General features: G+C 45.9%; 28 protein-coding genes and 3 long non-coding RNA genes across 72 annotated transcripts; 17 read left to right on the forward strand and 14 right to left on the reverse strand.

The window, feature by feature from the left end:
- Positions 1 to 629: 629 nt before the first annotated feature.
- On the forward strand, positions 630 to 16,253 carry CA6 (carbonic anhydrase 6). Of its 3 annotated transcripts, none has more exons than XM_069874694.1 (10): positions 630 to 762; positions 8,218 to 8,310; positions 10,042 to 10,224; positions 11,654 to 11,802; positions 12,201 to 12,296; positions 12,821 to 12,887; positions 13,439 to 13,596; positions 14,394 to 14,517; positions 14,994 to 15,092; positions 15,290 to 16,253. In XM_069874694.1, the coding sequence occupies exons 2-10, from the start codon at positions 8,232 to 8,234 to the stop codon at positions 15,901 to 15,903; spliced, it is 1,569 nt and encodes a 522-aa protein (XP_069730795.1). In that variant the 5' UTR covers positions 630 to 762; positions 8,218 to 8,231; the 3' UTR covers positions 15,904 to 16,253. The 3 variants fall into 3 exon arrangements, with proteins under 3 accessions (XP_069730795.1, XP_069730793.1, XP_069730794.1); XM_069874692.1 differs by having other exon boundaries at positions 632 to 875; XM_069874693.1 differs by lacking the exon at positions 630 to 762 and adding an exon at positions 6,397 to 6,498.
- A 1,428-nt stretch (positions 16,254 to 17,681) lies between these two features.
- Positions 17,682 to 27,468, reverse strand: LOC138730005 (solute carrier family 2, facilitated glucose transporter member 5-like). The gene is made up of 12 exons (XM_069874695.1): positions 27,185 to 27,468; positions 25,568 to 25,666; positions 25,001 to 25,161; positions 24,241 to 24,365; positions 21,520 to 21,672; positions 21,311 to 21,436; positions 20,832 to 21,019; positions 20,346 to 20,456; positions 19,789 to 19,890; positions 19,502 to 19,577; positions 18,820 to 18,947; positions 17,682 to 18,160 (listed from the first exon to the last, which is right to left on the reverse strand). Exons 1-12 carry the CDS (start codon positions 27,239 to 27,241, stop codon positions 17,930 to 17,932), a joined length of 1,557 nt encoding a protein of 518 aa, XP_069730796.1. The 5' UTR covers positions 27,242 to 27,468; the 3' UTR covers positions 17,682 to 17,929.
- Positions 27,469 to 29,376: 1,908 nt separating this feature from the next.
- GPR157 (G protein-coupled receptor 157) lies at positions 29,377 to 41,987 on the reverse strand. 2 transcript variants are annotated; one of them, XM_069874559.1, is made up of 5 exons: positions 41,192 to 41,987; positions 35,547 to 35,760; positions 32,947 to 33,141; positions 32,155 to 32,421; positions 29,377 to 30,197 (listed from the first exon to the last, which is right to left on the reverse strand). In XM_069874559.1, exons 1-4 carry the CDS (start codon positions 41,560 to 41,562, stop codon positions 32,200 to 32,202), a joined length of 1,002 nt encoding a protein of 333 aa, XP_069730660.1. In that variant the 5' UTR covers positions 41,563 to 41,987; the 3' UTR covers positions 29,377 to 30,197; positions 32,155 to 32,199. The 2 variants fall into 2 exon arrangements, with proteins under 2 accessions (XP_069730660.1, XP_069730661.1); XM_069874560.1 differs by lacking the exon at positions 32,947 to 33,141 and having other exon boundaries at positions 41,192 to 41,658.
- Positions 41,988 to 45,171: 3,184 nt separating this feature from the next.
- On the reverse strand, positions 45,172 to 47,826 carry LOC138729955 (uncharacterized). Its single transcript, XR_011338979.1, has 3 exons — positions 47,678 to 47,826; positions 47,113 to 47,512; positions 45,172 to 45,605 (listed from the first exon to the last, which is right to left on the reverse strand). It is a non-coding gene; the product is annotated as an uncharacterized lncRNA (long non-coding RNA).
- Positions 47,827 to 83,880: 36,054 nt separating this feature from the next.
- Positions 83,881 to 91,656, forward strand: H6PD (hexose-6-phosphate dehydrogenase/glucose 1-dehydrogenase). Its single transcript, XM_069874685.1, has 4 exons — positions 83,881 to 84,533; positions 85,734 to 85,851; positions 88,047 to 88,316; positions 88,946 to 91,656. The coding sequence occupies exons 1-4, from the start codon at positions 83,907 to 83,909 to the stop codon at positions 90,301 to 90,303; spliced, it is 2,373 nt and encodes a 790-aa protein (XP_069730786.1). The 5' UTR covers positions 83,881 to 83,906; the 3' UTR covers positions 90,304 to 91,656.
- A 10,167-nt stretch (positions 91,657 to 101,823) lies between these two features.
- Positions 101,824 to 135,732, forward strand: SPSB1 (splA/ryanodine receptor domain and SOCS box containing 1). 3 transcript variants are annotated; one of them, XM_069874709.1, is made up of 3 exons: positions 101,824 to 101,904; positions 129,137 to 129,969; positions 133,602 to 135,732. In XM_069874709.1, the coding sequence occupies exons 2-3, from the start codon at positions 129,276 to 129,278 to the stop codon at positions 133,727 to 133,729; spliced, it is 822 nt and encodes a 273-aa protein (XP_069730810.1). In that variant the 5' UTR covers positions 101,824 to 101,904; positions 129,137 to 129,275; the 3' UTR covers positions 133,730 to 135,732. The 3 variants fall into 3 exon arrangements, with proteins under 3 accessions (XP_069730810.1, XP_069730811.1, XP_069730809.1); XM_069874710.1 differs by lacking the exon at positions 101,824 to 101,904 and adding an exon at positions 127,184 to 127,549; XM_069874708.1 differs by lacking the exon at positions 101,824 to 101,904 and adding an exon at positions 127,779 to 127,976.
- Positions 135,733 to 161,296: 25,564 nt separating this feature from the next.
- LOC138729987 (uncharacterized) lies at positions 161,297 to 163,038 on the reverse strand. Its single transcript, XR_011338983.1, has 3 exons — positions 162,948 to 163,038; positions 162,065 to 162,229; positions 161,297 to 161,562 (listed from the first exon to the last, which is right to left on the reverse strand). It is a non-coding gene; the product is annotated as an uncharacterized lncRNA (long non-coding RNA).
- Positions 163,039 to 178,332: 15,294 nt separating this feature from the next.
- On the forward strand, positions 178,333 to 197,323 carry SLC25A33 (solute carrier family 25 member 33). Of its 2 annotated transcripts, XR_011338977.1 has the most exons (8): positions 178,333 to 178,418; positions 185,610 to 185,789; positions 189,437 to 189,514; positions 190,249 to 190,349; positions 192,478 to 192,544; positions 193,852 to 194,135; positions 194,775 to 195,132; positions 196,496 to 197,323. XR_011338977.1 is itself a non-coding variant. In XM_069874497.1 (7 exons), exons 1-7 carry the CDS (start codon positions 178,369 to 178,371, stop codon positions 194,975 to 194,977), a joined length of 963 nt encoding a protein of 320 aa, XP_069730598.1. In that variant the 5' UTR covers positions 178,333 to 178,368; the 3' UTR covers positions 194,978 to 195,804. The 2 variants fall into 2 exon arrangements, 1 of the variants encoding a protein (XP_069730598.1); XM_069874497.1 differs by lacking the exon at positions 196,496 to 197,323 and having other exon boundaries at positions 194,775 to 195,804.
- Positions 197,324 to 201,105: 3,782 nt separating this feature from the next.
- TMEM201 (transmembrane protein 201) lies at positions 201,106 to 228,430 on the forward strand. Its single transcript, XM_069874690.1, has 11 exons — positions 201,106 to 201,262; positions 207,375 to 207,495; positions 208,103 to 208,297; positions 210,081 to 210,257; positions 210,831 to 211,225; positions 211,713 to 211,916; positions 221,337 to 221,551; positions 221,704 to 221,775; positions 222,543 to 222,833; positions 223,321 to 223,452; positions 223,910 to 228,430. The coding sequence occupies exons 1-11, from the start codon at positions 201,189 to 201,191 to the stop codon at positions 224,005 to 224,007; spliced, it is 1,974 nt and encodes a 657-aa protein (XP_069730791.1). The 5' UTR covers positions 201,106 to 201,188; the 3' UTR covers positions 224,008 to 228,430.
- Positions 228,431 to 236,559: 8,129 nt separating this feature from the next.
- On the forward strand, positions 236,560 to 285,812 carry PIK3CD (phosphatidylinositol-4,5-bisphosphate 3-kinase catalytic subunit delta). Of its 5 annotated transcripts, none has more exons than XM_069874677.1 (24): positions 236,560 to 236,581; positions 262,659 to 262,732; positions 263,097 to 263,260; positions 263,803 to 264,031; positions 264,786 to 265,015; positions 265,824 to 266,003; positions 266,806 to 266,955; positions 267,622 to 267,711; positions 268,837 to 269,058; positions 272,359 to 272,455; positions 272,757 to 272,887; positions 273,822 to 273,881; positions 274,093 to 274,260; positions 275,059 to 275,180; positions 275,336 to 275,479; positions 276,279 to 276,378; positions 276,798 to 276,976; positions 277,155 to 277,264; positions 277,596 to 277,674; positions 277,885 to 278,052; positions 278,528 to 278,651; positions 279,814 to 279,959; positions 280,179 to 280,311; positions 280,869 to 285,812. In XM_069874677.1, exons 3-24 carry the CDS (start codon positions 263,120 to 263,122, stop codon positions 281,004 to 281,006), a joined length of 3,141 nt encoding a protein of 1,046 aa, XP_069730778.1. In that variant the 5' UTR covers positions 236,560 to 236,581; positions 262,659 to 262,732; positions 263,097 to 263,119; the 3' UTR covers positions 281,007 to 285,812. The 5 variants fall into 5 exon arrangements, with proteins under 5 accessions (XP_069730778.1, XP_069730780.1, XP_069730776.1 ...); XM_069874675.1 differs by lacking the exon at positions 236,560 to 236,581 and adding an exon at positions 255,529 to 255,712; XM_069874678.1 differs by lacking the exon at positions 236,560 to 236,581 and adding an exon at positions 255,529 to 255,712 and having other exon boundaries at positions 265,824 to 265,949.
- Positions 285,813 to 285,883: 71 nt separating this feature from the next.
- Positions 285,884 to 324,323, reverse strand: CLSTN1 (calsyntenin 1). Of its 4 annotated transcripts, XM_069874821.1 has the most exons (19): positions 324,061 to 324,323; positions 313,013 to 313,135; positions 306,344 to 306,373; positions 304,768 to 304,963; positions 302,463 to 302,671; positions 301,336 to 301,485; positions 301,052 to 301,237; positions 299,680 to 299,928; positions 297,889 to 298,010; positions 297,520 to 297,682; positions 295,317 to 295,367; positions 293,445 to 293,602; positions 292,683 to 292,831; positions 291,967 to 292,193; positions 291,400 to 291,570; positions 290,668 to 290,813; positions 289,616 to 289,751; positions 288,729 to 288,913; positions 285,884 to 288,507 (listed from the first exon to the last, which is right to left on the reverse strand). In XM_069874821.1, the coding sequence occupies exons 1-19, from the start codon at positions 324,134 to 324,136 to the stop codon at positions 288,313 to 288,315; spliced, it is 2,922 nt and encodes a 973-aa protein (XP_069730922.1). In that variant the 5' UTR covers positions 324,137 to 324,323; the 3' UTR covers positions 285,884 to 288,312. The 4 variants fall into 4 exon arrangements, with proteins under 4 accessions (XP_069730922.1, XP_069730923.1, XP_069730924.1 ...); XM_069874822.1 differs by lacking the exon at positions 306,344 to 306,373; XM_069874823.1 differs by lacking the exon at positions 295,317 to 295,367.
- Positions 324,324 to 341,895: 17,572 nt separating this feature from the next.
- Positions 341,896 to 373,818, reverse strand: CTNNBIP1 (catenin beta interacting protein 1). Of its 2 annotated transcripts, XM_069874722.1 has the most exons (6): positions 373,612 to 373,818; positions 369,572 to 369,651; positions 357,457 to 357,545; positions 355,542 to 355,663; positions 354,892 to 354,982; positions 341,896 to 343,706 (listed from the first exon to the last, which is right to left on the reverse strand). In XM_069874722.1, exons 4-6 carry the CDS (start codon positions 355,635 to 355,637, stop codon positions 343,648 to 343,650), a joined length of 246 nt encoding a protein of 81 aa, XP_069730823.1. In that variant the 5' UTR covers positions 355,638 to 355,663; positions 357,457 to 357,545; positions 369,572 to 369,651; positions 373,612 to 373,818; the 3' UTR covers positions 341,896 to 343,647. The 2 variants fall into 2 exon arrangements, with proteins under 2 accessions (XP_069730823.1, XP_069730824.1); XM_069874723.1 differs by lacking the exon at positions 369,572 to 369,651.
- A 4,648-nt stretch (positions 373,819 to 378,466) lies between these two features.
- Positions 378,467 to 397,846, reverse strand: LZIC (leucine zipper and CTNNBIP1 domain containing). 5 transcript variants are annotated; one of them, XM_069874717.1, is made up of 9 exons: positions 397,785 to 397,804; positions 391,885 to 391,992; positions 387,658 to 387,801; positions 386,788 to 386,923; positions 385,874 to 385,972; positions 385,105 to 385,200; positions 383,250 to 383,331; positions 381,982 to 382,044; positions 378,470 to 378,736 (listed from the first exon to the last, which is right to left on the reverse strand). In XM_069874717.1, the coding sequence occupies exons 3-8, from the start codon at positions 387,756 to 387,758 to the stop codon at positions 381,986 to 381,988; spliced, it is 573 nt and encodes a 190-aa protein (XP_069730818.1). In that variant the 5' UTR covers positions 387,759 to 387,801; positions 391,885 to 391,992; positions 397,785 to 397,804; the 3' UTR covers positions 378,470 to 378,736; positions 381,982 to 381,985. The 5 variants fall into 5 exon arrangements, with proteins under 5 accessions (XP_069730820.1, XP_069730818.1, XP_069730816.1 ...); XM_069874719.1 differs by lacking the exon at positions 383,250 to 383,331 and having other exon boundaries at positions 378,467 to 378,736; positions 397,785 to 397,846; XM_069874715.1 differs by lacking the exon at positions 378,470 to 378,736 and having other exon boundaries at positions 381,642 to 382,044; positions 397,785 to 397,800.
- Positions 390,361 to 394,082, forward strand: NMNAT1 (nicotinamide nucleotide adenylyltransferase 1). Its single transcript, XM_069874707.1, has 4 exons — positions 390,361 to 390,552; positions 390,992 to 391,175; positions 392,090 to 392,235; positions 393,328 to 394,082. The coding sequence occupies exons 1-4, from the start codon at positions 390,432 to 390,434 to the stop codon at positions 393,726 to 393,728; spliced, it is 852 nt and encodes a 283-aa protein (XP_069730808.1). The 5' UTR covers positions 390,361 to 390,431; the 3' UTR covers positions 393,729 to 394,082.
- Positions 397,613 to 399,966, forward strand: RBP7 (retinol binding protein 7). The gene is made up of 4 exons (XM_069874721.1): positions 397,613 to 397,770; positions 398,908 to 399,086; positions 399,314 to 399,415; positions 399,715 to 399,966. Exons 1-4 carry the CDS (start codon positions 397,698 to 397,700, stop codon positions 399,763 to 399,765), a joined length of 405 nt encoding a protein of 134 aa, XP_069730822.1. The 5' UTR covers positions 397,613 to 397,697; the 3' UTR covers positions 399,766 to 399,966.
- A 2,334-nt stretch (positions 399,967 to 402,300) lies between these two features.
- On the forward strand, positions 402,301 to 439,439 carry UBE4B (ubiquitination factor E4B). Of its 2 annotated transcripts, XM_069874673.1 has the most exons (29): positions 402,301 to 402,550; positions 407,843 to 408,029; positions 411,246 to 411,381; positions 411,928 to 412,015; positions 413,399 to 413,543; positions 413,882 to 414,110; positions 414,577 to 414,984; positions 415,832 to 415,945; positions 418,525 to 418,666; positions 419,175 to 419,275; positions 420,429 to 420,543; positions 422,429 to 422,512; positions 424,037 to 424,093; positions 424,460 to 424,576; positions 424,671 to 424,769; positions 425,721 to 425,834; positions 426,813 to 427,011; positions 427,242 to 427,380; positions 428,559 to 428,658; positions 429,397 to 429,524; positions 429,839 to 429,937; positions 430,361 to 430,596; positions 431,262 to 431,388; positions 431,684 to 431,828; positions 432,868 to 433,002; positions 433,384 to 433,575; positions 436,170 to 436,344; positions 436,808 to 436,954; positions 437,801 to 439,439. In XM_069874673.1, exons 1-29 carry the CDS (start codon positions 402,527 to 402,529, stop codon positions 437,860 to 437,862), a joined length of 4,044 nt encoding a protein of 1,347 aa, XP_069730774.1. In that variant the 5' UTR covers positions 402,301 to 402,526; the 3' UTR covers positions 437,863 to 439,439. The 2 variants fall into 2 exon arrangements, with proteins under 2 accessions (XP_069730774.1, XP_069730775.1); XM_069874674.1 differs by lacking the exons at positions 414,577 to 414,984; positions 415,832 to 415,945 and having other exon boundaries at positions 402,303 to 402,550; positions 437,801 to 439,436.
- Positions 439,440 to 444,964: 5,525 nt separating this feature from the next.
- Positions 444,965 to 529,970, forward strand: KIF1B (kinesin family member 1B). Of its 14 annotated transcripts, none has more exons than XM_069874650.1 (51): positions 444,965 to 445,151; positions 451,659 to 451,843; positions 463,499 to 463,575; positions 465,468 to 465,647; positions 467,622 to 467,687; positions 469,075 to 469,253; positions 469,522 to 469,633; positions 469,768 to 469,845; positions 470,090 to 470,155; positions 470,914 to 470,931; positions 471,879 to 471,954; positions 472,245 to 472,323; positions 472,642 to 472,784; positions 473,923 to 473,964; positions 476,382 to 476,593; positions 478,238 to 478,317; positions 479,673 to 479,748; positions 482,146 to 482,225; positions 482,579 to 482,685; positions 483,152 to 483,235; positions 484,686 to 484,866; positions 485,275 to 485,347; positions 497,770 to 497,866; positions 498,165 to 498,313; positions 498,879 to 499,057; positions 499,243 to 499,380; positions 500,112 to 500,360; positions 505,580 to 505,698; positions 506,822 to 506,907; positions 507,059 to 507,188; positions 507,471 to 507,630; positions 508,238 to 508,328; positions 508,954 to 509,072; positions 510,030 to 510,085; positions 510,590 to 510,790; positions 512,493 to 512,601; positions 513,055 to 513,121; positions 514,506 to 514,590; positions 515,325 to 515,430; positions 516,972 to 516,998; positions 518,508 to 518,622; positions 519,140 to 519,273; positions 519,805 to 519,866; positions 520,580 to 520,725; positions 521,096 to 521,335; positions 521,746 to 521,817; positions 522,336 to 522,457; positions 523,133 to 523,282; positions 523,654 to 523,846; positions 524,425 to 524,543; positions 525,320 to 529,970. In XM_069874650.1, the coding sequence occupies exons 2-51, from the start codon at positions 451,738 to 451,740 to the stop codon at positions 525,360 to 525,362; spliced, it is 5,679 nt and encodes a 1,892-aa protein (XP_069730751.1). In that variant the 5' UTR covers positions 444,965 to 445,151; positions 451,659 to 451,737; the 3' UTR covers positions 525,363 to 529,970. The 14 variants fall into 14 exon arrangements, with proteins under 14 accessions (XP_069730751.1, XP_069730754.1, XP_069730753.1 ...); XM_069874653.1 differs by having other exon boundaries at positions 476,460 to 476,593; XM_069874652.1 differs by lacking the exon at positions 516,972 to 516,998.
- A 1,223-nt stretch (positions 529,971 to 531,193) lies between these two features.
- On the forward strand, positions 531,194 to 542,750 carry PGD (phosphogluconate dehydrogenase). The gene is made up of 13 exons (XM_069874696.1): positions 531,194 to 531,339; positions 532,949 to 533,024; positions 533,663 to 533,842; positions 533,978 to 534,043; positions 535,134 to 535,252; positions 535,828 to 535,897; positions 536,230 to 536,364; positions 537,070 to 537,259; positions 539,782 to 539,912; positions 540,107 to 540,240; positions 540,592 to 540,691; positions 541,525 to 541,647; positions 542,438 to 542,750. Exons 1-13 carry the CDS (start codon positions 531,332 to 531,334, stop codon positions 542,555 to 542,557), a joined length of 1,452 nt encoding a protein of 483 aa, XP_069730797.1. The 5' UTR covers positions 531,194 to 531,331; the 3' UTR covers positions 542,558 to 542,750.
- Positions 542,751 to 544,198: 1,448 nt separating this feature from the next.
- On the forward strand, positions 544,199 to 548,528 carry CENPS (centromere protein S). The gene is made up of 5 exons (XM_069874720.1): positions 544,199 to 544,312; positions 545,164 to 545,287; positions 546,261 to 546,294; positions 547,043 to 547,109; positions 547,906 to 548,528. The coding sequence occupies exons 1-5, from the start codon at positions 544,271 to 544,273 to the stop codon at positions 548,059 to 548,061; spliced, it is 423 nt and encodes a 140-aa protein (XP_069730821.1). The 5' UTR covers positions 544,199 to 544,270; the 3' UTR covers positions 548,062 to 548,528.
- Positions 548,529 to 549,129: 601 nt separating this feature from the next.
- Positions 549,130 to 553,502, reverse strand: DFFA (DNA fragmentation factor subunit alpha). Its single transcript, XM_069874703.1, has 7 exons — positions 553,392 to 553,502; positions 552,617 to 552,772; positions 552,399 to 552,529; positions 551,413 to 551,602; positions 551,040 to 551,194; positions 550,168 to 550,347; positions 549,130 to 549,645 (listed from the first exon to the last, which is right to left on the reverse strand). Exons 1-7 carry the CDS (start codon positions 553,480 to 553,482, stop codon positions 549,610 to 549,612), a joined length of 939 nt encoding a protein of 312 aa, XP_069730804.1. The 5' UTR covers positions 553,483 to 553,502; the 3' UTR covers positions 549,130 to 549,609.
- Positions 553,503 to 553,559: 57 nt separating this feature from the next.
- PEX14 (peroxisomal biogenesis factor 14) lies at positions 553,560 to 625,387 on the forward strand. The gene is made up of 9 exons (XM_069874697.1): positions 553,560 to 553,654; positions 558,901 to 558,948; positions 588,534 to 588,618; positions 609,815 to 609,937; positions 614,874 to 614,959; positions 617,162 to 617,264; positions 618,557 to 618,654; positions 621,243 to 621,334; positions 623,558 to 625,387. Exons 1-9 carry the CDS (start codon positions 553,619 to 553,621, stop codon positions 624,021 to 624,023), a joined length of 1,137 nt encoding a protein of 378 aa, XP_069730798.1. The 5' UTR covers positions 553,560 to 553,618; the 3' UTR covers positions 624,024 to 625,387.
- Positions 625,388 to 628,926: 3,539 nt separating this feature from the next.
- On the forward strand, positions 628,927 to 632,630 carry LOC138730023 (uncharacterized). Its single transcript, XR_011338984.1, has 5 exons — positions 628,927 to 629,562; positions 630,330 to 630,424; positions 630,867 to 631,001; positions 631,387 to 631,443; positions 632,382 to 632,630. It is a non-coding gene; the product is annotated as an uncharacterized lncRNA (long non-coding RNA).
- A 1,924-nt stretch (positions 632,631 to 634,554) lies between these two features.
- CASZ1 (castor zinc finger 1) lies at positions 634,555 to 834,086 on the reverse strand. 8 transcript variants are annotated; one of them, XM_069874643.1, is made up of 22 exons: positions 833,927 to 834,086; positions 798,143 to 798,286; positions 741,286 to 741,345; positions 702,205 to 702,364; positions 682,942 to 683,511; positions 675,334 to 676,174; positions 672,599 to 672,667; positions 667,459 to 667,549; positions 665,247 to 665,411; positions 662,564 to 662,736; positions 660,962 to 661,833; positions 659,043 to 659,184; positions 657,931 to 657,994; positions 655,282 to 655,442; positions 652,143 to 652,265; positions 650,947 to 651,282; positions 650,241 to 650,439; positions 649,590 to 649,761; positions 646,806 to 646,954; positions 644,690 to 644,924; positions 643,080 to 643,373; positions 634,555 to 639,773 (listed from the first exon to the last, which is right to left on the reverse strand). In XM_069874643.1, the coding sequence occupies exons 4-22, from the start codon at positions 702,221 to 702,223 to the stop codon at positions 638,524 to 638,526; spliced, it is 5,925 nt and encodes a 1,974-aa protein (XP_069730744.1). In that variant the 5' UTR covers positions 702,224 to 702,364; positions 741,286 to 741,345; positions 798,143 to 798,286; positions 833,927 to 834,086; the 3' UTR covers positions 634,555 to 638,523. The 8 variants fall into 8 exon arrangements, with proteins under 8 accessions (XP_069730744.1, XP_069730743.1, XP_069730748.1 ...); XM_069874642.1 differs by having other exon boundaries at positions 741,260 to 741,345; XM_069874647.1 differs by lacking the exon at positions 702,205 to 702,364.
- Positions 834,087 to 931,450: 97,364 nt separating this feature from the next.
- Positions 931,451 to 936,666, forward strand: TARDBP (TAR DNA binding protein). The gene is made up of 6 exons (XM_069874501.1): positions 931,451 to 931,610; positions 931,756 to 932,004; positions 933,009 to 933,172; positions 933,688 to 933,828; positions 934,227 to 934,397; positions 934,772 to 936,666. The coding sequence occupies exons 2-6, from the start codon at positions 931,767 to 931,769 to the stop codon at positions 935,300 to 935,302; spliced, it is 1,245 nt and encodes a 414-aa protein (XP_069730602.1). The 5' UTR covers positions 931,451 to 931,610; positions 931,756 to 931,766; the 3' UTR covers positions 935,303 to 936,666.
- Positions 936,667 to 938,743: 2,077 nt separating this feature from the next.
- Positions 938,744 to 951,399, reverse strand: MASP2 (MBL associated serine protease 2). The gene is given in 9 exon segments (XM_069874470.1): positions 938,744 to 938,777; positions 939,017 to 939,159; positions 941,215 to 941,371; positions 941,576 to 941,729; positions 942,262 to 942,438; positions 948,905 to 949,036; positions 949,259 to 949,436; positions 950,820 to 951,039; positions 951,312 to 951,399. Coding segments are annotated over 9 exon segments (1,272 nt in total). The 5' UTR covers positions 951,389 to 951,399.
- A 15,292-nt stretch (positions 951,400 to 966,691) lies between these two features.
- CORT (cortistatin) lies at positions 966,692 to 972,143 on the reverse strand. The gene is made up of 2 exons (XM_069874546.1): positions 971,143 to 972,143; positions 966,692 to 967,031 (listed from the first exon to the last, which is right to left on the reverse strand). The coding sequence occupies exons 1-2, from the start codon at positions 971,242 to 971,244 to the stop codon at positions 966,816 to 966,818; spliced, it is 318 nt and encodes a 105-aa protein (XP_069730647.1). The 5' UTR covers positions 971,245 to 972,143; the 3' UTR covers positions 966,692 to 966,815.
- A 6,425-nt stretch (positions 972,144 to 978,568) lies between these two features.
- On the reverse strand, positions 978,569 to 985,218 carry SRM (spermidine synthase). The gene is made up of 8 exons (XM_069874706.1): positions 985,056 to 985,218; positions 984,801 to 984,921; positions 983,782 to 983,874; positions 982,367 to 982,520; positions 981,427 to 981,510; positions 980,947 to 981,092; positions 979,967 to 980,089; positions 978,569 to 979,409 (listed from the first exon to the last, which is right to left on the reverse strand). Exons 1-8 carry the CDS (start codon positions 985,205 to 985,207, stop codon positions 979,392 to 979,394), a joined length of 891 nt encoding a protein of 296 aa, XP_069730807.1. The 5' UTR covers positions 985,208 to 985,218; the 3' UTR covers positions 978,569 to 979,391.
- Positions 985,219 to 988,257: 3,039 nt separating this feature from the next.
- Positions 988,258 to 1,002,984, reverse strand: EXOSC10 (exosome component 10). Its single transcript, XM_069874521.1, has 25 exons — positions 1,002,816 to 1,002,984; positions 1,001,389 to 1,001,525; positions 1,000,819 to 1,000,942; positions 1,000,213 to 1,000,317; positions 999,692 to 999,857; positions 998,924 to 999,035; positions 998,573 to 998,648; positions 998,319 to 998,429; positions 997,732 to 997,875; positions 997,219 to 997,409; positions 996,344 to 996,500; positions 995,566 to 995,714; positions 995,209 to 995,259; positions 994,324 to 994,435; positions 993,622 to 993,672; positions 993,006 to 993,087; positions 992,709 to 992,830; positions 992,337 to 992,432; positions 991,632 to 991,706; positions 991,058 to 991,145; positions 990,760 to 990,833; positions 990,060 to 990,228; positions 989,518 to 989,579; positions 988,964 to 989,043; positions 988,258 to 988,438 (listed from the first exon to the last, which is right to left on the reverse strand). Exons 1-25 carry the CDS (start codon positions 1,002,969 to 1,002,971, stop codon positions 988,408 to 988,410), a joined length of 2,721 nt encoding a protein of 906 aa, XP_069730622.1. The 5' UTR covers positions 1,002,972 to 1,002,984; the 3' UTR covers positions 988,258 to 988,407.
- Positions 1,002,985 to 1,004,194: 1,210 nt separating this feature from the next.
- Positions 1,004,195 to 1,070,237, reverse strand: MTOR (mechanistic target of rapamycin kinase). 2 transcript variants are annotated; one of them, XM_069874639.1, is made up of 59 exons: positions 1,070,121 to 1,070,237; positions 1,068,959 to 1,069,122; positions 1,068,499 to 1,068,607; positions 1,066,971 to 1,067,203; positions 1,066,397 to 1,066,597; positions 1,065,530 to 1,065,664; positions 1,064,788 to 1,065,063; positions 1,064,354 to 1,064,462; positions 1,063,366 to 1,063,552; positions 1,063,068 to 1,063,196; positions 1,062,040 to 1,062,284; positions 1,061,646 to 1,061,861; positions 1,060,868 to 1,061,073; positions 1,060,213 to 1,060,335; positions 1,059,813 to 1,059,902; positions 1,059,626 to 1,059,718; positions 1,059,040 to 1,059,174; positions 1,058,570 to 1,058,699; positions 1,058,090 to 1,058,340; positions 1,057,187 to 1,057,228; positions 1,056,054 to 1,056,140; positions 1,055,303 to 1,055,470; positions 1,054,940 to 1,055,052; positions 1,054,372 to 1,054,534; positions 1,054,039 to 1,054,131; positions 1,053,189 to 1,053,335; positions 1,052,269 to 1,052,411; positions 1,051,086 to 1,051,248; positions 1,050,800 to 1,050,945; positions 1,034,243 to 1,034,318; positions 1,032,295 to 1,032,434; positions 1,029,665 to 1,029,765; positions 1,028,708 to 1,028,823; positions 1,027,160 to 1,027,237; positions 1,026,669 to 1,026,776; positions 1,024,597 to 1,024,722; positions 1,023,497 to 1,023,628; positions 1,021,287 to 1,021,402; positions 1,019,954 to 1,020,071; positions 1,018,962 to 1,019,168; positions 1,018,258 to 1,018,358; positions 1,017,907 to 1,018,003; positions 1,017,184 to 1,017,282; positions 1,016,477 to 1,016,599; positions 1,015,934 to 1,016,116; positions 1,013,965 to 1,014,099; positions 1,013,507 to 1,013,681; positions 1,013,059 to 1,013,194; positions 1,012,213 to 1,012,360; positions 1,011,594 to 1,011,716; positions 1,011,043 to 1,011,125; positions 1,009,784 to 1,009,856; positions 1,009,195 to 1,009,269; positions 1,008,165 to 1,008,300; positions 1,007,725 to 1,007,790; positions 1,007,252 to 1,007,332; positions 1,006,869 to 1,006,949; positions 1,005,765 to 1,005,870; positions 1,004,195 to 1,005,177 (listed from the first exon to the last, which is right to left on the reverse strand). In XM_069874639.1, the coding sequence occupies exons 2-59, from the start codon at positions 1,069,076 to 1,069,078 to the stop codon at positions 1,005,162 to 1,005,164; spliced, it is 7,608 nt and encodes a 2,535-aa protein (XP_069730740.1). In that variant the 5' UTR covers positions 1,069,079 to 1,069,122; positions 1,070,121 to 1,070,237; the 3' UTR covers positions 1,004,195 to 1,005,161. The 2 variants fall into 2 exon arrangements, with proteins under 2 accessions (XP_069730740.1, XP_069730741.1); XM_069874640.1 differs by lacking the exon at positions 1,057,187 to 1,057,228.
- ANGPTL7 (angiopoietin like 7) lies at positions 1,043,245 to 1,048,968 on the forward strand. 2 transcript variants are annotated; one of them, XM_069874698.1, is made up of 5 exons: positions 1,043,245 to 1,043,817; positions 1,045,913 to 1,046,016; positions 1,046,328 to 1,046,522; positions 1,047,400 to 1,047,598; positions 1,048,768 to 1,048,968. In XM_069874698.1, exons 1-5 carry the CDS (start codon positions 1,043,439 to 1,043,441, stop codon positions 1,048,935 to 1,048,937), a joined length of 1,047 nt encoding a protein of 348 aa, XP_069730799.1. In that variant the 5' UTR covers positions 1,043,245 to 1,043,438; the 3' UTR covers positions 1,048,938 to 1,048,968. The 2 variants fall into 2 exon arrangements, with proteins under 2 accessions (XP_069730799.1, XP_069730800.1); XM_069874699.1 differs by having other exon boundaries at positions 1,045,916 to 1,046,016.
- Positions 1,070,238 to 1,070,804: 567 nt separating the features above from the next.
- UBIAD1 (UbiA prenyltransferase domain containing 1) lies at positions 1,070,805 to 1,076,783 on the forward strand. Its single transcript, XM_069874700.1, has 3 exons — positions 1,070,805 to 1,070,820; positions 1,071,225 to 1,071,763; positions 1,072,832 to 1,076,783. Exons 2-3 carry the CDS (start codon positions 1,071,244 to 1,071,246, stop codon positions 1,073,317 to 1,073,319), a joined length of 1,008 nt encoding a protein of 335 aa, XP_069730801.1. The 5' UTR covers positions 1,070,805 to 1,070,820; positions 1,071,225 to 1,071,243; the 3' UTR covers positions 1,073,320 to 1,076,783.
- Positions 1,076,784 to 1,097,233: the final 20,450 nt, after the last annotated feature.

A 1,097,233-nucleotide genomic window follows, 5' to 3' on the forward strand; every position in this document is an offset into this window, starting at 1 on the left:
TTCTGTCATAGTCTGGGAGGGGATGCATAGTGGGGGTTTGAAGGTGAGATGCTGGGAACAGAAAGTTTCAGGAAACATAAAGCCATTGTAGCTAGAAACCCAGTTTGACACCCACACAAGTACACCAACACGCTTAAGGAGCAGATGGAGAAGAAACACCAACACAGATCTGCCTTACGGGCATCCACCACTCAGAAATGGAAAACAATTCCCTTCCATTGCAAGGCCTAGTTGTTCCTTGCATAGTAAAATTGTAAGTGTAGTATATGTGAGTTTTTTGATAGCTTGCAACATGCTCATGAGCACTGAAGCTGATAAGACGAGCCTTTTCCTTCCCTGTTTAAAGCGGTTGGATAGGAGAGTTCAGAGCTTTGCAGAGTGTGAAATCGCTGGTTCAGGTGGCTGAGGGTGCCAAGGCAGGGAGCAGAACCACCACAGATTAGGACTTGTTTGCCAGTGCATTAATATACTTAAGAACCATTATGCAGTGTAGGGTGCATTCCAGGGCGTGAGCTTTCGTAGCACCTTGAACGCGCTTCCTGAATACTTCAGGGACTTCTCTTTCTCCCCAGTGCCTCACAAAACACCTGAAGAACATGTCTGGGTCGCCGTGCATGCACCACCCTCATCAACTCCATCTGACAGTTCTGCAAGTGCCAGCCTGTTATGTTTTGCTAGTTTTCTTTTTGAAAAGCAGTCTTGCACCCAAGTGGCCTTTTGAATAAGGCTTTCTGACTGTCTTCCTACGTCACCACAGTCCAGGTGAGATCTCTGGAGGAAGGCGATCAGATGCAAAAGCCAGCACACCGTCGCTCGGATTTCTTCTCTTCATTCACAGCAGATCGTGGTATTTTCAAGGAACTTCCATTGAAAAGGTAATGTCTAACTAACACTGTTTCTGAATATCTGTTAAAATTATTGAAATACTATTTTAGATGTTTTCTTCCAGGTATTCAAAACCTCCTCTGACTTTACATCCTCCTCTCTTGATTCTTATTCCCCTTTTCTGTCATGCCTTTGTCTTAGAGCTTAACTCTGTGATTAAACACCACAGGTTTAAAGCACACGAATAATGAAAGGACATGAGATGACAGACCTGATGTAAGTCTTAATGCTTATAACTTCCACTACTTCTCTTAATTCTCCTGTCTTCTCCCAGGGTTTTAGAGATGAACTGGTTAGTGTCCTGAAAAGAATTTAAAAGCCATCCGTTCCTCATTTAATAGCCAGTAACTATTACTAAAAGTTACTAAAAGTAACTTCAGTTCAGTGACTGGGGTTTGTAAGGGTAGAACCTATTCTGAATTAGACCTTTTCAGGTCCTTATGTAGAAAACTTGCAATTACAGCACAAAAATTAAACAAAGATTTGTTAGTGAGGATCTACTATCAGAGGGACAGACCCTGCGTGGCTGCCGGGATCTCAGCCTGCGGTCTCACCCGACAGTCTGATTTCTGATTTTCTCCAACTCCAGCTGGAATCAGTGGGCTTGGGATTGAATTTTCTATGGAAATTACTGCCCCCAGTTTGTAAGCCAGGAGGGAGAGGGCAGGGAGCTTACAGACCTTGGCCAGAGATTTTTATGTCTGATTTCCTGTTAAATGGGAGCTCAGAGTTTATTCAGTACTGAATAGGGTTTGGTGAATGCTGAAGATGCAGGTTAACATCAGTCTAACTGGCCATTTTTTGAGGACTGATACTATGGACATGGGTTTTGTGTGTAACAATTAATATGTAGCATGGGTCTATCCTCAGCCCACCTGAATATATGAGGGCTGTGTTAGACACCAGTGTACTAGGCAAATTTTAACATCTAAATGAACATCTAAAACTACTACATCCACTTGCAGGTGATGGTGGAGGGTTATTTGGAAGCTTACCAATGCACAAATCAAGGGGCAAATACCAAAGAGTACATTTCCCAGCAGCTAATGATCTGATATGGTGATCTGAGGTGAGACTGAAAGCTTTTAAATCAGCTGGATATTAGTTGCCAGGAATTATGCTTCCAAAAGCTGTAGCTACTCATTCAAATCATGACAAAATCATTAAGTAATCCCCTCTACAGAGGCCAGTGTGCGAGTCTTGCACTGCCTCTTACAAGGTGTTCAAGACTCCTTGCTGAGCAGGTCTTTCTCTCTCACTTTGAAATATATTCTGCTATAAAAGCAAAAATAAGCTAGAAATCGATTAGCCGTTAAGAACTTATATATTATTTGGCATGTAGGTTTTTTTTAGAGTGGAAACTTGAAAAAAAAGAGTGTGAGCAAACCAATCACAACTCATTTGTTTTCTTAATGAGTGCAGAAAACTTATGTAAAGCACAAGGGTTATCAAGCAGGATTCTCTTGCCACAGAACAGGTACAGCACAGACAGTAGGATTTAAATTTCCTTCATGTTGCCTTCCTGCCTTAAATATCAATCTTGTTCTCATGGGAATAATTTTTAGCTCCTTCTGCCTTCCTCCCTCTTGCACAGGCAGTAGTGATGAACTATGGGGAAAGGAGGAGCTGTGGTCGCTTCTGATCTTACTGAGCGTCCCTGCATGGACGTTGCCCACAGCAAAAGAACCACTGCAGGTCTGAGCAAGCGCTGGGGCACAGATGACTTGGGGAAAGTGGGGACTGATTTCCTGATCTCTGAAACTGGATGCATCTGTCCCTACTTTGGATTTCTGAGTTATGCAAGTCTGCTTTTATAATCAAAAGGAAACAGGCACATCTGGATTGAGCTCAAAGATACCCTTATAAAACACAGCATCCGTATCAAGGATGTCTCTCTGCATGGGCTAGAAAGGAATCTTAAAGTGGCAAATTCGTAACTAGGCATAGAACTTTGACATGACTTCCTGGATCTTGCACTCTTTAGGTTATGGAGAAACTGAACCTATAACACTCACTGAAAACTGACTTACAGGCTCTCAGCAGCTCAGCTCCCTCAGCACACAGCTCAAGTACAGCCAAAGAATTGTGCAAAGCCTGGAATGCAGCAGATGCTCTAAATTAAACCTCTGTCAAAGACTTGATACCCACTATTCCTCCCCATGGACATGGGCCTGTGGAAACCCATCTCTTGGTCCATTTTTTTTTTCCTTTGTGGAAAAGATGTTTCCTAGCATCAGTTTGGGATGCTCCACAGGCGAGACCCAGCTCCTCATTTTCACTGATTTGTTTTTTTGTTTTCTGAATCTTCCAATTTACCTATCATAATAAGAATCCCAATTAACTGCTGGGATCTCATTACAGTCACATTTCTTTGATTCTACCACTGTATTCTTAATCCAAAAAAAAAAAAAAAGAGCACCACCCTTTCCTCAGGTGTGGCCTCTTTATCAGATGCTGAATGAGCTGCACTTTTCTGGTCCTTGGTCTCTCTACAGCTTCTTTCTGCAGAGGTGGGTGAAGGTCCTGCACTCTAGCCCCAGGGCAAGCTCTTCACCTCCCTGGAGAGCAGATTGCCATGCTTGTGGAGCTTGGAGGGTGGTTTCCCCTTCTCATGTGTGCTGTTAGGGTCATCACATTCATCTGCCCCACTGAGCTGTGTGGGGGTTAACGAATTCCTGTTTATTCAGCTCTTTGAAGATGAGAAGTGCAGTGGAAGGGCTCTGTTATTGTTACCATGTATGAAGGGTTCTGTACCAAACCCAACTGTATTGTGTTTGGCCACTGGATGTCACAGCTGCTCAACACACAATGCAGCTGAAATAAGAAAGGAAAAGTGCTTACCCAGCAATGGGCAAAAGCCACATTTCCAGAGCAGTTCTTTTTTCTGTGAAGAGTGTTTTTTTGTTAAGGGGTGTGGGGCCTTCTGCTGTGTTTATGTGCTGTTAATACTGATTTTCAGAGAGACTGAGCAGCAACTGTGCTTCCTCTCCATGTTATTACACCGGGAGATCAGGAACAAAATGAATATTTTTATGGAAGGAGGTGCAGATATGCATAAAATATTAATAACACAGTGTCTGAGAAGGTGGAGAGGCATTTGTACATGCTGCCAAGCTGTCTTGTCACTGATTTGTTCCTTCTTTACCCCACCGACCACAGCACAGAGCCCTGGTATGATGGAAAAATTTCTCCCAGGCTGGCTCTTGACAATACTCCTTCAATCCTCATGTTTGAGACACTTTCCTGCACACCTCGCACTAAACGCAGAGGGAAGATTGACCTCCTAGTCCTCCCTTCACATATTGGTTTTTTTTTCCAAAGGGTCACCTAGAGATCCAGAACATGAAGTCACTTCCAGCAGCCTGTAGAGCAGGCCTATATAGACATTACAAGAACTGTAATTACATTTCCTGGAAATGAAAATGAAAAAGGATTATTTGACCATGTTCTCCTCTTTTTATAGCATCCCATTGTCCTTTTTGCCACCCGGGGGAAATGGCAAGTGAAAGGCTGCTCGTATTTGTGATGTGGTGAGGTGAGAACCACCCCAGAAGTGATGTGAACATAAAAGAGAGGAAAAGTATTTTGAGACAATCCACGGGCTATAGCTATAGCTAAGAGTAATTGGCTGAAACTGAGCGAAAGAAAATTTAGGTTGACAACGAACTGCAGGCAGCTAATGCTGAGATCTGCTGGACCGTAAAATGGAATTCGCAGAGGAAACCTTTCTGCTTTAGAATGGGCAAATCCTGCTTTTAGTAACACTGGTGTAAACCTCCGGTGTCTGTCTCTGACTGCCTCAAAGCCTGTTTCTATCACAAAGCTTCAGTAAAATCAACAAATGTCCCTGAATTTATGTCAGCAGAAGGTGAATTTAGCCAAGCGCATCAAGATATTATATAAGGGGAAGGAGGCCTAAAGGGATTGTGTGAACTGGAGAAATGAATTCTAGCACATTTCTACCTCTGACCTTTGTGATCTCTGCAGGCTGTTGAAAGCCAGAGTGCAAAAGCAGAAGAAGAAAACACAACATGGGCAAGATTTCAAAGCAGCGAGGGCCAGTTTGGGAAGGAAGATCTTAAACCATTAAAGGAATTGTTGAATAAAAGGATCTCATGTTTCAATCCACACAGCTATTACCAGATTTACCCAAGGGTTTGGGGCTGACTGGCACTGGCTGCTTTTTGTCTTTCGTAAAACATGTGTAGGCTCTGAATACTTTTATTCATCCAGCGTGAGTTCAGCAGAGAGAACTCTTTTTGAAGAGGTTTTAGGTTTGTTTGAAGAGGTTTTAGCCTCACTCACAAAATCCTAGATAGCCTGATTGAAGGTAACGTCCATCTCGCATCAAACAGCCTGTTCCTGGTCAAACCTTTGCTGGGCTTGGGAGCCAGACAGCTATTACTGCAACCTCTGATGAAATTCCTGCTGATTCAGAGGGGAAGGAGTTAACCCTTTCAAGTTCTGGGTCAAAGGAGCACTGAGGTACTGAGCCAGCTACTTCAATGCAATGTCAAGGTTTTAATGTGGCTACCAATACTCAGAATGGAGCCGAAAGTCAGACGTGAGCTGAGCTTAAGGCCAGTGAGGACAGAGGGAATAGCCTGGGAGAAGCAGGATTTAAAAGATGGCAAAGAGTCAGGGAAAACTGTAGAGATAAAAGTGAAGTGCATGGAAGCCAATGATGTGGGATTAAAGGCTTATTTCCTACTGTAGTCGGGGCAGGAGGGAGGAGGCTGAGGTCTGTACAACTGCATCTGTGTGAAAGTAGCCTTTGTGAAGAAATCACGCCAAGAATATTAATAGTTGAGATATCTGACATTAGATTTTCCCACTGGTTATATCTGGGTGCAGAGCTTATTCCTGCTAGCCCTACCGTCTTCTCCACCTGTAAAACACCAGTTTACTTCAAGCACAGAACTGGAGTTCCTAAGCACTATATCCAGACTTCTCCCTAGCAATTATATTGAGGTAGCAGAACAGATCACTAAGAAACACAAGCTTCAAGCCAGCCACGTTTAATACTATATACACTATAAAAGGCTCCAAGAACCAATTAGTGGCTATTGACATGTGCAATATTTCATACAGGAGAAGGACTCCTTCCATATTATTCAACTTGTAGTTAGAAGCTTAATATTCAAATACAGTTAAGGAGTTTAATTAAAATTGTTCTATCATAACTCCAAAACAAATTAATACTTAATGCTCTTAGTAAATCCTCTCCCCAGACTGCTGTCTCTTCCAGAGCCACTAATTTGGGGGAAGCTAGCTTGAGCACCCACAGCTCCTGCTGGTGCCAAGTGAAATGTCACAATTTTAGCATGTTGCGAAGGCTCCATTTAAAATTAATTCACTGTCATGTGCAGTTTCTTGACACCAGTACATTCCTGAAGGGATTTTATTTCAAATTCTTTGTGCAGACTGGGTTAGCTGATCGATAAAGCCCAGCCAGGACAAATGGCTTGTCTGCAAGTAACACCCATTTAAACACTCCCGACACGCACACGCAGGCAGGGTGACAGGAGAGATGCTTTGGTGCAGCAGTGTCCTGTTCTTGACTCTGGCTCACGCCTTCCTGTGCTGCTGCGTGCAATCTTGGAGTGTAAACAGGTATAAACCTCCAAAATTTCTCCCTCAGCTAATTTCAAAGCCTGTTTACCCAACTGGATATACAAGGATTATGAAGTGCATTGTGGGGCATGTTTGATTAGTTTAGTCCTTACACAGTTCAGTGCAACTGTCAGAATAAATGACTTCTTTAAGGGAGAGAGGGAAAAATACACATTTGGTTAATCAACTTAATATTACAACAGCTTCCAAAGATTAATTATGCACTGCAGAAAACAGCAAACCAGGAAAGGCCTTTTAATGTTAACTATTCACTGGTGAAGAATAAAGGTTCGCATAAAAAAAACCTGCTTCTGTTTTTCAGCACAGTCTGCTCCTAGAAACCTGAGGTTGGATGAAATCTATAAGTCATCTATGGCTGTTATTGCTGAATTGCTGTTATTATGTACCTTACTGCTGATAATAATAATTGCAAATGATATTGCACGTGGCAGGAACATTGCAAACAGAAGTGCTGAGATTTCACGGATCTGAGCTTTCTTGCCAAATGTTTAACATTGCTGCCCATCACCTAAAACCAACAGCAAAGTTGTACTGCATGTGTTGGAAGCTGTAGCTCTTCTTCGTACCAGGGGAAAATTCCATTCATCGGGAGATTTCTGCTCCCTTTCTGTTATTAAACTGTGGGTTTATGGGCTGGGAGGCACTGCTGGGCAGAAAGAGCTGTCACGACTGTGTCATTTTGAGAGGAAAGGAAAAGGCTTTTCAAAGGGACTGACATTTGCCTAGTGATGGGATACAAAAAGTCAGGCAGAAGATCCATGGTCTGTTCATGGGCTGCCAAATGACTTTTTTAATGGGCCTTGGGCAATCATTTGGGACACATTTTTAAGGAAATAAATGTCTGAATATGTACAGAGCAGCTGCTGAAGTCCGCAAAAGCATCTAGACATCTGACACTAGCTCATTTTTATTTTAATTCTGTTACGCCTTTTAAAAATCCACCAAGGTTTCAGCATCTTTTATCACGCCTGTACCTTTGAACAGTCTAAGCAGTTTTTCAGGGCTCTGAATTTTCCAAAGACTGCAAATCTCTCACATTCAAAACTAGATTTTCATTGAATAAGGGAAGGTGCTGAAAGCAAAATGCTTTGAAATACTAGGCTTGCGGGTGTGGAGCGCTTTTAAATCTGGCCTCAGAAGGCTGATTTTCAAAGGAGCTAAGTGTCTACAATTTTAACTTCCAATAAGATTGTGAACACTCAGCTCTTTTGAAAACTGGTCCCTTAAATGCCTTCTGCCTTGGCTCCTTCCTCTGCGTAGCCAGGAAACAATTGGCCAGCTCAGGGCAACTGGGAGATTTGAGATCTGGGTTAGGTATCTTTGCTTACAAGGCACAGTTTCACACATATTTGCACTTTCTGTGTGCTCATCAGGAATGAATGGACAGGAAAAGCGAGCAGAGCGTGTGTAGCAGAGCTGGGGTCAGACCATGACTCCGAGGTCATCAGCTTTGGCCATCAGGGGAAGCCTGTTCCATCTGCATGGACAGTTTGGTTCAGAGCATCAGTAAAGCCTTTAGTGTTTAAAGCTGACTGTCCAAATAAAAAAAAATCCCTGGGGTATTGTTTGCTGGTCTTGCTTTGTATGGGTGAGAAGGGCAGGATGGGTGCTGGGAAGGCCAGACCTGGAGTAAATTGGTATTTAGTCTTCCTGAGGATTCTTATAGAAATGCGCTCCCTACCTTGGTTCCCGCTGCAGATTCAGCAAGAGACATGGGGATCGTGGCTGTCTTGTTCCACCTGCTCCTGGTGCATCTGGGCTGCTCTCACCTCGTGCACTGGACATACAAAGGTAATGAAAAATGAGGCTGTTTTCCGATTGCTGCTGACTTTTAGCTTAGTAAAGGTGCTCCCATCCTTTTTGTGCTGCAGAAGCAACACTCAGCTTGACTCTCTTTCCGTTACTGAAATATGTCCACCCAGCAGTTAATTTATTCCACTCCATTGATGCCTGTGTGCCTTGAAAGTGATTCTCTTTAATGTCACCCCTCTTTACTCTTTTGTGTGGTCAGAACACATTGTCAGAGTTGGCAAAGCATTGAGGTCTGAACAATGGGGAAAATCTTTACAATGTGCTAGTATAAAAGCTGCCCTTTGGATGATCCTGGAGAGAAAAGCTTTAAATACTGCCTGCTTTTTATTTTATTGTCATACCCTGTGCAGTACAAATCACTAAGTGGTGTTTATTTATGTATTTATATATTTTGTGAAATTTTACCTTATTTTCATTTGCTGGGTTATGGACAGAGCTCATTGAAGTAAATGGTAGTCTTTTTATGACCTTCATTGGGCTGAGAATCAAGCTGAAACAAAAGATATTGTTGAATAGATGCAATATTGCAATCAGGATGCTAAGCTGTTTGCAGAAGTTCTCTCTGGATTTTCTTTTGGCCAGGATGTCTACGTCTCCTAAGCTTCCCACCTTTAATCAATGTCAGGAAACCAGTACCTGCAAACTGGCATTGCTTAAGTGAAATACAAAGGAAGAATTGGCAAACAGTAACAAATCCCCAGGTGTGGCTGTAATAATGGTAATTTGAAAATTAGTAAGATGATGAAGTAGCATTGAGTGATAGGACTGGGGGCAGTTGCTATAAATTGGAGAGGGGCAGATTTAGACCAGACATAAGGAGGAATTTCTGCCCCAGGTTGCCCAGGGAAGCTGTGGCTGCCCCCTCCCTGGAGATGTTCAAGATCAGGCTGGATGGGACTTGGAGCCCATGATCCAGTGGGAGTTGTCCCAGCCCATCACAGGGGTTGGAACTGGATGATCTTTAAGGTCCCTTCCAACCCAAACTATTCTATGATTCTACTTTCTTTTAAAAACTTCTCCTTCCAAACCATCTCTGCAGGATTTGAAGTCAGCAACTTCTACAATCACGTGATGATAATTCCTTCATTCTAGCTCTGTTCATCTCAGACAGACACATGGATCAATACATTGCAGTTCTGGGGTGAAGAAGAGGTTCAGTACTGATTGCAAATCACAGCCATGACAGAGACATAACCAACATTTCTACTTCTCCTTAAAGTCCTGAATATAGCACTGTGGAGAGGGCAAAGAGCTGTGAAGCATTCAAACATTTGCTGATAGTTAAACCATTTAGTTAAACCATTTCAGCCCTATTCTTCCTTTGTTAGCTCTCTCTCTCTAGGTTAACTTCCAGCCTATTGCCCTGGCCCTATTCACTCTCACTTTGGTTGAGAGCCTGATTCCACACCTTTGGCTGTTGAGACCCATTAAAATCCTCATTTCTATATAAACACTCTTTCGGTTTCCCATGATCAATAAGCTCTTGCTGCAATGCAGATCTTTTATTTTGCAGTGCAGTTGTCCTGCAGACAGAACAATGTGTATTTTCACTCTAGGGAAGGCAGAAAAACCTTTTATTGCTGCAGCTCCTGGTGTTATAACAACTGGATTGGCATGCCCTGCTGGCAAATGAGCAGAGTTTTCTGATTCCTGAGCTAAAAGCAGTTCTCATCATGTCCTAATAACCTGGTTTGCTTCTCCTCCATGCAGAAGGAGAGCTGGATGAAGAGCACTGGGGAAAGCACTTTGCAGACTGTGCTGGCAAGCACCAATCTCCAATTGACATCCAGAGGAAAAAAGTGACCTACAACCCACAGTTACTGCAGCTGGAGCTGAGTGGTTATGATGGACCCTTGCAGGGAGATTTCACCATGACCAACAACGGTCACTCTGGTAAGGCTGGGGGGGATCCTTCTCATTACCTACCTAAAAAGAGGAGCTGGTCGAGAAGTCCTCGCTGAGAAAGGAGCAGCCTGAGCCAGAAATCAGGGCATGTGGCTTGAGGAGTTTGGTCCTGCAGTAGCTCCTGCTGTCAGGCAGAAAGAGAAGCTCTCAGGCAGAAGGAAGCAAGTGCTGCCTGTCTCCTTCAGCCCCATTTTGCCCCCGAGCCACGGCTTGGTACCTGCATGGATCACTGCACACGCAGCATCCAGGGGCCTCCCATGCACTGTTTCTAGGACAGCAGTGCAAGGAACGGGTCAGCAAAGGCCTTACACTTTTGAAATGCAGATATCTTGAATGGTAAGCCTGTCCTGAAATCCCAACCCTTTTATCCATACCATTTTGTTACCATCCTGCACTGAGGAGTTTAGGTTTCTGTGCATCCTAACGGCTTTAGTCCTGCGCTGCATCCAATGGGAGAAAGAACATACCTTCCTGCTGGGGCAGCGGGTGGAAGAATTATCAGAACCTGATGGATTTCTGCTTTTAAGCTATAAATATGCTATGGTGTATTCTCTGGAGGTTTCACCTCAGCAGTGCAGCATGAACTTATTACATTGCATTTGGGGTTAAAAGGAGATTTTATGGGTTTGGGTATGTATTTTCCCAGCACACACAGGATATAGGAGCGCCTCCTGTATGTTCATCTCCACCCTGCCATAGCTAGAACATTAGCAAGGATAGTTGCTATTTTTATAACACGCTCTGGCTTTTCAGTAGGATGAGGCAATTCCCCTTTTTCACTCGTAGGTTTGGCATAACAGTTAACATAATATACAGTTTGCATTTGTGGCAGTACATTAGCAGGAAGACAAATGTTTTGTGTTCTCTTTGTGACTACTCCTTGGCAAGGAGAAGCAGAGATTTGTCTCTACAAATCCTTCAAGCATTAAACACAGCCTTTTCAAACTCTGTATGCCTGTTCCTAGAAGATGCAGAGTCCAGAATGCTGAAAATTATGATGACTGGATTCATCTAACCTGTCACTTTGTTGATTTCTATCCCCCCTTTTCTTCCTTGGAAATAGAGTAGTTAAAGCCTTGTAGAGCTCTACAAGATGAGCTGTACTGTGTGAGTATTTTCATTACTGCCTAAGGAAAGAAAGAGCTGCTGAGACATAAAAATCTGCCACAGCTACTGCCCAGTCATCTTTGTGCCCAGTGCGGTCTTTGTTGTGCATGAGCCTGAGGTCAGGAAAGATTTTTAAGCTCACCAAGCTTTAAGCTTCAGTGGTTTCCTTACCTACTGGAGTCAGTGCTCTGCGCGTGATTCTGCTATCTTATTTCAGAGACTGTGTTGGTGGCAGAAAGCACTTGGCAGTGTAACTACAAAAATGGGCTTGCCTCCACCCCTTGCTGTCTCCAATCCTGTTTTTTTTCAGTTCAGATTGATTTGCCACCCACCATGCACATCTCCAGAGGGCTCCCAGGTCTCTACACAGCTGTACAGATGCATCTTCACTGGGGTGGCCTGGACCTGGAGACCAGCGGCTCTGAACACACCATCGACGGGATGAGATACTTCGCAGAGGTACTTGGGAACAGAGCAGGCTGGAGGGAGGGCGCGTTGCAAATCTGGCAACTGGGAATGGGAAGCTGCAGCCAGCAAAGCCCCCAGGAAGCAATTCAGAGACAAGTGGGAGAATTGGGGCTCCTGCAAGTGCAGGTGGTTTGTGCAATGCAGTGGCTGAGCGCACAGAAGACAGTAAGAAAAGCCACTGAAACAGCACTAATATCCTTCAGGGATGGGGTTGTTCTTCCACACGCATCCCAAACCTATTAAAATAAAGGTCTGTGTGGCTGTGCTGTGAGGCACAAGCAGCAGGGACTGGGATGGTGACTCTCCCCTCAGTCAGTTTGGGTTCCTTTAGAGCAGTGAGGAAGCCATTTATCACTTCTTGCCAAATGACCCTGTCTCTCCTCTGACAGCTGCACATTGTCCATTACAACTCAGCTGAATACTCAAGCTTTGAAGAAGCCAAAGACAAACCAAATGGACTGGCTGTGCTTGCCTTCCTGTATGTGGTAGGTTTGATGCCCAGCCTGCTGAGCCAGGCCAGTCTGTGACCTCTGTTTATACATTCACAGCCCAGACACGTGCAGCCTGTACTAGGTTTGCACATCTATCCTTAGAGATGATGTTTGCCACCAGTTGAAGAAACTGTTCGGCAGCAGAACTATTCTCTTATGTCATCTGGGGTTCACGCAATATCAGCCAATACAATTTGGGAGCCCCAGAAAAGTTTGCGCTATAAGAAGTACAGATCGATTATCAGGTGTGGCAGCTGGGTTTTCCCTACTGCACCTCAAGCCTTTGCAAGTAGGAACAGTTGATTTTGTGTGGATTTACAAGATCCTGATAGTTCACTATTCTATCCAAGATCTACATGGACCTTATCGGGCCCAGAATTGTCCAGCCTATCAAGAGATCCACCATAGTATTTGTTCTCTTTGTTTCCTAATTCATCAATTCGTCCCTGATGCTGGTGAGTAGTATAGAAGATACACAGGTCACTAACCTTTTGTTCATGTTTCTATGCTGCGTTTAGGATGGGCACTTCGAGAACACCTACTACAGTGAATTCATTTCCAAACTGGCCAAAATCAGGTTTGCAGGTAAGACCTGGGAATGCCTTTCTCCATTCTTAATATTCTCAAAACCTGTGTGCATGCACTTAGACATTTTGCTGCTGCTTTACTTGCAGCTGCATGGCCAAGCATCCTCACCCATGCACAACTTCACACTATCACTGCCCAGGCAACACAAACAGCAGCCCACGCAGCAGGGTGGTGTGGAAGATGCTCAAGGCAGCAACACATACGCCTAAGAGGGCTACAAAACACACTGCAGCATCATCAAATAACAACTTCCCATGATCCTGCAGTCCTGATGCTCAGATAGCAGACACTCTGCTTCCTGGGAGAACTAACAACTACTGGCAGAGCACTGAGGTGCAGTTGCCCACCACCTCCAGGACCCCAGGTATCCCCAGGTGACAAACTAGAACCACAAAAAAGACCATTCATTTCCCTCCATCTTCATCCAATTCTATCAAAGGTCCAAACCACCAGTGCTCTGGGTGAAGTGATTTGCCAGTGCCAGCTCTAACAGCACTCCTGCTTTTCTCCTTGTCCCCCATTGTTGATATTGCCTGTTTCTTTTTGAGGTCAATCAACAAAGCTCCTTTCTCTGGATGTCCAAGCCATGCTGCCAGAAAACCTGTCACATTTCTACAGGTACCAGGGCTCACTGACAACCCCCCCTTGCTCTGAGAGTGTGATCTGGACCATTTTTCATTCTCCAATTGTCCTGTCGCACACACAGGTAAGTGAGAGCTGTTTACCAGACAAAGCAACTTCTCTCTCCTTCACATTTCACCTTTCCACACATTTCCTTTTCTGCCCTCCTGTGATTTTGGGAGTAGCCTGACAGTGGATTTAAGAGGGCATCTCTCACATATGACTTTTGGGATGGCCTCCTAAGCAACTGGAATTACATGTGGTTGTAATGACAGTGATGCTACATCACAGCAAGGGTTAGGCACTGGGTGATAGCACCACTTGTGCCAGCAGTTGAATCCCATCACATGGCAGGATCCCCTTCTCTTTGCTCTCTCTGCCTTGTCAGGACAAAGGCCTTAGCAAGGGAAAAATTAACACAAGTAAATAAGTTTACTGCAGAGTCTCGCAGAGGGGTTCATCTTCCTGAATTAAAAAGCAGCATTGGAAACTTTTTCTTCTAGGGGAAGAACAAGATAAATGGAGACTACAGTAGAGGAAGATCACAGTGTGTCCTCATTTGAAAGAAAAATACTCTTTTTGGCAGGGGGGAGGCTGTTAAGCACTTCTGAGAAAGGAGTACACTACAGAACAGCAGCAAAATCTCCATCCATGCATACCATCAGGGAGCTGTTAAAAACTCCCTTCAGGCTAAATATCTTTATCTTGAATTAGCTGGTAAGAGTCCTCATGTTCTGTCCCTTTCCCTTGCTCAGCAAGAGACCCTGTGGGTTCCTCTATAACAAATTGCTAGGTTTAATCCTGAGCTGCAGGATCACGTTGCACTTCTAGGCTAAAATGTCATTCCCCTTGCCCTCCATAATAAACCTGCATTGCTCACAGATTAACCTCCTGGAGAACACCTTGCTGGACTGGCAAAACAGGACGCTGCGCAACGACTACCGGCACGCTCAGCCCCTCAACGGGCGGGTGGTGGAATCCTCCTTCAGAGCCAAACTCACCCAAGGTAAAGGCAGTCAGCAGGCAGGACTCAAGGAGGAGCAAAAAAACCTATGTGGAAAGAGTTAAGCTGCTAATCACTAAGGGGAGGTGGAGATCACCTTTTCTAGGAGTAGCAGTGTCCCTTCACAGCAGGTGGAGATGCCCCATAGGGCTCTTTGACCCCTGTCGACACATCTTGCTTCTAACAGTGCAGTGGTGGCTGTAGGTTGTGTGCCAGCCCCTTGCTTTGACTGCAGCAGGGTCCCACTGTGCCCCATGGCACCACACAAGAACAGCAGGTTCAGGTGTGCCTGCATCCCTATGGGGGAGGCATTGACCTCTGCAGAAACAGCTCTGGCACAGCTGAGGAGCCAGACACCATGTGGAAGTACTGCATTTTAATACAAAGGTTTTCCCAAAACCTTCTACAAACTAGAAAACAGAAAATCTACCACGTGCAGGTCCTGGCCTTCTGTAAATTCAGCTGTCTGATTGCTCTAGAACAATGCCATCCAGAGGACTTCAGCCTCAGGCTGGAACAAATCCACATACAGCTCCAAGACATGAAGACAGAGTTGCTGAACGGAGCAAGCCACAGAGGTAAGAAACACACATCCGTTCTTGAGTCTAGCTTACCTTCCAAGGATGAGGAGCTCATGCCCTGTTTTCCTTGATGACCTAAATCAATAACAGGTTTGGCACTGATACGTGTGGGTAGAATATTTTCCCCTATATGGAAATCCTGCATCTACAGCATCAACAAACCTAGCCCTAATCTGGCTTCCTGGTTATTTCAGGTATTAAATCCAGCACTTTTCCAGCTTTCTACTTCCCTGTGGAAAACATTGAGAGTTTTGTGAAAGTCCACCCCCTCCATGACATGTCTCTCCAAGCCTTCACCTTATGCTTCTGGACAAAAGCCCAGCCTGGAGGCAGTCAGACTGTTCTTTCCTACTCCACACAGGAGAGGGAGAAGGAGCTAGTGATGACCGTGGGCACAGACGTGGGATTGTGGATAGGAGGCCATTTCGTCAGCTTCCCCCTGAACCACAAGGCACAAGATTGGCTGCACTACTGCATGGCATGGGCCTCCCAGTCTGGAACAGCAAATCTATGGCTCAATGGAGCAGCTGGTAAAGAAAAGAGTATCCAGAAGGGGTATGTGAGCCAGGCTGGAGGGACACTTGTCCTTGGGAAAGACAGAGACACTCTTCTTGGCACCTTCTCCAATGGTTTTGCAGGCTGGATGACCCATGTGAACCTGTGGAGCCAAGTTCTCACTCCTGCAGATGTTCGGGCACTTGCAATGTGCAAACCAGGGCAACTGAGGGGAGATGTCATAGCATGGGGAGAAACCTCCATGACTGTCTTCGGGGGAGTGGTTCTGGAGTCAGACACCAGCTGTCAGTGACCCCAATTTTTTGTTTTGTTTTGTTAAGGCAGCCAAAGAATCCAAACTGCTTCCTGGGGAAACTGAGGAAAGCAGGTGATTTGCTTGTTTCTCCCTCTGCTTTGTATAGGCTCACAATGCTTCTGCTACCACTTTGAGTCATTTTTCAAAGCATGTACATAGGGCCAAAGCCTTCATCGATGGGACAGAGGCAAAGAACAGAGCTGAACTTGGCACAGTCCAACACCTTGTATTGTCACACCCCTCCCAGCAGTTAGATTTAGGTCATTGTACATACATCTTGCTACATGCCAAAAAGCCCCTCTCTTTGGTCAGAGGAGCCTCTTTCTCAAGTAAAATCTTTCACATTCTTCACAGTCTGTTTCTCACCATCTTCCCTGTATGCATCCTTCCTTCCCATTTCTCACCATCAGATCATCACCCCTTCCCCTGCAGATGTATCACATAGGAAAGGGGACGTAAAGCCCTCGCAGGACGGAGCGTGGTCCTGTGCCAGCGTTGTGCTTTGATCAGTGGCAAGGCTTCTCTTCTGGAAACGGACAGACCGAGCATGGAAACAGCTTCTTTTTCAACATATAAACATCACAAGTGTGAGGGCAGGTGTAAAACTTATCTTCTAAGGTTAAATTAAATCATGCAAAGGGCTATCTCCATCAATAACAAAATCCACACCAGGCTGTTCAACAATTCTGCTTTTTTTGAAACAGAGGGCAGCAGCCCTGCATAACAACAAACAATATTGAATTTTCCCACGTTAAATTATGCCATAATTAATCCCAAACTCCCTTAAATTAATAAATACTTTAAGAAATAATCTAATTTTATCACTGTGCACTTTACTTTCTTCTGAATATCATCCCTAAGTCCTTTAGACTCGGAGCTTTCAAACCTATTTAGCCTCTAGGTGGAATGGTGACCTCCAGGGACACAACCAGAAACCAGTAGGACCAAGCTCTAAACCATTAGAAGAGTTTTGCAAGGAGTTTCACGTACCTGGGAGAAGAGTAATTTCAAAAACTAAACCTAAGTAACACAATGTGAGAAGCTAAAGGCAAATTTGGACCTGTTTGTAAATACAGGCTCCAACCTGTAGCCCACTGCACAGGAATCAACCTGAATTTATCTCCTCCTGCAGCAGGGAGGTTCTTTCTGAGTTCAATACCACATACCCAAGGGGGACAAATGAGGTCCAACTGGCTTATACATACAGAAAAAAAATATATAGAGGTTATGAAATGATTAAGAGAGGGGCCATGGCTCTTTGGCACTTGAAAAATAAACACTAGGGAGTGAAATGAGCTAAACAGCTCAAAGACTAGAAGTACCTCTGGATGTAAATAAATAAGCATCAGCCAGATGGATGACTCCTCACCTCAAGAATAAGGCTTTGGAAGGACTCATCAGCAACGGTTGAGCACTAGGTTTCATTTGAATAAGGGAGTTGGGCGAGCAGCGTGGGGGTGATATTATAGAGATAAACATTTCCAGCTTAGCGGTCCTTTGAGACACATGAAGGAATGATAAGATTTGACAGGAAAAATGCCCTTTTCAGCCTGTCTAAGGAACTACCTCAGATCAGCTGACCCTCTCCGAACATCGAAGGCTGCATCACTCATGCTGCACCCTCAAATGTATGAATGACAGTTCCTCAGAGATATATAGCGCGCTCCTTGCGCACAACTAACCAAAACCCAGCACCCAAGGGCTGGCTTGCATCAGTCAGGACATGGGAGACATGGGTTACTTGATGATAGGAACTGATTTGGCTGAGGATGTTGCCCTTTCCCTGTGACAAATACCATGAGTGGGTAATTTGCCTTGGCAGTGGCTATGCCATTAAGTAGAACAGTCTTGCTAATTACTCGCAATGAGAACCCTCTCAAGACACCATGGCTTATTTGGAAACTGCCACAATGGGAAATTTGCAAAAGGTCTGAATGAAGATCAGTATAAAATGATGAATTGGTCTATTTGTTTTCCTGCTGAACAGATCCTGAAAAATGTCTGTGCCAGACGCTGGGCTAGGTCACAGCTTGCTGCTGGAGATTTCTTTCTTTACTGCCTGACTGCCTGGGACAGTGTGGAAATCCTTAAGGTCTTTGTCTTCGTGAATCTCCACCTTGTTTCTCTTGGCCATGATCCTGTTGATTTCCACAAAGGTTTTGTTCTTTGTCTCAGGAACAATGAAGAAGATGTAAACTATGGTGGCGAGGCAGATGGCACAGAAGACGAGGAAGCAGTAGGGCCCCAGTCCATTCTAGGGCAATGAAAGGAGACAGAGAAGGATCAGAGTAATATTCCAGTTGTGTAGTTTGCATGGTTTGAGCAAGCTGATACCTGCAATTGCTAAAGAGCAGGCACAGTGACGTGCACATATTCAAAGTTGAACAATTAGAAGGTAGAGGTGGTTCTAGATTCTGTCCTCTCATACTACCAGCATGGATTTGTTGGGAACCACCATGGATTTACTGGAAAATGAGGGTCTGTTACAGAAAACACACTCAACTCACCAGCTCCCTTTGCACATGCTAAAATCAGCAGCTCTAGCAATTTATGGATCCCTATTAATGAGGATCAGTTCTAATTGCTCACCCAGAGGTCAAAAGCATAGAACAAGTTAAAATGGAGGATGAGGAATTTGCAGTCTTTTCCATGCTCCTAAAATCAGGATCAGACATACAGCTAAAAAAATAAAAAAATAAAGTAACTGCTTTTTTTTAAAGTATGTGCAACAGCGATATGACACCAATTAAACACCAATTTTCTTGCCTTTAATATATAATCCTGCATACAGGTAATGGGAATCAACTGGGGCATTTACAGGTCTCAGGATTAAAAAGATTCCCTGTAAGAACACAGGGATGAAGATACTAATTTTAAGCTGAGGTCTTGTCCTGTTGTGCAGTTGCATCTTACCTTCATGTAGACAAACACAAACCCCACGGTGAAGTTGCTTAGCCAGTGCACAGACCCACCCACCATGAACGCTGCAGGACGGGATGACTGCAGGAACATCTCCGTGATCATCACGAAAGGAATTGGACCTGGAAGACAGCACAAATTGCAAAATAAGGTTGATAAACACAAACTGTCTCTGCAGAAAGCACTCTCTGAGCTGCAACTAAGCAAGAGATTGCCTCTTGAGAAAAGAAAAATAGAGATACATCCCAACAGATGCAGGTGATGAAAAAGCCTTTCCAATACCCACATCTAGGTGCACATCTCCTTACTGCAAAGTGATGTGCAGCTTGAGTTGCTTCCAATTTAATCAGGGAGTGCAAGGACAGGACGAGGGGGAATGGTTTTAAGCTGAAAGAGGGGAGATTGAGATGAGATCTCAGGAAGAAATGTTTTCCCTTGGGGATGGTGAGGCCCTGGCTGCCCAGAGAACTGGTGGCTAAGTCCATCCCTGGCATGGCTGGATGGGGCTTGGAGCAACCAGATCCAGTGGGAGGTGTCCCTGCCCATCGCATTGGGGTTGGAACTGGATGGGCTTTGAGGTCGCTTCCAACCCAAACTGTTCCATCATTCTACAGTTCTGTAACACTTGGCTTAACTCAGCTCGTGGAGGAGAACGTACTAAACTGTGCATACTTACTGGCTCCAATAGCGTGACCAATGATGTAAACAATGATGCACACGATGCTGAGGTAAGACATCCATGAGATAGTGGTCTGTGAAGAATGTAATCACAGGTTAGATGTGTTTCTTATTCAAACATCAGCCACACAATTCAAGGCACTGCTTGTAGTAAGATTTTAAGGCATTCTAGAGCCAGTGTCACCCTCTGTTGCCAGATGTATCCATAGTTAGCCACAAAAATCATAGCCTGGGTATGATCTAGAAATGCATAGGTAGCAGCATCCGAGCCATTCAATGACACACCTGGAGGGTGAGGGCCAAAGTTAACACCGCACAGGAGACACAGCACAATCCAAAGCCAGCAAGGAGAAGGATTCTCCTCCCTAGGGATTCCACGATGAAAACCTGAAAGAGACAGAAGAGGGTGGGAGACCAGACAGCTGGGAACAGTAGTGTTTATTCCAGGAAAAAATTAAGGTAATGTTTGGTTTTTAAGGAATTCAGCGAGATTCCCACCATCTACTGATGGATTGTGGGCATGAAGCCACCTGGGAAATGCAAAAAGCTGGATGTGTCAATGACGCAGAGAATACGCAGGCCATCCTTCAGTCCCCAGGTCCAGTGAGAACTGTGTGGAATCCCTTCAAGGTAACACTGGACAGCAAAAAAAGCACCTATCAGCCTGCAGACCAGAGATAAAAAATTTTGAACAGAGCTCCCTTCAACCAAGTGACACCACAGGGCATCTGTTGTGCGAAGCAGCTCACAGTCTGTGTTAATAACAACCTAATAATTTAAACGATGACAGAAAGGGAAGACTGGACATGGTAGAAGTCAAAAGAGCCCCAACAGAAACTTACAGCAAGCAATGTCATGACGACATTGATGGCACCGATCGACACGGTCACATATTGGACAATGTTCTCCTCCACACCTGCTGACAGGAAGATACTGTTTGCGTAGTAGAAGACCTGCAGCGAAACCACAGCCTTGTTAATATGTGGCCAAAGCCAGAATGCAGGAATCCCATTTTGGCTGCTTCTACATCCTGGAACTCACGCACAGAAGCCTAAGAACTGAATTCTTTCATTTCTGGAGACATCGGTGTTTGGATCTAGGCACAAGCACCTTACTCTAAAAGCATCCAAACTATCATGACAGGACTGTTTGACTCTGTAATGGGTTTGGTAATGGCCTGGGTCAACCTACCACAACAAGATGGAGAACCAGTGTCCCTGATGAAGGGGTAACTCCCGTGTCCTAGATTGTAGCTCCTGTCTCAGCACTGCCCTACATAACCCACTCTAAAGTCTCATCCCTTTAGCCCCTTGGCTTTTCCCACTCACCGCATTAACCCCAGATAGCTGCTGGCCCATCATCATGACCACAATAGAGATGAGCTGCCATCGCAAGGGTCTGAAGGTACATAGGCTGAGCACAGAGAAATGTCCTCCTTCCTTTTCTGACTGGTCTTCTTGGCGCATTTCTTCTATCTCAGAATCCACATCATCACAGCCTCTCAGCTTCTGTAAAGCTAGTTGGGAGAGGAAAGCGGGTTACGGACTCCAGAAACCTACAGAGAGCTCTCCTGCTTCAACTCAAGACTGAACGATATGTAAGCTGTGGACAGCAGTGCTTCCATGGTGGGAAGTCAGGGATTCACATACATGGAGAAAAAAGCAACGTTGCAGGAAATCCATCCACCAGCAACATGTCAAAGAAGGATTTCACACTTGCTTTCTTCACTCTTGGTCACTATCAGCCATGTCCCACAGTCAGATCTATCCCGTTCCACCTCCCCTTTCATTTGATGATGATACTGTACCTCGTCGAGCTTGCTCTTCGTTACCCTTTTGTATCAGCAGATACCTGGGACTCTCAGGGAAGAAGGGCAATGTGAGGAGCTGAATTAGGGATGGGATCCCAGTGAGCCCCAGCAGCACGGGCCAGCCTGCAACAAGTGAAACCAGTTGACAGCTATGAGAAATCTTTCCTCAACAGGGACCACAATGAAGTCCCGAGCCAGGGCTTTACCTTCGGCATTCCCAAGGATTCTGTTGAGACCAAAGATCTGAGCTACAAGGATCCCAAGAGTGATGAAGAGCTGGGGTACTACCCCAATAGCACCTCTCAGATTTTTGGGGGACAATTCTCCAAGGAACATGGGAACCACATTGGAAGCCAGACCTGGTGGTTAGAAAACAATGTTAGACGTGAAGCTGCCTGACATCAGCACACTCGCCATCCTCTGTGACTCCTTTTTCCCTGTGTGAAACCCAAATGACCTCTGCTGGCCCACAGGGTATATGGAAACCTTACTCTCAAACCCTCTTTCTCCAGCTAAAGTTTTAATATCATCTTCTGGCCAGTGAATATGCCACCTGTTCTCCTCAATCTTCAGAGGAACACGAGACAAAAAACATGTGGCACCAGTTCATTCAATACGTGGAGAAGTACAAAATCCATCACTGCATCTAGGGTGCTCAGAAAGGCCCAGGAACTCAGTTTTCTCCAGGAGCAGTTGTTAGAGAAAGGAGTCTGTCCTGCTGCCTCTCCGTTTGTAAGTAATGCTGTTCCTTCACCGAGGCTGCTTGTGTTACACTTAAGATGTCCTTAAGATGGACATCACCTCTGTGGCTAAGCTGCAGATACACTCCCGTGCTGGAGAGAATTTAAAGGGCTTGGGTCGTTTCACCATTTCAATTAAAATACAGTAAGGACTTGCTTTCTGGTGCTGCAAGGGTCTAGCTTATTAACTGCTCAGCAGCAAAGCATTCTAGGAGCCCAGGAAGGCTGGCAGGAGCCTGTCTTGCATACAGAGCTGGCTCTGATTTAGGGGCTCTCGGTCATTCACCTTCCCAAAAGTAACCTTTTCCCAGTAGGGTCTGCCAGATACTTCAACACGCGACGTGCAAAGAATAATTGTGTGCTGCTTCAGGTCTGGAAACAAACCCAAAGCATAAGGAAAGAATTTCTGCTTCCCCTAAAACAAGACAAGAGTATTTAAACAAGCTGGTTTAAGGGCAGAGGGATGTGGCCTCTTGCTTTACTTGCTCAGTAAAGGTGTTGCAGAGAGGTTTGGTGGTTTAAGATCTCCTACAGGCAGCATGCTGGAGCGGGTGTAAGTCGGACAGTAAGGACAGTAAGGACACAGGTTATTTTGAGGAACATCACATGGTTACCCACAGTAACCCTGGAGAGCTGCCAGCTCCCATGCTGACGCCGTAAAGATTGGCATGTAACCCACAACCTCCTGGAGTCAAATGACCACATAATACTCCTATCTTACATTTCTAAAGTTCATAGCCTTCAGGAACTTGGAGTTGCAAAGGTGATCGAGCTGTGATATGAGAGCCAAAAGGCAGGGAATAAGTATCAAAGCCACTAGAAAACATTATAAAACTAAAATTATCAGGTCCAGTGTTTGAAGCCAGCCTTTTAATTGTCCAGACCCAGATTAAAACATGTTGGCAGTGACTCCTGGACTGCTGCATTCAAGCGACAGTGGCTTTCTAAGTGTTCAGCCCTAGGTGGATCAAGCCCTGTCGCAGAGGGACCCTGCGTACCAGAGGGCTGCAACACTGCTGCTGCACCAGAGCTGCCCTTTTGCGAGGCAGGATGACTCCTGGATCCCACCAGAGACCGGAGCAGCCTGCCTTGCTCCAGCAGCTTCCCTCCCCAGGCACGACGTCCACAGCTAGAGCGAGGTCAAGCTGCAAAGGGCAAGTCAGGGCAGCCAGTCCAGATTCCTTTGTCAGTTATAAATAACTGGAAAGAGGGATCGCACTTAGCTGGTCCCTTAGTATTTATACAGACAACTAACACTAAGAGCAGCTGCCAGGCTTAGAAAAGTCAAAAGCCAAGATGAAGCCATTGGACTGGATGAACTCCCTGCCTTACCCTCACCAATTGCAATCGCTGCATGTTACAGAGCAAGTTGTTTTCCTGTGGTGGTTTCTCGTCCCCATATTCTATCTTCACAGGATATCCCATTAATAAATCATGAAGCGTGTCAGCCTCGCTAGCCTAACACCAATTAATTGAGCCAAAATGCTGTTAGGACCTCTATCAACCTGGTTTGGCACACACAGCACTGTGTGGGGTACCCAGACATTGTGGGATTCTGTTTATTCCATATTACTATAGTTCTAATAGAGCCACTCTCAACGGCAACTCAGACACCCTTCTCCTTGGCTTCCAACTGTCTTGCCAGTAAATCCAGTGGCTCTAGCTTCTTTGCTCTCTCTTTTAACCTTTCTTTTCTCTTGCAGGAAGAGCAGTCAGTTCCAGGACAGGATTATTGGATCTGGGATCATCTCCAATGACTTTGATTTAGAAGGACTATTCTGTTCCTGATTAGGGAAGTTGTGGCTGCCCCATCCCTGGAGACGTTCAAGGCCAGGTTGGATGGGGCTTGGAGCCCCTGATCCAGTGGGAGGTGTCCCTGCCCATGGCAGGGGGTTGGAACTGGATGGGCTTTAAGGTCCCTTCCAACACAAACTGTTCTATGATTCTACAGATAAAAATCTCCCTACATCTTAAATTTCAGTCTCAAGGCCATCATTTACTAGAGATCTTTAGCAGTCCTTCAACAGGCAGATGACAACTGTTTTTCAAGCAAGGACAGCGTTGATATGCAGATGTATAGCTAAATCAGCTACCTGTGAAACCGACTGTGTAAGAATATAAAAAACCCCTTTATATAGCCAAGAACATATTGGTTGCTCTCCCTTAACCATCCATCCTCTCACTTACCAGCATATATTCCCATGATAAACCGTGAAAAGATGATGACTTCAGGAGTTTTTGCTAGCTCTGAAGTTCCCATAAGGATGGCAGCAGCAATGGAGAAGATATTATTTATCAGCAAAGTGCCCTTTCTGCAGAGTAATAGAGAAGGAGACAGATTCAGATTGATTTTCTTTGGTAAGGTCCCAACAGCAGAACGCTCCCCTCTGCATTATCCTGTCCCAAACTGAAATGAATCAGCACCCCAAGGACTGATCAAAGAGAAAATGGCAATTGTCCCTTTATTTCCTGCAGGGACCGAAGGCTTCAAGGAAGAACTGACCTTTCTCAGGAAACTCCAGTCAGCAGAAGCTCAGATCCCAGCCCAGAACCTTCATGATTGCTCTCTACCTGGTGCAGTGCTAAGCACAAAGCCTGGACTTGACCACACTGAAACCACATAAAGCCTTCTACACGTGTGAAACAAACACTGTCAAGCCAAGCAACTAGACACCAGCCCACCTGCCTTAGCATCAAGGTGTGTGGAAACACAGTCATGCTCCTCCTGATGGGCTTGGCAAGCTGGAATGACCCGTGGGGCAGGTCTTATCTGAGCCCAGCAGGCTGGAGGGGTTCAAGGCCAGGTTGGATGGGGCTTGGAGCCCCTGATCCAGTGGGAGGTGTCCCTGCCCATCGCAAGGGGTGGAACTGGGTGGGCTTCGAAGCCCCTTCCAACCCAAACTGTTCTATGACTGCTGAAAGGTGTCAAACTACCACTGTCACGTACCGACCACAACAGTTGACAAGAGGCCACACCACAAGGGACCCAAAGAAGCCACCCAGAGGATACAGGGACACGGTAAGAGACCAGAGCAGCATCTCTAAGCCATTGTCCATAGGCACTCCAGTCCTGTTGAAGTGAGTTTGGTTGTAAAAGTCTTTCATGTACTGGAACGAAATACAGAGCATATTTAGCTGTAAAAGAGAGTTAACAGCAAATGCTGTAAAGCTGTAGATCACGCACAGAACAGGTGAGTTAGAAACAAATGCAAGAGAGGGATGAGAAACCTGGAACAGAAAACTGTTACTACAAGTTATCCTGCTTTATAAGATTTGCCTGGTTTCTGGAAGGGAAACCATTCCTCACGCCCTCTCTCTTCGGGGCATAAAGTTCTACGTTTTAACATATATAAAGGAAAAAATGGTTTCCTTTCCTGTGGAGCCTTTCACCAGATGCCTGCTAATTCAAAGCACAGGGAAGCGCAAGCATCTCCCCAGAAACACCCATTATCACGCTACTGCCTTGTTTGTGAGCCTACGCCTAGGTCATGGTCCACTCCACAGTCCAACTTACCGGGGCTGGAGGATCAATCACAGACACGTTGTAGCCGTACTGGAAAGAAGATCCAAATGCAGATATCAGCGTCACCAAGGCAAGCAAAAGTGTCATTTTCTGCAGAGTGGAAAGAAAACACACAAAAACCACCTTGGAAGCAGGTTTGATTGATAGGCATAAATGGCATTCAGTAAAAAATAGAAATACTCTAAGACTCGCCTTGTGTGTTTTTCACTCCGTGTTACTGTATAAAGAAAGCCCAATGGGTTCTTTCATTATAATTCATTTTGTTCTACTTGATTTGCACATAGTCATTACAGTAATTCATTCTACTCTTTGCTGGTGTTGATGGATCATTTGAATGATGAATAACTTCTAAGTTATCGTTCTTAGAATACCACCCCGCGGGGAACAAAGTTGTACGCAATTATTCTTTTTCCAACATGCAAATTGGTTAGCGAAATAACAGAGGATATCGGCACAGGAAAGCTCGAAAAGGAAGAGATTTTGCATTAAGTGGCAAAATCCCCTTCCTGTTCATTTGTTCTGCCTCCCACATTTGAGGATCAAGCTGTTTATGGATCTAATCCAATTGCTATTGAAGCCAATTAGAACTTATCCAAGCAGCTCAGCGAGGGCTTGGTTGTGGGCTACAAGAGCAGCACTTTGCAGTTAAACAGAAGGGTGAAATTGCCATCCGAGTAGGATCACCAACCACGTTAGCGGCAACACAGTCCTCGGGGTTACAAGCAACTTGTTTTCTGCAACAATTTAGTTGCTATTCAGTCCTCAGGCTGGTCCTGCTGCGTTGACTGAGCTGTTCTGGTTTTCTTGCTTTATAGCTCACTGATCTCTCTCACTGCTGCCACACCGATAAAGTAATTTTTTATTCATACACGTATCTTTGTCACCATTATTAGCCTTAATGCCTGCGAGGTTTCATGTCCCAACACTCAACTCAGGTTCCACGTAAGGGATCTCTCATTTCCTAATTGAACCCTTGTCCAAGTAGCTGCTGGTACTCCTTATATTCCTCAGCAGCTCACCTATAGACATCAGCAGAGTTTAAGGCACTGCAGGAGATCAAAATTCAAGCCAAACTCCCATTAAGGAACAGGAGGAAGCTGAGGCTTTCAGCTATGTTTTCCAGGAGCAGGCTGTTGACATTTTCTCGTTGGTGATGACAAGCAGGCTGCGTTGCTGTCGTTAAAAACAAATCCCAGGAGTTAGAAAGTGCCGCTGGTGTTAATTATTCACATTCCGCACTTTCAGGAAAACCTCTGCATTGTGCAAGATTCCACAAAAAAGCTGCTGGGAAACGCAGCACCCACCCAGAAGCATCTGCAGCCCCAAAACGATTAGGAAGTTGGAAAGCAAACTTGCACAGAGAAGGGGAAACTCACACAGAAGTTGCAGAGTAGGTCAGCTGCAAAGAGAGAGACTTAAACCTCCAGACAGACAGAAACCTGGGTCAAAGGCATCAGCATCTCTGCTCCCCCTGCCAGACCAGCTGGGAGCACGTTAGCCCAAAAACTCTTGGTGTTCTCCTTCCTCTACAAACACCTACAGATCCTAAGCAGCTCGGCTCTGTCTCTGGGAGGCTGAAGGTGGGTGTATAGAGCTCTGCATACTTACCCCCTTTGAACCTTCATCGTGGTCAGAGCTCTCCTGCTTCTCTCCTTTCAACTTCATTTTGGTGTTTGAATCTCAGACGCTGAGGACAGGCTTTTATACCAGAAAGGGACAACGCAGAGGGTGGAAACACCCAACAGAGACAGTCCCTCTGCGACTTTTCACAAAACATCCAATCAACGACAAGCTCTACCAGCCAAAGTTGTTGTTGTCCGATCGTTGCCTTACTCTGCACGACTCCCTCACGTCTTCTCTTTCTTTTCCATTTTTAAGGCTGTCACTGCTAGGTCAGACAGGCTCCGTAGTCTGATTAGAAGGAGCAGACATCAAAAAAAAACTGTTAAATGAGCTGGTCTCCTCCCATCAGATACACCAGGACAATACGAGTCTATGGCAATAGAGCTGCTGCTGTGTATTTGCCCTTGGGCCAAAACACAGCTCTCCGTCCTACCTTGCATGGACAAAGTTGCTCAGGGCACTTCAGAAGTTTGTGGACAACAGGTTCATCCCCTTAGATTTGTTTCTGATAGCGCATAGAACACACTTTTTCCCCCGAAGCATTAATTCCTTTCCCTCTACCTGCAAGATGCACCACGTTCTGCTGGCTTAGTATTAAACTCCCACGCTGTGAGTCTACTTTGACCAGTACAGGACTTGGTTAATGGTCGACTACCATTTCAGAAGTTTATCAGAGAAATGCAAAGTTCACAGATAGAGAGAAAATGCAAAGAAAATTCTGCCCCAGGAGTGGGGAAGATGCAAGGAGAACAAACTTTTCAGGAAATCTCTATCTAAACTTGAGGAAATCATCTTGCTACATACAGAAATCAAACGGGACATGTATGTTTGCCATCAGAAATCCTTCATCACTGCAAATATTTGCTTCTGGCAGCAGAACACTGAATATTTGCCAAATCATAGCAAAAATTCAGTAGCAACATCTGTAATTGGCACAGGGATGACCTAGGAAGAGATGGATGAAGGGAGACAGGATGGTGAAGGAACTTCTCCTCGGACTTCCAAAGCAATTGGAGGGGTAAAATTTCTCCAGCAGCTGAGATACTGTTGGAATCGAGCAAAGAACAGAGCCAATAACAACTTAAGAAAGCCAATTTTACAGGCATTTTACAAGCACATTTTCATTTCAGCTACAGCACGTACTAAGCTTCTTATATCTGCTCTGCACCCTAGAATGCATTTGCCTGAAGACATTAACTCAGCTCTCTGTCTTTTCTCCTCTCACTTGTCCACCACATAGTAAGAGGAACTATGCAGGGAACTATTTACACTCAGCCCAATTGTCCGTGCTCAGAGCTGGAGTCTATGAAGCCCTTATATCTCTGGCAAAAATAATGAAGAGAGGAGGCTTAGTTTCCAGGAGAATAAGTCTGCTGGAGAGCATTAGCAATGGGCTAGAGAAAAGCGATGGTTAGATCAGGGGCTGGCAGTCAGCCACGCTGCAGTATGCTGATAGCAATCCTTGCAGTAAGGATTCTTATTAGGAGGCATCCTGCAGTCTATGTCGAAGAGTGACATTAGCAGCCTTTCCACCTGCGTTTTGGGAAGGAATTGGATGCTCAGTCAAGGTTAATTCAATAACGTGTGCAGTCCGGAGCAACAGCTGGGGCCTCAAGGTGAAACAAGAATTGAAGTAACAAATGATTTGCCTGCAAATAAATCATATACAGATATTGCTTTATCAGCTACATAAACAACTTCCAGTCAGTTAAGAGGTAGACACAGCAGCCTGATCCTCTAGCAATAGGAAAAGGAGTTGCAGAAGAAATAATCACATCCTGAAGGTGAACAAGGGCAGACATGAGGTTCTGGAACGAAGAGGTAAATGAGACTATTTGGGCTTATCCATTGCTGCCCTCAAAGGGCATCTCAGAACAGCCTCAGCCACCCAGAGGCATCCCCAAAATAAAAATATAGGAACAGATCTGTAAACTTTCCATAACACAATTCGATAAGCTGCTCTGGGAACCGTCTGGTTCTCTCTCTGTTGGCAGGGTTACATTTCTATACAGATAGAAAGAGGAATTATCTACAAATAGGTAGAAAATACATCTTCCTGCACACATCTTAGTCTTTAAGGTGGACACAGAAGAAATCTGGAAAAGGATCTTGCAACAGTTTCTCATCCAAATTCTCCAAGGTGCTCAGACCTATCACAACATGCTTGAACATCTTGGTAAAGAATAAAACTTTATTTTGTAAAAGCTGGAGAAAACATTTAAAAATACAAGCAAACGAGGAGCTGTAAATAAGATAAAACACTATCTCCAAAGAGTAAACAAACCCACCCCCTCCACAGCTCTGAAAAAACTCTCCCAAAGCAAGAACAGACCGTAGCCTGTGCTTTGGCAGAGGACATCTGGAGTTGAGAGCACATGGCAGGCATCACCCCGCTGCCGGTGAGGGCTTCCTTGCCAGAGACACGGGTGGGACATCCAGATGCCCCCAAGCACCAAGGGAGTCTGCAGAGTTCAGATTTCCCCAGGAGGCGATCAGCACGCTGCCACCACAAACCCTGACGACAACAGCCCCGAACCACCAAGGAAGATAAACCATCACAAGGAATCATCCATCCCCACCACAAAACAAGTATGTTTGTACAATATAGTCCATGTTCAAGTGGAGAACAGGAGCCAGTCTGGAGCTCCCTGGAAGACATCGCACACTAGGACTGAAATCCATGCCCAGGACAGTCCTAGTCACCATATTCGTTCACCCCAGAACTCACAACACATTCGCCTTGTCAGACAGAACAGCAAAACCCCCCAAAATTTTCAAGATTTATAGGAGAGGGAGAAGACAAGGAGGGACAAAACCCAGGAAGCTGGAGCAAAGACAAACAGTATCTTCCTGAAGATCCTGAGCAAAGTTCAAGACTGAAGCAGGTGGGATCTGAAAGCTGAGGAGGAACAGGACGTCTTCTGTTTCCTCAGCCACTCCAGTGGTGCTTTTCCCCAGGCTTTAGCTCCCTCTGTGGGATTCTGGGACAAGCCTGCACCTGCACAAAATGAAGCACATTTAAAAATCCAGGACTGCCTCATCCTCCTGCAGCCAGTCCGCACAGATTTTCCCTAAAGCAAGACAACAGCCTTGCTGTGGTTCCAGCCACAGGGACATCACCTTGCAGCAGCTGAAAGCGTGCACGATGGACCCATTCCTGAAGTACAGCCACATACCCCAACCTCAGCCACCTTCATAAACATCCAAGTTAAAATTATCCAGTCCACGTCTGAGAGGAAAGAGTTCAGTCATCTTCACAGACAGGCTGCTGGGAGAACTGGATTCAAGCATTACATTCACACTTGACGCCGGAGACTGAAGCTAACCTGCCAGGAGCAGCCAAGCATTCCCGCACACCCCCTCCCCTATTATCCCATCACTGCTTCTGTTTAGGCTGCAGTCAGCTTCAGTGGTAAGAACTACAGACGCTTCTAAGAAGTTGTCTGCTGGCTGTTTTTCTTTCTCTGCTTGCTTACAAGACGACCAGAGACTTTCCACTGGTGTCAGCAGAGGCGCCACTGCCAATAGCTGGCCTTGACACACCAGCGTGCGTCCCTGAACCCCCAGGAGCTGGAAACATAGCTCTGTTGATCTGCACATGCCTCCAAAAGCATTTCTCAGGGCTCTGATATGGAAAAAGGCAAACTGAGAACAAGGAGTCTGTTTTGATTCGTTTGTTTTTTGGTTTGGTGTTGTTGAAGCTGGGCTTTTTCTTTTCAGGGGGTGGTGGTGTTTTGTTTTGTTCTCCCCTAAGCCAAGCTGGCGACAGTTTTAACTTCCTCCCTTCAGTGCTGGCTCCAGAAAACTGAACACAGCACAATTCTAAGCCTCCACATTTTCGATTTACTAGCCCACCTTCCATTAATAAGTTTTTAACATAGCTTGTCTTCCCAAGCCACGTGGGATTAACGTGAGGTTGATCTACCAAGGTTGCTACTTAGCTTTCAGAAGTTTAAAAAAGCTTTTTGAAAGCAGATAAAACCTCTAGAAGCCATTTATGCCAGAGATAAGATGCCTGCATCTACACTTCAAAGACTCTAAGGACAATAAAGAGCTGAGCCCCTCTACAGCCCCATAAAATGAGCTCATGAGCTCTTGAGGACTCCACCTTCCCATGTTTACACAGCCTGTGAACAAGGGGGCTTAAATATGTTAATATAATAAAGTTAATGCCAAATCTTCAATTCGAAAACAGGACTAACCTCTGCCTACAGCCCCACGAGATCACTCTAACATTTTACTATTCTACATGCTGTTAAAATGATTAGAATTACACACGTAAGAGCAGCTTCTGAACAGTTGGGTGCCTGGAGCGGTGGGAGCCCGACAGCTGCCTTCACTCCCCAGGCTATTCACGAGGCTCCACTCTTTGCAAAAACTTGTTACACAAATTAAAAAGAATTATCAATTGGTTTTGCTGTCTAGGACAAGAAACAGTCCAACCTTGTACCTGGAATGATGAAACTTCTATCAAGATTTTGCTCCTGCAAATTTTCTACGTAAACTTAGCCAAACCACTTACCCTCCGTTTTCTTTTTATGCTGATTGCATTACCTTAGGAGGAATATTTGGGGCACTAAATACATCTGACCTATGCAGTACTGGAGAAATGCAGACGTGCATGGTATTTTACATCAGAAGGAGCCACTAATTCCTCTTCTTCAGTTTTCATGGGTGTCCTGTCCTTGCGGGACAAACAGGACTGCAGTCCACTTCCTCATTTTACAGGCTTGAGCAAGAGACACTGCCCCAGCTCACAGGGAAGGGGAATGATCAGTTCTATACATGTTGTCACTCCAAAGGAGCAAAAATGGGAGCTGCTGCAGAGCCAGACAGGGAACCTCCACGACACCAGCAGAAACCTACCTCCGCCAGCTGCTGACTGAGAGCTGTTCCCCATCATGAGGCTGTGCGCACACAGGACAAGGCAAAAAAGACTCACACTAGATAATTACCAAGAAAGGAAAAAAGATCAGCCCCAAGATGTAGGCAGCCCAGGCTCAGGTGCTGGAAAGCAGGGGTTTCGTCCGCTCAGGGGCTGGCACGTCCTTGTCCTTGTGGGGTTCTGGGTGCTGCCAGTAGCTGTCTGATCTTTGTGAAGGCAAATCCAACTCATTGTAGTGGCAACACCAAATGGAGGAAAATAGCCGAGTCCGGACCGCCCGCGTACAGAGGACAAACATGATGCAGTTGGCACCTCCTTGGAACGTGTTACCGATTCCCTGCAAAGCCAAGAAAGCAATTGATTAGAGATGCTCTTACAAGCATCCTGCTAGAGAAGAACAAACATCACGTCAGACCAGCTATAGCGCTGCCAAACTGACAGCCAGCACCTAAATGGGAAAAACGGATTCAGAAAGATCAACCTCACACCTGGAAGTGGACCAGACAGCTAACGTGGGTTGCTGTTTCTACAGCCTGGTCTAGGGGAAGAGCAGGCTGAGCCCTGCTGAAAGACAGGCACCCAACATTTTGAGTTGGAACCTGCTTTTCCTGCAAGCAGCAGGCATTGCCCAGCACTCCTACTGCAGTTATTCTCTGTAGCCACTAGATGCTGCTGAAATAGCTGCTGCTGAACATCCCAAGCAGCCCTTGCCAAAAGGGAGCAGATGTTCTTGCAACACACACTTTGTTTTACCAGTATGCGGTGCACCCTGCCACAAAGGAAAAAAAGTGATATTAGGAGCAACAAAGCTTCATCTCCCTCCCAGATCCTCCTTCTAATGAATTTCCTGACAAATACTTACATGCAGGACAACCAGGACTGAATTTTGCACTGCAGGGGAGTTACAGAGGGTCAGAATGAATCGCACAGTGCTCCAGATGCGGAGGATGATAAAGATGACAGGGATGAGAATCAACTTCTTATCTGCTATGGAAGTCCGGGGCTGAAATGCAGGTGCTCTTGAGAGAATGGGGCGATACTCTGAGAGAGCTGCGTGCTTCCGTGGAGGATGGGAGGGAGACAAAAACGTGAACAAAAAGCTACGCACATTGGACATTTAGCTCCAAGGTTTCTTTCCAAAGCAAACTACATTTTTGCATCTCGTGGGAAGCGACACAGTTACGAGCACCAGTCTTCAGCCACATTTTGCCCTGGCTAACACTAATGTTCCTGCTGAAGCCAAGGACTGTCAAAAATACAGGTTATCTGGCCCTTTCAGAATCCCACTTAAGCTTGGTTTTAACAAATGTAACTACACAGTGGCCAAGAAACCAGGTCCCCACAACGTAAAAACAAGCGTGGTGCTCCACAAAACAGTTTTGCTGGTCCAGTGTCCTGCCCCCATTGCCGCTGGCGTTACTGCTCTGTAAATGCACAGCAAGGGTCTGGCCTTGGGAAAACCTCTTAATAGATAGAGACACACATGGGGAGAAGTCTGGGCCATCCTTCTTGAGCTATTCAAGCTTTTAGCCTTCATCACAGCCACAGCCAGCACGTTTCAAAAGAAATTTATCCCCGTGCAAAGCAGCCCTTCAGCATGTTTGTGTAGAACCTGCTGACTGATCTCTATGTACTACCCACAGTGGGCTTCAGTGGATTTGGACAAGCCAGCATGCCCTGCTATACCAGTACATGAAAAAAATTGGGAATTTGTGCCCTGAATCGGGGGGGTGGGAGGGGCTGGAGACCATCCTACAGCAGAAGCTCCTGGATGCACTTAAGATTCCTGGCTGGGGAGAGCAGGTGAACGCAGCACACAGAGCAGCTGCTGGGACACATAACGCTGAATATCAGAACGTTCATGTGGCTGAAGAGATGACATATCAGGATAGCCACAACCTGCAGGAAACTATTCCTCCTACAATCAGGGTTACAGAACATACACAACTCGGATGCACAGTTTTCTCCTTTGCTCCAGTATTCCCAGTCCTGATGCCTTAGTTCTCCATAAGAGAGCAAAACCCTGGCGAGGGCATTCACTGCAGCTCCCCACTCCCATGGAGTCTCTTGGATTCAGGAAGCTCTGAGTACACACCCTGCACGTGTCCCCTCACCCAGCTCCTGCCATCCTTTCTCCTGCCTCTCCGACTATGCAGGAACCACTAGTGCCAAACTCACTTCAGCCACTAACACAGCCCAAACCCAGCCCTGGCTCCCTATCGCTCTTCCTTGCAAGTGGGGAAACCTGTCAACAAAGAGGTTTAGCAAGCAGGCTAACAGGCTCCACAACATCCCTATGGAGGAGAAGGGAGGCTCTCCAGTCCAGGTGTCCTGGGTGCTGCTGCCCCAGCACTCAGACCCCCGTTATGTTAACAGAGAGCGACAACTGCCTGCCCGCAGCACTGCTGCTGTGAGAGGGTCAGGGCTGGCAGTGGGGAAGGGAGAGCAGGGTGCCCAGGAATCCCTGGCAGAGCAGGAGGGTACAAGCCTGGCCAGGTCGGCTTTGCAGGCAGTCCCACTGCTATCTTTGACAGCGGCCGGTACACAGAGTCCTGGCTGATTTATGTCAGGTGATGCGACAGGCACTAGCAAACCCTTCCCGGCTCCCCTTTCCCAGGAATCTGAGGACTGCTTAAGACTGCATTGTTCTTCCAGCTCATCTGGAAGATCCTGCCCCAATCAGATGCGTGTTTATCCCCATAGCAATGCCATAGCTTCACCACAGCAAGCAGGTTTGCAGAGGGCAGCATTTCCCAAAAGGACAGCTATCCATTTTTCCTCCCCGCCCCAGCAACACAACTTCAAGAAAAAAGGGAATCTCTGGATGTGGTTTCCTTCTGCTACTCTCAATTTACATTTTTCTTTTCTGTAAATGACATCCAAGGTGCCTAGATTCTTTGTATTCACAAGGAACAGCAGCAAATAGCCTCTGAATTCTGAAACTCTGCCAGGACAGGGTGTCTTGCTGTATGGTGTAGGTACACGATGCCTCATGCTACAGTGCCTAGAATGCCAAATGGAGCTTTATGCTACTCGTACAAAACAATCATTCATAAACAAAAAATATCATTAGGGATCCTAAAAGACTTCGCTTAGATACATCCAAATGCCCAACTCAGGCTTGGGGAAAGCGGACCTATGGAAGACTGACTAAAGCTGAATTTTGTCTTTCACATCCTGTTTCAACTCTGACTGTAGGATTCACATTTCACTCGTGTACATCCCGTAACCCCTTAAGTTTTCAAAAAGCTTTTACATTCTCCCTGTGCTAAGTCATCGTGGAACGATGCTGCAGGCTGCTCAATCAGGTGTGCTGCTTCTCCCAGCACTGGGTGCGTTGCAGCGGGAGATGAAGCAATTCCTGCCTGGGCAGCTGCTAAATATGCAGCAAAACCTTCAAAGCATGGGAGGATAATCACATAGCACGGCTGTTGCCCAAGCTGAAAGCAGCAGAAGACTCACCGCTCTGTTAATGTGCTTCTTGATGAGAATGTAGAGCACCGGCAAAGTCACATAGGCCAGTATCTCCCAGACTTTCCCTGTTAACAACATCCACAAGACTCGATCCTCTGCATCCAAGTTGACCCAACACCAGCCCACAGAAACATTGGAGGCATCATAGCCAATCTTCTTCAGAGCAACAGCGGCCACCGTAATGCCAAGGGGGACTCCCCAGCTGAGGAAAGAGCATAAAGAGCAAGGGTCAGGCAAGAACATAGTTTACACATAGAACACAAGCCAGGGAAAAATAGGTGAGAGACCAAAGGATTCTTCATCAGACAGAAGGTCAATACCTACTCCTGAATATGGACATTCCTGAATCAGGCTGAAGAAAGTGCCTGATAACAGGTATTTGACAGCATATGAATACAAACTGCAAATCCACTTCCTAGGGACCCGCTCGAGGAACCCGGATCCCCAGTCCCAAAGGGCAGATGCATAATGATGTGCCACACACTGAGCTGGACTCGGCTCAGACAGCAAGCAGCCAGGGTCCAGCAAGGTGAACAGGAGGCGTCCCAGCTAATAACCTTCTCTCCTAGACAGAGGGGAGATTGAGGATTTGACAAGACCAGAGCATTGGGACAAGGTGACTATCCTGCAGCACCCAGACATCCAAGAGCAAGCTGGCTGACTTGCAGCTTCCAGAACACAAGCAACCAAATCCCACATTCTGGTCTCTAAGCAGCACTTGGCACAAAGGCCCAGCACACAAAGAAATCCACAATTTTATTACATCAGTGGTTTGCTATAGATGGATATTTTGAGAGCAAAAGGATAATTTCTGAAGGACAAAGGGCGAGTTTCTTGCCCCAAGGAAAAGCACTGGCATTAACAGCCAAAAGCTAAGAAAGGAAAGAGGAACCACAGTCACATGTTTGTAGCCATATTCTGACTTACTCGTTCTCGACAGCAGAGGCAACTACAAGGAAGCATTTAAAAGAAAAATAACCATAGTGACACACATGAGTTAAGTCACTCAGCATCTTGGGTTGCCCACAAAAAAACATGAGCAGGAACTGAAAAATTCCATGACCCCAAATGTCAAAATACTCGGCCCCTTCCCAGGTGCTGTTAATACCCAGGATTTCATTGGCCTGCCCCAGCCTGTGGTGGACGAGTGAAATTGCTCCACAACTGAAATATTGCCCTGAATGCACCACCTCCCTTCCTATATTCATCCTCAGTGAAGGGTTCTGCGGAGCATTTAGAGGGACAAGGGAAACTTCCTCAATAAGTGGCACAAATGCTCAGATTGAGGTTTGAGGATTAACCTCCTGGTCTCTCCAGGTGCAAAGACAACAAAGCCATTACTGTATTGCTCTCATTGCCTTCCAGGTTCATGCTCATCTTTCACTGACAGCCTGGAGCAGCTGCTGAGAGCATGAAAAGGATCTTCCTCCTAAAATCAAGTTCACATGCATTGCACCACACAGGCCATCAGCAGTTGCTTAAATGAGATTATCTGAAATTCTACAACTCGACTGAAAAAAAAAAAAAAAAATCACAGAAACCCCTATGGTATTAGATCTCACAAAACCCTATTTCCTACTCCTAAATAATATCTGGGTTCTCCTACTCAGAAACCCCAACAAATTTAAATATACTGCTGTAAAAAAAACCTCAGAGTTAACCTTTTAGCACGTCTAGAACATTTTGTTTCAGTGTTCAGTTCAGAACAGCCAGTGCTAATCCAAGCTAGTGCTGTTACTTAAGAGCAGTTCTGCTGCAGAAAGCCCTCCCCGTGCTATTTATTGTTGAGCAGGCTTTCTAAAAACATCCCAAACATCGCCACCATGGAATTTTAGACATAAATTGAGACCTGTTTCAGTAGAAACTGATTTTCCTGAAAACAAGAATTACAGATGCAAAGAAATTCAAATGCTTGCACTTTTGGAGGAACAGACTATTAAGTTCAAGACTTCAAAAGAACTGGTGCTTCCTTAAAGAAACCATGCTAGGGCACAAGCACAAACAAGTCCAGTGCCAAGAAGAAGGAAGTGTATTAAAAAACTTATTTGCCTAAATAGCCATCTCCATAGCAATCTGAAACTGAAAGGACTATATAAGAAGATAAAAACAGTCAAATTACTAAGCCTGGATATAAAAGAGAAAGAGAGGCCATGCAAGACTTCCATGCAAGGGACTAAAAAAATCTTCAAGTATCTAGCCAGCAAAAGGAAGAATGAGGAAGAAAACTGCCACGCATCAAGCAATTTGCACTAGTCTTTTAGAAAAATGATGGTTCTTAACACCAAAGACAAGGGACTTCGCTCAAAGTGAATTTAGGAAGAATCTAGAAAGGATTCGGGCATTTCAGCGAGCTTCATCAGCTCCCTTTTAGAAAACCGTGAGGAGAACTGAAACAATGATTTGGTTATTCTTGAGAACCTCTAAATGACAGATTCCCAAGGACTAGAAAACATCAGTGCTTTACACCCATTTAGAACAGAGGAACAGCCAAATCAGAATATTATACGCATAAGTAAAGACTTGGATAAAAAGGATCCAAGATAACACAAAAAGGCAGCAGAGAAAGGAAAGATGGGAAAGAATGTCACTCTTGCAGAGTGTACCAAGGCTAGCAAACCCATCTCTAAGGCAGATATGAAAGCACTTATTTCCCTAACACAGCCCCTGGCAATCTATTAATAAGAACACATGCAAGCCAGCATATCTTTCCACATTAACACCAATGCTGCATTTATACAAGGTAAGACAAGGACACTTCTACTACAGCAGCGTACAGCCCAAGCTGTATTGGTTTTCTTGTCCTCAGGATGCCTGGATCACATTGCTTAATGCCCCATTTTGATTTACATTTCACAGCTGCTTTTTGGTTGGTTTTTTTCTTTCTTTTCCAGAAGCTTTTGCAAGCAGGGAAGCTTCGCAGTCACCTGCCTGCATAGGTTAGACAACAAACCATCCCACCAGCAAGCCTGCAGGCAGTTCCTTCTGGGAACAGGAATTTTTACTCTGTAAAGAGAGAAAAATCAATATTACGGCTATACCAGCCAGTGGCAGGAAAGAGCTTTGAGCATACATTGCTAGCACAACTCCAGAGCAAATCTGCTCTAATGCATTTTTTACTTGCACGTCAACCTTAAACATTGAGTACCAAGCAGAGACTCCTCCAGAGAGACAAGCAAGAGTTTAGGGGCTAAGGTGCTGGAGTCAGGTCGCTCATGCTTTGGGCAGCCCAAGCTGCAAAAGCTTTTACAAACTGCAAATTTCAAGAGATCCAGCACCTTACAGGCAACTCGTAGGGACTTAAATCCGGCTCTGAAATTTAGCACTGTCACAATCATGCATGAGGCAGTCCAGGGGACTAACTGGAAGCTTGTTTTCAAAGCTCATCTGTGTCTGAGCTCAACCAGTTTAAAATCAAAGCAGAGCCCATAGTTCTCTGGTCCAGCAGTAAAATAAGTGGACGTGTTACCACATGAATTTATAAGGAATAAACCTGTTTGACAGGTTTGAACCAGTGTGACATCCTAATTTCCCTAAAAAGAAAACATCAGGTACTGACTTCCAACACCCCTTTAGTCAGCGCCACTCGCTAAAAACCAGTCTCTGCTTATAGTTAACATCAACCAAGTATTTGCCTTTACCAACACTTCTCCCTTATGAGTAACTGCTTGTGAAGAATAAGAAATGCGTGACAAAACTCCACCCTGCTTTGAATCCCTTCCAGAAGTCTCTCAGAATGACTTTTCACACACTGGTGACTGCGTGATCAAATTGGCAACCTGTGAAACAAGGAGAGTCCCAGATTCTTCTCCAAACAACAACACTGGAAACTTGCCTTTAAATCTTCAAGCACCATCTGCCCTTTGCCACCTTTCCTTCTGCCTTGGATAGGTCTCCCTCACCTACTTCAAACAATTAATCAGTCACTAGTATTGTTTCCTATCAGTTGCAGCAGTTCCTCTCTGGGGCAGGGTTAAAGCAATCTTGCAGGACTTGTACAGCTTTCAGCATGCACAGATTATGGCCAAGATTAGATCAGTGAATCTGCTCATTTTTTTTTTCCCAAGCTTCACAGCTGATGAGGCTGGGAAGCATTAAATCAGGTGGAGAAGTTAAAGTACAGAGATCGCTCCAGTGGGAGATATCCCTGCCCTGCCTGTGACAGGGGTGTTGGAGTAAGATGATCTTTAAGGTCTCCTCTAACCCAAACCGCTCTATGATTCTACACTCTATCACACAAAAAGTGATTAACAGACAGGAAAATTACCAATAGGCCAGATTTGCATCAACTCTTTGATGTACCTTAACACAGACAGCATGACCGTAAAGAAGTCAGACTCCTTTTTTCTGTTCCATATTTGATGTGTGGCACTTCCCTGGCATTCCATCCTCCCTGTAATTCTTACAAGGCAACACGATTCACTTGAAAGAAAATAACCTAACGTACTCCAGTGTCTCACTGCATCTCATCTCAGCCTCACCAACAGCCTGGTGGATCCAGATGGGTGTGCAGACACCTCAGGCTTCCTCACATGCAGAATTTGCTGCCAAGCAATAATTATTATAGAAGAGGTAGGGCAGGAATTGAAGTTCCTCCCAGTGCCTCACCACTCTCATCATGAATAAATTCTTCCTTCTGTCTAGTGTAAATCTCCCCCTCTCCAGGTTATACCCATTACCCCCAGTCCTATCACTATAAGCCTTAATAGACAGTCCCCCCCAAGCTTTCTCGTAGCCCCTTCAGATACTGGAAGGTCACCAAGAACCCAAGGGAAACTCAGCACTTGTTCTGATGGCTTTAAGCTAGTTCATTCCTCCCATTTATTGCAAAAGCTTGGCAGCACAGAGGACTGAAGGATCACTGTTTTTTGCTCAGTGTGGAGGTAGCACATGATTCCACAAGCTCAAATTGCATAATGAAAGCTTTTACTAAACATGATGTGGAAACCCAGCTCCCTAAACAGCACAAACTGAGCCGTAAAGCTACACTGTGGGCTGTTTTGTCTTGCCTTCAATCAAACATGCCAAAACAACCTTCAGAGTGCTTTTCTAGCAGCCTCTTCACTTGCAGCCTGGGTTTTCCTATGAGTATTGAATTGCAGCAACCTGCCTGGGGAAAGGGGAATGATCTACAGCCCAGGCTGACCCTGGGAAGTCAGGGACCCGTGGAAACAGATCCCAAACACAGACTTTTGGCAGCAGCACGCAGGTATTGCAAACACAAGTTTCATGATATTATTTCTAGGATGTCAGGGCAGATTGTGGAGGGAAAGCAGAAGCCAGGATTTTCAGTCATTACCTTTTGCCTGAATTTTTGCCATGTAACCTTAAACCAGTTCATTCTTCTTATAATTGGTCATACTTAACTTTTCCAAGTCCCCATTTCTTCACTTGAGAAGGGAGCAGGTTAAATAAGCAAGGCTTAGTTAAGAAAAGAGCAAAATCCCTGTTTAAAGGGAACTGGAGAAGGGGACACTACCCTTAAGAAGAGAGCAGGCGACTGGTGCAACCATCCAAGTGCTCCATCACCAAGTGGAGCATTCCACACACAGCAGTGGTGGTGGCTCCTGGCCACAGGGTGGGTTCCTAGGGGATCCACTCTTGGTGTTCCCTCAAGAAGAGCAGACAGCACCCACCTCACAACGTGGAAGCAGCAGAGCAAGCCCGTGCCCGTGGGTGAGCCCCTCACGATGATGATATAGAGGTAGAGGGCAATGGCCATAGTCCAGAAGAAGGAGCTGGTGTTGGAGAAGGTGGACAGGGCACCTTGCAGCACGCAGTCCCACGAGGTGGTGTTGAAGTCCTTCATCACCCCATAGAAGTAGGAGAGGGCTGAGAACAGGTCTGCCAGAGACAGGTAGAGCAGGAGCTGCCGGGGACGGGTTCGCAGCTCCGGCCACAGGGCATGGGTGCACACCAAGAGACTGGAACCCAGGAAGGAGAGCACGCAGGACACCAGCACGATCACCCGCTCCGAGGTGTGAAGCTCCGTGGGTGGCAATGGCATCGCCTGAGAGGGAACAGGTCCCGGGAATGGCTGGGAAGCAGAGCTGGGAATAGAGGGAGAGAGCTGGGGAGGGATGGAGTGGGATGGGAGAAGAGGGAGAGAGTGCCAGGGACCGATGGAGCGGGATGGGAGAAGGATAGAGCGAGCCAAGGACGGAGAGAGACAGGGATGGAGACACACAGGGATGGGGCAGGATGGGAGAAGAGGGAGAGACCCAGGGACAGAGAGGGATGGGAGAACGAAAGACTCAGGGATGGAGCAAGACAGGGAGGGAGAGACCCAGGGATGGAGAGGGACAGGAGAAGGACAGAGCCAGGGATGGAGCTGGAAAGGAGGGAGAGACCCAGGGACAGAGTGACCCAGGAGAAAAGGGAAAAACACAGAGGAGGACGGGAGAAGAAGGAAAGATTCAGGGATGGAGCAAGACTGGGATGGAGAGACCCAGGAGAAAAGGGAAAAACAGAGTCAGAGAGGGACGGGAGAAGCAGCAAAGATTCTTTGGATAGAGCAGAACGGGAGAAGAGGGAAAGACCCAGGACCAGAGAGGGAAAGGAAAGCAGGGAAAGAGGCAGGGATGGAGCAGAAAAGGAGGGGAGGGAAAGAGCCAGGGACAGAGCGGGAGGGGAGAAGAGGGAAAGACCAGGGGCCGGAGCAGGACGGGAGAGCAGCGAGGAAGGAAAAGGAGGGGATGAGGCACTAAAGGGCAGGAGCGCGGGGCGGGGCGAGCGCGGGGCGGGGCGGGGGGAGCCCCCCGGGCCTTCTCCCTGGGAGAAACCCGCATCCCGCGGGGCTCGGGGGCTGCCGGGGCCGGGGAGGGGCCCTGCCGCACCCCCGGCCCAGAAACCACCCCTTGCCTTCAAATCGAACACTGCCCGGCGCCGTTTATTTCAGAAAGAACTGGTTTGTTGTTGTTGTCTCCTAAAAGACGCCCTCAATACCTTTTTTCAGAGTGAATTGGGTTGGAAGGGACCTCAAAGCCCATCCAGTTCCCCCCTTCCACGGGCAGGGACACCTCCCACTGGATCAGGGTCTCCAAGCCCCATCCAGCCTGGCCCTGAACCCCTCCAGGGATGGGGCAGCCACCCCTGCTCTGGGCAGCCCGGGCCAGGGCCTCCCCCCCATCATGATGAAGAATTTCTTCCTCATGTCCTAAACCTTCCCCCTTCCAATTTAAAGCCCTTCCCCGCTCATCCTACCTCCCCCGTCCCTTCCCCAAGGGGAGCAAACAACTCCCCAAACCCTTTCCAAGACAGAACTACACGTGTCAGCGTTTGGCCTAACGCTCTGAGGGCGCCGCTCAAACCGCACGCGTTCTGATGTCCAGGAGCAGAGATCATCAGCCTATTAATCCTCCCTGGGTTCCTTCACCCTCCTGAAGCGGCACCACCCTTACCTTGACCTTCCACATCCTTTGCAACACACCGACGCTCGCAGTGTCCTGCACAACCTGTGAGGCAGAACATGATAAGCAGTCACAGGAGAGCCCTCAAGACCCCGTTAAACCAACCTAAGATGTCTGTTGTTAAGAAAGCGCTTTTTTCCACCCCTTCAAAGAAGGTACAAGTTGAAAGCGTGTCCTCATTTGCTTCCACCTTGCCTGATGCTTTGTTGCCTTCCACTCAGATGCTCATACCTTGTACCTTTGACGTGGGTCGCGATGTGCTTGGTTTCATAGAATCATAGAACAACCACGTTGGAAGAGACCCACCAGATCATCGAGTCCAACCATTCCTATCAAACACTAACCCATGTCCCTCAGCACCTCGTCCACCCGTCCCTTAAACCCCTCCAGGGAAGGCAACTCAACCCTCTCCCTGGGCAGCCTCTGCCAGTGCCCAATGAAGTGTCCCTACGATGACTGTCGTTGTTCCAGGTGTCACGTTCTCTCGAACAGCTTAATAATTTCCCAGCTATGTAGCAGTGAAGGATCCCTGCTGAACTCAGTTTTTAACAAGGTTTATTCTGACCTGTAAAAACATGTGCCTTATCCCCCACCTACGCTTCTCTCAGCACCATGAAACCATCTATCCCACACTAGAAAAAATGTGACAAATATCTTGAAAAAACCAGCGTTTCCTTATTCCTTCTGATCACTGCATCCCTTTAGTTTTAGATTCCAGATTGAGAAAGGGTTCACCTCAGCTTTTTCAATTGCTTGACCAGTATTGTATTCAGACCACACCACTTAACAACCACGTTTTTCAGGATGACTAGTATTTAATTGAACCCTGGCTTTGCCCTATTGCCATTTCTTAATTTCTTTCTGAAGATTTCCACTGCCTTTCATTTTCTGCATGTGCAAACCCTCCACCACCCAGCACAGCTGTGGAATTCCTCCAATTGTGATACTGTCACCTTCTATCCGCAGGGTAGCGGTGCAGCTGTCTCTGCCCAGATACACATTCCTACCTTCAATCCTACGGAATCTGCAGTTGTCCAGGGAATAGAAATATTTGGAAGCAGCCCAAAGACATGACAATTCAAAGGCAGCGTCGTGTATAGCTCAGAGGAGACAGAAGTAAATATCGAAACAGATAGCTTGTCACAAAGCAACAGATAAAATGAAAATCCTCCTTTGAGAATTTCACCTTCAGATGCTCTGAAAGCACAGGGAGATGAAGCAACCTTGTATTTGGTAGAAAGATACAAGAAGTCTTTTTTCCTGTATTGAATTCATCCCTCTGACTACTAAATGAGCTTTCTGACACACAGGCTACGCCCCACATCTTAGAAAGCATCAGCTGAGCTGCACTTATATAAATTTACCTTCGCTAACCATGAGACAGAATGCATCGATATAATCTTTATAAGAAAAAAAGGTTTCAATAAGAGGTTTTTACTTTGCCTTTACAGCTGGGCTGAGGCACAGTGCTCAGTTAACTGGGAACATGGTTATATGTGTTAGGTCTTCTAAGAGAGTACTGGGGGCTAAGAAACCCACAGTACCTCTGCGTACCACAGACAATACTTGCTTGCATAGTACTACGCTACCTTCCAGGGTTTTTTTTTGTCAGATGTGCTTCTATCAGGAGATGAAGACGCTTCATGGAAAATACACGTGAGCAGAAGTTCTGGTCCCACTCTGTCTCCTCCCCTGCCGTGCTCAAAGGCCAGCCCTGGGCTCACCAGGGACAGAGGACTCCAGGCAGCTTCTAAACATATAGGACACTGTTTCACATCACAGCTTCAGCGCACACACACAGACAAGGAAGGAAAGACTTAGCACCATTTATAGCTTAGTTGCTGATACCTGAGCTCCCCTTACCACATCCACTTTAATGCCACAGACATAATTACAATGCAATAATACCCTCTGACTCCAAGTGCCAACCATCAATATACCCAGCCATACTCACTACCCACAAGAGGTCACTGCTGTTCCAGGCAGTAACATTCTCCCTATCACCCTTGTCCTGCCCTAACAAGCTTTTCTCCACCATAGCTCTGTTTCTGACTAAAGCAGATGGCTCTAAAGAGACCAGCTTCATCGCACCCATCAAAAAATTCAGCGTGTACTGAAATAACCAGAAAGCAAGCCTTTTTTTCATAAAAATCAGTCATCAGAGGCTTTGTTTGGGCTAAAACTCTTTAATGCTTTAGAACCACACAGTTCCTTCTCAAGGAAATCAGTACAATTCTTTCTTGCACTCATCAGCCCCTCAGGGGTAATGACACCCAGCTCCCATCCACCTTCTCAAAGAAATACCAAATTAAACACATCACGCATCATCTTTCACCAACACAGATCTCCGCACGGCTTGGCTATGCAGACACTATGGATATATGAGAATTTCTACCCAAGAGTTAACAAACCCGATTCACTGGAAACAAAACTAACCCTGGAATCATAAAACAATACAAAAAGCTAGCCCACAGTATTAACAGCACCTGAGTTCTTCGATTCCAGGAGAATGAGACCATTTTTAAGTCATCACCTGATTTTTAGGTTCACTGCATCAGCTGAAAGGAAGCCAGGGAAGCGTGGCTAAGAGAGGGCTTCTGAAGAAGGTGAAAATCCTCATGTTTGTCCTTTGTTGCTTTTTCTAGCATGTGACAAAAAAAAAAAAAATAAAAATCTACATTTCTAGCAGCCCTTGTGCAGATTAAGGACCTAATCCTTGACTTTATTAACTCCATCTATTCCATTTTGGATAAAATCTAATACAGACAGCTTTCAATAAAGCACATCAATAAATACATATAGGGTTGCTCAAGAACATCCAAAGTTATAAGTGACAGCCTTCACAGAATAGTTTAGGTTGGAAGGGATCTTAAAGATCATCCAATTCCAACCTCCCACTAGATTCATAAGTTCTTCATAGCTGCTCCCTCCAGACAACATCTTCAAACAGATTGAGAAGAACCAAACAAAAAGCCCATGTATCTACGAAGAACGCTAAGCAACAAGGCACTCCATGAAATAGGTGCAGATACCATAGCCAACTTGTTGCTTTTCTTCTCAAAAATGTAGTTTCCAGAGATTTAAAATGTTTCATTTGGCACAGATGTCAAGACAGCTCTGTAACAAGTACAACTAGGTACTATCAAGCTGACTAGGAGGAATATGACATTCTCATGTGAAGCGTCATACTGGAAGTTTGGTACAACAGGAGGTGATTTTGCATATCAAGAACAGACTTTCTGGAGGCAGAATTGCAATACTCCTAGAAGTACATAGGGCCAATAAAATAATCTGGAGCTATAAAGGATTCGTACTGTTATTCCTGACTCCTTGTGTGCAAAACTACAAAGAAAAGCTTCACAGTTTAGTAAATATGGCGTTTGAATTCATTCTAGGTCCTCTAGAATTAACAAATACTACATGAATTCTTGCTTGATTTTGATTATGCCAGATCAAATACCGTGCCTTTCTCTGCTGCTGCTACTACTTCTAGATTCATGACACCTTTCTCCTGCTTCCCATCTCCGTGTGGAACGGCAGCAGCACAGAAACATGCCCTCCACGTGATTATTAAGAGAGTGAAATATGCAGGGCCCTTATCTTCTTTAACCAGACTAACATGACAGGCAACTATTAAAAATTTTAAATTGCTGGCAGGTTCAGCATAGGGATAGAAGAACAGCCCCGAGGCAAGCATGACAGGGTAAAAACCTGCTGGATCAAGAAGAGTCTATGAACAGGCTAAAAACCTGCTGGAGCAAGACAAGCCTGGGATTTATACAGTCTTTCTTTAATATGGGATATTACTTCATGCTGTGGCTGCATGGAGTAAAATAAAAGGTATTAACATTGTACGTTAATAATGAAATATAATATGAATTAAAATCTAATTAGTTCTTCCCAGAGAGATCAGCTAAGTGTTTGGGCACCTGGGGTGTGTATTGATAACGCGTAGCTGCTGACCAGCACCCAGAAGAGACAGTGACTACAGGTGAGTTGCTCCTACCATAGGCTCAAAGCCAAGTTCGCTTGCCATTACCAACCTGAGCCAAATTTGCCCCAAAAGCTGGTCCTTCTCTCTATATCCAGTGCTGCATTTTTGTCATGTTACTAAAAAGAGCTAATATTTAACCCTTGGGAAGACACACCTGTAAAGGACAAAGAAAGAGCAAGGTGACTTGCAACACGTTGATCTTCTCTTCATCTTGTCTCTGATGCAGTGCCCACATCTTCAAGCATCCTGTGGCATTTCTGACATCAACTTTCTCCTCCATCAGACACCCCAAGCTCCAGGGCAACACAGTATGGCTGGGCAGCGCCCCAGCCTGGATCCCCATCCGCCCTCTCAAACTGTGGAGATGCGAGGCAGGCCCAACAATGTGTAGCACTTCTAGGGCAGTATACTTGCTGATTGCTTCCTTGACTATTGTTCACAACAACCAGCTAAGACACTGCCAAAGAAACACTCACAGCTGGCATCACGCAAGGAGGGACGTTAGGACATGTTGTTGGAGATTGTCCTATCTTCTCATTCACAAAAACAAGAGCCTGGAGACAAACAAAGAGCCAGTGAAGCAACAGCAGCAGTACTAAAGAAAACAGCTTTCAGGGGAGAAGAGACTCAAAACCATAAACTGACAGTTATCCTGCCCCTTAACCTCAGTTTTAAGTCCTTTAAGAATTACAAGTATAAACAAGATAAACCCAGCTTACTTGTCTGCAATCCGTATTTATCTCAAGGAGCTCCCAACTTTCACACAACACTGTATGGGTAAGACAGCAGAACAATAAAGTGTCTCCAGATGCTTCACAGCTTAAGACACAACTCTTTCAACTCTTGGTGGGTTCATTTGACTGCACAGCTGCGCTCTTTGGTCACACACGATATTTCAGACAGAAAGAACTTGCTGGTAACACAATGACCTGCAAAACAAATGAAAAAGGGACCAATACTTAATCTACACAAAAGCCATTTGACTTTCCCATTATACATGTCAAACAGCCTGAGATACACAAGATAATGGTGTTATCTAGCATTCCTGCAATCCTCAGTTACTAGAAACACACGAAACGTGTGACAAGACAGCCTTCAGGGCAGACTCTTGCATCACAGCCTCCAAATCAGGCCATTACTCAGGGGGCCTCTTGTGCAACACTTGAGTGTAAAGGTAAAACATGCTGCACGACTAGACGCTCAGCGGCTTTCATCAGCCTCTAATTTATTTCAGTGATCCACTGGCAACACTGTATCAGTATATTTGGAGACATCTAAGCCTTCTATTCCCCCTCCTAATGCACCAGGTTACGAGTCCAACAACTCAGGAACCTATTTGATTTATTGCAAGAGTCACAAGACAAAGTTCAGTGGCTTCTACTGTACAGGATGACAGCACAGGTGATGGGAAAAGCCCACACCCTCCATATAATCTCAAAAGGAGACAGATAAAGTTGCACACCAATCAAACCAGCACAGTAAAGAATAATAATACTCACCAGGCAATGTGATAACAGAACAAGGGCTCCATTCCCTGTGTCCCAGGAGACAGCACCAATTAATTAACAAATCACTTCTTGACTGTAACCTTTTCACCCTGAAGAAAAAAAGCAAACAATTCCAAAACATCAAGATCAAGACTTGACAACAGCAGCCGCCTTCTTGCCCTGAAAACATGTCCCACTCTGGAACTGGCTGTCTTGTTTGAACAATGACCTAATCATCCCTCCAACATTTCCCATCAGGATCAGAACGAACCAGACTATCTCAAAGGCAATTAACGGGTCAGGGACAAGCAGAGCTATAGGAGAGCAAAACAACCTGGTACAGAAAAGGAAGATACTACTTCATCTTTCATCCTCCTCCAGGGACACACGAGGCTGCAGAATTGCTGCAAAACTCCCCTTTGAGCCACTGAAAACTAAGCATGACAGGGACTGGGGAAAGATGCTTTGGGGAGCAGCAGAATAATCATCCTGCTTTTAACTTTTCAAATTATCTTAGCTTCCCCTCTGCTGCTTGCTACCTATAGAATTCCTAGTGCTTTAGGGAAGGAGGAAACTAGTCACCTATCTGAAACTGTTCAAAATGCTGGAAGAACATGGAGCAGCAAAACCACCTTTGTTATTCAAGCCTCACAGGAAAGGCAGCTGAAAATAATCCATGCTCAAAACCCGGGGTAGAAAAGAGGGAGCATAACATTCCACATCAGTGCCACTCAGCTGGTCCAAGCCAATCTACTCAAGCCTTCAGCTGCAAGGAGCCAGCATCCTAGATGCAAATGTACATCTCAGTTGGATCTAATCCATTAACTTCTGCTCCTGGCAGCCAAAGATCTCATTTTTGTCTCACTGTCAAAGCAGTATCACGTTCTAGACACTACATAAAGGACATTAGTGCATGGGTAACACCCTCATGCGCTTCTTGCAACTCAAGCGTGTCTGAAGCTGAAAGTGTTTCACCTTAAAGGCACTGGATCCACAAGGGCAGCTCAGTAGCAATTTGCCTAGGACATTATCAACCCACCACATCCATGCAGGAATGAAGTGTGAAACAGGAAAGAGATTGATTGACACAAAAAATGGCTTTCAGACAGATGTGCTATAAATCTAGACAATACCTATCAAATTATAGTGCAGCTCATTATGGTTTTATAGAGTGCAATCTAAGAAGTCAGCTGAACAGAGACTGATGTTCTAGAGACAGTACTGTGATACAGACAAGAATGTGTCACTACCCCTAAAGAGTTTATTCTGCACTAACATTAACAACTGTTTTGCATGAGACAAGATATTAATTCTTTATTAATTCTGTCTCAAATCACTGCCAAGTCAGCTTAGAAAAACATCTTTCCTTAATGAGGCAGAAATCTTCATGGTATTAAGTATAAATGAAATCTCAGTACAAGCAGGTGTGTTGGAGCATCCTTCTTCACCCCTTCTTATTGACATACCTAGAGAAAACCTATAAGTTGCAACTCAAAGTCTGCATTTACATGAGTCTGGTACAATAGACAAATATTTTTTTCTACCAATAAGAAATCCAGAAGCCTCCTCCATAGATGTGAACAGGATTTACCACAAAAGGGAGTCCAAGCAAGCTGGCAATCACGCAAAGGTCCTTCAAGTTTTACAAGTTTAAGGCTTACAATGTAGAGAGATTTGTGTCTGTAGAATCATAGAATAGTTAAGGTTGGAAGGGACCTTTAAAGCCCATCCAGAACCAACCCCCTGCCATGGGCAGGGACACCTCCCACTGGATCAGGCTGCCCAAGCCCCATCCAGCCTGGCCTTGAACACCTCCAGGGATAGGGCAGCCACAACAACCCTGGGGAACCTGTTCCAGGGTCTCACCACCCTCATGGTGAAGAAATTCTTCCTTATGTCCAGCCTAAATCTGCCCCTCTCCAGTTTATCCCCATTGTCCCCACTCCTATCACCACAAGCCTTTGTGAACAGTCCCCTCCCCAGCTTTCTTGTAGCCCCTTCAGGTACTGGAAGGTCTCTACAAGGTCTCCTCAGAGCCTTCTCTTCTCCAGGCTGCACAACCCAACTCTCTCAGCCTGTCCTCGTACAGGAGGTGCTCCAGCCCTCGGATCATCTTTGTAGCCTCCTCCGGATCCATTCCAACAGCTCCATCTCCTTTTTATGTTAAGGATTCCAGAACTAGGCACAACATTCCAGATAAGGTCTGATAAGAGACGAGTAGAGCGGCAGAATCCCCTCCCTCGACCTGCTGGCCACACGCTTCATATCAGTTTTTGGGGCTCTTCTCCTGGAGGGAGGTGACCCAGTCTGCACAAACCACACCAACTCACATGAATCCTGAGCTAGACTAAGTGGCTAGATGGAAAAATTGTGCTTAATCTCACTTTGTCTGTGACAACACAGCAGGAAAATTTGTTTGGTGGATCATGTAACCATTCAAGCAATAAGCCTATAAAGAAATTGCTACTCTAAAACATCAAGCTGATGGGTGTGGAGGATGGAGACAGTCTCCTGTTACGGAAATACTGCATTCCAAAAAGAGGTAAAAAGTCCTGTCAGGTAAGATCTGCAGCAATTGTTTTGTCATCACTGAAATATGTGATACCGTATGCTTCATTTAATTAAACACATTTATTGCAAGTTCATTCCCAGCATTGTGTCACCCTCCTATTGTCAACAAGCGGAGATTTAAGCTATGACTGACCTAGTCACACGCCTTGAGCTAGCACCTGAACAGTTTCTCTGAAGATTTCAACAACTGCTGGAAGCCCGATTCCAATAGATCCTGTCACTGGTAGCTTCAAACAACTCCTGTTTTGAGGCAAAATAAAGCTGAGTTTTTATCTGTGAATTTGTGAGTTAAACTCAGCAACAGGAGGAAGCTTGAATGAGAGATGAAATTACAATTTTCAGGCTTTGGAAGAGACTCTTGATGATCAGCGAGATCAACTGCCTGTTTTAAACAAGGCTAACTTCAAAACCAGGCCAGGATGTTCAACGTCTTTTATACAGACTGCATTAATCACACTGTTTCTAAACCATTACAATTAGAAGTGGTGTCCAGCTGACTATTATTCTTGTTAGTATGGATTGGCATCCCACAGAAAAATAATCTTAAAGATATACCAACCAAACCACTAGTACTGGTTGTAGGGCAAGAACAAATTCCCTCCTTTCTCTCAGAGAAGGTGTCAGACTTTCATATTACAAACCTCCAGGTAGCAGAGAGGCGTCTTGCTTCTCCAAACAGTATTTTCCTGGCTTACAACCTCACAAACAGCTTACTCTTTTTAAGGTAAGAATACATTTGATAAAACTTGACTTTGATACACACCCTACGACACGTGGATCCTGGGGTTTGGGAAAGTCTCTCCAAAAATCTTCAGACTAATGCTCTATTATCCCATCGTCTACTGCAACACCTGCGATACGACACCAAGGTAACCAGAAAATGGTTCTAGGCTATGACTCTTGGCAATGCTTATTAAGCATTGTTATTAGCATACTTTCCCAGTCACTTTCTTCTCCTCCCAACTCCCTATAGCGTTCTAATTCCCAAAATATAGGGCACAAGCTGCTTAACTTCTGTTAATTTATTTTTTTTTTTTACTAATAATACAGCAGAAAATTTCCTTATGAGCTGGGAAAGATATTTACCAGTTTCTTCCAGTTCTGTGGTGGGAGACGATCCAGCTGACAGTGATAGCCAAAGTCCATCACAGCTCCCAGGTGACCCCAGCTTCCCACTGCTAGCCCTGATGTACTGCAGGAAAGCTGAGAACAGGCTCCAGTGCGGTATAAACACCTGCTTCAGAATTCAGACTCACTGCAAACTCAGAGTTCCGGCTTTCTTGCTATAGCTGCGACTCCACCCTACAGCCTGCCAGCCTCACAGCTAATAAGGAAATGGGACAATACCTTTGCAGCGAGTCACAGGTGGAATGAAGAGTAAAGAACAGACAGTACCAGCAATTCCTTTCTGTAAAATACCTTCACATTTCACACATTGAACTGAACACATAATTTTCCCCTCCCCTTTCCACAATTCCTTCTCCAGATCTTACCTAACTTAAATAAAACAGTCAGAGGACTTCATCACCCAAATGGTTTAAGCAGAAGCAAAAAAAGTTCTGTTAAACCTGCTCTGTGGTCATTTATCAAATGCCATAAACATAGCTTCTCCCCACACAGCATCTTGGAGGTGGTCTTAAAGGAGTTGTCATTTTGGAGCTTACACAAGCAGCTGAGCTAGCTAGTACACGTATACAAGTGCCATTAATTTTTGGGTAGACACACACAGTTACGCCAAACAGTAAAGCTTGGTGGACAGCCCCATCCAAACCTGCAATGCTGCCGTACCTCCCTGAAGCAAGGCCACCCCTTTTCCTAGCCAGCTGCACTCTGCAGCAGTCAGTAGAACCTAAGGACACCGAGCTATTTAGGGGTTCTGCTGATTCAGTGCTTTGGGAGAGGCCTGGGTAGAGTCCGGTGCATTGCAGGTTTCAGAGGACTAAGCCACACGTCAGCACCCATGACTCATTAACCAAGCAATGCGCAATCATCAGCCATAGATCATCAGCCCAGAGTCAGAGCTGTCCATAGCCCCTGGACTACTCTAGCTCATCAGTCCTAAACCCCAAAACCTGTGGTTTATAGCCTAGATGGACCTGGGGAAGACAATCTATCCAACCCAACAAGTTCCTGACCTGTCTCCTCAATTCACTCTGCTGGAACAGAGAGGACTCTTGGAGGCTGATTCATAGCAGATATTACTGTCGCAGCAGTTCGATCCTCTCTTCCTTGTTAAGCACAGGCTCCTCCTTTTCCAGGACTTCAAGAGATCTTTATAGAAAATCCCAGTGTACGTGCCTCTTTCTTCCAAGGGCAGACGCACTCATTTTTACTCGTCTGCCTCAAAGCACAAGGCTTGAGCGTCAAAGCCCACACAGTTTCTCCCCTTGTCCAACCTGCATTAGGGAAATTACATTTTGACGCCCGCTACTGCTCACTCACCACAATAGCCAGAGAACTTCAGAAGAATCCTAAGCACCAATAGCTGAAGTGGTCACCATCCTCTACACCGAGAGATGCTCACCATGTGCTACCTAAGCACACCGGGAGATAAGGTCAGGGCTATTATCAGCATGACATCTGGCCTTCCCATCTGTCCAAGGAGACAAGATGGACACCGACACCAAAGCTGGTGAAAGGGCAATTGGATGCGTGCAACACAGCTAGGGAAGTTACCCTCAGATGTTCCCCAGGAGCACATCTTCCTCCCCACATGTCCCCTACCCAAGGTTACTTGTACCAAAACAGTGCCAGACACTGCTCCTGCATCAAGCTCCATCCTCAAGTGGCTCCTGAGATGAATAAAACCTGCATTTAGCAAAACTTGACACGGGTTATAGCTAGCTGCACAAAATAAAGGACTATCATCCTTTTTAAGTTGCCTTTCAATTAGTCCTGAGTGCACTGCAATATTCTCCACAAGGTAAAAGCCTTGCATCTTAGCTGCTGCCTTTTTACAAAGTAGTACAGGGGTAGACCCACATCACCAGGGGAGAACATCTACAGGGAGGCTCAACTGAGAGAGATTAAAACACTATTTTCAGCAGTATAAAAGTTGTATACTCTAATTCCTCTTACCAAAGCCTTCTCTTGCCCACTGGGTGAAGGATTCTTATTTCATGTCGTTTCAGACAGGCTGGGAGCAGTTTTGATGCCTGGTCACTGCTTCTGCAATACATTCAAATGCAAACAGAAAGAAATACATAAAAATTAAGGCTGGAATTAGAGTCCCAGAGTTTTATAAGCCCCTTCAGCTTAGTCTCTCTCTTTGGAAACAAAACAATGGCTCATGTGTTATTAACTTGTCTCCATTTGCATTAAGAGATGGTCTGTACCAGTTACTGGAAGATTACTGGTGTTCTACCTTCAAAATACACGAAAACACAGGCTTGCCTACAAAATGGACTAGTGTGTTTCATCGTGTACTCAAAACAAGATCCCAGTCATACAAAGAAACCTGCTAAGGAGAAATATTCTCCATCCAGCTGTAAAGAACAAGCAGAAGTAACTGCGTTTTTTATAGAAAGGAGGCCTGACATCTTTTCAGCACAAAAGCACTAAAGGCTTATTTCTCATTTAACCAGCTTTCTTCCAAGGCCAAAGTATGTGAGTGCAAGGAAAAGATTTTTCAAGATCTGTTCTAAAAACCTTCCAGCTGCCCCATGCTTTCAGGTGAGGTACATGCATAGAGACGTCAAGAGATCAGGACAGAAACACCTTCTCTTCTCATCATCGGTATGAAAACTGTTACTGCGTCACATTATAAGTCTGTCCATCCTCTGTGCTACAGAACAGATCAAAACAAAGTATTAGAGAACACGAATAGTCAGCTAGCAGCAACAGACAACTTAGAGGCTACTGTTTTCAGAGGAGCTTTTCCTTGCCTGCTCTGATCAAACACCCTCCCTAAAGCTTATCCAGTTCTGTCTGCCAAAAAGCTTGTCAGAAACACCTTTCTGAAGTGAAAAGACAGGTAAAAAGCCCCACAAAACTAGTTTTAGAGAATCTTAACCTGGAGTCCAAGGAGCAAAGCTACAAGATCCTCTAGCATGACCTCAAAGTGGAGCTGCCCAAGCAGCAGCTTTAGCATCACGTTGCTGCTCCAACAACACTCACCCCTCAAATATTTCTTTTGTGCCTCAGCTTTCTGGAGCTACTTAAAATAGGTCAATCAATTTTCTCTTGTAGGGAGAAAACACAGTGTGAGACAGCCAGACAGAAGTGTGGTTACCAGATGTGCCCACACTCAGCCTCCTTGGGTCAGGTGCAGAATGCATGGAGTACAAGAATATTAAAAAGGAGCTTCATTATTTAAGAACCCTTTGCCTCTCTTACTCTGTTTGGAATTTAGACTGAGTAGGTCATTTCACAGAGCCCAGAGCCAGCAGTTTTCATAGCACACGTGGCTTTGTTGCCTTCGTTAAACCTGAAGTCCTATGTGCGACAGCACTCAAAAAACACCTTATCCTGTCCAGCTACAAGTTCTTCGAAGGATGGAAGAGCCGCAGTCTGATTTTGTCAGTGTTCAAGGGTTAAGGCCCAATCTGAAACACCCTTCAGCTGCCTGCAAATGTTAACACGTGCAAACCTAACTCTGGCTGGAGTGGTGCAACTTCAACCTAACTGGTTCTGAATTCCAGTAGTCACCAGAAGAGAATGGCATTCATCATAACCAAATATTACGTGTTGACTTTCTTCTCTCTGGTCTACGCAACAAAATAAAAAAGCACCTCACAGCACTTCAATTATGAAGCCAATAATAATCAACAAAACACTTTCGGTAGGTGGAAACTCCAAAACACACTGACAAACATACAGCTAATAATAAACCAAAACACACTGTATAGATGAGAAGTAGGTTGATTACATGTGAACAGGTTTTATATCAGAGATATAAACCCCACCGAGACGCCCCTGAAAGGCAAAAAGGGGAAATAACACCAAAGCTTGAGCCCAGCTTGATCTGTGCTGGTGTAAACAATAAGCTTAAATGGACTGGTACTCACTTACCTGTGATCTGAAATGATTCCTAGTGCCTTCTTCAATTCTCACCTGAGCTAGCCCTTCTCAAGTTATAGAAAGGCCTTCTCCTTTGCAATGTGACAGCTCGCTAGATAATAGATAATCCCACTGGCATTTCGCACAGACACACAAAACCTCATGATAAGCAGGTGAGTGATGCACAGGGCACCAGACAGAGGTAAAGCAAGCTTCACAAGATTGAACTGGGGCAGTGAGAAACCAAGCCAAACACAGCAGAATCAAGCTTTCTTCCCCTACGTGAGCATCAGGTTATCACTTGAGTTATGTTATTTATCCACTCCCTTACAAAATGAACGTGCAGGCAGCGTTGTTGAGCCAGGTAACAACACTGGAAATAGCACAAACCATCCTCTCCATCCTAAGTGCAGCAGGAGAGGGGGGATGGCTGCCAGCTCCTCACAGATCAAAGAATTAATCACTCAGCTTGCATATGTAAATGCTAGACACTACCATGAACTGCAGGGTAGCTAATATCACACAACATTCAGTTACCTTGTCACCTGGATGTAGAAGCCAGACAACTGACTCTGAGTTACTTGCTGCTCATTAGACTCAAGCAGCATCCTCAGCCTTCCCTGTACAGCTGCAGCGTATACAGTTTGAACACACACGTGGGTTTTTTGGGGTGCTTTTCCTTTCTGGGATCCCTCTAAAACTAGACGCACCCCAGCATCTCCAACCCCAGCGTGCATTTGTGTGTGAAGGGCTTAAAGTAAAGGGGTTACAGAAGAGGAAAGTGAAAGAAAAGGGAAAGGGAAGAGCAGTTACTGTAGCACAGTAGTAAAACTACAGTTTTAAGACCTGTGACAGCTTACCTACCTGTATATTTTGGCACAGACCTCCACCACGTTCCCCAGCCCCACTTAGACACAAAAAAGGCTCCAGGAAAAGCTGGCAGGGAGCGTAAGACGGGCAGATACACCCAGTACATCAGCAGACAGGGTACGAACAGACACAGCAAACTTACCTGGAGAGGCAGAGGTGGCCAGAAAGCTCCAGGGGTCTCAAGGAGAAGTCAGCAAAGCAGAGGCAGATCCCCCCTGATGCACTCGGGTCCCTGGGATTGCAAACACAAAGGGAGGCTCAGGCCTGAACAAGCCCAGACAAGCCCAAATAAAGCCTCTTCCTGAGCCTGCCCGGTTACAGCAAATCCAGCCCTCTCGGATGTCAGAGCTGGGTACCACCAGCCAGCTCCCCTGGCCCCCCAGACCACAGAGGGGTCACGCACATCCATCTGGGACAAAACAGGACCCGTTTTCTTCTGATGCAGCATCACCGACCTCAGTAAAGCTGAAATACCCCCAAACGGGAGCAGTTCAACTTCAGCACACTCGTGCCAGGGCTGAATTTCATCCGTTTCACTCAAAGAAGCCCACAGCAGGGGAAACGCACCATTTATCCAGGCTTCCTCCTGGCAAAGGAAGGCAACCCACAACTTTGGAATCGCCTAAGAGGCTCCAGCAACTGAGGGGAAAAAAAAAATAAAAAAAAAAAAGCAAACTGGCAACTGAGATGTACTGCAGCAATGACATCAGAAACGCATCGGTGCAGGATCCTGGTTCGAAATGCACACACCAGAACCCATCCAGCAGGGTCTAGAGGCTTCCTTCCTGCCAGCCCATCCACCACCCATCCCAAATACGCTCCCATCTCTCTCCCCAACCCTAATTTTGTTACAAACTGTAGGATTGCAAAAGGAGGCTAAGGCACCTCATTCATTCTCCAGAGAAGCACTTATTGTGCACACAGCTAATTAATAACGAGCCCTTCAGAGACAGAACTGCAGCAGCCTCCTCCCCACTTACACAATGCAGATATTTTTCCTTTCCTCTGTACCAGTGAGTGTTCACAATTACTTTTCTTCATAAAGCTGCAGGGCCAGATTCAGATTCCAGCACAGCACAAGCTCAGAGTAAACCTGATGCCTTACTGGATGACTCCACTATTACCTACTTGAGAAAATAAAGAATTTGCCTCATTATATCTACAATAAGAAAACAGAACTGTGCAAAAAGAAGCCAAGCTTTGCTTTGGGGTCGTGCTGGTTTTTTTTGGTTTTTTTCTTTCTTTTTAAACATCCAATTCTACAGCATTTTTCAACCAACCATTAGAGCCACTCTGAAGTTTGCAGTGCCCACAGATGAGGTTGCACTGAGGCTGTGCCCCTGCTGCAGCAGCAAATAGCACTTCCCTCCTCTGCCTTCTGCCAGGTGCCCTTGCCTCCCTGCAGCGATGCACGGATGCAGCTGGGGGAAGAAAAAGGGGTCAGGATGCACAGCGTGATGGGATCAAGCAGGATATCTGACAGCTCCAAAGTAGTCTTCCTCTTTTCTAAAAACACATCTCCATAAATAGGTTTGAAAAATAAACTAGCTTTATGAACCAAGTTCTCTAAACTTGTACTCCAAGGGGGTGAGCCTTTCACTCCTTCCCCCGTTTTCCACATAGGAAGGATGCAGAGCTGAGTGCCCCAGGAAAGGAGTACAAGGTGCTAAACAGTTTTAACAGCAACAGGGCCAACTCTGCATTCGCTCACACAATTCATCAGGGCTCTCCTACTTCACAAGGCTGAGATTTCCACCTTGCCTTCGAATAGTTATTTTTAAAAGCCAAACTCCAACAACTTCTGAACAGCTGAGAGTTCTCGGCAACCCAGGAAACCCCATCATTTCCCCACCCAGCATCCTCCACAACTCCCACCTCCTAATAGCAATTCAGAGTTTGATGCAGAGATTGGCTGATGTGGTACAAATAACAGATTTCAACTCTTCGAGTCTCTGCACTTCAGTTTACACACAACGCAAATATAAAAGTTACGATAATAAAGCACAAAAGGAAACGTGCAAACCATATTCAATCCAGATGGCAAGTTTTCTATCATCTCTGCCTTTAAGCTAATAGTTTACATGATTCATATAACAAATAACAAGAGATGACTCGCTGAGGGAGCTAGAAATAGCAACTGATTGTATTCCTAACTCTGGAAGTGCTACAAACACCTAAGTTCTCAAAGCATCAAGGACCCCCCAACCTAGGAAGAGTCACTGTTTGGCAAGGGATGGGTTTGATAAGCCATTCAAACAGAGAAAGCAATAGCCAAGAGATCTGATAACTTCTGAAGACTGGCTGCATGAATTCATTTACACATTGGTCACTAGTACACTGCAGCACAGGTCTGGCATCACTCAAGAGATCAAGCCAGTCTGCAGCCTCTTTCCAGAGCTATTTTCTGGTGGAACCTCTACTTACATGCATATACATTGACCCTCGTGCAAGCCAACAATAGCATCCAAGTGCAAGTGGCTACAGCCCCTTTGACAAGCAGCATTTGGACAAGCACAATGAAGAGACGTGCCAAAACAGCTCTCTGGCACTGAAATGAGAAAGCGTGTTACAGAGGAGAAATGCAGCCAGTGACTCAGCTATACTCCACCCGCAGAGACCTGGATGAGAATGCCCTTTACACTGCACGTTTCTACTGATGCTGCATTTATTTCCATGTTCATAGCTTCTCCTAGCTGCCACCTTTTTCTCCCTATATATTGCAGGGCTCCTCTTAGATCACGCTCTGGCCCTGAAGAGCAGAAAACGCCAGAGTGAAATAGCTGCATCACCCAACACAGCCTAAAAGGGAACAATAATTACAATATCAAAGGTGGCCTGAAGGAACCAGGTTGCATAGGGAGAGCTCGGATGAGTTTCCACTCTAGCGTGCATGAAATCACTTCTTTTCCTCCTCCTTTCTGGGGCTGGTAATCCCTCCCACCCTCTTTAGCCCAGAGCAGCTGCACATCCTTCCAACATGCAGCGTTGCTGCTCTCCTGATTTGGGATGCTGCCCGGTGCATTGCCTGCAGCACAACAGAAGGTTCCTCAAGCACGTGGGGCCCCTTGGCTTGGCCTTATGGTATCACCACGGGTTAGGGCATGCCTGGAAGCTCCCTTGAAAAGCAGGGTTTGAAGCCAAAGCGCTTGTGGCTTTCCAGGCATGGGTGGGTATTAGTCTGACAGACCCCAAGCTGATTTAAAGCCTGGAAACACACTCCTGTTCACCGTTGGAAGCTACCACCACAGCAATAACTGTATTGCTGTGATTTCCCAGACAACTGAGACACTATAGTTGAACAGAAGGATTAAGGTGAATGGCCTTGTTAAGCGCACAGATCTTTATATAAATAGTTTGTGCCTACCCAACAAGCCCTTTACCTTCTATCATGACTATTTCCCAGAGGCCAAGTAAAACACACCTGAAACATCACCCCGGGTCTTCACACAAACCTGACAAACCTCAATAACCTGTTCTTCCTCTTCCAATGAGGAAACACCTTGGTTAGCATCTAAGCTGGGAAACTTGAGCAACAAGCAAATGCAGAAGGCATCCAACTGCAGTGTCATAGGTTTGAACAAGTTCCCTTAGCTTAGCAAAGAGAATGCCGTGCTCCGATAGAGCTGGATTAACTACCCATCTGTCCAACCTTATCGCCTGTGTTAACAGGAGTTACCACAATGACTATCAGCTCACACTGAGGAAGCACTAACCTGAATCACCTACCTGCCATGTGCTACAGACTAAGAGTATGAAAGTACATTTCACCCACCAACCCAATCTGAGATGACACGATTCGGGTCTAACATACCATTATTGTGCTTTTGCAGCTAGCGCTCTGGTCATGTTTTTACTTGCAGCAACGAGGTGGAAAAGGGCTGGAGACTAAGACACATTAACCACCTGGAATTTGAACATAAGCATAGAAGTTCTACAGCTGCTACGGGAGCACAAACTATAATCATGGAATAGTTCAGGTCAGAAGGAACCTTGAAGATCATCCAATTCCAACCTCCTGCTATGGGCAGGGACACCTCCCACTGGATCAAGTTGCTCCAAGCCCCATCCAACCTGGCCTTGAACGCCTCCAGGGATGGGTCAATGAACTTGTCGACTTAAACTCAGATACAAGTCCACCTTTCCTCAGCTCCTCCGCAGATACTTTCTCCCTAGGCTGCAGACAAACATGCGTGCTTTGTAGAGACCAAGTCTTCAACAGCATAGTTGAAAGCAGGGGTAAGTGATTAGTATCAGTTAGCATACAGCAAACACTTAAAATGCAAAATTATTGGCACTCCCATTCATCTTGCAAACCTGAGTTACCACTTTCACAGCCACGTGAAGTATCTAAGTCCTTCAAATCCTCGATCTAGTTGCAGCAGTGTTTGGATTTTACCTGTTACAACCTGCAAATACACCTTTTGGTGCTGGGCTTTCCTTTTGCTTCATGTTTAAGCAGAGTGTAACTGGAAAGACTGCTGAAGATCTGGCAGTAAGCGTTCAGTGAGTCTTCTCAAATCACTGTGTGGCTGGGTTGTCAGGGATCCTTTGTGGCCCAGGCTGCTCGCCACATTCTGGCTACGTTTATATCACATCATGATCGTCAGAGGTTATTTTCAAGAGAAAAATCCGTGAAGGTGGTGGAGGCACTAAAATAAGTGCATCAATAAGCACTTCTGAAGATTTATGAAGGCATATTTTGCACAAGGGAGAAATGTCTTCAGATATAAGGAAAGACCACCTCACAGGTAATGGTCTAATGTACAAGCTACCCCTACACACCAAATGCTAATTAGCCTCCCTCATCAGTGCACAGCAACTCAGGTCTGGTTCTGTGTCCTTAGATGCTTCTGTCTAAATAAACAAAAACCCATCCAGACATCACCAAAAGCATCACCTCCCAGAAGCTCCTGGTCACCAAGAATGCTGGCAAAGTCTCTCCTGAACCATTTTGTGGGTACAACAGCCTGTGAACATTTCCCCTTTTTGCAGGAACAGGAAAGGGAAGCAGAGAGATTAGCCTAAGGAACTGTACTAATTCAAGCACAGAACAAGGGATGACGTTCCAGGCAGTTGAATGTTTCTGTGATGACTGAAACATCTGACTACTCAAGCTCAAGTGCCTTATTCACTCTGATAGTGTGTTTAGCCTTGCTCAGACATACACCAGTTGCGAGATTGGGATTTTTTCTTAGTAAGAGTCTCTCTCTCTCCTGCTCAGATAGAAACCAAAGCAAGGACTCGCACATGCCCCCAATCTCCGTGCTGCACAGGAGATGGCATCCAGCAGTAACTGCCACGTGCAGGTACACCTCAACACCGATGTGGTTGCAACCAACCTGTTAGAAATGACTCGTACCACTGACAGACTGAGACACTCAGAAGATCACGAGGCTGCAAAAGCCCAGAGCTAAGACACTGATATATTCTATTTTTCTGCAACACAAAAACTTGGCCCTGTAGTCTAAGGGAGAAGAATGCTACAGGAGACCCAGCAGTCCCATTATACCTCTAAGGAGCAGACATCTCTTCAAACAGCTGTTAATCTCTGGACTGCGTCACTCCTCCAAGTCACACCCACTTGCTAGAGTAGGGCCTGGATGGCACAAGGATGCTGTGTTTTAGTCGATGGAACGAATCAAGTGCAGCAAGTTGGAGACCTAACTTCAGAGGAAAACAATAAGGCAATAAAAGAGAGACTTTTATACTGAGGTCATAAGAGCAAAGAGTCACAAGAAACTTAAGTCATCAAGCCCACTCCCTTGGGTGCAGCGTGGGCCAGCTCAGTCTACCGAGTGGATTCATCAGCATTCCCACCACTTCCTTAGCTTTTCCATCAGTATTTGACTTACCTCCCTCCGAAAAACAGCATCTCCATCAATCTCTTGCACAGCTTTTCCTCTTAAAGAGAGAGGATGCTTCTCAATTCACTCATTCAACTAATCTCTCCAAAGGCACAGACCAAGCCTTAGCGTTTGCTCTGTCAAGAATCCAGTAGGGACTGAACTAAGAATAGCACCTAAGGTGAAGGACAGAGCTTGCTAGCAGGATTAGCTGGTGCAATTACAGGTAGCAAATCCCTGCTTCTCAAAGGCTTTATCGTTAAGCAGCAAGAGAAATACCTCTTTTCTTGGTGAGGTGCTGTGGGTTTTTTTTTTTGTTTGCTTCTCAAGACACCAAGGCTGAGAGAGCACAGAGCAGCTGAAGGCTGCATGACTGCAGCTTGGTGTGCTTCTGCTTCCCTCTGCTGGGAGGCAGGCAGGCAGCAGACCCAGAGAGGGGACACCTTGTCCTGGCATCCTCTCCTCCTCGAACCTGAAGCCTTGGTGGAGAGACTTCTCCACCGAGGGCCTCTGCAGGCACACAAGGTCACAAGGCTGCAGCAGTACCGATGGAAGAATGTCCTCTAGATGCAGCTAGGAGAAGCTCATCACATTTCTCCCACTAATTCACAGATGGAGACAAAAGGTCCTTTTGGTCAACCGCTTAATGAAACCTGGGCTTTTTGCCATCTGCTCCCCCCCTCCCTCCAAAGCCCAGACTGCAGGTATCTTTATTTTATTGCATGCTTCACATCTGCGGAACCAGTAGGGTTTTCAGCAGGAAAAGAGGTCAGGTTCAGTTGTGCCACATGCCGATGCGCTCAGGGAGGGAAGCCGGTGCAGCAGCAGGCAAACACACCTTTGCACCTAAGGATCAGTGCCAGAACCCTGACAGCAGTCAGTTAGCCTGGCCATGCTTCCTCTACCACTGCTGCAAGCTCTCAATTCCTCTTGGAATGACTACCATGGAAAGAAATACTTCCTAATCCATCCTTCTCCAAACTTACTGACCATTCTCACCTAGGTAAAAGCAGCTTTGAACCCATTGAGGTGGCAACTGCATAGAGCAGTCATCAAGAACAGAACTGCAGCAATTCAAAGCGGTGGAAAACACGGATGCACAGGGCTCTCGTCTCTCCTGCCTGTTAATGCTGCACTTTAGGACACATAAGAAAACAGCAAAAATAAAAAAGGCCACCTATAAATCAATCTCTCCAGGCATACAAATGCCAGTTCCACATCCAATGGTCAAGAGACTGGTTTTAGATTTTCTGCCAAACAGCTAAACACACCAATAACACCATCAAAAGGACTTGGAGATAAGAGCTTTGTTACTAGAAACATCACCACGTGTAAATCTGAGTCAGTTTCTTAAACTAGAGTCTGAAACTAAATATCAGGTAAATATTAATATGATGAATGCTACCTACCAACAGAAGTACACTCATCGTATGCTGTATTCAATTTGTGCGTTTTACAGGAATGGTCAGAAACGGTTTAACACTGCAAGATGTTTGGCTTTTTTCTTTACACACCTGAGGTCCCCTGCAAACCCTGCTTCTCCAATTCTAGGTTCTCAGTTCGGTAGCACCACAAGAAACTGCATATAAGGTGATCTAAGCAAGCGTCCAGTCTCCTCTACTTCAATATTATGACTGTAGTTAGGCTAACAGGTTAACTTTGAGAGAAAATTTAAAAGCCTTACCACACCTGTTTGCAACACCTTCCAGAGCAAAGCAGCCAAACTCTGCTTGGCTCGCAGGCTGTGCTGCCACGAGATCCAGCTCAGCAGCAGCATCGCAGGACACCCCCTTCACGAGCTCTCCTCCAAGTCCCCTGCAGTCTGAGGCCAGCAGCCCTGCAGGTGGCCCATAGACCAGTCGAGTCCTCTTCCACTCTTGGGCCTCCTCTTTGGGTGCAATTCTCCTAAGGGAGGCAGAACCGATCATCCCACAGCCTGCAGTCTTCCGCTGCAGCAACAGTGTTTTCGTTGGGGTCCAAAAAAGGCTGTTTCCAGATGAAGAGCTTTAATCCCTAGGAGGTAGAACACACAAACTGCATTCTATCATTCTATGAGCCGCACTTTATCTTACTGTTTCCCTCAGCATACAGTCCAGATACCTTGCGCATGCTGCAACGACAGTAACCCAAGGATCACCTGCACTGCAGCAGCAATTCTCTATTTCTTTGGTGTACACTTCCTTTCCACCAACACCGTTGCCACATAACATGCTGCATCTGTCATTTTACTCCCCAGAACACGGTAGCATCCTGGCTGAGGCAACTGCAGAGCAGATGCTGCAGTGGTGGCTTCTCACCCAAGTTCAATTTGCCTACCGGAGCCGCTTCCTCATCATGACCGTTACCTGCATCGTTCCAACAAGCCCCTAGGGACATGCCTACACGCAGTAGCATCTCTCGTTGCAATTGAAGGACGTCCAGGGAAAGGACACTGCATTCTACTCGCAGACATAATGCAATGGGCTTGGCCAACTCAACTGCTTAATGACTGGGAGGGGGATGAAGCAGAGCACAGGACTTGGCTGTCACAGTGCTTGCAGCAGCATCTTTCGGTTGCATGCCATCCGTTGTTCATTCCTTCCCCCCCGCCTTTTCTCTGCAATGTCCTTCTTTGCTGAAGAGTTTTCAGACAGGGCTTTTGCTGCAGTGCATCAAAGAGCGGGTGACTTGCCAGCAAACCACAAAGTGCTCCCTCCTCTTCACTTCTCCCCCTTCTACTCCAGCTGATACTCAGTAATCAGACACTCAATATCTATAGGACTGAGCCTTCAAGCAGGAGCAGGTCTTATTTGCACCACCCTTCCTTTGAGCTCCTCCAGATGTATACAAGGAGGATCCTGCTCCGTTTTACCCTCTGTGTGCCATGACCACTTTTATACAGCTCTGCAGAGCACTTTTCCACCCTGGGGCACATTGATTTTGCCAGCTCTATGGCCAAGGCAGCCTCGGATCTAGGAATATTTCCAAGGTCTGTGTCCTCAGGGCTGCAACCCACTGCTTTAACATGCATGGTTTCCCACAGTCCAGGTCCATTCCAAGATTGGCTTCGAGGACCAGTTTCCTCCTGCCCTCCAGTTCAAGGATACTTGCTCCAGGCCCCCCTTTGCCTAGAGGGGTTCAAATGTTGTTCTCAGAAGCACCCCAAGCACGCTCAAACCCTTGACAAACTGTCAAGGTTGCATGTTCTGCTACTGACAGTGCTCCTGCATCGACACAACGATGCCTTCTGTCAAAGAATTATGTTCTTTAAAGTACACCCTGGTATCCCCTGGGAGAAGGTTTGCATGGAGCAGCATTTCAGAGCCTAGGAGCTCCACATTACCCAGAACATAGCACCTTAGGGATAACCTCAACCAGCATTTCTCTCCCCAGTTTGACAGTGACCTTCGAAGTTGAAAATGGCTCTCCCCATAATTCTACTTTATTTAATAAAATCATACATTATCAGCCAACTCTCCACCTCCTCTGAACGACAGAGCTGACAAAGGACTTATGACTGCTGCTAAATTACAATCCACTGGTATTTTAAACCTGAAAATTTCACCAACAATTCGAGGTCAACAGCTACTTCAAGGCCATTTCCATGCTTTTAGTGAATATAACAGGCTTTTGTCTGCGAGCTTTCTGGGACAAGGACTTTATTTTGTTTTCATAGGAGTCAATACAACTTCAACTGCCAAACCAAGTGAAGGGCATCTTCGATAAAGAACAGAATTAAGTGAAGATGAGCTTAAGACAAGAGCAGAGTGCTTTCTATTTGTCACAAGGAAGCTTTTAAAGCGAGGTAGGCTTTGCCCTCTGTTTATAGAAGTACAGTTATTTGCAGCAGAACACTGATGCAAATTAAAATCCATTTAGGTTTGCCAAATTTTAGTTCTTCCTCACTCAGCAGTAGGCCCTCTGCCTTCTCAAAAGATCAGTTGTCTGTAAAGGAGGGGAAAGGCACAAGAAGGGTCACCGAATGGCAACCCTGCTGCAGCTTAGCTCTCCCCACATAATTAGAAATTGCAAAGGCCAAGCTGTAAAAAATTACATCTTAAGGACATTTACGTCCAGGCAGAGGTAGGAGAGAACACATTTAAGATTCCTGGCACATGGGAATTCTTGTGTTGGTGTGTCAGACAGGGTGGGCAGAAAGCAATTTGCAGCAGCTGGTAAGGCTTTTAATACCTTGGTACATCACAGAACTGAGACAGCCAACAATTCCCCCCACCCCTCGCACTCCTGATCGCTCCGGATTCTGCAGTGAGAGAGCTAATGGGAAGAATCTGCAGAGGTTTTGCAAGAAGCAGCCTCACTCCCTTGCCCTAGTCCAAATGTTTCAGGTCTGTGGGATAACAGGCACCTTCCCTGGAGGGGTTTAAGGCACGGATGGACAAGGTGCTGAGGGTCATGGTTTAGTGTTTGATAGGAATGGTTGGACTCGATGATCCGGTGGGTCTTTTCCAACCTGGTGATCCTATGATTCTATTAAATGCTTGACAGTGGGAAAGGAACACATCTTCCAGGCAATACCAATGAGCCCCCAACTGGGGTCAAGTGGCATATATTAAAATTCCTTTTTCTATAAGAGACCCTTCCTCACATTGCTTTTATATTTCTGCACTCAAAGCCAAACATCCTGGAAGAAAGAAATACACAACATACGAGTTTGCTGCAGTGCTAGGTAATACCCCCAGTGTATGTTGGTCGTGAAACAAAGAGAGGGGAAAGAAACACATATTAGCTACATCCCCACAGCCTAGCACACAACCTGCTCCTGTACTATGCTGCATTTGCCTTAGCAGCACCCAAGGCAAGAGTTAAAACAAACTATAGACACATCCAAATATCTAAAGGATACGTGCCTTTTGCAGTGGGCACCAGGCACAGAATCCATGACCTTCTCCAAAAATACACACTGTCATTTGACCCCCATCTTGCTTAACCGTTTCTATACCAGCCACTGGAAACTGATAAGGAAAAGGCAATAGCAACAAGCAAACCACCCTTTAAATCCCACCCACGAAGCAGAGTCACCTGGGGCTCTGCTAGTAGTGCTGGCTGTAGCCATCAAGAATTTGGTACCTCATGTCTCTGCAAGCTCTTGAGCCCCAAAGCAGGTGCTTAGGAATAAGCCTCCTCACATTTTATAAAGCTAGTATTTCAAGCCACCTTACTCTTATAAAAAAAAAAAAAAAAGACTCTAGCAGGAGCAAATACTCCAGGCAGCTCAGAATGCTAAATTCACTCTAGAATCAATACAGCAGCCAGAAAGAGAGCAGCGTTCTCCAGATCAGGCTGGCATTAAAGGAAGAAATCAGCTGAAATATGGTCTTTCACCACACGCAAAGCCTAGATTTCCAAGGCGCTGAATCCATGCACACTGGTTTCTGTCATATCACACTATCCAAACGTCTAAATATCTGAATACAACACTATCCGAATATCAGCATAGCACAGAAGTTAAAGGTGGCACTGAAGGCCCTGTGAACTCCAGCTACAGTTTAATATGCACTGAGGATGCCTTGCCACGTGCACAAAGCAAGAGGTGCTAGGGCAGCATAGGATGCAAGAGAACAGACAGCATGAAGTATATTTTCCCTCTCCCAACCCTCATACTCCAGTGTTACTTGGTCTTTTGCAACTTCTCCTCCCACTGCTCAGCACTGAAGGGTTCTTCACCTTCAAGTTCCATGTTAGCATGAAATCAGTTATACTTCACCTGAACAGATTATCACTCTGACACTTCAGGACAGGGACTGCTATTTGGAATGCACAAGCCTTGGATGTGGCTCATTTTCATCCTCTATAATCATTCTTATTTTCTCTATCTGCCAGGTTTTCAAGAAGACAGAGAGAACCCCTTCAAGAGGTTCTCATGTCCACTTATAGAAAGCGGAACTCCAGAGAAGGTGGCTGCAGTTCCCATACTTCTATCACCTTTGGTGAAGTTCATTCTATTTTAAAGCAGTCATTTTTCCTTAGGGCAGAGGCCAAAATGCTTCTATGCCGATTACCCTTCCACCCTGTCACACTCATGATCCCTTTGGTGATTTACATCAAGCCTACTTGCTCGGTTTCTTTTGTTTCATTCCTACTCTGCCAATTAAAATGGTCCTTCATAAACATCACAAACTTATGCATAAGTACTTTGCAAATGAAATTAAGTCTCTTTGCTCATTAATATGATGATGTAAGGAAAAGAGAAGTAGTATTAGTGGGTAGCATAAAGTCTGCATCACAACCACAGGAGTTTCAGTTACTTGAACTTGTGATTTACATCATGCAAAACTCTTTAAGTTCCATCCTTACATCTGTGACTCCCCTTATATCTTCAAGACTCGAGGTCAGCAATCTCCCTGATGAAAGATCTGAAAGTTTTATTGAATTTAAAATCATCTGAGGGTGCCTCAGGGCTTGCCTCTACCATCAGCTTACATTGTGTGACCTTGAGAGATGAGGCTTTGGTCCCAGCTTCCCTGCTCTGTGATGAGGATAACACCTTTCCTACAGATCTGACTGACTTTTCTTAGTCCTTGTGCAAGCACAGAATAAAAAAAAAGCCACCACGATTACAGATCTAATCAATGCAAACATACACTACTACTCTCCAATAAAGTTGCAGACACAAGTAATTGCCTCAGCCTCAGTGGGGACAAGAACACCCTTCCTGGTGTCAAGAGACATCACTAAAAAAGGCAAGTCAAATATTTAGTCATTTCAGATGCTGCTAATGTCATCCAGCAGCAGCTCCACAGCAGCAGCACAGACCTAACTTGGTATGTACAGTGACAACTGACTGCTGAGCAGCTTCCCCCCTTCCCTCGCCCCCTAGACACAAAATATGAAATCTGCATCGACAAAGATTTCAGCACTTCACTGCTATTTCAACAGAATTAATAATTGCTCAAGCCACATTTTTCCCCTTGCCCCATTCATGCGTATGGTTATCAAGAGACTGGAATTGCTAAGAAGCTGTGTTTCAATTAATACAGACATTTTTACACTAGGAAAATACAGGCTGCTACCAGACATTTGTGTGATTTTTTTTTTTTAATATATACTTTAGACTTAAAAATTCAGTCCTCGTGCTGTTAAATTGTGTTTAGACTGCGCATTTCTCCAGAAAACACAAGTCAAACTTCCACAGAAAAAGGCTGTGCTAACGCATTTCCAATGCAAATTCAACTTTTGAAGGCTGTATCAAGGTATTAGGGCTTGGAGGTCATATGAACCTAAGGAAATCCTCCCTAACAACACTTTTGAGGCTCAGTTCAGCAGATACAAGCACACAAGGACATGGTCTTTTGGGAAAAGGGTGCTGATGCTGAGGCTGTGTCCAGCCATTGCTGGAAACAACTGTTTTTAAACCAATTGCTTAAAAAAATCAGAAGTAAAAGCAAGTCATTTGGGGCTGCAGAAACCCCTGATTCTAGCTGGCAGCTCCGGAGAGCTCGGGACAAGCAGGGAAAGGGGAATCCCTGGCTAAGGCTGCTGCTTTGCAGATCACTTGAAGGAGAAAAGCTCTGGCACTACTGCACTCTTAAAGCTGCAGTGTCCAATTTCTCCTCCATCCTCGTGCCTCCAGCCCCCAGTTTCTTGGGTGGGGGTGACAGGGGGCTGGAGAGGGGACACAAGCTGTCAAGGAAAGGGGAAAGGGAGGGAGATGGAGGAAGTTTCCTTGCCTTCCCTGGAGTTCTGCATCAGCAGCAAGGCAGCGCGTCCTGCTGCACTCCTGCAAAGGCTCTGCAGCTGAGCACAGGGCTCGGACTGCAGCACAACTGCACCAGCCTCAAGGCACTGAAACCCCCCCACCCCCTTGGAAAAATCAGCAGCAGAGACCATGCAAACCCAGAGCTCCTGAGAAGGTGATTTTAGTAGGTTTGATTCTGTTATTATTTTGTTTGTTTTAAAAAAGCAGATTATAAAATGCTTGACTGATTCAGCATCCCTCATATTGGTCCCAAGGAGAATTAAAAAGGCAGGGAGAAAATAAACTGAATGAAGTTGAATTAGCAAGCACACACCAGAAGTTAGACTTTTCAATCCTTTAGCAATTATAAAAGCCAACCCTGCAGGAGGAAGGACCACAGCCCCTTTGAAATGCCCCCCTTCCCAAAAGGGGCATGCAACCCAGGTTAAGAAACCCTCTCTCCCACTCAAGTTGTCTCTCCTTACCCCAAAGCCGAGCTCTCCAGAGTGGATTTCTCTGAGATGAAGCGTTGTCTAGAGCAGCAAAAGTTGCAGACTGCTGCTCCTGGGAGGGAGGCAGGACCTGGCATAAGTAGTGTCAGACGGGTCCTTGCACTGAAGTGATGCTGGGAGAGCCCAGAGCTGTTCAGACAGGCAAGAGGGGGGGAGAAAAAAAAAAGCAGGGGGAGGGGGAGTTAAAAAGTCTTAAATCCCTGACACTGCAAGAACCCTGATCCTATAGGATTGTATCTAAAAAGCAAGTGCTCACTCTTTGTGCAGCCGTATTTCCTGACAAGGTGGAGACTGAGCTGGGTTCTCTCACCTGGTGATGTTGCTCTTGCAAGAGGAAAAAAAGGAACAGCAAATCAGACATCTGCAGAAGGCTCTCAAACACACTCTGCTCCCACCTGAGCTCAGCGAGGTGTGGGATGCAGGTTGGAACTTGCTTCCAAGTCAGCAGTGGCTTCTCAAGCAAACAGAAGCAGGGAAGACGCAGGGAGAATGTTCTTTAATCAACAAGGACAGGGGATGACAAAAAGAACAGGGAGAAATCTCATTCTCCATAGTATTGTCTTAACTATACTAAGAATTCAGACAGAAGGTGCAAGTGTATATATTAAATTTGAAAAACAAACAAGAAAAACCCAACCAACAACCCCAAAAGCTCACACCTTCCACAAACTTTTAACAGCTCCAGTTTTTATTCTGGTCCAAAGACCTGCCTTTAGCAAAGCTATTTTGCTTTAAACCGGCTCAGGCCTCGAAAAGTTTTTTTGCCCTGTGCACATATAATTCCTGCTTCATACTGCTTTGACTATTCCATTGATTAAGCTGTTGGAAGGCTGTAGCTAATGAAGTTATGTAGACCCCTGTATTTCATGGTGGTTTTAACCCCTTTTTAATGGCAGAGAGATTCAGTGAGCACACACACAACATCCACCAGTCCATTTTCCTTCCAGTTCACGGACGTGAGAGTCAGCATCAAGCAACAAAAGAACTGGTGTCCAGAGAAGGGACTTCACTTCATGTCCTAGAGTTACCAATAATTTCTGGTTTTGCTATTCTGGACTCCAGCGCTAAGTGAGACTGAGGAAGGAGAAACCAGCTTAAACTCAAGGGTGTTCAAGGACACTACCAGGGGAACAACTGAACCAGGCAAGAGCTCTACAGCAAGCTGGCCCTGGAACCAGCAGTTGCAGAGTGAAAGTTTCGAAACATGTTAATTTTTCATCCACATACTTCAATGCACCATAGCAAAATGCCAAGCGTGCATCAGGGTCAATCTAAATTTATTATTGCCTTTTGATACCACCCTTGAAAGCTTTTAGACCAAGTTTTCAGAGATGCTGATAACCTACAGCCAAAAGAGACCTGGCACTGACTGGAGAGCCTTTTCCTTCCTTTTCCCTTTCATTGCTTCTCCATTTGGAGATTAGTTCTTTGACTGGACCACTTACACCTGCCCATCAGTTGTGTAACCCTAACACAGAGGCTACCTGCTCTTTGCCAGGTGAGATGCACCCTATGCAGATGAAGATCTGCATCCAGCACACCAGTCGTTACCAGCCACCAGCTTAGGGTTCAAGGGTCCGAGTCAGTTTTTACTTCTTGGTGCCTCTCACAAGACAGCAAACTCGGTTGTTTTGGTTCTACAAGACCACAGAAGAGCACCAAGAGACAAAGCTAGGTATTCAGCTTTGTATTTATAGTTACTCATGCCTCCCCACCAGCATAGTGCTGCGGCAGCGCCTGCGTGGCAGAATTAACGCTAACAGGCACGATATTCTCAGTGTAAACCCCCTGCCTCTGCAGACCCTCAGTGACACCTGGAAGGAGGCTAAAACCAGCAGCAAGAGACTCCCCTGAACCTCCAAATGTTTTATTGACATTCTGAACAGCTTTACCAAGGCTTTAAAAACATCAATTTACTGAACCATTTCACAGTTCTTCAAGGCCACTCACTCTACAAACCCGAAACGCTTAGTTAATCTGTAGTAGGGAAGAAAAAGCAACATTTAAATAAAACAAAGCTCCAATGCACAGCCTGTACACAACATGCACTGAACAATGCACAGCATCCCAAACCCTGCACCACTTTGCTGCTGCACCACAGTCCATTAATAGCAACACATTTATGCATTTTGGTGCATTTCAATTATGTTATGATGAAGGATTTTGGTTTTAAGCTTTATCAATCTGTCTAACCTTAACGTGGCTTTAAGATGAGGGCAGAGGGGTATCTTTTCAACTCTTACTTTCCCATTCTGCTGCAAGATGCTCAGAGAAATCCTCTGACTTTCTTCAGCTGTCTTGGTATTCATGCAGTTGAGCTGTTCTGGAGCGCAGCAGTCCTGGGCTAATCAGCTTTCTGACATGAAGTGCAACACAGCTCTGCTGCAGTGTTATGGCATCAGATACTGTTTAGGCCATGATTTATATGGTAACGTGAAGGTGGTTTGTAGATAGTGCTTTTGCTTTTATGACCATTTCCAAAACTTCTTGAATAGAAGAAACAACCTGTCTGCAATGGTTAGACCTGTACCACCCAATAAAGGTGGAAACACTGGCGTTCAGTGTTGCACTGCCCATTCAGAATGATTAAAACCTAGGACTGAAGATGTGAATGCCAAGGTACAAGCTAAAATACTCCTAGACTAGGAAGTCTCCATATATTTAAAAGCTTCTTCTCACATGTGCTATTTTTATACTATTCATTTTGTTCAGTTTTTTAAATCTAGGACAAAACGTCCAATCCTAATGGGTCAGGAAACTGATTACCAGCACAACAACATCCATCACTAACTTCAGAAGTTCAGTGTGTCAGCCTTCATCAGTCAATATTTACCTAAAATATAGTAACTATTAAACTCCAATCCAGTACATTCTGGGAAGCTTCGGGTAGCTGGATGATTACAGTACTCCCTGCACACCTGTCTTCTGTCCATCTTTCACATCACAAGCCAATAAAATTCATTTCTTACTTAGACAGCCCCACAGCTTGGGGAAAGCCAGCAACGTCCAGTGCCCAGAGCACTGCCACGGTATCACCAAGCCTTCAAAAGTTTGTGGTTTTAATTCCCGAGCACTCCAGAAGCTGTCAGAGCCAGACAGCAACACAAGACACCTACCTTGAGCTTCTTTCTCAAGTTAACTGATCACGTTGTAGACTCATAACAGCTGAAGCCTTGAATTGGTTCAGATCGCATGGAGAATTGTTCACATTAGAGAACAAACAAGGAAAGGTTATTACTTGGAAAACCAAAGGCAGAGAGGAGGCAATCACTTCATCTGTGAACTACTTTTGCTTATCTTTAGTAGACAGAGTATCTCCATGTATTATGTCTACAACAATAGGCACCAGTAGTTGTTTTATGATTATTTTTTCCCCTTAGATAGGATAGATACAACTTACTCTTTTAGTTAATGCACTAAGAGGCCCTCAGGAGCCACATGGAAAGTCATCAGCTACCAAAAACTAAGCAAAGCTTTGTCCTCATGCACAAGAGGAGGATAGCATTTCCCTAGATTAAAATAAACAGCACATTTAGCCTGTAACTTCAATTTCCTTCCTCATTTAGCCCAAGACCAAACAGGGGACTGAAGGCAGCTCATCCTAGTGCTGTAATTCCTGGGGAAGATGCCAGCACTTTATCTTTAATCTGCTGATCGAGCTGATGAGAACATCACTTTGTTCAAACAAAAGGCAGAAAGCAGGGACAGCTTACTTGATTGATCCGTTCTGGTTTGATTCGGGTAGAATACTTGAAGATTAGCTCTCTTTATCCCCACCCCCCCAATCCCTTTCCGCTTGTCACTGCTTTTACCGGGTCCTCGCGTTGTGGCTGCATCCTGGTTGGTGAGGGATGGATGGCAGACTGCACCATGACTGCAGCAGTGCTGCTGAAACACTCATCCAGACAGGGTGACACAACTTTACAACGTAGCATTAAGTCATGTTTTAGTCCCATGACAGGTTGGGGCCAGCAGCAGAGATAATTGAATTAGCTCGTAATGCCGTTCTCTCAGGCTCCCCAGCTGGGTTAAGATGCTTTCCTGCCCCTCTCAAGTTGCACACCTGTGAAGCATTTGCTGGACATAATTTCTACAGCTTAAAAGCTACAGTTGAAAAAGGAAAGTCATCAAACAATAGAAACAGAAGCTCATAAGAGGCAGTAATACTCTCTCACCTTGGAATGTCTCGGCTTGACTTTTATGCTAAGCTCTTTAAGAGCCAAGCTGTCCAGAGAGAGCACCCGAGCAGTCAGGTCTTGGGTACATCACCTGCAGCTGCTACAGCAAGGCTCCTGCACAGATCAGCTTCCCAACCTCTAAACACAGTATATCTGGATGCACAGAGATGGCATTGTTTAGTACCAAAAAGGTTTAAGTATTTAAACCTCAACTTTTTTAAACTGGATTGGAGATTCCCCTCTATCAGGCCTCTTCAAGACTTTAAGTGAGCATATCTAATCACAAACCAGCTTCAAGCACAACTGCAGCTCCAGAATTCATTAAGTAGCTAAGTCATTGACTTGCCCCAACAGCCATAACAAAGCCCCTCTTTCTTACTCTCTCCCACACCAGTTTAAAAACTGCCACTACGATTTTTTACAGTCTGGTTTTCCAGAAGGCACAAGACAGTAATTTTATTTGCTAAGATCCCCAGCTGCTATACAGCTGTTGTTTATTGCTTCACAGCAGAAGTTAACAGTCTTACTCAAAGTCATGTGAATTTGATAATCTAGAACTTCAGAGCCTTCCTAGAAGCTTGTTTCCACACCACAGTGACCGACCAAGCTCCACCAAGCTCTGCAGCCCCATGACCAAGCAAGGCTCCCAGCTCATGAAACACCACATAATAACTGAGGAATGATAAAGCATCCACAGAAATTACTCACTTACAACCAGATCTATAAATCAGTGGCAGTAGATGCCTTTGCAGAGACTAATAAATTCAGAAGATATCATTCAAGTTTCCTCCCAATTATTTCATCAAAATTTGCTTTGCTGAAACACACCTTACCTCTTCTAAGCAGTACAAACCCCATCTTGGATTAGTTCCACCTCAAGACCAGTCTGTGAGTGCAACACCAAAGGAAAAAACCTGCCAACTAGATCAAGCTCACTTTTTATATTGGTTTCCCCCCCCCAACTAAAGGACCACTTGCTATGGAACAGCCTTTCATGGCTACACCAAAATACAGTCTTCACCCAGAATTTACAAGCTCCTTTCCTCAGCTTAATACTTCTTTCCCTGAAACACAATCTTCAAACACCACCCAAAACGTTGCTTCTTCTTACAGAGCTTTTATTTGCTTGTAGAACATCTGGCTACTTAATGCCCCTTCCTTTGCTAACTACCTTTTATTCCTTTATTGGCATCACATGTCTCATTTATTGCTCTGGACTGATTTCCCTTAAAGGAGCATGCAACTGAGTAAGCCTGAAAAGGCACTAGCAAAAGCACATTCTGATCCAAACCATCACCCTGATAAAATCTTACTTGCCCCAAATTATGAGATGTTAGAGCTCCTTAGTGAAACAGCAGAGATATTTTTAACGTGGTCAGAAAACCTATTTTATCTTCTGACCTTCAGCTCAGAAATAGCTGCACCATTTTTTTCAGAGACTTCCAAAAAATGACTGCACAGAGCGACCCCCACTACAATTTCAGCCTCGATATTTGAAGTTTGGCATCATGGAACTGGCTGAAAACACAGTCTTTCAACAGAAGATGTTAAACAACTGCCACTACTCCCAACTTCCAGCTCTATTTATAATAATAACAGGCTCAAGTGACCATGGCCTCAGCTGTTCTTCTCATTCAATGTGCCAGAAATATGCATCAAGGAGATTGGCACTTTAGTAATTTCTGCTAAAGTAGATGGCAAACCCCCTTTTTCTTCCAGAATAGAAAACAGACTGTAAAAAGGGGATTGCCATTTACCACTCCCAGTCTGCTGCACCCCAACAGGCTCTGATTAGCTTCTGCGAGCTAAGCAAGCTTTGTCACCAGGTCATTAACGGGTTAAATCCATGGCTGTGGGACACAGCAGTGATTCTCCTAAGCTTCTTGCTAAATGTGCTGTGGAGTAATATCACACAGAGTGGTAAGGGGAGACCTCTGGAGCTGGATTATTTGTCCAGCGGGCTCTTTCAGATGCATTATTTACCCCCTCACCAAGTTCAATTCGTTAAATTTCATCACTTGAGCTCTGTTCGCGATCTGCCCTCTGCTTGGTTGCAGAAACAGGGCCACCATTCGAGCCATTCAGACTTCATCCCCTCCAAAGCTGCATTCGTAACATGGTTGGAATCATAAAGCAACGTGGAATGTGAAGCAGGATAGACTGCAGTCTCCTCATCCCTAGTTTGGAATCGGATCTTGCAGAGAAACCTGCTAACGTGACACCTTTACGACACCATAAAAGGTCTTTTTGAGATCAGGGGCAAACGCTGATTGGAAAAACCTCCAGAACATAATCGTGAAAAGGGTTACAGCATCAAGGAATTAGACTGTAAATAGAATTCAAAGTTATATCATAAATTTGGTGCAAGGCTTGTCTTCTCGGAGAGAAGCCTCCGAGGAGAACTTACAGCGACCTTCCAGTATCTGAAGGGGCTACAAGAAAGCTGGGGAGGGGCTGTTCACAAAGGTTTGTGGTGATAGGACTGGGGGCAATGGGGATAAACTGGAGAGGGACAGATTTAGACTAGACATAAGGAGCAATTTCTTCACTATAAGAGTGGGGAGGCCCTGGAACAGGTTTCCCAGGGAAGTTGTGGCTGCCCCATCCCTGGAGGTGTCCAAGGCCAGGTTGGATGTGGCTTGGAGCCCCTGATCCAGTGGGAGGTGTCCCTGCCCATGGCTGGGGTGGGACTGGATGGGCTTTGAGGTCCCTTCCCACCCAAACCATTCTATGATTCTATGACTCTATATATGTCTCTATATAAATTAGACCAGCCAATCATAGAATCACTAGGTTGGAAGAGACCCACCGGATCATCGAGTCCAACCATTCCTATCAAACACTAAACTACGTCCCTCAGCACCTCATCCACCTGTCCCTTAAACCCCTCCAGGGAAGGGGACTCAACCCCCTCCCTGGGCAGCCTCGGAGAGGGACCAATGACCCTTTCTGTGAAGATTTTTTTCCTAATGTCCAGCCTGAACCTCCCCTCGTGGAACTTGAGGCCATTCCCTCTCGTCCTGTCCCCTGTCCCTTGGGAGAAGAGCCCAGCTCCCTCCTCTCCACAACCTCCTTTCAGGGAGTTGGAGAGAGCAATGAGGTCTCCCCTCAGCCTCCTCTTCTCCAGGCTAAACACCCCCAGCTCTCTCAGTCGCTCCTCATAAGGCCTGTTCTCCAGCCCCCTCACCAGCTTTGTTGCTCTTCTCTGGACTCGCTCCAGAGCCTCAACATCCTTCTTGTGGTGAGGGGCCCAGAACTGACCCCAGGATTCGAGGAGCGGTCTCACCAGGGCCGAGTCCAGAGGGAGAAGAACCTCCCTGGCCCTGCTGGCCACGCCGTTTCTGATCCAGGCCAAGATGCCATTGGCCTTCTTGGCCACCTGGGCCACTGCTGGCTCATGGTCAGTTCCTGTCAACCAACACCCCCAGGTCTTTCTCCTCCAGGCAGCTTTCTAGACAGACTTCTCCCAGTCTGTAGCACTGCACAGGGTTGTTGTGCCTGAACAATGCAACTGAAGGGAACGGAATTGTTCTTGCTGCCCTCAGCACAGCCCCTGGGCTGCTGCTGCATTGCTAACCTCTCCAACCCAACTGCACCGCACCACAACGCACCCATCCACGCAACCACGCCTGATGCAACCCCCAGACGCCCAAAGACTGCGACCCCCGTGCCCAGGGCGCAGTCCCAGCAGCACCGCTGGGCTGGAGCCGGCCGAGGGGCTGCAATCCCAGAGCCCCCCCCAGCCCTGCCTTTTTTAATTTTCCTTTTCCTCCCCTTCTCTCCCTCCCGAGCGTCCGCTCGCCAGTGCGACCCGACGCCAACCGCAGAGTCTTTCTGCGGTGGGAGGAGCGCGCCGGCGGGCGGGGCGCTGTGTCGGGCCCGCCCGCCCCGCCGCCGCCGCCGCCGCCCCGCGGGCCCCGGGGTGGGAGGGAGGTGAGTGGGGGGGAGGCGAGGGGGGAGCTCGTTGTCGCTGCCTCCCGGGCCGGGGAGCACCGAGCCGGGGCCCCGCTCCCCTCCGGGCACGGCTGGGCTGCTCGGGGCGCCCGCAGCGCTGGGCAGCGCGGAGGAGCTCGTGCAGGGGGGCGGGATGGGGGCGGGATGGGTGCAGGGTGGGTGTAGGGGTGCAGGGTGGGTGCAGGATGATTGAAGGGGTGCAGGGTAGGTGCAGGATGGGTGCAGAGGTGCAGGGGGGGTGAAGGATGGGTGCAGAGGTGTAGGATGGATGCAGAGGTGCAGGGTAGCTGCAGGGTGGGTGCAGGATAATTGAAGGGGTGCAGGATGGGTGCAGGGGTGTAGGGGTGCAGGATAGATGCAGAGGTGCAGGGTAGGTTCAGGAGGGGTGCAGGGGTGCAGGGTGGGTGCAGGATGGGTGCAGAGGTGTAGGGTAGCTGCAGGGTGGGTGCAGGATAATTGAAGGGGTGCAGGATGGGTGCAGGGGTGCAGGATAGATGCAGAGGCGCAGGGTAGGTGCAGGATGGGTGCAGAGGTGTAGGGTGGGTGCAGGATGGGTGTAGGGGTGCAGGATGAGTGCAGAGGTGCAGGGTAGGTGCAGGATGGGTGCAGAGGTGTAGGGGTGCAGGATAGATGCAGAGGTGCAGGGTAGGTTCAGGAGGGGTGCAGGGGTGCAGGGTGGGTGCAGGATGGGTGCAGAGGTGTAGGGGTGCAGGATAGATGCAGAGGTGCAGGGTAGCTGCAGGGTGGGTGCAGGATAATTGAAGGGGTGCAGGATGGGTGCAGGGGTGCAGGATAGATGCAGAGGCGCAGGGTAGGTGCAGGATGGGTGCAGAGGTGTAGGGTGGGTGCAGGATGGGTGTAGGGGTGCAGGATGGGTGCAGAGGTGTAGGGGTGCAGGATAGATGCAGAGGTGCAGGGTAGGTTCGGGAGGGGTGCAGGGGTGCAGAGTGGGTGCAGGATTGGTGCAGAGGTGTGGGATAGGTGCATAGGTACAGGATGGGTGCAGCAGGGGTGCAGGATGATTGAAGGGGTGCAGGGTAGGTGCAGGATGGGTACATAGGTGCAGGGGTGCAGGATAGATGCAGAGGTACAGAGTAGGTGCAGGATGGGTGCAGGATGGGTGCAGAGGTGTGGGATAGGTGCATAGGTAGAGGATGGGTGTGGCAGGGGTGCAGGATGATTGAAGGGGTGCAGAGGTGCTGGAAGGGTTCAGATGTGCCGGATGGGTGCAGGATGGGTGCAGGGGTGCAGAGCGGGTGCAGAGGTGCAGGATGGATGCAGGGGTGCAGGGTTGCGAGGCAGGTGCAGCGGTGCACGGTGGTTGCAGACGTGCAGGAGAGGTGTAGGATGGTTGCAGAGGTGTAGGATGGTTGCAGGGGTGCAGGGTGGGTGTGGAGATGCAGGATGGGTGTACAGTGGGTGCAGGAGGGGTGCAGAGGTGCACAGTGGCTGCAGAGCCAGCCCCTCTTCCCCTAGTCACTCTGTCCCATCCTGCGGGAAGCAGCATTCCAGACCCCTCCTCACCCTTCTCCTGCCTGCTCACCTCTGTCACCGTGGGTACCAATCACCGAGCTCTTCCCACACCTCCAGGACTCGGGAAACGGGGAGCAGCTCACCCCCAGGCAGCATAGGGTGGTGGGGTTCTCCTGGCTGTGACAGCGAGGGACACGCACTTGGGAGGTGAAACCACCTGGGTTTGATGCCTGTATGGCTGAGGTGGTGCTTAACACACTGTGGTCATTTTTCTTACTGCAACCCTGTCCTCCTCCTTTTCCAGGGCTTTGGAACTGCCACTGTGCTGGGGCCAGAGCTTGCTTGATTTTTTGGAGCGAGGCTGTATCAGGGCTGCATTGGATGGTTAATAAGAAGGGCCGAGCACTAATTAATGCATCTCCCAGCTTGCTTCTCATGTGAGTCTCCACCTGACCTTTCCAGGAACTCATGGTGAGGGTGTTCCTGCTCCTATGTTTGCATATGCCGAAGACCCATGTGTTTTTCCCCATTTTCAATCTCAGTAGCCCTTTTCTCCATGTGTTATAGGTGCAGAACCTTGTAGGAGCCCCAGGCTGTGCTGCGTTTGGCTATGCCTCTGTTAATTAACAGAAACCAAAAAGATCTTTTGTATTTGTTGCATACAGCTGAGGAGCCTACAAGACTGAAATGAGCTCCTGCAAACTTGAGCTCTGGTGGCTGTGCGGAAGAACACACAGTCTTACCCTTTCTGCTGGGTTAAGCTCTTATGGTGTTCTATGTAAATTGGGCTTGGGAGGCTTTTTCCTGAAGTTTCACTGAGTAACTTTGTTCTGGTAGGCTAGGGGATATTTTTAGTGTATTATTTTATAATGTGAACGGAGGTGATCATCTGATATGAAAGCGGTAAACAAACATCACTGGGTTTACTAAGCTTATTCTGCACAGCGTGGCGCAATATTTTGCAATTGAGAGTGTTGTGAAACTGGTTTTCAGTTTGCTGGGAAATACATGTGACTGTGTAGCTGAATCTGCCAGGAAACTCTTTGGCTGATTCTCTCATTTCTTTGGGTATGTGGAAGAGAATGATCCACCCAAACCCTTGCCGTTCCGTAGAAGGTACCTGCTCTTCAGGTGTGGTCTCTGTCCAGTACCTGCATCCGGGCAGTACGTCAAACTTCTCCAGGTTCCTGGAACAAAGTTTGTTCAAGCAAATGTAAATATTACATTACTGTACAGAGAAACTGTCATCTGCAACGTAACCTCATAGTGGAGAAAGGAAAACCAAGCCTCTACCCAAAGTTATAATTATTTATACTGCAGGCAAAACCTCAGGAGCGACATTTCTGTCCCTCTGCAATGGGTCCCTGTTTGCTGGGTTCTTTAAGTGGGTGGATGGAGGAATGCTCCCAGGGAGGCTCACCAGGGTCTTGGTTGGAGACCTTCAGCATGGATCTGAGCTCACATGTGGAGCACAGTTAGGCAGGCAGCCTGGAAGCAAGGAGGTGCCACAAATTGCCTGCATTTTGTCTTCTTGCAGCCAAAAGGTTTAGCAAAGTGTGGGCTGAGAGCTGGGATGTGCTGGGATGTTCCTGGCACAGGCACGATAATTTTTTCTCTACTGTAATTTACTAGAAAGGGATCAACCTGCCTTATCTTGCTTGCTCACCTGACCATTGATCAGAGTCTGCCGTACACTCAGCCACAGGAGAAGTGAGGTTTGCGCTGAGGAGGAGCTGTGAAGATAAGTTTTCAGCTACTTTTGCCTCTGCAGTCTCCATAAAGCTCCTGTATTACCCAGGTGAGTCTGCTGGGGAGAGAAACGTGAGATTTATAAAGCTGCAGACTGACAGAGGTCTTCATTCGCATATCCAAGATCATTTCTTGTTGTATGGTCATGCAACTGCTCTTTTAATATGGGATAATAATGCTAATGCAAAACCCAGTAAGACTGCAACTGCACCAGGAGAAAAAAGCCACGTACTTTTTCCTCTTAATGTCAAAAAATGGCTGTTCTTTCTACCCAGGTGAAATGAAAAGGTACAAATTTATTAACCGGAACCAAAAAGTTTTTAAAGAAGTTAATTCTCTTGTGGGCTGTGAAGGCCATGCTCCAATCAGACACAACTTCAGAAAATGAAATTAAGAGAATGAGATAGCCGGTGTAGGAGCTAATACTTGATGTAATGAGAACAGCACAGTGGTTTATTCGCATGTTCTGGATGACGTCTCTTGAGATGTTAAGTCATTGCTGTGTTTCTAGGTGTAAGAATTAGATTGTCTTTTTTCATTTCATTTTTCATTTCATTAAGTTTTTTCTCCTAAAACCAACTTTATTTGGGGTTCAAGAAACAAGAATAAATAAGACATGATCCTAGAGGCTTTTTGGTCAGCTGTTGCAGTGGTTTGAATGGTTACGGAGCGGGCCAGAATGGATGCTGACACACGCTCTTCAGTTGCAGGAGGCAGAACACAAACCTCACATTGTCTCCTGGCTGCATACACAACCATCACGAGGCAGCATCTAGATTGGCTCATGTCTAGACTGAATTCGAAGGGCTAAACTTCCCTTGTGTTGTTTCATCAGACTGTTTCACTCCCAGTAGCTCATTAGAACCTAATTCAGCTCCGTTGCTGAGAGCGGTGGGTGCACATGAGTCATTCAAGTGCAGGTTAAAGAAGAGTCTGTGTGCTGGAACTGCTAGTGGTCATGCTTGTCTCCGAGCTGCTGTGACAATATTGACATGAAGCGATGCCAAGGCAGCGTGATACCACTAGAGCAAAGTTCTAAACAGGAGGTTGTTGAAAGCAGTACTTAATTTGCAGGCGTTTGTGTTTGTTTGTAGCCAGCTCTGAAATTTGTGTTAAAATGGATTTCAGTTACACAATTTGAAGGCACTGGCACCCCCTCTTTAACTCACGGAATCATAGAATCTCTAGGTTGGAAAGGACCCGCTGGATCATTCTATGACTCTATATATGTCTCTATATAAATTAGACCAGCCAATCATAGAATCATAGAATAACCAGGTTGGAAGAGACCCACCGGATCATCGAGTCCAACCATTCCTATCAATCGCTAGACCATGTCCCTCAACACCTCATCCACCTGTTGATCCCACTCATGTATGGGAACATTGTTTATGCCACTGAAAGACCTCAGGTACACACTGTCTTCCACTTCTTGGTTTGTATAAAGAGGCTGCAGTCTTTTCAAGAGCCCCAGGATTCAAATCATGGAGGGGAGGAGAGGCTGTTGGGTGGAGGATCCAGTGACAGAAAAGCAGGTATCTTGCGTTGTATTTTGCGGTGTTGCAGTATGAATTGACAAATTTTCTTCTTTTTAATTCTGTCCTTTAGCATTCCTGGGTCTGCCTCGTTTCTCCCAAGATGCTGGGAAGAGTTCTGTGTGCAGTGTTGTTCATGGGAGCGTTGCCATCGCTGGCTGATGCGTCCCAGGGCCACATCTCCGTGGTCTTGCTGGGAGCCACAGGTGATCTGGCCAAGAAGTATTTGTGGCAGGGTCTGTTCCAACTCTACATGGACCAAGTGAGCAGTGGCCACAGCTTCACTTTCCATGGGGCTGCACTGACAGCTCTGGAGCCAGGGCAGAGGCTGATGTTTGACGTGCTGAAGAAGCTGGCGTGTCCCCCGGATGAATCTCCCAACAGATGTGCTGTGCTCAAGGACCAATTCCTGAAGCTGAGCCAGTACCACCAGCTGAAGACTGCTGAAAACTACACTGCGCTGAACAGAGAGATTGAGATGCTGCTTCGCCAGGAAGGGCTGAAGGAGGCTGGGAGGATCTTCTACTTCTCAGTACCACCATTTGCCTACACAGAGATCGCCCGACACATCAACAGCAGCTGCAGACCCCCTCCAGGAGCCTGGCTGCGCGTGGTGCTGGAGAAACCTTTTGGCCATGACCTGGAGTCAGCCCAGCAACTGGCTGCAGAGCTGACAAGCTTCTTCAGGGAAGAAGAGATGTACCGGGTGGACCATTACCTTGGCAAACAGGTGAGCAGCTTGCAATGTGCAGCCCCCTGCCAGATCAAGGGGTTTAGTGGCTGGGGGAGTGTTGGGTGTCAGCTCGGCGCGTAGAGAGAGTGTTGTTCTCTCAAATGCAGGTAAAGCCACTGCGTGTGCTCCCGAGCCTCCATTTGGAGTCTTGTACTGTGCTGCTGTCTATCCTCTTGCAGAGCAGAGGAAACATGCAGGCCAGAACAGGGCTTTCTCCTGTTTAGAGTGACTAGGGGTCCCCTCTCCAGAGGGCAGCCAGGGTGTCAGGTTGAACTGCGTGTGTGCATGAAGGAGAGATTCAGAATTCATCTGGTCTTCCCACCAAGGTCAGAGCTTTGATTTCGCTGAACAAGCAGCACCCTTTCCCTCTCACAGTACTCCTGTCTCATTACACACAGACCTCTCTGCTTAGCCCTGGCTTCTAGAAGCAGGTTTTAATTTGATACGATGTGGAGCTGCTGGGTTCTTAGTTTTGCGGGGTGCTTAGGAGAAGGTTTCTTCCTGCCCTGTGCTCCACTCAGGGTGTGGAGAAACTGGCTGCTGCAGGGACAGCTCAGGATGTGGAGCTGCATTGTCCCAGAGGGAATGTGTTCAAGGACATGACATCCTTGTTTTAGAGGAATGTGATAGCACATTTTGAAAGCAGTCTTTTCCAACCATGGCCCAGTGGCCAGGTTTTACTCAGAAGGTTGCATGTCCAGCTGCAAGTGTCTACTGAAAGGGTGGATTTTGTTTGTGTGTATATATATATATGTATTTTTTTAATTTTACTTTATTTTCCCCCAAAAAAGCAGATAACTTTAGTGGTGCAAGCATCTGATTGACTGTATTTCAGCACCCTGCAACTGTACGTTAGTCCCAGGATGGTCTGACTCAGCCCTTTGTCCTTTGGCAGGTGTAAACTGAGTGCCTTGCAGTTTGTAGTCCAGCTTTTCTCACACAAAACCTCAAAATGCCAGAACACCGTTAATGTCTACAGTCATCGGACACACCATTGTGCATCACTGCAGTTTTTCTTGCTGATTTTCTCTTCTCCGACCCACTCTGCTCTCTGCTGTGTGGCATCTCTGCTGTGTGGCACGTCTGCTGGCACTCCAGAGCTGGCCATATCCCAGAGCTGGATGGGGCAGTGATGCAGGGAGAAGGGATGTTGTGGCAGTCTGGTGAGTTTTTGTTGAGTCTTTGATTTTTTTACAGGCTGTAGCCCATATCCTGCCTTTTCGAGATGAGAACCAGCAGTTTCTGGATCCGATTTGGAACCGACATCATGTGGAAAGAGTGGAGATTGTCTTGAAAGAGACTGTGGATGCTAAAGGTTGGTGGGGCAAGTGTGCAGAGCTGTGGTGAATGAGTGAGAAGGAGGACTGGCAGGTTCATTAATAATGTGAACGTGGCCCTTGAGGCAGTGCTGGTGCAGAAACAAAATAGAGCAGATGAATGATGCGTTGCTCCCTAGAAATAGAGATGGACTGTCTTACACTTCCTGTGCTAGGGATTGACTCACTTCCAGGTGGTATTGCTCCTTCCAAGGAAGGATTCCTTTTGCAGTTCAGCTGGGAGCAGGGGCAGAATCCCCACCTTTTTTTGCTGCAGAGCTTTGGGGGCATCATGCTTAGCTTCCTATCCCAAATCTTGGTAAAAGACGCTGGATTTGGTGTCGATGCCGTCTAAAGCCATTTCAGTGTGGCAGTAACGTGGTTGTTTTATCAACGATCCTTCTGCCTTTCTGTCCTGTTGGCTACCAAGCTCACACTGAGCGTACATTTGCGCTGTTCTTTGGAGGATGCTCTTGCATCTTTTCCCTGTGTGTTATATCAGCTAGTCAGGGTCAGTCCAGGTACCCAGGTCAGTCTGTGTTTGCCTGTTTCTTTTCCTTCCTTTCTGGAGTAAGAAAGCATTGCAGGGAGAAAATCCAAGCCTAGAGTTGCTAGCATGGGTCTCCTGCTGAAGGACACGGCTGCAATCCCTCCCTGCAATGCTGCAGCATCCACTCTGCAGTGCTCAGCATAAAGCACTCTGGGCTGGACTGCCACCCGCAGCACTTCTTGGGATGTCAGGCGCCCTCAGATCTGCAACATCAGTATTGCTTCTGCACTCCCTTTACCTCCTCTTCTATCTCCCTCCCTCCTTCCTTTCCTCTGTCCCTCAGCCACCACAAATTCAATTAACACAACTTGGTCAAACTTGGAGTAATCTTTGGATTGGCAGCCCAGACCTCAGCTGAGCCTGTTTGTGGAGAGGGATGCTCTGCAGAGAGGTTTAGGGAGTGCAGTGTTGTCCGTGCGTAGCCCCAGTTACACCCTGTACCCTCCCTACTCGGAACAGCTTTGTTATTTTTCATTTGATGTCTTTTTTTTCCCCCTGTGCGGCTTCAGCTGGCAGCCTGGCTCCCAGCAAGTCTGCAGCATTGATTACGTTAATGAATGTGCCTTTGGACTAGAGCAAGGGAGATAAATGTATCAATCAATAGGGGAAACCTGTGGCTGCGATGTAGTCTGCCGTGTGTACCCTGCTGCTGATGGACTAGAGAAAGGCATCTGTGCGAGTCATTTTTTAAGTGCATTGTCCTTCTTCCCCTGTTCCCACCAGCACGAGAAGTCAGGCAGGGAAAGAGAAGCAGGGATTTGTGCATGAAATTTTGTCTGTCAAGGGCATAGCTCAGCCAGAGCCTTCTAGGGACACGAAAACAAGGGGAAAAGAGGCAGTGAAGAGCAGTGCTTGCTGCCAGCACCCAGCTTCAGCTGTCCTGGGGGCTCGGGGTGTAGCTATAGAGCTGCTGGGATCCCTGCTTTCACCCCATTTCCCAGCTACTCTTGTCTAAGCTTTTGAGTAGAACTGTACATTGTGTGGAGTCCTAGGTGCTGTGGATCAGGAGTGTCAGGGCAAGGGTTATACAGCGGCCATGCAGGAGGTTTGAGCTGCATATTGCTGCTTGTCACTAACTGCAGCTTCTGAAAGCACAAGCAGTCTAAAAAGCAAATCTGCATTCTACTCTGTGCGCTTGCGAAGTTATCAGGCAAGAGCATTACTCCTGCTGGGTTTAGGCCCCATAAACACCTAAAAGGAGGATTATGCCTGGCTCTGTGGAAGACAAGCAGTTCTGTGGAAACATTTTATCTTTGTGTTAGTAGCAGAGGCAGTTTGGAAGCCCGTCCAAGGGGAAAAGAAAGGCTTAGAATGGTAGAATCTTAGAATGATTCAGGCTGAAAGGGACCCTTGAGGATCATCTACTCCAACACCCCTGTGGTGGGCAGGGACATCTTTCACTACGTCAGGTTGCTCAAGACCCTGTCCAACTAGTCCTTGAACACTTCCAGTGATTGGGCATCCACAGCTTCTCTGGGCTTGATAGCTTCAAGTTAATTGTTGGAGCAGGAGAAGAAGAGCTTGCTGCAAACCAGTTTGGGCTTGTGCTCTTTGTTCTCCTTGGCACGCATATTATGCATGCAGAGGGAAAGCTGCAAGAAAACCACATCAGTTAGCAGCATCTTGCTTCCCCTTTGTCATCAGGTCGCACCAGCTTCTACGAGCAGTATGGAGTCATCCGGGACGTGCTGCAGAACCACCTCACCGAGGCCTTGATGTTCCTGACCATGGAGCTTCCAGCCAACGTGAGCAGGGCTGAAGAGGTTTTGCAGTGCAAGCTGCAGGCCTTCCAGTCCTTGCGGGGCTTGGAGAAAAACAGTGCCGTGTTGGGTCAGTATCAGGCATATGCCAGCCAGGTACAGGAGGAGCTGCAGAAGCCACAAGACTACATCAGCACAACACCAACCTTTGCAGGTGAGAATTTGGTTGGGGGTTTGCAGAAGGGAGGAGTGTAGAGCTGAGGAGAGCAGGAGATGCGAGTCCTTGCATGCTGCTAACAGCTCCGTGCATCTGGACCTCACTGCTGATACAGGGATGTTTCAGGCACCCACCAGCATGGGAACTGTAACAAGATAATACTGTTATGTTAGTTAACTAATGATCCACTCGATGGGAGAGCTAAGTCCCATTATTGTTGCTAAGATGTCTGTATTGTTTTTAGAAGTGGCCTGCAAACCCCTTTGCCTTTCATAAAGTTGCTCACTGCATCTGAGAGGTCATGCAACGCAAGGCCGTCCCTGGCCATTCTGTCTCTTCTGATTGTTAAAGATTTTCTCTAAATGATATTTGTGCTCAGAAGCTGTTTTCCTGCAAGATGAAAGGAGGCTAATCAAATGAGACACGTGGGAGGAAGCAAAGCAGGGTAGCTGGAGAGCAGTTAGTCCAGTGATATTGCAAAAGGGCTGAATGAGGAGCAAGAGGCACAGTGGAGACCAAGATTTCTAGGAGCTAAGGAAGAAGGATGGTGGGTAGGTGATAGAGAACCCCTCAAATCTGCTTGTCGCTCAGGTTTAAGTTGGTAGCTGAGATCACTGTCGTTTCAGGTGTGCTGATTCACAGCGACAACCTGCGTTGGGAAGGGGTCCCTTTCCTCCTCACTTCTGGGAAAGCTCTGGATGAACGGGTAGGTTACGTGCGTGTTCTCTTCAAGAACCGGGCCTACTGCACTCAGAGCGAGACTCTGAGGGATGCAGGGCACAGCCAATGTAAAGCCAAGCAGATCATCTTCTACATTGGGCACGGTGCACTCAACACCCCTGCGGTGCTTGTGAGCAGGAACCTTTTCAAGCCCATCATGCCGAAAGGCAGTTGGAGAGAAGCAGTTGGTCAGCCAGACCTACACATTTTTGGACAACCATTGTCTGATTACTACGTTTACACCCCTGTGAAAGAGAGAGATGCATATTCTGTCCTCATCTCCAACATCTACCATGGCAGGAAGGACTTCTTCATTACCACCGAGAGTCTGCTGGCCTCCTGGGGATTCTGGACACCGCTACTGGACAGCATTTCCTACCAGTCCCTGCGCCTCTACCCTGGGGGTGTGGAGAATCAGCACCTTTTAGACTTCGAAATGATGAGTGGGGAAGTGGCATTCACCCTGGCAGAGCCAGTGGAACTGCTGAACCCCAACAGGCTGATGCCAAGTGATTATAGGACGGTCCAGTCCAAATTTCGGCAAAATCCCCTGGTCTCAGCGTGGTCTGACGACCTCATTTCCCAGCTGGCTTCTGACATCGAGAAGACAGCAAGCAGGACTGTGGCACGCTCTGGGCAGTTCCACCTGGCCCTCTCAGGTGGCTCAAGCCCCGTGGTCCTGTTCCAGCGGCTGGCAAGACACCATTATGCCTTCCCATGGAAGCACACCCACCTCTGGCTGGTAGATGAACGCTGTGTCCCTCTCACTGACGCAGAGTCCAACTTCTTCAGCCTGCACAGCCACCTCCTGCAAAGCGTTCGAGTGCCCTACTTCAACGTCCACCCCATGCCTGTGCACCTGAACCAGCGGCTCTGTGTGGAGGAGGACAGAGGCACAGAGCTGTACGCCAAGGAGATCATGGCCCTGGTGGCCAATGCCAGCTTTGACCTGGTGCTCTTGGGGGTGGGCACTGATGGGCACACCGCTTCGCTCTTTCCCCGGTCTGAAAGTGGCTTGGAAGGGTCTCAGGCTGTGGTGCTGACCGAAAGCCCCGTCAAACCTCACCAGCGGATGAGCCTTAGCCTGCCCCTCATCAACAAGGCCAGGCAGGTGTTTGTCCTGGTTTTGGGGAAGGGCAAGCACGACATCACCACGCTGCTCAGCAGGGTGGGCCACGAGCCGAGGAAATGGCCCGTTTCAGGTGTCAGCCCCAGCTCTGGGCAGCTGGTGTGGTATGTGGATTATGAAGCTCTGCTTGGGTGATGTCACCGTGTCCTCCTCCTCTGTCTGCATGGCCCCTACAGCCTGGATTTGCCTACACAATGTCCGTGTTTTTCTCTTGCCAGCAGCAGCTTTACCTCGTTTCCTTCTGGGAAATTGATGGTCTGCAGCACCTCTGATATTTGGGCTCGGAAAGGAACTCAGCTCAGCGTTCAGAGCTAAGTAGAAGCCAAGAGCCGAGTGCGGCATTTCTGGCTCCATAGGGATTCTGACTGTGACAAATTACCTCACCTTGAAGTGCCTCAGTTTCCCCTATCAGGCCTTTGTGGTTATTAGCATTTAACTACCTCACAGGCACTACGGGAGACTTGTTAAATTAAGAACCTGCCAAATTTTATATATCTATATTTTTTAATTCTCAGGCTAGAAGACACATTCATCCTGTGCCCTGCTCAGTCTGGCTGGGACAGTTGTCGTCTTGGTAAAACGATGGTTCTGTGCACCCAGGTCTGTATGTGCCGCCCATCCTGGTGTCAGCCAGCTGGTGACTGTGGCTGAGCTCTCCGGGAAGCTCTGACACCCATTTGCTCTCGTGGCATGTGGCCCCTAAATGCTGACACTGATTTGTGAGCTCACTGCAGTCCTGGCTCTTTGCAAATTGCCTAGCAGCAGAGGCTGAGTTTATAAGCCATTATTTGCCGCTTTCATTAAGTGGATACCTGGTACCATGGGGATGGAGAAGGAAGACACATTGCTTTTTAGGCTGTTAGAATAATGGGGACAGTGTGAGGAATGTGGCAGTTCAGAGAACTGTTATTTGCCTGCAGTGCAATAATTATTGAGGGGAAACCATGGTATTCAAGGGAGTTATTTGGGTTCAGCTAGCAATTTTTTTAACTGTCTTTCTCTGTCTTTGTCTCATTCTTTGAAATGAACTTTTTCCTCTCCTCAGAGCTGAAGCTTGCAATGTTCAGTGGCTTATAAGATTTCTATGGGAGGCAGCTTTATAAACTATCAACGTATCCATCATTACAACACGCTTGAAGGTAGCTGCAGTGTTTGCAGATGGTGGTGGTGGGGTTTGAACTGAAGGACACTGACTTAGAAGGGGAGGGAATTTTCGCTGTACCTCTCTCTTGGGTACGCAGAGCTAGCAAATTGCATCTCTGTGTTGACAGGAGAATGTTAAATAGTTCTAGAAACGTATAGTGCCATTGCTCCCGGGACGGGTTGGAGACATCTAGTCCTACCTAGAGACCCCACTCTCCCCTTCCTAATTTTCACCTTTCCAGAATGCTGCCACACACAATAGTTGTCTGTCTGCTTTCGTGATGTCGCCAAATGCTCTGTGATCTTTACAGTACATTTCACAGCCCCAGAGCCTCACAGTAGGGTCCTCAGGAGTTGGACCTGGGAGTCTGGTGACCACTTAGGGACCTGAAAGTCTGCTGTATAGGGAAGGAGGGACACTTGGCTTTAGAGAGCTGGGTGATAAGCATTGGCTTCAAATCTTTCCCTGCTGGATTCTAGTGATGAAGATGCAAATCCATGTGAAAATAGGTGCTGCGGTCTGATAGCACATGAAGCAAGGTGGGCAGCTCTTTACAGCCTGTGCTCCCACGTTTCCAAGTTGTTGCCTTTCAGCACAATGCCTCCCATAATGCAGGAACCAGGATTTTTGTCCTCTGCTGATTGCACAGATAAAAGTGCATTGAGCAAGCTCTAGGGAGCCTATGGCTTGTCAGTGGTCCCTAGGCGGACAGAGCTAGGGAGAACATAACCTGGCAGAAGGGATGTACAGCAGGAAAAGGCCAGATTCTCAGGGACTGGCTGTGATTTCTGGCAGATGCCTCCCCTACCTTGCAGATGGTCCAGTGAAGCTGCGTTTTACATCCTGTATTTGACTACTGAGCCTTGTTGCACTGATGTGCATCCCTTTGCTTTTGCATGGGGAAGGAGAAGAGTTGTGGCAGTGCAGCTCTCTCAAAAGCTCAAACACAGAAGAGGCACAAGTACCTTAACTGGTCTGGTTTGGCAACTGGGATGGCTGGTTATCCATCTTTTACAAGTTTGTTTTTGTGGTTACAGGCAGGCTTAACTACCAGCACAAACACCAAAGTGTGAAAATAAATCACTGGGAAAGAGGGTAGCATAGATCAGCAGGAGGAAGGGAAGCACTGCAGGTTGCCTGCTGCAGGATTTGCTTGTCAAGTGGTTTGGCTGGCTGTGGAGTCTGGAATAAGAGTGTACACCTAGGATTTAACTGGAATGACTCTCCTGGAATAACTGTCTTGGTAGCAGAGTGCTCCAAAATGCACCACAGTGGCTGAAACAGCTGTGCAGGGGAAGGTGGTTTAGGTCTGGTATGTCCATAATTCAAATGCTGTTTTTAAACAAAAATAGCCGTGTTACCTTCATTCCAGTTCTTTTGTATTTGGTGTGAGGGAACCAGTTTTAATGAAAAATTGGCCTATGTGAGAATAAACATATTGTTATGAATGACAGAATTGATTAGTGCTTTGCAGATGACTGTGGTACTGGTGTTTTCTTATTTCTACACGCTTTCTTGTTAATATTTGCCTGGCACCTTTTGAAATAAGCACTGATTTTAGAGAGGTTTATTTGCACTTATAAATAAGCATGTGGGTGTTTTTTTCCCAGAGAGCCGCTGTGCTTTCCAGCTGAAATTAAGGTTCATTTGCAGAGTCTCTAATGAATCACCCCAATTCATTCTAGATTTTATTAAAAGCCAGTAAAAGCTGACACCGTTTTTCCTCAGTCAACATAGCTGTCTGGTTGTTTGGGGTTGGTTTGTTTGTTTGTTTGTTTTTTAGAACTGTCTTTTTATACAGACAGTTCCTGTTTAAGTCTTTAATACTTAGCATTTGCCAAATTAAAACCAAATACTTCTAAACATTTAAAATTTATGACTGGCGAGGCAGAGACTGCGGATGGGAAGAAGGGTTAAATGAGCAATAAATCTGATGAGGAAGAATGGTAGAAATCCACTGGGCCGTAGGCCAAGGAAGCAGTGCTATTTTTATTTTGTGAAAGCTATTAATAGAAGCTGCGCCCCTTCTTGAGAGCTTGTATTAACCTTTCTTTGCAAAAGCAACTCCATGGAGTCACTCCTTATAGTCTGTTTCTTCCCTAAGTGATTACTGATACCATTTTCTTGTAAATGGCAAATGCATTCCTAGAATTCAATGGTATGATTGTTTATGTTTTACAGAAAACTAACACTGGAAGTAATGAATTTTTCACTTCAAGTTTTTTAAATCAAGTAGTAAAATCTTTTTATTTCCCCGAGTGTAAAGTTTTGTGATTCCTTTTGTGTTGTGTAATGAATAGAGAATTATATTTTTAAAAAAATAAATAGTTTGTAACAAAAGTGTTTTCTAATTTCTTTCACAGTTTAGTGGTTCTGGTGGATTCTGGTTTTTTTTCCTGTCTTATTGGTGAGTGAAGTTGTAAAGTTCTAGTTGTACAAAGAGGACAATGTTTAATTTTCAGTAGTGTGAAGCCAAGAGTCCTAGATGTTAACTCTGAATCCCTTTTTTGCGTATCATCCAAACAAGGGCAGGACTTTTCAAAACAGAGGAACAGCCAAAGCCCTTTTAAGGTGAGAAGATGGAATCGCCCAATACTATGCAGGGTCCTAAAATCACTGGGCTTTAGCAAAGTCTCCACTGATCCACGTTTACCCCGAGTTGCATTTCCATAGATACCGTCACCATAGTACAGAGTTGCTTAATAACACAGACTTTGTAGAGCTGCATTTTTAACTCTAATCTCTTTGAGATCAGTGAGCAGAGGTTTTGCAGCACTGTCATTCACAGACCCTTGTGAGTGTTCAGTGGGTTCCCTGGGCTGCTGATGCTGTAGAGTGTCTCTGTAGTACCAAGTGATGTGGATCTTTTCAGTGTCCAAATCCTCTCCAGTGCTCCCTTGGGTGGCCAGGTACGTAGCTACAACTTATGTATGATACTTCCTGATGCCTTTGGTGATGCTGAATTATCCTAATTAACCCATACATTTGAAGATGGTTGTGCAAGTGAAGAGATTCAGCAGTCACATCATAGGGCTGGGGCAGTATATTCCCATCCAGGTCAGAAGTGTTCAAATTGAGTTTAGAGAGAGTTTTGTTCTAGTTTAGAGACCACTGCACATCAGTGAAGAGAGATAATCCAAGCAGTTACAGGATTAGTGAATCCTCCCCAAACACAGGGAGCAGAGGCAAAGGCAGAGGTGGTAAAAGCAGTAAAACTTAATGCCTTTCAACACAATTTTTTGTGCTGTGCTTGATTTCTCCTTTGGCCACAGTTAAGGGCTACCCTTAGTAGGATTTGTGCCTCCGGATTCGTTGCCTGCCTTAGTAGGGATTTGGTTTATTGCCTTCCTTTCCCCAACAGATGACTGAAAATGTGGCTTTTGCCTAAAAAGGGGCAAGAAAGAAGACAAGAGGGGAGAGAGTGAAAAGCAGCGCGTTTTGGGAGCCAGAGCAACCCTGAAGCAAGCTGCCTTGTGAAATGTCTGTGGGTAATGTGGATCGGTCTGGTTCATTGCAGCTGCTCCCCCCGCAGAGAGCTGGCACGGCATCCTGTAGCAATGCAGCACCAGGTTCTCCTGCAAGCACCACTGCAGACTGTGCCAGCCTTGTGCCCTCGAGCTGCTCCCTGCGGCGGGACGTGTTGGCTCTCCTTTGACAGATTGTTCTACGGAGAGGAATTTCCCGCAGAAACTATGTCCTCGTGGCGCTCTGACCAGACATCGCCTCATTTTTTCCTTAAACAGGGCTCCCTTTTTGTAGGCATCTCCTTATCCACAAAACAATCTAGGTCTTGTGTGAATGATGATTGGCTCTGAACAGTGTTGCTGTTGCTGAAGTGAGACCTGCGTACAGACAAAAACTCTAAGCAGGTTCTTTTCTGTAGAGCCCAGCCTATTTTTAACATGATTCAGGCTTTTTTTTTTGTCATGCTTCGCTTTCCTTACATGGGCATATTTCATGGGATGAGGATTTGGGGAGGTTCCCCCCTGCTGCTCAGAGAGAGGGAGACTGAGAGATGGGAGGTGGAATAGGAGCTCAAATATGTCTCTGGCTGAGCTGGGGGGGACTGGAGCTGCAGCTAGTACCAAGTTGAGCTTATTTCTCCACATGAAGAAGGGAAACCTGGGGTGTCAGATGCAGAGGAAAAAGGCAGTTTGCATTCAGAGAGAGGAAATGGGAAGGAGAGACCAAGTACTCTGTGTCTGAGATGTGCATATCCCATTTGGGAATGTACTTGTGGAATAGACCTGATCGATGTTAAAAAGCTTTATTCGAGTAAAGCAAAAAGTCCTCAGCAGCTCAGAGGGAAAACACATGGATGACTAGGAGTCATCTGACTGCGTGGATCGTATATCATCCCACAAATTTCTAGGGAGCCAGGTTGGTAGTACTGCAGCATCACGCTGCGTGCCGCATGGTAGGATTGCTTTGGAGTGGGAGGAGTTGGAATTCCTTCCTTGTCTTCCCAGCCCCATGGGAACTGCTGGTTCACAATTAGGAGAGGGCTGAAAGGGTAGGACTCTGCCACTGACTCACTGAGTGAGTCACGTTGCTTGTCTGAGCTCCCCTTTCCTCTTGCTATGCAGCAGTAGTAAATTAGCTGCCTCGTGGGGATATGAAATGTTTGGGAGGCTGCTGGGGGAACAGAGAGCTTTATCTACAGCGTCCCTATTATGTGTATCGAGTCGTGTTCATCACACACTATCAGCCAAAGTACTTGCTGGGAACAGCAGTGGTTCAAATCTTTACAGCACAAAGCCAGACCTTGTCCTTGTTGCTATTATCTGCTGCAAGCAGGTGCTCCTGGCGTCTCCTTTCCCAACAGCAGAATGTTGACACGACCAAACTGTCTGACAAGCAAACCACCCACAGGCTGCAGTCTTCTGGCTTCAGAGGGACATAGCTGTAGGTGTTCTTCCTGAGTTTCTCTCTGGAAGTGCTTAGGTGTCGGTAAGAAGGTGCTTTGGAGGCAAGCATTTCAGCAGCAGAGGGTGCTGCTCCCTCATGCTGCAGCAATTGTCGGGAACCGCTTTTCCCAGCCTTGTCCTGCAAAGGGAGCATCTCCTAGAGACCTGGACAACACATCTGTGCTTCTGACACCAATCCTGGCTGCTGTTCCTTGAGCTACACACAGCACAGAGATGAGTACTGATCTCCTGTGATACAGGGAGCTCTCTGGTCAGCCTGCATTCCTGGGAGCTGCTCCACAGCTGCTATTCCTGTATTATCCTTACGGTTGGACTCGATGATCCGGTGGGTCTCTTCCAACCTGGTTATTCTGTGATTCTGTGATTATCCTGGTAGCTACCATTTTCCATTCATGGTCTTGGGTTAGAAAGTCAAGGAACTCCTTTTTCTGCTTCCCCACTCCCATCGGCTTCTCATGCACAGACTGCAACCATGTGCTTAGCCTGCTACATACAGGCTTGCACCACACAGTGCAGTACGTGAAGAGAGTTGTTATGTGTCCTTTTTACTGCTGGCAGTTGTATCAGCCAGTAAACTCACTGAGATTTTAAGGTTTTGAGATTTTAAGTTCCTGGCATGTACTCTCATTAAGAGGTCGTGTCCACAAGCACATGTACCTCAGAGGTAGCTGGGCAACCAGCTGGTGTTTTAAGGGCTGCTCCAAATAGAAATGGAAGGTTTTGAGTTTGTTTGTTCTGCATCCCAATGCTCTAGGGTCACATATATCCCATTCTCTAAGGTGGGTCACTTTGCATCCAGCACCTTGTGCTAAAGTGGAAACGTAAAGAAGCGATGAGAGGAGACATCACAGCAAGCCCCCGCTTCCCAGGTACCTGTAAAAAATATCTGGTTTCCACTTTGTTGCTGAGAAAGAGTTTAATTTCATTTAACAGGCTCATTTACTTGCATTGCAGTGCATGAAGTGTTGAATGTGCCGAGACATGAATTCGGAAGAAGACACTATCTAAAAGGAAGATGATTATTTTTTTCCTGCAAAGGGCCCCCTGGGGATGCCTCTTCTTTCTTCCTCCATCTCATTTTTTTTTCTACTCCCTTTTCCATCACATCGAGCTATATTCCAGCTGAGGAGGGCTTGTTGATTGTCCTGTAAGCAGACTTGGCAGGATTTCTACCTCATGAGGCTGCTGTTCTAACAGTCTCTTTCTCTGTTCTGCGGCACACTGGGTTACTTTGGCTTTGTTGCTGTACATTACAGACGCTCATTGTTCACTATCTGTTGCATTGTCTCCCTTAATTCCCACAGGCAGAGCCTGCATGCAGCACGTACATGTTTCCGGGCAGAGTGTTTACTTTCTCTCTCTCCCCCTTTCCCCAGGGCATACAAAGCTGCAAGTTTTCTGCCTGACTGTCTTTATACACCCACCCACCCCCAAATGCAAAGCAATAGGATCCCCTTTTTAAATATAGTCTACCAGCCTGCTGCTGCTGCAAGGTAAGCATCAGTCAGGCATAAACAACATCTACAAAGTCTGTATCCGCCCGAGAGTCCATGGTCTCAAGAAGGATTTCAATGCTTAACTTCAGACATTCAAAAGGGACCCATTTTTCAGAAGACCTTTGTTCACCCACCTCCAGACCCTGGCACACCGAGCCATTCCCTCTCCCATCCCCCTTTGAATAATCTGAGCATAAATTCACAAGGATAGGAGCTGGAAATTCTCTTCTAATCCAGGCTCCATCCTCAGTTACTTTTCCAAACGGCTTAGAGGGATTCCACTGCAGGCCATAGACACTGGCAGTTGTCAGCCACCCGCCTCTGCCACTGTTTGCACTGTTGTTTGAGATGCAGACTGTATTCAAAGCAAGTGATTGAAGATGAGCAATTCCTGCTTCTTAAGGAAGCAAGAAAGTCAAATACTAAGGAAATAAAAGAAGACAAGATTCTGTAGAAGCTGTGGTCTCATCTGGCGAAAAGCCACCACAAAGCTGAAAAGTTCTGCTTCAGCATTTGTCACGTCTGATGTCCTCCACCTTCCCTGCTGCTTTTATGCCTCCTCCACCCCATTTCCACATTTCTGCCTCTCGCTGTAAAGAAGAGGGATCTCAGAGGAGGAAAGTCTTGCACACCTGGAACTTCTGCACAAGAAAAGGAAAGACTGTGAGTAGTCTTCCGATGCTCCCATTTGGCAATGGTAACGTGCTACAGGGTGCTCGGGGACAGAGATTGGGTCATACTGGTGGCCAGTGCCGGGAAGGCTGTGGTGGAGCTGAATTTACAGGCAGACTAAAGCTTGCTGAGTTTCCTGTACAGTTCTCAGACATCATTCACAACTTTCTTAGCTCCTGTGATGACATGTCTGCTGCTGCAGAAGGTGCTCATGCTGTGCTGACTCAGGGGAGCAGTGGCCAAGCAGGTCTAGAAGAGAACCTGCTTTTGAGTCTCCACAAACGAGATCTGGGTCTTCTCTGAGGACCCTGGCCCTGGTCATTGCTCTATTACTCCCCTGAGTCACAGCAGATGGGCGGTAAAAGATCACAGGTAAGTGGAAAATTCCCCATCCACATCTCTAGGCATCAAGAGCTACTATCAGCTGCCTCCCCTTTGCCCTTCCAGATTACAAATCCACGCTAGCCTTTGCTCCACTCCCACCGGTCAAGTTCTTGTGTTACAGTAGTCTGCCACCCTGGCAGTAAGAAAACAAAGCATTTAAAGTAGGTGTACTTCAGTGGGTGTAGTAGATTGATTTACTGTAAAGGAGAATGTGGTCCACAGAGTAGTTTTGGAGTTTCCCTAGGCAACGCTTCAGTTTGTCTTGCTCTCCAGCTAAGGTATGCCTGGCACATTCCTCTAACACCTTTGGCAGCGGCAGAAGAGACAGGAGAGGATCATTTGAACAATGGAGATCAGCTGGGAGAACTCTCCACAAACAAAGGTGGAATCGCACAACAATCTACAAGCATGCCAACAGAAAAAGCTCCTGGTCTGCAGTGTCAGAATCCTTCTCAGCTCTCTCAGAGTAATATTTACAGGATCTCTGGGTGAGTACAGACCCCTAAAGTTTTGCCAACTGTCCAAGAACTGAACAGTAATCTGTAGGAAAAGCTAACAAGAGGGAAATTTTCACAAGACTCTTGCTGAAGAACTTCTGCTGAAATTAGTGGAGAAATTTGACTTAAATGGGAGTAGGACCAGGTCAAAGCAACATAGTCTTGAAAAAGCTACCCAAATATGTATCTATTTAACATAAAATTTCTCCTATTTTTATCTTTCAGGGTGTGAAAGAACGTATTTGTGCTGTATCTACAAACTCCATGGGTTTCTGGTCAGCTAGAGTAATAAATTTAATCTAATGTGAATGTGTTTTTTTTTAATAAACCACAATGGCTGGCATAGAGCAACTATTCTCTAAGGACTTCAAAATATGTTTAACAAATTAGTGCCTCAACCCTGCAAGGATATGAAAAACTTCACATGAACGCATTGTCCAATGGAGTTCCACAGAATTCCTTTCTCTGCATCAGCAGAAGTCCTCTTTTGGGATTTTTTGGACTGCATGGCCTGAAAGGGGTGAGGAGGAGGGGAACATTCAGCAGGCTAGCTACCACACCTTGGCCTTCACATTATGTTCATTTCTTCTGACTCCTTCTGACAGTTCAGTGGGTTCTGCACTGGACCCTGCTTCGTTGTATGTCACTGCATGTCCTGCTGCGACCACCTCACTGAAAAAATAACCTAGCAGTGGGGATTTTAGGACCCCTGGGGACCGAAATTCCATTTCATCCCGTGCTGCTGGATATTTTTCCTTGTAAGCGTTGGTATAACTAACTTATACATTGATGCATGGTCCATGAAACATGACAAAAAGCCTATTCAACCCTTGGCAGAGTATAGCTCCTTCTGACAGCTCCCCCAGAGATCCAGCACACCTATACACCCAGGAATTGCCTTCCCCACTATTTACGTCCCTGCTACCCAAGAGGAGTACAGCCAGGAGAAAATTGGCTGGGTATCCTGTGTAATTAAAAGGCAAGTGAGGAGAGCACTCTTGCATATTTATCATAGAATGCTTTGGGTTGGAAAGGACCTTTACAGGTCATCTAGTCCAACCCCTAATTTATGGTTGAACCTTGTTTGAATTAAGGGCCTGTTCTAGAAATGAAGTTCAGCTGAGATGAAAGCGAAGTCCCGTGCAAGTAGGGATGTAAAAATGAGGACACACGAATTAACCCTGCTCTTTTTGTTCACATGTGTTCCAAGACCATTAGTGATGCCCAACCCCACAGACCAGTAACTTCAGCGTGTGCAGGGGCATTGTTTCTGTACTGACTCAGATGGCTGGTTGCCACTTCCATAATAATTTACACTGCTTCCTGCAGCCCTGGGGTGGTCCTTGGAGGTATCCCATGCCATATTGGGTCCCTTACTTTATGACAATCACTGGGTTATATATCCAAGCTGCGTTGCTTACAAACAGGGGATTCTGCTCCTTTATTCCTGTGTGAACCTCATGAGGTTCAACAAGGCTAAGTGCAAGGTTCTTCACCTGGGCTGGGGCAATCCCTGATTTCAGTACAGGATAGGGGTGATGTGGTTGAGAGCAGCCCTGAGGAGAAGGACTTGGGGTGCTGGGGGAGGAGAAGCTTGACATGAGCCAGTAACGTGCGCTCGCAGCGCAGAAACCAACCGTGTCCTGGGCTGCATCCAGAGCAGCGTGGGCAGCAGGGCCAGGGAGGGGATTGTGCCCCTCTGTTCCTCTCTGGAGAGACCTCACCTGGAGTGTTGTGTCTGGTTCATAAAATCACGGAATCACTAGGTTGGAAAAGCCCTCTTAGATCATTGAGTCCAACTGTTCCTATCTGCCACTAAACCATGTCCTTGAGTACCTCATCTACCCATCTTTTAAGTACCTCCAGGGATGGGGACTCAGCCACCTCCCCGGGCAGCGGTGTCAGTGCCTGATGACCCTTTCAGTGAAAATTTTTTCCTCATGTCCCGTCTAAACCTCCCCTGGAGCACCTTGAGGCCATTGCCCCTTGTCCTTATGTTGACTCCTCAACTTAAGAAGGAGATGGAGCTGTTGGAGTGGATCCAGAGGAGGCTACAAGGGTGATCTGAGAGCTGGAGCACCTCCTGCATGAGGACAGGCTGAGAGAGCTGGGGTTGTTCAGCCTGGAGAAGAGAAGGCTCTGAGGAGACCTTAGAGAGACCTTCCAGTACCTGAAGGGGCTACAGGAAAGCTGGGGAGGGGCTGTTTACAAAGGCTTGTGGTGATAGGACTGGGGGCAACGGGGATAAACTGGAGAGGGGCAGATTTAGACTGGACATAAGGAGAAATTTCTTCACTCTGAGGGTGGGGAGGCCCTGGCCCAGGTTGCCCAGGGAAGCTGTGGCTGCCCCATCCCTGGAGGGGTTCGAGGCCGGCTTGGATGGGCCTGATGCAGCTCTCCAAGGAGCGATTCCCACCACCAGCTCCCCCAGCCCCGCTGCTCGCCCTCCCACCATCCCGCCCCCCTCCGGCCGCCCCTCCCCGGGGCGGAGCGGGGCCCAGGCCGCTATTTGGTCCCTGGGAAGGGGCGGAGCCGGGAGGAGCCGGGAGGAGCCGGGGCGTTGCGGCTGCAGCCTCCCCGCCGCCCCGGAGCGGCCATGGTGCGGGCACGGAACGGTACGGCTGCCCCGGCCCCCTGTCCTCTGCCCCTTCCTTTATCCCTCCCTCTGTTCCTCTCTGTCTTCCCCTATTCCTCCTTCTCCCTGTGTCTCCCTTCCCCTTTCTCCCTCCTTCTCTCCCTTCCCTCCATTACTCCCTCTGCCCCTTCCTCTATCCCTCCCTCCTGCTCCCTTTCCCTGTCCCTTCCTCTATTCCTCCTGTCTCCTTTGCCCTCTCTTTCCCCTTTCTTTCCCTCTGCCCCTCCCTCTATCCCCCTCTCCTTCCCCCGTCCCTCTCTCTATCCCTTTCTCCTTCCCCCATCCCTGCCTTCCATCCCTCCCTCCCTCCCTCCCTCCCTCCCTCCTTCCCCTCCATCCCTCCCTCCCTCCCTCTCCCCTTCCCCTCCATCCCTCCCTCTCCCCTTCCCCTCCATCCCTCCCTCCCTCCCTTCCCCTCCATCCCTCCCTCCCTCCCTTCCCCTCCATCCCTCCCTCCCTCCCTTCCCCTCCATCCCTCCCTCCCTCCCTTCCCCTCCATCCCTCCCTCCCTCCCTCCCTTCCCCTCCATCCCTCCCTCCCTCCCTCCCTTCCCCTCCATCCCTCCCTCCCTCCCTTCCCCTCCATCCCTCCCTCCCTCCCTTCCCCTCCATCCCTCCCTTCCCCTTCCCCTCCATCCCTCCCTCTCCCCATCCTTGGGGAGCCCCGGGCACTGCTGGGGTGTCGGGTGGTTAATGGGTCCCCGGTTGCCCCAGCAGGCAGTGGGGCTTGAGGTGCGTTCCCCGCGTTTGCCAGGCCCGAGCTGCGGTTGGGATGCCACGGGATGGGTGGCTGCCAGAGCCCAGCTGGCGTGGCTGCGTGTGGGTTAGAAAAGCAAACACCAATAATGTCAGTGCAGAGATCTTCAGCTCATTAAGGGAGTCAGGCTGTTTGTTCAGTGCCTGTGGTTACAGGGGTGGTCTCCGGAGCACACCTTGCAGGGACTAATTAATGTCTTTTTTTCCTGTATAAACCTATCCTAATGCAATGGGAGCTTATAGAATCTTATATCTGAAATACCTGGCTTGTATCAGCAATGGTGGGGCCAGCAGGAGCACCGCAGGGGTTGTGCCCCCATATTCAGTGCTGGAAAAGCCGCACCACGAATCCTGTGTTCAGGTTTGGGCCCTCTGGTACAAGAAAGATATTGAGCTGCTGGAGCATGTCTGGAGGAGATGGAGTTTCTGTAGCACAAGTCTTGCAAGGAGAGGTTGAATGAACCAGGGTTACTTAGTCTGGAGGAAAGGAGGTTGAGGGGAGCCTCTGTAACTACCCGAAAGGAGGTTGTAGTGAGGTGGGTGCTGGTCTTTTCTCCTGAGTAACAAGTGGTAGGATGAGAGGAGATGGCCTCAAGTTGCACCAGGGGTGGTTTAGATCGGATATTAGGAAAAATTACTGCAAGAGTGGTGAAGCACTGGCAGAGGTTGCCCAGGGAGGTGGTGGAACCTCCATTCCTGTAGGGGTTCAGAAAGCATCTAGAAGTGGCACTTCAGGACTTCATTTAATATGTACAATAGTGTTGTGTTGATGGTTGGACTTGATGATCTTGGACGTCTTCTCCAGCTTTAACAGTTCTATGATTCTACCTAGGGAAGAGCTTAGTCTTGCTGTAGCCTCGTGCTGAAATGTGCCGTTTGTTCCCCTGACAAGTGGGCGGTCAGCTTGGTTAATGACTGGTGGTTGCCATGCCTGGTTAGATACCTGTGAACTGTCTGAGCTGTTGCTCAAGATAAAGAAGTTTATAAAATGATTATAAAAATGGGAGTTCCTACCTTGGAGAAAGATCAGCTTGCTCTTTTTTTTTTTTTCCCCTAGTAGCCACGCAGGATGTATTTATGAACCTTTTGTCCCAGAAGCAGTCTTCACTTCTACTGCCTCTCTGATGTCTGATTTGTGCATTGCAAAGAACAGGGTCTTCATCTTGCTGGGTGCAAGTTGTCTGCTAAATTACCAGGACCAAACTATGGGGAGTTTCCAGCAGCTTGCAGTAAAAGAGGTCTGGTATCGGATGGATGGGATTAAAGTGGCTGTCTCAGCCTAGCAGACTATTTTGGTGGTGAGTTGATAAGGGAACTGCTGGGGATGTGACGGAGCTGTGCTACTGTTTACAGAGCAAACGGTGATGCTGGGAAGGACTTAACTGACTTGTGGAGGAGCATCTTCCCTCATCAACCAGTGGCTACTGGTTTCCTCCCTGCTCTGCCAGTGTGCCTGCCCACCAGCCTTGGTGTGGCTCTCAGATGTGATGATGGATGCATAAAGCAGCAGTTTGTTCTCCTCCCTCTTAGTTGTTTTGAAGACAAGGCTTGAACTTAAGCAGTGTATTCTTCTTGGGGCGCATTGTATTGTTGGAGTGTATCAGCAGTGGGCTTTTGCAGCCTTTGTGGTTTGCTTTAGAGGTTACTGACGTGCATTATAAAGCAGTTGGAGTTTGTTAGTAAACTTATGGTAGATACTTGAGATGTGGGTTTGTGTTCCGGGAACTGGCTTGTTGATACATGCTGCATTTGTGTGGAGTTCACTGCTGCTGGATCCTGGATGTGGGAACTGTCCTCTGCTTGTTGCTCTCCTCTGTTTTTTGTTTTTGGTTTTTTTTTTTTTTCACCTGGGCCCCAACCTTTCCTCTCCTCAGAAAATCTGAAAGCAGTCTGCTTGTCTTGTCAAGTCTGTCTTAGGAAGGCTAATTAAGAATTTATGCAGGTACTGGAATTAAAGATCTGTAGCTAGTGAGTCAGTCAGGATGCTGTGTGTGCCAGGCTTTGTGAGTGAGTGCTGACAGTTAATCTTCCAAGTCACAATGTAGTTTTTTTAAAGAATGAAAGATATGGAAGGGAGCATGCTTTGTGCAAGTCTGAGGTTTGTGTCTCGGACAAATTTTGTGGCTGGTGCCACTGAATACACTGGAATTGGCACCTGATAACCAGTTCAGTTGAGCAAGCCTGATAGGCCAATGCAAGTTGTGCTTCTGTTGACAAGGGGAGTGAGGATTAACTGGTGTTGGCAGGGAGTATCAATGAGATGACCTCAGCTGGGGTGTGCTTATCTTCCTGCTTTGTGGAAGAAACCTTGTACTTGTAGCAACTCATAGAGTGATGTAGCATTAAAGCAGTAGAAAAACAGCTTACTAGACCCGCATGGATTATACTCACAGGCTCTGTTTTGGGATGAGTTACCCTAACCTTGACTCTACCAAGGTTGGGATATGTGGCTGGCTGCTGCAAAACTTGCTGTGCTGCTCCCTGTGTTTGCAAGTGTGTGGTATGACTTGGCAAGTGAAGTTGCTGGTGCAAGTTAGACACTAGTGGCTTCCAGACGAAGCTGTGTAATGCCAGTAGAGTTCAAGTGAGTAAGTGTCTGAGAACCAGGGTTACCAAACTGCACTCACTGGACTGCATTGTTGGTGGTCATTGCAGAAGGAGTTGATGTCAAGGTGTTGACTCACTCTAGTTACTACACTGCTCTGAACAACAGAAAAAAACCCTCTTCCCTCGAGTTACTTTGTGTGTGTAACCGTGTGCCACTGCTTCAATAAATAATTGTTTGGGGATGGGGAGATGAGTGCAGATGCCCTTAGAAAAGATGGCATGTGTGCCAAAACATGCTTTACTGAGTGGAAGGAAAGCTAGATTAAAAGTACTCATTTTCAAACATGTGGTGGGGAAAAAGTGCCATTGGTAGTTGTGTTTCCTAAGGGACTACTAAAGCAGTGTTACCCTTTTAAAAGAAGTAGGAAAGGGGTTGCTCAGAGTCCTGTTCAACTCTTGGCTGCTCAGAGTTAGTGATATAGAAGCTCCTGGGCTAAAGTTAGTCTGTTGCCTTGATCAGGAAATGCTCTTTGAGTTGATCATACTTTGAGTGTAGTATCAAGTCAAGAAAGAATATATAATGGACCTGTCTTGGAAAGATCCAGCGGTCTTGTTGGATGCTTGAGCATGATGGGAGACTGAAGGAAACTCACTCTTGTGCATGGTGGGATGCCTTTCTGGAGGGATTACAGTGAGTTGTAGAAATTAAATATGGTGTATAAATGTAGTGAAGAGTGTGACTGAGGTGCAGCCTTGTTTGCACTTCTCTCATGTGTTAGACCAAGTTGTCTGAAGGATATGAGCATGTTACTGGGAACCAGGATGTCTGGTTTGGTGCATACCATTGGAAGAACTCATATGATGTTTTTAGGTCTTTCTGCTTGCCTCACAGCCGGGATGTTGAGAACAATGTTATCTACCCTGATTTTTCCACCAAAGGTCGGATTTTGCTTCTTTGTGTCTCTGCACAGCTTTACATAAATGACACAAGAAAAAAGTTTGAGAACAAGAGAATGGGTGTCTGTCAGTTTAGTTTTTTCACCAACTCTTTTCCCCAGTTGTCATCCCTGGCTAACTTGCTGCTCTGTAGTAAACCCCCAAACACATGTATTGCCAGTGGTGTTTGTTTGCCAGTTCTCCCCTCACTTAGTGGCAGGCATTTATGTTCTTGGTGGCAGTGAAATCTTCCTCTTGTTCAGTGACTGAATAACTGACCAAGTACAAAAGTGCGAACCATCCCTGTATGACTTCCTAGGCAAAGCTTGACTCCCCTCCCTTCCAGTCAGTTGGGCTGGATGCTTCTGTTTGGAGGTTTCTTCGTGTCAACTGAAATATCTGTTGCAAATGCATCTTGTTTGGGGGGATTTAGAAGCCAAGGGCTTTCTAATAGTTACTTCTTAGCTAGACCATGTGTCACCATCTGCCTGGAACAGGGATGGTCTTGAACCAAACCTGTCCATGAGCTCCAGAAGCAGGCTGAGCTGGTGTGGGTTTTATCCTGATGAGGCTCAGGGGTTACTGGTGCTCCCAAGTTGGTCATCTGGAAACAGTGTGTGACTATGGATTGGTTTTATACAGTGAATGTGATTTAAATCTTCATTCTGGATGTTAATTGGGTATGGGAACCGCTTTCTTCTGTAGCAGAGTGGCACAAGCTGCCTCAACTTCGTAGTGTTTAAGGGAAGGAAATGCAGCAGACTTAGGCTAGGAAAATAGACTTAGTGTGAGCTGGATGCTGTGTTGAGGTCCTCCGCCAGCACGTAAAGGCAGTGAGTAAGGGTTCTGACAGAACAGTCAGATGAACAATGAATAATGACCTACTCTTGAGCTAAAATTGAGTAAAATTTAAGCTGTCCCAGCCCAAGGGACTGCCTAGGTACTGCAAGCTGCTTTTGCAGAGGCCCCTTCTTTGGGGAGAGTACTGAAGGTAGAACAATTTCTTAGCATGCTGTGTTTGAGCTCTGGGCCTGGACCTGGGATGAGCAGATGCAAGTGCTGGCTGGTGCGATGGGTGCTTGGTGCTGTCATAACTTCTGAGGACAGCTCTTTGTCACATGTTGCCATGCTTGGGATTGTGCTTAAGGTCCAGAGCTTTCCAGGCTGCTGGCGCTTGCAGCAATTGGACAGTATTGTGTGTGCCCCAGGGAGTGTGGTTTAGAGGGATGATTGTAGGGCTGCAAGCCAGGGACAGCTGTGGGCTAATCCTTTCTCTACATCTGACTTATTGTGTGGCCTTGCTTCAGTCACTCAATATCTTGCTTTAGGAGTCTTAAAAGGGGAGGAGAATCAAGTTAACGCTTTACTTGTCTGATCACCTTTGGCAGGGCTGGATACTAATACGAGGTTTTATTTATTAGGCTCTACTTGTAGCTCATCAAAGCAGCTGGAATAGAAAAGACTTACGATGCGGGAATTTCTGGTAGTTGGGTGGGAAATGTCTTTTCGGTCTGTGGAAGTGTCACAGCTAGGGATGAGGAGCTTAGCGTGCCATCAACTTTCTAGTGTTTAATTCACGTGATAGAGGCCTTGCCATCCTCCCTTCTGGTTTTCTGTTGTGCTTAAGCAGCTTTGAACTTCAGCTTGAAAATGTTTTGGATAAACATCTCTTTCTGACCTTAGCAGAGAGCCACCTGCCCTTGCCTTATCTTTGGTCCTTAACCCTGGAGAGTCTTGTCTCCTAACATTTTTTTTTAGGTCTCTGCTGGCTTTTCCTCTGCTAGAACAACGGAAGGCAGACCTCAAACTGAAGCAGTGCTGCTGCTGTGAAGTAGTAAGGCATTTAACTTGGAAAACCTAGGAGGTGGAAGCTTTTTAATTAAAGACCAAACACAACCATCTGCCTGATTTCAAAGCGAGAACAACAACTTTTGAGTTGAGATCTTTGGGGCTAAAGGTGGTGATGCCTGAATGGAAATACCAAACATGGACTTTCTTACAGCCGAGGAGGGGAATTTGCTGAAGCTTCTAAGTTGGAGCAGCTGTGTAGATGTTAGTTTGAAACTGCTTTCTTTGGATGGCTGGTGTGTTATCAAATCAGAAATCTGTTCTGAGGAGATCCCAGATGGAGCCTTGACACCATAAATGTACAAAGGCACTTGGTTGCACAAAGAACTGCAGAAACAACTTCGTTCTAAAGATTGTGAGCCACAGATGGTAAACAGCCAAGAAAAGCAAGGAAGGGGTAAGGCCAAGCTGTTCTCTACATGAGAAGGCTACATTGGTCTCAGATGTTTAGAAATCCTTAGTTTAAACTTTTGAGAAGTTCACTGTGGATAACCTCTGTTTTGAATGGCCTTTTGGCAGTTAAAATCTACATTAAAGATGGGAAAAATGTCTGGATTCCAACTGCAGTGTTTGGAGGCTTGAAGCAAGTCCTGGAGTTTGCTAAAATGCGCTTCTTGCCTGGATACCCTCATTCCCTGTCACGTGGCGCTTCAGGGTCCCTGGGTCTGCAGTGGTGTAGCCTCGTGAGCTGTGCTGCTGGGAAGGAAGGATTGCTTCTCAGTGTGAGGGCAATAATGACCCTTGAAATGCTTCTGAAGAGTGCTCTTTCCTCCATGCTGTGGAGGAATTGGGACACCGGGTATGTGGAACAAATGGGCTTGGTGTTGTCAGCAGTTCTGGAGGGGTCTGTCTCTTTGAGAGACGGTTTTCCCATGCTATTTAAAGGCTAAACAGGTCACGTTATTGAACTTGAGCAATTAGAGATTGGCTTGTTCTGTACTAATCCCAAGGCACTAGTACATCAGGGACTTGAAGTTTGAAGTGGTGCCCATGTAAAGAAATACCTAAAACCTATGGACAAGCTGGTAAGGTGTAAGTTGAACGGGGAGAAGTAGCATTTATGTCCTAGTTCCTATGAAATGTTGAACAGCTGCAGAAGAAACCTATTGACATTTTTGCTGAAAGGAGGTTTGGGGCTTGTGTTATTCCAGAAAGTACCTGGCTTGACTCCTATGGGCAGGGAATGTATTTGCTTGGACTTTGTGTTCTGGGGTTGTGGGATAGACATGAGCTGCTGCAGGCTGTGCTGTGTTGTTACCTTACAGCTTGCTGTCATGGTTCTGCACTGCTGGCTCAAACGCTTGGTTCCTTGCCTGATGTCCCACTCAGTTTCGCTACTAATGGTCAGGGGTTTTCCATATGGCATGTTGTGCACTTCCAGCTGGAACAAAACGGAGCTGGGGGTGGATGTGAATCAGTCTAGGAACATGTTTCATTTTTTTTATGAGCCAGGGCACTGCTTTTCCTCCCTACCATCTCTCAGCTTTTTTTCAAGCGCTGTGTGTCCACCCTGCAATGAGGATCAGACAGGCAGTTATAAGTGGTTTTGGCCTCAGTTTTGACTCTGGTATTAATTCAAGCACATGTGTGTCTTAGATCTCGCTAGCACAGCTTAGTTTTCTGCCTAAGAGGAAAAGGGCAGAAGAGCTGCATACATGGCACTGATTCCAGCAGGATATTGCTGTTAGGTTAGGTATGTGGCACGCTGTCTTGCCAATGTACAGCTGCTGTGTAGAAGTTAAAAAGAGGCAGCTCATCTGCTGTGAAGTGGCTGCGAGCTTGGGTAACGGTGAAAATCCAGGGAGTGAGTGGGATCACCATGGTAATACGCTACTAGTTTTCAAAGTTGTGGATTTGACTTGCTTTATGTTCGGCTGAGGAGAAGAAGAAAGGGCAAAGAGTGTATCTTACATTTAATATGGTGACTGAGGCTCATTCTGGAATTTGGAGACTCTAGTTAATTTTTGATATTTGCCTTAGTTCATGGACTTTAGGATGAGCTACTCAAGAACTGACAAGCTGCTAAATGGCTTAACCTTCTGAACACGGTGTCTGCAGGCAGCAGCTTTTGAAGGAACTGAGCTTTCCTGGAAGGTTCACTCTACACGTTCCCCGGCTGAATCTTTCCTGTGTTATTAGGGTACTGGTGTTCCTCATGTGCTTCTGATCCTCTAGGTATGATGCATGCCCAGTGGCTCTTAGATGTTGCCTTCCAGTTGAGACTGTTGAACGGGCAGGTCGTATGTGCCGATACAAGCCCAAAGCTGCATGTTTTGGCATGGATAACATAAAAACCTGAGGCTTTATCTGAGTAATCAGAGTAATCAGATAGAGCCTGTTGTGTGGACAATGAACTGGATTTGCAAGAGGCACAGCTTTGTGTCAACACTTTAGGTGGGAGGGGACACCTGACTAGAGAGAGCCTGGAAAGAGCGATAGCCCACATCTGCAGGCAGGCTGTGATTGTGCAACTGCCCTCCTTCTTGCTCCGCAGCTCAAGCAGTGCACTGTTTTGCTAGGGAAACTTGCCAATTATGCTGTGTCACTCCAGGATGGCAGATCTACCCAGATGTTTGCCTACAAGGAACTTGGGTAAATCTGCTGCTTTGCTGAGCTTATTGGTTTGAGAAGAGGAGAATCTTTGCTGCTAGGCATACTTGCATGCCAACTTGATGGTATTTTTTTTTCTATAAGGACTTTCCACTGCGCACCTTTTCTCCAGAAAGGATTTTGGCTGTGACTCAAGGTGCCTTCGGTCTTTGCCCTTTGATGTAGGGATGTGGTTTTAAGTGCATGCTGGTGTTCCTTTCCTGGCCAGATCCTTCTAGGTAGAACAGCTCAACATGCTGCTGTGCATGACCGTGTGGCAGTACATTAACAGTGGGGGTAAGTGAAGTTTCCATTGACTGCACGTTGCTGATGGAACAAGTGCAGTGTTCCCCGACTAAATATAATAGGCAGAATCAGGTTTGGGCTTTAGGCCAGAGGGGTGGCACAGCTTTTTGGAACGTGTTTAGGAACATAGACAAGATGTATGGCTTATCCCCAGTTGGACTGTGTCTTGTGGGATAAGTGCAGCAACACTTTTCTGTGAAAATGGAGAAGGATGGCCGTTACTGGTTTTGCAGTTTCTGGTAAGAAACAAGAATTGAACAGTTCCTAGAGCTCTAAGTGGGAAGAGATTTCTTGCTGGAAGTAAGGCCTTAATGGGCAGTGGGGAGCAGTGTGCTGTAGACCATATATTAAGACCGACAAATCCCTCTGTGTATTCGAGATGGGAGAATGGTTTTCAAGCCCATGGTCATTAATGTAAACAGGAAGGATAGAGTATTATAACTATTATTTGTTCGGAGGCATGTGCTCATATGTTATTTGGATTGGGATGTCTTCGAGCCTTCTAAAAAAAGCCAGCCAGTCTCTAGACTAGAGTGGAACTGACACTTGGCCTTGTGGCAATCTCCGTTTCAAGGTGAAAAACACTACAGCGAAAGGCTCATCAGTGGTGATGTTGAGAGAGTTTTTGTGTTAATGTGGTGTTTGCTATACTTTTGAAACTGTTTTGTGTGTCTTAACACCCACAAAACAAGCGTGTCATGGAAATTGTCTGACCGAGGGGATGGGTGTGTAGGGAGACCTCATCTTATACTTTCAGTGAGTATGAGGAGTAGTAGTGTAATGAATTGACCAGAGAACCCCCCCCTTAAAAAATTCACACCAGAAAATACTTTTGGATGTGGTAGCTTTGTTTGATATTCCAGGCATTAGATATTCTAGGCGCTTTATGTCTATTCCATGTTTTGGAGGTTGTGGCCCACTGAATGGTGGGTGGCAGTGGCCTTCTCATGACTTTCAAATTGATGCTTGTACACAGCAAATCTTGGCAAAGCCACCCAACCACCTCAAAAGGAGTAAGGGCTTTAGTGGTGGCTGAAAAACAGTGGAACATACTTTGGCTGAGGCTGACCAGCCCCGGAGAAGACAGAAGCGTAGATACTGAAGTGAGCGGCTAACATAACTGTGCTTACGTATCTACAAGTCTTACTCACTTAACTCTGAAAAAGCAAGGCAGCTTATCTTTTCTGCTTTTTCCAAAGTATATTGAATGCACGTTTAAGAACAGATATTTTGGTTGTTTCTACAAGGTTTCTTCCTCTCTCTGTATTTTTAAAGTTCTATTAATGTGTTTCAAACTTGGTTTCCTAATTGGAAACTTTCCATTGATGTCATGGGAGCTTTCTGTGGCCCACATCAAATAGCTTCATTCACCAGGAATTAAGTGACTGTCCAAATGTTTATATTAAACACTTATTTAGAAGACATGTTGATTTATGAGGACCTGTGATGATTGTGGTATGTTGGGAGGATAGGTTGACTGTACAGCTTTTGTCTTGCCTTTGAACTATAAAAGTACTCGCAGCTGTTTAATGCCTAGATAAAACAACTGAGGCTTGCTTACATCTAATGAGCTTGTCCCATCACTGGCTATTGTGCTGCTTCTTGTCTCTTATATTGGAGATGTTTTTGAATGGGTAACTTTAATGGAAAGGACTCAGATGGTAATGTTTGGAACAGGCACAGCAGAAGGCTGTGGGCTTAATTACAGGTGGTGGAATTGTGCTGTTTTAGAGAGGAAACCCACAGTTTAGTCTGCGGAGAAGCCCTAGGGAGCAAGGAAGGAGATGGTGAAGATTTGTGTTCCTCAAACTGTGCTTACTCAGGCTTCTGTTGTAGTGTCTGGGCAGATGGAAGGTGAAAACAGAAGGAATAAAAACCATCTTAGCATCCCCTCTTGCCCCCAGACAGACCTCAGACACTGAGCTCTGGTTATCTTTCCTTCACTGCAGGAGATTATTCTTCCTAATTTAAAGGAAGGGTCTTCTCAGACTCGCTTGTGGTGTTATGGAACCTTTGCATCAGTCAGCTCTGCAATACTTGCTAGACTTATGCATCAAATTTCATTGTCAGGCATGACTGTGTGCTTGCTGTGTATGCAAGACCAAACTACTTCATAGTTGTGGAGAGCAGAGAGAAGTCTTGCAGGGCTGCAAACTGTTCAGTTACTTCACTTTTTTTTTGAGAGGGTGAAAGAGCTCTGAGAGCTTACTATTTAAACCTGAATGACAAGAGCAGCAAAGTTTTAGGTGTAGCTTTGATCTCTGAAATTAAGCTTATTGATGAGCAGAATCTTTTCAGGCAAAGAATGTTTAAAGACTTTTTTCAGTACTCTTTCCAGAAGTTCAATATTGAACTGCAGTCAGATTAAACTACCCAGAAAGCCATAAGTGTCCCTAGACACTTAACAGATCTTTGGGATGGTGTTCGGCCTTGAAAACAGGGCAGATGCTTGATGCCTAAAGGAGAAGATTATGCTTTCTTTACAGAAACTTCCCTTCCAGTATCCTCCTTCAAATTGATACTGAAGTTGTCATGGATGCTTCTAGTTGCAATCTGTCCATGTGCCAGCATCATGCCTGTTGATGAAACTGAGCTGCGAGGCTTTTAGCAAGTGGATGTTTGGGGAGGAACGCTCTTGTGGCTGAGCTTAAAGATGGACGGCTCTGTACAAGACTTCACCTTGTGGCCCTGCTCAAGTGGCCCGGAGTAGAAACTTCTGTGCTGTCAGATGGTGCTGGAAAGGTGACACTGGAAGCTGTTTGCCATTGTGAAGCCTGTACAAATCTGTCTCTCAACCAATATATCACCTTTGTGTGATTCCAAGCGTGACTATCTCCTAACTAGTTGTCCTAGTTGCACATGCAGAAGCCACTAATGTGATCAGTTACTGCAGACTCAATTTTTTTTTCCAAGGGAGAGGTACTACTACTATATGGTTTAGCAGTGTTGGACCTGATCATGCAGTTTTGCTTCATTGCTCAATCAAAATGATTGACATGTAGTTTAATGTGATGATGAGGCAGCCACTTAAAATATCACTTCATTTGCAGAGCGTAAGCTAGTGAAACTCATGCTTAGGAATGTATTTCTAGTGTACCCCAGTAAGACTAAGGCAGGAACTCCACTCCTAGCCACTTGAACTGGCCACTCTGGCCGCTAACCAGTAGTGGAACAGCTGCGAGCAGTGCTGTAGGTGCATGGCTTGGTTGTACTTTTCGGCAAAAACATTTGTTCTGTATTACCACAACTGTTATTTCCAGGAAAAAGTTACTCTTGGATATCTGGCTCCCCTACAGTGCAGATGTCCTCTGAAGGCAGCATGTGTATTCCTGCAGCCACAGTTTGTATCATGTGCTTTAATCCATTTCGTTTTGGCGTGCTTTGAAATCTGATTTGTCTGGTTGTGCTTGCATAGGGATAAAGCTTCCAGCAGTTGGGCTCAAATGACTTTCTAAAACTGTACTGTGTTACGTAAAGCCTTTTGCTGGATGGCATAAGAACCCAGCCAAAGCTTTTGGTCACCCTGCCTGTCTCAACCAACCGTAGTGATTTCCAAGCACCTTTTCAGGTAATGGTGAAAGCAAAACATTGCGTCGTGCTGAGACCGTGCCCAGCTGTAAGCTTCATTGAGATGTACAGTGTCTCTTCTTGATTATGGTATGTCCCGGGTCAATTATATTTAAACACAGAGTCTAACCATGTCATTAAACTTTTTTGGCTAATAACAAGGCAGCAATCTAGTGAGGCATCATCCCAGAATGCTCTGCTTTGGGGAGTTGCTGCGTGTGTTCCAGTAAAGCTGGCAGTGTCAGTTGTCTCTTGTGTAATCTGTCTGCCAGGAATATCCTCTTAGCTCAGCACTTTATTAAGAGCCGCTGTGAGATGGCTTGTGCTTGTATGTGTTCCTGGATGTGGAGGGCTTACCTTACTAAGCATGCTGATGGAGTGGTTTGCTGAATGTTGATGAATGTCTCTGTTGCTTGTTTATCTGGCTGCTTCTCAGGGTTTTTGCTCATGTAACCAGTGTTTAAGTTGCATAGCTTCTGGCAGCTGCCTTGGAAATGAGAGGTGAATGCGTCTTTCTCGAGACTGGCAATGGCTTGGGTCAGGCAGAGTGCACTATGTTGGCTTCTTAGCTTGGTAGTTTCAAACAGTTTAAAGGTTAGATCAAGTAGCTTTCCATACTAACTGATAATCAGTGGAAAGATAGGGATCTCTGCTTCCATTGCAGAAATCCTGGGCTGAAGTGTCCATGGTAATCAATATAGCACTTAGGTTCTGCAAAACCTGTATTGGATCCATATTTCATAGGTAGTTTTCATGTAAGCTCTTTAACCTTCTACTCATGTGCTAGCGATCTGGTCTTTTCTGGATACTTGCTCCAAGCTCCAGCAGATGAAGCTTGATGCTACTAAAAAGCAAAGGGAAGGGGAAGAAAATAGTCCTTCCTCACCTAAAACCTCAGGATGGGATATCCAGGTGACCCTCAGTAAAGCTAATGAGTCTGCAAAGTGAAGATACTTTGAGGGACTTGTCTCGCAGGTACTGGGGGTGTGGTGGACAAGAACAAGGTGTAGAGATGTTCTCCCTAGTTAGATGGTGTCAGTGGTATTGTGGAGCATAAATCTTCAATTTGAGTTGTTTCCAGTGGAAACCCACTGCACACAACAGCATGGCTGTTCTTCCTGATGTTTTCAGTGCTGTACAAGTTACCATCCATTGCCCTAAAGTGATAAAAACACCCACATTTTGGAGATTTTTCTGCCATGCGTGTCCCTCTGCTTCCCTTTTTGCTAATGGAGATCCCTAGGAAACTGCCTTCCTTCTGAAGACTTGGAGGGGAAGAGGGAATTGGAAACTGAAGAGGGAATACCAGGGACTCAAGCAAGCAAAGGTGCTTGATTACCTTGAGGCAACAAGTTTGGATTTGTCTGGACTCTTCACCTCAACTGGCTGTTGCAGCAGTTGAAGAGAAATAGCATCTTCCGGCTATGTTGTTGGATTTGGAAAGGGTTTTTCCACATCTTTTGTTATGTTTTAAGGGTTGTTGTTGTTCCCAGATCAAGCTTGAACAGAAAATGTAGGGCTGCTGCCAGCTTTGTCACAGGCACCTTTTATCTTGCATTCATCTTTTCCAAGCAGATGCTGCTTTTATTTCTACTGCTACAAGACTAAAATTATCAGCCCTTTGATGCAGGGAAAGAAACAGTATTTCAAAGCAAAGTACCTAGTTAACTTTGACAATAAGACTGTTCTTGTCTTGAACGTAAATGTGTTCCTTCTTTGAAACAAATCTGGGGGTTAGAAGCTCCTGAACCCTGTTTGCTCAGAGTTAACACGCAGATCCCCCTCTTGCCTGGGAACATCAGTGATTGTTGGTTTTGGATGGGAGGTACAGATGAAGCTGAGCCTCTCAAGGTGAGGTTGTACCTGGGGAAGAAGAGGGTGGCAGATGGTGATGGTGATGCACCATTTCTGTGGATTGTTTTCTTTCTTCAGTGCATGGCTAATTCTGTCATAAAGGTCCCAACCACTTAATTAAACGTGGAGCACAGTAGGAGGAACAAGCTGAGGAGAACATCAAGTCTTCAGACCTCCAGACACTTCATTTTGGTAGCAAAGCATTCTGTATCCTCTAGCCAGACAGTGTTGTTTTTCCCAGCCCACCCTGCCCTCCCTAGCCTTCCTGCCTTCAAAGACTTGTACTGAGCAGGAGGTTTGTATGAACATCCAGCTTCTGACTTTCATCTTTTCCACTTAAAAAGATAAGCTCTGTTCCCGTAAGGTGCAGTGCTTCCTATAAAGGGTGATGTGGCAAAGCTGCATGCGTTGGGAGGATTGTTTCCAAGGGGGATGCATCCTCACAGCAAGGGCAGCTGGTGGATAAGGCTGAGCCACAGCGTTGCTCGTGTAGCAGGTGACTTTGGGGAAAGATGAATTCCTAAACCTAGGCTATAGCTGGCTTGGCTAGTAGTCAAGACATGGAAGGAAAGATGTTGCTGCTATCATTTAGCTTGTCACAAGAACTGTGTGATGCAGCAGAGGTACATCTGATGTGCAGGTTATGGGTCCAAGATCTCCTTTGAGAGTAAAGGATAGGGGAAGTCCTCCTAGAAAAGGCTAGAAGCCAGATGGTTTTGGAGATGGATTGCAAAATGTGTTTTTTCTGAAAGTGGAAATGGTTTTTTTTCATGTCTGCCTGGTCCCACTGAAGCTACCAGACTTACTGAGGGAGGCTACAGGAGGTACTCTTGCATGTAGGCAGGTGCTGAGGCATTGGAGAATACAACCGGCTTTCAGGCCAGAAAGCCTGAACCTTAAAGAACCCATCATGATTGTGTGATGAGCTCCTGCTTTGGATGCCTGTGCAGGGGTGTTGACTTAAGAAAACATCCTCTTGCTAAGTGAACAGAATGGTTTCCTAAACAGCATGAAAAAAAAAAAAAATCACTTCCTCAGTGACTCATCTGTCTCCTCTTGTGAGGTTTCTGTCTTCAGTGGTGACATCCTCAGACTCCACAGACCTCAGGACTGGAATGACTTGCATCTGTAGTTTAAGCTGTGTAAGGTCTACCATGTCTGTATACACCAGGCTGTAATTTCAGTCCTTTTCAATACATGACAAGCCTGGGATGGAGAGATCTGGTTAAACATGGTAGAAGAATACTGAGTTTTATCTTGTAGCAAGGTAAGGCAGAAAGACCTGTGAACTAAATCTGTGGCTTAGAATAATTCACTGTCCGGTAAGAAGGCACTAATAACGAGTACAGGAGGCTGAACTACGTTCACTTGTGTAGGATTTTTTGACCTGAGGATCAACACTGAATTCAACCTGAAACTTAGTGGTCAAGAAACTGGAATGACCTGGACAGGGAAGAAGATGCAAAACCCTAAGTATAAGGAGAAATTTTGTTCCCACAAGGTTTGTCAAGCATTGGAACAGGTCACCCAGAGGTTGTACGGTCTATTTTTGAAGGCTTTCAAGAGTAAACTGGATAAAACTTTCTGTAGGAAAATGTTGCTTTCTACATCCACCCTCCTGACTGTGGTGGGATCGCTGTGACAGTAGAGGTCAGCACAGGGACTAAATGCAGGCTTGCAAAAGAGAGGATTAAAGGGATGAACTTGGAACTTAAGTCCTGTTGTTCAACTTCACTTTTTGCTCCAGTTCTCTCTGTGTGATGCAGTAACAAGTGTGCAACCTACTTGTACTACAGGCATTTTTCTCCTACCCTATGTGGTATGTTGGTAGTGGTGTTGCTGCTTGTGTGAATGGGGGAAATACAGATCCAAGGACCTGATGTGCTGAAGCAGGGATGGAATGTAACTTCAGTTCTGCACCACAAGGCTCTGATTTTGCTGTGACTGGATGTGCTGCTCTGCCCTCTTATGCAAAGAACCATATTCTGTTTGTGGTGTTGTAAGAATCTAATGCTCTCCTTGGAGGGAGCAGAGAGACCTTTTTGCAGTGAGCCAATAATTATTTGTTTCTAGCACGTGGCCCAGATTTCAGCTATGCTTTTTCTGTAGTGCTTATGAGTGGTACCAGACACTTGCACAACTTCCCTCTGGCATAGCTGTATTTGATGTAGATACATGAACTGAAGCTTCAGACACAATAAACCTTTTTGAGGGCAGAAGGCTGAGTAATCTGGTGCTTGGCAGCTGCTCTGTTGTGGGGATTTTTGCTTTACTGCTAGCAATGCTTGTGACATCTTTAAATGAAAAGAGGAAGGAGGAGGCAGTAGCTGGGCAACCTTAATATTAAAATAGCTCAAACTACAAATGGTTTTCCTGAGAGAAGGAATCCTGTTGGACAATACTGTATTGCTTTTAGGAGCAGGGGCTGAAATCCTCACAATCTGCTCTGTACCTTATCTTTGCAAGCTGTCTGTTTGAGAAAATGCTGCTTTTCAGGTCTGTAACACCCAAATCTGACTCTAATAGAGTAAGGTCTTGGGCACTGTTCCCATGGGGGCATTATACCTGGTGTGTACTTGGTGAGTTCAGCCAACTTTTGATGTGCTGTCTTTTCATCCAGGTGTTGTGCGCTGCCTTATTCTGCCTATTGAAAGTAGCACAGCAACTTTCCTGGAAAAAAAACTTCTAAACCAGCACTTTGGCAATTGGGATACCATAGTCTTACTGTTCAGTCTCTGACTGACAAGCCCATAGTGTTGCTTCCCTCATTTCTTCAAGCACCTAGCGTATGAGAGAGGCTTTCTAAAAGCTTGCTTTGTCCTTGTCTTGGAAAGGACAGCACAAGATGTGGCTGGACAAGTGTTTTTGCACTGTACTGCTGTCTCCTAGGAAGGAGGCAGAAGGAGAGTTTAGGCAGGTGACTGCTGAGAAAATTGACATGGATTTCTATAACTGCAGCTGCTGCTAACATTAAACCGCAGTGATTCACTGTTAACTGTTTTAAGGGGAAAACAGTGCTTTGTTAACAAAACATCCTGATAGCATGTTTTGTTGGCCAATCTTGCAGTCATAGCAAAAAAAAAAAAAAAGTGTCTGATATAGGAATGGAAACTCTGGAAACAGAGGTAGAAAGATCAAGCTTCATTCTTTCCATCCACCGCTCCCCTTGCTGTCATTTACTGGTTATCAGACAGAATTAATGAATCGAGATACTTACATGGACATGAGGGATTGACAGTGCAAATTGGTAAGTAGGGAGATAACTAAAAGCAAGGAGCTCTTGTGCAAGAGGGTGGCTTATTATGGATTATGTGGGCTTCTTTAATGCAAATATTTTTAAAACGTAAACATCTACTATTTAAAATTTATGGTGGCTTAATTGTGGAGGAAATGCCTTTCTAAATGCAGCCTGTCTTGGGATGTTACAGCTCCAATGCTGGAGGGAAGAAGGCAGAGACATCAGGCAGACAAAGCAAGTTAGCCAGGTGCTGACTTTTTTTTTTTGAACACCAATGCAGAACAGTTTACTGCTCCAGCTGTTGAGTGATTTCTCAAGGGCAGTGGCTATCTAAACAATTCCTGCTCGCTTCTGTTCCTCTTGTGAGCTGGGGCCAATGTCTATAGCGCAGGGCAGTGAAACTGCTTGGGGAACAATATCGTCCTGGATTGCTTCCCCAATTCAGTCTGCAGTGCAGTTGTGCTTAGCCTTGCGTTCGTACAGCAGTGTGAGGGTGGGATGGGAAGTGCTGGAGGAAGAGAAAACATTGACTAATAGACTGTTGGACCATGGTTTTCATTCCACTGGAATGAGGCCTGACTTGATGATCATCCTCTGGTCCAGCCAATAGCTACAGTGAAAAGGTAGACTGTCCTGCTTCCCTTGCTGCTTCCCACTTCCAGACTGGTTTTCAACAAAGGCTTCCAAGTAGCTGGCCAGTCTAGTCACTGTTTGAAATGCTTTTGAATGGGAGGTTTGCTCTTCTCTGCACTCTTTGTGAGACAGACTGAGTAGACCCTGAAGGAGCCTCAAACTCCCTTCCAAGTAGCCACCTAACGTACAGGTCCTGAAGATAAGCTCATTTGAGATACTTCCCTGCTGCTTGCATTAGCACTTGGCTGCCTGGTAGTTGCTAAGCTCCTTGAACAGATAAAATGACAGTTAAATTTCCTAGAAGAGTGTTTATCGAAGGGCAATACTATATATCCAGAAGCAAATCACAGAGACAGCTGTTAAGCACATGTAAAGAAATTGGAACTGTGAAAAGCTTGTGCCTTTTGCTGGTGACTTCTGCCCTTGCTATCTCTGTACTAAGCTATTTTTTTTTACTTGGAATAAGGTCTCCTGAGACACTAGGGCCTTTTTAACTCCAAAGACTGCACTGAGGTAACCCGGGAGCAGCCTTCCATGGTTTTATGTAAGTTTTAATTCCAATACAAGCAAACTCCATCCCCAGAAAGTGGGTTATTGACACAAGCCACGAGGAAAAGAATCAATTATCTGATGGACCTAGCCTGGAAATGGTACCAAGAATTAAAAAAAACATGACTTTGCCAAACGTGACCAGTGAGGTGAGAACCTGGTGCACAGGAAATCTATCTTGCCTGGTCTGGAAGACGCTTGATCTGGTGCTGCTGTGTTTTCCATATGGGGTTATGCATGCTGAAGCCTGCAGAGAACTTGCTAAGCTGGTGCAGAGTAATTGTTTAACTTCCATAGCTGTCCTCAGAATACAGAGGACAAAGCATCCTCTAAATAATTCTGGAAAAGGTGCAAAACAATTGCTTTAGAGTACCAGTCTAAGGAGCTTGACCAAAGGAAGATGGACTAGCAGTTCCTGATGCCAAGAACATAATAGCTTGCAGTGATGGGGTCTTCTCAAAAGCTGATCTCAGCTTCTTTATGGATACAGATTACTAGTACTCAAGCTGGCTTCCACTTCTTGAGGAAGGCAAGGAAGCAGAGGTCTTGATGAGGTGCTTTGCTGTGATTTGTCCTTGGAGGAAGGGCAGTCTCCAGCCCAACATCTGTTATGAAACAGTCCTTTCTGCAATACGCTAGCACTTCAGCTTTCTGCAATACAGAATGTGCTCAGGCATGTGAGATGGATGAGAGGTCATGGATTGCGCCGGTGTGCAGAGCTCTTGCGTCAGTACGGCATGCTGATCGTAGTGCTGTGCCTGTGAGTACATGTTAGTCATGAGTGGGAGAGGCTGTGGAAGAATATGTATTTTCCTGTGGTTTTGAAGGTTTATTATGGAACAGAGTCCGTCACTTGAAATACAGGGTTTGAGTGGAAAGGAGAACTTAACCCAAAGTATTTGACCATTTTAAGACTTGGTGCCCACCTAAGATGGCATTGCCAGAGCAGGCAAATGGCTAGAATCTGCCTCTGAGAAGCTATTTTAAAGAGCCGTGAGGAAACATTGTGCCTGGTCATAAGGTATTTGGGAGCTGCCTTATACAGAGCTGGAAAGAGTCTAGAGACCTCTCCGAGGCATCCACTGAACTTCCTCTGTGAGGAAACCCAGGCTGAAATCATTTTTTTCACTTAAAGAAGTATCTTGGTTTGCAATTCATAACTAGCCTTTAGTAGGAGGGAAGAATTCTGGCAGGAATTGGTGGATCTCCTTTTGTCTGAGCTGCTTTCATCATTACAAATACTTTGCAAAGTAACCTCTCTTCTGTCGCTTAGCCTCTAGCAGAACATCCGACTGCTGCCCTGCAGTTATCAGGATCTGGCTGGGTTGGTGGACAGTGGAAACACGCAGAAATTGGCTTCTACAAAGGTGGCTTAGTTAAGAGTGAGTGGTGGTTGTTACTTGACGTTTTAGTTTACACGAATGTGCTGCTGGGAGTAACTTCAGTTCTGTGCTTTGGAGAACCAGCCCCTCCATACGTGGTGTAAGAGGGCTCGCTGCCTTTCAGCGTTGCAAAAGTAGCTAGAAAAGTTCTGCAGAAACTGCCTGAATCCTCTCAAGGAGAGGAAGTTTGGAGTGCTGTGTTCATACAGACAAGCAGATTCTTAGTGGTTACAAGTCCTAGCAGCGTTGCCTGATCTACTCTTGGATTCCTTGGACAGAAGCCTTTCCAGGTATATCTTAGGGTGGGCGTGCTTATGCCTTGTGCCCAGAAGAGCTGAGCTCTTGGTGTCTGCTTGGTAGATAAACAAGGCAGTTTGCTTAGCAAGGTGGCTTGTTAACTTTGCAGTCTAGGTAAATCAAGTATTTCCAAATACTGAATGCCTTGTTTTCTCCATGCCTAGCATATCTTGAGTATGGTTACTTGTCAGGGGCCTCTGCTGGAGGATCTTGCTTTTTGGTCTTTGCTGAGATGTGCCATCTTTCATAATTTTTTTCTTGCCCAACCTCTTGTGAGCTCACAGTGAGTGCAGTTTCACTTTCTGTGGAGGCCGGGCAGCCCTGACAGCAGCTAAACCTGCTGAGCCAAGCTGCACTAGGTGGAGCTGAGGAAGCTGCCCCTGTGGCAACCTTCTCTGGGGAGAGCAAGGCAGCAGGGAAGCTGGCAGTGCTGCCCAAACCCGTGCTTTGCAAGGAGGGTTACCTGCCCAGCCATGATCTAAGCAGAGTTGCAACACTCCGAAACTAGTTCTAACCATGTTGTTAGTGCAGTTGTTCCTGTCATCTGTTCTGTAGCTGCTTGGGCTTTGCTAACACAGCTCTAGAGAACTTCAGCAGCATCGGTAAGCTTGCTCTTTTCCCAAGATTTGGTCAACTTTTAGTGGGGTAGCAAGGGTGTTAAAGCAAGAATGGTGCTAAAGTGACTGTATCAGTGCTGGATGCAGTGTCAGTCTTATTGTGGCTGGTTTTGGCAGTAGACAGAAATACACAGTGCGAGGAAGGTGATCTATTTTTGATGCTAAGAATTAATTCCAGGGAAAACTGGGTGTCCTGATTCTTTGAGGCTAAAGTTTGAATGCAGTTTGTGGCATGCAAGTTCCTTCCTCCTCGCCTTGGTTAGGATGTTTTGTGCCGTTCCTGGTCCCTCTTGGCTTTTAGCTTGGTTTTGCAGCATGTCTATGTGACCAGGGGGTCTGTTAGCCTCAGCATCATCAGAGGGAGGAAGGGGAAAGCCTCTGATGTTGAAGCAACTTTAGAGATAGTGTTAAAGAAGGGCTAGCACCGTGTGGGGTCACTGGGGAGTTTCTGGCATACTAGTTGTGCACATATCTGAAGAATATCATCTGAAAGGTGACCCCAGGCAGGCTATTGCCAGCAGGCTAGTTAGCAAACTAGCAGTAGTGTTGCTCCCTCTCTATTGGCTTGTGGGGTGAACGTTCAGCCCAAGAAAATGGACCGAGTTTACTTTGTTTTTTCTAGTAAAATCATGAAAACCTGAGCAAAACTACAGTGTGTGTTTTAGTTCCCTTTATTAGTGCTGTCTGGGGTCTTCGAGTTCAGTTTTGTAAAGCTGTAAGCAAGTAAATGACCATGTGTGCAATATGTTCTTTCCTTCTCCTAAGGTGTTTTCCAGGTTGGAAGTCTTTAGGGCAGGGCTCTGATTCATTGTCTGCAGAGCACTCGGAGTATGCTGGTGCGTAAAGGTTTATCCTCTTATCTGTAGAAGTACACACAGTACACCTTATGGAGGGACTAGGAGCCACAGTAAACTGCCTTGAAGAAATACACTTTAAGTAAAACTAGATTAGGGATTAAGGAGCTTCAGAGCCTTAATGTATTCTTGTAATTGATGTCCCATAGAGATGTGCTGTGTAGGTGTTGAGCTGCAGAGCAAGGGAGGACCTGCGAGGAGCCGTTGGTTTTCTGAAGTAAAGTTATTAAACCTTTTGTAGCTGTCTGAAGTGCTGCTGGTCCTTCTTTCTGGTAAAGTTTGTAACTGAAGGACAGCTTGCCGGTACTGAGCCTCATGAAAACAGATGTTTTCAGTGGCAGTGCGCCTCATGGTTCTCAACCAACCATGGGCATCTTCCAGTAAGTTTGGGTTTTCGCTTCCCTTTGCTTTGGAGGAGGTGCTTCTAGAAATCTTCATGCTCTGCTAAGCCTCTGGAAGCACTTCAGCAGCACAGGAGTTGAGTTGGGGTGGTGAATGGTACCAGCAGTGACAGTGAATGGCTAGTACTAGTACTTCACCTTGTGTCCAGAAGTTGAACTTGGCCGTGGAGAGCTCTTGCTGCTGTACAATTTGCTTCCAAATGGAGCTGAAAATCTGCACAGAAGCCTGTTAAAATTCTTGAGTCACTCTGAGATGTAGCTACCTCAAATAACCTCCCACTGTGTGATAAAACTTGCATGGGAACAGCCTTTTGGCTTCAGATAACATGAGGGCATCTTGGTTGAGTATTCTTTGGCATAAGTTCACTGTACTGATAGCTTGAATTGCACTTTTAGTGTGTGTTCAGATGAGGTAGTTGGGTTTGATTGCCAGCGTAGGTAGGAGGGAGGTGAATTATCTGGGAGCAATGAAAAGCCTTATTTTGAATGTGGATGACATATTTAATCTAGCCGTGAATTGTTTAAGGGGCACTCTTTAGCCTTGTGTTTGCCAGGTGTTCTCCTAGGCTTTGGGGACACTAGGGAAGTGTTTGAAATGAGGTTTTAGTTATTTGATTCGTACTGGGGGACAAAATATTCTTCTGTCAGCAGTTGAGATTGATATCTGGTTCATGTCAATGCTTAAAGAAAGCTGGGCACCAGCTCTGCTTCTTTGCAGAACTGTGTTCTCCCCATTCTGCAGCAGGAACTTTGATGCCTTCCATCGTATTTTTTGCTGTCTCCTGCCTTGATCTATTTGCAGAAAGCAAATAGAACCTAGTTCTGAATCTAGTGTATCTTTCTAGTAGGATGCAGATCACCTGTTTGCTCTGAGTAGCTAAACTGAGGAGAGGTCAGATTCTCACTGAAAATAGCAGTGAGTTTTTTTTCTAAGAGGCGCTCTTAAAATGTTGCAAAGCTTTTAAGCCTAGAAGGTCAAAAATAAAACTGACAGTAGCATGGGAGTGGAACAGAGCATCACAGGGAAGAGCTTATGATTATAAAGCAAAGCAGAATTGCAGCGACCCTGTTGATATGAGAGATAAAAGCACTTTCAGTGCTTACACTTGTGCTTAAACCTGTAACAGTTAACAGGTTTTGAAGTAGGCAGTTCTGTGGCATCTGTTCATTGCTGGCTGGCTGTCTCCCATCAAGGTGCCCAGAGCATTAATCTATTAATTGAAGAGGGTAAGCTTTACTCTATCTGTCCTGCTGAGGGGAAGTGCCTCTGTTGTCTTGTGCAAGAAGAAGCTTTTCCTCTCAAAAAAAGAGGGCATAATTGCGGTTCCTGACTCTAGGGCAAGGTGCCACTCTGCAGCTGTAGCCCAGGCTGGTGCCAGGAACACTGGAGCCAGCTCTGAGCAGGAATCGCTGCCTTGCCCTAATAAGGAGCCGTGTTGCCCTTAAATCTTGGCATATGGTGCTCAGTATCTGACCTGCTCTCAGTCTAATGACCCTTCCGTTCCAATCCTTTTTTTCCCTTGTCTTTCCCCTTCTCTTTATTCTGGCCATTGTCCTTCGTCTAGTGTTAATAGTCTTCCTGGGAAAAGAGTCAAAACTAGTGCAAGTGATGAGTGGTGCTTGTGTTCAGGAAAGGCTGCTTTCTTTTTGGAGCAGATGGGGAGATGGAATCTGATCATACGTGATTCAAAAATCCCTGTCGCTTTTCAGTGTGGTGATTCCCTTTCTGGTGCAGCAGCCTTGGGAGAAATATGATGAAGTTTACATTGGCAAAAGGCAAAAAGTGGTAATGAATGAGGCATTGTTTTGCTAACGAAGAGCACAGAATTGTGTTGTCTTACTTCTCCCAAGCATTTTTGTGCTTCATAGCAGTCTGCAATGATACTCCTGCAGTCTGGCAGGCTGCTTTGTTTTGGTTCTTGCTTCCGATGCAGTGTTCCCACATGTACTGTACAGCTCTCAGGGAAATCTCTGCCTCTCCTCCTTCTGCCAGTGTTTTATTCCTTTATCCTAATCAAAGTTCCAGCAGCTGAATTTGCCTGTAGACTTCAGAGTGGGCTTTAGCCTTGTTGTCAGCTGTTGTCCATATGCCATAGGCTTTGAGAACGCCAGGTAGTTAGTACTTTCCATAGACCATCTCATGAATCAGTTCGGTTTCTGCAGCCCAATGATCTTTATTGTTTTGATGGTCATTTTCCCTTAGCAAACAACTTGGACTGAAGCTTTAATGCTGACCAGAAGCGATAGTTTTTAATGCTGCTTTCCTAGGGAAAGGAAGAAGCCTATTAGGTTGACTTCACAAATATTTTCATAAGTGTTGGTGTCAGCTTTGAGGTGTAGGACTGCCAAGTTGAGTACACACAGGCATGATGGCTTAAAGATGGGACAGTGGGATGATGGGGAGGAACTGCTGTTAAACCTTTGGATAACTGCATGCAATACATGTCTAGAGTTGCAAAGGCAGATCAAGCAGTGTACCAGGTTGATTTATAGGATTCACCGTGATGTTGTGCCACTGTCTCTGGAAGGCAGCTACAACACTCTGGACTGGTAGTAAAAACCTGTGAGGAAGTTGGTGGTGAATTGATTGCTAACCCAGAGCATACCTGCACCTTCTCTGTCACCTAGCTGAAGCCGTGCTGCTTATGTCCAGTAACCTTATTTTTTTTTTAAACCAGATCTGATTCATGCTCTGTTTCCTATGCCAGATGAGGTCCTTGGTTGTGAGTAAGTGTTGTGACTGCAGCTGGCAGGAGCCCCAAGTGATTGCCTCACTTCAGGAAATGTTAAAATAACACTTTTTTCTTAGAAAGCTAGTCAGCTCCCCTCCCACTTCTAATGCTCCTAATAGCTGCCCCCAGTTTGGCAACTGTCTTAGAGGGTTGTTTGTGTTACTGAGTGAGAGCAGAGATGCTTTGGTGGATGCAGTGCTGGAAGAGAGGTGTGCGAAGTGAGCTAGTATCTCTAGCCAAGCTGGCTTAAACATTTTAGAGGTTTCTCTGAAATTTGGAAGGAAAACTACTAAACTGTGAGAAGAATCTTGCTGCTCCTCCCCCCGGACTCTTTCTGAAGCTGGATATTTTTTTCTTGTTGGAGAAGAGAACCTGCCTCGACTGAAGCTGCTCACTTGAGACCAACCGTACAGCAGGTTTAGCTGCTCTCTTGACTGCAGGAATTCAGTGGGGCCAAAAGTATCAGTAGCTGCTGGAATAGTTTTGTTCGCTGTTTTGGACTTGCAATCAGGCTTCTAAGGTACTTAACAAAGCTTTTGTGGAGTTGGAAGAGAATTATCTCCTCAAACCTTATCAATGGCTACTAGCTGTTTTGCCAGCTGATATGGAAGGTTTGTAACTCTCCAGATGGAGCAGCTTTCATTTTTATTGCCTGGCTCCTACCTGTTTGATCACTGCTGCGGGGAGATGGTTTGTGTTCAATGCTTTTTGTCTTTTAGTATTGTTTGTGCTGAGGGAATAGACTTATGGCTTGATAGCAACAACAGGTAGTACTTGTATGTCATAGCAGTATATATCTTTACCCCAGGGGATTGCTTACATCCTGGAGGCTCCCCAAGAACTTTAATTTTCAACTGTCAGCTGAAAAAGGAAGGCTGGAATATACGTGTCTTTATCTCATGTCTGTCAGATCTGGGAATACTGCAAAGGAAGCACTGGAGTGCCGGGTAGGATAACACAAAGCACTAAGCTAGTTTACAGGAATAAGCTGGCTTAGAACCTTAAAACATTGTAGGTACTAGGCCTGTTTGTAGTGCCTGTTCTACTTGCCAGTCTAACCGTGATCCTTGTGCTTAGCTAGCGCACAGATGTATCACTCCCACTATGCAGCCTGCTTTCCCTCCCCTATAATGGAATCTATACTTAATGTTTTGCATTCCAAAGGCTAGTTTCAACCTCTCTAGAGCAGCAAAGGGAGAAGTTTATTCAGTAATGCTACTCTTCCCTGCTAGGGATAGCTCAGACTAAAGCTTTGCAGAGCATTTTTCTGTAGAAAGCAATCCCTCACTACCAGGCAGCTGTAGCTTCGGGGTCCAAAGACAATGCAATTGTAAACTGGGGTCTGTCTTTGAGAAATTGACTGAAGCAGTTTGGGCTCTTTTTCTGAGTATTAAATGCTTTGTGTGTTTTGGCTCCATTGTGGGTAGCTACAGAGGTGGCTTTGGCAGGAGAAGAAGTTCTCCATGGTGGTTGGAAGGAGCTGGAGCAGTGAACACCAGTGGGCAGCCTGGCCCTTCGCTGGGATGCCTTGCTCAGCCTGACCCTGTGCTATGAACCAGGGCTAGGAAACCAGACAAAAGTATGCTTATACAAGACATTGTTTTCAGTCCTCCTATCAACTGAAGACAATAGTGGGAAAATGTAAGTCTCTGGCATTTCTGTGCACTGGGTTATGAGCCTCCTGCATTGAATAAACTCTTTTTCTTGAATTTTTCAGCCTGGTCTACGTGTAGGTGATGACGATGTAAAACTAAGGTTAACTGGAGACAGCCTAAATACAGATGTGCTTTCTTAGAGTTTAGTAATGCAGTAATAAGGAGCAGTGCTTGCTCTGTGCAGAGATGAGCTCTGGTGGCTGAAACCATACCTTCTTTAGACAAAGAAGCAGAAATTCCAATGCCTTTCTGAAGGGGGCTTTAGAAACTTAGGATATAGATCAAACAATGTCTGTACCAGGCAGCATGCACAGCATAAGTACCGTTCCTTGGTGGTGGAAAGGAAGGACAAGTTGTCAAAATAAACATTAAAACCGTGCTTTGTAAATGTTCCATACAAGGCTGTATGTGCCAATGTTTAACTCATCCTTGTTTTTCTTTCCATCTGTTAGGTAATACTGACTGGTGCACATCTTGACAAGGTCTCCTAGCAACCTTTTCTGAATGAATGGCTGAATGACAGCAGGAGCGACCGGGTAGATAGATGAGCTTGCCTTGGGAGCCTATAAATAGGCAAGATCGAAACACACAATGGGTCAGAAAGTCACAGGTGGGATAAAGACTGTGGATATGAGGGACCCTGTATACAGGCCATTGAAACAGGAGCTCCAGGGACTTGACTACAGCAAACCCACGCGTCTGGACTTGCTACTGGACATGCCTCCGGTGTCATATGAAGTGCAGTTATTGCATTCATGGAACAATGATGATCGCTCGCTGAATGTATTTGTGAAAGAGGATGACAAACTCATATTTCACCGGCATCCGGTGGCTCAGAGTACAGATGCCATCAGAGGCAAAGTGGGATACACGCGAGGACTGCACGTGTGGCAGATCACGTGGGCGATGAAGCAGCGAGGCACGCACGCTGTGGTCGGGGTGGCAACAGCAGATGCCCCTCTGCACTCAGTAGGGTACACGACTCTTGTAGGAAACAACCATGAATCTTGGGGCTGGGACCTTGGGCGCAACAGATTGTACCATGACGGCAAGAACCAACCAAGTAAAACCTATCCTGCCTTCTTAGAACCAGATGAAACCTTCATCGTGCCGGACTCCTTCCTGGTGGTTCTGGACATGGATGATGGGACGCTGAGCTTCATTGTAGATGGGCAGTACATGGGTGTTGCGTTTCGGGGACTCAAAGGGAAAAAGCTATATCCAGTGGTAAGCGCAGTGTGGGGACACTGTGAAATACGGATGCGCTACTTGAATGGACTTGACCGTGAGTATAAATCCCTGTATTTGTTTTAACAGCAGAGATCTGTGTGCAGCTTAAGTGTAGACTTACTAGACCATCCTAGGGAGGGTTTTTTTCTGGCAATGAGGACTTCATGTTAGCAGTAGGATTGCTGGACACAGCTCTGAATCCTTATTCAAGGATAATTAACAAGTTCCGATGTACACATGTACTGTTACCGAGGCACTGCAGGGAGCAAGCAGGGTATGGGAGGGGGATGTGGTGGGAAAAGATGATGCCAGTTGTCTGTCTAGAGATAACAAAATTTTCTATATTGCTACCAAAGTATCAGCAGGAATATCCTTCTGCCAGTTGTGTTAATGGCAGTGTAATCCTGGTGCCTCTTTAGAGGGAACAGTCTCTGAGGGACAATCACCTTCTTTAAATGGCTAATGAAGGGACTTCTAAAATCCCTTGTGGGTAAGAGTGGGAAGATCTGTCCCTATCCAAGGAAATGGGAATGTCTCATTTCCAAGTAGCTCACTTCACTTTCGGTGCAGGGTGTGATTGTTTCTAGTGAGGGGCTGGATATTGTAGTCAGCCCAACTTGCATGCCAGGCCTTTTACTAATAGGGACATCAATCTCTCGCTAAGCTTCGTAATAAATTTGGCTGTCCAAATGTGCTAAAGTCTGTTATCTCTCATAGTCAGAAGTTCCCACTGGGCCAGACTGTGACTCAGCCCTCTGGGTAGGGTGGAGGAGAGGGGTGAAGGAAGTGGATTAAAATCTGGATTTATGTTGTTAGTGAAAAATTTGGCAGTATCGGTATGAAAAGAGTAGTGTTTCCCCTGCATTACAGAGCAGTGTCTGCCCAAAGGCCATAGCATGCTGGGCTTTCTTTTTTTGTGCTTAAAACATGTCCTAATGCTGGGCCAGCAAAGGCAAAGCCCTGGTATTGGAGACATGAGGTACAACAAAACTGATACTGGGCACCAGCAAAAGCAGAAAAGCCTTGCGAAGAGAAAGGAGCAAAATCTACAAGTGCTTTGAGAAATATACTTTAACTCAGCAGACCAAATGAGGCTCTTGGCAGAGAACTTCCTCACCAAAAGCAAGAAACCCAGCTCATTCTGCCACAATAGCTTACAGAATGGCAGTGGATCCAGTAACCATTTTTTTGCTGAAGGGTTAAAGCCAAAATCTGCAGCTCCCCTCAAAGCCAGTGAGTCTGTGGAGCTGTTGGCACAGTCTGCAAGGAAACGGCCACCTCCAGTATTGGATTTGGTTGTAATGTGCTCTCAGCATAGGAGTGAATTGTGGGCAGGAGGCCAGGAATGACGGGACGCTATTTTGGCACAGACAGAAAGACGGTGTCTGGCTCTAAGCGCTTCTGAGCATTCAATAGCAACAGTGTCCAGTGACCGTGGGGCTTGTGAATGGAAGAGGTCAGGTATGTGTGTGCTTTCTCTTTTGGTCTCAAGGTCTCCTGTCAGACTATGTTATCAGCGTAAACTAGATGAAGAAAGAGTTCTGAAGAGTGGGAAGAAGATTCCCTCCTTTTAAGGCCATTAAACTGGAATGTATTTGTTACGTCAGTGTCTATAGGCTTTGAAGGTCAGGGCCCCTTATCCTCTGGGATGCTGGCTAGACCATGCCTCTGTCCCAGCCATCTCCATATGGAGAAGGAGCAATTGGGACAGAGTTTGAATACAGCGTATTTGTACCCCAGTGGTTTAAGAATAGGCTACATCAGGAAGTCCCAAAGGAACACTGCTGGTAACGGGCTTCTCTGGCAGCATCACAGCCGGAGCCGAGACGTGCAGTCCGGCTGGAGAGACCTGTCCCTGCGTAAGAGGCAGCACGGATCCTGAAGCAGGTCATAAGCAGGCAAGATCAGCAATACCTTGTGCTGAGTGCAGCCGTGTTTTCGCTTGTGGCACAGAACATGCGTAACGAATGGTGGGGATTGGGAAGCAACAGCACTGCCCCAATGGATCTGTTTGCTCTCCATCCAGCTGTCAGTGTAAAAGAGCTGTGCATGCAGGGGTAGGATTCCTCAGGAATAATTAATGTTTGAAGCACTGGGAGAACTCTGGAGAACTGCTAGGAAAAACATTCCACTGCAGCTTCCCCTGGAGCAGGTAATAGCTTGTGATCTATAGCAAGGAAGGAGAGGGGGGAAACAGGGCATTAGTTCAGCCCTGGCTGCTAACTTGAGGAGACAGACTGATTCAAGCACGTGTTTCCTGACTTTGTTACCAAGTCTCTCCTCAGCTAACAAACTCTCCTTCTCACAGACATTTTTCCAAAAACTGGATAAAAATTAGCTTTCTCCACTTTTCTTTGGAAGTGTTTTCTACATGGAGCAGTGGGACTGTTTACTTTTTCTAAACTAGAATCAGGAGTGGCCTGATCAGAGGCTACCGACAACACTTCTGTTTGAGCTTTTCAGTGTTAGCTGTTATCTCTGAACCTGGAAAGAAGAGACTTGTATTCACCACACTGATGGAATGATTTCTGGTAAAAATTGTAGTATCATGGCAGTGCACAGCAAAACTGAGCTTTCCTTGTCCCTAATCTGTTTAAAACAGCTGTATGGCTGGTCAGATTAATTTGACTTGCAGTACTGGAAGTCAGAGCTGTTGGCATCCATCAGGGTTCCTGAAAACTGCAGCTTCTTGACCCAACTTCTCCATTCATGGGGATGTTTTTGTGTGCCTGTGTTCAGCTCAAGATGTTTGTAAAGGCAGGTTTATAATGGTGCATGCTGAGTCCTCGGGCTATTAAAAGGATGTCCAGTTAACTCCTCAATTTGGGATATCTTTTTGTGTTGGTCTTCTCTTGTGGGAGGAGAAGCCCCTTAGGCTCGAGCAGCATGATCTGTAAAGGTGAGCTTTGACAGGCTTGGCAACAGGAGCTTTGAGAAACTCATCTGTGTTTTCCTTCTCTGGAGCTGTTGTGTTAGCTCTGGCTTTGACCTTAGTCCCCTCTATGTTGTGAATGACTCTGGCATCAAAGGGTCCCATGCACAGTTCCTGAAAAACTAGTATTCTCTTGTTGAGCTTTTAGAAGTACAGGATGCAAAAAAAGATAGCCAAAGGCTTGTATCTTTCCTGGATTTATGACACGGGGGAATCCTTTAGTGGAAAATGTCACAATACAAGTAGTGACATGAAGCTTTGATATATGGCTTTGTCTTTCATGGGAAATGTGTAGTACAAATGAAGGGGTTGACAGCTCTTATGTGAATATGAGACAAATCGTGATAATTTCTGGGTACCCATGCCCCACAATGTTATCACACTGCTGCAGTCTTACTTCACTGAGTCTCTTGCAAAGATTTTTTTGGTTACTGCAGTAAGAGGCACGAGGTAGAAGATGTGTTCCGACTTGAATGAATGGTATTACAGCAGGGGGATTTCCATTAGAGGATTCTAGTGTTTTTTTCAGTTACACACATGTATGGTTTAAATAACCCCTACAGAAACATCATGCTCTGCTTGTCTGTTTGAGCTGAAGTTGCTGATATGTGAATGCTGAACGGCTCAGGACCTGCAAACATGCCAGGCATTCACTTTTCTTGCTCAGTCTTTTATCAGGGGGATTTTTAGAACTAGCAGAATGAAATGTGGACCTTGTGGGTTGGGATGTTAATGTCTTGGGTCTCTTTTCCCAGCTGAACCACTGCCTTTGATGGACTTGTGTCGGCGAGCTGTGAGGCTTGCTCTGGGCAAGGAAAGACTGAATGAGATCCCTACGCTGCCACTGCCAGCCTCCCTCAAGAGTTACCTGCTCTACCAATGACCTTCATGTTCAAGGACAGAGCTGGAAGCAAGGCAAAATACCGGAGCTGAGTTGACCCACTAAGCAATGGGTTCTCCACCCTCGTGTCATCGCTACTGTTGGAACTCCTTGGCCAAAGTATTCCTGCCGCTGCTTAAGTCTCCACGTGCCCTTATTCACAGCTGTAGTTCTGTTCTTTGGAAGTCACTTCCCCAGCACACTTACAAAAGAAACATTTACAGAAGCTCTGTGCTTCCCTCTGTTTCCTGAGAAAAGGCTGCACTGCATCGTCTGGGTTGTAGAGCCTAGGAGTGAATGGTTTTTCTGTGCCAGCTAAATGGAAGAGTATAATTTTGGGGAAGGGAAAACATTAGGAGTAGAAATGTTAAGACTGGGTACTAAGAATGGAAAGGCATGGGATGGCCAGCGTTATTGGGGAGAGTCTGGAATACTAAGAAGAATTAATTACTGAGTTTTTAAAAACCAAAATTAAAAAAACCTGCCCCCAAACCCCGAAACACCAAAAATAACCCTTCCACCAGGACACTTAATTTGGAGAAGGTGGTTATGTCACTGATGTCTGTGTCTCTACCAGGACTTTTCACTGTGCTCTAGTGTTAATCTATAGACAGCCAATCCTGCCTTCTTGTTGATCATCGTTGCTTTCTCAGTTCTTGTGCTCCATTCTCTGCTCTGCCTCTTCTTAGTGGGTTTGACTCAGCTGGTTGAGCAGTCACATCATGCCTTCACCTGCCTTCTTCTTGACTTAATCCTGCAGGTTTTAGTCTGGGATCAGGGATTCCTTGCTGATGTGAGGACAGTCAAGGGATAAACTTCTCCTGCAATAGGGTGAGAGCGGCTGTACGAGCTGAGATCGGTTACACAGCTATAGGTCCTGCCTTCTTGGGTCTGCGTTAGGTATAGCCTGTTGCACATTAAAGCCTTAGAGAAAGATACTCATGAGTTTCTCTAATGGCTCTGCCAGGGAATTCTCTTCTTAGATAAGCTGCTTAAAGTCATCCAAACCAGGTTTTGTTCTGTCGTAGACTGTTGACATAATCTCCACTTAACTATGCAGCAGGAATAGTTCTCTCTTTCTTGCCTGGGGGTGGGAAGTTGTCCCAGAGAAGGTGGTAGCAGTGTGGCTGCAGAAGTAGCATCAGCAGATGAGAAATCCAGAAGGCGTTTGCTGCGGAATGTGACTCATGAGACTTTCAGAGGCCAGTGGGGTGATCTTCAGGTACAGCAAGAAGAAACTGAACCTCTACAGAGCTGGGGGTAGGGAGCAGGAGAGAACTGCAATAAATAGGACGACCAATTCAGGCAAAATCAGCACATCCCAAATAGGTTATCACCTCAGTAGCCAAGTAAAGAGGATGACACTCCTTAGCTAGCAGGAGCTGCTCTCTTGACCTATCCACAGGTTACTATGCTGCCTTTCTGGGGTTATTTTGCACATTACTTTGTCTTGAAAAATGTTTGTGTGGTTGGTTGGTTTTTTTTTTGTTTCTTGGCTCTTGAATTATCCTTTCAGTTCTGTTTAGGTACAAATGAGTTTAGTTGTTGAAAATGTTAATATATATTTGTGGTGTATGTATAAGAACATGTTTAAAACAGCTGCTGTAGGGTACCTTTTGGAAATAAACTACTTGCATAGTATATTTTTTAAAGCACAGAATTGGTGCCAAGACTGGGTGGGGTGTGTTTTGCCCCTTTTTTAATCTAATGTTATATGATTTTTTTTTTTTTAACATAGGGGTTTGTATTAGTTTCTGTTAAAGGGTGGGATACAAGAAAATTCAGCGTGTATGGAGCCCTACTTAGTTGCCTTCAACTTGAACCAGTGTCTTCCAGAACTCCAGGGAAGCAGCTGTGTTCTCCCTACTTCTGATGCCCTTTGTGCTCCCTTGTTTCCATCTCTTCTCACTTCACCAGTACGTTGCTTTGTACAGTTTTAAATTCTGACTTTCTATTTTATGACTGTAGATAATACTCAGTAACCTAATAAACTTTGTTAAATATTACCTGATGTTGGTTTTTATTTGCATGAAATGATAAGACTTCTTTATATCTAGTCTCTGAATGAATGGTGAGCTTATTCCAAAGAAGCCAGCCCGAACAGGTAAAGCAAGGGCTGTCATAGCCTTGTTTCTACCTGGAATAATATAAAGCTGTCTGTGTGCAGGCAGAAGGCAACCTGCAGCTATTGGTAAAGGTTGGGAGGGTGAACCCTGAAATATTGTACAGCAGCAACTGGTGCCTAAAAGTGACTACTCCAGACAGATGAGTAGAATCTGTGAGACAGCAGCCTTGTTTTTTTCACTTTAATTTGGTTTACCATTGACTTATTACACCATACTTATTTTTCTCTAAATAGATTCAAGTATAATAGATCAAGGCTCTGGTTGTCTTGCCAGACTCGATGCCTTCTGCAGGCTTGCAAAGTTCACTCCTAGATTACAGCAAATGCCTTTTCTTATTCTTCCAGGAAAGAAGCTCATGTGAAAACAAGTTGCTAACCTACTATTTTGTTGATAACTGGCTGTCATTTTTCTTAGGCAGGAGATGGGGGATGGATAAAAGCAAAATTAAAAGATAAGGGCTAAAGGGATCCTTAGCCGGTAGAACCGCACAATTCATCTCAGGAGGTGCTGCAGCAGGATAAGCTGAGTGTTGGGAGAGTCATTCCTGTATCATGTGCTTGATTGCCCTCAGTGTGTTCCAGGTAACTTCTTCAGGTTGTGAACTTGATTTAACTCAAGTCCCCTGGTGTTAGTTTTTAGTTCCTTGCTACCCACTACTCTGGTGCTGTGTTTTCATGTATTTCTATTAGCAGTTAGGTTTTGCCTCTTCAAACTGACTGGAAGTGAGATGACTTGGGGTTTTTTCATCAGTTGTGACAAAAGCTCTAATTCTCCCTCCTGTCTGCACACTTTTCTATTTTCTCTGCTGCTACAAACTTGTGTGTGGAAACCAATTGATTTAATCGTATTGCATAAACACTGCAACACGTGAGGCTCAACTAAACTCAGAGTTATGCTTACAAACTGCCTTACAAGGATACTGGGGGAGGAGGGCTTTAAAAATTGGGAGGGTGTGTGTGTGTCTCCAGTCAGAGCAAGAATTGTTTTGAGTTTTTGATGTCTTAATCTTGCTAGTTTTTCCTATGTGTAGAAGACAACTGTTTACATATCTTAAGACTAAATCTCCAGTATATTCAGTAATCGTCACTTTTGTTGTGCTGCAGGTAGTGGAGGACTTAAGTGAAACTTTCTCCTTGTATGAGGATGTGGCCAGTTGCCCCTTAGCTTTCTGGGGAAGGCTGGAGGAGTTCTGGGAGAGCAGCAGGCTGGGGAGGGGGCATAAGGTGGGGTGGGTGCAGAAGACTGAGAAATTAGTTCATGCTCAGCTCCAGACACCCAAACAGGCTTGCGTTCCAGCTGCATGGAATATTTGAAACAAATGACCTGCTCAGGGCTGGGAGTTAGTAGTGTTTATGTACACTGCCATGGTAACAGCAGAGGAAGTCATGAGGTGGGGATTGGACCTGCTGGAATCAACAAATGATATCACAGATTAGCAAGTCCTAATGAATCAGTGGTGCTTTGCTTCCCCTGCTATTGCCTGTGTTCAAGCACTGACATGCAGCAAGCAGACTTGCTCCTTTTTGAGTAGAATGAAAAATTGCAAGTCCTACTTGTATCTGAGCCTCCCTGAAAACCAACACTGTTACCCTGGCCAGCATCTCTCATCTTTCTGCTGTTGCTGACTAATGGTGTTGATGCATGTGAACTGTTCCTACATTTTATAGGAGGTTTCTGGCCGAGATCGTTTGCTTGCTGTTGCCTTGCTAGTGATCCAGAAGTGCTATGGGGATTTTGCAGAGAATGCAGAATCCTGATGCTCTAGGCAAGCAGCGGAGTAGCTTTTGCTTTTTCGTGGAAGTTGAGGCTTTGGTGAAAGTTATTTGAGTCTTGAATAGTGTGCAAGAGGGGAAACGGTCAGTAGATGATTTTGACAATGTCAACACTGATAAACTTAGGGGCAGAGAGGACAGTTGTCAATTCTATCCTTCATCTGCAGAACTCAGAATTGATTTCTCTGAGCTCGGACCTTCCCTGTTGGAGTGTAGACATCAGACTGTACCTGTTGGGTCCTTAGCCAGTACCAGCACAAGGGAGTTTTCCCTTTCCCCTTTGCCTAAGATGTGCAAACTTAGAAGGATATTTGATAGGAATGGTTGGACTCGATGATCCGGTGGGTCTCTTCCAACCTGGTTATTCTATGATTCTGTGATATGCATCATACTTAAGATCATCTTTTGGCAGTCACACCTTCTCTCCTGCAGAAGGTAAGACAGCTATGAGAAACATTTCCTAGCATGCTCCCCAACTTCTGTCCCATGTGCTTCCTTTGCAGAGCTAATCGTGTTGATTTTATGCCAAAGCCTAAGTTGCGTTTGACTGGAGAAGGAAATACACTGATTTATTTAGTAAAGTTTATTAATATTAAAAACCTAACCCGAAGCACAACCTTTCTTGGCACACAAAACCATGCTGAAGGGAACAAAACTTATTCAGTGCTTGCACAAAACACACTGGAGCACTGATCCTGTCCTTGCACATGTTTTGATTTGAAACTATTGCAAGATTGTCTGCCCTTCAGACAGAAAACTATTTGAAGCAGCTGCCAGATGTTTTGTCTGACTCGTGTTTTACAGTTTGCTTACTGCTTAGCGATCCCATCGGGGGTTGGAGCTGCCCTCGTCGCGCTCCGTTCCTGCCCCTTTCGCCCGCTTACGTGGAACACGGATCCGAGTCTGGGGTTTTGTACTCCCAAACTCGGTACCGCACGTCTGGGACTAGCACAGACCAGCCACATTCCTCTGCTCGCGTGTTGCCACAGCGTATAAAAGCTAAGGTGATTTATAGTCGCTTACAAAAGCACTTTACAGCCTGAATTTAGGCCTTGCTAAACAACCTTACACCGAACACCCACAGTTCAGGGCCTAGGCAGCCTCTTTGACTCTAACTTAGCCAAGTTATAAATCTTTTTTTCTCCCTACAAATAAGGTGGGCAATAAATCCTTAAATCCAATGAATCAGGACAAAGGCCTTTGTGTTTTTGCTGAAATATGACTTAATTGAAAGATGTACCTGCTGAACAGGGATACCTCGAGGGTGTTCTTTGTGTTTGTCCACGTCTAGCTGCTCCCCAACCAGTTGCACCATTTGTGTAAAAATTCTCACCTAGGAGTGGTAGACTATGTCTGAAAATTTAGAAGCACACATCCTTGTGTCTCTGTACTTCTGCACCATTCATGATTCTATACAACCTCGTAGAATCATAGAGTGGGTTGGGTTGGAAGGGACCTCAAAGCCCATCCAGTCCCACCCCCGGCCATGGGCAGGGACACCTCCCACTGGATCAGGGGCTCCAAGCCCCATCCAACCTGGCCTTGAACCCCTCCAGGGATGGGGCAGCCACAACTTCCCTGGGCAACCTGTTCCAGGGCCTCACTACTCTCATAGTGAAGAAATTCCTCCTTATGTCCAGTCTAAATCTGCCCCTCTCCAGTTTATACCCCTTGCCCCCAGTCCTATCACTCCAAGCCTTTGTGAACAGTCCCTCCCCAGGGATGTCTGTACAAACCCAGCATTTTAGGGCAGAGTCAATGAGTTTAACCTGTGTTTTTTCACTTGCATCTTGTAGGAACCAGGGGGCTTGGACACCTAGGATGACTGTTTCCTCTGACACCCTGTATAACTGTTCTAGAGTTAACAGCTTATGGCCCAGAGAAGCTTTGCGGTGCAGTGGTTTTGTGGGGAACAGGCCTAAAAAGAGATTCTACTAGATTCTACTTCTGGATAACCTTCTAGATAGCACCTTGTTCGTCCTAAGGCGTTCCAGCAGTGCCTGTTCCTGCCAGAGTCTGTCATTGTCTCTCATAATCTCTTGTTAAGCCACTAACTGTTAGGTACAAGTCCCTAGCAACATTTTACTGTCTAAACCTTTATAAGCAAACGTGCTTTCCAAGTTATTATCATAAAGGATATATGGGCAGGCAACAAACACCTGCCTGAACTGGCATCTGGCCTGGACACAGGTATTTTTTTTTTCTTGTTCTATTAGGAAAAAACACTGACGGTTTCCCCCAGCTGAAGTTCTGACCTTTTTCTTCTCTAATTTTTCCCAAAGCAGGTACCTTGGGGAGTGCTGACTGTTCTCGTGGGCTGTGCAAGCGGTACGTTGATCCGAAAGGTAAAGTGCCACCTACTGAATCAGTAACTTCATTTCCTGCAACACGCTGGGTGTTTTCTTTGGAAGAAGACCACCTAACGTTGATAGGGTCTGTTCCTACTTAATTTGAGGTTCAAGAGAGACTTGAGAGGAGTAACAGCTGTTACTCCTGAATATGATCTATTTTTCAAACTGTCTAGACACCTGGGTGGGTTGCACACATTACCAGCAAAGCTAGTTAATCGTGTCAAACTTTTTTTTCTTTCTATAAAGGCCCAATTTTGGTTTGTTTGGTTTAATGAGCTATATGGAAACACAGGGGAAGGCAGCGAATCAAGCAGACAAGTTGGGAAATTTGATCAGTAAGGCTGATATTTTGACAGTTTTCTTTCTAGGCTGGTATAGACAGCACACAAATTTCAAGGCCTCAGAAGTTATTGGCTGTGGTGAACCCTTAAAACAAGAGGTATGATGTGTCACTTGTGATCTCTGAAATGCTGTTAAATGAAAGCTGGCTGAAACTGCTGCACAACAGGAAATTACAGCAATGAAAATTAAGTTTACAGAATGCTACAAATGCAGTTTTTAATTGATTTTTGTAAAGGAAAACCTGGAAGAATGAGCACTCACAGTCCTTATGATACATCCTGCTTGGATAAATACAGATGTTTTCTATTAATGTTCTCACAGATGCCAGCTATCTGCTCCAAAGCAAAGTGCTGTGCGATAAGATTGTCATTATTAGAAAGGAAAGAAGGTGATTCTTTATATGCAAGCTGACATTTTTATTTGCATTTAAAAAATAGTCAGAAAAATGCAAATAAACCTGGCATTTAAAAGGGAGACAGACATTTCTGGACAGGAACCCGCTCTGAGGAGCTACTTTCTGGAATTCAGGTGGGTTTGCAGATCCCCAGGCAAGCAATGCCTTGGAGGGTGCCTAACATTTAACGTTAAGAGGCTTGTGCTGCACGTGCTTTAGGTCTGCACTTTCTTGTGTTTGTGTTTCTGTTTGCTAACTGTGTTTCAAACTTCATAATCAAGACTAACCATGGCGTTCACTAGAATAAACTTGTTTTTCTCTCTAATGTTGCCTGGCACTTGCACTGATCCGAAGTGCATTTCAGTAGGCACAAGGCATGCATGTTTCTCTACAAACTGCAAGTGTAAATAAAACAATATTATGGTTATACAGGTAGGATACCTGCAACCTAAACAAGCATGAGAATCCCAAAACAAGCTGTGATGCATTTCCCAGAAAGATTAACTTAGAGTCTAGGAGAATTGGGCACCAGAATTAAACAGTCTATCTGCAGATGGATGTTTTCAGTGTTTTCAGGAAGGGATGAGCACTAAGAGAGCAGATCCAACTTTGGAAGAAGCCGAGGTGCAAAAAGATTGTTGGTCAGGAAAAGCCTTTGACATGATAATCTCTTACTACAAGCATTTGGCAGAGGTTCAGAATAGTTCCTCAGAAAACAAAGAGGAGGAAAAGACTGAGCCTAGAGGCTGGTTCCGTGTCCCAGTCATGGAACTGGCTATTCAGCTGTTTGATAAAGGCTGGTTGGTACAAGCTGGCATCTGAGGCTGAACCTGCAGCCTTGCTGCCTCTCCAAAATGTGAGGCTGGGTACCTGATCAACGGGGTGATTTTCTTTGGTTGTTTTCCCAGTAGTCAGCTGCTCCAAACAGGGTTTAAAAATAGTGGGAGAGGAGCAGCGTGTTGCAGACTGCTCTCTGTTTCTAAAGTCTCTCAGTTACCTTTCTTGCCAAATTCTCTTGGAGGGAGATTGTGTAATCAAACCGAGTTGCATGTGAAAACACACTTGTGTACGTCCAGGCGTGCAGGGTATTGCCAAAGTGGACAGACTGTCCTGCTTATGCCTGCCAGAAAAGTTGTGTTTTGTCCAGCGGAAAAGAAAACATCCTTTTCTCTTTGCTCTTTGGAATTTGTCTTTTCAGACTCTGATCTCATTAGCAGCGTCTCCATACTATGACAAGTTTGGCCACCTTGGGTCAGGACCGCGGTCCAGCAAATTGAGTCTTGCAAAGTACCCAAAACTCAGCTCTTCTCCACAGAATATCTCCCTCTTGGTAATGCAGCAGATGCAGGGAGCATGCAAGGAGAAAGAGAGTAGATCATTATTGTGCAATGCACACAGTCTGCTGTGCTAGTTGTTCTTTGCTCTATAAAAGACACTATCTGCCTCTAAGCAGAGCTGAAGAGCTTAATAGCTGGATTTTAGAACACAGGCAACAGAGGTGATTTGCACAAGGCTGTATATTTTAAAATAAGAATGCCAACTGTAACTGGTAATTTCATTACCTATGGCATGTGCTCTGCGAATTTGGGGGGCTGCTGGAATGGCTGCATGAGGAAAACCCACATCGGACACTAGCAAAGTAAAACAGAACGTCTTGGTGCTTAGCTTTCTTAACTTGAGGCTCGCAGGGTTGCTTCCTCAGAGTCAAAATGCTTCCAGACTGCTCAGAACTTCTGCCCATCAGCCTTAGCCAAACTCCTGCCCCTGCCAACGCTGCCCAAAGACATCGCACAGCCAGCCTGCTATTGCTGGGTTCTCCTGCAGCTGCTGCCTTACTGAATCTACTGTCCCTGGGTGGTTTGAGCACTGTAGCACTTCACTAGCCAAGTGATTATGCAGTAGGTTTAATGCTTCACTTTATATAAACTTTCTGCTTCAACACGGAGCCAGTAGAAGGGGAAGGTCTTATATCTCAGCATAGCTTGTCTTTAAAGCTCGGCAGCTGCTGTGTAAAATTACAGGGTGACTCCATCAAACTCCTTTTATCCACCGCCCTGGGTGACAGTGCGCTGCTTATTCAAGGGAAGGGAGCAGATGGAGCCCAGAAGTTTGTTTTTGTTTTGCTCTTTTCCTGCTTAGCTCCATGTCTGGAAGTCTCCAAAAGCCTGTCAAGTGGCAGTGAAAAACGAGAGCGGTGTGAAGGCCAAACAGGTGGTCTGCAACACAGCCACTGCCAGCGAGACGGGCACTGACAGAGCCTCTGGGGGAGCAGAATGGCAGCAAAAAGGCTCCTGCTCCCCAATTTTAGTTTTCTGCTGCAGGCAGAAGCAAAAAAATATTGTCCGATGTCATCGTCAACATGACATTTTGCTGCATCGTTGACGTTTGGAACATGAAAATCTAGCAGCTCCCAGTTCCATGGATTTTCTTGGAAGGGTCACAGCTGCTCCTCTGCTGTCTCACTTGTCAACTGGGTGACCAGTTTGTTTGTTAACTTCCTTCTCAAAGGGATGGATGGGGATATGTGTAAAGCAGCCAAACAAAGGTGGGAGGAGAGGAAGCCAAAGGGAACACTATCCTGAAGCCAAATTGTTCTGGGGATGTGGCTGGGAGGGGAAAGTTGTTTTGTTTTGGTTTCTGTGAAAACATCTCTACAGCCAAGACAAACAAAGATGCCCGCTCTAGATCTTGTTACCTTTGGTCTCTTTGGGCCCCTTGTCAGTTCCCAGATAATTTTTATTAACTGTTTAATCCAGGGCTTTTATTTCCCTAGTAAATAAATGGTATTTCAGATTCCAGAACAGCTTCAGATACTAATACCAGCTGTCTAGACAAGGAGCAGCCTGTGGCCATGATCGTAAATAAAAATAGTCTTGGGGCTTTGGGTGGTTTTTTTTTTCTTTCTTCTCTTGTCAAACTAGCTTGGAGACAAAGAGTGGCAGGAGAGGCTGGCCGAGTGAGGGCAGGCACAGCACAGCTCTCACCTCCTTTGCCATCTTGTGGAGAGGGTTTGAGCTGGCTGGGGCCATGCCAGGGGATTCCTGGGGTCTCAGATATGTAGAACCATAGAATAATTTGGGTTGGAAGGGACCTTCAAGATCATTCAGTTCCAACCCCTGCGATGGGCAGGGACACCTCCCACTAGATCAGGCTGCCCAACTACGTAAATAGTTTCTAGACAAGGAACCAGGGGATGCAGCTCATGATTACATAGCACATCTCCTAGGTTTCACTGAGGAGCACTGGTAATGTTTTTGTGGCTCCATACAGCTCTTCTGCTGGTTCCTCCTGCAGAAAGGGGAAGTTTCTCGCAGCTTCTGTTCTTCATTCTGTTCTGCATTCCTGCAGTTGCCTTCACAACCAAGCCATAACCAGCCCATGAGATCAATAGCCTGACTGCAAATACCCTTGGGAAGCAGGACAATGTCTTTAATTACCCGGAGAAGCATCCTTTCAGATTTTCACAGCAGAAAGCATTATAGAGCCTGTCAGGGGCCTAGGCAGAACTTCTTTCCTTCCAGGGACCTGGTTAGATCTTCCCAAAAGACTTCTGAAAGCAGGAATGGTCAAGCAGAAACAATTTTAAAGGAACATTAAAGGCCTGCTAGTCTATTTTAATGACAATTGCGATTAGGAATAGGCTTATGCTGAATCCTGTTGATGTCAGTGGCAAAGCTTTACTCAGGGATCTCAGTGTTTGCCTTGCTTTGGCCTCAGCTCAGGAACATGCTAAGTTTGGAGGTTGGTACCTGCTTCAAATTGAACACTCATATAGACAACCTCTGTTGAAAGCACTTGAATTAACTTTATCTCCTTCCCACCAGCTCAGAGCTGGTGATAGCTGGTGGTGATATCCAGGTGATACCTGGATCATTTCCCTGGAAGGGAAGTGATTGCAGAGAAAAAGAAGGAAAATCACAAAGCTTAAAAAGCTTTTGGTGGGTTGCTCTTCTCTTGACAAATAAAGGGCTAGTTATGTACTAAAAAGTTAAAAAAATGGTTAAAATATTCGTGTTCCCTTTTAAATATTGGGAAGAATCATAACAACTGTATTGAACACGGATATTATTTCAAAAGAAGAAAAATGATACAGTTTGATGGTTCCTGACCAAAAAGAAATGAGGAACTCTCATATTGTGGGAAATGTCAACATTTCAATATTTTTCCAATACTGTCATTTTGAAGAAATCCCTAAATCCTCCTCCCAACCAGCCTTTCTGGCCAGCAGCATTAGACACAATGCCAAAACCCAGCAGAAAGAGTGTCTTTTAATAGCGTACGCACACCACGTTTATAAAAACCTGCCCTTTGTTTTTAGTTAACTCTTCAAGAGGATCTACAGCTTCCTCGGCATTTCATTTCCACAGGTTCTCCCAGGGCTTGGTGGATTCCAAGCTGGCCGTGAGCCAAAGCAACCACAAATCAACCATGGCAAGAAGTTCCCTTCTCCTCTGTGGTGTTTTGCCATGACAACATTTTGGGGAGCGTAATGTTTTCTTTTCATATGCACCAGTGGCCTCTGCAGGGTCCTTCCTTTGGTGCTAGGATCTCAAGGAATTTTTAAATCTGGAGTTGCTGGAATTCGGGCAGGGAAAAGATTTGGACTGCCCTGAGTAGTGCCAGAGCAGGCTCCATGGGTACCTATGGAGTGCAGAGACACTCAAGGCAGTGGTGCTGTGCGACAAGGGCAGTGATAGACATGTCAGAGAAGTGTGATTTAGCATCATTTTTCTAGGCTACAGCCTTTATTAGGATGCAAACTCCAGTACTAGAGCCTTGTTCGGAATGGAAATATCTTATGGATAAGCCGTGAAATATATTCCAGAAGACTCAGAATGGACTTTTTTTTCGCTGGACTTGCTGCAATTCAGGCAGGGAAAAGATTAGGACTTATTTTCTCACATACAGAGAGAGATCTGGAAGACCTAGGTGGGTTTTTTTCTTTCTTCTCTGTCCCTTTTAGCCTTTCCAGAAGTTGATGGCAAGTAGTGGGAAAAGTATGGAGGTCGGAGAGACAGTAGCCTTTCTATGGGCTGGTATGGTTTCTAAACCTGGTATGTGTTACTACAGGGCAGTGTCTGGCTGGTGAGCCCACACAGCACACATATACAGGCCAGGAAAAAAACACAGAAGTAAAGAAATATAAACGTCCTCCCATGGAATGTGTCACTTCTGCCAAGAAGAGAGTCTGTCTCAGGGCTGCCTGGTGCACAGTTGCCCCACAGAGTTCTCCAGTTCAGCCCAGGGCATGCTACCTCCTCCAGGCATCACATCAGATCCGCTGGTTTTCCTGATTTTCCTCTAGGAAGGTGAGGCGAGACCAACCAGGAAGCTGGTGCCATTACAGCTCATGTTTTCCCCGTTTTGCTAGCAGCCAGGGCAGAGGAACGGCAAAGGGAAGGGGAACGGGCAGATGGATTTTCCAGGTAACACCTGGTGAAAGAGGGATGACAGGGTCTCACTCAGAACAATGGGTTTGTTTTGAGCTGCTTGTCAGGAACTGACCTCTTTCCCCTCTCATCCTCTGAGCATGTGAGCCTCAGGGTCCTTGTTTTCTTTCTGCTCTCCCTCCCCGAGACGACTGTTTCCTCTCCCTTGGCGCAGTGACGCATGCAGTGTCCATCAGGTCTCCTTGACATCAACACCCCTAAGCTAGGTCCTTACTGAGGTCCCTGTGGATGGATGTTAAAAGACTGTGAGGGTGGATTCTAGTTGCCCAGACCAGGTTATAGTAACTGCCCTCCTAAACCAGCTGCCTCCTCTTGCAGGCAATCAAGGCTTTTGGCAGGCATGGTAGCTGTGTAAGGGTGGACACCTTTTTTTCCTTTTTTAGGAAAAAATTCTTCACAGAAAGGGTTGTTGGGCACTGGAACAGGCTGCCCAGGGAGGGGGTTGAGTCCCCTTCCCTGGAGGGGTTTAAGGGACGGGTGGATGAGGTGCTGAGGGACATGGTTTAGTGTTTGATAGGAATGGTTGGACTTGATGATCCGGTGGGTCTCTTCCAACCTGGTGATTCTATGATTCTATGACACGTTTAATTCCCTTTTGCCCAGAGGGTAAGGCACACTTAGGAGTTTGGTTATCATCAGGGCTGCAAGGAGAGGAGGTGCAGCACTTGCTTGAGTTCCGATGAAGGAAAATGCAAGAGCAAGGCTGGGGCGGAGGATACAGCTGCATCCTCTTGAGCGTACAGGCTGTAGCGGATATGGCCCTCCCTGTCAGGGATCTCTTGGTGTTCTACTGGCTGCTTTCTCCGGAAGACATAGCCATGATACACCCACTAGGAATGAACGTTGCTCCCAGCCTCTGTAATCAAAAGTATAATCAGAACCCACAGTTACAGCATGTCCCCTCCTCGGAGCTCCTCTGCTGAAATCCTAGCCAAAGCAATGCAGTGTGGGTCGATGGAGGGAAACAAGCCAAGGGCAAGCCTTAGGTTCTGCTCATCTCACTGGCCTGGCAAGTTCTGAGGTGGCTTCTAATTATTGCATTCATTTCCCTGCCTGGCCAGGCAGCAGCCTCTCCCCACCACAGCTTTCCAGCACCACCGGCTTGTGCTGCCATTGCCTCCCAGGGCTGGGGAGAGCTGGGGCACCTGCCTGCCGGGCAGGGCAAGGGGGTCAGGGTGCCGAAAAGGCCAGCAAATAAACCCTTTAAGACTTGTTTTAGAGTTTTAGAAAGCAAACATCCTTTATCAGGCCTGGGCAACACAAGGGAATGATCTCCATCAGTCATGTGCAGCGAGACAAAAGCCGGTTACAGGATATATTTCCTACTTACATGCATATGTATAAATTTTCCCAGGAATCTTATGCATATTCTGTTACTTTCCAAGGTCTCATTTTAATGTTATGAAATATTGCAACAGTCAAACCTCTTGCTAATTCAGGTCTGGCTCCAGCTCTCTGCCTGACCTTGCCTTTAAGATAGGAAGAAAACTTCAAACAGAGGTGATTATCACAGAATCACAGAATCACAGAATAACCAGGTTGGAAGAGACCCACCGGATCATCGAGTCCAACCGTTCCCATCAAAGAACATTCCCATTAAGAACAGAAAATTAAGATAATATGTTTCTAACAAAATATAAGGGGCCATAAATTAAGGCCACATTTAAGGCCATAAATTAAGATTAGAATAAACTTATAGAATTATGGAAGAGGAGAGCTCCGTTCAGAACAGATCACGCTTCACACTGGACATCATCATCTGCAAAGAACGGACGGTGTCTGCAAAAACACTGTCTAAAAGAAAACGGGCTGTCAGGGAAAGAAAACATGCCTTCAGAGGGATATTCTGTCTAACTTTCAAACCCCAAATTGCTTAGATGAAACTTTACTTTAGCTTAAATCAAAATATTCCAATTTTTGTAATAGTAACTACTTCTTGTATCATAGGGGGATGAGAAGGTGCAGGGGGGTAAGTTCATGCAAGGAAGCAAGCAAATCCCCACGGTCCTCTTCCCATCCGCAGCAAGGGAGAAATAAGAGCAAAAATAAAGCGTGTGCTTTGAGCCACGAGGCTAAATAGCTGTTGGAGCAGCTTCCCCATGGCCCCCTCAGAGAAGAACAGTAAATGCAGCCTGGTGGATCTCAGGGAGCTGCTTTGGCTCCGCCACAGGGGATGGTGGAAGAGCCCTGCAGCCTCATGACGTGAGGGCAGGCGAGACATGCCCGTGGCCTCTGCTGCCTGTAATGCCTGGACGGGGGCCACGTGAATCATCAGCCTCCTCCCAAGCCTCCTCCCTGCTCTCACACTCTGCAGCTGATGGGCTGCTGCTGCCTGGAGGAGCTGCCCATGGCTTCCCTGCTCCAGGGGCTCGGCCAGGCCTTGGGAGCCGCACGGGGGAGCGGAGGGCAGGCGTGACGTGGGCCGCACTGCTCGGTGCCGAACTGTGGCAGGGACACCTCCCACTGGATCAGGGGCTCCAAGCCCCATCCAACCTGGCCTGGAACACCTCCAGGGATGGGGCAGCCACCCGGGCAACCTGGGCCAGGGCCTCACTGCTCTCATGGTGAAGAAATTCCTCCTTATGTCTAGTCTAAATCTGCCCCTCTCCAGTTTATCCCCATTGTCCCCAGTCCTATCACCACAAACCTTTGTGAACAGTCCCTCTCCAGCTTTCCTGGAGCCCCTTCAGCTACTGGAAGGTCACTCTAAGGTCTCCTTGGAGCCTTCTCCAGGCTGAACAACCCCAACTCGTATGAGAGGTGCTCCAGCCCTTGGATCATCTTACAGGCCTTATGAAGAGCAACTGAGAGAGCTGGGGGTGTTTAGCTTGGAGAAGAGGAGGCTCAGGGGAGACCTCATTGCTCTCCACAACTACCTGAGAGGAGGTTGTGGAGAGGAGGGAGCTGGGCTCTTCTCCCAAGGGACAGGGGACAGGACGAGAGGGAATGGCCTCAAGCTCCACCAGGGGAGGTTTAGGCTGAACATTAGGAAAAAACTTTTCACGGAAAGGGTCATTGGGCACTGGCAGAGGCTGCCCAGGGAGGGGGTTGAGTCACCTTCCCTGGAGGGGTTTAAGGGACGGGTGGACGAGGTGCTGAGGGACATGGTTTAGTGTTTGATAGGGATGGTTGGACTCGATGATCCGGTGGGTCTCTTCCAACCTGGTTATTCTGTGATTCTATGATTCTATGATATGAAAAAGATGAAAATAAAAAAGAAAAACCCATCACACTGTCTGCAACTGGTTTCTCATTCTCTATGCAGAAAAACAACTCTGCGAATGCCAGCAACAGCGGAGATCTTGTGCTTCCCAGGAGTTGCCTGTTAGCAATTCTCACCATGGAGGCAGGAGAAGGGATACACCTGCCTCTGGGCACCACAAAAAGGAAGTGACCTTAGCTTTCAAATTTGCTCAGGAGCTCAGACCTGCCAGCAAAGTCTCTGCATGGAAATTCTCCCGGGAAGAGGTCAGGAAGGTACTTTTAAAATTTTATGGTAAATGAAATTGCAAAAAAGGGGAGCAAGAAGGGAAAGGGGCTTTAATATTTTATATTTTACTCTTTTTTTTTTTTTTTTAACTTTGCTTCGTTCTAATTAGGTGATGCAAATTCTTCAGATGAACTCTGGGTCTGAGGGGGAATATAAGGTTTTATAGAGCCCGGCATGAGGTTGTATGTTTTGTACCTTGTCTCCTAGCAGCAAAAACCACATGGATATGAGAGGCTGTTTTATGATCCGCCAGGGCTGTTGTTGGACAGGCTGCAGTGAGCAGAGTTATTCCAACCATGCTGGATTGCTCTTCCCTCCCTCTTTCTTTCTCTCTCTTTTTTTTCCCCCTTTCTCTTCTTTTCCCCTTGTCTCTTTTCTTTTTCTCTTTCTTTTTTCCCCTTCACCACACAAGAGTGAGAGGGGATGGATGCTTTCATGCTCCTTGTGCCAGAACTCTCTCAGTGGACTTGGCGTCAGCGTGCTTCTCTCCCTTGCAAACCCATTTCTCTTGTTGGCTAGGATTTCACCAGGCATTTCTAAAGAGGCAGTAAACTATGCTGGTTACCCTTTCAGTTGCTTAACCCAACAACTTTGTGCTTACGGTGCGAAGCAGCTTCCGTCAGAGGAGTTCTAAGCGGTTGAGCAAAACTTAACAGGCTCAGCCTGCCAATGCCCCTGTGTAGGAGAGAAGGACTGTCATCTCTGTCTCACAGCTGAGGTTTCTGAGGTGTGGGGAATCCAAAGGATTTCTCTGGGCACACACAGTTTCTCAGTTCCTCACTGATCTGGGCTGACTTCCCTTCTTGGTGCTTTAACCTGCTCAGGCTGATTCTGTTCTTGCTTCCCCATCTCCTTATGCTCTGACTGCAGTTATTCCGGTCTCCTGAGTCTGGTGGCTTTGCAAGCTGTGGTTACAGAAAAAACATCCGTTTTCTCTGTGCTATCTCACTCCTAGTCAGTCCTGGGAAGACCTATTCTTTGAACTTTCCTTTTGCTGGGAAGGAGCTTGAAACCGCTGCTTTTGCAGAGAGAAAACTTCAGTTCTGTACTGGAGCATCACAACAATCCTCTGTTACACTCATGTTTCACATTATTGCCTTTTCTCTCTTATTTTCTGCTTATTAGGTCCATGCAGCAGAACTAAATATTGACAGGCAGTGTTACGTTTAGCACCAGCTCTGGTAGAGCCATTTGGTGTCAAGGCAATGTTGAATTGTTTCCCCTGGCTTTGGAAATACCACCTGCACGATCTTTTTCAGCTCACCTGAAGTTCAGTCCAAAGAAAACTGGAAGAGTTGTGAGTGTTTGCATGGGCTTTAGAGGCCTTTGGGTCATAATCCAAACCACATACCAAAAGATTTTGAAGACTTCTGAGCAACTTTTCAAGACTTTTGAACTTCTGATTTGATTTCTCAGAGGTGCTGAGCACATTGCATCCTACAAAGCTACAATATCTTAGGGTTGCTCAGCATCACTGAAGCCCAAACTAGGAATGCATGTTCCCAACCCTTTATGCATCTGCTACATTCCATCCAAAGATCCATTGCACATCATAAAGGATAGAGAAAGAATTACCAGCTCCATTTTTATAGCTGGGGAAACCGAGACACGAAAGGTCCCACAGTGAGCCAGTGATAAAGCTAGAAAACAAATCCTTGGAAATCTGACTCCCTTTCTTCCATGTGGCATGCTGGACCTCACAAGCCAAGATGAGTGGAGAATCAGAATAGTGAAAAGGTGGTAGGTATTCCATCACAAGCCTGAAACCTGGCAATATCTAACCTATCGATGGGAGTAAATCAGAATGATCACAGCATGCTTGTAGTCTACCTTGTACTAGTTCCTTAAACATCTGTTACAGACCCCTGTCAAAGAATGATGGAAAAATGATCTGACTCAGCGTGGCATTCTTTATGAATCCTGGAGCAGGAAGAGAACAGAAATTAGCTTTGTGCCTTCCTGCCCTTCAGAGTAGGAAACCGTACATTGTTCCTGTCTTGCTATAAGTGGAAACAGGCTGCTCACGGAAAGAAAGTCTGTTCTGAGATGAAAACATCTGTCTCAGCTCAGTCTTATCCAGCCCAGGCTGGGATTTGGACCAGTTGTTATCTGAATCTTTGAATGCTTGTTTCTATTCTGCCAAGGCTAGCACCAAGCTTTTATTCATAGTGGGGATGTTATTCACAACGTGTGCATCCAAGCAGGGGTGGGGAGGACTTGATTGATTCTGGTGATGGCTGATTATAATGACAGATGATGTCTCACCATCAGTAAATTCAAGACCAAACTGCAAGGTATCAATCTCTATCTCAGTACATGTGATCCAGAGATGCCCGTTTCAGTCCTGGATACAAGGAATATGAAGGTGAGGAGGTCTGTCTGTAAAACGAACTTCTGCTTTAGCTCCTTAGGTTGTTTTAGGGCAGGCAAAACATTCTAATGTTAAGGTGTCAACTCTGCCCTAGCAGACTGCGGCGAAAAGTGACGATGGTGTGTGTATCCAGTGGCTCCTTGGATCACCCTTTGCTTCCTAATGGCATGGAATTGGACAGGATTTATTTGCCACTGCCAGAGGAAATGCCTGTGATGAATATTCTTCCCTGCACAGCCAGTTTGTTCTGTGTGAGACAAGTCAGGTCACGAGTCAGCCAGAGCAGGAAGTTTGCAATAGGCACAGACCCCAAAGAATTTGCCTGCTTTGATTGTGACTCTGAGGATACATGATTCAACATGTTTGAGGTCTGTGACCTAAGGCGCTATCTAGGGAGATTTTGAATGCAATGCTGCTCTCATTCATGCTGGTGTGAAGCTCTCGTTTTCTTCCTGGTGATTACACAAGAGTACCAGGCTCCTTTTTGGCATGAATAAATCGCCACGGAAATTTGCTAAATGATGGGGAGAATCAGCAGAGTTCAAACTCCTGTGTTTGCCCCTTTCTGCCAGGTTAAGATCACTGAGGGGACATACGATTCCTGCACATAGCTGGTGGCTAAATGCCACCCAAGCTAAGCATCAGAGGCAGAAAAATCAGTTTTGCTTAAAAAGAGAAGGACAAGCATGGAAAATCCTCCTAATTATCGTGAATTGCAGCCAAAACCACTTGAAAGCAGAATAGTTCATGCTAGTTAAGCAGACTTCATAGGTTGAAAATGTTGTGTTTAATTAGCAAATCGGTTCCTGAAGGTCACACAGACAAATTGGTGTAAGGTACAACACAAGAGCCACAGCAAAAGGTATATGTCACGTTTGCTGGAAACAAGATGAATGTGCAGGAACCTCAGCAGACACGTTGCCTTGGGATCCCTGTGGCAGCTGATCTTTTACATTGATGCAGAAGGGACCTTTCCAAGAGCAGAGGTGACCCTGGAACTGCTAGAGGAGCACAAGTGTTTCTTCTATAGGAGATCACCTAGCTCTGGGTTCTTGGAGAAGTCTGTCAGACTAAATTCAGTGGACAGGTATCCACCACCCTTTTCTTGCCTCCTCCTCCTCTCTTGGTACAGTGTTCCACTGGAGATAATCCAGGGTTTCTGCTACAAGTTATTCTAGAAATATGAATCTGTACTTCTAGACCTGGCTTTCTAAGGCTTCCCGTACTTGAGTTCAGGTGAGTACAGGGATCTCTTGCTCCTTTAGGTGTGGTTCTGTCTGTGCCTTTAGGTTCACATTGCTCTGCAGCAAAATATGGTCCAGAAAAGAGAAGGACAGGCTGGATCAGGCTGCCCAAGGCCCATCCAAGCTGGCTTTGAACCCCTCCAGGGATGGGGCAGCCACAACAACCCTGGGGAACCTGGGCCAGTGCCTCCCCACTCTCATCGTGAAGAAATTCCTCCTTATGTCCAGCCTAAATCTGCCCCTCTCCAGTTTATCCCCATTGTCCCCAGTCCTATCACCACAAGCCTTTGTGAACAGTCCCTCCCCAGCTTTCTCATAGCCCCTTCAGGTACTGGAAGGTCGCTCTAAGATCTCCTCGGAGCCTCCTCTTCTCCAGGCTGATGTTGGCAACGTGATCCCAGCAGAAACAAACCCTCCCATTTTGTGATAAACCTCGGTTTCTGCAAAGCCATCTGCTGTCAGGTGTTGCTGCAGGCGATCAGCCGCAGAGCTGGGGGGGAGTTTCCAGTGAACAGTCACAGTCTCACACATATGAGCTCTAGACAGACTAACCACAACCACAGGCTGTGGCAACAGTGGCAGCAGCGGACAGGAAGCAAGGAACATCTGGCTTTTGACTTCCTTTAAAGAGATTTTGGGTTAGGTAGTTCACTTCTTTTTTTTTTTTTTTTTCTTTTTTTTCCTCTCTTTCTCTCTGTTGGCTTTCACTGCTGCTCTGTAGGAGCAGAAGGCAGACAGGATTTGAAACCACACACCCTGAGGTGCCAGAGGAGACAGACACTAGGCTCAGCACAACCTCTGCTGTTGATGAGGCTGTCGTTGAAAAAGGGAAGGCTGACTCCCAATGTGACCTTGTTAGGGTCATCTTTACACAGCCTTTCTCCTTCTCCGCAGCTAAAGGAGTTAATTTCTGTGCAGTTTCCATCTTCCCCTTCTTCGCAGATTGAACACGTCCTTACCTGAGGACACAAAACTAGCTCTGTTTGGAAGATGCTTCTTGGACAACTGGGGGTTTACCAGCGCAGTGTGTCACGTAGACATCTGATTCTCTTTGCATATCCTTGCTTTTTTTTTAATTCCTGGCTGATGAAGCTGAGGTTTATTTACTTATTAATGTGTGTGTGTATATATATATCTATATCTTTTTGCCTTTTATTCTGAGAACAAGAGTTTGAAGTACAGGGTCCTTTAGAAAGAATGAAGTCCAGTCAACGCGTTGGGAGCAGAGATGACACTGAGGCTGAAATAGGCTAGGCCACTAGCGGCGATATTTAACACTCAGCAGCGTTCAGGAGCAAACCCCAAACCCTTGAGGATGTCTGTATCATTGCCCATTAGAGAAGTAGGGAAACTGAGGCATGGGTCAATGAATTAACCCATTGGGTGGCAGTCAAAAGGACAGTGCAGAGTTAGGAATTGAGCCACCGTCTCTTGAGTTCTAGCCCAGGGCTCTCTTCACAGGGACACTGCTTCTGGGTTTGGGTGTTGCCTAGTTTTTATGTCACTCTGTCTGCGCAGGAAGCAGTTTACTCAAGATGTGAATAAACGTGAATAGTGCTGGGAGCTGGATTTTTTTTTTCTGCTTTCTTTTTAAAGGACAGTTCCCAAAATAAATGTTCCCTTGAGTCAGCTCAAGTTCTGGTAGGAAGAGTTTCCACAGAATTAAGACCTTTACCATTGGAAGTGTACAAATGGGTGAGTCAAAATACAAGAAAAATAGCCCATGATCGTATAACATGCTATATTAGGAGCTCATGTAACTGAGTCTTCTGCTCTGTAACTTCTGAGAATAGCTAGTATGGATACATCAGGGAAAACAGAAGCCTGTCCTCATCCTGCTTTTGGCTTCCAGATGAGGTTCCCATAGGCTGTGACAAAGGACTACTTGATACACACACGGCACTGCCCTTTCCTCAGTGGATTCACTGATGTCTCTGGTGTATCTCTTCCCCACACCTGGGGAGTTTGTCCTGACCAGCTCAGTGTCGTGACTTTTCACCTCTAATTCACTTCTCTCTACTCTGACTCACTAGTATGACCTGCCTGTAGCTTATTTACTGAGCAGAGTGTTTTAATTGCACTAATTTTTGTCACATTGATTAGGCACTTCCCTGTTGAGTGTCAGAATGTACTTTCCAAACCATGGAATTGGGACACGAGAGGACCCTGATGAATGATGTCATCTAAGGCTTTTATGAAGGCTTGTAGTGATAGGACTGGGGGCAATGGGTATAAACTGGAGTGGGGCAGATTTAGACTGGACGTAAGAAGGAATTTCTTCACCATGAGAGTGGTGAGGTGCTGGAACAGGTTGCCCAGGGAAGTTGTGGCTGTCCCATCCCTGGAGGTGCTCAAGGACAGGTCGGATGGGGCTTTTGGGCAGCCTGATCCAGTGGGAGGCGTCCCTGCCCATGGCAGGGGGTTGGAACTGGATGGGCTTTGAATTGGATGGGCTTTAAGGTCCTTTCCAGCTCAGACTGTTCTATGATTCTATGATTCATTGAAGTGAGTGTCTGCATGTCTTTGTCCCTGCCACACTGAAGAAAAGAAAGGGAACGAGATCTGGAAAGGAAAAGGATTTGGAGAGATAAGAGTTAATACCCTGTGGTGCAGCCACCTCTAGGAGGGGAGGAGAGAGGAGACAGACCAAGGGTGGGAAATGTGGTTTCCTGATGGAAGAACTTTGGCTGACACACTTGCTGTGAGTAACAGACTTAGTGACCCCTGTCTACTATCTATTTATAGCTTCTCTACAATGATTCTCTTATCACGAGGCCATAGTCAGTGTCTACGCACCAAGCAGGGGGAGAAATCAAGTCAGAAGTGGTGTTTTTGCAACAGAAAAGTGAATTGCCAAGAACTTTCCTCTCCTCTGTGAGTGAGGCCATGGTCCAGCAGAATACACGTACTTGGCATCAGAGACAGGACTCTAGTGCTGCCCACATACTGTGTAGAGCAAAGGAATTGAATACAGGCAGTCATGGCTCATCACCAAAGCACACAGATCCACAGCACTCCCTAACGAGGCTGTGAGCAGCACGTGAAGTGTAAAGGTAGCCAGCAAGGGTCTCATTGGGACATTGCTGTTCTTTTGTGTGTTATGACCACGTGTAGCTTGAATTCACAAGAGCTGGTTGAATGCATAAATTGTCTGTAGTGTAGAAAGGTGTTCTTGTTCTACAGTGCAATTTACTGTCTGTTTATCTGTGGCATCAGAGAACTTTTGGCACTGAAAATGAGGAAAGTACAAAGCTCGGATGTAAAATTCCTAGAAACATTTTAGAGAACAAAAGGTGATTTTGTAAAGCAGAATTACCTCGGTCGTACGCATGAATTTCTTGGGAACCTTTAACAATAGCAAGTATGTTGGATCTAGTTTATTTGTATCATTTCCTTCCTTCTCAGCCCTAAGAATTCCCTAGCAGACTTTTCACGCTGCGAAAGTTGTGCTGCGTTACATTTCAGCCTTTCATACTGTGAACATGATGTTCTTCCTTGTTCCTGAGCTGTGTCTTACCTGAGTTTCTCCTCCAACTCTGCAGATGATGTGATGTACAATGGGCTGGAAGGTCCTGGCTGTGAAAGGAGCGGAAGGTACAGACCTGAGAACTACTATATACCCATATAGGTGCTATTTTCTTGTTAGCTATTTACACCAATATGGATTGGGATCCTTTTGTAGTGGAGAAGCTGTGAAAGGCCATAGAAAAAGACAGTGGAGTTGCTAGTATCCAATGGAGATTACAGTCTGGATTCAGAGGTTGTGACTAATAACTGTTCTAAAGAAAGTCCAGGGTGAGGCATGTAATTTAACATGTTCCTAAGGATTAGCCGCTTCCTCACTTATGTCTTCTGGAGCCATTGTTCTCTGTGTGTATGTGATAAATCTACTGGTGGTAATGGTTAATGAATGTCTTCCCTGGCCCTGCTGTCAGCACTGTAGCACGCAGAGGTGAGAAAACCGTTATCTGGTGTGAAATGCAGTGAGACTCACGACACCCTGTATAGCTCTGACTGCGTTAACTTTTGAGTCAGGAAAATGTTGAAGCTTGATTTGAGATTTTATTTTTCTTTTGTCGTCTTCATTTCTGTGCTCAGCTATTTCATGGTTAAGAAACCAAGGCCTTTACGTTAAATAATTTCTATGCTTAATACATGGTTTGGGCTGTGTTTGAATTTGACTAGAGCTGGTAACAACTAAGGAGAAGGCAGCATCGGAGTAAAAACAAGGATGTGGGCTGTGATGTGTTGGTGAGAAGAAATAGCATCAGGTAGGACTCCAGTTCTGCTAAGCTTTGGTAGTGAAGGTGTACAAGGAACTGTTTTTTTCCTTCAAAATTAGCACAGACTTCCATTCAAATAGGAATAGCACTTGGCCTAATCATAAGGATGAAGATGGGGAACGATGAGTTAAAGCTACAGCAAGATTTTGAAGGATAGAACCCAGTCAAGCTTTGCCAGCCCAGAGCGGGTAAGAGATGGTTGCAAATCTCCCAGGTTTTTCACTCCCAGGATCAGGTGAGCTCACATGAGCCTGCTCGCTCGCAGTCCTGCTGCTCCGGGAGGGGAAGGCGTTGTTGTTATTCAGCCAAACCACTCTGCTTGTGTGGCAAGAGAATGACTCAAAAATGCCTTGGAAGCTGTGGTGAGGGTGATGACATCACTGGGCAAGTGCGTCACTGCAGCATTCTCAGCAAGCTCATTAAAAGATAAATCATAATAACATGACAGGCAGTCCAATGATACGGATCTGCAGCGGTAAGCCTGGGGAAGTGTGAAGGCTTTGGGAAGAGTTGAAGGGAAAGTGTGCATTGGCACAACTAGATTCTCGTCTCGGTGCTCTTAAGCAAGCCTTGGCCACTCCTTTATGCTTCAGGCACGTGAGGATGGGCTTGGAGGGGGGCTGCTTATTGCTCTCCAGGTAGGGATGAACCATGATAGTATATTGTGAAAGGACTTAATTCAGCCCAAAGAGAGCTGGTTGATATTCCTGGATGAGAATAAGGGAAACTTAAGCACAGCTGCAGAGACTGCTGAACAGAGACTGTAGAGCTTAGCACAGAGCTCTGTAAAATCATAGAATCATAGAACCACCAGGTTGGAAGAGACCCACCGGATCATCGAGTCCAACCATTCCTATCAAACACTAAACCATTCCCCTTAGCACCTCATCCACCCGTCCCTTAAACCCCTCCAGGGAAGGTGACTCAACCCCCTCCCTGGGCAGCCTCTGCCAGTGCCCAATGACCCTTTCTGTGAAGAATTTTTTCCTAATGTCCAGCCTGAACCTCCCCTGGCGGAGCTTGAGGCCATTCCCTCTTGTCCTGTCCCCTGTCCCTTGGGAGAAGAGCCCAGCTCCCTCCTCTCCACAACCTCCTTTCAGGTAGTTGGAGAGAGCAATGAGGTCTCCCCTCAGCCTCCTCTTCTCCAGGATAAACACCCCCAGCTCTCTCAGCCGCTCCTCGTAAGACTTGCTGGGGAGGAAGCCAGATATTAGTGGTTTAGAACACCCCATCCAGCCCCCTCCTCAGAAATAAAGGAAACCCACAGAGAGAGAAACAAAGCTCAGATGCACTGCAGCCATCAGCATGGGAACCCTGATACTGCACCAGGTCTGTACGCGAGTCTTTGTTTCACCTGTTCTTTCTCTACTCAACTGCTGCTGGATTACTGGCTCTTTTAAAATGCCATTCCTACTTCCCTTCCTGGTCAGAAAGGGAATAAATCTTTGAAATCTGCTTTGGTATACAAGAGCCTCTTGCTTTCCTTAATTTCTTTTATTTTGCCTCCCACTTTATCCAAGGCCATGGAGATGGGAATTGTTTGTATACCTGTGGCTTGCATTCATCAAAGAGCACGGGTGCTCTCAGCTCTACTTTTTTATGAACTTGCCCTGTTGGCCACTCAGAGGAAATCCCAGGCCCCCTCTCCATCTGCTATTGATGGCAAAGTAGAAGCAACATAGAAGCAGGTGTCCGTTACTCGTGGTTTCCAAGGAAAGCTTGGGATGACAGATGCCCAAGTCATGGAGAAAGGGGAAGAACAGAGCCAAGTCTGGCTGGAAAATTAGTGTAAGAGAAACCCGGAGGGAGGCTGCTGCAGCTTTGCCATCGTGTTCTTTGTGCCACGGTTCTTTAACAGTCTGCCTCCTGGCTTTCAGAGTGCCCTCAATCATTGCACTGGGAGAGAAGTGGGTGAGCAGCACAAAGCCTCCTCTCCAAAGAAGCTTGAAAATTTTCCCTTTTGTCCAGTCATTGGCAAATCACAGATAAGCAAATCTTTTGGGAATATAGGAACAACTTTCAAGTTGCTATTGAACATGCCTGGTGCAGGCAAAAACTCACTGTGAGCTCAGCTGAACAAAGAACAGCAGAAGTCCAGAGCCAGCAGAGAATGGAGAAAGCAGCAATTGCTCTTTGGAGGTTGCGGAGGTACAGGGACACTGGAGAGAGCAAATGGAATTCCAGAGATTTTTCACATGCAAATGGATATTTCCTTTGAGAGTCTCTAGACTAAATAATACTCCTTGTCTCTAAATGGACAATATATCCTGCTGACCTGGCAGCATCCTCTCAGTCCAGCACAAACCAAATAATGCCCTACAGCTGCTTGAGAAGGATAGAAAAGGAGGAGGCATGAGTTAAGTTGATCTTCTTTATAATTTCTCTCTCTCACACATATAGTTTTTTGTTTTTTCATACCTGCAAAGCCTCAACGCTTTGGTTAATGCTATGCTGGAAGTCAAAAAAGAAATGGTCTGTGCTACCAGATGGTGGGCTCAGATAACGGAGGCTGCTTTCTCACCCTCGCGTGTAAAATGCAGATGGGTTGTAGCTTGTGATGCAGTGTGGGGCATTCAGATGTTTGGACCACGTACTCAGTGGTTGATTGAGAAGGGTGCAAGTATGTTCTCAACAGAAGGGAGAGACTTGAGCTCCTTGCAGCTGTGGGGGATGCAGTGAGAAAGCTGCTAGGAAGGATGCTGATGTAGTTGTTCCCCGTTTTGTGCAGGAGAATGAACTGGTGACCTTTCGAAGGCTTGTTCTGGGATGAGATGATTCAGCACCCCCACACTAATGCTCCCCCCTCACAGCTGTGTTTGTGGCTGTCAGATAAGGGGTTTGGCCCACTCAGATGGGCAGCGGTTCACTGCACTGCCCACTTCTTTCTCTAAATGCAGTTCAGGTGGTTGGCCTGATATCTATCATAGGTCAGATGGGCTTGAGAGAGGGGAGAGGCTGTTCTGACAAATAGTAGTGCTGATTGCTGGTAATGACGCCTTCCCAGATCTGCAAGTGTCTCTGGACTGTGTTGTCTGTCCCTCTCCCTCCAAAGACTAGATGCTGCAGAAACCTTTTCTGCTGACATCCTCACTTTACAGAGAGGGCAGCAGGTACTTGAATGCAGAGTGAGCACTGAGACCCATTGCCAGCCCAAAATGGGACTCAGCCTGGGGAAACAGCATGTTCTTATTCTTAGAGTGTGAGAGAATCTTGTTTTCCTGAAACTTTTCCTATTGCACGTAGTGAAAGATCATCTCTTGCTTTGAACCCTTGCAGAGTCGACATACAAACCTACAGATCCAAGCGGGAGGTGTTTGCTCCATGATTTAGCTGAGTGTTGTACAGCACAGAAACAGTTTTTCTTATAGCTAGAGAAAAACTGAGCAAGGCTAATCTCGTGGATGAGGAGAACTGCCTTCTTACAATCCTGGTAGGGAGAAGTGACATTTTCCTAGTGAAAGCACTGAAGGATTTGAGTATTTGACCTTTCTCTGACTTCTAGGATGAGCTAACATTTGAGCAGTGTGTTTTCTTGGGTAAAGATGGATTATGCAGTAGTGACAGTGACATCTCTGTGTTCAGGGCAGAGGTTTGTAGGCCACATGTTCACCCAGTGCGTGGGATTCTCAGGAGAAAGTACTCTGTGTGTGCAAGCTATTATTAAAGGCAATTATGTCTGTAAAATTTCTTTCCGGGTGGAAGGTTGAGGTGTTTCATGACATGTAAGTCACACAAAGGACACAGATGGGTATTTATTGCTACACAGTCAATCTTCCCTTTCTGCTCCCCCACTATCACCTGCAGAACCGGTTCTCCAGACCCACAGGCAGTAACCTAAACCCCTTTGTCGCAAGCTGAAGAAAGGAGAGGGAAGAACAGTCATGTCCAGCTCTTGATGTGACGTTCCTTTCCCTGAAGGGCTGAGGGAAGATTTGACGTGGAGACTTCCTTCACCCTGTTGTCATTGACTGATCCAGATGCTTTGTTGGCCTGTCTCACAGGGTGTCCGTGTTCTAAAAGGCTCAAGACATTAAAAGCCATCAGACATGACTTAGCTGCACTACAATAACATACCACAGTCAAGGATGGTGAGATGTATAAGCAGTTAAAAACCCTATCCAATTCCTGCATCAAGGCAAGATGGAATCAAAATTTTCTTGTGAGCCTCCTCTAATGGTGCGGTTCCCACAAGGAAGCCAGAGAGTTGGCTGAAAGCTCAGACACCCAGGCAAATTGTGCTTCCATCCCATTTCAGCTCAAAGAAGCCCATAGATATTAACCCTCCACTAGATCAGTTTTACCCATAAACAATCATACTGTAACTCTTCTGTTTCCTCAACTAGGTCTTTAGGTGACACTGTCAGCTCAGGACAATGTCACGCAAACCTTATTTGATAGTGGACTGCATCTATGTCGAGTAAACTTGAAATAATTGCAAGGAGCTGCTGAGATTGTATATCCAGTAATGCCCTGCTCCCTCCCAGCCCGAGCAGCCTGCAGGCTCACTATACTCACATTCTTCTGTATGGAAGATGTAGTACAGATGCTGACTTCTGTTATTGCTAGGAATTAGTTCTTAGGCTTGTGAGAGTTGGTGCTGCTCCATCCACTGATTGGTGTCAAACTGTCACCAGAACTTCGTTGTGAATATTACTTGCTGAATATGGTCATTTTTTTTTGCTGTTGTGATTGAGATGTAGACAAATCTCCATTCAGGCAATGACCGAGCCATTCAGCTGCCCCTCACTCTCCTCTCTTGTGGCAACAGATAAAATCAGATTTATTCTTGAAGAAAAATCTACTGCAGTTCAAAATTGCCAGCAAAATACAGCCAGTTTGGTGCCTTGCTGGCGCTCAGGTAGGGGATTAGGCAGTGATCTTAACTCTTGTTGTGTCCCATTCTCAAAATCCCCGCTCCTACTGACAGGACAGCTTCTTCTTATCTCCAGTAAGTTGTGACTTCGACCCTTGGGGCTGTAGTGCCCTACGTTCAGCACCCCGATATATAAATAACTTTGCGCCTCATCGTTTTTGAATGTTGTTTATACCCCTCCGCCTGCCACGTCACGTGCCAGGGTTATAAATACGCTACTGTGTTTAGACTGTATCTAAACATGGCATTGGGTACCCAAATTCACGAGAGGAGCAGTTTCATCTCTTAGCACAAAGAAGGTGCCCCAATGTGTTTGATCAGAGGGGGCTTGGCAAGAGCCTTCTCTCCTCCTGCCATGCCCGAGTAGCACTGGCCCCGCTTCCTGAAGGGGCGTTGGAAACTCTCTTCCTCCCCTGCTCCAAAACTACTGGGCACCCAGCCCAAAGGAAATACCTGACCTTATCCTTTCCCGATGTGCTTCAATGCACCATTGAGTGCAAGAGGCCCCAAACATCACAGACTCACCTTCGGGAGCCGAGACGGATCCAAGCTGGGACTGGGCTTGGGCAGCAAGGCAGGCTGAGAAGGGGGCAGGGGAGCAAATTGCTGCAAGACTGAGCTGGAAAGGAAGGACAAACGAGCATTAGCTGCACGCTAAAGCCTTGCTGACAGAGCTGCAGCAGGAACCTCTGCTAGTAAATCAGCCGCAAGCAAGGCTGATGGATTCCCCTATGCAACCTGTGGGTGATAATCTATATTTTGACTTAAGAGCAATGAACCACTCGCACCTGATTGTCTGTACTGAGTAAGGAGGGCTACGTGAATGCCTTCCCGCTCCTGGGTTTCGTTTGAAGGCTAAAAGCACTCTTGGCACGTTGCAGGGCTGTTACATGATGGATGAACAACAGAACAGAGGATCACACCTCGCATCAGAGCACTGTCTGGAAACACATTTTGTGCCAGCGTTGGTCAGACCCACGCGAAATCTCACTGGACTGTTACCTTAGGCAGCAGCAGCTAAAGCCTGGTTGGCTCAGGGCTATATTGCATCGCTCCTCTCTAACTCACAAAGGCCACAGCACTCCCTGAAGGAGCAGGGAACGGGGACAGGCTTTTTGTTGCTTGACAGTGAATGTGGAACATCTTAATGAGGCTGTGGCACCGAGGCTCCCAACAGCAGGATGCGAAGCACTGCCAGTCAGTCCCTGAGAAGTCACTGATGATTTATGGGATGCAGTTAAGCTTCTACAGGCCTTAGAAAGGTAAAGCGAGTGAGCACAGGCACTCGTTTTCTTTCATGCCGTATCGCATCTAATTGCACTCTCACATGGATGCAACTTAAACCAGCGCAAAGCAGATTCAGTGCCCAAGAAAGCAAAGCTGAATGAGAAATGGACCAAAACGGGGTGGGGAATTAAAAAAAAAAAAAAAAAAAAAGGAAGTAAAATGGATCAGTGATGACTTAGCTGAAATCTGACTGTCCAGTTGCAAGAGGCACAGGGACAGCAGGCTTGATACTATCCACTTGATGCAGATGATACTCCTTGTGGCTTCAGTGAGTTGCCTGCATTAGCAGTACCGCATTGCTGAGCGCCCACCACAGCCTTCATTCCAGCTCCTTAACCCCTTGCATGGACTGAAAGGCTGTGTGTGTCGAGTTCCTGTATCTCAGGACAGAGTATGTACTGCAGGATCGTGTATTTGGCTGCAAGTGCTCCCAGTGTGCGTCAGAGGCTGTGTCTGGGGGTTGTCTTTGCAGGTACCCATGGGAGCTGGACTGTGTTTGCCTCATGGGTTTGCACGTGTTTGGAGAAACAGAGGGTGTGAGGGGATGCTGTGGGTTTTGTCAGGCGCTGTGCGCTGAGTGAGGTGCCTGCGCAGGAATCTGGCTGGGGATGTTTCTCCTCCAAGCTCTCCGATGTTCTGGGATGTCCTGGGGAGGCTGTAGAGCTCATTTCCTCAGCGCCTGGCACTAAATCTGCTTCCCAGCTCTGCAGCCTCTGGGCTGCTGCAGGGAGGCCAGGAGGTGAGGCGTGTTTGAGCTGTTACCTGGGCAACAGCTAAACACTGACTTCAGATAATAATTGTAAAATAACTTAGCGTCAGGGCGATGAGGTGGGGGAGAGAGGGGCTGCCACTGCCCGTGGTCCCAGGGAGCCCCATAAAATCCGCGGTGAAAAGCTACTCGTGCAAGCCAACTTGGCTGGAGCTCAGCCTGTGCTCGGAGCTCTTGACAAACTGGACCCAGGCAGAGGCACTGGGCTGTTCTGCTCCTTTCAGGTGGCCTCCTGCATCGTTGTATCCAGCCACCTGCTACTGACTGCCACCTCTCTGTGCTGTCTGTGGCTTTACGAGACTCTAGATGGCCCTGAAACACATCCGAGGGGAAAGATTTACACACGGACTGTTTTCCAAGGATCCCCAAGGCAGTACAGCCTCTTGGCACGCTCCTTACAGCCTCTGAGCAGCAATCTGGGTCCCTCGCACCCAAGAGCTTTGCTAGACTTCAGTCAATAACAGGTCAAAGCTTGGGTTCATCCCTGAAACTAATGGCAGAAGAAATAGAAAGCACTAGGGCAGGCTGGAGCTCTGTCAGTGTTGGTCTGGTATACAGGTACGTTCTAGTAGCTGCAGACCGAGTACGACCTTGTTCTGCATGGAATTAGCCTGGGTACTACGAGCACGGCTCAGCCGTGACTGGCATCTTGCTTTGCTGAGACCAAACGTTGGCTTGAATGGGAAACAGAAAGCTGTGCCTGGATTTTTAGGTGCCTCAGAAATGGGAGGGAGGAAGGAAAGGGCAGCAGTCTGTGAAGTGACAGGCTTTCTTCCTTACCTGCTGTGCCTGTGCCTTGGATAAGAGGGATGGAGACTTTTTGCAGCCCTGCCCAAGCAATAATCTGTGGTCTGTTCTTGTCCTGTGCATCTGATGAGCTTTGTGTGTCAGCTGCTGCTGGGATGGCTGCTGCAGTTTGCCCTGCCTGCCTGGAATTGAGCTACTTAAGGGCATTATGCAAAAGCTGAACAAAACTGAGAGATCCTGCTGTTTCCCTGGATGCACAGCACCTAGCGTGCAGAGGACCTGGATCCAAGACTAGGTCTTTAGGCACAATAGCAGCGTCAAGATGAATTAAGGGGTTTTGCACAGCGTGTATAGCATGACATAAACTTGTACCTAAGCACATAACCATTCTGCATCACGTATACGTTACAGGAGTTAGTGTTTGTTTGCGCTCCTAGATTTACTGGAAAATGCCTTCGCTGGGGTAGGCTGTATACTACACAGTCATTAAAATTAGCAGCAGTGCTCTGTCTCTATGGTAAAGCTGGCCCTGGTGCAGTGGGGACTCGCTTCCAGACAGATGGGGCTGCAGCATTAGGTAGTCATGGGAGGGATAGGATTATATTTGACAAGCAGCATGAGGTCACTTTTTCAGTCCCCTTCGGGTGGGATATATCAACAGGCTGCCATTTGCCTTGAATGCAGTGACTAACTTATTTTTTTCAAATCTGCTTATGCTGCGTCCCCTTCCCTCTTAACTCATTCTCATCCTTTGCCTTTCCTTATTGTTTCAATTGGAGAGGACAAAGAAATGTGAACTACATCAAATGATGATGTTTGCCATGGAGTCACAGGTTAGCAATGGGCACATTTCTTAAAGTAGCCGATAAACCATAAGATCCCACCCTGGCAGACCCTGCGGTCGGCCACTTGCCAGCTCCTGCAAGCATCTCTACGCATCCATGAAATAGGAACAGTTCTTCTTTTCCCTGTCTTATCCCCTTAGATTGTGAACCACATAGGTCTTGACAATGGGATTAAAACTGCAGGGTCACTACCAGGTTAGCTACGTCCCAAACCGCCCCTGTAACCAACCCCAGCTCTCCTCCCAGAGAGGCTGGAACTGAAGCCTCACAGAACCCAGGACTGACAGTGGATTTCACCAGCTGGATGGAGAAAACGGGTACCAGCTGGTGTTGGTCCCCACCCAGCGAGGGAGAGGACACAGAGAATAAACCTGCTCCAAATCTTTGCCTCTGAACAAGATGTTCTTGGCGTCTGCCTGGAGCTTGTCCTACCAGATCTTGTTAAAAAAAAAAAGAAGGTGACTACGTTTCTGTGCAAGTCAAGCAGGCGTTTTCCTTGCCTCTCTGTTCGGTCGGCTCCTGGAATTACAGCAGGTCACTCTTTCTGGTGAGGACTGCTTGGGGGTGGAGGTGGGAGGAGAGGAATGAAACGAAGCTGATCCTGGAAGTTAATTGCTGTCTCTGTGCTAGCAATGGCAGACAGCATTGCAATTCTTGGGAGCTTCGGAGGACCTTGGGCTCCTAACTCTGTGGATAGTGTGGATCTAACAGTTTCTTGAGCTGCAGTTTCTCTCCAATGGCAAAACTCCCATTGCTAAAAATGCTGGAATTGAAACATTAGGATTTCTGTTTATCTAGCCTTACTGAAAGTAATTAATTCCATTTATACAACACTTGGGATGTTTAGGTTATTTAGAAAAGCTACTTAAATGATTCAGTGAATTCCAGGACAGGCATAAATTCTCTGTTGCTGTCTTCAGAAAACCTTAGTGGGTGCTGCATCATCCAGGGGGTGAAAGTCTCTGAAGAGCTGTGAGTTCTCTGAGTACAGGGGTGATATGTGGAAGACACTACCCAACCCTTCTGGATTCTCCTATGTCTTTCGTGACCCGTGCCATCACTGGAGTGACCGATCCATCTGCGTGGGGACCTTGCTGCTGGCTGATGTTCCAGCACCTGTGGGCTCTTACGCTGCTGACTTTGAAGTCCCAGCAGCTCTGCCCAAGTGTCTTTCCCCTGTGGATTGGGAGGAATTGGAACAACGCAAATGGTAGACAGATGCTGAATTCCTCCACGTTTCGATTACTCACCAGAAGAGAATGCCATGCTGTAGGTATAGGGACAAGGTGTGAGTAGGGAAGGGGGGGTAGCCTCTCCCATCAAGAATATGTGCTTTGTCCCCTACGCTTCTCTGGTTTTCAGCTAGGCAGCAAAATGAAAAACATGTGAGGGGTGGAGCAGGAGGGCAGGGATTTATGGGTTGTTTTACAGGAGATGATATAAAACACTTATTTCAAGTTCTCTTTTGTGTTAATTTCCTCTCTCCTTCTCTTGCTCTTTGCTTAACCACACGCAGGAGAGAGGCAGAGCAGGCTATACCCAGGCCCTCTGCAGTTGCAGCATAAATCTACCTACAGAATGCCTGTGGTGGAAGGCTAGCCCACCCCTTCTATTGCCGTGCTGTTTATTCTGGCTTCTGTGAAATGAAACATGGACCTAGGTGATGTTTTTGTGCTGTGGGCACTTCAGCGTGTGCTGGTTAACCAGCTCTTCCAACAGCTGTGCTGAAATGTGGAGTTATAAACAATGTGCAGCGTTTTCTTTATAGTTAACCAACCTCCTGCAAAAGCACACAGGTTGGGAAGAGAGGGGGAGGCTGCAGAGCATTCATGAAACCATTTCTCGTTAACTAAAACCAGCCTTGCCCACAATAAAATTACAAGGGGACAAAAAGACAAAGACACGCTAGAAGAGCAATAAACCACCCATGGTTGTGATTAAAACACACAACACACACACACAATTGAGAAAAAGTAAAAGAGCTCCTTTAAAGTAGCAAGAGTGCCCGTGAGAGACGTTTCAGGAGGACGCGTGTTCCAGGCCGCCGGCTCCAGCAGAGCAAAACCTCCAAAGCCTTGAATACACCACACAGAACACTGCAACCTCTGATAGAGGGCAAGGGTAGCGTCCCGTCTCAGAGTCTTGGTGCCAGTGAAACGATCACAGCTCATGCAGGATCCACAGCTTAAAGAGTTGTCTGTGTAAACATCATTAAACAGGCTTGATGTGGCCGAGGAAGCGCGTTGCAGTATGACCCTTAGGTAGACTTTCATGATCAAGAAAAAAAAGAAAGTACTGAGCTTTGCAGGATGCTTGGGTCCAAATTTGGCCCCAAATGAAATCCTGAGATATTTCAGGGCATTGCAGCTTGTTCTGGAGTTTGAGATGAGGGTGGTGGAGGCTTTCTGGAAGGATCTAGTGATCAACAGTGTCAAACTTCTAGAAAAAGAGGCAGAGCTGATAAAGCCGTAACAATAAGATGCTCAGCTTTTTTGGTGTTTACTGTTATGTATTGCAAGATCCACATTGGCTCACTGCTCTTGTATCCATCGTAACATTACAGAGCACATTTAAATGAAAATACTCATCCACCGAATTAAAAACAAACCCAGGGGAAAACAAGTTCAAATTGTAGCCATTATTGCTCTTGTTTCTATAAAAACCTAATCCTAATCTTGGACTCTTAGGCCAAGTCTTTTCACAGACACGTTGGACAGAAAGGTTTGCTGAGATAAATCCGGAGGTCATGAAGAGCTTTATCATTGTAGGTAAAGTCTCATTAATTTCAGGAGGTCTGTGCACAGTCCTCACAGCAGAGTGAGGATGTCACGGATAAGGTAAAGGAAGCAGTCCTGGAATAACCCAATGAACCTTGTACACTCAGGCATGGAAAATGTTTGGTTATCAACCTTGTTACTTAATTCTGAAGTGAGGACAGCAAATACCAAGAGAAAGGAAAGACTGGAAAGGATTGTGTAAAGCTAAGCTAATGATAATAAAAAAGCACATATGGAAGGTAATAAAACTGATGGGATGGGGAGCCATTTTGCTAAGCACTTTATGCTGATGTTAGCTAATAAAACAGCAGAGCATTTGGTAACTGAGCTCATCTCCTCTGTGCAGTCCACCCTTACTTAAATTAATTTTTTCCTCTTCAAAAAGAACCAACCAACAAACCTCTTCGATTTCAAATGAATGATTGAATTGAGTGATGGTGTGCAAATTGAGACATTGCACATCAGGTATTTCTGAGATGAAGCATCTTTCATTTCATTCTTGCAGGTATTCTGTTAGTTAAACTGCAGAGAAGTACAAACATGGGAAACAAAGATATTCAGATCACTGTCACGTTGAAAAATCTTTCCCACCTTGCTTCTGCTGTAATTCCAGTTGGAGGGTGAGGAGAGATGATTTGATTTAAATTGGAAGCATAACAATTATATTGTTCACAAGGCTCAGAGCACATTGTGTAATGCTGGTGCTTTTCTAACCAAAAAGACAGTGAGCTTGAGGTATTCGTGTGAATTTACAGCTGAAAAGGCTGCATTGTCTGTATTTGCATTGCAGCATTTTCACACCACCCTAAGTCTGGAGCACTGAGAAGAGGACACACTGGACATCTCCTGCCCTTGATACTTAAGGCCAGTTCTTTCGCAGCCAGGACGTACCCCTTCACTCTATTCCATTGCTCTTCTATAGCTGTCCCTTGCCTGTCAAGTCAGATATTTAGCTGCATTTAAGTGTAGAGTATATTTATTTAAGTATAGGTTGCTTTGTTCTTGGGTCGGACAAAAGGAAGACTATCCAAAGTGAAGGAAAAAGGGTGAAAAAAAGATAGAACAGAAAGGAGGATGAGAGTTTATTTGCACAAACAGCGGGGAGCTCTGGCTGTGTTCTCACTGAGGTAAGGAATCTGCCTCCACCAATTTCCATAACGGGATTGAGCTACAGCCTCTAAATTCAGTCTTTAGCTCCACTAAAGCTGAAGAATATTTGATTTTGCTACCAATCCATTGCTTGCAGTTGTAACTTCATGGAAGCACCTTTAGGTTTCAGAGCTTGAGACAGAACGGATGAATACACTGAAACCCTAAAGGCTTAATATGAGTCCAGTTCTAACAATTTAATTTGCGTTGAGAGGAAAAGAGGTGTTGCGTGGAAGATGCAGGGGATGGTTAGTGACTCTCTGGCTTTGTTGTGCTGGAACTGGAATGTTCCTCCCAGACTGGCGCGTTGCCCTGGGAGGGTGGGAAGGACCAAACTGGAGCCTGTACCTTTTAAGTTCCCCACCCAGCCCTCTCCCCATTCATGAGATGTTTGATCCCTGAGCTCACTCCTGAATGGGGTCCAGGTAGCTCCTCAGTGCTTCAGCTGCTCGTCCTGGAGCCCTGGATCACAGTCTCTCCTCCCATATGTTTCCTATTAATCCTAGTCTTGCCTGCAGAGAAGCTTGCTACAGGGATGGAGGGACATGGGTTCTCAGAGAAGGATGCTGTACCATTTTCTGTTGCTCCCCCTTTTCATTCTCCAGAAATCAGGATTTTTTTCTGCTTATATTTGACTTCGTAGGCTATTTTTGCACTGAACTGCGAAGGGTGGAGAAACTCTGGTCTTCCACTGTACTTCAGCACTGGTGGCTCTCAGGAAAAGGTTCATAGGCTCTTGGTATTCCTCAAAGATCCCCAGAAGTTTCCTGCATCCTTTAGAGGTGTCTCAGCACTGTGCTACAGGTCATCCTTGCCCACAGGGTAAAGTCACCACGGTTTTCCTATGTTCGCAGCAGAAGTGGAGCTGCTCTTTCCCACATGGCTGGTGTAACTCTGCACTTAAACAGGCCGTACATCGGCATTCTTTTAAGTCTCCCATAATCAAGATTGATTGCACCTCTTGCTCGTCTAGAGAGAAAAATCAAAAGACTAAATTCTTGGTCTAAGTGGCATCCTCTTGCCACAAGCTCCTGAATCCAGTGTGAAAAAGAAAATAGTTTTCTGTTGCCAGTTTTAATTCTACCCAGTTTCTCCTTCCCTTGAATGCCCTTCTTGTTCCTGTGCCGACAGCCTGCCGCTCCTGGAGTTGGGACAGCCCTGCAGTGGTTGCATGACACAGTATTTAAAATGGTAACTGCCTCTTGGTGTCTTGGAAGTGAAACTAAACCTAATTTAGCAATGACAAGATGTTTAGTGACAGTGGCCAAGTCTTGGAATAAACCAGGCCCTCCATCTGTAGCATCTGAGCTCTGCTGACCGGGAGGCAGTGCATGTTATGATAGACAAATACTGACCTTTGTGCGAGGCGGTCTGTGCCCTGGCCTCATCTCCGCTTGCTCGTTTGGTGCCTGCTGTCTTTGTGCTTCAGCTTTCCACACGTAAACCAGGAGGAGTCAATAATCGCTCACTGCAGAATGAGACAGATAGAAGGAATTCAAATCAAAAGCGTATGCTTTACAGCCTTCAGGATGTTCATTAAATCACTCAAAGCACTCTCAACAAAATTTTGCTGACAGAATAGCCAGGTGATGTGTCTCCTTGCTATGTTTGAAATGTCCTGCATGCTCCTACCCCCGTAGACCGTGAGGGCTCGATGGTTGTACTTGATGATCTGGTGGGTCTCTTCCAACCTGGTGATTCTATGACTCCTTTAGACAGACACTTCTCCCAAGGCTCCCCCCGGAATACGAGCAATGACCTCAGCTGTTAGAGAAGCTGTATCAGTGTCTACATCACCACCAGAGAGATTTCTTTGATGGTGCTCCTGGCAGGGATGCACTTTGGAGAAGAGAACAGAGCTTCACATACATATCAGACACCCACACAATGCAGGCTTCTGGATTCCTTTTTGCCAGGGGCTTTGGCTGCTCTAAGATGACACCTTTAGTGTTTTCAGGAAAAGAAACATAATTCCTCCTGCTGTTCCTTGACTGTGTTGCTGTTTTTAATTCGAATGCCAGAAAACAGCTGAGTTGCAGGCATCTATCTATTGGTTTGGACTATTTTACCGATATTTCAGCTAGCTGAGGACTTGAGACAGAACTGTTCCAGAAATGTCAGACCCCACTCCAGCTGCACTCAGTGGAAAAAGAGTAACTGATTTCAGTGGAAGCTGGACTGGGACCTAAAACAGTGAGTGCAGTGGTACTGCAACGTCTTTCATCTCAAAGTTGCTGGGTGAAATCCAGACTACGCTGGTAATGGTTGGGAAACTGCCAGCTGCTAATGATGTGGAACAAGTTGGTGAGTCCTTGCTCCGGTTTGTAGGAAGCCACCAGACAAAACAAGTCCCAAGAATAGACAGTTCAACCCTTTCCTGGTTAGGTTCATGCTGTATTGGCAAGGGAGCAATCTAGGAACTGATGTGGCTCCTGCGGTGTCTGATCTGTGGAGGCCACAATGCTTCTGTGCACATTTATCCTCATGAAATTCCCTAGAAATACTCAACATGCTACGAAAACAGCGTCTGGAACATAGTGCTTCCCCAGCTCTGGCCCACTCTCCTGGTGCTTTGATACGCTCATAGTATAACCACAAAATCTGTTTTCCTCTTTGATTTCCCTGCCTGTAGCCGCATCTCCTGGACTGACTACCTACGCTCTGCCATGCTCTTGCTTTCAGCTCCTATAGGTGAAGTGCACTGCGTGATGGAAAGAGCAGGCACATCATAGTGGGGGGATGATGTGATTGAGAGCAGCCCTGAGGAGAAGGACTTGGGGTGCTGGGGGAGGAGAAGTTTGACACGAGCTGGCAATGTGCGCTCACAGCCCAGAAACCAACCGTGTCCTGGGCTGCATCCAAAGCAGCGTGGGCAGCAGGGCCAGGGAGGGGATTCTGCCCCTCTGTTCCTCTCTTGTGAGACCTCATCTGGAGTGTTGTGCCCAGTTCTGGAATCCTCTGCATAAGAAGGAGATGGAGCTGTTGGAATGGGTTCAGAGGAGGCTACAAGGCTGATCTGAGGGCTGGAGAACCTCCCGTACAAGGACAGGCTGAGAGAGTTGGGGTTGTTCAGCCTGGAGAAGAAAAGGCTCTGAGGAGACCTTCTAGTGACCTTCCAGTACCTGAAGGGGCTATGAGAAAGCCGGGGAGGAACTGTTCACAAAGGCTTGTGGTGATAGGACTGGGGGCAATGGGGATAAACTGGAGAGGGACAGATTTAGACTAGATATACAGAGGAATTTCTTCATGGTGAGAGTGGTGAGGCCCTGGTACATGTTGCCCCTGGAAATTGTGTCTGCCTGATCCCTGGAGGGGTTCAAGGCCAGGTTGGATGGGGCTTGGGCAGCCTGATCCAGTGGGAGGTGTCCCTGCCCGTGTCAGGGGGGATGGATCTGGGTGAGCTTTAAGGTCCCTTCCAACCCAAACTACTCTATGATTCTACCCAAGAGCTCAAATTCAATGGATGGCTGAAGATTAACTTTTTAACAATACCCTACTGGCCACGTGAAGCAGTGTGGGAGATTGGACAGCCCATACTTTTCCCAGATTGATTCTGGGAAATGATGATAGGGAAGGAGAGGCAGCCCACCGCACAGACCATCTGTCCAGCTGTCGAGACAAGCAGATACAAGCAAACACACCTCCTCCTTCCACCTGGCTGAGCAAAATGACAGTAAAGGTGATGACAGCCAGGAAACAAGTAATGCTTTCGTTGTCTGGCTCAAACAAGCAAGGGGCTGAAGCGGTGCACACGGCCTTGTTTTCCAGGGCTTCAGAAAAAGTCATTGATGCTTGAGCTTTTTAGAATTCATCTCACCTTTGAGACATGTTCTGTGAGGAGGAACAGGAGCCACAAGATAACAGTATGTTCAAAGTGTCTATGGTGGATGATAGGCGTATGCAGGCAAACCTGGAGGTGCAGGTAGAGAAGATGTGCAGGATCTGTTGAAGATCAAACCTTAAACGCTCAACTGCTCACTGCTCTAAGGTGGCTCTGCTTCCAACACTGCTCTTGCAGTGCTCTCTGCTGGGGAATGAGAGGTAGAGAAAAGCATGATTCTAAGTGTGCTTTAGCCTAGAGGGCAGACAAGCCTAAGGCTAAGGAATGATGTGGAAATTTAGCTTAGGCGTTGCTTCAGTGGGTGTATAAAACATCCTCTGTCCCACGTGTACAGAGCAGGCTGAACTGTGCTTCGGGAATGCCACTGCAAAAGGAGGTGGGATAAATGTCTGAAGCCAGTAACTGCTGTTCTGTTGGTGTGACAATGGTTCCAGGCGAACGAGGCTTCTCATCCAGCTTAGAACATGTTCAGGCTGCCCAGTAAAGACACCCAGCTGGAGTCACGTGTAGCAGAGTCCTTAATGAGCTTGGTGAGACAATTAAATTGGTGGGGTTTGCTGCTTACACTGTGTTGCTGGCCATGGTAAATCAGGTAAGCAGTAAATTTCCCCAGGACAATGCATCACTTAATAAAACCACACACACACAATCACACTCAGAATCACTAGGTTGGAAAAGACCCACAGGATCATCAAGTCAATGGAAAACTATAAGCTGTTGAGCTGTCTAGCTAGCAAAGGCCCTGGTAACCTCGAATTTGGTGATGGAAGAGCACTTTTGTCACCTTAATATGTGTCATCTTTGGGGGTTGGAGCTAGATGATCTTTAAGGTCCCTTCCAATTCAAACTAAACTATTCTATGATCTTTCAGAAGCTGACTACGGTGGCCTGGTGAAACCCCCCACCTTTCTGCGCTTCTAGATGTACTGGCGCCAGAGCGCTCCGTGGACAGAGCTTCACCTTCAGAAGTGGCTTTGGTGTAGACAAGCCATCAGGTGAAAAGGTACAGTTTTAATCGAAATATCAATTCCAACCAGTATGGTGTTATGCTATGGTGACATCCTCCCCTTTAATTAGTGTTCTTTAGAGGCAGTGCTATTCATTAATAGCCTGTAGCTACTTTACTGGTATTATATAAACTCTCAATAGTTTGCAACATGTTCTTAAACATTCTTAGCAGGGATAATTTGGGATATGTGGTCTCAAACCCTACAGCAGATAGAGAACTAAGCAGGAAAGTATTCACAGGCAGGCAGTCTTGGTAATTGCCTAAGAAACCAACATTAGCTGCTGTGATGTGTTAAATTAAACAGTTAAATTGCTACGCTGGGCTGTAGATACCATCACTGAGGAGTCAGCTCTGTCAGTTCTGCTGCCCACAGTCAGACATCTCCTAAATTGCTTCCACATGAATTACAAGAGCTCAAGCACCAAACTTCAGTGGGTGCTGCATGTCTCTCTGGCAGTACCAAGGGGCATAAAGTAAGTGTAGGTGCTTCTGTAAGAGCTGAGTATTTAAAGAAGTCATGTCAGCACTGGTAAATCTCACACAGAGAGGTGCTGGGTTGTATTCTTATGGCTATATTCTACCACTGCCCATCTTTGCTTTTGTATGGGGCCATAGGATGCAGAGCGTACATTAGACCAAAGTTGTAAACAGTATAATGTTTGCTGAGCTTCATCCGTCCTACCTCAGCCCAGCAAACATAGAAGTAGAGAAAGTGGAAATCAGGCCTTACAGCTTTAACATAGAGAATTGTAGCATGACCTCCCTCCTGCACACCTAACCCTGCCATGCCAGGCAGTGAACCGACTCCAAATGGCTGTGTTTAAAAACAACACAGCTCTGGACACATCCTCTCTCCGGTCTCTTGGGCAGCCCTCCTAGAAACCCTTGTCCAGAGGGTTTTCCGGGAAGCTGTTTAATGAGTGGCCACCTTGAGCCTACGCCTCCTACACACCCCAACCTCAGTATGGGCTGCCACCCAAGACAAGGGTCCTGTACTTCCCTCCTCCCTGGCAGCTGCTCTTGCTCCAGCCTGGCTTTTTGCCTTGCAGAAAAGCCCCGTGCCCAGTCACCAGCTGCCAGCTACAAGAGACACTTCAATGTGCACAGGGAAAGAGCAAAGAAACAGCAAGATTAAAAAACAAGCTGAGGAAAAGGGCACCCACCCCATGTGCACAGTCTGAAAGACCCTGTAAGCTCCAACTACTTCAACTGATTTTTCTTCCTTCTTTGTGCCCAGGAGGCACAGCCGCTTCTCTCCTTTCTTTCCATAGCAACTTCCTATTGTTTTTCATACAGCTTGCACAACTCCAGGCTGTCAGATCCTGTCAGGATCAGCTTCCCCGACATATTTGTGCCCCTAAAATAGCTGACCTTTCCTACTTTAACACCTCAGCTTCTTCCTCTCATGTCACAGTCACTCCATCCACTGCTGTCCAGGAAGGCAGATTTCTCCTTCCTTTCCTCTCTCCCCTGCTTGAAGCGGATTTTCTTCTGTCACTCAGGACAAGCTTCTTGCTTCCACACTGTAAAAGACTGCCTGGCACCTCCCCAGGCTGTATAAACCATTTGACCTAGGATCTCTTTTCCTAAGTTTGCTGGCAGGCTAGAAATAACCTTCTGCTACTGCAGATCTCTCCTCGAACACACTGTGAGAAGGGCTGCTCTGGAACTCAAAACTGGTTTTGATGTATGGGGGAGGCTTTTTTGTTGGAGCATGTGGGAAAACGCCTGGCCAAGCCCTGTCAAACTATGTGTGTGTGTGTGAGATAGCGCCCTGTGTGCGCGAATGCTAAAGGCGAGTAGCAATGCCTTTATGCATTTGTAGTTTATATATCTGTGTAAACAAGAATATTTGGTCCAGCTTTCATGGTGTTGTATTTGTGTGCTTTTATGTGAATCTTGACCTGTTTGCAGCGTGCCTGCGTACCACTGCTGGGTTGAGCTCAAACTCCTAGCAAAGGGGTCTCTACAGCCAGTTCTGGTTGTGTTGATGTTACCAGGTGTGTTTTAGACATTGATGCGTTTTCTCAGTGCTTACACCTACCTGGAAGTTTTTTTCATTGCAATAAGGTCAGTGGGTTTTATGGCTGGTGAGAGGCTCTATAAACTGGCCTCCAAACATCACATGGCGGGTGAATCAATACCTTGAGCAAACAAAAGAGATACGGTAATAGTCATCCACATTCTGATAAACCTGCAATGTTACCAGCTCTCTTTTGAGTCATCTCCTCTCCAGATTTTGTTATTCTTGGATTCATTTGCGTGATCCATTGGGATTACACTTTAAAGAAAACTCTTCTTTAACCCACTGTTTGACAGGCGCAGCATCCTTGATAGATTTACAATTATTACAGCAAGTAATGCTGCTGCCTGGATCTCTGGTATATATTCTATCTCATCACACAGAGTAACTTTCTAGAATCTAGATGATGACCGGAGGTCCTCAGGATCTCAGGATGTATGGGGGCCAGGCAGTCAGAGCTGTAACATTGCCTCAGATCCCATTTGCAGTTCCAGCTGTATTCATTTCTCAGTTTCAGCAAGCTCTGTAGACAAGCGATCCTATCACCCTTGTCCACTAGACTGATTCTGGTTCAGTATTTCGTTTTTCTTCAGCCACCGCACAACATCACTTTGAGGCAACCATTGTTCATGGCACCTTAGAATAGAATCATAGAATCACCAGGTTGGAAAAGACCCACCGGACCATTGATCCAACCTGGTGATTCTATGACTCTGTGATTCTATGATTGGGGTTCATTGCCAACACCTCAAAAAGAAAGAGGAAGATCTAGGAGGGCTGTTCTTTGGAGAATGAGGATACTTGAATCTTGTGTTCAGTTCTGGGCCCCTCACCACAACAAGGATGTTGAGGCTCTGGAGCGAGTCCAGAGAAGAGCAACGAAGCTGGTGAAGGGGCTGGAGAACAAGAGGAGCGGCTGAGAGAGCTGGGGGTGTTTAGCCTGGAGAAGAGGAGGCTGAGGGGAGACCTCATTGCTCTCTCCAACTCCCTGAGAGGAGGTTGTGGAGAGGAGGGAGCTGGGCTCTTCTCCCAAGGGACAGGGGACAGGACGAGAGGGAATGGCCTCAAGCTCCACCAGGGGAGGTTCAGGCTGGACATTAGGAAAAAAATTTTCACGGAAAGGGTCATTGGTCCCTGTCCGAGGCTGCCCAGGGAGGGGGTTGAGTCACCTTCCCTGGAGGGGTTTAAGGGACGAGGCGCTGAGGGACATGGTTTAGTGATTGATGGGAATGGTTGGACTCAATGATCAGGTGGGTCTCTTCCAACCTGGTGATTCTCTGATTCGGGTTCATCGCCATCACCCCAAAAAGAAAGAGGAAGTCCTAGAAGGGCTGTTCTTTGGAGGCTGAGGAGCCCAGACAGACACACCCAGACAGCAACAACCCTAGTGCGAACCCTCCCTCTCCTTCCCCTCTTTCTCCCCCTCCCTCCCGGGGGGCGGGGCCGTGCGTGGTGACGTCACGCGCGGTCACGTGGGCGCGGCGCCGGCGGCGGGCGGCATGGCGGGCGCGGCGCAGGAGAACACGCTGCTGCATCTCTTCGCCGGGGGGTGAGTGAGGGAGTGAGGGAGGAACTGGGGGCCCGCGCACACACCCCCCTTCCCCTTCCCCCAGCGGGGCCTGTGAGCGGGCGGGCAGCAGGAGAAAACGCCTCCCCGGCCCGGCAGGAAGGGGCGAGGAGGGGTGGCGGGGTGACTCGAGGGCAGCGTGGGGTGCTGGGATGTTTCGCTCTCTCTAAAATGGGGCTGAGGCGGCCCTGGCAGCCCGGTCTGTGAAATGAAACCTTGGGAGGGTCAGCAGGGCCAAGGGCAACGTCCTGCACCTGGGTGGGTGCAGTCCCCGGGTTCAGTACAGGATGGGGGTGATGTGACTGAGAGCAGCCCTGAGGAGAAGGGCTTGGGGTGCTGGGGGAGGAGAAGTTCTACATGAGCCGGTAACGTGCGCTCACAGCCCAGAAACCAACCGTGTCCTGGGCTGCATCTAAAGCAGTGTGGGCAGCATGGCGAGGGAGGGGATTGTGCCCCTCTGTTCCTCTCTGGAGAGACCTCACCTGGAGTGTTGTGTCCGGTTCTGGAATCCTCTGCATAAGGAGGAGAGGGAGCTGTGGGAACGGGCCCAGAGAAAGCTACAGAGATGATCTGAGGGCTGGAGAACCTCCCGTACGAGGACAGGCTGAGAGAGTTGGGGTTGTTCAGCCTGGAGAAGAAAAGGCTCTGAGGAGACCTTCTAGTGACCTTCCAGTCCCTGAAGGGGCTGCAAGAAAGCTGGGGAGCAACTGTTCACAAAGGCTTGTGGTGATAGGACGAGGGTCAATGGGGATAAACTGGAGGGAGGCAGATTTAGGCTGGATATAAGGAGGAATGTTGTCACTATGAGAATGTTGAGGCCCTGGAACGGACTGCCCCGTCCCTGGAGGTGTTCAAGGCCAGGTTATGCAGACTCATCTAGCAGGAGGTGTCCCTGCTCATGGCAGGGGGGTTGGAACTGGGTGATGTTTCAGGTCCCTTCCAACCCAAACTATTCTGTATTTCTATGGTTCTTATGAAACCTATCTCAAAATCCTGCTGGGTCAAGCCGGAGCTGAGAAACTTCACCCAAAAAGCAGCGTTTTCTGCTCTCTGATGGACCCTGGCTTTTTAAAGGAAAGCGTTTGCTCAATGATCTCTGCGTGGGTAATAGGTAAGAGTGGAGGCTGTGTAGGTGCCTGATCCATTATACTGGAGAATAGGTACTCCAAAAAGGGAAAAAGGCTGGGGGAGGAAGGAGAGAACAAGTCCTGGTGCTGCTGAGTAAGTGACCTGTCACGACCAGAGACTTCTTTTAACTTCTTGCAAGGATTTGTAAATATCTTGTTGTTTTTTTGTTAAAAAAACCAACCCCAACCCACCAACTAAAACCCTTCCTCAAAAGCCTCATTAATTGACTTATTGCAGTAATTTTAACAGTAATCCAGTCCTGATCTAGTTGAAGATGTCCCTGCTCACTGCAGGGGATTGGACTGGATGACCTTCATGGTCCCTTCCAACCCAAACCGTTCTGTGATTCTCTAAGATCATTTGATGGTATAAATTAAAAATAAGTTTCAGTAAGTCATTTGTTATGCAGTTTTTGAGTGCCATTGTATGCAATTCTGTCCATATTGCACGTCTTCTTTTGTTTTAATCTTTTGTTGATGGCTTAAGGTGTCTAAGTAGTAGAATATTCTGTAGTGCTTCTCAGCTGACAGTTGTTAGGAAGCCAACATGAAATCTATTGTTTAAATCTGTTTAGACCATTGTTTCTTCTGTTGCTAAACAGGAGACTTCGGTCTCCTCTGACACGTCCCTGGAGCAGTGAGTTCCTTTAATGTAATATTAAACCAAACAGAGCAAAGTTGTTCAGCCACTGCCTTTCTTTTCTTGGCTTGGATACCTTTTGTTGGTTTAAGGGCTCTTTTTCCCCTGCCTCCTCTGCTTGCATTAGAGTAGTTCCTGGAGCCTGCAACAGAAACCAGACCTGAATGTACACATGCAACTTGTTTGGATGCCTACCAGAACCCTGATGTCCTCGCATGACCCTTCAGGCTATAAATAAATAGATTAAAACACTGATGAGTTTAAAATTCGTAGAACTGGGTGATCAGTATCTTCCTTACTCGTTTAATGTACCCTCTACCTTCTCCAAGGATCCTGGAAAGCAAAGTGTTTTCTGCAGCAGACGTAGGAAGTCACCAGATCCGAGATGATTTTGAGAGAGTGTGGAGGGAGAGTATGGGAGCATGGCAGGGAGTATCCCCTTCACCACTCTGGTCAGAGATGATTGATGTATTTGTAAAGCAACAATGAAAATATAGCACAGAAGACAGAGTTGGGCTTTTAGGGTATGCAGGTTTTGAAGGTTCCTTGCTGGACTTGATTCTTGTTCTGTGTATTTTGTTATTTAAAAAGACACAGAAATGTGCACCGTCAGTTGTCTTGCTGTGATGATACAGAAAGGAAAACAAACCAGAAAATTTAGTCTTCTCGTGCACCAGCCAGTGTTAAGGTTTGGTCCACCCCATACCCAGTCATCATCCAGACAGTTGATTTCAGAGTTGTTCCCAATTTAAGGCGCTGACCTTATGTATCCCCAGCTCAGCTGTGATAATATTTTGCTACATCTGTTATATCGCCAAAGGAGTTTTTAAAAGAACTGTTAGTGCATTTGTGCTTGAGTATTAGTCTCTGAGGTCCTTCAAATACCTTCATCTTTCTTTCACAAGCGCTGTTATAATAAATAGGTTGTTTTGGGACTCACAGCTGTTTGCAGCTCACTCCAGCAGAAGAAAATGTTGGAAGTTCAGAATGCTTTACAAGTTGTGTAAGATGCTAAGCTTTGTTCAGTTGTGAAGTATTTTTTGCAGATAAAGCAAGAGGAGCTCCCTCACTTGAAATAATTTTGATAGAGATATTATTGGTTTTAAAATAGCTTCCTGTGAAGGTGAGGATAGGGTGCGGTGTTAGCTTAAGATGTAATACAGTATCCTTAGGTGTGAACGGCAAAGGTGGGTCAGCCTCAGATTATTTTAAAAGTCAGAATAGAAGTGTTTAATACTTCAGAGGCCAGGAGTGATGAAGTGCGCTTGAATATTAGAAAACATTTTCTGGCTGCTGAAAGAGAGAGGAAGCTTTCCTATCAGCTGATTTACTGTAGGCAGCCAGGCGGGTCAGTTCCTTTTAAGGCTTGTGCTAGTCACAGCAAACCAAAGGGCCTGGGGGTTTTGGTGGGAAGATGACTCTGAGGGCAGGGAAGATCTTCAGAAGGAAGGATGCTTAAGTTGTACAACAGCTGTTTACAAGCCCGCGTTCCTGCTTCCCAGCTGAAGTCAGTGCAGTTGCTGCTGGTTTTTGTTTGGGAAAAACTCTGAGGGAGGCTGCAGCAGAGGTTACTCTGTGTTGTCTTCCCAGCTGGAGTAATAGTGTTTACTACATAGATTTCCGAAGGAGTGGCATTTACAGGCTGTGGTGTCCTTCCTGGAACTGGTGAAGAGCAAAAACTGGGAACAAACTTATCTTCATTTTATGTGATCTTAAAGGTCTTTCCCAACCCAAACAATTCTGTGATTCTGTATAGGTCCTGTGTGATACACGTTCATTAATAGTTCAGTTCAGACTATGGAGACTGTTTGAATAAAACCGTGCTTGCGACATTCTTTCTGTCTTGGTATTGAGGCACAGATCCATAACTCCTTTGCTCCTGTGGCTACGGAATTCAGTCTTGCAGCTGTGTTCAGGGAAATCTGCAGGCTTTGAGTCAGAAGGGTCCAGTCAGTAGTACCAAACAATGTCTCAAGGTGTGTTTTGGTGTTTAAAGCCGTATACAGTGCTATCCATGAAGCTTGAATTGGCATGTACTTCTCAACCTGGTGCTTAAAGCAGCCTGTTAAGGATAGTTCCCAGATTCTTTGCAGTAACACTTCTCTTGCAAGTGTTTCACTTGACTCCTATCTGCCAAAAAATCACTGTTAAATGTTGAACGTAGTTGCTGTCCTTTGGAGAGGAAGAGGTAATTTCAAATGCTCACAGAGCACAATGTGTCAAGCTGGGTTTTAAGTTATGATTCCTCTAACCAAGCAGCTCATCATCTTTGCTCATGATCTTGGTAAAGTCAGTGGTGCCCTACTGAAAGATCGTTAAAGATTTCAATGTTTTTTACATTGGTTTTGTTTAGCAGAACTTCCTTTAACATTCAACTTTGTGTTGTGCATATTAAGAAGATTCCTTGGTGATTAAATCTAGGACAGATGAAGTAAGCCCTACTCTTAATTAAGATTCCTGGCATCTATATTAATTGCACTGGCGAGTTTATTTCAAGTGCAAGCCATTGGTGTGTCAGGGGTGGACTGTGTAAAGATAAAGCTGGCAGCAAGAGCAAAATTGGAATTGGATTTTGAGATTTACATCCTTGGCATATTTTTTAAGCAGTGTTTTCTTTTTAGGGAAGCGAATAATTTTTCTGCAGCTCTTAATGTATAGTGTGTTCTGTACCTCAATAAACACCAAGTATATTTCTTACTCTCCTTAGTCCCTTTGTTTGGACATCACAGAGCAGAAAACTTGTGTTTTACCACTCTAATGGAGATTTATGCCTGGCTCATCTTGTAAGGAGAGGAGGGATTCAAAGCCTGAAGTACAGGTGCTATTTTTCTGGCATTGGCAGGCCAAAGCTGATGAATTCCAGGGTGTCTTCCATCAAAGAGGTTTCATATCCGTAATACATGCAGAGCATAGCTGGGAACCTCTTGTTAGGTGCTTGCTGTGAGACCTGTTGAAGATACTCTGCCGTAGTGGTTTGTTTCTGGAGCGGTTTCTGTCTTTTGACTAAAGACAGATTTAGACATTGTTTGGGGATTTTTCAAGAGGCCAGTGAAGTAAAGGCTGATGAACATCCCTGGAGCTTTAGTTCTGCACTGGTTTATCACCCCCTCATCCCCAGCTCAAACCAGTATGAAGTCTTGGAGGTTTTGCCTTGATTGCGGCATGAGATTTTCCCAAATGAAATCTATCTGGCTGTGTGTCCGTAGTCTGACGCTTTCAGGGTTTGTGGCTGTTTATTTAGCTGAGGAAAGCTGGTTGTTTTTCCTTTCTTCCCAGCTGTAGGCATTTGGAACACCCTAGGAATACAAAGTGCTTCTTTTATGCACAGCGTGTTATTTTTCAGCCGTTTTTCCAGGGAATAGAGCAACACCAGGATATGATGCATAGAATTCCCATGCGGAGGAAAATCAGCTTGTCTGAAAAAGCTGCCCAATACATCAAAGTCCTTACTTGAACTATATGCTGTATATTTATATTTGGGACACCATGTATGCAGCCTGTTGACATTTCTGAGAATTGCTCTATTAGATAATGCTTTTTTCTTAAATGTCACACAGACAACATAAACTCTGAGCTGTCCAAAGTGATGATAGGGATATTAACTCATTGTGTTGACTATCAGAGGATTGCATATGCATTGCCAGAAGTACTTAAATATTAAAAGCTGCATAAATTAACCGGATTACTGAAAGGATGAAAGGCAAAGAGCGGGCTAGGAAGACAAGAAGACAGCTGATGCAGGAGGGAATATGCCAGAGAGACGAAAACATTTTAAGGCAAGATGTCACTGTAGACTGAGCAGCTGGTGGTTCACAAATAGCAAGTGGAGTTTGCGTTCTGAATTGTTACTGTGAAAGAATTGTTTTAATGTTCCTAAATGTGAAATGAATGAGGACTGAAGATGGAGTGTGGAGTAGTGGAGCATTGCTAGATAAATGAATTGGAGATCAAGGCGATCAAGTTCTCTTCATTCAGTTCCCACAGACCTATAGTTTCTCTTGTGTGATGATTAGTCAGGTGTTAATTTTACATACTTGTGTTTGTATTGGATGTATGCAGTAGGAGAGATGGCACTGGGGATCTGCAAGAGGGATCCTCAAAACAATTCCTGTTCCGAGTTGTAAGTGTGAACTGTGGGAACAAGAAAGGTTTTGCCAGAGAAGCCACTCCTGACCTCTCTTTTTACCCCTGAGATCTAATTTCAGAGAAATGTGAGCAATGTGGGATGCATCTGACAAAACAGAGCGGGATGAACTGATGTCCTCCAGAATGGTACTGAGGCAACAAGGCCTGTGTCCAAGCCCTGGTTCAGTACACAAAATAATCAGAGGCCTGATAAGGTGTCTGTGAACACTGTCAAGTTTAAGTTAAGTGACACAACTTCAGCTACAATGTGTAGTAGCTTTGTGACTCCATTCAGCAGTCAGCAGTTTAAAAGGGGTGAAAGCAAAGCTTACTCTTATACTGTCTGTGTTTGGATGTCCCATGGAGTGTCTACTCTTTGAAATAAGACATGTTGTTTCAGCCAGCAAGATGAGGTATACTGGATAAAGCATTTATAAACTAGTATGCATCTACAACTTGCATATTTTTTTTCCATTCTTTAATTCTCCTAATGTTACGTTAAGTCTTCCTGAATCCCAATGTGTTTGAGTAATAAAATTTAGATGTAGTGACTTTTAGCAAACCTTAACATTATGTTTAATTGTGAAGTTTGATGGAAGAGACATTCAATTACCTAAGAGGAACAGCAGCAGGGAGAGAAATGGTTTGTCCAGTCACTTTCTAGATCACTGATTAAAATGAAAATTAGGATGCATACACCTTATTGTTTTTAAAATAGCCTTACTTAGTGTAGTTTTGATATTTGCTGCTTCTGTACGTGACTCTTTTAATCATAAGTACTGAAATGGTGGAGAATTATATTGCTGTGCTTTTAGTTTAGAGTGTCCTAATCCCCAGTGGCTTGTTCTCATCTGCCAGCTTCCTGCTTCCCATCAGAAAAGTCCATCCAAGTGTATGTCTGTTTTAGGCCAACAACCTCTGAAACATGAATGCCTCTAAAGTTTTTACAGGCAGAATTCCAAGTCCTGGCAGAACACGGGACCAACGGGTGGTCAGTCAAGGTTTTTCTGTTACTGTTGGGCATCATCTTTATGTTTACCAATGTTATCACTACACCTGATCATTGTAACAGTTTCTTAACTTTCTCTTCCCTTACCCAGAGCTTGGGAACACTCTGCCTTGCCTAATGCCCAAACTGTCCTGCTTCCTAATAATTTGTCCACAACATGGAGCAACTAGAGACAAGTCTTCAGATTTTGTTGATATGCCATGCTGTGATTTGACATATCTGTGCAGCTGGGTTTTACTGACTCTGTTTTCTGTTTGAATTATATTTTACAGATGCGGAGGAACAGTTGGTGCCATCTTTACATGTCCCTTAGAGGTCATAAAGACCAGGCTCCAGTCTTCAAAACTAGCCTTCCGGGCTGTCTACTACCCACAAGTCCAGCTGGGGACCATCAGTGGTGAAGGAGTGGTCAGGCCAACATCTGTATCACCCGGGCTCTTCAGTGTTCTCAAGTGAGTACCCCTCCTCCTGTCCTTCGATATTGCTTGACACCAGTGATCTGAGTTTCAGCTCCTCTGTGCAAACACAGACTGAACATTTTTCCCCAGACTTGTGCTGCAAGGATTCATGTCAGTTGGGCTTCTGCCTTCAGCAGCAGAAAGATAAATTATTCTTTAAAGAACGTGTATTTAAGACTCCTGAGTGTTCCTTTGAATTTCCACAAAAATTAGTTTCCACCACTTAGAAACTTTTCATGGTGAATTGATTTGAAGAAGTGTTGGCAGGTGTTATTTTTAAATCATCTCATGCTTCGGCTTTTTCGTAGTTACGACTTTCTGGGGATCAATACACAGGGCATCCAGTAAACTCTTGATATGCCTTAACTTATGGGAACTACCACAGAAAATACTCTCGAAGAAAGGGCTTTTTCTCTTTTTCCACACTAAGAAGTTTGTCTTTTACTGGGAACAGTCGTGTTTACTGTCTCCTTTGAGCATTGGAACAGGTAATGCTTACTAGCTGGGACCAGTTCTTTGCAAATGATTGAGGGACTGAATAAGCCGTATACACTTCCTTTTCCTTTTTCCTAGAGCCATTCTCAGTGTGCTTTGAGTAGCTAGTGGAGATACTCGTTGCTGTTGCTGCCTGTGCTACCTACCGGTTTGATGGAGAGAAGTTTTAATTCCTTCCTTGAAATGCTCTCTTTAGAGGGTCAGATGAAAATGAAAGCCCATAGCCTTTCCTTCACCTTAATGGACCAGCTCTGTAGCAGGGTTTCTGACTCTGCACGTAGTGATGCCTGTCAGCCCCTGATCTCTCTTTGAAGCTGGCCCTGCTTTGAGAGTCAGTTTGAACCAGATGACCTCCAGAATTCTGTGTTCCCATGTTATTTTAAATTTTGCTTGTTTTGTGTGGGAGACCTATAACTGAAACTTATGGGAGCGGGGGAAGGACACCTTTTGGAAAAGCAGTCTTGCTGAAGTGTAACATCTAATTGCAGTCTTGTAGGCTTTTATCTTTTCCTCAGCTGTATCTGACTTAATGACCTATATCTGACTTAATGACCTCTCCTCTGTTTGCTATTAGATATTGTCTTTGCCAATTATTATTATGCATCAGTCCTTATCTGCACATATGTTACCTCTGATCTCTGTTAAAAGCCACCTGTGTGGCTCAGACTGCAGCAGTTGATGTTCCAGCTGTTCCTTTTCCAGATCTGTGTTCATAAAGAAGAGAAAATGCAGAATGATCTAGCTTACAACTGCTGGATAGTTTTACCAGCAACTCTGAAGTCCAAATCTCTACTGCATTTCTTATCAAAGCACCATAAACTTATGGTTTGAACCTCACGCGAATGGATTGAGTTTGTTTGGATCAGCGGGCACCCGAGGGTGATGCAGAGAGGTCCTGTTTAGATCAGGTAGCAGAAATGCCAAAGAAAATAATGAATAGGGAAGCACGTTGAATGATTTTATGTAAGGCCAGCATGCTTGGCAGATTGCCTGGGGAGAAGCTGCGCACTTACATAACAGTACAGTGCTAATTCAAATTCTCTGCAGAGCTCTCTGGCTAGAGTCGTTCCAGGACTTGAGTTTCTGTGTTGTAAACAGTGCTGCTTTCCCCTGCCAAACTTTTCTTTGTCTACTCAGAGGTGAGTTTAGAGCAATTCGTGACTGAGAACGTAAGGCACTGCCAATTGCCTTTGATTCTCACCTCCTTTCCCTTGCTATCTTTTCAGCTTGCAGGATTGGACTTCAGGCAGCTCTAACTAAAGGAAGTGAAAACTTTAAGGCCCATCTTTTTCTGAGGTTGTCTTTTTTAGGGGGAGAGAGGAAATGGTTTAAAATTGGGTCCACTTTTTAATACATTTATTAAGCTCATTAAATTTTGTGACTATGATCTCAGTTTCATTTCACGTCAGGAATTGCTTAACTGCCTGTATCACCAAGTTTTCAACCTGTTTCCTTCAGATGGTTGAGAATTGAGAGCGAAAATATTTATGCTGGCATTCCCTTACAGGGAGCATCTCTGAAGAATGGATAATGCTATTAAGAAGTGAAGTGCAGTCTCTTGCATTTACTCTTCCATCTTTTTCTGAATCCTAGTCATGAGTGCATTGCCAAACTGGATATGACCTGAGCCGTCTGGCTTGGGAAAATGGTATGGCTAAAAAACCCTACATAGAAAATTGTTCAGTAAGAGTTAAAGGTGATGAGTATGAAAGCACCTTAACTGCTGTAAATAGCAAGAAAGTAGGTACTCTGGAGGGCAGGTTAAGCCTGCTGCTGAATAAAAAACTCTCCATAAGGACAGGCTGTTTTTGTCTAATCCATTTAAGATTCTGATGAGTCACCTCAGCTGGAATCTGCAGTCGTGACTGTTAAGTGACAAAGAACAAGTAGTCAGTGGATCTGTCTCCTTGGAGACACTCAGCCCTGAAGTTTACAGAGAAAGTTCAACTCTGATGCAGAAGTAGAGTTTCAGAAGCTCCTATATCTTTTGTCTAATGAGCTTGGGTTTGAAATCTGTGGGGAATGTTCCCAACAGTGCTAATGACCTAGAAAGCAACTTCTGAAAAATTGGCACTTCCAACAGGTACATGTGAACTGGCCATGTAGTCCTGGTGTTATCTGGATTGTCCTGCATGGTTTTCACATGGTGAGTTCAGCTAGGAAGGCTGCTGCCTAGCACATGGTACACTGAAACCCAGTGATTATTGGACTACCTGGCTTTCACTGGCAAGTACATGACTTTTCACTAGTGTTTGGGTATTGTTTCAGGCCTTTACAAATATATCTGCTGTTCCTAGTGCTAGGAATTTGTAAGGAAGGTCTTTTTTAATGAGGTGCATCAGTATGGTATTGTACAGAACTTGGCAGCTCGTGGGCAAGCTGCCCAAACAGTTTTATCTTCTTGAGGGAAGCCCTAGCCCAGTGCACCCTCTAAGTGGTGAGGGAAGACAGATAGAAATGCCTTTGGAAGCCTGGGCTGTAGCGATTGCAGAACTCCAGGAAAGCAACATTTGGTGGTCATCGTGCTTTGACCTGATCATGAAGTCCAGTCCTGACAGTGGTTCACAGCAGTACCTCTGTAGCTGAAGTAGACTTTGAAAGATGATGTGAACTCTTTTGAATGCCCTGTAAACCAGATATCCCTGAACTACCTGGGAAGACATAGCTTGTCATGCAGTTGACACATTCAACTTTCTCTCTGGGGGAAAAACCACAAGTAGGTAATTGTGAAAGGGAAAAGGATTTCTTTTTTTTCATGTCTCTATGAAGGAAGCAAACTCCTGAATTGCTTAGGTACAGAGAACGCCAAAAGTATTTGTTCATCAGAGTCAATTATCATTGGATTCTGCATGAAACTTCAATTCCAGACAGCTTTCAAAGAATGGAAGTTAAAACATAACCTTGTGCCATATGACACACATTTGCCTGTAGCGCCCTGAAGTTTTCTGGTGTAGTGGCTTTTATTCAGTAGCATGGAACTCTGCTCTTTTTCAAGTATATTATATAGCTTAAAATCTAACAGCTTCAAAATTAATACTTATAGGTTTCATACAGTTATTTTTACTGACTGTCTGATGCAACAGGAAGCATGACTTTTAACCTAAAGGCTATCTTTTTTTTTTTCCCTCGTTTGTTTTTATTTTAAGGTCAATTCTAGAAAAAGAAGGACCAAGGTCACTATTCCGAGGGCTGGGTCCAAACTTGGTTGGAGTTGCACCATCAAGGTAAATAGTTAAACTATTGCTGAAAGACACATTCATAGTACCAAGCGAAATATTGTAGTGCATTTGTGATTCAAATGAACAGATCACAAAATTTTCCCATGTACAAACTGAGATTTGTGCCCGTGTACTGCGCAGTATCCATACCATACTTCTATCAGTCTGCTTTACACTTGTGTAACGCTGGAAGATGTAGGTACTTAGTTCAGACAGCTTCTTACTCATTGTATTGACTGTTGCAGATGCTCTAGGCTTCCTGTGTTCCTATGCATTATGTAGGGATGTGAGGTCTGTAAAACCCTTTCATTTCAGTCCAGAGTTAAATGTTTAAAGCATGAAGTGCTGCTTATGTGCTCAACAAACTTATGGAAAACTTAAGGTTCCAGGTGAAAAAGTGACATTCCTATGCTTACAAAGTGCGTTTAATGCCAGAGCTGATGTAGGTATCCAATATAACTTGCTTTGTCTGCGAGATCGTGTTGCCTCCCCTCTCAAACTTGATGTGAAGGTAAAATGTTTCCATCCTGGGATTGTCAATTCAGGTAGTGGAACTGTAGTGTAAGGAGGGCAGAAAGAAACCTGCTGTGTTATTGTAGATGGAAATAGTCATGTGGAAGTTGTTTGGGAGAGAAACTCTTGGGTTTTGGGGAGAGGGAATAGTAACATGTCTAATTTGATGTTGTATGTACTATGTTGTTTTTCTTCTCTCTCTGCCTCTCCCCCCAACTCCTCCACAGAGCTGTCTACTTTGCATGTTACTCCAAAGCCAAAGAGCGGTTTAATGGCATTTTTGTGCCCAACAGCAACACTGTGCACATCTGTTCTGCAGGTTCTGCAGGTGCGTACCTGTAATTTATCTTCCATGTGATGTGCAGCAATACCCCAGCATTTAGCCCATCTCCAATAGCAAGCAGTACGTGGATTGGTACCTGCAGCTCAGAGATACACCTTAATTCTTTAAAGTATTTATTCCGAGCTGTTGTTGCTCCAAAGCTACTTCTGTCTCTCTCAATAGTTAGGAAACCAATAGAATGAATCTTAAGTTGGGGACTGGACTTCAGTGTGTCCGTACAGGACCTAAGCTAATAGACCAGTCTTGACTGACAGCTCTGGATAGTTGTGGTATATGAATATATACAAAGGGGCCAGGCTGTGGGGCGTTCTGAAAATGTTGGAGGTTGTATATGCCAAAAATACATTAGAACCTATAGCAAAGTATAGGAAGATACTGTTTTAAAGAGATATATCCAGCTACATTCTCCATAAAAGGGTGAGATCAGGGGAGGTGAGTGAGTTCTTGAAACAACACTGTGTAACAGGCACTCCTAATGAGCCAGAGTTCAGAGACTATTTAAAAATAAAATCTATGAGGCTGGAAACATCCTGTTCTCTCAGAAACAAACAGACAAGAGTACTTAGCAAGCTTGCTTTGGCAACTGTGAAGGAACAGACTCTCTGAAAAGCTTAAGGTGGTGTTTCAAAGCATTACTTAAAAAGTGAATTCTGCTCTTCTGTACCATCCAGCTTAAACAGTTAAGGTTGGTGTCATCCAAAGAGTTACTAATAAAGGTATTGCATGTTTTTGTTCTGTAATTTAGTTATAGTTAACCGTTAGTATCTTTTCAAAACATCAAGTATTTCAGGAGGTAAAAAAGAGGAATGTAGGACTTAATCTGATAGAGAAATGCATCTAGGTATGGTTTGCATCAGCTGGCAGTGGCCTGCTGTGTAACTTGTGCAAGCCTGCAGCTCTTAATTTCTGAGCCTGGCATGCTGGTGGGGCTGGAAACCCGCTTGCTTTGGCTTTACCTGAAATCTGTGCCAACGTATCCAATAGACAGTGCAGCAACGCTCTTCTGCCTCAGCACTTCCCGTAGGTCTAATAGCGCCCTCGTGAATGAGCTAGAGTAGTGTTAATTCTGTCATGCCTGTCAACAGACTTGACACTTCTATGATTTGCCCTCATTCATTATTGAGGGAGATCTTCAGTTGCTGAAGCAGGTGAAACTGGTATAGACATATGTTTGGTTGTCTTTTTAATTAAGATTTTTAATACGAAGACTTGAAACTCTGTACCAAATATTACGGCTACAGAACACTGAATAGTGGCGTGACCTGATGTCCTTGCCTCTAAAGGACGGTGACCCTTTGAGTGTTACAGGTAGCGTTTTAGAATCAACTTTTGGAGGAAGCCAGAGAAAGACTTCACAGGAGTGAAGTTTGTGATCCCAGGAGTTTCCTTCCTCCTGACTTACCTTCTCTACAGAGGAACTGTTTCCCTGTTCAACGCTTTCAACTATTTCTAGATAGTCATTTACTAACTTGGGATTAACTTTTTTTCCAACTGTAATGCTGTGGTAGTGCCTCTGAATGTAAGGAAAAAAAATATTAGTTGACACCAGCAAACTTTTGATATTATTTTAGCCAAAATGTTTTAGGATATTGTATCTTTCCTACCAGGACGGGGCAATATTTTATTCTTGTAGGTAAAATACTGCAGAAGAGATTCACTAGTTCAAGCATCAGTCACCAGAGTGATCATTAAAATAATCTGTCCCAAACTAACCCTGTAATTTTGGGTAGATTCTGTTACTGAGATGGCTCGATGGCACCACCTAGGGCCTTGGGGAAAACAGGAGATTAATATGTGTGTATGTTCCCCACAGGTTTCCTTTTATCTATTATTCTAAAACCCCATCAGTAAGTAATGTATCTGGTAGGATAGCAGTCTTGAGGAACAAGAAGTATGTATTAAGATAGGTGCAGAAGGAAGAATGCCAAAAGAAATTCCAAGGCTTGGTTCTCTGGCAAGAAAGGGATTGTAAGCTGCGCACCTGCATGTCCTTTGGAAGCTCTGAATAGAGACTAGAACTGTCTCGCTGCACAGTTTATTAAGTTCATGTTTGCCATGGCAATACTCCAGCCTGGATTCAGCTATACTTTTGGTTTTATTTTCTCTCTTTCAGCCTTTATCACAAATTCCTTGATGAATCCTATATGGATGGTGAAAACCAGAATGCAACTGGAACGGAAGTAAGTTACTGATTGAGGGAGATTGGATGCCACTGAAAGGCTAAGGGAGCCTCTGGGACACTGAACTTACACGTTTTCACTCGTAGCTTTTTGTATTTCAATAGATGTTGCCCACTTTTTTCCCTGACTGTCAATTCCACCTTTCAAGCCACCATGCATCTGCCTGGTCATACTAGAGGTTAGGGTGTCCTGCTTCAGTGTGATGCACAGTTATTATTGAGGAGGATATGGAAGTTGCTGAGTTAGGTTCACTGTCTGGTTTCACTGTAAATCTTAAGTAAATTTGGACATAGCATTAATTTTCCCTCTGAATCCTGCTTACTGAGTCTTCTGTACTTCAGGGGTTGATGTTGAGAATAAATATATCAAGGACTAAAGTGCTTTGATCCAGCAATAATAGAGGCTATGGAAAGGTCAGAATTGCTTGTGGGAGGCTGAGCATGAGCTTGCAGTCTGTGTCCCATTTGGCACCGTCACTTGTACTGATCCTCGATCACAGACGCGTGTGTTACTGCAACAAACCAGGGGTACTGATGCACAGCCAGGTAGCTGTAAACAGAAAAGGGTGATGGTGTTAAATTGTCATGAAACCACATTGATTTACTCCCACAAAACATTCTAGAGGCAATAGGAATGTGTGGCAGTGGTTTAATGTCATTGTGCTTCCTTCAGCATTTTATTACTGTTAACCATACCTCCTGAAGACAGACAGGGATTTGACAGTAATATCTTTTACTTGAGTGATGCATAGTCACTGGTGGCTATCGAAGCAATGAGGGGCTCTGCTAACAGTGTGTCTGTTTAGAATGGAAATTCTTTCCTGCAAGGACTCATTAGGTCAGATAAGAAAGATCCTTTAAGGCACCACAACTTATAAATAAATGGTAAGACCTAATTCTAGCACTTCACAAGGTGGCACCTTTGAACTGATTGCTGCCTCTTAAAATGAAGGATCATTTCTCATGCGGTAGATCTGTCTCTTAGCCTGCTGAGGGTGGCTTTAAATGGAATTACTAGTTTAACACAAAGCAGTGTCTCTTCAATGCATCACTGTGAGCTGTGACAGACTAGAGAGAACTTGAGCTGAAAAAATTACTATGGGTATGTCTTGGTGAATTAGAACAGCCAAGTGTGCACTTCTAGCATGATTGTCCTGCTCTACGCAGCTTTCCTACAAGATTTTTGGAGTAAGACTTAGCATAGAACCACTTCTGTTGTTATAAAAACTATTGAAAGCCATGGGGGTTTTTATTAATATTAATTCCTTTTCTGAGCTTATTATATATTCTGTTCTGCTTCTTTTTCAGAGTCAGGGGTTCAAAACCAATGAATGCTTTGCAGTGCGCTAGATACGTTTACCAGACAGAAGGTATCCGCGGCTTCTACAGGGGCCTGACTGCCTCCTATGCTGGGATTTCTGAGACCATTATCTGCTTTGCTATTTATGAAAGTTTAAAAAAACACTTAAAAGAAGTGCAGCTGCCCCCTTCTCCTCCTAACGGGACCGAAAGAAACTCGACAAACTTCTTTGGACTGATGTTTGCTGCTGCTGTTTCCAAGGGCTGTGCCTCTTGTATTGCTTATCCACATGGTATGTTAACTTTTCCATTTAAGACTGCAGTAGAACAGCTGTTGTCTGTAATCCAAGATGAATGACTGAGTTAGGGCTGTAAAATTCTCTTTGGATGGCCAAATACATGTTACCATGGCGTAGGCATTGGCATTGTCACTACTGGTCCCATCATTCCTACTTAGCCATATTGTTGGTGATTGGCATTTCCTAGTTTAAAAACAACTCAACACCTAAAATAAACTGAATGCCTAATGCTTCTGTTCTTACTAGTAGCTTTGTCTAGCTGAGCACCCGCAGCCTTTGGGATTCTGTGATCAAGTAATGGGAAACATTTGTCTGAGCAGTGGGTTTTTTTGCATAGAAGTGAATGTTATGTTATACAGAAAGAGCAATATTGGTTATGTGAGCATTAGTGAAGCGTTTAGTTCTGTAGTAGCTTGAATGAGGAAATAATCCATCTATTCCACACGAAAAAGAGCTTGTCTTTAACTTTTCTTCTTGCCTGAAGGGCATCCCATGGCTGTAAGTACTGACAGGCAATTGGTACAGGAAGGTTTTCATGTCCCAGGGTTTTGCACACTTTCCTGGTAATAATATGTTTCTCAATAGAAAGGTTTGAGTTTTGTTAACTTGGGGCTCTGTTTTACTTTTCTGCAGAGGTCATACGGACGCGGCTGCGAGAAGAAGGCACTAAATACAAGGCTTTCATTCAGACAGCGCGTCTGGTAGCACGTGAAGAAGGCTACCTTGCCTTCTATAGAGGACTCTTTGCCCAGCTCATCCGGCAGATACCCAACACAGCCATTGTGTTGTCCACCTATGAGCTAATCGTGTATCTGTTAGAAGATCATGCAAAGTAGCAGAGACAAGACTGCTGTTACAGACTGTAGACCAATTTCTTTGTTGAACAAGTAGTCCTTTAAGAGACTGGTGCAGGTGGCAGTGCTGGTGGAAAAAACTACAAGTCTGTGACCACCTGCTGGATATTTCCTTCTGGATTCACCTTTTCTGAAAGGTCTCAAGTCATTAACGTTAATAGTTAATTATAACTTTTTTTTTTTAACTTAATGGTAATTAAACTGATACTAAATTAAATTACACTTATTTAATTTAAGTATATTTTTGTCCCATTTCCTTAAGCACAGCCATATGTGGTCAAGGAATGTACCTCATACTATCAAGTGATCTCTTGGACTGATGTTCATTAAAACCGTATTAAAACAGAAGAACTGGTTTGCAAAGTTCAAACTTTGTCTTCTTACTGCTGGAGTCGCATCACTTTTTAGCACTGTAGCAGCCTAATGCCCAAGTATCTTTGAGAGTTCTTCTGGTTTATTCAGGGTGCATCATTCATTGTTGTGTGCACATCCTGGAGTGTTCGAGTAGGACAATCTTGCAGTACATTTAACTCTTTTGAAGATATAAAATATACACACCAGAATGTCTTGGAAAAGCCACTTACATTGGCAGTTTTGCTGGAATATGATTGTGGGAGGCTTCTTAGTATGTATTTAATTACAGTACTGTGTGCACCTATGCATTTGTAAAACGTGCTCATGCTCTTGTGTCTAAGCAGATCTGCCATGACTTGGCTTTTAGACCTTGCTTTTGTGAAGAACCGAGAGCGTGAGGACAGTCAGAGATTGTGGCCTGGCTGCCCTGCAGAAATTCCTTGAGATGCAGTAATTTGGTCACATACCCTGACCTCAGTCCATTTCCACTTTTTGTGGGCTTTTTTTGTGTTATGGCTTCCTTCAGTGCCAGGGGTCTGGAGAGCGGAAGAGAGGATAAGATAGGTCCCAAATGCTATAGATGATAAATCAAGTTCTGGATTCTGCTTTACAGCGTGATACTCAGGAATACGTTCCTCTTGATCTGATGTCCTTGTGGAGCAGTGCTTCTGATGGAAATGAGATACTATCTTATCTCACAGACGCAGCACTGTTAATACCAAAAAAAATCCACAAGCTATGTAAATAGTTTCTTTATGTCATTACTTGATATCTTACTGAAGGAAATAAGGATTTGCCAGCTTAGTGCAGCCAATTGAACCATTCTTATGTTTCATATAGATATAATATCTGCATTCCTTTTCAAAGGTACAATAGCAAAGGGGTATTCTTCAAGAGTAGTCATGATGCAGTTCTTGACTTTGAGTTGTAAGTCACATTCTGCATACTTCAGATCGAATAAATGTTAGAATACCCTTTTAATTTTAGTAGTCTCTTTACCGCTTGTATACCTTGCAATTAAAGTATTGTATATGAATAATTACTGATAGTGAAAGATAAAATATTTTAGAACTCAGAGGGGTAGATTTGTGTTTTGCTTTGGCTATTTTGTGCTCTCTGATTCATTAGTGTCATTTGCTTTGACAGCTGAGACAAGCACTGCAGCATTTGAGCCCAGCCTCAGTCTTCCCTGCTGTTCAACTGAACAATGAGCTTCTCATGATTTGAGCAGGTGTAGCGTTCTTGAGCGTAAACAAGTGTTTATGGACGTCTTTGACTTCAAGGACCACATACAGCAGAGGTTTGGACTTGGAAGGATCCCGAAAAGCTTTAAGCAACAGCCTAGTAGTGAGTAGGGCTGGTGTTAGTAAGATAAAGTTTTCAGGCTAGTGTTGTGTTGCAGCAATAATAATGGGTTGGTAACCAGATTCAAACCTTCCCGTTTGTCCTCGTTAGAACCTGGCTGATGGCTGGTACTTGAGGTCATATTTGACATCATTGTGATGGAAGAGCATAGTGCAAAAAGGGTAGAATGTGTGTATACCTCATTATGAGGCAAAAATAACTGATTTCTTTTATGTCTTACTGAAAAGAACGTATCGCATTACCCCTAAACTAAAATAGGAAGCAGTTGAGTAACTAAAAACTGGCAGGCTCTTTTTATGGAGACCACAAGCAGCAAAAGCTTTTATCTCTTTATAGGAGTCTAAACTGTCATATCATGCAGTGCTGTTTCTATTTTTGAGAACTAGGACACTTGTGCTGCTACTTTGAAACAGTTTCTGAGATTTGCTTTCTTAAATTAGTACTCATCTGTACGTACAGTAGACTAGCGCGCTGTTAGTCAAATGTGTAGACTGCTGATAGCTTTTGAGAATGAGGGGAGGGAGCTCAAACCCTCTTGAGGAGTTTTGGACTTGGTAAGAGAAGAAAGCAAGAGGAAGCGAACAAATTTTTGTTTTGCCTAAATCTAATGGAAAATCAGGGCTGCTAGATATTTTGCTTTTGTTCTTTAAGCTTTGCTACCAACCCTGACAGAATTAGTTTTAATTTGATAGAGAGTTAATAAGCTCTATTAGGAGCTAATGGAATTTCTGAATTAGTATAACTTACTCCTTTTTCCTTCCTCTCTCTACTAGAATTTTAAAAGTTCACATCCCTTGATTTCTTAGCCCTGCAAAGAATGAGCAATTACAGGCGATGCTCTGTGAGCAAACCTGTTGATGTCACCGAGTATGGAATAAGCCTTTCCAGAGGGGAGAATTTGCTGCCTCCCTTTAGGTGTCCATAGTTGCCTTGATATCCCTCAAAATTATCTGCATTTACTGATGGTTGTGATACATGTTTGTACTGTAACTGTGTCCCCTCACTGTGATTTAGAGTTGTTTTGCATAAGATCCTCATCAGCTCCTTTAAGGAGGAAACTCTTGGTAAACAATGCATCTATGGTTGAACTGATACTACAGATGTAGTTGATAGGAAGGGAGGGACTTCTGTAGAAAAAATAGACAAGCTCCCGAGTACAGAATTCCCAGAGGATTTGCAGAAGTGCTTAATGTGCCAAACAACTGGGTGGTTCTTCCTCCTTTCCCTATCATTTGGCCTCACAAATCCCTAAATAATTGAGCTAAACAATGGAAGAGAGATGAAAAAATTATGTCCCCCTTGCATTTATCAAGAGGAAATTATTCCATAGACTTGATTTCCATGGTTTAATCTGTGGAGATAGAAATGGAACAGTTAAGACCCCAACCATTCAAATTACAGCTTACTTCTAGTACAAATATCTGTCTCTGAAGAGCTTTTTCCCTTTATGGCTTTTTAAAAGCATGACATTGACACAACTTGGTTCTGATTTTTAAGCTGTTCTGTCTATTGTGCTAAGTGGTTGGTTTGGGTTTGTTTTTTTTTTTTGTTTTAACCAGGAAAACAGCTACACAATTTGAGGCAGGGTCAGTCTCGTATTTTGGACAGGTCTTTCCTCTTACCTTCATGTAACAGCAGGGCATGGCTGTCAGTTCACCAACTGTTTCCAGTTCTGTAAGAAGAGTAAATGCCAGCCGCGCGTGCTGAGAGGGGCAGAGCATAAATGGGTGTTGCTTTGCTTCCTAGGGGAGAGCATCTGAGCAAGTCTGACCTGAGAACTGCTCCCCTCAGAGACCTGAGGGCTTTCTGCGAAACTATGGTGTTTATCAGTCTGTCCAGAGAAAAGGCAAGTCTAGAGCAGCAGCCTTCATCCCCAGGCCCACAGGTAACTAGCTGCCCACACCACCCTGTACTTCAATTCCTGCCCTACGTGCCGTGCCGTGCCTTGGCTGAAGCAAGGTGTGATGTGCAGCACATGATTTGCCAGGTGAAGCTGGTCAGGTATCACAAAACGGCACAGAAGTTTTGAGCTTCTTATCAATCAGCACCCCAAATCCTTCTCTGCAGGGTGGCTCAATCGTGTTGTTCCCCATCCTGTACTGAAACTGTGGATTGCCCCAACTCAGGTGTAGGACCTGGGCCTTGTTGAGCCTTATGAGGTTCACACAGCCCACTTTTGCAGCTCGTCCAGGTCCCTTTGGATGACATTGATACTGAAAATTCTGGCAAATAAACTCTCTTAAGACTTGGTTTGGAGTTTTAGAAAGCAAGCATCATTTATCAGGCCTGGATAACATGAGGGAGCGATCTCCATCAATCCTGTGCAGCGAGACAAAAGCTGGTTTCAGAATGTATTTCCCACGTACATGCATATGTATAAATCTTCCCAGAAATCATGCATATTCTGTTACTTTCCAGGGTCTAATTTTAATGTCGTTATGAACCTCCCAACAGTCAAAAATCTTGCTAACTTGGAGCTTTGGAGCCAGTTCTGTCTGACCTTGCATTTGAGATAAAGACTACAAACAGAGGTGGTTATAGAAGAAGACACATCTGTTCAGCACAGGCCATACTTAACACAAGATGTTATGATCTCCAAAGAATGGACTGTGTCTGGAGAAGCACCCTTTGAAAGAAAACATCACAGGGTCATTCTGTCTAACCTTCAAAGAATACAATTACGTAGATGAAACTTTACTTTAGCTTAAATCAAAATTGTAGAATCAAAGAATGGTTTGGGTTGGAAAGGACTTCAAAGATCATCTGGTTCTAACCCCCGTGCCATGGGCAGGGACACCTCTCACTGGATCAGGCTGCTCGAGGCCCCATCCAACCTTGTCTTGAACATCTCCAGGTATGGGGCAGCCACCACTTCTCTGGGCAACCTGGGCCAGGGCCTCCCCACCCTCATTGTAAAGAATTTCTTCCTAATGTCTAATCTAAGTCTTACTCCCTCCAATTTAAAGTCATTCCCCCTCATCCCATCACTACAAGCACTTGTAAAAAGTCCCTCCCCAGCTTTCCTGGAGTCCCCTTCAAGTACTGGAAGCTGCTCTAAGGTCTCCTTGGAGCCTTCTCTTCTCTGGTCTGAACAACCCCTCCTCTCTCAGCCTGTCCTTGTATGGGAGGTGCTCCAGCCCTCAGATCATCTTTGTAGCCCACTTTGTATTCCACTTTTTGTAATTGCAACTACTTCTTGTATCAACATCCCATCCTTCTAGGGCAACAACTATACTGCTCAGCTTGATCTCATCTGCAAACTTGCTGGCATCTAAATTTAGGGGAAAGGAAAGAAGTGTGTTGGTCCTGGCCTGGAAAATTTAGGGGGGGGAGAGGTGAAGAAGCATGTTGGCCCCAGCGTGGAGCCCAGTGCCATATGGAAACATGTCAAGTCTTCTCTTGCATCAAAATTTAGGGGAAGAAAGGTCAAGAAGCAGGTTGGTCCCAGCATGGAAAATTTAGGGGGGGAAAGGTAAATAAGCAGCTTAGCCTTGGCATAGAAAATTTAAGGGGTGAAAGATTAAGAAGCATGTTAAGTCCTGGCATGGATAATGTAGGGGGGAAAGGATAAAGAAGTGTATTGATCCCAGCAGGGAACTTGGTGCCATCTGCAAACTTGTCAAGGCTGCACTTGCTCTGGCATCTAAATTAGGGGGAAAAGGGTTAAGAAGCGTGTTGGTCTTGGCATAGAAAATGTAGGGGGGGAAAGGGTAGAGATGTGTGTTGGTCCCAGCATGGAAAATTTAGGGGGGAAAACGGTCAAGAATTGTGTTGGTCCCAGGCTGTAAAATTTAGGGCAAAAAGGGTCAATAAGCGTGTTGGGCCTGGCACCAAAATTCAGGGGGAAAACGGTAAAGAGCTGTGTTGTCCTGGCATATAAAATTTAGGGCAAAAAGGGTCAAGAAGCATGCTGCTCCTGGCATCAAAATTTAGGGGAAAGGGTCAAGAAGTGTGTTGGTCCTGGCATGTAAAATTTAAGGCAAAAAAGGTCGATAAGCGGTTCACTCCTAGCATGGAAAATTTAAGGGGGAAATAGTCGAGAATTGTGTTGCTCTGGGCATGGAAAATTTAGGGGGGAAAGGGTGAAGAGAAGTGTTGTTCCCAGCATGTAAAGTTTAAGGCAAAACGGCTCAAGAAGCGTGTTGGTCCTGGTATGGAAAATGTTTGGGGGGTTGGGGTGGGGGGGAAGGCAAAGAATCGCGTTGTTCCCGGCGTGGCAGCCGGTGCCGCCTGCAGCCTCGTCGTGGCTGGTGCCGCTCCGGGGTCTAAATTAAGGGGAAAAAGGGCAAATCGGCGTGTTGTCGGAGGCCGGGGGCCCGGCGGCGGCCGCCCCCGCGCTGAGTCAGCCCGCACGACTCCGGCCTTTCACGCGGCGCCGTGACTCAGGCCGCCTCCCCCGCGGCGGGGCGGGGACCGGGGGGAGCCCCGCACGCCTACAAAGCCGAGCCGGGCCCCGCCGGCCCCGGGGAAAGGCATGGAGGGAGCGGCGGGGCTGGGAGCCACCGTCTGCGCCGCCGCGGGGCTGCTGCTCTACCGCCTGGCGAGGAGGTACCGGGGCGGGGGTTGAGGGGGGGGGGACGCGGCGTCCGTCGGGTCTTTGTCTGCAGCCCGGGCCGGGGGAGGCGGCTGCCCCGCTCCCGAGGGTGCTGGGGGGTCCTGTATTTTGCTTTGCCTTGTGCTTTTTCTCTTTTGTTTCCCTCCCCGCCCCCCCCCCCCCCTTCCTTGTTTCTCCCCGCCATTTTCCCGTGGTTCCCTCCCCGTCCTCCTCCTTTTCCTTCTTCCCCTTGCCCCCTTCTCCTTTTCCGTTTATTCCCTTGAGTTCCCCCCTTTTTCCTCTTTCTCTGATTTGTTCCCCCTTTCTTCTTGGCTCGCTCCTTTTTTCCCCTCTTTCTCCTTGACTTCCTCCTCTCTTTCCCCTCGGTTCGCCCCCCCCCCCCCCCGCCTTTTCCCTCTTTCTTCTCGGTTCGCCCCCCTTTTTCCCTCTTTCTCCTCGTTTCATCCCCCTTTTCCCTCTCCCCTCAGTTTCCCCCTCCACTTTTCCTCTTTCTCCTCGATTCACCCCCGCCTTTTCTCTCTTTCCCCTCAGTCGTTTCCCCCCTCGCCCCCCTTTTCCCTCTTTCTCGATTCCCCCATCTTCTCCCTTTTTCCTCTTGGTTCCTCCCCACCTTTTTCTTCTTTCCCTTTGGTTTCCCTTCCTTTTCCTTCTTTCCCTTCCGTTCCCCCTTTCCCCCTTTTCTCTCTTCCCCTGATTTGCTCCCTCTTTCCCTTTGGTGTCCCCCCCTCCATTTCCCTCTTTCCTCTTGGTCATTCCCCCCTTTTTTCCCTCTTTCCCTTTGGGTTCCCTCCCTCCCTTTTTCCCTCTTTCCCTTTGGGTACCCTCCCCACCTTTTTCTCTCTTTCCTCATGGTCATCCCCCCCTTTTCCCTCTTTCCCTTTAGCTCTCCCCATTTTCTCTCTTTCCCCTTGGTTCCCCCTCTGCTTTCCCTCCTTTGTCTCTGGTGCGTTAGAGACAGAGAAAAGGAACATTTGCCTTCTTGTCTTGGTTGGTTGGGAAGAGAAAGCATGGTTGCAGGGGAGCAGTGGGAGAGTGATACCAGAACTGTCAGTGCAGTGCCAAAACTTGGGAAGATTTCATGGAAGTCAGAGTTACTAATTAGGGACCAGAATTCTTTGGTCATTTGCTTCACCATTGCACCGTTTCTGACCTTAGAACAGATTTAAACAGACCGACAGAAAACAAGGTTTGAAAACTGTCAGGTGGGAAGTTGGGATATTCCTTTTATGAAATCTGTAAAGCTTATTTGACAGGCTTTAATGTAGCATGGATTGAAATGAATGTGGGGATGTATGGAGTCAGAGGCACTTTCGACATTAGCAGGTTGCTCATCTCTTGAGTGCTTCTGTTGGAGAAAAAGGCACTCGCAAGGGCTCATTGTGTTCAGGTTCATGTCAAGTTTTACGCTTTGGGATAGAGGCGTGCTTCTACATCCACAATAAAGTACTTAAGGTCTGCTCTTAACAATTTTCTGTTTATATAACCATATAAGTAGTGGTGTATCAGCCCATACACAAGACTTGGCATTTCTAGGGCATATTTAGGGCAGCTAAGAAATACTAGCAGCCTAAAGCAATCCTCAGTGAAGCAGGCAGCATTTCTTTGACCCAGTTGAGGCTAACATGTATTTTGAGGGAAGAGGTTTGGATTTGTTTTGCTGAAGTTCATCAAAAGGTCTCTGGAGCGGAAAACATTTCTTCTCAAGTCCTTGAAAACGGCTGGTGAGCTGTAAATATTTTCAGGAGATGAGCTGGATAATTTTTCAGGGCTACAGATTTGTATTTTTCAACAGTATTCTGATATCCAGTTTCCTAATTTGCCTGAGTTAAATGAATCAAGGAGGACAGCTTTACAAGGGAGCAATCCTAACACAGGCATGATACTGCCTTTGCTTTTGGTGTTAATGTGACGATACAGCCTCACTACGCTCCACGTTCAGTTAAATACCTGGTAAGACACCTTTGCCACATGTTATAGAAAGGGGAATAAAATATTTCAGAAAAACCTTGTGGAAAGTAGCTCTGAAATAGCTGTCGATATGAGAAGTTACGTTACTGTAATTGTGCTAGCATCTAAGACTGTGCTTTCTGTGTTGGAGAGAGAAAAGATTCGATGTCTAGATATGCATAGGAACTCCTTAAACCTTATAATGTTGGGCCAGGTAGGAAAACTCTGGTTTGTGATCTTTCTTAGAGATCCCAGCTTGTCCGCTTGCTTGTTACATACTGTTGGAGTTCTGGCTGCTGAGTTCAGACCAGCAGCTGTGGCCACGTTTCATTCATCTTCTGTGCCCTCCTGATTGTAGCTACTGAAGTGTTGTCACTGCTGACATAGAGTATCCTGTGAGGATCTCTCTCTTGGGACTTTTTGGGTTCAGGGATGGCAGAGGCTGGTCCTTCTACAGGTGAAGTCGAGACAAGCCATCGCTCACTGTAAAAGTGGTTGGTAGGAGCTCAGGAAGTGCTGTGCAGTGAGATTGTTGAGGAGCCTGCCACAGGTATTGAGTGGCAAAAAGAGGCACCTTTTCTGGAGGATCTTGTCCTCATGGCCAGTGTTTTCCAGACTGTCTCCCTGTGCAGGTCCACTGGGTGTCTTTTTCCTTGTGAAGAGGACACGAAGTCTGGCTCTTGGGAAAGGATAGGCTGCTTTATAACCTATGACACCGTGCGAGAAATTAGCTCCTGTGGCTGAATCTTCAACCCTGTCTACAGCTGCTCGTTCAGAGCAAATGTGTTTATTATGTAGCTGGCCCACTGGAATCTAAACAGCTGTGATGTGTTTTTCTCACACTGGAGAAGGAGATGTAGCTTTGGGTCTGGGTGGGCAGACCCATTTATTGCCCAAATAAATGGGCAGACCCATTTATTTGGCAGCTTGGTTATGTCAAATCAGATGTTCTTGTCAAAACTGATCTGTGGAAAAGAGTCCCTAGAGTGTTTCTTCCTTCATATTTGTTCACATAGCTATTGGTATAATTGCTTTGTAATGCAGTTGTGCCAGAATGAAGAATGTTGCTTGAAATGCTTGTAATGGACAGTTGTTTTTTGTTTTAAATGAGGGTAACCCAGTGAAGAACTGCACATCCACCTGTAGCCTCTTTTAAGAATGCAGAAACCAAACACCTTCATCTTCTGACCTAGTAATAAAGGAGAAGGGGAATAGATGTAAATAAAAATATTTAGAAATCCAGTTTATTATCAGTTGTCTGACTTGACCAGCACTTACCAGGGAGACTTGTACTGGCAATCCATTAAAAGTGTGGACTTCACTGTGAAGTTAAAATTATGTATAAATGGGGAATAGTGGAGAGTGTTGGGAGTTGAAAGGACCCCAATTGAAAGTCCTGCCCAGTTACTAGAAAGTTAGTGCCTTACCTATATGTTCTTGAATCCAGTGACTTTTTTATCTTTTCTTCGTTTTGCATCCAGCAGGCTGGAAACTTCTGAGTTTTTACACACATTTCTATGGCAACAGATTATAGGATCACAACAGGAAGGATTACTGTTTCTTATCCTAAATAGGCTAGGATTTAGCAATTTCTTTTGCATACCTTGTGGGAACGAAGGGCTCATGTTTAACACTTGGTAGCACTTCCTCAGCCCGAGGAGTGAGAGATGGAATCCTGTTTGGAGAAAGATGGAAGGTTCTCAAGTGTATGAAGGATTTTGTCTCTGATATTAGCAAGTTCTCAGATAGGGTTGGGCTTTGGTTCTTTTTTTACTTTATAGCATGCTTGCTTTACTTTTTTTTTGGCATGTGCTTTCCACTTCTGTGCTATCCTTGAAATTAATGCTTCTACCTACTTTGTCGTGGTACATAGACTGAAGTGTAGCGTGTCTTTATATCCATGAGTGCCAGAGGATGGAGCAGTAACCTACATCAGAGGATGGAGCTCAGGTTGTGCCTGCTATCCAAGTTAAGCTGCTTCTTACAGTGCAGTGGGATTTGTATTCTGATTGTCAACACGCTGAAGCCAGTGCGTTGTGGTTTTTATAGCTTTTACACCTGTGATAGAAACACTACCAGGTGTTGCTGTCCATCCTTCACAGGGCTGTTCTGGCGTGTGGTTTGCTTGGCTCTTGAGCAACTCATGGATAGCTTGGACTAGCGACCTAGATTTCTGTCTGCTTTAAACTCTTACTTTTTGCCTGTCAGTTTTGGCAGTGATATTTTTAACTTGGATCGCTTACTGTTTTGAGCCCCCTTGGCAGTGAAGAGAGTCCAGCAATGAACACTCATTTTAAGAGGGCTGTGGGCGTATGCACCTATTTTGAGATGAGAATCTGTCACCCTAGTAGCTCCAGCCATTTTCTTTCAGCATCTGGCAGGGAATCCTCTGTGCACTCTGGCTTTTTAGGCTTCTTTCTGGTGCCTCATTTCAAGCTTATCGTTGTCATTAGTACTTAAACAGAGCATCACTTGAGGGTTTGATATTTTATCATCCAAGTTTTAGATCATGGTCTGTGGAAATGGGAGTGGGGAAGAATCTTAATGGTAGGTGTCCAGCTACAAAGGTGATGGCTGGGAGAGAAGCCAGCTTATCTAAGGGGTAAACCACCTACCCTTTTGGTTGCAGGATGCCAGACAACATTTCTGCTGCCTTGGGAAGGTGTTTTGTTATAGAATATTGTAGCAGCAGAGAAGGTTTCCTTGCACAGGCCACTGTTACTTGCATTCCAGGCCCCGGGTGAGCCTCCCTGCTTGCTGACTTTCACTGCTGCTTTAGAAGCTGTCTTCTTGCTGGAATGGGGCTTGTTTAGCCCAGAGAAGAGGAGGCTCCAGGGAGACCTTAGAGCAGCTTTCACTACTGAAAGGGGGTATGGGAATCTGGGGAGGGTCTCTTGATCAGTGGGTGCAGGGATAGGATGAGGGGGAAAGGTTTTGAGCTGAAACAGGGAGGATTGAGATGAGATCTTAGGAAAACATTTCTTCGATGAAGGTGGTGAGGCAGCAGCACAGAGGAGCAGCAGATGCCCCATCCCTGGAGGTGTTTGAGGTTGGATGGGGCTTTGAGCAACTTGATCCAGTGGGAGGTGGCCCTGCCCATGGCAGGGCTTGGAACTGGATGGGCTTTGAGGTCCCTTCCAACCCGGACATGATCCTGTTGATTCCATGGTCGTATGATTTAGGCAGCACACAGGGCTCGTGGCACCCGGGTCTGTGTGTCTGCATGGCTGCTGTGGCGACTCGCTGTCTGGGCCTTGCCTGCAGAATTGCTCTCCCTTGGAGCTATGACTGGGGCTGCTCTGATAATCTGAACAGCTCGGCTGTGGTGCCTTGACCTGCCAGGAAACTTCCTCTTGGGTATTGCACCCTTTCAAGACATCTGCAGACCTTCTTTAGCTGGCAGGTGGGCCGGATCACTGCCGTTCTTTGCTCAAACATCCGTCACAGCCTGTTGCACTGAGGCCACATGACAGCTTTCTCTTGCAGTGACTGTCAATGGGATGGTTTTTAAAAACGTGGGGCTTGTGCATCCAGGTCATTAGTCTGTCTCTTCATTTCCAGTGCTTGGAAACTGTGGAAGACATGTAAATTCCTCAGTTCCTTGTGTATCTACAGCTGTGAAGAAACAGCCATTTACTGTGCCTGAACCTTGGGATAATTTATGTGCCCTTATCACTGAAAAAAATTCTAACAAGCAGAGCAGATGAAACTGTAACCATGCACCCATTTCTTAGGTTTCTGAGTACCATGGTAAGCAGTTCTTGTGGATTGTAACTTCCATTTCCCAGAATCTTGCATATTAAGCAGTGGCTCTACTGCACCCTTCACGTGTATTAATACTGCTGATTATGGAGAGGACTTGCACCCCAAAATATGCCTCTGAAAAACAGTGTTGTGGGTCATTCACAAGGTTGTTGTTAAAGTTCTGGCATGTCCCAGGGTAAAGAGATAGAAGCATCAGGCAGAAATGCATTTCTACTTTAATAGTCCATCTTTTCATTGCTGAAATGCCTACTCTGAATCATACTGTTGAACATACTGAATGGCAAGATGGGTTGTTATTCCAGCCTCTCTTGCATTTCCCTGTCTGAAAGCCATTGCTACCCTTTATATCAGCTGAATTTGATGTTGATGCCTGGCATGTTTCCTTTCTAACAGGGCGAAGCCAACGCACGTGACAGTGAACTGCTGGTTCTGCAACCAGGACACAGTAGTGCCGTATGGGAATCGCAACTGCTGGGATTGCCCCAACTGCGAGCAGTACAATGGATTCCAAGAGGTACTGTGGCAGATTCTTCCAAGGGTGGCTGGGAAGGTGCATGCCCTGTGGAACAGTGCTTGGTGGAAACCCCTGTTTCTTATTTAAGATGATGTAGGGCCAGTGCAGATGACTATCCAGTGGTTTGTGCTGAGCACCTGTGAATTCCGCAGTTGATTGATCGATCAAATTTAAGAACGAGTCCGCATGTAATGTGATCTGCTGACATAGAATGGTAAAAACAAAATTTCCCCTTGCTTTAAAGGGCAAAAAGGGCCTTGACAATTTCATCAGTATCTGTTAAGAATCTTTTTTTTAATATATGGAGCAATTCTCTGGTTTTAAAAATTTGAAAGAGCTGAATACTTCATTTTGGGTACTAAATAACAAAGGCTGTCTTAAGTCAGAATCCACCATCGCCAACTGCTTGCACTAGGTGCACAGAACAGTGGGTGGGGGAGAGCATTTGAAGCATTTTGTCTTCTTTTTGTTTTGTTTATTTCTTGTATTCTGTATGTGAATGCAGAGCTCCTGACAGAGTTTAGGGTATCTTGTTATAGAGGATAGCTTTGATTTTATGATCTCATGTTTGCTTCCCCTCCCACCTGCCTTCTTTGTTTCTTGTCAGAATGGAGACTACAACAAGCCCATCCCTGCTCAGTACATGGAACACCTCAACCATGTTGTGTCGGGTGCCACAACTTTCTGTGATCCTACCAAACCTCAACAGTGGGTAAGCAGCCAAATTCTGCTTTGCAAGAAATGCAACAACCATCAAACCACGAAGATCAAACAGCTGGCTTCATTCTCACCAAGGGAGGAGGTAGGTGTTCAGTTAGGGACTGAGAACGTTTGTTCGAGGCACTTCTGCACATATATCTGCAATTCCTGCTCTGATTAATTTACTCTGTAGTAATTTATTTTGTCTGACTTCACAGATGCTGCCATGCTGCAGCCTAGTAAGCAGGAGAGAGAGGAATTTCTCAGCGTGCTATGAAATGATGCTCCAGTAGTCCTTGCAAGCACTATGGGGCACTGCAGTGCAGAGAAGGCTGCTGATTAATGTTGCAAATTTTCCTAATCCTACTTAAAAGCCAGAATGTAATTACCTGCTCTAGTTTGACACCGGAAGTTGAAGCTTACAACTCGAGTAGTTACAGGATCTGGCAGGCACAACAGCTCAGCAGTCACTTTAAAGCCTTAATAGATTTTGGTTTTCCTGAGGTCTTCGTTGTGGGGCTTTGCTCTTCCTAGGGGAGTGGGAGAGGAATCCTGTGCAGGCACATCATCTCCCTGGTTAGGCATTTGTGCCTAGGAGGGCAAAGAGATTTTACAATTACAGCAGCAGGATTTCCTGCTGAGCAACTTCTTGGCCTTGCCGTTACTTAATATGCGTGGAGGCTAGGATGTGGGGTTTCTCCACAGTTTTATGGCTCCCCAAAGTTTTACTCAGAATTTAGTGCTGCACTCCTTAGCTTTCAGCCATGGTCAGGCCTTGGGGTTTTAAGTGTGAGCTACAGTGGGAGGAGTTCATCTTCTAGGTTGCCTAATCCATCTGCTTTATGTAATTGTAATGAGTTTAATCAGGGTGACTCCTAGGGAATGGATAATTTGGCTGATTCCCTTTTCTCAGTGTTATTTCAAGTCCCTGTCTCTTGCCAGACCTATCCACTTGCTCAAGTAACACCAGCCTTTGGCCCCTTTTTAGGCATTCAGTGAACTGCAGGGTCTGTGCCAGCTAAGAAACATGGGACCGTGTTATCCAGCACGGTTAGGTATGTGTGTCAATGACTGCAGTGGCCACTCGCAGCATTGCTGGCCTGTCCGTTAAGGGGTGAGCCGGCTGCTACTAGCCTTGCCTGTGTCATTCCTTCTCGATTCCAGCAGATGGAGCCTAGGAAGCTGCTCCAGCAACCCCTCGGGCAGCTGCAATGCAGCTCTCTACCTCTATTTCCTCAAGAAGCTGCATGCTTTCAACTGTATGCTTTTAGTACAGGGATCTTAATAAAGAGCAGGAGTGGAGGTGAAAGAGCCCTAGAAGCCTCTATGATAAGTGACGTGTCCACTGTAGTGATGCTGAAAAATGCAGACTTACTGTCTGGTTTTCCAAGTGTTAATAATGATTTATGGACTCATCTCACCAGAGCCTTCCAACAGTGGAAGCCTCAGAGTCTGGGGCTGAATTTTGGAAGGAACTTGTCTCTTTCTCCAGCACAGTGGTGCAAAGGGATAACAGGCCTCTTCTGTTCCCTCATGTGAGGAGGGGAAGAGCAGTTCTAGGTTTTTGTCTCATCTTCTGTGTTGAGTTCATAAGGTCTCAATAAAGACAGCAAAATAGGGCCACAGAAATTCACCCTCCTGATCTTGGGCCACAGCAGCCTTCTCCAAGGGCTGTTTTGTTTCTTCTGGTGTTTAGAGGGTGGGTCAGCTGTATGTGAAGTTAGTTGTATGGCTGGCTTCCAGCTCAGTCACCATTCCAACCTAGTTCCAGGGAGCTGTTGTTTGCAGACTGGAAGCACGCCTTGCTCGTGTGTCGGTAGCAAGCTTGATAACTGTTGAGGGACCTGCATTTCTCACCTAGTTTTTCTCTCCTCCTCTCTGACCAGGGCAAATACGACGAGGAGATTGAGGTGTATAAGCACCATCTGGAGCAGACCTACAAGCTGTGCCGTCCATGCCAGGCTGCTGTGGAGTATTACATAAAACATCAGAATCGGCAACTCCGGGCACAACTGCTCAGCCACCATTTCAAGCGCCGTGAGACAGACAAGAATTATGCTCAGGTACGTGAGGGGACAGATGAGGGAACTCGAGAGCAGGTGCGGACAGCTACCTCTGCCCCTGGGTTTGCTACTGGGAAAGGAAGGCAGTGGCCTTGGGGCTCTCGAACTCTGTGAGCTTGGGTGCATGGCAGTAGACAAGCACAGGATAGTTGCCACAGATTCTCCTGATGCTAGTCTGAGGTTTCCTCTTGCTGGCGTCACTCAGTTCAATTGCCAGAAGGTAAGTCTAAGGGAATAACAAGAACAGTGGACTGGCAGAAGAGATAGGGAAGCCAATTTATAAGTACAGTGCAGGAAGTGGAGGGAGGGAAGTAGTAAGAACCTTGCAAAGTGATTTATGATCACTTTCTTGCCTCAGTGCGCTGCCTTACTTTGGCTTCTGCTCATAGCTCTGCTGTAACTCTTTGCTAGTTTACAGCATCCCATGTGGTGTCAGCCCAGAGACTCAAAAGACTTAAAGGACAAAACGGTCAAGTAAACCATACAGTCTGGAAATGTTTCATAGAGCACCATTTCAAAACCTTACTACAGTTGATTCAGCTACTGACAAGGTGTTTCTCCCTTTCTCTGCAGAGTTTATACTCATCCTCCTCTTCAGCTTCAATAGCTACACCAGCTCAGGTCATCTTTCTGCGGTTCTTGGCCTTCCTCAGCTGTGCATTCCTGGTTCTGTTGGCCTTGTATGGATCAGGAAACCCCTTCTCACTTAGCACAGCAGTCCCTGCTCCGGTCTCCTCCTCTGGTCCAGTGTGCATTCAGAACAGGACTGGCACAACCTTGTGTGCAGGCTTGGAAAATGACACTTCCATGACAGTCGCAGGCTGGCGGGAGCTGCTCCGCCTGCTCCCAGAACAGATGGTGGAGAACCTGAGCGCCGCATGGGCGTATGGGAAGAATCACCAGATGGCAGTCGCTGTCCTTGGGCTGTTCACCTGCCTGCTGGCCATGTTCTTAGCTGGGCGGATCAGGTGGGTGTGCTCTTCTCTTCTGTTTCACGTAAAGGAAAACTGCATAATGTTGGAGGTGGTTTGTCCTCTCTTGAGTTTGTGAGCCAGGGGATAAACATTTGCCACAGTGGCAAATGTAGTACTAGATGGCACAGTTCTCCTTGTTATTTTTTGGGTTGCCAGCTGGCTGGCTGGAGACAGCAGAGCTTGCTTTGGATCTGTGCCTTGGTTCATTCAGTTTAAGCTTGAATTCCTGTGAATGAAAAGCTTCCTGTGCAGGTCTGTAGTCTGACTGAGAATGGAACTAATTGATTCAGGCACTTACACAGCAGTGGGAAGGGCTGCAAATGTTATAACTGTAGTAAGAGAGAGGAAAAAAACCCAGCTTGGTCTGTGTACCCTCCCCACCTTTTCCCCATTTTCCTCTCTCCTTCCTCAGAACCAAGGGGCTTCATTGGGATTTAAACTCTTACCTTGTGTCTTGTTTGGTTTCTTTCTGGCATTGCAGGCTCCGGAGGATTGATGCGTTTGCTTCAGTCTTGTGGTTCGTAGTGATGAGTCTGCATTTAGCTGAGAGGTACCTGAAGACGGAAACACCAAACTGGCTAGACACAGCCAAATTTGGCACCACATCCTTGTGCTGTTTGGTCGGCTTCACTGCAGCAGTGGCTACACGGAAATCAACAGGCCATCGGAGACACCGGCCCCGAAGGTCAGAGCCAGAGCAGTGACGCTGGGGGAAGGAGGAAAAAAAGCCTTGTGAACTCTTTGTGACTGGTGCTTCTCTCTCCTCTTTTTATTTTTCCATTCTCTTTTTCTTTTTAATTTAGATAAACAGCGAAGATCTTTTCTTCTTTTTATTTTTTTTCCCGTTTTTTCCCATCCTTGCTTCCCTCTGTGCTAGCTGCTTGGAGCATTTCCACTGCTGGTGCTAGCCAAGGAAGCTACTCCTGCTGCGTCCATTCTCCCTTTCTCCTGAATCCTACGTCAGCAGCACAAATATCCAACTTCCCCAAAGCCAAATCTTGCAGCAGCTGCTTCACAAACTGCTTCATAAATGCAGCCTCCTCCCCATTCTACCTCTCCAGCCAAAGAGATTCTGGCTTCTCCTGTCCTTCTGATTCTTCTCACTGCCTGTCCATCCTTAGCTGGTCACAGAGGAATCTGCCTTGAATCCTCCATGGGGCCCAGGTCACCTTCAGTTTTCTAATGGTGCTGGTCATTCTAATTTTTGAACTGATGGGAACTTGCCTCTGGATTCCGAGTCCTCATATCGTGTGCTGTAGTAACACCGTATGGTGTACAGGCATGCAAGGAGAGGACCACTCGTAGTCCATAACCTAGTTCTTCTGGCCTTCCACTGTGTAGCATCCCTTAACTGCATGCTCTCTCTCCCTCTGCCATTCTCCTATGACTCCAGTTTAATTGGAGAGGCATCCTTAAGTGCTTTTGACTGGAACTTCAATAATTTATTTAAAAGGTGCTTTAAAAGATTATGTAGCTCAGGGTGCTTTTATTGAATATCTGAAAATATTGAGCTGTCTCAGGCTAAATTTTCAAATCTACCAGTGGTGTTGCTTTCAGCGCTGGTTTTCTTTAGGTTTTTTACCCACTCACTACCACTGCCCCCTGAGGAGCATCTGTGAAAAAAGCTCAACTGAATAAAAGCACAACTCTTCCTCCACTCGTGTAGCCTTAGAAAGAGAAGAAATACAGGACTGACAACAACACACTATGGTATATGATCAGCTTTCATTGTACATCACCACTTAATTCAGTCAGCATTCTCCTTGATGTTAATAATAAAGATTAGGAGGATGTGCTGTAGGAAGAGATGAGAGCCTCTGCTTTGGGACCGCATGGCAACAGAGATGGTTTGTTCCTGTTACTTGGAGGGTTTTTGGGTTTTTTTTGAAGTCTGGCATTGGTGCTAATGCTGAAGAAGGGGATCTGGATATCATGACCTTGAGCACCTGGCAGTCCCCTGGTGGGAGCTGGGAGGCTGGATGTTAACTGTGTGGGAGGAAGGAGCTTTCAGCTGCTTGGGTTTTTGTAGGATTGATTTGTTGGGGCCTCTTAGATAAGTAGTCTGGTTATCCTGCACTGTTTTTGCAAGGCACTCTGTGGAGTTTTTCATTCAGATTTGGATCTTTCAGGAGCAAGTAGCGTTGTTACAGAAGATCTGCTGTGTTCGTCAGTTTAGCGCAGTGGAACTTGCCATGCTAATAGTCTGATAGAAGTTAATTGGCTGTCTAGATCTCATGTATGAGCTCTAAAGTAATCAGAATGGAGCTCTCACTATGAAGGATCTGCATCTCCTGCTGAAAGAGTCATATGTTACTTGACGCTGTTCAAATCATAGAAGCTTTTTAAAAGGAAACAAAAGGTATTTCATGGTTTTTCATAGTTTCTGTTCTTCAAACCAATATTCACTTTGAAAGCGGGAAGGTAGAGAATCGCTTCCAGTAAGCTGAGTGTGTTGTGGGACGGTACAGCTCCTGTTGGAAAGACCATGTGCCTGTGACTTAACAGCTGGCATGGGAAGGGGACAAACAAACCTGCTTCCCATGTGTGCTCTCCTTTGGAATTCTCTTCCACTGCCTTCAGATAACTGCAGTATCCACCTCCCAGCAAATGGAACACTCTTCTCCATTCTGGTGCTTTTGAGTGATGCCGCTCTGAGGGCTCCTTACTTACTTGCCTGTAAAAGGAATCCAGCATCTCCAAAGTCGCATTCCACTCTTCTGTATTCCCATCATTGATCAATCTAGACCCAAAGAGTTTGTCTTCCAGCTGACAGTCCCAAGTAGTTTCTTGTTCCAGTCTCAGACTTTCAAAATGCTAAATAATAATCAATATATCCCATTTTCCATTAGGATGCTATTGAATATAGAGAATTATTTTGAAGTAAATACTACAAGAAACCACATGGCTTCATCAAAAGAGTGAAAAAAACCAGCAGAATTATGCAGGGCCCTCAGCATATCAGAGTGATTGGGGGGTAATCTCATGTTTAGAAGGATCTATTGAGATTGCTTTAAGAGGAGGGATGTGAGCAGCTGACAAACGTGAAGTGTGGGGATGGTCATGGTAAAGTCACGCCTGATGTCTAATGGCCAAATTTTCTTGCCCAACAGCAAGGAAAATCTTCAGTGGCAGCCTCTAAAGATGTCAAAAGTCAAGGCTCTATTAAGTTTAATGTTGTCCTATTTCACATGGCCTCCTGTCTCTTCTGAGCAGCTCTTTTCCTACCTTCCTTTTATCAGCACTTTTTTACCTTTCGATTTTAACATGCCCCATCTTTGAGCCCAGTGAGGTCTGGCGCCTTTTATGACATTTCTGCTCTTAAGTGTAATGATGTTTTCCTGTGCCTGATCTTTTTTTATTCTCTTTTTTCCCTGTGCAGTGCTGTGATAGGATGGGGAGGATGCGCACTAGATACCAGAACAGGCAGTTAATGGAACTGTGGGAAGGAGTGGGGTTTATACTGTGAAGCCTGAATAATACTGTTAAGTAACAGTTTAGCTCTGTTTGCACAGCAAGTGCAAATCTATACTGAAGGAGTTTAAGATCTTTTCATCCGGGAGATGTGTTAACTGAGTTAACATGCAAGAAATCGGTTTATCTTCACCTTATACAGATTAATACAAATGAAGTATGTTTGCAAGTTGCATTCATTTCATATCTCAGAACCTCAGCCAGTGGCCTCAGTTTTGTGGCCAGGCTGTACAGCTGAAGGCCTGGCCTCTATGGTGCTTTGTCCACAACTTGTAACTGAAGAACTTTTGGACTCGTAATTGGTAAAAATTCAAAGGTGAAAACAAAATAGCAAAAGACATACTGATGTGGGGGTTGATTTTATTGCCCAAGAAGCCTTTGTCTTTGCTCAGGTGTCAGCTTATTTTCCTACTTCTTGGTGCCTCAGCTTATCTGTGTTGCTGTTTCTAAAAACAAAAGAACATCAGCCTCAAAAACAAACTTGCAGCAACTGTATTTTTGATCTTCTAGAGACTCTGATGCTGAAGGTCTCCTCTCTTTCTGCTTTTCTCATGTGCTTTGTCTTGTATGTTTTTGCTGACGGTAGAGAATGATTGATCTTTTGGAGGAGAGGGAAGAAAGGAGGAGAAAGGTGGGTTGTTTTTTTTTTTCCAGAGATGCTCTGATTTATAAACCACTGGCATCTGATCTGTACCAACTGTGTTGTCTTAGACGATGAGGCCTGAAGATCAGTTCTAAGTTAGCAGTATTTTACTGTTGATTGTTTCTGGAAAAAGAAAGTGGTTAAACCAACCCTGCCTTTACTGATGCTGTTCCTGTAATAATCAAATTTGATGCCAAATGGACTATTGTGAACACTATGCCATGCTGTACCTTCTGTAAGAAAGGTGCTTTGCCAACTTTGCATTTTATACGAGAGGTTCATTTAGGAAACAGCTCAACATTTAGATACGTATCTGACTGCCTGGCTGCTTCCCCCGCAGCGAGTCCAGCAGAAAGAAATGTGTGCTTCCAGCTCGGGTATTTTGCTGCAAGTCTCGCATCCGAGCACAGAGCCACCACCCTGAGGAAGCTGAGGTGCTATTTTGTATGACACTTGGGTGTATATCCCCTTCTGCTGAAGCGAATAACAGCTAACAAAGGGCTCGTAGCTCACTACCACAACTGACGCAAATCATCCAGAACCACTTGATCAGCGCTTTGAGATTCTTGTTTTCACTTAGCTGGACTCTAACTTTAGGCCACAGAGGAAAATGTGGTAACCTGTGGTCAGCCTGAGGATTATCCCAGCCATTCAAGCCAGAACATGCAAGCATCTTATCTCAACAGTATTAGAGGATTTTAGCCCCGAAGCCTCCAGATTCAGGTGCTGCTTTATTCGCCCTGGCCACGTGCCGGTGTCTGGACCAGAGGATAGTACCACAGAGTAGCGCTGAGGTGATGAGGGACCATTAGTGGGCTGGTGTGTCACTTGAAATCAGATCTGTTCCAGCCCTAAACGGCAGGCTGTGGTCTGCTCTCACTGTGGCCGTGGCTGATCTGCCAACTCAAAAGCGTCTTGTACCCTGGTGTGGGTTCATTAAGTGCCTTTCCCTGGACAAGACTTAACAACGCTGTGTTGCTCTGCTTCAGTGGAGCTGACACAGCTGCAGCTTGGGACAGCAGTGCCTGTACGTCTGCCAGGCCAGTGCTTTAGTCCTTTGATTGCCACCAGTGAGTGTGGCTGGGAATAAGAGGATACTTGGGCTGCCCTCTGAAATTTTTGAACAACTCTGCAGACTACAAGGGGGTTGAGGGTGAACCCAGAGTTAGCAACAAAGTAAGCATCTCTGCTACTGCTACTTCTGGTCTTCCTGAAGCCCTCACTGACATAGGTGCATGCAAACTGACATTTTTGTGGCCCTTTACAGTTCTGAATGTGCTATATTTATATTCCACACTTTCTATTAACTCCTCCTTTCCTACATCCGTGCTTTGCATGCCCTGGTGATCTGAGTTTGGGTGTGTTAAAGGGTGAGGACAAGACGGGAATATAAAAATGGTGTAGTGGTGTTCTATTTTGATTTTATTAATATTTTTCAAGTACGCTGAAATCATGTGAAGCTAATAATCATGCTTGGATACTAGAGAAAGTATGTATTGATGTACTGTGGACAAATTATTTATACTCTTATAGAAATTAATATTATTAATAGCCTGATGATTGCTCCAGACCACCTGCACTCATGAAAGCAGGGAGCTATGTATATGGCTTTGCTTAGGTTTTTAAAGAGATGCTTTTGACATTGTGTGCTGTCACATATATCCTACCAGTGCTCCAGGTGTGCTGTCACCTGCAAATACGCTTGGGGCCTCTGTGAGCCATAGCAGATGCTTTCATGTGAAAGGGGCTGTACTCCGTCCTGAAGAGTACTTCGAGTCATCCCCAGTAAAGCCTCATTTGGGACCAAAGTTTTGAGTGCCTGGACAGGGAAGAGTTCTGCTAAACATTTTGTTACGCCAACAAGTCTGGATTTTAGTAGACATGGGATGCGCCTATACACCCACCCACATCTTTATGGGTCACCAGCTAGGAGGGAAGGCAAAACTGATGCTCAACATTTGTGCTGTAGAAGGTATCTGTGCAGGATCTTTTCAGCTACAATTCACCCCTCTTTTTTTCATCCCAATCATGGCAACGTGTAGGAGAAAAGAGTTCTTAGTCTTGGCAGCTACAGTTGATAAGCTAAGTCACGTATCAAAATCTTAATGTGTCTGAGACCTTTTTTAGCATTATTCTCTCCTCTCCCTGTGCCTCCTTTTTATTCACTGTATTGGTCCTTTACTCCTGATTCTGTCACCTTGACTGGAGGCAGAGGTTGTGGCACTGACTGATGTGATGCAGCACACCAGAGAAGTGACTGCATCTCAGCTCACTGAAACTTGCTTATCTGGCAGCCAGCGGTAAGGCAATAGTGAGCTGCTGCCTGGAGAAAATGATGCAGTTGCATGTGGATAACTCTCAGCTCAATTATGGTGAGACCTTAAGTCCAGAGGACATATTTTGCAAGCTGCCAGGCTGTGACTGCTTTTTACTTTCTTACTTCACGTACTGAATTCTCTGATAGTAGGAGTGAGTTCCCTCTACAGCCCTGACCCAGGCTTACCCATGTCTCTCTCCATCCCAGCAGTGGTGCAGCATGTCTGGTTAAAATGTGAATCATAAAGGGAAACAGGTATGATGTTGTCTTTGGATAAGAGGGAGGTATTGGAACAGAGGAGAGGAGGCTCTGCTGGCAGGAGGTGTTTCTTCAGGACAGTGTACGGTCCCAATCCGTGTAATACTCTTATTTATTTTTAAAGTATCTGTGTAGCAGAATTGTGCCCAACTGTCTCATAATGCTGTGATCATTGTAAACACTAATTAAGATACCCAGGTTTTGATGTTCACAATACCAAGTTCTGAAATAAACGGCTTCCGGGCCCTGACTGTTTCCACAAACTGTCTGACTCCAGAGCCTTTTTTTTTTTTCCCTTTTTCGGTTACTCTTCCACTGTTACCAGACTCACTTGTGCACATGTGGCTTGGCACAGTGCAGTAGTCTGAGCGCAAAGACATGGCTGCGCTGCTCCATTCCAGGGCTGTGCTGTGGCTGTTCCTTGCCTTACTGTCCTCTTGCTCTCCTCACTTTTTTTCATCTGCTTCTGAAAGTTGTTTTTATTCTGCTGACCGTTCTAAGGCACAAAGCACATTCCCATGACAGCACCCCTGCTTTTTAGCAGCATCTAGCTATCTTGACTTCTCAGTGGTGAATGCTAAAAAGAAGAGTGCATAGAAAAGGAACAGGTTGTAGCCTATTGCAGGAATTTACTTTCTTCAGAGCGGATCGATGTTTAAGCCATTCTTTGGTCAGCACTCAATCCCAAAGCTGTGCTTAAAATTCTTCAGCTCTTCTTTGCTAAGCAGAAAAAAAGCTATTTCTGGATGGTGCAAGACGAATGATTCATCAGATGCCCAGAGGATCTGATTGCACCAACTTGGTGAGGATGAGAAGTGGGGCTGTTGAGCAGCAGAGCCCGTGGAAGAGTAATCCAAAGAAGTTACAGTCCCAAGAATGAGATTGTGGTTGTGAGTGATAAGTTATTGTAGCATCTTCCAGCCCATTAGGTCAAAAACTACCAAAAGCCACTCAGCCAGATAAGCTGTTTTCCACACAGCAAGAAGCTGTGTGAAGTTAGTTCCTTGAGCCCAAAGCTACAGACAGTGCAAAGTTAGGAAAAAGAGTGATGTTGTTCAAAGGTCATGCTGAGCTTTGGCCCTTCACAGACATGGCACAGTGAGTGGTAGGTATCGCTCTCTCTGATATGATTCCTATCATAGTCCTGAGCTGCACTTTTAATTTCCTTTCCCATTCGTTTTCTCTTACAAAGCTGAGATGGACATGCACATCTGCTATTTGCATCTGTATGTGTGGCGGGGCCCATGTGTCTTATGTATGTGCACTAAAGGACTCTGCACATTCACGAAGCGTGACACCATTCCCAGGTCCTCTGGAACCTGAAGAGTTTGAGCAGTTTCTGCTGTGAGACTGAGGAGTTCCTTGCCACTGTTAACAGCATGTCCTGCTTGCAAGCACCAGGAAGCTGGTTGGCCTAGATGTTGTTCAGCCTGGTTAAGCTGGTCGGGATTGTTGATGTCTGCCTCGTACTAGCAGATAAGTAGTTTTATAAGATATTTTGAATTGTAATCTTAATCTTAGACTGCTTCCTCTGGACATGCTAGCACTGCTTAATATTGCTGCATCACCCCTTTAATCGCCAAGAGGGAATGGCACATGCATAAATCACCTCACAGCAAAAGATTGAGATTTGTATATTCCTGCACGCTCTGATTCACTGCTGGCTTTCCTCTGACAGAAGAAAAAACATGCTGCTGCTCTCATCTGTCTCTGTTTTCATCAGGAGTGAGGTTAAACTTGTGATTGTTGCAGCTTGGTTGTGTGCTGCAAAATCTGGTGTCTCCATTTTAAAATATATATTCTTCACTGTCGCCTATTTGGCAAATGAATTAACTGTTTCTAACAAAACAAGAATCTTACAGGAGATCCTTGAGACTTTCTTTGTATGCTATAGTTTCTTTCATGTATTTTATTCCATGGTTAAAAGTAAGACAAAATTCCTATACTTCCAATATTGCAGCCTTCTTAGACTGCTCAATTTTTATGCTATGAGGACACAAGTGAGACTCCAAAGCTGTCTAATTTCTGACACAATGTAGCTGGCTAAACTGTACACATAGACCAGTATGTGATTGCAAGGAGGAATAGGAAGAAGGTAAAAACAGGAGTAAGTTTTTAACAGATTATTCAACTGAGATTAATTTTTAAACCACTGCGAAGGTAGGTGATGAAATGGGGTTTTGGGTAATTAATTATATAGTATATTTGTATATAGTAATTGAGTGCAAAATAGTGTGGCAGTACTGGCTGCAAAAACTTTAAAATACAATTTCCTGTCACACAGTTGTTCTATCAGTGGAATAGTGGAAGTCAGTTTATGTTTTTAGTGCTTAAAAATAAAGCTAGCTGGTACACGTACCCTTAGTATCTTTGTCTGTTATCTCTCGTTCTGTGTTCTCCAACTGGGTGCTGTTCTACAGCTCCGCTCTTTCACTGGGAAAGAAGCCACTGAAAACAACTTAGGTATACAATTGCCATTACTATTGCCAATTCAGGTTTTTTTTCCAGGCACTGTAATAGAAATTGGTTTTTACGCACTGGAAGCAAGACACTTCCTGGATTGTATGCTACAGTAGCACAGTTCCCTCTGAATGGCTATGCTAGTACACATTTGTCCCTCATTATGATATGCAGAGAAAGGAAAATCTAATGGTTTAGGCTTCAACTTAGGACTGGAAAGTCTAGGGTTGTGTCCCTATTCTATCATATGATTTTTATGTGACCCTCAACAAGTCACTTTGCTTCTTTTTGCTTCTTTCCCGTCTGTAAACTGAGGGTAGTGAGTCTTTGTTACCTCACAGAAGTATAAAAAAGGCATATGTATTGGAGAGCTGGATATTGGTTTTAAAACAGAGCTTTGGTGACTAGATCTTCATCTAGGTACCCATAAAAATACTTAGCTCTGTACTGGCATCAGAGGTATGGTACTGATTCTAGTTTCTAAAGACAAGAAGACTAGTAGAAAATACTTGCTTCCCACAGTCATGACATTTCTAAGCATGTTGCTTGCATGTGCACATAACAAACATAAAGTGTGCTCTTTTGTTGGTGCTATGTGTGTCTGGGCTTCGTAAAGCATTCTGACGGTCTTCAGGTAATTTTCTCATCCAGGGAGAGAACCAAGATACTATGCCTGTTTGCACCAGAGTTCCTCAACTGCTCCACCGTTTTTTCCACTCTGCACTGGGGGACAGGTTGGTGCAGGGTAATTTAAGTAAGGTTGAGCAGTACCTCAGTTTCAGAGGTGTAGGAACATTCCCATAAACTCTTAAGCATTCTGCATCTCTCACTCCTACACTGAAAAGTTAGTAAAAACCTGATAACAAAGCAAGTGTTCATACAAGAAGTACAACTGAGAGAAAGGAGTTCCTAGAACACATTTGTTGCTAAACACCTGTTATGTGTCTCGTTTGCAGGTTCCTTTCTGGGGATTCGACTATTCTCTTTCCCAATGGCACTGGGACTGGCTTCTCTTCCTCTTCTGCGTCTCACTTTGTCCCAACACCACCCAGTATTCTCCTGGCAAACCAGCAGCTCTTCAGATCCCCACGCAGAACTTCTTCTTCCTCTCTTCCTGGTCGTCTCAACAGGGCCCTCTCACTGGGCACAATCCCCTCCTTGGCCAGAGCAGGTAAGTGTGCATGGAATTTGTGGCCCTATGCTTGCATTTACCACCTGTCCCTTTCCAAGACTGATGACAAGATGATGCAGTTCCATTTCTGAAGGACAGACCTCCAGTAGCTGAGCCAGCTGGGTTCAAATTTGTTCGGTTTTGCTTTTTAGATTCTGGCTACTTGTTCAGTGGCAGTCGACCAGCCTCGCTGTCATCCCAGTCCAGGGAGTCACCTACATCAGGTAACACACTACGACTGCAACTGTCTTTGCAGGATTTGCAGGGACTGGGTTGAAAGACGTGATTGAAGTTTAATTCTCTCCTCTCTGCTCACATCCCATGTAAAATGCCAGTTTTGGTGTTAGAAATGCTGCAGAGAGAGTGGGATTGCAATAAAATAAAGCAGTGTATATGTTGGATGTCCTCCTCCATGGAGCAGATCTCAGTGAAATCACTGAGACAAAACAAGGATCCCTTCCCTGCTCTACAGCTGAGTTAAGGTTGCTTTTTAGGAGACTTTAAACTGTTCCTAGGGCAGCCAGCCCTTCTTCACTTTCCCAGCCCAAGATTATTTGTCTACCCTGTCTGCTCTGCCCCTTTGCTCCTCTGTCCTCCAGTGACCTGTCTGTTGCCCTTCTGACCCCAAATGGATCCTTTGGTTGTTCGTGGTGCTTCAGGGTTTGCTGCTGGACATGCAATTGCAGCCTTGTGCAAACCTCCTTGGATCCTGATATACTTTCCCAACAGCCTTTATAGGATATGCCAGAACAATTAATTTACCTGCAAAACAGCATTTGTAATGCGGGCTTTCCTGAATGGAGACAACCTGGCTGCTGATAAACCCATCTCTAGTCTAAGACCTCCTTGAGTGTACCAAAATGTGTACACAAAATACGTTGAACATTTGCAACTCTTGTTCCGTTTTCTTGTAGAATAGTTAAAGAGAATTGTACCTGTCGTAATTTGGATTATAATCTCATTACTTTGGAGATGTTTCTTTCCATTTCAGAGCACTTCTCCTTGCTGTCAGGCAGCTGTGCTCCATCCCGCATTCCCTCTCCAGCACCATCGGTGGCTGGCTCTGTGACTTCCAGCTCAAGTTCCCTGCGGTACCGCCGGCCGCTCATCAGCCCTGCCCGCCTGAACCTGAAAGGACAGAAGCTGCTGCTTTTCCCATCTCAGAATGATGCTCTGCTCACCCCAACCAGCTCAGAGGAGCACACCCACTCAGACAGCAACATCATTGCCTCTGAGTTGTCCTCCTTTCCAAAGAACCACCTCAGCGAGCGGGGAATGCACGGTATGCTAGCAGCCTCCTGCACTCCTGGAAATACATTGGTAGGAAGGAGTTGGCTTGCAGGCAAAGCCATGCGTGATCTCAGCCACACAGTAGATGGGAAATCTTCAGGAGAAACCCAGATTGTTAGGTTGCCGAAGGTCCTTTAAGAATCCGGTAGCCTGGAGACCCTCTCATCTGCCAAAATTAATGTTATTTTCTCCCTTAGTAGTGCTCCAGGGATACTATTTTCACTGCCTTCACCCTTGTGTGGATGACTCCTTTAATCACGGATGTGTGATGCTGATACGGACAGTGTATGATACAAACATGCAGGCAACTTCCACTGCCCAGCAGTGAAATTTGCTTTTTGTTTTCAGCTCCTGTCCTCAATCTTTTCATGATTTGACCAGGCAATCATTCATTACTTATGTCTAGCTTTAGTCTGGTAACTTCTACTTTTGGCTTCCAGTCGTGCCTTCTGAATTTTCATAACTTCTTCTCCTTGCAGATATGAGATCTGCTGTGGAAGGAGGGAGTATTTACAGTGATAATTCCATCAAAAAGGAGGATCACTCATCACACTCATCTACCTGTGTGGTTGACACAACTACCAAAGGGGAAGATTTGGTAGGCTGGAGAGGTAAGTGCAAGTCACGCAAGTGCTTCATGTACGTGTGAGCATTTCTGAGGGTAACTGAGATTTTTCCTTTGCTGTAGTGGTGGTCTGATCTTGAGATCAAATAAATAAGTAGTAGCAAATTGGATCTTCTTGCCTGCTATTCTAAGACCTTAATAAGGCTATTCCTGTTCTTTGGTCTGTCTGAAGAATACTGACAGAGTGTGAAACTGAAACAGAAGGAAAGAAGTGGGGATGCGGGTGTTGAGAAAAGTGATAGATGAAAATAAAACCAAAGAGAGCAGAGGAATCTTTCCTGACAGAAGTACTTCAGCAGTTTATGCTTATGGTGAAAACACTGGGCAAAGAGAGAAAAAGAGCACAACATATGTTCACTGTTATTTATCTAATCAATTCTTTAATATCTCTTTCCACCATTCCCCCTTTTTTTTTTTCCTTTGTGTTGTCCTCTTCTACTAAGGTCATTTTGGTACCTACGCTCTTCGAGGTCTACTAGCAGTGAGTCTGACTCTCAATGCGATCTTCACGTCAGCCTATGTCTACCGGAGCCTGCGTTAATTTATGCCAACCCTCCCTTTCTTTCTGGCTCCACCTGCTTCTGAGGGGACAAGAGGACTTCAACTATGGCTTTATGTCTAATGGCTGTGCCACTGGTGCATGCTGTTTTTTTATAAAACTACTGTATGCTCAACTGTCATGACAAGGAACCCAGGTAGCTGCTGCCATCACTTCCAGGTAGAACATATCGCAGGATTGTCCCTGGAGGTGACAGACAGAATTCCCAGAAAGCTCCAGTTCAAAGCAAGAGGCCAGTCAAACGGCCCATGTGTTTTCTTTCAAAGGAACTGACCTGAGACATGAGCCTGAAGATGTGTAAGCTGTGTTTTTAGGAACCTATCCCCAGTTCTTCTTTCGGACATATTAACCTGATGTTGGCGGTGCTGGTAAAACGAGGAGAATTAGAACAAATAAGCTAGAGGAGAGGGATGGCTTAGTTGCTGGTGCTTGGCTTTGGCTACTGCAACAGCATTCCCAGTGGTTCCTCTTCTCTCTTCCCTTTGGCTCTCTCCTCTAAATTATCAGTGAATTTTATTCAGTTGCCTTAAGCTTGCCTAAGCGTTTGGGTGACCTTGGCTGCTCTGTCATATTCTTGCATCTTACATGTCCATGTGCTTCCACCTGGGCTGTGCCCTGAGGCTGCTTTCACCAGTTGCCATTCTGGTCAGGCTGGTTGTCAGAAACTGCTGTCTGTGCAGCAGTTGTAGGCACGCACAGATCCCAGACAGACATCCTCTTGTGGCTTGCATTAGAAAGAGGAAGCCTGCGCTGTGCTTTACCTAGGAGGCATTAATCCTATTACCGTTATATCTGTAATAAGAAAGGATCCCTATGTGATTTGCACTGTAGTTAAAGGGCTTCAGCTCACAACTCTGACTGCTGGTGTTCTCACTGAAGCAGCATCATAGCTTGTTCTTGCTGTAAATCGCACAAATCTATTAGAAGATACACAAGGAACTGTCTTGATTGTATGTATTTATCCAGAAACCTGATGCCTCAATCTGATACTGGGATTTGCTAAGTAACCATTTAAGGTATTTCTTACTTAGTTAAATGCCAAGGTGCTTTCGGTGAGAAATGTCAAACCTGCTTCAGGCTTCTGGATAGATTCTTATTTTCTAACCCAAAGGAAGAGATCATAGAATGGTCTGGATTGAAAGGCACCTTAAAGCCCATCCAGTTCCAAGCCCTCTGCGTAGACAGGGGCACCTTCTACCAGATCAGGTTGCTCAAAGCCACATCCAACCTGGCCCTGAACACTTCCAGAGATGGGGGGTATCCATGACTTCTCTGGGCAACTTGTTCTCATGCTTGGACACTTCTGATTTTGGGTGAGTCTTCAGCATTGCTTAGCATTCAGGGGCCATTTACAGTCTTATGCTGAATATTCAAAATCATTTAGTGCGTTTTAGGGGGTGGGGTGGGGGCAATCTTGATCTTTATGTTTTGATTCTTAAATCCCAAGTCCAAAGAGAAGATTTACCAGTGTGTCAAGGATACTCAGTGAAAAGGAGAGCTGGCTGACATCAGCTATGTATTTCCTGAAGCAGGACTGACTCTATTAAGAGTTCTTCTGTTGTTTCTTCCTTTGGGCTCCTTTGCCTCAGACTTTTGTCTTTCTGATCACTCACTGCCCTGTCCTGTGTTCGCGTCTTGAATTACCATGTTATGCTTACTGTGTCTTTTCCTCCCTTCTAGTTCTGCTTTTGTTCCCTATATTGTACTCTTACATATGCATAGAAACAAAGCATTGAGCTGCTGATAGTTTCCTGCTCTCAACCTGAAACTCACACCTCAGAGTGGTGATCGCCATTCCCTTTCACTTCATTTTCCTTTCTTGCATGTTTTAATTGAGTTCTTACCTCAGCCTCACTTAATGCATCATGTGAGTGATAGCCAATCAGCATGCTATACAATGGATTAAATGGGGCTTTACTGGTAGTGATTCAAGCACTGAAATATGAAGTCTCTCTTTGTCTTTTCTGTTTTTTCCTGCATTGTTTTAGCAGCCGAGTTCCAGCCGCTACTCCCCATCCTCCCTTGTCAGCGAGGCCTGCTCTGCATCTTACAGGCAGGGGATAGACCTCTGCCCACATGTGCTGATCTGAGACTTGTGGAATTGTCATTCCTGACTTGGCATCCCTCCCTCAGCTCCCTTTAGGGTGTTGGTAAAGGGCTGCAGAGCCCACACTTCAAATACAAAGGCCCAGATCAGGACAGACCCGCGGTGGGAAGATGTGCTGCAGACTGGCAATTAATTCTTTTGTAACTTGCATGCATTGTGACTTGTAGCCAAACCTGACCCATAAACTTGCTGTTAAGAGATTTGTGTCCCATTTTTAGCCTTCTGCAGGCTCACTTGAGCATGTGTATAGGCAGGATGCTAGCAGACCAACTTACAAGCTTCCGTCTAGACCTCTGCTGTTTGAGTTGGATTATGTCCTGGTGCAGGGTGTGACATCCCATTCATGGATCTTTGTCCTGACTTCCAGCATACCCAGGGGCCTCCTATGCAGAGACAAGCCTGCCAGAGAATACTGTGGGTTTGCTTGTCTTTATTATGCCTACAGATGTGCACTGTGACTTCACGTATACAAACTTCCTGCTTCCACCTCCCCATCTGCACCGAGTTTCACCGTCGCACTCCCCTGGAGCCCAAGTTGGTCTCTGTCTCTACCAGATTGCAATACAAATTTTCTCCTCCTCCCCAGCAACCGAGAAGCTGCAGCCTCTCAACACACCTCTTCTTGCCCATATTCCAGAACAGGAACACTTTAACCTGTCGCTGCACTTCCGAATCTGCTCGCTGAAACTGTTCTTGGAAGGGTGTTTGGTGACCTTGTCCAAAGCAATATAAAGACTTTGGATTTTATTGCTGAAGAGGGAAGACAACCAACATTTCATTCTGGTGCTAGAACACTCTCCAGTGGTGCTTTCACGGTTGTGAAGCCTTCACTTGAAAAGTACACGAGTATACGTGTGTATGTGTGTGTATGTGCGTGTGCATGCATATGTATAAAAACATTGGGAGGGTTTCTTCATTTCAACAGATCTGAGCCTGTGTTTGTCTCTATATTGTTGGCCTTAACCTAGCTCTGAGATACTGTGTCTATCTTGCAGCTGTTTTCTATATGCAGCTGGTTTGGAGGAAACAAAAGATTATCTGGTCCCTCTGTAAAAATCTTTGTGAGTGATGATGATGTTGATCTTTACCCAGTGTTGTTCAGGGGTGAGATTTTATTTTTCTAATATCTTTCCTACTGTAAAAACTGTTGGAGTATATGGAATGGAAAAGATCTTTACAAAATGGTCTGATACAAATTTGAGCATCGCTTATACCAACAATTAATGATCAGCTGAGCTCCATTTCCAGACCTTTTCCATTACATACCTTCCCTTGAAAACACTCACTTTTTCTTTTTGATATGGGCTTGTTAGGCATGTTCTGAGACCTTGCAGAGACTTTCAGTGATTTTGCTTTTTTGAATTCTAAGAATTTGGATTCTGGAGTCTGGTTGCAGTTCTGCAGTCTGGGTAGTTTGGTAGACGTGACAAATACTGTGTGTATATCTATGTGATGGGATAAAGAGAACTGATAAAACTAGTTGCTGGTTTCTGAAGGTCGTCATATCTTTTTACATAAAATCATAGAATGCTTGGGGTTGGAAAGGACCTTAAAGATCTTTCAGTTCCAACTCTCCTTCCTTTCACTAGACCAGGTTGCTCAAAGCCTCATCCAGTCAGGCCGTGAACATCTCCAGGGATGGGGCACCCATGTTCACATCTAAGATGTAAATCTGACATGTGAAATTGTGATAATGTGGAAAAAAAACCTCATTGCTGGCCTAGGTAGGCCAGATTCACTGAATTTTAGGCTGTCTACTTAGGCAACAAATTTGGCCTGTACATATTTTATTCCCACTCCCTCTTCTTGGGCAGTGGGAACAGCTGTAAAACGCTGCTGAACTGACTGGGTTCCTTAAAACAGGGCAGCTGGCATCAAGGGCTTGGGTTGCCTGTGGATGCTGCTATATTTTTTTCTTCCAAGCACCATTCCTGGAAATAACTACGGTCTTAACCTCTCTCACAGACGTTTGTTAGAAGGCTAGAAAGGGCCAATTTGTCCAATATTTTTTATTTTTAAATATTCAGAAATTATCATCACTGTGTCCTGTGGTAGGAGTAAGGGACAGAGTACCTTTGGATGGAGAGGGTGAGGAGGACAATTTGGAGTCCTAAACCTGATTTCCTGTGAAGAAAATACCGTATGTCCTGTGTGTATACTTGTTTGGGCAGCTCTAACACTGTACAGTTTAGTTAAATGCGCTCCAAGGGAGGAGAAGCTGTTCCTCAGATGTTTTTAGTTCATGCTTTGTGTTTAAAGAGGAATATTTTTCTTTAAAAAATAAAAACTGGTAAGTTTTCACCTTGGTCTGATCCTATTTCTTGGGGAGCTGAATAATTTTTTGGGAAAGGGTGGCAGTATTTGTGCTTCTGTGTGTGTGTCTGGTCAAATTAACTTTCAAGTCCTCAAATTTTAAAGTTAGCAAGAAGCAAGAGAAGGCACAAAGCTATTTGAGTGTCCCTGAAGCAAGGAGAGCTCGTGATTTGGAGACAGAAGCAGAAATCCATTGTTATGCTTTAAAGGCCCCTCCTGCTACTCTCTGATGTTGGGAGCTTCTCCCTGAATGTATCCCAAGATACACTGAGTCACTGAGCATCTGACTGGTCCGGTTACATGCACACCTTATGGTTTTTGTTCATTTGGCACTCAGGGATTTTTTTTTTTCCTCTGTAGCATGGGAGCTGAGACTCTTTCCAAGATTTTGCTTTTATGAGTTATTTTATAGTCTCCAGTTTACATTTTTATTTTGTGACATAAAGTAAGAGGCAGGTGGCACAAGCTTTTAGACGTAGGATTTCTAAACACAGTTTTCCTCCATTTATATATTTTTATGACTCATGTTTTACTTTGTTAAGATGTCCTGCGAATTTGTTTTAAGACCCGGCAGTACATTCTGCATTGTCTTTAAGTACCTGGAGAAGTTTTGTGTACTGCTGTGCAGGAGAGGATGCACTTTGTATGATTCTACTGTATTTGACTGGTGTTACTGCAGCTATTGAACGGTTCACTGCAGAACTCGGCTGGGTCATAGTATCAAAGAATCATTTGAGTTCTGGAAGGGACCTTAGAGTCCATCTAGTTCCAACCCCTTCCATGGGCAGGGACACCTCCCACTGGATCAGGGGCTCCAAGCCCCATCCAGCCTGGCCTTGAACATCTCCAGGGATGGGGCAGCCACAACCTCCCTTGGCGGACCTGTTCCAGTGTCTCACCACTCTCATAGTGAAGAAATTCTTCCTAATGTCTAGTCTAAATCTGCCCCTCTCCAGCTTATGCCCATTCCTCCTTGTCCTATCACCACAGGCTTTTATGAATAGTCTCTCTCCAGCCTTCTTGCAGGCTCCTTTCACGTACTGGAAAGTTGCTATAAGATCTCCTTGGAGCCTTCTCTTCTCCAGGCTGAAGAAGCCCAACTCATAGGGAAGGTGCTCCAGCCCTCAGATCATCTCTGTAGCCTCCTCTGGACCCCGTTCCAACAGCTCCATCTCCTCCTTGCGCTGAGGATTCCAGTTTATCCCCATTGCCCCCAGCCCCATCACCACAAGCCTTTCCAAACAGCCCCTCCCCAGCTTTCCTGGAGCCCCTTCAGCTCCTGGAAGCTGCTCTGAGGTCTCCTCGGAGCCTTCTCTTCTCCAGGCTGAACACCCCCCCCTCTCCCTCAGCTCTCTGCCCTCTCCTCCCGCATCCCCCACCTGCTCCCCGGTGTTTGGGTTTCGCCACCCGGCAGCGCCGCCCTGACCCCCCTGCGACCCCGGGCAGCCCCGGGCTGGGATGTGCGGGGCTTTAGGAGGCGAGGCTTTATCAGGCGAGGCTTTATCATCAAGGAGAGGCTTTGGAGGGGCAGCAGCGCAGCCATGGGGGACGCGGAGCGCGGCGAGGCTGGGGCCGCGGGGCAGGAGGAGCGGCTGGAGAAGCCTCCTTATTCCTACGTGGCTCTGATCGCCATGGCCATTCAATCCAGCCCCGAGCAACGCCTTCCCCTGCGGGACATCTACGCCTACATCGCGGGGCGCTTCCCCTACTACCGCGGCTGCCCCAAGGGCTGGCAGAACAGCGTCCGCCACAACCTCAGCCTCAACGCTTGTTTCCGCCGCCTGCCCCGCCGCTCCGACCCCTCCGACCCGGTCCCCCGCCGCGGAGGGGACTGGGCGATGGATCCTGCCTTCCTAGACATGTTCCCGGGCGGGGATTATAGCCGGCGACGTCGTTCTCGCCGCCTTTCTCCATCCTCTCCATCCCCCCCTCCTCCTCCTCCCGCAGCGCCCCGGTCCCTCCCCGCCGCCCCGCACGCTCCGCTCGCCCTCCCGCTGCCCCGAGGATGCTGCTGCTGCTCCGAGATGACCCCGGGCTGGGCACCCGCAGCCTTCCTGGGGACACCAGCCTGGGCTTTCCCCCCTCCCGAGCTGGAGCTGGCGGCTATGGGGGGCTTCGGGGCGAAGATGCCCCCCATCGCCTTCAAATAAGGGGTGCGGGGTTGCTGGGCAGGGCTGGAGGGGGGTCTGCTGAAAAATAATGGGATTGTAGGAGGAAAAAGTGGGTTTTATAGCCTGACAAAAACATATATGCTTTTAAGTTAAGATTGCTCCTACCCCTAATGTTCCCCCTGAAAATGAGAAGCATATAAAGCGAATTTCATAGGCTGACCAAAGCAGCACAGGTGGTTTTCTGAGAGGCTGCGTGCCTGCAGCTCATAAAACAGCAGCGCTGGCTTTTCAGGGCTTCAGGTGGAGGAATTTGTTGCTTATAAGAAATTCAGCAGTGTTGGCTTTCAGGGGTTCAGAGGGAGGAATTTGTGGTTTATAAGATCCTCATCAGCGCTGGCTTTCAGGGATTCAGAGGGATGAGTTTATCACTTCTAAGACATTCAGCAATGTTGGCTTTCAGGGCTTGGGAGGGAGAATTTGTTGCTTATAAGATACTCATCAATGTTGGCTTTCAGTAGTTCAAAAGGATGAATTTGTTGCTTATAAGACATTCGACAGCATTGTCTTTCAGAGATTCAGAGAGGAATTTGTCGCTAAATTCTGCTTTGTGTGTTTGGTAGCAGCTACAGCCCTCAGTCCTCAGCTGAGACCCAGCAGAACTAAAACATGGTTTGTATTTACAGCCCTTTACAGCAACTGGCAATTAAGCAAGCGCTTGGGTAGTGTTGGCTTTGAGGGGTTCAGAGGGAGGAATTTGTTGCTTATAAGGCATTCGATAGTGTTGGCTTCGAGGGGTTCAGAGGGAGGAATTTGTTGCTAATTTCTGCTTAGTGTGTGCTTGGTAGCAGTTACAGATCCTGCTGAATGACTTAAAACTGCTCAGCTGCTGGAAATGCCCGAGAGAAGATGGGAAGTTTCTGCTTGTGCAGCTGGTTCAAGTCTTTCTTCCATGGAAATAGCTGCAAGGGACTAAGATGTGCCACCTTGTTTCCAAGACTGTGAACTGTCCTTCTGCACTGCTTTATTTCTTTGGATTTGGGGGTGGGGAGGGATGATTTTGTTTTTTGAACCTTCAAGCAAGGCTCAAAGGGGGCTGCAGAACTCCAGCAAGCTCGTCGGGACCATCCTGTGTCTTCTCGGACCTGAAAGCACATGAAGAGCTGCGTGGATGCTTATGGGAACCTTGGTTTGTGCAGGGAAATTGTTTATTTCAAGTGTCCTTAAACTAGTTTTGGAGCTTTTCTTTCATGGTTTATGAAAAGCAGTAAGTTTTTTTTTTCGTTTTGATGGAAAAAACCAAAGCAACAAAACACAGACCCCAAAGCTCTTCGGCATAATGCTGGGAATCTTGTGGATTTGTGTTAAAAGTGAATTTATTTGGGACTTTTCATGCAGGAAAGTGTTATTTTACATAATTGCTTTTTATATGTGTTTACGTATGTTCATTGTTAAAATGTTTCTTATAAATGATGCTGTAATTACTATGTAAGGGTTTTTTCCCCTTTTCATTTCAGAGGGAGTGGTTTCTATGCTTTTCCCTCAGATCAAGGGTTCAGAGTCAAAATATGGTTCTAGTAAGAACTGTGTTGTAATTCTGAGGGAGAGAAGAGTTCAAATACAGTTAAGTGAAGAGCAGCACTTGTTGTATGTTATATTTTATGACTTGTTTAATAAATAGTAGTTCCTAAGAGTTGTGGCTTCATAAAGTACTTAAACTACTTTGATGCTTTCTTGGTGATCCTTGAAAGAAGGTGGATCTTAAATCTGGTTTTATAGTTGTTATTTTATACTTACAAAGTGGAATGCAAGCACGTAAGAATTGCTGAGGTTTGAACCCAGTGGTAAGTCAGTATGTAATTGAAACAAATTCTTCTAGGGTTTTTGCTTTAAATAATATATGGTCCCACTTTTAGCTCCTGTGTGGACTCATTGTGCCTTCAGGCATAAACTAATTGCTTGTCTATAAACTAATTGTGCGTTCAGAGTATGGTGTAGCCCACCTTGGTGAGATGGATTTGGATCCTGGTAATGTGTTCTTTCTGCTTTGTTGCGTAGATAACTAGTGAAGAAGTGTAAAAAGTGAATTTTATAGGCTGACACAAACAGCCCAGGGGGTTTTCTGAGAGGCTGTGTGCCCGTAGCTCACAAGATATTTGGTAACAATGGCTTTTAGGGGTTCAGAGGGAGGAATTTGTTGCTAATTTCTGTTTAGTGTGTGTTTGGTAGCAGCTACAGCCCTCGACATAACAAAAACATGGTTTGTATTAGCTACCAAGCACCTTGCCCCGCTCATGTCATCCCGCAAGTAGCAAGGAATATAAAATCATAGAATAGTTTGGGTTGGAAGGGACCTTAAAGATCATCTAGTTTCAACCCCTCTGCGATGGGCTCTTCGTGTCGTGCTGCAAAGTGGACTTTCTTGGGGCTTTGTGGCTTTTTGGGGGGTTGTTGTTATTTCCTGTTTTAACTTTCGGGTGCCTCTGGCTGCAGTGTCTGAAGCATCCGTCCTCGCACAAGAGATGATGAGCACAGTCTAAGTTATTATCTATTTCTGGTCCTGCTTTTTAAAACTAAGTAGTGAATTTGGGTTCTTGATACATGATACTTTCAAGATTTTTTAATATCAAGCATTTAAAAGTGTTTCAGGCTGGACTTGGATAGTTGCACTTAAGTTTGGGAACTGGTAATTTATTATTAAAGCTCTGTCTTTGATGATTTAGTAGCTGGAAGTTCTTTGGTGAATCTGAAATCCTTCAAAGGCTGTGTTATCCTTTATCTTTGTGGGGAATTCTCCGAGTAAATAAGTGATCTTCCCAGTTAACTGGTTTTTAAAGCAGTCAGGGGAGGGAGAGGTTCTTGGTATTTGCATTGGAGTATTTTTGTTTTGTTGGAGTTTTTTTGTTTGTTAAGTCTTCAGGATTTTCTGAAGCAATTCTAGGTTTTTAACCTTTCTGGATGTATTTAATTGTAAACGTAGCTTCTGTGTAATAGTTGTCACAGCTACAGCAGACAGGCCCCTGGCATTTCTATCCAGAAGATGTTTACTCTCTAGCAAAGGAAACTGTGGTCAGTACATAAGCCTCAGTTTTATTCAGCATCTGTAGTAGTAACACTAGAAATGATGTTTCAAGCTTTGTATAATTACAAATACATAGTAAAAGCTCTGTTTATGCATTAGGTACCGGAAAAACAGGAAATCCATATGGATGTGGCCAAATCCCGAAAGATGATACCATGTATTAAAAACTGGACTTCCGAATCCTAAGAAGAATTTTCTTTCCTGATCTTTGAAGGCCAAATCTTGTTGAAAAGGCAGATTTCTTGGGATTAAATGGCAAAGTGTCAGTGCTACAGTGAAGAAAAAGTCCAATGCCTGGTGTCCATTTCCCCACTACTTGTGTGGATGTATGTGGCTACATATAAGTCCTGCAACTTTACAGAGAAACAAGTGATGTTAATTAAACGACCCTTTCATCAGAGTAGAGCTACTGTGAGCTTCGTTGTATCTGTGAAGCTCTGGTTGCACAGTAGCTCTGCTGTGGAATCCTAAGGCAAGCAAAACTAATTTTAGACATGCTAATGTTTTTGTGCAATGGATAAAATGTGCTATGTGATGCATTAAATTCTGAATATCTTGTAGGAGGCTGTGAAACCATATGATATATCAGGCAAAGCATAAGAAAGTAGTCTCAAGTTTCCACTTAAATTCTGTTTTAAGATTAATGTTATAAATAAATGGGCACAGGAATTCTGTTCACTACGAAATACTAATAATGTTGTCAAATTATAGAAGGTAATTATAGATGCAGGAATTTTACATTGATTCCGCTCTTGATTTTCCTCTCTCTCAATACAGATCTATCGAGCCTTTGAGGACACATGGGAGCATAAAGCACTTTGTCATCTTTCTCTGGTGGTTTCATGTGTTAGGCTGGTCCTCGATTGCCTTTAGCAGCCTGTTTAAATTGGTGAGAGTGATTTATTTGCCAGCACTGCATTGGTTCCACAGCTTTTCCCTGGGTGGTTGCCACTAGGCGGTGTGTTCGTGCCACTGAACCAGCCCTAGGGATCTGTGTCAGTGATGCTGAAATGGGATTGCAACCAAAGATCTCTGCATCTCCTTCCCTTCTGGGAAATGAAACAATAAATACACATTGGAGCGTTGTCAAAGGGAGATTCTAAAAACCTGCAAATGGAGATGGGAATGTGAGTTCAACTGCCCTTTTCACCTGCAGTGGCTTCTCCTGCCCGTCCTCTCCCAGCAGCATCCCCCGTTATGCTGGGCTTGATTAATTTTTCTTAAGGTGATGGAACCTCTGGGCAGAACCAGTAAGATGTAGGTGGCATTAATTGTATTCCTTGTAAGAATAGTGGGAATGCACATGGCTGAACTATTTATAGTCCGTATATTTGGATTGCAGAGCACACGGTCACTGCCTTGTTCTTTCCTCTCTCCTTTTCCTTATTGCATTTGCTTTGTCCTTTTTCTTTTCTTTTTTTTTTTTTTTCCTTTTTGAACAGGTTTGGATAATGAGCTGCAGTTCCCATAGCAAGAAGGTCTCTTACAGAGATTCTTTGATGTGAATGCCACAGAAGAGTTAATGGTCTCTTCTTGCTGGCTGCTTTCTCCAGAGGCTCCTTCAGTTGTCAGCAGAGATGCTCTGTTCCAAAGAATGATTCTGAATTGCTGCTTGTAGGAACATCTCTCATCGGAGGATTGAGGCCTTGCCTGTGGTTTGCATCCCTCTAGCAGCAGAGGATCTTACTGGTAAACCTTTTTCTCTCAGGTTTGTGACTGCATTTAGAAAACTTGACCTCTGCCTGTTTTTCTTCAAGTTAAATCATAGAATCATAGAATAGTTTGGGTTGGAAGGGACCTTAAAGATCATCTAGTTCCAACCCCTGTGATGGGCAGGGACACCTCCCACTGGATCAGGCTGCCCTGATCCTTGGATCAACATTCGTATAGGTTCTATAAATAAACCACAGCGCATCCTATCTCTTTGCAAGCAATATAGAGGCTGTGAACATGAGTGAGGAAATCCTGCATTCCCCTTTCCCACCAGTAGATATCAGACTGGTTAATCCTTTTCCCTTGTGCTGCCTCACGTCTGTCTTCACTCCTTCCCTTTCTGGTTTTATGAACTAAACCAAAAATGGGTTTATGTGTTATTAGCAGTAGAAAAGAAGGACAATTCTTCTGTCAACAGTGCTGTATTAGTAGCGCAGGTGTAAAAGATTTTTGACTGACAAAATCCAAGATAAGTGCAGTGTAGGAAAAGCTGCGCTGATATATTAACATGTTAAGGCCTATAACAGACTCTGAGCTGTCACTATGGGATGTGCTTGGATATCTTGTGGCACCTTATTGCGAACTGTTACCCTCTGGCTCAGGTTGTGTGTGCTTACCCCACCCTCATTCACTTTAAATCTAATTTTAATTAAATAACCTAAAAGAAAAGCTAGGGAGGGGCTTTTTATCAGGGAGTGCAGGGATAGGACGAGGAGGAATGGTTTGAAGCTGGAACAGGGGAGACCGAGATGAAATCTTGGGAAGAAATGTTCTCTTGTGAGGGTGGGGAGGCCCTGGAACAGGTTTCCCAGAGCAGTGGTGGATGCCCCGTCCCTGGAGGCGTTCAAGGATGGAGCTAGGAGCAACCTGACCAAGTAGGAGGTGTCCCTGCCCATGGCAGGAGGTGGAACTGGCTGGGCTTCAAGATCCCTTCTAACACAAACCATTCCATGATTCTCTGTCACACAGGAGCGGACTAGGACTCGCATTGATCGGAAAGCATAAGAGCTGCTCCAGACACCTCAGGTACCTGTGGGTTTAATCTGACTTTCTGAGCACCAACTGCAGTCCCACCCCTCGCCTTGCCCTCAGGACCAGCACAGTCTAGCGCGACGTGTTTCCCTTTGCGCTGCTGGATTTCCCCGCTCTCAGTGGCTCTCTGGCCGTGCAACTCCGTAACCCGTTTCCCGTCAAGAGCGACTACAGCGTTTCTCACCGAGAACTTGGCCTGTGGTAAAGGGGTGGGAAGGGAAGAGGGGGTGGGGAGCGTGTTGGGGGAGCTGATGCTGCTGCAGTTTCATGCCTCAATCTGTATTCTCTCTCTCCTCTGTGTGGCTTCCTGTTTTTTCACACCACTGTGCTTTGAGACAACAAGCTACAAGCACCGAGGAGGACAGGGGGTGGTGGTTGGTAGGCTGGAAGAAGCCTCCAGTGACACTTGCAGAAGGTCTGGAAAAGGCATTACGTGCTCGAGCATTTTTCTGGGTGGTATCCTATCATTCTGTACCACAGAAGTGAATATGATGTTGTGACACGCCTGTGCTCCTCGGAAATGCATCACTCAGTGCTGTGTGATTGCAGCAGAACTGTCCATTAATCTTCCTCTTTGGCAGTTCTTTTCCTCAGCTGGTCTTGAATGGACAAAAGTAGAATTTGTCCTGTACTTAGGCATCTTGTGATAATTAGTCAGATGTAGTCGGTGTCAGAATAATGCTGAAAGATGCTGATTCCTGCAGAATTTGGGATTTTAGGCTTTAAAAATCCTCATGTAATCCAGGTTTGTTTCGAGTATGTTGTGGAGCAACAGCTGTGAGTCGCCCTCGCTTTCTGTGACCATGGGCAGCTGGGAGCTTGTACGAAGGCTGGACGATAATGAACTGCTCAGAGGAGATTCCCAAACCATGAGCCAGAGAGTGATTGCTAAAGGTTTGCTAAAAGGCAAAAAAAGTGAAATTTCTTGAGAGCCATTTCTGGTTTTTCAGATGCTTGCCAGCATTCACAGAAAACAAAGAAGTTGCGTTGGGAACTCTGCTGTCAGCATAATTCTTGTGTTAACTGCTATGTTTTCTCCCTTCTGTTTTGAGAAACGGTCTGTTTGGTCACCAGTAAAAAGGCAAAATGTGAAGAAAGCTATTTCCAGGGTATGGGGATGAGAGAGCGGCACCACGAGGTGTCCTGCTCCAGTCAAAGCTGTAGCAAAGTCCTCTTCCAAACAGGCTTTGTTAACAATAGTGTTTGAAAACGTTTTTTCCAGTCTCCTACAGGCTGAGCATGATTGTGGCTCTACTCACTCTGGTTAAATCTGCATTTTTTCCCTTTGGTAACTGAATAACCTATAGGGCTGAGGGGGCTGCTTTACCAGATAGGACCAGTGTTGTGTTCACTTTAGTATCTGATCTGTGCTCTTGTTCACTACCACGTCCTTTAGAGAGGCACGAGGAGTCCTGTGCTTTCGTCAGCATGATTGTTGCAGAATGGGAGGTTTATTTTTAATCTGAAATCACTGTGGTGCTGCCTTGTCTGCCAGTGAGTCAAAGATAAATCCTCTAGAAGCAAAAATTGTTGAGGGGTAGAGCTACGTGGCTGTAGGTAACTTCGGCTCAAGGCATGAGATGCCACTTTATAGCCACTGGGGTTTCGATTTGCTGAGTGACTTCAAAAGCTGCCCCTCTGGATAATAGTTGCAGAGTCCAGAGGAAGGTAAATAGAGGATTAAGTTGCAAAGTCTCGTTCTGGCAGTGGTTCCTCTCCGCAGGAAGCGATGGGCAGCCAACTGAGCGCAGCTGCCTGCGGGGTTCCTTGCCTGCCAGACAGTGCTGTGGGAAGGAGATGAAAAATGGGGAAGACTGCATCAATTATTGAGCCTTGTAAGAATAATTAGCAAGACGGCAGCAGGCAAATGGGCAGGGAGGAGGAGAAAAACAGCTGCTGGAGCATGGAAAGACAGGGCTTCACTGGAGATGGAAAAGGAAGGGCCATCGGGTAAGGAGCCCCTGTAATCAGTGGCTGGGGAGAGAGATGAAAAATTAATGGATGAGCTTTGCATGCACATTAGAGCAGAACGAGGAGGGAGGGGACAACTCTTCATTTAAGTTGCCCCCTCTTGGCACCCACCAAAGGCTCCTGCAGATGAAGTGCCATTTTTGTGGCTTTCCAACAGATATCACCAGTGGGACCAGATATAACCAGTGATATAAGGAGAAGCAAGAACAGCTCGTGCAAACGTTTGTCAAGAAGTATTGTCTGGCTTTTCAGTGTATGAATTTGTACCAGGGATGTAAAGGGACTGACCAGAATGCCGGTTAGTCCAGGTTCCCAAATTGCAGGAACAGGCTTCCACTAGGACCCAATTTTATCCTTTTAACACGTCTCTCCAGAGCTACCAGCAAGCATGCAAGTGATTTTTGCACTGTAATGCTGTGGTCTCCGATTTGTGGGCAGAGCTGTCTGCTGTGATACAAGGATGTAGTTAATAAGCTTTAACAGAGAGTCTCTATTGGGCTGAATGTAGCTTTGTCGCTGGCGATTCCATGATGATGCCTGTTCGTGTCTTCCAGGTTAATTCTCAGGGTCATTATCCTCCTGGATTTGTTTTCCATGTCAAGTCTTCCAGGCATCTCTGTCTATAACATAGCAGATGCTCTGTCCTCTTGGAGAGCTGCATCTGGCTGGTCCCTCACCTGGCTTTACGCAATCTCTCGCAGAGATATTTTCCTCTATTATCTAAGCAGATTTTTTTTTTGTTGCTGTTGTAAATCTGTGATGTGTGCAGACAGCATAAAAGCTACAACTGTCTTGCATGTTAAAAGCAATGACCTGTCATTTGGCATTTCCCAGTCCTCCCATAGAGCATCGTTATTCACTGAAGGCAAGGAGCTAAAAATGAGGGGAAGGCACTAGAGGGAGAAGCCCCATCACAGCCAGATGACTCTGGGCCCTTGCAAACCCTAGAACTGCTGATGCCTCCTTTCCTTCAGGGAGAGTCAACTACACAGATGTAGTAGAGGGTGATTCAGTCATCCGCGATAAGATCTAACAGATAGACTTCAACTGAAGTAAATAAACAAGTATCAGCATAGATGTAATGGCTGTCTTTACTAGAGCTCAGTTCCCTCTCTATAATGGAAAGTTTCAGGGAAACTTTGGGGGAATTTGCACGTGTGCAATCAGAGCTGCTGACTCCTCATTCAGAACAGAGAAAAAACATTGTTTTCAGAATCAGTTATGCTGTTGGTTTTTTTTTTAATGGCCTCTTCCTCTATTTTTTGTGACATAAGAGAAGCAGTGCGACTGGTTGAATTTTTTTCCTGTAAGACTGATCCCAAGGGAGTAAGCAGGGAGCACTGCTGGACAACTCAGTCTTCTCCTGCTGCTGCCAGCATGGAGGAAAACCGCCTTCCCCAGACCCAGACGACGGGATCGCTCTTTACTGTGCTCATTCAGTCTTTTCTAATTAACTTGTGGGCCACCAAACATGCTGGTGGTGTCCGTTACCAGAGATAAGGGAAGACAAACGCGCAGTAATGACAGGAGCCGTGGGGGACAAGAGCTCAGCTGCTCTTGTAAATGAGATCAGATGTGTCTACTTGTGCATCTCTCTTGGCAAAATGCATCTCAAATCTCCGTGGGCTTTCGCTGGTTCTGATGGAGCAGTGAAAAAAGGGTCAGGGCTGGGAGGTGTTGGTCATTTTGGGGTTTTCGTAATTTGCTAATCTGAGGGAGCTACTCCAGTCTTAGTTTGCTACGTGGATATTTATGTGATCACAGGGAAAAGGTGACCTGGCGTCTCAGGAACAGCAAGTAGTGCTGTCCCCACCCCTGCTGCATGTGTCCTCCTAACACAGGGGATGCCCAAACTGGGAATAAACAGCAGCAATCAATAAAGCACTGAAGGAAAAGAAGAACAGTGAATAAATAATGTGCATAGAGGAATAGTCAGGGCATGACCTGTTAGCACAGAATGTTCTGTACGTGGGTGCTGGGCTCTGGTTGGGGTGGGATAACTTTAAAAGCCCATAAGGTATAATCAGGAGCTGTGTTTTGAGAGGGCATTTGTCTGCCTCGGGGTGTGAGCCTGTAACAAGTGTGACAGGCTGAGAGATGGCACAGAAAGAGAAATGCTTCTGTGAAAGGAGAAGTCTGGGGAGGAGGAAGGATGTATTTTTAGTGTCAAAGGGCTTGTGAATTTCTTTTGCGTTTGCCCTGGAAGGAATCATGTGCAGCAGCTAGGTGTATTTTTGTTGGGGCCTCTTGGGGTGGGGAGGAAATGTCTTTAGAGGTCCCTTTTCTTTGCAAACTTTTCTTTAGAGACTTGAATGAGCATTTTTGCTCCCCAGTGTGTTCCAGAGGAACCTGATGGACACTTGCAAAGCATGGGGTGGACAGTGCAGTGCCCATAAGATCTTTGGACGGTGGCGAAGCCAGCACTTCCTAGCAAAACATCTACCTCAAGGCCTGGCAGCTCTGACTTCTCAGAGCAAAGCAAACGAAGTTTCCTTCCGTTCCATCATCAGAGAACGGCTCTTTGGCTGAGAAAATAGCAGTTTGAAATGGGATAGTGCGGAGAGCCTCTTTGCTGACACTAGTGTAAACAGAATAGTTCCCTTTTCTGGTGCCTCATTTCTTGTTCCTAATTCTTTCAAAACTTTTCTTTCTAGAAGTATGGGTTTATGGTCAGGTCATTGGAAATAAGCTATATCCCCTGTTGCGGTACTCTAGCAAATGGTCTACATTTTCAAGTGGTTTCCTTGTTTCTTGGTACCTCCAATGAGAACTCCAGATAATTTCTTTCTCAGAGTCGCACAAGTGCAGCTTGACAATGCGCTTCGGCCGTACTACCGTGTGTAACAGCACATACCTATGAAGCTGGTGCTTATGGAAACAGGTTTGCATGGATTTTACTGTTCTTTTCCATTAAATTTCCAAGCCTAATTCTGAAAGCATCACCTTGTGGAAGTTGTGCGTGAACTCTGTGGCAGAGTCTATCTCCTTTTTGACAGCAATACGCCCTTGGTTTCTTCCTGTAGGCATTCAAGCATCATCCCTCTTGCTGCTTGGGAGCTTTGATATAACTATGTGTGTCTGTTACTGTCCTCTCTTTACCCCGTTATTATATCCATGAGACTTAGCTCTGTGTCTTTCTACCCGTGGCCTTTAGAAGAGGAGCAAATTGGAAATCTGGCTCCTGACTGTAGCTAATTTACACCCGTAACTCCAAACACTAAATAGAAAGTGAGTAGGAGGAAGGAAATGAGAGGCTGAGGTTTTTCGTGTTGCAGGTAACAAGGAAATAAAATAGGAAATTCAACTCAAAGTTGTCATCTTGCTGAGCCCCCACCAGTGTAGCAGGCTGGGGTGTTTTATTTGGTGATTTATTCCTCTTTGTGCCAGGGTAAAGCTGGACCTCAGCTCTTTGTGATGGTGCAGAACAGGCTTATGGCAGAGACAATTTAGTAAAGGAATTTCCAGGCAGTCTGGAATCCTAGAATGGTTTGGCTTGTAGGAGACCTTAAAGCCCAGCCAGTTCCACCCCTGCCATGGGCAGGGACACCTCCCACTGGATCAGGGGCTCCAAGCCCCATCCAACCTGGCCTTGAATACCTCCAGGGATGGGGCAGCCACAACTTCCCTGGGCAACCTGTTCCAGGGGCTCCCCACCCTCACAGGGAAATATTTCTTCGTAAGATCTCGTCTAAGTCTCCCCTCTTTCAACTTAAAGCCATTACTCCTCACCTATATTTGATTTTGTTTACCAGTACAGACAAAGTTACTATCTCTTTAGGAGCAGATGACTTATTTACTGTACCATGTTCAGCTAAAGCACCAGTTAAATGAGTGGGACTTCCCACTCCCCCAGTTTTCAAATATTCAAGTATTTTCCCTGAAATAAACACTGATGAATGGGCAGCGTGGTCTTCCTGGAAACTTGAAGGAAGATGATTTAAACTGATTAAATAAATAAATCTCTTTCCTTTTTACGGCTGTTGAGTGGGGGAGAGCTCCCAGGAGTGCAGCACTTTGGCTTTGAAAGGCAGACATTGGCACGAGGACCTAGACAACATATGCTCAGAACGAAGTAGCATGTCTTGTACGTGCAAAACGCAGTCTCTAAATCATAATGATATACAATTTTCACAGAAGAATGTGCCTTTTTCTTCTCAAGTCCCAGAGAAAAGAAGCAAACGCTGCAGATGATAAGAATTCCAGATGACCCCAAAGGATGTGGTACAAGATACGTGTGTGGGAGTGAGTTGGGTTTTTTGTCAATAGCTTAGATACTATGCTTATCTTAAACACCTCTCCTGTGTGTTTTGCTTTGCTGTTTTGCATGTAGTTCGCTTCTTATTTTGTATGTGCGTGTGATGTTCCCTCTCTGTGCTCGTAGGCAGCACCTCTCATTTATTTGAGAAAGAGAGGGGGTGTGGGGATACTGCCAGTCCTGGGCATCCTAATAAGAAGAAGGCTTGTTCCTAGGGTTATCACAGGAGGGAGTGTAGCCACACTCAGCTGATTTGCAAAATACGTAGGCTTGGGGAGATGTCCATTCCTACCCTAGGATACCAGCCTAGCACTGAGCAGCTCATTCCAACCAAACCGTGTGCCAAGAAATCCATCCCAAGGGCTGAAATTATCCTTTGGGCTGTGACTTAGTCCTGATTTCTGCACCGGGGCAGTTGGTTTTGGTTTGGGGCTAGTGGACAGCTTTCCTGAAGGCTTTTCCCCACCGGAGTCCCTTATCTCTCTGTTTTAGGTGACTGATTTAAAAGACTTTGTTAGCTTGTGGTACACAAACCCCCTTTTAGTGGGGATAGCAGAAAAGCCAGCAATAAAGACAAAGGAAAAAACCAATCCCTTCAGTGATCCAATACTAAACGTTGCTTTTTCAGTTGTCCTGGAAGGGAAACTGAGGCAGTGAGTTGGTGGTGTGGCCAATGTCATGGAAAGGGGCACGGTGAGACCTGAAAAAAATCCTTTGAGGCTGCAAATTTTGCAGCTTGAGTATGTCCTGCTGAGGTGAGGGAGACCCACTCAAATCCTGGCTGGTGCTTCATTTTAAATGATGATTCAGTAATAACAAACGATGAAGAATTCTTTTATTTCGAGAGGCTCGCTCGTAGTGTACAGTGTAAGTGTTTAATGTAGTTAAAGCTTGTCGTTACAGTTTCCCAGTCCTGGTGTTGTTCAGGCTGGCTGGAATGTTCGCTTCTGTGAAATATATCTTCTCTTCTTTGTAAGTATTTTTAAAGACTTAATGAAAACAAACATTATCTATTTCTGGACCAAAATTTGAGGGCAAAAATTTTGCACTTTCCTGCTACCGAAAAGAATTTGTTTTTCCTTCAACACGGTTCCCAGGGTAAAAATTGTAGTTCTACCTCTCGCTATGTAAATGATTCTTCATCAATATGTCTCAGGTGGAAATTCCCCTGTTCACAGATGGAAATTTTACTCTGCCGACAGTAAAAACAATAATTTTCTTTCAGCCAAAACCATTTATCATCTTAGGAAACAAAAAAAAAAAATCCCTTTGCATTCCTTTTCTCCTTTTTGTTATTGATGACTCATGCAATGACCTTTGCTACTTATTTCTGACTCTTAAGTGATTTTTCAGGTGGCTTCTAAAAAATTCTTAAAGCATTTGTCATTGGCATCTGCTTTGTTTTGTAACATGATGCATATATTCTGCTTTTTATGCAGAAAGCCTATTTGTCTGGGTTCTGAACGCTGCTTAGTTTGGAATAGACACTTTAAACATCAAATAAAACTAAACAAACAAAACTCACCCAAATATAACAGACTCACGAGTCTGTGCAAAGTATTTAGTTGAGGCAAACACCTGCATCTCTGTGCTCAGTGTGCAGATAGCCGCCCACACATCAGTTTGCAAGATCCGGTCTTACTGGAAACAATTAATAAAGACCCCCCAAAATTCCCAAAACTGGATGGAGGACATTTTTTTTTTTGCTCTCTAGCTTTATCTCTGTGGTCTAGTTTTATATTTTTTGAGAGCCCGGCACTCATGTGAATTTAATCTGTACTTACGAGTGTGGGAAGACTGGGTGCTGCTGTTCTGGTGGTAAAGAAAAGGATCCAGAATCCCCTAACAGTAATTTCTAGCTTGGTTTAGTTAAACAGGCAGTTACAACTCAGAATGCAAATCTGTGGTTTTATAAATCGCCCACTTTCTGCAAAAAAAAAAAAAAAAAAAGTACTCCCAAGAAATGTTATTGCAAAAAAAATTAAAGGAAAGTTGTTTGTTCCTCCTGAAGAAGTGATAGTGAGAAAAGGGATGTAACTTCTGTTTGTTCTTGTTTGACATTCTTTGTATCGACAAACCCAGAAGTCAATTTTTTAGAGGCATTCTTGAGGTGGAGAACGCTGTGTGTATGTATGCAATTATATTCTGAAGTGATGAAGAAGTGAATGGTATCTTGGGTTGAGACATTGATGCTTTGAACTTGTGTGGCACCACCAAAGACCTCGAATGACTTGTATAAACAGCAAAGCTTCACAAAACAGCAAAGCTTCACTATAACAGTGGGGAGGCCCTGGAACAGGTTGCCCAGGGAAGTTGTGGCTGCCCCATACCTGTTCAAGACCAGGTTGGATGGGGCTTGGACAGCCTGATCCAGTGGGAGCTGTCCCTGCCCATCCCAGGGGGTTGGAACTGGATGATCTTTAAGGTCCCTTCCAGCCCAAACATGATTTTGTGATTCTATCAAAATGCCTCATGAGACACGGAACTAATTATCTGTATTCTGCATTCAGAGAAACAGGTGAAACAACTCATTAAAAGCTATGGCAAGTGTGAGGAGGAGAACACGAGCACCTTACTCCAGGTCCTGTCCTTGAAAGCACTACAACTTGGGTTTTCAGAGCAGCGTGTGTGATTTTGGTGGGGATTTTTGTTGCTGTTGGTTTGGTTTTGCGTTTTTCCCCAAACCCTTGTCTTACATTTTGGCAGTCAGGAACTCAAACTGTACCCCTGACATAGCTGTAGCCTCGTGTATCTTGCAGACCTGGGTCGGTAGCATCTCCTCCTATCTAGCATTTGACTAATACCTTCCACTTGGCTCTCTGGGATGTTCTGCTGCTTGCAACACCAACAATTTAGAGAACTTGCTTTTCCCTTAACACAACACTTCGGCATGGGCAGAGATTATAACATTGAAATTCTGATGAAGAAACAACCAAGGACGTACCAGACAAAGCTTCATGGTTCATTTCAATAACCTCCTAAGAAGAACTGCCTCCAGGGATTTTTCTCCTCTAGAAGTCCTGCTGGTGATCAAGATAGGCATCTCAGCTTCTTGCTGCAGCTAATTCAGGTCAGTTCTTGTTCCTTATTTTTCCTCTGCAAACGTTTATGGGGAAATCATGGAGGAATGCACTGTCCTTAAGTCTGGCGTGTCCTTCATTTACATTCATAGTCACACAAATAAAACAGTATTTTTGGCTGAGCAAGGGCACCAAAGTACATCATTATGGCCTTCAGCAAGAGAGCTGAATGCCTTTGCCATCATTCTCCTTTCTCTCTGTCGTTCGGGGTCCCAGGCTTGGCACTATTTCAGATGCTCTTTGAACAAACAGGTCCTTGAATCCCACCCCTAATATTTCACCATCAGTTCGTATACAGTTCATGGAAAGATTTTCCTTAGTGAGTTATTCATTTGAACGCGTATCTAGCAAATGAAGAGAAAAACATGCTGAGGCTTTGTCGTGTCTTTCTTCTCTGAAATATCTCTTGTGACGTTATCAACAAGCAAACTGTGGCCTTGTTCCTGAAAGGAAAACAATTCATGTTATAACCATGGTGCGTTCAGCTGTCCCAAAATCCAAGCTATGAAGTAACTGCTGCGTTTTTCTTCAGAGAAATCTCCTCCTAGGAAGGTTGCTTGAACATAGATGAAGAATAGGAGGAAAACAGGATCTGTTTCAGGGCTGGTTAAGGATGAGACAGGTTAGCAGCAAGGTGGGCAGTGAAGAGCTGGATGCTGCCCCTTGTCCCTCTATCAGTGGTCCCCCCAGCTTGATGAAACCCATACTGGGTAAAACTGGTGAACGTGCTTGTGATCCTTTGGGTTTCGTTCCCCTAAATGTCTGGGACTAGAGCTGGGGGAAAGTGGAACCTGAGACATGTGATAGTGACCTCTTGAGAGTTGGTAGTTTTTGTCTACATTTTAAGAGGGTGTTGTGGTGAATTTCTCCTCTCAGTTTTATTCAACGCAGCCTTTTGCTAGTTTCTGTTTTCTCTAGAGACCCATGTCAAGGGCTACTGCCCTGCAATCCTCGCACCACTGCAGCAAATCCTTGTTTCCTGACCATGCTGCTCTGCCCAGGAAAGTTGTCTTTGTGCCCTCACAGCCTCCCTCCTCCTTTCAACCCTTCCTCAGTCTTGGCAGGAGCCAGTGTTATCCTAGGAACTGTGTGATCACCTTCCTTGCAGCTCTTTCCTGGGTGGTCATTGTCCATCATCTTTTTACATTTCCACAAGTCATGGATCCAGATGTGCTTTCCATCCTTTGTCCGGTCACCTCCCAACCTACTGGAATTATTGTGGAACTAAGTGATTTCTCTAGTCACCATTTCCTTGTTTTCCTTATTATTATTATTTTCTCTTCTCCTAAATGAATGTATAGATGTTCTACAAGTAAACTTACATCATCCTAATGAAACAAGTGCTTTAGTGAGGACACAGAGATCTAGTTGGGGTTGTTCAGCCTGGAGATGAGAAGGCTCCAAGGAGACCTTAGAGCGACCTTCCAGTAGCTGAAAGGAGCTACAAGAAAACTGGGGAGGGACTGTTTACAAAGGTGATAGGACTGGGGGCAATGGGTATAAACTGGAGAGGGGCAGATTTAGACTGGACATAAGGAGGAATTTCTTCATGATGAGAGTGGTGAGGGACTGGAACGGGGCTGCACAGGGAAGCTGTGGCTGCCCCGTCCCTGGAGGGGTTCAAGGCCAGGTTGGATGGGCTTTGGAGCCCTGGGGTTGGAACTGGAGGATCTTTAAGGTCCCTTCCAACCCAAACTATTCTGTGATTCTATCATCCTAACATCCTAACTTCCCTTCAGTGTGCACATTGCTTGCTTGCAGGAGAGCCTTATAAAGAAATCCTAACGAAGAATGAAAAGCCCATGGCAGAGTAGCGTTATGCTATAGCATAGAGACCTTTAGTGTAAGATGCCAAAAGAAAGAATGATCTTCAAATCTTGAAGTACTATTTGGTTTGCTGGTAGGCATTTCTCAGTCAAGGCTGTATCCTGTGGCTGCACTCGTACAGATGAGCTCTGCCGCTTACCTCTGCTGGTGTAGATCAGTGCCTCATGCAGCAATGTTCCTATTTCAGATCTTCTTGCCAAAAAAACACCTCTTTTGACTTTTAAATAAGAGCAAGTTACCAGCCGTATTTGCAGACCGACTGCATAGCTGAAGCAAAAACGTGGTTTCCCGCCTGTTTGGTGGTGTTAACCACATGGAGCAAATAGTTTCAACTCTCCTAAAACTGCTCTTGCTTCCTGTTTGCTTTGTGGTGCAATTAAATGTGGCAAGTCTGGTGGGTTTTTTTTATTTGTATGTTTGTTTAACCCGTCCCCTGTTAAGTGAAGGATAAGAGAGGCTACTTCTAACCTTGCCTGTAGGGGTGATGAAAATAAACCTTAGAAGTCGTGGCTGTCCCATCCCTGGAGGTCTTCAAGGCCAGGTTGGATGGGGCTTTGAGCAACCTGATCCAGTGGAATGTGTCGCTGTCCTTAACTAGTTAAGGTCTCTTCAAACCCAAACCATTCTATGATTCGGTTTACTGAAATAGTCCACATCTGTGTGGCTCAGGACCTGGGAGGGTGGGCATAGTGTTTTTCACAGTGTTTTTCCCTCCAGGTGCTGCATTTGCAGTTGAAAGTGGTTTTGCCAGACAGTCATGTAAATACCAAGGCACTGCGGTTACATGATTTGCTTGTTGTCATTCTCCTTCTCCTCTTTTCCTCCAAAAGCTGGCCAGCTGTCTCATCTAGGCTATGAACATTGGTTGAATTTCTCCTGCAGCAAACTGGTGCAGAGAAGGAATTGGGAAGGGAGATGGGTTGGAGCTGTACAGCCAGTGTTTCCAACCGTGTCCATTTTGTAAGGGATGCAAAGAGGGTTTAGTGACGAGCAAGAATGGTCTACCTGTAGCAGTGAAGAAAGAAAACCACCTGAAAAAAAAGACTTGAGGATAAATGCCTCCAGGTAGAGCTATGAAAGGCTGATAATTAAGACTAAGGGCTCAAAAAAGTCTTTGTTGAAGAAAAGGGGTGTAAAAAGAAAGTATTTGTGTGAGTAGTCATCATAACTGAGGTTCAGCCAAAAGATGAAAACTGCCCTTTAGATTTTACTTCGATAAATACTGACAGCAGCCCTTAACCTGAGCCAAGAACTGTGGTCTACTCTCTTTCCTTGGAGCTCCAGGCACTCTTTATCCTGTAAAGAACTGTCCCCTGAGCCAGCAGCTGCGTGATGCAGAATGTCTGCAAACTCAGCATCCCTTTCCTCCTCTCGATTTGCCTTTTGGCTGCCTAGTTCTGTGGAAACCCAGGGAAGTCTGCAGTGCCTGCCCTTTATAATGCAGTCTGAGAGAATATCCCCTCTTGTTTTCAAGTGCACGTATGGCAAATATTAATTTTTTTAAATGAAAGTCAGGTTGTGTCACCCAACAACTATGTTGACATCGAGCTTAGATACCTTTTTTTTCTGTTTTGCCTGATGCTTAGCTTGGAGTTAAGCTGTAATTGCCATGTGCTACCTTGTTTGTTAGTACCATGGGGATCCTAACTGGGGACAGAGCTGCCATGTCCCCATGGCACAGATCAGACCTGGTAATTATACAACAAGTGATCGTTCCTCTCTCCTCTGCACTTTCCTAATGACTCCCGCATAAAACTTGGACTGCAGTGTGATAGTCATGAATACCAGGCTGGGATCTGCATCCTTCACCAAGCAAGATGAGGCTGACCCCTGGTCAGCAAAATCATGAAACTGTGTTTCTGCAAACTCACCAGAATAAATGACATGGAGCTCAGGCCCAGTGTGTGACACAAGAAATTAAGAGCTGGGAATACCAAGTAAACCTTTCAGCATTTTATGGTTAAATTGGCACGGCATGGAGATGGTCTTTTGAACTGGTGTGTCCAACACCTGCCTGGTGATGGATGCATGTGAAATAATGACATGTGGATGCCAACAGCCCTTCTCAGCTAGGGCTGAGAATCACTAGGTTGAATCACTAGGTTGGAAAAGACCTTTGAGATCAAGTCCAACCATACCTGTCCACTACTAAACCATATCCCTGAGCACTTCATTCACCTGACCTTCAAATATCTCCAGGGACGGTGACTCAACCACCTTCCTGGGCAACCTGATAATCCTTTTGGTGAAGTAATTTTTCCTGATGTCTAATCGGAACCTCCTCTGGTGCAACTTGAGGTCATAAAACAACTATCTGACCCTTCCCTTCTGATATTCCTGGAGGCCTTGGATCTTTAGCCTAGCAGGTTGCAATTCTTTTTCTGACTTTCAGTTCTTTTTTCCTTTCCCTACAGTTTCTGTTGTCTGATTTCTCACAGGTCATGTGGACAAATTGTCCTATAAGTGTTCAGGGCAGTCCTATATGTGGAACTTGGAGATGATGAATAGAAAAGCTGTTGAGAAAGAAAAAAAATAGCAGAAGAGAAACCCAAATTCCTGTAAACAGTCTGTTAAAAATATCCTCAACATATGTCAGGGTCTATGATATAAAATAGACGGTTTCTGAGTTTGAAAAGGTCACATTAAGACATGATAGTAGATTCAAATGGAGTTGAAGAATGAATGTTTCAACAGTCACACTTTGTACTGATGGTAAGATATCTGCGTTGCCAACTAGTAATGTTTAGGGGAAAAAAAATGAGTCAGATTGCAAGAATAATGAGCATTTCTTGGATTATAACATGGAAAAAAGAGAATTTATACCTTAATCACATGCCTCCAGTAGCAGAAGCTTCAGGAAAAGTGATGATTCTAGGAGTTGTAAAATTGCAGGACTAGTCAGGACACTAACACTAACCGTGTCCTGTACCAAGGCAGTTTGTTTCCATGTGTGGGAGTGAAATAATTAAAAAGTACAAATCCAGGACCACAGCCTCTTATTATTCCTGTCCCAAAGTGCCGTGGGCACTTCTCAAATGCAAAAGGAGATGTGTGAGAAGAAAGATATTTTCTTCAAATAAGCAAATGGTCTTCGGGTTTCTAATTGCTGCTGAAAATTTAATGAGACAGAGGAGAGTGATTGTCTTTGAACATTGGAAACATTTCTTATCCCCATCTGCTGCTGCTTTGGAACCACTAATTTTCCATGACAAATCAGGGAGATGCTCTGTGCAAAAGGCTGGTAGCAGCCACATGGGGGGTCTGAGAAGTGGCCAGTCCTTGTGGCATCTCGGGGTTCTGGTGGGATAGGTCCTTGCATGAGGATTTGCTGCTTGAGTGAGTTTCCCCTTCAGCCAACAGACCTGTACAACAGGATGGGGGAGAAAAAAAGTGGGTGGATAGCCTCGTGTCTTTGGTATCCAGCATACGAGGGTGTGCTTGGTTCCCCTCACTCTCATAATTATGGGCACTAATGAAACACCAGGTGTGCTACAACCTCTTGCTCCCCTGCTCCTCCTGTACCTGCCGTGCAGGCATTTCTTCTCATCCCTTAAATCACTCGACTCTCTTTTGGGAATCGGGGTCCTCCCCATCCTTAGTGCACAAAGCTTCCACATGATGGAAGAACAGTTGCGTGGCTGAGGTTGGGAAAGGAGCCCTTTCCAGGGAAGGAAATGGTTTCCCAAACCATTTTCAGTCTCCTCTGTGAGTGTTTTGGACCAAATTTGTGGATTTGGGGCCTAATTAAGATTGTGTCTTACACTAAGTCCTTCAACTCTGGCAGTAATAGAGCTATCATCTGTGTTACCAGCAGTGTCCCTGCTGCGTGCACATTGTCAGCTGCGTCAGGCGTGAAACGCTTTGGATGTTTTCTGTCCTTGGCTGCCAGGACCGATGTCTCGTGGCGGTGTCACGTTGCCTCTTGTGCATGCACTGGGCTGCACAGATCCAGCTGGAGTGACCTGTGCAAACAAAGGTGACGTGCTGCGCAGTGCTGGGTTACTGGAGCACAACGGGATGTCCCTGCTGCAGGGTTACTGGTGTGTGTTGTGCAGCTGCAGCCGTGCAGTCCCTGGTCTCTGTGCAGAACGGATGGTGCAGGGTTGGTGATGCGCCATGCAGGGAGGTGGGTGCGCGGTTCCTCTCGTGCCGCGCCTGCTGTGGGGATTTGGGTGCTGGTTCCTTGCACACCGTGCCTGCTGCAGGGATGTCATCCAGAGGGACCTGGACAGGCTGGAGAAGTGGGGCTGTGAGAACCTCAGAAGGTTCAACAAGGCAAACTGCAAGGTCCTACACCTGGGTTGGGGCAATCCCCATCTTCAATAGAGGAAGGGGGATGATGTGACTGAGAGCAGCCCTGAGGAGAAGGACTTGGGGTGCTGGGGGATGAGAAGCTTGACGTGAGGTGGCAACGTGCGCTCGCAGCCCAGAAACCAACCACGTCCTGGGCTGCATCCAAAGCAGCGTGGGCAGCAGGGCCAGGGAGGGGATTCTGCCCCTCTGTTCCTCTCTGGAGAGACCTCACCTGGAGTGTTGTGTCCGGTTCTGGAATCCTCAGCATAAGGAGGAGATGGAGCTGTTAGGACAGGTCCAGAGGAGGCTACAAGGATGATGTGAGGGCTGGAGAACCTCCCATACGAGGACAGGCTGAGAGAGTTGGGGTTGTTCAGCCTGGAGAAGAGAAGGCTCTGAGGAGACCTTAGAGCGACCTTCCAGTACCTGAAAGGGGCTATTGAGAATGCTGGGGAGGGACTGTTCACAAAGGCTTGTGGTGATAGGACTGGGGGCAATGGGGATAAACTGGAGAGGGGCAGACTTAGGCTAGACCTAAGGAGGAATTTCTTCACTGTGAGGGTGGTGAGGCCCTGGAACATGTGGCCCAGGGAAGCTGTGGCTGCCCCATCCCTGGAGGGGTTCAAGGCCAGGTTGGATGGGGCTTGGAGCCCCTGATGCAGTGGGAGGTGTCCCTGCCCATGGCAGGGATAGAACTGCATGGGCTTTAAGGTCCCTTCCAACCCGAACTCTTCTATGATTCTATGACTCAGATGCCTGGTCCCTTGCACACCGTGCCAGCTGCAGAGACTTGTGGTCCTGGCTTCCCTCCCGCCGTGTCAGTGCGGACGCTCTGGGTCTCTGTCCTGTGCCAGCGCGGGGACTCTGGGTGCCAGTTCCCTGCCCACCACGTCGCTGTGGGGACTCTGGGTCCCAGTTTCTTGTCCGGAGCAGAGACTCTGTGTCCCACTCCCCTGCCTCTGCGGGGTCTCCGTGTGTCCTGTTGCGGGGTCCGTCTGTCCTGGTGTGGGTCTCTCTGTGTCCCTGTTGCGTGGTCCGTCTGTACCGCGGCAGCGTCCGTCTGTCCCACTGCAGTCCTCAGGTGCCGTGCTGCTGAGGGTCCATCTGTCCCTTTGCGGGGTCCGTCTGTCCTGCTGTGGTCCCGGTGCCGTCCCGCTGTGGGGTCCGTCTGTCCCTTTGTGGGGTTTGTATGTCCTGCTGTGGTCCCGGTGCTGTCCCGGTGCGGGTCAATCTGTCTGTCCGGGTGCCGTGCCTCTGCGGGGTCCGTCTGTCTGTCCGTCTGTCTGTCCCTTTGTGGGTCCGTCTGTCTGTCCCTTTGCGGGGTCCGTCTGTCTGTCTGGGTACTGTCCCTCTGCGGGGTCCATCTGTCTGTCCATCCGTCTGTCCCTTTGTGGGGCCCGTCCATCTGTCCCTTTGCGGCGGTGTGTCTGTCTGTCCCTTTGCGGGGTCCATCCATCTGTCCCTTTGCTAGTCCGTCTGTCTATCCCTTTGCGGGGTCCGTCCATCTCTCTGTCCGTCCATCTGTCCCTTTGCGGGGTCCGTCTGTCTGTCCCTTTGCGGGGTCTGTCTGTCTGTCCGTCCATCTGTCCCTTTGTGGGGTCCATCCATCTGTCCCTTTGCGGGGTCTGTCTGTCTGTCCGTCTGTCTGTCCCTTTGCGGGGTCCATCCATCTGTCTGTCTGTCCCTTTGCGGGGTCCGTCCGTCTGTCCCTTTGCGGGTCCGTCCGTCTGTCCCTTTGCGGGTCCGTCCGTCTGTCCCTTTGCGGGTCCGTCTGTCCCTTTGTGGGTCCGTCCGTCTGTCCCTTTGCGGGGTCCGTCCGTCTGTCCCTTTGCAGGTCCGTCTGTCCCTTTGCGGGTCCGTCCGTCTGTCCCTTTGCGGGGTCCATCCATCTGCCTGTCTGTCCCTTTGCGGGGTGCATCTGTCTGTCCGTCTGTCTGTCCCTTTGCGGGTCTGTCCGTCTGTCTGCGTACTGTCCCTTTGTGGGGTCCGTCTGTCCCTTTGCGGGGTCCGTCTGTCTGTCCGTCCGTCTGTCCCTTTGCAGAGTCCGTCCGTCTGTCCTTTTGCGGGTCTGTCCGTCTGTCCCTTTGCGGGGTTCGTCCGTCTGTCCGGGTACTGTCCCTTTGCGGGGTGCATCTGTCTGTCCGTCCATCTGTCCCTTTGCAGGGGTGTGTCTGTCTGTCCCTTTGCGGGGTCCGTCCGTCTGTCCGGGTGCAGTACCGCTTGGGGCCGGGTGCAGTACCGCTTGGGGCCGGGGGCGGCGCTGCGGCGCCGGGCGGTGCCGGAGCTCAGCGGCGGCGGCAGCGGGAGCGGCGGCGGCAGGTGAGCGGGGAGCGGGGCGGGGGAGCCGGGAGGGAGGCCCGGGACGGGCCCGGGGACCCTCGGTGTCGCGGGGGAGGAGCGGGGAGCAGCCGCCGGCCCCTCGCACCGGCTCCGGGGGAGCTCAGCCCGTCCTCGGCTTCTCTGTCTTTGCCGTTCGCGGCGAAGCGCCGTCGCTCCTCCCTTGCCTTTCCTTGTCATCCATAAGGAAAAGCGCCTCCGCTTCAGGAATTTCAGGGATTTTCAGGCTGGGCAGCCGGCGACTTGGATGTGGATTGTCACAGCTCGGGGGGTCACCCCTGGGAGCTGTATCCCACCCCCAGGAATAGCTGTGCTGGCCCCGGTGCTCCCAGTTTGCAGGCAGGAGGGTGCCGGCGCTCTTCTTTTTGCCTCAGAACTGGATGGCATCGCAGGTCAGCTCCAACCAGGGCGCTCGCATCACCCACTGACCCTCACGGGGGCCTCGTCGTGCTGGGATTTCTTCCCAGTCATAGAATCACCAGGCTGGAAGAGACCCACTGGATCATCGAGTCCAACCATTCCCATCAATCACTAACCCATGTCCCTCAGCACCTCGTCCACCCGGCCCTTAAACCCCTCCAGGGAAGGTGACTCAACCCCCTCCCTGGGCAGCCTCTGCCAGCGCCCAGTGACCCTTTCTGTGCAACATTTTTTCCTAATGTCCAGCCTGAACCTCCCCATGTAGAGCTTGAGGCCATTCCCTCTCGTCCTGTGCCCTGTCCCTTGGGACACCCTTTACCTGGAAGGTCTGGCGCTCGGCACCTTGCCTCCGCAGTTCGGAGTCCCCCAGAGATGTGTGTGTGCTTGGCATCATCTGTCCGTCCACAGCTGCTCCGGCACTGGGGCCGTGCTGCCAAGGCTGGTGGCAGACAGCGGTGTGTGTTTCTGCTGCGGGTTAGCGTTGGATTGTGTGTTTTGGCAGGGCAGGAGGAAGCCTTTCGGAGCTCTCTTGATGCCAAAGCTCAGCGGGCTGCGTGTGCTCCAGGTGCAAAGAAAGCTGAATGTAGTGGTGGGGGCTCATTAGGAGCGTATGGCTTATTTTTCATTTTCATCAGCAAGACACACTTGGGTTTCTGGTATCGTCCACTTGCGGGAGCAGCTGAAAAGGGCTAATTTCAGCAATGTCTTCAGCCAGAAGCTTTCATTTATCACAACTTCCTCCAGCTCCCAGGCTGTGCCTGTGTTAGCAGTAATAGAGTATTATGATCCCAAACCACTTTGCCAGCATTTAGGAATTGCAACACCCTTAGAGAGATGTACATGTGCCTACGAGAGAGCTGAAACACGGAGGAGTTAGCTGTTTGAAGTCACGCATCAAACAATTGGGAATGGAACTTTGCAAGCTGTCAGTTTTCAAGCTTTTGCTTTAACCACTAAATATACTTTTTCCTACTAGATGCTTCCTCAGACAACACTGAACGTGTAGTTGATTGGTTGTGAACTTGCCTAAAAGGCTGCTTGAAAGTTTCCACCAGAGCAAGGCTCTCAAGTCCTCCCACCAGACGCTTTTCTTACTCGCTGATGTTCCTCTGCCTCTCTCTAGCAATACTATTTAACGTCCAGAATGAGGTATGGCTTTACATTTCGAATTCTTTTAAGTCACTTTTCCTGTGCTGTTTCCCTCCCTCTGGCTATTACTTGTGGTTGGATCTAAGGTCCTGCTGAGGTTGAATGATGGATTATCACTCTGATGCTCTCCCTTTTGCTGCTCTGGAGCTGGGAGCCCCATGGAACTGCAGCCTGCTTTTATCACCACGTGTACATTCTGCTTTCCTATCTCTATCCTTGCTGACACCCCCTTTCATCATCCACCCTGCACACAAACAAGGTTATCTCCAGTTCAGATTACATTAGTGTAGTTCTGCTTCCCATTACTTTTCTCTGTGAGCCTTGTTTATGGGGATGTGCATGTATAAGGCAGGCGTTGAGCAACACAAATGCTCAAAGTAAAGGAACCTTTATTTCAAGAAGGGAAGGACACAAGTCAAGGGATGCTTTAGGTCCGGTGGCTTTTCAAACCTGATCCTTGCAGTCTCCAAACAGCAAGAACAATTCCTTGGAAGGTGGAAAAATACATTCTTCTCTGCTGATGGCAGAGAAGATGCTGATTTTGTTATGTAAGTGCTTGTTTATATCAGCCCCTCTGGTAGGGAAGGGGATGCTCTCTAGTGTTTTAGAGGCCTGAAGAGTTAGGTGTGTGTATTTTCATCCCTTGCTTAGTTATCCTGGGCAAATTCTGTTGTACATCTACTCAGTCTTTTTGTCTGTGTAAGCAAAACAGGGAGTAAAAATGATTAATCAGAGGCTTATAAATCTCTCACAAAAGGCATTATCGAACCAATGTAATTATGTGTCTGCTATATAGAGCTGGATGAACATTAAACTGCTTTTGAAAGAATGAATCTGAGGCTGGGAATTGTGTGGCAGGATAGAAGAGATCAATGTACAAACCAGAGGCTGATAAAATGCAAAACCCTTTCTATTTGGTGGTAGGTAGAAGTCTCATTATGGTAAATGTAGGAGATTAGAATATTCTCAACTAGGCTATGAGGAAATGAACCCTGAGGATACAAAAGCAGAGGATACAAAAGCATTGACGTATGGGGTTGTTCCGTACTTGAATGCTTCTCTGTGCCTTTGCAAGGGGTCCTAATTCTTTTATACCTAGTTCGCGGGCCAAGTCTTGCACTTGAAAGAGGAACCAGAGACAATTAGAGCTCTGGTGCAACTCGGGTCTGTACTGAAGGTGCAACACAGTCAGGGAAACTGAAAGAGAGCAGTGATGGCCTAACAGCACAATTGGGACACGGATCCATGTTTTACAGGAACCTGTAAAGCAAACACTTTTGTTGATATGAGAGCAAGATCCATCCTATCAATGCAATCTCTAAAATGAATGACGTTAGCAGGTATTCGAGAAGCAAAGCCATTCTGGTATAAAAAGCTGCTGCTGACTGAATGTTGAGGCTCAGAGTTGCTCTTGAGGGCAGGGTCTTACTCTGAGCTTCTGTTGGTTGCATCTATGTAAAGAGATTGGGGCCTGAATCAGGATTTTTTTACCTTATGCCACAAAGGAAGCAGATATAGCATGTTTTTTTCTGTGTGATGAAGTTAAGGGGCTGGCATATGAGTATCCAGCTAGTCCTGCAAGGGGGGAGTACCCTACAAAACTCCCCCCAGTCACAATTTGACATACTTGCCTGCTACGGGACTTTTCCCCATCTCTTCGTAGAATCACAGGAGCATAAAATGGTTTGGATTGGAAGAAGCCTTAAAGATCATCCAGTTCCGACCCTCCTGCCATGGGCAGGGACATCTTTCACAGGATTATTGTGCTCAAAGCCCCATCCAACCTGGCCCTGAACACCTCCAGGGACGAGACATCCATGACTTCTCTGGGCAACCAGTGGCAGTTGTGGGTTAATTTCACAGTCTGTCAATGCTCAAATGACTTGCTTGCAGTGTGCAGTTGGACCTATTTTACCCCATGGGCCCCACCAAGAAAGCAAGTCCAAGCTTAAAACACCCTCAGAACACTCACTTAAATGGGTCTGTGCCTGTGAAAGCTTCAGGTTGCTTGAAACCTGCTGAGGGTATTGACTGTGTGGTAAAGATGCCAAGCACATGTGTACATAAAAATTCACGTGGTCTCCTCGCCCAGCCAGGCTGATGCCTGCAATAAAAGCAACTTCCTGCTGTCTCCCACGCGACACACATCACCTGTGAGCTCTGTGCCACTCGTTTCTTATAAACTTGAAAGATATTTTTGTAGTCCTGGGGTTTAGTAATTTTGTAATGTGCTCGTGGGCGGTAGAGCTTCCGTGTCTGTCTAAGGCTGCAGCCTCATGGAGGGTTGTGGAAAGCTGCTCCATGTGTGATCTTGCTAGCTTGCTGCTTTTTTTTCTTGTCTTTCTTTTTTCTTCTCATTAGCAGTTGTATGTTGTAAACAGCAGAGGTGTGGTTGATGATAAACTGCATAAGAGGAAATTTCTGTTAGCGTGTTTTCTGTTTACTGCTGCTGGCTTGTTAAATACCAACTGGGTAATTTCAAATGTGTCTGTTACACTCTGCATAAATTTGCTTTACGTGCAACTGTGTATTCCTCAGGGTGTGTGAACTCAAAACATATGTTGCCTCCTATTACTGATGTTGTGCCTAGATTTGTGATATGGCATCCAGTAACAACTTCTGTCTTAGAATCATAGAATAGTTTGGGTTGGAAGGGACCTTAAAGCCCATCCAGTCCCACCCCTGCCGTGGGCAGGGACACCTCCCACTGGATCAGGGACTCCAAGCCCCATCCAACCTGGTCTTGAACACCTCCAGGGATGGAAACTCCACCACTTCCCTTAGCAGCCAGTTCCGATACTTCACCACTCTTTCAGTAAAGAAATTTTTCCTAATATCAAATATAAACCTCCTGTGGTGTAACTTGAGGCCATTTCTTCTCATCCTGTCACTTGTTACTTGGGACTAGCCTTACCTTAAGGAGGGCAAAGCAGTCTGTGCTTTTCCTGCAGGGTGACTTGAGGCAACGTGGGGAGAGGAAGTTGAGGTCTTGCTTTCATCTGAAGCCTGGAATTTTGTCTCATGGTTATTTTCTTCCACCTCTTTTTCTGCCAAGTGATGAGGAGGTCTGAGCGTTGTAAGATGGGTTCATTGCCCATATGACTTGCAGCAAGAGAATTATTAGTACCAGTAGATGCATCTCTCCGATGGTTCACTCGGAAATGACTCTACATCTCAAAATTACCGAAGGATTATGGAGCAGTTGTCCATTACTGGGAGTTCTTGCTGCTTGTTGGGCTGGTCTGAACCAGAGACGGAGGTCAATGTGGAATAGGTCCACGTGCATTTCATTCCTGACAAAGTCTGTCTTGCACCAATTTTTACTTTCCCCTTACAAAAGTATTCTACAGAGCAGAACTGTGTGTGAAAAGGAGAGTACACTTAGATTTGCTGGGAATTGTGGGGAACAGCTTTGTGTTGAACCCATGGAAACCTATTACTGGGTGCATTCTTGATGCTTTGTCACCCGTGTTGTGTGACAGCAGGCATTTCTCTTCCTTTTACATGCTCTGAGAAGTCCAAAACAATACTGTGCCCTGCAGTTTGAGAGCTTGTTTATCTGCCGACCGAAAGAAGCAGCTGTGATGGCCTCACACAGATGGTGGTCACAGCCCAAGCTGCACATCAGCCAGTTCACACACTTCAGTTTGTCCCACTATTGGGTTGTGGCCGCTCACTCCGCACTTCTTAGCAAGATCTGAGATTCCCACCAAGCGTGTTTGATTGTTTTGGGAGAAGAGCTTCTATTACTGTCTCCATTTGATAGGAAGAGCAGCTCTTTCTTTAGGGCAGCTGGGGCCCTGCCCATCTCAGGAAACGATAGAATAATGTTTTGAGCAAACAGCATCTTGTTTTTGTGTGCTCAGCTGTGCCAGCGGTGCTGCCAACAAGGCACTGCTCCTGCACCTCCTGCCTGTGCTGTACCCTTCCCTGGAGTCACTACAATCACATAGCTTGTAGAAGGCCTTTACAGCCCGTGATCTCAGGTGTCCTGCCCAAAAGGAACCTACCACGGGGCAGTTTTTAGGTCAGACTTGTGTACAAACAGGCCCAGAGGAAAATTGCTGCCTGGTATGAATGAGGAGGTGTTTAGAATCATAGAATAGTTTGGGTTGGAAGGGACCTTACAGATCATCCAGTTCCAACCCTCTGCTGTGGGCAGGGACACCTCCCACTAGATCAGGCTGCTCAAGGCTCATCCAACCTGGCCTTGAACACCTCCAGGGATGTTTTGAGGCTCTGTGGTTTCCTTAATGATCTGTGCATACCTCCAGTTCAGGGGTACATGGAGTTTGCAGAGCAATACTCTTGGCCCACTCTTTAGCTTGAGTGTACATGTTGTTGTGAGTGATTTGGCCACCCAAAGAGATCAGCTGGCTGGCCAGGCTGGAGATATCTCTCTCTTGGATGGAATGTGTGTATGCACCAGATGCAGACCAAGAGCTTTGTGGCTTTTTCTGGCTCTCTGTTCTGCTTCTGAGCCCCTGGGGTGCCAAGCACCATGTGCATCCTGTCCTGCTAAGCTGTCTGGCGTTCTTGGAATCAGAAGTGAGCAGTGTACTTGCCTTTCTCTTGAAAGGAGTATCTGAGGATTGTGTGAGATGTGGCTGGTGGGGGAGGAAGAAGTATTACAGTAAGATGTTGGTGAAGGAATGTGGAAGTATTCTAACAAGAAGATATTTTGGGGTATATTGCAGTTGGAAGAGTGAGAATTGGTGGTGTCTTATGGTAGAAAGCGGGTGGCTACAGCCCGGTGTTGGCAAGCGGGGCTCTTTGATAGCCTGTGTACCTGCTTGAGGTTGGTTCTGTGGGTTTGCATCCCACTAAAACACAAACTTCTATCTCGCCCATGCTTGCTCTGACTTTGAAAGATGCAAGTTGTGCAGTAAACTAATTGCTGTCAAGTGTGAGTTGATTAATTTGAACCCTCAGCTGCCAGACCTGCAGGTCAGAATCCACCACAACACAGACTTTTTAACTGTAATCCATCTGTTCACTGGATTGAAAGTCTCAAACAGCTCTGGGGCTTTTAAAAAATTACCAGCTTCAATGGAGAATCTTTTTTTTTAAAGCCTGCTACAGTGAAAGATAAAGAGTATAACCCAAACAACCCCAGTAGCATAAACCCTGACAAAAAGAAGTGATGCTGTATTTGGCTACCCACACATGGCAAAGTGACCCAGAGGAAAAGGAATCAAAATTACTTTTACTCATGAGGTCAAGACACTGTAAACAAGGTTACAGCCTGGAGAACTCTGTTCAAGTTTCCCAAGGCAAAAGGGAAGATGAAAGGGGGAGGAGTGCAGGAATATTCAACTATGCAGAGCTTGCTTCATGTACAAAACATCACACTGAATCAGAGCTAAGGTCTAGCTAGTAAAGCATTCTGAATGTAGCAATGAGAAGGGGGAGGCTTCTTAAACAAATTGTTGAAGGCAGTGCAGGTCTAGAGTAATTCTTCCTTTGGAATATCCTCTCGGTTTTTTTGAAAAAATCCCTCTATGTAGTGAGATAATCGGGGACTTTGGAAAGACAAGTATTGGGCAACTTGAACTTGACATTGTAGTCCTAGTAGCTTAGATAAGGTAATTCATATCTGATGGGATGTGGCATCAGGTAGAAATCCTCAGCAGAAGGAAGCAGCTCATCCACTCCTGTGTTTTCTGTCTCTGCTGGTCAGTGGTTGGTAGTTCACTGCTTTTGTTGCCGTTGGGAAAGGCTGAGGTAGCAGATATTCCAGAAGCTTGCTGGTTTTGTTGTTAATGAGCAGAAGACAAGGCAAGCTTGTTTTGCTTTATTCAAACTTGTAAACCTTGCCTCCTCCCCCTTTTACTTCCCTCCCTCTGAAGGCACATGGGTGGCTTTGTGGTCTCTGTATCCGGTCTCTGTGTGATACGGCGTGTGCGCTGAGGAAGCAGGACAGATAAAACATAGCTCATATTTCTGGGAATCCTTACCTCACGGCGGATGGGCAAGCGTCGTGCCCCCAGGCACTGGCAGATAAGATGCTGGGCTTCTTGTCATACTGAAGCACAGGGCTGGCTCCCGAGGAGCTGCCAGCAGGACTTCATGATTTGGGAGACTCAAATCTTCAGCAGTGCATCGCTCCGTTTCTTTCTAAGTTTGTGCACTGTCTGACAGCTGTCAAACCATATTTTAAGTTGTGGATGAGGCAGTTCCGGACTGGTTTTATGAAGTGAGGATTAGCGACGCTGTTAGAATTGCTCAGGGCACCTGCTGGGCTGAACTTAAAACCAGTGAGGAGGCAGAAGCTTTGGTTTCCATAGCAGCTACGAACCATGGCTATGTGAGAACCCTCCGGGCTGTACTACTGGCGCATTTCTCTGCTGACCTGGTGGAAAAACTCTCTGGTGAGTGAGAGGGATTTTGTGTGAGCTGCTTTCTCTGCTGAGGTGGTTGAAGGGAGTTACAGTCACTTACCTGTCTCTTACTAGGAGCTAATGCTGACAGCTCTGAGCTCTTCCTGCATGTGGGGACATCACACTCTGTGGAGGAAACTGGAGTTTTATAGTGCTGCAATGCTCTGTTTGTGGGCACACAGATGGAGCATGAGGGCTTCTCTGACTTTGGCATTACATGTCTTTAAGAAAGAAACTGTACGACAGGCTTTTGCTGAATGCTTTTTGTTTCAGCTGTTCTCATGTGCATTTACGCTCTGTTTGAAAACAACAGTTTGTACCTGATAGCAGTCAAATTCTTTTTCTCTTATTTGCATTCTTTGGATGTACTGAGAATATATTGTAGAGCCCTGCCAAGTGAAAGGAGGCAGATTGCATCAACAAACATATTTTGATTGCCTCAGCCCTAGATTTCTTTTTTTCTATGCTTGTAGAGGAGGAATATACATTATTGTTTGTATTATTTGTTATGTTTTTAAAGTACATGCATACTCAGAACCAACAACACCTCTTTCTCCCTCTTGCAGGCTGGAACTGAGCTCTGGAAAAACCAAGTGGAGCCTGGAGCATGTGGTCTGAGGATTGCCTTACAAAGCCAGGGGTAGGGACTCGCTGTTTCTCTTGGCCGCTGAGTTGTAGATGAGCTATCCAAAGACATGCCTTCATTCTCAAGTGAAGAAAATTCTTCAATTTCTTTGTCAAATACAGATGTAGACATTAATCCCAGTCTAGAAGAAGGTGCATTGAAATAGAAGCAAACTCTATAGCAAGAACACCTCAGTGGCTTAAAAGGCACTGGGCTGGAAATTTGACTGAGGTGCCCGTTCTCCTAAGCTATGAGAATGTACTGACCTTCCTTTCTTTAGGTCCTCTTTGCAGGTTAACTTTCTGCTTAGCCCAACACAGCCCTGAGGAGATGTTACGTAGTCAACAGCCACAGACTTTTTTTTCCTCTTTTCTTGCAGGTGGTAGCTAAGAAGTGAGCAGGATGCCCCCAGGCATTTACTGCCCTGTGGAATTCTGGTCCAAGGGGGAAAACCAAAACATCCAGGTGGACTTTCTGCTGCCCACAGGCATATACTTAAACCTCTCTGTGTCCTGCAATGCTAGCCTGGGCACCATCAAGCAGGTAACTTGGGATGAGAGTGATGGAATGGGATACAGTTAATCATGTGGAATTGCCATCCACTGGGAGCAGAGGATCTCTGGGAACTGGACAGTGTTGAGAAGACTTCAGAGGGGTTCTTGGCTTTTGTCACGGATCTTATGCTACTGGGGACGAGTTACTTATCCCAAATTTGCTTCCAGTGGGAGTAATACTTCTGTTTTACAAGGCTAGCAGTCAGTAGGTGCTTACTGTGAGGTGTTTGGGTGGAGATTATTTAAATACTCAGGCTGAGAGATTTACTTTGCCTGAAACAAATGGCAAGAACTAAGAACTGAAAGTCAGTTAAAGTTTCTTGCCAAGAAGTCTATCCAGGGTGAGTTGGAGCCACCAGACTTGGCTGAAAAGCAGCCTGCAATTGCAGGTGTAGGAGTGCTGTGAGAAGGTTTGGCTGTGCGTTCCCTTTGCTGACCAGAGTACCTCAGGAGAGTGAGGTTGTGGGGTGACAGCGAGAGGATGACAAGGCTCTAGCAGTAGAGTTTCACCTTGCTGTTGATCTGTCCCAGGTGGTGTGGAAGCATGCCCAGAATGAGCCACTGTTCCATATGCTCAGTGATCCTGAGGCTTACGTCTTCACGTGCATCAACCAGACAGCGGAACAGCAGGAGCTGGAGGATGAGCAACGGCGGCTTTGTGACATCCAGCCCTTTCTACCAGTACTGCGGCTCGTGGCTCGAGAAGGAGACAGAGTCAAGAAACTTATTAACTCCCAGATCAGCCTGCTCATTGGGAAAGGTCAGTTCCCCCATCACTGCTCTCGCCAGGACTGTGGCAGGGGTGTTGGCTGTAAGTGAAACGTGGTTTTGTCCCAGACTGCCTGCCTACGTGTGGAATAATGATGGAGCCCTGCTTATGCAGGCAACTAAATTAGCATGTTTTGTCTCTGGTGGATCTGGTAAGGGAACAGTGCATGTGCAGACCCAGGGAGGATGATCTTTCCTGCTGACAGTGAGCTATGGTTGTTGAGTCAGTGCAATTGCATGTAGTAAATCATAGAATATTTTGGGTTGGAAGAGACTTCAAAGATCGTCTGGTTCCAACCCCCCTGCCATGGGCAGGGACACCTCCCACTGGATCGGGTCACTCAAAGCCCCATCCAGCCTGGCCTTGAACACCTCCAGGGGTGGGGCAGCCACGACTTCTCTGGGCAGCCTGGGCCAGTGCTTTCCTACCCTCACTGTGAAACATTTCCTTCTGATATCTAATCTAAATCTCCCTTCTTTCAGCTTAAAAAGTTCCCCACCACCACCACCCCGTCCTATCCCTGCACTTGCTGATAAAGAGCCCCTCCCCAGCTTTCCTGTAGGCCCCCTTTCAGAACTGGGAGGTAATAAGTGATTGCTGGTAGCCTGACTGACCCTTCTCCTTTTGGCCAAATGTTAAGCATCTTTTTAGGGAGACTGTTTCACAGACACTTGCTTATCAAAGGCTCATTTTCCCCACTGGGTGCAGATGCTTATTTTGCTTTTCTCTCTTACTCTCCATGTAGGTTTGCATGAGTTCGACTCTGTGCAGGATCCAGAGGTGAACGATTTCCGCACCAAAATGTGCCAGTTCTGTGAGGAGAGGGCAGCAAAGCGGCAGCAGCTCAGCTGGGCAGCTTGGATGGAATACAGCTTTCCCTTGCAGCTGGAGCCCATGACCAAAGGCTTTGGGGCTGGCCCTCTACATAACCCCACCAAGAACATTTTCGTCAACGTTAAGTTTCAGTCTGGCGGGGTAAAGCACAAACTTTTTTGTGATGCTGTTTGATTGGTTTGTGGTTTCCCTTTGGGCATTTGGAGACAGAATAACGTGTGCCTGGAAAGTGTTTCCATGTATTCAGCGTTCATCTTCATTCTTCCTTTGTGAAGATGGTTGGGAGGGAGATTCTGCACCTTCAACCAAAAGGGAGCTGTTCCCCATCCTGAGCATGTGCTGAATGTGCCAGCTAGCTCATAGCTAAGGTTGCTGCATGCACATGTGGTGATGGAAAGGTTTTTGGTTTTGGGTAGGAGAGGGGCACAGAATCCAATACGTGGCATTTCTTTTGAAGCTCAAGAGTCTGCTCAGCTCATGCTCAGCATGCGCTGTGTGCAGGTGTTGGTCTGTGTTGCTCATAGGTCCCTGTTCTCACCTGCGACCCCTGGTTAACGTGATTTGTATATGTTGTGCCTGGGCATGAAGCAGGAGCCACCCAAATGGGAGAAGGGACTTCCAGAGCAATATGTTTGAGCATGATGACCCTAGGCCCCACTCTGCCTTGCTGGTAGAATGACAGTGGGAAGATTTTTAATGATTTGCAAACACACAAAATGGTGATTCTGCTTAAAATAGACTTGAAGTTGCAAATTTCCAGCCTTGCACTTGTGCTGCTGAAGCGTGCTCCTGTCCAGTTTGGCAAACACCCCTACTGTCCTCCTGTCCCTCTCTTTGTTGTCAGCAACAGGAATGTTGTTACCTATCCACTGAGCTACTGCTGCTCCTTATGCTCATTGAAGCCCTTTGCTGGTATTTGACAGTGTCTGCTGTGTTGTTGGGATTGCAGGAGAGCTTCACTTTCCAGATCTCCCCAAAGGAGTTCCCCATCACGTTAATGAGCTACGCCATCAAGAAGCAGGCGACTGTCTTCCGCCATGAGACAGTGGAGAACCCGGAGGACTACACCCTGCAAGTGAATGGGAAATGTGAATATCTTTATGGGAACTACCCCCTCTACCAGTTCCAGGTGAGCCTTGTATCTGCTTTATGAACGTGTCTGCTCCCATATAGCCTCCTCTTGCTGGGCTGGGATGTGTTATTCTCCACCAAGGAGGCAGTGCTGTTTACAGGAATGCAACACGTCAGTGTCAGGACCCAGGTGCTACTTAGGGCATGGGATGCTTCTAGCAACCTAACAGATCTATATATTTTTGGGGGCTGGTGATCTAAGCCCACCCCTGGGTACCAAGTGTTATGTAAATGCAGTTATAGACTATGGTTCTGGACACGTCTAATTGCTTGCACGGTGGCCTCAGAGTTCCCTTCCTGAAAGGTGGGCAAATAATCCTGTATCCTGCATTCCCCTGGCAGGACAGGCTGCTGTTTGGATTGCTGAATCCTTCTCAGTGCTTTCCCTTAACGCAGCTACTTGAGTCCGTTGATGAAATGCCAGCTATAAAAGGCATTTTGTATTCTCAGTTCTGGCAACGTGAGTCCAGTGAGTTGCAGGTTTATAAAGCAAGAGGAGATAAATTTAAACTGAATTTGGATTGCTGCTGTGTCCTTTCCTTACTCCTTCCACCTATTTCTGCTTCAGCCGGTTCTGAAGGCTGCCCAGGGAGGGGGTTGAGTCGCCTTCCCTGGAGGGGTTTAAGGCACGGGTGGACGAGGTGCTGAGGGACATGGGTTAGTGTTTGATAGGAATGGTTGGACTCGATGATCCGGTGGGTCTCTTCCAACCTGTTTATTCTATGATTCTATGATTTGCTTGACTGTTCTTGCCTGCCTGGCTCCGTTTTACCCATGCTGGCTCGACCCTCTCTTTGCAGTACATTCGCAGCTGCCTGCACCAGGGCCTGACACCCCACCTGACCATGGTCCACTGCTCCACTATCATTGCTATGAGAGATGAGCAAACCAACTGTATCGCCAGCCCTCCAAAGATGAGTGCCAAGCCTCCCCCGCTCCCGAAGAAAAGGGTAAGAGGGGACAGTGACCCAGCAGGGTCACCCTCAGATCATCCATTGATCTTGTCTGGGAATAGCAGCTGGTTCTCCCTGCCTCTCTCAGGGCAGGTTCCTAGCTAGGGTCAAGAACTGGGAACTTCCAGCTCCCTTCAAAACTTCTCTGGTTGTCACGGACTTTTAGCCTGGAGAAGAGGAGGCTGAGGGGAGACCTCATTGCTCTCTACAACTACCTGAAAGGAGGTTGTGGAGAGGAGGATGCTGGCCTCTTCTAACAAGTGACAGGGGACAGGATGAGAGGGAATGACCTCAAGCTCCACCAGGGGAGGTTTAGGCTGAACGTTAGGAAAAAATTTTCACAGAAAGGGTCATTGGGCACTGTCAGAGGCTGCCCAGGGAGGGGGTTGAGTCACCTTCCCTGGAGGGGTTTAAGGCACGGGTGGGCGAGGTGCTGAGGGACATGGTTTAGTGTTTGATAGGAATGGTTGGACTCGATGATCCAGTGGGTCTCTTCCAACCTGGTGATTCTATGGTTCTGTGATTCTATGATTCTGTCCACCTGCAGTGCAACGCTCTTTTCTTATTGGAGAAAAAAATCCAGTGATGAGAGATGAGGTCTAGCACTGGCTTGAGAAGACTCTGTTGTGTCTATTTCTGATCGGAACCCTTTTCTCTTTCTAGCCGAACTACGGTTCCCTCTGGTCCTTAGAGCAGCCTTTCTACGTTGAGCTGGTGCAAGGCAGCAAGGTCAATGCAGATGAGCGGATGAAGGTAGGTACTGACTCAGTCTGGGGTTTTGGTTTTGTGTTTTGGCTTTCACAGTTGCATCTGCCTTATTTGTGCGGTGAGGAAAGCAGGGGCTGACAGCTTGATCTCACGTGATCCCCTGTTATGCTTCATTCAGGCTTTGGGCAGTTTCTAAACTACAGCACAACAGGAAGGGGAGGGGAACTCACTAGTCAACAGCCCAGCAATGCTTTCTTAGATACACTTCCCTGCAAAAGTTTCTGAGTAGCAAATAGAGCTGCTGCCCTGTGGTGATAGCGCTTGGCAGTGGTGGGGAGGGGCTGGGAAGTCTGCAAAAAGCAGAGGAGGGGAAATTCAGCTCTGAGAAGAGAGAATAATGGGAGACGTGGTGACTGGTAAAGTTAAGACAGAAAACATGATGCAGCAAAGCCTTGGGATTTGCAAGGTGTTTGCCATGAAGGGCAGAGCAGGTGAATCAGGAGAAGGAGAATGCCTGCACTGTGGGAAATGAAGGAAACAGGACAAGAATGTACGGGTGTTCTGCAGCACAGGACTTTATAAAGAAACAGGCAATGAAATAGTTATTTCTGCTGCCCAGTGCCCCATCATTTCCAGGGAGCTTGTCCTGGGGAGGGTTCCTGTGATTCAGCCCAGGCAGCAGCACTGTAATAAGAGATAAAGGTGGGGATGAGCTTGCGATCTGGCAGACTGCAGTGCGGCTCAGCAGGTCCTTTTTTTGGCATAAGCACTTGTGCAGCTCTTGGTTCCTGCCCTGCTTTTTCAGCGTGACAGGTTCCTGAGCTTTTGCAGCCTCTTGGTAGCAACGTTTGGTGTGTATTTATACTGCCTGGCCTTACAGGATGAAAACTGTAGTGCTCTTACCAGTGGATTGCTCAAGCATTTTGCAATGATTAAGCAGCTCTTGCAAGTCTGCACAAAGTAAAAGATAACAATGCCCTTACTGAAGTTGAGTAAATAGGAAGATTAAGGAACTCGACATCCAGATGAATCGGGAAAGAGATAGAAGTAGGGCCTCCTGTTCAGAGGAGTGGATGCCCTGTCCTATTCCTCTTCTTAATTATTTATCTCCAGCAAACAGGTCAAGTCCTATGTAGATTCACGGTGTTCTTTCATTTCTCCTTCCCTCAGCTGGTGGTGCAAGCAGGACTCTTTCATGGCAATGAGATGCTGTGCAAGACAGTTTCGAGCTCTGAAGTGAATGTGTGCTCAGAGCCAGTGTGGAAGCAGAGGCTGGATTTTGATATTAACATCTGTGATCTGCCCCGTATGGCACGGCTCTGCTTTGCCCTCTATGCCGTTGTCGAGAAAGCAAAGAAGGCGCGTTCTACCAAAAAGAAGTCCAAGAAAGCTGTAAGTAAAGCCAGTGTGGAACTGAGTCAGCCTTGCCAGTGCTGGAGGGCACAGGACACCACTCCAAACCATATGCCCTTTGCTTTCAGAAGGAGGCTTTATTAATAAAAGAGCTTACAGAATGATGGCCAGTAATTTCTTCAGCAAGAACAGGAAACTGAGGAGTGGCTGCCTGTAGGAAAGGTTGTTTAAATGTAATTTCTTCTCCAGAAAGACCATTAAGAAACATACCCTGTGTCTGAATGCACATAAAGAGGAATCGTTTGTGTTAGTGTCTGTTTTGCTGATCCACAGCTTCCTTGTTTCATAGTTGAGGTTAAACCACCTTCTCTGTTGCATTTTCTTTCGAGTAAGGTCTTTCATACAAATCCCCTGTGGAGCAATTAACAGTTAAGAAGGAGGAAAAAGATGAGAAATATAAACGCTGGTTACAGCAAAGCTTTAAGTGAAGTAAAAGTGAAGAATCTTGAAGGTTACTGCAAAAACTGAGGATGAGTAGTGTTAAATCGCTCCGGAAGCTTCTGAATCGAGGATATTGTGCTATTTCTCACTTTCCTTACCTCTGTTCCAGAACTTCTAGTCCATTAATAATTCAGTAATTAAACATGGATCCAAGTGCAGCCTGTAATTGAATTGCTGGTTTCCTGATGCTGTAACTTAAACATGGTGCCTCTAGCTCTTTGCATGTGAAGTTTTCTTAATGAGCAACAAATACATTTGTTCCTCTGCAAATTATGGTTCCTGCAGCCGAAACAACATTGTTATTGTGCTTTAAAGAGACGATTAGTCATACCGTTTTTACTAGAGTGCAGAGAAATGAGAGGCTGATAAATGTGATTAGACTTTAGTCTCAGTCCTGCCAGCTCCTTTTCATTGCTGAGAGGTTCACCGAGCTTTGTTGTGTTGATATCAATAGAGTTCTTGGGGTTACAGCGCATTAATATCTGGGGAGCAACAGGCAACTCATGAGTCCTGCTTGTGTGGACCAGCTTCTGGTTTGAGGACTGCAAACTGGAAACAGTTTGAGGCCAGGACTAGGATCAACCTTTTTATTGTTGTTTTTTTTACTTAAGAACAGCAGAACTCAAACTCTGCTGGAGGCTTGTGTCGAACAGAATATCTGATTCATGCACAGGCTGCATTTTTGTGGTCACGCTGGGACGGTTTTCAGTTTTGAGCAGTCGGAAGGGAACCTTGCTATTCTGATGGACAAAACAAGACCAGGCTGGTTAGCTGAGTTAAGAGGCTCTCCTTCATAGCTACTGGGGGAAGGTGGATGCGTTCTGAGGAGCTATTAATATAAAATCACAAAATTTGCTGGAGCTGAGCTCTGCAGAAATGGATTTTTCCACATGGCCAGCTGCAGCTCTGATGAAGGTGTCCAGATGTGATTGAAAATGATCGGTTAGAGGAGGTTACAGTCAGAGCGCACTCTGATTTTCAGTTTTGATTAATAATCTTTTTCATTGCTTTGCTTACCGTACTCGGAGGTTAATTACATGCATGTTGTTTGTCTGTTCATACTGTCCAGAGCAGATAGGTGGGACTAAATCATTTACTACCACAAAAACAGGCATGCTTGCAGACTGACTGGGGTGAGTCAGAAGGTTTAATGTCACCCTGAGGGCTGGCTTTCAGTGTTTCTGTAAGTCATGCAGGAGATATTTCTGTCCTTACTATGCTGAATCGTTGCTTTGCTGGACCTTATCCACCAAACATCTTGCCTTGTGTTTTGGCAGGCTCTGCGCTGCGGTTTAATGTCATTTACTCTGTTAGAAAAGGTTACTGCTGGTGATGTTTTCTTTAGCTTTTCCCTACGGTCTAGAGGCTGATGTCTCAAATGGGATTTTACTGGAGACACTTAGCCCAATCACATCAGCTCAGACATTTGTGAGAGGCCACTTGGAAGTGATTAATTTTGTTGCATTAGAGGAAAATGCTGGCTTTGCTACCTCCAGCAAGTCCTTTGTTGTGCCGTCGGGGTAAGACTGGTGCCTTCTCTAGAAGGTCTCAGTGGAACAAGGAGTTGTCTCGCTGTGGTTCCCTTCAAATATTGCACTGTTTGTGAGTGCATCTCACTAGAATCTTGCCTCACAACCTCTTTGCAGTTTGGTTTCTCTGCTGGTGTCTGCTTAAGCCTTGATGTTTTCTGAGCAGCCGAGCGAAATGATGGCATCGCTGAAACTGTTCTATGAAGTAAACTGTTCCATTTGGGGAACCCGACTGCAGGAAATCTTAGGTCACTTGTGGAATGTGTCTGTCTGCTCTGGTGACGGGGAACTCGGAGCAGGGAGATGGCTTCTCGGCCATGTCCTAGTCACTTTACTTGCTGGAGTCTCCCACCTCCAAAATGAGACTGACTCGTGTGACTGGGTTGGACTTACAGATGTGTTTCATTTTGGGGGGTGTGGTTGGGGTTGCTGGTATAAAGTTTTATTTCTATAGCTTGTGTTTGTTGTTCTACAAAGGAGCCAAGACTTTTCTTCCCCTTATCAGTTCTATCTAGCATTCTTTGCCTCATTTTCTGAAGTAATGCTAACTCAGTGTTCCCTGTTTATAAATTTCTAAATTAAAATTATTCTCCTTCCGCTCGAACTGAAATATATGAAGTGTGTACATCATAGCTCTCCCAAATATCATTGAGTGTAGACTTACAAGGCTTCACCAGAAACTTATGAGATTCTTCAACTCTTTAAAGCTACGAAACAAGCGAAATCTTGGGTGATGAAGTTTTAGGCGTATTTGTGATGAGTGTTTGATGCCATTCAGTGCTACACAAAAGACCCCAGGTTTTAGCAAATACCTGAATTTGATGCCATCTGGTACTCTGATTTTACGAGAATTTAAAAGGCAAGCAGACAGGCAATGTCTCTTTGGTAAGGGGGTGCCTGTTTACTCTTAAATAGGAAAATACCTGCCTGTAGCAATTCTGTGTAGCAATTTGCAGACTTGGGGAAGATCAAGACTATGTGGGAAGTCCTGTGTTCAGTTCTGGAGTCCTCAGCCCAGGGAGGACGTGGATATGTTGGAGGTGTTCAAGGCCAGGCTGGATGAGGCCTCAAGCAACCTGATCCAGTGGGAGGTGTCCCTGTCCATGGCAGGGAGGTTGGAACTGGATAATTTTTGAGGTTCCTTCCAACCCAAACCATTTTTTCATTCTATGTTTCTATATAACTTCTTATTCCTGGCCATGTGAAGGCTTTGCTTTGCAAGGGGTTATCTCACTTTCTTGTTAGCTCTTCTTTTCATCCAGCTTTTGCAGTTACAGCACCCAGGTGATCTTCCTTCTTTGCTTTGCAGGACTGCCCCATCGCCTGGGTGAACGTCATGCTCTTTGACTATAAGGACCAGCTGAAAACGGGGGAGTGCTGCTTGCACATGTGGTCGTCCTTTCCAGGTATGTCTGGAGACAGAGCTACTCCATCGTTTCACATCTTCAGGCTGTACCACAAAGACAGGAGACACCCTGCACTCTGTATTGCTGTCCAATCGTAGAATAGTTTGAGTTGGAAGGGACCTTAAAGATCATGATTCTATGATTCTATGTATGCTTTGCTTGTGAGAGGTCAGGAAAATGAAGTGAGTCGCTCAGGGCCAGGCAATGTCCCGTGACGGAGCTGGAAGCAGCCTATGCTCTGCTCTCTGGACCGAAGTTTCAGCAGATTCGGATTCATGGATTTATGTACTTTGCTTTTCAGATGAGAAAGGGGAACTTCTGAACCCCATGGGCACAGTACAGTGCAACCCCAACACAGACAGCGCAGCAGCCTTGGTCATCTGCTTCCCTAGTGTTGCGTCACACCCTGTGTACTACCCATCGTTTGAGCAGGTAGGGGACATGGAAACTTTTTGGGGAGGCACAGAAATCCCCTAGTTTTGCTGGTGCAGGAACATCCAGTGTCCGTGTCTCTCGGTCAGCTGTTGACAGGGCCTGGATAGAGACAAACTTAATGAATGGATACTGTTAATTGAAAATTTGACTTTTTCTTGTGACTAATGGACCGTTGAGTGGATACTTCTCCGAGCTGTGAATTCCTGATATGAAGCTGCTCTCATAGATGAGTTTGTTTAAAGAAATGGGTTTAACTGAGCCACCTTTAAACTGCAGGTGGCTGTAGGCTCTATAGTAAGGAAGAGGAATAAATGCGGAAATGAGTGAAAGTAGGCAGCTCCCTCCCTTTCAGCCCGAAGTGATAACGTGCCGTGTGGTGTTGGGATTTTCCATCTGTCACTGTAACTGGCCAGACGCTTAAAGTAGAAGAAGAAATGTGCCCGTTACAGGAAAGAACAGAAATCTGCTCTGCCAGGGCCATACACGTGAGCTTCCCCATGATGCATGTTCTGGCTCAGAAGCTTTAACGGATCGTGCCAGTGCTTAGGAGGCTTGGGCAGCGCTGTCTGCTTGGCAAACGCACACCCACTCTGGGAATCTGGAGTGGCTCCTGTTAGCCTGGAGCTCGGTGACCCAGAGCCCTCGTTCACAAAGTGTATGGGGTGCATAGAGGTGCCCTTTGCGGGGAAAGGACTCATCCCTTCATTCCTGTTACCACCAGGGAAGGGGCTCGATGGGTAGTTTGGTTACAGCTCTGAGCAGACGAGTCCTGCTGAGTACGTTACCTACGCTTGGGCTGTGGGAGGTGCGATTCCCTTCCCCAGAGGGGCGAGTGACTGACCTCGAATGCAGTGTAAAAGCCTGAAGCGATGGTGAACTGAAGTACAGGGGAAATGAGAAACTTCTCTCAGATTCTTTATTTGTGTCCCAGCTGCTGGAGGTGGGGAGGAATGGAGAACAACCCCGTGCTGCACTGGAAGACCCTGAGGAGGTGAGTCTTCTGGCATCAGTTTTTCAGCTATTTGCAGGCTATGTGCAAACTGGTTTCACAGATCGAGTTGTATGTTTCCACCCTACCTCAACCAGCTTTTTTCACCAAACTGGGTCGTGCCTCAGTCCTACAAGGTCAATCTGGGCTGAGCAGTTCTTCTGGGTTGACCCTGAGCCCTGTATATGCTCTTTCCTGTGATTCCCATGAGCAGAAGCTGCAACTGAAGGAGATTCTGGAGCGGAGGAGCTACACTGAACTATATGAGCATGAGAAAGACCTGGTGTGGAAGATGAGATATGATATCCGGGACCAGTACCCTCAAGCTTTGGCAAAGCTCCTTATCATCACCAAGTGGAACAAGCATGAAGACGTTGCCCAGGTGAGGACGCTGGGGCTCCCTTTTTGATCTGTTTTTCAGTGTCTGCATTCCTGTGATGCATATGGGAGGCCAACTTAGCAGGGGATGTTTCATAATGCCCTTGCGCAGGTAGGTTTGGCATCACTTAGGCTGAGGAAGACTTAATGGAGAGGAATGTATGATGAGGAACACCCAGCTGAGTCGAGGTTTGGCTCTCCTGGGCCCTCTTTGGCTCTGTGCCGTTCCAGCCTTGTTACAGACCAACAAGGTCTTGCTTATTCCCTCTTGAAACTGGAGGCAAGAAAAATACCTGTTTAATTCACAGCAGAAATAGGATCTGGATTGAATATTCTTAGCCGGTAGTGAGAGATCAGCACAAGCTGTCTCAGGGGGACAGTGAATCTCTTCCACTGAGAATGTTGGACGTCAGTTAGGGACGGTCTCTGTGCTGCTCATCCCTCCTTACTTCAAGAACTCTGACAGGATCTTTTAAAAGTCCCTCTCTAGTCTACATTATTGTGCTGCAGAAAAGCGCCTTTCCTGCTTTTCCCGCAGAGCTTATTCCTCTAACAGTGGTACAGCACATCTGTCACCTGCCATGGACTTGGATGGCTCCTCCTGTCAGCCTCGCTAGACAGTGTAGGCTGATGCTTTTTGACCTAATGTCTTCAAACTTGCTCTGAGATAAACCATGACTAAGTTAGTGGGTTTAAACCCCACAAAGGAGCTGCTTTTCCAATAGTAGAATTTTAGATTTATATCCATCGTCATAAACATTTTGTTCCTTTTATTTTGCCTCTTGTTTTTTACCCCTTACAGATGATTTCACTTCTTCAGACCTGGCCAGAATTGCCTGTCCTGAATGCCTTGGAGCTGCTGGATTTTAGCTTTCCTGACCGTTATGTTGGTTCCTTTGCTATCAACTCATTAAAGAAGCTGACGTAAGTATTATCCGCAAGGGATATGCAGAGCCCCTTTCTATTTATGTTTAGGGCTGCCGAGGCGGGCTGTGAACAAGGCTGACAGCCTCATCTTTACAAGTACTTTTGTTGCAGTAAAGATAAGGTTATCTTTTCTTTTTCCTTTCTGTCCACAGAGATCATGAATTGCTCCAATACCTGCTACAGCTCGTCCAGGTTCTTAAGTATGAATCCTACTTAGACTGTGAATTAACCAAGTTCCTGCTGGACAGGGCGTTATCCAACCGCAAGATCGGCCACTTCCTCTTCTGGCATCTGAGGTAAAGAGCAACTATTTTAGCCTTTTTCTCAGTAATCAAGTGAAACCAGCATTTACTGGTTTCCTCATTGCTCTGTGAAGTGAGACAGAAAGTATGTCTGTATGTATCAATGCCAGGATTGTTATTTAAAGCCTATTGCCTCTCCTTTAACTTTCATCAAAGGATGGGTGGAATTCCCTTGCTGTGATTACCAAAACTGCAGCTTTTTACTTGGGACACTGAATACAGATTATTCCAGGAGGGCACCAAATAGCTTTTTGTTTGTTTGGGGTTTTTTTTGGTTTGTTGTGGTGAGGTTTGGATTAGGTTCTGGTTTCCGAATTTAAAGATGTAGGTTCTACTGTTTACAAAGGCTTGTAGTGATAGGACTGGGGACAATGAGCATAAACTGGAGAGGGGCAGGTTTAGCCTAGACATAAGGAAGAATTTCTTAACGATGAGAGTGCTGAGGCCCTGGCCCAGGTTGCCCAGGGAGATTGTGGCTGCCCCATCCCTGGAGGTGTTCCAGGCCAGGTTGGATGGGGCTTGGAGCCCCTGATCCAGTGGGAGGTGTCCCTGCCCACGGCAGGGATGGGACTGGATTTGCTTTAAGATCCCTCCCAACCCAAACTATTCTATGATCTGGTTCAAATGATTTTATTGTATCACCACCTGGGGTGGGTTCATTTTTGCCCCTCCCCAGTACACAGAAAGAATCTGAATAGCAGCTAATGTTCTGCACCCTCCTCTTCCCTGTCCTTGAGAATTAGTCACTCGCTGCAGTGACTCAGACTTGCTTTAACCTCTCTTCTTCCTTTAGGTCAGAGATGCATGTTCCTGCAGTTGCCTTGAGGTTTGGCCTGATCCTGGAAGCATACTGCAGGGGCAGCACCCACCACATGAAAGTCTTGATGAAACAGGTAAAAATTGCTTTGAGCCACAAGATTCCCTTTCCTCTCACTTAGAGCTGCTCCTCAGCTGTTCGCTTTCCTGACTTAACACTACCAGTAATACAAAAAGAAGCCTTCTAACTGCTGTGTTGGTTTTGGCATATCCGAGTCAGAGCCTGGAGTTCCCCATCACATGTGCTTTAGCTCATCCCTTACTCACCCGCACGTTTCCCAAACTACACAATGTGTCTAGAATGGTTTGAAATGTTCAGAGTTCTGCTGTTATTGGGTGAGGTTCATATATGAGTTCCATTTAGTAAGAGCTGAGCACTCTTTCCTTCAGTTGCTGCGTGGATGTAATCCTGCTACTGCCCCGCTCTCTAAAACTTCTTTATAATCTGTAGGAATTTCCTATTTGTTAACCCTCTTCGATCTCTCCCCCTTTTCAGGGAGAAGCACTCAACAAGATGAAATCTCTGAATGACTTTGTTAAATCAAGTTCTCAGAAGACCACCAAGCCTCAAACCAAGGAGATGATGCATGTATGCATGAAGCAGGAAACTTACCGGGAAGCGCTTTCACGCCTCCAGTCCCCCCTGAACCCCAACGTTATCCTCGCTGAAGTTTGGTAAGGAAGATCTCTTTATCTGTTCTCTGTAGAGCCAGACTTCTGGTTACCCCAGAGTCCTCTCTTCTCATGGAAGTCACCAGTCCATCAGCATTCGTGGATGCTGTTGAATTTTCAGCTTAGATGGCTGCATTTTAGTAGGTGGAAACTCTGATAGTAGTATTTTTGTTTCCTCTAGTGTGGATCAATGCACCTTTATGGACTCCAAAATGAAACCTTTGTGGATTGTGTTTAATAACGAAGAGACAGGCAGAGGTGGAGTGGGCATTATCTTTAAAAATGGAGATGGTGAGTCTTCAAAAGACACATTTCATACACGTTAGTCTCAAATATTAATTGTGGTGAGTGGGCCTAAATATGGACCACTAAGACGTGTAAATGAGAACCACCAAGGTGGTTTGAGTTTTTTGACAGTAATCTGGAGATGGGTATAATAAACTCTCCTCTCTCTTTCACTTGATAATATTTCTCTTTGATAATATTTTAGCACAGTAAAAAGAAACGTGATGTAAGGTCTGAAAGAGCTAGAGCAGCCCGAGCTGGGGAGGGTGGGAGTGGGTGCTGCTCACTGTTGGGATGGGATGTTTTCTGAATGTTTTCCCTTTGTAATGCTGCACAGATCTTCGTCAGGACATGCTCACTCTGCAGATGATCCAGCTGATGGACATCCTGTGGAAGCAGGAGGGCCTGGACTTGAGGTGAGTGACATGCCACAAGTCCACAAGCTTATTTAGTCCCTGATAGGTCTGCCTGCTATTCTGTGAGCGGTTAGTCAGGTGTGTGGTGCTGAGGAGTAGAAATTCATAGTAGAGAGGGAGTAGGGAGGACAGGTGAGGGGAAAGCTTAAAAGTCAACAGAACCCAATTCTGAGCAAGATTTCAGTGGAAGGGTTTCTTTCATCTCTGCAGGATGACCCCTTATGGCTGCCTCTCCACAGGAGACAAGACGGGGCTGATAGAAGTTGTCATGCACTCCGACACCATCGCCAACATCCAGCTGAACAAGAGCAACATGGCAGCCACTGCAGCCTTCAACAAGGACGCGCTGCTGAACTGGCTGAAATCCAAGAACCCGGGGTAAGGGGGACCTCTTACTCAGGGCTGCTTCTGCTTCCTTCTGTCTAGACATTTCTTCTGCTTTGCTCAGGTTTTTCCCTTCAGTTACACATATTTCCAAGTTTTCCCACACGACCTCTGGCACACCAGAAGGCATCACGTTGAGTTGTACGAGTCGAGCAGAAATGGAGGCATCTGAGTTATTGTTTGCAAGGATTTTTGATCTTTGATAGCTTAAGGTAGTGCCCACGGGCTGGATCTAAACCTTGATCTTCCCATTGGTCATAGAATCATAGAATACATACAGACAGTTGTTATTGCAGCCAGTTTTTGTGAAGCCTGGGTGGCCTCAGAGAGCACTACACAAATTTAGATGCGGTTCCCTTACCTCTCCTGCAGGTTTGTGGCGGGGAAGCTATAAAAAGGACTTTCCCAGTGCTGAAGTACTGGTGTTCAAAGTAAAATTCTCTTTTGATCTTTTTCTTACCCTCTTCAGCGATGCATTAGAACAAGCTATAGAGGAGTTCACTCTCTCCTGTGCTGGGTACTGCGTGGCAACATACGTGCTGGGGATCGGCGACCGGCACAGCGATAACATCATGATCCGGGAAACTGGACAGGTACGGGGGACCAATGGACCAATCCTTAACTCTCAGACCTAAAACTAACTGCAGACGCAAACTCGAGCACTGACTGATCCGTCTGCACCCTTATCGGCTTCAGCAGAGTCACAACTAGCTTGTAGTTGTTGGGTAAGATCCTCAGTGACTTACCCAAGGTGATATATTTATAGCCTTCCTCCTAGAAAAAATGTTGTGTTGTTTTTTTAAAATGAAAGCAAGTGATTAGGATGGTTTTAATTTCACATCAGTAGGGGTACTGATTGCTTTAACTCTGTGTTCTACAAGAATAGCTACCAGAGTTTATATCTTCTTATACACTGGAAGACGAAGGGGAAAAACCAGGAAAAAGAATCCCTTTGTTGACAGGACATATTCTAAGCTGATCAGTAATATTTTTGTAAAGGGGAGAGTCTAAACTATCTTTCTTTTTTATTTGTGAATTCTATAAAGCCTAAATCAACCCTGTACTACGGTAAGTCTCCTGCAGGTCCAGCAAAGTCAGCTAGTTAGTTGCTATTTCCAAGTGAGAAACTGGCTGCTGATGGTTTGAGACTCACCTCCCTGCCTGCAACCCTCCTGTGCAGCAGGGGCCACTCGGTTATTTGCCCACTTGAGGGAGCTGATGCCCTGTGAGATAGAGCCTTGGGCTTTATCTGTCTGGGCTTTGCACCAGCTTTACAGAATAGTCATAGCGTGCAAGGGTCTGCACAGGATCCTCCTCTCCCTCCTTCCCACCACGGCAGCAGGGATGGGACAACTTCACCGCACTTGGTATTTAAAGGAAAAAAGAAAGGGGGAGGAAAAAAATCCTCACCAGGGCAGGTCAGATTGTGTAGCCACTTCAAAACAGGACACCACCTTCCCTCTGCCTGGGACTGCACCTGCCCTAGCAGGGAGCCCCTTCGAGTTCTCCTTCTGCTTTTAGTAGCGACACACTAAAAACGAGACATTTTTTCAGATATAACAAGTGCTGCAGAGGTAAGAACCTTTTCTGTCCTATCCGACATCCAATTTGCTGGAGATTATCTTGGCGAGTAAATATTGCCTCTTTTCCCAAAGGGGAGAGGTCGTCTTTCTCCCTCTCAGTATCTTTGGAATACAGTCACTGGGAAGAGAACACAACTGTTGTGAAAACCATTTTTCTCTTCCTTATTTTCAGCTGTTCCACATTGATTTTGGTCACTTTTTGGGGAACTTCAAGACTAAATTTGGTATTAACAGGGAACGAGTTCCTTTCATCTTAACCTATGACTTTGTGCATGTCATCCAGCAAGGAAAAACTAACAACAACGAGAAGTTTGAAAGGTAAGTGTTGGCACTTATACTTGGCTTCAAGCTCTTGATTTTCAGTTTATTTCCACCAATGATTTGTAGCCTATTGCTGTCCATGTGCACGGAAGCAAGACAGAGCTTCATTATCAGTGCAGAGAGCAGCGTTCAGACTGATACGTAGCCTGGCTTTATAAAATGGTAGAGCAGAGCTCACAATCTTCATTCCTTTGTCTCATCTTCCTTTCTGAGCAGGTTCAGGGGTTACTGTGAAAAGGCCTATATGATCCTGAGGCGCCACGGTCTTCTCTTCCTGCACTTGTTTGCACTGATGAAAGCTGCCGGCCTGCCAGAACTCAGCTGCTCTAAAGACATTCAGTATCTAAAGGTAAGCGAAGCAGAGCTCAGATACTATGAAAATGCAATAGCTGATCCTGTGGCTCGGTGAAAAGGAATTCAGAGCTCTGGGAATCACGAGCAGACACGCAGCATTTACGTGCAGGACATCAGAAATGCCAGATACCGGTGCTTAGGAAATAACTAACTTCAGATTTTCAGGGCAAAGGCAGTTGGACCTTGTAGAACCAGCTTGCAAGGAAAGGAGAGCGAGCTCTTCGTTTATTTATCATTCTCAGTTCCGAGCTCGCCTCTTAGAACAACCCAGCCCTGGCCAAATGAAGACAGTACTTTGTACAAAAGCACTGAAATACCTGCTGTTTCCGTACTCCCAATGTAAGCATAGGATGGATGTATTTATCAGAACGAAAAGACGTTCTGCAACTACACTAGCTATTAAAAACAATTAATAGCTACTCATTTCCTACTCGGTGCTCCTTTTAATGGAGTAATTTCTTAGCGAGCAAACATCTTTCTTAGTAGTTGAGCACTTAATTGTTCAGTTGTGTTTTCAGTGAGGTTATGCCGATTTCTGCCTCCTTCCTTCAGGATTCCCTGGCGCTTGGGAAAACAGACGAGGAGGCACTGAAGCACTTCAGACTAAAGTTTAATGAAGCCCTGCGAGAGAGCTGGAAAACCAAAGTGAACTGGCTGGCACACAACGTATCCAAAGACAACAGACAGTAGAGCAACAGCAGCCTGCGCGGTTGCTCCAAGAGAATGTAATACCGGCACTGAGGCCGGCAATTGCCAACGGGGTCTTAAAGACTGAGGAATGGAAGATCCCCCACCTGCGTTCCCAGAGATCACACGTTGCTGCATGACCAAAAAAAAAGGTTGGACTGCCATTGGCCGCATACTGGTGTCTGCTGTAGGACTCTGGGGGACAAGGGAGACGCGAGGCAATAAAATACAGTGGCAGACAGTGAAAGGTAGGTAGATGGACTGTACCCTCGAGAGCTCGTTGAGCTTCAAATCCATCTAGTGGCAGAGTTCAGGCGGTTGTACCTCCCTTTCAGTGTGTTAATGTGTATATTTCTATTTTCTTGTAAATCTAGCTGAACACAGAGAACCTGCTATCCCTGTAGCTCTTGTAATACAGCCCAGCCAGGCCTCCACCCTTGCAGCTCAGAGGCATTAACTTCACCGTGTGATCCTACCCCCCGTTTCGGTGTACGCTAAGGTAGGTCAGCGTAAATCACCACTGAAGCTGACCTGGACTAATTGCTTTACTCTGCATTGTGACAGGGTAGAAATACTCACACTGTCATCTTACTGTCTGTCTGCTAGAGAGGCCAAAGTGTTCTGAAACTGAACTGGAACCCGTCCACGAGGCGGCTTGGATGGGCCAGTGGGTTTAGGTATTTTTGTTTTCTTAAGTCAGACTTTAGCTGAACCTCAAGCAATTCCTGGGTTTCTATGTTTATTCCATTTTTAAGCCTGAATGCATCTTCAGCCTGGCATGCAGTGTCGGTTGCTGCATTTCCCTCCTCCTGGGGAACCTCAGAGGGAGTTTGGCACCTGCAATTTGCGTGTGCAAGGTACCTGCCTACAGCTACGTAACCACAGGGATACAGCCCTGCAACTCCCGTGGCAGCCAGACCCTTCTGTGCCCGGGCCCTCGGGCAGATCTCCCTTCCCGCGCAAGGACAGACGAGTTTAACACTGAAACACAGTTACAGAAATTGCATCTCATCATCTTAACTCCCTGTTCCTTTCTGCACTCTCCTTTCAACCGCGGTGCGTGACTCCTGGGCTGTTGGTAGAGCTGGTGTGCAAAGCCGTGTGTGTGCAGGGTCAGCGACAGAGCAAGTCACAGTCGCCTGTGCTGGTACCTAAATCTGAACAAACCGTCTACTCCAGCCTCTTCCTCTTCCTCCTGCTGCCTCGGCCTCCTTCCCAAGCAGGATCTGCCCCGTCTCCCACAAGGTGCTGTAATCGATTACGTTATTTCCCCTCGTGGTTCATAGTTTTGTCCCCAGTTAGCGTCCCCCTGGGGAGCCGTTCTGGGGACAAGGAACAGGAGCCCCTCGGCCCCTCTGTGCACCCAGCAAGGTGCACCCAGCAGGCTCTGGGGGTGAAGGGAGAGAAGTGGAGCAGCAGGGTCAGTACCTGCGTCCTTTAGCAGTTCCCGGGGTGCTTGCCTTCCATTTCCCCACATCATGTTCCTAGGGAGGTGCTACCATTCCTGCCTTTTACAGAATAGGTCTTGGATTTAGGCTGCCCCTAAAGCTGAATCCTATATTTGATTTGTAACCAGGCTGAGTGATTTCCTTTTACTCACAGAACTGTTTTTTAACATTTTACTTACTCTTATGAAGGTAAAAAAAAAATGCATTTCAGATCCTGTTTCTCAGGCGACAAAGAGACGCAGGTGTTGTGAAAGGATGGACTCCTTTCTCATGTAAATTCAGCAGTCATGCCTGGTTTAGAATTCCCACAAAACCAGCAAGTTTAGGACAGTGACTGACTGGGCCTGTTTATTCTTAAATAACTCTTCCCTGTCCTGGGATGAATTTGCTTTGATGGGACTTTTGCATCCAGCACACGTCATCCCTGACCTTCAGCTCTTTCAGGACATTAAAACCAGGTACCCCTGTACTTTACCAGCCTCTATAGGGCAGCATTTCTTTTAAAGTCTCCTCCACGTTTATTTATTTATTTTTTTAAAAAGAGGACAAGTTCAACATTTGTTCTTCATCAGCTGAGTTAACACTGCCTTAAAAGGTAACTTATGGTTGGACTCGATGGTCCGGTGGGTCTCTTCCAACCTAGTTATTCTATGATTATATCCTAAGTAGAAATTAATAGCGGTAGGTAATACAGATATGGTCAGTGAATGGAATATGAGACACCTTTAATAAATCCCTCCCCGGTTACCTTTCTACACAGATACCAGCAGATTATGATTTACTCGTAGGTGGTTGCTAATTTAAATTCTGATTTAAAGTACTTCAATTTAAAGTATTTAAATTTAGATTTGAAGATGTTTCTTATCCTAAAGGATGTTATGCTATGAAGCCTACACTAGGCCGTGATAGAGGAGACAACTCATTTTAACTTTATAAAACCATTGGAGATGCCAGTTTCTTTCAAAGGACTCTCAGCTCGTGACTGAGAAATGGCCAGAACATTTGATGACAGATCGAATGGCATGTACCCTTCCAAACGATCCAAGTTTCTTAGCACATTGTTCTATGCTTTAGAATGGTTACAAGTCGTGTCTGCAGCAAGCAGTGGTTCTTGCTGTTGCTTTCTCTGTTACACCCCCCTTAAGCTAGAACAGAAAGCGAGCTTCATGCCTGCCGCCTCCGACTATGCATTTGACCATAACACTAGGAAAACACCCGTGGATAAATGCGCACAAACTAACCTGCAGGAAACAAAACACTCTAGAACCGCTGCTGCTTCTAGAGATGAGACTAAAAGAAACCTCCTGTAGTCTGAGCGCATTGTCCTCGGTGAAGGATGAGCTCTCTGCGGTATCCTGGAAGGTGCTCCCGTGGCTGGAGTATTACTCACGGTTTTCTTGAACTGAACCACGGCCAGGGGCCTCAGGTTTCAAACTAAATCTTAAAACAGTGACTCCATATTTGCAGTTGGAAGTACAGTAGTAGGAAACTGAACTGTCCAACAAATTAATTACTATCTGATGGTTTATTCTCATGTATATACTTAGCTCTGCTAAGTATTATAATTTTCCTTTCCTGTGCCAGATTCTAAAGCCTCGTGCTTCACAGGCTAGGAGGCTGCTGGGTGTCACGATCTAAATGAGGAATGGGAAGATGTTTCTGCCTCTTACATCTAAGTAAAAATGCCTCCATTATGGGAAGGACTTGGACAAGTGCAGAAGTTACCCTGTGGCGGCCACTCTGTGCTCTACACCATCTCACAGCTCTGGTCATTCCTATTTTTTTCCCCCTCTACAAAAACCAGGTCACCTGATGCTTCTTCCCAATTTAGCGTGCGGGATTAATGCACACATTGAATGTCTGGTAAGCACCTTGCTTGTACATCAAACCTGTGGCACCCACCCTCTTGGATGATGCTTTTACAAGGTTCCACTGTTGTCCTCTTACAATTCAATGCCATCTAGTGTAATTCTTCCAATTTAAGAGCCAGATTTGTGGAGACCAAGCATTTTTCTCCCAGGCTTACTGGAATACACAAAGTTTGCCGCTATCATGGAATAAATAAGGTTGGCAGGGATCCTCCTGAAATACTGAGTGGGAAATGCAAAAAGGAAACCGTAAGGCCAGCACTCAAGCTCTAACAGTTGTTTTGATACTGCAGGATGTAGAGCTCTTTGCATGCTCCTCAGACAGTGAGAACGCAGTAGTGCCTGCATCTAAATCACAGACATTGATCACTCATCTGCGTTCCCTCCCCTGGGGTGGCATTCCCATTCACTGTTTGCTTGCAGAGGTCCCCGTGGACACACAACTTTATCTCGTCTCTAAACCGGAGCAAATATTGCTATTTCCTTCCTTATTAAACTAAATTACAGAGCAAAAAATACGCAAAAATATCTGGCCACGCGCAAGCCGAGACGCACTGAAGTCACAACGTCAGTAGTCTGTGTATTTTTATGCAAGGGAAAAGACATACTCAATTCCGCAAATGTAAAAGCAATTTGTACACTGCCACAAAAGGGTAACCCAAGCTTTTGCCTGCACACTGCAGGAAGGCATCTCACCCAGGGGTTCCCTGAGCTGCCGAGGTGCTTGGTGCACAGGCTCACGCTTCACACCAGCGGCCACCGTGTCCAGAAAACTCAAGCCCTAATCTAGTTTTACAGAAGCAGCAGTGTCATCTGTCCCTCAGTTTTAGAAGTGCAATAAAACAAAGCTGTAGCAGTGTAAAATAGCAAGAACTGAACAATTTCAGTGTTTCTCATGCCAGCCCAGCTTTACAGAGAGGTTACTTAGCCTAGAATGACTTACCGACAAGGAGTGAGAATAGCAATGACTCATCGAGGGGACCTTCCTTGTACACCACTAGAACATCTTGAATGAACCTCTGATGGCTACATCAGGTCAGCAAAGTTGACTCCAAATCTACAAAGCAGCAGCTCACCTGATAGTTTTCAGCAAGCTGAATTGTATTGAATATGGAAACTTAAATACTTTCAAAACCAGTACATTTCACTATAAATAAATACCTTCCGATTTTATAAATATGCTCAGAATGACACCCCTTTCTATTTCTATTTATTTAGAGACGTTTCTGTGATTATTTTTTTTAACTCTGTACAAACTGATTGTGCTTATTCTGTTGCCTTTGAAAAAAAAGAAGTATTTTTTTAAGCCAAAACCGTGGTTCTGTAAGAAGAGAATGTTTACATGTTTAACTCTTCAGTTGCTTTAGGTACATGTTTTGTAAATTAAAAAATAAAAGAAATTATGGATAAATTGTAAACACAAGCTGCCAAAATCTTTCTGTGCTTGAGACAGCAGCGAAAATAAAACTCTTCGACTGCCACCAGCAAAGGCAAATAACAACACACAGTTAATACAACTTGAGTCAACGTTGGTCCATTCGGTAAGAAATAAATGCAAACAACCTTTAGAACCAGAAATTTATTGTAGCTTATAGACTTTCCAAACTGACCTGTTACCAATATACACATCTGAAAAGTTATACCCACAGCAGCTACCAGCTGCATCGGCACGTTTACAACCTTTCAGTATTACCATTAAGTCATGATCAGTTTTGGTCTAAAATACAGCAGCTACAGCAACAGTATATGGAAGGATAAGTCTTCTACACATTAACACAGGACAACTGTCAGACATAAGTTAAAAGTTTCCCAGTTTACTTAAAACTAGCAGTTATATTACCACATAAGTAGTCAAAACCATTTCCCCATTTTAGAAATCTAAAATTTTACATAAAAAAACAACCCCAAAAGACGGTAAGCTAGAGTCGTGTGGGTTCTCTTCCCTGCTTCCAGGCCCATCTACTATTGGAAAAGGCACTCCGCAGTCAAGCGTTACCCCAGATAAAACCCACCATTAGATCCCATTACACATGTCACTAGGTGAGAATAGGTCTGCTCTAAAAATCAAAACTATAGAAACATTTGGATCAATCCTTATCTTTTCTCTCTTTCAATCAGGACCCTTTGTGCCCCACCCTTTGGCTTGCTTGTCGTTCCTGTCACGCTTACCCAGTGCAAGGTTTCCCTGCTGCGTAGGGTCAGCCACTAACTCACCTGCTAGGAGATGTGTGGGCTGTGCACCTAGAACAAAGGCAGACTACATCAAAGATCAAAAACCGGAGCTTTGCTTACCATGCCGAGGAATGAATGGAGTCCTAGTCTCCTGTTACAAGCAAAACAAGTTACTCTTTTTAATCCACCTCCAAATGTAAAAAAAATCAAGTAAGCAGATATTCATTACTTGATGCTCTGCATAAGACCAAATAAAGTTAAATAAACAAGACCTGCCTTACAAAAAACCTAGCACTCTCCACCACGGGGTCAGAACTTAACTTTTCGTACCTTTCAGCTATTTCTTTAGAAAAGTCCTTTGCGATTCCAAGTTGGAACTTTGGTCAGAAACAACCAATATCACCTGGACTTGGAATAATATTAACAATGTTCCCAAGGTGTTCTGGTTGGATAATTTATGCTATAGTTTTTTTCACCAGCAGGAAAACACAATTACTAAGTGTAAACAAAGGCTTAATACACCAACAGTCCGAGTTACTGTACAAGGGCTACAGGGAATGAGCAGGAGTGTGTTTAATAGAAATGACATCAGCTATGCCCCAAACCCTCCCGCTACCAAATCAGAAAAACCCAGCAGCCAAAAAAACCCAAAATACTCTGTAGATGGGTAGCCAAGGTGCACAGGTACACGGGTCTCAGGCTTTCCAGCTTCAGTTACCAATGTAACAGTCAATCAAATGAACAATCCACCCTGTCAGCAGCATGAACAGACCATCATTGTGCTACAGGCAGCCTCTCTCTCATTCAGAGGAGCTGTGGCAAAACCCCACAGCAGCAGCACACTAATTTGCCCACCATCCAAGTAGTGTTTTGCTCCCAATAACTTAAAAGCCCTTATGCCAAGATTTAATTGGAGAGAAAAAAAAAAAAAGAAAAAACCCACAAACTGTATTGCACAGGGCAGCTCAACCTCTGCAGAGGTTCCTAAAGCCTTTACAACTTTGCACAAGCTTCTCTGTTCCCTCTGCAAAAATAAAGGAGATTAAAGAAAAGGAAAGGAAAAATAAAGAATAAAAAACAGAGCGAGGCATGAGCGAACATGGCAGTCAAGGCCAACGACACCGTATTAGTCAAACATCTACACTAGAGAGCTGTGCCCGTGCTCCTGCTGCAGTAGTATGAGACTTGTAGTGTTTCATGCTTCATGATTTTTTGACTTTAGCATGTTTTAAACCCCAATCCCTGTTTTCACTACCACAAATGACATAATTACATAATTCCAATATATTTACAAAATATTAAAAAGTCTGTTAATCTCCTACATATTAACCTCATTCTGCCACTTTACACATGCACTACTTTGGGGAAAAAATTAAAGTAAATCAACAGGCTGAAATGAGCAGCTTTACCCTTTGTCAGCAAGCACTCTTTGCATCTTTTAAGAAGAGAAAAAGGAACAAAGCCAAGTTTGTTTCACTGAGCAAAAAAAAGACAGTTCAGAAATTCATGTGCAATGGCTACAGATCTGTAGAGTCACTTAGCTGAGATGACATGAAGAAAAAAGTGCAAGGTGGTTCCTCACATAGCGTAAAAAATAAAAATCCAGTCACTGAGGCATGGCTGAAGGAAAACGAGGCGCTAACTACAACTCTAGAAACAGCATCAGGAACTAGCTGACATGATACAAACACTGGGATGCGTGTGGGTTGGATCTACTGGCCAGAATGTATGTTTTTACCCCCCATGAATCCTCGGTAACAATGGAGTGTATGACAGTGGAGTCTTCTAGAGCAGAAACAAAGACAAAGGGAACAGCTAGAATCAATAACTGAGGGTAGAGTCATCCCATTCCAGCTGTTGCTGTCTATTCACATTCTGTTGGTCCTCCTCCTGCTCACCCTCTTCCTCCTCGCTGCTTTCAGACTCTGCGCTAGTGATGTCATCTTCTTCCCCATCTTCACTTTCTTCTTCCTCTTCCTCCTCTTCTTCCTCACTGCTGTGTTGATCCTCGTAAGTCTGTTAGAACAGAAATTAACTGCTAGCATCACACGGGGCAAAATTCGTGTTACTCTTTTGAATTCAGGCACAAGGCACTACGCAGAGAAACAGCTATTACAGATCACAAAATCATAGAATGGTTTGGGTTGGAAGGGACCTTACAGCCCAACCATGTACAATCACAGCCATTACAGCTGGAAAGGGCATTTTTTTCTTAAGTGCTGAGACACCAACTTTACCTCCATGGGGTTCACAGTGATGGTCAAAGCAGAGTCATCCCAGTCCATCTCATTTTCCTTTCCAGTGTCCTGGTCACGCATTGTTCTCTGATGTGCAGCTCTGATTCGGAACACGCCCAGAATAATCATAAAAACAAGGAAACTAACACAAACGACAATCACAACAGTGGCTGTGCTTGGAACAACTGCAAGGAGAAAAGAAAAGGAGTTTCTTAGGATGATACTGATGGCTCTTACAAAAGGCTAACAGCCAGTCGTCTGTTCTCATCACCTGCAAGAGGGAAACGGCATTACACAAATATTCCATGTAGCTACACAGAGGCAGTTTGTCTACGGCCACTTAAAAAGTCGCTTGGAGAGTAAAAACTACAACTTTGATCCTTAATTACATCAATCTGAAGGACTGACAACACATGGGAAGCAGATTCCACCACACAGAGACTCCTCTCTAAAGTCTTCTTCCTCTCACATCCTACACCCACGCTAAATTAATATAATTAAAACAGAAATGACAGCCACCACAACTCATCAAGGGAATAACGCTGCAGTTCTTTCCTCATGCCATTCAGAAGAAATACTGTCCCAGTTCCTCCTCACAGTCTTTTATCTAGGTCTCACTTCAATCCCCTCAGGACTAGTAGGTCTCCCATTTTCCAGTGTACACCAACAGAACGATCTCCTGCTTGCAGGAGTGTATTTCATAGATCTCTAAGAATCCACTCCTCCCTGTTTGGGCAACACCAGAACAGATCAAGTAGCTGCTCAGATTATTAGTCCAACACAGTGGTTTAAACTCTGGGAAAGAAACTCTCTGCAGCAAGAAGTCTCTGGGACAATTTAACACCAGAAAAAAAAACAGCTGAACTTCACTGGTGGAGAAATCTTACCTGAAAATGGATGAGGGTTAGCCAAGTTGTGACCAGAGAGATCAACAAATGTATGGTGCACGGGGTGAACAAATTGTGGTTGTGCTGCTATGTGATTAGCATGTTCGACTGGGTTAGCCGTGTGGATAACGTTCACCTAGGAACAAAAAAGAAAATATTAAACTCCAGAAATGCAACCATTTACTTCTGAAGAGATAAAGGCAAAAAAGAGAATTCTATTTCCCAGAGCAGGCATTCAATTCTCCTTCAAAGCAGCACTGGCTTGTCTCAGGGGACAATCATACCAACCAGTAGCTCCTCATATGTTATATTTCCTTGTCAAAAACCCCTGCAGTTTCAGGGCTCTCCAATCTGTTTCAGTTGTCTGGCAAGCTGTGTACAGACACCAGTATTTCAGAATAAAACAGATACAGCCAGCTGAATATCAAATTTGCTAGCCAGCCATTTTAATCCTGAAATAACAGTATATACAAAGACATGTAACACATTAATTACGTTTTCTTCATTCCCATCTTTTCTTGTTCTGCTGTATATTTTCAGCTAAGAGCAAAGAAAAAGACCCACAGTCAGAGGGTTAAGAAAAAGGTTTTCTTTGAAGTTTAACCCACATTTGGCATTGCTGGCTTTTCGGTACAACTGCAAGCTCATCATTTGCACAGCGTATTTCACATTTCCTTGCCAAACAAGCAGAGCTAAATATAGCTCCCCTGCAGTGGAACACTGTGATACAGGGTACCTGACCAGCTGCACAACAGGAAGAGAGCACATTTACCACAGAACAAGGAAAGCATTTGCAGTTCAACAGTTTGGTAAGATCCCGACTCAAGCTCACAGAATTTCCTCAGGAAACAAACCCACATTACTCACTAAAAAAAATTCTATCCTCACCCCCAACACGAGTGGCTCCCCAGCCCGCAATAACCACCCAAACAGTGGCAAACACAATTAACTTCACTGCCATCCCTTTGGTCAGCTTTAAAAAACAGAATTCAAGATCACAGCTGAAAGATACAGACAAACATAACAGTTCTTCTCAATATAAGTAACTTTACCTCCACTTTAAACTCATTGCTGACATAGCGTCCGTTAAGCTCAGAACAGACTAATTTGAACTTTCTGTCAAAGAGAGAAACAGTGTGCCAGTTCCTGTAACGTATCAAGTGCAAAACTTCTTCATAACTAGCCATAGTATCAACCCCTGTGGAGAGAAACAAACAAGTCAAACTATCACTTGGTAGAAGACCAGTGCAACACCATATACTCAACAAATACAACCCCTTTTTAGGTTGACAGATTTTCTGTTGGCAGAAAACAGGTAATGCCATAAAGACAGACACACAAGACACACGTGGCTCCTCTGAAATACTGTGGATTGATTTTGTGACAAAATCCTAGAGCCAGTTAGACTTTAAAGGGATTTTGGGAGCCTTACTTTTGAGTAAGTAACATATTCTGAATATAAAGTGGAAAGGAATGATGCATGTTCCTAGGCACTGGATTATCTGTGCAAGGAACAAGCCTTTCCTGGGGCAAAGTGAACTTCATTTCCACGGTCCATAGGAAACTTGTAATTTGGGACTTGAAAGAGGAATAGAAAGAAGGTTCTAGAATAACTTATTTTCTAGAACCAGAGCTTTCCACAGAATAATTGTAACACCTCTGAACTCAGAATTCCAGTCAGAAACTAAGTATTTGGAGTAAGGTGCCGCACAGCATCTCTCCAGCACACAATGTTCCCATTACCCGTGTCTTCCTACAAGGCAGCCAGAAGTGGTGACCCTTACCTGTGATTATCATGCCCAGGTTGGAACTACTCATCTCAATGCCTTTCTGCTGTAATCGTGTCATGTCAATCTCCAGGCTTTCTTGTTCCTGATTTAGTTCTTCTCCTAGCACTGTCACCTCACACGTATCCAGGTTATGCATGATCTCTTCAGATACCAAAGACTCTTGTACTGAGAAGCAGAGAAAAAGCAATGAGTTAAGCAGAAACAGAGGTGAAGTAGATAAGAGTCCAGGAGCTATATAACATCACACAAAAACTCAACTCTTCTTCCAGAACAAGTATTAAGATCTGGGCCTGACACAGACAGAGCAAGTATTCATGAAACAATGATTAAAAATAAAATGCAGAATACTAACAAGGATATTTACAGAAAGATAATGGCCTCAAACTTTTGTTAGCCAGGACAGAGCATCTGAATCTTCTCGCAAGAGAGACACACACCTTCTTTTCCCCCTAGATTTTGTATAAAGGGAAATCCACGCCTCTTTGCAAAAGGAAGATCCTCCAACATGATCACTGAAAGGGGTGAGGGTAGGCAACAGTCTTAAGCAGAACAAGATGTTACCTGTAGGATCTTCACCTCCATCTCCCTCCTGCTCCACCTCCCGTGTAATGGTGCTTATTATGCGAAGCTCAGGGAAGAGGGCAACACCCTCAGAACTCTCAAACTCTGAAGCAGAGCGGGCAAAATGGTTGATGCCACTAAGGCTGATTTTCGGTTCCTCTGGCTGCAAGACCATTACATATCCCTCCACAGAAGGAACGGAGACGCAAGCCTCTTCATTGAAACATCTAGGAGATACAGAAGGAGTTTGGCACAGTCAAGGAGGCTACTGGAGAGGGAGGAACAATTATGCAGAGTAATTGCTTTATAAATTTTTAAAAAGCTCTCTCTCGGACCCAAGAGTCTTGGATAAATTCATCAACTGTGTCAGAAAGTAAGAATTCCCCATCGGGGGAGCAATCTTACAATTAATTTTACTTACAGTTAACATTTGGCCCCATTTTCTATGCTCTAACTGTCAGCCACAGATAACACCTTTAATGAAGGCTGTGACACTGGAGACATACTCACAGCATACCCCTGCAGCAAGCTCCTCCCTATCTTACACACCCCTTACCACATTCTAAGGAAGAAAATAGAGCACTAATGTAGAAAATATTTGCTGTATTCAAACGTGTGGCAAGACTCCTTTGTTTATTGCAACTGAGGTACATGAACATCACTCCAGGCTTCAATATCACTGTACAGAGAAGCATTATTTCAGCACTAGGACATACTTGACAACAGTGGTGATTTTAAGCCTCCGAATCCCAGGTGTTGGGAACTGGCGGGAATTCAGATAGGAAACGTGCTGCATGGCCTTATCAACTCTGTCAATATCATCCCCTTCTAAGGTCAGTGTTGACTGACTTGGGTTCATGTGGATCTGAAACAGCAGAAAAAAATAAGAAGAGATTACTCAAAACAGCAATGTGATCAGGTTACTTCCAAAGCACAAGTTCAGCACCGCTTAGCCTGGTAAATACTAGGATAATTACCGGCCTTGTACTACATGGTTTAACTTTCCTATCCACTTCCTTCTTACAGGAAAATTCCTTATTAAGAAAAAAAATCTACACACCATAGTTCTCATATGAAGATTCAAATAACATGGAAGACAGACAGGTAACAAAGAAGAAATTTAGCTCAGTTCACACAACCTTGCTATTAAAAAAGGCCTGCAAGCTAGTCTCTATTTCACTAATCTGCTTCTTAAGAATCCCTATCTTTCATTAGACAACCCGGTGTAGCTGGTAAAACAGGAGAGGCTTATAAACATGGAATTTCTCTTCAAAACTTAAAAGGAATACACTAATTTTCATTCTTAAAACTCCACAAAAACCAAATCTATACAAAAGCAAGAAAGATTCCCTAGATTTCATGTAATTTTAACGCAAAACATCACAACAGATTAGTCTGTTTTATTTGGGACACTCTGACTAACTCTGCCAGCGAAATCTGTGAAGACGTGCTCCCCTTCGTTCACATGTGACTTTTACCTTCACGCCTTTGCCAACGCCATCAGCCATCTGCAAATCCAGCCCCTCCTTGCACGTATACAGGCAATCTATCACTTTCTTGTTTTCCAGTTTACCAGAACGAATCATCAAACCTGCCAGATTGCCTCGGAAAAACTGAGCCATGCGGAGTTCACCACCTTCATAAAGGGAGGAAGCAAAAATCTTTTTATGTTGTGATTCTTTGAATATTTTGATTTCTTTTGTAAAGTAACAAATATGCCACCTGGTACCACAAAGCATTACATACATGCAGGTTAGTTTTTATCCATTCTGGGTGTTAACCTTGTGATTATGTTCAAGCATAAAGAAAGAATTAAACAGTTCATCATGCATATGGCCTTCAAAACAGCTGTGGCCATCTTGAACTGAGAAACCAAGGCTAATATTTCAGTTACAGACATTTCAAAACAAATTGCCCATACAGCAAAGTCGTGTTCTTCAGAAATGAAAGACAGAACTAATGAGATGGACTATGAAACCCGAATCTTCATGTTGGGGTAACACCTTCTATTAGTTGGTTCCCTATAAAATGAGCGAAGCCCATCAGGATGGAAGACAACAGCATAATTCCTCTAGATGTTAGTCACCTACAGCTAAACCGACCACTACAGGTTACATTCAAAGGATAGAAAGAACCTTCACAAAGTGATTCGGCTCATTCTGAAAAAGCTGGCTAAGAGTTAATGTCTCCCCTCTAAAGGTGCCACCTTCTCTGCATGGACTCAAGTGAGCAGTGCAGACTCAGGCAGCTCATCTTAAGATATCTGAGTTAAGTCAGAGGAATTGCAACCCAGTAAGTCCCTTTACCGGTTAGTTTTTTTGAAGACATCACAATGATCACCCTGTTCATATCTTGCTAAATAAAGGAAACCACAGAACACCACCTGGAAATACGTATTTCAAGGTCATCACTTACTAAGCTACCAGATTTTCAGAAACACATCTAAGCTTTTTTTAAAGATATGGAGTGATAAGAGATCCCTGGCATAACTGGATAAAATTTTGACGAGTGAATCGTCCTGTTACAAATTATATAAATTCCACTTCGGTTTTGCACAGCTCCAGCTTCTCCTCTCTCGATTCTGCTGCCTCCTTGCCAAATTAAAATGCAACATGCAGCTAGAAACCTCTTATACTGAGACCATTCCAGGAATTCACGAAGTTTACAGAAAGAGTACAAATCTAAAAGTCTATTCAAGTATTTCAACTCAAGACACAAAATCAACCAAACTATCACTAAAAATTTCTAAGAAAATCAAACCCCGTAGTCAACCTGGAATACCTGGCAGCCAAAGCTTTTATGCCCATTCACTGTAATTAGAACTTTACATCAATTTCTTATCCAGTGAGTATCCACTACAAATTATAGGTTTGTCTTGAGTTATGATGGCAACCTGGTCTAAATATGAAATCGGTCTTGCTTTGAGGGGGAAGCAGAACTTCCCGACTCCCAGAGATCCTTCCCAACCTACTGAATAATTCTGACTTACAGCCCCTGCCATGCATACACCTATTTATGCAGGATGAGGTGCATTGATATTTTAACAAAACAGCATAAGAGAAATCATAGCTGACACTTTACATCAGCAACTTAATTTACACTACTTCACTGCAATCACAACAGCTGCAGATTTGCACATGGATGTGCAACCAAAAAAAAAAGGAAAAAAAAAAAAGAAATCAGCTGATGAAGCTCTGGAAATAGAAGCACAATGAAGAAACAAGCCTAGGAAAGGATTATGTGAAGGTCAATGGCCTGAACGCAATGCCTGCATTTCATGCTGCGTGTGAGATGAAGCAATGTCTTGGCATAAAAATGAAATAAAACAGTAGGGAAAAAACTCCAGCAACCTGCAGAGGTCTCGGGCACAGTTTCATTGTCATTTTCATTTCCTGTATATTCTGTAGAAAAGCAAGACAAAGAATAGGACAACAGGGAAAGGACCAAGCAGTTACAATTTGGCAAACTCTCTTATCACAGAAAATACATAGCAGCAATCCCCCAAAATGCCTGCTTATGCTTGACTCAGCTTCTCAACGATTATGAGCTCCCTGAAACACCAATATCTGCAATGCAGGGAAGAAGCACTACTATGTTGACACAAGAACATACCATTCACGATAAGACAACCTGAAGAGCCCCATACACAAGTCAGTAAAACAGTCACACTGGAAAGCTTTAACCACAGATACCCAATCTCACACAAACCACTATTAGTGATGAGATGCAGGTCTATCAACTGTCTTAATTTATTTCCTCCTCTCCCAACTACTAAAAGGGAAAATTAAGGTGAGATCCAGTGTATCAGCAATTCACTAAAAGGTGTTACATGTGGATCCAAAGGAATCATTACTGACACAGCTTTTATATCATAACAATATCATCATATGTATTAAGCAGATAATTTATCAGATGGAAGCACTGGGTGGGGGGGAGAAGAAGCACCAAAAAAAAAACCCAAAAGCAGCACTTTTAATTTTTTAAAAAAATGTTAAAACAACTTTTTCCAAACCATAACATCTCTCTCCTCAGAGGAGAGTTCTATATATAACTTGGAGCAGTCTAATTTCTTTTAAAATCTTGGTAACACCAAGAGGATGGCCTTAAGCACTAAATTCACTCCACTGACTTACTTTCCCGACCCATAGTTCTAATCCCCTAAAAATCAGGCTTTTAGTGGAATTTTTTCTCATGTTCTTGTATTCCAGACTTTTAATGCTCCTTTTTCAGTCTGCTGTCAACAAAAAGGAAATTCATGCCAGAAGAAACTGAGGAATCATAAGGATGCCAATAGGAAAGCACAGGATTTTTTAATCTAAATGAACATGCGTTTGTTAGGATGTAGAACATTCATGGAAGCCATCATACAATCCATACACTTAGCTGGAATAAGAGTTGCCAAGCTCTAGTGTCTTGAAAACGAGCCACTATAGCTTCCCTTTGAGCTAGAAGAGAAAGTTGGGAAGTGACAAACAGAATGAGATGAATTATGGAGAGAATTGACTCAAAGGAAGGGACAGCAGAAGGAATTCGGCACTGAAATCACATTAATACTGAAACATAGTGAACTTGTCACAAAACAGTAAATTTGATGGAGAAGATGTTTTGATAATTTAATCTCCATTCACAATTTGAAGCATTAAAACTCAAAAAGAGACAGCGTAAGACAGAAAACTTAATTTGATTAAAGTATCTCAAAGCTTTCCAGTTGTCACTCATTCACAAGCTAGTTCTGTGCATTACTGCAGATTGCAACTACAGTCTGTACCCTGAACTACAATAAGACATGAATCATTTAACACTGTTTTCTCTCTGACCAAAAAGATCAGCTTTCTACCAGCTACGGTGTAATTTAACGAGCAAGCCAGCGTTTCAGTTCTGGACTGTAAAGCAAGGCTATTGTTACAGAGATCTCTGGCAATCAGCCTCCACGTTCAGGTACACTCTACTCCTTTTTCTCAAGCTTTGTAGAGGAGGTTTCACAAGTATTACAGCACATGAACCAGCATTTTACAGCTTGCAGAATACTGTGGTTTAAACCGTAGCCTGCACACAATGAAGTAGACACTTTCTTTGTTCATTTTTATAAGCAGAAATGGTAAGATATCCAAGAGACAGCATCGTTGTGTTGCTTAGCTGAATTGTCTGCTGGTCATGCTTCCATTTATGAGAACACTTTTTCCTACAATACGCTTTTCAACCTACTTGAAATTAAGTGTTCTGCTTAGTAATCTGAATTGTATGATGCACTCTTACAACTGTTATTAATAACGAGCTGTTTACATTCCCATGGTAGCTACAAAAATCACTTTGATGGAATGCTGCTCGGTGAGTATTTCACACGCACCTGTGGCCAAAGAGCAAAAACACATTAATGGAAAAAATTACTAAAAGGAAATATGGGACACTAGCTAGGAGCAAAAACAACCTGTGAAAGACAAAACAAGTTCTCTTTCATGTGCTAAAAAGACGTGCTATGTACTTCTAGCCTAACCACAAAGATTTCATTGAAAGAAAGGATAATTAAAAGTATTAACAATGGTAAATAGTTACCTTGCCAACATGCTCCAACTACCAGCTGTGTTTCTATCTTCGAAGGATGAAGTGGGTAATCCTCAGTCACTGGGAAAGGATCATATGAAACACCATCTACATAAAGAGTTACTGCAGGAAATTCAACATTGAGGACATAATGATGCCAGTCTTTGTCGCACACCTGAGAAAATAAAGTTTAAAAATTCTACTTTATTATTTTTTCATCACAATTCAATTTATAAATAAATGTATCTATAAAGAACCTTTATAAATTTACAAATATACAGGATTATTTTATCACTCAGATTCAGAGTGCTGGCAGGGAGTTTAGTCTCTAATGGTTTTCACTGCATTCTAGCATCCTACCAACTGTCCTTCCAAACTTACTTGATTTAATTTCCAGTGAAACTCAGCAGGTTTGTATGTTTTTCCCTCTGAAGGATCTTGGCGGAAGAGGAAAACAAGCCTGCAGTTGTGTACATAGAGCGTGTAGTGGTGCCGGTTCATATCTGCACGAGAGTTTTAGCATTGTTATTTTCTGTAAACCTTAAAAACACCACAAAATTCACCTGTTCTGTCGTTTTGTATATAAACCTCCAAGTAACTGATACAAAGAAACAAACGTAGAAGTAAATTGGGCATGTTAAGAGGAACGAGAAACATTCGTAATAGTAGGTAGGGCAAACATTCTTAACAACCCCTGAGTAATACATTGTACAATAAACAAACGCGTCTGTCTCCAACTCCAATCTAAAGCAAGGCACAGGACTGAAGACTAAGAGATAAACCTGTCAGCACAAGAAAAAAAGCTCTATTTGCAAATAGAAGAGCTCTTTTGTTACAAATGAGTAGCTTCTTATTACCGCTCCAGAACATGGCACGTGTCCATGTTTTCCTAAGAGAACTATATAGTTGTAGCTCTAGGGGATTTAACATGTAAAATAAATACAAAGGTGAGATGCTACAGAAACAGTAAGAATAAGGAAAAGAAACATTTTAGCTACATCATCCATTCCACAGCATGGATGAGTCAAGAAAGGAAGGAATGAAAAAACCACTAAAATCATGTCAATCTTTCAGGCTGACAGTATTAAATCTGACTGTATTGTGTATATTGCTCCAGTGCAGAGTATTCTAAATTGCCTCTCTCCAACAAATCTAGTTCTAGTCTTTCAATATCAAAATGAATGCAAACACTATTTATACTACCAGAAACTATGTCACAAAAATGGTAGAGTTAGGTCAAACCAAGGAATAAAAATGGAAAACTCGTTTGAAGGTCTGCTTCCCATGGACTTTAAAACTGTATTTAAATTTGGCTTTTTCCTCCAGTTCAGTTATTTCCATGAATATAAAGTTGGGGTTTTGAATAACAGGAATGAGTGAACATAGGGAAAAGAGATATTTGTACCTGGTTCTGAATGACTGTCATTTCTCTCCTTTTCAAAGAAATGCTTTTAGGAAACTACAAATACTGTTAAACCTTTCTTATTTTCACATAATATTTCATTAAGGGTGGGGGCTGCTGCATTTGCTCTATATTCAGCATAGTTTCCTTCAAAAAACCTAGCAGCATTTTAAATAAAGTATCTAATACACTGAACAAACCCACTGCTCCAGCTAACAAAGATAAGAATTCTTTTACCCCCATTAGACAGCAGTTATGGAAACAGGGTTATCAGGTTTCCTTTTTATTAATAGCATCTTCAAAATGTTGGTGTCTGCAGCATTAACAAAGACTGAAATTATGCACAGGGTGAAAAAAACCCAACAGCTTCAGCACTAGAGAAAGAGAAAATACCTCCTTTTCAAAAAAAAAAAAGATATAGTAGTAAATGCTGTCATGAAACTTGATTTATGTATTGATGATTTTAGGCAGCATGAAGAATAAGGCTTTGGAGATGCAGAATTGAGACTGCATTGCCAGGATAAGACTTCTACCACGCCATAAAGAAATGCATACTATAAATTGAAATAGAATTAGAAGACCAAGTCTGCTTCATTCGACGCTAGATAATCTAAGGCCACGCATCTACAGGCAAGCACAAAGAAGAGGGACGTTTATAGCCTACTTCATTTCACTTCCAAGAAAAACCTAACCTAGAGAAAAAAGTGAAGGTGTATAAAAACAAACAAACCAACCCCAACAATCTATTTATATTTGAGGTACTGACAAACCTGTCTTGTCTGAATTGCACAGAATTGTCTCTTTCTCTTTGGTTCCAGGCCCATGCCTCATCCATACTGAAATCATGAAAGGCTCTTTTAGATTGATTGTGACAACACCATCTGGAATCTTCACAGCTTGTGTGCCATTAAATTCAAAGACTTGGTCACTGTCATGACCATTATCAGTAGGAAGTCCTATTGTCCAGTTAGCAGCACTACTTGGAGGCGGAAGTAGCTCAGCTGTGCCAGAAGATGCACCTACAATAAAAACATTCCAATAAAAACCATAGATACTAAGATCACCACGAGTTTCAAACCAAACTGTTGTTCTGAGCACTAATTTTTCAGCACCATCAGGATTATAAACTACCATCACACATCAAGCGACATTTTGGTATCGTGGTACCAGCAATAGATGTCCCATATCGCAATGACCTACGTAAGTTAAACTTCAGGGTAGACAGCTGTGGAACCTTATTTTGCTTCTATCTCAGGAACCATCATGTTGATACCACCTGCCCCTCAGGCCCATGAACATGACATTTTTCCCCTGACACTACACTAGCTGCAAGACTAATATCCATCTAATTGAAGACGGCTGCAGAAACATCCCCTCCCAGATCGCTGTCTGATAATACAGTCAAGGAGCAATGACACCCAGCAGGTACCTGGTTCACTGTTTTTTCCCCACTTCAAGGCTAAATCATTAATGTCACAGTGACCTAATAAGGGAATAGCTTAGGAATTGCCTGGGTCTCTAGGGTTACTCTGCATTCACACTTTCAACTAACTCCAACTCAGGCTGAAGATATAAATAGTCAGTGATAATGTGTCCTGTAATCTCAATTCTTCCATATTGGCACAAAGGATTCATAAACTTTTCATAAGACCTTTAACTGCAGCATATGCAGATGCTAATGTGCCCTTTATTCCTAGGGCAAGCACAGTATAAAATCAACTGATGGAAGCAAACTGTTTTCCAAACCACACTTTCTTGGTTTTCAAATCCGCTTTTTCACCATGTACGTCTTACCTTGCATCCCTCATCCATCACGCCTCAGAAAAAAAGAGAGGTTTTAATGGCTATACCCTTCCACATTATCTAACATCCTTTCAGCTCTTAACTTGAATCTCATGTGAGGGAAATTACTTATCCATGCCAGCTAGTGGAGAGGAAGAAGGGGACTCTTTACTGCATCTGAGAATTATTTTAGAAGTCACCTTCAGCCAATGCCATGCTTTTCATTGCCCTCTAAGCAAGACGTTGGAGGAAACTAGATGCAAATGAAGCCCATATCCACTCACTGACTTACAGTCTAACATAATATTCAAAGAAACACTAATAAGAAAGACCACTTTATATTAACAAAAGCATTCTTACCACAGAGCCTGTGAAGGGACTTCTCGGAGTAGGTGTCTCTATCGCAGCCTTTACCAATATGGTCTGTTTCTAGTTCAACTGTTGCTTGAATCGAGGTTATTGGCTCATCGCATGTCTCCAAACGCATACCGGGGAAGAGAGCTAAAGAACCAGTACCAGGCTCATATTCTATTCTTTTGCTCCAACCTGTAATTTTAACCAAAGAAACAATATTAAAAATGTCTCACGTTTAACTGAAAGTACTGGCAAATGCAAAAAGCAGAATGGAAGGAGATCAAACTAACCTTGCCAGCCAGACTTGCATGTGGGCTTAATGCTAATTTTAACCAAGACATCCTCAGCAGCTCTCTTCTTCCCACAGTCATACGCTGTTACTGTCAGTTTATACTGGTGTTCTTTACCGTAGTTTAATTTTTCTGTGTTTTTTATATAACCTGACACAAAAAAGCAATAACCAGACGTCAATATCTACTCATTTCTCAGGGTCAATGCCAGATGAAATGCATCCAGGCACCATCTATGTACTTCATACAGGTACCAGAACTTCAATAAATACACCTGCAAGCAAATGAGCCTTCACTACCTGAGTTTTCAATGCCAGACAGCAGGCCTAGATCAATAAAAATGACATAAATCCAGAGATGAGCACACATACACAGAACAGCAGGTACATACTTATTGGGCTCTTGATAGAGTATTACATCACTCAAATGAAACTGTTCCTAGGTGGTAACTGCTACATAAACTGGCAGGTGCCAAGATTCTCTAACGTTTTCAATTTTAAATTTGCACACTCATGAATATTATCCTCTGGCAATGTGGCTCCCTTAAACTCAAACTAAAGCCCATTAAAACTGTCTTACTTGGCTTCATCAGCTTGCTTGAACCCCTGGTAGTAGTCTATAGATTTTGAAGGGTCTGCAGATCACCAGCGAAAAGGAAATTATTTAAATCACTACAATTCAAAACCAGTAACCACAATACTGTAATCTCCAGAGACACAAATGAGTATCTCAAATATTGAAAGTATGCACATGGAATCCCATTTTTTAAAGCTAATTAGCAAAAGCTACTCTAATACAGAACAAAAAATTACAGGAAAAAAAAGAAAAAAAAAAGCTTAGTATGAGCTGGTTTAAAATAAAATAAAGGTACCCGTATTATGAAAAGCATTTTATAAGAAACAACACTCAACAGACCATCTGCTCCTTACATCAGTAGACAGCACATGACAGTGGCATTGAAAGGCATCTCACTTGTCATTAGCAATTCAAACTGCTAAGGTGAACACATCCACTATGTTCTAGGAAAGGGTTAAAGCAGGGTTGCTGTAGTTGTGTGCTGACCAGTCTGAAGTGCTATTCTTAGCAAATGATAGTGATTCCCACTCCATTTTGCATGGTCTCCTTACCATCTTTGTCAATAGCAAAAGGTACATCCGGAGTTACAATTTCGTAACTGCAAATCTGGCTGAACTGGGGTGAACAGTCTGCATCCACTGCTTCCACTTTCAGGATGCTGTCGTACCTCTTCCCTTCAATAACTGTTGCCTTGTACGACTTCTCTTTGAACACAGGCGCGTACTCATTAACATCATTCACCTGAATATGTACTGTTGCTCTGGAAATAAAACAGAACGGTCAGTTCCTATGTACTGCAGAACTCCCATTCATGCAAGGAATCTGATGAAACAGCTCCCACTGTTACAGACAAAACAATCCTTTAGAATTTACACTCCCTGGAAGAAGTGACCAATGATTAATAAGACTAGCAATCTCAACTACCCTGACTAGGAAAGCAGTGGATACTTTTCCACTGTATTGCTATGTAAATACTGTACGTTTACATTATCATTGTTTATTTGCACATAAAATTCAAATCCTTGTATTGCAGCTATCAAATCACTGCCATTTTGCAGAACTACTACAAAATACAGCTGTGACAAAGTAGGCTTTTCTTCTGTTAAAACAGTACAATCCTTATAGTTCCTTCCTGCTGTCAGAGTATTTGATATAAACACCCAATTTTTATTTTATGTGAACAAGAATGACAGTTAAGACTGATCTTAGACTAAGAACTCAGTCAAGTGCATGTGATTAGCTTTCTCCGGGTAATAAAATACTGAGCTGTGTAAGTCAGCGAAAAGTGGCTTATTTCTTGGATCTATCAGGCAATTTAAATGGAAGAATTACAGAAGTGGAAGATACACTTTAACACATCATATAGCTAAGCCAGATAATCCTAAACAGATTGGATCTTGAACTCCGTCCTTTCATGCTTGTCACTGATTGCTGGTACACACAAAATAGGAAAATAATGAATGCATTTTCTGTCAATGACCAAGGAGAAAAGGTGAATAAGGAAAGGTATGTGGAATGTAAACTAATAAAGAAATCAATCACTCCAGTCGTCCCATAACAGCAGCAGATTTCTAATGCTTAAGGTAAAACAAAAAGGGTTTATTTTATCCTATGTACTAAATAAATGCCACAAAAACTGGCTTCCTGTATCAAATATGCATTATATTCCTGTCCATAAAAGCTAAACCCTAACAAGAGGGTTAAAAGCCAGAAAAAAAAACCCCAAACATAACACAGGCAGCCATGGGGCAGGGGAATTTCAACAGCAGTTTGAAGGAGCAGGGCTTGGAAACCCATCATTGTGCTGTGGGAAAGAGTTGCAGAGCACGCCACTATCCACACTGGATAGGTATATGGATAACTGCAACTTTTACTGGATCTATCAGAAGAAAGTTTACATCTCAATTAGCTGAAACAGGTAGAAAAAAATCATAGAAAAAGGTTCAGTGTGCAGAAGGAAGTGTACGCTATCGAAGTGAACAAAGAATATAAACCCAGCTGGCCCAACAAAACACGTTGCCATCCTTCTCTTTGAAATCTTTCCTCAAAAATCAGGTTGAATATCTGATGGAGTTTAGGGGCACAGCTATTTTCCATATGTGTAATTCTTAAGGAGATCTTTTCTGTGTCCTATTTGAAGCACACAGCTATAGAGTAACAAGGCTGTACTTGTCATCAAGATGACTGCTGCTAGTCTATTCTTCATCTTATTTATACCCTTCTTTGCCTCACACAAATCTTCCACATGCTCTGCACATGTTTACACTGGGGTGTTAAAGAGTTATTCTTAAATGGATTTGCTAGAGAGCGTTTTAACTTTGTGGTTTTTACTTTAGATAAAGATTAGCTAAAGATTGCTTTGTTTCTACTCTTTAATACAGGCAGAGATGAACCTTATGCTAACCATCTTGCTTTTTTTGGTGAGGCTGTCTGGAAACAACAGAAATGTGTATTCTTTTCCATTTTGTCAAGTTTAATACGGACTGATATCTTGAACCAGGTTTTCTGTTTTAGAAACTGAATTCTGAAACAATGTCGAGGCTTGGTGCCTCATGCAGACTCTTTCTATCAAACCAAGCCAGATTTTAACCGTATCAACAGTTCTCCTGCTTCTAAACCCATACTATTTTATAATATCAAATCAGACACATCAAGGGATAAAGCAGTATCATCTTTAATACAGCCAGAGAGATATCAAAACAGTTCATTTCCATTTTGTTGCATTTATAGTATAGGAAAGTCTTCCAGTATTAACACTTGGTTTACATTTACTCTAAAGACACAGATCATAAATCACAACAAGCAGGAGACCACTTGAAACCAAACTTGCCCTCAGCCCATCAGACATTTACTCACTTGTGGGATTTTTTGGCATTCGCTCCATCCGGTCCCTTTCCGCAGTCATAGGCCTGTATGGTGAACGTGTAGTCCTTCTGCAGCTCACAGTCAAGCTTTTCTTTAGAGCGTATTATTCCCTCACCAGTGGATTTATCCACTACCACTGCTTCAAAGGGAACATTTTGCCCATGAATTTTAAATCCACAAATCTCACCTACAGATGCAAAGTACGAGAGGTTAGAACTGGTCAAAATTATTAGGCAATTTTAAAATAAATGACCAAAGAGTTTGCAGCCAAGGGTTTGTGAGGGTCTGTGGACAAAGCAAGAGCACTGTGCTTTAAAATGGGTGATTTCTGGGAACTTTAGTAAAAAGAAGCATACGTCTGCCTTCCAAGCAACTTGTTTACTTTGCATCCATTCATGCAGGAATACAAAAGAGAAAGAGAAATGTAGACAGGCATTTCACAGGAGTACTTGAGATAGCTCTAGGGTTAAAGTAGATCTCATGAGAGCATACAGCCAAGGTCACTGGTAATATCTTCTATGCCAAGCTACTGGGAATAGCTGGGCAGCTGGTTTGTTTTGACCAGAGCAAAAGGTTAAAATGCACAGTTACGAGTCAAGGGATGAAAAAGCTTCAGGTACAGGTTCAGCACCATAAATACAGAAATTCTGTCAACAGATCAAAAAACAAAGTCTTCCTGTGCAATGTACCTGGCTAAAATTAGGGAATCAAAATAAACTACCGAATGAGAAAGGTAGAAATACCAACTTCTCAGGCATCCATTTCAACAGCTACCTACTAACACGGACCAAATAGGTTAGCCAAGGAAGCTCTCGCATGGAACGATTTAGCAGGCTTTCCTTTCTATTCAAACTCTTAATCCTAACAGACTTGCAAGAGAAGTCCCTCATACACCTAGGATCACACTACCAGACCTCACGCCGGCACAGCATCATGCAGCGTGAACCCAGCCCACCCTGCTGTGCTTGCAAAAGCCACTCAGTAACAGTTTGATCCTCTACACTGTGTTTTAACCTGTATAACTCATTATCTATAGAAAGCGATTTTCTTACACCAACATAAACCACTATTTTGCTGTTATAGTTGCAGTGGTATCATGGTATCGAGAACGCACTCCTGTAAACATGTCTGGAGGTATTAAAAAGAAAGTATTTCACTCAGATTTTAAACTACTGAAGTACATACTGAAGGGCAGGTGCTATAATGCTTTGGCACTTAAACATTACTTTACAAAGCATATGAAAAAAACTTATGATGTCCCACATTAGTAAGCTATCAGTGAAATATCAGAAAATGCTAATTTCCCCAAAAGCAGCTTCTTCAGTGTCCATACAAGGTACATTAATCCCAAATGGTTCAAATGGATGTCTGATTTACAGATATTTCTAACCAAGGGGTTGGTTACAGAACAGTTTTTATCAATATATTTTAAAAGAGAAAAAAACTGGGAGAATAAATGGGAAAAAAGAGCATGACAGGATCTTCTGTTTAAGTGCTGATTCCCCATTTCATAACCAAAGTTAGTAGGTTAATATTCATATAAGGGATAGAAAGAACCCTTTATCACCTTCTTTGGTGACTGTCACCTCAAAACTCTCTAAAGGGAGAAAAGATAAACCCAAGTCAGTAACAGGAAAGGTTGAAGGGAGCAAATAAGGAAAAGGCAAAGATGCACACATTACACAGAAAAGCTTTGGAGGAACTGTATTTTAAAATTCCAGTGGTGATTTGATGCAACTGTTACAATTTTAGAGTTTCAGTTATGTTAAATATGATTTAATATTTTAACTCCAGGTTGACATTTGTAGAAATTTTAATTATTTAATATATTTATCAAAAGGTGCTTTCCCCCCCTTTTTTTCTCTGTAATACCAACTGCTAAACAAAAGATATTTTCAGAATTCCATCTTGATGAAGAACTAACCATAAAGAAGAATTTATGAGAATTTGTTTATACTACTCTATTTGAAGAAGACATGCTAAATAATTTAAACACGTTTTGTCTATTATACTGAAACCACCATGTTCCTACAATTAAAAAACTTCATACTTCCCTTTTGAGTTCCAAGAAAAAAGACAAACAAATTTTGTGTTTCCATGTATATTTTTATCTGCCTAGGTTTTTTAACACCTACCATTTGCAAAATTTAAATTCTACATCAAACACAACTTGACAGCGTTGCCATAACTCATGACTGATACATAAACATGTTAAATTGTGATCCTAATGAACGTAAAAGCTTTAATGTAAGAAATGGAGGGGAGCTATATATATTTTCCTAGCGGCATATTGCTTCTCCAGGTTAAACAGCCAGCCAACAGCTTCTATCACACTGTTCTGCTGCTGAGGTCCTGTAATGTTGGATAGAAAAGACTCGGGCACTCAATCATACTCCTCCACCAGTGCTGTGGATGTTGCAGAGCAGCCTGCCTTGCCCCTCCAGCCACTCCAGAGAAGTACAGGCTTCCACAGGGTTCTAGATCTTCCACGCTTACCAGGAGATCTTGGCTATAACTGCATTTTACAATGGGATTAGATGACTCTGGTAGGCACCAGAATGGTGTCATAGTTTTAATGAAAACACAATTAACCCTCTCCCCTCACTCCCCTGGAAATCAGAATCTGTTAAGCCCCTGAACCATAACTTTTTACGTATCACTCAGCCTAACAATTACTTATCCCTGATTACCATCACCTTGACCTGAATTCCAGTACCACAAAGCAGACCTGTACCCTTAAAATCACTTCTGGCAGATCTCCTGTCAATTCTCACACATTTCAAACAACTCTTAGTCACACAGTTATTCCAGTCTCCATTCTAGAGTGGCCTTAAAAAGAGATGAGGCATTATAGTTAGAGAAATATTCTTCTTAAATGCAAATTTACAGTCTAATACTGAAGCAGAAATATAATTAAGGGAAATTACCATGATTTCTAGTCCTTCATTTTAAAAGGAGTCAGTTTCTGAAATAGCTCTCACTAGGCTCTCCCTGCCATTCACTTCAGGTAAGCCCTGGATTTATTACGAGCTCTTTATTTTAATGCACCCAGTATGCTGTCTCTTCTGGCACCCACCTAATTGATTTCAGTATATTCTTACACAGGATATAAATTTAATCCTAGATTTTAATGTGTTTTGGCAACAGGATCATTCAAGAAAAATTTACACTTCTTAAACTGGTGGCTGACACCAAGGTTTAGCCAGAAGTGACATTCCAACCACAACCTTTTAAATATTCCCCATCGCTTACTCCTGTACTGCCTCCTCCCTGCCTTCTTCCAGTTACTCTAACCTGGAGAATTAAGCACTGTGTGAGAAGACAATTAGAGGAAAAAAAATATACGGAAGGGATGATTAAAGCAGAAAACCTGATAATGGAGAGAAGAGGGAGAAGGGTATCAACACAGCCATCACTTATTTGGGAGAGGTTGCTTAAAAACTGGTCAGTTCTTTATCAGCTGAAGTGACCTGTGACTCTGGCACCAACCCCAATTTGGCTGCTAGGAATTTCAAGCATTATACTTTTAGCTCCTGAGCATAAGAGAGGCAAATATTCATGTGTCTCCAGATGCTTTTTAAGGAGCAAAGCTTCAGTTTGAGGTGTACAATAGCTCGATTCCTGCCAGATGTTTCTCAGAACAATAACTGACCTGATACAATCCTATATTCCACTTCACGCGCTAGTAAGATTAACAAAAAGCCCTTTTGTTACTACAGCAACAAGGCTCTAGTGACTGAAAAAGTTAAAATGCATAAGAACTATAGTGTTAGTGATGACGCAAGTACTCTAAATAAGCAAATGCAGAGCTCCCAAACTAGCAGGCTTTTTAAGCTCTCTTCTTCAAAGTGTCTCTGCAACGAAAAGAAGCAAAAAGGAGTAACTCTCTGAAGTACAAAATATTTCAAAAATTAAAGCCTCCCCCTCATTTCTCAAAAATTAAGACTGTAACAGACCTATTTCAAGACAACTAAGACAATTTCCAGATTAATATTCCCATGCAGAGATGGTTTTCATTTTCATCTCAGTTACCAAATGCGTGTATTTACATAGCACAGGAAAGGCTCTTCTGCTCTTACAGAATTCTTGGCATGAAATTTTTTTTAGTGCCATTAAGTCAGCCTACTCGCACATCACGCTCCCCAAGGCTTTGTGCTACGTCACACGTGCTTAATGCATTTTCTCATTTCATTCTGAAGTTGAGATAGATTACTGAAATGAATTTCTACCTCTCTCATCTTAGAACTGAGTAACATTCAATTTGTAAATTAGTTTATATTTGATATACTGGAAACTGTTCAGCTAAATAAACTATAACTAGGATAACACTTTACAGTGTTTCACTCAGCTGTAATTACAGTTGAAGAAACATTTCATAATACGTTTGTGGAAGAAAACACAAAGCAAACCTGTATCTTAAAGATATTCTGTACTTCTCATTTCTGGTGCAGCACAATGAAATGACAGTGAGGATCTGGCAGAATTTTAAGGTTTTGTTGATTTTTACTGTTTTATCTCTTTCTGTATGCTGCAATAATGCCAGATACTTAAATAGCCATAAAAAAGGTTCACAAGATATTTAAACTGAGCATATGGTATTTGACTAGACACTCTTCCAACTTCAGAGTCAGCTAAACCCCTACGTTTTCATTCCACAAAAGGAGAGGACATTTATTCTCCCAGCTCTAACCAGGCAGCAGTCCACGCCAGCATCATGGAAAGGGTCCCATTTCAATACGTTTAGAACATCTCCTAAACAAGTATTTCTCAGCATCATACAAACCTATCAAAAAGCAAACCAATTCTAAATTTCACAACTAGCAATAACTCCATTTCAGTTTGTATTTGTATTCATGACAGGCACAGAAGTCACTTCACGTATGCCTTAAATCTGATGCAAAAAATGGCTGAAATACAATTACAACAACATTTCCTCTTAGGTTTGCAAACCATCGGGGCAATCAAATCACTCACTGGATGTGACACAATCAAAATCTTTAGTTGTCTGATTCCACAGCGTCATTCATCTTCCCCACACGTCAATCCCTTTCTGAGTATCGCGCAGCTGAGCGCTGCAGATACAGCCCTGCTGCAGACAGGGCGTCAGCACCGCTCCCTGCCCGGAGCAACCGCTAGAAACACGGCATCAGCACTCACCCACCAAACATTGGAACCCCGCACACCCCTGGGGAGAGCCTGACAGAAGGATTGGTAGCTTTTTGGGCTGGGTTTCTTGTTTGTTTCTTTTGGGTTTTTGGTTGTTTCGGGGGTTTTTTTTTAAGTACAAATGCAGATAGTGCAAGATGGTTTTCAAAGCTCTGTGCATATTCGTGCTCTAAGCCAAAAAATTCCTAACCCCCACAAAAATAATTCTTGCATTCTAGATTAGCAAGGGGAAAATAAAGTATTGTGGCTAAGAGTGGTTTTCTCTACGAGTGGGGCGGGGGAAGAGGGTTTAAAACCCCATTACAGGCACACCAAAAAAATGAGGAAATATTTTCTTCCACAAGGGATGCATTTCAAACATTTTGCTAGCACGACCCTGCCTTACACTCTCATAGCAACACCCATTCAGTGATGGGAAGGCATTCAGATACAATATTGTTAGTCTCAAATGCAATAAAAATTCAATTCCTTTTTGCATAGTAAAGGAGAAATCTATACTGAGAGCTTCAGACATTAAGCAGACTTTAGACACGAATTACTGAGTGTACAACAGAAAACACAGCTGTCCTTCATTTTTTCAGCAAAACCATTTAAGATCAAATTCCAACATGACTCCATTTGCAATGTAGAAAAATTTCACTGAGGAACAAGAATGGTTATTGTCTTCTCAAGCAGACCTGTAACAAAAGACTGATTCCATCGGGTCAGGCAGTATGACAAGGTAACCTGGTATGACTATATCCAAAGTTTTTAAGAGTGTGTTATTTCAGGTGTAAAACCATACAAATTACCCTAGAAGTAAATGTCCATAAAACCCTATTTAGTTTTGCACACCTGAATTTTAGGATTTTAGCCACAGCACAGAGTGAGCAAAGCAACAAAATATGTTATACAAAGCATTTAAATGAACTAGTTTCAATATGTTTCGACATGCTCAAAACTGAAATAAAGCAAATGGCTCTATTTAAAATACTTTACACCTGCAGACAGTTCAGAAGTTTCATAGCTCAGCCAGGGGGCACAGTTAATTAAAAAATCCAACCTTTTGAAGTATGAATAAATTTGATTTTAAGTAGGAATTACCAGTTAGGGCTGAATCAGTCATTTAATCCTGAAAACCTTTGCTTTGCTGTGAAAACACGTCACTGATCTAATGTGTTTCTCACACTTAAACACCCACATAGATGCTGCTGGACAACAACAACGCTATTCTCTGTCCTAGGACACAACTGCAGCACCACCAACAAGACCCGATAACGCTGATTCAACACGTCTCCCACATTTGGTCTCTCAAAGACAGATTCAAGTAGTGTTCCATTCAATGGCAAACAAATAATTTATAGATTCCCAGAGCACAGTCATTCAAAACTGATGCAATCCAAATCCAACAGAGTCCTAGTGAGAAAATTTCTTCACATCATCAGCATGCTACACTCAGAATTCAGGATAACTAGGTTAAAATCCACTGATTGTGCTGCTTAACAATTGTTCGCTTTTGAATGCCAAAATACAGAATGTTTATACAAACATTTAATAAAAGCAACTTCAAGCTGGTGAAAATGTTCATTAAACAAAAGCAGGTTCATAGAATTGAGGTCAACAACTGACAATTTGAAATGATGCTTTGACATTGTGTTTTCTTCTGCAAATTTGACGATACATTTGAAGATAACTCCGCCAGTACTTTCTTAAAGCTTCATGATATCCATCAAGAAAACTTTACTATCCGCTAAGAGGCACAAAACTGCCATTTTCAATATCTGTTCCATGCCATCAAACTACCAGCACCTACATTTAAAGCACTAAAGAACTGCAAGAGATGATTCCTATTCTCCTAATCACCAAGTATGCAGGTCAGCCTTCCTATACCTCTTTTCACCTAACAGATTTTGTGTATCTGAACACAAGCATCTTCAATTGGAAATGGGTTTTTACGTTGATTGACAGAAGCTTTATTTCCAGTCAAGATCCCTCACAAGCCTCTCCTACGTGTATCCAGTACAGGAGAAAAGGATAAGCCTCTGAAATTCAAACTACCTCTGAACTTCCTGAGTATGTAAGGGCAGCCTTGGAGGTAACTACAGCCTTCTCACAAGGCAACAAAACTGTTTAAGTATCAGGCTAAATAATGTTCGCAAAAATGGCTCATGTCACATCCACTAGGTATTTTACTATGATTCTTCACCCTAAAATTGTATTTAACAACATAAGCTTCTGCAAGTATCCAATTCAAGCCTGTGTTATCCACTACAACTAATATAAATACCTGCAGATGCCCGATGGCATTCTTCAAACACAGTTTTCTAATATTTGGTCAAACCCAAGAAGTACTTTCCATAAAACTGCACCCAATTAATGAACACAGGATTCGTAAACAGCAGTTTCCTGAAAAAAACTGTGGAAGTTTGTAAGGGAACACTCATCTATCAGTCCTATGTTGAAAGTGAAGAATTAGCCTATGCTTTCCAAATGGCTTGGGTTTCATTCTCTATATTCTTTGTTAGAGGAGAAAAAGCCTTTTCTTCAGGAAGAAGAGGCTGCCCATTTTTTACAATACCCCAAACTGCTAAGCAAGCTTATCGCTAAGTCCAGAGTTCTAGAGGAATTCTCAGTCCAAATACTGCATAGAAGAAATGCAATCTTAAGGCTCCTTATTACTGTTTTCAGTCTACAAGGACACAAACCAAAAACACACCATGAAAATAAAAAACTCTCCTCAGAATGATAGGGAAATAATTGTTTCAGAACTCCCAGACTGAATACTGTGAAATGGGGAATACTGAGGATTGAGGAACTGGTAAGACACTATGGAGAAAGGAAAAAAAATTAAGCCATCTGGAAAAATAACATATACCCACGAAATGGAAAGAAGCACAGCATATCTGCAATACAGAGTACACTCTGCTCTGGATACAGGTGTATATTTACGGCTGTAAATATGACATAAAACTGGTCCACGCACAAACATTTCCTACGTTTAAAAGCTTCAAAATATCATGCTACTGTTAGGCAAAAAACACGCTAAGTAACACACAGCGGTTGTCATCAAGAAATGAGATAAATTCTTTACCTGCAAAACGCAGAGGTGCATCTTTGTCCAGGGCTATTAAAGGGGGGTCCAAAAGCACCGTGTTGTCATTTTCCGTGACAATTCCATGATAGGTGGTTTCAATCCATGGCTTATGCTTGTTAACTGAAAGGAAAACAAAGTACAACATCAAAACATTTGAAACTGACAACTTCTTTTAAATAAAGCTTTAAGCATTTCAATATTTTCCTCTCGTCTTCCTAAATCTGAGCCAGCATTTTACTAAATTAAAAAAATTGAGACAAAATCCAGGCTAAGTACGTTTGGAAGAGTTCTGTGTCCCTGCAGGCTCTGCAGAAGTAACTCAAAGAATCTAAATTAGTCTCTTAACTACACTGGGATTTAAGATGCCCCTGAAGTACAATTCAAAAGCCTTCTAAGAGAGGTAGGGAGCCATGGCCATCAGTACCAAGCATGGCACTTGAAGTATCTATAATCAGCACAAGAGACTAGCAGGTCTGTTTCTTCTACTTCTCTCTAATGTGGAAAACCTGGGATCCAGCTGGTGAATACTCTTCAGAATGTGAAGGCTTTTTCTAGTTTCAGCATTTTGTCTTGTCCAAGGTGGGTATTATCATTAAAAGAATGAGTGGAAAAATATCAAACTTAACTAATTTCTGCACTTGCCAAGAAGCCAATCAGGGAGTGACACATATTTCTGTCCTGGTCAAAGAGCTCTACCTGGAACATTTCGTATCAGTTATACCAGTCTTTTAAACGGCATCACAGGCAAAGGAGGACTCCGCGTGTTCTGCTGAAGGTGCGGAACAATGCAAAATGCAAGAAAGGGAGAAAGAGAGGAGAGGCAATCAAAAAGGGTAGGTCACCAGCTATGCTCTCCCACACCCTGGCTGCAGAGAAGCAACACAAGCATTCCAGGCCCTTCTGGGTTCACTTTGGGCCATTTAATTCAACATATGCCTAGCGCAGCTTTCAAACTCTACTGGAAGAAGGGCCCAAAATCTCAGGCCTTTTCTCTCATCTAACAGAACGCCTAGAAATCTGGCAAAGATACTGAATACTTTGTATATATTGCTTGTTCATTCAGTAGTTGTTTTAAGAGCATTTTTCAACTCTGCATAGAAGAATCTGTACATATCAATCACCTGACCACGTTTAAGATGACTGATGGTCTTCCTCTGCTGCAAAAAAATTGCAGTATCTTTCCCTGTCAGCTTTCAAAAACAGTTTTTTGTAGTGCCTCACAAAAGATGCAAGACAAAATCATATGTTATCTACTAGCTTATCATCTACTACATGACAATCCCATGTGAAAGCGCCTTGATTATTAAATATTTATCATTATGTTATGCTTTCCAAAGATAAACACAGCTTGTAGTCTACAGAACCAGTATATGTGGCGTAAAGACTAATTCTGCTTGACAGCTGAATATATCGTTTCTCTTGGTCTAGCTCTCTTCATGCTGAGGCTCTACAGGCATCAGTTTTGCTTAAAACTGTTTTGGTCAACGTATATCTGCTACTTCAAAAAAAACCCTTTTAAACTACCACATACTCCTGCTTCTTAAATTAGTATCGTTATTGTAGATGTAATCTTCACCTAGAGGGCCTGAATACTGGTCTTTACTATATGAAGCCAAGTCATCTTCAGCAAAAGATGTACAGTCAAAACATATGAAATGCTCTACTGGAGGTTATAACAAACATACCGAACAGTATTCAGTGATGTCTTCATGAGATCAGGTGCGTACAACTTCTGAAATAAATCCCTGTGCTAGTACAATCACAGCAAATTATATACTGCAGCTAGAGCTCTATCACACAGTTGAGGCCTGCTAGTTCACCTTTGTCTAGAATTATATAAGCAGACTGTCAAAGGAGGCAGAAATGCAAGGCTAACCTAGACTTCTGAACCCTGCCTCTCCAACGACCCAAAATGGATTAATGATGTCTGTCATATGCTTACCCAAGGGAATTTAAAAAACAGTGGTAAAAGGACATTTAGACAAATGGTTAAACCTAGAGGTAGAAAACTCACACAGGAAACCATAACACTCTCCCAGTATGCTTTCATCTGCCATCTTCTACTGGTTAGTAGCCACAAACTGCTAGACAGGATATAGCGTCTTCATACATAATAATGCAGAAAGGGAGAACTCACAACAAACTACTTTGATGCAAACTGTGTGTAATTAGCGCCGTGTTGTTTTACTCAATATGGCGACACGATCTTTATTGCCTCAATACACTCACACGGGCACGTTTTCAATATTCAGCATACCAGATAGCCAGCTAAATGTCAACCACATTGCTGTGTTTGCCCACAGAAGTACACTCCTGCAGCACCCTCCAAGGAACTTGGCGTTTTAAACCAAACCTCCTCACGCTCAAAGGGACCGACACATCATTCCTCCTGCAGAGGGAAGGTGCCAATAACTGCTAAGTGTGAGACTCCAACTGAAACACGTCTCTCAATTCAAGCCTGGTCTGAAGTGTTTCGCTAGCACGGCCATGGTTCTTGGGAATGCAAAAAGGATGTGGTTGTATATTCTTCTGTCAGTGCATCTGGGGCAGTTACACCTGAACTGAACACATCAGAGCCCTCTCATCCGTTCATTCAGTCTTTGCAAGGACTACAAAACACAAGAACATATCTCTGCCAGAAAAAAGACCTCAATCTCCATTCTAAAGCTTCTGAACATACATCACGATTTTTTTTTAAAGCATCGAGAAACCTTCTCCTAATTTAGCAACCAACAATAAATCCCACTGTGGCAGGGCAGGGAGCTTTATGAAAGCCTGAAGTACTGTAAGCACATATGAACAGAATTATGAGTATGCTAAGCATCTGCAGAGCCTAGCGAACCTTCAAACAACAGGCCCAGTTAAAAGCAAAGTCATGTCCTTTTATTGTGCTGTAGACAATAAAATCATAAAGCTTAAACCCCTTTGTGTTGAGGAAGGCTAAAACATCACCAGATTTTAAAACATCAAGCTTAAATCCCTTTGTGTTTATGAAGGCTAACCATCACTGGGTTTTAAAACACTCACCAAACTTACTGCTGAATATCCAGGAAAGGCCTGTTATCCGTATTTGTGATCTACTGACTCTAGCATAACCACACACTGTAAGAAATTCTCAAGCCAGCATTTGAAATATGAGGCACAGCTCATAAGCAATACATCACCACTTCCCCTGAACCAGCTGCTAAATTGAACCAGGCATTATTCTGATCTCACTTGGCTTAAATATTATTAAATGTTGGACTGAAAACTATCCTTTCACATTTTTTTCCCTTTAATTGTCACAAAACACATGAAATCTGAGAAGGATTTCTTTTTTTCTGCAGAGAAAGTTGTACAAAGCCAGACTGCTAATTTCAAACCAAAACACTCGGCCTATTCCAAGCCTGACACTAACAAAGTGCCCTGAGCTGTTAATCTCTTGCCATTTAACTGGGATAAACTACACTGGTTTCCTTGAAATACAATATTCACACTATTTGTAAGCGCCTCAACTGGAATCTGTTGTAAATCCCAACCAGCACTTAACCCAGCCAAGTCGGGGAAGCCACCCTGGCACAACACAGCAAGCTGGCCTCCGGTTTAGTTTTTAGCAGCCAAGGAATTTTAAAAGACAGCTAAGCGTACCTCTTTTTCCAGGTAGCAAACTGGACTGTGAGGCTTGCGCTAGAGTCTGTACTGATGCCAAGCAATGACTGAACATGCACCTACAAGTCGAGCACAAGGCACCTGTCTAACCCGGTTTATCTGAAGATAATCGCTACTAAGCTATAGGAGGGAAAGGTAATTGGTACCTGATGTGATGTGTGCCTTGAACACCGGTTTTTAAAATATCATTTGTTCTAGGTAAATGCACTCAGTTTCCCACGAAAGTCAACAGACCAGCTTTTACTATTATGCACTGGAACTGCTATGGACTGTTCTGCAGAGAAAGAACTGTACATCAAAGGAAGGATGCTTCACCCAGAGCAACGGCTGATGATGCAAACGTGGCATCTAATCAACCAGCAGCAACTTTTTTTTGCTGTCTGGGAGAATTAATGACCATAAATTAATAGGTAAGCAAGGCAGTGGGGTCGAGGGTTGACAGGGGAACTTTAAACAAAAGTTATAACCTAAGATTAGCACTATTATCTGGATACGAACACATTAAAATTAAATGTACTTATAAAAGTCCTTTCTAAAGACTTCCATTATCCATACAAGTGACTTAAATGGGATCGGTTTCCCACATAACTGAAGACTTAGACATACCTCACCCAGAAAGGACTGCAGCTGAAAGTATTTTTTTCTTCTGGATAAGTGCTTCTGATACACAGTGTTGTTTAGCCATGCTACACATCTTTAGAACTAGGTCAAGTTGATTTATTTCAAAACAAAGTCTTAAGAATTAAATGGTAAAACCCATTGGACGAACCCAAAGTTCTAGAGTTTGAAAGTTTAGATGTCCAAACTAGTGACAGTAAACAAAATATTCTTTAAAATCAACCTTTGAGATGTCATGAAAAATCCAGAGATTGCATGAAAAGATAATTATATTCTCTGTCAATTTAAATGAACTGCATTCAATGAACGGAGAAAACAGTCCTTTACTCCTGTCCCAAAGGTCTGACAAAAATTTTCATTACTGTATACATTGTTCGTCTTCCTCTTGATGTAAGAAAATACAAAAGCATGACTTTCAATGAGACAATAAAAACTCCATAAAACATGCCTTACCTTGGATATTCATAATTTACTACTGTTCCGATGAAATTTCAAACAATATCATTAAAAGAACAAGTTTGTGTAGCACACAGCCACAGAAAAATATAGTTCTGCAAAGGAGTAAGGATCTTCCCCACCCTGAAAGTAAAGTTTAATAAAAAAGGGTGTAGCATGGCCTGATGATAACGTGTGGTCCACTCCTGCTCTAGACTAACCAGCCTGCAGTTCAGAGCGATGCCTCTATTCTCAGTTAGGAAAGGGTGAGGGTTACCCTTGTACACTAACAGCTTGCAATACATCAGTGGTAATGAAAATAGTTATTTTATTTGCTTAATTAGGTCTTCTCATACCTACAATTCTATGAAAAATCATTGTCTTACAACCAGGTACAAACAATGGATAAAATTAACCCAAATCTTGCTCAAATGCTAAGTTTTTTGATGGCTTGGAACTTTCCTTATCTACAGTATGGGTTTTCAGGACAAACTACAGTCTCCATTACTGGGACATGAAAACTGTAGGCAGTAATAAAATACAGGGGGTGAGTCTGCACTAGGAGAGGGATGGCTAAGGGCATGAGTATCCACCAACGTTAACCTCTACAGCTCCCAGATGAAGAAAAAACAGTTGGTTGAAATTCATCCTGCAATTTCACATGTCTATTTTGGATTCTTTGCCACAGTTAACGAGCCCTTGTAATCCGTACTCTGGAAGCTCAGCAGTCGCTTCAATCATACTGAGCACAAGGTTAGGTTTATAAAGCTTCAGGTACCTACAGTTTGAGCCATTAGATGCTTCGCCACAGTTAACGAGCCCTTGTAATTTGTGCTCTGGAAGTTCAGCTGGAGCACAACTTAGTGTTTAGAGAGTTTCAGGTGCCTACAGTTTGAACCTGTACAATTAACAAATTCTCCAAACACCGTATTCAAACTAATGGCTGCAGGAATTCAGCAGGTTTTATCAATTATATTTTACCTAGGGAAACAACTCCATTTTATCACCACTTATACAAACTCTCCTGTCCTACACTGAACTGGTTGCCTAGATCTGATTTTATTTGTACAAAGATACGTGGAAGTTTTGCTACAAGCCCAAAACTGAAGTACATGCAAATAACTAATTACAACTAGCTGCAATTTTCATTACCCACAACTGCATGAGAAATGGTCAGAGCACCAGAGACCTTTGGCAGAGGATATACTGACCAAATTTCAATTTGGGTAAAAGCCCAGCAGGGAAAACAGCAAACAAAAACATCTCATCACAAAACAGTCTAAATAGGATTAAGGCAACAAAGCCTTAATTTTTGAAGTGAAATTTCCAATGTTTTAAGATAAACAGAAAACATAAGCTTCTAACTGTAAACATTCAAACACAACATTTATTAATGTTCTCTTAAATGTTGCTAATTACAGTACAAGAGGGGAAATCACTTACTTTCTAGCTGTTATTTCATTCATAGGCCCCACTCCTTACAATGGGATCTTATTAAAAAACACAGAAAACATAACCTTAGTACAGCCAGCACTTCTGGCTCTACTTACTGACTCAGTTTAAAAACAGGGAAACAAACAGGGAGCAGCAGCAGCAACTTGTTTTCAATCTGAATACAAAGCAAGCTAGATGCGACCTAATACCACAGACAAAGGACAGACAGTTCTTCAAAGGCACTGAGGTTTCCATAATCCTTTCTAAAGTCTCCTAAGGAGGTTTAGTTCCTACTGAATCCAATGCGAGTCTATCAGTACAAATCAAATAAATTAGAGCGCAAAACAAGATTTATTTAAGACCAAGGCTTCAAACTCACTGAACTCCCCCATGTTTTGAGGTATCGCTTCTGTCTTTGACAATAAAGATAATGATAGAAGACGTATGCCCCTTAATATCATAAAGAAAATCTCAGAGACACTTCTCTGAATACAACCACACAGAACAAGAGAGAAGGCTCACAAAAATGGTAAAGCGGTTTTGTTCAGAAAGCGTCGATGAGTACAGAAGTTTATTCTCTAATGCAGAACAGTTTCACAGCCATGAGCTACTAAGGTATCAGATACTTTGTTTTTCATGGCAGAAAATGCCCTGTTAGCCAGAACACCACAATTCTAATTTGATCTGTTTGAGAGATGTTCACACAGTGCTGTCCTGTGGCCTGAGCTAGGTTTAACTTCAAGTCTTCTTACCTCCATAAGAAACTGGAGTCTGTGAGCCCAGCTTCTGTCCTCCTAAAAAAAACCCTTTTGGAACTGGTGATCAAGACTATAAAAACATGACGACCTCAAACCAAAGGCATTTAGAGTCTAGAGGAGTTTCTATTGATAAATTTTCCTCATAATTTGGCACAGACAGCACAACCTTCTAAGGATACAGGGGAAGGCAACCGGCACAACAGTATTTCAAACACACCAAGTAAACTATACTTGCCCAGATCACCCCTCCTCCATTTCAATTTTAATAGCAGTGAATTATTTTATGGAACATATATATGAAAATTGTTTGCATCTGAACAGATGGCTGTATATTATGCTTCCCCAAGCATTATGCACCACAGAAAGGGCTAGCACTGGTTAATTCTCTCTCTTGTCAGTAATCTCCAACTTTCATAAATCCTTAGAGGAAAAAAAACCAACAGCCCCCATAAACAGCCAAATTGCCTCTTCATAATCCTGTAGGGTTGTCTTAAATTTCCTGCCCTCTAAGAAGGAGACAGCCTAACCACCAGCCCTGTACTATAAAGGCTGTCACTATGTGAAAGAAACATCTGCAGTGAGACTGTGGCAGTGAGAAGCGGTTTGTGGTTTGGATGCAAGACATTGATAGCACCATATAACTTCCTGAAATAATCACAGAGCAGCAAAGCTTCCTCAAGACAGTATTATTTTGATCAATACCCTTCCTAAATGACAATAAGCTGGAAGGGCCCAAGGCAACAAAGATATTCTGCTCTACCTGGTTAGTAACTACGGAAGCAGCAGCCATCAGATGCTCAGCCTTCTCCTCTGAAAAGTCACTCCATTCCACTCTGTTGATAAAGATCCAACCACTTCACTTTCGCAAACACTACTTGAATGCTCTGCTAACTACTGCTCTTCCACTGACATTATTTCAACAAGCTTAGAAATATGTGGGTCAACCTGGACCAATCATGAGATAAATTCAGTTTAATAAGAATTTTGCATCAGCTGGACAGGAATACTCCTCTTTAGAACCTGAAACCACACTTTGCACCCCTTGAAAGAAGTACAGGGACGAAGGTAGGTCAGCTAGCTCACACCAAAAAATAAATAAATCCTAGATATCTCGGTAACAAAGACTTTTAAAGTAACAAATGAAAAAAATTAAACTGTACTTAAAAAAAAAACACAAACAGAACTGACAATACAGCAAAAACCTGAAAGTTTACCGCAAATGCTTCCCAACAAATGTCTGTCCTAACAGGGAAATGAAAGTGAGTTGCCCCAGCAGTTTTCCAGGTGTTCTCCAGAGCCCCCCTGGTATTAGATGCATCCTCCTATTAAGACGCCTACCTGAGGCAGCCAAAATGTGGTGAGGACTAAGGCACACGCTAAGCCAAACCAGACCTCACACTAGCTCAGTTACGTGGGATGAAGTTTATGAGATCAGGACCTGGAGTCCAGCAGCTCTGTGGATCACACTGAAAACATGCACAGCCTCTCATGAACAGCAGCAGCACCGACTAAACAGAGCTGCCCAGGACAATGCTATGCAAATCTATCACTTATTTCCAAGTAAATATTTGCGTTCTTTGAAAAAGGGGCTTTAATCTTTGTTTTTATTCCTAATTTCACATGATGGAAAAGCCTAGCAATTCAATGAAATTGTGCTTCTGGACTGGTGTAGTAAGCATTAAGTTTAATGGTTCCAATGAATATGTCGTACCTAAGAAATCTTGTACAGGTAAACTACAGCCACTACTCCAAACAGCTGGCAGACTTCCTCACTCCAGCAGCAGCTTCCTGACCCTATGTAGGGAAACTGCAGGAAGACGTGTCCCTTAATGAGTTGTTTTTGTTTAAAATCAACATCTTCCCTCCCACGTATCTGCAAACCGTTTTAAAGACACGCTTCTAATCCACATTCAAATTAAATGCAAGATCTCAAACCTCACCACCCCATCAGCTGAATCGTGCAGAAGCAGCATTCTCAATTCCCGGGGTAACCTTCAGGTAAGGAGGCGTTTGCAAGCCTCTTACTGAGATCTGCTCAGGAGCAGCCCTGCAATGCGTATGCTTTTACTCGACAAGATCAATCAATAGCCACAAGACCAACGTTTCAGAACGCCGGATCCCTGGCAGTTTTAGCTAAATTACCTGTTCTCGGGGGCTACCAGGGGGCTGTTCTATGGGGAGCAATGACAAACAAGCTCCCCAGGGCACTCTCAGGTGAGAGAATAAATTCCCCTTCCCATTAGGGTTATCAGTCATAGCAGTGACCACTGGAATAGCTGCCAAGGGAACTGGTTCAGTCCCTATCCCTGGAGATGTTTAAATGATGGGCAGACGAGGTGCTCAGACATCTAGTTTAGTAGCAGACAGGTACAGTTGAACTTGATGATCTCAAAGCTCTTTTCCAACCAAGTGAATCTATGATTCTATGATTTTATTCCACCAGCCACAGGGGATCTCTCAGGAGCCCAAACCCCACAACACGCAGCGGGCAGACGGGCTCTTGCTGCATTTCTCCACCGTTACCCTGCCCTGCAAGCCCCGGGCACAGCGGCAGGGCCTCGGTTATGTAACGGGCAGGCAGCTGCGCGTCCCCCCCGCCGCACACGGGGAGGGGGGCAACCTGCAGGGAGAAGGGAGAGGGTTTGGGGGGAAGAAAAGAGTCTGGGGGTGCAGGTGAGCACCAAGGCTGAGCCTCCCCAGAGGTACCCCCCTCTCCTGCTGCACACGGGAGGGTGCGAGCAACCTGCAGGGAGAAGGAAGAAGGTCTGGAGGGGGGGAAAAGAGTCGAGGGATGCAGGTGAGCGCCGAGGCTGAGCCCCACCACGGGCTCCCCCTTCTCCTGCAGCACACGGGGGAGGGAGAAGACCAGAAGGGAGAAGGAAGAGGGTCTGGGGGTACAGGTGAGAGTCAAGCCCCTGCTAATGTCTCCCCCCTCCTGCTGCACATGGGGAGGTGGGGACAACCTGCAAGGAGAAGGAAAAGGGTCTGGAGGTGCAGGTGAGCGTGGAAACCGAGCCTCCCCCCCGGCACATGGGGCCTTCATAGGGTGGCAGAAGGTCTGGGGGCACAGGCAAGCGCAGAGCCAACCTCCCAATCCACCGCATAACTCGGCCCTGCGAGTGGGGGTGCAGGAAAGCACAGAGGCTGAGCCCCCCCATGGGGTAGGACCTGAATAGAGGATGGAGAGGATCTGGGGGTGCAGGTGAGCCCCGAGGCTGAGATCCCCCTGCACAATCCAGGCCCAGCAGGGTTGGGGCTCGGGGGGGGTGCAAGTGAGCCACTCCAACCCCGCACAGCCCAGGCCCAGCGCGACAGAATAGGAGGGTCTGGGGGGGGCAGGTGACCCCAAGACTCAGCACCCACACACAACCCAGGACATGCGGGATAGGATGGGACTGGATGGGAGGACCTGGAGGTCCAGATGAGCCCCAAGTCTGAGCCCCCTCACACAGCTCAGGACCTACTGGATGAGATGGAATGAGATGGGGATTCTGGGGATGCAGGAGAGCCCCAAAACTGAGCCCTCACCCACAACCCAGGCCCTGCAGGATGGGACGCGGAGCTGTGGGGGTGCAGGTGAGCCGCAAGACTGAGCCTCTCCACCCCACTCCCAGCCCAGGCCCTACAGGATGGGATGGAACGAGGTGAGTCTGGGGGTACAGGTGAGCCCCAAGACTGAGCTCTCACACACAGCCCAGGCCCTGCAGGATGAGACGGGGTGGGGGCTGGGGGGAGGTCAGGTCTAGGGGTGCAGGCGAGCGCCGAGACTGACCTCCCCCGCACAGCTCAGGCCGTAAAGACGGGATGGAGAGGCCTGGGGGTGCAGGTAAGCCCCCACCCCCACAGCTCAGGCCCTGCAGGATAGGATGGGATAAGATGGAATGCGGGGGGGAGCCCTGAGGGTGCAGGTGAGCCCCGAGACTGAGCCCTCCCCCCCCCCCCCAAACTGTGGCCCTTCAAGATAGGGGGTGACCTAGGGGTGCAGGTAAGACCTAAGGCTAAGCCCCCCGCAGAGCTCGGGCCCTGAGGGATGGGATGTGGGGCTGTGGGGGTGCAGGTGAGCTCCCACCCCACCTCCCCCTCCAGGGATCCAAGGGCGCCGTCCTCGATCCCACCGCGTCTGTCAGCTCTCCCCCCCACGGTCCCCCGTACCTCTGGCGGCCGCGGCTCCTCCGCAGAGCAGCAGCAGCAGCCGCAGCGCGCAGGAGGCCGGCAGCGACCGCGCCATGCCCGGGCGGCTGCACCGAGAGAGCGGGGCCCCGCCTTGTGGCGCCCCCGCTGGCCCGGGCTTTGCTCTGCGCCGGGAGGAGGGCTCTGCCCCGCGGAGGAGGAGGAGGAGAAGGAGGAGGAGGAGGAGGGAGGAGAAGCGCCGCGCTGCCCCGCTCGCCTTTTCTCTCCTCCTCCCCTCCCTCCCCCGGCACCTAAAATGGCGGCGGCGCGCGCGGCCTCCCCCCACCCCGAGCCCGTTACCATGGAGCGAACCAACAGCGCGGGAAACGGGGGGAGTGAGGGGGGGAAACGGGAGAGACCATCTGTGCGGCGAAGGGGGGAGCGGCTCGCCCCAGCGGGTGTGTGCGCTCAAAGCCCACCCAGATCCAGCCCCTGCGCTCCCGCTGGATCAGGGGCTCCAAGGCCCTTCCAGCCTGGCCTTGAACACCTCCAGCCATGGGGCAGCCACAGCTTCCCTGGGCAACCTGCGCCAGGGCCTCCCCTCCCTCATGGTGAAGAAATTCTTCACGATGTCCAGTCTAAATCTGCCCCTCTCCAGTTTATCCCCATTGCCCCCAGTCCTGTCACTCCCAGCCTTCGTGAACAGTCGCTCCCCAGCTTTCTTGTAGCCCCTTTCAGGTATTGGAAGGTCATTAGAAGGTCTCCTCGGAGCCTTCTCTACTCCAGGCTGAACAATCCTCGGATCATCCTTGTAGCCTCCTCTGGGCCCGTCCCAACAGCTCCATCTCCTCCTTATGCCGAGGATTCCAGAACTGGACACAACACTCCAGATGAGGTCTCTCCAGAGAGGAACAGAGGGGCAGAACCCCCTCCCTGGCCCTGCTGGCCGCGCTGCTTTGGATGCAGCCCAGGACACGGTTGGTTTCTGGGCTGTGAGCGCACGTTGCCAGCTCATGTTGAGCTTCTCCTCCCCCAGCACCCCAAGTCCTTCTCCTCAGGGCTGCTCTCAATCACATCATCCCCATTCTCTATTGAAACCAGGGATTGCCCCGACCCAGGTGTAGGACCTTGCCTTGTTGAGCCTCCTGAGGGTCTCACAGCCCCACATCTCCAGCCTGTCCGGGTCCCTCTGGATGACATCCCATCCTTCTGGTGTGCCATCTGCAAACTCAGTGAGGGCACACTCGACCTCACTGTCTATATCATTGATGAAGATACTAAACAGCACAGGTCCCAAGCACTACATCTACCCAGCTTTTAAACCCTTCCACAGATGAGGACTCAGACACTGCCTGTGGCAGCTGCGCCAGTGCCCAACAACCCTTTCAGTAAAGAAACTTTTCCTGACGTCCAATCTAAAGCTACCCTGGTGCAACTTGAGCCCATTCCCCCTCATACTATTGCCTGTCACTTGAGAGAAGAGACCAGCACTCACCTCACCACAACCTCCTTTCAGTTGTAGGCAGTAATAAGGTCTACCCTCAACCTCCTTTTCTCCAGGCTAAACAGCCCAGTTCCCTCAGCTGCCTCTTGTAAGACTTGTTTCCAACCCCTTCATCTCCTTCTCCACCCCCCTTCACCAGTTGCCGCAGCTGTGGTTGTTACCTGAAGTCAATTAAACAACAAAAAAACCCGCCTCCTGAAACAGAAGTATTTTGTTTAGAGGGGAGACATGGCTTTTATTCTGCACAGGATGTGAGCTGGAAGATCTTCCACAGAACCAGCCCTGTTGATACAAAACTGATGCTCAGAATCCCACCTGGCTGATACAGTTCATAGAATCACTGAATGATTTGGGTTGGAAGGGACCTTAAAGCCCACGCAGTTCCAGCCCCTGCCATGAGCAGGGACACAGTCCTGTGTTTGATCAGGTTGCTCCAAGCCCCATCCAACCTGGCCTTGAACATCTCCAGGGATGGGGCAGCCACGACTTCTCTGAGCAACTTGTGCCAGGTCCTCACTATCCTCACTGGAAAACATTTCTTCCCAATATCTCATCTCAATCTCCCCTCTTTCCACGTAAAGCCATTCCCCCTCATCCTCTCCCTGCACTCCCTGATCAAGAGCCCCTCCCCAGCTTCCCTGGAGCCCCTTTCAGTACTGTTGTCACACCTAATGCATCTATTCATTAGGTTACACAATTCTACTTTAACACAAAATTGCTTATTTCTTTTTTCCACATCCTTAGTTAGGATAAGGGTATTCTTCAGGTAATCCTTGAACAATCACAAATTCTCCTTATCTGATATCCCTTTCCTTGTTTCAACACGTGTTTTCAACCTTTAGTCAATGTACTACTGAGTTCATTTTCTTTAGACTAAGTGTCTAAATCCCTGAGCAGAGGCCAGGATGTTTATAGAAGATATTAAGTGTCTGCACCTCTGGGCTGATATTAGGATATTTGTAGAAAGTAAAAGAGGTAGAAAATACGTTCCTCTTATTCCCTTGGATGACATGCACAGGGGGAAATCAGGGCTCAGCTGATGCGCCACTAAAGCATGACATAACCCAGTATAATGCCATTTCAATACCTTCGCCTCAACATTCACATATCTTCGCAGGAAAAAGCCACAAAACTGTTTTTTAACCAACCCAACAAGCAAGGAGGCAGCGGGAGCAAGATGCACAAACTGGGCTGGGAACCACCCCAGGAAGGAAGAAACTGCCAACACCTGCCTGCAACAAGCACCATCAAACTCTTATGTGCCTTCTGGCGATGTTTTCATAACTCTGAAGCTGCAGTCCTGCGGAAACGTGTCTGCTTGAAACACAAACACACCTTAGGCACCGTCATGCTTCTCCAAGTCAATGCTTGTAGATCCAGGAGTTTCCTCGGTGCGCGTCTCCAGGCTGGGGGGATGAATGCCCTGTGAAAAGCATTAATCCTGCCTAAAGGGAGGCAGGGCAGCACTCACAGGGCAGACAAATACTCTGCACAGTGACCTCCCCTTCTTTTTTTTAGTATAGTTTTACTGGCTTTTATCAAGGCAAGAGTCTGCTACTTCTGTCTGGAAAAATTCACAAGTACTACCTAAATTGTTCCCATGAAACTTCTAGATTACACCGCAGGGAACCTGTCCTGTAATAGAAAAGTTATTTGCTCTTTGGTCAAAAATTTCAGTTGGAAAATGCTTCAACAGAAGACAAAAAATACCTTACCACAATCAGAGTTTTGACAACTAAAATGCAACCAACTTGATTTATAATTAGATAGGAGTACTCATGCTTCGTACCTATTAGCCATTTCACTCCCACAGTGAAATAAAAATAAAGTCCAGAACGTTCAAGATCCTAGAGATGTTGCATTTCTTTATTTTAAAATGCTATGCAATTTAAATATCAAGATTGATCTGTTCTGGAAAAACCTCCCTCCTAAGGCAACCCCGATACTGTTACCTTCCCTGTTGACTCTGTTTTTTCCACGCTGGGGATGGGGGGACCAGCCGACCGAAGGGGAGAACCCAACCGACTCGCTGCCCTTGATCGCTCGCAGAGGTCTCAGCGAGCTGACAGAATCAGGTCTGCAGGAAGCCGTTCTGCCCACCCAATGGCTCCTTCCATCCTCAAAACCAACCATCTTGACTTGCTGCATCTTAAACGCATTTGCTAACATCAGTGTGTGCAGGGCGGAAAAAGGATTTGAAGAGAAATGGTCTGGGGTCTGATACAATGAGCAATACCCTAATTACTACCCCGTGCTATGGAGCTATCCCTTAACCAAGCAACCTAGTTAGTCCACATTTATTTCATTGACTGTGCTGTAGGCCACCTGCTCTATCAAGAGCGAAGACATTGTTCTTTCTTTAAATAAAGCTCAAGTCGCAGTCTAAAACCCCTTGATTTCTCATCCTGTCTAACATATGCTGGATGGCAGATCATGTCAGAAGAAGCCTGTAGCCCATCTGTTGCCAGATAGCTGAGTCTTCACATTCTGCCAACGCAGCTTCAGCTGACAGTGTGCTACATTACGTATTTTTCTTTTGCACAGAGAGTCGAAGGGCTGCCCAGCTCAGTAGAACTCCCAAACTGGTCTTAGTAACTTAATGCATAAGTAAAAACCACCCTGTTAGTAAAGATTTACAAGGAAAGATGTCATCAGTTAAACGGTGATTGCTCATCGATGAATGCCTGATGTAACACAAATCTATTTGGTCAAATATTGGATTTTGATTAGGAATATAACTATGTACAGAGCTTGAATGTCAATATAAAAATATCTGAAGAAGGCTTGTAAGTCAGAGGCCAGCTGGCATACAAATATATACTCGTAACCTAGACCATTCTCTGCAAAACCTAGTTCATCGCAACCTAGATTCATTAGGTGTGGCAGGAAAGACACTTGAAAGAGCCAAATCTGCTCTGCAGAGTCTGCTTGGACTACAGCACACGTTCTAGTGGGGGAAAGCGCTCTGCCATCAAGCAAAGTAAGAAGAGGACTTGAGTGTTACCATCAGGACTCATTTAAATGAGTCTGATTCTGCAGAATTTGAAGGGAGAGTAATTTTCAAGGGAAGAAATGCTATATCCAGCTAAACCTTATTTATTGCACAACAACACTACCAGCTCAGATTAATTAATCAGCTGGATCAGTCATGATGAAACTGGGAAATTTTCAAGGAAGGAGAAGGCATCAATTGCATTTCACTCTCTAAGCAAAACTCCTCCGAGTCAGTTGTGACTAAGGCACTGATTCAGTAAAGCCAATAATTCTTCAGTCTGTATTTTAAGATCAGCTAGATGATTTTGTTTAGTTAGATGACTAAGAGGGTTGAGCTGGCAGTTTAGTGGCTGAACATTCAGACACTACGTGCACTCCACCTGTGGTGGAGACAGTAAAATGAAGCTCTGATCCATATCACTACCCATGTTCTGTTGGCACTTGGGCTAAAAGTATGGCAAATCTAACATCCTCTCAAATACCTTTTGTTCCACAAAACTAAATTTGATTTAAACTGCTCAGTGTGAGACCTGCTGTGCACCTGCAGACCTATTTGCTGTTAAATGATCGTCCCACTGTTTGCCAGCAGTAACTGCATTTCACAAGCCGACAGAGATTCTCACTTTCTCCAAAATGCCACATGCCATTATTTCAGAGAAACCCAGAGAACTCACTTCAGCACCTTCTTTTTTACCACCTATCCCCCTCCTACTCTCTGACCTGCTTCCCAGGCTCAAAAAAAACCCCAAACCCCATTGATTTTTATTTTATTAGTAAGCAACAAAACTGGAACAAATGGCTCCTGGCAGAACATGTTTTCCGTTAAGCTGAAAAACTATCGGACCGATGTCCTTGAAATGCACAGTGTGACTAATGCCCAGCTTGCAAGGACCCAGGAGGACACATTTATTGCACTTGTCAGAATGGAGCTGAGCAGCCAGAAATGAAAAGATAAGGTGATAGGTAAAAATGAATGCCTTGGCTTGCTGCTTAAAGGAAGCCAGCACCTACTATAAATACAGAGAGAGGCCAGACATGCTCAGTTCAACAGCAGATCTAGGTCTGATTGTTGCAGCTTGGGCTCATAAATGATTTTGAATACACACGGAATATGTACCGTCACTTCTAGATCTTAGACTTGGACCCTTGTCCAAAAGTAGGGGGAGTGTCCAAACTTCAAATAGTCTATAACTGGGTTGAGAAAATGATCCAGTCTTTAATAATGAGACTAGAACTGAGTGTGGGCTTATTTTCATCTCAGTACTTCAATTCCTGTCTGCATACTTGTTTATTTCCAGATTATGATTGCTTTTAACGGTAAGTTAGAACTTGGAACCTAGCTTTATCTCCTCTATGAGCGCTTGGTTTATCACAGCTGCCCTGAAACCACTTCTGAAAGGGGACCAGTTGCCATAGGGACTACACAGTAATTAAGCTCATGAGAGACTTGCATGCACAGCCAAGCAAAATATTAGATGAAAGCAACAACAGACCAGTTTCTGAGAAGCCCTATTACAGCTCCACTCCAGCTCCTCCTGTCCCCCCTAGAGACGGCAAGAGGAGAAGCCCGAAGTATTTTGGGAATTTGAATTCTAACAGTTTTCTGCTCTGATACGGCTTCTGATAAGCCAAGCAGGAAGAATGAACAATAATGACATTAAAGAAAACATAATTCAAGGTGAATATAAAACATTACTTATTCACGCTAAGGTCTGTGAAACCACAGAGACTCTTGTGAGGCAACAGGCAGGAGTGGCATCTTTGGGGTCATTCCTGTTAGATCTTTTCTAGCCTTACTGTCCCTGACACACACAGTTGCAATCCTCTGAACGGAGACAGGCAGAAAATTCCTGTATTTATTGATTCTGTAGATGAAGATTTATAATTTTTTTAATGCTTTGGAACCTGACTGTATTATGGGAGAAAGAATTAGAGGACTGGTTTTCCCCACACTTGAACATTTCCAGAACTGCTTTGATCATGTGCGAGAATTGATTTAGGGGATGCAAATGAAGGCCTTGGCAATCTGAAGAAGAAAATCTTCTCCCCTGACATTTCCAAACGTTCAGAGGATTCTCTACAACCCATTGAAGTAGGGGTTACCAGAGAGACAAAAAGAAAATCCAATAAGCAAAGAAGTACATAAAGACAACTAGCTTCCTCACAAGAAAACTAGCAGCATTAGCAATCTTCCTACCTTGTTTAATCCTTTTTCTCCTGTTTAGAATTCCCTTCTATTGCAAAATACTTATCTAGAAACATGAAAGCAATGAAGGAAAGATGCAAGTCTTTCTTTGCAAAGAGAGACTGAATATTCTGCAACATGATTATAATATTTTACAACTCATTAGAGCCTTCCATCCTAGGATCTCCAAGCATTTTACAAGCGTTAATTAACGCCCTCTCACAATACTTCTCTGAAGTAGAAAGGCAGGTGTCTGCATGTTGTGATGACAGGAGCATTACAATTGAATAAGACAGAATTTCTAGGCTTTGCATTTGCATATTTAGGAAAGCAGGGCACAAAGAAAGTAGGCAAAATGTATAAATGCTGCAATACCTTGAAATACCTTGAGCAGACCGGCTTTCAAGCGCTTCACTAAAAAGCAATACTTCCCAACCTCAGGAAAATTTAGGCTTTATTAAAGGAAGACTTTGCATCTAATACCATGAGGGCTATTTTAAGCTGTGACACATAAATAAAAGCAGAATCTGAAAGAAATTGGACCCATTTCTTAAAAATTTATTTCCTTACTTGAAGGTCTCCGAAGTCCCCAAAACCACTGTGGTCAGAAGAGCATTATTTGTCAAGCTCAGTAAGACACGACTAAAGGCAAAGAGGGAGAGAGCAGAGAAAGTGAAACAGCATTAGGAATAAGTTATTTTACTGATCATACTCTAACTCAATAAAATGAGAATTACAGTAAAGTGCTCCGGATGAGCCTTTCTACAATGTGTGCCCGTAAAAAAACCCTGGAGGCCTCTGGTGATTCTCCATTGCTCCTTCATGTGCTGCACTAACCTGTTCTGAAGAGCAGCAAAAGGGCCGTGCCCACAGTAACAACCACTTTAACTCTCTGATTTATTTAGAAAACTGAAGGAGTGATTTATGTAGGGGAAGTTGGGTTAGGAAGCAAAATAAAAAGAGCAGATTTCTTTCCAGTTCGATCATAGATCATAAAATAGTTTGGGTTGGAAGGGACCTTAAAGCCCATTGAGTTCCAACCCCCCTGCCATGGGCAGGGACAACTCCCACTGCATCAGGAGCTCCAAGCCCCATCCAACCTGGCCTTGAACACCCCCAGGGATGGGGCAGCCACCACTTCCCTGGGCAACCTGGGCCAGGGCCTCCCCACCCTCATAGTGAAGAAACTCCTCCTCATCTCCAGCCTAAATCTGCCCCTCTCCAGCTTATCCCCATTGCCCCAGTCCTATCACCACAAGCCTTTGTGAACAGCCCCTCCCCAGCTTTCCTGGAGCCCCTTCAGGTACTGGAAGGTCACTAGAAGGTCTCGTCAGAGCCTTCTCTTCTCCAGTCTGAACAATTTTCAGCAGGTACTGGTGACAATGTTTAGATTACTCAGCTTACAGATTATTTTGTATTCTTTAGGATCACGGTATTCAGCGAACATCTGGTCATACAATGAGGTTTTCCTCTTCTCTCTGCCTGCCTTCCTGCAAGGAAGAAGAGAAGAGCCATGTGCATGAGTATTCCCCTCCCTAAGAGCCATATGGGAATGTAAAGGCATTCTCTGAATTCATTACCCTGCCCCACAATATGATTCTGTCTTTGTACAGGCAACAAAATGGATGTTAATTTATTCCTTATTGCTAATTTGAAAAGGAGCACAAACACAACAGTTCCATTGCAGAGACGTCTACCAAGGGTGTAGTTTAAGTCCAATTATGTGCTATTACTACATTTGCTCTTTGTTCCTGTGGCATATTAATAACATGTCTGGTATTCTGATAATTAACACAATTATACTCTTTTTTTCCCCCTCCTTCGTTAGGCAATATTCTTGCCTTTAATCCAGATAAGTAATTTTTCGTAGGTAAAAGGAGCCAAATTATTACATATTAATAAATTCAAGCAACGGGTTTTAAAACGAGCTTATACAGAGAAGTTCCAGCAGCGTTCTTCAGCGAAAAGGGAAGCGTTCTCTATTGGAGAACTCAGCTTTTTAAAACCAGGGCATTTTCAAACATTTGCCCACCTATTTCTTTTAATAATGGTCTGATAAAAAAAAAAAGTCACTATGTTCATCAACTCTATACAGTAAGCATTTAGCGTAAAGCCTTTTTATTGTCCATGCACTTCATGCAACATGCCTGTAAAGGAATCACATTATATCCAGGTGAGGCTGGTTTGTTGGGTCAGATTCTCATGGAAAAGGGACTCATTTAACAGCATGAGAACATAGGTTCAAATTCCCAGCCCACTGGAAACAGTTTTGGATTTTCACAAGCTTAACTCTCTTGTTTATCCTCCTCTAACATACAAATATCAGAGCACCGAGCTTAATTCATAGGTCACCCAGCTTTATGCTTTAACTCCTGAAGCCCTGGTAGTTATGACTGTCCATGTTCTTCTTAATTAGCGTGGATGATGCTCCCTGGTCAAACTGTTCACTCCTTCCCCTTTCCTGTACAGTGCTTGCACAGACCCCACTTTAACCAGTTGGTATCAGTGATTTGATTTCCAGGCTCTAAACCGTGGATTATACATTTCCCAGATCTCCCCAGATCCCACATGTAATTGGAATTTTCATCATGCAATATTAGATTTCACAGCATCACATGCAAGTGCCTCCTACTCTTGAGAAAAGTTAACTGCATCATGCTCTGAATGGGACCAATCTTGCTGTCTTGGAAGCTGATGGGAACGCTTATTTAGACATGGAAAAAAGGCATCAAGTTTTCTGAAGAGTTTTTCTGAGACAAGAGTCCCACTTGCCATATATTCCACATCTCATAGGTTTTGCAGAGGCAACAAAAATGAGCTAAAGCCACACCACCGTTTGTCTTGCAAGAGGCTTTGAGCAAACCGGTTTTCATCCTCTCCTTGTGGTATCTGACATGAACTCCTCTGCTGGCTGCTTCGAATTCATCACAGTTGGCAATAGGCGGCTGCAGCTTCACTAGACATTCCCCAAATGGTCTCAAAGCATTTCACACATTGGTATGTTCAAAGCTTCTCAGACCTCTGCAAAGCTCAGGCCATGCCTGGACTGTTGAGCTGCTGAAGAAAGTGATGACATCCCTGTATTGGTCACAAAAATGCTTCAGGATAGAACTTAGAATTGATGCAGACGTCCCAGCTTCTGGGGCTGTGTTTTAGCTACTTAGAATCGCAGAATCATAGAATAGTTTGGGTTGGAAGGGATCTGGAAGACGATCTAGTTCCAACCCCCCTGCGATAAACATCAACAACCTCTACTGCTTTTAAAAGGCCCTTTCAAAATGATCTGATCCAGGAGGAAAGACTCCTTTTTTCCCCCCTTCCTCTAAAATTCCAGAGCTCCCAGCTTCTTCCTAGCAGTGCCTCGCCTATTTAAGTCACCGTCTCATCAGACGAGGGCAGATAAATCCTTTGCTATTTCACATACTTGTTCCTATTCCGACTGCTACCAGTTGTGACCTCTCCTTGCGGTAAGCCACTGCCCTCCTGGCCTTCACTCTAATTGCAGATTTGCTAATCATGTTTTGATCGCCCGCCCATCTAATCGCCGCCTGCTGCAAGCCGCGGCGCCGGCCCTATTTTCAGTGAAGAGGAGCATAACACGCAAATGCAACGCTTGTGTTCTCGTCCGTATGGAAAGGATCAGAGGATTAAGAGGAACAGTCAGCCCTGATTAATGCTCCCGGGTGAGCGCAAGCTCCTTGCCAGCAGCAGGGGCCGATTGCCTCCCCGTGGGGAGCTCCAAGGCAGGTGTCTTCTGGGAACACACACAGGGTTTGTTTCTATCACTGACTCAGCCACTGACCTACCACTAGAATTCTATTCAGTAGTTTTTTTGTACAGGCTGAATAAGTGTTATGAATATATTAACTTTAAAAGAGAGCCTGCAAAGAGCTGCACATACTGTTTTAACCAAGCAGGAAACAAATAAACCACCAGAGCCAAACTCATGTACCCAGCAGAGCCAACGTTGCCATGGTTTGTGCTCAGCATGCAGGTAAGGATGTCCCCACACCCAACTGACTTAATATATGTGAGTAAAACTGAGTGATTTACAATCATTACCCTATCCCAACATGCCCTGCTTCCATGTATCCTTCAGATTGTTAACTCCATGTCTTCCTCTAACCAGCGAGGGAAGATAAAACATTCCTAGTGAGTTCTTTCATAAAGGTCATGTGCCCACTTCTTCCACAGGATCAACTTCTGCTGGACCCAAAACGAGCTCAAGGACCATCCTACTGCCTAGACCAACATTCAGTGGCCGTGAACTTCCATTCCACCTCTAACTTTTAACACTGCAGGTTTTCTCTTATTTTCAGTATGGACAAGGAGCCTCTGACATAAGACTTCTTACCTTTCCTCCTCCTGGTCTATGCACTGTTCCTCTGTCAGTCACAAGCGGACCGGCTGGATATGTGGAATGAGACACCGTCTTCTGCAAAGAAAGCTGGAAGGGCTGTAAATCCTGTGTTGTGTTAAATGACTGAAGCGCAGCGCTTTGCACTGCATCCTAACAGCACGTTTCTCTGTGTTTACTGCTGCTTCAATGCTGCATTGCCCATTGAGTGTAAATAAAAAGCTTATGAGATGAGACAGGCATATCATCCTGTCTGAAGCGCAGCTTACACGAGCAGCTTCGTGCAGCCCTAGGAAGAGCCTCTGGGAACGACTGGTGTCTGTGTAACGTTACATTAAAACACAACACAGGATAGGTCAAGTGTTTATTGACCCAACCTAAAAATGAGTCTGAGTGCCCAGCTTTCACCAGTTTGAACAGGAGGTATACGATGACAGCTGCAATTCCAGAAGCTCTGCAATAACGGAGGTGCCTTCAAACTGAGCAAGATGCAGTAGAGCTCGTCTTTTCTAGTTGGTACAGCCATGCTCAAGACTATCACACGCCATTCTACAGCCTTAATCCTACACCTTGAGGTACCAATGTAAATTAGAGTTTTCAATCATTTTCTAAGTAACATCACTAGCTACCAGCGAGATCTCAGACAGAAAAGATACTTGAGCAATGAAGGGAAAAAACCCAAAACTGTGGAACTGTCTTTTCTTTTTCCCAGTGAAAGGCACACAAAGCCACACACCATACACTAGATGTGCACAAGAGTGCAGCATTATAACATCTTCATATCCTTTTCCCTCAAGTATCTCTGCTCCCTTTCCTGCCCAGCTCTCATTCTGCCCCACAGCTCCTTAATCACAGTATCTTTGTCACATGCATAAAATATTATTTTAACCTCCAGCACAGAAGAAAAAGCATTTATAACCTATCAGCTTTCCCCCTTTAATCTCTCTCCCCCCTCCCTTACTGCTCTCTTTTTAGTAGCTCTAAGCAAGAAGAGTGCTAACAACCTTCACAACGATTTATTCAGGTCCAGACAGGAACCAACTCTCTGCACTCTGTCAAGACAGGAGACCAAAAGAACAACACATATGACCTCTCCTTTCTACTCAGGTGGCAGAACATCAGATCACAAAAGCAGGGTGGCCTCTCCTGCAAAGATATCACCGTGTGTCCTTTCAGAATTACAAAACCAACTGAATTACAGCTAAAGCTCAACTTAGGCACCACCCAATCCTGCAGACTGAATGTTGCTCATGCTCCTCAAGTGTTCTCTATCTGATAGCACTTGTGTTTCAGAGATAGTTTTGTGGCTTTAGCTCAACAGCAACCTGACACAGTTGAATTTAATATCCTTTCTGCCTGAGCTGATGTCAGGCTGTTGTCTTGAAGCTCTAAGCACCACCAGGTCTACAATTGCACTATATCAAAGACGTCATTCTCTGTGATCCACCTCGCAGTACTTAAGCCATGGTGCTCGTTCTGACAGATTCTCTATTTAAACCTCTAAGGACAGAGGAAAGGATGTTCTCTATAGGATATGAGCTGTGAAACCTTCCATACGTATCAGTGATGTCATGCTAGTCTTCTTTTTACTAGAGCAGGTACATATGTGAGCTCTGCTGGCTTTGGTGTCTGCAAGACCCTTAGAAAGCCTTTCCTCTTTGTTACTGATATATAGTTAATCTAAACACTTCTTAGTTATCCAAGTCTTGCCTCCTCCTTTTGACAATGGCACTGAAAGTGGAAAGATTTCATTTCATTCCCTGCCCTGCTCCAATCCTCTGACATCTAGACTGTGCTACGTTTAGAGAGAGGAGGAAAAAAAAATCAAGTACAAAGGATCAGGTAGCTACAGTAGCCAGGGTAAGTCCAAATGTCCCATTTTATTTCAGAAGATTGTGACCTCAAGGGTCAAGGCCAGACTAAAACAAAAGTCTCTCCTGCACACCCGTAAGGTACGAGCAGCCAGTCGTGCTACAGAACCAGCATGCGGCCCAGTTCCTTTTAGAGGAAGACTGTGAAGTCTGGTGCTGCTGGCGAGGCAAGTCAAAAGCTTAAGATTCTGTCTAGTTTAATTACCATCTTTGTCCAGGCTCAAAGAAGCTTATGAGACTACAACAGTGAGGCAGAATCCTCCTCTTATGCTTCCACCTCCAGAAATGCACCCACTCCTGACCTGCTCCTGTCTTCGTCCTCACCCCCTCCAGAGATTTAGCAGAATCTCATCATTAAAAAACAAAGCAGAGTGCAGACAGCGCTGTGAACTGTTCTACTTGCAGGAGAACACTCCAGGCCTCGCTGCGACCGGGCATCAGGCGCAACACTCGAGGCACTAAGAGCAGACACCGATCAGGAGACACATCGTGAAGGTCTGTCTGCTCCAGGCACTCGAGACAGATGACAAAAGGCTGAAGGAACATGTCTGGCTACTGCTGTCCATTCCAATCACGTTCAATGCAATTTACCCTGTGCCCTCTGATTAGGGGATCACAAGCAAAGCTGAGAAAGGATCACAGTGCTTCGTCAGCAGCAACACGAGTGTCTCTATCATTCTATGATCGAGTAACTCGATGCATTCTCCTGCTTCACGGGAGAAATGCAGGTATGCAATAAAAGCCACTCTCTTCCAAAGCAGCATCCTTCCTCTGAAATGAAGGAAGCATTCCATCCCTTCACGTAGTTTAAAAAAAACCCAAATACCAGTACAAAGCAGTAAGGATCATCCTAGTCTTACCCTACACCTTAAAGACAACAACTGCTTCCAGTGCTGGGCTCCCCTCCTACTGTAGTCAAACCCAGGGGTGCCGTTTGCACCCTAAACGTCATTAAACTGTTTCAGTGCCAGCCACAAGTTGTTCCACGGCCCTGGATGACAATCGTGCATTTAGCTCCCCTGAAGGAACAGACTAAGGGCAGGAAACAAAAGTAACATTTGAGGTCTTGTGGCAGCTTAAAACAAAACTGGCCCACAGGTAGAAGTGCCAGAGAGCAAGGTTTGGAGACACATTCTTATTCTGGTCCATCTCTACATTAAGCCTTGATCTGAACTGAAATTCTCCATGTTCATCTCACAAAATTCCCCTCATCTGGGGAAGATATTTCAGAACAAACAATCTCGTTTCTTATTTCACTTGGAATATCGCAAGCATCAGGAGATTGCTGAGTTACAACCACAGGCTTTATCTGAAAGGAGCAGTAAAATTACTTTCACCTCAGTGCAAAATAGGAATATGTTTTATGGGTCAACCTGTGGACTATGGTGTAAACAGCAAACTCTGCGTGCTTGAATAACTTAATTATGATTTGTCTTCTGAATTTTATAATTAGCTATACAACAGTGATTTGCAGAGCAAGTAAAACACAGGCAACCGACTCTTCGCTTGGGGCCAAGACCCTACCAGTTAAGCCAAGAAGACCATTAAACACAAATTCAAACATAAATCTAAATGGGTGCCTAACACTGGATGAATTTCAACTCAGAATAACCCTAGGATTCAGCTCTATTGACTTGATTCATGGTTGGACTCAATGATCCGGTGGGTCTCTTCCAACCTGGTTATTCTATGATTATTCTATGATTGATTCAAGAAGGTTAATCAGAAGTATTTAACAACCTTGGGGGAAAAAGAAATGCTTACAAACCACCTGTGTTCCTCACAGCGTGGGTAAAGAGCCTTCTTCTCTGAGGGATCCAACAAGCTCAGGTGCTGGGAGACACACAACACGTGGGGAGAGCATTCCTGCTGTGCATAGAGTGTCTCCAGCTGCTGCCAGCACAGGTAGAGGCAGGATCAGACCTGGCTGTATTGGAAACTGCGTCAGAAAAGGGCATCAACAACCACCTAAGGTGAGAAACTCAAGCAAAGTATAGATACATCAGTCCACCTCTTAGTACTGTCATTGTTAAACAAAGGCTGGAAGTTCATTTTCTGAGGTTAACAGGCTACTGGGCACAGAACAGCAAGGAGAGTTAACCTGGGAAATGTTGAGACAGCCCAAAGCTCTGTGCATGTAACTATTCCATGCTGATACACGAGGCAGCTTGGAAGCAAGCCAGGTTATAAAGCTTAAAAAAATTTTTCTTTCTCTTTTCCAAAATAAACAATCCCCAAAATTTAAGTGCTTCAAGCTACAAAGGCAGCTCGCCAGGTTGTTTATAATGTAGTGCAGGAATTCTGCTCAGGGCAAATCAGCTGCAAAGAAAAGAAGCTTAGAAGATGGTAGGTGATTTCTTTTCTGTCTTTGTATGGGAATCTACTACAGCCTGACAGGGAATAATCTGAGCTCCTCTCTTACCCTGATAAGGAACAGCAACGCTGCACCCTGTATTCAGCACCTTTATATTTGTAAAACTGTAAACGTGCCAGTAACAAGAGGAGGCTTAAAGGAAATTGTAGAACAAAGTGTCTGTATAGACTTTCTATTTGTATTTGCACAGCTGAAAAGAACCACAGCAATCCAGGATCTGAGGTACCGCATCTCTAAAGAAGTCACAGATATCTGGGATCTAAAATTTGCTCTATTTCTCTCTTTCACGTTGCCTAAGTTTATTAAAATAATTCATCCAAACTTATCTGACGGGATCCTTAACATCACTCTGTGGCAGAAGGTGAGGTCAAAACAAATGAAATGTTTCACCTAAAAGAAATCTAGAAATAAAATATATTTCCTATTGATGCTGTGAACAGGGAAGGATTTGCCCTGCGTGCAACACAGACTTTGACTGCAGTGCTGAGTAATGAACACGTCCAGTGTTATTTGAGTGTTGGAGCAGATCGATGCTGAGGGTAGATGCAAACCATATTGCTGTCCACTGGTTTAAAAAATCAACTGCATTCAGCAAATACCCCACCAAGGCAGCATCTGTGCAGCACTTTCATGCTCCTGTTACTCTTACACCTAAAAAACCTCTTCTCATTATTAATAACTAAGCTTTGGAACACTGCCTTATTGATTAATAACAGTGAGGGAGAGATGCTTACTCACTAAGGACTCTTTCTTGTGTAGAGACTGCAAAGGACTGAAGATTTCTTAAACCTCCACAAATGGTTCTTCCTGCACTGTTGGTCTCTGCTGGTCCCAGTGTTTCTGTCAGCTCTGCCACTCAGCCCTTTAGGAGGCAAGAGACCAAAAAGAAAGCTGAGCTTAAAGTAATCCCAACTACACGTGCTCCTCATCACCCAGTGTGCCCTTCATCAAATAATTTCTAGCAGACATTATATATTTTATTCACAGCTTTCCACCTTTGGTCTTTCTTTTCTTTTCCTCTCACATTATAAAACACTTGGATCTTCAGATTCTCGGTATCTCTAGAAAATCATCCCACATACAGCCCTGAAGTCTTATTTAGGACGATCTTTCCTAGGGGTGACAGGGGTCTTCGAATTTCCTGGGCCATTTCATCTTTGGCCTTCACGAGAACTATTTAGGCCACTGGTGAGTTAGAAATACAGACTTTATGAAACTGAAACAGATTGAATGATAAAGCATTACCAACTTTCACACAGGCCACTGAACAGCCAAGACAAGGAGACAACTTAGAGGAACTGTTAATACTTACCTTAGATCAAAACAGGAATGTCATTGTGTCTGTGTCCTCTCTAATTCTTTCTCTGACCTCTAAACCACTGGATTTCTTATTTTTAATCAGTAAAGATTTGCCTGAGAAGGTAAAGCCAAGAATTTTGTACCTACAATAAAGTCAGCCATGCTGATATGCTCTGATAGGTTTCTCTATCTCCTAATTAATCCAGGCTCCAGAGTGGTAACAAGAATTTAGTTTTCATAGCAAGAAAATAATTAGTTAGAACTATAATTCAACAGGAATATTGCAAAGCCCTCTTTTCCACTACTTCCTTCCCAGTTTATGTACGAATTCTTTATTATAAATCTTCCAGCCCTGTTTTAAAGTTAAGAAATCACCAGTGGGGAGGAGGAGAACACAAAGGTAACAAAGCAAACACAAATATTCTCGAAGAGATGACATCTCCACCAATTTCTGAATCCCAAACCGCATTGTTATGCAACACATTGCCTTTCCTCAGTATAAACTTCTCGATATGCTACTTGAGACTCCACATTTGGAGTCTACAGAGGAGTCTTCCAAAGGCAAAGCAACTATTTGACCGTTTAACAAGATAATAAATCAATAAGAAACAAGAGCAGCTATTAAAAACTGTATTTCCCCCCCCCAACAGTTACATTTTTAGTGAAAAGATTAAACCACGTAAACACTTCATTTTTTCTCCTTGAAAAGATTTAACAGCTCAGAAATGCCATAGATACACACGGAGGATTCATGTTCGCTTGACAATGACAGGCCACCACAATCCAGCCCACTCAGTCCAGCCCAGCAGCCAGAAACACGTGTCTCCCCTTAAATTAATCCTTTAAGAACTGCCCTTCCCCCCAGCTCTGCACCACAATTAAAATTAAAGTGCCTGTCAGGCAATCAGGTCAAAATTGAAAGAATATTTTGGGCTTATTATTGGTTTATTTTAATAAATTTCTTACTCGGCCCCAAGAAACAGGGGTAAAATACTTACACATTCAACTTTACAGAGCTGCAACTGAATCAAAAGGAACTTTTTCATAAAGAGATATACAGTTGTTCTCATTACACAATATTTATTTGCTCGAGATAACTTCCCTCCTTGTGCCCACAAGTTCATTCTTCCTTTTTGCACGCGTTCCACGGCTTCTCCCAAGCTCTTTTCCCATTTTGAGTCCATAACAGCATCCCGTCATCATAATTTCTTGCCGTGAAAACAGTCATGTTGTCACAGTCAGATTCTGGAATCGTTAGTTCAAATAATTAACAACCACATGAAAGGAACCAAGAACAGGTGAACAGAGTTCTGCTTTAATAGATCGTGAAACATCTGAAAGTCAGTGCAACCCACAGGAAAATCCAGAAGTATTGTAAAAATGACCTGCACACATGAGAGAGAACCAAGTGCCGGGTTTCATGCAGCAGTGAGAGATTTTATGTGCAGAATCCTGAACGTCAGTGCACTTCAGGAATTTCACTGCAGGGTTTTCAGTAAATGCGCGTGTGTTTTCAGGCCCTGTAACCTAAGGGAGCGAACCTGAGAGCGTCACCCGTACACTCGCTGGTGGAGAGCTTAAAGCAGCGCTACTGCCTCTTGGAACAGTGCCTAAAGAAAATGGTATTAGAATCGGAGAAGGCTTTGGGTTGGAAGGACCCTTTACAGGCCATCCAGTCCAACCCCCCTGGAGAAACAGAGACATCTCCAAGCAGATCAGGTTGCTCAGAGCGCCGTCCAACCTGACCCTGAATGTTTCCTGGGATGGGGCCTCCACTGCCTCCTTTGTGCCACCCTCACTGCAAACTTCTCTCATATACTCAGTCTTAATCTAAATTAGGATCCAGATAATTTCCCTATCTTGGAACAGTTGCAAGGAGCCAAACTACATATAATTTTTCAAGTGACTAGAAACTAATCTTTATTAAAGCCCAGTGCAAGCTGGATTTAAGTTAACGATCATTATTTTTTCCTCATGTGAGAGCTAGTCTTGTGCAGCAATTGAAGGATGAAGTGGAACTATATGTAGTCTTTTTAAAGAAGTTCACATATTCTCTATAGAAATTTGGCAAGTTCATGTCGAAGCCATAGATCTCATTCTTGCAATTCCTGCAAAATATCTACAGCTCCTCTGTCAGAAGCAAAGAGAGAAGCACCCGAACGGCCAGGTCCACCAGGAGTTCACCTCCCAGCCCACAACGGCTGGTGATCTCCGTGTTCCAGCTCCAACAGGTAGGCTTATCGAACTCAATATGCTTTCGACACACGCTCCCAAAAGAGCCCGAGGCCACGGAGCAGATGAGTATGGAAAAACTGATTGCATTGGAAACGTTGCAGCCAATAGGAAACCAAAAGCATCATTTTGAAGCCAATCAAAAAAACAAAACGACCCCCCTCCCCCCCAAAAGCAAGCGTTTAAATGCGCATAGATGTAATAAATATTGCAAAGCACATTTGTCTTTTCCCTCCAAATATAAAGAAATAACCAATGCACCAAAACATCAGCTTTCTGCCTTGACAATGTCGAAGTCAGCGAACACCTGCAAGCCAACTGAAGAGAAAGCATTCGCACTGCCAACCAAGCACACGTCGCTTCCAGTTCTACGCAGCCAAATCAAACCCTCTTCGAATTCACAAGTTTGACCTAAATAAGCACCACAGCATGAAAAGCTTCCTTAGAAGTAGGATGTCAAGAGACTTCCTTAAAATATAAAATAAAACACAAGATAAACGGTTTTCATTGGTCAAGTTTGAAAAATCGTCTTCCTTTAGCCAATCACGGTCTGTCCCTTTGAGCCAATCAAAAATACACCGTTAGGTTTGTCCTTAATTAACACAGCCCGGTGGAGAAGCAAAAACTTACAGGAATAGGTGGTTGTGAGATGCATTCTGAGGGTTGGGCAAAGGGAAACAAAATTACAAAGGAGACGGAATACCAAGGAACAATTAGGGTGGGCAAAGGAACTTATTAATGCTCAGCCATCCTCCTCTATCTTCGGGATTCTCACTGTCCTCTCCAGTTCTCTGTTGTTCAGGTCTCCTGGAGTTACTGCCTTCTGTCTTCTGTCTCTGATCTGGAAAATGCCATCACAACATCCTCAGCACCTGGAATAACAACAGACACAGGAAAATGTGTGCCACAATTACTTCCTTTAAAGAACAGTGGAGAGATGCAGTACCCAAAGCATCATTACACACATCCATAAAATCAAGAAGAAAGGAAAAAGACAACAAGGAGAAAGCTCTGTTTTCTTATTTTTCTGGGGCTGGAACCTGAAGAGGTGTAAACATTTCAACAGTGGATTTAAAATGTTCCTTTGCAAGCCAAAGGAAATCAGTTTGTTTTTAAAGAAAATCAAGAATTCCGTGCTTTAATGCATTTCTAAGAAGCAAGACTTAAAAAAAAAAGATTCATAGGATTGTCCTTACAGGCTCATAGAGAGAAACTTTTCCTCTGGTTTCACTGCCTTGTAAATTCTGGCACTGCATAAGAGACTTATTGAGCTTCTCTGAAATACGAGGAGAACCTGTTCAATAAAACTGCACTGTCCCATGTATCACGCTGTCCTTTCAAAATGACATTTAGATACTCTTCACTTTATCTTTACATCTAGATATTCATTACGCTTTGCTTTGAAGAATAAAAATTGCTTTAATAGGCCCGTTGAAAGGTTTCTGCCCTGAACCAGTCACTTAAACACCCTTTATAAACTAACAACACTTGAAAATGTTCCATTCTCTAGCGGAAGCGCAGTATTCTCTTTCAAAATGAAGGCCCCCATTTGCCTAGAGAAAGGATGCAGCTTTGCTAAGTGATGCTTTTATCCCTAGCCTGAAGAAATCTCTTCCAGAAGAATTCAGCGTGTGGACTTTGTCAGTTATTGGGCTTTTTGTTTTCAATTGAGGCTATCAACTGTGTATAATTACCATCAAAACCATGCCCCCGAAGCACAGCAAGATATTATTACTTTCCTATAACCATCCCCAAGTCCTTACAAACTTGTGTCATCTTTCAAGTGGGCATTTATAGTAGAATAAATTTAGAATCACCTCTGATGAAGGCTTGTAAAGAACACTAAGTTCATATCACCTCCATCACCTATTGAAACCCGGGACTGCCCAGGGACAGGACCCTTGGCCCTGCTGAACCTCAGCAGGATAATAGTAAATACTTCCTTTCATCTGTAAATCAGCATTTCTCTAACTGTTCAGGAATACAATGAATCCTCCAGTCATTATCTACATGACTTCTAAAAATTATCTCCTCCGTTCAACTCATCCCAAGTGTTTAACTGCAACAGATGACCCAGTGACAGTTTTGGCCTTCATTAATTGATTTGGTCTGCTTGGGTTAATTTTGCTTAATGAGTTTTTCTCCAAAGCTTCTATTAAAGGATTAGACAACAAAGTAGGAAATGCCCAGAGCGACATCGACTGTCTGACCCATTCAAGGAAACGATCAGCTCCACAGAACTCTCTTACTGGGTTTTAAGGTCAAATCCAAGTTGGAGGGAGCATTTGCATATAAAAATTCTCGTCTTATTTGGAGTATATCAAGAAATAGAATAGCACACGAGGTAAAATGAAGAGAAAAATTCCTTATCTGTTACCATTACATGAAATCCATTTTTCAGTTATCTAACTGGGTCTTTAGTTGCAGTATAGAAGGAAATGTGGTCAAGAAAAGGGGGAAAAGAAAAGGTTGTAACTTCCCCTTGGTAATATCCTTAAAACTAAATCAATGCTTACAAAATGTAGCCATATTTATTTTTATACACTTAAGAATTTATTTGCTATACGCACTCAAAGAAGGAAACATTAAGGACCAAGAAGCAGTTAGTTTTTCATATGTAGTTCCCATTTCTTATAGAACTACATCAAAAACTGCTCTGATGCTCCCTCTTGCCAACACTCCGAAGCCCTGCAGTCATCTCCCTTTTCATCTCCTCCACAAACTGTTTTTTTCCTTGATCAAAACATAAATGATATATAGCACTAGGATCCAGCTCTGAATTAACAAGTTGCTGTGTTGATTTTTCTTTTAACGCATAAAAAATATCAGCCTCTATAGAAAGAAAGACTTTATTTGCACGGCTTCTGAAAAGATATAGAATCATGGAATAGTTTGGGTTGGAAAGGACCTTATAGATCATCCAGTTCCAACCCCTGCGATGGGCAGGGACACCTCCCACTGGATCAGGGGCTCCAAGCCCCATCCAACCTGGCCTTGAACCCCTCCAGGGATGGGGCAGCCACAACCTCCCTGGGCAACCTGGGCCAGGGCCTCATCACTCTCATCGTGAAGAAATTCCTCCTCATGTCTAGTCTAAATCTGCCCCTCTCCAGTTCACACCCATAAGTCTATGCTATAAAGAGAGGGGAGTAATGACACTTAGAAGCATTAACAAAGCAAGGGCACATAAGGCACAACCCATGCCACTGCATTTCACTCGCCTCCCCCTTTAAAGTCGAGGAGGCTTTGCTCTGCAATTCCAGAGCAGCTGGAGTAGCTTAGCAACCACAGAATCACAGATGACATCACGCTAGCACCAGAGATGGGCTGGATTAGCAGCTTGTTTCCCTGGGGTCTCCCCTTTCTCCAGTCTAAATATGATAAAAAAAATCCTTACAAGCATCCTTACAAGTTTCACGCTGAAAAAGAAACTTCATTCCAGATAATCATGCAACCCCATAAAGGCACAGGTGGGTAGTTCTGCCTGTCTCGGTTATTCCGGCTCTCGGCAGCCTTCTATGCGCAGTCGCATAGTACGCAGCCGGCTAAAGCACATGATGAGCAGAAATAGCTTTAGGCACAAAAGGATGCTGGGAATTCTGCAGCTCATTTTGGCTGTGAGAATCCAAGCAGCTATCACCGAAGAGCCCGTTCCCACTCAGCAAGCTCCTGTCAGGATTTTCTCGGCCCGCCTGGCACAGCTCCAACACTAGCATCACCGTCAATATGAACGTCTGATAACTTGACATTTGCCTGGACTTGGAATAAGAGGAGGGAGGACAAGAAACAGTTTGTTGATGCAACAGGAAAACAGAAAAAAACCTAATTTTAAAGCTATACTCTATTTGGAAGAAAAAGCAAGAGTACAATAGAGAATGTAGGGTGAAAATCACAGAATCATAGAATAGTTTGGGTTGGAAGGAGCCTTAAAGATCATCCAGTTCCAACCCCCTGCCACGGGCAGGGACACCTCCCACTGCATCAGGGGCTCCAAACCCCATCCAACCTGGCCTTGAACTCCTCCAGGGATGGGGCAGCCACAGCTTCCCTGGGCAGCCTTTGCCAGGGCCTCCCCACTCTCATGGTGAAGAAATTCCTTTGTAAACAGTCCTCCCGAGCTTTCCTGTAGCCCCTTCAGATACTGGAAGGTCACTAGAAAGTCTCCTCGAAGCCTTCTCTTCTCCAGGCTGAACAACCCCAACTCTCTCAGCCTGTCCTCGTACAGGAGGTGCTCCAGTCCTCAGATCATCCTTCTAGCCCTCCTCTCGACCTGTTCCAAGAGCTCCATCTCCTTCTTATGTTGAGGGTTCCAGAACCGGACACAACACTCCAGATGAGGTCTCTCCAGAGAGGAACAGAGGGGCAGGACCCCCTCCCTGGCCCTGCTGCCCACGCTGCTTTGGATGCAGCCCAGGACGCGGTTGGTTTCTGGGCTGCAAGCGCACACTGCCAGCTCACGTCGAGCTTCTCATCGACCAGCATCCCTGTTGAAAACCCTTGAATATCTATAGTATTACTGAATTATTATGTGCATCCTAAAGGAAGAAATAGAACAGTGGATGGAGAATGAATTTTACACACAATCCTGAACAGTTTTATTTCCTGCTCCCTCCTCGGTTCCTTTTGTTATTCAGTAGAACCACCAATGTTTTCATTTGCAGGAATCACAGGCAAGTCAGCATTTGCCACAGCCTCAGGCAATTACCTTTAAAAAGCCAATTTGATCTATCAAATAAAAGATAATAGTACCTTCAAGGCAGACAGGTAAGTGGGTGGGTAACCCGAGGGCACAACACCCAACAGAACATCTTGCAGTAAAGACTCAAGTCTATGCCAATTTCTTTTATTCCCACATTAAAGATCCAATTTTATACCTCGTGAGATGATATATTATTATATCCTTTGTCCAAACAGCAGCAGCCACACAGAACATTCTCGCAGGCTACAGAATCTGACGCTCACTTGAAGTTATGAGTACAGAACCATCTTACTTCACACCACAATCCAGTGGTTCCAAGACAACATCAACCCGGGCACTTCCAACACATCTATCGCTGCCCTCTGCGTATCAGACCTTGTGGACTCATTTTATATTCACTAATAAACAAGACCGTTCGTTATTCAGGACTTGTCCATTCTTCACAAGCACAGCAACTCTTGACTGGGAAAGAAAAAGCAATAGTATTTCCCAGATCCGCAACCGGTTTGTTGAGAGAACTTGTACAAAGGGAAGAGAATTTCGTGTCTGTAAGCCGAGTAGTTATAGTTACAACAATGCCACAACCTCTCCAAGGGCAGGAAGTCCTGCTGGTTTCAGCTGAGCATTTCAATGATCTGAAAACAGAATGGAAAACTTCTCTTTTGAACACGACTGAGGGTAAGAGCACCTGCAAACGAAAGGTTCACTCTCATCAGTGCCCTCAACCTTCCAGAAGCCGCTTACGGAGCACGACTATTTCTGAAGATATCCTGTAACATAAAGCCTGGGTGACACCTGTCCAGAAGAAAGTCATCCACATTTCTCAGCACAAAAGCAAGTTTTGTTCAAGTCCAGTCCTACAACCCAAACCATCCGGAGCTAAACGAAACCGTTCTAACAAGACTGCTCATTAAGCAATTCCACAGCTCATGCACAGCTGTAAACACGTCTAGAGAATAGAGCAGGGGTTTCTATGTGGTGAAAGGAAAGGAAGGATTAAAGAACCGGTGAATAGGATTTCTGCCGTGGTCCCACTTGGCTCCCATGATGGATGTTTTCTTTCCAATCAAGTAAGAAAATTTAAAAAGCAGAGCACAGGTTATAAAGTGAAGCTGCACATTGCCAACAGCCGTGACTAAGACAATAGGATGGTGAACCAGGTTTACTTTTAGCACATCCTTCAGAGACTTTTGCACTTCCAGTAATTAATGCACAGAACAATGAAAAAGGCACATTTTTACCCGACCTTCTACATTCTCTACACACCACGTCTCTCTGCACAGCCTTCCCACTTCTGGGCACACATTTCTACACTGAAACAGAGACTCGGATATACGCAACCAAATATTCCCCATTTTCTTTCACGAGCAAAGCTTTAATCACTACAAACTTTCATACACACAAATACTTCTCCCATTTCTGCCTTATTTCTCCCCTTCATCCTTTGTAGGAGTAACAACAATTAACTGATGGGCCTACATCCTACCTTAAAAAGCAACAGTGATAGTTTTACCCCACTAACTTTCCTAAAATTCCTGCTGCAACAGCTTTGAATTGCAGTTGTTTGGATTGCTGAATTTCGCAGTTCTTTAACAGCACTCAGACTTCAGTCTTAGTGAGCCAAGATGATCTGAAGGTCAAACAACTGTACTGCACAGCAGTAAAGATCGTACACATGACACATGTAACCCCTGCTATTTGAGTGTTCTCTGAATGATGAATAGACACATACACCTGACTTGTTTGTAGTCACCTGCAAAATTAATTAAATCCAAAAACCCTTTAGAAATCAGGTTAAGCCTGCCATAAATCTTTGAAGGCTGCCAAATTAAAAAATACTCTTTACTCCCCTCAAGAGCTCGGTATAGACACATTTCTTCCATCACCTTCCAGCAACTGTCTTCTAAACGTTACCTTTCGTCTGAAATTCCCAGTACTGGTATCCTAGCCTGGCATTCTAAAAATACAACACGAACTGCTGAGAGGAGGAGCACATTAAAACAAGCATCCTGCTCAAAAGAAAACCACACTGAGAAGAGCTCCATCTCCATTTCTCTAGCACTATCTGATATTTCATGAGCCTGGTCCCCCCTCCTAACTCCATAAGCAGCCTGGGTTCATTTTAAATGCCCTTCCATCCACATCCAACCTAGCTGAGGCATGTGTTTGCATCTCAGCTCTGCCCTCCCCAAGGGACCAGCTTCCTTCAAGAACCAGCACGACACTCCTGTTGCTATAGGAACATCAGAGCTGTAATCACCAAGGTCTTAGTATAATTCACATATCATGCTTACTAGCTGCACAGCTTCCATTTACAGATCTGTCAGAGCAGCGACTTAAGAAAGCCCAGTGCTAGCTCACCATTTCAAAATGCAAGTAGCTGGGAAACAAGAAATAGGGGTTTTTTATGCAGGAGATGGTTCTGTGCACATAACTTCCTTAAAGGCATTTGGCTAGTATTAAACACACGTGAGAAAGCCTTAATTTCATCATTTCAAGCTAAAGCAACCTAATGAGTCTGAGCTGCCTTAGTTCTTGCTGCAGTGCAGGGAAGGCAACCAATATGTTTAAAGCTCAAACCAGCTCACGATGACATCGGCTCCCTGGCTGAGCAGAGATAACTTTGGGTTCTTCAGTTATTCTTGGAGCCATAAAACCAAAACAACAAACAACCCACAGATGTCAGTGAAAAAGATCCTTGAGTAAAGAAAAATGCCCTATATTCTGCACTTCAATATAGAATCTCACAGAATAGTTTAAGTTGGAAGGGGTCTTAAAACCCACCCAGCTCCAACCCCTGCCATGGGCAGGGACACCTCCCAGTGGATCAAGGGCTCCGAGCCCCATCCAGCCTGGCCTGCAGCCCTCGGATCATCTCTGTAGGCTCCTCTGGACTCATTCCAACAGCTCCATCTCCTTTTTATGCTGAGGATTCCAGAACTGGACACAACACTCCAGGTGAGGTCTCACCAGAGAGGAACAGAGGGGCAGAATCCCCTCCCTTGCCCTGCTGCCCACGCTGCTTTGGATGCAGCCCAGGACAGGTGTTAAATACATTGTGGCAATGACCTCAAAATAAAAAGGGTTATTAAAAATGGTGAGCATGATATTAATGCTTAGTATCTCAATTCATACTAAATTTAAGTATTAAATACTTCAGTTTAGAGTTTTGTAACTGTTGTTCAGGCTTTCCTGGGTTACTGGAAAGTTCACCTTTCAATGAATAATAAAGTATTTCTAATACATCAGATGAGCCTTGTAACTGTCCTGGATGCAACACAACTGTCTGGATCAGCGAAAGAGAAGGGGTGAACAAGCCATAGTATTAATAAGAACAGCTAAAATATTAAACTATGAACAGAATCTGGACATCTGAATCGCCTCAACATCCCTTGGTGGATTGTAGCTTGTGTTAGGGAAACAGCACCTCTAGAGAAGCATATCAAAGTCAACACACTGAGGGACAACGCATCCCCTGAGATTCTGGAATACGCTGAAAAGAAAAGGAAAATTGAGATGGAACTAAAGAAAAAAAATGAGACTGGAGAACACGTCCTGGTCATTCAAGTTCCCTGCATAGATCTGTTGCTTTAATATAAGTTGTGGCTATGAATGTAAAGAGTTGAGAACACACACTAGGAAGATCCACTCTAATTCTCATTTGCTCTCTGCTACAGCACATCAGGCAGCCCTGGATGTGTGTTGTTATTATTACCTGATTCACACAAAGAATTACCTGCCAGCTGTTCCAAGGCAGTATTTTATGGACGTACAACAAAGGAAAACATAAAAATTGTAATAGAGACTGTGACACACATACAAATTTCTAGAGCATCCATCCTCTAGACTCATCTCAAAAACAACAGAAAAACTGACCTTCCTGGAACGCTGGAGCAGGACTACAGCGTTTTTTAGTGACACACAAAATACTGCTGGTCTATAACAAAGCTTTTAGAGTGCTAAGGCCAAGGAGGTCATTCCCTTTTTTGGAATGAAACGGGGGTATGAAATCAGCTTTCTGTCTTTTGTGTGCCTGGTGGAGGAAAACGAGTCTAAAGATAGGTCTGGGACAAGTTCAGCTGAGAGCGATCTGTCCTACTACGGGAAGAAAAGAATGCGAACTCCACAGACATAGGAACTCTTTGTAAGCTACTCCATAAGTAACAGCTCTTTTAGCTGTTGCATAAGGGAAGTTGCATAAAGGCAAAAAGAAAAACCCCCAGAGGAGATTCAATGAAAACAGCAGAAAAGTAGGGAAGAAAATTCCTTTAAGCAACCTCGAAGGACACAAAATATTGAAGTACCTCAGTGTATGGACTTGGGATGGGGTTTTTCAGCGCAAGAGAATGCCATCTAGTGGAGACGGAATCTCCCTTAGGATGCCAAACAGGACACCAAGGCAATTTGTATTCTCTGTTTCCAACGCTTTCATAATCCTGTTTCATCAACAGCAGGATACAGAAAAAGGTACAGACAGATGGCAACAATCCCTGCGTCGTGAGCCACAGGGCAAAGAGCATCACTACCATCCCTGACTGCTGGAAATGCGGAGAGATTTCTAAGGAAATAAAAGTACTGAGCAATGAATTAAAATCACTTCTATGTGTACAGCACAGTCCAGCTTCATCTTTCTCCAAGGGGAAAACTAGTTGGCTAGGTTTGCTCGTGTTCATTTGCTCTTCATGCCATTCACCACTTAATTTGGAGAGATGGCCTATCTGAATATGAAAAGAACCAACATCCTTTTCCACATCTTTAACCATTTCCCTTCTTTGTTGTCTTACCCCCAACCAAGAAAAAGCTTAATTATCAGACCACCAGCTTCATTATCATTCTGGACTGAAGTTAGATCGTGGGGCCAGAACTCCCAAGGAAGACAGCAGTGTTTCGGATCGGATCAAAGCAAGCATCAACAGCGAGACTTCGCTTCCCTATCCACAAAGTTTTATGATTCTTGGAGGACTTAAGAAAATAACGACAGATAAATCAGCATCCGTACAAAGATGGTGCAAAGAGAACTTTTTGAACAGCGTACGAACAGGCTGCCCAGGGAGGTGGTGGAGTCCCCATCCCTGGAACTATTTAAAAGACAGGTAGACGAGGTGCTCAGAGATACGGTTTAGTGGCAGGTAGGAAAGGTTGGACTCGATGATCTAAGAGGTCTTTTCCAACCTGGTGATTCTATGAAGCCATTCCATTTCCTGGATTGCACGATTAGTGAGCCTAGAAGCAGAGACCAAGTAACTGCCGGTCTCTCTTTTGATTACATTTAGAAGTTAGGTCAAAATCCAATTTTTTGAGTTACAAAAAAGCCCTCTGTAAAGTGAGAAAACATAATTTTACAGATAATAAAACCAGACAGTTCAGACAAAGTTAGAACAGCCCAGGTAAGAGCACAGCTGTACAAAGCATCTGCGTTCCCTGGCTGGGCTCCTGGTTTTATTCTCTCTTCTTCGCCAAAGCGCAGGTAACTCAGCATACATCCTCATTGTGAGAAATGTAACTACTTAGGGGTAACACTGAAGTCTCTCTCAACTGAATGTGTTTTCCTCAGCTTTTGATGAGAAACTGGCAAATTTTCACTTTCAACTGGCAGAACAGTTTATGAATTCTGAGCCAAAATCCACAAGTATATCTATCTCCATCAATCCTCAGCTATGTAGGGAATGAACACAGGCTTAAAACTGAAGAGCAAGTTGGTGCAGGTTGTGTTTCTAATGGTTTCCTAAATGTCTTATATCTATATTAAATTTCTGCTCCAGTCAGATCTTTCTGGCATACAAGGCTCAGAATTTTCCTTCAATACCAATTCTTATATTATGAAAATGATCTGGCACGAGGCCTGTGAAGGGGAGAAAAAAAGAATTCAGAAAGAAACATTTAGGTTCAGAAGAAATCAGTAGATTGAGAGTAGCACCACACAATTGTTTACCAAGACTTCTGCTAAGAACTCACAAAAGCAGTACGTACTTCATCCCCTTCATGGGAATCTAAACAAGCCAAAGCAGATTTGTGAACTTATTTCATGTCTATTACCCCTGTCTGGAAATTAATTACACTGTGCAAATTGAAGAAACAAAACAGAAAACAAATCTTCCTATTGCTAAGCTTTCTCTCTTACTCTTCTGAAATAATTATGTTGCACTTAACTTCCACATTGATGGAAATGCAAAAATCCGAAGAGATTGTCAGCTGATTCCATTTTGGTTTGGGAGTAAAGGGTTATCAAGGGTTATCAAGCAACAGGAGTCATAGGCTAAGTTACCATAAGTACAAAAAATTGCTTTTGTACCTTAGACATCTATACCTACTTTATATTTTATTTCGTTATGAAGCTCCCGGTTTGACATATACAAAAACTCCTTGCTACCCCCAGTCTTGTTCCTTTACAGGCACAGATGCCTTGTTTAAGAATAGACATAAAAATTTATATGAAAGCCATCTTACGCAGAGGATCCGTGCTGAATACAGTAAGGCTTACACAGAACTAGATGGACCTATGCATATCTGAATCTAACTTCACCTACAGCAAAAAACAATCAAGTTCTATTTATTTAACGCATTACATAGACTAGGAAGCTATAAATGTGTACACAGTTCATAGGACATTGGTCATCAACGTCTGAGTTACAGAATCATAGAATAGTTTGGGTTGCAAAGGACCTTAAAGCCCATCCAGTTCCACTCCCCCTGCCATGGGCAGGGACACCTCCCACTGGATCAGGGGCTCCAAGCCCCATCCAACCTGGCCATGAACACCTCCAGGGATGGGGCAGCCACAGCTTCCCTGGGCAACCTGGGCCAGCGTCTCACCAATCTCATGGTGAAGAAATTCCTCCTTAGGTCCAGTCTAAACCTGCCCCTCTCCAGTTTATCCCCATTGCCCCCAGTCCTATCACCACAAGTCTTTGTGAACACTCCCTCCCCAGCTTTCTTGTAGCCCCTTCAGGTACTGGAAGGTCGCTATAAGGTCTCCTTGGACCCTTCTCTTCTCCAGGCTGAACAACCCCAAGTCTCTCAGCCTGTCCTCGTATGGGAGGTGCTCCAGCCCTTGGATCATCCTTGTAGCCTCCTCTGGACCCGTTCCAACATGGAGAATAAGCTATTAAATAACTCTAACCATTAAATAACCTAACCAAGCTTAGGTACATCCAAGACTGACTTCACCTGTTAAAATCAAACAACCTGTTGAACAATGCAGTCTAGTTCTCTTCTAAAGATCACTGCATGTCCCAGACTGGAGGCTGCGTTTAGGTAGGTGGCCCATCGTTACAGAAATACAGGAACCCAGATTTGATATTCTCCAAGATTCTTCTTGTAGATGAAATAAACACAAGGCAAGCAAGCGCAGTACTCACCCTGATCGATTGAGTGTTGAGGAAGTTGGCTAAGTTGGCTATTCACTACACCTGCATACGTGCGCAAGAACTCCTCTTCGCTGGCAGTCAGCTGGGAACATACAGAAAGACCATCAGCAAAAAGGTAAATGAAGAGAGACTGAAGAGATTATCTCTGACTTCTCAATAAGTAACATCACACTTGCCTCTACTCCACTCTTTAACAGTTTAATCTCTGTTATTTGTGCGAATGATGCCAGCAACAAACTAGTACATGATACACTCCTGGAGAGATTCAAAAATCACCCTAAACCAGCTGCTTAATTTCGCTGGTTTTCCAATCATGAAAAACCTGACTGTATATTGAGAAGCTATCAGATGTTCGGATTTAGTTTCAGGCATCACAAGCCTCATAATAGTTAAGCAAAAATAAATCACATTTAGCTGCAGATAACTGTTATATCAATGCAAATTAAAACAACCCAGTATTAAAACCAAACCATTTCCTGCCCATCTCAGTAAGCACTATCCCAGTTACTACAACATTACATCTGGAAAGCCACAAAATTTTGATAGGAATGGTTGGACTCGATGATCCGGTGGGTCTCTTCCAACCTGGTCATTCTATGATTCTATGATTCTAAAATACAGACTATAACAGCACATCTTACATTTGATCCCATCTTCCTCAGCATGAGTAGGACTCTCACTTTCTGCTGAATATACATCTCCTCCGGACTCTTTCCGGGGACGCCCTCACGGTTCATTCCCCTCCTGCCAGCTCCTGGATTTCCTGAAGATAGAAGATCAGAAAAAAAGACAGACTAAAATAGGTAATGGTGCATAATAGGAATAATAAGAAAGCTTAATTTCCAAACGACTTGTTTTTCACCAGTGGGCAGACCACTTAATAGCCTGAGAGAATAATTAATCACATGCTTCATCAGAGAAATCCTTACAAATCTGAACAGCTAAATTGGGCTTTACATGTGCAGCTCCAATATTCAAAGAGGCTGATGTTCACATCCCTCCCAGCTCATTAGCTGTTGTTACATTACCGCATGAGTAGAAAAAGAGAATTCTAACAGCTAGATGAAAGAATCACTCTGACAGAAGAGCTCGCAGTTTGGGGTTTCTCCCATAAATAAGCACGACCAGTATGAAAATAAGATGCAGAAGGCACAGCCGTCAAGCTCAGCAAAAGCTGGATGGAATCTACACTCTTAAGTCTCTCTCCTCTCCCTTTTTTGTTCTGCTTGGAAACTTGCAGCCTGTAAACGTGCAAGGTGATTGCGTTTTTTGTGATATTCAGCAAACTGCTTTCTGAAGGGGGACTCAAACAAGCCCACAGTTTTGTTGTGTCAACTCGAACAAGCACATGGTCCACTGGGCAATTTGAGCGCTAACAAGTGATGGCAAAAGCAAGACAGTGAACAAAACAAGACAGTGAGGAAGACACATCGAGATACACATATCCAGAGACTGATAGGACAACAAGCATTTATCAAGATACCAAGTAAGTCTGAAAGTTTGTGACCGGTTCTTAACAGTCTACTAATATATACGTCTTCTTTTTTTTCAGAATATTGCTACTTGAACAGGGAAAATGCTGTACTGGTAGCCAAAGAAATCAAATGAGAGAAAAGAAAAGCACAACAGCAAAAGCCCAAAACATGGTAACACACCTAGAGTTTAAAACCAGCACAAATTATATGGGTCCTCTCCCCATAGGTGGCACCAGGCACAAGCACCGAGAAAATGCCAGGGCTGCCCCCATGGCAGCTGGAAAGACCACATTCCTCTACAGATGAGATATTGCAAGAGATTTGTGGTTTACGCATGTCATTATTCATTGTTTTCTATCATAAAAGTCTTCCAGTTGTATATTAATTTCTCCAACTTTAAAAAGAGGTGATGGAAATCTGTCTAAACCTGGTTCTTCTAAAATAAACTCCAGCCAAGATGGATTTTTTTGTGAAGCCACTTATTTAACAGGAAGGGTAAAAATACTAAAGTCTGCTCATTAAGCAAATGCTTCACAAAGCTGGTAAGCAACAGGGGCGAAAAAGCACTCAGTATGGCTTGAAAGCTATCAAAATTTTTGGACAAAGAGGTCCAATTAGGATTACAAAGCAACACTGCTTTGCTCTTCATACACTGCACAGTTATTTTGTGTGACAGCCTCAGCCACCACAGGTTTTTGACAAAGCAGAAAGACAAAAATCTTAAGAGTGAGACCCCAGCATGAAGAACTGGAACGGATCTCTGGTCCTATTGCACAAAGCTGTTCTAAGACACTGTTTAGGATGACGACACACCCAGCACACACGAAATCAGTACATTTCCACAACAGCTTCCAAAACGAATCTATGCCAAGACAAGAGCAGCTTTATAAATGAAGGACTGAAAACTCTTATCAAAGCACTCATCAACTTTGCTTTCTCAAGAAAGCTACATTAATATGCTACTCATAACAAAATGTTACTTCAGTAGAATTTCCCTAACCCTACAATTCTTTCTGGAACAAAGATGAAGTTGTCATCCCCCTACTCAAACACTACATCACAGACTTCCCTGCCAACATACCTGCTTCTAAAAACCACAGCAGAGCAGACAATCCACGTGTTCAGTCCCAGTTAATGAATGTAGCAGGAAAAACAAACGAGGAAACTGCCCTGTGGAAACAAATAAGCAAAACATTACAGAAATATTCAAAGCTGAAAACCAGAAAGACCCTTCACTTAATACGCTTTGAATCACAAACTTGGTCTAGCCAAAATCCACAGAACTGTTGGCTTGTCTGGAGTTTGTAGACCCTTTTTTATTCTTAAAGAACAAAATTTTTTCAAAGGTCAAGACATTCTTCATCTGCAAGATTTACACCCTGCCCATACCAATGCCATTCCCAATCACTTGGGAATGAAATGCATTCAAGCTTTGCATTCTCTAAGAAGCTTTCAGCATAAAACCCAACTCCCTGGAAAAAAAGCAATAAATGGTGTGACATACAATTTTTCTTGTAAGAAACCAACAAAAACAGGCGTAGCTTACCACAGATTTAAAGAAAACTAGGGAGAAATGTAAAGCATGCTAATTTTGACCTAAATTATCGTTTTCAACTATGTGTATGTTATCTGAATATAGCAATTTTGAGACCAGCACTTGAAAGCTGGGCTGGAAAACCCTTTGTGCAGAGTTTTTCAGACCAACCTCACTGCTCGATTACCAACAGCTAACAGTTAGAGACTTCTTTTTTTTCAGACTCCAGACATATTACTGAATATTTTACAACTGACACTGGGTACTGGGACATGGTAACAATTCGTAACTCTTCCCATCCATCACAAGCAGCTCCGTCTCACAAACGAGGTGATAATTCAAGCTCTCTGTAATGTGCAATGAAATAGTAAGTGCCTGCTACACAGGACACCAGCACAGCTAGAATCTTTATTAATTAAGAGTTTCTGATTAGGGAAGATATGTATACCTGCACTATTTGTTGATAAAGTCCAGCTTAAACTGACCAAATACACTCTCTCCCCTTTTCTTCATGGACAACAAGTGAAGGCAGATCCAAACTAATGAATTCAGTCATGGCTCTTCACCACCCTGTGCAGATGTCATTACTAGCAGGGAACCAAGAGAGGAGTAACCAGAGCGACTCATCTGCTCTGTACACGGAGTTTAAACAGAAAAACAGAGTCCAAAATACCTGTTAGCTTCACCCATAGGTTGTCTACAGCATCTGTTACTAACAAGTGTTGGAAGCAGCTGAGCTTTATCAATGGCTTAAAAGAGTCATTTCATCTCTCCAGAGGACAGAAATTGCCTGTTCTGAAAGGATTATTTAAGCCCTACCTCGCTAATTAGTTCCCACTGTTCTTGCCCCCTAAATAGGCAGGGCAGTCCCAAGAAAGATTATCCACAGCGCTGACAACAGGACCGTTTGCAGTAACTAATTGCTGTTCTCATTTCCATGGATTTCAAAGACAGGCTCTCACCACTGCACAAACACTCACCGCACAACTGCATGAACTCCTTCCTAAAGGAAAGGATTAGAGCATGAGGAGCGACCACTTCTGAGACACGTTTCTGTCCTAGTGGCAGTAACAGCATATTCATACTTGGCGTTGGAACTAGATGATCTTCAAGGTCCCTTCCAACCCAAATTATTCTACGATTCTAGGATATTACTATTAAAATTCCACACCCCATCCCAAACTGCAAGTAATAATCTATGCATTTGTTATATTTAACACCAAATACAAATGAAAGCAGAAAGATTAAATGATTTCCTAACCCAATAAACTCAGAGGATTCAGTCAAGACCTGAAACAACCTCCTCGGGCCACTGCCATGACCAGCCAAAGGCTGATTTCACAGACAGTCTCACTGTCATAATAAAGTTGAGTCTCTCTGCCATCAGCAGCACTCAAAACACGCTGCCTTGGTCCAATCCCCAGGGCTTCCTCCCACTGAACTCACCTCACCACTGGCACAGCAAATACACAGGTGGAACATGAAGCTTGCTCACCAGAACGTGAGGACTTCTCTGCTAAACCACAGGGCGCATCCTCTAACAATGGCACCGTTACTGCTAACAGCTCCAAAATTACTGGCACAAATGAAGTAAATCGGGTTTCATTACTTATTGTTAAAAATAAGAGAACAAAATAATAATACAAGGCCTGGTAAGAAGCCCAAAGCCACAAGCAGGTTCTCCTACAAATAGGTCTCACCTATTCCCAACAGCAGCTCACACTCCCAACGTCATCGACTGCACATCAACGTTTCCACATTCATCTCTAATGAACCCTAAGAAATAAGATCTAAAAATATTTTGCCACTGTGTATTTTTGGGGTGGGAGGGAAGAAGTGCAAAATATAAGAGAGAGTTTAGCAAGACAGCTGAGGAACAGCTGAATCATTACTCGCACAAGTTCTGCTCATAATCTTAAGAGTCGCAATAGGCCCATGTGCTACACGACGATCCATCCCTGAAGCTTTTCTCATGTCAGGTAATTCTTTGCCTCAGTTGTACCCACCAGCTCCGAGTTCTGTTTCCTTCCACACCTGTATCCATGTCGAGTTTCTCATCCCCCAGCACCCCAAGTCCTTCTCCTCAGGGCTGCTCTTAATCACATCATCCCCATCCTCTACTGAAACCAGGGATTGCCCAGACCCAGGTGTAGGACCTTGCACCTGGCCCTGTTGAACCCATGAGGTTCTCACAGCCCCACTTCTCCAGCCTGTCCAGGTCCCTCTGGATGTCCAGATGAGAGACAGAACAAGGCCAGAGTTCTAGCTTTAGGTTCTGTCGCTTAGAGATCACACTGCTTCCCCAAACATCACAGGTTAATGAGTTTCTAAGCTAAAATGTAAGGCATGGTAATTGAAAAATAACATGGTTTTAAAGCATATGACACTGAATTACAACAGCACAAGGAAACTGAACCAGCATCAGGATGCAACATGCCAAAGGCAGGACGCTGGCAGTTCCATTTCAGCTGATCAGCAAAGATAAAAACAGATTTTGCTCAACCTGTACATCATAAACAAGCTAGTATCGACAGCACTGATGAATCCTAGTGTTTATAGTTAAAACCACAGAATTATTTACCTATTCCTGTCAGATATCTTGTATTCTATTAAGAATCACTGCCTGAAAGGTAACATTTCCATCTGTATTTTCTGCACAGACAGGGAGACGGAAGAACATGAACTGCCACGTACTGGACTGAAGGAATCTCCACAGCCTGGAGAAGAGAAGGCTCTGAGGAGACCTTACAGCGACCTTCCAGTACCTGAAGAGGCTACAAGAAAGCTGGGGAGGGACTGTTCACAAAGGCTGGATAGCCAGAGATATCCAGGAGCCCAGTAACCAATACTCCTGGTCTAAGGGAAGAAATCCTGGGGTTCAGTGCCAGTCGTTCAGGGTGTGGAGAGATGCCAAAGGCTGATGAAGCCATCCAGAATGCACTGCTCCATCCAGTCTGGAACTGGTCTCTCCAGGTAAGGGTGAGGCAGATGTGCAAAGCCAACGGGGAAGTTTGAGCTGCCAATACCTTATCTATTTTGCAGCCAAGCACAGTTCTGCTCTCCAGTGTCATGACTCAATTCCTTTCTCATGAAAAAGACTAACCTGTGCATTTCAACAGCTGTAGTTTTAGTCCAAAACGATTAAATTCTTCACTAAACTGTATTAAAAGACAAAATCCTAGAGCTCGTCCTGCTGCACCCAACACGCTGCAAATGGACATAATTGGGTCACCTAATTTTCCGTTGTTTGGCAGGCACAGGGAATGAAATTTAGTTCATTTATTTTTAATATGATTCACATGACAGAATAATAAATGCGAAAGATCTGTATATTACAGCCAAACCTGCCAGCCCAGCTTTGCCAAAGCAATAAATTTGACTTTAAAAACATTCCCTCCCTTTCCCAAGCAGCAAACAAGGCCGATCAGCACACCAACAGCAAAGCTGTCCTGCTCTTGAGCCCCTCATTCCGCGTGTGCCTGGAGAAGGGCTGGGTGAGGACCACAGGAATGCCTGCTGCTCCGCACGGCCCAACATGTGTGCTGGGCAGAGTCAAGCACGCCCGACATCCCCGTTCCGATCCCTGCCTGCCGACCCAACCGACCTCTCCGGGTGCAAAAAGAGCACGCGCAGCCCTGTCCGCTCAGCAAAAGGGAGGGTAAATATCCCCTTCACACCAAACCTGAGAGGCTGAGGTTATACTTTCCAGCAAGGCAGGTAAGTTAGAGATGAGAGCAAAATGGACATGGTTTTGGAACCAGAAGATCATAGAATCATAGAATCACCAGGTTGGAAGAGACCCACCGGATCATCGAGTCCAACCATTCCCATCAATCACTAAACCATGTCCCTCAGCACCTCGTCCACCCGTCCCTTAAACCCCTCCAGGGAAGGTGACTCAACCCCCTCCCTGGGCAGCCTCTGACAGTGCCCAATGACCCTTTCTGTGAAGAATTTTTTCCTAATGTTCAGCCTAAACCTCCCCTGGTGGAGCTTGAGGCCATTCCCTCTCATCCTGTCCCCTGTCCCTTGGGAGAAGAGCCCAGCTCCCTCCTCTCCACAACCTCCTCTGAGGGAGTTGGAGAGAGCAATGAGGTCTCCCCTCAGCCTCCTCTTCTCCAGGCTAAACACCCCCAGCTCTCTCAGCCGCTCCTCGTAAGGCCTGTAGCTATGTCTACAACACAAAGCAGTTGGGCTACTGTTACCAGGGATTAAGTATTTTTAACTTCTCCACTAGCATTAAGTGATGCTTCCCTATCTTCCCCACATTGTCACTTGGCCTGAAAAGCTTATAATGAAAATAAAATATAATCTTTCTCAAAACCAAACTAAAAGACCATCGGGGCTTTCTCTTCAACAAGGCCAGGGTGGATGGGGCCTCAGGCACCCTGAGCTGGTGGCATGTCCCTGCCCATGGCAGGGCTGGAACTAGATGATCTTTAAGGTCCCTTCCAACCCAAACTATTCTATGATTCAACAACTGAACCTGGACACAACGGTACAATAGGGTACAATACAGAATGACACCTTTGCAGTTAGCCCACTCTGCCTCCAACTACATTTAGAACATCAGATTCATATTTTCATTTTAAATAAACGCAGACAGGAGAAATACGTACTCCGATTCAGTTTAACCAGCCCGTTTAACGAACAGATGGAAACAGCTCCTCAGGAAACTCAAGCTCACCAGCAAGAACTGCTTTGACAGGATGCTTCCAGTAGAGGAAACGATTCCAACACACAGCAACTGAGAATTATAGATTTTTAACTCTATTTCCCTCATTTCTGCCTCTACTCTTCTGAATTCAAAACCTGGAAGGGCTCCTCTGCTGGACAACACCACAGAGGGGTTCATAATAAAGAACTTTTAAACTACTCGGACTCCCGTCCCATCACTCCCTTTTTAGAAAAGGGAAAAGCCAAAAGAACTTCGCATCCCTGGAGAGAAAGAAAAAAAATGCTATGTTTGTGAATTTTGCTTAAGGCAAACTACTTAAGTATCTCATTTCATTTTAGACATGCTTCTTTAATGCAATGGGAAAGCAATGTAAGTTGTTGTTCCTTCAAATTAAGCATTTCCCCAACCCCACAGTCCTCCAATGCTGAAATTCCTAATATACACATTTTACAACTAAGGGAAAAAATAAAATGAAACAGAGGGATTTGCAAAGCCTAAATTAATTAAAAAAAAAAAAGGCATCAAGATGTCACTAAATATAATATTTTACATATTTAGTCTTAATAATTTAGGGTACTCACAGCAAAGCTCTTTCAAATGGAAGTCACAGCTAACTACCTCTTTAATATCTTGTATCATTTTGAGTTAGAGCCTAAAGAAATCCAACAGGAGTTACTTCAGCTACAATTTTAGTCTTTTTCTTTCTTGAACCTGGCCGGTTCTGTTCAAGGCAGCTGAAAACATCAATTAACAGGATTATAAAAGCTCAGATGAGGAGTTATGGTGAATAAAACCAACCGCTGCAGGTTTCCTTTGCGCTACACAAATTGAGTTAACAGCAAGCAAGACGAGGTCCCCTTAACTCTACGCTATCATTAGCTGAGGTTAAGCTATTAGCCCCCACAGCCACCCTTCTGCAGTTAAAACACGGTCACACTGGGAAGCTTCTAAGTGCAAAAGGATTCAGCCTTGTTAATTTTCAAATGACATTTTACAGCGAGCAGCTCGAGTCCCACAAACCTTCCAAGCTGCAACCTGAAACCTGAAGTCGGGAATCAGAGTCTGCAAAACCCCTGCTGCAGATTTCCCTCTAATTCAGTCTGACTCACGACCTTCAGTCACAGGCAGCTGGAGACTGGATTAATTCCCATCTCAGGAGGCATACAGCAATGAAGAATTCATAACAGCTACCTATTTATAGGTGAGAGAATGAGCTGAAATATTCAATACGGCTTTTTTCCCTTCGTTTCTGTGTTCAGTATTACCTTTTAGCGACTTCAGAATTTGAACCCCAGTGTCAGATTTGGGTCAATTTATAGCTGGAGTCTCTGTGTGGGTTCACATCTCCTAAATGTTAGATTTAAATTTTTAACAAAACAGCACAGCCCTCCCTCCTGAAGAACAGCAAACATCCCAAAGTGTGGCTGGTTAGACATGAAAAAATCCATCAAAACACATAGAGCTGGTTTTTTTCCAGTGCTGGATCACCTTTCAGAGCTTCAAAAAGGACTTCAAAAGTAGTAATAAAGTGCATTTAATAAAAGCTTCCTAATGTACTAAATCAGTTCTTACATCAACACTCAAGGTTCCTGTAAAAAAGAACGATATCCTACCATTATAATCACTGTTTTTATGAAATTAATGCTTGCCTCCTGACCTTCAGGCACACAAAAATCAGATTATTTTTGCTGTTCCACAGCAGCAGTCTCCCAAAGAGAAGACATCTATCGTGTCTCGTACAGTTAAAAGAGGCAGCACCGGTTTCTAGGTAGTTCACATCAGTCAACTTGAAGCCTCTGAAATTAAATGTAGTAACAGCAACAAAACCTTAGAAAAAGGCTTTCGTTTCACAAAGACGTTCACATTTCAAAGATGAATTTGTCAAAAATCCTTTGAAAAGTGACAACACTCAGCTACAGCAATTACACACAAATTCTATCCCCATCAAATAAACAATTCTAATCAATGTTATACTTGACTCAAGAGGTCTCCAACGGAGGGGCTGATGAGCGCTGCTCTCGTCTCAACCATCAGCATCTTGTACAGTGGCTCCTGCACCTCCTCCCCTATTTATAATAAAGCTGTAAATCTTCTAGATGGGAAATTAGGCACTAATGACAGCCAGCCAATGATTCTAACTACCAGGTAGCCCACGCTAAAGAATTACTGCTATAAAAAACGTGTTACACGTCCATCATCAAAACAAAACTGTACAGCAATGCTTTCTATGGATCTCTTTGTAAATATTCTCTATTCAGAAACAGAGAACGACCTTCCCAGCACGTACACAGAAACCTGAGATGTCTTTTGTTGTTCCGAATAAGTTAGCTTTATTTTCATAGATTTCCATGGAATCATTAAGGTTGGAAAAGACCTCTAAGATGGTCCAATCCAACCATCAGCCCAGCATCAGAATGCCTACTAAACCATGCCCCAAAGCATCACTACACATTGTATAAACTCCTCCAGGGACGGAGACTCCACCACTGCCCTGGACAGCCTCTTCCAAAGCTTCAACGCTCAGTAAAGAAATTTTTCCTAATATCCAACCTAAACCTCCCCTGGCACAACTTGAGGCCATTCCCTCTGGTCTTATCACTTGTCACTTGGGAGAAGAGACCAGCACCCACCTTGCTACAACCTCCTTTCAAGGAGATGCAGAGAGTGACAAGGTTTCCCTTCAGCCTCCTCTTCTCCAGATTAAACACTGTCAGTAAAGAAATTTTTCCTAACATCCAATCTAAACCTCGCCTGGTGCAACTTGAGGCCATTTTAACTTGAATCGTAAACCAGTGAAAAAAACTGAGCACCAATAACAGGAAAACCTTTTATCAAAAGCTCAAGAACAAGTTCTTCTCAGTGTACCTACTCCATTTTACACGGCAGGCGTTACACACATTGTACAAATATGTACCCAAATAACACCTCCACCTAGGAAGGATCATATATTTGAACTATTAATTATCAACAGCAATGACAGAGCCTCCTGCAGCACGTCTACGCTATGATCATTGCAGAAACTGAACCAAGGCCAATCCACCAACATGCACAACAAAGATTGAGACCATTAATTGTGGTCGCTTCCGCTTCTTCTGCCATCCATCAGCATTATGACCCAAGTCACGTTTCGAAAGAAGCCCTGCAAGAAGTGCTAACAGTGGACTCTAAACCCTTTGAAAACTTAATAGATCATTAGCATTAAAATCGGGTTTTACTGAAGACTGCCATTTATATCACAGAATCTAACCTTAACAGGCTAAAACCAGCACCATATGGGACATCAACACCCTACACTCATGAAGCATGAACACCAATAAAGAATTAGTTGACTTCAGAAGCAAGAAATTGGTTCAGTCTTCACAACAAACCTAAAACAAGCTGACACAACGGCATAGAAAGTCAAAACTGATGCGTGCATGTGTATTTGTCCAAGGTGCAGGATGTTTTTTCTCACTTCTGCAGTAATTCCTAACTGGCTTGAAACAGAACAGGAAACAAATAGGCACCAACGAGCCCACGATAAGGATTATCAGCAGTGCTAATGGAGCAGCACTTCAGTATTTGGTATGTTTCCAACCGAATAGCGTCATTAATACGGTATCTGTAATAAGATTTTTGACATGAAACTGTTTCTTAACTTGAACCAGTGCAAAAATGTGATGTTTCAGTCAACTTTAACAATGAGGCAAGTGACACGGTTGGCAAATCCTAACCAACCATGGAACAGAATGAAATCAGAACAGGCAAAACTCCCTTAAGTATCTGTAAGCAGTTAAAATAACATTTAATTTCAATTTACAAGCATGCAAGAAAAGCCCCCAAAAACCAGAAGTACCATATTTGGAGTCAAATTGCCTGTGGTCTCCTGACCAACTTCTCAGCGGCTTGGCCACACCACATGGTTATATTTAACCAGGAACGGCAGCCAGTGCGAGTTATGCTTACTGAAAGGATTTCTCTCCACTATCCAGCTCTCCGAAGCACCATTCTATTCATCAGCACTCATCAACATGGTATCTTTCAGCAGATGCCTGGCATATAAGAGATGGCTTTCAATTTAAAACGTGACCTGTGCTGCCCTGTAATTCATGCTGCCATCTGACCATCATTAACACCAGATCACAGCCACCTTACACCGAATATGCCTACAGATCTTTTACAGTAGAGATTATGGCTAACTAGAGTTTTTAAAGCAATTAAAACATGAGCTGTTATTAGGTTGGTGACTACTTAGCATTTTAATATTTCACAATGCTGTATCAAAGTACAGTGTTAGTGAAGAGTCTTAGATTAATAGTTCTGCCTACCAAAATTGCCCAATCATTGGACCACAACGTGAAATATTGGTCTGGACTCACACATCAATAAAACTTGCTGTAAAATGTGATAAATGCACCTCTTATGACACCTTCTTCTTGCCTCTTTAGAGTAAAAAAATTTTTTAAAAAGCCACAAAAAAGAATTTTCTGTGCTGCTTTCCCCAAAGAAGCGGCTTCAGCTTTATTCAATGTACAGTTTATAATTTTAAACTGTCATTAGTATTATTTGATAATATGGCCAAGAGACCTCTACGCTTGGGATCTTGATAAAATAATACTCCTTGAGACCTTTCCTCAGTGGTGTTTCATCAACTGGTCTAAACAGCTGGTTTAATCCCACAAGCAGAGGTATGTTGGCTCCTCTCTCCTCTGAAGGACTTAGTAAAAACAAAAAACACAAGGAAAGGGGTTTTGTTACCTTCTTTAGGTGATCAAACAAGACCACGCTGCAAAGATATCTGATGGAGAGAAGAGGAAGGAAAAAAAAATCCTGTCAGCTTTAATAGAGGACTCCTAAACTTCATGACTTGAAAACAAATTCCTAATTACACACCAATTTTACCACAGACATTTTGCTTTCTACAGTCTTTGGTAAAGCGGGATCGCAAGGAAGGAAATCTTGCCTTGAAGAGAGTTCCCTTTTCTCAGGAAAAGGGATGCAATTTCCTTCCTCCCCAAGCACCATTTTGAATGTCACCAGAATTCTATTAGCCCTGAACTGTGAAATCAATCTGTATGAGGCTATTAGTGCTCAGTAGAAATCTCTCTTTAGCATCACTAACACCCACAGATGGGCTGGAAGGAAGGAAACTACAGGGGTTTCGAAAGGTTGTTACTAAGTCCAAACCAGTGCTGGGACTGACTGATTTCAGAGTGCAATGAAAAAAAAAGGACTGTAAGCAAAAGAGAGAATGCACACATGTTAAAGGCAACCACGCTCAGCTGCATGGAAAACTGTAGATCATAGATTAGCTTGGGTTGGAAGGGACCTTAAGGATCATATAGTTCTCCCCCTCTGCCATGGGCAGGGACACCTCCCACTGGACCAGGGGCTCCAAGCCCCATCCAACCTGGCCTTGGACACCTCCAGGGATGGGGCAGCCACAACTTCCCTGGGCAACCTGGGCCAGGGCCTCCCCACCTTCATTTTGAAGAAATTCCTCCTTACATCCAGCCTAAATCTGCCACTGGGAGGTGTCCCTGTCCACGGCACAGGGGTTGGAACTGGATGGGCTTTGAGGCCCCTTCCAACCCAAACTATTCTACGATTCTACGTGAACTATAAATGGTTTATTTTGCAGAGGCCTCTGTAGCTGCTGATCAAGTTTTCAGCGATAAAAGTCCTGTTTAAAAAAAAGTATGTTTCTGACTTCTGAAGTTAAGCAAAACCTTTCACGAATTCCACATAAACCAGTGAGTATTATTTGGCATCTACAGACATTCCTGGAAAAAAAAAGGCAGCTACACAGATGTGAATGCTCCTATTTTTCTCCATTTGGCATCGACTCTTAAAGCTAATTATATTAAGTGCGTTATTGCTGATGGGTTTTGCATAAACATTCAGCTTCCGTGTTTATCTTGAAGTCTGATATTGCCTCCCCCAACCAACTCAGAGAGCTGACAGAACACAATGAAATATTCAGTTTTCCTTACAAGATTCAGCACACTAACACGAGTTAGGAACCTCTATTAATATTCCATGAGTATGGCAACAGGCAGCAGAGATCACTGCAGCTGCGCTATCCCCCTCTCACATCTACAAACACCTTCCAGTTATATTTTACCTTAAACTGTCTCAGTATTTCACGTTGCCTCTTCACGGAACCCCTGCTGTAAAAATGTAGGTCACATTTCCTTTCAGAGCACAGGGGCGTGTATCCACGAACACTTACTTAAAGCTCAATGAAATTAATTAAAAGCTCCTCACTGACTTCAATGCGCACTGAATCAGGACCTGGATGAGTTCAGAGGCGAAACAATTACACTTTTTAATTAAACATCTTCACATTGTTGTGAAGCAGTCAACTCATTTTAAAGAAGGATGAACTGAGTCAGAAAGTTTCAGAGCTTGGTCACGGCCATAAATTGTGTTGATTACTTAAGTTGCTTCCAGATTTGATAGCTTCCCTCATAACAGAGAAAATGGACTTTCCTGAAACATCAACTAAATTCTGGGTGTACGTATCTGCAGGAAAGAGAACTGAACATACCGAGGCAAATGCAGTGTTTGTAGAAATCTACTGGCTCCACCTCTGTTCCCCAATCTCTAGCTAAATCAGTCCATCTCAGGACTCCCAATAACACCAGAAATTGAAAATTTAGGATTTTTTTTGTTGCAGTTTATCTCCAGGTGAGATTTTTAGGCTGTGGGGTTTGTTTAAAAAACACCATTATTAATTATGATGTATATCTATAGTACTTTTTCAAAAGAAATGGCCTTGGCAGATTGGATATTCTGTAAAAGCTCAAAAATACTTATTGAAAAGCAAAAAGGATGATCACACTTCCCAATTTCAAAGACATTGACACTACATGAAGCCCTGTAACATTCTGCCAAATCAGCCCAACATAAAGTCTGAAAATAAATCCCAGAGTCAGACAAGTGTTCTCCTTATTTAATTATCAACATTTTTCAGTTGTTTTTCTGATCTTTGGTTTCTCTCACCTATTAACACTCCGTAGTTTGGCTCATTCTGGGCTAGCTGTTTCCTCGCACCAACTGAAGCTCACGGACAGGCCACGGCTCTTGAAACAGAAAAAGAACTGTCAGTCTCAGAGATACAAGGACATCAGCAAATAACATCGTAGGGTGGGGTTTTTTCCCCTAAATGAAATAAAGTTTGTTGGTAAAAAGCTTTCAGTTCGTTTAAAATCTGTTTACGTATCATTTCTCACAGGTACCTCAAAGCAAAACCAACGTTTCTTAGGACGGGGGAGTAAGGATAAAATGTTGTCATTCCAATAATTTACAGATTTTTTTGTACATCAGCATCAAAACAAACACCTTCTGGGATTATTCACATACCTGTATATGTGCAAAAGCTTAGTGGAATTAAATTAATAGATGCTATTACTTTTCCAGCAAATCAGAACTTTCAAACCGAACAAAACCCAACTCCCTCTCTAGTTTCTTTGATGCAGAGTTATTTTAAAAGACATTTTTAAAGGCATTATGAATATGAAGAATGTACAGTTCTTGCTTATATGATTTAACGTAGGAGGCAAAGCAATTAAAAATACTTATAAATTTATACTTTCAAAGAGAATTTTATAAGTTATCATGGATTTCAGCTGGTCTATCGGAAAAATGTACAGGACTAAGTGCTTTTTTAGAACTGCTAAACACTATGATACTTGGACATCTTCCTTATTACAAGTCAAGGCTGACTTTTGGCTGAATATCTCACTTCCAGAAAGTCAGCCAGCTCTACCATCCCAACTATTAACATACTTGGAAAGAGCAGAAAAAGGCATTTACTCTGTCTGAAAACTGAATTATAACCACCTTCCTACCTGTAACATTTACACCAACTCTCAGAACAGGAACATTTGGTATATCGGTTAGGATTACAAGTTTTCTGATTAAAAACACGACCATCAGGTTCAATCGCTTCTGCATCACGCACACAGCGGCGCGGCACTGCTGTAACTGCTGCTACTCTCCTGGTTCTATTGCACCAGGAAATCTAATCCGATGACAGCTCGCAACACAAAGAAACACAGTTTTGCATCCATACATACAGAAATATTTATGGAGACACCCAAATCCTTCCTTGGAAGCATCTCTGCTGGAAGTTCCTCCAAGCCCATTCAACAGCAGCCTCCAAAAGCCTCTTGTTCCTCTGTACGCACAGCACTTGGGTGCGTTCTTGATTTTTAAAACTAGGTCAGATGCTCAGGAGGGCTGCTTGGTAGTCAACAGCAAACTTAGGAATTGAAATACTTACTAAAAATCATAAATGTTTCTGCTGGTTACAGATGACAAGCATTCTGGAGAGGAAAAAACTCACATTAAACTAATAGAAAGGGATTGATTTCATACAAGTTGTTTTCCAGGCAAAGAATTGACCTTTACCATTAGTTGCACCATATCGAATGCATTCAGGCATTGGCTTTCTCTGCCTGTCTGCAACTGCAGGATGACTTTTAATTTTCAGCAGCAGATGTATGTCTCAGACAGTCTTTATGCCACTAAATTTAGGTTTTGTTTCAGTTCACTTTGGGGTTTTCCTTTAGAAAATAACACAAATTGTTTTGGAAACTTCTCTCTCCTTTTGTAAAGCTAAGTTTGCTGAAACCCAGGCTGCGGAAGGAGGGAAAAGGACGAGGATGGGACAGAGCAGAAATAGATACAGCTATGGACTTGATCAGATCAGGAGTCAGGACCTGCTTTCCACGCAGCCCCAATACCGAATGCTTTTATGTTTCAGAAGAAGTGGCAGTATACAGCCTTCTGCGTGCTCCCTCATCACGAATACCCATACTTTCAAAATCAACCCCTGACAGTACATAGTTTAACCTCATTTTTCACTATTTATACATGTTTTGCCTTTAGCAAGCTATTCCACATCATACTGGAGCTCCAAAAATACCAAAAGCAAAGGAGCTGACAGCTTGCAAGCTCAGTGGCCAACGAAAACTAAATATAAAATTTTGATTCTGCAAATGTATTTTAAAGTTACATTCTTAAAATACTCCAAATATGTGCCTCTTGCTATATGGAAGCCAATTTTGACTGGCACACGGAACAGGCAGACCTAACCTGCCTCCAATATTTGTTGTTCTATGGAGAGTTTGGTGTGGTTTTTTGAAGCTACCGCATCTGCAGAACGTCTTGCTCTCATCTCACAGAGCATCAAAGCTGATTTTGTCCCATGTGCCAAGAGGAGGAACGGTCAAAGAGATGATACACAACAGAGCAAAACATCCTTATCTCAGGGAGAAAGGAAACAAAGGTCTGACAGTCAAACGTGTCCTGACGAGGTACAGCCAGATGACGGATCATCCCACCTCAGCTTTCTGGAGTCCCAGTGTATTCCAATTCGGAACATGATGCTGTTCCTCTCTAGTGTCCAAGAGACACAGAACTCATGTGTCAATACACACAACCTTGATGCTACATTGAAATGCAGGTCAAGAAGTCAAATATGGCCTGGATGCACAGCTGGATGGATGATGGATCACCTCTCCTCAGCCTTCTGGAGTGTTAGCATACTCCCACTGGAAACATGATGCTGTTCTTCTCACACATACAAGAGAGACAGAGCTGCTGTGCACCAATACACACAATCTTTATGCAATATTGAAAGGTAGGTCTAACAATAAAATGTGCCCTGATGAGACACAGCTGGACATTGAATCAACTTTCCTCTGCTTTATGGAGCAACAGGGTGTTCTGATCCAGAACACAAAATCATAGAATGGATTGGTTTGGAAGGGACTTTAAAGCCCATCCAGTTGCAACCCCTCTGCCATGGGCAGGGACACCTCCCACTGGATCAGGGGCTCCAAGCCCCATCCAACCTGGCCTTGAACACCTCTAGGGATGGGGCAGCCACAACTTCTCTGAGCAAGCTGTGCCAGATCCTCACCATCCTCAACGTGAGGAACATGATACTGTTTCTCTCTCCCATTCAGGAAACACAGAACTGTTGTGTGCCAATACATGCAATCTTTCCGCAAAACTTACAGAGCGCTGCCTTGGATGCTCTGGAAGCGCCTTTTTGAGGCAGAGCAGGACTCACCTCCAGGTGGACCCTGGGTGCCCTGGAAGCCCAGTTTTGAGGCAGGGCAGGACTTGCCTCCAGGTGCATCCTGGATGCTCTGGAAGCCCTGTTCTGAGGCAGGATAGGACTCACTCCAGGTGCATCCTGGATGCTCTAGAAGCCCAGTTTTAAGGCAGGACAGGACTCACTCCAGGTGGATCCCAGTACCCCACTCTGAGGAAAGACAGGACACACCTCCAGGTGCATCCTGGATGCTCAGGAAGCCCAGTGTTGAGGCAGGGCAGGACTCGCCTTCAAGCAAATCATGGATGCTCTGGAAGCTCTGTTCTGACACAGGGCAGGTCCTGCCTCCAGATGCATCTTGGACACCCTGGAAGCCCAGTTTTAAGTCAGGGCAGAACTCACCTCCAGGTGGATCCTAGATGCTCTGGAAGCCCAGCTTTGAGGCAGAGCAGAACTTGCCTCCAGGTGCATCCCGGATGCTCTGGAAGTTCTGTTCTAAGGCAGGGCAGGACCTGCCTCCAGGTGCATCTTGGACACCCTGGATGCCCAGTTCTGAGGCAGAGCAGGTCTCACCTCCAGGTGGATCCTGGATGCCCAGTTCTGAGGCAGAGCATGACTCACTTCCAGGTGGATCCTGAATGCTCTGGAAGCCCAGCTTTGAGGCAGGGCAGAACTAGCCTCCAGGTGCATCCGGAAGCCCAGTTTCCAGGCAGGGCTCCCTCCAGAGGGACCCTGGAAGCCCCGCTGTGAGGCAGGGCAGGACCCCGGTGCCCGGCCCTGCCGAGGGCGCTGCCCCAGGGAGGGCCCCCGTTCCCGAGGGAGCCGCAGGAGCTCAGGGCCGATGCCAGAGCACCGAGAAGGCACCCCCCGGCCCGGAGCGGCGGGGCCGGGGCCCGGCGGGGCCTGAGGGGCGGCGGCAGCGGCGCGGGGGGCGCCTCGCCGGGGGCCGGGGAGCACAAAAGGGACCCGCGCTCACCTGCGGAGCTGCGGCGCGGGCGAGCGGAGCCGAGCGGCCGCCTCCTCCTCCTCCTCCTCTTTCTCGGTCGCGAGTCACGGCGGCGGCCCCGGGGCGGGCGGGAAGGAGGGAGGCGCCTGGGCGGCTCCGGGGGAGGGACCCGCGGCTCCCGGCGCCCAGGGCGGCAGCGGCCCCCGGGCAGCGCCGAGCGCCGGCCGGCAGGAAGGGGCGGGGCTACGCGAGGGGGCGGGGCCAACGATGGGGAGGCGGGGGAGGAGGGGAGTGGGCGGGGTCTGTCTGCTGGGAGGGAGCAATGGGGCGTGGTCAGAGCGCAAGGGGGGCGTGGTTAACTCGTGAAGGGGTGTGGCCAAGTGGGAGAACGGGTCTAGTGAACGGTGTGGGAAAGTGGGCGTGGCCATAGCGGAGAAGGGGCGGTGTCCATGTGCTGAGCGGGCGGGTGACGTAGGGAAGGGGCGTGGTTCCGCCTGAGGCCACGCCCACCGCGAGCCCCCGGGTCCCTGCGCCCGCCCGTGGGACCTCAAAGCCCATCCAGTTCCACCCCTGACAAGGGCAGGGACACCTCCCACTGCATCAGGGGCTCCAAGCCCCATCCAGCCTGGCTTTGAACCCCTCCAGGGATGGGGCAGCCACCACTGCTCGGGGCAACCTGGGCCAGGGCCTCATGGTGAAGAAATTCCTCCTTATGTCAGTCTAAATCCTCCCCTCTCCAGTTGATCCCCATTGCCCCCACTCCTATCACCACAAACCTTTGTGAACAGTCTCTCCTCAGCTTTCTTGTAGCCCCTTCAGCTACTGGAAGGTCACTCTAAGATCTCCTCGGAGCCTTCTCCTCTCCAGGCTGAACAACCCCAACTCTCTCAGCCTGTCCTCGTACAGTAGGTTCTCCAGCCCTCGTATCAGCCTTGCAACCTCCTCTGGACCCATTCCAACGGCTCCATCTCCTTCTTATGCTGAGGATTCCAGACCTGGACACAACACTCCAGATGAGGTCTCCCAAGAGAGGAACAGAGGGGCAGAATCCCCTCCCTGGCCCTGCTGCCCACGCTGCTTTGGATGCAGCCCAGGACATGGTTGGTTTCCGGGCTGCGAACGCACGTTGCCGGCTCATGTTGAGCTTTTCATCCCCCAGCACCCCAAGTCCTTCTCCTCAGGGCTGCTCTCACTCATAGAATCATAGAATCACCAGGTTGGAAAAGGCCCATCAGATCATCGAATCCAACCATTCCTATCAGATACTAAACCACCATCCCCCGGCCTGTATTGAAAACACAAGTAGGCAAGTACAGAACTCCTGAAGAGACAAATGCTTTGTGTACTCAGTGCTAGTCAAATGCATCTGTTTCTACTTGGTATTTAACTTAATTGCATAAAAATAGTCACAGTAATGAAATAGGTGGCACTTCCCTTAACAGCTTGCTACTTAATGACATCAAAGCCCACTGGCACTGAAATCCATACCCTGCTGCCAGTTAATGAAGGTCTTAACATGAAAGCCTATGCAAAGAGCAAAGCCAAGCCGCTGACAGGAACAGGAATGGTGCAAATATGCTGGGATCCGAGATCACTAGCAAATACCCACAGCACAGCAGGCAGTAATGATTATTAATTATTTAAGAAAAGAACATAAGAGCTCCATCAGAAGCTGAAAAAAATAGGCAGCAGCATTGCTCTGGGATCCTCCAGTTGGATTACTGTTAATTAGCACAGTACACGAGTCTGAGGGAAAGATCTAAAAGCATCTTATGCTGGTTGCAGCATATAATTAAGCCATCATTTGCATCTCTGCACTAAGATGAATTTTCTTACTGATAACATCATAGGCAAAATACCATTTTATGATGGAGTATTGTCTAGCTTTCCTATTCTAATTTAGCTGGGTGACTGTACAGCAGTGCAATGCGATCTTCTATAGCATCACTAGTACATCCTGGATTTATTTATAAACGGTTTTAGCAGAGAAAGAGATACTACAAGGCTTCCTTTACCCATGAAGAACTTTAGATGTACTTTCTTAACACATAGACCCTAAATTGGCTTCTGCTCCAGCACAGTTTATTACCACCACGCTGAGATGTTTAGCTGTCAAGCAAGATGATGTCTTGCCGTTGTAGCAGTCACTTTTATCATTTTAGGACATGATAGATGCTCAAGACACCTCTTAAATCCTAGCTCCGCAACAGATTTAGTAGAATATTGTTCATGTCTTATGGGAACGCACAGCCCTCCAGAAAGTAAACAGAAGATACAAGCTCACTGCACCTGATCAAATCTATCACCTCACCAATTGTTATTCTGCTTGCCCCAAGCACAAAATGGGGATAATACAGGTTTTCATCAGCCAGGGAAAGTTAGGAAGTTTAATTATCTACAAGTTAAGTCTTTTTAATATTTTTACAAGTATTGCATAAAGATTGGATATTATTTTATAAAAATCTAACATTAAATGGATTTTTTTCTTTTCAATAGCTTCTAATCTCCTCTGTTTAACGAGGCTGCTGCTTGTTCTACAAACAAAAACTCCATAAAACCTTCTCACAAACGGATAAAATTTCTCTCATCTCACTCTGTCCCCCTCTTATATCCAATTTTTCCCTAATCAGCTCCAAAATTAATTTAGGATTCCTTCACAGTACAGCTGCTTCCACACTCCAAGTCCCTCCGTATTTGTTGGCATTTCCCTCTCATTAAGGGCTTCCAGCAGCATCTGTAAACACAAGCCCTGCTTTCATTATCCATCCCATTTAACCACATGCAACAACAATAACAACTGTTTCTTCTGAAGATGCGTACGGTACCCAAAGAGGGAACTGTCTTTAGTTAGGAAACTTTAGTCTTTTGGTCATCTTTTATATTGTAGACTTAGCCTGACACTTCCAATCCATCAAAATCATTCTTTGACGAAGAAACTGTGCAGCGTTTCCCGAAAATTAAATGCAGTTCAACCAATCAGCTCTTTGAATACTTGGGACACTACAACAAACAATGCAGGGTCACAACAGTCAGTTGACATTTCCATCAGCAGTGGCAAGCACAGCTTGCATAGATGAGAGAAAATTAAAGAAAGAGTTCAGCTGCCACATTTAATGGTTGTAGAGGCTGTGCAGCGAGGACGCCTGCAGAGATGGACTTGGGGTGCTGCTTGATGAGAAGCTCGACATGAGCTGGCAATGTGAGCTCACAGCCCAGAAACCAACCGCGTCCTGGGCTGCATCCAAAGCAGCGTGGCCAGCAGGGTGAGGGAGGGGATTCTGCCCCTCTGCTTCTCTCTTGTGGGACCTCATCTGGAGTGTTGTGTCCAGTTCTGGACACAAGAAGGAGATGGAGCTGTTGGAACGAGTCCAGAGGAGGCTACAAGGATGATCTGAGGGCTGGAGCACCTCCCATACGAGGACAGGCTGAGAGAGCTGGGGTTACTCAGACTGGAGAAGAGAAGGCTTCAAAGAGAACTTATGGTGACCTTCCAGTAGCTGAAGGGGCTACAAGAAAGCTGGGGAGGGACTGTTCACAAAGGCTTGTGGTGATAGGACTGGGGCAATGGGTATAAACTGGAGAGGGGCAGATTTAGACTGGACATAAGGATGAATTTCTTCACGATGAGAGCGTTGAGGCCCTGGCCCAGGTTGCCCAGGGAAGCTGTGGCTACCCCATCCCTGGAGGTGTTCAAGGCCAGGTTGGCTTGGAGCCCCTGATCCAGTGGGAGGTGTCCCTGCCCATGGCCGGGGGTTGGAACCAGATGATCTTTAAGGTCCATTCCAACTCAAACTATTCTATGATTCTATGATGTGTTAAAGGGATGGACAAAAAAAGCCCTTTAGTGTAAAACAGGCTATGACAATCTTTTTTTTTTACATGGTAAGAAACCCTCTCAGCTGTGTATTTTATTCAAAACCTGAAGTGGTCCCAGATTCAATTGGTATTTACAAAGATGCGAAGCACACACTTGTATGATAGCACAGAACTTAAATTCAATCTCTACCTAACGCGGATATTAACTGGACAATGAAAAGAAAAGCTATTTACCCGGACATTAAAACTTCTGTCCACAGGATTTGCAGAGGGTTCTGCCTGGTCATTTTCAGTATATTTGCAATTATTACCAGCCCATTTCTGGAGCCATGCTGACAACATGACGATCCTCAATAAAAAGAGATACCTAGGATTAGAACTTGTTTTAAAAATGTTTTTTAAAATGAATTTGCTATTAAATATATCATTAACACATTAGTGTGTTAAATTACAGTAGATATTTCAGTCCGTGATAAGGCAAAGCCTTACATGCAGTTATATTGACTAACCTTATGCCTGTATTTCCTCATTAACACCTAATTTTAGAGACTACTTATGCTGAAACGTTTTATTTATCCTGTCAGATCCTTTAGGCCTCTGAGCATCAACAGCTCCTGCTCAACTGAGGTGGGAAGCTCAGATGTTAAAAAGTTATGGGAGAGAAATCTTGGGCAAAATGAACTCCAGTAATTCTCCCCTCTCCCTCACAGGCATAAAACCTTATTAAGGTGAAGTTAAAAAACCCTACAACCTTGCAGCAAGATGAAGTGTCACATTTTCCATGACTCTTGAAGAAAAAATCCAATATCAGGTTCCTCTCTCCTGGGTAGCGAAGCAGACAGAATTGAAATAAGAGCTGACTTCCCTACTAGAAAAGATGTCTCCAGAACTCAGTGAGGATAATTTAAAAATCATGGAAACGAGAAACTAAAAGATGCCTGCAGGCATTGCTTGACAATGTAAAAATTCTATTTGTCCTTCCACAGGAAGGGAATGGCCATACTGGGAATGAAACCAAATGGTTATATTTTCATTTGCCTGCCATTTCAGCCACTAATGACCAGCCTTCCATGCCCGGTCAGGGTATCATTAGTACAGAGTTCTCTATCAAAATGAATTTGATTGTAACAGGCAAGGTAACACGATGAACTAAAAGATCTCTTAAGAAATCTTGTATTTTTCCTGTTCAGACAAAGACATCTTGCTATTTTCCCATTGAAGATCAAAGAAGGGAAATAATCCAAGGAGACAAAGACAGAAGAAAGAGACAGAGCATTTGAAGCTTCAATTTTCTCTCTAACAGCTTTTCTTTCAGGTCAGTACAATCACTAGATTCACCCTATAGAGAAAGAACATTAAAAAAAGGGAGGTTATATCTGGCCAAAAAAGAACTTTGGGCAACTTTGCCGATGCATTTAGAGCTACTGTACTTGACAATTCTTATTCAGAAGTAAAATGATAAACAAAAAGCAAAGCACTTTTAATCTTCAAAGCCATCTCTGATCAATAACAACTTCACAGGACTCGATATTCAAGTATTATAATCTGTATTTTACTCCAGGAGTGTGGAGAGAACAAGTGATCTGCCTGGGTCTCACACTGAACCAAGGATGGAACTCAAACATCACAAGCTTGGATGTTAAATGACAAAACCATGCTTTCATTTAGGAGTTGGGTTTTTTTATCAGTCTTTATTTGAGAAAAGGGGTTATAATAATAAATAGATTATAGACTTTTTCCCAGCTCCCTGTAGAAACAATTGAGATACTGCTGGAGGTACGTCCCATTTTAGACAAAATCTCTAGCGCAGCTGACGAATTAATTTACTCTGCCTCTAAAATTAATCTATCCACTCCAAGTAGGTTACTTAAATAACTGTCTTCTAGGGTTAACGTATGAATAGCTTCATATCAGCAACAGCTTCCTTGATAAACTACACGTACAGCCGGGGCATTCTGCAGAACACATCGAGCCTCTGGGTTTGGGCTTTGCTTTCCAACCTTTCACAGCTTTGGGGAAGGGAGGTCCTTGACCTCAATTGCATCCTTGCCCATCTAAATGACAAGAGATCTTTCCAAGAGCAGAAGGAACATTACGATAAAAAGATATTTAGTTCAGGATGAATTTAAGAGGTTGTTTAACTGCCTACAGTACAAAAAAAATTTTAAAAACCCTGAAATATTTACAAATCAATAAAAAATGTTTCTTCTGGAAACGTACACCTCTCAAACTACAAGGAAAAAGAGTTGCTGAGAGATTTAATTTACGTACAAATGCTGCAGGCAGGTTGGGGCTGCAAGGGGGAGAAGAGTTACTTAGCACCAGTAACAAGCAGATAGGAAAAGAAGGCAATGACAGCCCCCAGGGACTGTTTTGTTTCCAATAATTTTAGACTGTTTAACAGTGCCTTTTAATAAGCTGCTCTCAGCCATAAAGCTGCAATCAGCCTTTGTCAGAGAACATAATAGTGCCCCAGACAGTAAATATTTCTAATATAATGGACAAAAAAACCCATCTAAATAAAAGCTTCTTAAAAAGAGAGAAAGGAGAAAAACGTTCCATCAGTGAAAGACAAATTGTTGTTTGTATCCTTTTGTTTCTAAAATACTAGATTTCAAAAAGATGCCTATTAAAGCAAAACATTTTAAACCATACATTTTCTTGTTTACTCTACTCCAGCCCTACTTTACAATTAGATGAACTTGCTTATTTATAGGGTATTTATGCCCTATAAGTGCAATCTAAATCATGACTGATCATATTGATTTTCTATTTATATTCCATGCTAACCACATAGTCTCTAAGTGACACCAAGATTAACATCGCAATAGGCTACCTAAATGTAAGACTATTTCCACTCCACTCAGTGAAATTAAAGGCAGTTCTCACAGAAGATCACGTCTAGCTATAAAAGCCTAAGATACATCTACAACAGGTAAACACAGGTGTTCTACTCCATTAAACACAGGATTCCGCAAAGCAGTGGGTCACCTGCACTGCTGCCCAACACAGTTCCAGCCCCACTATTGCCAAAACCAGCCACGCTACCACGAACTGCAATTGAATCTACCCAACATTTGGGGTTAAAATTGGGTTTAAAACCATTAGTAATTCTAAAATAATTCAGTATCATCATTTTAGTACATAGAACCATAGAATAGTTTGGGTTGGAAGGGACCTCAAAGCTCATCCAGTTCCAATCCCTGCTATGGGCAGGGACACCTCCCACTGCATCAGGGGCTCCAAGCCCCATCCAACCTGGCCTTGAACACCTCCAGGGATGGGGTAGCCACAACTTCCCTGGGCAACCTGGGCCAGGGCCTCCTCACTCTCCCAGGGAAGCAAAACAGGAAGAGAGCTCCGTTTAACCTCTTTTTAATGCCTTTTGCTGGTAAGCTTGCATAAACCACTCTGGTATTCCGTTCCTACACTCATGGAAAGAAAATCACTTAAATAAACAGCTTGCAACCAGCTCAGACAAAATGCTAACGAGGACTGAATTAAAATGTGGAGCAGCCATTACTTTAGGAACAAGATCCCTAATATTTTCCTGACACAAAACCGTTTATCAGGAAGTTAAACTTGTATCTAGAGTCCTAGTTCTTCCATGCTCAGAGCTAAAAATTCAACACCATGAGATCTGAAATCCTCCTATACCCTGAGAATATTCAGGATTGTAACTTCTCCATGGAGGCACAGACCAGCACCACCATCTGATAAACAGATTAAGCCACACAGGCACCGATAAAGAATGGGAGCTATTCCCACTCCTTTTAAAACTTGTTCCTACTTGCAAGCTATTCCATGCTGTCTCAGAAATAATGGGAAGAAATGGTAGCACGTAGTTATATATCCAGGGCTAAAGTAAGAGGTCACGGAAAGGGCTTCTTATTGCCATTTCCTAGCAATCCCCTGTCATTTCAATACAGGAGGTTAAATTACTCGAGAAGGCTCCCTACAGGGCTTCCATTGTTTGTCAGTCAAGGTTAGGACACAATGGCAACTCATTCATGTGCGCAGTGAACAAGCAGCCATCAGCACACAGTCTCATTTTGGTTCTTCTGCAAACAGTTTGTAGAAAGTTGGCATTTTAAATAAACTGTGTCAGTTTTTCAAAGCTTCAATGCATGCCTAGTATAAACTTAGGCAGGAATCCACACAAATATTAAGACAATTTGAGAGCAAGGTGAAGAATTACCCCAAACCCACTCACTCCTGAAAAAGATCTGCTTGCTACGACCACATGCAAAAAGCTTACGTTTTAATAGTTAGAGAAATACACAATCAGAAAAGTTTAAAGTCAACAATTCTTTCCAAAGACAGTCTACCATGCTTTTGTTTTTAGAGTACCACTTAGCATTCAGCCTCAGAGTTTGTATTCCTGAGGGGTACAGATATCAAGGTTCCAAAGTGCACTTAAGGCTGTTTTGCTTCATATCTTCTGGTTAAGAACCCAAGAGGTTTAAGGTTTGGGTTTTCTGTTTTGCTTTGTTTTTTTCCAACACGTTAAAAAGAGAAAAACCAAATGCAATATGACAGAAGTCCAATGCTGCTGATAACTGGAGAGCCACAAGCCTCACGCACCTCTTCATTGTTTTGCCTTTTCTACTTCGAAACTTGCTAAAGCAAAGACTTTGTCTCCTGACCCTACAAGAGAAAAAAAATATTTCCAGTAAGCAGTAGCAGAAATTGTAAGTTTTCTTATATACTATGTAAATCAAGAAAAATATTTGAGATCAAAAGAAATCAAACTGACATCTTGAAAACTAGAACACTTGAGCTAATTTAAAAAAAAAAAAGGAGACATACGGGCTTGGCAGCCCCGAAACCAGCCAAGCTGTAGTGGGTCTGGCCGGGATCATAGAATAGTTTGGGTTGGAAGGACCTTAAAGACCATCCAGTTCCAATCCCTGCGATGGGCAGGGACGCCTCCCACTGGATCAGGCTGCCCAAGCCCCATCCAACCCGGCCTCGAACACCTCCAGGGATGGGGCAGCCACCACCTCCCTGGGCAACCTGTTCCAGGGTCTCCCCACCCTCACAGTGAAGAAATTCCTCCTTATGTCCAGTCTAAATTTGTCCCTCTCCAGTTTATACCCATTGCCCTCACTCCTATCCCTACAAGCCTTTGTGAGCAGTCCCTCCCCAGCTTTCTTGTAGCCTCTTCAAGTACTAGAAGGTCGCTCTAAGGTCTCCTCGAAGCCTTCTCCAGGCTGAACAACGTCAATTCCCTCAGCCTGTCCTCATATGGGAGGTGCTCCAGCACTACTTCTATCAAAGTACCCTTACACTTTCAGGAAGCAGAATACTGAAAGGTAGATCTCAGTTTATTTGGAGCCCAACATATGCTGGCTTATTCCTTCCATTTGTAGTTCTTTCATCGCAGTCATAACTAACGCTAGGATGAACCACTGTGCTTATTTAACACCTATTATAACTGAACTTTTGGTCTTGTCAATATGATCAGTTATGACAGTCATGGCAAGAAGAGCACTTTAAAGCTGTATTTTGACAATGTGCTAATATTTGCTGAATTGTCTGCACTAAGCAGAGGAAAAGGCTCTCCTGAAGAGAGTAATTAGTGCAAAAATATCTGTGTTTAACTGTAGAGTGGTACCTCTGATGGAGACAGACCATTCAAGCATTATGGGCAACACCCGGCATTTTATGGACATTTAGCACTAGATTTGTTTCAGAGTTTTATTGTTAATAAAACAGAAAAACGTGCATCAAAATGTAATGGCATGAACCTTCTGTCCGTATTTTGTTTTTCATAGGGGAATCACAAGTATTTCTATTTATCAGTGCTCAATGAGGCAAAGATATCGGAAGTTATGAGAATGAAAACTTACCCAGGTCGGTGGATACTTTCTCAAACTGGCTCAGGGCTGTGCCAGCATTTGCTGACAAGAACAGCTCGTCATCTGGAGTGAGCTACATCAGAAAGAGGCCGTAACTGTGAACTCGGTACATTAACTATGCATATTCCCACCACCGCATCATCTACACGGGCATACATGAACTACAACAGCTTACAGTGACTGTCAAATTTGCAGCTTTGAAGAGGCAGAGTTATCTAACATATTAAAAGCCAAAGTTAAAATGCAAGCTACTCCTCCTATCACTGTTTTTCTTCTCAGTGGCATCAGCCCAGGAAGGACATAGTATGCAACCTCAGACATCTCGGCCGGCACCACTAGTTTCCAAGCTGACCTCCAATGATCATTTGTGATGAAAAGGTCATGCCGTACCTCTGTACCAAAATGATGCAAAGGATGTGAACTACTTCACTGTGTGGTCATTACATTAACGAGCTCAGATCTAAGCTCACTTCATGTCGTCTACTGAGCAAACAATAGGCAATCACTACCAGCTTTGACCATATTAAGAGTCAATGACCTAGAAGTAGTTCTCTTCCTTTAAAGCGACATTTGCCTGCATACATTTTGCTTTATTTATGTGCTCTGATGCCTCGTGACAGATGCCCATAAAATATTTACAATAATGAAGTAGTAACCTACAATTGCAAGGTCCAGATATTCTGGGTTAAGACTTGCTCATGTAAGTAGCCTCAGATACTTATCCTTATTAAAGGACGAGTGCGTCAAACTGTCCGGTGTGTATGTCAGTTTGCTTATTAAAAATATAAAAATCAAGGATAGGCATTCAGAATTATGTTGGAATGAGGGAAAAAGTATTAGTTACCTGCCTTTGCTGTGCTTTGTAAGCAAGATCCTAACTACTTCATGTTTTGCTGTATTGTGCAGAAAATATGTAATAGTAATAGCATCATTTTTCACATTCAGAACAGATGTGAAACTACTATCCCACAAGCTCCTCTGTTAAGTAGGTTACCGATCACGTTAAAGGAAAAAGAGGCTATGTCAAAGCATGGCTTGTCTGAAGCGATTCAAGGAAGTCACATCAGGAGGATTAGACTTTTTTATGCATTTGGTTCACAATCTCAAGCAGCCTTTTAACTTATTTCCATAACTTCTTTTCCTGATAGTCAAGCAATCAAAATCTTTCGAGGGAAAGCATCTGCTAATACCATCTACTTAGAATTCAGCTCCGTTAAGCACTGCACTTAATCTTTTCCTTCACGTTCCCTCATGTTTAAGTACAGAGTTACACAGCAACATGTTTTCTTCATACACCATCAACAAAACAAAAGCACAGCTTCTCTTCCTCCCTCTGCTGGCACAAAACAGGGACTGCTCGGCTGCTGACGCACTCAGTGGGGAAATAATCTGTTTATTATCCAGTTCTCCAATTTATCTTACACCAAGGCAGGTTATGATCACCAATAACAAAGTAAATAAAGCTCAATGCATGGCAAAACGCTTGGATGGTTCCTGCCAGGTGGATAGGTGCTAGTTAGCCAGTAAATTACTTGTTTTGTAGCTTTTATGAACATCATCAACTTGTACCAGCTTATATGTGATTTATTCATACAACCCACCAAAGAAAGCATTTTGAAGTAGAAACAGCCTTATATAAACGCACAGTACTGCTGTTATACGTTCAGTAGCGACTGCTTCAGAAAGCTAAGCATTAAAACAGGAGGGTATTTTTGTACTACAAAAGCTACATGTTACCATTTGCTCATAAACTGAAGTTGGAATTTCTTAGTTTAATGATTTCAAATTTCTCTTCAATACAGAAACAGAAATTTGTGTTCACCTATCTATTGTACCAACTCCTTACCTTCTCACCAAGTTTTCTGAGGGCAGTCAGGATTTCCAGCTTCTGCTGCGTGTAGAGGTCTCGTCCCAACTTCCCGACCATTAAGTCTCGGTCCATCTGTATACCAAGGGGAAATAAATCAAAATAGATAAACTTCCCATTAGCTGCTCTCAACACAACAGCATGTGCCAGCCTAAAACTCTCATCAGTGAGCACGGTACTCGTGGAAGTATGGGATCGAGCTAAACACAATTTACAATAACAGCTGTGAGGTTCTTCTGACTATTCTGCAAATACTCTGTGCACCTAACCTTGGCGTTCTTGGTAGCTCCAAATTTGAATCTCTTTCAATCAAAGACTGCTATTAATTCAAAATTAGGGATTCACATATACCACTGATACACGGACAAAACACATTTAATTTCACTTTATCTGAATCTCAAGTTCAGTCTAGATCTCTGAAACATCGAGTGCACCCTCCAGGCCCTCAAAACCGTTACAGATGCATATTCTTCCAATTTTCTGTTTGCAATTATACTCGGTTCACTATCTGTTAATCACATTTTTTTGAAGCAGCAAGATAGAAGATAACTCAAGAAATACACATTATTGTCCTAATTACCTCGATGAACATTTACAACTGAAGAAACTTTGAAAGAGAACTTCTTGATCTCTTTATGATGCTGCTGCCAAAGTTTCTAATACATTTGGTGCTCTCCTTGCAGTCGTCACAGCTTTAAATCAGGCTAGCTGAAAAAAACAGTTTTTACAGTAAAAGAGAACCCTTTACCTCTGCCAGCCTCGTCCTCAATTGCCTCGGTTGTTTCTTTGCAAACATTCTAATTACTTCTGGAGTTTTAAATGCTTGGCTGATGGCTGCTTGTATTGCCTGCAAGGAAAAGAGCAGAAATGACCAGAAGCATTATCAGTCACAAGCTATAGCTGCATGACAAGATTAATGAAGGCTGGAAAGAATCACCAGTATCCTCAGCATCATTTGATAAAAAAATATTTATTTTCTTTTCCATAACCATCAAAGTGAGATGAAAAAAAACATATGACCTTTATGCAGGGCTTGACAAACCTACTGCATCACGCAGCTACACTGAGAAATAGCTCTGAAAGTTTTCATTACAGTCCAGGTCTTAGTTTCTAGTAATTTCCAACATCTTCCTGATATTAGCACAGCACAAGTGGATGTGCTAATATCCTATGCCCACACTGATGGTTATAGCTCTTCTAAGAGTAAGCAGAACGTAAATAATGAGATAAATCTCCTACTGTTATTCAAAATCCTCTACAGAGTACCAAAACTAGTATGATTACATCTCATCACAGTTATTTTTGGACAAATCACGATCCCTCTGGAAACAAAACCCTACAATGTAGGGCTCAGAAGAAACAAAAACACGCTCTAATTAAACATTTGAAAAGAGGGAAAATAGATCCAAAGTTTGAAGTCAGCATAAAATATGATCAATTCAATAAAAGAAGTTATGCAGTCACTCCTACAGCCCTTTCCTTTGGACTGGTATTAATCTGAAATACAAACCAATAAAAGCACAGGAAATCTGTAGCATTAGCTACATAGATGTAGCTTTCACACGTGCCTGTTTAAAAATTGTATTTAACCACTTGTATCTATTTTGCACTTCATTGAGTCCAAGCAGAACATGAGCTAATTTAGTAACACATCACCCTTACCAGTTGCATCCCACTGAGCTCATCCACCAAAGTCATATCTCCAGACATAATCTTCTTCAGGGAGTCATTGATCTCACTCAGCTGTTCTAGAGTTTCTTTTTTGGTTTCTTCATACTCATCTGCATCCAGCTCCTCTCTAAAGAGGATCCAACAGGATACATTAATTCATGGGATTAAACTTGAGAAACCCATCTCCTCACCCAAACCCCATCAAGTTATTCAGGAATGAATGAACCTGCTGCCTAAACCTTGCACAATTAAAAGAACAGATCTACAAACCCTACAATCGTTCATGAAAAAAATATGCCCTGCTTGGACAGAACTATACTCAGAGAAAGCATCTAAAACCACACTGGGTGTTCAGGTGCAAGTACTGAAACAGGAAAAAAAATCCACCTTTTCTTTGGTAATTGTGTCTATCCCAAAATTTATTAGACCACTAAAAAACTCACACAAAATCATATCAAACAAATCACACCAGAAGGATGGGATGTCATCCAGAGGGACCTGGAAAGGCTGGAGAAGTGGGGCTGTGAGAACCTCGTGAGGTTCAACAAGGCAAAGTGCAAGGTCCTACACCTGGGTTGGGTCAATCCCCAGTTTCAGTACAGCGTGGGGGTGATGTGATTGAGCTGGCAATGTGTGCTCACAGCTCAGAAACCAACCGTGTCCTGGGCTGCATCCAGAGCAGCAGTTTTTTAAAAAATAATTTTTACTACCTAACACAAACATCCTACCTAATTTAAAAAATACAAAACACACCGAAACACAAAATAAAAGCCCCTAAGATTTTTTAAAGGTAGCACTTCCTTCTGCCAGCCACCTAAGAAAAATACTCCTGTTCAAGAAGAAAGCATCTGATTTTATTACCTGCATTCCTCCAGATCCTGAAGCTGCTGCATTAACCTGTCTAGCTGCTCCTCAAGGTTTTGCTTTAGTTTACCAGTCTCTGTTGTTCCTCTTGAAGCCATTTTCTGTCTTCACACAAAACGTTTAAGTTGTTACATGACACTCCTAGAAGAAAGAACACTGCATTGTTATGCATCAACAACTTATTTTAAAAGCCTCCAAGTGTCAGTAAGATCATGCAGCGATCATGGGATGCCTAATGGGAACCTGTGGAGGTGCCTGCAGGGGACATGCAGGGATCCAGTATGAGTGAAGGGAGGCCCTGACGCAGGCTGCCCAGAGCAGTGGTGGCTGCCCCATCCCTGGAGGTGTCCAAGGCCAGGGTGGATGGGGCTTTGAGCAACCTGATGCAGTGGGAGGTGTCCCTGCCCATGGCAGGGGTGGGACTGGATGGGCTTTGAGGTCCCTTCCAACCCAAACCATTCTGTGATTCTAAGATTCCATAACTCTGAGAAGGGGGGAATGGAGGGCAAGTAGAGAGGGGCAAGGGGGAGCAAGAATAGGGGGACAAGGAGGGGCAAGAAGAGGGAGACAAGGAGGGGCAAGAAGAGGGAGACAAGGAGGGGCAAGAAGAGGGGGACAAGGAGGGGCAAGAAGAGGGGGACAAGGGGGGATGAGAAGGGGTGAAAATGGGGAGCTAGGGGGGGCAAGAAGGGGGGAGGAGGCCAGAAGGGGATGATAGGGAGGGACAAGGGGTGAAAAGGGGGGAATAGGGGGGCCAGAAGAGGGGCCGGGGGGAGAGAAGGAGGGACAAGGGGCACGAGATGAGGGGAACGAGGGGGAGTGAGAAGAGGGGACAAGGGGGCGAGAAGAGGGGGACAAGGGGGAGCGAGAAGAGGGGGACAAGGGGGAGCGAGAAGAGGGGGACAAGGGGGTGAGAAGGGAGGACAAGGGGGACTAGGAGAAGCGGGGAAAGGGGGCCTGGGGGCGGGCCAAGGGGGCGCTCCGGGGGTCCGGCGCGGCGCCCAGGCCTGTCCCCGCCCCCGCAGGCTCACCCGGTGCCGGCGCGGCGGGCGGAGCGGGGCCGGGGCCGCAGCCGGATCCGCCCCCCGCGCCGCTTCCGGCCCCGCCCGCAACCGGACAGCGGTGAGAGAGGGGAGAGAGCGGGGGGAGAGCGGGGCGGGGGGTGACCGCGGAGCCCTGGAGCTATGGGATGGGTTGGGTTGGGTTGGGTTGGGTTGGAAGGGAACTCAAAGCCCATCCAGTTCCCCCCCTGCCATGGGCAGGGACACCTCCCACTGCATCAGGTCACTGCAAGCCCCATCCAGCCTGGCCTTGGACACCTCCAGGGATGGGGCAGCCACCCCTGCTCTGGGCAACCTGGGCCAGGGCCTCCCCACCCTCATTGTGAAGAAATTCCTCCTTATGTCCAGTCTAAATCTGCCCCTCTCCAGTTCATACCCCTTACCCCCACTCCTGTCACCACAAGCCTTTGTGAACAGTCCCTCCCCAGGTTACCTAGAGCCCCTTCAGCTACTGGAAGGTCACTCTAAGGTCTCCTCGGAGCCTTTTCTTCTCCAGGCTGAACAGCCCCAACTCTCTCAGCCTGTCCTCATATGGGACATGCCCCAGCTTTGCACAAAGTTAGGGTTGTAGGAAAATCACTCCATACAATCGTTCCATCCCAGCTCTGAATGGGTTGTAAGGACCACATAACAGCAAAGACAATCATGTGATGATCTCTTTTTGTCATTTCTTCCACTCTCCCTGTCAGCCATGCAGGGTTTTTTTATGAAAACAGCACTAGACAGAGGATCTTGATGTAAATTAGGAGACCAAGAGTATGTGCAAGCTGTTAAATTATATATATACTCTCAATTTCTCCGCAGATGTGCTACAAGGTGAGCTTATGATGCAACAGTTGCCTGTTTTCTGAAGACTAAAATTAGCTAGCAGCCTGAAAAAGGACATTTGTATAACTCCAGAAAAGGCACAATATATTTTCACCTTAAAATTTTATGTTATTTTTGCCCTTGCTTTTTTTAAAAAAACAGGTGAAAATCAACCCTTTTCAAATTTGCAGCATGAATCATTTTCTTTAGAAAGCAGGGCTTTATGCGTTACAAAAGCAAATCCAACTCCTTTCCTTGCCTGTTCCCATAGTAACTCTTCAGGTTGGTGTCCCTGCATTCCAAGTAACACCAGACCCTTCAACTGCTGAACTACTCTGCAGTCACAAAGAATATTTTAGAAGTTTGTGAAACTCTTGAAAGCACAACAAAGAATGAATACTTGCAAAATGTATTGCAAGACTTCCTTTTGTTCAAGGGCTGTTTGATGATGGTACATAGTAGATGTTACAGGGTTTAACTGTGATGATATCTCACCACTGTGGCAGCTTCAAACATCACTCAGCTTCTTTTGTAAAGGAGTCAGAATGTGAGGTTGACCTTGTGGGATTTTTTGGAGACAATAATGTTGCTGTAGAAACAATGGTAGACTGTTCAGTGATTAACATAGGTGTCTCAGACATCTCACAAACAGCAACAGCAGGAGAATGGCCCATCCTCCTGCCCATTCTGGAATCCTCAACATAAGAAGGAGATGGAGCTGTTGGAATGGGTTCAGAGGAGGCTACAAAGATGATCTGAGGGCTGGAGCATCTCCCATACAAGGACAGGCTGAGAGAGTTGGAGCACAAATAAGCAGGAATAACTATTTCTTAGTCTTATCTTTTCCTGTAGTGGCTGCTAACCAGCACCAGCATTCTCTGCTTGGCTCTGTAGCTGCAAGGAATGGCTGTGGAGGGTCCTGACAAGACTGAAGTAGTCCTGCTGGCCTGTGGGTCCTTCAATCCCATCACCAACATGCATCTAAGGCTGTTTGAGCTGGCTAAAGATTACCTTCACGAAACAGGTAGGGTGGTAATTTATGTCATTCAGAACAGCTCTGATAACTAAGACACTTCAGTGCTAAGGTGAATATTTAGTGCGTACGAATGCCTGTTTGACAGTGGCAAGTATTTATGGAAATACCGATTAGATATTGAAGCTAGTATGTGTGTATGTATCATGCAAAATCATGTAGGCCACATACAAGAGATATAATACAATACATGCAATTTTAATGAGCTAAAGCATGAGTTTTATAGTTTTTCTTTATAGAAATAGATCTTTCAAATATATCTTTCATGGTGCAGCCCAGCACAATAGCATAAGTATACCGTACTTTTCCATCAGAGTTGGCATTGGTGTTCTTAGGGATTGCAGCAAATAATGGTTCTAAATACAGTACAGTGGAAGTAACATCTGCTTAACCGCTTTCCATGTTCTTGTGTCATGTGTTTTTTCTACAGGAAAATACAAAGTAATCAAAGGAATAATTTCACCAGTAGGTGATGCGTATAAGAAGAAAGGTCTGATCAGTGCAAATCACCGAGTAACTATGGCCAAACTAGCTACAAAAGACTCAGATTGGGTGGAAGTTGATGATTGGGAAAGCAGCCAGAGTGAGTGGTTGGAAACACTAAAAGTTTTAAGGTATTCTTCAGCCAAACCCTAAAAAGTCTCAAGAACCTATAAAGGGATAAGGAATCATAGAATCATAGAATATTTTGGGTTGGAAGGGACTTTAAAGATGATCTGGTTCCAACCCATGTGATGGGCAGGGACACCTCCCACTGGATCAGGCTGCCCAAGGCCCATCCAACCTGGCCTTAAACACCTTCAGGGATGGGGCAGCCACCACTGCTCTGGGCAATCTGAGTCAGGTCCTCACCACTCTCATCGTGAAGAAATTTCTCCTTATGTCTAGTCTAAATCTGCCCCTCTCCAGTTTATACCCATTGGTGTTAGTTCTAACCAGTTAGAATAATAGGGTGACCCCAAATCATATGGACAGACTTAATGAAGTCAGAAGTAGTATTTATATGAGCATTGTAAATTAATAATTGCACCATTAGTCTGAAACATACCAATAATGGGTCTGTAAGCAGTTTTTAAGATATACTGCTCCTCAGGCTTTACTCAATTCTTGAGGAAGGAGAAGAGACTAGAATAGCACAGACCTGTGCTACAGAAGCTTCTCCCATTCAATTCTGATTGTGCTCTGCTGCCCATTTGTGTATTAAGGGCTGGCATGAGTATTGTCTGAAGGGGTATCTTTTTCTTAAGTTTGACTGTTTTTTCAGAGCTACTTCCCTGAGGTTCTTTTTAAAATGAATTCTTATTAAAAAGGAAACAAACCAACCTTGTAGTTGTTGCTTTGAAATCTTTGCACTTTGACTGTCTTAGGAGCCAGCTCTCACAAGTCCCTGTCCCAGCAGATCTGTTCTTGGACGGATTGTCTCTGAAAGTACTGCAGGAAGAAGGGGCGAAAAGATAATTTAGTAGGTCACACTCTTCTCTGTATTCTCCTGCATCTTTAAAATAGCTAAAATACATCTGTTTTGCAGGTACCATCATCAAAAGCTTTTATCTCCTGCTCCCACTAATAGTCTGCAGAATGCTTTACCTTTAACAAAGCCAGGACGGAAGAGGAAACAGGAACCAAACAGGCACGACCCCGTTAAAAAGAAAAATCAGAGTCCAGATATAAAAAGTTAAGTCTGTTTGCAAATTAAATGCTTAACAATACTTGCTATTCTGAGGGAATTCCACTGCTGAGTAACTTTTCTGGATACTAGTTCTTTGTTGTGATTTCACTAAGTTAATTCCCTTAGGTCGTAGAGCATGAAGCACTAGGCTTTGTTACAAGATGACTGGAAGGGTGAAAACATAGAACGTGAAAAATACTCAAGGTAATAGAAATCTGAACTGAAACAGGTTTGAGCTACACACGTTACCTGCAGAACTCTGCCAAACTGTAGTTAAGCTGAGAATTTTGGATCATATTATAAGTTGCTGGAGAAGGGACAGTCTCGAGTCCTGAAATTCAGAATGTATCCACGTACAAGACCATTTTAAGCTGTAATTTAAAACTTCATACAACAGATGCAGCTTGGCTTTGTAGTTTTAGGTAGCATTTATTTTGCTTATTGGTTTTAGATCTTAATTTTAGTTCTTTAGCTTGACATGCACAAGATGTGTATTCACAAAGAATTTGAGTGGCCTTGCACAATAACCATCTTAATTGTTTATATTAGCAAATCTTGATTTCTGCCTGACTTCTTCCCTTGAACCTTTCCAAATTCTACTGTGTTACTGATAGTGTTTTCAAGTACATGTATTCAAAGAAAAGACCAACAGCATCAGGAAGACTTTTTTTCGTGTTGTATTGACAGATGTTTTACATTCCTACCAGCCTATGATGTTACTGGAAGCTGCAAATCTGTAGGCCACTCAGTTTTGCTTCCATTACTTTAAGGTGTTTTCTGTCTGCCTGCTTCTCTAGCTTCCCTGTAAAATATCGTGTGGAAGAAAGTCCCCTGAAGACAGGTCAGACAGTCTGTGGTTATTTTAGGTCATATTTTCTCTTCCTTTCACATAATCTTCTCTGCACCCTGTTACCCCAAGGCTAAATAAGCTTAGAATTTATTTTCCAGTCGTTTTGAATGAAAGGACTCCCATAAACTTTTTTTTTCTCTGAAAAATCCTGTATTGAAAAATACAGAAATTAAATGTCACCATCAAGTTAGCTAAAATCTGGTGGCCTAAACCAAGCCAAATTTCTCACTTAATTTTTCTTTTTAAGGTGTCCCACAGGTTAAACTGCTTTGTGGAAGTGACATCCTAGAATCTTTTGGGATCCCCAATCTGTGGAAGTCAGAGGACATTGCTGAAATTGTGGAAAACCATGGCCTTGTATGCATCAGCAGGGTTGGAAACAGCGTTCAGAAATTCATCTATGAATCTGATGTTTTGTGGAGACATAAGAATAACATTCACCTTGTGGAAGAATGGATCACAAATGACATTTCCTCCACTAAGATCAGGAGAGCACTGCGGAGGGGCCAGAGCATTCGTTACCTCGTGCCTGATGTCGTTCGAGCATACATAGAAAAACATAATCTGTATAGTCCAGAGAGTGAAGATAGGAATGCTGGGGTTGTCCTGGCTCCCTTACAGAAAAATGCAAGCGATTCCAAGAACTAACAGGCACTACACAACTAACATACTCTCTGCTGTGAAAAAAGGAACAGATCGGTACAGGAAAACACGGTTTTGAGGGGTTGGAGTTTTTGTTTGGGTTTGTTTTAATTAAATACTGTGGCTTCAGTATAGATGTAGTTGAGGTTGTTGTGCACTCAGTAATTGGACCTGCACAATCTTTTTTAAATCCAATAATAAGATTTTCACCTTGAAACATTTTAAAAACGCAGCACGGTGAACTAGAATTCACACTTGAATAGGAGAATTACAAATTAACAGAAAACAAATGAACATGTTTGATTAGGTTTCTCTCACACTGCTCTGACTGTTATTTATAAAATACTAACACACATATTTTTAAGAACTTTCTGGGTCTTAACAGACCAAACCATTCATTTCAAAATGTATCACTTAGTCATAATAAATTTATATAACTCATTTTTAAAAAACATGCTATCATGAGGTGCACCTCGAAGAAATTATTTAGCTTTATCCTGGGAGGGAAAAATTTACTCCTGGCTGAAGTGGTGCTAGATATACCATGCTTTGAGCTGCCTGCCTTTCAAATACGCAGTGTGTTTATCTGGTGTTGTGCAATTTGCTCCCAGAAATGCTTTGTGCTTTCCTTTTCCATTCGTATTTCCAGAGCTGTACGTTAAGCTCAGTGCTGTTTCTCATGGAAGGACAGACCTGCTTCAGAAACTGGTTTACAGTCATTCATTTAATAAATAGAAACTAATAATATTATCATAGCATTGATTCTCAAGACAATTTTCCCTTTATTTCAAATAATAAATGAGCCTCTACTTTTGAGCCAAATGCATGTAGCCAGAATTGCTTTCTGGAACTGGAGTTGAGAAGAAATGGTAGGATATTACAACTGTACATAAGTGAAATGTTTTTCTTTGCTAGAAATCCAGTTTTGAATCTAACAGTATATTGTCAGTATTACAGGAATATAAACAATAGAGGCACTGTGAATGTCGTGGTCATAGAATTCTACCTCCCTTTATTTGCTGTTATCCCGTTTTTGTTTGGATTATGTGCCTTATTAAAAATGTCAACATTTCCAAGACAATGCCTAATAAGTCAGCAGCTTTTTCATACGATCTCTCTAAGATGACTCTGATCACATTTTCTAGTTCAACAAATCCAGCAGAACCTGAGACTTTCAGGGCAGGAAGCCTGGATGCTGTTGGGCAAGTCTAGAACTATGGATCATAATGGTGACAACCTGTCATCCTCCTTCCCTGGGCAGGGGATCCCCAAAGAGCTGAGATGGAGATTTCCCACGAGCCTAGGGGGAATCTGGAAGCCAGAAGCCAAACACAGAACATCATGGGTGGCCCATGGGCCTGCAAGGCTCACATAAAACATAGCAGGGAGTTGAGATACTAGCAGGAAAACCTGTAACCTGCAGGGGAACTGGCATCAGGCATGCAAACTTGGAGGCCCACGTGAAATTCTACAATCGCCATACGCTGGAACATCTGTGTTCTGCTAGCTCCAGCCTGTAACGGCAGCTGTCTACAGAGAATCTGCAAGGAGATGAGTGTAATCAAATCAAGTCACAACTTAAATGTGCATCTGTAACTGCTCTGCGACAAAAAGAAGCATCAAGGATTCAGAGAGTTTTTCCTTGGCAATTCCTGCATGAAATATGCTCAGTCTGCCATATTTTTGCCCTAGAACGCAAGCGAGCTTACACTGCCCTTTGATAATGAGGTTGGGTTCATTTATCATTAACACTGATGCAGGTACAAAGATAATTTATGCCTCTGTGCCACCTTAGCAATCAAACTGCTGTTACTGCTTGGGCATAGCTGCTATTGATGGTCGTAGGAATGGGCAAGTTCTACTTTTTGCTTCTCTTGCTGTCTGTCTTTAAGATTGACAAGAATAGAAAGCAAGAAAGATTGATTTTCAGCACTCAAGTCAACCAGTGTGCTTCTGAATAAACAGAGCAGATCCTTCTAGTGAGAAAGCACCCTATTTCTGTGGTCACGTTTCAGAGTAAAACTCTAGTTTAAGCCTAGGTTTGTTATAAATAATGATGCTGGTGTGTATTGGTGCACTTTGTGTAATTCTAGAGAAACTGCAAATTCAGCGGGGTGGTTTTATAAAGCTTTGGTCTTCAAACATTTACATTTCACTGGGTTTTAATGTAGGCATGTGTGATGGGCCTTTCAATAAAACAAATTGCATGTAATATGCTGATTTTAGTCATCCTGTTATTAACCAAATCTGATGTCTGATGACTGCATGATTTTTAAGTAGGTAGAATGATGTCAGTACATTTTTGTCTATTCAAAAATAGAATATTGTGCACAAATTACACTGACTGCTGAATATGGATTTTTTTGTTTTACCAGTGGGATCCAGAAACCTGCCAGTTACAACACTAGGAGTAACCACACACTGACAATCTACTGTTTCAATCAAGTATAAATGTCAGCATCACAACCAGTGATGTGGTATAGTCAAAAATATTACACAGGTGTAACTTTCAAGAGCGGACTAGATGTGAAAGAGAATCTATATAGTTGAAAATGTAAGGTTTGTGACTAATGCAGCTCATGGAACTTCATTATAAAAGAGTTAAAATGCATTCACAGATGCTCTACAAAGGAAAGTGAGGCTTTTTCTTGACATCCCTGCATTTGGTTTTGCTCTATCAAGAGAACAGAGGGTGCTTATGCCACACATGTAATTCAGATTCAACATATTTTATAAATACTGCAACAGCAGCAGGGACCACTTCTCTGTTTCTGTAATAAGGCCGCACTCTTAATGAAATGTGTTAGATGCTCAGTGCCATACAGCAATTGAGATGAAAATGGAAAAAAAAATCATTCCACAAAAAGAAAATCCGGAGTCTGTAAGGGAGAAAGAAATGAACCATCATAGGACGTGACCAGGGCGCTCAGCAGCTCTTACAAGAAGTTCCACAGGCAATTCTTTGGCTGAAATAGTAACCCGAGTACCCTTTATAGATCTTGGTTTGAGATTAAGTACTGATTTACAGACAGAAGCACCACACCCCAGACAATCTGTGTAATCTTATATTTCAATTTAAAAGTTATATCCAGGCTTTCACACAGGACTTATCCAAGTACTGACTTCTCTTGGAAGGGTCAGCAGTATTGCAACAGTGCTTTACTACCATAACTTTGTAAGAACAAATTATGGGTGAAATGTTACTATTTGAGTCCAAGGGAAACATTAATTTGCATTTCTCTGGGCCATTCCTAGATCAGTATAGGTTAGAGAACAATACCCATCTGCAAACAGGAAATAAGCTTTGACGTCCTAATTTCCTACTTGCATGAGTCTGTGAGTCATATAGGTCAAACTGTCAGCTCGAAAAATGTAGCCAAAGTTCAGGGAAACTCAATTTTCTCTGCAAAATATTATCTTTTTATTCCACCTAACCCAAGTCAGTAGCAGATCAATTGAGTAGCTATAGGTGAGATTCCTATTTAGCATGCAGAATGCCAAATTCCTTTTTTATTATGGGGGCTACACAGTTCAGATTTCCCTTGCCCATCACTTTTGTGTTACTCTTTTAATGTAGCCTCTACTGTGCTGCTCCTTATAACCACTTACAATGTTGGATTAAGCTAATGCTCAAAACATACACGTGACTTTGACCTATAAAGATGCCTTTCAACCCAAAGCATTCTATGATTCTATTACTTTGCAAATGATTGGTTTCCCCTCTTGGGCTATTAACATTTGCTCCACACAAAGATTTCAGAAACTGTGAACTTTTCCCTCCAATGCAGCTGAAGCTGATCCACAAATAACCTCTCGCCTATTGGCTCTACAATTGTACCCTTCCCCTCCATCAGAGAGGCTCTAGGATGGAATCCCACCCCCAGGCTTCCTTATATAAGGCCTGTCTGGGGAACTGCTTCTTTATTTCTCATTTTTGGTCAGGGGTTGGCTTTATCCTCTTTCCACAGTTTGGCAATGCCTGTGGATTTCAGTGGAACCTGGAACCTTATCAGCAGTGACAACTTTGAAGGTTATATGGTGGCCTTAGGTAGGTGAAAATACCTGATTCTATTCTTCTCTTCCTCCGTAAGGGTCCTCCTGAATTTTATCGGTCTGCGTTCTTCTAAACCCTAGATATCGCTGAAGATTTTTTCCCTGAAAAAGAATGGAATGATCTTTGTTTACTGATAATCAGACAGCACTAACTACACTTTAGCCTGTCACCCAAGTGTCTTTGCAGCGTTCAGGAATTTCTAGATTTTTTTGTGTCACTTGCATCAGAGACAAGGAAGAGTTTGCCCTGACCACTCAATCTCTCTTGCTTTTGAGCACAAACTTACAGAACCCATTGTCTAGGGTGAACTAAATTTTAAGTAAAAAAAAGAGCTTAGGTACATGCCACTCCCAGGTACCTGTTGGGTTTAGTGTGATTTACCTTTCAGCAGATGACAAACTATTTCTCTTATTACTGTGACTTGTTGATAAATCTCTCTGCCCCTTTTCTGGAGTGCTTGAAGTGAATATCTTACCTTGCTAAGATCTTTTATAGAGATTCAGGATGCTTTAATGGGGAACTAAGGAAGTTCTCAGTACTTCATTAGCTTTCTTGCACAAAGCTATTATGTACTGACAGCATGTAGCCTTGTGTGCTGTTCTCTCTTCCCCCTGCCTCTCCCACCCCTTTCTCCCTTTTTGATTTGTGTAAACAAGCCTGAGAAATACATTTTAGGTGTGCCCTTCATCTTATCCTACTTAGAGTATAGGGTACAAAGCTTTCTTAAGTCATGTAATGCTTTTCCTCCGACAAAGAATGAGACAGGCATTAACTATTCTCTCTAGGTAATCAGCTGATAAGTCTGAGACCAAGCTTATATGTAGGGGGGGAACGGACACTTTCCCTACTCCCCAAACTACTCTTCAGGCTCAAAGTCTTAAAAATCTTGCACAGGGAATTGTGCAACAATTGAGTAAACTGGTGTGGAAAGAGGAAAGTGTGCAAGAACGTGACCTGATCTGTGTAACAAACATTTATCCACCCCACCCCCCCCAATCCAACAATGATCTTGCATAGCAGTAAGGTCAAACTACCTAAGAAATGCTTCTGGTAGTAATAAAGATAAGTCCTGGCCGTCACAATGGTTGGTGATAAATACAATTCTGACTCTTTTTTTACCTCCTGTCCAAGGTATTGACTTTGCAACACGCAAGATAGCGAAAATGCTGAAGCCTCAGAAAGTGATCAAACAAGATGGTGACTCATTTTCTATCCACACCACCAGCACATTCAGAGATTATTCACTTCAGTTCAAAATTGGAGAAGAGTTTGAAGAAGATAATAAAGGCCTGGATAACAGAAAATGCAAGGTAAGACTGAATATATAAAATGAAGAGGCCATGACAAAGTTAAGATGCCAAATAGTATTTGTAGTGCAACACAGAGAGAGGAGCCTGAGTTACAGATGAGTTTCACTTCGCCTCGGGATTAGTATTTAGGTCCACTTTTATCCAGGAAAAAAGGACATTGCCGATGAGTATATTGTAAACTGAGACAAAGAGCTACAGAAATGCTTTCTTTGTTTCTTCTGCCACAGAGCCTAGTCACCTGGGACAATGACAAACTTGTCTGTGTCCAGACTGGAGAGAAGAAGAACAGGGGCTGGACTCACTGGCTTGAAGGAGATGACCTCCACCTGGTATTTACTTCAGATTTCTAGTAATTCTATCTGTGTCAAAAATAAGATCTATATTGTGGTGGACATAAGTAATCTAGCTCTGCAGTGTTTGTAATGGATGGCATAAAGGGGGCACATTCTGCTTTGATTTCAGTTTAGCTGGAACAACTTAATTGTTTTACTATATTTTATAGTTAAACTCAGAATATTAAGTATAACTTATCAGCATGGTAGCTCAGTGGTGGTCAGTAGTCATAGCAAAGGATGTATGTTCATTTTTAGAAGCAGCATTTAATATATAGTCTTTTTTTTTTTGGTAGGAGCTTCGCTGTGAGAATCAAATATGTAAGCAGGTCTTCAAGAGAGCTTGAACGTGCACTGGTTCCTCCATGGAGAGACAGCTGTATACATGGAGAGACTCTGCATCCCCATGGCTGTAGAGACAAGAACTGATTCCTTCTACCTGTTCACCTAAATGGTCTGGTGTTTCTGGCTCAGGAAATAAATCTGCTGTTGCCAGTGTTAAAGATCTGATTTTTGCTAATAAATGCCCAAACCCAAACAGGTCTTAAGCTCTTGACTTCTGAATGTGTTTTTGGAAGGGGAGAAGGGGAACAAATGCAAAGTGTAAGTGATATGGCTTCGGTCTGTACAGTCTAACTCAAATCAACAAAACCTGCCAATTTTAAAGGAGCACGCCAACATCAAACCAAACAGGGAGAAGAGTGGTAGAGAAGTGAAGGTAACAACGGAAGCAAATAGCATAGGATACAGATTTATTAGTCAAAACACTCCTCTTTAAGATGTAGACTAGTAATTAAATCCACTTGCTTGTATCTTTGTGTAATGTAAAGTCCTACATTGTGCCATAGTTGTGTTGTTCTCGGAATAATTACCTTCAGCTTAGCAGAGGAAACCAGCCAGTGATCAAATCCCAGAAGGATGAAGATAGCTCTGAGTTATCCACGTAGGTTCCAGTCTGCAAAATAATTGAATCCTTTAAGCACATAGAGTGAACACAATGGTTTAGTGTTTGATAGGAATGGTTGGACTCGGTGATCCAGTGGGTCTCTTCCAACCTGGTTATTCTACGATTCTATGAAATTTGGAGGACCAGAAGTAAAATGCCTGGGTTTTGTTGTATGGTTGCTGACAGTGTCTTCCTTCTGGAGCTGAGAGTTTTCATTTATTTGAAAAAACAAACCCCACCCTGTTACTGTGTTATTCCAACATAAAAACTCATGCGGCAAACCTGCTCTGTCACATCAGCAACAGCCACCCAGACCTCGCTGCTCCACTAGATGGCACCTCTGGAACGTTTGCATCCTAGTTTAAACTGTAGCCGTTCCTAACAGCGGGATTTTAGGTGTTAAATATTTCAGGTACTCTCAAGCCCCACCGCTTTTAAACCATGCACGCCAATATGATATGCATAAGAAGCAATAAAAGTGGGTCTGTGTGATAGATTTGTGCAGCGGGCACAGACCAGACTGCAGCAGCCTAACCCCAGCCCAGACACCAATGTCCGGACCTGGGGGCTGCTCGCACCTGCGGGCGAGGGTCTCTCTCCCTCTTCTTCCTCTGTCTCCCTCCTCTCTTTCCCCTCTCTCTCCCTCCCTCTTCGTTTCCCCTCTTCGTCTCCTTGTCCCTCTACCTCTCCTTCTCCCTCTACCTCCTCTCTCCCACTCTCTCCTCTCCCTTCCTCTCCCTCTCCCTTTTCCATCTCCTTCGTCTCTTCTCCCTCCTCTCCCTCTCCCTTCTCTCCAACTCCCTTTGCCTTTCCCCTCTTCTCCTTCCTCTCCCTCCCCTCCCTCTCTCTCCTCCTCTACTCTCCTTTTTCCTCTCCTCTCCCTCTTCCTCTCCTCTCCATCTTCCCCTCCTCTCCATCTTCCCCTCCTCTCCATCTTCCTCTCCCCCTCTCCTCTCCTTCTTCCCTCTCCCACCTCTCCCTCCTTTCTCCCTCTTCTTCCCCTCCCTCTCCCTCTTCCCCTTCGCCCTCCTCTCCCTCTCCCCTTCTCTCCAACTCCCTTTGCCTTTCCCCTCTTCTCCTTCCTCTCCCTCCCATCCCTCTCTCTCCTCTCCATCTTCCTCTCCTCTCCCTCTTCCTCTCCTCTCCCTCTTCCTCTCCCTCCTCCTCTCCTCTTCCCTCCCTCCTCTCCCCTCCATCTTCCTCTCCCCTCCATCTTCCTCTCCTCTCCATCTTCCTCTCCCTCTTCCTCTCCTCTCCCTCTTCTCCCCCTCCCTCTCCCTCTTCCTCTCCTCTCTTTTCCCTCTTCCTCTCCTCTCCATCTTCCTCTCCCCTCTTCTCCCTCTTCCTCTCCCTCTTCCTCTCCTCTCCCCTCTCATCTTCCTCTCCTCTCCATCTTCCTCTCCCCTCTTCTCCCTCTTCCTCTCCTCTTCTTCTCCCCCTCTCTCCTCTCCTTCCTCCCCTCTCCCACCTCTCCCTCTTCTCCCCCTCCCTCTCCCTCTTCCCCTTCTCCCTACTCTCCCTCTCAATTTCCCCTCTTCTACCCCCCTCCCTCCTCTTCCTCCTCTTCCTTCTCTCCTTCTCTCTCTTCTCCCTTCTCTCTTTCTCCCCTTTCCCCTCCTTCTCCCTCCTTTCCCCTCCTTCTCCTCTCCTCTCCTCTCCTCTCCTCTCCTCTCCTCTCCTCTCCTCTCCTCTCCTCTCCTCTCCTCTCCTCTCCTCTCCTCTCCTCTCCTCTCCTCTCCTCTCCTCTCCTCTCCTCTCCTCTCCTCTCCTCTCCTCTCCTCTCCTCTCCTCTCCTCTCCCTCTCCCTCTCCCTCTCCCCGGCCCCGCCCCCTCTAGCCCCGCCCCCGTTGCCATGGCTCCCTCCCTCTCGCGCGCGCAGCCCGCCCCTCCCCTCCGCGCTCCCATTGGCCGGCGCGGCGCGTGCCGTGCTCGCGGCGCGGCGGCGCGCGGGCTCACGTGACCCCGCCCCAAGATGGCGGCCGCCGCCCTCTTGTTTTGATGAATAATCTCAGCGCGGGGCAGGGCCGGGGCGCAGCGGCGGCCGCGGGTCACACCGGCGCGGGGATGCCCCTCTGAGGCGCCCCGGGGCGCGGAGGCGACCGCACGGCGTCTGCGGGGCGGAGGGGAGCGCCCGCCCGCCCTTCACCATTAAGAGGAAGGCGATGGAGGAGCTGAGCGCGGATGAGGCGAGTGGGGGGGCTGGGGGCAGCGGGGCTGGACCCTCACCGGTCCTTTCCCTCCTCGCCCCCGTCCCCTTTTCCCTCCTCGCCCCCGTCCCCCTTTTCCCTCCTCGCCCCCGTCCCCCTTTTCCCTCCTCGCCCCCGTCCCCCTTTTCCTTCCTCGCCCCCGTCCCCCTTTTCCCTCCTCGCCCCCGTCCCCCTTTTCCCTCCTCGCCCCCGTCCCCCTTTTCCCTCCTCGCCCCCGTCCCCCTTTTCCCTCCTCGCCCCCGTCCCCCTTTTCCTTCCTCGCCCCCGTCCCCCTTTTCCTTCCTCGCCCCCGTCCCCCTTTTCCCTCCTCGCCCCCGTCCCCCTTTTCCCTCCTCGCCCCCAGCCCTTTCCCAACTCCAAGGTGAAGCTGGCAGGTGGGAGGGGGGTTCCTGAGGTGCCCTGCTTGCTCCCCATGTGCCTTCCTTCTCCACACTGCCCAGCCCTGCACCCACATTCGCTCTGTGGGGCAGGTTTGCCTCTCTCTGTTTGCTCTTTGCTCGTGTCTGCCAGGAGCAGGTCCAGAGGAGGCCACAAAAATGGTCAAAAGGCTGGAACACTTCATCTGTGAAGAGAGGGTTGGGCTTGCTCAGCTCGGAGAAGACTCTGAGGATACCTAAGGGGGCTTGTAAGAAAGATGAAGAAAACGTTTTTAGTAGGGTCTTTAGTGATACAACAAGGAGTTATGGTTGTAAATTAAAAGAGGAGAGGTTTAGACTAGGTATTACGAAGAAACTTTTTCTGCTGAGGGTGGTGAGGCACTGGCAGAAGTTGCCCAGAGAGGTGGTGGCTGCCCCATCCTTGGAAACATTGCAGGTCAGGTTGGACAGGGCTCTGAGCAACCTGATCTAGTTGAAGATGTCTCTGCTTCCCTGCGGGGGGATTGGACTGGATGACCTTCATGGTCCCTTCCAACCCAAACCATTCTGTGATTCTGCAATTCTGAATCTTCCCTCTCTGTGTTCAACACGAGGTGTTCTGTACGTTTTCTGTGCAAGATTTAAAACAAACCCTACTTTTTAACATAGGAAGACACTTAAAATCTTTCTTCCTTGATGAGAAGAGGGAGGTGTGTGGTCTTATGCTTAATGTAGCTTCTTCTTGCAGTGATTTCAAACAGGCTTGCCAGTTTTCCTTTGACTCCTCTGATCTACTTTAAATTCAACCTCTTGTTCTTTGACATGAGTCATAGGTGTCATCCTGTGATTGACAAGCATCTGACATGGAATAATGCAAACTGGTTGCTCTTTCTTCGGAGGACTCAAATGGATTCTGTCATGTATAAGATACATGGAGTTTCCCAGATTAACGCCCAAATCATGTACAACTTCAGCTATTCCTTTATTTTCTTAAAATAACGTTTTTGTGTTCAAATGCACAGCAAGTCATGTGTTGTAGTGGACCAGCTGCAGTGTAGGCTCATTGCTGCACGCCAGGGTGGATGGAAAGAAAATGTTTTTGTTCTGTGCCAAACCTTGTGGCAGCGTTGGAGAGCAAGGTGGCTGCGGATGTCACTTGGATTTGTATCCCAAAAAGTCAAGGTGTTTGTGATTGCACGGTACGGCATGATTTAGCAGTCTGACTGTGCCACAGCAGGACTAGGAGGAAATACTTCATGCTGTTTACTTAACTCCTTGTACTACATGGAAGTGTTGAGAAAAGGAGTACAATTCCCATCTTGGGCTAGGATGCTGGTGTTGTAATTTCTGCTTTGAAAAGAGATCACAAATTTTATAGGTGTATTTCATGAGTACTTTGTTTACATGCAGTTCTCCTGATGGTTAAGTTGCATCTGATGATGAGGTGTTTTATGATTAATTTCAGAATTATTTGACCTGTGTGAGCGTGTTTGTGTCCCTGCTTCAGCAAATTACTGACATCATCAAAACACTGCATTGTGGAACGGAGACTGCAGAAAATAAGTTCTCCAGTAGGGACTCATCTACCTTTTCTGCCAAAATGTTTGTCTCAAATGACTCGTGTCTTTCCATGTCTTTCTAGTACAGTTCAGCTAGAACCAAAGTTGACTGGACTTTGGATGATTGCTTGAGGCAAATTTCTTCATTTTAAGAGAGTCATGCTGTCACTTTTTATTGTTAATGGACCTCTCATTGAAAAGTCACAGCCAAGTCTATTTTCATATTCCTCCCATCCCCACTTCACAATGACTTGGTGCAGTGGACCCTGCATCAGAGGTGGATTGTATGGAAAAATAGCCTTCCAGAATATGTTGTGTGACTTCTGTCTGAATCAGACTTCTTATCTGGCTGTGACTGCAGGTGAAAAAACACTTAAATAAAGTTGAAATTAATTACAAGCCTCCTATTGATTAGATTATGTTCTTATATAGAACTATAATTAAGTATAACATATAGATTGTAACAGGAAAAGAAGAGAGATATATAATTGATAATGGCTTTGGGAATATAGGATATATTTTTGCTTCAAGGATATGTTTTCCACTGCTATCAGCAGTTTTGCTCTCTGAAATTTTCTCAGTGTTTACTTTGGTAAAGCACTAGAAGTTGACACTGCAGACAGTTCTGGAATCTTTAGGAGAGGAGTAAAGAAAATTCTTTCACTGTGTGAATTTTAGCATGGGTGATAGATAGCACAGCATGAGGATAGAGACTGCATGGGATAAAAAGCAGAATCAAGCCAAATGTGGCGCAAAGTGGTAAGGAATCATGTGAATTAGGCTCTCCGAACATTTATATGTTTTTTTGAGTTGTGCTTTCTGAGTGTAGAACATGACCAGTGTTGCCAGAAAATGAAGTGTTCCTTAAACCAATTTAATATGTTCTGATGAGTAAAAGAATCCATTCAAATTACCCTTTATTGTACAGGTTTGGAACTCTTCTACAATTATGCTATATTGAAGAATTTCCTTAGAGTCTCACTAAGCATGTGCCACTAAACCCGGTGTTGGTAGAGAGCTTTTCTTTAACTGGAAGTGTATGAGCTTGAGGGACCAGTCCTTCTAGTTGGATCCTTATTGATCTGCTGCAAAATCAAATTATCAGTTAACTGTCTTTGACAGGATGCTATTTGTGCATTGTTTGTTGTAGTGTGTCCGGCAAAAAGCTTTTAAGAGGTCAGTAAGATCTAAAGTATCTGTCTGAAAACTGCTATTCAAAGATGCAGTCCAGATGTGTCCAGCGGGAACTGTATTAGTTAAAAATCAATGAGCCTTTTCCGTTCAGCCAATTAGATTTTTTTTTTTTTAATTACCCTTTTAACCTGTATGTTATGGAGCTGTGGTCTGTGAGGGGCATGGGTGTTTGTTCCATGGCCTGTGTAGTAATTTGTATGAACTTGTCACTGTTGGGTAATACAATGATACGTAACAGCTTTACATTTGTCACTATGGCAAGTACTTATTGCTGAAATCAAACATTGGGAATTATTGAGGAACCTTAAATTTTCCTAAGAAAACAGGGAAGAACTCCAGCTATGTGTTTCCTCATGGTAACTCAGAGAGTCATTCAGTCCAAAATGAGAACAAGTCACTGAATCCCACAATTCTAACCTAAATATTGTTGTGGTTGAGGCCTCTTTTGTGCCTCATGCTGGAAGGTGAAGGAGCGCTGAGCGGCACGCGTGGCCTCTGCTTGGACCTGGAAGATTACAGAGAGAGGTTTTGTGCAAATCATACCTTGTGAAGGATGTGACCTTGTTTGAGTAATCAAGGCTTGACTGGCTTTGAGAATAAATTGATAAATATATTGATTAATGCCTGTTGCCTCTTACTCCTCACATGTTTTCTCCTAACACCAGATTTGGAACTCGCTAGCAAGAATGGTGTTTCACATCGCATTTATTTTTCTTACTTTTTTACGTAATTAATCTTTGTGTTTTTCCCTCTGTGTAGATTGGCGGTTTGTGTGTGTATTTGTTATTTTTCTTTCCTCCATTCCAAGAACAAAAAAAGAGGAATTTCTTTTCTAGCTGCCTCCCATGTTCATGTGGTGACACCTGTCATGGAGGGAGATGTAGTTCCAGACAATGTTTTCCCACAGTTTTTGAAGTCTGATTCAATTTGATTTGTTCTTCCTCCTGCTGGGGAAGGTTTCACAGGCCATTAAATGATGGTGATGATGTAGAGTAGACATTGACTTGACGCAGATCTTTTGTTTGCTCTTTCTCTTGCCTTACAGGTCTTTAGGATTAAGAGCAGGAGTGAAAACTGATACATTGCTTGCAATGCTCGAGTATCACAATACAAAGAGAACAACATGAATTGCTCATTTTTACAGGAAATGGACACTCTCAAAAATGATAGTTTAATTTATACTGGGCCTATTTTGTGCTGAAGATAAGATTTTGTAACAGATTCCGTCAGGCAGCCAGTGATGATAAAGAATTTCTTTTCTCTTTTTCATTTCTGCTTCAAGTGTCACTTGAAGGACTTACAAATTATGAGTTCTATGAATTTTATTTTGTCTGTTTCTCCTGTATGCTATTAGTGTTATGCAGGTATGTGCTAATTTTAATAAATAGGTTTGTAACAGTTTCCGAAGCTGGATTTTGAAGGCAGATTCTTCTGTCTTGCTAGTAATGTGCAAAAGCTGGTTTAAATTGCATGGTGGAATGTCTCTAGGTGGTGAGAGGATGTTACTCATTGTCTGTCTTTACTTCTCCTGATGCTTCTGTCCCACAGATGAGTTGTGCGTTTCAGTATTGTGGGTCTGTTTGAGGTTAATTTGGACAGCAGTGATCATTAAGAACTTTAAACTTGATCTTCTTTAGCATGAGTGTTTTCATTAGCATCATGTGGTGTGAAATTAAGGCAGAGGTCGTGTTCCTATTGTCCCGTTTATTAGATCAATGCAGCTCATTTCATCAAATGCCAAAATAGATGTGGAGGAGCATTAAAGATTTTGAAATTGCAGAGCAATGACTGTTAAACTTGTCTTACACAACCATTTGAGGGACAGTGTTCTCCAGTGCAAATGGGTTTCAAGGCAGCAAATGTGTACTTGAAGTCTAAATATCAAGTGTGCCTTAGTGCTGTCACACAGAACAGAGTTACGTAGAATCATAGAATCACTAGGTTGGAAAAGCCCTCTTAGATCATCGAGTCCAACTGTTCCTATCGGTTCTGGCAGTCAGACTCCATTTAGCAGGTTAGCAAGGAAAGCTTTGCTATTTGCAGTTCCACGGGAGTGAATACCCTGGCCAATAGCCTGGCCAAGGGGCAGCAGTGGAGCGCGTGTGCACGTGTACCTGCAAACAAACTGGTTTATTTGCTGTTATGATGTTTGCTTTGTGCAGATTCGTCGGAGGCGCCTTGCTCGGTTGGCAGGTGGGCCATCTTCCCAGCCGGCGACGCCGCTAACCTCCCCGCAGCGTGAGACTCCGCCAGGACCACCGGTAGTAGCACCAGCCCCGGGGCCATCCCAGAGCTTCGGCCTAAATGTTCATAGCATGACCCCAGCTACCTCGCCGATTGGAGCATCAGGTAGGTTCTGGAGACAAAAATTACTGTTGTGTTTCTACTGGAAGTTACTATGCAACTCCTTATCTTTAGAACATGAGCACTGGCACTGACATTATTTCTTCTGTTACTAAAAATAATTTTCAGAAAGAAACAGTCTAAAATGCTGAACGAATGAACATATTTTTCATTTTCCAACTAATAAACGGTTGCATACAGTTGTTTTCCAGGTGTCAGTAAACTAATGGCATGGAAAATATGGGTTACAGAGCTTGAAGTTTGTAACACTGTTTAATATTACAGAGTATTACAGAAAAGAAAGGCAGTTTGTCAAGGAGACAGGAAAAACCCTTTTCAGTCTTACAACACAGTTTTTATTGATTGGCTTCTAGGTGCACTTTAGCAATCAGTCCCAAGTTCATTTTTGATCTTTAATTACTAGCATTTGGCGCAGTTAAAAATAGTAAGCTGTGACTCTGCATTGTTAGTGTAAGAATAAAGTATTTGCGTTCTCCTTTGTATTACTTTGCCAATCTTGCTGTTTACTGGAGTGAATACAAATAGGATGTTTAGAAATGGTATTTATTTCAGAATGTATGAATAAAGCCTGATCTCTTCAAATCAGTCAAATGCAGAAAGCATAGGCAGTTGCGAGGGTTGCTTTTAGAGAGCACAGGAGTATCTATATATTCTTATATATAGTATCACTTTTGACATAAAAAAAAATTATGATTTTTATTTCAATTTGGATAACTTGGAAATGTAAACAAATTGGCATGTTTTCCAGTATTATGATCTTTATCTGAAAACATAAATGGTTTTGCGTGTTGTGTGACTAAGCTGAGAGGGTTACAAAACCAATCTCAAATGTCAAGATTGTTTTGAACAGTTTTTCATAGAGTTGTTTAGGTTGGAAAGGGCTGCTAAGATCATAGAGTCCAACCTTTTGATGTCCTAGTATTGAGGTGCCCAAAAGTGCACACACCATTCAAGGTGATGCCTAATAATTTGATAGAAATAATACTTTTTTCAGTGCTCCTTAGTAAGCGTGCAGAATTCTTTATTTACTTATTTGCTTTCTGAAATTCTGTGGTTATCCCTTTGGCAAGTACAGTAATTTACAAGCTTAAATCTTGTAGTTTAATTACAGTGCTGTTCTGAAATACCTGACAGTGACTCCTTCCTGCTTATTTTGTTGACTGGTATCCAAAGCAGGACAGAGAAAAGCTATCAAAAGCATTTCCTGTGAAAAGCTCATTGCAGATGGAGTTTAACACTGTGTATTGTCCTCATGCTTAGACAGCAACCCTGAAGCGAAGGTGAAGTTTTTTTTTTTTTAAGAGCAGTGCAGAGGTCACTTGCTATGTTCACTCAGCCTGTGGTTACTTGGCTATTTTAACCCATCTTAGGTCTGACTCTTGCTGGAAGGGGTATTTCTCACTGCCTCTCCCTCTGCAGCTTTGCGGTAAGGTGGATCATGGAGTTAATCCAGATGAAAATTAAGCCAGGAAAAAGAAATGATTAGTGTTCAGGTCAATGAGGGCCTGATCCATTGTACTGCACAACTGTGTAAAAGATAATTTAAACAGGGAAACACGCACCTGACGGTAGAAACATTTCTGTATTAGCAAACAGGTTTATCGTGGTGGTTCGATAGACAAGACCTTAGAGACTTCTGTTTTAAGAATTCATGTCTGCAGTGGACAGTACCCAGTTATTTGATGACCAGACGCAGAGGTTACCTTGGCAGTAGAGTGTTTGCTTCTTGCAGTGCCATTCATTGCAGCAATTTAATAATGCCAGCCTTTTCCACAGAAAAGAAATATGATTAAATAAGGTAAGGGAAGTAAAACAGGAGTTTCAAAGCACTAGAATGATGCAACTTCTCTTACCTCTTATGCTGAATATCTAGTTGTTCATCAGCAAACTGTCTTCTAAATGGAGTTTTTCTGCCTTCTGCAGTTTTGTTCCTGTAAAATTAATTATTTCAAGACCTAGAAAAGCTTTGGGAAGGTGTTCAAAACCAAACAGCTTGTGTCAAAGAGCATAATCCTGGTTTGTTCTGTTCTGCTGCCCCCACTGTTAACTCCCGAATGTGTTGCTGCCATAAACGCGGGACAAGCTTGCACTTCTCAATAGTAACGCTGAAACGCAGCCAGCGCTGGAATTTAAAAATAGGTTGTCAATCTGGTTTTACACTTCTCACCTGAAACCTGGTACTGTCTGGGGAATACCTTGTGAACGGCAGGGGAAAGAACCCAAAGGAGTGAAATTCACTGCTGCTTTCTTTTTAAACACAGATGAATAGTACGTTTTTTCTTCTCTTCAAGAAGTCTGTTTACTGGCATGCAAATACCTGATGTTGCTAAAACTGCAGTTACAGCTTGCCATTAATCCTACCTTAATATAAATCATTATTTCAAACTGTGACTAGGTACAAATTTTAGGAATAGACTGCACTTTAGCACCCTTTCCATTTATATGTATGTAGAACTCATTCGATTTGCATAGTTATTGAAAGCAAAGCTTCGTCTGCATTATTTAGAATTATGCATATGACTTTCCTTCTACTGTGCTGGTGTCTAACACTTCTCTGAAGAAACCTTCATTGAGAAGTGAATCCATCTGTTCATGTCCTGATGCTCCTCAGCCGTGCTCCAAAGTCATTCTGTTGCTCTCCATTTGCTGGTGTTGCACTTGGTGCATGTTGTTAGGACTACTTGGATGCTTATTTTATTCTTGTGGAGAAAGAAAAATACTAATAATTTCCCAGTAAATTCTGGGAGGTTTTGTGGGATCACTGTCCCAACTCGGATTAGTTATGTCCGATCCTCACCCAAGTTAACTCTGATGTAATGAGCCAGTGGGAAGTCTTGTTCTGAAAGGACCAACTTTAGAGGGGCTATGATAGTCTTAAGTGGAGTGATCTTACAAGAGATCAGTTTTCTACTGCTTTTTTTTTATGGGAGTGAATCTCTAAGCAATTCATGGATGCAACTTTAGTTTGTTCTCTATGTTGTAATGCAGGTCAGCATTCCTATGTTGCTTCTGCAAGAGGAGGTAGAAAACGTGATAATCTGTAGCTAAATGTGAATATTATTAACCTTTCTTTCCTAATCCATTACTAAGAATACCTAAGAGCTGAATTGAAAAACAGTATTTCCTTTCCCTTTCCATCCAATTAATTGTGTGGTGCCTTCTCGTCTCCAAGTAGTAATCCTGGTGGTGCCTTTTCTCTAGGAGTAGCCCACCGAAGCCAGAGCAGCGAAGGAGTGAGTTCACTCAGCAGTTCTCCATCTAACAGCCTTGAAACACAATCTCAGTCTCTCTCTCGGTCTCAGAGCATGGATATTGATAGTGTCTCCTGTGAGAAAAGGTAAAACATGCAGCTTGTATAAGCCAGCAAATGTTGCACAATGCTAATCGTCAAAACCACTTAGAGGGGAAAATCTGCCATTTCTCACTTCCAGCTGTGTTAATGCATTAGGATTAAATGCTTAAAACTGACACACTGTTTAGACTGTTGTAATACTACTTCTAGTCTGGTTTTAATGGGAATTCCTGACCTAAAGTGATAAAAGACGAGGCATTATCTTGGACATTAAGTGATGACCGTGTCTGGTGGGGATAATTCAGCTACTCTATTTACAAAAGAAAAGGTTGTGGGATGTGATAGCTGTGTAATTTCTATTGCCTGCTGAAGAAATTGAATATTTTTCCTTGAATTCTAAACAAATGTGATATAAGAGGCATGCATCACCTAGGGGTTTTCATTCCTGTTTGTGCATCTGACTGTGCCTGTTGTGTTGTTTTTCTTCTCTGCTGCCTCTACTTAAGGTGACACTCCTTCAGTTAGCATCTTAGAGCTGTGTCTGTTGCTTTCTGTGAGTTAATGGGCTTCTTCCCTTACTTCCCCTTACAGCATATCCCAAGTAGATGTGGATTCAGGAATTGAAAACATGGAGGTCGATGAGAATGATCGCAGAGAGAAAAGGAGTCTGACAGATAAGGTTGGTCTGGTTTATGTGGGCTGTTCTCTTCCAGACTACATATGTGTGTTCATGATATTGCATTCAGGATTTCGTGGCAGAACCTCTTCAGATTACGCAGTTTGGAGTTAAGTGCTCTGCATTTTTGTTTTCAGGGCAATGCACGAAGGGATGACTTTTGGGTTTTGGAGAAGTTTTTATACTAGAACTATGTGTGATAAGTGTTCCAAATAACGGAATGGAAACATGAACAAAATACTTAAGATGTGAGCTCTGAAGAAAATGTTTTTATTATGTATCCTACGGCAAAGTGACCTATTAATGCCCAAATCTATCTTTTATAATACACAATGAGCCTCAAGGAATATTTCTAAGACACTTCTGAAGATTGCTGCAGCTGTTTGTGTAGCAATGCTTCCCATGTTATATGTGCTGAAGTAACGCTAAGTAATAAGATTTTTCTTCTTAATGATACTTTAAGAATGTAGAAAAGAATATTTAGCTGTTGAGGTTTGGACAGCTGGCAGAGCCCTTTAAAGTAGAAAAAGCAAGCAAGTACAAAGCTTTAAATCACTGCTAGAATTGTCCTCGTTGTCATTTGATTTTTAAGGCCCATGTGAAATAAAACCATAAAGAAATGGGACAGCAATGTAGTGAAGTTTCTACAACAATTCTTGCAGTGCTCATTAGGTGCTTTTGTTTATTCCTGCACTGTCAGTAATAAGGTCAGTGGGTAAAAGCCTGGCTTAAAGCCACGTAGCAATAACCCTGCTGCAGAGTCCTTTCCAGTCCATTCCGAGCTTCAGATCAGGCAGTTGGACAGCTTGCATTGTGCTACTGTGAAATAAATAGCTTGGAATCAAGGACAGTCTTGAAGGGGATGGGGAGAGCAGTGGAAAGTAAAGCTTTGCAAACTTGGTTCAATTCCTCTTACTTATTTGGAGACACCAAAAGTTAAATGGATGGGGCGCATCGTAGTCCTCATTTATGAGCAAAACTGTTCTTGCTTGGTTATCTGCCTACAGATGGTGTCAATAATGAAGCCTTCTTTGCAGAAATAGGCAAGAGAAGTAGAAGTGCAGAAAACAGTAGAGTACTTGCAGAGTGATTAAGTCAATAAAATATATTGACATGTTGAAATTTTTGATTTATTAAATAGTTTGAGAGAAAGCTTTTGAAAAGGGTATTTCTGGTACATCTTTTCCAGATCTCTTATATTTCTTCAGGTTTTTCTTCCAAATAAATTTTGACAAATATGTCTATATTCTTTTTTAACTGTATGAAGTTTGCCACTGAGGGTTAGTCTGAAGTCATTTAAAGGAGATTGGCATCTGACATAACTGTGACTTGAATAATACAAGTGCAAAGAAGTTAATGTGTTTCTTTTTACCCTCCCTAACCAAGGAGCCTCTGTCTGGGTCTGAAGTATCTGAGGAACAAGCTTTACAGCTGGTCTGTAAGATCTTCAGAGTCTCTTGGAAGGACCGAGACAGAGATGTTATCTTCCTGAATTCACTCTCTGCCCAGTTTAAGCAGAACCCAAAGGAAGGTAGGAATCTGAACTGTTGCCATGGTTTGAGATGTTTAATTTGGGTCGTGTGTTCCCTGCTCTTAGCATTTTCTCTCTTTGCTACAATGCCAGAGCCACTAGCTTGTGGTCTTCACTTGTATTTTGATGTATCTGTAATTTCTTAACCTACTTAATACAGACTGAGTGATAGTTAGAAAGTTAACTATCAGTATAATGTCTTTGCTGAAAGCTGCACTTATTTCACTGCAGTAAATTACTGTACTAGTTGAAATCTCTAGTAACGTTTACACTTCTGACTAATGTGTAGGTGAAGACAGCAGGTGAGGATACTGACTCTCTTCTTTTATTCTTAACAGTGTTTTCGGATTTTAAGGACTTGATCGGGCAGATTTTGATGGAAGTGCTGATGATGTCTACCCAGTCAAGGGATGAAAACCCGTTTGCTAGCTTGACAGCTACATCACAACCAATTGCTGCGGCTGCCCGCTCTCCTGACAGAAGCCTGATTTTAAACATGGGTTCTAACCCAGGAAGCAGCCCTATGTTCTGTAATGTGGGCTCCTTTGGTTCCAGTTCATTATCCAGGTGATTTCTGATTATAACTGAATACTGATTTCAGTTCAGTATTTATTAGTAGACTAGAAGAGAGAGGGGGGGCATAGAAATGTCCCAAGAACAATAAATAGAATAGTTTTTTAAAGTTCATTACTGTTTTTCATGTGAAAACCCCTCCATTTCACCATTTTTGATTACATTGCTTTGGCTAGAAGTGTATTTGATGGGTTAAAGCCTCATAGCAGATTCCTTCTGAGAAGTATCCCTAACGCATCAGTGGAGGCTATCACTCTTAACTTAAAAATGTGTAGATTGTGACATAGTTTTAGTCAAAATCAGTAAAAAGGAATAATGCACGAGCTGCAAAATTATTGCTGAAGAGTCATCAGAAGGGCAAAGGCTTTTCTTGCTCATTTTATCTTTTTCACCCTTTTTCTGCATATCCTAAATCGTTGCTTTTTTTTTTTTTTTTCTTTTTCCCCTGTAACTGGTTTAGTCTCTATGGGACTAGTCCAGCTCCTACTGCCAATTTCACAAGCTATGTACCAATGACTGGTTCATCTCTTACCCCACCAGCCAGTTCAGTTGCCACCACATCTGTGCCTTCCATTTCTGTCAGCTCTCACCTGACAGCAACAAGCCCTTGGATGCAGCCTTCCTCTCCGAGGTACCGGCCATACACTGTTGCCCATTCTGGAGGCTTTTCAGCTTCTTCCATACCACGTTCCTCGAATATTTCCATCCCATCTAGTTCACCAAGTCCTCCGGCCGTGGCTGCTAGCCCACCAGCCATGCCAGTCATCACATCCAGACAGAGACCCACAACGATGGGTCCGCCTTTGTTTACTGCTTCACCCAGTACCTTGCGCAGGCGTTCTCCTTTACTGAACAGGATTCCTTCTAGGTATTTCACAAGAACAAAAGTGTGTTTCATGTGTGATGCGCAGGGTGTGGCATAATCGTGCAATTTGGAAACACTTATGTTTGTGCTGAGCTCACCCTACTTATCCCGAGTTGATTTCTGCCTTTCGGGATGTGCTAATATGTTGACTTGCTAACAAACTGTCTCTGCCAAAATGTCAAAACTGCTTCTGTGAGCATGAGGTGTGATGTAGTTACTTTAAGAGTAGTAATATTGTTTTAATTTCCTCCTCTTCTTAACATCTGTTCCCCTTAAACTATTTAGCTCTCTGTTCAGTTGCTGCTGTAAACCAGACCTCCTGCTTTGAAATCAGTTTTCTCGGTAGGGCTTTAGTTGGTTCGTTGAAAGCTGTTGGACTGTGTTAGATTTGATTCCCCGGCGCATAGATCTAAATTACAGATGAGCCTATTTCACTATGCCAGGTACTGTTGCGTTTTCTCTGTTGGCTGCTCCTGGAATCCACAGTCCCTGCAGGAGGGAGAAACAAACACGCAATGTTTTAAGACCACTGGTTTAAAGTTCAGTAGCTTAGAATTGTAATACTTGCTATTCAGTCATGTCTGAACGTTCCCACTTCAGCCATAATTTTTATTACATCTCAAAAATTCTTGTAAATATTCTGTTTGTGAACGTGTGGTACTTTGATCCGTGAATAACTTGTAGCAGTGTAACAGCGCATGTTAGCATAGTCTTGGTTTTACTAACATGGAGTTACTCAATGTCTGCATGTTTAGAGAAGATAGTTTTTGGCAGACTTGAAAAGCTACCATTTGCTTTTTCTTTTGGCTTAAAAAAAATCTGATGGCGTTTTTCATTCTCGTTGTGGTAGTATATACGACAACCCTTTCTCCCTCCTCCTTCTTGCCGTTTCTGATGTGTCTGAGGACAGTAGTGATGAAGAACATGAAGATGATGATTTTTCTTGTGTCCAGTTTGGGTCCAGGTATTGGAGAAAGAGAATGTAACCTGCATGTTTGGTTGTGTAGGAACTAACAGCCAGTACTTCCTCAAAGTAACTTGGGAAATGACTAAAGCCAAGGAGATGACTTGGTTGGGTTTTTAAGATGGCGTATAAACATGTGTCATGAATGCTAGTTAGTCAGCTCTTTTGAAGAGATGACTGAGATGAAATCAATGTTAATCATGCTGCTTTTTAGGTTTAATGAGCTTAGTTTCTGAAATAATGCTTGAGTGGAAGTCCTCATTGACTGTATGAGTAGAAAGAATATTATTCACCCACGGTTGTAGTTTTAAAACCAGTGGCACATCATGTCTGTGTTTTCCTATCAAGAAAGGGAAAACAAAGACAAAAATTAACACATAGAAAAAAAGATGCAGTGGCAGATAGCCAGCTGGTGCCAACAGTGGGGCTTTATTGAAGATGTGTAGCCACTTGAGAGCTGAGGATCACTCTTCTACCTGTGAAGAAAATAGACCTGAAAGTTTAAATTGGTCCTTTGAGGTGGCAGAGGCTGATGTAGTGGGGAACAGCTGAGAATGGAGGAAGGCAGTGATGTCAGGGAATGCCAAAAAGAGTTGATATGAGATGATCTTCTCCCTGCCACCAGCTTTTCTATGATTGTTCCTCTGGTATGTCGGGACACCACTGTTGAAGTCAGACTGTTAACAAGACGACCTTCCAAATAGCATCTCTTCTTTCCCTTTCCAGTGTAATTTCAGGAGAACGACTGATTAGCACAGGTTTAGGATTTGTAGGTTTTTTTATGTATGTGGAATTCAGAATTATTTCCCTGCCACTGTTTTATTCAATTCTTATCCTGTTGGCAATTTAATCCAAATGTTGGATTATGTTGGAATTGTGTATTCCTTTGGAAAGAAGGATTTCTGTGGCTGCTATGCTTCTGGAGCATTAGTTTGTATATTGTGTCCTGGCATTCTGCAGACAGCAGGGAGATGTTAGTTAAATTATAAATGTGGTGACTGTGCAGTTATGCAGCAACTTGCATTCCAAAAGTACCAAGGCGTTCAAGATGTGTGTGAAGCTTTGCATTAGAAGATTTCCAGTTACTGCTGCAGTGAAATCATTGACAGAATTACTGACTACAGAAGCAGTAGTTATTTTATATAAATCAATGTTCTTAAAAGGGAATTTTTAAGCTGAAATTGAGAAGTCAAGTGGTTTAAAAGAGAGTCTACAGAAAAGAAAATGTATGCTGAGGGAGATGGGTTAGTAGTGGATAGGTATGGTTGGACTTGATCATCTAAAAGGTCTTTTCCAACAAAACGCAGCTATGATTTTGAGGTTACTACGCGCTCTTAAGAGAGCTACGTTTCACATGGACTAGTTTTAACTGAATAACCGGCAATAAATTTTCTCTACAAAAAGAGATTGCTGCTATCAGAAGTTACGTTTCTTAAGGTGTTGAGCTACCAGGTGCTTAGCAGTAATAACTTTTCCCTGATGTATTGGTTGGGCTGTAAAGCTTGCACAGTAGATTTGCGCAGCTCAGTTATTAAAATGTAAATTATTTTACAGCTTAAAGGAAATTCTAGTTTTGACACTCAGTTTTAAACACGTTTGTAAAAAGCTGCATTGGAGGAAACAAATACTCCTATTTTCCAGTTTGAGATCTAAGGCTTATAAATTGGTCTTCATTTAATTCCTCCCTGACTGTACACAGACTTTTCTTTGAGGAATAGCAGTAGACCATCCATGTAACTATTTTTTAAAATACATTTACATAAAGTGAATATATTTTGTCATTATGCCCTTCTGTAAAATGAGAATTTTGCTTTTAATTTGCTCTGCCAAGCTGTTATGTAGAGAAGTCTGTTGAGATAAGACTGAGATTGAGAGTCATGGGATCTGCTCTCAGTTCTGTCCTTTATTTCTCTGTCATCTCAAACATGGGTTTGGTTTTGTGGATTTGGTTTTCATGTTTACAATACCAGTGTTCACCCCCAATCCCCAGGCTGTGCTACTTAGTGAACGTATTTTACTGTAATGGAATTGAAATGAAATTATCTTTATTGTGGAAATGTTAGAAGGAGCAGTTGCTTTGCTGTATTGCCTCCTGTTACGCTTATTCTCCTTCCTTAGAAGACTTAAAGGGATTGTCCACCAGCAAAGGTCCTGTCTGTGCAGGGGGAGCAGGGGTTGGCTGGTGTTAACAGAGTCGCTGATGGCCTGAGCTTTGTAACAGTTTTGATGTCAGGTACAACTAAAGGGCTGTTAATATTTAGCGTTGCCATGCGAGAACAAGATTTATCGATTCTCATTGAAGTCATGCATCTTATTGCTGTCAGCTCCATATTCATTTAATAAGATAGTTGATACTTCAATCATGTTAAGCACAGCTCAACTTTCAGGATTGGACCAGCTGTTAAATGACGGACTCTTCATAGATGGCAGAAATCACTTTATTGTTGAACCATGTGCATGATGGGGTGGAGACTTCAGAAAATTGACAGAGGAAGTCAAGAGTTCATGAATTATTTGATTGTGCACAAGTGAAGAGCTTTGCCTAATGCTTTGTTTCTTCTTTTTTGTGTGTTTTAAAGTATGGGAGGCTCTGGCAGCTCAAGTGTTTCCGATACCTGCAGTGACCACTTCACCATTGAGAATTGTAAGGAGACAGAGATGCTGAACTACCTCATTGAGTGTTTTGACAGAGTTGGAATAGAGGAGAGAAAAGCACCAAAGGTACATTTCAGATGAGTAAAGTTGTCTTGGTGCTGCTACAGACACTCCCCTTACTGTTTGGTGGGGAAGGCTGGTGGAAACTGGAAGTCCTTTCTTGATCACTTTGTTGTGGAAATAGATTTATACAATTTATAAGGTCCCTTTGACTCTTATTAGTTTCTCATTTGAATCACATGTGTTTTATGTATCTAAAATAAGCACTGTGTTAGAAACTGTCTTTCCTCTTTTTATCTGCTGCATTTTATCCAAGTTTATTCCAAGTAAAACATACTTTTGTGAGACCAGCTCTCTGTCAGCATTCTGTGTTCTGCTTTAAGGTTTTGTTTCTGGGAAGAAAAACAACCAATACTTTTCTATATATAATCAGAAAGGTTTTTAGCTGGAGTAGTACTAATCTTAGTTTTCTTATTGCATTCATAGTGAATGAATAAAGAAATTTATCATATTTCCTGTCTGTTATGTCTCTGGGTACTTTTATCTTGTATTAAAACTAAGTTATTTTTATCAGATGTGTAGCCAGCCAACAGTCAGTCAGTTACTGAGCAACATCCGATCACAGTGCATTTCACATGCTGCTTTGGTGCTACAGGGATCCTTAACACAACCAAGGTAAATACAGCTGATGTTAATCGTGGAACTTTGACTGCTCTGGGATCTTTTTTTTTCTTCTGAGGATTAGTTAAAAAAAACTAAGATCACTTATTGGAGCAGGATGTGTTTATGTGCCAAAGGAACAGTTCATTGCTTTGCCACTGGAGGCTCTTGCTCCCACTGATACGTTGGTGGAGAGCAGTTGAAGCAATTTCTAGTTGTATTTGGGTAAAATCAGGTCGATTTGAGCTGTTTAAATGCAGGATCTGAGTTAACCAAGCTGTTTTCTGCCTTATCTCATGCATAAACTGTTTCACTTGCAGACTGTTGGGGCACTACTCGTGTGAGAGTCCGTTACCAGCAGAGCTGCATCTGAGAAACAGTCTGATCAAACGTGTAGCAAAAAAAGTGGCATAGCACTTGTTTGCTTCAGAGTTTACCACAACAGATTTGGTAATGTTAACCTGCGTGTAGACCTTCTACACTGACTCAGGACTGAGATTTCAAGTGCAGTTGTTTCAGCACTAGTTGTTTGACTAACAGCCTGTTCAGGTGGAACAGTAAGAAGGTTTTTAAAATAGAATGTGACTTTTAGTAAAATCTGCGTAATTTTGTATTTGTGTTTCCAAACAATACTTCTAGAATCTTTAAAGTCGCACCAATTATCCACTGTTAGTTGATAGTTTTGTCTTTATGCGAACTGATGTTGACATTAGAATAAGCTTTATATATGTAATAAGGAGAAAAGATAATACTTAAAATGTCCTAGGGAGCAGTTACAATGACTATTAATTCCAAAAAGGCTGATGTTTGTTTTCCACAGTAAGGAAAAAACATAACATGTAAAGTTGTTATTCCTTCACTAGTTGGGCTTAAAGGGCCTTTTCATTAGAGAGAAGAAGGGGAAACCAATTCCTCCACAGAAGCTGTTATTTTCTTCAAGTCCAATTAAACTAAAGTGTGATGTTGTGGGATGTTGGCAGCATCATCTGTTTCAGAATAAGCTTCCCACAAGTAACTTGAAGTCAAGGTTAGTTACTTCTGCAAGGCATAGGTGTGTCTACATGTTGATAATCTGCTTTTTGGCAGATCCTTAGATGTGATGACATATTTGCAAATACTACTGCAAGTAATCGGTAGTTTGGGATATATTTTTTTTATACAAATAAAGGTCATTGCAGCAGCAGTCTTTGCTGGTACCATATATGCTGTGTAGGAATCTCCCATTTGGCTTCATCCAGGAATTGGTGAGAACAACTTATCAGGATGAAGAGGTGTTCAAGCAGGTAAGGCATAGGTAAAGTTATATCTTATGATTCTACTGTTTGCAATATCCAAGAGAGTGGATTTCCAGAGGCTTATTGTGCATCTCACAGTTCTGTGCCTACTACTTCAGGAGCTGGAAACCTGTTAAGCCGCTGGAGTTTGGTTTTGTTCGTTTTTAACTCATTTAGCATTTCATGAAAAAGGCTGACTTTCAATATTTGCTGGTTTTAAGTATTAAAAATGCATTTGTTAATAAGCAGCACACATTTATTTCATGTTGAAGTGAACTATTGAGAATATGCAGGTATATATTATGGGATTGATGTTGGGTTTTTACCCTTCAGTGCTTCTGTACAGAGAATATCCTAGAAATGAATGTTTAAGACGGCAATCTTCTATAATCATACTCAAAGATTTTCATTATGCGATATTTACCTTTCTTTGCAAGTTTAATAGTTTGCAACTAATGTGCTAAGAGCATTTTACAAATCTCAGTCCATTAAGTCTTCATATTTTACACAGGAGACGACTGAGAAAGATTAGATGGGTTATTCTGTGTGTCAGAGTAGTTCACGGAGATGGTAAAAAAATTGGAACTGCTGAGCCTAGTAATTAAGACAAAAAGCTAACAAGCAACTTCTGTCTCGTATAATATGAAAGCGGATCAGTGAGGTTGTATTTGTCTCTAATTAGTGCTCCTGTAGTATTATGTGACTTTGCTGTAGAGGAGCCTTCAGAATGGCATTTGATCCTTCCGATTGCAAAACAACTTAGATTAGCTAATCTCTGTGTAGTGCAAGTACCTTTTAATAATGTATATCTCTGTCTGGACACCTCTTAGTGCAGCTTCGTGCAATTGACAAGTCATACAAGACTATCCAAAAGTGGTTATGGAAAGTGTTAGACGTCACCTGTCCTGGAGAAGAGAACTGTTCCTCTGGCTGGAGCAGACAATGACCTCCTTATAGCCCTTTTCTCTAATATGATTTAATAATGGTTTTTTTTGTCTATTCATAGAAGCAACACAATATCCTTAAGCTTCAAATTCAGTGTGACCTCTCGTTGTTGTTGCAAAATTACTGTAAGAGTTTATTTTGTGAGGGTATAGTTGTCAGAGCCGTGCAATTGGGACGTACTAATTGGGTACAATTACTTTTGATTAATAGGTTCCTGTCATGTCATTTCCTCTTTCATAACAATCCTTGACTGCTGTTTATTAGCTTTACTCTTGCTACAGTTACAGCCTGCCAGCACAAAACCAACTTGCTCATATGAGATGTGAAATTAAAGCTGTGTTTCTACCCCAGGCATATAGGCAAATAAATTATTACCCATTTGGGCAGTCGAGTTGTTGGAGACCTCTACCGAACTCATGTTTTCATTTGCGTATGTGATATATGCAGTTGCTGCTGTGCGACGGCATCTATAGCGATGCTGTACGACTGGGTTTGTGCTTCCCTGTGCAGTTGCTACTGGATGGGACAACACCTGATATCTGGCAGTGCTGATGTTGCTGTTTGTCACCTTCAGCTTGTGTCTGTTAGTACTGGGTCTAAACCCAACTGTAGGTGTCTCTGGGGTTGTTTAGTTTGCAAAGTCAGTGTTTGGAAACAGGTCGGATTGTGACCAGGAAAAAATACATACAAGTGCTTGGAAATAGGTTTTTATGGGTAAGTTATGCTTTGGTCTCAAGTCACTGCGTTGCTTACACTCTACCAAGGAATTTGGTTTATAGCTTTGAATACTCTCTTAAGCATTCAGACTTAACTGATATAAATTAAAAAGGAAGATCTTAGTTTTTCTTTTGTGTAACTTGCAGTATTTGAAGAATGAACAGGTACTTCAAGCGCTGTCATTTGATTACTTCTTGTTCTTAACTAAAGTAATCTTCTTCTGTTTTTACAGATCTTTATTCCCATCTTACAAGGCCTGGCTGTAGCTTCCAAAGAGTGCTCCCTTGATAGTGATAATTTTAAATACCCCCTTATGGTAAGGACTGTTCATTACTAGAAGCAATTTTATTATTACTGATAACTTAAGCTGATTCTGTACAAGATAATGAATACACTTCAGCATTTTGGGGCTTTCTTTTAGGGGATTACTATTAAACTGTATGTTGGAAGCTTATTGTGGTATGAGGTGTATAAAAGACTGTTAAAAATCCAGTGGAGTCTGAGGGCAGTGGTATCTTAAGCTTAACTTACGGAGTTTGTGTAGTGGGCTATTCTAATGTTTATATGTGTTCGCATAAGATTAATCAGATGTATGGATTTCATCACATGTACTAGTTATAATACTGTGGGTGGTTATAAAATCCTGCTAAGCTTCTCCCAATTTGAGCCTGGGAAATAAGGCCCAATATCCATACTAGTGTCTGTCGGTGTCACTTTTTTTCTATGTGGGAAACTAAAATAATTTGCTTTAAACACAAAATTATTTGAATTGGTGACTCTTTACTGTAGGAAAAAATCACAATATTCCCTGGCTGAGAAGTTTAGGTTTATTCAAGTGCTTATTTTAGTCCCTAGATCTGTTTCCCACCTACTGCTTTTATTGACAAAACAAAAAAGTCTCTTAAAGAGCATGCTTGGCCACGAAAGAGCAAGTTAGATTCTTGGCTGAACTGAGAGCATTGTCAGCTAGTGCATTGAGATTTTACAATCCTCAGTGTGTGGTGTCAAAAAAAAAGGCTGTTCCATCTCAGGTTTAATTTGTACTTCGGGAAATTTGTGGGACTGGGATGCTGTAAATCAACCAAACAACTGTGGTACTTTGGCAAAAATAACAGGTTTTGCTGGTTCTGTGTCTCTTCTATTGCTCTTCCCAGTCTAAATTGTGAACTCTGTTGGCTACCAGTAAGGGCTACTTGAAAATTATATTCCATTTTGATCATCTCTGGCACAATGTGCACCAAAAGGATGGAATAGTTGCTAGTGTAACAGCAGAATGAGAACACAGGAGAAGCAGGAGATGTGAAAGCCTACAGTATTTGTGTTTGCAGAATCGTCTGTTGTAACTACTTTCTTTTTTCTGTGCTGCAGTTGAGTTAGAGATCTTGGATAGGATTCTTTGTTTCTGGCTTCTGTGTTCATCTGACATTTTTCCACTCTGATTCAAAAGACAAAGGCCTTGGTGTATGTATGGAACAATTGCTCTATTTATTATTGTTATGGACTTCCATGTGGCAGTTCAGGAGGCCAGTAAAGGCACTGTTATGTTCTGAACAGACAAACAATTTGCACAGCTAATTTTTGTAATAACTGCAATAATTTATTATCCTGTGAGACATGTTAGCTTTTAAGAGACAACTTGGAACAGATTTAAGAGCTAAAATGGGAGCAGGGTGTTCTCTAGCTCTTTTTGGACCTCGTCACTGTTGTAGGAGATAGAAGTTTTTCCACTGATTAAGGGAAAAAGTTCTTTCAGCAGCTTACCACATTAGGCTTGTTATTTGCGGACAGGTTACTAAGGAATTACCCACAAAAGTAATTTTTCTTGGGGATTTCTTTATAGGCATTATGTGAACTTTGTGAAATCAAGTTTGGGAAAACACACCCCATGTGCAGTTTGGTAAGTGCATCCAGTCTGATTTTATTTTTTTTAAAGTTAAAAGAACCACGTAACTTATTTTGTTGTTTTATCCTGTGTTCCACATTGATAATGCTTCCCAGAACTCTAAACGGGGCAACGCTAGTATCTCATGCTAAAATGTGAAGTGGTAAAGGGAGTCTGTTTCCATGAGAACTTCGGAAAATTGGGACAAACAGGACCTGCTCAGATTGCTAAAATACTGAGATGTTTCCATTTAGCTAACAGCATGACTTCCGTGTTGAAGAGTCGAGGGCCTGTGGCAAACACTGAAAGGTGACGGTGTAGATAAAACAGTGCGGCTGACACGGCAGCTTTGAGCAACTTGCTATTTCTCCTATTTTCTAGGTTGTCTCTTTGCCCTTGTGGTTGCCTAAATCTTTAAGCCCAGGTGCGGGAAGAGAGCTGCAAAGACTTTCCTATCTTGGAGCCTTCTTCAGCCTCTCTGTCTTTGCTGAAGATGATGTGAGTGTTACAGAAAGGTGTTGATAGTACAGCAATGGGGTTTCCCCCCCCTCCATATATTTTAATCATTCACCAATCTTTATTCTACTTTCAGAACAAAGTAGTTGAAAAGTACTTCTCAGGGCCTGCAATTACTCTTGAAAACACCCGGGTTGTTAGCCAGTCTTTGCAACATTACCTGGAATTAGCAAGGGTAAGTGTTCTCATGCTTGAAAATACGCAAAAATATTGTGGGATTTTTGGTCTTTACATAGATCAAGAATATCATCTAATTTAATCTGGTTTCTGTGCTAAACAGCAGATCTGCTTGGATATGGCTGAAGGAAATTAGGAAAAAAATTACAGTGCTACAACTAGCAGGTTGAGGGAGGGGATTCTGTCCCTCTATTCCTCTCTTGTGAGACCTCTTATGGAGGACTGTGTCCAGTTCTGGAATCCTCCGCATAACGAGGAGATGGAGCTGTTGGAACGGGTCCAGAGGAGGCTACAGGGATGATCCAAGGGCTGGAGCACCTCCCGTATGAAGACAGGCTGAGAGAGTTGGGGTTATTCAGCCTGGAGAAGAGAAGGCTCTGAGGAGACATTATAGCCACCGTCTAGTACCTGAAGGGGCTACAGGAAAGCTGGGGAGGGACTGTTTACAAAGGCTTGTGGTGATAGGACGAGGGACAATGGGGATAAACTGGAGAGGGGCAGATTTAGACTGGATGTAAGGAGGGATTTCTTCACCATGAGAGTGGGGAGGCCCTGGAACAGGTTGCCCAGAGAAGCTGTGGCTGCCCCATGCCTGGAGGTTTTCAAGGCTGGGTGTGATGGGCCAGGTTGAAACCGGATGATCCCTTCCAATCCAAACTATTCTATGATTCTAATTCTCTAAGGCTGTAAGCCAGCCTGGAAAATAGCAGAACTATTAGTCGTGGATTACAGTTCACATGAAGGGCTGAGTATAAACATGCCTCCTCTTTTAGTGTGTGTTGCACCAGTCTGTAGGCATCTTCTTTGTAACTAATTACATGAGACCATGACAGTTGCAGTTAGTTTTGTGGAATTTATAGAACATAATAAAAATACAGGGCAACAGAAAGCAGGAATGCGACGTTGAGAAGGACGTGCAACCTGACAGAATGTTTACTTGCAATTCCAGCAAGAGTTGTTCAAGATTCTGCACAGTATTTTACTGAATGGTGAAACTCGAGAAGCAGCTCTGAATTACATGGCAGCTATTGTCAATGCCAACATGAAAAAGGCACAAATGCAGGTAAATAAAAGGACCGCTCTTCCTGTAATTCATGGATCTAGAGTGCACAGACACCACTAGATGGCTCATGTGTGGTAGCCCTTGAATGGATGACAAAAGAGTTCTGAATGCCTTTTACAACAGGCAAGAAGCCCTGTCATCACTCTTTGTCTCTCAGTACATTTCCCATTTCTGAAATGAGTCTGTTTTACCTGTTTGATTCATTTGTGGTGTTTCCTCTTGTGTGACTAACAGAGATTCTATGTTAGATGTTTAAAGCTTTGTGCTCCCCTGCCCCCCAGCACTGTGCACTCCCCCTTCCCCGATCCATGGGGACTTTATTTATTCCAATTGACTGTGTTTAAAAAACTGGTCTTCCAGCTGGAAGGTTGCTAGGTGGCGTTTGTACGGGTTCTGTGAAAGAAATTATGCAGATATGAACTGGCATGGTTCCAGTGAAACACGAGGGATGTTATTTTGCCATTGTTAATTAATGCATTGCACTTATTTCCTCTGATAAAACCTGTATGTGAGTCCAGAACCTCTAAAGTTGTTGTCTTGAAGCCCCTGTTTCCAAAGCAAACCCTTGGAAGCAATACTAGGACTATTTCTGTGAAATTCGAGTGAGGAAGTGATAGAAACTCTACACTTGAGATAGAAATTCGAATTGAAGCTCAGCAGCCACTTGAAACTCTGCTGTTGCTGTCGATATCTGTGTCAAACCATTTTAGAATGAGGCCCTTTTAATGTCTTGGGTCTTGTTTACGCCTGGTTAGTGCTCTTGAGAGTGACTGCTTGAAGTGCAGAGAAAGATAATGCACGTGTAAGTTAATGACCTTCCTGTTTTCAGGAAGGTCCCCTTACAGATCCGTGTTCTTCATCATTTCTCCCTTTTTTTGATCTTGCATACTTCATTGAGCTGAATACTGTCAAAGCAGCAGAAGATGCCCTTGTACCTTTAAGCTTGTGTCCTCAACTATTTCTTTTCTTATTCCACAGACAGATGATCGTTTGGTATCTACAGATGGCTTTATGCTCAACTTCTTATGGGTACTACAGCAACTGAGTATGAAGATAAAGCTGGAAACAGTTGATCCCATGTACATATTTCACCCCAGGTGTCGTATTGACCTCCCAACAGATGAGACGAGAGTGAAAGCAACAATGGAGGATGTTGCTGCCTGGATTGCTGAACTTTGTGAGTATTCTCTTTGAGGTATGTTAGGCATTTACTCTGCCTTCAGATTTTGATACTGGAGGTACTGGGAAGTACTTGTTCTGGCAAATAATTCCCCTGTTCCTAAATGTTTTCTTGATTGTATCTGCTTTTACTTTTTTTAACAGAAGTTGAGTTCCAGGCCTCACTTTTAGATAAGTCGGTTGATTTTGTTATTTTTTCACCTATACACTTGTTTGTTTGTTTTCTAGACAGGGATCCGTCTCCATTCTCTGAGCCGAAATTCCCAACGGAATGTTTCTTCCTAACCCTGCATGCCCATCATCTCTCAATCCTGCCAAGCTGCCGTCGGTACATACGGAGACTGCGGGCCATCAGGGAACTCAACAGGTTAGGAGCTGTTAATTGTCTGCTGCACCCAAGAGTCTTAGCATCCCAGCAATGTCGTCTTCTCACTGTGATGGCAAGTCCTAGAAACTTAACAGAAATGAGAATGGCAACTTGAGTAAAACAATTGCTGAGTACAGATCATCTTAATTATTTGTAATTCTGCTGCTTTTAGCCCTTGTGGATTTTTGCTTATGTTTAGGGACTGGCTTGAATCGGGAATTCAGCTGTTATTGCGATCATAGAATCATGGAGTAGTTGGGGTTGGAAGGGACCTTAAAGGTCATCCAGCTCCCCCCATGGCTGGAGGGATGGAGGGTGTTAGTTAAACGAGCAGGTCAAATGGTGAGAAGACAGTTCTGTTATCTTTTAAAGAGAATGATCAGAGTGCTTTAGGATTCATGATGTTGCTTAGCGCTATTCATTATAACTTTATCTGTGGTGTGGTTGATGTTGTGTGTTGACATCAGTGCCTCAGGCTCTTTGACACAGGAGTCGTATATATAAATTTATAGTCATATATCTGATAATCAGTCATTACAGCTGACTTGAGAGTTTAGAAACAAGACATTGTTAGTTGTACCTGAGCTCTTTGTATGTCCCGGAAGAGATTTACCTTTTCCCGCTTGGCTTCTGAGCTGGGATAACTTGTTCTTGGGCTGGGGGGACAGGAAGGAATCCTTCAGCACGAAACTCTCAATGTTATTGATGCACGTGTAATTCAGCACATGGTTTACCATTTTAAAAAACATAAATACAGGTTAGGATGTCGACATGAAGGTACTGCTGTTTTCCCTTTCTTTTGGCATAAATTCAAATAGACTTCTACAGTTGCTAAACAAATAATACTCTGTTAAAATTAGAACGTGTTTTTCTATCATCAGTATTTTCCATTGTTTATAATTGCACTCACTGCATTTTGGTAAATGTTTCTTGGCAGTAACGCCATCGGTTCATTATAGGATTTTTGGACTGTGTTGGTAGTGATTTCATTTTTAGTTTTTATAGCTCAGGGAATTTTTTTTTCTTGTTATGCTGATGGCTAACTTCCATGAAAATTATTAGCTTTTCCCCCCTGCTTTCCTTCTTGCTACCTAGCAGATCAGTAGGCAGTTGCCTCGTAGGTGGCAGTACCTGCCCTCTTTCTGTCACGATAATTAATTATTGTGTGTGGTTTCCAGGACTGTTGAAGATTTGAAAAACAATGAAAGTCAGTGGAAGGATTCCCCTTTGGCTACCAGGCATCGAGAAATGCTGAAACGTTGCAAGACACAGCTCAAGGTTTGTAAGTGATTCAGTTCTCGACTAAACGCCTTTGTTAACCTGTCGATATGTTTACTTTGGGTTCTAATGTTTAAATACAACTTGCCACTGATGAGTCTCGAAAACGGGGGGCTTGGATCTAAGCGCGCTGTGAGTAAAGCACTAGGTGGGGATCACAATACAGTATAACATTAATGGTAAATTTAAAATTTAGAGTCACTCCAGGGTTAACTTCGGCTGTATTCCTCGGAAGATGGAAAATACTATTTTCATTGGAGAGGCAGGCAAAGGGCTTGTGCTTTGTTCAGGGGTAGTTGTGCATGTACAATTCATGCCCGAGATGGACATGCAGCTCTCAAGTCGCTACTGTCATGCAGAATTCTTGCAAAGATGAATATACTAAGGTCCTTTCTTTTGCAGGTCTGTCCTGATGAGCTCTTCCTAATATAAACTGGCACTTTTTCTGAGCTGGATCACCAAAATGAGTTCATTGCACATTTTCCCACTTTTATACCTCTATTTCTTTCCCATAAAGTTTGCTAAAGGCTCTTCTGTCTCTGCAGCTCTGACTTACGTGCATGTTTTCTTGATACATTGGGGGCTAAGTGCCCTGTTTCCTTCCAATAAGACCATAATTGAAGAAGCCACAATTATATAACTGCCACAATTCAGAGATCTATCGATTAGCCTGCGTAGGCTTGACTTTCCTTCTGTGTTGTCGTGCCCTGGATTATTTTGTGTGTGCTTATTCTGCAGAAACTGGTGAGGTGCAAGGCTTGCGCAGACGCCGGCTTGCTGGATGAAAACTTCCTCAGGAGATGCCTGAATTTCTACGGCATGGTGATTCAGCTGATGCTTCGCATTCTTGACCCTGCCTATCCCAAGTGAGTGTCAGCATTATCTGTGGAAATTAATCATATCAAAGATATTTTGGGTCATGTTGGATTGTTTACTGAATTTAGTAGTTCTAGAATTTCATTTCTTGTTGGGTATCTCTGTTCTTACGTGATTGTTACTGTATTTATGTCAGAGAAACCCGCGGGTGTGTTCAGTACACTACAGTACTGACATGGATTTCTAAAAAGTCAGTGTTGGAACTTCTGTAAAGTGCTCCCACAGGATAATTCCACACGAGAGCTCATGACACTTTCTACTTAACCCTGCTATTTTACTTTCTTGTTTGTCTCTTATTCTACAGCATAAAATTGCCTTTAACTCCTGAAGTTCCGAAGGTGTTTGCAGCGTTGCCAGAGTTTTACGTGGAAGATGTTGCTGAATTTTTATTTTTTATTGTACAGTAAGTTGAGTTATATCTAAAGGGAAATGTTATAGGGGTAAATGCAGTACTAAGTGGTGTGCACATGGCTAGGAAACTACTTTTGCACCCTATTCTGTAGTTATGGTTCAGCTTTTTAAGCACAGCCATAAGATAAGACGATAAGGGGTTTGCTCTTAGGTTCCTGAGGTGCCTCGTAGCAAATTTGCTGTTACGCAAACAAAAAACATGATAGCTTTCCAGATTAAAATTCAGCTTCCTGTAGTGAACAGCTGGCAAAGCCCTTTGGAAGAGTCCAGGTTTTGTAGAACAAGATGGGAAATAGTGATAAAATGACTGAACTTCCCTGTTGCCGCTGAGCGATCTGAACGTACTTGATGTATTTGATAAATCCGTAGACAATACAGGGCTGAGGTTTTTATTTCCTTCCCTCTCTCTTTTCAGATATGCTCCTCAGGTGCTTTATGAGCCCTGTACTCAGGACATAGTGATGTTCCTTGTTGTGATGCTGTGCAACCAGAACTACATCCGAAATCCTTATTTAGTAGCCAAGCTGGTGGAAGTGATGTTCATGACAAATCCAGCTGTTCAGCCGCGGACACAAAAGTTCTTTGAAATGATTGAGAATCATCCTCTGTCCACTAAATTGTTAGTCCCTTCCTTGATGAAGTTTTACACAGGTAAGTGCTTTGTCTGTGTTTCACTGGAGCATCCAGTCTATGAGTATTATAAGACAAAAGGCTGTAACCTTTAAAAAAAAAAACAAACTCAGATCAGTTAGATCTTGGGCCTTGTGAAGATAAGGTTTTGATGCTCAGGAAACAGGAAAATGGTGTTGGATGGAGCCTTGAGAATCTGTGTCCTACAAGCCGCTGTGCACTGACAACTCCACGGTGTAGATTGACATGACAATTTTTTTTTATGGTGTTTACCTTATAGACTTTAAGGTTTTTGTTTTTGTCAGGCAATATTGGGATTTTAAAGCTTCTGACTGGTTTTGCTCGCCCTGTAGGTTCAGTTACTTAAGAAGGGCTTTGCACCCATGAAAACAACTAATTTTGCAGTGTTCCCAGAGTTTTCTTATTAATTTTAAATTCTGGACTGTGGGACAAAGAGCAGAGTGCAGTTGAATAGAACGGCAAGTTGTGGTTTTGAGGGTTTCTCCTCAGAAATGAGGTTGGTTGGAGAAGGAGACAGCAGAATGGGAACTGAATTTCATCCCCCAGAGCCTGCTGCTTGAAGTGCATCACATTGGAGGCAGCAGGGGAGAGACGTACCGTGTTGTTGGTGAATCTGGGTGGGAAGGGCTTTTCATTTCAGCTCTGGGGTCTCTTTTCTTTTTCAGATGTTGAACATACTGGAGCCACTAGTGAATTCTACGACAAATTTACTATCCGCTATCACATCAGCACCATTTTCAAAAGCCTCTGGCAGAACATCGCTCACCATGGTACATTTATGGAAGAGTTCAAGTGAGTAAGAAATTGTGCACGATGCTCCTTACTGTCATGCAAGCTGCTCGGGCAGTGACCTGAGGAGGCCAAGACCTTTGGGAATGGGAATGCTTTCCATTGTATTTTAAATGGCAGCCCCTTCCAGTAGAACTGGAGTGTTTTTTAAACTGAGCTCTGGACACCACGATCAACTTGGCTTGGGGAATGGGATCATTATTCGAAATAGACAGTGCAGAAGGAGTGTTGCTGGGGTTGCAGTCTGGTCTGCACACCCACCTACTCTGCCGTGATATCTGTGTTTCAATGTTTTCAGCTCTGGGAAGCAGTTTGTTCGCTACATCAACATGCTGATAAATGACACAACTTTCTTGCTGGATGAGAGTCTGGAGTCCCTAAAACGTATCCATGAAGTGCAAGAGGAGATGAAGAATAAAGAACAATGGGACCTGCTGCCCAGGGTGAACAGAGCTGTTTTTCAAAGTGCCCTTTACTTATTTTTAATTTTTTAATACAAGACCATTAAAAAAACTTTTTAATAAGCACAGCATCAAAGAGCTGCTCACGAGAAGAGGTTCTCAGTGCTTTTTCTTGCTGCCTGTATGGCCGTGGTCACTCTGGATGACACTCTGCAAAAAACCATCATTCCGCGTAGCTATGTTGTGGCTGTCAAGGGTGTGAAATGGAAGTAGTATAAAGTTTTAAATTACTGTGCATTTCTGTGCACAGTAAGAGAAACGGAGACTTTACCCTTCTTGAAGGAGGTTTTGGAAGATGCTCGCCAGTTGAATTGACTTCTGTTTCTTGAAGCTTTTATTTTGTTAATGCATTGATCCTGGGTAGACTTGATGCAGGCAATTGAAGTCCTTTACCTCAGACCTTAGCCTTATTAAACAATAAGTGTCTGTCTTGACCCACCAGTGTCAGGTATTTCTGTTTTAAGGTTACTGATTTAAAAAAAAAAAAAAGTTTGAAAAGATGATAGTTTTGTTAAACTTTCCTCTGGTTTGCTCTTCTGAAGCCTTTCTTCTTGTTTGTGCCTTCTGGCAAGGTAAAGCCATTCCTGTAGTGACAAAATGAGCTGGTACATCATCTACAGATTGTTCCAGTGTGGAATGTTTATTACTGATGATGGTGCATAAATTAGAGCCTCGCTTGACTTTCAGATCTCAAGCTGGTTTTGAAGTATTGGTATTGGATGGAAAGGAAGCACAACCCAGCTCTGCAGCTGTGAGGAGCAGTGACAGGCTGTGAACAGACTCAATAGCTGTGGAGTCTTGTGATAAAACTTGCATTCACTTTAACGTTTGAGAATTCTGGAAAATTGGGTAGTAAAAGTGAGCTGTACGTAAAATTAAAACATGTATCACATCTGGATTTGAATTGCAGTCTGTTCCTTTGTCTGCCTAGATCCCATTAGCATAACGGCTGTTAAGGTTTTGATGGGTGATGATATTGGAAATTCTATGGACTTGTAACCACTCACTGTTTGTTTTCCAGGATCAGCAGCAGGCTCGGCAGTCGCAGCTGGCTCAGGATGAGCGTGTCTCTCGTTCATATCTTGCCCTGGCAACAGAAACTGTTGATATGTTCCATATCCTTACCAAGCAGGTTCAAAAGCCTTTTCTCAGACCTGTAAGTCCTGCTCAGAATTAGCTTGATTTCTGGCTTCTCTAACGTCTCCACTGTTGAATAATAGCTTGGAAATGTTTGGTAGCTCTTTGTCTCCGTTCTTCTTAACTTTCCCCAACTCAGTGAAATCTAATTGCTGTTGAAGTTATTTGGCGTTAATGAGCATTGCCTGAGTCACTGAGAGCGTGTGATCCTTCCAGACAGAAGCTGTTTGCAGTTTTTATTATTGGAAAGGATGCATAAAGAAAAGATACTTCCCACAAGCCTACAAAATGATGCTATATTAGTTAATAATTCCTGATCTTGCTATATGCAGATCTAGTCATTAGCATCTTTTATTACTGCCTCCATGCTGTGATCTGTGTTTTACTTTGGTCTCAACAGGAACTTGGACCGCGATTGGCTGCTATGTTGAACTTTAATTTACAGCAACTGTGCGGCCCCAAGTGCCGTGACCTGAAAGTCGAAAACCCTGAGAAATACGGGTTTGAACCAAAGAAGCTGTTGGACCAACTGACTGACATTTACCTACAGCTAGACTGTGCTCGCTTTGCTAAAGCAATTGCTGATGATCAGGTGAGCTCCAAAGAGATGGGAGTGGGAAGGGCGAATGCACCATAGACAAACAGGATTTGGCAGAATAATCCAGAAGAGTTTCAGCTTAGAATCGTAGAATAGTTTGGGTAGGAAGGGACCTTTAAAGATCATCCAGAACCAACCCCCTGCCATGGGCAGGGACACCTCCCACTGGATCGGGCTGCCCGAGGCCCATCCAGCCTGGCCTTGAACACAGTTTATCCCCATTGCCCCCAGTCCTATCACCACAAGCCTTTGTGAACAGTCCCTCCCCAGCTTTCTTGTAGCCCCTTCAGGTACTGGAAGGTCGCTATAAGGTCTCCTTGGAGCCTTCTCTTCTCCAGGCTGAACAACCCCAACTCGCTCGGGCTGCCCAACCCTTTCCAACAGCTCCGTATCTTTCTTACGCTGAGGATCCCAGAACTGGACGCAATACCCTGGATGAGGTCTCACAAGAGAGGAGTAGAGGCTGCCTCACAGTTTCTATCACAAAAACTTTCAATGTTTTTTTCTTTCAGCAGCTCATTTCTGTTCACTGTCTGTCTGCTCTTTGTGGATGAGCATGTGTTCAAAGTGCTTTCTGAACCTACAGACACAGACAAACATCTATAGCGCTTCACACACACACAGAAGAAATTTCCTGAGCGTTAGTTGCTCATTAGCTACAGCCTCTTTGTAAATTAGCAGAATTGCTTTGTCCTAACTTGGTAAGTGGGAAAACTGAAGCACACAGAGCTTTGACTCCCTCCCACTTTCCTCATCAAGAACATGTGAAACAGGCAAAGCTGGAACTAAGAGCCTCATTTAACAATCCAAACTTAGTCGGACTAAGTTTCCAAATTTTATTCTTTTAATTCACAGCCATCAAATGGCCGTGTTACAACCTGACAAAACACTACACGTGTGAGACACCTTTGAAGTCATTGCAGTCTTCAGAGCAGAATGTTAAGGCAGATAAATTGTCACTCACCTCTGCTGTAGTGAAGATGTCAGTCTGCTGAATCGCATCTCTCCGTGCCTCTGTCTTATAAGACAAACTCTTCAAAATCTAGAGGAACACAACTTGTCAATAGCTGCTTGAAAGTCTAGTGGAAACTGTTGTACAAGAGTGAAACTATTTGCATGTGAAGTGAAGCAGAGGTAGCAGAGTAACTCATGATCTTTATCCTGTAATTATTTACGTTGTGACAATTGCAAACAAAGCTCACACTTCTGAAACAGACCTTATGTGTCTCTGTGTGTATAATGAGCGTGTAACGTATTTTTTTTATGCTATTCATTATATATAAAAGTGAGAAAGTTATCCATCATTAATTGATGCTACCCAACCACAAAATGCACAGCAATGAGACAGGGATTAAAAAGAAAGAAGCCTGCTGGTGTGGGAACTGGAATAAAGCTTAATTAACAAAGTAGCCCTTCATGGAAGGGGATGGGAGTGGCTAATATCTTGGAAACCGTCAATGCCAGGAAAGAAACACCAAGGAAATGCTCAGTTGGTTAATGCCTGTGGGTATTGGGAGAAAAAAAAAAACCAACAAAACAAGCAAAAAGTTGCTTGATCATGGCAAGGTCTCTAAAGCATTGTGATACAGCTCCTGTTTGCAAATCCTAGCACGTATTAGGAGGAATCCGAAAACATTTATAAAGCCCTGGGCATGTTGCCATCGTTCTGTTCTCTCTGGGTTAGAAAGGAGTTTGGGTGGGCACTGTGTGTCCTAAGTAGTGAATGGTGTCTCTTGGTGCGATATAGAGTAGATGAAAGAAGTAGGGCTTTGTTGAACATTTTAAAATCCTCAAGGAAAACAGAAATCCCTGAGACTTGGCATGTTTTGTTTTGTCTTTCAATTCAACCTTGCATCGCAGGGTAAATAACAATTTTTATTAAAAGGCTTATATCAAAACAGTATTGTGAACTTAAAATGGTGTCTTTAGAACATAAGCAACTTTCAAGAGGCCTTGCCCAATTTCTTTTTTCACGTGAAAGCCGTGCTTGCTCCCGTTGAAACCACAGGACGTGTGCTTGGTCTCCCTGGGTGTCGTAGTCTTGTAGCTGTGCAGTTCTCGCTGCGCTGGCTGGCGAGTTTCCAGCAAGTATGAGCTCCCTCTGAGTTGCCTGACTATTTTTGCACCATCGGGGAGGGAGGGGTCCTTTGTTTTTGTTTGGATTGGGAGAAAGAATCATTTCTTTCCCACCACAAGTAATCAAAACCCTTTTTCATTTTATGCTGCGTTTTCAGCCAGGAACACCGACAAGGAGTGGCAAGACAGATGTTTAGTCTATCAAACAGTTCTAATAGTTCTGTTCAGCCTCTTCGAGTGTCTTGCTTGTTTGGAGTAGGGGATGTTGCCCTTCTTTTTCTGGCCCTAAACAGTTCTCCAGCAGGGATGACTAGTAAAAAAGCCTAAGTTTACCCCAAATTTGGCATTTTGATGCTAGATGAAGTGTTACCTGCATAGTACTGCCTGATGTAATGTTGAGGTTTTGTTTATTCCCTCCTTCTGAAGCTTTAAAAATGCATTAAAAGATCTTCAGAATTTTTATGGCATGTTTTACAGCTCAGCAAAGTTGTCTCTTTATGCTTTGCTTGTAGAGGTCCTACAGTAAAGAGCTCTTTGAGGAGGTTATCTCCAAGATGAGGAAAGCTGGCATCAAGTCGACCATAGCAATAGAGAAGTTCAAACTGCTGGCAGAGAAGGTGGAGGAGATTGTTGCCAAGAATGCCCGTGCGGAAATCGATTACAGTGATGCTCCGGATGAGTTCAGAGGCAAGTTGACTTCTCTAAATACCGACTTGAAGAAGGATTTCTTTTAATATTTTGATTCTGAGTAGGAGTATATATTAATAGAAACTGTTTTGTTTATGAAGCTTTGCATTCTGCTCTATTTCAATTACATAGTTAAGTAAATACGGAGAGCTGGGAGTCTGTTTTTCCCTGGGATGGTGCCATCCAGCCCTCTCCACCTCTTGCTTGCATGTGCTTGAAAACAGTAAGGAAAAAACCCCCGAAATCTGAAAACGGGGTGAAAATAGCTAATGCTTAGTCCCAGTTCAGAAAGGGAAAAGCAATGTAAAGGATGAATTCCACTGCTTATTTTAACCATTTTCTGTAACTCCAGCAATGTACTCAACCGACCTCTGAACACCTCGGTTCCGTACTGTGGTTTTGTGTGCAGATCAAATCTGTAGCTATTGTCTGCAGTGTAATGATGAGACACTTGTGCCCTCAGATCCCCTGATGGACACTCTGATGACTGATCCCGTGAGGCTGCCGTCTGGAACTATTATGGACAGGTCAATCATCCTGAGGCACCTGCTGAACTCCTCCACTGACCCTTTCAATCGCCAGACGCTGACAGAAAATATGCTGGAACCAGGTATCAGTTTAACAGTTGGCAACGGGGCGGCTGGCCGGGGGAAGTGATTTGTGCGCAGTTTGTTCTGTAGAGGGTGGAGGTCTCAGTTATCAGTTCTTCCAGCGTACGCAGATACGTTCGTTCATAGAATCACAGAAGAGTTTGAGTTGGAAGGGACCTTAAAGCCCATCCACCCCCCCTGCCATGGGCAGGGACACCTCCCACTGCATCAGACTTCCCAAGCCCCATCCAACGTGCCCTTGAACATCTCCAGGGATGGGGCAGCCACAGCTTCCCTGGGCAACCTGTTCCAGGGCCTCCCTACCCTCATAGTGAAGAAATTTCTCCTTATGTCCAGTCTAAATCTGCCCCTCTCCAGTTTATCCCCATTGCCCCTCGTCCTATCATCACAAGCCCTTGTGAACAGTCCCTCCCCAGCTTTCCTGCAGCCCCTTTCAGGTACTGGAAGGTCACTCTAAGGTTTCCTTGTAGCCTTCTCTTCTCCAGGCTGAACAACCCCAATTCTCTCAGCCTGTCCTCCTACAGGAGGTGCTCCAGCCCTCGGATCATCTTTGTAGCCTCCTCTGGACTCGTTCCTTCTGTTTTCCCTTTTCCTGGGGGGAAAAAACCCTCCACCCTTGCCTTCCTAACTACTAGGCTAAAAGATATTGTTGTGGTGGGCAATGAGTAATGCCTTTGCCTGTGTGGAAAATATATTGATAGAGAAGGAAATAGTAGTAAATAATCCTGATCATGTTTCTAGAAAAGAAATTGCTAGTGGCTGTGAGGAGCTTTCTTATAGCAGCATTACTAAATAATTGTAATTGTCAAGTTAATCACTTTTTTTTCTCTTCTCTACACTACTAGTGCCAGAACTTAAAGAGCAAATCCAAGCCTGGATGAGAGACAAGCAGAACGCTGACCATTAAAGATTCCCTTGCAGTGCACGCCAACACCAGTGGGAAGAACGGGGCGTGGGCTGTTCTGGTGATAGTGGAGCAGATTCTCTTTGAAAGCTATTGATGGGATTAACACGCCCACTGGCCCTGAGTCGCAGTAGCGACCAGAAGCATGTGGACGAGGAGAAAAGCAGCTTAATTCTTGTACATATATTTAAGTGATAACAATGGTCAATAACGAGGAGGACAAGCTAGGAAGTTGCTTATGTTACACAACTGTCCTTCAGTATGCCACATTTTGGAGTTTTTACAGCTGAATTATTTTAGCAAAGATGAATGGATCAGGGCAGCATCCCTTCAACCTTATTTTTTACAGCCAGATATCCGTTAATTTGATTGTGGTTAGAACCTTGGACATTTTGCTGCTAAAGTAACTTTTCCCCTTTTTCCCTCCCTCCTTCCTCCTCCAACCATCAAACCTGCACTGCTATCTTTTTTTTTTTTTTTGTAATGCAAAAATAAAAAATCCCTGCGAGAATCAAAATCATTCCCCTGCCCTCAAAAGAACATATTCTGTGCGATAACTGTGCCTGCAACAAAGTGTTAATCTTGGGATCATATTTTTATATTGCACATATTTTGTTTTTAATTGGTGTTAGACACAAGGATAACTTCAAAAAAAAAAAAGCAGAGACTTCACATGTGGATATTAATATCCATTCTTTGAAATGTCCCTTTGTGTTGATTTAGATGCTCTGGTATTTTTGAAAAGTCTGGAGACAGAAATATGTTAAAACAGCTGCCACGAATGAGTTGCTTGGGAATACCAGGACTTCAGTGACTTTTAAAGAAATAAAATCCATTCTTTTAATGCTGCAGATCTGATACATATGCTAAATGACAGTTCTGAGCCATTAGAGCTTGTCCGCAGAGAGCAGAGCCTTTTATTCTTGGAGGCTGTGGTTTGGGGCAGGGGTCATTTTTTTATGTTGCGTACCAATTTGTATCCATGGCTTGGCCTTACCAAAGCAGAAAGGGTGCAGGAAATGTAGAATTACATTTTTAAAAAAAAAAAGGAAAAAAAAAATATTCACAAACATTTTTGTATTACTGCCCCCTGCATATGATACTTGAATTTCCTTTTTAAAAAGGATTTGAAACCACAGTGTTTTAAAAATAAGTCTGAAAAAAAGGTTGGTTTTTTTTCTTTTATTTGTTTTTCGCTGTGTCTTCTGTTCAATTCCTGATTCTCTTGAACTACAATAAATGATACACACTCGCACAAATCTTCCCTTTGTGTTTTTAAGTGTATCAGGGCAAGTACAAAACATACAAATGGTTGAGCGGCTTTGTTCAGGTTTGCTGAAAGGGATTTAGGATCTGGAGATAACTTGGTAAGTTATGTGAAAAATTTCTGTGCACACAGATATCAGCGATACTTCCAACTCACGAGTGTTCCCAAGTGGGTGACTCTTGTACCTATTCATAGCTACGTGACAGTTGGTGACAGGCTCCAGGAGGAATTTTGGTTGGGTTATAAATAAACCGGTGCTGACCTTTCAGATGTGCAAGTAATTCTCAATTAAAATGTGAAGATGTAGTGGATTTTTTGTTGCAGGTGATTTTTTTTTTGGTGGGGTTCCCACCCTCCCCCAGGGTGCATGTTTGTTTTCCTGTTGGGTGGGAGGACAATTCCGGACTTCGTGTCTGCATGGATTGGTGGAACAGAGAAGCATGTTTAGCTGGGTTTAATTCCTTAACCTTCACTCCTTCCACAAATTCCAAGCCCCCTCTTCTTCCAACTTCAAAAGGCACAGATCCCAGGACCCTTTTAGGGACCCCAGCACCCTTTTAGGGACCACTCTAGGGCCTCCCAGGACCCCTCTAAGATGCCTTGAACTCCTTTATGGGCCCAGGACCCCTCTAGGGCCCCCGAGTCTGCTGTGCTTTTATCTGCAAGCTGTCATTCAGCATCCAAATCCATCGTGGTTTCTGAGCATGTTACAAATGTATGTGGTGATCTACAACAGTCTGTTTTCTTGTGTAGTAAAGAGGTCATGAGTAGACACACCAGCACCTTTTCTGAATATGGATGCTGTGGAAATAATGAGCAGAAAGAATCCATCCTTAAATGAAAAAAAAAAAAAATCTGGTTGTTTTAATTGTCTCCTGCACAGACATGAGGTCTGCTGTTCTCTACTAGTTCTTGATAATTCACGTTTGGAGGGCTGTAACTTGTGTCAGAGAGCTGTAAATTCGAATGTTGTACCAAAAAAAAATCTCTGTGGAGTTTACTCTTTTTTAATGCTAGTATAAAATGAAAATATGAGTTTTTTCTTTATTCCATTGTAGCAACTGAAAGGCTTGTTTGAACAAATTCACAATGTTTCTCTTGATCTTGTCTGATTGGGGGGGAATAGGTATTTACATTTGGTATAGGATTTATTAACCGAGACAACGCCCTTCAGAATCAGAAGTTACATTTGTTCTGCCATTATATCAGACTTTGACCTGAGGAATATAAATAGCAAAGTGCACGCTGAACTGGTTTTCTAATTATAGCACACGTTTATCACTGGAAAATGTATCAGTGCAGGTATCACAGAGACACAAAGGCTACCCTTAAGTGGCTAAAACAATTTTATCTGGAGAGCTGGTATCAAGCATTTCAAAGGTGTGAATTTAGACAAATGCTCTCCCCTATTCAGGGGCTGAATAATGAAATGTGCTTTAATTCAAGCAACTGCACGTACTGTTGTGTTGCTGCCTTCTGGGTACAGAAGTAAAACAAACCCCTCTCTCTCACTGGATAGTGGACATCTGAAGGACTGAAAAGGAAAGCTGAACTTAATATTGGATTAAGATTAAATCCCCCCCAAAAGCATATCAGCTGTGTAACAAGTGTTCAATTCATTTAATACCAAGTGCAGGGTTTTTGTTCCCCCCCCATTTACCTTTTTCAGTCTAACTGTAATCTTATTGCAATACAGAGACTTCATCTTAATAGACAACATGGGAACTAACAATTGATCAAATTATCTTTGATAGACGTATGTGTCTGCAGCACTGGAACAGCTGAATAGCTTTGAGCTGCAAATTACTCATCCCCGCAATGGCTCGCTCACAGAAATGCTGCAAAATGTGCTTTTCTTGGAAAATCTGAAATTACTAAGTTCTGTTGCTGGTCTTTCCTCGCCCTCTAGTTCTGCGACTAGAGAAATTGCTGGGGCAAGTTCTGCTAGTGAGAGCTGTGCAATTCGGTAAAATTGATTCTATTATATCACAATTTACGCTTATGTAATCACACAATTTACATCTCTGACAACTCTTCCCTGCTGGCAGCAAGGACAACCTAAGCTGTTAATAGCAGGATGGCAGCTCTGCTTTAGCCAGCAACAGATTGGCTCCAACAACCCCCAGGAGCACCGGGGTCTTCCTTTTCCTTACTGCTTCCCTTAAACCTGCCCTCTTTCCTGTATTGGAACAGGCACATCTCAGTGATTTGAGTCAACATTTCTACTAGTAAATGCAATAAACTTTTCACACTACAACTTGCTCTCATTTTTCTGGTATAATAATGCTCAAGAAAACTTCTTTTGTACTGGAGAACTTTCATGTGAATGTTTTCTTGAAAAGCAATGTGTAAATTCTAGTTTTAAATACACATGTGCTTGTAGGGAATTGGATCTGTTTCTTCTCTTTTGCAGGTTTATATGGTATCAGTCAGAAATGTATAAAAGGAGTAAGAATGGATCCTTTCCTTTAAGGAAATGGACACATTCAGAGGTAGAACACTGCAGTACAATTCCACTTAAGTAAATCTTAAAAAAAACTTAGTAAGTTATTTCTATGTTACTCAAGGACACCTGATGTTCAAAACTGATATTGAGAAGTCTAGTCTAATTAAACGGAGATAAAATGTGTTCTGTAATTAAAAAGGCATCACAACCAGCTAGATGAAGACTGCCTTCCTCCAGCACCACCTTTCAACTCCATACTTGGTTATTTCAAGAGGAATTTTCCTCTTCTCCTTTTGCAATGAGTGACCTCCCAGATACCAAACAGCATGTGTCATGCACCCTCGACCATTTTCTTTCTCAGCTTGTAACGAGACTTTCTCTGAACGTTTCTAGCAGATTTTTCGAGCATCCTTAAGCAACCAACCACATTATCACACCGAAACTATTCTCCGCGAGTACTCTCCAAACTTGGACACAAGAGAACGATGTAGGAACCACTGTTCCTAAGCAACGCTACACAAACTCTGCTGAAGTAGAATTAATCACACTGTCTGTTGCCAGGGAGGGTTACAGCACACATCCTGTATTCTAACAGTTTGGGGGGGTGGGGTTGAAAAATCTTCTGGTTTTGGGGTTTATTTTGTGGTTGTGAATTTTAGTGGGGAGTTTTTTCGGAGAAATTTTAACCCAACTAATTCTGCATGGCCCTCAACAGACGTTAGCACGGTGACACCAACCACACTAAAACAGCCACTCAGTCGTATGTCCCGTCAATAGGAGCTCTTCTAAAGTTCAAAAAATATGTTCTCAACAGCTTGTATCTGATTTGTGTGTGATGGCACGTACATGGAAAATACATATTTAAGGTGTTTAATGTAATGTTTTCCTTAAAATGCTTGTAAACTTAAGCACAAGCCTATTTAATAGAATTATGGCTTCATTTGGTTGGAAAAAGACCTTTGAGATCATCGAGTCCAACTGTACCTGTGCACTATTGAATCATATCCCTGAGCACCTTGTCCACTCATCTTTTAAACACCTCAAGGATGGTAACTCAACCCCTTCCCTGGGCAGCTGTGCCAGTGCCTTCACCTCCTCAGTGAAGAAACTTTTCCTAATATCCAGTCTGGGCCCCCCTGGCACAACTTGAGGCCATTCCCTCTCCTTCTATCCCTTGGAACTTGGGAGAAGAGACCAGCACCAACCTCTCTACAACCTCCTTCCAGGCTGCTGTAGGCAGGGATGAGGTCTCCCCTCAGCCTCCTTTTCTCCAGGCTAAACAACCCTCAGCCATCTCTCCTAAGACTTGTTCTCCAGATCCTTCCCCAGCTCCATTCCCTTCTCTGGACAAGCTCCAGGCCCTCAATGTCCTTCTTGGAGTGAAGGACACAAAACTCAACCCAGGATTCAAGGTGCAGCCTCATCAACGCTGAGTCTGGGGGGACAATCCCTTCCCTGCACCTGCTGGCCACCCCATGGCCAGCAGACCTCATTGCTCTCTCCAACTCCCTGAAAGGAGGTTGTGGAGAGGAGGGAGCTGGGCTCTTCTCCCAAGTGACAGGGGACAGGACGAGAGGGAATGGCCTCAAGCTCCGACAGGGGAGGTTTAGGCTGGACATTAGGAAAAAATTCTTCACAGAAAGGGTCATTGGGCACTGGAACAGGCTGCCCAGGGAGGGGGTTTAGTCACCTTCCCTGGAGGGGTTTAAGGGATGGGTGGACGAGGTGCTAAGGGGCATGGTTTAGTGTTTGATAGGAATGGTTGGACTCGATGATCCGGTGGGTCTCTTCCAGCCTGGTGATTCTATGATTCTATGGCTGCTGCAAGCCAGGATGCCGCCTTAGCCACCTGGGTCACTGCTGGCTTACGTTCCGCTGCTGTTTACGGGCTTTCCAGCTACTCTTTGCCAAGCCTGGAGCATTAATAACACTAGAAATAATCACAGTGCAAATAGGAGTAACTTTCCAACCAAAGTTATTGTCACAGAAATAGTTTTTTCTATGAGAATATGGGTGAAATGATTGGAAGCACAGGAGTTCATTCACCACCATGGCCTGAAAATACATTATTGTGTTAAAATACGTAGAGGGAAGTAAAAAAATCATAGAATTGTGGAACGGTTTGGGTTGGAAGGGACCTCAAAACCTTCACTTTACCAGGAATAAGAAGTTATATGAGATCATGGAGTGGTTTGGGCTGGGAGGGACCCCAAAGCCCACCCCGCCTGGCCTTGGCCACCTCCAGGGATGGGGAAACTCCTTCTCCTTGAGCTGCCGTCGTCTGGCGCCTCAAATCCTACCGGAAGCCATTGAAGTTGGCGCATTCGCTGCTCCACACTCCGTTTTTCCTCAGGCAGGCTCCGCAGCCCCCTGCTCCCCCCAGCCCCGTGCATTTAAACGCTGTTTTTAGCCCCAAACCCTCGCTCTCTCTTCACGGCTTCGCCGCCTGAGGGAGTGCGGACGCACACAGCGCGGGGGGCGGTGATGCGGCCGGGCGCGGTGCCTCCCCGCGTCCTGATTGGCTACGGATGAAGACGAGCCGCTTTCCCCGAGGCTCGGCGGAGGGATTCGCTCCGCGCGGCCGCGGCACGCGCACGGGCCGAGCAGCGATCGCTGCGCGGCTGCGATTGGCTGAGCCCGGGGCGGGAGGCGGGGCCTCGGCGGCTCCGCGCCGCGTGATTGGTGGGGCGCAAACGGAGGGGCGGGAACTCGCCGGCTTCGAAGCACGTGATTGGCGGAGGGCGACGCGCCGCGCGGCGATTGGCTGAGGCCCCGCCCTTCTCCACCCCGCCCCTTCCCAGCTCCCGCGGGGGCGCGTTGGGCCGCGAAGCCTCGCGGTTCTGTCCTGCGGGGCGCGATTACCCCGAGTCTCGGCGTGGAGATTGCCTCAGCGGCAGCAGCGGGAACAAGCATTCCCGAGATGTGATTGCTGTGTCGGGCTGTGATTGGCACGGCTCCTGGGCTCGGAGCCACGCGATTGGCTGAGCCTAGGCGGGTGGGTGGGGGGGAAAGGGGGCGCTCCCCGGGCTCGGGGCCACGTGATTGGCTGAGCCGAGGCGGGGGGCGTGGCGACGCGCGGGCTCTGAGCCACGCGATTGGTGGAGCGCGGGGAGGCGCGCGGCGATTGGCTGAGCCGAGCCGGGGGGGCGGGCCCACGCGTGCCCTGCTGGAGCCATCACGGCGGCTCCGCGCCGCCCCATTGGCTGAGCCGAGGCCGGGGGGCGGGCTCTCGCTGGTTTCTCGCCCTGCGATTGGCCGAGCCGAGGCGATGGGTGGTGACCAAACGCGGCGATTGGTCGAGGCGAGGCGAGGGGGCGTGGCCGCGCACGGCGATTGGCCGGGCCGGGGCGGGTTGGGGCGCGGCGGCGCGCGGCCCCGGCAGTGCGGGAGCGGCGCCCTGCGGAGCGCGTCGCGGCGCTCGCTCCTCCCGGCGCGGCCTTTCTCTCGTCATCCCTCCTCCCTCCCTTTTTTCCACCCCCGTCTCTTCCCCGGGGTGGGGGGTCTCCTCCTCGGCGCCGCGGGATGGCGGCGGCCGCGCTCTTCGCTCCCCTTTTCACCGCCCGCTGCTGAGAGGCGCAGGTGAGGGGGTTGGGGGGGGGGGGTGGTTGGTTCCCTCGATGGGCGCGGGGAGGGGGGGGAATCGGGATGGAGAGCGGGTGTTGGCAGCCCTGGAGCTGCCAGGGACAGGGTTTGGTGTCCGGTTTGGCTTCTCGCGACGTCTCCTTCCCCTTTCCCCCCGCCCCAGCGCGGCGGCTGCTTCCCCTCCTCCTCCTTCTCCTCCTCCCCGGGGGGTATCGAAGCGTTTCGTGGTGATTTTGCCTCCGCCGGTGGTTGCTGCGTTGGGAGAGGGATGCGGCCCCTCGAGCAAGCGAGGGAGGCGAAAGGATTGTGGGGTTTGTGGGTGGTTTTTGTGGATCCGTCCCTGGATTGGGCACAGTCCCTCAGGCAGCCATGTTGGGAGGATGATCTGACAATCTGAGCTGGGCAGGGGCACGGGCCCTCACCTCGCCACAAACAGAGGGACAATTCCCATCTATCCTCCTAAGTGTGAAATACCCAATCTGGAAGGATATTTCTCTCCGCTTCCAGCTCCTCCTTAGCCCAGTTCTTTTTGTTATTGCACCATCCGGTGCCTGGGTGTGTTGGTAAATAGCCGTGGCGTTATATGATCAGGTTTTTCATTGCATTGCTAAGATCTGCGCCGCTGTTTTGTCTCCCATCCTCACGTAGTGCAGAGATCAGGCTGGGATCGTGGGCAGAACGGGGTGCTGAGCTGCAACTGGAGACCTAGAAGTCACCAGAAGCAGGAGGTGAATTTTTATCTGTCCTCTGGAGTGTGAAATACCAGATTATGATATGTATTTCTATTAAATTCCATTTACTCCTTAGCTCAGTTCCTTTTGTTATTGCACCATCCAGTACCTGGGTGTGTTGGTAAATAGCCGTACCTTTATATGATCAGATTTTTCACTGCATTGCTAGGATTTGCACCACTGTTTTGTCTGTCATCTTCATTTAGCGCAGAGATCAGGCGGGGTGACAGGCAGGGGTCACGGACAGAACGGGGTGTTGAGTTCTGGCTGGAGACCTAGAGCTCACCAGAAATCGAGATTAAATTCCTGTCTCTCTTCTAGAGTGTGAAATACTAAATCTTGAGGTATATTTCTCTCCACTTCCAGCTCCTCCTTAGCCCAGTTCTTATTGTTGTTGCACCATCCAGAGCCTGGGTGTGTTGGTAAAACGCTGTGGGTGTGTTGGTAAATAGACATACCTTTATATGACTGGATTTTCATTGCATCGCCAGCATGTGCTCCGCTGTTTTCTCTGGCGTCTTCACTTAGCACAGAGATCAGGTAGAGTGAAAAACTTGAGTCATGGGCAGAACGGGGTGCTGAGTTGCAACTGGAGACCTACAAGTCACCAGAAGCAGGTGATGAACTCCTGACTTTCCTCTGGAGTGTGAAATACCGAATCTTGAAGTATGTTTCTCTCTGCTTCCAGCTCCTCCTTAGCCCAGTTCTTTTTGTTATTGCACCATCCTGTGCCTGGATGTGCTGGTAAATAGCCATACCTTTATATGATCAGATTTTTCACTGCATTGCCATGATTTCTGCCATTGTGTTGTCTCCCATCTTTGCATGGTGCAGAGATCAGGCAGGGTGAAAGGCTGGGGTCACAGGCAGAATGGGATGCTGAGTTGTAGTTGGAGACCTAGGAGTCAGCAGAAGCAGGTGATGAATTCCTGTCTTGGCTCTGGAGTGTGAAATATTGAATCTTGAAGAATATTTCTACTTCCCGCTCCTTCTTAGCCCATTTGTTTTTTATTGCACCATCCAGTACCTGGGTTTGTTGATAAATAGCCATACCTTTATATGACCTGATTTTTCATTGCATTGCCAAATGCACACCTCTGTTTTGTCTGGAATCTTCACTTAGCACAGAGATCAGGTCTGGGGTCGCAGGCAGAATGGGGTGCTGAGCTGCAATTGGAGACCTAGAATTCCCGTCTTGCCTCTGGAATGTGAAATACCAGATTTATTTTGCTCCACTTCCAGCTCCTCCTTACCCCAGTTCTTTTTGTTATTGCACCATCCAGTACCTGGGTGTGTTGATAAATAGCCATGGGTGTGTTGGTCAATAGCTGTACCTTTATATGACTGGATTTTCACTGCATTGCCAAGTTGTGCACCACGTTTGCCTGGCATCTTCATTTAGTGCAGAGATTGCAGTTAGTAGTGCGTGAGTTCAGCTGATGCATCAGACTCATCACTACCTGATCCTTGGTGAAAGACCTAAAATCGGATTTGCTGTGGTCTTCTTTTTCACAGACCCCTGCTGCTCTGAACAGCTGTTTGTGAACTTTCCGGATACTGATCTCTGTCCTTGCTTATTTTCTTTCTTTAAGAGATGTTGTATGGTTAAGTTACAGGCAATTTTTTTTGTTTGAAAATACATTCTCTGATAGGGATAACAATGCAAATATGACACAGTAGCTGGCTGTGTTAAACAGAAATGGTGCTTCTTCAGTTGTGGTGTGTAGTGATATTTGTTTTTTTTTTAATTGCAGAAATACGGATTCTGAGTGCTGTAACCATTTTGAGCTTGTTGCTATTTCTTGAAATAAAGTTATAAGGAGAGTAGGGATTTAGAGTCAAATTATTATTTATTTACTTGGATAAGTTTGCAATGTGTTTTGTATTTTGACATTGCATAAATACTGGCTCGCCAGAACTTTCAAATACATCCAAGGATCTGAGTCTTAATGAAAGGCTTGGTTTTTTAAACATTTGTGTGAAAGTCCAGCTCCGCTTCCAAGTGCTTTTAGACCACGAATGGTTATTGACCAACATCACTGGGTTTGTCAGCTTGAATAACAGAAAAAAGGCAAGATATTTTGGTGATTTGTTTAATGACATACTTCTAGTATTAAACCTCAGTGTGTGATTTACGGGGTGGATGGTGGATATCTTTTAATAATAATTTAAAATAAGCCTAAAAGCAATATGTAGGATTTACTTTTGTGTTGGTGGTGCTCACCAAGCCACTCAAATGTTATCTGCCACCTGTTTCAGGCCAGTGGTCATAGAATCAGAGGCTGATCATGTGAGAGGCTCAGGCACACAGTTCCCTTCTTTACTTGGTTCCTGATTGGATTCAGACAGACTGAACGTTAGCAGATACACAGTTAGGCTTTTTCCAAGACGTTAGGGGAATGATTCATTCTAGCATGGATGGCAGCCTTCTGAGCATATAATGAAGATTTTTTTTTTAAAAAAAAGCAGCTTCCTTTTATGAAGGTTGTTCTTCTAAATCTGTACCACAGACTGGATTGCACATTTTTTTTTTCTCTGTTGCAAGTTAATCTCCTATTTCTACTCTGTAGACAGAGTTTTGTAGTAGTAAGTGATACTACTGGGAAATGTGGACTGAAAAAACAGTTGCTATCTTTTATCTGTGATACTGTGGTATTAGTTTCATTTTGCCTTATTTTATCAGTAGCATGATGAGGGCGATACTGCCTTTATAAAATGTTACAGCCAGATAAGGTTGCTGGGAAGTGGGGAGAAAAAAATCCTCAAAACCACAACAACTTAAATTTCTGGAAATCTTTGAAAGATATATTGGTTTTGTTTAATTTTCTTCTTTATTAAAAATCTCCAATTACTGAGATGGTGCTCAAAACATCTGAAATCCACGTGCAGCTACAAGTAGGCATTTTACTTCAGCTATGAGAAATAACAGAGATGAGAATGGATGAGACTTAAAACCACACCATGTTTACTTTTATATGAATGCAGAAGTAAGGGCTGGGAAAACTTGCTAATTCTTGAAGTCTAGCATTTTAATTTTTATGCTGCTGTAGGTGATTTTGTGACCTGTTTTGTAAGAATTTCTTCACGGCTATGTCTGAAACAAGGATATAATTTAGCTAGGGCAGATGGAGTCTCAGATGTGCTTTTCATGCTTTGTTGTTGCAAATACAGTATTCAGAAGTACTCATTTTTTGGTTTTTTTTTTCAAGTAGATTCCTTCACTCCATCTTCCGTTTGCCAATTTCCTAGATGTATTAGTTAGCTGTTGAAATTCATGGAATACTTTGAAAGGTATGAAAACATCAGAAATCAGTATGCTGTGAAAACATCAGTCTTTGCATGTGGGACTCTTCAATAAGAAGGGGAAATAAACTCACTATGTTTCGTAAATAATAATGTAACAACACATTGGTTTTTTGTTTTCTTAGAAAAGTAATCCCCTTCATTAATGGCCTGGCCTTTATTCGTTGCTCCTCTTGGAAAGTTGAGAGAGTTGTAGTTTTCACATTAACATGGATAGGTGGGGGAAAAGAAAGATGAGAACAGAGATGAGAACTGTGTCAGGTGGAGTTTCTGTGATGTGCTACACCCTATGAAAATTCCACCTACTCATCCCTTCCTGCAGCCTGACAGAGTAAGCTATGATACTATGAACTTGATTATAAAAGACTTTGCACTTGATGGGTTCTTAAATTGTACTTCGTAAACAAAGACTTAGTGGCCATATACAGTCACATTCCTGTTTTCTAGCGCCCATATTCAGGATCAGTTAAATAATACTACTGGGATGTATCAGGATTAGTCTTGTCATTTAGCTTTCGTGTGAGGGCACAGGTACTTTGGCAAGGGTCACGTTAAGAAGGGAGAGCAAAAATTCCACATGGCAGATACTCGGGGAGAAGGTTATAATGAGCTACATGTTCTGCTATGCAAAAAACCGAACACCTCTGAGCAAGAGTGAATAAAGCTGTAAAACAACCCAGAATCTCCTCTAAACTTTGAAGATTGTGCCAATTCATTCCCATTACATCTTTGCTGTATTTAAGTTTTTAGTGAAACTTGTTTAAATTCTGTACTAACCCAGAGCTGACTGTGTGTCTGTCTCATGAATCGTTTTTCTACCACTTTGCTGTGTCACTGACATGGAAATTCACTTGGCTTGTTCCGAAAGACAGTCCTCTTCTAGTCTGATGAGGTACCTCTTAAAGTAAGAAATGCTTTAAATTACTTCTGCGACTAGGAGGAGTAATTTAGTTTCTGCCTTTGCCATGTGATGACATTAATGAAGTAATGCGGTTTTATTAAAAACAACTTCCACTGTGGGAAGATGTGTCATAACTCGAATTAAGCATGAATAAGTATTTTTACCAGCTGTAGAACTTATTTAAAGCTGAGACGTTCCTGCTTTCGATCTGCTAGGAGGTTTTGTAGTTTTGTGGCCCTGTGATTACAACCCTGAAATGAGCTCTTAATTGAATATGTGGTGTATAGATAACCATAAAAGAAGATCTCAAGGTTCCTGGGCCATACATGGTGTCTTGTGCAGGTTAGAGTTCTGACCATGTGAACTCAGATTGAAGGTAGAAATGACTGCATGAAGTCATATCAAAGATTAACCTAACTCCGAATCCTGGTTTCAGCACTGGCCATGGCAGGGATTTAGAATATAAGAATAAATAAACCATGTAATCATGTTTTCTCAGTAGAGGCTTCCAGTTCAGAGATCCTGTGCCATCAACACTTTCCTAGCCAAGGGTGGCACCTTCTTCTAGACCTTGGTGGCTTTATTTGAATCTGTCTTGGTGCTTTTGAGTCTGTTTAACTTCTGACTATCCTGCGTTAATAAATTAAACTGCTTAGTTGTCGACCAACTGGAAAACTTTTTTCTAATAGAAAACGTTGGTCAAGGACAATACAGTCAAACCAGTCTTGATTAAATCTGCATTTCAATACAGTCTCAAATGTGCCTTGAAGTTTGGATTGTGGTTATCATGGATAATTTCCTGCCAACTAAGTGCTCCATCATTTGGATGTAGTATGATTTGAACAAATACTTTGATCATGAAGATGCATTTACTAGTGAACATTTGCTGAAGGTAGTAATATTTACCTTGCAGGCAATAAATTTTGATTCCTCTTCTTCCTGAGAGCAGCATGCCCTTTAATCACTAAACACACAAGTAGTTAATGAGTTTCTATTCCCTTTGAGAAGTAGACTTTCCCAGGACTGCAAAGGGTTCTTTAAGGTTGTCGGTGCACCCTTTTCTCTGGAATGATGTGTATTGGAAGTCGGTGGGAGGTGGACCATCAGGCTTGTGTTAGCTTTAATATTCCTGCTAATGCCTCGTGGCAGCAAGGGTTGACTAGAGAACCTAGCTCTGTAGTATGTGGCGGCTATTTCGTGCTGAAATTGAAGCAACCATAGCTTCACTGCTAAAATTATCTCTCTTGGGTTAAGCCTAACACATGTTGCAACCAGATCTTTGTTTTGGTATTGGTGTTCATACTTTCTGGGAAGCAAACCAAGTAGTGAAAACAAATCTGTTTGTACGCGTCAAAAGAACTGCATCAGCGTACAGAAACTTTTCACTAGGGGAACAGCGTACAGGTGCTCTGAAATGTATTTCCAGGTCTGTCTTGGAAGTGACAGCTTTTGGGGAGGAAAGGTGATTGCAGAGTTACTGAAGTTATCAAACAGCTTTAAGCCTCTGTAATTTTGTCGACGTCTTCAATGAGGTAGCTGTAAATAACTGAATTGTATTTTTCTCTTTAGAAAACACCAACAAGGAGGATAACTTGAAACACTTGACCCCCTCACTTTCAATTTCTTGACTGCACTACAAGCAACCAGAATGTCGGGGGCTTCAGTAAAGGTGGCTGTTCGGGTCCGGCCCTTTAATTCCCGAGAAACCAGCAAAGAATCCAAATGTATCATCCAGATGCAAGGCAATTCAACCAGTAAGTCTATTTTAATCTTCTAAGGGAGTCTTTCTTTCTCCTCTTCCTTTCTGCTTAATCTTCTTCTTTTTGTCAGACTGAACTGAGTGTTGTGTACGTTATATCATGCAGAATAACCCTTCTTTGATAGGAATGGTTGGACTCGATGATCCGGTGGGTCTCTTCCAACCTGGTTATTCTATGATTCTGTGATTCTATGATTCTCTTCTAAGACTGGCATTACAAACTAGATTGTTTCTGAATTTGACTAGAAAGTCTAAATAATGAGTATCTCAAATTTGATGCAGTTGCTTATGGTGTTTGCTTGTGGTGAGTTGAGAATTCCACAGAAAAATTAGAATACCAAAGTGAAAACTTTTTGTTAACGTCAGCGTGTGGGAGTATCATACGGACTGACAGACACAGGGATGCATTGCAGATGTCACGTGATAGTTGTTGTGTTATAACTCCTGCCTGGGTCTGTGCTTTAGTTCTTGGTGTGCTTGTTCTGCAGTCTGTGCTCTTGTCTAGGAGCATAATCTGAGTGAGAAAGCTGAGAGGAAAAGGAAGTCAGGTTTTTTGCATTCCAGATAAGATGTATAAATGATGACAAAATAACAAACTACATAAAATCATCTTATTTTCTAAGCAAATAGAAGTGTTAGGATTCTTAAGTAATTATTCTCAATCTACTTTGGATAAGACGCTTCTATGGGAAACTGAGTATGGGCACAGCATTTATTGATAGATACTTTTTTTCACGCTTCTGAAGGTCAAGACAGTATCGATCCCATTTGCTGCAGTGTTGTTGGTCCTGCATAGACTAATGGCTGTACCTATAAACTGCTCTTCTTCTGGTGGTTTTTCATTGTTAGATAATGAAGTACAATGTCTTGTCTGTAGCTGTAGGAAGGAACATTCCAAGAGGACTGAGTTACTTTGCTGTCTGGTTACTTGAGCGTTTACTCATGCTTGTTAATACAAAGGAGGTTGCATACAGACTCCTCCCTTTTTTTAGCTGAGGTTTTACTTCAGCTGGCTTCTGCAGTGGAATTTAAGTCCTGGTCCTTTAAATCGTAGACTATGTTTATGGTTTCATTGAAAGAAAGGCATCATACAGAAGAGAGTTTGCTTTTTGGTGCAGCAAACTCCTTCCTTCAGACCTTATGTGGAATGTTGCTTTCAAACCCAACAGATGTAAACTGAAAGACTCTGCCAGAAGGCATTTGTTACGGAAATACCACCAAGCTCTGAGCTGGGGCAGCACCACTGGGTGCCACTGTGATAGGTTTTCTTGCTGCTGTTGTGACGTGACAGCAATTATTTTGGACACTTAAAATGTTTTAACTCTGGGAGCCTATGGAAGCAGCTTGTTTGTGGCACAACAAAAAGGGTGACCTGTGAATCTCTGGCAATCTGTTCAAGTTTGAAATGTGCTGGAGATAGAATACACTGATACTGTTTCTCACTGCTAGAGCTGCACTACAAAGATGTTTTCGAGAAACTGCATCAGCTTTCAAAAGGAGAAAAATACTTCCTGATAGATCTAGTTGGAAATTTCTTTACAGCTTTTGCGATGTTTTGTGCTTTGGAAATGGTCTAATCTGTAGCCTTCTATTTGAGTGCTGTGGCTCTGATACAAGATGGGTGATATGACAGATGGTGAGGTTTAAGTCATCAGGGGCCATTACAGACTGGGAAAAGGAATTGTCAGATGTGATAGTTATACCTTCTTACAGTCTGTGGGCTATTTTTTCCCCTGTACTTCCCTCTTCGAGGAGAAATGCAAAAGGAAGCAATGGGCAGAGGAGTAATTTATCTCATTGAAGAGGATTGTGTAATAGAAGATGCATATAAGGCGTTGTTTGGTGGGGAAAAAAAATAAGCAGAAATCTTTTCTCCAAAGAATCTTCCTAATATTGTCTGGCACGCATAACTTTAAGCTCAAGTTCTTCTGGTGTGCTTTCAGGCTACGTGTTGGATTTGGGGGCGTAAGTGCTGTTGCTGTTTCTGCCAGGGATTCTTTCGTTTTCATGATCCCTCAGCTTTTGCAGCCTCGTAGATGTATTATTCAACATGCTGTTATTACTATTTGAACTTCTTGGCTAAAAGCTGACTACAGAAAGTGACATTAATATATCTGACTCTAATATCTGATGCAACATTTTCAAGATAAAGGGCATTCGGTAGTAATTTTTGCCTATGGAGTTCCTGTTTCAGACCTTCAGATGTGCTGGTGAAATAATCAAGACTTAGTTATCTTTCCTCTGAGAAGGTTATTTTTTCATTTGTGTGCTAATCAAGTTGACTGGAGGTGAATCTGAGTGGCTGGTGATACGTTGGGTAGCAACTATTTTAAGCCTCCAAGACATTAAAGTTCCCGTAACTTAACAGGATTAATGAGGTAGCGTGAAGTCTGATAGCTAAGAAGGGATTTTGAATGTTGCTTGAACTTTAATTCATTATGTATTGATTGGCCAAGCTGTTCTATGAATCCTTCATAGGTGCTGATTTAAAACGTCAGTCTTGTGAATCTATTGGCTGGGATAGGCAGAGACTACGTTATAGTGAAACTGAGGCAAAATGCTTAGGGTTATTTTTAAGGAAAACAGTATAGAGATATAAATAATAAAGTGTATCATAGGGTTACTCCATTTCTGATTCTATAAGAAATATATGAAGAAAGCGTTTTCTGACATCCATAACGAAATGTATTCTTGAAATGGGAATGCCACCAAGGTTGTTGCATGATACGCTGCTGTTGTTTGTCCTTTTTTGTGTGAGTTTTTCCTTTTACAGCTTTTGGGAGTGCCCATCATTCAAGGTGGGCTTGCCAGCAAAACAGAAAATATTCCTGGGTTAGAAAGCTTATTCTCAATTTTGTTGCCCAGTTTGCCTTTGTGTTAGAAGCAAACCAAGGGTAATCTTGTTCTGGAGTTCCTTCTAGAGAGGGCCCACTGCCTTTCATCACCGTTATACCTAGAGGAGCTTTATTTGTTGCCCTCGGTGTCCCTGACCAGATTTAATTTTGTCAGGGCTTTAGCTTTCCTCACCTGATCCCTGTCTTGGGAAAATAAACCACAGTGGAAGCAAGTCACTTAACCCCTGCTCTGATTTTCTGGTCTGTAACTCCTCGTAACTGTGGTTAAAACTAAATTAATGCTTGTCTAGTATGTTCGTACTACATCACATTGCTGGTAGATGTGTTATCAAAACAAGCTGTTCTATGGGAAGATAAATTGTGTGTCATGTGGAGGATGCATGAATTGTCTTGTAATTGAGGTTGGGTTGGGAGCTGGTTTGAAAGCCAAGTCAAAGAAGTCACAATAGTAGAGATTACCCGAGTTGTAATGATTGTCCTGCTGCAATTACTGCATTTGTTGCAAGTCCTGTATAACCAAGGGAAAGGCTTGAGTGCAAATTTGTCTCAAAGAGAAAACGGAGAAATTGCTCTTTAAATAGTTGTTCCAAGACTGGAATTGGATGAGGAGCAGTTCCGACTGCTTCTTTTTTTTTTTTTTTTTTTCTGTTATTACTGGGTCATTCTAGGAATGAGAGTCATAAAACGGTGACAGAGGTAATGCTGGCTGCAGGCAGGCAAACACACTGCGTATGAACATTAGAACTCTTTGTGTTTTGCAGGGTTAGGGCTTTCTGTTGCTAGTCCTTAAGTCTGTCTTAATCCCTGTCTCCAAATGCCCTACAATGCCCTACGTATGATAGGTCATACGCTTTGTTACACAAGTCTTGCATATTTTTTTTTTTGGAGAAGAAAAAAATCTGGAATTTTTTTGGGTGCTTGGCTTTCCTCCCAAGGCTGTTCTCATGATTGTGTAAAAATAACTTGAAGCGTTACTTCTGCACACTGTTAAAAATCTGTTTGGGGAGATGATTTTGGGAGGTGGGAGAAGAACATTTAATGATTTTTTAAATGTTAGAGGTACAGATAACAGGCATGGAGCAAGACCGTGGGATGGCTAGGATGTTCCGGCTAATGTTAAATGCTGTTGAACTACATTTAAAGAACTGATACGGAGTTAATCTAGAACTAGAAAATTGCTAATGAACAGAGAAGAGTTTTCTGTCAGCGGTGAGTAAACTGTGTGAAATGCTGCCTCTTCAGAATTAGTGCCCACTGATATGGGCCTAGTGCTTTAGAGATGATTCCTTTTATCAAATCTTAGAAACGTGCCACCTTTCAGTACAGAAATAGAAGGAAAGAAAACACAAATTGTCAATGGGAACTACTTCAAGAATTTTTACTACATGAATCCTTTCAGATATGGAGGCTTTTAATGTAGTGCTGGCCTGTGTCCCAGGGTCAAAATGGCCTTTGGAGAAGGCCATGGGCTTGAAGATGTAGTCAGGTAAAAGCAGGAAGATATTGTTTTATCTGCCTCGAAGAAGAAAACATGCAAGGAAAGAATTCAGCTCAGCTCCAAGTGCTTGGCCAATTACATCCATAAATCCGATATGCATCTTCTGCAACAGGATGTTTTCAGGTAATCAGTTGGCAGTGGAAGTTTTGGAAGAGTTTTGGTTCAGCTTTTCAGATAGGTGGAACAGTATGGTTTGACTAGCTGCTGCTTGGTGCAAAGCCTGCTGGCGTGCTGCTCTCCCAGAACACCAGCTGGAGAGATGGTATTTATAGCGCTTGGATCTGTAAGAGCAGCTGAGGATGAGAGCAGCTTTCTAGCAGCTTCTGTGAGCAAGCATTTGCCTTGCTCTGGTGCTGTTGAGCCTAACTCCCTCCCCCATCCAACCTTTCTCCCAGTACAGCGTTGAAATTCCATAGTGGGGAGAGAATCCGGTTGAATTCCAAATGAGCTGTTCTTAGCTTCTACTTGGTTTCCTGCCCTTTTAATGATTTGAAAAATGCAAACAATGCTTTGAAAAGCAAGCATTGCTTTACGAGCTGGAAGTGTCCATTTCCCTTCATTTATCTCTTATAATAACAACCCTGAAAGTCTGTCTTACAAAAACAGTATAGCCATATATCTGATTGCAATGTATGCCTAGGAAAGAAGCCTGTATTAGACGTGTCTTTGGGGTGTTATTCACGTTCCAACAAACAAAGAATGCCTGCTCCACCCTGCTCTCTGTAACGAACATGTTCCCATTGTTGTCATTCCACTCTACAGATGGCGCAGATCTATTTTCCAGACCCGTGTGTTTTAAGATACTGTATATTTAATGTTGATTTGGTCTTATGGAGTCTGTTCTGAAGGCACTGAATCTTTTATATTGGTTAAATTGATTATTCAGGCATGGTGATATGAAAGTACTGCTTCTTTTGGTTCAAACAGAGTTTGAAGAAGACACAGGGGTGTATTATTTGGTGTTTGTTTCCCTAGATGTTCCCCCTTCCAAAGTTCTGTCTAGACAACTGTGTAGTTTTGAAAATTTCTGCCTATTCCTTTGCCAATGATTAATGAGAACAAAACTTAAGACAGGACAGTGCTTTTTGTTGCTAGCTCTTATCTGTTAATATGTTTTGGCATTTGGTAGGAGTGTGTGCTCTGTGTAGGTTGTTGCTACCAGCAGGAGAACTATTGAGGCTGGTGTGAAGCATCGTTTGCGAGATGAAACCTAGTTTTATTTTGAGTGTAGAAATTGAAGAGGCTTTGTGCCTTCAGTATTGACAGATGTGGTGGCGATATGGGAAAGGAAGATGTAAATGACAAAAAGAAGGCTGTATTGCACAAAAGATGGAAGTTTGGTTTTTCTAGCTCCATACCTGACTTTCACCATCGTTGTAGGTTATTTCTGACTGGCAATTGATTGGTTTGGGTTGGGTTTTTTTTGTTTTTGATATTAATCTATCAGTCCGTGCCCCCCCTGCCCCTCAGCACAGACTGTGTATCAGCTAATCCCAGGATTTAGCCCAAGTTAATTCTGTCTGCTGGTGTTTATCTGAAGGGCAAACTGCAGCTAGCCTGTTCTGAGCTGGAGTACCCTGCAGTGACTAATATGCGGCATGTCTGATGGCAGCGTGCCCTGTAATATGAGTCTGATCACTAACAGAGGTGGAGCTGGTGACTTGACTTTGAATGCAGTGAGGAAGAAGAGAAAAAAATTCAGTTCTTACCTCTTGTGCTTCATGCTCTGCCTCCCTGTTCCAAGAGCTTATGAGAGAGAATTCCTTGTATCTGCAGACCTGAGCTGCAGATCATTTCTAACCTGCAAAATTTGTGACGTGCTGAGGAGCAGTGCTGCCTGAGACGAAAACAATTAAGCTTGGACTGTGAATTCACTGCTGTTATAATCTGCCATGAGATTTAAGTGGTTAAGAAGTAGTTTTCGTCATTCTTTGTGCCTGCAAAAATATTTATGTGGCTGAGTAGATGGGAATGGAATGAGGGGGCTGATCTTGGACAAGCTTGCTTGCTTTTTATTTTTTCTACTCAGTTTCTTTTGTTAACTTGGTTAGTTTTAATGGAGAATGGAAGTGTAAGTCCAGAAATAAAAGCTTAAGGTGGGAATGTGTTTGTGTATATGTTTAGGATGGGGCTTAGGATTGCTGGTTCCAATTCAAAGTATCCCAGCAGCACCTGTAATGTTGCATCATCTCTCTGTTGTGTTCCACAGTTTGGTTATAATTGTAAAATAAAATGCATATTTGAGTTGTGCTTTTTGAATTGCAGCTTCGGCAAATCAGGATTGGATTGTAAGGCAAAAAAGAAGAAACTTAAATGTCCGAAATGACAATAGGCGTGCAAACTAATGCATATTACAAACCACGTGGGTACTGTTTCGTCTTTCAAAGTTTCCTAGTGGTTTTTGCTAAAATTAAAAAACAGCTATGAGTTTGATCTCTTAGATCTGAAGGGTTGAAAGTGTGTTATTTTGGTGCTAGCTTTTAAAGCAGATGGTGGATGGGTTTGAAAAATGTTAATTAAGGAAAAAGTAGGATGGACTGTGGAAGTAACTACCTTATGGCAAGAAATGGAGTTGCCTGTTTAAGTAAGGGCATGTTAAAATCCAGATTTTCTGTGGAGATGGGTTCCTTGCTTTTGATACAGCGCATCAGAAATCACTTATTCATTCATGTTGCTCCCACTTTCTCCTTATCTTTTATAGGGCTGTACTGCTCTCAATACATGTATTTCCTATACAAGGTCTAATTAGTTCAAGTATGTGGGTCTTATTGTACAAAGTTTTAGATTACTTGGTGTAAAGAAATTTATTGCACAACTGTTGGTTTCCTTACCTTTTGTTTAGAGGCACCTCTGATAGCATGAAGTAGCTCTGTATGTCTTACTGTGTAACTGTAAGGAGAAATAAGCTTTTAAATAAAATAATAAGCTGTTTCTCTAGATTGAGATGGCAGTGGGCACTAAATAAGCTGCTTTGAGTTAAATGGTGATCCAGCATAGCTCTTCATGCGGTTTTATTTGAGCTTTATATCAATTCATGACATGTAATTACTTCTACTTATTCTACCTGCATACCGAAGCAGGTGGAAAACTGATGTAAATGTGTCTTAAGGTAAAGCTCATTATTCAGAATTTCTGGAAATCCGTAATTCAAATAAAAAGAAATAACGTGGGCATTTATCTCTGTCGACCAAATCAACAATTTGTAGAGTTTATTTTTAAAACGTGACTATTACTGTCGTTTTTTCTCAGCCTTCCATTCCAAAGGTAAATGATGGACATAAATCCAAACTGTTGTTGCTGCTTTAATCCCCAAAGAATTTTTAGACACTGCAATAGAAAAATGTTGTCTTTAACTTGTCATCCTTTCCATGTTTGAGTTACGTGTGTAACCTGTCTTGGTAGCGATGACATGGGGGATGATGCCGCTGTATAATACCTCTTCCAGTTCCTGTTTGATGCAGAAACTGTAGCTTGTGGAAAGCTGGAAGATTCCGCATGACCTAAGAAGCTGGCTCCTGGGGAAGCAGGGGGCCTGGAAAGGGGACTGAGTTTCTCCGAAACTGGCTGCTTAGGCTAACTCCCAACATGCAGGGTTGCTGTGCTGAGGGTAACTAATTATAGCTGCAGCACAAAGCCTCAGTGTCAGTTTGCAAACAGAAGAGTTAATTGCCACATTGGACCTTTGAAATAACAGATAAACAAATTTATTCTGTAAGATAAAAAGACCATTAATGTGTTCCTGCTGTGATCGTTTTCCTTATTGCCTTTCTCATTTCCTGAGGCTCTGTAATTAAACCATTAGCTTGTGTACCATGCCGTGAGTCTGCTGTGGTGAGAGGAGATAGATGGTGACCTATTTCATGATTTACTAACACAGTTCATCTTGGCTTTGCACGGTTTCGAAACCAAATGAAATAACTAGAAAGCTTTGTGTTCTTGTGAGTACTGGACACACAGTCCTGTTACTTTTTTAATTGTTTTCTTTTTGAGCTGAAAATACAGCTTGCTGAATCATGTGGTAGATAAAATCAATGTTGCCCACTCAGTCTAATTTCTGCCTGATCATTCCTTTTTTTTTTTTTTTCCTAATTTGGGATATGAATTTTTAGGATCAAGCTTACCTGTAGTGTAAGAAGTCTTAATTTCTTCAGAAATATCTGTTACTTTCTTTCACAAGTAGCTAGATTTCATGGTTTTGCTTGTCTCTCCAAAGATGCTGGATGTGGTAGACATCTTCAAGTTAGCTCAGTTACTTTAATGTGAGCTCCTGGTGTCTCATGGTTTCTTAGCTGCCTCACCATATTCTTTTAAGTGCCTTGTCTCACATATTGCATGCCTGGTCCCTTGGTTCAGTCTGTGTCAGACGCTGTGCTCCGTGTCATATAAAGAGGGTTTCAGTCCAGTTGGAATCATGTTTCATATAAAGAGGGTTTCAGTCCAGTTGGAATCTGAGGTTGCAATCTTATGTCCTCAGTCATTCAGCTCTGCTGGATTCAGTTGTAGACGGTCTGAGAATTGTTCAACCAGTGATTCTGAAAATGGAGGATGTAGACTTAGTGTAAGAAGCAGGAATGGGGATGAATAGATTTCAAACTTGGTCATGAAGCTGAGTGAGAACGCTCTGACTGGATCACAGCAGTGAGCGTGCACGGTTCCTAGTGGCCAGGAGGTTCTTTCTGACCCATTCCTGTCGCAGTGGGAGGTTTTGGTCGGGCAGCTGCATTCCCAACCTCTGACAGAGGTGCGCATGTTAATCTCCTTTTCCTGATACGCTTCTCAAGATATGCTTTGCAAAAACACACGTCCTAGAAAGTAGTTCTCAAAATAGTGAGCTGAACATGAAACTCGCTGCAAAGGAGCTGAAGAAAGCCTATGTGAGAAAATAATAATAATAGGCTTTAAAAAATAGTGATGTCCTCCCCAAAGGCTGTTCGATTGAATTAATATGGAGATGGGTTTTTATTTGTACTACCTTTTTTGGGTAAAAATTGTTGGGTACAAGGCGTTACTTCCTCCTTACCTTGCAGAATTTTGTTATTAAATAATTGAATGACAAATGAGAAGTTGTTGAATTGTAGCAGTCTGGAATACACGGAAAGGAAAGAACTGATTTATGTTCTCAGGGGAGTTGTCTTCTGGGATTTGGTATTTGTTCATTTTAACTTTAGAACTGGTCTCGTAGTGCATGGTGTAGACCTACTGCTGTTTGGTTAAAACTAGTGAAGGGGAGACTAAAGCCTTATATGATTGCTTAGGTTACCGGCTTGTTATGTTTTGATGCCCATGTTGCTATCCAAAGCCACAAGCATTTTTGCCACTTGATACTGTGCTGGTGTGAGGCGTATTATTTGTTGGCTTTGCATGTCTGTCAGCTTTTATAAGGCAAGAATGTCAGCACAAGGTGCATCCAAGTGGAATGGAGTTGGCCACAAGAAATAGAGTAGCAACTGTTGCTATTTGCAATTCAGACAGTGATCTTTTCTCCACACTGTAATTTTGGACAACAGCCCTGCTCAGGGGCACTGCATCTGGTAGGGGAGTGATTTGATTTTTATGGGGGTTCTGTTGTCCTGTTTTCAGATATTTCACTGCAACATAACGTTTGAAATGGTAAGAGATGTGAATTTTTATAATTTTTATTTACCACAGAAAGAGAGGAGCTCCTGTCTCAGAAAGCGTAGCCTAACTGGCATGAATATGTGAGAAATAAGCATCCTTTGTTTAGGATGACTGCTATCAGGATGTAGATCATCCACAGGAAGACTGTCATCACTTTTCTATGCCTTCTTTCTTTGTAAATTTTGTTTGCACGTACCATAATTAGTGTATCACTCCCAAAGGCAGATTGCTACTTCAGGTGCAGATGGGTATGTGTAAATCTAAGGTAATTTATCTAATTTTGATACCCTCAGGAGTATCCTTTTTACAGTCCTTACTTATACTGATGATGTTGAAAACAGCTGCTAGAAATAATAGATTTAAGTATTTCCAGCACTGTAGTACTGAAAAGAAGAAAGCAGTAGAGTTGCTTATGTAGCAAGGGCTCTGCTTATAAACTACCCTTCTTGGAATACAGAAATGACAGATGTTCCTTATGCCATTAAAAATGACAGCTGAATCCATTGTGTGTTACTACCCCCCCAAGCAAAGGTTAATAGGAAGGTGTTTTATTGCTGTAAAAGAAAAATAAAAACAAACCCAAACCTGACAACCTAAGAGGTATCTGAAAGAGCTTTTTTAATTGTGAGGAACGTGCATGTGTGGGTCAAACATGGAAAGAATTGGAACATCTGAGAAAAGGCAAAGAGCATGACGTTTACAGATGTATGGATAGGAAGAGAAAACAGGTGCTGGGGTTTGTTTGTTTGCTTTTTGCAGAGTGTGTTTATACTTGTCTTTTGTAAAATATTCAATGACTTAAGGTATCTGAAGATTCTTATATATGAATACTTTTGACGGAGAACTAAGTAAAGGATTACAAGGGCCAAAAAAGGGATTGGAGGCTATTTTGAATGGGACATAGAAAGGCTGTAACATACGAACTATGCACAAGCATTTTTTTCATCCTGGCTTTTTTTTGTGTGTGTGTGTGTAAAGTTCATCATTGGGCCATCATATATTATATGGAGGTTCCAAAGAGAAGAAGTACACAGATTGGTTTGGGGTCACTGTGGGTTTTGGTGGCTGTATTACAGTAAGAACATTTACCGGTAATTTGATTGGTTCACTTAGTGTTATTCCTGTTAAAAATCAGTTGTAGGCTTTGTACAGTAAAAGACCATTGAAATGAACTATGCAGATTGTTCCTGAAATGTGTGTGGATCCCACTTTTTTCTTATTTTATTCTGTGCCCTAAAAATACTGAGCTTTTTAAAGAAAACCCTTCTTCATCAGTGAGCTCTTGTACTGTGCAACATGTATTTTGAAATAGGCTTGAGTTGAAATCACTGGGGATTCTTGAACTCTTTGTGCCTTGGGTCTTCCTTCTTGCTAATATTCATCAGCTTTTAAAGCCCAGTGACCAGGACAATCTGTTTCTGGCTTTCTGTCCAAGAGAAGAATTTTGTTTAGCAGCATTCCTTCTAGGAATTTTTTTTTTCTTTGATTCGTTTTAAATAAGGTCTGCAGAAATATTGTATTAGGAAGCTGTGACTCTGTTACTTCAATCATATTGCTTCTGTGCAGTGTGGCAGCTCTGTGAATACCGAGGTTCAGAGATTAAGTTGAGGGCCAACAGCTCATTAATTATGCTCCTTAATATCCAGTTAGCTCAAAGTTTAAATTTTATTTCCTGTAGGTATTATCAACCCAAAGAATCCTAAGGAAGCACCAAAGTCCTTCAGCTTTGACTACTCGTATTGGTCCCACACATCGGTAAGTTCTTTTGGAAGAAAACTGTGTTTCTGGTGGTGTTGTTGACTGCTTTGATTTGACTCTGTTCTCTTCTGATTGTGCCGTCCCTGTCAGATGTTTCTGCCCTGTCTCTCTTGCCCTCATTCAAGCTGAAAGCTTGTCGTTGTGTCTTGACTTTTCCTTTTTGGGGGGAGAGCAGAAAGCTGAGCTCCCAGGTTTGATAACAGGTTGTAAATGTTTGAAAGATTACTGAAAATATTCTCCAAAAATGTTATCTTCTAAATATTTTAAGGATACGTGTGAACCACAGTTAATTCAATTTTGCTTTTGGACAAGTGAAAGTCACTTGAGTTGTTACAGTTCAAGGAGAGATATGGCATATCTGGAAAAGGCAGAGTAGCGATTCACGTTTCCGATAGCTGCAAAAGCAATAAACTCTCAGCTAGCTCCACTACCCCACCCTCCTGCAAAGTGGTGCTAAGGTCCTACTGACTTCCAGTAATTGTTGTACAGCAGAACTGTGGTGTTCTACTCTCAACCCCTCCCCTGCCTTGTTTTCTCAAAGCATATAGAAAGAAAGGATAATGCATTCCTGAAATTAATTTTAGTAACTTGGATGGTGCCAATGAGACTTAATATTTCTGAGAAAATCTGCGGCCAACAAGATTGTTTTAATGATGAAAAACTTGGATTGATGTAGCTCTCTTACCGAATCTTCCACAGTAGCCATGCAAATAAATCACAGGCTTAGTCAGAGGAATGTTATAAACATAATTCCTGAAAACTAGCTGATAGGCAGCGTCAGGGGGAAGACATGGTCTGAAAAAACCTTGATCCCAATGTTAGAATGTTAGCACAGCTAGTTCAGGAAGAGAGAATACTGGATTAAGAATAATAATATAGTCACATGCTATGGTGTCATCACTTGATGGTGACATCAAGTTTCAGTGGTTTGTTACCAGTGCACTCTTCTGGTTTGTGCAGCGTAAAACATCTGAGCAGATAACCAGTAGTATGATAACCTTTTCAAGTATATTTATCAAGGACTTTACTAAATGATCGAGAGTGGACATCAGAAAAAAGAGCCTATGTGCTGAATCGCACTTCCTGTCTTTATTTTTGTGTCCTGTACCTTGCCGGGAGCTGCACCTCGGATTGTTTCTTGGAGCCTTACCAGTGCAGTGCCCAAGTGCCTCAGATGGCTTGAAAATGGAGAGTTAATTTCTACAATTAATGAAGTTTGGTTTTGAACAGGTTCTGTATTTGCCTTCAGATTTGGAAAGTGTTTTCTTTTTAACCTTTTCAGCTTGTTAGTTTTTCATTGAGTGGTGCAGCAGTCCCTCTATTCAAAATGTAACAAACTTCAGTCCAAAATTTGAAGGTGGTAACTTTCTTTGTCCTTAGGAGATTTCTATTGCTGGGTGCACTTGCACGTGGAGTTTGTTTCATCACTGGGCTAAATTGCTTTACAGTAGCTTGTTTTCTAATGCTATACTTCAGTTTTATTGTTAACCTTGAGTTTAACCGTAGATCAATGTTCTGACACATTGTCCTTGACCGGTTCAAGTACTTGGTAATTTGAAATATGTATTGAAATACTTAGGGATTTCATAGTCAGCACTGAGTTTGTAAATAGAAACCTGGGCTGGATTACACAGTGGAATCGGCTGCAAGAAAAATTTGGTCATTTTAGTGATTTATTTACACTCTTTTAATCTTAAACAAAAAACTTGAACAAAATAAACTGAAGCAATTTTTACTTCAGTTTTTCTCCTCCTACCCTTCGGAGGCTTTGTAAAGACTGTCCACTGTGGGGATTGACACACAAGATAGGGGAAAAATCAGTTCCTTTTTTGAATATTGCTTGAATGACAGGATCAGAGTGTACTTATGCTGTTTATTTCTCTTTGCAGCCTGAAGATCCCTGCTTTGCATCTCAGAGCCGTGTGTACAATGATATTGGGAAGGAGATGTTGCTGCATGCCTTTGAGGGCTACAATGTGTGCATTTTTGCCTATGGACAAACTGGAGCTGGGAAATCTTACACGATGATGGGCAAGCAGGAGGAGAGCCAAGCAGGCATAATTCCCCAGGTAGGACAGAACCCAGACAGGGGATTTGGTTTCTATAGCGTGTTCAGTCACGCACTTGCTGATACGCTTTTTTGCAATAACAGTCAACAGAGGACTGCAAAAAGAAATTACTGGGAGAGAGGAGCATTATTAGCAATTTTCCCTCTGTTAGTTCTTTTAATTGTACCATACACTTTGTTTATTTTTCCTATATCAAATTCCTCCACTTCCCAATAAAACCTGTAATATTAAGATGTGTTATTCACTCAGTTTTTTGTCTACTTCTCTGACTTTAGTTAAGAGAGCACTTAAGCACTTTGTATTCAGGAGGAGTTCAAAAAGTGGTATTATATACGAACGTGCCAGAAACTTTTTGTGGGAACATATTTCCCAAGGCTAAAGGCAGAGTAATACATCTAGGTAAGAAACTAAGTGTATCTAGACATTGGGAAAAAATGTTTAAGGCAGTTGAGCACAGCCTGGTGTTATTTCCCTTCCCCTTGAATTTCTTTTGACGTTTGCCATGCAATTTGAAGTTGAGAGAACCCCAGAAATTTTGGCTGCAGCACTTTATGCTGTTGTCATGACACTTGTTCTAAGTGCAGCCCTTCCTCAGTGTGTCGGTGCTGACACAGGACCGGGTTTGTTGGGACATAGTGTGTTCCTCTCTTCCCAAAATAGAAATCTGAGGTTGGGTTTCAAGCTGTTCGGCATATTTATTTATTAAAACTGAGTCCTCCTTCTGCTGTGGGTTTGCAGTAGATGTTGGCCCTGTGCAGCGTTGTTCTCTGATAATATTGTGGGCGTCTATACTGAACTAGATAGTGAGAGTTCTGGCAATTAGCCTAAAACAGTGTTGAAAGAGCTCATGTGATGGATACGACTGTTAAGCCTAAGTGTTTTGGTTTTATTACAGTAGCATAAAGTAAAGGCTTTGTGCTTACATTGTTTGGTTTTAATCTTCATCTTCCTATTTGTTTTTCTGAAACCTTGAATACATGCAAGTTAAATATTGTTCCCAAAAATCCCCAACTTAGTAATGCTCCTGTAGATTTAATAATATTTTTGTTATCTACTACAGCTGCAAACTAACATTTGCCTCCATTTTCACTAGAAGGCCTTCTCTTAAAGGTATAAAGTGTTCTTTGTTCGAGGAGGCCTTGAATTGCATACACAGAAGGTACCGGACGATTGGGTTCTAAGTGATATAGGTTGTTGATATCAAATTTGTATGTGTTGGCAAAATCCTCTGTCTGCAGTCCCTGGTGTGAAACTTTGATACTTTAACCATGTGTTCACTGAGTACTTCAGGATGTATACTTTCAAATTTGCCTGTATTCTTTATACTTTATTTGTTTTCCATACAGAGGCTTGTAGTTAACTGTTCCAGAAACCTTTTTCTATTCGTATTCCTTTCTCTACCTGTGCTGTTTAATCTTGAAATACATATCCATTGCTTGCCCGCTGTTCATTTCTTCTTACTTTATCTTAATTTTAGATCTCTCATTTCATTACTTGTAGCACTCTTGAGGCTGTAGACTGTTGATAATTTAAGTATCCTTTGTATGAAGATACTTTTAATGCATTTTGATAGAACTTCTGCTTGTTGATTTAAATATGAATCCTGGAACTTCAGCTCACCGAGTAAACAGAGTATTGTTTTTATGAGACTAGGAGAGGATTAGGAATTTTAGCCATTCCTTTCTAAAATTATTACTTCCATTTTCAGTTATTATAGGCTTTTTCTGATTTTATTGTAATAATAATAATACTGATTACACCTAAAGCATCTTTTAAGCTCGTATGTGAAATTAGATTGAATGATAGTGATGTAGAACTGAGATGTGTTCCCAGCAAGGCTCTGTGTGGTTGATGTAATAGGTTCTTTTTCTTCCCCTGCCCTTGCTCTAAAGCCAGGTTAATGACATGTTGCAGTAGTTACTTGTTATTACTCAGTGAAGACTAATTTCTGACCTGGGTATAATCTCTTTGCAGCTGTGTGAGGAGCTGTTTGAGAAAATCAACGACAACAGCAATGAAGAAATGTCATATTCTGTAGAGGTGAGTATAGCCAGAGATCAAAGAAGATCTGGGTACTGGACATCAAACCGAGCTTTTAGGTGCTGCATTGTTGATGCTGCATTAAGTTGCTGGTAAAGGAAAAGCAGATGCTTTGCAGAAAGAATGTTTTCTTTCTCTTAATGTTTCCCCTCCCACCCCTGCAATGAGTTTTAATGGCTTGGCATGCAAATACGTTGCAGTCTTTGAAGGAAAGGAAGACCAAAAAGCCAGTAGAAACCAGATGTGATTATTTCTAAGAAATGTGAACTTCAGTCATTACTGCTGCTAAATTACAGAGCTGGAAAACGATTTGAATCTGTCCATACTAATGCTTCATTAAATTGTGTTTTATTAACGTTTGATGTCTTAATGCTTGAATGCCGTAGGAGCATCGTGATTTGGATTTGTGAATTAGAACGTTTCCACATTTTCATGATGGTTTTTTCTGTTTCGCATTTGTTTATGAATCTGATTATTTTTCGAAGCATAGATTTGTGTGTGTAAGAGAAAGAAATATAAGGAAATGTTCCATCTTTAAACATAGCAACTGAGAAAAATTAATTTCGTGTTGCAATACACTACTTGCACGTTTCCACCCCAGTTCCTGTCTAGCTGTCTCCCTTCTCTGCTTGTTTGTCAGGCGTTCATTCTTTCGGGTCTCCATTATAAGACAGATTATTGCTAAAACTGCTGCTTACATCTGTAATCTTTCCACAGAATGGAAGGGAATAACTTGCTCTCTTCATGTTTAGTATCTTGACTACTGGAGCTGCTAAGTACCTGTTGGACTGGGCTAAGCCTAGTGCCATGAGAAACAGAAAAATTAAAGAATGCATTTAAAAATAATTATAGCTTTTAATTGATTTCAAAGGGTGCAGTTTAACATTATAATAATTTGAATAATTGTACAGCAAGACATGGGTACAACTCAGAATCAAAAGGCTACAGCTTAGAATCAAGCCTGTGTACAAAGAAATTGATTTTTTGCTTTCTTAAATTTGCTTTGGAGGTTCCTGAGAGACTCCTTGTAGTCAGACTCCTTTTACTATGTGCCTCTAGGAAAATAGTTTTGCTGCGGTGTCACATTAAAGCTTAAAATGATTGTGAGCTCAAATGTATGATTTTTGATTAAGATCAATATTTTCTAAATGGTTGAGAGATCTGTACATAGATGCAAGGCCTGCAGCTTATGTTTGAGCTCTGATGCATGAGGCGAGTGACTTCTTTCCTTCTGCCATTGTCTCAAGCTGTTATGTGAACCAAGACACCCACTTACAGCCTTCCTGTAGTGGACTTGGGGGAGTTTCTACCAGTGGCCTCTGAAATGCTGCACAGCCGCTTGCAGAGGAAGAAACACTAAATTGTCCATGAAAATTCCTCTTTTCAGGTGAGTTACATGGAGATTTACTGTGAGAGAGTCAGAGACTTGTTGAACCCGAAGAACAAAGGGAATTTGCGAGTGCGAGAACATCCTCTGCTTGGACCGTATGTGGAAGATTTGTCCAAGTTAGCAGTCACATCTTACACAGACATCGCAGACCTCATGGATGCTGGGAACAAAGCCAGGTTAGTGATGAGAATGGTTTATACGTTTGTGTCCCTGTTGTGGGGATGCATGGCGTATAGCAGCAAATCTAAAATACCTTCTGTGATGCATTGGCACATGCAAAAGACTAGTGCTTTTCGGTGTGGCTTGGTCATGGTTACGGGGCAGGACATCAGCTGTACAGCTGTTGGTCTCGTTCCTCCACAACTCATCAGCTCTGCAGGTAGTTGTGCTTGCAGGGGAGAGGCTGCTGTTTTCTGAAGATGTCTCTATCTGTTCCTGTTTTAGGACCGTGGCAGCTACCAACATGAATGAAACCAGCAGCCGCTCTCATGCTGTGTTTACAATTGTCTTTACTCAGAAGAAACATGACACAGAAACGGATCTTTGCACTGAGAAGGTATATAGCATCAAGCTATTTGCTTGTGAAAACTTTGTAATTTTAAGCACACTACAGTGAATTTTTGAGAGTTTTGTTTTTGCTGTAGTTCACCAAGAGATAATTCTTGTTGCTGACGTGCTTTCTCTCTTCAGGTCAGCAAGATTAGCCTTGTGGATCTAGCTGGGAGTGAGCGAGCCGATTCAACTGGTGCCAAAGGAACACGGTTAAAGGTATTGGGTCATTGATGTATGGGGAAAGGAAGGGAAGTGGGTTCACAAGCATCATGTTGAGTCTTAGCTTGAAAAGTAAAGAAAGAATTGCCATCATAAGTATGGAAAAAATAGTTGCAGAACTGAAGACTCTTTCTTTTTGCCACTCATTGATTGTGGCTGTGTCATTTAACTTGTTCAGTCTAGGGAGGTTCATGGTTGAACAATTTTAATTACTGTATAATACTGGATTCTGTTTTCTCAGGAAGGAGCAAATATCAACAAGTCTCTCACAACTCTGGGCAAAGTTATTTCAGCATTGGCTGAAGTGGTAAGTACAACTCCATTTACTTACTGCAATGACCTTTCTGTAGCTGGTAAAACTGAGAAAGTAAAAACCCAAGGAGTGCAGTGGAATCAATCACTGTTCCTGTCCTTGTGTTCTCAGCCAAATTAGCTGTGTGTATTTTGGTAGATGGGTAGTGTTGATAGTACTCTGGGAATGTCATGCAGGCTGGTAGAAACTTTGTCGATAGATTGAAGCGTTGTTTTATTTGGCTGTGAAGAAGCCTTGCAAATGAAGCCTGTGTTTGTGTAGAAGACATGTTCACATAGCAAGCTTTTAGTTCTGCAGAGCAGTTACTTTGTTTTTATTTGAAAGCATAATTTTAGAACGTGAACTGCAGCTTTTTTAAAAATTTTAGAAATACCAGTGTAACAATTTGATTATTGCTTGCTTTTTTCGTATTGGCAAGATGTAATGTGTTGAGTTGAGTGAGCGGATACTGATCCAAGCATAACACTGTAGGCTTAGAAAAATACTTTGTCTTTTACTTTTAGACCAAACTACTATTTAAACGAACCCAAGTAAATTTATTGCTGTTCCTTTGACGAATGAGTTCTCAGCACCTTGTGCAGGTTGAATAAACTTCAGTGCTTCTTAGATGTTTTTAATGACAACTTCTCTCATTCACTGGGCTTCTTGAGAAAAGAAAATGCTATTCAAGCTAACATGGAGATTTTATACAAAGCTCTGTTTAGAAGCTCATCTTGTGTCTTCTTCCTCTTTCTTTATTGCTTTCAACTTAGGATAACTGCACCAACAAGGTATGGTGGGCTTGGTGGTAGTGGATGTTATTATTTTAGCCCGAGTGAAAGATTTTATTCTCTTCACGTTGGAATTGAGGAGCAAGGATCTTTATGTCAGATCTTTGAGAAATTCCTGTGATTATGCATTATAGCCATGAAACCTGAGAGTTATTGGCACTGAAATTTAAAAATGTTCTAAGGTTGGGGATACATTACTGAAATGTATGCATTTAAGGGTATATTTAGGCTCTCTTCTCTTACGTGGAATCTCTACAGTTGTCACTACAGATTTCTGGACAAAGTACGTAGAATCTTGGACACCCGTCTTGTGGCTTTGTGCCGTGGCTTGAGCACTCTATAAAGTTGTCTTTTTTAAAATAAAAATACACAAAATCCCCCTAAAACCATCTCCTCTTTACCCATATTTTTAGTTTCAGTGTCCAAGTACTTTCATCTTTTCTGTCCTCAAGTTTCCTAGTAACTGTTTGCAGAAACAGGGGAAGATTGGTAGTTGTCCTTTCACACGTGCACCTGTATCTCTGTAGCTGTGAAATCTCCTGCAGTAAACTTCTGACTGCTCTAAAAAGCTGTAGCTTTTCTAGCAAAGGAAAATTGAATCTTCCCCTGAACGAGTAAGGTTTATGCTTAAATTCTCTCAGAACGCTGTAAGAACACAGAATTTGTGTCAGGAAGGTATTCTTCATCCATGGAAAAACCTTTCCCAAGGTCATGCTTCAAGGGAATTCTCTGGACTGCTTATCTTCTTTTTAGATGTCTAAATACATTGTGTTATCAGCTATCAAACTCAGCAATGACTTATACAACTTGGGTTGAGCCACCCTGGTGTTTAGATAGCATGTGTGTATGCTGTCGTGGTTCTTTTAATACCTATGTTATGATTTTTGTCTTAAGCATGAATTTTCTATTCAATGTCTGTTTTTCAGCATTGTGTTCTTTCTTTGTAGACTAAAAAAAAGAAGAAGACAGACTTTATACCCTACAGGGATTCTGTACTAACGTGGCTTCTTCGAGAAAATCTAGGTATGGCCCATTTGCTTGTGCTAGTGTGGAAAGAAATTCTCACTAAATTTTCTGGCTGCTTTTAACTCGCTTAACTTTTAATTTGTATCGACTGTGAGGTTAAGCATTTTTTAGGAGTCAGATCTGAGTTGTTTAGTTTCACCCTTTGTTCAAGGTACAGTCTCTCTGTTGTGATTTTTTCCATGCCCCTTATTGAATCTTGTAATTTATTGTAAATACAGGTATCTAGTAGGTACTTCGTGCCTAGATTGTGCTGTAGTTTCATCTAAAATCTTTCCTATTTGTTGTAGGTGGTAACTCCAGAACTGCCATGGTTGCTGCTTTGAGTCCAGCAGACATAAACTACGATGAAACTTTGAGCACTTTAAGGTACTTTCTTTTTATTTGAGATGGGTATGGATAGCTGTTATCTCCAGTAGACACATTCTATCCTTCAATCCCTTAGGTTATTATACTTAAAGAAAATCTGTGGGGAAGGAGACTCCATGAACTCAATTACCATGAAAAAAGAAACCCCATCTATTGTATGTGAATAGGGACATAGGGATTTGTTACCTGGTTGTAGTCTACGGTTCTCTTCTTAGGCACAGCTGTAAGCTGAATGTCTCCTACGTTGCTGCATTCTTGTGCTGCAGATAAGTTCTTATGTTCATTATAAGGTTTTTTTTTGTTTTGGTCTGTTTCCAGATATGCTGATCGTGCAAAACAGATTAAATGCAATGCTGTTATCAACGAAGATCCCAATGCCAAGTTGGTGCGTGAGCTGAAGGAGGAGGTGACGAGGCTCAAGGATCTCCTGCGTGCCCAAGGGCTGGGAGATATTATTGACAGTAAGTGGATTGAATAAACCTTATTATCTTGAGGGTGGTCTGACTTATGGAGGAGGGAGTGCTGGGCCTGTGAGAAAAAGGGGTTTGAAACATGTTAAATGTAGGTGCTGATATTAAATTTTGAACATGTTTTTGGAAATGATAGCCTCTACTGTCTGAAAATAACCCATCCCAGGCTTGTCTGTAGAGTGGACAGGCCACTTCCAGCTCCTAAGGAGAAACATCAACATTGTAATAGGAAACTCATTTTGTGTGGTAGAAGTTAGACATTCTGGAGTTGCGCTGGTGAGTTATGGAGGGCTTTTTGTCTGGCTGCCAATAAAAGGAGGATAGTTGAGATGCAGAAACTTAATTTTGTACTGAGAAAGAAAACAACTTTTCTTGCTCCTTAAGGGTTAAGGCTATTAATTGATACCTGGCTTGAGTGCTGTCCTTGGTCAGAAATGAAAACAGTGGCTAATTCCTATTAGACAATATCCTGAGTGACAAACCACTTGTCATCTCAAAATAACTTGCTATGAAACTGCTGCTTGTGAATAAATAATGAATTCTTTTGGGGCGAGATTTTGACTTATGTTGGCAGAGCAGTGTTGTACTGAAATGTTTTGCCAGCAGCCTCTTAAAGCACCAGAGCACACTTATGCTTGAAATATTTCCTTGTCCTCATTCCAAGCAAGGCAAATAAACTAGAATTTTAACTGCTGCGTTCTTCTATAATATGAGCAGTGATTTAATTCCCGGTGAAGAAATATCCAGTAAAAACACAGAATGTATTCCACTGATTTTAAAAGATTCTCTGACTTCAAAAAAAAAATGTGAACGCTTCACCAGTTCCTCATTTGTCAGGGATTATTTGCCTGTGAAGCAGGAGTCCTGACTTGCAGACTGCTTCAAGATGTGTAACATATATTTACCTTTTTGTTAGCTTGTTTTCAAGAGTATGAGGCCAGAAGACAATGTAATGCAGGTGTTTTCATGCTTGGTACAGTTTGTGGTTTTTGATTCTAAATCAAAATTGTGTTAATGACAATTGTGTTTTGTTTCTTTAAACATCAAGTAGCATTCTCTTCCCTTCCTGTGTCACTGGCAAACCTTCAATTTTGATCCTTCTTGTATTTTCCCTCCTGCTTCCTTTCAGTTGATCCAATGGGAGATGAATACTCTGGAAGTGGAGGCAAATGTGTGTATTGTGTGGTTCTCTTTTTAACCTGCTTTCTCTGGGTCAGCTTTAACTGAGCTTTGCATGCCAGCATTTCTCACAGGGAAATCCCAGACAGAACACTCCTTCTGGAAAGCAATGCAAGTTTTGCGGAAAGCAGCTTAACCAGCATTTCTTAGATTGAGTCAACAGTCAAAAAGAAGCACCAAGTTTAAAATGCAACATATGTTCATTGCTTTCTTTCTAGCAGAATATAGAAGGGAGAGTGGTGATTCTTTTAGTCTGTTTTCATGAGAGCCAACAGTTTAGATTCAAACTAGAAAACCTTTTTCTTAGTTTTCTCTAGTTACTCAGGTGAAACAGCTTCTGCTCACCTAGCTTCCTGGCCTTTTAACATCTCTTTCCCCCCTAGAATTATTTGTTTCAAGTGTGTCAATTGATTAACTCAGATGAAATGTTATTAATTCCTCCTGGAGACTAAGATCTATTTATGTCTTATAGTCTCTTTATGTACAAAAAAATTAGGTGGCCATCTTATACTGTTTGAGCTCAAATACTTGATTGCAGGTGAATAACTTAATAGGGTTAAAACCAGCAAATAGCTTTTTATCTCTGTTTTACTGTTTGCTTCTATGAAAGGGAAATAAGCGTAGTCCATGGCAAGAGAAATGTATTATATGTAAATTCTGGCTTGGTGGACTTCATAAACTCTTTCCATCAGTCTTCACCCTCACTCAAACAACACCTACTGAAAGATATCTGTCTGAAATTTCCTAAAATTAAAGCTACTGGTGGTGTAAAGACTCATCCTGGCCTTTTCTTACGTTCTGATGCTGCTTCCAGCGTGTGCGTATGTCATCTGTGTGAAAGCTGCGGCCTCCAGGAGAAGCGTGCATGATGTTGAGGGTTTTGGTTCTCTGTGGTCACAGCAACTGTGAAAGCTACTGCAAGTGCCTCTTCCTTTGTCTTCAGGAGTGCATGCGACTATTGGCCTTTTGAGACTTCATCCTCCCTGCTCTATTGTGCCTGCTTTCCTCATCCTGGCAGCATTCCCTTCCCTTAACCTGCTTTTCTCCTGTTGAATTTCCACTCCTGCTTCCTGCACTTGCAGATGGTGGTTTGCAAACTGACTTGATCAGTTTTGTGAGGCTGAAACAGCAGGTTGATGTGGAGAGAACTAGGGCATAAGGCTAACAATAGCAGAATTGTTCAGGCTAGGAGCTGAGGAGGTGTAGGAGGACGTGGAATTTTATGCAATGTCTGGGTGAGCATTTCATTTTTGTAAGCGTAAAGCCCTTGTTTATCACTTGCAAGGTCTGATTTGGCCTGTTTCTTTCCTAAGGATACTTATTATAAAGAATTTGTTTTTGAAACAGAAGCTATCAAAATTATTAAAACTGAGCTATTAAGTTGTTTGATGTTTCCATGTTAAAAGATTTGCTTTTTTGGCCTGTGATTATTCCGAGGCTATGGTTTACAGACATATCTGAGGAATATCTGTTTACAGACATATCTGAGAAGCTAAGGTAGATTAAAATTAGTTAGATTAAAATAATTTGTCTTTGGATATTCGTTCTTAACTCATTCACGTACTTTTTCCTTGTTTTCTATCTTTGGAGAAGGAATTTTCAGGCCTCCCAAGTTTTCAGGTTACACAAGCTGCCTTATTACATTTAGGGTTTTTAAAGCCTTCATCATGTAAAGTAAGACCAAAAAGCTTTAAAGCACCTTCTGAAGCATGAGAGCCTTATCAGACATTTCACTGATCGGGTGTCTTAGATTGCTGTTTTTCTGATAAGGAGGGTCAAGAGGAAACACAGTGATGTTATTGTGAGCTTGTGTTCTCCGTGTTGTGGACTGACAGGTGATTTATTTATTCAGTCTCCTGTGAGATTTTAAGGAGGGATAGTTCTTTGTCCTTGTGATCTGGGTTCAGCAGCAGAACTGCTGCTGTGATAAAGATTTACTTAATCATCATTTTAGATTAAAAGAGTCTGGAAGAGAATGTTTGTCTGAGTTTGAGGGGCTGATGTCTATTCAGGCTGCAGTCCAAAATGTTGCTAGTCTCAGGAACTGATTTTGCTCCTGCTCTCAGCTCCATGGCGCTCAGATTAGCGTTCAGTTAGGAAATAGAATGGTTTGTTTTTTGGCAAGTGTTTGATTTATTTTTTCAAGCTTTTTTGTTCAGAGTGGTTTATGATGCAGTCCTTACTAATAATTCTCAGGGTTTGAACTGAGTTATCTTTGTTGTGGATACTAATATTAGCAGATTTTTTTAGAACTGCCATCTAAAAATTACAAACTTGTCTTGTTGCTGCTTAAATGCTTTCCTCTTACACTGGTATTTCCTTCCTTTCCTCCTTCCTGTTCCTTCCCTCTTCCTATTTTCCTTTCTCCCACCTTCCTGCCTTCCCTCTGTCTGTGTGTCTCTCTCCCAGATTTGAAAGATTTTCAGAACAATAAACATAGATACTTGCTAGCCTCCGAGAATCAACGTCCTGGCAATTTTTCCACAGCCTCCATGGGGTCCCTCACTGCATCTCCATCCTCCTGCTCTCTCAGTAGTCAGGTGGGCATAACATCTGTGTCCAGTATACAGGAAAGGATCATGTCAACACCTGGAGGAGAAGAGGCGATTGAACGTTTGAAGGTAGGTGTTGCTGTGAATTAGGGACCCTGTTGTTTTGGCCTTTTCCAAGGCTAAATAGCAGTGAACCCAGGAGAAGTTTCCTTCAGCAAACAGAATCATAGAATAGTTTGGGTTGGAAGGGACCTTAAAGATCACCCAGTTCCAAGCCCCCTGCCATGGGCAGGGACACCTCCCACTGGATCACGGGCTCCAAGCCCCATCCAGCCTGGCCTTGAACACCCCCAGGGATGGGGCAGCCACCACTGCTCTGGGCAACCTGTGCCAGGGCCTCAGCACTCTCACAGTGAAGAAATTCTTCCTTATGTCCAGTCTAAATCTGCCCCTCTCCAATTTATACCCATTGCCCCCAGTCCTATGACCACAAGCCGTTGTGAACGGTCCCTCCCCAGATTTTCTAGAGCCCCTTCAGGTACTGGAAGGTCACTATAAGGTCTCTTTGGAGCCTTCTCTTCTCCAGGCTGAACAACCCCGACTCTTTCAGCCTGTCCTCGTATGGGAGGTGCTTCAGCCCTTGGATCATCCTTGTAGCCTCCTCTGGACCCGTTCCAACAGCTCCATCTCCTTCTTATGTTGAGGCTTCCAGACCTGGGCACAATCCTCCAGATGAGGTCTCACAAGAGAAGAATATATCCACTATGCCCTTGTTCCTGTAGGAAGTGGTCTAAAAATCCATGTATGCCCTAAAAAGAGCACTTCACTGTGGTGAGCATGAAACTGGGTTCATGCGTAGCCTTTCCTGTTAGGGTTGTTTAGGTTTACTTGTAGCCTGGAGCTACAGCTGTATTATAAATGAAAATCTTGCTTCTTGTTTGCAAGCCCTTTTATACCGTGGTGATTATGGCAAATTTGATCCCAAGTGTAGACTTCTGGAGGCCCGGTCAGTGGAAAAAGTCTGACTGGCAAGTGCACTCGGCTTTCAGAAAACCAAATTTCCCCAAAGTTGAAAAAAGGAGGAAGAATAATCCTGCCACTGTTGTATTTGCCCAGCCCCCACAGATTAAAATGTGAAGCACACAGAATAGCATGCTTTATCCAGACAATAGCCGCCTTGTCCCGATTCTGCATAGAATTGAACCGCATCAGAAGTGCATTACACTGAAGTATTTCTTAATTTTTATGAAAGCCCCCCAATGTCCATGGGTGGATGAGTGGGGAGAGCTGGCTGCGTTAAATCTGTGCTTCCTTCTCATGTCTTGTCCATGAGACACTGCCACAGGGATTGGAACAGGCTGAACCACACGCTGCATATCCCTTTCCTATTAGAAACCCACTGTTGCCATGGTAATAACATTGTGGTCTCAGCAATTTCTTGGCATTCAATTACCGAATGATGTCTGTAAATCAGATTTTTAAAAAAAAAAAAAAACAAAAAAGGAAAAAAATGGAAAAAAAATCAGGTGGTTCAAATTAAAGTCTGATTGTGGTCAGATACAAACTTGCCTTTTCTTCTCAGATTCCCTTCAAGGCTATTTACCCTTTCAAAAATTAAGGAAGGCAACTTTAGAATTTTGAAGTCCTAAGAGTAGTTTTTATATCCAAAATAAATTAGAGGTCTAGAATTGAGCACAAACTTTTAATTGCTTTGTTTGTTATGTTAGGAACTTTGAGAAGAATTGTATAACAGCTTCTGGGATTTTCACACAGGAATCTGAGAAGATCATTGCAGAGCTGAATGAAACGTGGGAAGAGAAGCTGAGGAAAACAGAGGCCATCAGGATGGAAAGGTCAGGAATGAGGAGTGCTGTAGATGTCAGTGGTCTCTGGAAAGTGAAGTGTGGAAAATGGAGAACGTTGCTCTGTTCAAAAGCCCTGGAACAGTAGAATAGTGCTTCGTGATAGTTCTGCTGACCTTTGTGTTATTTATAACAGCAGGGGCAGTGCTGAGAGAAAGCCACATTCTTTCCTCTGTTCCCTGCAGATAAAGTGTTCAGCGTTGTAATTCAGGTAACGACCTCAGCTGCTATGTTGGCTTCTGTTGTGAAGCTACACGGAGTCCTGGTCTCTTTCTTCCCCTTTCCACCATTCTCTTACATTCCAGAAATTCTAGTCATAAAGTTAAACAGAAAAGACTAAGTTTTTAGTACTGAAGTATCTAAAATCACAAAACAGCTCCAGCTTCCAGCTGTGGTTGGAATTGTGTCTTAGAGCAACGAGACAGATGCTTAATGGTTATCAGAGAGTGTTACATCCAGACACGGCATTACTTTTTAGGATATTAAAAGCTTACAAAATTTGTAAAGGGAACACCTTTGCCTGGAAACAATGTGACTGAACAGTCCATAAAATTGTGATAAGTGCACAAAGAAAGTGGATCGAGGTTGATTATTCACTGATAGCTAACAAGTGCTTTGAAACAGCTAGAGAATTCTGACAAGACATAGGTAAGCTATGAAACTCTTTACTGTGTGATGGTGATCTTGCTAGGAGTTGAATAAAAAAAATGAGAAAACCTCAAAAAAAACAACGACAAAACCACTGTGGGGCTGTTTGAGAGAAGTGCCACCATTAATTCTGGAGATTTTTTAGGAAGAAATCGGTAGACTATGAGAATATTTTGAGGAAAATATCAGTGTGTGCTATGCTAAGCTGGTCACCGTTTTGGGCTTTGTCAAAGCCAAGAATACTCTTACATGAACAGTTTCACCCAATACAATCCTTTTTATGTCTTAAGAACAAGAGAGTCCTTCCTATATTGTATCAGGATGAGCCAGTTAAGTCTTTGCATATTAATGAATAGTTGTAGCTCCTTTTACCTAAATTTAAGTATTTAAATTTTAGAGCAGACTTCAACCTTCCTTAAAAAGCAGTAAACGTAATGTCCTAAAATGTACTTAGAATACTTTATTGCACTAAAATGCTGTTCAGTCTCTAAACTTTTTGCTATTTGCATTCTGCACCACTGTAAACTCTAGGAATAAAGCTTAGAAACTTGTATTATTTTGTTATGAAGTGCTGACAGTTCTGGCTGTGTGATCAGTGGGCAGGCTGGATCAAAGTCTAATGTTTTTCAGGCTTTTGTTAGGCTCTGTTTTGTCTAAGCAGCCTAAAATATGGTAAACATCTTGCTTTTCTCTCTCAGGGAGGCATTGCTGGCAGAAATGGGAGTTGCTATTCGGGAAGATGGAGGAACACTGGGAGTCTTCTCACCTAAAAAGGTAGGAAAATCAATAACATCATGTCTCCAGGAGGCTGAAGGTGGTGAGGGGGCTGCTATGCGTACAAGGGCTTGTATTCTTGTCAGCTGCAGCAGAACATGGGAGGTTTGGACCCTTAGGACTAAGTTACTTTTGCAGTATCTTTTGGAAATAGTTTTAGCATTAGAATTTGTCAAAACACTCTACGTGGATTATTTTGCTCATAATCTGTGCTGCAAGGAGAAGTTTTTGCAGCTCCTTGCATATCTGTTGATTTGGTAGCAGCTCAGAAAACACTGCGTCTTGGGTTGTTATTTTCATTTTCTGCAGCAGCTGTGTGTGACCTCTGCATGTTGAGATACCTAGAAAAGTTTGAAGTCTTGCTTAGGTGCTCTTCCTTGAATTTGTTTGTTAATCCAGTTTCTTGTTAGAAAATGACTGTAGTATGATCTACAACTGAACACAGGGATGCAGGGGAGTATTTCTTTCAGTACATGTCAATACTTTTATTTTCTGAAATTTGAAAGAAGCATAACTGCAGAAAAAGGGCATAAATCAATGCCATAAATGTGAAATGATCAAGTTAGCAAAGCGATCTATGCTTTCAAAGGGGAATCATTGAAAAAGCGCAAGGGAAAGATCTTATTTATTGACCTAAGGTTTAAGGAGAACCTACCCAGAGGTACCGTGCAGAAACACAGGACAGCACAATTGGTTAAAATGGTTTGAAGCAGGTACAAATCTGGTTTTCAGTTGTTATCTGCTCCTGAAGCACCTAAGGTTTGTGAAGGAGCTAATTTGTTCAGTGTTCTTTACATTTCTTTCTCTTATGTTATGGATCCTCATCTCCTTTTAGATTTTCCCTCAGAGACCCTCAGCTCTTTTTGATGACTCTTTTGGTGCATTTTCAGCTGATCAGGTCTGTGTATGAAAGCCATCTGGATTAAGTAGTTGCTTTAGTAATAGATAGTGTTTATTTTTACCCATCTAGGATTGATTAGGAAAGTAAAACTCCTGACCTAGTCCTGTCTGCTCCTGTTCCTTGCTATCCTTGCCCTTCCATTTCATTAGTTCTCCTTGTAGTAACTCTGGCTGCTGTAGTGAAAATTTGGAAGATGTAGATAGCAAATTTGAAGTGTTTTTTATAAAGACTTTATGCTTATGAGGTATAAATCTGATTAATTCTACTAGGAGAGCACTGTTTTTTACCAGCTGAGGTGTAAACTGAACCTTGTAAGGTAAATTTTGCCCACTTTAAAGGTATCACATTATACAATCATTGCTCTGTTTACCAGTTGTGCCTTCGAGGCAAGAAACTTCTTGAATGGATTGTGGAAATTTAACTGCTTGTGGTGTTGTTGAAGATGGGAGCAGGGAAAATCCTTCGGCTCTTGCTTGAGGAATGCTGTCCAGGAGGAAGTCACAGATGTAGCTTCCTGGGGATGAATGATAGAGCTAGGAATGAGCAAACAGTCGGTTTTGCTAGCATCGTTTTTCAAGTTGTTGAGCTTTATATCTTACATAGTTAACTCTAACACTGGGCAATTGACCGTTGGATTTATTCCATCTAGTAGGTTTTGAGCTGAGTGCTGTCAGCATCTCTCTTAAGAAAACATTTTGCAACTAGAGTAAGTTGATTGCAGCAAGTTGCCAAGGAATCTTAGCCAAATTTATTTCCTTTTGCTAAATTTATTCTCTTTGAAGGTAACAAAGGGCCAAGTGGTTTATGAACAGCTTTATTTATCTTTTATCATTTTTCGTCTCTAATTCTGTTTAACGATTTTTGCCTTTTCTTTTGTGCTTGTGCTTACTGCTATCTCACTGGCTAGATTTTCACACCAAGGCCTTGTGATTTGTTTGCTGATTCCAATGGGGTTTTTTCACCAAAGAAGGTTGGTTTAGTAACTGTAGTGGATTTAAATTTAGAAGAACTTTAGATGAAGAGTTCTTTAGCTGTTTGTGAGAATGTTAGTAGTATTGAGATTTTTTTTTTTTTATGTTAACAAACTTTGCGGAATGAACACCTGACCTGTGTTACCCAAGAAACACCCAAGTTGATTCCTCATTGGCTTCAATACTTCCCTGAAGCAACCTTTTCTGCTGCTGGATTTCCTTCATCAAAGTTTACAACGACTGTACAAGGAGTTCTTTTTTTTTTTCCTTTCCCAGCTGAAGCCTTTCTCCCCCCTATTGATTGGTATTTCAGACAACTAAGCAATCTGAGCTGTATTTCTGGTGTTACTTTCTGATGCTCTTCAGTACTGCAAGAGGTTATATTTGAAAAAACGCATTATGGAATAACCTCAATATACAAATGGAAAGTGCTGGACTAATACACATCCTCTGCATCTGTGGGAAGAAACCTGAAAGCAAGTCCTCAGTTCTTAATTAAATTTCCTTTTTTTGTTTCCCTTTCAGACTCCTCATCTTGTAAATCTTAATGAAGATCCACTCATGTCTGAATGTCTGCTTTACTACATCAAAGATGGCATTACTAGGTGAGGCTTGGTTCTAATACACTCTGTAGTCTTGTTTCTTTGTTTAAACCCCCATGCTGGAGATGCTGTAAATAATAATTATTCTTCAGCTGTTTGACTTGAGAGTACAAATGAAGTATAAGATTGCTATAGGTAGAAAAAAGAGAGCAAAAACTTCTCTTTTGTTTTGTCAAGCTGTTATTGTCCAGTTCATAATAAATTTGACAAGTTCTCTTTACGAGGGCTGAGCACTAGCTCAAACCTTTAAACTTGGAGGATAGTCTTAATAGTTTAGACTTTTTCCTGGACATTTATGGGATTTGTTGTCCTACACGGAGTTGTAGAAAGTCTGATTTGGTCTTTGTTGGACCCAGGGTTGGCCAAGCTGATGCTGAGCGGAGGCAAGACATTGTATTGAGTGGAGCTCACATCAAAGAAGAACACTGTATCTTTCGAAGTGAGAGGAACAACAACGGTGAAGGTAAACTCCTTCTAGCAGAGTGTTGAGTCTTTCACTCCTTGCTCGGTAGTTGGTCAGGGAATACGAGTATTGACAAGTTTCTCTTACCGCAAGAAAACCACGGGCTTTCACTCACTGTTTTCTTGAGTCTTAGCAGGAGAAAATAAAATTTAAGTGATAATAGCTTCAAATTGCAGGCTGCAGTCAGTTTAAGAGTTAAGTTCTAATGTTGGTAAACTACAAACACGAAAATTGAAGCAGAAAACCCAACAGTTTCCAACTGCAGTATGGAGAAGTCAGTAGTATGGATTTTCTTGTGGTGCTTTATTTCTCTTTTTTAACCAGCAGGGTAGCAAGGAGTGGTTCGCTTGTATCTTTTTAATGTTAGTAGGAAGATAAGCAGAAAATTAGAGGCCTCTAGGATTTGCACACTGCTGTTTCTAGACAGTGCTCTCTGAAATTTCATTCATCAATGTTTTCTCCATAGTTATTGTTACTCTGGAACCTTGTGAGCGATCAGAAACCTATGTCAATGGCAAGAGGGTTGTACAGCCTGTGCAGTTGCGCTCAGGTAAGAACCATTAGAGTGGATATTTTTGTGGACTCTCCATCTAAAAATTGTCCGTACAAGACATCTGCATCACATGCAGAGAATGCTCGGTGCTGTTAAACAGCAGCGGTGTTATCTTTCTAGGGTGTAGCTTTTAAACAGAAGTTGGTACTATTCTTCTCTTGGCGGCAGTTTTTTTTCTTCCATCGCTTGCTGCACTAAGTGCACTTAAATATTCACTGCCACGCAGCATCCTGCTTGTCCTTCTCTTTACCCTGATATTATTCAAATACATTCTTGCCCAAGCCGATTGCCCTTGGCAGTCTCAGTGAGACACAGCAGACAGACTGCCAGTTGCTGATGGAAAATTCCCAGTTTCCTGGCAAAGCTGAGATATGACCCTCTCTGGAGCAACAGAGCTTCTCTTTGCTCTCATTTGATTTCCCACTCAGTCCTCTACATTCCTTTAGAAAGGCATGTGGGGGCAGAATTAGAGAGGAATAACTCCTGTAAATTATGGGGTTTAGCCTATATCTTTCAATTTAAGATATTTTCTGTGTCCCTCCCCCATTTTTCTGTTGATAAAATGAACAAACAAAAAACCCCAAAAAAACCTCCTCCCAACTCACCTCAGAATTACATGCATCAAGTTATAAATGAGTATTTTCATGGTGTACTGTCCAGCTTAAGTCTGGACAATGAAGCAAGAACAGTTTTTGCTGTTCTGTGCCTTCATATGGGTCATATTGGAACGGTTGGACTCGATGATCTGGTGGGTCTCTTCCAACCTGGTTATTCTGTGATTCTGTGATTCTGTGTGATATTGAAAACCATGACTTTATTATCTCGTAATTACTTTCCTTTAAAAAGAAGTAGGTACTTTTTTTTTCTGCATCAAGGTAATTGAGTTACTAGAAGATTATAGGCATGATCTCTGACATCTTTAGGAGCCTGTATTTTAGTAATATATCAATAAAGACGATTTTGGTTGCTTTGGAGGTCTATTTAGTAGAAAGCCTTTTAAGTTTTAACTGCATTGATATGTTCTTCAGAAGAGCAGGGACGTTTTACTGTCTTTCATCAAGTATATGCCTCAGACTTTTTGGGCATCTGATATATCTAGGATTTAGCCAAAAGACTTGAAAGGTCTGAAGAAATCTAATACTGTTCACATTAGTGTAGAAGAAGCTGTAAAATACTTCCATAAAACTCACCACTTAGGACTTCAATAAAATCAATGTATGTAAACCACATTTAAAAGACAAATAAGCACTGTGTGTGAACACTGTTTCTGTACGAACCAGGCATTCCTTTTTTTTCCTTGCCACCTAGATAACTTGAATGTATACAGAAATCCTTATAGGACAATCTTGTCTTATGCTGTCACCCAATGGGATGAAGCATTCGGTGATGTTTTTTCAATGGCATTGGAATCGTCACCTGAAAAAGTCAACTTCTGTATTCTTTTTAGGAAATCGTATCATCATGGGTAAAAATCATGTCTTCAGGTTCAACCATCCTGAGCAAGCACGAGCAGAAAGAGAGAAAACACCATCGGCTGAGACTCCTTCTGAGCCGGTTGACTGGACCTTTGCTCAGAGGGAGCTTCTGGAGAAGCAGGGCATTGACATGAAGCAGGAGATGGAGAAAAGGTAACAGAGCAACTCAGTGTTTCTGCCTGAAATGAGGAGGAGTCAACTGTAGGTTGTTTGGCTGGTGTCTGTGCAAAACCTGAAACTAGATTCTGCCACGTAGCATCTCTGCTACCTATTGTGAAGGTTCAGAGAGCTTCCTGGTTATTTTACTTAAGTGTTTCAGTGCCCCTGCTCCTTTAAAAATCACAGATAAGCACCTGCCGTTAACCCTATAGACCTTTTGGGGAAGGTCAGAGCTGTAACCTATAGGAAGTTTCAGTTCTGTCGTACTATAATAGACAAATAACAGTTCCTTTTAAGTGCAGTAACTTTTTGTCACTGATTCTCTGGGCTGTGTGTGTAAAGTAGCACCAACATGAAAATAATGACCTCTTTGGCTACTTCTGTTCTTCTGTTCATCTTCAGGTTGCAAGAAATGGAGATTTTATATAAGAAGGAGAAGGAGGAAGCTGATCTCTTGCTGGAGCAGCAAAGGCTGGTATGTGTCCTTACTTCCGATTAACTGTACCTTTGGCAAACAGTAATTCCTGTCCTTGCTTATCTGAAAGTTTAGGAAACCTGCTTGGGTTGTCTGCACAATGCAGTTCTCCCTTTGCTTTCAAATACTTTGTGTCTACAGTGAATTGTTGTTAGTGTAGGTGAGCTCCTTCATGTTAATTCAGAGATTATAATTGCCAATGAAGTGGCTTTAATCAGTTCTTGTTGGGACAGGTTAGATTTCTTGCAATTTAACCTGAAAGAGGAGCATTTCTATGCTCTGTGTTTTTTTTTAGTTCCTTGTCAGTCGTCTAAAACAGCTACTTTTTGGAATTTCTGCCTTTATTTTTGTCTTGGATCACCAGAACATACTAATTTTGTGCTGCCAAAGCGATTCCTAGAACATTGATACGCTAGGTTTATTTTTTTTGGATGATGTCTGAAAATGTTGCTGCATTGTGCATGTTTTAACCCTTCTCCCTCCCCCTGCATGGAGTTCCTTGTAAGGTTCTTAATGGCACACATGCTGATGATGGGGTTATGACTAGGGAGGAGCGTGCCAAGGGAATGTTAACTCATTCAGAACAATGGAATCCCACCATCCTGCCTATTTCTTAAATAGGAATTCTGGTAAATTAGCTTTGATATAGGAAGACTGCAGTCTTACAGGTATCTTCTGACGTGCATTACAAACACAAATGCATCTTCAAGCTCCTTGTGAATTTTAAGAACAAGACCAGGCCCAGAAGTGAAATCTATTTCATTAATAAACCTGAGCCTCCTGGTGCTTCTTGAACTACATTGGGTTGTCTATTAGCCAGAATACAAATGTAGTTGTGCCTATATTCTAATAAGAATTTTGGAATCATGATTCGAGTTTGAGACCACTGAAAGCTGTGGGTTAAATGCATGCTGAGTTTTAAACTGTAAAGATCTTCCCCTTCTCGCAAAAGCAGAATGGAGCAAGTAATTGTGGCTTACACAGGTAGAAGCTACATAATTTTTCTAAATTTTTATTATACCCTTAAAGACTTATACGTCTTTAATGATTTCATTGCAAGGGACTGATTTCTTGGACGGAGAGGAGTGGTTGCCGACTTTGAACCAAGGCAAGACTTAGTTCAGAAAGGAAGTTAAGATGTGACTAATGTAATGTTTCATCTCTGCAATTTTATAGTTAAAATACGCGTAGCTGAAAGCAGTACGGCAAAAATCAGTTCAACGTGAAAAGCGAAACAATTTGAGTCTGGAGTAAATTTTGGCTCTGTGTCAAAGGGGATGCAAGTACTGGAATTCCCTGCCTCCCATTTTAGCTGGCAGGCATCAGCTAAGCCATTGTATGAATTACAAATATGGGAATTAGCTGTCTGGGGAGCTGCTTCAAATAAGGCTGCATTCATGAAAGTATTGTCAAAGGAATTTGTTTCCCCTTATACTTAAGATTAAGGAACAGTGGATTGTTTAATGTGGTGATAAAGGGGCTGATTTCTTTAAGCTTGTTTTGGTTGTGCTGATTTCAACTAGAGGACAAAGGCGGAAGACTCTATGTGTGTTACCAATGTCCTGAAGGACACCTTTCTTAGTTCTAAGGGGTCTTATCAAATGAGATCATTGCTCTGTTAAGCAATATCCTGCTTATCACAGTGCTTAATTTAAGTATTTCAGGTGACAGCAAAACTTCTTGACCTGTGTCATCATTTCTGTGTCCTGGCATGGGCAGGATTGATGCATTGGTCCAAGAGTAGCTGAATAACGATGGGGAAATCTGGGAATGCATTTCAGCTTGTGTATCTTAAAAGGACTGACATTGCTGCAAAATCACATTCTCTGACTTACTGCTGTGTAAGATTGATACTGAAATATAAACATTATTGTTCTAAATTGGAGTATAATCTTGGATATCAAAAGCTGGCTAATCCTGTTTACCAGATTGTTTTGATTTTTGTGCTGAGATTCCAGGGAATTTGGGTATTTCTTAGATGTGCCATACGAAAAAGAAAAATAATACCTCTGGTCCCTGAAAATTTACAGCTAATATATTTGCCTTGCTAGTATGGCAAGGAAATAGAAATAATTATTTTCTATTTTACAAATTAACTGTGGAAATGTGTTTAATAGAGCTAAAATGATCTTCCTGGTTTTCTTGGTCATAATGCCTTTGCAGTGACCACTTCACATTAGCATGTGGTGACCTGCCTGTATTAATTGGTCTGTTTAACCTCTGGGTGGCACAGGGCAATGACCACGTAGCGCCTCAGCCAGCGCTTTAGGTGCAAGGCAGCCTTTATCCGTAGGCAGCGATACGGTTATTCTGGAACCCATGAGAGCAATCCTGTGGGATTTGTGACTTAATATTCGAGTAGTTTGTGTTTTGCCTTTCTGGATGTCATCCTGAGCGTGTAGATGATGCAGTGTCTTCCTCCAGAGCATCGTTTGTCCCCACTGCCGTGTGCAGTTTGGTAGATGCTGTTTCCTTAGGACACAAAGGGTTTTATGTTCTGTTTCTGAACCAGTGCTTTGCTTATACTTTAGCCTAAACTAGAAGTCAGTTCTCCAGTGCTGCTCTTAAATGTTTAAAAAAGGTCACAAAAAGCCCAAATAATGTGAAACTTAAGCTATGGAGCTTGTTGACCATAGGGCAGAACAGTGTTTCTTTTATTTCCTTGCATCGTTTCCAAAACAAATTATATTGTATTCCCCATTATTTGTGGTTTTCTACCTGAAGTCTTAAGCCTGGGAACCTGTGGTTCTGAGTCAGTGACCCGGGTTTCCTTTGGTTTTAGAATAACTGGCTGTTATTGTTGCTGATTTCTCATGTATTATAACTCTTTATGTGAAAAATAGGGATGTTAGATAGAAGTGCTGTGTTTTATTGAAGATATTTGCATCGCAATAATACGTAGGACTTTTTGTTTACAAGATGTCTTACACTAAGAATCCTTTAAAGGATCCCTGACTTGAGTTCCTGGTTGCATTAAGCAGTGATGGCTATCCTTAACTTCTGCTGGCAGTAAACGTGAACAGACATTCCTAGCGTATGGAAACCTGCACCTCTTCTCATTAAAAGTCACTTAGCAAAAGGTGGAAAACTTGTAATGAAGAAGCAAAACTCTTAGCAAGTGTGTGGAAGCTCTAGGGTTTGAGAAGAGAACAAATCAAGCATATCAAATAGAGAATTCATATTAAAACAATTCAAAACAAAACCCAAAAAATTCATTACTGCTACATTCTTCTGAAATTTATTCTTCGGACAGACTGTCAATGGCTTTTTTTCTTTAAACTAAGCAACGAGGTGACAAAAAACCCCAAACCACAACCCACCTCTGCAACTCTGATTCTGGAGATCCTTCTAGCTTGTAGCAAGTCTTGGAGTATGAACCACTGTCTTCACCTGTCATAGCGGCACTTACAGTCCTCTTAACATTGAACCTCTCGGCTGCTTCTGTTTCATTTTTCTTATCGTCTAACACTTCTCTGGCTGCTGTTGTAGTGAAGTGGATTCTAAACTTGAGCATCCCTGCAACCACGTGCAACGTTACTAACCAGTGTTAACCTGACTTACTCTGGCTGCTCGTGACATCTTCTCTGGCGGCTGTTGTGTTCACCTACCTGGGAGGATTTGCTGAAAGAAGCAACAGCAGTCACCAAGGCAAATGTGTGTGGCGGGGACTTGCATGTCTTTGTAGCATGTCTAAAGTGCAGTTTACACTTTGGTTTTTAACTTTTTTTTTAATCAGGAACTTGGTTTTAGGTGATCTGTTTAAAGATTTAGGAAGGGACTGGGAGGGAAGAGTTTAGATTATCTGCTGTTTCGAGATGACAAGACTTTAAAAGATAATTTTAATCTTAATGTAGCGATGAGCTCCCATTTTGACAGCCCATGACTCTTGAAGATACATTTTAATGCCCTAACACTCAAGTCTTCAGGAACTTCCTTATCACCTGTTCTATTTTGATTTTTTATTTAGTTTTCTTTGCCTGCTACTTCTTGTTTAGCTTTTCCATTTTCTTACAATTTTAATTTTGGTTATTTTGGGGCCACTTCTTGATTTTTGTTTTTCCAAAGGATGCAGACTCTGATAGTGGGGATGATTCGGACAAGAGATCGTGTGAGGAGAGTTGGAGACTGATCACTTCCCTGAGAGAGAAGCTGCCCCCCAGCAAGCTCCAAACCATTGTAAAAAAGTGTGGCCTCCCCAGCAGTGGGAAGAAACGAGAGCCTATTAAAATGTACCAGATACCCCAACGTCGACGCCTTAGCAAAGACTCCAAGTGGGTTACCATCTCAGACTTAAAGATTCAGGCTGTGAAAGAGATTTGCTATGAGGTAGCGCTCAATGACTTCAGGCACTCTAGGCAGGAGATCGAGGCTCTGGCCATTGTTAAAATGAAAGAGCTTTGTGCCATGTATGGGAAAAAAGATCCAAATGAGCGTGAATCGTGGCGAGCTGTTGCTCGTGATGTCTGGGACACGGTAGGCGTTGGAGATGAGAAAATCGAAGATGTTATGGCCAATGGTAAAGGAATAACTGACGTGGATGACCTTAAGGTGCATATAGACAAATTGGAAGATATTTTGCAAGAAGTCAAGAAGCAGAACAACATGAAGGACGAGGAGATAAAAGTTCTTAGAAATAAGATGCTAAAAATGGAGAAAGTTTTACCTCTGATAGGGTCTCCAGAGAATGCTCAATCAACCGTAGCTAATGCTAACTCTCCAAACTGTGCACTGGATGCGGATAAGAAGCCCACAGATGATTTAAAAAGAAGAGAGAATGATGATCTTGCCAAAGAGGAGCGTGTTTCTCAGTTAATGGCAGGTGATCCAGCTTTCAGACGTGGGCGATTACGTTGGATGAGGCAAGAACAGATTCGATTTAAAAATCTGCAGCAGCAGGAAATAGCAAAACAGCTTCGTCGACAAAATATGCCTCATCGATTTATTCCGCCTGAAAATCGCAAGCCCCGCTTTCCTTTCAAAAGCAACCCCAAACACAGGAACTCGTGGAGTCCGGGCACCCACATAATTATCACCGAGGATGAAGTGATAGAGGTTAGAATTCCAAAAGAAGATGAGAAGAACAAAGATGAAAACAAAGAAAAAGAAAGCAAAGCTGCGTCTAAAGACCCTCAGCAGCTGTGGAATCTCTATGGCCCCCAGAGGAATCAGGATAATATCCAAATTAACAGGCAGCAGTTAAACCCGCAGTCACAGCCTGGCAATCAGCAGCCGACGTCCCCTCAGTTGCGCTGGAGAAGCAATTCTCTCAACAGCGGCTCTCAAAAAGGCTTGCGGCGTCAGGCATCGGGCTCGTCTGAATCGTTGTACACGTACGGCGGGCAGCAGAATCCAGACCTGCAGACTTTCCAGCAGAAACGCCACATCCACCAGCACCGCCAACCTTACTGCAATCCCAACAGCGGAGGCGGTGCAGAAGGCACCACGGCTAACGTCAACCCCAAACAGACTGACCGGGTTAACCACTATAACCAGTTTGTGACGCCCCCGCGGATGAGGCGCCAGTTCTCAGCACCGAACCTCAAAACGGGCAGAGAAACCACAGTATGATTAGTTGGCCAAGAGTAGCCTGGGGAGGAGGGGAGCGGGGGCAATCCTGGCTTATCCTTAAGAACCAGCCAGGATTGGCTTTGCTGATGGCTTGGGTTTTGTTTGGCCAGGTAGAACTCGAGCGATTCGACACACAAACACAAGGTACTGGCCCTGCAGCCCGTTCCGTTTGCATGTGACTTTTGTTGCAGTTTTAACAACATTGATTGGAAGAACATTGTGAAAAATTGTAAGAACTGTTTTGCCTAGCCTAGAAACCTTGGAGGGGGGGGATGTGGAAGGGAGAGCTTCCCTGCTAGCTCACTTACCAGGGATTTTTTGTGTGTGTCTTGGAGTATTTTTCTAATGCTGAAAATATTGTCTGGAACTGACAAAAGTGCTACCTTCCTCCTGTGTTTTATGTAGACAATCAAAAGAGGAATTTAGTTTGTAGCTTTGAATCTTCCTTGTGACCTTTTTTCATAGCAATAAGGACACTGACCATCTGTTTTAAAATTGATCTGGCTCTTCAGAATGATATTTCCTCCCCTCTTAACTCAAATCCTTAATAATAATAATAATAATGATCTATAAACCAAAAGTTGTCGGCTGACAAGATATGTGGCTTTTTAATAGAGAAATGAAGAAGAGCTATTGGGTCACAACAGTCCTACTCCTTGAGCAGAGATGTCTTTTCTCTTTCTGCTTAAGTTCATAATTATTAGTGTGAAATTGCTGTGATAGTTAAACCTGCCTGAATGGAATTTTATGTCAGAATATATCTATATTACTGAAGCAATACTTTTGAAATAAGCTTTTTCTAATTCCCGTTTTATCTCTCAATGTAGTAGTTTTTAATTATAATACCGAGATTGTGCAAAGGAGCTAGCATTTTTTGACACTCTGGTGCAGGAAAAAGCCTCAAAAAGCTAATTGTTTTTATCTTATGTTTTCAGCTTTCACAGGCATGAGCCTGGGAGATGTTCTTGAAATATTCATTCTTATGAAGATTTATTGATCACTACTTTGAATTGGCTGAATTCTCAAATATAAGAGAATTCAACTGTTTCATCTTAATGTGATACCTCATGTTAGTGCCTCTGGTCTTGGACTAAACCCCTGTTTCAAGACTTGTTTAATAAAGGAGAAGGTCATTTTGAGGAGAAAATAAGATTCCTTATCCTTCTCTCCACACTCAAAATGCAAGGGTGATATTTTTATACCTATTTTTGATCTGAAGAGATCTATACTTGCAAGTGATTTGCCAGAAAACAAACGCTTGCGGTCCCTACTTCAGATTCCTTCAAACAAATTATGGCAAAGCTATTGATTAAGGTGGCTTTATGAGCTTGGGGTTTGATCTGAGTCGAGAGCCCCAATTTTAATTATATGCTTTGAGTGCAAAACAAAATTGCACTTCTGAAAATGTATGTACTTAAGTATAAGCCAATCTGAAGCTTTGAGGACTTATTTTGCTTTTAATTTTAACCTGAATGCAATCTTTAAATTGAAATTGGCTCCTATATGCCATTTGGCAAGATCGATCTGCTTTGCCATCTATCTGTACAGTTAAATGATTTGTGTTGTTTTGCACAAATATCCTTAATTTACTTGAGGTTGCTTATTTTTTGATCAAGTATAAGCCCTACTGGTAATTGTTACTTCTGCGTGTTTCAGCATAGCTGTAGATGAGTAGAAAGTGCCTTAAACTTGCTTTCCATCTTCTTTTTGTTTCCTGTTTTACTTTCCCCTCCCTGATCTGTGCATGGTGTAGGTGCTGGTTGCAGCACGGGGTAAGTGGCAGCCGTGCACTATTTACATATCGGTTAATCGAGTGTCAACTCTGACGTCTGCACGTGTGTTATTGATAGGATACTGGTTCTCTCATTTGGGAAATACAAAGTCAGTCCCCTGACTGTCCTAAAAGAATCAGCTGGTCCCAATGCTTGGGACTTTTTATGGCAGGTTTAATTTTATGTCCAGATATGGCTTTGGAATTTCCATTTGTCTTCTACTTTACTTTACCTGAATGAAGGAAATAAAGCATGATGTCCAAAAATGCCTTGCTTCTTAAAGAAAAGAAGCCTCGTAGATGAGCAATACTTTCTTTGAGCTTGAGTCAGAATTGCAAGATGACTTTTGGGCTGCAAATAATACTTTGCTGTCGCCTTTATTTTAGAATCCTGTTTTAGTAGAGCGTTGCACTTGGTTGCTGTGCATGTCGAGGGCAATGAGCTATTTCGTACCCTCAAAAAGGCTTGGACTTTAAACCTCTCAATTCTGTGGGAATACAGGAGCCAAACTGAGTTAGTCTGCATGGGATGGATGGGTCATGAGAGTCAACCAGACCAGTTGTATCTCGTGTCCTGTTTTTGTTGAGGATCGTGGCTGCCTGTGTGAAATCCCCACGGATTTGCACGTGGGGTGATTTTTGAAGTCCATGCAACCGCATGCACTGATAGGAGATTAAAAACTCCTGCTACTTGATATTTTAATGCTAGACACTAAAATTTTTTTTTTGCCAATTTATTTCTTCTCAGATTTTTAAGCTGAAATACCTGTAAATGCCTGCGTGAGGGTGAGGATGAGGAGCCATCAGGCTGTCTTACCCCACTCTTGCAGTGCAGCGTTAGGAAAACAACCCCTGCTTATTCTGTTGTTGGTGTGTGATTTGACAGAAAAGAAAAAGGATTGTCAGTGTCAAAATGGAGCCCAGTCTGCTCAGAGGAAGCAGGGTTTTTTTTTCCCCTGGCTTTTAGGAGGATATTACAGAAATATGTAACTTAGGAGAAAAAAGTCCTATAAAAATAATGGCCCACTTGAAGAACTGAGTGTTAATTACCGTGCAGTGCCTCCTCCGACTAGGGAAGCAGTGTGAGAACTTGTGGGTCTCCTTGCACTATCTAGAAATACGCACACTTCTCACTCCAAATTCCATATTAATGGAGCTAAGGAACAGCAGTAGAGGTGCTTCCGTAGAAGACTGTGTGAAAAGGCTTTCAGGTTAATGGAAATGTGGCATCCATGATGGGAGTGCTGTTTCAGTCAGCTTAATTGCCATTTCTAAGTGCTGATGTGCTGTGTGCTTTGACAGCTGCCTTGTATCCACCTGTGCCTTAGTAATGATTTCTTAAATATCCTTTAGGATTCACTGAGGACATGTGGATTTTAGGGGTGGGGATGGGGGCAACTGCATGCCACTAACGCTCCTCTGATTGACTTCAACATCCTGTCTGAATTTAACATCCAATCTGAATATAGGGATCTGTCAGAGTAGAGGATGCTATTTGTATCAGTACATTCAGCATGGTTTCAACATCCCCCTCACTGTTTGTCCTTTATCTTTTACATGTTGAAATTCGTTTTTTTCTATCCTGTGTATGTTGAAATTTGACTTGGATTCTTCCTGTTGAACCACTTCAGGAGCTGCCACATGAGAAATCTATGCTGTGTACCCATTTGTACTGTAAAGAAAGCAGTGAGCTGCCTTTGAATTAAATGGAATTTTCAGATCTGTCCATTGTTTAAGAAAAAACAAGTTTTGGATTGTCTTAAGAGCAAGCATCTGCCTTGTGAAAAGCAGAACTGGTTTGTATTGTAACAAGTGCTCTTTCAATAAACTATGAAATACTCTTGTAAGTGTCAGACTCGTCTCGGTGAAATGGAAATGAAGCTTGATCGCAAGCTTGTCCCGGTTTGACTTTTTGTCTTGGGGTTGATATTGTTCTAGCAGAGTTAAAAAGGTTTCTTTAATTAGTCCTCAGTCTGATTCTTTTAAGTTTGTCCACTCTGGTTTTTCTGCTGTTATATGGAAAGCAGCCCATGCAGATTTGGGTCTGCTGTCACAGAGGCTGTTGGGGGGAAGCCCCCCAGCTTTTCATAGCACGAGGGGATAAAAGAAAACGTGCTGGTCTTCAGCACTGTCCCATTATAGCATCCCGTGTGCTGTTTATCTGAATTCTGGAAGAAAAGACAGCTGGCTGTTCTGTGTTTATTTGCTCACTGCAGATAATAGCAACTGACTTTTCTGTATACCTCAAACACAGGAGGGAATCGCATACGCTGCAGGGTCTTTGCAGGCATCACACAGAGCCAGAGAATCTAAGATTGTCATGGTACAGTGTTCTGCTTAAAAACCTGGTCCAGTCTGGTCTTAAAAAGCTCGGCCTCTTCAGAGTGATGAATTTTTTCTGTTTTCAGAAAGACTGTGATTATTTGAGCTCCAGGTATTTCCGTCCCCTGGGCAAGATAAACCCTTTCACCGTATGAAGGAGTTAATGATATCAATCAGTTTGAAGCTGTGCAACAATGTGCTGTGGGCTCCAGGGAGTCCGGGACATGGACCTTCAGGGCAGCTTCTCAGTGCAGGTTTTTTTCCATTACAGCAATTGAGGCACCTTTCCCTGGTACTAATGATTGTGTGTGTGTTATCACTGATCAGATATGGAACTGTTTATCTGGAGAGCTGACCTGTCTCTCGGTAGAGCAAAGCAACCCCTTTTCCTGCACAGTCCAGGGCACCTTCTGTGTCAACCAACCAGAAATTCCTCCTCCGTCTATTGCTCAGCAGCAGTTATTTTTAAATACTACCATAGTACTGAGTGCCAGGAGGCAATTTGAGTTCTGTTTTTCTGCTGAGGAAAATGGTACCTATTTCTTTTTTTCATTATGGTTAAATAAACTTCAATTATTTTACTTAGTTTTAAAAGTAATGGTTGTTAGTGTCGAGTCAATAAAAACTGTCTGCTTATATTAAACCTTTATTTGTCTAGGTATTTAAATGTATAGAAGATACATTTACTTGACTCACAACTCTGAAACTAGAGAAGACAAGAAGCAAGTCTTTTTGAATGTGGCTGGTTTTTTTCATGCTTGAATTAAAAATTTCACCGTGAAATGCTCCTGATGTTTTACTGTTCCCTCTGCAGCTTTTCATCCGCTTGAAAAGAATCTGACCAAAAATTCCACTTAAACACTACTCGAAGAGCTTTTCATTCCTTTATTTCTACAACCTAGCCTCTCAAAATGACACCCTCAGATTATCTGCTTCAGCCTACAGGAAAAGAAATTATTTTATCCTTCCTTGCAAGTAAAAGCAGCTTGTGCCTGTCACTTCACATCTGACCTGTTTTGTTTTGATTTCAACTATACAATAAAGTAGCATTATCTGTACCAGTGAGGGGGGAAAGGTTCAGAAGGAGTTATGTTAACAAACTTCTAAGAGTATGCTTGGTATTTCAGAGCTATAGATAAGCCTGACACCACCTCCTCGAGTCGAGAATAGTTTTATGGTGTGAATCATAAGTATTTCAGAAGGAATATCAAAGGAAAGGCTGTATGTTTGTTTTGTCCGAGGTCTTTTGCTGCTGGGTTAAGTTTTACTTGTACTGTAAGTGTGTGGCCATCTTAGAGCGAAGGGAGCAGACACGAAGAATGAGGGACCGTTTTAGATAAATGAAATTTCAAGAAGAAATTAGAAAATTTACACACAGTCCTTGTACAATGACCACATATCTTTAACAGTGAGTTTTTCCTCTCCCTAAAGGTGATGAGTATTGAAAGTTCTGCACTTTAAGGGCGTTGCTCTATGAGCACAGCTACTGTTTTTTAATGCTACCGCCAGGAAATTCTACTTAAAGGAATGTACTTGAGGTTTATGTTCTTTCCAAACTCTGTCTAGAGGTCTCTGACTGAACCGGTGTTAAATTTGCTGCCGTCATGATGTGGCAGTGTTAAGTTCTGTGCTTGCTGTATGAAAAAGGAGAAATGCCACTGCTGAGGTGGGATGCTTAAGTAGGATGGGAGGAAAGTGTAAAGCTCTCCTTCTCCGTAGCTGTTAGAATTAAAAAAAATCATTGCTGCAAATAGTGCCTTGGAGAAGAATTTTAGGATGTGGAACAGTGGAGGAGAGAAGGTTGTAATACAAGATGAGTGGCTTCAAGAATTCTCCTTAAGAACTCTATACCACCCTTTGTGAATTGTTGGTGCAACTCTTGTATAAAAATCTTGAGCAGCCAGTTTAATTTGGGTAATATGTGCCAAAGGATTAGCTTCAAAAGATGCGATGGAGTAATGAGGTGACTATGGTGACTATGTCTGTTCCAAGGGTCTTGAGTTGGTACTTGTTTTACCAGCAAATAAGAAAAGGGTTATTAGGTCTTAGTAGCATTTATTTCAAGGTGATGTTGTGCCGCACAGGAGGGAAGTGCCCTTACACCAGAAGGTATTGTTGAAGTGCTCCTTGTGGGGAAATGTCTGCACGGCTTCTCTGCCTGCTTGCCAGGGTGGTGGTGGATTTTTTCATCTTCTGAAATGTTAAGAACACATGTGAATGAATGATATTTGCATCCCAAGAGGAAAATCTACTTGAAAACGAAATGTCTTTGCTTTTCTAAAATCTGAAATGCATCTTTTTGTATCAGAAGGCAAATCAGTGGTGCTGCTAATCCTTGTGTTTGAGAAAATGAAGGTGAATACTCCTCCCCTTTTAAACTTATTTCTATACTTTTCTCTGTTTCTGCGTTTTTCCTACATCTCTGAATGCAACAGGTCCCCCAAAAAAGTTGCTTTTCCATTTCCAGTCTTGAGTGAAACACGACCCAAACCTTCCCCTCTTACAGATGCTATGAGCATGTATATCTGATGGTTTTGAAAAACAACACAATTATCCTAATTGCATTGGCTTCTGTCTTCTCTCTTTTCAAGGACAGATTGTACTAAAACAATAGATGTTGGTATGTGACCTCTGAGCATTAATGGAAATGCCTCCATGTATTTGTTATCTGTCTGTCATTCCATCTGAGGTGTGAGTCCCTCTTAACTGTTCTCTGTGCCTTTCTCTGTCCTCCTACACGGTATCTCCTCTCTCCCCACAGGACTATGAGAGTAAGCTGCAGGCCTTACAGAAGCAGGTAGAGACGCGGTCCTTGGCAGCCGAGACAACGGAGGAGGAAGAGGAAGAGGAGGAAGAAGGTAAGTTTGAAACTGGAAATGATTTGGATATAGCCAAGCCTAAAGGAGCGGGGGTTTTTGTTCTCCGTTCCAGATCTTATTGATCGTTATGCCTCTAATACTAGTGTTGAGGAAGCTTGAATCCAGTTTTTCCTTCCTGAGTAATAAAAACACAGGGTTTTGGTTTTCTGTTCTCCTTCTCCAGAAAAGGTGTTGAGAACTTGCTGACACAGTCGGCAGAGTAGTACTAGGTAGTGCACGTGATGGCTTAGAGAAGAGCCTGCAGTGTTTTATTTCTCTGTTTCTTTGCTCTTCCTAGTGCCCTGGACACGACATGAGTACGAACTCGCGCAGTGGGCTTTCAGGAAGTGGAAATTTCACCAGTTTACTTCACTGAGGGACCAGCTCTGGGGAAATGCAGTGTATCTGAAAGAAGCCAATGCCATCAGTGTGGAGTTGAAGAAAAAGGTAGGGACGTGCAGAGGAGCTTTTCTGACTCATCAGTTTTGACTGTATAATCCTTATTCAGAGTTACTTGGAGTCTTTAAAGTTGTCTCTTGCTCATTAGCTTGGGCTTCAAAAGGGTTTGGGAAACAATGTGTCTCCAATTCAGACTTCTGGCTGAATGAACACCCGGTGCAAATGTGGTTCATATATTCTCCTCTTCTTCATTTCCCTTATGCTGTTCCTGTCAATATCATAAACACATGGACATGTGCGTCTCCCCAAGGCCCTGTCTTACCCTTTTTTCTTTTAAGTTCATGTAGTCATTCTTTTCAGGAGAAGTGGGTGCTGCACGATGTTTTATGTCTGTAGTTTTCTGGGCCTCTGCTAGGTGTGAGAATAAAGGCAAAGGTGTGTGTTACTCGGCTGAAATATACGTTTTATGCTATTTTGAGAAGAAAAAAGGTGACTTTATAAAAAAAAAACCGAACCAAACTGAATCTGTTCTCAGAGGTGAAAGTCAGACTGGTTTCCTACGATGCCAACACCTTACTTCTCAGAACTAAAGTAACTTTCTTTATCCCTCCAGGTGCAGTTTCAGTTTGTCCTGCTGACAGACACCCTCTACTCACCGCTGCCACCAGAGCTTTTGCCCACTGAGTTGGAGAAGACCCGGGACAATAGGCCTTTTCCCCGCACAGTGGTCGCTGTGGAAGTTCAGGATCTGAAGAATGGAGCAACACATTACTGGTCCTTAGAAAAACTCAAGTATGTAAATATTACTGGACAACATACTTCCTTATATCCGAGGAGCTTCACAGAAAAATTCCACCCCTTGTAGTTCATTCTCTGTTGTACTTTGATACAGGTGATGTCGCTGTACCCTGCTTTGTGTTCTTTGCTTTTTCAATTTGCTCTGTATTAATTTTTCAATCCTGCTTGTTTTTGTGCAGGCAGAGGTTGGACCTGATGCGTGAGATGTATGACAGAGCTGGCGAAATGGCATCTAATACCCAGGATGAGAGTGAAACCGCAATGACCGGCAGTGACCCCTTTTATGATCGATTCCATTGGTTCAAGCTGGTTGGGAGGTAGGTGACGATAATCTCTGCTTCTGGTGACATGGGTAAATCCTGTCAGTTCTGGATGAACCTTAACATTGAATATAGTTATGAACTTTGTAGCCACTAGTGTTATTTGTGTGTTGCCTTTCAGGGGTTTCTGATAGGCTCCAAATGTAGTCTAGAACAAAAAACTGCTCTTTAGGATGGTGCCAGTTCAGGTGTAACCTCGTAGAGTCTGATTTGACTGAGCCCTGAGTAAGTTTTAAGCTCTTTAAATAAACTGTACCCGCCTAAGATCCTTCTAAAGGCACTGGAGCAGAGATGTGAGAATATGAAGAACTCAAACTGAGGAGAAAAGGGGCCCAGGGCTTACTTACGTATGTGGTTCAAATAGTTTGGTCATGGCCTATGGAAATACCTAATAGCTGGTGGGATTCTTTAATGTTTCCTGATGTTACAAAAATGCTACGTGGTGGAAATGGGAATTGTAGCTCTATTAAATGGATGTGCTCTTGGTATCTATATGTTCAGCCATATTTATATTAATTTTTCATTTGCTTTCTGTTCAGTTCAAGGATGCTTTTTTTCCTGACTTTGTTAGCAATCCCTTCCCTTATGTTCCGTTGCAGTCCAGATGATTTGAAGCCTTTGCTTGTTGTTCAGGTGGTCTCTGTGCTGATGGCAACAGGCAGCTGCTGAATGAAGCGTCCTTCCTTCCCCTCACTCTGTTAATCGGTGTTCCGTTAACTGATATCTAGCTCCCCCATATTCCATGGCTGCGTGAACGAGCGTCTCGCTGATCGCACGCCCTCCCCCACTTTCTCCACGGCTGACTCCGACATCACTGAACTGGCTGATGAGCAGCAGGATGAGATGGAGGACTTTGATGATGAGGCCTTTGTGGATGATACTGGCTCCGACGTTGGAACTGAGGAGGGATCAGACCTCTTCAATGATGGGCGCGACCCGTTTTACGACCGATCCCCTTGGTTCATTTTAGTGGGAAGGTTGGTGAGGTTACTGTGAGAATGGCCAAAAGGGACCAGCTCTTGCTGTAGACTGCAATGGCTTTGCCTTCTGCTGGATAGAATAGCTGTCAACCCAGCCAAAATATCTGTATACGTGAATTGGAATTGCCAGAGAATGAGTTAGTTTAACATTAAGTTTTAAATTCCCCTCTCAGAGGCCATGAAAACCTAAGTAATAATTGAGAAAATAACCCTTAGGTGTGACAATGTGAGCAAATCTACTTGGAGATAACTGTCACAACACAGAATGAATGTGGTTTTACTTGTGTACCGTATATAAGCACTATTTATAGGCTGCTCTATTTAGCCATTTCAAGATCAATAAGGTACTATTGGTATACCTAATTTTCTCCTATGGAAGATAATGTCAGAGTATGGTAGAAGGTCTTCTAAGTCCAATCCAATAAATCCCTTTTTTGAAATCTCATCTAATTCTCTGCATCTGAGAAGACATAGTGTGAGGAGAAAGAAGAGCGGTCCTTTCTGGATGAGGAAAAGAGTATTCTTGGAGATGATTTGGCTTCTTAGGTTACGCGTGTCTCTCAGTAGCAGGTATTACATGGTGAAAGGTCGTCATCATGAAAATTCACTGCCTGGGGGTGTTTCTTGGCACTTTCCCCATGTACTATGTTTGGATTTATGGAAGTATTACTTATTTTACCTGTCTAGGTATGATGAAGACATTGTCAGACATCAGTCTGTGGTGTAGATCCTCAGGACACCAAGCTGCATTAAAAAAATGGTTCCTTCACAGGGAACCTTGCTCTAACATCTCACTTGTGGCAAGAAAGAAGAAGATTTTGTTTAGTGACTTTTTACTTATTTATTCACTCTGTGAGCCAATGTCCTTTTTAAAACAGTAAAGGAGGTGGTTACCATGGGTGTTGTACAAAAGGTGGGGTAGCTGGTGGAAGAGAGAAACAAGGGAGAAGGGGCCAGAGTTTGCCTCTATCCTTTCCTGTGGCTGTAAGCAGGGAAGCCTCCATGGTCAGGAAGAGGGGACGTTTTTGTAGTTTCCTCACATTCAGGAAACGCGTTTTCATTTTTGGTGAAGATGAGGGGCTGAGTTTGTCAGTCTTGTCCAGCTTTTAGATCAGTTCAGCTTTGTCAAGCCTTGTTCTTTGCCTTTAGTGGACCCGTTTGCAAGCTGTGCTTCAAACTTGGAACGTCCCTGATCTAGTCTTTGAAACAAATATTACAATATTGCAAGAAATTGCATTAATTCTCTTTAATCGCTGTGAACTTGGGCCCTTATGTGCAATTCCTGACAGTGTGTTGTATAAGATCGAGTTCTCACAGGGTAATCTGATGTAGAAGTCAGTTTGGGTGAGGCATCCTAGCAGGCTTGGGAGTGGTTGTGGGTTAAAGCACGTGTGCGCTGTTTGTTGCTGGGACAGCTTTCCTGCAGCAGAGCTGGCACCCCCAGCCCATTCTGCTGCCGTGCGGGTTCTTTCAGAGTGACCTTCAGCGCTTGGGAAAAAGTTGAGCTATTCATCTTCGTTTCACAGACTCTTCAGGAAGTGCAACACAAGCTGAGCAAATACAGTGCAGAATGAAAACAGGCGCGCTTCCTGGCAATTACACAACTTGCTTCCCGTTTTCATGTAGTAAAAAGAACACTGAGCTCTCTCTCTTGCTAGAAGCTGCAGCAGTCGGGGTACTGGCCTGAGCCCTGTAAGCTGCGCGCATTGGGAGCTCTACTTGAGTTGTAAATTGTATTGAGGAGTGAAGCTTAGTTTGTATTATCTCGCAGTCGGCAGCTGAATGACTTTTTCTTGGTTGGTTTCTATCCTGTTCTGTTTCTATTCCTGTTCTGTTCTTCTGTTGTGCTGATTCTGTCAGCAGAAAGCTGTTAGACTCTTCGGTGCTGCTGAGCGGGGGCTATTTTGGTCCCTCAGTGTTTTCCAGTACGAGAATTCTACTTTTGTACTTGCAAGAGAGGGTGCATCTGTCTACGTAGATACTGTCTTGAGCACAAGATAGTGGTCTATTCCTAACAACCCCAAAATTCTTTAGCACTTCTGAGCTATGCCCTGGTTTAAGTTCTGGAATGAGTAGGGAAAAAATAAAGAATTTAAAATAGTTTTCAGGGGAGTCACCAGCAGTAATGAGTCCTGCTCACAAAGGAGAGGGTGAGAAAGAGAAATAGTTCATGGAGTTATCCGGCCCCTTGGGCATGACAGTATTTTTCTTCTCTCTCTGTGCTGTGATTGTCTTTTCTTTATACTGTAACTATTAAAGATGAGGGGAAAAAAAAGAGCTGGTCCCTTTAGCCATCTCTTGTGGCATGCTGTGCTGTCTTTACAGCTGATTCTGTTAACGGTGTGACATACCAACACTCGCCGTGGTTTTGAGGGAGGTGGGAGAGGACTGTGGGATATTTTATTTAAATCTCAAATTGATTTGTTTATTTAAAAAAAACCCCATCCGTCATCATTCTGAGTTCTGTTGGTTTTGTTTGTTTTGATTTATAAAACAATTCCTTTCTGGTTTTGTTGTGAATATGCCATCTTACCTCACCAATCTTTCTGCTAATCCAGCTCCCCCTCTTTCAGTCTGCTGGGCTAAGGTGCAGGGGACACTTGCCTGTGGGATGCTTGGGGAGTCCTCCCGCCTGCGAAAAGGAGGAGGATGACCTTAAGATTTCATCCCCTTCTAACGTGGAGGATGAAACCTACCCAGGGCTTGTGATGAAGCAGAGGAAATAGCACTGGAAGGCGGCATTGCTGCATAAAACAGCTCTTTTCCCTGTACGGCAGGTGCACTCTTGCTCTCCATTCTAATCGAAGAGACCCAGCATTTTCATCACCACACAGAAAGCTTAAGTATTTTTGCATTATTTGCTTTTCTTTCTCTAAGTTAAGATGATTCCACTGAGCCAGCTGTCTGGATGGATGTAAGGAAGATGGGAAGTATTATTTTCTTTGTGATTGTCATTTGACCCAGGTGATGAAATTGTAGTTGCTAATCTGGCTGGATACTTTCCCTGTTGAATGCAGAATAGCAGCTTCAGAGCTTTAGCCATGCAAATACCAATATATTTTTATTTTTATGCAGTTAATGCTTTCCCTTTCGGCTTTCAAATGGGAAGGCTTCTGTAATAACTGCTTCTATTAGTTAGGGACTCTGCCTCTTACTGTGTAAATCTAAGTGCAAGGCTATTTAGATTCCTTTCTGTTGGGGAAAAATGTCTGTTCTCCCTAACTTGAAGCGTGGTTTTCAGACTGAGTGCGTTTTTCATGTTAAGCGTATAACTCCCCGCCTTCCTGAATTCCATTCCTGGCTCAGTCCAAGCATACAATTCCTGTTTGATGTGGAGGGCTGCTGTCTTGTGTGGTGTGATGCTGCCTTTTCAGACGAGCACCACCTGAAATTTCAAAGCGAAAAATGAAAATGTTTTCTTAGAGGAAAAAAAATGAAGTTAAAATTCCAATTTTGTTACTTTAAACTTAGTCTTTTCTTTTTTCCCCTGCTTTATCAGTGCTTCCCTCACTTTGGAGCAGACTGAAGAGGAATTAGGTCCTAATCCTAGTGAAGTGTTACATTGCAGTTGGTTTTTTGTTGTTGTATGGTTTTCTTCATTTTATTGTTTTGCTATTTTTATAGCCTTATTAATCATTCTCTATTGCGTTTTGTCATCCCTTTGGTTTTGAGTAGTGTTATTTTTTTGTCTCTTTGGTTCTCAACTGACTCCTGTTTGACTACCTTGTCATTTCAAGATCATTCATTCGTTTCGGGAACGGGCACGGGAACCCACGGAGCAACACTCCTCTTTCCTAACTTTGGTCCTTAGCTGTGTGTCACGAGGAATTGAGTTTGGATCAGTCTTGCTGTGTTCACAGAACAAATCCTGCAGCTGGTATCTCCAGATTGAGGCAGTGAACGTCCTTTCTCTCAGTCCTCTTTTGTCAGGCAGGGCTTTCCCTATGAATATTAAACTGTAACAGTTAAAAATTTGAGGATTTAATTATCCTTAATAATAGAGGCTAATTAAAAAGGACTGCAAGAAGGAAATGCAGTTAAACAAATGACCGGCACTTAGTATAATTTAATATGCATAAATTCATAATCATTACATATGTAATTGGTTAGTCACTTTAATGACTGGTAAAGCTATTAGTTAAACTTCTGTGCATCTCGGTACTCTTCTGAACTCTGAAACAGCTCATTTAATAAGTAAAACCTTCCATTTTTGCCCCTTGTTGAGGGCTGTTCTTTACCTGATATATTACGCTTCTCGACATTTAAAGCTTGGCTCAGGCTCATCACCATGAAGTGCAGTGTTTTAAGAACCTTTGCGATTCTTTGCAGAAACATAATATGAAATAATGTTAGTCTAACTTCTAACTAAAAGCCTGTACAGTAGAACTTGTCAACTTACTGTTCCAAAACAGACCATGCTCGTATAGAACCTTAAAAGTTAGTGTAGAAGAGGATCAACCAATCCTGGGCTGAAATGCTGTTTTTCTTGTTGTAAATTATAATTTCTAAATGATTGCTCTAGAGCACTGTGGGGTTTCATTGGAATTTGTGGTGGGCTTTTTAAAGGAAATAAATATGATAATCCTAAAGATACTTAGCTGTGAAGACCATCAGTCTTCCACTGTCTCCACACTCAGTCAATCTTCTAAGAAATCAAAGAGATGACTTGCAGTTTATTGGAGATTTCTGATTGCTCAATATGCAGTGTTATCAAATGGACATAGGAGACAGAAAACATTCAGTCAGTCTCTTTGAAGAGTGTTTATGTATGTTCAGTAAAATGTTTAAGGGTGTGTGAACACAGTAGATCAATTCCCTTTGAATTAGTCAGCAGGGTGTAAAACTCAAAACAGTTCATCATCAGTAGATCCTTAGTAGGCTTCAACCATCTTGCTAACAGCTCCATTTAGAAATGTAGTGCATCTCAAGTTACTTCCTATACAGCCATCATCTTACGTTGTCTCATTTGTATGTTTTGTAACACGCTCATGTAAGCCCCGTGTCTCCTGATTTAAAGCGTTGTGTGGCTTCCCTTTGCTCTGACGCTGCCGCAGAGCCCTGTGTGGACAATATGAACACCTGGCCACAGTGCAGGTCTAATAAATGCAGTAGACTGCCTGAAAATTTGAATGTCCCATTAGCCAGCCAAATACTGCAGTCTGACTTTGCAATGATTGCTTAATGCTGTTTGTGTTTTGTTTCCTTTCTATTACCAGAGCATTTGTGTACCTGAGCAACCTGCTGTACCCGGTGCCTCTCATTCACAGAGTAGCTGTTGTTAGTGAGAAGGGAGAAGTCCGAGGATTTCTTCGAGTGGCAGTGCAAGCTATAGCAGGTGAGACACTCCGAGAGCTTTACATCACAGCATTTTGGTGTGCTCTGAGTAGCTGCAGCTTTAAAGACAGGCAGACAAGTCTTAGAATCATAGAATAGTTTGGGTTGGAAGGGACCTCAAAGCTCATCCAGTTCCAACCCCCCTGCCATGGGCAGGGACACCTCCCACTGGATCAGGGGCTCCAAGCCCCATCCAGCCTGGCCTTGAACACCTCCAGGGATGGGGCAGCCACGACTTCCCTGGGCAACCTGGGCCAGGGCCTCATCACTCTCACAGGAGAACATTTCTCCCTAAGATCTCACCTCAATCTCCCCTCTTTCAGCTTCTAACCATTCCTCCTTGTCCTGTCCCTGCACTCCCTGATCAAAAACCCCTCCCCAGCTTTCCTGGAGGGAATTCATCACTTTCCAAAACCAAAGCTATGCCTGGGGCAGAATGACAATAGAACACACCGTGGCTGATAGAAATGAGCTGGTGACTTCTCTTGAAAAAGGGCCGTGGCATTGTTTGGTCGCTGTGTGAAGCTTCAGAGCACGTTCTGAGTCTTGAGATTTCTCCTTCAGACATACATTTACTGTGGAAAAAATACCTGGCATTTAACCAGGCCTCATTGTTGTTACTGTCGGCAAAGAGGAGGCGGCTAAAAGGACAGATTGAGCAGACAGAACCTCCTTTCAAACTTACAGCATGGACTTGTGAAGCTTTGCTAGTGTTACTGCTTAGTTTGTGGCTGCAGAATTTTAGATAGTAGTTTAAGTCCATATAAATATACATTCCTGTGTGGGTCATTGTATTATGGTCTGTTTATTTACCTCAAGTGTAATAGTCAGAAGTAAACAACTAATGAAAATGAGTGCTAATGTTGTTTTGCATTCTCTGAAGTTCAGTGTATTCATGATCAAACTTCTTAGCTTGTCATGTTGTTTTCCCACACTTGACTTCATGATGGATAGATTTCTGCTCTTAAGTTTTTCCAGTGCATATTCTAATCTGTTCTTGGATGACTGGAACTGGGCCTCTTCTGCTTTACAGACTGGTTTCCATTGCAATGAGAATTTCCATTTAGGTAACTTAGAGGGGTTTTCCCTCTCCTCCCTATCATTTTTTTCTTTCTGTTTTTTAGGTGATGAAGAAGCCCCAGATTATGGATCTGGGATTCGACAGTCTGGCACGGCTAAAATTTCATTCGACAACGAGTATTTTGATAAGGTAAGAAGTCTTAAAACTGAGTTAGGTTTCTTCGAGTGCAGTAGTTCATGCTTCTAAGTAAAGACTAAATATTATGAGGAGAGGAGAGAAGGGGAAGACAAAACCAGAAACTTCAGGACTCTGTTACATGCAACTTCATTTCATTTTTCAGAGTGATTTTTCTTCAGTTGCGATGACTCGGTCTGGGCTGTCACTGGAAGAATTGAGAATTGTGGAAGGGCAAGGACAGAATTCAGAGGTTACTACTCCTCCAGAGGAGATCAACAGAATGAATGAGTTAGGTAAGCAAGGAGTACATAGTATTTTTGGAGAACTTAAGGGAAATAGCTTTCAGTCAGTGGTAAACAGGGATTCTGAGTGTCCATCAGGAATGACAGTTATGGAGGGGTATGATAGATGGTAGAGTTCTTCATTTGAAGGGCTGTGCAGAAAAATTGTTCCCAGGTATTTAGATGTTTTGATAATCAGCAAATAATTTGGTCTCAAAAAAGTGTGGTAGTTTGAACTTGTTGCCTAAAGGAATATTTTAAGAATATAATGTGGGATGTTTGTGTCTCCCTAAGACTTGAAGTCAGCCACTCTGGATGGAAAGATGACTATAGAAGGCTTCACTGAGGAAATTGGTGGTCACTTGAAACTGGGCAGTGTGTTTACCTTCCGTGTGACGGTGCTGCAGGCCAGTGGCATCCTTCCTGAATACGCCGATATTTTCTGCCAGTTCAAGTAAGAATCTGTCCTTATTAAGCAATAAATGGTTTGATAGAGAGCGCAAATAATAGCAGGAATGGAGGGTCTAATTGAGAACTTCTCAGCTCAGTGGCAAGTGGTAGAGCAGACAAAACCACCTTGTGTGTTACTGGAATTCCTGTTAGGAGCAGTACTTGCTTTGTGCTAGCATCGTGTTAAGGAACAAAGTTTTGCACAAGGGAATTAAGGATCAAAGTGGACTCTTAAGTTATTAGTTATAGATAATCTTAAGATTTTGCTTCATAATGGCTTTTAGCGTGAAAAATTTGATGTTGGATTGTACATATGCTCAATGGTATGAAAGCTATGTGACCCTTGAGTAAATCAGTAGCCCTCAAGTGAAAGTGTTCCTTGGCTTAGTTTAAGTGAACGAAAAATGGATATAATTAAGACACAAAACAAGTACAGGAAGTGTGGTCTGAAGGGCTAAGGTATTCCTAGCTTTAGGCCATCACTCAGCTTCCTGTAGAGTTCTAACGGCATAAATATATGGGTTTCCTTTAAGTGCTGGATTTGCAGCTGAGCAATATTCACTGAACTCTTCTGTGGTGTTTTATTTTTGGGTGTCTTTTTGTTTTTTCAGCTTTTTACATCGGCATGATGAAGCTTTCTCAACAGAACCTCTTAAGAACAATGGTCGAGGGACTCCCCTTGGGTTTTATCATGTTCAGAATGTAAGTAAAACTTCACATGAATAAGAAGTGCCTGTTTTAGCACTGGGAGTTGTGTGTATCTTTCTTGTTAAGCTCATGAGAGGTGTGTGGGAAAGGAGGGCAGGGGGAATTGTGAAGAAGAGACAGCAGGAGGAGTGATCAGATGAATGATGTAATCCCCAATGGAGAACAAAATACAGAGTGATTCTGTGTGGCAGGCTTAACTCTTCTGTTTCACCTCTGCTTCCTGCCTTTGAATCCTCTTTCCTTTCCAGGATGTTTGATGAAAGCGGTCTAGAATTCAGGAAATAAAATCTGTGTGAGCAGCAATGCTCGTGCTCTCACATGAACTTAGTGTGTCTGTTTTTATGAACTGTGGAATCCTTTGGTGACATGTAGCCTCCTCTTCTGCTTAGAAATGCCCAATAGTGAGACTTTCATTTTCTCCTTTATTAGAGAGTAGAATTAATGCCTAAACAAAAAAAGGAATGTGGTTGCTTTTACTGTGGATGAAGTTAAAGCTAAAGGAATGTGATTGCTTTCACTGCGAGCGAAGTTAAACCTATGAAAAATACAGATTCCCGAAATTCACATAGAAGATTTCCTTGTTATATATCTCATTTTCTTGACTTACTTTGCCTATTAGATTGCTGTGGAAGTGACGGAATCATTTGTGGAGTACATCAAAACAAAGCCTATTGTGTTTGAAGTCTTTGGACACTATCAGCAGCATCCTCTCCATCTGCAAGGACAGGATCTCAACAGGTATTGTCCACTCCTCTGTGCTCAAGGCTGTTTGTGATCCTGTTCAGGTCAGCTCTGCAGTTAGAGCAGTTCATTTTCATTCTCCTGAAATTATATAGCCGCACCCTCGGGAGCAGGATTCCCGCTGAGCTCAGAGTGTGGGCAGAGGAGTATTTGCCTAGCGTGGTATGTTTTGTTAGGGAGTGATGGAATTATTCTGACATCTCAAACGCAGAAAGCTGTTGGGCCAGTACAGCTGCATCCACCCTACAAACACTGTGGTGGTAGATTACTGGATGTAGAACATCAGGGGTGATCTCGATGAGTTCTGGGGAAACCTAAGGTGCTCCAAGAAGCAGTGTTCCCTCAGGGCAAGCGGCCTGATCCATAAAGTAGGATGTCAAAAGAAGAGAGAGGAGATTAACTGAAGATAAAAGGTTCACAGCTTTTTCACAAATTAGTGCCAAAGCTGCTGAGCATTTAGTTTTTGGAATCAGAGAAAGGACTTAGTCCTGTTGTCTTCATAGCTTAAGGGAAGAGGCTGTTGTCTGGCTTGCTTGGCCGGGTTAGCCCTCCCACTGAGGGCAGCAGCTGCATAGAGGAAGCATGTGCTGTTTTTAAAAGGAAATGCCACCTGAGCCTTGTTCCTTTTCCTTAAGTTATTTTGGGAAATGCCTGTTACCTGCTTAAATTTTCAGTGCCAAATGGGGGTAGTGCAGCTGGAAATTGTAATTGATACAATATAAGTTAGAATAGAAAGAGGAAATATGTTAGTCAGAGTGCACTGAGTCCACTTGTTTTCCTTACAGGTGGTATTTACCTGTCTTCGTGGGATGGTGAGGATATTTTTAGAGACAAAAATGGGTGGAAGGACTGTACTGGGGCTGTGTGTTTACATACCTGCATTTTGGTGTATTTGCATATGTTTTTTTATTTTTAGCTGCCTCTATATTGATAACTCTTTTCATTTCTGTATAGCCCTCCACAACCTTCCCGAAGATTCTTTCCTCCTCCCATGCCACTCTCAAAGCCAGGTGAGAACGGTTCTCTAGTTCTGGACATCACACATCTACTACTGCAAGTCAAGGTTGTAGTGTTTTCCTAAGCTATTCAGGACACCAAGAAATGTGATGGAGCGAATGTTGCAAAGGGCATTGTGTCTTTCTTTGCTGGCTGTCTTCCTTTTTATATGTTCTTTTCAGCCTCCTCTTGCAGGAAGGAGGGTAGGATTTCATTCCTGAGGTGTTGACTCCAGATCTGGCTATGGCTCTTCATGTGCTTACTGAGCACTTGACTGCAATTTGCTTCTTCATTAACCACTTCATCTTTTTGCTCTCTTAACGTTCTTGTTTAGTGAGTCAATCTTGTTGAAATGACCCTTGGTTTTCTTTGCTTAATCGTAATAATGCATGCTGAGCTCTTTTGTGTTTGGTTGGTTGGTGCTTTTTTTTCCTTTTATTTCCTCATTCTCCACCTTTCTCTCACCTGCATCTTTCTACCATCCTTTTTTTTTTGTGTGTCTTCCATTCCCTTTGCAGACCATGAAAGGAAAATTGAGTTGATTAGGTATCTTATGTCTGGCTATGTAAACGTGCATGTGCTGAACACACTATCTGAGCACGCCAACGTGCTTGCATCCTCTGCTGTGGCTGCTTTCCAGGATGGAGCCGACCAGCTGCCACCTTTTCTCTTTCTGCCTATTCCCAGTTGTCAGAGCGAGCGGGCTCCTAAACGAGATGGTTAGTAGCCGAACTTGATCTGTGGTAGATGTAGAAGTAGTTCCAAAACGTGTTTCACAATTCCTTTTCCCTCATCTATCGTGTAGTATTCTTGAAACTAGAAACTGCCATGACTGTGGTCATGGAAGGATGATGCTGGGATTAGGTCTAGGACTATCTAGAGAGAACCACGTGGAGAGTCTATGAACTCTAGTGTGCCCCGTATCACGTTTTTCTGTGTCACTAGATCTATTCCCTGAAAATACCTGGACCCCTGATTTTTTGAGTGTGTTCTGTACCTACAGTTGTGATATTAGGATGAGAGATGCTGCATATAAGAAAACAACATGCTGCAGAGGAGATGTATTCTATATAGATTTCCTCTTTTGCTCGGTGTCTTTGTTTACTACTAACAGTGCTGCTCCTCAGCTACATTTGTATTCTCTTCTATTAAAAAAAAAGACAACACAATGGTTATTAATTGTGCCAGAGCAAGTTCAGGAGAACTTCTAGAACCAACTTTCATGTTTAGTTAAATGGGTCTTACTGTTGTTTTTCTCTTCTAGTGCTTTCAAGTTTCTCTGCCTAGCAAGAAACTTAAGTGACTTGTGTTTGATGTTCCTCTTGCAGTCAACAGTGTTGAGTCCAGCTGTGATGAGTTCATGTGCAGCTGCATGGTGTGATGGGTATAAGAGAGTAACCACCCTGAGTAATTAGTGAATGGGAGGAGTAAGTGATGCTGCTTAAGCTCACAATCTAGTGTGAAATTGTAGTTCTGTAAATAACCAATTCTTGTAAAATCTGTCCCGCTTAGGTAGCTGCTATTTTACCCAGAAAGGAAACAGAATACTTATTTTTTTCTTCAAAAGAGACTACACAGGCAACCTCTGCGAGGGCCTTGTCTTAACTAGGGGTTGTTACACCTTTCTTGCATGTGAGAAATTAAGTCATGGTGGAAGCTAGAGGATCCACAGAGGTTTGAAGATGGAAGAACCTAAAGAACACTTGAGCGAGGGAAGAATGGGGCTTGAGCGGCTAGAAGAGAGAATAGTCATTTGGCTTGAAAGTAGTGAGGTCAGTGTGTGGAAGGAGAAAAAGTGGAAAATCAGTGGCAGAGTTAAAGAAATGCCTGTCAGGAACTAGGCTTTTAAAATGTTCTCATTTACAAAAATGGAATGGGTGAACATAGAAGTCATATAATGGTAAGTAAAATATGCGACATAAGTATGTGTGAAGGAAGATCAGGTTATTTGCCTGCAGAAGAGAAGACTTGAAATCTGTACCATGAAGAAGTGAAGATTGGAGTTTTAACTTCTTGATTTTTCATTTTCTCTTGTGTGGGGGAGGTGGAGTGTCCTTCATTGGTTAGTGATGTTGCAGATGAACAGACCTAAGCAATTCTAAATCACAAACTCCTAAGCCAGAAAGCAGCTGATGCACATTTGAGGAACTTTTCTTCTGTGCACTGTGTGTTTTTACAAGCTTTTTGGATACCATGTTGTTTTGTTATTTAACTTTTCTTTTTTAATGTAGTAGCAGGTTTAGAAACAACACCTTGAGAAGTAATGATTGCTGTAAGCAACATAGTTTTCATGGAAAAAGATTCAGTCTGCATATGTACATAGGATACATAGGATCACTGAAATGACACGTTTCTGTGAGCCCTGGGGTAAGCTTTACTTGCTCAGCCTTTGTAAACCATTCTTTTTTTTCTTTCTTTAAGTGCCAGCTACAAAGCTGAATACTATGAGCAAACCCAGCCTGGGCCAGAGCGTGAGCAAATATGACCTCCTTGTATGGTTTGAGATCAGCGAATTGGAGCCAACGGGGGAGTAAGTCCATTATTGATCTTCTATGCTTTAAGAACGGTGGTTTCCGGGAGTTTGATCTTTTATCCTTTGTTCTGCTCAGACCAGGTTGACGTTTAGCAATCGTTACTAGGCGGTGACCTGTCTGGTTTGTAGTGGTGGGGTGGAAATGCTCTTGGCATTTGTTGTTCCCGTTGGAAAGGACTGAAGAGTTAGAATGACCTTTTCACACGTGGAGTAATCTTCTCACTTTGAAAGCCCATGTGCAAAAGCTGAGCAGTGCTGGGAAATCCTGTGGTGTGTAGTCCATGAGTGTAGATTCCTTGGACCATTCAATGGACCATTCCTTGGACCACTCTGCTGCCAACAGTTGCCTCCCTGTACTGCACATGAACATAACTGTTGGCAGCAGAGTTCAAAGTAAAGCTGCTCTGCTTGGGTATTTTTCTTGCCTGTTGATTTCACTGTCTCACACAGGTATATTCCTGCCATTGTGGACCACACAGGAGGCCTGCCCTGCCAGGGGACGTTCCTGCTTCACCAGGTACTAATGAAGGCTGTAGAACAGCAAGTTTCGTCTCTGTGGGGGTGTTAGGATGCTGATGACTGGATTTTGCATCTCTCACGTCTTCTCTTTTCCCACACAACTGTCTAATGATAGCTGCAGGGTCAGTCATGGCTCAGCCTGTACTTAGCCTGTCAGCTCTGGGCTATGAGGAGAATGGCCCTGGTGTAGCTGTTTCCTTCCCCGATCCCTGTGCACCCTACTAGCGAAAGATGAAAGCCTTTAAAAACCTTTCGGACTGGATTTGTGCCTTCAGTGTTCTCCAACATCTGTCCCGAGGACACAGAAGGATCATGCGGGCTCGGCTTTCATTGGTTCTTTCTCATTCCTTCATTGTCTCTTTCTCATTTCTCATTGTGGCTATGAGACAGAGCTATGAAATGACTGTCTCGTTGTGTTTTAAATGCCTGTAATAATGCTTAGTAGTAATTTGTCTTTAGCTAGATTCTAAAGATAATCCTAGTTAAATGTTGTTTATAGATTTAGGTTCTGTTTTTCCACTCTCAAATTCTCAGTTCACAGATTTTACCTGTGGCTTGCACTTCCTGTCTTTCTTAAAATGATAGAAACAGTTGTTATAATTTAGGAATAATGACTGTATTCCAATAATTTCCTTAAAAAAATACCTAGGAAAAATATTGCTCACTTCTAGATTTACTGGTGTCCTCATTGGTTACTTCTGTTCAAACCAGAGTAGTTCTAGCTGCTGTGATTCTATTGCCAAATCCACAATAGAGGCAAACATCTTCCTTTTGAAACAGAGCTCCTTCTCCCTGGACAGTTGTCTCCTACCTTTGGAAGAGCAGAATCGGATGCAACCAATGTGGGGGGAAATTTTCTTTGTCAGATTTGGCCTTTATTTCTGTTGTACAGTTCTACCTTCTTCCCAGCTGTACAGAGATTTATTATAATTTGACTTGCAACAGATACGTGAGACAAAGGAGGAGAATATCTGCTTGAGCAGTTGCTATTTTCTATTTGATATATATGCTTTAATATAACATAACTAAGCACACATTGCCTAAGTATTTGCTTGTTTTTGTGGTTGACTGATATATCCCAGGGGCCATATATGTGTTCTTTGAGAGCGTAGCAACTATTTCAAGCCTCTTTTAGGTTAAAATCCTTATGCTTTTGTGGAGTGAGGAGGGAGAAATATGGTTTCTGTTATATAGGGGAATATAATGTTCCTCTTAAGTGCTTCAGGGCCCTGAAGTTAACGTAGGTGCTTGTTCACAGTTACAGACTAACTTAAATGATCTTATTTGCTTCATTTTTTGTAGCGTGAGTGCAAACTAGATGATATTTGTGTGTGTGGGAGGAGGGAATAATTCACCAGTGCTTTGTTTTTGAACTCTGCCAGGGAATCCAGCGTAGAATCACAGTCACCATTATCCATGAGAAGGGCAGCGAGTTGCACTGGAAAGATGTGCGAGAGCTGGTCGTTGGTGAGTAATTGTTTTGCATGTTGTTATGTAAGGAAGAAAAAGTACTGATGGTAATTTCTCTTTGCATCGGATTCTGTTCTCTTTGGGAGCATTGGCTGTGAGAGGAGGCTTTGGAAAAAAATCCAGAGCAAAAAAACCTAAGTTTTGCGACTTCCCCTTTAGAGCACTTGTTAATCCCATAGTCTGAAATGTTATTTGGAGCTGTTGGAACGAGTCCAGATGAGGCTACAAAGATGATCCGAGGGCTGTAGCACCTCCTGTATTGAGGACAGGCTGAGAGAGTTGGGGTTGTTCAGCCTGGAGAGGAGAAGGCTCCGAGGAGACCTTATAGTGACCTTCCAGTACCTGAAGGAGCTACAAGAAAGCTGGGGAGGGACTGTTCACAAAGGCTTGTGGTGATAGGACTGGGGGCAATGGGGATAAACTGGAGAGGGGCAGATTTAGACTGGACATAAGGAGAAATTTCTTCACTCTGAAGGTGGTGAGGGCCTGGAACAGGTTGCCCAGAGAAGCTGTGGCTGCCCCATCCCTGGAGGTGTCCAAGGCCAGGTTGGATGGGGCTTGGGCAGCCTAATCGAGTGGGAGGTGTCCCTGCCCATGGCCGGGGATGGAACGGGATGATCTTTAAGGTCCCTTCCAACCCAGACTCTTCTGTGATTCTATGATTTGGGAAAACAGATTCCTTCTGTATTTCAGGCTTAGCTTTAATTGATTCCCTCTCCTACTCATTTCAGGGCGTATAAGAAATAAAGCAGAGGTAGATGAAGCTGCTGTGGATGCCATTCTGTCTTTGAACATTATCTCTGCAAAATACCTGAAGTCCTCTCACAGCTCCAATAGGTGAGTGAATAAAGTGGGCACTGTGGCAGGAATCTAAAATGTCTTTGACCTCTGAGGTATTGGCAGGATGTTTGGAAAGCTGAAAATGTTGGTAGTTACTAAATGTAGAATTCCATGGGCACGTGGCATACTGAAAGAGAAGGAATGTTACCATCAATTCTTGCTGAAGCTGAAGTCTGTTGATCCACATGGAGGATTCCTTGATAATGCATTTGAATGACTTTCCATGTGTAACACCTTAAAGGGAGGATGGGAAAGATCAGCTCAAGGGAGTCTTGAAATTTAACCCAGGACTTTTTAAACTGATTTCAAGGTTTGCTGCTGGAATACAGCATCGAAGTACAAGGGCAGTCTCGGGTGATATTTTTATGGATATGTACATACCTGTATTATACCTGAAAGAAGCATGTGACAATTTAAGCAAGAGCTGCACTTTGTAAATTGAACTTAATTTGTGGATTTATACAGATATATCACAAATTGACTCCAGTTCCAGTAATGGGGGGATCTGTTCCATGTAGCTGCAGTCATTTGGAATGCAGCAAGGCCCCTGTCTCGGAGGTTTCTGGCTGTGTGCTACTCATTAGGATATAGTGCTGTAAAGACCAGTCAGGCTCCACATTGTTTTGCTCCAGTGTCTGCAACAAAGGGCAGTGAAGCAGAATGCGGCATTGCCAGCACAGCCTCTCCCTACTCTGACATCAGCCAAGTCACTTGACCACTCCCTGGCTCCGTTTAGCTGGTGCAAAGCAGGAATATCTCTGAAATCTAACTCTGAACGAGTGTTTCTGGAGGGGAGGAGGTTGTTTTGGAGTCCATCTCTGCTGCAGCTGCTGAATGCTGGAGGCGGTATCCTTCTAGGCGCCGAAATGGCTTCTTCCTTCTCCATTAGAGGCTTGGACGTAGAAATACCACAGGGATATTAAAGGTGGATTCAGGACACAGCTTCTACCAACTGAATGTTTTCCTGCCACCTAGTGTCTGTAGATGTATACAGTGCTGTTGGTTTTTTTTTGTTGTTTTATTCCTTGCCTCCCATGGAGAAGTGGGGATTTTACTCCTAGTGTGTTTGACCCTGATCCAGTGGGAGGTGTCCCTGCCCACAGCAGGGGGTTGGAACCGGATGATCTTTAAGGTCTCTTCCAACCCAAAATATTCTACGATTCTATGAATTAATGAATCAGTATAACTGGAACCTAAGAGGACTGTTGCTAGTTTCCAGTCTCATACTGTTGGATTTGCAGTTGGAAAGCTCTAGGGTGAAGGGTGAAGGTGAGTGAAGCGAAGCTGTTGGCCACCTCCTACCAAAATGACGAGGTTTAAATTGTGGGATGAGCGCATGGCAGGGTGGTCGAGTGGATTGAAGCCCCGGTAAGGGCTGTATTTTATGTTTGCTCGCTGTCTGCACACTTATTTTCTTGTTTGTGGTTTTTTGTTTTCTTTTTTTTTTTTTTAATTCTCCTTGTTCTGTTCCTCTCAGCTGCTGCTTTTCTGCTCTGCTTTTGGCTGCACTAACTGAAGGTCTTTCTATGTTTTTACAGGCTCTTTCTTGATAAGGATATGCCTAGGTATTTTCTGTTTGCTTCCTTTGTACATAAAGCTTCTTAACAATAGAATGCTTTATGTCCCGTTTGCGTTGCTGCCGCTTCCTTTTAGCTTTACTGAATTCTGTTAGCACTCCGCTTTAGCTCTCCCAGAAGTAGTATCCCTCCTCTTCGTCTCAGGGGTTTATTCAGGTACAATTCAGTGGGGAACTTGTGAAGGTAAATGTTCCTTCACATCTCAGAGAGCTTCCTTTGTTCAGTCTTTCTGATTCTTAAAATATGCCATCAGAACATAGTCCTTGTTTGTAGTCCTTGCCATTTTCTTCCTTTGTTCTGTATCAAAGAACTAAATTTGGAGTTTCTTACTGTCTCTAACTCTGTCATGCTCGCCACGTTTGAAGCACCAGGTCAAGGACTGAATGATTAGGTTACTTGAAATTCCAACTAGAATTGCACTGAACAAAAAGGGGTGGCTGCCATGTGACTGGCATTCAGCCTTGGTTCTTAGGTTGGATTTGTAGCTGAAATTTAACCATGTAGTTGCTACTTCGTAGTTTACCAGCTGGCAGAGAAACCAGACATGCAGTAGCTGCTCAGGCTGGATTCCTCTTTCACCCACCAGGTTGGATCACAGCCAGGCTGCCCAGGCTGGGACAGTTTACACTCAGCTTTCTGCGTGCTGCCTCTTGGGAAAAAAGATTTAAGTCTTCAATGCTCTCAATTCACCACCTTCACTAATGTTAAAATCCACATAAAAATCAGCTGTTACTATACATTGGTGCCTTTAGCCTGTTTCTCCTGTTTTCCGTGCTTTGCTTGTTCTGTTCTCCATTTTCCTCCTTGCACTGTTGGCCAAGCTGAAAGAAGTTTGCTCAGGTCTGGTTTTTGTCTTCCTCTATAACTATTCTAGCAAGTTCTGGCTTGGACAGGCAAGACTGCATATTTAAAGTCGTGGCTGGACAAAATCCAGTTGAGTAGCTGCCGTGAAGCTGTGTTTGGCTTCAGCTTGTTCATCCAAAAATCATCATTTTGTTAGAGAGGCATTTAGTTCTGTGCTGATGGACATTTACACCTGGGCTGATGATGATAATCACTTTTGGTGAACGATGCAGAGCTGATTCCAGGGCCGGGCTCACTGCTGGTCCCATCTGTGGAGCTGCAGGCTTTTCTACCTTTTCTTCCACCCAGACAATAGATCTGGAGCTTGCTGAAAGTTCAGAAAACTGCTCTCATAACGCAAACACAATGAAAGATTAAGGCATAGTGTTATGGCAGCTTTTGTTCCCTTCTGTATTCCCTCTTTTCTCTTTTAAATGAGTCTTTTTCTTGACAGGCAATGGTCTGTCATGCCGCACCACATGAGGTAGAGGTAATTTTGGAAAAGAAGAGATCTGTGTCAAGTATTTGTTGTCTAAGCCACTGAGATCATCAATAGCAGTCATAGTGGGTGATGTCGAGGAAGAGATGCCTTACACTGATGAGAGGGATGCAGAGTAACTCTTACTATTGATCTTCTACTGTACTTTTTTCCAGGACTTTCTATCGGTTTGAAGCAGTTTGGGATAGCTCCTTGCATAACTCCCTTCTCCTCAATCGAGTGACACCGTATGGAGAGAAGATCTATATGACCCTTTCTGCTTACCTGGAGGTTAGAGACCTCTGCCTTCCTTTTTCCTTGTGGCTCAAATAAAACTGTTAGAGGCAGCAGACAGTGTGTACCTGAGATAAATACTTAATGAGCTGAGTGATTTTGAACCCCGAAGCCTTTATTCATTTTCTGGGAACAGTGTGGAAAAATTTATTCACAGTTAACATCTTGATGTCAAGGTAATACTGCCTCACAACAAATATGAAGTGACAGTGGTGGTCTCCTTACCTTTCTGAGCCGCATTTTATCTATATTTGTATCTGAAAAGTCACTGAAATCGGTGAACATTGCTATGTAAGTACTGCTAATGTTACAAATACTGGCCTAGCCCTTCACTATGTGTGCAAGACGCTGGTGCTTTATGTCATACAATGATTTCACACACTAAATGCACAGAAACACGTAGGAAACCCCTTCACCAAAGACCTGAACAAGAAAAAGCTGTCCCACTAAAGGAGGGAAGCAGTATAACTTGGCCTTGTTGTCTGCAGCCACTCATTCACTGGTTTTTTCTTAGCTTGACCACTGCATCCAGCCTGCTGTTGTAACAAAGGATGTTTGTATGGTCTTCTACTCACGAGATGCCAAGATCTCCCCGCCCCGGTCACTACGCAATCTCTTTGGCAGTGGCTACTCCAAATCTCCAGATTCGTAAGTTCAGTTACTGATATTGGTGTCAATGTCTTATGTCAGCATACGGTTTGTTTTTTTTTTTTCTTAGAGAGCATGGGGAGAATTTAGCATAGTTTTCTTTAATTCTTCCTTGATAGTCTGCCTACTTTATAGTTCTCCAGACTGGTTTTGAATGTTCTTTCTTGCATTTTTTTTTCAGTGAAACTCTGACCTCTCTTTACTGACCCCTTTTCCAGCCTTCTGACTGAACAGCTGGGAAGAGAGATCCTTTTTTCAAGCTTGCACATAGGTGACCCTGAGCCTGACCTGGAATTTACCGCAGCAGCTGCTCTCTGAGTCTATTGGCGGGTGGGGAGAACATGGTGGAAATGACATTTTTAGAGATCTTGCAGTCTTGTTCTGGCTATTTTATGCTTAGAATTCAGATGTAGTTCTAACGAACAGCTATATTTAAACTTCTAATCTGGGGACCACTTAAATAAAGCTAATGCACATTATTTCTGAAGATAATAGTGTTCTTTTTTTCCCTCTCTGATTTCTTGTGAACAGCAATCGAGTAACCGGAATCTATGAACTAAGTTTATGCAAAATGTCAGACACGGGAAGTCCAGGTGAGCAGCAACTGGGTATTCAAGTGATAAAAACGCTGTCAAATGAAATACTGAAGGACCTTTCATAGGCAGAATGGAGTAAACACTACTGTCCTCATGGGAAGCAGTTCCTGTGTTTCATCAGAGCAGTGGAACATTGCTATTCCATAAAAAACTTATATGGGCTTTTACTTGGGGCTTGGGTCTGTGTTTACCATTGGTGAACCAAGGATTTACTGAGAACTTAACGTTTTCTGCAATGAGTAGATCAAGAAACTGGACGTGTACCCACGTCACAGACCTGTGGGCATAACACATGGCTCATAACTAACACAGCTGAGCCTTGAATTTGCAGCAATTGAGTTTTCTCTTCGTCTTTTGAAGATATTGCTGATATCTGATGGAGGTTGATAACTTGGAAGGAATATAGTTCACATAGTATCGCTATATTTTGCCTTTAAGACCTAGTGATGGAAGTTATTGTGTTGAACCAGGCTGAGCAGGAGTTGGTGTTGTATTGTGGTCAATAGAAATTATCTGAGTGAAGTGAGAAATCTGGACTAAATCAAATCTCTTCAGGATGCATGATCACTGTTAATGAAAACAATGCCTCATATATTTCCAGCCAAACAATAGAAATGTCGGTTCTTCCCAGATTGTTAATTGGTGAATACTTCTTAATGGCATCCATCTGGCTGTTTTTAACATGTCTTATGTTGTTTTTTACTGTTTAGGAATGCAGAGGAGGAGAAGGAAAGTGCTGGATACGTCTGTGGCGTATGTGCGAGGAGAAGAGAACCTGGCAGGCTGGAGGCCCAGGGGTGACAGCCTCATTCTAGAGCATCAGTGGGAACTGGAGAAGCTGGAGCTGCTGCATGAAGTGAGTAAAGAGACAGAGGGAGTGAAAGAAAAAGCACAGCGTTACCTTTGAACTCGCCTTTAGTGCACCCACTGTGAGACCTTCTGAGCTGAATGGGTTTCCAAATGGGAGTTTATTCTCAAAGGCAAGATTTAAATAAATTCTTGCACAGAGAAGATAGAGGGTTTGTGGCTCGCTGCTGCATAGAACCTTCAGCTCAGAATTTCAGTGTATTCAACAAAGGCAGATTGAACTTCCAGTGCCATTGTAAACTCTCTTCCTCAGGGAAAACGTTTACTGGTACGCATCTTTAAAAGAATGTATAAGAATTCAGTGCCTTTAAAATAGGCAACATCCTGGACCAGATGATTCTGATTTCTTTTCTTACTAGGTGGAAAAAACCCGACATTTCCTTCTGCTTCGTGAAAAGCTTGGTGACAGCATCCCCAAGTCCCTGAGTGACTCCTTGTCTCCCAGTTTGAGCAGTGGAACTCTCAGTACCTCCACCAGCATCTCCTCACAGATTTCGACCACGACGTTTGAGAGTGCTGTGACGCCCAGTGAGAGCAGTGGCTACGACTCAGCCGACATCGAGAGCCTGGTGGATCGGGAGAAAGAGCTGGCCACTAAGGTATTACATGAGAAAAGCATCACTGGTCTAAATTGTAGTGCCAAAAAATTAATAACGAGCTTCTCAGCTTGCATGGGGAATTCCCAGTTTTGTGGGAATTTCATTTCAATACGTTTTGTAGTGAAATAATCCATTCTTACCCAGCAGTGCTGGTGGTGAGGTTTGTGCTATGGCAGAACCTCCTTCCCCTTTCTTTACCTGTAGTTCTCTAAATGAAACTTTCTAATTTTATCAAGGTAAATGATTATTCCTCTCTCCATCTGGGATTTTTCACAGCAGTTTAGAATGTTTATTCTTCCATAAGCTGCCAGGTGTGCCTTGGCAAATTGCCTCCTGTGTTCAAATTTCTCTGAAAATCTAAATGTCAAATTCTCTTCTTTGTGTCGTTTGTTTTCCCTCACCCCTTCTAGTGTCTGCAGCTTCTTACTCACACCTTTAATCGGGAATTTAACCAGGTGTACAACAGCATCAGTGACTGTAAGGTAAGTGTTTAATGCAATACAATACACTATATTTGTAGTAAAATAGTTTGGCTATTCAGCATCAACTTCCAAAGACTATTTCAGGAATTAGCAATGGTGCAAACTTGGGCTCTAGTACAGCTTCTAGTTTATTAGCAGACTGGGAGTGCTCTTATTATCTTTCCCTACATACGCTTTCCCTCTGTAGAAGGATAAATTGGCTCTTTTAAAAATTCTGGCTGTGGGCACAGAGGACACCAACGGGACAGTCTGATGTTCTGCTGAGGAAGTCAGAATGGGAATAATCAGAAGTGCAGGGCATGAAGCCCGTGTCTACAGAAGGGGCATTTTCTTTTCACCTCTAGATGGGTTTGTGGTGGTTGTGTGCAAAAATGTGGCTGTTGAGTAAGGAAGTGGCTGACAGAAATACTTCTCTATTAACTGAGCCTTGTACCGTGAATGCCGTGCTGTAGCCAGGACTGAACAGTAGCTACAAAAACACCTCCTCTATCAAATTTTGCCTGTCTTTGTCCTTGCAGTTGTCAGACATTTCGCCAATTGGGCGGGACCCATCGGTGTCGAGTTTCAGCAGCGCTACCCTCACCCCTTCGTCTACCTGCCCTTCTCTGGTGGATTCAAGATGTAATTCAATTGATCAGAAGTAAGTATAGGGTATTAATATAAAAGTAGTTCTGCTCACTGCTTCTCAAATCTCTTTGTGTTTTAGAATTTCTTTTTTTTTTTCTCCTCCTTTCTTCCTTTTCCCTACTTTCAGATGTTTCTCTGTATCAGCCCCCTTGCCTTATCTTCTCTACTCCCTCTGCAAAATTTTTTTTTGTCTGTTTTGTTCTTTTGAAGTGTTTGGTTAGAGTTTGTTTGTGCTGAAAGAACAGTCCGATGCTTGTCATTCCAGTGACCAGCACATCTTCCCTGTGCAATAGCCACAAGTTTTTTTCCAAGGTCTGTTTAAAAGACCTACTGACAACAACCCGGAATAAACCAGTTTGGCCAGTAATCTCTGTTTATCTTTCTCGGTTCTTTCTATACAAGAGATTTTTTTTATTAAATTGGGAATAAAAAATGTGACTGTTTGGCAAGAGAAACGAGGCAGGAGCAGTAAAATAACTTACTAGCAGTCGCTGTAGGGTTTATGCCATAGATTTCAAGGGCGATGCTATTTGATATTGTGCAGAAGGATCCCAGTGTCATACAAAAAAATCTGTTCTGGAGGATGACACTTGTAAGACAGGCTCTGCTGTAGATGCCTTTTATTACACTCTTCACATTCAGTTGATTTCTTGTGATTTAATTTTCTTTCTTGGCTTCTTTTTTAAAGGACACCAGAAGCAAATTCTCGTGCCTCCAGTCCCTGTCATGACGTGGAACAGTTCCAGCTAATGCCTGCGGTAGAAACTTCCTATCTTGCCAGAGCTGGAAAGAATGAATTCCTAAACCTCGTCCCTGATATTGAAGAAATTAGACCAGGGTAAGTTTTCTATTATAGCATGATCATGGCTTTCTGAGAGGTGTTCCAAAGGCTTTTCTGGGGTTTGTAGTTTCTTTGCCCCATTTGAGGAAGGTAAATTAAACAGGTTCCGGTATGATGGAGGCAGGATTGATGAGTCAAATAGTTATTTATCTCTGTAGCGTTTGTTCCCCGCATCTACTTAGTAAACAGCATTTCCAGTGACTTAAACTTGTTATCATCAAAACTAAGACTGAAGTTCACTGAAGTAGAGATCCTTGTAGGTCCTTCTTTCTGACAAACCTTTGTCAGATACTACTCGATAGGTGCCTTATTTAGGAGAAAATGTTCTCCTGTTTACCTGTGGGTTTGTTTTGGTTTGTTTTTTCCAGCTCTGTGGTCTCAAAGAAAGGTTACCTCCACTTCAAGGAGCCCCTCTCCAGCTCCTGGGCCAAGCACTTTGTGGTGGTTCGCCGTCCCTATGTTTTTATTTACAACAGCGACAAAGATCCTGTAGAAAGAGGAATCATAAACTTATCCACAGCTCAGGTGGAATACAGCGAGGATCAACAGGCAATGGTGAAGGTCAGTCCGAGAGCTATTGTTTATTTACCCATAGAACCCGAACATTACGGGCAATGTTGCCTCCATAGCGTCCCGTGTGCCATCTCTGATCTGAGGAAAATGCATCTGTGCCTTGGGAGAAATGTCTGGCGTCTGATGATCCTGCCCACAAAGTTTGTTCAGGGTTTCTTACGTTTTGATGAGTACAAGAGACTGAAACAGAAGGCATTGTAGTTGCTTTTATGAGCATGTATTGGTACCATGGCCCTGTGCATTTGAGTTGTTTGTGTGGTGTTTTGGGGTTGTTTTGTACAAGAAAAACAAAACCAACACACAACAAATGTCTTGCAAGGTATCAAATTAACTTTAGTGGTCCATCTCAGCCTCTCTTGAAGTCCACCTTCATGAGTTAGTATTATATTTTGTTCCTACTTCACTAATATTGTCCTGGAAATAACCAGTGAAACTTAAATGAAAGACCGTAGTAGGTTTTGTGGCTTTTAGGAATGTGGCAAAGCAAACTCTTCTTCAGAGATGAAGGGTGCCTCAGCTTCTGTGCTTGTAGACTTCAGTGTTTTCAATTGTCTTTACTATTCCAGACACCCAACACATTTGGCGTGTGCACAAAGCATCGTGGAGTCCTGCTCCAGGCCATCAACGACAAAGACATGAATGACTGGTTATATGCCTTCAATCCACTTCTTGCTGGCACGATACGGTAAGAGACGGTTTGTGGGCAAAGAATAAAGTTCGTGAGAGTCAGAAGCGTGGAGGCAGATATTTGATAATCAAGTTTGGTAATCTTATTCTGAAGAATTTGACGAGATGGGTGAACTGAAAGAGGGAGGAGCATGGGCTGCAAAAAACCCTCAAACCGAACAAGCCCTGTGTTCCAGGAAACGCAGCAGCTGTTGCTTTGGCTTGTGACATTTTTAACAGATGCATCTAGGTCAGATGTTTGTGGTGTGCTTCATGCAATACTGCATTTCGAGGCCACAAAATGGTTTCCTTGTATGGCTGCATTACAGATTTATAAAGCTTCTTGCTGCCTCAGTGCAGGTGGGTCTGGATGACCCCATCATTCTGTCAGTCATGAGCCAAAGCAGAAATTCTCATTTCCTTCCCTTTTTTGAACCTCCCCAGAAGCCTCCCCGTTAACACAGGTCATGGACATCCCCTGCTAGCAGGAGAGATCTTACCATGCTGCAGTAGCTCTTCCTTCCAGTATAAAAATAATTGAACACTAAGCTATTACTGTACAGCATCAAATAATTTCTGAACAGTGCAGTTCTTAAAAGATCTCGTCTTCCTTTATAAGAAGCAACTCAGAAGAGCAAGAAGTCTGCCCTACAGCCTCTCATGTGTTTTACATCCTGTACATATGGAATAAACTAGGACTATAAAGGATTTAAGAGGTGGACAAACTGTGGGGAGGGAGAAAAATAAACTTCCAGAATCCAACAAATCATTTTTTTTTACTTCTCTTTTGCACAGGTCAAAACTGGCTCGAAGACGCACGGGCCAGCTGAAGTATTGAGTCCATGTAATGTTCTCATCTGTTCTCCCCACCTCACCTTCCAACAGACCAAGTGTTACCTCTCATTTTCTCTTTGTGATTCTTGACAGTTTCTCTTGTATGTAATCCTGTGGCTAAACAACCCCTTCCCTCCCAGCTCCCTCAGCACCTTTTCTAGGTATTCTAACCCTACCTTGTTTCTTTTCACTTGTACTGAGAATTGTACTTGTAGCATGTGGCCAAACAAAAACAGAAAGAAAAAAAAAATTTAAAAAATGGAGTGATTATGCACGACTCTTAAAAAAAACCCAAAAAAACAAAAAAAAACCCACAAACAAAAAAAACCAAGAAAAAAAGGAAAAAGAAAAAAAATATAAAGAAGGTTATTTATTTTTTCTTATAACAGTTGTTTTCCCATTCCAACTGACCTTTTGGTGTCTGTCTCACTCTCCATTGTTGTCCGTCTAGACTGCTGCAGGTTTTTCATTCAACTTGTGACTTGGCAGTGGTCATCGGTTCCCTCAGGGCAAAGTTCTAATGCCAGGGAAAGATAAGTTCTTCTGCGTAGGCATTACCCAGCCAGGAACTGCAATAGCTCCTCAGGCTTTCTGGATCCACCCTGTAATTTAAACTCTGTTGAAAACTGATATTGGACAAATCTATTTGGGCAGTTTGGATTTTGGACTGAGTGCGGGGGTTTGAGTTTCTGGGATCCAGCAGGCAAAGGCGTGAGGTGGGAAAGGGTAGGGAACAAACCAAGAGGAGCTTGCTGGAAAAATCTGCCTCTAACCTCTTGCTGTGGCTTGCAGGTGAACAATGCTTGGCTTCAACTCTTTCCCAAAAGAGGTAACACTCCCTCCTCTGCCTCTGAATTGAGCGAGGAACTTGTGCTGATATGAGTTAAAATAAATAGTGGAAGTATTGGATGTAATCCCTAAAGTTTTAGTTGCTCAGCCTCGTATTTGACAGATGGAGAGCGTTAAGCAGAGACGAAGCAGGGTGGTTGTTGCCTAGAGCACTTTCAGGTCACCACAGGAGAGCAGAGCCTTCTCTTTTGTCTGTAGTCTTGATTCCTCAGTTCCTGCAGCAACAGTCCTCACCTCTCCTCGAAGAGATTTATGGCTGTATGTTAGGATAGTGCTGCAGCACCTCTTATCTGTGACACTCGGATACTCCCATCTCTTCGTAGGAAAGCGTCCTCTGCCTACAGAATCCTTTGCAGTATTCTCCAGGGGACAGCAGGACAGTTTAAGTTCCTGTTGGAATAACTTGGCTATCTCCTAATTCCCATGCTACACTTCCCATCAGCTAAAAGCCCCTAGTTAGTTTTAACCTCGGAATTAATCCTTCCTGGAGGACGGATCAAGCGGACTGTGGTCCTGGTCGGTGGGGTGTAATAACTTGTTTCAAGGAGACCAGCCAGATGCTGTTGGTTCTTGACCTACAACGTAAGCTCTCCTGTGACCCAAGTTTTGATCCTTGCCCCAAGAAAGGACAGCGGAATGAATTTCCATTCCGAGAAGTGAATTCATCTTCTTTTTAGTTAGGTTTTTAGGGAAGGTTTGTTGTTTTTTTACTATGTTTCAGACTTCTGTGCTCTACTTTCTTGACTTACCTTGGGCACTGGTAGGGTGAGCTGTGAGCTGGGGGAATGGACAGGAATTTCATCCTGGCATTCCGACCTCTCAAGGGAGAGGTGAAAGGGGTTTGTTCCACTATTACAGTAGGCACAGGTAGGCACGCTGCAGCTCAAGAAGGTCACTCGGATTCAGCTCACTCCTCGGCAGGTCATGCCGTGCATTGGAAATTCTGTGGCCAAAAGCTGACTGGCATCAGTCGAGCAATTTTTTAGCTTTATTGGGTTTTCATTCTTCAGTCAAGTGCAGTGCGTGAGACCTCCTCAAAGCATGGTTGGCAAAGGAGCAGGGAGGTGGAGCCTGACACGGGCTAGGAGATAGCTTTAATCTATTTTTGAGATAGGATTCAAGCTAAGTCCTGTGCTCGTGCTATCTCCTATAGTCCTCAGATTTATTTCTGAACCGGAAGCCAGAATGAGGGAGCATCCTGGGGACCCAGGAGCAGAATAGGGATGTTTGTTTCTTTTTTTCTTCTGATTTAGTCTTGTTTAACTGTGTGTGACTCTTAAAATAGTGATGATATTCCTTTCTTATGCAATGGATGATAATGCATTTCCAGCGTGTGGATCAGTAAGGCTGCTAGTGCTGCCCCAAGCTGGAGCTAAGCCGATCTCAAGAATTAGGTTAATTTTAAACACTAAGTTGTTGCTGCCATCACCGCCGTTTATAATCAAAGTGGAACCAGTTTGGAAGCAATTTAGGTGTTTTGTGACACACTGGGAGCATTTTAATTTTTCTTTCTTTTTTTTTTTTTTAACTAGAAGAAAACTAGTTCGCTAAGTCTTTGCTTTGGATAAGCCAGAAAATGAACTAAGGCGATACAGGCATTGGATAGAAATGTGATTAAGGGATCTTCCTTTAAAAGCAGGAAGAGACAGATGCTTATTTTACACAGAGCTGGTAATATTACAGCTGCGTTGCATAAACGTTACTCTTCTAAAGACTCCAAGGAGCTTCTGATGACTTGATATTTCTGTGAGTAACAGATCGTCAGAGGAGCAAAATTCTATTTTTAAGCATCAATATCTCTTAAAGCTGCATATAATCTGTGGCAAAATAGGTTCTTGTGTGGAGTTCAAATGGGCATTACTGTTTTCAGGTCTGACAAAGGCATATGGTTACAGTTTTTCACCCATTATTGAAGCCTCGTTTGAGGTGCCAGTTTCCTGACTGGACTAAAATTGATTCAACTTTTCTTTAAAAGGACAACAAAGCAAAAAAAAAAAAAAGTGGATTTCCTTTATTTTTTTTGATCTAGCCCAACACATTAGAAATTTCTTTTTTAGAAACAGAGCAAGAAGGGAAAAACGCGCTAGGCTGCCTTCTCTGGATGTGTAAAACCCCCCTGCTGGGTGTGAAGCCCTGGAGTCAGCCAGCTCTCGGGGCTCAGCCGCTGCGGACGAGCATCGATGCCGGGGGCCTGACAGCCCCTCGAGCACGAGCGCCAGCACTGAGCTGGCAGTTCTTGGAGAGAATGAATGTGAAACTGTGGGAGATTTATGTTCCTCACTGAAAGGAAGGAGAAAGTGATTTATTTATTTTTTTTTTGTCCATTAAACCCGTGTCCTTGGTGTTGGAGCTTCCTGGATATTTTAAAACAAAACTAAACCTCCTATACTGTATTTTAGAGATGCACTTTAAGTACCTTTTTATGGAAGATTCCTATATTCTGGGATGCAGAAGGGAAGAGAATATTATTTCCAGACCACTTAGAAAGGGTTTTTTGGTCAGTGTCTACGAGTCCTGATTACTGATCAGCCAAGTATTTCAAAGCAAAGACTTTCCTTTTTGCTGCTTGTTATCTAATTTACAGGGATTTAATTTTATGTAATGTATTGTATATTTATACATCTGTAATTAATTGCACATTAGATAAAAAAGAGGATTAGCTTTGGAATAACACCCGTTGGTACTATACAATCGACTAATACTGCCTATGCATCTGCATCTTTCTGGTACCCGTGCAGAGCCTTAGCTTGTGTTAGTTCACACTGCGGCGAGTGTTCTTGTCGAGGATGCAGCTGCTCTCCTGCTGCTCGAGGGAAGGATGCGAACGCTGCTCTGGAAGAGTTTGATGAATGTACTGTACAATGGGTCTCTAACACGTGCGTCGCATCTCTCCGTTGTGGTTCATCACCCCGCTCTGTGGTCTGAACTGTACTATTCGTAGCAGGAATGTATTGATTTTGTGCTTCCTCGTTTAAAACCATCAACTGTTCAAGAACAGGATTGACTTTTGGTTTATTTTGTTCAGAAGGCCATTTATGCGTTCTAGGTATTTGAAATCAAAACTAGTCCAACGCTAACCAGATGGTTGTGTCCAATGTTATTTGGAACAGGTTTTAAATCAACAGGATCAGCTGTGTATTCAGAAAACTGAGGGTATGGAGGTCCTAAGTCTTTAATTCTTAGTGTGGCCAGGTTCACAGCCTGATCCTGAGCAGTGCTGACCTGCCTCTTGCTCGTCTTGGAAGCAGAGGCTGAAAGCATGGATGCTCAGCACTTCCCAGGATCAGTTCTTTATTTCCCACTCTGCTTGTTCATCCTTCATGTGCGGTTGGTTCAGGTTCTTGAATTCGGGCATCAGACATGCTGTTGCACTGAAATATTCAGTTTGTTTTTTAATTGCGGTCCCCATTTCCCTGTTTAATCTCTGTACACAAGGTATACAAGGTATATGCTGTATAAGTGGCCTTCTCGAACAAATCTCTTTGCAAACTGATTTCATCCCAGCGAAGGAGTGTATCAGCAACACTGTACATTACTTTCAGGTTTTCATTTTCTTATTTTATTTTGTAAATATATCCGATATTTGGAGCTTGAGTATACAAAATGTAAATATAGTTCATGTATTTGTACTAACTCTGATCCATTTGCTGTATAGCCTTAGGTGTGCAATGCAGATATCTAACTGTGTATGGTAACCTTGCACCACTGAACTGTTAGTGAACGAGGTGAAACAATAAAGGTACAACCAGTGCATTAGCAGGTACACTGTCTGCGCCTTTTATTGTCATTTAATTACTTGTATCTTATATTGATTACTTGTTTTCCAAACCTGCCCCAAACAACCTTATGTTTCTGTGAAAAGAACTTTGTTTCACCTGTTCTTGAGAAAGATGAGATGCTGTTCTTATCCAAGGGAAACGAATGAGGGAGGACATGCTGTGCAGTATTTCCAGGTAGGTTTTGGATGCTTTCAGGAGGTTGTTTTGCTTGAATCATAGAATAGTTTGGGTTGGAAGGGACCTTAAAGCCCATCCAGTTCCCCCCGTTCCATGGGCAGGGACACCTCCCACTGCATCAGGGGCTCCAAGCCCCATCCAGCCTGGCCTTGAACCCCTTCAGGGATGGGGCAGCCACAGCTTCTCTGGGCAGCCTGGGCCAGGGCCTCCCCACCCTCAGAGTGAAGAAATTCCTCCCTATGTCCAGTCTAAATCTGCCCCTCTCCAGTTTATCCCCATTGCCCCCAGTCCTATCACCACAAACCTTTGTGAACAGTCCCTCCCCAGCTTTCTTGTAGCCCCTTCAGGTACTGGAAGGTCGCTAGAAGGTCTCCTCGGAGCCTTCTCTTCTCCAGGCTGAACAACCCCAACTCTCTCAGCCTGTCCTCATAGGGGAGGTGCTCCAGCCCTTGGATCATCTTTGCAGCCTCCTCTGAAAGATAAATAAGTTTCTTACAGGTTTCTTATCTGGGGGTGACTTGAGACCAAGGGGAAGCGCATGGAATCAAAGCACTGATACAACAGCCAAGTCTACGGCACCAGCTCTGCCCTGGAGAGGCTCCCTGGGAGTTGTCCTTGCTCTGAGGGTTCTTTGCGGCTGCCCCATCCCTGGAGGTGTCCAAGGCCAGGTTGGATGGGGCTTGGAGCCCCTGATCTAGTGGGAGGTGTCCCTGCCCTTGGCAGGGGTGGGACTGGATGTGCTGTGAGGTCCCTTCCCACCCAAACCCTTCCATCATTCTCTGCTTCAGCTCCACTCGCTCTTAGTGCCCGAAGCCAACGGTTTCTGGCTGCCCGTGAGCCCCGCCCTTTCTGGGTGCGCGGCCCCTTTAAGAGGGGGGGCGGTGGCGCCATCGGCCCATGGGCGGGAAGCGGGGCCTCGGGGGCGGGGCCAATGGGAGCGGCGCGCGCTCTTCGTCTCCCTCCCCTCCCGCCCACGCTCCTGTCCCGCGCGGTTTGGGTGTGGCGCGCGCCAGGCCGAGCAGCCGAGCCCCGAACGCCGCCCCTCTCCCCTCCCCACCGACCGAGCGCGGAGGAGACCCGGGCCCGGAGCCGCGCGCGCGCCAGGCCGAGCAGCGGAGCCCCGATTGCCGGATTCGCGTCCCCCCTCCGCCGCCTCAGCACCGCCGCCATGGCCAAGTGAGTGAGGGGGGGACGGGGCGGGGGGGACCCTCCGCAAAACCGGGCAGGGAGGAAGGGATTGGTGACAGAGCCAGGGGTGTTCGGGGCGGGGGGAACCTTCCCGGCGCGGGGAGGGGGGTGGTGGGGTCTTTGAGATGGGAAAAGGTCTTGGAGAGCAGCTGTGGGGGAGGCCGCGGTGGGGGCGCGTCGCTGTTCTTAGTGACAGGATGAGGGGAAAGGGGTTGGGGAGGCGCCAGGGGAGGCTGAGGGGGCGAATCGTAAGTATTGTGGAGAGATAGTGCTCAAAGGCAGAATGGCATCCACAGCAGCTTCATCTACCTCTTGGGTTTTTTCTTATATGCCCCGAAACAAGTAGGAGAGGGATTCAGTTAAAACTAATCCTGAAGCACAGCGGGAATGTGTTTTCCCAAATCGTAGAGTAATTTGGGTTGGAAAGGACCATAAAGATCATCCAGTTCTAACCCCCCTGCCATGGGCAGGGACACCTCCCACTGGATCAGGGGCTCCAAGCCCCATCCAACCTGGCCTTGAACCCCTCCAGGGATGGGGCAGCCACAGCTTCCCTGGGAAACCTGGGCCAGTCCCTCCCCACTCTCATGCTCAAGAAATTCCTCCTTATGTCCATTCTAAATCCGTTCCTCTCTAGTTTATCCCCATTGCCCCCAGTCCTATTACTACAAGCCTTTGTGAACAGCCCCTCTCCAGCTTTCTTGTAGCTCCTACAGGAGGAATTCCATCACAGGAGGGTTCTCAGGCACTGGAAGAGCTGCCCAGGGAGGTGGTGGAGTCCGGAATGTCAGACATGGTCCAATGGGCAAGTCTTTTCCAAGTGAAAGAGTTCCGTGACTGAGTCTGACTGTAACTGCCCACTGCTGACTCATATCTGAGCAACTCGTCCACCCTTTTTAAAAATATTTCCGGGAATGGGGACTCCACTGCATCCTTGAGCAGGTGTTCCGGAGCCTGAGAACCCTTCCTGTCAAGGAATTATTCCTGATAGCCAACCTAAACCTCCCCTGATGCAACATGAGACTATTCCCTCTCGTCATTTTGCTCGTTACGTGGGACTAGAATAGAAGTGGATGGCTGAACGTTTCTGCCTGCACGGCCCTTGCAAGCTGGGTTGGAATATCATGTTTCCCTCTTCTCTAACCCCAAATCTGAGACAGTTTGCATTGCAGATGCACTGATACAGAGTTCAGACACAATGACCTCATGCAGCATCTGTTAGTTATAGAGCTGTGATAGAGGTGGATCCAGCGGGCACATGTTAGCCACTCGCTGTACTCCCTCCCCCCCGTGCAGTGTTTTGGATTCCCTGCTGTTCTTACACACACAGTTGTGTCTTGGTAGTGAGAAGAAATCCTGGTGACTGGAAACACACTTGAGTGTTGATCCCGCTCTGCCAGACTGAGTTGGAGCTTGAGGGGATCCCTTGCTGTCATAGCCTGTAGAATCAGTTCAGAGCATGAGCTATGTGTGTTTTGGAAGGGGGTGGGCTGGCAAAGCATCTGACAGGATCAGAAAGGCCTGACAGGATATGGCTCCTAGAGCTGGGCCGCTGCTGGTGAGGCTTACTTAGCAGTTTTGTTCTTCCGTCTTCTAGAGCTGACATTGGTTTGATTGGACTGGCCGTGATGGGTCAGAACCTTATTTTGAACATGAACGACCACGGCTTTGTGGTAAGCGAAGGAAAACATTGTTCAGACAGGCTGACTCACTAGCACTGGGGGTTGGAGCTGAGTATTTTGTGTGCCTTTTTTTCTTGTGATGCTTTAATGGATATTATTTCCTCCTTTTAATTATAACAAGGCTGCCCTTTGCCCTGTTTCCAGGGAAAAATGTCAGTGCATGCCTGTACTCAGGTAGCCACCTGACATAAAATCGTAGAATCGGAGAATAGTTTGAGTTGGAAGGGACTTCAAAGTCCATCCAGTTCCAGCCGCCTGCCACGTGCAGGGACACCTCCCACTGGATCAGGGGCTCCAAGCCTGGCTTTGAACACCTCCAGGGATGGGGCGGGGCAGCCACCACTTCCTAGGGCAGCCTGGGCCAGGCCCTCCCCACCCTCACTGGAAAAAATTTCTTCCTAGTATCTAATCTAAATTTCCCCTCTTTCAACTTAAAGCCATTCCCACTATTATGACTTTTCCCTGATGTTTGCTTTGGGCTTGGCCAAAAACCATCTGTTCTTAAAACGCGTGCTCTGTGCCTTTAGGGAAGGTGGAAGTGGGAGAGCCTTGATTACACAATTTGTAGTGTGAGCACAAGTAACTGCTCTGTTGGCAGCTTTTATTAACGTGTTTTCTTGCTCCCTCAGGTTTGTGCTTTTAACAGGACGGTTTCCAAAGTGGATGAGTTTCTGGCCAATGAGGCCAAGGGAACCAACGTAATCGGTGCTCACAGCCTGGAAGAGATGGTCTGTAAGCTAAAGAAGCCCCGTCGTATTATGTTGATGGTGAAGGCTGGAGAGGCAGTGGATGACTTCATCAATAAATTGGTGAGGCAAACATTCTTTCTACCTGTGAATTCCTGCTGTCTTTTGGAGATGCTTCCTCTGGCAGATCTCAGTTTTTCATCACAATGAGATTTTGAATGCATGGAGAAAACCTAAATGCTAATTTACTTTTGGCAGGTGCCGCTATTGGAAACTGGAGACATCATCATTGATGGTGGGAATTCTGAGTATAGAGATACCACGGTAAGTCCGTTTTCTGCTTAAAGTGGATGAATAAAATACACATAGTTTTTTCTCCTCTCTGATCATCAGAATAGTCTGTCAATAAGATGCCATCTGCCTTCTCCTTACGGAAGGCCAAACTGAGTTATCTCTGCAGAACTAGATTACGCAGCATATTACAAAGCAATTATTACAGTAGTTAAGGACTGTTCTGTAAGTATATTTTTATAGAAGTTGCCAAATTCATCAAAGAATGTTTTTATTGTAATCTTTTAGAGAGTGAAGACATTTAGAAATATTCCTGTTACAATCATAAAGAGGTTTTGGGGAGATTTGAAAATATAAAGGTATTAATAGATTATTTGTTATATCTCAATACTGCATGACCATGGGAAAATCCAGTAAGACAAAACTGCTGGTTTGAAAGTCTAATAAAAACAGCAGAGTAATGATCTGTTGGGTTTATTTAAAAAAAACGAGCAAACCTGCTTGTGAGCTGCTGTAACTGCAGAAGCTACATTAGCATATCTGGGATGCTTGCAGGATGTTGTGTTCAGATTGGTACTTCCGAAGCTTAGAAGGGTGCTGGTGTTTGTCTTTCTGCATTGGCGTTCTGGTCTTGGGAAAGTGTGTTGGTCTTGCCGGAGTAAAACCAAGTACTACGTATGGATTGATAACTTCCAGCTCCCCTTACGGTTCTCAGCCTGTGCTTCCCTCCCACTCGGAGGGCATTAGTTTCCCTTAGAGTTGTCCATGCTTACACTTGCACTCTGCAGTGAATCGGCACTGCCACCTTGGGTCTAATCCGCCTCCACCTGCATCACCTGACACCTAATTCGGAGCCTTTTCCACACTCAGTACTGCTCTTTTCAATCTGGTGCTTATAAAGGCTTTGTTTTCTCAGCTTATCTCTTTTGCAAGGATCCACCTCAAAGCAAGAGAAAGTTTCCTAATGTTCGCTTTGGTGCATGTACAAGTTTTTCCACGGCTGTCTTCTAGCCTGTTCAATGCAGAATTGAAAACATATTTTTTGGTCTGAATTGCAAACCTTTGTTTGTAAGGCTCTGGCATGAAAAGAAATTAAATCATGCTGCTCTGCTCTTTGTTCCAGAGACGTTGTAGGGAACTACGGGAAAAGGGCATCTTATTTGTTGGAAGCGGTGTTAGTGGTGGAGAGGAGGGTGCCAGGAATGGTCCTTCACTCATGCCAGGAGGAGCCAAAGAAGCCTGGTAAGCATGAGCTGGTGTATTTTAATTCAGAATGGTCTGCAACAATAGCTTTCTATTCAAGTTGAGAGCCGAGGGAGGGAAGGAGGAGGGGTGTGGGTGTGGAGAGAAAAAGATACTTTGCCATCTCACTTCCTCAAGGCTCAAAATGTCTCAGCTTTGCTGGGGTCACGGGGCAGTGCTGAGCTTTCATGGCAGGCAAAACAAAGGCAGATTTTTCTTCCAGGAATTCCCAGGCAAAGGTAGTACCTGCAGAAACCCAAAGGGAAAAAAGCGTGCCAGGGCAGAAAGGAATTTTGGTTAAATCTTAAGTACTATTTCTTGATTATAATTTTTCATTTTGGGCCCTAGGCAGCTGAAAAGCAGTTAGCTGTGAAACAGGCAGCAGCGAACATCCCCGCAGTGACACAGGTTATAACAGGAGGCTTCAGTACATATTAGTACTGTCTATTAAAACCAGTTTTTTTACAAGTTTCTGTCATGCTGCCCTGTGGTTTTGTACTTGCTGTTTTTTTTTTTCCTCTTGTGGTGTTTGTGCCCTCTGCCTACTTGCTGAGGCGTGTTATTTCTGCCTGCAGGCCTCACATCAAGACCATATTTCAAAGCATTGCTGCCAAAGTGGGATCTGGGGAACCTTGTTGTGACTGGGTAAGTTTTTATTTGGTGCTGATCCTAGCTTGGGATTAGATCCACGCGTAGGTAGGTTGGTTGCTGAAGCTCATGAATGTTTGTCCTTAATGAAACCCGCAACAATAGTGGGTTGATTTTCTGGCTGACTGCACTGAATTGAAATCTACCACCTTGGAATAACTCATTCCAGACAATGGAAAGGAAGAGTTTTATGGCTGTGCCCACAGTGTTGTCAGTTGGCGCTGGGCTGCCTGCCTTTCTTCAATCAGAAGGAAGCCACAGGCAGATATTAAACACCAGAAGTGGTGACGGCAGCGTTGCTGATGGCATTTTGCGATGTTCCCTGACAGGTGGGAGAAGAGGGTGCTGGACACTTTGTGAAGATGGTGCACAATGGGATTGAATATGGAGACATGCAGCTGATCTGCGAGGCCTTTCACTTCATGAGAGATATGCTGGACATGGAATACATCGAGATGTCACAGGTGATCTTTAGTTTTTTGTGCCTTCTTGAGCCATGGTGGCTGTCTGCCGCTGAGGGTGGCAGCGGGGCTGGGGTAAAGCTGCTCTGTGTACAGGAGGTTAGTATTTCTGACATGTCTTCTGCCGAGGGCAGTGCATAATATTCCTAAGCCTCACCTGAGGTAGGAATCTGTGAGTACGTGCACCTGAATGTTTATAAAAGTCATCTAAACTCCCATTCTACGGCTGATTTCTCCCCAGAAGGCACTTTCTTGTGTAGAGCTATGAATTACCCTGCCTGTAAAAGGCTAGTAAAGCATTGAGCAATATAATCAAGCAGGCAGGTCTTGCAAAGAGGTTGTTGAAACAAGTCAATAAGTATGATCTACCTTGAAAGAAGAGTTGTGTTTCCAGTTGTGCTTGAAGATGAGAGGCAACAGGGTGGGCTATGCCTCCGCCTTCCCAGTTGGATACAGGTGCTCCAAGTCAGGGCTGTGGCCCTTCCAGTGTGGGGCTGCTGCAGAACAGCCTTTCAGCAGTGCTGAAGTCACTGGTCGACGTGGCAGGGTACGAAAGCCAGTAATGATATGGCCTGGCCCCTTCTGTGTGTACAGAGACCAATAAATCAATTGACACATGCAGTCAATTTGTGTATGTGTGTGCATATATACACACACATATATATAAAAATACATACATACTCATACACACTTTTTCTCCTCTTCCAGGTATTTCAGGAATGGAATAAAACAGAGTTGGACTCTTTTCTGATTGAAATCACAGCCAATATTCTCAAGTACAGAGACAACTATGGCAAATACCTCCTCCCAAAGATCAGGGACAGCGCAGGACAAAAAGGCACAGGGAAGTGGACAGCCGTTTCCGCCCTGGAATATGGAGTCCCTGTCACACTCATAGGTAACTGGTTCTTCAATCTGGCTTTCCTTTGTCTTTCCTACCTGCATGTATCACATCACAGTAAGGTCTTGTTACCTTCCCTTTATATAACCTGGCCTCTGAAGGGAATGGTGACACAGGAGTTGTCTACATCTGCAGCACATTGGGAGTGCTCTCTTGCCACAAGTCCAATGGGGACTTTCCTGTTGAGTAAATGAGATCAATCAACAGGTTCACAGAATCATAGAAGAATATGAGTTGGAAGGGACCTTAAAAATGATCTAATTCCAACCTCCCTGCCATGGGCAGGGACACCTCCCATTAGATCAGGCTGCCCACTGTTCTTTGTTATAGTATTGGCTTGTAAGTTTTATGCTTTTTCTACCTCTTTTTCCTTTGCCTCAGCTGGTCAAGTCCTGTTGTACTAGAATATAAGAAAAACTATATTCAGTAGGCTATAAGAGAGTAACTGCAGCAAAAGCTATCAGAGAAACATGACTGCATTCCAGCAGCGTATTTTTACAAAACAAGTTTTGTAGATGGTCATAATAATCTACTTCAGCTGCAATCTTTCAGTTCTGGCCTTGAAGCAGTGTTTCTCATTTGTGCTGTTAATATTCTCTGGTTTAGGGCTCTCAGAAAGACCGAGGGTGGAGGAGGCGCTCCCTCTTTGAGGCCTCTGCAGTGCCAGAGGGACATTGTTGGGTAATGATGAGTTGTTAGGGAAGTATGTGCAATAGCCCTTATGTAAACATGGCCAGTCTTAGGGCAGTTGCTCCGTGTGCGGTTTTACTGTCTCAGCATGACTTACACACTTCTTGTAAAAGCAGAGTCATGCTCTCCCTGGTTTTCCCTGATTTTCCCACAACGCTTCTCCTCTCTAGTGTAGAAGGAAGTTTTTGCAGAAATGGAGAGGAGCCAGTTCCAATTTTGATCTGGTCTGTCAGTCCTGTGTCAGGGAGGATCCAGGATCTTGTGAAAACATTACTCATAAATCTGGTTTGGTTTTTTTTTCCGGTTTGTTTGGATAGTTCTGCATTTCGTGGTATTTTTTGTTGCAATTCGTGACTCACTTAAAAGGTGGAAAAAATGTTCAATGTGAATACTGTAACAAACTTGATTGCTTTTCTCCTGTCATGCCCTGGGAAGGAAATGATTTTGTTTTCTACTTAACAATGCCATCTTCAATTGCAAATAAGTACAACTTAAAGCAGCACAATTAGGGATTTTGACTGAGCCAGATCAAGAGGTTGGCATTTAGGCTTTCTCTTCAGGAGCCGATGATTCTGCTTGGCTTCCTCCCTAGCCCCGGCGAATGACATTTAATAACCTGCTTAGTGGTGTTATAAAACTTGCTTACAAGTTCAAAATACTATGGTTATGGGCCTACCAGATTTGTATCGCTTATTTCCTCTTGTAAGTTAACCTGCTGACCTATTCTTGATTTTTAATTGCTCTTATTTTCCATGTGTGTATTTTAAAGCACGTTTAGTTAACGTGTGTTGGCAAGAAAATGCAACAGCTTTTTATCTTCAACAGTAATTAATGGAGTCTTGAGTGCTGCCTGTCCCTGGGCTGCAGTGCAACACTGCTGTGGTTAGGAAGAAATTTTAAAGTTGTGGTGGTTTAACCCCAGCTGGTGTCTGAAAGCCCCACAGAGCTGCTCGCTCTCTCCCCCTGGTGGGTTGGGAGAGAGAATCAAAGTGAGGAAACTTGGGGGTTAGAATAAAGACAGTAGTAATAAATAAATAAAGTAGACAGTAGTAATAAATAAATAAAGACAGTTAGGATAAAGACAGTAGTAAATAAGTAATGCATGGCAAAACAAGGAATTCATTCCTGACTTTCATAAGCAGGCAGGTGTTCAGCCGTTCCCAGGAGAGCAGGGCTCCATCACGCCCAACCGTTACCTGGGGAGACAAACACTGTGACTCCAAATGTTCCCCCTTCCTCCTCCTTCTCCCAGCTTTATATCGCTGATGTGATGTCATATGGTGTGGAATATCCCTTGGGTTGGTTCGGTCAGCTGTGTCCCCTCCCACCCTCCTGTGCAGCCCCAGCATTCGCTTGGAGTAGTGGAGTGAAGAGCAGGAAAGGCCTTGGCTCTGTGTAAGAAGTGAGCGCTGTTTAGCACTGAGTAAAACATCCCTGTGTTATCAACACTGTTTGCAGCACAAATACAACCCATAGTTCTGTGCTAACTACTGTGGAGAAAATTATCCCAAAACCAGCAAAAAAAAAGTTCTTAGAACTAAGCTGGTGACGGTTCCTGAGGATAATTTTCATGTGGATGACTTGTGGTTTTTTTTTTCCTTTGTCATTGTAAAGCTGTATCAGTCAACATTTACCCCATAGTTCTGCTGACTGGCAGTTTGGTCCCTCAGTAATGTTGCTGAAATAATTAACTTGTACCTCTCTTCCCCTGTGACTTTCACTATGTGTGTGACTCGGAGCTCTCGCTGTGTGCCTGAGGACAAGTATTTACAGCCACAGCAGTGATGCTGCCCTTTCTAATTATCTGCTCTTTCCTACCATCCTTAAAGGTGAAGCGGTGTTTGCCCGGTGCCTGTCTGCCCTCAAGGATGAGAGAGTGCGTGCCAGTAAGGTGCTGCGGGGGCCTAAAGTGACTGAGTTTGCTGGGAACAGGGATGAATTTCTGGAGGACATACGCAAGGTGAGTCGCTCTGTTAAAGCTGCCTATCAAAGAAGGGTTTGGATGCTCTAAACCCCGGTGAGGAGCTTCTCTGTTTACAGTTCATGACAATCGGTTCCTCCTTCCAGTCAGTGGACTAAACAGAGCACGTATAATGTGAAGTTTCTCGTTCAACTTTGTGGGACTTCACTTGGAATGTGAATTTGGTTTTGTAGGCCCTGTACGCTTCCAAGATTATCTCGTATGCCCAAGGCTTCATGCTGCTGAAACAAGCAGCCAAAGAGTTTGGTTGGTCGCTGAATTACGGTGGCATTGCAATGATGTGGAGGGGTGGCTGCATCATCAGAAGGTAAGTAGGATGAGGAGGTGATTAGTCGCTGAGGGGAGAAGAGCCTGCTAAGTTTGTGGGGGGTAGACTGACAAGCCTAAAGATTTTCTTGGAAAATCCATGAAGTTAATGTGCTGCTAACATACCAAGAGGCTGATCCTGTAGACAGTTCTAGGGGTTACCAGATGAAGCCAGTTTTCTGGTAGCCTGGCTACTGCAGATTTTCTTTGGTCTTTGTTTTGTTTGCATCTTTGTCAGTGTTTGGAATCTGAGTCTGGCTAAGCCATATTTTGGCAGTTGAAGTTTTGTATTGTGGGCCTTCGTTGGAAGCTGTGAAATGTTATTCCTGTGTTTTACATGTGTCCTGCCTAGTGTGTTCCTGGGAAAAATCAAGGATGCCTTTGATCGAAACCCTGAGCTTCAGAATCTGCTGTTGGATGATTTCTTTAGGACAGCTATTGAAGACTGTCAGGTGAGTTTCCAAGGAAGAAAGAGCATAAACCCGATAGTTTACAGTTTGGATTTCTTCAGCTTCTTTCCCAGGAGTTACCTTCACAAGTGTATTTAGACTGAAAAATTGAAAAGGGAGAGGACATCTCTGAAACCTATTTATACAGCATCTTCAGTCCCAAAGATCTCTAACCAGTCCTTAAGCTCTTAAGTGTATCTGTACGCACGTATGTAAGGGTATAGAAATTCATCATTTATGCCTCAGAGTACCCTTCTTCAGTGGAGCATATCAGTCTTACAGGATCAGGTCAGGAAAAACTATACAGCTGGAGCTGGTTAAAATTGAAGAAGGGAGTTGCTGTGATGAGGTAGGCTGTACTGAGCTCCAAACTAGAGTTTAATCATACACCAAGGCTTGTGTCCAGCTCTTAGAAATTCTTTTAACCAAAGCTGAGTATTCCATGCAGGTTCCTAAATCACATGCACAGTAGAAATTAGGATTATCCACATGTCTGAAGTATCGTGCTGATCTCTTATGCCCTTGGGTTGGTTTTGTACTCTGCTTGATTAGAGATCCTGAAAGTGCCTCAGTGTTTGCTCAGTGTCTTCATGCTTTTGGGATGTGCTGATTACTCTTTCTGTGCTGTTTATTAACTCTCACCCGCCGTTATTTTGGATCAACCTTGTTCATGTGAAATCAGGAATCGACAGCTGTGCTTGCTCAGACTTGATCACTGGATTCTGCATAACGTGAAACAGCTCACGCTGTCACGCTAGAACGGTTCATACGCCTGCACGTGCCTCTGAGCAAGCACGGATTAATTTTTCTTCCCCCTCCCTTTTCATCTCTCTCAGGACTCCTGGCGCCGTGTAATCACTGTCGGAGTACAGATGGGTATCCCTATGCCTTGCTTCACTACAGCACTTTCTTTTTACGATGGGTACCGGCACGAAATATTGCCAGCTAACCTGATTCAGGTGGGTGCCTGAAATGGTGTCGCAGGTCTTCTGGATGCTGAAATACCATCATGTTGTTATTTCAATACTGGGCAAAAGGCCGTGATGGCAGGATGTCCCAATCACTCCAACATTCTAAGGATGAAGGCATAGATTGCTCAGTGGAATTCACTTAAGCCTGAAATTCACCAAAATAAAATGCTGAGAGATGTCTGGATAAGGAAGAGATTAGTGCCCAGCATGGTTTAATATTCCACCTGTGAACCAAGGGTAATCTTAGAATAGTTTGGGTTGGAAGAGACCTTAAGGATCAATCCAGTTCCACCCCCCTGCCATGGGCAAGGACACCTCCCACTGGATCAGGCTGCCCAAGGCCTTGAACACCTCCAGGGATGGGGCAGCCACAGCTTCCCTGGGCAGCCTGTGCCAGGGCCTCACCACCCTCATAGTGAAGAAATTCCTCCTTATGTCTAGTCTAAATCTGCCCCTCTCCAGTAACAATATCTTTTAATCAAAATGCTTTATAATAAAGAAGTATCTTTGAACCCCTGGAGTAAGTGCTAGCTTTTTAGATTATTACCTAGCAGAAGTAATATACTTGTCTTTCTACAGAACTCTTAATTACTAGGTAATTAAGCAAATGTTTCATTGCAGTGATTTTGCTAATAATGAGAAAATAAGTTTGGATATTCTAATATTGGAGTCACATGTTATTTCTGATATTCCTAAGTATCTGTAGGTCCAACTTCTAGTACTCGTATGACTTGTGATATTCATGTGTCTCTTTTATATGTGTGTTCTTTTATTCTAGGCTCAGCGTGATTATTTTGGGGCACATACGTATGACATGTTATCAAAGCCAGGTGTGTTTTACCATGCTAACTGGACAGGCCGTGGAGGAAATGTGGCTGCTACTAGGTACGCCGTCTAATCGCAATACATCCTCTTGAAGCCAACATACTGTAGATCTTAGATGTTCCTCCTAGAATACCACTTTTTACTGCACTATGGTAGAACTTGTGTTTGGACGGTTTTGTAATAACTCATGAGTATATTTCATATATGTTATCTCTCAAAAAGTATATATCCTATAAGAAAGCTAAATAAATTTGCTTATAAATGCATTGAGGTGTTTTCCTTCCACTGCTGCTGGTGAAAACTGGCTCAAATATCTTTCTGTGGTATTTAATGGAACACACTTTATAACAGTAATATTTTTATTGTATTATAGTGCATAAACTCCTTGGGATTGAGATAGAGATGACTGTATTTCAATAGCTGCCTGAGTGGAGAGTGGCAGATAGTCAGCACAGTAACGCTCCACAAGCTTCTAGGGACGTAAAAGCCTTGTTTTGGTTGCCATTGTTAATTCCCAGCAGGCATTAGCTTGGTTCTTAAAAATTAATTCCTGTGAGTTCACCTGCATGGTCTTGCACACCGTGAGCTCTGGTTATGGTGAAGGGTGGGATGAGATGTGGAGAAACTTGACTGTGGGCCAGGGGTGTTGAGGCTGATCACAGAATCATAGAATCACCGGGTTGGAAAAGACCCATTGGATCATCGAGTCCAACCATTCCTATCAGTCACTAACCCATGTCCCTCAGCACCTCATTCACCCGTCCCTTAAACCCCTCCAGGGAAGGTGACTCAACCCCCTCCCTAGGCAGCCTGATATCCCATCACCGAGCCGCTCTCCCTCCAGCGGTTGTTCCTGGGGTTCAGCTCCAGCACAGACTGTTGGCTTACCTGGCTGCTTGTGCTCTTTTCATAGAATCATAGAATCACCAGGTTGGAAATGACCCACCGGATCATCGAGTGCAACCATTCCCATCAATCACTAAACCATGTCCCTCAGCACCTCGTCCACCCGTCCCTTAAACACCTCCAGGGAAGGTGACTCAGCCAGCTTCATTGCTCTTCTCTGGACTCGCTCCAGAGCCTCAACATCCTTCTTGTGGTGAGGGGCCCAGAACTGACCCCAGGATTCGAGGAGCGGTCTCACCAGGGCTGAGTCCAGAGGGAGAATAACCTCCCTGGCCCTGCTGGTCACGCCGTGTCTGATCCAAGCCAAGGTGCCATTGGCCTTCTTGGCCACCTGGGCCACTGCTGGCTCATGTTCAGTCGCTGTCAACCAACACCCCCAGGTCCTTCTCCTCCAGGCAGCTTTCTAGACAGACTTCTCCTAGTCTGGAGCTGCTCAGGGTTGTTGTGCCCCAAGTGCAGGACCCGGCATTTGGCCTTGTTAAACCTTTTCCCCAAATCTCCCTGCTTTTTTGCCACCTCCTGGCATGGTGCAGTTAAAAACCCCTGCAGCAGCAGCCTTTACCCGATTGGATCCCCTCTCCCTACATTCCATCAGAGAACAGAATCATCGACTAGTTTGGGTTGGAAGGGACCTTAAAGATCACCCAGTTCCAACCCTCTGCGATGGGCAGGGACACCTCCCACTGGATCAGGGGCTCCAAGCCCCACCCAGCCTGGCCTTGGACACCTCCAGGGACGGGGCAGCCACCCTGCCCAGAGCCTCCCCGCCTGCAGGGCGGCTGCGGTCGGGCCCGGGGGGGCGGCTCCGTTCCAGCGGCTCCGCTCCGGGCAGCTCCGTTCCGGCCGGCTCCGTTCCGGGCTTTCCCCCAAGCCTCGGGCCATGGCGGCGGCGGAGAGTGAGGAGCGCGCGCTGCTCGTGCAGGTACCGCCGCCCTCCCCGTGTCCCCGCTCCGGCCTCCCCCGGTGCGGCCTCGTCGTCGTGTCCGTCCCCCCCAACCCCGTCACCCCCTTCTTCCCCCGCCTCACCCCTTTACCCCTCTTTTCCTCCCTTGTTCCCTCCTTGGCCCTCCCCTTTTCCCTCCTTTTCTTTTCCCGCCATTTTTTCCCTCCTTTCCCCCCCTCCTTTTTCTCCCCTTTTCCCCTCCTCTTTTCTCCCTCCTTTTCTCCTTTTCCCTCTCCTTTTCCCCCTCCTTTTCCCCCTCCTTTTCCCTCCTTTTCTTCCCCCTCCTCTTCTTCCCCCTCCTCTTCTTCCCCCTCCTCTTCTTCCCCCTCCTCTTCTTCCCCCTCCTCTTTTTCCCCCTCCTCTTTTTCCCCCTCCTCTTTTTCCCCCTCCTCTTTTTCCCCCTCCTCTTTTTCCCCCTCCTCTTCTCCCCCCTCCTCTTCTCTTCTCCCCCCTCCTCTTCTCCCCCCTCCTCTTCTCTTCTCCCCCCTCCTCTTCTCTTCTCCCCCCTCCTCTTTTCTTCTCCCCCCTCCTCCTTTTCCCCTCTTCTCTCCTTTTCCCCCCTCCTTTTTCCCTCCTTTTTTCCCTTCTTTTTTCCCCCGTCCTTTTCTCTCCTTTTCCCTCTTTCCTCCCTCCTTTTTTCCTTCTTTTTTTTCTCCTTTTTTCCCCTCCTTTTTTTTAGCCTCCTTGTCCCCTCTTTTCCCTCCTCCCCCCACCCTTGTCCCTCCATGGCCCCTCCCGTCCTCCATTGCCGTCCCCCCCTTGTCCCCCTCATCCTCCCATGTCCCTCCATGTCCCCCCCCTTTCCCCGCTGTCTGACCGCTGTCCCGCAGAGGCTGAGGGCCGCCGTGCACTACGCGGTGTGCGGGCTGTGCCAGGAGGTGGCGGAGGACAAGGCGGTTCAGTTCAGCAAACAGAGCCTGGCGGCCATCGCGGAGCTCGCCTTCCGGCAGTGCGGTACGGGCCCCACACCTCCCTGTCCCAGCGACACCCAGCAACTGCAACGGGTCGGGTTGGAAGGGACCCCAAAGCCCAGCCAGTCCCACCCCTAACACGGGCAGGGACACCTCCCACTGCATCTAGCTGCTCCAAGCCCCATCCAGCCTGGCCTCGAACCCCTCCAGGGATGAAGCAACAACCATGCTCTGGGCAACCCGGCCCTCCCCACCCTCATAGTGAAGAATTTCTTCCTAATACCCAATCTAAATGCTGATTCTTGCGTTACAGCTTTAAGACTACAAGAAATAGCGGTTCTGGTTGTTAGACTAGGAAAAAGTATTTAGATCTGTGTAGAAATAACACGCAGGTTGCCTGCCTGTCATAGAATCATAGAATAACCAGGTTGGAAGAGACCCACCGGATCACCGAGTCCAACCATTCCCATCAACCACTAAACCATGTCCCTCAGCACCTCATCCACCCGTCCCTTAAACACCTCCAGGGAAGGTGAATCAACCCCCTCCCTGGGCAGCCTCTGCCAGTGCCCAATGACCCTTTCTGTGAAGAATTTTTTCCTAATGTCCAGCCTGAACCTCCCCTCGTGGAGCTTGAGGCCGTTCCCTCTTGTTCTGTCCCCTGTCACTTAGGAGAAGAGGCCAGCACCCTCCTCTCCACAACCTCCTTTCAGGTAGTTGTAGAGAGCAATGAGGTCTCCCCTCAGCCTCCTCTTCTCCAGGCTAAACACCCCCAGCTCTCTCAGCCGCTCCTCTTGTTCTCCAGCCCCTTCCCCAGCTTCGTTGCTCTTCTCTGGACTCGCTCCAGAGACTCAACAGAGTGTGCGTAATAACGAGTTGTGGTGGTAATAAGCTGTTGTAGTGGCTCCCTGTAGCTCACCAGGATAACCCACGGTTCCCCCTCTGTCACAGCTCACACTGTTTTGTGTCTCCCACTCAGCGCTGTAATGTAATGTGGCATCTTTTGTTTTCTCCAGAAACCTTTGCAAGAGACCTTGAAATGTTTGCAAGGTGGGTACTGGAACACCTGATTGTTACAAGGGTGTTCTTTCTTTTTCAGCTCCAATTATCTTTTAAATACGTCTTGTAACTCAAGTTTTAGAGGGTTCTGTTGGCTGATAAATAGAATCATAGAATGGTTTGAGCTGGAAGTGACCTCAAAGCCCATCCAGTTCAAACCGCTCTGCCAGGGGCAGGGATGCCTCCCACTGGCTCATGTTGCTAATAGGTGCTAAATAATGGCTATGAAATTAGGAAATAGATACTCCATCGCAGGTTCTTCCTGATCTTGGAAGTTCGTTTATGTGGCTCAAGTGATTATTTAAATTAACAACTGTATATAATTATCAAATGCATCGACACGGTGGCACTGGATGGTTTGGGAGTGACAGATGCTCGCTAGCCTGGCTGCACCTCATCTGCTTGCTCCGAGGAGGTAAGGGAACATTCTAACGAGTCAGAGCTTAACTCAGAGCTTAACATGGTGTCCTACTGATGAGTAAGAGGGAACAGAACAGCAGGGCCTGAAGTTCCGGGGGGCTAAATTCTATGTTTTTTACACAGGAACTGTGGGAATTCAGATATACAAACACACACTTGTAAAAAGGTTTTTGTGTATTGTAGCTGCAGAAGGCAGGCACGTTTGAATTACCGGGTCCCTATTGAGCCCTTTTAGTTGCTGTTCTGAATGAGATGCTGTGTGGCCTCTTACAACCAATCCTGGCAAACACATTGAGGGGTGTTTTTTAATTTTATGCAGGCATGCCAAACGAAGCACAATCACTACGGAAGATGTGAAGCTTTTGGCTAGAAGGAGCAGTTCTTTGGTGAGATTCACTGTATTTTCTGTCTCACGACATTCTTAAACCAGTTGGTTGGTTCCTAAGAGCATTTGAATGAGGTTTATAGAGGACGAAGCTACTGTTGATTAAGCGATTTCCCTGGCCTGTTGGATGGGCACAATACAGTGAAGTTCTTAATTTCCATCTTACTTTGCTCCATGAGACCCTGCCTCGCTCTGGGAACACAGGTCTGATTGCTTCACGCAGTTAAATCAGGGCTGCTGAGGTTTCAGGTACAGAAGTGCAAGAGCAGACACATTCCAGCTTTGTCAATCTTGGAAGCAAATCACTTCTTTTCTTCCTAATGTTTTTTGTTGCTCTAGCCTAAGGTTTGAGTCCACCTTGCGGTGCTGAGTCTCCTAACAATAGTACAGGGGCGATTCATATTGTGTTCTCTGATGTGCTGATCCGTCTCATGTTCAGTGGACTTCACTGATGTATTAAGACACACCTTGAAGTACTTCCATGAAGAATACTTCCAGTAGTACTTTTAATTTTATGTGAGGGGATTTTTTTTCCTTCCATCTGAGCGTTCTCATGTGGCCATCTCGGTTCTGGAGCTGGATGAACATGCGTTTATAGTCCTATCCACACCAGGATATCCATCTTAGACTGAGGGCTTCCTGCAAGGATTAACGCTAGTGATGCTTGTCAGCCTTTTGGGGGTGTCTGTCTTTTTTATAATAAGAACTTGCCCTCTTAATTTATCTTAAAACATTTCTAGTTTCTCATGAATAAATGAAATTCCTCAGTAGCTGACTGATCTATTCATTGTTCTCAGCTAAAGTATATCACCCAGAAGAGTGAAGAGCTTGCATCGAGTAATATGGAGCAAAAGGAGAAGAAGAAAAAGAAGTCCAGTGCCTCTAAGGGAGGGAGAATGCCCAGGGAACAAGAAACACCTGTGACTGAGAGTGAGGATTCCAATATGGCATGATTCGCCTGTCAAGTAATGCCTCTGGCCATTTTCTCTTATTATCCTCAAGGAACCTAAGTTAGCCAGTTAGAGATTCCTCTTGCAGGTCAGGAACAGTAAGGGATCTTCAGGTTTATAGGTGAACATTGTTAGTTGGTTTTTATTGTTCTAAAACTGAAAGGTCTGTCAGAATTCAGTAAAGCTTACAGCCAAATTGCCTTAATCGCTCACAAAACGTTATCTTACTGTTATTAATAAGGAAATCCTTTTAATAGAGTTTAAAGCAGAACATTCTCACTGACCATGACACTCAATATGCGCAGCTCCTTCCTTGCTGCTCCTTAGGTTCTCTAGTAATTGTTTGACTTCCTCCTTGCTTCCATTGTTGATACTTTTGCTGAGCTATTTTGAGTAGTTTATTTTTGTTTAATAGCCGTATCTCATTTGTTGTCTTGACAATTAAAACATGGTTTGTGTCATTTTTTTCACCTGTGACGCTGCTGGTGTACATGCTTCGCTCTCGTTATGTTTCTAATTTCCCTGCAGTGCTGTGACTCCAGAGCAGGGTCAGAAACCTGTCAGCATTACCCGCTGCTGGACTGACAGAGACTGACCGAGTCCTGTTGATTCAAAAGCAGCAGATTTAAAGACGTAAGGTGTGAGATGGATATAACCAAGGGAAACGAGAAGGCTGCTGTTGTGGTTTAACCCCAGCTGGCAGCTAAGAACCAAGCAGCTGCTCCCTCACCTCCCTCCTCGCCCAGTGGGATGGGGAGGAAAATGAAAACAAATGTGCAGTTGTGTTTGATTTGCTTCTATTGTTTATCCTATTCCTTTCTTGAGTAGAAAACTGATGACAGGCTGAAAGAGTTGGGGTTGTTCAGCCTGGAGAAGAGAAGGCTCTGAGGAGACCTTAGAGCAGCTTCCAGTACCTGAAGGGGCTGCAAGAGAGCTGGGGAGGGGCTGTTCACAAAGGCTTGTGGTGATAGGACTGGGGGCAATGGGTATAAACTGGAGAGGGGCAGATGTATTAGCAGTTTTCATCTTTGATAGCACAACTGAAAGAGATCCAAGAAGCAACGCATAAACTTGACCACTAAAAACAATTTTTAATAGAAATCACAGGATTATGTGCAGCATTGAACACGTGTCCTACCTAAACGCTTCAGGCAGGTTAAATTCAGAGTACTTTTGCATTTAATTTCTTCTTCTAGTCTTAAGGTAATTCTTATCAGCATGATCTTTTAATAATAACTGGTAGGAATATCAAAACAGGTCCAGCTGTAAGGTTTTAATATTAGAAAAAAAACCACTTTAAAAATAAGCCAGTTAGTTAGTTAATACAAAAGCATCATGATACTACACTAATGATGAGGAGAGCAATACAGATAGCCAAGCACCAGTCTTCTGCCCCACTGCCTTGCAAAGCAAGTATTTCCACCTTCGTTGTGTTTTGCAAGTAAAAGCTTATCTCACCCAGGAGCCAGGAGTTCCTTGCAGGAAAAGCACAGAAGTTCAAGGACTTTCTATTTCCTTTAATTGATGAAATTAGCATGAGAATTCAAATTCCTAGATCCCAGGCTGCAGCTGAAAGCCAGACGGCAGCTGGAAAAAACACACAGTGACAGTTTAACTAGGCCAAATCACAACAAACCCTGCTCTGTGTTTGGTGAGCAACCCTTCAAGTGTTTCTTGTTAATTTATTTCTATTAACTGTGCCTGAAAGTGTCTTCCAGGAGGTCTTCCATCCTTTACTTTGAAAATGGTGCAGCACAAAGTAAGCAAACTGCCTGGGGCTTCAGCAGCCAGATCGCTTCATTATCAGACAGAAGCTTCTGGCTCCTAAACAGGTATTCAAAGCTGAACCCCTTACATGCTGTGTTTAGCAAAAACATTGTTCTAGTATTCTGCAAAATGCCCAGATATCTTTGGTTACACGTGATTGGAACCATCAGAGGAGTTTAAGCCTCAGGACAATGTCCAGATTTTAGTCTCTGTAGCCAGACCACAGTGTGACCAGCAAACTATGGCTCCTGGGACAGATCTAGGCTTGCATTGATTCTAATGCAAAAATCCCAATAAACTGCGGCAGCACCGCAGTCTTTATTTTTTGCATTTTGAACTAACCCCGTCTCCGTCGAGCAGTGATTCATTGCCCTTTGACGCGCTTCTTAGGGAACGCAAAATCTGCACTTGCTCGTGACGCTTGGCTAGCTCCTGATCACAGGCGTGCTTCAGGTCTGCAGCTTCCTGCGTGTTCCATCTCAGAGCCGAGGCCAGGGCTTGCGAGCTTTCTGTCACGACCAGCTGTAACAAGACAGATTTCTCACTGTCCTTCCTCCTGGTCCTCCTCCACCACCAGCCCTCCTGCCCCCACATTAAGAACAGCAGTAAGAAGACACCTGTTTAGTACTGAATTGGTATTGAAGGTGTTCCCAGCTTTCATCATCTATCCCACGGGATAGTGTATTTTCAATATTCTACCTGCACTTAGGGCTTGAAGTTATGCTGGTGTTGGAAGGAACAGAAAGCAGTTACTTAGTTTCTACAGCCAGGAAGAGCAAGAGGAACAAGTAAACAGCATTAGAAAGAATGCATTTTCTAATAGTTAAATTTACCTAGGCTTTCTTTTCCAAGCTATGGGTTTACTTACACTGACTTCCAAAAATAAGGAAGCTTTTGGTTTGGGATGTATAAAAGATACGTAACTAGATGCGTGTGCATACAAAAAAATCCTTGCTGGTAAAACAGCTGAAGCACTGTCTGACTATGACTTGGCAGAGATTACTCTGTGGCTTTTCAGAGGACAGACCAGAGTACCTGTAACCATGTCAGCTGGCTCTTACAGAGGAGCTCCAAGCAGGAGGAGCATTACTGAGGAAGAGAAACACACTAGATCTCACCACTTGGAGACCGAGATATCAGTGTCAATACATTAGAGCCTCCAGTTTCCCCCATAGCTTCTCTCTTCAGAATATGGTTATGTCACTCTCGCCCACCTCCAGATCCGAACTGTCCAAGTAGAGCTCTGGAGACGGTTTCTCTTTCAGAACACTGAGGATGCGGTCACTGAGCACTGTTTCAGCTGAAGTGCCCGAAGTGCTGGTACCCACGTCAACCACATCCATCTCCTCTCTTGGTACAGTCTCAGATTCTGAAAAGTAGCAGAACTATTATAGCCCAGGACAAACAGGAGAGGAAGAGTGGCCCGGACTGCTTTGATGACTTTGAGATTAATAAAATACACATTCTATCTAGATGCAGCCTCTAACTTAAGAAATCCAACTGCTAAGGATGACGACATGATTTAAGTTTGTCTCCCAGTGTTCTGCTTTCAGTCCTTTTGAGGAATGTGACGCAGCAGCTCCCTACCTGTTACTTTCCTTATGGATTTGGCTTCCTTGGTCAGGACCTGGTGGTAGAGTTCCAAGGCCTGTCTTGACTGGCGTTCTTCTTCCCGCATGTCCAGCACGTTCTGCAGGCCGTCTTGCAGAGCTTGGATTCTGGTTTGACTGTGGCCAAGTTCTTCTGCCAGGTCTGAGCATGGTACATCAATAAGTACCTTAAAACAACGAGAGTGCACGTTACATGGACTGATGGAGTAACTCGTTCTGTTAGATGGTACAAAAAAGCCTCCTGAGAGCCAGAGCTGTCAGCTTCATGAAACCCAGTTCCGTAAGGTTTCTTTATCATAGCGAGTCAACCTCATTATAAGAGATTTTTTAAGTTAGAGGCTCCACCAGCCAGTGTTCTTTACCAGAAGCCAAAAGGCTTCCAGGAAGGTGCGGAATCCTGTGCATTTTTAATGGAAATCCTGACAACTTCTAGCAATCAAAGTACCATTTCTTAAGAGCGCATGGGACCACCCGACGCAAAGCCAACAGCCTGGCACTCAGGAAACTGCATGTTGCAGGAGGACAAGAGGCAGTTTCCACCGTGTCTCAGCACACACAAGGTGTTAAGCAGCGGGACACTCTGATCAGTCAGCTCTGCAAACTGACAGCTGTGCTTCCAGCCCTGAGCAGATTGAAGACGCTGCGCAGCCTTCCCTTTTGGCACGACACGGGTGTCTGGTTTTAAAGGAAGGAGCCCACCTCAGCTGCATTTGGCCAAATCTTCATTTTTTGCCCTTCCCCTGTCAGAATTGGAAACGCGCTGTGAGGGACAATTGGTGCTTAAGAGCACCTCCTCAAACACTTGCAAGTGTTTCCTCTCAAGGAGAATTTTGACCGTAGCACCACAGCTGAACAATAGCAGCTGAATTAAGCTTGAGATCTTGTTTACTTATTCTGTGCTCTACCATCTACTGAGATGGCGGGCAGAGCCAAGGACAGCAGTTAGAGGCTTCCCCACCGTACCTGGATGTCTTCTTCAGACATCAAGATGATATTAGACAGGTCATCCTTCAGCTGCCTGGCCAGCTGCTTCCACTTCTCCACAGCACTGTCCACTTCATCCGCAGGCCCCGCGAGCCAGCCTGTTCCACTGTCTGACACAAGAACCATCAGTTTCACAGGTCATTCCTGACCCAATTTCCCTAACCACATTCCAAATGCCCCTCCCACACGCCGAGTACCTGAGCTGCTGCCAGGCCACTTCTCATTGTTGACCAGCACCATAAACTTGGTATTGGGTGGTAAACACAAAAAGTAATCGTCATCATGCACGATGGTGCCATCCTCTTCCACGACTAAGGTGACTGACTCGTTCTCAATAGCCAGCACGTGGCGAGCTGCCGAAGAGAAAAAACACTTGGTGGGATCATAAACTGATGCTGGTTTTTGACAGGAAGCACAAGAAACACTTAGTGCTTTGGGACAGGGACCAGGTCCTTCCCCACACAGCTCTGCTCTCAGACTTGGTGTTTCCCTCCAGAAATCAACATTCATTTTTACAAGGGCATGGAATGATAGGACGAAGGGGAATGGCTTTAAATTGGAAGGGGGAAGATTTAGATTAGACATTATGAAGAAATTCTTCGTGATGATGGAGAAGAGCCCAGCTCCCTCCTCTCCACAGCCTCCTTTCAGGGAGTTGGAGAGAGCAATGAGGTCTCCCCTCAGCCTCCTCTTCTCCAGGCTGAACACCCCCAGCTCTCTCAGCCGCTCCTCTTGTTCTCCAGCCCCTTTCCCAGCTTCGTTGCTCTCTCTGGACTCACTCCAGAGCCTCAACATCCTTCTTGTGGCGAGGGGCCCAGACCTGAACGCAGGATTCGAGGGGCGGGGGTGTCCCAGGCCAGGCTAGACGGGGCCTGGAGCCCCCGATCCCGCGGGAGGTGTCCTTGCCCGCGCCAGGGGGGTGGAATTGGCGGGGGGGGGGCGGCTTGGAGGTCCCCCGGCTCCGTGCCTCACCCTTGTCGATCAGCTCCCGCAGGCTGGAGGCCGCCACCCCGTGCCGCTCGGCCCGGCCCCTCCGCCTCACCACCCAGGGCCGGGCCGCCATGGCGGCTACGCGCTCGGCGTTCGACTCGCTCCGCCTTGCGGCAGCGGCGCGATGAGAATAGAAGGAGGGAGGGAAGGCGGCGTATCCCCCCGCCCCCAATCGGCTGCGCCGCGATGGATTAGCTGGGCCTGGCAAGATGGCCTCCTCGGAGCAAGCGGAGCAGCCCAGCCAGGTGAGCGGGGCCGGCGCTGCGGGCTCGGCGAGGGCAGCGCTCGCTGCAATCGCGGCTCCCCCCTCCTCACACACGCACACGCTCGCTCACACTCACCCGCCAGCCTCTCCGCTGCCCCCTCGGTCCTCCTCCTCCTCCTCCTCTTCCTCCATCCCCAGGCGCGAGGCCTCGCGCCTGGGGATGGAGGAAGAGGAGGAGGAGGAGGACCGAGGGGGCCGCCTCAGCTCCCCCTCGTGCTCGCGCCCCCTTAGCTCGTGCCCTCAGCTCCCACCTCGCTCCCGCCGCCCCTTAACGCAGGCTGCCTCAGCCCTGCACACCCCCTGCCTCAGGTATTCCCTCAGCCCCCGCATCGGGTTCCTCCTCAGCCCTGCTCACCCCCTCAGCCCCTGCCTCAGGTCTCTCCTCAGTCTCCGCTTCAGGTTCCCCTTCAGGTTCCCCCTCTGCTCCCCCATCGGGTTCCTTCTCAGCCCTAAACACCCCCTCAGCCTCCCCCTCATCCCCCTCAGCCCCCACCTCAGATTCCCCCATAGCCCTGCACACCCCCTCAGCCCCCGCCTCAGGTCCCCCCCTCAGCCCCCATCTCGGGTTCCCCCTCAGCCCTGCACACCCCCTCAGCCTCCCCGTCAGTCCCCCCCTCAGGTTCCCCCTCATCCCCCTCAGGTTCCCCCTCTGCTCCCCCATCGGGTTCCTCCTCAGCCCTCAACACCCCCTCAGCCGCCAGCTCAGCCTCCCCCTCAGCCCCCACCTCAGATTCCCCCTCAGCCCTGCACTCCCCTTCAGCTCCTGCCTCAGGGTCCCCTGCAGCCTCCCCCGCAGCCCCTCAGGTCTCCCCCCCTCAGCCCCCCGCCTCGGGTCCCCCCTCAGCCCCCCGCCTCAGGTTCCCCCCTCAGCCCCTGCATAGGGTTCCTTCTCAGCTCTGCACACCCCCTCAGCCTCCCCGTCAGTCCCCGCCTCAGATTTCCCCTCAGGTTCCCCCTCATCCCCCATCGGGTTCCCTCTCAGCTCCCCCGTCGGGTTCCTCCTCAGCCCTGAACACCCTCTCAGCCTCCGGCTCAGCCCCCCACCTCATTTCTCCCTCAGCCCTGCACATCCATTCATCTCCCGCCTCAGGTTCTCCCCTCAGCCCCCGCCTCAGTCCCCTCAGCCCTTCACACCCCCTCAGCCCCCTGCCTCAACCCCCCATAGCCCCTGCCTCAGGTTCCCCCTCAGCCCCCACCTCATCCCCCTCAGCATTCGCCGTCTCGGCCCCGCTTGCACCCCCTGAGCCCCATCTCAGCCCCCTCCTCAGAGGAGCCGCTCTGTCCCCGTCCCACCTGGCTGCAGAGAAGGATTTTGGGGGGTTCTTGGGGGGCAGAGGCTCACGAGTGAGCCCCTCGCTGTGGCAGCCGACGGGATGGGTGGCAGAGGCGAAGAAGTCATCACCCCGTGCTGCTCAGCGCTTGTCAGGTTACGCCTGGAGTCCTGTGTTCACTTTTAGTCCCTGCTGCACAAAAAAGATGTGGCCAGGCTGGAGAGGGGCACTAGGATGATCAGAGGACTGGGAAAGCTTCCGTACGAAGTAAGGATGAGAGAATGAATGGGGTTTATTCAGCCTTGAGAGGAAAAGGCTCAGAGGAGGCCTTATCTTCATGTACTAGTACAGAAAGAGTGTCCGCCAAGAGGATGGAGACTCCTTCTTTACAAGTAGTCACATGGAAAAGACTGAGGTGATGAGTGTAAGTTGCTCCTGGGGAGATTCTGATTGGATTCTGGAAGGAGTTTTTCTCTGTGCAAACAGTTAAATAATTTCCCTAGGGAAGTGGTGGATTCCTCTACCCTGGACACATTTAAGGCTCAGCTAGACAGGCTGCTGGGCTGTCTCATTGAAACTATAGATCACCTAAAAAGGTTGGACCAGGTGATCCTTGAGGTCTCTTCCAACCTAGTATTCTACGATTCTATGACCCTGGGGGCAGCACGACGCTCTGCTCAGCGCCTCCATGCCTCTTGGCACTCCGTAGGCAAGTCCCACACCTCAGGGTGTTGGTTTTATAGTCCAGTACCCAGCCCTGTGTGGTGGGAACATGGGCAGGGGTTTCACCACCAGGCAGATGCAGTTCTAGCTGGGAGATCTGTTAGGCCAGGCCCTAAGACAGCAGGTATGTGTGGGAAACTTGGTAAAGCACCTGAGTAGGAAAAATGGAAAGAAAAAAAGCACAGCCAGAGAAAAAGGACACAATAATTTGCCTATCAGCTGGGCTTGGAAATGAGGTGGAGCACCAGTCAGGCACAGTGGGGTTTCTGCCTTGCAGCTGCGAGTGTAAAAGGTCAAAGTAGTGATAGATGTGTGTGCGTTGTCAGAACCTGAATGGAGAGGGTAAGAGACACATACCTAAGTTCACTGGTTTGAGTGTGTGCTCAGGAAACATACTAAAAGCTTAAACTGGCATCTGAAATGAACGGGGAGCAGGCAGGAGAAATGGAAATGCGGTGGCTGTGTGTAGTGTGGGGCTCTGGTCACTTGCACTGGCTTGCTCATGATCCAGGGTAACTCGTACTCCATTGCAAACTCTTCCTGCCTCAGATTTTCTGACCTCCTGGTCTCTCTCTCATCTCATCAGTACCACGCACAGGCTCCTGACTGTGTGGTTCCAATGGAGTTCTGTAAAATCCTTGAAGCCACGGGAGGTGAGAGGCCTGACTGTTTCAGCAAAGGGAAGAAAACAGAGCCAAGTCTGCTACCAGCACACTTGTATGTGCAATCATTCAGATCTATCTAAATTTGAGGAAATCGCTGTGAACCTCTCTATGGATCCTTTCATTTTGGACTGAGAAGGCTGACTTTGTAGGGAACATTGTTGAACAAAACTGAAATAGAAATAAATTGCATGCAATTCATACTAACCAGCACAAATCTCTTCCTAGCTTGTGCAAGGCCAAATTACCAAACTCGCAGGAGGCTTGTCAGGCAGCTTTGCATCAGCCACAGGCTTTCATCAGTAGCAGCGCAAGGTGCAGGCATTCCAATCCATTCCTTGTGCTTTGACTGGCTCCTTTCAGAATGAGGAAACCTGAAACAACCTGTGGCTGATCCATGTGCTATTTGGGCAGCCTGCAAGGCAGTGGCAAAATGCTTTGGCAGTGTATCTGGTGAGTCTTGTTGGCTCAGCCAGCCAGCAGACTAGTCCTCCAGCACTTTATTTAACTGCAAATCCCAGTAGTGTGTGAAAAATAGCAATAATTGGCAGTGGTGTTGTTGGTTTACATAAATATGTCTAAATTTTCCCAAGCTGATTAGTTTGGGATGCAAAATGATACCTGATTATCTGTACAATTACGTGCAGAAGCTGACCCTGGCAGTCAGTCAGTAGCTGGTCTGTTTGAGTTATAAAAGGTTGAAAACTGTTTAAGTCAATGGCTGCGTTTGACTTAGCACCAAAATGGTAGTGTCCAATTTGTTGCTCTGGAGACTTAATTCTCTTGTTGCATTGTTAGTCAATGTGTAAATAAATTTTCCTCCAGAAGGTTGAAGGGAGAAGTGCCCTCTTTTTGGTGTCACATCCCTCTTCTTGGTGTCACGTAGCGTTGTCTCCACTACAGACAGACTGGGCAGCGCGAGTTCCTGTACAGTGTTGGAGCTGGTTTTTGCAGTGGTTATGTCACATGAATTCTTAGTGGCTGAAATTTTTAAAGATCTATAGTGGAGTAACAAAATCAGTGATGACTGCATGTAAAGAGACTAAGGGCCTCTCTAGAGAACCCCTGCCTAGCTGTGGGATCTGGCTGAGCCTGGTGATGATGCTTATGTCTGGAAGAAGCTGAGTTGCAGTAAATTTGAGTTACTGGCACCCTCTTGTGGTAAATTCATTTTTGTCTGTGTTTTATGTATTTTGTAGATGGGGAAAAAAATCTTTAGGTACTCCAAAGACGTAGTATATTGGATAAAGTTGGAGTGAAAAAGTCACTTTAAGGACCTTGATGATATCACTTGAATGTTTTGTCTTTCCTCATACTCAGTGAATAGGATTCCTTTTTTCTAATTGAACCTCAAAACTTGTCTTCATTACTAATAAAACGGCCTTGTTCTTACTATTGAGGAAACTAGTATGTGTCACCTCTCCTAAGACAAAAAAAACCATAGTGTGTGAAACATGCTTTAGACCATCTTGACATCATGTGAATCCCATCTGAAAGTAGGTGGTTGACCAAGATAGGTTCATTTTATAGTAAAATTTGAGAGAGCTGATTCATGCACGTTACACAGAGTTCAAACTGCTTTTTTTAGGCAGTGAAGAGGAGCCAAGAGAGTAATTCTGTGAAACATGGGACAGTGCTAAAATGTTATGCCTATTCTTGAGGAGTGAGTGAATACAAGCAAATTCAGAGTGAGCTCCTGAATTTTTAGTCCAGGCCAGTCTTTGTCTTGGTGTCCTGCCTTAATCAAATAGGTTTGTTTCTTCCTGTTTACAACTGTTTCCTGGTGTGCAGGGTAAGGTGTTCAGCATCTGCCTTAAGACTACATCTCTTAGTGATGTGTGGGAAACAAAGATGATACTGGTAATGCTGACATTTTTTGAGGGTTAGTTAAATCATAGTTGTTTTGAAGTCTTTAGATGAATAATGCAGAAAACAAAGGGTGTGTTACTGGGTCAGAGAAATGAGTGAAGCTCAGTGCATAATTCAAGTCCTTCTAAAGACGAGAAAGTGAACCATGGAATCAGTGAGGTGCCTCTGCATGCACTCCAGTAGCAGTACTTTGGGCTTCTGCAGCATTTCTTCTGCTTAGTATCGGGGAATTCTTTGTGGATGTCAAGTACTCATCAGGTTATCCTCATTTCTTATGTGACGAAAATGTCCTGTCTTACACCACGTGGTGTGGCAAGTGTTGTGAACAAGAGTTTAGCAGAAGGAGTCCTGGTTTTGTGCTGTGTTTATTCACTGTGCCGTGTGCTTCAGAATCTGAGTTGGGGTGAACATTTCTGTCATGACATCTCTCAGGAGTCTCTCTGGCTCTTGACTGCTGGCTCCCTAAAGCAGGTTCTGCACATTCTGTGAATGCTGTTGCTTTAAATGGGGACTGCTAGAACTAATTTTTTTCTGTCATTCTGACCTTTTTGTCTCCAGTCCATCACAGAACTTCTACTGACAGCAGAAATTAGTATGGCCACCCAAATCCCGCTCAAGGGAAAAGTGGTTTTAACTAACAAGTATTTCTAACGGTGTCCATGAGGTGGCAATGTAACCTCATGCTTCTTTTTGCTTTACAGGCTGGCTCGGGCCCTGCGACTGAGAATGCGGCATCTAGGGAGCCCCTGGTAAGTTCTCCAAGCAGCAGCATATAGTTTCATGTTGATAAGATGATATAAATGAGTTGTCCTCTTTGCTGCATCGTTTTGTATCCATTGGTTTGCTTTTCTAAGGAGCTGGTGCTTTGTGAAAGAGGTGTACGCTGCCTTACCCTTGCCTGGCTGGTTTTGGCCTCCAAGTTCTGACCTGTAGTTCTAACCTCTGTCTTTCTGGGGTTCGACGTGAGTCACTGAGGCCACCAAGCTGTCGCTGAGCGCGGATTGCCTGTCCTAAGCCTGTGCAATGCATGCCCTTGATCAGTGCTCACTTAGGAAAGGGTCTGAAGAAAAATCTGTGCGGCAGAATTTAAACTGAGATTCTTAGTGCTGTTGTCTAATTAAAAAACGCTTTTGCTGCTCAGAGACCGCATTCAGGCTCTCTTGATATTCACATGCTCTCAGAGTGAGCTTAGAAGTGCCTGGCAGCTGGCAGTGCATGCCATCCAATGTTTTCACTCTATAACTCTTTTGGAGAGATATGGGTTTGGGTTTTTTTTTTTTGTGTGTGTATGGGGATAACCAAGAGAACCCTGTTTTGTTTTCTGGTTTTATGGTGACACAGAGTGGGAAGTAAGCCGTCACTCTCTGGAGCTGCAGTATATTTTTTTATTTACAGTCTTCTTTTTCTTTTTTTCCTTCCTCTCCAGTCACCTATAACTCAGTCAAATCCTTGCCAAATTCTGAGTCCATGTTATTGTCCTAAACATATAAATCTCTATTTGAGTTTATTCTCTGGCTTTCATTTGGTCATCATAGTGAATACAAGCTGTTAGTGGCGAGAAGACCCAAGCACTTTCTGTAATGGTGTAGCACTGGCCACGTCAAAGTGCTTTTACCTTGTAACATTTATATAGAAAACCCAGGAGATGATTTTTAAAGCAGAGAAATACGAGTAAAGACTGTGAACTGTGGAGGGTCAGTAAAACACATCCAGTGAAAGCTCTGTTTGTGAGTTCTGTTAAGCTCTGCAGTGAAAATCTCTCTAGCCTAGTAACACTGTGGCGTACTTTAATTGCATAAACACCTGTACATGAGATTACCTGAAACTGTTATTGACACTGTGTGCTTTGTGATGGATTTGGTGGTTTGTTTTTTGGGGGGTTAGATTCCCCTCCCTTAGGAAGGTCACAGGAGGCAGCAGAGCTTCACAACCTGTGTTGGTCAACCATTTGTTCTCTTCCTCAAGGCAGATTCTAACATTACCTTTGATTTAAACAATTTCTTACTGTGTGTGCAACTGAAGAATTGCTGAGAGGAATAGCAGTTACGTCTCTTTCTGTATAGTTGTATATTGCTACCACATAAAAATATTCATGCATTTAAAGAACTCCAACATAAAGTTTATTCCCACAATAGTGAGTCTTGCGTGTGAGCTAGTTGGAGCCCTTTGAAAGGTGGAGGTTTTCTCCTTGTTTTTTCATGAATTGTTTTTTTTTATATTAAACTCTCACAGTCTTTGTCACGTTTGCTTAGGAGTCGTTATTGCTTCCAGCTGAGTATCTGCAGAAGCCTCATTAAATGAGCAGTTCAGTTCTGTGAGCCAGATGACCTAACTTCCACCACACTACTGTGGCTTCTCTGTAGCTGGGATCATGCGAGCTGCCGTGTAACGCATGCAGTAGATCTTGGTCCATAAAGCAGACTTGTAGGCACATGGCGCTGTGTCATAAAAATGTTTACTGAAACACCAGAGCAAACTGTGGCATGAATCCAAGAAACGGCTCTGTATGGGAAAGCCATGTGCTCAGGCACATCACTGCTGACTTCAGAGCTGGTGTAAGGCGATTGGAGACAACTCCCAGAATCCAGAGGATGGAGAAAAGAGTCCCATGACCAAGCTCTGCTGTGTACCCCCTAACCCTTTTTTACTTAATTGGTGACTGAAAGTACTTGATGCTTCACAGGACTGAGACCTGTGTGGAACACACTGGTGGTGTTATGCGCGTGTATGAGAAAGCAATAAATTTAAAATGTCTTTCATATCAGCAGGTGTCTTTACAGACTCAAAACTGGTTTTGTATTGTATTTGTGATTCTCATGGGCCCTGTATCCTGCAAGGTGCTAAATAGCTCCTGCTCTGTGCTCAGTGGAACTGTCTTTGGTCTACTCTGTACTCCTACAGCCTCCTGCTTTCAACAGGATCTGGAAGAAGCAGTGATTTCTAGTTGTTTCCAAGGGGACTTCAGCATCCTGGAAGATCCTGTAGCAGATGCAGTCTGACACATCCTGCATTTTGGATCTTTGGTGCATACCTTGCTAAGGTTTATGGGTGTGCTGAGGCCTTCAAGTGAAACCCTACAAGTTTATTTCATACTCCTAATTGCTCTTTCTTCAACTCGCTTCTGATGTTTTGAGCTACCATACTGGAGATAAGGGACTCCACCTCTGTGCCATTAATCCCTTGAGTTATCCAGCGTCCTTATAATAAACTATCCAAACTGAAAAATACTCCCTAATAAGAGGTCATTGTGTTATAGTACTGACAGTGGAGAATGAGTTGGAGGGGGATGGGAAAGGCTATAATTTTTGCAGCAGAGAGCGGACACTCATTTCCCTAGCTGTCGGTCTTGGCCCATTAAAATTTGCCGTGTAGCTCCATAGTGGGAAGTGTAACCTTGTGTTAGCAGAGTGTCAGCATCTCGCTCTGCTGCTGTTTACAGCCACGTTTGTCATCGTCAGTGCAGGATCAGCTTCTCCTTGAGTCCAGCTTATCAGTGAATGCTGCTGCATCCCTTTCTGCTTGTATGTGCAGCCACCTCTGATAATCCTCTGAACACTTGTAGAATTGGAATAGGTTTGTCTTTTTGCAGCCACTCAAAGTAAAGTCCTGGCATGTGCAAATAATGCAACTACGTAGGACAAGACCCCTTTCTGTGAGGTTAAAGTGTTAGAAAATTACCGTTTCTTCTCAAATCTTTGTTTCTTTGGTCTAATTTCTCTCTTTAGTGTCATTACGTCATCTTTTTCTGCCTCTTTTTGTCTCTCCCTAGCAGCATTTTGTAGCTTATGAACCATACTGTGCTGCTTTTTCCAAAGCTAGAATACGTTTGCTGTTGGCCTTCGTTTTCTTCTGAACCTGCTGTGGTCTAAATTGCAGCTATGAACGTTATACGTGGGAGAGCCCCTAACGTGGGCCTGAGTTGCAGGAAAATTCTAAGGAAGCAGAGCTTACAAGTGAGGCCTTGCCACAATGGTGCTTGGTTTTATTGTTTTTTTTTTTTTAGCCTTGCCACAAAATGTACTTATTGCCTTGCTGGTGCTTGGTATCTGGAGGAAGTACTAGTTGTAAATATAAAAGTACTGGCTGTAAATGTAAAAGCACTGTCTTGGTTTCTCACCGAGTTAAAAAATCTCCAGAACATAGTATGAGGAACAGGGTATTTCCTTTTGCAGTATTATTTAACTTATTATTTAACTTCTTTTATTTTTAGCATGTGCTGTTTCTTTCTGTTTCTTGCTGCAGATGATAGCACTTAGCACTAAAATATGGACATTTTATTCACTTTTTTACAGGCTGTCAAAAGGTGTAAGGTAACAAGAACTACTGATGCCTCTGTAGAAAGTAGTGTGGAATCCATTCGTATGTGCTGGAGCTCTCGTGGCTTTTCCCTGCCCTTTGTTAAATGAATCCTCACATTTTTAAGGGTCATATAATGGTTAACTGTTTAGTCAGATTTGTCCAGCAAGTCCACATCCCTCCTCTTCCTGCAAAGTAGTAGATGCTCCTTCTGCCTTATCAAATCCTACAGAAAATAAGATACATAGGAACCTGTTGAAGATTCTCCTTTGCCTGAAATTGTTGTTTGGCAGGAAGGCAAGAAAGGTGTTCTCACTGAAAAACTCATACTTTGTTTTCTGGAGCGCATTCTTATCCAAGGGTTCCTATGTAGTATCATTATCCTGTTAAAAGTTCAAAGATCCTAGGCTAGACTTGTAGAAAAATGGGATTTTTTTTTCAAAAGGACTTTTGTTCCCAGAAATGATGTGAGGGGCTGTACTATACTGGAGGGACCCTCCCTATCACACTTTTGCTTTCCGTTTTCCTACTCTTTGTTATTTAAGACCAGATTTATACCTGTTTCCTGTACAAATATTCTGTTTGCCACAGTGGGTTTGTTCGGTGTGGCGGCCGACACTAAGTGATTCGCTAGAAGTAAATCTCTCCAGAGGGAATTTCCAGACAGCCAGAGTCAGTAGGCAACTAACTTACAGCCCCCAGCGAAACATTAGTCGGGATAATTTACCACTGTCAGCAGAAGAGGGACTACCAGCTTTGTGACCTCCTGTCCAGGCAGCAATCCTAGGGGTGTGATAATGCTGCAGTTTGTTTGGGGAGATCCTGAATGTGCTGCTGTGCATTCCAGTGCTGGGCAATAATCCCATCAGGGGATTGTTATGTAGCGGGCAACTACTGTGCCGATTTTGGGTTTATTTGGCCTGGAATAGGGAGCTGGAGGTGTGTGACTGCTTGCACGTTATCCTTTGGTTTGCTGCAGAGAGACTTGTGTGATTTACTAAGCTGATCTTTCTTGTGTTTGACCTTCTGATAATTTTGAGATTATTGTTTTCTTGCCTGGTTTTGTCTCTTACTTCTGCGTGTTCATTGAGTTCTTTTGTTCCCGTAAATTGTACTCGCTTAATCTGTCAATTCCTTTTACAGTTTTGATTTAGACAAGTATATTAATATGTGCAAAACACACAGGTGCACATTTACTTAGCGAGCGTAGTTAAAGGAACGCTGTCACAACAAGCTGAATTACCTGCCTGAGGTCAATGGGAAAGTTTTGTTGGAATTCCTTCAAATCACCATTTGAAAAGAGGGTGGACTACAGTAGATTGGGATATAACTCCTTTTCCTAGCTAATGTATGAAAGCTAAGAACATGCAGTAGTGAGGAGCCAAAGCAGATTCAGACCCATCAGTGAGATCTAACAGTGGCTTTGCCTGTCTCTGAAAGCTTGCAGGTTAAACAACACTTAAAAGCCAATGAGCAAGGCACAATAATAACTAGGAATGGTTCGGTCACTTTCTGTTGCTAACAGTGTGGTGAGTTAGCTGTTTATAGTCTTCTCTATGCACTTGTCCAGAATAGAGCTCTGAAAGCAATTCCTACTTGCTTTTCAGACAAACCAGCATTGCTGCTCAGAAGAGTTTTAAGATGGTTTCAAAATAGTTGTAATAGTCTTAAGTTGTTCTTTGCAAAACGTGCAAGGAAATGAAAGTACTAGGAGTTAGGTTAAAATCTTTATTAATGTTAGGTATGATTTGGTTCCAGAGATCCCAGGTCTCTCACTGAAGGTAAAAGGGAAGCTGCAGTGCTTTTGTGACATTGGAAAAAAACATCGGTGCCCAGTTAGAGAATACTTAACGTTACTGAAATTATTTTTTCTCAAGGGGAAAATATCTTCTTTTCTTTTTAATTTATGTTCAAGGTCTAAACATGCTACACCTACAAACGTTGTTTTGCAGATGACAGCCTGCTCCACTGTCAACTGGCTGTTCGTATGGGTTGGCAGCTCAGCTCTCTGCCTGCTCAGGAGGGCTGGGAGCGCTTTGCTGAGTGCATCCCAGCTGCTGGAAGGATACCGATTCATTTCTACCAGGTGACAGCACACAGCAGAGAGGTGCCTGCACAGCGTGCACTTTGGTAATGGCAGGTTATGGGATCAGGGTGAGATAAAAGTATCGTTTCAGCTACATGTGTGAGGAAAATATGCTATGTGCAGAACAACTTGTAGAGGGCAGCAATTGCTCACAGTTCTTTCTGCTGAGGGAGAGGAAGGAAGGACCAGCTTAAGACCTTCACAGGAGTGTCTGCCTTTTAGCTTCTGGAAATAACGTTATGCAGGAGTCTTGTTCTTTGGAGTGGCTCTTTACTCCACATTATTCAATTCCTAACCTGGAAAGTGTTGCTAGGGACTCTTAATTCCTCTCCTATCTCTTATACCACTGAGCAACTGACTCCTTTTGCCTGTATCAAGATGCTGCCTGTGTCATTGTTACTACAATCAAAAAAAGTCTGACAGCTAGTGATTCTTACAAGATTTTAACTGCCTATATGTGACAGTTTTCTTCACTTACTGGCTTTCTTCTACTTTTACCTCGGATATTGTGCTAGAAGAAAAATTTGCAGTGTCTATGGCATCTTTGTTTTGCTTCAGAGGAAAGGACATGTTGTATCTTAATTAAAAAGTGAGGTAGCTGGGACGCAAAAGGCAGAATGGGTTATTCAAGAACTTTCCTCAGCTTTGACACACAGCAATACATCTCTCAGATACTTCTGACGGCAGCACCTTCAGAATCAAGATTTGCCAGAGTAGGAAGTTGAGAGTTGATATAATTCTTAGATTTGAAGTTCCTAAACAACTTATTGGCGAAGAGGCTTTCCCTGCTTTTCATGCCTCTTGTGTTTCTCCATATGTCACTTACAATGAAATCCTTCCAAACATCCCAGTAGTTTCTTTGTTTGGTTTGGTTTTGTAGCTGACCATTCATTTACATCACCCTTCTCCTTGAGATAATTATGTCCTGTTCCCAGTGGTGATTCCATAACACACCACAACTGCTTTGACGATTGCCTTTCTGGAAGAGTAACAATGAAAATATTCATAGCCTTTTAGTAAAATTTGGGATTTTACAGCTGGAGAGAAGCAAGAGAGATAGCTTCATATCATCAGCCACACTCACAATATGCCCCACTTTTTTACATTTTCTGTTCCATCCCTAACAGGGTTTTCCTCTGCTGTCAAATTCCTAGTGTTTTGTCAGGCAGCTGGGTTGCAGTTCTTCAGCACGGTACACCTTGCTGGAATGGAGTTTACCTTCTACACAGTCAGAATTTCTTGTGTCTTCCTTCCAGCTTGCTTCTTGTGTTTGTTTTGTGTGCCACCCTGATTCCTTTCCTCCTTGAGCATCTGCACCCTTCAGATGTTTGCAGACAGTTATCACATCATTTCTTCTTTACACCACCCCCATCCTGATCTCTTAGCCAAGCTCTACATATTTAGCTCATTTAATCTTTCCTCATAAGTCAAACCTGTAATTGACAGCTCTGACACGAAGAGTCGCATTGGTTACACATGCTGCCAACAGGATATAAATACTTTCTGTGCAGTGATTGAGAATTACAGTCAAGACTGGGATGAGCTTGCCCCCTCCTTGTATTTTTGACAACCCCTTTCTCAACATCAGGTTGCTACAATCCCATAAAGTTGGGCTTGGTTCTCGCTCTAATGGTCAGCTACCACGCACCTCGTGTGCTTCAAACTGGTGCTGTCTGGCCATGTGGGAAATTGAGTACCGAAGCCCTGTGGGTTTCCAGTCAGATCCTGAATTCCTACAGAGGTGGTGTTGTCTCTACTTCTCTTGCCAGGCACGTGGGTGCCTCAGGCTACTCCTGGTCATTCCTTCTAGGAAGGCAGCACTGAGCTTCATGTAGCCTGGTGTGTTCCCTGAAGTGAGCAGCTCTTGCTGTGCGGGTGCCAAATGGAAGAGATGCTGCACCCTGTGCGTGTGTGTGTGCTGCCGTCTGGAGCCTGGCAGCGCTGGTGCTGGCTGGGGTCGGCGATGCAGAGACTCCTGGCACTGATGTTTCTTCACTGTTTCTACCAAGAGGAAGCTCAGAATGTGATTGATAGGATTGGCATAGCCGAGAACAAATTTGAGGCTGTCACTTATATTTGTTGGATCTGGGAAGAGGCTTTTAGCCTTACCCAGAAAGGTGTTGCTTTGGAGGCAGGTCCACAGATCTGTTCCAGCTAAACGTATTTGGAGGTTGCTTTAGCTTACTTGTCTCCTCATGTTTGTTGCAGTCGCTTGAAGAAGATAGGTGCAGCTAACAAAAGTTGAGGAACTAGTAAATGAATTGTCTGCCTTCTAATGTTGCGTTCTGTGAAGCTTTCATATGATTCAGCTTCCCCAGCGGGGCTAGTTCACAAACATTACATGTATTATTGCGAAGCATGCAACATAAAGAGAGCATTTATGAAAAGGAATATCAGAGGAAACATTATAGCAGGGACCTTTATAGCCTTTCCATTATTATGGTTTAAATCTTGACATGGTCTTTATTTGCAGTGACACTGGGACCAGTAAAGAAGTGTTTTTTTCTCTTCCCCTCCCCTCCTCTTTGTCCCATCTCCTTTTCATTCTTTTCTTCCACATCCTGTTCTGAAGCTGTGGTGCAGAGATACAAATCGTTAAACATGCAAGTAGTCAGAGCGCCAGGTTTCAGTTTGTGTGGAATCAGCCCCTTTTGACTCAGAAGTTGGAAACCAGATGACTCACTATGATGCATGTTTGTTGTTTTTAATAACTGTCATTTTGCAAAATATGGTCAAAGCTTCAAACCATGGCTTCTGGAGTTAGGGTGGTGTGTATTTATTTTTAATTTGGGAGGCTATAAGCTGGAATGTGTTTGTAGCTGCAGTCTTCCCTTCAAATCTGAGATAAAATAAATTAAAGCATAGGCGATGTGGATGATTTTAGAGATAATTTTTTCCTGTTACCTGAAAAATATTTATTTTCTTGATCAATTACTTGAAAAGGCTCCGGGTGCCAAACATCTGGTGGGATTGTAGGCCACTGGTTTATGTTTATGTTTTTTAACATATACCCAAAGGGACAAGTTTCTTAAAAAGAAAGCAGGCAGATGTTTTCCATTTGTGGAGTTTCAAAGAATAAATGCCATTCCTGCTTTATCATTCCGATTTCTAACAAAATTGTCATCCATCTCCTTTCTTTTGTATGAAACTGGTAAATGTAGTATTTAAGTGGCAGGATTCCCTATGAATAAAATCTCTTAGCAGTATGAAAAATGTGAAAATATGTATACATTTAATTTTCTAGAGATTTATTACTGCTTAGACAACAGTTTGTAAACTATAAGCTCAGTATTAAGTGCTTTATGAGTTTTTTTGTGTTTTACTTTCTAATTTGCCTCAGGAAGCGTTGTTTTAATTTGTTGAAGTTCTACAAGTTTGCTTTGCAGGTCAATTAATTTGCAGTGTAAATCTACAGACACTCCATCACAGAAGAATGGAGGTGTACCGGTAGAAGTCTAGATATATGGGAACAGAATTTGACCTTAAATATAAAATAAATATAAATATAAAAACTGTGTAGTGGTTATGACAGAATTCATTGTGGATCTTCCACTGGTTCAGTTCTAAGATTTGGATGCTTTGTAACAATTTCTATCATGATTTATATTACCGTCTTTTGCAATTGCTATTGCAAAATGAAGCGCTGTGGTGTCCAAAGAGGCAGACTGTTAGCCTACCTCAGCCTGTTGCTTCTTGTTAGAGAGTAACAAAACAGCTACTGATTTAAAACAGAGAGTTCAAGTTCGGGTTCTGCTTTTAGACTGGGACGGGGCATCTCTCAAATGGTAAAAGTGCAAGGAAAAACATATTGCCGTGACAGAGGAAATACGGATCTATGTGCTGGCTACTTCTGGACAGCTGCGGTCTACCCGATGCGTTATTCTGATCAGGAAAGAAACAAGTTTTGGTCTTCATTTTTTAAAGTGAATGTAATTGCTTGTGAAAGGTAGTGAAGTGATGGCTTTGGAGGCTCAAATCACCTTCTCGTGAATCTGCACGCGCGTGCTGTGCTAGTGGCATCAGAGGATCCCTCGCCAGCGTGGCATGGGGCTCGCCCCCAAGAGATGGGAGGAGAGTTCAGTCTCCAGCCCATTTGATGCTTGACTTCCCTCTAAAGCTGCCAAGAAGGATGCCAATTTTTCCATTTAGTTGGCTATTGTATAGACCTTAAAAGGGAAGGTTTTAATGCATTTGGCTGCGATATAGACTGTTAAAGGGAAGTTATTTATTTTAACTGGCTGCTGTATGGATTATTACAAGGGCATTCTTTTAGCTGCAGCTGCTATATTGACTAGCGACTGTGCCGGGCTGTATTGCTGGTAGCTGTCATATTGACTGTTACAGAAAAGATCTGTATTTAAGCCATAACACTGCACTGGGATCTCCCAGGCAGGATATTAATGCTAATTCATCTGCTCACCCCCTGCTGTGAGTGTTATTTGTTTAAATCTGTAGAATCCCACAGCGCATTTATATCCTCGCTAGAGTGAGCTCCGCTCCCTGTAATTATTTAACATTATATGCTGATATAAATTGTAACAGTTAAAGAATGGTAATGAGTAGCAAAAAAACACAAACTTAACCTTAGAAATGGCAGAGTCAGCTCTTAAAACAACAGCCAGCAACTTTCACTGTTCTCTGCCTTTTCCCAAGTCCATATGCACAATATTGTGCATACATTATGTGTGTGCGTGTGTGTTCATGCTCGCACTGGCAACTGTGCCAGGCAAGGCTGTAATTATGCAGAACGTACTGTGAAACTTATGCACACACTCATAATTACATACAGTGCCTACGTACAGCAAGTTTTATCTCTCTGCAGTTTAGCTTCTTGATGAGTTGCTCTGATAGGTGATTTGCGTTGGGGCTGCCATTCCGACCGAGGGAACGGAGCCCCTGGATTCTTCTCGCAGGGAATGCCTGTCCAAAGGTTAAGCTGAAAGCCATCGGGTGTCACTGTTGCTCTGTGTAGGCTCAGCTCGCCGTGGATTTGTCTGGCAGTGAAAACTGGACTCTGAAAGCAGTGTTTTTGGCTATAAACATCTAAGGCATTTACGCGTAATTTATATATAAAGTGCATGTCCATACAACACCATTTATGTGTGGGTGGAGTGAGCGGAGGTAGCTCTGTTGTGTGTTAGCTGAATTTTTTTTCAGTTTCTGTTGCCTGTTAGAGCATTCTTGCCCCAAACTGGCACGCGAGGTGGCCAGCTACTGCATTCCGCTCTAGAAGTGGCTGTGGTTCAGCAGTGGAGGTGACCTGATTCCTGTGTATAATTTGCCTGTGAACAAAGCCATGGGCAAATTCTTGGTTTTACCATGTGCGCAACAGTGGTACAGAAGCAACAAAATTATATTCAGTTTAGATTTTTGAAGAGCCTCGGAGCTGCTGGGCTTAAAAGGTACTTCAGAATGTTCTTTAACCTGTAGTATGTGTGTTAGAGCTCATTGAAAAAGCAGGTTTGTGTTAAAACAGTTCTTCAATAGCATAAGAAAACTTTCACTGACTTAAAATGGAGAGGGCAGAGAAAAGCCATGTAAATAGCAAAGAAAATGTATTTGAAAAAGACTTCTTTATGGTCTCTGTCCCTCCTGATTTCAGGTGGGGAGTAAAAGCTGGCGTAAGAGGAGCTGAGCTTGTACTTGATTTGCAGAGTAGCGTGATGGTCGGTTGGGCTGTGTTGGCAGCATGGACCTGTGCCAGACTTCACCACAATTCATACTGTGTCAGTTTAATAAATGCACTACTTAAATTATGAAATTACAAAAGAAAAAAGAGAATGCACTTATTCAGACTCTTAATACATTAAAAATAAGGCATTAAAACACTGCCTTTTTTTTTTCCCTTCCAGAATCAATAATGAACAGGAAGGGTTGTAGACATTAACAGTCATGGACATTCAAACTCTTATACATAAATTATCTTAGAAAAATGCACATAAGACTTGAATAATGTAAATACATTAATGCATTTAATAATTTAAACATTAAAGCGCATTCAGGAATTCGTGGCAGAAGCTGTTCTGAGATAAGGAACGGTCCTGGAAGTTGTGTGTCCCAAGATCGATGGCTGGTTTCTCCTTGAGAAAACTCTCTGGGGAAGTCAAGCTGTGCAACTAGAGTGACTGCCTGTCCTAAGAAATCCGAGGGCATTAGCCAGCTCTTGCTTTTCACTTCCCTTTCTCTCTCCACCACATGCATGAACACATACATGCAGATCTCATGGTCCAGAAAAGGTCAGTGTGTATTTTTCCATTTCTTTTTTGCACACGTGCTGCAGTTTGTCTAGAAATAAGGTGAAACAGCTTTGAAGAATTAAAGTGTCTCGGCTAAAGGTAAAGCACCAGTAAATGCTAAAGAAACTGCCTGTAGGTGGTTCAGGGTAGGAAGAAGAACTTTTCAGACTGTATCTGGACTCTACCAATTCTCCTGGGAGGCAGGACCATGGAGTATTAAGTACAAACTCTGAAACGGGAATCCTGTTCTTGTAGGGCATTGCATGGACCCGCAATCCAGACTCCATCCGTGCTGTTGGTAAGACAGTGTCAGTTGGAGAGAGCGAGGCTTGGGGAAACAGCGCTCTCCAGGAATGCTTGGCTCTTTCTCAGAGCCCTGAAAATTATGAGGTTGGCTCCAGTGTAAGGACAAGAAAAGGGTTTTATTCTGTTCCTGCCTCTCTGCTCTTTGGATTGAGCCACCTTCATCACTGCAGCAGCACCTAACCGGCACACCAAGGTCCTCCTCATGCAAGGCATTTTCCTGAGGATTTTGAGCTGTATCATTTTTGCTGACATAAATAAGTTTCAAAGGCATTCTATCAACCCCTCATGCCACTCTCCCTTTGTTCATAGCCTTACTTTCTTTCCTTTTTCTGCCGGCAGGTGCCTTGGAGGTCACTTGCACCCTACAGCCCCACTCACAAGGTGGTATAAGGTATCCTGCTTAGGCCTGGATCATTATGGAACTAATGGTGGAACTAATAAAAAAGAGCTTAGTCTGATCCTAGAGGGAGAAGAGTTGGGTTAGTTAATTAAAGAAGCCTGGCACAGGGCACCTAGTAATTATAGGTGCAAGAAGTCTGAATTTGAAGAGGACTGTGCAGCTGGAGAAGGATAGGGAGGCACCCAGAACTCTGCAGGCTGTGGGCAAGAATGCAGCAAAACCAGATCTGGAAATCAGACTCTGGCAGAATTCCTTGGTGAATTCTTATTTGTTCCATTTTTTAATGAGGACCTGAATCTCTCCTTATACATTTAAGTTTTTGCATGCACATGCGTATGTACAATTCCAGTTACACCCTATGGCTGGGAAGGTGATTTTATTAAAGACCAGAAGATTGAAAGGCAGATGTTTTAAGAGACACAGGGCTTGCCCTATAGTAGTTTGGAATAATTCATGCTGACTGCTGCATTGGTTGTATTATCGATGCTGCTGGGTCTTTATCCCAAGCATCATCTCAACGCCTGTGAGTCTGTATCACTGTAGGGCAGAGCTTTTGAAGGCAAAGGGGCTGAGGCCACCAGGACCTGCTGGGAAATTGCTCCTAAACTCATATGTAGGTGTGGGGTGGGGAACAATGCTATGTAATCACATTGTCACCACCAGTGCTATGTCTCTTTATAGTAAAGTTCCTTAAAGCAGGGTTTCTCAGACTTAGGTTATAACTCCCTAAGGGAAGCAGAAGGCTTCAAAGGAAGTCAGAAAGTCACTAGCCAGTAAACAGCTTTCTACTTGTAATTGCTACTAGGAGTTCTGTTCCTCCTGGTTTGAAGAGCTAGCATTTATTCCAGGAACACTCATTCTCCTGAAGGAACTTGCTGCCTTCTTAGCTGAGGAATATGGGTTGAGCCACCACAACAGATGAGTGCAGCAGGGAGTCAAACTTGTATAACACTCGAGAAGCAGTGCGTTAACAAATTTTATTTTCCAGGGACAACTCTGCAAATGTTGCCTAAATGTTGTCTATTAACTTTACTTGATGAAAGACAAAGACGGTGATTTTGTCCCCAGTGAGTTTCTCAGTGTGCCCCACCTGGAGAAGGTAGAACTGTCCGTGTAAAAGTGTATAATTCATTTTAGTGCGCAGGACTAAATAATTAGGTGAGGGAACTGTAGCTCTTATTCTGCCCATATAGATGTGCCGTGTACTGGTAGGTGGATCATATTAGAAAATGAAATGCTATTTCTGAGGGATTCTCACTCAAAAGATGAAGAGCACCAGTTTTGGCAAAGTATAGGAGAAGATGGTCCACAGGAGAAAATGGCTTTGAGAATTTGACTTGTGTGCTGTCTGTCTGTATGACTTTCCTCAGTGTAAAAATAAACAAATCTTAACTTGAGACACCTTTTTTTTTTATGTTGTAATGGACTAGAGGAGTGATAATACTATTTTTTTCCAGTTCAGGTGACTTTATAGTTTCTGATCACTTGTACAAAGCCAGAGCTGAATGCCCTCAATTTCTCATCTCAAGTAGGCAGTACCCCTGTGTACCTGGAATACATTTTGAGCCTCCCACACCTGAAAGGGAGAAGCATCGCTGGTGGTAGAAAAGGGGTGTGTCTGTTGCATGTGGGAAGCTCCTGCAGGGGATTTTTCATAATCCAGGGCCTGTTGAGGAGAGGACTTGACTGATGGGATGCTGTGGACGTGGCCTGCAGGGAAAACAGAGGAGTGGGTGGGGATCTCCCTAGGCTCTCATGGCTTAACGGCCACATTTAGTTGTATTTAAGAGGCATAAGCATTTATAATAAATTCTACTGCTACATCACAGCCTGCTTTCTGCTTTTCTAGCTTTGTCTCCAAGGGGGTATTCCATGCTTTATCCCATTTCACAGCCTGAACATTTTCCCTTACTTAGTTCATTGTGTGGGGCAGAGATGTAAATAGAAAGAAAGAAATAACTTGCCACTACTCCACCTCTTTGTCTCCATAACTCCATGTATATCCATCTGTCTGCTTTCACCGAGGCCAAGCTTTGTGCCTTCCAAAACCCTCCTCGGAAATTGCTGATTCAAGCAGGTAGCAACTTTAGGACTCTCTCACAGAATAAATGCCTCCTGTGTGCTCCCCTGGTGCTGGGATTTCCTCTCTGATTTATCATGCTCAGGTCTGCTAATGTCCCTTGACTAAACTGGGCTTGGCGTGGCAGTGTGAAGGTCGTTCTATATATGCGATATACATTTCCAGAGACATGGTGGGAGGGTAGGACATACGCAGCAGCATATCCTGCTGGGAAAAGAAGGAAGAAAAGGATAGCCTGGCTCTTCTTTTCACAGCCTCTTGTGGTGGGATGAAGGTTTTGACAGCCTAATTCAGCATTTAGAGAAAGAACCAAGCAGAAAGATTCCCCCTCACCCACTCCTTGCAGCCCAGCTGTGACAAACTGACAGATAATTAACAAATCAAGACCTCCTATTAGCCTTGTCCCTGATGCATTAAAGCAGCTCCTATGTTGCATGTGTCCTTTAGCAAATGCCTGTACTTTATGGCTGCAGAGTGAGGTAGGTAGTTCGCTTTAGAAAGGAAGAGGGTTCTCTGATATATCAATGCACAAATATTTCCAGCGATGGAGGGAGTTGTCTGGGAAAGAGAATGGTAGGCAGTGGGTGGAGAGCTGTACCATGCTCTAGTGGTACAATGTGTACATGAAGTGTCCTCTGGGAATACAGGGCTGAAAAGGATATATAGAATTGAGTCCCTCTTTTTTTTGCAGAATATGATGTAAGTTGAAACTACAATTGATAGGGCAGGTTTTTTGACTGTGACCAACCAAGCCTATAACAATTACATGTGTTTTGTGATAGGAACAGATCTAGTGCTAAGACTTTACTATCACATTGTGTCTAGTGTATTGGTGTCTTTCCTTTCTGTCCTCAAGGTGTTGAAACAGCATGGATAAGCCCCATATAATCTGCCTTCTCTTTGCTTTGGCTCCACTCATTTGGAGAAGAATGAGGAAGAGTGTCAATATCCTTCCAGTTCAAGATGTTGAATATACACAAGCCATTGGTTCGGCTTAACACATGTTACAGGAGAGAGAGATATCTAATTGCATCAAAGCCACTCTTAAGTTCATGTATGTGGAGCCCATCAAGCTGAAAGCATCCAGACAGCATCTGCTGTTATCAAATCACTCTTGAGTCGAGCTAATTAAAATAGAGCTTCATTTTTCTGAACCATTGTTTGGCAGGAATTCGAAACAGGTCTAACCCAATTTCTGTGTGTTTATGAGCCTTTATTGTATCAAAAGTACTTTTCTGTAAATGTACAGGGCAGTGTTAAATGAATTGATCCCCACTGTATCACTGTAGATGCACTATGGACTTGCTAATGATTTCTCTTCTAGCTTTTTCCCAGATATACCCCAGAAAGCTTGCTTTGTCCCTTATCGTGTCATCTTCTTTCTCTCTTTTCCTTTCTATCTCACTCTCAAGAAAGTAAATGTCCTTGTATTTCTTTCTTTCATATCCTCCTCCTCCACTCTATTGGGATTTTTGTATTATTAAAACATTTACACATTTGCTGCCACATGCAAATGCAGAATAATAAGCCAGGACTCTTTATACTCCAGGCAGGAGCAGGAGGTCTCTCACCACTGATTCTTACGCAGTACTCGTCCCTGTTGATTACAGGGGATGGAGAGGAGGGGAATCTAAACATTGCTGTATTCAATGTTTGCTGTATCAAACATTGAATCTGTTTGATATAGGTGTTTTTCCTTAATTTTTTTATTTTAAACATTTTACATTCCACTGTGCAAATTCTTGGTGTCACATTCCTTTTTATAATTTGCTACATACCAAGCACAAAAGTTAAAGAGACGAAGAAGCTGGTCCCTGAAGACAGGTTGTACTGTTTGACATCTAAAAGCCAGTTCATGAGTATTCTCTGTAGAGAGAAATTACCACACGTAGGGCTGGTCAGTTTAGAACGTGCAAGTGTGAGCAGCAGCCCAGTGAAATATTAAAGTCAGAAAATAATTATTTTTCTGGTACGCAGTACAATCTAAGCTGCTCATGTGGCGTCCTTAAGTCTTAAATTTACTTCTGAGCAGTGGATTCATATTACAAAAAAAGGAAGTTAAGGATTAGGTCCTAACAGTGATCTATCATGAAATCTTCTCCCTAGAAAGGAAGTAAAGACTTTTGGACTTTTAAAAATAGATGGACAAAATTCAAAATAGAAAATCTTTCTGAAATATAAATATAAAAGTACTTTCTGTATAGTTCAAGGAAGTTTGCTTCTTTTAACTCAGTTAATTCACTTTGGAATGGAATTTAAGTGCATTTTATTTTGCATTTAATGCAGTCTGTTCTGAATGCGTATATTCAACTCCTTTGTGTAAAGCTTAAGAGCAGAATGCATAAATTGATACTGGAAGCCAGTGTAACATTTTGCTATAAGCAGTCCAGTGGGTAAGGTTCCATTAGATGTTCCCAAACTTATGAAGTACTATTGTGTCCTGTTCTGTGGTTTTAGAGAGATGAAGAAAATTTTTACTCAGAAGTTTGGTCTTTTGTTCATTGACAGCGACTCTCTCCTGATTCCTCTTTTAATAAATTTAAGTGAATTTAATGCTGGCAAAAAGCAGCGGAGTCACAGTACTCCGAACGACAGGGCTTGGACGTTGTACAGCCTGCTTTTTCTGTAAGTCTTGTAAGCAGACCTGATCGGAGGGCCCTACTGCTGGGGGCTTGACTAATCTTATTATTTATTAAGTTCCTGTCTTCTTTTCTGAGACTGTCAAGGTGGACAGTGGGTCCTTGTCTTTCTAGCAACGATCTCATCAATATGGTCACTTTCCCAGCCAAGGGACATGAGGCTTTCAGAGAAGAATTTCTGGTGTATCACAACAATAGTGGTAAATCCAGATAGTCTTACACACAGAAGTAATTCAAACAACGTTTCTGCTCGTGTCATGGTGAGTACAGAATGAATGTATCAGGTCTAAGCATATTTTCATAGACTTCTCAAAATTTCCTGCATATGCAATCGTTGCAGTAGTTGCTATTGCACAAAGAAGTTTGCCATTCTAGCAAGAAACACTTTTCCTTTTTTTTTGTTTTACAACAACAACCACAAAGTCAAGCATTTAGTCTAAGGATCCAAAAGCCCAGGAAATGCATCTCTAGGGCTCCTCGTCAATTTGGGACCTAATGAAATATAGAAAATACTCAATAAAAGCACCTTTATTACTTTAAATGTTTAAATGTGGAGTTTTTAGCCATCAGGTTAATGTTTTTGTATCATTTTTTGATTTGATTGTGAGCACTTTTCCAGGTATCTCTGCCACTTGAGCACTAATTGGATTTCCACAGATAAATGGTGCTAGCTGCAGCCCTGACATCACTGTGTTTTTACTTCATCATTATTTTATTTGTTTTTACTGTAAAGGTTAATAAATCTCGGTATGTTTGGAGTATGAAACAAGGCAGGCAGGCTAAAAACTACAGCACGAAGGGGTAAAGTTTTATATGCTGCCTTCTCAAGTCTGAGGGGTGGAAGGAGAAACAGTGTACCCTTTGTGGTATTTCTAATGGGCTGCTGGGTATGTTAGTCAGCCAAATAGCAATCCATAATCCTTAAGATAAAAAGCGTTGATCTCTCCACTAGTTCTCAGACAGGGCTGTAAGGCATTTGAATTGCGTTACCATTGATTTAAGATGGGGAGAAGACTGAGTAGCATGGGTCTGCTTAAAAAGGGAGATGTGGGATTTATATAACTTTATTTAATTTTTTAAAGAAAATTGGAAGCCTTTTAGTGCAAGCGTACTAGAGTTCCCTCTAGATTCTCAAAGAAGTTGACATAGAACTCGCCAATATCTTAGGGAAGAACTAATTGAGTGGCAAATTTTAGTCAAGACTTAGGCTGCAAATAAATTTCAGTGAGAATTGATCATCAAGGTCCTAGATGTTTGTTGTCTCACCTATTTTCAGGAAAGCGCGTGTTTTTTACCATTCTCATGATTTCAAGGGGAATGGTTTAGTGTTTGATAGGAATGGTTGGACTCGATGATGCGGTGGGTCTCTTCCAACCTGGTGATTCTATGATTCTGTGATTCATGGGACGCTGAGCTTGACTTCCTACTGCAACAGAGATAACCCATAGTTTACAGCCACAAGGGCAGCGTGGAAGCCTTTTCTGGCCTAGTAGGATTGAAACTCCTGCATTTCAAAACCTTACCTCCAGTTCTGGACTTTGCAGCTTAATAGAAATTGATTGAACAGCCTGTACTTAGGCCAAAGCAGCATTAAAGCCTGAACCTACTTTCTTCTGTTACAAAGGCAGAAAAATGCCTTGTAGCTCATGTGGCTTAGATACAGGATCTTAAGAAAACGGCAACATGACCATGATGGCCATTCTTACACTGGTGTCAATTCCTTGTTGTGGTACCCACATTTCAAAGAGGTTGTTGATGCTTTCTACAGCATTTGTCAAGGAAATGGCTGCTTTCTTTTTTTTCCCTGCTGTGAGTAATTGTTTATTAATTTTTCAGCACGTAAAGAGTATAGTTATAATAGTCCCTGACATGTGCTGGCTGTGCTAAGGTTTAAGGAAAACAGAAAACAGTCGAAGTGCCATTTCGAACCTTCTCTGCTTTTGTGGGCCTTCCTGGTTTGGACCCAAATTTCTGCGTGGAAGCTAGGTAGGAGCACCCTGGCTTGAGTATAATTCTCTGTAGAACCAGTTCTCCTGGACATCTTAACTCGTTTAAATGGTTCAAGAGGCAGGATCTGGTGATCAGTCCATGAGTTTTTGGTATGTATAGTGCTATATTGGCTGAGCAGCATCTCGAGTTTGTCCTGACACCTATATGCTTGCTTTGTTCCTTTCAATAGTGAATGTACTACCCATGAAAAATGCCAAATTGATCCGAGGGGAGAATTAAGCGGACCCGTTGTTTGCAGAATATTTATGGTATGGACAGCTACAGTGGAAACGTTCCTCGTGTTTGCCCTTACGTTGTGTTTCACTCCTGTTGTAGAGGAAGCAACCTCGGAGCTGACAGGGAAGCTCAGTTGCTTTTGAGGCTGCTCATGCAAGTTTCTACATATAAAGCAGAAATTCTGTGATGTGAGCTTCTTTCTGTTGTGAACTGGACAAAGAAAAGGGACGCAGCTGCTTTTGAATCTATAAAATTATTCCACTTGCGGTCCCCAAAGACCAGGCAGCTCTGGCCAATCAAATTTCTTGCCCCTTACTTAGTTTTTCCCTTAATGGGGCAATTAACAGCAGGAAGAAAGTGCATGGTCTGCTCAGTCTTTATTATTATTTGTGTTGTAATAAATGTCTAGGAGGGCAGTTGCAGACCAGCATCAGGCACTGGGCAAATACGTAGTAAAAGGATGATTCTTGTCCCAAAGAGCTCTAAGTAAAATACTAAATTAACTTAAAGGTCTTCTAGTGTTTTAAGTCCTTCTTCTTTTGCTATTACTTCCCAACTGCTGTGGTTTGCATGATTTATTGTGCAGCTGTCACCATTTCCAGAGTCTTTAATGTTTCCAACATGAAGCCTTTTGTTTGTAAGATACTGGTGATCCAAGTAGTTTCCTCCAGTATCTCCTTATTCATCCTGTCATTCAGGTCTTCCAACTAATCATGCCATTGCAGCCCCCTGACTTCACCCCTAATTGCTTGGGGTGTTATTGCTGCATGGAAAACACTTAGTTTCTAATCGACATTTCCCATGGATTAAGAATTCTGTTAAATGGGGTTCTTGAAACAACAGGTTCAAGGAATATAGTAGTTTGCTGATTTTTCCTGTCCGTTTGAGTAATTTCAGTCTACATCTTTACAGCATCTTTCGTAGATGGTTTCTAGTTTTGATCCTATTGCACCAAATCTAAACTATTGTATTGCTACTATTTTCCAGTCCCTTAACTGTGGAATTAAAAGGGACTAAGCAAGTCTGAACAATGATTCTATTCTGTTGCATCTCTTTGATTCTGGAGTCTATGATTTAATAAAGATTTTAAGTACTCGGGCACAATTGTTAGATGTGATACGGACTTCCTATCCTTAAAATCACAGAATCATAGAATACTAGGTTGGAAGGGACTTCAGGGCTCATTGGGTCCAGCCTTTCTTGGCAAAAGCATGGGCTAGATAAGACATCCCAGCACTCTCTCCAGCTGAAACTTTGAAGTGCCCAGTGTTGCGGAGTCCATCCATTGCCTGGGAAGATCATTCCAATTACTCATGGTTCTCATTGGGAAACATTTTTGTTTTGTGGAATCGGAATCTCCTCAGGAGTAACTTGTACACATTACCCCTCCTCTTTTCCATGTGACTCCTGTTAAAGAGGGAGTCTCCATCTTCTTTGTAGCCACCCTTTAAATACTGGAATGTGGTGATAACGTCTCTCCTAAGCTTTCTTTCCTCAAGGCTGAACAAACCCCTTCCCAGTCCCTTGATAGTGTTCACGTTCCTTCTCTGGACCCTCTCCAGCCTGGCCACATCTTTCTTTGTATAGCAGGGACAAAACTGCACACAGTATTCTAGGTGTGGCCTGTCAAGCACTGAGTAGAGTGGGGTAATGACTTCTTTATTTCTGCTGGTGATGCCCTTGTTGATGCCCCACATCAACGGAGCAGGTTACTTTGTCATAGAAGGCAATCAGGTTTGTCAAGCACAACTTGTCCTTGTTCAATCTGTACTGGCTTTTCCCAGTCACGTGCTTCATTTGACTTGTGATAGCCCCCAGGAGGATTTGTTCCATACCTTTCCCAGGGACTGAAGTAAGACTGATGGGCCTATAATTTCCTGGATCCTCCTTTAAGCCCTTCTTGTAGCTGGGCATGACATGAGCCAGTCTTCTGGGATGTCCCTTAGTCTCCACAGATTGTCAAAGGTTATGGAGAGCAGCCTCAGCTCTCTTAACACCCTCAGGTTGGCTATTGTTGGGACCCATCCTTTGCAGGGATCAAGCTCCTGTAGCAGTTCACATACGGACACTTCCTTTGGTGACCGTGGGTCTGTGTGTGCAACAGCCTGGGTTTTTGTTCCTAGGGCCTGGTGCCTAGCAGGTAAAGACAGAGATGAAGAAAGCATTGAGAAGCTCTGCCAGTGTTGTTGCTGACTAATTCACCTCTGCTGTTTAACAGCAGGCCGATATTTTCTTTTTGGTTTTGCTTGTTGTTTACCAACCTGAAGAACCCTTTCTTGTAGTTTGACATCTCTGGCCAGTTTCAGTTCCAGCTGAGATTTTGCTTAACTTCGTCTTCTAGCTCCCTAGCATGAGAATGAATCTCCAGCGGTCCTTGTCTGCTCTGTAGTTCAAAGAATGAAAATGTAAAAAAATTGCAGCTTCATTGTTTTCTATATTATCCATGTGTGAAAATAATAGGGTCAAAGAGATTCCTTTCAAAAACTGTTATATTTGAACTCTTCAGTAATGGCAACATGGAGAGAGGAGTGAAGAAGGTTAGAGCTGGAGGTGCTGCCATCCACTCCCCTAGAAGCTGTATCATGCATTTATTTTAGTTGTGGAGCCGTGGAATGATCTTAGTTCTGCTGTGGTGAGCATCTTGGACACTGAGTCATTACATTCCTTTGGAGTGATTCAGCTCAACAGCTTGACACTTGCATTAATTTTACAGTACAGAGCCTCAGTGATCCCTCAGCTTCCTTCTGTAAGAAGGGAGAAGTGAGATGTACAAATGCGTACTGTCATGAAAAGTTATAAAAATTAGATTCTCTTTAGGGAGTTTTGACCTTTCCCCTCCTCTTTGGCATGTTTCTTGGGTTCTGTTGTATCATTTTGTGAACCTTATCATGGCACGTTGGCTTTCCCCGCACTTGGAAGCCAGATACCTCACCTACTTACATGAAATGCTGACCACATATTATCCACAGAGATCCAGTACATTCAGCACCGAGGTTATTGCCGGTTTTATGTAAACAAAACTTCAAATAATTTGCAGCCAGTTGGATTGCAAGCATTATTCTCCCCCTTGTTCATCTTGCTTCAATACCTTCTTTGGTGGTACTGGTGGTTATAGGAAGCTTGCAACTTAATCTTAGGCAGAAGTACAAAACAGGGGGTTTTAAAGTTTATTTTTCCTCTGAAAGTGAGATTGTATCTTTTCTGTATAAAGTTAACATGTTTTAGTTGTGGAAAAAAGGTTAAAAATTGTTATGGGTGCATTATCAGGTTAATAAATTTAATTTGCTCTACTGCACATTTTTTTTCCCAGCATTTATCACTTCCCTGTAACAGTTCGTATTGTGTTAAACCTGATGTTATGAAGTCTCATTTTGAGACTTATTTCTTTCTGAAATAAAAAAAATACATAGCACATTTTCTCTAACAATAGTTATTGTGCATTTCTTTTAAAGCATGTGTAAAAGTTTCTTGTTAATTTTAGTTTTATGCATGTAAGCATTACTTGAATATTATTTCTTTTAGAAAGAGGGATTTTATCAAGATGTTCACTGTATTTTAAATTGAATCAGAAAAAACTGAAGATGATAGAGATATTTCACTTTGAAAGGTGACAACCACACAGACGAAGTTGCTACTTTTCATAAGGGCTTTTACTCCATATATCAATGTGTTTTAAGAGAGACTTGGGTCAATAATACCATGCTTTAGAATTCCCTAAATACATATTTACACAATAGACCTTAAAATATATTAGTCTATCATGTCAGCTCCTGTACACTTCTATCAGGGATGTTTTATGTCCTTAACATATGATACAATAAAACTTTATTTTATATAGCATTTTTCATACAAATTGTATCCTGGAATGCATAGTGGGGTTAAATAAGACTTCCACAAGGTTAAAATTAAAAAAAAGCTGAAGGGCGCAGGAAAATTAAAGGCTTTGCGTAGGAAATATTTATTTATCTGAACAATGGGAATGTGAGCGGAGAGGTCGCCGAGCTGTGAGAGCTTCTAAGTCCAATCCGAGCAGCTGAGGATCCCTGGAAATGGAAAGGTTACGTGAGGAAAGCCTGGTTCTGTGTGAATAACGAAGGTGGAGAGGGCACGCCTTTATGAGAGCTGGAGGAAGCGCCGAGTGGCTCCTGGAACAAAGAAGTTGAGAACAGGGAAATGTGGAGTCACTTCTTTGTAGTGGGAACAGTAGGAGAAAGGAGGGAAGGGATGGTGGAGGGTGAGCAAGAGCCCGAGCGTAGCACGTCTTGGGTGGATGAACGGGAGCAGGACGGCGAGCGCCCAAGGTGTTGAGCTGCTCTTCTCTAGGGGCTCCTGGCTCCCTGCCGGCTGCCTCCTGGTTTTCTAGGCACAACAAGATGACACGAAGACAGCTCTGCTCGGAATTTTCCTGGCTTTTATCAATTTTTTTTTTTTTTTTTGGTCACCCTATTAATGTAAATTAAGTAAGTCTTTTTTGTACGTGATAATTATAGATAAATGTATTTAAAGTAGATCTGGATTTTGTAGTCCTCAGGAAAAAGAGGAAGAGCAATTTTTTCCCCCCATCTCTGTCATGTGTTCATTTTAATGAGCAATTTTAAAAAATTGAAAATAAAAGAGGAAAATGAATAGGTGTTGAACCAGCCTGTGATATGTAAATGCCAACTAGTAATTACCTAAAACCTCAATTTTCGTTCTGTTTCATCTTGCAAAACATTTCATTTCCAGGGAGTGAAAACACGTAATTTGGCTCCGCCGGCAGCGCAGCCTCTGCCTGTGGGGCCGCTGGGGGGCGAGCGAGCTCCGCGCTCCCTTCCCCTTCCCCTTCCCCTTCCCCTTCCCCTTCCCCTTCCCCTTCCCCTTCCCCTTCCCCTTCCCCTTCCCCTTCCCCTTCCCCTTCCCCTTCCCCTTCCCCTTCCCCTTCCCCTTCCCCTTCCCCTTCCCCTTCCCCTTCCCCTTCCCCCAGCTCCACTCCAGCCGCCTCGGATCGCTCCTTTTTAGCTTTTATTGCCTTCCTTTGGACACTCTGAATTCTTTAGCTGTGGGTTCTTAATCTCAGGTGTGGTCAGAAGCTTGTTTCTCCCTTGCCTTTGTTACTTTTTGGTTCTGACTCCTGTGGATCTTGCTTTAAATTGGATTTCTTTCCTTTACTTGGTTTTACACAAAGGTGTTCTATTACTTCATTATTAAACTTTTCTCAATACAGCTTTGAGATTTCAGACTTTGTAGGCTTCTAGGTTCACAATAGAAGTAATTCCTGGGATTTTGTATGATTTCTTAAAAATTTCAGTGGAATCACAGGAGCGTTCAAGTGTTTCCTCTGTGCCGACCGACCTGTGAAATAACAAGTAGTTTTCATGAAATATGAATTTCACAGGAATTCCGGGGCCCAGAATACTGAGCTGGGAAAAGGTTCGTCCTGGGAGAAGGCGACTTGTGTTTGAGAACATTGTGTATGCGGTGTCCCAGGACCCCGACTCCGAGCGCTCTGCCTGGAATCTCCAGGAGCAGCGCCTCTTTAGTGAGATATATGGCTTCATAATTAGCTCCTTGCATTTTTTCATGAGTGCTAGCATCAGCGTTCTATGATGTGTTTCCCTGATTAACAGCTGCTTTGCAACTATTTCCGTGTGCCACCGATAACCATATTTGTCAAGTTAGTCCTGGCAGAGCGCTGATTTCTTACTAAAACGCAGCATTTCTGTTTGAAGGGCTTTTCTTGTTCATCGCAGTGCCAGGCTTTTAAGTCAGCCCTTGTTAAAACGTAAGTTGGCTTTAGCCTGATGCTTGTTAACAGGATTCTGGGTATCTCCTTTGGAGTAGGAGTGCAGAAACCTTTCACAGACAATTTAATCTTCGGAGCCTTGCAAACACACAGCCGTACACTGAGGGGGTGTTGCTGTAGGCTCATATATTGATCAGTTCCATTTGCCCTATAGCCGTGGCCTTCTGCTCCGGCTGAAATAAGTCGAGTGTTTGTTGATGCTGCCATATTATTATTTTTTAATACACTGGAAAAAAATTAATTCCAACTTCTTTTACATACGTCATGTATATTGCCGGTGTTGATTGCTTCCGCACATGTAATGTAAACTGTCTGTGCATAGTTCATGGCCTGTGCCGCCTCTGCTTAATGAAAAGAAGTGTTGCATTTAAACAGATACAGATCCACTCAGAAAGACAAAATACCATCCCTTGCAACGTATAATTCAGACCCAGCCTTTACATCACAGGTCATCTCAAAGTCTCAGTCTATCAGCAAATGCTGTTTAGTAATAACCCGCAGAGGGTTCCCAGTACTAGGAAATCTATTAGAGCTCTTACGGGCTGTGCTGCCGGTGGCTTTGGATTCTGTTTTCCACATGGAACTGTTACCAAGTCCTGTGGAACTTTTATTGATGAAGGTGCTTTTCTTGTATATTTTTGTTAGCTGGTTGATTATTTGGGGTTTTTTTTTGAGATGGTAGGAACTGGGCGTTTGCCACAGTATTTTAAATTGCATGTTTTATTTTTCTAATGCTAATAACCGGTAAAGTAGCTTAGTTTGCTTTGTTGGAAACCCTGCAGCTTGGAGCACAATAAGGCTGGCTTTACCTTCCCCATTAACACAAAAGGGAGGGGAAATTAGGAATGAGGGACCTTGGCTATAACGTCAAAGCACGGTGCTTTGGCCCAGAATTTCACCAGCCTGCTGCACTCCCACAACGTGTGCAATAAAGTTCCTGTCTCCATTTTATATCTTTGACATTGAAGCAGAATATTTGGCCTGAATTTATGTAATTTGGCCACACAAAAATATAATCCATGAATAGTTACGTTCATCTTCTAATTAGAAAATCAAGCAGTAGGACAAGCCCTGCTGTAGGATTCCACCCACCACCACCCAGCCAGAAATATGTCTCCATGTGTCATGTCACTGCAGGAGAAGTGGTGGGATAGCAAGTTTATGGAATTAACTAGCTTTTAAAAGCCAAATACGCTGTCTTTCATTAACAGAAATCCGTACCTGGTCCTCTAGGCAAAACTAGTTTGCTGCCCAGCGCTTGCTGGCAATCTGAGAATCAGAATAGTGACACGATGCACGTTTTTTGGCGGTGTCCTAGTACTGTAAAAATTTGGAGAAGTGTTGCAAATGATACAGAAATAGTAGGGAACAATGTCACCAGCTGAGTCAGAGTGCTATTTGCTGCATGATTTTTTTGGCTGTGCACAGGACTGCAAAGTCTCATCTTCCTCCTCCTTTTTCTGTTGTTTAAATTATGGACTGCAGTTGCCCTTGTTTGTGCAAAGAGAATGATCCATAGAAGGTAGGAGAGTTCTCGGGTGTGTTTGTTTGAAAATATTGGCATTTTGACATGGCCAAAATTGCTTCATAAGTCGCTCACGTATACAAGATGAATTATAAAAATGGAGAAGTTTCAGCTCAGCCTGTAAGAGGAACGTTCAGAGGGAAATGCTGACACAAATATGAGAAACACGGGATTATCGGGAGGGGGAATACACGTCCAGAGTTCGTTTCTATGAAGTTTGTTGTTGATTGTAATTTTATTTTGTTTTAAGATTAAAAACCTTGTGAATAACAGAGGACGTGATGCAGGGGAGAGATAAAACAGAAGTTTATTTTGGAGTGAAATTTACTACTGAAATATTTACATTTTTACAAGGCAAAAATAAGCTTTAATAAAGAGATAGAATCGATAAAATGTTCACATGGTTGTGATTGAAATAGCACGATGAAAAATACTGCTTCTTTCTTATTTTTTTTTTTTTTTTATGCTTAAAAACTGATCGTTGACTGTGAGAACAGGCAGAATTTCAGGTCTTCAGGCCCTTTGTGTCTGTGTCTCTGGCTCGCTCCATGTGGGAGGGAGCGCCGAGGAGTTTCTGAAGAAACAAACAAGTAATTATTGTTAGAAGGGAAGTGGTTTTGATATGTTCACATATCTGCTGGTCTGCTCATTTGGGCATCTTTCTTATTCAGCATATTATCTTAAGGTTATTAGTTTGGGTGCTTTAGATTTCTGCTTCTGGTGTAGCAGCAGCAGCGCAGTTTAAATCTGTGATTTGCCTGTCACCTGCATTTCCACTGGAGACAGATCAAGTGCACATAAATGAAACCGAAGTGTACTTTATGTGGGGTGTTTTGCTGTACTATTTTATGGTCCAGAATTACTGAATGTAAACTTAAGGGGAAAAATGAAGGAAAATAAGAAAAGGGAAAGAATTAGAAATACCCGTTCGTTTTATCTTCCCAACTTTGAAGTGTGCGGGGACTTTGTCAAATTCCCGTTAAAATAAATATGCCAATTTAATCTCTCTCCCAAATTCATTTATCATGCTTTTTTAAAAGGTGTTTTCTGCTTTACCTGATGTTTAAATTGGATTCGCTCGTTTATGCTCTTCTTTGCTGTATCCCCCATGTTTTTCTTAAATGAATTAGTAATGACAGCGTACTCCATCATACCCTCTCTACAGCCACTTTAAGGGAAGCCTGGTGATCTAAACCTTTTAACCTATTAAAGATGATTTTCCCCAATTGAATCAGACCCACCACAGGTGTAATAACTAATCATTTAAACTACACCTGCTATTATGTATTTTTAAGCCATTATGCGTGTTGGATAGATGATAATTCATGTTTATTGCATTGTCCAATGGATCCGTTTTGCCTACACTAGCCTGATTAATGTATTTAAAGAAATAAGAGATGCAATTTAAAAGAAAAAAAGCATTGATGGAATGCACTGAGGAGTACATTGAAAGTGCCATTAAACCCATCAGAACTCTGCTCTCTGACCAGAAATGCGTAGTTGAAGGGTTTGATTCAAACACAAAGTGAAACTTAGTGATTTCAGTAGCGATGCTGGTTTTTTCCTTCTTTTTCTGCTGTGAAAAGTTCTGAAAACCTTTTTGAAACTGAATTCCAGAAACTGTATTTCAAGATAATCTCTTCTAGACCTACCTAACGTATACCACCGTTTGAGGAGGTTTGTGCCACTCTTTGGGGAGAAAAACCTCTTCCGTGCATGGTTATTTTTAGCTCTAGAGGAAGGAAGTCATCTTTTCCTCTGGTTCACATGGATGTGTCCATCTCCTAAGTGCTCTTAACTTCAGGCAAATTATTCCCCTTGATGCCACAATCAGAACAGACGTCTTTGTATAAAAGTAAAGCGAATCGGGTCTTTTTCACTGTGCAGCAACACATACTGATGTGTGTAATAGGATAGGAGAGCATGTGAAAAGTTGACCTACCGTATGAAGGAAAAAATCAAATACCTTTCACTGGCACTAAATGGAAATGGAAAAACCTAATGTCGTTGTTGTTGATGCCATTGAGTATTATCCCATACTTTAGCCTTTGTTTGAATAAGTGGTTTGTTTTAAGTGCTATGTGACCTTAAAGAAGGATGTAAGAAGTCAGTCTTTAGACCGAAGTAATCTGTGATTTCTGCTGCTGTGGAACAGAAATTTAACCACTCACCTACACATGTATGTCATGAAAAGTGACTTTTTTGGGTATCTTTGTTACGTAATCCAAAACATGTGAAGTTTCTTTTCCAGTCATGACAAGATGAGTTTTATTAATGCTTTCAATAAATCAGAATGATGGCAGAAAAGTCCTTCATCTCTTAGAATTTGCAGGGAACTTGAAGTCAGATAGAAAGGAAGCATTCTTACTAGCGAGCATACTGTTAGGGATGACAGGCGTTGTCTCGAGGTTACCCTCTATAGCAGCCAACGTAGGTAGGAAGATCACAATATTAATGGCAGAAACCCCTCAAAATCTTAATGGCGTTTTTTGTACAGGTTGAACTGCTCCAGTGGTACTTGAGCAAGAAACTTCTGGGATGGAAAACTGTAATTGTGCTGTCTGACTAGATTTGAGCCTCTGATCCTCGCTGAACCATTTCTGAAAGCTGGATCAGTGTCAAATCCAGGCAGTCTCCCTGTGTAGGACGCAATACCTTAATTTGCAGCACAGAATGCGTACTGTAAATTAGAAATTTGAACATTCCTAACTTGTATCTTTTCTCTCTTTTCTTTCTCCGATCCTCCTACCCTCATCAGATTGTGACAGCGGTGAAGTTTTTACAGAATCCACGAGTCCGCCAAAGTCCTCTTGCAACCAGAAGAGCATTTCTGAAGAAGAAAGGTATGGACGCTTAAGTTTGTGCTCTCAGTGATCATGAGGGAGCTTGACTTAGCATAAAGCCGAAATGTATTACTAGGAGAAATTAGATGTTAAGGACAAAGCAAGTAAGTTGTCTGTCTCAAAAATAGATTTGAAGTTGGTAAGAAATGTCAGTCTCCCTTCTTCCAAACTGACTAGAGCAATATTGTCACCAGATGTGGAATTGTAGAATACACAAGACACACTGGAAGTTCTTGGGTTAACTATTATCAGCTCTTTTCTTTGATGAGGACAGTTTGGACTTGTGGACTAGTTGGTCAGTTCTACCCTTAGTGACATTGGGTTTAGAGTGACCAGCTTTTAGGTGAAAAGGTCGAATGTTCCTGAAGAGAGCTAGAAAGAAGAATGAAGGGCGAAGGACTTGGTGGAAGTAAACAGGGTCAGGTTAAGGTCAAGCTTGGGATCAACCTGACTTTCAGGCTGAAATGGTAAACTACTGACTGAGTTTAGCCCTTTTCTATAGCAGGGATAGAACAGATCCTGACAAGTCCTATATTGCCTTAGACAGATGGAACATACTTTGGCCGTTGCCTACTGAGAATTTATTTTACTTTCTGACTCACAGCGGAACTATCTTTTGCTCTTTTTTTTTTTTCTTTCTAAAGTTTTTAGTCCACAACTTACAGTGCATTTCAGGTGAAGTTTACTCCATATTATGCTACCCTCCCGGGACCACATTGCTTAGATCCTTACTGCAAGGCGTAAATAATAAGGACAATCTTACCTTGGAGTTAATTACATGCACAATGGAGCACTTTAAGCAATTGGAATGATACTGAAAATACAAACTACGAACTTCAGAGGGGAGTGACCCACTTATACATTGAAGTCATGAGTACTTCAGGGTACATCAAATTCTGTAGCTAAAGATCTTGGAGTTTTGGAAAGTAGGGAAGCCTATTAAATACATGTGTTGTGTTATGTTATGTTACTCTGGTTGGGTTTATGAGCCGTATATTGAGATGCCTGAGATCTGATGTCATGAGATGGAGAGTTCGAGTATGTGCACGACTTTGTTCATCTTGAATAACAAAGGACCTAGAAGGGAATGGCAGTCTTGTCTTTTATCAATGATGTCATGACAAGTAGTTCATGGGTGCATCATTCCGAGTGTGGTCCTCACACTGCTTGTCATAGTGCTCGTTAGATAACGTTCCGATCACATAGGTATGTCGCTTGCCCTGCCATCAGGATGGCATTAAAATCTGGAGCCTTTTGGCCGCTCTGCTCCATGAGTTTTTCCTTGAAATATGTGGACCTACAGGGAGTAATTAATCATAAAAGCTTGGGGATTTCAGCTCTATCATCGAAGCAATGAAGCAAGGGAAAGCTGAGCCTAAAAGCTGTGCTGATTACCCGGGGTAACCTGATACAAAATCTATTGTTGCCGAGAGATCCTTAGCCCCGAGTATATCGTGCAATATTATAACTGCCTGATCTTCTTCTGTGCTGACAATGACCAGTTATTCCTCATTTTCTCTCTCAACACAGCTGGGTTAGAATTTCATTTGCAGAAGGTATTTAGAGCAATTTAGAGACAAATGTCTCTAGTGTTTGCTCTGCACTTCCCCACCGCAGGCTTTGCTGAACAGTTTTTAGTATCAGGAGCTCCATCTAATCTGTTTAATTTTAATAAATCCCTGACTGGGAAAAGAGGAAGGGTGGGGAGATGGAGGCACAGAGAAACTGTGGCCCGTCTAATACTTCTTATGTATTACTTGGCTAATAATTACTAAAGACCAGAAATGGTTCGGTAGAGTTGTTTGTTTGTTCCTGTTTGTTAATTAGCCTCCCTTCCCTTTGTGCTAATTGTTTGTTTGAAAACTTCACAGTGGGAAATAGGAAGGAGCAGGGTCCAGTAGTGCCTGTACCCAGCAAGTCACTGGAAATACGACCGTATGGAACTGACCACTGAGGTCAGCAGGGATGGAACTGGAGTGTTAGCTGTGGGTGAACCTTCAGGTCCTGCAATCCCAACCTTGCCCAAGAAATTTCAATTCTGAGATTTGCAGAGATGGTTCTGCTTGGAATTACGATTTTTTCTTCTTTTTAGTATGTGTCTCCTTCCTAAAAAAAGGCCAATCAAATTTTATTTCCATTTAATATTATTTAACATTTAATATAGGAACTGAGTTTTGTTTAATACGTTTCAGTGCAGTGAGAAATTAAGGTTTCTTCAGGATCATCAGCTGGACCGGGCTCGGTTTCTTGTGAAACAGTAGTTGCAGAGGCTGAAAGTCGGCTTTCCTGGTTACTTGCAGGTCAGGGCTTTGTTGAACTGCTCTCTCTGGAACATGGGATGACAGCGTTGATGACAGTTGGGAGAGCGAGGGTGTCTTAGATTTGTGAAAGGCCTTTCAAAAGTTGGATGAGATTTCTCTGTTGTCTTAAGCACTTTTAAACTCCCAAATACACAGGCATTAATGAGAAACATGAAGTTATTAGAATCATTTATCATTTTCTTTGAAGCTTACACTGGCATTTTGTGTAATTTATGACATTTCCTCCTTTTTATCATGAACTTCTTCAGATGAAGGGAAAAACAGCTGTTTCCCCTCAGAGTATCTGAAAGAAAAGAAAGGAAGAAAAGACGCTGTTTGTTTTTTGTCCAAGTCGCTGATTCTGCTGATGACATGCCACAGAATCAGCGGCGCCTTGGGAGTAATTAGACAGCATGTGGGGTTTAAACCCTTGTGGAAATGCGTCTGTCATCTAACTGTTGTGCCTCAGATGTCCTGTAGTGCTCAGTTACCCATCCGGTAACTCATGTGGCCTGTTAATTTTGTGTACTCCAAATCCGTAACTTCTGGCAAGATAGAGAACGGGGCTGGAAACGCTCTCTCCGTGTGGAGCTCTGGTTTTCAGGGTGTTAGTCTTTTGGGGCAGGTAAGGGAAGAACTGCTAAGTTAGAGACTTATTGTGCAATCTTGGTTGAAGAACTTAGTTGCTTATTCTCTTCATCTATAAAATGAGTACAGTAATGCCTTCCCAGAGTGGGATTTGGGGAATGGACGAAAGCATATGAGGAGCTCAGAAATTATAGTGAAGGGAGAACAGAAGTGCATTAGGGCAAGTAAATGTGTAATTGTTGAGATATATTGGGAAAATGCTCACAGATAAGGTCGGGCAATCTGCAGAAGGTATGCTACCTGGATCAGTCTTTGGTGTATATATGTAATAAAATGGGCTACCTGCTTCTAAAAGCAGTCGCACTCTTGCTTGGTGAGACACGTTGGAGATTGTTGGAAGCATTGCCCTGTTACGTGTTGTATCTACTAATCTGTTTCGTTACTTTGGCCGCTAGGAAGTGAGTTATTACACAAGGTTTTCCTGTAAGGCTTGTTCACCTTTTCACAGTGCGTCAGAGTTCCAGAAAATTTTGCCAGTGTCAAGATGCCAGGCCGTGATGATTTCTGAAGAGATGAATGAATTATTTAATTGCACGTGGCCATTCCCAGTCAGTGCTCAAAGACACTTGATTCACTGGAAACAAATGCTGTCAGCCCCAGAACCTCCAGTAAAAAATGACTTAATTTTCTTCCTCTTTCTGTAGTCTGCATTCTTGCAAATTAAACCCCTGTCTTTCCTTCTTTGCCAAAGAGACCCAAGTGGATCACCTTGAGAACCTGAGCTAAGGGGGCACAGCCCACTGCTGGAGGACTTTAAAGGAAGTAAATTCTTCAGCCGATTTCAATTTAACCCTCTTTTATTACTTTTCTTTTTTATAATTTAAGTCCATTTCATGAGGCAGTTTGCATGTCCTTGAATGAAATCTCGTTACCATGAAAGCTTTTTTAGCATTGATTTCATAACAGTCTTAATTTAATAGTGCCATCATTACTCAGAAGCCCTGAGAGTGAGGCCCTAGCTTTCCAGGTCACTGACCTTTTAATTACAAACCTTGTTCTGATGGCCAGGTTATCGACTGGACGGCTCCCAACTCCTGCCCCCAGCATGGAGATGAAAATAACTGCCTTTCCTCCCCCGCTTCCAGAAAAGGGAGGAAAAGAAAAGTAACCTCTTGTGTTTCCAAAATTAATTTTCTCCTTCGGCCTTTCTTTGTAATTAATTCTTTAACATGTCTCAGTGAAGCTCAGTTTCTACAAAGCTTTTCCTAGAGAAGAAAACGCAATGCAAGCCAATAGAGTCCAGGGACAAGTCATACAAAAAAATACAGTTAGTAACCTGTGCTGTCCAAATACCTCTTTGGGACAAATTTCTATGGCCTTCCAAACTGTCTGCTTTTGTAGAAAGGACCATGTTTGACTCAAAAAGGTGTGATTAGGCTGTAAGTAGACCCTTCAAGGAATGCTGGACAACTTGCTCTTCTCTCTGGAGCTGCTGGCAGGATGTGGATTTCAGAGATGATGAAGGCTGTGAGTGAGTGCTTGTCCTGTTTTGTACTTGTCCTGTTTTGTGCTTGTTTTCTAGCTGTTTAGTGTGTGTTCTGTGCCCAATGCCTGCACAGACCTTTGCACTTGCAAATCTTCAAGTGAGATCAGGAACTCAGATACTGATAACAAAAAATTACTGCAGGAATATTCTTGAATATTTGAAGCATCTGGAACAAATTACTGTAACGCACAGTGAGAGAAAGTTCACTAGCATAGGTAAAACCAGGCAGGGAGAGCTTTCTGGTTATTACAGAAGTCTGGAACAGGTATTCAAGTAGCGTAAAGTCAGCTCAGCAGCTTGTGAGACTTCCAGAAATGACTGTACAGGTTAAACGGAAGTCAGTGCATTCTCCATTTTCATAATGCATCATATCCAGTAACCACTGAAACTTTGCAGCTATTTGCATGGAGCATATTTGATGATGTATATAGGGTTGTGTAGATGTCACTGTGCTCTCCACTAAAAACCATCCACCTCTCAGGTTGAGGACAGCAGCTGCTTAGCATCACTACGTGGATTTTGGGAGAAGAAATGAAGAGTTCTTTATCTAAGTGATCTTGCAAAGGGAGCTTTAGAGATAGAGAGTTTAGTTACTGAGTGAAAATTAACTCCGATTCTTGAAAAGCACTATGGGATAATAATTAAATAATTGCTAAAGATGCTTTACCCCTGTTTATGACTTTGAAAGACAGATGTGCCTTATAGTATTTTGCTTATTTTGCTGAAGAAAAATATTTCCTACACCTGCTCATGCCACCAGTTTGTGCTTCTGGTGCTGCCCATCCATGTTTTGGGTCAATACAACCCTGCATAAATGGGGAAATCTGCTTGTCTCCCAGTGAAATTATTAGGGATCTGAAGAATGAGGAGTGACACAATGAGTGCTTTCGTTGCTACAACACTCACTACGGTTCCTATCTGAATCAGCAATATTGTGGTCACATCCATTTCTGGCTCTCTGCTATGCTTGCCCAGTGCTGGTAATGTTCAACATACAGGGCAGATTTCCACTGCTGGAGTGTCATAATCCAGAACAACAGATGTGCTCATGATCCAGAAATTAGTTCTACAGTTCTGTATTTTGTATTAGCTGCCTTCTTTTTTCTTCCTGAAAATGATTGAGAAGCTCTATCCATCTGCTGTGAAGGAGATGTCTCCCTGTCCTGCCAGTCTTCCATCTGCATATCTGTCACTTGCTGTTCAGCACCAGCCTATCCATCATGCTGACTGTTTTCCTCTATCAATTTTACCACTGTTTGCGTTATCTGAACTTGTCGTGAGCTTTACGGATTTTCTGGGCTGCTTTGGCAAGAAGAGGCCTGCAGCAGTAGCGCTAACAAATGCGATAAGCTGATCAGCCCTAGGACATCCCGGGGAATCAGATAGGGCTACTCTTTGGAGCCGTCAGGGGGGTTGGAAGAAACACTTTATAGCTAATAGAAAGCCTTCACTGTCATTCCTCGAGATTTGGAAGGAAGCTTGGGAAAAGTAATCTATTTAGTTCCTATCCACATGGAGGAATCGACTCCTATCTCATCTTTGACTCTTGTCCCAGTCACTGGTGATTCAGGAGAGGGCAGAAAAGCACCTGACGTGAGTTCAGGGGTAAGTAGCCGTGTGATGCAGTGCACAGAGGCTGACAGCCCTTTGGGTCTGCTCCCTTTTGATGTTTCTGATAGCTAGATGATTAAGAAAAGTATGCACATGCCGAGTTTGATAGAAGCTATGTCTACTTGCAAGTGAGTTTTATTATTTTAGAAGAATGTGGTACTCGGTGTACATTTCATTGTTTTATAACAATTGGTTTTTATAGCTTTGTGGTATCTAGAAACTAGGTTGAACAATATGTTTGTGTCACACTGGAAATTCTGTGATTTGGAAGCTTGTTTTCATATTAAGTAGGGATTAAGATTTAAAATCACATAGTTTTCTTAAAAAATGAAATATTGTAGACCTGTCAGATCACTCACTGTTGGTTAGACCACAGTCTTTAATATTGTAACTGTTAATAAAAGAGATTGCTACAATAACATAATATGTACCGTGATATTACAGTGAAAATATTTGGAAAATTGGTTTTGAATTGCTATGAAATAATTACTAATCTCCAGGACATTTTGGGGGTTTTTGAAGAAACACTTTCTGTATGAAAAAAATGACGTCCTAGAAGTTTATTAATGAACTCTACTTGGAACTAAAGATTTCTTCCGTAGAAGTGCTTTTCACTAGCAGGAAAACACATCAGTGTTGTTACTGGTTAGCTCAAACAAGCTTGTTTTCTTGCACTGTTACGTACTTGGTTTGGCTGGAATCCTCTAGACTACTGGCTCTGACCTCAGTGTGTTGCTAACATGAGGAGAAAGGCCTACATGGGCCTTTTTAAAGGGAGGAGAAGATAAGAAGTCATGGAAAAGTTAAGGCTTACTAATCTTCATAGTGTATTGGTTAAGCAAGATTATTTTAAAGGGCTTTGATACGAGCTGTGGTATTCAGTATTAAATACATGAGCATCTTGGTGACTTCCACTTTGGTTTCTGCGTGAGGTGTTAAGAAGATGCATCACCAGAGGGACCTTTTTGACGTTTAATCGTGTTGTGAAGAAGACATGGAAGAAGCGACTCTCAAATTTTACAACCTTTAAATACCTGTACGCACGTATGTGTTCTGTAACAGAGGAGACAAGTCACATTAGTGACTCTCTCACTCAGCCTGCAGTGATCTTGAACTGTTTATATCCATACTCCACAGAAGGAGAGAGGTGATTCATTTAGAGTATGCTGGATAAAGTTTGCTACGTCTCCTGTTTCTATGGGCCACAGAATTCCTCGCAATTTCAGCGAAGAGTCCAGAATCACCTTTACTGTGTTTTCATAGCTTGAAAATTTTATTAATAAATTGGAACAGACTGGTTTGGTGCCCGGGAAGTTGTGCACGCTACAAAATATTCGTTGTAAGCTTAATTTTAACAAATAATTGGAATGTCATGGGTTTAATGATGTCTCTCCACTTGGCGATCTGACAGTAACTATGTAATGTAAAAGAGCCGTTAAAAATGGCTTTGCAAAATTAACTGCCATTGCTCACTGAATGTGTTTTGAGGCATATCTGCCTTGTTTACTGCCAAAATAATATTTCCATTCCTGGTAGTATTGAAAAACCAATATGATTACAGCAGAGTGAGCTGAAGTCTATTCTAGAAGAAAATACTAAAATAGTCAGTTATATTCTGAGTCCTGGAATTGTTAGCTTTTGTGATGGGCAGAAAAGACCCAGACCCTAAGACTGACCTGTAAATTTAATTAATTCATTTATCATGTTTTCAAGTGAAAGTAGATGCAGAGTGCCAAAAGAAAGTCACTTCTGTAGTTAGAATCTAAGAGCAGGCATTGAAGATCTGAGATATGACTACTTGCTTGGCTTTGGGCAAGTTACAGCATGTTCTTAGCTTGCCCATCTATAAAATTGGGTTAATTACCACTTTTGCGTTATTGACTTAGTAAGATTTATGTTAGCTGTGTTTATAAACTGCTTTGATATGCTTGTGCTGGAGTTCTTGGTGCTGCAGCGTGTGGTTTTTGAAGTTGCTTGCTGCAGTAAAAACCACACTTGCAGAGAGGCTGAGAATTTCCTTCCATCAGCTGCGTATGGGAGGGGAGAGCTGCAAGCTTTAGAATGTCAGGATGTCAAAGCTCAGGCAGATTGCGTGCAATCCTAATCCAGCCCTGCAGCTTTGACCTTTGAAGCAAACTTCACCTTGAGACAGTTGAGGAAATCTATGTGCATTTGCATAGAAATATTTTTGTGATAGAAGGAATTTGCTCTTTCGTGGTCATCCAGCCCAGGGTTTCTCCACAGTCTTCCTAGAGCAGGGAATTCAGTTCTGCACTGTGACTGAACCTGGTATTCTAAGCCTGAAGAGACAGCCTTCTGTGTAGGGGCTAAAACAAGGGGTGTCGTTAGGATAATCTGCATTGCTCTTCTGCTGAAATCTGTCTCAGACCTAATGATACTTTCCTGCTAGGAAAGATAAAATAAGTTCTTGTGTGAGGTAGTTCTCTAGATTCTCTCAGACAACATATCTACCCTGTTTAAAACCATGTCCAGGGTGCCCATGAATATGAAATCCCACTATTTGCTTTTCTGCTACACGCTGTCCCCTCTTAATTTTAATCTGGAGCGTAGTCATTCTTTCATTAGCAAAAAGGAGAATATAGCCTTTGGTTCATTCTTTCCTGTTCTTTCTGGTGGAACCTGGTCCAGAGAAGGCTGCGCTCCCCTAGGAGGAGAGCAGAGGTTTCATTCTCAATGAAATCTGAGGCTCTCTGAAGGAAAAGCTGTTGACTTTGTCATACAGTGCAAATGTGCATTGCTTTTAGCAAGACAATAAAGGGTAAATGGGGTGATCTCTGCTCCTGTGGAGAGGTCGGGTGGTTACATTACACAATCTTCTGGAGCATCTTGCAGCAAATACATGGGTTATATTAAAAGTTGCAATCATATCATTTTTTAAAAGTAAATTGCTGACCTTATGCAGTGGAATCAGCTTTATTGAATTTCGCCAAAAATGCGTTTATAATCCCCCCGCCCCCGCATACACATGATATTCATGTCCTTGCTGCCCATGTGGAAATGTCCCTTTTTATGGTGATAAAATTAAATTTGTCTTTGTCTCAGCCTAGCCTCACCTTTTAAGATTCCAGCCTTAAGAGACACCAGTGGATATCTGTACCAGAGAATGGAGATGGGCAATATCCCTGCATGGATGGCTGCCTGATTGTGAGCCAACTGCCACGGAACAAATAAATAAGCTTTTCACATTTAGAGGACAAATAAAGCTGAGGACAGGTGTAATACGGGTATTTTTCTGCGAGTGTTGTGGCCTTAAATAAGTAAGAATTTAGAGCTGAAAGTACTTACATTTTGCTTGTGTTATTTTTTCAAATTGCCACACAATATGAAATGTAAAATCCAGAAATAATTATTGTGCTGCTCGTGTAATACAGTGCTACATGTCCTCCTTCAATAATAAGTAGCCATAAAGCCCTCTCATCTTTGGCCACCCTACAGCCTCCTTCCTGAATTCTTTTGAGACAAAAAGGTGTTTTGCGGCAGACTCCGGAATTTAATGAATGTATATCCCATACTTCTGTAGCATTTTGCATATCCAAAGTACTCTACAAATATTAACTGACTAAGCTAGTGACACCTCTTGTGGAATGGCAAGATTATAAGATTAATTTACTGTGCTTTTAATTACATTTAATCTTCTTGGTTAGACTCCTACATTCCTCAAACAGTTTGTAAACTCCAAATATCAGTGGGAAACTGAGAGAATACCATACCATCCCCGTTTTAGATGGGGAAACTGAGTCAGATGTATGAAGGGCAGTTTGATCTGAGATCATTCAGACTTGCAGTCATATAGATATCAAACTATAACCATGCTGTGCCATACTGTCAATGTAACGTACTGATGTTTATAGCATTTTCAGTAAAATTACTTGAAGTGTTTTTGTGTTTGTCCTCTCCAGGCCCCAGCTGCTCGACAGGGTGGGAGGTTAAGCTAGCTTTATTCAGTAAAATCGATGCAAACCGTCTGAGTAAACGGAGGGGCAGCTTGGCCTCTCCAGTTTTAGCATGAATCCCTTCTTACAGCATCTCCCCCAGCCCGTCTTCCTTTTCATGTAGCATTTAAAAGGTTAGTTGCTCAGAGGTACAGAGAGGAATAGCAGAGTATCATTTCTCCTGCTTTTCAAGTAACCAGGAGAATGCAGCTGTTAAACTCAGAAATATAAAATACATGTTTAAAAGATGACTCTGTATGTGTTTAAAAAAGAGAGCGAGAGAGGATTCAAGGGAACCAAAAAATAGCAGCTTCCATTACTGTAATTAAATGGCAGCATTTAACCTATCAGGCCGTTGCGTGGATGTGAGAGACGAGCAGGGAGCTGCATTTGAAATGATCACTGTCTTCCTTGGGGGATAGAGTAGTTAAATAATTTGTTTGTGAGGTGTGAGTTCAGTGTCGGGTAAAGCGAGTGCCTGCGTGTGCGTGTCTCGAGCTCGGGATGGCTGTGTTTGCTGAGAACACCCTGGAGGTCGCTATTGACTGGCACGTGCCCTGTCACTAGGAGCACGAGCTGCTCCTGCCCATTTGTCTGGTTATCTGCAGAGTCAGGGCCTAACGTGGCCCCGGAGGTGGCATCATAAAAGGAGAGCTGCTTTCACGCTAGGCCACCTGAGACAGGCAGGAGTAGCAGTGAAAGAAAACCAAGGAGGAAAAGGGAGAAGAAAAGAATTAGAGTCTTTTAGTGAACTTCACCTGCTGCAGTGGGTTGTTCTATCTGGTTGTTCGACTTGTTGCTCTGGGGTGGGAGTTCTGCGTCATCCCTGGGGGACCAAGGGTGAAGCTGCTGCTCAGGGGTTTGTCCCTTCAACAGCACCAAAATCAGTCGCTGCCCCTGCAATAGTGTTGCCCCTCTGCCTGGTGTGATTCCTGTGCTTCGAAACTGTAGCGTGCAAAATGATGTGGGGAGAGAGCGTCTGCAAAGTGCGTCCTTGGCACTTTATCGCTGACCCCAGCTCTGGGAAAAGTTCTTCGAGCACTCCCCTACAGTGGTACCAATTCAGCTTTTGGTATCCCAGGAAGGAGACATGTTCTTCTGTATTTTATTCTTCCCATTTTATTCAGTCCCTTTTCATTTGTGAGGTGATTGTTTTGTGTAGGGGAGATTTCCTGGTCCTGAACTCCAAGAGAAATCCTTATACAGTATGAGTTGATACCAGTAGGAAGTTTTTCAGCTGCCTCACCTACTGAGATCTGACTTGTGTTATGTTGCAGCAACATGCCCATAAACGTCCCTTAATCTTCACTCCAGTTTCTGTGTGAATTCTGTGTAGCCACTCCCATTTTAACTCCTGGACTGGAACTTCCGTGAGGTGCTAGGAAACACCAGTCAGTGTTCAAAAAAAGAGGTGTTTCAGTATTTCTGTTCTGAACATTCAACCGCAGCGGATAGATTTTGAGGATGACATTTGGCCAAAACGAGACCAGAGAAAGCAGTGTATTTTAGCACCCAGTCAAAGCAAAAGTGTGAATTTGAGTCATTGTGTAGTTCGGTGAGAGTTAGAAACCTGGACTTACTTCCAATGATGATCTACAAGCAAAAAAGGAAAAACGTATATAACATATGTGTAGATTCTCAAACCTGTCTGTTAGGGTTTGTACCTGATAATTGGCAGTGTGAGTCTTCAATGTTTCCAAAGGATATTGTGAGATGTTATTCCTGTTTTACAGATGTAGAAACTGAGGCAGATGGAGGTTAAATGACCTCCACAAGGTCAATAGCAAGGCTGGGAATAGAACCCAAGTGTGGAGAAGCTTTTTATTATACTAATAAGGAAACTCTGGAGGTGTGTTTGGCATGGTAATCGGAACCCTAGAGAACAGGAGGCAGTTAGATGTTCTGTGCATGTCCCGAGGGAGCAATGATGAAACTCCTTTTCTACCTTACCACTCCAGATCTCCGTGTGTGGTCACACCATAGTTTTTCCACCACTTAACCTCGTTATTTTTAGTATCGTTAGCATTAGTCGTCCTTTGGACACTTAATCCAGACTCCTCCAATTTTCTCCAGAACTCTGCAGAGCTGTTGAAGGCACATGGAAGAAAAAAACTAACAATAAACAAAGCAAAAGATGAAAAATGATCTTTTGAATCTTCTGCTATTTTGTTGATTTGTCCCCTAATGCTTTTTGTCTTCGCTCTTCTTTTATCACAAAGGGCCCTGCTTGAATCTTGGTTTCTTAAAAGTTCATTTGCTATTGTTTCTTTCTTCTCCACCCAAGATTAACATCCTGTGTGATGACATCGATGGTTGTTGTCTAAATGGATGCGTTGTAACCAACAAAACTGTGAAGGGTGGGTGGAGAAATATTTATACAGTTGTGTTAAAACTTACAAAGTAGGTTTGCCTTTTAAACAGAAGGTATTTCAACACTGTTATTGGCAGCATCAGCCTTTAATTTTACAGGTGGCTAGCTTTGTAGTAGCATTCTGCAAACAATATTTTAATGGCATGTAAAAAAATTTCTTTAAAACAAAAGAAAGAAGAACGAGGGTGATTTATAATCTGTAATGAATACTTGCTGACATGTCTTTTTATAATACTGTATTAGCATCTCTGGCTTTCTGGGGGAGGTACAAACCAGATTAACCTGAAACATTTGTTCCATAATAATCAATGTTTTAAAAATTTGAGGAAAGTTTTGATACTGAAGTTCACTTCTGACGTTTTTGAAGTGCCGTGTACCAAACTGTTCTACTTTTGGAAATGCACTTGTAGAAGATAATGTCCTCTCACCTTTATAGGATGTTTTTGTTACATTTCCCAGTTTAATAGAAAGAAAATTTCATAGGCCTGCTGTGTACTCTGGGTAAGTTCCTTCCTTTATGAGTACAGTGTTTTCTTTCCACCCTGTCTTTCCTTGCCATACAATGTGGGATGCTTTGAGTCTCACTGCCTTTGGCTCTGTTTCTGCACAGTACCTGGCATAATACGTGCACAGTGAATGCTTTTTGGGGTCACTACGGAGTCTTATAATGCCAGTAATGTGGATTAGGAACCATCACCATGAGACTTTTTCTTTGCAGGAATAACAGCAAGCATTTACATATCACAGGTTAGGTACACTTGAAAACTTACCTGCTTAGTGTATCTAACTTGTTTTGCAAGTTGTCAGTAATGGTAATAAATGATGACAGCACCATGGTTACTGGAGTAGCGTCTCTTCCACTATCTGGATTTTCTGCCGTATACAGGCTTCTTATAAACAAATGTCAGAACCTTGTCTGTGTTCTATTCCTGATAAACTACTGCAGAATTGGCATCTTGGTCTTCAGACTCCAAGGTAGATACTAATATGAAATAATTTCAAATATGCAGAGGTTTTGGTTCTCTGTGTAGTGTTCTTGCCTCATGTACTGGCTGAATTGGATGTCCTGTGTTCCAGCATTGACTTCCAGCTGTAGTCACATGCAGTGTCTCTTCAGCAGTAGTGATGCAGTCAGCAGGTGGACTTCTCTACCCTTGTCCACTTGAAGGAGGCTTTCTGTCTGGTGCAGTTCTACTTGCACGGTAATAGAAAGGAGAAGCTGAAGGGAAGAGACCTAACAACTCTAATAGGCAGATCTTCAGAAGAAGGTACCTGGAATTGAAGTGTGTCAGTATTCTATGCATATGTTTGTCGTGTAGGAATTTAACAGGGCTTTGGGACAAAACTTCTGGTCCTGTAGTTCAGGTTACAGAGGACTTCTGGGCATGTCTTGCTTGATTCAGAGTCACGTCACTGTCTGCCTTTTACATAATTTGAACTTTCTGCGAAGCAAAAATTGTGCCTGTTGAATTACACTGCCTGCTACCTGAAGATTTGACGTAGATCAGTTAAAAAATGAGGCATCCAAATCCTGCTAACATTGTGACAACGCTGCATCTAACAGGACTTTAGCATTTCAGAATCCTGAGTTGGAGCCCCATTATCCAGCCACTTGGTCCTGCATGTTGTTCCTTGTATTCTCCTCTTAGTGCTTTGGCCCCGAAATATATAACTTAGTATTTGGAGCTTTTGCTTAAGGTATCCTTTCCATTTTTTTCTGCATGGAACAGAGATACCATACTTGATGTAAGCAAGGAGCTTACTTAACAATAGAAGAGGAAGACCTGACCTTTCTTACTACAAGTGAAACTGAATTTTCCCTGCCTTGAAACTACAGTGAATACATTTTGCGCTGACTTATAATGCTGTGATTTATGCTGTGATATGCTTTGTGATATTACAATGTCCTTTTTGCCTTTGTGTTTGATTTTTTTCCCCTCTAATAATTTTTAGGGGGTATGTTGGCAGGGAACAGGGGTTTTTACCCAAAATACTCATAGGAGAAGGAGGCGTTCTCCCGGCTGTCTGGTGCCTTGGAGAAGGATTCCTATGCACTTTCTCTCCTCCCATTAATCTTACTGCAATTTTTTTTTCTTTATCTTTCCTGCTTGGTTTGAAATAGTATTAACAAGGGAGATATTTTTAAATAGAAAACAACTGGAAGGAAACATATTTCTCTTTCCCTCTCTCATGTGCATACGCACACGTGTTAAAACACAAACGTGAATGAGTGACCAGAGGCAACTTTTTCATTTTACATTTTGAGCTTCTTATATATAGAAAACTGAGAAGAAAAGTTGTAGCACTTGTTCCTGTTTTTTTCCATTCCAAGACATGCTAAGCAAATCGCTTGCCCTTTATTATTCAGAGTGAAAATACTTTGATCCAGTTTTCTGAAGACAATACTCATTTCATAAGAATATTTAATCAGTAGAAAATAGGGAGGATTTAGTTTGTTTGTTTAGTATTTAACCAAGTGAATAAGGCAGATTAGGGGAAGGGGGGGGACTGGACCCATAAACAAGGTGATATATAATATTTTTTTTCGTTCTCCTTTTAAATAAATACCGATCAGCTTTATGTTCAGAGACAATAGGAGCCGTTGGCTTAAATTTGCAGTTTACTGTATTTATGGCTGTAATATCAAGGTGCTGCCGTCGTAATTTCATGCCCCAATGAGAAGAGCAAGGTCGAAGCAAATGCTTCCATCGGCATCTGCTAACACACTAACTCATAAACAAGGCCCGGCTGGATCAGGTGGCACGGAATAATACAGGCTAATGAAATACAGCACAGCTTTCCATTACTGTTAGTTTTTACAGTGTCGTCATTACGTGTAATTTATGTTTAAAAAATTCAATTTTATACAAGGCTCTGGGAAATAGGGGTCTGCAGGTCACCCGACGACTTTTAACGGCTCTGAGAGTCCTTATTGCACTCTACTGTTCCAACAAAATGTTAATAATAAATAAAAAAAAAAAAAGATCCCCTTTTACTTTTTCTCTGGTTTGCATATCTTGCTCTGTCTTTTTAATTACAAGTGGCTAAGGGGAGTTTGGGGCTGTAGATGATGTCAGGAGTTATCCCCTTTACTGATGCTTCCAGAGCGGGGTTACTATCTGCTTGCTTTCCTTTTGTCTGTCTATCAATCACCTGGGGTCCTGTAAATGGAGTAAACACAGCTGAGGAGAGGGAGATACTTAACAACCTCTCTCCCAAACCCTCACCCTCTGACATTGCCCTCCTCTCCTCCATTACACTTCATTTTATTATAGACTCCAAAAAGCTTGGCCGGGAAGAGAAACTGCTGCCAGACTTACTTATTTATTTATATTTGTTATGCCAAAATACTTTTTATTTTAACCTTTTCCTTCCTGGTTGCCTCCCTGTAGTTCTGAGCATTGTACTGTCAGTAAGGTTTTCCTTCCTTATTTTAGTGCCGTGCAACGGAGGTTGGAGCACCTTTATCAGCTCTGATTGCTGCTCAGCCGCCCTGATGGGTTAGAGTATGTAATGTTTCTTAAAGATTGCAATTGCATAATTAACAGTCTTGCAGATGAATAAAGCTGTGAGAATTCAAAGCCCTTTCAGTAACTTTTCAAATGACTTTGATTCCTGCGTTTTTCAGGCTCGGAGTTGAGCCCAGTCCATTTCCCTTTGATCTCTGGGTTCCTTTACACAAAGTTGGAGCTGGAAGTGCAGCAGCAGGATGTTTACATTCAAATACCGCGTGTTAATATAAGTGAAGGGTAAAAAAAGTCAGAGTAATGTTTCTGAGGCCTTAGGTTTGCGTAAAGATGTTGGGTTGGGCTCACCCTGGACCATGGTGCGTGAAAGAAACTGGATCGGGGCACTGTGCCTTTTTGACCTCAGCTAAGCACAGAGGAGGATACAGGACAAACATTTGGTAAAAGCATCACCCTGCACTGCGTGTAACTGACTGAACAGGTGGAATCATTAGTCTGGATCAGATCCCAGAAGGTTTTTATGATGATTCTTTTAAAATGTGGCTACGTTCTTTCTGAGCAGAGTTGACTTCACGGCTTCCAGGAACCGGAATGTAATGTCATTTCAGGGTGTCTACCAGGAGAGCTTCCTTTTAGACGTATGATACCATTTCTTTATTTTGAGTAGTCATATGGTATGTTGTAGCGGAACACGTTGTTCAGTTCCGTTTTGTTTTATTCTGTGTGCGTGTGTGAGGAAAACAACAACAGGTCTCATCCCCAGCCAGCCCCCCTCCTCTGCCTTCTGTCCCTGCCACAGGCGAGGTGTGATGACTGCTCCTGGAGCTCCATCACAGCAGTAGTAAAGCTGGCTTTGGAAACCCATGAAAGGAGCCTGATTCTTTCCACCACACTTCCCTATTATGGCAGAATTCTTAATTTCTTCCTAACTGGGAATTTTCTCCCTAAAACTAATGTTGCCTTCAAGTTGTGAAAATGTTGAGTGAATTACTGGATTGGGCAATGCAAGGAGAAATGTGATGAGAAAAAGATATGCTCAGAGGATGGGATAGGAAAAGGGTTGGCAGAGAAGAAGGCTTTAGTGGCTCATGTAGTTAAGCTGGATGAATTTATGGTAAAACAACAGACTGGGACTCACATCTGCCAATATTCTCTGTCAGAGGTTCAGTTCTGACTTTGCAGCTCTTCTCACATCTGTATGTTCCCTTCCTGATCTGTTAAACGTGGTACTCAGGATCACAGAATCACTTGGTTGGAAAAGACCTCCAGGATCATCGAGTCCAACCATACCTACCAACCATGTCCCTGAGCACCCCGTCCACCTGACTCTTAAATACCTCCAGGGTTGATGACTCCACCACCTCCCTGGGCAGCCTGTTCCAAAGCTCAATGACCCTTTCTATGAAAAATCTTTTTCTGATGTCCAGCCTGAACCTCCCCTGGTGGAGCTTGAGGCCATTACCCCTTGTCCTGTCCCCTGTCACTTGGGAGAAGAGCCCAGCTCCCTCCTCTCCACAACCTCCTTTCAGGGAGTTGGAGAGAGCAATGAGGTCTCCCCTCAGTCTCCTCTTCTCCAGGCTAAACACCCCCAGCTCTCTCAGCTGCTCCTCATAAGACTTATTCTCCATCCCAATACTCTCTACTTCAGAATGGTGGTATGAGGAACAGTATTTTGATGTTGAGTTCCTTACATTAAATAGTAGCAGATACTATAGAAAGCCCTAAACATACAGTCAAGTCTTAAAGTTCTTGGACAAAGAGGCTTTCTATTCAATATCCAAGGTGCAACCATCAAGAGATGTTTGTGACAACCCCTTTTATTCTCTGACTTGTACTGATTCTGTTTGCCTTCAATTTACAGAGGCAGAGTGATCCCTGAAAACTGAGTAGCAGCAGGGATAATCATAGAAGAGGGTCAGCAAGAACCTCTGAGTGCCAAACAGTCATGGGTGCTGGATTATTCGAATCAACACCCTGAAGCTTGAAAAGGAAATTTTAAGGCTTTCTGAAAATTATGACTGATTCTTTGCAATGGCTGTGGAGCTGTAGAGGAATGAAATGGGTGGTTGGGGGAAGGGAATAGGTTTGCATTCTGTAGGGCTACGAAGACAGTTTCCGTGCATCCTTCTCCTCTGCTCAGTCCTTGCTCAGTACCCTCTGCGGTTAGATTATTCCTTGCAGATAGCAATCAACTGGAAGGAAGTGTGTGTCTAATTTGCATGAGATTATTTAAAACAAAAAAAAAGGTCTGCATTAGTCAGGGTGATGGTAAACAACGCAAAGAGATGCCTTTTATAATATAGCCGTGGCTCAGCTTTCAAAGCCAAATATAATTCACTTGCAATTGGCAGTTTCCTTTATTGTTCCATTTAACCTTTTGCATTCTGCATGGTCTTGATCTCCCTGGAACTCCAGAAGAACCAAAATATGTGTTTTCCAGAGTGTTGAGAAGCTGGATTTAGAGGAATTCTTCTGTTAAACTGAGGTGATTTTCTTGACATGCCTATTTGAAAGTTATATTGGACACAAAGCTCCAGTTTTCGTGGCACTGCTTTTGCATTCAAAGGGAGCAGTATTATTTTTTGGTTACCAGCTTCCTGCTAGATTAGAACAATGAATGGACCGTAGGTACTTTTTTGTATAATGCAGCAATAGGAGGACTGTTGTAAAACAGAGCAAGGTGAGATATTTGAACTGATGACACTTCGATCTGGTTTAGAAATTCCCCCTTTTCTATGTAATTATTATGTCGAGGTTGAATAATTTGTGGCATGGAAAACTCGTACTGTGTGCATACATGTGTATGCGTGGTGAATCTGAAAAAAAAATTCAGATTGATGAGCTTGTTATAATTGCCTGAGGGCAGACCTAGAATATCGTGTGTGTTTTTGTTAGTGTGTGTGAAAAACGACAACCGTGAAGACAGGTAGATTTCTGAATCCACGGATGGCTGGTCGCAGTGCAGGCTTACTCCATGTATATGCTTGAGGAGTCAGCTCCGGGAGGGTATTCCCTTGATGCGTGGGGGCCAGGATGACAGGGCCTTAAAAACATCTTGATCAGATGAATAAAAAGGAGCCGTTCCAAGGTGAGGACGCTCTCAGTCTTCTCTGATAATTAAGAAGGCATGGAGTTGTGGTGTTTTTTTACATAATGCCACGAGTATCGTGAAGAAGACCGTCTCAAACGCAAAATGTTTCCAAGCATTCTGTCATTCACACCAGCTTTTTCTTCACAGTGCAGCAGGGTTTTCATGGAACTAGTGATACTTGAATGTGTTGCTAGTTTGCAAGATCTAAATAATCCTAGAAGTGCATTTTATCTGCAAAAGATTTTAGTTGGTTTTTTTCTCCAATGGGTTGAGAATTGAAGGGGCAGTACGGTTAGCAAACAATAAGCATGCTCTTTTTGTAGAGTGAAGTACAGATCCGCTGTAACTTTTGTGTGTTTCTAAGTGTTAAATATTATCAGATTTTCTCTTTGCATGGAAATAGAACAAAATTCCCAGTTCTATTGGAAGCCACATTTGCAGCCATGAGGTAATATTGTCTCCATCTTTTTGAAATTCCATAGTTGCTAGTGATCTGCAGCGTTGGCATCTGTTTGTGCTTTATCCTGCGTTGGATAACTAGGAGCTGGTTCAAATAAGTGTCTTTTGGATTAGGACTTTGCTTTTAACATGGATTAAGCTCCCATGTGAGGACAGGCTGAGAGAGTTGAGGTTGTTCAGGCAGGAGAAGGCTGCGGGGAGACCTTAGAGCAGCCTCCATTACTGAAGGGGGCTCCAGAAAAGCTAGGGAGGGCTTTTTATCAAAGAGTGCAGGAGTAAGATGAAGAGGAACAGTTTTGAGCTGAAAGAGGGGAGCTTGAGATGAGATCTTCTTAGGGAGAAGTGTTTTCCTGTGACAGTGGTGAGGCACTGGCCCAGGTTGCTCAGAGAAGTCATGGAAGCTGCATCTCTGGAGGTGTTCAAGGCCAGGTTGGATGGGGCATTGAGCCTCCTGATCCAGTGGGAGGTGTCCCTGCCCAAGGCAGGGAGGTGGAACTGGATGGGCTTTGAGGTCCTTTCTAACCCAAACCATTCTGTGATTCTATGATTTTGAATGGAGAGGATGGAGAGAAATTTTCCCCCATTTCTCTGCCAGTGCTGTCACATTCTTCACTGTGCTCGGTCCCTACAACTGTGTGAGAATAAAGTGGTCTGTGTCTTCTCTTCTAAATCTCTTTCCTTAAATCTACATTCTCGCTTCCAACCTTTCTTAATGTTTTTGCATGCATACTGCATGTATAGTGATAAAAAGGTCCTGAGTCACTTCACATGTTCCTCATAGCAGGGACGCTGGCTTTCCATTTGCTTCTGTGCAGGGGGATAACAAAAATAATACACAGCTGTCCAGGCCCCAGATCATGTTTGCCATCTGAGTTCTAAATTCTGTTTCTGGAGGATGTTTTCTGTGGTTGGAAAAAATAATCCAGCTGTGCTTCCTTCTTCACAGATGCTGGCCATCGTGAAACCTTTAGCTGCTTTTCTTCCCTGCCTTGTCGGCCAAATCCTTTCCATATGCTGTGGCCGATTACAGATGGTCATCTTGGCATTTCCTGATGGCAGGAGCAATCGCACCAGCGTGTGCCATGTGTGCAGTGTTACAACAGCTCTGCGTGAAATAAAACCCAGGCTGCCTTAAGGCAACCGAATCCTGCAGCGACAGGCTGTAGGGCAACGCTAAGCTGAAAGTTTGGGCTTGGCCTTGTTTTGATCTGTTTTGTTATAGTTTTATTTTCTCCTTGCATTCTGTGTCCCATTCATACTAATCACAGTCAGTCCTGATTTTTTTTCTTTTTATTTCTGCATTTGTCATAAAATAAAGCAAATTATTCCCGTCTTCGGAAACGATCTAGACTAATTAGTCGTCTAACCCAATAATTAGTTTTTTGTTTCTCTGTCTGTTTTCATGCATTATTGTTAGTTTTTTCCCCTCTTTTTTTTTTTTACACCATTACAGATTAAAATGAGCCACATTTGCTGTTGATGGTATCTTTTTTTCGGGGGAAGAATGGAGAATTGCAATAGAAAGCTACTTCAAAAGCAGCAATAAACTCAAGGATAAATTAAGGAAATTGAATGAGCCACATTTGGAAGCAGCATTGAGGCTAATATTCTGTCGCTTAAGGTTAAATTGCAACAGAGGAAGAAAGAGGGAGACATTCCAGTGAATCCAAAATTGGGGAGGCATTACTGCTCAAGTCAGTGCCAAAATTCTTTGCAGCTTGAAAGGGTTCTGCCTGGCTTGAGAATTTAATTATGCGTGCATCAAGTGGGTAAAGGTGCTAAACTGATTTCATTTCCTCTGCTCCCCCAGGCCTGACAGATGAAGAGATTGACCTGGCTTTCCAGCAGTCGGGCACAAGCACGGATGAGCCACAGTCCACAGGTCCTTCAACACAGCTCGTGCCTATTCAGCCCTCTCACCCTGTGGTGTATAGTAAGTAACACTTTGAAAAACATCTGGTCCTGGTGCTTTCAGCAATGATTTCTGCAGTGATTTCACAGATTTCTGCACCATATCCTAGATTTCAATTCAACTAATGCCACAACATTTGTTAGAATTGGGCACCAAGTGTTACTTTGAATGCACTTAATAGTTGTTGATGCCTGTGACAAGATCATATTACACAAAGAAAATGAGATACAAATGATCATCATCTACAAACAAACATCATACACACTAGCCTGTGACACCTCTTGACCTGAAGGTGCAGAGTCGATGCAGATTAGATTTTGATCCACTATAAGGACTTGAAAGCATTTAGTCAACACAGGACTCAGTCTTCCCTTCTAAAACTTAATGCCATGCTTCCCTTCATCAGTCGGGTTTGATAGAGCTGATAGCTTCTTGGATAGAAGGTGCTATAAAAGTTCAACACTACTACATCTTTAGTTATTGCAATAGTAGACTGATAAACTGTTGGACGTCACAAAATTTTGTATTTTAGATAGAGGACTTACTTTCTTAACTAGTCAGGCAACCCGTCAGCTCATAGAATATCTCAACTTGGAAGGGACCTCTAAGGATATTTGCATCCAGCTCCCTGCTCCTCGAAGGGCTACCTAAAGTTAAACCATATCACTCAGAGTGTCATCCAGACACTCCTTGAACTCTGACAGTTTCTGCCTTGAACAGTTACTTGGAAGAGGTGTATTTTTAGCATGAGCAGCAAGCTAAAATAAAGTCATCAGAACTGACTCTGTGACCACTTGTGTGTGAGTTTAAGGTCTGGCACAGTAGACCCCCCAGTATGTATGAGTTTTAAGAGTGCTATGAAGTAAAAAATATTAAAAAACAGTTAGTAAGGATCCTTAATTTTAAGAAGCTTTCTTTCTGTCTTCAATCTTAAATAATCTGAGGGATGGCAGTGGTAATTCTGTGTGCACTGTGTGGATGTGATTGTATGATTTTGTGCAGAAAATACGCTCTCAAAGAATTTTTGAAGTCCCAACATAATCTGTGTAGACTCAAAATTTACATATATATTTGCATTTTAAAACAAACCTCTCAAAAAAGTATCTAAGCTCAAAACAATAAAAACCAAAGTACACGCCATTAAAAATCCATCAAAAGAAGCTGTTCAGCTCACGTGTGTGTCTGGCAGTTTGAAAAGCACTTCGCTTACCTGCCAAGTCTTAACAATAGGATTTTGGTACTGCTCCTAAACAGTTTTAGGTAAGGTACTGACCAGTGTAACAGTCCAGTGAACACTGTGTTTATTAGTTTATGGCACAGTTTCGCAGTTGCTCCACTCTGTGAGTCAGAGAAATCAATCCTATGCACACCTCTTGATTTTACTTGATCTCCTGCTGTTGTCAACTCGGTCTGTCCTAGTATTTAAAGTTGCAGGAAATAATTCATTCCACTTTGATACTTCCTTTTGTACAAACTGAACTGCTAGTGTAGATATTATTTAATGTCCTAATGTTTTGTTGGAAATAGCTGTTCCCTATGTAAGTACTTCATTATTCTTCAAGAGTTAATGAGAAGTGTGTTTATCAGCCTTCAGAGTAGCATAGTTCTTGCATGCTGAACTCCTGGGTTTGGTTTAAGAGAAACAACAATAACTTTTGGTAGGAAGAGACAAAAATTGTGTTAAGACACTGTATTTTAGCACAATACCAACACTACTATTTCTCCTTTCGTTCTGGAGGAGTAATTCCTTCCCTCCAGTTTGTACTTTTGCCAAGAGGTGTCAAAATGGCTTAAAAAAAAAGCTTAAAAAAAGCTTGAATTTGATTAATATAGAGAAACAAGACTTTGCCTGACTGATAATAAAACTGATAAATGACATTTGAATTACTTGTAGCAGTAATTTATTACATAAAATATCTTTTATTTGACATGCGATTAGTTGCTGGAAGCATCACTCAATCTGACTAGTTTAAACATGCTCTAAAATGAACCCCCAGTAAAAAACCCGGGCTGTCTGCTGTTGGCATTATGAAATACACTAATCCAGCAGTGAGGACAAAAATCTGACTTTAAATATTTAAATGATTAATTGGGTTTGTATATATATTTTTTTTTCACCTTTCTAACCCCTATAATTACAAGCAAACTCAGGGGAGTTTCTGAGCTAGGTGAGCAAAACTGTGCGCTTATCATCCAGGTATTGTCTGTGTTCTTCCCATGGTATTTATGGTCTCCATTTATGGGGTTTTGTGCAGGTTTTACACCTGCTTAAAAGTCATCTCCTGTGACTTTTTCTTGCCATTTGGATCTTCTTCGCCCAGCGCTTGTCTTCATTGTGTAGGAAGATGTAGAATACAGGCTGTTTTCTCTTACAATTAAAAATGGTAACTAGAATCCAAGCTATTTTTTTTTCCCCTCAACTCCTTTCCATGGGTTCAGCATTTGCTCCTGGAAAATCACCTCTTGCAGCCTCAGTCTCTACAGTCGTAAATGTGGATACAAGCGAGGCTGACCTTGCTTAGATGCATGAGGCCTAATTAATTGATGTCAGGAAAGGTAATTCTGAGCTGAATGGGGATCTTCAAAGTAGCAAGGGCTTAGTCTGGAAGTGCAATGTACAGTTGCTGCTGTGAAAATTAAATATACTGACAGAAAAAACACACTTGCAGCTGGAGAAGATGCCCGCGTGCCTTCCTTTTTCTTTTTGAGGGTCTCATGTAGAATGGTTTGTTACTTCCCCAGTGCCTAAATTGCAGAGCAAGTGAGCCGTTATAGCTTTTTCACTTTCTCTGAATTGTGTTCCTGTTCTACAAATGGAGAAATTGAGCATCTGCGGAGAAGTCAGGGTGAGCACTAAGATTACAACTGTGAAACTAGTACTAAGCCTCTCTCTCGACCCCACATTTTAGATCACAGTAATGCAGAGGAAAAGGAAGATTGAATGTGGATTTTGGGCAGAGCTGTGACATTCTTCAGAACATTGTAAAGTTGATGTGGTCAAGGCAGAGCCTTTACCGTGTCCCTCCCTCCCTCGCTTTTCCTCTCCAACCCCCTCACTTTTTTTTTGCCACAAGACAGAATTATTTCACACATCTCTAAAACGAGTAAAATGGCATTTCAGCTTCTTGTCTTTATAGACTCTCTGAACTTTAGGAAAGATCATTCTGGTCCCTTTTCATTAATAATGAAAACCAGGGGGCAATAAAATGTTGTTAGCTCAAGTGTTACAGGAATGGAGGGAGAGAGGAGCGAGGTGAAAGGGCGAAGCGGACAGGGTCCTACAGGTGTCCCTCCTTTCTACTCCGAGGTGACCACAGTGGGGAGGAAGGCAGGGACAGCCAGTCAAGGAGTGCCATGGACAGAGTGCAGAGCCTCCAAGATCCATTAACCCTTTCAACCCCCCTCTGGAACAAGTTGGTTTGTCAGAGAATGGTATTTTCATTCAGAAGTTCAGGACAGAGAATTGCACAACTGAAAAACTTCAGATACCAGAAATGGCAGTGGGGGCAAAGTAAGGAGGGGAAAGTGGAATGAATGGCTGGTGTTTGCAGCAAGATTAGCCAGAGATCATTTTAAATCCTGACATGTACACAGCCAGTTACTGCAGCTTAGCTGACGTGTGTTAACTCATTAAGTTAAAAAGTTATGATAATTCGATCATGTGCCTGAGCTCCAAAACTGCAACTGCAGCAACCCAAAATGCTGCTGGTGACACTATTCACCAGTTCTGACAGAGCTGCTGTAATTTGTTCAGATTTCTAGCCAGTGGATAATTTGAGGAGCTGTGTCCTAAAATGTAGCAAGAAGCTATGAGTGCCAGTATGGGAGAGTCAGTGCCCATCTGTAGAGCCCAAGGGCTGGAATTAGGAGTGACTCTTGCAATGAAATACCTGCAGACGATCTCAGCTATAGGAAAAATGGCAGCAGGTGAGCAAAGCAGAAAGGAGACAAGCTTCCAGCCATTTCAGCCAGTTAAACCTCCCTTTGAAAGCCTAAACTGAAACTCTGGAGAGCAGAGTGCATTTCCGAGACGTTGTAAGTCACATGTAGATCTGTTTGGAGACTGTACACTGGCCTCCACCTCATCAGTTCTGCCCACATCCTGCCACTGAACTTTAGGAAGGATCACTCTGCACCCTCCTTGATATTAAAGAAAACCGGGGGCAGTACAAGATTCGTTAAGGGAACTGCGAGGGAGGTGAGAGATAAAGCTGGTAGAAAACTACAGGCATCTTCTGCTTCTGTGCAGGATTGTGTGCTAAATATCTCAAGCGTTTATCTACTTCTTTACCTTTTTCTGTAGATATTTAATTGCATATTTTCTCTCTGCTGTTTATGTGTGCTTTGGTTCCTACTTGTAATTCAGGCTTGAAAGACACCGGATCCTTCCTTATTGAACTGGCCTGTAATTGCTGACACAGTGTCCATAAAACCATTTATTGCCCTGATTTCTCTTCTTTCTCAAAACACTTCCTTCTTTCTTTTTTGTTCTGCACTCTTCTGGGTCTCTGGCTCTGTCCCCATTTTCAAAAATAATGACAGTGAAGAACAGTTGGTGTTCGATAAATGAGTTAACCTTGGCCAGCACTAACAGCACAAAAAAAGTGGAGGGAGTGCAGTTGGGTTCAGAGTGCCTTCTGCAAGGAAAGAGTAGGACCAAACGGCTCGATGGAACTTTTTAAATTGCTGCTGTGATTTGTCTCCCTTGGACACCTTGTTCAAGGCCAGTGTCAGTGCTTGAGGTGCTGGAGAGACGTTGCAGTGTCCTAGGGCCAGGAGCCTGCATGCCGTACTTGAGGTTCTAACAGCACCGTAATGCCCCTGCTCAGGAAATCTGTGCCTGCTAAGAAACAGCTGAACTGGCTTCAGTAATTGCTTTTTTTCTCTGATAAAATGGGGGTGCGAAAGTGTTGTCACCTGCAGTTCTGACTGATTATTTCTTGATTTTGGCCTTTAGGTCCACCTAGCTCTAGATGGCGAGATTATGGGGCTTTGGCTATCATAATGGCAGGAATTGCCTTTGGATTCCACCAGCTCTACAAGGTAATGTCTCGCTCACTACTCTTACATTGTACTCCGAGAGAATGGTGTTATACTGCATGTGCCCGAGTGATTGTGTTGGTTCCAAGTTGGTGAAGCATCTCTGTTCTTACTGGCACTGCCATTCATGTATTTGAGAAATGTAGACACTTAACATGCATCAAAAAGTAGCAAGCAAGCAAAAGTATTTTTTAGCAGTGGATCTCAAACTGCTAGAAACAAAGTCATTTTCATCATATGTATATATATTTTGGAATTTTTTACATTGGGGAAACTGCAGTGTTTTAAGTGATATTAGATAGTGTCTTTGGCTACATAGAAAGACATAAGTGGTTCAGGTTAACACCGCAGAGTGTAAAGAGCTTTGGTCCAGCAGAAGTTGTGCTTTATATTTGAAAAAGGGACGGAGTTGAAGACTTAATGAGAAGGTGATGGTTTTCATGTTTGTTGGTTCTTTAATTAACAATTATTGCCTTATTCAGTAAAATGTATTTTACAAAGAAAAGCGTTGGTCTTCTAGTTTAAAACTACTTTTGTTATCATGTCCTATCGTTAATTTTCTGGGTCTTAGGTTAAGAGGGAGAGGCCAGATTGAGCAACATGTTCCATCTATGCAAGTAAAGTTACAGGACTCAAGAGAGAGGCTTTTTATTGAGATATGTCATCGCTATGTTTTTATATTGAAGTAGTGATGCCAAGCTTACTGATCTTTTCATTCTTACAAAGAATGGTGGGGCTGATACGTGTTCGGAGAGATGTTAAGACAACAGCTGCCAGGCCTTGCAGACCTGGACATATTGCTGTTAGTAAATGACACGTCTAACACATATTGATGATTTGCATAAATTTTTTTGCATAACGTCACTGATACTGTTGATAGATCCCACTGTGGTATTCTTTGTTTACGGCTCCTGCTTTGCTCTCTATCCAAACCTCATAAGGCCTATTGTGTGCCGGGCAGAGACCCGTGGTCTTTTATAGGAGTAAGACATCTTTGGAGACAGTTCAATTCCCTCTGCCCTTCGTGGGATTTTCTGGGAGTTCGCAAACAGTGTATTTCATGTGAAATACAGGATGCTAGGATAAAACATAGTTGTCCATGTATGTTCTGTGAAGATTAAGAGAGTGCTGTTTATGAAAGTCATCAAAAGCTGTTTGCTTTTCAGAACATTGGAGTGTAAACATGTGTGTGCACATGTGCTTTGTGAGGGTCAGAGCTGTGTAGAGCAACACTGAAATCTTAAACCAGTGCTGTTAAGTGTAAAAGGAAGCTGTCCCACCCATGTCAGTTTGGATAATCAGCTCTGTCTCCTGTATGTGTGCCCCTACAGTGCGTGTACGTGCATCTAAAGCCAGGATGAAAAATAATTGATAGGCACAATCAGGGCTGCTTCCACGTCCTAGTCCATCCTCTTCTCACATTTTTTTCACCTGCCATGTTGTGCTTGGCTGTGCCCTTGTTAAAGTGCACATTCAGTTCATAGCAGCAGAGCTGCAGAAGGTTCCATGTAGTCAGAATTGTGACCAATTAGATTCAGTCTATCCTCTGCAAGGGCAGAATGAGGGGATTTCGGGGCTGTGTACAGTGTCACTGGCCTGCCTCCCCTCCTGTACTAGCTTGATTCTCACAAGCTTTAGCCCCAGTTCCGTAGTTCTCATCCCTGCACTCCAGTCTCTGCTTTTACCTCTGTGGCTTGTAACGATTCCCCTGCCAGGGTTCAAAAGACTTTAGAATACCTCTCGTACCTTGGCTTGTGCTTCCTCTGGCTTTCCTGGGCCTTTGTCCTCCTCTTCTTACTTCTGCATTTCTTGCCTTGTGGATGTAGCTCAGATGCTCTGACACATCAGTGTGTTCACGTACGAGAGTCTAAAGTCTGAAATTACATTCTGTGTGATGGATGTTTCTGTGGACCAAGAGCTGTCCTAGGAAACATTCAATGGAGTTAGGACCTGGTGTTTAGAACCCCCAAAAATGTAACCACAACACTCGTGTCTTCTCTTCTGCAATTTCCTTTAACACCTACTGTAGGGGGATTTTTTTTCCTCAGCCTTGTGTGTGGATAAATGAATGACTGGCTAAAACGATACTGGCTCTGTGATAAAGGCTGAGGCTCAGGTGGTGGGCTTTGAGGGCGCTTCAGGTAGATCAGAAAGACCGCTGTGCATATCCCCATTTCCTAACAAAAGTTTCTCTATTCCATGCAGAAATACCTGCTTCCTCTCATCATGGGAGGCAAAGAAGACAGGAAACAACTTCAGAGGATTGAGTCAAACATTTCTGAGATGAGTGGCAGTGTGACACAGACAGGTAAAGATTAATGACTCCATCAATTCACCCCTCAAAGCCTTTCTCCCTGCATCCTCCATTCTGCCAAGACCCCCACCCTTTTCTTTTCCTCCATCTCCACTTTATGTGGTGACTTCATTTATCTACTCTGAGAATCTGTTCACATTTGCAAATGAAGCCGCCGTCATTTCGGTTTAATTTGAAATTGCTTGTTTACTGTCGGCGCGGCCTCAATTAATTATGTTTTTACGGAAAGGCTCCCAACCTCAGAATATTAATAAGGGGAATAAAATGACAGCCTTTCGGAGGGCTGTAAAGTTCATTTTTAATTTCTGCTTCTCTGATGTTTTCAGGGTGTTTTTTTTGGTATTTTCCCCCCACCTTCCATCTGAAAATCCGAGGAAGGGTCAGGAGAGTCTGTAATTACTGTGCCTCCCCGACCTTAGCCACCTTCTCTGTTATTGACTCTATAGGGTGTCTGTTCATTACCCGATGCCCTAATGATGGTCTGGATTAGCTGTTACCTGTCACACCAATAGAGTTTTTAATTTTATTTTATTTTATTTTATTCTATCAGCTTGTTTACTGCCTGGAAGCTTTGGATAAAGTACTGAAGTAGAAAAAGTTCTCCCTATAGCTGCAGTTGGAGTCCAGCGGTTCTTCGCTGTTTGCTGGGGCATAGGAGAGGAATACAGGGTGTCCTCTTGAAATAAAAGGGGAAAAGGGAGAAGTATCTTCAAGTTGGTGGGATGTTAAAAAAAAAATATGATTTTCAGCAGTGAGTTTGTTAAAGATGGTGGGGTTGAAGGATCTGGTGGGTTGAGAATGGGAAGATGCTAATTACACTTTTTAGAGGAGGGTGAGAGAAAAGCATCTTTCATTTCTCATGATGCCTTAAGGTCAGTCCTGTGACCAGCCTCTTCCCAGATTGGAGCTAGCTCCAGTGTTTGCCTGCGTGGGGCCCAAGGTAGATAAATGATACAAACATTGTATAAGTTCAGGGAGATGTACAAATCATAAACCAATATAATTAGAAGGGAGAGGTTTTGGACGGATATACTGTGGGCTATAGACATCTATACAATAGAAAGATAAACTAGAAATACTGGAGGTTAGATGCAGTGCAGGTAGATTGCCCGTAGTGCAGATAAATCATAGGGATTAAAGTGAGCAGGCGGGTGTAGATAAATTAAGTATAGTAGGAATAGAGACATCTTTGTAGCTATACAGCAGGAAGGACGTGTGTGTGTGTGTGTGTGTGTGTGTGTATGTGCATGTGCCTCAGTTTGACTCTCCTGCTTTTTCCTTCACAGTGACTCAGTTACAGACAACTTTAGCTGCTGTCCAGGAACTGCTCATCCAGCAACAACAGAAAATCCAGGAGCTCACCCAAGAACTGGCTGCTTCGAAGGTACCCATTTCCAACTCTTCACTTTTAGAACATCACCGTCTTCTTTGGAACGTGCATGGCTTCTTTTGTCTGCACACGGAAAGCACTTTATTAGGTTCACAATCCAGCCTTCAGCTCTGTCATATCCCCAGCTAGTTTCTCTTCATCTGACTTCCCCATAGGCAGTCTGTTTAAAGTGCTGGATATTAATTGGGTACTTGATGAAATACATCTAACTTCAGAGAGGGCTTTGCTGTACAGCTTTGTATGCAGCCTGTGTGTCTGAGGCCCCAGACCTGTTCTCAGCTCTGTACCTTCGGCATAGCCTTTGAGATGAAATAATTGTGCTGTTAGCTCGCTGACCAAAAGAGGTAAAGGGCAGTTGTGCAGAAGTTTTATTTGTGTGCAATATGTAATTTTATACGTTTATACTTCTCCTATACAGTTGTACATTGTCAAAACAGTGACTTAATCCTGTTCAGCCAAGCACACATTCTTTTTGGTCATTTCAGTGTAAGAGGTGGCCCCACCACAACCACATCAGTCATGCACAGTGGCCCCTTCCCTTTGACTCCTCCTGACTTGACCCTGGCAATAACGCCATCAGTTCTGACTAGTTTGTGTTGTTCCATATGTAACTACCACTTCTAACCAAAAAGCTGGGAATGAAAATTAGTGCTTTTCACGTCCTAAGTACTTTGCAGCCATTGGCCTAAGTGTTCTGTTAGCCAGTAAGTGTTGGTTACATGTGAGGTGGGATGGATTTGAACCACTCACATAGAGAAGTCTTCCTCCCCCTTGCAGATGTGATTATTCTGGGCCTGGTTGTCTTGCAGTATTCTCTGTTGAGGCAGAGATTTTCCTTTTACTGTGAGATCCCTCAGACGATGCTTACAGTCTCTTACCTCTAGCATGAACAGTTGTCTTCTCTACCTCTACTTTAATCTCATTCAAACCCTTTGATGGTGTGTAACTGGTGGGCCACAGCTGACTGTGTGGTGTGTGCGCTGTACGGTAGGAATCCCTCAGTGGCACAGCTGTAAACCCAACCATGAAAGCCAGTTTATGGTCACAACACTCTGCTTCAATTTTCCTTGGGAACTGTGGCCTGTCGGTGGCCTGGAGCCAGTCCGGAAATTGGAAAACTGTTTTCAGGTCTTAAGTGTTAAGATTAAGACCACATGTTGAGCTTTAAGAAGGAAAAAGGGCATAAGAGTCATGGTGGTTTAGAGAGTCTTGAAGAAGTTTTTCCTCCCCCCTCTCTACCCCCTGCACTGAAATGGTAGCACACATTGTTATGATATCTAAACCTCATGTGTACAAAGAAAAACTTGGGCAACCCCACAAACCAAAGAATAAAAGCTGTGTTTTCTCAGCTGTAATATAAGTTTTTATATCTGCTTTTCAAACTCCTACTGGCATGCTGTAAAAAATTAAAAAGAGGGACTTTAAGTAATTAAAAAACATACATAAAAATTCAAGGCTTGAATTTTCTACAACTGTTTTTTAAAGAGACTGGCTAAAAAGCCCCAGATGTCAGATTTTATTTCTAAATCCTAGGCATCTGGCACCATATGTGTTTTGGAAATTTGAGTCCTTTGCAGGCCAGTGAGTGGAAATCACTCCCTTGTTAATGTGCTGCTGTAGCTTTCAAGGTCTTGGAAAGCCAGAACAGTGGCTCCTGGATTCTTGCTGTCTGAGGGCTGGGAGTGTGAATCCCAAGGGAACGTATCTGTGTATATCACAGCTACTACAGACCGAGCCTCTCCCAGCTTACTGGGTTCACAGCCCAGAAGTTGCTGTGAGGAGTGCTGGCTGTGAAGGATTTCAGGGTTACTCAGCACTAGCTGAGTCTGTTTAAAGAATAACTGGGAACAACCAATTCTGGCTATGTCTAGTAGGAACTGCTGAGAGGAGTTCTGTGTTATTGCAGTCAGGGGATTTATTAGGAGTATCTCTGCAGCGATGCTCACAGATGGGTTCATTCCTAATGGCTTTTAGCAGAAATTACTATGGGAAGCGCTAGACATGGGTGTTCTTCAGTCCCTTACTCAGGCCATCGCCACAGGAGTTGCTAGAGTGATAGGATGGGGTAACCATAAGCCTTTTAGGATCCCAGTTCTAGGTCTTCTTCTGTAGAAATCATTCATTAGATCAAATGATTTAGTGTACCTCTTTGTGTATTGTTCTGTGTCTGATATGTTGGTGGAAAACATCCTGTGTAGACCTAGCTTTGTCTGAATTCTCAAAAGTGCTGGCCTCCTCCTAATCAAAAAAAGAAAGGTCTCCCTGAGGTGGTTCAGCAGTGCTTGTGCATGGTAAGTTAGAGACAAGATTAATTAGTCCCACAATCGGAAAGCAAATATTTAAATAGTCTTAGTACCTTGAGACAATTATTATTTCTGATCATCGTGGGGATTCACTTAGGTCCTTCTTTATTGTGGAGGTTGTTTTGCTCAGAGCTGAGGGATTTTAAATGGTGGAACTTAGGGATGTTATCCCCAGGGCTTGAGATTCCCAAATGAGAGGATAACATAGAAAAAAGTGACATTTGTAAACTACCTTGCAGTTCATACTTTGATCTTTATGTCTTCTTTTTCATGCTCTAGGCCACAACTTCCACCAACTGGATTCTGGAGTCGCAGAATATTAATGAATTGAAATCTGAGATCTACTCATTAAAAGGACTTCTCCTAAACCGGTACGGATGGTATATGTGAGCAGATTATTGCATGGGGAAAGGATTGCTTTGTGGGATTCTCTCAGTAACAGAGAGGAAAGGCATTTCCAACAGGAACTAGCTCTATGTCCTGTTATTGCTTTTTTAATAATAACATGTCGCACTCCACTATCACTTTCTATATGCAGGTCACAAAATGCTTTTAAAAATTGCCTTAAATCACAGAGCACTTTGGGTAATTAATAAGATTTTCCATTTTGTTTTGTGATAGAGGAATTCTCTGCCATTCACCAGAGTCAGAATACCTTTCGCCTAGCTTGAGGTATAGACTGCAGCTGCAGCTGCATTTTGTTACAAGGAGAGTCGCTTCTGGATACAGTTCAGCCGGGCTGTTCATGGTTAGGGCATAACCAGGATGAAAAGAATCACACTTCAGCAGAGCCTGTTTCTCTCGATTAGCCAGCTTAGGTATAGACATAATGCAGCAGATGTCTGATGAAAGGTGATGTAAATCCCAGCCTGTGGGACAGTCAAGAGATCAGATCTCAGTTCTTGAGGAAATTATTTTTTCCCAAGTACATTACTTAAGAGTTTATCTGGCATTTCAACTACTGATCCTTTCACTCTGATGTGACTCCATTGCCTCCTTCTACTTGTAACTAAGTCTTCTCAAGTCACCTGTTTCCTAAGAGATGGACTTCAAAGATCGGTCTGTGATTGGACTAGACATGTTCTGGATCTCAGCAAGTGGGCTTTTCAGAAGTCAGAGAAGTGTATTGGCTTTAATAGCCTTTTAAATTCTTGCTACACTTCCCATTCCTCCCAGGAGTCATGGTAGAAAGCTTTGGAGGATTGAGGACACATATTGAATTACTGTCTATTAAGCTGGGTCATACTAGCACCTCTGCTGGGGACGCAGCAGTAGTTAGTTAGTGACACCTCCTCAGCAAATGGGAGAGTTGCAGCTGGAGGTAAGTGCTTTTTTGGAAAAAAGAAAACTTTTCTGGGGGTTGTTTTTTAACAAAAAGGCAAGTGTTTCACAGAATCACACAGTTTCTGCAGTGAGGAGGCAGCAGCAACGCTGGAACCAAGAAAATCTCCAGACTTAATTTGTTAATTGCATTTGTCATACTGGTTGAATGCTGCAGGCACTAGCTTGTGGCACTCCCGGGAGGTGGAGGTTAGATCAGCAGAGTTCTTTGATGGCTGGTGGTGACAGCAGGAAGAGGGAGGTGGGAGCAACTACTGTTCCTAGTTTAGTCTAAGAAAACGTAATCTGTTGTGTTTGCGTGCTCACTGTAGGAGAGCAGCCAGCCTTTGTCTGCTGTGGTCTTGTCCGTGGCACTAGCCAGCTTACTTGAGGGGCATCAGAACTCCCTGCCACACAGCTTCCTTTTCAGAACTTAATCTCATACTTGTACTCCCACTTTTCACAAACGCAAGCAAGGGTGCATGGGGAGTACTAGATCAGCCAAGCTTTTTGCTTTGCTCTTCATGACGGATGACTCGGAGAACACCAGCGCTCCCCACTGCACTTATATTTGTCCTGTTGGATATCAGACTCTCCTGCTAGGGCTGGGCATTAGCCTGCCACTACTGAATCCTTAAAGCCCACCTGCAAAGGACTTGAGGACAGAGCCGCCAGCTTCTCAGCTGGTGCCATCTAGTATGACTCCATTCGAGCCAGAGAAGCTGAACCAGTTTGCGGCAGCCAGGACCTGGCCCAAACATGTAAAGTGCATGCTGGGGCTGGGCGATGGGCTCTGCATTGCAAAGAGCCAGCGTGCAATAGCTGTGTATCACAGAGGAGGTGAGTGCCAGGTGGTGAAATTCCTTGGCTGAGGCACAAGGACCTGGTGTGTCTGATTTCTTGCGCCAGTGGGAATTTTCTTCACCGATTAATTAGTGATTGTTTTATAAAGGGACACTCGTGTCTTTCCACAGACAGCATTCCTGAGTGCTAGCTTGGCCTGTGAAATTGGCCAAACCAGATCATTTTAGTACGTCAGATTGCCCAGCTGTGATATTTCCCTGGTGCGCATGCTCGACTACTGGGTGCTTGTAAAGCGCTTTGAGATTCCGGCTGAAGAAGTGAAGTGGCCTTGATTTTGTTCGTTTATGACAAAGGAGACTTGCAGTTTCAGTCCTGTTTTACATGACTTACCCATTGCAAGTATAATTTTCTTCAATGATAACCCCACAGAGTTTTCAATAAAAGCCCCTTTCTCTCCTTTTCTTCCCAAGGAGGCAGTTTCCTCCCTCCCCTTCGGCTCCTAAGATCCCATCGTGGCAGATCCCAGTGAAACCAAGCTCACCCTCCAACCCTGTTGTTGCCAACCATAATAGCAGCAGTGACATCTCTCCTGTCAGCAACGAGTCCACCACCTCATCACCAGTGAAGGAGAACCACAGCCCTGAGGGTTCAAAGGTCAGCAGCCATCTGCTGAGCACAGAGGAGGGCAACAAGGCGGTTATCGACGTCAAGAGCCAAGTGCGGATGGAAGTGCAGGGTGAGGAGGAGAAACGGGAAACCAAAAGGAATGAAGAGGAGGAAGAGGACGATGAGGATGATGATGTTAGCCATGTGGATGAGGAGGAATGTCTGGGTGTCCAGACTGAGGACCGGCGGGGAGGGGATGGTCAAATTAATGAGCAAGTAGAAAAGCTACGAAGACCTGAGGGGGCCAGCAACGAGAATGAGATTGACTAAGACACCCTGGCTGTGCTGCTGCTGCTGCTGTACATCTTCCCTAGCCTCCTGCACTGTCCCCGGTGCCCCTCCCATTTTGTGGAGAGAAGTGCCACCATCCCCTCCAGTGATTCTCCTATGATTGACCTTGAGTAGGGTCATGATTGCCCAGTGAGGAAGGTGGGCCCTGCTTCACTGCAGGGCTTTGCAGTGTTGCAGTGGCTTCTTCTCCCCTCCCAGACCCACCTTCTCCACATGGGCTGGGGTCACTGCCTAGGCTGGAAGACCAAACGCCTTACCATGCACTACAGCTACAGAATAAGTCCTCTTACAAAAACATCTTCTCTTCTGAAACAGTCAGTCTCTTTGCTGCGTCCTAGAGTCCTTCTATTCAATTTCAGAAACCAATCTGCCCTGAGCTCTTTGATTTCACAAGCTTTTAATCCCCACGTAAGGCCCAAACCAATTCTCTGTTTCCCAAAATAACCCTCTGTTTTATTTCTGAAACTACTTGATATTCCGTTGCCAAAAACCCAACTTTGTAACCCTGTCTTGGCTCTTCCAAGCCTTATGTCAAGCCTCAAATTCCTGAAACTACGAGGCATCTAAAACCACTAAATTTCTGTGGGGTCCAAAGAACGCTATTCCCACCCCACATGGTTACTCCCATCATAGTGGCCTCATACTTGGAACCAAGTGCAGGTTTCATGGCCACAGTAAAATCTGTGAGAACAGATGGCTTTGTTACCGATTGCTCCCCAGTAAATGAAGGCTTTAAAAGAAGTTGACCCCACTCATCACAATTATTACCCTTCCTTCTCCAAAGACAAGGAGCTCACATCGGTTTTTGACATCTTACATTTTATTTATAGTTGCCCTGAATGAATGAATGAATGAGTTTATATCAGATGCTGAAATAGTTGGTTAATTCTGAATCTTTGCAAGGGTTCTTAGCCTGTTTTTCTCCCGAAACATGGAGAAAACCCATCTTAAATGATCAGCTGAGACCTGCACCTACCCAGTGACAGGCAGCTGCTTCAGCAGTGCAGTCTTTACAGCAGAGAGAACAGTTCCAGCTCTGAGGTGCACCACTGGCCCTTCTTGCCCAGTCCAGCCTTTATTTTGCCCCGTTGGGGCTATACACAAATTAAAAACAGTGAATCTTGAAACCTCTCATCTGCAGCATTGTGTTCTCAGCTGGTAAAATGGTGGTGTCCAATTATATTATTCACTGCATCAGAGCCTCTTAGCAGAGCAATTCTTGTAACAACTGAGTCTCACTGTCTTCACCAAGCAAGTGTGCTCGTCTGTGTGATCATGTATAGATTTCAACTATAAAATATGATTGTATATAATTGTAATAAATATGAGTTACCACTATTTAACACCAGGCTGTTATTGCATTACTGTGGCTCTTATTCTGGGGAGAAATATGCATCCAGGGTGGTAAAGGGAGGGAAAAGGGACTACTAGAGAAATTCAGTCCTTATAAAATGTTTTCTGAAGGACATCAATGGTTGATATTCTGTCTGCTCCAACACTAGGTTGTATCAGCAGGAGGCATTGTGGAGAATGGTGCAACTGCGATATAAGGTACAACATGAATAGCTGCAACAATACTGTGATTCTAGGTTGCCTCCGATGTTTCAGAAGGTGAGATGGACGTATCATCCCGTGAGTACAACACAGCTATTCCGGTTCCTTTCCTCCCAGCAGGAGTCTCTGCAGGGTGCAGAATGCCGCATCCTGCTCCTTTCCACCCCCAGCGGCAGGAGGTGCTGAAGGGAGCGTGTGAGATATCCCACGGGCCCTCAGCCTTATCTGCGGGCAGGGAATGCTGTGCCGGATCCCGTGACTGGTCTAGCCCTGCCATGTCGGCACAGAAGCCATTGAAAGAAATGGCATACAGCAAGAAAGATGTAGCTACTCCAGTCCCATTACTCTCCAACACGAGTGTTTGGCTCCCTTCTTAAAAATGAGGGATTTACTTGATTCCTGAGTATTTGGGTGTCTGGTACACAGTGACATTTTCCTGCTCAGGGGGAGCGAAAGGGACCTTCGTATTACTGTATTTAGACCTGCTGCTGAATGTGATGATTTCTCATTCCTTAAATGGATGAATATCTTCCCCAGGAGTGAGTGAGTGTGTGTGTGTCTCTCTCTCCCTCTCAGTCTCTCTCTCCCCACTGTTTAACGTTCACAAAGAACGCCACGTTTAGCTAGAACAGGACAAATTTGAAAGTGTTTAAAAGGAAAGGCTTTTCTTAAGAGATGGCACTTTTCGTTTCTCCAAGCCAAGAAAAGAAAACACGACTGAATGCAGGGATGGCATGAAAAAGTATTGTCCTGCCTGTGTACATTTTATATACATAGAAGGTTTTGAAAATAGAAAGTGCCTGGACAACAGCAGTTGGTGAAATGTGGAAAATATGTTGCTGAGGTATGTGCCTTGCAGAGTGACTTACGAGGTTTACAGCACAGACATCCCTGCGGGTTCGTTTCTCCCCTTTTTCCTCCATATTGCCAGTGTTCAATTAATTTACCTCAAGATTTCTGGTGCAGAGTAAAAGGCAGTTTTCTTCAACGGCCCTTTTCCTTCAGGTTTTGCTTCTAGCAACCTTTACAAATCCCATAGGTCCCACTTTTTCCTTCCCTAATCTAGTGAATCCCAGAAAATGCTTAAAAACTCTAATGCTGGGCCTCTGGCTGCTGATGGGGTATGTGTATGCTTTGTTGAAAAGATCCAACCCACTAGCAGAGCATTTGGAAGAAGCCAGACCTTCTTATCAGCAGGTATTGTCATGAGTCACGAGTTTTATTCCTCTCTTATTCCTTGCCTTTCTAGCATAGCAGCAGTTCTAGGCGATTATTTTGGTCTCTAGGAACCGTGTAGCCTGACTTGTAATTATTTTCTTTTTTTTTAGCTAGAAGCAACCTTCTTAGATCAGCTTCTGTGAAACGTGTAGCCTGCAGGCACTGAGAGTGGCATCGTATTAGCTGAAAGATGGCCAGGTAGTGAACCATTTTTTGTCAGAACAAGACAGACAGCAGCAGCAGCTACCCACCTACCCACCGTCTTCCTTCTTCAAGCACTCTCTTTTACTGTGTAACCACTGTTTGTTTTGATGCAGGAAGAATAACAACACCTTGTTGTGAGTTCAGTTGGTTTAGAACGTGGTTTCTATAAGTCCTTGATAGTGTATAGAAAGCAGGTGAACGGAGTTTCCTCTGAATAGTGCCATCTGAGCACGTTTCAGTGACACCCTGTGAGTTTGTGCTCTCTCTTCTAGAGGAAGCAAAATCAGACTGGTGCTTTCCAGTAATTTGAGGATATAAAAGCTGCAAAATAAATGTGAGGAACTCAAAAAATGTAACAAAGAGGGAAAGGGTTAAGAGAGATGTTCCCTTGATGGTCTTTGTCCAACCTTCCTCACCCGCAGGTGTTACAACTAAGTCCTGCCTGCATCTTGATCAGAAGCAGGAAGATTTTTTTTATTTTTTTTTTATTGCCTTTTGTGTACCTGGGGTGTAACCTGACCTTGGGATCAGAAGGAAGAGGATGGACTGCAGGATCCCTCGTGATCTTGCTGCTTTGCTGCGTGATGCTTTAAGAAGTATTTTATTTGTAAGCATGCCTCATTTTCCACACGTAAATACAGAGATGTGGTAAATAGAGAGACTTGACAAAGCCAAGCTGCAGAGGAAGCCAACTTTGGGACCTGCGTTTCAGGCTAGGTCCTGCGACTCTCACAACCCCCCTAACCCACTGTGTGGTGGATTGAGAGCCCCAGCCCCCGTTACTGGCTGCGCTTTGGCCTGGGAGCAGGGAGAGGCGTTAGCCCGGCACCCAGCCACAGCCACTCTGCCCTGGTGGCCCAGGCTGCCCAGCTGCCCCGAGGAGCTGCTCCTGGCTGCTCGGGCTTGCAGGCAGGCATTTTAGACCTGTCTTTCACTTCTGGCAAGTTCTGGGTTCTTGGCAAGAAGTTCCTGGGTTCTTCTGGCAAGTAAGTGTTTTTTAATAACTATTTTCTCTCTTGGTTTTGTCCTCAATAGAGTGGGGAACAGGTTGCATTTCCAGTGGCTCCCTCAGCCTGGTCTGGGGTTTGTGAAAAGGGTTGCTGGTGACCTGTCCTGATGTGTACTGGTGGAAGGAAACGTGGTATATGTTGGACTGCTACCTGGGGCAGGGGGTGGGCTGTGGAACACCTGCTCTGTGGCTACTCCATTCCTTCCATTTGCATTGCCTGCTGCAGAAACGGAGGCTGCCTTTCTTTTCCGTTGGCGGGGCGGTGTGGTGCTCGGGGAAGACAAAGGCTGGGCAGCAGGTCCAGAGTAGCTTTCTGTTGCAAACCTGTTGGGTTAAGGTCATGCTCGACCAAACCCTCCACACCCAGCAGGTTGTGGAGCACGTTTCCCAAGGGTTTTGGATCACGGGAAGCTTTGGAAGGTCCCTCTGTGTGGTGGTGCTTTATGTTAATCACAAATTGGACATGGTGGTGACCCTGCGCTGATGATCAGCTTGAGCTGAGAGCCTTCTAGCCTGGACTTGACCTTTCATGCTGCTGGGTGCAAAGCAAGACAGGGGCTTGGCCTCTAGGCGTTGAAAATATAAATAAAGGGATGCTGGGAGTTGAAACCTAGGAAATTATTTACCTAGCGGCCCAGGAGAGAGCTTCCAGCTTTCTTTGCATTCTGCAGACTATGCTGCTTCCCCAGGAGCTGGCCTCTGTAGGCACCTTTAGAACTGTGTCCACCTATTATGCTGATGAAAGGCTGGCTCTTACCATTACGTACGCTCTCAAAAAATGAAATAAAATAGAGGAAACGTACCTAAGGTGAACTTTGGGTTATCGGGGAAGATGGAGCGCAGGGCCCAGCTCCTCCACTTGCTGTGCAGCAGAAGCTCTGCGCTGCGCCCTTGTAGATCGAGGGGCTGGCATGGTCTCTCCCAGCTCAGGGAACAAAACAATCCCATCCCCAAAAGGGAGCAAGCACTAACCTAATAAAGGCACCAGCTGGACGAAGGGAAAATCAGCTCTTTGGAAAAAAAAAAAAATCCAACCTCCTTTCATTAGAAAAATAATATATTTCATCCAAATAAGGTAAAAATATTTGAAATGGGGCAGAAGTGAGCACTAGTCAGCATCTGTCAGGCCCTTTCTGGAAAGGGGAAGATTATTAAACTCAATTACAATTTATTTTTGTAAAGTGTCTTTCAGACTAAAAATCTCCCCAAATGCTTTGCAAGGACGGCTCAGGGGTTACTTAGAATACGGAGCATCTTAGATGAACACCCCTGTTTTCCCACCAAGCCCTTCTTTTCTGGATGTGCTGAAGGATTTAACCCTTCAAGATTCCCCCCCACCCCCCCCTCTATATTTGCGCAAATAATGAGTGATGTTTTATGATGCTGGCTGCAAGAAGATGCCTGAAGAGGGAGGGGGGAGGGATTTGATCCTGTATTTTTTCTGTTTTAGGTAAAATACTTGCTTTTCTTTAGGACTGTGTCTCTCGAGTCAGAAGGTGCTTGGCTGCTGGGGCTGATTCAGAGGATCTGGAAGTACAACTGACTTATTTGTTGTTTATTTTTCTTTTTGTGCCTGGTGCTTTGCCAGCCCGTCTGTCTCAGTCACTTTGTCTGCTTGGCATTTCTGCTCTGTACAGCATCCCACTGCTGGCTTTCCAGCCTTCCACCAGGCCTGCCTGTCCCCTAATGGTTGGACTCGATGATCCGATGGGTCTTTTCCAACTTGGTGATTCTATGATTCTAATGCCCAAGGCTTTCCTCTCTAACACTTCAGAAACGGACTGCTTCCAACTTTATTCCTTTGCTTGCGTAAGCTAGTACTGAGGTTTTATCTGTGTGGAGCTAGAGTTAACACCTCTGTAAAATTCATTTCTTCAACTGATTTAATTAAACCGGAGCAAATTCTTGGGTGGACATTCTTCCATCTCTTTGAACAGATTTGCTTTACTTAAGCAGTTTCAACGGATACGTGCACGCACACAAGTCTGTGTGCTGACTTGCTGCAGCTTTTCCGATGCAGATGAACTAGTCCTTGCTTCCTGCCCACTTAATATATCAGCAGTAGATTTCATCTCTGCGTGCCTGTTTGCTGCTTACTTGTATATTTTGGTGTCTGCGCGTTGCTGCACAGTAACATCAGTGCTTCAGCCAGCAACGTTGGGCTGTGGGATGGAGGTTGGGGCTCCCTCTTGCTTCTCAGTCTCTTCTGTTCCCCACGATGCAACTTGATGTCTCGACTGAAGCTGGATCGCGGCACTATTTGCAGCTGCCTTTTACCTTTTTTCCTCCAACTCTACAAGGTACAGGCTGCTCATCTGCGTGCAACAGGGAAACACGGTGAATGCTGCTGGGCCCCCCATCTGCTCAGAGGCTGCGTTCCTGCCCTTGGCACAAGGTGTGGGCAGTAGATCTGGTTCTGTTTCCAGCCCAAAGCGGGTCCCCTTCCATCCGTGGGCGCAGCTGGCTCTAGCCGAGACGTGACTCGCAGGGTTTTGGTGCCCGATAGCCGAATGAAGGAGCTCGCTTCCCTTTGAGGGGCTCGAACTTGCTTTGGCCCCAGATCAGATGGCTTTGTTCTCTCCCCTTGGGTGCTCTGGGCTGCAGAGCTCAGATGTTTAGGCAGAGCTTGGCTGTGGCCTGGGATCGCAGGGGGGTCCGAGGGGCTGCCAGCGTGGGCTCAGGGCAAATGCCTTTGGTAGCCGCTTCACAGCGAGAGCACGAGGCAGCACCCTGCCCTGTGGGAAGGGAAGGGGGCAGGGAAAGGCTCCGTCTGCCTGTCAGATAAATCTTCGCCTGTTTACTTAAATCCTCAGTGTTTCTTCATTTGTTTGTTTAAGGGTTTCCCTGCCAAAAAAGAGCAAAAGGAAGAAGGGAAGCTGCCTCTGTTGGCCACCCCTCCTCGGGCAGGATGGGTCTGGGGCAGCCCAGGGGCTGGAGATGGACAAGAGGCCAGAGCAACCTGCCTCCCCTGGGTGAGTTGAGGGGATTTGCCTCTGCAGGGGCCCTGCTCCTATCTCCGGAGCAAATGCTTGGCCCTCGTAGGGGAAGACGCGCGCTGGGGACTCCAGTCACCCCACTTCTTGCCCCAGGGCTGGCATGAAGAACTTGCCATCCCTCCTAACACCTGCTGTACCTACAAATGCTGTTCAGTGCCTTTCTCCCCTCTTTGCCCGCCCCTTTTGCAAGTCTTGTGGAGAGATATATTCGTGTATGCTCTCACTCTTTCCAAGTTTGGTCGTATTGAACTAAGTTCTGCTTGATTTGTAGAGGAAGACAGAAATTATTTGTGTGTGTGTATGTGAAACTCCAAAACTGTTCCCAACAATCTGCATGTTTTTTTTTGTTTGTTTGGAATAGGTACACACTGCTCATTGACTTTCAGAGATGTCTTTAAAGCTCACTTTCCTCTTGAAGGTGATGTGAGATTTTATTGTTATGTTTTAAAGTTTCAGTCTTATGCAGATTGAGGAGGGGGGGATATTTGGCTCTAGCTCCTCTCCTTCCCTTTCCCCAGGAGCTTCTTCTTTAAAAGGGCTTCCCCATGGCCTTCAAAACAGGTTTGTGAACACAAACTTGTGCATGTGTGCAACAGCTCAGAAATGCAAATGCAAAAACTCAGCTGTGACGTGAGCAGTTGATGTGGTTTGTACCATGTAGCAGGTTTGTTAGTCCAGAACCTTACTCCTTTTAAAGGGCATCTGCAGAACTGTGAAGCCAGTATTAAGCCCTGGTCCTTGCAAGCTGAGAGTTATGCCCAGTGTGAGTTTTGCGGCATAGCAGCTGCTTTTCCTCTGTAGCAGCGAGCCCCAGAATTCTGAATGTCCTTCTGCCTGGGTGTAGGAGGCACTGTGCTGCTACAGTAAATAGTAAATAGCCTCCCCGAGTCAGATGTGCTTTACTGCCTTCTGTACTTGGCCGAGCAAGCTGTGAGGAGCTTTGCGCTGGGCACGTGCCCTGGCTCTGCACACCTGATAGTGTGGCCTGGAGACGGCTCCTGACTGCCCTTCAGCCGGCACGTCGCAGATCCCTCCGAGCTGGCTGCTGGGCTAAAGCGGAGTTACCTTCGAGGCTGATAAGAGCTTGGAAGAATGATACCTGCAAATTAAATGGATGCTTATCACTGTATCAAAACTGTTCCCTGTAGGTCTGGGGCATAAGGAGAGGTGTAACCCACGGTATTATTTTCCTAATAACCCCTAAAAATACCCTTGCTAGAGTGGCTGTGAGAAGCACTTGGATGAATGAGGATGATTGTCTTTTTGAGCCACTGTAATGGCAATTACCTTCATTTTTGGCCAACACTGATAATCGGCCGTCTTCATTTCTGTCCTTGTTGGCCCTTATGTCTCCAGCAAGGACAGGTCTTCACGTGCTGCAGCTGGACTAGGCATGTTTGGTTGATGACATCGAAGAACCAGAATGATTGGAAGCAGCAGCAGAACCATCTGGTCTCCCATTCTGTGTCCTAGAATACCTCGAATGCCGCTTCTTTATGTTTGAGGTGACTGAACTTTTGCTGCCTCTGTTGGTTTAAAGTCTTGAATTGTTTTGGAAGGGGAAAGTCGTGCTCCTCTATTTGTGTTTTAGATTTGGGCTGCTGTGAGAGGATCCTCCCACTGGAGGAGCGCGCCAAGGGTTTGGTACCCAGTGCCTCGTGTAACAGGCAGTGTTGTTTTGTGGCTAAGTGCATAACTGCATTCACAGCAAAATGCTGTTACAGGGATGCACTTGATGGAATTGAAGTGTAACAGCAGCAGCAAATACCCAGTCCTTGTCCCAGCTTCAGAGCGAGCAGCTGCGGATGTGGAGCTGCAGCATCACCGGTGCCGAGGTCTTGGAATGAACGCGGTAGCGAGGTTTCCGTCTGTTCGACTGGCAGCTTCTCCCAGGACTTGGTCGTTCTTTTCTGAAGTGCCGTCAGAGCTCCGCGGAGAGCCGGCCGCTTCCAGCAAGAGCTTCCAGGCAGCGAGTCGTGTTGTTCATCCCCCGTCCCCCCTGGAAACGCAGCCATGTAAATATCCCGTGTGCTGCGGGCAGAGCTCCAGGGAGAACAACCCTCGGTGCTCCAAGGTCGGATTAGGAGCGTGTTCAGATAATGACATCTGAAAACAGGATGGCTGCGAGCTGCAGCAGAGCAACGAGGGGGCCTTGAAAGAGAGAGCAGTCTAATCCTCTCTGCTAATAAGGAGGCAGCTGCTGCCAGTGCATCAGGCTTGGCAAGTGCCGCTTTGCTGCCCCCGAGATCTCTTGACGGGTGGCAGAGAGGCACAAAGACCAGGCTGCTTCCAGGTGGTGGGGAAAGAGCCACACAGGAGGGGTTTTCTTTGCTTCCTTTGGGTAAAACAAAAAAATTGGCATTGCTCCTCCCCACAACAGCACTTTGGCAGGACAGGCCATGGGATCAGGGGCTCCAAGCCCCATCCAACCTGGCCTTCAACACCTCCAGGGATGGGGCAGCCACAGCTTTATTAGCTCCCACCCCTTCTGCGCATATAGGATGTTTCTTTCATGCTCCTCATCTCTCTTGGGTGAGTCAAACATCAAGATTTAGTGGGCTTTGAACATCACCGTAAGGTTTCGAGTGGGTTATAGCAGGCACAGTCCCACTGTGGATCCCAGTTCTCCCCCCTGAGCTCACAGGGCAAGGTAGGAAGGGGAAAGGCAGTGACCAATCCCATCTCTAATCCCACATCCCAGTTTAAAAAACTGCGGGGATGGAAGCATTGCTTCTATCGGGGGTCCCGATGAGCATTTCAAATAAACTACAGGGCTGCTTAAACAGCTTGAGAGGCAGCGAGCTCTGTTCCTCTTGCACTTCTCACCTCAGCGCGAGCACTAAAGCAGCGACTGTTAGAATGGGCCCAGGGCTGTAAAAGACCCAAACTGCTCCACGACTCGTTAGCTCTTAAAAAAAAAAAACACCTTCTCAACCAAGAAGACAACTGAATCACTCGAAAGTTTGGGGTTTTTTTTCCAGTTTTTATTGAGTGAAAATGTCAAACCTTGCATCAGTCATGCAAAAAAAAAAAAATCAAATAAATAAAACACATATATTAAATTTCTAATAGCACTAAATTCAAGTGGAAAAATATTCAGTTCTTAATAACGCAGGTGCTGAAGAGACCAGATTCAAGTAAATCAGAGCACACCATCCTGTTTAGGGTGTTTTTTTTTCACTTTCTGCATTTTTGTCTCAAAACCTATATATATATCTATATATCTATATATATGTATATACATATAGATATATACACACACACATATATATGTGCATACATATTATTTTTATATTTATATATATACACATACATATTTATAAAACATTAAAAAGAGCATTGGTGGTTCAAGCATTTTTTTCCCCCCCCTCCCCCACGGAAAGAAAAAAACAACAACAAAACAAAAAAAAATTACACATTTAAAATTCAAAATGAGCTAGCAATGGCTTATAGTCCTAGTGTGCAATATGGATATTACAAAAGGCTAGAATCCTCCCTCTTTGTCTTTTTTTTTTTTTCCATTTTTGTGTTTTAAAGTTTTTTTTTTTTGCTACATTGGAAAATTTTTTTCTTTTTTTTTTTTTTTCTTTACAAAATTCCTTCCACACAGACTTTAATCCAGTTGAGTTTGTGGCTAGAATGAACAATCTAGTCAATAGTTTTTATCTTATTTTGTATTTTTTTTTGCTCTTCAGCAGTGAATGGTAGCAGAATCAGGAGGGTCCATCTCAAGGTTTATTTTGTTTGGTTTTTATCTTGTTTCGGACAGAACAGTTCCGTTTCCTCTCTCTCCCCTCCTCACAGTCGGTTGCATCTCTTGCTCGGGTCGTTCTTTTGAGCACATATTCCAATCCTGAGTCGGTAGCGTGAGGTGACGAACCACCGCGCTGGCACGGGGGTCGCCATGCGCCGAGGCCTTCGCTCAGCAAACACTTAAGCGCGGGGGCCTCGCTCCTGCCCCTTCCCAGCGTCGGCTTAAGAGTTTTGCTGAACTAAAGCCTCAACACGGCCGAATTAAAAGAACTTTTGACTTTTTGTTGTTGTTGTTGCGAAAAGAGACATGGAAAGAGCTTTACCGAAACGGGGCTCGGGGCGGGGGGACGAGAGGCCTCGAGGCTCTTGGGGAAGGAATCTCCTTCCCTGCGCCGGCTCCCAGAGAAGGGGCGATGGGCGTTAGGGAGGCTGAGATGTTGGGGAGCAGTAGGGTGCCTCGGGGGGGGGAATGGCGTGCATAGATAAGCACAGGCCCTTCTGGCACGCGGAGCCACGCAGAAGGACGTGTGAAACGGGCCCCGTTCCAGCGCGGATCCTGGCCGCGCCGGCCCGAAGCTGCCTCCTGGGATGCCTCATTACATCCAGCACCAACCACCGCGGGCTGCCGGCAGCAGGGCCGCTGCTAGATCTTTCACCCCTTTTCTCCACCCGCTTCTGCTTTTCTCCCAGTGTGGAAGCTGGTGAGATGCGACAGGGGAGAGGGAAAAACGCTACAGCCCGGGGCGTGTTTCCAGCTGCTCCCAGCAGTGAAACAGCCTGAACGTCTCTCCTGAATCGAAACAAGAGGCCCAAGCGAGCCCCTGCCTCCCCATCGCCTTCCCCGGTAACCCTGAGCCCTGCACGGCTCCCACAGAAGTCACCGATGCACACGGTGCTGATTTCAGTGGTACCAAATGAAGACAGCTGATTTGTGAGATGTGGCTTGCGTTACCTCCAAGGATTCCCCTTGGAGCCCATCACCATCCTATCTAAGAAGTTGAATATGGGAAAAATGTACAATACAGAACCTGCAGCAAACGCCGTTAAAGTAAAATCTGTTTTGCCCCATCCCACTTGTACAAATTCCAAGGCCTCATTCCCTCACTCTGCCCCAGGAACGCGAGCTTCGTTATATTCAAGGACTGGGTTGTGCTAGAAAACACACGGTCGAGGGCAGGGGATATACCAAACAAAACAAAAACAAACAAAAAATAAAACCCTATAAAAATAAAAGCCACACAAATAGCTGATAGAGGAAAAGAACTCCAAAGAATTAAATATACTACAAACTAGTAATAACAATATTTCATTTGTTTTGCTTTCATTTGTTTCATCTCTACAAAATTCAAGTTAGAATTCGGAATCGTGCAGCTCGAGTCAGTGCTAGGAGTGTGAAGTCAGCCTCAAACCGCAGCATGAAGGCCCCCTCCCCTGCCACCGCCTACAAACACACACTACAGTGAAAAAAAAAACAAAACAAAACAAAAAAGAAACAGAGAAAAAAAAAATTGCACACAATTAACCGTATCTAAGGGCTATCCAGAAGGCAGCTGACCCCTCTCATCCCCCTGGCATCGGCGGTTTCTCTTTTGTTCTATCTATAGCAATAACCTTTACAGGAAAAATACTGTACAACTTTCTCTCTTTTTTTTTTTTTTTTTTGCCTTTCCTTTTGAAACATTATCTGAACATTCTGTCCCTACATTTACACAGCTGAGCTGCTTGTTTATAAATCAGACCTGATCTGCACCAGTTCCTTAGGGAAATAATTAAAAAAAAAAAAAAAAAAAAAGCAGCGACCAAAACTTCTCGAGGCTTTATCTGTTCAGGGGGAGAACAAATTACGGGGATCCCTGGGAGCTGAAGTGCTCGTGGAGCTGGTTGGGGGTAGGGGGGGGGCGCCTGCAGGATGTTAGAAAAAAATAATTAGTCTTTTTTAAAAAACAGGGACGAACTTGAGACACAAGGAACCTTCTGCTAGGCTGGTTTACTGACAAACTGGCACTGAAATAATTCTGATAACAGTTAACTCCTACGGTTTAGTCCTTCTGGAGCCCAGGTGGATGGGACAAGCCCTCTCTCTAAGACTCAGGTGAGGGTTTGGGGTCGAAGGGCTGCCCGGGACAGCAGCCTGTAGTGTGTGTTCCCAGACTGACTCGGGAAAGAGAGCAGGAAGGGCTCGGAGCCTGGGGAAAGCCCAACCTTCTGGAGGTGGCAGGTTCTATGTGGGATGGCTGCACCTGCCCCTGCGGCACCCAAGCTATTAGCCCAGCATGGACGCAGAAACTTATGACTTCTTAGCCGGACGACATCCTGGCCTCTGCTAGCATCGCCCCCCTGTCCTCGCGTTCTCCGTCTGCGTAGGACGCAGCAGCTCACGTTGTCCCAGTCCCTGCCCTGGTCTGCGCAGGACGTCCCACTATGGGACCCTCAGCATCAAGCTGCCGCCTCCGCCCTCTGCAGCGGCGCCTTCCCCTCTCCCAGAAGTCACCAGAGAGCCGTACGAGCCCCCGCGCAAAGGCCGAGCTGCTGGGGCTGGGGGACATACCTGTCGCTGTACGACTGCTGGGGTCAGACAGCAATGGGATTTTCAAGGCTGCTGTAGCGGCCGGGCCGCTCCTCTGCGAGCACGGTGCTCCTTGTGCCGCACCGCGGGACAGAGCGCCAGCTCCCAACCTCCTGAGATGGGGATACTGAAGCACCACAAAAACGCCTCCCCCGCAGCAGAGAGGAAGCACCTGCGGGTTGGGATGAGATGGAACTGGATGGGAGATTAACCCCAGTCCTCCAGTGTGAGACCCTTTAACTGCCTGCTGCCTTCTTCCCAAGTTACTTCGGCTAAATCCCTACAGGCAGACCGGCAGGGACGAGGAGAGGCGTCCTACAGAGAAAGTGTAGACTGAGAAAGTTTTACAATATAAATAGCATTCAAAATCATCATCATTAACAGTAAAAAGGATCTGGAAGAACAGAGGAGTGTCCCATTCCCACCCCTGCTCATTCATTAATGCGTCCTCATTTCTGTGACAATAAATACCCACTCCCACCCTTGCTGTCGGATGCCGTTCATTTAATGCTGGAGATAGAAGGGGGGAGGGATGGAGAGAGAGAGGGCACGCACACCCCTCGCCCCCTCCTTCCCACTGGCAAAAGCAGAGCTAATTCTCTTTGTGACACCAATTCCTCGGATTTTTTATATATGTGTGTGTGTGTGTACATTATATATAGAGAGAGACACACACACAAATATATAGTTTTACAATTCATTACCTGTTGTTCCCGCCCCCCCCCGCCCCCTCCAAGAAGTGGAGATTATTATTAATATCGTACAACTGAAAACATGGAAAAATAAAACCCAGAAAGAAAAATGGGGGGGATAGAGCCCCACCCATAACAAAGGGTCCCCAGACGGGCACAGGCCCCACGCACCATGCAGGGAGCAAGGAAAAGCAGCCGGTACCCTCAAGGTTCACGTCCGTATAAAAGGGTATTTTTTGCTGCATCCTGCCCCCGTGTTGTGTGATGTGCAGGAGGAACGGTGCAGCACCAGTCCTGCTGCGAGCCTGTCTCTCCCATGGGGCCTGCGGAGGAGCTTGGGTTTCCTTCTTTCTCTCTCTCATGTGTGTGGCATGGAGTTTGTTTTTTTTCACTTGCCATCCCAATCTTTGTTCTTGCCTCATATAGGGTCCTCTTAGCAATTCTCTCTAAGAGCAAAACCAAACCACTGCCACTGTTGTCTCTAAGATTAAGGAGAAGCTTCTGGAGCAACGGTAGAGGCTGGGGCAGCAGCTGGAGCTGGAGCAGGAGTTGGGGTTGGAGCAAGGGCTGGCTCGCTCTGTGGCCTGGAAGCATCCCCTTGGTCTGTGGAAGAAGCAGCCTCCTCTGGTTCTCCATCTTCTTTAGTGGCCAAGCCCTCTGGGTCAGGCAGCGATTCTTCAGAATCTGTGTTCAGGTCTTCCTCTTCATCATCCTCCTCATCGTCATCATCGTCATCCTCCTCTTCATCATCCTCCTCTTCTTCATTCATCTCCTCCTCATCATCCTCTTCGTCCTCTTGGGAAGAGTCATCCTCGTCCTCCACGTCACCAGAGCCAGATGCCGCTGCCTCCCTCTCCTGAGGGGCAGCCCCGGCTCTGCTCGGTGAGGGACCTTCAGTGACTTCCGACTGCTTCTTGCTGAGGTCCAGGGAATCATTGAGGCCCACGCCAGCCGCGTTCTGCAGGAAGAAGAGGGAGCTGTTGTTGTCAGTGCTGAGGTTGAGGGAACTGTCCAGGTTGATGGAAGAGTTCTGGATGTCATACTCGAGAGTGGAGTGGGCAAGGCCCTCGGGGCCAGGAGAGATGGCAGGAAGCTCCCCTCGCTCCTGCTTCTCGTGCTTGCGCTTGTGCGAGTCCATCTGCGACATGCCCACCACCGTGTGCTTGCAGCCGGGGTAGGTGCAATGGAAGTGGGAGCACTTGAGTTTGTACTTGCAGTCAGGCACCTCGCAGTCCACGCTTGAGCTGAACTGGCAGAAACCAGCAGCGCTGATGACGTCCTGCTTGCCGTGGTGCTTGCGGTGGGCTGTCACCTTGGTGCTGTCAGTGCAGCGGAAGCCGCAGCGCAGACAGTGGAAGTGTGTGCTGTTGCCAGAGAACTGACAGTCTGGGAAGTTGCAGCTCAGCGAAGACTTGAAGCGTTTGAAATCATCCAGCACCAGGTTGTCGACGCGGTCGTGGTGCTGGGCGTGCTTATACATGTGGGTGCGGCCGCAGAACTTGTAGCCGCAATTCTCCCGCGTGCAGTGGTAGTGGGTAACCTTGAGAGAGAATTGGCAGCTGGAGTCCTTGCAGTCCTCGTAGAGGTCGTAGCGCCGGAATCCCTCCAGCATCATCCCTTCATCCAGCATCTTGCGCGAGGAGGCAGTCTTGCGGCGTTTGCCAAATGGGGACATGTCCTCAATAATCCAGAAACGCTTTTTGGCCCCCGAGGCGGTTGGCATAGTGATGGTATTCCCTGAGGAGAAAAAGCCAAGAGCGGTGTTGCTGACAGCCGTGTCTCTCTCCATCTCCCAACCGTCCTGGCAAGCTCTCTATTTGCCAAGACAACGCTGCAACTGTTCCCACCCAGGAGCTCACCCCTCAAGCTCCCGGTAAGCCAGAACTCTGGGACTGGGGGCTGGCTGATGCCTGCTGGACGTGGCTCCCTCAGTTCCCAGCACATTCCACCTCGCCTCTAATCGCTGCTTTTGTATATTGGTATTGTCCAAATGCTAACTGTTGCTTCTCTCAGGTTCTCCTGCTGCTTAGTTAATCTCTAGTCCTATTTTTCTCAAATCAGACTTTAACACAGAGGAGCTGGCTTGTTCCATTCCAAGGACTGTGTTTTACTGGGGTTGAAGCAGTAAAAGAGTTTAAGCGTGCTAAAAACTACTCTGCTTAGACTGTTTTCCCCTATCCAGGCACTACAATTGCCAAGGCCAGGCAGGAAGGGAAGGAAGATCCCGTGCGTGATTAAAACTGCAAGGGGGGAATTTATAGAAATAGGATGGACTTTGGCCAGGAGACTGCAACATCCCTCACTGTAATGAGCCTACATATTACACTGAGTGCACTTAGAAAGACAGATGGACAGATGTTCAATGGGGCTAATTCTCATCATCACTAGCCAGTGGACTCCGACAGAAAATACCAGTTCCACAGCTTTCCCTTGGGTCTCAAACATCACATGATGCCCCCAGTAAATAAAAAGCCCTCATCTGTCTTCCACTTCCATTCACAGGGCCAGCGTAACTGGCTGGTGCTCACCTCCCCTAGGATCAAGCTGACATCAAGGACTCGACCTCATTATATCTATTAACTTTTTTTTTTTTATCCCTTCCCTGCTTGCAATTTCCAGATCTAAAACCACAATCTCCAGTATCAACATGCAGCACAGACCAGGTTAGAGGTAAGAATTTCTCACCAGGTGCAGAACTGTGAGTGTAATTGGAAATTATAGCTTGCAACTAAAATATGGTTGGTTTTTTTATTTTTTTTTGTGCTTCTCTTCATGCTGAAACTGCCATCCTCTTCAAGAGAGGCATGATTTGTGACAGGCAGTGCCTGGGGCCTGAGAACCCAGAGCAGCTTGCATCCTTGTCTGGAGACGGCAGGAACAGTCATCTGTGTGACTCTAGTAGAATTATTTTGTTTTCTGGCTGATAAGCAGGTATTAAAAGTGAAGATGCTGGTTTTGCCATATCTGGCCTCTCAGATGACAGCCCTCTAAGACAAGGTGGCGATCACTCAAGGAAGCCTCCAAAACGTCACCTGGCACTGTATTCAAGGCTACAAGTCCCTGGCAATGGTAGCAGCAGCCTGATCTGCATCGTCCGCGTGCCTGGGCTGTACGGATTGCGGGAGAAGCAAAGAACAAAAGATGTTCCCACACCCATTCGTTACACGGCACTTTCGCTCAGACTGCAATGATGCCAGCTTGGGGCAACCATGGAGAGACCAGCCTAGTGACGTGTAGCTGGTGAAAACCACACGTTAAGGCTAATTTAACCAGCTACCGCTGAAAGAATAACTTTCTGTCAGTCTAGAATTTAAATTAGCGAGCTCTTAGCTGTAGAATCTGTGACCAATTACTCTCTGTCCCCTCGCCCGCCACAACATCTGGTATTGTAAAATCTAATTCTGCACTTTGAGGCGACTGTTTAAGCGCAGCGTTGCCTGGACAAATCCCCGCTATCCCGATCAACTCCTCCTTTTAATAAAAACCTACAGCCAAACCATCAAGACATTTATTGTTAGTACGTACGCTCATCTTGTCTGCCTTCAGATGGGAATTCAGGATGAGCTTGTCTTAGGGGAAAGACTCTGGGTGGGAAATCTGGTTTAAATTTTACCTGTTTTAAACTCAATATATCTGTCCAGCTTTTACAACCGTACAAACAGATGGGCTTAAAACTTTAGTTAAACCTACCTAGTTTTCTCATACAGACAAAGTTTCAGAGCAAGGGTATGAAAAAAAGATGATAACCTGGTGCCCTCTCCTCCTTCAGCCACCAGACAACGCTCAGTCCCTGACCCAACTGAAGATTCCAAGCCTCAAAGGTGGAATCCCAAGCTCAACTCAATGGTACGAGCGTGCCATGAGCTGGTCTTTTCAACTGCTGGTAACGTAACCATTCACAAAAGTGTAAAAAGAAAATAAGCTTAGTGTGTAATTAGAGGAAAGCACAGCACAAGGTTAGGTGTTTCAGATTGCATGCAAATCAGTTAAAAAAAAAAAGCAGCAAAAAATACAGTTTCTTGTATACTTTGTTCATTGGAACACACTCCTCTGGACAAGGCAAGGATCTTCTGCCAAGTCCTGTAGCCAAACCTCTGAATGTCCAGGTGGAGCTGATCCTCCAGCCATACTCCCAATCATTTACCCTGGATTTGTGCATTATTAAAACTGGCAGGAACAACGCCTGGGACATTTGCAGGCTGCCAGAATCCTCTTAAGTGTGAGCTTTAAGCACAAATATGCCCTTAATTAACTAGAAAAGAGGTGGGAGTCGGGGAAAAGAAGCCAAAACTGAGACACACCCTAAAAACCATTCCCAGCTGGAGTGAGAATCCCCAGCCTGAGACATCTCTGATCTTAGTCACACATGGGGAACATAGCAGCTTAAAACTAAAAATCTAGATGCGTTTTCTCCAGCTGTTAAAGGCAGATGTAAATAACGCCGAGTGTGAGAACCGGCCTGAGCTGTCTGGTGATGTCATCGCTGTGACACCGAGGGTGCTTCGCTCTGTTCCTGGTGCTGGGGAAAGCAGCCCTGAATTTTATGGCTTCGTGTATGACTAGGGAGCGGTGAAACCTGCAGGATCCATACAAATATGGGAACTGGGTGCCTTGTCAGCCACTCACCTGCTGGGACGTGTGCCGCCACAGGGCGGGCACCACGCTGAGTGGCCTGGCAGATCTAAACAGGAATTCTAAATCCCATTAATGCTACAAGGGCAAAAGTTTGCTTTGTGGCCACCCTGCTGTTATCAAGAGGCTGAAAGTGCATTTTAACCGTGGCTTTTGTTAAATTTTTCTCATTGGTTAGAATCGGTGGAAATTATCCTCAGGTATCCAAATGCTTCTCAGCGTTTGCTGTGGTTACTGGTGTCAACGGACAAAAGGAGCAGGCGTGGATGGGCCCTTGGATCAAGTTAAGTAGGACACAGAGCGATGTCTGCTTTGTAACTGACCCAAAGGTGCAGCAAAAAAACTGTGGGCGGGGTGTGTAGGGAAGGAGATGGGCACAGGACACTAAGAGAGAAAGCAAAGAAGTGTTACCTGCTGCATCCTGAACTAAGGGAACGTCACTTTTTACTGGAGTTGGAGTGGCAATGATGGGCGAAAACCCAGTGGTGCTGGCGGCAGGCATGACAATGCCTCTGCTGGATCCAAGAGTGGCACTGAGCAGAGAGTATGAGAGACAAGATGGAGAGAAAAGATAGGGGAGGGTGGGAAGGGGAGACCTAAGCAGGGCTTGTGAGAAAGATGGAGGCAGAGATGGTGGTTGAGGTTGTGGAGCATTGTGGGTAGCATCATCGGCAGCAGCGGTAGCAGTAGGAGGAACCAGGCAGCCTGGAGAATGTGGAGAGAAAAAAAGCAGAAAAAAAAAGGAGAAAAAAAAAAACAACAAAACCAAAACAAAACAAAAAAAAAGAAAAAAACCAAAACAAAACAAGAAACAAAAAAACTGAAATGAGAACCCAAGAGCAGAAGCAATATGATGAAAATGGAAAATACATTCACAAATGTATGAAACAGAACTGTAACAGAGAAGAAACAGAAGGTGAGGAACTGACAGCATCAGGAAGAGGAGGGTTGTCTCTGCAGAAAGGAAGGTGGCTCTAGGGCCATGGGAGAAGAGCCACAGGCTTCCACGCAGAAATTCCTGCCTGTGCGGCCCTTGTTCCTCTATGCAAACTAACAGCCGCTCAGGCTGACTCCTGCTTTGGGCAGGGGGAGCTGCTCGCTACCCGGACAGCGGTGGGGCCATTTCCTTGGAAGTGGGAGAAAGCACCAGGAACCAGTGTCCCACCAGACCTCTCTCCCGACCCAGCAGTGTTCATACAACGTGGGGTTAGGTGTGCTGTCTGATAAGCTTCAACTAACTGGTGTGGGAAAGAAAACCAGGAAAACGTGCCCGGCATTAAAGCAAACTCAGTGAGGCAGCCTGTCTAGAATGTAACACTAAACCCTGGGAAGGACAGCTACGAGATCCTTGGCTCACCACTAGATGATAACAGAATTCGTAAAGATATCTGACTTCTGAAAAGACAGGCCTGTAATACAGGGCAGCGGGAGACGGCTACAGATTATCCTGGCAAAGAGCAAACAGCAGCAGAAACTTACTTCCCAAAAGAGGGGAGGATGGAGGTCTCCTCTGTGCAACACTGCACAAAGTGGAACAAGAGGAAGGGAGCTCAGTGAGCCCTTTTATATGCTGCTTTCTGAAGACGTGGTCATTTTTCCCCTGTGTATGTAATACTTGCTACTGTACAGTCTTTTTGCACCTCAACAGTACAGGAAAGTGCCTGACTTCAGATGCTGCACAAGGAAATTCATAAAGATATCAGGGAAAATGCAAGTACGGAAGAGGCCCACAACTGTTTAAAATCAGTTATTAAAATAGATCCAACTCCAAGGTACAGGATAAAAACCTCTTGTCAGGGGAGAAAAAGATACGCTGTTAGTTCATGGATGCTTGAGGTGCACATTTGGATGGCTCTCTTCTCACAAATGATGGAGGGAGCTAGGTTAGTACGAGGCGCTACTGTGAAGCTGGTACAGTTCATATTTTAAGGTGCAGTTGCACTTTGGCCTCTCTTCACCAGTTTATCTCCCAAAAGAGCAGGCAATTGATGATCCATTCCACCCCCACCCTTCTCTCTTACCTGCCGAGGTACTTTCGTTGCCCACTGGAGTGCTGGAGCAGCTGCGGTCCATATTGGAAGATTCAGAGGAGATGCCCCCAGGGCTACAGCCAGTGTAATCCATGTATTCATCTGTTTCAGTGTCCATCAGGCTCGGGGGTCCCTGAAAGGAAGCTGGGGTTCCTGATGAGGCTGGGCTGGGTGCCATGCTGCCAACCTGGGGGAGATTTTCGTTTCTTGGAGTGTGGCCAATAACCTGCAGCAAGAAAACAGGACAGGGACTTTAACACCAAAAGCAAGACGCCAAGACCAAACCCATCTGTCTGCACGTTTATTTCTCTCTGCCGCGGTTCACGAGGGATGGCTAGAACATGCTCATGAGTGGAACCCATGGCACTGTGGCGAGGAGCGTGAATCTTCCCTCGGTGGGAGCTCAGAGCATTAGACTTGGCACGTGTATCCTGGTATGTGAACTGTGATGCGCTCAGAGGCTGGGAGTGTTAATCTTGGCACCGGTATCCCGGTGTGTGGATTCTGAAGCATTCAAAATCAGGAGGTGTTAATCTTGGCTTTACTACCTTACTGTGTAGGTCCTGCTGCTTTTGGAGACTGAATACACGACTACTGACAGGACTGTCCTAGCGCCTGCATGCTGAGACGCTGCAGCAGGGGATGGACTGAAACCAGGGAGCTGCCCGTGTGCCCTGTCCCCACGCAGCAGCTGTGGCCGGGCATGGCCTGGTCTTCTCTGGAGAGCTGCACGGGTAGGTGTATGCAAACACACCACCCAGTGCCTCCTGAGCACTAAGAAATGAGAAAAATTGGAGTCAGAGCATTTAAATGCAGAAAGGCAGTGGTGGTCCAGCAATCTGGTTAGCTTTGCCACGTGCCCCGATCCATGGTTTCATTCTCAGTTTGCTGTTTGCTGGAGCGCTCCATGGGTAAGGTTAGCTCTGCACGTTCCTGGATTGCTCAGGCCACGATTACCACTTCTTCACTGCTGAAGTGAGACAGGATTCCCAGGGAAAGGAGGAGCTCAAATCCAGCATTTTCCGCTCAGCAGGTTCCAGAATTACTAGGGCCAGACTAAGCACGAAGTAGAAGAGCATTGGAGACAAATCCATTTGTTGAATCTCTCCTAAGTTTGATTCTTGTACCTAAGCTTTTTGTATTAAGGACAAAAGCCACCACAACAGTAGCACCAGTTCCTTGGCATCCGTGAACTCATTAAATCCAACAGCAGTAGACTTGAACAATTAACTTATTGACACTACTTAATAACTAATAGGGACCTCTCATTCCCATGCTGTGGAACAAACAGGGGTTCCCATCTCGCTGCTGCAGATGGCCCCTTTTGCTTTTCATATGCCAGATGTCCTTAGGGGCAGATCGGTCACCAGCATTTAAATAAAACCAGCTTGTTTCATCCCTCAAGTCAATGGAAGTTAAAGCAACTAAAGAACATGAAGAATAAGCAGGAAGGTGCAGTATTGCTGCCATTCTGAGCCGGAGCTCAGCGCTGCAGCTGAAACTCTTTGATTCATTCAGTAAATGGACAAGCCTAATCTGCCAGTTGCTCTTAGTTCTGTGCTAGAAAAGAAGCAACTGCATCATTCTGCTGCTTCCTGAGAAAGGACAAGGACTGACTCCAAATCAATAAGGGAAGTGAAATTTCGAGACTGGTATTTCTATCATCGAAGGTGGAAGCAGCAAATAATTCTTTATGTGCAACAGGAAATGTCTGCTTTAACCAGGACGTTCAATTCTTCCACATCCTAAGCACTTTAGATTTAATAAGCCAATTGGTGTATATTGAGAGAGCAGGGAGGGAGCGTGAGTTGTAAATATGGGTAATTCAATGTTATCCTTCTCAATTCTTTTCTCTATAATTCACAAGGAAAGGGTGTTTACACTAAGCAATGCTTTGATGTCTATGCTTCACTATCTTTCCTGGTATTGTAGAATTCCAACTAAGTACAGCTGGCTTGGGTGAACTCGCACACCCTGGCTGCATCCTCCGATACAGCCAGACATCCTTGAGAGTGTGGGTGCGGGAATCTCAGCACTAAAGCAGTTCCACAGCAAACAACCGAAGGGACCGACACTACACGCGGATCTACAATAACCAGCAAGTCACCTGAGTGGGAACGCGATCAAAGTTCTTCCCCAGCATCCTTCTCATGTGCTTTCTGGCGTGGGATGTCATTTGGTGCTTGAGCAGGAAGGAGAACTGGCAGCCCTCGCGAATGCAGTGGAAGTGGCTGTTCACCTGGTTGTATTTGCAACCTACAGACACAAAACCATTATGCAGGACATGAAAGGGAAAAGGACTGTGGGGAAGATGATCTAGAGCTGGGACAAAGCTGCTGCTACATCCATTTCTGGTGGCCTGAAGATTATCAACGGTCATGGGGTCTTCAGGACCAGTCCTGAATGAAAACAACCCAGGATTTTTTGCCTGCTGAGCAACTGCAAGAGAGGATTACAGTGCATATAGGTTTAAGAAGTGAGCCTGAGCTGCAGGCTAGTCCCATCCCTCTTCATTTTTTTTATAAAGAAACATTACCATTACATCTAGTAGTGCCTAATGCTCTGCAGTCTCTGCAAGCACCTTTTTCCTTTACCAAGGGAACAAACCCAAGACATTTAACTTTATCATAGACATTACAATCGAAAATACACGCTCATGATTAGATTAGAAACGAAAAGTTCTTTTCCTCTTTTTTCCCTTTAACTGTGCTCTCAGAACAGCAGTCTCTTAAAAGCTGTAGCTCTGGACAGTGTATGTGCTCTGGTCAGATAGAAATGAGCCAGGAAGTGTTTACTGCCACTCCAAATTTGTTGTGTAATAGGGGCAGCTACTTAACAACAAGCAATTTATATGGGTTCTGGTGTACAGCACTTGACACATCTTGCTCCTCGTGGATAGTGCCTTGCATTCCGGAACTTTGGTGCATCTCATTACCCGACACCCTAACCAGCCGCGTTCTATAGCTGACAAACAAGGGCTTGTTGCAGTCAAAGCACAGCTCTGTCAATAATCAGGTTCTGCCTGTTCTCCATCTTCCCTTGTCCATCCCCTTGGACAGCGGTACAGACCTACAGAGCCGCTCAGTTTTACTCATCTGTCTGCACCCAGACACCTGCCTGTCCACCTTCCCTTGCGTACGTATGTATTTTTCATCTTTCTCCCCCTCCTCACCCATACACACGTGTCTGTTTATACCTGCACAAACAGAGAGACAAAAACCTAGCGTGTGTGTTTCTGCAGAACACTCACAGCCCTTAAAACAGGCCAGAACTTTCTGCACTTGCTAGATATACAAACACAACTTCAGAAGCAGAGAGAAGCAGGCATGCATTTACATGTCGGTATAACCATACGCACCTGCACAAACACATCCCATCGTGCTGCCTGTATCTCTAGGCAAATGCGGGGTGCTGGCTAAACGTATGTTTATTGCACGGCAAGCCCAAGCTATAGGCACATGTAGATGCTGCTGGATGCGTGTACCCCATCGCTCCCCAAAATAAACACTGCTGACACACGTACAGCCTGTAGATCCCTGGCTGCCAAACAGCTCCTGAAACACCCAGCCCCTCTTTAGCTCCCAGATAGCGTTTTATGTGCATGCCAAGTCGCTGTTTGTTTAGGTATCGCCCTCCCCCACAGCCCCACCTCATCTGCCCTCCCCATCACGTTGTGCTGTTCTTTGGGACGGAGAACAAACAGTGCTGGCGAGACTGAAACCGTATCAGCCGCGGGCAGGTGAAGGCTCGCCTGTTGCTAGGGCATCCATGGAGGCTGGGTGTCATCTATCACTGTCTTGCTTTGTCTAGCCTCGCTATCACCTGAAACACCTCAAGTTGAGTAAATAACAGCAACTGCTGAATCTACGGCCGTGTAAATGAGACCAAGGTAAGCGCTGGCTGTGGCGCGTTGACATTCATTACCCTGGTTACCACAAACAAGCCACAAATTCTTGATGTACTGAAAAGCTGAAAAGTTTGGTTCTGGTTATTGTGGCCGTTTCCCTGCAATGTGAGAGAACAGCACTTGTGAGTATTATCCTGAACCCTATTTTGTTTCAGCCTTTGTTCCAACAAGGAGTGTTAGTGAAGGCTGGGTCTGTCATACTGTCAAGCCAAAAAGAAGGGTTAAGTGGATCCCAGGCAGTTCAGAATAGAGCTCTGCTGGAGCTATCCTTAGGGATCCCCCTACTTAGAGTCCTGGAGCTCTAGAAGCCTCCCTGGGATGCATTCTAGTTTCTGTTGTCATGTTTGTTCTACCAGCTTTACACTAGAGGCACTGAGATTTAAGAACTAGTGCAGCGTCGCTAATAGTTTTGGTGAGGGGACATGTGACCGTTGGAGGCTGAGCCACATCCCCGGTGCTTCCCAAGCCTGTGCTCTGGTTCTTTGCCCTTTGGCTTCCAATACATCACGCTGGCAATGGCTAAAACCCCAAAAAGTTTCATTTGAAGCTGCCTGGAATCAGGCAAAGCAGCAACTTCCTTGATCCAGAAGAGTCACTCATCAGAACAAGCATTTCCCCATGGCTTTTTTTTGCTTCTAAGAGCACTCTTAAACTCCACCCAAGACAAGCAGCAGGCCCAGAAGACTAAAGTACAAACAACAACAAAGGCCTTGACAACCAGTTAAAAAGGTAAAACAGAGGGAAAGCTGTATCTCTAGACATATAGACATATATAATCCTCTATTTTCCATCCATTTAACTTAGGTCTGTTTGAGAAAACATAGTTCAACTCCAGCAGATCACGCACTACTTTCTGCTTTGTTCCATTTCTTGTTCAGTGATTTAATGACCGAATACTTAAGCACAAGTCGCAGGCTCTAACTCGTGCCTTTCTTAGGACAGACCACACGAGGAAGGTGACGGGGGAAAGAGAAGAACACTCACCTAGTCTGCCACACTCTTCTCGCTTGGTAAAATACTTGAAGCCATTGGCTGCCCTCCTCTCTGCCTTCTCGTGTTTCTTCACGTGCCAGGGCAGCTTGGTAGTGATGTTTGTCACGAAGTAGCAGCCAGGGCGCAGACAGTGGTAATGCCCTCGCATCCTGAATTCACAGTGCTGGAGAGAGGCAAACAGGCAGGTTGCTTCATATCTAAATGAAATGGATTCTCACCTGCCCAATACTCTCACCCCTGAGACGTGAAAGGCCTGGCCTGCTACTCTAGATCACATCCATTTCATCTTCCACAAGCTGCAATGCAAACCAGTTCCCTGTCGTGCATTTTGTATTCTGTATTGCACTATTCCACACTGACCTACCCCAAACCTAACTCGTGGGTTTCCCTGAGATTCATCACAGACTTTTATTTCATTTCATCTTGTCCCTCTCAGAGCTGCCTTGTCCACTTCCCCCAAGTCAAAGAAGCACAAAAGTAACATGATTTTCAGTTTGATGGAAATAAAACACTTTGCTAGACCGCATAAGACTGGGAATGGAACGCTCAGCCTCGCTTCCTACTGTGCGGTCTACTTGCTCTCTCCTGTCCCCCTCCCGCTCGCGTACCCAGCCCAGAACTCAGCCTTCGAGTTGCTCTTACCTGGTTTGGACAGAGACACTGCAGCGAATAATAAGCAAACTGGTCTCGCACATTCACCAAGTTATTGTTGGGGTTGATGTGGTCCAGGCAGTGGGATTCTGCTTTGCCAGAGGTTTTGCACACATACTTGCAGTTCCCAAACAGACAGTGGAAGTGGAATTTATTGGCGTACTTGCAGTCTGTTGCCAGGCAGGGATCGCTGGAATACATCCAAAACCCAATCATCACCTTTCCTCATTTCACACATTTGTTTCTTTGCCAAAATTTAATTCAAGGGGAGCCCAGCTGAAGCCTCTGCTCCAAACGTGGCCTACAGATTTCCCATAGCCACCTTCCTCCTTAGGAAAACCGATGCTGGCAGCGCTACTGCAGTTCCACCAAGCTAGGGCACCTTTTTGATCAAGATTATTAAAATACAGCAATGCAAGGTGGGTTCTGTAGTCCTTGAGGGCGAAACTTCCAAGTTAGCGCGCTCTCAAGGTCTGGGTAGATGCTGTTTCTCCCTTTCCACCTGTATTTATCTCAGCGGACTCAGAGAGTTCTGCCCAGCTCAATTCTGTGTAACTGAAATGAAACTCTCGGGCACGCACGCTGCAAGATGCCAGGGTTTCCCCCAGTTGGAGAAACTCGGCAGTGGGAGGAGCGGTAAAGAGGGGATTGCAAGGCTGGAGAGGACATAAGAAAGCAAGAGGCAGCTCCAACTTACTTCTCCTGGAACTGGAGAAATCCGGGTTTGACCTGAGGCTTGGCGTTCTCCAGGGAAGTCGTTGCCAAGGGTGAAGTTGCCAGGTTAGGCACGGATGCTGGGATCTGAGGCATCTGGGGGATGGTTGAAGCCAGCTGCTTCCAAGCTAGCAGTGTGGGGGCAGAGGGCACAGTAGCTGGACTTGGAGTGGGCACGTCGATGGCAGGAGCGCTCGCCATGGTCACAGAAGCAGCAGATGGTGATGAAGGGGCCAGTGAAGCCTTATTCTCAGTAGCAGTTGAGAAGGGAGACTCGGAGTTGCTTTTCACAGTTCCACCCTCTGTTCGGAAATGGAAGCTGCAAAAAAATGGTGTAATTCAGCTGTAAATCCTCGACTATTGTATATAACTTGACTGAACATCAACAAGAAGGTGCTAGTCCCCTCACTGCAACAGTTGGAGCCTATCTTAAATTCATTCTTCTCCCAGGAGTCATCTAGAGCTCTGAGCACGCTGTGCAACCTCCATAACACAGGCTGTATCATCCGGCCACCCAGCTCTGGGCTGCCTGCTGCGTTCCAAATGATGTGAAATGACCAAGGGTTCACAATATAGAACACGGCAAGGTGAGAAGGAGAGGCCGTTGGGGTGGACAGCTTGACAACTTCATTTCAAGATCCTTACCCACATGATGTGAACCTCCTAAGCAAACCCATATAAATTAAGGACTAGGGAAAAGTTGTTAATAGAGACTTGTTATGACAAGACAAAGAACAATAAAATGCTTTCTACGCTGCAGTGATGGGGAGCTGTCTACTCCACAGAAAGTCTGACAGTGGCTGGGTTCCCAGGATCCTCTCCCTCCCATATTTTCCTATTTCTTTGGATGGTGTGTTTGTGTGCTCTGAGAAATATGAGTCTCCTTTGAACTCACTGTCTGTCAAGCACGCTATATCCAACCCTCAGCCTTGCCAGCACTGTGAGAGACACCTCTTTTTTACAAGCTGAGTGCATTGATTGTGAAACAAAATTCAAAAGGACATAGCGTCCTGCAAAAATTTCATCTGAGCACATTTACACAGGAAAGGCGGATGCCCAAATCGCTGCCCTCAGGGCTGCCTGGGTGCCTGCTCTTGAATGGAGCCACTCAAAGGTGTCTCTCATCCTGCAGTGGAGAGTTCTCCCGCGGTTTCCCAAGACGCACGCTCTCCCACTCACTTGGCGTGCTTGATGGCTCCATCAAGGGTGCTGAAGAGGGCCCCGCATTCCTCCACCACGCAGTGGAAATGCACCTTATGGAGAAAGTCGCACTGCGCGTCGCAGAAATCCTTGGTACCAAACCTGGCAAAGCAGACAAGCAGGCATTTACAGAAATCATGCTGGAACAGACACGTTTTCTTTGGTTTTCAACTCTACTACCGTTCTGTTTTCTAATGTCACCGTCCCTGCTGCACAAACAGCACCCGCTGGCGTTGTTGCTTGAACACTGCCTGTTACACGGGTCTGAACACAGAATAAGAATCTAATTCTGCTCCTACTGAACTTTATAGAGAAGCTCCTTTTTAGTGGGGGCAAAACACAGAACTACTCTGAAACAGAAGATGAAAATCACTTGACTCAAATCACTTGTTCTTGAGTGCTGATGTACAAAAGCCAAGGCTCTGAGGAGCGATCAAAGGCCAGTGAATTAGGGGAATTCTAGACCAAGACGACACTGCTGAAACGTTACAGGTTTTTTTTTTTTTTTCTGTTTTGGTCTCCCAGGAGTGGCAAAAGGGGAGAAACAGTGGTTCAAGGGGATCTAGATTGAGAATCTGTCCACCCCCCACCTTGAAACAACAGGGTATCCCATGGATACCTATGGATATCTATGACATTACAACCTAGTATGGATAAATACTGAAAAGGACAGACCCTGAAGTGCAGAAGAGACAACGCTGCAATGCAAAAACCAGAACAAAAGCCATCATCTACGATACACCTCATCATCTCGGAGGCAACAGTCAAGAGGGCAAAACCCACTAAGCAGGGCTTCGCTGCTCATGCTCTGCTGAGATTCTCTGGGCTTCGTAAAACAGCACAAACACATGTGATTTCAGGAAACTCCAGAATGATAGAGAATCAAGCAGTCAAGTGAAAAACACTGCCAGGAAGGATTTGAAACATAACAGAGGAATCTTGCGTAATTATGATACAACGAACTACAATTGCTCTGATGAGCAGGAAAGCAAGAAACAAACAGCAGGCTGTGTGGTCCCAGGAGGGACCTCTCCTCAGTTTGAGGGTAAGGGAAGAAGAAAACAAACTGGTACTGGAGAAGGAAGAGTGGAATACATGCAGTCAGTTAAGGCTTGCAGGGAGATGATGGAGGAAAGTAGAAGTGTGGTAAGTGATAAGAAACCCAAGTTACTGCAAGCTAAAGGGGTCGTTTCATCAGGGACAGGAGGAATTGTACTTAGAAGGTCCACAAAAAACAGGATGTGATGATGAGCGCCTTCTAAACTTTGCTTTGGACGGGAAAACAGAAGACATAGTGGACAATCAGGGATAAAATGAAGACCACCTAGACGAGCAGATAAAGAGACTGGCTGAAAAATACAAATATGCACAAATCAGTCAGTCTGGATGTCCTGAAGTGCAACAGAAATTAACTCACAAACTGATTGCTGTTTGCTATTTTCTAAGCCACAGAGTGGGAACTACTAGGAAATAGGCAAAAAAAAAAAAGAAGGAATTAAAAATCGAGGTACTGATTCTTTCAGGAAAAAAAAACCCACAAGTGATCTTTGGCAATTATCATACCTCTAGTCTTAAGTTCTACTTCCAGTGAAGTAATGGAACAAATATTAAGAGGGAGGAGAAAATCATTAAACATCTAGAGGATAAAGGAACCATGAGCAATAAACAGCATCAGGATTATAAAGAATAAATCTCGCCAGACAAATTTAATTGCTTTTTTTGATAGAATTACAAAATTAGTAGATGAAGGGATGCAATATATTTGGATTTTAGTAAAGCATTTTGATACAGTCTTGCATATGTTTAGAATTAATTCAAACTGGCCTGGATGCGAATGCTACCTCACAGATTGAAAACTGGCCCAAGGACCGTAAACAAAGGCTAATGACAAACAGCAACACGTCGAGCTGGGAAAGGAGAGTTTGTGAGTGCCGTGAGGATGACTTTGGTTACGTCTGAGCTTATTTAACATCTTCATTAGTAATCTAGGAGAAGGAGTAAACAGCGCGTTAATGAAATTCACAGAAGCTACTGAACTGGGAGGAGTTGGCAACACCAGCTCAAGAGGAGAAAAATAACAGCGAGGCCTTGCAAGACAAGGGAGAAGGTTCGGAATACGAGAGTTGTATTTGGAAACACACAGCTAATACATCTGTGGCTCTATTTTTATAGACAGGGGACTCATGAGAGCAACACTAAAAGCGATGCTGTGGAGCAGTGACTGGCAAACATGATACACACACAGAGTACAGATGCAAACAAGGTAGCACAAGCGTGAGCTGCATATACAGGGCTGGTGATTTCTGGTGTGGGGATACAGGAACAGCAAGAACAACAACAGCAATAGCACAGTTGGTTGGCTGAAGGGACTAATGTACAAAGTTGGATTAAAGGAAGGAAACAAGGCTGGTTAAATGGAATGCCAAAAGTCTGTGGCTGTCTGAAGGGGGTGATCGCCAGCTGCGGAGAGGAATTCTCTGCTCTAGTTCAAGGAGCTATAACCAGGAGAACTGCCAGAAAATGACAGAAGGGAAAATTCAGGCAGCACACCGTGAAAAAAATTGTGACACTGAAACGTATTAGGTGATAGAATAACACTCCCAGAGACAAGAAAAGAGCCATGCTGCTTGGCATAATTAAACCCAGGCTGGACACAATGCAAATGGACTGCAGGGAATGATGCTGGTCAGGGGAGACGGACTAGAAGACTTGCTAGTCTTCTCCATCCAAGTCTGCGATTTATGAAGCATCCACAGGCATTTGTGGGCAACAATCCGTGTCAGAGCACAACCCCCTGTGTGTCTGCCTGGGCATATCTGTGTGTGCTCGAAGCACGTGTCTGTCGGGGCATGTGTGTGCATGTGTCTGTGTGGGTGAGTTCGGTATCTGTTCCGTTTGCCTTTTCAGCCTCCTTGTCTGCAGCAGAAACAGCAGAAACCATTCTGGTTCCCATACTCCTAATTTTCTTTCAGTGGCCAACGATCAGAGGATCCGTATCATAGAATAAGGCCTTGAAATTCAAGAGAACTCTGCATTCCAGTGTGAACTACCAAGACAGACACTTTGCAAAGGAAATAATTTTCCCTTTCCTCTATTCCCAGTTCCATGCTCTCCTTACCGGCGCAGGTACATCTTCCATGGCTCGGAGAGCTTCTCCTGGACAAGTGCCTTCACTGCCTTGCCCAAGTACTGTGTTGGCTCTCCAGCTCCAGCTTGGCTGCCCTCTCCTTCCGTCTTAACGTTCAGCAGGTTGCCAAGGCTGGCACTGGTCTTGGACATCTGGAATAGAAGAGAGACGCTGCATCAAGCCCAGCACATGGCCATGGACACTGCCAGTCCGGATTCCCTCAGGACTGCCCCACAGAAAAATCTGTTTTCAAAGATTAAGAGAGAATACAATAAGTCTGCAAAGGCTGCTTCAACCGCATCACTAAAACTTAGCAGCACCTCTCTCTTCTGTGCCCTCCACCCAACTACCACACTCAGGTGCCTGTCTAACACTCATATCTCATGCACAGCCATGAAGCATCACTTCTGTTTTATATGTGGGGAAATGGAGGTGAAGAGAGACATACATTGAGTGTGGAAAAGGTGGTCAGGCTTAACCATTAACCCAGTAGAGCTCCTACAAAATGCTGGTCTCCATACAGAGCTGGTGAGCTTTAGTTTTAGAATCACCTTGTCCCAGTCACAAGGATGTCTCTTTATGGTGACTATCAGGCATGTTTGGGAGGGGGCAAATCTCAGTCATCAGGAGAAAAATTCTGCTTCGTTTAAGTTCCTGGAAAATTCTTACTAACTTCAGTAAAGAAATTATGTCACTTTCTGCACTAAATGTCCACAAAGCAGGACTTGGCCACACAATTTGTCTAGTGTGAAAGGTTTCAAATAGGTTCTACACAGAGAAGATTTGAGGGTGAGGCGTGTGATGGGCAGGACAGAAAAAAGAAGTTACTCAAGAGTGCTTAAAACATTTTCTTTCAGAATAAATGCACTGTCCCCCAGGCCCTTTCTTGCTTTGTTGTGCTCTCCGTTCCCTCCAGTAACGGCAGTGAAATTCCCAGCATGAAGAAACACAGGATTGGGCCCAATACTTGCATTAGAAACTCCACCCACTTGAGGATCTTGAAGGCCTTTAGAAATATCAGTTAATTAAGCCTGACAGTGCCCCCCTAAATAAACTGCAATACGCTACAGGAACCCTGGCTATTTGAGGCTCTCTTAATGCCCCCTGAAGGTAAAGCCCCTGCTGCTCTGTGGAGACCGCAGCTCTTTATGGCTGGAGCCAGAAATTCAGGTCGGCTTTTTCCACTGCTGTTTGCTGGGCATTTGGTTTCTGTAAAGGGTTCTTGTTCTTCGACAAATAATGAAGGATTGTTCCATGAAAAGAAATTGTGTGCGGCAAGAAGCAAACGTAACGTGTTCCTGAGCACACTGAGCTCGATCCTGCCACCCTTAGCCTGGGAACAGGCTCCTCCAAACCAGTGGGCTCTATTCTCTGCTGTTTTCTGTCATCGGTTAATCTCATTCCTTCCTTAAAAAGGGAACAAACCTGAAGAACTCACATTTTGTACCCATCTTACCCTTATTTTGCACAACATAAAGAATCTTACGCACACAAACAAACACTTCTTTCTAAGCATATGCTTAAATCTCATATTCTCCAGGAGCTTTCCAAGTTAAGCATCTCTTGATACAGAACTTCCCTGAGCTGGGGCCTTCACAACGACTCCAGACCCCAGACTTGCTAAATAGATTTCCTCACTAGAGAAAGAACCTCATGTTTGGAGTCCCTAAAGGGACAATATGAAGGAACGAGTAAGAAATTAAGTTTAAAAGGGAACATTAAAAACCCAGTGTGACAGAGCCGATGGAGGAGAAAAGTGGCGTAAGGCTAAACACAGAAATTAAACAACACAGAGAGAAAAGAATGCTGAAATAACAGAGAAAGGAAGCAGGAGATTACTAGGCGAAGTCGCTTTGCCCTCTCTTGCAGTTAATACGGCCTCGATGCCTGTAACGCCCAGAGCCAAGGGGACAGCAGTGGTTACGCCCGTAAAATCTATCACTGAGGGGAACATTAAAGCAAGGCTCGAAGGCTGCCCCCATCTCCACTGCGGTTGCACACAACAGCAAAATTAATCTTGGTACAGTAGAATTTATCATGGGAAAGGGAAATATGTATTTGAGATGATGCATAATTTAAGGAAAAAAAGTAAAGAAAAAGAAACCATGCATTCTCTAAAATAAATATTACAGCACATGGTAAAGGGGGCTCTGTTGGACACCATTACTCACACCAGAAGACAGAAATGGATGATTTTAGCTCAAATCTCTAATTTTTTTTCTTCTTTCATAAAAAACAAATTATTCTCCTCCCCCTCCCCCACTGAAAGAAAATGTTTTTAAGTAAATAAACAAAATGAGTAACTATAAAAAGGGAGCGAGAGAGAAGTTGCTAGGATCTGAAAATAAAAATTAAAAAAAAAACCTTTCGGAACTCTCCTCTGTCTAGAATGGATGAAAAAAAAAAGGTGTCAGAGGCTGCAATATATTTCTTCAGCCAGTTCATTAAATTAATTCGTAAGCAGTGGCTCTGAAATTATACCCGATGAAAAATGGTCTCAAAATTTAAATGGTACAAACTCATCTTATTAGAGGCAAAACATTAAAAAACAAACGCATCTCTTCCCCCCCCCTCCCCACCATCGCAGCTTTAATTTCTCTTGGTGGGGGGAATGAAAGGCGTTTGATGGATGGCTCTTACCTTATTCATAAGCGAGGATAAAAGAGATGAATTTGCCGAGACTGTGTGGCCATTTGATTCATTACTGGAACACACAAACCAACAGGGTTTAGTTAAGATGTGCGCAGGGACTGCGAGCACCGAGATTAATCCTTCTCCCTTCAAGCTGCCTCACTCCTCACCTGCTGCATCCCGAGGAAGAGAACGATGCCCACCCTCCCCCGGGCAGGACGAACTCTGACTTGTGACAGCCAAGGTGGGGAGAGAGAGGGCCCAGGTCTGCAGAATTCAGTTCTTTCTGCTATTAAACATCCCAGACCTCTTCCTCCACATCACCACACTTTTTTATTAGCTGACTCGGAACCCATCCTGTGTTTTATTCCTTCATCCCATTACAACTTTGAAAGATACAGCCAGGGAGAGCAACAACCCTTACAGTCACAGCTAAGGGACATGGTTTAGTGTTTGATAGGAATGGTTGGACTCGATGATCCGGTGGGTCTCTTCCAACCTGGTTATTCTATGATTCAAAGGTCAGAGCAGAGCCCTCACTTATCCCAGTATCAGTTCCTCTGCAGTTTTTCCACACAGGACAATCCTCAAACACTCCTGCTCTCAGCAGAGATGCTGGACAAGTGGGACACACGCTTTGAGATAGGTGAATTCACATCTGCGCGCGTGCCAAGATTCACCACCATAACTACAGGCCAGCACACGCCAGACCCAGGCAGCCTGACACCCAACTGTCTGTGCGTCCCGTTTCTCTGGAAGGCGCCTCTCTGACTCCATGCTGTTCCTTGGTACATCACTGCAAATGCTCCTGTGGGCTCAAGTGTGGTGCTGGAGCAGCCTCCGATCGGCTCTGGGTGGCAACAGCAGGGATATCTAACTGAAAGAAGGAGCTTTCCCAGTGGCTTGTTTTGCAAACAGTGCTTGTGAGCCCCCAAAACCATCTGGAGAACATACACTGAACAGGAGTAGAGAGCACCTCCCTGCCTCCTGTTTGGGGGAGTCCAGCTCAGCCACTGTGAAACTGCCCATCATCAACACACGTCCTCTCGTTACAGGTATGGAAACTTCTTGGATCTCGATGTGGAAAGAGCTAAGTGTGCCTGCCTGCTTGCTTCTCTCACCCGTGATCCTTGACGCTCAGGTCCAAGCTGTGCTCCTGCAAGGAGTCCTGACCAGTGGCAGACGACGATCCCATGGCCTCCGCAGGTTCCTGCTTCACTTGAACTGGATTGAACCGTCCGGGAGCTGCTGGTTGTCCGTTCCCTGCTCGAGAAAGATGAGCACAAATTAGATGAAAGCCGGAGGTCTCCAATGAGGTTCCAGTGGCCAAGGAGTCGGTTAAATCGCCGGCACCAGGGCAGGAACGGGAAAAGCAAAGAAAAAGTGTGGGGGGAGGGAAGTGCTGGGATTGCTGGTCAGCGTTTATTGCCAAGCTGACATGATGGGTTCTGACATCCACTCCGGCGTGGAAATTCTTCAAGTGATAATTATTGCAAAATTATGTCAAAGTTGTCCAGGCTGTGGGCCCTTTAAAGGAGAAGGGCGGAAGGAGCGTGGGGGAGACCTGATTCTCTGCACAAACTGTCATAACTAATTTGCGGGGCTGCCTCTTAAGCGTTTATTAAAGACTCTGTTAACGCTGAGGCAATGTGGCAGCTTTCGACTGCTAGTCAAGCCCCCTTTCCCGTCCCCAATCCCAGCGTTGCCGTAGCGACAGCGCTGGCCACCACTGCGCCTGCCCAGCAGCAGCATCTGCCCTGTCGGGGCTATCGAAGGTGACAGCCAATGGGCTTGGTTCAAACCTTCCCACCGCCAGCCCTTGGCCCCATAGAAACGGGGAATTCTTTTTTTTTTTTTAGGGAAGGTGTTAGCGTCGAGCCCATGAAAGAAAAACTCTCTTAAAAGGAGAGAAAAAAAAAGAGGAAAGGGGAAAAAAATTAGAAAGAGCAGCAAAGAAAAAAGGAGGGAAAAAAAGTTGCTGACAGGAACGTGTCTGCAGAGCTTTTTTCCACAATCCCCAAGTGACTAAAATATTAATCTACCCTCGGGCAGTACAGCTGACGGGAGCTGCTTCGCAGACAGCAAGTGGCATTTTATTAAAAAATAAAGGAAAATAGTTCCCTCCCTGACCTTTCTCTGCTTTAGGAAACAATTCTTCAAATAATAATTTGAGAAGTATGGGAAAGTTCCCCTTCCCCGTTGATCACAGAATCATGGAATGGTTTGGGTTGGAAGGGACCTTAAAGCCCATCCAGTTCCACCCCCTGCGATGGGCAGGGACACCTCCCACTGGAGGGACAGAGAAGTGGAGCTTGCAAGAAAAATGGTCCAGTTTGTGGATTGTTCCAACACCATCACCAAACCCAGACCCGGGACAGCAAACCTGGAGCTCAGAACCAGCCCCCCGGGATCAGAAAAACATCTAGCAATGAGCTACAGGACAAGCACCGCTGGGCCCTGCTCAAACTCGGCACAGTCTGCAGAGAGGGCTGAGGCTGCTGCGTGGACTGCAAAGACTGGCCAAGCTTTTTCTTCCTTTCCATTTTTACCACAGTGCCTTTCTCTTTGCAGCCACCAGCAAACGAGGCAATACACACGGCACGTTCTTCCTTCAGATCTGGGAAGAGCCTGCTCCACTGGTTGGGCAGAGCTGCGTTTCCTGCCTCTCTTCTGGACACGTGGGTAGAGCCAGGCTCCACGGAAACCGCACCAACAGTGCCTCTTCAAGGGTCAGCTGGACACGACTGAACCTGTTCTCCCATTTATGTTCCTTTACTGCCTCCTCCCCACCTCCAGTCCCATGGAGCAGCCTCTCATTCACTCCGCCCCAAGTCATCAGGCACCGCTACCACAACTGAGGAGGGTTCCTCAGTCATGCAATGGTTTGGGTTGGAAGGGACCTTAAATCCCACCCCTGCCATGGGCAGGGACACCTCCCACTGGATCAGGGGCTCCAAGCCCCATCCAACCTGGCCTTGGACACCTCCAGGGACGGAGCAACCTGTTCCAGGGCCTCTCCACCCTCACAGGAAAAACTCACCTGCTTCAAGTGCCACAGAGGGCTTGAGTGCAGCTGCTGCCAGCCTGGCCATCATAGGAGAGATTAATCCCTTGCTAGCAGAGATCCTTTCCATTATAGATGCTGCTGGAGCTGGAGAAGAAGTAGCCGCTGGCTCACCAGATCCTGAAATGGCCTGGGAGGAGGAATCGGTAGGAGCAGATGATGTTGGATTGCTGCCAGAAGAACCAGCAGTCATCAGGTTAGCTGAGCTGGCGGGAAGCGGTGTAGAGACCCGACTAGGGATGATGGGGAAGAAGGATCCAGCTGTTCCAGGAAGTGCTGCTGAGTTGGAGAGTGCCAGGGCCAACGGTATATTGCTGGGAAGAGCCTGGGAGAGCAGGCCAGAGATCTTGGTGGCTGGTGTCATGCTGTTGGCAGACTTGCTGGCCTGGGAGGAAGCAAGCTCAGCAGCAGAGGAGGGTGCAGCTGGAACTATGAGAGAAACGGAAGACTGTTGACTGGTGGGGGAGGCACTCAGGCTGGAGTTCTTCGAGCTCATAGCGGAGAAGTCAATAAGGTCATCGTTACTGGACTCCTCTTGCTCATTATCCTTAGACCCCAGAAGAGAGGCAGGCAGGCCCAGCACTCCTGAGCTCCGGATGTGCCGGCGCTCGTGTTTACGTTTATGGGAGGTCATCTGGCTGGTGGAGGTGAAGGTGAAGCCACAGCCTGCCCTTATGCAGTGGAAGTGGTTGGTGGCCTTGCTGTAGACGCAGCCCTCATACTTGCATTCCTCGTACTTGTAGAACTTCTTGAAGCCATCCTTGGCATAGGCATCATCTTTGATGTGGTAGCTCTTGTGCTTCTCAATGTCACACTTGTTCTTGAAGGTGAACGTACAGCCAGGTCGCCTGCAAGGGCATCGAGGAGGAGAGGGTGGTTGGCTGGATGGGCTAGGAGCACAACGCCACCGCTGTCACCTCCCTCCCTCTGGGATAAGGACTGGGGCCAGTACAGGACAATGCCCTGTCTGCAAGGGTGTTGAGGAGCTTTACGCAGGTTAACCTGCGACACCACAGCAAGCAAAAATGTTGCCATGCAAGAGAGCTGGGAAGCTCACTCCACCCTGAGGAAAAGCCACAGTAACATGGGGATGCAGGCGCCCACCTCTAAAACTTCCAACCAAAACAGCAGCTAGAGAGGACTAAGGTACAAGCTGTGCTTTCCTGCTCTTCCCAAGAACGTGAGGAATCGAGAGAAGGGCGTTTGTGCACAGAAGGCAGAGTCTGGCCCTGAAAGGGATGAGCTCCCTGTTGACTGGGGAGAACTCTAGCGTGGAAGTGCCATTAGCACTATGTCAGTGGCCTACTTCCCTCCAGCTCTGAAGAGCACTGTGATCTCTTCCCCAAATGATTCTAGGATGTGTTTTCCAGGGGGCACTTCTGCCTTCAGAGTGGTCTGTGATAAGATCCTGGAAATCATCTGCCCTGGAGCACGAGTTCTCACAAGAGCAGTGCTGAGAAAGTCACAGCAGGGAAAATCAAGTCCCCGTGTGTACTCCTCCATTTATGACTCGGCAGAAGGAGCCAAACAGACCACACGACTCTGCGGCAGGATTCCTCCCCTTCCCTGCTGGCTCACCTGCAGTGAAAGTGAGTGGTTTTCTGCCCGTAGAACTGGCATTCCACAGTGCCGCAGTCCTCCGTGGCACGGAACCGCTGGAACCCGTCATTGATGAGCTGCGTGTTCTTCTTGTGAAAGTTCTCATGGGTCATCACATCCGAGGTGCTCGTGTAGACCTTGTTACAACCCACCTACCCCAGGCCAAAACAGGGAGGATCGATCAGCACAGCGTTTGAACAGCCTGACACTATTGCCAGCAAGAATAAACACACGAGCAGCGCACACACATTTCATAGCTCCATTTGTGCACTTCTCCGAGGAGCGTTAAGTCATCGCTTCAATTCCCAATCTAAAGACTCACTGAGCAGAGGTGGAGAAAACACAGCTCTGGGCATGAAACAGTAAGGAAGGAAGGGGAGGATGCAAAGGGGTAAATACCAGGTACCGATAACTGTTCCTGCTCTTAAGAAGCAAAAACCACTGGCAGATGCCATTACTTTTTGTTATCTTGGAATGACATGGAACAAAGTAGGATTTTCCTCTATTTGGGGAACACAAAACTGAGTGGGAATGAGTTATTTCCCTCTTTAGTCCTTCTGGGAGGCAAGGCCAATCTTTTGAGCTTGTAACACAGGGTTCTCATTCTAGCAAAGCACAAACCCTGCGTTCAGCTGATCTTAGCAAACTGGTGGCTTTTATTCTCGTCACTGTTCAAACCCACCACTTCGATAATTTTAAACTTGTGCAGCGAGAATGGTGTGAAAGGACGGGATGCAGAAAACCTGCCTTCCTCTGGGCAAAGCGGGCAACTTTGCCATATCGAGTAAAAAAAACACTGGAATCTGAAAACGTCCTCAGCCCTGCTGAGGGAGGACTATTTTTTTTCCCTCTTCTTCTCTAGCACAACGTGTGCCAATGCCTGCACCATCTCAGAAGTGAAGAGAACGAAAACACCACCTCTCAGTTCAGCCCAGGTTGATTCAAACAGGCAATAACAAAACCCATGACAAATACCCAGAAAAGAAAAAAAAAGAAGTCTCTCCAGCTATTTCCAATATAAAAGAGCCTCTCTCTCCCTGCTCTGACACCTTGAAAAAAGACAGACCCTGCATGGCATTAAAAAAAAGAATTAAACAAAAACCTCCTTAGGAATAATTTGCAATGCAGCTCTTGGTGCTAAAGCCTAAAAAAATGTCAGTTCATATAAACAACTAACTGAATTTTATCCACACCAATTATGGACATAAAGAAAAAAAAACCCCATGAGATGGATGGCACAAATTCTGCCATTTAAGCAGTATTTTCTTTAATTGGGAGTTTATATTCAGACACCTTTTCTGTAAGACACTGCTTACATGGGCATTATCTTACTGGAAGGCAGTGGGCACAGGATGGAATTGGCCATATATAGTTGTGTAACAAGGGTCTTGATTCGAACTCAAGTGACTCAAAGCTGTGAAACACTCCTTATACTCTAAAAAAAATTAAACAAATCCCATCCTGGGCAACTGAAGAACCAGAACAATCAGTATTATGGAAACAGAGCAGAAAACGTCCTCGAGTGAAAGTCACATGAAGTTCCCAATTTATCAAAGGCTGTAAGCACATGCTTAACCCAGCCCCTGGTCAGGACAGGCTGGAGTGCATGCCTAACATTTAAGCATGTGCTTAAGCCCAGTCGCCTTCAGAGCGCTTACCTGGCTCCAAGTTAAACATATGCTGCAGCCTAGCCCAGCAAAGCATTAAGCACGTGCTTAAGGCCTTGGGACTTTAACTGTGGGGCTTAAACTGCTGGGACAGGGAAGGAAGCGAGACTTGAGTTTTCAGAACACAAAAGCTTTTGCCAAGGGTTGCCTGGTCTTCATGTGCATAACTCTTTGATAGGAATGGTTGGACTCGATGATCCTGTGGGTCTCTTCCAACCTGGTTGTTCTATGATTCTATGATAACTCCAGCCTGTCCTCGCAGCTGGCTACAAGGCTAATGAAACGAGTCCACGTCAAACCTTTTAATCTGAAGAACGATCAGGGTAAGACCCAAACTATCTGTCTAAAAACAGTAACGGCATCACAGTTAAATCTACACAGCAATTCCAACACTGGTTATGCTGCTGGTGACACCGGGCTGGCTCCTCAGATAAAACTCCTCGCCTACACCACAGACAAACAAACTCCAGCATCAGTGGTGAAGACGACAACAAACCAGGGCTGTTAAGTTGAGATATGTAGCATTAAACCATAATTACTTTAGAAATTGATTACAGAGGAAATTAAACCAGTGTTAAAGGGCGGATGTGTCAGAGGCAAGTCTGATTTCAAGGGAGGGGCAGATCGGATTTGGGTAGAGGCCGTGCAGTGGCATCATAGAGAAGTCCCAGAATCTCAGAGAATGGGACTCGTTTGAACAAGTGAGGTCTAAAGCTGTGGAAATCCTTTGAGACCGGCTTTGCCTCACTGCGCGGACAACACAGCCAAAACCAGGGCTGTGGCTGCCTTTCGCCCTTGCCAACACTTGGCAGGGCACGTGCAGTGCGGACAGGGCATGGACTCATCGAAGAGGTGCCTGAATCGGAAGCGAGCTATGAATGGTGAAGACGGAGGCGTCGAGCTGCCTGAGCTCAAGAACCCTTGCCGTCCACCCCAGAACAAGGGCTCTTCGTTAGCCTCGGACGCTGTCCTCTGTTCCCCGGCCCGGCTGTTACCTGCATGCAGTGGTAGTGTGTGCTTTTCCCGTTCAGGTGGCAGCCGTGATAGTACACGCTACAGTCATCCAAGGGGCTGAAGCGCATGAAGCCATGCTGGAGGGAATTATCACGTTTCTTGTGCATGTTGTAATGCCGAATCACATCCTGTTTACTAGTGAATCTCTGGAGAGATACAGAGACAGAGAGTGAGACACACGTGATGGGGGTGGGTGAGTAATCCTGGGCGCAGGGTTTTGTTGTTGGTGTTAATAAACTTATGGTACCAGGACTGTAAAGCTCAGCAGCCATCACCCCAGGAGAGTCAGATTAAAGAGGAATTGTGTGCATGGATCTTCTTGGTAAAGGAAAAAGTATACACCCATGAAAAGCTGTGGAGTAAAATGGCCCTGGGGTGATGTCCAAAACAGGCTCCCTGTAGCTTTAAGACTGCAATTCATCTAACACAATTTTAGCTGCTACTATCTCGAGAACTGCTATAGTTAGAAAGCAAACCAGTGAACTGAGCAGCCTCTGAGAGTGTAATCCAAGCTTCCAAATCACTCACTGGAGTGGGAAGCAAGACTGGCTGCCACATGCATGTCAGACTAGAAACTGGGAGAAACACTCTGCTCTTTTACACTATCTTCCCACTCTGTCTTCTGCCTCCCCTGTGAGGTAGGACGGCTTCATTAGGAAAACAGGGACATGGAACTTTCCTCCAGTCACAGAAGATGGTAGCAGAGCTTAGAGCTAAATCTGTATGACCAGCGTATTATTTTCATCCTCTAACTGCTTGAAGTAATGGAGGGGTACCCCACTGTCAGAGCAAGCTAAGTGCCTTTAAAATGAAGCTTTTCATTTCTATTTCCCACAGACATCAATATTTAACAGTGAAGGTGGGAAAGTAAATCTGATGTTTTTTTAAAAAAAGAAATCAATATCCATTTATTTTGAGGAGTAATTGAAAAGGCCTGTATTCTAATGTTTAACAACTTTTCTAGTTTCCCTCATAGGGAACAAATGATTATCACTTCCATGCTCTCCTCCTATAATATCAATCCTGATCAATCTCGTTGGTACTGGCATGGGAACATATTGATATAGATTTCAACAGGAATCCCTTGGAGGCTGGAGGTACGATTTCCCCGGGTGTATGTACAGGATTGCTATTGCCAATCATCGTTAATTTGTGCCCACTTATTACAGAGTGTTACTTATTCTAAAATATATCTCAGCCATAAAATAATTTGCATTTTAAAAAGCAGCCTAAATCCTTATTCCCTGCGAGACCAGACAGCTCCTTTGCAAGCAGCTTCCAGGCTCCTTAGGAAATAATCATGAGGCCAATCATAATAATAGGTTTTTCTGTCTTTCCATCCTTTGCGTTTCTCTCTTTCTGGCGCAGAGATATCCCTGTCACAGTTGGGACAGACTCATCTCAATTACCAAACTGTGGGACCACTACATGCAGCCCTGAGACAAACTCTGCTTTGATCAATAGAAACCCACAGCCACGCTCGGCAAATCCAGATCAACTTCCTACGCTGTGGTCAGGCTCGTTCCTTTGAGAGCCAGAGGTCTCCTGGGGTGGAGCTGAAGCTGTGTCTGATGCACGGTCGAGGCAAGCTCTGGGATTCCCACTCAGACGCGTGCAGCCTGACCACAGAAATGGCAGTGTCAAACTCCCAGACCTGGGAAGAGGGTAAACAAACCCCGCACGTGACTCGGCTGGCTTGACGTCGCTACCCTGGCAGGTCTCCCAGTAATTACAGCATCGCACATGCTCCTGCCCCCACGCTCTCCCCACAAATCCCGTGCTGCTGCTGGTCTTATTGGGCGTTTTGTTGCAGATACTGCTGCGACAGTGTCACTCGGGCAGCAGGAGGGAGAGAGACAGACTAACAAATCAGCAGGCCCTGGTTGCAGGCGCAATTTGTAACACAGCAGAATTTATTCTCTTGGTTTCACTGATGTGAATATGGAGTAGTTGCCACTCACTGGAGCTCATCTGTATTTTGCTCTTATAGCGGTCTGGGTTTGGTTAAATGGTGTTAGATTGGGTTAAATGGGAAAAAATAGGATTCTAATAAGTATCTTGTCCTCTTTCAGAGTGGAAAAGTGAAGAGGCGTGTGCGTGCATGAGGAGGGAAGCTCAGAGGGACACAGATCTCCCCGGGTTGTACTCGCTAGGTCCAGGTAGCCGTGCTGGTAGCGTTTCCCTGGTCTTTACCTGGTAGTTGCACTCCGGGTCCAGGCAGTGGTAATGTTCTCGGTACTGGTACGCACAGTGTATGTGTCCACAGTGCTGGCTGCCAGAGAATCTGTCAGTGGGAGAGGAGGAAAGAAAGGCAGAGAATGAAACAGCGGCCTGACGGTAGGTACAAATAAAATAATACCCATTCCTGCTTTCATCCCACACGTTTATGGCGTTAAAGCCCATTTCTTTTATCCCCTCTGAGGACGGAGGCCCTCCTGCCTCCTTTTTCTTATTTATCACTACTTAAAGTGCTTCTTGATCAGGATCATTCAGGTCCTGAACATCCCTAAGCTGTCCTTCCCTTTGAAATTCATCTCCCTTATCTAACTTGCTTACTTGGGGAAGAGTAAGAAAGGACAAGTCCTTGAATTCAATATTCTAAAATTCTCATGTGTGAGTTTAGGTACCACAGCACTGAGTTTCAGAACTCTCCCACGTCAGGAGACAAATAAATATCGGGCAACTACAGAGTCTAAATTTTCGTTATATGGCCAACTAGGAGGACCTCAGAAAAGCTCAGGCGTTCGTTTGTTTACACGAGTCAAGTCTCAAGACTGTTTTTTCTCACTGACAAGAAGATTGCAAGCCAGGAGATTAGGTGGTAACCTGCACAGAGGATGATCACGGCAAGATTACACAGGAGCATTCAGTAAGATGGACAGATCAGCAGACAGATGGGCGAGATGGATCTCCAGGAACAGAATAAACCGTTACAAGCAGATCATCTCAGCCCTGTGTGTGCGTCTTCCTTCTCCCACGCACGACAGCCCTGCTGATTGTTATTTTCCATGCGGATATAATACTTGCTCACGACAAAAAACAGCGCAATGCAAAAGAACAGGGTTCTCCCCCTGCATTTGAGCGTGATTAAAAGCAGGACTTGAAGCAAGAGCCGAAGACCTGCACCCAATCCATTTCTGCAGGCCACCACCGAGCATCCCACGCAGCAAACCTGGAAACTCCTGACATACAGGGTGGAAAAAACTCAGGAAAGCAGAAATGCCACACGATATCTCTGTACAAACAGCCCGCACAGAACGTATCGACTGACAGACACATCAGTAATTGGCAAGAGGACAATCCAGTAAGGGGCTAATCAGTGCCACGAGCTCTCCAGTGAGTGTTCCAGGAGACCCCGAGAGAGCTGAAGGGCTTGAAAGGGAAAAGCACTGGAGAGAAGGGGACTCAGAGGGGAAACATTCAAAGATAAAGTACCATCTGCTCAAAGGTTCCTCAAAGGTTCCTCACGTCACTTAGCGTGAAACACAGCAGGAGTGAGTGTGATAAAGGGCATGGGAAAGAAACAAGGAAGGGCAATGGGAAAACGGAAAAATGAGTGGATGAGGGTGTCCTGGGGCAAACAAGGGGCAGGGCAGGAGCAGGGAAAATTAGGGAACCTTGTAAGGTGAGGTAACGCTAAGCTACAGGATAGACAAAGTCAGGGTGAAAAGCAGCACTAAACACAGCATTTCTGAAGCACAGTAAGGACGAGGAGGTCACTGTGGAGACAGCAGGGCCTCCAGGAGATGGGAAGGGGACTTAATTGACAGAAAAGATAGACATTGCTAAAAAATTAAATGACTTCTTTGCCTCAGCATTCACAAAGGGAGACAGGGACAGATGCCAGGAGCAGACATGCCTTTCCCTGGGGAAGGAGAAGAAATACTGCAGGAAATCAGGATCACGTCAGAACAGGTGATTGAGAAACTGGAACGAACCTCAGCAGCAGAGAAGAAACAAACCACAAGGCAAACAGCAAGGCTGGCTGCACAAACAAAGGTGTGGAACTGAAAGCAGAAAGAGCGATTCCTGCTCAGCGCCTGGGAGACTGCGAGGCTGGGACAGGGCATGGGCAGCGGCCGGAGTCACCGCGGCATCACCCAGGGACATGGCCCGGCAGCACGGAGAGCCAGCTGGGCCTGCTCGACAGGGCTTTGTGTCACCAGCAGCTTCAAAGGAAAGAAACTGGTCTGAGGAAAGCTTCCTCCCTATTCCTGCACCTAGTGGTGCAACTATTAAAATGGGCCTGCAGGAAAGCTGAGGACGGGGCTCTCTATCAGGGAATGCATGGACAGGACCAAGGAGAATGGCTTTAAGCTGAAAGAAGGGAGATTTAGGTCAGATCTGAGGCAGAAATGTTTTCTGGTGAGGGTGGAGAGGCCCTGTCTCAGGTTGCTCAGCCCAGGGGTGGCTGCCCCGTCCCTGGAGGGGTTCAAGGCCAGGCTGGATGGGGCTTGGAGCCCCTGATCCCGTGGGAGGTGTCCCTGCCCATGGCAGGGGGTTGGAACTGGATGGGCTTTAAGGTCTCTTCCAACTCAACCCATTCTGTGATTCTATTTGGTGGATGAGCTGAGGAAGAGAGACCAAAGGGCTGTGCAGGGCTGGAGAACTGTGAAGCACAAGCCAGGCAGAGAGGAGAGGTCAATAAAGATCTTGATGACATACAGGCACCTCTGAGGCAAAGCAGTCTCAAATATTTTTGGAAGCAAGGACACAAACAGACCAGAGGTGTCAACTGCAGCAAAAAAAAGGGCCAGACACCAGAGATCTGATTGTATGGGATGTACAACCTGAAGCACCCTGGCAGGAGTAACTCAGCTTTAAAAGCAGCAGCTAAAGAGGCACTCTAGCACTTCAAACTCCTACCCTCCCTTCCACGTGCCACGCAAGGTGTTTGTGGTGTCTGCAGCGCAGGAAGGGAGAGGCAAGTGTTCGACCCAGCCGTGCGCTCGAGGAAGGAGGGAAGCAGCGCACAGCACGAAGGGGAAATTTGCTCGTTCAGTCAGCAAGGTTAGGCTCCTAAAGGGTTATATTTATCCTCTGTTTCTTCTGACACTTGAAACAGTTCAAAGCTATTAATTTTTAAAGCACAGCATCTGTTTAGCTTTTTCATAACAGGAAAGCTTACACACCACACACTCACTTACACGCATACACACATGCACGTTTACATGCACACGCTCCAGGTACATCAACACCCCTCGTGATTTACAGCAGCGCACCCACAATTTCCACACACACAATCACACACCTGAAACAAGCAAACCCACAGAGCATTTAATCACACCGATATGCAAATCCAAACTCCTAAGTTGTCCGTACAGGCACACGGATTCATTTGCACAACAACAGCCCCTTCCCCCTTCCCACACTTTCACCGTTTCACTTTTCTTTCTGGCCAGAAAGAATTAGTCTCGATCTGGCAAGAGTTAGAAAGAAAACCCAAGATAAATAAATAACAATAAAAATAATAAATAAAGAAGTCAGCATGCTTAGAGAGTGTTTACAGACTCATTACCCTGTAACGATGATGTGAAAGAAGGAAGAAAAAGAACCCACCCCAATTACAAGGGGGGAGGAAACCCACACAGAAATAAATATTTAAGCAAGTGCTGCCAGAAGCACCATCTGCTGAGGCACTAATAATAATAATAATAATAATTTTTTCTGTGGTCTTTTTTTTTTAATTATAAATATGCAGGGAGGGGGGGAAACAACACAACCCAAACTCACTAAGTAAAAGGTTTTGTTTTGTTGTGTGAGAGAATGGATTATCCCTGGGCAGCTTTTGGCAGTGGCTTTGGCAAACTCATTAAGCTAATTATGCAGTACAGACATAGAGTGTCGTGCCTCTCTCCCCCCCACCCCTTGATTTTAAGGCTTTAAACTGTTTTTAAAATTGTGTGTAAATTGAAGGGAAGTGGCTGTGCTGCCAACGGGCGCTTGCAGAGCTTTTCAAGCAGGATGTGGTGTCCCTGAGCTCTCTCACGAGCCTCCCTCCGTCACCTGCCTGACCCAGGGGAAGGGGCTTGCAGAGCACTGCAAGGAGTGGATGTGGGTGAAGTGTTGATACAGGGGAACTGGGGACAGAGGGGTGGCATCTCCTCTCACTGCAGCTGCTGTGACTCCTATAATCTTGTCAAAAACAAACAAACAAAAAAAAGGTGCTGCTTTTCTGCCCCACAAAAAGGTGAGCTCCAGCCCCTGCTCTCGTTCCTGTTCTCTCCCATGTGCCCTGGCAGCATCGCTGCTGGAGGAGCTGCTGCTGGTGGTGCAACTGCCCTCTCCTCCCATGGTTTTCTTCCGCCCACTACACCTGAACATCAGGGTTTGGGGCAAAAGGGAGGAAAGGCAATCACCTCCTGTTCCACTTTCCAGGGAGAGCGCTCTCCCCACCCTTTTTCTGTGCTGATGCTCCAAGATCTCCCCTTGCACCTTCCCAGAAACTGTTGCCTCCCACAGGGAGACTCCGCAGGCTCTGCCAAGGTGGGAAAGCAGAGCACTCATTTCCCTCCCCTCTTGTTAATAAGTGCTGGTGGGAAAAAGAACCCTGCAGTTTTATCTCTGGAAGGAGGCGTTTGCTTGCTTCCCTGCCTGGTGTCTTTCTGGATGCAAGGGGCTTTCGTGGTGAGCTTTCTCACAGTACCAGAGGATTCCACAGGCCGGAGGCAAAGGCTGATGGACCCTTTACCCCGTGACCTATAAAGCAGGCAGGTGTTGGGCAATGATCTCCTCTGTCTCTCGTGGCATTACTCACTCCGTCTCACCACAACAGCCTTGGGCTCCCTCTCAGCATCGCCCATTCCCGACCCGAGCCTGCCCGGCGCTGCGACAAGGTGCCCTACTCTGCCCCTTATTCAGTGAGGGTTTCTCATATAAACGAGCTGCAAAATATTCTAGGATAAACATCCCACAGCGATGCCAACTAAACCTGAGTCAGCTGTGAATTCCTCCAGCCTAGATTCTCAGAGGTGAGATGTTCCCTGCTTGCCTCCTGCAGGCACTGGATGCGGAAGGGGAAAAAGGCTGGAGACAGAAAGAACAACAGCCAAGAGCCAGCGCTCCCATTTAAAACCTGGGCTGCTGCAGTGAACGCTTTTCCACTATTTGTCACAAAGTCTAACAGCTCTGGGGAATCTGAGCGAGCTCTTGGCATGTCAGCCCACCTCTCACAGCTGCTGCTCTCCTGAGCAGAGGAACAGAGCAACCACAGATGCCAGAGGGAAATGGAAGTGCCAATGACTGGTTTAAACACTTGATCCAGACGGACAAGACCTCATCTTTCCCACCACCCCTCCACCCTCTCCCCAAGAACATCAAGAGTTCTGCCTACCTGGCAATATACTTCTGGTAAATATTTACGTCTTCGCTGACAGCTGGTTTGTCGGAGGGTAACCCGTTCCTAAGGAGAAACACAGGGCAGAGCTGGTTAGCAGCAGGAACAGGGCACAGGGTGAGCTCCTTGCTCTCTCACTCCCCATTGACACACCAGGAGACAGGGCCCAGGGAAGAGCACCCAGCAGGGACACCCATAGGTGCCTCTCTCCCTGCTGCCCTTCAAATCCTGCTCCTTCTTCTCCTATGGAACCACGCAGGTGTCCTACCACCCCTCCTGCAGGTTCCCTCTTTCCAGGACTCAGTTCAATTTGTTGGAGACACTGAGAAGACCAGCCATGAACACCTGCTTCCACAGATTAAAACTAAACACCCACCCACAAATGAGTGATGGCCACATGAAATCTGAGGCTTCCTGGGAGCCTCCCGTGACACTGCCCCGATGTGCACAGAAGGGCCATCGAGATGCATCTGCCTGGGGCTCAGCTGGGCGAGAAGAGTCTGAGGTTCAGCCCCGCTGTGAGCTGCGGCACCTTTCCTGTGGTCAGCACTGCTCCCTGCTCCTGGGAACACGGCTACAGCCCCAAACGGGGCTTCAATTGCCTCCTTTTCCACACAGATACCCCAGCCCCGACAGACAGATGGGGCAGCAAAGGTATTTATGTGCTTTAATCAATGGGAAAACCAGCCTAACTGCACCCAACTGCCACAGAAGCCTGGGTTACTCAGCATCATTAGGAAGCAGACAAAAATTACAGCTTCAATCAGTTCAGCGAGGAAAAAGAGACTCAGGGCCAGACTCCAGCCTGCCGAGGAGACAGTGGTACACCAGCAACCCCAGACGGGCTGTACGTGGTCTCCCTTCTCAGTTTGGCCCCACCCAGCCTCCACTCCTACTCACGCCGGCTCTCGGAGCTGGGTTGAAACAAGGACACTTTCGCACAGAGTTCACTTGGAGTGGGTAGATGAGTTCAGGGCGGGTTAATAGTATTAGAGAGTTAAAAGCCACGGCTAGGATATGTGTGCATATGTGTGAGAGCGAGGGGCAATTCCTGCCACGTTATTTGGTCCCAGCATTTCCGAGCCGAAAGCCAGGTCCCAGATATCACAGCTGGCACCTCCTCCACCAGCTCAATTAATGGGCTGCCTTCTTTTATCAGGAAAGCCTCTATCAGTGAGCAGCCTCAAGAAGGGACCAGAACCCCTTCTGTGTGATCAGGACACCGTGAACTGCCAGGCCGAAGGCCCTGGGCTCCTCTCCCTGCTGCAGCCCTGTCATGATGCCCCAGCTGAGGAAGTCCTGTGGGTAGAGGAGGGATGGCCACGATGCTGCAAACCCACATCTGCGAGTGGCAGGAAACGAGCAAGAGAAAGGAAATCAAACTGGGATCCTGGTACAACACCGAAGCAGAGAAGAGGAGGCTCGCAGCCCCCCAGGCAAGCTCTGGGATGGCCACTGAACTCCAGGCAGCTGAGCATTCTGCAGACTCTTCAGGCACAGAGCCCCTGGCCAAGCCACCCATCACAACAAGGCACCGTGACTGCAGGAATATTTACAACGTGGGTTTTTTCGGCAACAGGAATCTCTGCTTGTCATCTGGAGCACACGCAGGGTTCATCCTAATACTAATCCTAATACTCCTCTGCCCTTTCCCATACACCTTAATCACAGAGCTCCCTGTCTGCAGGCAGGTGGGAAGCTCTGCCTTCAGGTGGGGGAAACAGGGAAAGTGGGGGATGCAGAGTTATCCGAGACTGCAAAGAGCACTCAAGAGAGGATTCAGCCCAAGGGCTTCTAGGTCCATGTATTAAACACAAACCAGCCTTCTTTCTTACCAGAGGGCAAAGGAGCAGGGTGCGTGTGAAGGCATTTGCCACAGAAACGCAGGCAGAGTTCCTAAGGCTCACTGCAAACGATGCCATGGGATTCACAGCTCACAACTGCCCCAGGTCCACAACGAGAAACAAGCAAATCCAAGCCACGACAAGACACAGAGCAGTCCCTCCCCTTCTCCCTGCCTGCAGCCTCACGGACACACGTAGCTCTTCAACAGCTGCCACCACTGGAAGCCACACTACGAAGCAACCCAAGGTTTGGTGAGGCTTTCAGGTATCTCCATTCAGTCAATGGCATCACTGCAGAGATTGCCAGCAATGCATGTGTAGGGGCTTATTAGTGGTAATTGGGCTAATGAGTTTGCCCAGTCTGAAGGGTAATTGAATCACCTCTATTTGTGTAAGGAACAAGCACACTGAGAAGACACAGGCCTGGCCCCAGAGAAGCACTGTGCATGCCTAACTCCTATGAAAATTGATGGGAATTAGGCACCAAAACGTCTTCTGAGCTCTGGGGCAAACAAAAAGCCCCATCTTGCTAACAGTGAAGTCAAGCAGTGTTTTGCCATCAAGTTAAACAGAAACAAGAATCAGGTTCTACACACACAGCTGGATGCTTGGGGAACCAGAGGATGGAGACAGTGAAGTGGAGTCAACCTTGACCTTAGAGTGCTGACAGCACCATGCTCCCTCATCTTTCATTCCAAGACATGAACCAGGAGCGGGTGGGCTCTGCATTCATGGCTGTGCTGATAGCTGCCCACACCCTTAGCGCAAAACAGAGCTGCAACTGCAGGATTCATCATCACATGAACGGGAATTGCCCACTGATACACCCCCTCCTTTAGGTATGATCCCCCACTAATACAAAGAGAAGAACAGTAGGAGGACACTTACTTTACTGTGGAGACTGTTCCAGTTGTGATGGAGTCTGTCTTGGAGAAAGTTGATTTCAGGTACTCAGGAGTGTTGAATGGCAATGAGACGGACTGCTCCGGCCCGGCCACTGGAGTGCTGCTGGGGGTACTGGCGAGGGGAGCCGGGGCCAGGGGGGGCACTGGAGCTTTCACTGGAGTAAGCTTCTGAATGTTCCTCACGTCATATTTGGAAGGCCGGCCTACCTTGCCTGTCTTGAAGGCGATGGCTCCTCCCATATCTGGGCTTCCTTCTCCAGGCTTGAAAAGGTGCAAGTACTTGACGTTTTCTAGGTCATACTTGGAGGCCTTCTTGTAAGTGTTGCCGTTCTGTGGCCTGATGCTCTCACCCGTCTTCAGCTTCTGAATGAAGAAGTCGTATTTGGAGGCCCGTGACATCAGGCCCTGCATCTGGGAACTACTAGGAGAGGGCAGCGGCAGGATGGTGGCTTTGGTCTCCGTCAGCATGGAGGCGTCTGGACCTGGCACCCGAATGGGCTGTGCCAGCACCGAGGAGGTTTCTTTGCCCAGCTTGGAGCCCAGCTCCTCAGATTTGGCCAAGTGCATGGGCCAAGAGAGCTGCTCTCCAGCTTTCAGTTTGCGGATGTACTCCTCGTACTTGGAGAAGCGGGCTCGTTTGCTCATGGCATCCTCGCCGGGGAGAGAGGCGGCACTCGCCGTGGCCTCTGAGGTAGCAGCGTTCAGCTTGTCGAAGCTGATCTTGCGAGCCAGCTCATCCCGCATGTTCTGATCATCGTAGCCGAACATGCCCAGGAACTCATTCATGGTGGTGGCGGCGTAATCTCGCAGCGATGAAGCTTCCCCTGCAGAGAACCAAAGCGAGAGAGTCATGCGAGGCGCTGATTTTTCCTCTCCTCCCATACCAGCAGGAGCAGCGGGGAGGGGGAGTGAGGGGAGAGGGGAACATGATCTACTGACGTTTGGCTCACTTGTTAGGTTTTACGACTCTTAAATTAATTTGTTTTAAAAAAAAAGTAATTAATACTGGGGTAAAATAAAAAGAGTTCATCAATGCCAGGAAAATCAATTTCCTAAATGTTCTAGCCGATGGCTTTTCAGTACATTAAACAAAGTTTCATAAATGTCTCTGCACTCTTGCCTTGGCCTAATATGAAGAAAAAGTAATTTTACTGGAAGCGAGACCAACACCGATGTGCCGAGGTTTGTCCAGGTCTGTCCTTGTGTGTTTGTGTATGGAAGGAGGCGCGGAGAGGACGGACGGCAGCGTGTCTGCATGTGTCTGAGAACATGGGAGATACGCTACGAGTGTCGGGGATCAGGGGGCGAGAGCAGGCAGCACAGCACAGTGTGAAACGGGAAAGGGAGACAGGGCAAGAAAACATATGGGGTGGAGCAGGAGAAAGGCAGGATGGAAAAGGCTGGAGTCGAGAAGGAAAGCAGCAGAGGTGGAGATGAATTAAGGTGAGGAAGAGCCGCAAAGGCTGTATGCATGAGAAGCTTGGCAGTGAGGAGCGGGGAGGAAAAGAGTGGAGAAGGCAAGACAAAGACTGGGCAGTTCCCCATAGCTGCTGCAGTCCTTCCCTTTCACTGTGTAAGATCTCCTTTCCCTCAACATGCTCCCTTCCTTCTCAGTCCCAATGACTGGAGAGCTACTGAGCTCTACGTGAAAAGGTGCCAAAGGCTGTGGAACCCCACAGGCAGCCTCCTGAGCAGCCAGGGCTAAAACCAGGAGAGGGAGAAGCCCAAGCAGGTGCAGAATGGGTAAGGAGCAGCCTTCTCTCCACCAGCATTTGGACTGAGGGCAGAGAGAGCTGCCGTCCTGACGCGGGCTCCAGAGAGGGGGAGAATGCCTCTTCCCTGGAGCGTGGGTTGGGGAAGGGGCAGGGAAGGCTTAGTCTACACGAGCGTGATCACAGGGAGGAAGGATGAGCAAAAGCTGTCCTTCCTCGCGTCTCTCCCCCCACCTCCTCCCTCCCTGACTCCCTCAGGCAGTCTCACAGGCCACCAGGAGGGGAAAAACACACATCTGGAGGTCACCCAATATCAGTGTAGAGGAGGAAATAAAGATTGCTCTGACGTGCCAGCTTGGACTCATTTAGGCTTCAGTCTGACACAGTGCTCCTCCTCCTCTCCCTCTTGCTTTCTCCTGCAGAGTAAAGATTTACTGTGTGCAGGAGTCCTTCAAACCTCCCTCGTCATCTTTTCCAATCACTCACTTGAGCTCTCTTGGACAAGCACGCACGCTTGCAGGGAGCCAGCGCAGGCGTTGGCAGCAGGATGGACATTCTGAGCACTGGGTCCAGCTCAAACCACATCAGCACTGCCTTGAAACACAGTGGAAATGGCAGGCACCAAGACACAGTGACAGAACAGGTCAGTGGATCCAAAGCATGAGAACAGACCCTTAGGATTGGGGGATCATAGAATCTAGAATCACCAGGCTGAGAGAGACCTCTTGGATCACTGAGTCCAACCATTTCCATCTGCCACTAAACCAAGTCCCTGAGCACCTCGTCTACCTGTCTTTTAAATACCTCCAGGGACTGTGACTCCACCACCTCCCTGGGCAGCCTGTTCCAGTGCCCCATGACCCTTTCAGTGAAAGATTTCTTTCTGATATCCAGTCTGAATGTTCCCTGTCGCAGCTTGAGGCCATTCCCTCTCATCCTGTCCCCTGTCACTTGGGAGAAGAGCCCAGCTCCCTCCTCTCTACACCCTCCTTTCAGGGAGTTGGAGAGAGCAGTAAGTTCTCCCCTCAACCTCCTCTTCTCAAGGCTGAACAGTCCCAGCTCTCTCAGCCACTCCTCCTGAGTCAGTCAATGGTGCCAAGACAGTCAAGTCAAGTCAGTCCGACAGTCAATGGGGCCACGCGCACGCACAGGAGCATTTCTGTGCAGCAAGACCCAGTCAATGGGCAAGTTCTATAGCAGCAGCTTCCACAAATCAATCCCCACAGGACTATGAGGAGGAGGAGAGCGCTTGCAAGGGATGCATGACTTCAGAATGACCCCCTGCTAGTGCCAGTGGGTGGCAATGCCCCTGCAGCGGCTGGCTCAGGCTGTAGATTTTGTGCTCACAACCCCACGGGCCAGTAGTAATCGTACAGGATGTTAAGTGCAGAACCATGCCCCGCAGTGTCCAATAACCAGACTTGTAGAAGGAAACCACAAGGAAAGACTGTATTACACCATCCTCGGAGGAAGGATCATTTCATCTCTGCTTCCCCACTCGGCCTTCTCCTGTGACCCCTCCAACACCCTCCCAAAACCATTGACTTTATCTTTCACACACAGACATACTAAATAATTTTATCTTGCTTTAAAGCAGTTCTCCTTTTTACCTCTTTTTCTCTTTTCTCCATCTCCATGTCAGTGTAACCTTATGACCCAACAGAAGTGATTAAACCCTTGAAATCCCTACTGGGTCTAACATTTCCCTGCTTCTGTTAAATCTACTTTCCCTGTTTTCCTCTGGTTTTGGACCTGTAAAACAATCCCCTGGCCTCCTTCACAACGCCCTGACTTCCAAGCACAGCACAGAAAAACTCTAGCCAGCCTGTGCTGAAGTGCAAGGGGAGAAAGAATACCACAGAGAGGATCTGATAGGAAATTAAACTATTAAGTGTGATTTTTACTAGTTTTAACAGCTGCCCTGAAAGCCAGCCCACCCCTTTCCTTCCCTACCTTAACCTGCACCACAGGAGAAATGAGGGGAGATCCCACATCTCAAATTGGTTTTACAAATCCCAGCTCAGTTCAGGCCCCACAGACATTATAAATCCAGAGAGGGGATTCAAGGAAACCTAGTGTTTTCTTTCAACATCGGAGAAAATAAAACGTTACAGAAGATTGGCTCCTTTTTAAGCTGTTCTCATTTGCATGCCTGGTCTTGGAAAGCACCTTTGGTACCCATGTGGCTGGGGTGCAATTAGACACAACCCCCAAGACCGTAGGAAAGGAGGAGGGCTCAGACCTGCTTCTAAACTTTGCAAAATCTGAGCTTGAGTTCAGGTTTCACCACCCCGGATTTAATCCCCTCAGCCCCCAAGCTCCCTTACATTCTGCTTTTCCTTTGCTCAAATTTGGTTCCAGGTGATTGCAATCCTCTCCCCGATCAACAGCTCTGCTCGGTCTTTCCTCATCCAGCTTTGAGATGGAACCCTGGTTCCATGGAACCCTGGCTCACCTTCCCCCACCCCCTAGAGCCCAGACACCCTTCACTTGCACAGGCACCTCACCAGAAGCCTGGAGGCTCTTCCAGTGGAGGCACCTTTGGGAAGGGAACTGTCTCACCACAAAGACAGTAGGAGACCCAGCCAGCTCATTTCACACCTTTTCAAGCAACAGGGAGAAGGTAATTATCATTACCTCGTCAACAGAAAACCCTCCTCATACCCACATGCAGACAAAGTGAAGCAGGACAGCGGCTGGGAAACAAATCCCGGTGCAACATGCATGGCCCTGGAAGGCAGAGGAAGTATTGCCCCTGGGTCTTCTCCCCCCTCCCCTGCATTTTTCTCTCCTTTTCTAAGTGATAATAAAAGGGCTCCCTCTCCCCTTGCCACCGCTCTCCATTTGTGGGCATTGCCAAAGAGCAGGGAGCTGTGTGTCTCGGAGCAGCTATCGTATCACAAAGGATCCGAAGCTAGCAAAAAGGGGGCTAAAAATAGCCCGCAGCAGCACACTATATATGGAAGGAAAAGCAAAACAGCCCAAATGGAGCGGGAGGTCTGGATACTGGGGGATGGGACATCCCAGCCAGGGCTCCGTCCTTCACTCCAGTTGGAAGGGAAAACACACGGACGTGAGGGCAAAAGGATAATGAGGAAGAAACTGGCACTCACCGTGTGCGTTCTCCCAAGTGGAGTCTCCTTAGGAGACTACGAAGAGAACCCCCCTTGTTGAAAACAGGTCCAATATTGCCTTTCTGAGAGACATAGCCAACAGGCTAAGAAAAGAAAGGAGAGCTCTGATTGCTTGGGCAGGGGAAAGCTCCTAGTGACTACTTTTAGTCCAGGGTGTAAGTAACAGAGAGCAAAGAGCAGAGGAGGGTGCAGGAAAATCTCCCTGGGTACGCGTGCACCAGTGAGAGATTGCGGAAAGGATTCTCTGTCAGAGACCGTACCAGGCAGTTTAAATGCTCCAGGGAAGCGGGGGTCAGGCAGTGTGCAGGACAGGGTGTGTGGATGAACGAAGAAACCTATCTGCATTTCCATATCAGCTTCTGACACCCATCTCCTGCCAGATACCAGCTTTGCAACTCCTGAACACGGTTCCTGGCTGTACCAGAGAGGGAGGCACAGAAGGAAAGACCCAGCACTGACTCAAGAGCCCCTGGTTTCCAAGGAGGGGCCCTTCTTGTTCCAAAGCGCAAGGACTGAAGAGCAAGGACCATGTCTCTGCAGCCTCCTGCCTAATGCCCAGCAAGGCTCGCTGCCTGATCCTGGAAGGAGACAAAGGTGGCAGGTGTTTGGCATTAGACTCCACGAGGTGCTGGCTGAGGTCACGAGCAGCAGCTGCCTGTGCACACACTGGGACTCCAGGAAGCAGGAACCCTTCTCAGCCTCAGATAATTAGGATCACCTTTCTCCACTGATTAAGAAAGCTCAGCTAGACATAGGATCTGTTTTTCTGTGTGGCTCCTGCTTTTTACCCAGGCTTCGAGCTGATCAAAGAAGTACGGGCTCAATTTTAAATGCTGCTCAGCACTACCAGCTCTGTTCCTTCTGTGTCCTCAGAGAAAGTAATGGGTGCTCAGAACCTTCAAAACCAGGTTTCTGCAATGACTCCTCCGAAGCTGCATTGACCAGGCAGGCAGAGCTGTATTCCTCCCCTTTGATCTGACTGCCTCCTGCTTCCCACCAACTCCCAGGAAAAACACCTCCTTTTTGGTACAGTTCCAGATCTCACTGGAAATAAACTTAACTTGCACCCTGTACCGCCAGGGCTGAGAGGAGCTTAAAATCCATTTTCTGGACTGCTGACAGAAGAAGAGAGCAGAGGAAAAGAACTTTCTCCTTTCCAAAAGCACGAGATGTTTCAGTTTCTGCTTTCCAGGGAAATGCTGCGTTTACAGCAGGGATCTTGAAACAGCGGCTCAGGACCTGGTCAAATCCCACGGGGTTGTGGATGTAAACTGGACCCGCATGTGCTGTTACCTGCCTTAAGCACAACTGAAGCTCCAGCCCCCCAGGAACACTCACACATCTTTGCAGAATGCTTTAACAATACAGACCCACAAACGCCTTTTACTGACAACTCCCACCCAGTGAAAACCCTCAGCTCCTTGCCATTTTCCCCAGTTTGGGTATTTTTTACATTTAAGTTCCCCTCCTTTTAGTTTTCGTGGCAAATAAAAGCTGCAAAGGGTGGGGTGGGGGGATTAAAACAAACTAAAAACAGAGTCCAGGCACAATCACCTTGTGTCTGGGAACGACAAGGGCTTTCCTATCAAAGGAAACTGAAGGTCACACTTTTCCTCATTGATCTTGCAATGTTTGTTAATTACTCTGTCACTGATGTGGCGAAGGATAATTAAACAGCTCTGTTTATATCTTATATGCATAATTATGTGCGCTGCCACTGAACTCGTGAAGACTAGAGAATGTGCCTCTCCAGAAGGGGAACGGACAGACGGAGATGAGTTTCGGCTGCATTATTAACAGGAGGAGGAAAACATGCACGCACACAAAAGGAGGAAAATTTGATGGATTTACAAAGTGCTGAGATCAGGGAGGGGTGCGTGCAGGTGGAGCAGATTAGGGGGAGATCTTTCAATTACAGATCCAGCCCAGGTGAGTGACAAATCGGGGGAGGGAGCTGCTCTGCCCTAATGGAGAGAATTCAATTTACCCTAAGCTTTTACCAAGGCTTAGCACTCATACACCCGCCAAAATCAATCTGGGGGGACCCGGGTATCAGAAAGTGAGGAAGAAATTCAGCTGGGGCTTTCCCCAACATCTCCTGCTGAGTTCAGCTTTTGAATGAAGCACAAAAATAAGGCAGAAACTATCTGAAAACAAGAAATGCACACACAGCCTCGGGAAAAACACCTTGCATGCTACTCAGCATCCCGGATGGGAGACACTGAGGTTTAGAACTGGCAGCTCTCGGGGTTCACTGCCACTGTGTACGGTGCAGCCTGGGGACAGGAGTGTGTTCACACCACCCCGCACTGCACAGCCGACGTGTGTGTGAACACACTGCACAATCCACCCGCGATTTGCAGCACCCTGATTTTTGTCCCTCCCTGCCCCATGGAAATACGTGACTAGGAAACCAGTACACCCCACAGCTATCTCCATCTGAGTGGTGTGAAAGGGTCTACGGGGAGAGATCTACTCTACCGAGGGCTCTGTGGTCTGGAAAGAGCCTTCCAGCCACATCCGCGTGGACAAACACCCATCTTGAGAAGGCCAGGCTGAAGCAGAGGCAAACTCATCACGGTCCCAAGATGCCAGGCCTCTGTGAGGGGACTGGGGCTTTCACCATCCTCCTCGGCTGCCAGATGCAGATGGTATCTGGCACAGACAGGCAGTAACAGCTTTGTCTGTCCCACAGTACACGCACCGCGGCCTCGCACAGGGAGGTGGAGGGGGCAGAGTGCTTACCTGAGGTGGTTCCTCCTCCCAGCTTGGAGCCTGTCTCGCCGCTGGAGGACCGGTAGGCATCGTCCTTTGAGGCTGGCCCATCGGAATCCCTGTCATCCAAGAAGTTGCCATCCTGCGAGCCCCTCAGAGCATCCGCCTCATCCCCGTTATCTTCCTCGTCACTGCAGCCCTTGGGCTGCACCATGTAAACCCCTTCGGGGGGCACCTCCGCGCTCTCGGCGCCCTTACATTCCTTGCCCTCCACTCGGCCCAGCAAGGGCTCCTCGTTGTATTCCCCGTTCACCCACTTCTCAATCACCTCCCTCCTCTTGTCCTCCTCAATCTTCTGCACCCGGCTGAGTCCATCTGAAAACTCCGTCCCCAGCTCCTTGGTCCCAGGCTGAGGCAGGTCCTTGTTGCTGCTCTCCCGCTGCGGCCCCTTGTCCGCTCGTGCCTGTTCGGCTCCCCCGTGGTCGAAGACGACCTGGCGGCTCAGCTTGGCACAGATTGCATTTAGCTTCAGGCCGCCTTTGCGCTTGGCAGCCATTGTGGGTTTTCCTGAGGTTGCGTCAGTGCATATAGTTCTTTCAGCTGGAAAGAGAGAGGGGAAAGAAGCAAGGAAGGGCATTAGTGGGATCGGACAACTTGAAGCCAAACTGCAAATGGCTGGTCCCAACCCAACGGGCCTCTAGGCATGGTCTGAGCAGCCAGCCACCTGCTTCCCAAGCTCTGCAGAGAAGCCCAGCCAGGCGAGCCGGGCGAGAGGCACGCTCTGAGCCTGCTGGTACCAAACGATGCCACTGGCCTCAAGAAAGAGGCACGGAGTCATGCTGGGACTAAACTGGGCTCAGTGTGCCTCAAACATCTCAGGCAGGTGAAGGTGGTATGGACCAGCCTCGTCTCCTGGCTCAGGCGGAATATGAAGTCTGATAAAAGCCTGATGTGCTCTCTCCTTCAGACTGCAGCACCAACACTTTCAGGTCCCCAGCTCCATCCCAGATGCCAAACCCACACCAGCCAGTACCTGCACCCAAGCACCTGTAGCAGGGAGAGTATCTTCCCAAGCCCAACCCTAGGGACAGCAAGGAATTCACCGAATGGGGCTTCCCCACAGTCTCAGAGGGGAGAATAAGTATCAACCAGAAAGAAGCAGTAGGGAGCAGAGAACCTCTGGACACCAGACTGGTGTGCGGCAGTCATATGGAGAAAATCGCCTTGGGTTGGTATTGGCTGATCAGGTCCCTTTGCCTCCTCGCTGCTCGCACACACAGGAAATTCTGCTCTCACTTCCCAGCACAATCAACTAATTAGTGTGGGTTTGTTATTTTAATGTAGTTTATTCATATGTGACAGCTAGTAAAGGAGGGGTGAGGGAAAGTGGGGGGAGAAAGGAAGAAGGTAAGGTCTTAACTTCAAGGTCACAGAGAATCTTGAACTAAATGGTCCCTATCACAGTCACTTGTGTAATTATCGCACCAACAATTAACAAGATTCAACCACAAATAAAAGCAAAAAACTGGTTCCAAAGCAGCTGCCTTGTCTCATTTCCCTCTTTATTTATGACACTCAGAGTTAAGAAGGGTTAAAGGTCCCAAAGGCAAGAACCATGCACCCAGCCTGGCTCTTCCCGCAGCGCAGTGCGGAGCCAGACCCTGCTCTGTGTCCCAGGGCTCAGGGAGAGAGCCTGGAAAACACCTGCTGGACAGACACACCACTGGAGAGGGGACCCTGCAGGAATGGGCTCTGGGACTTTCTGTTGTCTGGAAGAGGAGCCCATCACACGGAGAGCGAACAGAAACCATCTCCAGACCTCGAATGGTGAGAAGGGGTTCCTCCAGCGCACAGGAGCCTCTCGTGGCGGCGCAGCCCACACCTCCCTTGTCACCGGCACCGAGGTGCTGCTCCAGAGAGGTGAGATTCGTCAGACCCCCTACGACGCATCCAGAAGCCATTGTGACAGCCCCTAATCCCGTAACATGACAGCCCAATACAAACAGACTGAAACTTTAGACCTGCTGTCCACGAGCCAGAGAGCGGCTGCTTAGCGTAAACTCCTGACAGCTTCAGACACGCTTCCCTGTCAAGGACTGCAAGAGAAAACACCCCCCAACAAATATATCAGCCCCCCACGCTAAGGGAGGCCAAACACACTCCTCCACTTTCCAAACACCCCCCGCAGCACTAACACCTACGTCCAATCATGCTTTTGTGTAGGGGAAGCAGGCGTTGCCCCCAAACGCAGCCCTCCCCATCTGGAATCGCGCTGCCAGGAGCTGTGAGTACGCGCTGGCACGCTCCACAAACGCTAAAAAAGCCCCATCTCCCAAAAATACATCTCCCCACGCATTTCCCTTTCGCACATTCCCCAGCACAGGCACGCGGTCCTCACGCACGCAGATGGGCACCGGCAGACGCCCGGGGAGCTGCAGGAGTCTCTGTGTGCTTGTGCTGGCACCTTCCCTTCCCATCGCGTTCCCACTCTATTTAGGGCAGAAAGCGAAGGCCGATCCTATGCGCAACTGGTACCACGGAGGGAATCTCAGGAGGCTGCCACACGCTCCAGCTGGAGCTCGGCCAGGACACCTACAGCTCACGCCCGTGTGCTCAGGCAAGGGGCCAGCGGAGCCGGGATGGTTGGGGTGGTCAGGATGGAGCCCGCTGGGGCACTGGGTCAGCACTCAGTCACCGATACTGCCCTCCTAACCGCTGCCGGGTGATTCCCTGTGATACCCAGCCCTGCCTAACTGGTGAGAGCAGCACCGCTCCCCGCTGGAGATAACTGGGAGGCAGAGCTACGGCTGCCCCAGTCCCCGCTGCCCTCCCCGTCGCTGCAGCGAGGGCAGCTCCCATTCTCCGGGCTGGAGGTGAGCGGCCAAGCGCGTGCACCAGCAGGCAAATGACTAGATAAATATTTATCCAAAGGAAGAGAGGAACAGACGTTCCCGAGGCTGCACTTGCCGTGTACGCAACAACTCCAGGGAGCCTGCAACTTGTTTTCTATCCCTGTTCCTGCTTCCATCCATCCCACACACATTGGCTTTGCCCCTCTGCCCCACAGCTCCTGCCCATCCTCTCTGCACCTTTCCCATCCCTTCTCCTTGTGTTTGGGTTTTTTGCTTGAGCACAGCAATGCTGCTCTTTAACTTTTGATAATCTATTCCTAAAGTTTAAGTTAAAAATAAAGTTCCGAAAACGTATGTTTTCCGTGATCTATAAAACAAACCCTCCCAGAGACCTTCCTGAGGTGGGATTTGCCTGGTAGCACCAGACTCTTCCCTCTCTCCATCCCACCTACGTACGGCTGCAGGAAATCACAACTCCCAGCTGCTTCTGCCAACCTTGCAACCAACCCTCCGCAAGCCTGGACACATCATTTTTCCATTGCCTTATTTCCTTGTCTGTGGAACAGAAGAGCCGTTACCAGTATCAACATTTCTACTCCTCTCTTTCAGCCTCTCAATTTCAAAAGGAGAAGGGAAACCCTTCTTACAAGAAACCTTGGAGATGGCCACCAGGGATCAGAGCACCCGCGCAGAGGGAGAGGAATGGAGCTCCTGGTGATGGACCCTCGTACTTGCCCGAGGTCGGGACTGGCAGGCAGGGAGGAACCCTCGAAGCCAGACAGAGCTCCCTCCCCCCAAGCTGAGCTCCCCACCCCAAATCTCCATCGCATCTCCATCGCACTGTTTAAAGATTCCAGCCTAAGTAAACATCCCCCTTCATTTTCTTCATCTAAATAGAAATGTTTTGATTTCGCATCAATCTGAGGAAGCCGTTTATAACCTGAGCCTGTCACACGGACTTTTCATCTCTGCCCAGGACAAACTCTCCCACATGCTCTATTTACACTGAGTGCTTCCTCTGAAAACAATGCCACCGGGAGTTTACTCCGCTCGCCCCCTCCCCACACCCTGTGAGGAGACACCGGCTCCCTCCGCTCCGCACCCAGCCCCGTGCTATCTTGAGAGCAATCCTCCCTTTTTAGAAGCCTGGCAAGGAGGGGAAAACCTCTCCTCGCTGCTTTGCTGCCTTGTCACCCCTTGAACTGGCTGCCAACAAGCCCAGGATGATGCCCCTCCGCTCCTCTTTCTCCCCTTCTTATTTTTGCAGAAATAGGGCATCCCAGTGCTGAAAGGGAAAGTCTGTGCTGGGAGGGCAAGTCTGGCTTTGCAGGGAATGGAAAAGAGAGCCAAAGTCTGGCTTCGGGTTGAGGTCAACGAAGAAAGGCTCCCCGGTTGCGTTTGATGACGGTGCGGGAGCTGGATGATGCAGCGGGTGTTGGTGGAGGAGATGCAGCCACAGCCGTCCAGTGGGGACGTGCAGTTTGGGGGACCTGGTGGTGCGAGGGGGACCCTGCTGGCTGGGGCAGGGGCTGAGGAGGGGCAGGAGGGCCTGTGCTGCGGGGACAGGGGAGCTGGCTGGGGAGGGACCGTGCGCTGTCACTTCAGAGGGCCGGGAATGTCGAACAGATGGAGCTTTCATATTCCTATTGAAGAGTTTTAAGCCCAGCTGAGCAGCTCCGTTCAAGAGGGAGGTCCCAGAGCCAGCTTTCCAGGAGCTGCAAGCTCTCATTCGATTAATTATTAACGGCATTATTTGGGGCGGGGAGGGGGAGGGAAGGAGCACCGACACCATGCACAGACCTTTTTCTTTTTTAACCGCTGTGGTGGGAGCTTCGCTGGAGTGACTCCAGCCTGCCCCGGAGAGCCAGGCACGGCTGGGAGGGTGGGGGTGAGGGTGCTGCATGCCGGACCCTCTTCACACTTGAGCTGCGGTCCCTAAGACGGAGCCAAACCTTCACAGGCGAAGGCCGCTGTGGCTTTGGGAACGTGCTTCCCCGGAGCGATGCCCTGGTGGTGCCCAGCCACACGCCGGGAGGAGGCAGGGAAGGCAGCCAAATGCTCAGCCCCTTCCAGAAAACATTTCCCCTCCAGCACGAGGCGAGTCGTGCATTATCCCAGGGCAAAGGCAGCAACAGCCCAGGCACGGCCCACGATCAGCGAGAGTGGATTTAGTGTGTATATTTTCCCCTCTTCAGTTTATCAATAAAACATTTTATTGCTTTTAGCCCAGGAAATGACCTTGGATTAGTGGATGCTGTCTCTTCTGGCTGACCTTGGGGAGTTCACAAAGGCTCTTTAACAACCTCCTCTGCCCTGCGAGCATGGATCCCGCCTGTGCGCGTCTGTGTGAGGCCGGGGAAAGCCCTCGGTGCGAAAGTTGGACCTGACAGGCTCAGCACTGGGCAGGGGAGAGAAGGAGAATCAAAGACGTGGGAGGAGAATTGAAGCGAGCAGCCAGGGCGCCCTTACAGAAGCGCTGCCAGCTACGCTCCCTGCTTTCCCAGAGCCGTGAGGGCTCTCCCCACACACCCCAGCCATGAACCGGGGACGAAGAGCTGGGGACGCTGCTCTGGTCCCCGTGGCCCCTGTCTGCCGCGCTGGCATCTCCAGCTGCACAAGATGCCACTTTTCTCCCTATTTCCAGCTCCCAGAGCCTGGTTCAGCCTTGGCCCGAAGGGGCAGAGACCAGCATGGGTTCCCCCAGTGAGCCTGTCCTGCTTCCCTTTGCTCAGCCTGCTCAGCTGCAGAGTTCAGCTGTAACTGTCAGGTGAAAAATTATGAACCAGCACTGGGCAGGGAACGACAGGGGAGATCTCGAGAGGTGGGAGGCAATGGGGCTCTGGAGATGCTGGTGCCCTGCACTGGGCTGCTCCTTTATTCCCACCTGCTCTGCTGCTGCTGGTGGAGTTTCCCCAGGAGAACAGCTCATGGACACTGGGAACTCCTCCTTTCTGCGAACAGAAAATAGCCCCATCACCTCTGAGCGGTGTGTATCTTCACTGCAGAAGCGCAATGACGGAGGGAGGGAAGGGGACCGGAGAAACCGAGAGAAATTTTCCTCCTCAAGGGAACAGAAACTACAAGCAAAGAGGGTTAGAGCTGAGCTCTGAGCCAGAGCGAGGTCCCCGTGCACCGCAGGGCAAAACCTGCAAGGGTGCTGCAGCAAACAGCTCAGCACGTCAGGCAATCCTCCTCGCTGCCTTCCCCGGTGAACACAAGCCTCCCTTGCCAGCCAGGTCCCCGTGTTCCCCGCGGTGTCCCCCAGCGCGTGCTGCATGCAGAGGAGCCCCTCTTGGCATCGTGAACACGCAGCGCAGCCCCCTCCCCAGCCACTCTCCCAGCCCCCCCAGGTGCCCCTTTTCTCCAGTCGCGTCCTCCTGAAGAGCGAGCCCTAAAGTGTTAACGGCGATTGGTGAAATGGCACAGCAGATTGCTACAATAAATAATTTACTGATATTTATAAATATTCAAATCAGCAGGCTTCAGAAATTGAAAGGGGGGGGCTGAGCTGACGGGGAGGAGGGGTGTTTAGGGAGGGGAGAGGGGGGGGCTGACATTAATTCCCAGGCTCTCCAAATTCATTTGAGAACTGTTTCTCATTTCAAACAAATATTAAATCTTTTGGTGTCAAGCCTCCAAAATAAAATATCAAGCGGAAAGTCACCACTCTCTTGGTGGCCGATGCCTCGCCTGCCGTGCTGCGGGTGCCCGTGGCCCCGTCCCCTCGCACAGTCGGCACCGGGGTGGGTGCAAGGAGCCCACCCAGCCCCACCTGTAACGCAGCCCTGCGCACCACAGCCACCAGCCCAGACAGGAATTCCCATCACTGCCACCTACAAGACCTTGCCTTCATCTTCCAGTGGATTTTCTAAATCCCATTGGGAAGAACGGGCTCAATGTTGGAGCAATGAAGGTAGAGCCAGGACTGCTGATTCCTCCTGGGAACGCAGCCTTGCAGCAGGGGGGTCAGGGCTCCTGACATCCACTCCTTGCTCTGGAAGAGAATTTGGTTGTAGTGATTCGAGCTGAGGGTCAAAAGCCAGGAGTGCTGGCTTCCAGCCTGCTTTCCAGTCACAGTGTGACCGTCAGTCTCCCCAGCTCTCTGTGCCTCAGTTTCCCTGCAGAGGAGCGGGAACGAGGATATTATCCACCCAATGGGCTGAACTGAGCTGTGCTTACTCAGTGCTTTGAGATCTCGTCTCAGCGCTCTGTCACTGCGCTGGGTTGTTACTAATGGAGTCTGTTCCACCCCTGAGCATCCTAGTGACCCCTTAGATGGCCGAGTGAGATGATCCTGTGTCCTCCCCTGGACCACCCCATTGGTAAGGCGAGGCTCCAGCATGGGGTGAATTTCCCCTAGATGAATAATGGCTTTTCTAATGCACGGGCAGGCTGTCAGCTTCCCTACTCCCAGTGTTTTATGGGTTTAACTGAACGGCTCTGAACTCCCTAGTAAGAAATAAAGTTATCCCTCAGCGTCCCTTCTAAACATTTCACTCAGTGCAAACGGTGTTTAAGAAAAATGAGGACATATTTCTTCTTAAGGATGCAGTATCCCCCTTCAGAGGCCTAATTTATGCCATATATCACTGGCCAGGGAGAGAAAGGCAGCACAGACCTCACACTAGGAGCGAGCTGGCCCTAGCACAGCCCCGACACAGCCACTCCTGCATAAATGGTGCAATGGGCTGCAACTCAAAGTCCTCCAGAGTCCGCAGAGTCCTCGCTGGAGAGCAGCGCCCGGCTGGCAGGCAGCAGAGCAGGACGGGCACCTGCTAACGCTCAGCACTGCGCTGCCTCCTCGGCTGCCGCAGAGACCTCCTCACCGGCACCGCTCCAGCCCGCCTGGACCCCGTCCTCCTCACCGTGCCCCAGCTCAGCCCCCTTCTCCCCTGCAGGGCTGAAGCCCAGAGCCTCGCCGCCAGCCACGCTCCCCTCTGCGACGCTGCCTTCCCACCTGCCGCTGACCTGCTCCGCTGCGGCCCCAGCAGCTCCTCGCAGGCGCTTGGCACAGCTGGTGGGGAAAACGCCAGCAAGGACAGGACTAATCCTTCCTCACAGCTCTTTAGTAACGCACGCCTGAACCTTTTCCCCAGCAGATCTCAAAAATGATCCTAAGTGGGCTTTGATCTTGTCGGCCTCTCCACTCTGAGAGCCACTAAGGCTCTGCTGCTCGCCCCGAGTGTGGAGACACAGCTCCTGGCCTCTGCCCTTCCCTTCGTCCTGCTCTGCGCTCAAGTTCTTTGAGCTTCCAAAGGGCAAGGAATGAGCCCCCTTTTCTGCACACAACTAACACAGGGGACTTACAGAATCAGCAAAAGGAGCAGAGCGGAAAGAAGAGGGAAAAGTGAGTAACCGGAGTCGGGAGCTCTGGTTCTACTCATAGAATCATAGAATAACCAGGTTGGAAGAGACCCACCAGATCATCGAGTCCAACCATACTCCCTGCGCTGCTGCTGATCTGCTCCTTCTCTCTAGGCCAATGCCATCCCGCAGGCTCCCCTCCTGCTCTTAGTCTGCTGGGTCTCTCCAGAGCATCACCCATCTGGGCAAACATTTCTTGCCCAGCTTAGGGGCCCAGAACCTTGTTTGCAATTTTAGGCGCTACCGCAATGCAAGTAACAGCAGAGGAAACGCATCATTTCATGACAGTTTGAAGCCCCAAAGCCCCTTGTGTCTTGCAGCCACTTTTCTGGTTCATCTGCCAAAGCTGGATCTTTGATGAGACATTTCCTCATGGTCCCATGAAAACCTGCTCTCCCGGCTCCAGCCTAACCCGGGGAGCAGGGTCTCACTGCGCCCTGGGAGCCTTCTGCCTTCAGAATCTTTCTTCCAGACAACATAAAGAGGATCGGCGTTTCTCATCCAGTTTCTCCTACTTGCCTTATTTATTTATTTATTATTAATTTTTTAGTCCAGTTAAAAGGTTTACCATTCAGACGAGCCTAAGTGGCCTCACTCAGCCTAAGTAACTCTATAAATCAAGCGGAACTGCTAACATCTACATCACAATCCCGCCATCAATCTCCCCACAGGTTGTGAAGAAAACGAGGGGAAAGATGCAAAAGGGAGAGCGAAGAGCAATAGCTCATCACCGCCAGGTCCCTGCGGGCTGGCTGTGGCCCTCGGAAAGCTCCCTGGGAGCCACACATGTTGTCAGGGCAACTCAATGCAAACACGGTGCCTAAGTTCACCTCTCCATAGACACAGACGCACAGTCCAGGTGGTGCACCAGGACATGGTGGGGGCAGAGAGAGGGAGGGAAGGGCTGGTGGAGAGCAAAGAGGGCTGGGAAAGTCTCTGGAGCAGGGCCAGCCAGCCCAGAAGGGAGCCCAAGCAATGGAGAAGAGGCCAAGACACGAGCCTCTTGGAAATGCTGCACAGACCTCCTTCGGCGCTGAAAGAGAGGGCAGGGGGTGCAGTGGAACACTGAGGTGGTAGAGAGGGAACCGGACTTAGCTACAGGTACCTGATGCTGGGGGAATAAAATGGCCAACAGGTCTCTTAAAGGATGCCGATTCGGAAGGGAATCGCTCCAAGTTTCATCAGTCCCATCTGGTCTCTAGCGAGTCACTTTCCAGGGAATTCAAACCCACCAAGGCAGTGGAGAGCAGCTCCCTGGCTTCAGCCGGGCTCCGTCCTCCCTCACTGAGGGCAGGGGTTAAGTGAGCCTCCTCCTAAAAGGGGGTCCCTACAAACCCTGCTGGTAGCTGGGAGGCAGCTTAAGAGCAATTTGCAATCCCTTTTAGCACTATTATGCTCAAACCCAACACAGAATGCAGACTCCTAATTAATTGCAGTGGGAAGTCAGGAGCATAAATGGGAGTTGGGAGCCTGAATGCTTGTGGCATCACCAAGAAACACGGGGCCAGATAAAGTTCATTATTGTGGTCTTTCTGGTCCTGCAAAGTAAATCAGTGTGTTAGCCCACACGAGCTAAGTGAGACCTCAGCAAGAGCTGCTTGACAGAGAGCAAACTGGAGCATCTTAACCTTCCAGCTTGTGTTAGGTCCTCACACAGCCCCGCAGCTGCCCGAGCAGGTAACGTGCTCCAGGCTAGGTGTGCACAGCGGGCACACGGATCCCTTCAAGGTGTCTGTAACCCTGCGAGGGGTTGGGAGTCTTTGCGAACCCACAGAGCAGGCACCCATCACAGGCAGCACTGGGACTTCAAGGGCTCTTTAATCCCCTTCAAACACTGTGCAACACGGTTAGGAGAAACGCTTGTCCGTTCCGTTCGTGTGGAAAACGCTCACAGTCCAGGCAGAGGAGAGCAGAGCTCGAGTGTGAAAGCCGTGGGTCGTCCCCGAGCCTGTTAACTCAGCAGTGCTGTCAGAGCAGCGTGGGAGAGAAACCCCACCGGCTGGGCTGTGCGGACACTCACCCCACGCCTCCCCGTGCTCACACCGCCACTAATTCTCTGTCTTGCCTTTTGCTGCTCTTTATTCTGGTCATTAAGGCTCATCTTCTTATCTCTCCGGGTCCTCGTGAGCCCATCCATGTGCTGGCGCGATCACTAATTGCAACGGGAACACACACGTGTACCAGAACGTGGCCGTGCAGGTGCACTATCGCCTGCAGAGGCACGGGTGGCACCAACACACGCCGTCGCACGCCCGCGTGTGCACGCAGCACACATGCCAACGCCTCTGTACCTGTGCACGGCGCCATACAGACACGCGGCGTGCCCGCACGCACCCGGCTCTGCCGGAGAGCACCCGCATCTCCACAGCCCTCCAGCAGCCACACATGCACAAGACGCACGCCGGCAGCCACCCGTGCAAGCGCAGAGCACCCTGCATGCACTCACACACACACTCACACACACAGGCGCAGGCTCGCAGCACAATCCGCGTGCTGGGAGCGGTTTATTCTGCAGTTTGGAGTGAGAAGGCGGTGGGTTCCCAGCCGGGCTCGGCAGCAGGGACAGCCACGCTCCCCATCCCACCAAAGAGCCCCTCGTTACCCCCAGCCCATCTGCACCTCACACCTTAAGGCAAAAAGAGCATCGGTGAGTGTCTCATTGGAGCTGGCGTCCCAGCGGAGTGTGTGCCGGGCAGGGGATCTCTCCCTCTCCCTCTCTCTTCCACTCGCATCTTTTCATGAACTCTATTTCTCTTTCCTTTCTGAAAACAACTGAGCTGTAAATACTGTTTAACCTTCTTCCCCCCTTCCCCCCTCCCCTCCGCACTATAAAAACACAAATATGCCATAACTCAGCTGGCTCAGCCGCCGCGCCTCCAACATGCCCTGCTCCAGGCCTCTCAGGAAGGTCATAACAAACGACTTTCCGATTCAGTGCTCCTGAAATAATTTTGTGTATTAAAACCTGAATCTGCACTTTCTGGACCGAAAGCCTCTCTTAATTATGGCAAGCGTCCTTGGGATGGACAGTGATCCTTCACTACAGCACCGCTAACCAACCGGAGAGGCAGGCGGCTCTGGCTCCCCACCACCTCCTCCTCCTCCCGCGCCCCCTCCCACCCCCGGCCCCCCTTGCTCCCGCGCCCCCCCCGCCTTCCCTTTGCCCAATCTGTTTTCAAAGTGTGTCTGTCCTTTATTAAATTGTTTTCTTTTCCACATTATCAGTTGCCATGGAGACCTCATCTCTCGGATTATTTGAATTTCATTATATCTATTGATTTGGGAGCATTTCATCTTTTTTATTGTTTTTCTGTCAATTTTCAAAACGAATAACCATCTAATTTGCGTCAGTGCTGATTATGTTTGTCCCTCAATAGAGGTCGGCAGCTGCGTCGGGGAAACAAATCAATGGGAAACCATCATAAACCTCCCCAGTACAATCTCCAGGATATGTGGGTGACATTCCACGCCTGCGAGAAACACTCATCATATCCAAACTTCTTTCTTTCTTTTCTTTTTTCTTCTCCCCTCTTTCCCTTTCTCTTTATCCCCCCTCCTAGCTCGCCCCGCTGCCCGACGGCTCCCATTTAAAATCATATTTATTTTACACACGCACAATTTTGGGCGCTCGGCATCTTCAGACAGGGAGGGGACAAGGGTGAGAAGAGGGGGGAAGGAACCTTTCTTTTTTTTGGTAAGAAAGAAGTGAAGAATAGGATGATGAAGGGAAGAAAAAGAGGAAAAGTGGATCAGGATCGCAAATTGCTTACTATGTTTTTTTTTTAAATAATTTATGCAATTTTAAGCATTTATGTATAAATTTTTTAATAAGCCACCCTGGAGCAAAATAGCCATTAACATCCCGACGTCCTTCTGTCCAATGGGCTCGTGTGCAGGATCAATTTCCGAGAGTACTTTCCTTTTTTTTTATGACATGATAAAATGCTTTTAAAGCAACTTACACAAATATGGAAATTTTTTTTCCCCTCCTCTTTTTTTTTTATTTTTTTTTTTATAACAGCCTCCACTTATTCACCAGGGAGAGTGAGGGAGCGGGAGCGTGTGCGTGTGTGTGTGCCGGGGAGGGCAGTTGGCAGAAGGATAGACCCAGCCCTAACTGGAACGGACCTGCCTGTCCTTCTAACAAGGGCATAAACTTTCATTAGCGATGCACACAGTCAAAGGCAATTTAGGGAAACGCGCTGTACAGAAAAGGAAAACCTCAGCGTTTTTTATACAGCGGCTCCTTGGCTCCGTCCAGGGGGTTCTATCCTTGAGCTCAGCTTGCGCTCTCCAGCCAAAGTGACCCCACCGGCCAGCAGGGAGGTGGGAGCGGGGCTGCTCTCGGGGACACCGGTGCCAACCCCGGTCCCACCAGCACCCTGCACGCCCCACCAGAGCAGCCGCTCAGTATTAATGTCCTGCTGGAAGCCACCAGTCCTATAAGAGGCCCAGAGGTATCTGTTGCTCTGCAGTCGCCCCTCTGACAGGCTGGTCCTCCCCAAAGGTCCCCGTTTTGGGTTTCCGCACACGGACAGGTCACTCTCAAGGGGCACTGAGCAGCTCTGAGCCGGCTCTGCCCGCACCAGGCAGCTGTGGCGCTGCCGCTCCTGCTTCCGCAGGGCACACGGGACGGTTATTTTCGCAGCTGGGACATGTTCAGCCTCACACAGGAACCTGGAAAATGCCATTCCCAAAGGGACGGCTCCTGCCACTGGCACAGCTCTGCGGAGCAGGGCCCCGCGCGCGCCAGGCTGGAGCGAGAGCAGGACAAGACGAGGGGCTCGGCGGGGTCCAAGAGCCACAACCACACATTGGAAACGAAACAAAACTACTTATCTGGACTGCAGGTCCCTCAACCCTCTGTCTTTGGGGCTGACGATCACACACCCCCAGCCAGATACGCATTATACGTGCCCCAGCGTGGGAAGTCCCCGTGCACGTTCCTATTATTTCTTTCAACCCTGACACTGTTTTTTCTACTGGAGCAGATTTCTTTACCTGTTTGTATAACACACTTCCAGGGATAACACAGACCTATGAATTTAATCCTACTGACAGCAGGTTCGCGTGTTACCGGTACCTGACACAGCTCCCAGCCGTGCTCACCCCAGCGTCTTGGGGCTGTAACCAACCCTGCCCCGTGTGTGGTGTTTGTGGGCATCTGAACGAAAGCAGAGGTGAAAAAAAATGAAATATTTAAAAAAAAAAAAAATATTCAAGGGGCAGCCAATGCTCAGCTGGAAAAACACAAAGTGCCGAGAACAGCAAACCCAATCAATAACAATCACAACCCCAGCAGCGGGTGAGGAAAGCGTGAACCGTTTTGTCCTGCTCCCTGCATGCTTGCCCACTTGGGAAAACACAGTCCCCCGGAGGCCCAGGGTTTCATCCCCACCTTTCCACCCTACATTTGCCCTCACCAAAGAGCTTTACGGAGTGCAATTCCCCCCTGGATCCTGTTTTGGTCAGAAACTCAGCAAGGAAGAGAGGGCATCCCTGCACAGAGGAAGGGGACTCCTGGCAATGAGCTGATCCTGATGCTATGAAAGGTTCTGCTTCCAGCGAAGCTCTCCTTCCACGCTGCACCCCAACCTCCCCTCCCCAGCTTTGCCCTTTGCGTCCCCAGTTCCCTCACCAGTTGCAGCCTCAGCCTTAGCGTGCTCTCCCTCTCCCCTCTTCTTTCCTCAAGTTCCCAACATCATCAAGGCTTCTCTTCCCCAACACCTTCCCTGGAGGGGTTTAAGAGACGGGTGGATGAGGTGCTGAGGGACATGGTTTAGTGATTGATGGGAATGGTTGGACTTGATGATCCAGTGGGTCCTTTCCAACCTAGTGATTCCATGATTTCCTGCCCAATCCCTTGTGCCCCACTCTGCCCTCCAAGCCTCTCTTCCCACCTTTCCTGTGGTTCTGCCACCCACAGCGGGCAGAGAAACCCACGCCCGCAGGGACCAGGGACCAACTACAGGAGAGGGCAAGGGGAAACCTGTCAGGGAAGAGGTGGGAGCTCTCCTTCTCCAGCTCTCCTGTCACTCCTCACCCAGACAGCATAGATTTGGGGAATTTGACTGTAGGAGCAGAGAAGTCAGCAGGAGCTGGAGGTTTTCAGATGATCTACATCACTCTATATGGTCTTGTCTATAGTGACTGCTAAACAGAGCCCAATCAAACCTGGAGGTGACTTCAGTGCTGTGAGGCAGGGACATCAGCCACTGCACCCTCCGCTACCTCAAAGCAATACAGATGTCAACAGTCACAATCCAAAACCATGGAGTCATGGAATGGTTTGGGTTGGAAGGGACCTCAAAGACCATCCAGTCCCACCCCTGCCATGGGCAGGGACACCTCCCACTGGATCAGGGGCTCCAAGCCCCATCCAACCTGGCCTTGGACACCTCCAGGGATGGGGCAGCCACCCCTGCTCTGGGCAACCTGGGCCAGGGCCTCCCCACCCTCACAGGAGAACATTTTTCCCTAAGATCTCATCTCAATCTCCCCTCTTTCAGCCTAAAACCATTCCCCTCATCCTCTCCCCACACTCCTTGACCAAGAGCCCCTCCAAGAGCACGGGCCAGGTCAGGTTCTCTCTTTCCCTTCCCCGCTCTCAGGTGTCCATAAAGGTTCCTCCTTTGGAGGGGTGACCAGTCAAAGCAAGGCAGTGTTTTCCAGGTTCAAGGTCCATTTTTCCATGGGATGTCAGGCTCTCTTATCTATGGCACACCAGCATCTGCTTCCGCATAGCTACTTAAAAACTTCAACAGTGAAAGAAGCTCCAAAGAGAAGGGGAAAGTCTCTTGTGTGGGTCAGAATAATTAGACTGAGCACAAATTGGCTTTAGGCATCTGCTGCTGCCTCTGAGCAAAATCAAGGCACGCTGCTTCCATCAGCATCTCTGCACTGTTTGCCTCACCCCGCAGAACAGGGGGGACCGCGTACGGCCTCGCATCGGGCATCTCTGGGAACAAGATCTTCTTCAACAGAAGCCATAAAAAAGCCTCCTCGTCCAGCTATCATTAAAGCCAAGAGAAAAGAGGCCAGACAGAGAGATTGAGATGAGCCATTTCCCCAACAAACTCGCTTCCCTTTTTCATTCGCTCCTTTCTTTTTTTTCCCCCTTTAACTGTCATTAAAATAACAAGTTTCTGTTACAGTCTAAACATTCCCACATTGTATAAAGGGTTATGTTACACCAGAGTCACTGCCGGGCCCAGTGTTTGCACAGAAACCTCACTGCAGGTCCCCGCTCCTGACGAAGTGACTTATTAAAGTTTAAACAGTAATTAACAGAACAATAAAAATAAAGGGATGTTTGGGGAGTCGTAGTGCACACAGGGTTTTTGGCAGTGCCAGCACTTTTCAGTGCCCTGCGCTGGCAGAAAAAACTGCTGCAAAACCAGTGGGAGAGATGGAGCACGCGGAGCCAGGAAGGGGCCGCGGCGAGGGCGAGGCGCGATCCCAGCCCCAGTGTGAGGGTGTGCAGAGCACAGCGGGACACGAGGGAAGGGGAGGGCATGGGGCACCGGGGAAAGGATGCTAAAGAGTCGCTTGGGAGGAGGCTGAGGTGGATTCGGCCCTCGCTACCAGCCCTGTTGTGCGAGGACGTGCCAGGTAGCACCGAGAGCCTCCGCTGCCCAGTCTCTGGCTTTGCTGAGACAGCCCGGACAAAGGGACACATCCCACTGGATCAAGGTGCTCAAAGCCCCATCCAACCTGGCCTTGAAGTCCTTCAGGTTGTTCAAGGTGGGGCAGCCACCTGGGCCAGGGCCTCCCCACCCTCCCAAATCTTGCAACAGGGAGAGCTTTTACAAGAGACCCCAGGAGGAGCTTCCTTTCTTAGAAGCTTTAAAACCAGACAGGAGAAGACATCTTGTAGGGACCAACCCTGCCCTAGCCCCATGCAGGTGCAGCGAGCTCCGAGCTGCAAATCCAAGAGTGTGTGAGTAATTCTGGGGTCGTTCCCTCCCAAACCGCACTCAGATCCATGACCACAGGGGCAAACGCTAGAGCCCAACTCCCTATGCAGGACCACAACCCCATCTCTCCCACCAGAGCAGAACTCCTCCAGCCTACATGGAATCAGTGAACCAGGGCTCTCTTTATGGGAGCAAACCTGCTTTTCCTCTGTTTTGCTCCCATCTCGGCTGCCTGACTTTCCCAGGATGAGCTCTAGGGCATGTGGGTAGAGTTTAAGGCTAAATTGTCAGCCCTCCCCTTACCCAACACACAGCAAGGCAGAAAGATCTCACTTGAAGGTATTTTTGGTGCCTATTGTAACTATTCTCGAATGTTTGCCTCAGTAGCTTGCGGTGCAAGCTGGCTCTGGCGCTGATGTGTGACTCAGTACACACAGCATTGTGCAGCCCCATGTTTGCTAAATCTCTTCCAGTACAACTGCTCAGTTTGCAAATAAAACGACAGCTCCGTAAGGGTGTATCTGCCGTGCGGAGGGAACTCGGGGAGTGTCGCCTCAGCCCTTTCCCAGGCCTGGGGCTCTGCACCCTGGGCTGGCTGGGGGCAGTCCCAGTATCACACCAGTAAGAGCTGCTCAAGTGAGGATGCTCAGCCCCAGCGTGGCTGTTCACACCTCCAGGTTAACCTGCCCGCTCAGAGCCATGCACTGGGCCTGTAAACTCATTCTGCAATAAAAGCACATGCTCCAAATGCACAGGCTTGGCTTTAGAGCACTCCATGAAGTTGATTCCTCCTCCTTAGCTCACTCGCTAGTAAGGAGGACTCTGCCTTTTGCTTTCTCAATGGTGAACTAACCAGCCTGTTTCTGCAGCAGCTTCACTGGCACCGCAGGGAAAAGATGCACCTCAAGCTCCTCAAACTCAACAAGTCTCATTTTACTTCCAACAGCTCCAACTCAACACTATCACTTACCAACAAACATCCACCAACGTGAAAAAAGGCATGAATACTGACAAAGGATCATGATACTCCTCTACTCCCACCCTCCTGCCAACAATTGCTGCCAAATCCCTGCAAGGATCATAGAATCACAACATGGTTTGGGTTGGAAGGGACCTTAAAAGCTCATCCGGTTCCACCCCCTGGCCATGGGCAGGGACACCTCCCACTGGACGAGGGTGCTGAGCAACCTATTTCCCAGCCTTTGCTCTCTCCCTCTCCTTTGCAGGGAGGGGACATGGTCGTCAAGTCCACTGTAGTCTGGAGTAAATAGCAGAGATGGCCACGATCTCCTCTGTGGTCTGCGAAAGGAGAGAGCCCAACTCCAAGAACCGAAGGAAAGTGTTAAAAACGTGACTTCCCAGGCAATTCCCAATGGTGATTTTTAATAAGCTGTTTTCTAGGCACCAGGGGAGCGAGGGACATGGGAGAATCGGATGTTATGAATCTGAATTCATCCCAGGTTCCAAAGGTGCTGGTTTAATAAGCCACGGGGCGAGCCTGCACTAGCAGCGACAGCCCTGCAAACGAGTGCCAGAGCGGGCGGCTGGCATATCAGGGTTCGGAATTAATGAAACCAAGACCTTGGTAACCTCAGAGATTTTGCTGCATTCTGGTGTAAATTGATAAACTTGCACGGTGCTTCAGGGAGGATGTGGATGGAAGGAAGGGGGAAGGGAGAGAGTGGGGCATACTGTGGTCCTTTTCCCTTACACCAGTGTTTAACTGGGCCCCAGAGAGGAGCTGCAGTTGTGACACATGGCTCGCCAAGCCTCCCTTGCTGGGGTGAGCATCCTGCAGGATGTCTTCACCACAGCCTGTCCTGAATCCTCATGGAATTCATCCCTTGGGACCCACTGCTGGGGAGGTGGATGGGATGACCAACGGCATCAAACACAGTCTAGTTTGGCATTAACACTCTGCCCGCATAAACCTAAACCTCCTACTGCAACTTTCTGATTTTCTTGGTGATTTTTCTGCCTCCGTGACAAATTCAGAGTAAGCAGCTTGTTCGGCCTTGCCCTTGGAGACAGCATCTACAGAAAGTCCCCAAATCCGCTGCAACTCAGGCAGGGCAGCCTCTGCCTGAAACCTCCTGATCAGCTGAGCCGCTGGCTCTGACTTTTTTTCCCCTTCGCTGCCCCAAGCCAGCTGGATGCACAGGAACAGCGGCCAGGATTCAGTGCTGGAGGAAGATGCTGTGTGAGAGTCAGCAGCTCCACGGCCTGAACAGCCTCCCCAGGAACAGCAGATAGAAGTGCCACTGCCACGTCCCACCCCTGGAGATCTCTGCACGTCCCCAAGGTTTCTCTGACCTGACATGAACTGAGCCACCACTTTGGTTTCTGAAGGATTTTTCTGCCCCACAGGCTGCAGACGAAAGGCTGAGAGTGTTGGGGTTGTTCAGCCTGGAGAAGAGAAGGCTCTGGGGAGACCCTAGAGCCACCTTCCAGTACCTGAAAGGAGCTACAAGAAAGCTGCGGAGAGGCTCTTGATCAGGGAGCGCATGGGAATGGTTTTAAGCTGAAAGTGGGGAGATTGAGATGAGATCTTAGGAAGAAATGTTTTCCTGTGAGAGTGGGAAGGCCCTGGCCCAGGCTGCCCCATCCCTGGAGGTGTTCAAGACATGGCTGGCTGGGGCTTGGAGCCCCTGATCCAGTGGGGGGTGTCCCTGCCCATGGCAGGGGGTGGAACTGGATGGGCTTTAAGGTCCCTTTCAACCCAAACCATTGTATGATTCTGTGATCTCCACTCCTGCCCATAAGCAAGCAAAATCAATGTGAAATATCCCAGACACTTTCAGCCCTGTGCCTCAGCTCTCCTCTTCCAGACCCGCTAGTCTACATTCCTCTCTGACTGCTCTTATGCTGAAGTCACTCTGCTAAGCTCAGAAGAACGATTCTCCCAGCGGACACCACGTCAGTGACAGAAATGAGCTTATGGCTTTCCACTGCCACCCTCATCAAATTGAGAGAAAAAGACACACCACCCAAATCAGAACTTTTCATCCCATCCACCCAGCTACAGCCTGTGTTCCAGCTGCTGCCTGTGCTGGAGTCAGGGTCTCCAGCGAGAGCGGTGGTGCTTGAGAGGGGAGATGCATCGAACAGGTACAGGCAGGTACAAACAGAACAACAGAAAGTGCTCCCAGGTCAGCACTCACGTGCATTTTCCTCGGCCATGTCTGAGGAGACTTGGAGTCAGAACAGAGCACAGCTTTGCACGGGGCTCTCAAACATTCTCACAATGTAGAAAGGACTGTCCTGGGCACTTCCTTCTCCAACACGGCGTTCAGGATGCTCTACAGCAATGCCAGTCACTGCCTGTAGGGAATGTTATATTAGAAAATTATCTACTGCACTCTTAATCATCTGGTCTTGCACTCTACAGAAGGGAACAGGAGGAGCCGGCACGCTATGACCCTTCTTCCAGACACCACTGACTTCAGATACCATTATCAGTGGTGGCCTAGTCCATGTCCCAGAACTCACACTCTCTTTCAGACATGAAGTTATTTAGACTATTCTTGATACTATGTCCTGTTATGTTTGCAATTCACACAGAAGATCAACAGTGCCACATCGTGCAATCCCCGTATTTCATGAAACACAGAGGAGACGCAGTTCTTGGTCTTCACCTAACTCTGCTTCTGTGAGGCTTATGGGAAGCCAACACTTCACAGCAGACCTGTCCCAGAAGGGAAGGGTTTAGAATCACAGAACCATTAAGGTTGGAACAGACCTCTACGATCATCAGGTCCAACCGTGCGCCCAACCCCACTGTGCTGATACTGTCCAAGACACTAATCCACATGTAACTGAGATACGATATGGGAACCAGCACTCTCAAATCGGGTCTTACCTCCTTTTTTCAGAAAGGACTTTTAAACAAAGGAAAAAAATCTGCCAGCACGCTAAGCATTCGGCGCTATCTTCAATCAGGGAAGCCTAATTATACCCATTATACTGATGAGGAAGCACTGGCACAAAGCTACGCATTCGCACGGCTATAGATACAAAACGAATCAGTGGCAAAGCTGGAAATAAACCTGGGAATTGTGGTGATGAGCTCATCACCCACCTCAGCACAGCCACAGCCATGGACTAGGCCATGTCCTGCCCGTGTCCAGGAGGTTATGGAGCTGGTGAGGTGCCCTCCACACATACGCTGAACACAGTATGAGTTTCAGTCCCAGTGCTGAGATGGCTAGGGGTGCTCTGGAACGCCTGGACTGGTACATCAGCCGGTCCATGCAGCATGCAGACAAGCCATTCAGCCCACGATACTGGTGACTGGCTGGTGGCTGTGGACACCCAATAGCCAGAGCACCACATCTGAGCCACCAGGACACCCTGCAACCACACAGACCGCGGCAGGGATGAATCATCTGCTCCTCCTCCTGAAGCAGCTTGATCAACCCCCCTGCATCCTTGCAGCAAGGTCCAGTCTGGTCTGTCCGTGTATTCATGATCCCCTAGCATGTAAAGCCCAGCGACAGGATGTGACAGGACAAGGGGGAATGAGTATAAACTGGAGAGGGGCAGATTTAGACTAGACATAAGGAAGAATTTCTTCCCTGTGAGAGTGGGGAGGCACTGAAACAGGTTGCCCAGGGACGTTGTGGCTGCCCCATCCCTGGAGGTGTTCCAGGGCACGTTGGATGGGGCTTGGAGTCCCTGATCCAGTGGGAGGTGTCCCTGCCCATGGCAGGGGTGGGACTGGATGAGCTTTAAGGTCCCTTGCAACCCAAACTATTCTATGATTCTACGATTTTCCTTGGCACCAGGGGCCAGCACCTGCCCTGTGCTCTCACTGCCAGGTGCTGGGAGTGCGGGTCTAAGAAAGGCTGAAGAATCCCTTGGGATTGAGCGTCATTACATAAACAATACAATAGGATCACGGGCTCTAATTGTAAAAGCGCCTGAGGTCTTGGCACCGGAGCCTGGCTCAGCAAAGGCCTCCGAGCAGAGACCCAAACAAAACAAACAAAAGCCCCAACTCTGTCAGCACTTAATGAACAATAATAAATAATAAATAATAACTGTAAGAGCCGACCTAGCAAGGCAGATGTGAGGCACAAGGCAACCCCGAGGAAACGCTGACCCCTCGGCAGTCGCCCTCCCTCCCCGCTTCCCGGCGCACTGAGCTCGGGCACTGCAGGGTGAGGTCTGGAGCAGGGAACACGGGTCAGGATAAGGTAGAAGAGCTGCAGCTCTCCTGTGTCCCTGGACCAGGACCTTCACTTGCTCTAGGAGCACACACCAAGTCCTGCTTAGCTCTTTCTTACTGCAGGGTCTCTCTTTAAGTGTTAAAGGCAAAAAGAAGCAGATGGAGCTGTCGAAGGGAATCCAGGTAGGTGCAAGTTCAGAGAAGCCCCTCTCCAGCATCATCACTGTCTTGACCAGAGTCTCCCACCTGTGCTGTGCAAGCCGAGCCCCTGGCAGGACACTGGGAGAGCTGCTTGGCAGGGACACGGGATAAAACAAAGGGCCTAATTTAAGTATTTTTATAACTCGGTACTTGTGACAGTGGGTTTAGCAGTTGCCAGCCATCTGGAATAAAGAATTACAGCCACCTCCCCTAATCCTATATTGCCTAAACCCTAAAGCTGGTTATGGTGCAAGGATGAGGCAGCAGGTTGGGAGGAGGCAGCGATGGGGAGGTGGGGGCAGCGAAGGGAATGCAGGACAATTCTCGAACTTATTTCTTTTTCTTGCGAGGTTCTGGGTGGTCCCGGATGTGTCAGAAGTCTTTTTGCTAGGAATTAAGAGAAGACAGGATGAAGGAAAAAGGGGGGAGAAGGGAGACAAGGAGTCCTCCATGACCACACAGTCGCATGCACCACACACACACACTCTCTCACACGCACACAGAGGCTTACTGGTCCGCGCAGGGCTGTCAGGTAAATTAGATCTGAAAGCTGACAATTTCTGACCATATTTCCTTGATTATTTCAAACAAATGCACACCAGCCGCTGTAAGGAGATTAAAGTGACATAAACGTCCCGAGTGGGAGGAGGGAGGGCAGAGAATTCAGGTCACCCCCATCCGTCCCCCATTTGACAGCCGCTATATCGCTATCCAATCCAATAAAAAAATCCCCCCCTTTTGCTTTAATTAATTTTACAGCTAGCTTGCTTAATTACTTTCAATCAAAATCCTCCTGCCATCGCAAAATTAGAGATGGTTGAGCTCCATTAGCCTAAATTCTTCATTTCCATATAGAAAGAGGCTCCCTCGGTAGAGCCAACAGGGCGCCCTCCTATTCAAGCTGCCATCAGACAGATGCCTGTCCCTCTGTCTGTCTTCAGTTCCTCGGGAGAAGGCGGGGGAGAAGTCAGTCTTGTTCCCACCAACCCCCTTCACAAAGCATCTCCAGAGCCCCGGACCGGGGAGGCCTCTCTGCTCACAGCAAAGACCGCGAGAGGTGAGAAGGACAGCCTGCCCTCCCAGCCTGTTCCTCGCCAGGGCTGCCCAGGGAGCTGGGATGGCACACGGGCTCTGCTGGGTGTTGTCCTGCACCTGCCAGGGGATGGGATCTGGAAGGGACACCTCACCCGCTGGACCGAGCGCGGCTGCTGTCAGCCCACGCGGGCATCGCTAACCCCAGCCGGTCTCCGGCGGACACAGGGGAAGGACACGGAGGGGACATGGGGGCAGATCATTTTACACCTGCCTGCTGTGGGGTTTGGTACCTTCCCCCGGAGCATCTGGCACTAGCTGCTGTCAGAAACACGACCCCACGGACCACAAAGCTGCGACATTCCTGTAGGCACCATTAGCGCCTCCCTCCTGCGAACACCACTGTCCCGTTTTGGGCCAACCCTTGAGCAGTCCCAACTGGTCCCACGTCCGTGAAACCTCAGAAGTGCAGGGAGCGACAGCAATAAAACCATACAGAGCTGGAAAGGAGACAAGAACCCCAAGCAAGTGGAGAAGACAGGCACAGCAGGGAACCCTGGAAGGAGCTGGGCACACTGGGAGTGGAGGAGGAGAACTAGCTCATCTCAGAGGACTGTGGGAACTGGAATTACCCATGCTGCTCCAGAGGATCACACCGCAGCATGCTTTCCTCCCATCTTCTCCAATTTCCTACGGTCTCTTCCTTCCCCATCTCCCCACGCTCCCTGCAGAGCTCAGCATTCCACGGAGGCACCGAGGCCTGGGAACCAGCTCTCATTTAACCTGGTCAGTGGAGCTTGGCCCCTGCTCCCTCCTCCCACCCGCACGCACACCTAACCTGGAGCTGCAGGGAGGTCGCACCCCGGTCTCCGCACCTTCCTACCCTTGGGAGAGCTCAAGGGGATTCATCAGCACAAGAAGCCCAACTCCCCCAGGACTCCACGGAGGACAGGTCGGACCCTTGCTGCTTTAGAACACAACGAAGAAGAGACAAACACAGACCTATTTTGTTTATAAGCTTAAAACTGAATCCAATGGCGCATCTACCTGGGGATTTTAGATTAAATGGTTTAAGAAACTCAAATAGGCTTTTTAATCCGGTCAAATAAAAAGAGCCCCAAAGAAGCAAAGAATTCACCCTGCTGAGCCGCACGCCCGTGAAGACAGGCAGGCAGGAATGGCTTTCGTACTCTCTGCGACTCCTCCCCACCCTGGCATGGGACAGAATGTATTTGCCAGAACCTGGCAGCCTAGGATACACCCTGTTCGGCACTCGCACAGGCTCCACTTTCCCATGGACGACTCAGTTCTATCGCGCCGTACAGCACTTTCCTCATCCTTTCTGCGTTCTCGTACACCGCTCCGCTGGGCCCTTCCCCCCAACACCTGGCAGGCCATGCGAGCACCGTGCCAGCCCTGCTTGCATCACCAGCTCCAGCCAAAAGCAGTCCAAGAGGAGGCACCGAAACCCTAATCCCCATTCAACACACACATTCATGCACTGTCTTTCGTATGAACTACCTCCCTGGATGCCTCATGAGAGAAGACGAGGCGCTGAGCAGCTGTGTGCTCTTGTGGGCCCACAAGAAAGCTGGGAAGGGACTGTTCACGACAGCTTGTAGTGATAGGACAAGGGGGAATGGGTATAAACTGGAGAGGGGCAGATTGAGACTAGATATAAGGAGGGATTTCTTCACTATGAGAGTGGTGAGGCACTAGAATGGGTTGTCCAGGGAAGCTGTGGCTGCCCCATCCCTAGAGGTGTCCAAGGCCAGGCTGGATGGGGCTTGGAGTCCCTGATCCAGTGGGAGGTGTCCCTGCCCATGGCAGGGGGGTTGGAACTGGATGGGCTTTAAGGCTCCTTCCAACCCAAACTATTCTATGATTCTATGAACACGAAGAAGGGAGACCAGCCAGGTCTTCCAAGGGAAGCTCCTGCCAAGTGCGGCGGCCGGATAGCCAGTGAAGGCTCAATGGATGGAGACCAACCTTACAAAGACTTGTGGAGTTTGATGAACATCTGGAGCTGAACCCTGCACAGAGCAGGAAGGAAAAGGGCTCATCTGCTGGATGACCACTTCTCCAGGACTTCCAGCCTCCTCTCCGCATCACATCTCACCAGCTTCCCAACAAAAAATGTTCCCTATCCCCCACAGCTGATGTTCAGCTCCGGAAATGCTCAGAACCAGCCTTCCCCTGTACATGCACTGCAATAAAATTCCCGACTTGTGTCTCGCCTGCTCCAATGCTCAGAGCGGCCAGGACAATAGAACAGAGAGGCCCTAAATCCACCAGACTCACCCTAAATAGCAATGGCCCATAATTTCGCCTGACATTCAGGAGCTTGTTATTCTTTCCCCTCGTCGCCTGGCTGGAGCTGTTCAGACCCATCAGTGTTATTCTATGCATTAAACAGGAAAAAAAAAAAACAACAACAACCCAGAGAGTTTTTGAGCCTGCCCAGCGAGGGCTGGCGGGGCAACATCCCTCGGCTGTGCTGGAATCCGTGCCTCAAACTCAGACCCATCTCCTCCGCAGGGGAACAGACACGGGTGGGTCTTGCCAAGACCCCCAGCAGAAGCACACACCCCCCTTTTCTCTGTTTCTCTCTTCTTCTGATGCAGCAAGTGAGCTGCAATCCCTCCCAGCCCTTCCCAAGGAAGGCACCACCACCCTGGAGTGGGGAGCTGTAACCACAACAGTTTGGGGTTTGGGTTTTTTGGGGTTTTTTTGTTTGTTTTTTTCTTTTTTTTTTCCAGGCTGGCTCCAGCTGATTAAGAACCTGCAACAGGATGTAGGGATTACAGCAAAACCTGGCTCGGGATCAGCGGGGGCACAGAGCCAAAGGAGAGAGCGAGGGTTGCCCCCAGCCTGGCTGCCAAAGCGGCACTCGTCCTGTTGGGAGGCTGGGAGGGCTGGAGCTCCCACTGGAACAAGGTCCTTGCCCTCGCTGGCTCTGCCGCGGAATGGCCTCAAGCCCACGCTGACAAACGTGCCCACATGAAGGGCAGGACTGCGAGGATGAGGGACCTGCGGCTTACAGGGCTCGCTGGACAGAGGAAAATCCCTGATGGCTTCGCTCTTCAAGCTACAAACAAAAGAGGGGTGCGAAGGGGTGTCCCCACCTCCCGTCTGCAGCAGCAGGAGCTCCCCGAGATGGTGATGCCCCGTGATTCCCCCATCCCGCTGCAAGGGTCTGCACCATGGGGAGCTTCTAGCAGGTATCCTGGACTAACACACGGCAAAACGCTCTGTGCTGAGTTTCTAATCCAGGAAGAAGTGATCAGGGAAGGCAATAATCTCAGCTGGCACACAGAGCACAGCAGGATCTTGCTTCTGGGGAGGCATCAAGAGCAGAATTAGCTTCAAGGAGACTCGGGGGCTTTTTTGTGTTCTGCTAACACTGATCCCTGCCTGGACCAGCAGCAGCAGCAGCCCCCAGCATCTTTCTAAAGTGCTTGTCACTGCGATATCCAACTGCTGTTGTCCCCTAGGGGACGTTCCCCCACGCCTGGGCTTTCCAAGTCCCTCTTGGAGCAGAGCAAGAGGGACAGTAGCAGCGAGAGCCGCCCTCCTGCTCTGACCTGAAGCTGTTAGCCTCAAGTCCTGTTTTAATCAGGTCTGGCAGAGCTGCTGCCTCATTTCCCAGCCTGCTACCTCAGAGGGATAATTTGCCAGCGCTTTCTTGGAGGGCTCTGTGGAAGCACTTTGCAGAGCCCGAGCGTGCCTCTCCTTCATGGCCAGATGCTGTGAGCTTCGTACTGGCACCTCTCCCTCTCCCAGTGACCCCAGGCTCTGTCTGAGTAAAGGAGATGATGAAGATGCCAGGATTTGGTCCTCTTTTCCAAAGCGCTCCCTGGCAAGACCTTGCAGTAAGAGGGGGAAGCTGCTGAGAGCAGCAGGAGGGGGTGGAAATCTGTCTGGCAGCAGCAGCGTGGAGACTTCTTAGCGCTGCCCACCAGACTCATCGTAGCAGAGAAACTCTGGAGTCAGCTCCTGCCGGCCTGGGGCTGCGGGGGGAAGGCAGGAGTTGATATTGCAGGCGGAGGCCACTGGGATACCATTGAAAGCTGCTAAATATGACCAGGTTAGCACTTTAGTCTTTAATGGCAGGTCACCATTAATAAACCCAGGGCCCCAGGGTGCTGTACAGAGCCTCGCTCCCCCCTCCCCGAAATACTCATTTCATTAACTTCACCGTGCGCGGCGCTCGGCACCTGCCAGCGGGTTGGCAGCCAGGCAGGCGGGCAAAGGGTTAAGGATCTCTTATGGCAGCGCTAACCGCTTTCTCCAGACATGGAGCAGGGGAAGCTGCTCGCACAGCACCCCTCTCCTCCCCACTGCTCCCTCCGGGTCACGCTGGAGACTCTCCCGCAGCTCCTGGACACGCACAGGCAGGACGTGGGGGATGCCTTGGGCATGGGAAGCAGCACCGTCCCCCGGCCGAGGGGCTGAGCGCTGGCGAGGGAGCCCAGAATCGTGGCCCCTAACCCCAGCTCCAGCCCTGAGTCCCTCTCGGCTCTTCAAGAATTCACGTCACTGTGCCTTGCTTGCCCCATCTGCGGCACGATGACAGCAGTGCTGATGGCCCAGCGGGGAGGAAGGGCAGAGGGGAGCTACTTTGGATCCAGGCAGGGAGGAAGCCCTTGTTCAATAAAAAGATTGCAAACAAAGATGGCCAAGTCCTGCTCTCGGGGAGGCTGGAATGACCCCCGGGATTGCTCCAGCACATGAAAGAGCGAGCTTGACCACTGCGAGGGGTAAGTGGCAGGGAAGGGCTGGTGGAACCAGCACAGGGAAGGGGACCGTAAGGCTCCACATGCGCCACACACCCTCTGCAGCCTCGCAGAGGCCTCCATTCCCGCGGCTGCAGCGGGGAGGACAGGGAAGGACAAGGTGAGAGGGAAGCTTAAGGACAGGGCTCTGCTCCACCTGCTTTCACTGTGATGCTGGATGTTTCCTGGAGGATGGCGGGAGAGCAGGAGGGACAAACGGTTGTCCCAGCTGCCAACAATCCCATCCCAAGTCTCTATTGATCTGCCCTACTTGGCAACTCAAGCTGCAGCCTCCGTCTGCGGTGCCGGATCAATAAGACCTGGGCGGACAAGGAGAGAGAGGCAGTTTTATGGGAAGGCGGGGTCTTTAGGAGGAAGTATTTTGATTTTTAGAGCGCCTGCAGAGTCAAGGAAGAGAAAATACTGGGACTGAAGCTTCAGTTTGGTTTGGACTCGTTTCAAATACCTGCTGAGCCCTTTACACTGGGGCCCCAGTGACCTCCTGCACATGGGAGCTGCCCTGGCCCCTGTCCTCGCTGTCCGCCCACAGGAGCCTCGCGCCTGCCCGGGATGCTCCCAGCACAGCGATGGGGCAGTAGGGGACCGAGGCTCAGCACCGACAGCGTGCGCAAGGTAAATCTCCAGAGCCTCCTAGAGATCCTCCCCAGGGACCCCAGGAGAGGCAGCGACTGCCGTGGCCGGATGAGGAGCAATCGCCGTGCAGCTCAAAGAGCTATTGGAGATGCCTCAAGTCCCCCAGCGGCGCTCTGCGATGGCTTTTGCAGGGTGACCGTCACGGGGGCAGCCAGATGGGGAAGGTTCAGGCCCCGGTGCTGACAGCCGGGCTGATTCAGCGCAGCAGACAGGCTCTGACGGGCCAGCCCACGCAATTTCCATCCCGCCGAGTGGAAAGCATCATGCATTGCCCCCTGGCCTCGCCAAGGAGGAGACCGCAGCCTGATCAGCTGCAGTGAGCCACGCAGGTCATGCACTGGGGAGAAGACGACTGCCACCGAACCCTTCTATCTCCGTGAGCCTGGAGACCATCTCCTCGAGTTCAGATCGTGCAGCCAAGCCACCACTACTAAGCCCCGGAGAGCTGGGGATACGGGGAGAGCTCAATGTTGGAAAGCTCTGGTCACCCTGGTGTTCTCCTAATTTTGTGCCCATGACCCCACCAGGAGAAGGCAAAGGAGGCAGATGAGGGAAGGGTTTTTTCTGACAAGGAGGGAGGGTGAGCTCCGGAGCAGGAGCGCCCCGTCCCTAAAGCCGAGAGCCAGCGGCAGCCCGTCGGCTCCAATCAGAGCCGGCTGCAAGGGGGACGGTGCACTGGGTGTCACCTCCAAATGCCCTCTGGATAGATATGGAGAGAGAGGGAGAGGGAGAATCTGCAGTTGTTCCAACGTTTCTCGCTCAGCAGAACAACTGTTGCAGTCCTTTTAGCACAAACCCAGCAACTGTTCCCGAAATCACAGCCTCCTCAGCTCCTGGCCTTAAAAAAAACCCAACAACCCATCTCCAAAACGCTGGCTTCTGAGTCAGGGCAAAAATGTTATTAACAAAAACATCACTCAGGGGTGGGACACCTGCTCCCTGACAAGCAACTGGCCTGGCTGCCCGTGGTTAGCGTATTACATCAGGCCCCAAAAAGAGAAAGGGAAGGGAGGGAGAAGGGGAGAGAGTGGAAAAGAACAGAGAGAGAGGGAGGATGACAGCAGAAGGGAGTCACAAAGACAAAGAAGAGCAAGAGAAGGGAAGCACAGAAAGGAAAGAGCAAGTGCGAGCGCATGTGAGAGACGGTGCAGAAGAGAGCGGGGGCGTGGGGGGGAGAGCGGAAAAGTGTGCTGGAAGTGGGGGGTGTGTGTGTGTGTGCAACAAATTGTGGGAGTGTGGATGTGTGTGAGAGGCTGCAAGCGTGTGCGCATATGGCAGAGACCGGAGTTAAGAGGAGGAAGAGTAAGGAACGGGGAATGATGCCACCAAAAGCAAAAAAGCTTGGAAAAGTGTAACAAGAAAATAGGGACGAAGAGAGGAACAAAAGAAAAAGTGAAGGCCATCCAACAAATGAGTCTGGTAAAGCAAGGGAGCAGAGATAAGGGCAGGATGGGAGGTGTGGGAAGAGGAGGTGGGGGCACTTGGGATGGGACAGAGCCAGGGTGAGGGTCAGGAAAAGACTGAGAGGGAGAAAGGGACAGAAGAGAAAAAGGAAAAAAAAAGAAATAAACAGGGGGGAGGGAGAGAAAGATGTCTATTAAAAACCTCAGTGCATAACACAAAATGTCAGGGTTTATAGCTTCATTCTTGGCATTGCTGGTACTGAGAACCCCACACAGAAATGTCACTGCTTGTCATGTTTAATCACCTGCTATTTGTTAACACCTTCGCTGCAAGGAGTCTGCCCCTCACCCCTCGCAGGCTTTCCTTTTGGAGAATAAACTGCGAAAACATGCCCCTGCCTCCCTGCTCTCTGGACGGTTTCAGGGGAACCCAAGGCTGCGCTTTCCGAGGGGCTTTGGGCGCGGGGCAGGGCTCTGCAGGCTGAGAGCTCCTGGGTCGAGCAGATGGGAGGCAGAGGATGGGCATCCAAGGGAATGGGGCAGAGGATGCTCCTGGGAGGGCACCACAGTGCTAGGAGCAGCGGGGAGCAGGTGGATGAGGAGGCTTTGGGGGGAAAATGACTTCAGGGCAGAGAAAGGAGACAGGACTGAGAGAGGCAGGCTCAGCCCAGCACGGGTGAACCAAGTGGACGGGGCAGTGAGTGCCAGGGCACGGTACCAGCCCTTCCTCCCCCTGTGCACCCACCCTGCGCTCCCAGCCCACTCATGTCCTGTGCCCAACACATAAATAAAACCCCTGAACTCCATGCAAGTCTGGAATTCTCCAATCTGCTTGCTTGAACAGCAACTGTCACATAAAAGCAAACATCCAAAGCTATTAAACGCACAGTTACAGTTCCTTGCCCTGGCATCCGCACTGGTGACTTTGCTCAAGTTCCTCCCTGAGCCTTGGACTGATGGGTTTTTATTTATGCTGGTTTTCCCCTGTGTCAGGCACTCGGGCCCCCACTGCCTGCACTTCCCCCCCAGCCGCACGCAGTTGGTCTGACATCACACCGTGCTGCTACAGAAATTATTTTGAGGTCATCAGTAGATGAGACTTTTCGCTACTATATCACACACTCCAACTGGACAGAAATCACAAAGAGCGCTCCTCCCCCCAGCAGGGCTCTCCCAGACAGGCACTGAAAACCTCATTCCACAGTTTTCAGCCTTACGGAGAGAAATAAATCACAGAATCATAGAATCACCAGGTTGGAAGAGACCCACCGCATCATCGAGCCCAACCATTCCTATCAAATACTAAACCATGCCCCTCACCCAAGTGAATCAAAATTCAAAGGTGTGTATGTGAAGATCATTAGCACAGCTATTTGTTTTAACCGAAGGAAGGTAATCAGCACTGCTTTAACGCAAATGAGGGCTCAGGTTGTCCTTGCCCCACACTCTGAAACGCTTATGGCAGCGAGCAGCGGTCTTGAAGTGCTGATGCCAGTGGAGTTGGACTTCCCCTCTCAACCGAAGACTCGAGGAGCCAAAGCAATGACCACACATTGAGTGTAAAGGGATCCTAAACGCATCTGAACTCTTTTTCTCGCATTCAGACAACAAAAAATTCAGCAGAAGCCATCAGCTGCCTGGAGGCCAGCGCAAGGGTTGCTGCTCCAGCCCCCGTGACTGCTGGGTGCTCCCTGGGTGTCCGGATCCCTCCCGCGACGCGCGGCGATGGGCAGCAGAGAGCTGAGACCGAGGGGCTTCCTGATGCTGGCATCATCATGACACCAAGGACACGCTAGGGGAACATCCCATGCAGAAAAAAAACCACAAACCTGCAGATTCTCCCTGCTCATCTCTCTCTGGTCCCTATAGTGCTATTCTAAAATCCAGTTTAGTTCTTCCAGGACCAGATGTGAGGCTGATGGAAAAACTTTCCAGCCCAAACCAAGCAGTCTGGAAATCCAAACTCCAGAGGGGGTTTGGACTTCACATCTTGGGTCTCTGGTAGCGACGGTAGCCTGTTTCTACCCAAATATTCTTATGTATTTTCCTCACAACAGTGTTTTCCTGGTCTTTACTGACCAAGATCCTCTCTAGTTTCCGAAAGCGAGTACCTACGTCTCAACCTCACACTCCTGAGGGACCCTGTGAATGCTGGGGAAACTGGCCCCGCTGATCCCTGCTGCCCCTGCACGGAGGAGAGGGGCTTCTGCTTTGTCCAGTACCTTTCCCAGGAATCCACAGCTCCCTCAAAAGTCCTCAAATAAATTCTGTATTCAAACACAAGAAAAAGTGAGCAGAAACTCAGCCCAGAACGTGGGGCCAGGGGTTTCTGCCCCTGCCCTGAAGGACCCGCGCGAGGTCCAGGAGTCCTATTCTGGGAACGGGAACAGTACACAGCAAGGCCTCCCGCTGGCCTTTCGCCAAGGATAAAATTCACCCTTCTGAACACAGGCCAAGACGATCTAAAGTGACTACTGACTTGTGGTGCCCAACTGGAGTCACCTTAAATGGGTCGATTCTTCAAAGTGTCAGCGCTCCGTGCAGCGAGAATCGGGCTCCTTTAAGGTGTCTCACACCACACCTCCAATCACTGATTTAACGAGAAACACCAATATTTCCCTCCTCTGTGACTTTTTTCCAGTCTGGCCAGGCCTTTTATCTATTTTTCCCCTCTCCCCTCCCTTCTCCTTGTTCTTTTCTTTTTCAGCTTTTTATAAATTTCTCTCAGCCTTCCTCCCTCTCCCCCCCTCAAGGTCACGCGGCTCATTTCCACGTTGAATATTTACTCAGCGAGCCAGGTCCTTTCACAGGCGCTCACCACAAATATGCTTTCTGATAAAGGCCAGAGAAAAGAAACTGTAACCCCCCCAAACAATGTCATAAATAAATAATAATAAAAAATCCCAGCAGGGCAAAGCAGGGCTGTAATGGGGTTGGATATTTCAGCACCGAGTGCCAGCAGGTAAAGCACCCTTGGAATGAGTTTACTCCATTTCCTCGCGTTTTCATGATTATTTTCTTGCTCTCTTTTCTTGTTCACTTTTCTGAAGACTTCTGCTGCTAGGGCTGTGCCACCTCTGTGAGAGTGATGGTTATATTTAACCTCTTCTCTTCATCACCACTGAAGCTCACCCTCAATTGAAGGCCAGAACTCTTCAGCCCATGGCCCCCTCCTCCTTTATGACGGTGACCCAGCAGCTCAAACCCATCTGTCGCAGGGGAGTTCTCAGCTACGCTGTTTGCTCCTTGTCCCTAAGCTCATTTCTGGTAAGCAGCCTGTATAAAGCATCAGGGTTTGCACCTACCCTGGGTAACTCAAAGCACAACACGGTGTAGCCAGAGATCGCTCAAAGGAAGGTCGAGCCCTGCTCCCAGGAATGGATGAGGCCCCTCACAACAGCATGGTAAGAGGGAGAGGGTCCTGGAGAATCATTTTTGTTCTTAATTACCAAGACAGCTCACAAACCAACCCTACACACTGCCTGAAATGAAGAGAGGTTTCACAAAGCTGATGTTCTCCAGCCCAGGGCAGGTCTCCAGGGAGAGACCAGCCCTCCTCACTGCTCCGAGACATGGCAATTTTGATAAAACTCCAACTCTGAAGAAACAGAACTTGGCCAACACAACGTGACTTTGCAAATCCAAGCCTTGGGCTTGCAGCGTCCAAGCAAGTTTCAACATCACTCCTTAGTGACACCGTTTGACCACCCGAGACAGCCAGTGGCCCTCACATGAAAGACAGGTACTGAAATGTCGTCTCACTCGTTAACATCTCATCACCACAGATCCAATGTTGCTTGGCTTCCATGGACTCTGGGAAATTATACGGAAAAGTAACCAAGCCCAAGCGTACAAATAGCCTGCAATTTCCTAAGGGGCGCGAGCCGTGATCTCCTTGCTGGCAAAGTCAGGTATGGGACAACAAGCGTACAGTAAAAAAAATCTCACACCCAAACCCCGCCTGGAAGAACATGAGCTGCTCAGAAAGCAGTCCCCTTCTCCTCATGCTAAAGGATTTGATTTAGGTCGCTTAACCTCACGACTTTCCTTCCATGAGCCCACAGTGGAAAAATAGAATTCTGGGGGTTCCTCCTAGCGGAAAAGAGGTAATTCCTGGCTATGCTGCCTGCCGTCCACAGCTCTAACTTGATTTCTATCTACGGGCATCAGGCATCCCCGCTGCTCCCAGGGGAACAGCTCCCACCCCACGGTCGCCTGCTGGCAGCCCACGTGCTGCCACGGAGCAGGGACCTGGCTGTCCTGTTTCCATGGAGCCTGACCTTCTCCTGGAGGATGCAGAAATGCGCCCTTCCATAAACAGACACTTGTTCTACCTAGGAAAGCCTGAAACCACTGTCATGATGCTCTAGGCAGTGTCGGTTCAGGTAGCCAGCTCTAGCACAGTGTTTTGAAGCAGCAGTGCTGCTTGAGGAACCGTGCAGAGCCGCTCTCCTCAGCTGACATTGGTACAGCAGGTACCCTGACAAGAACCACGGTAGAGTTGATGCAACGGCACATGTTTGGGTCCACCAGCATAGAATTATAGAATGGGTTGGGCTGGAAGGGACCTTAAAGATCATCCAGTTCCAACCCCCCTGCCATGGGCAGGGACACCTCCCACTGGATCACGGGCTCCAAGCCCCATCCAACGTGGCCTTGAACACCCCCAGGGATGGGGCAGCCACAACGTCCCTGGGCAACCTGTGCCAGTGTCTCATGACTCTCATGGTGAAGAAATTCTTCCTTATATCAAGCCTAAATCTGCCCCTCTCCAGTTTATACCTGTTACCCCTCATCCTGTCACCACAAGCCATTGTGAACAGTCCCTCTCCAGCTTTCTTGTAGCTCCTTCAGGTACTGGAAGGTCGCTATGAGATCTCCTCATCATCACAGGAACTAAACACAAACAGCAAGTTCCAACTTTTGCCCGTCTGCCAAAGCCCTGAAATAAAATCTAGCTGCAAAACCGCTCTGATTTCAAGTGCTTTTGGCCACTCACAACTCTGCGTTAGCAGCACAGCGGTGGGGAGAGCAGCACGCTGACTACAGCGACGCTCAGCACGCTCCGAGGGAGCAGGGCAGGGGGCTGTGGGATGCTGCGCTGGCCCCAGCAGAGGTTGGGTGTTACCACACTGTGCACAGGCTCCCTGCGACCCTTCTGTCTCCCCGGCACGGCCCGTCTCGTCTCACTGAGTGCTGCTCGCCCTCCCTCCCTCCCAATGCGCACATGGCTTTAATGTTTTTATTACCTGTTTGACTCGCTGCCTTATTGCTTCTCCTCTTAATGGGGCTGTAACCGTGGAAACGAGGAATAAACGGCCACCAGAAAATGAGATGATTAAACAGGTCACCCTGGCAAAACAAACTCGGTGTTCACACAGCCCAGGCTGCGTGTGCAGCTTTTGTCCAGGGAAACGTGGGGCTGGCTGGGAGAGGGCAGGAGGGCTGCTGGGCTCCTGGAAGGAGCGTGATGCCGCGAGGCATCTCCTCGGAGAAGCCTGCTCTCTGCCCAGGAGGGACGATGCTGTGCGCCTCCCGGGACAGGCATGTGGAAAGCGGCAAGATTTGCTCAGGGAAGATGGAAGACAGCGAGGACAAGACACATCCATGCAACTGGGGAAAAAATAGCAACTCCGATGAATATAAATAGGCTGGACCGAAAACAGAACAAGTCTGAGAGAAGTTAGTGTCCTCTGTTGTCCCTGTCTCTGGCTCTGCCCACGCCTGCGGCTCCCAAGGGAGCATGGAGACCCTTCAGCTCACACCTCTCCAGGCCCACAGGGCACAGCCCCACCGCCCTCCTTGCCCCTGCGAACGGCCACGCTGCACTGGTGCTGGCAAAGGCCACGCAGGACGTCACGGAGCACATACCTGGCTTTCTGAGGTGTCAGAAGAAAGGATTTCTGCAGCTGCACTCACAGTTCCTTCTCCAAAGCCATGAGGCTGGGAGGAAGGGGACAGCAGCACGGATCCTGTCCCCTGCCTGGCTCAGGGACTCGCTTCCAGCACGGATCTGCTCTAACTTCTTGGAGCGCTGCAGACGCGGCCCTCACTAGGCACAAGTCAGCTCCCAGCAGCGAGCTGGGCTGCACTAGAACAGGTTGGAACGGGCGCTCAGCTCGGCCTCGGCGCACACAGGGGCGCACCGTGAACACCACCAGGGTATGGCCACAGCCACCAGGGTATGGTCACAGCCACCAGTGGGTGCCCAAGGCCGAGCAGGACACTCCACACAACCCTCCTCATGATAAGCGAGAGGGCAGCTTCACTCCAGCAAGATGAGGAGAAGGCAGAGGTGTCCGTGCATCTCCACGTCCCGCTGGTGCCGACACCTGAATACGAGATCCCTCTCTCAGTCAGGCTGAGAGGTAATGAGTTTCAGACCGAAATGTTGCCGAAAACAAAAAGAAAACCCCAAAATAAGCACACCGCAATCAAAAAAGCACGATCACAAACCCTCATTCAAAGTAGCAAGGATCCTGCCAGAATCACAGTCCTGTCCCAACCTGTTCAAACCCAGACTCATTGGGTGCTGGCAGTCTGGGAAGAGCAGACTTACTCCACCAAGAGCAACAAATCCAGAAGAAATTGGAACAGCAAAGCTTGGCGAGGTGGAGATGAGAGACAACTGCTTGGAGCACACAGGCAAGCGGTTGTGCTTCCTTTCAAAAAAACCCAGCAGGTGGTTTATGAAAAGGGCCCTTTTCTTTAGAGTAATTTGAGCCATATTTCATTGTTTGATAGAGAAATCCTAATATTCATGACCTCCTTTAACTGGAAGAAGTTTGCTCATCTGAATATCTGCCCACAGAGAAATGGGGAAAGGAAAAATAAAGAAAGTAAGATAATGGAAAGGGGGGGGAGGAAAGGAAAACCAAGACAGAATCAAAGGCAGAATGGGAAGTGCAGGAGGGTGAGAAAAAGTGACAGGACTGTGGGAATAAGGAAAGGAAGGAGGACATAAAGGGAAGTTATTTAGCAAGAAGAGTTAAATAGAGCATTATAGAAACAGGCTGAGGAGAGCGAGAGCAAAGGACTGCAAACACAGCATGAGGAGCTTTCTCTGAAAGTTTCCAAGTGCCTGGATCAACTTTGCAAAACTGCAATTCTTGTCCTACTGAGCTCCTGTTAAAGATATTCACATGCAGGCAAGAAGGAAAATTAGACCCTCTTTCCCCAACCTCGTCCTCCTCTGCTAACATCTGCTGCCTGCCTCCGGCACACGCAGATGCTAATAACTCCGGGAGCAGCTTCCTCTCCTTCCCCTCCTTGCGGAGGGGCCACTTGGAAGAGAGCTTCGAGCCATGGAAAGCCATCTCCACGCCAGGACGTGGGAGCCAGGGCCGTGCCCCGAGAACCTGGGAGCGCAGGGGGTGGAAGGTGGGCGCGAAGATGAAGACGTTTGTCTACAAAACATGCCAACAAAACACCCCTGGGCTGAAGAAGGGAGGAGGTGGCTTGACTGTGCTCCTCGGGGTAGGGGAAGGGGTGCTGGAGGTGAGAGGTGGTGGGGAATGGCAGTGGGGAGGAGGAGGGCTGCCCTGGGCGGGCGGATTCATACAGGCACGGTGCTGGCAAACAGCACCCGCAGAGGTGGAGCTGCTTTAATGAGAAGATGCTTCTATGACTCAGGCCTCAAAGGGATTGGGACTTTATTATTTTATTTTTCCATAATAAATTATGCCCTGGGATGCCAGGTCCCGCCGGGTTTTTCTGGAAATACCAGACAAAAGCTGGTGTTGCTACCTGGGTTTTGACAGTTTCCCATGTAGGGGAGGTAAAAGTTCCTGGTTCTTCCTCCGCTCTGCCCCGGCCAAGCCAGACCCAGCATTGGGGTTGACACCATCACACCAGCAAAGCCCAGCAGGGCCCTGCACCCCCTGCCCAGCTCCAGGACGAGCCGCCCCCGGACCCGCGGGCGCCGCCGATGTCCCAGTCGAGGGTGCCACGGGTCAGGCGGTGCAGGAGCTCGCGGGAAGCGGGCTCAGCTCTCCCACATCCCACACCCCAGCCACCACACCTCGGGCGGAGGGAGGAGCGCTCCTGCCCGACCCCCGCACCCGGCCGTGGAGCGCAGCCAGCCCTCATTCACTTATCTCCATCCCCGAAGCGCCCAGCCCTGGCTCTGGGCTGCACAGGGGAGTATGATTATGCCCACTTTATAGATTAGGAGTTATTCATCCCACACCAAACCCTGCCGCGTCTCACAGACTCATTTTGGAGCTCTTTGCTAGATTTAGGCTGAACTTGGCCCTTGTTCAGCTCCAAAACTCACATTACAAAAATCCCCCTGTGGCTGCGGACCGAGCCAGCTGCCAAGGCCACCGCAGCAGCACAGAGACACTCAACACACAGGGCACCGACCACGCTCATCTCCTCTGGCTGCTAAGGAAGATCCACTCGTGGCCGCGATGACGCAAGCCCGAGTGCGGAGGAAGGCGACGTCTCGAGAGCGCGACTCGGAGAACGTGAAGTTCAGCACAACACCGACACGGGGCACGTGAGTGTCCAGGAGCGTGGAGGTGGGCAAGCGTCTGGGGCAGATGTGCACGAGCAGGGCAGGGTGACGGGGACGTAGGTGTTGGGTGTGGGGAACACCTCCAGAGGCGCTCCAGCCGAGCTCGGGTGTTTTTATGGATTTCACAAGAGGCTCTGCTAAAATGTCACCAGAGCAAAACATGGGCATGGAGGTGAATCACCACTTCACACCCCAAAACCAGAAACGGGTGGCAAAACTCTCTAGTGAGGCACCAAATCCTCATGGGATTGCCAGAAAATGCACTCAATGACTTCAGTCTTCCCATACTTTTTTTCCTTGCATCTCCTTCTCTCCACCCCTCGCTCTCTCTTGCCAACCTACACGGGTTGTTCAGCTTTTCATTCTTAGCATGAAACTGCCTTAGGACTGGAAGCTTTAAGCAGTTTCCCAGCCTCCAGAAATTTGCTGGTTGTGTTTCTCCATGGCAAAGCAAACAATTGCTCTGGTACCTGGCCACCACACCTAACTCCAAATGCAAAAGGAACTCAAAATTCTTTGGGAAATTTAAACAAGAACATATTTGCCGTGACTGAAATATATGGGGGTTTTGTTCACTGCCACTATTTTTTTTTGAGAAGACTTGATAAATAGTTTTATTTTCTAGAACCACCACATGAAGAAAGATGGGAAGTCTCCTAAGAAAGAGGGAAGAAGGCTGGTGCCAAGTTAAAGCCCTGGGGAAGAGAAGTTAAAAGCTGGGTTTGGACACTTATGGATGGGCAGCAAGGGGTTCTACAATCTAGGGGAGGGAGAAGCATCCCTTATGCCTCTCCAAAACACGACGAAGCTTGTGTGTGTGTGGAATGGCAGCCCAGCCCCATGCCTGTGTCTGCCCAGGAGGACCCACCAGCAAAAGCTGCCCAGAAAAGAGGGCGAAGTCCCAGGGTCTGGATCCCTGGGGGTCACAGCCACTGTCCCTGCTCTGTGCCCCCTCTCTCACCCCAAAGATGCTCCCATCTGGAGTCGCCCTGTGGATCCCCTCCAGTAGCACCTGGGCGTTGCCAATCCAGAGAATGTTCTCTCCCCTGTCAGGTCCACATTCCCACAAATCCCACTGTGACCTGGCCCCTGACCCACCTGGGACCCCTGGCAGCCCCTTGACGCCCCGAGCCGGGCTGCAGTCCCTGGCTGGCGTTCCAGCAGGTAAGATCATCGGCCAGGCAGGACTGGGAATTAGGAGCTGGCAAATTCTCCCTTTGCTGCTGCCGCCTGCCTCCGCGTTCCCTGCGAGCCCTGCGAGAGGAAACGGGGAGCAACAAGGTCCTGGTCCAAGGGGCTCTCAATCCTCAAAATGGATTTTACCTGTCTTTGAAAGCTGCCTCCATCTCTCACCCCCGTTGCTTTCTCCCTCGGGAAATCAGTCTAAAAGGGGCTAATGGAACAATGTCCCTCTCTCTCCCCCCTCTCATTTTCTCTCTTTTTTTTTTATTAGCATTTGTGGAATTTATTCCCAAACTCTCCTAATCTTTCGTACACAACCATTTGATTTGCATAACCCAGCCCCCTCTCATAAAAACTGGCTGCTAGTTTAATTAAAAAATGTAAATTTGCTGTCATCTCGGGGCCTGGTGAATTAGGACGACATCGGCATTTTTTATTGCTGAAGACGTCCAAATTGATCCAGTCCGCACTGAACCAGAGGGGAGGAGACGGTGCCGCGTGGGACTTTTGGCTGTAGGTTCTGCCCCTCCCCTGCTTCCAGCCAAGCTTCCTCTGCCCCCTCTTTGCCTTGCAAAGTGCAGCTGAGGACGAGGCCGTTGGTTCTCCCAAAGCCCAGCTGGATGGGTCAGCGTGGCCTCTGCCGTGTCAGCACTCCTGGGTGGCACCTGCCTTCTCCAAAGCCTGCGAACGGCCGCGTCTTCAAACCCTGAGCAGAAGCCCAGGTGGAGGTGGGAGACGGCAGCACAGGCAAGAGCTGTCTTCGCCTCCCACGGGACTTTTCATTACTTTCCAGATACTTTCAACCAACTTTTCACAGGGAAGCCTAAATTGTAGGCGACACGGCAGCCTCGGGGTACGATTTGACGTTAGAGGGAGAGTCAGAGGGGCCACGAAGGCTCTCGCTGCGAGGGCAGCTGAGCACGGTGGCAGCATGAGAAGGGTGACAGGCCACGCAACACAGGCAAGAGCCCTGAAATAAAGTCCAAGCTCAGATAATCCTTTCTGATAGCGGCGAGGAGGACTTGGAGTGGAAGCAGAATCCAGGAAAAGAGAAACCGATGATATGGAAGCTACATATTAAATACTTGATCCTCTCCAGACTGTATCACTCGCAGCTGGTTTTAGCACCTGCCCGTCCTGGACACGGTGTTTCACAGCGGAAGGATGCGCACATGAGCAGACGTCGCTCTGTCCGTGGCGGAGCTGGGACCAGCAGACAGGGTGCAGGTGGGGAAACAGGAGTTTTATTATCTCAGGGATCAATTTTCTGGTCTTTCTGCGAGTTATGGTTCTATAGCACCAAACCACTAGAAACGCTCCTATGAACTTCAACCGGCTTTGCAGCACACGCCTCAATAGCTGGGCCCTGCTTAACACCACGAGGAGAAGGTTAATCCCTGCCTGGGTGAACCCAGCCCAAGGAAGAGTCTTTGCTAGGTCGGCTTAAGTACTTAAACGCTTTGCACCCAAGCATCATCTCGCAGATCTAGTGGAAAGTGCCCTGAACCCCCAAAGAACAGCCTGGGGACCTCCTGCAGACCACGAGCTCAAGCCCAAGAACAACACCAACCTGGACTGCGCCAACGTGTCTCCAAACACTTGTTCTTGTCAAATAAACCCCCCAAACAGTTGACCCAACAATTTTTGACCCCCCAAACAGTTTATTCTGTCAAATAAACCCCCCAGCGCAGAGAAGGTGTTCCGATCCACAGGGTGTTTCAAACAACAACAGTGATTTGACAAAACAAAGTCACAAAATGACCCTTTCGCTGGGAAATTAGGTGTTTCTCCACCCCTTTACCACAGGTTCCTTGGTCCCTGTTCTGAGATCAGTTCCTGTAATCTCATACAGGGGATAATTAGGCTGGGGAGCAGCTTCCCAAAGGAAGTGACAGGTGCCCAGTCACTCAAGATATTTACAACCAGACATGCAGAAAGTCACATGTAAGGAACATCTTGCCACGATCCTGGGCGGGTGGACTCAGTCCATGAATTCTTTCCAGCCCTTAGCCATGACGAACGCTTCTGGCCCTAGAAGGTGCAGGCAAGGACCGAGTGAGCCGAGAAAGCCCGCGGTAAGAGCAGCCTGTCAGACCCCACATTCCAAGTCCCTCTGGGAAAGAAGCCCCTCCGGAGTTGGCTCTGCCAGCTGGCAGCTCGCGCGAGCAGCCCTCGGGCACTGCCTCTGGGGAGCCACAGCCGGAGGGCTTGGAGAGAATTCAAGAGGCAGCGACGGAAGGAGATAAGCTGGCCCAAGTAGATAAGGGTTGGAGATGGTGATTATGGGGCAGGTCTTTGCCCCGAGATCATGACAAGACGGGTTCACCCACACACGGATCGTAATGCTGACTTAAACAGATCTCCCAGATCCTCATTTCCATGGCTTAGCGCGGCCGCCGGGTTCCCATCCCGGAGCACCCAAACCCACACGCTTTCTGGGCGCAGCGGTGGGAACGCAGAGCACCCACAACCCTTGCGAGAGGAGGAGGAGGAGGAGGAGGGTCCTGCGGGGGCTCAGCCCGGTTTGGGGGCGGGCACGGGGCTCATTGGTCAGCGGGCAGCGCTCCAGCCGGCAGAGGGCACTGCCTGCCCGGGGCAGCTCCCGGAGATGGAGATCAGGGGCAAATCACTGTTTATTACTCTTTAAAGCATTTACCCTCCTGCAGTTTCACCACATCCTTAACTCCTGGGCTGCCCACGCAGCTCCTTGATCTAGAAGGGAGGCAGCCGCACGCCCACGGCCGGACCCGACCGCAGCTCCCCAGCCACTGGGTTTCTTGATAGCAACGACAGGAATAAAGAAATAAACGAAAAGACGACAAATTTATCCTCTCCATCAAAAATATCAGAGTACATAGTTCAGGCCCGGTCAATCATCAACCAGTTTATTACTTCTTACTCCTTATGAGAAGGAACACCGCACACGCACACGCGCACACACACGCTCGGGCAGTGGTTACCTGGAGCGGGGTGATGCGCCACGGTTGTTTTAAACCAAAAAGAATGGTTTAAACCACTCTGCAGGAGCAGTGGCGGCAGGTACGGGGCCAACGTGATGCCAGCGGGTCCCGAAGAAGGAGGCAACACGGCCCAAGGGATCCCCACCAAACTCCAGCTTTATGAAACCGAAGCCAGACTGGGTGGAAAACCCAGCGAGCTCGTAGCCGCCTGCGAGCCTCGGCCACCACCACACCCAGCTGAGCCCAGCACCAGGCCAGGCCAACCCCGTTTGCCTCCCGGTACCTGCTCCAACAGCACCGGACACGCCACAAAACCTACAAATCCCCCAATCCACCTCCTAAGGTTGGAAATCCAAGCTGAAAGCATCGCCCCACGGGCCCTCCCTGCGCACGCAGAGGGTGGGGGAGCTCTCACACCCCTCTCCTGGAAGGACAACAACAACCCCATCCCAGATCTGCCCCGGCTGGAAGAAAAGAACCAAAACTCATTAAATGTAATAAGCAGCCACTGCCTCGTCCCAAATAAACCGAATTCCTTTTCATTTAGACAGCGCAGGAACCTGACAGGCGACCTGCACCGCCTGAGAAGGGGAAAAAAAAAAAGAAAAAAGGGTGGTGGGGGGGAGCGAAACGAAATGGGAGAAAACCAACCCGCACAACTTACAAAGCGAAAACACAAACGTTTCAAAAGCCTCGAGAAGTTCCCCCGCGCATCCTCTCCTGCCGGGAGGGAGCGAGGAGGGAGAAGGGGGGGGGGAGCGCAACTTCCGCGAGGCGAGGGAAAGAAAAGCGAAAGAGGCTGCGAGCGGCGGCACCTGGAGAGGCTTCTCCGGAGCCGGGAAAAGTTTCGGGGCTGCGGGGCTGGAGCGAAGCGAGCGCTGCCCGCCCCGCTCCCCATCGCGGGGGCACCGGGGGTCGGGGTGGGGGCACGGGACGGGGAGCGCCGGGCAGCGGGGAGGGCGCTTGTGCCGTACTCACCATAGTCGGAGAGACGAAAGCCGAATTCACTTAAATAATCAACTTTCATAATACTTAATTAATACCTAATTGCAGCCGATTGCTCCCGAATAACAAGTTGTTTAAAGCACTGATGTCATTGCCGTGCCGGTCCTTCCCCGGCTTCACTTTGGCAGCGGGGACGGGGGCGGGGATGGGATGGGGGGGGGCGGGACGGACAGACGGACACGCCCCGCGCCGGGGGGCAGGTGCGGGGAAGCGGGCGGCGGCGCTAGGACCCTGCGAGGAGTCCGGGGCGAGGGGCCCCCGCGCGCGCGAAAATCCCACGTGCGCGACCCGCGCGAAAAAAACACCCGACAAACCACGTGGGCGCGCGCGCCCGGCGGGAACCGGGGATTGCGGGAGGGAAGGGGGGAAAGGGGCCGGAGCCGCCCCCCCGGGGTGAACCGGGCTCGGCACGGCGGGACCTTGGGGTGCGGGACCCGCGGCCACCGGGCAGGGTCAGAGCAGCGGGAGCCGGGGTTGCGGGGACGGGACAGGGACCCGGAGGCAGGACCCGCATCCCGGGATGCTCCGGCGGCGGGGAGGGCTGGAGCCCCGGGGAGGGGGGCAGGACCCCCATACCGGGCTGCCCCGGCTCTGGAGAGGCGGGTAGGACCCCCATCTCGGGCTGCCCCGGCTCCGGGAAGAGCTGGAGCCCCGGGCTCGCTGGTTCGGGGTCCGGAGCGGGGAGCGTCTGCGTTTCAGGGTGTCACAACCCCGGCCGCCGAGGCGTCTTGCCCAATGCCCGCAGGAAGCCCTCGCTGCTCCCGGACCCACAGGAGGGGTGGATTTTTTTATTTTTTTTTTTTTCCTTTTGCAGTGAATTTCCTCATTTTTTGTTGCTTTATTTTTCTAAGTAGCAAAGAATGTGAGGGAGGTTCTGAGAGGCGTGTTGGGTAAACACAGATATAAGCCTCTTTCTTTAAAACAAACGAGCAGATTATTTACCTGATTAAATAGGTATTTTGAGCAGGTTGTAGGCTGTTTTTGTGAACACACGGTGTTTGGCTCCATGGGTTTTGGCACAGCCAGGCTCCTCACCGAGGCTGGGGAGCAGCCACGGACTCACTGACTCTTAAATCCTTTTTATAAGCAGAACTTAATGTGCTTTTCAAAGGACGCCAGCATCGTTACCCCACTGCATGGATGGGGAAACTGAGGCACTAGCGAGGGAAGGGACTAGAAGTGGCCGGACGGGTTAGTCACAGGGCTGGAAGGAGCCCAGGTCTGCTTGGCTCTGCTCACCTGGCGAGCGTCCCGAGCCCAGAGACCCAACGCTGCCACCTCAGTGTCACCAAACCCTCTTTCCGCAAGCGCCGCGTTTCCATGCATGAAAACCTGAGAGCAGGGAGAGGAGAATCACAAGTATTCCAGGTTCTCCTGGAAAAAAACCTAAAAAAGTGGAGTGAAATGGAGCCACTCACGGGCCAGGAAGCAGCGTGGGGACAGCAGTGGCAGGTGGGAGGCGAGCGTGCGGCGCTTCTCGCGTGGGAAGGAGCAGCATTGAGCCCCTTCCCAGCCGGTGCTGTCCAGTGACGGCTTTGAGAGATGAGGAAAACACGATCAGCATCGCCCCGACTTCCCCTGGTGGTTTCCAGCTGCGCCACTGGCTCTGACCAGCACTGTCGCCCAAAATCCTGCCTGTCTGCATTTCACTCGGCCCTGACACAAGCACCAGCCCGGCCAACATCACCCACAGTCCTCGTCAGAGCCTGTCTCGGTCCTCACGCCCGAGCCAGATGCTGCAGCACCTGCCAGGGAATACCCGACCCCGGGAAGTGACAGACAGCGTCAGAAACGTTTGTGCTGGTTCACCTCTGGCTTTGTAACAGCTCAGTTTGGACCCAACGCTTTCTTCCAGGTGCGAGGTTGCTGACAGGTCCCATAAGTTCACTGCACCTTGCATCACCCAGATTTCTCCATTTTCACTTCTCCTGTGAACTCTGGATTTAAGCAGTTCCCTACGCGAGCAGCTGTTTGTCCAGCTCTGGACCAGGAGAGCACACGCTGCGCCACGGAGCCACGCAGACCCCCTAAACAGACCTGTTCTCCTGTGTGCACCGAGCTGAGCACGTTCACACATTGGTACACAAATGTTCCCCACCCCTCCCATCCCTGCAGCACGCGTTGTGCTCCAGTAAAGCCAAGGATGCTCTGTGCTCGCTCACATTCAAATACACACATACCCACACGCCGTGACACACATGAACCCACACACACAACCTAAACACACCCGGAGGATCCCCTCCACAGACTTCCCGCTGTCCCTCCCACTCCTCCGTGCAGGAACAACTTGCCAAGGAGTTTTTTCAGGTGAAGTCCACGCCCTGCAGCTGACGCAACGGCAAGGCCTCGTTTCCTATCTCAGCGATCTCCAGTCACAGGATCAGGTTTTATTTCCCCATCCCTCCCTCTTTTGCCTCTTACCCAAGAAAAGTTTGTTCTTGCCTTTCTCAGACACTGTGGAGCTTTCTGCTCCTCCGGGGACCCCAGTGCCCCCTGTTAGGGGAGCATCCCCCCTTCCTCCGCCAGCTCTCCAGGGCACGGAGCCTCTCGAGGCAAAGCTGCCTCTGCCCGTGCCCTGGCACGAAGCGGCTCCCGGAGCCCCCGTCCCCAGGAGATCTGGAGGGATGGCAGCACCCTCATCCTGCTCCAAACTGCTCCAGGGTGCCACGGCGAGAGCTGTCCTGTCCGCTCCAGCCACGGCTGCCCCTTCCTGGCAGGTGAAGAGATCTCTCCTTGTCCCTTCACACCCTCCCAGGGGCGTCGGGAGCTCTCGGTAATTAATGTTTGCCAGGTGCTCAAAGATCCTCAGATGAAAAGTGCAATGGGAGGGGGAAGGATGATTAATTTATTATTATTATTACAGTTTAATGCTTTCCCCGCAGACAGTGTGCCAGGGCTGAGCAGGGGGTGAGTCACGCTGATATGTGGGACATCCCCCTTTGTGTGTGTCTCTCCTACCTTTGTTTTTTATGCTCAGCCCATTTTCTTGGCAGTTTCTCCCCTCTGAGCCCGAGCTGACCCCAAGGCCCGGGGCCGCGCTCTGCATTCATGTGGGCTCAGGGCGCTGGCTCGCAGATTGCAGGTTGGAGATCTGGCAGCCGCGCGCTCCTCCTCCTGCTCCTGCTCGGGGAGTCTATTAGGCAAATGCTCTTGCCCTATTTCTGTAATTTTGTTTGATTTCTGTTTCGTCAAGGGAGGCGCCCGCAGGCCTCGGGGCCTGGGTGGCAGGAGCAGACAATCCGCGCTTTCTTTCCCTTTCCTCCTCTTTCGCTCCTTCCTTCTCAGTTCAGTTTCAATCACATTATTGGCACATGGCACCCAGAAAGCGTTGCCAAAGCGGCTCTGCCGAGTCTCAGTGTTCCGGGTGGGGCTCTGCCAGCATCGCTTCTGCCTTTACCCTCCCTTGGAGTCACCCAAAGAGTTGGACACCAGCTCCCCACCATGTGGCTGCTGCTCTTCCAGCACCTGCTGGAAGCCAAACGCTCTCTTGACCGCTGCCCAGAGGGAATGACTGTACGAGGAGCAGGCCAGGCAGCAGCCAACAGCCCTGCGCGTCCTCGTGCTCCACAGGGGCCCAGAAGACTTAGGGGGAAGGAGTGGCAGGGGTTTGAACGCTCTAACAATTAGTTACAATTTACTACGGCGATGAAAAGTGCAGCCTGGGGATTCCAGGGTGAAGAGGCGAGGGGATCGTTCTACCTGGGCACAGCACCCAGCGGGGAAGGTAACTGGCACTGCAAAACCAGCAAATGCCACCCTGAGCCAGCCCAGAGCTGACCCCAAGAAGGCCGTGAGCTCCAGCTCAATACATGAGGCACTGGGATGGCACACGAATCACTGGGATGGCACACAGGGCACTGGGATGGCACACCGAGGGGACTGTCCCCAACGGAGCACAGAATCACAGAATCACCAGGTTGGAAGAGACCCACCGGATCATTGAGTCCAACCATTCCTATCAAACACTAAACCATGTCCCTCAGCACCTCGTCCACCCGTCCCTTGAACTCCTCCAGGGAAGGTGAATCAACCCCCTCCCTGGGCATCCTCTGCCAGGGACCAATGACCCTTTCCGGGAAAGATTTCATCCTGATGTCCAGTCTCACCCTCTACTGATGCAGCTTGAGGCCATTTCCCCCTGTCTCCTGTCCCTTGGGAGAAGTGCCCAGCTCCCTCCTCTCCACAACCTCCTTTCAGGGAGTTGGAGAGAGCAATGAGGTCTCCCCTCAGCCTCCTTTTCTCCAGGCTAAACACTCCCAGGTCCCTCAGACTTGTTTTCACTGGTCAAGCTTCTGCTGGGATGGGGATCGGTGAAAACACCATCATATCACGATGTCACAGAATCACAGAATCACCAGGTTGGAAGAGACCCACCGAAACACTGAGTCCAACCATTCCCATCAATCACTAACTCATGTCTCTCAGCACCTCATCCACCCGTCCCTTAAACCCCTCCAGGGAAGGGGACTCAACCCCCTCCCTGGGCAGCCTCTGCCAGGGACCAATGACCCTTTCTGTGAAAAATTTCTTCCTAATGTCCAGCCTGAACCTCCCCTGGTGGAGCCTGAGGCCGTTCCCTCTCGTCCTGTGCCCTGTCACTTGGGAGAAGAGCCCAACTCCCTCCTCTCCACAACTACCTAAAAGGAAATGAGGTGTCCCCTCAGCCTCAGCAGGCAAGACAGACACCGATTCATTACAAGTGGCAGCAGGGAGGAGAGAAGAGGTGATGGAGACAGTAAGAAACGCACAGTGAAAGCAGAGAAAGGAAACCCTGGTGACCTCTCCTTTGAGAGGCGACAGCAGCATCCCCTCCGCAGCCACAGGGAAGAAGGCAAAGCATCCCCTCCCACGTGAGACAGCGACGCGTGCGCGCCGAGATGCCCACGATGCCGCACGTGTGGGCTGAAGCTGCTCGTGCAACGAGGCTGCTGAGCGTCGCCAGGGCTGATACGAGGACTCCGAGCGAGCCCGCGTCCACGCCAAGGCCCCGTCGGGGACGCGTGTGAGGTGGCGTGGCACACGGACGCCGCCGAGAAGAGGCAGCAGAGCCCCCGGAGCAGGCGCGGCTGCGTCCCCTGGGGAGCCTGGCAGAGGCCGGAGGGTGCGGGGCGCAGCGGCGGGCGGTAAGTGTGAGGCAGACACAGCGATTGCATTACTGAAGGAGCCCGGGCTGGCAGTGCCGAGCTATCGTCCCCGTAATCCTGTTAGCCAGCAATCTCCATTCCGAAAGAGCTTCATTTCTTTGTGAATATTTGTAAACTAGATATCTAATGGAAAATTATAGGAAAATTATAGTGAAATTCATGACGAAGAAATCCGATTAGCCCTAATTCAATTATGCCATCTTAGCCCACACAGCACATTTCCCATTTTTTTCCCATAAATACCAATGCCAGGGGTCCGGGTAATCAAATAAAATTGAAAATCATCTTCCCATTAAATTCAATTAGCTGCAATTTCTAAAGCCTATCAGAGATTTTAATTACTAAATTATAAAATTCTCCAATGCTAAATTGAAACTAAAAAAATTGCACATCCTTGTATTTCAGAGGAAAAAAACCTAGCAGAAACCTTGAAAAATACCCTTCTCCTCCCATCAGTGCCCACGTGAGCACAGGTCTGGGCAGGCTGTGCCAGAGATCATCGTGGAGGCCACGAGCCAGGCCTGGAGAACACGGTGGCTGCCTCTGAGGGAAAGAGCTCGGACATCAGCTGTGCTTAAAACCTAAAATCCAGCCCCAATTACAACTTAGTCGGCTTGAACGAGGGAAGGGAGAGGTGAGCAATCTCACAGCATCTCTGCTGTTTTTTCCCAGATGAGCTTCTCGGTTCCCACTGGTTTTCTGCCCCTCTGTGCTGCGAACAAGCCACCACGCTCCAGAGCTGAGACTCTCGAGGAGTTGAAACGAGTTTTGCCTGCAAACGGGCTCCGTGAGGCGGTCCCTGGAGTCTCCGTGTGCCAAACCCAGGGCAGGAGAGCTGGTGATGCCCAGAGGGAAGCAGGAGGGCAGATGCTAGCTTTGTGCTCCTGATAAAGCTTCTTGAATAATAGCCATGCAAGCCCGGTCCTGACACTGAATCAAGGGAAACTGGAGCCCTCAGCAAACCGATTTAGCTGGAAGCACTACTTCAGCGCACACGTAGGATGTTCCAGAGGAGGGGGACGTGATCACCCTTCCCTGATAGCGCAGGGAACGCTCTGAGTTCACAGAGGCACCAGGCAGGCAAGCCCATCCCTAAACTGTTCTTTATTCAACAACCAAACCAAGCAGGCGAACGGGGAACCAAGAGAGCTTCCAGATGCCGTCTCCCAGCTCTGCTTCTCCAGGGACCAACACGGCACGTGTCGAGGGGCCACCAGTCGTGTGAACAAGAGGTGGGAGGAGAAGCGAAGCGAAGCTCTCCGGTTACAATACCTGACCCTCCACGAGGCAGCCAGGGAGGATTTTCCGACACCGCTTTTCTGCCAGAGAGCACTTTTGCACGGTACCCTAAAGGGTTTATTCATGCGCTAACATAAACGAAGCCAGTTTCTAACGCATTTCACAGCTCTAACTAGGCGCTCAGGCTGCCCCGAACCAGGCCGATACTCGGTTTAATTTACTGGGCGCCCGAAAGTTGCCAGCAGGGAGTTGCCCGCAAACAGAACAACAACAAAAAAGTTAATGATCTGGGCTTTTTCTTTAATAAATAGGCAAACTGGCTGAGCCGGATTGTTGGCTGGGATTCGTCTCCCCTTTATCACCCTGGAGCTTCTGTGACACATTCTCCAAATCATCAGCATTTTGCAATTTGAGGTCGTTACCAAATACTATTTTTTTGCCAAGGAAGGGAGAAAAATAAATTAATAATTAAGAAGCCCAAGCAGGGAGAGGCTGCGGGTTGGATGGCGCTGCCACCTCCGCGGGGATTGCTCAGGCACCTGGCAGCCCGCCCAACGCGCACCTTGGTCGCCGGCTCACCCTGGAATGTGCTGCTGGCACCCAAGCACTGCTTGATTTTACTACGAATTAATCAAAGTCTCTTCTGCAAACGCCTAACACTAAATCACCACTAGCTGAGCTTTAAATGCAATTCCCCCGTTGCAAGGATCGGGCGCAAGGAGATTACCAGCTCCAGGTGAAAAGCTGAAGGGGGTTTCCTCTCTGCACATCTCCTGCTACTCCAAGGCCACCAGCCTCTCCCAGCTGGAAGGAGAATAGATTTCCTGCAACTCTCCTCCCGCTCACAGCAGGTAACCGCGCAGACGTTGAAGATATGCTGGGATAACTCAGTGCTGCCTGACTGGAGTGTCCTTACACCAGAGAGGAATCTGACTTGACTGCGAGCTGAGGCAGAGCCACGTGTGTGCCTGCGCCTCTGCGTTCGCGTAGCTGGGGCTGCACCCACACACACTCAGAGCTGTCACCCCGCGAGATCCCGCGTGGGCACGGCTGCCTGCACGTCGGTGCCCGGCCTCGTGTGGGCACGCGGCCACCCCTGCGTACCGGGCTGCGCAGCCAGACGTGGCGCGGCTGCCCACAACCAGAGCTACATGGACTTTCCCTGCGGGCGTTCTCCCCGTGTCAATGTGTGCATGCCTCATTTGTCACCAAACTCGCGGTACCGCGCACCCTCCTTATGCCGGCCGGCCCCCTGGAAGGCGGTGACACTCGGGATGGCACCAGCACACGTCCCTGCACCGCTCTGGAGACACCGCATTGCCCTGAGCCGCGGGCGAGCTGTATTCCCCTCTCCACACTTCGCCTGTCTCAGAGTCCTCTCATATTTTCAGTGCTCACCAGACCGTGAATTCACCTTCATACCAGTTACAGGGTTATTTAGCTTCTCCTGACACCAATAACCACCAAACTCTCACCGGCGGCTCAGCTTTCTCCTGGGAGATGAAGCCCTTCTCTCTCAGCAAGCTCCCCCCGGCACACACACACACTAGGAGCTCAGGATGGATCCCCACACAGGACAGTGCCCAGGGACATCGCTCACCCACCAGCAGCAGCTTCTTATCCCCATCCACACCTACACTGTCAGAAAGGGTAACAGAGCAGAAGAGTTGTAAACCAGATGGAGAGAGTGAAAGAGGAGAAAAGAAGAGGAAGAGAGGAGGAAGAGAGGAGAGGAAGAGAGGAGAGGAGAGGAGAGGAGAGGAGAGGAGAGGAGAGGAGAGAAGAGAGAGAAGAGAAGAGAAGAGAAGAGAAGAGAAGAGAAGAGAAGAGAAGAGAAGAGAAGAGAAGAGAAGAGAAGAGAAGAGAAGAGAAGAGAAGAGAAGAGAAGAGAAGAGAAGAGAAGAGAAGAGAAGAGAAGAGAAGAGAAGAGAAGAGAAGAGAAGAGAAGAGAAGAGAAGAGAAGAGAAGAGAAAAGAGAAGCACAACTGGCACAAACAAACAAAGGAGGAACACCCCCCCCCCCTCCCAGGACAACAGAGAAAGGAGCAGGGAGGGAGGTGGGAAGAGCTCACTGTGGCTTTTTGCCCCTGTGCACCCCACAAAGCAACGCCCTCCAGCACTTGACACTACAGTTCTCCCTGAAATCTTGGGGATCAACTGGGCAGCCCCCGTGCGGCAGCTGGACTGAGCTGTGCGTGGGCTGGGACACTGCCGAGGAGTAATGAGGATGATCTGCCCGGATGGGAAACACGTGGCTCCCCACCGGGGTGCCCAACGGCCGTGGGAGTGCAGAAAACCCTGATCAGGAGGGTGAAACCTCCGTGCGGGGCCTTGCACAAGGAAGGTCAGCAGCCCATCCCTCTTCCCCAGCCTCTGTCACGAGGAAACCCTCTCCGCTCTCCTTGGCTGGCCCAGAGCCACCTCTGCCACTCTCCCTCCCGCTGGCTCGCAGCCATCTCTCCGCGCTCCCCCTGCTGCAGACCTGCAAGGTACCTTTGTGCCAGCTCTCCCCTCTGCCGCCACGGCACCCGCCTCTTGGCATCGCGTCTTTGGCCCCAGGCCTCGCTGCCCACCCCGGGCCACATGGGTTTGCTCCCTGCTCTCCTGGGTTTTCCCGTTCTGCCTGAACATTCCCCAGCTGAAGCCAGCGGTGCCGCAGCGACATTTCACTCTGAAACCAAGCATGTGCTGACAGCAAGTGGCATCCCCAGGAGCTCCTTCCCGGCCCCTGGGGCCGCGCACGGCCGAGCGCAGATGACGAGGTGCACAAGCCACTGCACGACGTGTGCCGCTGCCCATCCACGCCAGCCCTGGGGTCCAGCCCAAGCAAATTCACCCTTCCCAACCATCCCACGCAGCCCCTTGGCTCCGAAAACACAAAAGCCCCCATGCTCTGGCCCTGGTTTCATCTCTCTGCTGCTGTCACGGGGAGTTCAAAGTGGGTGCTTGGTCATCTCTCATGGGGAGTTCAAAGTGGGTGCTTGGTTATCTCGCCATGGCCCTGGGACTGAACTCACATATGACTCCTCTTCTCCACTGAGCGTTCCCACAAGCCAAGGAGCAGGTTTTCACGCGTGAAACGCCCATAGCCTGGATCTGGGCAGGGAGCTGCGGGGAACAGAGCTGCTCTGGCCCCCTTGGCATCGGAGCCTTCCTGACCTCACCCAGCGCCCGCAACGCACGGCGACGGCAGAGACCCAGCGGGGACCGAAGCAGCAGCTCTGGCACAGGCTCATCACAGCCACCCTGCCCTGTGCTCAATGTTCCTTGGGATGGTTCCACAGTCCCAGCTGGATCCGCGCGGCCACCTGCGGGGGACACAGCAGAGCCACCCCGCTGCCTCACCTGCCCCAGGAGCACCCCAGCCTCCCGCTCTCCCCGTATCGCCCCTGAAAAAACCCTCTGTGCAAACAATAGATCAATAGAGCCCCCGCCTCTTCGGAAGGAAAACAAACACCCGGATCACAGCAAATTAGAGAATGTTTCGCTTCACTTCATCCAAACAGGCTGACAATTTTTTTGGGTTGTTGCCACGGTGACAGAATAACACAGCGTTCAGCCTGTTGCAGAACAATCAATTAAGTTAATGCCTCCGAGTGCCTGTTTACTCTTCCATTTAGGAGGTGCTGCTCTCGCTCGCTCTCGCTTTCTCTTTTGCTTGTTTTAAATTTCTCATCCTTTGCTTCCTGCTCCTATTCCTTCTCTATTTAACCTAAAATAAAGTCCCTCCACTGCTTCCTGGCTCGTAAGGAGCCTCCCACTTGTCAGAACGATCACCTGGAATAACTTTTCCCCTCTCTCTGACTCCTGCCACTTCTCCTTTCTTCCTGGAAAGCCAGAGACTGGGGATTTACCTTTCCCTTTCAGGACAGGGCCCTGTCCCCTCCTCTTGGTGTGCTCAGGGACTTGGGAAGTTTCTAAAAGCCAGCTCTAAGTGTCCCCGGGGCAGAGCGTGGGCCACCTACAGCGGCAGGAGCAGCTCTGCTTTTAAAAAGATGATGGAACTCATGAGCCTAAGACCTGCCAAGAGATCAGAAACCCTTCCGCTGTTGCTGTTCTTTACACTGTGAGACATAACCATAAATGAAGAGCCTTCTTGGGCTTAATGCTGTTTAAAAAGAACTAGACAAGGGCCTCACAAGGGCCTGGGTCTCATCCTACAGTCCATGGTGAACACACTTTGTAAATCTGTGCTTAAATGACCCCGGCTTAAGCAAAACCCAACCTGGTGCTCCAAGCATTTTGCTGAACTGCAGCCTATGCTAGGACGCTTCAAAGGAGCCACCATGGCCAGAAGATCCATCAGTGTAGTCGTTAAAATAAAACAGTGCCAAAGCATCTCTCACCTCTGCCCTGACCACCAGCAGGATGCCCTGGTGCCCTGATCCTGGGGGTTCATTCCCTGCCTCGTACCGGCAGGAGCAGCGGCTCCTGGCTGTGCAGCTCCACCGCCCGCAGCCCCTTCCCCATCCCTGCCCAGCGGGCAGCAGTGACAGCTCCACTCTCCCCACAGCCCTCCTGCAGCCTCCACCCCACGATACAGGGCACCAAAACCACAGCTCCGGCAACCCAGGGGGGAAATAAGGTACTAGGGAGAGGATGGACTTATCCAAGGCCACACAACTCAAGGCTTCTGCCTCCTGATGTCTCTAGTGACATTTTCCTCATGAGAACAATATTCCTAATCTTTTGTCTTTGAAATCCCAGGAAAAGCGTCCCCCTCCCTCACATCCTCATTCACTGAAACTAAAGGAAAAGGGAAAGGCAAGCATGATATGAAAACACACGGGTTTCATGATATCGTCTCCTCATCCCACCACAAGCAACAAGTGCCTCGATGTAAAGCGTACATGCATTTAGAGATGGAACAGAACTGAAGACGGAGCAGAGAGGGGAGACGGGGGGCTCAGACCCAAGTTAAAATTATAGGTATAGGGTCAAATATGGCACATCCCCCCTGCTCCCCAAGCTGGATCCTTCTCAAAGGTCTCTGCTCTCACTGGCACCCTGCTCGCCGGGGAGCAGTGAGGCTGGGGCTGTGCCGGCTGCAGGACAGGACCCACCGGTGTGCTCCCTCTCCCCCTCCCCGAGAAGAAGTTGTCAGCAGAATCCGTCAGAGCAGGGGCTCGTTGACTGCTCCCTGTCCATTACAGCCCAGATTATAAGCATATTGCACAGTGCTCTCTGCACGGTGCTGGGGAAATCCAATACGCTGAAAGGTTAATGCAATCAATTAGGGTGACAAGGAAGTAGAGTAAAGCCTTCCGAGTAGATGAAAGGGAGAGAGAGATGGAGACAGAGAAAAGCAAAGAGAAGCAGGGGGGCAAGGAGGAAAGAAAGGAGTGGGAGGAGGAGGAAGATGGCATATAGGGCTTGTGTTGTGGACTGCAGGGCACTGGTGCGGCCGAGGGCGCTGTCCCAGCCCACGTGGACACGTGGTGTGATCCGAGGGGCAAGGCAGGCCATGGATCCCCAGGGCAGCACCTGGGCCAGGACTCCAGGTTCTTGGCTTCTCCTGCCCTCTCCTGCTCCCAAATACCACTCACCTGGGACCAGCAAAACTCTGCTTGTGCCTTTGCTGCCCAGCCACCCAGAGGGGATGGAAGCGGCTGCTTGGCTTGAAGGCTGCCAGGCAAGGCAAAAGATCCCAGCAAGCCCTGGAGAAGCATAACGGGAGGAGAAAGAGGGAAGAGGAAGGACAGGGTGAGCTTCCTCTGGCCGTTCGTACAGGCTGTGCACAGAGAAAGGCGAGGATGAATGTGTGGCGTCTCTCTACAGATCTACCTCCTAGCTAGACACCGGCCACCACCACCAGCCACTTGCCTGCGCCTGCTCCCTGGTGTGGCCAGGAATTTGGCTTTTGGCCTAGCTGTATGGGAGCTCAGCCCGGCCAGGGGCACCTGTAAAAGGTCAGATCTCTTCCCCCTTACTCTTCCAGCCTCCTTCCATGTGTGCCAACCTGAGCTGTCCTGCAAGCAGGTTCGCCTCTGCCTGCAGAGACGGTTTGATGGGGATGTGGTGGCACTCAGCCCAACAGCACAGAGATCCCGGCACCCTAACGTTCATCCTGCCGCTCTGTCCTTCAGGGCACAGGCCTTTCCCCAGGGCGTTCGGCTCAGGGAGAGCCCTGTCCTTCCCCTCGCCCCCGCAGCCGCCGCAGGCTGGCTGAGCTCCTGCTCCCTGACCCCGCAAGCGGCACGGTACTTCATTAACCTGGGCTGACAGGTCAGCGAGTGCAGACCCTTCCTACCATGGCTCCTGCCCGCGCGCTGCTCGGCCTAGGAGAACGTGACACCAGCTCATTAGGACAAATTATTACTCTATAACCCCTGCCGCAAATGTCCCTTAATATGCCTATTTAGCAAGAGACAAGTCCTGGTGGGCTCCTCGGCATTAAAACAACCTCACAAATCACCAGAGGCATAAGCACAGTGATCTCCGAGCCCGGGGCGGAGGACAGGGCAGCTGCGCCCTGGCTGGGTGCTCAAGGGGCGCGGACTCATGCTCGTCCACTGAAGACACAACAAACTCTTGGTGTTGCTGGGGGAGACGTTTAGCAGGCAAGGAGTCTGACTGTGGCTTGCCGCGCAGCCAAACACACCCCCAAGTTTCAATATAAGGATGCTCCCCAGCTGAAATCCACTGCAAAAGCATTCTGGCTCCTTGCAGGCTGGCAAAGCCAGAGAGCGAGCGAGGCTGTTGGCAGGTGCCGTGCGCTGCCTCCACGTGTACGGCTGCTAAACTCCGGGGAAGCCAGCCCGTTGCACATGGAAGCAGTCAGCTTGCACCTCGCGGGGCTGCAGGCTGGCTGGAGCAATCCTGAGCTCACAGAGCCTCCGCAGCTCAGGGCAGGCTGAGTGAGATATCACAGGGGAGGACAGAAGCGCAGCCAAGTGTCAGAGGAAAGCTGCTACTGAACGGGAACGGGGAGCGGGACGAGATCAGCCTCCAGCCCGACCTGTAGGAGAGGGAGACGGGAGAAAGAAAACAGTGATTCACTAAGGGAGCGCCAAGAGGACAGACAGAAGGGACAGCGGGGCCATGCCAGGCAGGAGAGAGCGAGGGAGAAAAGTAACGGCGAGAAGAAAGAGAACGAAGTGTGAGAAGCATGTGATGCTGCGCACCGAGGAGGGCAGAACAGGAGCGAACGGACGGAGAAATGAGGGACCTGAGAGAAAGCGAGGGAAGGCGGGAGGAAAAGGAGGAGAAAAGAGCAAGAATAGCCACGCAGCGAGGAGCACGCGGGCGAGGCAGAGCACTGTAACCAGGGTTGTGAAGCATGAAAAGGGAAGAATCCGCCTGTTCCTTTCAGCGCTCGGAGCATGGCGCTCGGTGGTGACCTACACTGTGCCCGGCTGTGATCACGTTTTCAGGGCCACTGCCTGCCGATCCCAAACAATGATGGGGAGCCTTTGAAGTCACAGAAAGAAGCCGCAATGTGAACTGGGGACTTCCCCCCCTCAAAACACCATTTTTTTAAGGGCGGGGGGGAAGGAGGGAGGAAAAGGAAGGGCTGAAGTGGTTGCGGGGGGAAGGTTGGGGGAGAGGTTGCAAGGACAAAACAGAGAGTTGCTCTCGGCGGGGTGCCCCGAAATGAGAGAGACAAAAAGAAAACAAACAGTTTATGAGTAGGGCACATGCTGCCTGTGTCTGCATGCCCCGCGCTGCCACCCCCTGCGCTCCCAGGGAGGCTTCTGTTCCCCAGCAATGATGGATGGACGCATAGGGCCATTCAGGCCTGCCATGTTACAGCAGCGGTATTTACATAACACTGGCCTTCCACCGGTCACCTCTGACACTGCCCAGCCCGGCTTGGGGCCCCCTCCCGCCCCAGCCAGCCCGGGCCCCTCCGATACCACTCGGACTCAGCCCGCACACTCCCTGATGCCGGGGCTCAGGGTCCCCATCGTGGCAGGGAGGCTCTGGGTGCACCGCAGGGAGCGTTCCTGCAGCTCCGAGGCCATGTCCCACAGGGCAGAGCGCTCCCCAGCCTCTCCTGCCCCGCTCTCAGAGTCGCCTTGGCGCCTGGAGGAGCAGCGGGAGAGGCTGGGCTTGGCAGCGCTGCAGAGGGGACAGCCCAGAGACACGGGGAAGAGAGTAAGAACTCTCTGGGTGACACACAAGGGAGCCCCATCGTCTTCTGGGGCCATGAGGAAGCAGTGAGGACAGTAGGAACTGCCTCGGTGTGGCAGGGACTTGTCAGTGACCATCACCTGAGGGGGCAGAGGGTCCCTCTTACCCAGCACACACAGACAGACAATCACCTTTCATTTCCCTGGGCTCTAGGCCTCTAACTCTTATCAGACGTAGACTTAAGTGACCATCCAGCTCTAGAAGACTGTGAGATTGGTGGGGTTTGCAGTAACACAGAACATAACAGTCTGGGTAAAGGGAAAACCCAGAAAAGTCAGGATTCTTCTGGAGACACAGAGCTGCTTTCACCCTACCAGCACGGTGCTGCAGTCTGAACAGATGAAAACGTGCCAGAGGAGGAGGAGAGCACGCACATCACCATCTTAAATTATGTGAACTGAGCTCAGCAAAACTTTACAGTAGATGGAGACTGCATCCTATTCAGTGAAAAGACCTTACCCACCTCCCACCAGCCCACATGGATGAAGATAAAGCTGCACCCTTCTCATCAAAGAACTTAGATACTTTAAATCTGTAAAGGTAGAGGCAGTAGAGAACATATTGAGAAAACCCCACAGTGACAAAACCAGGTGCCTAGAACAATCGGTGTATAAAGACAAAGACAGGATTAGGATACACACAGGCCATGTCTGCATTAGACCTTCTCCTATTTCCATCTCTCCTTATAACCAGCGACGGTCCAGCCCCAGAAGTTCTAGTGCAGACAGAGGCACAGCGAGCAGAACACAGAGTGTGAGAGACACGCAGAGGAAAAGAGAACCCAGGAGGGCGTAGTGACATACCCATTGCAGTCTGCAGTCTCTCCTACCTTTCGGAGATTTCAAGGCCTGGTTTCTTGCCTCGTTTTTAGCTCTAAGTTCACTTCATCCTAGAGAGGAAAGAGAAAGGATCCAGTTAACACTCAGGGCACGCCAAGGCACAGGCGCTCACAAAAGCTGGGTGAGAACCCAGCTGCAAGCAGGGCCAGCATGGGGCATTTAGACTTCGCATGGGAACAAAGTGCTTTCCTGCTTCTGGCTGCACCACGCAGTGCCACGCACAGAGCACTCCTGCACTTTGCCGAGCATGAGACTCGGAACAAGGGCTGGGAATAATTTAGCATGGAGAGAGCAGCTATTCCAGGCTGGAATCCTGCTTCCCAGGTACCACAGACAGACCCGATGCTGGTCTGCCCCCACGGCCAAAGGTACCTGCTTCTCCATGCCAAATTATTCCCTTTCCAACCTTCTCATTCCCTCTGCTGACTCCTCTTTCCCAGAGGATCCCCAGTGCGCTAACCCCAAGGCCTCCCTTGTGCAGCAATGGGGCACGAGATGTGGGGGTGCAGGGTCCCCAGGCACTGAACCCCCTTATTCACACATCTGTGCCTCTTCCTTCCTGGAGAAGGCAGAGAGCGAGGAGGAAAGAGAAAAGGGACAGGGGGAAAAAAAAAAGAAGTCACAGCAAAACACATGAAAAGTAAATTGAATTATTTAAAACCATATGTTCCAAAAATGTGACAGAGCATAAAAGCCGTGCCGTGAGACTTCCGGAGGGGGTTATCCTGCACAGGCAGGGCGGGAGGAGAGCTCAGGGGAGGGGGAGGAATGCTCCACAGCCAAGGGCTTCCCCCTCCCAGAGCCAGAAGGTGGCAGGGAGCACAAGCGGCTTCACTCACAGTGGTGAGGGCGCTTGGCCCTTTCCCCCAGCGTCTGTTTTTGCAACCCTGCCCAAGCTGCAACCGCGACTGCTCGAGCCACAGCAATGCAACGAAACTCTGGCCCGAGGTCACACACAGCAAGGCCGTGGCTCAATCCAGAAGCCCAGCCGCCTGCGCCTCGCACCTCCCAGCACGCCTCTCGGGGCACGGCAGCGTGTGCCATGCTCAGCCCTGTGTTGGATCCCACTGGAGCCCTTGGAGAGCAAAGACTTGGCTCCGGGAGCCCGTGGTGCCGCTGCGGTTCAGCCCTGTGTTTTGGGGTCCCGGTGCTCCGGGTGGCAGGTGGTCTCCTCCCATCACTCGCACCCCACTGCCCGCACACTGAGCCAAAGATAGATGCCTGGCGCTGGCTGGGACCCAGAGCGGGAACGAGCTGGAGAGGTATCCCAAATGGATGGACGGACACAGAGCACAGGGAGCCCTATGGGTGAGGAAGATGCATAACCAAGCCTGGCTCCTTCCTTTCCCACCCAAATCCTGGTGCTAAGAAGGCTGAGGACACAGCTGGAGTAACAGCTCCCCCACTTGAGATCCTCCTTCCACCCTGGCACCCTCTGTTCTGGCTCTCTCATCCCTTCTCCCACCTTTTTCTTCCCTTTGTTCCCTCCTTCTTCCTTGCTCTTTCCATCACTCCCTCTGCCACCCTGTCACACTCTTTTTTCTCTCCCCCCTTTTGTTCTCTCCCCCTTCCCAAGCTCTCTGCCTGCACCTCCCTCTGCCTTCCTGGCTCCACTGCCTCGCCCCTGCGCACGGTCAATTCTTGGGTTTGAGTTTTTAATTGTTTTTTTTTTCTTTTTTTTTTTTTCTCCCCTTCTTTCGGCCACAGCTTATCAATGATGCAAGAGGAATAACGCCAATTTACTTAGAATGTGTAATCCCCAAATCAGATTGGGGGATTGTATGAGGCAATATGACCTTGCATATGTCTCCATTAAAGCCAGCCAGGCCTCCTCTTGTATTCTGTGTTCCCAGTACATATTTAGACAGATAACGCTAATTGTACTTGACATGTCCTCTTAAGGATGGACTCTTCCCTCCCCCAGCTCTCCCTGCTTCCCTGCCTGACAATGCGCCAGAGCAGAGGCCGCTGGCTCGCCGCGCGGCACGGCACCTGCAGGGTTGGGTGGGCGTCCGGCACAGCCCGCACGCCGCCTGCGCTGCCAGAGCCTCGTTTCTCCTCCGTGCGGGGAGCGGGGGTGGCCAGCACGGGCACGGCAAGGAGCAGGGGCAGCGCTGCTGGGACCCAGTTAATCTGAGATTACACAGTTACTGGGACGGCCTTGGATTCTCCGCAAAAAGGAGCAATGCGTGGCCAACACCGAAGGCGTGGGTGCCACCTCACCCTGTGCCTCTCCCTGCTTACCCCACAGCCACCCTCCCTCCTCCTCCTCCTCGCCCCCTCATCCCTCCTCTTCCTCCTTTTCCTCCTCTTCCCTGCTCCAGCCCCCTCCTCTGCTTTGGGAGACCAGGACACAGACCATGTGGGGACAGGCACAACCACGACAGACCCCCCTCACCAGACAGCAGGGAGCTCCAAAGCCTTCGGACAGAGAGGAGACTTGATCGCCATGGCCACCTTTGAGGCCTCCCTCCTCTCCAAGGAAGAGCTTCCACCCCGCACCTCTCAGCTCCCTCATCTGGGCATAAAGCTCTTTGGATAAATATTTATCTCTGGCTATTGGCCTGTGGATCCCAGCTCCAGCTTCTAGGGAACGTGGTGAAGAAATCCAGACCTCTCCCTTCCCCGTGCCTGCCTGTACATCGCTGCTCTAGAGCAGACAAGCAGGACGCAGGAGGAGGAGGGGAGCTAATTCCAAGGAAACCAATGGATCCAAACTCTTCACCAAAGTGGACTCAGTTTTTTTTTTTTCCCCTTGACACAACATCCTAATTCGACTTTTTCAGTATCTTTCCTTCAACAACCTTTTTTCCTTCCTCCCCTTCCTACCCGGCAACTGCGCATTTATTAATTCATGAGGCACTAATTAGTTCTTTGTTTAATTTTGTGTTAAACAGACTGACCGGAATGATAACGACTTGCAGCGTTGCATTACGGTCCCCAACCGCCCCTGTTTTCTGACAACAAGGGAGCGCAGTGAGACTGGCGTGATGAACCCCAATTCCCACTCCAGTTGCACTTCATTAAGTCAAAATGTGACAAGAAGCTTAGAGAGCAACTTTCAGATCGGATCGCACATAACAATTGGGCAGGAAACTTTCCGAGGGGGAAGCGGGAGAGGCACTCGCAGCGAAGGCTGGCACCGCGCACAATTCCCCGGCGTGCCTGCCTTAAAGGAGCCGGCTCGGGCTGCAGGACTGAGGGCACGGGCTGGCGGCGAGGGGTGCGAGGGGACAAAGAGAAGAGGAAGGGTGGGAAGCCAAGCCAAACGCAGGGCAGGAGGCATCCCTGCTTTCTGCTCCCCTCGGTTTCATTCACGACGATGGGTTGGGCTGGTGGCCTGTGGGATGCGCAGCCAAGGACCCCAGGAGGGATCACCCCGCTGCGAGTCACTCCAGGAACTCTGAGGGCATCTTTAGCACCTTCAGCTCCATGCCTCGCTTCCCCAGCCTTTCCTGGTGATCCTTAGCTGCTCATCAGTTGTCAGGAACTACACAATCACAATAGAGTCCCCTAAACTGCAAAGGCAGAGGTCAAACACTGGCACCCAGATCACTAAAATGTGAAGTGGGGACAGCTCTCACACCTGGTGGAAGGACAGCTGCTCTCATGGGGAAGGAGCTGTGCCCCCCCATAACTTTGTGCAGTGCCAGATGCTCCAGCAGCCTAGCCGACTCCTGAGACTGTTCCTCATCGGTCTAGTATCAGCAATAAACCTGGTAAGATGCAAAGCAAGTGCCCCACACTCTGAGCTCAGCGCTGCAGGTAAGGTACAACCACCACAGCCTTGCTGGTCCTCAAGATCTGTGCTGGGGGGCACAGGTACCACCAGCAGCTACAGCACAGGGTTCGGGCTCATGGCCACATGTCTGGCCTTGCCCAAGCCCCCCCTGGCAAAAAAAAAAAAAGCCTGAGCATGACTTATTCCTTGGCACTGGCCAAGCTGGGGCTGACAGACAGACAGACAGACACACAGCCTGGGTCATAACTAGGCAGAGCTAGATCTGTCCCAGTCTTGTTGGCACACGAAGGCACGTGTATGGCCAACTCCTTCAGCCCCTTCTGGCTCGCTCAAGTGCAGTGAAATGTAAACAGCCTACAAGAAGGTGAAAGGGGTCTTGAAACACCTTCTGAGAGGGTGGAGGGGTGTGGAGAGGAAAAGAGGACACCCCAGGTGTGCAGGACATGGAAGTTTTGCACCAGTTCAAAATGCACCTTCTGCGATTGCGCAGCCATCAGGTGGGAATAAGCCAAGATCCCACAGAAGTGAAATGATATGGGAGGTCTCAGTGCCTTTTCTACCAGCTATTATTTCTCCCTCATCCCTCTCCCTCTTCCCCCGGGAAATGAAGACTCACACCCAGCCAAAAGCTCAGGTAAGGTCCAACACGGTGACAAAGACTCGTGAAGACTCTCGAGGGTCACATCAGGACTGGGGAGCGACGCTCAAGCCGTGTGCGTGCACAGCCGTGTGCCCTGAAGAGAGCAGGGGCAGAGGAGCTAGCACTGCCACCGAAGCCTCTGAGCCTCAGGGGATGCCTGCGCAGCACCAGTCTCTACGTGCACTATCTGCATTTTCACCTGAGCGAGCTCTAAACGTAGGGGTCTTTGGGGAAGGGGCCAGGCGGCAGCAAGGTATCACAGCGTGGTGTTTGCCAGTACGCTCACAGCTGAACAACACACGGATCCGCGAGCAGACGTGTTTGTGCTGGTTTCCATCTTTCATGAATCTGGAATACAGCAGGGACCTCTGTGACTGATGAAAAGGCTGTTCCTGCATGACAGAAATCCCAGGAAGACACCAGCTCCCTCTGATTTCAGTCCTACATGTGCTCCGGATCCCGTAAAAAGGCATATGCAGATATTAACGCTCAGCTGGAGGGCTGGACTGGGGTCCAGAAAGGGCAAAAGCACCCGTTAACACCTGAAGAGAGGACAACCGGGAAGGTCCAAGCTTGCTGGGGACAGGAAACATCCCCTGCTGCCTCCAGCCTTCTTGGTTTGGGAGAAAGGCTTGGATACCCTGGTTGCTCTATAGATGGAGTTGGGCCTCATCATCTGCTGAGTAGATGCCTCAGAACAAAAGGCAAATACAAACCCTCTCCTCTGCAAGCCCAGCCCGGGCTCTGGGCTGTGGCCCCTGTCCAGGCGCTGGCGCATGGGCTGAAGGAGAGGGAAGCTCGTGCCTGATCCTGTCTCCCCCTCTCTCCGCTGCCACGACGGGGCAATGCCAGCAGCGCGACACAAACCAACGACACCCCCTGACTGCCAGGGCTGCACAGCTGCCCGAGCTCTCAGCAAAGTTGTGTGCTGAATCGAGGGTAACAAGCATCCCAAATAGGTCACGGTCTGCCCATTCTTCCTAAAACAACACGCTGAAATGTCCTAGACTCCATCCTCAATCCTCTTTAACCAGGAAAACTCTCCTCCCCGGATTACGGGCCCACTGCCCCCCTTCTCTTCCCCTCCATCTGGCTGGGAGCAGCCTGGGACCGAGCGCTCTTCCCAGCCCTGGGAGAACCCTGCAGTTTCTCTCTCATAAAAAAGAAAAATGGGAGCTATAAAAAAAGGCAAAGAAAAGAAAAGCAAAGGGAAATCATGGCAAAGGAAGAAAAGAGCAAAGCCCCCCTTCCCTTCCCACCCCTTCCCCATTACCTGCCTTTGAGCACCGGGCAGAGCTGCCTGCCTCGCTCTCCCAAGGACTCCGCACCGCGCTCCCCAGGGGAATCCTGCCCTGCCTCTCACCCCTTCTGAGCAGAACCCACTCCTGCTCAAGAAAGGTGATGCAAAAAGAAGGAGGAAAACCAGTGCTGGGCAGCAGGAAAGGGACAGGGTCATCCTAGAGGTAACCCTGCAGCTCAGCGCCCATCGGCCACCTCCGGAGAGCTGGAGCTGGGACGCAGGGACAGGACACAGCAGCCTCGCCGGCCCCAAGCCTCACTGGTCCCAGCTTCCCAGCACCCTCCAGGAGACACCCAGGCCCAGGAGAGGCCCCAGCCCCAACCTCGCAGCCCAGCCCAGCAGGCGGCGGGTGCCGAGGGATGAATCCAAGGAGTTCACCTCCCGCCCCGACATCTGTAAAGCGCAGCAGTCCCCAAACTTGGCGCTCGGCAGCCCTGGGCTGGCTCCTGCTAAATTGCTGTCAGGCTGCCTAAGCAAACCAATTAAAACTAATCATTAATTATAAAAAAGAGAGAGAGAGGAAAAAGACCCCGCACACATGGAAAATGGAAAGGGCATAGGGAAAAGAAGGACAGGAGGGAGCAGAGGCAGAGAAGAGAGCTCGAGGAAGCGGCCGGGGGGACAAAAGGGCTTTAAAATCCTCAGCACAGAGCCCCAGGTGAAGGAGCAGGAGGGCAAAGGGTGTCGCAGGGCAGGGAGGTGAGAGAAGGAGGCCTGAGGGAAAAGCACAGTGCCAGGCATGGAGAGGAACACGCAGCGACCAGGTTCTGCGTGGTGGGAGCCAGCAGAGCCACGAGGGGCACGAGGCGCAGAGGGGCGCAGCGCTGGGCACCGGCCAACCCGCAGAGATGAGGGACGAGAAGGAGGAGGAGGGTGCTGCACCAGGTCTAGGGAGCGCTGCCCTGCCACGTCAGGGCCACCGGTTCTCTCTCTCGCCAACGCCTTAGATGGGGATGAAAAATGGGGCATTTATGAAAAGCCCCTGATTATGCGGCTTGAGCTGGGGCCCTGTCTCCCGCTGGCTCCCCACGAGCTCCGGTGGCAGAGAACCCCGGCAGCTGTCAGCGCAGCCAGCACGGCCCCCGCCGCCCCCGCGCCTCCGTTTTGTTCCGCGGACCCGCACACACGCACGCTTCCCAACGCCCCTTTTGAAGAGCCTCAAGCCCACGTCGGGCTGGTGGATGGCGGCGAGGTGGGGGCAGAGCCATGGAAACGAGCCCTTTCCTGGGGAAACGCGCTGCCGGCCCCGCTCCTCGTCCCGGGTGCCCCTTTTGAGGAGCTGTCAGGACCCTGAGTGAGTGTCACACGACCCAAGGACCAGGCGTGACCAAGCCTATTTTCTGCCTCAAATTTGATTGATTAAAAAACTTTTTAGGAAAACCATGTTAAAAGACAAAAAAAAAAAAAAAAGGAAAAGAAAAAAAAGAGGAAAGAAAAAAATTAAACAGAAAGGGACAAGGGGGTGGGGGGAAAAGGGAAAGGCCTCTGTGCTGGGTTTCCCTGGCAATAGCACCAGGGGACAAGTGTCAGAGGCAGATAAACAGCATAACCAGGCCGAAAATAAAGGTCAAAGGAAGCATGAAACTTAACACAACAGTGATTAAGATAATGATGAAGCAGGGGACCCCAGAAAAAAGAAATAAGTGTGACACACCGAAACACACAAATATGCTCCAAGCGATGGCCAAGAGACCCTGTACACGGGAAGAGGTGATGGGAATTGCTGGAGGTACCTGGCCAACAGTGGAAACAGAGGGAAAAACCAAAGTAGAGGATTTGGGGACAAGGAGTCTGTGATTTCCCCGGCTGGTGGCTGTTGGCCAGGCAGACCCCGAGCCAAGGGGCTGCCTGGATGTGCCGTCCAAGGAAGCAGGGCTTCACTTTGCAACCAAATTCCTCAAAAGAGTTTCCCTGAAGCTGGGAGGAGAGCCCGAGTGGGTGTGAATCAGGGAGGCCCTGCTGACACCGACGGAGCTGTGCTGGTTCATGCTGGCTCGGGATCTGGCTCTCTGCCTTTAAGGTATAAAAAGCCTCAGGGATGCCAAGAAGGAAGGACGCCGGTCAGGCCTCCCTTCCCACCTCCTCTCCCTCGCCAAGGCTCAAAGAAGAGCCCAGAAAGGCTGAGGGACTCAGGAAGCGAGTCCAGGAATGTCATACCCTTTGGCATTTACTGACTCCATCTCAAAACCTCTAGGATGATCTCATGTTTTTGGAGCCCAGCTGATGAATTCTAGTTGCCCGGGACTAGCTGGGTTACCACGGCCAGGAGGCAGCAAAGCCACTGCAAATTGTTCACCAGCTTCTACCTCCACGAGGCTGGAACTTAAAGCTTGTGCAACAGAAAGTGCTGGAGACAAAAGGCTTTCCACCTTTTCTGGACCACCTTCCCAACAGCAGCAACTCAGATGCCCTGGAAAGCGTCCCTGCTCTGCTGTTTTGAGTCCTGACACAGAGCCATCTGCAGGGGTTCCTGTGGGATGGGGATGGAGAAGGTGCCTACAGCCAGCCTGGGGACTTGATTGTCCCCTGCACTCTGCTTTAACCACCTCACCTGGTTCCTTTGGGTGCACAACAAGCTCCAAATCAGACTCAACACTGCTCAAAGAAGGATCATTTTCCTGCCAAATATCTCAGGGAAAGTAATTTTTCAGTTGAAAGTTTTCTCCCGTGTAGTGTTCATCATGTGGAAGAGCAAAGGAATGTTTTCACGACATTGAAAAATTCATAGAGATGCTTAAGGCCCTTCCAACCCAACCCATTCCATGACTGTATGTTTACACATGCACACAGGCACACACTCTAAATTTCACTTGGTCAAAAAGCTGTTTGCCACCAAGTATGTATCAATGCAAAATTTCTAGCATCATATTCCTGTGTCTCCTCCCTCCCCCATCATTTATATTCATGGTCTTTTGTAAAGAATGATTCAATTGAACCCCCCAAGCTCTAAGCAGGGTTCGAGCAGAGAGGCAAATTCCCCAAAAGTAGAGCTGGGCCAGGCAGGGCTTTGCTGGGCTGGGAGAGGAGTCTGAACAGCCACTGAAGAGCTGCAGGTGAGCGTCGCTTGGCCACCACACCTCACACCTCACACCTCCGGAAAAACAGCACAGCCCAGAATGCTAGCTCCAGCTAGAGAAAAAAAAACCTCACTGCTCCAATCCCCGACCTTATTGGATGAAAAATGTGATTTGAAAAATTATAATAGAAAGCAAAGCCTTTTTAATTTCATTTTTGAGCCATTACAGTTCATGTTTTCATTCTTTTTTTCTCCTCTTCGGTAATCAGAAGAGCAAGAAATGTGATTAAAAACTAAAAACCCAACAAATAATGAAAGCTGAGATTCCCATTCAATCTCCTGTGTCCAGAAACACGGACTTTAAGTGAAAAGACCAAATGTCCTTAGGCGCAGGGTAAAACGAGGGGCTGGGATGTGATATTTTGGTTAAAGCTGTTAGGAAATGTACAGAAAGTCTAAGATAGCAAAGAGCCTTGTAAACACATTTGGAGTTTTTCTTCCCTGCGTATCTGATAACAAAGATTTAACACGTGCTTGGACGTGTGCACACAGCCCTGAATTGGGATGAGCAAAGCGGTCCTGGGGCCACGGGTGTGAATGGTGGTGGAGTTGAAATGCCCTCAGTGATGGAGCTGGTTCCACTTTAGAAGACTTTTTGCAAGGAAAACCAACCCCTTCTCTCAAGACAGACCCTGAACCTTGGGAGTTTGGGCACAGCCGCACAATCACTGTTCAGCAATAACCACTTCTATCAAAATCCTTGTTGCGTTTTTCAAGGAAGACTTGAAAGTTTGGTGAGCAAAGAGTGGTTCCACTTTCTGACATGCTTAAACTGATTTCTCTTGTTCAGAAAGAAACCCCAGCATCTTTGCCAACAAAAGAAAATGAAAAGAAGAAACATTATGGATAGGAAAAAGACCTGGAGGGAAAGCACCGATGCTTTTCCCGCAGCAAACCTTCCCTCTCCTCTCGGGCAGCCTCAGCCCGGCCAAGGAGCGACTCTCCCTGACCGTGCTCTGCTGGCAGCACTCTTGGTCCCCGCGGGCGAGCAGAAAGCAGCAGAGAGATGAACGCCTGCGTCTCGGTGTCCAGCAGCGTGCCAGCAGGTCAGGCTGGGCACACGCCATGGGTTTGCAGGCTACCAGGGCGACGGGCTCGTAGGGAACACAGTGACATGTGTGTCCCCGCACACGCAGGGCCAAATCATCGCACACACCTCGCAAACGTTTGCGGAGCACGCAAAACTCCCTCGCCATGGCCGGGGAACTGTCAGGAGAACACAAGCAAAAGCTGCTTCTTGACAGCGAGTCATTTATATTTTAGCTTCGTTCCATTATCCTAACGAATCCTTCATCAGCAGATGCAATATTAACAGCAGAAAATCAGCTCATTACATCCGGGGGGATTTCATCAAGTTGACAATCATATATGCAGCTACCCGAGCCTGGAGAGGACAGTGCTCTCGTTATTTAGTTATCTTGGTCTCATCTTAGAGGCTTTTTCTTTCTTTCTTTCTTTTAGGGGCGGGGGTTACTGCTTAGGAGGTGTTTCCCAAACAACTGCCAGACCCCAGAGCTTTAGGATGCTGGTCAACAGACAGATGCACTTGGCTGGGAAACGTTCCAGCCCATCCACAGGAGCTGCAGAGGTGAAAAAGCCCTCACACAACCTGCAGCCTCTGAAGCTTTCAGAGCATTTCTCTGTGGAGTTCAGTCTCCACAAGGGGGTTTGCATCCTATTCAGCTCCTGCCTTATGTCCATGAACATCTGGAGTGGTTGTTCTGGTTCTTCTGTGCCAGGGGCTCTGAAGGGTCTCTCTCTGCAGGCGTCCCTATCCAACTGCAGCATCCCCAGAGGGATGAGATACATTTAACGAGTCAGGATTTTGTGATCAAATTCCCAGGCAAGCAGCAGAAAGGCTATCCAGATGAGTGGAAGGGGAGGAGAAAGGAGTAGTAAGGAGAGTTAAAGAATGAGCTCAGGAGAGTCATGGGGGGCTCTTTTCTCTCCTGCCTTGTCTGCCAAGGAGCTCTGCAGCAGAAAGTCACTTGGGTTCCCTCTGTTAACATGAGAAGGGTGATGGGAGCTCCCCATTCTTGTGACACACCACACACCAGCAGCTCCCCAGGCAACTCGAGGTGGGGCACAGAGCGCTCTCAGAGCTGCAAAAAAACCAGCAACACCATAAAGTACGTTCCCCAGTGCCAGCGCAGCCGGGCTCTGGCTAATACTGCCTGTAAAAGACCTTCCTGCTCCAATAACAGCAGCCAAAGAAGTCCTTGGCACCTCCAGTCTGAAGAGGCGCTGCCCACAGCCTCAGGTCTCCTCCGTGCCTGCAAAGCAGCTTTTCTGCCCACCCTGAGATTCCCCAGAGGAACAGGGATCTCCTGCCTAGTTCTCCCACATGGTGTGTACCTCTGCCACTACGTCAAGCAAATCCTGGTGGTTCCAGCTGGAGAGCAACAACCTGGCTTCTAGGATTTCCTCTCTGTCAGGGGACAAACCTGGAGAGACCAGCCTGGAAGTGGACACGAAGCACTCATGGCAGATACCTGCTTCCGGACAAGCTCTGCTGCTCAGCCTTAACCACCCAACACAGCTGAAGGAAGAAGCTGAGCTCACATCTCCAGCTCCGAGCAGGGTGGGATGGGCATTTTGCATTTTCCCAGCAGGGCTGGATTTCTGCACAGCAAGGAGTACGTTCCCGGGACGTCAACTCCAATCTCTACTGCGCTCTGACAGATTTAAGCTCCAGTTTGTCCGACAACATCCCAAAGTGTAAGAAACTGGGGGCAGACTCTCTAATCAGGCTGTAGGACAAAGGCCTGGTCTGACCCTGTCACTTCCACTTACTCTTGCTGTCTGTCTCGCTGCCCCCACCCCTCGCAGCCTCCCTGCCCACCCTCGGCCGCCCTCCCTTCCCCAACACAGCTGGGCTAATCCTGCTCCTCCCGCGTCCAGCGCAAATCCTCCCCAGAGTAAACCAATCCTGGGAATTTTTATTAGATTATCAGCCTGCCAGCTCAGTGCTGGCTGGACTAATCCTAATCAGGACTGATTTCTATTAGCCAGCTTCAGGGAGGAGCTGTGCTGTCCCAGCACCCCAGGCCCACACTGGGGGAGCCCAAGGCCTTTTAGCCCGTTCTATTCATCTTTTCCTTGTAAAAAGGAACAAATTTAGTCCAGGATCACCGGCTGCAGCCAACGTGAAGTTTGTGTGTGGGCTTGTGTGCACAGAGCTGCACTGGGCAGCCACAGGGCAAACTCTCCTCACCTCCTCACGGAGCTGGAAGAGAAACCCAAAGGGGTCCCAGCTCCACAGCTCCTCCGACTCCGGGCTGGTTAGTGCCACATGGAAAGATGCTTTGTGGCAGGGAACACGAGCCTGTGGGGTCGGGCGCTGAGCTGATGGGCTTATTTCAGACAAGGGGACGAGCGGCCACAGCTTGGGTGACCAGGACAGAGTTCAGAGCACTGGCTGAGTCACCGAGGTCTCCATGCCCCATTACCCATGCCCAAAGCAATCTACTCTCCCTCCTCATCCCATTTCATTAAAGCAAACTGTCTCTCAGGTATTTCTTCCCCAAAGCCATCCCCAGCCCTGGATCAACCCCGACTGACAGCGCTTGCTCTTTTACTGGCCCAGGGACTGAGCCTGGTGAAAGTCTTGCCACCGAGCTAACAGGATTTGAGTGAAGCCACAGCAGCCGCCCGAGCAGGCTGCTCCCACGCAGGGTGCTGAGGAGACAGGGCCGTGTCCCCTGCTCTGTCCCACGCACCAGCTCTGTGCTGAACGCACCGCTGTTAACAGCAGCCCCCAGGGGACTCCAATGCACTTCACAGCCAGCTGTGCTGCAGCCAGAGATCACCCAAGGAGGACTCGGAAAGCCTCTCTTCCCAAAAGTGACCCGGGCTCTTTGAATCCTTGCAGAGAAGAGGGGTCATTTAAGCCTAATTGCTGTTAAGCCTCTACTAAATTTGTCCGCTCACCCTCTCACATGCACAATTACACCATCTTTATGCTGCCTTCTGAGAATGAATCACCTGTAGGACCGAAAGCTGCATTTCCCAGGGACCACGGTTCTCCCTGGTGCTTAAGGGAACCGGCTGCCCTCCCATACAGCAGACAGAGGGACTGCAACGCACTAGACAGGGCTCCAAGCAAGCCCAAAGATGCCCCAGTCTGAGATCAAGATCAAACGTGCTTTACATCCTCAGGAGAAGCCCCAAAATGAGAGCTGAGAGCCAGAGCCAGCATCGCAGAGCAGAAGCACCACACAGCCCCACCAAGGGAAACATCTTCTAAACGAGCAGCTCCACAGCCAGTGCCTCCCGATGCTCTGTGCTGCATCAGCTCAGGACCTTGTTCTGTGCTCAGGGACATTAGTGTAAATCATGAGCAACTGTCCGGAACATCAGGCTGTAACTTAGAGCAGCCCAAACCCTCTTTCTACTTTCCGGCCAAGCTTACAGCACCAGCCTTACTCTGGTAGGTGGCAAGGTTTCCTGAGAGAGAGTTAACCAGATCCAGCTGGAATCAGAGGCTGCAGCAGGCTTCCTGATGACAGAGAGAGAAATGGGGGACTTGGCCCGAACCCTCTATAAACCACATAAAAAAGAGATGTGGGCGAGAGCCAAGAACAGATGATCCAACTGTGAAAGGTCTCTCTCTGTATGTGTATGTGTTTGTGTGTGTGCATGCGTGCAAGCCGAGGGGAGAGGAAAAATCAAAAGAAAGGGAGAAAGGAAAAGGGAGGAGTAAGAAAGAACAGAAGGATGGAAAGAAAAGGTGTGGAGGCACGAGATCAGGAAGGGACCAGGACTGTAACAATGTGTGTGGCCGGCTCGCAGGCACGCGATGAACAACAAAACATGGCAACAATATATAATAGATGTCATGTGTTAATGATAAACACAAATCAGGAGAAATACTGAGCCTGTCTCTGGCTCCTCCCAACTCAGATCTCAAAGTGCGACAGGAATGCAGGACCAGGCTCGTTTTGGTGAGGGCAGCACAACTCCTTTGACCTCGGTGGACGTGTGGTGAGGAGCATCCTTTGGAAAACCCTGCATGCTCCTTCTTGCTGGGCTGCAAACCTGGGTGCTGCTCTGCTCCTGAGCACGGAGCCCTTCCACAGAGGCAGGGGCAAGGCAGCAGATTCCCATGTGGGAGCTGGTGGAAGAGCTGCGGCTGGAGACTAAGGGGTAGCCAACATCAGATGACGTACCTCTGCTCCAGGAGAGCAGCAGCTCACCCAAACTAGCTCCTCAATCAAGTCTACTCCCTCTCCAAGCAATGCCCACCACCAGCAGGAGATCCAGAGCTGGCACTGGCAAACATAACCTCTCACAGCTCAGTGGGACACTGGGCAGACAGCAAGCTCCAAGGGTGGACGTGCCCTCAGATGTCAGCCTCCCCTGCAGATGGATTAGTGATCCAGGCTGGGACAGAGACCTCATCTGGAGGGCATTTCCCATCCGGGCTGCGAGCTCTCTGCCAGTCCTGTGCTGGCCTCACCTCTCTGCAGAAGGGATTCTTAGCCAAAGTCCCCTCCTCACTGTGCCTGATGACTCCACGAGACACCTCTCCTTTCCCATCTTGCTGCCTGTACTAGATCTGGCAGGTGGATTCCAGGTACAGGAGACGAGACTCAGAGATTGGCCAAACCTCTTGTTGAGAGCCCGAGGGATGGAGAAGAACGCCAAGGCCTTCGTAACCGAAGGCACGGATCATACACCACGTGTTGGCCAAAACCCCTTGAGTCCCACGGGCAGAGGTGAAGGGGAAGATGGGATGTACAGCAAAATGGGGACAAGGTAAGGAAAGGGAGTATGTGAGGGAGATGACTGTGTGAACAGAGGGGACGCCACAAGACGAATGGGATAAATCCAAGTTGCCTCTGTCCTTTCCAAGAGCTCAAGGACACTAACGCACACCTGGCCTCACCATCCTGAGCAGTAGCGATTGGGCAGGGAACGCACCCAGCTCCCCATCCCATCCCCAAATGCAATCAGGGAAAGTTTCTACATTCCTCCCCCGATGCCTCTTTTTTTTTCATGTCTTTTTTTTCTTTTTTTTTTCTCTCCCCAATTTATCAGCAGATTGTGTAGAGCCGAGTGGCGCTCGCCTCACCCTGCTAAATAAAGCTTTGGTATTTCTGATAAAGCCATCAAATTCCTTATCACGCTGACACAAAGAGCATTTAAAGAGACACACACGCTCTCCAGCACCCTCGACTTCCCCGTCCCAGGCACCTCCGGGTAACCTTTCTAAGCTAAAATGAGAAGGGGGGAGCGGGTGGAGGTTGCTGTTCAGAGTCTTTGCGTTTCCCAAGCACCCAGCCCATGTTGCGAGGGGACTCAGCCTGTTTAACCTTTAAAAAGGGAGGCTGGGTTCTGTCAGATTGTCCTGAATACTGGGACAGATTCGATAACTCTGTGTAAATAATGCAAGCTGAGATGCGGCATCAATAGAAATGCCCTGCAACAACAAGAATATCGATAGCCGGAAAATCCTATGAGGAGGATGGCAAACCCAAGGGTCTGTAGGTGCTTTTAAACCTTGAGAAGGAGAAGAGACCGGAGATCCTGTACAGTCATGAAGACACGACTGGGGCTGCCATTGCCCCTTGGATGTTCTTTTCCTCATGATGGCCTTGACAGGGTGTGAAAAGATCCGGCTGCTCCGCAGCCTGGACTTTGGCACTGCCATTCCCTGGCTACACCAGCCTGAAACGCAGCCCCAGCCCCAAGCAACGCGACAGCGGCGCAGGCAGCCACCGGGAACCCCTGCTTCCCTCCCTGCAAACACGGCCCGCAGACATTCGCTCTCCTCCTTGCCACAGCGCAGGCTGTTGTTTAACCTTCAAATTTATTATTTTTAATTATTGTGATTTATAAAAGCGTGCGGCAGTTAAAACCACATTAAATAAACTCAGCATTACGGCGCTTAACAAACACACATAACTTTGGACTTCTGAGGACTCCATAAAATAATCATCCGCCTTGGAAGTCGCTGCAGCCGCCCACCCGCGCCTGTCTCGCCTGGCTGGGCTCCCCTGTCGCCGCTCACCCACAGCCACGCACGCTCCTCGCTGCTCCTGCCCGGCCAGCGCCGGCTGCACAGGCCAAACGGGATCCGCGCTGGCACGGCTCCACTGCCACACAATCCCACTTCGTGCCAGCCTTGGCCTTCTGAGAAACCCGTTCACACCCTCCTCTCCATCCCCTCTTCCCCCACTTCTCCATCTCCTCTTCCCCCCTCTTCTCCAGCTCCTCTTCCCCCTCTTCTCCATCTCCTCTTCTCCCTCTTCTCCATCTCTTCTCCCTCTTCTCCATCTCCTCTTCCCCCTCTTCTCCATCTCCTCCCTCTTCTCCATCTCCTCTTCCCCCTCTTCTCCATCTCCTCTTCCCCCCTCTTCTCCATCTCCTCTTCCCCCCTCTTCTCCATCTCCTCTTCCCCCTCTTCTCCATCTCCTCTTCCCCCTCTTCTCCATCTCCTCTTCCCCCTCCGCAGCCTCTGAGAAGCTCTCTTTCTACCTTGGCTTTCTGTCCTTCTCCAAAAGAAATTGAGTCTCTGACCTCCCCTTCCCAAAATGTCTTTCATCCCATCTTCTGCACTGCTAAGAGTTCAACAGAAGAGCTCATCGTGTTTTGATACCATAAAAAATCAAAGAGCATCAGGTCTCTACGGCTTAGCCAGGTCTCATGCTCTGCTTCAAATCCAGCTCTGCACGCTAAGCAAACAATCCAGCCTGGAGGCAATGAAGAAGAAAGAGAGGAAGGAGAAAAAGAATGAATAAAGAAGTGAGAACACCTATCTGGTGAACTTCACCCAGGAAAGGCTGTTTTAGGATATAAGCCAGCGTTAACGAGACCTCTGCTTCCACTGCCTGTGCTCAAAACCTCAGCAACCAGCTGCATGCTGGAGGTGTGGGATCAGCCTCGCAGCCCTCTCCCCACCTGCAGATCCCAGAGATGTGGAGAGCACACAGCACCCTCCTCCTACACGTTCCTTGCTTCCAGGAGCAATAAAAACCTGCTGCTGCTGCTTTTAAATCCCAGTCACCTGCTGTTTCTCAGCCTGGCACGGCCATCCCAAGGAAGTCGGTGGGTGGGCGTAAGACACACACAGAAAGTTGAGGGGAAAGGCTCTCGCTCCCCTGTTTCATTGGCATCTGCAGTAAAACATCAGTGATTTATACAGGAAGTAGGTGAAGAGCAATTATAATTGATTGGGAATCATTTCCTGATGGTGCCTAGGTGTGATTGATGGTGCCGGCCGGCTGGTAAAGGACAGCAGGCGCTGAAAAGAGACAATTTGTAGTTCCCGACCTTTGAGCTAACGCACCACAAACCACAAAACCCTCTCCTGCTAGAAACTCCTGCTCCAAGATGGGGCTTTCCCCGAACCAACCTGGCCCTCTGACCTGAGCTCTCCCCTTCTCCCACGTAACCCCAGCTGTCCCTCCCTGCCCCTTCTACTTTGAGTGGGTTTTAAGATATAAAGGATCCATCACAGTGTTGACATGTTCTGGGTGGCTGAATCAGTGGAAGGATGGCGAAGCTGCCCATCTCAAGCGTCAGGACGTTAGGATCTCTCCTCTTTCTCCTCCTCCCTGCAGGCAGTGCCTTTTGGTCCAAATCTGTTGAAAATAATTTCTTGCCAGATGCTCCCTCTCTCTCTGCTTGCCACGTTCCTCTCCCTGTGGTCACCGAGCAGAGGGGTCCCCTGGCCAAGGGGCCCAAAAGACTGTCCAGCAGGGATGGAGGGATGCAGCTCCAGTCCTCGCTCCGTGCAGAGCCCCTCGAAGGCCGTGGTTGGACACTGAACCTTTCTGTTCCTCACCAAACCTTGTCCTAGTGAAAAACCACCGGGCGCAAATGCACATCCTACACTTTGCCTCTTTACTCTAGAACTCAAGACATCTAAGTACAACACCATTCCACATCTCCGCAGCAGCTCCCCCTCAGCCCCTGCTATCTCACAAAAGATACTCCTGAATGCCCATCCCTCCTCATAAGGAAGAGCAGAACAAAATCATAAACAAACCCTTTTGTTAAAAGTCACAACCGAGTATCTCAACTGCCCACTTCAAGCAGGATTTTACACTCCAACAGAAGCTACAGAAGCTCCACGAACCTCTCCAGGAAACTCCAGCAGACATGAAAGGCGTTCGGAGGCTGCAGTGATGGCCGAGATTTACAAATGGGGAAACTTAGTCACTGAAGATTAATGTGATTGACTGTGATAGCACCGTCCTTGGCAGAGCCGGGGAGGAGCTCATTCCTCTGCACCTCCTGCTCCAACCACCGCATCGCCCTGCCCGGCGCTGGGGTAATGAGGAGCTCAGGAAGAGAATTTTTAGGCTGACAGGGATTGGGGTTTTGTTGGGTTTGTTGTTCCATTAAGCACTTGCATTTGTACTGGGTCGCTGAGGGGACGAAGAGGCCTGGGTGAGGGGTGGGGAGGACGCTGTGCAGACCTCCTCGCTTGCAATTTGTATTCCATCCCCCTGGGAGCCGCGACAAGGGACCCAGCCCTACTAAATATAAAGGTTTGTGGGTTGTTGTGCGTGGGGAGGGGTGGACATAAAGGAGGGGGCTGGGTCACAAACTGCCTGCAGTCACAGTAGCCTGTCAATAAATTTTGCTTTCACTTTACTTTCCGACAGGGATTCATTCCCTAATATGGGGCTGGCAGCTTTCTGGGTTATTTCGAGTGTGTGTGATAAAGTTCCCTGGATACTGATGGCTTCTGAGGATCAGGATTCTGAAAAAAAAAACCCAGCAGCGTGCCTCGATGTGTGGGGTGAAGAGAGGAGCCACGGCTGACTGCAGCCTTCTCTGCGAAACACAGCCCCTGGGCCCGGGACAGAGCCGTGGAGCTGGACCTTTCTGCTGAGGAGAGTGCCTTGAAGATATTATCATGTGCCAAAGTCTTTCCAACCAAGATTCCTGGCACAGAGGGAGGCAACCTCACACCCTCCACTGTGCCTGCTCCGAGGGGTCCGTCCTCTCATGCAGCAGGTGAACGACGATGAGAGGCAGCAAGAGGGACACCAAGGCTGAGTGAGATTATTGCACCTCTTGATGACTCGTTGAAGGTTAGATGGGCCATGGCAGAGCCAAGAAAAGAAGTCAGGTCCCCAGACCAGCACTCACATGCTCTGGGTTGTGCCATCTTCCCCACCTTCTGGCAGGCATTTCAGACGCCCAGAGAGACCTGCTCTCTCGCACTCTGATAAGGCAAATTATCTCTCATCTATTCCCAGCTGATTTCCTTAAACCCACCCCAGCAGTCCCCACGCTCCACACTCCATTGCTGACAGCTCTGGAGTACTTGTCTAACCAGAGCCTCTGCTTTGCCCTCTCTCAGCTTCAAGACCGAGCCTCGTCTGGTATGTGGGGAGACTCCACCAAACAATCGAGGCTGGAGAGAGGTCTGCTCATGCCAGGCTGCCCCATGGTGAGACCAGGGCTCTACCCGAAAGGCAGGGAGGCCTTCTGAACCAAATCTCCTGTCTTCTAAAACCCAGAAATGGGAAGTCCCCAAAACTGACCCCAGCAGAGGACCTCAGAGGTCCTCTGGGCTTGGATTAGCTTTTAAAAGAAGAATCAAGCAAAGGACACCAGAGATGATGTGTCACGACTGCAAACATGACTGGCTCTCATAGAGTCATTTAGGTTGGAAAAGACCTCTAAGATCATCCAGTCTAACCGTCAGCCCAACCTCTCACCGCCTTCTCCCTGGCTGCACCCCAAGCAGCGTTCCTGTGGAGCTGTGCCCCAAAATATCCTGCCCACAGGCAGCAAGGACCCCTGCATGGGCTCCTCTCCAAGCATCCCGAGGCCGCCAGCTCCCGTCACCCGCCGCACTGGGCAGGGAATCCCAAGCTTGTGCTCCTCTGCAATGCTCAGCTGAGGCTCCTGAGGGCAGCTCTGAAGGGAGAGGGACTGGGAACCTGCAAAACCAAAGCTGTTGCCACACCTGCCAGCTTGGAGCAGCCAGTCTTTGGGGACACATCAGTGAGAGGAGCCTGGAGAGGGCCTGGTCCACACCACCAGAGCAGCAGGTGAGGACAGGACTAAGGCCTGAGGGAGGGAGGTCTCCATGGGAGCAGGCGCTGCTCAAATCTCAATCTCAACAGGGAAGGAGTATGTGCGTGGTCCCACACCGCAGCACAGCTAACAAGTGGTAACTTGCTAATCTGCCATGATGTGATCGTTTACATCCATGCAAATGTACCTCTGGATCCAACCGCGGTGTTATCCATGGTGTTCTGGCCAAAATCCAACTCAAGCCATTGCCTGCTGCCTACAGAAACTCCCCGAGAAACTCAGAAGTAGAGGCTCAGGCTCCTCACATCCTGCCCTGGGCTGTTGGGCAGCACAACACAAAGGTAGAAATTGCTGAGACTGGGGTGGGGGTAGAGATCCAGGAGTGGAAGAGTGAACCCTCCTGTCTCCCATGTACACTAACACCATCCAAAAGGCCTGGTGGAGCGGCCAGAAATGGAGCAGCCAACAGGATGGCCAAGGTGTTCCCAGAAAGAGAGATGACACTGAGGACCCCGTAACAACCCAACTCTGCGCCTGGACAGAGCTGGCAGGGGAGGACGTTTAGAAGTGCCTTTGTGGCTCTCCACCATCACCGTGGCTGCGAGAACAAAGCTATGGAGAGAAGGCTGCAGAGCTCCCCAAGCTGCTCTGAGCCTTGTAATTTATTTATTTATTTATATTATTATTTTTGCTTTGGCCACCAGCTAGTTCTGGGCCACAAGGGGTTAACCAAAAAAGCTGCTTTCTCTGCCTTCGCTCTACCTCAATTTCCACTGCTCCCATCACCTTCCTCCCCCACCCCCTGATCTTATGAAAAAAACCCATCAAAATAACTATTTTATGTCTCCAAATATGCAGATCATTTTCTTTAATGAAAGATGCTTGACGTCTCCGATCCAATTAATATGCAAATGCAGGCGAGGATTTATTTGTGACATTCTGTCTGGGTGAGAGAAAACAAAAAAGGCCTGTTAACCAAAACACTAATTGCTGTGACTGATTGTCACATATCATCATTTTCATAGGATCTCCTCCATCCCTGGCTTGCAGGGAGCTGTGAACCAGGACTCGGAGACTAGCAGACACCAAGGAGAAACAGGGCACCCAGCTACCTGCCTGGCACGCTCCGATGAGCCAGGGCCTCCTTCCCGCCGCACGCTGAGCCCCTCCAGCTCGCATCCTTCCCCAGCCCAACCAGCAGAGTCACTCGCAAGCAGTTTTTCACAACCCTTTCTGGGCAAGATGCTCTAATATCCCCCAAACGCCTCAGGAATTAGTGGCAGTCTTCTCTTCTTCTCTCTGCGCTGTCACAAGGTGGGTTTTGAAAGCACCGCACTATCTCACGCTTTCAAGGAGAGGTGCCCTAACTGGGATCTCACCAGCTCAGCGTTCCTGGATCATGTTCTCCACTCCAATAACTCGTTCGAATTCAGCAGTTCAACTGGGAAGTGGGTTTGGTCCAAAGACACTGAGCCAAACGCCAAAACTTTCAGTGCTCTGCAGACCCAAACTTCCCTGTGCCTTCAGACATTGAACTGGACAGAGCCTACCCCAGCCTGAGCCGTACCCTGCACACACAAAGTGCACGCACTGTTTACAGCCACTCTCACCTCTTTATCCACCAGAAGACAGCGAGAGAGAGAAGGTACACATGTCAGCAAGGCCGTGTCTACACGGCAGCTTCAAACAGCTCAGGTATCGCAGGCTGGGTAGCCGCAACACCTCTGCGAGGGCTGCAAAACCTTCGAGAGGCTGATCTGAGCCTCGGGCAATTAGCCTGTACCAGATCCTGCGCTGCCCACGCCGTGGCCAGTGAGTTTAAAGCCGTTGCTGAGCGAAGCCGTGGGAGCTGGGAGGCCTTAGATGGGGTAAAGGCTACAGGAGAGGTGAGAGAGTGCCAAGCTGCACCGCTCACGGGCCGTGCCTGGAGACGAAGCATCCACACCCCACTCCACTGCATCATTCAGTGAGCACAAGACCCAAAGATCAATGTATTTTAGAGTCCGAGATGCAGAAGGACACTAGGGACGACTCTCCCAAAGGCAGCTGGGACTGAAAGCAGAGGTTCCCAGTTGCTGGGTGCTCACCTTGCTACTTGCCCCAGCAAACCACACGGTGCAGAGCTGACTGCTCACACTTGAACGGTTCCACCTGCTTTCCCCAGCTTCTCCCCAGCTTTCAAAGCAATCGGGAAGACATGGATCTGCAGAAATGCCCAGCACCAGGGTCAATTCTGCTGCCATTGAAGTGGCAAACTTCAGGGACTTCAAGGAGATCAGGTTTAAGCAAACACAAAGCACATACAAATCCTCCTGTGAGTATTTTCCTGCCATTAACTCCCACGTAAGCAACTGCTGGAATTGCCACAGGGAGATTCTGTGATTATGTGCAGAAAGGGCATCAATCAGGCCAACTCTCTATTCAGCTGCCTCCCATCCATTGAAGGAAGTCTGGGAACGTTTGATCTAGAAGTCAGAGCGCAGGACTGAGAGGCGGGTGCTCAAGCACCACTCCCTGCTCTGCCAAAGGCTCATGAACACCTGTAAATTATTCATTTAACTTTTCCTGTGACTTGGTTCCCTCTTTGCTTGAAAAGGGCAATAACACTCCTTCACCTTGCATAGAGTCTGAACTCTCACTGATCTTCCCAAGAGGATCAAGGGCACTAGAGATGAGCTGAACGGCATCCTACCTGCCAGAGCGAGTGCTCGTGTTCTGCCCTCCACCCTGGACCCTCACACTTACTGCAACTCTCCAGTAACTCAGCACATCAGCCCCCGCAAGGCAGGGGGTTTATCGTCCTGTGGGCAGGAGGTGGGAGAGAGATGAAGGGGCTGGGTGGTGACAGCCCTGTTACAGCCCATAGTCCCGACTAATTGCTAAAGGCCGGTACTCCTGACCCAAAAAGAAACACAAATTCACACCACATGGAGCTGAGTGAGCAGGGGGCAGAATGAATTTAAGTTTCAGGGTTTTAGGACAGGTCTGTGCCAAGAAAGACGGTGGATTCCTCACACCATTGAAACAGAAGTGAAATGTGGGTCTCGATGAAGTCAGTAGGAGTTCTGCCATCGTCTTCGACAGCAACACACTTCACGTGGGTAAGGCAGCCTGTAGCTTTAACGTGTTTTAGCTTATTAGTGCAAAAGCAAGGTGCTCTCCGGGGTTTCGCTTGACCAGCTAATACACAGCAAAATTAATTTTTACCTTTTCTACACAAGACTTCTCATAAGGGTTAGCAAACAACTGCTCTACACAAATCCATTTCTTTCTTCCTTGCAAAGAGAAGACCCAGGAGATGAACTCTGCAGAGACCAGAAAAACAATTTCTGGCTTAAACCACACACGCTCTGACATCTGGTTTAAAAACAACCCAAGTCAAAAGGGACTCAAAGTTCCTACTCTGAAGGCTGCCCAGTGGTCTGTATAAAATACAGGAATCGTACTCCACATCTGTACCCACACCTACCCCCTTAAACAGGTCAGAGCAGCTGTGTGAGGTGTGTGAAGTAATCACAGAGAAAATACAAATCTGTGATGGAACTGATAAAAATTTCCCAGCGCAGGCAAGAATAGGAGCTGGACAGAGCCAGGTATTCAGGCCTGAAGCAGGAAAACCTACAGATGTAGATGAAGCGTAGCATGCTTGAAGACTTCCTGCACCTCCAGATTCCTTGCTGGAGCAGAACTGGGGACATCGCCCTCAAAAGTGCTTGTATCCCTAAGTGTAGTTCAATGACACATTTCCTGATAAAGTTGACTTCCAGGGGATCTGGCTCCCAGACAGCGAAGGCAACAGAGTCAGCTCTGGGCTGCGCACCCTCGCAATGCAGGGACGCTCAAAAACCAACGAGTCAGCACGCTCATCCTTTCAGCAGTTCTGGATTGCTCCCAAATGGGATGTCTGCTGCACCCCGCCACCCAGCTCTGGGATAAGGCGGCACTGAACTGGAAGAGGAAAGGGCCCCTGAAGAGATGCCTGAGGGATTTGGTGGGCTGGGAACCCGGAAACCGTCTGGGATGTGGGTGGAGAGATCACTTCGAAATAGCAGAGCTGTGACACACACACTTCCCATTCATCAAACTCCAGGGAGAGAAAAAAGCCATTATGTTCCCTGCACACATGGGGAACTGAGGCACGGAGACCACCTGGTGACTCCACTCCAGGAGCCTCTCTGTACCCCAGGGTCTAACATCCATCACATCCATCCTCACAACTCCCCTCCATCGTGTTTGCTCGACTCCACGGTCACAAATGGGTAAGCGATTTGCTTTAGATCAACACAAAACTTGGCAGAGCAGAGAGCTGAGGCAAATCTCAGATCTCCTGAGCCTCAAGATAATGCCTTAACAGCCTCTGTTCATCAGAAAAGACTCCCGGTTCTGTGATTCAACTAGTTCATTATCCCACCCCAAGAGTTTAAGGAAGATCTCAGTTCTGGCTTTTCTAATCATTAAAATGAATGATTAGACCAGTTTCAGACCAGTTCTGAAAGCTGTTGGGAAGCTGATGCTGCTGTGGGCAGGAGGTACGCCCAGCACCCTGATGGCAGTGCTGGATAAACCCCACGCTGGTATCCACAACGTGTTCCTGTGACCTCACCTGCAGATGAAGAAGAAGAATAAGGATCCCAGCCGTCCCTTTTCAGCATGGGGAATACATCCGAGAGGGACAGGCTCGCACAGACACCCTTGGCCAGTGGATGTAGAAGAGCAAGAGGAAAGCCTGTAATAAGTTGTCCCCAGGTCCCCACACCTATTTTAGCTCCTTTGGACCGACAACCTCTGTTTCCATAACATCTGAATGTCTTACGGCTTCAGCAAACCCAGCCTCACAAGGCATCAAACTCGTCCCAGCACGAGGCAGGGGAGTGAGGCACAGAGAGGCGAAATCGTTGTCTCCAGAGTCTGGGGAGCGTTGGCACATCTGCTGCTCGAGCTAATGACAGACACGATCACTGCAAGTGCAGAAGCAGCCAGGCCCAGTGCTTTCCCTCTTGTGCCACGACGGTGGTCAATCAGCCTAAGGACCTCCCAAAGGTTCTATGATCACCGCACCCCTCATCCAAAACCAGGAGGTCCCCGAATTCCAACTGCACAGCCCTCATCACCCCCGCTACCAGCAAAGGTGGTGGGAAGGGCAGCATCGACGAAGGGGGCAACAGACACAGAGGGATGGGAGAAGAGAGCAGTGAGGGCTGGTAAACAACCCCCTCCCGTCCCCAATCCCAGTACTTTGAAGATCCGTGTGTTTTGAATTTAGTTTTGATTTTCTCGACTTCAGCAGATTAAAGTTGAAATAACCTACAAATTACTTAATGTGTTGTAAATCTTCTGAAATTAAGGCCTAATGGGTAACACATGTCGGCAGGCAGGAGACACAGAGGGGAAGCCGGGTTTCTCACCAGCACGAGGAATGCTGAGGGGATAGGAGCCAAAGGAGAGGGGGCTGGGGGTGTGGAGCCACAGCCCGGCCCCACCAGCCTCCCGGTGCCCACCTTGCCCTTGGGCTGGAGCTGAGAAGCCACCGTGAGCCACGTCACCTACCCCTCCTGGCAAAGGGGACAGCGGGAGGTTGCTGGAGGAACGGGACGGCGGGATGCTAGAGGAACCGATGCCAAAGAAAATCCACTTTAACGCCTCATTTTCCACTTGCCTTCACTTCTCAACCCTTCAGTGTCCCCCACGCAGCCTGTCTGAGGACAAGTCACCCCTTCACCCCAGCATCTCCCTGCAAGGGCTTTGGGACACATCCTCCACCTTCCGCCTGGGATGCCTTGTCCCGGGGCAGGATGGGGATCTCCAAGGAGCAAAGAGCTCTCCCGCATCCTCAGGGCCTGCCGTCTCCCGCACGGCCACCCTCATGCACCTGTCCCACCGGTCCCCGCGCCAACCGCCCCGGCTCCTCTCCCACACGAGCCGCCAGCTCTCCCGCTGCTCCTGCCTGCACGGGCTCCCCCTCCCTCCCTCCTCTTCAGCAGATTTCTCTCAAGTGTGCTGCCATATGGTTCCAGTTAAGCCCCATATTTTTTCTTGTCGATTGAAAAGACACACTTTCCTCTGTGCCAGACAGTTTACAGATTGCTCCGTTGGCTCAATTTCTTATTGGATTTCTCAAAAAAACTGACATTTTAAATTAATTTACAGCCACAACAAAAAGAGTTCAGAATTTTAATGGTGTTGTAAGTAATTTTTAGGTAATCCGCTCCAGATTTTGATATTAACCTTTGAATGGGAGTTCAGGCAGCTACCATGTTACAGCACTGGGGTTGGCTTGGGTGCTGGGGAGGGGGCTGCGGTGGGCTAGGGGGGTAATTTACGGCATGGCAGCGTGTGAGCCGAGCGAGCGCATGGGAAAGCTCATGGCAGAGCCCGGGGGAGGCAGCCCCGGCACATGTGGGCAGCAGCCTGCACGCTGGAGAGCCCAGACGCACGCAGGGCAAGCGAAGGGAAGCAGGGATGGGAGCAGCCAGCACCCACCCCAGCGTTCCCGGGGTCTCCCCACAGCCCTGAGCATCATCGCAGAATCATGGAATGGTTTGGGTTGGAAGGGACCTCAAAGCTCATCCAGTTCCAGCCCTGCCCTGGGCAGGGACACCTCCCACTGGGTCAGGGCATCCAAGCCCCATCCAACCTGGCCTTGAACCCCTCCAGGGATGGGGCAGCCACAACTTCCTTGGGTAACCTGGGCCAGGGCCTCCCCACCCTCACAGGAGAACATTTCTTCCTAAGATCTCATCTCAATCTCCCCTCTTTCAGCCTCTGCTGCTCCCAGGCCATGATCCTCTGTTCCAGGGTAGGATATGAGGACAGTTACCTCCTTCCCTGCTCAAAGTCAGCTCCCATCAGGTGTTCCCTCTCTGGAGCCACCCCTGAAAAGCCAAAGCTCAGAGGTAAGGACGCTGCCAAGCCCTGCACGAAAGGGGCAGCAGCCCAAAGAGCTGCACTTGGAAGAGCGAGGCGTCTCTGAAAGAAAGCAACACACCTGGGATTAGAGAGAACACAAGAAAAAAGCCACAGATAGTGAAATGCCCAGGGGAGGTGAGAGGGAAGGAGAGAAAAAAGCAGGAGAAATGAGAGAAAGAACAGCTGAGACAGAGAGGAATGAAAGAAGGAAATTAAGAGGCAAACAACAGCAGCAAAAGAAAGAACAAACAAATGAGAGCAAATGACTGAGAGAACAAATTGAGGAAGAAAGGAAGGAAATTAACAAATAATTAAGAACAAATGAATGAAAGAACTAAGACAGAGTGGCGAAGAGGCAAAGCAACAAAGTGGAGGAGACGGCATCGTTCCTGGCATCGTTCCTGCCCAGGCCAACAGCTCCCGTGCGTGTAACCACAGAGCCAACAAATGGGATTTGCACCACCCGAGGCCTGGCAGCAGCCCTGCCTCCCTTTGCGAGCCCTCGCGGAGCCTCACGTTCCCCAAACCCAAGGGCTCTCTGGGCACATCCATCCTCAGCATCTCGGCAGCCACCACAGAGGTGCCAGGGTTAGCAAAGCGCCTGCCGTGGCGCTGGCTCGCTGCCACAGACCCTCACATCCCATTTCCCTTTATCGTTCGCTCTGTCTGGAAAATCCCTTTCCACCTTCCAGATGCACACGGGCAGCAAAGCTCCGGTGCCACCCTGAGCCGTGTTACCACGGTGCAATTGCCAAACCAACCGAGACAAAAGGGGAAGGGGGGACCGAGCGCCGAGCCGCAGCCCTCGCCAACGTTTTACTGAGCTCTGGCACAGAGCAGACGGTGGCTGGATACGGTGCCAACTTACTACAAGAGCGGATTTTTAACATTCCTCTCGTCCAGGAGTCACTCGAGGCATTCAGGGAACCTCAAGCAGAGAGACGACAACCCAGCTCTGCTTAGGAACTCTGCCACAGGACAGAAGCGACTGCAGGCGGTGTCCTCTGACACTGGCGCTGAGGGACATGGTTTAGTGATTGATAGGAATGGTTGGACTCGATGGCCTGGTGGGTCTTTTCCAACCTGGTGATTCTATGATTCTGGAGCACAGGCCATGTAGGTACCTGCGCAGGTGGGAGCAGCCTGGCCTGAGGGCACTGCCCTGCTCCAGGTGAAATCACGGATGAGGCCAGTGTCTCACAAGACTCGGGAAGTGTTCAGAGTGTATGGGAAAAGGCAAGAAAGTCGTAAAAGCAGAGTCATAAAAGCAGTGCCGAGGCGCTCCAGCGACCACAAGGGACAAGAGGAGAGGCAGCGATACCTGCTCGGTTCTGCAGAGCCATCAGGGAGGAGGGGAAAGGGCAAGGGATTGGGAAGGGAGAGGAGATGTTCCTGTTGCTCTCAGCTGGACCCCATCCTACTCCCTTAACTTCACCCTTGCTGTGACTTCCAGCTCGTTCGCTAAGCGCTCTCGTCCCAGCCGCGCCACCTCCTCACTCAGGCAAGACCCCGCGGGATTCCCGCAGCCTCCTGCCCGCTGAGGGGTTTCGCAGGAGCGCCAAGTCATTTCCTGGTCCTACATCCTGCAAGATGCGATGGTGGCTGATGCTGCCGATCAAACCTGGCGCGGAGCCACACGCAAGGACAATGTGCCACGTTCTGATCCAGCGGGCACCGTGCCACGGGCAGAGGGACTCAGATGCCCCTCGGCACCGTGCCAGGCGTTGAGGGGGATTCAGATGCCCCCCTGGAGCCGAGCCAGGCTCGGGGGGTGTTGGATGCCCCCTCTGGCACGATGCCGGGTGCTGAGGGATTCTCCCTGTGGCACCCTGCCAGCAGGAACAGGGACCCCGCAGCCCAGCCCCAAGCTCAGGGAAGTTCTAGGATCAAGGATTGGACTTCTCCCTTTCTCCGTGCAGCGAAGGAGCCTGATTTCCCTAACGCAGGAGGCTGGCGAGTCTCCGTGACAGGGATCCCAGCGAGCTCCCTCCTCGGGGCTCCTCGTCGAGCGGGGCTGCCCTGCCACTCAGAGCACCCCTCGGCAGCCGCCTCACCATGATTGACTGCGCAAAGTTGCTATGACGACCCCGGTTTGAAAAAACCCTCAGTAGTTGCCAACTATTTGTGTTGTTGTTTTACAACTGTGGCCAGTGTCACATGAGCGAGAGCCGGCTGGGGGCCGGGGGACACAAAAGCGAATGGCTTTTTAATGGAGTGTCCTGCCAGCGCTTGAGGACTCAATAAAGAGGAGCTGGCGAGACCCCTCCGTGCGGAAGGCCCCGCGCGCCGGGACAGGGCCTCTTTGTAGAGCCGCGGCCGGGGTGGGAAAGTTTGGAGGAATCCGAAGAAAAGCCTCCCCCTGCGGCCCAGACTCATAGTGCGAATCCGGGGGGATGGATTCATCCCCAGCTGGTCCTGGCCAGGTCAATGGGGCTCCCTCCGGGCGCCTCCCTGCATCGCGTCCGCGGCTGGTGCTGCCCGGGGGAGCGGGATGGCAGGGTGCGATGGAGCAAGGTACAAGAGGGGACACAGAAGGATTTTTCTGGGAGTTTGAGCTGCTTTGGAGCTGGACGAAGACAGCTGAAAGAGCTGGAAGGGAGAAAACGGAGGAGGGAGAGGAGGGGGAGATTCCCCCAGCTCCCAGGAGTTGTCCCTGCCAACAACAGGACCCTGACCAGGGCGGTGCCAAAGCCAGAAGATGTCAAAGCCCTCAAAGCCCCCAAAGCCAGCAGGTTCCAGCTTGGAAGCAGATGCATTCCCAATAGGAAGTGCCCCAGGAGCAGTTTTGGGGTGCGTGCTGGCAGCATGAACAGCCAGCAGCAAAGACCAAAGACCAGTTCAGTAGTAAAGAGCACTCTGGGGCGCAGAAACTCGATCTGAACTGGAAAGCAAGGGTACGAAGAGGCCAGGGGTGCAAGGAAGCGCATGGGGCTGAACGGGCTCTCGTCCCAACCCCATGTGATTCCAACAGACTTCTCTGAACGCAGGCCCTTTTCTTACAAAAGCTATAATTATATTACTGAGTTCCTGTGTAAGGTACTGAGCTTTATTAATTAATCCTGCTCGCCCTCAGCCCAGCCAGGGCTCTGGCGTCATATAGAGATGCGGAATTTTCCAGGAAAACTTGAAAATCGTCATCAAGGAGAAGAAATGTTTGCACTCAGCCTTTACAGTGGAAGGTGGAGTAGGGGCTCATTTCTCTGTGGGATGGGGAGAGGCAGTGAATGCCTGGTACGGCTCTGGCATGTCACTGACCAGAGCTGTTCAGAATCAGGACAGCATCTTCCCAGAGAACACAGAATCATAGAATAGCTTGGGTTGGAAGGGACCTCAAAGCCCATCCAGTTCCACCCCTGCCACGGGCAGGGACACCTCCCACGGGATCAGGGGCTCCAAGCCCCATCCAACCTGGCCTGGAACATCTCCAGGGATGGGGCAGCCACAGCTTCCAGAGGCAACCTGCACCAAGGCCTCCCCACTCTCATGATGAAGAAATTCCTCCTTATGTCTAGTCTAAATCTGCTCCTCTCCAGTGGGTACCAATTGCCCCCAGTCCTATCACCACAAACCTTAGTGAACAGTCCCTCCCCAGCTTTCTTGTAGCCCCTTCAGGTACGGGAAGGTCGCTATAAGGTCTCCTTGGAGGCTTCTCTTCTCCAGGCTGAAAAACCCCAACTCTCTCAGCCTGTCCTCGTATGGGAGGTGCTCCAGCCCTCTGATCATCTTTGTAGCCTCCTCTGGACCTGTTTCAACAGCTCCATCTCCCTCTTATGCTGAGGATTCCAGAACTAAACATGGGAAACTTGGCTTGGAATTACCTAGCTGCAGACTTGGATATGGATGAAGAGAGGTTTAAATACACAGAGAGCTGTAAACTTCATCTGAGCTCTCAATTAAGCTACAGCAGACCAATATTCAACTCAAGGGGCCAGCAGTACAGAGGTGAGGGGAGCCCAATTAGCGTTTGGATGGTCTAAAACAAGCCTATTCCTCAAATGACACAGGAGCACACATGGAACGAGGCAAAACTCACCAGTGAGAGGTAGACGCAGCTGATACTCAGCCTCTCTGAAGTGGATATTTTAGGGAGATGAGAGTTTGAACCCCAAACTGAGATGAAACCTGGCAAACTCCCCAGGTTATAACATTTAAACCGTTTGCTAATGGCATGACATGCAATGGGGAACAAATGCCTCCAGACTGACTCACCCTCCCCAACTTCTCCCAGGCCGCTACAGAGCAGTGTGGAACAACACTGCCTGCAGCCTGGGCATCCCCCTCACGCCTCTTCCAGGCGTCTGTACTCAAAGAAGATACCTGTCTGCCTAAAAGCTGGTCTTGGAGGAGACGCACAGACGCTCCCCACCCTGCTACAAGCCACAGCTGCAAAACAAGAGGCCAGAATCTTGATACAAGGATCACACAGAAAAGTTTGGCTTCAAAAGGCAGCAGTATTTTTTTTCGGCTGCTGCCAGGATGACTGAAAGGCTCACTTGATGAAAGCATCACACTTGAGAGCTCAGGGAATCGCCCTTCTTCCTTCCCTACATTGAATGCTCCCCGTGCACCACAGTTTTAGTACCTCACCACGCTCTGCTCACTGAAGGGCTCGGAGCAGCCGAGCAATCCTGACTGCATCCTTGTAGAAACACACAGAAAGCAGCACTCCTACCCTCCTGCACACACAGCGCTGGCAGTTGTGCACAAACAACTGCACCGGGCGCTCTTTCCTACCTGCTCACGACTCCCATCGCTCCTGCTGATGAAACTCTACGAGCAAAGAAACAGCAGCAAGACAGCAACACACAAACAAACTCGCTCCAGAGACGTCCCTCCTTAGCCTGCTCTACCCACCCGCGGAGGCTGGGATCCTGAGCGTGTCTAGTTCTGTCCCGGATTAATCGCTTGCCTTAGATTAGGTAAACTCACTCCATCCAGGAGCTATTGGCTTCTAGCTTCCAGCCTGAAAAAAGTAAAGGTGAGTCAGTGATCAAGAAAATAAATAAAAACCAGAGAAAAAGGCACTAATTGGTAAGCACCTGCCTGTTAGGAACAGGAAAAATACCCACCCCCCCAAAATAAAAACCCTCTAGGAAAACAAAATGCACCAACATCTTTTTATTTTGTTTTTTTTCGGTAATTATACTAAAGATGAAAAACTCATAATAAACATCTCCCAGTCCCCACCTGCTAACAGTAATTATAATAGACTCAACAATAAATGGTAAAGCAGAGCAGTGCTGCATCTCGGGAATTCTCTAGGGTATGTGGATTAGCTCGGAAAGCCTGAATGATTAAAATACACTAATTAAAATTTTGTGTTCCTTGGTAACTCGTCTGCCTGGGCCCCTGGTGTTGGCAAAATGGGAATTAACGTGACAAAAGCAACACAGAGGGTTTTTGTTTTAAATAAAGAAGGGGGGGGAGATCTATATAAACAAGTTCTCTCTGCGCACACACACAAATTCGGAGGGACACAAACTCTTAGAGAAGGACTCAGGCGCGGGGCTGGTGTTTAGGATGAAAGCAGCAGGGAAAGCTTTCCCTCCTCACCCAGTTTCTTGGGAGAGAGGAAGGGAGAAGACAGAAAGCGCTGGCTTAAGACAAACAGGGTCATGTGCGACCAGGAGCCCGGCTCTTTTGAAACAATTAGAGAAAGAAACACACCGAGAGGTGGAGAGGCTGGCGCGGGGAAACCCCAGCGCAGGACACTCTTCCGCTCCGTCTCCCTCACGCACATTCCTCCACGGACTCGTCTGCCCTGCTCTTTCCCAAAGAAAACAGGACTTTGGGAGAACACACCAGAGCTTCTACCCCACTGCAGATACACAAAAGAAATTGAACACTTTTGGGTTGCCCTTAGCAACCTAATTGCATCAGTACATTGCACACAGGAGCCAAAGTAACTGAATTTTGATGAAAAGACGGCGGTAATTTACGGCATCACGAAATTAGTTGTCATAGCGACGGGTTAATTACATCTCAAATTAACAATGCAAGTGTGGTGAAATTAAATATAAATCATATTTTCTGCATAAATTATAGGGGTTGATTAGACCGGGGCTCGGGGAGAGGGAAAGGTTGAGCCGCCATGGGCCTACGCAGCTTTCTGAGCCGATGAGAGAGTCTCCTGGAAACACCGGGAGGAAGACGGAGTAGGGGGGGAATGAAAAAGTGTCAAGGAAAAAAAAAGCACTGCCTTGCTGCTCATCTTCTGCGGGGCTCTCTTTGGCTTTTTAATTGTCATTCCAACTCTCCCTCAGTTTCCCCTCGTGGCCTTAGGAGGAAGCGGGAGAGGAGTCGGGTGTTGCAGCTCCCTGGCCCACCCCGGCTCCACAGCTCTGAACCACGTGAAGCCAAGCCGAGCGGCAAGAGAGCTGCTCAGCACCTCCCTGGGCTCTTCACGGGACAAAACCCGGGGTCAGCTCACTTTATGCCCAGCAAAGTGTCTTCGTGGCCAGTGCAGGTCACCGCATGCCACCTCACGCCTCTAGAGTCACCCTGCAGCTGCCTGGGAGCCAACACATCTCCAGCCTCTAATTTCTTGCCTGGTTCCCAGCAGCAGCGTGAAATGTGGTCTGTCAAGCCGAGGAAATACACTCCCGGCAGAGTCTCCGGCTGGAGAGGTGGCACAGACTGACCTGACACAGGACAGGGAAAGGGAGGCCACCTCTGACAGGCTCTCACCTGCAGCTTCTTGGAGCACACCCCGAAAGCAGGTCCAACCGACGCTGGAATGAGAGGCTGAAGGGAGCAGAGAAGGCACATGAAACAGCAGGGAAACAGAGCACATGAGTGCCCAGCTGCGGCTGAAGAGTCTCCAAACAGCCCCTCAGCACATCCAGGCAGAGCACAGCCCCACTCCCTCCTGGACACCAGCCCTGTGCCCCACCAGCACGGGACTCCGGCACAGGCAGAGACGGCAACAAAGCTGGGAGTGGGTCGCCAGCTGCACCACCAAGGAGCTGCTCTATTAAACTCTTGGTGACCCTCGGCGAGCGCGGAGCACAGCCTCTCACAATGGGACACAGCTAACAACAAACAACTACGGCAGAAAGAGCGTCTAAAAATACCCAGCCCCGCAGCCCCTGGGAGCTGGGTGCCTGCACGAGCTCCAGCCGCTCCTCCGACGCCGCTCTCCTCTCGGCTTCCCAGGGGCCCACAGAAGATGTCACAGCCTGAACCGTTCAGTCCACTAGGGAACGTAAAATGATTTTGCTGTCCAGCTGCCAACCAGCCCTGTCCCAGGCTGGGGATGGTGTCACAGAGCTCGGCTTTGCTCTCCTCTCAAGCCCTGGCTTCGGTCTGCAGGCTGGGTGACAGTGGGCACCACGCAGCTCCGCACAGGGACCCTGCCTGCTGTGGCCCTGGGGAGGAGATGGGAGAGGGAAGTGTCTTGCTTCACGAAGGGACGACATATCTGTTGGGGAGAGACACACAGGAGCCAAACCCTGCAAGCACAGTCCTCACAGAGCGAGGAAAACCTCAAGAGAAAGTCTGCAACAGGCAGACGGGACACACCTAGAATCATTCAATAACCAGGTTGGAAAAGACCCACCAGATCGTCGAGTCCAACCATTCCTATCAAATACTAAACCATGTCCCTCAGCACCTCGTCCACCCATCCCTTAAACCCCTCCAGGGAAGGTGACTCAACCCCCTGCAGCACAGCCAGGCAGGGATCAACCCTCCCAGCTCCGTGCACCAGCAAGGCCTCCCCCAGCCTTGCCAGACTGGCTGTAGTGCCAGCATAAAGGGGGATTCCCATGTTTCACTCCTCAGACATCTACTGTCCCTGAAGAAAAAGCATCTGGGAACCTTCCTCACTCTGCCACTCTTGCAGAACTCGGTGCTGAATCTCCCTGAAGCTGCTCTCAAGCCAAACCCTGATGCTGCGGGTTCGTCTTCCCACTACCCCCCCTCACGCCAGGCACAGCCAGAGCAGCGATGGGAGGCGTACGGCTCTTTGGGGACTTCCCTAAAATACCAGTCCCCTCCCACTTTAAAAATGCTTTTTACTTAGCCTGCACCTGTTAGGACTCCTTTACCCTCGTGCAGGCGGCTGCTCGCCGTACAACACGGCTTTGCCACCTCCCAGGTACCTCTCGGCTCCCAGCGAGTCCCCTCTGCCGCGCTGCCTTCCCTCCTGCCCACGCAGCCGAAATCCAGAGGCTCATGAAATCCTGCCACATTGCATCTGGGCCCAGGATGAGGAATTTCTCAAGCGGGGGAATTTGGGGTTTGGTTTTTGGTTTTTTTTTTTTTCCTTCTTTTTTACTCAGAGGGGAAGCATATGAAAGAAAGGAAGGAAAAAGCCTAAAAGTAAAAAGCCCTCTGGTCCTGGCAGCCGGTGTGATCGATGGCGGTGGATTTGCATGTACATTTCATTAATTTTTCAGCATGCATTTTATTTATCTATGCGCCATACATCTGCTGAAGTTTATATACTTGATAATATATAAATATAGACACACAGCAATCAATACGACATCCGCTTCGCAGAAGCTTCCATTAGCCCCCCCCCTCTCTTTCCCCCCACCCCTTCCCTTCCTCATTTCCACAACCTGCTGCCTGGGCACCTTGTGCCGTTCCATCGGTTTCCGATTTTCATTAGCGGTGGAGTGCCGGCTCCCCCGGCCCCCAGCCCTCCCCACGCCGAGCCCATTCACCTCCGCGTGGGCCAGGGAACCGCACTTGTGGCCAGCAGGCGCCTGCCCGCTTCGGGGACCCTCTCCCCACTTGCCCTCCCCTCTCTGTGTCAATAGGCTTCCCGAGCCGCACACGCCGGGATGCTGGGGCTGCCTCGCACAAGGAAAACTGCTGTGATCCCAAGGATGCCTCAGAGCGCTGCCAGCCATCCCTTGCCTTCTAGCAGCCAAGCGAGTTTTTATCTGGCTGAGGGTCCTGGAGAGCGGTGGGGACAGGGCAGAGACTGTGCCGGACACCCCTGTCTGCTCGCACGCTGCCTTCGCCTTCCCTTTCCCAAGCACAATGAAACCAAAGCCAAGACTTGGATGCCAGCCCTGGGCAAGAGGATGGACCAAACGCCCTCCCTCCTTTGGCCGCTGTGTTTAACTCCATCATCCCATCATTTCCCTGCTGCGGCACGTGGTACTGGGTCTGCCCAGCTCCCCGGGGGCGTCACCACGGAGGAGAGAGCTGCCCCCAGAGACCCCTAAGCCAACACAGCACCCTGCCCCGCTCCTGCCCAACCCAATCACCTCCGGAGACACGGCCGAGAAGCTTATTAAGTGGGCTTTGTAGGCAGGATCAAACCGCAGCTGCTAAGAACAGCTTGGGTCAGTGTAACCTGCGGCCCAAATCTCCATCTTCATCTCCGCGCAGAGTCTTCATTCCGTCTCAACTCCTCCTCAACTTGAACGCCTAATCTGTCCGCACCGTATCTCTGTCTTGGGAAGAGCTCCTCTGAGCTCGATTTCTGCTCTCTCTCACACCCTGGGCACCTCACGGCACATTTCTAGTCCCCCTTTCCACCCCACCTTTCAGCCCTATAGGAAGAAGCATTTCTCATTATTGATTTATCTGTCTTCACTCCAGTTTTTATCTCAAATTAGCTGGTCCATCTAGAGGGGAACTCACAAATATCCACAGCCTGGAGGAAACACTCAGGGACCACTCAAACTACTTCTATAACAGCTGGACTGCACAGACGTACGACAGGAACCGCGATGGGCAAGCCCAGAGTTGTACAGCCCCTTGCGTCACAAGGAAACACAACTGGGGAATGTATTAAAAAAGAATAACTATCCCTGTTGTTATTATAACCGGCTGCAAAGCCTGGGGACAATCCTAAACGCATTCTTCTCAGTTTTAGGATGGGGAAAGAGATATATTTTCTCTCTAAGAGGCAACAGCACCTCTTTAAAAACCCACTGGACCTGCATGGCCCAACCTGGCACCCTGCAAAACCCCGAGCCAGGCACTCTGCTCCATTCCAGATGTGGAGATCAAAGGGAAGGGCTTGGTGACAGAGCCCCAGAGCTCCTCGGTGCGGGTGCCTGGGACCCGTGTCCCTCCCCGCAGCACGTCCTCGGTGTTGGAGCCACAGCAGGTACCCAAACCCAAGCCTGCCCATCACCACCACCATCCATATCCCGTACCAGTTTCCTTCCTCCTGCATCCCACTCCGCACGGCAAACACCACTCCACCAGCGGTCAAGCAGAAGGTTGCAAAGGGGAGAGAGACTAAAAATAAATAAAAGGATGCCTGCGCCTTTAAAAGAATTTTCATTTATAGGCTCTTCTCCTCTTCCACCATTTCAGTGATCTATATGCAAATATGCTAATGAATGCAAATTAAGACACCACTTTTAGTCCCAATTTAATAGAAAGCATTAAAATACCTTTTTTTTTTTCCCCAAAAAACTCCATATGCATGAAGGAAGGGCTTTTTCCATTTTTTTTTTCATTTATGTTTTAATTTTTTTAACTTTTTGTCAAAGTGGCATCCAGCAGCAAACACCACCGGAGCGCCGGCGACGAGGAGGGGAAACCTGACTGACATTCTCAGGTGCCAATTACCGAGATCTTCTTCAGGGAGGACTGTGAATTAATTTTTGCTATTTTTTAAGAGGAGCTATTAAATCTGATGGCACCCTGCTCTCTCTCTCAGTCTCCCCCCACACCTCGAGCAGTAAGAAGCCCGGCATGGAATTAAGCCCACAAAGCTGGTATCGCGGGTTAGGTTACACTCACTTTTCTGAGGGGCAGGTGTGGAAAAGCACCAGGGAGTGATGTGCACATCATCCTGGCTCAGCGGGAGGGACACAGCCCACCCAGGGGCTGCGGGAGCTGTAATTAAACCCTGGCCCACGGCGGGGTTGGAACAGCCCTAAAAGCTGACCCTACCACCATGGGATCTCCAAGCCTCCCGTGCGCTGAGAAGTCTCCTCTTCCCTGAGAAGTCTCCAATCCCAGTGTGAAATCTTCCCAGCCTTTCCAAACCGTGCTCAGTTGAGTTCAATGAGCAAAACCCTCTGAACTCCAACAGATGCAATGCTAGGTTATGTCAGCAATGCTGCGAGAACCTACAGGAAAATAAACTGTGCTTCATCTTTTTAAAATATTCCAAATACAGACCTTTCCGCTCCAGCAGAATCGTATTTTTTAACAAAACTTTTTGAGATTAAACATGTAAATGAAGGAACGGTCACACTTTTCACAAATCCAAAGTAATTCTCCATAGGTGTTCCCTTACAGGCAGAAATGCCAGTTTTCTTCAAGTACTCCATTTGGCTGTTTTCTACATGAAAACTTTCTGCGCTGATCGACCCTTCACCTACAACCATCATGTCATTTTACTTCAAAATCTAGGGATTGAAACCATGCGAAATCTCAGTTGTTCTTGCCCGTGGCAGGGGGTTGGAACTGGATGGGCGTTAAGGTCCCTTCCAACCCAAACCATTCCATGGTTCTATGATCCATCCCAAAGCAACCTGAAGGACATTGATACCCGTATTTGAATGGAGAGGCAGGAAATGGCTCTCCACGCAGCCCTACCTGCCGCACGGCCCCTTCCCCCAGCTCCACGCAGCCGGTGCCACAAGCCTGTGCGGAGAACAAAAGCCGCCAGACTCCACTCTGCTGACGGGGTTTATCTGTGGTAATTTTACCTCCTCCACAAGGCAGTGGGCCAGACTCTTTTTGCAGCAACACCAGAGTAAATCAAGATCAAAGCCTCTCCCCCGGGATAATGGGACTGTTACTCAGGGATTTACACAGCTCGGGCAAGGATGAGGATCCTGTCCCCATGCAGAGCGGGAGCCCCTACCCTTCAGCTCCTTGCTGAACGTCCTTCCAACTGCCCGGAGCGCAGCATATTCAAGTGAAAACTGTGTTAACAATGATCGATAGACAGAACAAGCAACTGGCTGCATGACACAGTTCTTCCTGGATGAGACCAGGGAAAATCAACCCGTCCACTCCAGCTCTGGCTGCGCCAGCCACTCGGCTGCTCTGTCAACAGGGTCCCTGCTGCCTCCTCCCTGGAGGGGTTCAAGGCCAGGTTGGATGGAACCCTGAGCACCCTGATCCAGTGGGAGATGTCCCTGCCCATCACAGGGGTTGGAACTGGATGTGCTTTGAGGTCCCTTCCAGTCCAAACCATTCTATGATTGTATAAGTAAAGCTGATTTCTTTATCTAAGCCAGACAGCAATGGGCCAGCTGGGAACTCATCACCTCCGGGACAACAAGGCTGGAGGAGAAGATGCCCCACGTGCCGAGGTGCCAGAAACTGATGGTCTCGAGGTCTCTCCCATCCTTGGCGTTGCCCCACATGGTGCGGGGCCCTCGACGAGGGCTCATTGATGGAACTATGAGCCTCCAGCCCCTACGAGATACACACTCTGTGACAGGCACTCGGCTGTGTCCCAGGGACAGCAATGGTCTGGTTTGCTTAGAGTTTGTTGCGCGTTTCTCCTCTCCACAAAGCACACTCAAAGTAACATGAAAGCAGAAAGTGGATGAATAGGCTCCCCTGACATGATTGGGCACATCTCTGTTTATGGCAGAGAACAGAGATTTAGATATTTACAGGGAATATGTTTTGTCGGTGCCAAACCCTCAGTTTTGCTGTCAGAGAAAACAAACACAAGCACCGAAACTTGTCTTCAAATCGAAATCTGCACAGAAGAGAGTGATTTCCCCATCAAACCAGTTTTATTAGATATAAATATCTAATTATCTGCACCAAGTGCTGGGTTACCAAAGATTTTACATGCAACTTTTATATCGTGTGTAGGAGTCTTGATATAAAAAGACCCACATATCTACATATCTATCTACATATATACAAACACACCTGATTTGAATCCACCTGAAATAGTTTTGCTTTTTAAATTTTCCTTTTTCTTGGACTTTTTAAATAAAGATTCCTAAAAAAAAAAAAAAAAGGAATTTCTCTGGCCTTGAGGCCCTACCGTTCCAATAATGTTATTAATGAGACACTTGCACCTCTGAATTTTTTCCTTGATTGCTCTTCTAACATCTCTTCAGTGTTCTTGCACTTTTTTAAGTGCACCTTCATGAAAAACACATTCCAAGCTCACTCAAGACTCACCGAAGCCCATCCCTTCTAACACCAGAATTAATAAAATTAGCAAACATCACAAACTCCACACCAAACTCATACGTAATACGCGGAGTATGTATCCTAAACCAGACACAGAATCCTTATGACTCAAGCCCAGACTCCTACACCGGCCCCACACACGGAAAAACATACACAAATCTCCATGCAGACGCACTGCACAGGCATATGCCCACACAACAAACACCAAGACAGAATAAAAACACACACAAGCAGGCTTGATAAACACACACATCTCACCCATACATACATTACCTACCCAAACCACAAAAAACAGAGCCTAAATATAAACTCCTCCCCAACAATACACAAACATCCCCCCAAAACACACCACGCGCACCCAGCGCCTGCCAAGTATAATCACAAATACACACAGCAAATACCTTCTTCAAAACGTAAACTCATCAGAGGCAGCCTAACTACAGAGAAAAGGAGTGCAATGTGTACATTTACAGGTTCTACACCGTCTGTCAGCTTTTCAGTTCTAAAGAGTAAGGAGAACGACAGACAGACGGACGGAGACGGGAGGGAGATCCCGGGCGGGAGGCGATGGGGAGGAGGAAAATGCAAGTTGCCTTATGGGGAAGAATATGGATCAGTCCGTCATCTGGAGACCCATCTTCATCCAGAATTAATGCACGAAAGTTCTTTGTTTTTACTCTAAATGGTTTTAAAGAGACAGCAAAAGCTGCGCTCTGGATGCCAGGCGCTCGGGTACCCAGGCTGCCTGGGGCCTTTGACATGGAAAAAGCAGCAGGTTCAGCGTTTGGGAGCCCAGTCCGAGCACCGGAGAGCCTGGACCAAGCCAGGAGGAGGGAGGGTTTATTTCAGACCACTACACACGTCCTAAAAAAGTTTAACCCGTAAGGTTGCTCGAAGCACCCACCCAATGGGGAGAATGGAGTGAGGCAAGCGCAGCCGGACACTGCTCCGTCCTAGCGCTGTGGGACAGGGACCAAGGTGGGGATGCTCTGCGCCGAGCCAGGGGGATGCACGGGCTCTGACAAGCAGCTGGGAGGCTGCAGGGAGGGCAGCACAGCGGGTCCCCATCCCACCCAGCTCTGGCACGGAGCAGGGATCCCACGGGAAGTCTCCGAGGCACAGGAGTGAGCAGGCAGAGAGGAAGATGCTGTGGGGAGAGCAGAACCTGTCACCGCTTATGAGGGGCACGTTCCGACGCGGCGGGGGGAACGCTGTGAGCCGCCTCGGGAATGGTTCCCAGGGCCAGCCAGGAGAGATATTGGGATACGGGGAAGAGCAACCTTCGCTTAGCCTCGTGCCCATCAAGCCACACCCTGTCTGCAGGACAAGAGTCCCAGAGAACTGTGCGCTGGCCCCCAAACCTCCTCCCTTGACTGAATCAATACATCCTACCTCCGACTCCGGTACCCCGAGGGGGATGCTCTGGTTGGGGCGGGGGAGGAAGAACTGAGAGCAAACAACAGCAACAGGAACAGAGTTGAGCCATTTCAATTATTCATATGCCAGATGGATTCTTTTCCTGCCCTTTTTTTTTTTTTTGCTACAAAAATAAAAAAAAGGAGGGAGAGCGCTGATGTTTGGGGATTGAAGGGAGGAAAACATATTTTCCCCAAAACAAACTGCAGAAAAGAGAGGGGAAAGCCCCAGCATACCCATCTCGGAGACCACAGGGAGTGCGCGAGCTTCCACGCGCCAGGGAACTCGCAATGCCTCATTTTTTATTTTACACGCACAGAGCCGAGGAGAAGGAGAAAGTGCTCAAAAAAAAAAAACCCAGAGAAAGAGGGATGGTGACAGAGAGAGAAAGGGACACAGAATGAAAGAGAGAGAGACAGCAGAGAGACGGAGGGGGGCAGGCAGAAGAGGGCTTTGACCTTCTGTGAAGGATATAAAAAATCCAGCAGCCTCAGGGGACACCCAACTATCTAGCATATTGCTGTTAAAATGTCTGCAAAATTTAATACACTTGGCATGCCATCTAATCAGCCCTTGGAAACCACGGCTTCTCTCCCTCCTGCACTCCATCTCAAACCTCCAGCATTTGGTGACGAGGCTGGGTATTTTTCTACAGACGACAGAAAGTTCGGTGTGCTCACACAGGGTAGGCTGGGGTTTAATTTGTGTTTCATTTGCCTTTTTTTTTTTTTTCCCCTGTTTTGGAAGCAAACAACTGTCATTTTTCCATTTAAAAAGAAAGTTTGTACAGATTCCTGCGTGCCAAAGAGCTGCTCCTGCATGTGCAGGGAGCGCAGGGACACTCTGAACGCCAACATGACAGACAGGAGAGGACGGACAGGTGGACAGACAGGGAGCACAGCACCACGCACGCCCACGGCTCAGCTGGTGCCAAGGGGAGCGCGCATGGCAGCGCCGGCACACCCCGCCGTGTGTGAGCACAGGCTGCAGGTGCGCTCACCCCGAGAGCCAACGCTCTGACACGCCTGCCCGCAGCAGCGTGGGCTCACGGGCAACGGGCTGGGGGGCGAGGGAGGGTGAAACCAGCCCCAGGATGGGGTGGCACTTGGTGCCGACGCTCCTTCTGGAAAAGGACAGCTGCCTACCCCACCACACAACAGCAAAGGAAACGGCGCTAGGGGAAAAGGGCAGCAAAGAAAGCCCCAGCCCTCACAACAACAAAGCCATTCAACACTCGCTACCTGGTGCAAACGTCTGGCAGGAGCTCAGCGAGATGCAGGACTCCGAGAGAGCTGGGGAAAGAGCTTCCAAGAGTGGGAGAAGGTTGCCCTTCCAGCCTGAGAGGAAAGGGATAGAGGAGCTGGTGCAGAGTGTGGTGCAAGTCAGGTGCTTCCAGCCAGGCCAAGACAGTCAGCAAAGAATCATAGAATAACCAGGTTGGAAGAGACCCACAGGACCATTGAGTCCAACCAATTCCTATCAAACACTAAACCATGTCCCTCAGCACCTCATCCACCCGTCCCTTAAACCCCTCCAGGGAAGGTGATTCAACCCCCTCCCTGGGCTCGAGATCAGATCAGGCCCCTCAGGAGGGGAGGCTGGTGCCTCCAGTGGGGTGTGGAGGTTTATGAGCTTGGTCAACCAAAGCAGAGTCCCTGCCAGGCGAGGGCAAGAGCAGAGCAGGGGCTCCCTACTAACACGGAGGCGCTGAAGCGTCCCTGGTGCACAAGGGACCCAGGCCGGCTGGTTCAGGCACCTGGACATCCAACCTGGGCAGCCTCAGCTCCACCGAGGGGAGGAGAGGAGCCCAGGGCCCTTCTCAGTGTGAAGAAAGCGAGAGAGGTACTGAGGAAAGGGCTGAGGCACTAGGCAAGGAGGGAACTGAGCCCAGGAATGCCCCGAGACCCCAGAACAGAACGGGCACAGCTGCTCACAGACAGGCTGGTCCTGCAGCTCAGGTTCTTCCCAGGCTGTTGGGATTATGTCATGGGAAAACTGTGAGGAAAGCCTTGGAATAAACAAGTCTTTTGGCCCACTGAAGATGGGGCAAAAAGGCTCCTGGGTGCTCCTTTTCTCTGCAGAAGAAGGGGCTTGGTGAGAGTGAAGGTGGAGAAGAAAGCACAAAGGCAGTGGCCAACACAGATTGGAATTACCCATGGAGGAGGAGAAAGTAGAACGGGGCCACTGAAGGGATTGGAAAGGCGTGGATTCACAGGACTAGGGAGGAAGGATCTGAAAGTTTATACCAAGACATGGGCCCCAGATCCTACCCAGCTCAATCAACATTTTGTTGAGTACAAAAGCTAATTGCTGAGGAACCAAATAAAAGAAACCCCACAGGCTGAAAACTGCTCAGAGTCTTTAATTAGCCAAAAACCCAAAGTGGTTACAGGAAAATGAGAGTGTAAGAGGGGATCCCGAGGGAGTACTTATGCTACTCCCCCTTCTCTCCTTCATCACCCAACAGCACAAGGTTAGGCCATGGCAACAGCCTCTTTGACAGCAGAGTTGGGAAGAGCATTTGGGTTTGGTTTCACTCTGTTGTCCAGCAGATGAGAGCCCCAACAGTGAAACTCAGCTGTGAGCCAGGCACCTTGGGGGCTTCAGACCCTTCCATTCAAGGTGAGAGAAGAAGTGCCTGAGTGCTTTAGCTGCTCTGCTACCCCACACGCAGTTTACACCTTGGCCCTTAATTCCTGCCCAAGGCAACTGGACTGCAACTGGAGTCTCACCCACGCAACTCTCCTCACTCTCCCTTCTGCAAAGGGCTTAAAATCTCTGGTGTGTGGTGAACAGACAGCTGAGAGCTCTCCATTCCACCGTCTGTGCACGTGGGACAAAAGGAGAAGGACACTCAAGCTGGAGTCAGGGAGCAAGAGCCACCAACACTGGAATATGCAACATCCCTGGGAGTGGGTTATGGATCCTGCAGCCGTCCAAGCTCAGAGCCTTCCCACAATATTGCTTTTGTGTGTGCAAATCGATAAAAAAAGACCTTCAAGAATAGCATAAATGAGAAAATAACCCCTTATGGAGGAAGCATCCAGCCCATCCTAATTTCCAGGCTGATTCCACCCCGCTCCAGCCTGCCCCCTCCCCTGGGGCCTATCTAGCTGGGAAATCACAGACAATCAGGGAGGCTGTTCCAGCCAATTTCCTTCAGGGAACCTGCAACTTCCTCCTGGGACTGTCCTCCTGCTGCCTTATTGCTGCCTCGCAGAAGAAAGCCCGGGCCACAGTCTTCCCCAGAACCGGCTCCACCTTTTCTCTTCTCTCGGAGGCTGCACGGAGGGTCACAAATCTGACACGCGGGGTTTGGACAAAGGTAGAGAAGTGGAGGAGGACTTGAAGAATGAGCCTGGGAATGGTAGGAAACACGGGTAAACACAGGCGTTATGCAGAGAGAGAGAAAGAGGGAGGTACCCCAGCAGGCTGTAAATTCATATTTCTAATTACTTCCTCATGTTTTTCAGCACTCCTCAGTCAAGTTTGATTAAAATTCCTTTCAAGGGAAGACACTCCATAGAGAGCTGCGATGGAAGGGGCAGCTCGTGGAGTGTGCAGAATTGCTGGGGTGGGCCCTAGAGGTTTGGGAGCTGCATACAGACCAGCTCTCCCCACAACACAGCTGCACATCCTAGGAGAAGCCACCCTTCAGACACGGAACACCACCTCAGGTCTACCTGTTCTCACTCCATCAGGGTAAGAAATAGGGCACGGCTCTCATCCCTCTGACCCAGAGCTGATGTGAGACAGCTTCCACAATGATCTCCTTCCTCCCTGGCAGGTCTTCCTAGGAGCACTTGAGAACTTCCCATGAAACGTATGCCTCAGCAGATGGGGGAAGCTCACGTTCCCTCCCACCTAAGCAACTCTCACACAGCAGCTAGTCTTCTCCGTAGCACAAAGCAGGACTCGAGACCTCTTGCCCTTGTTTGGATACTCAAAGGAGAGAAAGCCTGAGATCTGGCAGGCAACTAATTCATGTGTGACAGAAATCCTTCCATAACTGTGACAAGGAAGTGCAGTAATGGGGGAGGACGAAAGAGGAAGGCCAGTTTTGCCACCTGCAGATCCAAGAAGCCTTGGTACCATCCTCATACAGCACCAGGCCGGGGTGGTCTTCTCAGCGGACAAGGAGGTGCAACCAGCTCCCTCAGGGATATTTACAGGAATGACTTCAGGAGGAAAAGTTCAAAGGCTTTTCCTCAGAAACCCTCCCCTCACCAACCCACACCTACGAGTTGTTCAGGGTATTTCTGTACAAGCCATTCTCTCTTTTGCTGGCTGTGGGAACCTCTGTTGCCTAGAATCAAGCACCTCCCAGGCTGCTGGGTCTTCCATCTACAGACAAGATGCTCATCCAATGCTACAGCCAACTTCCACATTGCATCTTCCACTCTCTCAGCCCTCCCCAGTCCCAAAAAAAAAGGGCTGAAGCACAGCCTGGCCCTGCTCTGCTGAGCTCCCAGCAGGAGGGGATGCCACGGCGTGAAGGCTGGTAGCCAGAGAAGGTAAGCAGCACCAGGGTGCTTTTGTTTATCCTCGATGCTGTGGCAAGAGTGAGATGGAAGAGATGCTGCTGGGTATCAGCTTCAGTTCCCTACACAGCTCTGGGAAAATCATTATTATCTTGATACCTGGTTTTCCTCACTTCTTTCCCTCCTCCTCTCCGCTCTGAATATCTGAGTGTCTTAATGCTCATGTGAGTAAGGGACAGCCCCTTCGACAACCTCGAACAGGCAGGTCCTGATGATTTTCCTCTCTTACATGCCTCTATCAGGACACACAAGTCACATCTGGGCTAAGCAGGAGATGCACGATCCACGGCACTGCCCACAATGTCACATAAACAGATGATAAAACACTCTTTTGGTTAAGCTGCTCTCCATCACCTGCAAGACACAGGTCATAGGGGTGAGTCCAGCTGGTTCTGCGATTTTCTTGTGCTCCCTTCCTGCCCAGACTGTAACAGAAGGACCTAAGGACCAGGAGAGGAGGCAGAAAGATTCCAGCTGCACCTCAGATCCTAAAGGTGAGGGAGGGTGATCGAGCGAGGCAAAGCCCAGCCCCACGTCCTCCCTGCTGGGAAAGCGCAGGAGCTGTGTTTGGAGAGGGGAATCTCTCCTCTGAGAGCCTCGAGGGTGGTTTGAGGGGTGATCTCCAACTCCAAAGTCAAGTCGTCCAAGTTTCTGAGGCAATTAATTTACTGCTGAAAGAAGGAGCAGGAAGAGCAATAAAAGAGCCTTTGTACTTCGGGTGGGGCAGGAGCATGGGAAGTCGTTGCAGAGAATAACGAGTTGGGGGCAAACAAAAACAAAAATAAAAATAATAAACTGATTGACAAGCTTACAAGAAAAGCCACATTTTTAACATTCTTAATCCCTAGAATAAACACAGAGGTAGGAATGAGGACAAGGCTGGCTGTCCTCAGAGATTACTGGGAGAAACTGGGCTTGGTGCAGGCAGGAGAATTTGTGCTGGTGGCAGGTACTGCCCGAGCCACGGAAAGGTGGTGAAAGCATGTAAGGAAAACACAGCAGAGGACGGTAAAACCAAAGGCAGACGCTCACTTGGACCTTGAATCTCTCTACTTTTTGGTTTCATACTCTCTATACTACTGCTAGTTTAACACATAGAAACACAGAACCAAAAGTGTCCCACCCAGCAGCAAAAATACAGAGGCACTTTGAGGGATCTACAGCTTCTTCCCACCCCAGTCAGCTGCCTTAAAATCAAATTGCACGACACCCTGTCCCCTCCACCCCCTGCCTTTATCCGATTCCCACCCTCCCACAAAGCAGCCTTCAAATTTCTCTGGGGCAGCAGGAGTTAAACAGCTGGGTTTAGTGGTAGAGACATGTTTAGGAAGGGATTGAATTTGCGCGTGGTGCAGCCGGTTCCCTGTTTATTAATAAGCTATTTATCATTGGTGTTGCTTTTAATACCATTTTGGCTTAATGTTGTTAATGAAATATAAATACCCGCGCTAATGATGTTGGTCAGGAGGCAGCGTGGGCCACTGGCAGCTTTGCAGGAGGGAGGCCAAACCGCGGCTGTGTGTGTGAGAGGCTGCGACGGCGCGACTGCCAGCCCAGCCTCCGGAAAAGCCTTCCCACATGCTCCCACCACAGGGCTGCACAAGCACCGCGGAGCGAGGAGGAGAGCCGTGGCCCGGGGTGCAATGGGATGAGGTTGGATGGGGTAGGATGGTGCGGCTCCAGTAGGAGGACAGGCAGGTTTCCAGTGGCTGTAGATCTCTCCGGCAGCCCAGGCACAAGCTAACGCCCACCAAAGCTACCCAGAACGGAAGGGCTCAGCATCACAGTTCTGCTCCAAGCAAGGTATGAGACTAATCCCTCTCATCTCCTTGCCTTTGGAGATGACAACAAGCGGCCCTGGCCCAACACGTCTGTGCTGGGGACCCTGCAAACCGCCAGGGTAGCTCTCTAGATGGAAATGCATCGAAGCCAGATGAGTTTTGTTTGCTTAATGCACTTGCCCCACTGGAAGAGCAATCCCCAGGCTCTGTGTTGAGCACCCCCAGGGCAGCTCCCACATGAGCCCAGGACGCTGGCAGCGCAGAGGCGTTCCCAGCAATCCCCTCCGAGGGTGGCTGCGGGGGCTCGGGCTGGCGTCAGGCCACAGGGCGCTGCGCGGCGAGGTGCTCACCCGGCGCAGGAGGAGCTCACCCGGCTCCAGGGATTGCCTGCCATTCCGTAGCCACAGCCTCGCTCCCCAGCTCAGGAGAGGGAAGGGGCCATGCTGCCCTGGCTCTGCTGCAGGTTAGGTGGGGATGGAGAAAATAAACAAGTCTTCCTCGCAGGGAACAACGCCAAAAGCTTGGCCTTTGGCAGGGGTTGAGAGGCTTTCTCTGGGTCTGCCGAGAGCTCACACAGGTCCCTCTCCATTAGCTTGTGTCTAGCACCGTCATGGGGCAGGGATTACAGATCTCCCTAAGAAGGCTTTTGGAAATCCCATCTTACATTACCATTCGCATTAGAGCAGCCCCTAGAGAGGGCGGAGGCCTGGACGTGTTCTCAGAGAGAACCTTGGCCTGGGAGAGGTTGTAGAGCCCCAGAAGAGACTGGTAAGGAAAGACACCAGGCAGAGCAACTTTGGGACCGGACAGTAGGAGAGGCAGGAGAAAACCCGTGCCCAAGGCCACTACCCTACCCAGCAGGCACACAGCTCCCAGGAGCAGAAGAGAACCCGAAACAGACCTTCACCACCAGGAAGTTCCAGACCTCTGCAAGCCTCCAGACCAAAACCAAACGCTTGCCTCAGGAGCAAACTCCAAACCCCGTCACTGCCTGAGGACTCACTGAAGAGGCGAATTTGGAGACGACACATCACTCTCTGTCTTCAGACAGCTCTCCTAATAGTAACTCGCCTTGCTCCAAGCTGACCCACTCCATTAATCTCATTTAACAAGCAGGGAACCAAGGAGTTCCCGACAAGGCTGGAAGCCTGATCATAGCTGGGGACTGAGCGCAGAGGATGCTCCATGCACCTCCTTGCCCACCAGCCCCTCTGTTCTGCAATCAAGAGGTGCCCTCCTCCCTGCCACAAAAGCCAACTCATCTTCTGTTTGTAGAAACTGCAGAAGATGTACCTCTCAATCCTCATCAACACCATTTTTCTCCTTGGCTCCGCAGTCTCCCTCTCCCTCTCTCCCTGGCAGCTAGTGCCGAGGAAGCCACAACTGGTCTGTACTGGGAACTCTCCCCGTGTCCCCTGCCACAGGGAGCACCAACTTACACGGTTCCTTTAAGACGTTATCTTTTAATTTGGTGCTCCCCCTTTCCCCTCCTCAACTAACTGATTTATTAGTTTACATCTCATAAATTGTAACCCCTCGCCTCCCCCTTCAACCTCCCAGATGCCATAAATCCCCTTCAGGGCCTCGACACCCTTCTGCGTGCGGTGCAGCCCCCTGCCCCCCAAAGTCACCTCCGCGTCCCCAGGGAGTGCGGGGCTCATTTGCTGGGGGTTTGGTCTAGCTCGTCTCAGCAGCTAATCCCTTGGGTGGCTCCTGTCAGATTATTAATTAGCTAAAGCGGATCGGCCCTGGAACAACATGCGGTTGGACTTCAGATAAAACAGGATGGCAGAGGCTTGGCATGTAGTTGCTTAAAGGGACATTGTCCCTTTTTTCTCTTGCCTTCTCCTGGGGTGGGAGGAAGGAGAGGAGGAGGAAAGGGCCTCCTTCCACAGCCCCCAGCAGTTTGCCACCTGGTCACAGGGCTGTGTTACTCCGAGGGGACCGAGCATATATCTGGCACGGCAAAGCACAGGAATGGCAGGCAGAGATCCCACCCTGTGGCAGCTAAAACTTTTCCAGATGTTGGCAAGGCTTTAGGAACCTGTTCAGAGGCGTGGAGGGTCTCACCACTCCTTGCTGCCACCTCCTTTCTGCCATCCCTTGTCCACTAATTGCTCCCTATGGAAAACTCACTCTTCGGAACTGCCCAAAGAAACAAGGCAAAGGCTGTTCAAAGCATCCATGGTCATCCTCACATTAAAAACAGGTATTTTAAACCCGAAGCAGTCATCCAGTTTGTGTGTGCAGGTTTTACAGCCCCCCTTTCTCACCCAGCGCAGCCCTCCTAGGCAGGATAAAGAGCGAGTGGTCTCGTAGTGGGAAGCTGCAAGAGCGATCTGGAATGAGAGTCAGTGCGACTGATGCCGGGGAGCAGCTCACCTCCTCGCTCCCTTCCCACTTTGGATTGTTTTGACTCAAACCGATGAAGCTGAAATATCAAGTCACAACGGCACTGAACTTCATTACAAGCTCTTAACATAGATTACTTAATAAAAAACAGGCTGCTTTAATTGCTTTTCCCCCATTAGCATTTCTAGAGGAGAAAATTCGGATTAATTTGAAGAGGCACATTTCCCCCACCCCTCGTGCCGGCCTGGAGAGCAGATCTCCTTCCCACACCAGCCTTGTCCAGAAGAGCATCCCAGAGAGAAACAGAGCCCAAACCCACACGGCTCTGAAAAACAAAGGGACTATGGGCCTGGGTGAACAGATTGGAGTAATGGAGTGAAGCAAACAAGGGAAAGAAAAATCTTCTCTCTTTTCTAGCAAACCCATAAAAAGTGGCACAGGGGAATGAGCAAGAAATAGGTAGAAGACAACAGGATAAAGGGAGAACAGCTAGTGTGGCAGGGTTCAAAGTGCAAGCCCAGAAGTTGCTCAGTGACTGACCTGGTAGGATACTGGGAAGCACCTTCACCTCCCTCCACAGCTGGGAAAGGAGCAAGAAGCAGCCCTGCCAGGGCAACAGTGTGGATTTTCAAAGTTTGGGCCAAAAGCCTGGGAGGTCAGTGCTTTCCATATACACTTGGAAAGGCCCCTGTGCCTTGTTCAGGCCCTGCTTGGACCATAACGGGGGTAACTGCACTCTTCTCCTGGCCGGCCACCCCCAGGTTAGGAGCACTGGGAAGTCAGGGAGAGGTGGGGAAGTGCCCCTCCTGGTCCAGCAGCTCCCTCTGGGCTGGGAAAGCCAGGGCTGCAACAGTGTCATGTGCAAAGAAAGGAGCCTCTTGGGGGAAAAGCCCATCTTGGGGATGTCCAGCTACCTACTAGTTCCTCAATGACAGGACATCAGAAAGGACAAAGCCCCTGTGCCCCACGCTGTAGCTGACCAGCTGAGGTAGGATCTGCACTGCCAAACAGCCCCAGGTATAACACGTCTACCAGAACATTCCTGGACATCAGGGCAACCGACTTCAGTTCCTGTGGTGGCCAGCCCTGGCGAAGGACGATGACAACCAGGTCCCCGAGCGGGCTGTTCTCTAGGCAGCACACTTCAGGAGCAGGGTAATCGAACAGGAACTGCTCTCATGTGCCAACTCTCGCCAACCTTGCAATGTTTTCTGTTTTTCTTAAAGCCTGAGATTTTGCGAGTTACATAAGGTTTCTGTTCCACACAGCAAGGTATGTACAGGCTATCCCTCCCTCTGCTCTCCCACGAGCAGGGCACAGCAACCTGAAATGTGATCTGTGTGCATCCTAAACACATAGAAACCTCAGTATTATTAAGTCTTATAACTGTGGGGAGGAGGGGAGTAGCTTTTGACTTCTGAAAGGACAAGGCTAGCAATGTTGTTTGCTCATTTTACTTTCAAACTCACCTTAGTTTGTCCTCTCCGCTTTTCTCTTGTATGTTCTATTAATGTACAGTGAAGACAAACTCAGCAAGAATCACAAGAAAGACACTGAGATGGCTAGTAAACTGCCCTGGCAAAAATCAGGATCGTTCTGCTAGCTGAAAATGCAGCTCTGCCGCTTTACATCAGCAGATGCTTACCTGTGGCTCTTAATGGTTAATATATAACTGCAGTAATAACAAAAAAAAGCAGCCCCAGCATTAAGACATAATTCGTCAGAGGCAATATGCTAAAACAGACTTTCCATATTCAGCTCAAGTATTCAGAGAAACCTCACCCCCAGCCCTGCCCCACAGGCTGGGCACCAGCTCTGGAATGAGCCCCTGGTGGAAGCCATCAGGGAACAGATTGCATTCACCTTATATTTGTTCATTTTTCACATTTTTTTGTTTTTATCAACAGATTTCTAAGAACTACATTTCAAACATGCATTTCCCTCGAACACTTATGTGCGTACTTAGCACTCATTGCTCCAAGTGCTTTCCAGATGGTTTTCCTTAAGGATCAGCGTCTCAGCTGGCTCCCGCTGGACACTGCCTACCAGAGCTGAACGCATTCCTCGGTGTTTAGTCGAGCCCTGCAAACAGGCAGAGCACTCAGAACCTTCCCTTTCAGCTCACAGTTTCATCGGGGTGCCACAGCATCGCTGCCTGCATCCCAGCCGAGAGAACTGCCCTTGGATCCAGTAAGGATAGGAAGGAATACTGTTGGATGGTTAAAGGAATCAAGAGATCTGGCTTCTCCTCCCAACTCTGCTTCTGAGTCATTATTAGCATAAAATCAGGTTTGTTACATCAGTGACGCTTGAGTAAATAAACCACAACTCATCGCTGTGTTTTATTTTGCAATATCTCAGTGGGCTCCTCTCTACAAATAAACACTATTGATACTTGCTGCAGTTCAGGTATAGGGGGAAGGAGAGTGATAAAAGCACCTGAACCGGTCAACAGCCTTTGTGCAGCGGAGTAGGGCAAAATCCTAGCTTATATTGAGGATCTTGACTTTCACAGGACAGGTATTTAAAAAAAGAAAAAAGGCAACCCTTACTTGGGGAGATTAAAAGCCAAGTAAGTCATGCCTGCAGGTCTGACAGCGCTGATGGGCAAGAAAGATTGGGAAACATCCTGATCCTCTTCTGATGAGCCAAGGCTGAAATCCTGACTCCACTGAGGTTTAGGCAAAACTCATGCTTGCTTCAATAGTGCCAAGATTTAACCTCCACAAAGTTCAAGTGTGAAGACAGAAGCCTTAGGAAAGAGATGGGCATCTTCATCAGCCATCGCTCTGGGAGACTGAGGAGACCGTGAAGTGAGAGGAACGACCAAGGGTGGCAGGGAAAGCAGGGTCCGAACCCACAAAAACCTGGCTCAGCCTGTCTCCTCCAGCACTGAACATCCTTTTTCCACCAGAGTTTTGAGTGCAGGCACGACAGTCAGCCAGGCAACTTAAGCACTGGGCTTCTTTAGGGCTAAGCTGCTCCACGGATCCATCCACACGATCTCCGTGCTTGCACCTCGCTGTGCCGCAGCCTCTGCACTCCGAGTTCCTTCAACATCCAGGAGCAATCCTGCCCAGAGAACCTCCTCACTGCCAGAACACCTCTTCAGCCTCTGCACCTCAGACAACTGCTCCTACCCACGTGGGACGGCTGCGGGTGCAAACCACCAGCTGCTGGGCTTCTGAGAGGTCTTTGGGCTGCGCCTACCTTTACTTTGAAACTAAATCATACTGAATCTCTCATAAGCCTTGTAAGCATTCTCTCCCCAGACCCTGGCATCAATGCCCTTCCCTGAGCCTTTTCACCCTGCTCAGATGCCACGGCTGGACTTGCCCTTCCATTAGGAGGCTACATCAGCATCTGCCGTCACCCAAGTGAGCAGGAGGTGCCGAGGACCCTGGTGGACCAGGCGTGGGTGCCATTCCCAGAGCAGACACGATACGGGCAGCTATAAGGCCTGTCGAGCACATGATCCTCTCTCCTCTCCTTTGACTTCCCCCATTCAGCTTTCCACAGCCGCCAACCCAACATCTGATCGAAGGCCCGGGGGAGGGAGTCAGAACTGTCCGGTCTGGTTATGAGTGAAGGTCATTGATCTAGTGCAGACCAGGGATGCGGAAAACAGAGGAGGGAGGAAAAAATCCCTCAGAGAGGGAGAGAGGGAGAGGCAGGCAGAGACGGCGCGCGAGTGAGCGCAGGGGAGGGCAGCGGAAGTGGCTGGAACACGGTTTCACACTCCGAGACCCAAGGGCTGTTGTCAACCCGTCCTTCATGCTCACATCTTGTCACACTAGAGGTCAGGTCTCCCAAGCGTTCCTGGAGAGCTGAGCTAGCCCATATGGCAGGCAATATGTTAACAATATGGATCAGCTGCTCGTCAGGGCCTGAGCAGATGGATGTGACAACCCTGCTCTTATCCCAGGCAGGCTTTTAGCATCTTCCCTCTCCTCAACTCAGCCCAACTGGAAGAGCCCTGCCCGAGAACTGTTGCCTCCAGCCCAGATGGACAGTCAGAGCAGAACAAGCATGGAAACCTCTGCCTCGTTTTACTGGGATGGAAGCAGGCAGGGTAGAGCCCCATCCAGACCAGTGCAGGCAGGATCCGAGCCAAACCTTTATCCAGTGAGAGCGTGCTGGAAACGGGAAGACCTCGCTATAATCCAGATTGGCGCTATTAACTCCCAACCGGGGTGATCCGGCAGATACCGTATTCAGATAGATGTGCACGGCGTGTTACCACCAGATGCCACACGTTGCAGTCTAGACTGAGTTTTGTAACTGCCTGGGAAAATTTTCACTCACAGAACAAGTAATACATAAATAGATGTATATTTTAATGGGCAAGTTAAACTCCTCCTGGCAAAGGCAGGTAAGTTGATTTCATTCACAGGCGGGGAAATTTCCACAATGATTTTGCAAGGCTGTTTCATATTCCCCAGCCCAGCCGAGGATCCAAGCTCAGGGCCGGGCCAGCTGCAGTTCTGTGGAAGGCAGAGCTCCCACCTCATGCCCTTTGCAGCTGCACCCATGTGGTGATCCCGAGGATCCCAGCAGAAATAACGCAGTCAGCCCAAGCCGACCCCCAGATTTAGGTTCACTTAAGCATTGACGCACGGCAAAATACACTGCAAATTCAAACACAGACAAAGTAGGTATTTCTAATCTTTTTCCCACATTTTTGCTTTAGCTTTTCTCCCTGCGCAAGAGGCTTCCCTTCGTCAACTGAACAAGAAAGCTCCCTCCAACCCTTACAGCTCTAGGACTGAACAGCCAGCTTGTGCCTACAGAGAGCGGAACACCACTCGCAGCCGAGGGACAGGCAAACAGCCTCTGTAGCCCAAAGACAATTGAGCTTGTTTTCAAAGCAGGAGCCATACAACTCGCTCCAGGGCTGAAGACTGGAACACGGGGATTTCTAGTCCAGAGCATGAGTGATACAAAGCCACATGCCTGAAAGGCTAAATGCATCTCCTTCGCTGAAGTGGTTGCTTGTAGAACAACCAGGGGGACCTCAGAAAACAGCCAGAGTCAAGGGAAGTATTTTTATCGTCTCTAATGAGCTTCTGTCCCTCAGAAAACAGCCCCTGGAGGACACTCGGCTTCGTACCAGCAGGAGAAAACAAACATGGAAAAGGATTACTGATCTGCAAGAACCTGAACCTTGAGGTTCACTTCAGCACTTGAGGAATTCTTGCTGTATCAGTCTCCCTCTTGCCTCCTTTAGTCAGAGCTCCTGCTCATCCCAGGTCCACCAGATGGACGAGCAGGGCTTTCAATACCAGGAGCAACACCAGAAGAAACCTGTGAGAGGGGTCACAGGAAAAGCTCCCTCTGATGGAAAAACAGATTCAGATCTTACGCAGCAGCTTCCTCAGCAATTTTCCCCCTGGATGTTGGGTCTCTGGAGAAGCACATAAGGATATTTGATGGAAAAATCACCTGCTACCATCAAATTTGTATCTTACTCGGTAAAACCTCAAGGCTCTTCAGGTTCCACTATCCATTCCCTTGGGCAGAACTCTGAATTGGGAAGCTCTCTCACCTCTGGAGGCCTGGGAAGGCGTGTGCCCCTGCTCTAAAAAGGGACACAGACACCAGAGCGGCTCATGTAGAGTTCCCTACATTAATAGTTCAAACCCAAGCTTTCCAAATAAAGCATGCCAGACCCTGGAGGAGTTTCAGCACTGGGAAGGTGTGGGAAGGCACAGTTCACCCGTATCCCATCCTGAAGCGCACTGTATTTCCTGGCAGGTTTACTACAAGCACTCAGGTCTGTAGGCTCCAAACACGTGGCAAGCGCTAAGCCCTGCTGAGCCTTAGAGGATCATGGCTGTTGCTCTTTAAGGTAAGGTATGCAGAAGAAAACCAAGTTCTCCTGTGCCACACACACTCAGGGATGGACAGGGATAGTTGAAGCACCAGACCAACATCTTAGACCTGTGACTTTTCTGGTCTTCCCTCTTGCTAAGCCAACACAGTATCTCCACCCTAATCCTTCCATAGAATCACCAGGTTGGGAAAGACCCACAGGATCATCGATTCCAACCATTCTTATCAATTCCAGTTCAGGTCTCAGCTGTACCTGTGACCCCACAGCTTTAGATACACTGCTTTGCCCAGGTATCGCTTATGGCACAGGAGCAAAAGAGAGAGGATCATGGTGATAAATGATTGCCACAAGCACTTCAGGTCACTGATCTTCATTCAGGCATCATCATCGTTTAATGGTGCCAAAAAAAGTATGGAGACATCCCCTGACAGAACCTCCACGCCCCCAGAGCAGACGTAACATCATATAAAAAACCCAGACGCAGCAAGGATCCTCAGCCCCTTCCCTCTGCAGCACCACCAGGTACCTCCCAGCTCCCCAAACCATTGAGAAGAAACACATTATCCCACTGTTGTTATCCCACAGCTGCTTTCTTCTAGGCCACGTTGTGCCATACCTTTCTTTGCAGAGAAGCTGTGACAGGAGCCAAGCAATGAAGAAAGTAAAACAGCTTTTAGAAACAGAGTCCCACCCCCTCCTAACCTTTCCGGGATTCCCACCGTGACCACAGACATCTTCAAACTCCTCTTCTTTTGTGAAACGAGTCAATCAGAAACTGTCCCACACAATACTTACCCAGGGGACTCCCGTGGTAGCCTGTTCTGCCATACTACTTAGCTAATTGTTAATACCGCACACCAGCTCATTAGGAAGAAGGAGGCTGTGGGAGCAAGCTGTTCAAGCCAGCGCTTTGCTGTGTCAGCTGGGTGCCTGTGTCTGTGCAGAAATGGGCAGCCAAGGCAGAGTAAACCCAGTTGTGCTTGCAAACCACCCCAGGACAAACCCCACCATGCATTTCCCACCCAAACCAATGACTTTTAGCAGCTCTTCTAAACTTTATATTCTAGAGATTCCCCGGGAACTGGAACGAAGGCTCTGGAGAGCCAAAATCACTCATTCCAGTCCTGCTTCAGAGCACAGGCTGTGTCACTGAACAAAAGCCAGTACCTTGCATTGAGAAGTCACAGGCTTCCAGGTCCATTCCAGTGTACAAAGCCAGGAGAGAAGTCAGGTTCTTTGATTTGCAGGTGGTCTCAGGTGAAGACAGTGTGAATTTGATGGCGTCCCTTCACTTGGTGAAGTCTGTTTGCCCTAGGGAGAGTTTCAAAAGGAAATGAATATTCCCTAACCAGCAGTACAAGAGCTCAGGTGAATCACAAGCACAAGCAATGACGCCGGCCTCAAATGCCACAGCCACCCACAGATCTCAGCCCTTGGTCGCACACAACAGTCCAGCAAGGCAAGGCATTTCACACCCTGCTAAATGCATTGCATCCCTGTCTCCTTCTCTTGCCACGTGTGGTGCTAGCAACTCAAAAGTCAAGGTACAAACCACCATCTGGTGGGCCACGCACTCCAACTTTCCCCAGGAAACCAGTTGCAGCAGCAGCCTATGGAACAAACTAAGCCATTACTGCACAGAGCTCTCACCCATAGCCCGCCGAGCCCTTCTGCACACGAGAGACGATAATGCCATCCCTCCTTTGTGGGGAAATTGTTCACTTATATTCATCTTACAGCTGCTGGTAGAACAGCGCTCTATCGTCTTGCATAGCCCCCATCAAATGTATCTCCTCAGCCCCGAGGACGGCACAAATACAACCAGATGAGACAAAGGAAGAATTATTTCCAGTTTGGTGAGACACACGGTAATTAAGTGACTTGTCAAAGGTCACTTGGCAAAGCTGAGGAAGCCCTGAGAACCTAAATCTCTCAAAGTTTGGTCCAAGAGCTGGACAACCGATGTCCCATTTCCCTTCTTGTGCTCCTTGGCGCTCGCTGCCACCTTTCCAACAGGTTTCACCCTTCTCCCCACTCTCCCTCGAAGGTTCAGACCATTCCCTTCCATTTCCTGCACTGGAGGAAACGAATAAACGCATGGATTAAAAGAACAAGAACTTTTACTTTACTTACAAAATTAAACCCGTCCTAGCTCCAACAAGTGACGGAAGCTCAGAAGCTTCAGACTCTTCTGTGAGGTGGGATTTCTGGACTGAAGGGTTTTGGTGGTGGTGTTTTGTTTTTTTCTAATTTCCATCAGACAAAAATAAAAGAAGCAAAACAAAAGAGGGCTGTTGAGATCAATTTGTGATAGGTGCCGGGCCAAAGAAAATGGAGCCAAAGAAGTCAGAACCCTGCAACCAGCAACCTTTGTGTCAATTTAAGCAAATATTGTGGCGTTTCCATGGCAATCCCTGTTTTGAATATCCACTACACTCACTTTTTAAAGGGCTTTTCCTGTTTGCGTTTCAACTTCAAAACCTGTAAATATTTTCAGCCTTAACACATCCCGACCTCCCCCAGCCTCTGAAATGAGATGCTATCAAAGCTCTGACACGAAACCTTCTGTCTGCAGCACCCCAAAGCTGTGAAAACTCACAGCAGAAGCAGGTCGGCAGCCCACCGGGGCTGGGGACAGCAGAAACGTGATGGGACCTTCGTCCCGCTCTCCGCATGGTGCCAGCTCCTCCGCAGCCGTAGCTACAGGAGCCCGTTCCTTCCTTGTTCAAAACTGATGAGTGAAACGGTTCTTTGCGAACACACAGCTCCGATAGCATCCGCCCGAGGCAAGAAGCAGGCAGCAGGTGTTTTCCAGGCCTGCATCCATCCTGCTCTGCCAGCCCAGGCCACCTATAACCCTCCGCACCAGGCACGAATCCTGCTCGGAGCCCCATCCTGCGCCCTGCTCGGGGTCATCGCCCCAGCCTCCCTCCCTGCCCCTCAAACCCCAGTCGGACCCAGTGATGTGACCAGCTGATGATGCGCTGGCTCGCGTGCACATGGGAGTGAAGAAGAGTCAACTTCATCCTCACCCACAGCTTGGTGTAAATTCTCAAGCTCCCTCAGCAGGAGCTCGCAGGTGCCTGCTGTGCCGCTCCATCCCTGTTCCACCACCTGAACCCTGGGCAGGCGCTGGCAGCTCCGAGCACCAAGAGCCTGGGGTTAACCCTCTCCCCAAAGCCTAACGCTGCCCCGGCATCTAATTTGTGCGTGTGGAGGTGCATCAAAACACTTTCTACTGCGCTGCAGAGACACACTGAGGAATTTCATCTCCAAGCCCCCAACTTCTACAGCTCAGGCCAGTGGATCTGCTCCTGGCAGCCATGGGAGCGCACTGGTTAATCCCGAGTTTCCTGGCTCTGATGGATTTGTGCCAGGCCTCAAATGTTAGCTTAGTGTAATTTTTGGGAAGTCAATTTCCTTTGTTGTTTTTTTTTTTTTCCTCGCTCTTTTTTGTTGTTGTTTAAGCTTTCTTTCCTCTTTTCTTTTAAATGAAAAAGTAGGAACATTTGAACGAACGACAGGACAGGGCCATCCATCCGCGGGCTGGAGCTTCCCAAGAGCATTTTGTAGGCACCATGGTACACGCACAGGACAACCATGGAAACAAACACCACGCAACTTCAAAAGCCGTTACGCTGAATGCCCACAGAGGCAGCCCTGAGGGAGCGGTCCCATTTCTCGCACGAACAACGTCACTCCTCGGTCCTGACCACCTCTCCTGCAACGTTGGGTGCTTCTGATACCACCAGCAGATGATGCACGATACCTGTTGCCCTGGCCAACTTCCAGCTCAGGTAATTACATCCTACAGGAGTTTCAGCTGGATATTTTATCCCTTCTTCACTTCCGGCCCTGAGCTGCTGCACTGGGAGTTGCTAAAACCCTGTCCAGATCCACCCCGGATGTGAGTGTGTGTCGGGGGCTGGAGGGAATTCTGGTCATCCCTGCAGGTTCCAAGAGCCCGGTGCTACAGCAAACAGCCTCTAGGTATACTTTCTTACATACAGACCATAATATCACGCGCTAAGAATGAGGTGCAGAGCTGGAAAAACAGAATCGGCCTTCCACACTGGGAACCACCGGTTTCTGGAGGGATGTGCGCACCGCTACCCAACGGCCGCGGTCATCTGGGACACGGGCGCTGGCTGCTCTCCTTCCCTGAAGTGGAAACTCTCCTCCTCATCACTACATGGAGAAATTACAGCTTGCGGTGGCATAAGGCTAAAGCCACAGCCGCCCGTCTGCCGCAGCCAACGGCATCGCATGCCACAGGGGATGCCAGTGGTGTTGGAAGTATTGGAGAAGACCAGCCCGGCTTAGAGCACCCGTAAGAACAAGCCTAGTAGGGTTCAGGAGGCCAAACCAAAAGGTGATGGGCTTCACTGTGTCTCCAATTCCTCTCACTGCGCTGCCACTAAAGATCCATGAGCAGGGAAGGCTGGCAAAGCACAAATGGGAGGTGCCACCAACCCCTACCAATCACAGAATAACCAGGTTGGAAGAGACCCACCGGATCATGGAGTCCAACCATTCGGTTCAAAGCTAGGCAAAGATACAGGTCCCCTCCGTGCTCCTAGGGAGCCCTGTGAAGTTATCCGAGCCATGAGGAAACGACCTGCTGACCCACTCCCCACGGCTCAGGAGTCCCCATGCGTGGAAGGGGGCTCTATCAAACTTTTTTAGTGCCCTCTTTGTCACCTTCTTTCAGAAGATTCCGGACCAGATCCTCACCTGGTGTAAAATCAACGCAGTTTCGGTGGCTTCAGTGAAGTCATGCCAATTTAAACGAGTTGAGGATCCAGCCTTCCAAGTTACTAGAGCTGCCAGTTCTTCCTTTGGATAATCCCGAGGGTGATTTCACAGCAAGCAGCAGCACAGGCCCAGCCAGCCTGGCAGGATCAGCTGCGCTTTCCTGCCCCCCACGAGCAGGGCAGGTCTGTGGCAGCGCCCCTACTGCGAGACCCTGCTGCAACAGCACCGGGAGGATCATCACCTGCTGCTTTTACCGAGTTCCCTTCTCTCTGTTGTCTAATGAGAGGTAGACACAGCACAGAGTAAATTACTCCAGGCTTTGGATCCAGGCTTCCTAATTGCTCTTAGCAGGGGAGCTGTTGCCTTTCAGGGCACTGTGTCACACACACCGAGTGCCCAGGCTTGCCGTGTGTTTGGAGGAGGTGCAGGAGCAGAGCTAGTCATTCGTCCAGCAGCAAAACCCAACCAGGTTAGGTCTTCGCTGGCTACCGTGCAAACATCACGTCTTTAGGAACAAACCCAGCGTGGTCTTCCCCTCCCTCCGCTTCCACCAGCCTCTTCTCCAAAGAAGGCAGAGTCCATCACTGCCTGGCAGCTACAACGCTGTTCCTTGTCCCCCGTCCCACCGTTGCCCTGCCACCTAGCCACACCACATCTCACTCTGAGGGAAGCAGGCAACGTAGGCGCGGAGGACGTGGCACAGCTTCAGCAGGCACCGGGTGTGCAAGAACTTTCTGTGCTCTGCCCTCACAAGTCCTTCGCTATCCCCCCAGAGCAATTTTCTAGGCAACAGCGTGGTTGCATTCCCTTCCCTATCTCCTAATAAATATCATGCTAAGCAAGATGAGTATCTCCTTCCCAGACCAAGCAGCATGACCCACTTTCTGAATCAGGGCAGATGCAATTGGGCCCTGGAGTCCTGGACCCCTCCCAAAGCACAGAGATTTTGTAACAATTACAAGAAGCAGAAGGAATAGAAAAGTAATAAGTGATCAAAGAGCGCAGCAGTGGAGGTGAAGCTGTGGGGTAATTGCTACTCCTCGCCACCCTACACTCTGGCACTCACCTAGGACACTGGAGCAAGAGCCACGTGCGCGTTCACACAACATCTCTCCTCCACTGCCCTACATTCCTCAAAAGTAACAGGTCCGATTTCAAGTTCTGGCTATTGGCTCAGAGCAGACAACTGCTGCCCTCCCTGCACACCCATCCTGCTTCTTCCCCTTCTCTTTTCCTCTCCCCACAGCAGAGGTGGAACAGAGGATGCGAGTCGTAGCAGTGCAATGCCCCCCTCCAGCAGACACACATCTGCACATCCTACCCTGGCCCACGGCAGCCGCGCCCTCGGCGTCCCAGCGCTGACATCTGGCTCGCGTGCCCTTCCAGCTGTGACAGCAGCGGGCAGCAGAGCTCCCCACATCCAGCATCAAGACCCGCTGGTCATGGGGGAAGGTCGAGTTGTGATCCTTCAGAGCCGCAGTAAAACAAAACCCCTCTGCCCAGCTCGCAGAGAGAGGAGGTGGCTGGATCCTGGTCCCAACAGCGCTCCTTTCAGTTTGGAGATGCCCCGTTTTCCCAAGAACGGCTCTGTACTTTCCCAGACGTAGCTGGGATCAGACTATGAACCGATGGGCACGGAAAACCATTCAAAGGAGGTGGGGTGAACGCCAGTAGGGCTTTCATCACTTGAACCCGAAAACAGACCTTCCCTCCCAGAGAAGCACAAGCCCCCATGGCCAACAGCGCAGAGAAAGTCTCCTACGAGAGTAGAACACGCCAGAATGTGCTGGTGTCACCCTGGCTCGGCTCTGGGGCCACAAACCCACAGCTCTGTGTGCTGGGACACCCACCAAAGGATCCCTCGTCCATCCCGGGCGCCTCCCCTGGAAAGTGTGACAGGAAAACCACCTGCGACTCCTACAGCGGCGCCCCCGCAGCTCCCAACGAGACGAGCCCCCCATGCCAGGGACGCACAGACAGCAGGAGACAGGACTTGCCTCAGAGCAAGTCTGACAGACAGAGGGAAGGGAGCGAGCTGCGTCGCTCGCCCAGGAGCTCAGAGCTGGCACCGGCTTTCCATCTCCACACTTCTCCCCTGCTCCCTGGCTGAGCCACCATCGCGACGGTGGCACAGAAAGACGCGCCCAGGGGCGCTCAGACCAGCACCACCAGTTGCCAGCATGGTCTGATATGGCCAGACGAGGCAAAAGTCACTTTTAAAGCACTTCCATGACAACTTTCCTTCTTCGTTAAATAAAAGAATTCAAAAAAAGAAAGAGAAGAAAACTTTCACTCAAACTTCAGTGTTGAAAAAAAAGAGGAAAAAATCTTCATCTTAATTCAAAATCCTATTTGATGTGTCGTGGCATGAAAATGTTTTTCACTGCATTTTTTCAGTGTGATCTCATGCACCCAGCAAACGGGGTACGCCCAAAACACCAGGTATTTTATGGGACACAAACAGAGCGCAAACATACACAATTAAAAAAAAATGGGATTGGTAAATATTTAAATTAATCAGAGCTGGCATCTGTGCAGCCTCCCCTCCCACAGCGAGGGATGTTTGCCGCTTTGAAAAAATAAAAGCGAATAACATGACCTTTTCCTTCGTGTTTGCTAGCTCGCTGCAGCTCGGTGGGTTGGAGCAGCCCAGGCACCTCCCAAAACCAAGTCCAGCAAGTGCAGCCGGGGCTCCTCTCCTCCTGCCTGGCACCGGGGGCTCGGCGCTGCCACCACGGCTGCTGGGGACCGAGCTGCCTGGGGGAGTTGCTCCAACCTGTCTGCTGTCTCACTTCATAATGCATGGGGATTGTTGTGTGTATGTTGTTTTTTTGGTTCTTTTTTCTTTTCAGTTTAATTGTTGGTGGAGTTTATGAAGCTGTTTGCCAAAAAACAATCGACTCCAGGGAGCCAGCTTACACAAAAAGGGTGTGTCGCGCGAGCGAGGCCGCGGAGCCATGGAAACCACCACCTTTTGCATTTGCCCAGGTGAAGCCAAAGCTTTGCGGATGGCTTGTGAAATCAGCAGGGAGCTGCGAGGAACCGAAACGCGCACATGCAAGTGGGCATTAAGCACTTGGAAAGGCGGCCGCATCCCCCAGCACCTAAATCTCCCAAAAGCGAGGGCGAAGGCTCACTCTTTGGTAACGCTGGTTCTGTTTGGAAGGTCCCACGAACACGCCAGCAAACACGCAGCTCACACCCCGAGCGCCTGTGCTGCTCCAGGTCAGCAGGGACGGTTCTGGCCCCACGGGTTGGAATTGGATGATCTTTAAGGTCCCTTCCAACCCAAACCATTTTACGATTAAACAGCCGTGCGACCAGAAAACAGGCATCTACACACTTCTGGGAATGAAATCACCACAGCACACGCCAATGTCTCAGAGACAGAGAGCACACCTCAAGCGCTCGTCCTGCCCCGCAGAGGGAAGCTGGTGGCACAGACAGGGGGATTGGAGAGGTGAGAGGGATGCTCCTGGCTCAGCGTGCGGCAGCAGGGCACAAGGACTGTGCCGTGGATCCCGCATCGGGATGCAGGAGGGCATCTGGGGCAATGTTTGTCTTGTGAGGTGGCGTGTGAAGGCAGGCGGCTGGAGAGGGACCCTGGCTGCATTCTTCTCAATCTTAGAAAAGAAAACAGCGAATTCCTCAGAAGCACTGGCTGCTGGCCTGACTGACAGACAACAACGCCGGAATGAAGGGCAGAGACGGGATTTTAAACCCACCCAGGTTCTGCTCCGGGATTCTCCTGCTATTACCAGGATATAAAAGAGTCCTCTGAATAGCGGCTCTTACAAAAGAGGTAACATCAATTATTCCCCCCTTCCAGCTGCTGGAAGAGTGCTGACAACATTTCAGGTTACAGGACTTCACCCTTTCTCGTGGCGCACACAGAAGGGAGCAGAGGATGGAGCCTCACCAGGCCACGTCCTGCAACTGAGCACAGAGCATCATGTGGCATACGGTACAGCCTGGAAAAGTTGAACAGGCACAGAAAGTCCACAGGAGCAAATTCCAGGATCATCCTCAAAATCAGAGCTGGCCAGAGCCAGCAAGGAGCCAGGTCTCTTCCTGTGGTTTGACTTCAATCTGCCACATTAACAGCAGGACGATTTGATCCTGGTGCTCCTCTTACCTGGAGCCAAAGGTCCCTGACCACAAACCACATCAAGCACCAGCTCCTGCACTCAATGAATCCTTGAGAATGGAGCACAGACCCCTTAGTGTAGGGGAGATGAGGGCAGCGATGCTTCTCCTGGTGCAGGGACAGAGGGAAACCATTCAAAGCCCATCACTGCGTTTATCATTCACCGTTGGCTTCCACGTGCATATTGACACCAGGTCTAAATCTGTCGCCAAGTGCAATGACCTGGTCTTTTCCCATCCACAGCCCCTTGTTTTCCTGGTTTGTTAGAGGCAGTGCCAGCCAGACACACCATGTACTCTTTAAGTGGAAGGTCCTCAGGGCCACCTCCTAGCGAAGGCAGAGCCTGTGGCACCAGGTGGGACTCAGAATAGCCCCCAGCTGCTCCAGCCACCGCCTGCACCTCTGGGCTGTCCCTAGGTGAAGCCCACAGGTACTGCAGAGCCTCCTGCCTCCAATGGGGAGCTCTGAAGAGGACCACAGCAGCCCCCGAAGCAGGCAAGTGCCAGTAAGGCTTGGTGCGTCAGCCTTTCTGGCATCGACCTCCCAAACTCATTCAAATATTTTCCTTTTTTTTTTTAATTTAATGTTCCCTATAATTCATCTGTCCCAAAAGATAATCAATAGAGGCCGTAATGAAAATTTGAGCCATATTTTATGATCCGCTGCAGGAGAAAGGGCCACATCAGCAGGACTAGCCTTGGCTTCCAGCATCATTTCTGTGTGCGTTCGCCTGCCTGCTGGCCGGATTCCTCCTTCCGCCCATCTGAGGCTGCTGACAGGGGCAGCCCCTCCAGGAGAAACTCCCACCTTTCCCTCCTACCTCAAACAGCAGCTCCTTGAGCCGCAGTTGAAGATGAACGAGTAGGGGAAAGGGAAGTTCCTGCAGAGCATGAACGGCCCTGACCCAACAGCCTCGGGGAACCTCCTGAGCATCCCTCAACTCCTCAGCTCTGAAAAAAATCCTGCGCCCTCAACCAGACCCTGGGGGGAATATGATGATCATAACGCAGGATCTGAAGAGTTATTTTTGCCCTTCACAGTAATTCCCTAATCCTCAGCACTGCCTCTCAGTCAAGCTGGGATCCTCTTCTCCCAAACACCACCTAGGAGAGAGGGCATTCAGCAAAGGCTTCCCCAGAAACCACATGAGTCCAGAACCTGCCGTGCCGCAGCCTTCCAGGGCTCCTGCCATGGACACCAAGGCTAAAGCAGCACTTTGGGGCTTCCAGGCTCACGAGCAGCAAGAAATCTGGATGGGCTCAGAACTCCTCATCTCCAAGCACATAAACAGCCGCGGCAGCAAACTCCATAGCTCCACTCAGACTCCAGCAAAACGCTCCTCTCTTCTCTCTCCTGTGCCCCACCGGCAGCTTGCAGCCCTACAGGTACATTCAAGCTTTTGAACAGTTTAACAACTGGGATGTGGAATCCCAACTTTGTTCAGCACCGCTGGAAAAACAAAGGGGAAAAGCTCGAGGAGCCTAAAGCACATTCTCACTTCTAGCCTAACGTCCATATCCAGTCCCTGGGACTGTGCTCCTCCAGGTCTAATCTGAGGGGAACCTCAGGCAACCCCACCTGCTCCCTCTATTCCTTTTAGGTGCAAATATTACCGCTGCTCCCCAGTTCACCCATTTAACTGGGGCACACTTTCATTTAGGAGCTGTGCTGCCCGTCCTGCCCCAAGTGGGTAGTGGTGAGGAGGAGCAAGCCCGTCTCCGTGCCAGCCTCCACGCGCTGCTGTGTGGTTTTCATTCCACATTATAAATCCCACAGTGCTCTCAAGCACCTCCATCTATTCTCCCAGCACAAAACTACCAGGTTTGTTGGTTTTGCACATGCACACGGACGCAGTCAGGGCTGAAACGAAGGCAAAGGCCTCGGTCCTGTTCCCGGAACCCTTTTCCACCTCGAATTCCCAGCAGCAGGTCCCCTGTCCTCCCTCTAAAGGCCGGAGCATATTTCATTGCCTGAAGCTGCCGCGTCCGCAGGGAGCCGGAGGTAACAAAACCGTCTTTGATTTGGCCAAGGGAAAAATATCAGAAGTGAAAGGCCAGAGTGAGGAATTTATAACAGCAGCTAAGGCAGCAAAAATACAAGCGCCTGACCAGAAGCTGCCCTCCTGCTCAGCAAGTCATGCTGTTCAGCTTCTCCTGGGTCTTGGAGGGGCAGGATGCAGCAGAGAGCACAGCCAGAAACCACCACTTTTCTACGCAGACGAGGCACTGACACCCTCACCAGAGCCCTGCGGAACAGCGCTCAGCCCTGGGGCAGAACCTGGGAAACCAAGAAGCCTCCGCTCACCCAGAGGTGCTGCTGGTGACCTCCCGTTCTCTCACTGCTCACGACTGCTCCCTTTCCCTCACAAAGCTGATGTAGCAGCACTGCGCAGGTGTATCGGGGATACTCTGCCTCCCAAAGGGAGCTAGAAAACGCTCTCTGGCTTGGACTGGCAGCCTAGGGTCCCTGTAACCAGACGATATTCAAATTAATTGTTGCTTCCAGTGTGTAAACAAGCTGAAAGATTTCCAAGATGTGCAACAGAAGGACCGTGAATGCAGAGGACAGGGGCCAGCAGCTTTGTGCTTTAACCTCATACAGGAAAAAGGACTGAAAAGCCAAGCAGAATTGGGCTCTGAAGCCTCGGGTCAGCACCACACGCAGCCACCCCCTTTCTGAGCCCAGCTGCCCACCCAGTCAGCCCGTGCCGATACGAATATCTGCCTGCCAGAAACTCCGGGAGAGCACGCGGGCTGCACGGCGGCTGCTGCAGCCACCGCTAATTCGCCCCAGATTTGAACTGGTGACCCTTACTAATATCATCCCGTCCCTTGATATCCTCAGGGAGCAATCAGCACATTTTATTAACCCAGCCAATTTTAGAAGTGCACACGCAGTATTCTAGTTACTTGTTACTATTATGCGTTATAGGTCCATTTCATACATATGCTTATGTCAGAGAGATGGGCAGTAGTTTAAGGCCATTATTACGCCGTCAGACCCAGGATTGCGGGGCTGAACAAGCTCTGGCTTTCTCAGAGCACAGCACATACCCAGCATCTTCAGACACCACTTGTTCTACCCGAGTATAAAGCCTCCGAGATCCTCACAGCCAAATCCATTTTTTAAAATGACACGTTTCCACCTATTGGTCCCTGGAGTGAACTAACTGCTTTTGCTCGTTTCAAGAGCCGGGGTTACTTCACTGAAAGAAATGAGCAAGTGCCTGGGAACTCGGAGACATCCTCAGTTTTCCGATGTAAAATATGCAGATATATTTGCTGCCTAAACAGACAAACTTCCAGCTTTGCTGTACGACTCCCCACAGGAGAATTCTTCACAGCAAAGATGGGAAAACAAAGAGTTAAAGTAACCTGACCAAACTCAAATAGCAATTTAGTCAGAGCTGAGAGAAGATAAGATTTCTGTCTGTGCTCTAACCACTAGGCTATCCCTTTCTTTGCTAAATAAACTTCTCAGTCCAAGGGGAGACTGCTGTTTCCACTTTAAAACTGGTAGTTTGGTTTGTGTTTTTATAAATTGCCTGGGTTTTTTTCCATTTTATTTATCTGTTTGAAGATGACACCCTACAGCAGGGAAGCTGTTCAGCAGGGCATCAGCCCAGGACCATCCTTAGGTTCCTATCTGCTTTAGAGACAGATTCACTAGAAAGATGGCCAGCAAGAACAGAAAGATTTTACTGCATCCTTAAACAGCAGACAGGCTTGAGTCTGCTGCCCTGCAAACACCCCTAGAATCTAGGTGCCCTGTAGGCAAAACTGCCCAGAGCCCCGTTCCGGACCTACCTGCTCTGCAGCACAGGCTGGAGCCACCGACAGCCCAGCACAAACTACTTAAAGACAACACAAAGGTACAAACGACATTCAGTAACAACAGCCAAAAAAATTTCCCAGATCAAAATAAAATCAGAAGCACAAAGTTTTCAGGATTGCTAAAAAAAAATCACGTGCTTTTGCAGAAACCTGGACTTACCTGCCACAGAAGCACCTCCACATTCTGAGAGCAGAAGAGTGCTGAGGGAAAACAGCTGAGCACACACCCAACAGGAAGCAAGAAACCCCTACTTCTTCCCAGGTGAAAGCAGTTTAGCCCCATCATCTGCTCGGAGAGGCTTAGGTGAGATCCATTTCCCCAGCTGTGAGTGAGTTGCTTTTTACCTTGATGGGGCTCAGCTGCCATTGAGAGGAACCACAGCTGAAGGTGACCACTGCTAATCTTATGAACATGTTAACCTCAAGTTAAAGTGCTCTACAGAGTGAATTTATTTGGGTTTTCGTACTTGATTACCAGCATTTCAAAGATATGGATATTAAAAATGTGTAGAAGTTGCACTGGTGTAACACAGAGTCGCCTCTCTTAGTTTTATTCGGAGTTTGTGGAAATGCGTTACTAATTAATCTGAGCCAAAATAATTGCTTCCATGCAGACCATCAGTTTAAAATCATAGAATAGTTTGGGTTGGAAGGGACCTTAAAGATCACCTAGTTCCAACCCCCCTGCCATGGGCAGGAACGTAACTACCACATCTCAAGTTAAACAGGTATAAATGGTTTCTACATAAAAGGCTTTAGACAATATAGCACACCTTCCACCTTCTCCTTTCTTACAGCACTTGCGCTCCGGGTTCCCTTTGGGAACTGATGTGTTGCACAGTGGGAAAAAAACCTGTTTCATGCGTGCGCTCGGAGGTCTCTTTGCTGGCACCTTTACAACACACGTGAAGTTTAGAAGAGTTGCTTAAAGTAAACGCTTTCTCCCTCAGTTCATTGCTTAATGGATGTTTTCTTTTCAAGCTTTTTATTTATAAAGATCTTCTTTTGTTTTCTAAACCCTTGGGTTTATGGAGGAAACATTCTGCCCTCAAATCATCATCTCCAGGCAAAGGAAAGCCGCTTAAGACGTTACCCACTTATTGCACACACATACCTCTACATGAGATTCTCAATCTTCACCCACCCAAGATTAAGGCAAGGCAAATGATGAAATCGATACCAATACAGACAGCAACATCTATTACAGTTTCAATGTTTTTGTTGTTATTTTTTTCTGGACTATTAAAGCAGGATGATTTTAATGTGATTGTGGCTGTTTATGCAGTACAAATTCTCTGTTGTTTGATGCTGGGAGTACTTATGCAAATGCCCTGTTTTCCGTATAGAAACCCTACCTTTGACACCTCATCTGAGTAAAGAAAATATCTGAGTGTTTGCAAGATGAGGATCCATTTATATTTAAGGTTCCATTACCGATCAGGAGGCAAAGAGTGTCCTTAAGGTGGATATAAATTATAGTTACACTAATTTGAAGGCCCTTAGTCTCTGTCCTGGTGATGTAGCAGAAGAGCTTTTGAATAAAGGAGACTCTTCTCTCACAGCAGTTTCAGGTCTTTTCTTTCATTAATCAAAACCTATCCCCTATATCTCTGTATGTTTTTTCTCTATATGCATGTCTGAATGCCTCTCGAAGGTTTAACGCTCCTGCACCTAAGATTCAAACACAACAAATCAAAAATCATTTTGCAAGCAGCGACAACAGGCATTTCCAGAAGTTACATCACGTAACAAGTCATGCAATTAAACTTTAATGAAAAAATAGAAACAAAAACACCCAGCAGCCCCAAGAGCTTGTTTTGTTTTTCAAACAATCTATCACAAAAAAAAAGCGCAGGACATTAAAATGGAAGAACCTCGGACTAAAGCTGTGCTGTAAACAATTTTTTCCTAATGAATTCCATCTCTTTACTCCACCGAATCAGCCGAGCCAGATGGAATTTCTCCCTTCCCTCTGTATAAAAGGCTGTAGTGCTGATAAAACTAGTAACCCATGAAGATCACTCCCCTGAGGTGAGATGCCTCCTGCCAGCGTCTCTGCTCTCAGGAGGTTGCAGTCCAACATCCTTCCTCCTCCCGAGATGCCGCCTCGCTCTCTGAGCCGCCCCTTGAAACCAGTGGGACCTTTGGTATCGTGACGGGAGAGCAGGCAGGAACGACAGAATATGCCTCACGGCAACTAGAAACGCACATGTGGATTCCTCTTAAAAAAAAGTACAGACCCGGTTCTTCCAAATTTCTAAGCACCTGCAGCTCTGGAAGGCTTCAGCTGGAGCTGTAAACCTTAACCTCCTCTCCAGAATGTGTGCCTGAACCTCGACGTGCTGCTCCTCTTTCCCAACCTCACCCTCTGCTTCTGTTTTTCCACACCTACAAATGAGATCCCTTTAAAATCGAGCCTTTTATTTGGTGTCTGCTGAGATGCTATCATCTGATGAAAGGTAACTGGGGTTTACACGAGGACAAGAGAAGAAGACGGGGTTGTTATTTCCAAAATACTGTCAGGGAAGGCCAAAAGGAGGCGGGGGGGTCACAGCTGGACTGAGAAACCACTGAGGCCCTGGACGAGAAGACACACGAACCCTTGAGCAGCCCACGGGCTCCAGTTCACTCACAGCTGCAGAAACAGCGCTCGGCACAGCCAGAAGCAGTGAATTCAAGCTTGTCCAAAGCAGGACAGCTCCAGCCTCCCTGTGTCCGTTACAGGGGTGGTTTTCTTCCTAACATTTGGATTTTTGTCTTTTCCGCAGTGTGTGACAAAACCAAATCTGAAATTGGGATAAATTTTAGAATGTTTGATGACATTTATTTCTCACCGTTTATTTTTCCCACTGCAGCTCTTTTGGACAGCGACACAACCAGCGTGTTTGAGGCTTTGGTTTTCCTGAACAAGCCCTAAACCATCACATCTGGACTCTAGATACTGCAGAGGGAGCTTGGAAGAAGTATAAAATTAAAGCCAATAAAATGCACAAAATGCAAAATAAATTGGGAAAGTGTCCCGGTCACATTTTTATCTTTAAGATTTTTTTCCCTGTTTGTGGAATAAAGAAAAGTTTGGTCTAATCAGTACCGTTATTCCTTCCCCTACCAGCTAAAAGGGATTTCAGTTTTCAACTAAGGCTGAGTTTCCTCAATGTATTTAAATGATTTTCAGAGGAAACCTACGTTTGGATAGCATTTTTTTTTTTTACAGTTCACTGTATTGTATTAGAAAATCAAAGATCTATCTAACAGAAAAGCACACTTCACTTACAAAGCACCTTTCCTCCCCAGCAGTTCCAGGAGAAGGTGAGGTCCGTGCCATGGAAGTGCAGGAGCCACCTCTGAAGGGGCAGAAGGCAGCACAGTCGGTGGGAGGTGGGGACACGGCTTTGGGCAAAGGCAAAGGGACGGATTCCTGCTGCGGGGTGAAATTTCCTCCTGTGCTTATCCCTACAGACAACAGTTCAGGGTCACCCAGAAATTATAAAATAATAAAAAAGAGATGTCCTCAAATCTCTCATGACTCTGCAGGGAAGTGCCCAAGCCAGAATCAAAACGCGAATCACCGGAGGAATCATAGAATTATAGAATAGTTTGGGTTGGAAGGGACCTTGAAGATCATCCAGTTCCAACCCCCCTGCCATGGGCAGGGACACCTCCCCCTGGATCAGGAAAAGGAATCCTAGCCTGCCACTCTGATCACATCCCCATGCCCTCCCTTAGCACAAGCAGGAGGCTACGCACAGCAAAATCCTACAGATGCTGCCTTCTAAAATTTTGGATTCAGAGGCTGGAACCTAGTGAAGCCTCATCCTGTGTGGATTCACCAAACTTCAGAGCTTGGAAAGTCTGCAGCCCTTTTCCTGTGCTTCTCCCCAGATCATGGATGAACCTCCTGCCTCCCTCGCACCACTGAATGCGCTGGGGTTCCTACGCGCCAGCTCACTTCCCTGGGCACCAATCCTGCCACAGGTGAAAAAGGGGCAACAAATTTGGTCAGGATGCAGAGTCTGCCGCACCAGCAAAGCGCCGAGCAGTGCTCTTCTGTGGCTTAAATTATGACCTAGCTCCAGCACGCCGTCTCATTCATTTAGCATCAACAGAGAAGAAGGGATCCCATCAAACGGGAGCTGGGCTGGGCTATGAAATCTGGGATTAGACATCTGGAAAACCATCTGAGAAAGCAGGCTTGGGAAGGCAGTGGGGGATTGAATACCTTATCCTCCCTGTCTGGTAAACACTAGCAGCCATCTCAGCGCATTCACTACGCATCCTCCCAGCCTCAGGTGTGCGACAGGCGTGTAGAGACACAACCCGACGATGACAGGAAGGGAGACAGACACGAGGAGGGACCGGGAGAGCAGGACAAATGAAACAGGGCAGACGAAGGCCAGAAGGCAGGTGACAGAAGCGTCAAACTGGAATCAACAAAGTATCTCGAAGTACAGATTCCACCTTGAACCAGAGAGCAAACCTGGGAGCACCAAACATTGAGTGTGGGTGAAGTCCTCAACTGGGAAGGACAGGACACTGATCACACCAAGCCTAAGAGTCTCCTTCAGAGACCAAATGCAGCCAAGGAACAGCTCTACCAACTCAAGTTGAGTTTTGAACACCAACCCAGCTCTCCAGTTTAGAAAGCATTTCCCATTTGCAGTCCACAGCTTTCCAGTTTCTTTGAGGATGAAGGGTGATGAAACCAAAACACTGGTTTGATAACGAAAACACAAAAAGAGAGAAACCTTGTGGGCCTTGGGGTTCCCACGGCTACCTTAGCTGAGCGGTTCTGCCTGGAGCCAGGAAGAGTTGCACGGGGAGATCAAACCTGCCCTGCCAAGTCCCAAATCCAAGTCATGCAAATTCCAGCCTTCCTCCAAGCACTGATACCAACCCGGGGACTCTGACTTCATCAGATGGGTGAAGGAAATGGAAAAAGGAGGGGGGCCCTTACTGCCTACACACACCCCACCCCAGGCAATAGAGGGGGTGTGAATAATGGAGCAGGTTCAGCAGCCAACAGCGTTCAGGGTCGAGTTAGTAATCCTCTTTTTCCATTTCCGTTTGCTATTTGATGTAATTATGGTTTTTGATTGAAATCCACCCAGAGTGTAACCCCTCTGCTTAATGCACTGCTTAAATCCTTGGGTACACAACCACGCTGCTCCCCAGACTCGTTTGGAATAGGAAACCATCTCAATGCCAAAAATCAGCCTTTATGTCCTTTGGTAACACCCGGGATCCTGTCTCGGCCTCGGCTACACCCACCAAAGGAGAAGGGCAGGGAGCTGAAGAGGGCTGCCTGATCTCCTCATGGGCTGGTGGCTCTGCTGGAAGTGGAACCTGCAAGAGGGTTTGAAAATTTGGGAAGGCGTTCCTTGACACCCAGCTACCACGAGAGGTTGCCCAGTGGAAAGAACCCAGCACCTGGAGCCTGGCCTCGACTTCCCCAGTGGATTTGCTGCTATCTGAAGCATAAATAGTAACAACCTAAAGCTCTGTCCTGTCTTTGCGTAGGGTGAACAGTGGGTTCTGTCCTGAAAGGCTTCTTGAGGATGAAACGAATAGATGGTATTTATAATCCAAAGGAGAACTGGGAGATCTACCTCTCTAAAATCAGATGGCTGGAGCTGGTTTTTCCTCTCCAGCTCACTCTGTACCACTTGGCCAAGAATGCAGGGCAACAGCCAGAGCAGCAGGCCAGACACCAAGCGAGCGCATGAGCAATTAGATCCCACGGAAAGAGCAGCCCTCAGCAGTGTGACTGCGCTGGCAGCAAAATCCCTAATATTTGGGGACAGAAATATTGTGAACAAGCAATATTCCAGGTGCCCACTAGTCCACTGGATATCAGAAGGGAAAGGGTTCTCTGAAGACTGGACACCAGATCTACCTCAGCCACTGCACAAACCCCTGAGGTGGGATAGGGAGAGAGGTAATACTTGTCCAAAAAAGCAACCCCTCCTATGAGGTGAAGTGAGATCATCTCAGGATGATGACTGAAGGTATAATTTCACTCAAGATTCAGAAAAAAATGTTAATTCTCCCATCCAGGAGAAACTCGGCATGGTTCCCTCCGTGCCATTACTGCTTGAAGAACAAGGTTCGTGCAAGGTGAACATGATTAGAAAATAGTACCTCAGAGCCTTCCTCAGCAAGGGAATGGGACCTCTGGGATTTAAGAACAGTAACGTTATGACTCCTGTCCCACACCTCCGTCTGCAAAAGGAGAACGAAGCCCTCAAAGTTACCCTGTGAGATTTTTCAGACCTGTTGCAAGAACTCATAAAAGCCCAAGAAAACTGCTAATCGTTGGATGCTTCTCCACCCTGAGACACCTGCCTCCAAGAGGCACGTGGCCAACTCAGTGCAGGGACTTTGGAACCAAACACAGCTCTCTGGACCCGATTCTGTGTGACTTGGCCTTTACGGCATCATTCACATCAAGGCCAAGCAATGGCAAAACAGTGCTGTTGTAAACAATTTGACGAAGGTGAAAGGATAATACACCCATCCCTTTCCATTTCAGGCCAAAGAGGAGCCCCGAGTGAAGGAGGAGGTCACTGAACCTCTTGGGCTGGAGGCTCCTGTGCTGGTAGCGCCATGACTCAGCGGTGAATCAGGCCATGCCGGATGGGCCGGGCTATGGCAGGAGGATGAAGGCAGCAAAGCAAGAGAAAGAGAAAAGTACAAGCAACATGGGAAGTTTGGGTCCCGCGGGCTGCTTTCCCAACGCCCCACTCCACTCCAGCCCTTCTTCTCAGTGGGCCCAGGCAGTCAGCTCTTTCTCTCTCCTCATCAGATATCTCTGTCTCTCTGAAATATTCAGATGATTTGGTTTCGTTCTCTTCTCCCCCACATCAAACCCTCCCCCTGCTCGTGGAAGCAGTGGATTTCACCCAGGCACAGGAGGCTAATTTACACCCTTCAGGGTTTAAAATAGCAGTGGCGTAAATGAAAAGTCCAATTTCTTCAAATTTGCATTGTAAAACCATCCTTCAACTTCCTTGAAATAAATTTTACTATTTTATTAGTGCAAACAAAATGGTAATAAAACACTAATACAGCGCCTTGTATCCAGGGGAAGAGCTAAAATTAACATAGACCGAGCAGTGTTTGCTATTACATTCAATTACCTTTTTACTTGAGATTTACATTCTCATCCCCTTAATCTCCATAGTGGTGGCTTTGAAATCGTTCCCCACAGTCGTTCCTGCGTTTGGAATGGACGGCAGGAGAGCTGCTCACTTGCCCCCACGGCTGCTGCTGCCTGCACCCTGGTGCCAGCCTCTTCCCTCGAGACCCCCGGGGCCAATTTCCCCGGAGCGTCTCCGGAGAGCCCCAAGAGCCAGAGCACTCCCCTTCCCCTGGCGGCCTCGCTCAGGCTTTCATTTCAAAACTCCAGACAAATACACGAGCAGCAAAAATACAGCCCGTGTTCCAGAGCTGCCTTCCACCTGGCTCTGCAAACCGTTCCTTAATTCTCAGCTCCGAGTCGTGTTGCAGGCGAGTTTTATTATCTCCATTGCACAGATACAGAAACTAAGGCAAAGACTGAGGACCGAAGTCTGAATGCGGCGGCTCCCAGCGTAAATCTGGAAGAGCGTATTTTGTAGTGAAGTATTCCAGCTTTCACCTGGGACTCACTGCATTCAGACTCTGCTCTGGAGTTATTTAGCCAGGACCTACAGGCTTAGCAATGCCACCAGGCAAAGAGCAGCTCCAGGCTGCCTGATGAAACCCGGAGAAAACCTGCACTGAAAAGAAAGGACTCTAAGGATGCAACTCCCAGTAAATGCAACACAGGGAATCCAGTTCCCCAGTATTAGAGGAGAAATTTGAACCAGCAGCATCTTTGGATGTTTTCTTTCAGTATATCAGGCATGTCAGTGATCCTGGCCACCATCACAAGAATGGCAAAGCACTGTCCAGCTCCACGCGGTGCCTTCGATTCCCTGCTTTTCCTTCTTCCTTTCCATATACCAAATGTTGGAACCTCCCCTCCTACACACCAAGTCAAAAACTTTAACCTTCCTTCGGAGAGCATGGCCAGCACCTGCCTTACAGCTGATATCCGTAACTTCCTTCACTGATCTTGATACAACACTCTGTGAGACCCAAACGAGATGACAGAGATTAATTAAGCACCGTGTAGTATCTTTCTTGCCTGGCCAAGAACAGACTCCACAGCCTTTCGTCCCAGCCTGCTCGCTGCCCAGCTATCCCAACATTGTAATATTGGACCACTACAACGTTGAATGGAGAAGTTACGAAGTCAAGAAGCTCAGGAGAAGTTAAGGGCAGTTTGGGAAGGTAGCAGCCAGCATCCTGGGGAGCAGCATCTCCAGATCGTGTGAGCGTCGCCCACACCCAGCCCAGCCGTACTGAACACGGGCTGCAGGCAAGTGCCTGACAGAGAGCGCCATCCCCTCTTGTTTGGATGGGAAAACACTTGCAACTGCTCTCACCATGCTCCATGCAGCACAGGGGCACTTGCACGGCCCTGACTGGATCTCGAGTGAGCACCAAGGACCTCCCTGTAATGACGCTGCTGAAACTCACCCCCACCAGAATCCATTCTGCCCCAGACAGCAGAAGGTCACCCTAATCTCTAGTGCCCCTGGGACAACGATCCCACAACTCCCAATTCTTCTTTTAAAAGAGCATTGCAGGAGATTTTGTGCCTAGAAGAACCCACAGAGTTCTCCTGTGATGGGAAGCTCTCTGTCCTAGCACACTCAGGAGTCTCCCAGGCACAGCTGCCTTCAAGGTCCTCTTCCTTTTCTCATCAACAAAACCTGCTAGTTTCCACATTTTAATCCATGACTTGCCTGCCTATCCCCTAAACTGCTCATCTGTCTCTCCTTGGGAATAGCACGGTCCTTCATCCTCCCCCTCCAGCCATCTCGATCTCTGTGGCTAGAGGAGAAGGATCACGCAGAGCATCAGTCCATAGGATACCCCTAAAATAAATGATAAATCCTCCCCATTCAAATAACAAATGCGTCCCCAGGAAACCTTTCATCTGTTCACCTTCCAGAAGGCAGCACACAAAGGCCCCAGTGCAAACAAAATTATCACAAGACACCTGAGCAAAACAAAAAAAAACTCTCAAACAATAATGAGCAGTGAGAAGAAACTGGCCCGAGAGCACAGGGCTGAGGCTGGTTTGAACTGGTCTTTTGCCCCTTTTTTCTGTTCTCTTTTCCCTGCTCCCCAACAAAAGGAAGTTTGTTGTCAGGCTCAAACATTTCCTGGGCCTTGTCCGAGTTCCACCTTGTTTTCTTTTTCTCTTCTCCCCACCCTGTACAAATAAAGCAAAAACCAACTGGCACCACCTGCGATGAAAGGACAACGAAATGCAGAATTTTATCTTTTCTTTCTTTTCTCCCTCCTCCTTTTTCCCTATTTCTTGGCCAGAAGTTTTGGGCAAAGGACAAAAGGTATTGTTGGGTAAGCACAATTCCAGTGGCTGAGTCACGCTAAGACATAAAGCGCTGGCTGCTGCTGCCGGGGTAAAGGAAGCCAAGCCACTGCTTTGCTCAACGCAACGAAAGTGCCAGCAGCACCTCTGCCAGCTCTGCCCGCCCCAAAGCACACGGGGCAATAGGAGATCCTCATGGCAAGAGAAGGTGCAAAGAAATCAAATAAAATCCTGGTACAAACATCTTCACCTAAGAAAGCTCAGGAGAAGAGACTGTCACATGGAAGAGGCTGGATGGGCTCCTCCCGGAAGACTGTGAAGGTTGTGAAGGTCATAACCAAGACAGTTACAACCCATATGAAAAGGGGAGGCTAAGAGGCTTGCTCTGGCTCTCCATCCAGCCCTACTTTTTTTGATCTCAGGACACAAGTCAGAACCCCAGCCGGTCAGTCCTATACGCGGCCCCCTTCCCGGATCCATACGCTCTTTGGGGCAGGGAGCTCCCATCGCTCTTGCAGCCCCAAGCACAACCACACGGGCAGGGGGTTCCGGGCACTGCCACGATGCACATCATCATCAACCCACTGCAAATTAAACGGTGCCCCAGGCGGGCACGTGCTGGGAGCGCATTCAAAAGCTCAGTGCAGACCCTGCAACTCAGTGATGCACCTGGGGGAGCTGGAGCATGGGCTGTTTGTTTATTTTATGATGCACTTTGGTCTCTCTCAGTTGCGCTGTTATCCTACACCTGCCTGCTCCCCTTTCTCCGGGCTGATAGCAGCACGTCGTGTGGCGTGGGGGCCTGGCCTGGCTCCTTTTGTTTTAATGAGACACATGTATTTGGTTCCAGATATCAACACTCAGCATCGGGGAAGAGGCAGACAATCTCCCTCAACAGGCATAATCCGTTCAGCAGAACCGTGAGGAGCAAAGTCCTCAAATGCATCTAAAGAGGACAAACATCTTAGGTGACCAACCCTCCCTAGGACAGATCCTGCTCCCTGATGGAGCACACCTACTTTTGGAAGCCACTCTCACGCAGGGTGTAACACCGCTGCTATGGTTCTCTACTGGAGACAGACCTGGCGTCTTTCAACAGCCCTGGCATCTCCTCATGGCAGACCCCATGACACACGGAGGCGGCTGAGAACAAGGATCATGCTTTTCCAGGAACGGGGAATCCAGATTTTCTGGTTTATAAATTTTCCCATCTGGATTTGTTTTGCTGTTCATAGGGTAGATACCAGAGATAAGGAAAGAAAAGTAAAGAACTACCAGAGCAGTGGCAGCCCTGACGGGCTCAGGTGAACGTCTTGCATGTCACAATCTCCTGTTTGGGCAGAAATTTGAATGCATTTTCCAGCTGCAACACAGATAAACTGGCATCTCCCCCAGGGGCTGTTTCAGCGCTGCTGCTGCTGCCTAAGGGTTCTCTAACGTAGGAGCTGAGGAGCTTGGACATGCCTGCTCTCAAGACCATTTCCATAAGGTCATGGTAACTTCTCTGCTGCTTGCACGGCAAACATTAAAATCAGCTGAGACTTTCTGGGTGAAGCCCATTAGAAGAGCCTACAGATGAGCAGATTATTACTTGAAACAGCAGCAATGAAATACTGTATTGGGAACATCCTGCTCAAGCTCCCAAACAGCATAAGAAGGAACGAGTAGGTTGTAACAGAACCTGTAGCTTCACCCCTCCTGCGTGGCACAGAGCCTGTCAGAGCCTGTTGTCTGGGGAGGAATCCCCCGGGATGGCCTGGGAACAGACCTCCCAAACCCTACCAAGCCGTCCCTCTGCTCTCAGGTAACACCAAGCCCTATGGGACCTGCTGGGGCCACTCTTCCCACCTCTGAAGCCTTATTCCCAAGGCTCCGAACTGGCTTCCAACACCGCTGGCTGTCCAGGCACAGAAAGGCACCTGCAGGACCCTAAATATTGCTATGGGAGCGGAACCAAGGGGCCAGGGGCTGCGACACCGTGTGTGTTTGTCCTCCCCAGCCAGGCTGCTGAATTTACACAGCAAGGACAACTTGGTAAAGACAGTGCGGCGGCTGTCAGCTGGGAGCCTCTGCACACTAAGCTTCTGGTTAAATGTTTTCATCAAAACCAGAGCGAGAAAGTGCAGAGCAAACACCACCAATTAGAGGCTGGGATGAAGCGTTCCTGCCAGCAGATCTAGTGAGAGGAGCATGAGTCACCTTAACTCTTTGGGAGCCAGCACCAGCACAACACCACGGGGGAGACGAGGAAGATGGGAGAGGAAACCTCTCAAAACCTTCTACGTGCATCCACTTATTTTCATTTATTTGCGGGAAGTTGAATTCAGAAGAGAACAATCACTGCGTTTGGAGCCATATTATCTCCATAACCTCTGCCCTCGCCTTTCTCATACCTGGAGGAACCTGAGCCAGGCGACACGCCTGCTCCAGCAGAAGAAGGCCACGAGGTGGTTGAGAGAGCTGGAGCTCCGCCAGAGGCACACTGAAGACGCCTGGGGTTGGCCATCCCTCAAGCCATCTCAGCCTTCCAAGTCCATTCCAGCAAACTGAAAATATCACATAGGTTTTGCTGAAGGCTAAGGTGTCAATGAGAGTGACGTGGCAGTTCTCCATGCCTCATTCCACAATGAAAGGATTTGTCTCGACCAAAATGCTTCCCCATTAGGAACACGATGAAATGTAGCCAGCAGCAAGAGGAGAGCAGGATGCCCCTCTTCCCCCAGCCTGCCTCTGCCTCACTGATGTCAATTGTTTCATTTCTGAACTTAGAAGTGGTCAAAATTTAACAGCATGGTTGGGCTGAATTCCCTTTCAGTGCTGGTAACACGCTGCTGTTTGCAGCAGGATTCAGTGCCGGCAAGCCAAAAGTTCAGCTTTCTAGGAGCATCAAACGTTGCAACATTACAGGTGTTCAGAGAGGTCAGTCCCTTCCGCAGCAGCAAACCCTGAAGTCACAGCTACGCTTCTGCTCTCAGTCACTCAAGCAAACACCCCCTGACTCCACCTCAGCCCAGGACTGAGCAGACGCTGCAGAAAAGGGCTCCAGCCCTGACTCCTGCGCACCTGCCACACCACCCGGCAGAGACAGAACGGCTGCATTCTGGAAGCTTTCTGCAAGGGAGCCCTCTCCCAGCCAAGCTCCTCATCTTAGAATCACAGAATAACCAGGTTGGAAGAGACCCACCGGATCATCGAGTCCAACCATTCCTATCAAACACTAACCCATGTCCCTCAGCACCTCGTCCACCCGTCCCTTAAACCCCTCCAGGGAAGGTGAATCAACCACCTCCCTGGGCAACCTGCTCCACTGCCCAGTGACCCCCCCGTGAAAAATTTTTTCCTAATGTCCAGCTCAAATCTCCCCTGGCGGAGCTTGAGGCCATTCCCTCTTGTCCTGTCCCCCGTCACTTGGGAGAAGAGGTGTTGGATGGAGCAACCTGGTCTAGTGGAAGGTGTCCCTGCTCATGGCTGCAGGATTTCAGCTAGATGATCTTGAGGTGAGGGACAGAAACAGGCACAGGGAAGTGGACCCGCTACTGTGGTGATGGAGAGGGATTCACCCAAGGGAAGGAAGCTACAAGCTAAGAAAGGATAAATTAGCACGACAGCTTACGTTGGTACGATGCCCTTCAGTTTAGGGCACAGCAGGGCCACGCGTGGTGCGGCCCATCCGTGGTCCCACGTGTCCAAAGCTGGGCCCCCAGAAGCTGTGAATTGCGGGCATACCAGGACTACTGGAGCAGACGCTTTTGGATCCTGCTGAGCCAGCTTGCGGCTGTATTCAAAATCGAGTAAATTTACAGCTGTAAGCTGGGAGTTTATACAACCCGTAACTTGTTAGGGATGGCTGACCAAGCCAGAACGATGGCTCCCCAGCCGACGGGGCTCTTATCGGTCAGACCTTTGAGCGCCTGGTAGATTTGATTATTTTTCTTTCTCTTTTGCTTTTAAATTGGTGGGGGGCGGGGGGGGGTAGGAGAGGAAATACCTATTTTTATTCCTTTCCTCACCGAAGACAAACTGAAATTAAATGTCAGGTTCAATCCACCGTGGATTCCTCAGCACATCAGCTGAGGATGGCAGCACACCCAGGGACCGTCTCCTTGGGCCAGGCTGCCGTACTCTTCTCACTCTGTGCGGCGTCTCGCATCGTGAACAGCTCCGCAGGATTCAGTGTTCTCAGCGCCAGAGTCAGCAAGGCTGCTCTCACGCCGGCTCCTTCTGCTTGGACGCTTCACTCCCCGGTCATACCTGATCCCATCAAAACTACTCTGCTCCAACCTGGGCTGCAAGAAACGCGGTCTGAGTTTGGTGCAGCAAATGCAGTGCCCTGCGAAGACCTCCCTTCCATCGCCTTCGCAAAGATAAACAGCTGGAGCGATAGCAGACCTGAACTGATCGGAAGCTGGATTCACAAACAGCAGCACAAGGAGTCTGCCAAGTAACGGGCAGGCGGCAGGCAGGGAGCGCAAGGCAGGGCTCCAGGAGCCCTCTGATGGGAACAAAACCAGCATCGGTCCGAGGAAAGCACGGGGCTTGCCTGCACGTAACAGCCTCAACCTAAAATCCTCTGTTTTCATTACAGCGCGGTCCCAGATCTCGCCTGAAAGGCATTTTCAGCAGGAAACGCAAACACAAAGGGCTCAGGGGCTCTCCTGGGACCCACTCCTCTGTGTGACCACAGACAAGACAAGGACAGTCGCATCAGCTCCTGCGATACAGACATTGAGGAGCGTGAGGTGCTCAGGCGCGATGAGAGGGACGCGCACCCACCCCGGTCATTACGGAGCTGCAGGCGCTCCATTCACCACCCCGGCAGGAGGCAGTTTTTCTAGGACATGGCTAAGGAGCATTAGTGGGTCTCCCCTTTACCCTCCACTCCATCCTGAATACGTAACAGCCCAGAACATCAATAGTTTACATGAGTTAAAGAGCCAGCTGAGGCTTTAGGGACTCACTCAGGCAGGATAAAGCACTCTTTAGCATCCGGCCACCATGTAAGAAAATTAAGTAAATGGGATCCTTTAGTGAAGTCTTAAACAGGAGACTGAAAAAGGGGAAATTTCCTCTCTCCCTGCTCTGTGAGCAGGGATCACACCGCCTGCTGCCGCTCCCACAGTTTAAAATACTTAAGTCCTCCAAGGTGCAGCTTAATTTTCTTTTTTAAAAAAGAAAAGTGTCAGTCTAATTAGATAAATCCTCCAAGCACGTGGCCTGGAGTTCGTCATGGAAATTAACCTCCTTGAAAGATCACAGTGACTGAAATAAGAAACTGTGTGTTTTGGCATAGTGCAGTGAAATGGGAGATGCAGGCTGCATTTCATACACCTTCCCTTTCATAAACCTGCCGCGTTTCATATCTGCCCTACTGGCCCTTCGCTTGGCACCAAGACTTTATCTCCAAATGCCTGTTTGCAAATCGCTGCCGAGAGGTTACAATAACCCCTGGGAGAGATTTTGCTGGCTCACCAGTGTGAAAGGACACGGTTCCCCTGGTATAAAGCTGGGCCAGCCCGAGGCAGTGGCGGAGGGAGGGGCTGGTCACCAGCAGCCCCACAGAGAGGATGTTCTGCAGACGCAGCCCCCGTGGGGAGGCAGCCAGGCCGGGAGCTGTTTGCCAGCCTCCGAGCTGTTTTGCCAGCCTCATCATCCAACAGGCAGACGAGCGTGATTCCGTGCAGCCCTCGCTCTCAGAGCCACAGGGATGGGCTGAGCGGGGCAGGAGGGAGATACCTCCAAGGCACGGGCTGCGATCATGCAGCTTGGTTTGCATCTGTGCCACCTATGTTCACATCTTTCGAAGGCAGAGGGCTGGGAGTCGTTCTGCTTAGGAATAAAAAACCCTGCTCCCTTTGCTGTTGGAAGCAGAAGCAAAGCCATAAAAGAAGAACTATCTTACAAGTGAGAGCCAACCGCCATCCCTACCTTCAAGTCAAAGCAGGGACCTGAACCAGGCTATTTTGCACTCTCAGTTGGCCAGTCAACTTGTCTCCTTGGCCACCAAACAAACCTGTGCTAGGGTCACACTCCCAATGCTTATTCCACAAGGACTACGTTGGGCCTCTCCCAAGTGATGCTACACAGCACATTTCAGCACATAACTGAAATAAGACCCCCTTTACAGCTCCAAACAGTCCTTCCCCATCAAGGGGATGTATGGATTCACTCTCTAAGCTTCCCAGTTCACGCTGCCCCTTCAGAGGGTAGTATCCAACATGAAAAATCTTCTGAAAAGCCTATAGGGTTCATCTTTTCACCTCCCACTTTTCCCAGTCTGACGGCTGCGGCTACGCGTGACGCAAGGCTGCCCTCCCAGCACTGGGACCGGCCTCGCACGCAGAAGGATCAGGACCAGCCTCAGAGACCAACTCTGAGGTGACTTGGTGTATTGTCATTGAAATGACAAGCCCTATGGGTCAGAACGTGGACGCAAACTATCTTGTTTCGAAACAGCATCACTGGTGGCAGAACAAGAATAGGAAACCTTCTGGAGAGCAAACTGCCCCAAAACGCAAGGAGCCAAAGGCCCCAAACGCAGACCCTTTTCCTACAGCGCTGATTACATGGGGGCCTCAGCAGCTGGATGGCTCTAGAGCTCGCCCCAGGAGGACAGGGGCTTGTACCTCGGGGTCCTTTTCTAGAGCAGCTCAATCACGCGTGAAAGGTATCAGCTGACACCTCCCCAACAGCCACTGGACACAGCGAGCACAAGGAGTTGCAGGCAGATCCCTCATACCAGAGCCCCTGCCTCCTTGCTACAACTCATAGCCTGTCTCAGTAAAGAGCTCAAAAGGCAGACGATGCATAAAAACTGCATTTCTGTTTTCTACTGGTCCCTCCAGCTCCGGGTGAGGCACGCTGGAAGGACTCTACCAGAGAAACCAGGATGAACTCACCCGAAATACAGTTCCTTAGCGGTTCTCTGCCAAGTACAGGCAAGTCCCACAGTTCCATTACTAATAACTTAATACCTAATAATATTACCAGCATAACAGTTAACCTTGAAGCCAAGCACCTGGACCCAGAAAAATCAGCATTTAGCAAGACTTCCACCTCACTGTTTTTGGCTTCTCCTGCCAACTGATCAAAACCCAGCATGCACAACCCACAGAACGATGGAATGATTTGGGTTGGAAGAGACCTCAAAGCCCATACAGTTCCAACCCCCCGCCATGGGCAGGGACACCTCCCACTGGATCAGGTTGCTCCAAGCCCCATCCAACCTGGTCTTCAACATCTCCAGGGATGGCGCAGCCACCACTGCTCTGGTCCCAAGACCTCATCCCAATCTCCTCTCCTTCAGTTTAAAGCCATTCCCCCTCGTCCCATCCTTGTATTCCCTGATCATGATCCCTCTCCAGCCTTCCTTGAGCTCCTTTCAGCACTGGAAGCTGCTCTAAGGTCTCCCTGAAGCCTCCTCTTCTCCAGGCTGAACAACCTCAACTGTCTCAGCCTGTCCTCATGGCAGAGGTGCTCCAGCCCTTGGATCACCTTCACGGCCTTCTCTGGACCCACTCCAACAGGTCCATGTCCTTCTTATGTTGCAGGGCCCTGAGATGAATGCAAGACTCCACGTGGGGTCTGGCAAGAGTGGAGCAGAGGGGCCGATCCCTCTCTCACCCTGCTGGCCACGCTTCTTTGGATGCAGCCCAGAACATGGTTGGCTTTCTGGGCTGCCAGCACACATTGCCAGCTCGTGCGGAGCTTCTCATCTACCAGCACCTCCAAGTCCTTCTGCTCAAGGCTGCTCCCAATCCAATCTCCACCCAGCCTGTGTTTGTGCCACTGTCCCACCTGCTCCAAGGTACACGGAGTCATTCATAAAAAGGTAAAGCTCATATTTCAGCTAGAAGTTATGGACTTGAACAGGGAGACAACACAGACAGCAGAAGGAAAAAAAAATCCAAGTTCTATTTCTCCCCCCTTCTTTAGGTTTCAGATGCACGAGGCAAATTCCCAATTACAACAGTCCCTTCTGGCTGCAACTGGACTTGAGATAAGATACTTGAAAGGGGGGCCAAGGGCTCGGCATCTCCCGTAACACATGGGCACAGTCAGAAGGGCTCTGCCAACCCTGAAATGTTTATTTTTTCCCCAAAAGTCACACCCACACCCCCTTTAAAAGGGGTAACGGTGAAATGTGGTGGGCGAGGGAAGGCCCTAGGCAGGTTGCTGGCTCTCTGTGACGAGAGGTTCCCTCCCCGGTGCCCTCCTTGCAGGCGAAGGCAGGGCAAGGTGCTGCCAGCCCCCTAGTGTCCGCCCATCACCCTGCGCCGGGCAGGGCTGAGTTGGCATCACCCAGGGCACGGGGAGCGCCCCGCGAGGGCTGCCCTGCGGGTGACAAAGTGGGGCCACGCGGGGCAGCGTCCCCCGAGGGGAGCGAGACCCTCCAGTGAGAGCGGGAGAAAGGGAGGACGGCAGACCTGTTTCCCTCAAAGCGGAGAGCATCACCGTCAGAGGCCAACGTTTCAGGCCCAAGGGCCAGCAGGGTTGCTCGTCGTCTCTGGGACGCAAACTTGGTGACAACTTTCCTCGGCACAGGCCTGTGGAACAAAACCGACGTGTCCCGAAGCCACGAGCCCTCCCGACCCGTGCCCGCTCCCCAAAAAGCATCTCCCTCGCACCTCCTCTCCTGCCCCCGCGGGAGCCCCCTCCTCCTCGCTCTCTTTCTCTGTGTCCTCGAGACTCCTCTCACCTTGAGGAGTGTTAGGATTACCCAGCATTTACACTCAATGCTCCTCTTTATTCCTTAAGACTTATTAAGAATGATAATGAGCTCCAAAGCAGTGACACGTCTCTCTCTCTCCCCCTCTGTCGCGCTCTCTCTCTCTCTCTCTCTACGTGCCTTTTCCGTCAAAGACACACAGGACAAATCCGACCAAAAAAAAAAAAAAAAACCCTGACAATATGGATCAAGGACACATGAGGATTTATATTCTACAAATCCAGCCTTTTTTGTTTTTATTATTTCCACTCAAATTCCACCCTTTCCTCTTCTAACTCACATTCCCCCCCCTCTTCCCCAACCCTCTCGGACTTTGAATGAGAAAGAAGAAGAGGAAGAAGAAGAAGACGAAGAAGAAGAAGAAGAAGAGGAGGAGAAGCAAGCTGCTTGCCTGGAAAACCTCGTTAATGTGGAGCTCTTAAACGGTTGATTAATTTTAGCAAAATTTACGATGCACTCTTGCTTTTCTTTGAAGCTGCAGTCTTATACACCAAAAGCAAGTTAACTTTAAGATCCCCCGTGGAAACCCACTGCCCCTTCATTCTCAATGCTCCCTTTGGACACACAAACACACGGCAGAGCGATATCGTAGCAGAGCAGGGAAGCAGTCGCCCTGCCTGGTGCTCAAAGTGGTTCGGTTCAAATTCCTTTAGCGCAGCCTAATAATCACAACCTGAAAACTCTCAACTTCTGGCTACTTAACTTTCCATAAGGATTTAAAAAAAAAAATTTAAAAAAATCACTAGTCAGTCCTTCAAAACCAAAAGGAAACAGGGAAACATAAACACCAATTCCAGGAGAAGTCTCTCCAAGTTCCATCTGCTCACACCACAGCAACGCCAACCTCTCGGCTGCACGACAAACATCAGGTTCTGCCCAAGCCACCTTTAAACCAGCTAGAGGGAAAAACTGAACCTAAGGAAACGTAACGTACAGATTTATACGTATCCTGAAGCACACTCCAGTATTTCAGTCGTCTCCCCAGCTTCCTCCTACCCAGTATTTGCTTTTATTCTTTGTCTCCCCCTGCTAGACTCTTTTTCTGATATAGACATCAGGAGGTTAAGGGCTCAATTATCAAGTCTGTTGAATCCTCAGCTTCACGTTACTTAGGGGGGTTCTCTGCTGCTCTCTGGAAACTGCGCTGCCAAACCTCCTGCCTTCTCGGCTTTTCTTTTGCCTATTTCCAGCACACCTCTGTGCGTGAACCCACAAATCTATTTGGGGTAAGGGGAGAGAAGCTGTGAATTGCTTTGGGAGGCAGAAACGGTAACAGAAATAACCCTAGGAGTGCCCAGCCAGGCTGAACCTGAAGCGTTTGCGATCTTGAAACCTAAAGTAACATCCACATGGAATTTACAAAATATGATTCGAGTGGTTCTAATTAGCCCCAGTCTGTGGAAAAAATTGGAAGGAAGCGGCTCTTTGATTAATGTTACAAACCAGAAAGGAAACAGATTTTAAAAGTTAAAGTAGCAGCATTGTGGAATACAGAATCATTACCAGCGTACATTTACGATACCTGCTTCAATCAGATGGCTTGGGGTTTTGTTTTTAGGGTTTTTTCCTTTTTACTTGAAGAAAAAAAGGAAGACAGGATGCAAGTAAAAGCTTTTGTTTATGGAAGTGTGCGGCACTTTTATCTCCCGAGGAATTTATATAGCTGGACTGTGTATAAATCCTTCTGAAAATGAAATTAGCAAAACCAAAACAGGGGTGAAGGGGCGGGGGGGGGAGAAGAAAATCACCACCTCAGTAAATCATAGTGGCTAACCAGCCCCTGGCTTGGACAGATAGCAAATTGAGCTTTAATAGGAAGAAAAGAGAGTTGGAGAGGACAAGATTCATACCTGCAGCAAACTCCTTGCAAAAACGGGGGGCTATTTTTAATAAGGTTTAGAAAGTCACGGTACAAGTTTGCTTGGGCTCAAAAAGAAAAAGGAAATAAGTTTTTTTTTTTTCCAGTTAGCTTGATTGTTTTGGGTGGAGCTCAAGCGTGTGTGTATATATGCTGTATATAAAAATGAATTACTAATTCTTTCCTGGAAACTGTTTGAATTACAATCTGCGAGATACAAAAACACACCTTTATTTTAACACTGATTTTAATACAGATAGAATGGGGGGGAGGATAGCGAGGGAAAGGTTTTTTCCCAGTACACAGCAAAACCCTTAAGCAAGAATAATACCTCCCCACACATCTGCAGAGAGAGACACGCACACGCTCTGCTCAGCTGTACAACCACCAACTGAACTCCAGCTTTCCGTGGCTTTTCCCTCTACCCAGGCTTCGCTCTGAAACTGCAAGAATGACAACGTCATGTGTGTGGAAAGCTGACACTTGGAGCTTTTAAAAAGAAATGAGGGAAAAATAAGCTGTTGACTTCTTGGTTAAAGTATTTTCTTGTTCTAACTCATGTTCTTATGTCACTGGGCTAAAAAAAAAAAAGAGAGAGAGAGGGAGAGAGAGATATGACTTTCCTTGAATGATCTGTTTAACCTAAGCCAGAGGAAAAAAAAAGAAGTCATTAATTACTTATGTGAGCTATTGCTTCTGAAAGACAATAAACCTGCCTGGTCGCCATGGATATGACATATTTGCTCTGAAAACAACACAATAATTAGCAAAGGGGAAAGATACAAGGAGAATATGCAAACTCCTGAGTTTAAAGCCATAGTGTTTCCTTTTTTCCCCCCTCCTCTTTTTACTTGTCGGAGTCAATTCTGTTTGCAATTCAAATCAAACAAATAAACAGAATATAGAGCAAAAATTTTTAAATGATCCTCCACTCTACGAAACATACACAAAAAAAAAAAGGGAGAAAAATGAACAAGGGAAAAGATAAAGTCTAGTGTGGACAGGTCATAAACCACCTTGGTGTTTTCCATATATGTGTATGTATATGAAATATAAACGTATACACACACGTATGAGCTGTCAGGTTTCCATGCACTATTTCCTCTAGCATTATTCTTTTATTTTTAAGATTAGTATAAAAGCATACCGAGAGGAAAAAAACATCCTTGTTTTAGAGTGTGGAAACCTTTTGAAGGGACACTATGAGAAAGTACAACAAGGGGGGGTCTTGGAGTGTCAAACATGCATCGTGCTGGTCTTATTTTCTTTGCAAACCTTTTAACTTTCCTCCAGAAGAGGAGCAAACGCCACAGCTGGCGTGCACGGCGCCTCAGCCCGATCCACGCACCAGCTCCCCAGGAGGTCTCCAATTTTAAGCATTAAAAAAAAAAAAAATGTTTTCTTCTCTCACCTCAATGACTTTCTATAAAGTGATATCGCACCGAATCACGTGTAATAATGCAATGGACAAGTTAAGAAATAATGACAACTGAGTTGTACGCAGAGAGACTTCTTTGAAATAATTTATAAACGTTGCAGGGAAAATGTTTTTTAGGTTTCTCTCTCATTAGGATGAGACAAAGACTATTAAAACCCTCTCTAATGCGGTAGCTTTCTGGATTCTGACCTTCCACATTTAGAAACCGAGTAATAAAAACACCCTAACAAGCACTTTATCTTTAGAGATATTCGACTTTGAACTTATTTTAACATTAAAAAAGACTTGGGAGGTATAAAAATAACAATGTAGTTGCCACAAGTTTCTGTTGTTGTTGTTGTTTTCACCGCTAAAAAAAAAAAATCTTTAGAACAAAATAAGCAGATTAAGGAAACATCCCCCTAATTTAACCGGCTCTTTTTCTGTTTTGTTTTTTTTTTTTTAAACAATAGTTTTTAGCTGGACTCTTTGATCTTGAAAGGGTTCTGCTATCTTGTGTGATGAGGGGGGAAAAATGATCTGTTTTAAATGATGATGCAAAAAAAGGATCAAAGCCCTGACTTTCTGTTAGCCATAATAAGCTCTGTCTCGCACAAAGCTTCAACTTCAGGCTTTAATATATAAAATATACGGGAGCCCAATAAAAGCCCTGAAAAGGTACAAAGTCTGAAAACAAAAGGGGACGCTGCTCCTTTAAACGTTTTAGTGCATATGGAGTTTGATTTCTGAAAGAGATCAGTTTAACATCTCCATAGAAACCAGCAACAGATTATCATCAACAGAATAAATAACTAGTCTAATAAATTAAACAGGAGGCATAAGATCTGGAAACTTGATTACCGAAGTTCACCAATATTCCCCATAAACTCTTCCAAAGCACCTTTAGGGCAGCGAGCGAGGTGGCAGCGGCGGAGAATCCCGGGGAGGAGGGAAGAGGGGCTCGGGGAGGCGAGGGCTCCAAACCCCCTTCGCCAGGGGAGGATTCTGCGCTGGGGACGAGGGAATCGAGCGAGGGAAGCGGCTCCCGGGGGCAGCGGGGGGAGCGCAGCGCCTCCCCGCTTCCACCTGCCCGGCCCCGAAGGGCAGCGGGGTCCCGCACCTCGGGGGTCCCGCACCTCGGGGTCCCCGCACGCTGAAGGGGGTCCTGGAGGCTCTACACCCCCGGGGGTCCCCGCAAGTCCAGGTCCCGCATACCGGGGGTCTCGCACAGCGAGGATCCCGGGGTCCCCGCACACCCGGGGGTCCCCGCATCCCTACACACCCGAGGGTCCCCGCACATCAGGGGTCCCCGCATCTCTACACACCCAGGGGTCCCCGCACATCAGGGGTCCCCGCAACTCTACACACCCGGGGGTCCCCGCACATCGGGGGTCCCCGCATCCCTGCACACCCAGGGGTCCCCGCACATCAGGGGTCCCCACATCCCTACACACCCGGGGGTCCCCGCAAGTCCACGTCCTGCACACCCGGGGTCCCCACGCATCGGGGGTCCCCGCACACCCGGGGGTCCCGAAGTCCCCTTTTACACCCAGACGTCCCCGCACATCGGGGGTCCCCGCATCCCTACACACCCGGGGGTCCCCGCAAGTCCAGGTCCCGCACACCCGTGGGGGTGGTCTCGCACCTCGCGGGTCCCGGGGTCCCCGCACACCCGGGGGTCCCCGCAAGCCCATGTCCCGCACATCGGGGGCCCCCACACTCCCGGGTCCCGCACGCCCGGGGTCCCCGCCCCCCCCAAGGGTCTCCGCAAGTGCAGCTCCCGCACAGCGGGGCTCTGGCGCGTCGGGGATCCCGGGGTTCCCGCACAGCCCGGTCCCCGCGGCGGCGCCGAGCGGCGGCCCCGCCACCTGTTCGCCCCCGGCTCCCGCGGGACCCCGGGCAGGGGGCGGCGGGGGGGAAGGAGGCTCGGGAGCTGGGGATGGAGGGGATGGCGGGGGGTGTGTGAAACTTCCTGGCTCCGCACGGCGAATCAGCTGCGCATTCTGCGAATGCCACCGGGTAAAAATAACCCTCCGCTCCGCCGCGCTGCCCCTAACCCCGCAACCGCCGCTCCCACAAACTTGCCCGGCGCGGCTCCAGCAACTTTGCCAGCGCCCCATCCAAACCCCCCCGCCCCCCAGCGCCTCCCCGGGACCCCCGGGCGGGGACACGCGTGTTCCCCGAGAGCTGCGGCCGCCGCGTCCCGGCTCCCCGCAGCTCCCCCCGCAGCTCCCCCGGCTCTGCCCCCTCTCTACCCGCAGCTCCCCCCGCAGCTCCCCCGGCTCTGCCCGCAGCTTCCCACACCTCTGCCCCCTTCTCTACTTGCTCTGCCCCGGCTCTCCTGGCTCTGTCCCTTCTCTACCTGCAGCTCCCCGGGCTCTGCCCCTTCTCGCACGGCTTTGCCCCTTCTCCACCTGCTCTGCCCCCTTCTCTGACCGCAGCTCCCCGGGCTCTGCCCCTTCTCTACTCGCTCTGCCCCTTCTCCCACGGCTTTACCCTTTCCCTACTCGCAGCTCCCCCGGCTCTGCCCCTTCCCTACCCGCTCTGCCCCTTCCCTACCCGCTCTGCCCCTTCTCTACTCGCTCTGCCCCTTCTCCCCCGGCTCTGCCCCTTCCCTACCCGCAGCTCCCCCGGCTCTCCCCCTTCTCTCCCCGCTCTGCCCCCTCTCTACCTGCTCTGTCCCGGCTCCCCCCGCTGTCCCCCCGCTGTCCCCCCGGCTCCCCCCGCTCTCGGCACCTGCGGCCGGCGCCCCGCACGCCCCCAGCCCGCGCCGCGGCTCCGGCCGGGCTTACCTGCACTTGGGGCCGCTTTGGGTGACTTTCCAAGTCCAGGGCAATGTGTGTGTGTTTGGGATGGAGGCGGCAGCGCGCATGCGCCATCAAACTTGCCCTGATCCCGGATTTTTCCCTCCTCGCGCTCCCCTTCGCTTTGATTATTGAATTTTCCTATTTCTAACAGGAGGGCGGGCTGCGCGCAAAACACGGCCTGGACTCCGCGCCCCGGCCCGCGCGGGAGGGCGCGGGGAGCGGCGCGCGGGCGCGGAGCGGACTCGCTGCCCGGGCAGGCAGGGCGCGCAGGGGCGCCTGCAAAACGCGGAACGGATCGCCCTCCCCTGGCAAGGGGAAGGGAGAGGAGGTGTCCCCGTTTGCCAGCCCTCCCGGGGGGCTTCCCACCTCCTGCCCTGTTCCCCTTCGTCTCCACGACCCCTCTGCCTTCCCAGCACTGCAAGTTTGATACAGTTTTCTGGTTTGCAGCTGATGACCTCTGCCTACCTCGGTACCCTAGGGCCGAGCTCCATGCCCATCACCAACCAGGCTGCACCTATTTCTCATTCCACGGCTGCTTCTCCTCAGTGTCTATTTTACAGACTTCTAAACTTCGGTACTTTCCTCTTGCTTATGTTCTCAACTCCGGTTTTCACTCAAGTTTGAAACTAAACTGCTGTTTTGTTGCACCTGCAACCGTCCTCTCTCTTGCTCTAGTGATGCTCGAGTCCAGGATCCCAGAGAAAGCGTCAAACCGCAGCAGTGAGAGCCACGGGCAGCCTGGTGGGCTGGCTTGGAGCGATGTCACTGCAGGCCCAGAGCCGAGGGTTCCCCCACATCTGCACACACCTGAATTTCCAGCAGGCAGGCGTCCCATTTCTATGTGAAGAAACAACTTTCTTCAGCTCTACCTTGTCTATCAGCCCCATAGAATCATAGAATAGTTTGGGTTGGAAGGGACCTTAAAGATCACCCAGTTTCAAGCCCCCTGCCATGGGCAGGGACACCTCCCACTGGATCAGGGGCTCCAAGCCCCATCCAACCTGGCCTTGAACACCTCCAGGGATGGGGCAGACACCGCTTCCAGGGCAACCTGTTCCAGTGTCTCAGCACCCTCATCGTTAAGAAATTCCTCTTTATGTCTAGTCTAAATCTGCCCCTCTCCAGTTTATCCCCATTGTCCCCAGTCCTACCACCACAAGCCTTGGTGAACAGTCCCTCCCCAGCTTTCCTGGAGCCCCTTCAGCTACTGGAAGGTCGCTAGAAGGTCTCTTTGGAGCCTTCTCTTCTCCAGGCTGAACTCTCAGCCTGTCCTCGTACGGGAGGTGCTCCAACCCTTGGACCATCCTGCACAAGCCCCTGTTCTCGGCACGGATCGAGTCTGTGGGGCTGGTGTGGGTGAGCGGAGCTGCCTTCAGCGCACGACCTGCCGGGTTTGGGCCCTGGGCCCAAGATGTGCCATCCTGTCAACTCTTGAATGACTTTACTCGCTCTGCATCAGCACACCCACATGGAACCCCCTGCAGGAGCACCTCGCTCTTCCCCTGCCTGTGTCGTCTCCACCTGGGGACCCCATCCGACACTTAATTTAGGGTCTTTGGGGCAGAAATCGCTTGTTTGCCCTGGTTTTGTCAGTGCCTTGCACAATGGGGCCCTGCTGCATGATCCCAGCTCCTACGTGCTATTGCCACACACATAAATAATAACAATAATTAATAATAATAGAGTAATTCCTCTGATTTCGATGTGACTACTCATGTGAGTAGAAGTGACTCACGTACATGAGTGTTTGCAGGACCGCTGCCAGCTCTTGAGCTTTTATTGTGAGTCTCCCAATATTTGGTGTTCTCCTTTGATCCCCAGCTTCTGGAATGACATGTTTCTTGCACTTGTGTTTACACAGGGAAGCTTGGAAATGTGGCCTGGTGCTCCCGAAAGCCTCAGAAGCCAGAGGAGAAATAAGAAACTTCCAAAGAAATGGATTTCTAACAGCTTTGGAGAAAATCCTAGAATTTGGCAGCTTGGGAAGGGGGGGATCTGACTCATGAATTTTGAACAGATGAGTTTAGCAATGTACACCTATCAAGTTAAATATTTAGGACCCGGTAAAGACTAGACTTTTATTAACTCAGCCTAATTTACAGTGGGGAGAGATATTTCTGTGGAAACACTCAGAGTGTTTAAAGTGTCTGTGTCTTTGCAGGATCTGGGCTTTTGTTTATTTGAATATTGCTCAGTATTCGTCATTCTGTAGTTATTTATTTTTACCTGCTCACAGTAAGAAAGCAGGAAAAGGGGGATGAAAATGGGATAATTAAAGTAAATAGAACTGTGTGAGAGCCTGTTATAATAACTGTGGCAAGTATTTATAAATTGCTGAAAATAAAAAGACCAAACTTCTTGAATTTGTATGCTGGAGAGACACCGCCAGGTTAAAACCCGTGTGTTTCTGAAAGCAAATGTCCCAACTTCTGGTACAAAAGTATAAAAGAGCAGATCCCAAGCTATGAATTCTCACTTATGAGGCATCCCTGAAGAATGAAGGGTTGGGAGAGTAGGGCCCTTTAATTAAATCTGCATCGTTACTTTTAATTGCGTTTACTTATTATTTTCTCTTGTTCGCTTTTTTGCATTTCTCTCATCTGGGATGTTGAATACAGACCGAACGCTCTTCCTGCTTCTTGGAAGCCGGCTAATTCTGGAGTGCAGTGGAGTTGTCCTAGTTAGGAGGAGAACTTGGGGACAGTCAAGTGGTTTTGAGGCAGCCGTGTTTATCGGCAAAGAGCCCTCGTGCCTGTGCTCCCCTGCGAGCGGCGTGAGGCGCAGACACCCAGACGCTGCGCCTCTAAAACAGCTCCAAGCCTCCTTCCAGACCACACCTTGCCCAAAAGCTCTCTCTGCGCGTGGTTTAGAGCCCACTCCGCATGCTTAACCTGCGTCTTTTGACCTTCCAGTCCCTGCTTTCTCAAGTTCGCTTGGGCAAAGCCCGTTCTGCCAATGTGACGTTGGCCATCCCGGCTCCCAGCGAAGGCCCCGGAGCGCGTGGCTCCTCCGTCAGACAGAACATGAGGTAATGACACCTGACACAGCCCGTTCGAGATAGAAAGAAAATAATTTAGCAAATTGCAAATGATGCGTGCTTAACTATTTATGCAGCATCTTCCTGTCATCAACCCAAAGCAATTTTACTTCCGTGTTGAGCAGTGGATGAAAATGTTCTATAGATTTAACCATTGCGGGAGTTCCTTTTAAGTGGTGCAGTAATCTCTCTCCAGCTAATTTAGTGTTGTAATAAGGCACCACCCTCACTAGTCCTTTGTGTTCTTGTGTCAATACTGCCCCCAAACCATAAGTGCCGGCATCTGCATCTATCATAAAAGTGGGTCTGAAACACAGAAAGACTGAAAGAGGAGCCACATGGCCATTGGTGGAGTAATCCAGAAAGCCTCGCAACAATTCTGGACAGAGCCAATCTCAGATTTCCTCTAAAATATGATTTGCTTCCTCAACAAACCTACGCAACGATTTTTGGCACAGCCAACAACAAAGCTTCTCTCCCAGAAGCAGTCAGTAGCTGGGGAGCGGGTCACTTCAGCACAGGTTCAGCTGCCTCCTTGCCAGCAGGGGCTCCGTGCCCACTGCTCAGGATGCGACTTGAACCAGACCACCTCTCTCTCGTTGGGATTGAAGACCTTCTAACCAAAGACCTCTAACCAAACCGTTGCTTGTTTTTGATCTTTTTTTTCTTACGCATACAACACGACAGTGGAAGAAAATCCCAAAAGAGTCTCCCGTTCCTTTTCCCCTCATGGTTTTCTTTGCCAGCATTTACTAAACCTGTGAGCTCTTAGACAGCTATGGTTCCTGTCTTCACTATTTCCTGCTTGTCTGAACACTTAAACAGTCCAGTTGCACAAGATCATTGGCAGCTCAGGCTCCACGTGCTCCTCCATCTCCAAAGAGGTTCCATCTCTTCCCAGTCTGTCTTTAGCCACCATAGCACGCAGCTACACCTGGAGCCGCTGCCCTTGGGGAGAGGACATCCTGCTCACCGCAAGCTTACTGCCCAGAAGACATCGGCTCTATTGAGCTAATATTTCAAATGAATTTCCATGGACTGAAATCATAGGACACCTTTCATGCTATTTATCATGCAGCAATTAGCAATAATAACATCCAAACTCATTATTAGGTTGTCCTCTACGCCTGCTGTCCACAACTCTTGGTTTAATCCAGAAATATCTCTCTTAAACCCAACTTTGTGAATCGCTCTGCCTTTTGTTCAGGACCCTCTTGTTTCCACGCTGGGGTGGTTGCAGCTTGTGTAGAAAAGCTGCAGTTCCCTATGGGCTGCAAGGACACGGAGAGCATTCATCTGCCTCATTCTTTCCTGCGACATGAGCGTGATGAGGTGGTACAAGCCATACAGAAGAGAAACAAACAGAATATTTAGACTGATGTTGGTGAAGTGTACAGGCTTTACTGTAGGCTGGACATCAATGTGTTGGATTCACCCCTAGAACGTACCCCACGACACACTCCATCTGGCTAAGCTGCGCAAGTGCAGCCAGAGAAAACTTTCTGTACTTTTGAAACGTTACTCACACAAGAAAAATGATGCTAAAACAACAGAGAAGGGCCAGGATTAAAATGACAAAAGCAGAGAAATACCCGCTGAGGTCTCTAACCCTGTCCTCAGCGCACTCTGCTCTGACATGGCTTGGAGGGGAAGACGGGGGCTGCAAAAGGTGCTCCTGTTGCTCGGAGCCTCCTGGCAATAGTGAATCGGGTCTAGATGCCTTGTTCCCAACCACTAAGAGCAGCTGGCGCGCTTTACACAGGTTTACATCATATTAGTTCCTCAGCAAGGCACTTGTCTCTGGCAAGAGAGAAGGACGCAGAGGTTTAGGCTGACTAAACTGACAAACCAGACCTATTTGGACTCGATGATCCAGTGGGTCTCTTCCAACCTGGTGATTCTATGATTCTATGATTCTGTTTCATACAGACCACCCACTGGCCATCAGGCCTCACGAAGCACCTTTTCCAAACCTAGCGTAGACCAAGGTGCGATCCAGGACCTCTAATCCTGCTTCACAACTTACTGGAAGAATGAAGAAATCGCTCAGACATGCACTAGAAAAATCATGTGGATTTACTTAGTTTCGTAATGGAAAATGAAAAGTAATTGCAAAGGAGGAGGAGGTATTTTTACAGTCGCAAGTATAATATTATCTGCTTCCACATTTTATCATAAGAGTGGCACAAGTAATCAGAGAATATCATGTGGTCATTGTTTGTCAAGTGCCATTTTCTCACTGGCAACTATTTCGTTGCATAGGAGAAAAAAAGACACTGATTGGGTCCCCATCGTACCCGGCTCCAAATCCTCAGAGTGGAGCAGGAGTTGCTTCACACCGACAGCAACTTGTTTATACTGAAGAGGATCAGGGCCTGCGTTTTGAAACTTCAATCTTTTGTTTAGAAAGAAATATAGTGAATGTCAGTGTGCAAGTATATAATGAAAATATTGAAACCATGCGGGGCAAATGATAGGCTGATTACTGATTCTTGCCCGGGTGGACAAGAATTTACTCAGCTTAGAATCATTCCTTATCTGGTTTATTTGCCTTAAATCAGTATCAAGATTCAAGCAAAAGAAATATCTGGCATTTCACCTGAGTTCTGTCCCAGAATTTCCAAGTCTGTCTGAGTAACACCCACTGCTTTGGGGCGTAGTCCTAGGGGAGGCTACTAAAGGCAATAAATAAATGCAGAAGAAAACAATAATAAATAAGCAACAACAATAATAAAACTGGAATTCAAGTGTGAAGTTGTATGTCTGTAATAGCCTGCTCGTGTTAGAAAATAATCAACTAAATAGCAATAAATAATAAAAATTTATATTAACAATTCATTTGTGCTGATACAGACCTTCAAGTTAGAGTTCATTATATTAATTTACTAATTAATTAAGCACTACATCACCTGGCACCTACATAGGGTTTATTACACTTTATAGATGGAAAACTTAAGAGTCTTGCCTAGGGACACAGTGAATCAGTGGCAGAGCCGGACACAGAACTGGAATATCCGCCGCAGCTCTTAAGTCTGTTTACAGCATAAAGCTGCCCTGATTTTCTGACTAATTTAGTTCAATTCTCAGTGTGGAGACTCCAATTTGGGTGCAAGAGGGAGTTATTTTGTTTGAGCTTAAATCAGTTCTTAATTATATCAAGCTAGTTATATAAATGCAGTTTTAAAAATATCCTCGTAGGCATCTACATCTCGGGCCATTGACTTAAAAGCACAACTTTAGTTGAAGTGCTGCTGTTTGCCAGAGAGGTCCCAAGCCACAGCAGCTCCTCGGGTCCCTCCCGTCCACCTTCCACCAAGGAAACTTCAGCTACTGACCTAAGATGAGCAATTTGGAACGTCTTTTTGCTAAACATGGGCGAGTGCCCTGATTTTGGTTAAAGACAGAGTTGCCACAATTCAGTTTAGCCGTTTAATAAATGGTTTAAACTTCTTCAAAGTCAGGATTTGCGACCCGGTTTCAATTACTTAAGGAGCTGCTCCCTTTTAAGTGCGCAAAGCCAAGTTAACTATGAGACAATAACCCTCTGCACTCCATCTCTCGGGTGTCGCAGAAGGCTTTTATCGAGGCACATTTATCTACGGACTTTTCTGACATTTGATCCCTTCCAATATGTCTCTCGCTTGACGCTCGCTCGCATTTGGTCGCCCCGCACCCGCGTCCTGGCCAAAGGGAGGTCAGTTTATTATCTGTGGCTTACTCGGTGCCTCTGGTGGTCGTGCCGGCACTGGGACACGGGCACAAGGAGCTGCTCAGCCCTCTCCTTTTCCAGCAGCGCGTGCCAGCCTGGTGGGATGGCATGGGGGGCTTCCCGGGCTGCCCAAGAGAGATGGTGACTGTGTAAGGAATGCATGAGAACTGCACGAGATAATGGGAAACATTATTTATAGCCTGAATGCAGAAAACCTCCCCTTCCTCCCCCCTTGCCAACAGACAAAGCCATGTCCAGTAATGACAAAGTCATTACCTTTTTATTATTTTTCAATAGGGTTCAGATGTAGCATGTCTATTCCTTACAGGCTGTCCTGATGGCTCCGGGCTCCCGTCTCTCCGAGAACACTCAGCGAAATGCACCGAGTGGGTGTGAAGTCACCAGCCCTGCTTTGGAAAATTTGGGCCTTACCCTCCCAGCAGCCTGTTATCTCACTTATTAAGGGAGAATTATAATGTTTCCCTTCCTCCCAAGAGGCATTTGGGACTACAATAAAGGCCTTGGAGAACTGCTGCAAGATCAAAGCAGGGATCCCATTGGAGAAGTTCAGCATCGTGCTGTTCCTGATAAGATAGAGTTTGGGGGGCTCTTAATAGAAATTATGGGCTTTTCAATAGTTGTTTTTTTCCTAACTTGAATTCTATCCTTGAAAAAATGGGGTTTTTCCAAGTGGAAATCCTAAAATTATGTGATTCTCAGATAGTGAAAAGGTTGGAATTCTTTGGGATTTGCCGGCTTTTCAAGCTTTCCACCCAATGTCCCATGTCCCAAGAGAAGAAGTCCTTGTTCATCAGGCTTTTGCCCACTGATTATTTCACCATTCTCAAAAAGCTCCTTCCTCGTTCACCTGCTGCCCCTCTGTAATTCCAGCCCTTCTTTTTTTCTCCCATTTAATGCCCTATGTCTGCTTTGTCTTTGTCACCTGCTCTTTCAGTGTCCTTCCCCTGCTTTGTATCTCCAGCAAGACCCCTGTGTGCGGGTGTGATAACCCACGTAGCACCCATGTCTCTGGGATTTATTTTGAGATCTGCTGCTTGTTTATTTATTTCCCTTTTAGCGAGGCCTGTGTGGCAGGAGATGCGAAGGGAGGTGATTATGGGAGACTATTTCCCCTCGCCTCTCATTCATGACAAACAAAGAGCAATGATTGATGATTAAAAATGCATTCTCTGGGCTTGTTTTCTTTTGTTTTACCATTATGGAGATATTATAAATACTGAATACTAATCAATCCAGACCTGGCGGGACCTCACAGACCTTCTGCAATCCCTGGGCTTCCTTACAACCTCTGCAGTTTTCCCTTCCCTCCTTTGTTTCTGAATTAAACACCTAGATTCCTCCGTCCCAGCCCCAAAAGGACTAGGTTAATTCTGGGTGAATCGGCGATGCCTTTTTGGGCTGGCTGGGCTCTCGCCTCTCCCGGTCACCAGAAATTCACTCCTCAGATCAAAGGAAAATTCTTCTTGGTTTAGGAACCCCAGAGTGCTGCGAATTTGCTTTCAAAGTGGCTGCCTTGTGGAGAGGAGATGAGGGAGTCTCCTCTAAAACCTTCTCCTTATTGCCCGCAGCAAGGCTGGCTTTCTCCCTGTGCGCTTCTGTGCAAAAGCCAGAGTGCCACATCTGATTCCGCAACATTACACAATGTCCAGATAAACAGCAAACTCGGTGGCGCTTGCATTCTTTTATCTTTATTCAGTCACATTAACTGCTTTCTCTTTCTCTTCCCGCACCCCCACCCTTGCCTCGTTCTCCCTCCCTCGTGTAAAAGAGACGCATTGCTCTGGCCACTGCAAAAACGCATCAAAACCATCTAGTCCAACCAAATGAGGAGATTCCTCTTCATTTTGGCCTAAACTGCTGCTCTTCAGCAATTTCCTGTGAGATTTTTCCAGTGCTCTGCTCCCTGTTGAAGTCAACACTCAATCTCTCCCGCAGCAAAGCTGTGACTCCAGCGGCAGCACAGTTGGGGTGAGGCTGAGCTGTAGCAGAAGACCCCTTAGAGCAGCCTGAGGGCCCTTTTCTGCTCTTTACCGCATGTGAGCAGCCCCAAGGCACTGGCCAAGACCCCATGGAGCCAGCTGGGTGCGACGGCAGCACAAAGGGTTGCCCGTGTAGCTCGGATTACTGAAAATCAACTACAGTGGGCACCGACATGCGTTTTTCTTAATACGCTTAGAACCAGCCCAGGAATAGCTGAGCTCAGCTGGAGTGTATCAGGACAGAGAAGGAAGAGAATCTGAGCTGGGCTAGCAAGAAATTTTAGTCTGAACCATATGGCAAGAAACTGCAATATGTTCTTATCTTGAAGCCCGAGGATTTATTTTATGCACATAATTCCCTGATCATCTTGATGTAGCATCTCCTAGGAGGATGGTGTTGCACTATCTAACCACCACTGCTGGAAGTCGCCAATCTCTCAATCATCTTAACTTTCTTAAATAATTTTAAATATATATCTGTGTTTATAGAATATCAAGGGCCTGATCCCATTGAAGTCTGGGGAAGGAGTCTAATCAGCTGCAGTAAGCATTTGGATCAAGCCCATAGATGTTCACTGCTCTTCTCTTTTTAAATACTGTATCTCTGCATTACATCTTTGCATGCTACTCTTCCCTAGCACGCACAGGATCTTCTTCTCCCTTTGAAATGTGTGAAGTTTTTCTATGAGAACCGCATTTCTCTGTGATCTGTGTTCAAAAATGGAAGCCACCACTCCCGGGTCATTCTTAGACAACACAATTTATCCCTCTGCGTCTCCAAGTTGACCTCTTCCCCCCTACCCAGAGCAGTGTGAAACCAACTCATGGTGAAAGGGGCTTTGCAGCAGGTAATGATAATTAATATGCTTCATATTTTTTCGTTTAGCCTTGAGTCTGCAAGCAACCTCCAGTTGCAATGTAATTACCACCAGTCCACCAACAAATTCTGGTTTTGTAGACATGTTTCACCAGATTAGGCAGGCAGATTGATTCAAGCCACCCTTCGGTGAGCCTCGGCAATGGAATTAGATCTTTACACAGTGGTCTGTTCAAAGGAAATATTGTTATTGCTATGTTTTCAAACACATACTTTCACCCAAAGATCCTAACTCTTCTGGCAGTTTATTTTGATGATACCACTTAGCATAAGCTTGGCAGAGAAAGAAATGCGTGTACGTGCACGTCTATATGTCTATGTATGCACACGCACAACACCCACACACACCGGTTACTAATCCATTGGCTGATGTATTTATGGCTATTTTGCTTATAAACCACTGTCCTCCAAGAAGCTTAGAGCCGCCTTCTGCAACCACGGGAGATGCTTGCCTCCACAGTAAAAGCCTGCGCTTCAGAAAGAGGAAGGCTCGGTTTGTAGCCTGGTTGAGGATGGTGACTTCCGTGCACACAAAGAATCAGCCTACAGGTCTGGCCAGGCTAGAATCGCTTTGGAAACTTTACCTTTAAGTTTTGCTTTCCTTGCTGCCTGGTTCATGCAGGACCCAACCCCTTTCCCCGCAGCTACAGTGACCTCCACAGGCCAGTCCCAAGGAACCCTGGTTCCAGCTGGTGGCCAGCTGGTTCTCTCCTCTTCAGAAGGTTTCCCTCATCTGCTTAACTCTTGTGAAGAACAGACCCTGCTTGGGTTTAGGTACGCCAAAAAGCATCAGTCAGAAGGTAGACTAGAGAGTGAATATGGAACGTTTTCTTTGGAAAAATGAGCCAAGAACCTAAAAATGAAGAGATGGACAATACCACCCAGTCCCACCTGGACTGGTTTGCTAAAGCCAGGGCAGGACTGCTCTCTGCTACGTGCCTACCAGTGTAAAGAAGAGAGGCTGGGGCAATTCTTCAGCCCGTGATAGGGAAGAGGTCAGAGAGCGAATCGCATTAGTCCTAGGAATATGTGAATCAGATTACAAGGTATGACGACACCGCGCAGTGCAGTGCTGGTTAAAGATACCAAGGCTACTGCTGAATAAGTACAGCAAGCGGTGAAAAATTATCCCAGACGGATCACTGTGCTAATAGAGCCATACTCTTCTGATATCAAGGTAGCTCAGATATCTCTGAAAGGCACTGAGCTGTACCAAACACTGCAACTGGTACTTGTGCTGTTTCGCCACGCCATCCCTCAGCCTCCTCATCTCTAAAATGGGAAGAAAGATCACTGCCACATTGAGAAGGAGCTATGAGACTTATTTGATGTTTTTTAAGAGCCCTGAAACCTCAGAGAAGGGCAATTTATTGTTCTTATTTTCTTGTGATCACACTATTCCCACAGGGATTGTTTATTTCTCAGCTCTGGGTTTCAATTTATTTATTTCTCATTGTGTTCTGGGTTTCCATACAGAGCAATTTCCACTAGCAAAGACTGAAGGGACTATTTTCCCTTTCCAGCTTCAACTTAACAAATGTACAGGCTGATAAATCCTCTTGTGAAAATCCTACAGGGTGAAACAGGCTACAGATCAAAGGGAAGGAACATTTGTCCTCTAGTATGATACCAATAGCAGCAGAGCCTCCTCACCTTCAGAAAATGATCCTTCATAGAAGCTCGTGTCCCACTCACTCACTCTTAGTTCCCAGACCCAGACTTCTGACTGCCACACATTTCTGTCACCCAGATCTGTCAGAGGAACCCGACTCTATCACCATTAAAGGTTTGATTTTCTTGTGAAAGAAACATCTGCAAAACAGCAGGAGACGAGCTAGCAGGGAGAACAGGATCCCAGCCTCTATTTGGTACTTGGAGCTACAGGTCACCTGTGAGCTTGGGGACAAAACCCAGCCAGGTCCACGCAACCAGTCCTGGCTCCACCTGGGAATGCCACATGGAGAGCAAACACCTCAGTGCACTCTCAGCTTGTTGGATACTAGGATCTGTGCAGGTTTTCCTTGTCTGTGCGTTGGGCTGGTTCCAGGTAGCTCTCCTTCCTGTTCCAACAGCACAAACACGCTGTACCTGAGACGCCTATGGAATACAAAGGTCACTGCACTGCTGCTCGTGAGCGTTTGCCAGAGATTGCTCACAAGCAGAAGAAGGGACGCTCAGCACGCCCAGGGACCTGCTCCAGTACGATCTCGTTGGGATGCATTCTGTCCAGGCAGAAGGTGAAAGCAGGGTCCCAGGTAACCCCAGCTCAAGTCGTGCTCCTTCCACGTGCTGCAGCAGTTACTACAAACACCTCACAAATGGTCTTGGGCCCAGTCCCAGAGTCCTTGCTCTAATTCAGCTATCAGGGAAGATGCTGAAGTTGACTTTGTGGGAAGCCCGACCAAAGGGATCGGGATATAGCCCTTGGATGTGAAATGGCCAGGCCAATTATATAGCCACAGTCAGACAGAATATTTAAGGTGGGAAGTGCCTGACATCTTTCTCTTGACTCTGATACATGTGGCAGCCACAGACCAGAAGAGCAGCTGAGCGCTTGCTTAACCAGAAGCACTGGAAAGGCCCCAAGTGGTATCAAAGAGTTTTGAACAACTATCGAACCAGCTGCTTTCGGGTGTGTATCTCACATTCCTAAGTCCTGGATCATGATTCACAAACACAGCTATTCCATTCCCTTCAATGGATTTAGGGGAAAATATCAGCTTTGGATTTGCTTACCTATCTTCTGTTATTAAACTATTTCTCTCTGGGACCATTCCAGAGTAATGTGGGTGTCGCCAATCAGTTCATGTACTTGGGACTGAAGATCCTCTAATTATGTCAGGAAAATGTGTAGGAAAAATTGGGGAATTGCCTGTACACTACAGGTATATACAAATAACCTCAAGCAGCTGAATTAGTGCCCCTCTCCCCAGCTGGGATGCAGCACCCGACTGTACTCCTGACCGGTTGCAATGGTAAAGTAAAATATATTTATTGGAACCAACATAAACGCCAACAAGGTTCAACAATGGTTCAATTTTACTGGGAATTGCACTGATAGTTACTGTAGCAACTTTACTGGTAACCTATTAAGCTGAGGTTTGACTTGAATCATACTCTAATACCAATAAATTTGGCTCAGTGCTATTGGGGACACACTGCCTTTCCATGGATTTCCATGGAAACGGTTTATCGGTTCCAATGGCTTATAGTGATAAAGCGGGTTATACAATGGGGCACATGGAACTGCCCCCAGCAGACTCGCACGGGTTCATAGAGCCAGGTTTAACATCCCGGCTTTAGCGGACGAGCTCTGAATTGGGAACCTCAGCCTCCCTGCGACTGAAAGCAAACCAGAGCCAACTGGGGTAACTCCCTACAGGTGAATGGAAACCTATCGCAAGCCAAAGTCGCCTTTGCCTCTTGTTATTAAAATTAAACTCTGATAATCAACACTTAGGGTGAGCATCTCAAAACTGGCTGTGTAATTTCAGGGCCTCAGTGGGAACAACGATCGGAAATCCCTGTAGGCACTTTCAATAAAAACACCCCCTACGAGTGCAGCTAAAATGGAGAAAACAATTCAGGTGAAAAATTAGAAGGAAAACTCTGGAAAGCTTAGGTGAGACGCAGCTGCTAATCAGTCCAAAAGGGTGGGGAAGATAATTTATTGCTATAAAGTGGACTTATGTTCCCTTACCTGTGAATGTTATCATCTTCGATAAGCTATATACATGCATATTTTATATTTCTATGTTAAAAAGCAAAGTACAATCTTGTAATAAAAGAAAAAAAAAAGCCCAGTAACGGCAAGTCCAGGTTGCCCGTGGAGGCAGGTGTGTGTGACAGTGAAATGCTCCTTCCTCCTGCCCCAAAGAGCCTGTCTTTATAGCCTGGTCACGAGCTGAAGTTACTGTAAACATGGCCTTCTAAAGTCACCAAAAAAGTTCAGCACCCCTTGCAGGAAGGATCAGCTTACACCATCTAATTTTTCTGTCTGACTAATACATTAAGTCAGATATCGTTTCCTGCTCACAGACCGTTTATCCATTCAACCAAGCTTTCTCCTTCTCCTTTTCTGGATTACTTCTTGAATCTTTCTGCCCCTTTTCTGTTCCCTGTTTTGTTCATTTTCCCACAAGCCGTTTCACCTGAGCTTTTTCCAATACGAAGCCGAGCACCTTCCTGGGTATCTGCAATTCCCTCTGGCCCAAACCCCGGGAGACCCATTCAGTCTGTATTCCACAAAATATAACCACGGGGACCACTGACCTTCCAGCACATCTCAGGATCTCTAGGAGGAAAAGCTCAGTTATCCAGCCTGCAGGGAGGAGAGTAAATGAGTGGCCAGATTCCAGAGATGGGGATAAGCTCACTGTCCATGGGTGACGAGCACACAAAACCCCCACTGCAAGAGCGAGGAACCGGAGCGCTCTACGGAGTGCATGAGTTGTCCATCCCTGGCTAAAGAAGCACAAAACACTGTTCCCAGCTACACCCCTGTGCTTATAGAGCACCCAACAATTCCTGGGCACAGAACAGCTGTGGCTGCTACCAGGCAGAGAGACCTTGGCCACCACACAGGACTAAGGGAAGGCAAGGAAGAAGGGGCTGGTTTTAAAAAAGCAGAGGTTGCCACTGCGGTGAGGGAACACTCTCGCCGAGTGCCTGCAGCAAGGACTAGGCTGCTGGGAAGCCGGCTGGGAAGCAGATTGTGCTTCTCTGGGAAGTGCAGAGCACGGGGTGTGCTGCCCACCCATCCCCACCAGCCACAGGGGGCAACGCCACCCAGAATGTTTGAAGATGGGCAAAATTTAACCAACCCCAGCCCCCAACAAGGGGTGGCTCTGATCCAGACACCTGTCCGCTCAACAACTCCAAATTCAGCTTATTCTTAGTGGGCCAGCTCGGGAGGCTGACCCCAGGCAATCTACCACTGATTTCAGCTGGATTTTTCTCCCTGGCTTTTTTCTCCCTGGCCCAGACCCCAACAGCTTGGAGTGGACGGTGGTGGGTGTCTGCTTCTCTCAGTGTCACGGGACTTGAAGTAGAGGGTGTCCTATTAGCTCACATGCCGTGAGCCTGCAGCCCCTTGGATGATCCTGGCTGGAATTTCACTAGTCCCAGTAAAGCTCCCTGCAGACAGAAAGGGGAAATAGCTCTGTGCTCTGTTCCCCTCCTGCACCCAAACATGGTATCTGCGTCCAGGGAACAATGACTTAAAAAGGACTTCAAAAACAGGCATTATTTGTCATCTGGAAGAGCTATAAAAAGAAACACTTCTCAAGTAGTGAGTGTGAATACCATTACTTTACAGATTCAAGGGAAAAAAAGCAGATAACCTTGGGGAGACCCGACCTTCAAACAGGTTCAAATAACTTTACCACGCTTTCCCTTCCTCTCTCCTACACAAGCACAAAATTACATACATGCACATGTTCCCGCACGTATACACACCCACAGAAACACAAGTCTGCAGACATGCACATGCCCTCCCTCACACACACACACAAAGCCTCTCGCACACGTTCTCCTGCACAGACACTTGCCCACGTTCCCACACGTTTTCCTGCACTTGCAGCCCTCTCGTGTGCGCACACAACACGTAAATGCAGGGTGATAACTGCAGGAGAAAGATCAGACTTCTCAGTGCTGGTTGTGTTGGGATTTATTTTGGAAAAGAATTCCAGTGTTTGTTCCATACCCGGAGTGCTTGGATCATCACAATATAAACCCATGAATTTACATAGTTAAAAATCAGACTATCTGAAAAAATAAAAGCCCTTACTTCTGCAGTTTCCTATCCCTTCAAATCCAGCTTTCTAGGCAGTCTGGATCAGCAACAGATCCTAACAATACTTTCAGGGAGGGGGGCACGCCTGTCTGAGGAGATTTGTTCACTGCGCAGAGATTCACATCCAGAGCAGAACTTTGAAGGACGTTCTTATTGCAGCCAAGCCCTGGATCGTCGCTGGGGCAGATCCATGTGGCCGGACTCTCGCTCACTCCTGATTTTGTGACTGGCCACCTTTATGCACTTTGCCCGTGCTGAGGGTACTCCTACAATTCTCCTTCATCTACACCACACGTGCAGCTTGTGATCACACAAAGTACCAAAACCAAGGAGGAGATTCAGGACAACTCAATCAAATTCTCAGTGCTGGAGGGTATGGTTACCCATCAAGCCCTCTTTTTACCAGAATCAACTGAGACAAACCTTCTTCTCTAAGATTTTCAGCGTAGCTGAACACACTGCTCAGCTAGGACCTGCTTAAGTCCTTGGCAATGCAAACAACAACGCTGTCTGCTCCTCTGCTTCCTTCTCTGAGCTCTACGCACACACTCAGAGGCCTCATTCTCCAGTGTATTTGGCACCAGGGGTTCTGACTTGAGGTGTTCAGAAAACCAGATCCTCCCAGCACGCCTCACAACACAGAGATAGACAGGGTATGTTTCCTACCCTGGCCTGTTATCTCAGACAAAGTAATCGTACTGTGGCACGTGGACGCGGTGCATGTTTTGAACATAAAATCTTATATAAAGCTCAGCGTTATTTCACAACTATGTTAACTGAGGAAAAAAAAATCGAACTGTTTTCCTTCAGACCATGCAGTAAAGCAGTGGCACAGCAGGGTGAGGAACTCAGAAATCCTGTTTCCTAGATCCTGCTGTAATCATCAGATCATATACAGTGTCCCTCCTCGTTAGATAAAACAATGATTTCATCCTGTCCAGGTGAGTTTGGCAGAAGGCAGGGCTATAGCTGGCTTTGCATTTGCTTCTATCGCACAACCAGGTACGTCGCTGCGTATCTCACTTGGAACTCACCCGTCTCACTGGCAAAAGACTGGATAACACCCAGGCTGAACTCTTCCTTTCTGTGGTTGAACTCTGATGTGCATCGTCCTCTGGGACATGCAATTGAATCAATACAATTACTCTATATTTTACCCGTTGCCACAAGGCCCAAAATTCAGTGCTTAGTGAATTTTGGTGGCATTTAGTAAAAGCTTCACGTCAGCTAGTAAACATTATCATAGAATCATAGAATCATAGAATCATAGAATAACCAGGTTGGAAGAGACCCACCGGATCATCGAGTCCAACCGTTCCTATCAAACACTAAACCATGTCCCTCAGCGCCTCATCCACCCATCCCTTAAACCCCTCCAGGGACGGTGACTCAACCCCCTCCCTGGGCAGCCTCTGCCAGTGCCCATTGTCTCATTAGGGCAAAAAACATCTAGGAAAGAAGTTTAGTGTATGGCCACAGTTCTTGGAACTGCAACAAGGAGGAGAAACTTTGGTGCTGACGTCCTGCAAGGTCATCTCTCAGGTGGGAGCAAGCCTTGGCAGGACGATGTCAGCTTTCACCATCTCAGGTACATTTTCAAGGTTTGTCTGCAGACTGTTAAAGGTAAAAGGCACTCCTGAGTGTGAGAGCTACCTGGCTACTTGAATTTGAAAGGCATTTGCCACAGCAAAGCTTCTTTCTCCCACCGTTGCACTTGCCATAGGGGGCACAGCAGCTTTTATTGCACGGCTCAATGCAAAAGGAGAAGATTGCACTGCAGAGAGAACGCAGGGCAGGATCAGGTGCTCAACTGCTTGTTTCTGCTGTCTTATGCCAGGAGAGAGGAAAGGCCTTTGCAGGGTCAGACAGCAACTGTGAAGCTCAGGATGAAAACCCACAACCCAGTTCCACCTGCCTCCGTACACACCCAAAACCTCAGCTGCTGGCTCCCCACAGCTGCTCCTGAGGAGTCACAGAGCAAAAATCTACTTTGGAGCACACAGGGCACAGGCTGCCTTGGGGCTGGGGTGGCAGCCTCCACAGTGACAGCCACCAGAGTGGTCCTGCTGTGCCACACAGCACTCTTCAAATCCACGGGGGCTCCAGAGCACAGGTTTTAACTACCCTCACTGTCCCAGAGAGCTGAGCTGACAGTCTCCAGCACCAGTGCCCTTCCTGGCAGCCACAACGCGGGGTATTCTCCAGTTCATGACTGAAACCAGCCGAGCCATCCAAAACCTGGTGAAGACTTTTCTCCCTCATGCTTTCTGTGGCAACAGTAAAACCGTCCTTACAGAACAGATTTACCTGCTCTTCAGTGAGTTCGGCAAAGGGAGCAGTCAGACCTGTTGTATTTTCATTGCAAGGAAAACCAGGAGGTTGGGAGGAAAGGGAAGACAGACTACAAGGCCAGACTGTTGGTACTGTTTCTGCTGCTGGTCTAAAAAGTCTTATCTTACCGTAAACTTTGACCAGAGAGAATTGAGCTGCTGTGAAAATGAGAAGCAATGTCAACTGTCACATGAAATACGTCAATGAGAAGAGTTGCCTGGACTCTGAAAAGCTCTTTAGGTCAGAAAGCAATGCCTGGCCAGCGAAAATGTTCCACTGGCCCAGACATCACTAGAAATCTCTTTCCTGACCTTCAGAGAGAGCAAGAACACTCTGTGGCCTGGATGATTGCTAGAAATACCTGTCTTGCTTAATGTTACAACCCAAATAAGGGAAATCAGGGGGTTATAACAGTTAAAAACTGCAAAGATTGTTTCCACGTGTAAAACAACGGGGAGATCCCTCTCAGTACATCTGCCTGATGTGCAGAGACCCTTTTGGCTGGAGAGTCAGCAGGAAAGGCCTGTGCCTTGCTCAGCCTCAGAGTATTTCCAGGCTTTAGGACAGAAATTATGTTGAGACCTTCACGGTTTGCTCCAGAGGATGTGACAAAAGGTGTCCTGAAATCTTGTGAATGGCCAGTTGTGTCGTTGAGCTCTGCCTGCCTCTGCTGGCATCACGGATGTGATAAAAATCTTGCAGCGGAATGGCAGTGAAGCAGAAATTTAAAAAAAAAAAAATAAAACCCCGTGCCACTCTAGCGCCTGACATTCTTTTTAGGATGCCAATAAAAGATAATGTTACCTGTAAAACGTGCAAGCTGCTTCTAGCACTGCGCCTCCCTCCTCTCCTACACCCTTCTCTTGAATCTGTACTAGCCCTGCCGTGGACCAGCGCTCAGGAGAAAAGATCCAGGGCAAGAGCATCACTGACAGACCTCAAGACTAAATCAACAGTTAAAGGAAACAGCAGTGAGAGAGGAGCGGAGAATCCCACACCCTTGCCTCCTGCACTATTTACAGCCTCAGTGGTTCCAGGGAAGCTTTTGTTCTCTCTGACTGAGTTTTGGATCAAGCGTTATCTCGGTGGGTTTTCTAACCTCAATGTCAAACATGGGACAGGTATGAAAAAAGATGGGGGAGGTCAGGCTGGAAGAAAGACAAACACGGTTAGCAAGAGTGGAGCAGATCCACTGTGTCAAATTCAGCTCTGAGAGTGCTCCAGTGGCTTGTGTTTTGTCCCAGCGTGAGCTGCTTCAGCTGCCTCACACTCGCACGTAGTGAGAAGTTCAAGGACAAATGCTTTGATTTGGAAAATTTTTCCTGTTTGCCAGAGACATGAACTATTCATTCAGGTGCTCAGAAAGTTTGGGCGCAGCTCTTTTTGGTGCAGTTTTCTTCTGCATTTGGGATGCTCCTTCTATTGGGATCTCCGTATGTAATACAGATTAAATATGACTTTGTGCTGATGCAGTGAATTTCATCAGAGGATCTCACAGTGTTTGCAAATTAATTAATTAAACTCTCATGGCACCCCACTGCTAGTATCACCATCTTATTGAGATGGCAATGGAGGCACTGAGAAAGAGCTGCCTTATTCTGGACCACCCAGAAGGTCTGCAGAAAAGCTGGAAAAAGAACTGATGGCCTGATGCAAAGTCCCTTCTTCTGCCAACTCGGCCAGTTCCCTCCCTGCCCATCATCGTGCAGGCTAAGGATCTCTCTTGCAGTCTAATAGAACATAGAATAGTTCAGCAGAGGAGATTTTTGTGTGAGGATACAGAATTGTTCTTCAGCGGCAAAGGATGATAATTAGGAGGGGTCCGTGTGGGGAAAGCAGAGGTTTATTCCTTGGTCTGAATTGAATTGTACAGATAATGCCTACAAGACTTCTCGAACTCTAGCAGAGGACACCTTGGACTTGAGCTTTGCTGCTTTCATCTGCTTTGCAGTGCCTCCAGCGAACAGGATTTATCTGAAAGAGGCATTTTCCCTATGGGAAGCTGCTGTGGTGCCTTTAAGATTTGGAGTGATGCCCTCTGAAAGGGAAGCAAGAATATTTCAGAGGGACTCTCTCCTTCAGGAAAAAAGCCCAAACCATGTCTATCCAAGATGGGGTCAACTCCTCAGCCCTTTATCTGGAAGCACTTACTACACAATTAATGGAAGGAACTCTCATCAAATGAGGGACAAATCATAAAATTAGGGAGATGGAAATTAGGCATGGACAAATGATCCAGGTGCAGGCGAGATTTATGGGGGAGGTTGTATTATAGCTAATGATTTCTGCTAATGATCCTCCAAAGTATAAAGTGGCAGAGAGCCCACTCTCAATGGGACGAGAGAAAATCCTGTGTGCGGAGTGAAGGGCATTCCTCTCAGGAGGGGAAGCTGGACCCACAGCATGGCAGTAGCATCAAACCGCTTTCTCCATCTCCTAACCCAGAGGTGCTGGCTGTGGAACTCACCAGCCAGAGGGCTGTGGGAACAGTGGGGACCTCTCTGCTGTGATGAAAGTCACCCCAAAAGGAGCACCTTTTCCTATGCCTCCCCCCCTCAGCCGCTTCCAAGAACAATTTATCCCAACTCCCCACATGGTCCTGTTTTTCCTGAAGGTAGCTCCTGACACAGCGCTCGGCCAGATGGAGGTTCCCCTGCCATCACCACCAAACTGAGCTGGAATCACTGCTAAAAACATGGAGGGGCAACGTGGTCTTTTCCAGTTCTCCTCTTCCTTGCAACCTACCTATCCCAGTCACATAAACGCTGGGAACAAAACAGGGTGGGTCAAATTAAGCCCTGGTGTTCACCAGAAAGGGTCTGCCTCAAGCAGTAAGACATTTTCCTAACTCTTTCATTTTCTGATTGAGAATCTCTCCTACCAACAGTCATCTCACCTTCCCCGTGGTGAGTAGCAGAGCTCCAGCACAACCCTGAGAGCCACTACTGCGACTCGAGCAGAAATGAGATGAGCTGTGTGCTCTTCATCAAGGCTTACATCTGGCACAGAGCAGATCTTTGCTTCCTGGGATTACATCCCTCCTTATTGCATTTCTCATCTGGAAGAGGCTGAGCCTCAGCCTGCAGCAGCTACAAGCTTTCCACACAACCAGAGCTCCTTGTGGCATCTGTACCAGTGTGGGCTTGCCTATGCCAGCATTTCTCTGTTGTTCCTTGTACCAAGCTTTCACAGATGCCCTCTCCTATGTCAGGCTCTAACTCCTGGTAAAATCTGGGTCTAGATGGGCTGGAAACACACTTTACCTTTTTTTGATGAGGGGTGTAGTCCCAAGAAATGAGGCTCTAGAAACCTGGGCTCTGTGCTTGGCTCTGCTCTGAGGCACAGCATCCCACCTCTTAGTGCCTCTGTGAAAACAATCATCATTGTGAAATGAAAATAATGATCCTGACCTGCTTCACACCAAGCTGTAAGATCTAGGGATAACAACAGTGAGGTGTTCTTACAAGCTAATCCAAGTGGAGGATGTTATTAATGATTTGTAACAATCAAGCTCTCAGCAAGCAATTCAGCAACTATTTTCAGCCACAAAGGCAGCATTATTCCAAAACTAAAGAATGCTTTTCACAGGAAATGGAAATTATAGTATCTGGGATTTTGGAAGAAAATATAAGGTGGAAGAGTTGTAAGGGGGTTGGGGTTCTTTTCCTACTGTCAAGGAAAGGGATTAAAAAAAAGGGCAATTAAAGCTGTGCTGCCCTGCGCTCCCCTGGGAGCCCCGTCCTGCCAGCACCAGTGATTGGTAGTTCCGACTATAACTTCACTGTTCTTGGAGTAATAAAAATTCCCGGTGAGTTTCATTTGGAGCTCTGATCACGAATGGCACGATGATTCACAGAAATACGGGTAGGATTGGATGCCAAAACAGTACCAAGTAAAATCTGCTGAGCTGGTGAGTTCATGCCTTGTGGGTTTGTGTGGGTTTTTTCCCCTGAAGAAACTGGATCTGTCTGGTACACGGAGGAGATGGAAGAACGAGGGAACAGGGGCAAAATGTAACAGAGAAAGAAAAAGATCTGCGACTACAAAAGACGGAGGAGGTGGTGGTAAGGGGAGTAGAGCGCTACACTGAGCATTGCAGGAGGGAACTGCAAAGAGTCAGTCAGCAGACACCTGGGGCATGGATGGTGGCCACTGATATTGTGAAACGATACATGTAGGAAAGACCTCAAGGAGATATTCTGGGTTTAAAGGCACATAGCAATGCAGGAGGGCTAGAGACAGGAGAGAGGTAATCTTGTTTGACCGATCTCTCAATGAGCCCCTCCAATCTCTACCAGCACAGGAGACTCCTCTTCAGGCTCGTTTCTATTTATGCCCTACTGGATGTATCCTAAACTTGGACCATATAACAAGAAGTATCTCCTTCCCTCAGCAGTGTCATTAATTACAGTCAAGGTCCGTAATTTCGTACACAAAAGTTTGCTTCAAAAGCCCTTTTGTACCCACAGCCTTTGAAGGAACAGGGTTTTTATAGAGACCAAAGAGAGCTTCGAGTCTTCCCCTCCTCCTGCTGGGAAGAGTTTTGATTAACATTGACTGCAGTCATGAGCCGTACACCTCAGAGAAGTGTCTCAGAGAAAGGAAAAGATTGCAGGATTAATGAACAAGGAGAGAAGGGTGGTTAAAAATGAAGAATGCTCCCTAGTGTTATCTTTGTGTCTTCTTTTTTATCTCCTGCCTGTCTTCACCCTCTCCTTAAGCCTTCCAGGATAAGGGCTTTGTTAGTTTGGGGGTTTTTTTCCTGTAGGAATTGTTGCTTCCTACCTCTTTTCCTTTCTCCCTGTTAAGAGGTGAGGTTGAGCAGTTCTGTGATGAAGACAACATTCATTGCACTCATCTTCCCAGATCCACACTCACCCAATGCAACCCAGGCCCACATGGAGTGAAGTTCTCTCTACTTGGGGCAGGGAAAGGAGCCTCCACGAGATCCCGCACAGTATCTGGGATTGCCAGTCCATTCACCACTGGTGGGCTGCAAACACAGCATTTCTGATGGACAGACAAAGAGATCATGTTTTCTGCCGAAATAGAAAGCCTAACAAATAGACAAAGATGTCATAAACTTCTCTTTCTTCTTATCCACCTGGCCTGGGGCTGATGTTTTTTGCCCCGATTAAGCAGAATGAGCAGTAAGAGCAAGATTGACCTGATGGCGAAAAGGGTCAGGGTGAAAAGGGTCACCCAAAGTCTATAAATTAAAACCTACAGTCTAATTACATTCTCTCCAATTCTGTCCCTCTTGAAAAAGAAAGGAAAAAACACCCTAAACTCAAAGCCAAAAACCTCTATTCATTGTTATCACACAGCGTGCCCAGGGAGGTATTTTACACACTGCCCAATTTTCTCTCAAGGTGCCTACACCTCTGCAGATCGGTGCTCAGCTCTCCCACGTTCTCCCGTTGTGGAAATGGATGCTGAAGTTGCTCTGCAGGGCTGGCATGCAGTCGGTCCTGGCTCTGCTTACACAAGTCCTCAATGTCATTAGGTTCTCACCAAAACAGGAATTTTATCCGTGGCACCCCTGTCAGAGCCAGGACTGCCTGCCTTTCTCAGTCTGTTCTGCTTTTTTTTTCTAAATCCAGCCACCATATCTACTGAGAATTCTGTTTCTAAAAGAAATGTAAATTCTGAAGGCAGAAGGGATTGATGAGATCATCGAACTAACCAAGATGAGCTGTGCCGAGATCACCATGCTGTGCGCAGAGTGCTGGTTCACAGGTCAGTGGGACCTAGTCCTAAATTCCTGTTGTTGCTGACCCACCCTCTCTCAGGCCAGCTCCTTTAACATGTTCAAGGGAAGTTCATATTTCAGTCACCACTTGATTTTGCCTTAGGGTAGAGGATGGACTACATACTTTGCTCCCTCCCCAGAGATTTCTCTGTCCATTTCTATGATTATCATGCTGGAAAGGATCCCTTTAGGTCAAGCTCACAACCACCTTGAGTTTCTTCCAGAGAAGAGCAGTGTACACATTAACCCGCTCATTATGCATGTTTCCTGCTGCATCTCCATGTTTTATTCCCTCAAGGGTATTACGAGTCCTGACCACAGGAGCCTGCCCTGCAGCCCTTGCCCGCACAGAGAGCCCCTCGGAAAGAAACAGCAGCGCAGCAGCCTGAGCCTGGGTTACAGGCCTATATATATTGTGCAATCTGTATGTCCATAGTGGTATTGATCACAGCATTTGTAATGGTTCTCCATATACAAAGAGCAAACGGATGCTGTCAGTCAGAATTGCATCCATTTGAGATTACATGAACAAACTATACGCCACATCTCCATGAGCCAGCGCTGTGGGTGGATGTGGATCTCTTTCTCCCTCTTTCCTCTGCAATGAAACTAGCACAAAGTAATCCTTAGGAGCTAACAAAGTGCAAATAATGCTTAGCACTCACGTAGTGCTTTTCACCTCGGAGCCCACCGCTCATAGACACGCTCGTAGTGAACACGCGGGCAAGAGCTGCTGCTGCTGGAACACACTGACGTCCCTTCTTCCTGCAGGCCTGCTCTTCAACTTCTTTGTCCTCTTGTCAGATTTTATTCCTGAGCCCAGATGGACCTGATTATTGTGATTACTCACACATCACTGTAAGGTGAAATATACAGCTTCACCCCACTGACTAAGGGAAATAAATAGGACTCTCTCCCCACCACCCACACCCACTCCCACACTTCCCTCCGAACTTGAAATAAAAGACCTGCAAAAAGATTCCCGATGGCTTTGTCAGGGAGGGGGGGATGGTGAGGATTGGTACAGTATATAACATCTCAGCTCTCCCGGATCAGTCACGCTTCCTAATTCAATAAGGTGAGAAGGAGCATAATTTGATCATATTTGTTTTGCATCACTGCAAAAACAGAAAATGAGGGGCTGCAGAGCCGCACCAATTTACTTCATCCGACCTTGATTAAAAGAAAATTAATTGCCGCATCTCTCAGGATATCTCAGGCAGCCGCCAATGGCTCTCCAGAATGGCACAAAAAAAAAAAAAAGAAAGAAAGAAAGAAAAAAAGAAGGAAGAAACCAGGGAGCGAGGCACAGACATCTTTGCCCTTTCATCTCGTAGCACAACTGTCTTATTGGAAAGGCTGGAGGCTGAGGGAAAAAAACAAGCACTCAGGAAATCATGAGGAAGTCAACAGAGGTTTGCCAGGGTTTTCAGCCTAAATTTCCCTTCTGTGTTTACGGCCGCACTCGCAACTGTTGGGGATTGTACCAGTCTCACACGGTTTGCGTGGTGAGGGCAGAGAAGCAAAGCTGGGAGGATCTCGAGGCAAGACTTGGCTCAGGGCAGCTGGTGATAGGACACGGAGGCTTTTCGTGCTGTACTTCCCCATTCACTCAGAGCCAGGTCTATGCTAGAAATTATTTATGGTAATGTCAATTAGGGCCATGATTTTTTAACTGTGTTTCTACACTGCGAAAAGCTGTAGTGTAGCTGCAGTGATACAGGAACCAAAGTGCTTTTACCAAGATAGCTGATTTCCCTCAAGAAACCAATTTAAGCCATGCCAAGCCAACAAAAGCATTCTTTGGCTGATCCCAGCTTTGTCTCACTAGTAGGATGTACTGACAGCAACACCAGCCAACGTGTTCTAGTGTCGATTAGGGAAGACAGGAAGATGGTGTAATGAGTTTGGGATGGTCTTAGTGAAAGGAAGGGGAGTATAATCCAAGTAGTATTCCAATACCCTTTCGAGGGGTATTCCAAGGGGCTGGCTTATACCCAGTGAACTTGAGCCTTTGCCTTTCAAAGCCAAGGAAGATGGGCTGCCCCTCAAGGGTGAATCACGGTGGCCAGCTTGGCTCCTGCTCCAAACTGCAATCTCAGCAAAAGCATCCCTGTGTTTGCCCAGGGAACAGAGGGATCAGCCTCAACAGGCTAAAGACAGCAAACGCCACCCGAAAAACAACAGCATACAGCCTTTTCTTCATTGGTCCTTTAGATTCAGCCACTTGAGTCCCTGTTCAGCGGAAAGGGTCGGATGCTCGTTCCTATGAGCAGTCTGTGCTCTGTGCCGTAGGTGCTACCGTGTGCTCTCTTTGGCAGTTTCACTAGAGGCCATCGACTAAATAAACAGGGAGGATTTCTCTTGACCTTGCTTCTATTGACTGGATGCAGAGGGATGAGAATTGGCAGCTGGTGGCTGCCTGTGACCTTGCCCACCCTGTCCACGCTGCTGCCAGGCTCCCCGCTCTCCGGCTGCCTGGAGACCTTGCAAGCCCTCAGCCTGGGAAATTTCACCAGGAAAAGACCAGCACTAAACACTCACACAAAATTTCTGATGGGAAAAAAAGATGACGACTCTGGCTGATCCAGTGCAATTATCAGATCAGAAGTGCCTGCTGCAATCCCACTCAAATCTGTATTAAAAATTCATTTCAAGTGTTCTCTTTTTTTTTTTTTCCCTTTAGTTGCAAGTAGAAGAATTTACCCAGCTGTTTTATTAGGAAATTAAAGGGCACATTTTTCTGAGCACTGCAGTGGAATTTAGGTGGACCATAACTATGACGAGTGTTAATGTGAGAAAGGATATATCTTCCCTAAACATCCATCCATCCATCCATCCATCCATCCATCCATCCATCCATCCATCCATCCATCCCACTGCCCACACTGCTGCAGCTATAACCCAAGCAATGCTAAATCTTAGACTTATAATATCATGGAAATATGGGATTAGAAGGGAGCTCTGGAGGTCACTTAGTCTGGCTACTTGCTTCTATACAGGGCCAACTACAGCTCCATCATTCCTGGTTGCCTAGCCTGTGCTTAAAATCTCCCTTTGATGGAGATTCTACAACCTACCTACACAATCCATTCCAATGTTTAACTCTCCTTTATCATAAAAAACTTTTTCCTAATGGCTAGCCTAAATCTTTCTTGCTGCAATTTAAGCCCATTATTTCTTGCAATTTAATTCTTACTTCCTGGGCCTCATCCTTTACATAACAACATTTCTGCAAAAGTCTTAAAGTTTTCATAATTCATCGCTTCTAAATTCCATCCTGCTAAAGATCAATCTACCACATACAGGAACAGGAGAGCCATCCAGCCCCTTCTCAGGTAAAAAGGAAACCAAGCAGATCATTCCACAGACAGAATACTTTTGTGCCACAGAAGATTCCCATTTAAGAAAGAATCCGCACAGTTTAAAATCTGTGGGTTTGCAAATTGATGAAAAGCAGGGTGTTTGTTCTTTCCACGTTATCCCTGCTGGAAAACCATAGCTTAAGGTATCGCACAATCTGTTGTTCTGGAGTGGATAACAATGTTAACAAAACAAAGAAGAAACAAAGAAAGGGAAAAGGAAGAAATATTTGCTAGAGAGCCCTGATTTAAACACAAATAGTTTTGGAGTCCACGGGCCTGTCATGGTCCCTGGATTCAAAGGAATGACCCCACTGGGGTTTGATCCGTGCAGTGACAGATTCCCAGCTGCAGAGTAGCATACGGGTCACAATTGGGACAGATGGGTACAAAGAACAACAGTGGACTGAGATCTGCTTTTCTCAGTGCTCCAGGATGCAGAGGTTTACAGCAGCACCCATAAAACCCAAAGACAGGATGAGGGGCTGCGTGGTGTCTGGGTCCTCGTCAGCTCCCCCCGAGCAGCACTAAGCCAGTGGAAGCCCCAGTGCCAACAGCGAGAGCTTCCCCCTCGGACTCCTGCATCCCACTTATCTTCCCAGATTACAGGAGGATTTTATTCAACTTACAAAATGCTGAGAATCTGCTTGTTTAAATGAACTGCTCCTTTGGGTGCTTTTACTGGGTAGTCTTGTAGAGAAAAGAACGGTTTTAAGCTCTGATTCTGCAAAATTGGAGGTGGCATTTAGCAATAAGCAACGCTGTGCAAACCCGTCAAGTCATACCAAGGCCAGAAAGGGCCCTTCCTGCACCAGAACTTGAGCTGCCTGTAAGTACGTGAAGAATCAGAGAGCAAAAGAGCAGTTTGGGGAAACAAACACACTTTATACATGAAATCAAATTAGCACTCCTATGGTGACGCAGACAGGAGAGTCAACCAACCGTGAGAGTTACAGTGGAATCAACTTAATTAGCACTCCTGTTTCTAACCGAGCAGTCCATCTCCTCCAGAAAAACCCTGTAGACTTTAATGGAAATGGAGTTCCATGGAAATTCTCCTAAAGTTCTCCAGTCAAATGGAGAATGAGACCAAATCCAGCTTTTGAATCCCTCTACACCTTGCTATAGGAGGGGTGGGATTCTGTACTAGGTGGACGTCGCCCATCGATAAAACACACGCAGAAACCGAGCGCAGGCACAGTCTGTAAGCTAAGGATTCACAAGTTACCGTAGCTCTCAACAGGGGGTCACACAGGAACTTGCCCAGAACCTTTGCCCAGTGTTTGTAATTTGCACAAATATTTGTGTAAAAATAACATGAATTTTTGATTGCAATGTAGAGATGTGTATGAAGCCTAAGATTACTTCAATAAAATATTTGCCTATCTATAAATGAGTCTGCAGAAGTATTTCGAGTAGTGAAAGCACGGTGGGAACAGGCTATATTTATCACATGTTATTCTATGTGCAACATTTAAGTACACAATTCCAACTATTTGTGCAGTACATACCAAGTCTGACTGCTTTTATTCTGAGTGTGTGTGGCACTTCGTATGTAAAAGACAACAAGCATACGTGTGCATACATGTACTGTGCACACACAGCAAGAATATTTACAGACTCTGCTGTATGTGGATGCGTGAACGCACGTAAGTGCACAGAAACAGCGTGGGAGATGCAGTGAGGGACCTAACAGCACTGCAGTCACGTGTGTTCTTATATAGAACATGCATCCCAGAAAAAGTCATCCTGATGTTCTCTCTCTGCTCTCCAAGGTTAACTCAAATAAAACAAAGAAAGCAGTTTCCCTTCTCAATAATTCATGGCTTGCTTTAATAGCCCATCTTAAAAACATACATAATTTCCCCCAATTTTCTGATACACTAATTACCCAGCTCTAAAGCCAATGGTGTTCTGTATTTGACCTCAGTGATCCATTATCTGGAAACCCTTTCTAGCCCAGACACAGAACCATTTGCTTTCATCATCCATCACTTCTGATTTTCTTGGTGTTTGTCACCATCTATCATTTGAGCTTCCAGGTCCTGATCCTGCTTAGACTGGAGTCAACAGTGCAGTTCCAGTGGGAGAGGGACTGGAGGAGCACCTAACTTTCCCTTTCTTCAGCTCTATTCCCTTCTTTTTCTTCCCTGTCTAAAAGTAGCTGGTAATAGCAATGTATCACACAGATCCACTCAGGAGTCCCTCAAAGATCTCAAAGTTCTCTAGCATACTGACCAGGCAAGTATTTGCTAGCTGAGTAAATCTCAAATCACTTTCCAGAAGAAGTAGTCGTATTTTACAAATTATGAAGCTGAGGCAACTGGCATAAAGTGACCCGACTTCTTCCAACGGGCGAGGGACGGAGCTGAGGAAGATGTGTTATCTCCTAAGCTCCCACCCAGGCTCCACCAGCTTGGTCAGGCTGCCTCCCCCTGCCCTTTCTGCCACGCAGCTGTCCCCGTGGTGGAGCACAACTGCTGCAGAACATCCCACAGGAACAGCCAGGCCAGCGCAGCCTGGAATAGGAAACCAAGGAGCACCCTGTTGGTGGCCCAAAATGCCAGGAAAATTTAAAGAGGTGGAATGCAGCTTCTCACACCGACATTTGCCCACAACTCCCAGACTAAGACTATTGTAATTGTGGCAAGTGCTCCTAGAGGTTCCCTGTCAAACAGCAGGGAAGCCTTTGGAAGAGGAGATAACAGCCCACAGCAGTGATCCAGACACCAGCTGGATGAGGAGCACCATTGCCCTTCCTTATTGAGTGGTGTCTAAATGGAAGCTCCTGAAAATGCCCTCAGTTGTGGGTCTAAAGTGTCTGAAAACCTAGCTTTGTAAGGACAGAAAATTTAAAAACAGATAAATGTTTATATTTGCTGGTGGGCAGCCATAGCCAGTTCTTATTCTCTTACAGACAGACCACCAAGAGGGGACAAACAAGCATTACAGCCTTCCTTGCATTTCTGTAACAGGGTGCGTGGTTCCAGAGGAGGAATATGTGCTCTAACTCCAGTATTCTCCACATCCAATGGCCAAAACACATTGGTGCAACGCACTGTGAATCCTCTACTTCCAAAACACAATCTGTGTGCGATGTGGATCGATAAGTGTGTGCCACAGAGTGCAGTAGGTGTGACTGTGTGCATGAGCATTATATGTGCTTGTGGGTACAGTAGGTGTGGTGTATAAGTACAGTACAGCATGTGTTTGGATTCTGGGAGTAGGGGATGTTTAGTAATTAAATCCCTTTTCATCCTTCTGCACCTGTCTCCTTCTGAAAACTGAGAGAACAGACGTCAACCGGGACAAGGGCTGGATTGAATACAGCCAATTCTGAAATATTTATTAGCTTGTGACACCACTCAATGGAGGAGAAGGAATGCTGGCTAATCCGCCCAGCAAGTGCTCGCTTGGTGGCAGGGCATTTTTCTACAGTGCCTCATTATATTTCAACTACTGTCTACTTTCTCAAAAATGGTATCATTTTAATTTGAGTCTATATTTATTTTCAAATGCTTTTGCTAGTAACCAGAGATTTCACAGCACTGGGCTCTGGATCTAGGCTTACCTCCTGGACACTCAGGGCTTTCCGGCCATATTACAGAGCTGGTTTAGAGCTTCTGTTCTGTGGGTGCATTTTCTTCCCACTGCACTCTTCTAAGCACCATTCACACCAGTGAGGACCAGGCAAAGCACACTGAGCAGAGCAGAGACATCTTCAGTTGCCTGGTTTTGTATTCATACACCTGCATACGTCTCAATATGCAACATGAAGCTCCCCACAGTGCTACAGGCAGGACCTGAAACCCAGATGTGTGCAATCCCTTACTCGCACTAGCCCTTAGTTTTCACAGTTTTCTTCAGGCTGTTGCACGACAGTGGTCAATGCCTTATGGTGCAGCAGTCAGCAGATTTGCCTGGATCAGTGACCATGAATTGACTTCAGCCTCAGGTATAACTGTGTAAAGCTTAAGTCATGACGAGGGGACCCAGACTTCCTTGCATTTGGGATTTCTTGCATTGGACTCAGCTTTTGAGTCACCATCTGTGCTGGCAAAAGACTATGAGCTTTCACTAGTTCTCTGAAAAGCCTCCTGACCCATATGGGTCATTGCTGGTAAAGTCCTCAAGTGTTGTGGACCTCCTGTGGGGCTGCGCGGGGCCTCCCTGTGCTCAGAGAACTTCATCAGTTTATAGAAGATCATCTTAACCAGCAAGACTCCTCCCACCAGGGATGCATTATGTTTGCAACTGCTTGAATTACTGCAGGCTGAGTTTATATATCCATTTACCTTCCTATTTACGCACAGATAATGTATAGCTATGCATTCCCATATATATATGTGTACACCTGTGTACAGGCAGGCATCCATCCACGGCCATATACATGTATGCACTGACATTGTCTTTGTTTGCTGTAAGGGGCCACTCCCTGATCCTTGAGAAAAACCAACAATTTTTGAAAATAAAACTATACTAGGGGGTGACAACCAGGGCCTACAGTGTCAGAGGGAGGGTTCAGACAGCAAAGATTGCAGTTAGCTCTGTAGCAGCAGACAGAAACGCTAGTTTTCTTTCAAATGGCAGCTTATATATGTGGTTAAGACACCTTCTCAAAGACAGTGTCACTGGAGAGAGCTTGTCCCCTCTGGTTAAAGAGTATTCCATGCCCTTTGAGATAATTTCAGTCCAGAGACTGACTTTAGTTGAAGGGGAGGACTGGACTTTGATTTCTAGCAGAGAGCTAAATCTGCCCACACTCAAAGCCTCTGTGTGCAGAGACTCCCTGGGCAAGGAGCTTTCTCTTCACCAAAGTAGAAAACAGTCAGTGATGCTTATGGAGCTCAGAAGTAACCTTCTCTTTAGGTTCTCCCGGGGATTCGACAGAAGCCAGCTAGATGCAGATGCTGCAGATCCCTGAATAGGGATGGGCATTAAAAAGTTTTCTTACCAGCACTGCGCAAAAAAAAAAGAAAAATTTTAAAAAAGGCAAGACTGACAACAAATCCCACTGTGTGAGGCTTATTCTGGATGGTTTTGGCATGATGCATCATTGCAACTATTGTCTTTGAGCAGTAATTAGAGGTGGCCCTGGGGGACTGCAAGTGCATTAGAAGGGACGAGGCTCACCATGAGCCAAATGGCTGCTCTTATTGTACTCCACAGGGTACTTAGGAAGTTCTTAGAACCAAATCCTTCCATAATGCTGCAGAAAAGGGACTGCAGCATGAGACCTGCAGCACCACCACCCATTCCCTACATCTAAGCTCTTGCGCTTGCTCCACTCTCCCATGTATGTACCTGACGGCGCAATTCACCATGGTGGAGCAACCTGGCACTGTTTCTACATCGCAGCCATGTGCTCATGCCTCTGCAAACTGTGTGTGATATATGTAATAAAAAATACTCCTTAAAGCAACTTTCTGTGTCCAGAATGGACAGCTTGAGGCCTGAAAGCTGTAAGACCTGATATCTGATTGATTATATCATTATCATCGTCTCCACACCCACTGATAACGTTCAGGCCTTTTTCCAATTGATCACATTGGGTTCCTCCTATCTGTTGACCAGATTAAACTTCTTGGTTGTGGAATTACTGTCACACAGCGCACTGTCACACCAGCACATATTGATTCTACCAGCTATTCCCCATCCACTGATTGTACCAATATCTCTCACTGCATTGAACATTAGGGGCCCTCCTATCTCGTTCACTGTGTGGCTTCCTCAGCTTTACTAATTATATGGGTATTTTCCTGTCTCGATGGCTACAACCAATCTCATCTACAGTGATACTGAGATCCAGTTCTCACTGATTGCGTTGGAACTGAAGTTCCTGCTGTCTCAACACCATACTGCTATTTTATATGATATAATAATCTATAGCAGGAAGCCCACTTAGACACTTCAAGTCATTTGGCTTCCTTTCAAACTTAGACATGTAATAAACAGACAACACCACGGAGTTTCATAGAACAGAGAGAGAGAAATACTGTTTACCATAGCTGAGCTCCTCTCTTGAGCCTATTTCACAATATCTGCTTAGATTATGTTGCAGCTACATGGAGGGAAAGAGTGCCGGTAGGACCCTCTTACAAAGACAGAAGCCTCATCTTTGTTTCAATCTCAGCTTTGGAGATGCTCACCCACAGAAAGCAACAGCAGTCTTAGGTTTCAGTTTCCCCTCTTCAAGACCATGGTTCCCCTCTAACATTTTGAAGAAAGTCATAAAGGACTAGACGTAATGCCTGCAATGTGCCAGAAATTAGGAGAATGGTCTCATTTTAAGCAAATCCAGGCAAGTATGAGACTGTCCACTTTGCAGCTTACAACAGGACCTGTCCCTTCCTTCCCTCCCCTACATCCCAGCGACGTACTTGCAGGAACCCCACTGGAAGTGAAGAAGTTCTGGTTGAGCATCTTCCAATTATGACAAAAGTCTCCAAGCCATCCAATGGCTCAGCCAGGCAGACACAGAATCAACCAGAACCAATTCCGGGGTCAGCGTGCGGGACAGCCCGGGAAGGTCACGCTGATACAGGTCATGGTGAGCGCTGTTCCGCTCTGTGTTTCTCGCTCTTGCTTAAAAGGCCTCCTAAAAGGGACAAGAGCCCCCAGGCTATGGCCATCCGATCCCTTCTTGCAGATGGACCAGGCTCTCCGTTGAGAGCACCAGGGCTTTGCGGAGTGCTTCCCCTTTAAGACAGGACTGTGCAGTCTTTATTTGCTTGTTGAAACTGTTCAGTTTTAGGACAGGGGGGGAGGTCACACCTGTTGTGGAACTTGATAGAAGGCTTATTTATAAACTTTCAGAGCTTGGGATTCTTGCAGAGCTGAATGCGCTGATGTCCGGAGGGGAAGGTCACCGAAATGCTTGTTTATAAAAGCAGCAGCAACTGGAAAAACCATAAAAGTCTGAAATGATGAAATTAATAAGCTATTTGATCAGGCGCATGGCTGTGTGCTCGGTGGTCAGCCAGAAAAGCTTCGCACGTAAGAAGCTACCCTGCTGGCTGCCACCCTGAAATTCTCCCGCAGAGGCCAACGCGTTGCACCCGAACAGGGCAAAAAATAATCAGCTGCTCAGTGGAGTCTACATTTGGGTCGCTGGCTGGTCCAGTCTCAATTTGACCTTGCATGGAAAGGGGAAAGCCTACTCTGCGCTTGGTATCACAGTTAATCCACTCTTTAGTTTCGCAACTTCAAAGAGCTACACCACTTGTTAACACGCGGAGTGTTCTTTTAGCAAGGAGGCAGTCACACCCCAAAAATCTGACGCTGTTTGAGGGGGAGAGGTGGCAGCTTCTGCCTTCAGAAACACTTCCAGATTTCTGCAAAAATGTTGCATGAAAGGTGTTGGGGTTTTTGATCGTTTGTTTGTTTGTGTTGCTGTTTGAAAAAGCACTTAGAATATTACAGTTTGAAGAGAGGGGGAAATCAAACCCTTCCCTTGGGGTTCAGCTTTAGTTTCTATTCTCATTTCTTGGTAGAGTGAATTCAGAAGAATGTCCTTTCCTCCTCTCTTTTTTTCCCCTTTTGGATTTCTGTCCATGTCAGAATCCGGGTTTGAGGAAAGCTTCATTTTCCCTTGGTGACTGATGGCTGAACAGGTGCCTTCGCAGTTTGCAAGTGTCAGATGAACAAGCAGTTTAGAAATGGACAATTTGCAGCTCACTTTCTCTTGCTGACGGCCCTTTTTCTGCTGACAGATTCTTGCCCCTACCAGCCAAATCATGTACACAGTATCTGCCCTCCACCCCCGACAAAAAAACCTTCAAGACTGAAAAAGCCTCAGAAGGAAGAAGAAGGTCTCCTGGGAACTCCTAGCCATAAAATGGAAAGAACTTCACACTTGAAGGCATTCTTGCCAGCTCAGCCTACTTCGATATAATTTATAAGAGGGGCAGGATTTTCTGCTTCATTTTCTTTCCTGGAAATCTTGTTTGTTTTATGGGATTTTTCTGCAGAACTCTGGATAAAGTGGTGGGATGGCAGAGCCAGCACCAGTGACCATCCTCAGAATAGGAGTTTGCTCAAATCCCAGAGCCACCAGCCTCTCTCCACAAACCTTTTCCTCAGCCACAGCCAGACATACTCGTACCTAGAAACACTGCCAGCCAAGGATTATGACAGGTGAATGCCCTTCTGCCTGCTAGCGATCAAGTCTCTTGATGATTATAACAAATCAGGTCGTGTCTAACTTTCTGTTGAGGCTCATATAGAGCACAGGCACCCAATCCCACCCCAGCCCTGATCCTGTCCTCCAGGGAGCTCTCCCCATCGCTGCTGCAGGGACAGATCCTGCTGAGAACAGGGAGAGCCAGTGCTGCTCACCTAGCCCAGGTCTTTAATGCTGCTCGAGCCAACAAGAGGTTCTCATGCCATGAGAACGTGATCGTGGGAGCACAAAATGCTGTATTTCATTAATTAAAGCAGATAAAAGAGTAACCTTTTTTTTGTAAACTTTATCATTAAAGTACAGATTTACCTAAAGTAGCAGTCACTCTTCTGATGTTTAGCCATGGGCGAGTAACTTAAGAGCTGTTTTTTAAAGGATCTTAGAGGCTCTTGGTACCAATTTTTCAAAAGGATTTAGATGCCTTTGAAAGATAAGTGCCCAGAGGGGTCTTAAAATTTTCAAGGCAGGCTACATTAAAATCATTTGGATTTATGTGCCTATCTTAAACAGTTTTGATAATCTACAAGGTGCCTATCTGAATCTTTAGATAAAGAGAGCACTTTGAAAATATGACACTTATGGACTTGCAGAATTGTAATCTGGAGAACACACCTCGCTGGCTTTCAGGGGCATTTAAACCTCTCTCAGAAATGAAACTTAGGATCCTAAGTCACTTAAGTGCTTAAAAAATGTTGCTCTGTGTCTGTAGAAGCTGGATGAGGACAGATGAGCAGGGAAGGATTAGATGCATGCATCTGTCTTTCCGTGTAGCTCTCATAACACTTGAGTGTCTCTGCATATGGATAAAGGTGGATTGATGAGTGCATGACCATATGCACGAGCGTATAATATGGACGATTGGATGGGACAGGGAGGAACAAAAATTGGGTGGAAGTGACAGGTGATTACATGGATAAATAACATCATCTCGCTGAACATTTATTTAGTGCTTTTCATCCAAAGGTACCCTTAAGTGCTTTACAAACTGTTATGGATATAAGAATGACTCCACCAGCCACAGCAGCTCTTTAAGAGTACACAGCCAAATTATACGATCAAGTTATGACCAGAAAAGAAGAGTATCGAGTCCCACTGAAATTACCTAGAAATTTTGGCTGTCAGCCATCTAGGATTCAGTCAGTACACCCAGGTTAGAGCTGTTACACGGGGAGAAAGTGCTATGGAGAGCTAACAATGACTAATGGGAAGGACCCGGTTTTCAACACTACTCAAAAAGGAGCACGGCCAACAGCACATGCGCTATGGAAACTGGTTCAGCGTTAACGCAGAGAGGAGAGGGAAGTACCGGCATCTCCTTGGATGGCGAAAGAGAAGATGGGGAGGGAGATGAATAAACGGCTCTATGGTATTTTAATGGGGAACAAAGTTACAGAAGTTAGTTTAGAATAAACTTAAATGAAAAGGAGCAGGAGGGTGAATAGATGAGAGATCCAAGCGGGAGAGGGGTAGTTCAGCCCTGAGAGGTTTTCAACCCTGACTGTCTGAAGCTCCAAGCCCACATTCTCCCTGGGAGGAGAACCCACCTCTTCTCACACTAGCTAACCTGGGCTGTCCTTCTCCAGGCAGCACACGCACTCCAGAGCAGGCGAGTGGTGCCAGCTGCTCTCTTGCCAAATGGTGAAGTTAAAAGCTGTACAAAGTCATGGACAGTAAACAATGAAACAGAAACGAGGAGCCTTGCTCCTTCCCTCTTTCACACTCCTTTCTCCTTCTCTATCTGCCAAAAGGATGAAAACATGATTGAATCCATACTCTGTGACACAGCCTGGGGAAAAGCAGCTGCCCAGTATACAAGTAGATATTTATTTCAGTACAGCAGATGAATCAAGACTACTATTATAATAATACAACCTCAAATCTGCTAGGCGCTGAGCAAACAGGGAAAAATGTGTTTATCATCTCCTCTACTCTCCTAGCTGCATTTCCTCTACATCCACAGCAACAAAATAGCTGCGCTTATTGTGATCTCTGCCCACACCAAGATGCTGTTGCGATAAGGTCTGTATTTGGAAGCGTTGCCTATAGAGCTGTGTCAAGCGTTGGGACTATGATTCTTCCCAGCGTGACTGTACTGGCAAAGCCCAAGCACACAGGTGGTTCTGCTGACAAAACAGCACTCCTGGTGCTACAGTTTGGTTCCTCTGAGGACGTGGTATAAGCTGCAATGGCCAATGTGTTCATAGGCCAGGTAAGCAAGGCCAGAGCCAAGCGGTTCTCATAGCACAGTTGTAAAAATATATTCCAATCAGCCCTTCCTAAACACAAATTTAGCTCAGAACTTGTTTGTACCTAGTACGGTCCTCCTTGGGTCCCATAACTGGATCACGCAAACATTAAATGCCTAGTAGCCCATGCTAAGGTATATTTAAATCAGGAAAGGAGGATGATCTCATTTCTGAAGCAATGGCCTGTGAATCAGGAGATGCAGCTCCAGTTCTTCACTCTGCCAAGACTCCATGGCTAGCCTGGACAAGTCACTTCCTCAGGGCTTCACTGGGAAACAAGAGACATTCCTGCTTCCTTCTTCTACTCCTCCAGCTGCAGCGCAAGCTCTTTAGGACAAGGACTGTTTCTAGCAACACAATTATATGGTACAAAGCATGGTGGGTGTCAGAGGTGGTTGAGGCTTTTATACTAAAATATGAATCTTAATTACAGCAAGGAAAACAAAGAAAACAGCAATGGAATATGGTTGTATTTTTGGTGAACGCTCAGGTTGCATTTTTGTACACCAAAAGGAAATCAAAATTTTTAAAATAAGACTAACAACACTTGTTTGAGACCAAAAAAAATTTAAAAAAAGCTGTATCTGGAGGAAAATTGATTATGGAAATAAATCTCAATGTTCTTTTTCAGCACCAGTCAATCTTGCCCACTTACAAGTGCTCCATACTTTCTTGCACACATTCAGTGACACTGAGACTACAGAAGCAGAAACCAAGCGCAAAGCTGCCACGTTGACTATCAGCTGCCAGACTACACAGGATATAGAGATTTGGAAACAGCTAAGAAACCGTCTTTCACCTTGCTCGCCTCTTTAAGTATTCGCTGTGCCCACCTGGAAAGCACCAAGTTTCTGTTGCTTAAGTTTCTCAGGGTGCTGGTGAGCATCCTGTGGTTCCCAACTGAGTTTCTGTGCCGTTGTGTTTTCGCCTGCACAGGGACAGATGTTCTCCTCTGGCTCTGGGATGGCTGCATACACAGGGATGAGGCCTCCTGCTCTTCAGGGGTGCTTTCATTTCTCAGTAGACACTTCCTTTGTTCACAAATACACCCACTATGTTCATGCAGGAGTGGTTTTGTGATAGCCTGGACTGGTAATGCTACAACCAGCCTCTGCTCTCCTTGTGAATAAACACATCGCCCTGTGCCTTTGAAAGTCCCTAGCACGCGAAATGGCTCTGCTGCTCTTAGGAGCAACCTGTCCTGAATTTCTGAACCTAGTGGAGGACTTTCCAAGTGTGTTTTACTCTCACCTGAGTACATTGCTTTCTTTATTATAATATTTCACTAACTTTGTATTGCACTTACTGAGAACGAAGGAGGTCCACAGGGTCTGATGCAAGAACTGTGTTTGCATGTGTGCCCTGACATGTTTACAGCTGCCTCTCACCATCAGCAGGGGCACCTGTTTCACTGTATTTGTGCATGAGAATCTGTGAACATATTCTGTTCCCTCCTTTTTCACCACACAAATGCACCTTTTTTTTTCCTTGAGCAGGAGCATGTGTACATATAGATATTTATATAAAAGAAGCAGCCTTTTTCTGTTTGTTGTGCTGTCCATATGTTCCCTTGCACTCGTGTTGTAGCATTCACACAGGCACGTTTCAGTAGAGTTGTGCATTGATATTTGTTCCGAGTCGTGTATCTTTTCCCGTGTGTGTAATTCCCTGGCTCTGCCTGTGTGCTTCCCTGTTTCCTCTCACTTCTCCCGTCTCTGCCGTGTGCAGTTACCTGGGTTTGTGCATGTATGTATCTCCCCGGTTTTATTGTCTGAGGGTTGGTTTTCTGATGGGGTGGGTGGTGGTGGAATTGTTTGTCATTTTGCTCTGTATTTATCTTTCCATGTTTTCCCTATGTTTGCATAAAGTAGATGCAGACTACAATTTGGTGATGAATTCTATGAATACTAATCTTAGGCTACCCTTGACCCTGAGGTCAGCTAAAGATCAAAACCAAACCATTTAATATTTTCCTTTTGCAGATCAATAGAAGCATAAATTCACTCTCAATGACAACTATAATTTCAAACAGATCTATAGGAGGCATGCATGCATTTCCAGGACGAGCCGCTCATGCGCCTGTTGGGGAGCACAAGAAAAAGAGTTTCTCTGTTGTTGTGGCTTTTGGTTTCTTCTTCTTCTTTTTTTTTTTTTTACCATTGAATCTCTTTTGGCTTTTTTTTCATTGCTCTGAAATGCTATTTTCGGCAGCTGCTGTCATATAAATATCTCTTGTTTTTCTTCTCCTCTTTCCCTCCTGGTGAAAAGGGCAGGGGACCTATTGAAAATTCTGCTTTATCTCTTTCAGGAGAGTTCAAGTGCGGGTCGAACAATCGATTCCTCCTCCTTTTCTTTTTTAAGTTTCCTGTCGTTCTTTTGCCCAGATCAGCATTGAAGGAAAATAGGAAGGGCAGCCTGGAGTATGTACATCTCCACACCCGGAGACAGACACAGTGAGCACACGGGGGTGTATATGCAGGCACATAAAATATGTTTATACACACACAGACACACACGTGCACACACACACATACATGTTTTTTCCTGTATGTCACAAATATACAGAGAGTTGAGATGTTCTTATAATAAAACTGTTCAGACACAGGGAAAAAAAAGGCTGGGAAGTGGGAAAAGTTTGGAAGTATTGTGCAGTTCTAAACCAAAATATTAACCCTTCCAAAAATTCACTTCTAGGAACTGCAGAAGCTTTTAAGGAAACGCTGTGAGATCACAGACAGTTCCTATGATTTTCCATGTGGGGGGAGAGGAAGGTTATTCTGAAGCAGCATTGTTGCAACAAAATAAATGCAGCTGATAATCCACAAATCTTTAAAGCTGTGTTTAGTCTAAAAAAGGTACTTTTCAAACATTTTCACCAAACCAAAGTGGCAGGAGGGGGGTTGGGGGGGGTAAAAACAGAAATATAAAAAAAGCCAAACAAATGACACCATTAATCTGCCTGGATTTTCCACCTCATAGAACAATCTGTTTAGGAATGACTGAAATAAAGTGGAATGTGGTTTAGATATTTTTTTTTCTCGTTCTGCAATCTCTCTCTGCAAATTCCTTGTTTATGGAGAAACACTGAAAACAGGAGTGAGTCCCACCACCCCCTTAGGAAGAAAAAAAAAAAGGCACCATAAGCAGAGGGGAAAGGAGGAGGGGGGTTTGCTTTGTGTAGGAAATAAAGACCGTAAAGTGAGGACTTTTATTGCTGGCAATCAGAGTATTGCTGCTGGCAGTGGCTAAAGGTGGAAAGCAAAGATGATTTAATTTATAGAAAGGACAAAGATGTCATGTAGCAGATTTAATCACTGAATAGAAAAAAAAAAAGAAAAAACCTAGCTAACGTCATAATTTACATTTTGGGATAATAAAGAAGAGTGAAAGAAAGAAACAACTGAAAAATCCTGAATGGGTGGAAAAAAAAATAAATGAAGGAAGATAAATAGATTTGCCTGTAAAACTAATAAATTTAAAAACAAAACCAGAAAGCAAAATACGGCCCCTTGAAAGTGCTGGTAAAATGGACCATCGATTTTGGAATTCATCTGCATTTTGTATTTTAATAATGCTTACTCTCTCTCTCTCCCTCTCTCTCTTTTGCAAAATATAAAAGCTGATCTGATAAATATTAATTTGAACCATCATAATGTATTTGAAAATTCCAGCTAAAATGTCACCACATGGAACATTAATGTAATATTTCAAGGCCCTGAGAGCAATACTCATATTGATTGCATTTATTTCACTCTAGGGAGGAGAAATAATTCTTCAATGTGGGACACATCTGGTAGCCAAAGATGCAAAAGGCTGAGGGTAGAAATGCAAAATTATATGGAAAAAAACCCATAACTTAATCCCCCAAAACAAAACAGAAGTGCAAGTGAAGCTGACCAATTCAACCCATTCAATCTCGTGTTTCAGTTGTAACAATTTTTTTTCCCAGAATACTTCCTTTTGAATTTTTAATTTTTTTTTTGGGGGGGTGGGTGGGGTGGGGATGGAAATCAAAACAACAAAAACAAAAAATCAGAAAGCAACAAAAATTCCCATCATGGCTTTATGAATCTTTTGGCAGGAAAACCACCAGTATTATCACAACTCCAAAGGAAGAATGTGTGTAATTGGATTGCTTATTGGAAACACAGAAGCCAGGCTGAGAAGACAGCACAGCACTTAATTCTGCAAAACTTTGACAGAGGTTCCCAAGAAAGATGCTCTGATCTGGGGAGCTTCCTCTGAGGTTGGGGTTTGAACTTTGGAACGGCGGTAAGCGACCGTGGGGGGGATTGGGGCTATTTTCCTGCGATTCTGCAGAAGGAGCGCGGAGACGCTGCCTGTCTGGAGTCCCATAAAACAGATCTTTTCCTTGTCATTAAGAATATTGATGTTCATTAGGCCCGGGCGTCAATGAGTCTTTGTGCAAATGAAACGAAATCTGAGTCAAATTGTGACCCTGAGTCCAACACACAACCGCACATCGGCTCCACCACGGGCGCTGGGGACCAGCGGTTCCCCCAGCACCAAAAATTCACTAGCCCTGCTCGGAGACAAAAAATATCTCTGCAAACACACCCAAAGAGCCGCGGGAAACGCTCCTGCCCCCCAAATCACTCTTCACATAAGGCGGTTTCTGATAAAGCTGGAAGAGATCAGGGCTACTTTTAGCAGTCTCTCCCGCACGGTCTCCCCACAGAAGATAAAGGTCGCTCTCTGCCCCAGCTCTCAGCAGGGCATTATCAATTTTGCAGGTAAAGCTCTTTCCTTTTAATTTGCTCCTAGGGTTTTTCTCCCTCTGCCGTGGGTCTGAGGTTGATGTTTCTGCTGTACAAACTCCAGGCTAATAAAGAAAGCTCGAGCCCTGTAATTCATGGCAAGGCGCTTTGACGGAGCACTTTTAGTGTTAACAGTGTGACGGGTGCTTTTCGGAGCTAATGTCTCTCTGATATTAACAGCCATGCCCATAGAGCAAAATCTGCAATGTAAAAACGAGCAGCTTGCTAAATATTTACAGGCTTGCACATCTCGCTGTCCCATTCATTTCCTTGACCTTTCACGAGGGGGGATGGGGAAGGAGAAGGAGATGCCAGGGAATGGTCCCTCCTGAGGTACAAACGCTCTACAGCCAAATAGGCTCCCCAGCCTCTGACAGGGAGACCTTGGGCTGAGATTTCACTCCGTCCTCACCGGCAGTGCATAAAATGAAGTCAGGAAAAACCACCATGGGCAGCGGGCAGGCATGGGCCCCAACTTTCTGAGCTCCCCAAAGGAGAAGAGCCCAGCTGGGAACTGCGCGTAGGTCACCGAGGTGTCTCGCTGCAGATCCCCAAACCCAGTTGATTCCAGGCGCAGCTGTTCCTGGGGAATTAAAGCCGGGAACAAATCAAGGAGACTTCTCCCTTCTGCAACCAGCTCTGCTGCGGGTCTTTTCCAACCTGGTGATTCTATGATTCCATGACCTGCTGGGTGCTCTCAGGCAAGTCTTTTCCCATCTCTGCGCCTCAGTTTCTCCTGACAGCACTTAAAATAAAGAAAGAAAGGGTGCAGCAAACCCTCCCACATGAAGACAGGAGAGGGCATCGTGAGGCTTGTTTAATGCTTAGAAAGCACTTTGAGATCTGCCGATAGAAAGCGTTACACGAGAGCCAAGTATTCTAATTCAACTTTATATAACCGGGCTTTGCAGGAACCTCGGGGGAAGGAGCGGGGGAACCGCAAAGCCTCCTCTTCACGGCTGAGCAGCCAAGGTGAGGCCAAAGAGCTGTCCCGGGCTATCCGGGGCTGTCCCAGGCTATCTAGGGCTGTCCCAGGCCATCCAGGGCTGTCCCGGGCTATCCAGGGCTGTCCCAGGCTATCCCGGGCTGTCCCGGGCTATCTAGGGCTGTCCCGGGCTGTCCCAGGCCATCCAGGGCTGTCCCAGGCTATCCAGGGCTATCCCAGGCTGTCCTGGTCTATCCAGGGCTATCCCAGGCTATCCAGGGCTATCCCAGGCTGTCCCGGTCTATCCAGGGCTGTCCCGGTCTATCCCGGGCTGTCCCGGGCCATCCAGGGCTGTCCCGGGCCATCCCGAGCTGTCCCAGGCCATCCAGGGCTGTCCCGGTCTATCCCGGGCTGTCCCAGGCCATCCAGGGCTGTCCCGGTCTATCCCGGGCTGTCCCAGGCTATCCAGGGCTATCCCAGGCTGTCCCGGTCTATCCCGGTCTATCCCGGGCTGGACCCCCCCAGCCCCAGCTCCGCGTGCCCCGCGCGCCCCCTGCTGCCCGAGCCGCAGATCCCGATCGATCCGATCGATCCGGAGCGAAGCGGGTTCGGTTCGGGTTCGGTTCGGGTCCGGCCCGGGGGAAGGAGGGGGCTCTTTCACCCCTAAGCGAGAGATGCAGGGGCGCTGCGATGAAGGAGCGATCGGTAGGAGATGATTCAATTAAGCCCGTCACAAAGTCCTTGCACAGACAGAGGATGCTGCAGGATTTCCGTGGAGAAAGTCACAATGGCCAAACGGTTCGGTATAGAATTTATCATCCATCCAAGGGCCAAAAAAGCAAAATATGGCTTTTCCCACACATAAACTTACAGTCTCAGGACCCCCCAGCCACGTAACCCTCACTGCTTTCTCCAAAGCTGTAGCATCCTATGATCCTATGAGTCTATGAACCTATGATTCTATGATCCTATGATCTTATGATCCTATGAACCTATGATTCTATGATCCTATGATCCTATGAACCTATGACTCTATGATCCTATGAACCTATGATTCTATGATCCTATGAATGTATGAACCTATGATCCTATGATTCTATGATCCTATGAACCTATGATCCTATGATCCTATGAACCTATGATCCTATGATCCTATGATTCTATGAACCCATGATCCTATGAACTTATAATCCTATGAACCTATGATTCTATGATCCCCAGACTATTATTGCCAGATTCAGAGTCCAGGCAGTGTCTGGAAAGGGAGAAGTTCATTCCCCACAGCTCATCTGCCCCTGTCACCCTGCAAATGCTCAGGGCCAGCTCCCGTGGTGCTTCTTCCAGGGAGGAAAAGACAGGACCACGCAGTTCCCCTGCTCTCCAGAACCCCCAGTGCAACACCCAGGGCTGCTGAGAAGCTGTTGGCGACTGCACCCTCAGGAAGGCAGGGGCTTTCGTGCCATAAACCCTCACCGGCCACACAGCATTCACACAGGCTTCAGATGGAATCGCAGCGTGCTCCAGGTGGGATGGTGTGCAGGCAGCTGTGCCTCAAACCACTCACAAGACAAACTCTGACGTGACCCTGTGAGCACTATGGCCTCAGGAGTCATGCTGGGGGATGTGGAGATGGTTCCCCCAGTCCTTCAAATATTAGAATCATAGAATCATAGAATAACCAGGTTGGAAGAGACCCACTGGATCATCGAGTCCAACCATTCCTATCAAACACTAAACCATTCCCCTCAGCACCTCGTCCGCCCGTGCCTTAAACCCCTCCAGCAAGGAAACGCCCTCCTCGCCGTCTCTCCTCTGCCTGCAATTTCCACCCTTGTCATTTCCATGGGCGCCAGTTCCAAGCACCAGGGGTAGGACAGAGCTCCAGCTAATGAATGAGCTCAGACGCTCCTTCGAGCTTCCACAGAGTGCCTGTCACTAGGAGCAAGGGATTAAACAGGATAGTGGTGGAAAGGTTATGATCCTAGTCTTTCACATGAGCGACCTTGGGTCTCAGTCGGAGAGGAAAACGGCTTTGGAGTGGCCTGTGCTCTTCAGAAAAGCAGGAGCCTGTCTGGCAGCCACAGAGCGTGTCTGTGGGAGCCCAGGCAGCACATGCCAGCTTCTGGGATGCGTCAGGCCCACACAGAGGGTGATAAGGAGCAACGCCTGGGGCAGCGGGCAGAGCTCAGGATTTCTTTCTCAGGATTCTTGCCAGGCGCAGAAATGGGATCTGAATGCAAAGACCCAATCCAGGTATTTCAGATTTGCTATTGAATTTCCCTAGTGTTTCATAAGCCACAGATGAAACTGGGGGAAGGAAGGCAAGAGCGACCACTGCAGATAAAGAACATTTTACAAAGGCCTCGGGTTTCTATAGCTCAAGACCCAAAGGGGATGAACCTGCAATCTGCCAGCAAAAAAAAGTCCTATAGTAACAAAAAAAAAATAAAAGTTGGTCTGGAAGCTTTTCTGTAGCACCATCCTCCCCGCTGAAGAACATGCAGTTGGTCTTGCAGACCCTTGGCAAGGTGGCCTTACTGTCCCAAGCCAAAGTCCCCAGAAGGCCCAGTAAGTGCCCACCACCCAGGGTGATGCAGGAGGTGGTTCCCAGGAGCCCTCGCTGGCTGGATGTACGGCCCCAAAACCTGTGTGTGTGCTCCCTGCCATCAAAGGCAGCCCCACCTTGGGGCTAAGCTTCAGAATGCCTCATCGTGGCCCACATCTCCCAGATTAATGACTGCCTACACGAGGACTTCTCCTTTATCCCAAGATGATCCCAATGTATATTTCAAATCCACATGCTGTCAAGCTCCATTCCTGCCTACATCTAGGAGCTCATGCCTTCCTCACTCCCTTGTACCCCACCCAAGCCAACTTTTCTCCTTCTTCTTCTGCCACACCTACAATATACTTGTCACTATACCAAGACCGGCACTGCAAACCAGAGTCCCCCGGTATCTCTGCCATTTCCTAATTGCTCCTGGAACTCCACCTCTCCCAGAAGGCCTGTGTACATGCCATTCCAGTAGCAAACTTTCCCACAGTTAGTGGAAGTGTTGGCATCAGGAGCATAACACAAACCACATAGTGGGGGCAAACCGTTCCTGGGGAAGGGAGTAGAGCAGCTGAGCCCCTGTGGGATCAGGCAAGGTAGTCACATCACTCTCATTGTTCTTCTTTGTTCAATTTTAGCAAGAAATAGGCTATGCCCTGTCTGTCCTCCTTGTTGTCCTTCCCACCACGGAAAACTGCTTCCCCTTCTCCTGGAGTAAGGGCCTACAGTGCACAAGTTTTCCACACATTTTGCACTGAAGGGAGGATGCAGGATGAACCATGAAAGTCCCACATGTGCTACTACCTGCAATATGTAGAGGAGAACACTGAGACAGAGAGATTTGCCCACTAAGCATTGATGCCAGAGCTGAAAAGCACCCTAGACTCCTCAGGCAGGCGCTGGGAGCATCAGGTTGGCTGGTTTTAAGCCTAGTGCCAACCCGCTAGAGCCAAGCACACAGCAAGCATTACAAAGAACTCAACATTATGCCAGATAATTCATGTGTTTGCCTTCTCCACCAGCATCGCTGCCGTCCTCTGGGGCCCCTGAGACATCTTCACTCAATGCACACAGGGAGGGCCACTGGTCTGTGGTGTCCCAGTGCTTCATTGCTGCGCCTGCAGCACAGCAAGGCAGAGTGATGCATGGGGACAGTGCTCAGTACATTAATAAATAATCACCTCTCCCATGCTCTGCAGGAGAGCGTGACTTCACAGTGATGTGTGTGCATGTCACATAGGCCCGAGGAGAGCTACTGCTTTGACTGCTAGCTCATTTCCCGAGGGACCTGCTCCTCCTTTGCTCTCCCTCCTCAGCCAGGGATAAAGGTAAGAGGCTGTACTGGTTGTTGCACGTGGACACAGAAGTGCTTCTCCAGCTAAGATATCACCATGCAGCCCCTGATGCTCTGCCATCCCACTGCCAAATCTTCACACACGTCTACAGGCTACAGAGAGCCAGGCTCTCCCTCCTTCTGTGCCAGACTTCGTGACAGATTAAGTCACCTGGCACTGCAGCCTCTGCTTGACTGGATCCCTGATGCCCCAGTCGCCTCCGAACCGTCGCCTGCGCTAACGCAGCAGTGTGGGAAAGGACTGCACCACATTCTTCTGCATTCACTGCCCTGCTGAGTCCAGGAAACAGAGTTCTTTCCAGGACAGAAACATTGCCTCCAAACCAGGTATGCCTAAATTGCAGCATATGCTCGAGCGCTTTGCAGACTGGTGGATAAGTGAGTGGTAGAGGACTGGCCCCTCGCTGGGGTTAGCACCCAAGATTCAAAGCAGTGACAGACACACATTAAGCCCGGGACACCTCGTGGGGACTGACCCCTGTGAACCTCACGGCCGTTTATCTCTCGCTGTGTCAGACCTTTGCTCAATGCGGTCATTCTTCTCAGCTGAGCCCACACTGACATCACTGTGCTGCCTCCCTTCTTGATCCTGTGCTGAGACATCCCCTCCTGTGTCGATCTCCTCTGTATCCACAGACTGCGGGTTCCTCTGAGGCAAAACGCTCCAAGGGCCCTTGAGAGACCAAGCTGAATACAAGCACAGCTAAGTGAGTCTGTGCTCCATGGTGGGCAGGGGATCAGAACAGAAAATGTTAATCTCCTTTATTGCTTCTTATGGACCTGACCAAACGTTTCTAAGCGTTTGCCCTGTCTCTGTTACCCTCCACCTGCCAACAGGCTTCTCCTTCACTCCCCACCACTGACTCATTTGGCTTCCTGGCAGGGCAAAGGGGAAGGTGGCCAGAAAAGCTGTATTTAATTTCCTGTGTAAGTATTGTAGCAGGACAGGAAAGGGCACGTGCATAAGCACAAGAGGCACTATCCAACAGAAAGACCTGTGCCCCAATTCACTATTGCCCCTCACCCTTCATTTAAGGGGTATTTAGGGAGTGAGATTTCCTCTGTATCCTCTATGGGCTTCACATCCCTGGCTCACCTCATTTACTCAGCCAGAGCATGTTTTATTAATCTGGAGTCTCGACAAGGATCTTTACTTCTATTAATTTATTAATATTGCTAATTAAATATCATATTCGCAAATGTAAATTTCCTAATAGTGTCCCTTCCATTTTCAAAGTTAAAAAAAAAAGAAAAAGCAGCAGCAGCTTGTTATGTTAGTGAATGGAAAGCAATTCAGTCTAATCAGAAGAGCAGGGCTGTCTCGTGTCTGCAGCACAGGGAGAGCTGCTGTTGGTTTGCTTTTGGGCACATATCTACCTTCTGCCATGGGTTGTAACAATTGGATTTCAGAGCAGGAGCAAAATGGGATGCATGGAAGTAAAAGGAAGGGGGTGGTAGAAAGGATAAGTAGAGCGTTTGGTGTATGTGGGCACAGGTACCTCAGCAATTGGCAGAGAAGGATTGGTGAGAGGAGGGAGCGCACACATCACCAGACCCTGGGGACAGCACTGGATGTAAGGGAAGAAATAACCTAACAGGCAGCTGGCAAGCCTGGGGAGAGGCTGGTCTGGTGTGGAAAGGTGGTGGGAGGGGATCGGCTCCACTGCAGAAAGCCAGTTGATGGGGAAGATCCAGCATCTGAATTGTATTTTGCATGTTCCCCTGCTGGCACTTTCCTCCGTGTATTTATATATATATTTGGAAGGATGTGATAATCTGAGTGTTGGGATGACTGGGCTGGTGTTACATTAAGGAAAGTTTTAAAAATACATTATATCGTTTTTATTATTAATGGTAATGATAGGGGCCTGCTCGTTATCTTTCCTTTTGTTATGAGTACTGTAATCTGAGGATGCTGTCGCAATGTGAAATGGATAATGCAGTGGTACTGTTTGATTTGGTTGTTTTAAAATTCCATCCTTCCTGTTATTTATGACCTCAACCCCGAAAACTGGCAGTTTGTTGCCTTTCTGAAAGGGTTTATCAAAAGCAAAGACATTATGCAAAACAGACTTCAATAAAAAGAACCTTAAAGTCATAGTGTGGATGGAGAAACAGAGGCACAGAAGGCAGAATAACAATCCAAAGACCATTGCTGAATGTCTCTTCAGATCTAAGCGCTTTCCCTAAACTGAATTTTAAACCATTTGCGGGAAGGCACAAAATGGTACCTGATGAGAACTTTGGGTGTAGAACATGGGCCAGCCACTATTCCATCTCTTGCTTGAAATGCTAAAAACTACCCTAGCCCAAAGTATGAAAGTAGTTGGAGGGGTACATGCTGAACAAAGGGAAAATACAGATCCTTGTCCCCCAGCAGGTCTTTCATAGAATCATAGAACCACCAGGTTGGAAGAGACCCACCAGATCATCGAGTCCAACCATTCCTATCAATCACTAAACCATGCCCCTCAGCACCTCGTCCACCCTTCAACCCCTCCAGGGAAGGTGACTCAACCCCCTCCCTGGGCAGCCTCTGCCAGTGCCCAATCACCCTTTCTGTGAAAAATTTTTTCCTGATGTTCAGCCTAAACCTCCCCTGGTGGCCACAACAAAAACCTTTTTCAGTCTCCTACAGAGAAAAGAGACAACACAGAGTGCTCTGGCCAAACTGGAAGGAACTGGTTCTTGCCACCTCACACACCGGTCTCCAGTTGTTAATGATCTCGCTTGACGTGATCATTTCCTCTGCATCTCGGTGTGTATAATTGAGTGGGTCTGTGATGGGGAGACAGCCCTGCCAGCCTCCCAGTCAGCAGTTACCGACAGCCTCAGCTCAGCTCAAGAAACGCTGCCGAGGTATTGGCTTTGATGCCATGTTATCTCCCCAGTTTGAGAAAGGATAGAGCTCACCTCCCCGTGCAGATATAATAGGAGAGGACATCACCTTAATTCCACCTCCATTAGACCTCAGAAAGTCGACTGTGACCCCACTGACCTCATCAATATTCAAAAGCTTAACAAAAAAAGGCTATAACTGGGGAAGTCAGAAATAATGTAATGCAGTATTGATTATTTTATGGTACGATTAGGTGTAATTACATCTCTCAAATTTTATTTTAATGTTACTTTCTACTACTTTTAGCCTTTTAAAGTTATCCAAAACATCTCCGTTTAATGGAACGAACATGCCTTCAATTTAAATGTGAAACACTCTTTTTCTGCTAAAGTGTGACCTCAATATATTTGAAAACATAAATTACTGCTATGTATAAACCATAAAAAATGAATGATGAATTTAATTCTGGTGAAGCGTGAGGGACTGGGAATGCAATGGGGAAATACTGTTTATCCAGAGAAGAGGGGACAGCCCAGGTGGAGTGAAGGAGGCGAAATACGACCTTCTCTAACACTGAACGGGACATGACATGTGAAGGACTTGACTTTGGACTTAGAGAAGGACAAAACCCATTTATTCCCTGGATCAAGTCCTCGGCTGGCCTCAATCAGCATAGCTTCACTGCAATCAAAGGAGTAATACAGATTTATACTGGTGGAGATTTTCATCCACTGCATTTTCTTGGTGTTTGATTCCCTCCAGCTCTGTCAGATGAGCAGAGATAGATGCTACAGGCTCCTAACTTTGCACTTAATCTTTCAGAGCTCTTTGCATGGCCAGACTGGTGTTAAAGGACCTTTGCATAAATAAGCACAGGGCCCTAAGAACCCAACTGAACCCTCCTGTCTCTCATTTGACAAGATCACCTCACCTGTTATTAGAAACAATTATACTCATTACTGTGAGATCTAGGAGCCTTAGTCTCGAACCAGGGCTCCATTACTGAAGAGATGAGACAGCCTAGTGTCCCTGTCCAACCTCTGCCACAGAGGCTTCTTTAACACACCAGGATTTGGGTCCCTGGGCATTATCACAAGAGATATATTAATTAATTAACTATAGCCTAGAACTGCTTCCTTAGTGACCTAAAACAGGGATGATTTTTCCCTCTGGGATCCCTGTTTCGAACATAAACCAAACCTGAGCCTCGCCAATGTTTTTGAATCCTCTGAGCAGTTACTGTGCAAGAGTAAGTTGAGACTTCATATTCACAGTGTCCACAACCCCCACCAAATATTTCCCTATTTTACCTCTTATCATGCAGATAGGGAAGAACGTGTATATAATAGTTCAAGTTTATGCTTGAGGAAAGGAGAAGCAGGGTGGCTAGTAGGGTCACTGATAATGGTGTTAGAGTTCCTTTGGGCTAGTGTGAGTGACAGACTGTTAAATTAAAGTAATTTTCATATTAGTTCCTTCCCCACCTCCTGCCTCTCACCCACTGAAATCCTTGAAGTCTCAGCTTTCTCTATCACTGGGGGGTATAAAGAAGGTGTGTGTAGGAGGAGAAACTAGAAAGACGGAGACAATTGAAATGTAACTGCTGGAGAACCTCAGCTTCTGTGTAAATGTATTCCATATGTTATCTGCAAATGGAAAAGACTCTGCACAATCAAGGTATCAAGTACCTGGGGAGAGTTACCCTCCACTGCATGTCCAGCTACCCACTGTGAAGGACATAGCACAGTCAGAGCTGATGACGGGGGCGGATGCTGTTAGCAAAGCCATCCTGGCTGGGCATCCATTGATCCCCGAGGTCAGTGACCACAGGCTCCTAACAAGCTACAGATCGCAGCTCAGCCGTCAGACGGCCTTGCCTGAGCACAGGCTTCCAAGACTCAGAATTGTGTAAAATCGGAACGAGTTCCTTTGGAGGAAAATTAGAAAGAGAATGTGTCTTATTACAGGATAAATTCCAGCTCTGTGCTTTTAACCTGGAAAGATAACTTTAGGCAAAAGCCTGTAAATTATCTCAATTGTTAAGGAAATGTGGGAAACAAAAACGTATTCACCTGAAATACTATCATCTGCAAAAGCCCTGTATTGCTGGATGGTTTATTCAGTAAACTTCAGAGAAAGGCATTAATAAGACCTTAAGTAAATTATCCATCTGCGTAAGTGTATTCTGCTTCCTATTTCTTTCTGTGGGTAAAAAAACCCCACCGAGCCAGTTCTCAGCTGAGGAGAGCACCAGCCTACAACTGCTACACTATCTTACATGGCAGCTTAGCAAGATCTTCCATCTTGAAAAGTGCTCGTACACTGCTTTCCACAAGCCAACACTGCATTTAGAGTCCCGATTCCTCCACGTTGGCAAGCATTGCCCTTTCACAGACATTTTTACAGGGGAAATCTATTTGTAACAGGAGTACTATCCAGTGATACTACTTGTTACTTTCTACTTCCCTTTTTTTTCCATAAGTCCTGACAAAAAAATCAGGAAAAAGAGCAAGGATCCTCTCTGCAGACTTGGAAATTGCACAGGTTTCTAAAGGAAAGATGCCACTGCTGTTTACAGACCCGTGGTGATGTGCCTGCTGAGTGCCCCCATACTCAAAGAATGGATTTTGCCCTTCTGGATCAACAGAGACTGCCGGTCATTTTGATAGTCTAGAACGTGCCCTGGCCTGCTTAGCCATTCACACACACACAGAATCACACAGAATAACCAGGTTGGAAGAGACCCACCGGATCACCGAGTCCAACCGTTCCTACCAAACACTAAACCATATCCCTCAGCACCTCGTCCACCCGTGCCTTAAACACCTCCAGGGAAGGTGACTCAACCACCTCCCTGGGCAGCCTGTTCCAGTGCCCAATGACCCTTTCTGTAAAGAATTTTTTCCTAACGTCTAGCCTAAACCTCCCCTGGCGGAGCTTGAAGCCATTCCCTCTTGTCCTGTCCCCTGTCACTTGGGAGGAGAGGCCAGCACCCTCCTCTCTACAACGTCCTTTCAGGTAGTTGTAGAGAGCAATGAGGTCACCCCTCAGCCTCCTCTTCTCCAGGCTAAACAACCCCAGCTCTCTCAGCCGCTCCTCATAAGGCCTCAAAAGAGCAACTTTAACAATAGGTACAAAAGACAGAAGAGTTCAGCCCCAGCAGCCACACAAGGTTGGTTGAAATATCAAAAAATTAATTTGGAGGAAAAATCAGAGCAGCCTGAGGTCATATAGCAGAAAGATTACACCAGTAGAGCCCCATCTGGTAGATTGTTCGGAAGGAGTTGCATTTTGGAACATTAAATTGAACTGAAATCCACAAAACATTAGTTATATATCTAAGGTGAGTTCTCCCTGGCACAGCTGGATCAGCTCTGGTGAAATTGTGCAAGTTGACTGAGAAGACAAAGGCAAAGCAAAGGAACGATCTAGTTTGGTTGTCCGTCTGGCCAATATCTGAACTTAGGCTTCTCAAAACTCATGTACCCTGTCTTAGTGCCTGTTCAAACTGAAAAGACAACGGTCTGTGTGAAGAGGTAATTGCAGGGCTCACTTCCGATAGCTTTGTAAGGCTGGTCTTTGTTCCAGAACTACTGCTATGGACACAGCATGAAGGACCTGCCTGTTTAATCCACAACTTTTCAAAACACCTGCCAGCAGTTCAGTGAATTCAGCAGCCAAACATCCCAGGATGCTCATCAGCTGGACTTGCTGATTTGTTGCTATCCATTCTTTCAAGTGTTCCCTTATCTGCTTTACATCAACAGCTTGGGTGCCAAGATGCTCATTACTTCCTAATGGTCCATATTCCATTTCTATATTTTTCTTCTTAAAGACCAATTAAAAAAAAAGTTAAGTAGCTCAGCCATTTTAGAATCACCATTGATTCCAGCTCTCTCCTAATTTATTAATGGGCTTACCTTCTCTCTCGTATTTCTTTCCCCCGATATACTTGGAAGAGCTCTCATTATTTATTGTGGCCCTTTGGGCCAACATTAACTCATTCTGTTTCCTACCTACACTGAAAGCTGGAGAGGTTTCTCCATTTGCCTGCTGGCTTCCTCCCCATTGCTGGATGAGTTCAGACATCTAAAGGTTTTCAAGCTCGAAAACTGAGGAAGTGCTGTATCATTCCCATTCAAGTCACACCAACTCCAGCAAGCTCCGGAGATTAAAAATTGCAAAAGTGAGCATGTTCTAGTATCTCAAGAACACAGAAATGATACAGTATTTCAGGAGCAGTCTATCTAATCCAGATTCCGCTAACGTTACTCGAGAAACAAGTGCTTTGGGGAAAAGCACAAGAAACCTGTCAAAACTGGAATCAAAATAATTTGACTCCATGGAAGACTCCATCAGCTCCAACCAAAACAAATAAAATGCACAGGTTCAGCATTATAAAGTGTCCCCTGGAAGGCAGGCACAACATTTTCTGGTTTTTCTCTGTGTTTTGGGGGAATCTCAGCCTGTGAGGACAGTGCATTGGCATCGGCTGCCAAGATTTACTGGATTTTCTCTCTTTTCAGATGAGTAAATTATTCGTAAGACTGAAGCAGGGAAATCCACTCCTCCCTGGCCACAATCAAGTTTCCCATCAATTAGGCAAATTGACATGAGGTTTAACATTTTCCCACTTACATTTCCAAAGTACTATGAAATCAACCCATCAAACTGATATCCAAACTAGCTTTGCCCTGTAAAGCAGCTTCGGGAAAAGCTCTAGAAGGTAAAATCATTAACCAGAAAGACAGAAGTCTGTCAGTGGTAGAAGGCCAGCCAAATACCAAAAAGGTTTTAAGAATAGGGAGGGAACTCTCTTCCAACAAAGTGTTTCTCACAGATAGGCTCGGAAAGAACTCAGACAAAAAATCAGCATTTGCAGGCCCATTCTAAAGAAAAATCATTTCTACAAAAACTTCAGGTGCCTAAATTGTAGAGTAAATGAAAAAAAAGATGCTTATGGAGGCATGAATAAAAGGCACAGGTGTGCACTAGTGTACCTTTATGTAGATTGATGTACAGCAAAATGTTTCTCCATAGGCAAATGCTCTTACACACACACATCTGCTCTCTCTTCCCAACCCCAGGTTTGCAGTAGTGACAGCAAAATAGTTCAACAAATGCACTTTACCCCTTCACAGCTACGCATTCTGGGCTGTATACACACTCTGCTCTCAACCTGAGTTAGGTTTAGAGCAATAAGACCAAAGAATAATTTGCAATTGTGTTTACTCCCAGTTTTATCCAATGTTTTTCAAGTCTCATCTGCAAAAGTAGGAGCGTAATCCAGTGAGCAGCAATGTTAATCCCAAGGCAGTGCCGATCCCTGGGGATACACGAGGCCCTGCTTCCTGTTTAAAGAATATGCAGTGACTGGTTAGGCAAATAGTGTGTCTGCATTTCCTATGAATATCCCTGACCATCTATTCCCAGCTCTGTTTTCTATTTAAAGTTGGCATGATGGATGCTCAGAGAGATCCTGGATGCTCATCCCTAACAGAGAGTATCAATTCTCCCGAGATAATTCAACTTATCCATTATCATCATCTGGAGGGGAGTAGCACCTAGATGCCATATAACGCTGAATGGACACTGAGAGGCAGCTCCTGCCCAGAAAAAGAGAGACGTGTGAACAAACAGATATGCAGAGCAGAAAAACAGAAGCACAGGGATATGAAAGCTTCCCTCCCCTTGACCAGTCACACACAGCAAATCCATGTCAGAGCTACAAAGGCAAGATTCCAGATGCCCAGTCCAAATTAACAAGTATAATATCAACAGCTAAAGGCTCGAGTAGCACTCTTCGGGTCTCAAAAATGCATTACCAAACAGGGCAGATCACCAACTTCCCTTCCCAAATGCTTCTGTTCTTTGTTGTATCAGGACTGCATGGCACAGAAACTCCAAATATAGCAGCTCAGAAATCTCTTGCCTATTCCCTACTTGCCAGCAAAAAAGCTTGTTTTGATATTTGGAGGAGTGAATTAATTTGGTATTCCCGATAAGATCTCAGACACACCCCAATGACACTTACACCCACAGCCACAGAAGCCGATAACATCATCAGCTGACTTCTCAGCTCAGCAGCCGTCTTTTTCACCCGTTTCTAGGATTATGAAATACATATTTTGTGTGGCTGGCTAATGCCAAAGTTACAAAATCCATGTAATTAAGATTAATTTAAGAGCTGGATTGGATCAACTTGTGGCATCCACCCATTAATTAAAAGAAACACTTTGAATTTCAAGTGGCTGCCTTAATATTTCACTCTGTGCTGGCACTGTTAACCTCAAATTGGCAAGCAAGAAGAGAGTGCCCAGGTGTGAGAGGCTGGGGGCCATTGGTGAAGAAAGGCTGCCTGCATCGGGAGAGAGATGCCCTCTTCTGGAAGGTGCGTTACACATGAACCGTAGCGGACTGCTTGACTCTGGGCTTGTATGAATACACGTACCATACTCCTGGCTAAATATACACAAGCATAAAGTCTATAGGCGCTTACACAGATTTATGTACACACAACAGGCATTTTTCTTGTGCCACACATGTACAGAGAAAAAGTTACCTGCAGTGTTGACACATCACATGAATGTTTGTGAGTTATTTCTGAAAGCTTGGGCTTTTTACTACACATGCCTATTAGCTCTAGAGAAGAGTTTGTAATGTCCACGTCTGCCACATACAGACAACACCGAGATGAGTAAGTGTTCAAAGTTGCAGGGAAAGTGTTCCAACCCAGTGAAAAACACTGTGACAAACCTTCTGCAGAAGTATACATGGATGGCTTTGTAGGCTCTTTTGGGGGCCCAGCTCATCTCATCTCATCTTTCCATAAAATCTGACCGTTGTTATTAATTATTCGCACTGTCCTAACACATGAAATCTTAAACAACCCGACATTGTTTTTGTTGCATAAACAAAGAAGGGAATCTACAAAGTGCCCTGAAGAGCTTACAGAGTGGTACAGAGTGTTAAAACCACACTCTATGCTGAAACGTAAAACTGCAGGTCCCAAGATTACCTTTCATTTGGAATGGCTCCATTTACCCCTTGGGAACGAAAGGAGAAATAACACAGATTTGGAATTACTTAGTTTTTCAATTTGACTATGGTGATCACCTCATGCATACATGGGAATATGAACAAAGATACATCTACACACCTTGAGACATACTGATGTATATGCATACAAGCACATTACTTCAAAGAGGAAGTAATTTCTGTGAGATGATGTACAAGCACATAAAGTGTGTCAAGTGTACAAGAATGTGGAGATACGTGCATTTATATAAGGAGATTGCATTTGTCCAACCATATGACCACATCTATGAAGTTCCTTAAGCAAACTCACCAGAAAGGACAGAGCCTGTGTGTAAACAGCTGGAAAGATACATAAGACCAACTGTTTTTTCTTACTGTCACAGTTCAAAAAAGTTAAGAATCTCTTCCAAATCCAGATTTTCTCTTGGATTCTACAGCTGCCGAGTCTATTTGTTCTATGTATTTTTTATAATCTGAATTGCTTTCATGCAAAGGCATCATTTTAATTCATTTAGAACAAAATCTCTCCCTTTTCTCTTTATGACAGGGTCATATCTCTAGGGGAAAAAAGATCACCCCAGCACAGCATGCTCATCTCTCCAGCACCTCCTGTTGGGTGCAGTTAGACTGGTCTCTCTCAAGTATATCCCATAATTTAATGCACAGCCTGTGGCTGAATCAGAGATCAATAAGTCCCTCATAACAGCTTCTTCTGGATGAGATGTAAACCAGCGACTGTCTTTCTACCTTATTCTCTCTATATCATTCCATCAGCACTCAGTCCTGTCTGAGCACAAGGCTTTGATCAAACTAGTAGTTTCCCTTCCAGACATCATCATGATCCATATCCAACTATCCTTCAGCAGGGCAGGCTCCAACACCCCTTTATTAGTGGCTTTTTATTTACTGAAATGTGGCAAGTACAGGCTGGATGAGAACCTGCGTGTGTTTAATATCAACTAAATAACAAAGCAAGTTCTGGATTTAGTTTAATTTACAGATTGGTCATTCCCAATTCTATTACACTTATGCCTCTCCTGACACCCTGATCGACAAAGGTAATCAAGTCACATTTCTGACACCAGAGCAAGATACAAACAAGGATTGGATAAAATATTGGATAAAATAAAGGCAGGTATACCTGCTGACCTTACCTGTTGGTGAAACACAGCCACATCTGCAGTGCTGTACAGTGGATGTTCAACAGAGCAGGGCAAAGCTCTGGTCCAGTGCGTCTGCAAGAGAAAGGAGGAACTAGATTGCCACAATGTCCTGTACCAACTCTAAATCAGTTAACAGGTTTTATTTTAAAAATAGGCATATCTGTATTTTTGCAGCTCATGTATGAAAGCAGGGTAGGGGTGAGAGGACTTTTTTGAGATTATCAGTAGGGCAAGAGGACTTATTTGAGGTCATCAGAAAGGGATCCAACAGCAGTTAGATGCAGAATCTAGACTCAAGGAGCAACATAGCATTGCCCATTTTCGCAGTACCTCTGCTCAGTTATGCTTAAGGGTACCATGAGAACCTTAACCACTTGAGATGACCAGGAGGTCACCCAAATGAGCCTGCAGAAGCTGCTGTAACTAATAACCAACACAAGTTTCCATGGTGAGGATTACAGGATAGCCGCCTCTTCGGATACAAGCAGATCTCTGCCCTGCTGACAGACACGGAGCCTACCTGCACCTGAGGCCAGGGCACGGCAGCAGATTTTGAGGTGTCAGTGTACTCTACATGTGTTCTCATTCTTGGGGAAAATGTTCATGATTATTTCATTTTGTGGCGGTAATGGAAAATACATTTTAGTGCTTGTGTTCTGCATTTGCAATTCATGTTCCCATACATGATTACATTAAGTCTGTGTTCTGTCATTTTTGATGAATGTAGCTTGTTTTCTGTAAAAAACAGACTCTGGGATGGAAAGTGACAGAAGTGAAGCTGTAACAAAGGATGATCAATTTTTTATGGCCAGCACCAAATGCAGAGGAAGTCCCTGAATGTCTCTCTGAAGCTGGGGACCCTTCAGTCACGGGCTGAAGTATGACCCATTCCTGTCACCACGCTGCTCCTGGCAGCCACAGGGAAGCAGTGGCTAATACTGCTCGCTTCGTTTGCCAAAGTTGATAAACTAGCTTTCTGTTCTTAGGTCAGGGGCCAAGAGCAATTTTGCTTCTGCAAACAAGTGTCCACAGGTAAAAAGCAAGCAGCACCACAAGCCACAGTGGGGGAATTTGATTCACTTATTAGCACAGCAACATCTATGATCCTCAGATAATGCTGTGCTGAATAACAAACGGAGACCCTGGAGCAGGGGCTGGCTCTCCCAAAGTCAAAAAGCAGCCAAAGAGGAGGAGAAAAAAAAAGCAGATCTTGTACAGACTGAGACCAAGCAAGAAAAAATTGATCCCACATATTTGTAGGGACAAAGCGTGACATGGATGGCCGTTCCAAAACCTGCCTCCTGTTGGTTTTATTCAGATGGTCACGAGCCAGGGCTTGGTCTCTGAGACTCAACAGTAACCACCTTGAAATTGGGGAACTGACCCTGGAGTTTTCCTGCTCCAGAAAAGCTGGTAACAAGGCCTTGTGACACACAACTCAAGCTTACTCTGTGTTCAGAACTCTTACTCAGGCTGCAGGGGAAGAAGCTGCGGGGCTGCTGGTTTTGCTTCTTGCCCCCCCGCCCCCCGGGACATGTGCTCACCATAAGCAGATGGTTTCAGAGATTAAGTTCTAAGGAGGCATTAGTGGGAATATCTGCACATAGCGCCCGGCAGCTGCCTGCGCTCACACCTGTTCTGTGTTTCACAGCTTTCAAAGAATCACTGTTCAAGGCTTTTTTGCTCTTTCCTTTTTTGGAAAACAGAAGCTTTCGGGGCAAATGCAGAGTTGGCTTCTACAGACACTTGGGGTTTCTCCCCTTTGCAAACGGTTTTTTGGCTATCTCAGTCAGGCTCTGAAAGAAAATCAAGCTGTTTCCCTAATCCAGAAATTACAATAACAAGGAAAGTAGCAGCTTAGGTTGAAATCTAAAGCCTTTATTCACAGGAAGGGGGAACTCAGAACCGTTTGTTACCTTTAAATGGTAAGAAATGATTGGATCACAACTGAAACGCCAAGGGATTCACTCTTCATGTGTCAATCTATTTATTTGGCCGTGTTCTTTCCGAATATCAAATTTAATTCTGACAGATCAGCCAGGAAAACAGCAGCAGGTAGCACTGGGGGGTCTAACAGTGGCCTCCAGCTGCTAGGCACACAGTTAAAGAATGTCACTGCAGGTTCTACACTGCCTAGGAGGGTGTCCTGTGACATGTGATGTCACTAAAGGAAGCTAGAAAGTGCTTGGGTCACTTTTTGCAGGGATCTTTCTGCAAAAGAGGAATTTAGGCACAACATAATCTGGCACCTGGAAGTGCAGCCAGTCCACATGAGAAACAAAAAAATCATCCGCAAAGCAACCATGCCAAAACACCTCCTTGGTTTAGCCATTTGTTTGCCACCAAAAAAGCGGGGACTTCACAGCCTGCTGTGGCATCCAAGTTGCTACACAACAGACAGTAAAAATATTAAACAGAGAGGGGCAGATTTAGGCTAGACATAAGGATGAATTTCTTCACCATGAGAGTGGGGAGGCCCTGGCACAAGTTGCCCAAGGAAGCTGTGGCTGCCCCATCCCTGGAGGTGTTCAAGGCCAGGTTGGATGGGGCTTGATCCAGTGGGAGGTGTCCCTGCCCACAGCAGGGGGTTGGAACTGGACGGGCTTTAAGGTCCCTTCCAACCCAAACTATTCTATGACTCTATATACAACAATGAACACTTGATTAATTCACATGTCCCCAATTCTGGGAAACTAGATGAGTTCTTGGTGTTTCTGATGCATATACAAAATTCCTCATGTATATAAGAACTTATACTGCACCTAGCACTCCTTCGAGCTCAGGCGTTGATGTGCTTGGCTGCATGTGCTCGTGACTATCGAGCTTCATATGTCAGCCCATGCCATCCTCTCTAAGGCAGCGCTGCATCTTGTCTCCTTACATCTTGCTAACTGAAGCAACAGTCAGACAATGTTCAAAACCCCAGTCTCTGCCACCAAGTTTGGAATCCAAGATGTTTATCCAAGGTGATCCATAGCCCTTTCTCAGGCACAGCGTAACCCCCACTCTCTTCTACAAGAGCCAGCAGGAACAGCCTTAGCCTTCACTCACTCTCCTACCCAACACGATCAGTGAGGTATAATCATGAAGGGAATGCTGCTGGTAACCAAAAACATTCTGGGTGAAGGCATGAGCATTGTATAAGAAAAAAAGGGTTAGAAGCAGCAGATAGAAATGAGACAAAAGAGAGTGGAGCTAGCACGGGAAACCAGAACGAAAGGAAAGCAAAGGTTCAGGGAGGAAGTGAAGAAATTCAGCCAGAAAAAAAAGGAATGAATGTGGGGAGGACAAAGATGTCAAAGATGCCCCTGACTTGCCCATGGCACTGTGCCACTGCTCTATCCCACTGGCCCAAACACTCCTCATCGCTTATTAGCAACGTGCCATCTGCCTCCCCTACCGCCGGGGCACCGACCCCAGCATCAATGCGGATCTGTTGGTGACATCTGTCAGGACACTCCACAGATGCCAGCGGCTTTGCACCGTGTGCACGTGTCCAGCACAGGGCTCAGCTGGTACCGTGGGGCCAGTTTGCCCCGGCCTCCCCCGCAGCGGTGCCAGGCGGCTGCTCCGCTCCAAGTGCCCCGTGCCCCCAGCGCGCTCCCTGCAGGCTGCAGGGTCAGGAGAGCACACGGTTGCTGCAACAGGATAAGGGTGCTGCGAACAGAACCAGGGGCTTGCACTGCCAGCAGCATCTGCATCTCGTGGGCACCCACAAATAAACGGAAAGGCACTGCAACATTAGGAATCCCTGCTACTGCGTCATACGTGGCTAACCAGGATCTGCTTCAATGCTTTATGCTTCTAGTTTATTCCCTGGCTACCTGACCACCTCTTCTCACACCTCTCAGAGAGCTGCTGGGGCTCTCCTGGAATGTGCATCTCCACTTGCAAGTGCACGTCTGCCACTGATCCAGGTGTCATTCACCAACTCCTGTTCCCGCATGACGGTTTCCAGAGCGTTGTGAGGGTGCTGTGTGACACTGCCAGCATCACCGAGTGACACGGCTATGTCCTCTCCATCAGACACCGGGCTGCCACCACTCTTAGTCCATTGACCATTTCCTCACACCCAATAGCAAGGCGTTCAACAAAACGGGTGAGCCACTCTCAGTACCGGCAGAGTCAATATCATACCAATGCCATCAAGATTTGCTGCTCTCGGAAGCCTTCAGTGCTATTATTTTAAATTTCAATGCTAGATCCCTTGTCTCCCTCTCCATCACAGGCTCTGAGGACACTAGTGGGGAGAGAAAACAGCCATAAAACTTAGGTAGAGGCTCCAGCATTAGAAACCAAGGAGCAGCTCTCAGCTCTGCAACAGTGGCTCTGCCATAATGAGTTCACCCACCAGTGCCTCAGTTTCCCCATCTGTAAAATGAGGATAATGATAATGACCTACCTCAGAGGGTGTGGGTTTCAGGTGGGTTAGCGACCAGCGCTACCAAAACACCCCCTGCCAGTAAATAACTCGGCCTGGCACTGAAGGAACCGAGGGCACAGCATCCTCCCCTCACTCGTCCTGCTAAGGAGAAGACTGCTTGCCAGAGCTCTCCTGCCTGCGACTGCGCAGATGTCCAGCCAGCTCCATCCTCATCGAACCATCCTGCGTCTATTTGATAAAGACGAATATTGCTTTTTAAATAAATATAAAAACTCTGCTTCCTCCTTGGTGAGTTCATTTTGAGTCATTTTATCTCTTTCCTCCCCCTAGATTTTTCCCCAAATAATGTGATTAAATGAGTCAGCGTTCTGCTTTCCCTGACAGCCTCTGGATTTAATTCAGTTTGAGGACTGTGACCTTTGACTCCTTTTTACTATACTAACCCAGCTAAGAGAACACTTAGCAATTTCTCCGCTTCCTACTGGGAGAGTATCTGGTGGGGGGCGAGGAGGGGGAGCAGAGGTGGAGGGGGGAGGAAGAGAAACAAACTTTCACATAAAATTATGGTATATGGATAATTGAGAAGTTTAAAAACATGAATCTAATTGTGCTGTCCCTTGAGAAGCAGATATTGAGCCATCCTATAAAAGGCTTGGAGTATCCCAATGGTGATTTATTGCTAAATCCTAGTATTTTTCAATACATTATAGTTTTTAAATTGTGTTTAAATTGAGTGTAGAAGAGCAGAGGCCATTAGGAGATGCAGAAATGATGATTATATTTAAATATTCATGCACGCAGTACCTTATTATTGAATCTGAACACTAACAAAATCAATATTAAGTGCGGTTTGACATGAATTTATTTATGAATTTCGACTTTCTAAGTACTGTATTTTTTCACTCAAAAATTGTGAGTATAATGTAGTAATGATATCAAAACAGAGTGTCAGAGAGCATTAGCTGAGGAGGTTATAAACCTCCGTATTACAGGGCCCCATATCGCCCTCAAAAGTGCTTAGTGCACAAAACCAAAATGTTTTTTTTCTTTCTTTTTTTTTTTTAAACACGTAAATACATACACACACACACTCAGAAATAGGAAGGAAATTCTCTGTCGGAAATTGCACTGCAGCGGCTTTGATTGCTCTCTGAGCTCGCTTCAGGGACCAGGCAAACTGGGATTTAAAAACAGACAAACCTGAATGGAGCACTCTGGGTGTGTGGTTTGTGGGGGCACTTTGGTGCTCGGAGGGGAAGCCAGCAAAGAGAGACAGCCCACAAGGACGGGGCACAGCCAGGGGCACAGCCAGAGAGGAACCAAACGCTGCACCGGGAACCCACAGCCCCTGTCCTCAGCCGTGCTGGCTCAGTCACACTGGGAGCCCAGAAGGCAACGCCAGTCAGAAACGTTCTTCTCATTAAGAGACTGGTGGTAAACTGTGCTGAGATTGGCTCATAGATCTGGTTGAAAAGGATGCCCCACTTCCCTTCATAAATATAATGCCAGTGAAGTGAATGGAACCAGGCTGGAGGTTTCTATTCACAAACCATGCGTGATACGGTAGGGACCTCAACAGTTTTCACTCAAAATGATGCAAAGATGGGGAAACCGACTAGAAATCACCTCCCTTTGTCCTCTCAAAAAAAAAAAAAAATCCTATATTTTAGAATCATAGAACCATCAGGTTGGAAAAGACCTCTTGGATCATCAAGTCCAACCATTCCTATCTGCCACCAAACCATGTCCCCGAGCACCTCGTCTACCCATCTTTTTAAACACCTTCAGGGATGGTGACTCCACCACCTCCCTGGGCAGTTGTGCCAGTGCCTGATGACCCTTTCTGTGAAAAATTTCTCCCTGATATCCAGTCTGAACCTCCCCTTGCATGTGTCCTTTTTAAGGTGTTGGTATCTTATGCAGGACACTCGGTAATCAAGTTGGAACTTCCCCAAGAAAGAGAGAAAGAGCTTTTGAAAGCTTGGCAGTTGGTGCTGCTCCTCTACCCATGACCATTTAATGGCAATGCTCCTGCTTCACTGACTCCTTGTCCTTTCCATTCAGACACTGCTGCTCCATCACCACTGCCACCCATGAAGACCTGGTGGGTTTTCCACAGAGCTATCATTCCCTCCTGATGCTTTAGCATCAGCGACTTCAGCTGTGGAATACAGAAGCCTTTTTGGTAACAGAGAGGGGAAGAGGAATAATTCAGACTAAATCTTCGACATAAGGGGACACAGAGGAGGCGTTTGTGCAGATCTATCTACAGATAAGTGATGTATATTAAAAGCCCTTCCTCCCCCACCGATTCATTTCAAATGTGAGAAGAGTTTTGAAGATTTATTTGCTATTGACAGGAATCTGGACTGAGCCCTCCACATGCTGCGTTGTGCATCCTCCTTTGAATCCAGCCTTGGCTCAAAATATTGTGCAGCCCACAGGAGGAGACATTTGCCCCACTTTCCTTACGTTCCTTTCATTTGAAGCAGATCATCAAAGAGCAAAGCCCCGACATACTCATAGTTTTTTCAGGTCTCTAAAATACCACATGTTGGCAAGCAATAGCCAAGTAGGGCAAGGAAAGCACACAGTACAGGAACGGGACTACAAAGCTAAAGGAAATCTCTTCCACTAGGAAGACTTCTTGGTAAGCCCTTGAGGAAGGTGAACAACATTTTGCAGAGTACAAGCTGAAGACAATACCTCCCTGGAAGTCCTTTTCAGATGCAGAATTTCTGCTCAGATTAATCCTTTCTTCCTCCTTATTTTCAGGCTTGCCTCTCTCTTCTCTGCTCGTGCTAGCATTTCCCAGTACAGCCTGCCAGGCTCTTAATGGATTGGCAACATTCTTCAGGGACTGGAATTGACACAGAAACCCATGTAAAGAATCCTCTCTTGGAAGGGGTTTGATCATGGAGCACTGACACGATGGCAGATCACACTGCATACACAGAGGCCGCACACGACAGGGCAAGCAGCAGCAAAAACATCACTCATTAAAATTAATTTCTTTCTCATTTTCATCTTAAAAGGAATGCTCAGATTTAGTGGTCTCAGCTGAGTCTCTGATGGATAGAGGTCTACATTAACAGAGCCTAGCATACCCAGATTCACTTGGTTTATGCTCTGCAGAACGGATTAAGTCAGTGACTTTTCCAGGAGTAAGAACTTGTGGAAGAGCCCAAGACTAGGGGACAGTATTGGAAAAGGCCACGCAGTGAAGTCCCTCTCACCACATGCGTCCCCATTTTATCATCTCTTTGTTAAACCCAAAGTGAAGCTGTAGGATTCCAGCGGCCACAGCCTCGATGAAATCTTACCATCTGAAAAGTCCAAGACCTCTCAGCTCAACAAGGAACCCAAGCACCAACAGCACCTCAATACTAGAAGCTGAAGCCTTCATCAAAATCAGGGAATCGCAGTACTGAAAACAGTGAAAACATATGAGAAACACATCTCCCTTTCTATTGTATTTGCAACCTTGCAGAACCAAAGGGTCCTACATGGAGAGAAAGGAAAATAGAACATATTTTATAAGTGCACACAGAACAAGTGATGTGCCCGAGCTACATAAAGCTTGCAACAGAGTATGGAATCCAGACTGGACAGCACGTGACAGCACGCTGCCTTAGCCGCAAGATCTTGGTTCTGAACTCAAAATAGATCCTTGCCAAGAAATGCTGTATAAAGGGCACCCAGAAACATTCAGCACCCAAACATATCCCAAGCTTTTAGAACAACTAGTTGGGTCTTAACCACACTACGGCTTCCATCAGTGCTACCTTCTGTGGTTAAGAACAGGACAGTTCAGATTCCCTGGGAGAGGCCACCAGGCCAAAGTGTCGCTGGTCTGACCCAGGTACAGCAATTCCACATTTCTCATGAGCTCTCTTTCCCAGAAATGCTGAACACCATCTTGGAAACTCTGCACACAAGAGATGTCTAATGCTGGCATTATTTCTAACGCTAACAACTCGTTAAGTTTTTCCACTATGCGTCTGTATCAATATTTTAACACAACTGTTACAAGGAAAATTGCTTTTTTTGTGTGTGGCTCTGTCTCCTCCCTCCCCTACGCTCTCATTAAATCAGCATGACAGATTTAGCCTATTTCATAACTAAGTGAATATCTCAGAAATTTAAAATCTCCAAAGCACAGTGACGGGTTCTGAAAGCTTTCCAGTGGTGCAGAGTATGAACAAACTCAATGGGCTTCGATCGTTCCCTCCCCTTATAGCAACAACGTGCAGGCTGCTGTGAGAGAGCTGAAAAAAAAAATGGGATCAACCCAAATCTCAATAAGAGATAAAGAACCCAATGCCCAACTCACAGCCATAGATTCAGCTGTATGACCACAACAGGGCTAATTTCTCAAGTGAGATTATCTACATCAGTGTAACACTACCACCAAGTTTGATCTGATAATTTACAGCTGCCTCAACTTGGTTTAAGAGGCAACAGGAGTGGGGCAAAGGGGGGATCCATTACACTAAAATGGAAGGCAGACATCAGGATATGGATTGTACAATCTATAGATGGAAAAGGAGTAAAAAGGTCCCATCCAGATCAGTTCCCAATATGTGCAGACCAGCCATTTACTGGTATTTGGAGATATGACTAAAATGCATTAATGAAAGATAATTACCTCAGAAGATCAGCATAGACAAAATGGGCTGTAGTGGGGGCAACAAGCAGAGGATTCTCGAGCAGAGCCAAGGAAAAAAAATAAAATTATTCATCGGGGAACTGATAAGAAAACCCCAAGAAGAAATTGGAGGTCTTTGACATGGAATATTCACCAGCGTTTTTAAGGAGGGGGTGAAGAAAGTGCTATCAACAAGGAAAAAAACCCAAACCCTCTTTTCCAGTAAATCGATGTATTTTGCTCTAATTTTATTAGGAATATAAAAGGAGCCTTTAGAAAAGTGCTTAGAGAGCAGAAAGAAAAAAAGAAGAGATAGGGAAGGCTAGCAGTGGAAACATTAGTCTGTCTGTATTAGGAATCCCATACTCACATTTTATTGTTACTGTCAGGATGCAAAAGGCAGCGCTTAAAACAAAATAATACATAATGTATTACAGGGGCATAAACATCAGCAGTCATTTTTATTTTAAAAAGAAAATGCAAAAAAAATATGGAGATAGCTTGCAAGTGAGGGATCTGAGGCGCAGCATTTATATCTGTGTCCACTGAGATAATCAAAAAGGTATTAGAGCCGCTGATGGAGCAGGGTACCACAAAGGACTCCTCAGCAGTTTACCACTGTGCTCATTACGAGGTGGCTGTGGGAGCTCGTTCAGAGAAATCGGGGGTCAGTTTTTAAGTCAGGTGGGAATTTAGTCCAACTCTAAAGATGAGATGATCTTTAGGGAAATAAACTCCATACTTTTGAATGACTAGTAAAGAAAATGGGCTTTTGTACATTTTAGAAGGAGTGAAAAGGTAGGGAAATTGAGAGAAGAAAGATGCAGAAATAGGAGTCACTTATGTTTGCCAGTCAGCCCTTTTCAACAATTACTTTCCTTTTGTGCTTGCCTATCTATGTTGATTTCTGCTTTTTTTAGAGTTAGTTCTGTTGGTCTCTGCACAGCACACCTTGACTTCAGCGTTTAAATCCAACATCTCCTTTGCCATGCAAACTGAACGGGCATCCCACCTGCCCTGTTTAGCTTCCAACACTGTCTGTTCACCAGGAAGAGGGGAATCCTTTTCTCTTCAGGAGTTCCTAGAACCACACCTGCTTCTGAGAGCAGTCGCTAAAGTCAGGAATGCAAAGAACACCATGTGAGTTACAGTGGAAAGTGTAAGTGAGATGCTACGAAGTAGCATCACAAGGGGATTTTAAATACAGAAAGGATCCTCTTTAAATATTCCAGCTGGCAGCTGGATCAAACACCTCCAGAACAGCTGGATCCTCCTCTATAAAAAATAATCAGCCATTCCCTCTCATTCCCTGTGATTCTCTGCAGGTTTCAGGAGGTGTCTGATCCCTGTCTCTCTCTCTGGTTGTGCACGTTAATATGGCAAAGCCACCCTTGGCTGCGGAGGGATGTTGAGGACGCGCCTGCTGGTTGCCTGAATGAGCAGTCACTGGGAGGACAGGGAAAGAGGACTATGGAGGCAGAGGGCTGTGAGGAAGCAGGTAAGGAAAGAGATAGGCAGAAAATAAATAAAAGACTAGCAAGTTCAGGATTGGACCATGATTAGGGAAAATACGAAGTAAGAACGCAACGATCTGGCTGTTTAACTGCCTGTCCCACTAAACCATGATGCACACATCAGCCAGAGCTTTTCCTTTTTACTCTGCAAAAGTAAGTGAGGCAAATCATATCTACCACAGAGCAAAACCAGGAGTGTTAAAAAAAGAAATCAGACTTGCTCTATGTGCTCATTTCAAATGATCTGGAAAACAAAGATCTGTTCCAGGAGGCAGGAATCAGTGAGAACCAAATTTCAGAAGTCCCTCACAGAGGTGATATGCATCAGAAATCCATGAATTAAGGAGTTCTACAGTTCTGGAGGACTTGCTCTTGAGAACTGGAGAGGAATTAACATCTAAAGGTGGGTTTCATCCCCAGCTATGTTACTTATTTCACTTCTCAGCACCTGAGATTAGCTACAACGTTTAATAGCTTCACCAAAATAAATAAGGATTTCACTCTCAACAGCATGTTTCTCTTCTATACGAGTATACGGAATTTGCTGATTTCAGGTAGTCTTAGAGGATGCTAGCTCTTCAAATGAAAATAATTGCATGCATACTAGAATCCTCTGCTGGAGAGAGAACTCTGGGTGGTAAAGCAAAGCAGAGATGCACTGATGGGATTAGGTAAGCAGTCGCATTGCTGGACAGGACTGCTTTATGAGAAGCTGCTTCAGGTCAGGCCTGAACAGCAAAGAGCTGCGCAGACAAGAGCTCATTGCGTGGCTGTTTGGATAGCCTTTGCAGTGTCCTTCCTCTCAGTAAAATTTACACTGTTTAAAGAAAAACAGAAAGAAAGAAGCAAATCCCACAGAAGAAATAATGAATTGTACAGCTTGTGAAAATTCTGCCCACGACCTATGGGCCAGAAGATTATTTTCCCCTCCTTCCTCTCATGCCAGCTCGTCTCTGTGACATTTTTCCACTTCATAAATCTCTTCCTTGATTGAGAGGCAGATCTGGGAAACAGCCCCTGGGGGAAACAGTTCCTGAAAAGCCTGCGTACCAAGCCAGAGGCATCTTCTCATTGAGGTACAAAGCAAGTAAAGGCCTCATGCTCACTGCGACTGCACGAGGGTTCTTGGCACCATCTAGTGCCAAGAAAAGAGACTACGGAAATGATGCTGGAGAGGAAAGGCGCTTGAAAAAAACTTGGAGACTCTGCCTGGGTATTAGGGCAGCTCTGCTAGCTCAAGGAGGCTGAAGTAAATGCTTGTCTTCTCCAGATGCTTTTTGTACAGTGGAGTCTTCCTTGCAGTGAAACAAGCAAGAGGAGATGCTATATATTATAGGGAAGGCATTATGGAATCTACCTGAAGGGAGTTACCTGCTGTTCTTAGTGGCAGCTTTGGTACTGTGCTGGAGCTGTACATGCCAATAGCAGCAGGACAGCCAACGATGGCTTCCAGAGCACATATTAAAGTCTGGAACCCTCCAAAGGACCCTGAAGCCTTGAGCTGCAAATGAAGTTGCATTAAAGGAATATGGAAGATGACATAAGGTAACATCAAGGCCACAGACTGTATGAAAATGGATCCAACAGAGGGTGTAACTATCACTTTAGGAGCAAAGGAAAGTCATTCATCAGAGTACATTACTCATCCACTTCCCTCCTCTCCTGTAGAGCAAGAATAGTAAACAGTTGCCCAAGTTACACAAAACAACCAGCATTTAAAACAAAACAATGCTTCTCGTTTTTCAAGTTTTCCTGGAGCCACCTCCCTTCCCGTCCAGGCTCATCATCTTTCATCATTCCTGAACGTAGCCATCACCACCAACCACATGGAACTGCAATGATACTGAGCCCTTCTACTGAACCTCCAAGAAAGTTATCACCTGGAAAAGGCCACAGGCTTGTGATGTTGACAAACTGGGGCACGTGTGCTTTGGAAGACTACAAGCATCGTTCCTGTCTGCAGTCCTCAGAAAGCAAATGAAGGAATCAATGAACTATCCAGGAGTAATGTTCTCAAATCAACTCAGCTCTTCATCTTTCTAAGGGAAGGAAGCCAAGGACCATGCTGAAACCTTAACCACAGGGCCCAGCCACTCTGTGGACACTAAAGATGCCAGGGCAGTTTCCCAAAAAGCAGGTGATAGCTTTGGCATCCTTGGCCAATATTTACATTCCTCCTTGTTGCTACAAAGCAGCTTTTCCATGGAGTTAACAACCAGATCCCCAGGGGCTGTAGGTGTCTAATTCCAATTTCATTGGGAATAAGATGTCTCTGTATCTTTGAACCTGGACTACAGCGCTTTGGGATCCTTGACAGGCAAATGCGTGTGGGAGAGTTTAAAGCCCATTTCTACCCCGTCTTGAAATTCATGTTGTTGCTCATTCCATATAAAGCAGTTCTGAAAAGCTCCCAAGCCAAAACTCCCCGCTTGCGCAACAGGGTAGTGATTTACATTCACTTTGCTAGGGTGCAAATGATACCTTGTAGTGCAAGGAAGCAGTCGGGATCCAGACCTTGCGACAGTTAAATGGGAAATCGCTGCCTCGGCAGGGGATCAGACAATGTGGGTACAATCCTATCACCTGCAATGCTCAACACTGGAAACATGCAGCACAGTGCAACAGCATTCTTTTCCTGGAGTCCTGTCTCCTTTAAAGACACGGACACATGCAGTTTTAAAGTGCTTTAAGCAGCTAATTAGGGTGTCTTCCCTGCTTTATCCCACAAGATGATAATTGCATTATAAAAATGAATATGTAACTAAGCAGAAACCACAGGAACAGTGATGGTAGAAAAGGAGATGGAACCAGCAGCAGCCTCACTCCTCAGTCAAAGGTGGAAGCCCTCACATTAGAGAGACTAGCACTCCAGTGCGGTTTCTGTAGCTGTGGGGAGGAAAACCTCGAAAAAGCCCCACATCATTTAGAGTCACAAGAGTCAGCGAATGGTTTAGTGCTTAAACAATCGATGTCAGGAAGAGAAGATCCGTGAGAGCGTGTCCGCCTCTTGCTCTCCCTGCGTACATCTCCCCAGAATGTCTACAGTCATCAGGGTGATTTAGAGAGAGAGGAGAAAAAAAACCAGACTGACTTGGCTTGGCCTAACTGGGGCTATCACTGTAATTGTGGAAGGATGTGAGAACATACCAGCAGGGCCCCAGGGAGTAAAGAGCGAAGTGAGGGGAATGGAGACTGTATTTGTGGGACCCTGTGAAGCTGAAGAAGTGTCAGAGAGCGGCGCGGTGATGCCTGAGGGTGGAGCAGCACTAAGACAGTTAGATCCTTCCAAAACAGCAAATCGCTAAGGATCTGGGTTTGGAGCACAGCCCCACAGCTAGCACGCTCTTGGTTTCCCTCCGTAGCTAACACCATGGATGACCAGATAGCTGGGGACATTCTCTATGCTTTTAAAAGGAGAGGTATCATTGTAAACAGCTGCAGGGATGATAAATATCTTCATGCTTTCAGAGAAGGTGGGGAGACTCTTCCTACTGCCAGTTCTTCACTGCCCACCGTGGTGCACAGGCAGCCTTTATTCTGCCAGTCCATTCTTTCACATCCAGTGCATTATTATGAACCCTCCAGCACACACAGCTAATTAGGGAAAATATCCTTTCTAGCAATTTAAATGATTTTGGCATTTTCAGGAGGGCACATGTAATATTCAAATTACTTCCACTCTGCGCTGCCTTGTCTTGCCTGGCTCATCTTCCCAGGTGAATTTGTAGTCTCTGAAATGCTCTAATTTCCCACACAAGCCATGTCAAATATAATTTTGGTGCAAAGTTGGTAATTATACGTAACATCAGTCTGATGTTAAAAACACTGAAAAATTTAGCAAGAAGAGACGAATGGAGAGACACAAGTCTGAGACCAACGAACGAAAGGCGTGCGGCCCCCTTAGTATTTGCGCTCGTTAATTAATAATAGCATGTTTTCAGGAACTGAAAGGATGTGTTTCCCGAACTGACTGGAATTCATTTATGTCCCAATTACATTGTCTCAGTGAAGAACTTCGGTCAGGTCTCACTGAAGAGCCGCAGCTAATCCAAAAGCAAAATCCAGGCTCCCCACTGAAGTCCATCGCAATTGCAAGGATATGTAAAGGAGCAGAAATCTCACCCTTGGGCTCAAACCCAGAGGTTAGATTGTCTCCTCCCCTGCCACCCTCTGCTGCAAACCCCTGTGGAAGCAGTCAAACAGATTTGCATCAGTGAGTCACCAAGTGTATGAAAATGTATTAGAATAAGTGTAATTATAACTGCTGGCCCCAAAGTATTGGGCAAACATTTTAACAGGCTTGTTCCTTAGCTCCAAAGAGATGAATTAACATGAAGAGTGAATTATCTGACCCCATCATCAAGTCTTCCCCAAGGATGCCTGCTTTGCCTTTTTCAAGAAGCATCCCAACCCAGCCTGCTTTTTGACACCATTATCCCAGCACACTCCCTGCCTGTCAAAAACAGTTGAGAATCCCTAAGTTAACCCATTCCACTCTTAAAATAACTGCCAGGAACCACAGAGCCATTTGCTCTGAAATTGTTGCTCCTAGTAATCTATTCATGGTGTTAATACATTATGGAAAAGAAAACTGTTTGAACAGCAGTTTCTGGCTCGTGTGAGAACTTGGGCCACAGCTGGTAAGGAAGGCTTGCTTCATTTTGATCCTGAAGGCTTTATGCCAATAGTCAAGAGCCATAATAAAAGGCCTGATCACGTAAGTAAATTGAGTACCGCCAAGCAAGGGTTTGACCCCAAAGGATGAAATAAGAGCCACTGAATAAAAGCTATTATTTCAGAGGAATGAGGTTATTAAAAACATATGAAGCCTCAAATAAAGTTGAAGCTCTTGAACACAGGCAAACCCCACTTTTCTCACATATTAGCCATTGTCTGCTAGTATGCCAGGATTCGAGAGCTAGTCTTGGTGTTCAGTCTTGGTGTTCAGCGTGCCACATCCCTCTCTGTCTTCAATCCCACATTAGAAAAAATGAAGAGACCCCTTGTTTTGGCTTTGCAGCTCGCTTCATCTACTCCCTTAAAATCAGTTCTAACTTCTCAAAACCTTTTTCACTCTTGAGTTTGTGCTGCTCATTTAACAGTGGTTGTCTGTGCATAAAATCATGCTCAGATGCTCACGCTCAGACCACAGAGGCCAGAGAAACCCAGAGACTTTCACCACAGCTTTATGTCAAGAAATTTAAAAAAGATGATCAATGCAGCTCCAAGTAAACAATGGACGGGATAGGATTATGGATCCAGAATGCACAACCCACAGTCCTGCTAAGGGCACTGTGTGTGGGTGCTTGTTGCAGGGAGAGGGGAGAAGAAAAGGAAAGGTTGGAAGGGTCTACAGAAGATCAAGGGGTATATCCTGAACAAATATACATTGACGTTACCTAGCCAGGAATCTGTTAGTGCTGAGGTAAACAGAGCTCAGACCACCACACTGTTATTGAAGCTTACTGCAGTTATAAACGTAGCAGCCAAACAAGACAATGCAGACTTGAAAGAGGAAATGTCTGGGGTTTGCCAGACCTGCTGGGATCTCATCTCGAAGCAGTTGTACCCTATACACCGACACGTTACTGAACATCCGCATATTGCTTTTTACTAAACACACAGCTTACATTCGACAAAAAGAGGACTTGAATTCTCAGTGAAAATTCTTACGATACATCTATCTAGCCTCTAAGAACAGCAGGACCTCACTATATATATCTGCCGAGATAATTATTTCATAATCAACCCATTGCAACATGACACCAGACACGGAATCTCTAACACTTACCCACTGGCTGGAACACAGCAAGAAGATGCATTTATACACTAATTAGATAATCACACACATAAATACAACCGATATGCAGGATGCATTAATTTACTTGCCTGTTCTTGAAAATCTGGTCTTGGCCCTTCCAATTCTTTTATAGGATTCCTATGTCACTGCTGGTTGCTCATTCTGCTCACTGATTTACTTTGAGTTATTATGGGCTACCTTAGACGCTCACCGTCTACAGCTTGCTGACATCAGGAAAGCAGCTTTACTGAATATATTGTGGCCACAACACAATGTTCACACAGCTCAAATGCCTTCTACTGCTGCCTCAATTTTGCCAAAACGCTGCTTACGAGACCACACAGTAAATGGCATCAACAGATTAATCAGAAATAACCCTTTTCCCCAAAATGGGTTGTTTTAGCTTAGATAACCAAATTTGCCTAGCCAGTAGTCCCATAAATGTTCTAGAGGCCCAGCTACGAGAGGAGAACAGGGACATGAAACAGCAGTGGAAAATGTTAAGTTTCCCTTAGTACTATGAAGAGACACAGAGCTTAGGAAAGCTGTTAGGGACATCTCAAAAACACGCTGAGCATGGAAAGTCTAATTAAGCACTGCCATGGTCCTTGCCTAAACAGGCACAGTAGGCTACAGTGCCAATTTAGTAAGAAACCCATTCTGTAGCAAGTGGACTTCGAATGTAACTGTGGTGATTGACACCTCATACTAATAGATCCTAAGTAGCTTTCCTTGCCATGTTGAGCCAGGTCTACCTTTGTCTCCGATGGAAGGCCAGGATGTGGCAAGTTGGCTGGAAGAATAAATAATTCCTTTGCTGCCATGGTAATGGTGCAAACAGGCCAGAGAACATGCCAAAGGAAGTTGTCATAAATCACAAGACGGTCAATTCTGTTTAGTTTCCAAGCAAGGTTTATGCAAACTGGCTGGAAAGTTCCTCACACACCAGTCAATTTTCATTTTCTTCAGGAAAGTAAAATGTTTTCTCTGTCTTTACTGCACTGCTTTGCCGATTTAGACTTCTCTCAACTTTAGACCCTGTTCCTCCTCAGGCCTGAAAGACTCTAATTTCAGAAACATCCCATTTCCAGTGTAGCTTGAACTCACCAGGGTATTAGGAAAATAAAGGGTAAGGCTATGTCACAATGTTCAGGGTTTTTTAAGCTATGACATAACAAGGAGTCTAATAGATCCAGCCTAGAGAAACCCGCTTACCTTCAGGGGTAATCCTGATCAAGCACCCTGCAGGAAGAGCTAAGAATGTGGAATACACATCTTCAGAGACCACCATCTCCTATCCCACTGCATTTTCCAGCACAGAAACTGTCTTTACAAGTCTGCAGTGCTTCCTACTGTCCCACTGATGCATCAGGGCAGTATTCCCCATTATATATAAGAATTTCTGGGACTCTTACACCTATAAACTCACTCCTTTGTGGACTGAGACAACAGATGAGTGACTTTCTGCCCTTCACACTGGAGAATGAAGCTTCTACACTAAACACCATGCAGACACCAGCACAAGCAAAATGAAATCCAGCTTGTTCTTTGACAGCTACTTTGGTTTTGTGGGCTACGATCGTTGAACCCTTGGCCTGGTTTATGAGGTACCCAGTTGGCAACACTCTCCCATGCGTGGCTCTGTTACTGCTTAGGGTGGCCAGCTAACAAAACTCCACTGCAAACCTTGCTGAGTCCTGTCAACACCACATCTCATCTGGGCTAATGTAAACCAGAAATTCACCCTCCAGCCCCAGGAGGGGTCAGATACAGTTGTAAAGCATCAGAGTGCTGACAGGGTCTCCAGCAACTTGCTCATGTTGTATCATTAGGTCTGTATTTGCTGCATCTCAGACTCCTCCTAGATGATGCCAGGGTTCATTCCTACACCACAGACATTCTACAGGCAGACATAGGTTTCTTCCCAGTTCACCCAATACCAGCCTGCCCAACTCCTCCTCCTGAATTTCACATTTACACCCATACTAAGAGACTGCAAAACTACTCAATCAAAACAGTGGAACACTCGTCCTTCAAATGTCTGATGTTTAAATGGCATAAAGCAAGAAAGGATTTGGCTTCTTGCTGATACGGTCTTCTTGATTTGCCATCCCCTCCAGCTGGTGGGGCAGATAGAACAGGGCAGAATTATTTGCTAGGCTAAGCAGAAACCTCTTGTCCCAAAGCCTACACGAGTCAGCAGAAAAAAAGTGAAGGATTTTAGTGAATGCTGACTAGGTGCACGCTCCCTAAGAACAGCAGAAGAGCAACAGCTTCACCCACAGAAATATTTGTAATTAACAGATTAAATATAACAATAGTATTTGCATAAGGGTAGGTTAAGGAGCAATAAGGAGCAATAGTCTGTGCTGGTGTTGGACCAAGTGAAGGCCTCCATGACTTAGTGGTTCCTTCTGAAACACACTCGTCTCCTTCAGGCTCTTCCTCATCCAGAGTAATTCACCAACTACCTGCTCTATCTAAGGCAGCAGCGGGAAAAAGAAGCGATTTTGCCTTTCTGTTACAAATGTCCTGAGGCCTGGCACAAAATAAAGGACACACTGATCACTGTCTTCAAGGCCTCTGATAGATTTTAATGCTAACTGAAGTTAATTCTGGACGCCTTGTTTAGACAGAAAGGATGAAGGAAGAGACAGAGAGCGCCAGGGGAGAAACTGATTTCCCGTCATTTCATTTCATTATTACCAGAATCAAATAAGCAAAAAACTCACGCATGAGGCTTTTATAATCATGAGATCTGAAAATGAATGAATACATTGGATTACTTTGTACTGACTTGACTTCAGAGCCTTTACAGTGATAGAATTTCAGACTTCTTTGGGAGACTATTGATGTCAGAACTTGCCTTTGCCTCATGCAAGTTAAAAAAAAAACCAAAAACCCTCACCTAATCATGGGGTTCCACATTTGGGTCTGTGAGCAAAATGTCCACCCTGTTCAATTCTACTCTCAACATTGTCTCCTGAGGTTTGAAAATCAATTACCATTCAACAAGAAGTCAGAATTAGACACAGAAGAGCTAAGCTGAAATTGAGCCCCACAGAGTGGTGGTTTTGGTACTTAAAATGGACTTCATAACACATCACCACAGTTCTACGTTTTATTTTTTGCCTGTTTCCCTACCCAAACAGACTCAAATTATTTTTTGAAGTAGTCTGAATGGAAACAGAGAGCGCCTTTGGGGAGCAGTGCTTGATCACAAGAGAAGCAGTGGCCAACAGATGTGGTTAACTCAAGGAGCATGGCTGTGAAGGTCCCAGATCAAAGTCTTGCTGCTGAAGCAGGTGACAAGTCAGCTAAAATTTGGGATTAGTTTATGGTTTTGACTACGTAGCAGTAGATGGCCTCCTAAAGTTTTGTGTTGCAACCCAACCAGCCTGTTACCAGCATGATATAATCCAGCAGCATCTAATCAGCTGCTGCCACCCTCTGCCTACCCCCACCTTCAACACTGGCGGATATGTCAAAGCAAAAACATCTCCGCATTTCTGATCTCCCTGGGGTCACATCTGGTTTTAGTCAAGCTTCTCATTTGGTTCCAATCCACCGATTTCCTGCTACTGTCCATGAAAAAGAGAGTGCGACTCTGTGGCTTCCCCTGGGTGTAATGGTCTAATCTGTACCTTGTTGTGCACTGTAGAGGGGAGGGGGAATCAGTGCTACTTGGGAGCAGATTTCTCTTCCATTATGATTGCATCCTGTTCTTATGCAAAGCACCTTTACACTTGCTTGCAGCGGCAGCCCCAGATGTCCTGGTGCCCTCCCTGTATCATCCATATTCCTCCGGCCGCCTAATTGAATCCTTCCCTAGCTAGGACAGGCTTTCCTCATTATGATGAGCTGGATCCAATTCTATTCCCTCCCTCCATCTCCCAGTCTTTCCTCGCAAACACAGGGCAGCTGCCACAGAGCTTCTGTGGGTGGGTGATCGCACCAGTGAACTGTTCTTGCAGCTACTGTAATGCTGCTCCTGAGATTAACAGAGCAGGAAAGCCCTGGACAGGTACAAGGTGGCAAAGGCATCTTCTCTGCCAAGATTCTGGCAGCATCAAGATGCAGTATAGTTCTGAGAAATAATACCCAATTCTTTTAATCTATGGTTTTCAAAGTAATTTTTCTAAAATAATTAAGGAGTTTCAGCTGGTGAAGTAGCCCAAGAGCTGCCATGACAGCAGCGGTAGAGCCCAGGAGTTGAATGGGTCTCTTGCATCCTTATCTCAGGTTGCCCAGATTAGTGGTGGCTGCCCCATCCCTGGAGGGGTTCAAGGCCAGGTTTGGATGGAGCTTTGAGCCCCTGACCCAGTGGGAGGTGTCCCTGCCCACGGGGGGATGGAACTAGATGATCTTTAAGGTCCCTTCCAACCCAAACCATTCCATGATTCTGAGTTTCTCTGTCAGTGTCCATGAGCAATGTTTCATTCATGCTCTGAACAAGGCAAGGGAACATAAACAGAACAAATTCTTTTATCACTCTCACTTATCTGCTGAAAATCTCAGTATTGGGGAAAAGAGTTCAGTCCCCTTACATCCTTCACCCTTTGGCCTTTTAAACCAAGACCGATTATCCCATGCTGCATCATACAACATAAACAAAGAGCCAAGTTTTCCTTGAATGCTCCCGTTCTGGAAGTAGGAGCAGTGTATATGAGACTACCACATATTAAGTTTTGGTACTTTAATTGATTTGTGTTCAGAGCTAGTTAGCTGATTGCACGAGGGTGAGTAGGTACAGCCAGGCTTATGTCAAGGCAAGTAAATTCAGGTAAACTGAGGCACAAGTACCTTAGCTGCATTTACTTCAAGGCAAGTTCTCAGGAGTGCTGCAAGAAGAACCAGTACTAACAAATTCCCCAAGAGCTTTAACTTCTATAGTAGTTTAACTCCTTCAACTACTAATCCACACTCTTCTACTGTAACAACTACATCTGGATTTCATCAGAGCCTGGATATTATTTTTAAAAATAACCAAATCTTTGGAAAACAAAACCCCCCAAAAGCAGCACACAAAATCTCTGATCTAGAGGCTTTTTCAGCCAGGGAATGAAAGATGCTATTATTATTACTAGAAAGGCTCTAAAGGCAACAGTACAAGGAACATCTATAGGGCGCAAGTATGTTTGTTATGAAATAATTTGGATCCACAGAGGAATTCCATATGTGGCTTCCCCTCTGGTGACTAGAGGTTCCCACCTTGGCAGCCATCCTGGAGTCCCATGCCTACAGGCTCAGCAGCATGGAAGGGGAGGGTGGACGCTGGAGGAGTAATGGGATCATCAGCCGCTGAGGCTGCTACTTGGCACGCCGACAATGTTTGTTTGCACCTCTTTGAAGATGAGAGATGAAAGTGGCGCCCACATGGGCTGCCTTTGATTAGCTTCTTATTTTTAACATTGCAGCTGCAATTATTTTTCTTTTTCTTGAAGCATTTCTTCCCCAGCACCAGAAACTCTGAGGTTCCCCTCTCCAGGGAGGTTCAACTTCAAGGAAACATAACAGAGAGAAGTGTGAATGTAAAGGAGACTGGACAACTAGGGGCCAGTGGGGACTTATGTCATTTTATTTTTAATTTTACTTCCATTTTTTCCCCAATCCCCCATCCTCAGTGGGTCTCAAAAAGAAAATACTTGTTTACTTCTTTTTTAATAGGGAAAATAAATGAGTCCTGGGATTGTAGAGAGCTGTCACGAAGAGGAAAACGTCTAATGGTTCAATTCCCAGTTCTGTCACTGAACCACTCGGGGACTTGGGGAACAGTCAGTTCGCCCATCTGTAAAATGGGATTTATAATGCGTTGCTTCTCAGGGGTATTGAAGGAGTATGAGTAGCACTGATGGAATGCTTCATGCACCTTGGATAGAAGGGGCAATAGCCCTGTGAAGTGCTGTCCTTAATAGATACTTACAGGAGTTTCCTTCACTGTGGTACTTATCTGACCACAGCAGCCAAGTGCCTCGCAGCTACTGATGGATTTTTTTTCTATTACCTCTTTGCATCATAGGGTTGTTGCACAGGAAAGAGAGGCAAACAGCAAATTGAATAAACCAGACCCAGTCACACAGAGAATGTGTGGCAAAGTCAGGACTAACCCTTTATTTCCTAAACTTCTGCCACATCTGTTAGACTTTCATCCTAGTCATGTGAATTTTGTGATTGGAAGGCATGAGGGAAAGCCAGTTTCCCCCTCATCCTGCATTGGTCAGTCACGCTAAGGCTGTGATCCCACCGCACAAGGAGCAAGGGAGTTACTGTTTGTTGTGCAATTAGGCTATTTCCTATCAAAACACTTTTGGGGTTGTTTTTCACCTGATAGAGTTGTCTCCAGCCAAGAATCTGGTCAGATGTTACTCCAGTTACCCACAGCGAACACTCTAGGTTTAACAGGATGATGTCAGGAAAACGTTTAGCCTGCTGTTCCTTATTCTCAGGATGAATTTACAAGGATGGTAAAAGAGCTATAGATACAAGTGATATCAGAGGAAACTGCTGGTAATTGGCTCTTCCAAAAGATAACTTCACAAAGGTCTGCCACTTGTATCAGCTCCAGCTTAACTTCTGTCAGAGGGCCTTCAAAAAATGCTAGGCAGAACCTGATAGCAAGTGTCTATTAAGAAGATGGAAAAACCTGAAATGGGAACAGCCAAGGATAAATAATACTCCTACACATCAAAAGAAAACACACAACCACATATGTTTATGTTTATATCTTTGTGTTATCTATCAAGACATTTACCAGGCAAAGAGAAATGGGTGCACATGCGTTGAGTAAAAAAAGCGTAGCACACTTACACAAATCTAACCAACTCTGAAAGCAAAATCTGTTTCCACCACAAAAGGTACTTCAGCCTTGGCACGGTCAGTCCAAAAAGTTTATACGAATCCAGTCGAGATGTATAATTAACCCAGGTTTCCTTGACTTTATGGCATTTCACCTGCTCCCAGGAAAAGGAGCAGCTGGTTGCTCCAGCCCAGCGCATCATGCAGGTAATCCCAGTGCCCAAACTGCTCAACCCAGCTCCTCCCAAGGGGATAAGCTAGTCTTATAACGTGCTTGAGAAGTCTATAAAGAGATATATTGTACAAGATAGCTTATAATATATACTTACTTTAAATTCACCCCAGAGAAACAACACACTCCATCCCGTCATGCAGACTCCAGGGTGTTAAATTAACCCCCTGCCAAATTTACTGCAAGCCATCTGACCGAATCATTTAGCCACAGTCACGACAAAAATCCATACCCAGCTACAGTCAGGAAAGCAGGCAACTCTGTTGAAAACCTATTTATATCCCTCAAGGAGATCAATGGGGAGCTCGGACCTGGAGGGCAGCGACCTTGGACTGACACAAAATTTAAAGGGAAAAATTAATGGTGTCAACTCGAGAGAACATGGCTGTTTTTTTCCAGAGGGTTCAAAAAGTTGGCCCTGCAGGTTGTGGATCAGGAAAAGGCACTAAGGAGGGGATGATTTTTTTTGGAAATAGAACAAATAAATACTCACCCGTTGCTGATGCAGGGGCAAAGCTGCTTCTAGGACACCCAATGGCAGCTGAGCCTCTCTGAGTCCATCCCAGCCCCTGTCAACGGTGCTGTGGCACTGGCAGTGGTGTTTCTGGAAGACGCATCTCCTCGGGTTGTCCCAAGTGATGCCATGTGAGCCCCTCATGTCTTCTTGCCAAGGGATGCTGAGAGGAAACCTGTGGGGAGACAGCAAAGTACCTGCTGTCTGAGGGGTCTGGAGGCCACACACGCTGACGATCATAAAATAGTTTGGGTTGGAAGGGACCTTAAAGATCATCCAGTTCCAACCCCCTGCCATGAGCAGGGACACCTCCCACTACATCAGGGGCTCCAAGCCCCATCCAACCTGGCCTGGAACCCCTCCAGGGATGGGGCAGCCACAGCTTCCAGGGGTAGCCTGTGCCAGGGCCTCACTGCTCTCACAGTGAAGAAATTCTTCCTTATGTCCAGTCTAAATCTGCCCCCTCCAGTTTATCCCCATTGCCCCCAGTCCTATCACCACAAGCCTTTGTGAACAGTCCCTCCCCAGCTTTCTTGTAGCCCCTTCAGCTACTGGAAGGTCACTAGAAGGTCTCCTTGGAGCCTTCTCTTCTCCAGGCTGAACAACCTCAACTCTCTCAGCCTGTCCTTGTAAGTGAGGTGCTCCAGCCCCCATCCTGTTCTGAAACTGTGGATTGCCCCAACCCAGGCGTAGGACCTTGCCCTTGCCCTTGTTGAACGCCATGAGGTTCACACAGCCCCACTTCTCCAGCCCATGAACAATAACATGAAATTTTAGGCTTGAATTCCTCAGTTGTACCTCAGTTCTGCCTTCCCTGCCCCAGAGCATCAGCAGCCCCTGAGGCGCCACAACACAAAATGGCGTGTGGTGGGGAGAAATGGAATCACAGAGCTCCCTGAGCGGGAAGGGACCATCAAGTCCAACTCACATCCCTGCACAGCACAGCACCAACATTCCCACCTTGTGTCTGAGGGCATTGGTCAAACGCTCCTCGAATATTGCCAGGTTGGGCACTGTGACCACTTCCCAGGGCTGTGTCAGCACCCGCTCACGCTGAGGCATCAGCGTGGCACCACGTAGGCAACCAAGCCAGGTTCTGCTGCGTGGACCACGAGGCAAGGCACACACAGCCCAAGACGGACGCTTGTTTGTGCCGTGACACCAGTAGCCGCCTGCGGGGTTGGAAAAAAGTGGGAAAGCACAGCTGCCCACCGCTCTGAGGGGACCCCAGCCTCACAGACACCACCAACAAACCCCCTCTCTCCCAAAAATTCCAACCACGCTTAAGGCAAAGCTGCCAGGAAGGGCTTTTGAAGGAGAAGGAAAGCCCCCGCCCTGTCACAGCTGGCCCCACTTTAGAAAGGAGAGCTGAGCTGCCCCACCTGGCACAGCCCCGTAATCCCTGCGCACAGGTGATGGAGTTCTGAATGAGCTTCGTTGCACGGTGATTTTTCAATTAAAATGTCAAAAATGAGGTTACAGGCACGGTGATGTTCCATGGAGGTTACGCAAAAACACGTTTGATTTTCGGGGCAGGCACTGGCTGCTGTGCAGCGCTGGACATACTGTTACGCCTTTGCTGCCTTTAACACCTTTCACTTCACTTTAACTTCATCATTTCTAGGCAAGAACATATTTTTGCGTGTACGGGTCTGTACACAGCAGGACTGTGCTCTCTAATGTGGCCACGTGGGCTGCTGGGCTGCAAGTCATAGCAATGCTGCCCGTGGTCTGATCTTTAATTTTGCTCAGGGACTCTTTTTTCTTAATTAGTATTATTATTATTCTATTTTTCTGCACTGGATGAGAGAGCCAAGAGGCTGATCTCCAACTTAGGACCGGTAGCTCCCATTCAATGTCCAACACCAACCCCACCAGCTCTTGCAGCGGAGCTGGCTGCCACATTGTGGCTTGCTCCCCCAAACGTCACATCTGGCTGATGTAAAACACACATGTTTTGACTGAAGCTTTTTCTTTAAAATGCCAACATTAAAGGAAGGTTTGCTTTGTAAAACTGAAACTGTAAAACTCTTCTGAAACCCAATCTGGGGGATTAAAAGAACCACATGAAAAGGGATAAATATGACCTGGACATTTACTTCCTGTGCAGAAGTTCGATGAACATGTGCCTCCCAGCCTGTCAGTGCGAAACAAGACCTTCTGCTCTTATTTTCAGAAGTAAAAGAAAAAAAAAAAAAAAAAGAGGAAGACAGGAAATTTTGTAAACTGACAACTCTTTTCGATCTCATGGTGAATGGCAGAGACTCTTGTCTTCACAGTGGCATCTCATACACCTTCAAACCAGGATACACAACTAGTAATAAGAAATTCAGTATTAATAGGCAAACTACCCATATTCAAGCTATATGGCAAAATTGGGCTTAATTTTTAACTGGGAGTCAGTGGCAGAACTCCTTTGGATTTAATTCAGAATAAGATCAGACCTACGGATACAATGGACTGAGTCCAAGGATTCTCTGATGATGTACAGAAGAAACACATGGACAGACAAACAGATCTTCAGTTAGTCAGAAAATGGCTCACTTTCAAACAAACTAATGCAAGATGTTTAAATCGGTATCGCCCATTTCAAGTATTAAAACTCCTAGTTGGGTTCCAAAAGACTTGACTTGAAAGGGGAAAAAAATCAATTAGGGATTCTCTGTATTTGTTTCCTTGGTTTTGAATCTTTAAGAAGATATAATCTTTTTTCTGGTTTTCTTTATTAACAGTGAACTGCTAGAAGCTTAATTTTTTAAACCTAAGCTGACATCGCGATTTATTACAGTATGATTTCAGAAGATGAGACTTAAGGAAAGAAACATGTAAGAGTGGGCAATACATTAAAGTCACTGTTGTTCTCAAAATAACTGTCTGATCTCAGGTCCCGATACATGAATCACAGAGGACAAAATGCACTATCATGTAAAATGTGGCATTGCCGTTCTGTTTTGGGAAGAAAGTCCCTTTATCCCAGTGACACTAGCTGCCCAACAATCATAATTTGGAGAAACACAACTGAAATATATTAGGAGCACAGCACGGATCTAAAGGCAGACTTCCAACAGAAAACATTGCACATGGAATGTTGTGGGGCACCTTCTTGCACCACTGGCTTGTGACTGCTACAATAGCCGAACCTGTGGATGCACACGCAGGATCCAGCTTGAATCTGAGTTTGAAATTCTCTGCAGCATGGGGAGCTTGAATCTGGAGCTTGTCAGTTCAGTCCCACCGTCATTTGGGGGATTTTTGTGGTTGGTTTGTTTGTTTGTTTGTTTAATTTTAGAGTGATTAAGTCTGGAGTGCTATTGGTATTCTAGCACAATGCTCCATGCTCCCTGTGTGAGATGCAGACACCCAATAACTCCGCACCACAGTACATCTTTTCCAAATTCTCTCTCATCTTAACTAAGTTTGATATTTGAGATGGAAAGTTCATCTATCCTACTTGGAGTCTTGGTTTTCAAATTCCCATTGAAGCCTTTCACAACCTTTCTACAATTGAGGTTAGAGCTGGTAAAAACCCAAACAAACAAACCAACCTTTCTTCTTTCTATCTAGTTCTGGCCAAATTTAAAATAAAAATCAAACACTTTTATAGTTTCATGCCAGAATCAAGCAAACAAAAGGCGTGTTTTAAAGTCATTGTTCAATGAAGAAAGACCAGTTCCCAAGTCCCTTCCAAAGCCAAAGTGGATGGTTCCTCAGTCATTTCCAAGCTGGAAAGAGGCCATTTTATGAGGCAGAAAGCATCCATTTTCTGCGTCAGTCCTGAGCCAGGGAGGCTAGTGTCTGAGTCAGTTCCAGGGGGGAATGTCTGGCACTTTTCCAAGCTTGGGAGTGTTGCTATCACAGCAATTGTTTGGTGATGCCATCCCAATAAAGCTTCATTATGGTGTTCTTCTTTCTATAAACTTCAGTGCCCTCCAGTGTCCCCAGCAATCACTTATCTAATATTAGGATATTAAAAAATATGGAAAGATTTTAAAGAGACTTATTAAAATGCAATTAGTGGCGTGTACAACTTAAGCACTGAGATTATTTTATAAAAAAAACCGACTTGATTGTGTGGAATGCCACACACCTTACAGAGATAATAAAGCTGCCAATCAAGTCCATTTTCAAATTAGGAAATTTTCATTCTTTTTTTACGGCCCCCTAAGTGAATATTAAAACTGATTATTAACCTCAGAGCGTAGCAGCGGCCCCTAAGCCAGGCAGGCTCTTACAGGGAGGTTTCATAGCTGCTGGTAGCCTGGGTTTTGCTCCCCATTCGGACTGAGATCTCTGTGCTTATTTAAAGGGATAATGCTCGCCCTTTGAGGAAGGAAAGATGAAGCCTGGATGGGTCTCTTGTTCAGAAAAGGGGCAAAGCTCCAGACCTTGACCCTGCGACTCGGGATACTGGTTTGCCCAGTAGCTGTGGGTAAGCCTGCCCTCTCACGTCAGCTCTGCGAATCTCACCGCATCATAGAATCATAGAATCACCAGGTTGGAAAAGACCTCTTGGATCATCGAGTCCAACCATTCCTATCACCCAGGTTTGGCCAAGGGAAAAGGTGTACATTAAATTCGCGTGGGGACACATCCCCTTGTCACACACAGGCTGCTTGGCATAGATTCCCAGTGTGCGTTATTATTCTCAGTGTATGTTATTACTTCCCTTGCTAAATGTAGAACCACGTCATTTACCTTCCCTTATTTTATTTACTTTCTGTCCTACTGAGAGTCAATTAAGTGCGACGCTTCCTGCTATTTGACTTTGCTGGCATTTTTATTTCATCTATAAAAAGGATCTTTCTCTGAGAAATTAAGTCACATTACCCTGACAGGTTACTCCTTTTGCAGCTGCCAAAGTGGATTTATTGGCGCTTCCTGGATTTCTCTCCTCAAGCTCACAAACTGGAAATGACGAATTCTCTGGAAGCAGCAAGCTAATTCTTGACTTGAGTGCTTTATTTGGGGATAAATGCAAAGACTCAAAAGGAGTTGCTTAGGAGGGAGTAGTCACCAATTCTAACTCCAAAGCAAGAGTATATTTTACCATGTGCTTAACGTTATGTTTATGCTTAAATTTACCTTTGCTGATCTCTGTGGGACCACAAACAGGCTTGAAGGTATTTAGGCATTTTACCATACTGGTACCAGGCTGCTTTGCAGGAATGAGCATCAAGACAATATTTGAACAGGTAGAATGTCAGGGAGTTTTGAAGTATCTAGGATAGAAGCTATTTTACCAGCACATGTATCTCATGGCTATAGCACCCTCTGGAACGGCACCTGGATCTACTTATGATTCGCATGGAAGCTATCTACACATCTTTTCAAAGTAAATAATCTGCCTGGGTTGGATAATGGGGGTTAGGAGGATGACAAATTGGGTTAATAAAATGTCAGCGAGAGCCAGGTTTTAAGTCTGGAACGAGTCACAAGTGAAACAAGTTTAGTCGCCAGGGTTCACCCTTGATCTTGAATTGGTATTTGCCTACATCTCTGAATAACCACAAGTGAGCCAGTGTAATTCAGCATAACTGACAATCCAGCGTCGGCAACGTTGTTGGGGTGGAGGAGGGGGAAAGATATTCCTGTCTCTGTAGAGCCACGCCACGGGTAATGAGAAGCACTGTAGAAACAGTAACCACAGAGACGGCTTTAGACTTCCTAGGTCTCTGGGTTGAAAAGAAGCACCTCTAGCATGCCCAACATCTTGTGTTGCTACTGAAGCTGGCAACATGCCTCTCTTCTACTCCTTGGACTGGAGCAAGTCTTTTCATGGCACAGCCCTTAAGATGGTCTGGGTGGGGAACGTATGAAGCAGTTTAGTGAGCTCATCGGGATGAGCTGAATATTAGCAATATTTGAGGAGTCTGAAGGCTAGAAGGAACAGACATGCAGTCAATCAGGATTGAGGTACAAAAGTGAAGATGTACAGAGACTCGAGGAGGTGTGCTGCAAGTGGATTAGTAGAATTGCATATCAGAGTTCTGAAAATAACTGTGTGGGATTTTTTCTTCCATTTCCATAAACAATGATTCACTGCTAAGCAAAGTTTATGATGATTGGAACCACACTGGCAATGACAAAGAGAATTAAGTAGATGTAATGGACATATAATCTTTGAGTTCGTGAGATATTAAGTGTATGGTAATGCCAGCACAGTAAATAACTCAGTTATTAACATATTCTAAAATTAGAACAAGCAAAAACCAGCATTCACAAATACTGAGATGGTTCCTGGCAGAGCAGGGAAATTACTGAAAGGGTTTGAGTAAGTGCAATGAATGGGTGATTGCCAGGCTGGAAAGCAAACTTCCAGAAGCACCAAGGCTTTGTCCCAGAAACTGCCTTGCATTCCTTGATTAGGATCAGCTTCAAGAAAAGCCGTGGGTGCTGGCAGAGCCAGATGTGAACAGAACAAGTTGTATGTAATGCCAAGTCTTCCAGCTGCAGCGCTGACAGTAGGAATTGCCCTGCAAGTCTGTACTCCAGAAACGGCACAGGACGACCCAAATGGAGAAGCAGCAGGAAGTCTGATATGCAGGAATTCCAATATCTGAAACCAACTAACTGAAAAAAAAAAGCCTTGCGTTACTTTTAGCAGCTTATTGAGCAAGATAAGAGAATAACTAGATGACATAGTGTTTGCTTCCATGTTCTTCTCCACTCCAAAATAGAAAATTGGGATTTTTCTTTACTGTTGGAAAAGGGGAGAGAGAAGAATATCTTCACTAGAAATGTACCGTTCCAAAACCTGGGATCTTGCCACCCACTCTGAGCTTTCCCAACCCGAGCTGTGTGGCGCAGAATCCCTGTTCTGCTCCCCTAGCTGCATCTCAGCAGTTCCCTCCAGGTGTCAGCCTTGCACTTCGTATAAGATTTTCTTCCCTCAGCCACATCTGGGATGAAGTGCTGGGTTCAGTGGAGATTCCTTACAAAAGATCAGCAGAGATATCAAAAACATTAATGCATTCCCAAACTTCATTTCGGGAAAGATGCTGAAATATCCAGCCCAGCCAGGCCTCCTTCAAACCTGTAAAACTGAGGCCCCTGTGTCAGGGAGGGGCTCTAAATGGTCCCATTAACCTTCTGCAGTGTCTGCCAAGAGAACTATGAACATCTGCCAGCCCAGAAGCAGTTCAGTAGCCAGGACTTGCACTTACGTTTTCTTTTTTAGGATGTAATTGACTTGACTGTCCTTTCTTTGGCCTTAATTCCTAACTACTTCCCAAGGTACTAAAAGCTTCAGCTCTCCTCTGTGCTTGTATTCATAAATCAGAGCTACACTGAGATTTCCTCAATTGGATCTCATCACAGTAGAGCCACTAGAAGCTGGAATGAGGGCAAGCACATGCAGGTCCACCACATCATCTAACGCTCCTCCGATTTCAGGATTCAGATAGTTGGCAGAGCTGCTGTTTGGTTTAGGACGAGCACTGTGGGAAAGACAACAAATGGATAAACAGGCACGATCAGGCACACTTGTAGCTGTAGGATTGGGCAGAGCAGACAGCCTGGACGTTGGAAGGAAGATTTCCCCTTAGGATGTTGCTGGAGTTTATGATATTGCTCAGAATTGCTACAAATCTTTAGGCAGGTCAAATTTGGACTATCTTTTTAAAACTCCATGCAAGAGCAGTAATGCATGAAATTGTGAACACAGCAAAATCCCGCGACAGAGCTGGAAGGGAGTTATGACAAGGCTTGTGGTGTGGGTGGGGAAAGTTTGCAAAAATACAATGTTTGGTTCAGACTTTACTGTTGAAATTCAAGTTCCTGAGTAAAAACGAGACTCTCAGCAGAGCCGGGTGACAAGTAGGATTTGAAGCAACTCATCCGTGGGCTGAATTCAGGTGTTTCATTCTTGCAGTATAGGACACTGAAGAGCTACTGCAAGCAAGTTTTCAGTAACTGCTGAGATGAGAAGGCTTCAAATATCGGCTATTGATGGGTCCAAAGATCTGTATCCCACTGTCATAGGACAACATGATAATGCATGTAATTTCCACAAGGTCTTTCAAAGACTGAGTGTTTCAGGATTTCTATAGCTGTTAGGAGAAGGTCTGCCATGAAAGCATAATTCTGGGAGTCACAGGTTACCAGTTTTTCACTATGGACTTCCAGAATGACCTTGGGGAAACTGGCTTACCACAATAGCTCAGTTTTCCAAACGGTTGCCTACAACGTTAACTGGCCAGAGTTGGATGAATTGCTTTATTAATGTAAGGGCACTAAAAAGACATGAACAAATTCAGAAAGAGAAAGATAGACTTCTATCACCTCTGGCAGTTTCAACTGCACAAAAAGTCCATTTGGTCACATCTGGTTGATCAGTAGCTCTCACTACTCTCATCAAGAATAACTTTCTGTTCTATGAGCATTAGCTCTCCCCTTTCCACTGCCGTCAACTATTTCTCATGTAAAGGTCCTGCTCCTCTTTCAAAATTACCTGTATTAAGGCAAATTATGTGTTCTCTTCCTTTCCTAGCTGAAAGTCATTTACATGAAGAATCACAGAACTGAGATGATAGATACTGGGGGAGGGAATGCAGAAACGTAGCTAAGACTGGAAATTTGGGTGGGCCTCAATTTATGGTGGACAGCCAAAGAACAAATGTCTGATGTCATGGTAAATCATTTATATTGCAAATGATTTAAAATAATGAAAACCCATATGCATTAAATTTTGCCCTGTACATCCATTTGACATATTTTAAGTAGACAAAAGATAGATTTTACATAAATCTTCGGTAAATGTGCTTTGAAAAAATATCACCAGGCAGTAAAACCTAACCATTTTGAAAACCATCTTCGTCTTACACTTGAGCTCCAGCTTCAGTGAGCAGTGTTCAAAACCAGCAAAAAACTACCTCAAACTGCCTGCCCACCCACTCCTTAAAGAAAAAGCAAGAAACAAAGTAGGAAAACCCAACAGCATATATCCTGCTAAAGTTGTCCTTCACACTATTCCAGTTCTTACAAGAACAGCTGCCACATCCTACCCAAGCCACCTGTAGCTTTGCCTTTGAAGGAGTCGATGTCCAGACTCCAGTGTAAATACTAATATTACTATTTGATATTTAGGATGCATCGGACACAAACACTTGCAACATTACAGGGTCAAAGCTAGTGCTCTAGCACTGTTCTAATCTGTGGGCTTTGTCCTTTGGTTTATGGCAACCTGTGCAGACAGAAGTTCACGCACCTCTGTGCTAGGAGCCACTACACAATCTAGCAAAACGTCTCTGAATCCCAGCTCCAGCACCTTATAGGAGGCAACAAATCCCCTTAGAAGATGCCTGGCACATCTTCACCAGGAACTGAGTTCTGGGAACTAACTAGATACCTCTGAGAATCCCAGGCAGAAGTTCTTCCCAGGCTCTGCTGTGGATGGTCCAGAAAGGCAAGGAAGGCGACTTGCAGATAGTTTGATGTGACTCTGCCAAACAAAACAGAATGAAGTTAATTTTGCATTCTCTGTGAACGAGATGCAAACATTCAACAGTTCCCACAGGTATCAATCAAACAAGAGGGTGGGGATGTCCCACACTACACGCCGTTGTGGTCTGAACCCTGGTTCACAGCTCAGAAACAAAGGCACTAGTCAGCACCCAATTACCAGCAACACCTGCAGAGGCCAAAAGGGACTTTAGGTCACTCATGATGGGTTTCCAGCTTCACCACAACACTTTCCATCCTCAACAGAGCTCCTGCCCCAGCTGATCCCTTTGTATGTTGGGGCTGGGTTTGTTGAGCAGCAGGCAGGACACTACCTCACCTGGGTGGCTGACCCCAGTTGTTTCAAAGACACCATCTAATTGGCCAAGTTAATTGCCTATTCTGATTGTTTCTTGTCCCTCTAACACTCAGCATCTGTCTGGTGGTAAAACAAATAGCAGCAGTGAGCCTTTGCAGTGTACCAGTTAGGGAAATATAGTCAAAGATTTATTCAGAACACCTACTAGGACTGAAAGGACTCAGACTGATGTGCTCTGAGCCCTTCCAGGTCCTCACAAGAGCCCAGCATGTAAAACATCTGACTTCACTTGTGCATGCGGAAAGATAAACAAAACCATTCTAATCAGTTTTGGAAGAGTAAAGTAAATAAAAACCTGAACCAAAAGGAACAGGGAAACTCTGCCCCTTTAAGAAACAGGATTAAACCATCCCAGGTGGATTAAAAATGAGGTAATTGAAATTGTGGCTTTATAGGATCATGGGAAAAGGGCCTGAAATATTTTAGGTGTTACAATGATGGTTTAAATGCTGTTTTAACTGAGAGGATTAGGAGGAGTGTCGCTGTGTGAACTACACACTAAGTGATCTTTCCAAGTACTTTACATGGGTGGAAGCTTTTTATTTTGTTTGAAGGAAGCTCTTCTGTAGTAGCTGTTTGTAGGCTGCTAGGTGTTAGTGAATCTTTATGTTGATAACTTGCTTGAGTATGGGAAGCTCTATCTGTGATTGGTTTTTATGGGGAGAAGAGGAAGTACTGACTGCAAACTTCCCTATGTTTGTAGTGAAAGCTCTTCAAAGAAAATGGGGGAAAAGTAAGCATTGTAAAAATGCTACTTTTATTGTGTGTGAATGGATTTTGGTTGGTTTTTTTTATTATAGCTGGGAAAAAAAGAAATAATGCTGATCTTGTTCCCTCCAGGGAAGAGTGCCTCCTTTTCTATGATAATGGCATCTATTTAAGTGGAGGCACAAATGGCTTGAAATTACTAAGAGAAAGAAATAAACTGAAGGGTGTCTTTACTCCCTCAGGCAACTGGTTTCAAGAAGGGCTTTATTTGATACATGTGGTAGAGAAGATTTGGCTTAGGTGTGAAAGAGTAGAGTAAGACAGATGGAAAGGACACAAACTACTTAAGGGCACAGTAACAGCAGGTGGTTTTTGTTGTCTTGCTAAATGTATTTAGAATGAGAACAAACATAGAGATCTAATGTTTCTGTGTTTCTCTGACTTTTCTGCAGAGAAATGTTTCACGTCTAAAGAGGGGAAATTCTGATCATCCTCCTCATGCTCAAAATAAAGCAGGAGAAATTTGATGTGGGGGGCCGGGGAAAGACTTCCACTGAGTAACAGTGAGCGAAAGGATCCTGACTACATTAACGTGCCATTGTTCATTAAATCTTCCTGATTTTACTGCTCTAACCATGATCGGAAACAGGCCTGAGCACTCTATGTGCGTGAATACCCACTGTCGTGCAGGGTTTTTTATCACACAGTTATTTTAGATGCCTGTAGATGTTGTTTTTCATCCCGAGCGCTTCTGGAAGGGTGAACAGCTGATCGTTACACTGAGTTTGCATGTACCCATGAGCACACTTAACCTAGAGCAGCAAACAGTTATTGTATTGCAGTTTGTTTTGTGCCTGCGGGCTCCCTTAAGTCAATACACATGATGGCTAGTACCACAGTATCGCATTTGTCGGCACCCATGGGCACTCCAAACTGCCAGTGGGAGGGAACTGGTGAATTAAGTAGCCATATGCCCACTGGTGTACTTACTTCAAGAGCAATACTAGTGTTAATTGCTTAGCTTAAATCTAGCCATAATGCAAAGTAACAGAAGGAAGGCACAGCAAGAATCCCAGATCTTACAGAAAATGAACAGTAACGTTTGTTTAGTTCTAAGCTTGTTTGCTGCCAAAGCTAAGGAGCGAGCTCGTGGGGAAGAAGTCTCTGTTGTGAATAACTGCCCTTCTTTCCCAGTCTCTTTTACAGCCAGTAAGCAGCATCATTGCGCTCTCCAAGCTTTTACCTGCATGAATTCTAGTTCAGGGTTGATGCTTGTGCCGCTCATTAGTGAAATAACCACCAGAGGCTTTGTGAGATAGAGGTCACTCTGGTCGAGTGCCACGACACCCTCTTCAAATAGCGTGATTGCTAAACTAAAGCTTTGACTTGAAACAGTGCAGCAAGTAATGTTGACATGCTGCAATTACCACTCGGTCCCCACAGCGTGTTCAAACAACGCTGACTGCCTCACTGCTGACTTGGCAACACCAGAACTGGGTTTGGGTGCGTGTTGTGGATGACTAGGAAATGGAGGAATTCCAGGGGAACGCCTACACAGAGCATTAGCTTATCTTGTTACCCTGTGTCTAGTCAGATCCTCTCAGAAATTAAATGATAAGGCTGAGACTAAAGTTATATGGGCACGGATGGGCTGGGTTTCAGTGGTGCTGGGAGCCAATTTTTGCAACTGAATAAATCTTAAGTGGGAGTCTCAGCCTTTCCTAGCAGTAGGGTCATCTTTTCTTACTAACAAGACTTATTTTTACTACTTCTTACAAGAGCAGTGCAAGGATAGGAATGGTTGGACTCAATGATCCAGTGGGTCTCTTCCAACCTGGTGATTCTATGATTCGATGACGGTGAAGCTGAATGGGCACTGGGAACACGGTGCATGCGTGGACTGGATGAGTGTCACAGGGGAACAGATGAGGAGAAAGGAGGGGGAAGAAGGCAGAATTATTTTCCCTGTAAAAGCATGGTCCAGTCCACTCTAAATTAAGTCGCAGAGGTGAGCTGGTTAGAGCTTTGCAGTGCACTTTTCTCTGTGACAACAAACCTATGTGGCTTTCAGTTCATATATACCTTGTAATGAGACCTGATCGTGTTACAGATGTCTGGTGTGGCTTGCAACTAATGTGACTGTGATTGATGGACCAGATAAGCCTATTATTAAAGTATCAGGCTAAAATAACATGGAGATGTGGAATGGCAATTATCCAGATAGAAAATTATTGATTAAAACTGTAGAACAGCTACTAATTTACAGCTTTATAGTATTATCACTGCAAAATTAAAAAATGGAGTGTTTATCTAGTGGGCTATGCTACTGAAAGCAAATTATTAACCTTACAAAAGGAAGCAGACCAGATGGAAAACACCACGTTCCTGCCAACATTGTTTTTCTTCTCGGCGTGGCTCTTTTGCACGCAGACTTGTGTCAGGTACCTGAGCAGAGAAGGCTTGGCACGATAGCCTAACCTAGCTAGCCATCCTTCCCATGGCTGCAGTTCAGGAAAACATACATAGATGGGCTCTTCTGCATATATATTTTTTTGGAGAGCGGCAGCAAGAATGTGAGTGTCCCTTAGCCATAATGGCTTTGAAGTTCAAAAGTTTAAAACACTGTATAATGAGAATTAATAATGAATTTTTTCCACTAAGAAAGGGTAGATTTGGTCTAGGGAAGACTAAGCCATGCAAATACTAACTAGGTGTTAAAGGACAGGACTAGAACTACCAGCTTTTTTTCTACCTTCTAGCAATCCTACACAATTGTTTTATAAAAGGTCCAAGCAGGGTAGCGAATGGTGGAGAGGGGCCCCAAAACCCCAAACATCAGAAAAAATTAGTGAAGCCATGGGTGGTGTGACAAACCAGTAACCTGGGCCGGGGGAACGTGTCAGACTAAGACACTCAATATGATATCCAGGATGCCATGAAGCTGCCTGCGTTAGTCAGCCTCGTTAACCTAGTTATTCCCAAACTCCTCAGGGAATGCCTGCAGGAGATATGCAGACAGAAGCATGTGGGATCAACCTTTCCTAACAAGCACAGAATGATGCTATTCAAGTGGCAACATGCCTCAGCCTGTATCACTCATTCACGTCTCTTGGCAAGAGCGTTTTCCTCCTGCACTAGTGTTACAGATAACCTGAAGCAGGGATACTTCAGGCTGATGCTTCGATACCGCAGTGATTGCCATACCTGGCATTGCTCACGTTATCTTCTATGAAAAGGGCAACTTGAAGTGCATATGGTGCCTCCTGCTGTCCCACCATGAGAGCTTTTGGCACACCTAACACCACCTGCAGCAGGATTTTCCCTGGTGGAGATCCCTCATCTGTTCAGCACAGACCATACTGAACACAAGATGTAACAGTGTCTGGAAAAAACACTGAAAAAATACCCACGCTCTCAGAGAGGACATTCTGCCTAACTTTCAAAAAACACAACTACTTAGGTGAACTTTACCTTAGCTTAAATAAAAAATATTTCACTTTTTGTAATAGCAACTGCTTCTCGTATCACAAGGACTAATTTTAATGCTATTATGAACCTCACAGCAGCCAAATCTCTGCTAATTTGGAGCTTTGGCGCCAGCTCTCTGCCTGATCCTGCATTTGAAGTAGGGAAAGACCACAGAGGCGATTAGAGAAGACACATCTGTTCACCACAGACCATACTGAACGTAACAGTGTCTGGAAGAACACCGAAGGAAACCGTGCTCTCAGAGGGACATTCTAACTTTCAAAAAACACAATTACTTAGATGAAACTTAGTTCCACTTCAGATTAAATAAAAATTGTTCCATTTTTTTGTAATAGTAACTACTTCCTGTCTCACGAGGACTAATTTTAATGTTATTATAAACTTGACAACAGCCAAATCTCTGCTAATTTAAAGCTTTAGAGCCACCTCCCTGACTAACCTTGTGTTTGAGATGGGGAGAGACTGCAAACAGGCTATTAGAGAAGAAGACATCTCTTCAGCATGAACCATAGTGTTTCAATACAGGATGGGGGATGATGTGGTTGAGAGCTGCCCTGAGGAGAAGGACTTGGGGTGCTGGGCGAGGAGAAGCTCAACAGGAGCCAGTAACGTGCGCTCACAGCCCAGAAACCAACCGTGTCCTGGGCTGCATCCAAAGCAGCGTGGGCAGCAGGGCCAGGGAGGGGATTGTGCCCCTCTGTTCCTCTCTGGAGAGACCTCACCTGGAGTGTTGTGTCCGGTTCTGGAATCCTCTGCATAAGGAGGAGATGGAGCTGTTGGAGCGGGTCCAGAGGAGGCTACAAGGATGATCCGAGGGCTGGAGAACCTTCCATGAGAGGACAGGCTGAGAGAGTTGGGGCTGTTCAGCCTGGAGAAGAGAAGGCTCCAAGGAGACCTTAGAGTGACCTTCCAGTACCTGAAGGGGCTACAAGGAAGCTGGGGAGGGACTGTTCACAAAGGCTTGTGGTGGTAGGACTGGGGGCAACGGGGATAAACTGGAGAGGGGCAGATTTAGACTGGACATAAGGAGGAATTTCTTCCCTATGACAGTGGAAGGGGCCCTGGAGTAGGTTGCCTCTGGAAGTGGTGGCTGCCCCATCCCTGGAGGGGTTCCAGGCCAGGTTGGATGGGGCTTGGAGTCCCTGATCCGGTGGGAGGTGTCCCTGCCCAGGGCAGGGGTGGGACTGGATGGGCTTTAAGGTCCCTTCCAACCCAAACTATTTTATGATTCCATGTAACAGCGTCTGAGGAGGCAGTTCGCGAAAGAAACCAGCCCTGTTCCCAGCGGCTCACGCTGCCGATCTCCCACGGAACACAACTCCTTAGGTGCAGGCTCAGCCCCACGCACCCCGCCCCTCGCCCCTCACTCCCGCCCTCCCTGCTCTGGCCCCGCCCCGCCTGCTCCCGCGCTCCCCTCGCGCACGCGCGGCCCGGGCGGTACCACGGCGCCGCCGCGGGGGGGAGCGGGACGAGGAGTGGGGGCCCCCGCCTGCTGCCGCCCCCGCCCACCCGGCCCAGCCTGGCTCAGCGTTGGATTTGGGGGGGGGAGGGACGCGCAGGTGAGAGGGAAGTGCGGCGGGACGCGCTGCCCTCACTAGAACCCCCCCCGACAGTGAGAATGGTTCGGCCCGCCCGGCGCGGCCTCTGAGGGGGTCGCGGCCGCCATTTTGTGCGGCGGCGGCGGAGCGCGGCGGCGGCGCTGAGGGGCTCGGGGGTTTCCGGGGCCGCTGAAGGGGTCGCGGCGGCGCCGAGGGGGATTCCGGTGGCTCCGAGGGGCTCGCGGAGGCGGCGAGGGGCTCGCGGAGGCGCCGCTTCCTCCCCTGGCCGGTGAGCGGGCCGCGCTCGGGCCGGGGGCGGCAGGCCTAGGGGGCGGTGGGGCGAACCATTCCCACCGGGGGAGGGGGGACGGAGCGGGTGTCACGGAGCAGAGAGGGAGCGGTCAGTGACCCCCGCTTGGCCTCCCCCCCGGCAGGACCCGCCGAGATGTCGGAGTACATCCGCGTGACGGAGGATGAGAACGATGAGCCCATCGAGATCCCGTCGGAGGACGACGGCACCGTGCTGCTCTCCACCGTCACGGCGCAGTTCCCCGGGGCCTGCGGGCTGCGCTACAGGAACCCCGTGTCCCAGTGCATGCGGGGCGTGCGGCTCGTGGAGGGCATCCTGCACGCGCCCGAGGCCGGCTGGGGAAACCTCGTCTACGTGGTCAACTACCCCAAAGGTGCGGGGCTGTTCCTGCCCTACGAGCTCGGCTTTTTGGTCAGGAGGTGCCTGTGGGTAACCGCTGATCTGATACGAGAAGTAGATGTGTATTTATACCTGTGTGTATGTCATAGAATCATAGAATCACTAGGTTGAGAAAGAGCTTTGAGGTCATTGAGTCCAACCATACCCGTCTGCTACTGAACCATATCCCTTAGCGCCTCATGCAACCATCTTTTCCCTGGAGGTGTCTTTAAAAGACAGGTAGATGAAGTGTCTAGGGGTATTATTTAGTAGTGGATGGGTACGGTTGGGCATGATGATCTCAATGGTCTTTTCCAGTCTAGTGATTTGATGATTCTGTGATTTTAAACCCCTCCAGGGATGGTGACTCCACCACCTCATTGGGCAGCTCTTCTATTGCCTGAGAACCTTTTCGGTGAAGAAATTTTTCCAAATGTCCAATATAAACCTCTGGCACAACTTGAGGCCAGTTCCTCTCTTCCTATCACGTGTCACTTGGCAGAAGAGACCAGCACCCACCTCGCTATGACCTCCTTTCAGGCGGTTGTAGACAGTGATAAGGTCTCCCCTCAGTCTCCTTTTCTCCAGGCTAAACAACCCCAGTTCCCTGAACTGCTCCTTCATTTAGGAAAAGAGGAGCCTGACCACCCACAACCCCCCCCAAAAAAGGGAAGGAAGTAAATTGCTGACAGAATATTGTTAAGAATTCCTGTCTTCTCCACATTCTTATGTTATTAGATAGTACTTCAGCAAACTAATGCACAACTAACTCAGTCATACTGCATTTTGGAGAAGGATTCAAGGACAGACTGTTGTTTCTCCTCTCCCTTTACGTGTAGGCAGTCAGATACATGTACTGTAACGAGCTCCCAGCAGCTGGCGTGTCTGTTGCTGTCTGTACTTTTTCTCTTTGTAGTACGTGATTTTATGCTGTGCGGTTTACAGTGGAAGGAGTTTCCAGAGGGGAGGATGACTTCTAACATACTTCTTTATTCTCAGACAATAAGAGAAAAATGGATGAAACGGATGCATCATCAGCTGTGAAAGTGAAACGAGCAGTACAGAAGACTTCGGATTTAATAGTCCTGGGTCTTCCCTGGAAGACCACTGAACAAGACTTGAAGGAATATTTCAGTACGTTTGGAGAAGTTCTGATGGTGCAGGTAAAATCCTTTCGCAGCTGTAGTAAAGAGGGGCATTAGGTAGAAATTGGTCTTGTGACAAAGCCAGCAGTCAGCTGTATAAACTCCAAGATCTGAAGCCGTGTCTCTTCCTAGGCTGCATTTCATTCCATGAGCTTTGTAGCTGCAGGCTTGTGTAGGTACAGACGGAACAGAAATATTTGGGAGTGGTAATTCATGCAGAATACAATGTACAATGTTTGTAAGAGCTTTCTCATTGATATTGCCATTACTGGTTGCTGTAGCTGAGTATGTGTGTGTTAAGGAATTGGAGGTTACTGTGGCAGGAGCGTTCATTGGACTGACAAACTCTCAAAACAGAACTTCACAAAATAGTTCTATCCCAGTTTGGTTACGCTTGGCCTCAAGGCAGGCGAATGATTTTAATCTGTAGGTGTCACAGGCCCCTGCTTTGACTATGTAATATTAGGCTAATTTGCATGTACAGTGAGATAATAAACACTTGTCAAAAGTCTAATTTTTTTTTCTTGTTTTAGGTGAAGAAGGATATCAAAACTGGCCACTCAAAAGGTTTTGGTTTTGTTCGGTTTACGGATTATGAAACCCAGGTGAAAGTCATGTCTCAGCGGCACATGATAGACGGACGATGGTGTGACTGTAAACTTCCTAATTCTAAGGTACTTCTGTATTTATTACTGGTTTTACTTTCGCCAGATGCATGAAGTGCGCTTCTTCAGCAGCTGCGTTAGGGGAGCAGTTGAACAGAGTGATGATCCACTCCTGGACGTGGCTTTTCGGTCTGTGGGACAAGTGAGAGCAAGGAGGGAAAAACGGGGAGGAGGTGGGTGAGCAGGAAGTGTTGGGAAGATGGGTATGTTGGGGAGTTCAATACAGCTGGAAATCTGAAAATTCTGTGGTTTAATGTCCAGCAGTACCTGCTTGACTTGTCTGCTGCGTGAATGAATGGAGAATAAAGCAGACAGAATTAATATCCTAGGGAAGATCAGAATGAGCTCAATTCTCAAGGACAGTTGTGATTTTTGTCTTTTATGTTTCTCTCTCCGATTCTCTCCAGCAAAGTCCCGATGAACCTTTGCGTAGCAGAAAAGTGTTTGTTGGGCGCTGCACTGAGGACATGACAGCAGATGAGCTCCGACAGTTCTTTGCCCAGTATGGAGAAGTGGTAGATGTCTTCATTCCTAAACCCTTCCGAGCTTTTGCTTTTGTTACATTTGCAGATGATCAGGTAAGTCTTAAAATACCTCAACTCCATATTTTAGAAAGCGTGTGTTTCAGTAGCTTAATAAATTATTTCTGGAACTACACATGGAATGCTTAGTTGTTCACTGGCCTGAGAATCCCAGTGACATTGGCTCGACTTGATTAACTGAGTTGTCTGAGGTCACACTTCCCGGAAGCTCTTGTACACACGGGTTTAGTGCTGTGGTTAGTGTAGTGAACGCAAAGGGAAAAACGCTTCAAACTGAATTCAGAATATGCATATGCTTCCTTTGCAGGTTAAATATCTGCTCAGAATCATGCAGGAATTGTTTGTCTTGTACTACTAAAATTCAAGTTATGTCAGACTTCTTTATTTAATCCATCCCTTATTTCTTATAGGTTGCCCAGTCTCTTTGTGGAGAGGACTTGATCATTAAAGGAATCAGCGTACATATATCCAATGCTGAACCTAAGCACAATAGCAATAGGCAGTTAGAGAGAGGTGGAAGATTTGGTGGTAATCCGGGAGGCTTTGGGAACCAGGGGGGGTTTGGCAACAGCAGAGGAGGCGGGGGAGGACTGGGGAACAACCAGGGCAGTAACATGGGAGGGGGCATGAACTTCGGAGCCTTTAGCATCAACCCTGCCATGATGGCAGCGGCGCAGGCAGCGCTGCAGAGCAGCTGGGGGATGATGGGCATGCTGGCCAGTCAGCAGAACCAGTCAGGGCCCTCGGGGAACAACCAGCCGCAGGGCAACATGCAGCGGGAGCAGAACCAGGGCTTTAGCTCAGGAAACAACTCCTACGGGGGCTCCAACTCGGGGGCAGCGATAAGCTGGGGTTCGGCCTCCAACGCTGGCTCCAGCAGTGGGTTTAACGGAGGCTTTGGTTCAAGCATGGATTCCAAGTCATCAGGCTGGGGAATGTAGACGCAGTGGGCTCTGATACTGACTCTGTGGTGGGAGATCAGATTTTTCTAACTCCTGGTAAGTATCTGTAAATTACCTATATACTAAAGTTTTCCAGATCGGTTTGTTCGGTGTGCAGTATATGCAGCAGTATTTTTGACATTTCCTGTTTTTTAAAAAAAGAAAAAAATGAAAAAGAGAAGAAAGGTAAAAGGAATTTTCTAGGTTTTGTTACATATCTTGTTGGGATACGGAATGTTTGGAAGCGGACTGCTGTTTGCCCAATAGGTAAACTAACACTACAGTCAGTAGGGTTTCTTCTGTAATACTTTATCCTTTGTTTCCTACCTACCTGAATTCTTTGCATGTTCAAAATGGAAACCATTGGTCAGAAACAGCATTCTCTCCCTCTTGTTTTTAATTTGGTCCCACCATAAGACTCTCCAAGCGCCCCAGTTGGAGAACACAGTGTCGTTTTTGTTCTGTTTGTGTTTTTTTTTAACACTGTCTCCCCTCCATACTAAAGTACGATACGAAGGCTTCATTTAATCTCCGCAGTTCATCTCATTTCAAATGTGTATGGAAGAAGCACTTCATTGAAAGCAGTGCTGTAAATATTCTGCCTTAGGAATACTTCTGTCTACATGCTTTCTCATCCAAGAATACTTCATCACACTGCATACGCTGCGTCTTAGACGGTGGGTGTTCCATTTTTATCCGCTACTCTTTATTTCATGGAGTCGTATCAACGCTGTGAACGCAAGGCTGTGAGATGGAACCAGAAGGCTGTTTGAACTTTTGAAACCTTGTGTGGGATTGCTGGTGGTGCCGAGGCATGAGAGGGCTGGTATGTGCGAGAAAAAGGAGCGAGCGCATGCAGAGACCTGGTGGTGCATTATGGGATTTTATTTTACTTGGCGAGATGTCTCTCAATCCTGTGGCTTTGGTGAGAGAGTGTGCGGAGAGCAATGATAGCAAATAAAGTACGAGTGTTTATTGCATTCGAAGGACATCCACATGTGGAAAGACTTAAAGTGGGTTTTATACCTAGTTACCAAGTAGTTGAATGTGCTATGTGAAATGAATATTTGTATTTTTTTTCCCTTCTGTCAACTGCTGTGAATGCTGTATGGTGTGTGTTCTTTTCTGTTTATGATCTGTAAGTGTGGCAATGTGAATCGAAGATGGTGGGGGTTGTGATGAGAACATTGAGCTTGTGGCGTGCTTTGCAGAGATCACCGGCGAGCTCAGTGTGCCTCCTCAGGGTGGAAGTTCACTGTCTGTAAGATATCCATAAGAATGCTGTTTGCTGCAGTTTCGTGTTTGGATGCTTTTTATAAGATTTGTCACTGTAGGAAATTCTTAAATAAAACTGATTTAAGTAATATGTGTCTTTGTTTTGCAGCCCTGAATGCAAAGAATTCATAGCAGTTTGTTAATTTTACCCTTTTGAGATGAACTCTAAAGCTTTTTTACAGTAATTCGGTTTGTTGCAGATAAGCGCATGCTCTAAAAGTTGCCAAGTCAAACGGAGCCACCGCTCATCACGTATCGGTACCCGACACCCACCTTTAACCCATTGTATTTTGCACTGTGCAGTATATTCTTAAAGTCCAGTTCCCACACAGTTGGGTGTCCGCACCGCCAATGGTAAGCAGTTCCCTCCCGATCACATCTGTGCCAAAAAGCTTTATTCTTTGGGGAATTGGAGTTTTCCACATCAGAGGGAGCTGGGGGAGACAAACGCCGAGGTGTATTTCAAGATGTATTTCCATCGTTCAGGGATGGTGGGTTTTAAGATGTTTTTAGACCAGTTCACTCACGGGAAGTAGGGTTCTGGAATGCTTCCAGCCCAGAAGAAGGCACTAAACTCATGTTTAGAATGAGTCACAGGAGAGGCTGCAGCCCAGTGAAGCATCAGTGAATGAACGAACATAGACTTGGAGGGAAGTCAGTGTGAAAAGCTGAGTTTATTACAGATGCAAGAGTGTCAGCTGGAGGCAGCTTCTTCCCAAAGAGCAGGGCTTTGCAGCAGAAACTGGTAGAAGATCATTTCCACGCATGGTAGGAGCTTGAGGAGTTCTTTACTGGCACTGGAAACCCACAGAAGCTGGAGCCGCATTTTTTATGCACCGTACTGCTGTGCTGCAGCTCTGAACATGGAGGTCAGGTTTTAACCTGTGTAACTTTTCAAGTTACAGCTCCATTCCTGCATGTTCTGTTGAGGCTTGCGAACAGAGCACTCGATAGCAGGCAAAACTGCACTGCGCTGCTGTTAGTTTTCTATTTGCAATGTTAAAAATTCAGCTGGGGCTCAAATGTGCATCCTGGACTGTTTGAAGAGGGATCCTAAATATGCAGGCTGAGGAGTCGTCCCCTACTTGAGTGTTGTTCCTAGCCCACTGCAAAGACTTGTTTACATTTTTTTCCTGCACCTTTTGGAATAATCTCCAAACTCTGTACCCTCTGTGAATTTTGCGTTTTTAGCACTTGCCCTATTGCCAGCTACTTCTGCTGAGTAACACTTAAAAATGGTATTGTTGGACCTCCAAAGAGTAACTGTGACCCCTGCAAGGAGCTGCATGGTAAGTTTTTGTAATTAGCATGGTTTTCGTTTTGTTTAAGTTGTCCAAATTTAGGATTTCACAGGCTGGCTGGCAGCACTGAGTAGTCTTTGCTGATCACTTCAGCCTTCCTTCACCCTCAAACAAAATCCCTGACAGTCTTAGAATAATTTTCAAGTTTTAGTACTGTTTTCTAACAGCTACGCGTACTCCAGTGTCTACATGTAAGTAAATAAACTGCGGTTAAAAATAACACCCAAGTGTTTGGAGTCTTGTGTTTTTTAAGAGGGATTCCACTTTTGGTTGCTTTAGAAAGCACAACATGTAGATATGGGGAAGAAATTCTTCAGGATGCGGGTGGGGAGGCCAAGGAAGCTGTGGCTGCCTCATCCCTGGAGGGGTTCAAGGCCAGGTTGGATGGGGGTTGGAGCCCCTGAGCCAGGGGGAGGTGTCCCTGCCCAGGGCAGGGGTGGGACTGGATGGGCTTTGAGGTCCCTTCCACCACAAACCCTTCTGTGGTTCTGTAATACTAATGCTGGAATGCAAGAGGCAAGAAAGGGAGTTTGTGTAACTATGGGGTTATGCTGTGGTCAAACTGCTTTTTCAAACATTGCTTCTAATTAGTTCTGAGAATCTGTTGTTAGCTGAACAAGTATTGAAATTACAAATTAGAATGTGAGAGTTCATTCTTCCTAAAATTATGTTTAGAAAAGCAGTTTTTGCAGCTGCCGACAGGGATGTTGAGCGCAGGCTGCACAGCTGTCCCTGCAGGGGCTACAGCAGATCCTACAGAGGCGCGTTGTAGGGAAATGCCCCACAAGCGCAGCCGGGGCTGCTGGGTTCTTGGCTACCTGCACGCATGGGAGGGGTGTGCGGTACCTGGATGCTCTGCGGGCTCTCACTGGATGCACGTGCATTCAACAGCTGCACTCCTGCAGGAATCCACAGCCCTAGTTAAGAGAAAACCAACTAGACTTTAGTAATGCCTTTAGGCAGATGGCAATATTGTAAATCTAGACGCCTCTCAACAGCTGCTGGGACAGAAAACCAGAATTAATACTGTGTTTGGATACTCAAGGTTTGTGTCTTTTTTTTTTTTAATGGAACTAGTAAGCCAAATAAAGTTAAACATCAAGGACTGAGTTGTTAGTTATTCTAAGTATTTAAATACCTGTTAATATCATCTAAGTAATAGCTGGTCCCACCAACAGGCCCCTCGGCTCCACCCGCAGCCCCTTGGCTCTGGCTAGGAGGGTTCACCATTAACTGGTGCATCTCCCTGTGCAGCTGGGTGCTCTTCTTGGCTGACCGACTCTGTAGAGCAGCAGAACAGAAGAGCTCCACGTCTTGGTTCTCCCCCATCGTCTGCCCTCATCAATCTTTCCCTGGTGAAAAATGGGTGTGGGATTGGTACTAATTGAGACTTTCTGCACCAGTCGGACCAATGTGACATCACTGTCAAGACTGGCAAGATCATTTTTATAACCTTCATGAATGAAAATGTTTTCTGCCTGGGCTTTTTCCACGCAAAATAAATAAGCATTTATTCAAAATCCCCGAAGTAATCGTCAGAGCAGAGGGGTTTCTTTGATCGACTGCACCAGCAGCAGCTGCTGGAACCCAGTTGTCACACAAAACCAAACGACCTCCTAATCCTCCCTGCTCCGTAATTAACATCACTTGCCTGGGAAACGCTGCAGGCTCACCTCGCCTTCCTCCACCGTTCCGCCAACTGCAAAACAATGAACGCAGCCATAAATGTTAAACATTTTAAGATTTGGACACTGAATTATGATGTGTGTATGGATTAAATTAAGTTAATGATTCTAAATGTAATTCCTAGAGAGTTTTGGAATGGTAAAATTGCTTGCAAATGAATATTTGATTTAGAGTACAATTTTCATTAGTCAGTATTGCACACATCCTCTGGAAAAGTTCTGTAATCAAGAGAGATGTTTTTGCGTAGGAATCTGGGCAGAGAGAAATAAGAGTATTTGTTCTGAATGCAAATTAAGGTAATTGGAATAAATGGATAGTCTAATCTAAAAGATAAGAGGAAAAATTAGGCTTTTACACTGTAATATGTTTCTCCTCTGACTCTCTTGAAGCTGGAGTAATTTTACAGAGTAACTTAATTTAGCAGTTCAAAACCAAAAACCCAATCCCCGACCCCAGACCCTGCAACGAGGGCATCCAGCAGCTTTTCCCTTCACAAATACTTCTGGAGCGGGGATCAATGTTCCTGTCAGAAGCAATGCCAGGCAATTTAAAAGCAACAACTATTCAGTTGTTTATGGAACTACATTCTCCCAAAGAGAGCTGGAATGAACCCAAGGTTCAGCTTTTCACTCTCCTCAATGGGAACGGGTGCTGCTGCTTCTCCTGGTTACATAAAACTTAGGAGACAGAATGCTATTCCAAAGGACACCACCACACTTTTTTTTTTAAATAGCCTTCAGTGCTTTTTACAGATTTTAAAGCAGAAATTGAAACATCTTCCAACTTACAAAGTCAAAATGCACTTTGAGAAGAAATGGAATAGTTAGCAAGCAGATGATAGAATCATAGAACAGTTTGAGTTGGAAGGGACCTTAAAGATCATCTGGTTCTAGATTAAAATGTTTCTCATACTGCAACTTCTATTGTTTTACAAACCCGAAGTTTTATATATTTACATAGAAGTTTTCAAATTCACAAATACTAGCGCTGACTTACGAGTGCGCTTGGCTGCTGGTTTGTTCCAAGAAACATCCTTTTGACATTCCACTGCAAAGGACTTCACAGCATTTTAGTTCTTCAAGAAGCACGACTAGAAATAAAAGGTCAAATTAATTCCAGCCTTAATGATTCTGTGATTCTAGGTTTCTCCTGCAGCTTTCTGATCAGACAGACTTTAAAATAACCATTGAGGTAAGCCTGCGCCTTCCTAAAGCGCAGTCGCTGTGCTTTAACTGTGATTCTAAAACTCTGCTGTGAGCACACGTGGACTGGAGCATCTCCCAAGCCCGCACGCTGGGAAGCAGGGTGTTACTAAGTAATAAGTCTCAAATGCAGCATTCAGCTGGAATGACCAAGTATTTCAGTTTTAACTTCCCTGGAGAGATGTAATAACAAATGAAAGAACATTAAAAATTCTCGCTACACTGATCTTGTGACATCTTTCGTAAAATGATTCTTTTCTTCCAAGATAATTACAAGCAAATCTCTCAGCAGCAGTGTTCAAAGAGCATCAGCGTGGGCACACGCACACAGAAACATAGTTTTTCAGGAAGGATATCAAAGAAAGGGAATTGCTAACAAACTCAGGGTACCGAATACACCATTACAGTACGTGAGCACCACAACTTGCTAGTGAGAAGAGGCGCCTACACGTTTAATCCCTGAGAAATCAAGCCCTCGAGGTGACAGGAGGGAGCAGTGGAAGCCCAGGAGATGCTGCGCCTGCACCGGTGCGCAGTGGCCATAGGGTGGAGCTTCAGGACCGGGACACGGCAACCCTGCAGCCAGCAGCAAAACCAACATTCCCCTCGGGAGCGAATTCCTTACCCCCCGCTAAAGGCTTTTAGGGGAACCCCTGCTTTCTCTGCCCTTTCTCCACACTGGTTCACTCACGTGAACGCAGATCTACCGAGGATAAAAGGGAACCCGTGACTCACTGCGCTGCTCTCACACCGAGCAGGGACAGGACCAGCTGATGAGCTGGGAAAACTGGTTCCTAAACTAAAACCACTTGCCTGGACCCTGGAGATCAGTTATAACAGTAATATTCACAACTTCAGCCTGTGTCTCATTTTTGGCAGGCAAAGTCTTTCCAAAGAATGGGCCAAACTGGGGGGTTTTAGGTGTTTTAACCTGAAAAGCATGAGGGAAGGCAAACAAGCTGTCTTTACTCCTTCTCCCAGGAGGCTTACAGAAGAACAAACTGATTTTAATGCAACGACTCCCTCTTGAACAGTCCTTTCTTGCATGGTTTAACCACCAGGCAGGCGGTAAGAGCAATGGCTCATCACTCCAGTACCCAACTCAAAGTGCCTTTTCTCCAGGCATCGTAAGTGCTGTGGGACTCCAAGGTCCATTTTATAGATAAGCAAACTGAAAGCAAAAGATTTAACTGATTCCCCTGGCATCATCGATCTCTGATAAGGGCAGAGGTTGTGATGACATCTATCATATCACCACACAGAGCTGTGCCTGATGTCAGTTTTGGTGCATTTCCCCAGAGAGGAAGGTGTTGAAATTAAAAACAAAAAGAAAAAGCAGCAAAACTGAAGGGACCAGAAGAAATGAACAAGGAGAGATACAGGGAGATGAAACTGAATTAACATGGTGAGAAACAGGCTGGAGAAGATCCAGTAGAAAACTGGGCCTGTCTCAGAAAAGCCATGATGAATTGCAATAAACCTCACCTTGCATCACAGGGGCACAAGCCTCCGGGGTGTGTCTCCACATTAAAGGTCTCCGTTAATTCCATTGCGATCAGGGAGCCTTCTCCTACTTGGATACTGCAGGAGCTCAGTGGGGCATAAGGTGTGGGAGAGCCAGGGCTGGTGATTTCCCCACTTCTTTCAGTAAAAACTCAACTCGCGCAGTGGGCTAGGAATACAGAAAATGATGATGACAGTTGTATTAAATCAGTTCAGCCATAGCAGGTAAAGGCAATGGGTCTTTTCTTTTACACTATCCAATCTCTCATTATGAAATGAAACTAATCTTTCATCTCACCAGGGTCATTTGTCACTGCTGAGAACGTTGCACTCCCTCTCTCGTGGCACAGCCAGGGCACGAGCACCATCCAGCACTCCTCCCTCAGAAAAGGGGCAAGGAAGGACACAGGGAAAGCACCACCCAGACAGTCACAGAGCTCGGGGTCAGAAACAAGTGTGATAGCTGGAAGCTCATAGGAAACATTCCGAGGCAGCTTGTGTTCTGCACTAGCATGCAGAGTGGTAGGACACCTATCGGCTCCGCAATTTCAGAAGCCTCTGAATGCGGCTCTTTCTTTTTAATACCTTTGTTGCCAGACATTTAAATTGTAATTGTATTCTCTGAGCAAAACCAGCTGTGCCTCTTGCCAGCACAACTGGTGCCACAAACGCTCCCTGCTGCAGAGACGCAAGGAGGAGCAGCCACAAGTGCCCTGAGGATCTCTGCTCGTTGACAGCATCTGATCACAGTGAAGTGGGACTTTGATCAGCTGGGAACAAAGGCTCTATAATGTGCTGCAAAAGCGGCATGAGCAATCCTTTAATTGATGAGGAATGCTGGACTGGCTGATAACACCGAGCATTTTTGCACCACCGTGACACTGAATTAATTGTAGGAGGGTAATTGCCTGACTTTGAATTCCATCCTCAAACACACCATGCTAACCCCCACTAACACAAATGCCGTTATCCAGTCATTAATTACAGATTAGCTCCTAAAATAGACCACAGAGTTTAAGATTGCCATTTTAATGGAAGGGGACCAAGTTGTGAATGAGAAAACAAACGCTGTTGTCCTTTAACTAACCATAGATTTCACTAGCCAGGATTTTAAGCTCCTTTCACTCTAGAGAATGAAACTTGCCTCCATCCTGTGCCCATGCACCAAGTCTACTCGCTGCTACTGGCAGTATCTGGATACAAGCGTTTACTTGGAAAGGAAAGCAGGAATGGGTAAAAGGAGAATCCTTTTGTTTTATGTTGGTGTGGCTCTAAGCACAACTACATCACCACGACACAAGGAATGATGCACTTGGGGACAAAGTGTTTCTTCGAGCACAAGCTGTAAATTCAAAACACACTTTCTGTCCATCTTCCCAGGAAGTAATGAGCAGCTGCTTTTGTTTGACATAAACCCATCCATCACTACAGTGACTGAGCATCTGTGTGCACTCTACTTCGAATTCCTTGTCCTGGGCTTTCAAACACAGCTGACAAATACACAAACACTTAATAAATACCTAGAAATACTTATTCTGCTAAACCTGAGCACTCACCTACTTTTAAATCCTGCTTGAAGTGCCTCTGTTGGTCCAAAGAGGCAGAGAGATCTTGCCTAATTCACCCGCAGGTTCTGGCTGCCTCTGAATCCAGCCGAACAGCACACTGCTTTGTGCCAGCAGAAATCAGTTGAGCTACAATGGGAATTAAATCTTTGCCTTTCATGCCACACTTAGAGAGGATTACCAGCAAGTGGGTTTTTTCCTTAATTGTTATTACCTCATTCTTCCCAACTAAATGGGCGTTTCTGTAATTCCACCGACTGTGCCTCCAACTACCGAAGCATTTGACGGCTGTGTAAGAATAAAGCATGTTTTTCAGCACACTCACCCGAGCTGCTGCAGGTGCTGCTTAAAATATTGCCTGTGACGGGGTTCACTGCCTCTCCCCAGGCTTTTGGGTCCTGTTATCATGCTTCCTTTCACCTGATGCAAGCCAGGGTTAAGAAGCACCCCAAAACCCCAAACCCACTTGATGAGCAGCTTTAGCTCACAGCCACGTAAGTGCAAAAAAATCTGCTCCTCTTAAAAACTGAGATTTCCTCACGCGGCTTGCTAATATCTGTCCCAGCTCTACAGCCCCTACAGGAGCAGTCTGGAGGCAATTATAGGAAGAGATAGGAATGTAAATATGAAATCCTTGGGTGTGAAAAAAGACTAAGCGTGAAGTATTACCCTAAGCATACAAGCCACGATACGATGCGTACTACTATCTTTACAACCCTAACTCCCTACTGAAATCATCAGGAAGCTAGAACTCGAATCTTCTAGTTCTGCATCCAAATCGTTTCCCATTACCTACAGAATAATTTTTCCCTGGGGATGGGATCTGCTGTGTAAAGAAGGGATACACAGGTTGGTGAGGTTAAATTCTCTGACAAGAACCTCAGAGCTAGAAGGCAGCAACAGCTTGGCTTCCATTGACAGTAAAGATCATGTAATCGTCTTTCCTTAAAGTATGTTTAAAGGAACATTATTAGACTAAAGCTCAGCACAAAATACAGAAATGGTGGAGGAGAGACACACATACCAATATATGCATGTAGAGACAGAAAAGTAACTGCTTATAACCACACATTGCATAAAACCAAACGCTACAGTTTCTGAAAGCTGTTTACTTTCTCTAGCAGTAAAAGGGCAAAGGGACACACAATGAAATTAAAGGCCAAAACCACCCGATCATAAAGTAATAGCATATAATTAGTCTGTGTAACACGCAGTCATATGAAAATTAAGGCAAACTTTTATATGCCAGTGCCATAAGTTCAGCTTAAGCGAGCAGCACATAAACAACACAGGATCTATTGCACAGGATTTCGCTTCTGTATGAAGTATGCTTTAAAAATCACTTACTGAACCAGATCTTCCATGGCAGCATAAGATACTGGCCCATACCAAAGGGACGAGACTGGGCTGGAGGGATACTTAGCCCAGATCCATTCTAGCTATGCATATTCCAGACTTGCTCTGAGCCACCCAGGTGTTAGTTGAGAGGCTCTTCAGGGCAGTGATGCTCTGTGTTCGTTGTAGCACCACAGCTCTGCACAGAGCTGGGATCCCCATAAGCTGTTACAAATAACAACAGTGCCCCATTCATACTCTACTAATTCAGAAAACTGGCCTTCACCTTGTTTTGAAGGACTAAAGAAGGAGAAAGATAGAAACTAATAGTTCTGCATGCTTCATTACATCTGTCTCCTTTCAACTCAGTTTCCTGATGCGCAATTTTCATAATACAGTTTGGAAAGATGTGAGTCATCACCAATAAACTCTCTTGACTCGTCCTCACATGAGTAGCTCAAATTAGCTGACCCAACAGAAGATACTCTGCTACTCCAAGGGAATTTGCAGCTCAAAGACGAAGAGGCTAAGACTGCACCTTACTTTTCTCCTGACATCTCCTGGATGTGGCCGCTGGGAGTTCCCTTTAGTCAAGGCATTATTTTTTTCCATAAGTCTGCAAGCAAGACAGTCATAAACTAGCCAGCACAAAAAGGATCAAGTAATTTTTTTTACATCTGCCAGCAGAAATGCTGTCCCTTAACTTCTCAGTCCAAGCTTTAAAGCTGTCCAGAGAGCGCTCAATTACGCTTAGGCCATATTTTTATTAGAATCACAGTGAGCTGTTTGCCAGAGGCTTGAACTCTGAAAAATGACGCCCTCAAAAGTGGCAAGTCCGTTGTCACTGGCTCATTAGGTCTCCAGTGAAAGGCGGGTCATAAATCGTATCACCGAGCCATGACAAAATTTCAGGCTGCTTTGATCACAATTCATCATAACCATGAAACAGCTTCTGAACAAGATTAAATACAGAAGAAGTAAGCCTTGATAACTGCTTGCAAAGCCACTCTATCCCCAGATCTGTTCTCTGCAGCAGCTACCTCCTACAATACTTACTAAGCGTCTTCCAAGTAATTCAAGACAGTGATGTTACCTCTGATTTTGCAGATAAGATGTTCAAAGCTGGCATCAAGTGACCTGCCCGAGATAACATGAAAGTCTGCAAATGCAGTGACCTGAAATGAGTCTCATACAGAAGACTCTCCGTCCGTCTCTCCCATGCTCCTCTGCTCACTCCAGGCACTTAACAGTGGAGAAGGGGTTGGAGAAACTGAGCCTCATAAATAACAATTGAAAGCAACAAAGCAACTCCTGCTAAACTGTAGAAATAAGGAAATGCTGAACAACTAATGCTTCTTAATCCCTTGAGTTTTTTAAACACAGCCCTTTTTTTTATCTTCAGCAGTTCACCTCCAGCAGCTCAGCTCTGACTTGTTAACCTCTTGGAATCATCACCATGTTTCCATGGGGAGCTCTAGTCACTGACAAGTACAGAGCATGGCATTTCTCCAATATATTTCAAGAAGATGGTTTCTGCCCAGAGGGTACAGGCTAAAAGGACAACAATTAGACATTAACACAGAGCAGTGAGTGGCTCTTTGAGGGACTGAGACACTATCAATCAACACCACAAGCAACTGCACTGAAGAACAGCGTTCGTTTTGCTGGATCTGTTGTGGGAAGGCAATGAAGTCAAGTCTCCTAAGCTGTCCTGGTGACACTCTTGGAACTCTGAGACTTTGCTCTCTGGATCACGTTTCAGTTGTAGCCTTCTGGGAAACATGTCTCGAGTCACAAAATTCAGATAAAAAAGAAATATTCAAACCTTTACAAAGAGTGAATGGGCTCTGAACATAAATAGTTCCAGCCTACAGGTCTGAGTGCAGACAAGAGCGTATCTAAAAGGAACATTAGGGAACAAATGTGTGGTTCTGGTCTTGCTGCAGTTTAAGAACTATGGAAGATCAAGCCGTAAGAGTTAGACAAGAAATTCAAGAGCCTTTAGGTAGCTGTGATGCTCAGGGGCCTGCACATTGGCTCCTCCCTTCACCAGATCCTTATCTACCTTCTTCTTTCCATAGTGACACATGGGAAATGCAAGAAAATGAATGCTCCAGAGGCTGCCATCAGCTTTCAACAAGGAACAGCCTCTTTATTGTCTGCAGGAGGCAGGTCTGAAAGGCAAGGAACCAAGACATACAAGTTACCGAGCAAAAGAAGCCTGCAGCCCTTGGGCAGACTGCAACAGGCAGGTCAGGAGGGAGGGCTCTTCCCAGCACATCTGTCTCCATCTCTGCCTAAGCGAGGAGAAGCTTAATTATCTCATGCTGGAAAATAAAGGAAAGAAAAAGAGCCTGTCAATATCAGCCTGCTCAGACAAGAAGCTCAAAAAGTCAAGGGGGCAGCTTTTGCCCTCAATCTCATGAAGGCGATCTACAGAGATCTTTACTTTGCAGCCCAGTTCAGTGCCTGGAGCAGCTTCAGTGCACCTAAAGGTCTCTGAAACATGAACAGGTTCCGGTACATAAGCTGGAATCACCATAGCAATTCCTAACACGCACATCTTCACCCCTCAGGGCAGCCCAGCCCTTCAATATTGCTGATGAGCTCCCTCTGCTAGCGTCGTGCTCAGGGAGCGGGGAATAAGTGAGCACACATCAATGGGCAATGCAAAGCTGCCAGTCTGCTGGTTCACAGCTATTCATTTTGCACCTTCGCAATAAGACCCGGCACATGCTTTATAGTGTAAGTAAATCCATGTATTTGTGCTAAAAGCCATCACTTTAGGAAGAGAAGGCTGAACAAATAGGTCTCTTCCAATACACTGGAGATATGAGGAGTTTGAATCTTGAAATAGACTCAGACAGCCATGGCTGAGAGGGTTTCAAACAGGCTGGAGCTGGGAAGCTAAATGCCAAGGTGGCCTTAAGTTAGATCCAATTCTGTATTTCAGCACTGGGGAGCTCAAAGAAACCATCTTCCCACCTTTGACAACGTTTAGTGAGCAGGATGGGTGCTGGGTTTTTTTTCCAGACAGGACTCAGCTCCAGGTGGGCAAAGCTGCACCCACAAGGGGTGGGTCTGACACCACGTGGAGGCACACATTTCACTGCAGAGTGAAAGCTGAGGTGCCAATCACTGTGCTGATTCAGACACTTCACTCCCTCATGACACACAAGCTTTCCCTTCTTGTGAGACAGGCAGAAATCAGCTAAGTAAACCTCATGCTGCATGCCCTCCTGAAGAGAATACCTGTGTCCAGCCTTGCTTCCCATTTAATGAGTGGGTCATTGTATCTGGTAGTGGACCACGCTGCTTCCTGGCCTGTGTGCTTCCAAGGTGAAAAAGCAAATTCTTTCTCCATTAGAGTTCACAACTCGATTGTCAGTTTTTCCAACACATTTACTAACTTAGCTCCAGAATACCCAGTATCCCAGCACCCAGGCAACAAGACATACTCAGTTTTGCAAGGCTGGCTGCACTGGCAGCCATGAAGACTGGAAGTGCCTGCAGGGAGAAGCGTAAGACAACCGAGGAGTAACCATAACCAATGGCAAGAGCACCATTTCACTGCTGTCCCTAGCGGCAGCAACCAGCCCACAGCCACTGCAAACCAGGGCCTGCATTCACAGCCCCGACAAACACATACAATGTTCATCTCAATGCTAGTGCTGGGACTGGATGTAAGTGGATGTTGTAGGAAAGGAAGTATCTCCTGATCCAGCAAGGGCTCACCTGTGCACGTCCTCTTGTTTTCATGCAGCGTGTAGCCAATCCGACAGCTGCAATAGTAGCCCCCTACATAGTTGTGACAGTGATGATTGCAGAGGGGTTCACCATCAAACAGCTCTTTGCACTCATCAATATCTAATGGGTGAAGCACAGAATTAGGCACCCAACAACCTTTAACATCACTTTCTCTTGGTCTGAGCCACTCTGTTCTGTGAGGCCACCCTTTTGCATCTGCCTCTGTATAACAAGACCACCTTTTCCTCCCTGACACCAGCAGCCTCAGCCCGAGAGCACAGGGAAGCAGTAACCCCACCGCAGCGGTGCCTCTCTTCTCTACACCAGGGGCTGGTCTCTTACCTTCAGCAGCATAAAAGGCCTCAAAGCCTGTGAACGGTTTCTCATTGGAGTAGTCAGACCGAAATTCTACCATGAGGTTGTTGTCAGCAGAGACGTAGGTCTTGTTGCCTGGAGCCTCCTCCGTGTCTGTGCTGTCCTTTCCACACAGCGTAGCCAAGGTCCTCCCATCAGATACCAGCTGCAAAATGGGCAGAAAAATCTATCAGAGGAGCACAGAGCTTTGTTCTTCCCAACCTGCTGCCATGGCTTGGAAACATGCATTTAACGTGGGAGAAAGAAGGCTGAATGCTCTCAAAAGGTGCTTCTGGATGTGAGTCCAGATCCAGGGACAGATAAGAGAAGGTTTCTCCTATTCTCTGTGACTTAAGCCCATAATTTTCTCTCTCTTTTTTTCCTTTCAGAGGCCCACATAAAGCTGTGATGCCAGTCTGGGCTGACAGCACCGCGCTTTGTTTATAATGCTCTTGTTAACTTTGCACTCTCGGAAGAAGACAATAAGATCTTGCTGAAGCTTGAGTCAAATGAGGTAAAAAGGTTTCATACACTGACAAATTCAAATGTATGGTAAGAGGTCTCTTCAAATTAGTGACTCACTTGCTCTATGATTCACTTATTGCAGTTCCAGCTCCTCATTTCCCTTGTGTTTTTAATACAAGTGAAATGTCCTGATACATGGGGTTCACGTTGTACATGGAGTGATAGAGCTCTACTACAGAAATGAGTACTCTGTGCTGCCCAAAGGACATGACATGAAGAACAACACGGATCTGGGGAATGGGAGCAACTTGCCATTTTAATCATGGAAATGACATCTTCCTAAATGGAAACAAGGCTGTGTGATTTGTTTCCATCAGATCCAAAAGCACTGCTGACGCACTGGTTTTGCGTATTCCCTGTGCGTACCGCTCCCTCTTTAATGTATATCAGGCCCATGCAAACAGCAAAATGAGTGCAGGGGTAGCACAGCCTCAAATCAGCGACAGGGCCGCCAGGAGCAGAGCATATGCTAGCACATGGTGTACAAACCTTCCAGGGACACGCTGATCACCCAAACACTTCCCAAAGACAGCGCCTGTGTTTCTTTTCCCGAGGCTGTTTCACACCTTGGCTAGCAAACATGCGATAGCAAGTGTTGCAAGTGCACGTTTAGACAAGCTGACAGTATCTTGTTTAGACTATCGCTTACACTTACAGTCTCCCATTATACTCTGTGTAAAGCGTTGCTTGTTAATTTAAAACACACACTGTAATTTCAGCAAAATGAAGCTCAAATGTTGCTTTGGGCAAAATTTCAAACCTTTTGCTTTGCGAGAGGGTAACATGAGAATTTTCTGAGCACAAACAACTCAAGTTTCAGATGCTCCAACACGACAACCAGTTCTGCTTCCTGATCCCGTGGGCCTCAATAAACATCATTTGGAAATCAGCTGAGCCTGAACTTTACTAGCAGACAAGAATGAAGTGCTTACAACAGTTACGCTGGTCCTGCACGTGTCCAGGATCACATATACACAGTTTTTAACAACTTAGCCTGCTACACATTGCCCTGCGCTACACATACCTTCACATAATCGTATTCACACAGGTAGGACAGCTCCAGGTTGAAATGGGTGAAGTAGATGCGGACAGAATATCCCTTGGGGACAGTAATATTCCAGACTCTCTCCTTGTGATTTGGGTAGACATTTGGGAAGTTGGGGGACGTGATCCTTCCATACATTTTCTGCAGCACAATGCTGCTGCTCGCTCCACCATAAAGCACAGCTAGCAAGACAAACAGCCTGTGTCAAAGGAACAGAGATTAACGGAGAAAGAATGAGCATCAATTCGGTTCACACCCCAAAAGCCATGCATCCGAGTTGCCAGTCTTGGTATCAAGTCACAGATATCTCAGTGCTAGCTGAAATCTTTATGCCTAACACCTCTCTCCCTAGATAGCAGAATCATGCTGTAGTAACAGCTAAACAAAATGGGAATCACAGCCCTGCCAGCTAAGGCCTGCACGCAGCCAAGTGGCCAGAGTTGCTGCGGAGGTCCCTGTGACTGCACTCACCTCATCGTGTTGCTCTCCTGTCTGAGCTTGCTCTGCTCCCAGCCCTGGGGAAGAAAACTCTTCTGATGTATTTGCATTTGGGGGCGGATGTATTTATTGTGTGTGCTCTGCTGTGTTTGTCTGGATGTTGAACTCTGATGTTTATCTCCTTTCCACCCCCTTCTGCCTGCTGAGTTCTGGGAACAGCAGTTACAAAAAACCAGGCTTGTGTTGAGCGTGTGAGGCTCAGTCAATGACGGGCAGAGGCAGACAGAGATGGAGCAGACAGATAGGAATGCTGCAGGCTCTTGGAGGGAGCCACAGTATTGCAGCTCTGCAGGCAGCAGAAGGAGGTACAGAGTGGCTCCAGACGGTTTCGGCACAGGGGAGCTGGGCAATGCTCTCTCCCCTTAACCAACCAATCTACAATTACTATTAATGCAAAGAGCACATCACTGGAAATACTGTTTCTCCCACTGTCGTAGCATGACGGTGTTGACAACAAAATAATAGGGCACATTACTGGATTTCAGAATAGTGAGTAAGCGTGGTCGAATGGGTCTGTATAACGGGACAGGAATACTCAGGTGACAACACTGCAGAACACACGGGCACAAGTTTAAGAGATGCCAAAGTCTTCCAGTTCTCAGCTGCACGTTTTAATCCAGTGCAAGCTTGTGTTGATCAAAACCTGCTCCATGCCTTGTTTACACGCACAGATTGCTTTTTATCACATCCATCCTGGAATACCAATAAGGTAAAATAGCAAACTTAATAAATTATGTCTTTTGAACTTGCCTTGCAACAGAAAAAATACAGAATTCCTCTTTGCCTATGTAACCTAGCTCAGTAACTTTAAAAGCCCAACAGCCAATTCCTACCAAACATGGCAGGTGAGAAGCAGTTCCAAGGATATTCGTGCAGTGGAGATAGGTGGATGGATCAAACAGTGAATTCCTGTTACTGGGGATTCTTTGAGATAAAAAAAACCCCAAAACTGAGAAACACATTTCTTTTAAATATTCATGGATCCACACAGGGATTTCACGTGACTATATGGCTCCAAGGGATTCAGCTGGAAGTGCCAACGCTATCGGACATAAAGCTATCCTAATTCTACTGCTTGCAGACTGCTTCTTTCCAAGTGCACATCTACATGTCCCACAAAACTCCTGTTTCAGGGCTTATGGAGATAGGCCTACTTTTATAGAGGGTGGAAAGCCAGATATGCTAATGTCAAACCTGGGTCCCATCGCTTCCCTGACAAGAACAGAGAGGAGGAAAACTGATCTGCAGCAGGGAACAGACTACCGCACTGCCCATGAGGGGAATTTATACTGAGATATCCTATAATTAAATGGACATCTTTTCATACTCATTTTCGAACAGCCAAAATATCATTACCCCAGGCAGTGAAGTTGGTGCTGGCAGGGAAGCAGGAACAAAACTAAAGCCATTTTGCAGACTGCAAACAGAAAATACCATTTAATAAAAGTGGAGGAGAAACCAGCAGCAGTAATAATCAATTGTGTCGCAGCGATACCTACAAGCATGGTTAGCAGATGAGAACCCAGAGGGGACTAGCTTTTCCCAAGGCCCATGAGCTACTGTGTTCTATCGACACATGCAAGACATGGATTTTATACTGGCTGGAAATGAGGGAAGAGAAAGAAAATTCTGCAAAAAAATCAGCCTCTGCCTAACTGAGCTGGTGCCCAATTCCCACAGACGTAAATACTTCCAGAAGCATCCCACATCAGGCTTCCTGTGCAGTTCAGTAGCAGGGCATGGAGAGTCAATTCTGACATTAGGTCTAAGAAGTTTCTCACAGACCCAGAATTTGATGAGGCCCCGGAAGCTGCTGGTTGCCACCTAGCACTGCAATAAAAAAGCTGACTTAATAAACTATAATCCTGGAGACTGAGAAAGTGAATGCTTGATGCACATATTGGCTTTCCTCTGTCACATTCTTTCAAAAGACAAGGCTGCTGTGATTCCGGCCTTTAGCACCTGATGTGAACAACACCAAAAATGTTGTCCCCGTTTCCTTGCCCAGAAACCTTCCACCTCCAAAAGACCACTGGGCATCAGCCAGCCAGGTGCTGCAGTGTCTGGAGAGCGCTGTGATGACTGACCTCAGGCTCCACAGATGCTCCTCCCGCCCACGATTTCCCTTTTGCCTATGCAGGACTAAGCCAGCCTGAAGGCTGAGTGGACTTCATCCATATCACTGCCATTTCCAGCTCTCTGTAACTTGCTGAGTTACTGATCCACTTTAGGAAGCCTGTGTGTTATCTGAAGTGACAGATGCCTCCTGAGAAGCTGGCCCAGCTGTCTTCTCATGCCCTGTCTCCTTGCGTGCTTGAGGGCTGAGGTAGCACAAAGGTAAGCAATCATTTCCAAGAGAACCACCAACGTGTGTGAAAGAAGGTTCAGAGAAAGGACCTCTCCTTGAAAATAAAAATCTTCTGTGGAATGGAAGAATATAGAATGACAGAGATACTGGAGAGAGCTCATATGAGCCCATACTCTCCCTCATACCCTGCACAGTCTTTCAAAATACGTGTTTACTACTCAACACTGAAGTCTGCCAAGGAAAGGTTTCAAATCCCTCCCGTGGCAACAGCAAGTGCAGACAGCTAAGCCAGACACATGAATAAATCAGCACGAGCATAACTGCTCAGCCAACGCCATGCCCCTCAGGCTGGTACCACTGATTTCCACTTTCCCTGCAAAACCAGACAGCAGCAGGAACCAACTGAGAAGCTGAGAAAGCTGGAGACCAGCTGTGTAGCCAGGGCTCTCAAAGTTGTATGAGATCCAGGCTAAGTCCCAGGGTAGCTCTTCGGTGCAGATTTCCCTCCGACTCCAAGTTTTGAAACTGTAAAAATGTTACCTGAAGTAAATTCTGCCAAAGCTGTGTTTCCACAGAAAGAGCTTCAGACGTGACACACTCTGAGGCCTTGTAAAATCAAGTCAATATGGCCTCACATCCACCTAATCAAAAAGTGCTAGACAACTCTACTCTCAAACACAACAAGCAAAACTACACTGCCTCAGAAAATCATCTTGTGCTGGGGGAGAAAACCATCTCTGAGCCTTTGAGAGGCAGCTCCTGACAGCAATTCCATGACAAGTACTGCAGTGACTGATCACAGTCAGGTCCAGATGTTTCACGTGTAATCAACAGGACAGTGAGCACCTAAACATGCCTCCAGATCCTAAACACAGGAACAGCGCCAGAGGAAGAGGCTGTTTAATGAATGGAGGAAAAGCACATACAGGCCTTCCTGGCTTCTAAGGTGAGACAGTGCAGTCATCTAACATAGCAGTGGCTATCCCTGCGTCACAAACTAGGAGAGCAATTGAATAGAATACTGCTTCCTGTGATCCCTGAAGACATTGCTTCCCACTGCCCCTTATTTCTCAAATGCCAGCTGCCTCCGCAGAGCCCTGGGAGATTGCTTGGATGCTTGCTGTTCCGTGGCTAAATCCGATCCTCTAGCACTGAGGGACTCGGAGGACTGGGGGAAGAAAATGCAGCAGAGGAAAAGGCGTTCTGTTTCCTCATTTCAAGTCAAATAGCGTGACTGACATCAAAAGACAAGCACACAGACGGAGCAAGCAGAGCATGGAGTGAAGCAGGCGGAAGAGCTTGGCTGCTGTGAAACAGGAAAACCATAATCTTGCCAGGGGAAAAATAGCAGGCAGAGAAACCTCATGCAATGGGGCAAGATGCTTTCTTCTGTGAAGGCATGCATTCCTCCTTCCCACGCTGTCTACAGCTACGTGATTGGTTTATGTTCTGTTTGCAAAGATGGACTCCAGCTGTTACAGAGTGCTCAGGTATACGTTTCTCTAGCAGCCAAAAAAAATCACAGGACTTGCCCTCTTGACCCTGCACTGACTCCCAAAGGACAGCCAATGCAACTCTACAGTGTCATCCTCATTTGAAAGCACTTGGATCTGAGGTCAAATTGTCTAGGGAGTTCAAGAAAAATTCCGGGGTAAAGATACTGGTTGACAGCTTTGCTCCTCTGGCATTAATAACTCTCAAAATCATGGGTAACCATCATCAGTGTGGGGCTGGTCTCGCACTGTGAAATACGACCTCTTTAGGAGCACCACAAAGCTCAGGACACAAAGCTCATGTCTCTGAACACGTATCTCTGCGTGTGTGCACACACATGCATTAATTAGAGACCACGCACACACAGTTTATACGTAATGTATGTATGCACACTCAAAATGATAATCTGCTAAAACCTGTATAGCTTCTGTTCAACTACACAGCTGCAGAATCCAATAGCATGTGATTTTCATGTATGCCAGCCCACAACTCCCACTGCATGGATGTCTGTGTATGTATTTACACACCTGAGTACACAAATTCCAGGGCAATCCCCTGCCACGATCATCTCTTTGGGGGGAGAATACGACAGCACACAAGTAACAGATGCGGGTCACATTACTCTGCCTTCTCCTGGAAAAAAACTCCCACTGCCACGGGGAAGACAGCACAAGAACTGTGTAGGTCAATCTTTTTTCCCCTCGCCTCTCTCCCCAGACCTATTAGCCTGGCTCTCAAAAATTGAACTGGCTCACAAAGCTACCACCTTGCTCCCGCTCACATCCTTGGTAGCTGCAGCACGTCGGCTGGGCTGGCTCCAAGTCTGTGACTTCACTGGAGCAGCTGTTTGTGCTGGGAAGAGAATGCGGTTACAATTCAGATACAGCAAGAGCCAAAGCTACAAAACACAGTGCTGTGTTCTCTTCCAAGCAAAGATGCTGTGCACGTTACAGGCGCAGCCAACACACTTTTCTTGGGTAAGCCTGGCTCCAAACAGCTAAGAGGAAGAAAGAGGATGGGTGAATAACACATGTTTGGCATGCATCTCTTGACCAACGTGAAGTCAAAGCAGGGAAGGCAAACCGGGAGAGACAAATCTCTGTAGTAGAGGACACAAAGATCAATCAAGGATGAGCCCATCAAGAACTCCCTACAGTGAAGAGAGTAAGGCTAATGAAAGCCTCCCGTGAACCTACTATAGCCTCATTCAGCAAGCAGCTTGGCCTTGTGAAGTGATTAGGAGACTTTTCAGCTTCCAGAACAGCAATCTCGTTTAGAGAGAGTAGTTTAGGGTTGCACACCTGCCATGTTGACTGGAAGGCCTGGGAAGTCATTTGCCAGCTTAGAAAAGGCTCTTTGCCTGTGCCATTCCTCCAGCACTGTCTCCAGCAAGAGGATCCGCTTCAGCAGTAGCCTCTCTCCAAAACCATTCTTTGTCAAGGGAGAACTGAAAAGCAACCTCAGTGTAAGAATCATATCCATCTCCTGCTGGAGTTTCCATATAATCCTCCACTGTTATATCCTTTCTTAAACAAAGCTCAAACCCCTTCCTACCTGCAGAACCAGACTGCAGTGTACAGCAACCACCACTAAGTTCGGAATGAAGCCCTTGTTTTTTTAAAGAAGGGGAACCAGACTTCATCTTTCACATCAAAACCGCAGCAGACAAGCATACTTCAGGTACGTCTCCGTGAGGCAGGTGAAAGGGAAACAGTCTTGTTACAGCATGTGTTTATCTGAAGTGGCAAGAGTGATACAGAGCCACGGAGCAGCCTGCAAATTAAAAGATCATTGCATGTAATCTAAATGTTTGGCTGGGATCCCCTGAGGCCCGGTAGGAAGAATCTCTGAGGAAAGGAAGATATTTTGTTTGGTGCCTGTTAGCAAGGAGGAAACTGAGCCAGGGAGCACGGCTGGAAGAATTATTCTTGCTGAAGTCAGATTACTCTAACTTGTCTGTTAGCCTCTGCTTAGCAGCACTGTAATGACCCTAAATTGCAGCTGACAGATTGGTGCTGAGAGTTTGTCTCATTGAGGCTACCGCATGTGGATAGGCCATTACTCTTTCAATTTTGGTCTCTGATGCCTGTTAACATACATTAGGCTTTTCCATATGGTGCTTTTTAGCCTGGTGTCCAGGGCAGCTGCTTGGGCCTCTGTCCCCACCCACACACTCAGGCCCTGTCTAACGAAAATAGATGACATCCCCAGCTCAGTAATGGGACACAGATGGACCAAATGGTTTTTCTCTTTGAAACATATTTTCATTTAAGAAAGTCTCCAAAGGCTGCAAGTTTTTTATTCTTGTATCACTGTAAATTTCCTCCTAATATACTGCAATCTTTAGACAGGTGAGGAATTCAAAGTTGTGAACTTTCAGTTTAACTGGATGTCGAAGCCTACAGACCAATGTCCCACTAGTACTGCTGTTCTGCTGATGGCCTTGACAGTTGCTCACACGTTCTCTCACTTTTCTCCTATCTCACCTCTTCTTCTCATACTGAAAGATCTTGAGCATGGGAAGCAGGAATTTTTTGGACAGACTTTCTGTTGAAAGAAGGCCTGACAGGCTGTCAAACCAGCCTGAGAGGGACTGCACTGCCTCCTGCAATGCAGACAGTGATGATAAATTAAATAACTGGCTTGCTGTTATGAAAGCCTTGTGCAGACACAGCAAAAGGAGCCTCCACAGCCACCCGCGAGAACAGGACTGAGGTCGCTGTGCAATGGCCATGGCAATCAAGGGGCATCTCCCAGCACAACTCCTCATTCTTCAAGTTATTCTTCTTGCTAATATTTGTATTCCAAGAACAAATGGGTACAAGCAGAGTCCAAATTTGAGAGAAGAGTCAAACTCTTCCACCCAATTTGTGTGAAAACAAAGCTCATCTTTTAGATGACACCAGTGTAGATGACACCATTCATACACCAACAAACGTGCAGAGTTAAGGGATGCAGTAGGCAAGCACCTGCTGCAAGACAGGAGCCACCTGTACCTGGGGCCAAATGTCCTGTGCCATAAGTTGCCACTCATAAGCCACAGCCCAGTAGTGTTTTGCAAACAGAATTTCACAGACACCTTTTACACTGACTTGCTCTGGTAGCCAGTCTGGGGCATCTTATACACAATTACACACAGACTAGATAGGAGTCAGTCGCAGCCTCCATTGCCAAAGTGATCTGGGAAGCCACAAAGAATGAACTCCCCTTGCTGACTGCTGTGGGGACCCACTTGTCCTGCAGTACACCCTTTAGGAGATGGAGTTCCCTTGCTTTCTGCATCTGTGCCCTGCTCTGGGAAGTTCCTGAGGGCTGTTTCCAAATATCCAAAGCGCTCCTTGTTATTTATGGTTTCTGCCTTTGTGCTAAGTCTTTCCAAATAATCTGGAAATAATCACCTTGATGCCGGGGCAGTGTCTGCCCATGACATCTCATTTACCAGGCAGTCTATCTTCCCGGAGAGGTGAAGCCTAGTTAAACGTTTCTGAGGGACAGGGCAAGTGTCTGTATGCGCACGTGTGAAAATGGGATGGGACTCAGGAAAACAATTCTCCTCAAATCTCTCAGCTTTCATTACAACTCTTCTTTTAAATGCCAGCTCTGATTTATGGCCTGCCATTCAGAGGCTAGGAATGCCTGCAGCCAGAACTGACCAGCTGTCAGTGCAGGGCTTACAGAAACAGGACACACATTAACCTGTCTCTCCACCTGCCTAGATCCTGCAGCTGATACCAGAGCTGACAAAGACGGGCTGTTCTTGGCACATCATTCCACTGAGAGCATTTCTTGGTGGTCAAAGATGGAGGCACCCAGAACTGTGTGAATATTCCCTAGGTGCAGTAATTTGGACATGGCCATATCTTGTGTCCAAAGAAGAATTCCTAGATTCTGGTCCCCACCCCCCAGCAGGAGCTTTGATGGATTGGCTGGAACTTTGGATTGTCTCCTGTTAAAAAGGAATGATCACTCTTGTTTGATGCACAAGAATGTTGGCAAAAGTGCATCATCTCACAAAGACTCCTTCAGGAAAACTGCTAGTTAAGTAAAAGAGGAAGCAACTAGTTATCTGAAAAGAATACACATAGATGTACATGCACAGACCTTTCTCCTTGCAGCAGTAATGCTCAGGAATTTTGATATTACCAGCCACACAATCATAACACAAGAAGATTGACAAAATGCAAGCCCACCTGTGACTACATGGCTAAAGAGAGGGAGAACACTCCCACACCTCACTCTACTGGGTTTATGTACCCTCTTGCACAGCTTCTAAGTTACACACTATTTAGAGAGCTTTGCAGCATGGAGACATTCCCACTTTTATTCTGGAATGGAGCAAAAGGCCATCAGTGGCGTTTCTTCCCTATTCTGCTTCTAGCCCACTCTACCATGGCATGACAAGCTGCCTTCCAGCACAGGGTTCAGTTATCCTTTCGGAAGAGCAATCATAAGGCACTTTCCAGCCCGCTGACTCCCAGCGGTGGGTAAATTCATCAGTTCACAGATGAAGATGAGCATTGTTTGCAAGCCAATATTTTAGAACATAAAGACTGTTGTTTGCTCCCTGTGGTTCTGGGCTCCTAAACTGTAAATCCGTGGCTTTTCAGGCAGCTGCAGCTCCCCCTCTGTACACCTGCACCTAAGCTTCTGGCAGGGCACCTCTCGCCATGGGACTGATTTACCTCTGAGCAGATCAGCAGCACAAGGCCAAGGACAGAGGCAGAGCTCTTGGAGCAAAACAGGCTTGCATGGAGACATGTCCTAACCTCTGGTTTCACTATGAGCAGGCAAGTCCCTGCACAGAGTCTTGTCCCAGCTGGAAGGGTTAAAAGCTCTGTATGAAATATTATCCCAGAAATATTCTCCTTTCCCTTTCTCCATTAATGAGGCTGCTGCTTGTGCTAGGTTCAGCAGACCAGCGCACCCAGAACTATCTAAACAATCTGCTTTTGTTCAAATACATAAACAAAGTCACAGCAAAATCAACCACATTTTAAGACTCTTCCTTCCATGCAACAGCGACTGAAGCTACACCGTCTAGAATGATGGACTCCTGGACAATTTCTGGAATGCACAAGCCAGGAGTGGGAAGCTTTCCACAGCCATAAATCCTTGGCTTCTTACTCTCTGATAACAAGGGACTAAAATACACCAGCCAAGCACGCCCCAGTGAAATGGGAGACATTCTTAACAGCAGACTTGTCTAATCAGCAAACAATCTTACAATAGGAAGCTGGCCTGACTTCAAGCCAAACAAGGTCCCAGCTATAAAGGCTGCTTACCTTTTTTGGTTTTATGCTAAACATTAATTGGTTTAAAACAGGAGCCCCCCAGGTCCCTACGGTACTGTTAGAACAGAAGCTCCTCATTCCCAGCTGAATGCCTCGAGGGAAACAGCACGGTCTGGCAGAGCTCCTTATTCCCCTGAGCACTGTGGTCCTGCTAGACAGCAGCCCTTACCCAGCCCAGCCTGCTGCATCAGGCTAAGGCGTTCACTGGGGAGGTAGAAGGCATGGATTTGAATTGTTCAGATTTCCTTTACCTCCCAAACGCTTCCTCTGAGACTTTCTATGAGCCCTACATAATTTTAACAAGCGGGAAGCAGACATGCTGGAAGGTTTGAATTAAGATTCAAACAGCTCTCTCCAGAGCTCCTATCTTAAGGGACTGCAATGCTGCCTACATCCCTCCCAAGGCTGCAAAATGAGATACGACTGTAAGAGTGAGAGCTCAGTCAGCTCCAAAGGCGCTGCAGTCAGCAAAGAGCAACACACAGATCAGACGTGCCTGTTAGAAGGCGGCTCAGGTAGTTATGCTGATCGCCCTTTGCGTGGAGTACAGCTGCTCCTCAGTAGTCCAGGTTACAGGCTGATAGCTTCCAGTCTCTGCTTGTGTTCCCAGGCTTCTGCAAAGGGTTTATTCACGCAACTTGATTAACAGCAGCGTGCTGTTCTCCATTAGTTCCTGCCTCACTTATGTGACGCAGCCCTCTGACTCCCAAATATTTCCTGCTTTAAAGGCTCAGTGATTATTATGAAATAAAAATCAACTTGAACCATGACCGATATCCTGCAGTAACACTCTGTCAGAATCTCCACTCTGAAATTCTCCCCTATGCTGATGAGTCCCAGTTTGCTGTGCATCTCTGGATAAGTGATTTTTACCTACCTGCACTTCATCATGCACTGCCTTAGTGGTAGCTGCTTATGAATCTCTGAAGAGCAGCTAAACCTCTTAAATCTTTGTTGGAACAGTAGAGAGCACCTTCTGGTTTTTCATTTCTCAGGCATTTACAGCTTACAGACGTTCACACTACAGTTAAAAGCATAACACATTAACACTGCTTGCCCTTCTGACCTAGTCTAGAAAAGCTACAGTGCTTTGGCAGCTCCCTCTCACTCCCTCCCCTCAAATCCCTGCAAGTCCTATCAGGGCTCAGCAAAGACAGGAGAAATCCACTGTGTAAGACATCCTCCCAGTTCTCCAAGAGGTCATCTGTACTCAGGACTTCCTACGTTGCACACATCTTATATGAAGCTACTGTACATTCTGAACAGACAAGGTAATAGCTTCTTTCACTGAGCAGTCTCCATGGAATATAAAATGCATTTACAGCCTGCTGTTGCTGAGGGGTTTGTGAATACAGGACCTCAGAGAAGTAACTGAAGTTAAATCTTCAAAGCCCACTGCACAAGTAAGGGAGGCTTTCAGAGCTCAGAGAACAAGGTCACTGAACAAACGATTTATGGTGAGTAACAAATAAGACAGTGAACAAATGCTTTATGTGACCTGCATTATTCTACTCAACGAAACCTAGCATGGCAGCCACAGGCACGGGGCATCATAGCTAGAACAAGACACAGAGCAACGTCTCTTTGAACAGTATCTCCCACCACTAAGCCCAAGGCATAGGGCAAATCTCCTAGCCCATACTACCAAGGATTAGTAAAAGCAGTGCTTCTGCGTCACAGGGATGTTGTTGAGTTTGTTGCTGTCATCTGAACTACCAGCTTCTCAGATGAAGGTTGTCAAAAACAAGCACCCCATCAGAACACATTCTGTGAGCCACTATAGTAATCTATGGCTAAGAGCAACAGCAGAATTTACTCGACTCAGTGGAGAAAAAGCTTCCCTTTAGTGCAAACCCAGTTACTCTTTTCCCAGTGGTACCCATTTATAACACTTGCATCTGGCTGTTTATATGCCATCAACCTCAGAACATATTTTTAAATAAATGAACTCATTGCTTTTCAAACACACGTTCAGTGTTTCTGAGCAGAGCCAAATACAATAACAACATAAGACTTAAGACACCCTGTGCAAACTTATACTTCATTCTCCCTGTAATTCTAGGTTTAACCTTAATTTTCTGTAGCCGAGATTGATGCTAAAGGTGCCACACAGGCCACACGCTGTTTGAGAATGGCAGGCGCAGGACCACCAGACCAGGCAGGACTGCTCTGTTCTCGTTAAATGTCACTCCATTTGCCAGCGACCTGTGGACAGGCAGCATCTCTGTGAAGTCTGCTCAGATTGCAACTCTCTCCTTTGTCCCAGGCTGAAAATACACACCATAAAGTACTGCTTCTCTGCTAGTTTACCTGTCAGTATATAATATAATAAAACAAGATTGCTACTAAAAGCACATATAAACAAGTCACCATGCATGGCACTAAATTTCACATTAATACCTCCCTAGCTCCTCTGTCATATTTGTCCACGTATGTGCATGCTTTGGTCTCAGAGTAAATGAGATTTAATCTGTTTTCATCGAGAAATAAGCTACCTTGGACTACTTCGTATTTATGATGGGACTGGATATGCACACATAGTTACTCCAAGTAGTGAATACACTGTAGGTTCACAGCTGAGCTGATCCCCATGATAATTTCTTCTCTTGCCTGGAGTTCAGTGCATAAGCCAGCTTGGGGTTAAAAAAGAAAAGGGGGAAAAGAATACATACACAATGAATGCCACTGGACCATGCATTGAATTAGGTAAGGTCAGTACTGTGTTTGCTAGCTGACTTTAGGAGTTTGCCATCTGGCAATTTTTTTTTTTAATTTTTAATGCATCTTTTCCACTTTTTTAAGCTCACAGGTGTTACCCACTTGCCCATAAACACACACACAATTGTTCTGAACTGGGAAAAGATTTTAAAAAGCATTGGCTATTGCATCTAAAAAAGAAATAATGTGCTCTCACTCTTCTACTTGACAGAAACCATTATAAGACTCACAAGCCCACTGTGAAAGTTTATATAGAAAATGCCCATATCTGACAAGTTATTTATAACCTTTTGCCAGGCCCCTCCCACTGAATCCAATTTATCATGCTATCTGTGCTCCTTAATATTAAATGCCATCACTAGGCAGGATCTCGCATTGCTTCAGCCTCAGCACGCTGACTTACCACAGAAACTGCAACATTAAATCCAACTCCAACGCTGATTCCAGTGCTGATTAAAAGAGCTGCCTCGACTGCGCTGGCCCATCTCCACAGCACGTGTGCTGGCAGCGCAGCCTTCCTGCCTGGTGCTCGGCCAGGCTGCCGCGGGCTGCGCTAGCAGGAACCAGCTGTGGGGATGAAAGGAGAGTTCAACTTCCAAATTTACTTCCAATCTTGAGAGGAGCTGGACTGCTGTCTCCTCCAGGACCCACTAAATAACACAGCAGACAGTTTGCTGAGCGGGCAGTCGCTGTTAGGGGTGATCTCTACGTCCCCGTGCTGTGGGGTTCCTCATTTGCACTACATGTCTTAAATGTTATTATCACAGACCAGATTTAACGGTGAATAATAAGGCAACTCTTATGAGAACACTTCTAAAGTAGAATCATAGGATAGAATCACAGAATCATTAAGGTTGGAAAAGACCTGTGAGATTATCAAGTCCAACTGTCAGCTCAACACCTCCGTGCCTACTAAACCATGTCCCAAAGTGCCAAGTCTACATGCTTTTTGAACCCTTCCAGGAATGGAGGCTCCCCCCTGCCCTGGGCAGCCACTGCCAGGGCTTCACCACTTTTTCAGTAAAAGAATTTTTTTCAGTACCTAATCTGACCCTCCCCTGGAACGACTTGAGGCCATTTCCTCTCATCATATCACTTGTTACTTAGGAGAAGAGACCAGTACCCACCTCACAACTCCCTATCAGGAGGTGTAGAGAGCAATGACGTCTCCCCTCAGCCTCTTCTTCTCCAGACAAAACAGACCCAGGTCCCTCAGCTATTCCCAGAACCCCTGTGCTCCAGCCCCTTCTCCAGCTCTATTCCCTTCTCAGGACGTGCTCCAGCCCCTCAGTGTCTTTCTTGTACTGAGGGGCCCAAAACAGAACCCAGGATTTGAGATGCACCACGTACAGGGGGACGATCCCTTCCCTGGTCCTGCTGGCCACACCAACACCCTGGTTGGTCTCATACTGCTACACAGGTCTTAAAAAAACAATGGCTATGATCAGTGCTGACAGTTGTTACCCACATACCTTAAAAAAAAATTATAAAAAGACCTAAGGGCTCTCACCCCATTTTAAAGAAAGGGAAACTGAGATACTGATAGGGAGGTAATGATAAGATGTGAATGCCAGCAGGGTAATGAGGCATAAAACCAGGTCTCCCGCATCCTATCTGGGTGCTACAGGCAACGCAGCGGGAAAGCTCCATATCCCATTACCCGTATACTCAGTCGCTGAGCTCCCCCAGCAAGGATCTTATTTTTCATTATGGAGTGAAAAATAAAACAAGCCACGGGGCTCTATCTCCAGAAACACACAGCCAGAAAATTCTATGGCAAACGACGCAGGGAAAATGCAGCCTGACAGAGAGCAAAGTGGCAGCAGCAAGCCAGCCCGTCTAGGTGCCGGAGCGATTGGATCACTCATCATTCAGGGAGAGCGGGGGAGTTGGAAGTGTTACTTCAACTGTTAAGAGAACAGGCTGGCTGCTGATTAATCCAAAATGCTGCCATTGAGATGACAAGACCTCATGGTCACTGGCCTCCAAAAACAAAATGGAAAGGTTTAAAAGCAAACCACTACAAATAACTACCTGCTAGTTCTCACCAGCAGCCAGTCAGGAGACAGGCTCAGGAATACACAGGTGAAGTCTCCTATTTCACAGCAAGGTAGTACAACACCAAAACTCAGCCTGTTAATATCAAGAATTAAAGCAAACAAAGCAACTAAATTTCATACCTTTCTTTTCACCAGCATGCAAAACCAAGGCCTCAGCAATCTTCTTTAGAGAGAAATATCCATGAACTCAGACACATCTGCCTTTCGTATCTTTGCACTACCTGTCAGCTCTAAAGCTAAGTTCAAAAAGCTCCTCATCAAGCCAAAAGAAATAAAACAACAGGCCCTCCAGAGAGCAAATGGCACTCAAGAAGCTGAGTAGGAGAAATCAGGTGTTTCAGTTTTGTTTTCTTGATCAAGATGACAAGGCATCAAGTAACCATGTGAGAACCAGAGCAGAGTCAGCTGTTGGCCCCAGGACCACAACTTAACCCACGAAGTTTCAGATGCAGCCCCAGAGCACCCGGGGACTTGCTCTGGAGATCACAGAATGCTTTGGTCTGGAAGGGGCCTTTACAGGTCACCCAGTCAAATCCCCTTGCAGGAGCAGGGACATCCTTAACCACATCAGGTTGATCAGAGCCACATCATCTACTACTTACTGGGCAACCTGTGCCAGTGTTTCACCACCCTCAGCATAAAAAATTTCTTCCTTACATCCAGTCTAAATCTCCCCTCCCTTGGTTTAAAACCATTACTCCTTGTTCTGCCACAACAGGCCTTGCTAAATAGTCTGTCTCCATCTTTCCTCGAGCCCCTTTCAGCACTGCGAGGCTGCTCTAAGGTGTCTCCAGCCTTCTCTTCCCCAAAATGAACAACCCCAGCTCTCAACCTGTCAAGAGCTGCCAGAGACACGAGATGCCTGCTGTCAAATGCGAGGCGGGCCAGGGCTAGGCTCTGGGTACACCTCAGTCCCCACTGCACACCCCCAGCCCCTCACACAGCCTCATTGCTTACCCTGAGCTCCTCAGCCCCCTGCAACAGCCCCTTATACAGCCCCACTGAGCACCCCTAGCCCCTCACATTGCCGCCTCGTACCACCTCAGTCCCACTGCACCCCCCAGCCCCCTTGTGCACCCTGAGCCCCTCACACAGCCCCCTGTAGCCCCTAGTCCCCATCAGCCCCTCACACAGCCCCACGGCACCCTCCCAGCCCCAATGCACCCCCTCAGATTCCTCACACAGCTCCCCTATATCCCCCCAACCCCACTGTGCACTCCCAGCCCCTCGCACGCCCCCTGCATCCCCCCCAGCCCCTCACACAGCCCCCCTGTGCACCCTCAGCCCCTCACACCCCCCTTGTATCCCCCAGCCCCACTGTGCACTCCCAGCCCTCTTGAAGCCCCTCTACAAAATGGCCACCAGCCCCTGCCCCCCACCCCAAAATGGCGGCCCCTGCCCTGGCCCCCAGCCCTCATGGCCAGAGCTGGGGCTCCACGTGGCCAGGCACCCGCGAGGTGTGGAGAGGCAGAGAGAGTCCCCGAGGCGCCATGCTTTATTCTTAGGGGTGGAGAAGAAAAGGAAGGGAGCGCAGGGGATGGGGCAGCCGAGGGGAAAGGAGGGTGCTCGCGGGTGGGCAAGAGCAGCAGGTCCGGGCTGGGCAGCGCTAGCAGGAGGTGAAGGTTTTCCAGAAGAAGTTTTTGCAGGGAGCCTTGCGGTCCCGCTGCGATAGCTGGGCGAGCCGCCCCAGCACGGCCTGCTCCTCCCCCAGCTTCCCCTCCTCTTCCATGTCTGGGGAGGCCACCTCACGCCCCACATCCACGCTGTCCAGCAAGCCCGCCAGCATCTTCAGGATGGTGTCTTTCCGGACTGTGCTCTGTTCCTGCGGGCAGAGAGCAGCAGAGAGTGACAGATTGTAGAATCACCAGGTTGGAAAAGACCTCTTGGGTCATCGAGTCCAACCGTTCCTGTCTGCCACTAAACCAAGTCCCTGAGCACCTCGTCTACTCATCTTTTAAATCCCCACAGGGACGGGGACTCCACCACCTCCCTGGGCAGCTGTGCCAGTGCCTGACGGCCCTTTTAGTGAAAGATTTCTTTCTGATATCTAGTCTGAACCTCCCCTGGTGCAGCTTGAGGCCATTCCCTCTCATCCTGTCCCCTGTCACTTGGGAGGAGAGCTCAGCTCCCTCCTCTCTACACCCTCCTTTCAGGTAGTTGGAGAGAGCAATGAGGTCTCCCCTCAGCCTCCTCTTCTCCAGGCTAAACAGCCCCAGTTCCCTCAGCTGCTCCTCTTGTTCTCCAGCCCCTTCCCCAGCTTCGTTGCTCTTCTCTGGACTCTCTCCAGAGCCTCAACATCCTTCTTGTGGGGAGGGGCCCAGAACTGACCCCAGGATTCGAGGAGCGGTCTCACCAGTGCCGAGTACGGGGCAGAATAACCTCCCTGGCCCTGCTGGCCACGCCATTGGCCATTGGCCTTCTTGGCCACCTGGGCCACTGCTGGCTCATACTTGCTCCCCAAGACCGTTGAGGCAGGGGGTTGTTGTAGGGTGTGAACATCCCTCCCTCATTTCCCTGCTTTCCCCTCCTCAGAGCTGATGCTTTTCCCATCGGTGGAGCTGTGCTGAAACTGAGGAGCCTATGACTACCCGTCGCAGAATCATAGAATCATTTGGTTGGAAAAGACCTTTGAGATTGTCAAGCTCAACCATGCCTGTCCACTACTAAACCATAACCCTAAGCATCTTGTCTGCCTGTCTTTTAAATACCTCCAGGGATGGGGACATGATCACCGCCCTGGGCAGCTGTGCCAGTGCCCAAGAACCCTTTCTGTGAAGATATTTTTCCTGATATCTACTCTGAACCTCCCCTGGCACAACTTGAGGTCATTTCCTCTCGTCCTATCACTGATTACTTAGGAGAAGAGCCCAACACGCTCACTAGTGACCAACACCTCACTACAACCTTCTTTAAGGTCGCTGTAGACAGAGAGAAAGTCTCCCCTCACTCCTCCCTTCTCCTGTCCCTGGTCCAGCTCAGCCGCTGGGCAGACAGAGACGCACATGCCATGCTGTAACTGGAAAAGAGCTGCTAACAAATAGACAGCAATTGGCTGCAAAGTCCCTTGCCGCCTGCACTAATTAAATTTCATTGAATGCCGAGCTGCCTCTCGCCTAGAAAGCCCATGCTCCCTTCACTGCCCTGACTGCCCAGCATCCACTGTGGGAAGGTCAGGGAAGAGGCAGAGTCCTGAGCAATATTAAATTAAGCGTACCGAGGGCTGCAACACACCATAAAATGCTGAGAATGAAATGTCACAAAGGAGAGGGCTGGGTTGGTGGGGAGAAGGATACCGTAAGTGTCTGGAGGAAAATATTTAATCAGTGGAGACAGGCAGCTTGTATTTCAAGAATGAGAACCCATCAGAAGCCTGATGCTGGGGGAAGAGCAGAGGCAGAGCAAATGAGGAGCTGCTGACCTGCATCCCTTTGCCATAGCAGTATAGGAAAGAGCACAGCCTGTGGTTTGGGGATTGAGGGAGTTCCGTCAGGAACAAGCTGCTGTGAGTTATCTTGCTTCTCTTAACTTTACATCCAGCAAATCCAAAGAACTACCTCTTGCCTGAGTGTTCCTAGTCTCTGTGACTCATTATCAGAGACAGCTGGTACTGGACAAGCTGGGAGAGATGGTTTGACAGGAACAGATCCCATTTCACATATGGATGGGAATCTTGGAAGCACGTTTCCACGTAACTTCTCACAAATGCCATGTTTACATCTGGAACTGTTGTATCTACTGCTGGCTCTGTCAGCATCAGTGTTTGCTAAGGACCACTTGGTGAGCAACTGAAAAGACAGATAACTACAGGCAGCAGCAGCAATTATTTTGAGTTCACGTTACAGATGTTTATGGTTATTTTTAAATCTCTTTCTTAGATCTATTAACTAACCCTGCTTCTGCACAAGAGAAACTGAGGTACAGAAAAATTACATGCTATGTTTGCAGCAGCAAAGAAAAGCCAGCTTGTGACCATCCTGATTCTTACGCCTGTGCTGCAAGTAACAGAAATGTCTTGAGCCTTAGAGAGACAGTCTGGGAAACTCTTCTAAAGGTATCTCCTGGGTCATGCCTTCCTTCTAAGCTTCTTTCCTAGCTGTAAGTGTTATCTTTTGAAATAACCTGCTCCAAGCAGAACCAGCAGCTTCAGACTGAGGGGTGGGGAACAGCTCAGCCTCCTGTTAGAGGATATTCCTTACGCATGATCGGCTGTGGCTGTTAGTGAAACTAGGCAGCTCTTCCCCTGCACTAATCCATTGCTAACATCCTTTCTGCATAGAGCTGTTTCTGAGGTGCAAGAGATAGAGATTGGCAGCAGGTAGAGATATTGGCATGGGTGGATTGTGGCACACCTCTGGGTAGCCACTCAGTTCCCTCAACTACATCCACCAGTGCATCAGAATGCGCAGATCTTTCTTTTGCATTGTTATGCATTTTATGGTGGTTTATATGTAAAATCCCCATATTCTTCTTACTTAAAACATTTGGCTGAGTTGCAGCAGTGGTGACTGTAGGAACAGGCTCATCACTATCTAACAATTTTTTGGTTTGTAGAATGGTCTAAAGAGAATCATTATCTCTGTTATAATTCTACGATTATTTTGTAAGCAGCAGCGTGTGGAAGACTAGAAGTCATTACACTTGCATTCATTTTTACCAAAGCCTTATTTACCAATTTATTCCCTACAACTTGTTTCTTTTTTCCCCAGCACCTTTGCATCGGAAACAGTTTTCTTTTTAAGGACTGAATTTGTTATTGTAAGAATATACAGCTGAAAGTTTACAGTTATCCTTAGAAGGGTTAATCCCAGTCAGCTGCAGAAGCCCTGATCTCTAACAGAATGCTAGCCCTAGCACCTCACACTGTTTCTTTCTTGCAGCCAGTTTTGTTGTTAATGGGATGTGAGCCCATTCCTGAAGCAGCAAGACACTGATGGATGAGCTGGAGCCAACACTTAAGACAGAAAAAACGATGTGGACGCTTACAAAGGAGAAGTTAGTGCCTTTGAAACCAACACTGGGATCCTTCACTTCTCTGCGTAGCTCCTCTGCAGGGCTGAAATAACAGCAGCCTTACAGATACAGCTGGAACCGAACTGCGGGGTGACCGGCCACAGCTCAGAGGATCCTCAGGGATGACAAGGAACACGCAGGTGAGAAAACCGAGGGGTCAGGGCAAGCAGAACACAGCACTTGCTTATGATTCTGTTTTCCTATTGCTTCCTTCCCTTTGGCCTTGTAGGGAAATAGTCCAGCAAAACAAAGTTATTATAATGCTATAGCCATTATAATATTAGAGTTTTGCTAGTTGGTAGGATAATTATATTGCTATAATAAGTTTTGCCACTGCACAGAGCTATGCTGGTTCAGAGTGTAATTATTCTAGCAGAACTATGTCAGTGTAACTCCCCTTGTGAATACTACTCTGCAAAAAGCAATTTTATTCTGATATAATTACTTCATTTATTATTCCTCTGTTACTTTCCTACTGAACCCATCTTTTAAACATTTGTCCTTCCCATGAGTCCTATTTAAAATATCATCTCCCTTGATCATTTTACCAATTATGTATCTTTTCTTTCCCTCCCTAGTACTCTGCTTTATTCTCTGATGCTGCACTCTTTGAGCAATATAATTTTCTCTTTCGAGCCCCCTCTGCTCTGTTCTTTTTACCAGTTTTTGCTTAGCTCAGAATGCACTTTTGCAGCTCTCTGGCATCTGCCCGGGTACCTTTCCTAAATAAACTGGCTAGTGGGCTATAGTAACAGCTTGTGCTTCAGCAGTGCATGAAGCTGTACCAACTTGGAATAGAGAAGGGTGGAAGAGCTGTTTGCATCAGGCAAAGCCTAATTGCCCTTAGTACCTTTCTCGTGGCTCCAACCTGCTCCGTGAGCTCCCACCTCACCCAGCTCCTGCACAGGGTGCATTATACTCACCCTAGTGTTCTGTAATGCGAGTCTCTCTTCTCCGGGCAGTGCAGTAGCTCTCACGCTCCACACCAGCAGCAGAACGGACACCAGGCTGACCACCAGCTGCATGATGTACAGGCTGTGACTACCGTGCCGAATGAGGAAAACTGGGAGAGGGAGCTGTTTCTGGGCTCTCTTCTGCCTCAGACAATGGCCGCAGCCCCTTTTATAGCCCTCCCCCTAGCCCAGTGGGTGACGCAAACAATTAAGTCTACATCAAAGGCAAATTAGACTTTGGAGAGGTTGTTAACACTTGGCTGCTTGAGTGGGATACTTCGGTGCCTCTGGGCTTTCCTTGTGCCAGACCTGCACAGACTGAGAAAGGAAAGGTTTGGGACTCTTCACCCGATAATTCGTAGGCAGTGTTTGTGTCTCTCCTAGCTGGTTGAATTCTGCTTGGGAACATAACGTTGGACAGAACAGGCCACCAGCTTACACAAAGCTCTGGCCAATGCTGGATGATTCAGAGGGAAGAGGTAAAACTTCTGGCCAGCAGTACTTAGATATGGGCTTGGACTCCAGCTTGTGTGTCCAAAGGGCTCAAGACTCTAGGGGCATTTGGATCTGGATCTCTGCATGCAGTGATGCATCTCACTGTGGAACGTCAATATGCCTGGCTTTCCCTTTATGGTAACGTGGGGACACAGCCTGCAGCTATGCAGTAATATGTCTTGCAAATGTACGTAAGGCTACCTGGGAGCCAGTTAGAGGATACTAGGTTTTGTTCTTAGTATTGTTTCAATATGTCTTGAACCTATCCCAGAAGTATAGGTCAACGCAGTCAATCCTGACTTGGAGAGGTTGGGTTTAAACCTTTTAAAGGGAAAGCAAAGTACTGAAAGGCTGGTCAGAGCTAGAGCTGCTCTGCTCAGTGAGGCTTCAGAAAAAGGCTCATGGTACGCTGCCTGCCACTGACTGCAGGCTGCTTGGAGCAAGCTGGTTTCTGATCTCTGGTTCTCAGTTGTTTCTACCTTTGCTCAAAATGCTGTCCCACTAGTGAGACTGGTTTGTGGGCCAGCAAAAGGTGATATTAAACACTGCTGTCTGCTTTGCGTTTTCCCCATCCTGCTGGACGACAGAGCTAAGACCCCACCTCACCACTAGCCCTTTCTCCAGAAGCACTCCCCTCAGGGCCATCCTCTTCTGACCTAACAACAAAGGACAGTCAAGAGGGAAATTGTTATCCTAATTTCACACCTCACAGAGAGGTGAGTCGCCAAGGGGATGCTGTGGAATAACTAAGAACAGAAGACAGAAAAACCCGTTCTCTATTTCTACCACTTACCAGCATTAGAGTTCCTGGAAAGAGCAGGATGAAGCTTTACCTGCAACTAATCCAGCTCCTAACACCAGTTACACCACCCTGGATGCTCTTGAGGGAAAAGATGCCATCACTTCCATGCATGTTTGAAAAGAAATGCTGGATTCCCTCACTGAAAGATACAAAGGAAAAAACCTTTTCTGAGTCATATGGACTTCTGGGGGGGGAAAGGCGACAATCCAGCAATTTCTAGAAATGGATTTTCCTCAGAAAATATTGTCACCTCATCGTTCCTCTTTCCGCCCCCGTGACAGCTGGCTTCCATGCACCAGTTTCAGATGAAACATTATCTGTTTTCTTTTAAACTGATCTTGCTGTTTATCGGAATTGCTGTGTTAGCTCATTGTAATGGATTCTGTCAAACACCTCCCAGCCAGTCTGGGGCTTGAGACAGAGCGCAGTGAAGAACCAGGCTCCAGCAAGCAGACAAGTCACAGGGACTTGCCAAGCGACCCTCAGCCAATTTGCTCCAAGAAGTGGGGAATAGCAAATGGAGAAAGCTCAAGAGGCGCAAAGGGTATGACCTGTGAGTGGGAGAAGCACCTGGGCTGGCAGGCAGGCAGGTGAATCCCCTACTGTCAGTTATGAGGCAGGACTAAACCTCACGGGCTACAAGACCAAAAGCAGCGCAGCCAGGTCTCCATGCTGGGGCTGTCTGGTCTAACCAAAGTGCTTGTTCTAATTAACATGGTTTTGTCTGCGGCTTGGCCTTCTGAGTAGGCTGTTTTCTGTATGTTTCCTTGGGGTTCCAAGTATGACAATGCTCTTCTACCAAAAAGGGATGATGTACTGAGCCAGAGGTCAGCTTCTGGGGAGGTCCACAGGGATGTAAACAGTGACCTGGGTCCCTTGAGTCTGTGCTGGGATTAAAGGGCAGTAATAAAATAATTGTTACCTCTTGAGGGGGTTGGCTTCGGAGAGAGTTTCCATCAAGATACACCAGCGCCAAACCTGTTGCCCTGTTGATGAGCACAGTGCAGCCAAAACTCCTAGCCTGGGCCAGGCTGGGCGTCTCTTACCAGCCGAGAGGGACAGGGACACATCAAAGCTGTTACACTCTAGTGCCCACAGTTGGACAGGATCTCTCAATACGCACAAGTTCTCCCCGGGCTCTGCTACAGCATCCCTCACTATCAGGTGCCTCTTTTCCAGATAACTCTGTCTTCCCTACTGCCCTTCCCTTCCCTCACGCTCCTGCTGCTGCTTCCTCTACACCAGTCTGTCCTCCTCAAGCCTCTGGCCCCTTTCCAGTGGTGTCCTGCCACCACCACTGCTGACCGTTTCCCCATCGTAAGCTACAAGCACCATCTCCTCCAAAGTAAAATAACTCTGGTGATAAAATTCATTCTTTTTAGTAACTGGAAAGGATTCAACACGTAGCACCGGGACTGTTCTTCATTCCTACTGTTCCCCATTCCCTGTCACATTGGCTGTCTGACCTTTAAGAAGGCCCCAGCTTTAAGGGGTTTTAAGGGCTTTGCCAACCCTTAAATGCTTATCACTCTGTATAGGGAAGGTCTTCTCCCAGAAGAATATTTCTGACAATTCCTTCCTTCATTTCCTCTTACTGTCCCTTTCTCTGTAATCTGACTCACCCCTTTAGAAGTCTTCTTCCTCGATGCTCTCTTCTGTCCAGAGTTGCACGTGGTCTGAATGGGTTTCTACCTCTTTAGAGCGAGGGTAGATCTATCTGAAATCAGCACACCCGTGAACACATCCCTGGTGAGGGGAGGAATGCTCCAGAAAGAAGTTCAGCATACAGGAACTTCAAACAGCTTGGCTATCCAAGGATTTTTGGCTCACAGTTATCATGGCTTCAGCAGAGATGCAGAGCAGTTTTGGAGGTACAGCAGAAGATGCTTACACAATCACATAAGACAACATCCATCTTTCTGCGATTAAGCAACAAGCGACGTGCAATGGGAGACATTTTATCTTTGAAGACAGAGGTCCCCGACCTCTCCTCAGTGCATCTGTACCGCAGCAAAGACCGGGCATCGCTAGAATACAAAAGCCAAGATTATGCCTGGTACCAAATGACACGTTAAGGAATGAGATAATTTCTCAATTGCTTTCCTCCATGGCCTGGATATTTGCCATCTTCTGCCTACTTGTTGCCTGGTCTGGGTTCAGAGCACCACGCCTCGAAGCACGTAGCTGAGCTGCATCAGGCCTCCAGAACAAATCCTGGTTCCCAAAGGTGAGGCACTGAGCTGCAGCTGAAGGGAGGGTTTAAATACTTCTGCTTTCCTGTCACTGGAACCCTTTCTCTCTGCCCTCAAGAGTCCCTTGTGGCAAAGGCCAATGCAATAAATAAAGCAATAGTCAGCTGACAGTTGGGAGCCTTCCTGGAAGGGGAAACCAATTTGTTCGTGGGCCTAAAATCACAGCCCATTTATCAGGCCAGGTTTGAGGTATTCTCTTGCACTGCAGTCCCCGGGGGCCTCAGAGAAGCCTGCAGGTGGCTGTTCCGGCCACAGCTTTTCATAAGTACTAGTCTAACCCAAGGAAGAGAGTGTGTGAGCGTGGGCTGGAGCCTACTGCTCCCACTCTTCTCCGATAAGAGCTGCAGTGCAGGTGCAGGAAGGAGGAGGGGAGGACCGGAGGGATGCTGCTGTCAGAGCACGCACGACTACAAGCCATTTCAGCTCTCGAGGGAGGTGGAGCGGGGGGAATTGTGCTGCCTTCTCTGTCTGTTGATCCCAAAGGAACTGCAGGAGAATGCCGGGAGGGCGAGCACAGTATGCTCAAACCCCTTTGTTATTTGAAAATGCATGCAAAGTTAAACATTTCAGTTACTCCACCAAAACTCTTCCTCGGAAAAAACTCCTTTCCACGAAACACTTCTATTTCAAATTACCCCTATTTTTCACTGAAAATGTTTTCCCTGGCTTCAAGGAGGAGGCATTTCTGGCTGTGAAGCCAGCTGCGGATGCTTGAGGTTACTGCCTACTGACGTATGAACTGACCTCTGCTACACCAGACTCATCCCGTTGGTGGCAAGATTGGCTGGACAAGACTTGGATGGAAGCATGTTCCATTTGAACTTCCTGAGGGATCGCATACGCACTGCGCCTTGTGGGAATTCAGGCAGAAAGAGCTCACCAGGGATGTTTACACACGGGACTGCGAGATTGTCAGCACCACAGAAGGGACTGCTCAGCTGGGAAAGCTTTATACAGGAATTCACGCGCTCCATATAGCGTGGGGTTCTGGTTACTCTTGCCTACAGCTGAAGGGGGATGAAACGCACGTACGTCACTGCATACATCATCTTGCTCTTATCCCTGGCACACGGGATTAGTCCTCTTAAGCAATTCCTTCCCAGCAGTGGGCTGCCCACTGTTTAGGAGAGGGCTGACCTGATCTGCTCTTTCACGCTTTTGGCCACACTTTTCAATCTTCTTCCCCAATTATTTTATCAAGGGAATGTTCCTCTCCCTGAATTTGGTGGCATTTGTTTGTACTTTTTTGACTGTTTGCTCACCGAGGCTGTTCTCTGAAGAAATAGAAACTATCATTGTTATTTCAGCAGTCTCTTACTCCAGCCAAGCTCTATCGATAATTCAGCCAGGCCTTGATATCATTAGCTCTAGATGAATACAACACTCATGCCAATTAACTGGCTGAAAGGGCTCAAGAGATACAGGCAAGAGATTTCTCTTAATTTTTAAGGTCTTTTCTGAACTTCTAAAAATTGAGTTAGTGAAATGAGTAAAGCGCAGAGCAGGGAGCCTGACAGTTCAAAAGGCGCCAAGAGGCTTAAGCAATTGATGTGCTAAAGCCCATCAGGCTGTTCCCTCGCTTGCCTCCACCTGCTCAGACTGCTATTGCATTGTACGTTACTTGGGACAAAGCCTGTCCTTGTTTGTGTGCTCCTCACTTAATAAGATGCTGGAACATGACTACAGCTTGTCTAGACGAACAACATCTTTGCTTGTGAACAGCCTTGCTTGGCCAGCCTCGGGCAAGCGCCAGCCAAAACACTGAAGTTACTCAAGTCTTTCGGTTGCCCACCTGGAGACACAGACAAGATTGCTTTCACGTATTCCGTGCTCAGTTTCATTCGTGGCTCCCTTAGTTTTCTCCTGTTGGGCAAATTGAGTTTCTGTTCAATCCCCAGCGTCCTCGGCCACAGCATCATGTGGTGTCACAGCTCAGACGTACATTTGTGGAAAGGATAATCAGTCTGTAGACACAACCCCTGACAGATGACCGCCGCGCCAAATACCGTTCTAGCAGCTTAAGTGGCCTGTAGACCTTGTGGTAGAGCTTGACACAGGGTGAAGCTTTCACATGGAACTGGCTACGGGTGCATGAACTCCTGTTCCCTCTCTGCACTGTCAATGTGCGCTTGGCTCAGGCACTGATCTCTGTCTTCTGCTACCGCGAAGCACTGAAGCACCTGAAACTGCCTGTAAAGAACAGTGATTTGGAATGACTCTGAATCCACACACAGGACCCTATGGACAGAGTATGTGTGACCTGGACAGCAAGCAGCCTCATCTTCCTGCTCTCATCACTGAACTTAGAAATTTGGAGAGAGCTCAGGAGAAGCAGAAGGAATAATTAGCTGTGTGGAGGTTAGTAACAGGTTTGAGGAAGCTCCTTCCGTCCTGGGCATTGTTGTACTCACCAAGGGTGGAAAACTTGAACCTGTTACTAGTTGGCAGCTTCTCTAAGGCATTCCTGGGCTATGGTCCTGGTCTTGATTCCCATTCCAGGGGTAAGAAAGTGTCAGAGAGAGTTTTCTGTCAAGGATGAAGGGCTGAATGGGATTCAGGTCCCACAGTAATTTAAACAGGAGTAGCTAGAACCAGCCTCCATCACTGCTCTTTGTAATAAAAATAATAAAAACACAAGAACTAAGCAACCAAAATGCCTCAATTGCCCTAACTAACCAGTAGCTGTGGGAGAAAGCAGATGGTTACCCAGACAACTAAGAGCCAAAACGGGTGTAATCTTCTGAATACAACAATACAAAGGAGATCCAGGCTCAGCTCTGCAGCTTAACAATGCTTTGCATACCCTTATGACCAAAAAGCTGTACTGATACCAGTAGCAGAAGGGGGCACTGGGAAAGAAGTGGCAAGTCGCACCAGAAAGAGGAGAAAGCTGACACCACGGAAACCCCACAGAAAATGAAGCAGCTGCACCACCTGTGCTGTTTGTAGGGTTGCAAGGATGGTAAAGCTCAACCCCAGCCTTTGCACAAGCCTGCTCCGTCAGGTTTTCCCTTATCAAGCCAAAAAGCCTCCCTCCGAAGGAGGGTTTTTTTGTCTTCTCCTGATGCCACCTAGTGACTGTCCCCAGCTCAGCACTCGGTTCAGGCCCCCCGAGCAACTAAGCCACCACAATTCTTGCCATAGACCGGGGCCAGCAATTGCCAGGAATTATGTGATGCTAGCAGGGAGATGGGCAGCTGGAAAACAGCTTGGAACGCTGAACAGAGGCAGCGTTTGGACTACAGAATAGCTTGGATAGAAGGTACCAACTTCTGCAGCACAGAGGATGACAGAAGCTGGAGCTATCGCACAGTCAGGTTACAATATAGAACATGCAATGGCATCACTCTTCAGAGCTTATTTTTCATCCCTCAAGGCAAGGAAGAGAGGAAGTCAGACCAACTACCGAGCACCCTGGATGCCTTCTGACAAGCACTGCAAACTTTCACGATCGCAGTTTGCATCCCCACACTCTCCCCAAAGAAGCACAGCGACCCACACTGATGTCACCTTAACCAGAGCCGAATGTTTAATTGATTGCAAGGGAGTGACAACCGTACAGTGGTTGTGCTGGGAAGATGCCCACTGCACAGCGGTGGTACGGAGTCTTTAAAACAAAAGTAAAGAAGTGGAGGCAGATCCATCTCACAACAGAGTACAACCGAAAACAACTTATGCATCCATTCTGTGATTCGGGGATTCTGGGGGCAGCATTAGAAATAACGATGCCTCCTAAGGACTAGCAAATACGCAGGCCTGAGGCATCTCAGCACGACTGAGATGAGAGATTTGTCAGCACAACTGACTCCCCAACATCATTATTTAACAGCAGGCAATGGATCTAAGGTTTGGTTTTTATATATATATTTATATTTATATATAAAGCGCCTATCACCATATTGATAAACATTCTTTGGAACCACTCTGACGGCAGAGGTGAGGACAGGGTTCAGCCTGCGAGTACCTCAGCACTCCTGTTTCCAACCAATTTAAAAAAGAAAAAGCCACAAGACTTTGCTGCCAGCTGGCCCGGCTGGTGTTTAATACTGCTACTCCGTCAGGGTTGGAGGGAGACCTATTGTGAATGGCACCAGTTTGCACTGTGACTTCTCCAACTGTGCTGCAGAACCGTGCAGGTGTCGCAGAAGGGCAGTGGGACACGAAGGCTCAGACCCGTTACCAATCAAAATGTCTCAGCAGCAGGGAGCTCCTAGGAGAGAGCAAGCTAACTTTGCGCACAAAGCTCTCGCTCTCGGTGCTTAAGGCTGAGTCAGTGACCCTTCTGGACTCTTCCCAGGTTTCAGAGGATGGCCAGAAAGAAACACGTGTCAGTTATAAATATACCATGTCAGTTGGAGGGGGTGGAGGTGGGCGCAGGGAGGGGAGGATTTAGAATGGGTGCAAGGAGGAGAAAGGAAAAAGACATCTTACGTTTCCAGCACTGGAAAGAACAGTTTTGACCTCACGCAATAAGTCACTGGACCTTTTCAATAGTCTTATCTGGCTTACGCCCCATCATCTTTAACACATCATCAAAGGGAATGTTGGCTGGCAAAGGGTTAAACAATCCCACACAGTGGAGAGCAAATCTGCAGTCTGCTGGGAAGGTCCCCACCACATCACTGATGATCTCGGGGTCCAACTTGAAGGAAGGAAGCAGCTTCTCGGTCTCACACATCGCTCAGGGCCTGGAGGCAGCCAAAGATAAACAAGTGTCAGTTTGGACCCGCTGCAGCTCTACCAGTCCAACAGAAATATGGCTCTGAAACACAACCTCTGAGGAGTTTTCTTTTTCTGGAACCTGCAGTTGCAACCCAGTTGGGAGATGACGGAACGATGCACAAATACAGACTCTTTTTCAAGAAGGCATCTACACTATAGCATCCCTTCTTCACCCTCTGGGTTGCAGTAGAAACCACAACCACATTTTATCTAAGATTTTTGGAGCTTTCCAATAGGAACCACCAGTTCTGTGGGTTCTTGCACCTAAATTTTGCTGGGTGAAGTAGGAGTGATCTCCCATCAAGACATAGGACAACAGCCCAAAGAACGGTTCCAAACTGAACTCCAGTCTTCCCAGACTGACTCTCACACTGCTACGTCACACAAGAAACAGCCCTGCTCAGACTTGCTCACAGAAACCTTGAGGGCTGCACGAAATCCTCAGTCCCGTATACTCCCACTCCTGCTGAAGGAAAGTCATACCTCGTCCTTGAGGAAAGACAAACAGCACAGCCGCACTTACCTTCCGTGCAAACTCTGGCAGAATGAAAGCTGCCCGATGAATGTCAGAGTTGTAGTATTTCAGATTCCTCTCCTCTACTTGTTGCTGCGAGAGCTGCTGCACCGGCTCCCGGAAATTTGTGTTCTGCAATAAAGAAGCCACATAGCGCTATAGCGTTGGGGTAACGAGCACAGGGCTGTGTGACGGGCATCCAGATTTACAGCAGAGAACCAAGAGGACACGAAGGAAAACAGATGACTTTCTGTTCTAGGATGAAATCAAATGTTCTGCGCAGCTCTAACCCCGAGGGCTCGAGTTTATGCTCCGTACCTCATGTGCCTAGCCCTTATTCACAGATGTCAGCGCATGAGGTCAGACTGCGTGTGAGCCCTGGGCCAGATGAAGCGGTCGGATTGCATCGAAGAGAGGCAAGGCTTTTGCTCTTCTGAGCAGAATCCACATCTGTGTTAAGAGACACACAGTGCACGCTGCCAGTGCCCCAGATAAAGAAAATACAGCAGTACAAGTGCTGCTGGCTCCCTAAACCAATGTGACAGCAGCATCACAGACTCACTATAAAGCAGCATCCTGGGAAGAGAACGGACCTTGGTGGTCTGACAGTTACCAGCCCTAATCCTAATACTGACTCTCACCTGGAGGCCTCTGTACGAGCAGATTACCAGTCGTAAACTGATTCTAATCAAGCAGATGCCAACTCTATGACAGCCAACATCAATAAGCCAAAGCCTTAACAAGCCCCGGAAACTGGTAGTTGCTTTCTCCCTTCCAAGTTTGTTGCACTAGAGAGAAAATGTCCTATTCCAAGGCAACTGGTCAGTGCTGCACTGCTTTCAGCACCGTGCAAGCTGCGTTGGTGCTCTGGGGCCCTGGGCTGGCAGAGCTCAGTGCACAGCCCAAGCTCTGCGAGGGAACAGCCTGCAGCCGGCTCTACGGGTGCTTTCAGGGAGAGGAAAAGGGCACTTCAGGTGCCTGAAACTCACCGGGTTCTTGCTGCAGAGCATGAAGCCAATCTGCCCGCTGGGATATGTGGGGATGGTGCAATAGGCGTATTCCACAACAGGGAACAGAGACTTGCAGAACTGACGCATCTCCTTAATGAGATCCAGGTGCAGCCACTGGCACTCACCTACAGGGAGAAAGGAATACAGGATGCAAGGTGAGAGCTGCCCCTCTTCCCTGTGCAGGCCTGTGCCAGGTTAACAGTGGTTCCAAGCCCAAACCTGCTCTGTGCTGCACAGCTTGTGGTTTCAAAGGCAAGATAAGACCCTTACACCAGTTTTACTAAGCGCAGTCCAGCAGTTAATGTGTTGACGCAGACAGATTAAAACCGCTCCTGTACCTGGGAGCTGAATTGGATTTCACTCCTTGCGTCAAGTCTCCCCAAGAAGAGAGTCTTCTGTGCCTCACACGCTGCATGCAATGACCTGGCACCAGCCTCTGCCCAGAGACAGCATCCTCACCTTGGCAGCAAAGAATCCCATCTTCTCGCAGGGCTGTCTTCATCAGCTGGTAGTAAGATTCTTTGAATAAACTTTCTGCAGGACCTGGGAGAGAAGCGAGTAAAGAGATACATCTAGAGAGACTGAGGCTGTAGGCTTCTGAGAGTTTTTCAAATGCCCAGGCTGCACAGGGATGGCACTAGAATAGAGACATTTCAAATGGCTTTTCATTGACCACAGGTATTCTCAGGGAGAACCTGGAAGCAAAAACTTCCAGTGCTGGGTGAACCCCGTTCTGCACAGCAGAACCATCATTATTTAAGCTTTGCTGAATAGCAAGCCTAGAACCTTCACCAAATAAGGTCCTAGCAGCTGCATCTTGCTTCAGTAAGCTCCTTTTCAAACTGAACTCCTGCTCCACACAGCCTTTTAGAGGTGCCTCTCTGTTTTGAATACTGCAAGAGTGAAGGTGACTCAGGCACTTGTCGTTAGGTCCCTAAAACGAGGTGCCGTAACTACATTAGGTCTCTCTCTACATCAGTTCTCCCCTTCAGAAATACAACAACTTTGTTATAGCCACCCTGAGGTTAGGTAGCCACACCAACAGTGCATGAGCTGCTGCTTCATTAATGGGCACAAATGCAAAGCTGTCTTTGCCAGCACAGTGCTGTATGCCCCATGGGATTACTGGACTCAAGGATCCACTCTCCACCAGACGCAATAGCTGCTGGAGTTGAATTCTGAGAACAGAAAAGTGACAGGTGGCTCAAAGCCTTCTTAACACAATTTTCTGGTCTTCATCCTTCCCTTTCTCTATCAAAAGAACCAAGTCAGTGACAGGTTTTTCACTTGAAAGCAGCCTAGGAAGACTGGTATTACTTCCAGGAGACAAGCAGAAGGAAAAAGGAGAAGCAGAAGAGGAGTATGGAAAGCAGTACCCATTAATGACCTGAATTCTTACCCATGGGGTCAGAGGAGTCTGTGATAATCACGTCAAAGGCTTCTTGATTTTGTTTCATGAACTCAAACCCATCTCCGACGTGCAAGGTCAGCTTAGCGCTGGAGTAGCCCACTGCCATCCCTGGGAGGTATTTCTTAGATACCTGGATCACATCCTACAACACAGAGAGCACAAGTGGGTCAGCAGAGGCTGCGAGGAGCTGCTTCTCAGGCTACTGTGCAGCTGCAGCTCAAAGAACAGCGCCATGAGTCATTTCCTTCCACGCCTTCAGCACAAATCCAACGCGCTAGCTAGATCCTCAGGAGCTGTCAGCATCTTTAGCCAACCAGCTACACTCAGCCCTTTCCTACGGCCTCAGGGTTCAGTGACACTGTGGGTTTGTCCTTGCCAAACTCAACAAGAACTCAGAGCTTCAAAGGCTCCCTGAGGAGCTTGGAAACTATGATTAGAGATCTGACTGTGCTGCGCTGCTTCTCCCTGCAGACATCACTCGCAGAGGTGATCTTAGCTAAAGACTTTCCGTTTATTCCTCCCTAAATAAAACCATTCCAGCAGGTTTCTGGATGCCAGATGAGAGATTTCCCCACCTGTGCTCTACAGTCATGACATCAACCCCCTAACACGGTAAGAGTCTGCTCTCCAGAACGGCTGTGATGGTCAGAGCAGCCACTGCTCTAGGCCCAGCATTTATATTGAATACAATCATAGTTTCTCACAGCTGGCAAAACAATAAAATACACTGGTGTCAGGCAGTGCTTGTTCTAACCCAGTCACATATCCCTACTTAGCTTGGCAGGCAGGGTACACAGGCTCCTGGAGCAGTGTTTCCCATTCCTAATGCAGCCACGCTTTGAGGAGTCAGGAAAACTTTCTAAGAAAGCGAAATATCAGAACAAAGTGACTGAGAGGAGGAAGACCAGCCCACCTACCACGGAAACAAATACCCCCCACTTATTTCCTGGTTAACAAAGCGCCCATCCTCCTCTGGCAGGAACAGTGCTCTGTTCTGTGTTGGGAGAGAAGAAAAAAGCAGCACCTTCCCAAAGCCAGAGCTCTCCTTCCCTAGATCCCACGCTTGGCCCGGAGGGAGAAGGAAAAGCAGCACCTTCCCAAAGCCAGAGCTCTCCTTCTCCAGACCCCACGCTGGCTTGGAAGGGCCTCTACTGTACGTGTGTGAAAGAAATCACATGGAAGGAGCAGCCAGCTGCCACGTAGATGACTCGTAAGGCAAGGAGGTGGCGCTGTCAGTGTCACGCCAGCAGAACCGGCAGCAAACACGCTCGCTGCTGACAAGAGACAGCAGGTGAAGCAGCAGCTCCCCTGGACGCGGGGAAGCAAGGCTGCTTTTGGCCGGGCAGCTCGCCTGTCTGAGCGGAGCCCCGGGGCAGCTCCAGGCAGCCGCGGGCCCAACGTACCTCATCGATCTCGCACTGCACCACGGACTCCACGGTCGGGTGTTTCACCACCTCTCGCAGCACTCCCCCATCGCCACCTCCGATGATCAGCACCTGGGAGAGGAGAGGGCAGAAATCCAGCATCAGCAGGGCCAGGTCTCAGGGGGAAACGTGCACAGTACACCTAAAGAGGATGGATGGAAACCCAGCAGCCCTCTGAGCTTGTCTGGCCCTGGTGCTTGGAGATGTGGTCTGGGGGGACACAAGGACTGTCAAGCGCCCAGCACTGGAGTGCAAGGAACAACACCCTCCCATCCAACCTGACCCAGTCCCCTTCCAGCCCACACCCCAGCACCCTTCCAAACCACACCAGACCCTTTCAGGCAGCACCAAGCCCTTTCCAGCTTGCACCAAGCCCCTTCCAGCCCCTTCCAAATGCCACCATCACCTTCCAGTTTGCACTAGCCCCCTTCCAAACCCCACCAGCACCCTTCCAGTTTGCACTAGCCCCCTTCCAAACCCCACCAGCCCCTTCCAGTTTGCACTAGCCCCCTTCCAAACCCCACCAGCACCCTTCCAGTTCGCACTAGCCCCGTTCCAAACCCCACCAACCCCTTCCAGTCTGCACTAGCCCCGTTCCAAACCCCACCAGCCCCTTCCAGTCTGCACTAGCCCCCTTCCAAACCCCACCAGCCCCTTCTAGATTTGCACCAAGCCCCTTCCAAACCCCACCATCCTCTTCCAGCTTGCACCAAGCCCCTTCCAAACTACACTAGCCCCTTCCAGTTTGCACTAATCCCCTTGCAAACCACACCAGACCCCTCCCGTTTGCACCAGCCCCTTCCAAACCCCACCATCCCCTTCCAGCTTGCACCAAGCCCCTTCCAAACCCCACCACCCCCTTCCAGCTTTGCACCAAGCCCCTTCCAAACGCCACCAGCCCCTTCCAACTTGCACCAGACCCCTTCTAAACCACAGCAGCCCTTCCAAGCCCCACCAGCCCCCGACCCGCGGAGCCCTCCGGGGCGCGGGGCACTCGCCTTGCGGGGGTTGGGGTGGCTGCAGAGGGGCAGGTTGGCGATCATTTCCTGGTAGGAGAACTCGTCGCGCTCCGTGCACTGGATGACGCCGTCCAGGACCAGGACGTTGCCGTAGGTGGTGCTGGGCAGAGCGGGGGGAAGCGGGGTTGGGGCCGGGCCGGGGCGGCGCTGCTCCCGCCGCCGCCGCCGCCGCTCCCGCCAGGCCCCACCGCGTGGCGCCGGGCGCCGCTCGCTCTCCCTCCCCTCCCGCCGCACCTGCGGAACACCAGGATCTCCTGGTAGCGGGAGCGCTGGTGGTGCAGCAGCTCCTCCACCTGCAGCGACATGGCCTGCCCGGGCCACAGCCGGCACGTCTCCCGGAACCAGCCCTCGCGGATCCGCGCCGCCGCCGCGCCGCCGCGCTCCATCCCGGCCCCGCGCCGAGCGCCGCCCCGAGCCCCGCCCCGCCCGGGCACGTGGGCCGGGAGGGGCCGCGGCTCCCGGGCTCCCTGTCCATCCACCCGGCCGTCCACCCCATCCGCCCCGCCGTCCGTCTGTCCATCTACCCACCGGCCCCTCCATCTGTCTGTCCATCCACCAGTCCCTCCATCTGTCTGTCCATCCACCCGTCCGTCCGTCCATCTACCCACCAGCCCCTCCGTCTGTCTGTCCATCCACCAGTCCCTCCATCTGTCTGTCTGTCCATCCATCCGTCCGTCCACCCCATCCGCCCCGCCGTCCGTCTGTCCATCTATCCATCAGCCCCTCCATCTGTCTGTCCATCCATCCATCCGTTCATCCATCTACCCACCAGCCCCTCCGTCTGTCTGTCCCTCCATCCGTCCATCCACCCCACCTGCCCGTCTGTCCATCTACCCACCGGACCCTCCATCTGTCTGTCCATCCGCCAGTCCCTCCATCTGTCTGTCCATCCACCCGTCCATCCGTCCATCCCATCCACCCCACCGTCCATGCACCCACCAGCCCCTCCGTCTGTCCATCCGTCACGTCAGCCCCACCGTCCATCTGTCCATCCATCCACTGGCCCCTCCGTCTGTCTGTCCATCCGCCAGTCCCTCTCATCTGTCCATCCATCCATCCACCCCATCTGCCCCACCGTTCATGCACCCACCAGCCCCTCCGTCTGTCCATCCATCACGTCAGCCCCACTGTCCGTCTGCCCATCCACCCACCAGCCCCTCCGTCCGTTTGTCCATCCATCAATCTGTCCATCCATCCACCAGCCCCTCCATCTCTGTTTGTCCATCCATCCGTCCGTCCACCACATCAGCCCCTCCGTCCGTCTGTCCATCCATCAGCCCGTCTGTCTATCCCATCAGCCCACCCGTCCGTCCAACCTTCCCATCAGCCCCTCTGTCTGTCCATCCATCCGTCTGTCCATCCACCCCCCATCAGCCCATCCATCTGTCCAACCACCCTGTCACCCCTCCATCTCTCCATCCATCTCTCCATCCATCTCTCCATCCATCCATCCATCCATCCATCCATCCATCCATCCATCCATCCATCCATCCCGTCTGTCCCATCAGCCCTTCCTTCTGTCTTTCCATCTACCCATTCTTCAGCCATCCATCCTGTTGACCCTCCAGCCACCTGTCTGTCCATCATATCAGCCCTTCCATCCATCTGTCAGTCCGTCGCAGGCTGCCCTTGCCCCTCTGTTTGTCTGTCTGTCCGTCTGCCCCAGTTCATCCATCCCGGGCTGCCCTCGGCCCTCTGTCCTTGTGTCTGTCCATTCCAGGCTGCACTCACCCAGGGACCAGAGCGTGCACGGATGTGCCAGGCACTTCCCTCAAGGCCATTTTTAAAACCTACAGCAGTAACTGCAACTCCTAAGGAAAACACTAAAATTAAGATCCTCCTCAAAATGGAATGGAGATATTCCAGGCATGGAATATTAAGTAGAGGACTTAACGAATCCACAGAAATCTGCAGCCAAAGGGGTAAGAGCTGCTCATTTTCAACTTCAAGATGTCTCGGGAGCGGCAAAGCTGACAAGAAGGGGAAGTGGCAACCCCTGCAAATGCACTGAGACAACTGCAATGGAACCACCTCTTCAGTACCTGAAGGGGCTACAAGGAAGCTGGGGAGGGACTGTTCACAAAGGCTTGTAGGGATAGGACTGGAGGCAAAGGGTATAAACTGGAGAGGGGCAGATTTAGACTTGATATAAGGAGGAATTTCTTCACTCTGAGAGTGGTGACAGCCTGGAACAGGTTGCCCAGGGAAGCTGTGGCTGCCCCATCCCTGGAGGGGTTCAAGACCAGGTTGGATGGGGCTTGGGCAGCTGGATGCAGTGGGAGGTGTCCCTGCCCATGGCAGAGGGTTGGAACTGGATGAGCTTTACCCTCTTCTGGTCCTTCCAGTCCCTACTCCTCACTCCCCATAAACATGGGAAAAAACTATAAACAAACAAACAAACAAACAAACAAACAAACAGCCTAATCTCCTCCCAGTCTTTGTAAAATAATGCCCTCAGGTTAGGAACAGAGAGGGAAGATTTTTACCATGACCTACTCAGTCTAACAGTCAGAGAAGTGAATTCTACCACTGCCAAAACAGGGGAGCATGAAACAGAAAATCCTTAGTCAGAAAAGGATGTCGTGGACTAAAGGCGAGGCCTTGGGGAAAGGGAGCAAGATCCACTGGTCAGCACAGTAATGAAGGAAGCGGCTCTGCACTGATTTAATGTGGCTTTAAGCAAGGTCACATCCCCCCTACTCCTTGGACTGTTAAACAGTGACGTTGCTCACCTCTTTGACAGCAGTGTCAGAGCCTGCCGTTGTCAGCTTTCAGAATAAACTCTGCCATTCATCCGGGAAATCATGGGCTGATCTCTGTCTACAGATTTCAGGATGACTCACTGTGGGTTTTTAAAACTAGGAAATGTCAGTATAGCTGTTCTGAGATTTGGTTGCAGCACAAACCTCATTGGCTTTCTCCAACCCAATACTGCACTCTGTGTTTCACCTTCTACCTAACGCTAGTGCTTTCACTCTAACTTTAAGGTGAAAACCTTTCATACTACAACTTTATGGTGAAACTACCAGGCCCTGATCCAAAAAAACCCCTCCTTTTTTCCCCTTAAAATAAAATCTTTGCTCCAAAATACACAAACCCTGCTGGGTAAACACACTAACTTTTCATATTACCTCAGGTGAGCTGTGCAGTTCAATTTGTAAGAAAGGTCTGACAACAGTTTGGCTTTTTTCCTCCTCTGGGCTGTTGGGGTTTGAGTCTCATCTCCTAAATCTCTCTATGACTTTTGCGCTGTCTCTAGAGACACCAAGCTCTTCCTCTCATGCTCCACTGACAGGCTGGTTCTGGACCTCAAGCAGCTCCATGAAATGACAAATTTAGCCTAACTGAGCACACAGGATAAACTTCCAAAATTAGAAACAAAGCAACATTATAATTAGAAAAAAATCCAATGTGAATATAATAAAAATGACATAAATTAAGATGTTTTTCCTTTTGGGGAAAAAAAAAAAAAAGGATTTAATGTCTTTAAAAAGAATTCTGTATAAAAACTGCTCAATGACCGGCACTTGACAACACTTGTGACCCTTTTGTTCAGCAGCAGCTCCCGCAGGTCCGGTACCAAGGACTATCTCTTTGGCCAGTGGTGCTTGGAGCCCCTGCAAAACACAGTTACAGAAAGACTTTAACTCTTGCTCTGAATTCACTTAAGACTGAAAACCTACAACAGGTTTCAATGATTCTATTGAGAACGGGTCATGCAGACAGAACCTTTCTCTCTCCAATGCTGCCCTTTTATGACTAAATAATACACTAGGATCAAGCCTCCTAAGCATGAGAACGTTCCCTTTTGGCAGCACTGTTATTTAGCTCCCTCCCAAGCCAGGCAAATGTTCTCCCCACCTCTTATCACTGTGGCCAAAGAAAACTCCCACATCTATTAACACAAGCTTTTACCTCAGCATTTCAAACCTTCCACCCAGAACTGTCTTTGATTGCATTAATCCTGACTAAGCTTTTTCTTTTCTCTTTTTTTCCCTTTATACTGATGTCAAGCTGTGAAATGAAGTAGGTGTTAGGCAAGCTCCCACAGCAGTGAGGACAATAGCTATGCTTTGCCCATAGCTCCAGGGCACAGGTGTGAAAAAACTCCGCTCCATCATGAGTGCAGGCTGACAACACACCTATCGCCTTTCCCAGCCAGGTAGGTCATGCTTCGGTTTCCAGACTGTTGAAGTTTGTTAGCTCCAGCGAATTTCTGTTTCTGCACAGAAAAAGAAAAAGAAAACACCACCAGTGAGGCACTCGCCAAACACAGCGTATTCCATGGGATTCATATGCCCTCAGGTCCCCGAGCTTCAAAGACATTGCTCCTTTCCACTGAAAGCTTCATGCTTTAGGACTCCTTTACGGGTATACCACAGAATCACAGAATGGTTTGGGTTGGAAGGGACCTTGCGGCTCATCCCATTCCACCACCTGCCATGGGTTGTGTGAACAACGCATGAAGGGGTGAGAAACAAGAGTCTGAGGGGCCCCCCAAAAAATCTCCTTCAGAATGGGAAGAGGCTGTAATACCAAGTACAAGCTCATGACTGGAAGCTGCACCACAGTACCAAGTGCTGTTAGGGAATGTTCTGCAGACCCAGAAAAAGGCATCTGCCTTCCTTGGCGGGTCCCCAGATGGGTTCATGCTATCACCAAGGTTTCCATCCCTTCTTTCCCGACATGCCCATACCTTGCCTGCATAAGCTTGCTTGGCAGGATCAAATTGTGGTGACTGCTTCAGTTTGCTGCTTCCTAAGGGAGAGAGGAGAAAAGCTGTCACTAAAATTTTCCAGGAAAAACAGTACGTTCCACAGAGTTCCTGCGATCATGAGGTTTCGCTGCAGTCTCCCATGTGCTAAAAACCGTAACAGTCTCTTAAGAGCAGAGGATGCTTTTCAATAGATGCTCGTTGTGAAGGAGTCCAATCCCACTTGCCTCCTAGTTCCTGGGGTCCAGTTAAACAGATGACTTTCTCTACAGGCAGAAGCAGCAAAACACGAATCCATAAAACCCCTGGCCAACAGTTTCAGGATTTTGCTGCCAAATCAGAAAAGGGATGCAAAACTGTACATTCTCCCAGATAATTTCTTCCAGTGTTTCCCCACCGCAAGGTAGGTGCATTCGAACAGTCTGTACTGCCTTGGCACCTACATTCGCACACAGCCTTCTTGGCACTCAGCTGGCAACATTTTCCACAGCCTGCAGCTCTCTAGCAAGAGATCCAGATCTTACCCGCAAACACTTTGAAGTTGGTCTTGCTGTAATCAAAGGGGGTAAACTGCTTCGGTGCTTCCAGCTCCTCTGATTGCTGGGAGGCTTTTGGCCGTTTCTTCTCTTGTTTTGGCAACTCTGTTCCTGTTTCGCTTATGACTCTCTCCCTTTTCTTATTAGCTTGTTCCTGCTGTGAAAGCAACCCACAGAACAGAAATGAGGACAAGTTCAGGAGAGGAGAATGTAACACCTCTGTGTAGGCAGAAAAACCAGCATGAAGATGAACTACATGATGGAGCTAGGCCCCAGGGACACCTCTTGCCTGTAGCAATAACAGTGCAGGGAGAAAGCACCGGGTTCTTTGGGCTAAACCCGTTTTTCATTTTTTTCAGAGTAGGGAGTTTTGAGATGAAAAGCCAAGTTGTCATTTGACAGGATACTAGAGGATGGGATCTGCTGCAGCCCCACAGGTGGATTTAGGGGAACCTGGGTGAATGAGGAGCAGAGAGGTGCAGCCATGAAAAACATTCCCCACTGAAGACGTGGAGGGATGTGAAGATTTGCACAGTACAGTTGGTAAGCGCCTGCTGCTCGCACAGGGCAGAACCATGGAAAGATCACTATCAAATGAATGTCATTCAGGTGCTACAGGGCTCAGGGTTTCATTCTGAACTGTCATAAAGGTCAAAAAGGGCTGGAAGTAGGGACTTCAGTGACATACCATAGCTTGCTGACGAACAGACACGATATTTTCTGCTGCCTCTTTATACACCTTCTGTGCCTGGTCCCGAGCAGCTACGGAAACAAACAAGCATCACTGTAAAAAGCAGGAGTAAGTTACCCAGGAGCTCAGAAAAAAAGCAAGTAGCTTGTAGCAAGTCCCAACTAAATAGAGCACAATCTTTGTCGAACAATCAATCACAAAATGCATCACCTAAGTTTTTTTTGTAAGTGGGAAACAACCTATGTGCACTGGGAAAAGCATGTCAACACACTGAGGAAGGGAAGAACAGCTGCACCTGACTGCTGGGCTGCTTTCTTTTTTGTTTCATCCTTGGTCTCCTTCTTTGCTTGTGTCTGACTCATCAGCTTCCATCGATTGCTGATCTGCAACGAAAAAAAATTACCTGGGATCACTTTGTTTGAAGTTTTATGGCAAAAGGGAGTTTATACACTTGCTACCACATGCTGGTCCTCATTAAAGGTACAAAAGATCAAGATGGATTGTAGAATAGATTAAAATCTGCTGCACCAGGTAAAGTAAAACCATCTGCTTTACAAGTTCTAAGCTATAAACAAGCCATGAGAACAAAGACAGATACAAAGTTTAGTAGTAGTTTGTAGCTTTGACAGACGGGGAATATAGAGTGGAACATCTCCGATCCCTGGTTCTTTGAAAGATATGAATGTTGCAGAGACAATGACCAACAGATTCAGAAATGTGGCAAGTTTCTCAAAACTTGTATTCTTTTTTCTAAGCAGAATCCAGGGAGGAAAAAAATATTCCTCTATTGCTGAGGTTCCCAAAACAAAATAATCTACATATTTGTTTCTTTTGTATTACTTGGCAGGAAGTTTTAGCACGAGTCTTACCTCATAAATTTTTGATGACGGGTCAAACTTAGCAGATTGAGAGACATAGGCGGGGTTCTGTTCTGCAGGCAGGTACTGTAGACAGGAACAAAAGATATTTTGTTTTAAACACAGCACACGACATTTAGATAACATGCTACTTGAACTGTTCTGAATCAAAATGTTCTTATTTTAGAAACCTTCCACAGACAGATCACCTCTTGGAAAAAAGAAAAGTTACTGCAGCTATGGCCAAGAGAAACGTTAAAGAAAAGCAAACAAAAAACCCCAAAATCAACCCTTAATCATACACTAGGAACAGTTATTTTGATGGTATTTCCTAGTGATTTGTTACTCCCAATCTATAAATAAGTATTCTAACGTTCTTCCAGTTCATTAGAAGAGTAAACTCAGCTCACAAACTCTAGCTGTCAAGTTAAGATGAAAATGTGACATAAATCAAAAAAACCTCAAACCTGATAAAAACAAACCACGGTGAGAGGTCTGTTTACTATGTACAAGGAGACAGATCTAAGAGGCATTTCAATGTGCTCTGAGAACAAGTTCACGCGTGCATGCTTAGCGAGGAGATCAGTCTCGTTTCCAGTAAGAGAGCAGCAGCTGATGTTGTATCCAGCTCTTTCGGATATGCCCAGCAAAGCAGCTCAGAGCATCCTCTGCACTAGGTAGTTTGAGTCCCACTACAAATGATCTAGGAGCTTTTACCATTTTAAATGGATTTTCAAAGGACTCCATTATGCGCTGAGCTTTCTGCTGTGCAGCGGTTAATGCCTTCTCGTTTCCTTCATCTTCCTCACATTCCTAAATAGAAAAAGAAGGAAGAAATATTAACATTAATAATTTTTATTTATGGCTACTGGTGTTCCAGGCATGCTATTTCTGACACTGTCTGAAACTGAAGGTAGTAACCCTCCAGAGAAATGGAGTTAATTTGCTGGCCTCCTAACTTGGTTGTCTTGGCTCTGCCACATGCAGTCCCAACTTACTGCTTCTTGCAACACTTCCACACAGTTTTATCAGATTAAGTAGGTTTTCTAATACTTAAAATACTGACACTATCACAAGCATGGTGCTTACGTTGAATATGCTGACAGTGGCTGTGGCAACAAGACATGTTGAGTCTGGCTGAACATCCTGAATATTCATTGTCCTCTCATTGTCTGAGAAGAGACAACCATGTTCGAAAATTGGGACAGGCTCTACAAAGAAAAGGAGACAAATTTTTTTATCAGATACTTGTATATTTTACTTCTCTTTTGTGTAATGAGATTTCACTGAAATCTCATTATTGAAAGTTTCTTCAAGGCTGCTTCTTTCCCCACGTCAGAGCCCCATGTCACTATTAGCACAGCTTTTAGGTTAAGTCCAAATTACCCAAGGCAGAGTTGTTCTGAAAATCATCCATAGGAATCCGGGAACTGTCATGTGGTCCAAAGAAGGTGTTGTTCTCCAGCCTCTGCAGAGAAATTTGAATTACAAACACCATTAATACACTACTCTATAGATCTGTAAATGTTCTCACATACTGCAGGCACACATCAATGAAAATTCCAATAAAAGGATGATATTCAGAGAATGATTACCCTTAATATAGCTCACCTGCCAGCACACATTGCATCTGACATCAAAAAATATCTGTGCAAACAGCCACTGGCTAAAGGAGACTGTTTTCCTTCATAAGCACGAATGTGAATGAGGGTAAAGTCAGCACCTGAAACTTCTCTTCTTACAGATCAATCAATACAGACTAAAACCCATGAAACTGTTCAGCTGCTTGAGTGTCTGCTGACAAAGCCCCAAGTGCTGCTACAATGGTGGTTTTAAGATGCCGATTTACAGCTGGCAACATTATGAGTCTAGCATAGAAAAGTAACATTAAGTTAAAGCAGAGACCTGTAAAATGCATGAGAATAAACAATTTACTAGAAGCTTGGATTTTGCTACATCTCCGAGTTTAAGACATTAGGTTACAAAAATATGTAAACGGTACCTCAGGGTTGGATAGAGGTGCCCTCTTCTTGACCACTGAAGAAACCTCTGACTAGAATAGGAGAGAAAGAGAAGTCACCTAAATGCACCTCCTCTATTTCTTCTACATTGGCCTCCTTATCCATGTTTTCAACCCATTTATCACAAGGCAGCAGACTGATAAAATTACATTTTCTTCTACTTCTGAAGTGTTTTATACAGATATGTTTAAACACCTCACACAGAAAAGACTCGCTGATGCTCACAAATGGTTTCGTTTTACTAGAGGAAGACTGTATATCACCAACATGCTGACAGCATATTTTAACTCTTACACCAAAGTCTGGGGGTTTTTGGTTCACCATAGCTGTAAAAGATTTATTAATCCATTTACATGGCCAACACATTTTACAAGGTCCAGTCCTTCCTCACACAGGCAAACATGGTGTGAAATACAAGACAGACAACTGCACCCTGTTTAAGCAGTATCTGTTCTGTCACTGCTCTAGTTCTCCAGGAAACTATGCTGTTTGTAAGCCACTACAAAGCAGAAAAGACAGGCAAGAAGCTGCAATATATCTTTCTGCTCTACTATAGAACACTATTCACAGTGTTCAAAAGGCAAATTTCAGCATACACATCATCGTAGGCCATCATTTAACTCCAGTCCTTGGCTTACGGAAATCAAATGATGAGTCTCTTGTGTGGTACAAGCTATTCCTACCTTGAGAAGAGGCATCTCCCGGGCCTGCTGAATGAGAAGATGCAATTCATTAATCTGCTGGCGAACTAGTGGTGGGACAGGATTACAGCAAGCAATGATGCCCTGGGGTTCTCTGAAGAGAGATGAGAAAAATTCAGTGTGCTATATTTATGGCCACTATGTCAGGCATTTGCATTCAAAGGATGTGCAACTAGATACAACCATGGTCCTGACTGTGGCAGAATAACACAAGGCAGATTAATCTGTCAGAGTTTATTCTCTGCGACAAAAAATTTTTCTGTACCAGGTTTGTGAGATAAGGAGAAACTGTTAATTCAGATCTCCTCTCACCTGTCTTTTCTATGGTCTGCCTGTTCCCATCTTTGTTTTGTTCCTAGTTCAATGTTCATCTACGGAAGCCGAGCCCAATAGTGGACTTGTGTTTAAAGATACATTTTTGTCATTCTCAGGTATGGATCTTAGGTGACAAGTGCCACATGTTTAAGGAAAATGTTGTATAAATTGGGTGTTTAAAGGTACCTGCCCCTTGCCTCCTGCCCAATCCCTTTAGGAACTGAAAAAACCTACCAAATAAATGTTGTGGGGGAAATCATCCCTTCCTTGCTCTGAAATACTGCAGAAATCTCAGAGGGGCGTGTAACATAAAGCAATGCAAAAGAATGTGTTTTATTGGTGGAATAAAATCAGAGAGAGATGCATTCTGCAAGTCTGGAGACTTCTGAAGGAGTATTGCTATTTATTTCTCTTGCAAAATGAAGATCTACAGAGAAAAGCAATACTGGCAGCTGCAAGTAAGGGACCAACTGCAGAAATAAATACATACTAGGAGACTTCTTGCTGGTTATTAAAATCAAATGAGGCTCCTCATGGGTGAACAAAACTTACTTGGGCAGCTCCTCTGCTATCTTCAACAGCATATGATTTGGTAGCACATATCTACAACACAAAGAGAAGGTGTGAACGTAACAGAATGTTAAAAACTCTTTAAAATATCTCCAAAGTGCCCAAGTCTGCCCCAATTACAAGGTCTGAAAAGATTAAATCAGTTAAAAAGAAATTAAGCAGGGCTGATCAAGATACCAGCGAGAATTTGCTCAGGTGACTTCTGTGTTAAAAGCAGCCTAAGGTCGTAGACTGATTTCAACAGGGAAAGTGGCTCCTCCTCAGGCAGGAAAGTGAGGAGCACAATCCAAGAGACTCAATGAAGCATTAAGCCAGTGTCTTTAAGAAAAGACTTCCTACCCTGTACTCTCATCTTCTTGACGTGCCATCTTGTCTCTCCATGCAAACAGCAACCTAAACGCTGCCAGCTGCTGTGTGTTGAGATGTTTTTTCTGCCTCCTGTAGAGCTCAAGGTAGGATTCATCTGTAAAGAGGGGCTTGATGTATTTCTGGACAGGAAGAAAAAAAGCACTCATGATCACTATCTGATTTGTGCTTTCTAGCTTGCTTCACTGAGACAGATGGAATCTCACACAGACATCAGGGGATCAAATAAGCTCAGATACAATGGTATTGGAGCTTTTACCCTAAACGACCAGTAGAAGCCCATTCCTGAAAAACATCCATTTTTAGGGGAAACCCATCCTCACCAACTCCAGGGGCAGCTTTAGACATACAACCTTCAAGCTTTACTACACTAGGCAAGGCCTACTTTTGTAGACAGCATTTTCCACAGACATGATTTAATTATCTCATAATGCAACTCCAGCGAGGCTTTGAACTTCTAGGAATGTCCAGTAGAACTGGAAAAGTAACATTTTTCTTGGGAAAGACACGTCTGAAAGCACTGGGAGGCCAAGGAGTGCAGCATTCAAAAAACAGCAAGAGGGCATCTCAATCCAAGGATTTTAACCAGTGAAACAAGTGACTGCACACAACTTAAGAGTTTACACAGCCGTTTTCAGACACACAATGAGGAAAAACCCAGTGTCTATGCAACAGACGTAGACTAGGCAAAGGACTTTCTGTTCTACTAGGCCCATACTCTGATCCAGAATACAAACAGGTGAAGACTTACCTTCAGGCAGATGTCCTTGCTGCGCTGCCACACAACCTGCAGCTGAGTGGGCTGCTCGTTCCCTTTCTCCCACAGCGCTTCCCTCACTTTATCATAGATGTAGAGCAAGTAGTGAGTGTCATCACGGGCATACTGAATCATTTCTTCTGGCAAAGGGCTAGAAAAAGACCCAAAATTAGAGGAATATATTTCAGTTGCCTCACTGTCATCTTTCTCTTGAAAGGCATATTAGGGCAAACTGCATGTAAAACACACCAAGAACGACTAGAGAAATTCTTGTTTCCTTAGTGAAGGACTTGTTGGGCAACAGCAGTAACATGCTGCGCATTCTCCAATTCAGAAGACATCTTGTTTGCATGCCAGAAAGCAGGATTGCCACGTAGTTAAGACAGATGGCAGAACTGCTTAGTACAGTATTTCTTGTAACTCTTCTCTCCCTCTCTCTCTGCAGAGCCTATATAAAGTAGAGCTGGGATCTCTGTGGTGTGCAGGGTCCACCTCCATCGCCAGGCTCCAGCAGCACACTGCTCTACCTCGTGTAGGCAACTGAATGGTTTGGGAGGGCTCTAGAGGGGCAAACACTGACTTTCTATTAAAGTCTGCAGTAGTTAAGCACTGTTCTTAATAAGTGAGCTTCCAGAAGCTTTTCATTACTTAATCTTCCATGATTTTCTCAAAAGAACTCATTTTCTGAAGAAACAGGGGAAAATGAAACTCATAAAAGAACTTAAAGCATGGTAAATGCTGCACTTGTTCACTTTGAGACTATCTACAACTACGGGGCTTGCAGCTAGAAACATGCTCCTGCTCTAACAATACAAACAAGGGTAAGTGCTGCCTTGCAGTTCCAGCCCATTTAAGGGGTCAGTTTTTACCGTATCCTCCAGTCCGCCAGTTGGTACTGCTTGTCAGCATCTACATTGCAATACAGCTTTAGCAAGTGGTCCAAGGAATGCCTGCCCAAATTGAGAAGACGAGCAGCTTGGTGAGTATCAAACATGTTCACCAAGTACAGACCAAAGTCTTTTTGCAGCCATTCCACATCTGAATCGCCACCATGAAGGACCTTGAAAAGCAAAACAAATTGAGAATGATATGAAGAACATTTCTACTCCAGGCTGACAGTGCTGTGGTTTCATATTTATGTGTCTAGGACCAGATCTCTTTTCTCTCTGTCCTTCACTGTTAAGTGCAGAACCGCTGAATGAGTGTATTTGGCAAGTTACCCCCCACTTACACCAAGGAATGAGGCGAGTAAACAAAATACAGTAAGAGCAGAACCAAGTGACCAAGACAGAGCCAAGAGTGTGCTTTAAACTACAAAAAAGCTTAAACTAAGATGGAGAAAATGGAGTTCTGGTGGCGAACTGGTGAATTTGGCAGCAGACCTTCACAATTGCAGGGTCTGTGAAGGTTTCGTTGAGGATGTTCATGTCACTGCGCAATTCCAGTGTATCAATAATGAAGTCTTCTGTTCGCGTGGAAATCTGCATCAGACATGTCAAGCCCAGGAAGCTCCTGTAGGAATGGTGCTGCAAAACCACAGAAGAGAGATAGATGTAAGCTAGGATCCATTGCAAAAGTAATAGTACAGAACAAACAGCACCCCACATGAAGGAGGAAAAAGTAACAGAGGACTTCTTAAAGCAAAAGATAACTGGATGAGCAAATTTTTCTCTTTGCAGTCACTAATGTGACATAAAAAAAGCACGTAATGAACTGAAAGCACATAAAATTCAGTATCAAGTCCGCAGCCAGTGATAATGCAGCCAGCGGAAAACTTATATTAAGGACACAGTTTAATTGAATCTTCCCAATAATATCTGATAGGTCAGGGACATGAACTGTCTTTTCATGTCAGAAAGTAGAAAAAGCAAGAGAGAGAGGTCTATGAAACAGACTAGAAGAATATGATGGGTTCCTAGGAACTGGCAGTACACATGTAACTTTCAAACAGAAAAGGCAATTTGATTACCTCTAAGTCCAGGGCAAATTCTTTACAGTTCATAAGCTTTTCATTTAGTTCTACCAGCTGATCCAGTGTGGTGACAAAATGACAGGGTGTTTCCTTGATGGGCCTGTACATCTGGAAGAGTGAATGATTAGGCATGGTCCTTTCTCTGCCTATTCCCACTCCTGACCTCCACCCTCAACTCTGAAATTTGTCAAGTATGACCAGCTGTAAGCTTCCTGCATTTGCAATAAGTTTAAAGTAACGTGGGCACCAACCTGGGGTTCTGGTTTCGTAAGAACTCCATCTGGTGGAGAAAAATGCTCCAGTTCATACTGGTAAGGGTGAGCAAACCTGTGGAAATTGAGAAGACAGGCACAGACAAAATTTCAGTCACCTTTGTGAAGCCAGAGCACAGAGACTTTTAGAGCTACTGCAGTTTCTCTACTGAGAACAAATTTTGCCTCTTATTAAGCATGGATTTAAAATAGCTGCAGAGGTCTAAAGCAAATGACATGAACACAAACACATGCAGAGCTGTTACACACGTGCATCAGCACAACGGGACCATACAACTGCGTGTTCACCAATGGTATTCCAAGCACCCTGCTGTCAGTTTAATTTCTTACATGTCTTGTTCATTTTGCTGTGTCCTCTGCTGGTGTATGAAGTCTGCCAAGGCAGCTGGTACATCCAAGTCTTCAGGGCGCTCCTTTCGTTCCCGTCCACTTTTAGTGAGGGCTGAATAACCAATATGGAACAACTGGACTGGGTCCTATACATAACATGTTCTCAGCCTACCACTCTCTCCCCTCCACCCGCAACACCCTACTAAAATCATAAACTATCAAAAATCCTAACAATTTAGGCCTGCAGCTTTTGCTGTCAGCGAGATTTCTGTCTGTACCTCTAATAACAAGTCAGTTGCTGGGTTTTAACAGACTGTTGTGAAGCAAGATGCGAGGTGGTTCTGCTCAAGAGCTTGGGCAGAGATTGAAGAAATCTTCAGACAAATCTTTCAATCATTCCCAGGTACTAAAAGTACAACCACGTCACTGCGGACCGAGGATGAATCATTGGCAGCAGAATGTCAAGTTGCTGAGACAGGATGCTGTGCTGGTGACTTTGATAAGGCACCCAAAGCAAAGGCAGGTCTAACCATACACTTGACGCTCCTAACTAATCAGAGAATTATCTGCAAAGCCAATTAGGCTGGCACAGACTGCTTCTGGTGCCAGAGCAACTCTCCCCCCGCAGTCAATGGTGGTAAAGAGAAGCTTATTGACCACCTAAATGGTCAATGTCTCCTACAGTCAGTGAGTTCTCCTCTAGACTGCAAGGACAGATTTGTGTCTAATGCTCTCAACAGGCTACCCAACAAAAGATAAACCCCATACCTTCAGGCAAAGGTTTCAAAGCATTTGGCTTGATAAAAAGTTTAGGTACAAAGGGAGTATTGGAATTGTCAATCTTTTCCTGAAATTTAAGCTGCGGTCGAGAGATATTCTTGGCATGAAGCAGTCGGAAAGTTTCAGACTGAGTTCTCTTGTGGGCTTCTCCTGCCTGTTCAAAAAAAAGGTAGACCAAAGGTAAAACTCACAAGTTAACAGATGCTCAGAACTTCTTTTACTCAGCCCGACCCGATACACAGAGCAATAAAATTATACCCCAAACTCAAATGTGAGTCATTCTTTTGCAGTGAGCCCAGCACCTAAGAATAAAAGTTCTCTGAATCAGGATCCTGAATCCATACGAATCAGCAAGAGAAAGGCTAATGTGTACGTGAAACTGAAACGGCAGCTGAAAGCACAAAGAATCCAGAATCAAATTTGAATAAATACTCCCCTGGCAAATCAGTAGGGCCAAAGCTGGGGAAGAAAGCTAAGGTAACACAGCAAACTGAGCACAGAGGCCTCACCTTGCGGTTCCAGCTGGAAACGATAATCTGTGGGGGCTGTAACCCAGCAGGAAGGATTGGCTGCTGGTTTCTGTTCACTCCTGCTGCTTCATCCAATAAAATACCCTAAATTCCACAAAAGAGAGGTGAAAATCAAATGCTTGTTCAATTACCATACTCTGCCACCCTAGTCAGACTGAATAAAGAAAGTCACATAGGTGGAAGCCTCCACAGTTATTTCCACTCAACTCTGTGCAACATGGGACTGACAAATGTGGGAGGAGCATGTTGAGCATCAGGGGTAGGAAGAGTTTCCTCAGAGAAGCGGCTCTCTGAATTTACAGATCTGTTCTCAGGTTGTGAGGTTCTTGTTTTCTCACAAGCCATGCATGACCTTCCTTCCCTTTGGACCATAATTCATCTGTCTTAACAACTGTGACCACTGGCCTGCATATGGAAATGTTAAAATGAAAAGGAAACCCACTAAACTGAGGAAACACTAAATGCAACTGTGTAAGCACTACCCCTGGCAATATTCTTATTATTTCTTATTCTTATTCTGGCAATAAGAAAGAACTTGTGGCAAGTGCAGTTTATAAGAAAAACATCCAGAAATCATTTGCTTACCACTCTTTCAAGAATTGCGTCATTGGAGTCAACCAGCATATCAAATTTATCCTCCAGCTCTGTCACTTTGCTGCGATCTTTGATGTGGCTACGGCAGCCATGGTACTGCATCACCCTGCTCATGCTTGCAAAAGAAGAGAAGAACTATCAGCAATTCAAAAACAGACTTGCTGAACACTAAACCTCCCAATTCTCTATCACTTTCTACATCTTCAAAGTCTGACAATAAATCAATGCAGTACCTACAGATAGCGACACGTGAGCAGTGAATAGCAGAGACATCTATACAGCATTAAGTGTGAGAATTAATTTATTAGGAACCATGTGACTTTTTCAATAGACAATCTAATGCATTTTATATCAGCCTCCGCTCTCTGCACGGCTTTTTATCCAAATCATTATCAAAGGCTCTCTCTCAACTTGTTACTTGAACAGCCAAGCAGCTAAAATTAGGTATGTGAAATAAAACATCTTATCTACAGCAAGTTTGGAGTCTCCAAAGGAGGGTGCTAACTTCAGCTATCTTCAGAAGCTATCAGAAATGGCCCAGAGACATAAAAGCATCCTTACCAGTGAAGGAGTCGGTCACCCTGTGTCTCGCAGTACGCCCGGAAACCAGGGAAGCTTCGGTAGAAGTCATACTCATCGCCAGGCTGAGGAAGCCCATTGGACGCCTTTGTCGCAGCCACCACTGTGCCAAGAGCATACTGTGCAAGAATAGCATGTTACTAGCAGTTATTCAGTATTTTGTTGCCTTCCCTCTCGCGACAGTGGTGAGTTTGGGTGAAACACAATGTGGTTGGTGCCCCTGACACTGAAAATGCTGGCAAATAAACTCTCTGAGAGTTGTTCTGGAGTTGTAGAAAGCCAGCATCCTTTACCAGACCTGGGCAACAGAAGGGAGTGATCTCCATCAATTGCGTACAAGAGCTGAGACAGAATATATTACCTACTTACATGCACAGGAATAAATTTTCCCAGAAATCTTATGCATGTTCTATTACTTTCCAAGGATTAATATTATTATGAACTTCGTAACAGTCAAAACTCTTGATGATTTGGAGCTTTGGGGCCAGCTCTCTGCCTGACCTTACATTTGAGATGGGGAAAGACTACAAACAGGTGATTACAGAAGAAGACACATCTGTACAATATCTGGATAAAGCACTCAGAGGAATATTCTGCCTAACTTTCACAAAATACAACTACTTGGATGAAATTTACTTTAGTTTGTATAAAAAATATTCCACTTCTTGTAATAGCAACTACTTCTTGTATCACAAGGATAATTTTAATGTTATTTTGAATATCACAGCAGCCAAATCTGTGCTAATTTAGAACTTTGGACCCAGCTTGCTGCCTGATGTTGCATTTGAGATAGGGAAAGACTGCAAACACAAAATCATAGAATCCTTTAAAGAAGAAGGGGAGACCTCATTGCTCTCTCCAGCTAACTGAAAGGAGGTTGTGGAGAGGAGGGAGCTGGGCTCTTCTCCCAAGGGACAGGGGATGAGAGGGAATGGCCTCAAGCTCCACCAGGGGAGGTTTAGGCTGAACATTAGGAAAAAAAATTTCACAGAAAGGGTCACTGGGCACTGGCAGAGGCTGCCCAGGGAGGGGGTTGAGTCCCCTTCCCTGGAGGGGTTTAAGGGATGGGTGGATGAGGTGCTGAGGGGCAGGGTTTAGTGTTTCATAGGAATGGTTGGACTCGATGATCCAGTGGGTCTCTTCCAACCTGGTGATTCTATGATTCTATCAAATTAGGTAAAGCTAAACTCTTGTTTAGATTAAACCACAAATACTCTGCTTTCCTAATAGCAACTGCTTCTTGTTCCAGCTGGCTCTGTTCTGAGGGGCTGCGCCCTCACACCCCCCGAACTACAACTCCCAGCATGCCCCGCGGCGCGCAAGCCCCCACCACAACCCCCCCCCCCCGTCTCGCTTTTCACCCTGCTTCCCTACCCACTTCCCAGGCCCCCTCGCCGCCGCGGACACACCTTAACGAAGGCATCGGCGTCAGCGAAGCCAGGAAGCACGGGCTCGCCGCCCGTCACCGTCTCGGCGGGTCGCCCCGCGGCCTCGCCGCGTTCTTCTTGCCCCGCGGGGCCCTCGGCCGCCGCGCTGCCGCTCCCTGGGCCCGCGGCCGCCGCCATCTTGGCCACGCGATGCTCGGGAGATCGCGCGAGAAGATGGCGGGAGGGCGGGGTGCGTGGGGGGGAAACAGACGTGCGGGAGCGTGGGGAGAGAGAGAGCGGCGGGGCTGCCTGGGGCGCCCCCGCGCGGAGGGGAGGGGGACCCGCATGGGGCTCTAAGGGCCGAGACCCCAGCCCTCTGCCCCCACGGAAGACAAGGGGCTGCCCTAGGGATGCCCCTCGGGGCTCCTAGGCGTGAGACCCCAGCCCTCTGCCCCCACAGGCACCTGAAGAACAGCCCAGGGGCTGCCCCAGGGATGCCCCTCAAGCTTCCTAGGGGTGAGACCCCAGCCCTCTTCCCCCCAGGCATCCACAGAGGGGACGAGGGGCTGCCCTAGGGATGCCCCTCTGGGCTTCCAACGGGTGAGACCCCAGCTCTCCTCCCAAGGCACTTACCCAAGGGGACAAAGAGCTGCCCCACGGATGCCTTCAGGGCTCCTAGGGGTGAGACCCCAGCCCTCTTCCCTCCAGGCACCCACAAAGGGGCCCAGGGACACCCCTCAGGGCTTCAAGGGGCAAGGCCCTATCCCTCTGCCCCCCAGGCATCCATAAAAAGGTTCAGAGACACCCCTCAAGGCTCCTAGGGGTGAGACTGCAGCCCTCCTTTCCCCCACGCACCCACAACGGGGCCCAAGGGCACCGCTCAGGGCTGCAGGGAGTGAGACCCCAGCCCTCTTCTCTCCAGGCACCCACAGTGGGACACAGGGGCTGCCCACAGAGGCAATTAACAGTCAGGGAACGGGCTGGGGCATCACCACTCAAAGCCTTGAGGCTGTCATCTTCCCTGTTCCCCCGTTTTGGGGCACAGCACCAGCACAAGTGGCCGGGGAAGCCCAGGGAGTGCAGCAGCCCATGCCATCCCTCAAGCTGCGGCCGTCACCTTGAGACAAGGAAAGGTGATGTTCTTACCACACAGATGGTTCTGCATCTGCTGGGAACTAAAATTGACAGGTTCTATGGTCAAGTTTCTTTTATTCAAGTGTCAGACATGATTCAGTTGCAGCAATTTTGCCTCCAGCTGCTCTCAAAAGGGAAATCTAGCCTGAACTGACACAGAAAAAAAAGCACGTCAAACCCATGGCAAAATAAAACATGAAAAAAACCCACAAACCCAACCCCCAAAGCTTAACCTGCTTCCCTGTCGCCCCCTAAGAAATACTGAGGAATAAACAAGAACACTGTCAAAATGTTTACATGTTGGTGTAATTTATTGGCACAAAAATATTCAAATACAACATGGCATCTAAACATGGCTACTCTGTTGTATTTTGTGCATTGTTTTTAATATGTTTAATTCATAAATCAGAACTTTATCTTCACCCTCGTGTTTAATAACCATCATTTTCTGTTTCAAGTTATGACCAGTTCTGTCCCTGTCTGCCTCCTATACAGAGTACTAACTTCCCCTAGTTATTTCCCCAATACTTTTTAATCTGGACAATATGGGAAAGCTCCCAAGTGGAATTTAATTTGTACTCTGCATCCAGTTTGCCACCGATCAATCCACATAGAGGCATCTGATCTTGCTCAGCTCCAGGTCTCCAGTCCTTGGATGCGCTCCAATATCCTGTTCTAGTCTGAAACACGACTCCTGCACTAGTGTAATGAACAAACATACACTTTCCAATTTGGGGGCAAGAATTGAGGTTGAAAACAAGGATAAAACAATGGTAAAATTCTGTTTCTCTCCCTTTCCAGTTATCCAGCTCACCCCTAAACCTAAACGAAGCCTCTTGCACAAGCGCATTGAGCTCATGGCAGCCACACCAACAAGACTGACGAGGGCGATAATTAATCTGCAAATGACTCAGTTACACTGCAAAGTAAGTCAAAACCCGTATATAGATATTTTCAATGGATCGCCAGTTCCCCAAAGACCAAGTGGAACCATAGACATCTGTGGTACAATCAATCTTCACTGTCATGGAAACCCACATCAAGTGTTGTTTCAGACAGCTTGTGTTTTTCCAACAGCAGCTATACATTGGCTTAAACCAACTCTTAATATACAATAACTCTTTTAATTTACATTTCAAAATATTTGACAAAGGCTGTATTTCAGTCCAATGTTCAGTGTGTGTTTGTAGAAGAGCAAGTTTGAAGTGCAAAAACCTCCAGAATAAAAGGCTGTGGATACTTTGGAATCTTCTGTTACCAGAAAGGACACCTGAAGAAAACAAAGATATTGTAGTAATGCTGACTTGCACGTAGTTTCACAAAGGCAACACTGAGAAGGACTGAGATTCCATACTAATCAGGCATTATTTTAGCACTAGAAAAGCTGACAGGTGATCCCCAAGCTTCTTTCCAGCTAATAATGTTTAAAAACCCTGAAGAGATCTATTTCCTTAAGCACAAAGGAAAGCTAACTCTCAAAACGTCAGTAAATCGCCTCTGCTTACTTTAGAACATGTGGTTCTTCACTGTATCTGAAATCAGTGACCTCTGCATGCCTTATTTCAAGCAGGAATGGTTGGACTCGATGATCCGGTGGGTCTCTTCCAACCTGGTTATTCTATGATTCTATGATTCAGTTAAAATGTTCAGGTTGATCGCAGTTTAAATGTTCTAAAATCCCTGTCACTACGTATACAACAGCTTTCACACAGGACTCCCTAAAGCATCGCTTGCAAAATTTACCAGCAGAGACACAACGCGTGCTAAGGTCCCTGTACAAAACACAAATTACATTGTCCTTAGCTGTTCTCTGCTTGCTGTTCAGAGAACTTAGCAGGGTTATGATGACAAACTCACCATCCAATGTAGCACTGGCACAGGTTCTCGTGAGAAGTAGCTTGCTTAATGAGCAATTCTACTTGTGTGGGTACATCGAGAGTTTCGTCATGAGAGAAGTCTCGACCTTTGGAATTAAAGGATTAAATAAAACCAAAATGGAAGTCACAAATGACATAATGTTACTTGCTTCTGGGTGGCAAGTTAAGGCTGACAGGAATTTTAACTACCATTCCCTTATGGTATATAAAATGTGCAATATTCCAAGCATTCAGAACCTGTAAAGGCATACAGAGCCCAGAATTCAGTTTTCTCTATTATTATGGTTTCTTCCTTTTCTCTTCTACAAATAATGGATAAGCCAATAACAGATAACTTTCCAGTAGCTAAAATCCTGGTCCTACTCTCTTCAAGAATGGGTCCAGAGGAGGCTACAAAGATGATCCGAGGGCTGGAGCACCTCCCATAGGAGGACAGGCTGAGAGAGTTGGGGTTGTTCAGCCTGGAGAAGAGAAGGCTCCGAGGAGACCTTAGAGTGACCTTCCAGCACCTGAAGGGGCTACAAGAAAGCTGGGGAGTGACTGTTTACAAAGGCTTCTAGTGATAGGACAGGGGGCAATGGGTATAAACTGGAGAGGGGCAGATTTAGACTGGGCATAAGGAAGAATTTCTTCACTGTGAGAGTGCTGAGGCCCTGGCCCAGGCTGCCCAGGGAAGCGGTGGCTGCCCCATCCCTGGAGGTGTTCAAGGCCAGGTTGGATGGGGCTTGGGCAGCCGGATGCAGTGGGAGGTGTCCCTGCCCATGGCAGAGGGGTTGGAACTGGATGATCTTTAAGATCCCTTCCAATCCAAACTATCCTATGATTCTATATGGCATGTGGAGGGTAGTTTCTTACAAAATTTAAGAGCACAAAATTTCACAACTAAATGTAAAGCCAGGACAGTACAAATTCAACTCCCACTACAACCTAAGACACGCAAAGTACGACATCTGTTTAGTTAAATCACCTCTCTGCTTTTGAAATCAGGCGTCTCTGTATCTAAATACAGTACTTAAGTGTTAGACGGAAACAGGAAAATCATCAGATTTTATGTCATCTTATAGAAACATAAAAACATGCTCACCAGTGAGCTTATCTCGAACTCTGTTGATGATCTGAATTGCCTTCTTATTTAGAGCTTCTGGCTTTACTAGACCATCTCCAACTGAAAGACAGAAGGAGGAGAGAAAATTAGGATTTCACCTGAACAATAAGCCCATTGGTACTGCTGTTACATCTACCATTTCCAACCACCACAAGTACCATTTTGAGAGCAAATAAACCCAGACACCAGTACATCTTCTGTCACCATTTTGTGGAGTTGACAACACAGGTAATTTTATTCCTCATTTATGCTGACAAGGAACTGTATCTGTCCCATCTCGTGTAATTGCATCAGGATCGTGATGAAATTTTCGGATCTAAGAACAATTCTTGGATCAGAATAGAAACAACACTGACACTTACTGAAGGAATGGATGGATTCAGGCACTGTGGTCCCAGTTTTCTTGTGGGCTGTCTCACCCAATTCCACACTGTCCAACATTTCTATTGAAAAAAACATGAAAATTTAAAAGCTTATGCTGAAAAGCAGATAAAATAACGCTCTTCTGGAAACATTAACAAAACTGTTAATGAGCTTATTTGAAAAGCATGTTTTGCACACTAATATTTGGTAGCTAAGTTAATAACTATCCCGTCCCAGTTATACCTTGGAGTATATCAGTTCACACGTGCCCCAGAGGGATTGTCTTGTAACTGTAAAGGAACACCTGCTTTTTGAGCCAAAGTACTGAACTCACCACTTCCAGTCCCAACACTAATGATAATGAGCAGTTTATCTGCCTGCTTTTGAGGACTGAAAATGTTTACCCAGTCTTGCGCCCTGCTAAAAGAAATGGTTCCAAATGTTCATGATGTTTACCATCTTTTCTACTCACCTACTGACTGACTAGCGGAGTAGGAGTCTGTTCTTGTTCGTGAGCGCTTATTGCCCTTTGTATTTGCTGCAAGAAAATAAAGAGTTGAAAAGTATGAACTGGAGATCAGTGTTTCGTAGCAAATCTGTCCACTAACAATACAGATCTGACTGCCTCTTTCTCCAAATTTTGTCACCTAGCTTTCAGTCTCCTGATGTCAACTAACACAAAAACAACCCAAACAATTTTGCTTGTAGTTTGGTGTCTGTGTTTAAGGGTAAAAAGGGCTTTAACCACTGTGGTAATTTCACACGACAACCCCTAAAACCATGTGTGCACAGAAACAGCACTTGCAAACCAACAATTTCGCCAGATTGTCTTTGAACAGACACTGGATTTCAGGCTTCTGCATTCCTTGTACGAAATCAGGATGATGATTCTCTTTTATCAGAATCACTCACTGTCCATCAGCCGCCAGTTCAATAATGGATCATACACAAAGGCTTCAAGCACAGCCATGACACTGTCCTTGTGTTCGCGCAGAACTTCCATCACGGTGTGACAGGTGATTCTGTAATTGCCATCAAGGCCAGTTACCTTCAGAAAAGAAAGAAGTGAATCAACCATGCTGCTTCCCAAAACCAGAACCCTAACACTCAGAGAGAAGGACATGGGTTGTGCTCTGAACTGGAATTCACTTTCCCTGTGCTTTGTTTATGGACAGGCTGAGAGCTGAGGTTGTTCAGCCTGGAGAAGAAAAGGCTCCACGGAGACCTTAGGAGCAGCTTCCAGCACCTGAAGGGGCTACAAGAAAGCTGGGGAGGGACTGTTTACAAAGGCTTGTAGTGATAGCATGAGGGAGAAAGGGTATAAACCGGAGAGGGGTAGATTTAGACTGGGCATAAGGAGGAATTTCTTCACGATGAGGGTGGGGAGGCTCTGGCACAGGCTGCCCAGGGAAGTTGTGGCTGCCCCATCCCTGGAAGTGTTCGAGGCCGGGTTGGATGGGGCTTGGGCAGCCTGATCCAGCAGGAGGTGTCCCTGCCCATGGCAGGGGGGTTGGGACTGGATGATCTTTAAGATCTCTTCCAACCCAAACTATTCTATGATTAAAAGGACTACACAGATGTTCATTGCAAACTAAGAAGCTCCCTTCTGTCGTTAAGAGGATCTTTGTGAAGTACCATGCTGCAGGCTGTGTCTGGTTGATGCAAACAGCTATTTGAAGTGAAGAATCTAAGGAAAGCCTAAGAAATTGGAGGAATTTCAGGGTTTTTTCTTTGCAACTACGAAAAGTTGCTGTTCGCTGTAATATACTGTAGAGATCATAGGAGATATTTTAAGTTATGGAAAATGCAGCTGAAATATTAACATCTCTTATTCTTACAGAGTGGAGAGGTTTAGCCACAACAGAAAATACAGAAGAAACTGAGAAATTGGTGCCATTTTTCCAGGGAACAATCCCCTTCCTATTAAAGAGGGGAAGCTCACCTCCATAGCATTTGTCAGCATCCTTGTTAACCTAAATGGAATCTTCTCAGGGAACTTTTCTCTTGTCATTGCAACCTAAACACACAATAATGGAGAAATACTAAATTAATAGTTACATTTAAGAGTTAATAAGTACTGGATTTCGGTTCTTTTTCTACAACCTTGGAAGTTTTATTCCAAATATGGAATGAAGTTGCACCTTTATGTTCCTCAGTCTCCACAAATTTTTGGAAGCAGCTACAGAGTTAACTTGATAACAAAAGCGAAACCTCAAGTGTGTGCTCAGTTGCTAGTGTCAAACAACACAGACTGCCTATAAGCAGCTTAAATTGCTCCAAAATATGTTATGGAAAAGCGATGTTAGCACTCCTTTGCTTGTTGCTGTGGTTGGCTAATCCCCTAGACGTGCCTCTGAGATAAAACATATACTGTTTTCATGTTGCCTGTATATAAAGCCCAAAAGAGAGCCAAAGGGCTTGCCCAGGATCACACTCCAAGGTCACTTTGTCCTGGCTTATAGATTGATCTCTGTTCCACCAGAAAATGTGAACTATTACAGAAAATTTAATGACCAAATACAAAGATTTACCTCAAAACAGTCCCCGAAGTCGATATGCAGGATCTTTCCACTCAGTCTGTCTAGCATCAGATTGGAGGGATGTCTTTGATGAAGGAGTAGGAGAAAAAACAGGGTGACAGACTGTTACAAAAAGCCAAAGTAAATCACAGCGGCTCCAATCTGGAATGATATTTATCTTCATGAAGAAGAACAGCCAGTGACAGTTTGCTTGGCTGAGATCTTCAATCTCAGGATGAACAGAACAGCTTCCTGACAGTGAATCTATCACGTTACTTCTGTAATTACCTCTCAGGAGTTAGAGATTTTCTCACCTTGGAAGATAAACAACCTACTGGATGCCAGCCATCAGTACATTTCTTGGGTACGAACATTTATTTTTCTCTTAAGATGAATTCTTCTACTTGCTTTATGCTTTTTCATTTTTTCAGTATATAAAAAATGTAATGAACTAATTGTACAGGTGAAGCAACACAAATTGCATCACAAGAAGAGAATCAATCCAGACTAGAAAAGCCACAATCCCTCTATTCGTGCTGACTTGTTCCAGTTTTGTTTTAGTTCAATTTTCAGAGCTTTACAGTTTCATGAAAAGCTTTTCTTATGAAAACGTTTGAAGGTTTAGCTGTTCTGGCATTACAGACATTAAATCTAAAACATATTGTCTTCAAAAGTATTTTGGAATTTATGATATTCCCTTTCAGCAGTAAACCATCTACTAAATCAAACATTTGTTCATTTTATCCTCTTTTCTTTTTCATTATTTGCCCAATTCATTCGGATCGTACATACCTCCCTCTAGAATATGTCTGCGTTGCAGATCAGAAAGATCACCCTGTTAATTAGTAGTTAAATAAAATAAATTAAAGTTTATGTTGAAGCCTAAAGCAGTCTCTGCGGAGTATTTACGGGGGCTTCGCGAGTGTCTCTGACAGCTGCTGTGCACACACACACCGCTAGAGGTTCCTGCTTCACAGATTAAAAGTACATCAGGCAAAAAAGTACGCAAGGACAGAATTAGACCTTGGGGTCCTTGACATAATTCTGTGTGCATTCCTCTCAAAATGGAAGAAACTTGTACTCAGGATACACAGACCCTACATCTCATGCCTGCAGTGCTGAAAGTAACAGCAGCATAATTAGGTTCTGAAAGATGGTATCAGTGCAAGACAGCAAAAACCACAATGGAAGATGTTATCATAAGCACAGATCCAAGGAATGAATCGGAAGTCTGTGTTTTAATTTAAAAGAAACGAGTACATTTCACTTACCTGTCCCCAAGGCCCAAAATGTACCCAACCATTGACATCACAGCTAGTGAACGAGTGTAGTTTGTTCTTCTGTCAAACCACACCTACAAGTATAGACAAAACAGAAAAACACAGGCGTGCATGCTGCATGTTTCCGCTTATATTTTCATTTATTCATTAACCACTTGCATTTTGCACAAAGTAAAACTGTGATTTGCTTAGGTTCAACGCACCCCATGAGCCTGGAGGGGTTCAAACATGCTGTGGCCTTCAATTAGATGCCTAAGCCACTAAGAGAATATATTCTGAGGCTCCTGATTTACTCCCCCTTGCACAGTATATGGAGCTTCAGTCTCGGGCTTTGGACTGGACTCTGGAGCCATTGTGACCAGAGCCTTGTAAGGCCCCTTGTGAGAGGGAGATACGCATGTGAGAGGATACGCATGAGTGGATACAGGTTCTGAAGCGATTTGTTTGGAGTTTACGATGACTAAATACCATCATTCTGCAGAGAAGGTAATTCCACGTTATGCTGATTGACAAACACAAGCTATTACATGTGCTGAACTCACCTCCGAGCTTGGACTTTTCAACCACAGCAGCTTGGCCAGGTCATCACCAGCTGTGTTATTGACAGCATGCTCAAACACTTCTACTTTCTGCATCAGAGTCAGGTGGTCGTAATCTGGAGCCATCTATAATTGAGAAGTGACACTCATCAACTTAATTGAGAAGTGATACTCATCAACTTAATTGAGAAGTGATACTCATCAACTTAAACCCCTCGCCTTCAGTAACCCCTAGGTGTACCATGAGAAACACAGTGATCACAAATAATTTTGTATCAAGTTTATATTGAAATTATTTGTAGACTGACCACTATGCTCCCAAACATAGCGAGAAATGCCAGCAGCGCGGCACCTTGGACATCACAGCCACACAAAATTCCAATTTTAGTCACCAGATGGTGACAACTTGTGGTCACTGCTAAAACATTAAAGAAGAAACAAATCTATGTACAACTTTACCTCTTGGTAGCGTTTTATAACTTTCATCTACTATTTTCCCATTTATTACTGATACCAATCAGAAAACAGGCAAAGGAAGAATGACCTTCACACCATTACTCTTCATTAAGATACTGGAGTCCTAAAACAATGTACCAAAACCTCAGCCAGTTCTGCTCTTTACCCTTAACATGATGCGATGCTCGATGTTGAGCAGGATCTTTTTCTTCTCTCTGTAGTCTCGGATGAGCGCGTGCAGTGTGTCACAGTGGGGGACCCACCCAATCAAGCCTGAATTAGTAGACAGCGGAATAACAGCGTATCTCTGGATGCTACAGGGAAAAAAAACAAGAATCAGAGCTCAGATTGTTGAACATTGAGAATTAGTACATTTTCGGATGCTTAAAACAACCGCCACTAAATCTGATTCTGATCCAAACTGTCTCTTCAGTAGCTGCTCTGCTTTTCTTTGTTTCAATCAGACCCGAAACACTCATTTGGACAGATTGCTGCCAGATAATCTACAGACATTCTCAAAGTTTACCTGGTTTTCACTAAATGACTGCTTTTAGAAGGTACGTGTTGTGTCATCCGCGATCATCTATTACTTGCACATGATATTTGTTATGTTCATGCTTGAACAACACCGTACAGAATTGCAGTGACTCTCCACCAGGCTATTTAGTGACTATAATAAAAAATCCTCGACAACTCCCCCTGTTCGCAGGCTACTAAGGCAACGTTCAAGCTGTCTTGAAATAGAGATTGCCTCAAAGACCATAACTATTTACAAGATGGACTCCAATTACATAAAATAAACAATCCCCTCAGAATACATTTCCTCCAAATTTGAATTCTATAAATGTTTTTTTTCTTCCTCTCTCTCTCCTTTTTTTTTTTAAAACTTAACTTCCAAGATGCACCATTTCCTCACAAATCATCCGATTGTGCCAAGGATTACCTGGAAATTGCCCCTATGTTGTGTATCACTTGTGCATAGGCACATTCAGTAACGGTCCACAGCACGAACCTGAGGTTTTTACGAAGAGAAGTTGGGTCATTTGCTAGCAGAGTGTTGACCAACCCAAAAAGCTGCATCACTCTTTCATCTTGGCGAAGGTCTTCATGACCTTTCAGAAGGAATACAAACTCATGCCCGTTGCTTCCTGTGAAAGAATTCATAGAATAGAATCATAGAATCATTTGGTGGGAAAAGATCTTTCAGACCATTGAGTCCAACTAAAATGATTAATTAGTACAATTCATACACAGAAGTTCACTCTTGCTGGACAAACAGACAAGAGCAAATACTGTGCACTCAAGAAAAAGTGTGGCAGTCAAACAGACCAGACCACTATGAAATACCTCACTTGAAAGGAAATGTTGGAGAGGTTTTACCTGGGTAAATACACAGCTTGACCCAAAATCAATGATTGTTTAAATACCAGAATAGTGAAGTGAAAACCGCTCTCTCTTACCCATTAAAGTTAACTTCCTGGGCCGCTGCTTGGAGGTGATGACCTGCAGCGAGGGTGCGATGGACTGAATGCGGATGATGGGCTGGTTGGGATCATATGTTCCTGGCACTGCCAGTTCCAGGTCCCGGCACATTAAGAGTTTTGGTGACACGTACTGTAGTTCCAAAGAAGTGAGCTACAAAACCCAAAAATAAATACAAGCCTTGAGCATTTCAATTCAATCTCTGTGAAATAACTCAAGAGTCCACGATGTCGAGCAACCCAGAACAGTTCAGGCAGTTGTCAATACTTCAGATGCTTGCAGGAGGAGCTGCATAAGCAAACTTGCAGCAAATCATATGCAGGTATTTCCACAATACTGAATTTGAATGTTTTGAATAACAAGAAAACATGAAACAAAGATTGGTATTTACAACTTGCACTGTAAGACCCACAACAGAACTGTACCTCTCCCCCACCTGAGGCAGCTGCTTTGAAATACGCCGGAATACGTGGTAATAGAGATCCCAAGCCTGTGTTAGGTCTTTGACATTTCCCGATTTCATGTACTTCCTGCACCATTCCTGAGCTTCCATCAGATCTCTGCCATAGGCCTAGGGAGGAAGGGAAAAACAACACAAGAAAAACATTTCTACAGGCTATAGTGGAACACGTAGAAACCACTTATCATAGAATCATAGAATAACCAGGTTGGAAGAGACCCACCGGATCATCGAGTCCAACCATTCCCATCAATCACTAAACCATGTCCCTCAGCACCTCGTCCACCCATCCCTTGAACACCTCCAGGGAAGGTGACTCAACCACCTCCCTGGGCAGCCTCTGCCAGGGACCAATGACCCTTTCCGGGAAAAATTTTTTCCTAATGTCCAGCCTAAACCTCCCCTGGTGGAGCTTGAGGCCATTCCCTCTCGTCCTGTCCCCTGTCCCTTGGGAGAAGAGCCCAGCTCCCTCCTCTCCACAACCTCCTTTCAGGGAGTTGGAGAGAGCAATGAGGTCTCCCCTCAGCCTCCTCTTCTCCAGGCTAAACACCCCCAGCTCTCTCAGCCGTTCCTCATAAGGCCTGTTCTCCAGCCCCTTCACCAGCTTCGTTGCTCTTCTCTGGACTCGTTCCAGAGCCTCAACATCCTTCTTGTGGTGAGGGGCCCAGAACTGACCCCAGGATTCGAGGAGCGGTCTCACCAGTGTCGAGTCCAGAGGGAGAAGAACCTCCCTGGACCTGCTGGCCACGCCGTTTCTGATACAAGCCAAGATGCCATTGGCCTTCTTGGCCACCTGGGCCACTGCTGGCTCATGTTCAGTAGCTGTCAACCAACACCCCCAGGTCTTTCTCCTCCAGGCAGCTTTCTAGACAGACTTCTCCTAGTCTGTAGCATTGCACAGGGTTGTTGTGCCTCAAGTGCAGGACCCGGCATTTGGCCTTGTTAAACCTCATGCCATGGATCCAGCCTGTTCAGATCCCTTTGCAGAGCCTCCCGACCCTCCCACAGATCGACACTTCCACCCAGCTTAGTGTCACCCGCAAACTTGCTCAGGGTGCACTCGATGCCTTCATCCAGGTCATTGATAAAGACATTGAACAGGGCTGGACCCAGCCCTGAGCCCTGGGGAACCCCACTTGTAACTGGCCTCCAGCTGGAGTTAACTCCATTTCCCACCACTCTCTGGGCCCTCCAGCCAACCAGTTTTCCACCCAGGAGAGTGTGCGCCTGGCCAGGCCAGAGGTGACAGTTTCCGAAGCAGAATGCTGTGAGAAACTGTGTCAAAGGCTTTACTGAAGTCCAGGAAGATACATCCACAGCCTTTCCCTCGTCCAGCAGCCGAGTCACTTTATCATAGAAGGTGATCAGGTTAGTTTGGCAAGACCTGCCTTTTGTGAACCCGTGTTGACTGGGCCTGATCACCCGGTTCTCTTGCATGAGCTTCATGATAGCACTTAATACACAGAGCACCACAGCCTATTTTCAAATTGCATTACAAATACTTATTTCACATTTTTATAGCTTATTGGAATTGAAGATCCAGAAATTTCTGGCTTGCAAGCTCAAATTAATTCCTTCTACTAGCTTAAGAGAGGTCACCTCTACCATCTGTGCTAGTGGTTACCGTGAAGCAAAGCAGACTGGAGCTAGAAGAATTAACTGCAGAGCAGTTGCATGTTTTCCAGGCCCTACCAGACACCCAGTCGATCCAATATTTCACGGCAATCTGTACTATCATGGCCCCTGTAGCACCTTAGTAACCAAAAGCGATACAGATCTGAAGATAAATGTCAATAGTGAAGTCTGCAACTAATGTAATGAGTCTCAAGAGATTTACTCTTCGTGTTACGTTGCCAAAGTCCTTGTGCCACATCTGGGGCAGGTGGCTGTCCTGTCTGCTTTTGAGGACAGGCAGAAGATTAAACTCTTAGCCGTTTGCTGATACCTGATTGAAGGATGTTTCTTTTAAAGTTTGAGGCCCACGCTCCATCATTGCATGAAGTGGTTCCAGCACCTCAAACATCCCCTTCACATTCCTTTCTCCGAAGTATAGACGAGATGCTTCTTCCAACCCTTCATGCCACATCTCATGCCACAGAATGGCTACACGGATTAGCTCTTCACTCACCTGTTTTAGGACAGGAAAAAAGATCAGAAGCCTCAAGAAAAACACTATGACTGTATACTGAATTACAACAACAGGACTACTTTCTTCTCTCATGACTACGAAGTATTTGTCGCTGGCAACTAGAGGGAGCCACAAGAATTCCCACAATCTGTTACATCTTTTTCTGCAAGAAGCTGATCAGGCTTTTCTCACCTTATTTGTTGCCTTAGAAATTTTTTATATATTTGTGTAGCTTGGCCTGAAAGCATTACTTCTCATTTATTCATAACAACATTTAGTAAATGAATTAAAATACTCTTTCCATGCTATGCTTGAACATTCTGGAAATACAATACACCTCATGGTACACGAAGTACTCACCATCATTGCCTGCTGCACCAGAGTGTTACTGTGCTCACACATGTTTTTCAAGATCTTATTTGCAGCATTGTGGCGAGCTGTGGTTGTAGATTTAGACGCCACAGTCAAAGGATAGATCAAAGCCTGCAAGAGACATCAACCAATAATATTTTAGAACCACAGAGGAGACCTACGTGAATTGAAAGATTAGCAAAGCATTAATAAATAGGAGCCTTAGGGCTAGACAAGAGAAATCAAGCTTGTTTTCAAAAGAGGTGATAAGAATTTGCTATTCAAAGTCTTCCAGTCTGAAAAGCTTACAAGACACTAATTCACCGGGTAGCAGAATGACTTGGAGAGCTTGTATCGAACTGGAAGAACAAAAAACTGTTCTAGCATTTTGTGATTTTCCACACTGTAGTAAGAAATTCAGATAAAACATCTGTGAGGCAGCCTCTTAGTAGTCACATAATGAGATTTAAGAAGGTGATTTGCCCTCTCCAGTACTCTATCAGACAGAAATAACTTTCCCTGCTGCATGGCTCATCCACCTCTTTCCTCTGAACAGTGCTGAGATGAAAGAAGCAGCAGCAGAAATAGTCCCCATCCTTGCTACCATCACTTGCTGTGACTTCCAGTGCAGATATCTAAACTGGGTGAACAGGAACATAATAAATGCCTTAACTGGCCATCAGCCTATGGAAATTCCTCCTCTACGCAAAGCTTACCTGGGGATGATATCGCCCAATATCTGTGAGAAGCTGATGAATGAGACGTCCTACTAGTGGTCGAGGGGTGTCAATTCTTGCAATGAGCTGAGGGATGACCTAGTAGTAAGGATAAGTAAAATAAACACCCCGTCACCTCCGGCTCACAAGCTGTTCTGCCCTTGCTAGAGGCCTCACGGTCTCTAAAGGAGACAGAGGCCCATCACTCATTTTTCTGATGGTCAGACGACAACACAACGTTCCAGAGTCAGAAGGGCAGAACAGCTCAGTGAGATCACAAATATTCTGTTACAAGATCCTCTTATGGAAAAACTAAGACGTGTCTTGAAGTGTAATGCTCAAATAAGAAATAAAGCCTTTTTTTATTTATTTAAAAGAGTAATTCTACAAAGTGATGCTGAAATAGACTGAATCACCACAGAGCAGCACACTGGTGTTTTATACTCTAATCACCAGTGAATGCACATCATCTTCAACTTAAAAATTTTCATTCTCTCTCATTCATATGCACTAATCTGCAGACAACTACAGACACACACACAAGAACGTTTCTCATATCTCTGTTCATGAAACTTGTTATATCTGCTACAAATTGTACTGCTCACTGCTCTCACCACTGGCCTACAGAGGATTGTTTAGCAAAGGATCATCACGGATATAACCTAACAAATCCCCAAGCTTCCCCCAGATCTGAGATTTGTCTTAGCCCTTTGTGTTCCTTACCTGCAGCCAAGTGTCTATTTGGATTGCCTTGACTCCTTCTACCAAAGCTTCATTCACGTCAGGCCAGTGACCGTAGTCAAACCACAGAGTAAGGACTCTGGAAAAGAGAAATACGTTCATTAGGAATGACACAAAATCCCCCATTCCAGTCAAATACCTTTAGACCATTTACAAGTGTTTCTTCTTCCCACAACCTAGAGATAAGCACTAATCCACCTAACGTAAATTAGCTTGGACACAAGCTTTCACTTAGTTTAACCATAACAAAGAGAGTAGAAAGAGGTTCTACCTAATCTTAAACCAAGTGCCCTTATCAGCTGGATTTCATTTACTTTGTGCTTTTTTACGTACCTTAGAGTGTCTTGTAGGTTGTTCCCTCGAGACAGAGAGATGGATCGGAAGAAACCTTGGACAGCAGGGACTGTGTACATCAAGAGGGTCTTGGATAAATCCTTTTGGAATGAAAATTGCTGCATTAGTTCTACACAAGCACATCAGTCCACATGAATCCTAAACTTATCAAGGGAAAAGAGGGAGAAACATGCGGAAACAGCTCTAATACACATAACAGTTGAATTCTTCTCATACTCTTCATGGGACTCATTGCTCCTGGAATTTATGTTTTGCTTGACTACTAGGTCTTTCAGCCTAGCGGGGAACATACTCTAGAGCAACTTTATACTTGGATATATTAGCAAAACTATGGAGAGCAAAGCAGCTTAAGAACTACAACCCTACTATAATTGGTAAGTAAAAGGGATTGCTCACAGTCTTTCGTGAAGCAGCTGAACTTGCTAATGCACATTGTACCACCTATGAGAGCCATCCATGCCTTTGCTTTATTTCACAGCTAACCTAACGATCATTTGCATTAATTTAGTCTTCTTGCCTTAAGAGTGAATTAAGCTGAACCTCCTCACTTTTGCCATGGCATATATAAACACAGAGACCGTCCACAAGCCAAGTACACACAATAGCTTGTCCCCTGTCATAACATTTTCCTGCATCTAAGCAATAAGCATCAACCTCTCAACATAAAGAGGCAAGAATGGTACCTCAGTGACTTTTTTCTGCACTGGAGATGGGATGGGGCTGTTCTCTGTGCTCTCTGCGTCACTCTCACTATTGCTGCCCTCAGTGTTAGCGCTGGTGATGCTGGCTCCACTGGCATGACGTAGTTTCTTCTTCTCATCTCTGGCTTGGTTTTGATGTTTGTAGTGCAGCACCGCTTCAAAGTTCATCACTGCCCAGGCATGCCAGGCCTGCCAACAAGAAGCCAGGAGGAAGATAAATCCTGTCTTCAACTTGTACTTCTTAATGATTAGAGACAATAATCCAACCTTTCTCAATCCACGGACAACAGTAGTAAGTAATACCCCACAGACACACCATGCTTTGCTTTCTCTAATCACTTGTAGTTTTAACTGCCTTATTATCTTAAATAACATCATGGTGAGCTCTTGGCTGGGAGCTCCCTGTTGAATATTAAGGCAAAGGAGCTCTGTAACAAAAATTACATCACATTCACATACAGTTTAAGTTTTCAGAGCTTCAACAGAAGATCAATACATTAGGACTAGGGGAAGTGTAATGGGAAGAAGTGCAGGAACTGGCTGCCCAAGAGAGGATCCAGCACCAAATGTTAACTGAAATATCACAGCCCTGAAATCAAGAGTTCCTTGGAGAATTAGCGACAAGGATACCTCCCAAGTATACTGAGTGAGGGCAAGTTAAATGTTTTACATTTAGACTATTCTTTCTCCTTCACTGTTAACACACAGGAGAGAAAGTTCCAAAAGCAAGAATAAAAACTGAATTGTGGTCTAGTTTTACCAGCCAGATAACATTCTAAACAAGAAAACTACAGTTCCGTCAGGCTGCTTTCTCCATTTTTTTCACTCCTACTCTTTTCTCCATTTTTTTCACAGTAACAAGGCAGATAGTTATAGGAGATGTTCCTCTGAACATCTTCCTGTCATGTGGTGTGGGATGTGATCAAATTTAGTGACCTCTCTGCAACAGTGCCTGTAACCATCTCCTTACTGACCTTGTACCAGTTGCGATCATGCTCTGTTGCAGCACTGTAGTACTGCAGCACTTTGGGGATGGTGCTCTCATTGATGCCTTGCAGGTTCAGCTGCCACTCACCCAGTTTCAGGAAACACCTGGTTAAACACAAAGGGATTATTGACTCAGAACCTAGAATGAGACGAAGCCTGCTGGATGAAGAGGCAGACTGCATGGTGGTAAACCCCCTTCTGCAGAGCAAGAGTGTACGTGTTAACATGTAAGGTTCAAAACAGCTGCACCTTGCTTGTAAGCGTGGAGATAACTAGTTAAGGGTTTAACTTTCAAGAGGAAAGATGAGGGTCAAGCTTTGTTCCTCATTCATTCCTATCAGTATTAAAATAAACCTAAGAACCAGTTAGCGGTAACATCAAGACTTTATCAGTATTGACAAAAATCACGTGGCGTACGTGGTGGTTAGCTGTTCTTATCATCATACAAAGCTGCCTTCTGGCAAGAACCCTGTGACAGACAAACAGTGAAAACAGCAACGCGCTTCCCTCAGGCCAGAACCCCATTAAGTCATCCCTTCCCTGAAGAAAGCAAAACCATTCTATTTAGACTGCAGCAGGGTGGGGCTGCGAAGGTTTGTGCAAAGCTTAATACTTCGCTCACTCTGCAGGCTTGAAATACTGCAGTTTCACAGCTGTCCTTTCTACAGTTTGAGTTTTCCAGAAAGCACCGTGCAAGAAAATATTGTGCACAACTCATTACCTTTGTCTTCCATGACAATCACTCTGAAAAATGCTATTATGCGTTATTATGATGCTGTTATCAAGTTCCCGTTCTCATAAAAGCAAATTAAGTGCATGGCTCCCCCTTTAAACAAATAAAGGCAAATTATGCAATTTCTTCTTTAAACTGGCACCTCCAGATCCACAGAGGAAAATGGGGATTATAACATGTGTGCTTTAAGACACCATCACATGCTGGGCACCTAATTCACTACTGCTAAGTTAAAGGCACACGCTGCCAAGCACAGATGTGCCAGGCTTGTGGGAAGTGTTTCTTTCCTACTGACTAGATCTGAAACCCAAAGAAACAGCCACACTGACAGCTCTGCTTTGAGCTAGTGAGCCAAAGCACTGGAAAAAGATAACCAGCTGCCAGTGACAAATATGAGCTTGTTTATGCCGATGTGCCACAATAACGTTTACTGAAATTATATGACATGAGAATGGAACACCAGATGGGTGTTTATCAGCTAAATGAGAAATTGTCTGATCTTTTTAATCAAAGCGTGGACCTTGCAACCTCAGGGAAGACATCAGTTCCACTTTACAGCTAAAGGAGTCCAAGGGGTAGGTGCTGACCGTGCCATGAGCTTGTGGAGCTCCTGCTTGTGCTGCTGGTCCTCAGTGGCAATAGCGTGCTGTGCCTGCTGCTGCATGGTCTGCACAAAGTGCTGCATGTGCTGGAATGCATCGATCTGTAATTAGATGATGGCTGCGTTAAGGACCACAGGGCTTAAATACAACTTCCCAAGAGAGAAAGACAAGGTGGAAATAAATTTTTAGTGCAAGCAAAAAGAGGACATAAGGACACACTAAACCACGTGATGCTCCTGGTACCCTGAGAATTCCCTAAACTCTTTCAGTGTTCGGTATAAACAAACACTTAAGTTTCCCTCCAGACTGCATACTCTGTTGTACCCTAGCATAGCTTCTTCTGCCACAGGGCTGCACCTTTAACCATGAATTCAAAACATAAGCACCTACTCTCCAAGTGTCACGAAGGACTGGAGCACTGAGCCAACCCTGCCGGCAGAAGGGTGCTCAGAGAAAGGGTGGAGACTTGCGTGCAGGTTTGGGATTACTGCTACCCTGGGCAAAGTATTTCTCCCTCAGCACTGTAACCACCACCCAGTTTTAATGTGTTAGAATGAGAAAAAAAAAAAAAAGGCCCTAAGCACAGAGCTTCTTTACTGTATTTAAATAGGAAATCATTCAACCGACAAGGGGAGGTGAGTCTAACCACATCTGTTCCTCCTTCTCATCTTTGCTGCTTTTCTAATCTCTTTTTTCCTGTCTTTGTGGGCACCACCTATTCTTGCATCAGTTTATTTTAGTTATGTTCTCTTCCCTCACACAGTTAGTCTTTGTGCCTGCTTTCCTTCTGCTTTCTACAGCTGCACCAGTCTCTCTTTATCACAGGTCAGACACAGGAAAGGCCAGTTTCACTCAAAGAGGCTCACAGAGAAGACCCATCTACTTTTTGAGTCATTTACTGAAGAAAGTAAGACACCATTACACTGCTTCACAAAGCCAACAGCACAGGGCCTCATCAGCAGCTCCTTCTGGTTTTTAAATTCAAATGAAGAACAGTTAGGTCATGGCAACATTCCCACAGCAATGGCTCCGCTCCAGTGCTGGCAATCCCAAATACGGGAAAAATAAAAAAAGATGTGGCAGAATACGAGGATAAACGGAGGCTTTAACGTATATTAAAAAAAAAAAGATAAGTTATCCAGACTGGAGCTTATTGGATTTGACTGTGTAAATTCTCCCTGTGTTGCAATGTCAAAAACATTCACCCTAGGCTCTTTGGAGCCAAACCGTTCCCATGACAAAACCCTATGTACTTTTTAGCTGTCTTTTAGTTAGAAATTTTCAATAATGGCCTTAATAAAAGTCAGTTCTGCTCAGCAACTAAGTACAAACTGTTCAAGGTCCTTTTCTAAAACTGGTAATAAAACCCCCTTACTTCTGTCTTTCAGCATGTAAAGCTGAGCAGAGGCTCACTGGGGACACCTGGCAGTCACAACAGTGGACAAGAAGTCAAGCACCCAGGCTACACAGTAAAATCCTGGTGAGGACAGCAGAGCTACTATTGACCATTAATCTTGGCTGCATCCATTGTGTACCTGACACTGGTTTGGCAAAAATAATCTTTCCATGTAGGAAATAAAATTGAGGCCAGGCTTTCTCTGCCACTACAGAATTTTGTAGTAAAATTTCAAAAGATTATCCTCTGAATAACAATAAGGAAAGTTGCTGAGAGAGTTGGGCTTGTTTAGGCTAGAGAAGAGAACGCTCTGGGAGACCTTATAGAAGTCTTCCAGTACTTAAAAGGGAAAGCCAAGGAGGGGCTCTTTATCAGGGAGTGCAGGGATGGGACAGGGGGAAATGGTTTTAAGCTGAAAGAGGGGAGACTGAAATGAGATACTGGGAAGAAATGTTTTGTTGTGAGGGTGGGGAGGCCCTGGCACAGGATGCCCAGAGAAGTTGTGGCTGCCCCATCCCTGGAGGTGTTCAAGGCCAGGTTGGATGGGGCTTGGACCAACCTGATCTGGTGGGAGGTGTCCCTGCCCATGGCAAGGGAAGGAACTGGATGGGCTTTAAGGTCCCTTCCAACTCAAAACATTCTATGATTCTATGAAAGGGGTTAGCTATCCTTTTTTAGGTGAACAAAAGTAAAATCTACAGCCTTGACTTTATTCTGCGTGGATTATGAAGATCTAACCTGCATGGCACCACACACAACCTGAGCCATGTAACGTAGAGACTACAATGTTCTTTCGTACCTTACGGGCACTCTTCCACATGTGTTTCATGTAGGCATAGGTCACTTGAGGATGTACTGTTGGCAGCGGGTGATCCAGCTGGCGAGATGGATCTACTCCCAAGAGCAGGACAAGTGTCTTATGGGCCAAAGCCTGGAGAAAGTCACAAAGAGAAAAAGCAGGTTAAAACAAGCTCATTCTTACCTCTCATATTGTCCACAAAACTGCCTGCCACTAAAAACTACTTGGAACCCTCCAGCTAAAGCACAGACAGAGCAGCCTCATTACTACTCGCTAGGAACACCAAAGGGTGAACCATAGATCTCCACTGGGAAAAGAGCATTAGATTCTTATTTCAGAAGTCAGTAGAGAGTGCAAAATCTTTGTTTTCAAGTACATAAGTCTTGTGGTGAACATTGAAATAGGATTGTAATGTTCAATGACAACAACATCACATTCTAGATCTGACAGAGTGCTTTAGCAGAGAGAGCCATTATAAATCACAGAATCATAGAATGGTTTGGGTTGGAAGGGACCTTAAAGATCATCCAGTTCCAAACCCCTGCCATGGGCAGGGACACCTCTCACGCCATCTGGCTGCCCAAGCCCCATCCAACCTGGCCTCGAACCCCTCCAGGGATGGGGCAGACACAGCTTCCCTGGGCAACCTGTTCCAGTGCCTCACCACTCTCACAGTGAAGAAATTCTTCCTTATGTCTAGTCTAAACCTGCCCTCTCCAGTTTACACCCATTGCCCCTCGTCCTATCACTCCAAGCCTTTGAGAACAGTCCCTCCCCAGCTTTCCTGTAGCCCCTTCAGGTACTGGAAGGTTGCTATGAATAATCACCAGCGCGGCTTAAGAGCTTCCGTGTATGGCACGCAACATAAAATTGGCTCTGAGGCTTTCAGGTACTATACCAGTACAACAAAGATAGCCTTGGCTGCAAGTATGAACTCTATGATTTTAGTATTTCAACAATTTCTGACAAGTATCCTCCTCAGAGGATTCATTATCCCATGCAGGCAATGAACATATTTGGAAATGCCCAAGGCTAAAACAGCAAGGCAACATCAACCAACTAAAAATCTACTGTAGAGGGCAGAGCTTGGTTATGCTCACCAGTCTCCCACTCTTGCCACACAGGCTGGCATACTTGAGCCAAGTTCTCATGTCCTCGTGAGGATTCACAACAAGAGATCGCACCATCAATATTCTTTGCCAGTCTTCCACAATTCGTTGACAGCCCTGAGAGAAAAAGAAAGAGAGAGAACTCCTTAGTGTCTTATCTCCAATCTACTCCACAGAGCCTTAACTCAGAATCTGAAGGGACTTTGCCCAAGATGGAGAGACTTTAGTGCCCACAATTCACAGCAGGCTGACACAACAACTAGCTGGCTACAGCTTTAATATGCAATGTGTGTGGAAGGGTAAGTCCTTGACTGTTATTCTCTGCAGCCAGCTCAGTCTTTGCAGGCTAACATAATGCCTAACAGGAAAAGGAGAAATACTTCTAAAGCAGAAACACATCCAAAAATCACGAAAGCTCTTAATGCAATTCTGAAACAAGTCAAGAGTTGCATAACCATTCTCAACCTAGCTTTAAAGCTTACTTTTTGGTTTAAATGACAAATCTCAATATGGAGATGGTACAAAACCAACCAGCTACAAAGATATTTTTGTTATTGCCCTCTTTCTTCTCCTTGCATGTGTTGCTTTTAGAGGTTGGCATGACTAAACTGATACTCTGCCAGAACTGCAGTTCCAACTGCTACATGGCTTGTGCAAGCATTGTCTGGTTCTTGTCTGTCTGAAGGGAAAGGCACAACAACATCGTCGGCTTGAACAGGATGAGTCTGTATCTCAAATGTCCAAGGATGCTACAGAGTAGTAGAATTTTGGAAAAGACAGTAACAACCAAACACCTGCTGCTTGCTGTAATGGCCAAGTACCTCAGGATAACAGGGATGCTCTGCAGTTCGTATTGATTCAAAGATAACTTAGACTTCGTTTTGAAGTAAACAAAACAATTCCCAATGGCAGCAAGTACCCCAGCACCAAAGCATGTACTTCTTTCCCTTTTTCTTTTCCCCAAAGTTGAGGGTTGGGAAGTTAGGTGAGAGCTTGCTCTCCAACACCCAAATAAACCTCATCCAACAGGCATTTTAAAATTGCTGAAAAGCAGCTATAAAATGTGCAAGAACTGTATGTACTGCTTTCACGACTATAAACAGCTGTATTCAGACATTACATTTCCTGTCACTCTCAGCTTCTCCACCCCAATGGAATGATCCAGAGCTTTTCCAGACAGGAATGCAGATGGGAGACTAAAGCTTTGTCACAGTTTCCCAAACAGCTAAAAAAATATGCAGCAGCCTTTCATGAGGAGGCAGATAGAGCAGTCACGGTGAAGAACTCTGCAGAGGGAGAAATTCTTCCTCCAGGCAGTGTATCAAAATTTGGTATAATGAGAGCATTTCACCCTAATTATGCTTCCCTCCCCTCTTCCCTTGCAGGAATCACATCTTTAAACAGTATTCCTGCATGCGCTGCTTCACCTGATGTCTCTTATAAGGAAATAGTCTCAAAATATTTGTCTGATTTAAATCTTCAGAGATGATTTTTGCTGCTTATAGTAAGAAAGGCACAACCTTCTCTTCAAATATAAGGAAAGTAGCCTTGCTGAAGGTCTCTTACAAGAGGACGAGGATAGCCAATTGGAAATGTCCTTACAAGAGGTCAAAAAGGAACAGGACAAACTTTTACAAGCATGTAAATTTTCTGTCCAGTTTTCCAGCATTGTGAAAGAATTCACTTCTCCTTAAAATGCAGCCAGACAGGTAAAAAGTTCAACCAGCTTTATCCAAACCTGTATTTCCAGGTGTGATCCAACATCGAAGTAAGCAGCCTTGGAGACGTTATTGGCATCTCCATGCTGTCCACATCCATTTCAAGGCTTAAATCACCCAACTGAAGTGTCACACCAGCAGACACCTCAGGGACATTGCAAAACAAAAGCCCTAACAACCAGGACACACACACCAGAGACTGAAAGCATGCAGCCACATAAGCACATCTATTATTGGGATAGAAAGAGAAATAGAAGGATTTTCTGAGCCATCACATTGACTTGAAAGAAAGCTGTTCCTGCCAGCACATCAGCTTCTCCATCCTTCATCTTTATATAGATGTACCTGCAGTCTTTCCCACCAGATCTGGCGGATGATCTCACGGCGTTCTGGTACAAGTTTATACTGGATAACCTCTTCCAGCTCTGACAGCATCTGGCAGGATACCATAGCCTGAAGGAAACAATCACATTCCATCCCAATCACTACAGAACAAATCTATAATTAAGGAACACTATTTTGGCATCAAAATCTTAAGTGCATACGCTGCCCTACAGGTAAAGGACAGACTGCTAGATACTGGTATCAGGACAATTTCCAGATTCAAACTTTCTAAATGTCAATTCTTTTTTAAAGGGGACGCTCACTTCACTCCTTAATTTGTCCCAAAGCTGCTCTTAACAAAGTTATACTTCTTTTCTGACAAGAGCTATTTAGCTCGTGGGCCTACACTGGTATTAAGTTTGATACAAACGCTACTCAGAAGCTTTATGCAACTTCTAGAGACAGTTGGAAGCAAAATTGAGGAGAATGAAGGCTGAGAGCTAGACGCTTACCCCATAGGCTCGACTGTAGCTCTCTCCTGCCATGGCAGTCAGCTCAGCATCTAGCAGATCTCTGGCTTTGTCAATGCACTGAAATAGTAAAAGATATTGGGGAAAAGGTGTCATGTTTTCTCTAGAGTCAACTGCTGAAACTGCTGTTCATCTGTTCCACCTCACAACCAGCTGGTGTGGTCCCCATTCTCCAACATGAAACAGTGAAGAGTGTTATCAGGAGAAAGAATCGAAAAGAAAATAGCATCTGGGGCAAGTATAATGGAAGCCAAGGGGGCTTCATTTATCACCTGCACAGTCTCAAGTCTGTCTTTCTACCAAATCAAAGCTTGTAGCATTACTAATCCCACTGTCATTGTAAAGCTCAGCATTAATAACATTTATAGAGGAAGAGAGAAGTTTTAGTTTTGCACATTTTAGTGCAAAAAAGAGCCGGTTACAAAAAAAGCCTCAAGAAATGTCTCTTGATAATATACAATGACAGGAAATAGCTTTCACTGTTTTACGTAACCCAGCAGATTTCTATGAATTTTACAGGACAGCAAATTCCATTTCTCTTTCTGCAACTAAGGCACGCTCTTCAAGCACGAAATGAATCCTGCTCTGGTTCCAGTCATTATATAATGTTTCATCTATAGTTTTTCCTGTTCCAAATGTTAAAGGTTAATCACAAACTCTACCCCTTTGAATGCCTCGCTAATTTTACTGTGCACATCACCCAAGAATCGATGTATGGGTTTGACAGAGCAGACTGAATTACTCCTTTATCTAAGCTGGCAGGCCAGCAGAGAATTCTGAGAAACAGTACTTGAGCTTCCTTGGAAAGTAAACAACGTGTTTCACGTCTACAGAGAGGGAAAAAGTCACTCTGCAAATCTCCTCTGTGACAAACAAACATACCAATATGCCTCTGTTTAACCGACTCATTCCTTGTCTTGATTTCTCATTTCAATCTAAGATTTAAGATTTATTGCTGCTACCAGAAAAATCAGAGCAAAAGTTCATAATACATATGAGCACTTCATGTGTGTTCTGTGTACTTCTGCCCTTTGTAGCTTTTCCAGTGAAGAATCTTATGTGTGCCTTATGCCATGAATGCTTTAACCAAGCAGTGCCTTGTTCAAAGGAACCTCTGCTGCTTTAATACCTGTGCACTGCCTAAAAAACAGACAGAGAGCAAAGAAGCCTAAGAATGAGGCATTCTTATACTCTGCAGCACTGGACCACTACCATCGGCACATCTATTCACTGCTGTGTTTCTGTAAATATGAGACAAGCTCATCAAGGTGTAATACACCAATGGAAAAAAATGCTTATTGGGTAATTCATAGATCTATAAGATCTCCTCAGAGCTTTGTCTTCTCCAGGCTGAACAAGCCCAACTCTCTCAGCCTGTCCTCATACGGGAGGTGCTCCAGCCCTCTGATCATCTTTGTAGCCCTCCTCGTAGGCTCCAGCCAACTGCTTTAACACAGCATGTCTTTCCATAGCAACAGAGCCTAGTTCATCTCAACTAGGTTTTCGGATGCCAACAAGGAAGATAATTACCTGCTGAGCCAGTGAGAAAAGGTCCTGATGAAGAGCCAGTACAGCCCTGTAGAAGGCACCATCGTGGGTGTCCCGTGGGATCATGCAGGTGTATTCCTCCATGCTGTCCCACTGACCTGCAGAGACACGAGATATCCTCAAGTAATGCTACAGCCCCCTCTGCAAGGTGAGAACAGAGCTGTGCTACAGTGCTTAGACATCAGCGACTAGTCTGGAATGCTGCCTGCTACTTCTCCATTTAAGTCAGCTCTCCAACAGCTTGTCTGTGGCAGGGACAGTCTGTGTTCAGTATAGAAACTGTACACATACACGCATAGAAACTGTATATACAGATACACGGTTATAGACAACCAAAAACGTAAGGATTTTTTATCCTAGGCCAATTGTTTTCCTCATGTAAAAGGTTCTTGCATTCCTTGTGATGAAAAAATTGCAATGCTGACACTTCCAGAACATTTGCATGAATTACTGTCCTACAAAGCAAAAGATGAATTTTCCTCAGCAAAGGCTGGCAGACAGCAAGTGATTTATAAGCTTGTCTAGTAAATCTCAGGCTATCAGTATAACAGATATTTAGACTACTTATAGATTTATTTCACTTAAGATTGTCTACTCAGCAGACACAGCCTATCTAAATGCTCAGCAGATATTGCTCAAGTTTGTAAATTAAGAATCTGCCACAAATCTGAGAAATTCTCTGAATTTCATTTCAAGTCTGAGCTGTTCAGTGTAAAAGGGACCAGTTAAGAAACCAATTACCTGCTCAGACCAATAAGGCAGTCTCTTTATTACTTGAGACCGCACTGAGAGACTGCAGTTTTTTCCAAAGGGCTTCCACATTGAATGACACTTGCTTTATATGCCAATATAAATATTTTTTTTCTCCAGTTTTGCTGTTTCTTGTATTTTGTAGTTCTGCAGTAAATTAGAACCGTCTACCGCACACGGATACGTTACCTAGACCCCAGGCAGCAGCAGCAGCCATCCTAGCCATCTTAGCTTGGGTTTCATCATTGACCTGCGTCCACTTTTCACAGCATTGCTGGTGGAGCTGCCCCCTAAGAAGAATCCACAATTTCCGATCAGCAAAAAAACCTCTTCTAAGAATTCTGGCTTATTAAGCAACTGCTTTCTGCAGGGAAGACAACAACCAACCCCCTAATTCTTTTTATATTGTGTGGAGAACAGGATTCTTCTCCTCTGGCCAACTCAGACGTGCTAGTCTGATGACAGATATCCTATAATCAGAAAATAACTTAAAGACACACTGTGCTTTGGAAACACAAAAGTTTGCTAACTACTGAAGAGCAAATGCAACTTCTATTTTATGAACTGAACTGTCAACTCCAGTCTACAAACGTGGACAAAAACCTCATTCCTGAGAAAAAAAAGCCAAACAACAAATCACCACCAAACAAGGTATGTTTAACATTTTTTTTGTAAGTGTCAGTGCAAGCGACACATGACCTGAATAGCTGGTGCACGGCTCCTGCTATCAAACAATTTGGATAAAACCATCAAGGTTGAAGACAGAGAGGAGAGAATCACTGCTGCTGTAACCCAGTATGAAGACTTGTCATGGCAAGATCTCTGAGGGGATCTGAATCTTTCATCTCCAGTGGAGAGGAAGCATTGGGATTTTTTATATTACTTCTTTTAAATCAACTGTGAATGCTCCATTAATCAAACCAATTACTGTGGGTGTTGCAGTTCCAGGATTTCTCAGGCTGGATACTCTGTAGCACTGGAACAGCTGTCAACTGAGAGGGAGGCAAACTTGCCTTTCCTACTGTCATCCTCTCTCCTCCTAAAAAGGAAGATGAGTTAGTGAACAGAACTGATGGGCTGCCACAGGCAAGAGACTCATCGTGACAGCTTGATGGCCAGGAGAAAGAAAACCAAACAAATGAAAAACCCATCCAAAGCCAGCAACAGCAGTAAATCAGGTCCTCAGAGATGCTAATAAAGCAGACCTAACTACATCAGGAGACAAATGGCTAAGAAAATTTTGGCTGTACTTTCAAAATGTCACTGCACAGAGGACTGAAATAATGATGCTGCATGTTACTAGTTCTAGATTAATTGTCATATTCTGCTAAGCAGACTCCAGCAACACTGACAGTCAAGTTGAAAGCTACTGAATAGCATCAGCCACCGCACCGTGGAAACCTCAGTCTGTGGATGATGTCTCTATAGTCAGTTGTAAGGTAGCAGACAACCCTTTGAAAGGCAATTCTGAACTTTCAAAACCATCTGCACAGAGACAGAGCGCAGTTCTGCAATAGCAAGCAAACAGATCTTTGTGAGATTGTGACTGCTCTCATTGCTCCAGACTATCCAGCTCCAGTAGGAAAAAAGCACCCTTTTGCAAAATGTTTCTTGTTGATATATGAAGCAGCAGGAGGTTCAGAGAGGACACTTGACACAAATATACATCCAGCAGGAGGGAGGAATTTCATACATCTCTGCTGGGATCTGCCTACTCCTAGAAAAGATGATTGAGAAATTGCTCTGTAAGATGATCTATTTTTCCTACTGAAAAAGCTACACCCAATACACCTCACTCTCATCTAGAAACAAAAAGGGCAGAAAAATATTATCAGAATTAGGTTTCTCCAACAGCTCTGTTTCTCCAACAGTAAAATGACTTCAGTGAAGAGGAATCTCTGTACTGTGTGCCATCCCATGGGTTCACGTCAGGACCCATCAGGAGAGAGCTCTTGTGACATGAAAAGTTCAGTAAAGAGGCGGAACTTGGACCAAATCACATATGCCCCTGGGTAGAACTGCATGCTACAGTGCACAGGATGCCTTCTTCAATTATCTTCTTTGACTTGAAGCGAACAGAGAGAAAAAAAGAAGCCCCAGTCAACTAGCAACCTAGAAGACACTACCAGCTCATCCTCTCAAAAAAAATGACTCTAATCAGTTACATGTTGACAACACAGATTTAACACAGGGTTTGAAATAACAAATGTCCACAAAGGCAACGCTAAAGAAAGCTAAAAAAGAGTAATAATGAAAAGCTCAGCCATCTACAAGATGAACAAAAGGATTTTAAAGGGAGTAAACTTTATTTGGCGTGATGTTACTGCCAGGTGACTTATAGGGAAGCAGATAATTTCACTAACAGTTGTGCAAAGGATGATGACTTCTATATAGGTACAGGTCTGACCATGAATAAATACATAAATCTCTCATGTTTTAATCAGAGTAAAAAAGGAGGGCAACAAAGAGCTCCTTCCATCCTTGTGTTTGACAAGTGCTGCCCAAAGTTTCCTGAGAGGTCCCCTCTACTCACAACTTTCTCTGTTCCAAGTGGCGTTAATCTGATCCTAAGACTGTAGATTCTCTTTCAGAGAGACCTTAACTTGCCACGTGGCCCATCCCAAAAGGATTAGAGATGTTACTGCCAATTTTGAGTTCAACGAACGAAGTGAGAAGTTGCTGGAAATAAACTATTAAGTAAGCAGGAGTAAATAGAAATTCAGGTAAAAAAATTACACTGGATGACAGTAACCAGGGAGGAGTCAGGCACCATTTATAAAGGCACCATTTTCATCAGTCTTCAGGCATTCCCCTCTTACCATTCACCAAGTGCTTCCAAGCAACGCATCCGTCCTAGCATCAGCTCAGGATCATCTTTGTTTGTGTCCATCTTCTTGTCATAGGCCACCAGAGCATCTTCCCACTCATGAAGCTTTTCATACCAGGTAGCTTGAATTTCCTATGAGGGGAAAAAAACCAACCATAATAGTGGGATTAACGTTCAACATTCTAGATTAACTACTACAGCTTTTCCTGAAAAATTCCTTGTCTATGGTGGTCACTTAGCCCTTTTTCTAGTCTAAATATCCTCACGGACTTCTGTGATATAGACAAAATCCTCGAGCTAGTGTGGCTTAGCCTGCACAGAAGTGAATTCAGGCTTACCAGAGGGATCAACCCAACACCATCCCTCTCTCCAGCTCAGTAGCCGGTGCTCTTCTTGCTGGAGAGGGGGAATGAATGGAACAAGAAAAGAGGTAAATCCATAAAATATTCCACTCCACTTTGTTGCATATGCTTGCCTTTAAATAAGAACAACAATTGTGTGCTCAGGAATGGAGCGACTAACTGGAAAAAAAAACCCAAAGCAAAGAGCACACTGGCTACTGCTAGGCCATTTTTTAATACACCAGGCAATGTTGGGGTGTAATCGGAGCCCTGACCAGGAATGGCTGGGGCTTGTGACAAAGACTTTAAAGTAAGCCAAGCAGTAATCCTGATCAGCTGCACAAATTTTTCTTCAGTCTTTGTTTCTAGATTTTTTTTCCCCAATTTTCAAGCAATAAATGCCTCGATATTTTTTCCATACTGATCCCTGCCAGTGTTTTTCTGCTTAGTCCTTGGCAGCTCCTGTCCTGACACAGGCTGCAGAACAGATCCCTTTCCTAGCCCGGTGGGCAGGGTCAGTAGAAAACACGCTCTGCATGCCATGTCTTCCACTTGGGACCTTTATGTACTAGCCATTAACTTCTCAGCTCGGTCATAATATTTCGAGTCAGTTCCTAAAAGTAGAGCTTATGGCTCCTCTTCATTTCTTTTCATTGTCTGTTCTGGCAAACTCCATGTTTTGAACTATATTACTGCTAAAAAGCAAGGTCAGAATTAGGTAACATAGAGCTTTGCTCAACCCACCTGAGGAATCATAAGCTACAAAGATATTCTCAACTCTGTACATCTCCCAGAAATGGCTCCTCTTCCAGTCTAGGAACTCCCCCATTTTGTGCTTATACCTGCTCACACTTCCTCTTGGTTCCACCTAGTCTACTGTGCTTTCCTTTTCCCAACCACCCTACGGCACTACAAGAGATATCACTGCAAAATCATCTTTTTAACAGAGTAGAATGGCAGGAGAGCACAGATGCTTCAGTCCCCGAATACAAATTAAATGCTTATAAAAATGAAGAAAAAAAGAAAAAAGAAAAGGTAAGTCATGCAGAGAAAGACACAGAACAAATACAGAGTGGGGTTATTTTACTTCTGTGAGCAGGGACTGGCTCATCCGCTATTGTGAACAATACTCGTGAACTGGAGAATAAAGGCTAGAGGCAGCACTTCCATTAACTCCTCACCTGGAAAGTGCTGATGCAGTTTCTCAAAACCCCTCAAGATTTAAAGCTTAGAACAGGAACTTACTCCCTCACTTCCCAGCTTCTTCTAAATGAAATTACTTATTTTGCCACCTTGCCAGTCACCCACAGCTGCATTTAGTGTCAACAATAGCTGCTGAATTCTCCTCCAAATCAGGTTCTTGCAGCCCTCCCCAGCTACCTCACCCGTATCCAGCGTTTTCTAGTATCCAGCTGTGTACACAGTACACATCCCCATGGGCAGCAGGGCACCTTCACTAGGAATGATGCAACATCATAAGCAGAGATAGAACCTCAACGTGATTGAAAGTACACACCACCACTCATCCAGCCACACAAAATCCCCTACAAAACCCAAGAACACCTAAGATGTGGAGAAGAGTTACTCAGCAGGACTCACCAGCTCCCCAAAGTGCTTCATGGCGTATTCCAGGACCCCAGCAGCTGCTTCTGGCTGTTGCAGTTTATTGTTAATGCTGAAAAAGTAGGAAGAAAAAGACCATTAAACACAGTTGGCAATTAATAGGGGCTGGTACGAGCTTCTACTTGATAACACCAAGCTCTGTCGTTTAGAAATACCAATGGAACACCCTCCTTTTTCTTTAAAACTTTCAAGTGAATGATCAGACACACAGTGACTACATATTTGCAAAACACTAGGTGCACGTATATTCTCAAGACTTGTTAGACAAAGCAGTGATTATATGTGATTATCAATTCTAAATATTAATAGCAGCCTGCACAGGAAGAATAATAGTTGCCAATAGTTTGAAAGGCATAATTTCTCAAACAGCTGCACTTAAGAGCTTTACAGTACTGCTTCTTTCCCCTTTCTCTTAGCCTACCAGCTCCTTTAAAAGCCAGAGAAGAGATTTTAATACTCCAGGAAATGGTCTCCATCATTAGAACAGTTGACAAATGCCACCAGGAACACACCCACTGACTTCACAAAAAGTTTGCAACTCTACTTTGTTTCATGCTTCATATAATGCCTCTGCACTGGCACTCGCCAAAACTCATGCTCCTCTTTGCTGGTTTTCAAGAACACGTTAGAAACTCCTGCTACGGCAATCAGCCCTCATTCTACACCAGTGAGGACCCTTGCTTTCCAAGGGCAGCTCAATTTTGTGAAGCACAGGCAAATAGGCTATTTATAAGCCTGGTTCTCCAGCTCAGCAACACAATAAACAGCTACTGTCTTAAATCATTTCTATTTCACATCGATTTTCTGATCTTACTATCAGAAATGGCACTGTCCACACTTCAGTGCTCGGTGATCAGTGCTTTTGCTAATGAGAAAATTCACATTTTATGAAGCTCCTACTGTTATATAAAGTTTATTTACAAACAGTCCTGGCTCCTTGCTCTCCTCTTTCCCTAATAGCACTGGAAAGCAAGAAGTGCAAGCTGTTCAAAACAATGTCACAACACCTGAGGATCCTACAACGCAGCCCAGAGGCCAAGGTTAACATCAGGAACGGAAACAGCGTGACCTAGCAAAGCAAAACACAGCAACTGAGAGCAATGCAGAGAGACTTCTAACATTCTTTAAACGTGTTGCTGTAGAAACAGAAATGCCCCTTCTTGCCTGATGTATCAGAATGACTGCTATTTTTCCTTACTCTGAGGCCTGTTGATCAGTAAGAGACAAGGAAATCTATAGGATAAATTGGAGCATCCTGAGCAGAAAAAAAAGGACGGAAAACTTTCAAATGAGCGCTGTATTTCGCCTGTGTGTGGAAGCTTCCCTTCCTGACAACTAAAGAACCAAGCTCCTAGGCCCACTCAGGGTATCTGGGAAGGCCAAGTAAGACCTCTTTGGAAACAGGACCTTAGAATGGCTGAGCTCAGATCAGATTTAGTTAGGCCAAGAACCAAAACCACAGGCCCCTAGAAATGGGAAGCACTTCAAATACGTTTATGCTTTTTTTAGAAAGGTAATCAAAGAACAGACTACCTCCACACTTCCCAAGGGAAAGCAAGGCAGCGGTGCCTCATAAAAGTGATAAATAGCTGTCACATTTCATATCCCAATGATTTAAAAAGCCATTGGCAGACACATCACTTCCAGCATGTCAGACAGTTAATTACTTTCAAGTTATCTTTCTTGTCAATGCTTCCTGACAAAACTGGTCGTTATCTTTTATTCTTCAACAATTAGCACTGCCCTTTTGCTGATGCTCCCTGGTACACTCAATTACTCTTTTTTTGTTTCTTATTTTCTTGGCTGCCCAAAGCAGAATTAAGTGCTTCAAAGCTGCGGCTAGAGTTAAGCAAAGGGAGGGGAAAGACAGGAAAGGAGAAAGACTTGGATTAGAAAAATACACAGCAGTAAATATAATAACACATGGTCATTATTAATCATAAATGACTGTCTTGTAACAAATGATCTAGCCCACACAGTGAGGAAAGAACAGTAATTTTGTGGACTAGGATGAGCCACTGACTGGGAAATCTCCCAACAGTTATTCCATGTTTTGATGCGCCACATTAAAAGAGCATCTACAGAAAATAAAGGGGCAAGGGGGGAGCAACAGCCTTCACTGCTTTGGCAGAAATGGACTTAAACATAGAGAAGCACAATTGTTGTGAAGAGCACAAAAATCCCTGCAAGGCAAAACTCATGCATCCAAGTGGGTTTTATTCATATGGCTGAACACGGACTGACTTATTCCTCAGAGTAATAAAACCTTGGTAAGCACTGCATCGGTTTGCTACTCAATTTTACAGGCTAAGGGAAACACAGTTGCGTGGGGATTAAGTTCTGAACTTGTGTTTTGGAGTTTTTGTTTTGAAAAACCACGGATTTCTGCTTTTTCTCATCCACTGGATTCAGTGTGCTCTGAGGGCTGGAAGTACTGACAGAACCCAAAAATCACTGCTACCACAGCTGACTGGAATGTGTTTTCAACAGACCCAGCACTCTCTGCATACAAATTCTCTGACAGTGGGTCTGAAGACTGTTCTTCTCTTGGAAAAGCATTTCCACATAGGTCCTGCTAACGCATTCAAAATACAAGTTTAGAAATCATCGCATTCTGTGTTTCCCTACCCTTTCACCTTCCCACCGTTAAGGCATCATCTCTCTCCTGCAGATCCTGTGAGGTCTGCGCTCAGGCAGAACCTTCCTAAGTTTTATAACACACTGAAGCACTACAGAGCTGTTTTCTAGTTATCGTGCTGGAGATCGAACAGAATGAACAACACTACAGAAAAGCAGCCAGGCACAAAGAAGAAGCCCCAGAGGGCGAATATTCCCGCCAGGCAGAGTTGCCGGGGGGTTTATAGTCAGTGTTGCTGCTGGAAATCAGGGCAGTTTACTGGATTAGAATCAGAGAAATAGATTTCTTCTTGTATCTCGAAAAAGGTAACTAGAAAATCTTTCTTCACTAAAGGAGAAGATGGGAAAACATCTCTTAAGATAAAAAGAATGCTGCTGGTTAATTCAGCAGACAGTAACTTAAGCCTTTGTTTACTGGGTGGTCTCCTTGCAGTTATTCCTAATTCATAGAATAGTTTGGTTGGAAGGGACACTAAAACCCATCCAGTTCCAACCCCTCTGCCATGGACAGGGACACCTCCCACTGGATCAGGGGCTCCAAGCCCCATCCAACCTGGCCTTGAACCCCTCCACTAATGCACTAATTTCACCACTTAATACCCACCATTTAATATCACATTTTATAGAATGCAAAGTGATTAGACGTATCAAACAAATAACATTAAAATTGTTATACTTTCCTTCAAAATGAGGATTAATCAGTTGCAAAACTGACTTCCATCAATGAAGTTTTCCACAAGCTTGGTTCACGTGGGCTCACTGCGTAACCACATAATGCAGCCCAGTAAATTAAAATTGATGTCAATCACTACAACAAAAGCATTCATTCCTCTATTCCAAGTGCAAAACCTTCAACAGCTGTAAGGGGCAGCTGGATAAGGAAATGAGACTGGCACACAAAGTTTTGTGAGAAGAAAACAGTTAAATCCAATATCACAGATAGTTCGGCCCCCTCTTCCTATTCATTAATCAACATCTGTACTCTAACCAGGATAACCTAATCCTCCTGTCCAACCCTAACCTGTTGGTAGCACTTGACCATCACGAACAGGATATTAATAAGTTACAAGCCTTCTGATGAAAAAAAAATTGCAAGGCTAGAATGACACAGTAACTGGAAAATGTGCCTACCCATAGCAAACTCCTTGATATAAAAACCTCAGCCAAAAAGCTCAAAACACTTGAATTTTACTAGTACGGAAAGGTTACATAGACCTACAGTATTATAATTAGAGACACCAAATAAAAATGTAAGTCCTAGACGTGCAAAGGACTAAAATGTAGCGCACGATGCTAGAATCACAAAAAAGAACACTATTCAAAAGAAATATACACCCTTTGCTTGTATGTTTTAAAGGCTGTTTAAAACAGAAACCAGACATGCACTGGGAATCAAAATTTACTTCACTGTCTTCAGCAGGAAGAGACTCAAATGATGGACTTTTCTCCTCCACAACCCCCAGGCATAAATATCTAATCTTTACTGGAAATATTCTCTTTTATACAGTCCCGGGAGCCTTCCAGTCTTCCATTATCTTTGAGGGTCTCTACCAATATTCTCTGTCACTCAAAATATATTAAATTTTCAAGAATTCAGAAGTAAAAGAGTGGATCGTTCCCCATCTTCTCATAAAAATGAAAAACTTGCTTTTAGCAGAGCCTTTTCAGGAGTCCCCAAGTGTATCTGTGAGGGAATAGACACTTTCCTACTGCCAGAAAACATCTCAGAACTCAGTAAGGAAATCTTATTTTTGCAATAAAGCAGCTCGTTTGCAAAGCCTAGACAGGAAGGCAAATTTCTTTTTTTTAAAAGAAACTTGGAGTGACTGAAAAAACTCCTCTATCGACGGATTTTATCAACTTAAGTCAAGCTTGTTTTTCCTTCTGAAGAAGTGCTGAGAGCTTGCTTCTGGGATTAGAAGTGGAAGGCACTGCTACTTTGTGGACACTTTGGGGAACAGATAATCCTCTGGCAAAAGGAATTGGCTTTGTTGGCCAGTTTCCCCAGTGCTACAGTTTATTTGTGTTCAGGCATCCCTGAGTTCTTGATTCAACAAACCTCAGAAAACAACCAACTGTCCTTCAAACAACTCTAAACGCCAATGCATTTCCATAATGCCAGTACAATTATCTCTCTGTTGGGAATAAATACATTTGAGAAACCAACACCAGCAAAGGGCTGTTTTCAATAAACAGTTGTGGTGATCAACTGCTTACAGACTGCAATCTCAATTAAACTCCCAGTCTTGATAGAAATGCTTGCAAATCAAATAAAAACATTTGTGAGCTCTGAAAGGAAAAGCTGTGAAAACCGTTACAATAAAATTCTTAGCCAGCCCTGCTGCTCAGGCTGCAAAGGTTTCTGTATCAGCTATTTATTAACTAGATGCAGCAAAGGTAGAAAGAGAGGCAGCAAAGGTAGAAAGAGAGGCAGCAAAGGCAGAAGAAAAGCAAATGCCAAGGAAGATAATTAGCAGAAAAAGGTGAAACACAGAGCCAGAGTCCTTGTGTATTGGTTAAAAGAAATCACAAATGATTGTAAGAAGTATCTGTGTTTGTTTCTCATTAGGCCCTCTCACTTGTTCCACTTGTTGCTATGGGACTTCAGAGATTCACAATAATTACTTGCAGTAGCAAACAATTCTATTTAACTTTACTAGGAATTTAGTCATTGCTGTAAAGCTACAGCAGAGCAACTGTTAGAACATCTACAAGCCTCTCCAAAGGCAGAGGTGAACAGTTTCACTCTTTCTGTGAGGAGAACACAGTTTTTCACTGAGCTTTGACAAACTGGACACTATGATCTGCCACGACGAGAGCCTTTGCCATCTCAGCAAGCACCAGGAATGCCAGAGTCTAAGTATTTGCTGGATGCATATTATGGTTTTTGCAATGACTGGCTACCAAATAAATAGCCACAGGGCACGGAGCTTTTCTTCTTGTCTCAGCTTCAAATACACCTGCCAGAACAGCTTCCCAGACAAGGCAGTGATTTAAACCCACCTCTAATTTAATCTGGTCCTCCAGGACAAGAGAGATCTGGTTCCAATCAAGTAACACTAATATCCTTGAATTTGGAAACATCAACCAACATTATAAGCACGGGATACATACTAACTGCAACTATATTTATACTTAATTCTCTCAACTACATCCTCAAAGTCAAAGGATGTGCTTCTGTTCTTGACTTTAGGATTTCATCTTTTTAGCTACCATGTAGCAGAGCATTTCATAGAATCGTTAGGTCAGAGAAGTCCTTAGAGACCATCAACTCCAACCGTACCTGTCTACTACTAAATCATGTCACTAAGCATCTTACGTATCAGCTTTTTGAACACCTCCAGGGATGGGGACTCAACCACCTCCCTGGGAAGGCTCTTCCAGTGCTTGATAATCCTTTCTTTCCACATACAAAACATACTGGAGGAAAACCAGAGCAATGAATTTCAGATCAAGTGATACTGGATTTCTCTAATATTACTGGGGGAAAGGTAAAAAAATTAGGACTAAGACCTACTCAGTAATCACAGAACTATGTGTTCTATGCCTGGAACTATGTCTCTTTCCAAAATAGAATAGGATCCCAAATTCAGGCTGTAGGTACCCCAGCATGTAACAGTGGAAAGCTTTGCTAGACTGTCAGCTTCCACAGCTGACCTGCCCTGGCAGTGACTAGCATCAGTAGCTGCTGCTGCCTAAGTGACTACCCTCAGTTCTCTATGCCACACTGAAAGATTCATCTTTCAAAAACTCATAAAGAAGTCAAATTCCATTAAGGCTAAGGTCTCTGCCAAGGGAGATATGTCTGCTGAAATCTCTCTTAATGCTTCCTCAAAAGTAATCACAGATGGGAAGATTTGTGCTCTTTTCCATCCCTCTTGTCATCCCCTTACACAGAACAAGGTGAGAGAACAAAAAAGTATTATCTCTGTTTTAAAACAGGTAAATCAAAGTATACAAAAGAAAGCTTGCATTAGGATACACAGATTGGAGGCTGAACCTGAAATAAAACCCTGTCCATCTGATTTCCAATTACATACAACAGTTTAGAGAGGGGATTTGGAGGCCTTTCTACACTGTTTCATAACATCTGTGTGTTTGGCTGAATCCTGGTTCCTTCCAAAATCTGTATTGAGGGAATGCACAGACCTACAAGTGGCTCCCCTCTTCCACTTCTACTCTTTGCGATGTGAGTGTGTGTGAAATATAGGCTGTACAAGACAGGTAAGAGTTATGGTTAGTGAGAGCAGCAGAAAGGATTGAAGTCCTGTATAACATGATGGGGGTGTTAGCAGGGTGGCTTTTTTGGGGGTGGAGAAGTCGGAGTCCAGCCTGTCCCATTCTTTGTTCCAACTTCGACAAAAACACGTTTCTCATCACAGGAAGCCTGAGAAGAATTTGCCCCTGGGAATGACAGAAGCTCCAGCTGGAAAAGGGCTCAGACAGGATTAGAGGCAGAACAAAAAGGTCAGGCTTTCATCCATGTGCAGTGGCACTTTCTGGTCTGAAGTATAAAAAGCAATTTTGGTATGGAAGGTTTCTGGAATGTCCATGACAAAAATGCAACTGAAGCCTACGGTCTCTTGTGGAGGTACCCGCAGTACTTTAATCAAATCATGCTTGCATACCTCTGGCGATACCTCAGGTCACCAACATCACACAGCAGCCTCTCCAGCTGACATTACAGACAACAGGGGTTTCTGCCTGAAGCACAGCACACCCGCATTGAAACTCAATAGACTCACACTACCTCTTTGGGCATCTCCCTTTCTGACTTCCTCCAAAAGATCCCCTCTTCCTCCTTTAAGGAAATTCAAGTTTATGAAACATATGAATTCACATTCACCACTTTGGTGCTTTAATGCTTTTGTTTAAGTAAATCTTTGCACCCTGTAGTGTCTCTCTCTACTCTTCAGCAGAAAAACAATCACACAGTTGTGGTGTAAATCGGAGGCAGAACCAAAGCATTTAGCAATAAGCGCAACAAAGCTGGGGGAGAAAAACAGCACTAACAAGAAATAATCCTCCCTGTTTCTCCAAAGCTGAATGGTAGATCAGCAATACTTTGCTAACTGAGCAGAAAGCCTGCAGCCACTTTGCATCAGCAGAAGATGGGAGAACAAATCTCAGTAAAAGGAGCTAGATGAGCTTTCTTTTGTTTTCTTGAACACCAAGAAGCTTTCCAGGCATTTACCCCAGAAGCAGATACATGATCCATTTACCCTTCACTGCATCGTATCTCTGCCACTTATCACAGTGAGAAACTTCGCAGGGAGATGCAAGAACCCACATGTCCAGCAATTACAGAGCAGCTGGTCTGTGGAGAAACAAGTTACCTGTAAGAACCCACAGCAAAGGCTGCAAACCTTTTGCAGAGAGCTGAAACAGTTCTACTTTGGGATCAAACAGCTATACTCAACTTTTGAGCTGTTCAGATATAAATGAGAAGATTGGAAGTAGTTATCTAAGCCAGTTGATGCTTGATGCATCCTCCGAATGCCTAAAGATTTAAGATTTACCCTTAAACCTACACCTTATGTAATTGTGGACATTTTAATTACACATACATTTTCTTCTCAAATTCCTGTTAATAAACTGGCCTCCATAATAATTAATTTAGATCACACTGCCTGTTAAAAACTCATCTCTTGCCAGTTTTAAGTACAGTCTTTCAGCATTGCCTGATGTCCTTTCACTTGCCCACTACAAGTAAACAGAGGCATGGGCTTTGGACTTAAACATTTTGCAGACTTCTTCCCATCCCATCCTCTGATATCCCATCTTATAACAAGAACAGCCCTGAATTCTACAAAACAAACAGTGCAGAGACACCAGTGTCCAGAGTAAGGAGGATGAGACACTGAACCGATTAATTTGCTAAGGTATTTTCTAAATGAAACACAACAAGCAGAGTTACTCCTTACTGCTTCTGGGGAGTATAGAGTATTAGGATTTGCTGCAGCCAGGGCTACCTGCTAGGAGCTGCCTTCCCTGAACTTTTATAAACTCATCCTGCTTGGACAGCCTTTTCACATTCTGGATCTCTAATGCTCTTACGTTACTGGAGTGCCAGAACAAGTCATCAAGAGGGCTACAATCCAATAGGCAATAATCACTGGAAACTCTCCTCATTTCCTACCCCTCTCCCACACCCCTTCAAAACAGAACTCAGTGAAGTCCCTCCCGCTCTCCTCAACCTTTCTTGGCTAAAACCTGTTCCAATTTCACCCCATAAACACCTGACATGAACAGATTAACTGGGAGGGGCCGGAAAACTCTTCAGAGCTGGGGGGGTGGAGGTAAACAGAAAAATAGTATATAAGATGCTTTGAGACAGACTTCCAAAGGGCACAGACTCCGACAGGAGGGGTCTGAAAAAAAGCTACTTCTTCAGGCTCCACCTTCAGAGCCTCACTTCATTGGAAGAAAGCTAGGTACCAGTCTGCTGTAGCACTTGCAGAAAGTTTCATACCTACCCCAGCTGCTTTCAGGCAACCCGCAGTCAGCTGGAAGTTTTCTGTTGCCGTAAGCAAAAATGCCAGCAAGATCCACTACTCAGCTGGCGTGGCTCTGCATTGTCACTGTGACCGTGGTGATCTATCCAGCCCTGCTGCAGAAGCCTCCCAAAAGGAGAACAATCAATGGGAACGTGCAGTCCAAGGCAATAGGCTGCTGCAATGAGATCAAGGAGCTCAAGCTGCAAGTAGCCAACCTGAGCAGAATGCTGCAGGAGCTGAGCAAGAAGCAGGAAAGCGACTGGGTGAACATGGTGACGCAGGTGATGGAGCTGGAAGGGAGCACCAAGCAGATGGAGTCCCGCCTCATCGATGCCGAGAGCAAATACTCCGAAATGAACAACCAGATAGATATCATGCAACTCCAGGCAGCTCAGACGGTCACACAAACTTCAGCTGGTAAGAACGGAGTCACCAAGCTCCCAGATATACCTCTTAATGTGCAAAAGGAACAAATGACTAGTTATTAATGCTAGCATGTCCCACTAATGTGATTAGCAAGTATGCATACTGAATGCTTCTGCTTAAAGTACCTGTGTAGGCAGGTGATCCTGAGAATACTAGTTTGAATGTATCCGTCAACAGTCCAAAGACCCAGCTGTGTTTTACTATCTGCATGTCTTATGAGGGAGTAGATAAACTGAACAGATATGGTATTTGTACAGTGAGGAACTCAGTCTCATATTTCACTTTCTGAGCACTACAGTACCCATCCAAATAAGAAAGGGAGCTGGCTTCATCAGGGAATGGCTCTGCCAGTAACATCCTCTGAGTTCACAGTGCTGACAGGGACCAGAAGTTGGTAAAACAATTAGAAATGCTCTCCAAGCATTACTGGAGATTTGTAATCGTATCTCCATGACTGCCTCTTAATCAGAATAAGAGAGTAATCCATTATACGAATGGTAATTCTCAATAATTCAAGGCTGTAGATTATGCAAGATGAAAACTGCGATATAAGCCCAGCCATATCACAGTTAAACTGTTCAAAATTCTCTCTTCCCCGAGGGAGAATTTCACTGCAACACAGTGATTGCACAGGCCTGTATTAACGCTGGAATGCAGGTGCATTTTGTAGGTCAGCTACTTGTAAAGCCATTTCTAGAAGAAAGAACCATTTTACTGACTTTTCCTCTTAACATGAAATTCACTGCAACAAGCTTAAAACTTCCTTAAAAAGAGCTTGCTGTTGTCTGGGATGGTCGAGTTTGCCAAAAAACTTAGGATTTTTTTTTCTTTTTTTTAAATGCAAATTTAACGCTTCTAAATCTATTTAGTAAATTCTTCTTACGGAAGGTTTCACTTCGCTAGTCTTGACACATCACTGTTTACAGTAGGTCTTAAACAAAGGTAGAATCATAGAATAGTTTGGGTTGCAAGGGACCTTAAAGCCCATCCAGTTCCACCCCTGCCATGGACAGGGACACCTCCCACTGGATCAGGGGCTCCAAGCCCCATCCAACCTGGCCTTAAACACCTCCAGCGATGGGGCAGCCACAACTTCCCTGGGCAACCTGGGCCAGGGCCTCAACACTCTCATGGTGAAGAAATTCTTCCTTATGTCCAGTCTAAATCTGCCCCTCTCCAGTTTATCCCCATTGCCCCCAGTCCTATCACTAGAAGCCTTTGTGAACAGTCCCTCCCCAGCTTCTTGTAGCCCCTTCAGCTACTGGAAGGTGACTAGAAGATCTCCTCAGAGCCTTCCCTTCTCCAGGCTGAACAACCCCAACCCTCTCAGCCTGTCCTCATATGGGAGGTGATCCAGCCCTCTGATCATGTTTGTAGCCTCCTCTGGACCTGTTCCAACAGTTCCGTCTCCTTCTTATGTTGATATTATAAGTTATTATCATAATGAATCTCTTTGGAGCCATAGTAAAGATTTAGAAAAAAACCACAATAACACACAGAAGAAACTACTCCACAAGGTATTTAAACCAGACACATCTCACCTCACCAGGTAAGCAGCCTGCACTAAACTGACAACTGTCAGAATGGATAAAGCCTCGCTTCAGCCAGTTTATCCTCCTCCAAAGAATAGCTTTGCACATTACCATCTTCAAGTCAGCTCTGCGAGGAGGCTGGTAAAGACTGACAGACTGACTGCAGCAAAAATCCATCATCTCTGCCACAGGCTCTAGTGCAAAAAGTGCTGAGCAAATACACCTCATTCTCAAGCGCGGCTACCCTGCCAGTACTCAGGTGAACCAGCTGGCCCAGCGCAACAGCAGCATGAAGAGAAAGCAGAGAAGTCTCTTTGGGTAGGAGAGGTTAAAAACAAAAAAAGAAAGACAGACAGACACTACAAAGTCTCAGTGCTACAACCTTTTTGTCCAGCACATGCACAGCAAAATTAAATCATTTAAAGACAACATTAGACTTGTAGGAATTCCTCATTTAATCACAACTTGTACTACGAGCTAAGCTTTACAGAAATCACACTTACAGGGGAGTTGCCTTTGCTGTTCACACTCTTACTTTCTGGTTCTGATTCAAGTAGATGCTGTCTATGACTGCTCCTCACTTTACCAGAGGAACTACCGGATTTCTGGTGTTTACAAGCTACCTCCTGATGAATTTTTGGGGAGTCCAGACCTGGAGGTAAGGATGTCAAGTACACAATGTAGGTGATCTGTCTTTTCACATATAATCAAGAAATTCTTATCTACCAGAGTGGTCCCCTGCACTTTGAATCAGCATCTTTATGCAGGCAAACTTCAAGGAAGGAAAGAGCATACATTTAAGAGGGAAAACAGACAATGGGTTCATTTAATAAGTCTCTTCCATGACTTAAACAAATTAGGAACTTCTTCAAGTTGTGAAATCTGGAAAAATGTCTTGTCTTGTGTTAAGAGAACAAAACCTTCCTAAGCTACTGACAGGTATAAACACTGCCTTTTTTCCTGTTCTAGGTGTTCTGTGACATGGAGACAGATGGAGGTGGCTGGACTATCATCCAAAGACGTAAAGTTGGTTTGACTTCTTTCAATAGGGACTGGAAACAATACAGGAATGGATTTGGCAATATTCGAGGAGATTTTTGGCTGGGAAATGAAAATATCTACCGACTTTCCAGGCGCCCCACTGTTCTGCGAGTGGAATTGGAGGTAATTAATAAGGCCTCAATTTCAGCAGCAAAAGGTTTTTGGTGTAAAGTGATTCTCTAGTAGCAGGCACCATGTCTTGTCTCTACAGGAGTCCCAAAGAATTTAGATGCTTTAATTACAAGAGGAGGTAGGATGGCTTTAGCGATACATTCAAGGACAAGACAGAATTACGCTCTCCAGCACGCAACATCAGCAGGATAACCTGTCTGCATTCAGATTGTGTTTCAGGGAACACGTGGGGCTCTAGAGAACCCTGCAGAACCCACTGCAGACAGCGATCAAATTGCTGACCACCTCAGGTTTAAAGATTCACAGAGGTGCCCCATAAAGTTTTAAAAACTGAGTCTTCTCCCTCTGGCCTGTGTACAAAAAAGCTTGTGTTGTGCTATCCCCAAACAATTTCTACAGTCTACTAAAGGCTTGGGTTTGACTTAGATTGGTTGATAGCTCATACAACAGCTTTGAGGGATGCAATGCGTGTAATGGAAAAAGTAAGATGAAAGGTTGGTTGCTGAAAGGCTTTATATCTAAAAGTCAGTCTTTCAGAGAGGAAAAAATGACTTGAGGCAGAGCATTATGAGACAAGGATGTTGAATCCAAGAGCTGCACACCCGGTTTCCAAACATGTCGTTTAATACCAGTGCAGATAAAACTTGGAAATATGATGCCTCACTCTGGAAAGTCTCTCTGCCTTTAACAGATAAGAATTCTCTTTGCTGTAACAGATAAGTTTCTGCAGTCTGTCTCTGAAACAGAAAGAACGAACGGAAAATCTAGGGTGGAGAAAAGATACGCAACATGCAGAGCATAAAACTATAGATGGTGGAGCTTCATAACTATTCTAATAGGACCTTTCTTCCTCACTGTTCTGTGGCAGGACTGGGAAGGTAACTTACGCTATGCGCAATACAAGCAATTCACCCTGAGCAACGAAATGAATAGCTATCGCCTTTTTGTGGGGAACTACACTGGCAACACAGGCCGTGATTCCCTAAGGTACCACAACAACACGGCCTTCAGCACGAAGGACAAGGACAACGACAAGTGTGTGGATGACTGCGCCCAGTTCCGTAAAGGTAAAGACGCATAAACACCTCCCTGTCCTGAGCGAGCTGCCTGGGCAATTTGTAGAGAGCCTAAAGCTCCCTCTTTCCAAGTAAGTAGCAACAGGTTGGCACATCAAAGGAGAGGAGAGCTCTTCTGGAACACACTTATCGGTTGTGTGGGAAGTCTGGTAGTTAAAGCCAAGTTACATGGAGCCAGACTGTGTGTTATAGACATCAGTACTCTTCAAACAATGAGGATGATCTGAGGGCTGGAGCATCTTTCATATGAGGAGAGGCTGAGAGAGTTGGGGTTGTTCAGCCTAGAGAACAGTAGGCTCTAGTGAGACCTGAGAGCAGCTTCCAGTACTGGAAGAGGCTACAGGAAAGTTGCAGAGGGGCTCTTGATCAGGGAGTACGGGGAGAGGACAAGGTGAACAGTTTTCTGCTGAAAGAGGGGAGATTGAGATGAGATCTTAGGAAGAAATGTTTTTCTGTGAGGGCAGGGAGGCCCTGGCCCAGGTTGCCCAGAGAGGTTGTGGCTCTCCCTTCCCTGGAGATGTTCCAGCCCAGGTTGGATGGGGCTTGGAGCCCCTGATCCAGTGGGAGGTGTCCCTGCCCATGGCAGGGGATGGAACTGGATGGGCTTTAAGGTCTCTTCCAACTCAAACCATTCTAGGATTCTAGGATTTAAGTGTATGCTCTCACCTGCACAGACCACTATCCAGTCCCTGACACCCATCTGCCAGTCTGTCTCAGATGCTGAGGTAATTCAGCAATGCAGGAAGTTATTCCTATATATACCCTGAAGGTTTTTAAATTTTTTCTTATCTTTATATGAAGTTTCAAGCTCTGGTATTAAGCATGTGCCCAAGATAAGAACACAAATTTGTTTCCTAGGATAAGTCTCAGAGACAGACAGAAATACATCAAGGAATAATTTTAAGACAAATGAGCAACTAAATGAAAAGCTACTGGACTACTTTGTCTACGCAGCTATAAAGTCTTTATGTATTTAGTATCTATGTTAAGAGTTGAATTTACCTGCAGTCCCAGCTATTAGGGCTACAGGCTCCAGGGATTAAATGCTCCTTTCTCACCACTCTCCCCAGGGAACAGCAATAATTCTTATTATTAATAGAAAACATACCCGTGTTAAGTAAATGGCTCACCAGGAGTCTTTTACTTTGGTTTCCCAAAAGGTGGATATTGGTACAACTGCTGCACAGATTCCAATCTGAACGGGGTTTACTACCGCAAAGGAGAGCACACCAAGAACATGGATGGCATTACCTGGTATGGGTGGCACGGATCAACCTATTCACTGAAGAGAGTTGAGATGAAGATACGGCCAGAGGATTTCAAACCATAGAGGGAACCAATATTTGTACAGCTACACGATGTCCCTGCACGGAACGCTGGCAACGGACAGCTCAAAATCAGCCAGATAATTGTTCGTTTCATCTGATAAGTGCAACAGCCACACACCGGCTACGTACACACACAAACACTAAGGCACACTAAGCACCAGCCACAGCCACTAGTGTTATCAGGGCTCAAACTTATTTCCTCCTCTTAAGGCTCTTTTCAAAGGGAAAAACACTGTTAGAATAAGTTAGAACAGAACGCACTTACAGCACCTTCAGAACACCCTCTGGTGTGTTCCCACTAGCACTGCGACGAGTGGCTCGCCCGAGTACTAACCAGCTAGGCAAGGACGGAAAAAGCAAGCCCCCTTGTAGCCAAGCCCCCTCGTTGCCTTTCCTTCAGTGTTCAGGGCAAGCATTGCTCAGTAACTCCTTCCAAGAGGGACTCATATCACAAATATAACAAATACCTTTCAAAGCAGAAGAATCAATCAGAAGCACCCCGATGCACCTTTAGCATAAAGCGCCTTACGTTCCCACAGAGGAAATCACAAAGGTTGAAAATCGCGGATTAAGTAGTATTGCTCAGGTTCTCTTCTGAAGTTTTAGTGCCCTCTCCTGCTGCTGTCTCAAGTAAGTCCCCACAGAGGGCTGCACTCAGCACAGAGCAGCTCTGTGGAGGAAGGATTTGCCCTATATGCTCTGCAATGCTTATTCCTACCCACAGATCACCTGACAGACTAGAAAGTAACTTTCTGGGCTGTCACCAAATTATATTCAGGTTAGAATATAAGTGTGCTCTGTGTCAGTAAGAGAGAACCATGAGCAAAACACTAGTATACGCCAGAGAACCTGTAAGTGCCACAAGTTATTCAAACGTTCAGGAATGTTTGCTAGCCTACTGAGCTGAGGAAAATCAAAATCTCTTCTGAAAACTAACTCAATTACAAGTTACCTAGAGCTGTTATGTCAGAAATCAGTATGTTTCTTCCTTTCATAACAGTGTCAAAAATAACAGTTAAAAAGGAGACTCCTCCTGTAGCCATATCACTATTTGAATAGGTTGGAAAAGATAGTTATAGTTAATATATCTATTTTTATTCACCTTAAAGAGAGTTTAAATCTAATTTAAATTGTTGAGTCTTGTGTGAAATGGGAGATAGACCTGTCTTGGGAATTGCCTTACATATGTTTGACTGTTCATACTGGAAATTTCAACTGTGCAGAGCCAAAGTTGAAACTATTTTAACCGTGGTCTACTAAATGGATTTATAAAGGCTTCTAAACTTTTTCATTTCTAATAAATTGCCTTTCATTTTTAACCCTGCTTTACTTCAAGTCTTTGCTCATTAATTTGCTTTTTCTATACACAAAGAAACAGCTGGAAAGGTATTCAGCCTGACATCTAGCTTATTGACAAAGCTCAGGAAAAAACGCACTCGTTATATCTTCTATTTGATATATGAAGAATGAGATCTACCTAAGCTAGACGAGCAGAATTTGATCAGGAATTTTATTTAAGATCTCCAGCTTTTCTGGCTTATTTATACGTAGGTGTAGAAATCTCTCTTACCAAACTTACAGCCACTCTGCAACATCCCATACTGAACTTGGAGGGTGAGAGGTGGAAATGAGAAAACTCCACTTTTTCCTGCACAACTTCTCACGGCTTCTATCATAATTTTAAGCGCATAATAGAAAGGCAGAACTCTGCAGCTTCAAGAGTACATCTGCAACCCAGTTATTAACCCTAAAAGAAAGTCTTGCGGCAGAGAATGAAATACTTTGAAATGTCTAGATTCATCCTGATGGTATTCCAAACTGGGTACTGATGCAAGAGCAGAAAGCTCATCAGTTGTGGTCCTACCTGATAAGAGACTCTAGAATGGCCGGGGTGGGACCCTTTTGAAATTCCAGCTCCTTGTAGTGAAGGGCCTTAGCATAGGCTCGACATTTTGCAGCTCTTTCCCCCAGGAGGACAATACCATTATCATCTCTCAAAGGCAGGGGACCCTAGGGAAAAGCACATACATAAAAATCAGAATTAGTATAAAAAAGAAGAAAATATGCACCAGCTCTTCACACCCTTTCCATACACTAGACATCAAGAAGCTAGTCAGCATGAGAAAAGTGTTGCCTAACAGCAACTCTACCTTGTCACTGTGTTCCATGAATTCTGCCAAGTTCAGCAGTGTCTGAGTGACTTCTGCGATGTCCTGAGAAGTCAGGGCCAATTCAATGCTTCGGATCAGCTCATCCTGCTGGTCTTCGTTCAGTTCAGACCAGCATGAAACGAAAGCAGCATTGAAGAGATCTCTGAGGAAAACAAAAAAAAGAGCGAGAGATGAGGATTGACTATTTATGAGGAAAAGTCTATTTGACAATGGACTTGCCTTCTAATTTGGAGAAAGAGCTACAAAATGCGTTTAATATGTCTACCTGCAGTAAATAGTGATCAGCTTTCACAAAGCTAACTTCTGTACCAAAAACTTAGTGAAACCTGCAATTTTAAAATATAGAATAGGATGATACGCTATGATGCAATAGTACAAATATTGTCCCATCATATGCTAGCAAGTATTTTAGCTTAGAACAAACTCTTCATAGTGGCAAGGATGCTCTTCTCTTCTGCTCTGAAGAACCAGGCCTAGTCTGTCTTAGATGACAAGCGATGTAGTGAAAAAGATGATTGTACATTTCTCTGGATACAACGTGCCACAACATCTGTGTTTTCTGTGCTCACTAGAGGACTGGAGAAGAGAAGGCTCTGAGGAGACCTTAGAGTGACCTTCCAGGACCTAAAGGGGCTACAAGAAAGCTGGGGAGGGACTGTTCACAAAGGCTAAGAACGGCTGACTTCTTGTCATGCTGTTTACCTTCTATTTCAGAAGTCATAAAACTCACATTAAGACAACATTAAACCAGGAACAAACTTTTCTAATAGCAGTAGTCAGATGCACAAGCACCAAGAGAAGTGTACACCATCAAGATGAGACTAACAGGCAACTGTGGCTTATTCCACCCAGATGCTTTTTTATTCACCCACAGTAGATACTTCAAACTATTTCATACTCTGTTTTCCTAGCTTCACTTATGTGCCTTCTGTTATTCCTAGACTAATATACAGAATTCCCCTGAAAGATTTTATACACATGATGGAGCAGCAAACTGGGAAGGGTGAAAACGAAATCAAGTTGCCAGCTATTTGATTTGTCCCAAAGCAGGAACTATCTCTATTCATGGAACCTAAGAGCTTTCAAGTAACTCCTTTTCCTTATTATGTCTGGCTTGCACCTGCATTTTCAAATGATCTGAGAAAAAACAGAATTACACTACCGAGCCATGGGATTATATGCCTGAGCCAGGGCCCAGCACGAGCGCAAGGATGGCGAGGAGGAATCTTTCAGCAGCTCCAAACTCAGTCTTCTTAACCATTCCAACCAGTCATCTTTGGAAACTCTTCTTGCTGCTCCCCAGGCCTGCAGAACACCACAAGACAATTCAACTACCAAATGAAGCACCATCCAAAAGCAGCATTACTTTTTAAAGCTCTGAGTCAGGTTGCTGAGATTCCCTTTTTCATTCCCTGAAATCTGTTACCTTTACCAAATAATTTACAGTACTTAGTCTCATTTCTTAGAAATCTTCCCCAAGTGTATTCCTGCCGTGACATGCCAATTATTTAACATGGATAATTCTTTCCCTAAAAAGATGCATCAAGAGCTGAAGCCACTGTTGAAACATCGGCTTAAAAATACTTAATGCGTTTAGAATTAGATTTTCAAGCCCAGCATTTTCAAAGCAATCCATCCTGCTCTGAACTGACTGCTACATGTATTTACTGTTCAGATTAGCCCGTGCTTAGCTATTAAGTTCTATACTGGCTTCAAGAGAATATAGTGCTAATGTATACGAGAAGTGGCTGATAAAAAAAGGCAAAGGCTCTGAAACAGATGGCTATAGAAGCTTCGGATGATTCCTTCTGATCTAGAAAGTCTTGTTCATACTTCACATAACAAGAAAGTGTCAAGATTACTTCACGGCCGTTAACAGAATAATAATTCAGCTGCTCTTACTTTTAAGTTGCTTAGCACCTTCTAATTTTAAAGAGAGTCTTGGATATTATTTTGACCTCTGTTTTGTACGGAACTGGCAATAGAAATGTAGTTTAGATGTAAGGGACAAACTCCTTAGATGTGACTCAACAGCTCCTCCCCTCAGTAACAAACTCACACCGTGCAGCACTGCAGTCTTACCTTCTGCAAGTTGATGGTGCTAACATGCAGTTTCTTCATGGGACCCGTTTCCACAGGGCCACTGGCCAAAGTTTCTCCTTGGTTGCTTCTCAACATTCGGTGCTGATAAATCAAGGGATCCTCCTCTTCATCAGCGAGAGTATAGCCCTACAATAAAGGTCTTACAATGAAGATCACATCCAAATGTACAAAAGCAATTTTGTACAAGCCAAACGGATGATGAAGTCAGAGCGCCATCCAATCTCAAAATTTGTGAAGCAAATAATTGTGTTTCATGATAATGATTACATCTTATAAATCACAGAACTCCAATGATATTCCTTTGCTATTCAAGGTAACTAGTAAGAAATTTTAACCTCCTAGTACTAAAAGCTAAACTAATACTCCTTAAAACAAGCACACTTCCCTATCTGACTAGCAAGACTAGAACAGCAGTGTGCTTGGTCCACACTGATCAAATTGCAAAGCAAACACCGAGTTTTTGAAATGTGGGACATACTACAGAAAATACTGAGATAAATCCTTAAGTTCTGAAACTATGGAAAAAGAGAGGGTAGATCTATATTTCAGAACTACAGTGAAAAAAAGTAATGACACTGGCTATAAGTCTAAGTTCTCAACTACAGCTTGCAGTGTTTTCTATAGGAAATAATTGATACCAGTTGACAACAGTTTTCCCAATATAATCTTGAAGTCTCCTTAAAAAGCTCTACTTAAACACAGAAACATAGCAACAATCATTCCTTATTTTATGCATAATTCAACTTCCAAGTTTCCAGCCACGTCTGTTTCAACATGAAAACACCCCCAAAGTGCCCTTATGCAAACCACCACATACTTGTCAACTCACCTTCACAATTCTGCAGATAAGAACATCGTAGCGTTGGTGGTTAATCCTGTGTCGCACCAGAACCTTGTTCACCATCGGAATAAAAATCTGGTACTGGACAGGGAAACGCATCAAAGGCTCGTTACTCGCACCAACAGCAGGAAAATTCTATCTTTGTTTCATTGATCTTATGAGAAACCAATTCTACAAGATTGATTTCAGGAACAACTAAGAAAAGAAAAATCCCTTTTCTTTAATATCCAGAATGAGCACACTACAAATATTAAAGTTTAAAGCCTCAATCTCTGGGACAGTCCTTCCCTTCTATGAGTTTTCAAGCCTGAAGAACTTTACCTTCTTTCCCAGCTGGAATACCAGGGAGGAGAGGGTGTCCATTGCAGTTGTTCGTAGCTCGGGGCTCTGATCTAGTGTTCGCACGATGGGATGAATAATCCGTGAAGCATAATCAGTGAAATCCAGGGACTCTGTCAAGCGGTCCACTGTTTCTAGAGCAGCTCTAAAATCAGAGCAGAAAGAAGTTTTATCTCCATGGTACAAGACGGGAGAAATGAGATGTAGAAATATATAAGTGATCCATGCTCAGTCATCCTAGGTATCAATAGTAATAGGAAAAATGGCTCACTAGAACTCTGTTAATGCAGCTAGTAGTTGCAGAACTGCTTGCAACTTGCAGGAACTAAAATTCTGGCAGGTGAGAACCAGAAAGTAACAGTCTACGCCCAAGAAAATCTACTCAGTGCTGTGACATCCAACTAAAAATAAACCTCCATAATAATTTTAACACAGAGAAAACCCACAGAAGGAACTAAGTGATATTGCACTTCTACATACGGCTAGGGCAGCCACTGCAGAACTTGGGTATCACAGGCAAAAAAGAGACGGCAAAACCACCAACACTTACTTGCGAGCCACCATTGGGACATCTGGGGCATCAAATAGCTTTACAATGGGAGGTAGTAACAAATGAAGGTAGTCATCCAGGTTTGCTCCGAAGAGCTGGATCGCATTCAACAGCTGGAGGGAAAAATGATTCAATGTGACTCAAGTCACGGAAAGAGATGAAATCTAAATAAGCCAGCACCTAGTAAAAAGTTCCTCCATCCCTGCAGTTCCAAGTACTTTCTGCATCTTTTCACGCCAAGCCATTGCTGAACTGCACGCATTCCATTTGCTCAAAACACACAAGCAAGAAATCCAGCTACAACACAGAAGGCACCCGCCTCAGCAGTGCCCAGATAAAGCCTGCTCTGCAACTTCCACTCACCTTGACAGAGACAATACGACTTTGACTATTGTCGTGCATGAAGACCCGTAACATGTGAGGAATAAGCTGAGGCAGATAAAGTTTGAATTCGCCTCCTAGAGCTACCACAATTTGCTCGATAAGTAGGATAATTGTGCTCTGAATGGAGTTGTTCATGACCCAGAAGTCCTACAGCAGAAAAAAAATGGGAAAAAAATGAAACAGTTCTTCAACTGAGCTGTAGCAATTACAAGGAAAGGGAACTGTAGTAGACAGTCTCCAGAAAAATTCAAACTTGCAGAGAAGGTCTATACTTCCCTTACAGAATAATACAAATTGGCAGTTTTGGTCTGGTTTTAAAACCCTCTGTGCCTTCAGTGTATTGATAGCTGTTAAAAACACTTCTAGGCAACAGATACTTCCTAAACCTAAGTGCTGGCAAGCAGTAAGTGAAAATGAAGCGAAATACCACCTATTTAGGAACCCCAAACCCATCTAAACTATATTTCTGAAAGTAATAAGCGCACAAAATCCAAGTGCTTAGAAGGACACAGGCACCAGCAGAGCCTAAGAACTGCTCTTATTGCAGTTACTAGTACTAATGTATTCTATTGTTTCAAATACAAGTTATTTTCAAAACACCATTACTACTTAAAATACATGGAATTCCGCACTTCATTTGAGTTTATGAAGTAATTGACACATTTTATAATGACAGAAACACTATCCACCTTTTCCAACAGTAAAATGCTGGCTTAAAGATTGTACTCACTCTCATCAGGGTGACAATTTCATCCATGTAGGGCCGAATGTGACTTCTCACAAAGGACACCAACATCCCCAGCTGCTGAAACAGGAACTGGAAGGAAGAAATGTGCAGTGATCACTGTAGTTTATCGAGATATCAAAACAATGTTGGGTAAACAGTGCATCACAGCCCAATTGCAAGCTCATTTACCAAACAAATAGCATGCATAGCTCCTACATGCTCAAAACCAGGGCCTAAATTCTTGGCAGCCTCAGCTCAGTGGTTTGGGATTTAGTGTTTTTTTCGGAGGGGGGAGCGGTTTTGGTGTTTTTCAGTGGGGTTTTCACCCCTCTCCTCTGCATGCATCAAAAATTTTGCGAAGCCAAAGCCTTAAACATTCAAGCATACAAACAAGGGTTTGCAATGAGTCAGCAAATTTACAGTTTCAGAATAGACTTGCAAGCACAAACAGGTCAACTAACAAACATTGTAATTTAGGTTTGAAGGATGCTTCCAAAAATTTAGCTCCTAATCTTTCCCCTCTGGCCTGTAAGTCAAACTGGCACACGTTTTAAGATACTCTTTCTTTACTCTTCCCCATCCCCACCAAGATACATTGGTGAAAAGTTACTGGGGAAGAGAGTTTGGTCCTTGCCAGAAATATCACCTTTTATTGAATGATGGTTGATTGTACCATAGAATTGTGACTGAGTCAATTTTATTCAGATATACTATGACAGTTTTGCAATTCCTTTTGCCCCAATACAAATTTCTGCACTCGCTCATGACTTTGAATGAGATTGATATGAAATAACATGGGTTAAATCACTTTGTCCACAGAATAAGCGTGTATAGCCTTCCTTCCTCTAGGAAAATAGGAAGACTTAAGTTATCATATATTAAATTTCATTTCTTCATGCAGTATTTGAAGACTATAGTGACAAAATGCAAAGTGGAGCTCGGGAAAAGAAAGAACAGATTTTTGTGAAAATTCAGTATGAAATAACTTCAGCTTCTCTAGTGAGAACAGTACACTTATTTACCAAAAAAAAAAACCCTGAGCTCCTGTACTGTGCCTTTTTTTGGTGTAGTGAGAGGATGCTTACATATAGGACAAGGACCTGCCTCCTTTAGGCTTTAGTGGCACGCGTACCCACCTCAGCTCTTCTCCCCAGTACACTTTCACCATCTTCTTTCACCTGAAAATTTTTAAACAGAGTGTGCACAACTGCATAGCTTTCAAGCAAGTTAGATCAGTCAGGTCTAGGAGTTTGGCCAACCAAGGCACGCAAGATGTTTTCCTTCCAATCTGAGTAGTAGTTGTCTGGGAGAAAACAGTGGTTCTATAGCAGGGCTGGGATTTCTGCTAAGGGAGCACCCACCCCACCTATAAAACACAGCACCAATAACTAATACAAACTGCCTTTCCCACCACAGAGATTTATTTCAGCTGCCTGAGGAAAATGCTGGCGAACAGCAGCCATCTCTGGTTTGATGAACCTTCAGCCCGTTATTATCTTCACACAATTCTCATTTCCTTCTAAAACTGTAACTTTAGTGGGAAGGAAGAGAAAGCACTGCTGTGGAATCACCACCCACGCTGCTCTGAGTGTCAGCAGACTGTAGCAAATTGAATTTTCTTTCTCACAGATGAGACTGAGTACATGGTTGCATCGGAAATTTAAAGAATCTACCTCTATTATTTAATAATACTGTTTGCAACAGCATAGTAACACAGAGATCACTGAAAGCTTGGGAAGCTGCACAGGCTGTTTTCCTCAACAAGACCAGCTTGATAAAAAAAGAAGAATCAAATATTTGCCTCCTAAGAATTATGCTCAGAAGTAGCTGTTTCAACAAGAAGCAGAAAAACTGTTTTCACTGGATATTACATCAAATGCTTACAGGAGAGAAAAAACAAAGCCGAACCTCACATTTGCAGCATGCTTGGCAGCAACACATAGCACAGCAATGCCCAAAGCCAGTCACATTCTCTTTAAAAAAAATGGATTCTTAAGTGAGGGCAGTGGAACAGGAAAGAAGGTCCTTGGTACACTCACCTCTCGAATGGCACCATCACAAACCCGTATTACATTAAGGAACGTTGGCATGACCTGGGGCAGGAACTGCACACACTTCAGCCCAAGAGATTTGAAAATAAAGGTGATGGCTTGAACTACCATTGTGTGGTGTTGGGACAAGGATTGATCTCGGAAAATTCTCATCAGTGCCACCATAGACACAGCTGGATAGAACTCATCCAGAGGGAGGTTTCCCATGTTCACCAACATCTCGCTGGTACTGTAGTCCGCTAGGAGAAAGAAGGTAGTGTCACAAGCTACATATTAAATATTCTTGAAACACCCTAGTCTTAGGTGAGCTCAGGAGCGCCCAAGTATTAGGTGAAAACATGTACACTAACGATTTGTTTATAAGAGGAGACAAACTGGTAACAACAAGACAACAACAAAATAATAGAAAAATCAAGACCTGTTTGTGGATTATGAAGCTATTCACTTGAAAGATATTCAGATGCTTACAAGAATCCTGGCTGGATTTGGACTCCGAGAGGCTGACAGCTGAAGCATCTCGTGACTGATCGATCATGCCAATGTTCACTTTGTGTTTGTAAGGGTCCAAAGCACCCAGCAACCCTAACACTCGAATAGCCTGGTAAGACAGAAACAAAAAGGAAATTCATCAGAACTTCATCACCAAGGCAGAATGCAACACATGAACCCACATGTTTGGAAAGTTCCTGAGGGACTGAGGAGAGAAGACCTGGAACTAAAGTGAATGCCTAGAAAAAACATCAATGCTTTTCATTCAACTGCTAGAGGCCACTTCACTTACTCAGCGCTTTCACCCCTCTTATTTCTTCTTACTGTACTTGTACCAGCCACAACGATATCTCTCACCTTCCCTGAACCTATGCAGACACATTTACTTGACAGCTCGCTCTCCCCTAAGAACTTCCAGAAATGGCTGTGTGATAACTTCATGTTTGTACCTCTCTCCGGGTGCCCTGGTTCTGCTCCGTCTTCAGAAAGTTCAGAAGCACCTCCAGCAAAGTTGGGTACTTCCTGTACGGTTCCACCACATAACCAGTGCTGGCCACAAGCTGTCCCAGTGTCCAAAGAGCCACCTGGAAAGATCAAGCCCAGAGAAGATTAGTTTTGATCAGGGAACATATTATGCCTCCTGACCCATCAGTCATTCAACTTCTGTAGAGGTTCTTTGGGTATTTTAGGATCACACTCAAAAACACAGTTCATGTTTGAAAGCCTCTAAAAAGAATAACAAGCAATCGTAAAGAAAACCATAATCAACTATTTGTTAGACTCTGCCATAATCACCCTCATTTAGAGATACAATTCAAACAGGCATGTAATTCAGCAAGTCTAAGCCCTCCAATAAAATCTGCTTGCTTTTCTTCTTCTTTCCCTTTAATAACTCTGTACTAGGCACTGTAACTCATGACTTGTGTGCACAAGTGTGACCATACACTCCATTAGAGACTCGAGTGACTCACGGGTTCATTTTATCAGCTATGGTCACAGAGGATGGCAAGTTTAGTGCAGTTGTCAAACACTCACTTGTCTTTTGGCCAGCAGGGAGGAGTCCTGTAGCATGTCCATAATTATAATAAAGAGCTCATCCACCCACTTTCTCATCTCCAACCCACTGACCTACAGAAAGACAAAAATCAAAGTCCTTAATCTAGCATTGCTGAAAGCTTAACAACGGACAAGCAGGGCAAAGAGGTACCTGCAGCATCCCTACCTGTGCAAGCTCCCCTATGGTAGCTAAGACGTTATTAATCACCCCTGGATTTGGATCTGGATCAGGATCTTTCAGTTTGACAATCAGTGCCTAGTAGGTGACAGAGAAACAAAGTAGAATGTGTTAAGACGACTCCTTGCAGTACACACAGTACTCAAAATATTTCTTTTTGTTTGAACCTGAAATTGATTCCACAGGGGCTCCACATGCCTCATTGTGAGCATTTCAACAGTAAACAAAAATCAAATCCAGAATCAAGGTAGGACACATTGTCACACACACACATTCAAGTGGTTAACATCCTGTTATGAAGCAAAACACCTGCAGCTCCAGAAGGTCATGTATCCACTGGCTGTATCATCTCTCTCCAAAATCAACAGGAAATGCACAAAAACTCTACCTTAAGGATAGGCTCCATATATGGACGAATGAGGCGCGGAGCATTAGAAACCAGGTGACCCAACATCCTGGCACTTTGCTCTTTAATCCTGCCAACACCACTGTGTTCCAGCTCTGTTAGAATCTGCAGAAAAGACAACGAAAGCATGAGCGCAGGGGAAACAAAGATAGGCAAAAATTCCTCTGATTTCCTCTTCTCCTGTCCAATTACAACAGAAAGAAAAAATAACCTCAGCACTTGTAAAAAGTGCTCTACGTTTTCACTCCATCCAGTCATTTATTTCTAAATGAAGCTAAAATGAATTAACATAAGACTGAATAGAAGGTTCCAAAATGCTTATGAAGTGGTGCCACCCATTCACCTAAAAGAAGCACAGAACATTCTTCCTCAATACAGATGGAAAGAACTCCAGCAGGATGAACGTGGGGTGAAATAGTGACTGCTATTCTTTTCTCTCTAATACATCCTTACAGCTTCAGTCTGAATATCTATTACTGAAAAGACTTGCTGAAATCTACTGAACTGGGTAATAAGTAGTTTCCAAAAGGGAACTATTCTCCCACATTTGCTACGGCTAAATAGCCCGGTTCTTTAACACCAATTCAGTCTCAATACTAACTAAGGTATTTTCATTGCAGGCACTGCTCTTCATTACCTGGATTAACATCTTGCGCAGGAAAGGCATGACGAAGGCAGGGTTCATGCTGCTCAGGCGACCCACAGTACAGATGGCCAGCTCTCGGATTTCAAATACTTGATCATTTAGTGCCACAAAAAGAGCTTGCAAATTCTCCGCCTGGGCAAGGTGAGCATCAAATCGCTCATCCAGAGAAGCCAACACACAGAAACGTATATCAGGGTCTGCAAGAACACATTTATTTCTCTTTAAATGCAGTAAAGTCCTGTTCTTATTATTGCCCTTATTCACAAACGGGCCTCAAAAATTCTTCACAACCTCAGGGAAGTGCCAAGAGCTTTCTCAGCGTGAAATGCTACACCAGCGTTTTATACATGAAAAACAGGTAGGTAAGGCCAACAGGTCTAGTGCTGCCCAGTACTGTTCTGACACCCAGATTAGTACAACGCCAACTTCCACATCTGGAAGCAGCGTGCAAAAAATGAACTCATCTCATTGCAACCAAAAGAATCAAAATTCAAGTAGGAAGATTCAACAACATTAAAAGAAATCACAGTGCTCTACCAAAGGATTACCAATGGCACAGTTTGAGCGTTTTGCACAAGTGTTCTATTAGTACTGCAAAAATCAAGATCTGGGAGAGAAATTAGGAGACTTTTTTAATTTGTAAAGAATGACAGTTTATGTTAGTGGCAAATATGCTCAAATTCTACCACAACCTTAATATCATGACCCGCTCACATGCTAAAATTAACACGTGGCAGGAGAACCCTTTTTCTCTGAACCACACACTAACCTGGGTCAGTTATTCCAACAACAAGCAGTTTGCTGAGAACATCAGCCACAACCTGCACTGCCGTCTGACTGACCACGTGGGCATGACCACTGATCAAGTGGATGGAAGGTGTGAGCAAGCGAGAGCAAGTGCGGGCTGCTTCCATCCGGATCTCCTTGTGTTCGCTGTTCAGAAAGTGGTCTGCACAGTGCCGAACAAACTGAGTCAGAGAATGGCCTAGAAAGAAGAAGATGGGGAGTTTAACACAGGTTTAAACCTTAATTACTGGTCTTACCAGGGAAGAGGAGCTTAAAGAAAGCGCTCTCAGAGTCTTCCTGCTACTTGTACTCTACTCCAATGCAGCCGTGTTCATATCCCATACCCCTTAGCCCCTTCCTTCCTTATTTCATCTTACCTTCAAACTCAAAGCTACCCAGTGTACGAAGGGCGAGGGTGATGCTACCCACATCACTGGCCTCTGGGATGTTGGTGAGGCTAGGGGAGGCAAGCTGGTGGGCCAGGCCCTTTGGCATGCCTGGATGTCGCAGAGGCTTGTGCATTAGAACAAGGGAGAGCATTTTCAGCAGCCCATCCTGGATATCCTTCTTTAGCTGCGGGATCTGACGACTCAAGTCGTACAGCACAGCTGTTAGGGCAGGGCTGAGAGAAAAAAGTAGGCAGATAATCATTAAAACAGAAACAATACGAGGTGCACGTTTCACTTCTACTGTTTATATCTGTGCCCATCAGAAGATAATTGTGGGCATTCACACACAACAGCAACACCAGCCAGCAGAGCATCGTGGTCTTTGTGTGAACAGGAGAGGACCTTCCCGCATGAACTTTGTTAGCACAGTAGCACACGCTGCTACACTAGGCAATACTGCTAGAATACTGTTACAAACTTAAGGATCCCTCATACTGGTGCTTTTTACACACAGAGGAAACAAAACTCACTTCAGATGGTAACACAAATCTGATCTGAATGATTTCTCCCATCCCAACAACTTAATGAGCTAGAAAATTTCCAATAGGAACCATCAGCTCCAAAGGTGAAAGAAGTTAGGAGTAAATATTCAGCATTTCCATCCTTCTCCCCTGTCAGTTCAATACAGCAGAAATCTGCCAACCTTCAGGGGCTTTTTAAATTTTTGCAGGCTGTTGCCAAATGTGTTTGAATAGTGGAAAGCAAAGTAGGTTACTTTTGAATTCACTGGTTGTTCTACAGAGATTTTTTTACAGAGACCAATGGTCTTCAGTAACTCACGGGACCCATAACACTTAAAACATCCTTTGAAAAGGAGCTATACCGACCTTCTGAAAGATCACTCAAAAGCAATAATCCTTCTCCTCAGTTTGAAGACTTTAAAGGTTTCATTCCACATGACCAACAATGCCATCCAGTGGCTAACAGGAAAATATGCTCCTGTGCCTTGTACTCACCTCAGGCCCACAGCCAGCATAGGTTCCAAAAGCTCTTTGATGTCCTGCTGGATACTGGGTCCCATGGCTCGTGCCAGCATACTAATGCAGGTGAAGACTGTGGCATCAACCTGCACAGACTTCTGCCTCCTGGAAAGGGATCACATAAAAGTTAATTAAGAAAAGTTGCTATTTTTCGAACCTCTTCCCTCATCCCACTTCCGTGTTGCCAGTCTTACAGAAATACCTCTGATTTTAATACAATAATTATACAAAGATGAGGTGTTTCAGTTTCTCCCTCTAACCTTCACATACTTACTTGTGCGCAAAGTCCTTTGGTGGGAGAGCTGCTTTTATGATTTCAAGGACTTTTGGTAGGTAAGCTTGAAACTCAGACCTCACAGCCACAGAAAGCAAACCCAAGGCCTGGAAGGCTGCTGTTCGCTCCTTCTCCTTCTTCACACAGCTGAGAACGTGACTCATGGTGTCTGGAAGATACTGATCAGCTGGCCACAAGAAAGAACACAGATATTGGAACTCGTTTAGGTTTAGGCAGTTGCATCACATTTGAAAATTAACCTTTACAAGAGAAAAGTTAAGAAACAGACACAGCCATTTAAAATTTGCTGACATGAGCAGGGGGGAACATGTGTTACCATACAATATAATTTTCAAAGCCCAGAAGGCTTTCTTTTTTAAAGAAAAATAAATAAATAAATAAAGCATAAAAATAAAAGAGCTATAAGGAAAAAAACATAATAATGGAATAACAACACAAAGTTTGTTCCAGTCCGCCTAGAGCACTTTGGTGACTTGCTTCCAATTCTGATTCTCTTAAGCTTGCTCAATAAACCAGTTGAACTGCTTTAAAGTCAGAAGGCATTTCCCGTTCTTATCTGATATTTTCAGGCACATGCAATAGAGGAAGGAAGACAACTTTGCTGATACTTGGGTTACACTGAGTGGGGGCAAGAGAGTCGAGTTTACCCCTAAGTTCAACATACTGAGAAAAAAACCCAGAAAGGATGTTCTAACTCTTATGGTACTGAACACAGAATTCGGACATCAGTTTTCAATCCATTTTCTTCATCGGCGCAACATTTTGGCATCAGGTATCAAGTCACACTTATTCAGGAAAAAAAAACCAAACAAGACGACTGATCTCCCACAGAGGAGTTTGCTCATCTTACAAGCATCAAATTTTACTGCTGTGTTGCCTGCACAAGCTCAGCTGGACCAAAGAGAGATGGATAACTTCCGGCCCAATTTCAGCAACACTTCTAACATCTGACCATCTATCTTGTCACCTGTGAATGCTGAAGGACGGAAAGCCGCCAGCCGTGGTAGCAGATTGAGAACAGTCATCTGGATCAAAGAATTTTTGCTGGTTCTGCACTTGAGAACCCACTGGCACACCTGAAAGGAGACAGATTGGGCTTTGAAGGACGGCCACTGGCAGTAACACATGAATATTTATTACTTGGGTCCTTTAAGGCATTCTACTGACATACAGCTTCAGAGTCCATCAGAAAGACTGATAATTCAGGCTGCTTCCATATAAAGTAAATCACTTGCTCCAAGTGATACAGTTACAAAGCCAGGATACATATAATTAATGAGTTTCGATGCTTCAATTTAATACTAGGTGATACTTCTGGCTAACTAAGGACACTAAGGACAACTGCTCTCCAAGATCCAGCCTTGTGGATGATGGTAGGCTAGTTGAAGAACGACTACTTACTTGATCAAACTTCTCTTCCATCAGATCCCTGCAGCATCGACTTTCTACCAACGTAGACTTTGCTGGGACAGGTGAGGTTGCAAACCCCATGATTCCTTGGTGGGCACTGTACCCCAGAAGACCAGCTAAAGCGTTCGACTGGGAGGGCTGAAGAGACTGGAAGCTAGTGAAGGGAGTGATGTGGCGAGGCTTGGTACTGAAGCCCATCAGGTCTTTGCAGTACTTGTCATGCACAAGCTGCTGCTGAGTGATCTCTTCCATCTCCTCTCTAAGGCGCTGGACAAAGCATAAAAACCAGCTTTTTTCATAAAAACAGAAAATAGCTGACTAAGAGATGCCCAGCACAGTGGCACCCACACCTCCCGAGCAGCATCCTGTATAAATGATAGCCAAATGGCTGTGAAACATCATCAACTGTGCAAAACCCAATGCAAATATTTGGGTATCTAACGTGCAAAAGACAGCCCTCATTCTATATAAAATTATTTTCATTGTAATTAATCCAGTTAATAGCACTTTCCATCAGAGCTTAATACTTACCCAGCCCAAATTTGTCACTTACTCCTCTGACACACTTCAGTTCATAATAATGAATGCTCTAACTCCATGTTCAGGTGACTTTTCAACGCAGCAACCCCATTTCAAACACAATGGGGTATTTCCACAAATTGCTGACTTTCTACATGTTGTCAGTTAATCCGGTAAACAAAAGCCATAACTCCCATCTTGTTTGTTTGCTCACCTCTCCCTCCATACTGCTGATTCTCACTAGCTCATTGAGGATCAGTAAGGCACCATGGATTCGGTCATCACGGTTCATTCCTTTCTCTTTGGCCAAAGTCTCATCAAAGCCCTTCTCAGCCTCTTCATACGTGTGCTTGGGGGAAAAGAAAAAGATCTCAGCAATCGTGCAGAAACCAAGCCTGAGGAAATACAGCCGTGCTGCCAGTCACGTTACTACTGTCCTGTAATTTTCAACAAGCAGCCACAAACCTCAACTGAGTAATAACAGAGTACAACACCGCAAAATCCAGCTTCACCCAGAAGCTGTGGACTCTGCTGCAGAGCATTTTCAATAGCACTAATCAAACAGCCAATCATGCCCTGTATAAACTTCATCAATATTTGACCATGAGGAATCCAACTTCACAGCATTCGACTGCACTGCCCAATTCCCATTTGATATTGTGGAGCCTGAATTCAGGTGTCAATGGCAGTAAAACTAAGGGTCAGACAAAAGAGTCCTTACCTTTTCCAGTCAAGTTTTATCTACGCTAATAAGACCACCTGCTAGTGAGAGATGACAATAGACAGATGATAGTACGGCTGTAAAACTAGGTCAGGCTCAACAGCTGAAAATGAGCTGCAGAGAGCAATGGATTCTTGATGGAGTTAAGACTCTCACTTAATTTTCCAGCGAGCTAAAGGAGCTACTCATTTTGTAAGCCATTACATCTTCAACCCTTTCAAGGAGAGGCAGCTTTCTGCTGACAATCAGACATATTGGCAAAGGTGAGCCACTTAGCTTAGACACCTCTTCTAAAAACTGCCACTCGATCATTTGCATTGCATTATGAGGAGCTGCTTCAAAACAAAGTTATTTTCTTACTCTGTACCACTGGGGCTTCTGCATCTCTTTTGGTTCCCGTTGAGTGGTGAGGATAAGGCAGGCTCTTAAGGCAGAAACAGCTCCCTCTCGGATGGCCTGTTTGGGATCCCACACAGCCACAAATATATTGTCAAAGAACGGCTGTACTTGTTGGAAGAAGAAGGTAGGCACGCTGATTGCCAGCTCACGCAGGACAAGAACCTGCAGGCAGGGAGAGAAACAGTAACGATCTGCAAGGGTGAGCACCCATAGATAAACCAAATAATTTCTAGACCATAGTATGATTTCTTTTGACTGCTGATGCCCGTGAGCCTGAGCTGTTTCCAGCTCCATACTTTTAAAATTCCTAGTACAATGATGTCCCAGTCTTCTTTAGTCACTGGGCCAAGGTGGAAGCAAGGAAGCAGTGCTATAACTGCCATGAGAGCATCACAGATTCTCAGGCATGGACTGGCAGCTGCTCCTGGCCAGAGGTTTTCCACAGCTTTCTGTGCCCATCTCCTACCACTGTAACTAATACTATCCATCCTATTCCAAGACAGGTGAAGAAAAAAAAAAAAAAAAGATCACTTACAGCTGCATGTCTTCGACCTTCATTCCTGTCAGCTCCCAGCCATTCCAGAGCTCGTTTCACCTCAAACTCAACATATTCAGCTGTGAAGGTGTCACCAGCCATCGCAAGCCTCCCGATAGCCTTGGAGGCCATCTCCATTACAACAGGGTCATTGGATGGCAAGAGGTTCCTCAGGTAGTTGGCAAATCTGCCGATACGGGTGGCGTTACCTCCTTCAACACCGATAAGGCTTGCTGTAGAGAAAGGGAGCAATGCTGTACGTTCTCCCTAAGAGTCAGTGAGGCAGACAGCAGGTAATCCCTGGATGACAGTTAGTATCCTCTATTCACCCATTAACTCCTCCTAAACTACAAATCCACAGGAGAAAAAAGAATATAAAATCAAGCAATAGGAAAGGGCCATCATTCTTCTTAGCCTGAAAATTTTAAGTGGGCAGGAAAATGCAGCTGGTAGCTTTGTAGATTCTCCACACTTTTAGTTTTAAAAGGAAAAAAGATCCACCCTAGGATTACAGACCATTCCCAATAAAAAGACATCCATCCACATGCAATGACTATGGCTGGTCTGTCTAAGCAGAGCAGTCAAAGACTGAAGGGACCAAAGGAATAGCTCTTCCCCTCAGCCCTGCAGACGGTTTCTCCTGGACAGGGAGGTTGGCACAGTGGCAGGTGGCAGCACAGCAGAAGTTTTCATTGCTGGTGCCTGGATTGTACCTGCTCTGTAGACAGAGAGGCCATCAGTGTCCAAGGCTGTTAAGCCAGCACATTTCAATAGCACTAAATTCACAGAAACAATTTTAAAGCAATACTATCAGCTTAAAATCAGATGATGTCAACAAAAACTTCTCTAGCTAGACTTCTGTTGTCTTCAAACACAATGAGACTGGATGGTTGTGCCTGTCAGACTAAACCATAAGCATCTCCTGTTTGTTTTTTAAAGAAGTAACTGTTACAGTACAGGATACTCGCTTGGAAGTCAAAGTCCTTATGTGAGCTGATGCCCCTAAGAGTCAAAAAGCAGGCAGCTCTGCTACATCACAGCAAAAGCACAACCAGAGCAACTGATGGAGCAGCTGATCAGAATCAAAGCAGAGAAGATGTGAGACCCTCCCAGGGATGGAAGCTGCAGTGAGTCAAGTAAATTTAAATAACAAGAAGAGAGGAATAACTCAGGAGAGAGTTGAGAACATCAGCCCTTCTTGATACCTATAAATAGACAGCAAAAACTGCTCTCAGATGAGCTCAAGAACAGAATTTTCACATGCTCAGCACTCACATTTGACACTCGACTCCTGGAAGAGTTCAGGGCCCATTAAGCACCAGGTTTTCAGCCACTCTCAGCACTCAGCAGCTCCCATGCTGACACTTACAGGCAGATTCTCAGAGCCCAGCAACCAGCATGCACCCAGCGTACTGAGCAGTCAGACATAATGCCTCAACAATGAATGCTCATTCCTTTTGAAAATCTTTCTCCAAAGACTGATGTGTGAAGAGAAAACTCACCAGAGGCATTAAGCCCTTCCACTCACCTATAGCTAGAATGCCACCCTTCCTTTCATTTGCATCGGAGCTAGAGACCAGCTCAAATATGTGATGGTTCAGCTGATCATAAAACCTGGTAGATTCCTCCTGACTCATCTGTAAAAGGAAAATGTTCAAACCAGCTTTTAGAATTCTTTTTTTCCTTTCTGCCCCCAAAATCTCCATAAAGTCAATGCTTCTTAGCTCACTAAAACAGAAAGAGACCATACATTGCAAACACAAAACGGGTACTTCTTTGTGCCCTAGACCTGTCAAGTGCTCGACCACCCATCTCTGTCACCAGATCACTCATGTCTCCTACATGCCGGGGCAAACATAAGCTCCCTGCTATGTCCACCTCCTAAGACCAGCTTCCATACTCCCAAAATCACCATCCCCAAAGTACCCAGCGAGTGTCCTACACTCATACAATATACAGGGATTAATTATCTCATTTGCAGCACTCACTTCACGGAGCTCCATGGTGACATAATGCTGCAAGTCCTTGGCAGCTTTCGCCCTCGTCTCCTCACTGCGACTCTTCAAGCCATTGGCAAATTGTTGGAGAATGGACACAGTGCCCGACATGATGGCGGTATCCTGGAGTCCGGGGGCATCAAGTCCTGTAAATTCTTCAGAGAGATACCTTTTTTTACTGCTTGCAGCTACGGAAATCTCTGAGTTTCTTTCTAAATGCTGCCTCTGCTGCCTGTCTCCGAAACACACATCCCGTTGCCTGCAAGGATGCTGTGCTAGGAGAAAGTAAAATTACAAGTAACAACTATGTTCCTCAGGAGTTAGAACCCCGTGGTAAAGCCGTATCACCACACAATAGCTTGACCCCCAACCTAAATGCTCTCTAGTTCCTCAAACACCAAAATACACTGCAGCAGGGCAGATGTCTGAGTCCACGGTGATCTAATTCTAAATCAAGAGTCATGCAATAGCTGAAAAACAGCAAGGTCATATTAGGATTCACAACTACCCCATAATAAGTAGCATAATCAGTCTCATGGTTATATCATTATCACATCTGACTCCTCCTGGAACACTCTCATTCAAGTTTCTCCACAAAATCCCTGTTACGCCAACAGAAAGAAAACTTGGTGCTCGGGGCCTGGCAAGCGTTGCATTCTCCAGCAGATATTTAGAGATGGGAAGTCTACTTATAGCAACACCCATCATCGCAACAGGATATTAACCATCCTAACACGGAACCAAACTGGCCCAGGCTGCCCAGAGAAATCACAGACACCCCATCCCTGTGTCCAAGGCCAGGTTGGATGGGGCTTGGAGCCCCTGATCCAGTGGGAGGTGTCCCTGCTCATAGCAGGGGTGGGACTGGATGGGCTTTACGGTCCCTTCCAACCCAACCCATTCCACGAGTCTTTCTTTAGTTGGAAAGAAAGGCTTTTCACATCACCAAAGCCCCAACCGCCTGACAGAGGGGCCCGCGGCCGCCCAAGGCACCACAACTCCCGCTCCGCCTTCCCCTCACGCCGCCTCAGGGACCCCGGGGGAGGGGAGGGACGGACACCGCGGGGCTCCCCTCGGCGGGAGCCGCCGGGCTCGCGGGGAAGAGGAGCTGCGGGGGGAAGGGGGAGGCGATGCCGAGGGGACCCGCACTCACCGCCTCCGCCCCGGCCGCCGCTGCGGGCCCCGCGCCCGCCCTCCCCCGCGCTGCCGGCCCGGCGAGCGGCCGCGGCCAATGGCGGCGCGGAGCGGCGGGGACGGGCACCGCGCTGGCCAATAGCGAGAGGGTAAGGGGGCGTGTCCAGCTAAGCCACGCCCCCTCCGCGAAGCAACCACAAGGCGCCCCTATGGCCTCGCAGCCAATCATCGAGCTAGTCGGGCGTGAGTGGCGGCGCTACCGACCAATGAGAGAGCTCGCCGCGCTACGCCCGCCTCCCAGGCGCCGGCGCAGAGGAGCCGCGCGGCGCCGCGCCCGCGGTGCGCCACTGAAATGCGTCCGGCTGCCCGCGACGGCGTCAAGGGCGGCGCTGCGCTGGAGGAGCCCCGCTGCCGTCACGGCGAGAGAGCGGCGCCGGCGTGGGCTTCAGAGCGCCCCTCGCAGCCGCGCGTGGGGCTGTGGGTTGTTTGAGGCTTGCGCCGCGGTGTTGCTGCTGCTGCTGCTGCGGTATGTGATCCGCTAGCGGAACGCCCCGCGTGCGGCCGCGGCGCCGGGGGGGGCAGCCCGTGGGGGGTGGGCGAGGGGGGCTCTGAGGGAGGGGTCTGAGGGAGGGGCTGAGGCGGTGGCTGAGGAGGCTGGAGGGGCGGTTGAGGTGAGGGCTGGAGGGGCTGGGGTGGAGGCTGAGGGGGCGGCTAAGGCAGTGATTGAGGGGGTTAAAGTGGGGGCTGAGTGAGGGGCTAAGGCTGAGGCTGACAGGTTAAGGTGGTGGCTGAATGAGGGGCAGAGGCAGGGGCTGGGGGGGCAGCCGAGGGGCTGAGGAAGGGGCTGGGAGGGTGAGGCAGGGGCTGAAGCCTGGGTTGGGGGCTTGAGGCAGGGGTGGAGGCAGGAGGTGGGGCCCTAGAGGGTGGCCGGGGCTGAGGGTGCGACCGAGGGGGTTAAGGTGAAGGCTGAAGTGGGGGCTGGGGAGCTGAGTGAAGTAGGGGGCTGAGCTGACAGAGCAGGATCTGAGGTGGGGACAAAGAGTTAAGGCTGAGGCTGAGTTAGTCGAGGGGCTGAGGGGCTGGGGTCCTGCGGGGCTGAGGCTGAGAACCTTTCTCCTTGCAGGCGCTGTTGCGGGGAGAGCATGGGGCTGGCAGAGCCATTGCAGAAGATCAGCATTAGTCCTGAGAGCAGCCCCCGGGGCAGCGAGAGGAACAGCTCTGGGGTGACAGACGCTGAGAGGGTTCCCCCCGGCAGCTGGAGGCAGAAGTGTGCAGCCTATGTGCTGGCCCTCAGACCGTGGAGTTTCAGCGCTTCCCTCACCCCTGTGGCCCTGGGCAGTGCTCTGGCGTACCGGGCCGAGGGAACACTGGACCCAGGGCTGCTGGTGGGCAGCGCTGTCACTGTCTTGGCTGTGCACGGAGCCGGCAACTTGGTGAACACGTACTACGACTTCTCCAAAGGCATCGATCACAAGAAGAGCGATGACAGGACTTTGGTGGACCAGATTTTGGAGCCTCAGGACGTAGTCCGGTTTGGAGTCTTCCTTTATACAGTGGGCTGTATCTGTGCTGCTGGACTCTATGCTGTCTCGACGCTCAAATTGGAGCACCTTGCCCTGATTTACTTCGGAGGACTTTCCAGCTCCTTCCTTTATACTGGAGGTAATGTACCATTATATATATTTATACTGGAGGTAATATACCATTTGATGTGAATCTGAATGTAAATTGACAGAACTGGCTGACTTATCGAGGGTTTCTAGAAGATGCAAGTGATATAACTGGACAACTACGATAAAAATACTTGACAGTATTTCTTGCAGTGCAGGTACATAAAGTTGTATTCATAAAATCATAGAATGCTCTGGGTTGGAAGGGACTTTTATAGGTCATCCAGTCCAAACCCCCTGCAGGAGCAGGAACATCTTTAACCAGATCAGGTATTCTTTGCCATTGGTTGTTGTGGGAAGATGTGGGAAGAACCAGACTAAATTCTTCAGTTGGAAAGTGATGTCAAGACATTATTATTTACAAACATGTTTTTAGATGCTCACCAGAGCTTTGCCAAAACTTTTCATAATGTGTATCTCCTATCCCTCAGTGCTATAGCTCACTGCATATGTTCTTTTCCATTGATGGAGTCTGTTACTTTGTTTTGGAATGTTTTTTTGTTACCCTGTAGGTGGAGTTTCTTTGGGAATATGGAACAGCGTGTGTTTGCTTTTAAGAGGATATTTTTATTGTCTTCCTGTGTTGGATAGACACAATCATAATGACTAGGAAAAGAAAAAGGAACTCTGTTTCAAACTGTCAAACTTTCAGACAGTTACATTAGTTTCCTTGAATGAACCTTGTCAGTTTTGCACTTTTTTCTGAGCATTTTGTATGTTTCTTCAGGATCAAGTTCTGCTATGTGTGATCACGCTAAAGAGTACCATATTTCTATAGACTGCTGCAGAAATGTGTACTTCCAGATGTGAAGATGGGTATTAGAACCTGACCCTTGGTTTATGTTATGTTCTTTGACTGGAGAAATTCAGAAGCTGCATTTCTTTTATTATACTTAGGGGGGGAAAAAAAAGTGAAAACAAGCTTCTTAGACATAGTTATACGTGCGTTGGTCATTTTACCACATTTCTATAGGAAGGGCTGATCTGTTATATTATCCATTCTCTTCTGTCATTTGCGTTGCTTGACGATGCTTCATTTTATTCTTATGTCTTGCCACAGGGATTGGATTTAAATATGTTGCACTTGGAGACGTGGTGATCCTGATCACCTTTGGGCCCCTGGCTGTCATGTTTGCCCATGCTGTGCAGGTTGGGTATCTGTCTGTCTCGCCCCTGCTCTACGCTATCCCGTTAGCTCTCAGTACCGAGGCCATCCTGCACAGCAACAACACCCGGGACATGGATTCTGACCGGCAGGCGGGCATTGTCACCTTGGCTATCCTCATCGGCCCCGCGTTCTCCTATGTTCTCTACACTGTGCTGCTCTTCTTGCCCTACCTGATTTTCTGTGTGCTGGCCACGCGCTATACCATCAGCATGGCATTGCCACTGCTCACCATCCCGATGGCATTTTCATTGGAGAGGCAGTTTCGGAGTCAGAACTTCAACAAAATCCCTCAGCGGACAGCCAAACTCAATCTCCTTTTGGGGCTTTTCTATGTTTTTGGGATTACGCTGGCACCACCCGGTGCCCTGCCCAAACTGTAACAAGAGGTGTCGAGTAGGGCCTCACAATTCAGTATTAATGCCAATTAACAGTGGATTATGTGGGTAGGTGACTCACTATGGACAGTGGGAAGAACAAAAAGACCCTCCTGAGCTGTTGATTGTATGTGAATTTATGATTTGTGATCTTGGTTAGCTTGTATGAGAGATGTTAAAGAAGTGATCTGTCAGTTCTTTGGAAGGGCTGAACTGTGCAGCTTTGCTGCAGGGGACAAAGGCGATGGGAGGACAAGGAAACGTTTAAACAACCTCATCCTTCTGCCACTGGATTCCTTCACTGTCAACTCAATGCAAGTAAGATTGAGCCTCAAATACAAACTCAGTTCCCTCACAAGCACAGTAATTGCTCTTATGATTCCTTTTGTTACCATGGTCAAGTAGTCCAGTGGCTCCTGCGTGGTAAATGGAAAACACTGCCAAATATTTAGCATCACAACAATGTAGGTGCTATTACTTCACTCCCTTGTGAGCATAGTTCATCTTCATCTGTTATATGTTTTAATTTTTGTTGGTTCTTTTTTCCCCCCTTGCTGAATTTTGAGCTTTTATTTCCAAGCCCCTGTGAAGTGCGCTAGCTGCCAATTCATTAACTGTTGCTGCTGCATGGTCCTTACAGTCTAGAAATTTCAAAGTTATGTGTATCTGTGGGATGTTGGTGCTAAAATGGAGCATGAATAGCCCACTGCCCAAACTTTATGTCTAAACCAATAAATTTATATTCTGCTACAAAAGCTGAAGCCACAAATGCAAGTCATGCAGCTGAAAAGCCCTCGATGCACAGAAAAACAAGTAGTTTCCAGTTTTGCGTTTGCTTAGAATTTAATACCTGTAATGAGAGTCTTGGAGTTAACGGTTACCGACAGTGCCAGATTTCTCTGGCTGGATATGGATACATGAGCAGAAGAACGAATTCTTAGTTTAAAATTATTTAGAGGCCCAGAGTATTATAGCCAAATGTCTTGTTATAAGAAGCCCATCTGAGCAATGGAGAATGATAAAGGGATAAAAAAAGGAAATCTGTATTACTGCATTGCTTCTGCATAAAAATTAGGGCCAGAAACCATTTTTGTTAACAAGACCTTTCCTAACAGACTCAGAAGTTTACGTGACTCAATCACATTTGCATGTTAAGTTAGCTCTGAAGTGAAGTTCCGCACCTCTTTTCACTCCTCTACACCTTATGGTGGTGTTCCGCTTTCTCCTGCGGATCTTGCCACCTGATTTTCATGTGGCCATTTGGAGAACCGATTGTTTCAGCAATTGTGTAAGCAGTGTGAGAAGCATGTCAAAGGCAGGAGGGAAAAAGGGAGACTTCCCATGCGAAGATGAATTTGAACTGTTCTGTATTACTTGATGGCAACTGAATTCTCTTCTATGTTGAAGAAAAAAATATTCATTTCCTGTATGCAGGGGTTTTGTGAAAAGTTTATGGGAGGGGTGGAAAGCTTCAGAGGAATTGATGCAGGTGTTGAACTAGAGGTGCTGGTGCTTTTGAATCCAGTTGGAGTGTGCTAGACACTATATAAAGGGCTTTTAAATGTGAGCAATAACCAAGCAATAAACCAGCATTTATTGTGCTACCCTGCAGCTGTCATAGGTAAGTTACGCCCTTGTGGTGTTTGTCTGAGTGTTAGGCCAGTGAAGTGGACTGACAGCACTGAAGCTGAGTTGAGAGCACAAGGTTATGTGGTATGGATAGTTAAGTGACTGCTTTTATGGCTTTATGTCATCCCGTATTACCCAGCTGTTGGTCTCCTGCTTTACAGCTGAGCTGTAATCAACACGAAGGATTCTTTGCTGGTGCATTTTATACGGCACAGTTCCATCTTTTATTAAAATCGGGCAAATGGTCTCTAATCTGAGTAGGTACAAGACAAGAGGATATGGAGTTCAGCAACTCTGTGCTGCTTTCTGCAGCAAAATACTTGTTTAGATTAGAAACATGAGGAGAAAACACAAAAGTTCAGCTCAGCTGGATGGAGAGAGATACCTGGGAGGTTTTGGAAAATGTTTTCAATACAGACATACACAACACAGTATCTGTTGTTACTTATTTGTGGACCTACAAGAATAAAGAAGAGCCTGGCTCCAAGACACCCTTCACTTTTTTGCAAAGCAAAAGCTTTTCTGGGGATATGGACTGAGCCGGTGAATCTGTTAACCTTGCAATTGGGGATATCTCCATTTATTAATGGGTTAATCTAGCATGGCTTTGCAGCTCCCTTTGTAGCAGCTGTGTGCTTTGTTTTATGATGACTTGGTTTTGTATAGCTATCAATTGAAAGGAATGGATGGTTATTATCTTTTTTTCCTACGCCTTTCACATAAACTAGAGTACTCAGGCTAAATTCCTTAAGGTAACTAGTACTTGACTCATAGCTTTGATAACTGCATTTGTAACAGTGGGAAGAACACGGGATTATCATCATTAGTGGAGCAGTGTATACAGCTCTAGTTGTATCTAGGCTCCCCTTTACTAGCAGGGATCCCCTGCTGCTGTGTAGAATGTCTGCTTACTGCTGGAAAGGACCAGGGCTTTTTGTTACAGAGATGAAGGAAGAGCTCACGAGTACACGTATATGTTTGTGGAACACTTTTCAAGGTGTGGGGGATGTTCAAAGCATTGTAAGAACGAGATGATAATTAACTAATTCCTTACTAGCAGATGTTGGTTGCCTCCAATTCCCTGTCTGTAAAAACAAAATCATTCCAGATTCTTAAGGATATTGATAATAAATAACTCATTCTTCACTATGCCTTTGAGGAAATCATTTAACTTCTCTGTGTCTTGGAAAAAAAACCCCTAAGTTTTGCCTACCTCACAGGGATGCTGAGCTGACATCATTGTCATAGAGAGTTTTGAAAGTAAAAAGTGCTTTATCTCTGCGTGGTTTCCACAAAGCATGTTTGTACTAGAAAACATTTTAGGTATGAACTAACCTGATAGGTGACTCAGTCAAGGAAAGTAAACCAAAATAATCTCCACATAGACATTGAGTGGTAAGAGAGATTACCTTATTGGTTCTTCCTGTGCCCCTCTCCTCCCTCTCTGATGCTGCTTTCCCTGAATATAAAATCACAGAATCATAGAATGGGTTGGGTTGGAAGGGACCTCAAAACCCATCCAGTTCCACCCCCTGCCATGGGGAGGGACACCTCCCACTGGATCAGGTTACTCCAAGCCCCATCCAATCTGGTCTCGAACACTTTAAGGGATGGGGCAGCCACGACTCCTCTAGGCAACCCGTTCCAGTGCCTCATCACCCTCACAATTAATACAAGTTAAATGGTTTAAACTTCTTTTGGGTCTCTTGATGAGCTGTGTTGCAGTGTGATGAGTCTACGCTAGTAGACAAACAGAGCTGTAGCCCTTCTGTTAATGTGTCATAAAACACCTCCTGGCCTTTCTTCTGATCCAATAAAGTATCTGAATGTTATTCTGTTAATTAATCTGTGTTTGATTATTTTATATCACTCCAGTTTGATTTTTGCACAAGTAGTAAAGCATCTCCCTGGAAGGAGGAGGGTCTTTGTCTGCCATCTTTATAGGAAATGTATGAAATATCATACCCTTTTTTTTGTAACAGCCCTTCTGTGAAGCACATAATCCCATTTTTCCATATCATTGAGTAAAACATTCAATAGCAGCTATCATCTCGTGCTAATGGCAGACTTCAGAGTAGTTTCAGTATTTTCATCAATGAGCAGAATTTTCTTTGATGTGGTTTTCTGTGCCATGTATTGTTCAGCATTTGTAAGGAGGCTTCAGCTGAACTTTTAATCTTTTTAATAAAGATTAACTTTTTTATCCTCCCCTGCGTGGTCTGCCATTCTTGCAGCGCTATGGTCTCTGCTCCTAGCTTGTAATGATTTTATTTGCTCCATGGGACTGTGGCAGCGTAACGCCTCCCCTGTGTGTGTCATAAATGAGCCTGAAATGTGGTCTGAAATTTTCCTGCCTTGGCCGCTGGTGCTGTTTGCTATACAAATGCCTGTACACTTAGCTTAAGGAGATTGAGAAGTCTTATTTGTCCGAGTGCTTTCTGGCTTTTGTTTTTCGTATGTGGTTAAAGTGGTTTGAACAGTCTAGAAAGACCTCTTGTCTGTGCCACCTCTGTTGTCTGTGATGCACATAGCTGAAAACAGATGCACAGAGGACTTAAGGTGTGAGGGATTTGTGAAACAGGACAACTTCAGTTTTTAGTTCCAGTTTAAAATCCATCTGAGTAGGAGAGAATGAAAGAAGTTCCTGCAGTAAAGTTTAGTGACCATAAACCTCTGCGCTGCTAATACTTCTATCTACAACACTGCCTCACGGTCACTGTCTGCTTTGAAGTAGTTTCCTGTTTGGGTTTTCAGGACATTCCATGGTTCTAAGACAGCTATGCCTTGGAAATATTTCTCAGCCCTTCTGAGGTGCAGAGTGGGCCCCAAGGTCATAGCATTAGGGATAATTTTAAAGGATAAAATGCAGAATGGCATGACGTCTAGAAAGAGATGGGCTGTACTCCAGGATACTCCCACAGAAATTGGATAAAGCTCCTTTTCTGAATTTGCAGGAGCTAGTCTGCTGAATTTCTTTTAGCAAGACAGCGTTTTGTAGCTACTGTAATTGTTCTGCTGTTAAAATACACTCTAATACTTTGTCCTGGTAGCAGACAAAGTCTATTAGTAGCCAGCTTAAACTCATTTTACAGAAACTGAACCTCTGAATGTTTAGATATTAGAAATTCATGGAACATTGAGCACCTTTTTGCCCAGTGCCTATCGAGGTGGAGACTGTAATTCTGGTTGTCCGCAGATGGCAGCATTGCTCTCCCATCGCTGCTGCAGCACCCACCGCTGCTCGGTCCTGGGCTGAGGATCCTCTGCCAGGCAGGCAGCAGTGGCCACTGCAGAGGCCTGGGATTGTCCTGGTACTTCTGACCTTGTTCTGCAGCCTAAAAAACTGATATACCATGAGAGATGTGGGGGAACAGCTTCTGGTATCGCTGCTCCACTGCTGTTCTAGGAGATCAATCCAGAATCCTAGGTCCTTATTTAGTGGCAAAACATTTTATGCAGCAGACCGTGTGGTTATTGGAGGAGGAAGGAGAGGTGTCTCTCCTGCATTTATGGTTTTAGGGGTTGCACAGGCTTGGGTCACTGTGTTGGTCAGCATTTCCTTCTTATTTGGGAGGATTTTTTACAGCCATGGCAGCTAGGAGGTTTTGGGGTTTTTTTCTGCTCCTCAGACACTGAATCAAAATCTTAAGCACAATGGAGAAAGAAGACTTTCCAAATACATGCTTAAAACTATCTCATTTTTTGTCTCTACAGGAATTCATGTTAGCTGTGTTTGTAAGATTTTGTAGTGTTTGTCTGCTTGTACTTCATTGGGACTCCTCTAGAGTAAGGAATCTCAGAAGGTGAATGGCCACAGAAGGATTTCTAATGTGCAGATTATGTCTTGCTCTCTGCTTCTGGCTCAGCTGGCTCAGGCAGGTAATGGCAGAAAGGCATTTGAAAAAAGCCAGTCAGCTGTCTTGTATTTGCAAGGCCTTTGCTCGTGGCTTAATAAGTTTATTCTGGTCAGATGCTGAGGGTGGGGCTTTGAAAGGAGTGTGGGCAAGCTGTGCATCACGGGTAGCACACTAGTGGGGAGAAAAAAGAATGCAGCGTCTTCAGACTCTGAGATGTACTTCAGTCAATTGCTCTTAACACATCTTGTATCGCTGTTGGAAAATCTTTATACTTTCATAGTGGTTTTAGGAGCTTGGATTGCATTCTCCCCCCTTTCCTGGGTGAATAGACTGAGTCACTGCTGCTTAATCAAGCTCATGCTCCTTGGAGGAGAGCACATAAGAGTTCACTATTCCAGTCTGGTACTTTAATAACTAGGCCTTTTTCCTCACATACTGGTTTGTCTTTTAAGTCACTGGTAGATTACTTTTATTTTAAAACACTTTTGGTATATTTCTATTTGGAGTTTTGTGCCTGCTGAATTACATTTTTAAGGAATGAGGTGCTGCTCCGGCTTTTTAAAGCTGTGTTTCATCTTAAGGTGGAGCTAAATATCTAGCCAACTTAATATCTATAGCTCCCAGAACTGCTAAAAAATTGGTAAGTTTTATAAAACTGAGTAGAGCTGGCTTATTGCAGCTGTATGTTTAAAGGGCCCAGCGCTGGACAGAATAATGCCCATGCTTTGCTGCCTGAAATAAGATTTTTACTCTTCTGTGTAACTCACAAGTAAGACCCAAACCAAACAAGTTTAGCAAGTTTTCTTTTACACATTATTCTGATGATAACTCTTAATACTGTCAGTGCTTGTCCTTTCTACATAGATAGAGCACAGGGAAGTCCATATTCTATTCCAGGTGTTTCTGTGGCCACGTTGATTTATCTGAATGAGAAATATTTGAAGGACATAGTTCAGCATTTCTTTTGGGTCAGCTGAGAGAGCGTGACTTGCTTCAACATTCAAATTGCACTGGTCTGCAGGCACAGTGGGTTAGCGACCAAATATATCTGTTCCCTTGGAAGGAAACCTGTGCTTGGGCATCTGTCCCAGATTTCATGCATCCACTGTCTTGGGAGAGAAGTTCATGCATTAGAGTTTACAACCTCTGCACATGAAGACCCAAATGTTTTCTAAAATCAGAACAAGTCCAAACAAATTTTTAACTCCTGACTGTCCTCTGCTGACTTCTCGCCAGGCTGCCAAGGCCAGACTGGTTTGAAGAATTAAAAATCTATGTCACCATTGTGTAGCTTTCTCAGGAAAACCAAAAGGAGGAGAATCTGCTCATTAATCAGATGGCTCTGTTAGTAATGAATCAAGATGAACGTGCTGGCTGAGAGGCAGTTTGCAGGGAGCAAGGAAAGCAGTGAGAACCTCGCTAAGACACAACATCTGGCCTGCTTTAAGAGCTTAAAAGTGATGAAAACTCAGCAACAGAAGATGATGTTAGGGTCTGCCTCCTAAGGCTAGCTCTTGGTTGGCACCTTTCAGATGTTGTACGCTATCCATACGCTGCTGTATCAGGCAGCTCTGCTGGTCTGGCAGGGATTGTAGGTGCTAATTGGGGTGGGAGATCCTGGCATCTGCTTTTTGTTCTAGTTTGTTAACTGGGAAATCCTGAATGGTCCAGCAGTTTCAATAAAGGCTAGAGTAATATTTCCTCCTCTTCTTTTAGGGTTCTTTTAGGCAGTGGTTTGATTTGTGTGGGAAACAGTGCCTTGCCACTGTTTTAGCACAAATGATAAACATGATGCATGTTGTCAGGTGTCACAGTAAGCCAAAAACGAAGACCTGCTCCCTGCAATGGCTGTTTTATTAGTGGTAAAGGAATAAATCAAATGCCGGTTCCATAGAACGTGCAAATTCAGGCAATTTGCGTCTCACGCACTGTTTGTAAACGAGGCTGTGAAACATCATCACGCAGTGGGAAATGAGTAGTTTCTCAGACTTTGACCTAATGGACAGAGGATCTAATAACCCACCTTCCCAGTCTTGTTAGCCATTGTCCCAAGAGTTGGTGAAATTACTCCAGATAGATTATAAATTACTTTCTGTATGGCATAAGGCCACTGTATGCCACAGCTGAGTCATATATTAACCTGTGGAGGGTACCTCTAGTACTGGATAAACCATAGTTCTGATCAATATAAATAAAGGAGAGATTGGAAATAACATGCTAGAGATTCACATGCTTTATTTTGTGTGTTCTAAAGCTCAGTAAAGATTTAAGAGTATGCTTGGTGCTGAGCCATACCACCCTTCAACTGGTCTTTCTTCTTCCTTAAATTAGTTCTTAAGTAGAAGTTAATTAGCCACCCCGAAACACAAAGCTTCCTCCCCAGTGATGTGCTGTAGGCTTTTTATGAAGTTCCTTTCTTCGTGAATCGCCTGCAGCACCTCTGCTTTTTCAAACCTTCGCATCTGAGGTTTCCAGGAAAAGGTGGAACAATATTAGCACATGGATGGGTAGAGGAGATGAGATACAGCTATGACAGAGGAGCGTTGGGTTGGAGGCAGCAGCACCAAGGTGGTTCTGCCTTCTATGAGTCAGGAAGGGTTGGATGCAGGTGCATACATGGAAGTGATGCACATTTCCATAGAGAGTTAACTCCCCTCCAGATGGTGAAGGAACACATATAAGTAATTTAGGGGCCCTGAATATCTCCTGAGGATTGAGACATAAAAAGAAGAATATCAATCTCTCTAGCAAGCTAACCCACAGGAGGAAAAAAATGATTGTTTTCTAGGGATCTATATGCTTTTTTTTTTGTGGGGGAGAGATGCGTGTTGCATTCCAACTTGTATAAAAAGCATCTTATGAAGGAAGAGTTGAAGGGAAAAAATGTTTTCAGCATTTACTTCAGCAAGGCTTTGTACCTTCTAGGGAAAACTGAATTTGATGTAGATTCTTCATCTTATACTGAAAACCTGACCATCCTTGTCACCACTCTCCTGCTAGCAGTTTTTGGGGGAAGCTGAAATTCTCTGAAGCCCTGTGTATGGGAAAGGGACAGGGAATGGTTTGAGTCCCAGGAAGATAGTGCAGTAGAAATGTCTGTCCTGCAATGGGAATAGTGAAAGACACTATTTAATTTTCATCTGCCAAACAGGAGCTTTATTGGTAAAATTGACCCAAATTGCCAGGCTATGGTGATGCATACAGAAATGTTGTATTTAGAACCTGTGTAGCTTTAAACAGTTTGGCTGAAATAGGAACATAAAGCACCTTGGGGATGGAGCTGACGTTGATCGAAAGGGCATCATCATATGGTGCCAGTCCAGGTGTGAATGTCAGAAAGTGGCTCCTGCCACAGGAGCTCACAATACCAGCACAGGCATTTGTAAAATGTCAGTGGCCAAACCCAGTGTGTGCCCTGTTTTCTGTCCTTGATGTAGAACAGCTGTCCAAAGAGATGATGGTGTTCCAGCAGGCACTGCTTCCCCTTTGCTGGGGTGACAGCCCACTTGGACAGGAAAGGATACTTAAGTGCTGAGAGCTTTGAACTCTGTACGTGATACCTGTTTGTAAAAGATGCAGAGAGCTGCATTATTCTATGTCCTTGTGGTAGTAAATCAGTCTGGGGTCCTTGGTCAGCTCAGGGACCGGCTAGAGGAAGAGTCATTCACAAGAACAAAGCTGACATGAGTGGGCATAGCAGTAAGGGCAAAAAGGTGAAGGCAGTGCCCTGGGGAAGTCTAATGGTCTTATAATGCATTTCCAGAGCCTGTTCCTGGCTGCAGTTTTACAGGTGGCAGCTGAATCAGAGATGGAAATGAAATAGTTTCATTATCAAGTCCTTACACTTCAATTTGCTATAAATTGTTCCAGTCACTGCCAAGTGAGTGACAGTAAAGACAGACCCCTGGCTTGCTGCCTGGCCCCTGAATAATAATTTCAATCAGTGCTTGCTGTAGACATCCTGGATGGGTAGAATAGCATGTATACATGGTTCAGGGGGACTGAAGTGAGCTGGAAGATCTGTATATGGGGAACCAAGACTTGAAATAGAATAAGGCACAGGGGATCTGGCAGAGCTTTGTATATTCATAGACCTGTAAGAGCTGTCTAGGACTTACTGGGATGTGTTAGGAGTCTTTCTGATCGTGAGGGAGCTGGCTAGCAGCAACTTGGTGTGCTCAGCCCCTGTCCCTCTCTTAGCTCCCTTTATCACCTAATGTCAGTCCCTGTGCTTTGTCCTGGAGCCGGGCTCTGTGGCTGATGCTGCAGCTTTGTCTTATTGCCTCACCAAGTGGGATTCAGTGTTTCCTGGAGTTCAAGGTTGGGCTATAAAAATCTGTTCCAATTTGAAATCTGCCATAAACCTAGTTACAGGCGAATGGATGTATTTACCAGGCTGCAGGGAGAATGAGCTCAGCCATTGATAAAGGAGAAAGTCTTAGTTTCTGATAGATTTTTTTGTTTGTTTTATTTACAGTATAACCTTAAAAAGTCTTCGTATTTTTCTCATGCAGGCTGTTAGCACGCTTATTAGAAATTCTTTTTACCTAATGTAGTGCACATCTTCGTAGGCTACAGTGAATTGGAAAAAACCCAGCAAAATGTCATCTGTGAGACAGCACTGGTGTGTGACAGGATTCAGACAAGATCCCTGGCTGCTCAAAACATGTAGTTGACAACCTGTAAAATCATCTGTGTGCAGTCAACCTTACCCATATTAACAAACCATGGGGGTTGATTTATCTCCAGGAACTGCAAGGGCTGAAATTTCCTTTTTGCAATGCTCCTTGTGCTGCTGCTGCCACTTTAGGTACCTGAAAGGTGACATCATTTTGTCTGACTGTCCATGATCTTTATTCCTCTTCTCCTTGTTTAGTGTCTCATTCAGAAATGAGCTGTTCCTTGAGGATGCATTCTTTCCCAGAGATACATTCCTTCTCCTTGTTAATAGGCAGAGTCTTTGCATGACACCAAGGAGACACCAGGTGGACTATGAACCTCATGAGCTTTGGTGAAATGATCCTTAGACACCATTGCTGATTTATGCTCCTAATTTTTCTTGATTTAGGATTAAGTCCATTGATGTTTTGCTCTTTATTTCCAGCTGAGAAGGGGATAGTGTGTTTTACTTGCTCTCTGTGTTTTGTTCTGCATTTGTGAAGATGTTTAACAAGAGCTACCTTAGTTCTGCTGTATTTATAAGCTCCTCTGTGCTGCAGCCAAGCACTTCACAGTCCTCAAGAGATTATTTTGTGATTTCATATGATTTCTCTATAAAGAATAGAACACCTCCCCATCTCTATGCTTTTCTGCTAATGGTATTGCCTTTCAGTGCCGTAGCCTTGGAGAAAGCTGACAACACAGCAGCAATAGTACCTAGACAACTTATCTTCTGAGTGCTTCATGGTGGGCTGCCAGATCTTGGCTGAGGAGGTATTTATTCGGCTCTGCTTAGATAGGAGCGAGCTCTTGCATGCAAGATGAACAGCCAGCACCCTTTAGAGAATGGATTTTATCATCATTGCTCACAAGCAAGTGAGGCTCATTGGCAGAGCTTTGAACTTGACTTAAAGGGGAGGGCACTAATATTTGACTTACCCATGACAAGCTGTGGGATGACGCACCAAGATTAGACAGCTGGGGTGCTAGCGAGAGCACTCAGCCTGGTGCTCTGAGAAATCTGATCTGGCTGAAGATGTCCCTGCTTACTGCAGGAGGTTTGTACTGGATTGGCTTTAAAGGTTCCTTCCAACTCGAAACCATTCTATGATTCTCTATCCTTTGCGTTTGTGGACATTGCAGCTGGGAATAAGGTGTATGCCACTCTGTTCGAGGAAGAAACACAAGAGAGAAGCTTATCTATCAGAGCCTGACTTCCCTCCATTTGCAACTACCTTGTTCTTTCTCTCCTGTGATGATTTCCCAATTGTTACCTGTCTCTTATAGGCAATGCCGGAGTCTGCACTGGATCATGTGATAAAAGAACAGTGGGGCACCTTCTGTCCCAGCAGAGTAAACTGAGATCATAACCTTTCAGGGTTTAGGAATCCAATTATCTGTAGAAACAGCCACCAGATTGAAATATCCCTTCTAACCTCTTATTGTTTAGTATTCCAAACCTGTACCATCTCCCTGCACTGGAACTTTCAAAAGTCACCTAATAAAAAAGATTAGAATTATCTTTAAATAACTGCCGTGAAGATTATTATTACCAAGTGATAATTCCATCTCTAAGCCTGTCTTGAGTACTTTCTGGATTCAGATGAAGCAGAGAGCTAATGACTTTAAAAGTCTACACTTATTTACAGGCCCTTGAGGATGAGGCAGAGAGCTTGTGGGAATAACTGTGCACTCCAAATGCCTAGGAGGAGACTTTCCTCTTTCTTCCCCACTATTTCATGTTAGATTTACAGAATTCAATACCACATGGCAGGACTGAGAACTGTCTACAAGAACAAAACTGAAGATGGGGTTGCAGATGCAGATAAAAGGCAGCTGCTTCATTATTAGCAAGCATCTGAATAAGCATTTGCCTCACAAGATTTAAAATGATTATTGGGTCAAGAAGAGGTTTGCCTCCGCAGTTTAGCAAAACAAAAGCATTCAACACACATTATTACCAACCTGTCACAGCCAGAGTGAACTTCTCTTTCTGCATTGGATGAGAGAGATGGTTTTGGTCTATGAATCCCCTTGTTACTGCATGTACCAAAAGAGCAGATGCCCTCTGTAAGGAGGATTCAGAACTATTCATTGTCAACAGCAATCTGCTTGTTTCTGTTCACAGAAAAAGCGTTTGGCTGTCTGTGTTTCCTCTTTCTAGGGTGAGCTATAGAGAGATGAGTGGGTAGCTTTATGCAGTGTATAGTCCAGCGTAGATTTACACAGTGTATAACCCAAGTTAGCGGATATACATATATATATATATATATAAATACTATACAGCGTCTATTAATTTCCGATGGAGCATCTCCAGGAAATAAACACCATATGGACCGTTGTTTTCTTGAAGATTTTAGAGAGTGACACAGATGTGTGCATGTATTTTGTTTGCAAGATGGAAAATATTAGTGCGACAGGCAGTGTAAAAAGGGCTGTTCCTTAAGCTGCCCACTGCGTGTTCTCTGTAGGACAGTGGTATGGAGTGGGAAGTTTCCCACCAAAGGAGTTTGGAACATACATAGTTTGTTCTTGTCTGGGTTTTGAGCACAGGGGTTGCAATGGCCATTGTTTTTAGTGTAATATATGTTGAAGTCTACAAATAAATGCTGGGACCCAGGTGGAACAGGCGAGATGTGACTAAGTTCTTGGATGATTGATAATGAGCAGGGACTGGAAAATCAATTGTGTTAATTCCTGGCTTGTCACTGGGACGGAGAATTAATGAGAAAATCCGTCTAACTTAATGGTATTTACACATTATACAGACTGTGATAAAATCGTCTTTGGCCGCTGCTTGGCATCACAATTATGGGATTATTGTAGATCCAGAAGCAGAAACAGAAATCCACAAGCACAAAAACTCTCTTCGCAAACAGCAGACAAGTGGTGGCACGGACCAGCTAGGAGAATTGAAGAGAAAACAGACTGGCATCATTTTTGCTTCTTATACTGTACGCTGAGGAATTATTGTAGGGGCGGTGACATCGGTGTGTGGTGGATCATATTGTGCGTGGTGCTGTGCTTGCGATAAACACTGTGCCCCATGGGAATCCCTCCCTCCAAGGGTCTTAAAACACTTCCTAGGCAGCAGGATGGCTCATCTGGCAGTGCAGTGCATTCAAGGGAGCTCCTTAAAACATTTGAAAGGTTTGAGCCCTCATCTTCTGCATTAGGGGTGGTCTGCAATTATGCTCACTGAGCATGAGGAGTTTATGCCAGACCAGCAGTACTATTATGGGACGGAGGGTAGACCAGTGGTGTGAGCTTCCCTACCTGGACCTGCCAGAAAAGTCAGGTGGGAAAGCAACGGATGGCAGTTGGACACCTGCAGAAATTTGTGAAGCTGTCAGTAACTCCTCTGCAGAACAGAGCATACATGTACCTGCTTGAAGAAGCGAGGAAGACTGCTCTTGATAATGATTGACAGAACAGCGAATCTGTCTCCCCAACTGCCTCCTGTTCACCAGGAGTTAATGCAGCTGAGACAGCATCAGCATAATTGATAGTATATTACTGAATAAGTCATCCAGAAACCTTGTGTACTCAGAGCACCTGCATCCCTCTTGCTTTTCTTGTCAAACTCCCTCTCCTTGCTGTTGTGCTTCATATGCCCTCCCATCCTCCAATCTGCATTTAAGTATGCTGTGTGCTTAAAATCCCAGGGCTGTTGAAAGAGGAATAAAAGGAGATGCTATATAGAGAGTGACAAATTTATTTGGTGTTTACTCTCTAAAGATTTGATGCAGGTTCTTTTCTTTCCATCTCAGTGTGTCAAGGTCTTAGTTGGGTTGGAAAGTTTTGGAAGAGAATGATAAAACATTCCCTCTTCTGACAGGCAGACAACCACAGAGTGGGAGGAACAGGCCAGACCTCAAATGCCCCCAGAGGTGAATTCTGGTTCTTGAGCTACCTAGATAGCCTTTATATTGCTGCCTCTATTGCCTAAAGGTCCCAATTTACCAATCTAAATTTCTTTAAGAGAATTCCTACAGGGCAGCTTCTGATTATCTCCTCTAGGTCATGTTGTCTTCAGGTTTTCTACAAGAGTCCTTAAACTTTCAGTGTGTTTCTTTGCATATGCCAGATCCTGTTGCCAGCAAGAGATGTAGGAGCATCTTTCTGCTACAGTCTGTTTAGCAAGGAAGAGACCCAGTTTTTTCAGTTTCCAGACTGCTCTAGCAAAGATTTCCAGGTTCTCTATTTGCAGGCTTTGAAATTATAGTGGGATTGGATGTACTGTGCAGCTTGTCTGACAGCGGTTATTTCAGTGATCACATGCTGGTGGGCAATGAGCAGAGACAGGCTTCCCAGAGCCTAACTGTGCATAATCTGCTATGAAAGAAGAAAATAGCATCCGCAATGAAATAATGTGGGCCATTCCTTTTTGAGATACAAGGGGGTGATCTTTGTCAAGGTACAAATTTAATTGGTTTTTTTCACATGTGCTCATTAAAATCCTAGGCTGAGGCAGAGACAACTGATGCTATGGCTATGTTTAAATGGCACCATGAAGAAAAGCAGCTGAGAGCTCCCAAATTTTATCTCTGTCTCATGCATAGGTGTAATTCTCTCTCTGTGTGTTGCATAACTGGGAGGAATTGATAACACTGTAAAACCAGCATTTCTAGGGTGTGACTGTTATATCCAGCAAGAGATGTAAAATTCATTTTTTCCAGCTCTTAAAGCATCCAGGACAATCTCTCATAAATGCACCTATAATTCATGGGTTAACCAGTTCTTATTCTCTCCTGTGGAGGGTAAGAGCTTGCCTGCAGCCTCTCAGCTACCCATCTCCACACAGCCAGCGGGGAAATCACGGAGCAGGGCGCTGAAGCAGCCCAGTCGAGGCCACACAGTGGTGTCATGGATATAAGACCAAGAAGTGAAACTATTTGCTAGTCCTTAACTTTTTTTTGTTTGTTCATTTCATGGAGGAGGGAAGATGAGCTTAGAGGGAAGGAGAGCAATAAAAGCTCACTCTGCCAAAATGCTCTAAGAGAAAACTCTGAGCCCAAAGAAGTTTGTCACTACACTGTTCCTATTCCTTGGAACTCCTCACAAAGGAACCAGCTGTCCAGAGTTGCTTTGGACATGTGTCCAAGGTGATTTAGACTTAAGGAAGGCATGTTGTTTTCCATTCTGAATGTAATAGAATTCAACCCCGACAAAGCCAAATGAGGTGGCCACTGTGGCTGCCAACTGTAATTAAGAACAGAATCCTCTCTGGGTAAAAAGAAAGTGAAATTCCAAGCATTCTTAATTCTCATGATTTCTGACAAGTCTGTGGAAAACTGGCTCCTTAATCCCCAGGCTGCGTTCTGCTTGAAGTCTCCCTGCTTTCATGAACTCCTGCTATGCCTGTGTCACTCGAACGTCAGACAGAAACATCAATGAGCAGTTTGTGCTGTGCCTACACTCTCTGACATGCAGGTGTGCTGCCTCACAGTGCATAAATACACCTTCACATGGCCCCAGACTGCCTCGTTTGGGTGCAGAGAAGACAGAAATTATGAGGCTGTAGAGTCAATCTGTAATGGTGCATGATCTGCTTGGCTGATGCTTGGAATGTTGCTGTCACCACTAAAAATGACACTGATACATTTTGGGAGAGGATTCTCAGCCCTGAGAGCATCAAACAGTAAAACTCAGTACAAGTCCATGCCCGCTGCAGTCATCTGTCCTGGGAATAATACTGAGGAAGAAAATGGCTTGCTTCATACTGACATTTATTTTCTCTACAAGAAAGCTGAGGAGGGACTGTTCACAAAGGCTTGTAGTGATGGGATGAGGGGCAATGGGTATAAACTGGAGAGGGTCAAATTTAGACTGGACATAAGGAAGAATTTCTTCACTATGAGAGTGGGGAGGCCCTGGCACTGTTTGCTCAGGGAATTTGTGGCTGCCTCATCCCTGGAGGTGCTCAAGGCCAGGTTGGATGGGGCTTGGGCAGCCTGATCCAGTGGGAGGTGACCCTGCCTATCACAGAGGTTGGAACTGGATGATCTTTAAGGTCCTTTCCAACCCAAACTATTCTATGATTCTATGATTCTGTGATTTATGTTTAGGAGGTAAATTATAGAAGCAGTTGGTGGTCAAGGCATTAGTTGCAGCTTGCAGGCTCATGTTAAATTCTTTGCTCAGGAACAGGTCTTGTGCCCGATAGTGGATCAGATGCTTTGCTTTCCTGGTGTCAGTTCCTCATCTGAAAACCAGGCATAATCATTCTCATCTTGCCAGCACATTGTTATGACAGATCTGTTAAGACTCCGAGCTACATAGTGTTGTGATGAAAGCTTTGTCAGTAATGAAGACGGTAGTTTAGATGTTTTTCTAGGTGATCTCCCCAGGTCTAGTTCTGGGGAAGGACTTGCTGATGAGAGGCTGAATCAGGACTTCCTTTCATGTGTTCTGCTTTTGTCTACAGGGGAATTTTACCTCCTTCTGTTGTGGGCTTAATCGCTGGAAACTCTGCAGTGCATGATAAGACCGTGAAGAAAAAAAAGATTAAAAAGCTAAAGGATTAAAATCTAAAGGACTCATGCACCGTGTGCTCTGGAGAATCTGCTCAAACTGAAGCCTCTTGGAGAAGCTGCACATAGCCCTGTATTAGTGTTGACAAGGAGAATGTCTCTGTGTCTCTTATTAAGGCTGAGCGGCTGTGTTCCTGAAGCTTGGACAGCACTTAGGCATCACTTCCTTCAGTCTGGAGGGAACCTGGAAGATATGGCATGGAGATCTGGAAACTTAAACTGGAAAATCAAGCTCCTGGGTAACAGAGCGTATTTGATGGCGTAAACTTTGTTTCTTGTCCTAGGGAAACAATTGCAAGAGTTTCTATGATTTGTCTTCTGGTTTCTTTCGAAAATATATTAAACATTGTGGACGGATCCCATCAACGTCTAGTGGCCTAATGCAGGCAGCTCATCCTTCTTATCCCAGCTCACCTTTGGGAGGTGAGTAGGGATAAGCACCATCTCAGCTCTGAGAGTCTGCAGAAGAGGGGAACCTGTGGTCTGCCAAGGATGGACTTAGTGTCTTTTCCACAGTCGTTCAGAAATTTCCTTGAAATTAAGGATATGAATTGCATAGGACTTGAGAACGAGTTGTGGCAGGGGGAAAGGAGGGCATGGAATTAGGTCGGAGAAGAGACCCATCTTTTGGGGAAGAGTCGACAAGATAAAAATCTCAGCGGTCTTTGCTGCACAATGCTTATACTTGGATGGGTCCTCAAAGGTACTTGAAGGCTTTTATTTGGCTGAGCTAAATGTTGGCAGTGTACCGGTATGTCCTTTGTGGTGATAAGAGTCCTGAATTTACTTTCAGGAAAGCTACCTTTGCTTAATTCTTGAAGGGATAGAGCACTTGCAGATACTCATTATCTACTTTCAGAGGTTCCTCTCATCAACTTCCACTCCTGTCTTAACAAGGGATTAATGTGTTGTCTGCCTGGCTTCTAAGTTATCTTGAGAGAGTGGAAAATGATGGATTTGACGGAGTAGCAAAACTTGATGTTCATCTTAGGGAAGCAGATATTAAAATATTTCAACAAAAAGGAATCTCTGTATACTTTAAAAGCCTGAAACGGCTGTGGAGCTGCTGAAATGTAACAATAGGAGTAAGAGGAAGGTTTATTAGCAATATCCCAGCAACTCAGAGTGGCTGAATAACTCATAAATCTTTCATGAATCTTACAAGAATGAGGGGTGCAACCTTAAACACTGTAGATAGATATAGAGAGAAGTATAGATATGTTTCTGTTGCCTTAGAATGTCTTGGCAAAATATTATCTTTTGAGATTAAGGTACTATCTGGTTTAGGTTTATGTTATTTTTCTGCAGTCTTAGCATCTATTGAACACTTTGTCTCAGAGTACTGTGATCTCCCTTGACAGAGGGAGTTGAGAGGGAGAACATTTTAAATATTAAACTACAGACTTGACTGTGAAATTGTTACTCCAAAGCAGGAATAGGATAAAGCAGGTAAACAAGATTGCAGTCCAATTTATTGTGGAACCTCTGCCATTTCGGCTTGCAATGAATAATCTGATTTGTGCTCCTTGTTCCCTGGTAGCCCAGTGAAACGTCTCCAGGAAACCAAATTTGCCAGCCTCCCAAAGAGGGAGAGACCTGGGGAGAGCAGCTAGAGGATGCGTAATGTGAATTTTTCTTTCTATCTGCATTCTTATATTACAGTTGTTATTGTAAAGGGGTCTGAAACTGATCTCACTGAAGTCTGTGCTCAGACTTGAGTGTTACAAATGGATAGGGACCTGGCTGACAGTCTTAGACAGCCACACTGTGCCCAGGAATGCTGAGACATGGCACAACCTATTTTATATTGCATGACATATACTCTGTGGTCCTAATGGGATTTGGCAGTAGATAAAGCCTACTCTCCCCACAAAATCCATCCAAGAGGTTCAAAATGAGAGGAGAAGCAAACGAGCAACACAGGATAACTGAATGTAAAATTCAGGCTGAGGTTTTAGTGGAGAAAAGCCATTGAGGAATGAGGCAATTTGGAGATTTGCAGGCTTACAAGAAGGTTCTGTCTTATTCCAAGTAGTGGTATTTCTTCCCCTGCTGGGAATCTAATCCTCCTTGATCTTCAGAGCTTTGCCTGTGATTCTAAAAGTGTGTCAGCCTCAATGCCAGCTCGTTAGTAGTGTGTGGAGCAAGAGGTCAAAAATCAGAATGAAATATGATACAACAGCAAATGCTTTCTGAGCACGCAGAAAGAAATATGCTAGAGACTTCCTTGGCTTTGTGTCTAGAGATGCTATGCCTGGAGTTGGAAAGATCTGAGGATTCATATAAAGGATCCTCTTTCCATTATTTAGCCTCTACACCATTTTTGTTTCTGTTCCCTCCATAAATAGTACCTCAAGGCCCATCCATTTTCACTGTCTCTAAAATACAGTGAAGTTTAGTGGTTGGTGTGGGTATTTGAGCCCACAAAGTAAGATATTCTTCCTGTTTCTTCTGTAGGCAATGTTTTCCTCTACTTGGATTCCCAGGTTCTCCAGTTGCTTGAGCAACTGCAGCACTCAAGCAGGCTGCACTGTGAAATCTCTGGGGGCTAAGAAAGCACTTATTATCCTCTACTGTGAAACTTCTTTGGCACATCTGGTTAGAAGAATGAAGATCCTTTGCAATATACTTGATAGACCTCAAGGGTTGAGAGAACTCACAGCTGATGAAACTTGTCTTTGAGCGGGACAACTGTGGCTTTCTCTGCTTCTGTGCAGACACGCGGCTAGGTGCTGCATTGACTCCACAGGGAAATGGGGTGGCACTCACAACAGTTTGACAGCTTCCACCAAATCCCAGATTCACTGGAATTGTCCTCTCACCCATGATGCTGTGCTTTGTGCATCAGTGTCATGTGCAGTTATGAAGGCAAACAGATAGACAGGGGGAAAAAAAAAAGCTTTATTCTTCTCTGACATCTTTTTATTGGCTTTTGTTGCTGAGTTTTAGCAAGTGCTGATGGAAAGCCTTTTGCTGGTGGCATAAGAAGCCCAAATGCTCTGCTGCTACAGAACCTGGTTAGAAGTAACGGTTTTTCTCTGACTACGCAGTTAGCATGGTTGAAGCAAATATGCGAGCACCATTCTGCAACACCAGGGGTCCAGCCCGTTCAGCGTGTGACTATGGAAAAGGCTCTGCTAAAAGGGTTGGCTACTGACAGCTGTAGTAGGAAACTGGGGTGGGAGCTCTGTCTCATGGCAGAGCATTGCCAGGACCTGTCTATGACTGACGTAAAGGCAGTCTTCTTTGAAGCACCTGGTCTTTGTTTCACTGTTTTCCTCTAGCTTTCTACCTAGCTCCCCAGCTGACTGCAGTGCTGCTCAGCAGCTCTTAGATGTTGATATGCTGTAATTACTGATGCCTTCAGAGAAATTCCAACTGGCAGGAAGGCTTTTTATCCCAGTGCTGTTCAATCCCAGATCCCATGTGTCCAGCACAAAACACCTTGCACGCAGTATCAAGATCAGCTGAAGATAAGGCTTCAGGTACATCACTAGATGGAGCTCACAACATAAGAAATGCTCGAATTGGGAGGGCGAGCACTGTGTTACTGAGTAAGCTGGCTGGTTTAGAAGCAGCTGGTGTGGGAGGGGTGGCAAAATAATATGTGGGGGAAGGATGTAATGTGAAGAGAATAGAGTGGAGCGTGTGTTAAGGGAAGGGGGGTACTAGAGAATGGGGGAGGAGGAATCATGAAGTTGAAAGCTATTGCTTAGGGTGAAGATTTAAACTGATGTCTAGTGAGACACGTTGCAAGGATCTGCTGGATCTCATATTTGTGACTAGTTTGGGCACCTCTCCTAAGGGCATGTTGTAGAAATATGACTGGAAGGACAATTACTACAGGATGATGGCATCTTACCAAGCACAGATATATGTGAGCACATTGCCTCTACAGGTACATGCACGTCACAGAATAAAAGGCCACATCGGCATCTGTTTGCATCAGTTTGTTTCAGCCTTTGTGATACTTGAGGTAAGTTGTCTTGCTGACCTCACTAAAAGGAACATACTTTATCAACGAGTTATCCAAACTGATTCCTTTGTGGTCACTTCCTATAACATTAAAGTGATCCAATTATACTAGGCAGGAGAGAAGGAGATTTTAAATTCCATTTCTGTCAGCATCAACATCAGAATCAATCAAGTAACTCATTGTTTATCAAGTCATGGAGCAAAAATAATTCCAAATGACAATTGTAACTAAGCAACCCAGCCCAACTACTGAGTGGTATAGGAAATGAAATTAGTGGAACATTTTGGTAACTGATTTCAAGTAACATCTGTTAGGTAAAACAAATCTCTCCAGAGACATTTTGCAAAAGAAGAAAAAAAACCCCAAACTTGTTGAGAAACCTATTTGATGTGATTTACCTGGCTAGTAAGCTCTTTGGGGCATCAGGAGTCTTTGTTCTGTGGTTAAATTGCACCTCGCACATGGGCTGCCCTCTACCACTTGTGACCTATGCATAGAACAAAGCACAGACAAAGAAAAGGGGGCTACAACCAGATTAAGGTAATCATTAACAAGTTGTAAAGACTCAGCACTTGCCTAGTGTCTGAGTGTGGCATGTTACGTGTTGGTATAAGACACTTGCATTGTGATAAATGTTTATCAAAATCTGCCAATGGATGGATCTTTAATGTTTGGTAACCACGTTATTAATGCAATTCCAATATACACAATGCCGAAATGTTGATGAGAGCAGTGCCAGTGCAATTGTGCGAAAGTTCAGCATCCTGAGAGACTCTGCACACAACCCAGGCCATCCCTGAGGACATGCGACTGGAGATGTCGTCACACTTCAATGACATTGACTTTTCTAGGTATAAATCAGAAGGGAAACCTTGCGGGCCAGAATCATTTCTGCCATGCTTGAACTGGCTCAAGCAGAAGCATACTAAGGATGGATTTGTTCTCTTCTGCTATCTCTCAGCATCCCCAGGGCTTTAATGCCAGCGTGAGAGAGATGGTATCTCTTGCTGCCCTCATATCTCTTTGAAGTTGGAGTCCTTCTCAAGCCTTGGGCATTAGCATACTCCTCCATAGCCAGCCAGAGACAGCAACAGCATGTAGTGGCTGTAGTATCATTCTTTAGTTTCTTAATAGCACAGTATAATGACTAGCTCTGTTACCATATCACTGACACAGAGCATTACTAATTATGATGATTAATGGGTTTAATTTACTTAGAAAGAATAATGTGCAATAATTCCATTGTCAAAGCTGAAAATCTGGAGTTCCAGCTTCAGATCCTGTCAGTGCTGTTGTTACAAACTCTTTTGTGTTGGAGAAGAGTCATTGAGAGATGTTATTTCCCACATGTTTTAGAATACAAGCTGCCTTGGGAATTTTCCTATGCACTGATAAGGCTGCTTTGCCACCAAAAAGGCTTTTAGAAGATATTCTGCCTTACGACTCTTTCCTGTACTCAAAATTTTCTTGAATGATGCTTTTATAAACAATAAGAAATATTTATTACCTGTTGTGTGGAGGTAAAGGAGTCTGCTGGCTTTTTTTTGTAGCTGTAGATGAGAGAGAGCTCTTGGTGGTAAAGAATAGGAATGGTATTGTTCCATTTGAGGCTGCTGGCTGAACATGCCCTGTGGTGCTGTGTTTTCTAGCTCCCAGGCTAACTGGTACTGCCTGTCTGCCAAGTTCAAAGGAGCAGCATTGGAAAGTATTGCTTACATCAAGGGAGTTTCACGCTATCCCTGTCAATGTGCAGTTTGAAAAAATCCTTACAATTTTTGTGGTGTCAAAGCCTCCAAAGATGATTGGGGCCCCAGCTGAGCTGGTTCAAAGGTGGCATTGTCCCTGCACACCCCATATCTCTCCAGGACAGCCTGGCTGCTTTTCCAATTTCTTCCCACTACCCAGGTTTGTCTGGCTTTGACTTCCATGCACCAGGCAGTTAAGTTTCTTAGATCAGTGAGATCACTTCTATGCTCTGTAAGCAAAGCAGAAGAGGTCAGATACAATGCAGTGTTGTCTGTGATTCAGAAATCTTTATGGCTTTAATTGTTGATTTAATTATCTCTTTCTGTGAGCAAGAAACATTCCCCAGAGGCAAAATAATTAAAAAATCCACATTTCCTCTCCCAGCTGTCATTCTGAGATCTAGCGACTCTGTGCTCTGTGCTTAAGCCCTAGTGACTCTTATGATTCTCATGAGTCACCCAAGTGACATGGCTTTAATCTGGGTATCTCTGCGTCTTCCCATTACTTACCTGATATCACATTTTGTTCTGATCTATGCTCATGGTAGTACTTTGCATCAGGGTCTGAGTCTGGCAAAGAAATAGCTGACATGCCCATAGCACTATTCGTTAAACCTTAATGCTGCGGAAGCATTAATAAATTAATTGCTCTGTGATTGAGAGGAAACAAGCTGGGAAATGGCAGGATGTGGCTATGCCCCCTTAGCCATTGAATGCTGCTTTCTAACTTCAATCTTGTCTAATCTGTGCTGCACATGGCATAAGTGTTTGACCTTTCTTTCAAAAATCTCCTCTTAAGTTGCTGGCCAGAGCAGTTGTCCTTTAATATTGATGCATCTGAAGGTCACAGTTCCTTGCTCATGATTCTTGGTAAGAAGATGATATCTTTCAGGTACCCCAAAGGAAGGAAATTGAGTAATTCTCAATATTTAGCAAGTTGTCAGAAATCTGTGATTTTTCCAGCCAAACCGAAGTCTCATTGAAGCCTGTACCTAGATTTTTCTGGCTTCAACAAGAGTTGTATGGAGCTAATACGCTGCCAGCCCCTGGTGTGGCCAGGTGCTTAATGTGTTTAAATAGGATCTGTTGCTCCCTGCTTCCTGCCTGTCAGTGGACCAGTATCAGAGGCTCATTGAGCGTATCAGTAATGAGCAAGAAGGTGTCTGATGTACTCTGGAAGGCAGCTGGAGAGACAATGGTTTTGGTGAAATGCCCTTGTAGAAAGAAAGGACATTGCTCCAGTTATGAGTATCCTAAGAACCGTGAGCCGGGCAGCCTGCCTTGCTCTTGCTGGGCCGTTCCGAGCCAGCGTGTTGAGCTGCTGGGGCACCCCAGGAGAAGGGCTCCTTCTCTGCAGAGTCTTTGCTGTGTGCTCTCTTCTGTGCCAGCCTGCATTGCCTGCTGCTGGACTTAGGTACATGATGAACTGTCAGCTTGCCAGAGAGCATGTTCGATTCTTCAGCTGCCTCTTCGGCTGCTGGTTCTGGAATTTGAAACCACCCACTGGCCATGGTGATGGGG

Source organism: Phaenicophaeus curvirostris, chromosome 22, assembly GCF_032191515.1.
Source record: "Phaenicophaeus curvirostris isolate KB17595 chromosome 22, BPBGC_Pcur_1.0, whole genome shotgun sequence".
Classification (NCBI taxonomy): domain Eukaryota; kingdom Metazoa; phylum Chordata; class Aves; order Cuculiformes; family Cuculidae; genus Phaenicophaeus; species Phaenicophaeus curvirostris.

Coding starts and splice junctions, on each gene's coding strand:
- UBE4B (XM_069874673.1), top strand. CDS start 402,527: ATGGAGGAGCTGAGCGCGGATGAG. Junction 424,094..424,459: donor CACACCCCATGTGCAGTTTG/GTAAGTGCATCC, acceptor CCTATTTTCTAG/GTTGTCTCTTTGCCCTTGTG. Junction 433,003..433,383: donor AAAAGCCTTTTCTCAGACCT/GTAAGTCCTGCT, acceptor TGGTCTCAACAG/GAACTTGGACCGCGATTGGC.
- CENPS (XM_069874720.1), top strand. CDS start 544,271: ATGGCGGCGGCGGAGAGTGAGGAGCGCGCGCTGCTCGTGCAG. Junction 544,313..545,163: donor AGCGCGCGCTGCTCGTGCAG/GTACCGCCGCCC, acceptor GCTGTCCCGCAG/AGGCTGAGGGCCGCCGTGCA. Junction 545,288..546,260: donor GCTCGCCTTCCGGCAGTGCG/GTACGGGCCCCA, acceptor TGTTTTCTCCAG/AAACCTTTGCAAGAGACCTT.
- TARDBP (XM_069874501.1), top strand. CDS start 931,767: ATGTCGGAGTACATCCGCGTGACGGAGGATGAGAACGATGAGCCCATC. Junction 933,173..933,687: donor GAGAAGTTCTGATGGTGCAG/GTAAAATCCTTT, acceptor TTCTTGTTTTAG/GTGAAGAAGGATATCAAAAC. Junction 933,829..934,226: donor GTAAACTTCCTAATTCTAAG/GTACTTCTGTAT, acceptor GATTCTCTCCAG/CAAAGTCCCGATGAACCTTT.
- UBIAD1 (XM_069874700.1), top strand. CDS start 1,071,244: ATGGGGCTGGCAGAGCCATTGCAGAAGATCAGCATTAGTCCTGAGAGC. Junction 1,071,764..1,072,831: donor CTCCTTCCTTTATACTGGAG/GTAATGTACCAT, acceptor GTCTTGCCACAG/GGATTGGATTTAAATATGTT.
- CA6 (XM_069874694.1), top strand. CDS start 8,232: ATGGGGATCGTGGCTGTCTTGTTCCACCTGCTCCTGGTGCATCTGGGC. Junction 8,311..10,041: donor CGTGCACTGGACATACAAAG/GTAATGAAAAAT, acceptor TCCTCCATGCAG/AAGGAGAGCTGGATGAAGAG. Junction 15,093..15,289: donor GAACGGAGCAAGCCACAGAG/GTAAGAAACACA, acceptor TGGTTATTTCAG/GTATTAAATCCAGCACTTTT.
- ANGPTL7 (XM_069874698.1), top strand. CDS start 1,043,439: ATGCCAGCAAGATCCACTACTCAGCTGGCGTGGCTCTGCATTGTCACT. Junction 1,043,818..1,045,912: donor GGTCACACAAACTTCAGCTG/GTAAGAACGGAG, acceptor TTCTGATTCAAG/TAGATGCTGTCTATGACTGC. Junction 1,046,523..1,047,399: donor TTCTGCGAGTGGAATTGGAG/GTAATTAATAAG, acceptor GTTCTGTGGCAG/GACTGGGAAGGTAACTTACG.
- PIK3CD (XM_069874677.1), top strand. CDS start 263,120: ATGCCCCCAGGCATTTACTGCCCTGTGGAATTCTGGTCCAAGGGGGAA. Junction 277,265..277,595: donor TATCTTTAAAAATGGAGATG/GTGAGTCTTCAA, acceptor AATGCTGCACAG/ATCTTCGTCAGGACATGCTC. Junction 279,960..280,178: donor AACAACGAGAAGTTTGAAAG/GTAAGTGTTGGC, acceptor CTTTCTGAGCAG/GTTCAGGGGTTACTGTGAAA.
- SPSB1 (XM_069874709.1), top strand. CDS start 129,276: ATGGGTCAGAAAGTCACAGGTGGGATAAAGACTGTGGATATGAGGGAC. Junction 129,970..133,601: donor CTACTTGAATGGACTTGACC/GTGAGTATAAAT, acceptor CTCTTTTCCCAG/CTGAACCACTGCCTTTGATG.
- EXOSC10 (XM_069874521.1), bottom strand. CDS start 1,002,971: ATGGCGGCGGCCGCGGGCCCAGGGAGCGGCAGCGCGGCGGCCGAGGGC. Junction 1,001,526..1,002,815: donor ACGCCGATGCCTTCGTTAAG/GTGTGTCCGCGG, acceptor ATTCTTGCACAG/TATGCTCTTGGCACAGTGGT. Junction 990,834..991,057: donor GAAAGCAGCCCAGCAGTCAG/GTGCAGCTGTTC, acceptor TTGTTTCCGTAG/CTGCTCGGGACCAGGCACAG.
- PEX14 (XM_069874697.1), top strand. CDS start 553,619: ATGGCCTCCTCGGAGCAAGCGGAGCAGCCCAGCCAG. Junction 617,265..618,556: donor TGGCAGTGTGACACAGACAG/GTAAAGATTAAT, acceptor TTTCCTTCACAG/TGACTCAGTTACAGACAACT. Junction 618,655..621,242: donor AAGAACTGGCTGCTTCGAAG/GTACCCATTTCC, acceptor TTCATGCTCTAG/GCCACAACTTCCACCAACTG.
- CORT (XM_069874546.1), bottom strand. CDS start 971,244: ATGCAGCTGGTGGTCAGCCTGGTGTCCGTTCTGCTGCTGGTGTGGAGC. Junction 967,032..971,142: donor TCGCATTACAGAACACTAGG/GTGAGTATAATG, acceptor CTCTGCCCGCAG/GAACAGAGCACAGTCCGGAA.
- H6PD (XM_069874685.1), top strand. CDS start 83,907: ATGCTGGGAAGAGTTCTGTGTGCAGTGTTGTTCATGGGAGCGTTGCCA. Junction 84,534..85,733: donor ACCATTACCTTGGCAAACAG/GTGAGCAGCTTG, acceptor ATTTTTTTACAG/GCTGTAGCCCATATCCTGCC. Junction 85,852..88,046: donor AGAGACTGTGGATGCTAAAG/GTTGGTGGGGCA, acceptor CTTTGTCATCAG/GTCGCACCAGCTTCTACGAG.
- NMNAT1 (XM_069874707.1), top strand. CDS start 390,432: ATGGCTGTGGAGGGTCCTGACAAGACTGAAGTAGTCCTGCTGGCCTGT. Junction 390,553..390,991: donor AGATTACCTTCACGAAACAG/GTAGGGTGGTAA, acceptor TTTTTTCTACAG/GAAAATACAAAGTAATCAAA. Junction 392,236..393,327: donor TCAGAGTCCAGATATAAAAA/GTTAAGTCTGTT, acceptor TTTCTTTTTAAG/GTGTCCCACAGGTTAAACTG.
- CTNNBIP1 (XM_069874723.1), bottom strand. CDS start 355,637: ATGAACCGTGAGGGCGTCCCCGGAAAGAGTCCGGAGGAGATGTATATT. Junction 354,983..355,541: donor TGAGGAAGATGGGATCAAAT/GTAAGATGTGCT, acceptor GTATGTTCCCAG/CTGACTGCCAGCGAAGAGGA. Junction 343,707..354,891: donor TCAACACTCAATCGATCAGG/GTGAGTACTGCG, acceptor TTGTTATTCCAG/GTGCTGAGGATGTTGTGATG.
- LOC138730005 (XM_069874695.1), bottom strand. CDS start 27,241: ATGAAGTTGAAAGGAGAGAAGCAGGAGAGCTCTGACCACGATGAAGGT. Junction 21,673..24,240: donor TATCATGGGAATATATGCTG/GTAAGTGAGAGG, acceptor TCTAACCACCAG/GTCTGGCTTCCAATGTGGTT. Junction 21,437..21,519: donor AATCCTTGGGAATGCCGAAG/GTAAAGCCCTGG, acceptor CACTTGTTGCAG/GCTGGCCCGTGCTGCTGGGG.
- RBP7 (XM_069874721.1), top strand. CDS start 397,698: ATGCCTGTGGATTTCAGTGGAACCTGGAACCTTATCAGCAGTGACAAC. Junction 397,771..398,907: donor AGGTTATATGGTGGCCTTAG/GTAGGTGAAAAT, acceptor CTCCTGTCCAAG/GTATTGACTTTGCAACACGC. Junction 399,087..399,313: donor TGGATAACAGAAAATGCAAG/GTAAGACTGAAT, acceptor CTTCTGCCACAG/AGCCTAGTCACCTGGGACAA.
- PGD (XM_069874696.1), top strand. Junction 536,365..537,069: donor AATACATCGAGATGTCACAG/GTGATCTTTAGT, acceptor CTCCTCTTCCAG/GTATTTCAGGAATGGAATAA. Junction 540,692..541,524: donor CAGCTATTGAAGACTGTCAG/GTGAGTTTCCAA, acceptor CATCTCTCTCAG/GACTCCTGGCGCCGTGTAAT.
- MTOR (XM_069874639.1), bottom strand. CDS start 1,069,078: ATGTCGGGCACTGTGTCCATTCTCCAACAATTTGCCAATGGCTTGAAG. Junction 1,067,204..1,068,498: donor GGGTGGCATTCTAGCTATAG/GTGAGTGGAAGG, acceptor CTTTCTCTACAG/CAAGCCTTATCGGTGTTGAA. Junction 1,029,766..1,032,294: donor TTGGAAGCACTTGGTGAATG/GTAAGAGGGGAA, acceptor GATTCTTCTTAG/GGGGCAGCTCCACCAGCAAT.
- KIF1B (XM_069874650.1), top strand. CDS start 451,738: ATGTCGGGGGCTTCAGTAAAGGTGGCTGTTCGGGTCCGGCCCTTTAAT. Junction 469,634..469,767: donor CGGATCTTTGCACTGAGAAG/GTATATAGCATC, acceptor TTCTCTCTTCAG/GTCAGCAAGATTAGCCTTGT. Junction 498,314..498,878: donor GTGTGGAGTTGAAGAAAAAG/GTAGGGACGTGC, acceptor TTATCCCTCCAG/GTGCAGTTTCAGTTTGTCCT.
- TMEM201 (XM_069874690.1), top strand. CDS start 201,189: ATGGAGGGAGCGGCGGGGCTGGGAGCCACCGTCTGCGCCGCCGCGGGG. Junction 208,298..210,080: donor CATTCTCACCAAGGGAGGAG/GTAGGTGTTCAG, acceptor CTCTCTGACCAG/GGCAAATACGACGAGGAGAT. Junction 221,552..221,703: donor CCCCTCCTTGGCCAGAGCAG/GTAAGTGTGCAT, acceptor TTTGCTTTTTAG/ATTCTGGCTACTTGTTCAGT.
- DFFA (XM_069874703.1), bottom strand. CDS start 553,482: ATGGCGGCCCGGCCCTGGGTGGTGAGGCGGAGGGGCCGGGCCGAGCGG. Junction 550,348..551,039: donor TGGACAGTTCGGATCTGGAG/GTGGGCGAGAGT, acceptor GTCTTGTTACAG/CTGGTCGTGACAGAAAGCTC. Junction 549,646..550,167: donor CACTGCTCGACGGAGACGGG/GTTAGTTCAAAA, acceptor TGTTTTTTCCAG/CTGCCGTCTGGCTTTCAGCT.
- CASZ1 (XM_069874641.1), bottom strand. CDS start 725,962: ATGAAAGTTGATTATTTAAGTGAATTCGGCTTTCGTCTCTCCGACTAT. Junction 661,834..662,563: donor ACCACTCACTTTCACTGCAG/GTGAGCCAGCAG, acceptor ATGCCCTTGCAG/GCGACCTGGCTGTACGTTCA. Junction 644,925..646,805: donor TTGATCGCGTTCCCACTCAG/GTGACTTGCTGG, acceptor TTCTTGCTGCAG/GTTATTGGCCACACTCCAAG.
- LZIC (XM_069874717.1), bottom strand. CDS start 387,758: ATGGCTTCAAGAGGAACAACAGAGACTGGTAAACTAAAGCAAAACCTT. Junction 385,973..386,787: donor AGCTCAGTGGGATGCAACTG/GTAAGGGTGATG, acceptor TTTTCCTTGCAG/GCAATACAAGCAGCCATCAG. Junction 382,045..383,249: donor GAAAGTATCCACCGACCTGG/GTAAGTTTTCAT, acceptor TTTCTCTTGTAG/GGTCAGGAGACAAAGTCTTT.
- SRM (XM_069874706.1), bottom strand. CDS start 985,207: ATGGAGCGCGGCGGCGCGGCGGCGGCGCGGATCCGCGAGGGCTGGTTC. Junction 982,521..983,781: donor TGCAGTGCGAGATCGATGAG/GTACGTTGGGCC, acceptor TCTGTGTTGTAG/GATGTGATCCAGGTATCTAA. Junction 981,511..982,366: donor AGACTCCTCTGACCCCATGG/GTAAGAATTCAG, acceptor CTTCTCTCCCAG/GTCCTGCAGAAAGTTTATTC.
- SLC25A33 (XM_069874497.1), top strand. CDS start 178,369: ATGGCGGGCGCGGCGCAGGAGAACACGCTGCTGCATCTCTTCGCCGGG. Junction 178,419..185,609: donor CTGCATCTCTTCGCCGGGGG/GTGAGTGAGGGA, acceptor TATATTTTACAG/ATGCGGAGGAACAGTTGGTG. Junction 190,350..192,477: donor CTGTTCTGCAGGTTCTGCAG/GTGCGTACCTGT, acceptor TCTCTCTTTCAG/CCTTTATCACAAATTCCTTG.
- CLSTN1 (XM_069874821.1), bottom strand. CDS start 324,136: ATGGCGCGGTCGCTGCCGGCCTCCTGCGCGCTGCGGCTGCTGCTGCTG. Junction 306,374..313,012: donor TGCACCTCTGCGTTTTGCAG/GTAAAGAATTTA, acceptor TTCTCCCTTTAG/AGAGTTTTGAGGTGACAGTC. Junction 298,011..299,679: donor GTGCAATTCAGACAAGACAG/GTTTGTCAGTAC, acceptor ACTCTCGTGCAG/ATATGAACCGGCACCACTAC.
- GPR157 (XM_069874559.1), bottom strand. CDS start 41,562: ATGCCATTGCCACCCACGGAGCTTCACACCTCGGAGCGGGTGATCGTG. Junction 35,761..41,191: donor TGCTGCTTCCACGTTGTGAG/GTGGGTGCTGTC, acceptor CTCTTTCCTCAG/CTGGGGAGTCCCCCTTGGCA. Junction 33,142..35,546: donor AGAAGCACATTAACAGAGCG/GTGAGTCTTCTG, acceptor CCTCCACGGAAG/CACGCAGCTCTCTCAGAGTA.